Below are 1153433 nucleotides of genomic sequence, written 5' to 3'. Positions count from 1 at the left end.
GAGTTCAATGGCGCACTTGTTTACTCGTTCAACAGACACTATCCTGCTCACCCCCCCCACTTGAATCCTTTTTAACTATGAATATCCCCAGCCACCCAGCAGCAGAAGAAAACCATGCTTCTCCACCCGTTTAGGCCAAAATGGCCGAAACAAATGTTTGAATGCGTCATTTGGCCGATTTTCGGCCATTCGAAAATTCCGATCGGCTCAAATGTTCGACCAGATCACACATTCAGTGCTGGGGGCTGCAGGGGTGTCCCCGAACCCTTGCTTACTATATTGTGAGTGGGGGTTGCAGGGGTTTTCCCCTGCAGCAACCCTAAAAAACAACTGCAGGGGTGTCCCCCGTGACCCCTGCTCACTATACTGTGAGTGGGGGCTGCGGGGGTGTCCCCTATAGCTGTCCTGCAGTCCCCCAACAAAAGAATGTAAATAAATAAATAAAAAGGCTTCACGGGCTGCAGGTGTGTCCCCCGAAACCTCCCACTCACTATACTATAGAGTATAATCAGCGTGGGTTGCAGGGGACACCCGACAACAACAACAAGGGGTGTGGGTAGGGGTGTGTTTGCGGTGTGGGTGGGGGTGTGGATGGGGGTTTGGGTAACTCGGAAATGATCAGGGGAGAAAAGACCAAAGATTATTTCGAAAAAATAATCTTTGGTCTTTTCTCCCTCGAACATTTCTGCTTCGGGCATTCAACCCCAAATCTTTACACCTACTCTTCTGGTGAAATAATTGCTCCCTTACTCTGTTCTTTACCTACAAAGGCTATCTCCTTTCCCACACTACTCCTCTTACTATGCCTTCCTCATATCTTCTCTCTACTGAAACCCACACACGCCTTCTATAACAGTCCAGGCTATACTTTCCTCCCATAAAGACAACTTCCATGCTTCCTCTATCTCTGCTGATTTTTCTACACCATATTGCTCCTGAAAGATCACAACAATATGTAACATGTAAGCAACTTCTCATCTGTAACTCCCTTCCTCTTTAGCTGCACCTCCCACCACCCCACCCTCCCCTTACTACAAATAATTAAAGAGCTCGCACCTTTCACCTCCTCTTATCTTCCCCCTCGTCAATTTCTCCTTCTTCAGATACATCCACACTGCCTTCTTGAAAACAGACACTATCATACTCACAATTAGGAAACCACCACTGGTTCATATAATTGATCTTTCTATAGACCTCTCTCTTTCCGGCAACTGCACAACACCCCAAAACCCTTGAGAGAGCTGTTTTAACTACATTGTCTACTATCATGGAGATCACTCCCTTTGTGCTAACCTCTGATCAGGTGTTCGGAGCAAGCACTTACACATGTCTCTGGCTTTCTACCCTCTGCTCACCACTCAGCTCTTTTCCATTTTATCACTACCAGGACGCCCCGCAAGTCTTTGACTCTATGGACAATTACCCATCCTTCTGCCCAACCCCTTTGTTCACTTCAAGGGCACTGCCCTCGATTGGTTGACATCAATTCTTCTTTGACTGCTCCTACTCCATCTATTGGAACTCTAATACCTCTTCCCCACAGCTCTTCCTCTTAGAGAAAATCATGGAAAATGTCTCCATCTGCTCCTATTCATTTTAACTAATGTTCCATAGACATACTACCTTCGTCCTTTAGCTTACATGCCCACCTCTTTGGTTATCGCATCAAAGTCTTTTCCTCCTTACCCTGCTTCACACCAATATCTCTGGACCCGTCATTAACTGATTCAAAGACATTTGTCATTAAATGGCTCTTTGCTGTCTATTGCTAAATTCCGCCAAGATAGAAGTCATCTTTCCCCCTTTGTCCAAAGGTTACTTCAACTTCCCATGCCCCATCTCCTTCCCTCTTGAACTCCCGACCCTTTGGACAAGTTCCTCTTCGACAGCTACATTAAACTACAGCAGTTCATCACAGGAACTGCCACTGCTGCAAGGAGTAACCTCTTAAATATTAGGAAAAACCACACCCACCTCACAAACACTCTGATCTTAATCCTTGTGCTTAAGAAGCCTGGTGACTGTTCAAGCCTACTGCTTGGGCTTTCCCTCTGCTCTGTCCCTTCTAAAGAAAGTTCTCAACTTTGCAACATGCATCCTCGATAACCAACTAAGATTCACGCTGCATTGCAACACCATACTCGATGGCCCCCCTGTAAAATCACTACCTCTTTAAATATCTATTCTGTGTCTGCAAATCCATTCATGTCATGCCCCACTGTACCCAGCTGACTGCATCGCTCTCTATTCTCTCTCATGAATTCTCGGATTCTTCTCGCTTCTCAACTTCCAACCCATTCCACTCCACTATCATACCAAATGACGTATGCAATTACTCGGAGGCCCAAAATACCGAATTACAGAGAGCCCCATTTCACCAGCTATATGTGTGGGGGGAGAGGGGTTTAAGTGAATAAAAAAGATGGAGGGGTATAAGGAGGCCTATGGGTGGGGGGGTCCCCTGTGCATATAAATGTGGTGAAGTGGGGTAGAAGACTGTGCCTCCTCTGGATACTCATGATTCTCTATATTTGCCTCCTTCATTCCTTTTCTTTACTTTTTGCAGACTGTAGTTTGGAAAGCCAAGGTGAGGGCACAATAAAGCAACTTTTAGGCAGGTATCTGCCCTTTGAAAGTGATACACTAGTGATTTGACATAGTATGAAAGATCACTAACATAAAGTAGCACAAGCTACATTACCTTATATTGCATTCCATTGCATTATTTTCAGGGTTCATTTGGCAAAAAAAGCAACTCAGAGGGTCATTAAGAGTGAGGCGGTAAGGGGTTAACGGCGCCGGTAAAGGTGCCGGAGCCGTCAACCCCTTACCGCCCCATTACGAGTTTTACCAGGTGCCCTTAGCGGGTCGCGCTAGCAGACCAGGGTGCTAACAACGTGCCCATTATTGACGGGACTGTTGTTAGCACCCTCCTCATTCCCATTGAGCCCTATGGGGGCTTGGATGGGAATGGGGATGTTCAGGGTCTGGGCTCCTTGAATAGGGAATTACCGGGCCCTCCAAGGATGGAATGGTCCGGTAATTCCTCATTCAAGGAACCCGGACCCAGTACCCGGTAAGGGGGTAGCCATGCCGCTAATAGCGGCATGTTTACTCCCTAGCCCATAATGGCCCCCTAAGTCCACCTCTAGATGTATTATGTTTTAGGGTCCCCTGGGTCTTCAGACAGATTATCTAATGTGTTAACTAGTCTACTTCTCTAATAAAGATCAGTACACATTACCTTGACCTGGAAGCATACTAATAGTTAATCATCCCTTTCACCAAGCGGCCAAGTACATATAGCTCTTCGCGAATCAGGCTTTTCCCCTCTTCCCCATTCCTCTTTCCCCTTTGCTTTCCTCATATAGCCAGCTCTTCTTTGTGGCACTTCTGTCAGTCTCCTGAGCTCTCCCAGTTTATCTGCTTGACAATCAATGGGGGATAGAGGTATATAAAACTGTATCTGGTGAAGACACCGCCATACTTCAAAGGCATGGTTGAGCACATCTGTAGACCATCAAAGACCCATGCATGGACCCATTCCATTGCAATGCAACATTCTGCTAGAAACTGCTTTCAAGGAAAATGATAATTATTACAGGATGTTTTTATTCCCTCTTTTCATAATCAGTATTCCATTTGATCCATTACAAAGAATTACTGCACCTCTGTTCAGACACCGAGACTGTTAACACATCTGTATGTTTCCAGTTGCTTGTCTGTTCATTTCGACTTCACCCTCTTTTCATCTATAGCCGGTCAAGTGGCACAGCGAGTAGAGCGCTCGCTTTGACATCTGTGCAGAGCCTGCTAACGCAGGTTCGAATCCCGGCAGGGCCAAACTCAGCCTTTCATCCTTCCTAGGTCGATAAATGAGCAACACACACCGTGGGTAATAATAAACAGCGCTATATAAATGCCATATTATTATTATACTTTTTTCTATATAGGGCACTCATTAAACAGGTAGCCTGGAAAAAGTGCTTTTCAAAGTGTGAAATACTTGTCTGCTAAAAGGCAATTTAACAACACATATAATCCAATAATGTAGACAAAGCATCATTAAGTGTGTAACCAGTTCTTTCTATATAACATGATTCACAAGCATTAACGGGATGCTGCTACTCCACACAGGAGCTTTAGCTTCTGCTAACACCAATGAAGAGAACATCCAATCGCTGCCAACGTTCAGCAATGGAGGTGGTATCTGCTGCACCATAGTTCATCAAGATTTAATGCAAAAATGTATGTCATAATTTGGGAGGACAGTAGATCCCATGTTCCTCTTCATATCATATCATAGAAACATTGGGCAAACATGTTTTGCATCACCATGAGTGCCATGATGAAGTGCCTTTCCAGTCATCATCACATGGACCAGGGAATGACATCCACAGTTCCTCGCAACCAGTTGTAATACCTAAAACCTTATTCCACATGCCAAGCCACCAAGCCCATTTTGGAAAAGCCAACATTTAAAAACTATGGCTCTAAGAATTGCTCGTTTTCTCGGAGGGAAAACCATAAGTGGAGCTGGGAGATCTAACTTGGATTTTGGGGGAGACAAGTATCTGTAAACCCTAACTGGATCCCCAAAGCCATGATGGACAATGTAGAGAATATATCTTGAAACCCGGTATCCTCATTGCCAAGGTATCTGCTGTAAGGTTGCAGAAGTAAGAGTATGACACAGAAGGTTGTATAATTCTTGCCAAAGACTTTTATTAAAAGGAAATAAGGGAAACACCTACTTAGCCCTATTACTAAAAGGGGTTTCACTGCCTCAACAAAACTAAGGACTGTCAGGATGTCTGTTCAAAGTAAATTGCCCACCATCTTGTTTCATAAATCTATTTCCGTCCGTTACACTTGAAGCTAAACTAAAGAATCTGGTGATCTTCTTGACCCAGGATTGTCTCCGCAGTTCAACAAAGGTGGGGGGATTGTCTCTCTTCCCTTGGCCTTTCTCAAGCTTCTATCAGCAGTTCACAATGTCAGCCTTCTTAACACAACTCAAAACATCAGGCTTCTTAACACAGTTCACAATGCCAGGAGAATGACTTCCTTCCTCTGGGCTTTCCTTCCCAATTGTAAAGTCACTCGTAGGTCCTAGGCCCCTTCTTCTCTTTCTTTGTGCTTGGGCCAACTTGGTTCACTTCTCTGCCAATTATTGTCCTTTAGTAAATTGCTCTGTGGCTTCCCTACTTCTTAGGGAATTGGGTCCCAAATCCCTCTACTTTACGTTCAAGGGCTTGGAGCCCTTTCCTTCCAAGTACCGCCACAAGGAATAGAGTTACTCTCACATAGTGGTGAGTCTGAGAACCCTCTTCTTTGTGTTTGGGTACTTGGGGCCCTTTCCTCCCAAGTACCTCCATGAAGAAGATGATGCATGATACGGTCATGTAGTGGTGGGTCCCAGACCCCTCTTCTTTGGGTTCAGATACTTCTTCTCAAGTACTGCCATGAGGAAGATGGCTTGTGTTACTTTCGTTTTGGTGGTTCTCAGACCCCTAAGTTTATTTTGCTGCAGGGCAGACCTGGTTCACTACCCTGTCAGGTACTGTGACTAGGAAGATGCTGGCTGCACCTTCTTAGTTTCCCACCAGCCAGTAGAAGTGCTCCCCTACCCCTAGGGAGCATTGTTGTGGGCTCTGGTCCACCCGGGAACACCACAGTCTAAATCTTCCTCTGCCCACCAGGTAGCGGGTGCCGTCCCCAGGCCACATGGGGAAAGGTCACAGCTGGGAAAGGAGTGATGACACCATCGTATTCATCACAGCATGCACTTACCTTCGTAACCTTTGCTGGTCCATCAGAAAGCAGTCACTGAGAAAACACATAGAAGACTTATGGCATAGGTGAAGAAAAGCAAACCTATTCATAATGTTCAAAAGGGCATAATCCTGAAAGTTGACCCAAGATCTAATCATATCAAAATATGGAATCAACATCTTTTAGTTTTCTTACATTCCTATGTCGATTTACAATTTTTTACATGTAAATTACCTGTTTCTTCTGAGACTTATACTTTACAGTAACTTCTTTTAACTTTTGCAAGGCATATTCTATCTTAAATTTATGTTATATCTGCCAAATCACCACTGCAGTAGTTTCAGGGGGCCTAGCTTATCTGGAAAAATGTGACATATTGTGCCATCGCCAAGGACAGTAAGACCATAGTCTGTGGAAGGAAATGGAAGAATGAGGCATGGTTAGAAGATGGTAAAGAGGGTAAAGAAGGACAGACCACTGGTGGAGAATGCAGCGAGGGGAGGACAGTGTTTGCAATTGTATGGATGCGTGGGGATCCTATAGGTGGACCATGTATCTTTTATGGTGTAGTTATAATACATATTCTTAGGTTTAGTTCAAACTCAGTTATATATGTTAGGCATTTTCAATGGAGAACATTTATGCAATGTTCATATGATATTTGACTGTGTGAAGGGCTTCAGAAGTGCCCAAGTGCCAGTCCAGCAGTTCAAGTTTACCCTTATTGATCTTATTTACAGTGATATGATTTAAATGATTTGATATTTTCTCCACCTGCTTTGGAGAGAGGATGTGATCTAATGTAAATATAACCAAATAATCTGCCAGCATAGCAAGCATTTTCTCAGTTATAAATTGGGCCAACCTTTAAGTATAAATCGGAAAAACGCGGGAGGCTGCATCCATGTTCTTTTTTCCATGTGTAACCTTCTTCCAAGATGCATCATGGGTATATTCTCTTTTTGGCGTACTTTGACATAATTGAATGAAATTTGCCATGCACACAGAGCAAAACCACGACTTTCGTTGTCTGGAGATACTTCAGAAAAAAATAGTTAAATTAAGCGCATTGCGGCCAGCAAGAAGGTGATTTATGCTTTCATCAGAACCTGAGAAATAGATCTAAGGCGTCACAACTCCATAATTTATTGCACACATTAAACACAATACATTTCATAATACAGTTTTAATCTATACTTATTTACAAACCCACTTCTCTGATGTATTCATTCTTTTAAAATGAACTCAGAAAGGTGAGGGGGCATCCCTGTTAATCTTTCCATCTGTATCCTAAATAAATCCTGTCCCCTAACACTCCTTGATAGAGGTTGCCAGATAAAGGAGTAACTAACGCACATGCCTTTTAGACATCCACATTTACAATTACTGAAGGACCCTAAATGCCTACACACTGCAACATCTCCTGTTGAAAGCATAATTTTTCAAAAAAGTCATGGTAAATAAGAAGTAAATAAACAATGGGGATAACTCTAAGAGACAGGCCTTTAGAATCTTGCCATGCATCCTTCTTAGGATATTGACATAACATTAATTGGTCATTATATTTTTTGAGAATTATGATTAACAATATAAGTGATTTCAAGGCAATTTCTCTCATCGCTAGATTTTACCCATACAATGACAGCAGCAAATTCTTTTGACCTCTACTGCACATTTGAAATTCAGCAGATGTGGCAAGTCATGACCAGCTTAACTCAATGCAGTCCTGTTGATCTACCCCATAAGGCCATGTCCCCCGTAATGCCATTTTGTATGTCATTTTGAATTAATTCTATTCTAATATGTATGTGCTCATGGGCTTTGCAATTGGAACGTGGGGGGTTAAGCTAGTCGTGACTTCCCACATCCACAAAATGTCAAGTGTTTTGTTGCGTTAAATCTGGTCAACTTAACTGCACATTAACTAAAGTTTTTTCAGTCAATTGAAAGACTGGGCCATGTCCCCTGCATATGTACCCCCAATATGTTGCTTTTACACCCACTATGCATGTCTTTTGGGCGCATAGCCAGGACCTTTGGCCCTGGCCAGTGACCATGGCCTCTGGGCCTGCCCACTTTATATTTTAAAACACTACCGGGCCATTGGCCGTGTCCACTGTCCATGTTCCCCCAATATATTACTTCTGGACCGTTCGGCAATGGCCACTACATATGCTGTTGCCTCTATTCACCATTCACCATTCACACACACCATAACTTTTACATTTTTTGATGATTTATTCCCAAAATTCGAGTTTGGGGGGAACCTTTGACAATCCCTTGTTTTATAACATGTCATCCAAAGTCATAAGTTATTAGTCTTTCTCAGCCTCTTTGCTGCACAGCACCAATACCGATATAAAGGTTTTTACGGCACAGGAGACACCCTGTTCTCTGTCAATTATTTTAAATACTATTGGATGGATTTTCCCCAAACCCGTCAAGGAAATTAAGTCGATGCTTTTTGCCCAAATTGTTTCTTATTTGGTCCAAATCTGGCAAGCAGTTTTCAAGCTACGGTTGTTCAGAAACTGCACGTTTTCTCTATGGAAAAATAAATGCAAGTAGGCTGAAAACAGTGTTTTTATGTTTTCTTAACTTTTTTTTCAAGCTAGATTTGTTCACAAACTTCACTTTTTCTCAAAGGGAAAATGAATGGTCTGAAAACTGTGAAGCTGTGGTGTTTTATTTTCTTAATAACTTTTTCATTTGATAACGTATTGTTCTCAAAATCTGCAGTTTAGGGTGGAGGGGGGTAATTTCTTTATTTTTTAACAGATCTTTCCCAATATTCCCAGTCTGGGGTGGGCCTGTAAGTACAATTTTGTTTGCAAAATTTCAGCCAAATCCGTCCTGCGAGTCAAATGTAATTGGCAAATCATTTTTCGGGTTTGTATTGGAACTTTATACTCAGCTTAACTATGGTGCAGTGATAGGTGAAGTGATTATCGATTTAGTATGAATTATTTTCAGAGGAACAGCCTACTGTGCATTTAAGAAATCTGAAATTGTAATGATATTTAGAAAGAAAATCGCACCATGACCCTCTTATTCTGGCACTTTGGGTTAGCTCAGGTGTTACCTTCCATATCCACCCATATCAAGAAGCCCGGAGGTATACGTCAAGGTCTAGTAGAACGGTTGATAAAATGGGATATTGCTACAGGAGAGGCACTGTATGACAGGCTGTTCACTCGTAACTCATTTTTAATTAAAGTCTTGTGAAGACGCCTTAACATTCTTTAACAATCTATTGGCGACGGCGAGAACTGTCTTAACTAGGCGGTCTCACTGTAGTTTCCAGCAGATAGAGAGGCTGAACTGGTATACGAAAGAATGTAGGATGCTGAAGGGCATCCTCATTAGCAAAGCAAAAAGGGCCCTAGAGATGCCTCTGCAATTAGAACCGCTAGTTTAAATTACAAGCAGGGACTGAATGATGCTTGCTGGAAGCGTAAAATATGGCGTGTATTCCAGAACGCTGCCCAGAGCAAGAAATCTACCATGTTTTGTAAGATAGTAGCTAGTGTACTGGATATTTAACAAAACAGGAATGACAGTCCGATTGAGGTGAGCACGTGAGTGAATAATGTGTATACACTATGTAACTTTCCCTTGTCGCTAGTACATATGTTGCCCACAAACGATTTAATAGATCTATCAGGTGGGCCTGTGCAGATGATGATCTCGTTGAGCTTTCTTTGCTATCCAATGGGAAAGCACCTGGGAATGATATGGTTTGGTTGGATAGTTTAATTTTAAATGTGTCTGTTATATTGCCCCAACATTCTAGTGGGGATGTTACACACCCCCTAGAATTCCAAATATGGATACCTTGTACATTTTGAATGTACCTAAACTGGCTGAGGACGTTACATAAGGGGTGGAATCACTGATAAACAAGTGTATTCATTGGATCAGAAGTAGAAAGGGCTGTCACTTTGTCATTATAAGTGACATTAACGATGTGATATGCCATGTGAAGCCAAGGAAAAGTGAGTATGACTACTTGAAAATATGCTTCTTTGAGCCAGATGTGGCTTACACAATTGTAGCCATAGACTTCCGAACAGTGCCCCCTCCTAGATTGCAAATAATAATACGGGGGACACCCCTTGCATGCCTGTACCCTCCTAACACAGACAAAAGTATGAGTGGAGTTGTCTGATATTCAGCCCCTTGTGGAACCTGATCGCATTGGCGTCATTTTTCCGACTCCTCCCTTTTCGCTGTGTCCAATTAGATCTTGTGGAGAACTTAACGTTCTCTGCCGGAGCAATTCTGGCCTCCATAGACATAAAGAGGATAGAGAATGGGCCAATTTCATCACCACCTACATCATTTGTTTCCAAGAGACCTCAGCAGTCCTTCCTGTGACTATGGGTGGCGGTGTTAGCATCTATATTAGGATTGCCCAGATGCAAGCCCTCCGTCCCACACATGCTGACTTATTGGGGGTCATTACGACCTGGGCACAAAGGGATAGCGGGCACCGGTAATGACACCGGTGCCGGTAATCCCTTTGTGCCCTATTCCGAGGTCCCTTTGCAGGTCCTCCCTTAACGCCTGGTTTTACCAGGCGTTATGGACGGGACCTGCAAAGGGATACCGGGGTCAATAACGGTACCGCAATTTGCGGTACCGTTATTGCCGCCTTCCCCCTTCCCATTGAGCCCTATGGGGGCTCATATAGGAATGGGGTATGGCTCTGGTGTATGGGGAATTACCGGTCCCACCGACCTCAGACTGGACAGGTAATTACTCCCTTCACCAGACCGGAGTCGGACCGATTTTGGAGGCCATGGCTACTTCCAAACTCGGAAATGAGGGCCATTGTGTCCTATCTTGAAATTACCCAACCATCAAAATTTTTTTTTTAGCTAACATCTATAAACAACCCTATCGCAAGTAAGCTTAAAGACCCTATGCATCCTTGAATCAATGTTGACAGGGTGGCCGTTAACATACACGAGTAAGGGTATTGTATTGATAGTCGGTGGCTTTAACTTGCAATTTGAATGACAATCAGAACTGTTCGACCTCCCAGAAAATGAGGACTAAAAATGCAATGCTCCGACCTTAAAGCTGCCTTTGTATTGTAAATATGCCTTGAAAACGGCAGAGACCCATTTCAAAATGGGTGTGCAGACATGTAATAGGCATGTGACTAGCAATGTAAAGCCTGCAGAACTATCTGCAAAGGGAACTCTGTGAGCCACATCGATTACATCCTCCGAGATGTCCTGCACTGGGAAATTGCACAAGAAATTAACATAATCGCTAGGTCTGAGAGTGACCATTCATAATGTCAAGACTAACCGAATACTTCTGCCAAACACTTACATCCTCGCCTGTGCTAACAACAGGAGGAAACTAAAATGGGACTCAATTGACCCTGATGCTGCCAGGGCTAGTGTCTTTTCTGATGATTTGTTATACTTAGAACTAATTTTTACCCATGACACCACCTATGATGAAATTCTCTGATATTTGACTGATAAAATCACTAAACTAATCAATCATCATCTGTCAAAATATTGTGTGATGAATTAGCGGTATTCGTCTCTTCTCCCCAAGGGGGAGCCACCCCCTTTGAGGTTAGGGAAGTGAGCCTGCTCTGGAAGACCCTCCAAAGGGGTCTAGGAAAGTGAGTGAGTTCCCTTAGGGGATAAGGACTCCCCTTCCCAAAGGGAACTCCCTATGCGGGACACTTTATCTGCATACATGAAACTGCCTTGCATCCGGAACACTGTGTCCTCCTTCTGGTCAGTTGCAGGTAATGTGGAAACCAACACATTATTTGAAAATATAGGAGATATCACTTTAAGAAGAAAGGGCTATGAAAACAGGACAAGGATGCCCACATGGAGGAGAGAGAGTGGTACACAAGGGAAGCCCCTGATGTCCGAACACCATGGAGAGGTGGTGCTGAGTGCATTCATGGAGCCTGCACTACTCAGAGAAGCAGGGAAGGCAATTTGAAGATGCTGGAGGACCAAAGTAGAACCGTTGTTAAGGCGGAATCAGAGGAACTGTCCAAAGAGGTGGCATGACCACAGAGGTGCCGTGGTTGACCTTGTGCACCCTTAACTATGTTGAAACCTGGATGATAGGAAGCAAGGAAAGCTTCCACCCGCTGCTGTTCGGGGAACATGGCAAGCTGCCAAGAAGCCGAGACCTGAGCAACTGAGCAATTAAGAAGCGAAACCAAAATGGGGAAATTGACCTTCCCGAGTGTGAGGCGACTCCTGAAAAGTCACCCGAGTCTGAGGCAGGTACAGGGCATGCTGGAGGTGTAGGCAACTGCTAGGAGGACAAATAATGAAGCAAAGAGACTAGAATTGTGCTATATGTATTAACAGAATTACCATTGAGCAGAGACAGATAGCTGAGGAGATATTCAAAAGCCTAAAGCAGAAAAAAAGTTATAAAGAAACAAGTATTGTGGGGAAGAGAGAGAAAACCCCAAGAAGTGATTTCAAGAGATACAATTGTTAAAGAGTGGGGAGACCCCTGTAAGAAAAGTTATCAAACGTATTGTGAGCTAGTAATACAAAGTACACCATAAAAGAAGGAACTGGGGTAAGCCATCTCAGAGGTGGGGAACTTTCAAAGCTAATATATCAGAGGAAAACCAAGAGCAAATGGAAACAGTTTAATAGACTATATTCAAGAGAAAATATTAAGAGTCGTCTGCTCTGGAAAATACGACCCACCAACTGTTTGTAAGAGCTGGAGGAGCTCACGAAAGAGACATTTCAGTACCAGAGGATATCATGCTAAGGATTATTTTTGTGATAAAAGAGACATTTAGATTTTTGCAGAACTGTATGAAACCAGAAGACCCTGAGAGAATCCTCAAGACAAAAAGGCGAAAGGAAGGCAAACAGAAGAGAGAGATTCTTTTGGGCCTAGTACAGTTAGTATTATTAGTGGCAGGGTCAGATAGGGTTAGGTTTGGACTGTTGACTTATTTTTTTTATTTTTGACATTATTGCGACAGACGAGCACCATAGTTTTATTTAGTTAGGTATGGAATTCCCCTGTAGCGAAAGTCAAACTAGGCCTCTTCAATTATTTAGAATAAAACACTTAAAATTGTCTGTGTTGTGTCTGACTCCTTCGTCTGACCTGCCACACTTGACAAGCCCTTAAGAGCAGGCACAAGCATAAGGAAGCATTAGGCTGATTTGATTCTGAATGCAGAAACCAAACATTTGAAGTTTCTTTTACCTTAAAATCTGCTGATCTCACAAACCAACTACAGCTGCCCTCCATTAGGAAAGAGTACACATATTTGATAAGTAATACAATAGGATATGGATAGGTTATGGGATACCATGAATACTGCCATAAAAAAGAAAGACCATAAACCCTCTTGGCAATTAGCCTATTTAGGCAAGTCCAATGAGAGTGTCCCCATTGAGTTAGCTGTCACAGAAAATGTCTGGTATAATCACTTTTCTATACTCTACAAAGAGGACAGATTGGTTTATCGCAAATCAACTGGCTCAGTCGATGAGCCTCTAATCCTTTTACCGTATGAATAGGGCCATCACATTTTTACCATCATAAAAGTAGCTGATGCTGTAGCGTCCCAATGTAGGGGTAAGGCCTGGGTTTGGATAAAGTCCCAGTGGATGTTTTTAAATATGAACAGAGTGTATGGGTTCCATGCCTGCTCATTGTGTGCAATTATTTCTGTAGAATCAACAGAGTGCCCCCTACTAGGTGCCAGGCTGAGAACATCCCGATCTACAAGGTGGGGGATAGGAATGATCCTGGGAATTATCCTCGTATATCCCTTCTCGGTGCTTCAGGGTAGACTTTTGATAAGGTGGTTCTGGGACGACTTGAGCAATGGGCTGATTAATCAAATCACATTAGTAAAAAGCAAGCAGGGTTCAGGAGAGCAGACATTCCGACTTGGGGTCTCATTACGAGTTTGGAGGTTGCCATGGTGCTATTTGCACCATGGCTGCCACCAAACTGGGCTCCATTACTGGGTTCCTGCAATGAGGACTTACCGGTTATTTACGACATAGGAGGACCCGGTAATTCCTCCTTGCAGGAACCATTCCCCATTCCCATTGAGCCCCCCTAGGGCTCAATGGGAATGGGGAGGGAGGTAATACCGGGCCCATAACAGTTGGCCCGTTATTACCTCCCTCTTCCCCTTACGGGACCCGTAAAGGACGCCTGGTTCGACCAGGCGTCCTTACAGGGTCCCGCAAAGGGAACCTCGTAATCGGCACTCCCGTAATGAAGGGGGCCGGTCCCGTACCGGCCCCCTTCATTACGGGAACGCAATGGTTGTAATGAGACCCTTAGTGTCTTGACCGAGTTGTATGTCATCTTGGGATCAGGAATGCTGTTCCTACTTTTTATTGATCTTAAAACAGCCTTTGACTGTATCCCTCATGCTGAGGTGTGGAAAAAGAATATCCCTGATTTTCTGCTGAGTGCTATGCTTCTATTGTATTCTGGGAACACTGCCTCTCTTAGATTTGGGGCTACTGGCGAATAAACAAGGCAATTCCCGGTAGAATAGGGAGTGAGGCAGGGCTGTGTGTTGGCTCCCACTCTCTTTTCTATCTACTTCAATGACATAGTAAATCACCGAGCGATAGACTATTGTGACTTACGTAGGCTGGCCGGGGGAGAAGATCAACATCCTGATGTTTGCAGACGACTCAGTTCTCATTTGCCGAACAACTAGCGGATTGAAAAAGCTAACCAGCCAATTTCTGAAGTTTTGTGAAAGGAAGGGATTAATGGTAAACACAAACATGGAACCACAACAATTATTTGATGGACATTAAATCTCTACTCGTGCATTACATTTTAATGAAGCTAAAATTCAATATTCTCCCACTTGCCCCACTCACAAATATTTAGTACACAACAGGAAATGTTTGCTGTCCTTTTTGTGCCAAGATTATTGAATCTGTCCAACATTGTCGGGGTAATTAATAGATTTCAGCGCAGAAGCAGCGCACGCGAGCAGCACAGGGAGGTAGCGTGCGCCAGCCTTGTGCGCTAAACAGCATGGCGTATTCATGGAATATCAAAGCCATTTTGAGCGCTGGCACAGAGAACATCCTGCTGTGCCAGTAAAGCCCCCAAGAACACTCCTTGCGCAAGGATAAGGCATTGAAATGCCCAATGCAGCGCAAAGGGCCTCGCTAACCCTGCACCAGTTCACAGGGCCGGTACAGTGTATTTGGGGGCTGCGCAGGGAGTTTCACACACAATAGGCCTTGTGCGAGCAGGGTATATGTATCTTGGGGGTGCGCAGGAAGTTTTACACGCGATAGGCCTTGGGCGAGCGGGGTAAATGTATTTCGGGGGTGCGCGTGAAGTTGAACACGCGATAGGCCTTGGGCGAGCAGGGTACGTGTATTTTGGGGGTGCGAGGGAAGTTGTACACGCGATAGGCCTTGGGCGAGTGCGGTACATGTATTCTGAGGGGTGTGTGGGGAGTTTCACACGCAATTTTGCTGGGCGAGCGGTGTACGTGTATTCCTGGGGTGCCCCAACGCAAATTGGCAGTGTGTGTCCTCCCAGGTGTGCCCTCTCCCCCCTCCCCAGGCCCTGCAGGCAGCCCACAACACAGGGGACTACCCTGCACCCCTGGCCATGCCCCACAGGCAGCCCATCCACCCTGGCCATGACCCCCAGCCAGCCCACATGTCACCATGCACAAGTGAGCACCAACACATGTCCCTCTGCACCCCCACCCACCCAGCAGTGACAGGCACCTGCCAGCAGGCCCCGACTCGTGTCCCCCCACCCACTCACCCATCCAGCAGTGACAGGCACCTGACAGCAGGCCCGACTCATGTCCCCCCCAACAAGTCATCACGATCCACAATCATGGGCCTTATGGCCACCCACATCACACACCACGCCATCCCAGTCCAAACACACAACCAAGTATTACATCCACCCCACATTGAAATCCCCATCACATGATACATCCCAAATGGCAAGTATACATATCAACACATGTCCCTCACACACACACACAATGGGTGCAAGTGATTGAGTAAACACACATTGTGACATGCATGAAACCAAAGGGAGAATACCACACATTGAAGTATGAAATAAAAATGTATCAAACAAAAAAGCAAGGGAATGAAATGAAACACACAGTAATGGAAATAATACTGAAAAAGCTGCATGTCCAAAATATAAAATAAAAATGTGTGAAAGCAGAATCCAAATCAATCCAAAAGCACATGGGTCGAAAGTGTCTGTCCGTCAAAACAAATCCAAAGTGAAAAAATAAGACAAAAACATTGATCCATGAAAAAAAAAAGAAGTGAAATCCAGTGTAGAACTATATACAAAATACAAATCCAGAGTCCATGAGCCCAACCATTGGAAGGAAACCTACAAAAAACCCTACCTAATGAACAACTATATACAAAAAGGTGGGACATTTTCCAAGCGACCCAAAATAAATAAAAACAGAAAGGAAACCTAACACTAATTAACTATATACAATTGTGGGGGGCAAGTCCTATTTCCCGGGCCAGGGCATCATCGAACTCCTGTTCCACGTCCTGGAGGTGGGCTTGCTCAATGGTCCCAAGGTTTCGCAGGGATGTCGCCATGTCCACCTCCAACTCCCTGCAAATTGCCTCGAGGCACTCAGCCCGCCTCAGCCCCCTGCGTATGGAGTTCTCTGCCCTGACCATAGTGAGCCGTGCCTCTTCTGCCCGCCACCGCTCCGCATCTATTTGCTGGCCCAAACGCTGCCACACGGAAGACACGCCCAATCCAGGGTCCTCCTGCCCTCTGGCCGATGCCTGCCCCTCTAATGTGGATGGCCCCAAGCCATCATGACTCCCACCTTGAGCCTGCTGCTGCTGTGCCTGTGCCCTGCCTCTTGATGCCTGCACGTCCTCCTCCTGCTGGGGTGCAGTTGTTGGTGTGGCCACCCCTGCTGGACCTCCGACTCCCGACTGTGGCACTTGTCCACTGAAATGACCCAGTAGCCAAGAAGTGCAGTACATTGAGTACCTTTTCCAAGGGGCTCAGTGCTTGGGAGCACAGGGTGGGTGATATGAGGTCATCCTCCCACTCCTTGACCAGTTCTAGGATTATGTGTGGTGGAAAACTGTAACCCCCATACACCTGGTCATCAGGCATCCCAAAAAGGGTGGTCCTGGGTAAAAAAAATGCAGGGCCTGGCTATCCTCCTCCTCCTGCGGTGTCCCACAACCACTGCTGCGAGGAACGGTATATTCATCATGGCGTCTGAGCTTGTTTGTTGTTTGCGCAAAATTGTATGCTGCGCAGGGACGCTTACGCCTGTTTCCTGCTGGCGTACGTGTTTCTGGATTAGCACGTCTTTTTTGGCGCACGGCTTTCCCCTGTTCGATTCCATGAATACATGTTGTTAGCGCACGTGTGGGCGTTGCGAGCATTTACCTCCTGTACTTCCCCCGTAACGCCCACATTTTCACATGTTACGCCCCGTGTTCCGCCCACATTTCTTGTGTGTGCTACACGATGTGCGCTTTCCCTGTGCACATAGCGCTTTCCCTGTGCGCGTAGCACATGCCGTTTAGTGATGTGTGCGCCCGCGTGCATCAACCACGGATTTGGCGCACATCCCAGGTTTTACTAGCGCAGCACATTCCATGAATCGATGAACGTGCACGGCTTTGGCACGCCTGAGCTGTGATTTTCACGCTTGCGCTCCCCTTTTCGGCGCACATTTATTCCATGAATTGCCCTGTGTATGTTTATCTGCCCGTGTTACTCCCAAATACATTGGGGGAAACTGAGGTTGTGTTTAAAGAATCAGGGAGCATTCCCAGCATATGGCGCAGAAACATAATGAACAAATTCTTCTCGCCCTGATGTTTTGTTTACAGTATTTAACTACTTAGTTAGAGCTTTGGGAAGGAGGAAAGTCAAACTAAAACACCTTGTGACTAATGTTCTCACTCACTATCTATCTGCTGATTAACTTGTACCCCAATGTATTTCTTCTAAATCTAGATGAATTTGCATGTCATTTGTTTTCCTTTTTATATGGCATTTTAAGGGTTTGTCTTTCGTTGTGATCTCATGTATTTTGAAATTATGGTGGTATGCCAAAATAAAGGATTGTTTTTTTGATTGCTTGATTTTATTAAGGCCATGGAGGCTAGTGTTACTACTTTTGTTTGATGGGTCAGATGTATATCCCACCACCATGCTTAAGTGGCAGAAGCACCAAATAACGTTATCAACTAAAGCTATTAGGTACAATTGACATGATTGTGCATGAGCAGAGGACAGATTTTATTGTTTTGAGTGATACATAGACACTCTGGGACTAGAAGTATGCCCAAGTGAACAGAATGCTCCACTTTGCTACCAATAAATTAGTCTATTAGGGATGCCCTTTGTACCTGATGCTCCTTCTATTGCAGTTGTCAGAGTTCTAACCAAAGAGGAAAGCTGGTGCACCCAGAACTAACTTGGGAGGAAGATGATTGTGCTATTATATGCAGATGATTCTGCAATACATGTTTTAACATCTCATGGAGGGCATGCAGAAGAATCGTATGGCCATTTGCAAGTAACTGACGAAAGGTAATTTAATTCAAAAATCAAAGGCATTTTGGAACATGACAGGGCAAAGAAGGAGTGTGTCCGACTGAGTATTTATTTAGCTCTGACTTGCTCCAATACAGCTAACTAGGGACACCATATGGCAATATTTCCTGGTGTGCATATGTTACTGCTGGGTGTGTTCAATTCGCACAGCATCCTGGGACACTTACCTCCTGCCACATGCACAGCAATAATCCTATGGGTCATCTTTGACACCAACTTATCTTTCAAGAAACAAGGGAACCTGCTCACGAAAAATGCATGCTTCCAGCTCCACACCATCAAAGGTTTCCTACCACTCCTACATAGAGAACATACACAAGGCCAATTGGATGTAGCCTCTGATAGCACACAAACTTGACTATTGCAGTGGCATCTACCTAGGCCTCCCCAAGAAGCAAATGAAACAAATGCAAGTGGTCCATATCCCAAACATAACCTTGATATCCATGTCATCCTTGAATCTCACACCAACCGCTTTCAGGCAAAACAGTTTGGCGAACAGTTGCCTCTTAGCATGGGTCATACCACGGGGAATACCATTAAGCACAAACAATTATTTAAGTGGGTTAAAAATTCGAGGTTGGCACTGGAAAGGGTTGTGGGCAAAGTGTGCTGGGTCTAAAGGGGGTCCAAGAGGTATAGGAAAGGGCCACCTATCGCAAGCAATACCTCATGAGGCCCTGCAAACATCTATTTTGGGTCACTCAGCATTGTCTCTGGTGGTCTTGCCAGCATACTGTAAATGAAGCTTCCTCTTCTTCAGTTTAAAAATAATGTTCTGTCTGTAAGTAAAACAGTTTCTCACTGAAAACATAAGCAATTCAATCAGTGAATAAATCACATCCATTCTGAAAATAGATTAGCCAGGGCCAGTGTGTGCAGCAGCATTTTTGAACTGTTCATTTTGGGTTTCAGCTCCTCTGCTAGCTGCCTGCCTGCCCTCTGATATTATGCTTCCATTTCTTTTAGGATTTTGTCATAGTATGAAACAGCAGGAAATGGCTGATAACATGCAGCTTTTCCCTATGAGGCACCAGTATTCTCAAACTATGGGCTGTGTCACTTTATATGTGCTTTTGCTGGCCAAAGACAGACATCTTTGAAAGGTGTTAACTTATCACTGACATTGTGTACCCTGCTTTTAGCTCTTTAGTGTGGCAGTATGGAATATGATTGGGGAATAATGAAGTTTAAGGAGAGACTCATGGTATGCACCATACGTGTTCAATCCCCGGACATCATCCATTGGTTTTGCATTTGGAAACATCTCCATTATAATCTTTGCACCATACAACTGTCTCAAAATGGGCATTTAGAGAGACTCCAAACTTTATTTTGAAATGGCCCACCACTGAGACCTCATGCATCTTCAGCCAGCCATGAAACCACCCTTGATAAGGCAAAGGAGGACACATAGAACCAATGGGCCTCATTACAATATCGGCGGTAGCCGTGCTGTTATACCAGGCACGGCTTCCGCCGGTATCATTTTTTTTCCGGCGGCCAGGAATGGGCAATTACCGGGTCATTACGGCCCTGCCGGACCTGGTAATTGCTCATTCCTGGGCGCGGGAAAACATTTTTCCCAATTCCCATCCGAGCCCCATAGGGGTCAATGGGAATGTGGAGGCTGGATGCACTAGCACCATTCAGAATGGTGCCGGTGCATCCGGAATGCTCTGCTTGCGGGTGCTGGTCCACCCGGAAGGCCAGTTCTGGCAGGTGGGAAGGCACCTCGTAGTTTGCTGGTACAGTAACAACGGTACCGGCAAGCTTACCGGTACAGTTGTTACTGTATCGGCAAACTTGGAATGAGGCCCAATGTTTCTTAAAAGCTATGTTGGCTATGTGAATCTATTTCTATTGATGAAAGAATTCTGATTTGCAAAAGGAGCACATCATGCCATGATTTGCATTATGTAGCCATTTTTTGAAATGGTACAGAATCACAATTTGGTATAGATACATTAACAAATAGTTCCTTGAAACAGGGTTTATTGGTTGTTTAAAAAATATGACTAATGTCCCTTGTGACCTTTCATCAGACATCATTCTCAGTACCAAACGCTGTAGCTTCCTTTATCTAGGCCCTAAACACTGGAACCCCCTACCGCTCACCATCAGAAATGAGGAAACCTTCACAGGCTTAAAAAAACTGCTAAAAACTTGGCTATTCAATCAATACCAATACTAACCACCAGCATACTACTTGTAAATAGCCTCTGAAGGTTTCCTCATTTTTTATGGTGAGCGGTAGGGGGTTCCAGTGTTTAGGGGCTAGATAAAGGAAGCTACTGCCCCCTGCGCTGGTGTTTTTGTAACAGGGTATTGCTAGTAGTGAATGGTTGTTAGATTTTAGGGATCTGGTGATTTCTTTTTTGGCAATCGCATGGTTAAGGTAGATGGGAGCATTTTTATGGAGGCATTTAAAGGTGATGCACATGTTTCGAAGATTACTCTAGCTTTGATGGGTAACCAATGGTGTTCTCTTCTAGTTTTGGAAATATGGCAGATTTACTTATTCCGAGGGCGGCTCGAAGGGCTTTGTTTTGTATAAGTTGTAATTTATTGAGGTTCGAGATGGATATACTGAGTAATGGTATATTACAATAGTCAAGCCTTGATAAAATCAAGGCCTTGGCTAGTGTAATGCAGTTAGTGGGGGTCAGGAACTGGCGACTAAGTGTGATAAGTTTAGAGGTGTAGAAAGTGGAGGATGAGCTATTACTTCAAATGGACTTATCTGTATGTAATGTACTCTTGTATTCTGTTCATAGTGATACTGCTCTCACTGCTCTCACTTACAGTACGTACTGCTTACTATATAGATGTAAGTGGAGCAAAGACTCCTGTGCATCTTTCTGTACAGAAGGAGGGTACAGATGTGGCAACTACTAGGCAGCCAAGTCCTTATGGGATTGTTCCTACTCTAGAGATACACACGAGGGCCCCTGGTCCTATGATGGATAAGCCTGAGTTAACTTTTGGAGGGAGATCACATGCTGAGATTATAGCAAACTCCATATGGCCAGCCTAGCTGCTGCTAAAGTGAGGTTTTGGGATAGAAAAAGGCTTTTAGACAGGTAGTACATGTAAAAACACCAAGTCCTTTGACAAATGTTTCTGTGGTTGGTCCAGTAAGGAGAAACTATGCTGACATATTGAATAAAAAGGTTAAAGAAGCTCGTAAGAAAAGAATGAGATCTAAGAGGAGTGATAGGGAGGATGATCATGAGCTGAATGATTACCTGGATTACCTGCATAGCACAGCACACTTTGGGGAATAACATATGGTATCAGCATATGAAAGAAGTGGTAAGGAGGACCTCAAAGGTGGAATGCTTTGTATGTGCCCTCCTGCCCTATAGCATGGGGAAGTCTAAGATCTTCATTGCTATTGAAATAGATGTACAGACAGCACATTGTCTATCACACATAGCACTCTGTCGCACAAGAGGCCAGTTCATGGGACGAGATGCCTATCTCCAATGGGCAACTGAATGGACAGATCCAGGTGAAGACGATTATCTCCAAGATACGAAGACAAGACTAAGTGCTCATACTAAGAATCAAGCCATCAGATATTAAAAACATGGAGTGAAAGGAGCTGGAATCAGATAGGCAGTAAACAAAAGACTTGAGAGTCCAGTAAAATCTGCAGAAAAAATTTGTAGATGGAAGAACAGAGGCCAGATGCAGATTTGGGGGTCAGTGCTATCACCAGATGGATGGGTAGAAGGAGTGGTGATGTGCAAGGCATGGGTGGTCATTGATTGCTATCAACCAGCCATTGACATAGTGCCGAATGCTTGCAAGCCACTGTGGCCAAGACTTGCTAAACTACTGACCTGGTTCAAAGATAGAGGAGGACCCTTGCAGATAGTCCCTTTGGAGAGTGCAAAGCTGTGCTTCGGAAATAATGGCACAAGAAAAGTCAGAGAGAATCAGAACTATGGTTGAATCTTTGATGTACCAGGAATTAAACTTGGAACAGGAGTGATCATGGATCACTATTGGGCTTGTGGATCCAGAGCATATATGAGGCTACCCAAAGATTGGGGAGGACGATGCTCACTAGTGAATGTTCATGTTCCAGTGTTGGTGATACCTAAAAGTGATTTGAACCTTGACAGTTTCCTGAAAGCAGATGCTCACCCGAGGATGAAGATGTCTGTGGAGCTAATTATTCGAATAAAAAGGGAGAACTATTTCTCAGCTAAGTCAATGGAAGCTTTTGACTCCATTCCATATGATCACAGACTGTTCAGCCAGACTTCGTCAGTATTCACATTGATCTTCATGCCGAGAATCCAGTTTGGAGCAAAGACCAAATGGCTGCAGATTACCAGATGGGAATTGCTACTGACAATCAACACTACCATAAAGGGATTCAATGTTATCAGAGAAGAGATGAGAGCCATACCACTGTTGACTCTTCAGAATAGATACGTCCAGGACATGATCACAGCTATGGATGGAGGCGTTTGTGCAAAAATCAGAGAACCATGTTGCATGTTCATAACTTCTCATGATGATGAGAATGGGATCTTGACAAAGGCCATAGAGATGTTAACGAAGCTACACATCCAGATGATAGACATATGGAAGACATTGCTGATGACAGGTGGTTTGGATCACTCTTTTCTTGGGTTCCACAATGGATGGCAGACATGTTCAAATTCCTTGAAGCCCTGATTGTGTTGGTGTTGCTCGGATTTTGTGTGATCAAGATAATAATCACACAATGGAAGAAGATTGCAAAGAAAGCCATAGGGATGAAAATCATGATTGATGTTGAATCAGGATGGAAGGCCAGCGACTTGACAGATGAAGAAATCAGAGATTTCGTGAAGGCCAGCGTCCCTGTACCTGAGGGAACAAAGTTTCTGTATCCAAAGAATCATAAGAAGTATGTGGGAAAGTGGATCTATTGCAGTCCAAGTGGACAGTGCACGCCGATGACTTGGAACAAGGATGAGCATGTGAAATCAGCTGGATTCCTGAATGGAGTCATAAAGATATGGATCACAAAGAAGCATTTCTTCATACAAGGATTTCTAGATGTGAAGAATGATGGAAGAGTGGTCGATGAATCGCCCAGAGGGGGGACTGTAGAGAAAGACCTAAGTACCCCCACCTCAACCACTTTGCCCATATTGCCTATATGTTGGGAACCAGAGTGTGAGACACGTGTAGTACTAGTGAAAATACTGATATCGAAGAGAATCCTGGAGGCAAGGTTCCCATTGAGGAAGCCATACTTGCATACAAGACAGGTATGATGGCCTTTTGAATGAAATTCTGGAAGAAGCAGGACCAATGAATGGCAAAGACGAATGGTGACGTCACACAGGGCCGAGCTTACGTACATGGAAGAGATGCAGAGACAAGAGAAGGCAGATATTCAAAAGGCATCAAGGAAGTATCGAAGATAAGTGGAATCTTGGGGTCAAGATGAAGAAACTTAAGCTAAAGAAATGATGAAGCTATCAAGTTATTTTACATGTGTACAGATGCAAAGAAACGCAAGCAGATGAAATATTCTTGAGGATAGCTTTATAGTGAATAGATTGCGGCATGCCACAACATATATATATATATATATGTATAGTAAAGAATGGATGTTTCCACCACGTGTCGTAGCAGAGATGGACCAGACAAGGAAGGCCTAGTTTCCAGTGCGTCGCAGTTAAAAAAGCAATTAAAGTACAGAAGCAGATCTCAGAAAGACGAGGCTGGATGCTGGATGAACCTAGAAGCCAAGGTTTTATCAGGCTGGGGTGAGCAGGCATTGGATATGAATCGTGTGAAAGAACGACACTCTTGTTCAGAAGACATGGACAAAAACAAGGAACACGTCAGAGGTCTATTAGAAAACAGTATTTTAAATACACTAGGGCTCGATTTTGTGGTCTTCAGTTATGTGGAAGGATGCAGTTAGACGAATATGATGATCACACCTACGCATGAGGGCAGAGCGTGCCTTCACTCCCCTGATGTCTCCAGAGCAAAGGAACACTCCCAAAGACAAGGTCAAAGCCTTAATTGATAGCAGACCACTGAGCTGATGATAGATGAATATGCCAATTGGTTGAAAGCTATGGTTGAAGACTAGCTCACCAGCACCTGGAAGTCAAGTCTGCGTGCTGCTAACATAGGTGAAAAACTACTGACGGATGTTAGAGTGCCAACCAATGGTAGGGGGACGCGCAATTAAAGGTCCTATAGTTTGTGTAGCCAATGGGACGTCATGTATTTAGTGATGTTCATAGTGACCTGTTTTAGGGGAGGGCTTAGTTGCCCCACCTGATGTTACCAAACCTGTCACTTTTCTTCACTCTTATAGACGTGCATGGATCATATATTTAGAGGTTCCTTAAGCGCCTATCACAATTGCCACTAGGTTTTTGTATTTTGCCACGTAGGATGACGTTAGTAATACGTAGGTTGAGGTCATCAATGACAATTTTTTGATATAAAAGAGATCTTACGCAGAGGTGTCAGTTGATGTCCGTTGTACTACCTGTTTTAGATAATTGATATTAAAACAGTTATCCTTCTGCCGACTACCTGAGTCATTTTGATTATTGATGTTTGAGTAACTTCTGCATCCCCATTCATCTCAAGGGTATTGCTACCTCATCTTAAAGGGCTGGAAGCTTCCAGTTCAAAGTCAAGATTGCGTATTAGTATTGCTCTACAGTTGAGACAGCGAGCTAATACTTTTTTCAATTCAGCTTTGTTTGATACAGATTTGTGTAGGTTATTTAGGCGTGCCATGGCTTGTTTACACTGGGAGTGTCATGCTGTGGACTTCTACTTTGCCTATGCAGCTGATGTGGACTCTGGGTTGCCTTTCCTTTTTGAGCATTGTGCCATTAAATTGGGCACAATTTGCAATGTTGACACTGAACACATGCATTGTTGATTTTGTTGTGTTAATTGTTCCATTACTTGAGGGCCTGGTGTGTTTTGCCCACACAGTTCATGTAAAAGTCTATTTTTTCAAGGATGCTTTTGCATGTTCAGTAAGTACACCAATTTTTATGCTCTTAGGAATGTATTTATTTATTTATTTATTGCTTGTTAGGCGCGTATACAATAATAATATACTGTTTCAAAGTGCCTACAGGGCAGGGAGAGAGGGATAGTGGGAAATACATTACAAAATTACAACACAATATTTACAAGCAGAGTGGGGAGGGGGAAGGTGATGAACCGACTATGCCTTGTGAGTATTCAGAACATGCAAGTGTAGAAAGGAAGAGGGAAGATGGGGTAAGTGCTGAGGAGTACAAGTTCATGGGTGTGCCATGTACAAAGTGCTAGAATGTTGAGTGCTACACGGCCTGTGCCACAGGAGGTGTAAGTGTACCTCTCCAGAGCGTAGGGTGGGCAGAAGCAAAGTGCTGTAGAAAGACAGGAGCTGGGAAGAATTGGTGTTGGAGGTTGTAAAGACCGGAGGAGGGTGTCTGTACTTCTGCTCTCTATATGGTAGAGGAGAGGCACAGAGGACCCCAGCCAAGATTCTCTATTACGTTAGCAACGGACGAGCAATCAAGGCCTATATTCACAGGAGGTGATGCAGGCTGGTTCTTAAGTACAGTGTATTCCCCAAGCCCCCACAAAGGAATGTCCACACACGGTATTAGTTGAAATACAGTATTTATAGAATTAATATTCAAGGTTAGGTACAATATCACAATAACTCACTTTGTACTCGGTTATTTATAATGACAAATATACAGTTCTACGTGGTACCACAATTACTATTAGATCTCATTTAAGTGCATCAACTGTATGGTTAAATGTCACACAAATCGGTTTGTAAAGGAAACCAACATTAGAGGTAAGAGGAAAGCAGTTAGTTGGAACAATTGGCAGAATACCCGCCCCGATACCTAGACACAGTTCTGTGTGGAGATCCCCCACCCTGGCCGACTGGTAGAAAAAAGATATATCACAAGCCCAGTCCATATATTGTTCACAAGAGACTTCCCAATAGTTCTGCAATCCCAAAGTACCTGGCGTTGTAGTGTTCCTCGTCGGGGAATCGACGGTCCTTCTTGAGTGTCCTCCCTTTAAGGCAGGAGTCACGGGTCGTCGAACGTCTGACAGAGAACAGGGTGAGCTACGACAGTGAAGTGGCAGCTTCGTTCCTAGCGGTGCTCATCGACAGGGAAGCGTAAACGTCCTGCAAGGAAGAAGCGTGCGGGGCACCTTAGTGTCGATAGTTCTGGACCACAAAGAGTTTCAAGAACTGTGGCCCAGGAAGGGCGTCGAGTCGTCGGTGTCTCTGTGGTCTTCAGGTGGCAGGAAACCCACTGGCGGGTGTTCCTCGGTGCATCAATGGTCAGGCCTTCTCCAGCAGGATAAGACGGGCGACGATGCAGACGAGAGCATCCTTGGATCAAATGAAGTGCTTAGGCAACGGGAGCACAGCGGCTCCGGTCGGCGACCGCGGTCGTTGACAGCGGCGGACAACAGTCCGGGCTCTTCTCCTTGGGATTCAGCGGCAGTCCCCGTCTTGGGTCGGCAGCCTGTTGAAGGTCTGTCTACCAGGGAGCTTTGGAAAAGATCAGCTGGTGCACGATGGTCCCTCATAGCTCGGGAAGAGGGCGCCTTACCAGGTCCTCTCTGGGTCAGTCCTTGGAGACACAGAAGCTTGCTGATTGATGAAGAAGGGCAACAGCAATTCTTCTCTTCCAGCAGGGCTTCAAGGTCAAGCTTCAGTTTCACTCCAGTTACTCTTCAAACTTCTGAACACAAATTCTAGCAGTGGGAGGCCCTCAGATATACTAGTTGGTCTCCCATTAATTCTGCTGGGTCACACTCAGGCAACCAATCGGTCAGAAGGGCATTCATGCAGGCAGGCAGCCAATCAGGTGCATAGTGCATTCAGGCCATTCACTTCTCTCCAGACACTCACAACAATTTACGTGTATTGGGACAAGTACCCAGCCATTCAACACTCCACACTGCATTCATACCAGTTTCGGGCAGGGCTGTCTCAGTCATTGTGTCAAACACCAGATACTAGACACCCACAACACAGAATGCGTATTTGTCACACACTCCATTCACCCAGGTCCCACCCACAGGCGTACCCACAACATACGGTCGTTGGGAAGGCTCCAGCCAGTCTGGTCAGCACTTCCTCACACTACCATATATGGAACTTCTTCCCAACAGCCAGTCAGAGGACAGGGACAGAGTCAGGGCTTCACGGGACATCAGGAAGATCAAGGTAACAGGCAGTGGAAGGCAAGAGGCCATGCGGGCCATCTTGTTTCCATCAGGAATCTACCGATTCCAGTGACAGGGCCTGGGCATCCCAAAATGGAGGACGCTCAGGGCACCAGTCAATTCAGCACGGAGCTGGCACCAGCCCATACCCTGCTCTGTGGGCCACACACAGGTGCCCAAAAACATACACTATGGGCACAGGTTTGTACCCCTACCCATTGGTGCCATAAGGGTATTCCATGGGTCCGTTCACCAAAACCAAAAGAGAGAGCTGCACCACCAGGAGTCCCACATAAACTCCTGCGCGGAAAACACGTTAGAACACACAATAAAAAGCAGTAAAGGACAATGATACAGAGGCCCTGTCCCTCCAATGCATTTCCAGCATCACAGAGATCAAGGCCCTGAAGATGCATAAGGACCAAGGACACTGATTCAGCAATTGTGAGATTAGCAGAGGAGAGAAGGAGGGAAGGAGGAGGAAAAGAGGAAAGTTTTAAGGAGCTTCTGGAATTTGAGAAGATCCTGCTCAAGGGGGAGAGGGAGGCTATTCCAGAGGAGGGGGCCTGCAGAGGGAAGTGAGGGACCCCGTGCTGACCGTTTAGCAAAACACTTTACACACAAAGCCAGAATAGCAAAGAGGTCTGGAGGGAGAGTATTTAGTGAGATAAAGTTGAAGATGGTGTGGATGATGCAGAGGTATTTGAATTTAATCCGTGCCGCAACCAGGAACCAGTGAAGACATTTTAGTGCAGGAGAGATCTGGACCCTGGGCTAAAGACCAAGGATAAGTCGTGCTGCCCTATTCTGGATAAGCTGGAGGGGGCAAAGAGTAGAAGAAGGAAGATTCTGGAGGAGGCTGTTACAGTAGTCAAGCCTAGACACAACAAAGGCTTGTGTCACATTGAGCCTCTGAAGGAAAGTGAGAAAGGGTAGAATGCCTTTGAGAAGGAAGATCTGATAGTGGGACTTCTTGGCAATATCCTGAGTGTGAGGGAGGAAGGAAAGAGAGGTGTTGAAGATTTCTCCAAGGTTTCTGGCTTCAGTTGAAGGCGCAGGGGGAATGTAAGCATACGTTGAGTCTGCTGACTGACGCATGTTTGTACAAGTTCTCCATAGTGAAGGGGACACCATAGATCAACTGTTCCTATGCTGCAGAGTGTGGCATGGCATTCTTTGTAACCTAATATTTTGAATATGGGTTGACTTTTGACCGGTGTTTACTACAGGAGATCACCATATACAATGATATGTTTTCTTCCAAACAGTTCTTTGTATCTACTCTTAAGAATCGGTTTGATTCTTAGATGAATTATGGCTAGATGTAGGCTAGAAACCAAGTTTACTTCGTCCATTAGAAGAACTTTTGTTGTATAGAGCATTTTGGGAACATAAGATTGAACACACAGTTTGTATGTGATATATCTGAGACAGGGATTCAACTGTGCAACCATTCTGATTACCTGATACAGAAGGGTCTGCCTGCTTATTTTATTCTTGATAATACCCTAACAGTAAAATGAGTACAAATCATGAGTCAAATATACGCATTGGCCTTTCAGAGGCAGGTGCTTGCTAGCCCTCTTTAGCTACAGGCGGCTTCCCTGAACATATTTCTTTCAGAGCATGTAAACCATTGTATCTGTAACTAGTCTACTGTACATGTGCTCACATAAAATCACTAGGGGTTCTTACTCATAGGGAAATGAGGTTGGTCTGACAACACCCCCGCTCATGTGTAGTTTTTGGAGACTGCCAGGGCTCCAACCCGGCACCTCAGCCTTCTTAAAGCACTGAGCACGAGCCAAAACAACAAGACTATATAAGAGTTAAAAGAACCCTGAAAAAATATTCTGATGGAATACTAGCAACACAAAGGCCCTTGCCTCCTTTCCCACTCTCTATGTATAAGTAGGCCAACCACTTTTAGACTCCCTCGGAATAACAATGATAGCAGTAATGGCCTGCACAGAAGTTATCCTGTAAACTGCTCTGTGTGTTTGTTTTTGTCTTAATGTTACTCTGAAATTGTTTACTTGCACTGCTTCTTCCTACATGTAAGCACACTGATTTGAATAACACTATGGGCCTCATCACGAGTTTGCCGGTAACCTTTAAGTGCGGCAGTAATGCTATTACCGCTGCATTTAATAGTCCGCCAAATCATGGGCTTGGCAGATTTACCCCCAGCTCTGAGCTTGGGACAAATCCACTGGGCTTTTGACAATTTTTGGCGCTATTACTGCCGGCAGTAATACCACCGGTGGTAATAGCGCTGAACATTCCCCATTGGACCCAATGGGGAATGGGAAATTCCCAAAGCCCAATGGGGAATGGGGATTTACCGTTCTGCCAAACCTGTGATCCGTTGCTAATAGCGCCAGGGGTTTGGCAGTAGGGCTAATAGCCCTGGTGGTAATACCGCCGGAGTTAGCACCCAACTTGTGATGAGGCCCAATATGTGGTACTCGTACCAATCACAACAAATGAACTAAATAAATATATAAATGTTTTTAAAGCCAATGCTAATGTAAATCGACTATATTGCAGCACGGTATAGTAACATGAGCCAGAAGAGATCCTGGAATGTCTACAAAGCAAGCAATATTCTGTAATGAAATGCTAATTATATGTTAATAGGCTTCTGTACTGCACCAATAACCACGGTATTGACCTTAAAGCACCTTAGTTATTTTTAAAAGCCTCACATTCTATCAGTTGGAGCAGATTCTTTATCGATTTTGCTTTGCTTTGCTGTGGAGTGAGGCGGGATATCTATATGTGAGGGGTTATCTACAAATATCTACGTCTTCACTTTATCAGTATGCACTTTATAGTACCTTGTATAGACCTGTAATTAGTGATAGTGATGAACATGAAAGATGTTAAAATGTGATGAAATACTCTTATTTTGATAAAGAATAGAATAATTACATATACATATGAAACTCGGCTGAATGCATTATTGAGTCCTAAATAGAGCTCTTTCAAAGAAATACGGCTTTCTTTTATATTCCATCTAATTTATCTTTAGTGAAAATTCCATAGGCTTATTATTAAAACAAAAACTATTATATGAAGATGAAAAGAATTATTAAGTGTTAAGAATAAAGTCCCCCTACCAAACGTCATAAGGATATTGCAAGTCACTGAGGAGGTTTGTGACCAAACATAGACACAAGTGCCTTTATAAGGTCATGGCATTTCGAGGTGACTTTCAATACCCTTTTTACGTATGGTATGGGGTATTTTATTAATTATAATACTGTTTGGATTTTCAAAACGTGATATGCAGCTTCTAATGTGTCACAGGAACATTGTTTATACAGTTTAATAAAATGCATTGAATATTGTGCTTTACAATCAGCAATACAATGCAGATTCTTGCTCACATTCAACTCCAGCAGTGTTCTCATTAAACATTCTACCATAAAGGGTTCTTTGTCAAATAATGGCTGTAAACTGTCATAGAAAACAAACTATGTTAAAAGCAAAGAATTTGAAACACTTGTTACAGATTTGATGGGGGGCTGCAGTGACCGCTGGAAATCTGTTCTCTGCTGACTCAAGCAGCAGGCATTGTGACATCACAAGTGAATGAATACAGAACAGTGGTGATGTCATTTTCTTATTAGAGTTAAGTTGTGATGTCACAACTAGTCTGTACTATATGTGATAATAAATATTACCCCTGCTATAGCACACAAAGTCTTAATTCTATTAAAGACACGGAAGCAAGCATTATGCGGTCTCTTCTTTAATTCTACCCATCAGCAGATTTAAATCTTCATACTTTCTTTTACTGAAAACATTACCATTTTTTTTAAAGAAGAAAAAACATATCCAGACTCTCAGTGTCTCTGGTAGTCCTTATGCTCCTCCTGAGCCCCATGAGTCACTTCCTGCCTAGGTCCCTTCCTCTTCTTGTGATGCCTTCAAACTGATATCTTGCAGTAACACTAACAAACTTGCAAAAACAAAACAGAAACTTGGCATGCCGTTCAGATGTCTCTTCCATCCGTGTACAAAGTCCTCTCATGGCCAACTTTGGCAACTTGGATTGCAGCCTGCTCTCACTCTGCCATGTTATTTTTAGGTTGGCCTCTGGTCATCCCCTGTTACAGAATACATATGTTAGGGAGGGATACATGACGCAATGTTTTGCATTTTGTCGATGAGTGGGATAAGGCTTGCCTGTGTGTCTTTAATAGAATTAACACTCCCTGTGCCAAGGCAGGGGTAATCTTTATTCTATTTCAAGACCTGAGGCGAGCATTATGCTTGTTCAAAGCTGTGAACTATTTCTCCTGCAGCACTCACTATAGGCTTAAAGTAGAAGGTCCTGAACGTGATGTCGCTCGACCGGTCTGCTGCTTTTAATTTGTCTTGAAGGCTTGCGCCCACTCCAAAAGCTTTGGAAGCCATGGCTCCTCTCACTGCATGCTCCCTGAACCTAGATACATCTACGCCTGCTAGCGTCATGATCTCTCGCACCCAACGCACTATTGTTGCTGCTGCCACTGCTCTAAAATGCTTCCTGCGCATGATGAGCAGTTTTTCTGCGCCTGCTGGATGTCACTCTGCTGTCCTTAGCTTGTATTGTTTGATACACTCTGCTACACAGAGCTTGGGTTGCTCTCGAAAGAAGGGATATGAGATAGTAGACTGTGACATTCAGTCATTTTCGCTATGGAGAATGTCACTCCACCTGGACCTAAAGATTTCCGGTCTGTCTCTAGTGCTTTGACGTCTGACACTCTTTTACAGGAGATTAAACACAGCTGCGTAGTCAGTTTTCCTTATAACTGCTGCTCGGATAAATCTCTATTGCAAGGTCAGACTAGGAGTAGACGTAGGACTGTTGAAACGTCCCATAATTGTGCATATTTTGGGCGGGGCAGAGGCATACTAGCTTTAACCCCCCTCATCAGCCTCACTACTGCTGGGTGCTCTCCCATAGGTGCTCCTTCTAAAGGGTCGTGCCATGCTGATATGGCTGATATATGAACTCCTATGGTATGGAAAGCTTTCCCTTCTTTGGCTAAGGAAGCTAGAAAATTGAGTACTTGCAGTAAAGGGGCAGACACTGGATGAAGGTTGTGCTGGTTGCACCATATGCTACATTTCTTCCAAGTCACCTCGTACCTTCTGAGCATAGAGGGGGCCCAGGATTGTTTGATGAATTCTGCAGCCTACCCCGAAATGCCTGGCAAGCTCCATCCCTTCCCGATACTCTGCATGCGATGAGATGTCTTTGGTGGGTCTTAATCAGAGGATGGTGGTTCCCTAACGGATCCTGTAGGAGATCCTCTCTGGGAGGGAGGACTCAGGGAAAATCCATAGAAAGTTCCATCAGAACTGGAAACCATGCTTTGCGACTTCCAGATCAGGGCTATCACCAGCACTGCAGTTTTTTCCTTCCTGATCTTGCTAGTACTCTGGCTAGCATTATGAAGGGGGGAAAGGTGCAGTGCATCACACCTGATCACATTTGCAGAAACACATCTGCTCAAGGCAATAGTGCAAGAAGTCTTTTGTTAGTTCCACCAGCATGCATGGCCTTGTCCCCCCCCTAAGTGATTTATATATCAGACTGCAGAGATGTAGTCCATTCTGAGTAGGAATGGGAGTACGCGATGGTGACGCGCTCAGCACCAATAATACGATTACAATCACTAAAACGTGAGAAGTAAATGATGATTACTTTAATTCAGTTGCGAACAGGCTGTTCGCAACTGAATTAAAGTTATGCTCTGTGGCTAAGCTGTGTTCAAAATGCTTCTTTATTTGAGGCCTTGAATGCTGTGGGGCTTGAGCACCGATTATTGTCTGCAACCTTAATGGAAGAGCAGCAATCTTTCTTTGAATTTTTGCTGATCCCTTATAACGCTTGTACTCTTCTCAGGCCAGAGAGCATTGTGAATAAACTTGCAGTCATTTGTGCAGTGAAGTTAGAGGAAAGGCCCATAGCTTTCCGGCTTCGTGCGTCTCGCGCTTGTGCATTGGCATTCGCTGTTCGCGAGCCATTTGAGCCACCGGCTCACTTCAGTATCTTAATAAGCTCATAAATCAATAAACATTCATTCCTCCTTCCTCCAAAGCCCTTGGCGCGAGTGAGATACTAGCGGGTTTGGCTATGCCTCAGTCCTTGTCTCTGTTCGCTGGGCACGGGCGCATCACTGTACTACATCCTCCGGTGATACAACAGCATGTGAAACGCTGTGAGGGACAGAAAATAGGCATGCAGGTGATTGAAAGGTTGCGTTTGCGCAGCGTGTAATTATAAATACATGATAAATACATTATCAATACTTTAACTATAATGTGTAAGCACTTAATATAAGGTCCAGCATCCTTTAACAAGGAGACACACAAACAAGGTACTTAACTCCTGTGAAGAGCAGAAAAAGAAGAGGCAGGGTCCTAGGCAGGAAGTGACTCATGGGGCTCAGGAGGACCATGAGGACTACCAGACACACTGGGATTCATTGGAAATGGATCTGGATTCGTTTTTTCTTCATTTAAAAGTTTTATGTTTTAGGAAAAGACAGTATGACATTTTTTATCTGCTGAAGGCTAGAAATAAAGAAGAGAAAGCATAATGCTTGCCTCCGGTCTTGACATAAAATGTACCCTCTACAATACGTTATATGGATATTGCAAGTCACCAAGGAGTTCCGTGAACAAATCGAGGAACGAGGCTGAAGAGTGATATGCAATATCCCATTTATGTAAGGTAGAGGGTATTTTATTCCTTATTATACCTGGTCACACAATATTATCCCCTGTAATACCTAGCCCCCTTTAATACCTAGCCACTCGCTTAATCTGATGTAAGAGATCTTCCTTTTGATGATCCATATAATCAATGCGAAATATGTATTGGATTTTAAAAAGCTAGCTTCTAATGTGTTGCAAAAAAACAGCTTAAGCTTAAGCAATTCAATAAAATGCAATGAAACGTTTTCACTGTGTGCTTTAAAATAAGCAATAAGTTGTAGATTTTTGCTCACACGTGTTAAAGATACTACCATAAACAGTTGTTTGTCAACTCATGGCTGTAACGCGTCACAGTAAACTATTTTTCGAGCAAGTTATTTGAAACCCCTGTCATGGCTTTAATTAGGTGCTGCACAGAGAGTTGGAATTCTGCTATGTGCAGCAGGCATTGTGATGTGACAACTGAAGCATAATTACCTACTAAAGAGCAGTTGTGATGTCATCTTCTTATCACAGGTCAGTGTTTGATGTCACAAACAGCGTGTAATAAGAACATTATTTCCAGGCTGTCATACTGATATTGCAGGCTGCCATGAACGTCACATGTTCCTCAACAATAGAAACGAGATATTCTAAACAATCTCACTATATTTATACTTGCAATATACCGTACAAGGCGCATGTGTGTCGTTTATCTGGAGAGAAAGGTAGTCAGTTTCAAGACAATAGCATAGCCTTATTCCTGAAACAGCAGTGCAGGATTGAGTGACTATGCTCTCACCGGTGGAAACATCTATCCTAACCCATTTCCGCAGCAGCTGGTGTAATTTCAAACTTCTTTATTCACCTCACGTTATATTGCCCAAGTGAAACTACTATTGGCAATAAAGGGAAACTGCATGCACTCTACATACAAGCTCTGGCCAACAAATTAACATATTTTTGCTGCCAACGAGCATACAGCGTTCCTGAAGGTGATGAGAGTGAAATGACGCCAAACTCGCCCTCGAGACACAACATAAGGCGACTGAACAAAGCACACTGTGAGTGAGGCATAGGGTTACACCCCTACATGCAAACGCAGCTCACTGAGCAGGTTATACATCTCTTCATCTGAAACGACGTGTTATACAGCGTTCTTCCAGTGGTGCAGCAATCATGTTTATTGCAACATAGCCGATCTATAACAGATACCAGGCAACCTGATTGACAGTTTGATTGTATTCGATTTTTTATTTCTATGGTGTGAAATAAGACCCAACCGAGTATCACTGCGCTGGAAAACCAGAAAAGCATCAATCAGAAAGATGAGTTTACTGAACGAGGATGCGTTTCAATCGTTTATGGAAGGTCAGGGGGTGGTCGATCCCACAGGCATCTTCAGGGAGAGTATTCTTCAGTTCGATGCATTGCTTTCTTAGAAGCAAGTGACGTTCTTTAGGATGGTTCCATTTTACATTGACTCGAAGATACGTAGGTTCTGGATCATAAAAGGCTTTATAAACCAAAGCAAGTGCGTTAATGTTATGCATGCCTCTATCAGTAGCCAGTGCAGCATTTTCAATGACTGCAGAGATAGGAGCCAGGTCAGTGGATGTTGGTAGCTATTTTGTCAGTCGTGTTCTGCTGAATAAATGCCTCTGTTGGGTGCTGTGGATGAAGACACCCCAGAGCTAAGCTTTGCACAGGTAATCAGCTGTCAGACTCACCACCGTGCAGACTAGCCGGGGCGTTGGCTCAGGATCAGATACAGCGTCTCTTTGGGTCCAAATACTTCAGTCACTGCTGGTGTAATTCCCGAAGGGGAATACCAGACCGGACCCCCTCTCACTGAGGGAGCTCTTTCTGGCAATGGACCCTCCTGCTGTTTGATGATAACAGCCAAGACGGTAAATTACCCAGAAGAGTGGGGTTACCCACACCGCTTTCACCAAGCTGTAAAGGAAGAACAAAAAGGTTAGAACGGAGTGGATAATAAGTAGGTAAATTCCAGGTCTATATCTAAGATCAAATACCTGTAAAACAGGTGACTTTTGGGCTGGTAGTACCTAGGAGGAGAGGGAGAGTTATGAACTAAGGCCAGAGAAGAGACAAATGAGCAGGACAGTAAAAGTATATTTGAGGCTTACCCTCTGCAAAGTAATCAGACTCCTAACGATGGAAACAACGGTGGGATAAAATAATAAAAAGGTAATGTTAGTACAGGGAACTCCCCGAACGGAGCGAGGGCCGCCACTAGTGCCGGGTTGGTGCAATTCACAGCAGAGCATTCAGTATTTGCACTAAGAGGTCCCTTTCGTTGCAGTGATGTTTTCAATAAGAAGGAGGTAGATAGTCTTTTGATGTTTGAGGATTTAGAAGACAGAGGCACTACTAAGAAGCAAACAACCCCAGGAGGGAGAAAATGCATTCCCGTTTTACCGGTGGAGGAACTGCAATCTTTCTTCACTGGTTAATGTCCTGTGGGAGATTGCAGATGAAGCACGTTTTGGACAGTGCTTGATTCTTGATAAGCCGGTCAGGTGGCACAGCGAGTAGAGCGCTCGCTTTAACATCCGTGCAGAGCCTGCTAACGCAGGTTTGAATCCCGGCGGGGCCAAACTCAGCCTTTCATCCTTCCGAGGTCGATAAATGAGCACCACACACCGTGGGTAATAATAAGTAGCGCTATATAAATGACAAATTATTATTATTATTCTTGAGTCGCGTGAAGAATGGTACATGCCGCTTTGAGATAAGGTCTCTTCCTTTTCAGCAGCACTCGAGATTCAAGTTCCGGCACAATCAGTATCCTGTCCGCGCAGCCTGAAGTCGGGGTTTGTGCTGGGCGAGGGAGACAAGGAACCGAAGTTGCAAGGAGCTTCGAATTGGAGTAGGCGAGATCTAGGACGGTCCGGGTCAGTCCCCAGCAGATCAAACCAATGTACAGGGATAAACAGAAGAATGGATAGCAGGGTCGGTACAGGTAAGAGTTCGGCAGTAAGTGGTTTGAAATAACAACGCTAATCAGAAGTGCCGACACTGCAAATGGTTTTATGGACACTGGGACGCGAGTCAATGGGGCGTGTCAAGCGTCCTGCTGGCAACGTGGATGTCAGCTGACCACGCATACGAACCTGTGGCAACAATCTTCGCTTCCCTAGCAACCGCCAACGTCGCCAAAAAGGCGCCGCTCGCCGCAAACTACAGTCCCTAACACGGATGAAAAGCAGCCGGTGCAAGGTGGACCGCACCATGGGTGTGACAGCATCCACCCCCAAAGATAGCAGCAACCCCCTAGAGGCATGGAAGGAACGAAGGAGAACAGGTGAGTGGATGTGATCCAAAGGTTCCCAGGTGCGGTCCTCAGGGCCGTAGCCCTTCCAATCCACAAGATTGTACAAAGTACCCCTGGATATTTTCACATCAAGGATGCGCGCCACCTCGAACTCATCTTCACCCTCCACAGGAAGAGGGTTAGGATGAACAGGCAAACGAGAGCCCACAGGACATGGCTTCAAAAGAGAAACATGAAAAACCGGGTGAACCCTCCAGCTGGGGGGCAAGGATAAACGCAAGGCCGCAGGATTAACCACCTCGACCACCTTCTAAGGACCCACAAAGCGAGGCAACAGTTTCTTGCACCCAGGAATATGCAGATGATGCGTAGAGAGCCATACCTTCGAACCCACACAGTACGAAGGCGCCGGCGGGCATCAGCATACTTCTTAGCTCACACCTTGGCTCGAAGGAGGTGGGAGCGCACATCCCGCCGAAGCTGATCCATATCAGGAACACAAGCATAAGCGGTCGGGTTGTCAACCGGCAAGGTAGGGTCCAAAGGCAACGAACGCGGGTGAAACCCGTAAAAAGCGTGAAAAGGTGAAGATTTAGTGGCCGAGTGCAAAGAGTTCTTTTATGGACGCTGGGACGCGAGTCAATGGGGCGTGTGAAGTGTCCTGCTGGCAACGTGGATGTCAGCTGACCACGCATATGAACCTGTGGCAACAATCTTCGCTTCCCTAGCAACCGCCAACGTTGCCAGAAAGGCATCGCTCGCCGCAAACTACAGTCCGTAACACGGGGGGAAAGCAGCCGGTGCAAGGTGGACCGCACCGTGGGTGTGACATCAGCTTCAATAGTGCAGCAGGACTCTGCTGTAAAGGAGTGAATGTGGTGCAGAAACATTGGGGATCCATTTGATGTGCTGACATGGGACATAGTCAGATTATAGTCTATAATGACTCATAAGGATTTTGCTTTGTCCTGGAGAATATATACAATTGTAAAATAGGGATATGAGGATAGAGGGCATCTCATCTTTTCTTTCAGATGCGTGGTGGGTAGGAGGAAATCAGTATTGGACTGCTCTAGATTGAGCTAGCTGTCTCTGACCGAATTCGTAATGATTATGCACCAAGGGGAGAGAGGGGTTCACGTGTATTGTACCAGAGAACAAATCAACGGAGTAAACTGCAATTAGTACAAGAGTCAAATAAGGGGATAGATCAGGTCAAGGAGAGTAAAAATTCATCAATCTTTAATAAACACATATTCAATTACATCATACATAGTGCTGAAGTTACAATAAAAACAGCATAAAAACATACCATCAATACTCCACATTTCCTATTAAAGTGCATATTAGTTTGATAGCGTTCCTAACATATTAGAGTGAATACACTGTGCAAAAATAGATAAAACTGCATGTTGCATCAGAGCACAACTTGGATCGCAATTGGATGCTAAATCTATATCCAAATTCAACCTTGTATAACCAAAATCAAGGAAACCATCAAAAAAAGGGGACATTTTATAAATTGACAAATTATAATGATAATGCGAAATTAAATTAATGGAAAAGGAAAATAAGCAAAAGAATGAAAAAAGATAAAAAGAAAAGAAAAAAAAAAGGAAAACCGAAAAGAAGAGGGCACCCACCCGAGCAAGACAGAACACTCAGTGTTTCCTGCGGGGTGAATAAGGTTGTCCCCTGATCAAACCAATAAATTGTTATAGAAAACGGACAAGTGAAATTGCATCGTGACATGCTAGAACAGAAGCAATACTTGTCTCCAATCTGACCAGGATAGTCAAAAATTCGTAATGATGTCAAATTCAACGTGGGTGGTGTTCAGATTGCCAGCTTTTTCTCCTGTGAGTTTTAACAGAATGTCCATGTCACCTGCATAATAGTGGCAGAACCCTCCCTCCCTTTTCAACATTTCATTGAGGGGCTAGGAATAGTTATGCTGAAGAGGGTTGGAGATATACAGGAGCCCCGATGACCCTCACATTCATGAAGAAGGAATGAGACTCAAAGTGATCCACTTTTACACATGGTGACCTTTCATCGAGGAAGGACCTGAAACCTTTCCCACATCATCAAAAGCAGCTCATAGGATTCCAGCAACATTAATGTGCTGGATCCATCCATGTCTAGGAAGTAGCCAGTGGGGCACTTCACACAGCCACAGCTTTGGGACCAGGTCATCCACGTCGACAACTGTTGGAGAAATACAGGCCACCAGCATATTCCTTCTCTTCGGACCACTACACTCACTTGGCCAGGGCATCACGACAGCAGCCCCCACCTCCATGCCCAGGCCCTGACTTAGCCAAAGTAAGAAAAGGGCATAGATGGTTCTTCTGGCCTTGCCCTAACTGGCTCCAGGGTTTACTAACTCATTCTCAAGCCGGGTTGGCACCCGGACTTTACCAGGCATGCAAACCAGAGCTTGCCCTTCATGTTGGGCTGATTCTGCCATACTCAGCCTGGTATTCTTGCTCACCAAAGTCCCCGGAGGCTGCCTGAGGCCGTGGATCCCAGGGGAGCAGTTTTCCAGTGCTTCTGTTCGCTCTTTCTCTCATCAGCGAATGTTATTTTCAATGGCTTATTTTCAGCAGGGTTCTCTCCCCTGCTATGCTAGTCAAGTACTCCAGGCCAATGGGAGGCCTGTCCAATGCTATTGTCCACCCAACATTGTATGTGGCTCCTGAGAGTGGATTGATGAAGCAGTCCAGGTAAGTCAAAGTCTGTGTCCTTTTTTCTCTTTTTCACTCAGGTATTGAACCATGTAACCTACCTAGCCAAGCCATACTTGGGCCAGGGGTTATAATTCCAATGGCTCCATCCTCTCCCACTAGCACCGCTTTCTGATCTTATCTCCCCCTTCCCTTTTCTCCTTGAACTCTTATGCTTATGACACCCAAATTGTTTTTTGACTTTATCGTAACCCTTTTTCACCCCCTCTGAGATTGTGACCGATCTCTCATTTTTCCAGGGCTAGATGTTCCAAAACATTATGTGTCTCAATGTGTCTAAGACTGAAACCTTCTACTTGTCTCTTTCATTCTTCCTTTCTTACGTTTCCAATGACCCACCTTTAGGGCTACCTCTGCTAAGAGCCTTGGTGTTATCTTTGACATCTTACTAAAAGCGTTGCAAGGTAATCAGTGAATTCACTGGGGCTAAGGTGAGAAATTGTATTGAGACTAGTCCTTGCACCAGATGATCTGCAGTAAATACCAACTGGATATAGTCAAAATTAGTGTTGGTTGGGTCTGGATATCGACTAGCTCTGATAATATCTGAATGTATTACTGATAGGCAACAACTGGTGTGGCACAATCATTGGATTACTTTCAAGGTTAGAGACTCAGTGTGCTCTATCAAGCCTTGGCGTAGTCTTTGGACATTCGTCATATATAAAGAAAGAGCTTTTTCATGGCGCTTAGGATGAATGGTATTCAAGCTCGGCACTGTCAAAAATTTAGATGAAGGCACATAATGACTGGGCAATAATAATGAAGTAGACATAGAGAGGCTGTGTGTGTATCTTTAGGGGAAATAGTGTGCTTTTATTTAGGACAGACAGGCCTTGGAAGTTATGACTTAGCAAAACAGGAGTGCAATCTAGAGGTAAATGTATTGGTGTGCAGTAAACTAGGGAGGGGGTTTTGCATTAGGGTATGTTGTTTGACCAAGTAGGGGCCATTCATATTTGGGTGTGTAAGCAATATGTTGTCTCCGGGCTAGCATCAATGTTCCTTGTTTACCCAGCTGGGTTAGTAAGTCTGATAAGTGATACTTTATTTTGTCCAAGTTAGATTGGAACCCAAACATAGGATCTTTCCAAATGGGACAACATTTGCAAGAAACAGGTTTTTTTGATGTGGGAGAATGATCAGGGGCCACAATGATGGGAGAAGGTGATACATTAGATAGCATAGGCAGTTGGGTACAAGGTACATGCCCCTCTGGAATCGGTATAGTAACCGAGACAGGTCCCAGAGTTGAGTCTCCTGTCAAAGAAGTAAGACCTATGTTAGGCTACTTTTGAGGAAGAAGGGCCATATGTGGTATGATCAATTCATGTTTGCACCCCACTTGTTGGGCAGTCCCTCTATTAATTTCATTCATTTTGGTGGCCAGTAATTCCTTCGTTATATGCACAGTATCTTTAGAGGGAATTTCCAAAGATCCTTATACCGAATCTGTCCCCCAACAATTGGTCGAAATATTTGTATGTCTGTTTGGGAAGCTGGGGCTATAAGGTCAGTGTCAAGACCCTCCGGGCAAATAGAAGGATTTATGGGTCAGGTACCATTTTTAAGAAATATGGGGGCTTAATTGGCAGCAGGCATATCTTTAAATAAGGTTTCAATTTCTGAGGACAACGGAAAAACTATTATTTTTGTAGGATGATGAATATTTCATCAACGTCATGTGGCAAGCCACTTTATCTGGCGTGGCTGGCATTACAAAAAAAGGGCGGTCCTGGCTATTGTACACAAACACGGACAGATTTGCACGGAGCTGGAAACCTAAATAATATAGGTTGGGATTGATCCCATGACTTATCCTTTATTGCTGAAAGGCAGTGTTCTAAATAACAAGTCATTACCATTCACCCTGATTTCAAAAGGACTGTTTGGTCCATCGAAACACGTGTCATCACTATAGGGCAATTGTTCACTTAATACACCTTTATGTAAATACAACCATATTAAGTGGAGTTTTACTTTGATGCTTTGGCGCATGAATTTAAAAAGTGTAACAACAACTTTATACCTTTTCCATAAAACAGAGTTGAGGAACCATTAATACTCTGCTGTTACTAAGTTCATGCGACAGCTGCCATTTTTTCAATAACTATAAGGGCGCTGATGTCTATTTTTATAAGTGTCCACTCTTCGTGTATTGTATAAACAGGCCTGGGAAATGTTGGTAAAGTTCCAATGAATGAGACATTGAGTAAATGAATAGGACTATCTATCCCTTCTCTTGATCCTCTGCCGCCGCATTCCCGGACATCTCTTTGGCACCCTCTGATGCTTCTCTGGCCACCCTGTTGCCTCCCTTCTCTGCCACCCCTCTGGCACTCTCTTCTTCCTCTCTGACTACCCTGCCTTCTCTTCTTTCCTTCTCTGCCCATCCTTGGGCACCGTTAAAACTTGTGCAGGGTTTACCTCTGGCCTATACTCCTCCCCGGAAGTCCTTCAAATGTGGCAACCTGCTCCACATCGCTACTCTCAACTCTCAACTCTCAACTCTCGTTCAGCTGTCAAACACGCCTCTGACATCTGCCATCTCCTGGAAGAGCTTGATTTGGATGTATGTCTCACAGAGACTTGGTCCATGGCCAGCTCTGTCACAAATTTCAACATCCTCCTTCCCGATGGCTACAAGATCCTCTCCGAACCCAGAACCCACCATCCCGGTGGTGGTGTAGCCTTGACTTTCTCATGGTGGACCCTGCTTCTATCACTCCAATGCAACACTACTCCTCCTTTGAATGCCTGGTCTGCAGACTCTCCATCTCTCATGGCCTCTCTCTCACTCTGGGCACCATCTACAGGCCACCTGGTCAGGTTGCCTTCTTCCTCTCAGAGTGGGCTGACCTCTCCTCCAACTTCTGCTCCTCAGAGACTTGAACATCCACCTGGATACTATCAGCCCTTCTTCAGGACTCTTTTGCAACCCCTGCAATTCTCTCTCTCTCTCTCTTTCTCTCTCTATCTCTCTCTATATATATATATATATATATATATATATATATATATATATATATATATATATATATATATATCCCTCTGGCCAGACTCACTCTGCAGGGCACACCTTGGCTGTTCTAATCTCCACAGACCTCCGCTTCTCTAACCCTCTCACCACTTCTCTCTCTTGGAGTGATCACTTTCTCCTTTGTTCCCACCTCTCTTCCCCGCACGTCAAGCCAACTCCGGCACTGCCACCTACCTTCTTGGTCATCCAACCCATGAAGCGTGTGTCAGTTGAGGCTTTGTCGCTACTTTCTCTCCTCCTCCTGCATCTTTGTCTGGCTCACACCCTGACACAGCCCTCTCTAACCTTCTTCTCACTATCTATAACACTCTGGATGTCCTTGCCTCTGTCATGCTTGAAGCCCAAATCCAAGTGCAACTCTTTTTATGATTCTGACATCGCCGCTCTTAAACGCAAGTGTAGGGCGGTGGAGAGGAAGTGGAGTGCCTTGGGTGCACCACCTGACAAACTGGCCTGCTGCCTGCTCCAAAGGCAGTACAGACTCTCTGTCCTCTCTAAGAAGAGTGCCTACATCCAAGCATGCATCTCTGTGGCATCTAACAACTCAGTCGAACTTTTCAAAATCTGCAAGGAGCTGGCCAATCCTGCTGCAGTCTCTACCTCTCCTTTTCCCTCCCAGGCTCGCTGCATGACCTTTGCCTCTCATTTCACTACTAAAACTCAGGACATCCTGTCCACCCTCTCTTTCTCTACCTCCTCTTCTTCCTCTTCTACCAATCCTGGCCTGTCTGAGGCTGTCCCTCCTCCTCCTTTCTCCTCCTTTCCTCTGTTCACCCCTCACAATGTTTCTCGAAAAGTCTGATCTATGAAAGTCTCTTCAAAGCATTTTCTCCACTGATCATCCAGAATAATCAAGACCACATCGGCACCCTTGCTCCAGGTTTGGCTGATTTCTGCAATCACTCCTTTGCCACTGGAACGTTCCCCTCCCCCTTAAGCACTCTCTTGTGCTCCCTCTTCTAAAGAAGCCCTTGGCCAATCCTTCCTCTCCGGATAACTATCGCCCGATCTCCATCACTCCTTTCCTGGGCAAACTCTTGGAAAAGCTGGCCATCTCCCAGCTTAATCTACATACTGAGTCTGTTGGTTGCCTCCATGACCACTAGTCTGGCTTTAGAGCTGCCAGAAGCACGGAAACTGCTCTCCTGAACACATGTGAAGACTTGCTCTCCAATCTTGACTCTAATCACCCTTCTGTCCTCATTCTCCTTGATCTTTCCTCTGCTTTTGACACGGTCAACCATGCCATCCTGCTCAATCGTATCTGGGACAACCTTGGTATTACTGATCAGGCCCTGGCATGGTTGACCTCCTTTCCCACTGACCGATCCTTTCAGGTCCAACTGGGGTCTTTCCTCTCTTCTATCTCTCTCTACATGTGGTGTTCCCGAGGGGTCTAACCTCCATCCCTGGCTCTTCAATCACTACCTGGCACCTCTTGACCACCGCATCACTACTTTCTGCTCCAATTTTCAATGTTATGCGGATGACACTCAGCTCTCTTTCAGGCTCCCCTCAGCCACCTGTGCTTCTTCTCTCATACCAGACTGTCTGGCCACAATTCAGGAATGGTGTGCCGCCAATGATCTCTGCCTTAATGCCATTAAGACTGAGATCTTCCTCTTTGGGATACCCGCTCCCTCCTTTCCTCTCTCTCTCTCTCTGGCCACCCATTCTGTGCCCTGTTTATGTTCCTTCCTGTGAGGCTAAGACCCCTGGTGTCATCTTCGACTCCACCCTCTCCTTCTCTCCTCACATCTCTGACATCTCTAAGATGTCAAACTATCAGCTGCACCTCCTCAGAGGTATTCTTCCTTTTCTCACTTCCCCCAGAAGCTCACTGTCTCCAGAGCTCTGGTCCTCTTTAGGCTGGACTACTGCAACAGCCTCTTTCTAAATCTTCCAGCCTCACCTGTTCAACCTTTACAACTTATCCAGAATAGGACTGCAAGAATTGTCCTTGGCCTCAAACCCAGGGATCGAATCTCTCCAGCTCTGAAATCTCTTCACTGGGTCCCAGTGACTGCAAGGATCAACTTCAAGAACCCCTGCATTATCCACAAGGCTTTTTGGGGCTTGGGACCGATCTACCTCAAACTTTTTCTTCTAACACATCTTCCTTCTCGAGCTCTCTACTCATCCACCTCCAACACTCTGAGGGTCAGACGCTTCTCCAAGCAGAGAATTGGGGGCAAATCTATCCCCTCGGCTGGGGCCTCCCTCTGGAACAGCCTCCCTGCCTCTCTCAAACTTGAGTAGAAGCACCTACGGTTCTGGAAGCAACGCAAGACCTTCCTTTTCACTACCACTTTCTGTCTTCCTCTCCCTTGCTGATGCACCTGACTGCTCTGTGCACTGGTCACCTGGTACCCTCTGAACCCAGGCCCATGCTCCTGCATGTCCAGTTGCCCTGGCACTGTCACCAGGCTCCCCAGCACATAAGGATCTGTATCTGCAACCCTACAGTCCCTTCTCTCTGCACTTATGAGCCACCCGCTGGCTGCACTTGTGAGTTAACTGCACTTCCCCCTTCCCCTCCCCCTGGCACTTACCCAGTTGCCTCTTCCCCGCACTTGCACAATCTGAATGACACAAAGTTTAGTAAGATTGTTATTTTTTCCTCCTTTGTCTCTCCCTCCTTGTCTCGTCGCACCTAGAAACATGTTATAAATGCCATATAATATCATATCATATATACAAGAGAATAATAATGCCACATGGAATGGCTTTGGGCAGTCAAAGGACTGAGAGTGAAGCTTTGCCTCTAGGAAAGGTCACTGTGCCTGGTTGCCAAACGTATTTATGTTTCCAACCAGTGATGCTAATGAATTATACATGGAACCATACTTTCATATGCACTGTCTTTTACTTTTCATTTTACTGAAGTAGTTTGAGTCTTTCGTGAAATATCTGGTATGTTTATCCTAATCATAGTTGTATATGAATGTATGTAGCTAATTTGAAATATGTGATTTAAAACCAGCAGAATGATTAACCAAATTACTTACTGGGAACGACGGCCAGGATCCCTCCAGCACATGTTCAAGTACTGTCTTTCCTGGTCACTGAGATTGCCTTCATCCAGGTCTCTTGTTGTCTGGTGTTCCAGGAAACAAATGTAGGGAGGCAGGACCATCAGATCTGCCAGAGTCCATCTCTGGAAAATTCATACAGCCACTCTTCGAGAAGAAAAAAAACACCTCTGCTTAGGAAAGGACTAATGGCTCTCCTATTCAAGGAACACTTTGACCCTTAGTGGAGGTCTACTTCCCACCTCCAGGTCCCCTCCTGGTACCTGCCCAGGCATTCTTCTCGGGGGTGTCCGTCATTCTCAAGGTTATTAGGGGGATCTTACCCTCTGTAGGGATCCTCCCACCCCACATTATATTTCTCAGGAAGGGCCATATCTGCTTGGAAACCATGCCCATGCAACCGTTTGCCTTTGTCCCAGGTTCCACGTTTTTCTCAGTGATGGGGTTCCTTTAGTATCTTGTTGTCGCACGGCACTCATCCTTCTTGCCCTGACCTTATGTGCTTGTGCAGGAAGCCACTTCTTCCACTCCTGGCTCCCTATGTTATGATGCTTTGTGCTATTTTCTTGCTGCATTGCGGATAACCTTTTGTGTCCTCCCACTATTCCCTTTTTGCTTCCCCTGCACTTATCAGATATGAATATGACAAGCCTGTGAATGTAATTTTGCTCCCTATTCTCCACTTCCATTTGTGGTGCCATGAAGTAACCCTATTCACAGAGGGCGCAGCTCTCCCTCCGTAAATACCTTCCCTCTCGAGCTCTTCGCTCCTCCACCTCCAACTCCCTCAGGATCAGTCATTTCTCAAAGAAACGAGCTGGGGTAGATCTCTGTCTTCAGTTGGGGCCTCCCTCTGGAACAGCCTCCCTGCCACTCTGAAAATTGAGGAGAACCATCTCTGGTTCTGGAAACACCACAAGATCTTCCTCTTTGCTTCTGCCTTTGCTCTTCCTCTCCCCTGTTGATCTGTTTCTGCGTTGGCATCGTGCACCTGGTTACCCTCTGATTTTGGGCCCAGGTATTTGCCCACCCTATCACTCACCCACACTGCCTCCTGGCAACCCTTGCATTTGGGTATGTATCTGTAACCCTATAGTCCCCCCTTTTTTCTGCACTTATCAGACACCACCTGTCTGTGCCTTAAACCTAGCACTTAGCACTCACTGGCTGCACTACCATTGTTGTTTTTTATTCCTTTGCTCAGCACTTTCCACTTCTCCCCTCACCCCCTGCACTGTCCCCTTCCCTCTCACCTGCACTTGCATATTCTCAATCTCACTGGGCCTAGTAAGATCATGGTTTTGTTCTCCCTTGTTCCCCTCCCTTGCCTCGTTGCGCTCTGAAACACTTGTGTATGAGTGTGATAGAAATAAATTATCAATAACAATATAATCAACTATAAAGTATATTAAAATAAAAAAATACGTGCCAGTTTCAGACGTTTAGCTACCACAAACTTTCTAAAACATAAATATCTTGGTTGTTCTGTAAGTCTCAGTTTTACGATGTTATAAAGCCAGTGGTTTGCACTCCAAGGGATCTGCCTTTGTATATTTACCATCAGTTTTGGAATTACACAGGTGTGCATGGACCAGAGGAATCTGACTTGTGAATACACATTTTCAGATACCCTGTGCTCATGTTTAGGCATCGCTTGCAGAATTTATATTTACTTTTCTGCAAGACTGGTGTAGATTAATTTGAGGTTGCCTGAGCACCTTAAGACTGGGGGTCTTGTTGAGTCTACTAAATAATGCACTAGACAAAATTAAACACCTTTTGGAGATAGGTAGTTGTACCTTTAACCACTTAATTAATACTAGGATACAGCTAAAGAACAGAATCAAAAAGAATACATTGGTTTAAGTGAATTGGGGAACGCACAGGTTTTTGGGAGACGCAAATGGGTTTTCTCAGATTATTATAGCGTTATAGACTGAGGAAAGGGTCGTTCTCGCAGGATAATGACCCACCACCCGAGGCAAAGCCGATGGTCCTAAGTTTGGCAAGGCTAATTAATCCAAGTGACAGTGACCCCTCCCGAGGTATATATGGCTATTTGCACATGGTGCTAGTAGCAATGCATGTCTTGGAGTTTTTGTGCTGAAGTAAAAATGGTGCTGTAAGAATGAGTGAAATATATAGACAAACTGAGTAAATTAAATGTGGTTTAATTTTTTAGTATTTATATAACATGGTTGCTTTCAAGTTCAGCATTTTAACTGCAACATGGTTGAACTGGAACATGTTTAACATGAACATGCATGAGGTATCATGGAAAAGTAAATGGTTCCTCTATAAGAAAGTGAAAGCATTTTCCAATGTTTGTATCTATCTCTTTCATGTGCTAATTAGCCTGCTGCAGGATAAAAAGGGACCTCTCAGAGGAGAAGTGTCTTGATGAAACACAATCTTTGAGAAATTGCATTGTTGTTTCCCCTATGTTTCTGAAACAGAATGTTCAGAATCAGTCAGTGCCAGTAGTTATTGACTGCACTCTAAACATTCTGATTGGCTGAGAAGAGGTCAATTACGTTTCCATGTGCTGATAGAATTTACAACTGGAATGAATTCTTCTTGCTTTACGCCCAGAAATAAATTATAAGCCTTAACCTCATTAAGGCAGAGGATGTCCTCATTCATCCAAAAATAGATATGATGCAAGCATTCAGACATATATGTTAGGGAGTTTTCACCGTCATTCAGATTAATGCAATCTGGGTGTCGTTGGTAGACATCAGAAAGAGAAGATGGTGTTTGCCTGTTACCTTTGCTACACGCTTCATACAAATATGAAACCACAGAGGCGAGAAGGTGACCCTCTGAGGCAACCTGCAGGACACTATTTGAGCAGGCGTCTTCACCGATCCCATTCTGATTTGTTGGTTGCAGTTCAGGAAGAGAATGAATCCACTCCAAAGACATGCCTAATATTTCCCCCCACTCTTCTAGACTACTAACAGGTGTATGTGATTGACTGTACAGACAACTTCAGAAAGATCTGGGAGAATAAGTACAGTGCCATTCATCTAAGGTACCAATGCGCCCTTCTCTGTATTCCGTGTTCCTCTTCTAAGCCTAAATCATGATAAATAATTATTGAGGAGGTTGCTGTATTCCATATAGTGGCGGGAACGCCCCGGGGGACCGAAATCCAGATTGGAGGTCAGGGAGTAGGATTAAAATGTGTGTGTGCATTTGGCCAAATAATTCCTAGCAGGACTGGCCTGGCTCTGGTAGAAAGGAACCCATGAGGTCAGGCATGTGGATGGGTGCTGAGAGGAGTCAGGATATGGCATGGGTTCTAGAGACGTTTGTGGTCGCTTGTGGTCCACATCCCTTAATATTTGCCTTTAGCCATTATCTCACCTTAGACCATTAGTTTCAAGGTGGTATAGTATGTCTGAAGGCAAGGGGATGAGACGAGGTAAGGACTAGGTTTTCATCTGTTTTCTATAAATAGATGTTCATTATTTTGGAATAGAAGAAGTTAACCATATCCTGTGTGAGGAAGTGACTTCACAGTCATTCGCACATGGACTTGGAGATGCCATCCCCAGGTACTTGAGTTCAGAAGTATGCACAGGCCAATTCACCCAGATCAGTGCAGAATGGCTGCACAGCAGTTACCCCGAATCCCAGAATCAACCTCTTGGTTAGATGGAAAACCTGGACTGGATCTGGTTGAGACAACCATGGATTTAGGATTGGTGGACTATGGAAGAATCTAGTTCAGGTCTCTAAAGTCAGAGGGGATGTTAGATAGGATGTTCAATGTCTGAGGGGTCAGACCTGTCTAGAGAGTCACCTCAACTAGAACTCCCACAATTTCCCTTTCCTGTTGATGCAAAACCTGGACTGAACTACTTGTCTGGGTCCAGTAAAACCTGAATACCTCACAAAAGTACTTTTCACCATACTCCCAAGTTATTTCTCAGCCCGGCAACAATAGGAGCACACAGTGAAACATTTAAAGCATGGAACAAAGAATTAATTTTTCAGCCTCACCAGCCCTTAGGGCGAGGCACACAACACACTCACCTGGGGTCTACATGAGTAAGCCCCATCAAACTCTAAACAGAAGGAAGCTTTCAGAAGCAGTTCTGGAGAGAGATCAATGGAAATAACTTTCCAAACTGGGATATAAAATGGTGGGTGGCTTTTATAAGGACTGCCTCCAGAGTTGAAGGTCTACACAGCAAGCCTGCTATTGGGGATGCTCAGACCCCACAACTGACCAATCCAGCCAATCGAGCTCCATAGATTTAGTCTAATCCCTATATAAGTGCCAACTTCAGCATACGCAAAGAAGTAGTTTGAAGCTGCAGCGTGAGAGTTTGAAGATGTAGCGTTGGGGGATGCTGACAGTGAGAAAAGAAAAGTAGGAGGAAGTGACATGTTCTGAAGTAGTTTGATGAAGACAAAAGAAGAGAAAAGGAGAAAGGTGTTAAGACATGTAGTATGCAGGAGGCCGGAAGGAGAGTTGTGGAGGGAGAGTTTATTCAGGAGGTACTTGGAGGAGACATGGAAGAAGAGACAGAGGAGTGGGTCAAAAAGGACATTGGAAAACGAGGTAAGGAACAGAGGAGGCGATTAAGAGAGAGAAGGCAGAAGGTAAAGATCATACAAGAAGAAAGGAGAGGGAATCCGAATGAGGCAATGAGGTAGTCTGGATGCACACACATGTGGTAGAGTGTCAAGGAGATAGAACAGAGAAAAATAGGAGAAGGGAGTTGAGGAGCTGAAGAGGAGGTCCCCATAAGCACGAGATTGTTATAACTTGTTAAAAAGGTAGATGATGATGGAGTGTTGGGGACAAGAGCCAGGACCACAAGCCATGCAGGTGGCAAGGTGAAGCAGGCCCAGCCTATATAGCATCTCTGGTGGCAAGCCTCCTGGTGTAGGATGCAATTACACTGTGTGCTTCTGCTACTTCTGAAGCCTACTATGCACGTTCACTGAGGGCTTCAGACCCAGTAGAGGGGGTCTCACAAGAGATGAGAATGAATAGCCATTTAGCTAGCAGAGGAGCCAAGGTTGAGAAGTGGGGAGTAAACACTGTAGATGGGTTAATATTCAGGTAGGGAAGGGATCTTTTGTATGCAGAATATAAACCACAGATAGAGTTGTTTGAGACCCAGAGACACTTGGTTGGAAACCAGATACTTTGGTTAGACCAGAAGACCTATGCTTGAGTCCCAGAAACTTTCATGTGAACCACAAGACTAGTGTTTGCATCTAAAGACTTTGAATCAAAGAGAAGCGATTCCTTAAAATGCTGTGTAGGATTCCTTCTCATCATCCTTACATCATAAATAAATCACTTAAAATGTACATTCTGCGTTGCAAAATATATAGCCGCGTGATATGTGCATGTAGAGGTGTTTACGGCTTTAGGGTTGGTAAGTTCATTACACATGATAACATTTTATGTTGTCTCATTCTTTTGACATATGTTTCTAGATCCCTTGATCGCCCTGTAAAAGCCTCTTCTAAATCCTATATAGAGCTTGTTGTCGTTTTCAGATTACAACATTTACCATTTCTGTTGCATTTTAGACAAGTTTCTTTCAGCTGAATGAGTGTGGGGTTGGTGTATTTTTACCTTTTTCAGTTTGTTCCATTTTCGGGATGAAAACATTGACCAGTTATACGTGAGGTTATGGTTGAAGGCTTCTGAGGGTGTATAGTGATATTTTCGAATGCCATAGTTTCGAATGGCAAAGTTTCGAATTAAAATGCGTCAAAAAAAAAAAATGTTTAATGGGGGTTCCCCCAACCCCGTTTTTTACCCCTAAAAACCCATTTTAGTAGAAAAAATAAACTTTACCTACAAAAAAATGCATTTTTTCGATGTATTTTTAAAAAAAACTTTTGTCATTCTAAACTATGTTTTCGAAAAAATTACTGGACACACTTCTTGAGATATTGGGCCTCATTACAACCCTGCCGGTCCTGAAAGAATGGTGGTGGTAAATCCGCCACCACCGTTCTTTCTGTACCGGCTGATTAAGAGTCCTGCAGGCGGGAGATGTTACTCCCGCCAGGTCTGGCGGGTTTAACACCACCCGCCTGCAGGCGGACATGGAAACACCGGCTCTGTCATAGACGGAACCAGCGTTTCCATGGTCCCCATGCCCATGGAGTCCTATGGGGCTCCATGGGAATGGGGACTTACACAATTCTGCCTCCGGAATTCCTGGGTCACCGGGGTCATAATACCCCGGTAATTCTGGGAATCACAGAGGCAAAATGGTAATACGAGTCTGGCTGTAACCTGCCGGTTTTTCCGGCTCGGTTACTGCCAGACTCGTAATGATGCCCATTGTCGGGCTTGGACATCTTGTGCACATTTGTTAGTACTTTTCTGCATAACAGTCAAACACAAATGTCCTTATATTTGTATTCTTTTTTCACAAAAAATATTTATTTTGATTTGTTCACTAACAATATACATTAGTAACTAGGGCGAGGGAGCCAGCCAATCAGGATACTTAGATTGCAAGCCCACTACCGATACAAGCCCCCATTCCAAACAACCTTTTGGTTGCTAGTCAGCCCGGCCATATTCCCCCCACCCTCTCCTTCCCTCGGTCACCATTCCTGCCGCTCCCCCAACCTCTGCACCACTCACCTCATTGTTTTTGGCAGCGGCTCAACCACTGTTGCAGCACTAGCCGCCCGGGCCACCGTGGAAATTGAAGAGGAGATCCGCCTGGAGCCCCGTCTTCCAGCTCTGTGGTGGCCATCTTGCTTAAGTATTTTGTACAAAAAACATTGCTGTCAGCACCCTGGGTTTCCATCCGGCACAGGGGCCCATCGTTAAGGCCCTTGTGAACTTAGACTATGGGCCTTTACTACACGATTTGGCCCACCAGATTGGGTATCATTGCTAAATTACATTAAATACATAGCCCAGCTAATTAAAACTGTTTCTGTGTGTAAAATCACAAATTGACATTGCTCATTAGTGTTACACATTGAAAGGGTGTGAAAAGGGCCACTATAGCAGTCTCAAACATGCTATATATAAAATCCTATTGCTATTAATCAAATAGCACATGGCTGCCATGCACGTCCTAATTCCCTTTGTCATAAAATAAGGTCCTAGCCAAAGCTTGCTTAAAGCAACAACATATCATATTAGGAGTATGTGTATCAAGTCTTCATCGGCCCCCATTATACATGCACATTTCACACTTCCACTTCTCCACCTTGTGTGTTTATTAAGGGGAAGTAAATTGTGTCTAACATATAACAAATGCCTTCCATAATCGGGGATCTAATTCAGCACTTTTCCCCTTGCTGACGTGGCTATATAGGAACATTTGCCTATGTCACCGGGGAGGGCGATGGATGCATATTCAGAATATTCAGATCCCTCCCCAGTTGTGCAGCATTGTCTTTAATTACTTTTTTACAGAATGGATAATGCACCAGAACGTGCTAGGTCACAATCGCTTCCAAAACCGTGCCGTCCACATTTTAATGCCACGTTCCACCACTCATACTTGTGGTGGCCCTTGGGAAGCAGTTTTAGTTGTCCTATTAGGAAGAGGTCTGCCTGAGGTTTGTTTCTGGGATCGTATAGTACATGACTTTGGAAAGTTATTGATTGATCAGAGAATGATCCAACCAGATTTGTGATGGTATTGTCCGAATGCTCAAATATTGTGTGAATAGAAGAGCTTTTAGATGGCCTGGTGCTCATTTGGGTCGCCTTTAACTTGACTGTAGCCCAGAGTTTTAATGCTCACTAACATACGATGGAGGCATGCTATCTCGAGTATCCACCAACACATTGGAATCACTTATTGCAAAATCTTTCTGAGACAAGGTTTGAAGATGTGTTTCTATCCTTGTGATCCTTACATGATTGCTTTGATAATGGACAGTTTAAATGTATAATGAAGTATTCCATGATGCACTCTAATGTGCATGTTGAGTCTATGACATTTGTAGTCAGAGCTTCTAAGGGAACTAGTACTACACCGCTGCTTGATGTCTGTACTGTGTTTATGATGATTTTGTTACCCTGGGCATAAAATCTTTAAAAATGGTTATTTAATTGACTGTGAAGCTAATTTGCACGAGCAAACATTATGATTGCCTATTTGCCAAACGTGTGAGAGCCCTTCAACGGGGAGTTTCGCAAGCCTAATGTCATGTTCTATGGGATACTGCCCGCTCACAAGAGTCTTCAAACACATTTTATCTTTCTCTGACATTCCAGAGAAGAAATATTAATTTACATATTGGGCTGGGTCCGCCCACAAGAATAGTAAAGAACTGAAACACCCATCAGTTCTCCTCTGAACGAGAGCAGCACCAGCAGGGAGGTGCAGGTGAGTTGCAAGGCCCCTTTGGACTGATAGAGCTATGAACCCGTGTCTGTATTACTCTAAATCTTGTAGGATGAGACCTCAGGCATTTAAACTTAATAAAAGTGTGAGCGTCCCGAGCGCTGAGCAGACTTCAGAGATACAGTGGTGTGTAGGCACACACGCATTCAGTTCCACTAGAAGAAGCCTTGAGGAAAAGGATATCAAGGCTAGTAAGTGTCAGAAGAATTAACCTGAAGGGAAGACGTTATTGTATCACCCACGGTGGGATGGGGTAGCTGAGGATGAAGGATGGGCTTCCCCAGTGAAGGTAAGGAGACTGCTTTGGAAACTGTTAATCAAACTATGGACTTGGAAACTGGGGCTGCTGATCAGTGGGACCCAATATTTAGGTGGCAGGAGGAGTTGGAATAAGGGAAAGAGGTGACATGCATTGACAAGTTGGTAGAAATAGAAAAGGAGCCAAGCAAAGAGACATGCTTCTCATATCCCCCATTAGATAACTGCTCACTGAAGCTGCCAAGAAACATCCATGATATATCCATAGTTAACAGATATCCTCCACCATCCTCATGTCAGATCTCTTCTTCTGAATTGGATTTTCGAACTGGTCGAACTGGTCGAATACATGTAGCAAGTAAAACAGCAAGTAATATAAGAACTATCAGGAAATCAGGCAAAAATTAAAACCTGTCTTGACCTGTGAAGTAATGACCGTTGCAACAGAGGTTGGTATTCTAGCAGACAATGTGTGACAAAGCAGAATGCATCAAATCCATGGCAACACATATTCCCCAAATGTTCAGCTCTTGCAGAAGGTCACCAAGTATGAGGGTCGCGGGAGCCTCAATCCGAATTCAAACACAATCTATTCTTCGAAGGAATACAACTCATTTGAGGTAAGGCTTGGTAGAAGCTTGCTACCAGAATAGCCTAAAAGGCTCTGCCACTCAAGGGATGCACAAGTGAAATATTTAACAGGATATCAGGGGAGTGTCAAAAGAGTTTATAGTATAGCACAAGTGAAGCCCTATAGAACAGCCTTAACATATTAGGCAGGCAGGAACAATGCGCCCAATTACCAAGCCCAACAAGCAGAAATACACAGTCGTACTTTCCACAACTAACAGGACAATCTTGGACTCAATGCTTGAGTTACCACAATGAGTGGAAGGAATATATATTGTAGCTGGAGCCACTGATAGCCAATTCCATTAAAACCTGATCTGAAAATAAATACTTTAGACCAGGGGTCTCCAACCTTTATGTTGGCGTGAGCTACTTTCAGTTGGGGGCCAACAGCGAGAGCTACTTGCGGGTGATATCAGCGGTCGGGGTTGTTCATAAACATTGGAACTTTTTTTTTTTAGCTGTAATTTTCCCTTCATAAATATAGGGAATAACATATCCCTTCATGTTTATGTTAAGTTCAAAAATCTCTTTATTGCATTCTTTTTTATTAGAAGTTCTCATAAAAAGACTTTCACAATGTAGGAAAATGAGACATTCAGTGTGAAGGTTGACACTGCATGTCATCCACCAGCGCTCTGTAGTCGGGGGTATAACTTGATACAGAAACTCGGATGGAGTCACTAAGATGCTCATCGGTGAGGCGGGTTCGAAATTTCGATTTGATGAAGTTCATATCTGAAAATGCAGATTCTCAGAGATAGGTGGAACCAAACAGAGAAGTCACTTTTAATGCTGCTGTGCAAATGTTACTGTACTCCTTGTGATCAACAAGGCTCCAGAAATTGGTGTGAGATTGTCTGCTTTTGAACAGAATGTCCCCTTTCAGGCTGACAATCTCCATTTCCATAGCACAACTGTTCAGGTTAAACAGCTCACCCATTTGTTCTGTAAGTTCACAAACATTGACTTATATGAAGGGGTTTGCGATGAACATCACACACGGTTCAATCCTTTCGAAATCCCTGAACCGGTCACTGAACTCTTCCTTAAGCCTGCTCAGGAGACTGCTGTATTTGTCTATGTTCAGGAGTTCAGGACTAGCTGTATGCTCTGTCAGCATTTGCATTACAGAAGGGAAATGATGCATTTTCCTTTTCACCACTTGTTCAGTGAAAAGGTTACATTTTGACTTAAATGTCTTTACTGCGCTTATCATGTCAGCAATGGGTTTACCCTTTCCTTGTAGTTCACAGTTCAGAGTATTTAATATCTCAGTAACATCTGCCAGAAATGCCAAATCAAGTAGCCAAGAAATGCTGCATAATTGGCTGATGTCTTCATTTCTTGACCTCATGAAGTCTTTGATTTCTGGCAAAAGTGAAAGCGACGTAGTATTTTCCCCTGCTAAGCCATCGGATTTCCTGTGTAGCAACAGATCACTATGTGCGGCAGATAGTTTTTCCAGGAATATTTTGAACATTCGGTGCTGTTTGGCCTCTGTACAAATTGAATTAATAATTCACACAACAGGTGCCATTACGTGATCAAACCCCATCACTTTGGCACAAATTGCCTGCTGGTGGATGATGCAGTGGTAGTGCAGTAATGGAGGAAAATCAGGGTCTGCTTTACAGCACGCAACAAAACCAGAATGACGCCGGTCATTGCTGGTGCACCATCAGTAGTTACTGCTACCAACTTGTTCAATGGAATTTTTGTTTTGACAAAATAATTCTTCACCTCATTGTAGAGATGAACACCTCTGGTTGTGGATTTCAGAGGCAGCAAGGTCAAGAATTCCTCTTTGTTGGTGAAGTCTTCAAACACCATTCGAACAAACAGTGCCAGCTGGGCAGTACCACTCGCATCAACTGATTCATCACACTGAATGGAGAAATAAAAGTGCATATGCCCAAATCTTTTTCTAATTGCCCCATCACATTGGCAGATAGTGCAGATACCCTCCTTGCCATTGTGTTTGCACCTAACTGCACATCTGAAATGGCAGACATAATGTCAGGGCATTTTTTAAAATCTTTTAAAACTGACTCAGCCACGAGAGCCATCGCACCTTTCACAACTGCACCATCTGTAAAAGTGCATTTGTGTTTTGCCAAATAATGTGCAACTTTGAAGGATGCCTCTGTTGCAGCATTTGCTTTCTTTGCAGGCTGGGTGAAAAATGCTTGTTGCCACACTATTGTTTTCCAAATCTGCATCTAACACTTTCATAGGAAAGAAAATAATTTCTAAACTCACAAATGCTGCTTAAACTTGCATTCATGGTTTCTTTTTTTGTCAGACTACCACACAAATACCACGTCATTTTTGTGCCCCTTCCTTTGGGTTTTATCACAGGTTACATTTATAAAGATGGTATACGCGTGACAAACTGCTTAATCACATATAAATACTTCTGTTGTGCTGACAGCAGTTATTAGGAAATTAAAAACTGTGGGTTCATGGTGCCAACTTTTGATTTTCACTACAGGGGCAGAATACCCCACTCTCCCTCTCCCCTGAATATAAGCAAGCGACCAGCCCAACCCATGCCTTGGCCAAACATTTTATAGGAATTGCAAAAGTCATACGATAACAAGCAGTTTTTTTTTATATTTAACATCTCGGCAACAGTCTCTCAACCTGCTGAGCTACCCTGGTAACCTTCTGCTGTAGAGTGTGTCTATTGATCCCTTAATGTACACAAAATGACTATATTACCAACTGTATTTTGGGTGCACCCCAGCCAGGGAAGTGATTTAAAGTGGAACTGATGCAGTGTGGAGTTTGGAAAGAAGCAGCATGAAAAGTTGCCCCATTTTAAAACTTCTATTTTGCCAGGGATCAACAAGGCTGCAGCTATTAATCAAAACGGCAGGGCTCTAAGCACACATTAATGGACTTATTCCATCACTGTCTCACAACTTGAAGATCTAGTAAAGTTTCTGGAACTCCAGAAGCAGATGATACAGGCAATTATCTACTCAAAATGTAACCCACTGCCCTTGACTGACTTCCAGTTATGCGAGTTACTATTAGAAACGCAGGGCTCTGGCGAGGAAGTCCCGAGGGGGCTTGCCCGCCAGAGCCCTGCCTTCTAAAAATAGCTCAAAAGACTGAAAATGAGCACAGGGGTGAAACAAAAATGGGCCCAGCATGTACAAGCATGCGCCAGCTGCACTAGTGGTAACCATTAAACAGGAATGCATACCGAAAATCCATGCTGCATAGGGAAAGAGTTAGGGCCAGCCACCATCCCTACAGTGTTGGCTGTGCTCTCAGCAATAGTCTTGTGAAGTTCAAACCACCTAGCATCACATTTATGAACAATAGCCTTTAGTTGACAGTAATATCTGGCACTTCTATCTTCGCTAATCCTGTAACTTGAAACAGGGCACTAATGTTACCCCAATATTACACCAACCCATGCGCACCTGGAGAAAAAAAAAGTTGTCACTACCACATTACTGCCACATTGGAACGATAGACGTCTTTTCCTGCGTATTAGCCCTCACTTCTCGCTAAGAAGCTTATAAGTTTTGATATCAATGATTGGATGTACTAAATGTGCGTCATTTGCAGTGAGTCCAATGTGGTAAACCCATAAGCACATTGGTCCCGAGGAGGCTTGCTCGCCAGAGCCCTGCCTTCGAAAAATAGCTGAAAAGAGTGCCAGGGGTGGACTTGGAACTAATAGAGGCCCTGGAAATACTTACTTGGGACCAAAAGAGGCCCTGGAAGTAATTTCAAAGTGGCGCCACATGACACATTTTCAGAAAGCACAATGCTTTTCCTATGCGAAAATTAGGAAATGCCACACAAGAGGCCCAGGGTGCAGAGGCCCAGGTAAATCTCTAGAGTTCCCTATAGGCCAGTCCACTCATGGCCCTGCCTTTGAAGAATAGCTGAAAAGAGTGCCAGGGGTGGACTGGGAACTAAAAGAGGCCCTGGAAACATAGCTCTCAACTCTCACGCTTTTGGCGGGTGTCACCCGCCTTGTAAACAGCTGACTCACCCGCCAAGCCTCCAGCACGCCCATTCATTTCAATGGGCGTCTCACCCGCCAAAACTAAAATCGGGTGTTTTCACCCGCCTTCGCGACCCAAATGGTTGAGAGCTATGCTGGAAATACTTACTTGGGACCAAAAGAGGCCCTGGAAATTATTTTCAAAGTGGCGCCACATGACACATTTTCAGCAAGCACAATGCTTTATCTATGCGAAAATTAGGAAATGCCACACAAAAGAGGCCCAGGTTGGAAAGGCCCACCGGTAAATCTCCAGAGTTCCCTATAGGGCAGTCCACTCATGGCCCTGCCTTCGAAAAATAACTGGCAGTCAGCCCAGGGTCGAAACGGAGGCATGCAGCTATCATGCTGCATGTCTCCGCTCGCCCTGGGCTGACTGCCAGTTATGCGAGGTACTATTAAAAACGGCAGGGCTCTGGCGAGGAAATCCCGAGGGGGCTTGCTCGCCAGAGCCCTGCCATCTAAAAATCACTTACATGACTAGAAAGGAGCACAGGGCGAGCGGAGACATGCAGCTAGCATGCTGAAAGTCTCCATTTCGCCCTGGGCTCTTTGTCAGTCATATGAGTTGCGTTTAGAAACGCAGGGCTCTGGTGAGTTAGTCCCGAGGGGGGCTTGCTCGCCAGAGCCCTGCCTTCTAAAAATAACTTACATGACTGGAAAGGAGCCCAGGGCGAGCGGAGACAGTAATCAAAATAGCTGAATACTCTGTTTCACCCAGGGCTCCTTTCTGCCAAGCTGCCCACCCCTCCTCCAACAGCACAAACATGTGCACACATGAGAGGAGGGGCCGCAGTTCGGCGTGCATAGACACAAAGTAAATAAAATAAAAACATCTCAATTCATCTCCCCCGACCCACCTGACCTCACCTCACCTCAAAATACACTTCAGGCAGCCATGTTACCTCAGTCCACACTTCCAAACGCCAGGAGAGCTCCAAAATAGAAAAAAATACCTGCGCCACGGTGCTTTTAAAAGAGAAACCCCGGGATTTCTCACACAGCACAAAGGAACTTGCTCTGGCCAATCACAGGACGCATTGCATATGCTTTACAGATTTGCAGGCCTGTGATTGGTCAGAGCACTTCCTTGAATCTTTTTTTTTTCTTTCTGAAAGTCGAACGCGAGCTACTTCAGAGGGTAGCTCGCGATCGACTGTTTGGAGACCCCTGCTTTAGACAAATGAAACAAGCAAAAAGCCAAGAGGCCGATTCATGGAATTAATGTGCGCTGAAATTTTCAGCGCAAGCGTGCGAAAGTGTGCGAATCGCAGTGCCAGTGCGAAAATCGCAGCGAAACCCACATACAGCGATTCATGGAAGTCCGTGCGCGTGTAAATCCCAGGATGTGCGCCAAATTCTGCGTGGCGCACACGTCTCCAAACAGCGTGCGCTACGCGCACAGAGAAATCGCACATAGCGCGGTGCACACAACAAAAGTAGGAGGAACAGGGGGCGTGACACGTGGAATGGGGAACAACTCATGAAAATGTGGGCGTCACGGGGGAAGCACAGGAGGCAAGTGCGCGGAACGCCCACACGCACGTTCAAAACACGTATTCATGGAATCGAACGGGGGTAAGGCGTGCGCCAAAAAAGACGCGCTAATCAGGAAACACGTACGCCAGCAGGAAGCAGGCGTACGTGGACCCATGCAGCATAAAAGTGCACGCAAACAACAAACAAGCACAGACACCAGGATGAATATACCGTTCCTAGCAGCAGTGGTCGTGGGATACCGCAGGAGGCGGAGGAGGATAGTCAGGCCCAGAATTTTTACACCCAGAACCATCCTTTTTGGGACGCCTGATGACCAGGTGTATGGGAGGTACAGGTTTCCACCTCACATAATACTTGACCTGGTCAGTGAGTGGGAGGATGACCTCACATCACCCACCCTGTGCTCCCAAGCACTCAGTCCCCTGCATAAGTTCCTCAATGTACTGCACTTATTGGCCACTGGATCATTTCAGCGGACAACTGCTATAGTGGGGGGGTGTCACAGGCCACGCAGTCACGCTGCCTACACCAGGTCTTGGCCATCATGACGGCACGCCCATCAGTCCGCAGACACATATACCTGCCCAGAACACCTGCAGAAAGGCAGGCTGTCGCCCAGGATTTTTACGGGGTGGCACACTTCCCCAAAGTGCTAGGTGCCATTGACTGCACCCATGTGGCTCTACGTCCCCCCAAGGCATTAGAGCACATCTATAGAAACCGCAGCACTGGCATTCCATCAACGTCCAGGTAGTATGTGATGCCAAGGGAATCATCACCTCAGTATATGCCAACTATCCAGGGTCCACCCACGACAGTTTCATTTACAGAATGTCAACCCTAAACCGGGACCTAGAAGCTGGGTGGCATGGCGATACATGGCTGCTCGGTGAGTGTAAATGCCACAGCACATGCATGCATGTCAGATACTGAGCAATGGAACAACCCCACTAATGATACCCATCACCACCTCCCCAGGGGACAGTGCCTACCCTCTGAGCACCCACATTATGATGCCAATTCGGAACCCCACCACGCCACCCGAGGTAAGAAACAACACAGCCCACACTGCAACCCGGGGCATAGTGGAGCGCACATTCGGAGTGCTCAAGTCACGCTTTCGCTCCCTTGACCGTTCTGGCGGGCAGCTGTTATACGCTCCCCCAGTAGTGTGCAGGATCATAGTGGCAGCATGTGTCCTGCACAACGTTGCAACACGCCGGGGCCTGCTCATGGACATGGTGGTGCCCCCACATCCCCAACCACATGCACGACTGCTGGGCATGGGAGGGAAAAGGGCACGGGGTGAGGCAGCCCGTACGCAGCTGGTGGCTAATTACTTCACCTAAAATCACACCCCTGTGGAGTGCACACAGCCCTGGCACATACCATCTGACAATCAATGATGATGACATAAGGGACAGTCAACTGTCACAACCATACCAGCCTGAGATTGGTCACCTGGAAGTGTTACATTGTGTGCATCCCTACCTACACAAACACCACCAATGCTGTGTCATCAAAAGTCACACTTCTATGTTGCTTAAATCATTACCCCCTTGCAAAATACAACATGACAACAGTGCCATGTCACCCAACCCCTACCAAGCATCGCCACCCAACACACCATGGCATGTCATGCTATGTGAGAGCAAACAAAGCAATCCCCAAAACATGACCCAAGTGTCAAAGTACAGTGTCCCTAATGGAAACTGCCCACACACAATATGCTCCCAGTAATGTAGAACTAACAACACACATGACTAAATACTTACCAACAATACAATGCAGCTACACAACCTCAAACATAGCATAAACATGACAGTACTAAGTTAAAGTAGTGGTAGTCTTACAACCTGATCATGCCAGCACATCAGCCACTTCCAACTGTACAGTGCTGCTGCCACGCAAATGTCTAAGTGCACTGCTTACAACATGAACTCCATCTTCAAAGTAGACGGCCTTGTGAAGACATGAGGAATTAACTTGCAAATTAGGTGAAAGACATGGATGCACAAGCACATAGCAATACACCATGCAGTGTACAATTTAACAACAATATCCACTAGGAATGTATACACAGTATTGACTACAGACTGCCCACACAGCTCATGGGAGTCCAACGTCACTGTGTAAGTCACTGTCACTTGGGTACACCCTTTGCAAGCCCATGGAAACGGGAAGCAGGAGGGGTGTGTGTCTCACAAACCCAAGCATCTAACCCAAACTCAGGACAAGCCTGCATGTGCCCAGCCGGAATACAGTGGATGCCCACGGGAGCCACACAAGGCAACACACTGTAAAAAAAAATCAAAAATCAAAAATGGCCATGTGGGGGCCGGGTGGGGGGAGGCCACCCAGGAGGTTCGAGGACAGGGTGCGCACCAACACCCACCTGTGTGGATGTTGTGGAAAAAAACACCTCCATGGGCTCATGGCCTGCACCACTATGCCAATGTGGGAGAACTGCTGCTGTCGCTCTCATCACCCACTGCTGCTGCCACAGGAGGTGGTGCTGCCACAGGAGGTGGTGGTGCTATGGGAGGCAGCCCACACAAAGCCCTGGTATGGTCCTCCATGGCAGCAAGCATGCGGGTGTGGAAGGTCTCGTTCTGGAGCATTATAGTGCGGAGATCCCCATGCAGCACCTGACGTGATGCCCGGATCTCCTCCCGAGTTGCCTGCATCTCAGCTGAGAGCGAACGTGTGAGCCGCTCCAGCTGCTGTTCTGTCCTCAAGTTAGTGGAAGCCTCAAGGTCAACAAGAGTCTCCCTGAGGTGATGGAGTTCTACCCTCAGGGCTTCCCTGTGGCCCTGGGACTCTATTGATATCGATTGGCGTAGAGTCTCCAGTACCGCCCATCTGTCCCTGTTGGACGCCAACATGTCCTCCCTGTGTGATTGGCAAATGGAGTCTGTTGCCTGCTATAGTTGCTCCATCTGCCTTTTACGGGGGACAATGGAAGTGGCCAACCTCTCCATTGCTTGAGCCATCATCTCAACTGATGCTGCCTGTTGGGTTGCCATACCGTACATGGATTGTTCCCATGCGGTATTGCCTGGTGGCGTACAGCCACCGCGTCGGCGGGCACCACACCTGTTTGGGGCAAGGCGATCTGTGCCTTGCTGTAACGGCACTGCCTGAGGCTGCAGGACTGCATTCCCCCTCTGATCTGCTGGCCCAGGAACAGGATTAGATGATGTGGAGTGTGACCCTGCATCCGTAACCACCAAAAGCGCACTTACCAACACTGACATCCCCATAGAGGGTTCTACCCCTGGTACAGGTGGGTTGGACAGGACAGAATCCCTGCCAGAAACACTTACCTGCGACGCCACATAGGTCTCATCATCCGAATCAGAACTTGAATAGAGGTCTGGGGAGGTGCACCCAGAGGCACCCCTCGACAGAATGTTCTGCCGCAAGATTGGGTTCTTACCCACCACCACACCACGTCCCCCACTGGTGCCCGGTCATGCCTGAGATCCCTCCTGGGTCTGCACCATCCCCTCAACCTCAACAGCATCAAGTGCGTCATCCTCTGCAAAAACATGAAAGACAAAAAATGGAAACAGGCATTAGCACCATAGCACACAAATAGGCCTGACAAGCTACAGAACTAGTACATGATTTACACATGTCCTACATGACTATAACCCTCCCATGCATGCACTGTCACTGAGTTGGAAGGGGAGGCAAAAGGCAGACACTGATACACCAAGATGGAAGAGCAACACATTTGCTGCATGCTGGGTAGCACTGCCATCACACATTGGCCTGTGAGTGGCATGTCCAATACACATACATGACACATGCCATCACACAGATGGCATGTACCATAGCCATGGTACATTCCACAAGTACATCCATATGTCAGTGAATGACATATGGAGATGGACATGTGAGATGGACATGATGAGATGAAAAATGCTACATAGTGTGACAAAATAGGCATGTGCCACACACTGCAACACATCCAGTGTACAAAAATACAGTGATTGCAGGCCGATGTACACATCAATGGTTGTGCACTTCAACATGACGGGAAACAACTATTATGTTCCACTTTCAAACAGGCCCCAAAAATTCCTGTGATCAGGCCAATACTCAATTAGCCTGAATGGTCAAATCATTCATCTAACAAGGTAACACATGTGGGCCAATGTGGGGTTCATCAATGATAGAAGCATGTCACAAATGTGACAATGGGGCTGAGGAATGCGTAGCAAAAGTGGGAGAATTGAAACAATCAGCCTGAAAGAACACTGAAAAATACAAACAATGTTGTTGCAAGATGTCACTTCAAGGGCAACGGCCGTAATGTTGAGCCAAATTACTGATGTGGGCAGAAGGGATACTGTCACACCCAAATCCAAGGCAGCTGAATGTTTTGGATGAAGCACATGGGTGACCCATACCACTCAGGCACACACACCCTCACCTGGCACTCAATCAGAACCCGTCACCCAAACAACATACACATGCATTACACACACATGCATGGGCACTCACCGGACAATGCATCATAATCAGGTAGTCCTCCCACACCTTGGATCTGTTCCTCTGTGACGAAGGCCCCAGCAACAGACTCATGTTCAGTGAGTTTGTTGTCCTCTTGTGGAGACCCACCGCCAGTCACCAGAGTAGCGGCATGATTTGAGGCCAGCTTGTTCTTTGCTCTGCGTTTCAGGTCATTCCACCGCTTGTAGCAATTATCAGCTGTGCGCCTCACAAATCCAAGGGCACTTATGCGGTCTGCGATGGTCTGCCAGTGTGCCTTACGTTGACCAGGTGTGGTCTTGCACCCTGCAGTCACCAGCATTTCGTGGCTATGTGCTGACACATAGCCCACAAGTGCATCAAGTTCCGGATCATTAAAGCAAGGCTTCCTTGAGGGACCGGAGTGTGTAGCCGTGTCTGGGGTCTCAGCCTGTCGTGCCAGAGCACCCTTCTTCCTCTTCTTTAAAGGTGGAGCAGAGCCAGAGTGGCTTACGCCGCTCTGGTCAGTAGGGGCAGAATCACCGGTGGACTGGGTAGTAGGAGTGTGGGAATGCACAATGACCATAGGTCTTGATGCAGGCATTGGTTGCAGGGTAATGTTGGCAGGGGGAACATCAGTTTGATGGACCGGGACTGACACTGTCCTGGCTGGGAGAGTCAGAGCTGGGGCGGATGGAGACGCAGCTGCCCGTGCAGCCTCCCCACCCTGCATACTTGGGGCAGCAGATGACATAGCTGCCCCAGATCCTCGTGGATTGGTGACAACAACTTGCACCACCACACGTGGCCTAGACTTGCTGACCTGAAAGTCAGCCAGGGAGTCATCCTGGGTGCTACAATGGGCTGGTCCAACAGGGGCTGAGCTTGGATGGTGTCAGCCATGTTTCCCTCAACCATTGGGGGGGCATGGGTGTCCCTGATTGGTCCTCCACACATGGGGGTATAGGGGCACCCTGAAAATCCCGGCCACGTCCCCTACTGCGCCCACCACGCCCACCTTTTGAGGGTCGGCCACCTTTGCCTCCCTTACCGCTTGGTCGCCTCCCAGCCATGGCACTGATGTTGTTGTGCATATGGGAGTTGCAGTAAACTATTGTCCTGGGCAATTGGGGGTCAAAGGGGTAGGATACTAGATGGAATTCGTACCCTAGTGCTCTAACAAGGCTGTCTGTGACCCCTGGGGGAAGAGAACGGGTCACGCAACGCACAGGCAGCCCAAAATCAAAAATGAACGTGCACGCAACCCCTCGTAGACCACATGCGTGAAAAAATGAACCCGCACTACGCTGTGGCACCCAGAAACACAAAAATAAGCGTACGCGTAATACACGCAGCCTACAATGACCTCTGAAGGGGAACGCGACACACGGGGCAAGCACAGTTGCTAAGTACGTGCGGAACTCACCGTCTGCCTGGAAAAAGAACGTGAAAAATATGCGCGTGTGCACGTTGGCAACACCCCGGCCAAAAGAAGAATTGTACGCTGTCTGAGGAGACAGGACAAAAGGAGAAGTGAACTCTGTTAGAGGAAACAGGCCCAACAAAAATACAGAAAACAGCTGTCAGAGGTAACAGGGAGTACGAACTAGAAACGCTGTGAAGTAATCGCGTGTGAACCGACAAGAAGTACAGATTTCACCCACTCGCTCTCCACGAAAAGCACGTACAAGGAAATGGCGCCCTACACGTAGCTTTTGAACCGGCCCACACGTACACATCAGATACACGTGTACGCGGGCGCTTTCCTCCAATTACACGCGATGACACTCGGAGGTGCAGTTTTTCCACGTGTGCTCTGTCATCACATGCTATGAGGGAAACGCCCGCGCGCGTAATGTAACTTACGCGCTAAGGGCCTTTGGTCCAATGGAATCACGTGCGTGTGCTGATGCACTTACGCGCTAATGCCCTTTCCTCAAATTACACCACACTGACATGCAATTTTTTCACGTGCAAATCACTCCGTATCAAGCTGGCGACGTGAAAACACACGGAAGACCACGCTCCTGCCCAGAAGGCCGAATTACTGCCCCCCAGAGCCCTGAGCACACTCCCACCTGCCATCTGCTGCTGCCTGACTGCCTGCTGCCCACGTGCCCTGCCATTTGCTGCCTGCACGTCAGCCAGGGGTATAGTTGCTGTGACCACCCCTGCTGGAACCGAACACTCCCGACTGGGATTCCATCGCTCCACAGCCCAGCCCCAGGACCCAGTTGCCCACCCACTCCTGCCTCTGGGGTTGCCATGTCAGGCACAACACCATCTGGTAGCACTGGCAACCCCCAGCCAGAGAGGCAGAGGGCCACCAGCTTCACTGCCACCGAAGTTGGTGTCCTGGTGGAGCAAGTCCTGGGGCACTATGATGCCCTCTTTGGAAGTTTGCGCGCCGAGAATGAAGGATGGACCAGGATCTGGATGGACATCGTGACTGCCATCAACGTGGAGGGGGTGGCAGTCCGCGACTTACATCATGTCGAGAAGCGCTGGGAGGACTTCAGGTTGAGGACCCTCAACAAGGCCCGGTACCTCGCTAAGGCAGCGGATGCCAAAGGACGCCGGGGCCAGCTGTCGAACCATCAAATGAGGGTCCTGGAACGCATATGCCCAGCGCTCTACGTCCAGATCCTTGAGAGGCAGACCCATCTGGAGTCGAGCGGTAAGTGTACATGCATGGTGATAGTATGCTGTGCGTGTCGTGGTGTGCCAGTAGTGTGCCGGTTGCACATGTGTTTATGTAGGGGCATGTAGGGATGTGTATGAACATGGGCGTGAGGTAGCCACATGTGAGTCCTCTCAGTTGTGAGACACATTGATGGTGTATGTGTTGGTAAGCATGCTGGGCAAATGCATGTGTGGGAGCACACATGTTTGAATTTCTGTGTATGTACATTGGCATGATTGTGGCATGGATGGTGGTTCATAATGCATGTATCTGCACGGTATACATGTGCATTTATGTGTATCTGACAAGTGTGCAAATGTGATGCAACAAGGATGCACGTGACACTGATATGTAGAAGGATGAATGGCAGATGTGACATGTATGGCGATCTCATCACTGCAACAGTTGGAGGAGATGTAGACATGCATGTAAGTGTGGTGGCGTGTGTGCATGTCTAGTGCACTCCTTGTGTTTCATGTGATGTTAGGCTCACCTTTGCCTGTTCATGCTGTTGTATGTGTATGGATGGTGCTGCCTGGTGCAATGTTGCTGTTGAAATGTTCATGTGTGTGAGTTAAAATGACATGTGTGTCGTGGAGTGTGATGCCGCGTCTGTAGTTAAACAATGCCAGTCATGTGCAACTGTCATGTGTGTATCAGTCCATTGTACAGTGCCCTGATGCCTGTGTTTTATCTCTCCCTGTCTGCAGCTTCAACTGAAGAAGAGGGCGGAGAGGGTGCTGTGGAGCACAGTGGCAGGGATCATCCCGCCAGCCGGAGACGCAAGGCCCGGCTCCCCTCCCAGGTTGTCATCTTGTCGGGGAGTGAGATGTCCGGTGCCACGTCCCAGGCCGCAGCTGCCGAGGGAAGGTCCATGAGGCGGAGGTCGGAGTTGGACTCCTCGGCAGCAGAAGGGGCAGCTGAGACCCCACAGGGTCCAACGGAGGAAGATGGCATGGAGTCATCCAGGTTGGTGGGGGGTTTGGTGGAGGAGGAGGCCGTGCAAGGGACAGAGACGGGGTCTGGAGGTGGGGATTCCACTGGTGCCAGTGGTGCAGTGGAGGGGCAGGGACAGGAGGCAACACAGGCCACTGCGGAGGTGCCTGTGTGTAATCCTGTTCCCGATCCTGTGACTGCATCATCCCGCACCAGCAGGGATGCCTACGTCCAGACCCGTTTTCAGGGAGGGGATCCGCTTACAAGAACTGGCCTTCCTCTCCCTGCGGAAGTGGCTATCCTAGACCGGGTTGAGCCTATCCTGGGTGGGGTGGCGTTGCGTCAACGGGCCATGCGAGCTGACCTGCAAGTCTTTCCATGAGGAGACTGCACGTCTTCTCGGATGGCTCATTGACCGCGTAGACCCACTGGGACAGCTCACCAGGGCCAGATTCCTCCGTTTTCTGGACCTTGTTCCGACCCCCTCCTCAACTGAACCCCCTATTCCCCAGTCGTTCTCCATGCCATCTTCCCACCCAAGTATCACCTGGGTACCCTGTGGAGCTGCCTCTGACCCTGCGGCCAGGCTGGTGGAGGACACATCCCTGCCACAGTCGGGAGTCGGACATCCAGCAGGGGTGGCCACCTCAACAACTGCACCCCAGCAGGAGGAGGATGTGCAGGCAGCAAGAGCCAGGGCACAGGCAGAGGCACAGCAGCAGCAGCAACAAGGTGGGAGCCATCATGGCTCGGGGCCTTCGACATCGGAGGGGCAGGCATCGGCCAGAGGGCAAGAGGACCCAGGAAGTGTATTCTGTGTGGCAGCGGTTAGGCCATGCCATAGATGCAGAGTGGCAGCGGGCAGTTGAGGCACGGCTCACGATGATCAGGGCAGAGAACTCCATGCGGAGGGCCCTGAGGCGGGCCGAGTGCCCCGAGGCAATTCGCAGGGAGTTGGAGGAGAACATGTCGTCGTCCCTGCAAACCCTCGGGGCGGCGACGCAAAGCCATCAGACTAGCCTGCTGCCCTTGTAAATAGTTTTTAGAGTTAGGTTTCCTTTTGTTTTCCTTTTATTTGTGGTCAATGGACAATGCCACACAAATTTGTATATAGTTATATTTTTAGGTAGGTAGGTAGGTAGGTAGGTTTCAGTTTTTTGGGTTGGGATCATGGACCCTTTACATCATTGGACAGTGGATTGTATATAGTTGGACTATGGATTGATTTCTCTTATTTTCTGTATCATGAACATGAAGCAATGGAGATTTCTTTTTACATTTCCTTTGGATTTGCGTTGTTGGAGGGTGACTTTGGACTGTTTTTCTTTCACATTTTTTAGGATTGGTTATCATTTTCCGTCAATCATCTTTTTCACATGCTCTTCATTTCATGTTTCATATTTTGGTATGCTTTCATTTCATTTTTGATTCCATGTACATTCATTTTTTAGTTCCATGTGTGGGATTCGCTCATTGGGTTGATGCATGTGAAAATGTGCATTTACACAAACAATGCCAACCAGTGTATGTGTGTGACGGACATGTGTTGATGTACATAGTTGAATTTTGGGTTGTGTCATGAGATCAGCATTTCACTGCTGGGGTTGGGGGGGCTGGGGGACATGAGTGGGGGCCTGCTGGCAGGTGCCCTGCACTGCTGGGAGTGGGGGTGCAAGGGGACATGAGTGGGGGCCTGCTGGCAGGTTCCCTGCACTGCTGGGGGTGGGGGTGCAAGGGGACATGAGTGGGGGCCTGCTGGCAGGTGCCCTGCACTGCTGGGGGTGGGGTGCAAGGGGACATGAGTGGGACATGAGTGGGGGCCTGCTGGCAGGTGCCCTCCACTGCTGGGGGTGGGGGTGCTGGGGGACATGAGTGGGGGCCTGCTGGCAGGTGCCCTGCACTGCTGGGGTTGGGGGTGCAAGGGGACATGAGTGGGACATGAGTGGGGGCCTGCTGGCAGGTGCCCTGCACTGCTGTGGGTGGGGGTGCAAGGGGATATGAGTGGGACATGAGTGGGGGCCTGCTGGCAGGTGCCCTCCACTGCTGGGGGGTGGGGGTGCTGGGGGACATGAGTGGGGGCCTGCCAGCAGGTGCCCTGCACTGCTGGGGGTGGGGGTGCAAGGGGACATGAGTGGGACATGAGTGGGGGCCTGCTAGCAGGTGCCCTGCACTGCTGGGGGTGCAAGGGGACATGAGTGGGGGCCTGTTGGCAGGTGCACTGCACTGCTGGGGGGTAGAGGTTCAGGGGGTCATGCGTTGTTGATCAGTAGTGCAAGGTGACATGTGGCTTGGCTGGGAGGTATGCCCATGGTGGATGGGCTGCCTGCGGGACATGACCAGGGGTGCAGGGTAGTCCCCTGTGGTGTGGGCTGCCTGCAGGGTCCGTGGGAGGATGTAGAGGGAACACCTGGGAGGACCCACACTGCCAAATCATGTGTAGGACTCCCCTGCACCCCCGAAATACACGTACCCTGCTGAAATGGCGTGTGAGACTTCCTGCGAACCCCGTAATACACGTACCCCGCTCACACAGGGCCAATATTCCTGGGGTTCGCGTGAAGTTTCACATGCAAAAGGGCCCTGTGTGAGCGGGGTACGTGTATTACAGGGTACGCGGGAAGTCTCACACGCCATTTCAGCAGGGTACGTGTATAACTGGGGTTTGTGTGAAGTTTCACAAACGAAAGGGCCCTGTGCGAGCGGGGTACGTGTATTACGGGGTTCGTGGGAAGTCTCACACGCCATTTCAGCAGGGTATGTGTATAACTGGGGTTCGCGTGAAGTTTCACACGCGAAAGGGCCCTGTGTGAGCGGGGTACGTGTATTACGGGGTTCGCGGGAAGTCTCACATGCCATTTCAGCAGGGTACGTGTATTTCGGGGGTGCAGGGGAGTCCTACACGTGATTTGGCAGTGTGGGTCCTCCCAGGTGTTCCCTCTACACCCTCCACTGACCCTGCAGGCAGCCCAAACCACAGGGGACTACCCTGCACCCCTGGTAATGTCCCGCAGGCAGCCCATCCACCATGGGCATGCCCCCAGCCAAGCCACATGTCACCTTGCACTACTGATCAACAACGCATGACCCCCTGCACCCCTACCCCCCAGCAGTGCAGGGCACCTGCCAGCAGGCCTCCACTCATGTCCCACTCATGTCCCCTTGCACCCCCACCCCCAGCGCTGCAGGGCACCTGCCAGCAGGTCCCCACTCATGCCCCCTTGAACCCTCACCCCCCAGCAGTGCAGGCCACCTGCCAGCAGGCCCCCACTCATGTCCCACTCATTTCCCCTTGCATCCCCACCCCCAGCAGTGCAGGGCACCTGCCAGCAGGCCCCCACTCATATCCCACTCATGTCCCCTTGCACTCCTACCCCCAGCAGTGCAGGGCACCTGCCAGCAGGCCCCCACACATGTCCCCCAGCACCTCCACCCCCCAGCAGTGCTGGGTACCTGCCAGCAGGCCCCCACTAATGTCCCATTCATGTCCTCTTGCACCCCCACCCCCAGCAGTGCAGGGCACCTGCCAGCAGGCCCCCACTCATGTCCCCCAGCACCCCAACCCCCCAGCAGTGCAGGGCACCTGCCAGCAGGCCCCCACTCATGTCCCACTCATGTCCCCTTGCACCCCCACCCCCAGCAGTGCAGGGTACCTGCCAGCAGGCCCCCCCTCATGTCCCACTCATGTCCCCCAGCACCCCCACCCCCCAGCAGTGCAGGGCACCTGCCAGCAGGCCCCCACTCATGTCCCCTTGCACCCCCCAGCAGTGCAGGGCACCTGCCAGCAGGCCCCCACTCATGTCCCCTTGCACCCCCACCCCAGCAGTGCAGGGTACCTGCCAGCAGGCCCCCACTCATGTCCCCCAGCACCCCCACCCCCCAGCAGTGCAGGGCACCTGCCAGCAGGCCCCCACTCATGTCCCCTTGAACCCCCACCCCCAGCAGTGCAGGGCACCTGCCAGCAGGCCCCCACTCATGTCCCACTCATGTCCCCCAGCACCCCCACCCCCAGCAGTGAAATGCTGATCTCATGACACAAACCAAAATTCAACTATGTACATCAACACATGTCCGTCACACACATACACTGGTTGGCATTGCTTGTGTAAACGCACATTTTCACATGCATCAACCCAATGAGCGAATACCACACATGGAACTAAAAAATGAAAATGTATTATGTACATGGAATCAAAAATGAAATGAAAGCATACCAAAATATGAAACATGAAATGAAAAGCATGTGAAAAAGATGATTGACTGAAAATAACCAATCCAAAAATATTTGAAAGAAAAACAGTCCAAAGTCACCCTCCAACAACGCAAATCCAAAGGAAATGTAAAAATAAATCTCCATTGCTTCATGTTCATGATACAGAAAATAAGAGAATTCAATCCGTAGTCCAACTATATACAATCCATTGTCCAAGGATGTAAAGGGTCCATGATCCCAACCAAAAAAATTGAAACCTAACCCCCTACCTACCTAAAAATATAACTATATACACATTTGTGTGGCATTGTCCATTGACCACAAATAAAAGGAAAACGAAAGGAAACCTAACTCTAAAAACTATTTACAAGGTCAGCGGGCTTGTCGGACGGCTCACTTTTGGATGTCCCGGGCCAGGGCATCATCGAACTCCTGCTCAATGTCCCGGAGGCGGTCCTCTTCCATGGCCCCGAGGGTTCGCAGGGACGACGACATGTTCTCCTCCAACTCCATGCGAATCGCTCGAGGCACGCGGGTCGCCTCAGGGCCCTCCGCATGGAGTTCTCCGCCCTCACCATCGTGAGCCGTGCCTCTTCTGCCCGCTGCCGCTCCGCATCTATGGCATGGCCTAACCGCTGCCACACGGAAGACACTTCCAGTCCTGGGTCCGCCTGCCCTCTGGCCGATGCCTGCCCCTCCGATGTCGAAGGCCCCGAGCCATGATGGCTCCCACCAAGAGCCTGCTCCTGCTGCTGCTGTCCATGTGCCGTGTCTGATGGTGCCTGGACATCCTCCATCAGCTGGTCTCCAGTTGTGGTGTCCAGCCCTGCTGGGCCGCCGACTCCCGACTGTGGCAGGGATATGAGCTCCACCAAGCTGGCTGTGTTGGTCGGGCCAGGTCCACAGGGGGCCCTGGTGGAATCTGAGCCAGAAGACGGTGTGGAGAACGACTGGTGCATAGTCTCCACAGAGGAGGAGAGGTCCGCCAGAGTGCATGACACATGTAGGGACCCACAAACCAGGACGGAGCCCATACGTTCGTGGGACCCCTCGTCCGCAGGTAGTGGAGAGGCAGATGACATGGCATTCTCCCCTACCTGCAGGCGCGCCTGGGACGGGGCCTCCCTGCTGGTGCATGGTGGTGCAGTCACAGGGTCAGGGACAGCGACATGCACAGGCCCCTCCGCAGTGACCTGTGCTGCCTCCTGACCCTGGCCCTGGACTGCACCACTTGCACCAGTGGTACTACCCCCACCAGGCCCCATGTGCGGCTCAGTAGCGGGCTCCTCCTCCTCTGTGGAAACCACCAACCTGGATGTCTCCACATCGTCTTCCGCCAGTGGAAGCCCCCACAGGGGCTCACCCGGCCCTTCCACCACAGCCGTTGTGGAAGACGCAGCACCAGCCCCCTCGGTCCCGGATAATGGTAATTCCAGGGAGGGTGGCTGGGCTTTGCGTCGCCGCCCAGTGGAGGCATCCCCGCCGCTTGGCTCCACAGCGCCGTCTCCGCCCTCTTCTTCTTCTTCACTTGATGCTGCCTAGAGGGAGACATAAAACACAAGCATCAGGGTACAGTACAAAATACCCTAGACAGGAAGCAATAACACATGAGTGGCACTGTCAAATGTCACTTCCATCCTGTCATTCCACAACACATGGGTGAATGCACACAACACACATGCAGAAACAGTCCTGGCACCTGCAATCAACATCAACATCCATGTAGAAGGGCCCCTGTAAACCAAGATGTTGCCTTCAAAGTCACATGCAGCCATGGCGTTTCAAAGTCACACACACACTTCTCTGGCACACACACACACACACACACATGTGCACCATACATGTACATGACATCAGCACCCATTCCTCACCCCCCCTCATGTCCAGGAACAGAGACAGCCATGCGTTCATGTGTGCATTCCACATAGAGCTCCCCATCTTGCATTAAAACACATGCACCAACCATGTGGTTCACACATAACTGGTCTCACATGCATGACCATGATGTCCCTGCACACACACATCCATACATGGCCTATGTCACACATACAGGCAAGCATCAGACTACCAGCACACTGCAACATGCCCTGTCTCACACAGCAATGCTTGGCCACTTACCGCTCAACTCCGGACGGGTCTGCCTCCGAAGGATCTGGGCATGGAGCACTGGGCCTACGCGTTCCAGGACCCACATCTGGATGTTACTCATGCGTGCCCGGTCCCCCTCCGCGAGGCGCCGGGCCTTATGGAGGGTCCTGGACCTGAAGTCCTCCTAGTGCTTCTTGACGTGCTTGATGTCGCGGGTTGCCACCCCCTCCGCGTTGATGGCAACCACTACGTCGTCCCAGATCCTCTCCCGTCCTTCCTTGTTGGCGCGTGATGTTCCGAAGAGGGCATCATAATGCCCCAGGACATGCTCCACCAGGACACCAACTTCGGTGGCAGTGAAGCTGGTGGCCCTCTGCCTCTCGGGCTGGGGGTTGCCAGTGGTGCCAGATGGAGATGTGCCCAACATGGCAACCCCAGAGGCAGGAGTGGGTGGGCCACTGGGTCCTGGGGCTGGGCTGTGGAGCGATGGTATCCGAGTCGGGAGTCTTCTGTTCCAGCAGGGGTGGACACAGCAACTGGACCCCTGCAGATGGCTGATGTGCAGGCACCAAATAGCAGGGCACGTGGGCAGCAGACAGTCAGGCAGCAGCAGATGGCAGGTGGGAGCGTGCTCGGGGCTCTGGGGGGCAGGAAAATGGCCTTCAGGACAGGAGCGTGGTCTTCCAATTGTGTATGGGTGGCCAGCTTGATAAAGAGTGATTTGGCACGTGAAAAAATTGCACTTCAGCGTGTAATTCGAGGAAAGCCCCTTAGCGCGTAAGCGGGTCAGCACACGTATGCAATTTCATTGGACCAAAGGCCCTTAGCGCGTAAGCGCGTCTGTGACGTATCGTGCACGGGCGTTGCCCTTTCGTGTGTCAAACTTCACGCGAACCCCAGGAATACACATACCCCACTCGCACAGGGCTCTTTCGCGTGTAAAACTTCACGCGAACCCCAGTAATACACGTACCACACTCGCACAGGCCCTTTCGCGTGTGAAACTTCCTGTGCAACCCAGTAATACACGTACCCCACTCGAACAGGCCCTTTCGCGTGTGAAACTTCGCGCCAACCCCAGTTATACACGTACCCCACTCGTACAGGCCCTTTCGCGTGTGAAACTTCACGCAAACCCCAGTTATACATGTACCCTGCTCGCACAGGGCCCTTTTGTGTGTGAAACTTCACGTGAACCCCAGTTATACACGTACCCCACTCACACAGGGCCCTTTCACGTGTGAAACTTCCCTTGAAAACCGTAATACATGTACCCTGCTGTAATCGCGTGTGAGACTTCCTGCGAACCCCAGTTATACACGTTCCCCGCTTGGCGTTTGCTGTTTGGCAGCACTGTAAACTGGTCCAGGGTTAGCACAGACCTTTGCGCTGGATTGGGGATTTTGATGGCTTTTCCTTGCGCTAGGGATGTTCTTGGGGGCGTAACTGGCGATGCTGCAGGGTCGCTGCGCCACGGCTGGTTTTGGAGGCTAAAATCCATGAATACGCTGTGCGCGGAAATCGATTTTAGCGCACGCGGCTGGCACAGACATTTGCACGTGCACACTGTGCGCCAGCCGCGTGCGCCACTTTTGTGCAAAATTCTATGAATTACCCTGTAAGTATCTGGCATGTTAAGCGAGGATTACATTTACAATGACTATTTCCATGGCACGAACCTCTTCGGTATTAAGCACGTTATAAAAAACAATTACAATAATAAGAATTATAATGAAAGAAAATCAAATATTGAAAATGAGGCTATACGAATCAGAAATTGATCCAGTTGACAAAGGGGTAAACCTATGCAGACTCCTTAACCTTTCTCAAGAAGGAGCTAGCTGCTGAAAGATAACAATATTCGTTGGATATTGGGAAATACATTTTTAAATTACATTACACACCAGTGCAAAGGCATCTCACAAACAATTCACAAGATCCATATGCCATTTGTATCGAAACAAACCACACATAGCCTTGGACAACAGCACATGACAACTACTGACTGAAAATTCACATCTTTGCTCACAGAGCATTGTAAACTGAACTGAAGCAGATAACAGCACATCACAGCTCTCTTGCACTTTTTTTCTGCTCTGCCCTACTAACTTATCTAACCCTCTTGCTTTACAGATCAGCCAGTGTGCTAGGGGACCACTCAGGTGGTGATAGTGCACGGTATAAATATCCTTTAACATAACATAACATAACATTTTAAATGAGATCATAATCAAGCATGCAGCTCAACACATGTGAGGGCTTGACAAAAAAAAACACATCCTTCTGCATCAGTTTATAGAAACATTGTAATTGTGTAAGCAGCATGCATTGATGGCCACAAGTGACTGCACTAAGATCAGCCAAGTCACAAAAGGAAGCCTTACAATTTCAGATCACTTTGGACCACCTGAATTTCCGCGGCCTTCGAGGGAGTTACACAGAGCTAGAATCAGCTGATGAAAGATCCTGCCATCCTTACGAAAGGTAATAAATCCCAGGTTCCGAGCAAAGGTCTTGGACATTTAAAGCTATTAGTACCCGGCGAGGGTCAATGAGCTTGTAAAAAGCAAGCTCATTGGCACTCGCCCAGGCCTTACCTCGCCGAGAAGGCTCTAAGCACGCTGGTCTGGGGTTCTTTCTGTGAGTGGCTGCCATGGAAAGGGAGAAGGGACTATGTGTGGTGCCTTCGCCCCTTCCATGGCAGCCATTTTCTAGGTTTCCTTATTTTTTTTACATTGATTTTAATTGCTGCCCTTGAAAGGGGTCCCTTCTCCCCTTCCATGGCGGTCGCTTTATTTTCTTTTTTTTCCCCAACTCTGGAAAAATTGCAATTGGTACCCTGGTACAACATGCCAGAGTACTAATGGCAATATAACCCGAGGAGGGGGGCATTACTGGTCAGCTAATGCCCCTGGGGCTCCATTAAAGCCCTTGATTCACTCAGGCTTCTATCTATGGCTCCGGGGCATTACCCGACCAGTAATGCCCCCTCATTGGGTGATAGCGCCTAAGTAATCAATGATAGTGAAAATAAAGCCCCATTGAAATAAAAGAAGACCTAAAGAATATCAATCAAAAATCAATGTATTACGGACACAAGCCCATATAATCAAATAAAAGAATACATCACATATCAAAACAAAAACAACAGCATGCAATAAACATCTACATTTCCCAATATTATATAATTCAATATATCCTAAACAGGCCATAATAAACCAACCATAAGCAAATAATAAAAAGACAAATAATAAATCAAATATAGACAGAATCCACATAGAATAAATACCTAATACAATTGCAATGCAATTAACAATCTAGTCAGGTGACTCCCTTCTGGCTTATACAATACACCGAATACCAATCTTAAATCTCCCACTCAATATCCAAATATTTTCGAATTTCAATCCGAATCTCCATAATATCAAGGATCCAATAATTTCATCTCATATTTATATTTATAAACTGAGGGCAACGCAAATTGGGAAATAATTGTTGGATGAGCTCTTTTCCTTGCACAAGCGGTCCTTAAGTAATTTTCTAGAGCAGCAACTAGTTGTGGCACAGCCATCAAAGGGAAAATGTGTAGTGCCTCTTGGGTATGTTGAATTTATGAAATAATAAGCATACAATTCATTTGTCATTCCCTAGATCTACCGTACAATGGAAATATGACCAAAAAATGCAAAAGGGGTTTGTCTGCCTAAGTGCGATATCAGAATGTATCCAATTTAGCATTAGACCAGCAACATTTAAATTCCGCTATCGGTAAAATGTACATCCTAAACTTAATATACAAAGTCTTGAGCGGAAAAGGTTAACCAGGCCATCCAGATCAATCGACTCCATAAAAACCCGGGCATCATGAATCAGGTCCTGGAATGGCTGACATCCTTCCTCTTAGGCCGCCTTGGTCCCTTTCTCTCTGCCGCCTCTCTCGCTACCTGTGGTGTTCCGGAGGGCTCTATCCTCTCACCCTGGTTTCTCAACCTCTTCTTGGCCGCTTTGGCCCCCCTGATCTCTACCTTCTTGCCTAACTTTCAGTGTTATGCGGATGGCACTCAGCTTTCCTTTAGCCTCCCCTCAGCCTTCTCTCCTCTCTCGCTAATTCCTGACCATCGATCTGAGATTCGGGATTGGTGCGTGTCCAACGATCTCTCTCTTAACGCCAGTAAAACAGAGATCCTTCTCATTGGGACACCTGCCCCTGCTTTCCCTCTCTCACTCTGGCTGCCCGCCTTGGGCCCTCTTCCTTTGCCTTCATGCAAGACAAAAAACCTTGGTGTCATCTTCAACTCTACTCTCGCTTTCTCTCCTCACATCTCGGAAGTTGCCAAGAAGTCCCACTACCAGCTGCACCTCCTCAAAGGGACTCTCCCTTTCTCACTTTCCCCCAGAAGCTCACTGTCTCCAGAGCCCTGGTTCTCTCAATGCTGGACTATTGCAACAGCCTCTTTCTCAATCTGCCATCCTCTACTCTCCGCCCTCTGCAACTAATCCAGAATAGGACAGCAAGACTTGTTTTTGGCCTCAAGCCCAGGGACCGTATCTCTCCAGCCATGAAATTTCTCCACTGGCTCCTGGTGGCTGCAAGGATCAAGGTCAAGATCCTTTGCATTGGCCACAAGTCTTTCTGGGGCTGGGGCCTTCACTACATCCAACACTCTCTTCCAAAATGCCTTCCCTTTGAGCCCTTTGCTCAGCTACCTCCAACTCTCTAAGGGCTAGAAGCGTCCCCAGGAAGATTGTGGGGGTAGATCGCACTCCTCTGCAGGTGCCTACCTCTGGAATGGCCTCCATGTCCTTCTCAAAACTTGCCTTTTTTCCTTTGCTTTCTCTCTCTCCCTCCCCTGCTGACCTACCTGATCTACCTGCCTGCTGTACCAAATGGATGCTTGGCTACCCTCAGAGTCTCACTGCGTACCAGGATCTTTCTTGATCAGCCACCCTTGCACTGCCTTCGGGCCTACCACACACTTAGGGGCTTTAACTGTAACCCTACAGTCCCTTGTTCTCCTTGCACTACCCAGAGCTGCGCTGCACTGGCTGCACTTACTCAGAGCAGTGCTGCCCTGTTTTCCCCTCCACTCTCCCTTGCAGTTCCCCCCTCCCTTTCCCCTTGCACTTCTCGTTTCTCATTCTTGCATGTGCACGATCTGAATGATGCAAGGCCTAGTAAAATCGTTTTTCTTTTCCTCCCTCTATCTTTCCTCACTTGTCTTGTCGTGCCTAAAAACTCTAGTGTACAGGCGCGTTATAAATGACTTATATCATATAATATCATATGAAATCTAGATAGGTTTCAAATCATTTAAAAGGTTTAGAATCAACATACACTCATATCAGCCTGCTATCAGTGCACCACGTTAGTAAGTTGTGCCTTGGTAGCATGCCATGGACACCCCAGTTCATATAGGCCATTTTCATCTTCTCAAGCATGTGTTTTCCCATTGTATCTGGGATGGTCCATAATCTTTGTGAACCAATCAGTGATAAACACTTTGTCAAGCCCTCACACAATAGAAGTCCAGAGGCCCCTGGTAGTGTTAAATACATCAATTTATGATTATTTCTGTTTAAGGAAACACAGAGATCTCTATATATTGGTACAATTTCTGATTGGCATTAAATTAGCACTATGCTATTTAGTCTCCATCTTGGAGTTCCAGTAAATGGGGAATAATTCTGACCTTTGGGTTATAGGTTTTTAAGCAAAGGGCCGTGATCCAAAGGGCCTGTCTGCGGCTGTGCCCTCATTTCCCCACCAGACTCAGGTCGGACAGGAGCCCCCTCCCATGCTGAACCCGTGTCCTACACTCCACAGCGAGATCTGCTCTGAGTGGAACGGAAGATTCCCCCTGCATCTGTACCTCCCGATCATCCATCGGGTAAGCACTGCTGAATGCTGCAGCTTACATGTGCCGACCTGACTTCTGTCTGCCTTTTGCTGCGTTCGATCGCCGCACTACTGAGGAATCTCTACCGTTCCAAAATGGCAGACACTTTCTTGTAGTCCCACTGGAGCCCACGCTTCTACACCCCTCTACAGCTGATTGGGTTAGCTCCTCTATCATTTAGCTGCGGACCCCCAACCGGAGGCGGAAGCCGGCCGTTCACCGCAAAGGGCCTTGATCCAAAGGGCCTGTCTGCGGCTGTGCCCTCATTTGCCCACCAGACTCAGGTCGGGCAGGAGCCCTCACCAATGCTGGTCCCGTGTCCTGCACTCCACAGCGAGATCCGCTCTGCGCGGAAGGGAAGATTCCCCCTGCATCTGTACCTGCCTTAAGCACTGCTGAATGCTGCAGCTTACGTGTGCCAACCCGACTTCTGTCTGCCTTTTGCTGCGTTCGATCGGTGCACTACTGAGGAATCTCTACCATTCCAAAATGGCCAACACTTTCTTGTAGTCCCACTGGAGGCCCACGCATCTACACCCCTCCACAGCTGATTGGGCTAGCTCCTCTACCACTTAGCTGCGGACCCCCCAACCGGAGGCGGAAGCCGGCCGTTCGCCACAAAGGGCCGTGATCCAAAGGGCCTATCTGCGGTTGTCCGCGGCGGGACGAAACGGACGAAGCATTTCTGTATCCAGTAAGTGGCTCGCATCAGGCTCCCACACAGAAATTCATGACACTGCTCAAAGGACCACTGTCCACTATACCATCTTGACTCAGCTTGGCTGCCTACCGCATGAGGCATACCCACCACCTCCTACTGCAACATTACTACAATACAGACTCATTATTTGTTCCTCACTTTAGCCATTACATGTTATGTATGATTAGCACATGCAGGCTCAGACGCCACGCTACGGTACCCTCTATCTTATTCTAACATCAGGTCACTGTGTACAACAGCTCTATACTAAGCCATAGGCCAATATAGATTCATATCTTCTGCTCAGCTAACAATGCATAGATCATGAACCGTCTTCCATGTCATCAAGGAAAGCATTACTTAGTCTCTCCGTGTTGTTAGTTATTTGTACTGTTGAAACTACATTGTGAGTCATTTGTACTGTTAAAGCCACATTGTTATACAAATAATATCATGCCTAGCCCATACTATTCTGACCCAGACGATACACCACTCTGTTGAAGCACCAGATCACATGCCCACTGTTTGTTATCATGGATACGCCTCCCACAATTCTACCTACCCTGCGCTAGTGACAAACACTGCCCCACCTCACCTATGAACACCAGTGCCTCAATATAGCACACTATTACACCTCTCCTAGCGATTGTGCACTATGCAAGTCTCACTATTCGTAATCATGTTCCCATTCTGTGTTATACAGAATGCAGTACTATGCACAGGTGGCGCTTTCATAGCCCATGCCAAAGGACTATCTAGACTTGGATGCCCGCGCCATCACCCCATCCCTTGCCCCACTCCATTCCTGCCTACTAACTCACCCTTCGCTCCCTGGCAGGGACAGGCCGAATACAAGCACACTACACCCAATTCCAATGCCACATTACCCTTCTTGCACTCATCCGCCACTATGTCATCCACAAAGAACACACCACCCCCCTTTCAGGCCACCGAACGTCCTACAAAACGCACTATCTCCACCACAGCACCCATCACACTCAGTCAAAATAACACACTTTACACAAACACCGGAACCTTAGACTAAGAATGCGCACCCACCCTCTGTTTACCAGCAGCCCTCCCAAATCAACCACCCGCAGAGAACTAACACTTAGCCACTCCACCATAGCCTCCTTCCAAGATCATTCTAAACACACCCAGCGTCACTCAGCAACCTCTTCACAGACCTTGCCCACATGCTCAGTCACTCATACTCCCATGATTCCTCAAATCCGCACCCGCCACTCCAAGAAATGCAAAAACACAACCACACCCACACCCACCTCAGCCCACACCGCCTCTACCTCCCCTGATACTCCCAAAGCCCCGGAGGCACTCAAATGTGCTCTCATCAATGCCAGATCCCTCCAGGCACATGCCCTCGAAATCAAAAACCTCACTGTCACATCTGATCTAGACCTACTGCCCATCACAGAAACATGGCTCCATGAGGCTTCTGGCCCTACTATCAAGCTCATCCTCCCCCCAGGCTACTCCATTCTTCGGCAGGATAGAAAATCAGCAATAGAAGGGGGATTCCCCCTCATACACAGAGACAATCTCCCAGTCAGACAGTGCAAGGACACATGGGAAGGTACCAGCGACCTCCTCTCAGTCAAACTCCCCACATCAGCCAATTACACCCTAAACATTTACATCATATACAGACCACCAGGGACACCCCGGGAGTTCCAATGGCAACTCCTTCACGTCTTAAGCAACAAAATAAAAAACTCCACAAGATCCCTCCTACTCAGTGACCTAAACCTAGGCCTCTCTGACCCAAAAGACAAGGCCGCTGCAACCCTTGCCAGAGACCTCAAAAATCTAGGTTACTTACAAAAAATCATGGACCCTACCCATGCGAAGGGCTGCACCCTGGACTGGGTGGCAGACCACAACTGCTCCGCATCCATAACTTCAAATCTTGCCTACCCATGGACAGATTACAACTGCATCCAACTATCCAACCCTAATAAAACTGCCACTAAAACACTCTCCTATGCACCCCCAGCCATGGTTAGAAGCTCCAAAAAACTCACAGCAGACAATCTTAGGCCCCTTCTAGACACCAATGAACTCAAACCACCATTGTCCAATGACCCTAAGGTTCTGGCTGACATCTACTTGCACACCCTTACCACAGCCATCAACACCATTGCCGCCATTCAAGCCAAAAAAGAAAAGAAATCCATGAAAACCAACTCTTGGTTCTCTGAGGATCTCATGGCTCTCCGCACTAAAAAGTGGACCGCCCTCTCCAAATGGCAAGCCAACCCATGTGAGATCACCAAAGGGGACTTTAAAAGAACCTCATCAGTATACAAAAAAGCAATATTAACCGCCAAATCCCACAACATTAATTCCCGCATATCCAAGGCAACTCTAAATCTAGGGAATTATTCACCATCTTCAAAAACCTCACCCTTCCTCCTGCAGGCCCGGACGAAATAACCAAAGACCAAGCATGGTGTAACAGCATCCAAGAAGCTCTTCTTAAACATATCTCTCTTCTCCAAGATAAAATTTGTACTCAGCACTCCCTTCTGCCCGGCTCTGACATAGCTGACCACCCACTTGCCACCACACATAAGCCTACCCATCCCCTCTTCACCTTCAGAAAAGTTTCTGAGGCAGATGTCACTGTACTCCTACAGCACATCAAACTCTCCACATGCAAAGGTGACATCTGCCCACCTAGCATCATTAAAGACAGTGCTGCCTCCTTAGTCCCAATTATCACAGCATTCATTAATGCATCATTCGCCTCAGGCATCATCCCTGCTACCCTCAAGGAAGCTTGGGTACGTCTGCTACTCAATAAACCCACCCTAGACCCATCCTCCCCCAGCAACTACCGTCCCATAACTATTGTCCCCTTCCTACTCAAAATCCTAGACAAGGCTGCCCACAAACAAATCCAGCTCTTCTTAAAAACCCACTCAATCCTAGGAATGAGGCAATCAGGGTTCTGCAAAGACCATGGCACAGAATCGGCCCTCCTGGACTTAAAGACTCAATTCACCAAAATAATGGACTCCCGTAAACCAGCCCTCCTACTCTTACTCGACCTATCTGTCGCATTTGACCTTGTAGATCATAAAACCCTTAACCTCCCACCTCTCTAACGCAGCTCACTTCTCCGACCATGCCTCCTCATGGATCACTTCTTTCTTAGAAGGAAGAGCTATGGAAGTATTCTCTGACACAGCTAACGCCACCCCCACCACCATTCACTGTGGTGTTCCACAGGGTTCCTGCACTGCCACCACACTCTACAACCTGTTCACCAAACCCCTCTTTGACAAACTTGACTCCCTCGGCATAGCGTATACAAACTATGCCGATGACACCCAGGTCCTCCTCCCTCTCACTGGCTCCTACGACCAAGACACAGCAGTCCTCTTCGAAATCTACTCCACCATTCAGGCGTGGATGGCCATAAACAGTCTATGGGCCTCATTACACGGATGGCGGTAGGGATTTACCGGTACCGGTAAAATACTGGTACCGGTAAATCCTTACCGCCTTACTAAGAGGTCCCTTTGCGGGTTGGGGGATCTAACGCCTGCTTTTTGCAGGTGTTAAAATCCAACCCGCTAAGGGACCTCGGAGCTAATTACGGCACCGCAAAATTGCGGTGCCGTAATTAGCGCCTTCCCCATTCCCATAGAGCCCTATGGGGCAGAAATGGGAATGGGGAAGGGCAATGGTGGAAGCGGGATTTACCGCCCCTCCAACCTTGGAATGGGGCGGTAAATCCCCTTTCCGCCAAGGCGGTGCCTGTATTTTACCGGCATGAGCCATGGCGCTAATAGCGCCATGGCTCACCGCCTACCGTGTGATGAGGCCCTATGTCTCCATGGGGACAAAACTGAGATCATCATCATGGGCCCACAAGAAACCTTGAATAAACTTCCCCCGCAATATGTTAACTTCTCGATTGAAAACACGACCATCCCAGTCTCCACATCCATAAAGTACTTAGGAGTCCACTTAGACGCCACTCTATCGATGAACAACCAGGTCAACGCTATTGCCTCCGCCTCCACTCACACCACCAAGCTAATAAGCGCAGTTAAACCTTACCTATCCAAACAGAACTGCCTCTCAATAGCTAGAGCTACCATAGGCGCCAAGCTCGACTATTGTAATGCCCTCCTAGTAGGCACCTCTGAAAAAAACCTTATCCGGTTACAGACAGTGCAGAACAACGCGCTCAGCGCGGCCCTCAATATCCCAAAAAGGGACCATATCACCCAAGCCAAAAGAGATGCTCATTGGCTTCCGGTTAAGGAACACATAACGTTCAAAACTCTGGCCTTGACCCATAAATGCCTTAGCCTCACGGCTCCCCGTTTCTCTCTGATATCATGAGAATCCTTCACACGTCCAAGAAGGACACCCCACACCAACCTACTACACATATCCTCAGTGAAAAGAGCGAAAACTGGAGGTATAGGCTTTCCCTATCAAGCACCCAAACACTGGAATGCCCTCCCCACCACACTCCGTGCTGAAACCTCCCTCTTCACATTCTGCAAAGTCCTTAAAACCACATTATTTAATTGACACAACCATGACCGCCGACAAATGTAACTAAGTATGCACTGTCATCAAAAATGTAACCAAGTATGCACCCCTTCCATACTGTACCTACAACTTCTTACTACTATGTGTAAACTGCTCCCTTTCCATGTAACCAGCAACTATGCCTCACTATGCTATTGCAACACACTCTTTGTAACAGTGCCACGATGCCTGTGGGCTGCTGCACGCTGTAAAAATACTAATAAATAAATAAAATAAAAGTGTTCTCATTAGTAGGTAAATTTCCCAGCCTATCAAGCCTCCACAGTACTGCCCTGTAAAGGGTGGTCGAGCAAGCTTGCATTGTATTCACTGGTGAAACTGCTCGCCCACCTAAATGATAATGATGTGTTATTTATGTAGCACTTTCGTCAAAGCGCTTTAGAGAGATCATATTTACCTATACTATCACCCAGCTGAAGTTGGTACTCATTTATCAACTCCGGAAGGATGAAAGGCTGAGTTGGCCTTTCCGTGATTTAAACTTGCAAATCACACACAGATCGCATCAGCGAGCACTCAACCCACTGAGCTATTTTAACAGCTTAGAAAACATCGGATTACGGCCATCTTTCTGCTCTGGATGAATTTTCTTTTTGCAGATAGTGTATTCTCGTTATCATGATAGTATCTAGTCCAGTGATTCACTCCACACATCTGCATAGCCTCCTGTGTTAAAATCAACATTTGTAATATAAATAGTTGTTCTCATGTATATTACTGCAGTAACTCTCCCCCTTACCCCCCACAGCTCACTGTGTACTGTCCGACATAATTACCACAGATCTAGGTTTTCAGCAAACACCAGTGGCATACAAGTCCCCAAATGCACATGAGGCAGGGCTGGCTGAAGATGTCACACATGACATTGGCCCACTTGACAGTTACGGCTCAAAAAAACATTTTCTTAAAAAGACGGAGAGTTCAAACGGGCGTTTGATTTCTTCTCCCCGTGATGAGAACCTAATGCCTTTGCGCATGGGTAGGTGTTATTTCATTAAAGATGGCGGCATTATTCCCGGAACTGTCCTCGCGGAGGGTGGGAACACAAGCCGCCCTGCTCAGAATCCCCTCGGATACACGCCTTCTCCTTCGCTGGATGTTAGGCAGGTCGTTTATATCGTTTCCACGTCTATATCAAGTTTCAACTGCAGAGTTCTGCCTGGCGCGTGTAATAAATTAGTATTTATACTATGCTGGGAAAGTGCTGACTGGCGGTGTGATAAATGCCTCGCGCAGCCGTGCAGAAAATGCACATATTTCCAAGACAATAGGGCGATTTATCAATATGTTTTTGCATAGACACACGATGGGAGAAAAATATAAATCGTGTTTTTAACTCTGTTGTCTTATAATACTCTGTGTAATCATGCAAAAGGTGTCATCTACCTTAAAAACTTGCTGTCAAGGTCAGTACAACACAATATTTCCCATTGAACGTTGCAAATGTAGCCTAAGGTTTCAAAACAAATCAAAACAAAGCCAGGGTCTCTAAACTCCAAAAAGTCTCCATCTTCAAAGTGCAAAATGGCCCCTAAACATTGTGGGAGATTAGGGACTCATTCCGTGTTTGGTGGAGTGGGACAAAATCGAGGCAATTCCTTTACTGACACTTTTTTGGGCGGTAGCGGAATTACTTCCATTTTTCGTGCACCACCAAAGTACACGTTTTGACAGAAGGTCCACCAGTGGAATTACCAAGTGGTAATTACACCGATTTTTAGGAAAAGTGGAGAGCACCAGCATCATGCTGCAGGTAAATCCTCCCATTTTCCTCCATAAATCGGAGAAATTACCACTCGGTATTTCCACCTGTGATCATTTCGTTAAAAATCCCTGGGGGATTTCACCGACCTACCGCCACTAGCAATCCCGTGGTAAACCCACGGGACCAAGTGGCGTCGAGGGTATTCGATATTGGCAGTAATTCAGTGGAGTTACCACTGAATTACCGCCAACTTCAGAATGCGCCGTGTGGAGTATTATGGCTCGGCAGCCTGTGGCATCCATGATATCATGCTTGGGTATGCTGGATTATTGGTCAATTCTGAATGTGGGGCAAAATATCCGGGCAAGCGCAAGGCATGATGGACCCTTAGAACCAGGTCTGTGTTTTCAACTCACAGTACTTCGCAGATACCGTCTCCTGCCCGCGCACAGCAGGTATTGCCACTGAAAGCCCAGGCACGAACACGGTAGACACACACTGTCATGAAAACCCCTTGCTAACCGACGCCCGGGTACTCGCACCATTCCAAAGGTTAGTCCCAGCTGGCACAGCAACAGCAGGCTCCATTATTCGCAGCACTGTCGGTGTCTGTAGCGGCAGCACACGAATGATTACTGGGGACATGGGGGGTCTGCGGGGAATATGTTTCCGGAAGGAGCTCGCGATCGATCAAGGTGGGCACAGCGCCGAACAAGAGAACATGTTGATCACCAGCTGCCAAACTTTCATATCTTATGTGTTTCTGGGCTATTATGCATGTCTATGCAAATATGACAAGCATACTCATCCTCAGCATTTAAGAGGTTAATAAAAAATGTAAAAAAATAAAAAAACAAAAACATACAATTTCTTATAAAGAACTTATGGAGGCTGTGTCAACATACATCTGGCAGATGATGCCAAGCTACAATTGGCTGCCATTTCAAAACTGTGTTCCCAGGTCACAGCATAGTAGTATCATATTGGAGCCATTTTGTTTAATGATCTATGCACATGCACATAGACTTCTTTGGGGAAGTAAAAAGGCATAACTACATGCCACTGTTAATCTATGGCACAGCCAGCAGGTAGTGTGGCATATACGGCTGGGGGCAGATAGAATCATGTTGCATGATTAATAGATTCATTGTTGTTAGCAGCGAGGGATCTGCAGCAGGCCAGTGCATTTTCGAAGGGCTGCTGTCATGGTGTGGCTATTGCGCATGGCGTGTGCAGCATGGCAGCTGACACAAAACAGCTTACCCTAGATAACTATGGATACCGTCAAATTGAAGTACTAGCCTACTGTGGCAAAGTACCTGGCCTTGACTTACTGATATATGTTGGGGTCTCCAATGGGGCCAAGTAGCGCCCCAAGAAAGGTGATGCTAGGCCGAGGGATATCTTTAGGAGGTCCCCTTCCTCTCCACATACCATTATGTAGGAGGCAGGGGCTTGACACGTTGCCACCTTACAAACTCCTGTTCCATTCAGATAATTGACAAGGTGCAGTTCTGTGGAGCCAGTGTCCTTCAGAAAGTGGGGAAACAGTGAACCAGTTACAGGCATCTCACAAGAATGTCACACATATACTTATAAAACCTGCTAGGCTAAGGGATACCTCACCGAGGGCATATACGGTTCTGATAAGTGGAGAAACACCACCCATAGGGAGGGACAAACCACCCGAAGTACCACATCAAAATGGAAGCCACCCACAGGGGCTGAGCCCATTGAAAGATCCCCATTTTAAATACATACAGAGAGGCTTGCAGGTGGGATCAAGGCCATAGCATAGGAAGAGCCTGTGTCATAAGGCTGTGGGAGTCCAGAGAATAAGCAGGTGGCTGGCAAGGAGTGCAAAAGGGGCAGATCAGGGAATGCAAAACCCAGTGTTACACTATATGAATGACTCAAGGATATTCTGGGTAGGTCAAACCTAATGCAGACTTATTCTGGACAGGCTATCAGCAAGTTAGGGGAAGCAAGACCCAGTTGGGGAACATATTCACCTATTCCCTGAAAGAAATAGTGAAGCCAACAGCATTATTAGTTTTGGGAAAGGGTTACAGCCAATTTACAGGGGAGTAAACTAACCTTACATCTACTTTCTATTGGAATGGAGAAACAGTTTCTAAGGAAAGGAAGATGTTATATATACTGTTCAGAATGGCAGAACATTACTAAGGCAAATAAAATAACCTTACATATACTTTTAAGAATGGCCGAACATTTCTAAGGTCAGTAATAACCTTACATAAACATTTCTGAATGGCAAAACCTTTCTAAAATAAGTAATAACTTTTGTAACTGTTCACTCTCACAGTAATGTTTCCAAGCAACACTTTTGCAAGTGATTTTTAAATACTTATTCTCTTTTGTAGGCAAAAGACCAATCATTAAAAGTCTTTCCCTTTTTCTTGGAGCACAAGTGTTCTCAGTGGTAGAAAGGGGGTCACTAGGGTCTAGTGTCCAACAGGCAGATCAGGATAGGTTCTTAAATAGCAAAAGTCAGAGTTCCTAAGGAAGACAAGTACTTTACTTTAGAGTTAGTTGGGGCTTCAGAGAAGACACCCTTGGAAGATTCCAGCAGGGCCTGGGTGCACTAGACGAGAGGATTCCCAATCACAGAAAATATCCCAAAACCTCACAGGAATCGCAAGAGACTTACGGTAAGTAAATGCCCAAGCCAGCACAGTACCTCAGGATAGAAGAGGATTTTGCAACAGGGGGAGTTCAGGATCTGCAGCCAAAAACCGGGTCCCTGAAATTCTTCATCAAGAAGACAGGACATTGTAAGTACCTTTGCAGCAAGGATCACAGAAAAGGCTTTAGGCAAAGTTTTCCTCACAGCTGGATGCAGCTCTGTGTATTTGACACCTTTTTCAGGAGCACAGAAGAAGACGGAATATCGGATTCTCGTCGCTTGCAAGGACCAGCACTCTGCTGAGGGGACTTTTTGGACTGAAGTCGTGCCTATGGAGATCCAGCAGGATGCCCGTGAAGTTTCAGCAAGATTTGGAATTTGGAAGACCATAACACAATGGCTTGAGGTCCAAAGGTATTAGGGTATTGCAGCCCTGCAAGGTCGGAGCATGGCGTGGGATGGCTCAAAATGCAGGTCCTCTTAAGTCTAGTAAGTCTCACCACGCTCTGGGTCTGGCTGTTGTTTTCAGAGTCCTCAGGTTGATTGGAATGAAGGGCTACAGCAGGCTCTGTTTACACAGCAGGTTCTCTGGCCGCTGGAAATGGTCTCAGCCGGAAATTCTTCATCTTCCTCTTTAGTTTTGGTTCCAGTCGTCGACTACCGCTTCAGCTTCTAGGATCAGACTTTTATGCAGGAACCCAGCCAATCAAACTGCCATCCAACAATCAAACAGGACAGCCAGCCTTCCAGTTTGAAATTGATTCTCGTAGTAAGGCTGGAAGACAAAGGGCTGCCAAGTTTTAGACTCCTCCCTTGTTTCCTGCCTTCACAAACACTCTGGAGCCTTGGCAGGGAGTCCACATTATTCCCGCCGAAGATAAAAATCACACAATACAATTTCCCACGCTGGAGGTCAGGGGAAGGATCAAGAAAGGAAAAGGAACACTGAAATGGCAACAAAAAAAACCCAGGACCATTTTGGTAAAATGACCACCCATGGGTGCCTTTTACCGAGGCTGTGCAAAGAGCTGGCTGTAAAGGTGACACAGAATTATTAAAAAGGTTAACTGCCACCAGCCATTAAAGGTAAGTTTGTAAAATGAGAAAGGGGATACTCACAGGGTAATTCATGGAATAAATGTGCGCTGAAAAGGGGAGCGCAAGCATGAAAATCGCAGCGCACGCGTGCCAAAGCCACACATGCAGCCGTTCATCGATGCATGGAATGCGCTGTGCTAGTAAAACCTGGTATGTGCGCCAAATCCGTACGCGCACAGGGAAAGCGCACATCGTGTAGCGCACACAAGAAAAGTGGGCAGAACACGGGGCATAACACGCGGAATGGGGAACAACACGTGAAAATGTGGGCGTTACGGGGGAAGTACAGGAGGTAAATGCTTGCAACGCCCACACACGTGCTAACAACACGTATTCATGGAATCGAACAGGGGAAAGACGAGCGCCAAAAAAGACACGCTAATCCGGAAACACATACGCCAGCAGGAAGCAGGCGTAAGCGCCCCGCGCAGTATAAAAGTGTGCACTAACAGCAAACAAGCTCAGACGCTACAGTGAATATACCGTTCCTCGCAGCAGTGGTGTGGGACACCGCAGGAGGAGGATAGCCAGGCCCTGCATTTTTTTACCCAGGATCAGCCTTTTTGGGATGCCTGATGACCAGGTGTATGGGAGGTACAGGTTTCCACCACACATAATCCTAGACCTGGTGAGGGAGTGGGAGGATGACCTCACATCACCCACCCTGTGCTCGCAAGCACTGAGCCCCTTGGAAAAGGTTCTCAATGTACTGCACTTCTTGGCTACTGGTTATTTTCAGCGGACAAGTGCCATAATGGGGCAGCAGATGGCATTGTTGCCCCAGATCCACGTGGCCTGGTGACAGCAACTTTCACCACCACACGTGCCTTAGACTTGGTGACAAGGAAGTCATTATGGGAGTCATCTTGTGCCGGTTCGGTTGACAATATGGGCCAGTTTAACAAGGCCTGAGCTGGGATGGTGTCAGCTACATCTCCCTGAACCATTGGGGGGGGCGGCATAGGTGTCCCTGATTGGTCCTCCACACTCTGGCCTCTTGGGCCACCCTGCACATCCTGGCCACGTCCCCTACCATGCCCACCTCTTTGAGGTCGGCCACCTTTGCCTCCTTTACTGCTTGGTCGCCTTCCAACCATGGCACTGATGTTGTTGTGTGTATGGGAGTTGCAGTAAACAATTGTCCTGGGCAATTGGGGTGAAAGTGGTAGGGTACTAGATGGAATACGTACCCTAGTGCTCTAGCAAGGCTGTATGTGACCCCTGGGGGAAGATGACGGGTCACGCAACGCACAGGCACCCCGAAAACAATATTTAACGTGCGCGCAACCCCTGGTAGATCACGTGCGTGGAATGAAGAACCTGCACTACGCTGTGGCACCCAGAAACACAAAAATAAGCATACGTGTGGTACATGCAGCCTACAATGACCTCTGAATGGGTACGCGACACACGGGGGCAACCACAGTTGAAAAATATGTGTGCGACTCACCGTCTGACTGGAAAAAGAATGTGAAAAAAGCGCACGTGTGCGTGTTGGCAACACCCCCGCCAAAAGAAGAATTGAAAGCTGTATGAGTATACAGGGAGTACGAACTGGAACCGTTGTGAAGTAATCGCGTGTGAACCGACAAGAAGTACAAGAATCACCCGCTCGCTCTCCACAAAGAGCACGTACAAGACAATGGCGTCTTACGCGTACCTTTTAACCCAGCCCACACATGCAATGTCACTTACGCACGTACGCGCTAAGGCCCTTTCCTCCGATTGCACGCAGTGACACCCGGACGTGCAGTTTTTGCACATGTACAATCAACATGCACCCGTGTTGAGGGAAACGACCTTGCGCGTCACGTCACAGACGTGGTTATGCTCTAAGGGCCTTTCCTCGAATTACACGCAGATGTGCAGTTTTTTCACGTGCCAAATCACTCCGTATCAAGCTGGCCACGCAACAACACACGGAAGACCACTCTCCTACTCAGAAGGCCATTTTCCTGCCCCACAGAGCCCCGAGCATGCTCCCACCTGCCATCTGCTGCTGCCTGCCTGCTGCCCATGTGTCCTGCTGTTTGGTGCCTGCACGTCAGCCATCTACAGGGGTGCAGTTGCTCTGACCACCCCTACTGGAACAGAAGACTCCCGACTGTTATACCATCGCTCCACAGCCCAGCCCCAGGACCCAGTTGCCCACCCACACCTGCCTCTGGGGTTGCCATGTCAGACACAACACCATCTGGCACCACTGGCAACCCCCAGCCAGAGAGGCAGGGGGCTACCAGCTTCAGCGCCAGTGAAGTTGGTATCCTGGTGGAGCAAGTCCTGGGGCAGTGTGATACCCTCTTTGGAAGTTCGCCCGCCGACAATGAAGGACGGAAGAGGATCTGGATGGACATCGTGACTGCCATCAACGTTGAGGGGGTGGCAGTCCGTGACATTCAACACGTCCGGAAGCACTGGGAGGACTTCAGGTCCAGGACCCTCAACAAGGCTTGGCGCCTCTTGAAGGCAGCAGATGCCAAGGGGTGCCAGGTCCGCCTAACCAACACTCAGATGAGGGTCCTGGAACATATACACCCAGCGCTCCACCTCCAGGTCCTTGAGAGGCAGACCCGTCTGGAGTCGAGCGATAAGTGTATATGCGTACTGATTGGACGCTGTGCATGTTGAGGTGTGGCAGGAGTGTGCAGGTTGTACATATGTCTGTGTAGGGCCATGTATGCATGTGTATGTACAGTGAAATGAGCCTGCCGCATGTGAGTCCTCTCATGTATGAGACACATCGATGGTGTATGTGTTGGTAAGCATGCTGCCCAAATGCAGGTGTGGGTGCACACATTTTTACATTTCTGCATATGTACAGTGGCATGGTTGTGGTGTCACACATGGATGGTGGTTCCACCTGCATGTATCTGCACTATGTACATGTGCATGTGTGTGTATTTTACAAGTGTACAACTGTGGTACACCATGGATGCTTGTGACACTGACATGTAGGAGGCTGATTGCCAGATGTGACATGGATGGCGATGTTATCACTGTGACAGCTGGTGGAGATGTACAGATGCATGTATGTCTGGTGGCGTGTCTGCATGTGTTCTGCACTCCCTGTGTTGCATGTGACGTGAGGCTCACCTTCGGCTGCTCATGCTGCTGTTTGTGTATGGATGGTGCTGCCTGGTGCAACCTTCCTGTTGATTTGCTCATGTGTGTGAGTTGAAATGACATGTGTGTTGAGGAATGTGATGCCATGTCTGAAGTTTGACACTGCCACTCATGTACAACTGTCATGTGTTTATCAGACCATTGGGGTAATAGTTTCCTAAGTAAGGAAACCAGCGTCCCCTGCACACTATCAACAAAAGGCACAGGGCCTCTAAAGAGATTTTTATAGGGTACTGTTGGTAACCTAATGATTTTTTACAATAAATATTTCTCTATTTCAACATTTTTGATTGCTTTGTTCAGATCACAAAGGTATTTTAAAATCACCCAATTATTTTTTGACAACTCATCTGTTTATCAAACAAACAGTAATTTATTAATTGTAAAACAACAAATCATAGATCACAATAAAGTGTGGGCCAACGCGTTTCGAGTATCAAAATTCACTCTTCATCAGGGGCAATGCGTTCTGTATTCTTAACAATTAAATTTCTGAAGAAAAAAATGAATTAAATTAAATTAATAGATATATTCATTTTTGTACATTAGAATCACAACAAGGTACTTCGTTAGTCAAATAGAGGCACAAAAGAGAGAATGTATGCAATTCACAACGTTATTGCATTTCTTAAGATTTTAAATCATCAATCAGTTTCATTGTTCAAACAAATGAAAAAATGTTTATAAATGCTAGGAGCCTTTTAAGTTTACATACAAGACCCATCCAAAGGTAGGCGTGCTAATTAACACCCACTGTGAATACAATATGGAAATGGTGTGTAAAGATAAAGATCCTTTTTATCATGTGCAGGCTTAGTATGGTAAAGTAGTTTAGACACCAAAAGTGAAGGTAAAGTAAAGATCACAGAATATGGTTGAACTTACTCAAAAAATACGAAGTATGGACCCACAAGAAGTCATGTGTGGCTTTAGTGTGGAACAGTTGACATATTCTGATGAAAAGAAAAAGTAGAGAAAGTAAGCTCTCTACAGAGGGTAGGTGTTAGCAGAAAAGAATTGTCCAAGGAAGTACTTACAGAGTAGGCAGGAGACTGGAAGGTGGTAGGAACTGATGTGTCTCTATCCGCATACACATGTGGAATGGAGAATGGTCGTGTTTATATGGCCGCTGGTGACGTCACCCACACATGCGCGCGGTGACGACACGCCGCGAGTCCTAACCACGGATTGGTTAAAAAAATGTAAATAAAGCTGTGAGTGACGTCACAAGCGTGATGACATCACCGCGGCCATACTTACAGCCGTAACGGTAAAAAATATAAGTATGTTATCATATAGCAGCTCAATTTATATCGAGTGGATGGATAGCAGAGACATCACACGTGAAGACAGGAGATGTCTCTAACATAATCATCATTTTTTGCAAAAACCGGCAAGAAACTACTCAAGAAAGCTTATCTGTATAAAAAAGGATTTGTATATGACGGTGTATTATATATAGTGTTAATAACACATCATAAGGACGTGACCTACGCCATCATATAATCTGTTTAAAAAGGATGAAATAAAGGAATGAACCGTGCTGACTGTATATAAGTGTAAGCACGTGATAATATGTCACAGTAGCCATCTTCCTAGCTGTCCTGTACATGCAATAAAATTTGACTACATTTTGGTAGAGTGTTGAAGTCTGTATGGAAAAAAGGGACTAGTAGTAGTGTGCACAGTACACTGTGTGTGAACAAGGTGCCATGATACAACATGTGAAGATGAAGAAAGAAGGAAAAGATGAAAAAAAGAGAGGGGGTTTGGTGTAGTAACAGAGGAAATGAAAAAATTAAAAATTGAAAATTATTACGATGAAGGATTGAGTCTTAAAAACAAAAGAGGCTCCTCTGCATTCAAAGCAAAGACATTAGTTCAGCAACATGAACTGTACATATGATTATAAACTGACCCCAATAAGGGTGTACATTCTAAATGTCGATCCCTATAATTTGGAATGATTTCCTGTGTCTCTCTTCTATTCTAATTTCGCACATAAGGTATTAAAGTAGTGTTAACCTCTTATTTTAGTGAAGGGGGTATCATTTTAACATGAAAGAGAAAACGGTGCTTGCTACAAATTCACTTAATACAACAAATTCTGTTTTGGCATAAAAATAACGGGTGGTCATGAATAAAAATAAAATATAAAAAAATATTAAAAAAGGGGGATAGCATGGCTATGCTTACAGATAAGTCTACATGTTCACAGGAAAGGACCCAAATAGTACTCCTCATTCAAACCCAAAGGGTACACTCATTCAAACCCAAAGGGTACATGGCGTCTAGTTTTTGTATCCAATACAATTCTCTTTGATCCAGAATTTTTTGAAGATCACCTCCTCTTGATAGTGGATGGACTACTTCCAGGACTACCAATCTCATTTGAGAAATGGTGTGTTTTTGGTCTCGGTAATGTCGGTAGACAGGTGACTTTACATTTTTTGTTCTTATATAAGATTTATGTTCTGTCCACCTTTCTTTTACTTTCCGATTGTTTTTTCCAACAAAATATTTTCCACAGGGGCAACAAATTGCATAAACCACATTTTTAGTGTCGCATGTTGCATAGTTTCTCAAATAATTTTTTTTGCCTGTGTTGGGATGTCTTACATGATCTCCTTTTATGATAATATTGCAATGTTGGCAATGTAAACAGGCGAATGTGCCTTTTTTTTGTTTGGTGAGAGTAGTCTGGGTTGTTCTTTTTGGTTTCTCTGCTTTAATCAGTTGGTCTCTGATGTTGCGATCACGTTTGTATGCCATTATGGGAGGGTCTGGAAAAAGTTCTTTCAAAGTATCATCTGTTTGTATGATGTTCCAATTCTTGTTGATAATTCTTTTAACCTGGAAGCTTTGGCTTGAATATTTCAACGTATGTATTAAACTTTTGCTTTCTTTCTTAGTATTCCCTCTGAGGAGGTCTTCTCTTTCTTGTAAATTGGTTCTGACTGGGGCCTTATCCACTATTTCTGCTGGGTATCCTCTTTCAAGAAATCTCTGTTTCATAGTGTCATATTCATTCTGAAGAGTAGCCTGGTCTGATGTTAGCCTCTTGAGTCTCAGTAATTGACTTAAGGTAAATTCTCTTTAAGATGTTTAGGATGAAAGCTGCTATGGTGTAGGCAACTATTTACATCTGTCGGTTTTCTATATATCTTTGTCTTAAGTGTTGTCCCTGAACGTTCAATTGTGACATCCAGGAAATTGACTCCAGGTCTTCCTATCTCCATGGTAAAACCGATTCTGTCATTGTAGTTGTTAAGAGATTCTCCAAATTCAAGAAGTTGGCTTTCGGTGCCATACCAGATCCCAAAGATGTTGTCTATATAGCGTCTCCAACATTTAATTTTGTCTCTCCATAATGGATTTTCCAGTACAAATTTGGTCTCAAATTGGTGCATAAAAATATTGGCATATGATGGGGCCACTGATGAGCCCATTGATGTTCCAGAAATGTGTAAGTAGTATTGCCCATTATATCTAAAGTAATTATTGTGGCAATCCGGGACTGTGTTGAGCCTGTCCTGGCTGGGGTGGCGTTGCATCAACGGGGCATGCGAGTTGACCTGCAGTGTTTTCAGGAAGACACTGCACGTCATCTCAGATGCCTCTTGGACCGCGTCGACCTACTGGGACGGGTCGCCAGTGCTGGATTCCTCCGTCTGCTGGACCTTCTTCCGACCCCCTCCTCACCTGAACCCCCTATGCGCCAGTCGTCCTCCGTGCCATCTTCCGGGCAATGTATCACCAGCCTGGTGGAGGACACATCCCTGCCACAGTTGGGAGTCAGAGCTCCAGCAGAGGTGGACACACCAAAAACTGCACCCCAGCAGGAGGAGGAGGACGTGCAGGCATCAAGAGCCAGGGCACAGGCACAGCAGCAGCAGGCTCAAGGTGGGAGCGATGATGGCCATCAACATCAGAGGGGCAGGCATCGGCCGGAGGGCAGGAGGACCCTGGATTGGGAGTGTCTTCCGTGTGGCAGCAGTTGGGCCAGCACATAGATGCGGAGCGGCGGCGGCGGAAGAGGCACGGCTCACTATGGTCAGGGCGGAGAACTCCATGCGCAGGGTGCTGAGGCGGGCCGAGTGCCTGGAGGCAATACGCAGGGAGTTGGAGGTGGACATGGCGTTATCCATGCGAATCCTCAGGGCCATGGAACAGGCCAGCCTCCAGGACATAGAACAGAAGTTTGATGATGCCCTGGCCCGGGAAATCGACAAGTGAGCCGTAGGACTTGCCCGCCGCCTTTGTATATAGTTAGTTAGTGTTAGGTTTCATTTATGTTTTTCTTTCATTTGGGGCGCTTGGACTATGCCCCACCTTTTTGTAGATAGTTCTTTATTAGGTAGTTTTTTTGTAGGTTTCATTTCAATAGTCTCATGGACCCTGGATTTGTTATTTGTATATAGTTGAACAGTGGATTTTTCATCATTACTTTTTTTATTTGACCATGGAGCAATGAATTTTACCTATTTCTTTCCCTTTGGATTTGCTTTGTTGAACGGAGACTTTGGATACATCTTCATTTGGATTTATTTGGATTCTGATTTCATATATTTTATTAATTTTGCGACATGCTGCATTTTATTTCTTATTTCCATTATTGTGTGTTTTCATTTAATTCTCTTCATTTTGTGTTCAATACATTTTTGTTTCGTACTTCAATTTGTGGTATTCTCTCATTGGTTTCGTGCATGTCACAATGTGGGTTTTTGCGTTCACTGCCACCCATTGTGTGTGTGTGACAGACATGTGTTGATGTACATACTTGTCATTTGGGTTGTGTCATGTAATGGGCATTTCAATGTTGGGTGGATGGAATACTGGGTTGACTCTTTGGACAGGGGTGGCGTGCAGTGGGCTTTGGGTGGTCATAAGGCCCATGATTGTGGATCATGATGACGTGTTGGGGGGGACATGAGCCGGGGGCCTGCTGGCAGGTGCCTGTCACTGCTGGGTGTGTGGTGGTGCAGGGGGACATGAGTCAGGGCCTGCTGGCAGGTGCATGTCACTGCTGGGTGGGTGGTGGTGCAGGGGGACATGTGTGGGTGCTCACTTGTGCATGGTGATATGTGGGTTGGCTGGGGGGCATGGCCAGGGGTGCAGGGTAGTCCCCTGTGTTGTGGGCTGCCTGCAGGTCCTGGGGAGGGGCAGAGTGCACACCTGGGAGGACACACACTGCCAATTCACGTTGGTGCACCCCAGGAATACACGTACTCCACTCGCCCAGCGTAATCGCATGTGATACTCCCCGTGCATCCCTCAGAATACACATACCCTGCTCTGCCAAAGCCTATCGTGTGTATGACTTCCCACGCACCCCTCAGAATACATGTACCCCGCTCGCCCAAGCCCTATCGCATGTATAACTTCCCGCGCAGCCCTCAGAATACACGTACCCCGCTCGGCGAAGGCTTATCGCATGTATAACTTCCCGCGCATCCCCAACATGCACGTACCCCGCTCGGCCAAGGCCTATTGTGTGTATAACTTCCTGCGCACCCCTCAGAATACACTTACCTCGCTCGGCCAAGGCCTATCGCGTGTATAACTTCCCGCGCAGCCCTCAGAATACACGTACCCCCCTCGGCCAAGGCCTATTGCGTGTATAACTTCCCGCGCACCCCCCAAATACACTGTACCGGCCCTGTGAACTGGTGCAGGATTAGCACAACCCTTTGCTCTGCATTGGGGATTTCAATGCCTTATCCTTGCGCAAGGGGTGTTCTTGGGGGCGTAACTGGCGCTGCGGGATGTTCTCTGCGCCAGCCCTCAAAATGGCTTTGATATTCCATGAATACGCTGTGCTCCAGAATGCTGTTTAGCGCACACGAATGGCGCACGCTGGGGCACGCTGCCTCTCTGCGCTGCTCGCGTGCACTGCCTCTGCGCTGAAATCTATGAATTACCCTGTCAGTATCTCCCCAGCATTCCACATAAAGTGGGGGGTGGAGAGACTGCTGGTCTCGCCTAATACAATTTAAAAGGGATGCAAAGATCCTTTCTACCCTTGGGAACTGTAGTTCTCACAAGGTTAGCCAGAGAAAGCTAAAAGGGGAGCCCCTATGGCAACCCAGCATTAATAGGCACTTATTGCTAAAAAGTTGTCAAAGAGGATAACTTATAAAAGATACTATGGAGAGTCTTAAACATGACACTCACAAAGAGAGTAAAATATTGTGAGTGTGGAAAAAGGTTCCCTCTCACAGAGGTATAAAGAAAAATAATCCACCAGTAAAGCAACAGTTCTGGGGTTGACACAGGTCAGGAAGATGTATCATTCCAATGAAAATCTTACCTAACAATCACACCAACTAAATAATTAATGTCTAGTGACTGAAAGGACGGGCTGACATTTTAAGTGAAAATGCTAGTTCTCAGCTCCCCTTAACATGGGAGAATATACCTCTGATATACCTAACAACATATTCAGAGCTGAAGTGATCATAGGATATATAATTTGTCGAATTTTGCTTTTTATTTATAGACATTGAATAGAAGATTCTGGATCTGTGATTTATAAAATATTCGCTCCTGATGAAGGGCATTTACCCAAAACGTGTAGAACACTGAACCCAAAGCTGGATGAAAATGTTGTTTTTATTAAAGTCTTGGTGTATTTTATACTCCTAGCTTATGTACATTTTCCCTAAACTTACACTGACGTCTACAATTGACTGTCTGCAATTTAGTGCTTTGCAGGGGGCGTGAAAGTCCTTAAGTTTAGAACTCATACTTTTCTTATTTTAGAACTATGCTCACAAACCGTGAGATCTGCAGCGATCTGTGGGGAACCTGTAGTCACATGTTCAAATTCTGGCAGGGGATTTTCCGTCTTTCAATAGTGGGTTGAAAAAGTGCAATTTCTGAACATTATTTTTGCAAATCATTTGGCTAAACACCATAACACCATCAAATGTACAAGTTATTCTCTAACACATGAACAATTCCAATGGATGCCAGGTTACTAATATGCTGGCACCTCCACTGTAAAACACATGTTGATGATTTTGCATTTGTCATATATATGATATATGATATGATATGATATTTTATTTATATCGCGCTCATACACAAGTGTTTGAGAACGCGACAAGGCAAGGGAAGGGGAACAGGGGAGAACAAAACAACAATCTTACTAGACCCAGTGACATTGAGAATGCGCAAGTGCATGGGAGAGGGGGGGAGTGCATGGAAGGGGGAGAAAAGGAAAATGCGTGCAAGGAGACACAGATAAATAATAATACATTGATAAATAATAAGGCAACAAACAATGGTAGTGCAGCCAGCAAGTGGCAAGTGCTGGGTTTAAGGAGGCAGCCTGAGAAGTTCTGATAAGTGCAGGAAGAAAAAAGGGGGGAACTGTATTGGTACAGGTACAAAGCCCAGTGCAAGGGGTGGCCCGGAGGCAGAGCTGGAGTGTGGCTGGGTGAACAGGTACCTGGGCCCAGAGGACAGAGGGTGGCCAGGTGCATGGTGCGGAAGGAGAACAAAAATCAGCAGGAGAGTGGGTGGCGAAGGCAGAAGCAAAGAGGAAGGTCTTGAGGTGCTTCCGGAACCGGGGATGGTTCTCCTTGAGTTTTAGTGTGGCAGGGAGGCTGTTCCAGAGGGAGGCCCCAGCCAAAGACAGAGATCGACCCCAGCTCGTTTCTTTGAAAAACGACTGACCCTGAGGGAGTTAGAGGTAGAGGAGCGGAGAGCTCAAGGGGGGAGGTATTTGCGGAAGGATAGCTGAAGGTATGTTGGAACCAGGCCCCTGAAAGCCTTGTGGACAATGCACAGGCTTTTGATTTTAATCCGTGCATCCACAGGGAGCCAATGGAGCTATTTCAGAGATGGAGAGATGCAATCCCAGGGCTTGAGACCAAGGACAAGTCTTGCAGTCCTGTTCTGGATAAGTTACAAAGGGTGGAGTGTAGAGGCAGGTAGATTTAGAAAGAGGCTGTTGCAATAGTCCAACCCAGAGAGAACCAGAGCTTGGGAGACAGTGAGCTTCTGGGGGAAGGAGAGGAAAGGAAGAGTACCTCTGAGGAGGTGCAGTAGGAAGTTTGACTTTTTTTAGACATCAGCTATGTTGGCGGAGAAGGAAATTGTGGAATCAAAGGTGACCCAGAGGTTCTTAGCCTCACAGGCGGGGATAAGGGGAGGCCAAGGGAGGCCAGCCATAGAGTGAGGGTAAGGATGGTGATGGTGTGCTTATGAGGAGGATCTCCGTCTTGCTGGCATTCAGACAAAGATAGTTGATGGCACACCAATCTTGAATGGCATTTAGGCAATCGGAGATGAGAGAGGTAGAGGAGGTGGCCGAGGGCAGCCTGAAAATGAGTTGAGTGTCGTCTGCATAGCACTGGAAGTTTGAGCAGAAAAAGGCAATGCAGCGGGTGAGAGTTGCCAGGTATTGGTTGAAAAGCCAGGGTAAAGTTAGACTCTTGGGGAACACCAGCGATGGAGAAGAAGATAGATGATAAGAAGGACCACAATTTGACCTGCGAGGGTCGATCAGAGAGGAAAGAGGTCAGCCAGGCCAGAGCCTGATCGGTGATACCCAGGTTATCACAGAGACGGTTGAGCAGGATGGTATGGTTGACTGGGTCGAAGGAAGAGGAGAGATCGAGTAGGATGAGGACAGAGGGAATGCTTTAGTCAAGGTTGCAGAGCATATCCTCACAGATGTTCAGGAAAGAAGTTTCTGTACTTCTGCCAACTCTGAAGTCAGACTTATGGTCATGGAGACAGCCACCAGCATCGGAATGAAGGTTTAGCTGAGAGATGGCCAGCTTTTCCAGGAGTTTGCTCAAAAAGGGAGTAATAGAAATTGGGTGATAGTTGGCGGGACACAAAGGATCAGCTGTGGGTTTCTTGAGGAGAGGATGCACAAAGGAGTGCTAAAGAGGAGAGGGGAAGGATCCTGAGGTAAAGGAGTGGTTGCAGAAATTGGCAAGGGCTGGAGCGAGGGTATCAGTGTGGTCCTTGATAGTTTTAGAGGAACAGGGATGGACCTATTTTGATGAGGCTTTCATAGATTGGATTTGCCTAGCGACCTCATCAGGAGAGAAAAGAGGAAGGGATGAGAAGGATGGTGGGGGAAGGCAGACGGAGGGTCAGCAAGTACAGACGGAGAGGGGAGAGGAGAGGGAGAGGAGGAGAGAGTGGACAGGATGTCCTGGGTTTTTGAGATAAAGTGAGAGGCAAGGGCTTTGCAAAGAGCCTAGGAGACAAGAGGAGGGGTATAGACTGCAGCAGGGTTGGCCAGCTCCTTGCATTTTTTAAAGAGTTCGCCTGAGTTGTTAGATGCTGCAGAGACACAGGCTTGAATGTGGTCTCTCTTTTTGGTACGCACAGAGAGTCAGTATTGTCTTTGGAGTAGGTGACAGGCCAGTTTTTCATAGGATGAACAGGCATCCCTCTATTTTTTCTCAGCTGCCCTACACTTACGTTTAAGTGTAGCTAGGTCAGAGTCATACCAGGAATTGCACTTGGCTTTGGACTTCAAGCGGATCCTCATGACAGGGGCAAGAGTATCAAGGGTATCAGAAATAGAAGAGTAGAGGATAGACGGGGCTGTGTCAGGGTGTGAGTCAGACAGAGGATGAGGGGGAGAAGGTGGCAGTGAAAGCCTCAACTGACACACACTTCATGGGCCAGATGTCCAAGAAGGTAGGTGGCAGTTTTGGGGTAGTATTAGCTTTGGGGGAAGAGAGAGAGAGATGAGAAGAGAGGAGGCAGTGATCACTCCAGGAGAGAGGAGTGGACAGGGGGGTAGAGAGGGAGAGGCAAGAGGAGAACAAGACATCAAGTGTGTTCCCTGCAAAGTGTGTTGGGCCAGAGGGAGGAAAGAGAGGGAGAGGGAATCGCAGAGATCGCGGAAGAGCAAAGTTGAAGGACAGGGAGAGTCAAATGAATGTTGAGGTCACCAAGGAGGAACCGGTAGAGAGTAGCAACAGTAAGAGAGTGGCTAGGAGAGATGGAGAGCCTGCATACAAGGCATTCGAAAGAGGAGTACATCTGAGTGGGAATGATAGTGGCAGGAATCCACTCAGGAAAGATTAGGGCTACAACCCCACTGGGCCGGGTGGATCTGGGAGCAGAGAGAATCTAGTAGCTGTCAGGGAGGAGAGTGTCAAAGCTTGTGACAGAGCTGGCCGTGAACCATGTCTCAGTAAGACCAAGGATATCAAGGTTCAGTACTTTAAGGAGGTGGTGGATGTCAGAGAAGTGTTTGACAGCAGAGCAAGAGTTGAGAGTGGCAAGATGAAGTAGGTTGCCAGCCTTTAAGACCTTCCAGGGAAGGGTACAAATCAGAGGTAGGCCGTGCAGAGGTGTCGAGGAAGCCTGAAGTAGGGCAGAGGAGGAGGGAAGTGTGGACAAGGTAGCCAAGGAATGGGAGGAGGGGACAGCTGGTGATGATAGGAAGTTGATGAGGCGAAGGAACTGCCTATCGAAGAGGAGGTGATTGGCCTGAAGACCTTGGACCATGACAGTGCCATTAAAGTAGACATTTAGGATGACTCAGGAGGATTCGAAGGAATCCATGAGGACTTCCCATTGAGTGCCACCATCAATGGGAGAGGAGGAGACGGGACAGAGTACAGAGATCATATGCAGGGGCCATAGATCTGGCGAAGGGATGACAAAGAGGATGTCAGTGAGGGTCTGTATGGAAGAAGCGCTGGAATAGGTAGGGAGACCTGGGTTGGAGGCTAAGATATCCTTTTTAAACTTCTTCTTTCCAGACTTTGTGAGAGGGGAAGGGTAGTTGATAGAGAAGCAGTTGGAATAGATGGGAGAAACAGAAAGCGCCATGGGTGAGAAAAGAGAGAAAGCAGATGGAAGAGTATGCAAGTACAACGGAATGGAGCAGTCACTGGCCTAGCTGGTTACAATCAATACACCCAAGTTAGACTTTCAAGTTAAATGCAAAATACACCCAAGTGTGACTATCAAGTTAAATTGAAAATACACCCAAGTTAAATTTAAATTTAAAGTGGGAGTCAGATGGTAAAGGTGACTTCAGAAGCAACTTCAATTGAGTAGATAACAGGAAGAGATGAGAGTACTCGCCAAGAAATGAAGTACAGGGAAATCAAGAAGAAGGGAACTAATCCACGCAGAATGTGGTAAGAGAGTCATGGTAGTCCAATAGTCCAGGAGTAGCAGCCTCAGGGAGGGTTGGGCTGTGGCAGAAGTTTCATCTAGCAGCCTTTAAGCAGACAGGGAAGCTGACAGGGGCCTTAGAAGTGGGCCTTGGTAGAAAGGGGGGCGGTCGGTCCACAGCTGGTCAATGTGTCTGTCCAGGTAGCCCATCGGTATCCAGATGCGGGTGAGGAGGTTCGGAGAGACAGCCTCAGAACTTCCCAGACAAGGTGGCGGCCATTTTGAAAGTAGCCGCGAAAAACTGCAAACAAAGACAGAGACTGCTCGTGTGAGTCCAAAATGCAGTCAGAACACCTTTGCCAGGCAAGGCAGCCCAATAACCATGATGAAAGAAACAAAGCACCACCACATCAGAAATTATATTTCATTTTCAGATCAGAAATACAATTTTCAAAACACGTGATGCATTTCAGGACAGCATTTTTGATTCAGGTAGCATACCTCTGTGAAGATACAGAAGCTCCAGCAGTGCTGAGAAAGCAGCCCGGCTCCGGTGATAAGGAGCAGCTGCACTGCACAGCGAAAGCAGAAATGGAAGGCAACGGGGGATGCAATCACATGGTCCTTGAAGAGGTGGGGCCAACTAAAGCCTGCCGGTCCCCAGTTGGTCAATTTGTCTGGCCAGGTGGCCAATCGGTGCTCATACAAACAACAGCGATCAGTAAATATACAATTAAATGGGGAACTACCCATTTCTACAAGAAAATATCAACATGCAAATAAACATTGGTAACAATTAAGCAAAAAAGATGGAAATGCTAAGGCACCACAACCTTGAAAAATATTCATCTGTGCTTTTATTTCTAAATGTCTCTAAAAGCTTTGCAAATCCTGTGTTCAGATCTAGAATCTCCGTACCAGAGTGTGCAACCAGAAATACAGTCCAGTTTGCAGAAGGAGAGGACTTTTCTAAGAGCAATTCCCATCCCTCCTCATCTGCCAAGGAATGCCTTAGTCTGAACCAGCAACTTGAAGACACCAGGGAAGGCAGAAGAAACAGGAACCGCACCAGCCGTCTCGAGAATGGCTCACTAACGCTCACTCCTGCCTAGTGTCTCTGTCTAGTCTCTTTATGGAAAAGCATAGAGTATTTAGGAATTCCAGGAGTCCCAGCAACTCTGACATCGCCTCAATTTGTTCAAATGTAGGTAGTTCTGCTTAGTCTACATGCTAGATGCTGTGCCGAGCCCCTAGTTCCCCCTAGAGCCCTAGTCACTTTGCCAAAAAGTTCAAGCTAAAAATCATAAAGCAATAATCAACGGGAAAATGAAGAGCTAAAGCACATGTTCAAGCCTTCCGGACTAAAAAACTGCTCACTTTCACAGACGACTTATTGTCAGGTGAGTTATGATCTTGGAAGCAATATTGGAGATACGTGTTTTCTCTAATGAAAAGCATATGCTTTTATCATGATAGTTTACAAACCAGATTCTTCTCGAGGGCCAATAAATGCCAAATTAACCACCGCAGGACACAGCTTTGCGAGGATAATGCACTTAACAGATTACCATGTTTAGCAACACCTTGAAAAATCCCCCCAAAAATCTATTTGTGCTCATTGGACTGGCAATAACTATCAATGATTGAAACTATCAATCCGAGCAGCAAGCACAACAGAGTGCAATATTATCGTGGCTGTGTAACATGTTGAGGATGTCGTGTTTGAGAGCAACACCCTGCGACCCCAGAACATCTCAGCTGCTCTCTTTTCCTTGATTCTCTACCACAAGCTTGTACCCCGGGGACCTTCTTTCATGAATGTCTTCCTTCTTTCTGCCTTTGTACTTTTCCTGGACCCATAACCAAGATGACCTGTGCCATGCTCTCCACTGAACAGCCAGGGAACTTGTGAGTACTGATGTTGAACTATTTTGCACAACCCCTCCAAATGAACCAAGTGGATACAGAAAATTCCCACAAACCTAGTGAGCGCAGAACTTCTCAGAATAGTAGTCATTCAAGTCTTGCTCTCCACTCAGTGTACTGAATTTCTACCTCATAGTGTACTGAATTTCACCTTACCCTCACCATGGCATCGATCTACTAGATCATCTGCTGATGGGAGCCAAGGAGGACGGGGGAAAACTAGAGAGTGACAGAAGGATGAAACAGCTCCAACTGGAGGGTATACTGAGATCGTTAGCCTGCAGAAAATCAAAGAGGACCCAGCTGCCTATCTCCCAAATGCTTCATTGGCCATGCTCCTACATGACTAATGTGTAGGCTTGGCCAGGTGTCTCTACGGAGGAAGACCAGGGACTCGGAGAGTACACAACATTCAGCCACCACCATTAAACATATATATGTTGAGAAACAGAAAACAAAGCCGATACCTTGGTGAAGGGCTTTTATTTGGAAACTAAGGTTCCATGAAAAAATACCCCCAGGAAAATGTAGTCATGTGAAAATGTAGTCAGCAAAAACTCGTTTTAAATATGTAGTCATACAATACAAGCAATTCAAAGTGTGAAAATGTTGCCAGTTATAAGATCTATTTTTAAATACACAAAAGTACAAGGCTGAAACCTTAAATATGACCAACCCCCTAACAAAACCTCCACCATCACCCTGACTTTATCCCTAAACCTTCCTCTAACTCTTATTACAACCATTATTCTACCCTAGCTCTCTGCTAATTTTAACATTTAAACATTATTTACATCAATCAATTTGCTGCACTTACTATCACCGATGAAGGTGCCTGTACTGCACGGTAGCTGACTCCCGGGTAAATCCAAGTCCATTCAAGTTGGTGTTTTTGTTTTAATTTTAGACAGCGACGTATTGAAAACGGCAGTCTTTTCTCCATTCCCTTTACAGACTACACAGGATTGGACTAGCGTGATATACGATACGTTAGATAATGTGTCAGACAAGCAACACACGAGAGCACTAGGAATGTGCCAAAGTTGCACCGAAGTTATGCCTGTCTGTGCCCAACCACCAGGCTCTGGGCATCTACGTGTGTCAGGTTGCTGCAGATAAAGGATGTCAATACTTTTGGCAGAAACTTGCTTTGTAGATTGGCACCGGAGGTTACGTGTTGGCCATCATTGTGGCGTCCCCCAGGGCTCCTGCGTGTCACCAACTCTCTAAAATGTTTTTACAAAACCGCTCTTTGATGTACTTGACTATATGGGTGTCTCCTATACGAATTATGCGGACGACACCCAGATACTCATTCCCATCACTGGAGACTACTTGGCTGACACCAAGGCCCTGAATGATGTCTATTTAGTCATCCAAGCTTGGATGGTACAACACCAACTATGCCTCAACAATGACAAGACTGAGCTCCTCATCCTGGACACTACGCAACGTCTTAGTAAACTTGAACCGTCTTACCAATCGTTCATCATCGATGGCAACACCATCCAAGTCTCGAAAGACACAAAAACCTTAGGCGTTTACCTTGACGCCACCTTATCCCTATCCCGACAAACGAATGCAGTTAGATCAGCCTCTGCATACACCTGTAAACTCATTGCAGCCTGCAGGCCATTTCTGACCACGTCAAACACGGACACACTGGCCAGAACCCTCATCATGGCCAAAATTGACTATGGTAGTGCCCTCTACCTAGGAACTAGCCAAGAGAATCTGCACAAATTGCAAATCTGTCAGAACAACGCCATTAGAGCGGCTCTAAATATCCCAAGAAACCACCACATTTCGGAATCCAGATCCAATCTACACTGGCTACCTGTCAAACAGAGAATCTTGCTGAAAGCTTTAGGCCTTACCCACAAATGCCTAGCCAACCAAGCCTCCTGTATCTCTACAACCGGCTATCTCGCCACGCGCCTACCCACCCTCAAAGAACCGCCCAGACCCACTGTTTAACTATCCCTAGGTTCAAACTACAAAAAGCGGGTGGATCAAGTTTCCCCGTCCTGGCTTCCAAGCTTTGAAATGCTCTCCCCCTCACCATTAGATCGGAAGAATGCTTCAGTGCCTTCAAGGCCAAAACAAAAGCCTGGCTCTTCAATCAGTCCTGAAACTTTGACTGCTTATGTGTCTGCAATGTGCCCGCGCTAATCTTTATTCTGTAATTTATGTATATAGCTGTATGTTCTGAATACTTTGCATTGTACCTATAGTTTGAATACATGTATGTTTGCTATGTAACCTGCCTAAGTTTCGCCCTGATGCCTCCGGGCCTGAGGGAGCGCGCTACAAATAAAAACAAATACAAATATTGTGAACAAGCTACAGAGCGTGTGGCATTGGCATCATGCCCAGCCTTCCTTGGACTGCCTCCTTTGTAATGCTCGCTCGTTAGTTAATCATCAGATTAACATCTTTGACCTACTACTCACAAATGACCCTGAACTTTTCACATGGGTGGTAGAGTTGCTGTTATCTTTAAGCGCCACATGCAGTGTTCGGCCATTCCGCTCACACATCAGCTATCCATGCAGCATCTTTTTATACAGATTTCTCTTTCCCCAAATGTTACCTTTCATCTCTTGCTAGCCTACCAGCCACCTTTCCCGGCTCCTTGTTTGCTGACGCCTTTGCTTACTTGGTTTCGACTCTGGGTCTTCAATATTCTTGTCTGACTGTGCTGTTTGATTTTAATATGTGGCCTGATTTCCTGACTGATACACAAATGCATTTAAATTGCTTGAACTACGGGGATCTCCAATTAGTTCGGCTTGTGCAAGGCCCTATGCATTTTAGGAACCATACTCTTGCCCTGATTTTTGCAGACCCTGAGACTGTGGAACTGCATCCTGCGCTCCCCGTCGTTTCATCAGACCATTACGTCATTCCTTTTAGTTTTGTTATTCCATCTGCTATGACTCCTGTTGGCCTATTCCACTATTCGTCAGACTCCTGGAAATAAGTGGACTTGCTATCCTGTCCTCTTACCTTATGAAGCAATATGCACAGCTTACTGCGACTTCTAAATTTGATCCTCTCACCTTGTTGCAACCCACCTTTGGGGCGGCTGTTGATGAGTTAGCTCCCATTAAGCAAGAGTACATTCGCTTAGTCATTGAGCCCCCTGGTTTAATGAACCTCTCTGCTTTCTTAAACTTCAGCTTAAACAGGTAGAACGTAGGTGGCATTTAGCCTATCAGGTTATGGACAGAGCTTTTTTGAAAGCCTGACGGCTTGGGTATCATTTAGCCATTACGGAGGGTAAAATGACTTTTTTTCTCTGCTTGCATTTTAGCAGCAGTAATTCATTCCAGGAGCCTAGGTACAGTACTCACACCGAGTCCGGGGGTCTGTCTTTCAGCTTTTTGTTTGACTTTTGAGGATCATATCTGTGTGGTGGTATCTCACCTTATGTCAGCTTCCCCGATTGATACTATCCCTATGAAGGTTTTGAAAAGATCAGTCTGGAATTAGCCTGTATCTTTACTATGGTTCTGAACTGTTCATTGAGTACAGGACTCATCCCTCCAGTCCTTAAACATTCAATGGTTTCTCCTTTATTGAAAAAAACCCTCCTAGATCCTTCTCTCCCAGTCAATCATCTCTCTTCTGATGTTCATTTTGGTGGCTGTGAAAGCCATTGTCACTCCGCAGATTAGACGTTTCAATAAGACGCAGACAATCTTGACCCATTTCAGTCTGGTATCCACCCTGCTTTGGGTACAGAGTCAGTGCTGGCATCAGTGATTGATGACCTTATCATGATCGTAGACCAGTGTGGTATTAATAGATGGTATTACCCAAATTTACCTCTTACAATTGACCTTTTGCACAATTGACCTAATTATAGTGGTCCTAATTGACCTTCTGCACAATTGACCTTTATATTATTTTAGTTATTTTATATATGTATTGGGTTGGTTTTGGATTATAAATAATATAAGGGGATTGGGAGGGGGGTTGCAGGGGGTTTTGGATTGGGTGGGGTTTGCAGGGGGTTTCCCTCCACAGATATTTCCTAATTGATCTTCTAAATTAGGTCAATTCTGCCGAGGTCAATTCTCCCGAGGTCAATTGTGAAAAGGTCAATTAGTATAGAACCTGATAGATTAATCCTTTTGGATCTGTCCACAGCCTTTGATACCATCAACCACTCTACCCTGTGTCTGTGGCTTGGGGAGGTGGGGGTCACTGACACTGCACTTCTTTGGTTCATATCTTTTCTTTTAGAGCATACACTAATTCTCAATTGACCTCCTTTCCGCTCTTCTCCTACTTCCCTGTCCTGCAGGGTTCCAGAGTGCTCAGCTATTTTGCCCCTGTTGTTTAATGTTTATGTCCGTCCTCTGCCAAAACATATACCATCTCATTTTTGAATCTTCACCTTTTATGTGAACGATATCCAGCTGATCCTTTGGGTCAACCAGGAGAAGGGGCTTGTCCCTGCCCACCTGAAGAACTGCCTTGAAGACATTGGAAAGTGCATGGATTGTAACTGGATTAAACGGAATACTGAAAAAACTGAAGTTTTAATCTTGGGCACATCAGCTGAACAGTTGCCGTGGTCTAAAGAGGTTTGGCTTTTGACCCCTTACCCATTCCAGTAGACTCTGTAAAAACTTTGGTAGTCAAAATCTCTGCCTCCCTTTCGCCAGAACCTCAAATAAAAGCAAGATGTAGCTCGGGTCACTTCAAGCTCAAGATTTTGAAAAAGGTTCTGCCATTTATTCCTTCAGATCTTCATGGGCCAGTTGTCTCAGCAGCATATTCAGGGATCTTAGACTATTGTAATGCCACATTTCTTGTACATCCTATGTATTATATCAATAGACACCAGATTCTGCAAAATTCGGCGACCTGTTCAGCTTTATCTAAGTTTGCTCAGATCTCCCCAGTGATGCGAAAGCTCCATTGGTTGCCTTTTGATAGCAGAATAAAATGAAAGCCACTTTGCATTGTCCACCGAGGTCTACATGTCCTGGGGTCTTCCTATCTGTCAGGAGTAGGTCCTTTCTAGAAACCTAGGTCCACAAACCTTTGTCTGCTTCGGGTCCCTAGGTTCCGCAGAGCTACTACAGGGGATGGGGCCTTCTCAGTGTGGGCTGCCACTCTATGCAATTCTCTCCCCATCTACTTTTGCAGGATTGATGATCACTTTGTTTTCAGGAAATCCCTTAAAAACTTCTTTTGTCTTTTGGTTGTTTGTATTTTAGGTACTACCTTTCCTTGTTTGGTTTCTTTAACAGCACCAGGATACCTGTGTGTGACAGTTACGCTATACAAGAGCTCTTAACATACCATGAAATAACATAAACATAACACAACTCTTACAGGACACTAACCCTTCAACAAGCTGAAGCATTTTATTTGCACGTTAGTTAATACAAAATAAATAAAAAATGAACAACCCCATCACTAGCATGCACCACATTACATAGCCCTGGCTCTAATCCTAACATTACCCGTACCCTAACTGCAACTCCACCACTTACCATAGTGCTTACTTTACCCTAATAGCTAGGTTTATCCGGTATTACCCAAATTGTTCATTTACAATTGTTGGAATGAACAATTGACCGAATTTAAAGGGTCACAATTGACCTTTTCACAATTGACCATATATATATTTATCTCTCTCTCTCTCTCTCTCTCTCTCTCTCCCTCTCTCTCTCTCTCTCTCTCTCTCTCTCTCTCTCTCTCTCTCTCTCTCTCTCTATATATATATATATATATATATATATATATATATATATATATATATATTACATGGCCACGGTAATGGCCATGTAGTTATGGTTAAGTTGCTATTTCCATAGGAAGAGCACTTTTTGGGTGGCTTATAACTTTGCTCGCCCTGCAAAAAAAGTAGTTGGGTCACTCTGAATTTTTTTGCAAAGTTTGGTGAGGATTCGTCCAGGGGGGGAAAAGTTATAGGGGGTCCCAAAACTTTTTTTTTTCCCATAGACTGAATGGGAAAAAACTTTGCGCAGGGCTACAGCCCGAACCGCTGGATGGATTTACACCAAATTTGCGGCAGGAGCGGCGGCCTGGTCCCAAAAGCATGCTTTTAAAAATTTGGTGTAAATCTGTCCAGTAGTATTTTTAAAAATTACCAAAATGTAAGGCAAAAAAATTAGTGATATTTGTGTTCGCTTCGCGGACGGACTTCCCTGTTCGCTCCGCGGACAGCACCCCGATTGGCCTATGGCCTTGCGTCATGTCCGCGGACATGCGACGTGTTCGCTGATTGGACGGCGAGGGGCGTGGAGCGCGTCAGATTTTCTGTGGCGCCCGCCATCTTGTATTCGCAGTCGACCGCGTACAGCACAGTGAAACATGGATAAAAAATTGTATTTAGTGCCGTGTGTTGGTGTGTAAGAGTGTTTGGGGAGGGTGGGGGAGTATGAGATAGGTTCAATATATTTTTTTTTATGTGCTAGACGTTTTTGTTGCGTTCGATTTGTCCACGGAGAACACGGCTGTTCTGACATTTTGTAAATAAACTAAATGGTGGGGTGTTTAGAGGACGGAGTATGTTTAATTTTTGTTCGCAAGGAAGGTAAAAATGAGCTATGAACACTCGCGGTGTACTTAATTGTTCGTAAATACACAAACTGGGGGTGTCCTCAAGACGCTGTCCGTATTGTAATCTGTCTAGTTGAATGTGTTCTAAGAACACTCGCAGTGTCCCGAAATGGTTGCAATTACACAAAATGGGGGTGTTCTGAGAACGTCGTTTGTATTGTTCGTTGTCAGGGTGAAAGTGTTTTAAGAGCACTCCTTTTGTCCACTAATAGTACAATTTCCTAGGGGCGTCAACCGACTTTTTGTCCACTAAAGAAACGATAAATCCGGCTGGTGTGCGCCGACATTATGTGATAATCCTATGACTGGCGCTATTGACCTGGCTGACTTGCTTTTGCGACACTAAATCATATCTCCCGCCCCTAAGCCTGATATTATCAAAGCATTCATATTCCCAGCCTCTCTCCGTGACGTTACAGGGTGCGTAATCAAACGCGCCCAGTCGTCTCCAGTACTATGCGACTTTACACAGAACCCGGAAGACAACACACATTGGGCCTCATTACGACCCAGGCGGTAACTTACCGCCTGGGCCGTGACTTTACCACCATGGCGTAAACTACGTTTACGCCATGGTGGTTGGCGGACTTACCGCCCCATTCCGACCTTGGCGGGGCGGTAAGTCCCCAATCCCCATTTACCCTTCCCCATTCCCATTTTTGCCCCATAGGGCATAATGGCAGTGGGGAAGGCGTTAATTACGCCACCGTAAATTACGGTGGCGTAATTAACAACATGGTCCCTTAGCGCCATGGATTTTAACACCTGCTAAAAGCAGGTGTTAAATCCGCCATGGCGCTAAGGGACCTCGTACTCAGGCGGTAAGGGTCGGCGCTGTTTACGGCGCCGTAAACCCCTTACCGCCTGAGTTGTAATGAGGCCCATTATGTCACAACACAGCGCGCCACAATTCGGAATATGAAACTGTGATTTAAAAGCAAACAGCAAGATTGTACATTTTGTAAAGTACATTTATTTGACATCAAATGTTTAGCGAATATTCAGCAATTTGCATTTGTCTTTGTTGTCGATCCGCAAAAGTTCATGTTGAGACACGCGATGTTCCTTTGCGGTACAGAGAGTGTTAGATCAGCTTACAACTCAGTGCACCACAATTCGGAATATGAAACTGTGGTTTAAAAGTAAACAGCAGGATTGTTCATTTGGTAAAGTACATTTATTTCACATGAAATATTTAGTGAATATTCAGCGATTTGCTATTGTCTCTGCTGTCGATCAGCAAAAGTTTATTTGGAGCCACGCGTTGTTCCTTTGCGGTAGATAGGCTGTTGGTTTATGATAAAAGCAGTAAATGGTCGCTCTGATAATCGGAAGGTTGCTCCAACAACGAGCCATTAGACCACCCTATTGGTTGGTATGTTGTTTGTAGCCGCTAGTACTGCGTAAGGGCATATTGGTCCTTGGCGATTGTCCCATAAAATGGTGAGGGTCATGAAGTTGCATATTTGGACCTGCACCTGGCAGTTGAAGACCCCATCCGCTGGAGTCTGTAAATCGTGACATAGGCAAAATGGAGCCACATACCTGTTTTAAAAAACATAAATTAGTATCACCAGCCGATCTTCATTAAAAATCATCATTTTATTTATTAGGGCGTGTAAATATTTGCTATCAAAGATAGTGCAACAGAGTATGTTAATAATAAAATAATAATATTTTCCCATTCATATAGCGCTAAGAACCGTGAGGTATCTAAGCGGTGCTTATTATTAACCATGGTGTGTGGTGCTCATTTATCGACCACGGAAGGATGAAAGGCTGAGTTTGGCCTTGCCGCGATTCAAACTTGCGTTAGCAAGCTGTGCACGGATGTCAAAGCGAGCGCTGTACTCGCTGTGCCACTTGACAGGCTACAGTGAAGTGGCACAGCGAGTAGAGCGCTTGACCGACTATAGACCGGTTAAATTATTTCTATTAACCCACCCTGTGTCGTCTGTCTTTTTCAGAGCCCTCTAAACGACAGAGGATCAATTTGGCGGTGATAGTGCGCGGTAGAAAACATTATGCCACTTTCAACGAACAAGTTCAACTTGAGCGGTCTTTAATGCTATGCTATTGTAATTATATTTGGTATAAAGTAATCTAAAGGGTAACTTACAGTACAATTGCAATTTCCATTGTCTATGAGTGGTGCAGTCCCAAAATACGACTCCGCGTGTGCCAACGATCTTTCGCATAGTGATATAATATATAAAAGTGGTTTCGTTTCAGAAATTTCATCTTTATCTTCTCTTACGTTTTAGCAACACTCCTTCAAGAGAAGTCTTTCATCACAATCTCTGTCTGTCAAGGTCAAAACACAATACAACCTTATAGTTCGCTTCGTGAGCCTCTCCGGGGCCCGAGAAAAAAATGGAAGCAGCTGACCTTCACTGTGAACGAGCATAAATTCTTACTTTGCAACATTCTGTGTAAAGCCATCTGTAGAAGTTGTGGAAGCAGCTGACCTTCACTGTGGACGAGCATAAATTCTTACTTTGCAACATTCTGTGTAAAGCCATCTGTAGAAGTTGCTTTTTGCACGCCATGTTTGTATATTGTTTGCGTGATATTAAAAAAAGTTTGTTTAAAGGACGTTATGGTTCTAAGTACAGCCGAAAGACCCCTGAAAATCGCAAGTTATGGTAAGCTTTGAAAAATAAGTGGCGCCACCACCGTGCACTGCTAAGACTAACACCCAGGACATTAAAGATGACATCGCAAATGTCATTAATGAAATCACTGATGACATCATGTGTGTATGTACTTTTCATGGAATTTGTGTACTATGGATTTTTATTATAATGTTGCGAAAAAAGTGTCAAGGATATTGCAATAAATATCATACCGTTATTAGTGCTTTGAACGATGCATTGATATAAATATTGTATTATGGGATTCTATCTAGTATACTGAGCTACTAATGGAGAAACATAGCATTGTGTGCAGAGTACAAGATGAAAGTATAATATGTATAATGTTAATATGTTGAATAATGAAATAATAATTGTCCTGAAATGTTCGAAAATTCACAAAATGGGGTTGTTCTGAGGACGTTATTCGTATTGTGTGATTGCTTAGCTGTATGCAATGAGGGAATGGCACAGAGAGTAAAGTGGACGCCGTTCGCAGACACCGTGGCTGTTCGTGGACAGGGCGTGCTACATCCGGGTTTTTCCAGGAAATCCAACATGGAAAGAAGACTGTACAGATCAGCCAATCAGATGTTGAGGTTGTGGATTTGTGTTGAAAGAGACTGTGTGTGGTGAAGATGGCAGAAGTGGAGAAAGTCAGGGTGTTGGTGCTCGGAGATATGTTTGTGCATGGTTTACAGCAATACGCTGAATGCAGGCATGTTGCAAAGAACTTTGATGTGAAAGGAGTGGAGGTGGTGTGGAGCAGTGTGCCTGATTGCAATGTACAGGGAATTGTACAAGTTTGTGAGGATATGGCCACGATGAAGAGTCCGCATGTGGTAGTTTTGCACTATGGTGCTTTTCATTTGGGCAACGTCAGTGCCCCTACTTTGTTGGCTGATTTGGAACGCTTGGTTCAAGCAGTAATGAAGATCCTTCCAAATGCAAAAGTAATTTTTTCTGGATTGCTACCTAGGGCAATATGGGACAATAGTTCAGTTTTTTGTCCTCAGCAAAATATTGCTAGGTGTGTCATCAACCGAGGCATGTGTGCCTTCATGCTTAGAGCTGGTATGTTCTTCTGTAACAATGAGAATATTGATGCCAGTAATGCTGTTAATTTTAAAGACGATGGCATTTCTTTATCTTTTACGGGAAATGCCTTTCTATTTTGGAATGTAAGGGTTGCTTTGGAGAAGGTTATGTGAAGATTTTAGGAGTAAAGTAAGAAAAAAAACCAAGAAAATAAATACAAAATAACAGGTGTCTGTCAAGCATCTGTAAAAAAAAAAAAAAACCGCCCATTTCAAAGCCAACTTCAAAGGGGAAATGGGGCACACTATTTAAATTTACATTCACCACGCTCAGATTTTCGATGTGTCCGCGGACATGGCGGTAGTCCGCGGACATGAAAATCACTACGAGGGGGTTAGTATGTTCTATGTTACATGTATATGAAGTCAGGGATATTATGGTTAAGTTGTGCACTAAAAACCTATGAAATTCAGTGAAAAAACTTTGTTAAATGGACGTTATGGTTAAGTTGCGCTACTAAAAACCTATGAAATTCAGTGAAAAAACTTTGTTAAAGGGACGTTATGGCTCAAAGTAAAACCGAAAAACCCCTGAAATTCGGCAGTTATGGTAACATAAGCAACCATAACTCGCGCCACCGTGCACTGCTAACACTAACACCCAGGACATCAAAGATGACATCACAAATGTCATTGATGAGATCACTGATGACATCACATGGCTGGCTCTCCCTTTTTATCCTTTACTGACATATCGAAGCCACATAGTTTTCTTCAGTAACAGTCAGGAAGTAAAAATTGAAAAGGTACTATATTTGTAGATTTAGGGTCCAGTCACATCATATGAAACATATACATAGCGGAAGATACAGGTTTGAAAGAGAGCAATCCTTTCTGTGCATGAAGATAATCATTATGGTTATCAGCACTTTCTCATAGTTTTATTTTTATTACTCTACCTTCCCTCTATATGCTCATATTTGTATACATTATACTCACTCTCCATTGAGTGAATGGGAAAACAAATTTTGCGCGCGCCTACAGCCCAAACCGCTGGACGGATTTCCACCAAATTTGGACCAGGAGCAGCGGCTTGGTCCCGAAAGCATGCTTTTGCAAATTTGGTGAAAATCCGTCCAGTAGTTTTTTTTTTAAATGACCAAAAACTAGGTAAAAAAAAATTAGTGATATCTGTGTTGGGTTTGCGGACACACTTCCCTGTTCGCTCCGCGGAAAGTGTCCTGATTGGCCAATCGTCTTGCGTGATGTTCGCGGACATGCAAAGTGTTCGCTGATTGGACGGCGTGGAGCGTGAAGCGCGTCAGATTTTTCGGTAGCGCCCGCCATCTTGGATTCGCGGACGTCCCCGGACAGCGCGGTGAAACTTTGTTCAAAATGTGTATTTTGTAGAGTGTGTTGGTGTGTAGGAGTGTTTGGGGAGGGTGGGAGTGTATGAGATAGGATGAAAGTTGTGTTTTTTATGTGTTAGACGTTCTTTTTGTGTTCGATTTGTTTGCGGCCATCACGGGTGTTCTGAAATGTTCTAAATAAACTGACTAGGGGGTGTTCTAAGGAGTCAATATGTGTCTGTTTTGTTCGCAAGCAAAGTGAAACTGTTCTAAGAACACTCACGGTGTCCGGGGAGTGTTCGTAGGGGGTGTCCTGAGGACGCTGTCCGTGTTGTTCTCTGTCAAGTTGAATGTGTTTTAAGAACACGCGCGGTGTCCTGAAATGTTCGCAAATAAACAAAATGGGGGTGTTCTGAAGACGCTTCTAAGAACACTCGCGGTGTCCGGGGAGTGTTCGTAGGGGGTGTCCTGAGGACGCTGTCCGTATTGTTCTCTGTCAAGTTGAATGTGTCCTAAGAACACTCGCGGTGTCCTGAAATGTTCGCAAATAAACAAAATGGGGGTGTTCTGAAGACACTTCTAAGAACACTCGCGGTGTCCGGGGAATGTTCGTAGGGGGTGTCCTGAGGACGCTGTCCGTATTGTTCTCTGTCAAGTTGAAAGTGTCCTAAGAACACTCGCGGTGTCCTGAAATGTTCGCAAATAAACAAGATGGTGGTGTTCTGAAGACGCTTCTAAGAACACTCGCGGTGTCCGGGGAGTGTTCGTAGGGGGTGTCCTGAGGACGTTGTCCGTATTGTTCTCTGTCAAGTTGAATGTGTCCTAAGAACACGCGCGGTATCCTGAAATGTTCGCAAATAAACAAAATGGGGGTGTTCTGAAGAAGCTTCTAAGAACACTCCCGGTGTCCTGGAATGTTCATAGGGGGTGTCCTGAGGACGCTGTCCGTATTGTTCTCTGTCAAGTTGAATGTGTCCTAAGAACACTCGCGGTGTCCTGAAATGTTCGCAAATAAACAAGATGGTGGTGTTCTGAAGACGCTTCTAAGAACACTCGCGGTGTCCGGGGAGTGTTCGTAGGGGGTGTCCTGAGGACGCTGTCCGTATTGTTCTCTGTCAAGTTGAATGTGTTCTAAGAACACCTGCGGTGTCCTGAAATGTTCGCAAATAAACAAAATGGGGTGTTCTGAAGACGTTTTTGAGAACACTCCCGGTGTCCTGGAATGTTCATAGGGGGTGTCCTTAGGACGCTGTCCATATTGTTCGTTGTTAAGTTGAAAGTGTTCTAAGAACTATCACGTTGTTCTGAAATATTCGTAGGGGGTGTCCTGAAAACGGTGTCCATATTGTTCGCTGGCATGTTCAAAGTGTTCTAAGAACAAGCACATTGTTCGCGGACATTAAAAGTTTCCCATAGATCATAGTTGAAATGTTTGACTCTATGGATGTGATATGCTGCGGTGGTTGTTGCCAGGGCATAGAGTCTTGGGTGCATGGCCATTTGGCCATGCACCCAAGACTCTATGCCCTGGCAACAACCACCGCAGCATATCACATTCATATTTGCTTATAACTTTGGGTGAAAAACAAATTTATAAGGAACAAAGGTATTACATACTATGGATGTGATATGCTGCTATGGTTGTCCTTATTATTGTATACTTACTGTTTGGTCTAGTAATGGGAGTCCATGTTTTTCTTCTTCATTTCTGTGATAAAAGAAAATAGCATGTTAGTATTAGTATTTTGTAATGACTTATTACATTGTATAAGCAATATACTTTTATTTATTTTCGACCCTCATATTTAGTAGAGTACAAATCAGAGTACTGTGCAATTTGCTCAGTTTCTGTATTTGTTGCTAAAATCATTGGGTCTGTGGAAGAAAAAAAAATCCATGTTGGATTAAAAAAAAAACCTTTTTCTGTTATGCTACAGTTTATTTGTTTGTTTGTTTTCAGTGTTCACTTGTTGTTTCTGGCTAATGCTTTATACTTTGCTTTGTTGTTTTTTTTTTGGAGCAGTAACAGATTCTTCATTTATTTTGATATTATAAAATTTTGGAGCAGTTAGATACCAATTGGCGAATTCTAACTGTCTATTTTTTTAATATATTTTAGTGGTTTTGATTTATCTATTTGGATATTGTTAAATTTTGGGACAGTTAGATACCAATTGGCGTATTCTAACTGTGTATTTTTTGGCCTAATTTAGTGGTATTCATTTATCTGAATAGTTGTTGTAGAATCTTTGAGCTGTTAGATAGCTTTTGGAGTATTCTAACAGTTTATATTATTTTAACACAAATTTATAATTTTGGGACAGTTAGATACCAATTGGCGTATTCTAACTGTGTATTATTTGGTCTAATTTAGTGGTATTCATTTATCTGATTAGTTGTTGTAGAATCTTTGAGCAGTTAGATAGCTTTTGGAGTATTCTAACAGTTTATATTTTTTTAACACAAATTTGCTTAAAGGTTTAAATACAGTTTATTTAAGAAAATGTTGGTTTTAAGAACATCAAATAAGCGTTTGTAAGATTTGCTGGTAATCTCTGCTTTAGAGTAATGGTACTATCATTACATTCAAACCATCCACATGTCTTTTTTATATATGCAGTGTAGTGCCCTGAATTGGTTGTGGCTCCTGTGTGGTAGATTATACCTATTGTTGTGAAGGTTTTCTTAACAAGTGATATTTGACCATGTGTGAATCCAGTCAGCTTGCAGTTGTTTCTGGTACCATCTGCATTGTAACGTAGAAGCATTAGTATTATGTATTTACTATGTGTTTGTATTACAAACGTGGAGCGATTATCTGAATTGCAGGTAGAGCATAATCTACCATGGTTTGCATTTTGTACAAGTTGCTGAAATGGAATAGATTCACAATTTGGTATTGATATATATATGAAGCGTTCATTGGGGATTTCTTCTTGTGTCACATTGTTGCAGAGAGTGCATGTATGTTTCCACATGTATGAAATCTTAAAGATTTCATTTATAGGTATGCTTTTGTTTTCCAGTACTTGTAGTAAGTACATTAGAAATTCTTGTGGATCTTCCTGTGAGTTTATAGTGAATTTCACCATTCCAGCACAGTAGTCCAATTGTCGTCTTATTCCAAAAACACTATATGTGTTGTCAGGATTGTTTGCTGCATTTCTGTGAAGTACTAACATTTGCAAACACAATGGGCCTCATTACGACCCTGGCGCTAAGTGAAAAACGATGGCGGTAAAAGATTACCGCCATCGTTTTCTGCTAGGTCCGATTATGACCCCTGACCGTTAACTACGATGCCATTAGCGGCATCGTAGTTAACGCTGCCGCTAACTGCACCAAGGACGCGCGCACGCGGCATCCCACACCGTAATCACCGCCATGGCGGAAAGGTACGCGAATGCCGACCCAAGCGGACATGCACCTAACGCCATCACCCAGCCCGTAAAGTACCTTACCGCCATGGCGCTAATAACGCCATCGCGAACCAACCGTAAAGGGCCTTGTGCAGTGAATCCAGCTGCCACAGGTGCACAGAATCAGCACAGGTGGAGGCAATACAGACTCAGGAAGTAGAAAAAGAGCACACCCAACCCTTTCCCAGACCCAGTCACACTCCACAATGATACCAATAGGACTAGCAATGTTGGGGCTGGAGGACCTGATAGCAATGCAAGTGCTACAACTTCAACTACAACAACAACAACAACAACAACAACAGGCTGCACAGAGGAGACGCAGGAGGAGAAGGAGGGCAAGGCAGGGCCAGCAAGCCCCACCAGCACAGCCAGTACCACCACGGAGGCAGCCCACAATCCCACGCATCAGAGCCAGTCCATTCAACCTCACCGCTGAGCAGATCCACACCCTGTACCGACTGGACCGGGACACCATCACCACCATTGTGGACATGATACACAACGACATTGTCAGCATGATTGAAACACCCACCGCCATCCCCCCCTACTGAAGGTAGTGTCCGTGCTCCTCTTCCTGGCCACAGGCACCTACCAGCACACAGTGGGGCACTTGCATGGCATATCACAACCATTATCCTCACGTACACTGATCCAAGTGCTCAATGCCCTCCTCAAGCACACAGACGACCACATCTCATTGCCACGGTGTGCCCAGGAGATTGCTAACACCAAAGTGGGTTACCATGCACTAGCTGGCATACCTGGTTGCATTGGTGCCATCGACTGCACCCATGTGGAATTGGTGGTCCCAAATGCCATGGAGGTACCGTACCGCAACCGTAAACTATTTCACTCAATCAACGTGCAAATGCTCTGTGACTCTAACAGGATCTTCACACATTGTTGTGCCCGATTCCCCGGATCAACCCATGATTCAATGGTCCTGAGGAACTCCACAATACCACGCTACATGGAGCGACATGCAGGCCCAAGATCCTTGCTACTCGGTGAGTCTAATGTCATGACCATGGAAATGCGAAGTGGGTAGGTGATCGACGTACCAATGCATACTTCACCTGACAGAAAGGGGGGGGTGATGCATACTTCACCTGGCTGCGACTAGCAGTAGCCAGGCCATACCCTGAGGCAGCACTTACGTCATCTGACAACTGTATACATGATGCCTGACCTAAGCAGCCCTAACATGGGAATGAAGGTGTGTCCCAACCATGACACAACCATCTGCAAGTGTATTGTACAAAATGTGACAACATTGACTCCAGCTAGCAGCTACATGCACGTCACCAAACACCATCTACTGATAGGCCTGTCCCACATAACTGCGCACAAAGGAGGCACATGACGGACAGGAACATCAATACACCACAACACAGACAGCAAGGCCCACAAACTGTCCACATTGACATCAGTATTGTTCACTGGGGTCATAATGTGCCAGACATCAATGTTGCAATCATGTGAGCGTTGACCTCACAGGACACGTGCCAGGTCACCTAAAATACAGCCTGAACGGACACAGTGGATGTGCACTCACAAGGCACTTGTCACCCCTTCATTGTGACTTGGCATGCAAAACAGTACATGAGAGCCATGAACATATACCGGTTGCATAGTGTGAATCCATTAGTGTGACTAAAAGTGGTGCAAAGTAACAGTCTAATGCAAGGCATGGCGTCACGTCATGTTCAGTAATCATTCTCATCCCTGACACATACATTGTTGTCCACTTACAGGTGATGCAGGCTATCCCCTGAAGAGGTGGCTCCTTACACCAGTCCGGAACCCACAGAACCAGCATGAGGAGGACTCCAACCGTGCCCATGCACGTACCCGTGTGGTGATTGAGCAGGCATTCGGCCTACTGAAGGCACGTTTCCGCTGCCTCTGCAGGTCTGGCGGGGCACTCCTGTACCGCCATGAGAAGGTTGCGAAGATTGTCATGGCATGTGTCATGCTACACAATATGTGCGTCAGACGAAATGTGCCCCTGACGCAGACCTGCAACCACCTGGCGATGAGGATGATGAGGGTGGGGATGGTGCAGCGCCTCAAGGAGGCAGCGATGCACAGGGGGGGCGTGAAATGCGTCAGAATCTCATTGACCAATGCTTCTAGCACACACGTCGTGTGCGTGTGACATGGAGAGGGCACTCGGACCAATGTGTGTGTCTTGAAAATGCACACTGCGGACTATTCAACAATAAAGCACACATACGGAATGAGCAATGTCCACACATATGATTTGTGCAAAAAGAAAAAGTGTATTGTGATTTCAAAAAGGAATGACACACCCCCTCCACCCTCCCACCTCCCCCTGAACACCCCAACACACCCCCTCCACCCTCCCACCTCCCCCCTGAACACCCCAACACACCCCCTCCACCCTCCCACCTCCCCCGTGAACACCCCAACACACCCCCTCCACCCTCCCACCTCCCCCCTGAACACCCCACCACACACCCTCCACCCTCCCACCTCCCCCCTGGAATCCCTATGAAGGTGTGGTACTGTCTGTGCAGCAGTGTGTGAAGGAGTCCTGCTCAACTGTCCAGCCACTACTGACAGTCCCCTCCCCTGGCCCCCGGGGCACCCCTGCTGCGCAGATTCCTCCCAGATCTGCGGATGGGGCTGCTCTGTGCCGAGCTGGTTGATGAGGAGGGTCCTGGCTGCACGATTGGACGCGTGTCCCTAATGGCCTGTACTAGTTCTGTGAGGACGTGCCGCACAGCAGCGAGCTCTGTACAGATGTCCTTTGTGGAGGACTCAATGGCAGCCGTGGCTCGGTCCGCACTTCTCTCCATGTCAACCCTTGCACCCCCACACTCTGCTACGTGTTCATTAAGGAGGGTGGATAGCTGCTGCTGGCGGGTGACTATCTCTTGCAGGGTCTGCTGGTTGTGCTGGCTCATGGCCAGTGGCATTGCCATGTTCATTGGGCTGCTCGCCTCAGGCTGCAGGGATGGGGTGGCTGGCCAATCCTCAGCCTCCGAATGCCCCTGTGTGGCATCCGCCTGCAGGGGGCTTAGGGATGTGTGGGGGGAATGTGGGTGGGCAGTGGGGCTTCCATGATCGATGTCCTCGATGCTCCCTGCCTCACTGTCTGAGGATGCTGCTATGGCAGCAATTTCCCCCAGGGTGCTGCTCGCAGCGGAGCCTGTCCCTTCGGTGGGCACAATTGTTGACGTGTGCGGTGCTGCTGCTGCGTGTCCGATGACTGTTGTGGTGGCTGTCACTGGCCTGGCCTCTTCCCCTGGCAGGGTTTGTGGCTGCTGGTGCGTTTTTCCAGGGACGGCTGAGGTGGAGGCTTGCGGCCTTGCCACTGTTTTCCTGGCCCTCTTGGTGGCTCTGGAGGCAGTGGTGTCCTCATCTTGGAGGTCTGAATCAGAGCCTGTGGTGGAGCAAAGGTGGGATACTGTTATTGATGGGTCTGCGGACATTGGCCGTGCATTGTGACGAGTGACATCTTAACAGTAGGTACATGCAGAACATTTCCGGCAGGGGCATACAGGTTTTGTGCTTTTATGTGGAAGTTGCATGGTGGTATGTGGGTGCCAGCAGTTAGGGTGTGCATGCTGCATGTGTGCAGGGTGTATTCCGGATGTGTCTGTGGGCATTCTCCTGCCGATGTGTTGCATATGCACTATGGGTCAACATGGTACTTCACATGATTGAACTTTGTTGCTTTTAGCATGGCTTGATTTGGCCATCTACCTGCATCTCCAGATGTCGGGGCTCCTCTCTCCATCCCTCCGACTCCTTCGATGCTCTCCATCCCAATGGTGGAGGCACATGTTTCTTCCCATGCCTGAAGCTTGATGGGGGATTCTGATCCACCCCCGGTTGCCGTCCCCAGGTTCCGGTTTGCTGAGAGTATGCTCCGGACCCGTAGCCTCAGATCGTCCCAGCGCTTTCTGCACTGCTGTGCAGTGCGGGGTACGGCCCCCACCGCACTGACACGCTGTGCCACCAAGGCCCATATGGCCTTCTTTTGGACTATTGCCGGCCTGGTCATCTGCGTTGAAAATACTACTGCAGCATTGTCCTGCAGTGTCTCGGCAAGCATGGTGAGCTCCTCACGTGTAAAGCGGTCCTGGTGCTGCCGGTCGCATGCCTTCTTCACAACTTTCGGCATTATCGGGTGGGTAATAGGGTGGGTGGGTGATGGGTTTGGAAAGGTTTCAGGGTCGGATCTGGTATGGTTGGGGAGGCTGGCAATGGATTGTGTTTTTAAAGATGGCCGCCGTGCTCCTTCCCGTTCCGCCGCGATGACGCTACTTCCGCTTCCGCTTAATTGCGGTCACCGCTAATTACGGTCACCGCTAATTGCGGTCACCGCTATGATGGGTGGCGGTAGTGCACCATGCGCAGCGTACGATGCCGGTAGGGGCCATTTTGGGGTCTTTTACGGCATCGCGTTCTTTGCATTACCGCCATGGCGTAATGCTCGTGCGCGATGGGTCGGAATGTGCCGCACTTTACGGCATCCGGCCATGGCGTAAACGTTAATTACGCCATGGCGGTAATGTTCGGTACTTACCGCCAGGGTCGTAATGAGGGCCAATGGGTCTGTACTGTGTAAGTAAATGATGTCAACAATTGGTGGTAATTGAAATAGAATATTCATTGCTACATTTGCATAGCAACTTACACCAACTATATTTGAGAATTTAAATGGTCCAGGTAGTTCTGTATCTAACTGCTTTTTTTGGCGTTTGTCTTCCTTCTTTAAAGAAGTACCTGGTTTACTTTCTCTAATTGATTCTTTTTTGTTTGTGGTACTTGATGAAGTATTAGTTTCTTTTACTCTCTTTGGAGGATTTGCAGTGACGTCCTGTTGCATTTCTGTTTGATTTAGTTTTCTTTTACAACGTTTTAGTTTTTGTGGAACAGAATATGTGTTTAGATGGGGAGTGTATAGTGAGCGAAGTCTATTATATTCTAAAATGCAAGGAATATCAGCGTTTACTTTACTTGCATCAAAGTTGATTAGAAATAGACCGTCAAGTGTACGTAAGCGTGATAGTGCTACGTAGCTCATGCCTTCTTTAAAGACTGTGTTACCAATATCTATCATTGCTTTGTCTAGGGTAAGACCTTGTGATTTATGAATCGTGACTGCGCATGCAAGAGTTAGAGAAAATTGTTCTCTGCGTACATACATATCTTTGAAGAGAAGGAATCTAGCTGTTGAGCGTCCTATCCGTTTTACTTCTGAAAGTTTGTCAAAGATTATATTGACAAACTGAATTTTGTTGTCACGTGGGTATGTTTGTACCCAGTGCTCCATTAACTAGTCCTTGGTCCATGTCAAGGTTACGTTTAAGCATTACTCTGCAATTTAAGGATAATTTTAACATCTTTTCTAAGCCTGCTGTGTTTGAGATTGATTTTTCTAAATTATTTAGTCTTGTTGTGGCTTGGTCACAATGGGTAGTGCCATACCATGTACATCTAGTTTGTCTGTGGCGCTAATTTCCATTATTGGTTGCATTTCTTTACTTAGCATGATTTCATTGAATTTGAAACCGCTTGCAAGAGTTGGCATTAAGGCCATACAATTGACATTTTTGTGGGCTAATTGTTCCATAACATCTGTAGCACATGTATTATCGCCATGAAGTGCATTAATGTGCTGGGTTTTCAATGTTGCTTCTGCTTCTTTTGAAAGTATACCAACTCTCAAACTTTTTAAAATGTTGGCATAAGTTAGATCTGCAGATTGGCGCATGTTTTCTGTTAATTCTCTGTATTGGAAATGTTGCCAAAGGTTGACATTTCCAATGCTGCCAACAGTTTTACGGCAGAGTTTGTGCCCTAATGTTTTAAAAATAGGTTCACTTTACTGGTGTTAATTGAAGCAGATCTCCAAAAACAATAATGTGTTTTCCTGCAAAGAGCTCTTCATAGTCTGTTTTGAGTACTTCTTGTAATCTGAGGTGAATCAAAGCTAACATCAGGTTGGAGACCATGCTCACTTCTTCTATTAGTAGCATTTTCATTTGTTTCAATACTCTGCGTAATTCCATTGCAGCTTCTGCAGAAACTTTGTAATAGTCTAATTTGTTCTGGTGTTCTACTGGTAATAGTAGTAATCGGTGTAATGTAACACCACCTATGTTGTAGGCAGCTAAACCTGTGGGGGCAGTGACAACAGCTGACAGTTTATTGTTTGTCAATTGTTGAAGGAACTTACTAATGGTTTTGATTAGGAATGTTTTGCCAGAACCAGCTTCACCACTGACGTACAGTAGTATAGGTTTATAATTATGGCAGGAACATTCTTTATTTTCATGTTTTACACCATGTGTAATTTGTTTTGTTACTTCTTGAAAAATGCTACTTTGCTCATTGTTTAGTTTTGATTGTAGTATAGTTAAGTCTTCCTTATCTTCATACTGACACATGGTGTTTTCTACTTCTATCATAGCTAATTCTGCCTCATTTGTTATTAGTGGTTCTCCCAGTGGTTCTTGGCTTCCTGTTACAGAAGGTTGACTACTGTCAGGAGTATCCTTATCTAGATGGGCTTGGAGTTCTTCTTCATGTTGCTGTTCATTGTGCAACATTGTTTTGTACTGTGTAAAGTTTACATCAGTTATAGTGCTTTCATTTGCTTTGAAAGCATCCTCATATGAGTCATAGTTATCTAGTTATTGCTCTTCTTTTCTCCATGGTTTGAAGAGTTGTAGCAGGGACATGTAATATACTTCTTTATGTTGAGGAGTCTTCAATGACAATTTTATATGATTAATCAAATTTGGTTTAGCGAGTTTAACTAAGCTGCCTTCACAGTCTGTCACTCTATATTTACGTTTTTTTTTCATCAGGTTTCATATTATTTTTGTATGTGTAGTTTTGGGCTATTTGGTATAGACACATGTTTTCCAAAGTATTACTTCTGTTTGGGTAGTATGTGTCCAATAAATTGTTTTTTTAAATGTCTTGGCTGTTGGGATCATGTTTGGCTATTGTTTCTATATCTTCATATGATTTTAGAACTCTTTTTCTAGATTTAGCTGGACCAAGACTTAGCCATACTATATTTTCAGATTTACCATACAATGAAGTACCAGTTAAACGATCAGCTGCTTCATAAGATCCACATTCTCTATGGGTGAGCATTTTTATGCCCAAGCTGTATAATTTCTGAGATACTGTTTTATCTGATGACAGGTCATTCCAGAGGTCTTGGAGCTCTGTCTTTTCTGCTTTAGTTAAGTATGCTGTGACATATCGTGCAACTGCAGTAGAATTGTCTGCAATGTACTGCACATCTATGTTTGCATTCCATAAGTGGGCAATGATTGCATTATAATCATTGATATATTTTTCTTCTTCTTTTCTTTTTATGTAATATGTATTTTTAGGTGACTTACCTTTAACACTATGTCTAACTGAAGACATGAGGTTGTTTACTTGACCTGTATTTGTAACTGGTCTAGGGAAACCAAATCGGCATTTGGTGTAGTATTTGCCTTTGTTTTTGTATTTGCGACAACAATATTTTCCACATTTGTGTCTTTGAAAATTGTAAAATTTGTGCACGAAGATCACTATTTGTGGCTTCTGATGGAATTTCACAAGTGACATATTTTTCAATAAACTGTAAAATAGTGGCATCACTGTCTTGACCAAATTTAGGAGCATCTTTAATCCATAAAAGCATGTGGATATGTGGTGCTCCTCTGGCTTGGTATTCTTTTCTCCAAAAGAAGTGTTGCACTTCTCCAAGGGGAGGAACAGTTTTATTACAAATAAAATGTAGCATAGCAATGAAGCGATGGTGAACATATCTTTAAACATTAACAGGATCCAAAGAACAAAGTTCTCCAGGTGTTAGAATATCTATGTTTGTTTTGTTTTTATTTGATATGCGTAGGAAATCATGTAAATCTTCCCATGCATATTCTGCACAACTTAATGTAACAAACCAAGTGGGTGGGCCAAGGTTTCTGATCATACAACGTACATCTCCATGACGTCGAAACCAGTACTCTTTAGTACCACGCATATTTGCTAATAGATTTGTAATATTTGATTGTAAAACCTCATCCTTTTGTTGCACTTCCTCTAATAATTGTGTAGCTGTCATATTTTGAAAGTGTGATCCTGATTTTAATATGTGTGCAACTCCGTAACATAAAGTTGCTAGTTCACTTTCAAAGAGTAGGTGGAATATGTATTCCACATTTTGTCTAAATCTGGGATCTTCAGAATACATCCGTAATGAGCGGTATTCTGAAGCTGATATTTGAATAGGTCTATCATCATACCTTCCTCCTTTGCCAGTAGGAAAGAGTAGAGGAAAAGCACATGCTTCTATACTTTTTTCCCATATACTGATTGGCGATCCTTTTGTTTGACGCATTTGGTAAGTTTCCAGTACATCTTGTACGGTGTCATTACAGTGCAAAGGATGAATTGTATAATGGTCTAAAGTATTTGATATTGTAGCAGGATCTAGTAGCTTAAATTGACCAGCTTCTTGTGTTTCTTGAATTATTTCAGTTGTATCTTTCAAGTTGTCTTCAATATTAATTTCTTTGTAATATTCATTATTCTCTTTAAGATATTGGAAGGCTTGTCTAACTTTATATAAATCTACCAGCTGTTGCCATATTTTTTTGTCTTTTGTAGGTACTCCATTTACTAATATAATTAAAGATTGCTGTATTGGACGTTGCACTCCTAGAGTATGCACATTTTCTTTTAGATTTAATGGTAAATAAACTACTTTTCCACGAATGCCTTTTACCAATTCAGAGGGAGGTAATTTTGCTGTTTTTGGTTGAAGGCGTATTATTGCTTGAAATGGGTGTACTGTTTGAATTATGATGCTCTCATATAAATTAAGTTGTTGTAGAGGTTTTGGTACTGGGTATAATTCCAAATTATTTGTGATAGAACATGAAGGAGTTTGGTTGTTGTCAAGTTTTGTAGTGCAATAACTGCAAAGTATTAAGGGCTCAGTTATTTCATATTTGTTTTCTGTTACAAGGTAGAGAGCTAATTCAAACCATTTAGAATCTTCATTGTCTTCTATTTTGTATGATAGGTCCACAGTTTTTGTGTTACTTTTATAAAAAATTCTACGGCAACATACACATACATGGTTTGGTACTTCAGCTGATGTACTTTTAAATTTTAGTATTTCTTTTTTGTATGTGTTTAGCAAAAGGTTGCCATGTGTAGAATTGTTGCTTAATTGGTTTAAAGCTATTTCATTCTGTAAATGGCTTTCACTTCCAAAATATTTTTTCTGGATATAGTGAATTTCTTCAAGTAGGTCTTTTGCTGTACCATGTAGAAGGATGTTATTTAACTTTGCTAGTGCTAAAGCAGGACTTTTAGCATAGTACAGTTTATAGACTAGATTTCTTATAGTTGAATGATGTGTTGATATCCTTTTGATATCATGGAAAGTGGTTTTACAAGTAGGTCCTGTAATGCAGGCCAATGAATGTCCTAGTAGTCCTCTGTACTTGCGCACTGGACAGGTATCTATATTTTGCAGTAATTTAATTTTGATTTTGTCTTTGCTTTTTACATATTTATTGAGGAATTGGTGTAAAGATTTGAAACATTGTTTGCGAATGTTACACATTGACGTGCATGGCCATTTGTACACTAGACGTTCTGATTCAGTTGAATGGAGGGGTAATTCTAAGTTTTCAGGGCATATTTTTGTAAGGAGTACTTCTTGTTCCATTATGGTATTATTCACTTTTTCATAACCTCGACCACTGGTATTTATGGCAATTGTATTCGTTTGCTTTTGTTTGTACGCTTCTTCATTAAAATATGGTTCTGTGCTCGTAGTGTGATTCCATTCACCTCCGCAGATACTTAAGAAGTTCTTTCTGTTGACATTTCGCTTATTGAGAAGTCTTTTTTGTAATTTAGGGGCCGATTCATGGAACAAACGTGCGCCGAAAATCTTTGCGCAAGCAGGCGCAAGCAGGCGCAAGCGCAAAAAAACGATTCATGGAAGTCCCTGCGCGTGTTTACCTCGGGATGTGCGCCAAACCCGTGCATGGCGCACGAGTCACTGCAACATCCCGAAAGGCGTGCGTGACGCGCACAGTGAAAGCGCACAACCTCGGCGCATACACCAGAAAGTGGGCGGGACACGGGGCGTAACGCGCCGAATGGGGAACAACACGCAAAAATAAGAGCGTAACTGGGGATGTACTGCAGGGAAGCAGACGGAACGCCCACACGCACTCGAACCACACGTTTTCATGGAATCGAATAGGGCAAAGCCACGCACAGCCAAAGACACGCACAAGCTGAAACACATCCGCCACACGAAGGCAGGCGGTAGAGTCCCAGCGCATCACAAAAGTGGCAACATACAGCAATTGGGCGGTGGTGCGCGGGAAGTAACACACGCGATTGAGCGGGGTACGTGTATTTCGGGGGTGCGTGGGAATTTACACACGCGATAGAGCGGGGTGTGTGTACATCGGGGGTGCGCGGGAAGTTACACACACGATTGAGAGGGGTACGTGTATTTCGGGGGCGCGCGGGAAGTTACGCATGCGATTGAGCGGGGTACGTGTATTTCGGGGGTGCGCGGGAAGTTACACACGCGATTGAGCGGGGTATGTGTATTTCGGGGGTGCGCGGGAAGTTACACACGCGATTGAGTGGGGTACGTGTGGGAAGTTACACACGGGATTGAGGGGGGTACGTGTATTTCGGGGGTGCGTGGGAAGTTACACATGCGATTGAGCGGGGTACGTGTATTTCGGGGGTGTGCGGGAAGTTACACACACGATCACATCAGGGTACGTGTATTTCGGGGGTGCGCGGGAAGTTACACACGCGATCTCATCAGGGTACGTGTATTTCGGGGTGCGGGGGAAGTATCACACGCAACATCAGCAGGGTACGTGTATTCCAGGGGTGCGCGGGAAGCTCCACACGCAATTCCATCAGGGTACGTGTATTACAGGGGTGCGCGGGAAGTTCCACACGCAATCTCATCAGGGTACGTGTATTACAGGGGTGCGCGGGGAGCACCACACGTGAATTGCACGTGTGGGTCCTCCCAGGTGTTCCCTCTACACCCTCCACGGCCCCTGCAGGTGGCTCACACCACAGGGGCCTACCCTGCACATGTCCTGCAGGCACCCCATCCACCATGGCCATGCCCCCCAGCCGACCCACATGTCAACTTGCACTACTGCCCACCAACGCATGTCCACCTGCACCCCCAGCCACCAGGGGGACCCTCCACCAGGCCCCCACCCATGTCTCCCACCACCCCAACCCCCCAGCCACCAGGGGCAGCCTCCACCAGGCCCCCACCAATGTCTCCCACCACCCCCACCCCCCCAGCAGTGCAGGGGCAGCCTCCACCAGCCCCCCACCCATGTCTACGACCACCCCCAACCCCCAGCAGTGCAGGGGAACCCACCACCAGGCCCCCACCCATGTCTCCCAGAACCCTCACCCCCCAGCCACCAGGGGCACCTGCCAGCAGGCCCCCACCCATGTCTCCCACCACCCCCAGCCCCCAGCAGTGCAGGGGCACCTTCCACCAGGCCCCCACCCATGTCTCCCACCACCCCCACCCCCCAGCAGTGCAGGGGCACCCTCCACCAGGCCCCCACCCATGTCTCCCAGCACCCCCACCACCCAGCCACCAGGGGCAGCCTCCACCAGGCCCCACCCATGTCTCCCAGCACCCCCACCCCCCAGCAGTGCAGGGGCAGCCTCCACCAGGCCCCCACCCATGTCTCCCACCACCCCCACCGCCCAGCCACCAGGGGCAGCCTCCACCAGGCCCCCACCAATGTCTCCCAGCACCCCCACCCCCCAGCCACCAGGGGCAGCCTCCACCAGGCCCCCACCCATGTCTCCCAGCACCCCCACCCCCCAGCCACCAGGGGCAGCCTCCACCAGGCCCCCACCCATGTCTCCCAGCAAACCCACCCCCCAGCCACCAGGGGCAGCCTCCACCAGGCCCCCACCCATGTCTCCCACCACCCCCACCCCCCAGCCACCAGGGGCATCCTCCACCAGGCCCCCACCCATGTCTCCCACCACCCCCACCCCCCAGCACTGTGGGGCACCTGCCAGCAGGCCCACACCCATGTCCAACTCATGTTCCCCACCACCCCCACCCCCCCACCCCCCAGCACTGTGGGGCACCTGCCAGCAGGCCCCCACCCATGTCTCCCACCACCCCCACCCCCCAGCAGTGCCGGAGCATCCTTCACCAGGCCCCCACCCATGTCTCCCACCACCCCCACCCCCCAGCAGTGCAGGGGCACCCTCCACCAGGCCCCCACCCATGTCTCCCACCACCCCCACCCCCCAGCCACCAGGGGCAGGCTCCACCAGGCCCCTACCCATGTCTCCCACCCCCCCCACCCCCCAGCACTGTGGGGCACCAGCCAGCAGGCCCCCACCCATGTCTCCCACCACCCCCACCCCCCAGCAGTGCAGGGGCACCCACCACCAGGCCCCCACCCATGTCTCCCAGCACCCCCACCCCCCAGCCACCAGGGGCAGCTTCCACCAGGCCCCCACCCATGTCTCCCAGCACCCCCACCCCCCAGCCACCAGTGGCAGCCTCCACCAGGCCCCCACCCATGTCTCCCACCACCCCCACCCCCCAGCAGTGCAGGGGCAGCCTCCACCAGGCCCCCACCCATGTCTCCCACCACCCCCACCCCCCAGCCACCAGGGGCAGTCTCCACCAGGCCCCCACCCATGACTCCCAGCACCCCCACCCCCCAGCCACCAGGGGCAGCCTCCACCAGGCCCCCACCCATGTCTCCCACCACCCCCACCCCCCAGCAGTGCAGGGGCAGCCTCCACCAGGCCCCCACCCATGTCTCCCACCACCCCCACCCCCCAGCACTGTGGGACACCTGCCAGCAGGCCCCCACCCATGTCTCCCACCACCCCCACCCCCCAGCAGTGCAGGGGCACCCACGACCAGGCCCCCACCCATGTCTCCCAGCACCCCCACCCCCCAGCCACCAGGGGCAGCCTCCACCAGGCCCCCACCCATGTCTCCCACCACCCCCACCCCCCAGCCACCAGGGGCAGCCTCCACCAGGCCCCCACCCATGTCTCCCACCACCCCCACCCCCCAGCACTGTGGGGCACCTGCCAGCAGGCCCCCACCCATGTCTCCCACCACCCCCACCCCCCAGCAGTGCAGGGGCACCCTCCACCAGGCCCCCACCCATGTCTCCCACCACCCCCACCCCCCAGCAGTGCGGGGGCACCCTCCACCAGGCCCCCACCCATGTCTCCCACCACCCCCACCCCCCAGCGACCAGGGGCAGCCTCCACCAGGCCCCCACCCATGTCTCCCACCACCCCCACCCCCCAGCCACCAGGGGCAGCCTCCACCAGGCCCCCACCCATGTCTCCCACCACCCCCACCCCCCAGCACTGTGGGGCACCTGCCAGCAGGCCCACACCCATGTCCAACTCATGTCCCCCACCACCCCCAGCACTGTGGGGCACCTGCCAGCAGGCCCCCACCCATGTCTCCCACCACCCCCACCCCCCAGCAGTGCAGGGGCACCCTCCACCAGGCCCCCACCCATGTCTCCCACCACCCCCCAGCAGTGCAGGGGCACCCTCCACCAGGCCCCCACCCATGTCTCCCACCACCCCCACCCCCCAGCCACCAGGAGCAGCCTCCATCAGGCCCCCACCCATGTCACCCACCACCCCCAACCCCCAGCACTGTGGGGCACCTGCCAGCAGGCCCACACCCATGTCCAACTCATGTTCCCACCACCACCACACCCCAGCACTGTGGGGCACCTGCCAGCAGGCCCCCGCCCATGTCTCCCACCACCCCCACCCCCCAGCAGTGCAGGGGCACCCTCCACCAGGTCCCCACCCATGTCTCCCACCACCCCCACCCCCCAGCCACCAGGGGCACCCTCCACCAGGCCCCCATCCATGTCTCCCACCACCCCCACCCCCCAGCCACCAGGGGCAGCCTCCACCAGGCCCCCACCCATGTCTCCCACCACCCCCACCCCCCAGCACTGTGGGGCACCTGCCAGCAGGCCCACACCCATGTCCAACTCATGTTCCCCACCACCCCCACCCCCCAGCACTGTGGGGCACCTGCTAGCAGGCCCCCACCCATGTTTCCCACCACCCCCACCCCCCAGCAGTGCAGGGGCACCCACCACCAGGCCCCCACCCATGTCTCCCACCACCCCCACCCCCCAGCAGTGCAAGAGCACCCTCCACCAGGCCCCCACCCATGTCTCCCACCACCCCCACCCCCCAGCACTGTTGGGCACCTGCCAGCAGGCCCCCACCCATGTCTCCCACCACCCCCACCCCCCAGCAGTGCAGGGGCACCCTCCACAAGGCCCCCACCCATGTCTCCCACCACCCCCACCCTCCAGCAGTGCAGGGGCACCCTTCACCAGGCCCCCACCCATGTCTCCCACCACCCCCACCCCCCAGCCACCAGGGGCAGCCTCCACCAGGCCCCCACCCATGTCTCCCACCACGCCCACCCACCAGCACTGTGGGGCACCTGCCAGCAGGCCCACACCCATGTCCAACTCATGTTCCCCACCACCCCCACCCCCCAGCACTGTGGGACACCTGCCAGCAGGCCCCCACCCATGTCTCCCACCACCCCCCACCCCCCAGCAGTGCAGGGGCACCCACCACCAGGCCCCCACCCATGTCTCCCAGCACCCCCACCCCCCAGCCACCAGGGGCAGCCTCCACCAGGCCCCCACCCATGTCTCCCAGCACCCCCAGCCCCCAGCCACCAGGGGCAGCCTCCACCAGGCCCCCACCCATGTCTCCCACCACCCCCACCCCCCAGCAGTGCAGGGGCAGCCTCCACCAGGCCCCCACCCATGTCTCCCACCACCCCCACCCCCCAGCAGTGCAGGGGGACCCTCCACCAGGCCCCCACCCATGTCTCCCACTACCCCCACCCCCCAGCACTGTGGGGCACCTGCCAGCAGGCCCCCACCCATGTCTCCCACCACCTCCACCCCCCAGCAGTGCAGGGGCAGCCTTCACCAGGCCCCCACCCATGTCTCCCACCACCCCCACCCCCCAGCAGTGCAGGGGCAGCCTCCACCAGGCACCCACCCATGTCTCCCAGCACCCCCACCCCCAGCCACCAGGGGCAGCCTCCACCAGGCCCCCACCCATGTCTCCCACCACCCCCACCCCCCAGCAGTGCAGGGGCAGCCTCCACCCGGCCCTCACCGATGTCTCCCAGCACCCCCACCCCCCAGCCACCAGGGACAGCCTCCACCAGGCCCCCATCCATGTCTCCCACCACCCCCACGCCCCAGCACTGTGGGGCACCTGCCAGCAGGCCCACACCCATGTCCAACTCATGTTCCCCACCACCCCCACCCCCCAGCACTGTGGGGCACCTGCCAGCAGGCCCCCACCCATGTCTCCCACCACCCCCACCCCCCAGCAGTGCAGGGGCATCCACCACCAGGCCCCCACCCATGTCTCCCAGCACCCCACCCCCCAGCCACCAGGGGCAGCCTCCACCAGGCCCCCACCCATGTCTCCCAGCACCCCCACCCCCAGCCACCAGGGGCAGCCTCCACCAGGCCCCCACCCATGTCTCCCACCACCCCAACCCCCCAGCAGTGCAGGGGCAGCCTCCACCAGGCCCCCACCCATGTCTCCCACCACCCCCACCCCCCAGCCACCAGGGGCAGCCTCTACCAGGCCCCCACCCATGTCTCCCACCACCCCCACCCCCATTAGTGCAGGGGCAGCCTCCACCAGGCCCCCACCCATGTCTACCACCACCACCACCCCCCAGCAGTGCAGGGGCACCCTCCACCAGGCCCCCACCCATGTCTCCCACCACCCCCACCCCCCAGCCTCCAGGGGCAGCCTCCACCAGGCCCCCACCCATGTCTCCCCCCACCCCCACCCCCCAGCAGTGCAGGGGCACCCTCCACCAGGCCCCCACCCATGTCTCCCACCACCCCAGCCACCAGGGGCAGCCTCCACCAGGCCCCCACCCATGTTCCCACAACCCCCACCCCCCAGCACTGTGGGGCACCTGCCAGCAGGCCCACACCCATGTCCAACTCATGTTCCCAACCACCCCCACCCCTCAGCACTGTGGGGCACCTGCCAGCAGGCCCCCACCCATGTCTCCCACCACCCCCACTCCCCAGCAGTGCAGGGGCACCCACCACCAGGCCCCCACCCATGTCTCCCACCACCCCCACCCCCCAGCAGTGCAGGGGCACCCTCCACCAGGCCCCCACCCATGTCTCCCACCACCCCCACCCCCCAGCACTGTCTGGCACCTGCCAGCAGGCCCCCACCCATGTCTCCCACCACCCCCACCCCCCAGCAGTGCAGGGGCACCCTCCACCAGGCCCCCACGCATGTCTCCCACCACCCCCACCCCCCAGCAGTACAGGGGCAGCCTCCACCAGGCCCCCACCCATGTCTCCCACCCCCCAGCCACCAGCCACCAGGAGCAGCCTCCACCAGGCCCCCACCCATGTCTCCCACCACCCCCACCCCCCAGCACTGTGGGGCACCTGCCAGCAGGCCCACACCCATGTCCAACTCATGTTCCCCACCACCCCCAGCCCCCAGCACTGTGGGGCACCGGCCAGCAGGCCCCCAACCATGTCTCCCATCACCCCCACCCCCCAGCAGTGCAGGGGCACCCACCACCAGGCCCCCACCCATGTCTCCCACCACTCCCACCCCCAACAGTGCAGGGGCACCCTCCACCAGGCCCCCACCCATGTCTCCCACCACCCCCATCCCCCAGCACTGTGGGACACCTGCCAGCAGGCCCCCACCCATGTCCAACTCATGTCTCCCACCACCCCCACCCCCCTGCCACCAGGGGCACCCTCCACCAGGCCCCACCCATGTCTCCCACCACCCCCACCCCCCAGCACTGTGGGGCACCTGCCAGCAGGCCCCCACCCATGTCCAACTCATGTTCCCCACCACCCCCCAGCACTGTGGGGCACCTGCCAGCAGGCCCCCACCCGCGTCCAACTCATGTTCCCCACCACCCCCACCCCCCAGCACTGTGGGGCCCCTGCCAGCAGGCCCCCACCCATGTGCAACTCATGTTCCCCAGCCAACATGTCATCACAATCTAGATCCCTGGTCCCTATGGTCAGCCTCCAAATGCAAAACACCTACCCGAGTATTGCATCCACCCACTCATAATTTGCAATTACATCACAGAACATCAATTGCAAGTTCCGAAACAAACACATTTCCCACACATACACCCAATGGGTGTCAGTGAATCTCAAAACCCATATCATGAAATGCATGAAACCAATGAGATACCACACATTGAAGTTCAACAAAAAAAATATGTATTAAAGGAAACATAAATAGAATCAAAAATAAAGAAACGGAAATGTGAATGTACAAAAATTAAAAGAAGCATGTCCGTGAAAAAAAGCAAAAGCAAAAATAAAATTCCAAAGTAATGGTGTCCAAAGTCACTGTCCACAAAACAAAATCAAATGGGAAATAAAAAAGAAAGCCATTGCTCCATGGTTAAAATGTGAAAAAAAAATACAATCCAACAGTGAACTATGTACATCGGAACAAGCCAGGGTCCATTATCCCAACAAAAGAAAGGAAACCTATCTAACTACACTAACTAATAAAATAAACTATATACAAAAATGTGGCCAATGTCCGAAAGGTCCAAATAAAATCAAAACAAAAATGAAACCTAACACTACCTACATAACTATGTACAAGGGCAGCGGGCTAGTTTGACGGCTCACTTGTGGATGTCCCTGGCCAGGGCATCATCGAACTCCTGCTCAATGTCCCGGGGGCGGTCCTCCTCCATGGCCCCGAGGGTCCGCAGGGCCATTGACGTGTCCACCTCCAAACCCCTGCGGATTGCCTCGAGGCACTCGGCCCGCGTCAGGGCCCTCCGCATGGAGTTCTCCGCCCTGACCATTGTGAACCGTGCCTCTTCCGCCCGCTGCCGCTCCGCATCTATGGCGTGGCCCAACCGCTGCCACACGGAAGACACCCTCTGCCTGCCCCTCCGATGTTGAAGGCCCCGAGCCTTCATGGCTCCCACCACGTTGCTGCTGCTGCTGTGCCTCTGCCCGTGCACTGCCTCCTGCTGCCTGCACATCCTCCGCCGGCTCGGGTGCAGTCGTTGATGTGGCCACCCCTGCTGGACGTCCGACTCCCGACTGTGGCAGGGATGCCTCCTCCACCAGCCTGGCCGCACCGTCAGAGGCAGCTCCACAGGGCACCCAGGTGACTGATGGGTGGGAAGATGGCACGGAGGACGACAGGTGCGTAGGGGGTCCAGTTGAGGAGGGGGTCGTAGCAAGCCCCATCATACGGAGGAATCCGGCCTGGGTGACCTGTCACAGCAGGCTGACGTGGTCAACGAGCCATTCGAGATGACGTGCAGTCTCCTCATGAAAAGACTGCAGGTCACCTCGCATGGCCCGTTGACGCAACGCCACACCAGTCAGGACAGGCTCAACCCGGACCCGGATAGCCACGTCCGCAGGCAGAGGAAGGCCAGTTGACATGAGCTCATCCCCTGCCTGAAAACGGGTCTGGACGTAGGCATCCCTGCTGGTGCAAGATGATGCAGGGACAGGATCAGGGACAGGATTGCACACAGTTACCTCTGCGGCGGCCTGTGCTGCCTCCTGTCCCTGGTCCTGCACTGCACCACTAGCACCAGTGGGATCCCCACCTCCAGACCCCATCTCTGGTGCTTGCATGGCCTCCTCCTCCACCAAACCCCCCACCAACCTGGATGAATCCGTGCCATCTTCTCCTGTTGGGCCCTGTGGGGTCCCAGCTGCCCCTTCTGCTGCCGAGGAGTCCAACTCCAACCTCCGCCTCTGGACCTCCCCCTGGCAGCTGCGGCCTGGGACGCGGCACCGGACTCCTCACTCCCCGACGAGATGACAACATGGGAGTGGAGCCGGGCCTTGCATCTACGGCTGGCGGTGGGATCCCCGCCGCTGTGCTCCACAGCACCTTCTCCGCCCTCTTCATCAGTTGACGCTGCAGACAGGGAGAAACAAAACACAGGCATCAGGGCACTGTACAATGGACACATACACACATGACAGTTGTACATGAGTGGCATTGACAAACCTCAGCTACTTACAAGGAGAGGAAGCCCGGTATACTACTGTTCTAATAAACATTAGCAGTGTATACTCTGTCTATGTCCGGGAGGATAATGATAGGAGTATCAGGAGACAGACTTATATAGCAGGTACTAGAGGTGTGTGGTGTAAACACTCTTAATAAAAACATTAAGAAGGACCAAAAATGGTTAAAAAAGACAATATCAAATTTTAATAATAAACAGTTCATTAAGATTAAAAACCTAAATTAAATAGATAGGTAAGTAATACAAGCATAGTCAAATCCCATATACAATGGCAACAAAAGAGGAAAACATAACAGGCTCAAGGGGCCAGTAGAAAAAAGTGTTATAGCAATAATACGACCACTGGGGGTACTATTCAAAATACCAAAGTACCCATCCAGGTATGGATAAATGTGTCATTAATTATATTCTCTGTCTGAAGTTCAGAGATATGTCTCGACATGTTTCTGTTCCTAAAAAGCAAGGTGTGGAACATTCATCAGGAGAAAGTACATAACAATATCGCCTATTTAACAATTGGGATGAAGAGTAATAATGCCACTACAGTATCATAGCACCTGCAAGAAAATAAAAACAACAACAATCATCAAAGGTTAACTATTAGATAGTTGTATACTTTGGGAAGTTCAGAGTATGAACTGGGCAACTATTAGAGGAACATAATTACCTTATAGTGTGCCTGTGGGGGCTCTCTACTTAGCATTAGTAGAAATAGGGTTGTCAACATCACGGCCCTAAAAAACACCAAGGGATAATAGCCAATATATCAGCTACAACACAGCCTAGTAGTACTCAAAACACAACAACAAACAGTGTGGAAATGGACACCCCATATCTAGATGGGCGCGATCGCATCTCTGCGTAAACTGGAGGAACTATCCCTGGTAATACCCGCATGCAAGCTAGGGGCCGTATGTGAAACAGCTGCAAGTGAGCGGGACATAAAACCCATCAGAAAAACGGTGTAATAGTCCAGGAGTAGCCTATTAGAAAAAGTATACCACTATGTCATGATGCATCGGAAAGAAAAACATGAAACCGGGGAATAAATAGAGGAAGCACCGGAATGGGATAAGGTGAATCTGGCTATGAGAGCCGTGATTGCAGTAGTCAATGTGCCCGTATAGCCCTGAAGCCCTAAATGTCAAAAGGCGTCCTACCTTGAAAACGACCATCAGGGTGTCATAGGGGGCGATTCCCTACAGTCCGCACTGCAGATATCTTAAATACAACAGAGAAGAGCGATAAGGTATAAGGAGAAGCGAACTCTTCGCAACATCGTTCGCTGGTGACGAAACACGGGAATGAAAGAAAACGAAAAAGAATGTAACCATCTACCCCTGTAATGGGTTTTTAAAAATAAAACCTTATCATAAACCAACTGATAAGAACTCCCTTTTGGACTACTCTAGTCACCATATTAAACATCTACGCGACAATCTCCCCTTTAACAAAAGAAGTTGATATTGGCCTTTCAAAACCCTGGACCCAAAAGTATCTGACTAATTGTAACACTGACTATGTGGTGTACATGATTACCTGTAGATGTGGATTGCATTATGTCGGGAAGACTATTAGAAAAGTAAAAACTCGCATAATGGAACATCGGAGTTGTTTGAAGAACAGAACTGAGAACACCCCACTTGTGAAACACTTCAACCTTTTGAAACACAAGTATGAAGATTTTACTTGGACGGTCCTGCTGGTTATGAAAGGACCCAATAATACAACACGAGAAAAGAAATTGTTGAAAATGGAACAAAAGATGATTTTCACACTACACAGTGATGTTACTGGACTCAATGAGTCGATTGATTGGCATAATATATAACGGCTTTGCTATTATATATGTATTGATTGTTACAATTTTGTTACCAATTTCCTGCTGTTAATGTTGGCAACTCTACCCTGTAACCTAAAGGTCTAGATTTTTTGTCCCTTCAGTGAGCCTACTACACACTGGCCCCTTTAGATTCATAGACTCCTTCGAATCTGGGTTGCCTCACCATCTATTTTTGACACCCTTAACAACTTGGGTATTGGCTGTCGTCCATTCCTTACATTCTTTTTCGTTTTCTTTCATTCCCGTGTAAGATGGCCGCCGGGTTCTACTTACTTACTTTACTCGCCTTTAGAGACACGAACATAGTAGTAGGACTTACCCCAGGTTCCCTATACAACTAATATGCATCGGCAGCTTCGCGCTGTTATCGGACACTCTGTAAAGTTCCTCGCGCACGAGACATCGGCTTGCCGCTTTCCCGCACTGGGTAAGTCATCTTATTGATTATGGTATAGCATTTTATGGCTCTTTCACTGTTTCGTCACCAGCGAACGATGTTGCGAAGAGTTCGCTTCTCCTTATACCTTATCGCTCTTCTCTGTTGTATTTAAGATATCTGCAGTGCGGACTGTAGGGAATCGCCCCCTATGACACCCTGATGGTCGTTTTCAAGGTAGGACGCCTTTTGACATTTAGGGCTTCAGGGCTATACGGGCACATTGACTACTGCAATCACGGCTCTCATAGCCAGATTCACCTTATCCCATTCCGGTGCTTCCTCTATTTATTCCCCGGTTTCATGTTTTTCTTTCCGATGCATCATGACATAGTGGTATACTTTTTCTAATAGGCTACTCCTGGACTATTGCACCGTTTTTCTGATGGGTTTTATGTCCCGCTCACTTGCAGCTGTTTCACATACGGCCCCTAGCTTGCATGCGGGTATTACCAGGGATAGTTCCTCCAGTTTACGCAGAGATGCGATCGCGCCCATCTAGATATGGGGTGTCCATTTCCACACTGTTTGTTGTTGTGTTTTGAGTACTACTAGGCTGTGTTGTAGCTGATATATTGGCTATTATCCCTTGGCGTTTTTTAGGGCCGTGATGTTGACAACCCTATTTCTACTAATGCTAAGTAGAGAGCCCCCACAGGCACACTATAAGGTAATTATGTTCCTCTAATAGTTGCCCAGTTCATACTCTGAACTTCCCAAAGTATACAACTATCTAATAGTTAACCTTTGATGATTGTTGTTGTTTTTATTTTCTTGCAGGTGCTATGATACTGTAGTGGCATTATTACTCTTCATCCCAATTGTTAAATAGGCGATATTGTTATGTACTTCCTCCTGATGAATGTTCCACACCTTGCTTTTTAGGAACAGAAACATGTCGAGACATATCTCTGAACTTCAGACAGAGAATATAATTGATGACACATTTATCCATACCTGGATGGGTACTTTGTTATTTTGAATAGTACCCCCAGTGGTCGTATTATTGCTATAACACTTTTTTCTACTGGCCCCTTGAGCCTGTTATGTTTTCCTCTTTTGTTGCCATTGTATATGGGATTTGACTATGCTTGTATTACTTACCTATCTATTTAATTTAGGTTTTTAATCTTAATGAACTGTTTATTATTAAAATTTGATATTGTCTTTTTTAACCATTTTTGGTCCTTCTTAATGTTTTTATTAAGAGTGTTTACACCACACACCTCTAGTACCTGCTATATAACTCTGTCTCCTGATACTCCTATCATTGACAAACCTCAGACATGTCATCACAATCCCCAACACACATGTCATTTCAACTCGCACACATGAGCCATACCACAGCCATATCGCAACTGCCAGCACCATCCATACACATACAACAGCATGAGCAGGCAAAGGTGAGCCAGACATCACATGCAACACAGGAAGTGCACCACACATGTACACACACCACCACACTTGCATGCATGTGTACACCCCTGCCAAGTGTCGCAGTGTTCAGACGGGCATCCATGTCACATCTGCCAATCAGGCTTCCACATACCGCTGTCACATGCATCCATGTTGCATCACTGTTGCACCCTTGTCAAATACACACACATGCACATGTACACAGTGCTGATACATGCAGCCGAAAACAACATACATGCGTGACATCACGGACATGTCTACTTACATACACATTCATCCAAACATGTGTGCCCACACAACTGCATTTGGCATGTAAGCCTACACACACAAGCACCATCCATGTCTCACACATTCCAGCCCTCGCATGTGTTAGCCCCACGGCCCTGTACACCCCCACCCATACTCAACCCCATACAAACAGATGTGCAACCTGCAGACTACTGAAAAATCACCACACGCACTGCTCACAATCAGGATGCATGTACACTTACCGCTCGACTCCAGACTGGTCTGCCTCTCAAGGACCTGGACGTGGAGCGCTGGGGATATGCGTTCCAGGACCCTCATCTGTTCTTCCGACAAGTGGCCCCGGCGCCCCTTGGCATCCGCTGCCTTCAAGAGGCGCCGGTCCTTGTTCAGGGTCCTGGACCTGAAGTCCTCCCAGCGCTTCTTGACATGTTATAAGTCGCGGACTGCCACCCCCTCCGCGTTGATGGCAGTCACGATGTCAGTCCAGATCCGAGTCCGTCCTTCCTTGTCGGCACGGGAACTTCCGAAGAGGGCATCATACTGCCCCAGGACTTGCTCCACCAGGACACCATCTTCGGTGGCACTGAAGCTGGTGCCCCTCTGCCTCTCTGGCCGGGGGTTGTCAGTGGTCTCAGATGGTGTTTGCCCCGACATGACAACCCCAGAGGCAGGAGTGGGTGGGCAACTGGGTCCTGGGGCTGGGCTGTGGAGCGATGGAATCCCAGTCGGGAGTCTTCGGTTCCAGCAGGGGTGGTCACAGCAACAGCACCCCTGGCTGATGTGCAGGCAGCAAATGGCAGGGCACGTGGGCAGCAGGCAGTCAGGCAGCAGCAGATGGCAGGTGGGAGCGTGCTCGGGGTTCTGGGGGTCAGTAGTTCGGCCTTCTGGGCAGGAGCGTGGTCTTCCGTGTGCTTACGCGTGGCCAGCTTGATACGGAGTGATTTGGCACGTGAAAAATCTGCACGTCAGCATGTAATTCGAGGAAAGGCCCTTAGCGCGTATGCACAGCAGCACGCATATGCGATTTCATTGGACCAAAGACCCTTAGCGCGTGAGCGCGTCTGTGACGTGACGCGCGCGGGTGTTTCCCTCATTGCACGTGATGACAGAACACACGTGGTTTTCCACCAATCGCGTGTGAAAGTTCCCGCGCACCCCGGAACACACATACCCAGGCTAATCGCATGTGGAACTTCCCGCGCACCCCGAAACACACGTACCCAGGCCAATCGCGTGTACGCTCACTCCCCTCTGATCACACGCGATGACACTCGGACGTACAGTCTTACCACGTATCCGAATACGGGAAACCCGCGCACGGCAAAAGACGTGCACAGGCGTCAACGGGTCCGCCCCCACATGAAGGCAGGCGGAGGCGTCCCAGCGCACAGCATAAAAGTGCGCGCAAACAACAAATGCGTATATACAGCTACGATGAATTCCCCATTTGTCTCTGCACTGATCGTGGGACACCGCAGGAGGAGGAGAATAGCCAGGGCACGCATTTTCGCACCACGGACAAGCCTTTTTGGGATGCCTGATGACCAGGTCTACGGCAGGTATAGGTTTCCACCCCATATCATCCTAGACCTGGTCAGGGAGTGGGAAGATGAGCTCACATCCCCCACCCTTTGCTCCCAAGCATTGAGCCCCTTGGAGAAGCTGCTCAATGTCCTGCATTTTTTGGCCACTGGGTCATTTCAGCGGACCACTGCCATAGTGGGGGGGGGTCTCACAGGCCACGCAGCCACGCTGCCTACACCTGGTACTGGCAATCATGACAGCGCGCCCCTCAGTCCGCAGGCACATATACATGCCCAGAACACCCGCAGAAAGGCAGGCCGTTGTCCTGGATTTTTTCAGGGTGGCACACTTCCCCAAAGTGCTCGGTGCCATAGATTGCACCCATGTGGCCCTACGTCCACCTAGGGCCACTGAGCACATCTAACGAAACCGCAAGCACTGGCATTTCATCAATGTACAGGTGGTATGTGATGCAAAGGGAATCATCACCTCTGTCTATGCAAACTACCCTGGCTCCAACCATGACAGTTTCATATACAGAATGTCCGCCCTGAGCCGGGCCCTGGAAGCTGGGCAGCATGGTGACACATGGCTCCTAGGTCAGTACAAATGCCCTTGCACATGCAGGCAAGTCACACACAGACAAATATCCAAACCCTAATAATCTCAACTATTATCACCTCCCCAGGGGACAGTGCCTACCCTCTGAGCAACCACATGATGACGCCAATCCGGAACCCCACCACACCACCCCAGGTAAGATACAACGCCGCCCATATTTCAACCAGGGGCATAGTGGAGCGCACATTCGGAGTGCTCAAGTCACATTTCCGCTCCCTTGACCGCTCTGGTGGGCAACTACTCTATGCACCACCAGTAGTGTGAGGGATCATTGTGGCAGCATGTGTCCTGCACAATGTTGCAACACGGCAGGGCGTCCCGGTGGACATGGTGGTGCCCCCACATCCCAAACCACATGCACAGGCGCTGCCCATGGGAGGGGACAGGGCACGTGGCGAGGAAGCCCGGAACCAGCTTGTGGCCACATTTTTCACCTAAACTCCCACCCCTGCGGAGTGCACACAGGCCTGGCACATACCAGGTGACAATTCCATGATGACAAAGAGACAGTCAACTGTCACAACCCTACCACCCTGAGATAGTTGCCATGGAAGTGCCACATCGTCTGCATCCCTAGCTACTTAAACACAAGCTATCCTGTGTGACCAAAAGGCACACATATGACATATGACATGATATGGCCCATACACAAGTATTTCAAGGCGCAATGAGGCAGGGAGGGGGGAACAAGGGAAGACAGACAATGGTACTACTAGGCCAGGTGTCATTGAGATCGTGCAAGTGCAGGGGTAGGGAGAAGGGAAAAGTGCAAGGGGAAGGGTGGGGGGGGAGTCCAGTACAGGGGAAGTAGCCCAAAAAAATAATACATAGGTCGGCTGGTGGCAACTGCAAAGGTAAGTGCAGACAAGTGCTGGGAAGGGAGGGCTGTAGGGATAGAGAGACAGGACTGCAGTGCAGGGGTTGCCAGGGAGGCAGTGCAAGTGGAGAGTGGCTCTGCCAGGGACCGAGGTCAGTGAGAGTGGCCCAGTTGCAGCTCCTGTGCAGTCACAGTGAAGAATTCTGCAATGGAGAGGCAGAGAGTAAGCAGAAGCAAAGAGGAAGGTCTTGAGGTGCTTCCAGAACTGGAGATGGTTCCCCTCAAGTTCAAGTCAGGCAGGAAGTCTGTTCCAGGGGGAGGGCCCTGCCGCGGAGAGAAATCTACCCCCAGCTAGTTGCTCTGAGAAGTGGATGACCCTGACATGCAAGGTGTGCATCACACACACCTGCAAAACAGGCCATGGCCATCACTGTCATGTCACTCAAACCCTCCCAAACATCAACATGACATGGCAAGCAATACCCATACACCAACACAGTAACGATAAGGTACACATTGCCATGTCCTAAATGTACAGTGGCATCAGACAATGATGCCTGACCCCTAATCAGATGAAATGACAGACCAACAAAATCTCCCACCCAAAATAAGTCATTTCCAAATGCATAACAACAGTCGTAGACATAACATAACAATGAATGCCTGTCTACATGCACATTATGCATTGCAAAATCAACACTGCAGCTCATGTGTGCAGTGTCCTACTCCTGCAACACACTGCTCAGCGCACAGCACAGTGAACAGCCATTGTGTGTGATGCACACCCTGAGCATCACATCTAAGTGACAGACCACATCAAACATCAAATTAGGCATGTACTGGATCCATAATCGGTCACAGAACATGTGCTGCAGGGACATAGTGGGCACCAGAAGGCAAACAGTGTACACGTGGATATGCAAGGGTGGGAGTACATGTAGTGCATCAGAGTGCAAGTGTGTGGTTCTGCAAGGACATGCACTCCACATATGCATGTGCACTCAAGTGACCATCAGTGTTCCCTACACATCACATGTGAACATTCACCATGTGTACACCCCAGCATGTCAAACCACAACTATCCCCTCGCACCTAAAAGGAAAACACAACACATGAACAGGCATTGATCAGCAGAACACAACATGTACATAGGATACCACCATTACAATGTCAGAGTTCCCATCACACTGCAGGGCAAGGCAACTATCAACAACAACCCCCCCCCTCACAAATGACCATGACCCACTGAACAACTGCACCTGGGTCATGGAGCCTCCAACCCTCAATTCCACCTGGCCACAGGATCACCTTTACCCTTCGTCACCATCTCCCACCTTGTGTGTAAAAAGATGCCTGAACCCTCAGAATCCACACTCATTTCCAAAATCACAAAATCCAAGGCATAAAAACGAACCCGAACACCCTCCAGTAGATGACTTGACGTAGCAGTACCTCACAAAGGCCAAGTACTACCACAATGATGCAACAACCAAGGTAGCACAGTAAAACAATGTCACAACAGGATGTGAACCATGTGTGGTACATAACATAGGATGATGCATCATGAACGGATGTGTATTGTCACAGGTCCCGTGTACAGGCGCGGCAGTGTCACGAAACAACCACCCCCACGTGTCCCGGGTGCCTGCAAGGTCAAACTCACACAGGCCCCTGAGACTCTGGTGGGGAAGGAGGTTCAGGGATATGCAGTTGGGACAGGTGTTGGCACACTGGATAACTGGAATGAGTGGCAGGAGAGGGGAGGAGCAATGACACATGAAAGTAGGGAATGAAAGAAAATGTACTACCTGCATGAACACATACACAATCCATACAAACTTGGACATCATTGTTATGGCCTTCTGTAGTCCAGGCTTAGGAGTGGTACGAACCAACCACCCCCTCTAGGGTTTTGGTGCCTGCAAGTTCGGGGCTTACACAGGCATCCGCAACCCCAGCGGGGAAAGAGGGTTAGGGAACGTTGCTTGGATAGGTACGGGAAGCAGGAACACCGGGTAGAGGGTACAGGGTTCAAAATTGCATAGGATTCCGGGTGATTAGGGGGAAAAAAACATACCAAATTGAATCACACATACATCCATGCATTAGTGCACCCCCCCCCAGCAAGCCTATGCAGAGCAGTTTGAAAGAAAAACAACAAGACACTTAGCTCTGGTTTTGAGTGCTGGCCTCCTGCCTGCGCACTCTCAGGTCGGGTTACAGGAGCACTGCAATGCTGCAAAGAGAGCCACAGTCAACAACCAGTACGTGCCAATTACACAAAAACACACCACCAAACATGCCCCATAGCAACAAAATACTATACAAACAGACAATCTGGTGTAGATGCTTCGTACCCATATATATCAGTACCCCTGTGACGGGTCATACACAGTCAATGCAGTAAGTCAGCCGCCGGTGGGTGCGTGGCAAATGGAACAACAATGTGTCACAATTCACACAACATGCAACGTTCCCTGGGTAAGCAGACAGACCCATATAGCAAGCCATGACTTCAGTGCAAGTTGCGTACCACCATGACTGAAACAAAGTTGGCAGTGCATTTATCATGAAGTACATGGAAATGAAATGCACTGCACCCGAGTATGTCCCTTGCTGCATGTCCCTGTGAGCTGCCCCTTTCCATGTCTCGGAAGGCTACATGGTTGATACAAGTGCCTCAATGGACCTTGGTGTACCGGAGGGTATGTGCCACTGCCCCTGCATGTGTCCCAGACAACCCTACTATCAACAGCCATCAGTCCACAAACACATCTGAGCTGCATTGTGTGCTTCAACACCAATATTCGTCTAAGCTCACCCTCAGTGCTGTGACTAAGCCTGCATGTGCAACTCGCCTGGTGCAAGCTTTGCTGTGTCGTGGCCCCCCTGTGATGCTCACCTTGCCTGGAGTTCCTTGGAACATGTCAGCAGTTCTAGGATGTGGGTCTGCAATCACTGTGCCTCTGCTTGTGCACACATGTGCATGTGGGCACCAACAATCGGTTCCAGATTTCCGTCGTCCAATGGGCCATGTCTGCTGGCAAAGGTGCTCTGGAGGCTCATCCCCCTGCAGAAAGGGCATGAAACACATGATTAATGCTTCAAAGTCATCTGTGTGTGTCTCATCAGGCATCTCATTACTTGACCATGTCAGAGAGTCACATCACAAATCACACCATCAGTCCGTCTTTCACATCCAAAGTGTGGTACACTATCTACAGCATGAATTGCAACAAGCACGTGTACAGGAAAGATATGAAACATACTACACAATACATAGCAATCAATGTACACATTATTCATGACACACCCCATCTAGCAAAAGCCGAACAGTGGACAATGACACCAAAATCATCCCCACTAGGGGTGTCAACACAAGTCACACAGCACCAGACATGCCACAGATATGACAGTCCAAAGCCCTTGTGTAATATTCTGTAACACCGAACCATCCTTGCGAGCCCATGGATAAGGGAGGCAGGAGTGGCATATGTGAGTCAAGGACCCCAAGCAGCAAACACATACACAAGACAACCATGAAGGGCCCAGCTGGAACAGACAGTGGATGCCTTCAAAAGCCACAAAGCACCACACCGTCACATGAAAGCACAATAGACTAGCAATTTTAAACTAAATCAACTATTAACTAATTGCACTAACAATGGAAAACCTACATTACCTATTTAAACTAACTATCAAACAGAAACTTAACTAACTAAACTAAAAGAGAAATCAAAAATGGCCACATACGACCCGGGGGGAGGGGAGGCACCCAGGAGGGGGGAGGTACAGGGTGCTGCTCAACATCCACATGCGATGATGCTGAGCCAAAAAAAAAAACTCCATGGGCTCAACGCCTGCACAGCCCGACCTATGTGGGAGATAGATGGTCGTCCGAGTCTGGCTCATCCTGTAAAGGAGGACGTGGCACAGTAGCCTGGCCACGCCTAGCCGCAGCTTGCCCCTCGTCGGCAGCAAGTCTGCCGGACGGGTGAGCCTGGTTCTGTGTGGCGATGTGACATAGGTCTGCATGCAGAACCTCACGTGATACACGTGCTTCCTCTTGCAAGGTAGCACGTGTAACACGGAGTTCCTCCTGCAAGGCCTGGCTGGACAACCGCTGCACCTCCCGGCAAGCCTGTAGCTCAGCCGAGATGGTACGCTCAAGCTGTGCAAACTTCTCCTCTGCCTGCTGCCTCTGGGACATCATAAGGACACCCAGAGTGGATCTGAGGGAAGCATACTCCTCCCTCAGGGCATCCATGTGCGCCTCTGCGTGAGCAGCAATTGCTTGACGCAGAGACGACATTTCAGCCTGGCGTGCCCTGTCTGAGGCCGCCATGCCCAGCCTGAGCGAGCGGGCCGTGGACCGTGCCGCCTGCTGCTGGAGAAGCACCTGCCTAGCAGGGGGGAGCACAGATCGGGCCACAAGCTCCATGCTCTCAGCGATGTTCTCCATTGTTGCCCCCTGCCGTTCGGAATTGGCAGTCATGTCTTGCTCCCACTCAGTATACAGCGGTTGCGCGTGGCGACCGCGTTGCCGGGCTTGACCCCTGCGGGACCCAAGGACCGGGGGTCCCCGCTGTGTTGGCACTGCCTGCGGCTGCACGACTACATGCCCCCGTTGACGTGATGTCCCAGGAACATCAGTGACTGGTGTGGAGGGTGACCCTGCGTCCCGATCCACCACGGGCGGAGGAACCAAGACTGTCTGATCCCTCAGTGCAGGTGTCGCAGACAGAGGAGTGTCCACATCAGAATCACTCACCCCTGACACATGGACTTGATGCTCATCCAACTCAACATGGAGGTCAGAGTCGTCATCAAGGCTGGACTCATAGGCAGCCAGAGACAAGATGGACTGCAGCACTTGGGGTTTTTCGTGGCCTACCACCCCACGACCCCCACTAGTGCCGGGTTGATGTGGTGTTACCAACCCTGTGTCTGGCATGACAACACCATCCTCCGCCTCCATTGCGTCATCACCTGAAAAATAGAGAGAAAAAAGGTCAGTACACATGTCAGAAGCACACGACACACACACACACCGACAGCAAACGCATCAGGCAGACATGTGACACACAACATATGACCTGGTATGCATGCTGGGTCTACTTTGAATAGCTTCTGTGATCAGACCTGTTGAAAGGTGGCAGTTTCCATGGAAGTGGGTCTATGCAGTGCAGAAAATGTGTACGCCACTCACTACCTACATGTACAAGCACTCCATGGTGTGTGCCAGGAAATGTGAAGGCAGTGCAATGTCAAATTCACACATCACATGCATTGTGCATTCAATGTGTACCATGTCTAGAAGCCAAGCACCCCTCCACCCCAGTACCAAAGCAGGGATGCCTAGCATGGTATCAAAAGGCTGACAATACACCTGTGTATTGACAGGCAGTGTTGACTGGCATCAACAGCTTAATGTGATTCAAATTACAACACTGCAAATGATGCTGGGACAGTGGGCAGGACACATGATGAAAACTCCGGAGGCCGCCCACGTGTGAAGAAGACACAACAAGAGTTGGACAGAGTCATTGGCCATTGAACAGGCTGAGGCCTGTGAGCCACACAGATTGTCAGAGCCTAAACATGTGTGCAACGCAGGACTGAGCCACAGTTGAGATGGGGAGGCCGATGAGATGGCAGGCAATTTATGTAACCAAGGACTCATATTACAGTGATCATCCAGTCAAGGACACATAGGGGCATGCGTGCAATGCACATGGAGCATGAATGGGCACTCATGTCCCTGCGGGACATCTGACCCATGCACAGTACAAGTGAGATACCCTGCATCGAGTACTAAGGCTGTACCACATGGCATATATCTGCCAGTTTCTACGCTGGAAGTTAGCATCTACACAGGACACATGAACAAGAAACTTCACATTGGCAAGATTGAAGCAAACCAGTGCAAAGGTGGAACTGGGGTGCAGAGTGGCGGAGGAGGGGCAAGGGAGCATGCCCACATGGAGTCCCGCATGCAGGCAGAGGAGACATGCATGACGGAAGCATTGCATTACTTACGCATCAGAACCATATACAAGTCACATGTAGCAGCAATCATGCACAACACATCCCACAAGTGAAACACACACGTCCTCAACAAACACGCATCAACACTCACTGGACTGGGCATCAAAGTCCAGCATCTCTCCCACTCCTTCGACCAATTCAGGTGGTATGAACTCCGCAACCAGAGCCTCATGCGGAGTGAGTTCTTCGTCCTCTGGTGCAGGCCCACCGCCAGTCACCAGAGTCAAGTTGTAATTTGAGGCACGCTTAGCCTTAGTGCTGCGCTTGATGTCATTCCAATGCTTTTTGCACTCCTGCGCCGTGCGCACCTCATGGCCGAATTAACTGACTTGTTCCGCAACATGCTTCCAGTGGGTGTCACGTTGGGCAGCCGTAGTCTGACTATTGGCACCCACTAGCATGTCACGGCTGTGGCCCCGCACGTAGTCCACGAGGAAGTCCAGTTCCTGCTTACAGAAAGGCTTCTTCCTCGACGTGCAGGAGGTCGTGGCTGTGTGTGGGGTCCCAGCCTGTGCTGCAGGTGCAACCTTCCTCCTCTTGGACTGTGGCGCAGACCCTGGCTGGCTAATGCCGCCCTGACCAGTATGGCCAGTGCGTTCGGTGGATTGAGCCAAGGGAGTGGCAGGTGGAGGGATGACCAAAGGCCTGACTTGTGTCAGTGGCAGCTGGGTGCCCACTAATGGACCCTGCGCAGCAACATCAGCTGTGGCTGGGTCATTGACCGCAATGGTCCTGGTTGGCAGACTCACAACCGGGGTGCTGTTGGGTGCATCTGCCCCTGCACTTGCCAACACCCGGCTGTTCGGGGCAGCAGATGACATGACTGCCCCAGGGACACGTGTCTTGGTCTGAGCAGCCCGGCGTGCCCCTATGGTTTCCCCCCTGGCCTGTTGGAGATCTACCAAGGGCTCTTCAAGTGCCAACGCAGCCTGCGCTGGCAGACCCTGAGCCTGGGTGGCGGTGTCCACAGCTGCACCTGCAGCTACCACTACCCTTGGGCCCGTGGCAGTCGATGGAACGGACTGCTGGGTCGTACGGGTGCCAGTGCCAGATGCAGGAGCTGCATCCCCCGGAACCACAGGGGGTGGTGGCATGGCTGCACCGACACATGGCACAACATTGTGCGCAAGTGGCGCACCCCTGCCTCTTCCCCCTCTGTGGCAGCCCTGGACACCCTGGAGTCCCCCTACTCCCTGGTCACCACGGCCACGTCCCCGACCACGCCCGCCATGAGGAGGACGCCCAGCTGAGGCGCCCCTCACCTTTGGTGCCCTCCCAACCATAGCACAGATGTAGTAGTGCTGGCACAGATGGAGTGGTGCCAATGGGAGGTGTACACCACAATTGACCTGGGCAATTGGGGTGAAGGGGGTGGGAAGCAAGATGTTAACAGCCCCCCTGCACCTGCAAGGCTGTATGTGACCCCGGTGATGTGGTGACAGGTCACGCAACGCTCAGGCACCCCAAAACTGCAGTAAAACCGTGCACGCAACCCTGCAGCCTACGTGCGTGGGTTCAACCTCCCGCAGCACGCGGTGGCACCCAGTAACACGAATAACGCGTATGCGTGGGACACGCAGGCTACTATGACATCGAAAATGGGTGCGATACACAGGGGCACCCGCAGTGGGAAAAAGAGCGTGTGCGACTCACCGTCTGACTAGCGCGATGCAGAAAAACACGCGTAGCCAATACCCCCGCCAAAAGAAGAGATACGTCCTTGATAGCTGTGAAGTTGTGATGGCACGCGAAACAACAGGAAGCAGCAATACATGTCGGTCTCCAAGAAAGGCACGTACAGCAAACTGCTGGGCCCGCTCACCTTTAACCCGTGCTGAGGGAAACGCACGCTCGCGTCACGTCATTTACGCGCATGGGCCCTTTCCTCGTATTACACGCGGACGTGCAGTTTTCCACGCGCGCTTACGCGCATGGGCCCTTTCCTCGTATTACACGCGGACGTGCAGTTTTTCACGCGCGCTGAAATGCCCATGCACGTCTGTACGCGTCACGTCACAGGGGCGCTTGAGGGGCCTTCTGTCCAATGAAAATGCGTTTGCGTGCAGATGCGCTTACGCGCTAAGGGCCTTTCCTCGAATTACACGCTGACGCGCAGATTTTTCACGTGTCGAATCACTCCGTATCAAGCTGGCCACGCGTAAGCACACGGAAGACCACGCTCCTGCCCAGAAGGCCGAACTACTGCCCCCCAGAGCCCCGAGCACGCTCCCACCTGCCATCTGCTGCTGCCTGACTGCCTGCTGCCCACGTGCTCTGCCATTTGCTGCCTGCACATCAGCCAGGGGTGCTGTTGCTGTGACCACCCCTGCTGGAACCGAAGACTCCCGACTGGGATTCCATCGCTCCACAGCCCAGCCCCAGGACCCAGTTGCCCACCCACTCCTGCCTCTGGGGTTGTCATGTCGGGGCAAACACCATCTGAGACCACTGACAACCCCCGGCCAGAGGGGCACCAGCTTCAGTGCCACCGAAGTTGGTGTCCTGGTGGAGCAAGTCCTGGGGCAGTATGATGCCCTCTTCAGAAGTTCCCGTGCCGACAAGGAAGGACGGACTCGGATCTGGACTGACATCGTGACTGCCATCAACGCGGAGGGGGTGGCAGTCCGCGACTTACAACATGTCAAGAAGCGCTGGGAGGACTTCATGTCAAGGACCCTGAACAAGGCCCGGCACCTCTTGAAGGCAGCGGATGCCAAGGGGCGCCGGGGCCACTTGCCAGAAGAACAGATGAGGGTCCTGGAACGCATATCCCCAGCGCTCCACGTCCAGGTCCTTGAGAGGCAGACCAGTCTGGAGTCGAGCAGTAAGTGTACATGCATCCTGATTGTGAGCAGTGCGTGTGGTGATTTTTCAGTAGTCTGCAGGTTGCACATCTGTTTGTATGGGGTCGAGTATGGGTGGGGGTGTACAGGGCCGTGGGGCTAACACATGCGAGGGCTGGAATGTGTGAGACATGGATGGTGCTTGTGTGTGTAGGCTTGCATGCCAATGCAGTTGTGTGGGCACACATGTTTGGATGAATGTGTATGTAAGTAGACATGTCCGTGATGTCACGCATGTATGTTGTTTTCGGCTGCATGTATCAGCACTGTGTACATGTGCATGTGTGTGTATTTGACAAGGGTGCAACAGTGATGCAACATGGATGCATGTGACAGCGGTTTGTGGAAGCCTGATTGGCAGATGTGACATGGATGCCCGTCTGAACACTGCGACACTTGGCAGAGGTGTACACATGCATGCAAGTGTGGTGGTGTGTGTACATGTGTGGTGCACTTCCTGTGTTGCATGTGATGTCTGGCTCACCTTTGCCTGCTCATGCTGTTGTATGTGTATGGATGGTGCTGGCAGTTGCGATATGGCTGTGGTATGGCTCATGTGTGCGAGTTGAAATGACATGTGTGTTGGGGATTGTGATGACATGTCTGAGGTTTGCCAATGCCACTCATGTACAACTGTCATGTGTGTATGTGTCCATTGTACAGTGCCCTGATGCTTGTGTTTTGTTTCTCCCTGTCTGCAGCGTCAACTGATGAAGAGGGCGGAGAAGGTGCTGTGGAGCACAGCGGCAGGGATCCCACCGCCAGCCGGAGACGCAAGGCCCGGCTCCCCTCCCATGTTGTCATCTCATCGGGGAGTGAGGAGTCCGGTGCCACGTCCCAGGCCGCAGCTGCCGGGGGGAGGTCCAAGAGGCGGAGGTTGGAGTTGGACTCCTCGGCAGCAGAAGGGGCAGCTGGGACCCCACAGGGCCCAACAGTGGAAGATGGCACGGAGTCATCCAGGTTGGTGGGGGGTTTGGTGGAGGAGGAGGCCGTGCAAGCACCAGAGACGGGGTCTGGAGGTGGGGATCCCACTGGTTCTAGTGGTGCAGTGCAGAACCAGGGACAGGAGGCAGCACAGGCCGCCGCGGAGGTGCCTGTGTGCAATCCTGTCCCTGATCCTGTTCCTGCATCATCTTGCACCAGCAGGGATGCCTACGTCCAGACCCGTTTTCAGGCAGGGGATGAGCTCACGTCAACTGGCCTTCCTCTGCCTGCGGACATGGCTATCCGGGTCCGGGTTGAGCCTGTCCTGACTGGTGTGGCGTTGCGTCAACGGGCCATGCAAGGTGACCTGCAGTCTTTTCATGAGGAGACTGCACGTCATCTCGAATGGCTCGTTGACCACGTCAGCCTGCTGGGACAGGTCACCCAGGCCGGATTCCTCCGTCTGATGGGGCTTGCTACGACCCCCTCCTCAACTGGACCCCCTACGCGCCAGTCGTCCTCCGTGCCATCTTCCTGTCAGAAAACGCTTCAGGTCTTGTGATACCCCTTCGGTTCTCTTGTCTTCTCGTAGCCAAAAGCGCCTGTCGCGTTCGAATATCAGACAGGAGGCGGGCTTGCATTATCCACGCTCTACTCGCGGTAGACATGTTCGTCGGGAACTACGTTCCCGACGCCTCACGTGGAAGTTACCATGGAGGTTACGTCAGTGGGCGCGGCGTCTTCCACGTGATAGAAAACGTACTGGGTCACGTGACCATTTTGTTGCCGGTAGTTCAGGTACTTAATGATCCGGCGCCCACTTCTCGCTGCTTCTGATCCCATATTGACAGTGGCTCTTCTCGCTTGGAATTTTTGGTGTTTTTTTTGATCTCGGATTACGTTTATTGGAGATGCTCACGGATTGCCCTTACCTGTTCTAGTATTTTGACCTTGGATTGTTTTTTGGTTATTCTTGCCTAGTGGTTTGGTTAAGTTGATTTCGGACCTTGAAGGTTGGGAGACCTCATACCTTCTTTCTTTCCTTCCTTCCTCTTCCCCTCCTATTCCTTCCCTGTCCTTTCCTCCAGGGTGCTGTAGGCGTCCTCGTGCCGGCGGGAATAGGCTAGGTGCTGGACTAGAGACTTCCTGAGCACCTTTTAGGCGTCCTCGTGCCGGCGGGAGTAGGTTGTTGCTGGACTAGTGACTTCCTTGCACCATTGGATTATTTGGTTCGTCGGACAGGGGGCAGATACCATCACACAGTTCGTACAGAAGAGGAGAAGGAGATTTGCCAGAGACGACCACTTCCAGGGAAACCAGGGTAAGAAACTTAACTTTCCTTACCATTCTCTACAACTCACTATCTGGTACTGATTGTATTTTCTCTTCTTATGGTCTCCAGATTTCCCCAGTATTGAGGACATTCTTGCATGAAACACTTCTGGTTAAAACCCGTTTTCTGCAGGTTAGTCTGTTAATTATTTGTTAAACCTTTATCCAGAAAGGGGTGTATTTGATTGTTAATCAGTGTAATATTCTGCAGTCGTTGAAAGGAACCTGGATTCTCCATCTATCGTGAAGTTTGCGGTCCGCTCAACTCTACCGATCCCAACGACTCTACACCATCTTCCGATCAATTAGTTTCTCAGCCTGTCCTTTCGTACTCCTGAGAATCACATTGGTAGGAAGAAATATATTCTTCACGACGGGTCAACACGGAACCGTGCTTCAGGATATCTGACACTTCCCACCTATCAGTCACCTGGGTGCCCTGTGGAGCTGCTTCTGATGGTGAGGCCAGGCTGGTGGAGGAGGCATCCCTGCCACAGTCGGGAGTCGGACGTCCAGCGGGGGTGGCCACATCTACGACTGCACCCCAGCCGGCGGAGGATGTGCAGGCAGCAGGAGGCAGTGCACGGGCAGAGGCACAGCAGCAGCAGCAACGTGGTGGGAGCCATGAAGGCTCGGGGCCTTCAACATCAGAGGGGCAGGCATCGGCCAGAGGGCAGGAGGACCCAGGACAGAGTGTGTCTTCCGTGTGGCAGCGGTTGGGCCACGCCATAGATGCGGAGCGGCAGCGGGCGGAAGAGGCACAGCTCACAATGGTCAGGGCAGAGAACTCCATGCGGAGAGCCCTGAGGCGGGCCGAGTGCCTCGAGGCAATCCGCAGGGGTTTGGAGGTGGACACGTCGACGGCCCTGCGGACCCTCGGGGCCATGGAGGAGGACCGCCTCCGGGACATTGAGCAGGAGTTCAATGATGCCCTGGCCCGGGACATCCACAAGTGAGCCGTCAAACTAGCCCGCTGCCCTTGTACATAGTTATGTAGGTAGTGTTAGGTTTCATTTTTGTTTTGATTTTATTTGGACCTTTCGGACATTGGCCACATTTTTGTATATAGTTTATTTTATTAGTTAGTGTAGTTAGATAGGTTTCCTTTCTTTTGTTGGGATAATGGACCCTGGCTTGTTCCCATGTACATAGTTCACTGTTGGATTGTATTTTTTTTCACATTTTAACCATGGAGCAATGGCTTTCTTTTTTATTTCCCATTGGATTTTGTTTTTTGGACATTGACTTTGGACACCATTACTTTGGAATTTTATTTTTGGTTTTGCTTTTTTTCACGGACATGCTTCTTTTAATTTTTGTACATTCACATTTCTGTTTCTTTATTTTTGATTCTATTTATGTTTCCTTTAATACATATTTTTTTGGTGAACTTCAATGTGTGGTATCTCATTGGTTTCATGCATTTCATGATATGGGTTTTGAGATTCACTGACACCCATTGGGTGTATGTGAGGGAGATGTGTTTGTTTCGGAACTTGCAATTGGTGTTCTGTGATGTAATTGCAATTTAGGAGTGGGTGGATGCAATACTCGGGTGGGTGTTTTGCATTTGGAGGCTGACCATAGGGACCAGGGATCTAGATTGTGATGACATGATGGCTGGGGAACATGAGTTGCACATGGGTGGGGGCCTGCTGGCAGGTGCCCCACAGTGCTGGGGGTGGGGGTGGTGGGAGACATGGGTCGGGGCCTGGTGGAGGGCGCCCCTGCACTGCTGGGGGGTGGGGGTTGTGGGAGACATGGGTGGGGGCCTGGTGGAGGGTGCCCCTGCACTGCTGGCGGGTGGAAGTGGTGGGAGACATGGGTGGGGGCCTGCTGGCAGGTGCCCCACAGTGCTGGGGGGTGGGGGGGTGGGAGACATGGGTGGGGGCCTGGTGGAGGGTGCCCCTGCACTGCTGGGGGGTGGGGGTGGTGGGAGACATGGGTGGGGGCCTGCTGGCAGGTGCCCCACAGTGCTGGGGGCTGGGGGGGTGGGAGACATGAGTTGGACATGGGTGGGGGCCTGCTGGCAGGTGCCCCACAGTGCTGGGGGGTGGGGGTGGTGGGAGACATGGGTGGGGGCCTGGTGGAGGGTGCCCCACAGTGCTGGCGGTTGGGGGTGGTGGGAGACATGAGTTGGACATGGGTGGAGGCCTGCTGGCAGGTGCCCCACAGTGCTGGGGGGTGGGGGTGGTGGGAGACATGGGTGGGGGCCTGGTGGAGGGTGCCCCTGGTGGCTGGGGGGTGGGGGTGCTGGGAGACATGGGTGGGGGCCTGGTGGAGGGTGCCCCTGCACTGCTGGGGGGTGGGGGTGGTGGGAGACATGGGTGGGGGCCTGCTGGCAGGTGCCCCACAGTGCTGGGGGGTGGGGGGGTGGGAGACATGGGTGGGGGCCTGGTGGAGGGTGCCCCTGCACTGCTGGGGGGTGGGGGTGGTGGGAGACATGGGTGGGGGCCTGCTGGCAGGTGCCCCACAGTGCTGGGGGGTGGGGGGGTGGGAGACATGGGTGGGGGCCTGGTGGAGGGTGCCCCTGCACTGCTGGGGGGTGGGGGTGGTGGGAGACATGGGTGGGGGCCTGCTGGCAGGTGCCCCACAGTGCTGGGGGGTGGGGGGGTGGGGGACATGGGTGGGGCCTGGTGGAGGGTGCCCCACAGTGCTGGTGTGGGGGTGGTGGGAGACATGAGTTGGACATGGGTGGGGGCCTGCTGGCAGGTGCCCCACAGTGCTGGGGGGTGGGGGTGGTGGGAGACATGAGTTGCACATGGGTGGGGGCCTGCTGGCAGGTGCCCCACAGTGCTGGGGGTGGGGGTGGTGGGAGACATGGGTGGGGGCCTGGTGGAGGGTGCCCCACAGTGCTGGGGGGTGGGGTTGGTTGGAGACATGGGCGGGGGCCTGGTGGAGGGTGCCTCTGCACTGCTGGGGGGTGGGGGTGGTGGGAGACATGGGTGGGGGCCTGCTGGCAGGTGCCCCACAGTGCTGGGGGGTGGGGGAGTGGGAGACATGGGTGGGGGCCTGGTGGAGGGTGCCCCTGCACTGCTGGGGGGTGGGGGTGGTGGGAGACATGGGTGGGGGCCTGCTGGCAGGTGCCCCACAGTGCTGGGGGGTGGGGGGGTGGGGGACATGGGTGGGGGCCTGGTGGAGGGTGCCCCACAGTGCTGGGGTGGGAGTGGTGGGAGACATGAGTTGGACATGGGTGGGGGCCTGCTGGCAGGTGCCCCACAGTGCTGGGGGGTGGGGTGGTGGGAGACATGAGTTGGACATGGGTGGGGGCCTGCTGGCAGGTGCCCCACAGTGCTGGGGGGTGGGAGTGGTGGGAGACATGAGTTGCACATGGGTGGGGGCCTGCTGGCAGGTGCCCCACAGTGCTGGGGGTGGGGGTGGTGGGAGACATGGGTGGGGGCCTGGTGGAGGGTGCCCCACAGTGCTGGGGGGTGGGGGTGGTGGGAGACATGGGCGGGGGCCTGGTGGAGGGTGCCTCTGCACTGCTGGGGGGTGGGGGTGGTGGGAGACATGGGTGGGGGCTTGTTGGAGGGTGCCCCTGGTGGCTGGGGGTGCAGGGGGACATGCGTTGGTGGGCAGTAGTGCAAGTTGACATGTGGGTTGGCTGGGGGCATGGCCATGGTGCATGGTGTGCCTGCAGGACATGTGCAGGGTAGGCCCCTGTGGTGTGAGCCACCTGCAGGGGCCGTGGAGGATGTAGAGGGAACACCTGGGAGGATCCACACGTGCAATTCACGTGTGGTGCTCCCCGCGCACCCCTGTAATACACCTACCCTGGTGGAATCGCGTGTGGAACTTCCCGCGCACCCCTGAAATGCGCGTACCCTGCTCGTACGGGCCCAATCGTGTAAGGAACTTCCCGCGCACCCCTGAAATACACGTACCCTGATGGAATCGCGTGTGGAACTTCCTGTGCACCCGTGGAATGCACGTACCCTGCTGATGTCGCGTGTGAAACTTCCCCCGCACCACGAAATACACGTACCCTGATGAAATCGCGTGTGGAACTTCCCGCGCACCCCTGAAATACACGTGCCCTGCTGATGTCGTGTGTGAAACTTCCCCCGCACCCCAAAATACACGTAACATGATGTAATCGTGTGTGGAAATTCCCGCGCACCCCTGAAATACACGTACCCTGCTGCAATCGCGTGTGGCACTTCCAGCGCACCCCTGAGATACGCGTACCCTGCTGAAATCGCGTGTGGCACTTCCAGCGCACCTCTGAGATACGCGTACCCTGCTCGCACAGGCCCAATCGCGTGTGGAAATTCCCGCGCACCCCTGAAATACACGTACCCTGCTGAAATCCCGTGTGAAACTTGCCCCGCACCCAGAAATACACATACCCTGAAATACACGTACCCTGCTGAAATCGCGTGTGGCACTTCCCGTGCACCCGTGAGATACACGTACCCTGCGGAAATCGCGTGTGGTACTTCCCGCGCACCCCTGAAATATGCGTACCCTGCTCGCACGGGGCCAATCGCGTGAGGTACTTCCCGCGCACCCCAGTGATACACGTAGCCCGCTTGCCGTGCTGGTACAGGGTTAGCGCAGCCCTTTGCACTGGATTTGGTATATTGATGGCTTTTCCCTGCGCGAGAGGCGTTCTTAGGGGCGTGACTGGCACTGCTGCAGGGTCGCTGCGCCACTGTGCGCCACGGCTGGTTTTGGTGGCTGGAATCCATGAATACGCTGTGCGCGGAAATGGATTTTAGTGCACGCGGCTGGCGCAGTAATTCGCATGCGCACACTGTGCGCCAGCCGCGTGCGCCACTTGTGCGCTGAATTCTATGAATTACCCCCTTAGTTATTAGTTTTTTTAGTGGTTTCATTTTGTGTAACAGTAAAATAAATACATTTCTTTTGAGAAGAATTGCACTGTCCATCAATGCTTCTAAGATTAATTTCCTATGATAGGTTTTAAGCTTTGAACCTTATTTCTCTCCTGTTTTTATAAGATTCTGAAGGACTTTGTGACGGTATATTTTGTCTAAAATACTTTTCTTGGTATGCTTACTTTGCACTATATTAAAATTTGAAGAAGTAGTTTTATCTGTACTGATAGCTGATTTTCTGTTAATTGTTTTTTGGTTTGTTTTACATTTTGATAGAGGAAGCGAAGTTGTTGTACTTGAAACTTCTTGTGTTTCACTAAATGATTGTATTAGCTGTTTTGTTTCAATTTTCTTACAAATTCTGCTAGAGATGGATGCTTATGTTGGACACCTTTATTTTCACTTGCTCTAATTTTGCGTTGCTTTCTACGGAGTTGTCTTTTGGTAGGCATTCTTTAGGGTCTGTTGAAAAAAATAAAAAAGATATTGGTTGGGGTGTTCTGGAATGTATGTGTGCTGTGTGCATGAGTGTTTGAGTAAGATGATAAAGATGTATGTAATGGTGTGTGATTGGGCATTGGGAACTAAAACTAGTAGGGATAGGTATTCTTGAATTTATGTGTTACTAAACTGGGGTTCAGATGACCAAAAAAAAGTAAGCTAGTGGTGTGGAAAAGTACAAATAGTAAATGTAATGTATACACTTAAAACAGTTGTTTGTTCTATAATATGAAAATTGTAGTGGTTCAGTTGGCTAATTTGTGTGTCCAAAAATAGAAATTTGTGGGCCGTTCTGGCTGTAAATCGCTGTTTAAAACATGGAAATTTTTGGACAAAATGGTACAAAATCTCTATTTTTAGAAACCAAAATAGCTCGTATTAATGTTATAGTATATTTCATTAATAATACAAATATTATGGTGAAATTTTACTTACTTTTTTTTAAAATTAACAGGTAACTTCTTAGTTTTTCTTTCTTCTTCGAATTCGGCTGCTTCTTTTCAGGAAACTGGTCTTCACTGCAATTGTAAAATCTTCAAATTAGTAACTTTGTTTGTATATAGCAGTGTTTTTAATTTAGATATTGATTTTTTTAATTGAAATCCTCAGTGCCTTCTGTAAAATCATTAAACTAATTTATTTACATAAGATACATTGCATCAGTTCAGTATATATGATATGGTCTTAATGAACAAATTGTATTGAATGACTAACTCTAGCAAAGAAATATATTTACTATGTCTTTTGAAATTTATAATATATTAGTGAATACCACTATTTCTGTAAGTAAACTGTTCTAGGTAATAGCGCCTCAATGTCATGTCTAATTTAAAGTAATTAAGTAAATACATAAAAAAAACCAAAAATATGAAATTGTATAAGTATTTTTATAAAGGTTTAAACATAGATTGTGTTTGCATGCAATTTTGTTTGAATATATGTAGTCTATATATTTCATTTAAAAAATGTTAGTTTAACATGATTTGAGTGTGTGTGTATAAAGAGAGTAAAAAGTATAAAGGTTTATAAGTGATAGTTGATTTTAGGAAATTGAAAAAAGTACAGTAAATTCATTTTACAGATTTTACAAGGTAAAAGTCTGTTTGAAAATGTGTTCATCTACTATACAGATAATATGCATACCTGAAGTTTGTGTTCATGCATATGGATATGCATGGAGCTGCAAGTAGAAATCTTGAAGACCTGTACAGTATTTCTGGTAGATGCTGCTTGCCAATGATATGACACTTGTACTCAGAGAGATTCAGAGTACATTTGCAGTGCTGATCTATGATGATGCAGATAGATGTAGAGGTCTTGAAAGTGATTGGTGATTGGTCATGTGATTTTTGAGGTACATCCAATGAGGGAATGGCACAGAGAGTGTAGTGGAAATGGTAGAAGGGCTGTTCATGTTACGATATGTCCGCGGACATGGCGGTAGTTCGCGGACATCGGGAGTTACATCCGGGGATTTTTGGGTTCAGAAGTCATGCAAATGAGAATAAGCACTGAAAGGGATTGGTCAGGAAAGTTTGGTGGGTGTATTGTGCCAGGAGAGATTTTCTCAGATACTCTTTTTGCTGAAAGAAGAAAAGATAGCTATGGCTGTGTGTTTCAGAAAACAGATTGTTTGGATTTTAGGAGATTCGTGGATACATTGGTTGAAGGTGCATGCAGAAAGCTGTGGAGTAGCTGTAGATCTTGGATTCCCACATGTGGAAGTACACTGGCATGGAGTACGTGGAATGAAGTGGTTGGACTTGCTACCTCTCTGTGCTACTTTGGAGACAGAGCATCATCCAGACATAATTGTAATTCATTGTGGAGGGAACAGTTTAGGACATGTGACTGGATTTTTTTTGCAATTTGCTATGAAAGAATGACTTAGGAAGGTTATGGACATGTTTCCTAATTCTCAAGTGATATTTTCACGGATTGCGCAGAGACAAATGTGGCTTCGTTCTTCTTCATTTGGTCCACAAATGGAAAAAGCAAGGCGCAATGTTAATAAGGCTGTTTGTGGCTTTCTAAGAGATTTTGGCATGTCTTCTTTTCACAATGAAAATATTATGTTTTGTAGTACATACATTTTTCGCAGAGATGGAGTCCATCTTACTTATGCTGGCAATCAGATTTTTCTGAGAAATGTACAAAATGCATTGCGACCTTTTTTGGAATTACAACAATTATTTTGAAGTAGATGTTAAGCATTTACAATTTTTGACTTACAAACACCACCCAAAGGCTCTTTTCAGAGCCACCACTTCTTTCCAGAGAAAATTACAATGTTTGTGATGGAGTAGCAACCCAATTTTTTTAATGTTCGCGAACTGTCCGCGGACTTCTAAAATATACAAAGAGCCCTGCTTCATTTATTTTCACTTCTATTTTTTAACTGGGAAAGGCGGCTCTGAAAAGAGCCTTATTTTTTTTGATTTTTGTAATTTAGTATTTTTTTTGGTTTTTCAGACACAACCAGTCGGAGAGGAGGGTAAAGGAGGGTACAGGGGGGGACACCAATCACAGGGATAAGAAAGGGCGAGCTGAGAGAGGAAGATGTAGAGTGGGTTTTATTTGGGTAGTGAGCAGGTCTTCTCATGCTCTGAGACGATGGTCTCAAAAGCACTCCGAAGTCGCTCCCCCCTGCAGAGTACTGTGTCACAGTACATACATACAACTGTGACCCTCGAAAGGTAAGGGTCATCAGCATTCTGTATGGCCTGTGAGGCAGCTTGAGGAAGACGCTGTCCCACAGAGGTGGTCCTTGTGGTGACAGGATCAGAAACAGAGGATGAAGTAGAGGAAATCAACCTGCTACGTTCTTCGCAAGGTACAACCCTGCGAATAGCCCCAGAGTGAAATGACCTCAGGTGTCGCTTCATAGTAGTGGTCCCAAAGCTGTACTTACCGTGCTTCCCGCGACTGAGTATAATTTTGCACTCATTGCAGGTAACACGGTTCGCACGAGCCTTAGGACCATTCCCATGAATGGTAAATAACCGCCACACCCAAGACTCACGCCTAGTGCGGGTAGTAGGGATTTCCTCTACCTCATTCTCATCATCCTCTTCTTCCTCCTCCGCATCCTCACTCCTGTTCCCCTCTTCAGGCCCTTGGTGAGGTGGTGGAGGGGGTGGGGGTGGTGCTGAAGCAGGTGCAGCACCAAGTGGCAGTTCAGCAGCCAAGGATGCCATCTCGATGATGGTGTAGTCTGCAGGTGGCAGCAAAAATCACTGTGTTCTGAAGAATAGCCAGAAACACAATGGGAATAAGCTCTTGGGCGTGGTCTTTTATAGGGGTGCTTGTGCGGGGTCCGCGGACACGCGCACTGTCCGCGGACAGATCGAACACAAAAAAATGATCGGAAAGTTTCAAAAGGTATATAGAAACTCAAGATTGCTATGTGGGACTTGTGCCATGGTGAGATTTTATTGAAAAATATTATGGATTAACTGAAAATGTACTTTTAAATTGTTCGGGGACACGAACAGTGTCCGCATTTCAGGACACACGATGAGCGTGGGCACGGTCATATGATCCGTTTGCGAACTAGTCCGCGAAGGAAGCGCCTGTCCGCAGGACACCAAGTGCACGGAGATTGGTTAGCGCATGCGCATTGATGTCCTACGGACACTGTTCGGGTTCTGAAGTAATTAAAAGTGCGTCACACGTGAAACGAACATTTCAGGACACAGCGTGTGTTCTTAGAACAGTTTAAACTTGGTAGCGAACAGTAAGGACAGATATAGTGTTCTTCAGGACACGTGTAATTTAGTTTATGTACGAACATTTCAGGACAGCAATTGTGTTCTTAGAACAGTTTCAATTGGGTAGCGAACACTACGAACAGGTATGGTGTTCTTCAGGACACCTCCATTTTCGTTTACGTACGAACATTTCAGGACACCAATAGCGTTCTTAGAACAGTTTGAACTTGCTAGCGAACAGTACCGGACAGGTATAGTGTTCCTTAGGACACTTTAATTTTTGTTTGTTTACGAACAATTCAGGACACCGCGTGTGTTCTTAGTACAGTTTCATGTTGCTAGCGAACACTACGAACAGTTGTACTGTTGTTCAGGACACATCATTTTCGTTTATTTACGAACATTTCAGGACACCAATTGTGTTCTTAGGACAGTTTTAAGTTGATAGCGAACATTACGGACAGATATAGTGTTCTTTAGAACACTTTAATTTTTGTTTCTTTACGAACATTTCAGGACACCACGTGTGTTCTTAGAACAGTTTCAACTTGCTAGCGAACAGTACGAACAGGTGTGGTGTTCTTCAGGACACCTCCATTTTCGTTTATGTACGAACATTTCAGAACACTCGCACTGTCCGCGGACACTTTTATTGTTTTTAAAAAAAAAAAACAGAAACTATTCACAATACAATACAAAAAAAATTTAACTTTATTTAACATATATTAATAATTTATGACAGAGAAGGTGAGGCAGAAACAGAAACAAAAACAGGAGAATTTGGGGTTTCAACATGATTGGTATTAGGTGAAGAAAGGATGGAAATCTCATCAAAACGTTTTGGATTATGGAGAGGGTTTGGGGATAATTGACTGGGATATGGTGAGGAGGGACAAGTACATGTGGGGCAATGGTATGACGTTTTTGTTTTAAAATGATCTTCAACAAAAGGTTTCAAATTATTAAAATTGGTCAACAGTAAATCAATTTTTTCTTTTATGTTGTCAAGCGTGTTTTCCATAACAGCTTCTTCAGAGGTAGTTTCTATTTTGTTATGCTCTGTACAAAAAAAAAATATATATGTTAAATGTATACAAAATAATATTTAAATGGTTTATATTATAAAGTGTTTACCATTAGTTTCACTATCTTGTGACATTTCTTCATGTGGGAAATTGTCCTCTAGCCATTCCAGAGTACTAGACATTTCTGTGAGAAAAAAAAAAGATGATATATTTTTTAATCTAATACAGAAAGTTTATAAATATATGAGTAAAATGAAGTACACTTACTATTTCTGGTAAGATAAGCTCTATGTATTCAGTGGGTCTGGTCTTGTTCTCAGTTCTGTTGTGTCTGTGAGATAATTATGTTGGAAGCCAATTTATGTTCTTGTGGTATATTCCATTTCAGAACATATTGTATTTAAATGAATGGTTAGTGTGTTACATATATGGGTTACATTTCTTATGTATTACTATATATAATGTGTTGGTGTGCTGCTTTTTGAATTTGTTAAATGTTCCTATATTATGATATAACAATCAAACATACCCCCCCACCCCCCCACAGTTTTTAGGTAGTGGTACTGTTCTCCGAACATGTCCGCGAACATTAAATAAGTTTGCGGACATCACGTTCATAAGAAGAGATCTAGTCAGTTCCATATGACATGTATATAAAGTCAAAGTCATTATTGTTAAGTTTTGCTACTAAAAAACTATGAAATTCAGTGAAAAAACTTTGTTAAAGGGACGTTATGGTTAAGTTGCGCTACTAAAAACTTATGAAATTCAGTGAAAAAAACTTTGTTAAAGGGACGTTATGGTTAAGTTGCGCTACTAAAAACCTATGAAATTCAGTGAAAAAACTTTGTTAAAGGGACGTTATGGTTCCAAGTAAAACCGAAAAACCCTTGAAATTCGCCAGTTATGGTAAGCTAAGCAACCATAACTCGCGCCACCACCGTGCACTGCTAAGACTAACACCCAGGACATCAAAGATGACATCACAAATGTCATTGATGACATCACTGATGACATCACATGTGTATGTACTTCTCATGAAATATGTGTAGAAGGGATTCTTATTATGTTGCGAAAAAAGTGTCAAGAATCATTGCAAGAAATATACCCTAATAAGTGCATTGAACGATGCATTGATATAAATAGCATCCTATTATGGGGTTCTATCTAGTATACTAAGCTACTCATACAGAAACATAACATTGTGTGCAGCGTACAAGATGAAGGTATGATATTTGTAATGTTAATATGTTGAATAATGAAATGATAATTGTTTTCTTAATAGATTTTTGTGTACTGTGAAATATGTAATAAGTAGCTAATAAAACCCATGTATTACATAATTGCATTACTATAGACAAAACACAAAGACACAAGAACACATACCAATATGGGTATATATAGGGAAAGTGAAGTTAGCAAAAAAGCACAAGTAGTAGCAGAAACAATTCATAACTTAACTGATTAGTTTCATGCAAATGAATGATTGCTCTGTTTCAAAGCTGCTATTTACCCTATGTATATGTATCACTTGATGTGATTGGACCCTAAAGAAAGTAGTGTGAGTACAATGTATACAAATATGACCATATACAGGGAAAGTACAGCCATAAAAAAACAACAGAACTATCAGAAAGTGCTCATAAGTCTAGTGATTATCTTTATGCACAAAAAGGATTGCTGTCTTTCAAGCTTGTGTTTTCCCATATGTATATGTTTCATATGATGTGACTGTACTCTAAGGGAATTACTGTAAGAACCTACTAGAAGGATATGTCTACAAATAAAATACAATTCTTAGTTTCTGACTGTTACTGAAGAAAACCATGTGGCCTAGATATGTCAGCAAAAGAAAAAAATAGTGAGCCAGACATGTGATGTCATCAGTGATGTCATCAATGACATTTGTGATGTCATCTTTGATGTCCTGGGTGTTAGTCTTAGCAGTGCACGGTGGTGGCGCAAGTTATGGTTGCTTAGCTTACCATAACTGGCGAATTTCAAGGGTTTTTCGGTTTTACTTGGAACCATAACGTCCCTTTAACAAAGTTTTTTCACTGAATTTCATAGGTTTTTAGTAGCGCAACTTAACCATAACGTCCCTTTAACAAAGTTTTTTTCACTGAATTTCATAGGTTTTTAGTAGCGCAACTTAACCATAACGTCCCTTTAACAAAGTTTTTTCACTGATATATATATAGATATATATATAAATATATAGGGGTTTTGGGGGGCTTGGTGTTGGGTGGGGGGTTGTGGGGGGTTTCCCCCCACATATATTGTACAATTGACCTTCACAATTCGGTCAATTGTGAAAAGGTCAATTGTAATTTGAACAGTTCTAAAACGAACAATTCGTATACAACTGTTTATCCTAACCACTATCCTACGCCACCATCACCAGCCCTCTCCAACCTCTGTATCCCTTTCTTTAAAACTTATCCAAGCCATTACTCTATTAGCCTTGGCCTTACAATAACCCCTACCCTAACATAACCCCTATCCTAACCCCAAACCAGGCAATCACAATCCCATTTCTAACAATTACCCTGGCAGCTCTCCGTTTTTGGCTACTTTTCAGCTGCATTTATTCAGTACATTTTGCTAGGCAATATTTCCACCGCAGAGGTATTTTCACCATGGCTTTTTCAATTACTATATTTATGTTGGCTAGATTTTCACTGGATACCAAACTAAACACTTCTACCCATTATTTCAGGAAAGTGACCTTGAATTTAGGTGGTAGATTGTCCTGGCACTTGAAAAGTCCAATGGAAGACATGCTCAGGAAGTACACCCAACCACAACCTCCCAAGATTCTACTGTGGAGAAAAACATAAAAGAGGATCCACAGAAAAAAGCACACAAGACTCATGGAAACATCCCAGTGAACAAGGGGGACCTTCTGAAATTTTTCACACATGAAGTATATCCTGATTTGGCTATACTAAGAAAAGACACACCAGGAACACCAAAGAGGATACAGAGAACAATGTTGGGCACATAGGGACTGAGGGAAATTGGGAGTGGCCACTAGACCCTCACTGGATAGTAAACCGAACATCCATATCTTATTGCGTTTTCATACCTGTCTGTCTCTCTCCCACTCACCTCTCTATGCTAATCTCCCCCTCCCATATCCACCCCCAGCTTGTTTCTCTTCCCATCACTACTATAACCCTAGGGCCAGGTGGGCCCTCGATCTCCTCCTGATACTTTTGAGGTGCCTGGCTTCCCCTAAAGCTTTTTCCTGCAAAATGACACTCCCATATCCCTACTCTCCGACTGTCTACTTCTGATGTATCTAACTCCAACTCTTGCTCCCTTCTATATCCTTATTCTCTCAAGCTCCTTCCAGCTCTTGACCTTCTCTTCCTCTTCTGCCTTTCAATATCTAGCTCCTCGTCAATCTCATCCGCTGACAACATATAGCTCCCCTCCTTAAACTCCCACACAAACTCCTCTTCCTTGTTCTCTGCTTCCAACTATAACAGGTATTGTTTCCACACCACTGTACCATTCATCTGCTTTACCTCCTGGGTATCTCCCCTGATTATTTCCTTAATGTTTACAGCTTCTATTTCTCTTATCAGCTTCCCCACAATGTATGTATCGTTCTTCTCAAGCACTCTCTTCTTTCTCAACCGCCATTCATTGCTTCTTGTCTCCCGGTCCTTTTCAGTCTAAGTCTCCTCTACACTCCTCTGCGCTACACTTGACTCCTACCTTTGCTGGATCTCTTTAATGGTACTCTCCTGTATCCCCCTCTAACCACCTCCTCTAACTAATCTCCTACCCCTTCCACTAAGTCTCCAATTGCCTCCTCCTTCTTTCCCACAACCTCCTCTTTCATCTTGCCAAATGCCTGCAATAATCTCCAGACCTTTTCCTTGGCTCGACAAACCCTCCTTAAATTCTTTAATCTCCTCCTGATATGTTCCCATCTTTTCCGTAAACTGTCCAACCTCCTCAGGCAACAACAAACTTTCAGTGTGCTCCTTTATATCTCTCCAACCCAGCTCCAGACACACCTCTGCCCTTAGATTCTATTATCTCCCCTTCTTGCTCTTTTTCCTCCTCCAAGGTAATTTTAATTTTATACTCCTTACCCTCACCCATTTTCACTAGGGCCATTTCCCCTCCTTGCTTCCAGAGCCTCTTTTCCCGTCTCCTTTTCTAGGTACTTTGTAACTCATTTCACCCTCCTTCCTCCAGCTCTTTCCAAACACTTTCTTCATGCTCCTGCTCCGTTGTCCTTCCACCTAACGTCCACATTGGCTGACTGGGAACCTGTGATTAAATGGTGCCTCGTCCCCTCCTTCGAGCCTCTCATTGGGGCAAGGGAACTCAAGTGGGCTGGCTTGGGGTAGGAGGCTGGGGAATTGTAGTGTACTGGACCTGGGTAGATCTTCAGTGCCTGCTCGACCACAGCCATTTTTTTTCTTCTATTTTCTACTCCCAGTTTAGTTTTTTTGTTCTAGTTATGGGTTTTTCAGTCCCCCTCCTTGCAGATTTCAGAGCAGGTTCTGTACCCATGTGAGGAACGCAGAGCCATCAGGTTCTAAAGGCTATGTGGGACCACTGCTCCTTGGTTCCCTTAAATATGCACCCTTGTTTGTCCCACTGGTTTTGAGAGAGCTTGTGAAGACGGTAATGGTATATTTTGGTAATCCCTTAGAGGGCCTCTTCCAATTCTGAACTGGGGTGGAATTGTCATACAGGTACTATATTTTTCCTAGGCTACGACCATCTTCCTATGTATCTGTTTGGGAATTGAGTATGGTTTGGGAGGTCAGGAGTTGTTTCTGACTCCGGTACCGGGGCATTATGAGAGATGTAGTCTCCATGTAACTGTCCCCTGTTTATCAACGGGCCGCAGTGCAGTACCTCGGGAGTTACCATACTCAAGCTCATTGGGTTCACTGGCCCCTAGGGTCATTGCATTGCCGTCTCTCAAAGCCAAGCAGGGGCCTTTGTCTATCCATACTATTAGATAGGTCACTGCTATTTTCCAGGGACAGAGCTAGGGATTTATGTTTGTGGGGGTTGGGCCCAAAATAAGCCCAGCCAGAATTTAGGTGTTTGACAGGCAAAACTGATTTCATGTGTAAGACATTTGTAGAGTTAGAGTTGTGACATACCAGTTATTCTTTTGACAATGGATTCTCTTTCCAAGATACACATGTGTCCTCTTGGCATATAACAGTAAGTTTCGTTCTCTGTATTTTATAGCTGTTAAAAATTCGCCAGAATATTCAGCCACTTAATCATAGATCTGTATGAAGAGCTATTAGCCATTATCACGTTTTTATGTCTGATTTAGAAAGCCAATGTTTTCTAGCCTCTGCAGTCTCCCTTAAAATAATTTCAGTGGTTTATCATGTTGTTGTGTTCATCCTCCTTGCCCCACATTTCATCCTAATCCCACCCCATCATTTCCCACCCATCTACCCACTCTTACACTTTACAGCTGAAATCAGCAGCCACCTGTGCCTTTTAAACAATTTTCTGCATTGTAATGCAGCAGCTTGTAAATTAACTGCTCAACCCATATCATTCAATATGGCAGATAGTGACCCACGACCCCACCCAATACCTTAATCCTGCAAATCCAGAAGAACATTAGAGGAAAGAAGAAATAAATAACAGGGAAATGGTAAAACAAAGTTTTAAGGATGTTGCATGTGCCTTTGTCGATTAGAATTTTGGCCAATGAGTTCATTGCTGCAATATTCACCACTACTTATGGTGCAAAGTTTGACATTGTGCTAATACGGAATGGTATTAGCACTATGGCAAACTCTTCCTTGGTGCACAAATGCATCGAAAGTGTATATTTTTTGCACCAAGACAATTTATGCACAGGTGCTTATACCATGCCAAACTGCATGTGTCGTGGTAAAAGGTTTTCTAATATGACCCAGTGTTTTTAGAAATAGGGCAAGCTTTGTGCTAGTGCCAATAACATGCAACTCTGCATTTGCAGCAAGGCAAGGTTTCTGTCGTTTGGACCCTGGTAAAGTTAAGGAGGTTTTGTGTTAGCCTTATTAGAGGCATGTATCTAAGTGCTAAGCTCTCCAGATAGCAATATTTTGTCAGCTAAAATAAATGCTGTCAAGACAAGGTCGAGACTTTTAGCTTGCTACAGCAAGGCCAGGCCTGGTGGCTGATCATCAAACTGTTATTGATATTAATGTAAATAGGGAAAGGGGACTAGATTGGAACCTGCTACATATCCATTGCTCTTTTGGACTCCCTAGGCAAAGCATATTGTAAACTATAGGAATGGGTTAGAACAAATCAAACTCTCAGGCCGATTCATGGAAATACAGTCAAAAGTATTGCACGCGGCTGGCGCAGAGTGTTCCCGTGCGAATGTCTGCGCCAGCCGCATGCGATAAAATCCATTTCAGCGCACATCGTATTCATGGAATAATCCTCCAAAACAAGCTGTGGCGCAGAGTATCGCAGCGACCCTGCAGCAGCGTCAGTTACGCCCCCAAGAACGCCCTCGCGCAAGGAAAAGCCATCAAGATCGCAAAACCATCGCAAAGGGCTGCGCCAACCCTGTACCAGTGCGAGAAGTAACACACGCGACCTGGGGGAGCGTGTGCGTGTATTTCAGGGGTGCGCGGGTGGTTTCACACGCGATTGGGCTGCGAGATTGTAATTCAGGGGTGCGCGGGAAGATCCACACGCGATTGGCCTGGGCGCGTGTATTCCAGGGGCCCGCGGGTGGTTTCTCACGCGATTGGCCTGGGCGCGTGTATTCCAGGGGCTCGTGGGTGGTTTCACACGCGATTGGGCTGCGTGCGTGAATTTCAGGGGTGCGCGGGTGGATTCACACACGATTGGGCTGCGTGCGTGTAATTCAGGGGTGCGCGGGAAGATCCACACGCGATTGGCCTGGGTGCGTGTATTCCAGGGGCCCGCAGGTGGTTTCTCAAGCGATTGGCCTGGGTGCGTGTATTCCAGGGGCTCGCGGGTGGTTTCACACGCGATTGGGCTGCATGCGTGTATTCCAGGGGTGCGCGGGAAGTTCTACACGCGATTGGCCTGGGCGCGTGTATTCCAGGGGCTCGCGGATGGTTTCACACACGATTGGGCTGCGTGCGTGTATTCCAGGGGTGCGTGGGAAGTTCCACACGCGATTGGCCTGGGCGCGTGTATTCCAGGGGCTCGCGGGTGGTTTCACACGCGATTGGGCTGCGTGCGTGTATTCCAGGGGCTCGCGGGTGGTTTCACACGCGATTGGGCTGCGTGCGTGTATTTCAGGGGTGCGCGGGTGGATTCACACGCGATTGGGCTGCGTGCGTGTAATTCAGGGGTGCGCGGGAAGATCCACACGAGATTATCCTGGGCGCATGTATTTCAGGGGTGCGCGGGAAGTCCTACACGCTCGCCTACAACACGTATTCATGGAATCGAACGTGGCCAATCCGGAAGCACGTACGCCAGCAGGAAGCAGGGGTACGTTGACCCGCACAGCATAAAAGTGCGCGCAAACAACAAACAAGCTCAGACGCCAGGATGAATATACCGTTCCTAGCAGCAGTGGCCGTGGGATATCGCAGGAGGAGGAGGATAGTCCGGGCCAGAATATTCACACCCAGAACCAGCCTTTTTGGGATGCCTGATGACCAGGTGTATGGGAGGTACAGGTTTCCACCTCACATTATACTCGACCTGGTCAGTGAGTGGGAGGATGACCTCACATCACCCACCCTTTGCTCCCAAGCCCTCAGCCCCCTGGAGAAGGTCCTCAATGTACTGCACTTCTTGGCCACTGGATCATTTCAGCGGACAAGTGCCATAGTGGGGGGGGTGTCACAGGCCACCCAGTCACGCTGCCTACACCAGGTCTTGGCCATCATCACTGCACGCCCATCAGTCCGCAGGCACATATACCTGCCCAGAACACCTGCAGAAAGGCAGGCTGTCGCACAGGAATACTACAGGGTGGCACAATTCCCCAAAGTGCTAGGCGCCATTGATTGCACCCATGTGGCTCTACGTCCCCCCAGGGCAACTGAGCACATCTACAGAAACCGCAAGCACTGGCATTCCATCAACGTCCAGGTAGTATGTGATGCCAAGGGAATCATCACCTCAGTATATGCAAACTATCCAGGCTCAACCCACGACAGCTTCATCTACAGAATGTCTACCCTAAACCGGGACATAGAGGCTGGGCGGCATGGCGATACATGGCTGCTCGGTGAGTATAAATGCCACTGCGCGTGCATCCATATCCGATACTGAGTAATGTCACAACCCCACTAATGATGCCCATCACCACCTCCCCAGGGGACAGTGCCTACCCTCTCAGCACCCACATGATGACGCCAATTCGGAACCCCACCACGCCACCCCAGGTAAGATACAACACAGCCCACATTGCAACCCGGGGCATAGTGGAGCGCACATTCGGAGTGCTCAAGTCACGCTTTCACTCCCTTGACCAGTCTGGCGGGCAGCTGTTATACGCTCCCCCAGTAGTGTGCAGGATCATAGTGGCAGCATGTGTCCTGCACAACATTGCAACACGCCGGGGCCTGGCCGTGGACATGGTGGTGCCCCCACATCCCCAACCACATGCACGCCCGCTGCGCATGGGAGGGGAAAGGGCACGGGGGGAGGCAGCCCGCACGCAGCTGGTGGCTGATTACTTCACATAAAATCACACCCCTGTGGAGTGGGCACAGCCCTGGCACATACCAGCTGACAATCAATGATGACTCATTCTGACAAAGATGATGCCTCAATGGAGAGTCACCTGTCACAACCATACCAGCCTGAGACTGTACAACTGGAAGTGTACCATTGTGTGCCACCCTACCTACACAAACACCACCAATGCTGTGTCATCAAAAGACACACTTCAATGATGCCAACATCACTACCACCATCAAAGATAGTACATGACAACAGTGCCATCTCACCCAACACCTCCCCCCCAGGCCCTCATCCATGTCCCCCTGCACTCCCACCCCCCAGCAGTGAGGGGCACCTGTCAACAGGCCCACACTCATCTCCACCATGGCATGTCATGCAATGTGAGAGCAAACAAATTCATACCCCAAACATTACACAAGTGCCACAGAGTACAGTGTCCCAAATGGAAACTGCCCACACACAGTATACCCACAAACATGTATAAATAACAACAAACATGACCAAATACTAAAGGATACGTTGACCTACAACCTGATGATGCCAGCACATCGACCACCTCTTACTGTACAGTGTTGGTGCCAGCCACATCTGCGAGTGCACTGCTAACAACATGAACTCCATCTCCAAAGTAGACGGGCTTGTGAAGACATGAGGACTGACCCCGCAAATTAGGAGGGAGACATGGAAGCACAAGCACACATCAATACACCATGCAGTGTACAATACTACTACAATATGCACTAGGAATGTATACACAGTATTGACTACAGACTGGCCACATAGCTCATGGGAGTCCAACGTCACTGTGTAATTCACTGTCACTTGGGCACACCCTTTGCAAGCCCATGGAAACGGGAAGCAGGAGGGGTGTGTGTCTCACAAACCCAAGCATCTAACCCAAACTCAGGACAAGCCTGCATGTGCCCAACGGAACACAAAAATGGCCATGTGGGGGCCAGGAGGGGTGGGGGAGGCCACCCAGGAGGACCGAGGACAGGATGCTCACCAACAGCCACCTGGGTGAATGCTTTGCGAAAATAAAACACCTCCATGGGCTCATGGCCTGCACGGCTACTAATTTGTGGGAGAATCACTGCTGGATTCGCTCTCCTCGACCTCTGCTGCTGCCACAGGAGGTGGTGGTGCTATGGGAGGCAGCCCACGCAAAGCCCTGGTGTGGTCCTCCATTGCAGCAAGCATGCGGGTGTTGAAGGCCTCGTTCTGGAGGGATATGGTGCGGAGATCCCCATGCAACACCCGACGTGTTGCCCGGACCTCCGCACGAGTTGCCTGCATCTCTGCCGAGAGCGTACGGGTGACGCGCTCCAGCAGCTGTTCTGTCCTGGTGAGAGTGGAAGCCTCAAGGTCCAGTAGAGTCTGCCTGAGGTGCTGGACCTCCCCCCTCAGGGCTTCCCTCTGTCCATGGGCATCTAGAGAAATTGATTCCCTCAGATTGTCCAGGGCCGCCTGTCTGTCCCTGTTGGACGCCAACATGTCCTCCCTTACTGATTGGCAAATGGAGGCTGTTGCCTGCTCTAGTAGCTCCCTCTGCCTTTCTGGGGGGACAATGGAAGTGGCCACCCTGTCCATGGCTTGAGCAATCATTTCTGATGATGCTGCCTGTTGGTTGGCCATACCATGTATGGATTGCTCCCATAGGTATTGCCAGGTGGCGGACGGCCATCGCGTTGGCGGGCACCACACCTGTCTGGGGCAAGGCGAACTGCGCCTCGCTGTGTCGGCACTGCCTGAGGCTGCAGGACTGCATTTCCCCTCTGATCTGCTGGCCCAGGAACAGGATCAGATGTTGCGGAGTGTGGCCCTGCATCCGTAACCACCACAGGCGCACCTACCAACACTGACATCCCCATTGTGGGCTCTACCCCTGGTGCAGGTGGGTCAGACAGAACAGTATCCCTTCCATGAACACATACCTGCGAATCCACATGGGTCTCATCCGAATCAACACTTGAAAAGAGTTCTGGTGAGGTGCACCCATATACAGCCCTGGAGAGAATGCCCTGCAGCAAGAGTGGGTTCTCACCCACCAACGCACCACGTCCCCCACTCGTGCTCGGACGTGTCAGAGATCCCTCCTGGGTGAGCACCATCTCCTCACCCTCAACAGCATCAAGTGCGTCATCCTCTGAAAAAAACATGAAAGACAGAAAATGGAAACAGGCATTAGCACCATGGCACACAAATAGGCCAGACAAGCTACAGGAAATGTACTTGATAGACACATGTCTCACATGACTATGTCCCTCACATGCATGCACTGTCACTGAGTTGGAAGGGGAGGTAAATGTCAGACACTGATGACACCAAGATGGAAGGGCAACACATCAGATGCATGCTGGCTAGCAGTGCCATCCCACAGTTGGCATGTACCATAGGCATGTCATATTTGTGAGAATAGGGCAGAGTGATGTGCAATAGAACTGGGGGTATTCCTACAATCAGCCAGAACGTGCACAGCGAAATACGGAACAATGTTGTTGCATGTTGCCACTTCAAGGTCAACTGGCGCAATATAGTGGCAAATGCCTGCTGTGGCCAGAAGGGACACTGCAATACCCAAATCCCGGGGGGCAAAATGCATTGGATGAAGCACATGGGTGACCCAAACCACTCAGGCACACACACCCTGACCTGGCACCCACCCTGGACCCCTCCCACATGCAACGTACACATGGATCACACACACATGCATGTGCACTCACCGGACAATGCCTCGTAATCTGGAAGTTCTCCCACACCTTGGATCTGCTCCTCTGTGACATAGGTCCCAGCGACATTCTCATGTGGAGTGAGCTCAATGTCCTCTACTGGAGACCCACCTCCAGTCACCAGAGTTGCGGCATGACTTGAGGCCAGCTTACTCTTTGCCCTGCGCTTCAGGTCATTCCATCGCTTGTAGCACTCGGTAGCTGTGCGCCTCATAAACCCAAGGGTACTTATGCTGTCCGCGACGGCCTGCCAGTGTGCCTGACGGCGAGCAGGTGTGATCTTAGACCCTGGAGTGCTCAACATTTCGGCGTCATGATCGGACACATACTGCACAAGTTGATTCAGTTCGGCATCATTGAAGCTAGGCTTCCTCGGCGTGCCGGACTGTGTAACCGTGTCTGGGGCATCAGCCTGTAGTGCACGTGCACTCTTCCTCTTCCTCTTGTAAGGTGGTGGGGACTGTGAGTGGCATATGCCGCTCTGGCCACTCGGGGCAGGAGCACCGGTGGACTGTGTCGTAGTGTGCAATGGCACACTGACCATCTGACTTCCTGCAGGCATTAGCTCGAGTGTGATAGTGGCAGGGGGAACCTCAGACTGACGGACTGGGACCAACACTGTCCTGGCTGGGAGAGTCAGAGCTGGGGTGGACGGAGCTGCAGCTGCCCCTGCAGCCTTCCCACCCCGCCTACTTGGGGCAGCAGATGACATGGCTGCCCCTGATACACGTGGCCTGGTGACACTGACTGGCACAGCCACCCGTGGCCTAGACTTGTGGACCTGGAAATCAGTCTCGGAGTCAGCCTGTGCCAGGTCAGGTGCCACAATGGACGGGTCCAACAAGGGCTGAGCATCGATGGTGTCAGCCACGTTTTCCTCAACCATGGGGGGGGCATGGGTCTCCCTGACTGGTCCTCCACACGTGGGGTGCTAGGGGTAGCCTGCAAATCCCGGCCACGTCCCCTACCGCGCCCACCACGCCCACCTCTTGAGGGTCGGCCACCTTTGCCACCCTTACCTCTTGCTCGCCTCCCAGACATGGCACTGATGTAGCTGTGCGTATGGGAGTAGCAGGGAAGTATTGTCCTGGGCAATTGGGGGTCAAAGGGGTAGGGTACTAGATGGTATTCGTACCCTAGTGCACTTGCAAGGCTGAATGGAACCCCTGGGGTAAGATGACGGGTCACGCAATGCACAGGCACCCCAATTACAGAAAATGATGTGCAAGCGACCCCTCGTAGACCACGTGGGTGTAAACAAACACACACACTACGCTGTGGCACCCAGAAACACAATAATGAACGTATGCGTGTCACACGCAGCCTACAATGACCTCTGAAGGGGTACGCGACACACGGGGCAAGCACTGTTGAAAAATAGGTGCGCAACTCACCGTCTGCCTGGAAAAAGTGCGTGAAGTACACGCACATGCGCGCGCACGCATTGGCAACACCCCCGCCAAAAGAAGAATTGTACGCTGTCTGAGGAGACAGGACTACAGGAGAAGTGAACGCTGTCTGAGGGAACAGGTCCAGAGAAAAAGAGAAAAAATAAAATCTGACAGAGGTAACAGGGAGTACGAACTCGAAACGCTGTGAAGTAATTCGCGTGTGAACCGACAAGAAGTACAGATTTCACCCACTCGCTCTCCACGAAAAGCACGTACAAGGAAATGACGTCCTACACGTACCTTTTAAACCGGACCACACGTCCAACGTCACTTCCGCGTATACGTGCTAAGGACCTATTACAAGTGCTGATACTAGGACGTGCAGTTCACGTCACAGACGCGCCTGCGCTGTAAGGGCCTTTGGTCCAATGGATTCGCGTACCCAGCCAATACGCGTGTGGTACTTCTCGCGCACCACTGGAATACACGCACCCAGCCAAAACGCATGTAAAACTTCGCGCGCACCCCTGGAATACACGCACCCAGCCAAAACGCGTGTAGAACTTTGCGCGCACCCCTGAAATACACGCGCCCAGGACAATCGCGTGTGAAAACACCCGCGAGCCCCTGAAATACACGCACACGCTCCCCCAGGCCCGATCGCGTGTGAATCTTCTCGCACACCCCTGAAATACACGCGCCCAGGACAATCACGTGTGGAAACACCCGCGAGCCCCTGAAATACACGCGCCCAGGCCAATCGCGTGTGGGACTTCACGCGCACCCCTGAAATACACGCACATGCTGCCCCAGGCCCGATCGCGTGTGGGCCTTCTCCCGCGTGTAGGACTTTGGCGCACATTTTTTTCCTGCGCAGGGACGCTACCGCCTGCTTTCGTGTGGCGGACATGTATGGGCCTGTGCGCGTCTTTGGCCGTGCGCTGTTTTTCCCTATTCGATTCCATGAATACGTGTTGTAGGCGAGCGTGTGGGCGTTCTGCGCACTTGCCTCCTGTACTTCCCCCGTGACGCCCACATTTTCACGAGTTGTTCCCCATTCTGCGTGTGACGCCCCGTGTTACGCCTACTTTTGTTCTGTGCGCCGCGCTATGTGCAAATTCGCTGTGGCCTTATCGCACGGCGTTCGATGACCTGTGCGCCAGCGTGCGCCGCGCACTTTCTCAGCGCACATCCCACATTTCGCGCGTGCCCGTGCTTCCATGAATGGATGTGCGCTGTTTTCTGTGCGATTTTCTGCGATTTTTTCTGTGCCACTGCGAATCGCACGTTTTCGCACGCGTGCGCCGTTTTTTCCACGCACATTATTTCCATGAATCGGCCTGTCTGTGTCCCCAATATGCTTTGGAGCGCAATGCTCCGCAATAGATACTTTATTGGCTCCAAATGCTTAAAGATATGTATTATAAGGCCACATTGGGCCTCATTACACGGTAGGCGGTAAGGGTTTACCGGTATCGGTTTGGGCACCGGTACCAGTAAACCCTTACCGCCTTACTATGAGGTCCCTTTGTGGGACCCGACCTTAACGGCTGGTGTAGACCAGCCGTTAAAGTTGGGACCCGCAAAGGGACCTTGGTGCTAATTTTGGTACCGCAATTTGCGGTACCGTAATTAGCCCCTTCCCCATTCCCATTGAGCCCTATAGGGCAGAAATGGGAATGGGGAAGGGCCATGGAGAAAGGGGGAATTACTGCCCCGCCAACCTTGGAATAGGGTGGTAATTCCCCTTCCCTCCATGGTGGTACCGGTATGGTACCGGCGGCAACCATGGTGCTGATAGCACCATGGTTTACGGCCTACCGTGTAATGAGGCCCATTGTCGCTTAATGTAGCATTCATCGTTTTCACCAGAGCTTTTGATGCATTTTATCAATGATGAACAAGTGGGACTTGCCACCCCTACTCTTAAATGCATAGAAGGCATGCATAGTTAGGCTTCTGGTAAAGTCTTGACAACAGTAGTTTCATGAAAAGAATGCGACTAACGTCAAACTGAAACAAGGATGTGTGCTGGGCCCCTTTCTTTTTAATATATATTTAACGGACCTTTAGATCTCCAAACTAGGAGCAAGCCATTTTCATGACTCATTCTATACAGATTATGTATTTTTGGCCGGATGCCTACTGGCCTACAAAGAGCATTGAATGCCATAGCAAAACACGCTTTGGAAGCCGTATCAGAGACAACATATCTTGGATTGGAAGTAATTAGGGGGAACTATAATCAACAACTTATTCTAAAAAGAGAGAAAAAGACCCTTGCTTTGTGTTCCGATATTAGTGGCATTGATCATAAATTGTGAGGTTTCTCTCTCCTCACCCAAGTTATGCTTTATAAGCATACATTTGTGCCTGCAGTAATTTACGGCCTTGAGGTTCTTACATCGACTATAGATGCAGCATTGAAAAAAATAAAGGTAAGTTCTGGCTTTGCCTTAACATCCTCCAATCCTTATTTCAGCATTAGACAACGTGATTCCTGTAGCTTCACTGGTCACAAATGAATCCTTGTATGCAGCTGGCCTGCCTGACCTCCCAGGCACCCTGCAACAAGGAAAAAGGTCCTGGGTTCCTTTTCCCAAGCCATGCTGTGGTTCTTACCTCCCCCCCTTTTCTCAGTAACCCCTCCCTGGTCCACATCCTGCCAAGTGGGGTACTCGACACTTGCTTCCCATAGGGCCTCATTACAACTCAGGCGTTAAGGGTTAACGCTGTCGTTAACCCTTAACGCCTGATTCCGATTTTAACGGCTGCTTTTAGCAGCCGTTAAAATCCATGGCGCTAAACCGCCTTGGTGCTAATTACGCCACCGTTATTTACGGTGGTGTAATTAGCGCCTTCCCCACTCCAATTATGCCCTATGGGGCAAAAATGGGAATGGGGAAGGGTAAAATGGGAAATGGGGATTTACCGCCCCACTCACCTTGGAATGGGGCGGTAAATCCGCCATCCACCATGGTGTAAACATAGTTTACACCATGGTGGTAAAGTTGGCGTACTTACCGCCTGGGTCGTAATGACCCCCATAGTCTTTTCCTCCTGACTTCATTCGCACCCACAGCCTTACTGGGAAGTGGATCTTCGCTTGGATGACTCATATTCTTCCTCGTCCCAGTATTTTCTAGAGGAATTCTAAGATGCCAACGACTCATGAACCTATTAGCAAAGGGGTTTCAGGAAGGGGTTTTAGAGTCATGTGATGGGCGAGGATCTCTCTCCTGATGGTCGGCCCTAATTCCACAGGGGGATCTACTACCCATGTGATCCTCCCGCTAAGTACCACCCCCAGGGGGGCTATAGGTTAGTGGCCTCACCTCCCTGGTCACATGGGAAGGGGTTCCGCCAAGGGATGAAGGGATGACATTGGAAGATTTGTCACAAGTGGTATACATTCAAATTATTCAATCCTCAGAAGTAGACAAAAACATCTATTGAAAAGGGAGATTGTTGAAAATATATTGAAACAGCTCACCAGATACAAATAGGCCAATCAATCTTTCTTCTTAAAGATTGCCTTTGTATACAATTTCGAGTCCCTAATGGAACTTTACATGACATATTTTAAAAACAAAGTTAGCCGTTGGTCGTTAAATAATTGGGTACTAATCCAAAATAATCTGAAATTACAGGAATTGTATGCCGACCCTTTCAGTCAGAGCTCCTGCAGAAATAAATATGCTATTTTTCTCATAAAACGGAAAGACACTTTGTATAAAATTCAGGTTTAACATTTTAGAAACACTGGGTATTGTGGGGCCTAGAACAGGGTTGGATAAAACAAAACGTTGGTGTCGATTATGCAAAGGTGAAAAACATGCTGGAAACCTTTAAATGTGTATTCCCATACTGTCCTGCAATTAGTAGACAGATTTCCAATTTTTGGGAAATGTGTTCATGATCCATATTTTATTTCAAAAGGATCCTTTTTGGGCTTGTTGTATGAGTGACCAGAAAATTGGCTCGTGTGTTGCGGTTACTTGTTATGGCTCCATATATAAATAAACTACTGAGTTTAACTTAAATTCATTTTATTATTTTACTGTTATTATATTCATATTTGCACTGAATGTTGGTTTATATTATGTATACTACGCATTCATCCTCAAAATGCTTGTCCAGGGTGACTGAAACATATTTCGAATACTTGAGGCCTTTCTTGCAGACTGAAAAAACGTGTGTACACCTAAAATGGGTTGATCAAGTATGGGTTTCTAGTCATCTTGTGGCCAGATGCAACCATGTGCAGTGACGATTCCCCTTGATCCAGCCTGATTAGTCAGATCGATACTTTTGCAAGGGGTTCAGTGCTCCTCTGATACTCTGGCGTCTGGCTGTGTGCACTTTCCCAAATGAGATAGGACTAGATCCTCCAGCAGCCCACATTGATGTTACATTGCATTGCCTGCCAAGCATGACTCTGGTGCCATTCCTCTGGTGTGTGGACCTCCACTGGCTTTCCCTACAGCTTTTTGTCCACAGACATAACCTGTGAACTTGGTAAATGCTACAATTGAGCTCTCTTCAGAAAACTGCTGCAATATCATCTTTTTTAATCTGCATGTGTGGGGTCTCCTGACTTCACCCAGGGCTCTGTCTGTATTTGCCATGCCATCTTCTGTTTCTGATGCTGCCTGTCCAGCTGCGAACTGTAGCCTCTTAAGCTGTGAAGTTGGGACACCAGTCTGCAGGCTCCCCACCAACCAGTCTCTGAGGTACTGGGCTTCAGCTATGTTTTTGTTTCTTTTCTCTCTGAAAAACTGCTGACAAACCACACCATCTCTAGGTGATTATCCAGGAGTTCAATTCTGCAAGCTCAAAATCTATGCTACTTTCAAACTTCTGCTGTGACTTTATTTCTTCTTTAGTGTCCTTTATCTAACCTTGTGGTCTTTGTCAGACTCCTGCACAGCTGATCTTTGACTCCTGCATCTGCTGATATCAGAACCCGACTATCAACTTCTTTGTTGAAGTGATGGTAAGTCGTTTCTGGTGACTGAACATCTTCAGTGTGATCTCTTCACCCTCCTGTGTGGTGTCGGTCTTCACATTCTGGATCTGTGTAGAGCCTTGATCTCCATTTGTAATGGGTGGTTGTATGTACAACTAAAGTCTGGTCTGAACTTTAGTTCAATTTTCCTATTTATGCCATTGTATCTGGGTTCTTGAACAACATGTGCATATGTGCCTGCAATATTGCACTGTGGGCCTATGATGATGTTTATTGTGTGTGAGTGTGTGTGTGTGTGCACGTGTGTGTGTGAACATCAGCAACACACTGCAACACACTGTACTGTTTTGAAACCATTTTTTCCATGTTATACATTGGTTAGAGCGAGCAAAGTGACCATGATTGCACAATGGTTGACTCTCTCGTTTGTCAATCGCAATGGGATAATTCACCTTATGTTTATGTTTATTTAGTTTATATAGCACTTTAATCCAAAGCGCTTTACAATATAACAACAAGGTACAATAATGGAAGAAGCAAGTTAACAATCATGATGCAAACCAACGATTCAATATGTAGAACAGTTTCCTTGGAAAGTGTAGGTGAGGGAACGGAGAGAAGGAAGGGAGAGGAGGTAGAAGGAAGAGGAGCAATAAAGTCAGATATGTGATATAAGGTCAAGTGGATGTGAGAAGGGAGGGTAAGGGAAGGTATGAGGGACAGGGAAATGGAGAGGAGAGATGGTAGAAGGACAAGGGGGGAGTGAAGAAGGGCTTTCAAAGAGGTGCGGAAGGAGGTGTAGCTGGGGATAGAGCGGATAGAGAGAGGTAAGGAGTTCCAGTGTAGGGGGGCCAAAAGCTGAAAGGAACAGAAGCGAAAGGCTGCACATGGTGACAGGGGTACAGTGAGTAAGAAGAGGTCAGCAGAGCGGAGAAAACGAGAGGGAGTGTAATATGAGGGAAGAGAAGAGAGCTAGGGGGGAGCAAGGTTGTGGAGTGATTTGAAGACCAGACAGAGGAATTGGAATTTAAGTTGGGAGGGGAAGGGAAGCCAGCCAAGTTGAGAGAGCGAGGAGAAAATAGAGTCGCGAGGGCCGAGTAGACAGAGAGCATGGATAGAGGAGTGGTAGATGGATTTGAGGGGGGTCAGATGAGAGGCAGCAAGTCCAAAGAGGAGAGAAGAGCAGTAGAAGAGACGGGAGAAGATTAGGGAGGAGATTAAGAGTTTAGAAGCATGGAATGTGAGGGAGGATCGGATCTTGCAAATGTTGTAGAGATGGTGCCGACAGGAGTGAGAGGTGAGAGAAATGTGGTGGGAGAAGGAAAGGGAGGAGTCAAAGTGGAGACCAAGATTGCGGGCATAGGTAAAGATGGGGAGATTGGAAGGAGAAAAGTGGATGAAAGGAGGAGGGGAAGGTGAGAGTGTGTTAGAAGGAAAGAAAATGACTTCTGTCTTGTCAGTGTTGAGGGAGAGAAAATGGGATGACATCCAGTTTTTAATAGATGTAAGGCAGGAAGATAAGGCGTGATGAAGATCTGGAGTGAAGGAGGAGAAGAAGAGATAGAGTTGGGTGTCAACTGCGTAGAAGTGTTGAGAAATGCCGAAAGAGGAGAAAACAGGGGCGAGAAGGGAGGTGTAAAGAGCGAAAAGAAAAGGTCAGAGTACAGAGCCTTGGGGGACACTATGGTCCAAGGGGATGTTGGATGAGGTGCGGCCACCCCAATGACTGCATAGGACCTTCTCCTCGGAATAATTTTTCTTTAGTTCCAATGTGTATTTTTATGAGTGGCACAGGGTTGAGAAGGGTAGGATGTAAAAATGCACTGTGAAGGAGCAAGTGATGAATCGACTGAATGCATCATTGATGCAGGGCTGTCGCCACACCAAACAGGCATTGGCAAAGCCAATAGTTGGGGCTTTTATGTAATTTCTCCCTTTTTGTACTCTAGTGCAATAGTTAAGCAATAAACTCCAAGCTGGGGAGACATTATCGTGTCCGTTAATGGCCGAGGGCCATTAGCAGACAGGTTCTGGCCTGCAGCGAGTGGTTTATTGTACCAGGATTGTAATAGTGTTTAAGGTGTAAAACGACGGATTTGCTGTTTTGAAACTTAAAAAAAAAGAAAGCATGTCTGCGATGGATCAGGGAGAAGGGACTTCATGTAGTCCATTTTTCCTTTCCATTGCAGCCATTCAAATATTGGAGCTGCATCGGGAACACTACAGTTCCAGGCGCAGGCAACCAATAAGGAAGCTAAAGGTAAGTGGGCGGAAGTGGGCAAAATGTGTGGAAAAGAGGCATGGGTCGTGGGGGCGCAGGGGAATTACACTTAACTGGCAAGCTTGGAGAGGGAAGATGGTGGCCTCCCACTCTGGGGAGGCTTGAAGCCGGGGCTGTACTGTGTGGTAAAGCCCCCACTCCAAGCCTCCTCACTGGCTGGGGGCGCAACACCCCCATCCCCCAGGGGTACTAATCGTGCTCATAGGTAATACTATTAACTTCCCATTGATGGTAGGTGGTGTAAAATGGTGTGAGCACCTGAGCATCTAATAGCAGTGCTTGGCAAATGCCTAACACTTGTACACAAGCCAAAACTGTTGGCTTTTACAATGCTTGTTTTTAGCAGGACTTCATTGAAGGACAGGCAGAGGGGTTTTTAAATCGAGCTTTATTGCCTAATGGGTCCATGTGAGAGATCTATGTGTAAAATAAGTGGGTCACAAGTTTGAATCCGCATGGACAATCTCCCCCTATGATTGTGAGGTTGTTAAAATTAGTCACATTCAGTTGGGTGATAATAACACACGTCCCAGAGAAAATGCAGTGTGTAACAGTGGCGGCTGGTGAGTTTGAAAGCTGGTGGGTTCATACATTTCCCAGGGCGAATTTAGTAGCGAGCGCGTGCAGGGCGCGAGCCCACCCCCCCAGGAGGGGTGCGGGGGGGGGTTCTCCCTCCTTGAAATTTTTGGAAAAATGGCCTACAAAATGTGCAATTTACTGTCCCAAAAACCCACCGAAATATGAAAAAAGCATCCGGTTTTACATATTAATGGTGGTACACTATTCTTACATGTGCAAGTGTGATGGTGTATTTTACAGCAGCTTGTATTGAGAATAGCTGGTACTATGGTGTATGCATAAAGAAATTCATTAAATAATCAGTAATGATGGAAACATATGTTTGTCATGCTGTTACTGGCATTCACATGTGTTCATCCTCTTACTAAAATGGGGTCTATGCGACTTGGAAAGCAAATGCATGGTACAATGCTAACATAATATGTTTAGCTACACCACAAAAAGTTTACATAGCTAGGATGTTTGCAGTTTTAAAACTAGATTAGAATATAATAACCTATTCACATTTGCGACGGTTGAAACCCTACTCTGCAGTCTAGTAGTGTCACTATTGCATTGCGACCCACACACAAAGAAGATTCTGGTGCAATTTCAAGTAAAGGCGATGGAGTGCAGTATCCCCCATAAACCTGTGCATCACTTTTGGAATTGAGTGTTCTTTGTTTGGTCAAGTGCACACTAGGGTTTCTTCGTTGTGCTTTCAGAAGCAAAGAACCCACTGGTTGCTGCTGTGCAGTCACCTCTACGAATCGTAGATTTACAGTAGGAATACAAATGAAAGGCCAAATGTATTGTGCGGAAAATAATGCTGAGATTTCCTTGTGCTAAATAATTCATGGAGCAAGCGGATATGCAATCTTATAATATGCACACTCTGGTCATAACTGCAGCTTATACTGTACGCGCCTTTTAATCTGTACCATCATCACTTGGTTTACTCACAACCCACAACCATCACATGCGATCAAGGCAGACTCATCGAGGGATGACTGCCTTTGCCATCATCTGTTACTATCTATGCAAATTATTTCTGTTGAAGATGTCATCCTGGTTGCATGATAAATAAAAAAAAATACAAATATTACATAATCTATTTTATTTATTCCCGCAAGTAGCAAGAGAAAGAAAGTGCTTCCTGAATTGGAAGGTCACCTGAACATCACATGATTACCCCCGCAGACGCGCAGGAATGCACCTGCATGTGAAAGGAACCCTGAAATAATTGCCCTTAGAGATGGCTCCCAGATAAACACAGTGAATGACATAACTGCGTCCATTTTAGGATTTTGTTATGCTAAGAAGGAAGCAACTCTTCGGAATGTTTGCAAGACCGAGCATAAAGGCATGGCATGTTTGATTTCCTTCCTTTGGAGAAACTAAAAAATCATGTTAGTATTGGTTGGCAACTTGGCGTCCATTGGGGTACATACTGGTCTCTGGTTATTGGACGAGTCAAGACTTGTGCATGGCAAGAGAATAAGGTTATGACATTATGTTTAATTTAAATGGCATTCATAAAGTGCCATTACCCAAAGTGCTGCACAGGACTGAAAGCGGTAGAAACTCATAAAAACGAGAACAGCACAAACCATAAGATCAATCACTCAAACGACTTTCAGAGAAACTTCAATAAGGCAGTCACTGGGGAAAAGCAATCTGGAAAGAAACAGGCATACCAGGCTCCTTGGACTGCTGCTGTTTGGTGCAGGAATGAATGCCCAGAGGGAGAGCCTTCCATGGGGCCCACAACAAGTGAGCCAAATAGAGAGAAATACTGCAGGAAGAATTAAGACAAAACCAAGGAAGAAGTGCCAGATGAGGAAGACCTGTCGAGGGTGAGCGACAGTGCAGCAGCACAGGGGGTGAGGTCATCGCATTGGCACATCAGGCCTGGTATGTCAATCCGGGACAAATGGTTGCCAGCAACAAGGCATATACACAGAGGAGCGCTCCCAGCAGGGAAAGGCTAGCCCTACCCTAACCATCCGTGGCACAGCATGCCTGCCCCAAGGTGCTGCGGCACGGGCATTCACCTCATCTGCCACCGCAACACATGCCAGGTTGCCAAGTGTAGGTGTATTTACAAAACGATGGTATAAAAAAAATTCAATTTGGCACAAATTCAGTTAATAAGTACAGAGTTTCGGCGGGCACTACTGGGGATTTTTCTCTCATAATGTCGATATATTACTTGTTCTGTAATATTTATAAATATTTTAACCTGGAGCTTCCAGTCCGAAAAAGATCCTGTGGCATACGGATCTTAATAGACAATAAAGAAGAAAAGTAAGGTAGTATTTCCTTACTAAAGGCTAGAGCTCTCAGTTGACCCTTGGCAGGGTTGCAATATCCTACTGATTCCAAAATCTCAAATAATTGTAGTAAATTCTTCAACGAGAAATGTTTTATTCACATTCCTTAATTTAGTATCACCAGTTAAATTTTCTTATAGTGAGGCAACTTTGAAAAGCATAAGTTTGTTTTATCAATAAGCACATATGCCAATGCATTTCGGTCTACGACCTTCGTCAAGGCCATGCTTTAGTGAATATACCATCAACTAATCTTTCATAAAGCCATATAGCATTTCAACACAAAACATATAATGATTCAAGGATAATTCAAAAACAGATAAAGCACGTACCCCCAAATGGATCCGTGCGATTGAAAAAGGGAAGAAAACAAAAGGGAAGAAAACAAAACAAAAAGCATGTCAATATTGTTGAACAACTGTGCGTTTCCAGTGTATAACTATTCCCAAATTACGGCAGTCTATACCTGCTTTAAATTGGTTGTCCTCTCGTATCAGTATTTTCAATAGTTGTCTCCAACATTCCTGTTGATTAATGATAAGAGAGTCTAAAAACTTCTATCTATACATTTGTACATACCTAATACCTCTATACTAAAGGATATCTTACCTTTATGCGTAGAGCTCCCACGCAGAACCGATCGCGTTGAAAGCGAAAGTGTAATGCGCGCGAACTCAGACGCTATCAAAGATCGCCATGGGAACGTGGGCGCGGCGACGCAGAGCAACGCGAGCGATGCTGTACGTACGCCTCGGGTCCCACCCCTCTACATTGCTGCAGGTAGGCGGGATTGTTGCCACGGCGATCTGTGTCATAGAACTTTGAAAAAAGTAGATTGTTCTGTGCGTAAATCTTAATGTATATATAATCATTTCATTCTTCAATCTTAGATCATAAATCTAGTAATAAAAAGACATACATACCAGATAAATAGAAAAATAAAGACGAAACAAAATTAAAATAAAAAAAGTAGATACTTAAACCATATATAAATGTAACAGGAACATCTCAATTAAGTAAAAAACATGTAGCCATTTCTGGAATACACCAACTGTTCGTTATCATGATTTCCTTATGATATATATGGAACAAAATCCCTTTGCAAAGAATTACGTCCACATTATTCAGATTCGCAATATTTGTAAGCTGAATAAAGGAAAACACATGTAAATGATACTGATTTCAAAAATGTCCATCCCAAAATATTCATCAGGTTATGTTCATCACAGAAAGCACATATAATTGATGTCTTCATTAATTCCTTTTGGGGTGAGAGAACTTAATCTATTGATCCAAAATGTCTCACGTTGATCCAGTCTTTTCTGTAAATCTTCATATTTCTCTCTTTTTTGGATCCTCTCTAAGATCACAAATTTTATCTGTGCCAAATTATGTTGTTTATTCTGCCAATGTCTTGCCACCGCCGAACTTGCAATGTTGTTCCTGATACACGATCTGTGTTCGTTCCACCTTGTTTTAGCTGTACGTTGCGTTTGTCCAACGTAATACAATCCGCATGGGCATTTGATCCCATATATAATACCTGGAGTGTCACATGTTGCATAGCTTTTTAATCTTATCTTCTCTCCAGTATATGGATGATTAATTGTTTCTCCTTTCATAATATAGCTGCAGCTGCTGCAGTTTAAACATGGGAAAGTACCTATTCGGTCTGTGTTCTTCTTCTTCTGTGGTGGCCTTGTGTGAACTAATCTATCTTTGAGGTTGGAACTTCTTTGGTAGGCAAACGTGGGAACTTCTTTAAATAGATGTTCAACTCTTTTATCGCATGTAACAGTGTTCCAATTTTTCTTTATAATTGCCTTAATGCGATTACTTTGTCGTGAATATTTAGAAACAAAAACTAGTGGAGATGAAATATCTTTCTTAGTTTCTCTTGGTTTAAGTAGATCTTCTCGATTCTGTGTCATTATTCGTGCTTCTGCCGATGCAATTTCTTCCTGTGAGTAACCTCGTTCAAGAAATTTATTGCCCATCGCCTTAACTGCTGCTTCGTATTCGCTTGGGCTGCTGACTATTCTTTTGACCCTAAGCATTTGACTATAAGGTAGATTTTTAATCAAACTTGGTTGGTGAAAGCTCAAACGATGTAACAGACTATTCCTGTCTGTACTCTTCCGGTGAATTGTTGTTTGATATTCAGTTTGTGTAATGTTAATCTCTACATCTAAAAAGTGGATGGATTTCTGTGAATATTCATAGGTAAACTGTATCCGAGGGACTATGCTGTTAATGTATTTGAAAAATTCTAATAAGCGTATTTCTGTGTTCTTCCAAATGCCAAAAATGTCGTCAATATATCTGATCCAGATTATAAGATCTTGATTCCATAGGTGATTTGATAGGACATATTCTGTTTCGAATTTGTGCATGAATGAGTTCGGTACGTGCTTTATCTGTTTTTGAATTATCCTTGAATCATTATATGTTTTGTGTTGAAATGCTATATGGCTTTATGAAAGATTAGTTGATGGTATATTCACTAAAGCATGGCCCTGACGAAGGTCGTAGACCGAAATGCATTGGCATATGTGCTTATTGATAAAACAAACTTATGCTTTTCAAAGTTGCCTCACTATAAGAAAATTTAACTGGTGATACTAAATTAAGGAATGTGAATAAAACATTTCTTGTTGAAGAATTTACTACAATTATTTGAGATTTTGGAATCAGTAGGATATTGCAACCCTGCCAAGGGTCAACTGAGAGCTCTAGCCTTTAGTAAGGAAATACTACCTTACTTTTCTTCTTTATTGTCTATTAAGATCCGTATGCCACAGGATCTTTTCCGGACTGGAAGCTCCAGGTGAAAATATTTATAAATATTACAGAACAAGTAATATATCGAAATTATGAGAGAAAAATCCCCAGTAGTGCCCGCCGAAACTCTGTACTTCTTGAATTTGGTCTAGGCATAACTCAAGGTGGAGGCACACACATTCTAAATCATAAATAAATATTCTCATTATAAATAATGTCATTTACTGACATAGAAAGCTTGACGACGAATAAAGCCGACACACTAGGCTTTACAACAGAGGAGGCAAACGAAATTTTGAGTCTTATCAATGACAATGGTTTTGGTGGAACAGGCAACAAAAGACAAGATCCAATTAATCAAATAAAACAATTGGAACATCTTATAAGGAAAGAGATTAACCGTAAACTACATGCAATCACATTGGGGAGATACCATAAAAGCCAAAGAATTCCTAGAGGTCTACGGCTACAGCTACGACCAACTTTATGCAAGGAAAGTAAAGCCTTTGTAAAGAAATGGGAAGCGATATTGAATAAATGTTCCTTGGACCTTATTCTGCTAACCATACAAGAATTAGCTAAAGATTTGAAAAACATAGGAGAAGAAATTCAAGAGATTGAAAGAACATTAGTGGCGACACTTAACCGAGAAGAGGTAGACTCAATTTTTGAAGATATCAATAACAAATTATCTGGATACAAGTCAGAATTAGAGGCTAAGAAAATTCGTAAATTTAAACGTGATACTTATGATTATTTAAAGGATGAAGTTTATACTTGGATGGAGAAATATGGTCGACAGGTGAGAAAACCGAAACAAAATCACACTAGTGAAACTTCCAGCTCTGGTACTGACACAGAGAGAGAAACATCCAACCAGGGGGAAGAAGTTGTTTCCGGAACTTCAAGTACAACAGGTACAACAGAGATACTGGACAGAGATAGAGTGCCTTTTTTAGGAGAAGGAAGAAGAGAACACGAAGGGGCAAGAGAAAAACAAAAAGGAAAACCAAATACAAGACTGCAACAGAGGAAAACATAGTGATTAATCTATCCTCTAGAATTTTGGCCCAAAGTGAGATCACAACGCTACAAAAAGGACTAAGCTTTGTTCCTACTTATGATAGTACTCTGTTTGATTCAGAAGTTGAATTATACAAATTAGTCCGAAAGATGAAATTGAGGGTATTTTTCAGTGAATTGGAAGAAAGCAATCCAAGACAGATAGTGGACTCAGATCTCAAAGAATTTAGAGGAAAGAGCAATTTTATACCTCCAATATCTGTACCTTCCATAGACATCTTTCAAAAACAGGTCATAAGAGACCTAGAGAAGGTGAAATTTAAGCAATCAAGAAATCGGAATATGAAACCCCATGAACTTAAGCTTATTAAGAATTTATATGGAGACGAAAAAATCACAATAAGGTCCGCTGATAAAGGAGGGGCTCTAGTATTACTGAATACAAGGGACTATGAGGAAGAGTGCCTTAGACAACTTAATGACAGTAATACCTACGCCATACTTGAATCAGATCCTACAGAAGAAATCTGTTGCAATTTGGAAAAATTTCTTGATAGTGCTGAAGAACTCGAATGGATCAATCACAACACAAAGACATTTTTGATGAACACACATCCTAAGATTCCACACTTCTACACTCTCCCAAAGATCCATAAAGATATGCAAAAACCTCCAGGAAGACCCATAGTAGCAGGGATCAACAGTATCCTTGAACCACTCGGTAAATATATTGATTATTTTTTACAGCCATTAATTCAGAAAACGAGTACTTACATCAAAGATTCTACACATTTCCTACAGTATTTACGGAGCATCACATTTGACAAAAATAACATCTGCTTCACGGTGGATGTGAAAAGCCTATATACTTCAATTCCCCATGACCTCGGTAGAGAAGCAGTGGAATGGATACTTCTGAAAGAGGGAGATATAGCTGCACAAAAAGAATTCATTATGGGCCTGCTTGAATTTATCAGTAATAACTCATACTTTCAATACAAGAATTCATATTATCTACAAGTTGCAGGTACGGCCATGGGAGCAACCATGGCCCCCTCATATGCGAACTCATTCATGCACAAATTCGAAACAGAATATGTCCTATCAAATCACCTATGGAATCAAGATCTTATAATCTGGATCAGATATATTGACAACATTTTTGGCATTTGGAAGAACACAGAAATACGCTTATTAGAATTTTTCAAATACATTAACAGCATAGACCCTCGGATACAGTTTACCTATGAATATTCACAGAAATCCATCCACTTTTTAGATGTAGAGATTAACATTACACAAACTGAATATCAAACAACAATTCACCGGAAGAGTACAGACAGGAATAGTCTGTTACATCGGTTGAGCTTTCACCAACCAAGTTTGATTAAAAATCTACCTTATAGTCAAATGCTTAGGGTCAAAAGAATAGTCAGCAGCCCAAGCGAATACGAAGCAGCAGTTAAGGCGATGGGCAATAAATTTCTTGAACGAGGTTACTCACAGGAAGAAATTGCATCGGCAGAAGAATAATGACACAGAATCGAGAAGATCTACTTAAACCAAGAGAAACTAAGAAAGATATTTCATCTCCACTAGTTTTTGTTTCTAAATATTCACGACAAAGTAATCGCATTAAGGCAATTATAAAGAAAAATTGGAACACTGTTACATGCGATAAAAGAGTTGAACATCTATTTAAAGAAGTTCCCACGTTTGCCTACCAAAGAAGTTCCAACCTCAAAGATAGATTAGTTCACAGGAGGCCACCACAGAAGACGAAGAACACAGACCGAATAGGTACTTTCCCATGTTTAAACTGCAGCAACTGCAGCTATATTATGAAAGGAGAAACAATTAATCATCCATATACTGGAGAGAAGATAAAATTAAAAAGCTATGCAACATGTGACACTCCAGGTATTATATATGGGATCAAATGCCCATGCGGATTGTATTACGTTGGACAAACGCAACGTACAGCTAAAACAAGGTGGAACGAACACAGATCGTGTATCAGGAACAACATTGCAAGTTCGGCGGTGGCAAGACATTGGCAGAATAAACAACATAATTTGGCACAGATAAAATTTGTGATCTTAGAGAGGATCCAAAAAAGAGAGAAATATGAAGATTTACAGAAAAGACTGGATCAACGTGAGACCTTTTGGATCGATAGATTAAGTTCTCTCACCCCAAAAGGAATTAATGAAGACATCAATTATATGTGCTTTCTGTGATGAACATAACCTGATGAATATTTTGGGATGGACATTTTTGAAATCAGTATCATTTACATGTGTTTTCCTTTATTCAGCTTACAAATATTGCGAATCTGAATAATGTGGACGTAATTCTTTGCAAAGGGATTTTGTTCCATATATATCATAAGGAAATCATGATAACGAACAGTTGGTGTATTCCTGAAATGGCTACATGTTTTTTCCTTAATTGAGATGTTCCTGTTACATTTATATATGGTTTAAGTATCTACTTTTTTATTTTAATTTTGTTTCGTCTTTATTTTTCTACTTATCTGGTATGTATGTCTTTTTATTACTAGATTTATGATCTAAGATTGAAGAATGAAATGATTATATATACATTAAGATTTATGCACAGAACAATCTACTTTTTTCAAAGTTCTATGACACAGATCGCCGTGGCAACAATCCCGCCCACCTGCAGCAATGTACTCGAGGCGTACGTACAGCATCGCTCGCGTTGCTCTGCGTTGCCCCGCCCACGTTCCCATGGCGATCTTTGATAGCGTCTGAGTTCGCGCGCATTACACTTTCGCTTTCAACGCGATCGGTTCTGCGTGGGAGCTCTACGCATAAAGGTAAGATATCCTTTAGTATAGAGGTATTAGGTATGTACAAATGTATAGATAGAAGTTTTTAGACTCTCTTATCATTAATCAACAGGAATGTTGGAGACAACTATTGAAAATACTGATACGAGAGGACAACCAATTTAAAGCAGGTATAGACTGCCGTAATTTGGGAATAGTTATACACTGGAAACGCACAGTTGTTCAACAATATTGACATGCTTTTTGTTTTGTTTTCTTCCCTTTTGTTTTCTTCCCTTTTTCAAATGCACGGATCCATTTGGGGGTACGTGCTTTATCTGTTTTTGAATTATCCTTGAATCATTATATGTTTTGTGTTGAAATGCTATATGGCTTTATGAAAGATTAGTTGATGGTATATTCACTAAAGCATGGCCCTGACGAAGGTCGTAGACCGAAATGCATTGGCATATGTGCTTATTGATAAAACAAACTTATGCTTTTCAAAGTTGCCTCACTATAAGAAAATTTAACTGGTGATACTAAATTAAGGAATGTGAATAAAACATTTCTCGTTGAAGAATTTACTACAATTATTTGAGATTTTGGAATCAGTAGGATATTACAAATTTAGTTAATACCATCAATTGCTAAACAGGGTCGAGCCTCCGAGCTCGGCTCTGTTTTTTAAAACAAAAAAGTTAACCTAAATATAAGTTACATGACGCACGTAACAGGATATGCGGTAGAACGTATCCTCCTGCAAGCAGGATGGGGTTTGACATTTGCCTTTAAACGCATTGCTTTTCCTGAATGCGCTGAACCAATACTGCCACATATTAGTAACTTAGCAAACGTCACGCGTAAACTGATTAATTACCTTGCACTTAAATACCGCCTGAAAGAAGCTTTTAAATGCATCACGTTCTCCGATGAATACGACGACTGCACAGTTCTTGCAATGCATCATGTACATTTTTATCTGTGCTGGTAAAGCAGTGGCGTCTCTCACTGGCAGACGCCACTGCTCAAGAAGCGCCACTTTAAGGGGCGAGAGGCCTACTACTTGAGACTAGAGCGTGCCTAAATTCACGTTTTTTAATGGGTTTAATGTCTGCTGTGAGTGTTGCAAGGGAACGCAGTGAGCAGAATCCAGGGAGCAGCACAGTGCACAATTCTTTTGAAATACACTCTCTTAATGTGTTTTTTCATTTCACAACTATATTGTATGCATAATGCTTAAAAGGTTCTTGTGCCCCTTTTAGACAGACAAGATGAAAAGGCCTTCCCATTGCAGTCCATGCCAGGAACACACAAACAAATGAACTGCCAGATGCAGAGGATTTGACTTTTCTGGGGGCTATTGGCGAATCCACTCGGCAGTGAAATCCTTTCAAGATGGAATTAACGCAGACACCGGATAGAGGCAATGTTTCTGTTCCAAGACCTGGGTCAAGTCTCTGACAGTCTTTGGACTGTTTGGAAGTTGTAATGGCGTATTAAAATTGATCGCCCGAGAGAAGCAGGATTTCGCGAAAAATGCCAAAAATATAAAATGGCACATTTTGGAGAATCTCCAAAATGTGCCGTTTTATATTTTCAGCTTTTTTCGCGAAATCCTGCTTCTCTCAAGGTAACACACTGCAGCAGCAGCACGCCTGCCTGGGCCTTGCTTTAATGCGGTCCATGGCCCAAGACCGTTGGGCCACAGACCGTGGGTAAAGAAAGGCCCCAGATGGCCCCCGCCTTGTTTCAGGTAGCGGCCCCGGGGAGTGGGACAAACACAAGGCCCCAAGTTGCCTAAACGGCAGTCAGCAGCACTGAACGACGTGTAGGCCATGGCCTACACGTCGTTCAGTGCCGACTGGGGCCATGGTGTAGTCCCCGGGCCCAAACACTACATAGTACAAACACAACAATAAACAAACACTTTCATCTTCATCTAGGTACTTACCGCCGGCAAGCTCGTGGACCAGCCGGTGGTGGTCTGGAAAGGACAGGGCAGATCAGGGGGAGAGACGTGTGAAGGCGCACGCACACACCCTGCACCGGTGACCTGCATAGATACAGTAATGTCATTGGCTGTTTGCCAGCCAATGCAAGGGTTGTCATTGGCTGGCAAACAGCCAATGACATTACTGTATCCATGCAGGAGGGACTCAAGGGAATTTCAAACAGTGCGCTGTTTGCGCACGTGATTTTACTGGCGTGGCCACCTCTCAAGCACCCCGCCAGCCTACTAATTAAAGGGGCTTACGTAGAGTGCGTGGAGATACGAGCTCCACGCACTCTATTATTGAAGAAAGCAGCGTGAAATGGGACGCGCCCGCTGTGAAAGCGGGGCCCGGCCGAGTTCTTATTCTCCAGCATGGGGTCTGGCATGGATTCACATGCTCATGAACATTCCCCGTCGTCAGGCTCGGAATCCTCGGTAAAGAAAAATCAGTATCAGTTTCGTTTCTGATCTGTCTTTCGTAGTAGTAACCAATCACTGATCTCTGCGTCAGACTGACCACAGCCGATGACTGCCCTCTACCTAAGCCCCGCCTCTGGCAGCCATCTTCAGATTTTTACCGCACGTTCAAGTGTTGGGAGTCCTCGTGCTTAGCTCTCGAGCTTTTACTGTGTGTTTCACGCTTTTTCAGGTGAATTTTCACATTTTTTTCGGTTAATCGAACCTCAAGCTCCACCGTTTCTACTCCCTTTAACGGCTACCCGTTACGGGATTTTCCTACGCCCCTCAAGGGTGAAGATTTCATCGAATCAACTTCTTGGAGGATTCCAGAAGATTTGCGGCCTACTTCGAGATGGCCCAGGACGCGAGTTTGTCACCCGGACCCAAGTTGTTTCGCAGCTGCCCTGGATGCGGGCTGCAGAATGTGTTTAAGGAAGACGAACATTTGCGATGCCTCTACTGTCTTCATGGGGACAAGACTCATATAGAGAAGGACTGCCAGTTCTGCAAGAACTTGTCGGAGCGGACCATGAGGGACCATCGATCCCGTCTCGCCAGCTGGTTCGAGAAGGGCTCAACGGGTGAGAAGAAGAAGAAAGGGTCCGAGCGGGCTTCTAAGTCCTGTGCGGGCGCCCCGGCGACGGGGGCCCAACACCGGGCCAAGCGCCGCGAGTCCGCTGTCCCTGGGAGCGCTGAAAGGTCGGGCTCTTCGGTCGCCAGGCAGGGCGCACCTTCCCCGGCACCGTCAACCACGAGCCAGCGCTCCGGTTCGGGGAAGAGGAAGTCCGAGACCCCGGGTAAACTTCGGGAGAAGCCCCGTCCGATCTCGGAAGAGGGGGAGTGAGCTGTCGCCCCTCCCCCTAAGGAGAAGGTCCGGGACGCACCTAAGGTGGTGAAGGCCCTTACCCAGCAGGCAAAGGCCTCTATCGAGGCGATCGCGGCGACTCTGGCCAAACCGGCAGAGACCCTGCCAGCGAAGACTGCCTCCGGGACTAGAGTTTCCCTGCCGCCAAGGAGGGAATCCTCTTTTCAGCCCATCGTCATGGCCACCATGATGGAAGAAGCGAGGGGGGGCACGGTAGCCTCCTCGAGCTCGGAGTCAGCCTCGGAGGAGGAACTGACCGAGGCCGTGAGGAATCTCGAAGTCCAATTCGAGAAGGTTCGATCCCGTAAGGAAGATCCTCGGGAGATAACCGAGGAAGACGACGATGGCGAGGAAGAGCAGCCTTCCCTTCCGGCGCAGCCAGAACCTAGGCCTCAGGATAGCTTGGTGGCCATTTTGTCTGCGATCCAGTCCTTATCCTCTGAGATAAGGACGAGATTACCACGGGCCAGGCCGGAGGACCCGCAACCTGGCCCGTCGGGAAGTCCTCAGAACAAGCGACGGAGGACCCAACCTTCTCCTCCACTCGCCCCCGTAAGGCCTACGGTTCCCTCCTCATCCTCCCACGAGTCGGGAGATGACGGTGCGATGGGCTCGATGACAGGTTCTGAGGGCGACGGCGATGACGACGGAACGGGTCTCCTGTCTCCCGTCGCACGGGCCTCGCCGCCCGACAAGATTGGCTCATTCCACGCCATGATCGCCAGGGCGTCCAAATTGTTCCAGCTCTTCCCGGAGGAGCAGAAAAAGGAAGGTTTCCTCTATCAGCGCTGGGAGGCCAAGAGGAAGACTGTCATCGCGGTGCCTCTGATCGATGACATCTGGGAGGAGGGCCTGTCGGTTCTCAAGAACCCCTCCATGGCACCAGCCAAACGGGACCGGTACGAGAAGAAGTACCGGGTCCCCGAAACCACTCCCTTGTGCCTCAGGGCCCAGCCAACGCCAGACTCGGTCATCTCGGCGGCGGCGAAGAAGAAAGCGGCGGGGTCAGGAGCCTCGACGTCGAATTCCCCGCCGGCTGGCGAGGGAAAGAAGTTGGACGTTATGGGGCGGCGGGTCATTTCGTCGACGACGATCAAAGCGGCCAACGCCCTGGCGATCGTGGTCCGTTACGACAGGGAGCTCTGGTTTAAGCTGACCCCCATATTGGACTTCCTACCGGACGACAAGAGGTCCAAGGCCCTGGAACTACTTCAGGAAGGCGAGGTGGCATCGGACCACACCATAACGGTGGCAACCGATATTGCGATACCGGGTTCCACCAGCTGGGCAACGGTGTTTGCCTATGACGACGGGGTTGGCTCTGGGCGACCGACTTCCGTCAGGACGTCCAGACCAGGGTGTTGGACATGCCGTTCGACGGCAGCATCTTGTTCGGGAAGGCGTTGGACGAATCCCTCCAAGCCATAAAGACGGACACGGAGACGGCCCGCGCCCTAGGAGCCCTTCAGCAACAACGGCCCTTTCGGAGCTCTGGAGGCAGACAGGGTGCCTCCAAGGGATCCAGCGGTGGCTCGTCGTCCTACCGCCAGGTGGCACGCTCCTCGTCTCAGGAGGCCTACAGGGGTCGCGGCAAGCAGGGAGCGCCTCCCCGCCGTCGGCAAGGTGGCCAGGGCGGCAAGGCCACCACCTCCAAGCAGGACTGAACCGGCCGTGGTCTCGGGCCCCCACCGAAGCACCCCGGTGGGAGGCCGGCTGACGAAGTTCGTCAGTGTGTGGAAGTCCATCTCCACCGACCATTGGGTGCTGGATACCCTGGCAAGAGGAAACTCTATCGAATTCCTGAAGAAGTGCCCTCACGTTCCACCTGTGGCCAGGAAGGAAAGTCACGTCCCGCAACGGCTATTGGAAGTACGGGCGATGCTCAGAAAAGGCGCCATCAAGCTTGTCCCGAAGAGACTCCGGGGCTCCGGCGTGTACTCAAGGTACTTCCTCGTCAGGAAGAAGATGGGCGGCTGGCGCCCCATCCTGGACTTTCGTCGTTTGAACAAATACATCAGGTCACAAAAGTTCAGGATGGTCACCCTCCAGCACGTACTGGGACAGCTGGAGGAAGGCGACTTTCTATCATCGTTGGACCTGGAGGATGCATACTTCCACGTTCCCATCCTCAAAAGTCACCGAAAGTTCCTCAGGTTCGTCGTCCAGGGACGCCACTACCAATTCAGAGCACTGCCGTTCGGATTGAAGTCGGCCCCCAGGGTCTTTACCAAGTGCCTAGCACCTGTGGCGGCGCGGCTGCGCCTGCAGGGGATCCACCTCTACCCCTACCTGGACGACTGGCTCATCTGCTCAAGGACGAAGGAACTCGCCGTCGAACACACTGCGAGGACTGTCCAGCTACTCACAGACCTGGGATTCGCCATAAATTACCCAAAGTCCCACCTGGTGCCGTCGCAGGTGGCCCTGTTTCTGGGAGCGAAGCTCGATACAGTGAGGCGCCTGGCGGCACCGTCGGAAGAACGGACGAAGACCATTCTAGGTAAAGTGCAGCGCCTGCTAGCCACGGACGTGGCCAGGGTGAGGTCCATCAAGTCCCTCCTGGGGATGATGTCCTCTTGCATTTACCTGGTGCGCCTCTGAAGACTACGGATGCGCCCTCTTCAAGAATTTCTCGACGCCCGTTGGATGCAGGCGACGGGCCCCTTCGAAGACGGACGCCTCCCTGGAAAGCTGGGGCGCCCACACCGGAGATCTCCACGCAAGAGGCTTCTGGCTCCCGGAGGAGAGGCTCCTGCACATCAATGTCCTGGAACTCCGAGCCGTGTTCTGGGCTCTCAAATCGTTCCTCCCATCGCTCAAAGGCAAGGTGGTGCGGATCTTCACAGACAACACCACGACAATGTTTTACATACGGAAGCAGGGAAGCACCAGATCCCCAGCCCTATCCAAGGTGGCACAGGATCTGTGGCACTGGGCAGTCGCCCAGGGGATGTTCCTGGTTCCCTTCCACCTGGCAGGAGAAAGAAACACCATCGCTGTCTCGCTCAGCAGGGAGCTGCGCGCGTGTCACGAGTGGGAACTGTGCCAGGATCAGGTGGATCAACTCTTCCGACGATGGGGCAAACCCCAAATCAACCTATTCGCAACAGCGACGAACTCAAAGTGCAAGAGGTTCGCCAGCAGGTTTCCCCAGCCGAGAAGCATGGGTGATGCGTTCTCGTTCCCCTGGGACGGCCTATACCTGTATGCGTTCCCTCCGTTGCCGTTGCTGCTTTGACTCATCAACCAGCTCAAGAGGTCCCGGTGCAGGATGATCCTTGTCGCACCGGCGTGGCCGAGGCAGATCTGGTTCCCGGACCTTCTGGACTTGTCAACGTCCCCATCCATCAAGCTGTCGGCGGATGCGGATCTTCTCTCCAGAGAAGGAGGCGCCATCTTCCACCACGACCCGGCGTCGCTGAACCTGCAGGCTTGGCTCCTGCAGCGCTAGAATTTGGAGGGTACGATATACCGGCCGACTGCAGAGAGATTCTTGCAAAGGCCAGGGCGTCCTCGACTCTCAAATGCTACGGTCACAAGTGGAAGAGGTTCTCTATCTGGTGCCGAGCACAGAAGATCAACCCCCTACGGATTACAGCCCGTCAGGTGCTGCCGTACCTGCTATTGCTGCGAAAAGGCTGGGCTAGCCCATGCCTCCATTAAGATTCATCTGGCAGCGATCTCCAGATATACCAGAACCACAGGACGGACGTCCCTGTGGTCCCATCGACTGGTGAAAGAGTTTATGAAAGGACTGTTCCGGTCGTTCCCGCTGGTGAAGGCCCCGGCCCCGGCGTGGGAACTTAACGTGGTGCTGACTAGGCTGATGGGGCCCCCATTCAAGCCGATGCACTCCGCACCGATGAAGTTTGTGTCGTGGAAGACTGCATTCCTGGTGGCCATTACCTCCGCACGACGAGTGGGAGAGATCCAGGCCCTATCCTGCAAAGCACCGTACTTGACTTTCCATGCCTCGAGGGTGGTGCTTAGGACGCACCCCTCCTTTATGCCCAAGGTGCCGTCGGACTTCCATCCTAACGAGCCCTTGGTGTTACCTGTCTTCTTCCTGTCTCCTTCGTCGCCGGCCGAGAGGACTTTGCACTCGCTGGATGTGGCTAGAGCGCTGAAGTTCTACGTGGACCGCACGAAGAGTTTTTGGAGGACATCACAGCTATTCGTGAACTTTGGACCTGTGAATCAAGGGAAGGCTCTCTCGAAGTCTTCTATTTCCAGATGGCTCTCCGGCTGCATCATGCACTGCCACCGGTTGGCTAACCGACCGCTGCCAGGCCGTCCGAGAGCCCATTCGACCTTGAGCGATCGCTGCTACTACGGCGCTCTTATCTGGTGTGCCCCTGCTGGACATCTGCAGGGCTGCTACGTGGAGGTCGACGCACACCTTCACGAAATTCTACTGCGTCGATCGGGATTCCAGGGAGGAGTCCAGGGTCGGCCAAGCAGTGCTGCGCTACCTGTTCGCTTAAGGTGAGCCTGGTGAGGAGGTAAGAGATGCTTAATGTTGAGTTTATTTTTGTATTGCTTAATGTTGAGCCTTTTGCCACCCCCCGTGGTTGTGCATGTGTGTACTGCTATTTATTCTGATATTCATGAGCATGTGAATCCATGCCAGACCCCATGCTGGAGAAGGAACAAGTTACTTACCTGTAACTGTTGTTCTCCAGCATGGGTCTGGCATGGATTCACATGCGAACCCTCCCGCCTACCCTTCTGCGGCTCTTCACTTGGTCATACTGCCACTTCACGTGCTACCAAATCTGAAGATGGCTGCCAGAGGCGGGGCTTAGGTAGAGGGCAGTCATTGGCTGTGGTCAGTATGACGCAGAGATCAGTGATTGGTTACTACTACGAAAGACAGATCAGAAACAAAACTGATACTGATTTTTCTTTACAGAGGATTCCCAACCTGATGACGGGGAATATTCATGAGCATGTGAATCCATGCCAGACCCATGCTGGAGAACAACAGTTACAGGTAAGTAACTTGTTCCTACACTGACTGACTGTATTGTTGCCACAGCGCCCCCGCGCTGTTGGCATGGGAAACGCTGCTGCAATTAGCATTTCTAACTAAATTCTTCTGGTTCTGAATCTCTTTACTGCTGCTTCTGCTCTTTCTGGGGGGCGGCGCCCGGCCGCCCTATGATAGCAGCCGCCACTGGTGTGTAAAATGTGCTATGTAAGAGAAGGCATCAACGTGTAGCTACTAAGCGCCTTTGCTCGGGATGATCGAAGTTTAAAAGTGGATGTTCCTCAGTACAGAACTGCATGCACCTTAATACTGGAGGGAGACCCCTGATACAGGGCTGGGACGGGTGCTGGTGATTACTCAGTTGGGGGGAGGGAGGAGTGCTACCTTTTCTACTGGACAATTCTCAACGCGCATAATCCCAACATTATTCAGGCACTTAGTGCCACAGAGGGATGGTAACAGGAGAGCATTGCAGCACCTCATCAAGAGTCTACGTATAATTATTTGCGAGTGGTTTCTATGCTCTAAGACTGTCATTCATGTAGAACATTGACAAAAGTGTATATCATGTATGTCCTGCCATGTGCATTCAATCTCTTTATTAACAATTAATGCCATTGTGCACATATAAACAGGCACAGGATGTGTAACATAGCCCAAGATAGCAGAGCATAACATAGCTCAGCACAATATAGTATAAAACAGCATAACAAAACATACAATACAGCACAGAGAACACAGCCTTGGAAAAGAAAGCACAGCTTAATCCACAACAGAATATAATGCAGCAAAACATAAAAGAACGAACCACATCCCAAAATAGCATAGCACACATTTGAAGTACCAAATATATCATAAAAAGGCTTAACACAGAACGCCATTGCACAACATAAAATGACTCGCCAAGACATAATGTGACATATCATAGTATAACAAAATAAATTGTAACACAATACAACAGCGTAAAACCACATACGGCACACATCCCAACACAGCATAACACAGTAACATTGCACAATGCATCAGAGCACAGCATACCATTAACCAGCACAGTGACCTAGCATAACAGAAAAAACACAACCTACCATTACATTACAAGGCATAACACAACATTAGATAAATGCATAAACTTGTTGAACATTCCCTTTTTCCTAAAAATCTGTGGTATCATTTTTATTTTTTTTATGTACAGCGCATATTTGCCTGGAAGGTAAGGCATTCGTCCAAGTGTCACACACGCGCACACCTGAATATTTTGAGCAGCCGTCAAACACATAGTGGCTCTGAGCAACCCTCGTAAGAAAGACAGTCTACATATTTCACTGTCCTTGGGAACCCTGTGTGATGCAGCTTCTCACGGAAGCTTCTCGGTAAGAGGATGGCACCTCAGTGGCCTGTGCAACCCGCTGCATGTAAACATTTTCTAATGTTGGCAGGTGCGCCCAGTCTTTACATTTTTCAGAGCTGAATAACATAATGGCTGGTTGATAATAACAAAGGAGCACGCCGGTGTGTGGTGTGCACTGCGTGTATTTGTTCGCATGTGATAGTCCATTAAGTATATGGGAAGAAAGTGGACTCCATCATGATCACTGCAAAGGACTGGTAAAGAGTAGTTACATCTACAACATCCGAAAGTGCTGAAAGTGACCATAATCCTTTATGTCTTAATGTTCAGATCCACAAGCCTACCGCCTCCCCATTACCGGCTGTAATGAGATTGACGGTGTCACTGTGGTAGGCCACTCACGAAAGTCTGTAAAATGGGCTAGAGTCATTGATAAGGACTTGGAGTATGCTGTTTACAGAGCCATCATGCACAACCTCAAAATCATTTGTGCAGATAATACGCGAAATGCTAGACTTTAGAATAATTCACCATCCTGACAGAGAATGGGATTCCTTATGTGACCTCATCCCCATTGGAAGTTAACAAACATGCTACCCTCAAAGCTAATTGGTATGATAAAGATTTTCGAGCTGCCAAATTTAAGATCGTGGAGTGTTTAAATATGCCAGGGGTGGTAAATAAACTGCAACTACGGTTACTTCGAAGCAATTATAAGGCACTGCTATTAAAGAAAAATAAAGACTTTGCCTCTATGAGATGGGAGTCACTCATGAGGGTACATGAAAACAATGGCCATGTGTCCTATTGGAAATTGATAGCTGGGGAAAAGGTTAAAGGGGACTCAAATCTTTACTGTTGTATTGCGGGAGAAATATGGTGTCAGCATTTCCTCAAATTGTATAATAGTTGTGTGGATAATGCTAACTGTGTTGTGTTATCAACTTTGCCCTCAGATCAAGTGTGCAAGGAGGAAGGTTTGCACTTTAACATCGAGGTGGTACATAGTGCGATAGCTAACCAAAAGAATGGCAGAGCACTCGGGCCTGATAGAATACCAGGGGATATTGTCAAAGATTAACAGGCCGATACATGGAATCAACGTGCGCCGAAAAAACGGCGCACGTGTGCGAAAACGTGCGATTCGCAGTGAAATAGCGAAAATCGCAGTGCAAGTGCGATTATCGCAGTGCAAGTGCGATTATCACACAGAAAACATCGCACATCTATTCATGGAAGTCCGTGCACGCGCAAAATGTGGGATGTGCGCTGAAAAAGTGCGCGGCGCACGCTGGCGCACAGGTCATCGAACGCCGTGCGATAAGGCCACAGCGAATTCGCACATAGCGCGGCGCACATAACAAAAGTAGGCGTAACACGGGGCGTTACACGCAGAATGGGGAACAACTCGTGAAAATGTGGGAGTCACAGGGGAAGTACAGGAGGCAAGTGCGCAGAACGCCCACATGCTCGCCTACAACACGTATTCATGGAATCGAATAGGGAAAAACAGCGCACGGCCAAAGACGCGCACAGGCCCATACATGTCCGCCACACAAAAGCAGGCGGTAGCGTCCCTGCGCAGAAAAAAAATGTGCGCCAAAGTTATACACGCGCGAGAAGTACCACGCGCGATCGGGCTTGGGGGAGCGTGTGCGTGTATTCCAGGGGTGCGCGAGAAGTCCCACACGCGATTGGCCTGGGGGAGTGTATTTCAGGGGCTTGCGGGTGTTTTCACACGCGATTGTCCTGGGCGCGTGTAATTCAGGGGTGCGCGAGAAGTTCCACATGCGATCGGGCCTGGGGGAGCGTGTGCGTGTATTTCAGGGGTGCGCGAGAAGTTTCACACGCGATTGGCCTGGGTGCGTGTATTTCAGGGGCTTGCGGGTGTTTTCACACGCGGTTGTCCTAGGCGCGTGTATTTCAGGGGTGCGCGAGAAGTTCCACACGCGATTGGCCTGTGTACGCGATTCCATTGGACCAAAGGTCCTGACAGCGCAGGCGCGTCTGTGACGTGACACGCGCGGGCGTGTCCCTGTACCCGGGGGAATGTTACAAGACCAAAAACTGCACGTCCGAGTGTCAGCCTGCGTGATTGGAGGATAGTGCCTCAGTGCGTATACGCGGAAGTGACGTTGGACGTGTGGTGCGGTTTAAAAGGTGCGTGTAGTACGTCATTTCCTTGTACGTGCTTCCCGTGGAGAGCGAGTGGGTGAAATCTGTACTTCTTGTCGGTTCACACGCGATTTACTTCACAGCGTTTCTAGTTCGTACTCCCTGTTACATCTGTCAGTATTTTTCTGATTTTCTCTTCGACCTGTTTCCTCAAACAGCGTTGACTTCTCCTTTTGTCCTGTCTCCTCAGACAGTGTACAATTCTTCTTTTGGCGGGGGTGTTGCCAACGCGCACACGCGCATATTTTTCACACTCTTTTCCCAGGCAGACTATGAGTCGCGCACGTATTTACCAACTGTGCTAGCCCCATGTGTAGCGTACCCCTTCAGAGGTCATTGTAGGCTGCGTGTGACACGCATACGTTAATTTTTGTTTTTCTGGGTGCCACAGCGTAGTGCAGGTTCCTTTTTCCACGCACGTGGTCTACGAGGGGGCGCGTGCACGTCATTTTCTGTTTTAGGGGTGCCTGTGCATTGCGTGACCCGTCATCTTTCCCCAGGGGTTACATACAGCCTTGCTAGAGCACTTGGGTACGAATTCCATCTAGTACCCTACCCCTTTGACCCCCAATTGCCCAGGACAATTGTCCAGGGCAACTCCCATACGCACAACTCCATCAGTGCCATGGCTGGGAGGCGAGCATGTGGTAAGGGTGGCAAAGGTGGCCGAGCCTCAAGAGGTGGGCGTGGTGGGCGCGGTAGGGGACGTGGCCAGGATTTGCAGACTCCCCCAAGCCCCCCACGTGTGGAGGACCAGTCAGGGACACACATCCCCCCCCATGGTTGAGGGAAACGTGGCTGACACCATCCCTGCTCAGCCCTTGTTGGACCGGCCCGTTGTGGTACTTGACCTAGCACAGGGTGACTCCCAGGCTGACTTCCAGGTCGCCAAGTCTAGGCCACGGGTGGCGGCGCAAGCCAGTGTCACCAGGCCACGTGGTACAGGGGCAGCCATGTCATCTGCTGCCCCGAGTAGGCGGGGTGGGGAGGCTGCAGGGGCAGCTGCAGCTCCGTCCACCCCAGCTCTGACTCCCCCAGCAAGGACAGTGTTGGTCCCGGTACATCAGACTGAGGTTCCCACTGCCATCATCACACTTCAGCTAATGCCTGCAGAAAGTCATGTGGTCAGTGTGTCATCACACACTACTACTACACAGTCCACCGGTGCTCCTGCCTCTAGTGTCCAGAGCGGCATAGGGCACTCCGGATCCCCACCACCCACAAAAAGAAAGAGGAAGAGTGCTCGTCCAGTACAGGCTGATGACCCCGACACGGCTATACGGTCCGGCACGCCAAGGAAGCCTAGCTTCAATGATGCCGAACTGGATGCACTTGTGCAGTATGTGTCTGAACATGACACCGAAATGTTGGTCACTTCATGGTGTAGGATTACACCTGCTCGACGTCAGGCACACTGGTAGTCCATCGCGGACAGCATAAGTGCCCTTGGGTTTATGAGGCGCACAGCTGTTCAGTGTTCCAAGCACTGGAACGACCTTAAGCGTAGGGCAAAGAAAAAGCTGGCCTCAAGTCATGCCGCAACTCTGGTGACTGGAGGTGGGTCTCCACAAGAGGACATAGAACTCACTCTACATGAGCATGTTGCTGGGACCTACGTCACAGAGGAGCAGATCCAAGGTGTGGGAGAACTGCCAGATTACGAGGCATTGTCCGGTGAGTGCACATGCATGTGTGTGTGATCCATGTGTATGTAGTTTGTGGGAGGGGATCTGGTTGAGTGCCAGGTCAGGGTGTGTGTGCCTGAGTGTTTTGTCCCACCCATGTGCTTCATCCAATGCATTCTGCGCCCCGGGATTTGGGTATTACAGTATCCCTTCTGGCCACAGTAGGCGTTTTGCACTACATTGCGCCAGTTGCCCTTGAAGTGGCATCTTGCTACCACATTGTTCCGTATTTAGCTGTGTTCATTCAGGCTGATTGAAGGAATTCACCCGGTTCTACTGCGCATCACTCTGCCCCATTGTCACATATATGACATGCGCATGGTACATGCCCTCTGTGTGATGGCATGTGTCATGTATGTGTATTGGACATGCCACTCACAGGCCAATGTGTGATGGCACTGCTAGCCAGCATGCAGCTGATGTGTTGCTCTCCCATCTTGGTGTCATCAGTGCCTGACATTTTCCTCCCCTTCCAACTCATGGACAGTGCATGCATGGGAGGGTTATAGTCATGTGGGACATGTGTAAATCAAGTACTGGTACTGTAGCTTGTCTGGCCTAATAGCGTGCCATGGTGCTAATGCCTGTTTCCATTTTTTGTCTTTCTTGTTTTTGCAGAGGATGACGCACCTGATGCTGTTGAGGGAGAGGAGATGGTGCAGGCCCAGGAGGGATCTGAAGCACGACCAGGCACCAGTGGGGGATGTGGTTTGGTGGTGGGGGAGAACCCTCTCTTGCTGCAGGCCATACTGTCCCGGGGTGTCCTTGGCTGCACTTCCCCAGAACTCTTTTCAGGCGTTGATTCGGATGAGGCCTATGTGGATTCGCAGGTATGTGTTCATGGAAAGGATACTGTTCTGTCCGACCCACCTGCACCAGGGGTAGAGCCCACTATGGGGTTGTCAGTGTTGGTAGGTGCGCCTGTGGTGGTTACGGATGCAGGGCCACATTCCGCAACATCTGATCCTGTTCCTGGGCCAGCAGTTCAGAGGGGAAAGGCAGTCCTGCAGCCTCAGGCAGTGCCGACACAGCAAGGTGCAGTTCGCCTTGCCCCAGACAGGTGTGGTGCCCGCCAACGCGGTGGCCGTCCGCCACCAGGCAATACCGCATGGGAGCAATCCATTTACGGTATGGCCAACCAACAGGCAGCATCATCCGAAATGATTGCTCAAGCCATGGAGAGGGTGGCCACTTCCATTGTCCCCCCAGAAAGGCAGATGGAGCTACTACAGCAGGCAAAAGACTCCATTTGCCAATCAGTCAGGGAGGACATGTTGGCGTCCAACAGGGACTGACAGGCGGCCCTGGACAATCTGAGGGAATCAATTTCTATAGATGCCCAGGGACAGAGGGAAGCCTTGAGGGGAGAGGTCCGGCACCTCAGGCAGACTCTTGTGGACCTTGAGGCTTCCACTGTCACCAGGACGGAACAGCTGCTGGTGCGCGTCACCCGTACGCTCTCAGCAGAGATGCAGGCAACTCGGGCGGAGGTCCGGACAACAAGTCGGGTGTTACATGGGGATCTCCGCACCATATCCCTCCAGAAAGAGGCCTTCCAGGCCCGCATGCTTGCTGCCATGGAGGACCAAACTAGGGCATTGCGTGGGCTGCCTCCCATGGCACCACCACCTCCTGTGGCAGCAGCAGCAGAGGTTGAGGAGAGCGAATCCAGCAGTGAATTTCCCACTATTTAGTAGCCGTGCAGGCCATGAGCCCATGGAGGTGTTTTTTTTTTCGCAACATTCACGCAGGTGGCTGTTGGTGGGCACCCTGTCCTCGGACCTCCTGGGTGGCCTCCCCCACCCACCCTGGCCCACACATGGCCATTTTTGATTTTTGATTTTTGATTTTTTGTTGCAGTGTGTTGCCTTGTGTGGCTCCCGTGGGCATCCACTGTATTCCGGCTGGGCACATGCAGGCTTGTCCTGAGTTTGGGTTAGATGCTTGGGTCAGTGAGACACACACCCCTCCTGTTTCCCGTTTCCATGGGCTTGCAAAGGGTGTGCCCAAGTGACAGTGAATTACACAGTGATGTTGGACTCCCATGAGCTGTGTGGGCAGTCTGTAGTCAATACTGTGTATACATTCCTAGTGCATATTGTTGTTGTATTGTGCACTGCATGGTGTATTGATGTGTGCTTGTGCATCAATGTCTCCCTCCTGATTTGCAGGTTCATTCCTCATGTCTTCACAAGGCCGTCCACTTTGGAGATGGAGCTCATGTTGTGAGCAGTGGACTTCCAGATGTGCGTGGCAACAACAATGTACAGTTGGAGGTGGTGGATGTGCTGGCATTCTCATGTTGTAAGACTACATATCCTTTGCCTTAGTACTGTCATGTTTATGCTATGTTGATTGTATTGTGGTAAGTATTTGGTCATGTGTGTTGTTGTTTCTACATTCATGTGGGCATATTGTGTGTGGCCAGTTTCCATTAGGGACACTGTATTTTGTGACACGTGTCATGTTTGGGGGATGACTTTGTTTGCTCTCACATGGCATGTCATGCCATGGTGTGTTGGGTGGCGGTGCTGGGGAGGGGTTGGGTGACATGGCACTGTTGTCATGTTGTGTCTTGCAAGGGGGTAATGATTTTAGCAGCATAGAAGTGTGTCTTTTGAACACAGCATTGGTGCTGTTTGTGTAGGTTGGGAAGCACACAATGGAACACTTCCAGATGTACAATCTCAGGCTGGTATGGTTGTGACAGTTGACTGTCCATCGACACATCATAAGTGTCAGTAACAATCATCATTGATTGTCAGCTGGTATGTGCCAGGGCTGTGTGCACTCCACAGGGGTGTGATTTTATGTGAAGTAATTAGCCACGAGCTGCGTACGGGCTGCCTCACCCCGTGCCCTTTCCCTCCCATGCGCAGTGGGCATGCATGTGGTTGGGGATGTGGGGGCACCACCATGTCCACGGCCAGGCCCCGGCGTTTTGCAACGTTGTGCAGGACACATGCTGCCAATATGATCCTGCACACTACTGGGGGAGCGTATAACAGCTGCCCGCCAGAACGGTCAAGGGAGCGGAAGCGTGACTTGAGCACTCCGAATGTGAGCTCCACGATGCCCCGGGTTGCAATGTGGGCTGTGTTGTTTCTTACCTGGGGTGGCGTGGTGGGGTTCCGAATTGGCGTCATCATGTGGGTGCTGAGAGGGTAGGCACTGTCCCCTGGGGAGGTGGTGATGGGTATCATCATTGGGGTTGTGACATTACTCAGTATCTGACATGCATGCATGCGCAGTGGCATTTATACTCACCGAGCAGCCATGTATCGCCATGCCACCCAGCTTCTATGTCCCGGTTTAGGGTAGACATTCTGTAGATGAAACTGTCGTGGGTGGAGCCTGGATAGTTGGCGTATACTGAGGTGATGATTCCCTTGGCATCACATACTACCTGGCCGTTGATGGAATGCCAGTGCTTGCGGTTTCTATAGATGTGCTCAGTTGCCCTGGGGGGACGTAGAGCCACATGGGTGCAATCAATGGCACCTAGCACTTTGGGGAATTGTGCCACCCTGTAGAAGTCCTGGGCAACAGCCTGCCTTTCTGCAGGTGTTCTGGGCAGGTATATGTGCCTGCGGACTGATGGGCGTGCAGTGATGATGGCCAAGACCTGGTGTAGGCAGCGTGACTGCGTGGCCTGTGACACCCCCCCCACTATGGCACTTGTCCGCTGAAATGATCCAGTGGCCAGGAAGTGCAGTACATTGAGGACCTTCACCAGGGGGCTGAGTGCTTGGGAGCACAGGGTGGTTGATGTGAGGTCATCCTCCCACTCACTGACCAGGTCGAGTATTATGTGAGGTGGAAACCTGTACCTCCCATACACATGGTCATCAGGCATCCCAAAAAGGCTGGTTCTGGGTGTAAAAATTCTTGCCCGGACTATCCTCCTCCTCCTCCTGCGGTATCCCACGGCCACTGCTGCTAGGAACGGTATGTTCATCCTGGCCTCTGAGCTTGTTTGTTGTTTGCATGCACTTTTATGCTGTGCGGGTGGACATACGCCTACTTCCTGCTGGCGTACGTGTTTCCGGATTGGCCACGTTCGTTTCCATGAATACGTGTTGTAGGCGAGCGTGTAAAACTTCCCGCGCAGCCCTGGAATACCCGCACCCAGCCCAATCGCATGTGGTACTTCTCACGGACCCCTGAAATACACGTACCCCGCTCCCCAGGCCCGATCGCGTGTAAAACCACCCGTGAGCCCCGGAAATACACGTACCCCGCTCCTCCAGGCCCGATCGCGTGTGAAACCACCTGCGAGCCCCTGAAATACACGTGCCCAGGCCAATCACGTGTGGAACTTCTAGCGCACCCCTGAAATACACGCACACGCTCCCCCAGGCCCGATCGCGTGTGAAACCACCCGCGAGCCCCTGAAATACACATGCCCAGGCCAATCGCATGTGGAACTTCTCGTGCACCCCTGAAATACACGCACACGCTCCCCCAGGCCCGATCGCGTGTGAAACCACCCGCGAGCCCCTGAAATACACGCGCCCAGGCCAATCGCGTGTGGAACTTCTCGCGCACCCCTGAAATACATGCACCCAGGCCATTCGCGTGTAATACTTCTCACGCACCCCTGAAATACACGCACATGCTCCCCCAGGCCCGATCACGTGTGAAACCACCCGGGAGCCCCTGAAATACACGCGCCCAGGCCAATCGCGTGTGGAACTTCTCGCGCACCCCAGAAATACACGCACACGCTCCCCCAGGCCCGATCGCGCGTGAAACCACCGTGAGCCCCTGAAATACACGCACCCAGGCCAATCGCGTGTGTAACTTCTCGCACACCCCTGAAATACACGCACCCAGGCCATTTGCGTGTAATACTTCTCGCGCACCCCTGAAATACACGCACACGCTCCCCAGGCCCGATCGCGTGTGAAACCACCCGCGAGCCCCTGAAATACACGCGCCCAGGCCAATCGCGTGTGGAACTTCTCGCGCATCCCTGAAATACACGCACCCAGGCCATTCGCGTGTAATACTTCTCACGCACCCCTGAAATACACGCACACGCTCCCCCAGGCCCGATCACGTGTGAAACCACCCGCGAGCCCCTGCAATACACACGCCCAGGCCAATCGCGTGTGGAACTTCTCGCGCACCCCTGAAATACACGCACACGCTCCCCCAGGCCCGATCGCGTGTGAAACCACCCGCGAGCCCCTGAAATACACGCGCCCAGGGCAATCGCGTGTGGAACTTCTCGCGCACCCGTGAACTATACGCACACGCTCCCCCAGGCCCGATCGCGTGTGAAACCACACGCGAGCCCCTGAAATACACGCACCCAGGCCAATCGCGTGTGGAACTTCTCGCGCACCCCTGAAATACACGCACCCAGGCCATTCGCGTGTAATACTTCTCGCGCACCCCTGAAATACACGCACACGCTCCCCCAGGCCCGATCGCGTGTGAAACCACCCACGAGCCCCTGAAATACACGCGCCCAGGCCAATCGCGTGTGGAACTTCTCGCGCACCCCTGAAATACACGCACCCAGGCCATTCGCGTGTAATACTTCTCGCGCACCCCTGAAATACACGCACACGCTCCCCCAGGCCAGGTCGCGTATGAAACTTCTCGTGCACGCGTGTTCCCGACACCCGTAATACGCGTTCCCCGCTTTGCGTATGCTGTTTGCCAGTCCGGTAAACTGGTACAGGGTTGGCGCAGCCCTTTGCAATGGTTTTGCGATCTTGATGGCTTTTCCTTGCGCGAGGGCGTTCTTGGGGGCGTAACTGGCGCTGCTGCAGGGTCGCTGCGCCACTCTGCGCCACGTCTGCTTTTGGAGGTGGGAATCCATGAATACGCTGTGCGCGGAAATTGATTTTATCGCACGCGGCTGGCGCAGACATTCGCACGGGCACGCTGTGCGCCAGCCGCGTGCGACACTTTTGAGAGGAATTACATGAATCGGCCTGTAAATTGCGATCTGGGGTATGGTATTATGTAAACTCTTTAATGTCTTTATGGCTATGGAGGCTGTCCCTGCGTCTTGGCGTGATGCTGTTACTGTTCCAATGTATAAAAGGGGGGGGGCCTACATGGCAATTATCGCCCAATCTCCCTCCTAGAAAGTTTGGGTAGAATTTTTGCAAAATGTGTGTTGCTTCATCTCCAGGCCTGGGCTGATGAAAATGTGAGAATGATGTCATAAGTGATCACGAGGCAGGTTTACGAAAACAAAAGAGCACAGCTGACAGAAGTTTTCGTTTGTATTTACTAGTCCAGAAATACACTGTGCTGTTTATGATGATGCTTTATGCTTCATTTGTTGACCTCCGGACCGTTTTTGATAGCGATCTCCAGTGATATCTTATGACAAGTAATGAGGAAAAAAGGGAGTACCTCCTAAATTGCTTTTTGCGATCCAAATACTGCATTCTGAAAATAGGGCAACCATGAGCTTTGTTTTGGCGGGGGAACTATCTGCCAGATTTGAAGTTAGGAGGTGGGTTTAGACAAGGTTGTGTTCTGGCCCCCCTTCTATTTAATGTGTATATTGAAAAAAATCATTAAAGCATTGGTACATGGCTCCGTAGACAGCCCCAATGGGCATTGACATTTATCCAATGTTCTTTTATGCGGATGATGCCATGATCTTTTCTACCTCCCCATTTGGTTTACAAACAACCTTGAATATACTCTATAATGAATACAAGGATCTGGAACTGCAGCTTAATACTGACAAAGCCCCACTTTGCTAAACGCAGTATCGTGAAGATCTCTGTTAATAATTGCAAACTGGATCAGACGTTGTTTTACGATTATCTTGGTATTAGGTTGCATGAAAGTGGAGGGAGGACTTCGCAGTTGGTTACAGCTTGCTCGAATTTGGGCAAATTCTCTGTGGCAACAAAATCCTTTTTTCAGAAGACATGGCAGTGGTGCGAATACAGCCTCTATTTTTGGTGCTGAAATCTGTGGTTGCTGTTCTTTAAAAGCCATTCAAAGAATTGAAATTGTTTTTTTTTCAAATCTACTTTTATGCCCCTAAGCACCCCAACTGTCTGGTTATTGTTGTTGTAAGCTTTATTTCATCACAAGTCATAAAAACGCACATACCTTCACATATCATTAAATATATAAAATGACGCAAAACATATAGGGCACATAATCCAACATATTCAAATAATATGCAAGCACAAATGTCGAAATTGATTGATATCACAGACCTTGATATTTACTCATGGGTGTTTTCCAAACCCACTTCAGATATTGGCTTGTGGCATGAACTGCCGGAATATCAGCTGCATTTAGGCATATTGCCATTGCCCCTTCCATGCATCTACATCCATGCCCTGGAAGAGTGATTTTAGAAAACGCCTCCTCAAGGGCAATGTCGCAGGACAAAAGATAATCAAATGCTTCAAATCCTCCAAGCCATTCCTGCATAGTGGGTGAAGCGTCAGTGTCCCATCTATGCATCAACTCTGCTGTAGGCAGGATCCCAAATCGAAATTTCACATACAGGGACCTTTCCAGCTTGGGGCTGATAAAATCCAATTATAGCTGAAATCCCTCTTCCATCTTGATTGCAAGATGGCGTGTTAGGGATTCGGAAGATGTATCTTTAACCAAAGTATCCATCTGCGTGAGAGCCAATGCTGCAGCTTTAACTCTGATTTTACAATGTGTAGTAATGGCGTGCGGGTCACTCCAATAGCCACCAAGACCCAAATCCATCAAAATCCTATTTACATGAACTACCCACTTTAAATTCATACCCTCTTTCTGAAATAAGACATCTTGCAATGCCTCTCTGTATTTAAGTACATTTTTGTTAGACCACAGCCTGCCCCAGTAAAGAACTGGGCGCAATTGACAGACAATCTCTATTCCCTGCATGCCTGTCTCAAGACACACTGGCTGGCTCAGGAGCAGATAGGCACTCCCAGTAACATCTATAGATACTTGTTTTCAACGACTGCCAGGGTGTGTATGTTCGTCTGCCATCACAACTCTGCTCCGTACTTCGCAGCTTACTGTGCCTGATAGTCTATGCTTTTAGAGAAACACGCACAGCTCCATTTCCATGCTCTGTGGAGAACCTGGCAAGTGCTCCGCTATAGATCGCCAGTGTCAGCCTGGCCCTCTCGAGCTGCATCGCCCAGCCACAAGTTGTCATTACTCTTATCACGAGACAGTCATATGATAGTCATATGTGGCAACTCGTTCAATCACCCCTTCATCCAGTCCCAAATTCAGTCATTGTTGCTTCCTCCTGCATTAGTATTGAACATCATGGCTTTTGTCTTCCCGACATTCAGTGCCAAGCCATTCCTTTTACAAAAAGCAGTGAATATCTCCAGCTGATTGCGGATGCCTGTGGGTGTCAAAGATAACAAAACTGCATCATCAGAAAACAGCAGAGCTGGTATCCTTTCCCCTGCCAATGTCTGTGCATCTGTCTGAACTGCCAGTCGTTCATTAATCTCGCCATTAATAAACAGACAGAAGAGCTTAGGAGCCAGGACGCATCCCAGACAAACACCCTTAATTATTCTGATGCTATCAGAGGTTCTCCCATCCGTACCCCATCTAACCACTGTGGTATTGCCCATATAAAGGCTCTGCATTGCAGTCCGCAAAGGGCCCGGGATACCCTGCTTCCTCAATATCTCCCAGAGACGCTCCCTAGGCACAGTGTCAAAGGCAGTCCACAGATCCACAAAGACTGCACTTTTCTCAGGAATGTGTACTTGTCGCACACCAACCTTAGTCGAAGACTTTGGTCCACTATGCTCAGTCCTTCCGAGAACCCCACCTGGCAATGATTAATTATTGTCCCACTACTAGCCGTGGAATCTAAATGTGCTAGAAATGCCCAGGCAAACATTTTTTGCCTCTGCATCCAGAAGTGAAATGGGCCTATAGTTCCAGAGGTCATGTCTAGGGCCTTTTTGTTTTGTGGATTAGGACCAACTCTGCTCTTCTCCAGGACTCTGGTACCGCATGTATACTCAGGATTACATAAAAACAACCTGGTTAGATATGACACCCAATCTGCGGTCTCATTCCTATAAAAGTCAATGGTTACCCTATCTGGACCAAACGATTTACCCAGCTTCTGGCACAAAAATGCTTTCCCCACCTCTCACATGTTAACATTAATGGAGGATAATTTGTGACAACTCCACCCATGGTGCACGCCTCACCATGAATAGTCTTACCAGACTCGGCCCCATTTTCCCCATACAGATAGCTGGAGTTTTCAACCCAAGTTGCTCTATAATGCAGGCTTGCAGCATATTAGGTCCTTTTCCATTTCCCGCCCCCATTAAGCTCCAGAACCCCTGCCAGTCCCCTTTATTTATGGCATACAGCAACTCCTAATTAACAAGGCGGTCCTGGGAGTCTCTCTGTCAGACATTAGTCCTGGTTACAAGAGCCTTACCCAGATTCTTTAGCTCACTATCTTTCACAGAGGAGAAATATCAAAACATATCAGTCTTTGTCCTGCCCTGGGGCAGTCCAGCACCGAAATGCTAGGAAATTCTCCTCTGAACAAGAGTACCAACAGCAATACCAGTCACGTGTTTCAGTCTGGTTGGACCTCAGCAGTTGGGTGGAGCTGTGCCTCTATAAGAATAGTGAGCAAGGGGTCCACGTCTGGCTTCCCCTAGTAACTTAGGGTGAGACCCAAAGATTTTTAAATTAATGAAATTAACAAGGCAGGTCCTGGGAGTCTCTATGCCTGGGAGTTACTTGCTCTTAAAACCGTGTATTACTGTCTCAGACTATGGCAATCTGAGGGTCTGGACAGATTCCGGGGTACATTGAAACACATTATCGGCCTGGTTGAACTGAATATGGTTGCAATATTTTTGTACCACCAGCACTTTGTGCTATCCCCCAAAAATATTGGAGGATATCTGCCATTCATTTATAACATGATCACGCTGAAAGGAGAGCCTAGGCTTGAGAAAGCCATTTCTATTGAAACACGTGTTGGCTGTTCTACCAGTACCAATAGGGAATACATTTATGAATGAAGAATTTCATGCATTTATTTATGAATAGCTTTAATAACACTATCATAGATTGTGTCTAGATTGTATCAATATTTTTTGGGGATAGTGCGAAGTGCTGGTGGTACTATCTTATACGTTCTATGGTTTAGAGTTTACCAGAACCGCTAGCCACTCAGCTGCCCCTGCAATCTCCAAACTATAGGTCCCAGAGCAATTGGACGTCACTTAAACCTACTCCACATTCTATAAATATGGTTCAGCTTTGGAAAAATCCCAATGTGATTTGAAAAAGACTCATTAATACAAGTTAAATTGGCTGCCTCTCTGAGGAGGAATGCATTATTGATACACGCTGCAAGCAAGATTTCTTTGGGCCTGGATTACCTAAGTGGGAAATGAGCTTTTGGTTTTGAAAACTACTTACATCTGCCTCCCGTATTAGAGGTTCTACTTTATTTCGCCGAATGATTTTACTTTGTGGGACTTTTCATCGCCACCCTTTCATCGCCAAAAACTCCTTTTATTTTTTTTATTTATGGGGGGCTTCGCCCCCCCAAACCCTGCCTTACTTAAATAATCATACCCCAAACCGTACCAAACACCCCCCCCCCATAAAAAAGTTTTAAAAAAAATATTTTTGGCGATTAAAGGGTTGGCGATGAAAAGTCCCACGATGTAAAATCATTCGACGAAATGCGTGTATAACCTATGAGAGATCTTTTTATGTCCAACTTAGATTGGGTATAGTTAAACTTGCTGCCTTTAGGAAGTATTAGGATCATGACAACAGCTGCATCTGCCTCCTTTGTGAGATGGGACGGAGAACATAAAGTATTTTCTGTTCATCTGCCCAAATTTTGGTGAGCTAAGACATTATCATTTAAGACCATTGTTTAAAGCTGCTAGCATACGGTCGACCTTGGATGCCCTAAATGTGTGTTGAAACTCCTCTAAGCAACATACTGTGTTTACTGTAGCACGTTAAATACATAGGACTTGGCTGTATCGAATAGAATTTCCGGAGAACCTTGAAAGAATCCATTATTATTATTTCAGTTTTTATAGCTTTTTACTTTCAAATCTATGAAATCATTCATTAGTTTTCCTCTGAGGCTGTGAGTATGCTGTCCTCTTGTAAGGAACAATTTTATTATCTATTTAGATTTTGTGGATGAATTTATGGTTCGACTTATAATTGATATTTAGATCTTACATATTTTTCTATGGTGTTTTTAATGACAACTTGATATGTATTGTATTTCATTCTATATAGTCATGTGTTTTTATCTGTGTAACTTTTAATGCTTTGAGCCAAAATAAAAATAAAACAAATGGAAGAAAGTGGGTTGAACGTACACCAACCGTTGGTGGACAGGGCATTTTTAATACTTTTCAGGGTTGCTGTCATGGGGCTCATTCAGGAGTAACCCCAGCTCTGCCTTCCGAGGAGAAGCAGCTCACAGTGTGTGTGGGTCTCTGCAGGGAGACTCCATGCACTCAAGGAGGCTGCGAGGGAGATGGTGGGAGGTGGTGTCAACTCATGGAAAGTTTATTCAGACTTGATCTTCACCTGTCAACAGGTACATAGTCTTGTCCAAGGTGTGGGTCTTCACACCAGTCTCTGGCCCGAGCTCTGATAGTATTTATATGTTTCCGTAAATAACTAGCAAACACAGGTTTACTGATGGGGCGACTGAAGAGGCAATGAATACAGGACAAGCTGAAAATCTCACTTTCAACTGCATGAACCCATACTCAGCACAAAAAATAAATTGAAAAAAACATGCAAAGCAGGTAGCGCTTAACAGAGGCTGTGGTGTCTCCCTCTCTCTGACTGCCTTAGTTACACGAACCCTCCAGGCAGCCTGTGCTTTATGTCAGCACACTGCACGTACAACATGGACCCCACCACAAGATCTCAAAGAGTTCCCAGGTTGAGCAGTTTTGGGTGGGGAAAGGCAGCAATGGGTGGAATTAGCCAAGGGGATTAGCAAAGAAATGGGCATGGAATGGGTGCGTTTATAGCAAACAAGAGTATATCCCTCCCAAAATGTAATTTGTGTTTGCCCCTCATCAGACGCCCTTCTCCCTAGGTATAGACACATCAGTATTTGAATGCCATAGTTTGGGATTTATAGCCCAAAATAAAAGGATCACATATTAAATACTGAACAACCACAAACATAACATGTGTCTTCTTTGTATCAAATTCTGTTACATTTATGAAACTTTATTTTTATATATGTTTGACATAAATCAGAAAGACATAGGAAATGTTTTAATTGAAATGATTATAGATAGGTATGATATAGTACAGGTAGTTAACTACACTTTTAAAGGCTTGCTGTTTGAAGTGGGTAAAAATTGTTGCAATCTTACAGTTTCAGTTCAAGTAGAAATAGTACTTTCATTATATTACTATCATTATTGTTATTGCTACTATTATTAATATTATGGTATTTATTGAGCATGGACCTAGCTTCAAGAAGCAACACAGTGCTTTACAAGTCATGGGGCTGAGTACATGGCGAGGGAAGCAGATTGCAAGGGATCTATAAGTAACCAGGTCAGGAAATAGGGTGGAGTTTATTGCTCTGTCTCAGGCTGGGGGGAGTAAATGGGGTGTGGACCTAGGTGTTATGGAGGAGCCATTCCTTGAAGAGGAGGCTCTCAGGATTTCAACTCCACCCTGAAATGAAGATGTGAGATGGCAAGCCTGGTGTTGATGAGGAGGATGTTCCAGAGATGTGAGAGTAGACAAAAAAGACCTGTCTTCTGGTTCTTTTCTGCCTTCACCAGCGGGAAGTATTAGTAGTAGAGAAAGTAGTACGACATTGGTCTTAATGAAGAATGTTTTTGGTTATGAGAAGTGAAGGTTTTACTGGGGTTCGGAGTTGGTACACTGAGATGATGAATGTTTCTCTTTCACTGGAGATGTAGATATTTCTTTTTTTTAATGCAGCTGTTTTTGATATTGCTGGTGTAAAATAGTGGGGGCTACTAGATGGGTGTCATTGCATTTAGGGGTATTTAGGGCATCTTCTTATGAACATGTTTTTGCTGACCCTATTCTTCCATCAGAGTTTCCCGTCAGTACCGTTTGGACTGCAATTAGAACTCCATAAAGTTAGGTTAAAAGTAAACCTAGCATTTGAATTTCATGTTTTCCATGTAGCTTTATTGGTCTCCATAGTCTCATAGCTACATATAACAACATTTCAAGAACAAAAAGAATACATTTTACATTAAAAACTGATTATTTGCCAAATTCAGTACTAGTGTTTGAGTATTTCAAATAGATGTACCACAAGTAAATCATGTCATTATTCAGATTTAAAAACTGTCTAACAGACTGCAAAAGTCCATTATGTAAATATGCAGCCAGAGGTTATCTATATTATGGCACCCTGGGTATGTATTGGTGATGCTCAGTAAAAGTGATTATGTCTTTGGTTGTAACATGCATACTGACAGGACTCATGTAGTTTTTTTACTAATTACGGTACAGTACAGGTGATGGATAATAAATAAGGTTTCTGGTTTTCAGCGAATACCGAAAAAATCTGATATCTGCCCCACGTTATTGTATTCATATTCCTTGTGGGACGCTGATAAACCCAGGTATTTCATAATTGCCATTCAGTTTGAAAGTGCGGGTAGTGGGGTTCGAAACCCTATCGTGCTGCATTGTCTTTTTTCCAAGACAGAAGCATTGCTGATGAGCTATCCTCGCAGCTCTGCTTCTGAGTTGTCTATTTCGCTGAAGGCTTCCGATGATGCCTGCAGTACCGCAGCTGTCCTTATGCACCCCTATGTAAATACTTTGCTTGTTCCTGCTCGTTCTGATTCTACGCAGACGACTGAAGATTGTATTTTTTTTTGTTTCATGCAGGCAAGAAGAAGCGTGTGGGTGAGCAGCTGGTGTCTCAAAAAATCCTGCACTACACCCACATGTCAAAAACTGGGGATCCATTCTTCGCATGTATGGCAGAGACCACTGCAAGATGGTCAAGCAGGTAAAGTGTGCACTCTGCGGCATTTGGTTGAAAATCTTTTAGGGTTTAAATTGTCCCAGAAAAGCCAGCCCTGTTATATGCCCCTCGCTCCCCAAGAGAGCATGCACTACCTCCATCCCTGTGACCCCACTGACAAAAATGACTAGACAAATGAAAAGGACTTAGTTTTAGAACAAAAAGGGGGTGCCAAGACATTGCTCTAGACACCTTTTTCACTGTACTGGATGTGCCTGCTTCAAGCTGCAGTAATCAAGTAATCCCTACAAAGCCAAAAGATTTATATAGTGGGGTAATGGAGCAGCAAGCGAGTAGAGACAAGTTGTTCCGGGGGTGAAGGCTAAGACAATGCAAAGGACGAGATGAAGGCGATTTCACGAACGGCCACATGATTTGTAGTGTAAGGGCAGCACATGCTTATGAAGGTGTCTGTACTGAACTACACTACTGTTCTCATGGTGTTCAGAGCATGAAGGCAAGGCAGTGAGTCGGGGACTGGGCTGAAACATTGTATCAGTTCACATGCCCAGCCCAGGCTCTCCACGCTCACGCCAGGCAGTGGAGCGCAGAGGCAAAGAAATAGCAGACCGAGTTAGCGCACGTGCTGTCCGATCTTTGTGGATCTACTTCGCTGCTAGACTGCTTATCGCTTCATGGTGAGCTCAAACAAATATTTAATGCAGTCTTTAGCCTGCAGGCTTGGATTTGAGGGTGTGGGGCTGTGTGGTAAATGCCTTTTAGAAAATTGTACAGGGCACACACGCCACAGAAGGGCAGATACTACTCCACCACTTAAAGTACAGTCACTTTGACACTGAGGATGTGAGGTTAAGAGCAGATCTAGAATGTAGTAGGGAAAACTACAAGTATAACATAAAGGAATTACATTCAAACTCATGCATGCTTCCTTATCAAGTAACTAGAATGGCTCCAACAATTGGCCAAGATTGCATTCGTGTTTGGCTGTGCACTTTGTCATGTTGCACGCTGACAAGCGCATCAAACACACTTCTGCTCCTTGATGTGGGCAAGTGACACCTCTTTGAATGCGAAAACCTAGAATGTTTGACAAACAATGTGATTCATAAATGTAAGACCTGGGTTCCATCGTTGAAGGAGTCCTAACAAGAAGAGCATAAAAAACGAAATATCACTGCATCAACATCTATGGCCATCTGCAAGTGTGATATAATATAAAGCAGAATGCTCACACCCTAGTCTTTGGCATGCTGTATTAATGGATTTCTTAAAATACAGTTACACTGGAAAAAACAGTCATCCATGATTTTTTGAAGGGGGCAAATGGGAAAACACTGATAAACACAGATTCTGACATTTTTGAAAACACTGGAAAAACACTGCCTGAAGTAAAAAAAAAAAAAACAGGAAACCCTAATAATATATCAGCTAGCTGCAGCAGACAATGTTCTCTCTTCCGGTATACTAGGAGACATATTTGGATTCACAATGGCTTTCATCCTTATTAACCATGCTCTGAATATAAATGTAGACACTGCATAGGAAACGACATCACTGTTGCTTGATTTGCTTATTGCAATTGCATCTGGTAAATAGCGTACTGGAGTTGGTAAAATAATAGGGTTTAGGTACACTCGCCTTAGATGCCTATACATTTGGAAAAGGAACAATAAATGAGCAACGCTCTCCTTGTGTTTCAGGCACACTGGGCACACATCGGTATCAGTTATTTGCCAAGATTATATAAGCTCTGCCAGCGGTAATGTCTTGAAGAGAAATGTCTGGAGAACTTTATGGGTTTGGGGTAAAACAGGACTAGTTTTGGTCAAATGGTGGCACTTTGTTTGACTCGTGCAATTATCAGTTGGGAGGTCAGTGAGTCTCAAGTGACCAAAAGACTGATAACTCTCGACCACCCCACATTGGGCCTCAGCATTTCTAGACAAAAACCTCAAAATTACAATATGTTCCAGAAAGTGAGTAAACGCAAATCCCTAATCTCCAACTTGCTCTTGCCATTGATAAATCTAAAGAACAACATACATTACCCTGATCTATTGGTTAGTACATTACACGTGATATTCCAAATCCATCCCTCTGCAGATGACCTAATAGGGCCCAACACCTCTGCCATACCAATGAAGCTACCATTAGCGAAAAATCAAACTACAGTTTCCCACATAATTCTCTATCTCCTTAAACACAATCGACCCCTGATTTAGTACATAGTATACCTCTGTTGCACCCATCCACACACCAGTCAAACATGGGTGACTAGCAGGGTGATGGCCACCCTCACATAAATGTAATGTCTGAAATGCACACATGCATAATAGGACCTCCCAATTTTCCCAAACTTGGACTCTGGTCCCTCTTAGAGCGTTCAAGCAACAGCGCGTTGGGACCATAATTATGATGAAAGGTGATGTACAAATGACAAATGAATGAATGAAATCTCCACCAAAGCTGCTAGGTCTGTATAACACACTACTCCGGTGGACACCAGCTGCAGACACGGCTACCTGCGCACATCAGAATACAGCAAGGACTATGACAAAATGTGGTGGTGCTGATCACATAATTTTCAACCTACCTATACCTGACTATGCCTCAGCACCTCAGACATCAGCATGCAGAGCAGACCTATTACAAATTTGGGCACGCTGATCACATAGCGAGTCTCTAGCACTCACACCATCTCCTGACTCCTCTCCTCAGCACCCATCCACATGGCTGACCTCATGGGTTGCTCTCTACCTTATCCTGGCCAGCCTCGCTAAGCCTTATTTTGGCCAAATGCAGACACGCATTGTAATCCTACTCTGTGACCTCAGACATTCTGGGCTTCGGTCCCCGAGGGCGTTCCCCCCACAGGCGCATTCAGACTATAATAACGGTAAAAGGCGCTATATAAATGACAAGTACAATACAATTCAATGCAATTTGGTAGACAAGAGAAATCAGCACCTTGTGGCAACAATAGAAGATACACTAGCATCCTTTCCCATGACACCAGACATCTTGCCACACTAGACCATTCCAGGCCGAGAAGCATACCTTTGCAACTACCAAATTGACACAGGGTGCTGTGCCGATTATTCATACTTCTAGCTAGGCCAAGGACAGAAACTGTTAGTTTGCAGTACGTTCATTTCGTTTGAAAACTGTAGCAGAGTCCCCACACTTCAGAAGTGATTTCTTGTATTATTTGTGCTTCCAGCAACTTTGACATGAACTTGGCAGTCCTAAGACTTCTCTATAGGGCAGTATATCCAAAGCCTGATTCAGTATTTTGGCAGTGTGTCAACCCGAGGTCTAGTTCATACCAGTGCATGACTTTTTGTAACAATTGCATTTTAGTCTGACTAATGCTAAAGACGTAAATTGTTATTATTGCATGTGTTCAAATTCCCTAGGAAAATCTTCATGCAAAAGGACAACAGGAAACTCATCCCTGAAACATTTACTAATACGATTAATATTTGTACTGCCTTGCTATCCAGCCACATACTCAGCAACTTAAAAGGTTCACTTGGATGCAGCAAAAACAAGGCCTAATCCAAAATGGCAGAGACACCAAAACAACATGGCAACAATACCAACATTAAAATGGCAGAACTCCCTCATGCTTTTAGTATTCTCACAGTCTGTATTTCCCTTTAGGTTTAAGGCATGGCATTTTCATATTTAAAACATAACAAAGTCTCCTTTTTTGCAGACTACTGGATTGGTGAGCACAGCAAGGGGTTTGTTAAGCTTCTAAGTAACACCCCTGTACCTCTGCCCTACTAGTTAGTCTCAGAAAGCAGCATAAAATGTTATAACAGAAGGAAAGCAGTGGGGAGAATTAGTGACATATGGTAGGATGAGGATGAGAATGATATGGGGTAAAGCAAGAGATATACATTCAAAATATAGAGAAATATAGTTAGAGACCAATAGAAAGGAATACAGAATGCACCAATATTAAATGTAGATGGGTACTAAAAAAGGTTACAGATAGTGAAAAACATTGAGTCAAATAGATGCTACAAGAGAGAAAAGAAATAAGAAAAAAAGAAGATAAATGGGTCAAGAAAGAGTTGAAGATGGTAGATTAAATGTGGATGGCACGGTGGAACATGGAGAAGTAAACTGAAAAACATGTGGTCAGGAACGAATAATGAAACATAGATCCTCCTCAAAGCACAGCCACACTAGCAGCCCTATCCAGTCATACTGCACCTTTTCCCACTCCCGTCGCATAGCTAAGAAAGGGGGTGGTGGTTCTCTTGATTGCTTAAAAAAACCACATTGTGCCCTCCAACCCTCAACTTCATCCCTAATACTTTCAAACCCATTGATTTATAGCTCATTCTCTCAACTCCTCTCAAAATAATTCTCATCTGTAAGCCTTCTGGCACTCTTAATGAGAGAAGGGCAAAGTTGATTGTGTAAAAGAAAGGATATGTTGTGGAAAGATAGAGGTCAGAGGGTAGTACCTCTTTGAGATACAGGGGATTAAAACCAACAAGGGTAAGTTAGAGAAGAGGGATCCCCAGATAATTAGAGAACATTTACATAAGAAGAAACATATCCTCCAGAGTAAAATGGGACAGAAGGAAGAACATGAGAGAGAAGAGGGGGAGAGGCAAAACAGGATGAATAATGGGCAAAGGAAAAGAAAAGAAGCAGAGACATGTATAAGACTAGAACAGCAGAGTGAAAAGGATTGTGGTGGGGAAAGGAAAGACAAAGGGATGAGTAAAGCAGAGGGATCGGAAGAGCAGCAAAGACATAAATAGAGAAATTCAGAGAGGAGATGTGCAAGGCACAGAGTAGTAGAAGAAAGTAGCCGGAGATGCCAAGACATACATTGACAGAAAGTGAAGAAATAAGTTGAAAAGGAAATAAAAGGGCGACCAAGTGAGCTGATGGAGAGAGAGTCAGGTATCAAAATAAGGGAAGAGGGGAAATATAGACTGGAAGGGTAGAAGAGGAGACAAAAGAGGAACGCTACAGAAGGGGAGAATCAGGGGGTGACAGAGAAGAGTAACAAGGGAAAGGCACGAAGACACATATGGCAAACGCAGTGGCGGGGCAGTAAAAGAAAAGGAAGGTAATGGAGAGAAATATGATTCTATGTCAAGACCGCAGGCAAGCATTATACTTCTTCTTTAATTCTACTCTTCAGCAGTTTCAACAAATAAACTAAAAATGATCTTAACTTTCTCATTTTATATTTATAACTACATTTCCCTCTTTTCAAACCCTTTTCTGTAGTCCATAGCACTTCCTGTCCTTGGCCTCTAGCCACTTCTGCCCTTTGATCCACCTCTTCTTTTCTTGCTCACCAGCAAGATAAGTACACATTCTTACTGAGGAGCTTCATCACTGTAGATGTATTTTGCCAAATAATGTATTTTATTCATATTTGCCAGTGTACACGCAAAGCGTGTTGTTTATCAAGAGTGCACTATTGTTTGCTGCGCAGAGTTGGTTGCTTTAGCCGGCATTCAGTGTATCGCCAAATGGAGCAAAACTGCCCAGCATGATATGCGTGCAAGTGTGAGGGAGCTGCTGTATCCCGCGGCAAGTCAAGCAGGGCCTGTGCTACATTACAAACAGATACAGGGTCCTGGTCAGCCAGCAGGGCTTAGCACAGCTCCGGAGGGGCTCAGAGTAGCTCCCAAGGAGGCATCCCCCTCCCTTGCGGGGGCGGAGAGATCACATTAAGGCAGCGGCATTGCTTATGTGACACAGCTTTGCCATTGTGACCCGAGATGCAGTGGTGAGGAAATGAGAGCCTGCAGTGCCGTTTCGAGGGTAATCGGACATGTGGCCAAAGAGTAAACAGGACTGTGATTGCACTGAGAGCATGGAGCACAGAAACACATGTGGCTGCAAGGCTATGAGCTGACTAAACCGGAACAAAGAAAGACAGCAGATCCACCAGGGCTCATGATAAACAGAGCACGCAGGAGTGTAGCAAGCCCCTGAAGACGAAATCCGCTTTGACTACACCGGGTCACACATACATGGTAGAAGCAAAGATCCCAAGTGCAGCTGAGGCATTTGGGAAACTGAAAAAACGCTTTCTTACAAAGACCAGCAGTGCAATGCCTACTGTCCCCCTCCCTAGGGGAAGATAATATGGGTAATAAAGATGCAGAATCAGAAATAGAGTCACCAGAGGCTACTGCGTGTTTCGAAAGAGGAAGACAGCAAGCCAGAAAAAGATTGGGCAGCTCCCATGAGTGACAACAGGGCCCGGAAAGCCTAACACCTAGAGGTGGAGGAAGTGGAAATGTTGGACATGTTCAATCCAGACAATATAAGGAACTGCAGGTCCTCAGATTGGCAGCTGTTGCCTAGAGTGGAAAAGTATATGGTGCAAAGAATCAGGAAGGTGATAGATAAAGACACAAGAATGCACATGTGAGCAGAGTGCCCACGTCCAGATCTAGTGGGTAAAGTGGCTGAGGCACCCCAGGTGGACCCTAAAATGCTGGCATTCATCACAAAAACATCTAAAGACCTGCATAAAGGTATGGACAGGTCTTGGAAAAGTTTTCAAGAAAAAGTACTAGACCTTCGGTCTGTTAGCTAAGTTCATGGATCTAGCAGAGAGAGCCAGAGATACTGGCGAGGAGAGGACTTTAGTAAGGAAATTAAGAGATTTGTAGGTACTTACACCTCCTTAGAGAGGGCTCAGGCATCCATTCAAAAGATTTTCCCCAGTAGAGTTTTTTGCTGGGACCGGCCACTATAGGGGTCGAGCAGCCGGTCGGTTTCATTATCACGAAGACCCCAGGGCAGCAGAGCCCACTACTGGGAAGCAAAACAGCAGGACTCCCTCCCGACCAGAGGGAGATTCCATAGGGTTTGCAGGAGCAGGACAGCCGGAAGAGCTCAAAGCTCTAGCACAGGTGAGACCTCTTGTTTTCCCGACAGTAGTGGGGAGGACATTGCCGTTCTGGCAGAACTGGCACACACGTTCCAATGATGCTTGGGTTCTGCAGACAGCCTGAGGTCTACAACAGGAGTTCATCCAAGACTCAATGCAAGAGTCAAGTCTGCACCCCATACACATGTTGCAAGCAGAAGGAGGGCGCCTTCACAGCAAGCTAAAACAGCTTGAAAGGAAGGGAGCAATGAAACTATGTATGCAGCCACCCAAGTTTGTGAGCAATATGTTCCTGGTTCAAAGGAAAGAGAAAGTGAGACCAGTAATAACATTGAAAGAGTTGAACGGTTGGGGGTTATACAGACATTTCAAGATGGAAGGTATCCAACAACGGTGAGATATCCCAAGAGAAGGAGACTGTTTTCTGAGGAAAGACATGAAAGACGCCTACCTTACAATACCCGTAGACGCGGAATATCATCAATTTCTAGCGTTTGTTTGGGCAGGACGATTCTGGCAGTTCAAGACAATGCCCTTTGGTTTCGTTCAGCGCTGTAGGCATTAACCACACGTATGAGACCGGTAGCAGCTGCTACCAGGGAGAAAGGAATTTGTATAATTATATATCTAGACGATATCCTGCTATGAGCAGACATCAGACAGACACTTATATACCAAACGACCTGAGTAAGGGCCTCCTGACATCACTAGGATTCTTGAGCAACCAAGAAAAATCAGATATGACACCAACAAGACGGCTGTATTTTATGGGCTTTGTAGCGGACACAAAGAAGGCGACGCTAGAACTGCCAGCAAAAAAGATCAGAGAGATCAGAATATGTCTCGCCAAGCAAGTGATTATGCTGCAAGCACTAAGCGAGAGCGGTCAGACTATTGGCATCCTCCAAGCCATTTTTCCAGGGCCGTTACATTACAGGGCTCTCCAAACGCTGAAGATCAAACCCTTCAGCAAGTTCTGAGGTATCATCTGGCAATACCATTAGACCAAGATTCGAACAAAGAGTTACGGTGGCGGCTACAGAACATGGACATGTGGAATGGAGACCGCCCGGACCCAGTGGTGGAATCGGATGCCAGCAGAGCAGATTGGGGAGCGTGATGCAGCTTGCTAGAAAGAGGAGAAATGGAGCGCAGAAGAGTTACAGCCTCATATAAATTGTCTAGAACTGTTAGCCAGGGCATTTGCAATAAAAGCCTTTGCGAAGGGCATAGCAAACTGTTGTATCCTGCAGAAAATGGACAACATTTCAGCAGTACAGTACATAAATCATGTAGGTGGGACGAAGTCCAAGCTCCTGGCGGAGTTTTGAAAAGATTTCTGGCATTACTGCCTGCAAACAGTGATATCAGTGCTGGCCGGTAATCATCCGGGAGCACTAAACGTAGTAGCAGACTAGAACTCATGACATTTGACGGACTGCAGCTACTGGAAGCTCAGCAGGGAGGTATTCAGTCAGTTGGAGCAGCTACGGGGGCCAATAGACATGGATTTGTTCACCTCCAGGCTGAACGCACTGAAGGGTCAGTATTTCAGCTGGAGGCTGTACCCGACCGTGCAGGGACTGGATGTGTTTTTTGAAGACTGGAGCTGGAAACTGCACTATGTAATCCCCCCATTCATGATGTTGAGAAGAGTACTGGCGAAGGTCTGCAGAGAGAGCGACGATAGTTGTAGTGGCACCCATTTGGAATTCGCAAGTGTGGTTTCCAGCTGTGATGGTACTTTCCTCGTATTTCCTCCGGATTCTCCCTTCAGGAGAGCACCTGCTCATGGACCTTACTGGGTCATTTCACCCTCTGAGTGTGAAGGGAACTCTGCCTTTGATGCTGTGCAAGGTATCATGGAAATATGGACACTGCCAGGCACTTCGGACCAAGCTTCACAGCTCATTGCAGATTCATGGACCCCACCCACACGCAGGAGCTGGAATAAAAGATCAGCCTGGTGCAAAAGGACAGATATTCTTCCCATTTCTGCCCCTGTAGTAGCGGTCCTCAATTTCCTGGCTCCCCTCCTAAAGGAGGGCAATGCCTTCAGGACCATAGTATTGTATAGGTCAGCCATATCAGCAGATCACACGCATGTAGAGAGGGCGCCGTTTGGAGATCATCCATTGGTAATCAGACTCATGAAGGAGCTCGGTTTGGAGTTCCTCTGAATCCAAAATACACACAGCTATGGGACGTGACTTTAGTGTCACGAATTTTGGCAGACCGGCTGCCGAACATGTCCTTGACGCAACTATCAAGGAAACTGGTTATGTTGCTGTGCTTAGTGTCATGCAGGGAGTCTCAGATGTTAGAGCTTTGGACATAGACAAGAAAGTGTACAGACCAGTTGGAGTTACCTCCAAACTCACATGGAGGATGAAGACCAACTCCTTGTTGCTCTCCTATCGATATCTGACCAGACAGCCAAAGCTGTGCGTAGCGGCTTACATTCGGGAGTACGAACTCAGTACTGCCGTGCTACGTCCGACTGGGGTGTCGCAATAGTTGATTGCACGTAGGAAACCCTACAGAGCAGTGGCTACAGCCACCATCGCCAGATGGGTCAGCAAGATCATGCAACAGGCAGGCATTGACCAGAATAGATTTGGGGTACCCTCAATGAGAGGAGCTATGGCTTCCAATGCGTTCACGCCGGAGTAGCTCTAGGGGATATCTTACAAGCAGCGAACTGGGCCAGCCGTAGCTCATTTAAGACTTTTGATTTTAAGCCAGTACTGTCAGTGGAAGTGGCTGGCAGTAATTGAGAGCTTGCCTCTGGTCTGACATAGAATAAAGATTACCCCTGCATACTGCGCAGGGAGTCTTGATTCTAATAAAGACATGGAGGTTGGTGGCATTACTTTCCCACCCAGCACATGCAATGTTAATTAAATCTGTTTAATTGACTGTCACCTTATGATGTGAAGGACAGCGCATTCTCCATCCGATTGGTATCATTTCTGATTTAACAGGAGACGACCAGAAGAACGGCTGATTGGGAATTGGAGTGAAGTTGAGCCTCGAGGGTGCTGGTGTGAGAGGTCAGGACCAGTTCAGGAAGGAGGTCATGATTGCCTCAGGATCTATCAGCGACTCTAGGATTTTGTTTGCAGTTGGAGTCACACTTGGAGTGTTATGGATCAGTTCAGAACATCCAAAAGTAAAGGTGGAGCAAAGAGCAGGAAGTAGCTAGGGGCCAAGTACAGGAAGTGTTATGGACTTCTGAAAAGGGTGTGAAAAGAGGGAAATGTAGTTTAAAAAAGAAAAAAAAGAAAATGACAAAGTTAGGATAATTTTCAGTTTATTTGTTGAAACTGCTGAAAAGTAGAATTAAAGAAGTTGAAGTATAATGCTCGCCTGTGTGTGGTTAATACAACCAAGACTCCCTGCGCAGTATGCAGGCGTAATCTTCATTGTGGGAAAGATAACAGAGCGGAGAAGAGAGGAAATCTAACAAGCATAGGCTCTGACACAAACAATTGCTGTCAGCTAGAGACTAGCTGACATTCGTATTATGCCATGAACACGTTCATGTTACTTTAAACACAGTGGGCCTTATTCACAGAAGCATTTAATAATGGCAAAACCCCATTGGAAAACGCTTTGTGATTAGGGGCCATTATGTTTTTCTATAAGTGCTATAGATTTCAAACCTCCCTTTGTTCCAGACCAACCAGCTAAGGCTTCCAGTCACCAAGGAAACACTGCGGCGACCATCGTCCTTTGTTTAATTGTGTGCTTGTACTATGGTCGAAATTCCCTTCTCTCAGACGAAAGCTGAGCGGTGAAGGCCAACTCTTGTTATTCACAGAATGTTTGCCCAGATGTCATCGTGTGGAATGACAATTCCTTCATAACTGGCGCTAAAAGGCAGTTGTCGAAGCCATTATTTCCCGAGAATGACTTTTAGAAATAACTATTGTCTGCCATTTAAAATCAGGCTAACAGCAGGTAGAAAGCATCGACTGGGATTTTATTGCAAGCACATCTGGAAGGAGCATTCTGTCATACAGCAGGAACCTTTTAGAGGTGATAATGGCTCTCAAGGATGTACCTGACAGCAAGTAATTAACTGCTGCATGTCAACATTATTCACGACCATAGTCTCACACTCCACTCTGCACCTGGCCTTAATGCAAACACAACGTACATTGACACGGACTACCTCCTTAGATGCGCCAATCTCACAGCAACCAACAATACCTTAACACACGAAGGTAGAGGAACGGTGGCCGCAGCGGAGGCTTCTTTTTTTCAAATGTAATTTTAGAATTAATGATAGTCACACCCACGGTCCTATATCATAAAAGACTAAAGGTACATTCTTTTCCTGTTCCAGACATGAAATAAATGCCTGCGTTATCCTTTTTTCCAGCTCAGACAAAGAGGTGCTTTGGCACATACCATCGCTTGCAATGGGTTCATATTTTATGTTTGTATGGCCAACATGGCACCATCTTGTGGCACATGCACTGTTGCCCCTGAACCCTCTCATTGAAGCACCGCTCTGAATACAATGGTGCTACATGTTATGTTATGGGGTTTCACACAGTGGAACAGCGGCCATTTTCCCTGTCTTAAGGCCTGCAAAGGAATAGATTGGGTTTTAGGAAGCGCGCACATGTTATTTGTATTCATTGGATATTTGTAAGGCGCCTGTACAACAAATGGTGTTTCAAGGCACCACAAGACAAAAGGGAGGGGGAGGCAAGGAAGAAAGATAACCATAACGGTCCTACTAGGCCTTGGGGCATTCAGATTGTAAAGAAGTGCGAAGGGGGAAATTCCAGACTGCACAAATGCCAAGTGCTAGGGTGGGAAGGGAAATGCAGGAGAGAGAGCAGAGAGTGTAAGTGAGGAGGGGGAGGGGAGGAGGGAAGAGGGTAAAAAGGACCAGCCAAGTGTTAAGGGAAGGCCAGGAGGGCGAGTGCAAGGAAATTGCAAGGGGTGCAGGGGGTGAGGGTCCACATGCTGAGTGCGAGGAGCAGGGTTGGACTGGGCTGAGGAGGGCTGCTTGCCTGTAGACATCAGAGTGAACCAGGCAGCCAGTCACTGCGGCAGATGGGTGTGTTAGCAGGGGAGGGAGAGAGCGAAGGAAAAGGAGAAAAGGGGGGTCTTGAGGAGCTTCCGGAACTTAAGGAGATCTGGCTCAAGCCTGAGAGGGGCAGGGAGACGATTCCAGAGGGAGGCTCCAGCAGAGGAGAGAGATCTACCCCCACTCTCTGCTTAGAGAAGCGTCTGATCTGCAGAGAGTTGTAGCTAAAAGACAGAAGGGCTCTAGCAGGGGAGTATTTAGGGAGAGAGAGTTAAATCTAGCAGGGTCCCAGGCCCCAGAAAGCCTTGTGGATGATGCAGAGGGTCTTGAATTTGATCCTAGCAGCAACCGGGAACCAGTGGAGAGATTTTAGGGTTGGAGAGATGCAGTCGCTGGGCTTGATGCCCAGGATAAGTCTTGCAGTCCTATTCTGGATTAGGTGAAGGGGGCGAAGTGGGGATAAAGGAAGATTGAGGAAGAGGCTTTTGCAGTAGACCTGCGCTCTGGAAACATTGAGTTTCTGGACGGAAAAGTGAGGTAAGGGAGAATGCTTCTGAGGAGGTGCAGGTGATAGTGGGTTTGCAATGTGAGGAGAGAAGGAGAGAAAGGAGTCGAAGGTTTTTTGCCTCACAAGAGGGTGAGGGTAAAGGACCCATAGAGGGCGGCCAGAGGGTAGGAGGCAAGGAGAGAGCAGTGGCCCCAATGAGAAGGATCTCAGTCTTACTGGCACAAAGGCAGACATCGTTAGCAGTACCCCATGCCTAAATAGCAGTTAGACAGTCAGGGAGGAGAGAGAAGGAAGAGGAGGCACAAGTAAGATTCATTTGGTTTTGTGTTGAAGTGTACAGATCAGGTAAATCGGTGCTGTGGATGGTGAATCATCTAGGTGTTTTTGGCACAGAGTCCTTTTGGATGTTGCCCGAGTGCATCCTGAGTTGGACAGGACCAGGGCATGCAGGTTACGTATCTGGTCACTGTCTGTTATGGTATGTTTGAGAATCATGCTCCTAGGTGTATTGGGATGTGTGGTCAGTTATGGTGGAAGCTGAGAAAGTTTGTAGGGAGCAGATTAGGTATCAAACATCAAGGACGTGCATACTATCACAGGTAGATAACCTTTGACAGGGTTGTCAGTGATTCAGGAGCAACGTGTACTGCTACCCAATCAATGTGTTTATTTCTCTGGTTCATGTACTGGCTGAAGAAGTGTATTCATTCTATTGCAGTCCATTCCACTCCTCCTCTCCCCCTCTCATCCTTTACATGAGCACATGCTTCTCTGCAATGGCATCATGGGTATCTCAGTATATTATAACCTCATCAGAAAATAGCCCTGCCATAAACGCCAATCATTCTATAGAACTGCTGCAAATTGAAATGGATGTGGGACCTGACCCTATGAACTACTTTTTGTCGTGCACATTTTTATTAGGTACTAAATTTGAGCATATGCAAATGTTGCACTGTATCTAATACCATTTGTATTTCAATGCTCTTGTTTTGCACAGATTGATTTCTTCAAATGGAATTTCATATTAGAGACAGACATGCCTCAAATCACCCCACTACTGGGTTACAGGTAGAAGGGTATCTTACACTGCAGACATATCCGGGTGTGTGGCATCCTTTCCCCTACTATGAATCTATATTTTTCTGCCCTTCTATCAAGCTCAAAGAAATTAAGAGAGAAGGATCAAAAGAAAGGAAAGGAGGTTAAGTGAAGTGGAGACTGAGTTAGATGGATAGGAAGGGATGACAATAAACAACGAAATAGAGAAGAGAAATGAAGATGGAATGATGGGCAATGGCGGCATGTAAACTTTTTTTTATTGGAGGAGCGTAACTATTTCCCATGAATACGTGTGAGTGACTGAGTGTTACGAGCAAGTCCAAAAAACCACGGGGGATGGGGGTAGTAGGTTAGGTGGGTTCTACCCCTAAAGAAAATATTTTGAATAATGGAATAAAACGGTGCATTGTGCAGCACACTTACTGTGAGAAATTGGATAAAAAGCCAGACAGTTTAGCATCTCTTGAATGTTTTCATGCTATGCCCTACAAAACCAATTGCAGTCACCAAACGTGTACAAGAGCATTTCTCAAAACATTTTTATGATGCCTTTCCCCACAATATATTACCAGTATACATGGTTTTTTTCACAATGACTGTGATATTATATTTCCATGCTGGCTGCACCTTTACATTCCAGTATTCCCATATAAGAACACACTCATGTTTGCTTTGTGCATAATGCCAGTAATGAAACTATAAGAAACATGACAATGCTGGCTCTGCCATTATATGTAGCTACCTGCACACAAGAAGATACTCTTGTTGTCTTTGCCATTAAAAATACCATGCCACAATAAGAAAACAAAGCCGACACGGAATAACATTTGTTTACTTTATCGTAGATGCCCAATATACATTCCATGCCACAGTAAGGTATGGCTAGACTGGCTTCACCAAAATGCATGTCTAGTCATGTAATAACACTTATTATGCTTGCTTTGGTTGGGGTGTGGCCGGGAGCTGAAAGTCAAAGGACCTAAGGGACCGAATATCGAGGCCGACTTCGGTACAGATCTTATGTTTGGAAGTTGCTGTCTTCCTGCAATGGCACTGGTGGCCAACATCTTGGGCTGTACTGAATGCAAGCCGAGGAAAGGGTTTATGGCAGACCGAGAATGGTCTATTGAAGCTACAGGAGACTCTGCAGCGAGCGGTTTGGAAAGTGGACCCCTGCCAATAAACGGGAGATAAATACTGGCTGTGTCACAGACAAACTTGGTGACAAATGTCCCCCCCCCCGCTTTACTGCCCAATCCTCTGGTGCAGGGAGAATTGAGACAGAGGTGCACCCTTGCTTGAGTGCCCTGCATGGACCAGGTTATCAGGGGGCCATAAGGAGTACCGTCTGGCTTGGTTTATCATGGTGTTGAACAGTATGTGGGAGCCAAAAGTAACACAGAGCAGATACATGGAACAAGGCGTGGCACCAGATTCTTTATGAAGTGCATAAGGAGTCACCATGGAAAGTCTCCTAACAGCTATAAAGGTGTCTAGAACTTCCTTGGAAAAGAAGATTCAGGAATTAGGGGCGGATGCCTCCACGATAAGAGGAGACCTGAGGAAGGTTCATGAAAGAGTCACAATAGTGGAGCAACAGATGAGTGATTCAGAAAATGTGCTGTCAGTACAACTCAAATGTATGAGTTTGTACATGGCAATGAGGATCCTGGAACTTAGTGCAGAGGACGCAGAAGGATGTTCTTGTCGATGTATCATACGGTTGCTTAGTTGACCTGACTCAGATGAAGGATTCAGTGTGCAGAATTGTTCTTGGAAAGATTGCTTCTAGACAATCTCTGTATCAAGAGTCTCTCTACAATTTTTTGCCATCAAAAGGGTACACAGGATACCAGGGAGGCAGCCTCCTCTAGGAGCTTCACCAAGGTCAATGGTGGCTAAATTCCAACTTCTAACAACCTAATCTTTCAGGATTTTATGCAGACGTTTAGAAGCTCCTTTGACTATGTGAAGCGAAGATTGTTCAAAGAAAACATTAAATAGATGTTGATTTTCCCAGATAAATTGAAGGTAATATCTGGAGGCCAGGTGCTATTTTTCCTGAAAACACAAAAGGCGTGGGATTGGTTGTAGAACAGACCCTGAGGGTCAGAGAACAGGTTGCTTAAGGTTCCTGTCAGAAAGCGACACCTACAGTACCAGGTTAAAGGTTGTATGATGCAGACAGTTGGGGAAGGCCAATGTTGATTATATCCAAAGAGGGATTAACTGAGTGATATTTCTTGGACCGTCCCCATTCCCATCGTCTTAGAGGCCAAGGTCTAGACCTTGGTATGCCTCAGTACGTTTTATCACGGTTTGGAGTTTCTTGTTTCTGTTCCCTGGGAGGTGGTGCAGGAGTTCGTTAACATGACAATTTGTGTTCTTTCCGGTTGGAGGGTCAGTAGTTATGGGCAATATCCTGGCTTGGGAAGGTTGGCTGGATTCTTTTGATGCTACGAAAGTAATGTAGTTATTTATTTTTCCAGTATGGCCCCATTTGAAGTTTTTGATGGGGACTGACTTTGCATGCACAAGTTGTTATTAAATCGGCAGTGAAGGAGGCAGTCTGGGTCCGAGATCTGGTCACCCCTACCTGCCCACAGATCCATGGTCCCTACAGTGGCTTATCATCCCACTTTGGGTAATTCAGATTCTGTGGGCACTAATCGCAGGTATTAAAGAGCTATTGGCCCCATGGTCAACGGACAGAGCTTGTTTTGGTTCAAGTGGCACTTTGTTATTGTTGCTTTCTTGTGGGTAGGAGAGTGTAAGAGTGGAAATAGTGGAGCTGGGTGAGGAGGAGGTATGGGAGATTATGGATTTAATATGGGCTGAAACGTGGATGTTTATGAGTTACTAAAGCCATTTGGTGGTTGATAATGTTAATCATCGAAATAAGCACCACACTACTTGAAAATGGCACTTAACACAGTGAGACTGGTTGCGTGGAAATTCAGGGGACTGGGCAATGGAGATAAGGAACAACACAGAATATGCGTTGCTCTACTGCAAAAAATGCATCTGTTTTATCTGGATTTTGCAGACTTGCTCTGCATATAGGGTGGAACCATTTATGGATCAAGTTATTTGTCTTATGCCATGCAGGTTTCAATTTGGTTGGCGAGAGGGGTCCTATACACATTGATAAAAAGATTGGAAACTCAGAGGGTAGAGCCTTGATATTGAATGGCAGTTTAGTAGGGAGGGGGATATGTTTGATTAACTCGTATGCACCCAATGTAGATGACAGCAGCTACTTATGTAAGGTAATGTTGGCTATAGATGCAGTCTCCTTTTGTGGGGGGGGATTTTAATTGTATACTGGACCCAGTATTGGATATGTCAAGCATGAACGCCCCGTTCTAGAAGCAATCTTCCGCGGCCTTGAACCTACTGTTAACAGATTTGGATCTGGTAGAGTTGTGGAGGGAAAGATGGGAGGCAACCAAGGGCTATTCGTTATTCTCTCAAACCCACTGTTCCTCCTCGTGTATTGATTATATCTTTACAGGGAGAAAACATCTCGCCTTATTCACAAAGGCAGAATATTTAAGGAGAATATTAGTGGATCATTGCCCCGTGGTAACATTCTTGCATGGTCGAGACAGAAGCCGTCCATTTCATCCTGGAGTTTGCGGGCTGAGACTCTGTGTGATGTAGCATTTTAACATACACTTAGGGAGGACATGTGTTCCTTCTTCAAAGGAATGATGAATCAATGAGAATTTTCTGAGTCCTGCCGATAGAGGCACGTCATTTGGTCACATATGCGCGCTGGCGCCGCTATTTATCAACGTGGACATTTTCCGCGAATCACATATCTTTGCTGATCATCGACAAAAGCACCGCCCTTAACTTGTACCTGCGATCTAGCGTCATTAAACATACTCATTGGAACCTCATCATTACTTATTCCTCATTTGGGTAGTGCATTTCACCCCACCATTACATGCTCTTCATAACGAAACCCGTCAGTCAGATTGGACTTGTGCACCGTCAATTCAGAGATTGTTTCTGCATCATTTACTTTGCGAATTTGAAATACACCAGAAGTATACTCTTTACTAAACGTTAGCCTTGAGAATGACCTGCGTGGCCGAAAGACATGTTGGCTGTTCACTCTAGCATTAAAAAAAATTCTCTTCATTATTCAACTGAACTGTACTCCTGATTATACTTTTGACCAACTATTACTACCATGCTAAGCACGTTGAGTGTTCCTTCCAACAACCAATCCGTCTAATTTGTAACTGATCTAGGCTCTGTTAGGGGGATCCCAGTGGAAGTAGTAACGCAGCTGGCCTTTTTCTTGAGAATAATTTGTTATAATAAACTCCAAAGGTGGTGAGACCAGCGCACTGGTGCTTTTTAGACGAACCCCTAACTTCCTTATCTCCAATGAGGGATGTTGGTTTGATTTGAGAGGCCTTCCAGGTTATGATTAGAAGATCCTATATAACCAACATTTTTGGAGTATGCAAGTCCCTAAACAGATCACCACTATACACCGAACAGACTATCAAAAGTGTGGAAGGGGAGATAGCAATGGAGAATATTTGTGGCACTGAGCTGTCCCCAGAATTGCATAAACTTCATGAACTCCGGGAGTCATTACATAATTTGAACACAAACAGTACGTGATCCGTATTCCTGTTAAAGGGGATAAGGCTGGCAAACTATTAGCATGGCTTATTAAATAGGAACCACATAGGATTCTTAGAACAATTAATGGTGACACAGGAACTTTGATCTCATCTCAGCGGGGGACAAATGCTGTCTCCAGGACTATTACAGAATACTGTATTCCAGCTTGAATACCTACTTGGAAAGGGAGTCTTCTGACATGTTGGAACAGTCCAGATTACCCGATTGTCAATTGACTATAATAATATGTTGGAGGCTCCTATAGAAGAGTGGAAATGATGGACTCCCAGTTGAATTTTATACGATCTTTGCAGGCATTCTATTTCTCAAATTGAAAATGGTATATGATTACACTCTGCACACAGGTATCATCACAGAATCTATGCAGGAAGCAGTGATCATTGTACTACTGAAACCTCACAAGGACTCCAGACAGTGAAAACCGTGCCGTCCAATCTCCCTACTCAATGTAGATCCAAACATACTTGGTAAAATAATAGCCCTCAGATTACATAGCATGGTTCCTGCATTGGTACATCCAGAACCAGTGTCGATTTGTAGGAGGGAGAAATACCTTCATGAACCTAAGATGGCTGCACCACATCATGGATAGAGTTAACGTTATTTGATGCAGTCAAGGACTTTGATTCCTTAGAATGGGCTTGGTTATTTAAAGTACTGATGTATTATGGCTGGGACCAAATGTATTAAATTGGATTTGCTTGCTGTATAACAAACCCATGGCGAGAGTCAAAATAGGAAACTGGGTCTCCAATAGATGGACACTAGAGTGGCACCAGACAGTTGCCTGGTATCTCTGATTTTGTTTGCCTTAGCATTAGAGCCTTTGGCTGGTCACTTTCAGAATTATTTGTCCGAAGTAGGCATGAAAATTGATGGACGCACACGTATTATGTCCTTGTACGCAGATGATGCACTATTCTATGTGTGTAACCCATTATGTAACATCCAAATCATTCTGGAGTTGTTGGATAATTTTAGACTGTTGTCTGGATTTCAAATCAACAGAGAAAAGCCTATAATCTTCCCCCTGGCTGGTATGAGAAACACAGCAATGGATGTGAAGAGGAAGTGTCAGGTATCGCCCCCACTCCAGTTGCCCCCCACGTTTGTTTGTTTATTTTATTTGTATAGCGCTCCAGACCCAGGGGTAGAAGGGCGCTTTAGAAGATGGTTACAACATTGAGAAGTATCTTGGAGTTGCATACTTCGTACATACATACTTATAATACATATATAACAAAATGGAGTACAGTTTACAGTTTGAATAGCATACAATTCTCAATTTACAATTTCCATGTCCAGTCTTATACAATGCATGAGGCAATTACCGAGCAGGGGTGTGAGGTCGGGTATTAGTGAAGCTACTCTTTGTTTAAAAGCCAACTCATGACCTGCTTGCTGAAGATCTGGAAGGACTCGATAGTTTTCATGTTGAGAGGTAGGCTGTTCCAGAGTTGGGAGGCAAGTACTTTGAAGCTGGCCCCTCCAGCTCTTTTTAGGTGGAATCTGGGCACTGTCAAGCATAGAGTGTGGGAAGATCTAATGGTTCTGGTAGCAGGTTTCATGGTAAATTTGTTAGCTAGATATGGTGGTGCTCAGTGATTGAGGGACTTGTACGTGAGGCAGATGGTTTTTAAATCGATTTTCTGGCGTATGGAGAGCCATTTGCAGGCTTTCCTGGTAATGGAAATATGCTCTCGTCTGGGAATGTTGAGGGCTGCGCGCAGAGCATTATTCTGTAGTACTTGTAGTTTGTTGAGTACGGATTGGTTGGCACCTAGATACAGGCTGTTGCAGTAGTCCAGGCTGGATTGTATGAGGGCTCTGGCGAGGGTGAGGCAGCTGTTGGGTGATAGGAAGGGTCTACTGGCCCTAATGAGCTTGCCGGTGTAGGCAGAGGCTGAGGCAATCATATTGGTTTGTTTGGAAAGGTTGGTTTTGGCATCCAGATAGAAGCCAAGGGTTTTCACGCTTTTGGCAATAGGGATGGTGTGACCATCGATCGTGATGTTATTGTAGCTGGGATTGAGTTTGGTTAGGGTGCTAGGGGAGCCAACGATAAAGAGCTCTGTCTTCTCATCGTTCAGGCAGAGGCCATGTGAGGCCATCAATGCCTGAATGATGGAGAATATTTAGTTGATCCGGGCGACTTCTGCTTGATAATCGCCTGTGATGGTGAGGAGTATCTGGATGTCATCTGCGAAGTTTGACTGGATGTCATCTGCGTAGTTTGAGTAGGTGACACCCAGATGGTCCAGTTGGTCAAATAGAGGCTTTGTAAATATATTGTACAAACTGGGGGATACACAGGATCCCTGTGGGACTCCGCATGTGATGGGGATGGGATCTGCTGCAGATGTTGTTGAGAACACCCGCATGGTTCTGTTTGCCAGGAAGGATTGTATCCATGTGATGGCAGAAGGGGAGAAGTAGGCTGTGGTGGTTAGGTGACTGCAGAGGCTTTCGTGGCTGACCAGGTCAAAGGCCACTGAGAGGTCTAGGAGGAGTAGAATTGCGGCATTGCCTTTATCTTTAATTTCATCAATCTGGCTTTTGAGATGAACAATGGCAGTTTCTGTTCCGTGTTGAGGTCTGAAAGCAGATTGACGGATTCTTAGTAATTGGTTGGATTCCAGGTATTCCTGAATTTGGATGTATGCGACTCTGTCCAGGATTTTTAGGAGGAATGGGACTGTGGTGATGGGCCTGTAGTTGGTCGGTATGGCTGGATGATGGGATTGTTTTTTCAAGAGTGGGAGAACCCATGATTGTTTTAGGTTGCTGGGTATGGAGTTATTGGTGAAGTATAGGTTAATTAGTTTGGTGATGAAGGGGGAAAGCTCTCTGGCTGCATCTTTTATGATTTGGGCGGGGCAGCTGTCTCCTTTGCAGTTTGAAGGTTTTAAGGAGGTGATGATTTTTTTAACTTCCGTAGTGGTAACTTTCTTAAACGTGAAGGCCAAACTGGTGTGGTTGGGAGTGGGTGGGCTGGGGTTGGTGATCTTGTTATTGGAGAGTTGTTGGCGCTTGTCCTCAATTTTGGTTTGGAGTCCTGAGATTTTGGCGTTTTGGATGCTAGTGCACCAGGATTTGTCTTTCAAGCAGGTGTCTGGGGGTGGAATAGGGTTTTCTAGTTCCTTTAGAAGTTGAAATAATTCTTTGGCTGAGCATCCTGCCTGAGTAATACTGGTGTTGTATACCTCTTTTTTGGTGTGATTTATCTTGTTTTTGTACAGTGAGGATAGGTTAGTGAGGTTGGATTTATTTTCTGCGGTGGGGTTAATTTTCCAGGTGTGTTGTGCCTTGGCTTTCTTTTTTCTGAGTGATTTGAGCTCAGGGTTGTACCACGAGTTCAGATGACCTTTGGGTTTGTATTTTCGTAGCTTCAGGGGGGCAACGGTATCCACTGCTCTAGCCATGGAATTATTGAAGGTGTCGACCAGCAGGTTTAAGTCAGCGTTGGCAGGGAGAGCATTGAGGGTGGGTAGGATCAGTGGTAGTAGGGCTTCAGCAGTGATGTTGCGTTTATTCCTAGTGGGACAGGCTGGTGCCAGGGGGTATTTATTGGGCAGTATCTGCATAGTGTTGATCTCAAGAGGAATCATGTGGTGGTCAGTCCATGCCAGAGGTTGGGGCTCCTTGCAGGTTGTATTGCAATTGTAAGTTGCTACCCAGTCGAGGGTTCTGCCCTTTAGGTGGGTGGGTAGTACAATGAGTTGTGTGAAGTCATGATCTGTTAGGACATTGGCTAGGGATGCAGCATGTGCATCATGAGGGTCCTGGTAACCGAGGTTGAAGTCCCTGAGGATCATAATTTGTGCTGATGGTTTGTAATTTTCAGTGATGACAGATGTGATGTCTTCTTCAAAGACTCCGGGGGGCTGGGGGTCTGTATATGAGGTGGAGGGTGGCTGTGGTTGTGGGGGAAGTTTGTAGTTTGGCTGTGAGTATCTCGCAGGATGTGAGTGAGACTGTAGAAGCTAATCTGAGATCTAGGGAGGCTTTGGAAATGATCGCTACACCTCCACCTCTAGCGTTGGGTCTATCAGCTCTGAGGATAGAGTATTTGTCTGGGATGGCTAACGATAAGTGAGGTCCGGACACCTCATGAAGCCAAGTTTCTGTTAGGGCTAGGAAGTCCAGGTCGTTGGTAAGGATGATGTCTGCAATTTCTGTGGGGTGGGCAGCCAAGGATCTGACATTGAGTAGGGCACCTTTTAATGGGAGAGGTATGGGCTTATTTGGCGCATTGTGCTTCGTAGTGGTTTTGGTGTTAGGTTTGGGGTTGGGCCTGGTACTTGTAGTGGGGAGCCTGGTGCCTAGTCTGTTGTTGCGGGTTGTGAGGTTGGGAGTGAGGGGGGGGGATAAGGCTGGGGGGCTTGGAATGGGCGGGATGTTTGGGATTCCGTTTAGTTTTGTTGGGCATAGTGGTAGGGCTGGGGAGGCTGCGGGTTGTGTTGGCTGGGGGACCTAGGTCCACACAGGAAGTATGGGGGTGGTGGTAAGTGGGAGGGAAGGGGGATGCAGAGTGTAGGAACGGTGTGGGGCAGAGGATGGGGTGGTGTCTAGGGCACCCTAGTTCAGCCAAGCCGTACTTGTAGGCTATGTAGCTGTTACTGCTACAGGGTACATTGCATGTACCCCGCACGTAGTGCAGGGTACCCCACACGTAGTGCCCGGTACTTTCACACCAAAATATGTGACGTATGATGAACAGATAAACCAGCAGAGAGCAGTACATGTGCTCTGCCCAGTACCTATCAGAATAACAGCACCTATTGAAGTACCGACACCTAAGAAAACATGGACAGTAAGGTATCCATTGAGAAAACCATATTCACAGTCGAGACAATATGACAGTTGTCAGAAGGGAATAACCGAAGAAGCCAAGAAGATAATGAAGGAAGATGAATGGTGATGTCATGAAAAATTGGACTGACACACATATAGAAGATATAATGACCTGAGAATGCCGACAAAAGAAGAGAGACTATGGATGAATGACATCTTGAGCCCGCGATGAAGAAGTTGATTCCAAATGAAGAAACTCATGCCACATACATGATGAAGATATTTAGTCAGTTTAAATGTGTACAGATGCAAATAACCGCAAGAAGCAAAGAAATTGTGAAGCTTGCTTATGCTTAATAGTAAATAGACTGCGGCAAGCGCCAACATGAACAAGTATATACCTCAAAAGCACTTTATGTATAAATATAATTCCAATAAGCACATGAACAGAATTGAACAAAAGGTTACTAAAGGCCTCAAAAGGAGTGTGTCTCAGTAAGAAAATCAAGAATCGGGGCAGCATGAAACCCAGCTGAGGATGATCATGCCAAGAAGCGGAGGTCTTATCTGGCTGGAAAAGGCTGACAATGGATACAATTAAGGAGAAAAGAACAGAAGATCCTGTGCAGAAAGGTCAAGATAAGCCACAGATGGCAGAGGACTGGTAGAATTAAATCAAATATACAAAAAGGCACAGAGAAAAAGCCAATTTCACGGTATCCAGTCACGTGACAAGGTAGGCTGGAAGAGTGAGACTTTCACACGTACGCATGGATCTCCGCTATGCCCATACTCCTTAAAAGTTCTCAAGACCACAGAGCAGACTCAAGGCCAAAATACAAAGCAGTAATTGACACATGGATACAAAGTGATGATTGATTGTAACATAATTGTACGGAACTGGGGTGAAGGCGAGCTCCTCTGCACCTGGATGTTCTTTCTGCGTGCTGCTAGACGTAGATGGAAAAGTATGAGTGGGGCTGATGCCAACCCAGTCATAGTCGACCATGTAATCTAGGGTCTATAGTGAGTAGAGCCAATGGGACGTCATACTTTTAGTGACGTTCATAGTGGCCATTTTGAAGAAAGGGCTTAGTTGCCCCAGCTGACATTGATTATCCAATCCCCTTTCCCTGTTACCCCATACAGATATAGAACCTTTGTTAAAGTTACCTTCCTATAACCAATCACTTTGCATGTTAGGTTTTTACGAATTGCCACGTAGAATGATGTCAGCAATGACAAATTATTTCTATAAATACTGTGTTTTTTCTATAAGTGAAGAGAGCGAGAAGATCGAGCGGTTGCTGATGTTCGTTGTACTCCCCGTTTTATGAACTTGTCATTAAACGGATTCCCTTTGCCAAACTATTTAGTTGTCATAGTTATTTGATGCATGATTATGAATCTTCATCCCCATCTATCTCGAGGGTACTGCTACTCATCTTAAAGGGCTGTTTGAGAGATCATCCAGTTCAGATGGATTACCGGAGTGTGGGGTGAGGTGGCAAACAGAATCGTTCAAATACCTGGGAATTCAGATTGTTCACAATATAGAGGAAACATTTGTTTATAACACAGACAGGGTTCTGGCTGGTATCAGGTAAGTGATAGCTTTTTGACAACTGTTGCCCCGCTCTCTAATGGGAACAATAGCACTATGTAAAATTGTAGTTCTCACTAGACTATTACATTTCTTCTCCAATATCCTACATCCTATATATGATAAAATAGGTATTTTTCAAACTGCTGGACACCAAGATCACAGAATTACTCTGGGCCCCTGGTAGATGCAGTGTATCGTTGCCAATGCTGCGTCGGCCATATGTTATTTGATATTTGTATAGTGCCTACTGCCATTAGTAAAGTGCTGCATTGGAGGAACTCCCTTCGGAAGACTGTAGTCTCTGCAAACATGTGAATAAAAGAGCAATGCAATTTGAGCAAACAGTAATTGACATTCCACGATAAGCAGAGATGACTAGGTTGAAGCATTTAAAATTGTGCAGCGCATATTGCAAAGGTATAAGGAAAGACTGTTATGTCAGTGGCTACGTGACAGCTGGCCCCAATTTTTCATGGAAGTTAACTGTATAGTATGATTTGCAGCATGAGAGGGGGCAAGGAAATTGTAAGTAATCTATCAATCCCAAGGGCAACTCGCTACAGTTGTGGGCTGTACTTAACATGCAGAACACATGCATCAATGGCTAACATGCAGTCAACATGCAAAATACATGCACAGTTGTCAAATAAGTAACAGATACCACCAACATAGGTCCTCTTGCCTGTACCATGTTATTGCAGTAAGCATAATGGCATCGATAATGCATAGTCACATATAGAAAAATGCCAAACTTGTTGTCTGTGTCTTTGCTAATCTCCAGGCCACCTGGTCCTCTACAGAGAAACCACTTGCTACCCCCTCATTGACCCACTACTCTTGTCACAGTGGCCAGATCTGAATTTATTAAATAAGAAAGCTTATGGATGGGTTATGTAGGTTGTGGGATAGGGTGGGGTGTTGGGTTTTAGTGGGTGGATGGAGACAAATGATGGGGTTGTTAATCATGCTGGGCCAAATAGGTCAGTTTAGGTATGCAAGTGGGATGGGGAAGAGGGGAAGAGACATGTGTTGAGTGCTTTCCTGAAGACAAGGTGGTACTCTTTGCAACAGATGTTTACAGGAAGGTTCCACATTCTGGGTGCTTGTAGTGAGAAGGAGGTGTCCCCAATACAAGTTGATCTGGTCACTGGAAATATGAGTAAGTGGCGAGCCAGATCTGAGGCTTCTGTTTGGGCTGTAGCAAGTACAATTTGTTGCAGGTATTCAAGTCCATTATTGTAGAAGGCTAGATGAGAGATAATAATCACTATGAAGGTAGCACACCGACTGATCAGAAGTCAATGGAGGATTCGGAGGGCATGAGAGATGTATTTTCTAGGAGCGAAGGCTAGCAGGAGTCATACTTTGCACTTATTGGAGTTTTCTCAGATGCAAGGCATTGGTTCCTAAGTATAGTGCATTGGCATAGTCTAGGTGTGATCGTATGATTGTGATCATTGCAGTAACTCTGTGTGGAAAGATTAGGAAAGGAAAAATGCGATGAAGGACACGGAAACAGCTTTTTACCACTGTGTTGATTTGAGCGGACAGGATTCCATAAGGCACCTGAGATTTTTAACTGTGGTACAGGTAGAAGGTTGTGGGACCAGAGGGGAGGTCCAGGGGATGGGTTGAGGGAAGAGAGTGTTTTTTTCCACATAGCATGATCTTGGTTTTTCCTGGGTTGAGTAGAAGGTGATTAACCATCATCCAGAGTTCGATTTTAGCGAGGTAGGTTGCGAGATCGGGCGAGATAAAGGAATAATTATTTGTGATTGTGAAGATGAGTTGGGTGATTGCAATGGGCTCAGGTAGACCTTAAAGAGTAGAAGGGAGAGAAAGGCACCCTGGGGCATCCTGTGAAGGTCTGGGTAGGGCAATGAAGAGAACAGAGGTAAGTCTACAAATTGTGATCTGTTGGAGAGGAAGGAGGAAATCCAGTTCAGAGCTAGATCCCTAATGCAAAGGGTGTGGAGTCTCTCATTGAGGATGAAGTGGTCAATGGTCTCTAACGCTGCTGAGAGTTCTAGCAGGATTAGGGTGGATCATCCATCTGAGTTGGTGTGTCTTTTTAGATCATCCCAAATGGAAACTAAGCAATATTCTGTTCCCTGTAGTGGTCTGAAGCCTGACTGAGCAGCGTCTAAGATCTTGTTAGATTCTGAAAAAAGGTTTAGTTGAAAGAATGCAGCTCTGTCAGCTAGATTGGATATATGTAGCAGTTATTCAAAATGGGTCTGTAATTAGTCACGAGAAGAGGGTCCAGGGAGGCCTGTTTAAGGAGGGGCTTGATGAAAGAGCTTTTAAATTCTGCAAGAAAGATGCTGGAAGTAAGTGAAGGGTTGATGAAGGATTGTGCAGGATTGCCAGCACAAAAGGAGGACAAGATTTCTTTTAGCAGGCGCAGGGGTTGGTGGGGCTAAGGGGAATCTCCTCAGGACCCTGCCGAATGGCTATGTGATAGTAGCTTGAGGAATTCTGATGGGGTAAGTGGTGAGAAGGAGGAGAAAATTGGAAGAGTAGATGGTGGTTCGGTTAAAGGAGGACAGATAGCATGGGAGGGGGAGGGGTGAGGTCTTAGGCAGGATAAAAGTGTGTCTGTCTAGTGCTTTGTTGAGAAAGTGGTCTGACAGAGAGCCACAAAGGGATTGTGTGTTTCGTAGGGTGAATGGGTGGAGCATGCAGGGGCATTGAATCCAGCAATGATCTTAAAAGGTTCCCATCATTAGGAGGCCTAGCCCTTCCGGTCATTGAGTTATACTTCCTAACAGCACAACTGGAATATGTAAAACATTGAAATGATGCTCCAGGCAGGGAGCTTTGCATGATATTGTGGGGTACTCTGTAACATAGGGAAGGCACATCATTGTTGTGGGATTCAATGAGATATCAGGGGAATACTTGTATTGTGCAAATTGTGCAAAAGACATGAAGGAGACTCCTGGTTAAGTTCCGGCTGGGTTTGGTTTATTGTCCAGAATTGCTGATTTTTCATGTTGGGGAAATGCAGAGATATGGGTCTTTCCACTTTGCAATCTGCTGGTTGAACATTTTTGGGAGACTTATTTGAGGACGGTTCACTATTACCTTTAAATGAATGAGTCATACAATATTCATTCCCACCAGGACATCTTGTAAACTACGCCAGATTGGACAGGTGATTAGCTAAACGTTGGAATGATATCCTGGACGAACATGAACCAACCCCACTGCTATACACATGCACTCCTCACTATGGGCTATGGGAGGGAGAGCATTATCAAACATTTATAAATTCCTGTTAACCGGTAAACCCACTTCAACCCTTGCAGTTAAGAGTAAATGGGGAAATAATATGGGGTATTCATTGTCAGAACAGGAGTATTTTAAAATATGGGAAAAGAAGAAAAAAGTATCTAGGAATGCCAGATTTAAATGGATTAAATTTTATCTCCTTTTTAGGGTGTACATGACACCACCAACAAAGATGCATGTACTTAATCCAGAAGTACCTCACACATGCCACAGGTGTGCCCATGGTTCTCAAGGGTTTTGTCATATGGTTTGGGGTTGCTCACTGATAGAAGATTATTGAAGAGAGTTGGTGGACGGTGGTGGTGGAGAATGATGGCGTGTTTGTTTTAGTGTTAATTCCAGAATCCGTACTGTCATTTGGTTGTGTCTGGGCTCCAGTGATATTGTTGACACTGTCCGCTTTATGCTAATCACAGTTAGTTGAATAGCCAGGTTTTCAGTCATCTTCTGAAGGTGATGTGGTCCTCTGTCATTCTTATTCCATCAGGAATGAGTTGCATAGATTTGCAATTAGATATGAGAATGCAGTTCCTACACATTTTTTCTTACGGTTTTGTTTTGATTTGGAGGTTGTTGCTTGATTTTAGGATTCTTCCTGGTTGGTAGCAGTTGATCTTGGCTTGGAAGAATTTGGTTTCTTGTCTGTCTAGTGATTTGTGGGTGATGCACCCTTCCCCCACCAAGTTCTGGTAAGCAGGGCTCTAATTCATGCTCAAGTCAAAGGCCCGCTTACTAGCATAGTGAGCGGCAATAAACAGGCTGTTGCGAGGTCTTCTGTTCTTTTTCATCCCAAAATCAAAGGCCCTCTTACCAGCACAGTGGGTGGCGCTCAGCATGCTGCTGAGTGGATCTCTGCTCCGATTCATCCCCAAGTCAAAGGTCAGTCCACCAGAAAGCACAGGCTGACCACTGACTTGAGGGCAACCCCTCATCTCGCACGGCCAAATCAGAAGCCAAATCAGAGGCCGGCTCACCATGCTCTGATTTCTGTGCCCGTAGCGAGGGAGTGCACTGTTCACTCATTCATACACATTCACTCACGCATCCATATGTGTTTACTCTCTCATTCACACGTGCACCCACACAACATACACTCATTCATTTATGTGCACACTCAAACATAACTAATTAAAAATACAGGAAGTCATGCACACATTGATATATTCACAACCCAGTCCAGAATCTGCTCCCATCTGCCAAATTCCTGGCCCCCCACCTGCGCCATACCGACCGTTTCATGCCAGCCCCACTGCCATCCTACTTCTTCTGAGCATCCTATGGAAAGTGAGAAGGGACTTATTGTTTAACACCATTATTAGGTTTCCAGTGCAGCCATCTCTGTACAGGTTAGGTTTTCTCCCCTGAATGCACCTGCAAGAATACTATCATGAAAGTAAAACATTCTGTTTTACTTACCATTACCACCCCAGATGTTATGCCTTTGTACTAATTAGATTAATGCCTGCAGCGGAATGCTGACCCACCCTGTACAGACCCTACACTTTTGACAAAGGCCTGTTCTGTGCATGGGTCTATACACTTGGAGGAGTGAGCCATTACCATCTGGATCATACTGCGGCTGCAGCCAATAACTCTAAATACTGCGCATGAATACATACTTCTCAACTCACACGCTTTTGGCGGGTGTCACCCGTCAAGTGATCGGTTCAATCACCCACCAAGCCCCTTACACGCCCATACACTTCAATGGGCTTTTACCCGCTAGAAACAAAATCTTCAGTTTTCATGCGCCCTGTAAACACAAAAGGTTGAGAGAAATAGAAATATGAGGTATAATCCTTAAAAAGAATAAGAGTGTGAATGCCCAAGCTTTCTGTGTGCCGCTCAAGTGGCAGACTACATCATCACGTGTCCGGAACATCATTCTGTATCTGATATCTAATCTGAAGTGTTTTGGCTAGTACATAGGTTGCTGAAATTAGATCTGTTCAACATATCAGCAGGATCTGAAAACCTTCGGAAGCAATATGCATCTTATGGTTGATGACTAAGAATACACTGGGCCTCATTACGACCCAGGCGGTAAGGGGTTTACGGCAGCGTAAATAGCGCCGACCCTTACCGCCTGAGTACGAGGTCCCTTAGCGCCATGGCGGATTTAACACCTGCTTTTAGCAGGTGTTAAAATCCATGGCACTAAGGGACCATGGAGTTAATTACGCCACCGTAATTTACGGTGGCGTAATTAACGCCTTCCCCACTCCCATTATGCCCTATGGGGCAAAAATGGGAATGGGGAAGGGTAAATGGGGATTGGGGACTTACCGCCCCGCCAAGGTCGGAATGGGGCGGTAAGTCCACCAACCACCATGGCGTAAACATAGTTTACGCCATGGTGGTAAAGTCACGGCCCAGGCGGTAACTTACCGCCTGGGTCGTAATGAGGCCCACTGTCCACTATAGCACCTGAAATGCTATAAATGACATAAGAAGAGAGAGGAGGGATTGGAGGGGGAGGATTGACTCTGCAAGGAATCTGCAGACACTATGATGTCCTCTGCCCCAGAGACAATGTTGCAGGCTGATCATATCAAGACTACAGAATGCAAGGCGCTGTCCTGGAACGTGGCTGGGGTGCAGGGCTTGTTGAGGGATTTGGAGTGGATTAGGTTTGTACACTCCTATGATCTTATATGCCCACAGGAAACCTGAGCAGTGGATAAAATCGAGCTGCTGGGTTTTAGCACTTTCTTTATCCCAGCTAAAAATTGCATTAGAGACAGACCTAAAGGGGAATTGGTAAATTTGGTCAGCTGCACATTGAATCTTGATATTAAATTGATTTCAACAGGATCAGGTGACCTTTTATCTTTGGAAGCAGTTTCTACTGATGGGAGGCACATTATGATCTTTAATATCTGTAACAGGCCCTGCAGGCCTGTGCCACTGGAAAGCATTAAAAAAATATATTAATATAATTAAGGAGTATGAATGTGCGAACAATGTTACTCCCCTTGTCATGCTTTCCCCTCATTTATGTGGTTCCGGGCTTCAAGAACTACCCACCTGTGGCCTCAATGATCGCATAGGGAGTAATCTGGTATTCTCTCTCTGTGGTACTTGGGGACGGAGGTTTCAATACTCTTCACGACAATCAAGCAACCTGACAGACTGTGAAGCCGTTCTTTGTCATGCAGAGTATGCAGGGTGCCACGGATGACCCCATGGTAGCTATGATTCAAGCGATCACAGTACTGAGAGCGAACATGGCTGCAGCCACCACAGCTCTTCACCAGCGCTTAGATGCTATTCAGAGTACCCGCAACCCTTTACCTGCAGATGCAGAGTTCGGGGACGCAGCACCATCTACCCCAGTTCCCCAGGCCCAGCCAATCCTGCTCCCGTGATTCTACCCACTCCTTTCCCATTGGCTGCACCTGAAAGATTCCAGGGGGATCCCACCAAGTACCGCACATTTATAAATCAGTGCAAGTTACACTTTCTGCGTCGACCTACCTCCTTCCCCGATCCTACTTCTAAAGCTGCCTTTTTGTTATCACATTCATCTGGTACAGCCGCTGCCTGGGCCAACCCACTTCTCGAGAACAATAACCCGGCATTATACGACTTTGACCTCCTGGTGACAGAAATGTCACGTGTCTTTGACACCCGCCACAAAGCCCAATCCAGGGATCTAGAACTTTTAGAATTACATCGAGGCAGGGGAACACTCATTGAATATATCACAAAATTCAACCAACTGTCAGCCGAGACTTCATGGCCTGGGAGCAAGAGGGCCGTGGTATTCTACAAGGGCCTGAACAACACTATGAAAGATGCATTATCAGTAGTTCCTTCCTTGCCCACAGCGTTCCCCGATTTACTGGAGCTGGCTCTCCAGGTCGATGCCAGACGCTCAGAATGGAAAGCTGAAGCTGGGCTTTCTGGTTCTATCCCTTCTGCAGGATCCTCTCATTCCGACTCTGCTTCAGAACCTATGCAAGTGGGAGGTCTACATAGTCCTTTAACTTCCACGGAAAGGGAGCGCAGGAGGGTGGACAATGCTTGCTATTATTGTGGGTTGATTGGTCACTTTGTGAAAGAATGTCCATGTCGCCCAAAGGCTAAAGCTCAGAGTTTTCGGGCAGCTCGACCATAGATCCGGGGGTGGGTTTGAGAGCTATATGTCACTCCCCAGACCAGGTACCTGCGTTTGGCACCATAAAATCTGTGATGGTACATGCATTGTTACAACCCAGTATTGAGGTCTCACATTCAGTAACTGTCATCATCAACTCTGGTGCCACTGGTAATTACATCGATATCAATATGGCCCACACATTAAATCTCCCTCTTATCACCAAGACCCGACCAGAACACGTACAGACCTTAGATGGGAGTTTGTTAGTTTCTGGCCCAGTTAAACAGCAGACAGCACCTCTCACTTTGGTCATACAAACTAACCACAAAGAAACCATTAGTTTTGACCTGATCTCCATGCCCCAATATGGCCTTATTTTAGGCATTCCCTGGTTGCGTCTGCATAACCCTTTGATCAATTGGAAGACAGGTTCTGTGTTTTTTGAGTCAGAAGTTTGCCAGGAGTTTTGCCTTACTACACCTCCTACTGAGAGCACTCCAGCCCAACTCCTCAGTACTCTTTCACAACTCACTTTGCAATCTTCTTCCGTCCCCGTGAAACGCACATTGTTGGTCTTGTGGCAGAGACAATTCCGGAGCCCTATCGAGACTACCTGGATGTCTTCGATAAGGGATCATCGGAAATCCTTCCACCTCATAGGTTGTACGATTGCCCTATTGAATTACTACCAGGTTCTGTAGTCCCAAAGGGTCGTATTTATTCGCTATCTCCCACTGAGGAACAAACCTTGAAAGCTTACATTCAAGAATCCCTACGTAAGGGTCACATACGCCCATCTTCGTCTCCATCAGCCATCCCCATCTTCTTTGTCCCAAAGAAGGAGGGTGACCTTCGCCCATGTGTTGACTACCGACGCCTAAATGCCATCACCAAAAAGGATAGGTATCCTATACCTCTCATCACGCCCCTATTAGATCGCCTCACGCATGCTTCAGTATACACTAAGTTGGATCTCAGGGGTGCGTATAATCTACTATGTGTGAGAAAGGGTGATGAGTGGAAAACAGCCTTTTGCACTCGTTACGGGTTATATGAATATCTGGTCATGCCTTTCGGCCTTTGCAAATCGCCTGCTACATTCCAGCGCTTCATGAATGAAATATTTAGCGATATTCTAGATATATTATGGTGGTCTATCTGGATGACATTCTCATTTTTTCACGTTCTGAAGAGGAACACATCCGACACATAAGGGAGGTACTAAAACGCTTGCGCATGTTCTCCATTTTTGAAAAACCCAAAAAATGTCAATTCCACACTGACAACATTGAATTTTTAGGGTTCCACATCACTCCTGATGGTCTCACTATGAACCATGCCAAAGTCAAGGCAGTATTGGAGTGGCTGCTTCCCACCAACCTTAAAGCATTGCAGTCTTTTTTGGCTTTTGCAAACTATTATAGAAGATTAATTTCTGGATTTTCCTCCATAGCAGCACCTCTTACTCTTTTGACCAGTCCTCTAGTTCCATTCAATTGGTCCAATGATCAACAGCTTGCATTTGATACCCCAAAGGCTGCGATTACCACTGCTCCTGTCCTCCAACACCCTGACAGTGATCTCCCTTTCATAGTTGAGGCGGACACGTCCTCGTTCGCCTTAGGGGCTATACTATCTCAAGAGTGTGTCTCCACTGGACACTTGCATCCGGTCGCCTTTCATTCCTGGAAGTTTACACCCACAGAGTGTCACTATACGGTGACCGAAAAAGAACTTCTGGCTGTTAAAGAAGCTTTCCAAGTCTGGCGTCACCATCTCCTGGGTGCAAAACATCGGGTGACGGTCTTCTCGGACCATCAGAATCTTCGCGATCTAGCATCCTTAAAATGCTCAAATAGCAGACATGTCAGGTGGCATCTGTTTTTTGCTGCTTACGATTTTCAGATCATGCATCGTCCTGGTACCGTTCATAGAAAGGCTGATGCTTTGTCTCGCTCTCCTGGGGGGGTTTCATTGCCAGTCTATCCCGAGACCCTGCTAGATAAGAAACATGTGATATGTCTTTGTACCCCTTCTCTGACTCTGCTGGATATGGTCCGTAAGTGGGTTTCCACTCATCCGTCCTTACTTCCAGATTGGGATTTGGTATTACAAGACGGTCTGCCTTTCTTTCAGAACAAGTTGTTTCTACCTACCACTGATGTTCGCAATCTGGCTCTTGAATGGTCCCATGATCTCCCTGTTCATGCACATCCTGGTCAGCGAAGAACACTTTCGCTTCTACAACGTTGGTGTTCGTGGCCTTCTCTGAGAAGGGATGTGGAATGCTATGTTAACACTTGCTCTGTTTGTGCCCAATCCAAACATAGGAAAGGACGCCCGTTGGGTCTCCTGCAGCCTAAACCCATACCCCCGAGGCCCTGGCATACCGTGACGATGGATTTCGTGACGGACCTTCCCAGGATTCAGGGTTTTGATTCCATCTGGGTTGTGGTAGACTCGTTCAACAAAATAGCACGGTTTATTCCATGCTCGGGCATTCCCTCTGCTCCTGTTCTGGCAGGATTGTTTTTCAAGTCCATCGTATGCCTTTTTGGTTTACCATCAGTGTTGGCGTCTGACAGGGGTCCTCAATTCACTTCTCGTTTCTGGCGTGCCTTGACTAGATTAGTGGGGATCGATTCACGTTACTCTTCGGCCTGACATCCGGAGACGGATGGACAGACCGAGAGGGTTAATCAAACCATGGAGCAGTACCTGCGTTGTCTGACTCTCCAGCATCAACAGTCCTGGTTTCGCATCTTGCATATGGCGGAATTCGCCTATAACAACGCGGTGCACTCCTCCACTGGTTTCTCTCCCTTATATGTCTTGTATGGTCAGCACCCTGAAATCCTGCCCATCCCGGATTTCTCGCTTTCTGGTAATCCGGCTGCCTCTTCTTGCATCAGAGACATCTCGGCTGTCCACGCGCAGACCTTGCTGCACCTCAAAGAAGCCCAGGATTCCATGAAGGCTGCCACGGACCGGAAGCGTTCTGTGGCCCCTTCGTTTGCTGTGGGGGATAGAGTTTGGCTTTCTTCTCGCCATATACATCTACAGGGTTGCTGCAAGTTGTTGCCCCATTTCGTTGGTCCTTTTGTGGTCTCCCGGGTAATCAACCCCGTGGCCTATCGCCTTCGAGTCCCGGTTTCATGGTGGCTTCACCCTGTTTTTCATGTCTCTCTTCTCAAACCTTGCCCTGGTCCTACCCGTCTTTGTTCCCCTGGGGCTCCGATTTCCCCTTCCTCCCCAGATGTCTTTGAAGTGTCTGCTATTCTGGGTTCTCGTTTCTTCAAAGGGGGTTTGCAGTACCTAGTGGATTGGAAGGGTTATGGCCCGGAGGAGCGCTCATGGATTCCCGCGGGTGATGTTCATGCCCCTCGTTTGATTTCCCATTTCCATAGGGACAATCCGTTATGCCCACGGGGTCTTGGGCCTTTGGGGGGGGGCTCTGTCACGCTTTCCCCTCATTCTGTCCCTATTTCACAAGCATCTAGGTCAGACAACACTCACAATGCACCAGTTACCCCAGCCAGGTTTCCATTCCCTATCAATCACAGTGGACGGGTGTCACGTGAGCGGGTTTACCCCAAGGGCCACATATGCAGACTCAAGGGTTCCCCGTTTCTTCATTGGCGTCTGCCATGGCGTCTGCAGGAGGGAGCTCGCAGGCGCCGGCTACAGGATGCTGCGCGCAGAAAGTCATTTCCGCGATCATGGAGACCATTGAGATCAAAACAACGCTCACGTGTCGCATCTGTGGGTCACGTGACGCGTTCATCCGTCTCACTCGCGGATCAGGTGACGCGGAAGCCTCCACTACTTAAGCGCTGAACTCTCGCACGTCCGCGCTTCACAGCTGTTCTTTGGAGGACTCTGTACGGCTTTTGGATACTTTGTGTTTCACGGCTTTTGACTCTTGGACTGTTTCCGGATTTGCTTTGCTCACGTCTTTTGGCTCTGTTTGCTGGATCATCTTGAACTCGGAACGCCTTTTGGACTGTCTTGGATTACCCTGAATTGGACATGGTATTTTTTACTGCATTACGTTATCAAGTACTTTGGATTTTGGTCCTTTCGTTTCATCAAGTTACAGGAGGGCAAGTTGGGTTTTTAACCCAGCCTACAGTTCTTCTCCCTATTGGCATCGGGGAAACCAGCTCACGTGCCCCTCCACGGAATTATCAACCATCATAAGATTCTGGGCTTCCTCACCCATCAGCTTAGGTAAGCCCTGCTCTTTATTCTGCTTGTTTGCTTGTATTGTGCTCATTTGATTGCTAATAAAGGTTTTCCTTTACAGCTGCCTTGGGTTTCAACAATTCCGTGGTTCCGGGCTTCAAGAACTACCCACCTGTGGCCTCAATGATCGCATAGGGAGTAATCTTGTATTCTCTCTCTGTGGTACTTGAGGACGGAGGTTTCAATACTCTTCATGACAATCAAGCAACCTAACACCCCTAATATTGGCAATGGGAGATATTGATGCTCAGTTCTTACCTGTTGAAGTCCTGACTGGTTTATGGGATGATCAGGACGCGGCATAGGGCATTCCTCTATTAGAAATGATTAAACTGGCAAGGCTGCATCCATGTGCTATCAAGGTGGATAGGTTACTGTATCAGGTAGGTCTTTGTGCTTGTAATGGTAGAATATACCTGGATAAGACTGCAGGAGTTACCTATGCGCGTTAGCAGGGGAGTGCAAGGATTATGTTTTGATTAGACTGTTGGATTGAGATTTAGTGGTCAGCCTGGAGGTTCTTCAGCACAGCGATAGTGATCACTATCCAATTAGCTCTGTTTTGAATTGTAATTGGGGAAGGGTTGGTAGTGTTACAGATTTGAAGGATGCAAGTCAGGTCTCCGTTTCGTGTTACTCTAGACAATCTGTCAAATGGTCCACCATAGAGTTGTCCATAGTTGAGCCCCGTATCTATACAAGTATCGAATCACATATTGTGGGTATTTGCATGGCTGATGGTCTGGCCCCAAGCATTGATGATATATATAATTGTATGGTGAATGTTCTGTTTCCCTATTTTACCAAATCAGTGAGCAAAGTTAGAAAGATCGCCTTAGGGAATAGGGGTTGGTGTGACAAGGATTGTCAGTCGTTGAAAAAAGATTTGTTAACTTATCTTAAAAGTACTGCTCAGACTAATAAATCCCATTTAAGAAACCTGAGGGCTAACTATAAGGCAATATATGCTACTAAGAAAGCAGAATATGATAAAAAATAAATGGAGTGACTTGTGTCAGGGTTGATCAGACCCATTTTTGGAAGCTAATAGGAGGAAGAGATCTGAATTCTGTGGGTCCCATATACTGTCATATAACAGCTAATGAATGGTTGCAGCATTTTAGTAGTTTATATAAGCTTGGTCCGGGCATCTCAGGTTGAGTGTATCTATCACCCTGGTGAGGAATTCCTGCCAATCAAAATGAAAGAGGTTGAGGAGGTCATACTCGGACTGGGAAGTGGAAAAGCGCTTTGTTCTGCTAAAATTCATATTGGCCTGCTTAAGGACGAGCCCAGCATTTGGGTTCCCTTGTTGACCCAGGTGTTTAATTTTGTTGCTGGGGCTGGGAGAGTTCCTTATTCATGGTGTGAGGCAATTAATCTACCTGTTTTTAAGAAGGGTGACATGAGGCTTCCGTGGAACTACAGGCCTATATCACTATTGGACGCCGTGGGCAAGGTCTATGCCAAAGTCTTGTTGGCTTGTCTTTTGCTCTGGGCATCCAAGGGTGGGAACATCAATCATCTCCAGGCAGGGTTTCAGTGTGGGACTAGCATTGTGGATCGGGATTTCAGGCTGGGTGTGATTTTGGCCAAGTATGTCTCCTGCATATTAAACTTTATACAATGGGTTTGACTCTGATTCCCATAGTATGCTGTGGACTATTTTGAAGAATAAGGTAGTTCCAGGGCATATCCTGGCTAACATTCAGTCCCTTTATTCTAACCACAAGGTATTATTAAGGTGGTATATGGGAGGGAAGACAACAGAGCACTTTAAGGTTGAGACAGGGGTCTGCCATGGATGTGTGCTGGCCCTCCTCTTACTTTGTTTGTACATCAATGAAATTATTGAGGATGTGCTTGTCTGTTGCCTCGACCCACCCAAACTGGGGAGCAATAGGTTCCCTGCGTTATTTTATGCTGATGATGCAGTGATACTATCGACTACCCTTTGGGATTGAGACCTAACTTGCAGGTTTTTGTTAGGTAATGTAAGGAGCTTTCAATGGTTCATAATACTGAGAAGACAAACGTGATGGTGTTCTGCCAGAGACCTGGCAGGAATAATACATTGAAGGTTACAATTGACGGGTGTGTTTTGGAACAGGTGAGCTACTATTACTACCTGGGAGCTAGGTTTTCTGATGATCTTTACTGGTTGGCCCAGAAAACCATGGCAGGTCTCGGGAGGATAGCTCAGCGGCAATGTGCTCGCCTTGGAAGCAAGACGACTCGGAGAAACACAGGTTCGACCCCTGAGTCCGCGCTTAGAAACCTCTGGGTCTTAAGCGTGTTATGTGTTATAAATAACCAATCATATAATTTCATATCATAGCGGTGACCCTAGAAAACTACAAGGTCATCCAGACGTGGAGCCCTTGCTCACTGTGCTCAGAGAGGCACAGCTCCACCTCACTGATGAGGCCCAACAAGGCTGAAACACGTGTATGGGGTTGCTTTTAGTACTTTTGTTCAGAAGGGAATTGCCATAGTATTTTGGTGCTGGACTGCCGATGGGGGCGGGACAAAGACTGATATGCAAATGGATATTTCCCATCTGTGAAAGGTACAGTGAGCTAAAGTGTGGCTGCGGACTCTCGCGTGGGTACCTTCTCAAAGAACAGGTCAATGAGCCATGTTTGTTCTCGCAGAGGGGTGCCTATGGACTATTTTTAGGTTTTTGGTATGCTATACAAGCAGGAAATATAGTAACATGTATTTTCCTCTTTCATGTGAGTGCTGTTTTTATTTTGCACTCATTACAGGAACACATTCAAAGCTTTGCTTTATTTCTGAGTGGTAATATCTTTAGAATGATATTCTCAAATCCCTGCCATTTTAGTTAAGTAAGGATTCCACAAAGGCAAGTGTTGAACCATTGCATTTTCTGCTTTTGTTTTCTTCTGCTCAATAAAACGCCATAAATATGTATTGCCAAACATGCAGGTTGGCTCCCCAGGACAAACACCGACCGCTTGGCATCCTATTGCTCCATGATCTCGGCCTCATTTTTTCATCGGCTCCTGCAGCAGCAAACCCAAGCATGCCTGAAGACCATGAGGCATTGCTCACTCGGATCACCACATGCACTGCAGGTAAGCCTGACTGGGCTTCTGCAGATTTAATTAGCGCTCCTTGTGCAAGGTTGACTTTTTGGGGCTTTCTTTAAAGAATACCATTGTGAGTGCCATCTGCAGTGTCCTTTGTACTATCTCATTGTTGCAATGCAGTGGGGCTGTTCCTTTGCCTGTGGAGTAGCATGTTCAACATGGTCGACACAATTCCCCATATTGGTGTGCCTCACTTGCCTGCCTCGCCTCCTCTGTGATTGGCCCTCCCTCCATCCATAACACCAATTAGAGAGCCACACGGCTAAACTGCCCCCGACAAAGATCCACCACTAAGGCCCCTTTCGAAGCCTATCCGGGCCTAGGAGGGCCCGGAGGGCCCCCACCTTCTCACCCCCACCACAAACTATGCCGCAGCCTACTGTGACATCCTGCTCTCCCATGAACTTGGGCCTCAGCACCCCTACGAACTGATCCTCCAGTGAGTGACGGCTGAACTTTCCATCTTTGCCTCCTCCACTAGCATCCTGATCTATATCCGAGCCTATCTCACTCCTCCTATCCTCATCACCCTCATTTCTCCCTCCTTCTGCTTGCCCAGTGCTCACAACCGATTTTAGCTGTGTGTATTTGTACATCCTGCGCCCTAATTTCAATGCATCTGTGCCTTTTTCTTGAAAACCGAATTTAGCTGTGTGTATTTGTACTTCCTGCACCCTAATTTCACAGCATCTCTGCCTTTTTCTTGAAAACCGAATTTAGCTGCGTATTTATTTACATCCTGCACCCTAATTTCATTACATTTGTGCCGTTTTTCTTGAAAACCAAATTTAGCTGTGATATTTGTACATCCTGCACCCTAATTTCACTGCATTTGTGCACTGCAATCAAATTTGCATTGCTTTGTGTTCTCCCTTTGTCACTACTAGGCCACATGTGAGAAGTTACCCTTTCACCCCTCTCCTTTCAACTTTTCTCCACCACACTAATGACACTCACCATCTCTCCTATTTTATCTAACTGCTACTCTATCTCCTACCCCACCTCTCTCACCAATCTGGAATGCAAAAGCACAAAAAAGACATTCTGCGTGCAAACCCTAGCCTTCCCATTGCAGACACCTATGTCAGTGCAACCTCCAGAGAGGTCTTCAAAGATATCCTTTTCTCTTTCCCCTCTCCTGATCTATGGACACCTCATCTCATCTCTACTCTCTCCCTTTTCACTTCCTCTCCCATTAACAATGGCACCAAGTGGGAATTCCTCTTGGCTGGCTTCTCATCCTCATGTTGCATCATTAATGTCTACCACACAGGCACTACCCTGGTCCAGGGTCGTCAACCCAACCTCTTTCTCTTTGACCGGATCCTGCCTTTCCTCATTAACTTCCTTCCTTCTGCTCCCTCTCCCCCCTCTCCCTTCTTAACTTCCGCAAGCACATGAAGACTTTCCTCTTTTCCTCCTCCTTCCCTTCTTCCCTCCTCTGCTAATCTCATAGTTGCTGTGATTGGTGTCTTGGACCCTTATGCATCCTCAGGGCCCCTGACTGCTCACACACAATCTCCTAGCTTCTGTCTATCTTCAGCACTTGCCTCAGCACACCCTCCACACTGTAGACTTGCACTTTCCTACCCAATGTGGCTCCTGGACACATAGCACTTACCATTCCTTGCACTTCATTTGTGGCTCACCCTAAAGCACGGACACCCCAGCACTTACCCACTGCCCTCTTCCTTGCTGTACTTGCATGTTCTGAATACTCACAAAGCATAGTGGGTACAGCCTTCCCTCCGCCACTGTATATTTTTGTACATTTTAGTTGTACTGCAATCCCACGTTCCCTCCCTGCTGCCCTGTGGGCGCTTTGAAACAGAATGTATTTGCTGTATAAGCGCCTAACAAGCAGATAATAAACTAAACCAAACTATTCAGTGCTGATCCCCTTTAAGAAGTAAAACATCTATCAAGCCTAGAGTTAAACAACAAGGTGGGCTCAATTGAATTATAGAATACAGGTATGAAATTCTTCACATTTCCAGAAGATCAAAAGTAAATGCAAAGTACAGAAGATAATAATTTTATTTTATTTTGTGGCATGCTACTGATGAGCATCTGGCAGTTTCATATATCTCCTTTTTAGATCCAGAAGGAGATGTAAGAAGGCGCACCTCTGTCTCCCATTCCCCTTTGATTTTCCTGCTAAACGGATACCACATTACGATTACATGTATAAAGTGTGCCAAATCATAACATACTTACATGCAAAGATTTAGGGCCTCATTACACGGTAGGCGCTAAAAAACGGGATTTACCGGCATGGCGCTATTAGCGTGTCCGCCCTCACAGGAGACCGCCAATAGCGCACCATTACGAGTAAGCGGACACGCGCATAGCGCCATGCTGGAAAATGACCCTACCGCCATGGCGCAAAAGCACCTTACCGTGCCCGCCCAAAGTGCTTATAGCACCTCCGCCCTCACTGTACATGCTATTTGCGGTCACCGCTATTAGCGATGACCGCTATTAGCGGTGACCGCTATTAGCATCGACCGTTAAATAGCGGAAGCGGAAATAGCGTCATCGCACCGGAACGGGAAAGAGCACGGCGGCCATCTTTAAAAACACAATCCATTGCCATCCTCTCCCCCGTGGACCATATTGGAGTAGTGAGCTGTGTGAAATCGACCGTGACACCTGCATCATGCCCAAGGCCCTGAAGAAAACATGTGACAGGCAGCGGAAGGAAAAGTACACCAACGAGGAACTGGTCATGTTGACGCAGACCCTTGCAGAGCATGCAGAGGTCGTCTTTGCAAATGATATGCGCCGTGCCACCTTGCTCAAGAAGAAAGCCATCTGGGAGGAGGTGGCGGTCAAAGTCAGTGCCGTGGGCACCAGCACGCGCACTGTGCGTGAATGCAGGAAGAGGTGGGACGACCTCAGGCTGCGGGTGAGGGGCATCCTGGCGGAGAACCACCGCATTGCCACTGCTGGCGGAGATGGCTCCCCAATACACCTGAAGGAATGGGAGGAGACATGCGCCAACATGATAGCCACCGAGAGCATTGAGGGAGTGGGCAGCATGGAGGTCGGCGTGGCTACCACTTCTGATGCAGGTGAGTGTACACATGACAGGATGCGGTGTGAATGCACAGTCACCCCCATATGTGAGCCCAGACCCCACTCATGCATGGACACACATCCACACATGCACCCATCCATCACCATGTCAGTGTCAGACCCAAACACACACACATGCACACATCACCAGAGACAAGTCCCAAACTCAAACATGCATGGATGAGGCACTGAACTGGCACATCACCTGCATCCATAACTGCTAAGTCCCAATGTCCACAACTGCATGAACCCTGTGATTTACATTGAGTATATTGAAACGCAACCAATGCCATCCCCCTTCTCGTCCCTGACAGGCTCACATACAGATGGGGAGGATGCTGCTGATGCATCAAAGGCACCACCTACATCAAAGAGGCCAAGGGCACAGGAGCCGGAGGAAACCCCTGCAACATCCAGGGGAAAGGGTGGAAGGCCACACCTGAAGAGTGGCAGCCTACGTCACAGTGCCACTGCCAGGGCAGCAGTAGCTGCACCACCAACTGTGGGCCCACCACCGGAGGCAATCACACTGGCAACAATGCCAGACACCCAGGGCCCACCATCAGCTGCGGCAAGCTCTGCTGGTGAGGCAGCCGCCACTGGCCCCCAGTCCGATCCAGAGGACACCCTACTCCAGCAAATGGAGATGCACACCCCAAGCCCCCCAGGAAGCCCAGAGCCCATGGCATCCCAGACCCCTGGTTCTGATGGGACTTACGAGGACACCAACCCTGCAATAATGTCACCCATGCTACCATCACCAGTTGCATTGGAGCCATCTGTGGGCACGGCATCCAATGCACGGTCACCCGGCACTGATCAGCAATTCACCGCCATCCTGCAGCGCCAACAGGAGCTGACCGTGCTGGTTGGGCAGCATGTCGCTGAGGCAGAAAATCTCACCGAGAAGATAGTCCAGACGGCGAGGCACTCCACTGAGCGCATGGACGCCAACACGGACAGGATCTGCAATGAAATTGCAAGTCTTAGGGAGGTGCTTGTCCGCATGGCAGACACAATGGACCGCCACTTTCACCCACAAGGCCAGTCTGCCCCCTCCTCGACTTCCGGGTCGACTCAAACAAGCCCCCTCAGGCGCTCGATGAGAACCACCAGGCGCACGTCTGGCAACCCTCAAGACCCTTCCAAGGACAATTGCAATTAGGGGGCTAATGGGGATACCCCGGTGTGCATTGGCCATGGCAGAAATGGCAGAGACATGAGGGACTGTTGTGGGGGGTGGTGGGAAGGGTGTTATGGGTCTGTTGGGGTGGGGTGTTATGGGTCTGTTGGGGGGAAGGGTGTTGGGATGTTGTGGGGGGGTGGGAAGGGTGTTATGGGTCTGTTGGGGGGGGAAGGGTGGTGGGATGTTGTGGGGGGGTGGGAAGGGTGTTATGGGTCTGTTGGGGGGAAGGGTGGTGGGATGTTGTGGGGGGGTGGGAAGGGTGTTATGGGTCTGTTGGGGGGGAAGGGTGGTGGGATGTTGTGGGGGGGTGGGAAGGGTGTTATGGGTCTGTTGGGGGGGAAGGGTGGTGGGATGTTTTTGGGCTTGCACTACTACACCTTCATGTCACTCAATACACTGGTTTCTGAACAAAACACAGGCTTGGACATCTTCATTGTGTGTGTGTACTTTATTGGCAACAGGGTCCATTGCGTGCTTCAAAACATACACCAGTGCATTACCCCCCATATCCATGTGACAGTACGGAAACATGTTTCTCAGAATATTTGGTGGATCAGATGCCGTCTCACAGCACGTCCCTTCTGGCCATCCCCTCTTGCAACACCTGCATCCCCTTCACCTCCGTCCTCATCACCATCATCATCCTCATCAGGTACTTCTATTTCTACGTCAGGGGGCAGTGGCACATTCCGTCTGATACACATATTGTGCAGCATGACACATGCCATGGTGATCTTGGACACCTTCTCATGTCCATACAGGAGAGCACCACCAGACCTGCTAATGCACCTGAAACGTGACTTCAATAGTCCAAAAGTCTGCTCGATCACGATGCGGGTACGGGTATGTGCACGATTGTATTCCTCCTCGTGCCTGTTCTGTGGGTTCCGTGCAGGTGTGAGGAGCCAGGGCTTCAGGGGATAGCCCGCATCACCTGTATGGGGGAATGAACGGGGTCCTGTTACTGTTCACCTCAAAATCGGCCTGTTCACATCACACAAATTGACATTGCATTGTGATTCAGGTACTAAATTGACAGCATTCATGCACATGGTCTGTGTGACAGCAACGTGCAAGGGGGAGGTCGACCCTGCAAGTAGAAATGCCACATTCATGCCTCCAACAGTAATTGACATGTCATGGGTGAGGCCAGGTCTTAGGTGTCCCTGGCCCATACAAATTAGGTAACACACTGCTAGTGTACTGACATCCTGACACCGATGTTGCCATGCTGTGAAGCATCACTTCAGTGGTGCCATAGGTGTGTGGTTCAGTGCTATGTCTAGGGGTGATCCCTTTGCATGCATTCAAGGGAGCGTTGCTGGATTGATGTTGTGCTGCACTGATTCTGTATTACGGTCTTGACACCATGTTGCAGGTTTGTGTAATATGTGGCGTGGCATGATGTGCAATGTGGATGGATGTGTGATATTTTGCAACCTGCATTGTTCTCAATGTTCTGCACCTTCAAATTGCATGTGGGTTCCTCTCAAGTACATCGTGGCCTTCCCTGAAGGACATTGGCGTACATCTGTATGTCCATTTCCCCTACGGACGCCAGTCAACACCCAGTTGGAGTATGTATCTCTCCCCCCCCATTCCCCCCATTCACACCCAGTTGGAGTATGTATCTCCCCCCCCCCCAAATCACGCAGCCATGTGCTTGCCCTGCTACTCACCAAGTAGCCACGAACGTTGTCCGGTGTGTCGCTCCATGTAGCGTGGGATAGTTGAGTTCCGCAGAACCATGGAATCATGTGTTGATCCTGGGAATCTGGCACAGCAATGTGTGATTATCTTGTTGGCGTCACATACCATTTGGACATTGATAGAGTGGAATTGCTTCCTGTTTCTATACACTACTTCATTGTGATGTGGGACCACCAATTCCACATGGGTACAGTCGATGGCCCCGATGCAACTTGGAATGCCTGCCAGTGAATAGAAGACAACTTTTGTGTTTGCAATCTCCTGGGCAGTCTGTGGCATGGATATGTGTTCAGGTGCATGCTTCAGGAGTGCATCGAGTACCTGGTTCAGCGTGCGTGAGAATACTGGTTGTGAGATGCCATGCATCTGTCCCACTGTATGCTGATAGGTGCCTGTGGCCAGGAAGTGGAGCACACTCACCACCTTCAGTAGCGGGGGGATGGCAGTTCTGATGTCTATGAGGCTCACAATGTCGTCGTGGATCATGTCCACGATGCTGGTGATGGTAGCCCTGTCCAGACGGTACAGGGTGTGTATCTGCTCAGGGGTCAGGTTGAATGGACTGGCTCTGATCCTGGGTATTGGTGGGTGCCTCTGTGGTATGATTAGGTGGCGCTGTGGTGCCTGCTGTGCCTGTCTTGCCCTCCTCCTCCTCCTCCTCCTCCTCCTGCGTCTCCTTTGTGCTGACTGTTGTTGTAGCAGCTGCGCTGCAATGAGGTCCTCCAGGCCATGTAATGCTGCCAGTATTGGAACCATCTTGGTGTGGGGAGGGGTGTGGGAAGGGGTGTGGTGTGCTCCTTTTGAGCTGCCACAGTCTCCATTGCCTTCACCTGTGCTGATTTGGTGCACCTGTGGCAGGTGGGAACACTGCTCATTTCCCTTAACGGGTGGTCCGCGATGCCGGTATTTGCACCATGGCGGTAAGGGGTTTGGGGGGATTTACCATGCCGTTATTAGCATGTGCACTGGCCTTGTGATGCTGTGCTAATAGCGGCATGGCGTAATTAACGGGATGGAGGGTCGTGCGCACGCGGACTGCCCGCTATTAGTGGCACCGTAATTAGCGGTGCCGCTAATAGCGGTGTGCCAGGTCGTGATCCACATGGGGATTTAACGTTACCGGTAATACATTACCGGTAACGTTAAATCCCTACCGCCATCCGTGTAATGAGGCCCTTAGTCTCTTAAATCAGCGTTCTCTTTTCTGAACGTAAACCTCTAAACTTCTGCTTCTGTGGGGGGCAAAGAACACAGCACTGGCCTGATAAAATACATCCAGGCAATTCTGTAAAGTAAAATGATATATTAAATGACATTGTGCCTGAGTGAAAGTCATTAAAGTGGAATAAATACGACCAAGATAAAGGCCTTTAAAATGTACTGTCATGAATAATTAGGTGGTCAAGAGTTCCTTTCCCCCCAAACAAGGTGGCACTCACCCAAAATGCTTATACAGAATCAACTTTAGTGAGGCCTCCAACCTGTCTCGCACCACCCAGAAAGTACCCTCTGTACCGCCAATGAGCTAGGAACCAGGCCGGTGTATAGTAAGAATATATATTTATTTAAGGTTTGACAAAGATTAATAGCCACCAAAACATCAGCCACCAATGCCGTGGCACAACACAATGTCACAATTTCAAATAACTTGCACCAATTGACTGACTTGTATTTCTAATAACCTTACAGATACTACAACACACAGGTAGAATTTATAGTCTTTACAGCAACACACACACAGGATTTCTTGCACATTAACAATTATGAAATGTTAGCGGTGTGTAGCAGTGTGTCTGGTGCTGCAGTGTGCTGCTGGAGGTTCTCTTCACTTTCCATACTTTGGAGACAAGACTTATACATACAAAAACACACCGGCAGCACGCAGCGCGTGCAGTGTGCAGCAGTGTGTCTGGTGTTGTATGGTGCTTCAGGATGCTCTCTTCCCTTTCCCTACTTTGGAGGCGGGACTTATACACGCAAAAACTCACCAGCAGCGCAGAGCACACACAGTGTGTAGCTGTGTCTGGTGCTGCAGGGTGCTGTAGGAGGCTCTCTTCACTTTCGCTATTTTGGAGGCAGGACTTATTCACACAAAAACACACCAGCAGCACAGAGCGTGCACGGTGTGTAGCAGTGTGACTGGTGCTGCAGGGTTCTGCAGAAGGCTCTCTTTACTTTCCCTACTTTGGAGGTTGGACTTATACACACAAAAACACACAAGCAGCGTGGACCGTGTGCAGTGTGTAACAGTGTGTCTGGTGTCTCAGGGGCTGTAAGGGCGTCAGGACGGTGGCATGCTGCGTAATCAGTCCCAGCAAAAGAAGTATTAACTTCGGTGACGGACTCAGAGCCGCGTGGACATGGATTGCTGCGAGCTGACTGAAAGAATAGAAAGGATAAGCAGCAGGGAAAACAGAACTGTGTGGGCAACATAACACTACATCATTGTATTAATTTACTTGTGCCCCCCGTATTGGCCGGGATTTTGCTCAGCAACATTCCTTCCCCTTCTAAATGTCCTGCTTTTCTAAACTAATTCTCAACTGGGCTGGGAGTAACCAGCTGGAAAAGCAAGCCATATTTCCAACTTATAGAATGCACAAACAAAAACAGCATCCATATGGGCTGCACAGCAACACTTAGAGGAAAAGTAAACGACTGTGTAAATTAACAAATGGAAACCTGACCTGGTGGGCCCCCGATGCCCAAAGAAAGGGAAAAATGACTGACTGGGCTTACCAGATGTCACACAACAAAAAATAACAACATTTTTGGTCTTGGCACACCCTGAATCTCAAGCTACTTGAAGGAATCTAGTAGTAATAGATATAGAAGAAGCTACAGACGACATACAGCTCAACTCGGTAAACCTTTCACCTAGTTCCTTCACCATTGATAATAACGGCTCATTACTGAATCACTGCATGAATCTATGCAGAAATTAAATGGGTATTGGGAAAGGCAACCATGACAATGTTATAAAAACTGGAAAAGCTGATGACGTCCTGTTATTTCACTTCCAGTGACTCTGATTCTGACTGTGACAGCCCACTATACAATCCTTATTATCAGGCAAAATCGACCCCTGTGAAGAGGTGCCTGTTCGACAAAATTCATAATCTTGAATAAAAAATCGATGCCTTGCTTTGCATGTGCTCAAATATAGCTGAGGATCACAGAGGAGTAAAAGAAATTATGGGGTAAGTACTGGAAACAACCCCTAAAATGAGCAATAATAACTACAATGAAATGAAGAAGTACAATGGAGCACAACAAATTGGTTCTTCAGGGAAGCCTCTTAAGGACCCAAAGTCAGGAACCTCTCAAAAAATACAGCTAAATCCTATATTTGCCATTCCTGGCTCAGAGCACGTGGCACCAGCACACCTATCCTTACCTCCATACTCTGTGACAATATACCTTGACCCCCTGCAAACCAATGTGACAGAGCACAAAAAGGATAGACACAGTCAGAGTGACAGCGGAGACTGAAGAACTGGCCAATATGGCACTGTGCACCGAGCAGTCAATCTTAAATACCCCACCATCTGCAGGTCTTATAAAACAGCTAACAAATGAAAAAATACCCAAGAGAATATGCCTCAAGAGAGTCCTGTTCAAGTCCAACTTCACCCCCACCCCACCAATCCAGGGGTCTGGTTCCCATATATGACAAACAAGATGTCACTTGGTGAAGTGAGGAGAATAATGTTGCAGGACCCGATGGAAATATTTGTTTGTATTTGTATTCATTGATTTATAGAGCGCCTTACACCAAAGCGATGTATAGTGGAAAAACTTAATACATAAAAACATAAACAATATAACGGTGGAAGCAAAATTACAATATGAATAAATCAGCAAGACAGTCAGAAGAGCAATTAACTGAAGGGGATAGGGAGAAAAGAAGAGTAGGACTGGGTAGTGGGGGGAGGGGTGGTGATGAGTAGGAGGAGGGAAGAAGGGGAAGGGTGAGAGTGGGGACATAGGGGAGGGAGGGAGATAGTCAAGGGGAAAGAATGAGGAGGGAGAGGATGCAGAAGGGGGAAGGTGTTTCAAAGAGGAGAATGGAGGAGGAGAGATTTAAGGGAAGTGCGGAATGAGGTGAAGGTGGGGGTAGAGCGGATTGCAAGAGGAAGGGAGTTCCAGTGCAAAGGTGCTAGGAGTTGGAAGGAGCGGAAACGGGAGGAGGCACAGGGGAATGGAGGTACAGTGAGAAGGAAATGGCCAGCGGACCGAAGGGAACGGGAGGGGGAGTAGAAAGAGAGAAGGGAGGAGAGATAAGGGGGAGCGAGACCATGGAGAGATTTGAAGACAAGGCAGAGAAAGTGAAATTTATGTTGGGAGTGAAATGGAAGCCAGCCAAGGTAAGAGAGCGAAGTAGAGATGGAGTCACGGGAGGTAAGGAGACAGAGGGTACAAACAGCGTAGATGGATTTGAGGGGGGCAAGATGAGAAGTAGGGAGACCAAAAATTAGGGATGAGCAGTAGAAGAGGCGGGAGAAGATGAGGGAGGAGATCATATGGGTGATCAAGAAGAACGGTGATACAGAGGCTGAACAGGGGCACCTGTTACAGTAGCTAAAACCAAGACAAACAAAACTGGGAGAGGAGTCACTCATATCAATCCTAACGATTGCTTGCCAATAGATGATGTCAGAAGATCCCAAATGCCTGAATCAGCTAGTAATACTCCGGGAGCTTGGCTATCATGGGTTGAAGCACTCCAAAGGCCAGTGAATCAAAACCCGAACACAAATAACAAATATTTTGCGATATTCTGACACCAGATATATAAAACTATTGGAACTGTTTATGACGACGACGGCATGGAGCCCTTATCTTAATAGGAGCTGGTTACTGGAACTACTCCACATCATTCCGGAACTATGCACCATTACCTCAAAGGACATTACCAGACTAGAAATGCCACGCTTGTCAAGTGTTGCAAACTGGGTAATTGTGTCACTTACTTCCCCAATAATAGTGAAATGTATTCTCAAATATGCGCAAGACTTCAAAGATTTGAAATTCTAGCTAGCAGTTTTCCGCCCATTGGTGAGGAATGAAAAATACTTGAGCACACAGACCACACGCATCTCATATGTCCAATTTACTGGAGTGGGCTACAGGTCAGATGTGCAACAGATGGAGGGCTGTTGGTTTCCAGTGGGTGGCCATCGCTGAAGCTTATCCAAGGAGTTGTCCATCCCTAAAGAACTGACCCCCTTTAAGGTGATCTCCTGGAATACCAGGGGATTTAACTCCTTTCTTAGCAATACTTGTGGTTTAGAGATAACAGGTGCACAGCTGTTCCTATAGCAGTAAACCTGGCTGACTACACCATTTGACGTGGATAGGTATAGTGTGGTCTTTAGACCAGTGATAGCCGGGGCTAAGGGCTGCCCAAGGGGTGGCTTTTGTAAAGGAGCAAAATCAGAACATGAATTAACTGAACTTTGCAACACACCCGAATATAATAACATTATCTGTGCTACATTAACAAGAATTCCGTTTGGTTTTGGTCCCTTGTTGCTAGTTATGCTGTATGATCCCCCTAGGGAAGGTGTTAGAAAGTCTTTCAGGTCCACAGTTATAGAGACATTGAGGAAATGGCGCGTTCAACACCCCAGTGTGGGTGTGATTCTAAATGGTGATTTTAATGTAGATTGCACAACTCGGACGTGTTTGCTTCAGGTCCTAGTACAATGCCTGATGCACTGCCTAAGGGACAGGCATGGCGGGAAGCCGTATTCCCCCCACACTTTTGTTAGCATTTGAATTAATCTACTTACATGGGAGGACTTGATTATGGGGCATCCAGGGAAACAGCAGGGCTCCTCTGAGGACAGCACAGATCTGGTAAAAACGCTTTGGTCAAGGGTACTCCCCAGCACCCATACTTCCTCTGGCTCCTCAAATGGCAGGCCCAGCTAGCTTCTAGATATCCCAGCCTCTATATCCCATGCAATGTTTAAGGCATAGGTAGATCTCATTTTTCCCTGCTAGTACTTTGCAAGAGTCCAGAAGCAGAATACCTCTAGCAATAGAGTGAGAAAGTCAAGGGAAAAATCAAAAGTCCAAAGAAAGGTTCCAAGAGTCTAAAAGTCAAAGAAAGATAGATCACTCTCAGATTGAAAACTGATCCCTTAAAGGGCTGGTGACACTCTATTATTATCAAAATTCCCACGCTGCGGATTGGCTCCCTCTTCCTTTCCCTCCCCCCAATAGGACGACTGCCTGCTAATAGGTCAAGGAGTTGAGGGTGTGAATGATGGAGACTGAGGGAGTAGAAAGATTCATCATCCCCAAATGACAATTGGGTTTAACTTATTTGTTGTCCTTATAATCTAACAACATGCCAGCTGCCCTAATTTTTCAGATAATTGCCAGCACATATATATTTTTGAGTTCTATATTTTATGGCAAGTCGTAAAATAGTAATTATAAATCAGCATACCCTTCGTGGAGGAGCTACCATTTTATTGATTTATTCCTGAGCCGAAATAGTCACAAATCTGCCCCTTCCTAACTCAAACCTTACTCCCATAACCTATCATCACAACACATTTCTATTCACTCAGAATTAAGAGAAGGCTTGAATCATAATCTTTCTGATAACTCAATTTGTATCCATCACACAAAATTAATTTTTACATGGTTCAGGCAGACATTGTATTCCCTTGAATATGAGACCGGGATGAGCTCACTGGGACATACAATGCACTTTTTATTCAAGAAAATATATTCAATGTTAGTCAATGGCAATTCACCACAAGTATCCCTGGGTTTCACACCAGCCCCAACCATTTCATTGGTTTCATTTCCCTTGTATGACCTGATCCGGACATCATGCTAGCCCATTTGATCATGCCCTCCCCTCCTCGGCTTCAAAGGTTTTTGTTCGAAGATAAGGCACAGTTAATGTGTAGACCTGACCTTAAAGGTAATTTCTGTTTGCTGTGTTATCTGCATATCCCACAATTCTGATTTTGTATCTTAGTATTGGAACTGAAAACCAGACCTTCTTCTTATAGAGGTCCTCTGCCAAAGGTCGTGAGGGCTATGTTTCAGAGGCAGAGACCCTTTAGTTCAGCGGGGATAACACCAGCTGCATACATACTTCAGATAATGCAGCTTTATATCGACAGGACGTGCTTACATGTAACATTTTAGCATTATATTAGGGCATGTGGTTTAAAATACAATCTTTTTTGATATCCGGTTTGGACATATAAGTTCACTCTAGGTATTAATCACACATAGGCCACAGTTACATAGAACAATTTAACAAGTGGGCTTTCCCATTTGAATGTCAGATTATTTGTGAAAAGTTTCTTTCTCTGAAATATGTCACTTGGCTTTACTTTTAAAATGTTACGCACAATTCCTCCTTGGTATTTTGCACATGCCTATCCTTTCAACGTATATTTTCACATGTGTACTCCTGCAGTTTTAAATCTGTCAAAAGGTGCCTTTTTCCAGTTTACACAAAGTCAGCATCTACATCACCACATCACTCATTCATTGAGCGTATCCATCAGTTTTAAACTCTCAGGTAGATTCCCCTTCACTTGTGTACCTGTCCATTTTAGTGGAGTTGACTATGTCCAATTCTTTCCATTTCAATAGGTCTTACGTCGAAAATCCCTGTTTTGTACTGGCTTTTATATTTCAATGGAACTCCACATTAGCCAGATTTGCTTTCACAAAAGGGGCCCAGTATTACCTCTCCATCTCTGTCACTCTGGTGCTGTCTTTTCACCCTAAAAGTACTCCCCCTTGGTCTTTGGCTCCGTTGACCCATAGAAATGAGCAAGGGAGAGTGGGTTTTTTGTTTTCTTTTTGCTTTTGCTCATTCCTTGAATTCCCTCGTTGGAGCACGTCTGCTCTTTTCCTGTCCTGAGAGAGTGGCGTTCTGGTCTGCACTCCAATCTTTTTGGATTTTGGGGTTTGGTCCTGGAACCCCTCCCTTTTTGGAAACTCCTACCCCCATGCTGTGAAGGTACAGAGTTATTGAGTCTGCAGAGAGTAAAAGAGAGGTTAAGTATTTTTTACAGTGCTTTTTCCCCCAGTGAATAGGCATACAACTTAAACAACAAAAGAACATCACATGTATTTCCCTTACATGAACATTTCAACACATATTATTATTTTTTCATGCATATATTCTATGTGAGTATAAATTATTTTACTCCCTGTTAACGATATTCTCATCCGGGTTTCCATCCTTTCCTTTCATTCTTCAGATGGTTCCTGGGCTTTACCTTCACTGGGCTCTTCAATCAGTCATAGCGCCTGTTTGGGGTGACAACTCTTCAACTGATTGATATGAACCCATTTCACTTCCGTATGTTCTCCTTTAGGGATGCAGATTTTATAGGCGAAAGGTGAGATTTTATCGATAATTTCAAAGGCACGCGCCAAGATGGGAGGAATTTCCGCTCATTGGTCGGGTTCCTTTGGACATATTACAGGTAGACCCTGTCTCCTACTTCATACTCCTTCTTGGTAGATTTTAAGTCACAGTGAGCTTTCATTCCTTCTAACGACTTTTCTAAATTGCGCTGAGCAAAAGCAAAAGTGAGCTTGAGGTGTTTTCTTAAATTCTCAATGTACTCATCGGTAGTGGACACGTTGATCAGGGTCTGCTCTTGAGTTCTGTAGAGCAGATGCTGAGGTAGCACCATTTTTCATCCAATCATGATCTCAAATCGAGAAATGTTGGTTGCAGAAAACGGCGTGGACCTAATGGCCATTAGGACAAGCAGTAATCGGATGTCCCAACTTGGTCCAGAGTCCACCACAAACTTCTTCAAGATGCCCACAATTGTGTTACTGTACCGCTCAACTCCCCCGCTCGAGGCTCGGTGGTAGGCAATGTGGAGTTTTCTCTTTTCCTCTAGTATCTCCCACATCTTGGTCATCACCTCGCTGGTCAAATGACTTCCTCAGTCCAATTCAATCCTTTGGGGAAGGACGAATCGAGAGAAGATGTGATTGATCATTAATACAGCAGCTGTCTCTGCTTTATAATTTCGGGTCAGAAGACATTCTACCCACTTTATAAACAAGCATATCACGGCCAACATGTACTTGTTTCCTCTAGAGGAGCGAATTACTGGCTTGAAGAAATCGACTTGCAAATCTGAAAAAGGCAGTATCATTCCCCTTTTCTGAAGAAGAGCTCTGTGTGTGAGAGAACTTGGTTGAAACTGAGCACACACAAAACACCCCTTTAAGCAGACGTCGAGGTCCTGGCCCATGTGTGGCCAATAAGTGACATTGCGCAAGATTTTTAATGTTGCATGAAACCCCCTATGACCCCTATGACCGGCAGTGGCTGTGTCATGGGCGTGTCTTAACATCAGGCTTCGATATGAGGTAGGGACCACCCACTGGTCACTTCCAGATATGGATCTCCATACCTATAGCCCTCATCACAAATGACGTGTTTTGCCCTTATAATGTGCTGCCCGTGTATTGTCTGGCAGAGCGCTCTCGGGCAAAAGAGTTCTTTGATTGCATTTCATTCTTATATAAAATGTGTTATACTTGCAATTTATCTCAGAGCTTGCTTCCCCACAAGGGGAGCGTCCTCATTATTTAGTCTATTGAATATTATGCGTTACATTAGGTGTGTGCCTTCATTGGCCTTCCCCCAACTCAACTCACACACTGAACTTGTCAGTGGCCTCCACGACCATCAATCTGTATTCTGAGCATCCAGAGGCACGGAAACTGCAATTCTGAACTCCCGTGAAGAACTGCTAGGATCCCTGGCCTCCTTCTCCCCAGCTGTCCTCATCCTACTTGATCTCTCCTCTACCTTTGACACTGTCAACCAATCCATCCTCATACAAGGGCTCCATGATACCCTTGGTATCTCGGAACAGGCACTGGAATGGCTGACCTCCTTCCTAACTGACCGCTCTTCCCAAGTCACCGTGGGCACCTTGTCCTCTCCTATCTCCTTCTCCACCTGTGGTGTCCCCCAGAGTTCTATCCTCTCCCCTTGGCTCTTTAATATCTAACTTGCTCAGCTGGCACTCCTCATCTCCTCCTTCTCACCCAACTTCCAGTGTTATGCAGATGACACTCAACTCTTTATCACACTTTCAGCTGACTCACTCGCACCTTCCTTCATCCCTCACTGCTTATCTGCCATCCAGGCCGATGCTCTCTGCCTCAATGCCAGCAAAACCAAGATCTTTTCCAATTATGTCCCATGGTCCCTCCTTCTCCCATTCTCTCTGGCCTCCCCCCATGCTCCTTCTTCTGAAGCTATGAATCTTGGAGTCATCATTGACTCCTCTTTCTCCTTCCTTTCTCACACTCAGGACAATGCCAAGATGTTCCACTTTCAACTCTTCCTTCTCAGAGGAAGTCTCCCTTTTCACACTTTCCCCCAGAAGCTCAATGTTACACAAGCCCTGGTTCTGTCTAGGCTTGACTATTGCAACAGCCTCCTACTCAATCTTCCTTCTTCCACTCTGCATCCTCTTCAGCTAATCCAGAAGAGAGCTGCAAGACTTATCCTTGGCCTTAAGCCAACGGACCACATCTCTGCTGCCCATAAAAGTCTCCACTGGCTGCAAGGATCAAATTCAAATCCCTCTGCATCATCCACAAGGCTGTCTGGAGCCAGTGACCACACTAACTGCAACAGTCTCTTAAAAAATACTCTCCTCTGGCACCATCTCCTTGTGTGTGAAGTGTTTCTTTAAACAGAGAGAAGGAGGTTGTTCGCTTTCCTCAGCAGGATCCCTCCTATGGAACAGCCTCCCCCTCCCTCTGTGTGTTGAGCTGTTGAGCAGGACCTTCTTAACTTCCGCAAGCACATCAAGACTTTCCTCTTTTCCTCCTCCTTCCCTACTTCCCTCCTCTGCTAATCTCACAGTTGCTGTGATTGGTGCCTAGGACCCTTATGCATCCTCGGGCCCCCTGACTGCTCACACCCAATCTCCCAGCTTCTGTCTACCTTCAGCACTTGCCTCAGCACACCCTGCACACTGTAGACTTGCACTTTCCTACCCAATGTGGCTCCTGGGCGCGTAGCACTTAGCATTCCTTGCACTTTATTTGTGGCTCACCCTAAAGCACGGACACCCCAGCACTTACCCCACTGCCCTCTTCCTTGCTGTACTTGCATGTTCTGAATACTCGCAAAGCATAGTAGGTTCAGCCTCCCCTCCCCCACTGTATATTTTTGTATATTTTAATTGTACTGCAATCCCATGTTCCCTCCCTGTTGCCCTGTGGGCGCTTTGAAACAGAATGTATTTGCTGTGTAAGCGCCTAACAAGCAAATAATAAACTAAACCAAACTATTCAGTGCTGATCTCCTTTAACAAGTAAAACATCTATCGAGCCAAGACTTGGGGCTGCCATGCGGCAAAATAGAGTTAAACAACAAGGTGGGATCAATTGAAGGATAGAAAACAGGTATGAAATTCTTCACATTTCCAGAAGATCAAAAGTAAATCCAAAGTACAGAAGATAATAATTGTATTTTATTGTGTGGCATGCTACTGATGAGCATCTGGCAGTTTCATATATCTCATTTTTAGATCCAGAAGGAGATGTAAGAAGGCGCACCTCTGTCTCCCATTCCCCTTTGATTTTCCTGCTAAACGGATACCACATTATGATTACATGTATAAAGTGTGTCAAATCATAACAGGCTTGCATGCAAAGATTTAGTCTCTTAAATCAGCATTCTCTTTTCTGAACGTAAACCTCTAAACTTCTGCTTCTGTGGGGGGCAAAGAACACAGCACTGGCCTGATAAAATACATCCAGGCAATTCTGTAAAGTAAAATGATATATTAAATGACATTGCGCCTGAGTGAAATTCATTAAAGTGGAATAAATACGACCAAGATAAAGGCCTTTAAAATGTACTGTCATGAATAATTAGGTGGTCAAGAGTTCCTTTCCCCCCCAAACAAGGTAGCACTCACCCAAAATGCTTATACAGATTCAACTTTAGTGAGGCCTCCAACCTGTCTCGCACCACCCCAGAAAGTACCCTCTGTACCGCCAATGAGCTAGGAACCAGGCCGGTGTATAGTAAGAATATATATTTATTTAAGGTTTGACAAAGTTTAATAGCCACCAAAACATCAGCCACCAATGCCGTGGCACAACACAATGTCACAATTTCAAATAACTTGCACCAATTGACTGACTTGTATTTCTAATAACCTTACAGATACTACAACACACAGGTAGAATTTATAGTCTTTCCACCAACACACACACAGGATTTCTTGCACATTAACAATTATGAAATGTTAGCGGTGTGTAACAGTGTGGCTGGTGCTGCAGTGTGCTGCTGGAGGCTCTCTTCACTTTCCCTACTTTGGAGACGAGACTTATACACACAAAAACACACCGGCAGCACGCAGCGCGTGCAGTGTGTAGCAGTGTGTCTGGTGTTGTATGGTGCTTCAGGATGCTCTCTTCCCTTTCCCTACTTTGGAGGCGGGACTTATACACACAAAAGCTCACCAGCAGCGCAGAGCACACACGGTGTGTAGCTGTGTCGGGTGCTGCAGGGTGCTGTAGGAGGCTCGCTTCACTTTCGCTATTTTGGAGGCAGGACTTTTACACACAAAAACCCACCAGCAGCACGGAGCGCGCGCGGTGTGTAGCAGTGTGACTGGTGCTGCAAGGTTCTGCAGGAGGCTCTCTTCACTTTCCCTACTTTGGAGGTTGGACTTATACACACAAAAACACACCAGCAGCGTGGAGCATGTGCAGTGTGTAGCAGTGTGTCTGGTGTCTCCAGGGCTGTAAGGACATCAGGACGGTGGCGTAATCAGTCCCAGCAAAAGCAGTATTAACTTCGGTGACGGACTCAGAGCCGCGTGGACATGTATTGCTGTGAGCTGACTGAAAGAAAAGAAAGGATAAGCAGCAGGGAAAACAGAACTGGGTGGGCAACATAACACTACATCATTGTATTAATTTACTTGTGCCCCCCTTATTGGCCAGAGCTTTGCTCAGCAACATTCCTTCCCCTTCTAAATGTCCTGCTATTCTAAACGAATTCTCAACTGGGCTTGGAGTAATCAGCTGGAAAAGCAAGCCATATTTCCAATTTATAGAATGCACAAACAAAAACAGCATCCATATGGGCTGCACAGCAACACTTAGAGGAAAAGTAAACGACTGTGCAAATTAACAAATGGAAAACCTGACCCGGTGGGCCCCCCATGCCCAAAGTAAGGGAAGAAGGACCGACTGGGCTTACCAGACGTCACAGAACCAAAAATAACAACATTTTTGGACTTGCCACACCCTGAGCCTCAAGCTACTCAAAGGAATCTAGTAGCAATAGATATAGAAGAAGCTACAGATGACATGCAGCTTAACTCGGTAAACCTTTCACCTAGTTCCTTCACCATTGATAATAACGGCTCATTACTGAATCACTGCATGAATCTATGCAGAAATTCAATGGGTATTGGGAAAGGCAACCATGACAATGTGATAAAAACTGCACTCTCAGACACACCTGAATTGGAAAAGCTGATCACGTCCTCAGATTTCACTTCCAGTGACTCTGATTCTGACTGTGACAGCCCACTATACAAGCCTGATTATCAGGCAAAATCGACCCCTGTGAAGAGGTGCCTGTTCGACAAAATTCATAATCTTGAATAAAAAATTGATGCCTTGCTTTGCATGTGCTCAAATATAGCTGAGGATCAGAGAGGAGTAAAAGAAATGATGGGGGAAGTACTGGAAACAACCCCTAAAATGAGCAATAATTACTACAATGAAATGAAGAAGTACAATGGAGCACAACAAATTGGTTCTTCAGGGAAGCCTCTTAAGGACCCAAAGTCAGGAACCTCTCGAAAAATACAGCTAATCCCTATATTTGCCATTCCTGGCTCAGAGCACTTGGCACCAGCACGCCTATCCTTACCGCCATACTCTGTGACAATATACCTTGACCCCCTGCAAACCCACGTGACCGAGCACAAAAAGGATAGACACAGTCAGAGTGACAGCGGAGACTGAAGAACTGGCCAATATGGCACTGTGCACCGAGCAGTCAATCTTAAATACCCCACCATCTGCAGGTCTTATAAAACAGCTAACAAATGAAAAAATACCCAAGAGAATATGCCTCAAGAGAGTCCTGTTCAAGTACACCTTTACCCCCCACCCCACCAATCAAGGGGTCTGGTTCCCATATGTGACAAACAAGATGTCACTTGGTGAAGTGAGGAGAATGATGTTGCAGGACCCGATGGACATATTTGTTTGTATTTGTATTCATTGATTTATAGAGCGCCTTACACCAAAGCGCTGTATAGTGGAAAAACTTAATACATAAAAACATAAACAATATAACGATGGAAGCAAAATTACAATATGAATAAATCAACAAGACAGTCAGAAGAGCAATTAACTGAAGGGGATAGGGAGAAAAGAAGAGTAGGACTGGGTAGTGGGGGGAGGGGTGATGATGAGTAGGAGGAGGGAAGAAGGGGAAGGGTGAGAGTGGGGACATAGGGGAGGGAGGGAGATAGTTAAGGGGAAAGAATGAGGAGGGAGTGGATGCAGAAGGGGGAAGGTGTTTCAAAGAGGAGAATGGAGGAGGAGAGATTTAAGGGAAGTGCGGAATGAGGTGAAGGTGGGGGTAGAGCGGATTGCAAGAGGAAGGGAGTTCCAGTGCAAAGGTGCTAGGAGCTGGAAGGAGCGGAAACGGGAGGAGGCACAGGGGAATGGAGGTACAGTGAGAAGGAAATGGTCAGCGGACCGAAGGGAACAGGAGGGGGAGTAGAAAGAGAGAAGGGTGGAGAGACAAGGGGGAGCAAGACCATGGAGAGATTTGAAGACAAGGCAGAGAAAGTGAAATTTATGTTGGGAGTGAAATGGAAGCCAGCCAAGGTAAGAGAGCGAAGTAGAGATGGAGTCACGGGAGGTAAGGAGACAGAGGGTACAAACAGCGTAGATGGATTTGAGGGGGGCAAGATGAGAAGTAGGTAGACCAAAAATTAGGGATGAGCAGTAGAAGAGGCGGGAGAAGATGAGGGAGGAGATCATATGGGTGATCAAGAAGAACGGTGATACAGAGGCTGAACAGGGGCACCTGTTACAGTAGCTTAAACCAAGACAAACACAACTGGGAGAGGAGTCACTCATATCAATCCTAACGATTGCTTGCCAATAGATGATGTCAGAAGATCCCAAATGCCTGAATCAGCTAGTAATACTCCGGGAGCTTGGCTATCATGGGTTGAAGCACTCCAAAGGCCAGTGAATCAAAACCCGAACACAACTAACAAATATTTTGCGATATTCTGACACCAGATATATAAAACTAGTGGAACTGTTTACGACGACGACGGCATGTAGCCCTTATCTTAATAGGAGCTGGTTACTGGAACTACTCCACATCATTCCGGAACTATGCACCATTACCTCAAAGGAAATTATCAGACTAGAAATGCCACGCTTGTCAAGTGTTGCAAACTGGGTAATTGTGTCACTTACTTCCCCAATAATAGTGAAATGTATTCTCAAATATGCGCAAGACTTCAAAGATTTGAAATTCTAGCTAGCAGTTTTCCGCCCATTGGTGAGGAATGAAAAATACTTGAGCACACAGACCACAAGCATCTCATATGTCCAATTTACTGGAGTGGGCTACAGGTCAGATGTGCAACAGATGGAGGGCTGTTGGTTTCCAGTGGGTGGCCATCGCTGAAGCTTATCCAAGGAGTTGTCCACCCCTAAAGAACTAACCCCCTTTAAGGTGATCTCCTGGAATACTCCTTTCTTAGCAATACTTGTGGTTTAGAGATAACAGGTGCACAGCTGTTCCTATAGCAGTAAACCTGGCTGACTACACCATTTGAAGTGGATAGGTATAGTGTGGTCTTTAGACCAGTGATAGCCGGGGCTAAGGGCTGCCCAAGGGGTGGCTTTTGTAAAGGAGCAAAATCAGAACATGAATTAACTGAACTTTGCAACACACCTGAATACAATAACATGATCTGTGCTACATTAACAAGGATTCTGTTTGGTTTTGGTCCCTTGTTGCTAGTTATGCTGTATGATCCCCCTAGGGAAGATGTTACAAAGTCTTTCAGGTCCACAGTTATAGAGACATTGAGGAAATGGCGCGTTCAACACCCCAGTGTGGGTGTGATTCTAAATGGTGATTTTAATGTAGATTGCACAACTCGGACGTGTTTGCTTCAGGTCCTAGTACAATGCCTGATGCACTACCTAAGGGACAGGCATGGCGGGAAGCCGTATTCCCCCCACACTTTTGTTGGCATTTGGATTAATCTACTTACATGGGAGGACTTGATCATGGGGCATCCAGGGAAACAGCAGGGCTCCTCTGAGGACAGCACAGATCTGGTCAAAACGCTTTGGTCAAGGGTACTCCCCAGCACCCAGACTTCCTCTGGCTCCTCAAATGGCAGGCCCAGCTAGCTTCTAGATATCCCAGCCTCTATCTCCCATGCAAAGTTTAAGGCATAGGTAGCTCTCATTTTTTCCCTGCTAGTACTTTGCAAGAGTCCAGAAGCAGAATACCTCTAGCAATAGAGTGAGAAAGTCAAGGGAAAAATCAAAAGTCCAAAGAAAGGTTCCAAGAGTCTAAAAGTCAAAGAAAGATAGATCACTCTCAGATTGAAAACTGATCCCTTAAAGGGCTGGTGACACTCTATTATTATCAAAATTCCCACGCTGCGGATTGGCTCCCTCTTCCTTTCCCTCCCCCCAATAGGACGACTGCCTGCTAATAGGACAAGGAGTTGAGAGTGTGAATGATGGAGACTGAGGGAGTAGAAAGATTCATCATCCCCAAATGACAATTGGGTTTAACTTATTTGTTGTCCTTATAATCTAACAACATGCCAGCTGCCCTAATTTTTCAGATAATTGCCGGCACATATATATTTTTGAGTTCTATATTTTATGGCAAGTCGTAAAATAGTAATTATAAATCGGCATGCCCTTCCTGGAGGAGCTACCATTTTATTGATTTACTCCTGAGCCGAAATAGTCACAAATCTGCCCCTTCCTAACTCAAACCTTACTCCCATAACCTATCATCACAACACATTTCTATTCACTCAGAATTAAGAGAAGGCTGGAATCATAATCTTTCTGATAACTCAATTTGTATCCATCACACAAAATTAATTTTTACATGGTTCAGGCAGACGTTGTATTCCCTTGAATATGAGACCGGGATGAGCTCACTGGGACATACGATGCACTTTTTATTCAAGAAAATATATTCAATGTTAGTCAATGGCAATTCACCACAAGTATCCCTGGGTTTCACACTAGCCTCAACCATTTCATTGGTTTCATTTCCCTTGTATGAACTGATCCGGACATCATGCTAGCCCATTTGATCATGCCCTCCCCTCCTTGGCTTCAAAGGTTTTTGTTCGAAGATAAGGCACAATTAATGAGGAGACCTGACCTTAAAGGTAATTTCTGTTTGCTGTGTTATCTGCATATCCCACAATTCTGATTTTGTATCTTAGTATTGGAACTGAAAACCAGACCTTCTTCTCCTAGAGGTCCTCTGCCAAAGGTCGTGAGGGCTATGTTTCAGAGGCAGAGACCCTTTAGTTCAGTGGGGATAACACCAGCTGCATACATACTTCAGATAATGCAGCTTTATATCGACAAGACGTGCTTACATGTAACATTTTAGCATTATATTAGGGCATGTGGTTTAAAATACAATCTTTTTTGATATCCGGTTTGGACATATAAGTTCACTCTAGGTATTAATCACACATAGGCCACAGTTACATAGAACAATCTAACAAGTGGGATTTCCCATTTGAATGTCAGATTATTTGTGAAAAGTGTCTTTCTCTGAAATATGTCACTTGGCTTTACTTTTAAAATGTAACGCACAATTCCTCCTTGGTAATTTGCACATGCCTATCCTTTCAACGTATATTTTCACATGTGTACTGCTGCAGTTTTAAATCTGTCAAAAGGTGCCTTTTTCCAGTTTACACAAAGTCAGCATCTACATCACCACATCACTCATTCATTGAGCGTATCCATCAGTTTTAAACTCTCAGGCAGATTCCCCTTCACTTGTGTACCTGTCCATTTTAGTGGAGTTGACTAGGTCCAATTCTTTCCATTTCAATAGGTCTTACGTCGAAAATCCCTGTTTTGTACTGGCTTTTATATTTCAATGGAACTCCACATTAGCCAGATTTGCTTTCAAAAAAGGGGCCTAGCATTACCTCTCCATCTCTGTCACTCTGGTGCTGTCTTTTCACCCTAAAAGTACTCCCCCTTGGTCTTTGGCTCCGTTGACCCGTAGAAAAGAGCAAGAGAGAGTGGGTTTTTTGTTTTCTCTTTTGCTTTTGCTCATTCCTTGAATTCCCTCGTTGGAGCACGTCTGCTCTTTTCCTGTCCTGAGGGGGTGGCGTTCTGGTCTGCACTCCAATCTTTTTGGATTTTGGGGTTTGGTCCTGGAACTCCTCCCTTTTTGGAACCTCCTACCCCCATGCTGTGAAGGTACAGAGTTATTGAGTCTGCAGAGAGTAAAAGAGAGGTTAAGTATTTTTTACAGTGCTTTTTCCCCCAGTGAATAGGCATACAACTTAAACAACAAAAGAACATCACATGTATTTCCCTTACATGAACATTTCAACACATATTATTATTTTTTCATGCATATATTCTATGTGAGTATAAACTATTTTACTCCCTGTTAATGATATTCTCCATCCGGGTTTCCATCCTTTCCTTTCATTCTTCAGATGGTTCCTGGGCTTTACCTTCACTGGGCTCTTCAATCAGTCATAGCGCCTGTTTGGGGTGACAACTCTTCAACTGATTGATATGAACCCATTTCACTTCCGTATGTTCTCCTTTAGGGATGCAGATTTTATAGGCGAAAGGTGAGATTTTATCGATAATTTCAAAAGCACGCGCCAAGATGGGAGGAATTTCCGCTCATTGGTCGGGTTCCTTTGGACATATTACAGGTAGACCCTGTCTCCTACTTTATACTCCTTCTTGGTAGGTTTTAAGTCACAGTGAGCTTTCATTCCTTCTAACGACTTTTCTAAATTGCGCTGAGCAAAAGCAAAAGTGGGCTTGAGGTGTTTTCTTAAATTCTCAATGTACTCATCGGTAGTGGACACGTTGATCAGGGTCTGCTCTTGAGTTCTGTAGAGCAGATGCTGAGGTAGCACCATTTTTCATCCAATCATGATCTCAAATCGAGAAATGTTGGTTGCAGAAAACGTCGTGGACCTAATGGCCATTAAGACAAGCGGTAATCGGATGTCCCAACTTGGTCCAGAGTCCACCACAAACTTCTTCAAGATGCCCACAATTGTGTTACTGTACAGCTCAACTCCCCCGCTCGAGGCTCGGTGGTAGGCAATGTGGAGTTTTCTCTTTTCCTCTAGTATCTCCCACATCTTGGTCATCACCTCGCTGGTCAAATGACTTCCTCAGTCCAATTCAATCCTTTGGGCAAGGACGAATCGAGAGAAGATGTGATTGATCATTAATACAGCAGCTGTCTCTGCTTTATAATTTCGGGTCAGAAGACATTCTACCCACTTCATAAACAAGCATATCACGGCCCACATGTACTTGTTTCCTCTAGAGGAGCGAATTACTGGCTCGAAGAAATCAACTTGCAAATCTGAAAAAGGCAGTATCATTCCCCTTTTCTGAAGAAGAGCTCTGTGTGTGAGAGAACTTGGCTGAAACTGAGCACACACAAAACACCCCTTTAAGCAGACGTCGAGGTCCTGGCCCATGTGTGGCCAATATGTGACATTGCGCAAGATTTTTAATGTTGCATGAAACCCCCTATGGCCCCTATGACCGGCAGTGGCTGTGTCATGGGCGTGACTTAACATCAGGCTTCGATATGAGGTAGGGACCACCCACTGGTCACTTCCAGATATGGATCTCCATACCTATAGCCCTCATCACAAATGACGTGTTTTGCCCTTATAATGTGCTGCCCGTGTATTGTCTGGCAGAGCGCTCTCGGGCAAAAGAGTTCTTTGATTGCATTTCATTCTTATATAAAATGTGTTATACTTGCAATTTATCTCAGAGCTTGCTTCCCCACAAGGGGAGCGTCCTCATTATTTAGTCTATTGAATATTATGCGTTACATTGGGTGTGTGCCTTCATTGGCCTTCCCCCAACTCAACTCACACACTGAACTTGTCAGTGGCCTCCACGACCATCAATCTGGATTCTGAACATCCAGAGGCACGGAAACTGCAATTCTGAACTCCCGTGAAGAACTGCTAGCATCCCTGGCCTCCATCTCCCCATCTGTCCTCGTCCTACTTGATCTCTCCTCTACCTTTGACACTGTCAACCAATCCATCCTCATACAAGGGCTCCATGATATCCTTGGTATCTCGGAACAGGCACTGGAATGGCTGACCTCCTTCCTAACTGACCGCTCTTCCCAAGTCACCGTGGGCACCTTGTCCTCTCCTACCTCCTTCTCCACTTGTGGTGTCCCCCAGGGTTCTATCCTCTCCCCTTGGCTCTTTAATATCTAACTTGCTCAGCTGGCACTCCTCATCTCCTCCTTCTCACCCAACTTCCAGTGTTATGCAGATGACACTCAACTCTTTATCACACTTTCAGCTTACTCACTCGCACCTTCCTTCATCCCTCACTGCTTATCTGCCATCCAGGCCTGATGCTCTCTGCCTCAATGCCAGCAAAACCGAGATCTTTCCAATTATGACCCATGGTCCCTCCTTCTCCCATTCTCTCTGGCCTCCCCCCATGCTCCTTCTTCTGAAGCTATGAATTTTGGAGTCATCATTGACTCCTCTTTCTCCTTCCTTTCTCACACTCAGGACAATGCCAAGATGTTCCACTTTCAACTCTTCCTTCTCAGAGGAAGTCTCCCTTTTCACACTTTCCCCCAGAAGCTCAATGTTACACAAGCCCTGGTTCTGTCTAGGCTTGACTATTGCAACAGCCTCCTACTCAATCTTCCTTCTTCCACTCTGCATCCTCTTCAGCTAATCCAGAAGAGAGCAGCAAGACTTATCCTTGGCCCTAAGCCAAGGGACCACATCTCTGCTGCCCATAAAAGTCTCCACTGGCTGCAAGGATCCAATTCAAATCCCTCTGCATCATCCACAAGGCTGTCTGGAGCCAGTGACCACACTATCTGCAACAGTCTCTTAAAAAATACTCTCCTTCTAGACCTCTATGCTCCTCTGGCACCATCTCCCTGTGTGTGAAGTGTTTCTTTAAACAGAGAGAAGGAGGTTGTTCGCTTTCCTCAGCAGGATCCCTCTTATGGAACAGCCTCCCCCTCCCTCTGTGTGTTGAGCTGTTGAGCAGGACCTTCTTAACTTCCGCAAGCACATCAAGACTTTCCTCTTTTCCTCCTCCTTCCCTACTTCCCTCCTCTGCTAATCTCACAGTTGCTGTGATTGGTGCCTAGGACCCTTATGCATCCTCGGGGCCCCTGACTGCTCACACCCAATCTCCCAGCTTCTGTCTACCTTCAGCACTTGCCTCAGCACACCCTGCACACTGTAGACTTGCACTTTCCTACCCAATGTGGCTCCTGGGCGCGTAGCACTTACCATTCCTTGCACTTTATTTGTGGCTCACCCTAAAGCACGGACACCCCAGCACTTACCCCACTGCCCTCTTCCTTGCTGTACTTGCATGTTCTGAATACTTGCAAAGCATAGTAGGTTCAGCCTCCCCTCCCCCACTGTATATTTTTGTATATTTTAATTGTACTGCAATCCCATGTTCCCTCCCTGTTGCCCTGTGGGCGCTTTGAAACAGAATGTATTTGCTGTGTAAGCGCCTAACAAGCAAATAATAAACTAAACCAAACTATTCAGTGCTGATCTCCTTTAACAAGTAAAACATCTATCGAGCCAAGACTTGGGGCTGCCATGCGGCAAAATAGAGTTAAACAACAAGGTGGGATCAATTGAAGGATAGAAAACAGGTATGAAATTCTTCACATTTCCAGAAGATCAAAAGTAAATCCAAAGTACAGAAGATAATAATTGTATTTTATTGTGTGGCATGCTACTGATGAGCATCTGGCAGTTTCATATATCTCCTTTTTAGATCCAGAAGGAGATGTAAGAAGGCGCACCTCTGGCTCCCATTCCCCTTTGATTTTCCTGCTAAACGGATACCACATTACGATTACATGTATAAAGTGTGTCAAATCATAACAGGCTTACATGCAAAGATTTAGTCTCTTAAATCAGCATTCTCTTTTCTGAACGTAAACCTCTAAACTTCTGCTTCTGTGGGGGGCAAAGAACACAGCACTGGCCTGATAAAATACATCCAGGCAATTCTGTAAAGTAAAATGATATATTAAATGACATTGTGCCTGAGTGAAATTCATTAAAGTGGAATAAATACGAACACGATAAAGGCCTTTAAAATGTACTGTCATGAATAATTAGGTGGTCAAGAGTTCCTTTTCCCCCCAAACAAGGTAGCACTCACCCAAAATGCTTATACAGATTCAACTTTAGTGAGGGCTCCAACCTGTCTCGCACCACCCCAGAAAGTACCCTCTGTACCGCCAATGAGCTAGGAACCAGGCCGGTGTATAGTAAGAATATATATTTATTTAAGGTTTGACAAAGATTAATAGCCACCAAAACATCAGCCACCAATGCCGTGGCACAACACAATGTCACAATTTCAAATAACTTGCACCAATTGACTGACTTGTATTTCTAATAACCTTACAGATACTACAACACACAGGTAGAATTTATAGTCTTTCCACCAACACACACACAGGATTTCTTGCACATTAACAATTATGAAATGTTAGCGGTGTGTAACAGTGTGGCTGGTGCTGCAGTGTGCTGCTGGAGGCTCTCTTCACTTTCCCTACTTTGGAGACGAGACATACACACAAAAACACACCGGCAGCACGCAGCGAGTGCAGTGTGTAGCAGTGTGTCTGGTGTTGTATGGTGCTTCAGGATGCTCTCTTCACTTTCCCTACTTTGGAGGCGGGACTTATACACACAAAAACTCACCAGCAGCGCAGAGCACACACAGTGTGTAGCTGTGTCTGGTGCTGCAGGGTGCTGTAGGAGGCTCGCTTCACTTTCGCTATTTTGGAGGCAGGACTTTTACACACAAAAACCCACCAGCAGCACAGAGCGCGCGCGGTGTGTAGCAGTGTGACTGGTGCTGCAAGGTTCTGCAGGAGGCTCTCTTCACTTTCCCTACTTTGGAGGTTGGACTTATACACACAAAAACACACCAGCAGCGTGGAGCGTGTGCAGTGTGTAGCAGTGTGTCTGGTGTCTCCAGGGCTGTAAGGACGTCAGGACGGTGGCATGCTGCGTAATCAGTCCCAGCAAAAGCAGTATTATCTTCGGTGATGGACTCAGAGCCGCGTGGACATGGATTGCTGCGAGCTGACTGAAAGAAAAGAAAGGATAAGCAGCAGGGAAAACAGAACTGGGTGGGCAACATAACACTACATCATTGTATTAATTTACTTGTGCCCCCCCCTTATTGGCCGGAGCTTTGCTCAGCAACATTCCTTCCCCTTCTAAATGTCCTGCTATTCTAAACTAATTCTCAACTGGGCTGGGAGTAATCAGCTGGAAAAGCAAGCCATATTTCCAACTTATAGAATGCACAAACAAAAACAGCATCCACATGGGCTGCACAGCAACACTTGGAGGAAAAGTAAACGACTGTGCAAATTAACAAATGGAAAACCTGACCCGGTGGGCCCCCCATGCCCAAAGTAAGGGAAAAAGGACTGACTGTTCTTACCAGACGTCACAGAACCAAAAATAACAACATTTTTGGACTTGGCACACCCTGAGTCTCAAGCTACTCAAAGGAATCTAGTAGCAATAGATATAGAAGAAGCTACAGATGACATGCAGCTGAACTCGGTAAACCTTTCACCTAGTTCCTTCACCATTGATAATAACGGCTCATTACTGAATCACTGCATGAATCTATGCAGAAATTCAATGGGTATTGGGAAAGGCAACCATGACAATGTGATAAAAACTGCACTCTCAGACACACCTGATTTGGAAAAGCTGATCACGTCCTCAGATTTCACTTCCAGTGACTCTGATTCTGACTGTGACAGCCCACTATACAAGCCTGATTATCAGGCAAAATCGACCCCTGTGAAGAGGTGCCTGTTCGACAAAATTCATAATCTTGAATAAAAAATCGATGCCTTGCTTTGCATGTGCTCAAATATTGCTGAGGATCAGAGAGGAGTAAAAGAAATGATGGGGGAGGTACTGGAAACAACCCCTAAAATGAGCAATAATAACTACAATGAAATGAAGAAGTACAATGGAGCACAACAAATTGGTTCTTCAGGGAAGCCTCTTAAGGACCCAAAGTCAGGAACCTCTCGAAAAATACAGCTAATCCCTATATTTGCCATTCCTGGCTCAGAGCACTTGGCACCAGCACGCCTATCCTTACCGCCATACTCTGCGACAATATACCTTGACCCCCTGCAAACCAACGTGACCGAGCACAAAAAGAATAGACACAGTCAGAGTGACAGCGGAGACTGAAGAACTGGCCAATATGGCACTGTGCACCGAGCAGTCAATCTTAAATACCCCACCATCTGCAGGTCTTATAAAACAGCTAACAAATGAAAAAATACCCAAGAGAATATGCCTCAAGAGAGTCCTGTTCAAGTACACCTTAACCCCCCACCCCACCAATCAAGGGGTCTGGTTCCCATATGTGACAAACAAGATGTCACTTGGTGAAGTGAGGAGAATGATGTTGCAGTACCCGATGGACATATTTGTTTGTATTTGTATTCATTGATTTATAGAGCGCCTTACACCAAAGCGCTGTATAGTGGAAACACTTAGTACATAAAAACATAAACAATATAACGGTGGAAGCAAAATTACAATATGAATAAATCAACAAGACAGTCAGAAGAGCAATTAACTGAAGGGAATAGGGAGAAAATAAGAGTAGGACTGGGTAGTGGGGGGAGGGGTGATGAGTAGGAGGAGGGAAGAAGGGGAAGGGTGAGAGTGGGGACATAGGGGAGGGAGGGAGATAGTCAAGGGCAAAGAATGAGGAGGGAGTGGATGCAGAACGGGGAAGGTGTTTCAAAGAGGAGAATGGAGGAGGAGAGATTTAAGGGAAGTGCGGAATGAGGTGAAGGTGGGGGTAGAGCGGATTGCAAGAATAAGGGAGTTCCAGTGCAGAGGTGCTAGGAGTTGGAAGGAGCGGAAACGGGAGGAGGCACAGGGGAACGGAGGTACAGTTAGAAGGAAATGGTCAGCGGACCGAAGGGAACGGGAGGGGAAGTAGAAAGAGAGAAGGGAGGAAGGATAAGGGGGAGGGAGACCATGGAGAGATTTGAAGACAAGGCAGAGAAAGTGAAGTTTATGTTGGGAGTGAAATGGAAGCCAGCCAAGGTAAGAGAGGGAAGTAGAGATGGAGTCACGGGAGGTAAGGAGACAGAGGGTACAAACAGCGTAGATGGATTTGAGGGGGGCAAGATGAGAAGTAGGTAGACCAAAAATTAGGGATGAGCGGTAGAAGAGGCGGGAGAAGATGAGGGAGGAGATCATATGGGTGATCAAGAAGAAAGGTGATACAGAGGCTGAACAGGGGCACCTGTTACAGTAGCTAAAACCAACACAAACAAAACTGGGAGAGGAGTCACCCATGTCAATCCTAACGATTGCTTGCCAATAGATGATGTCAGAAGATCCCAAATGCCTGAATCAGCTAGTAATACTCCGGGAGCTTGGCTATCATAGGTTGAAGCACTCCAAAGGCCAGTGAATCAAAGCCCGAACACAAATAACAAATATTTTGCGATATTCTGACACCAGATATATAAAACTAGTGGAACTGTTTACGACGACGACGGCATGGAGCCCTTATCTTAATAGGAGCTGGTTACTGGAACTACTCCACATCATTCCGGAACTATGCACCATTACCTCAAAGGACATTACCAGACTAGAAATGCCACGCTTGTCAAGTGTTGCAAACTGGGTAATTGTGTCACTTACTTCCCCAATAATAGTGAAATGTATTCTCAAATATGCGCAAGACTTCAAAGATTTGAAATTCGAGCTAGCAGTGTTCCGCCCATTGGTGAGGAATGAAAAATACTTGGGCACACAGACCACAAGCATCTCATATGTCCAATTTACTGGAGTGGGCTACAGGTCAGATGTGCAACAGATGGAGGGCTGTTGGTTGCCAGTGGGTGGCCATCGCTGAAGCTTATCCAAGGAGTTGTCCACCCCTAAAGAATTGACCCCCTTTAAGGTGATCTCCTGGAATACCAGGGGATTTAACTCCTTTCTTAGCAATACTTGTGGTTTAGAGATAACAGGTGCACAGCTGTTCCTATAGCAGTAAACCTGGCTGACTACACCATTTGACTTGGATAGGTATAGTGTGGTCTTTAGACCAGCGATAGCGGGGGCTAAGGGCTGCCCAAGGGGTGGCTTTTGTAAAGGAGCAAAATCAGAACATGAATTAACTGAACTTTGCAACACACCCGAATACAATAACATGATCTGTGCTACATTAACAAGGATTCCGTTTGGTTTTGGTCCCTTGTTGCTAGTTATGCTGTATGATCCCCCTAGGGAAGATGTTACAAAGTATTTCAGGTCCACAGTTACAGAGACATTGAGGAAATGGCGTATTCAACACCCCAGTGTGGGTGTGATTCTAAATGGTGATTTTAATGTAGATTGCACAACTCAAACGTGTTTGCTTTAGGTCCTAGTACAATGCCTGATGCACTACCTAAGGGACAGGCATGGCGGGAAGCCGTATTTCCCCCACACTTTAGTTGGCATTTGGATTAATCTACTTACATGGGAGGACTTGATTATGGGGCATCCAGGGAAACATCAGGGCTCCTCTGAGGACAGCACAGATCTGGTCAAAACACTTTGGTCAAGGGTACTCCCCAGCACCCAGACTTCCTCTGGCTCCTCAAATGGCAGGCCCAGCTAGCTTCTAGATATCCCAGCCTCTATCTCCCATGCAATGTTTAAGGCATAGGTAGCTCTCATTTTTCCCTGCTAGTACTTTGCAAGAGTCCAGAAGCAGAATACCTCTAGCAATAGAGTGAGAAAGTCAAGGGAAAAATCAAAAGTCCAAAGAAAGGTTCCAAGAGTCTAAAAGTCAAAGAAAGATAGATCACTCTCAGATTGAAAATTGATCTCTTAAAGGGCTGGTGACACTCCATTATTATCAAAATTCCCACGCTGTGGATTGGCTCCCTCTTCCTTTCCCTCCCCCCAATAGGACGACTGCCTGCTAATAGGACAAGGAGTTAGAGGGTGTGAATGATGGAGACTGAGGGAGTAGAAAGATTCATCATCCCCAAATGACAATTGGTTTTAACTTATTTGTTGTCCTTACAATCTAACAACATGCTAGCTGCCCTAATCTTTCAGATAATTGCCGGCACATATATATTTTTGAGTTCTATATTTTATGGCAAGTCGTAAAATAGTAATTATAAATCGGCATGCCCTTCCTGGAGGAGCTTCCATTTTATTGATTTACTCCTGAGCCGAAATAGTCACAAATCTGCCCCTTCCTAACTCAAACCTTACTCCCATAACCTATCATCACAACACATTTCTATTCACTCAGAATTAAGAGAAGGCTGGAATCATAATCTTTCTGATAACTCAATTTGTATCCATCACACAAAATTAATTTTTATTGTTCAGGCAGACATTGTATCCCCTTGAATATGAGACCGGGATGAGCTCACTGGGACATACGATGCACTGTTTATTCAAGAAAATATATTCAATGTTAGTCAATGGCAATTCACCACAAGTATCCCTGGGTTTCACACCAGCCCCAACCATTTAATTGGTTTCATTTCTCTTGTATGACCTGATCCGGACATCTGGCTGGCCCATTTGATCATGCCCTCCCCTCCTCGGCTTCAAAGGTTTTTGTTCGAAGATAATGCACAGTTAATGAGGAGACCTGACCTTAAAGGTAATTTCTGTTGGCTGTGTTATCTGCATATCCCACAATTCTGATTTTGTATCTTAGTATTGGAACTGAAAACCAGACCTTCTTCTCCTAGAGGTCCTCTGCCAAAGGTCGTGAGGGCTATGTTTCAGAGGCAGAGACTCTTTAGTTCAGTGGGGATAACACCAGCTGCATATATACTTCAGAAAATGCACCTTTATATCGACAAGACGTGCTTACATGTAACATTTTAGCATTATATTAGGGCATGTGGTTTAAAATACAATCTTTTTTGATACCCGGTTTGGACATATAAGTTTACTCTAGTTATTAATCACACATAGGCCACAGTTACATAGAACAAACTAACAAGTGGGCTTTCCCATTTGAATGTCAGATTATTTGTGGAAAGTGTCTTTCTCTGAAATATGTCACTTGGCTTTACTTTTAAAATGTAACACACAATTCCTCCTTGGTATTTTGCACATGCCTATCCTTTCAACGTATATTTTCACATGTGTACTGCTGCATTTTTAAATCTGTCAAAAGATGCCTTTTTCCAGTTTACACAAAGTCAGCATCTACATCACCACATCACCCATTCATTGAGCGTATCCATCAGTTTTAAACTCTCAGGTAGATTCCCCTTCACTTGTGTACCTGTCCATTTTAGTGGAGTTGACTAGGTCCAATTCTTTCCATTTCACTAGGTCTTATTTCGAAAATCCCTGTTTTGTACTGGCTTTTATATTTCAATGAAACTCCACATTAGCCAGATTTGCTTTCACAAAAGGGGCCTAGCATTGCCTCTCCATCTCTGTCACTCTGGTGCTGTCTTTTCACCCTAAAAGTACTCCCCCTTGGTCTTCGGCTCTGTTGACCCATAGAAAATAGCAACGGAGAGTGGGTATTTTGTTTTCTTTTTGCTTTTGCTCATTCCTTGAATTCCCTCGTTGGAGCACGTCTGCTCTTTTCTCTTTTTCTACCATTGGGAATTGTCCCTATTATTATATTTCGGACAACAGTCGTACGGATTAACAAGTTCTATTATTGGCCCTGATTTGATAAAGGCTCGTGGGAGCCGAAACGCGTAACCAAGTATAGGGCTTTGTAACAGATTGTGCAATTAAACAATCAAGCCTCATAACTGGCGCTGAGTCCTGGAGTTTTCTGTTTTTCTTATTATTTTTTCATGTATACATTCTATGTGAGTATAAATTCTTTTACTCCCTGTTAATGATATTCTCCATCCGGGTTTCCATCCTTTCCTTTCATTCTTCAGATGGTTCCTGGGCTTTACCTTCACTGGGCTCTTCAATCAGTCATAGCGCCTGTTTGGGGTGACAGCTCTTCAACTGATTGATATGAACCCATTTCACTTCCGTATGTTCTCCTTTAGGGATGTAGATTTTATAGGCGACAGGTGAGATTTTATCGATAATTTCAAAGGCACGCGCCAAGATGGGAGGAATTTCCGCTCATTGGTCGGGTCACTGTGGCCATATTACAGGTAGACCCTGTCTCCTACTTCATATTCCTTCTTGGTAGGTTTTAAGTCGCAGTGAGCTTTCATTCCTTCTAAGGACTTTTCTAAATTGCGCTGAGCATAAGCAAAAGTGTGCTTGAGGTGTTTTCTGAAATTCTCAATGTACTCATCAGTAGTGGACGCGTTGATGAGGGTCTGCTCTTGAGTTCTGTAGAGCAGATGCTGACGTAGCACCATTTCTCGTCCAATCATGATCTCAAATCGAGAAATGTTGGTTGCAGAAAACAGCGTGGACCTAATGGTGATTAGGACAAGCGGTAATCGGATGTCCCAACTTCGTCCACAGTCCACCACAAACTTCTTCAAGATGCTCACAATTGTGTTACTGTACCGCTCAACTCCCCCGCTCGAGGCTCGGTGGTAGGCAATGTGGAGTTTTCTCTTTTCCTCTAGTATCTCCCACATCTTGGTCATCACCTCGCTGGTCAAATGACTTCCTCAGTTCAATTCAATCCTTTGGGGAAGGACAAATCGAGAGAAGATGTGATTGATCATTAATACAGCAGCTGTCTCTGCCTTATAATTTCGGGTCAGAAGACATTCTACCCACTTTGTAAACAAGCATGTCACGGCCAACATGTACTTGTTTCCTCTAGAGGAGGGAATCACTGGCCCGAAGAAATCGACTTGCAAATCTGAAAAAGGCAGTATCATTCCCCTTTTCTGAAGAAGAGCTCTGTGTGTGAGAGAACTTGGCTGAAACTGAGCACACACAAAACACCCCTTTAAGCAGACGTTGAGGTCCTGGCCCATGTGTGGGCAATATGTGACATTGCGCAAGATTTTTAATGTTGCATGAAACCCCCTATGACCGGCAGTGGCTGTGTGATGGGCGTGACTTAACATCAAGCTTCAATATGAGGTAGGTTCCACCCACTGGTCACTTCTAGATATAGATCTCCGTACCAACAAACCGTCTTGGATTCGGAACATTTTTGGAGAACTTCATCAACACCCAGAGATCCTCCTTCCCGATATAATTAGATTCTGTCAGAGGAAAATTCCCAGGGTCTTCAATATGTTGATAACATTTCCCAATAATTTGGTCCTCTTTTTGTGCAGTAATCAAATCTGCATCCAGGGTTTCTTTACTGCATTGGGCAGTTGGGAGTTCATTATTGGCATGGGTTTGGGACCTGGTGACAGCAGTGACCTGGATTTCTGCCAATAGGGATTCTGCTTCTATGAGATCCATGTGAATGGCTCTGGTTTTGGACAACTAGTCAGCCAAGTAAGTTCCAGTTTTTTCTGGTCCCTCTATTTTGGAGTGACCTTTGATCTTTTTGCAATAGATGGTCATCTCATTAGAGGTTACCTGATCATCAATTGATTGAATGAATTTCCCATGCTTTAGTGGTTTATTGTTTTTACACAGCATTCCTTCATATTTTCAGTTAACCAGGTGTTCCACAATCCCGTCCCTGACATAATCGGAGTCAGTCATTTTGACCAGTTCTTTGAGTTGGTGGTGTGGTGCATTGAGGATCGCTTGACGTACCGCCATCAACTCTGCCACATGACTACTTCGGGGACCAGTTTTGTACCCAGACGAGCGTTCCAGGCCATCATTCACCCAGACATTCCCAATGTCAGTCACTTGTTCTGTTTCCCTGTGATTGTCAACGTGGTAGGAGCACCCATCCACATAAACTGTGGGTATCCCCTAACACGTGTCTTCCTCATAGACTTTGTGCGGGAAGTCCGGTACGCCTCCATATTGTCCCTGGTCCTTAGACTTTCATCCTCGAAGCAGTTTTCTTGAGCACAGTCATGCAAGGCAGCCAATCCTTGCATTAGATGACTCTTCTTGTTTTGGCCATTTCTGACCTCTACAGGAAAGCCTTGCATGGACAGAATCCAGGAAGTTATTCTTGAATAACTCACGTTCCCTGTTCGGATTAGGTCACTCTGGAGATATTGCAAGGGTTGGTGACGAGTCTCCAATATGATGTGCTCCCCTTGGAGGAATGGGTGGTAATTTTTCAACGCCCACACGATTGACAGGAGTGCCTTGTTGCAATCTTAAATTTTTCCTCCACAGAGTACAAAGTCTTGCTCGTGTACAAGATTACTTTGTTGACCGTGTCGTGCTTTTGGTATAATACCGCTGTTAAGCAAGTATCTGAGAACCCTGTCTCCAAGAAGAACGCATTGTTCTTTATGGGGTAAGCCAAACCAGGGGCTTGGGAAAGGCTTCTCTGTAGTTTTACTACCTCAGATTGTTCCAGACCCCACTCCCACTTCACCCGGGCCTTTAATAAATGAACCAAGGGTCGAGTGACCTCTGTGTAGTCTTCAATGAACTTCATACTATAATTAGTGAGTCAAAGAAGGCTTGTTAGTTCTCACAGAGTAGTAGGGTCTTTCAATTTGAATAATGCTTCCATCTTTTTTGCATGTGGACTGAGACACTCAGAGGTGATTTTGTGCCCTTAGAGGTTCACACGGGTCTTACACCACTGTACCTTCTGAAAGGACAGTTTTGATTTGGCTTTCTGCAACTGGGTTGCGTTTTTTCGTGAAGGGCTTTTTTGCAAAGGGCTGTCTGTGGCTGTCGGAGACCCTGCTCTGCTGTGCTGCACTTGTTGAATGCCGTTTCCCCAGGGCGTTTTCATCAGCTGGAGTGACTGATTAATATTGTGGAACTGTTTCCAAGTGCTGTAACACCTCCCCCATTACCCAGAAAGCTATATCCAGCAAGGACTTGCGCTTTTGTGCGTGCACTTTTTCGTGAAGGGCTTTTTTGCAAAGGGCTGTCTGTGGCTGTCAGAGACCCTGCTCTGCTGTGCTGCACGTGTTGAACGCCGTTTTCCCAGGGTGTTTTCATCAGCTGGAGTGACGGATTAACATTGTGGAACTGTTTCCAAGTGCTGTAACACCTCCCCCATTACCCAGAAAGCTATATCCAGCAAGGACTTGCGCTTTTGCGTGCACGCTTTTTCGTGAAGGGCTTTTTTGCAAAGGGCTGTCTGTGGCTGTCTTGGGCCGGATTGGCAGGGAGGCAGGAAAATATAAAGTATTTCTTTTTTTTTTTTTCTTTAGTATTCCCCAGTCATAGAGGGAATTCAGTGTGTTTTTTGTTGTATGCCGTGTATGGTCAATTATACTTTTATATTCTTAATTTTTTTTTTTCTAATTAATTTTATTTGATTCTATTCATCCTTTTTCATCTTCTTTGTATGTTAAAAAAAAAACAAAGAACAATAATTCCAATACTGATTGATAAAATGGTTCTTTACAAATATACCTTGAAGACAGGTATGCCGGGTGTGCCGGGAGTAGTTTCTGGACTACCTGCTGCTGTGCCCCGTCCACTCCTGAAACAGTCAGTATTACCCTTTTCCATTCCTACTGGCACTAAATTGCAACATTCCGTGTCTTTAACATCTGATATCCAATATGAACCAAGTAACGTTGCTTCTACAGAGAAAAATGACCATTCGAATGTTGCACTCGCGTCGGCGATGGCGGATATCGGAGCCTCAACTCCGCCAGCCCCCGATACCAAGGAGAGTTCGCAGCCGATTGTTGTAACGAGGGAGCTGTCTGCATCCAATATGTCCATCCAAGCCGTTGCCCCTCGACCTCTACCTCGAATTGAAATTAACTGCTCTTCTGCTGAAAGATTAGCAAACACAGATAGCACTAGTGAGGTAACAGATACAATACTGGAATCTGCATGTTTAGCAGGGGAAATACAAGTAATAACTCATCCTGAACTAATCACTCAGGTTCCATGCTCCTCTATACAGGAAGCCAATTCTAATAATGGCATATATTGTAACATTCCCCCACAGTCGCAAGCAATCCCAGTGACAGTCATGGAACCCGCCCGGTGCTCTGTGGCAGCCCAAGTAAATTTACGCCAAGCATACGAAGAGCTGCGAATAACGGGAGAAGTGGGTGAGGATACCATGGAATCCATGAACTTGTCCCACAATTTCTCTTGCCCCAACTCAGATGTGTTATACATTTGTTCAAACACTGGTCACTTGATTCAGCTACAGGAAGACCTCACACATAATAATACAATTATACCTGCTAAAAGTGCCCCCTTCCCCCACTCCACTCATTCCAATCTTGTATCATCTCCAGTGCTAGATAAAACCCGAAATCAAACCATAAATGAATCACCATCTTTCATTGCGCCTCCCCTACGACGCATAAGATTTCAAGAAGATGACCAAATATCAGAATTTTTTATACACAAGACTCAAGACAAGCTCTTCTCATTTCCTGAAGCACCAGCCCTCAATAATACACTGAGTGCAATGAATACCGCACTATTGACTATAGCAAAATTATATGAGGTGTTAGACAACAAGATATCCCATCAAACAGAATTTATAGAACAATACCTTGATAAACACTCTGCTATGTTGACCAAAAGTTACACTATCATCAATGACGTTCAATGTGTAACCTCCATACCTAGAGATCTCAATAATCTCTCGCACAACAACATGGCACCCCAAACATTGAACACTAAAATAGCAGAAACATCCCACTCAATCCTAGTGCATGAATCGCATGACAACCAAAATCCAGCCCAATTCCAGATCGTGACCGATGGCGTTATTCAAACGTCGATTGAGCCGCCTGGACTGTCATCAAGCACTAAACTGCCTGCCGAAGGTCCAACTAACATCTTCGAGACGTTTACCCAATCCATGGGCACAGCCTCAAACAAATCGCCAGGTTGCCAACGCTAGAGAAAAGATTGGAAAAGAATGAAAAAATTGAGCGGAAAAAAAAACCACTGTCCCAAATCCAAAGATAAAGCATGGAAATATAGTAAAATTCCATCACGAATAGAGAAACCAATTGATGTCCCAATCTCTGGAACAACTGTCAGCATGATACCCTCAGTGACATCATACAAGCCACTTGATGATTTAGTGGCCCTCACCAAACAGGTTACCTCGGCCAATAATACACCCTTATCCATGATTCCATCTAAGGTTGCAAGCATTCCATCCATTATGACTAACGCTGGTGTCCCAAACCACATCGCACCTTCAATATCTTTGATACCTCAGTCAGATTCGAGGCATCACGTTGAGTCAATTATCACCCAACTTCGTGATGAAATAAGAGCTTCCATTAATGCATATACACTGCATTCTCCTCCAACTACACAAACCATGATTGCACCCCAAATGGTGGACAGACAGACCTTAATGACTACGACTACGACCACGACCACAAATCCCACTACAGGTTTGATTGAAAAACCAGCTGTTGAATTAACCTTGCAAGTTGTAAATGCATACACTTCTGTTGACCAACGTATAGATCATGACAAAGTCCTTCAGGCCAAGCCTTTAAATTTGACACAGATACAAACCATATCTGATTTGAACCCTGTAATTGCTCGCAACATACAACCAGAGTCTGGCACTCAATCTACGGCCCCCATACAAGAAATAAGGGAATACATCAAGTCTTCTATTGATTCTTATTTGTGTGAATTTAAATCAAACAACTGGGACCATAAAACACCAATGACGCCCGCTCTTCCCAAGACGAGCATGATATCACAGGGTCTCTACATTCCAAAAGAACAACAGGCGCACCGACAGAATTTGCCTATGACCGGTAACACGCAGACTCGTAAACCAATTGTGAACATCCAGAACTCATGTGCCCCAGGGAAATCGCCACTCTATTCCTTTAGTTTAAAGTGTCATGCCTTACCATTCCCAACATATGTCCTTAACAGGGCAAGTATTTTAAATATCTGCTCTGACGTTCCTCTTTTGAAAGAGCTAACTTCCATCGATATCAAGCTAGTGGAATTTGCAAATTCAAATGATTTAGCAGAGGTCAAGATATATGTACGTTCAGGCCCAGTGTTTAATTTACTATGGCAGGCAAGAATGACTATGTTTGACATGGGCTTTATTTTGATCCAGGACATCAACCCAAACAATTATAAAGTTGAGAAAGCCCAAGCAATGATATATCAATCACAACAAAACGATATATCTAAAACGACATTCCCTCACCAAGCATCCATAACCTCAGGGATCCAAGAGGGTAAATCATAACAAGTGCTTGTAAAAGACACAATAACCCTCCTCTGCTGGAACACTAGGGGTCATACTCACTTTGTAAATTCAGTGGTTGGTGATCTGGGTCAATTTGACATCATTGCATTACAGGAGACATGGCTTATAGACACTCCAATTTGGGACTCACACACAGTTGTCTCCACATCTGCTGTCAAAAGGTCGATGGGGCGTCCGTCTGGCGGCCTTCTTTTAGCCATCAAACATGTTAATGGTTTTAGTGTTTTGAAATATCCATCTCCCTCTCCCTACTTTCAGGCAGTGAAACTCACACGTGGTAGCCTGAGCCTAGCCATTGTTAATGTATACTGGAGTAGACAGAATTTACCAGTTGATTTTTTTTTCACATATCTTTTATTCCATTTAGATAATATAGCTCTGGATCCTGGCATAATGTGTTCTATTATTCTTGGTGATTTAAACTTACATATTTTACCAACTACACATGACAAACATACGCCTGAAGAATTTATGTGGTGTAAAATCATGCGAGAAAGAGGGCTTGTCATGGTAAACGATACTGTGCCTGGTGATGTACCTCACCGCTCAACCTGGTCATGTGGCATGCGCCAGGCTACCTTAGATTACATTTATATTAGCAAGAAATGTTTATCTCAGGTACAGACCATGATTGTAACACCTTTGTGCGTGAGTGATCACAACAAGTTGGTCATGCACTTTAAGTTCCCTTCTGGTCAACAGATTTTGTGTAAAAATACTCATCTACACTCTCTGCAGGCAAACAAGGGTGGCACTCGCCTACGATGGAATTCCAAGAAACTAAACCATTATAGACATGTTTTGACTGATGCCTTTAACTCACCTTCATCCTGTGCTTCTAAGTGCTATGTTAACATGCTGCTAATTTTCAAACAAATAAAAATGCCGGATTCCACCATCAGATATAAACACCAGCACAAGTATGACCCAGACCTTCAGCAAAAAAAACAAAGCTTAGACTAGATATACGCAACCTAAGGTATGAGCCAGCAGCTACTAGATGAAGGTTAAAAAGGCACCTGAAAACCACCTACAAACACTGGTTGAAAGGTCAGAGATCCCTCCAATATCAGAAAGATGGAGAGGAAATGTTGAAGCAGATAATCACCAAATCTACTAGTGGCATCTGGAACTGTTTAAACGTAGCCACCCTTAGATCCCAAGCAGCTATAGTTACTTCTGCTGTAACAAATGATAAATGGTGTGAGCATTTTAAAGATCTCTACCATTCTCCATTTCCGGATTTTCATTGGAGTTCCCTGAGCCTGACATCATCGCATGCTTTTTTACTAGAATATGCAGACATATTTGTCTGCATCAAAAATCTGAGTCGATCAAGAGCCATTGGCCCTGATGGCTTACATAATGGAATGTTAAAGGACCATCCTCATGAATGGACGGCCATACTCCTTGAAATCTTCAGCCATGTTTTTGCAGTGGGTGAAATACCTAACTCATGGAGACGCTCAATTATACTCCCGATTTTCAAAAAGGGCAAGAGAGCAGATCCTACAGCTTATTGCCCTATTGCCCTTCTTGACTGTCCGGGCAAAATATTTGCCTGCTTAGTCTTAAAACAATTCAACTCATGGCTGAACGAGAGTGAGTTGTGTGATCCATTTCAAACAGGATTTTTACCCGGTCTGGGTACTGCAGTAAATGTCATTACCTTAAATTCAATCATTTATTATGCTCGCCATCGAAAACAAGAATTATACATGGCTTTTATAGATTTTCGTATGGCATTCGATACAGTTCCCTGCGAGATAAAAAACTCATGGATAAAGGTTGCCCTTGGCACATTCTGAAGTGGATCATTCAACTGCATACAGGCACCTCCATACAAATTCGGCTTAACAACGAAGGCTTGCTATCTAAACCAATAGAGACCGCATGCGGCCTAAAACAGGGTTGCCCGCTAGCGTCGGCAATTTTCAATTTTTTTATCTCAGATATAAGACAGGAATTTGAATCCGCCATCACAGATTCACCGAAGATCAATAGTGTCCAGATCAAACATTTGTTATATGCAGATGATATGGTCCTGCTCTCAAAGACCGCAAATGGTCTTTGTGTTCTACTACAGATTTTAGACAGGTATATAGCATTAAACTGCATAACTGTTAACATATCAAAAACCAAGGTCATACAGTTTGGAACAACAAAACAGCGATGTACTGTTCATCAGTGGCCACTTCAATCCACAACCTTAAACTCAGTGTCGTCCTATGTCTACTTAGGTACCTTTGTCACGCATAATCAAAGTCAAAATGCTGATGATTTCCGGGTTAAGCAAAAAGTATTAGCAGCAGTGTCTCAGGCTCGCTTAATCAAGATCAAATATTGCAAGTTTTCCTTAGCCCCAATAATAATTTAGTATAAGCAGAAGTTTGTCCCTGTTATAACCTATGGAACAGAGGCTTCTCTGGAAAAATCATATGATCATTGGACAGTAATCAAGGGCTGATATTGGAAACAAGTTTTAAACCTACCATTGTCTCAGCCTATATGCATTGTGAGACATGAATTGGGCTTGTTGTCTTTATACGCCATCGACAAGTGGAAAATGTGCTCATTTTACAGGAAATGTCTAATGGCGATTGATAAATCTGGTCTAATTAACATCATTGCGAAGTATCTTTTATCCTCAATGGATGTATTCCCTCTGACTTGGAGAACAAAAGCACAGGAAATCATCAGTGAAATAGGGATATCAATATCATTACTATTAGAGAACCCAAACAAAGCCAAGATGCGTTTATGGGAGTATGATTGGATGAAAACAAGAACTGCGTGCAAACATTACCGCACATTTATCGATACTCCCTTTAACATAAAACGTTATGGCACAATTGAAAAATATCTGATGATTTTCCCTAATTCATGATTGCAAGATGATTTCCTGCGATACCGTTTGAATATTTGGCCAACACATGAAATATACAAACGTAAATTAATATCTGTCAATGAGCTGCCATGTAGGTTCTGTAAATCTGCAGTAGAAATCTTGAAACATCTTTGTTCGGATTGTCCGTCACTACTCATGCAGAGAATTGTATACTTTAAACCCCTACTACAGGATCATGTCATACCGACTAGTGGTAGACTGTGGGAGCTGTTGTTTCATTCTAACAGACAGTCGATTAGATATGCCATTTTGAACTTCCTTTATAGTTTGAAACTCCTGATTAAGAGACCAAACCAAAGTAAATTGTGAATAGGCATATCTCTGTATGAACCAGGGCAGCTGATTATTCTATTCATATTTGCGATCATGAACAAATAATTCTAATTTGAATTTAATTTTGACGTTATTGTTTAGGAATCATTATTATTGTTTTGAAATTGTTATGTACATTATATCTTTTGTTCTGTTTTGTAGTTATCAACTATTTGGATATGTTATGTTAATGATTTTTTTTTCTTTCTTCTCTTGCTAATTGTATAATTTTTACATTTTATAGATGTTGAAAGAATTTTAAAATTATTTATAGTTGTATTTGTTGAAAAATCAAGTTTACTTGATCAAAACAACTTAAGAATAAAAAAAGAAAAACTGGGTCAGAATATAGCGTATTTCCACTGTATGGTCCTCCACAGTTGAGCTCTTGATTAAGAAATCACCTACATAGGCCAGGTTTTCCCTTTTGCCCAAATCGGGCATGCCCTGATGTAGGAAGATGTTAAATTTATTGCTGGAGTTTATGTATCCAAAGGGGGTTCGGGTCCATGTGTATTGCTACCCCCTGAAGGTAAAGACAAGCTTATAACGGTCTTCCCTACTCACGGGTACTGTCCAGTAACCGTTGGACATGTCAAGGGAGGTATACACCTTTGACCCTTTGATCTGGGCCAGTCCCTGATCGATATAGGGAAGGGGCCATCTTGACATGTGGACCCTTTTCTTTATCTCCCTTGGGTCTGTGCAAAGTCTCCATTGGCCATTGGGTTTGAGTATCCCCAGTACCAGGTTGTTAAATGTATTGTGGATTAGACAAATTATCCCACAGCATGCTAACTTTTTAATAATCTCTGTGAGTGACTCCATGGATGTGAGAGGTAACTGGTATTGCTTCACAAATACTGCAGCCATCTCAGCGTCTATGGGTATGGTGGTTGAATGTATTTCTGTGCGTCCTCAGTCATATGTTTCCACAGCAAAGCTATCCTGAAAATCCAGAAACACCTGTTTCAGCTTATGTTTTTGCTCTTCGGCTCACAGGCATCAGCGAGATTAATTAATTCTTCCACCATCTGCTTAAAGCCTGGAAAGACCTCAGGTTTGGAAATTTCGGTGGTATCCTCCAGTTGGGTGGTGAGATCTCTTGTTATGGTGTTGGCCTGGACGTGATGTTCTAAGGATGGGGAGGTAGTCACTGTTGACTCGGAATACCACCTCATCCTTCCTGATGTCACAGGTCACCTTTTCCACACAATAAGGGCAGGAAGAATACACCAAGAAATACCCCCCCTTGACTGATAAAAATCTTTTCTGGAGGGACACTGTCATCCATATGGAAGTAGTCATTTGGAATTGGTCCGATGATCTCATTACCTAAATCAATAGAATAATGTTGGGCATCAACCGCCAATCCAATAAAGGTGTCTGCACCCGAAGTGATACTTTGACAGCCGCTGTTATCCACCAATATTCAAATGGTGTCGTGTTCTAGAAGAACTAGGGGTGTAGGATGCAACTACAAACTTGCTGTTGGAGATGGTTATTAAAATTTATATAGGCGTCCCAGTTTTTGAGGTTCTCTCCTCGCTTATTTTTTAGGGGAATTGTAAATCGCTGCACCTGTCCTGGGATGTTCACCTCTTCTCTCACTTGAACTTCAATCGCATAAGGAAGCAATTGAGCTGACTGGAATGCTTTCTCAGTGTTGTCAAAGTCAATGGGGTTTCTCCACCCCGTCGGGACCAGACTTTGATATTAATTAGGTCTAAATTAATTGTGAATCGATTGCAAATATCTCTGCCTAAGTAAAAGGCAGAGAGAACATCTCTCAAAACCCAACAATTATGTTCTATGCTTTTGTCACCAATGGACATTTTTAGCATACACCTGTTAGGCAGGAGATGTTTGGAATTTGGAGTTTCCAGGCCCATTTCCCACTTATCAATCAACTTGAATGTGGGAATGGTCTGATCTTTTGGAAGTATCCTGAATAATGCTTCGCTGATGAAGCTTCTTCCGTTATTCAGGCATACTCTGGTGAGAACAGGCTCCTCTCCCTCATTTATCTGAATGGGAAAAACAGCTGTTCACCCTTTATCTGGATGTCAGACAAACCTTGCACTGGATTGTAATCATCTTTTGTCACAGGATTTCGGTTTTCCTCTGATTGTGGACTGGTATAAAACTTCAGAGTATGTCCCTCCAGTGTGGACTGCTACTTAAAACTGGGAGGGAGGTTGATTTTCAAGAATGGAGAAGGGTTCCCATCACTAGTTTGTTCTCCTACAGAGATGACAGTGATGTCTGGGACTTTGTGCTTTGCTTTAATTTGATTGGTCAGTTACTCTAAGTCCAGAGGATCTTGTTCACATAGTCATTCAGAGGTGATAGCCTCTGAAGGAGGTCATTCCCCAAAAGACAAGGTGTGCCCTCCAGAGTCACGACTATCACTGGATGTTGCACCCTATGTAGCCCAATTTTTATCTCCAGATCCACAGTTCCTTCGATGGAAATATCATTCCAATTGATGTTTTTCAGTTGCCCGGGAAGAGGTTTGAGGGAAATTTGGAGACTCTCTCCCCTTCCTGAATTTAGTTGTTGGAAGGCCTTTTTGGACAGAAGGGTGGCTTGGGATCCAGTATCCACCAGGGCTGAAATTCCACACTGAACCTGTACCTTGACAGAGGCATGACCTCTTCCTTCTCGCTCCTCAAGGGGGCAAAGAAAATGTATATTCTGTGCCAGCTTGGCGGTTAACTTTTTTATATTGAATTCTGATTCTGTGTGATCGAGGATAGTTTTATGAGTCAGAGTCCGGGAATATGTAAAAGAAAAAATGAGCACCCAGAAACAGGTGGGATTGGGAAGTCCCCTTTCTCCCCCCATTCTTTGCAGCCCCCCTTTTCCTGGAGAAGTTACCAGAAACTGTTTGGGGGAGGATACCTCTGTGATTTCTGAGTCCTCTGGGTGACATTGTTTGGGTCTGTTTCCATACTTACCCTGTCAAAAGCAGTGTCTTCTGGGACCCATTTTTCCATTGGAGGGAGAAGATTTTCTTCCCTGAATCCTCCAGGAATTCTACTTGTTCGAAATTGCTGATGTAGGCTTCCTACACAAAGTGGGTTGTCTTTGTCTTTTGATTTCTCCTACATACCCTCTGTTCTTTAGGTTCCAGCTTTCAGGGGGTAGAAGATTGCTGTTCAGGTTCAAGGTTTTCCAGGGGTTTTGTTCTGGTGGAAAAGTAAGCTTTGTCTAGGGTTTCGCATCTCCCTTCCACCTGGGTCCCCCTCCTCTGGTACCTGGTGGTTGTCAGAGTTTTCTTCCCATCATTGCTCCCTCAGGGCACCAGACCTGGGTGTTGATATATTCTGGGCAGCAGTTTCCTGTTGAGGGTTCTGCTGAGCCCAGGTCATGGGTTAATCGTTGGGCTTGTCGCTACAGTTGTGAAAATGTATTCTGGTTGGTTGGGAGGTCTGGATTCATACCTCTGCTGCTCCCGAAAAGGGCAGTGCTGCCTCCTCCCGGAGTAGCTTGGGTATTGGGAGTTTTCCTGATAACCTTCCATCCTAGGTCTCCCTCCTTCCAGATTCAGGAATCTATTGTCCTGAAAGCGGGGAGAGAGAGGAGCATTATTCTTGAAATTAGGGTTTGAAGGGTATCTGGGAAAGAAGCTTAGTTTGGGGGCGGGATTGGAGTATTTACTCCCTCCAGAGGGAAGTTTTGAGGGAAGTTTCCCAGGCTGCTACCTACCTGGTCGGCCCCCCTTTTCTGTGCCGGGGGAGTGTAGACATACCCCAGGATGGGTCTGTTACGCTTGTATCTCAAACTGATGTAAGTGGCAGGGTCAGATGGAGTGTTGGTCTAGTATCCTGCCTGGCTATCACCCGATTGGGGTCGATCCGGGGGTATCCTCTGCCTCTCGTTCTGCTGATTGGCAGGAGGAGTATTCTTTGCCCCCCCGTCTCCAAGTCCAATGGGGTGATATTTTTCACCTGCGCTACTTTTGCAGCAGCTGGTGTGTTTGATGTTTTTTTTGTTGTTATTCTTACTTTCTGAGGGGTTTTGGACCGCATAGATCCTGGTGGCCTGTTCTATCACCCAATCCCGGGTCCTACTCTCATGGAAATCCCTTACTAATTGGGTCATTATGTTTTTTGGTAGAGCATCAAAATAGATGTTGATGAACTCCCAGCTATTGGTATTCACACGCCTAAAAGTCGAATCGGGGTTGGAAGCCTGTGACGGAAATGTTCGAGGGAGAAAAGGCTGAAGATTATTTTTCCGAAATAACCTTCGTCTTTTAGCCCGTGAACATTTCCGACTTGACCCCCACTCCTACCCACACTTTAGGTATTATTGACACATAGGCCAAAGTTACATAGAAAGATCCAACAAGTGGGCCTTTCCATTTGAATGTCAGATTATTTGTGAAAAGTGTCTTTGTATGAAATATCTCACTTGGCTCCACTTTCAAAATGTAAGGCACGATTCCTCCTTGGTATTTTTCACATGCCTATCCTTTCAAAGTATATTTTCACATGTGTACTGCGGCAGTTTTGAATCTGTCAAAAGGTGCCTGTTCCCAGTTCACACAAAGTCAACATCTGCATCACCACATGTTATTCCCCTTCATTGGGCATTCCATCGGTTTTACGCTCTCAGGTAGATTCCCCTTCACTTGCGCACCTGTTCATTTTAGTGGAGTTGTCTAAGCCCAATTCTTTCCATTTCCCTAGGCCTTATGTCGAAAATCACTGTTTGGTACTGGCTTTTATATTTCAATGGAACTCCACATTAGCCAGCTATATACTCTCACAATAGCGGCTTAGCATGGCCTCTCCATCTCTGTCACTTTGGGGCTGTCTTTTCACCCCACAGTACCCAGAGTATGAAATACAACAAACCCAGTTCATCGTTTCAAGGATTATTTTCCCACTTAATGTCCCAAGGGGAGTGAGGATGGCTTTCCGTGAAAAAGTAACGTTTTAGAAAACAACGGTTGATATCAAAGGCAAAATATTCTTAAGAGTCACATGAGCACTTGGAGGGCAACATGCACAATACCCACCCTCAGCTGATATGATCAAGGCTAGCTTAAAAACGACTTCCTGCTATAATGCTTGAGTCATCCTCACACTGGCTTCGACTTCATGTACTAGTCAATTTTTTAGCTCACCTACAGTCTTTTACAAATGCCAAATGTATTTGTCAGTTTATTAGATTTATCTGGGTCAGGCCGGTAAGTATGCCTTTGTTATTTTTGAAACTCGCAGACACCACTGCCTCCACTGCACCATATAAACCAACATTTCTGGCAGCGAGCTGAGCCAGAACATCAAGACTTTGATCCCCACTGGCATAATCAAGCCATCTTAAAGCCTATTATTGGGCATTATCACCCTGGAAGCTCGGAACGCTTGCTATTTTCTCTGGTATAAGCTCACGTTCTGTTACTTTGCTCCAATCTCCATTCATCATTCTAGTCTATAGACATGATTTACATGACTGCTTTCATCCCTTCTCTGCTCAGAACAACACTTTCACTACCATCTTTACATGTTAGCATTATGTTAATGTTAAAGGATATTTGTACCACGCACTATCACCACCGGGGTGGTCCCCTGGCGCTCTGGCAGATCTGAAAAGGAAAGAGGGGGTTAGTGGGAACGAGCGGTATAAGTGCAAGAGAGCACTGATGTGCTGTTGGCAGCCTCAGTTCGGTTAACACCATTCTGTGAGCTTGGGGGTTCTTACCGGTCGGTGGCCGTCGTGTGACGTAGTGCAAAACTACATGTGGTTTGTTTTGTTGTTCCAGTGTAGTGAATTTTGTGCGGTTTGTTTTGCTTCAGGGTTGTGGTTGTGTTTAGTTAGAGTTTGAGAGGCGTATGCAGAGGGTTGAAATTGTTAGTGGGATGGTTATTGGCCTCGCTATCTAGAAGTGACATGTGCTAAATGCCCACGTTCTTTCTAGATGTGGCGCGTGAATAGCTCTGCATTTCTATCTAGATCCGCCACTGGCTAATATTCACAATTCTGTCTGTATATGACGCACGCCATTATTCACAATTATATCCAAAAGTGGCACTGGCCCACCTTCAAAATCCTGTCTAGATGCGAAGCAAGATAGTATTCACAACTCTGTCTAAATGTGACATTGGTAATATTCCCAATGCAGTCTAAATGTGGCAGGCTAATATTCGCTATTCTATCTAAATTTGGCAAAGAGCAGGGACAAAGAGCAGAAAGACTGGTTCACAGCCCATATAAAAACATACGCTCACATCTTGGCGCCACACATGGCCAAGCTGTACAACTCATTCCTGACCTCAGGCTGCATTACCCCCGCGATGGAATAATCGCTCACAATAAAGATCCCGAAACCGGCAAGGACTAAGAATTCTGTTGCTCTTATAGGCCAATCGCTTTTTAATCCCTGTTTGTCTTTGTTGTAAACTAGTTTTTGGATTGATTTACTTGCGAGTTATTCCCGTACCTATGTTCTTTATGAGTGGGTAAGGTTGTTGTTAATGTTAGGTTTGTATGCTAATTTCTCTCCTCATGGGGTTGCTGATTGTGTTCTGTTCCACCTAGAGTGGTCTCGCTTGTTCTTGTAGGAGTTGCTTAGTTTGTTCTGGGTGTTGTCTGTGCCATCATATATTCTGTCAATCTGTTCTTTGTGTTTCCTGTTTTATTGTTTAGTTGTTTCAATTTAGTTCTGAGGTGTTGAAGAGCCAGGTTTTAAGATGTTTTCTAAATTTAAGGTGGTCTTTGGTGTTTCTTATTTCTTTCGGGAGTTTGTTACAGGTTTTTGCAGCCAGATGGGAGAAAGAGGAGCCCCCTAGTTTTTTCTTGACGTATGGTTTTGGTTCCAGGCGGATTGCATTGCTTTATCTGAGGAGTCTTGTTGGCTTGTAGATTGTTATATTCTTTTGAAGGAATTCTGCTCCTTGTCCGCTGATTGCCCTGGGTGTTATGCACATTGTTTTGAACGTGATTGATACGATGTTTGATTTGGAGCCAATGTAGTATTTTTAGTGCTGGAGTGATGTGGTCTCTTCTGGATGGTTTGAGGAGGAGCCTGGCTGCTGCATTTTGGATATGTTGTAATCTTTTCAGGAGGTATTCTGGGATCCCGAGGTAGTGGCTGTTTGCATAGTCTATTCTTGACATGATGAGAGCGACGATGATCAGTGTTTGTGGGTGAAGGAGAGGAAATGTAGGATTCTTGTTGTTGTGTGGAGGAGGAAGAAGCATTTCTTAATTATTGCATTTACTTGTGGTTCTAAGGTTAGGGTGTTGTCCATTAAGACTCCCAGATTTTTTACTACCTTAGATGGTGTCAGCGCGCTTCCCATTTCCGTCAGCTAGGGAATGTAGGTGTTGTTCTCTTGGTTTTTAGATATAATCATGATTTCTGTCTTTCCTGGTTTGATTTTTAAGTTGTTGGCGTTAATCCTGTCAAAGACTTCTTTTATACATTCTATCAGGGTTGAGTGATCGGCTTGAGTATCTTCGATTTTGTGGATGATTTGAGTGTCGTCTGCGTAGTTATAGCATGTAATGTTGTATTTTTTTGAACATCCTTATTACTGGAGTCTGGTAGATGTTGAAGTAAAGTGGCGATAGAGAGGATTCTTGGGTCACTCCACTGTTGTTAATTTGTGGAGTAGATTCAAAGGCTTTTATCCATACAGTTTCTGTTCTGTCTGCTAGGAATGATTTAATCCAGAGTAGTGCCATGTATGTTATACCTATATCTTCCATTATTTTGCTTAGGGCGTCATGGCTTACTGTGTTGAAAGCTGCGGATTGGTTGAGCACAATCACATCTGAGGTTGTGATGGAGTCTGTATTTGTTTTTAGGTTATCCCAGATGAAAAAGAGTGTTGGACCACATGCAATTAAGGGCCACACAAGTTTCCACAAAGAATTCTGTGTATGTGCAGAGGCCTCCTTCATGGACACTTATCAAACTTCTGGAACCCAAGGGAACATGGGTTGATTTTGGCTGAGATAAAACGTCCTTTGAGGTACCCTTTATTATGGTGAATGAGCAAAAGCAGGACCTCACTTGTAGTATTTATGTAGTTATGAAGGATCAGAGTTGTCACAAGGCACTTAAATGTGCTTTAACAAATGCATGTTCGGTCCCCTCCATGCCACTGAACTATATGACTTCATTGCGCACCATGATATGGATGGTCTTACTGGCACTGAAACTTGGCTGAAAGAATAGTCTGGGACCCACAATCTTGCTGGACCTTTAGTGTGGGTATGCTAGGCTTTTTGTGTATAGATATAGAGATGGGCAGACTTATTTAGCAACAGGTGCATACTATATATTTCCTTGTGCTACTGTCAGACTCTGCGTCTTTGTGGCTGCCAATTCTTTTGCATGACTCTTATTCGATGCAGCTGATATTTATCTACTACCCCCCAAATGTGATGCTTCTATTCTTCAAAACGCTTTATAGGTAGTTGTGTAATTCATGAGGAATGCTACCATCTCATCAAATTAGGTGATTTCACTGTAGAACTATGTAAATGATGCACAGCCAACTATTGTTAACAGGGATGTGTAAGGTCTTGGCTTGCAGTTCATGGTAACTTACACTATACACAGAAAGGGCTGCAGTGCAGACTGTTCTGTCACTTGGAAAGTTCAGCCTGAGTGATCACTGACCTTTCTGTTAGACCGGTCAGATCATGCAACCATTCTGTTTGACACCCCTTTACTGCAAGTCCATCCCCATGAAATATCCAATAATGCTCGTATTTCTTTCAGATACAAACCTAAGCTTTCCACTTCTCATCTTACCCTGCAGCAGTTCACCAATTTGGGACTAGGCATAGTGAATGCAGCCTCTGTATATCACATTTATATAAACCGTAATTCTTTCATGTCCAGAACCATCAGGGAGATTGCTTCCCCTTAAAACAAAACAAATTAAGCCCAACACAAATATACACGGTACACCAACTGCTTGAATCAGATACAAATTTTGCCTAAAGAGCCTAAAGGAAATGGAGGAAGAACACTGATTCATTTAACTGCTCCCTTTTTTGTCAAGGCCACATCATTTACAAAGTGGCTGCACTTGAAGCCCAAAAAATTCACGACCAAAGGATTGACCAAGCTGCCAACTCTTCAACTTGGTCTCTTGCCAGTATCGGATAGCATCCTGGCCAACCTGTTTAGAGAAGAAGTAGAATTTTGGGCCCCAATACTAACAGTCTGTTTTAAAGCCATGTGTGCATAGGTACAATTTTCATCATCATGGGCGAAGGCAATAATCCATCCCATTTACAAAAATGGTTCAAGAAATATTTCATCCTTATATAGACCAATCTCACTCCTCAACTCTCTGTTTAAAATCTTTGGAAGAGCACTGTTGGGTAAAATCGAATCTACAATCAACACCAGCGGTGCTCTCGATGAGATACAACTGGGCTTTCGCCCAGGACAGCGGACAAGTGAGAAAATCCTAAACCTCTATCGGATTTTGGCTAACTCGCTCTATCTGAGGTGTGAACCACATTTATGGATCTAAGCACTGCCTTTGACAAGGTAAATAGGAAAATGTTGTGGGCTGTGCTTGGCTCACAAGGTTGCCCAGTGGGGATAACAGAGTTGTTGACTGGTTTGCACAAAAATACCCAGGCCTGTGTGAGAAGTGGTTCCTCTAGTCATTACTTTCAGGTCCAGGTGAGAGTATGGCAGGGATGTGTAAAGGCTCATTTCTTGTTTTCTTTGTACATCAATGGGCTAAGGGAGGTCCTGATGCAAGATACAAATTAGGTGCCGAAAATATATGGGAAGCCGATCCCGGTCTTGGCATACGCCGATAACATGGTCCTGATCGTTTGTACACCGAGAGCTTTGCAGGACTGTATGTTGATGTCCAGTTCCAAGCCACTAGACCTGATAAAGGCAGTGGGCCTCATTACGACCCAGGAGGTAGGGGGTTAACAGCGCCGGTAGGGCTGCCTGCGCCATTAACCCCCTACCGCCTCATTACGAGGTCTTCTCGCGGGACCCGCTAAGGACACCTGGTAAAATCAGGCTCCTTAGCGGGTCCCGCGAGCAGACCATGGTGCTAACAACGGGCCCGTCATTAATGGGCCCGTTGTCAGCATCCTCCCCAATAGGGCTCAATGGGGATTTAACGGGTCCTGGTTCCTTGAATGGGGAAATAAAGGGCCCTCCAAGGTCAAAAATGGCCCGGTATTTCCCCATTCAAGGAACCCGGACCCGGTACGGCTACCTCCATACTCGGAATGAGGCCCAGTGTATACAAGTAAAGCAAAAGCAGTTGCAAAATGTGGAGCATCGCTCTGGGGCTATGGGAACACTCGAAACATACAGTTCTCTGAGAACTACTTTTTAAAACTCATCCTTGGCATTCCTCAGTCGGCTCCAAATTATGGTGCCCACACTGAGTTAGGGATGCTGTTCTTGAGCGATGAAATGGAGTTGGACCCAATCTTGCACTGGCTCAAACTATGGGCAAACCCGAAAGCTGGGGTAACACACTCTCTGATAAATAATTTGATAGCCAGGGGTGGTTCTAAGAAAGTCCCATGGCAGTCACAGATAAAGAAGTGGTTGGTTAAACGGAATGCTGAGCCCCACTAACTGACTAACACTATGCTAATTACCAAAGCGGTTATGACCCAGCTCAAGCATCACAAATTATCAATTTCTAGGGCTGAGAGAGAATATATGGAGATACAGAAAGGTACCAATAGAAATCTGGCTATTATTCAAATAGATACCATAAAAAGTGATCTATTATGGGCAAATAATCCTGGTGAGAGAAACCTCTTAACCTGAGTGCAATTTAATTGCCTTCCAATAAGATCCACGTTGTCCCTATGGTCAGGGGGCAGGGAGGGCAAAGTGTGTCCCTTTGGTTGCGTGGTAGTGGAGAATACTTTGCATTTTATGTCATTTTATGTTTTTCTGCCCAGTCTTTAAGGATAGTAGAACAAGAATGCTGGTCCAAGTCTTTAGAGACAGACAATTCGCACAATCCCGACCGGCTTTGTTATAGCTTCTCTGGGCAGAATCCCTGTTTGTGAGCTCGTTGTTGTTATGTTTTCTGAGACAAGAATTAGCTAGGAGGGCATTTGTGCTATCCTTTATTTCTGGTTGATGGGTCCCCAATATTGGTTTAGCTCACAACAGCAAAGAGGGCAGGCCCTCGTGATTGTGTGTAAAACAAGGAAATAGATGGTAGATGTAAAATATTTAAGTAAACCTAATTAGTTGCTCTTATTTATCTCTGTGTTGATAACAGACATATTTATAACCATGTTGTATTGGCATGCAATCACAGAACTTGTAACCTAGTATTTGAGGAATTGTATAATGTTCTTGAGATTATTATTACTGTCAATGATTGTATTTAATTTTATACATACATAGGTGTCGCCAAATCTGATCCTACTTGTTGAATGCAATCAAGAAAAACAGGACTAATATGAGCCAGAGATTTAACATGGAAGACAAAGAAATTATTGTGCCAGGTTCAAGCTTGCCTCCTCTCCTATCAAACGGCAATCCATTGATTCATTCATATTTGAATCTGTTACAGTGAATGTTTTCTGAACTATTATCATATGCCTTAATCCTACCAACTGCCCAGGCCATCCTTTCCCAACTGGTGTTTTACAGGACTATGTAGATACACTGTAACCTACTATTACTCCATTTAAAAAATGCTTCCTCCAGAGACACCATTGTCCCTGATTTCTTGAAAAAGCCATGTAATTCCCCTTATCAAAAACCTCTTTCGGATCTTGACATCTATGCCAATTATCAGCCAATTACTAACACACCCTTCCTTTTGAATATCTGTGCAAGATAGCCACTGAGCAGATCCAGACACATATGGAAGAACAACAGCTGTTTGTTTATGAAAGTAAGAGGTGCTGATCCCTCACTCCTAAATGAGGCGGAGGATATTCTCCAGATCCTCGATCAGGGAAACATTAGGCTAATCATGATATCGGGCTTATCCGCAGCCTTTGGCATGCTCAACTACTCTCCCCAAAGTAGCTTGTCAGAGAGATGACGAGGCTGTTAGGCAGTGCATCCAACTGGGTTGACTCACTATTGAGGATGGGACATCAAGGGTGAGGCTGAAGGCATTTGAGTCCCAGGCTGGGTGTATGATTTGTGGCATCACACAGGGCTCTGGCCTCTCCCCTCACCTCTTTAACATTATTCTTAATCCCCTACATGACCTTTTGGTGGACGTAGGTGGCCACCATCCACATACTAACTAAAGCCATTGGCATTTACACTGACATCCCTCTGCCTGGCTTCTCTATCGCTGAGCAACAAAAGTTAAAAACTTTGGGCATGATTCCTGTTTCTTGGACTGATTATTTCTTGTAATTTGGGTTTTCTCCCTATCTCAGTGTCCTTCCATATGGGTGGTTCCCTCAAATTCTATTCGGAGAAAAGGCACAATCTAAAAGGTAAACAGAGATTTACTTGCACTTAAACTCCCTTTCTATACCGCAAAGTCCTCCTGTGCTGTTTATTACACTCAGTGGCAGTCAGTTTTTATGGGAGACTGATTCATGAGTGTATTAATCCATCTCAGTTATCGGTTTATCAGCCTAGGGCAGGGAGATGAATACTGAAGGTCGGATTTTTCTGAAGGCGTTAATCATGTGGTTGTCAGAATAGTCACTGAGGTGGCAAAGCAGACATAATTTACGTTTCAAAGTGACTTTGAAGAACGTAGCATGTGTAAACGTACCACTATCAACTAACATTTTTCGAATGCGTAATAGAGTAAAGGTGCCCGTTCCTCCCTGGGGACATGCCTTCCAGTACTTAATAACTGATTTTGGAGTCACTGTTCTTGATTGTCGAAAGAGGAAGTGATTTTGAAGGCATTGACACCTCCTTCAGAAGGGTCACTTTGACAGAGTTCTCCTCCATTTCGTGGATGTTAGTCTGAGTTTGGAAAGCATGGTAGATGAGAACAAATGCCAGAGAGGTCAGCTCTGAAGAAACGACACATGACCACAGCAGTGGGAGCAGGCGCACAGAAAACATCCCATGAGGGAAGGATCTACAGCAACCCATCCACTTGATAGACATGTTTGATGGGGAGGTTCTTTGGGCCCACAGCCCTCATAGGGAAAGTATCCTGTACCTTTTTACATCTGTTCAAGGAAGACTTGGTGGCAGTACTGCCATGCCACCTTTTCTGAAGTTAGTGGCAGTACTGCACTTCTGTGTCTCAGGCTCTTTCTGAGGTGCATCCGGTATGCCACAATCTGCTTGTTCTGGCGCATTGCGCAGATGCTGAGTGTGATTTGGAAAAAGACTGGAGCCATGTATATGTCCCATAATCCCCATCCCAGCCCCCATGGAGCTAATGGAGGCGAAGACATGATTTCTTTGCTGTTGCTCCATTCCCTAATGTAGTGGGAGCAGTAGGCACAGTGCACATGGGACTTCTCCCCCAAAGAAACAAGAGCACTTATTTCACAATAGACAAAAGCGGCCCTCAATCAATGTGCACATGTGCAAACAGGTGCAACTGAACAAGGATCAGGTGTCAACTTTATTTGCTACGTAGCATGACAGTTAATGCCTGAGTCTATTCATCAAGTTCTATGCTAAAGCAATGGCACATGTTTCTTTACTTACAGTCTGGATTTTTGCCGCAGGCCGTCCCGCGGACGCCTGGAGAGGGCTTCACAATGACTGATGGCATTATCGTCCTACGCAGTTAAGAGCACAGGGGAGGATCGTGTTTTGGAGCAAACTGCCATCATTGCCTGTTGTCGATGCTCCACTGTGCTTGCAGGCACAGGCTGCATTCCATCAACCATTGTTGTTAGAATCTGCACCCAGGCCACCGTTGCATTCGAGAATTTGAATACATTTTCATGTAAACCGTTTATTTTCACATTCCCATCTGTCAATGTGTTAGTAAGCATGTCTACACTTTCCCCTAACTGCATCAGTTCCTGGTCATGGTCTGAAAAGCTGCCTGTTTGCTACTGTGCCCCTCCTTATCTCAGACCATTACGTTTTCAGAGAAACTGCACTGCTCTGTGTTTATTTTAACTACAGCCTCGCATTCACATCCTTTTTTTTTTATGTTTTATTTTCATTTTACTTATGACAACAAAACATGAAATAACAAAGAAATTCGTAGCAAAAACTATATACATAATTACAAACACATAAATACCCCCCTCCCCCCTTACAGATGCCAGGTACACATCATATAATATGAAATTGTCAGAATCAATACAATGTCAGAAATTTGCCCCAAATTTTCATAAACAACCCATTCTTGCCTTGTTTCCTATATATACATTTTTTCACATTTGCCAGATCAAGCATTTCTTTCAACCAGTCCTCTTTTTTTAAAGAAATGTCGGATTTCCAATTCCTAAGGATGATTTTTTTCCCCATCATGGCTCCCCTAAATAACCACTTCACATCCATTTCTCATTGCCAGCAGTGGTGTCAGCATTGCTTTGTTTGCTTTGACAAGAGGAATATTTTAAATCAAACCTTCCATCGACAACATCCTCAATGATGTCATTTGCATGTGCATTTCTCACAACATCTATGCCATCCCATTGAGTGTCGCCCTCGTACCCACGAATATCACCTTCAACCATGTTTAGAATGTCAAGTGAGAACACAAGTGTGCCCACACTGTTCCTGGCCACCAACCTGAAATCTCCTTTGGGGATAGGCATTTTTATGTTCTGTTCCTGGTGATCAACATTGCTTACATGGGACTGCACTTGCACCTTCAGGCTGTTTTCGTGGTGTTCATTCTGGCATCTGCTGCCCAAAGTGGCAGAACTTCACCTCCTGCAGGCGGATTTTGTTTAATTATTTATTTATCTATTTGCAAAGCTTAATCATTTGCATTGTTGTCTCCATCAACAGGTACTGCAAAAGAAGTCTGAAGTAAAGAGAATGCACAGACTATGAACAGCACCCAATACCTTCCTCCATTTGTACACATGCATAATCATATTCGTCACTTCGAATGACTGGGAGACAACGTTCTTTCATTATTTGTATTGCCTTTTGTTGTGAAAACTCGATTCAACTTTCAACAACTTTGTACATTCTTTTTATTGACTGTGAAAGGTTTGCTAAAAATGGCATCACAAGAAATAAACGAATGTGTACGTGTGTGAAAATTGGAAGTAAGAAGTAGCAGCAACTTACTGGTTGTTTCTGTGCTTGTATCCACACCATCAAGCCTTGCAGGGTGCCTGGATCCATAATTGCCAGGATGTCCTGCGCTAAATGCATGCCCAGTGAAAGCCCAGACCATGCCAAAAATATAATCCATGCAAGATTCTTTAGCAGCAAGGTAGTTGGAATTGACTTTTGCCATCAAATTACACCATCTCTTTTTGAGGTCTTCAGTGGTTCCCCTTATAGAAGTGATGACATTGATCTTGTCCGAGATCTTATTTCTCATATGCAAGTGTTGAATGGCCTTCTGCCCCAAAAATAACGCATTTATGGCATTTAACTTTATCCGGCAATATTTCAAGATCATTATCTGAAAATGGCCCTGAGGATAGCTCAGGGCAATGCGTTTGTTTTGGAAGCAAGGCCATGCAGAGCAACACAGGTTTGAATCTCGGTCCTGTGCTTAGAGACTGATCTTCGTTGTTAAGCAGCAAATAAAAGATTCATTTATTAAAATGCCTGTGTTTGCTTTCAGAATGAAGAATGAACAGGCACTTTTTAATCATTAAAAAGCAGTAAACAATTGTGATTTACCTTAAACCGGTCTTGGGCATTCTCTGGAGATGTCAAACATCAGACAAAGGAACATTATGATGATTAATGTACAAACGTGTGGTGTGCATGTATTTCACCTCATGTTAAAAGTAATCAAACAGTTTTACCGCCATATCCTAAAAATGTTTTAGCGCACATGCGTCATTAATTACTTTTGCGATTTCAGCATCTGGTAAGAAATGTCAATGAACAAAGTCACTTTTGGTCATTCATGTCTACTGATGGAAGACACCACAGTGTTGGAATGACAACACATACAACATGTCAATTATTCCAACACTCCCTGATTTGACTGTAGAGGTGGGCGAGCCAAACAATTCATGGGCAGATCCAAGCCAAAGCTGAGCCAAAGTTCCTGCGTTGTCTCGTGGAGCCAAATACGGGCCAGCAAAACATTCAGAAACCTATATCTGCCTCCCAACCCTCAAACACAAAACCAGTACCTATCATCCTGCTTCCTCAACCCCCACAAAACAAACATATACCTGTTTTCCTGCTTCCATAACCCCATGAAACCTATAGCTGGCATCCTAATTTTAGAGGATATGGCACAATGAAATTAAATCATGTGTCCAATATCACACACTTTCTCAAAGACAGGATTTGATCCCAGTCTACTTTTGAGACGTGACTACATATCTTCCCGTCTCTAGCTGATAAAAATGTATGTTCCAGTGTGGTAAAGTTTAAGGAACTAAAATAATGCTCTCTATCATAAAGATGACTTAAACGTACACAAAGAACAATATAAACTAGCATAACAAATATACCAAAACTTTAATTTATCAAAACGAGTGATTATAATTTTTCACCATCGTGAATGGGTCACACTACATGTAGCAGAATGCAAAGCAATGTCCGCCTAAATAATGCCCTGTGGTTTTAAAACAGTTTTTACAAGACGTAGACACACAACAACAAAACTGCTACTTGTAGCGATTGTTGCAAACATATTTGGAACTGAAGCTGGGAGCAACAGGCAGTAATGACATGTCCTGGAAAGTGGGAGATTGGGGGCAGAAACTGAAGGGCTACGTGGCTGTTGGCAAGTCTCATGCTTAGGCAAACATCCCTCTTACCCAAAACCAGTGTGTCCTCCCACCACCACATTCTGAAACTGGGAAGTACATAAACAATCCATGGCACTTCCCTAGCCCTTGGAGAGTAAAATAAATTGCCCTGGCAGGTTCCTTATACAGCAAAGGAAAATGTCCCAGCCAAACCCTCCAGCCCAGCAACAGTGCAGTACATCATCTATTTCTCTTTTCCGTTAGGAGAGAAACATTGTTCATAAATGACAGAGCAATGAGCAAGTTTAGGGATCCTTCAGTCTCTTCAGTGTTCAAGATACATTTTCAATATTTCTATTATCTTGGATCAAACACTGTAGTTTAATACAGTATATTACACAGCCACCGTAGTGGCTGTGTAGTTATGGTTAAATTGCTAATCCCATAGGAAGAGCACTTATTGGGCGGCTTATAATTTCGCCCCCCCTGGACGAATCCTCAACAAACTTTGCAAACAAAGTATATGGCCCAGTCTGATTTTATTTGCAAAGTTTGGTGAGGGGGGGCAAAGTTATATGGGGGGTCCCAAAATTTCTTTTTTTCCCATAGACTGAATGAGGAAAAAACTTTGCGCATGCCTACACCCCAAACCGCTGGACGGATTTTCACCAAATTTGCAGCAGGAGCAGCGGCTTTGTCCCAAAAGCGTGCTTTTGTAAATTTGGTGAAAATCCATCCATTAAAAACGACAAAAAAGTAGGTCACAAAAAATTAGTGATATATGTGTCCGCTCTGCGGACACACTTCCCTTTTCGCTCCACGGACAGGACACCGATTGGCTAATCAACTTGCGTCATGTCCGCAGATATGCGACATGTCTGCTAATTGGCTGGGATGAAGCGTGAAGTGCGTCAGATTTTTGGAGATGCCCGCCATCTTGGATCCACGTCCGGTGTCCGTGGACATCGCAGTGAAAACATATTAAAAAACACAACATTGCACTTGAATTTATCAAATAATCTCTGGGGAGGTGAGGGGTGATGAGGATGGGATGGGATATGGCTGCAAGAAGCAAAAACCAGGTGTTTTTTTGTCATGAAAGTCCGAACAGTTAGGATGTTCGTGAACAGTCCTGTGCAGGAACGGAAGAAGAAGTGGTTGATTCCATCTTTGCCGCCACACAAAGCACTTGAGAAGATTGTGTTTGATAAAACTCTATCAAGAGATCTGACGGGACTCACAGCATTCTGTCACACAGTAGATTTGGAGTTGTTCCACAATATGTGCCTAAAGTACAGGCCAAAGAGATTGCATTTTGTCATTCAAGGGATGGAGATGTATAATTTTATTTAATTTGATTTGATTTATTTATTTATAGGGCGCTTTACACCAAGGCGCTGAATCATGGATTTGCGTGCGATTTTGTCCCGAGTACACATACATTGTCAGAAAACATTGCCAACGTGCCCTGTCCACCTAAAACAGAGCTCGTGGAACAGTTCAAATCCAGGTACAAATGATTACCATCTGTTAAATTGTATCCTCTGCAGTTTTTACAATTGCCTTATAATCCCACAAAAGGGATGAAACCTAGGCTTCATAAGTGAAGGAGTCTGTGACCTAAGCATAGGTGGGGCTTTTGCTAGAAACACTTTGACTCCTTTTTGTGTACCCTCTACTCCAATGTTGGAGTAGAGCGCATTCTGTCATTGCAAAGTTTCCCTGCCCCTCAGCTGCGCCACGATCATCGAGCAAGGACAGCCCCCACATTTTTACTCCTGTGCCTGTGCATCACAATTACAGTTCTCATGGATGCAGTGAGCCAAGATGTTGCAAACTAAGAATGTATTTTAATTCTGAGTGAAGGTCACCAGCTTTGAATTTTTGCTTGCGAGCTAAGGAAGCCCACGCATCGGACACACAGTATAAAGTTCAATTGTTTTTGACCTTGAGAGAAAGGGACCAATCCAAAAGGAATCAAATGAAAGGAGGGGTGTAATAATGTAAGACATGATAAGGACATCAATGTAATAGAACACTTGTTGAACAAACTGGGCGCAGTCTCACCTTGGGATTTTTCCTTTTATGATGAGTTTATCCATTCCAAAACTGAACTAAGGAACATGTAAATTCAGTTTATGAAAAATCGTTGGTGCGAACGGAGTCTGCGTTACAGACTGAGTTACGCCAAGAGAATGGAAATGCCGAATATAATGTAAGTTTGACTTTCGACGGTTTTATACCCGAACGAGCATCAACCTATCATTAGTTGACCATTATTTCTGGGTTACATTCTACTCGTTTGTTCTGTGTGGCATATTGCAATGAAACGCAAGTATAAACTTTGTGTGTAATGTTCTTTCTACGCCCACATGGGCAGTCCAGCATTGAGATGCATGTAGACCACTACTCGGTTCTCCCAGGTTCAACGCTAATATTTCATTAAAATGCCATCTATGTGCACCTCGAATTGTAGCATCAGCTTCCGTATCCCGTTTAGAGTTCAACATACTACATAGCAACGTCCTCGGAAGCAAATTGTGTAGGACTTTCCACATTGTTTTCTCTCTGTTGACATTGTTTCATGTCTGTGCTAATCGTTAGTTTAAACTCTATGCCGAATTAATAAGTCAATAGATAAAATGTAATAAAGATCGGCTACTGAGACACATTTCTATTATGTTTTCGAAACAGGTACATCCTGCCATTCTGTGATTGTCATAGATTCCAGATGCCAACTGACAGTTTCTTCAACCGGCAGCTGCAGATGCTTGTGAACAACTGGATATATTTAACTCTTTTTTGGGACGATTGCCAAGGGCCGATATGCCCTTACACTGTACCAGCGATTAGGAGAAACATAACATCCTTTACGGTGGTCTAGCCCCAAGTTGATGCACAAGCCCTGGAATTCACTGTGCGACCCAAGCGCTTCTTTTACCCAAAACAAACACCTTGTGTACCCAAAAAGAACAACGTGTGACTCATGATAAACATTTTCGGATTGCGAGCGAAGAAACAAATTTCCAATTTGATTGAATATGGCAATAGCTGGATGTTCTCGGAGCGTTTATTGTGAAATAAAAGTACTTTACAAATTGTACAGTCTTGCTGTTTCCTTTTAAAGTACGGTTTCATATTCCGACTTGTGATGTGCTGTGTTGTGAGACGATGTGTGTTGATTTCCGGGTTCTGCGTCACGTCACGTAGGTGATGACTGGGAGCATTTGGCTAGGCTGCCCAGGAACGTCACGAGAAAGGCAGAGAATATCACTAGGTTTGGTGATGTCAGGCTCAGGGGCGGGGCATATGATTTAGTGCCGCCAGGGCAGTTCACCTTAGGGTGATGCCGCAACAGATAAGATTAGCGCAAGATGGCCGTGCCCTACTGCTAGATTTTGCATGTGTACAAAAGAGGAAAACTAAGGTACGGTGCATAAAAACACATCTCCGAACCCTCGGGACAATAATATTTTCTGAGCATTGCACTTGTCAAATTTATCGAATAATCTCTGGGGAGGTGAGGGGTGATGAGGATGGGAAGGGATATTTTTGACCTGATTCCGAATGAGTTTACAAAGTTCAGCGGGATTCTGTCAAGGGGGGCAAAATTAGAGGGGGGTGCCAAAATAATGTAATGGCTTATAAATTAGGTGCGATTTGACGAATCTACACTTAATTTGGCAAACTGATAATAGATCTAGATATACATGTTTTTGGGAAGTTTAGCAGGATTCTGTCAAGAGGGAGCAAAATTAGAGGGGAGGTCCCAAAATATTGTAAAGGCTTATAAATGTGGTGCCATTTGACAAATCTACACAAAGGTTTGCAAAAAGATTATAGATCTAGATATAAATGTTTTCATAAAGTCTGAATGGATTTTGTCAAGTGGGGGCTCGGTTATATGACGATTGTATGTGCATACATTTGCCACGTTTGAAAAAATAAAACATGATTGGCAAGGACCTACAAGCATGGTTTTGGAAATGTGCCAGTGTTTTTTTTTGGACAAGTGTCATAATGTAGCTACAAAAAATAGTGGTATACCATTAGTGACTGAGGGGTAGCCTGTGGCCATGGGCATTGGCCAGATTGTCTGGGTCATGGAATAAGCTCATGATCCGGACAATCTGGCTACTGGCCATGACCACAAGGGACAAAACATAGGATTAAAGTGGCCATGTCCACTTGGGACTGGCTTTGTGGTGAAGTTATTCGAAATTAGGTTAGATTTGAATGGGAAGAAAAATGTGCTAGAGGTAATATGGTCATAGGGTTCTCTTTTTGCCTTCTGCAGGCTGCCATGGGACCCCCGCCTTCCCTTTCCATGGTGGCCATCTTGGAAAAGGATTTTCCTTCCTACACCGGGACGCCACAGGGTACTAAAAAATACTTTTTTTAGTACCCCGGGTTCCTGCTTTGGGAACCTAGGCTGCTAATGGCCTTCATCCCCATTTCAGGGGCTGGAATGGGGGGATAATGGTCCAGAGACCTTGTTATCCACCCTCGCTTCGCTTGGGCTGATAACTTGGGCTGCTGGGCCGGTATCCACCGTTGCAGTCCCTGGTACGGAGAATGAACGCCACAATATTCCCATTAACATAACACAAAATGCAAATGGAAATGTTGGAAAATCTTATTGATTCTATGTACTTTACTGAGAAATATAAAGTAGATGGAGTGTACATGTTTTTTTTAGTTCTATGTTTTAACTGTGAAAGGTGGTTCCTAAAGGAAAATTTATTTTGTTTTTGGATGCATTTTTCTTTGGCAGGAGAGCTTAGAACGAAAGGTGGGGACGGAAATGAGGGAAGAGGCACCAAACACTACTATGGAGGGGCAGGTGGACAGGGGCAAAAGTTGTGTGTGTGTTATTTCTAAGGTAGGGGGCAGTGTTTCTCATGCTCCTTGATTACAGCAGTGGTTGTGTCTCTTGGGGAGGAGGGATGGCATTAGCTGATTCTATTTTAAGAAAAATAGTAGTTTTGCAAAAAGTATGTACTGTGTACTAGATTGTTAATGGATGAGTAGGAATAGGTGTTGGAGCTGTGCAAGGGAAATTTTGAAGTTGAATGTTCCTAGATCAGTAGAAAATGCAGTTCGGAACTGTCCGCGAAGCACAGATCTTATTGTGAAGTGCGTACGGGTTCTCGGACACGTCTTCATGCCGCGCGCCAGCATATAATCATGTGGCACTCTCCGGAAGGTCTGCAATGAAGTCAGATATTCGTAGACATTAGGGTTAAGTTGCACTAATAAAAACCTATGAAATTCAATGAAAAAACTTTGTTAAAGGGACGTTATGGTTAAGTTGCGCCACTAAAAACCTATGAGATTCAGTGAAAAACTTTGATAAAGGGATGTTAAGGTTCCAAGAAAAAACGATAAACCCCTGAAATTCACCAGTTATGGTGAGCTAAGCAACCATAACTTGTGCTACCACCGTGCACTGCTTAGACTAACACCCAGGACTTCAAAGATGACATCACAAATGTAAACTGTATGTCATTAATGCCAAACCTAGCAAGGGTTGTAGACTAACACCCATAACATCAAAGATCACATCACAGATGTCATTGATAACATCACATATGTGGCCCACTTATTTTTGGTCACTGAAATATCTGGGCCTGTTGTTTTGGTCACTGAGAGTCAGAATATTAAAATTCAAAAGGTGCTGTATCTCTAGACGTTAACCTTTTCATATATTCTTAAAGTACTTTCCTTAGGGTTTGGTCTCAGCTCATTGTGCACATACATGGGGCAATAGGCAGGCCTCAAACACGCAATTCATTTGTTTTCACTGAAAAGAAACTTTAATGCTATTAAGATTTTCTGATGATGCTGTTTCTTTCTTCCTTACTTTAGTTTCCCTGTATGTGCCTCTGATTTGTATGCATTGTGGGTCTTCATATGTACTGTTTGTACTAGCACAAGTGTGTAGTAAGTCTTGAATTGTTAGCTAGTTATTACATCTTTAACATTATACAATCCCCCCTGACATCATGATACCAACATTATAAACCCAACCTCTTATAATATTAATTTCAGATGTGATGTCATCAGTGATGTCATCAATGACATTTGTGATGTTATCTTTGATGTTATGGGTGTAAGTCTTAGCAGTGCAGGGTGGTGGCGCGAGTTATGGTTGCTTAGCTTACCATAACTGTCGAATTTCATTTTTTTTCCTTGGTTTTACCTGTAACCATAACGTCCATGTAACAATGTTTTTCCATAGAATTGCATAGGTTTTTGCTAGTGCAACTTAACCATAACGTTCCTTTAACAATGTTTTTGTTAGTGAATTTCATACGTTTTAGTAGGGCACTGTAAGCAGAACGTTGCTTTAGCATAGGATTTTCTGTAAAGAGGATAGGTATTTCGTACAGGAACATAACCATAACGTCCCGTTAACAACGGTTGGTTACTAATTCCTTGGCTGCACTCATGATAAATGTGTGGAAAGGGCAAATTGTCTGGTGTATGTATCCATTTGCACTACCACTTACTTTTTTTCCGAATAGTGTTGGTGTATCATACCAATTATAGATGTACATAGTAAATGTTGAGTAGTGTGGCAGTAGGCTCTCTTTTTGTGTTAACAGGCATGATAAATCTGTGCCGCATAGTACGGGCCGAGATGAGTACAAATGAGCAATATGGACGTTTCCTAGGGACACTGCACCTGGTTGGTGTATGTGCAATCACACTGCGAGTATCCATAGGACTCCATTAGTGGCTGCATGGCCGCATCTTCAAATTCACTTTTAAGTAGTTGTGGAAGCGCACGTTTTTCCGTTCCACACCTAGACCCATGCATAGGTCATCCACTGTATGCTGGTAACACCGCCCCTGTCGCCAGCCCTACGGAATAATGCAGTAGGCTACTGCATTTAAAGTATTTCTGCCGACTTCATGGGTGGCTCTGTAAACTTACCAATGTGTGGCTACAGTACACCTAACTGTATAACAGCCACTGTTAAACAAGGAACATCAACTTGCATTGTCACGTGGCCGTGTTAAATGTTGCATTAGTTTCATCTATCTGCTGCTTGCTTTTCCATGACCCATGAAACAAATACATTGTGTCTGCACTCAGCAGTGTGACGGAAAGTATCAAGAGGTCGCCTGCCAGTCGTACATTTGAAGAAAACATGTAACTGCAGGTGGGACAGTTTGTACTTAGTCTGCAAAATGGCAAAGCTGCTGCACCTTCCTCATGCACATACTAGTGCATGTAAAGGCAAGTAAGGAAACAGCAAAATATGCACAGCGCAAACAACCTTAGTGCCGGTTAGAAAAGCACTGTAGCTGCATGGGTCGCACAGAATAAATGGCTTCCTGGTGCACGTAATGAATCTGTGTTTCCCGTCCTTGTAAACATTCTCGTATTCCACAATGTATGTATATTCGTGAGTGCTAACACTAATGGCGCAGCATAAAGTGTTTCTACTGCATGTGACGACAACTGAAAACAAAGCACAAGGGACCAGTGGGCAGGCTACCGCCCTTCCAGCAATTACATAGGGTACTTTCATGTGCAGCATTTTGCACATCTGCTGGGGGCAACAAGAGGGGCACTCCTGTACGGCAGCTGACCTGTAAAACAACCTTTGCATATGCCACACTACAGACCCTTACCCGGCAAAGGGTATTGTATTGTGCAACGCGCTGCTGTACAGAGAGAAGGTACTTGGAAGGGCGTGGGAACGTTCCTTATGGGAGCATTGCAATGACTGGCGCATATATAGGTGAGGACCACCCAATAATTCCGTCTCCCGGTACGTCCCCTATAGTATCCAGACAGGTGCTACCCCTTCTGTACCGGACCTTTCCTGCCATTCCGTCTGTGGCGTGTGTGAGAACACCATAAAAAATGAAAATTAACTGTGAAAGGGACAAAGGTAAATAAAGAAAGCACCTTTCACAGATCAACAACAGAATTGCCAATGCACACATGCAGGGTGGGAGGTGTGGCAGGGTGGTAAACACTGTTGTTCAATCGGTTACCAAGGGGGTGGCTGTACAAAGAGTTTTTTTTAGGTGTTCCCGAGCGTTTTCAAGAGAGCCACAGCACAACACTAAGTACAAAAAATGTCACTACTTTCAAGAAGGGCACCAAGCCAATTTAGATGGGGTGTGCAAAAATCTGGATGGCTGGCATAGTAAGAAAAACGTTATAGCTGGGGAAAAGTATTTGTGCTGTTAAACGTCATAGTCCCATGGCTGAAGGATGCCATTGGCACATGTCGTACAAAGCCACAAATACTCTTCTTTGCAATGTACAGCGCTCTCTGAATTCACAGACCAAATAGAAAATGACGCTGCCATATCGGTGGCTGCATAATGCGATAGAAACGTATGCAAGAGATCTGAAACAAACACATAACCTGGCAAGTGCCTCCTTTATCGCAAACAGCCCTTAAGGTTGTGTTTTAAGGTAACATGCTGCAGCATTTTCCCTGCACAACGAAAAGAAATAATATCGGCATGATTATGTGTCATCAAAGTGTCACACAGAGAAACCAAAAAATGGCACGTCCTTGTATCTACTCCATCGCACTACACATGCACATGTTAGATTGCAAAATGGGTAGCCATTGCACAGTTGTTTCCATTCACTTTCACTCAATGTATGTCGGAATCCCCTAAAACCTGCACACTGTGCCTTGTGAAACACACAGCCATAACCGCACCCTCTGCATTTCTGTCGACAAATACACTGTGTACCACAGTCTGTCCATACCCACAACACCCACAAACTTTATTGGCCAATCCCGTAGCCTCTGCAGGCCCATTTCTATGGCTGTCATCTGCAAAAGGGGAGTATATAACACGTGCCAACCTGCAACTATCATGATATTCAAAGACATTTTATGCTGGGCGTGTGCAGGAGTGGGGGAATAATCTCAGGGGAGTGGACATCGTTAGGTGTGGTGGCTCTTAAAATAACCTTTTTTTTGTAAGTAAATGTGTGAGCTCTCATTTTTATATTAGGGTCTTCACTGTAGTGTGTAGATTGTGAAACAACATTTAATTGCCACTGTGCGACAAAGACATGCCATTTGCCTTGAAAAGTTGCGTGTATCGCGAACCAATGTTCTCATTCTGACAAGAGAACATCCCGGCAGCACTCAAGAAGTCACACATGCTTCTGTTGAAGAGACCCCTTCCGACCTCTGGCTGATGACAGGAATCCTTGGAATACTTCCACACTATTCTCGGGGGTATGCATGAGAAAACCACCTTGGCAGTAGGAAAAATGCACTGCACTGCTTTCATCATAATCTTCAGTTGACTAAACACACGGGAACAAGGCATGCAAGCCAAAAAGAAGGCTCCAAAGTGCACGATCACAAAATGTACAGTTGCCGAAGATACCACGCGTCGACATTCTAGAAGCAGTATGCCTAAACAGCACAATTCGACACTACATCACAAAGCGTACACTCCCTCCAAATCAAAATTGCCAGACAAGTCTTCTTGGAGGGCATACACGCACAGATCTTCCACAAAGCCATCACCCACGACAAAAACTGTGTGTCTTGCCATGTTAGCCAGCCGCAGTACACAAAGTAATCAAAAAAGTGAATGCCGCCCTTTCCTGTGACGCACACCCAGAGCACCTGATTGGCCAAAATCCATAGTCTCATTTCCATTGGCCACCATGGTGAGAAGTGCAAAATGTGCCACGTGCCTTTCCCTAATGAGTGCGAGGGCCACGCCCCAGTGAGGCAGGAGGATTCCATCTCCCTATTGGAGCTCTTTCCTGGACGTACACCCTGAGCACCTGATTGGCCAAAGGCCATAGTCCCATTTCCATTGACCAGCATGCTAAGAAGCGCAGAATGTGGCACATGCCTTTTTCCAAGTACTGCGCAGGCCATTCCCAAGTAGAGCAGGAGGAGTCCTTCTTTGTATTGGTGCGCTTTCCTGTGACGCACACCTTGAGCACCACCTGAGAGGACAATCGCTGCAGTACCATTTCCATAGGCCAGCATGGTGAGAAGTGCCGAATGTGGCACGTGCGGTTCCCCAAGGAGTCCTTCTTCCTATTGGCGCAAACCCTAAGCATGTGATTGGACAATCCCCACAGTTCCATTTTCGTGGACGCCAATCGCAAAATCCCCGGATGTTGCTTTTGCGCTGCGTGCGGGCGTGGGGGAATAACTTGCAACCACGGTAGGGGTAGTTCGTGGTAAGGGGCGACTCTTCAAAGAGCCGGTTGTTTTTTTTTGTCTAGCTGCTTCTACGGAAACACCTTGTTTCGGTTTTCATTGGCTTTTGTGAGTTCTTCTGCTCACGTTAGTACAGTGAACTCTTCACGGCAGCCTGTAGATGAGCAAACAAAACTGCATTGCCAATGGGTGACAACAAAATGCCATTTTCTTGGAAACACTCTGCATTGCCACAACTAATGAGGTCATTGTTGCAGAAGAACATTCCACGAGCGGACAAAAAAGTATTCATGCTTCTGTTGATGAGATCCCTTCCTCCGTCTGGCTCAGACCAACAACCATTCGCAGTAGGCCATACTCTTTGTGGTATTATGGATGAGAAAAGCCCCTTGGCGGTGGGGAAAAAGCATCCTCATGACATTCAGCAATCTCCTCAGTCATAAGAACAAATCTAAGCAAGGCAGTTAACCCATATGTATGCCGCCATAATGGATGATGATGACATCTACTACTGGAAAAGTGGCAAGGTCTTTGCAAAGTGCATGCATATCGGCGAAACTGCACTCATACACAGCGTTCCAAGATTCGTCCACTCCTTCCAAAGGAGAATTGCAGTCAAAGTGTCTTTGCAGGGCATAGTTGTGCAGATCTATGACAAAGGGATCACCTACAGTCAACACAAAGCGGTTCGCCATGTCAGCCACCCTCAGTACGCAGAATATAATGTACAACAGTTACACCTCCCCTTCCTGTTAACCACACCCACACTACCTGTTTGGCTAATCCCCACACTGCCATGGCATTTGGGCAAGGTGGTGTAAAGGGCACATTTTGGCACGTGCGCCTCCTAAAGTAGCGTGAGGGCCGCAACCCTGTAAAGCTGGAGCAGTCCTGTTTTCCTTTGTAATATGTTCTCTGCAGCTCTACTTCATTGGGTTACGCGTGAATAGGCACACACGCATCCACCAGTCGCATCGAAGCCGCCATCACCCAGCACTGTCACTCTTGTACAACACTTGAAATGTACTGTTACACATTTACAGTACAAATATTGTGCCATTCCAAAGCACGTCCACTGCAAAGTTCAATGAATGTATGCACAATTTCTAAATCTGTGTACATCCACATAGCCACCCTGGATGTGGCATGTGTAAAGGACCGCGTAATGCACTACCTTTTCGTGATAGTGTGGGGGAGAGGGGGTCGGGGGTAAACAATATCAAACTGGGTAGGGGATTCAGTCTTCCAAACTCCTCTTGGTGTTATGCATGAGTAAACGACCTTTGCAGTAGGAAAAATACGCATCACTGCGTTCAGCAACCTCTTCAGGTGACAGATTAATCATCCACACGACATGTAACCCAAATGTAGACTTCCATAGTGCAGCACGACAAAGTCAACGTTTGTGACGGATGCCACATATCTGCAAAGGCGACCAATCCCACTGAAACTGCAGTCACCCTGACAGGCTCAGAGAGCGTCCACTCCTTCCAACCCTAAATTACCAGCAACGCCTCTTTCCACACAACACCTGTGCGGATGGCGCACAAAGGTATCACCGACGATAAGCGCTGTGCGTCTCCCCATCTCGACTACCCTCACGACACAGTATTGGGAGGAAATGGAACCGCCCCTTGTTGTGAACCACGCCCTAAACTCGTACTTGCCTATTTCCCACAATTCTACTTCCCTTTCCACCCTGCTCATAATGGCAGGATGTGCACATGCGCATTCCCATCTTGTCAGGGTTGACATAACCTGGGTATGCTAATAATATGAAGTTTGGAGTTTGGCTAAGCTATTTAGTATTAGATAGTAGTTTTAACAATCCTTTTCAGTTGTGTTAATATTTCATGAGAGTTATGCCTTAACTTGGTATCTAGAGTTGTGACAAATGCCCAAGCCAAGATGGAGGAGCTGATTAGAAATCGGATTGGCTGAGAATTCCTTTTGTTCTGAAGAAAGAAGTTCTCAACTGCCTTACATTGTTTGACTCCTGCTGAGCTGGATGTGAATATTGGAGCTGCTGTTGTTTTGGGGGCCTATTCCTTGGGCCAAACAGTCAAGACTTTGTGAGCCAGGAAGAAGACTTCAGGAAGAATCAGGATAGCTGGGAAGACTGTATGCTGGGAACGTTTATTCAGCAGAAACCTGAGATAAGTGCCAAGTTAATAACATTCAGTCTGTGATTTGGAAACGTTCTGAGAAACACAAACTTTATTTGTGATGGCTGCACTCAGTTTTCAGGAAGGTACTCCTTTCATTGTTGAATGTAAATACTCCTGAGGGATATGATTCAACTTGTTTTGGTGGCAAACGTAATTTTTTTCAGCACACGCAAGGTCGAGTAAATCAGCTGTTTCTTCCCTTTTAGTGCGAGGTAATGTAATACAAGCAATGGTGGCTTTGAAGCTCTTTTAATTACACGGTTACCGTTGCCGCCCGCATAGTTTTATTTTTCTCTTCTCTCTGGTTGTGAGAGATGGGAAACAACAGCTGTTGTAACTGACGCGATGTGAGAGTCTTGCCGCACCTCTAGATATTAAAGGTGCGAGTAAATACCAGTTGTTACCCTTTCTATGTTTTATTCACGCCATGCAGGAAGGGAAACATTTTGAATTCGACTATTTATGTAAGTAGTTTTTAAAGTAAAACACTTGCCAGGTGATTGACTATATTAGCAGCTTGGCAGGTTAAATGAAGGAGCAGGTTTTTGCACAGTGACTTTGTTTTTGCCCTCCGTGGAGACAGGGGCGTGGGAACAGAAAGACTTTTTGAACTATCCAGTCTGAGCCTATCCGATGTTATGGAACATCACTTATTTTTTCAAGACACAGGGCCTCATTACACGGAAGGCGGTAATGGTTAACGGCCACCGTTAATGGTAACGGTGACCGTTAACCATTACCGCCTTACTACGAGGTCCCTTAGCGGGTAGGTGCTTTAACGCCTGCTTTTTGCAGGCGTTAAAAACCAATCCGCTAAGGGACCTTGGAGCTAATTACGGCACCGCAAAATTGCGGTGCCGTAATTAGCGCCTTCCCCATTCCCATAGAGCCCTATGGGGCAGAAATGGGAATGGGGAAGGGCAATGGCGGAAGGGGGATTTACCGCCCCACCAACCCCCAACCTTGGAATGGGGCGGTAAATCCAGCTAATAGCACCCTGGATCACCGCCTTCCGTGTAATGAGGCCCACAGTGTTTCTTCATTAAATGCATTTCATCTGAGGAACAAAACAAGTAAAGTGGCAAGACCCCTTTGTTTTACTGAAAGAGTTTTCTCTTGATGAGACTTGTAAACTGTGAGACTGAAGACAGAAGTACTGATCTCAAAAGTCAAGTTTCTTCCTTGAAATGCTATAATACTATGAAAGTATATCATTCAGCACAACAAGGGGTCATTTCTTCCTCCAAGCTAGTAGCGGAGGATAAACAGGTATATTCTATTCAAATATTTCAGCACAGTAATTCAGGAAATGAATTAAAGGTCATGTGTGATGTTGTTTTAATCTATGCTTCCCTCCTTTGCTGCAGATAATCCTGAGGTTCCGAAAATCCGTAAGGAGTCTGTTCTTTATTGTTTTCTCCAATTCCTCCTTTCCCCCAAGGGTGAGGAATACTTAGCTGTTGAAAGGGTAGTTGAGTGTTCGACGCCTTTGGGGGTCTGGTGGGGCTCAGCAGCTTCTGCAGATCATCGATCTAGTATAGCCGGACACATCTACAGCGAGGGCCACAGCCCAATATAGCGGAGAGAATGCTACTTCACTATGCACGGTCAATTGTGTGCAGTACTCCCCCATTGGGTGCTGACACATTTTCAAACAAGCATGCAGCAATTACATACAAAACCTCTGCATTGCACACTGTAATTTCTATACAGCACTCCTTAGTTACTGTTGAACACTCTCAGTACATGTTCCGTTTCATTGCAAAGCCCCTCCACCAGAAACCTCTGCTAAATAAAGCATGATTGCAGCATCCACAAAGATCCTAAGACGCACCCAGCACATCTTTGGCCATGCACACAACATTGCAGCACTTTCCACACCCACCACGACACTATTGAAGAGGGAAAATGGGACAATCCCTTCCCCCGATTGTCATCCAGACCATGGCCTCGGACGTCACGACCCAAGCACCCACCGCACGAGGGATTGGACCCGCTCACGGCCGCCCCAGATGTCAAGATCCACTGTGGCCACGCCCCACACACCCAGGGAAGCTGCCCGTCAATCAAATCACGTGCTGGAACCTCAGGTGGAGCTGACATCGACCTTATGGATCAATTCAATTAGACAGCAACCACAAATGCCGCCATCGTTAGAGATGCCATGATGACATAGCCAGCGGACAAGAAAACACGTGCCACCAAGCACATTGTTCATACACACACCAATCCACATGAAGAACATACTAGTACTATGACGTAGAGGACCACATACACTCACACATACATCGCTGTTATTTTTCACATAGGCCAACTACAGCACCGCAGAAACGCAAGACGCCAGAAGAGCTTGTGTACATGCTTGCAGACGCTTCCTTGACACTAAAACCATGAAGATGTAACCCTGTATATGGACTAATGGATATGAATCTGTCGCCCTTCGCGACCCCTAACTTATGGACTATGTACCCATAAGCCAGGCCAAGGTATGCCGCAAAGCCAGAGTCCCCAGGTTGGAGCAGCTCAGACAAGGCTGCAAGGCGCTGATCACGCAGAACGAGCCGTGACGAGAGCCCACAGCCAAGGCTGCAATGTTGCAATCTACACGCCGCGCTCCCCACACCAAGGTTACACCTGCAACTGCTAAACGCTCCTCAGAGCCGAAATACAAATCAAATGCTCATAATTCTGCTCCAGCTACAGTCTCACAACACGTGACCAGGCTGGCCTGATACAATGCCACGTCTGGGACACAGACTGCAACAATGAAGTGACAAATTGGACACCGACAGCGATGGGAAAGACATGCACACCAGCTAATAGTCAGACCTGTCCCTTGTTCGCCACTGACACATACATAGTCATACTTTGTTGCCAGCACAAGGTACACCGCGAGCTGGGAACAGCGATGGTCCCAGGCTTGTCAGCTCGCAAGTGGACCAATCAGAATACGAGGGGCTCACCATTGACGCCACTATAGTTTAGCCAATCACTAATTGTCCCCTTGTAACAATTCTCTTGTAGCAATTATTAGGGACGGCCCAAGCATACCACCTGACCAGGGCCGTCACGAGGGAGGTGCAGGGGGTGCAAACTGCCCCAGGCCTCGCGGCACCCCCCCTACATCAGAGTGGAAGGCAGCACAGTCCACTCGTGTTCTTTATTGACACGGGGGACTTTGCTACCTGCCTCTCAGCAGGGTCCTGTCCAGAGCTGTCACATGGTGTGGTGAGGCCTGGGGCAAAACATTTGGTGAGGCCCCCTTATAATTTTTTGCATTGGACCAGTGGCGCTGCCGCCATAAACAGGAGACAAGAGAAATATCCCATTGAGTTTGTGTGGAGGAACCCAAATATGGTTCATTATTATGACAGCAAATCAACTACAGCAAAGTGATGTTTCTGTACTGAAGACAAGTTCACTCCAGACTAACAGTTTTGTCATATGCATAAATATAAGATGATGTGGTGTGCATGACGCCAGCTTTAGGAAGCGCCCGGCCCCTTTTTGCACATTAAAAAACACATCATACATAGTGACACGTAGATGATGTTGAGTGGTGGTTGATACATTTTATAACTGGAGAGGCCTAAATGTTTGCACTAATTATGAGGGATTGACAGAGCACAGTGAGGGAGCCCAAACCAAACAAGGGATGCTTGAGATGGTTTCTCGCCCCAAAATTGTTTTGAATCCAATGAAAATGGTGTATTTGACAGCACTTTCTTGAAAAATTAAGTTAAAAAGCCATAGGGCCTCATTACACGGACAGCGGTAAGGGTTAACGGTCACCGTTAATGGCAACGGTGACCGTTAACCCTTACCGCCGTACTACGAGGTCCCTTTGCGGGTTGGAGGATTTAACGCCTGCTTCTTGCAGGCGTTAAAATCCAACCCGCTAAAGGACTTCGGAGCTAATTACGGCACCGCAAAATTGCGGTGCCGTAATTAGCGCCTTCCCCATTTCCATAGAGCCCTATGGGGCAGAAATGGGAATGGGGAAGGGCAATGGCGGAAAGGGGATTTACCGCCCCTCCAACCTTGGAATGGGGCGGTAAATCCCCTTTCCGCCAAGGCGGTGCCGGTATTTTACCGTCATGAGCCATGGCGCTAATAGCGCCATGGCTCACCGCCTACCGTGTAATGAGGCCCATAGAGTTTACAATTGGTTTTGTATGGTAGCACATGGAAAAAAAACATTAGATGCAAGTCAGGAACCACGCACAGGAGCACAAAATATGCCTGTCTGAATTGTTTTTCATGTTGGCTGTTCCCATACATGTCCATGCAGGCTGCACCAATATATGCTAGCATTACATATAAGGACTCACAGCCGGTAAAAAACACCATGCCACGAAAAGTATATCCAGACTGGCTGTGCCTCATAAGTGTTATTACTGGCTAGACTGGGCAATATTCAATGTAGGCCAGACTAGCCACCTGATAACACTTATCTTTTCTTTACCTAGGCCTGGCTGAAGATGAGTTGGGGCCCATTTCAATATAACGGTTGGGTGCGCCAAGTTTCTTAGAACGGAAAGGTGCATACATTATAATGGAGACAAAGAAATACAGCCAGGAGTTAATAGACACTGATTATCACAAGACGGCCACCCAGCAGGGAGTTGAAACACTAAATACCCACTGAAATTCTTTAAATCGCCTTTGTCAGAAGTGGCTGATGTGGAGGAACCGGTGTTAAAAAGCAACTAGGTGATAACATTTCTGTATATCCCAGGGGAGTGACAGCTGAAAGGGCTCCAGCAAACACAGCTGTAAGGCGAGTATTTCAAAGTGCACATTTTAAGCCCCAGAACGAAAGCAATACATAAAGAGAAATATATTGCTGTGTGACAAGACTGATGACTGGCACCATGGATGCATTTGCTGGTGTTCCCTAGAGCCACTTTCAACTGAAAGAGCTGAAAGGCCCCGGCGAGACAGCCAGCTAGCAGGGAGCTGAAACACCAAACGCCCGCTGAAAATCTTTAAATCCTCCTTTGTCAGTAAGTGGCTGATGTGGAGGAACCGGGGTCAAAAGGAAACAAGGTGATAATACTTATGTGTACCCCAGGGAAGTGACGGCAGGAAGGGCTTCATCAATCACAGCCTGTTAGGCGAGCATTTGAAAGCGCTCATTTCAAGCCCCAGAACAAAGGGAATATAAAAAGGAATATATTGCTGTGTTACAAGACTGATGACTGGCAACATGGGGGCATTTTCTGTGGTTCCCTGAGGACTCTTTCAACTGAAAAGTCTGAAAGGCCCTGACGCTGTCCCTAGCTATACTCTCATGTTTGCTTTATCCTTGATGCATGGTTCCATGCATCCTGGGCAAAGCCACCCAACAGCCCCCTCCCCTTCATTTAGGTGTAGGGACTGGCAAAAACAACACTTTCATCCACCAGTCACAAAACTCCTTGCATGCACCCATACATAAAAACAAACACATCAAATGTGTTTTTTGTTTGAACTGAGAAATAATGAGAGGCAGCGGGGCTCGGAAGTGAGCTCTGCCGCCTCTCATTACTGTGCTGGCAGCTTAGGCACACTGAATGACAGAGGAGAAGGCCTCTCCTGTCATGTTCACGATGCGGAGACCAGCAACATGAACATGCTGACTGACAGGAGAGGTCTCCTCTCCTGTCAGGCATTGGGGGTCATTACGACCCATGCACAAAGGGATACCGGGCAACGGTAATGGCACCGGTAATACCTTTGCACCCTATTCCGAGGTCCCTTTGCGGGTCCTTCCTTAACGCCTGGTTTTAGCAGGCGTTAAGGGCGGGACCCGCAAAAGGACTTCAGAGCTAATAACGGTACCGTAATTTACGGTAGCGTTATTAGCACCCTTGCCATTCCCATTGAGCCCTATGGGGGCTGAAATGGGAATGGGGATTAACATTTTCAATGGGGACTTACCGGTCCCGCAAAGGTCGGACTCGACCGGTAAGTCCCCATTGAACCAGAGCGGACACGGTACCGGTAATGGTGCTAGTCATGGTGCTTATAGCGCCATGACTAGCACCAACCTCGGAATGAGGCCCATTGTGTCTAGGTGCTGGGGAGGAGGGGGAGCCATCCAGTCCTCCCGTGTGGCTGTGCCGGCTTGTATGAAGAGCGGTGCATGGATGTAAGGTGTTTTGCTTTAAAATGAAGTGTGTGTGTATTTAAATTAACTGTGTATGTGTGTGCGTGTGTGTGTTGGTGTCAATGGTGTGTTTATTTGTATGCATGCATGCATGCAAGGAGTTGTGTGACTGGTGGGTGAATGCGTAGGTGAAAGTGTTATATATATGTGCCAGCCCCCACACCTAAATTTACTAGCCCGGGGGACACTACATTTAGGGGTGAAGGGGGCTGCTGGGTTGCTCTATGGAGGTAATTGCTTTGTTTTAAAATGAAAGGTGTGTTTGAGCGTTTAAATATGTTTTTTTAATTAACTGTGTATGTATGTGCTCATATATGTTGGTGACAATGATGTGTTTGTTTTTATGTATGGGTGCATGCAAGGAGTTGTGTGAATGGTGGATAGAAGTGTTGTATTTGCCAGTCCCCACCCCTAAATTAAGGGGAGGGGGCTGTTGGGTGGCTTTGCCCAGGATGCATGGAACCATGCATCAAGGATAAAGCAAACATAAGAGTATAGCTAGGGACAGCGTCAGGGCCTTTCAGACTTTTCAGTTGAAAGGGTCCTCAGGGAACCTCAGCAAATGCCCCCATGTTCCCAGTCATCAGTCTTGTAACACAGCAATATATTCCTCTTCCTCTTCTGACCTTCCCCTCTCTGTCCCTCTCTCCATTCCTCTCTCCTGGAGTGATCACTTTCTCCTATCCTCCCACCTCACCCTCCCTACCCCTCAGGCAAAGCCACCCTCATCATCGCCACCCACCTTCTCGGCCATCCGACCCATGAAGCGCGTGTCAGTTGAGGCTTTCGTTGCCACCTTCCTGCCCCCCCTGCCTCTTCGGCTGACTCCCACCCTGACACAGCCCTCTCCATGCTTCACTCTGCTATATCTGATACTCTTGATATCCTTGCCCCTGTCATGAGAATCCGCCTGAAACCCAAAGCCAAATGTAACTCCTGGTATGACTCGGATCTCGTCACCCTTAAACGCAAGTGCAGGGTGGCAGAGAGGAAATGGCGTGCTTCGTGTTCATCCTCTGACAAACTTGCCTGCCGCCTGCTCCAAAGGCAATACCGTCTCTCCATTCTCATCAAGAAGAGAGCCCTTATCCAAGCCCGCATCTCTGCGGCATCTAACAACTCGGCTGAACTCTTTAAAATCTGCAAGGAGCTTGCCAACCCTGCTGCAGTCTCTACCTCTCCTGTCCCCTCCCAGGCCCTCTGCACGGCACTGGCCTCTCACTTCATCTCTAAAACTCAGGACATCCTGTCCTCACTCCCCTCCTATCACCTCCCTCCCTCTCTTCCCTGTTCTTCCCCTGGCCCTTCTGCAGCCACCCCTTCTCCCTCCTTCTCTGCCTTTCCCCTTTTTTCTGCTGACGAGGTCTCCAGGCAAGTCCGATCTATGAAAGTCTCGTCTAAACAGGTTCACCCCTGTTCCTCCAAAACTATCAAGGACCACATTGACTCCCTGGCTCCCGCCCTGGCTGACTTTTGCAACCACTCTTTCGCCTCTGGAGTCTTCCCATCCCCCCTCAACCACTCCCTTGTGCACCCTCTTCTTAAGAAACCCTCTTCCGACCCCTCCTGCCTGGCTAACTATCGCCCAATCTCCATCACTCCCTTCCTGGGCAAGCTCCTGGAGAAACTGGCCATCTCCCAGCTTAACCTCCATGCTGAATCTGTTGGTAGCCTTCATGACCATCAGTCTGGCTTCAGAGCTGCCAGAAGCACGGAAACTGCTCTCCTGAACATCCGTGAAGACTTGCTCTCCAACCTTGATTCTAACACTCCTTGTGTTCTCATTTTGCTCGATCTATCTTCTGCCTTTGATACTGTCAACCATGCCATCCTGCTCAACCGTCTCCGTGATAACCTGGGTATCACTGGTCAGTCTCTGGCGTGGCTGACTTCTTTCCTTTCCAATCGACCCTCCCAGGTCCAACTTGGGCCCTTCCTCTCTGACGTCTTCTTCTCCACCTGTGGTGTTCCCCAGGGATCTAATCTCTCTCCCTGGCTTTTCAACCAGTACCTGTCACTCCTTGCCCACTGCATCGCCGCCCTCTGCCCCAACTTTCAGTGCTATGCGGACGATACCCAGCTCATTTTCAGGCTACCGTCGGCCTCCTCCTCTCCTTCCCTCATCTCTGACTGTCTGTCTGCTATCCAGGAATGGTGTGCCGCCAATGACCTCTGCCTTAATGCCAGTAAGACTGAGATTCTACTCATTGGTACACCCACTCCCTCCTTCCCTGCAGCTCTCTGGCCGGCCTCTCTTGGCCCTCTTCCTACTCCTACCTGCAAGGCTAAAAACCTCGGGGTCATCTTCGACTCTACACTCTCCTTCTCTCCTCACATATCTGACGTCTCTAAGAAGTCACACTACCAGCTGCACCTCCTCAGAGGTATTCTTCCCTTCCTCTCCTTCCCCCAGAAGCTCAATGTCTCCCGAGCCCTGGTTATCTCGAAGCTGGACTACTGTAACAGCCTCTATCCTAATCTTCCTGCCTCCACTCTCCGCCCTCTGCAACTCATCCAGAACAGAACTACGGGACTTGTCCTTGGCCTCAAGCCCAGGGACCGTATCTCGCCAGGACTGAAATCTCTACACTGGCTCCCAGTGGCTGCGAGGATTAAGTTCAAAACCCTCTGCATTATCCACAAGGCCTTCTGGGGCCAAAATACCTTCAACTCTCTCTCTCCCTAAATATCTTCCTTCCCGAGCCCTTCGCTCATCCGTCTCCAACTCCCTCAGGGTCAGCCGCTTCTCAAAGCAATGAGCTGGGGGTAGATCTCTCTCCGCGGCAGGGGCCTCCCTCTGGAACAGCCTTCCTGCCTCCCTGAAACTTGAGGAGAACCATCTCCGGTTCCGGAAGCACCTCAAAACCTTCCTCTTTGCTTCTGCTTTTTCTGTCCCTCTCCCCTGCTAAATTCTACACTGAAATTGCACTGAATCTGCAACTGGGCCACTCTCACCAACCTCGGTCCTGGTCCCAGCCACCCTCCACTTGCACTGCCTCCCTGGCATCGCATCCCCTGCACTGCGGGACTGTCTCTGTATCCCTACAGCACCCCCTTCCCAGCACTTGCCTGCACTTACCTTGCACTTGCCACCAGCTGGCCCTATTTATTTATTTATTTTTATTCTACTTACTTGTACTGCACTTCCCCCTCCCCTTCCCCTTCCACTTTTCCCTTCCCCTACCCCTGCACTTGCGTGGTCTGAATGATACCTAGCCTAGTAGGATCGTTGTCTGTCTTCCCCTTGTCCCCCCCCCCATGCCTCGTCGCGCCTTGAAACACTTGTGTATAGGCGCGTTACAAATGCCATATCATATCATAAAGGTGCATACATTATAATGGATACAAAGAAATACAGCCAGGAGTTAATAGACACTGATTATCACAAGACGGCCAGCCAGCAGGGAGCTGAAACACTAAATGCCCACTGAAATTCGTTTCCGTTCTAAGAAATTGGGGGCCCCCAACCGTTATATTGATATGGGCCCCAACTCATCTTCGGCAAGGCCTAGGTAAAGAAAAGATAAGTGTTATAAGGTGGCTATTCTGGCCTACATTGAATATTGCCCAGTCTAGCCAGTAATAACACTTATGAGGCACAGCCAGTCTGGATATACTTTTCGTGGCATGGTGTTTTTTACCGGCTGTGAGTCCTTATGTGTAATACTGGCATATATTGGTGCAGCCTGCAATGCCATGTTTGGGAACAGCCAACATGAAAAACAATTCATACAGGCATATTTTGTGCTAGTGTGCACGGTTCCTGACTTGCACCTAATGTTTTTTTTTCCATGTGCTACCATACAAAACCAATTGTAAACTCTATGGCTTTTTAACCTAATTTTTCAAGAAAGTGCTGTCAAATGCACCATTTTCATTGGTTTCAAAACGATTTTGGGGCGAGAAACCATCTCAAGCATTCCTTGTTTGGTTTGGGCTCCCTCACTGTGCTCTGTCAATCCCACATAATTGGTGCAAACATTTAGGCCTCTCCAGTTATAAAATGTATCAGCCACCACTCAACATCATCTACCTGTCACTATGTATGATGTGTTTTTTAATGTGCAAAAAGGGGCAGGGCGCTTCCTAAAGCTGGCGTCATGCACACCACGGCATCTTATATTTATGCATATGACAAAACTGTTAGTCTGGAGTGAACTTGTCTTCAGTACAGAAACATCACTTTGCTGTAGTTGATTTGCTGTCACAATAATGAACCATATTTGGGTTCCTCCACCCAAACTCAATGGGCGATTTCTCTTGTCTCCTGTTTATGGCGGCAGCGCCATTGGTCCAATGAAAAAAATTATAAGGGGGCCTCACCAAACGTTTTGCCCCAGGCCTCACCACACCATGTGACAGCCCTGCACCTGACCCTTCCTCCACCACTAACAGCTTCCTCTATATGTGCCTATATTGACCATGCCACTCGGGGAACCAACCTGAGATGGCGTTAGGTTTTGGGGCTAGTTTTTCCAGGTGACGAATGTAGTCGCGTCATACAGCTAGAAAAAGGGCCTGCGAGCCCACCAGGAATGAGTTGTCTCCCGGATGCCTATGAACTGAGAGCTCGTCCCTGTCTGTTTTGTGAAATAAACAGCAGTAACTCTTTGCTCTTGTATGTGCCTCATTCTCTTTTGGGACGCAGGAGGAGTTGAGGCCTCCCCAACCCCGGAGGTCCGCAGACGGCCTTGCCGGCCCCCGGGAAATTACCCCAACACTATACATCCAAGCAAGCAACCATGAGAGCACCTACCATTATGCACAAACGTAACATACGTAGCAGCACTTCCACCCAACTGCCCACACCATAAAACACCCATTCATGAAACATGTCACACTTAGCAGAATCCACAAACAGACCACACCCTGCATCACCCCGACGCACTGCCATTCACAAAGTATTGTGTCACTGGGAACCTATGCACAACAGCTGCACAATATTGGGCCTACTTCAATGAATCTGTACATAGCACAGTAGCCAACCACATATTAGCTGTACTTCAACCATATCCACTTCCATACTCACATTACATACACACTGCACCCTGTGGTCACACTGCACAACTTCTCACTGCACCATCTCCTGCTGCACACCAAATACTGTAGCATGTTGCAACTATCACCACAACCATGGAATGCACAATACATGCTTCGCAACTCAGGGCCCTATTCTCATGTAGGTGTTAAGTACCGAAAAGGACGTTAAAAGGCTTAACGACCTTTCGGTACTTAATACCTATTCTGAAGGTGGCGCATTCTTCCGAAGTCGGAAGGAATGCGCCACTTTCGGAATACATGTGGCGGTTGCTAGGATGGGTTGGCAACCAACCTATCAACCAGCACTTTTGTAAACTGACTTTTTGGAAGCCTATTCTTGTGGCACTCCTCCAGTTTAATATGTGCGCTAAACTAGCACACATTTACGGTACCCTTTTGGTGCTGTTAAACTGGAGGAGTGCCACAAGAAGCCTTGTTTGGTATAAATGGAAGTGTCCATACACCCGTGTTGTATATGGACATTTTCATGTACACCAAAGCAAGCAACTTCAACGTTGCTGCAACGTTCAAGCTGCTTGCTTTGGTGTACATGAAAGTATTCATATACAACACACAGGTGTATATGAACACTTTCATTTACACCAAAGCGAGCAGCTTCAACGTTGCATCCTGCAACGTTGAAGCTGCTCGCTTTGGTGTATGTAAAGTATTCATATACAACACACAAGTGTATATGAACACTTTAATTTACACCAAAGCGAGCAGCTTCAACTTTGCAGGATACAAATTTGAAGCTGCTTGCTTTAAATGAAAGTGTTCATATACACCACACGGGTGTATATGAACACTTTCCTATACACCACAGTAACCAGCTTCAACATCCGGCAATGTTGAAGCTGCTCACTTTGGTGCATAGTTTTTGGCAGCATTTTCGTTAAATAACGATTCCCTTGTTATTTAACGAAAATGCTGCCGAGATTCTGCAATCCACCTGTTTCCATTAGAAACAGGCGGATTACAGCGAAAGCACTGTCGTGCTTTGCGAAGACGCCCAGACCCACATGAGAATAGCAGTGGTGCCTGGGCGTCAAGAAATGGCGCAGTGAGTCGTGCTATTTAGCATGCTCACTGCGCCAAGATGAGAATCGGGCCCTCACTTGTAGTGCTAAAGCATGTCGACAATGTGCTCCACACCCATTCTGCAAAGATCAACACCCTGTGCCTCATGCACTATTAAACCTGTATTGCTCCAGTGGGTGTGCTCCCTGCACACATTGCCTGCACCGTAATGCAATCATGCATGTTAGCATGTCACCAACTACCACCATGCACATAAGCACCACTGGCACCAGCACTCCTAACCAAGCTCCACACCGCAATGTACATGCACAATGTTACATGCAACAGTTACCATAATGTATAAATATTACACTGTTTCCGGCACCCCTATGCCCTTTCATTCACATACTATTGTCTTACTGAATTCCACTGAGAAGGTATCGTGTCACTGCCAACATAACCACAAAATGTTTACAATATTGCCCATACTGCAGGCATTGTGCACACAGAACACTATCCAAGCACATATAAGCTGCCCTTCAAACATAGGCTCTACCATACTGACAGTATACAAACACTGCACCCAGGGCCAGCACTGCAGCACCTCCAAACACAGTGCACCGCCATGGAGCTATGCAGCAACAAATTGCAACACTTACCGTAATGTACAAACAAAAGACTCTCTCCTGTATCCCTTTGCACTTTCAATCACATACTATGGGTGTACCCACTTCCATTCACAAAGTATTGTGCCAGTTCCAACCTACCCACAATCTGTTTCCAACACTGGCATATAACGGCTGAAATGTGCTCCACAACCATTCCTTACATGTCACCACCCTCTAAGTGATGCACATTCAAAAATGCATTACTGCCATGGGTGCCCTCAATGCCTAGGCTCTTGAGTACGGCCTTGGCCATGCACCCAATAGTGTAGGCCTTGAACACACCCACAAGAACGTAATACCACCATGAATGTTACCATATCACCAAGTACGACAATCCACATGCAAACCACTGCCACCAGCACTCCTACCCAACCTGTACAGCGCAATCGTGCTATGCAACGCCAAATTGCACCACTTAACAGCTAACATTACGCAAAAACAAAACACCCATGCATGAAAATAGGGTGCAATTACCGGAATCCACAAACCCACACCCACAGCAATGTAATGCTGCCATGCATGTCACCATGTCACCCACTACGACTATCCACATACACACCACTGTCACCAGCACTCCTACCCAACCTGTGCACCGCCATGCAGCTATGCAGCAATACATTGCAACAGTGAACATAATGTGCAAAGAAAACACTCTCCTGCACCCCTGTGCACGTTCATTCACTTACTATGGGTGTACCCACTTCCATTCACAAAGTACTGTCACTGCCAACCTACCCACATTCTGGGTGCAACACTAGCCCTACTGCAACCAATCTGCACATACCACACTATACAAGCATCACCCTGTACCGAATGCAGAGTCAAACATGCGTTCCTGCAGTGGGTATGTTGCAGCCCTACGCTCTTGAGTGCATTCCCTACACACTACGTCCTTCGCCCAAGCACCCAATAGTCCAATCCTTCCACAGACCCACCACACCTTCATTCACCTATGCATGCCCCAAGTCTCCAACCACTGCATTCCATCTGCAGCGCACAGCCACCTGCGCTCCCACCCACCCTATGTTATGTGCAAATCACTCCCCTCCTGCAATTCACCTGCCACCACTCACCACAAAAAGGGGTTGCTACAAACAGGTTGTGGAAGAAGCTATGGGGCCGTTGCGACAGCTGCCTCCTATCACCACACACAGTACTCGCCTACATATGTCACAATAACCACTTCTCACTCTCCCACCCATTCCCTCCCTTATTGCTGCCAACGCATTCCATACGGTACATTTTACAGACCCTTCCACCACTGCACTGTTCTCTGATACACCATGGTGGCTTTCCCAAAAATGTTTGACATATACCACGCTTCCCTCCAGCCAACAACCGGCCACATCCAAACTTCTCTGACAGCACGTCATACCGCGAGCCAATGACAGAGCGAACAGGAGCGGACCCAGATATCACACATTTTTTGGGATGTACATATCAGTTCTTTGCAATAAAACTACTGGCCGGATTTCGACCGAACACACAAAAGCACGCTTTCTGACCCAAGTCCCCGTTCCTACCGAAATTTTGGTGAATATCTGTCCAGCCGTACGGACAGTAACAGTGCTCAACGTTTTTCCCCATTCAGTCTATGGAAAAAAAAATATCTGGGTCCCCCCCCATATAACCTTGCCCCCCCGCACGATACCTCCCCCAACAGACCCGACCATATACTTTTTTTGCACAGTTGGTGAGGATTCCCCCAGGGAGAGCGAAGTTATAAGCCGCTGAAAAAGTGCTCTTCCTGTGAGTTTAGAAACTTAACCATAACTACACGCCCGCTACCGCTGGCCGTGTAATATCTATTACATGGCCTGTGGTAGACGCCTACAGCCCAAACAGCTGGACAGATTTTCACCAAATTTGCAGCATCAGCAGCGGCTTAGACCCAAAAGCGAGCTTTTTGAAATTTGGTGTAAATCTGTCCAGTATTTTATTTTAAAACGACCAAACAGTAGGTAAAGAAAATGTGTGATATCTGAGTCCGGTCCGCGGACCCACTTCCCTGTTTGGTCCGCGGACGGGCATTCAATTGGGCTAGGGGGTCACGTGATGTCCACAGACATCGGATACGCCCCCTGATTGGATGGTGAAAAGCATGAAGTGCATCACATTTTTGAAAACGCCCACCATGTTGGATTTGCAGACAGCGGCCAATGTCCACGGACACTGCGGTAAAAACATATAAAAAAACACAACATTGCACTTGTCAAACTTATCAAACAATCTATGGAATAAAACATGGGCTAATTTCAAGCAAACCTGTTTGCATGGACCTTAAATCATGTGACAACTGTCATAATGTAGGTACAAAAAATAGTGATATACCTTTGGTGACTGAGGTATAGCCTGTGGCCATGGGCAGTGGCCAGATTGTCTGGGTCATGGTATAAGGTCATGACCTAGACAATTTGGCTACTGGCCATGGCCGCGAGGGACAAAAAATGGTGTTAAAGCGACCATGTCCACCTGGGACTGGATATGTGGTAAAGTTATACGAAAGAGGGATAGGTTTGAAAGGGAAAAAAATGTGCTTGTGGTAATATGGTCACAGGGTTCTGTCTTCACCTTTTACAGGTGACAATGGAAAAGGAAAAGGGGCTCTGTATGGAGCCCCGGCTTCCCTTTACATGGTGGCAATCTTGGAAAAGGATTTCCCTTCCTAGAGCAGGACGCCGCAGGCGTCGCACTGTAGGAAGAAAATTCAATTTTTTAGCACCCCGTGTTCCCGCTTTGGGAACCAGGGGTGCTAATGACTTTATCCTCCATTGCAGGGGCTGCAATGGAGGATAATGATCCGGAGCCCTCATTATTTATTTATTTATGTACTTATAACGCACAGAAGCCTGCAGGCATCAGGGCGCACACAGACACACTTCACTTGGGCCATTAATTTGAACAGCCGGACCGTAATCCCCTGTTCCGGTTCCATGAACGGGGGATGAACGCCACATTATTCCCATTAGCATAACACAAAATGCTAATGGAAATGTTTGAAAAACATAGTGAGTCTATATACTTTAGTGAGAAATGCAAAGTAGATGGAGTCTATAAGATTTATTTATTTATTTTAAACACTGAAAGGTGGTTCCTAAAGGAACCTTTCTTTTGTTTAAAAAAAATGTTTGCAGGAGAGGTTAGAACGTAAGGTGAGGAGGGAAATTAGGGAAGAGGCTCCAAGCACTAATATAGAGGGGCAGGTGGAAAAGGATAGATGTTGCGCATGTGTTACTTCTAAGGTAGTGGGCAGTGTTTCTCATGCTCTGTGATTACAGCTTCAATCGCACTTTGAAATTGCTTCCCATTGCATAGTGGTGTGTTGCAGTAGATAAAGAGGACTGTTGTCTTCGAGAGGTATGGATCAACAGCCTCTTTTATTGCTTGCAAGGTAGCTGGTGCAATTTCGTGTCCCATAGAAGTAGGCTGTGTGGTTACAATATTGGTTGAGGAAGATGATGTGGAGGAAGAGAGCCTACTACTTGCTAAGAAAGGAACAATCTTTCTGAGAGCATTGCTATAGTTGGATTTGGTGTGGCGGCGCATTGGAGGTGGTCCCTTAGAAGTAATTATCAGGTAGTCCGCGACTGAGTAGAAAGTTGCACTCAGTGCATTCCACTTTTGTAGCTTTAGCCTTTGGTACATTCCCAACAGTGGTAAAGAACTGCCACACCCATGATTCTCTCTGGGTGCCAGAGGTAGGCACTTCCTCTACCTCATCTTCTTGGTCCTCTTCATTGTCTTTGGAAATACTGCGCTTTTTTAGCTGTGTGGCTCCTCCAGCTGGTGGTGGTGGTGGCTCTTGGGTAACAGGGATGGCAATAGCTGATGCCAGTTTTAAGATAAATAACAGTTTTGCTACTATTCTTCCAAGTATGTGCTTTGTACTAGATTGTTAATGGATAATGAGTAAGAATAGGTGAAGGAGCTGTGCAAGGGTACATTTTGAGCTTGAAAGTTACTAGACCTGTAGAAAATGTAGTTCCGAACTGTCCTCGAAGCAAGGACCTGAATCGCAAAGTGAAAGTGCGTTCATGGACACGTCATCATGCCGCACGCGAGCACATGGTCACGTGGCACTGTCCGGAAGGTCCGCAATGACGTCAGACGTTCGCGGACATCGACGGAAGCAAAAACAGCGTAAAAATGATGCTAGAAGGTTGAAAATGGCAGAGTTTTAAGGTGAAACTTTGTAAATTGGACAAAAATGTTGCTATATTGGGGTAAGTATGATGTAGGAAAATAGCATGCACTGGTAAAAATCCATGGAATTCTCTGAAAAAAACGTTGTTAAAGAGACATTATGGTTAAGTTGCACCAATAAAAACATATAAAATTCACTGAAAAAATGTGTTAAAGGGACGTTATGGTTAAGTTGCACTAATGAAAACCTATGAAATTCAATGAAAAAACGTTGTTAAAGGGACGTTGTGGTTAAGTGGCACTAATACAAACCTATGAAATTTAATGAACGAACTTTGTTAAAGGGATGTTATGGTTAGGTTGCACTAATAAAACATATGAAATTCAATGACCAAACATTATGGTTAAGTTGCACCAATAAAAACCTATTCAATTCACTGAAAATACTTTGTTAAAGGGACGTTATGGTTAAGTTGCAGTAATAAAAACCTATGAAAATCAATGAAAAAACTTTGTTACAGGGACGCTATGGTTAAGTTGCACTAATAAAGACCTATGAAATTCAATGAAAAAACGTTGGTAAAGGGACATTATGGTTGCAAGTATAACCAAAAAACCTCAGAAATTCGCCAGTTATGGTAAGCTAAGCAACCATAACTTGCACCACCACCGTGCACTGCTAAGACTAACACCCAGGACATCAAAGATGACATCACAAATGTCATTGTTGACATCACTGATGACATCACACGTGAAATTAATTTTGATGAAAAGTCCCTACAAGGGGTTGTGTTTATAATGTTGGTAATAAGATGTCAGGGGTGATTGTGTAATGTTAAACATGTAATAAATAGCTAACAATTCAGGACTTAATACCCACTTGTGCTAGTACAAACAATACATATGAAGACCCACAATGTAAACAAATCAGAGGCACATACAGGGAAACTAAAGTAAGGAAGAAAGAAACAGCATCATCAGAAAATGTTAATAGAATTAAAGTTTATCTTCATGTATACAAATTAATTGTGTGTTTGAGGCCTGCCTATTGCCCCATGTACGTGCACCATGAGATGAGACCAAACCCTAAGGAAAGTACTTTAAGATCATATGACAAAGTTAACCTCTAGATATGCAGCACCTTTTGAATTTTAATATTCTGACTGTCAGTGAACAAAACCACCTGGCCTAGATATTTCAGTGACCAAAAACAAGTGGGCCAGATATGTGATCAGTGATGTCATCAATGACATTTGTGATATCATCTTTGATGGCCTGGGTGTTAGTCTTATTTTTTAAGTTTTGTGTTTATTGTTATGTTTTTCTGTATTTGTTAAAATTGTATTTAATTTGATTTTATGATGATTATTCTCTCTATCGAAATGAAGCTCCAGTGAAGTGAAGTGAGTAGCATGAGTGGATCGTTGAAGCACAAGATCAAACACAAAGCTGCCATCTGAATATCCTACAGATGTTCAAGATTGTTGTCTTGAATCCCAGGTAAAGGGCATTCACAAATTAAAGTCTTGCTTAAATTAAAGCAGAGACAGGCAGCTGAAATTCTGTCAGATAATGTCAAAGATATACAAGTCTGACACAAAATATATAACTGGATAAACCAGAGTAAAAAATTGATAGATACAAGGTTAAAATGATCGCAAAATGTCAAATTTCTATTCCAAGTTTTTCACTGTCGACACCGGAGTGGAACAGGGCTGCAAAGATTGAGGCCATTACTGAGATGAAAATTAGATGTGTTGGCAACAGATCCCCCACCCATAGAGGTGTGGATCTGAATGTCAGAATAAGTTCCAAAAGGTAGTTCAAATGGTGATAGTAAGGCAGGTTGAACAAATATATGAAAAAAACAAGGGGGGGGGTCATGGGAGTCCCTCTGTCGGACATTATTCCTGGTTATGAGAGACTTACCCTGAGTCTTTAGCCTACTTTCTTTCACAGAGGAGAAATAGCTAAAACATATCAGTCTTTGTCCTGCCCTACGGCAGTCCAGCGCCGAAATGCTAAGCAATTCTCCTCTTAACGAGAGTATCAAGAGCAACCCCAGACACATGTTTCGGTCTGGTTGGACTACATCAGTAGGATGGAGCTTTGCCTCTCAAAGAATAGTGAGCAATAGGTCCATGCCTGGATTCCCCTAGTAATTTAGGGTGAGACCCAAAGTTTCTTAAATATGCAAAAAAAAAAGGGGGGGGTCCTGGGAGTCCCTCTACTGGACATTAGTCCTGGTTACGAGAAACTTACCCTTAGTCTTTAGCTCACTATCTTTCACAGTGGAGAAATATCTAAAATATATAATTCCTTGTCCTGCCCCAGCCAAGACAGGGGTCAAAGTAAACTTCTGGGAGAGGTTTAATAAACCAAGCAAACAGGGACACAGCTGGAGTACAGTGCGCCAGAAAAGAGGAAATCTATGCCATGGCAGTGCCCGTTACTACATATTTGGTCAAGCACAAATGAAGGCTCTTGTGGTTGACGGAAATTGAAACAAAGATCTATTTGAACTATTTTGAAACTGTTTTGGAAAGAAACATCAGATCAACTTAATAAGTGCCGTTCAGCATCCAAGTAACATAACATTATATCACATAATAAAACAAAAAATGTAAAATGCCAAGCAATGTGTACAAGTGTTCGTGTATATGTGTGTGTGGGCATGTGTGTGTACCCAAGATCCTAAGGCTACACTGCTGCATAGTATCCAGTTAGAGAAATTAATAATTGTGTGTATTCATGAAGATAGAAAAAAGCATTACTCCAAAACAAGCATCATATTTAGTGTGGGCAAATGGGAATCTGAAAATTCAAAATCGACAGTTGCCAGTTTGCATAGGGAAAAGTCACAGGCACTAGCCAGTTTTTTTTTTATCAACTTGGGAAGTTGACCTTTCTAAAGTTATGTATAAAACATTTTCAAAGGAGGTCAAATAGACATTCGTGTTGATTTCTGTCATTTTCAAATGAAGCTTCTAAGTTCTAGAAGATGGCCAAAATCTGGAGGGTATAAGTGGAAAAAAGGAAAAAAGTGATATGTACTATTTTATTTCAATCTTAAAGCAGGCATTGTGTCCTCCATAGACTTATCTTATCATACATCTATCAGGACCACTAGATATATAAATAACAATGACAGGGAGAAATGAGTGTGGAGTGTGGCGTTGGTAGAGTAGACATTGTTCTGCAATTTAATTGTGTTTAAAGCAAGCCAAAGCAGTTTCCTATTGATTAATGATAAATGTACTAATGAGAGCATCATGGAAAGGCGAAAGTCTTTTCGCAGGTGGCTGTTTGTAATACTGAATGCCAACTGGACATGAGGGGTCTGTTTTGAGCACAGAGCACATTTTAGAAGTGTCTTTTTTGTTGGAAGTTCTATGGCAGATTTCTGGAAAATGTAAAACAATTGTGCAAATTACAAATGATCCAGCAAACCCAAAGGTAGGATTATGAATAAAACATCTCTCAGCAGTCCAGCCAGCATATTAAAAGTAGTTTTTTTCCACCAAATGTCATTACATCCAGTCCACAGCACAAAACGATGTATTAAACATTTTTATTTCTTGGAGATTTGCTATATTTTAAAGCACTTAACACCTTGATCTGCACAGATAGGGGCAGATTCTCAAAAATGAGCGCAAATGAAAAATGTGCAGAGAAGGCATATTTTTTCATTTGCGCTCATTGCTCTGGTTGCCTTATTCTTAAAGGTGGCCTGCGCATTCAGGAACACCTAAAAATTGAAACGGAAAACCGCTAACCATCAAAAGCTGTGAATCCCTAATCCTTCGCCTAACAGCAAACCCAAAGACAACCCTCAAATTCATCCTGATATACAGACCACCCACATACAATACCACCTTCGTGGATGACTTCACTGAAACCACCACCAACCAAGCCATAGAGCAGGAACACCTGATAATCCTTGGAGACTTCAACATCTGGTTTGATGAAGAAACCGCTAAAACACAAAAATCACTAGCCAAACGACTGAGGACAATAAAAGTACATCAGCTAGTCAAAGGAGCAACTTTACGCGGCTGCACATATACTAGACGCAATATTTGCCAATAAAAACCTCATCACCACAGCGCCACCAATACAGATCCTCTGGAGTGACCATGCTTGCCACATTAACAAGCAAACAAACTTCCGAACTATCATGAAAACAAACTGTAGGACCATCAAAAATAGCAACCTAGTAGAAATATTTCAAATGAGCAAACCACTGGCAACGACTCATTAAGAAGCCGACCTCGACAACTACTACACATATGGATCACCAGAACAATAGAACCTTTCACCCCATTGTGAAAAAGAGCAACAGCAAAATGGGTTACCCCACTACTCAGCACCATGAAAAGAAAAGACAGGAAGCTGGAAATAGAATGGAAGAAAAAAAAAAGACCTGAAGAAATTACAATTACAACAACATATCCACACATACAGAAAGGAAATCCATAAAGCGAATAAGAAATACTACGACAACAGAATCACCAAAGCCGCCAACACCCCAAAAAAACAGTTTAAAATCATAAACGAAATGAGAAACCCCCTTGGCTGCAGCAGCACACTAATACCTTCACTTAAATTATGAAACAACTTCACAGACCACTTCAAAAATTTGCACCATCCAACAAATCATCCAAAACAGACCAAGCAACTACAACATGCAATCTACCCAGCCATCCGAGGATCACCAGAACAAACTCCAAAGCATCCCCCAAATATCAGCTGTGACATTTGTCAAGCTGGTAAGCAATAGCAACAAAGCTGGCACCCCTTTGGATCTCTATTCCCAGATATACACAAATCAATCCTCACACAAGGAACACCCATGGAATACTACAGAAATCTTATCAACCAATCACTTTCAACAGGGAAAGTACTGAGATGTTTCAAATCGGCATACATCAAACCGTTCCTCAAGGACACAGCCGGAAATGTGAGGACCTCTCCAACTACAGACCCATCTCAAACCAATCAAGGAATGGAAACAGCACTGCTCTCAATCTGGGACAATCTAAAGGCTAATACAAACTCAGACAAAAGCACAGCTCTAATACTTCTGGATCCCTCTGCACTATTGGACACAGTCAACCATGACATCCTAATCAGGAGATTGGAAGAAATAGGAATCACTGACCTAGCACTACTATGGACAACATCCTTCCTAACAAACTGAACAGAAACTGTATGGATCACATCTTTCAAATCAACCCCAAGAGAACCCACCTGTGGAGTATCACAAGGATCCTCCTTATCCCTATTGCTTTTCAACATATACCTGGCGCCACTGATCAGGCTCATTACAAAACATGGCCTCACATGCTAGAAATACACTGATGGCACACAGATTGTCTATAAAATACAAGATACACAGGAAGGAAACCCAACACTGGAAGACTGCCTACAAGAACTCTATGGCTGGATTAACACTAACAGCCTTAAACGCAACCAGAGCAAAACAAAAATAATGATCATGTCCAAAAGCGGGGAAAACAATCACTACATCCCATGGCTGATGGATCTTGGAACAGCACCGACTCCACCATTGGTAGTAAAAAATCTGATAATCTTGATGGACAATGAACTAACTCTTGAGCCACAAGAAAATGCTGTAATCAAGAAATGTGTCTTCCTCCTACATGCAGTAAAAAGGATCGTACCATTCCTTTATTTTACCCACAAAACACACACCATCATCACACTCATCAAGTCCACAGTAGAATATGGCAACAGCCTATACTTAGAAATGCCAGAACGGCTATCAAAGAAACCTCAGCGCATCCAAAATGCTGCAGCCAGACTCCTGCTCAAATTACCATTAAGAGAACATATTACCCAGCGCTCGAAATGCTGGTTACCAATAAAACAGCTAAAAAGTTCAAAACGATCCACGGCCAAGGAGCAGAGATCCTAAAAGAGAAAGTATCTACCATCCGACAAGACCAATCAGATCAAGCAATGACATTAGCTTAGAACCAAAACCTTACAATAAAAGAAAATAATTCAGAGAATCATCTTTCTCGCACCTGGCAGCAATAACCTGGAATGGCCTACCAAAAAACAAACACAACACAAGGCATCATTTGGAATTTAGTAAAATTCTCAAAACTTACCTCTTTGCTCCAGAACCAGAAGTAAATTACTAGGAAGCATGCACCCAACTGGAAACAAGAAGCTTAAGGAGTAAACAATGACCCTAACGTAATCTCGCCTAAATGAAGGGCAGGGGGAGGACACCCCAACAATCCTTGCCCACACACAGCTTGTCCACAGAGGAAACTCAGGCAGGTAAGGACCCCCAAGGGACGAGCAGGGAGTGACCTGAACCATCTATCCCAATCATGATCAACCCAGGGCAGGGAGCTCGCCTGCTCCAGCCAGTTAGACATATCACTAGAGTAACACAGAAGAAAACTGCCACTCCTTAACATGCCTGCCAACTAAGCAGACAAACTATAGTACCATACACACAGGATAATCACAGATATTAAGCACAGAAATGCAAAGGCAAAGAGGTAAGGAAAACCTGCTAAATCAACTCTAAAACCTCAACTTTTCACATACTCTTCCATTTATAGAAACTCACACAACCACACCTCTGTACAGCATTCCGCAGGGACTTCACCACATTGCAACAACAGACTAACAACACATAACTCCTCGCAACAACACATGGAAAGTCACGCTGCCCCATAAAACGCACTCAAGCTCAGTGAACGGTGCAAACCGAACTGAAGCTGCCAACAGGAAATCAAAACTCTCACGTTCCTAGTCCCACTACACCTGACTAATCCCCCCACGACCCTTTTATTTTTTCTTTTCATCACACCCTCTGTTTCAGATCCGCCAGAGTGCCTGGGGACCACTCCGGTGGTGATGGTGTGCTATACAAATACTTTTAACATTAACATTTCATGAGGGGCTGGACAGTAGTACAAAGATGCACCGTCCTGCCCCCTTGCCTACATTAGTGTCGGGAGCATTCTCCCGACACTCATGTATGAAAGGCTCTCAGCAACCACACGGCTGCTGGAAGCGCATTTCACAGAGGCGGGTCCATTCAGGAATCGACTCTGTGAAATGCTTGTAGGAAAAAAAAGAATTTCTATCCCTGTTTGGGGGACGAAAATGCAAATGCCATAGCCACAGTATAAACCATAGAAGTCACACATAAAGACAAAAGCATGACAGGGTCAAAAATGCCACTTTGTCACACTGATAATCTATCATGGGGCATTTGCCATCTAGATCATCTACCAGCAAAAAAGGTGGAGAACTGAAAAGAGAAGCAGCTGACACCGAAAGCCAAACAAGATACAGGCAACCCACCTGCACCAAATCACTCTGGGAGCCAACCACACAAACTACAATGAAGTGCCTCAATCACAAAATGACCACCAGACGGAAATTAACCATAATGGCACAAGAACCATTGAGGAAAGCCAAAAAATTTAACCAACTACTTCTTGGAACCTAAATACTTCAGGAAATCTTGCACAAAACATCTTCAATAAAAAATAGCCCTTTTTGCAAGATCTCCCCAAAATCACTCTATGTGTCGTGATGCCTATCCACTTAAAAACCCTCACAACCATCCATCTCAAGGAAACTTAACCACTATGGGAGAGAAAGAAGCAAACACCACCAAAGGACTAAATTAGGATTAAAGACCGAGAAACTAGGCAACTCTCCTAAACATACCTTTTGTCACTAGAGACTGGTGAGAAAACCGAATCACAAACCCAAAAACCTCCCCAAAAAAATAGACCCTATATGCAACCTGCTCGAACTGATCAATGAACAACCAGAAGCAACAAAGGTTCACAACCCAACCACCACGCCAAAGTCAAGCACTGTATAACAAGGCTGGGGGAAACAAAGTCAAATCCCAGACCAACAAAACTGATAAACTCTGGGTAACAAAATGATTCACTGCAATCTGGTCAACTCCAGATCAATGTCAAAGCTTAGCACATAGATACATGAGTCCCTTGCAAACAGCCCTTTCCTCACAGAAAAAGGACAATGTATCACTTTAAATTACTTTCCCTCATATCCCTGACTGCCTAACAGACAATTTCAAACTCAAGCAGGCCAACCACAAAGGAAAAGAGGAGGCACCCTAGCTGTAACTTATAAAGAGCACCTAAAAGCACTACATCACCATCACTAAACAACCCACACTGTGATTCCCCCGCCTAGCACTGAGCCATCAAATTAATCTATCAGCCGTACTAATTTACAGACCTCTCACAAACAAGCTGATGTTCACAGAGACATGTGTTGACACAACCAACGTCAAAATAGAACACTAAACCTGATCATACTAGGAGATTTTAACATCTGGTTTGATGAGGAGTATACCAATCCTACGTAAATCACTGACCTCGCTCCTAGCCAGCACGCGTCTACAATGAATGCTAAAGGGGGCAGCCAATATCTTACAATAACATTCCCACTGCCTCACAGAAACTCTATAATGACCTCCTTGCAAACCAAAATTGTTAAACATCCCAGAAGTCCCCAACACCATACCCACAGACCTGACCAACAATATCACCAATGACACCACCTATTAAGCAACCACAATAATGAACAACTTCACACCAATCTTGACTGAAGTCTTCACTAAACTAGTGAAGGAAAGCAACAAACCCAGCTCACCAGAAGACCCATACCCATCAAACATCTACAAAAACATCCTCAGCAATGAGGGACCCGCAGAACACTTCTGCAACCTCATCAACCATTCGCTTGAAACAGGAACCAAACCGAAGACTTTCAAAGCTACTTACACTAAATCACTTCTCAAGGACCCCTCAGGAAGCACAGACAATCCCACTACCGACCTTTAGCAAACATCCCATACCTAGGCAACATGCTAGAAACCTACATATATGGACAACTCCTGACACACATGGAAATCAGTACTAAGATCCCTACATTGGCTACTAATGAAAAACAAATCTATATTAGAAAAGCTTGCAATGTTCACAGAATGATTCACAGCCAAGAAGCTGAATTCCTGCAATAACACATCTTCATGTGCAGACCAAGAAGAACCTTGAGGTCTAGCAATGACTTACATCTTCAATCCAAACAATATTCGAAAATGAAATATGGTGGATCAGCCTTTTTGAACATCTCAGCATCATTCTGGCATCACCTACCAGAGGGAATACACACAATACAGGAACAGCTGGCCTTCAGGTAAGCACTCAAAACATGTCTCTTTGATTTGCCGGCCTAGCCCAGCCACAATTTTATCATTAGTCAAAGACAAGTGTACATTTCCAATGCAGAGTGGTACAACTAGAAGTACCAGTTCCAACCTTAGGACTTCACAACCACTCAATCCAAGCGATTTGGCCCACCAGTGAATAAAAGACTACTGCACAACCCAACAAACCACCTTCCTGATAATAATTGAATACTTCATCACAAGGCTAACCCGCATTCCAACTAACCCTACTAAAGCTCTCCATAATCTTGCAAACACTCTACACACTAACATATTGGGCCACTCTCACACTGCAAACACAACACACACAGTGACACTGATTCTGACAGAAAGCTCCACACTTCTTTCACTAACGCACCTAATTGCAACCTGGTCATAGCATCCATCACCACAGACACCGAAAAACAGCCTTACAGGCTAAGGCGCTTGTGCACACAACCAACCAATACCACCAAGAAGCAAACCCACACACAGTGACTGGTTTTTCCGACCTGAAAGTACCAGCATAACAGCAAAGCACTTGTGCGCTCTCCCTCTCCTCCCACAATGAAAATTCACAACCTCCTCTTATGTTTCACATTCGCCGGAGCAACTGGAGACCATGCATATGGCAGCAGTGCACTATAAACATCCCAATAACATTACTAGTTTTCCAAATACATCATCGTTCACTATGCTGGAAAGGGCTGATGGCAGTTGTAGTATAAAACACAATAAGAGCCAAAGGTTGCAGACTCACAGTGCACAATATAGCATTATGTGGCAAGCAATTCTTACACAAATGCAACTTTAATTTCATGATGCCTTTGAATGCAAGTATGCACATATTTAATTGAAAAATATATTGCTGTTTTCGTGGTGAAAAATAGTTTAACAAATAGAAAATGCAGCGATAGAAATAAAATGCTATGAGACTGAACATGCACAGCTGGAATGACCTTGGACTGTCAACATAAGGGCATTATTGTTCCAAGACCACAAAACAGCAAGTCAATGTTTGATTACACACATACAAAGTAACAAATCAGTCAATGCGAAAGGGCATTTTTACTTTGAAAAAAATGATATAGTAAGGCGAGGAGAATTCATTTAGTGTAATTTCTGAAAATAACCAGAGCGGAGAACTCCAGCTCCAGACAACAGTTCAATAAGGGGAGCTGGCAATGCTGTGCAAGTAAACAATTATTTTTCGACGAATGGAATATACATTTGACCTGGGGCTTTTTGTAAGATTCAATAATAGAACCTGTTTAATTAAATTCTGGAAGCTTCAAAGTTGCCATTTTAGAAGGCGAAATATCCAGGGTCGGGTTATGATGTTCTGTATTGCAAGCGGGAACGTGTGGTCGTCATATTCTATTTAATCATTTAACAAACGTATTGTAAATGTGTGTTTGCATGACTCAATAAAGTGACTTTCAGAACTAGTAAATATTAAAAACGGGGAGTGATTTGGTGGGTGCTGGGACAGACAGTGTAACACGAGTATCACAGGCTGAAGGCAAATTTCGTCTTTCTCCACTCACAGGGTGCCTTTGTTATGGTCCCTAACAGGACCTATAATAACGATTTAACTTCCAAATGGGCGAACGGTTACCATCATATAGCTAGATTCAGGAACACCAGTGTGCCACAGGATTTGTTTGCCAGTTGTAAGGAGCACCCCTGTGAAACGCAGATTCAGCACTTGGCTTCTAGACAAGAAGAAAATATTACATCAGGACAGTGTTGCGGGTGCATAGAAGGTAAAGAGTTCTCTTCACTCTTTTTTGTGGATTAAAGACTTTCGGGGTCATCACGAGTTTGGGGGTAAACCTTAAATACGGCAGTAATGCTATTACCGCCGGATTTAAGAGTCTGCCAAATCACGGGTTTGGCAGGATCTAACCCCAGCTCTGTGCTGGGGGTAAATCCGCTGCAAATTTGCCGATTTTTGGCAAAATTACCGTACAGTAATACCACTGACGGTAGTCGCGCTGAAAATTCCCCATTGGGCCCAATGGAGAAAGGGGAATTCCCGTTCTGCCAAACCCGTGATCCAGCGCTAATAGCGCTGTACCCATTGGCAGTAGCGCTATACGGCCCAACTCGTGATGAGGCCCTGTTACCTGCAAATACCACTGGATGTTTGGCGGTTAAAACATGGTGGACAGACCATTCTGAAATGTAAAAAATTAGAAGACTTTGGGCCTCATTACGAGCTTGGAGGTAGCAATGCTGCTTTTGCAGTTTGTATTTATTTGTTCGGTATGTTCTCATATTAGGCATAAAACAATTCTGATCATTTTAAAACATGCGTTTTCACCAGGGGAGTTTCTAGGTCTGGAAAATACCCGGGGCTAAGCTGATGTCGGAACTGTTGGGACTGGGGGCTAGCTAGTCTTTTGGCTGTAGCTCCTGAGATTCTATCCGGGGCTACAACCAAAAGATCAGGGGCTATAGCCCCTTTAGCCCCCCCCTAGCAACGCCCCTGGTTTTCACCAGTGTCACCCGGCCCTCCTTTATTTGCTCATGGCCAATACGAAATGTGTAACGTGAGCCTTCTTAACCTTTTTAAGAGAGGCACTTAAGTTAAGAAAGAATCTTGTTGACTCTGCATGCTTTTAAAAATCGTCTTTGTTGAAATGTTATAGGGATGTTGTGTGTAAATTATGTAATATGTCACAATCTGTGAATAATGATGTGTTTTGTACTGTTTTGTGGAAAATATTTCCGAAATAAACATGTTCTGACTGACTGACTGACTGACTGTTTCGGATATCCACGTACTGGACATAAAGGGCGGTCTAGTACCCAAATCTTCCCTTAGTTGTGATATTTTCACACTTGGATTTGTGTATTTTTATTTTGAATAATTTCCTAAAAAAAACAAACATTTTGCAGAGCTTTGTTGTTTGTCATAAAAAGGCTGTCCTCAAAATGAAACAGTGCTAGCTTTATTAGGTTTCCCTTGAGGGCAGGTTTTTCTTAAAAAGACTGACTACTCCCTAGTTGATGTTTTTCTGGGAAGTGGGTATAGTTAGTACATCCTGGACCAGGGGTCCTTGTGTCAATTTATTTTTGTTCTTCTTTTGTTTTTTTCTTAATATTAAAGATATAGAGAGTATTTTTCTCTTCATTATTATGTTTCTACATTGTGTTTCTACAATAATAAAAAGCTATTAAGTAACATTATTGTGTCAAGTGCTTTAACTACTCTATAAATAATACTCATGGAAATTGTGTTTTTGTGGATGTTCGGAGAAAGTTTGTTTTGATAAGCAGTGATGGAGGGAGTGCCTTCCTCGTTTGTGTGGAGACACGTGATTTCAGCAAAGCGTCTTGCTCCTGCGTCCGCATAAATCATGGACAGAGGTGTATGGTCCGCGTTAATCCCACCAGGGCATTTGACTTTAATGAGATTGCGTCTGTGATAACATTAGCACAAGATGACCGTGGGGAACACATGCAGTTTGTATGGATAAGTGCATCAAAATGTAAGTGAAACACTATGAACAAAAGATTTTATACATTGCATTGTTGTGCGGAGTGGGTGTTATGAGGATGAGAGTGAAAGAAAAACTTGAGTTTACTGTTCTTTTAATAAGAACAGAGAAATAGGGGCACATATTTTTCATTGCCCTGGGAGGGTCTCCTCTGAGAGAAATGTGCATGTTGCCCAGAACCCCTATATCCTAGGGAATGTTCCTAGGCAACACCTCCTGCATATCCAGTATCACGGATACAATTTGAACTGGCATTACAGTCCGTTGAGTCAATTAGAAATTGGAAGTTCTTAACGCTCTTCAGAAAGACCCTGATAAAAGATGATATACCAGCAATAGCTATTCTATGGCAACACAAATCCTCATCGAAACAAACTGTGCTAAACATATGGAATAAAGCATGTGCACAAACAATGGAGAATGAAGAGATCTCCTTGCATATGCTTGTAAATCTTCCGCAGGTAACAAAACAAAACAAAAAGACTCCAAAGAAACAACTGGATGTACACTATTCATAGAAAAGCATATTACCACCTGTCATTGTACTGTGTAACTGATGTGCGCTCGCAAAATCAATTACCTCAATATCTGAAAAGATTTCCAGATACACTGATGAGAGATACATTCCTGTGATTATGCCTCAATTTGCTTCCAACTCGCGAGGTATTAACTATAACTAAACAATTGCCGGAAGAGATGTCCTTTTACAGATTTTGTATACAACTCGACCAAATGGTGTCAATTCGCCATATTATCAGCCCGGTCTGCCCGGTCCTAGAAGAAAAAGACTGCTATTTAGAGACATGATACATCCTACAAATGCCCAAAACGATTCTGATCAACGTTGGGTCCGAATTCTAAGCGGAGATGACAAAATACTCACACTCAGAATCATTCAGTTCTGGAGAGCCATAATTGCCACAAGTGTCAAAGGCGTAATAGTGAACACACTAGTTGTATGAGCACCAGAGATAAAAGACTCTTGCGATTCAGATACTTTTAATATTTAAACGAACATTCTTGCTTTTCTTTTTCTTTTCTGTTGATATGATATAATGAAAAGGTTCATAACATTTAAATAAAAAATAAAAAAAATAAAAAAATAACTACTATCACCACTAAGTCATCTGAAAGGAGAATGGACACTTAAAACCCAACACAGGGCCTGTAACGCACCACAGGCTAAACTAATTACTGAAACAGCAATGCCATACGTTGAAAAACATAAACATGCCCACTGTAAGGGTGCAGAAGAAGGAGACTGACTGACTGACACACAGGTGGCATGCTTGCTGGCATAAACTTTTATTTAGGCAAAGATAAAGAGGAAACCTATCTCTCCCTAACTCTAAGAGGAGTTTTCATGCCTCTAGTAAGGAATAAATGAATCAGTCAGAATGTCCAAGTAAATAGGAAGAGTCCACTGTCGTGTCAAAATGCTTAATTCTATCCATCACAATTGGAACTAATATAAAAGTGGTAGTGGATCTTCATGGTCCAGAAGAATAACTTCCTTCTTCTGGACAATGAGTCACAGTTCCATTCATAGGTGGAATCTTCATCTGAGAGAATGACTCCCTTCCCCAGGGCCTCAGATCCTTTCCCAGGAAACAAACACATGTCTATACTGTTTCAATTCAACAGGCAAAGTTCCAACTCAAACATAATTCCTTATTGTCCATAATTTGCTTTACTGTTGGGTTCCTGGAAAATGCCACCCTTCTACAGGTATTTGGTTCTCAATGCCTCCACAGTGCCAGGAATGCCTCCCTTCCTTGGGCCTTCTTCTGTTTGGCTTCATGACACACAATCTTCACTATTTGTGGTACTGGAGAATGCCTCCCTTCTCCAGGTATTTTATTCTCAATGTTTTCACTGCGCCAGGGGAATATTCCCTTCGCCGGCCTTCTTCTGTTTGGCTTCACAATATACCTGGCCAGGGGGTACGGCTGCCATCCCGTGAACTTTTTTGGCTTCACGGGGCACAACACCAGCAGGTATTTCCTCCTTCTCCTGATGTCCCTTGGCTTCAAAGTTCCTACAGGCTGGGGGGAATTACTCCCTTCTACCAAACCCTTCTCAGACTTTATTATGCAGTTCATACTGCCAGTGGCAATGCCTCCCATTCCCTGGCTTATTTGCCCTGTTTTCCTTCACAATTCATAGTTAGATCTTACCATGGGGAAATGCCTCCCTTTCCCTGGCTTGGTCTGCACTTCAAAAGTTCACAGTTCAGTGATCTCCCAGACCCATGTGTTTCTCTTGTCTTTTTGCTGAACCCCTAGTTCACTATCCTGCCAGGTACTGTGACTATGAAGATGACTTGGGTTGCTCTTTAGAAAAGGGTGTGGGTCCCTGACCCATGTTCAGACACTTGTTAGCCCTTCAGAAGGCCCACCAGCCATTCTTGCAACCTGGGTACCTGAAAGGGGATTGTTGGTGTTCTTCGGTTGGTCGCAGCCTCTTCTCTGTGTCCTTTTGGGCCTCTCACAGCCGCTGCCTATTTCCTGTGTGCTGCGGTGACTCCACAGCATTTATTTCCTAATGCGCTGCTATTGACCGCGCATTCCAGCTGCTTCTCTGCCTGGACTCCTGCTTCTCCACAGCTCCGCCAGTCTGTACATGGTGGACCGGATAGGGACAGCTCAGCCTGCACGGCAGCGTCTCCATCAAAAACCTTCTCTGTTGTCCGCTCTGTTCTGCTTCTCATCTTGCAGTTTCACCGGGGAGGGCATCCCTCACCTTTCTGGTTTCCCGCTTCAGTTTTTAATTGGTGCTGCCCAATCTGGTTTTGGGAAACACTAGATCATCCATTCAAGTTCTCATTAGTGCTTTTTATTCTTCCACACTTTTTCTTTGTCCCAGCACTGATCTTGAGGTCTTTAAATGCGTCAATTGATCTTTCCTTCGTCTCAGTATTTAAGGGATACATGAGGAGTCCACACTCTTCCACATCCCACTACTTCCTATTTTGATGGTATGGCAAGAACATTTCAAAACACTAGGGCAAGTGTTGGTGGGAGGGGGGTAGGAAGGTGGGCTATGGGGATATCATGTTCTGTCATCACTAATCCCATACAGGGTTTGCCTCCCCAAGAGATCCACCCACTGAGTACGACTCCCAGCGGGACTATCAGGTATCACCCTCATCTCCCTGGCCTCATGGGAAGGGGCTCCCCCTAGGGGAGAACTGACGACATCTAGAGGTTCGTCACACCACTTAGGACAAACACCCACCTGTCAAACACACACAGCATGCCAACAACCATAAAACACTTGAACACCACACGCACAAACACGCAGCTGCAGACCACCCAACACACTGATGGACAACTCCACCCGTACACTGATGCACACCAGCATGCATGCATATCATTACACCACATGTCCCAATATAAAGTCACACAGTACCACTCCATTCCTTCCAGCACTAGAAATATATCCCTGTGACCTGGCGATAATGCTGTACGCACAGGAATGGTATGATGCTGCCACAGATGATGCTGCCACATTACATCTGATGAAGAGGACGAGACAGTGGGAGCAAGTCTTCCTCATCAGGTTCATCCTCTGTAGTATGGACGACATATAGGTTTACAGAAAGCACTGTTTTCCTCTGCATGTCATCACGGACATGCTGCAGGAGTGGGAGGCTGATTTGCACCCCACCACTGCACGCTCACATGCCATTGGGCCAGAGGTGGAGCTCCTGTGCACCATGTATTTCTTCACCACTGAGTCTTTCCAGTGGACCAGTGGCATCACTGATGGCATCTCCCAGGCCAGGCAGTCACACGCCCTGCACCAAGTAATGGCATGCACCATATCACACATTTCCCGCAGCTGACGCCATTGCCACATGCCCTTGACACAGGAGGAACAAAGATAGGTGGAACATGGATTCTACATGGTCCATGGTCCAATGATTATCCCGGGTCATCAGTGCCATTGACTGCACCCTGCTCACACTATGCACCCCCAGGCCAATGCGTACATGTACCATAATTGGCACTGCTGGCAATCCATCAAAGTACAACTGGTATCCGATGCCAGTGGCCTCTTCATGGATGGATTTACCGGGTTCCATCCACGACAACCACATCTTTCAGTTCTCCAGCATGTGTGCGCAGATGGAAGCCGGACACTACAGTGACATGTGGCTGATATGTAAGCACGCAAACTCCCACAGCACTCCCCACACACATGCAGCCTCACATCCACACATGGGTGCACAGACACATGACCATTACAACATGTGCATCTCATCACTCTGTCCACACAAAAGCAACAAGCACACCTCCAACGCCACACACAAAGGAACACCCAATGTGCACTGACACAATACATGTCCTTCCTCATGCAAGTGATGCTGGTTATCTATTGTGCACGTACCTCATGACACCCTACCGGTGGCCCGCCAGTACACAACAGTAAAGCTACAATACTTCACACAGGGCCACAAGGGGCATCATTGAGTGGTCCATAGGAATTCTGAAGTCATGATTCAGATTCCTAGATCACTTGGGGTGTGTGCTCTTGTACGGACCATACATTGTGTGCAATATCATACATGCCTGTTGCATCCTGCATAACATCGCAGTGTGCAAAGGTGTACATGCAGGACTAGTACAAACCAAGGGGGAGGCCTGTGCAAGTGCAGCACGAATGAGGGATTGGCTGGTCAAAAGCATCTTTACATGGGCACGAATGATTCCGGAAAGAAACAATGACAGCACAAGAGACGTGTCCATGATGAAGGATGACAAGTGCCAGGCACAGCCTGCACAAGCACACCTGCCTGAGGCACCCACATTAAAACATAAGTGGCCATGCCAACACATAGGAAACATGCAAGCCTCCACACACACAGCCTCACAATGAACGTAAAAGCTACAGTCCCATACACACACCCATTCTGCAATGCCAGCACTGCACATCCACAAAATCCCATCAAGGATGAGTATGGAGGAACTGTGAAAGAACTGCAACTCCATTGCACATAGCAGTACTCAAACAACCATGTACCCCTCAGCACAACAAGATTCCTAAACAGTGTCCACACTTACACCCACACCACTACACATGCGCCTATATTACGTGTCACACATGACCAATCATGTGCATTCTGTTCCCACACCAATGACCAATTGCACATGGCACATTGTGAGACAACATTACAATAAAACTCTTCCCAGCGGCGTAACAGAAAGTCACAATGGAGACTAATGAAACAGTATTGCCTGAACTGACATATTGTATGCAATGCAGAGATTATGCTATTCTCCAGTGGAATATCTGCCACCTTCACATCGGCAGGAACCAGGTAATACCAATAAAGTACTAAACAACACTCACTCATAATGACTTGCACTGAAGGGGTGGAGGTACACTGGGACACATTAGAGAATGCACATGCATTGGCCTTTCCCATTTTGGATGGATGAGGTGCCACTGCGCACAGCGGAAACATCAACCACAATGAGATTAAGGGCACACATGGCAAACCATTGACGCACACTACATTTTGTCTGAACAGACAGGTGTGGGATCTGCAATGCGAGGCGGACAACTGTTTGATAATTGGTCAAAATATGCTATTTCATTAAAGAATAAATTAAGTAAAATGCCTCACTGTCCCTACTCTGCTGAGAATTTCCCTGACGAACCAAAGCGAATGGGGAACACTCTAACACAGGATGTCTGGCCCTATCACTAAACAACAAATATGCAAAGAAAATATATGGCAATTCAAATAACATCAACAACATTCACAGTTTCTTGATAACCTCGCGATAACCTGGGTGGGTTCACTTCCCCAGGGTTAAAAGTGCATTCTGCACCAATGTTCAAATAAGAAGGTCCTTGTATGTAAGATGGTCTCAAATCAGTGCTTGAAGTTTCAATGTTGAAAGAAAGTTTATTAACTAAACTTCCAACAATAGCAAATCGTTTCCCCTTGGTGTAATATGGACTTTCCACTTCCTAAGAACTGTACCCTTAGTATGCATTCCCAGCCACAATGCTTTGCCACCACTTGCCATTCAAGAAGTCATGCCACAGTTCAAAAGAAATGCAACGTCCACAACTGTCAGAGAACACAGTTCTTGGTTAACAGTTAGTATGTCATGCTAACTGTTTGCTTCCCTTCTTGCTCCCTATATCTCGCACTTCCCCTCACTGCTCTTGCCCGCCCAAATTTCACAAGGCCTAGTAGGGCCATGACTGTATTTTACTCTTTTGATATTGTTATTTTCCCCTGTTCCCTTACCATTAGCCGTGTGGCACTTTCAAACACTATTCATCTGTATAAGTGCCTAGCAAATGCTCAATTAAAATACAATGAAAATAAATCAGTTACAAGATTATGATTCACAGTAGGTATATTTGTCAGGATGACTTCAGAGTGCTGCTGATTCTACTTCAACAACTTAACTTCTACTAAAGTTTACCATGAGAACATTCTCCTTTGTCTCATAGTACTCCACTTCACTTGGGCTACTGAAATGTTGCATCTACTGACAACCAGACTTCTGCCACAACTTCTACTGCTTCTGGATTCACAGCGACCCACACCCTTCCTCGCTGAAGGTGTCTCTGGTCCAGCCACTCGTTTAAGGAGCCCCACTCGCTCCTGAAACCCACGTCTTGACAACAGCGCCTCGCCTAGGTCACCAACATGTTCCCTACGCAGCAACCATGGCAATCAGGCTCACATGGGGAAAGACAGCCTTCCTGCATGTCTTCCGCTGCACAGCCTATGCACTTCCGCGTTTGGGGGAACAGGACCCTCTCAGAACACGCTTGTGAAATAGTTCCATTGTCCCTCTGGTTCTCCCACTTCTGCTTGGTTTGCAAACTCTGTGCCTTAGTTTTTTCTGCTTCTACTCCTACAGCATGCACTCCAGTCACAGTTACAATGCCTTCTAATTGCCTGCACTTGAGGGAGACTTTTATGCCTCACAGGTTCCTTCAGTTGTGGGCTGTAAGGTTTAATTGCCTGTCTACTGCTTCATTCTGATCCCCAACAACACAGTTAGTTCTTTTAACCTCTGCTGTTTGGCAAACAACCATCAAAGGTTTATAATTATAGGGAAAGTTAAACAGGTGGGTTTCCTAGTCTTTCTGATCTGTTTCCCTTCCCATGCTGATCCTTCTGCAGTACACCACCCCCTGGGTCGTGATCAGGAAGTGTCTGCCTTTCCAAAGCCACATGAGAAGCGTGCCAGATCAGATTTCTGTGAAGAATCATGACTGATTCATCACACAGGATTCCACATCCAAATGGAGCAGGAGTCTCAAAGTGCACACATTGAGTGTACAAAGCAAACATCTCACCACCCATAATTGCACAATGAATGACTGGCACACAGTGTACATTGGCTTTGGGATGCACACATGATAGACCACTGCATGTTGAAGTGACACCAAGGATTGAAAGTGAAGCACTTTACACACCGAGTGCAAAGTCGAAAGGATTCTCCGCAATGGTAGGAGGGAAGCCACACCAATGAGCTGAGTGTGAATTCCTAAAACGTAATCCCCAAGAAACACCCTAAGAGTGCTGCAACACTTGAACACATGTCACATGGTGTGATGCTGCCAAATGACAGACAACAGTGCTTAACAATATCATCAACAGTGGAGGGTGTGGCTTAACATGATCATCGGCAAGCAGGACAGGGAATAGTACAGACAACAATCCTAGGGATGCACTGATGACATAAGGCCTTCCCACCCCCCTGATTGGCCTCCCTCCTCTGTCCCTGTGTGGATCAAGCCGCTGGTCACCACACTCGCCATTAATTCCATCTAGGCTGAGCGAGTGACTGCAGCACTGGTAACTCGCTGGTGAGGACATTTTACATTTTTAATTCTGCTACGTGTGTTCTTCTGTTGCCTATGTCCCCTATTCCCTGCTCCCCTTCCGCTTCTTCCTCCTCCTTTTCCACCGGCCCCTGGTCCCCCTACCCCCTGATTGGCTTCCCTCCTATGTGCCCGTGTGGATGAAGCCACTGGTGACCACACTCTCCATTAATTCCATCTAGGCTGAGCGGGTGACTGCAGCGCCGGTAACTTCGCTGGTGAGAGCCCTCTTGGGCATTTTACATTTTTTATTCTGCTGCATGTGTTCTTCTGTTGCCGTGTCCCCTTTTCCCTGCTCCCCTTCCGCTTCGTCCCCTCTTTTCTCGCCCGCCTCCTGGACCTCCCACCCCCCTGATTGGCTTCCCTCCTCCGTTCATGTGTGGATCAATCCACTGGTCACCACGCTCACCATTAATTCCATCTAGGCTGAGCGGGTGACTGCAGCCCCGGTAACTTTGCTGGTGAGAGCCCTCTTAGGCATTTTACATTTTTAATTCTGCTGCGTGTGTTCTTCTGCTGCCCGTGTCCCCTGTTCCCTGCTCCCCTTCCGCTTCTTCCCCCTTCTTTGCCACCCACCTCCCGGCCCTCCCACACCCCTGTTTGGCTTCCCTCCTCCGTGCCTGTGTGGATCAAGACACTGGTCACCATGCTCGCGATTAATTCCATCTAGGCTGCGCGGGTGACTGAAGCACCAGTAACTCCGCTGGTGAGAGCCCTCTTGGGCATTTTACATTTTTAATTCTGCTGCGTGTGTTCTTCTATTGCCCATGTTGACTGTTCCCTACTCCCCTTTTGCTTCTTCCCCTGCTTTCCAGCCCGCCTCCTGGCTCTCCCACCCCCCTGATTGGCTTCCCTCCTCTGTGCATGTGTGGATCAAGCCACTGGTCACCACACTCGCCATTTAATCCATCTAGGCTGAGCGGGTGACTGCAACACCAGTAACTTTGCTGGTGAGAGCCCTCTTGGCCATTTACATTTTTAATTCTGCTGCATGTGTTCTTCTGTTGCCCATGTTAACTGTTCCCTGCTCCCCTTCCGCTTCTTCCCCTGCTTTCCAGCCCGCCTCCTGGCCCTCCCAACCCCCTGATTGGCTTCCCTCCTCCGTGCCTGTGTGGATCAGGCCGCTGGTCACCACGCTCGCCATTAATTCCATCTAGGCTGAGCGGGTGACTGCAGCGCTGGTAACTTCGCTGGTGAGAACCCTCTTGGGCATTTTACATTTTTTATTCTGCTGCATGTGTTCTTCTGTTGCCTGTGTCCCCTGTTCCCTGCTCCCCTCCTGCTTCTTCCCCCTCGATTCCCTCCGCCTCCGGCCCTCCCACCCCCCCTGATTGGGTTTCCCTTCTTTTTTCTCTCACCTCCCTGGGCAGCCCCTCCCCCGCAGCCACCACGGCTAAGGGCCCTAGGAAATGGGAGGCTCCCTTTTAGGCGGCTCTTGGTTGTCTCTGCAGGTGTCCACAGGGAACGCCAGTTGCCAGTGAACATCCTGGTTAGTCCGGTGGCTTCCCTGCTTACCCCTGTCCACCTAGAAGCCTTCCTGTTTTCAACATTTCATTGTTTCATTACCCAAAATTGAATTTGTGAAACCTAGACCTTTCTCCCACTATTCAGGATTCTCAAACTTAGTTGTGTTTTGTCCTCCTGTTTTCAAAATGTGCATTGTTTCATTACCCAAAATGTCATTGTGAAACCTAGGCCTTCTCCCACTATTCAGGATTCTCAAACTTAGGTGTGTGTTGTCCTCCTACTTTTAAAATTTGTATTGTGATAGTTCTTGAATTCAGAGTGTCTTCGTCTTGTCCAGCTGCTCAACCATCTCGCTTCTCGCTGTCACGTCTTGTCTGCTTGCACCCTGTGTCCTTCCCTAGTGCTTTCCCCTTCCCTCTCCCTTCCCCCCTCTCTCCTCTCCCCTTCTACTATATGGGGCTCTCTGTCTCTCCTATTTTTTCCAACTGCTTCTCTATCCACTATCCTGCCCTCTGCGAGGAAAGGGTGCACTTCTAATGATGTTTGGCTGTGCTGTGCTTTGCTGTGCTTTTGCTGTTGTGGAGACCTCCATTGTGCTGCAGCTACACGCTATTTACCTGTTACTTACCGCGTACATGTCTCCCTGTATTGAAGGACACGAGCGCTGCTTTTGAAAAGCTTTTCTCGGGTGTTTGTCAACATCAAAGGAGAAAGGAGGAAGTCAAGAAAGGCACTGTTGCCTTAAGAACTGAAGAGCCTCGTTACTGGTAGCTTCGCCCATTCAGGAAGTAGGGCTATTTATTGACATTTGAGCCGCCCTTGCGGCGTGAAGCCCACGCAAGGAAAGGGCGTGCTTCTAATGCTGTTTGGCTGTTCGCTGTGCGCTGGACCTCTGGCAGAGGGCCATTATCGTCCATCCAAGATCATGCACGAGCACACTGCGTAACTCAGCTCAAGGGACAACGGAGGCTCGGTTTGAACGTAGCGACCCCCATAAAAGTGGTAAATTCTTGCTCTACCCTTTGGTGAGCCTCTCGCTACTGCCACTACATCTGGTGTGGGTCTGTTCCATAAACCTGGATTTTCATGTGACATACCTGTTTTGGAAGCGGTCTGCTCCCCAGACTGTGCTTTAGTGTTTGTGAACGCTGCGAACTATTGACTCTGGGGTTGACCCTATCATTAACAAACTACCTTCTAACAGAAAGGAGTTCTGGGGAGTGGCGGGTTATAGGGCGAACCTAAGGAAGTGGTGACTGTGGGATTTAGTCCTTTGAGCCACTCTTTGAGGTTTATAATTGTCGCCGCTTTTTGCTATTGGAGCAGTGTGTTGATACCTACCTACTTGCCACAAGTCTGGATTCTGGCATTTAGTGGATAAATACTTTGCCACCAGTTTTAGGTTCTAAAACTTGGACCTCGTAATCAGCACGGTATCTAGGGGATTCTGGAAATAGGGGTCACAATGTATGATTTACGCAGCTCAGCCCAAGGACTCCAATCCAATCGGGATTCCCACTGCAAGACTACGGTAGTTTGAAAGCGGTCAGAATGCCCTGATAAGGGGGGTTCGAGTTTTTTCAAACCCTATAAAACAGGAGGAGGCATCTTTGTCCCCTCCACCCCCCAGCATCTACCCAGCTGACAACCAATCGCCTACAGGATAAGGGTTCCAAAAAGACTCAGCTCAATCAAGTTTTAAAGGAACGGAATCAACCCTGTTAAGTCATCCTATTCGGGCCCTTTTCCAAGGCAACCTGGATTATTCCTTAAAAGCAACGACGATGAAAAAGGTGATCTCCAACCATCTGGCAAAAACAACAGAACAATCTATGAATTCTATGATGAATGCCCCATCTATTGAAGAAATAGCTCGAGTTCAGTCTGGGGACCCTCAACTGCAGTCAATCAATGATCTCATTGAACTAAGAGATGAAGATCTCTTGGAGTTAGAAGTGGCAGAATCACCGAAAGGGCTCGTAGAGCTAAATGCAGTTGGCGATGGTCAAGGGCAAGTGTGCAGAAAAGATCCTGGTGTATGTAAGTTTACTAATCCTTTAAGAAGTCCTCAAGCAACTTCTAACATGGACCAAGCTAATAAATCCCAGGAGCTAGCTCAGCCGACTATAATGGCCTTAAATTTCGTTCTAACATCACTGGTAAATGTTTTTGAAAATATTAAAATGGAGGTTCGGCAACATACAGGCATCTTATTGGAGGTCACCAAAGAATTGGAGATACACGAATCAACTATGACTGCTTTGAAATCGGCAGTAAATGAGTCAATGCGGGTAACTGTGAAGGAGATCCAAAAAGAAGTCAGGGAGCAATCACTAAAAATGGATCAGGTGACAGCAGTTTGTGGAGACCTATTAAAGATATCAATAATCAATTCAGAGAAACTTGACCTCATTGATAGAAGCTCTGAGAACCAAGAGAAAGGCGCCCTTCCTAAAATGAGTACAGAATCCTTTCCTCAAGATACCCCACTATCAGCATCGATAATAGAAGAGTTCTTGAGGTTGGCATTAGTGCTGGACAATGACCCCTTGCAAGCTGACCAGGAGCGGCCGATTAATATATCCTCAGCAGATTCTGATCATGCTGCGTCCAAGAGAAACAAAGTGAATGGAAGAACGAAACAGAGAAGAAAAAAGCAGGCAAGAGTTGCATCTGAAGTCCCAACGCCGGCAACTACTCAAGGAAAGAGAAAAAAGAACCGCAAGACATCAGGGGTTAACCAATTCTTGAAAAAGTTAAAAGATGGTTTGAAAAAAGATGAAACTAAGCAGAATTAAACTTTGCCCAAAAGGGGTCAGGGACAAAAGTCGAAGAAGATTATTAAAGCAAAGAGCCAAGACATTCAGGACTCGATGGAAAAAACTATACCTGTGGAAAAATTAACCGTGGGGATTCAAACGGATAAAATTGAGCCAACAAAGGAAATTGCCCCTTTATTCCTCCTGGCAAAATGCAAAATTAAGCCTATCAATTCGTCTCTAAAAATTGCTCCTAATTTTTTGAAAAAAAAAAGTGATCCCTCCGCAAACCCAGGGGGGACCAAGGGTTTGAGTAATGGAGGGGGGCAGTAACCAAAGGTGCAGCTATAAGCTTAGACGACAAAGGGCCGCTGAATAAATATTTTGAATCAACCCCCGTTGTTAGTCAGGGGGCGGGGAAATTCAGCAAGGGATAATGGAAGCAATCTCCTGCAAGGCATGTATGATATCAGTAAGGAGGTAAGAGGATCGCAGAGTCTTTCTAATGTGGCCAGTCAAGTAAAAGATTGCAGAGTCTTTCTTTCGAGAAAATCTCCCATCTTCCAAAACACAATGCCGCTGAATCGATCTACAATCCTACGGGAAATGAAGATGATTCCTGCCCTTAAATATTTTACAACTATTGACATTGATGTGGTGAGTTTTCCCTTTGGGCCGACTCAAACACTGCAGAGGTTACTCTGAAATCAAGACTGGGTGTTTATTTAATCTTGGGTGAGTCATTGGCATGGGACCAGAGAGGTCTCAGGATCTCCCATGTCCAATTTTAATAAATACGAATCAAAGCTTTTCAGAGATCCCAAAGGAGAAGACAGACATTAATAATAAAGAGAGAATTCTTTCTAATCCATCAAATATGTGGGAAATGGTCCCAGAGATAATCTCTCAGGTCTTCCATAAAATGGGCGTTCCCCAGCAGAGACTCTAGGGAAGACACAAATAAACGTACTATCATGGAACACCAGTGGGTACGCATCTTTCTCCCAAGAACCAAGGAAATCACAAATATTCAAGTCATCTGATCTAATTTTATTCCAAGAAATTTGGTTGACTGGTTCAGTTGGGTTTGATGGTTTTTCCATTTTTCAGCAATTTGCTCGATAGTCAGAAGTGGGCAGGCCAATAGGGGGTTTGCTTGTGGCATTTAGCAATGAGATTTCTGAGAACTCCTTATGGTAAGAGAGACAAGGAGAGGGATTACCGAGGGGAAAATCTGGCTCATTGTAAATGTTTACTTGAACCCCAATGTTATCGCTCTCCCAGATTTTCTGCTTAATCTCTCGGATGGCCTGGTAGAATGTTTTCAGCAATATCCTTCTGATGATCTTATTATCGCGGGCGATTTAAACTCCCAATGTATCCCCACAATGGACCCTATTTTAGGAAAAACCAGTCAGAAGACTTTGAACGGGAAAATTTGAGTAGACTTCATGCAAGAATGGGGCCTCCAAATGTTTAATGGTAACGTGAGGGGGGACATTCCAAACGCCCCATCGTGGCATAGAGGTTCTGCCTTTTCAACCATCGATTATCTCTTTGCCTCAAAATGTATTTTTGAATCCTGCTAAAGTTTTCAAGTGGGGGAAGGGAACACAGATGACCATCTAATCCTTAGAGCACTTTTGATGTTTGAAGGGGTTTGGGATGTATTGTTGTTTGATCAGGACCTCACAATGAATAGAGCTGGAAATGGTGTAAGGAGATTTCACAAGGGGAGGGGGATGATTTAAATTGTGAGTTGAGAGGGCTGGTGCATCAATTATCAGATCAACAACATTTGAATTTTTGTAATCCATGCGATTTCTCTCTTTTTCTTTCTAACTTGGCTCCCACTGATTCCAACTCGCAGAGACCCCACAGGATCCACAAACATACCTTCAATGTTGAAATAACGAAAAGGAAGAAGCAACTCAGACAGCAAAGAGGGAAGCAGAAGAGATCTTGTATAGATTTAGACCAGCTCAAGGAGGGATTGAGAATCCTTAGAAACAACTATAGAAATTGGTATAGGGCGCACAGATACCTCATATGGCAACAAGACGGAGAGAGAATGTTTTCTGCTCTCTCGAGGGGAAACACAAGACATTTTTGGGCAATGGTAGGGGGAAATGAGCTAAGCCGGAATCAAAAACTGGATGCGGTTATCCAAGAACAGGTCTGGTGTGAGCACTTTGCCAGAATTTATGACTCACCTAATGCCATACTCGGGGATAGAAATACACTGATTAAGTGGTCCCTGGATTTTTCAGCCACGGATCTGGAAATACTGATAAGTAAATCATCAGCTTCCAGAGCGGGGGGACCGAATGGGTTGAGTAATTCAATCATAAAAAAGGACCTTTCCCTGTGGGCATGGACATTAAAAAAACGATTTGATAACATAATCCATCAGAGGTTCTTCCCTGACTCATGGAAAAATTCCCTAGTGATACCAATCTACAAAAGGGGGGATAGACTGTTAGCTGCTAATTACCGTCCAATTTCCCTTTTAGATGCAGACAGCAAAATCTTCACAGGGCTCATTAGGGGAATTGGAAGTATGGGCAAAAAAGAAGGGTGTCATCCCGGGGCAGCAATCAGGTTTCAGGAAGGGTTTATCTACTTGCCTAAATGGGCTGGTTCTGAGCTCCCTGTTCTCGCCGTTTGTCCAAGAAGGGGCTCCTCCCCTCTTTGGGGCCTGGTTAGACATCTCCCAAGCTTTCGACACTATAGATAGGAATCTCCTATGCAAAAAAACTAGATGAGTGGGGTATTTCTCCTAATCCTTTGTCAATCTTGAGAGAATTACACCACAATAATTCCATGCAGGTGAGGCTTTGTAGATCAGGCCTTTTGACAAATCTGATCAGGGTAGAGAGAGGGGTCCGTCAAGGATGTCTCCTAGCTCCTCTATTGTTTATTTTGTTCAGGGCAGATCTGGCTGAGGCGCTGAAGGGAATAGGTTCTATATCCCCGATACTAGGAAAAACAAAATGAATTGGCTGGCATACGCGGATGATGTGGAAGTCCTTGATCACTCCCAAGTAGGGCTGCAGCGTCTTTAGTCGCCTTCGAAAATGATGCCCGAACTAATAACCTTACCATCAATCCAGTAAAATCCAAGATAATAAGATTTAAACATCCAAAAACGATAATTAAGCATATGTCTGGACTTTGGACCAACTGCCGATTGAGGTTGTCTCAGAATTGACCTATTTGGGAGCATCGATCAGCTCGTTCCCAACGAAAGGCAGTCTGGTGCGCTCATTGGAGTTAAAAGTTGTAAAATTGGGAGCACAAATAAAAAAAACTGCCGATTGAGGTTGTCTCAGAATTGACCTATTTGGGACCATCGATCAGCTCGTTCCCAATGAAAGGCAGCCTGGTGCGCTCATTGGAGTTAAAAGTTGTAAAATTGGGAGCACAAATAAAAGTTCTATTCTCTCTTTGGTGAAATTACATATAGGGAAAGTAATTTCGATACTCCTGTTTGGTCTGGATTACAACTGCTTAGCAATGGACCTCAAATGGGATTCTTGGGAAGCCAAGTTGTGGAAACGTACATTAGGACTGCCGAATTGTGTGCCAATAGTCTCTCTTCACTATGAATTGGGTCTGTTGTCCCTTAGATCATGGCTGCAATGGAAGTGGCTGATTTTGTATAGATCAGTATTAGATGCTCCCAAGAACTCACTATTTGAGGAAATTGCAGGAGAGCTGCATCTTGGTAAAAACCTGTTCCTGGTTAAGTTCCAGCAAAGATGCCTGGAAATTCTAGAGAGAGCGGGCTGCGATTCGACACTACTTTTTCAAAATCCAGACAGGGTAAAACAAAAGCTGGAGTAAAGGGACTGGATCGATACGATTGACAGTATGAGGAAAACAAAAAGATCTGCCTCTTTTACTGTGGTTGATAAGCCTCTTTCTCTGGTCCCTGCTTATCTGAAAAGGACACCTGATCTGAGTTTTGGATTTTCTCTTCTTAGATTTCGTTTAAATCTACTTCCTACTCTAGAGATTTTGGCCTCTAGAGATAGAGAAGGGAAAACAGATCCATACTGTGACAAGTGTCGTACTAAGGTCTCGCAATCTTCCAAACATCTACTATCTAATTGCCCGGGCACTTGGAGTACGAGGGCCAGAAGATTCAGTAGGTTTACTCATCAGCTATCCTGATTCTGTTGAATTCTGGGGGAAGAGTATCCTCTTGTTATGAATCTGCTCTCTCAATGGAACTTGTCAGAGCACTGAGAGAAATTAATTTGATCGGTGACCCAGTTTTGATTTCGATTGAATGAAGTCCCTAGTAACTAGAGTCATCATGGTCTGACCCAGTGTTTGAAGGTCTCTAATGGACTTTGTATAATGAAATTGTTTCTCTGTACAGGTGATTTTTCTTTTTGGAACCTGGATCCCCTGACTATCTTGATTTATGCTCTGTATTGCTTATTGTACTCACAGTATCTTTGTTTCTTATAATTAATTTTAGTGTTTGAGAGAAAAGTTTGTTTTTTCTGGATTTCTTTTAATTTTCTTTTTAAAGATTTTACTGACATGAGTTTTATAAGTTGATTGAAGCATTCTAGTTCTATTATTCTGCTGAATAATTGTAAAAGTGTTAAAAGTCAAATGTTGGCTATTGCACAATAAATATTTAAAAAAAAACTTTCCTGCCCTCCTCACTAAATCTGGAAGGAACAAATTTAAAAAGGACATCCTGGTCTCCAACCCAGGCCTCCCTATCGCTGACACCTATATCAATGCCCCCTCCGGCAAACTTTCACCAACATCCTCTTTGTAGTTCCCTCAATAGACCTGTGGACCCTACATATGGTCTCTGTGCTCTCTCCTTTCTCTTCTTCTCCCATTAATAGTGGCACCCAGTGGGATGCCCTCCTGGCCTCCTTCCAGTCCTCTAAGGTCATCATTAATGTTTATGTGAATGGCACCGTCCTGGTCCAAAGCCCTCAGGCCAACCTTCTCCTCTTCGATAGACGCTTCCCGCGCCTCATCAATTTCCTTTCTTCTCCTGCTGTCCCCTTTATTCCCCCAACAGCTTCTTCGCCTCCCCCTGCTGCCTCCTCCTTGGCTACCTTGCCCTCTCCTTCCCTCTCTGTCCCCCCCTCGGGCTCCTTCTACACCTCCGCAGGGCGTACTTTTGATTTGTAACCCTCCGCGGAAGTTCTTTAAGGATGGCAACCTTCTCCATATTGCCATTCTTAACTCTTGCTCAGCTGTCAAACACTCCTCAGACATCTGCCGACTCATGGAGGAACTTGACCTCAATGTCCTTGGTCTCACCGATACATGGTTCCCAGCCAGCTCTGTCACAAGCTTTGACTCTCTCCTCCCTGATGGCTACAAGATCCTCTCCGTACCCAGGTCCAACCACTCCGGAGGGGGTGTAGCCCTGATCTCACCCGAGTGGATCCTGCCTCTGTCATTCCCACGCAGGCCTACTTCTCTTTCAAATGCCTCGTCTGCAGGCTCTCTCTCTCCCCTAGCCATTCCCTTGTTGTGGCTACTTTTTATCGGCCACCTGGTCAGATCTCCTCCTTCCTCTCTGAGTGGGCTGACCTCTCCTCTTCACTCCTGGTCTTGACCATTCAACTCCTCCTTCTTGGAGACTTTAACATCCACCTGGATGCCTCTTGTCCTCCCTCTGGACTCTTTTGCAACCTCTGCGACTGATCTCCTCAGACCTTCCCCTTTCTGTCCCTCTCACCACTCCTGTCTCCTGGAGTGATCACTTTCTCCTTTCCTCCCATCTCACCCTCTCTACCCCCCAGGCCAAGGCACCTCCATCCCATCACTGCCACCCACCTTCTCGGTCATCTGACCCATGAAGCGTGTGTCAGTCAAGGCTTTCGCTGCCACTTTCTCACCCCCTCCTCCCCCTTTGGCTGACTCTCACCCTGACACAGCCCTTTGCATGCTCCACTCTGCTATATCTGATACTCTTGATATTCTTGCCCCTGTCATGAGAATCCACATGAAGCCCAAAGCCAAGTGCAACTCCTGGTACGACTCAGACCTCATCACCCTTAAACGCAAGTGCGGGGTGGGCGAGAGGAAATAGCGTGCTTCATGTACATCCTCTGACAAACTGGCCTGCCACCTGCTCCAAAGGCAATACCGGCTTTCTGTCCTCACCAAGAAGAGAGCTCATATCCAAGCCTGCGTCTTTGCAGCATCTAACAACTTGGCTGAACTGTTTATAATATGCAAGGAACTGGACAATCCTGCCCCAGTCTCCACCTCTCATGTCCCTTCTCAGGCCCTCTGCACGGCACAGGCTTCTCACTTCATCTCTAAAACTCAGGACATCCTGTCCTCACTCTGCCCCTCTCCCCTCCCTCCCTCTACTCCCTGCTCATCCTCTGGCCCTGCTGCTGCCACCTCTCCTCCCTCCTTCTCTGCCTTTCCCCTGTTTTCCGTTGATGAGGTTTCTGGACAAGTCCGATCTATGAAAGTCTCGTCCAAACAGGTTCATCCCTGTTCCTCCAAAACCATCAAGGACCAAATCGACTCTTTGGCTCCTGCCCTAGCCGACTTCTGCAACCACTCCTTCGCCACTGGAGTCTTCCCATCCCCCCTGAAACACTCCCTTGTGCACCCTCTTCTTAAGAAACCCTCTGCCGACCCCTCCTTCCTGGCTAACTATTGCCCAAACTCCGTCACTCCCTTCCCAGGCAAACTCCTAGAAAAGCTGGCTATCTCCCAGCTCAATCTCCACACTGAATCTGTTATTTCTCTTCATGAGCATCAGTCTGGCTTCAGAGCTGCCAGAAGCACGGAAACTGCCCTCCTGAACATCCGTGAAGACCTGCTCTCCAACCTTGATTCTAACACCCTGTGTCCCCATCTTGCTTGATCTCTCTTCCGCTGTTGACACGGTCAACCATGCCATCCTACTCAAATGTCTCTGTGATAACCTGGGTATCACCGGTCAGGCACTGGCGTGGCTGACTTCTTTCCTCTCTCACGACCCTCCCATGTCCTTCCTCTCCGCTTTCTTTTTCTCTACCTGTGGTGTCTCTTTGGGTCTAACCTCTCTCCCTGGCTGTTCAACCAATACCTGGTACTTCTTGCCCACTGCATTGCCGCTCTCTGCCCCAACTTTCGGTCCTATGTGGATGACACTCAGCTCATTTTCAGGCTACCCTCGGCCACCTCCTCTGCGTCTCTCATCACTGTCTGTCTGCTATCCAGGAGTGGTGTGCCGCCAATGACCTCTGCCTTAATGCCATTAAGACTGAGATTCTCCTCATCAGCACACCCCTCCTTTAATGGCCGGCCTCTCTTGGCCCTCTTCCTGGTCCCACCTGTGAGGCTAAACACCTTGGGGTCATCTTCGACTCCACACTCTCCTTCTCGCCTCACATCTCTGACGTCTCTAAGAAGTCACACTACCAGCTGCACCTCCTCAGAGGTATTCTTCCTTTCCTCTCCTTCCCCCAGAAGCTCACTGTCTCTAGACCTCTGGTTCTCTCTAGGCTGGACTACTGCAACAGCCTCTTTCTAAATCTGCCTGCCTCTACTCTCTGCCCTCTGCAACTCATACAGAACAGGACTGCAAGACTTGTCCTTGGCCTCAAGCCCGGGGATCGTATCTCTCCAGGACTTAAATCGCTGCCCTGGCTCCCAGTGGCTGTGAGGATTAAGTTCAGAACCCTCTGCATTGTCCCCAAGGCCGTCTGGGGCCTGGGGCCTTAATACCTTCAACTCTCTCTTCCTAAATATCTTCCTTCTCGAGCCCTGCGCTCATCCGCCTCCAACTCCCTCAGGATCAGTCGATTCTCCAAGCACAAGTCGGTGGTAGATCTCTTTCCTCGGCTGGAGCGTCCCTCTGGAACAGCCTCCCTGAAACTTGAGGAGAACCATTTCCGGTTCCGGAAGCACCTCAAAATCTTTCTCTTTGCTTCTGCTTTTACTCCTCCTCTCCCCTGCTGACCCCTTGGCTGAAACTGCACTGGTTACCTGGCCACCCTCTGATCTCGGGCCCAGGTCTCTTTCCCGCCAGTCACACACACCTGCACTGCCTGCCTGGTAACCCCTGCACTTGGGACAGTTCCTGTATCCCTACAGTCCCACCACCAGCACTTGACACCTGATTTCTGCACTTACCTTTGCACTTGCCACCTGCTGGCCGTTACTTTTGGGATTACTTATTCCCTTGTACTCCACTGTCCCTTCCCCTCCCCCCTGCACTTTCCCTTCCCCCTTCCCTTGCACTTGCGCAATCTGAATGACACCTGGCCTAGTAGGATCGTTGTCTGTCCTCCCTTTGTTCCCCCTCCCGTGCCTCGTTCCGCCTTGAAACACTTGTGTATAGGCGCGTTATAAATGCCATATCATATATCATATCATATCATACAGTCTACAACAAGCTGCAGGTCAGTGAGTCTGAACGCATTCAACCACACAGATCACACAATTTATGATGCCACAACATCTGTGGCATTAAGGCCACTGATAGTGAGGACAGATGTCGACATGCAAATGCTGATGCACACTGCATACCTGCACTGCATGGCATGAGAGCTCAGGGGGAGAGGGCACTACTTGAAATAACATTGACTCACATGAAACGTCAATTCACACCGTGGCAACCATTCCAATTCTCCCACATAAGAATGTACAGCACCACACCCACCCACTGCAGACAATACCGCTCCTTAAATGTGAACCTCCCACATCTATATGGCCATCATGACACCCCAAAATCAACACAGCACAAGTGTGAACATGAGTGAACCATTATTACCTGACGTAGGACACTGCAACAGGTGATCTGTCGGAAACCTCCAGGACACCTTTACCAGGAGAATGCAACAGGACTCCTTCATGATTCACAATGAATGTCACACCTCCCCACAAAGTCCCTTGCAGCCACCACCCATGCATTGACACTCTGCATGCGTGTTAGAGAAGCTGCAAGTAGCCATGATTGTCCAATGTAATCTTCCATCTTTTCTTAATAGCTACAACTCATTAGGAAACCTGTCATCCACTACGAATCTAAGAATTCTTTGGGGCTGTTCCTATTTTACTGTTTTACAAATTCGATTTCTGAGTAGATTCTGTTTTTTTATTCACAATATTGTTAGACGTTTTCCATAGCCATGGCTTGTTTTTGTGTTGTGTTTGTCTGCTTATGTTTTATTTTGCACCCTTATACCTCCGGGCCACAGGTTGTGTGTTATAAATTAATAAACTAAAATGAACCAAAAAAAAGCACCAACATGAGCAGCAGTCACCATGTACGGCATGCAGACATTTTCATGGTGCCTACAGTGACTGTACATTTTATTTAAAATTAAACAGGATGTAGCACAAGAGTATTGGTCACCATACATAGCACAGCACATGGGCAAATCAGTCCATACATGTCACTGTGCATGATCAACAGTGACCTGCAAAACAGCAGGTAAAGGGCCACCACTTCTCGAGAAAAAAACATTCTCTGGGACAAAAATCCTGCAATGTCGACAGACAGCAACACTGTATCTAGGGACAAAGAGAAAGAAGGCGTAGTCAGAACCCTACATGGGACATCAGACCCCATTCCTTCCCACAGCTTGCAGCAACACACATGCAAAGAGCTATGCTAGCAAAGTAGTGTTCTTATATCATTCGCAGAGGTCCTAAGGAATACACTTGTGTCGACATCCGCACCCTGTACACAGCTCCCATGCTAGACACACATACAGGCAAATGCCCATGCAAGGGCTGACAATGCATATATCTCTGCACACAGTCGTTCATCGTGGGACACATTGGTGCACGCTTACTCAAATCATACACACCTGTGTTCTGATAGTATCCTGAAGAGGAGCCGTCATGTGTCCAAGGAACACCCCTTCCAGACCCTTTCTGTGCAAAACACTGACGGGGGGCACATAGCACCCAGGCATATAGGAATCCACTGAAGTACTTATGCCCCCAAAGCACATTGTAAAGAGTCATCCACTGTATGGCTCACTCTCGACTAATCAGTTGAGGTAGGCCGCAATAAACAGTGTGTCCTTAAATGTGGCAGATGAGCCTTCCAACCCACAAGGCTACATTCACCATATCGACGTAGCTGGAAAGTCCAAGGTCAGTGTGTTGTTCCAGGATGTAGGGAGGCTATGGCACATGTGTACAGAAATGCATGGCATATGACACCCTCCTGCCTCTCGCTCCCTCGCCCAGCCTACAGGACAACAATGTGCATTACCCATCCATGTTCAAATTCTAGCTCTTACTGTCTCGTCCATGTGTGCATGCAATGCAAAATGAAGTGTACTCGATATATGGAACTATTTATGGGCAGATCACTTTGATGGCTGAAAATCAAATTCCAGCAGCTGCATGATGTGATGTGCACATCACCGATGGAGTGGACACACCGCCTCTCTTACAGGACTACTCACCTGATACACATATTGATGCACATGTGCATCATGATATGATTCAATAGACAAGCCAAGTGCACACATCGGGAAATGAGCATTCATGGTAAACATGTGAATGCCTTAAAATGCCCTGCTATGCAACACACCCGCCTTGCCTATGTGCATGTACAGGCCGACATTGGCCTGCACACCACAGCCTACATTGGCAAAAAGTACACACACATAATAAAATCAACACGAAACGGATAGGACAAGGGAAAACATTTGTTTTGAAAGTACATCACAACTTGAACAGGAACATGGCATGGGAATACATGAAAGAAATGGTGAGTGCAGAGAAATGGAACACGCAGAATGAATGTGCCATCCACAGAGGGAGTCAGAGCTACAAGTGGGCAACAGAAAGGTGAACAAAATAAACAATATACACAGTAAACCCTGGAAGGAGAGTGAAATGGGATGGCCACAATATGGGACATTGCATACTATTACAGGTTGCCCTCTGACCCCTCAGAATCACTGTACTTTATGACTACTTTATGACTACCACCTAACCTCTTCTTCCTTCACCTTATCATGCAGGGGCCACTGGCTTGGCAGGAAGGAAGATAAGGAGAAGGAGGTGCCCGTTGTTTGTGCCTGCTGGCCACCACTGGGCATAGGAGGTGCGAAAATGGAAGAGGGTGCAGGGTACCTGTGAGGTGAAGGGGCTATCTGTGTCAGTGACAGATGTTGTTGGATGGCACAACCAGCATCTTTGATCACGCTCAATTTCCCTCTGTCCACCCGTAATTCTGCTCTCAGCCGTGCAACCTCCTGCTTCAAGGACCTCTGTTCCACCAACTGTCATGACCCTGCTTCCCTCGCCTCCTGCAAGTCCACCCTGATGCCCCTCAGGAGCAACTCCTGGTTGAAGTCCACACTGCCACCTCCAGTTGTGGAGACCTGAGCCAAGCTGACATGCGGCTGGTCCCCTGAAGGTTTAGTGGCAGCGGTTGCTGGGGTGGGCAGAGTTGCCTCTAAATCTAGGTGAGCTGCAGCCAGCACAGATGGTTCATTCAGTGCAACGGGCAGCATGGGCCTCTCCAGTGGGTGTTGTGTGACAGACATGCCCCACACAGGGCGCCAGGAGGGGTACACTCCCTGCATATGCATGCGGGCCCAACGTCCGTAAGGAGGGCATGTGTCACAGGGGAATAAGGGTGTGAAGCAGTCCAGGAAGGGGAGCTTGGCTTATACAGCTTGCTGTAGGATACACGAACAAGGGGTGGAGGAAGAGGTGGAGCAGGAGGAGGCACATGACCTGCAGCAGACAGGGCTACAATACTCTGTAAGGGGCTACATGGCCCTGCAAACCCTGCCTGCTGCGCTCCTGTGCCTTCTCATGCCACAACTGAGCTTCCACCTCTGACTACTCCACCTTTACCATACTCCTCCTTTTGTGTGTCCTACACATGAGCATCATCCTGGGCCACGCAGTCACTGGCAACGGAAGTTGCAATGGAGGACACAAAGACACATGAGAAAATGCCCATATAATGGGATGCACAGCACAAACATGTGGCACAAACATCATGTCTACAGGGGCAACAGACACAAGACACTTTTTCATATACGGACACCAAGCTAATGCTACTCTGCACTGAATGTTTATAGAACATGCATGTGGCACACACACCTGCAGAATGATAGGCAGGCCATTATACTCATAGACACACTGTAGTGGCCGATAAGAGAGAGAACACCTACCAGGCTTATGCAGGTGTCTGTCGATGCGCACAACCCTCCAGGAGCTCCAAGATCCTGATACAGGCATGTAGCTTGAGCCAGGATAGATCATGTGGTGCCACCTCCAGCTAATTATGTGCCTTTTTGCCAGTGACGCGCCAGAGGTGTTGCTCCTGTACACCCAAAGCGTGCTGATGTGGCATGCATTCTTGGCCTTGGACTTGGCCCTCTGTCACCTCAGTGTGCAGCAAGCTGTGACTGGTGAGGTGCCCATATTGTACGAGCACCTTGTATTGGGGGTTCCAAACCCCCCATCTGCTGTGCCTTGGCATCTCTTGGGGCAAAAACTGAGACTCTGGAACAAACAGGACACTCAGGCTTGGTTGAAGAAGAAATCATGCTTTATTTCTGCAGCAGGCCGGTACACTTCATACATCTTGGACATCTCTGGAACTCTCCTCTAAAAGACTGAATTCACGCACCCTTATATACAATCGTAGGGAGGTGAGCTAGTGGTTTGGTCATAAAGACCCTTCCTATCAATGATTCGTTAACTCATATGGCATGATCAATGAGCTGTTCCTATTTCTGCTCTGTGATTGTCTGACCTCTCTGCCACTTGACTGGCCCATCTGTCATTCGAGCTTAGTCTAAACTGGTTCTAGCCACTCCTGGCCCCCACCTTTTGTCTATGTCCTCTGCATGCACTTTTTTATGAAAAGAAAGACTCTCCATTGATGTCAAACTCACATCTGCAACTATTTCAAATTGTCTGTGCTGTACCTGACCTTCAACTGGAGATGCTGCTGACATCCATTCTAAGATCATTTTGGCACCAGCCACGTGGTTTCCTGTCCCAGAGGCCCAAATATGGGCATCAGCTGTGCTCTCCCTACTAATAAAACCAGCCAAATGCAGCATTCACTATCTTCCGTTGTCTGCTACACTGCTCCCATACAGTACATTGTTAAGATTAGAGATAAGAGTCCGGAAAATCCTGTCTCTGGCTACTGAACTCTCATTGAACCACCAAGAGGTAATTATTTTTCATTTCAATCACAGTTTCACAGAAATTCACTATTTAAATGTACAGAATCCATTTTAGATGGCTGTCCACATTTCAAAAGGCCTGATCTATCATAAAATGGTGCATTACCCTATTTCTGTTCATATCTTGACACCTGGTCCATTTCAAACCTAGTTTTTCAGTACAATATACTTAGCATGTACTACTTAAAATCCTTTCATTATTTAAAACATTCTGATTTTATAAAAATAAAACGGTTTTTAGAGTGCTTTTGCTGCAAAGCACTATATTTCTATTTTTCTGCATATTTGAAGGCATAGATCACCCCACCAAGTTATCTACATTCAGTTTAAGAGGGGGGGTTAGTCATTCCTCTTCACTCTCCATATTGTACAGTATTTAGTCATCTACTCAATACCAACAACCGCAACCATGTTCAACCTTCTTAGTTCTCAATGTACCTACACATTTGTGACCTATTCATCCTTTTCTATAGGTAATTTCCTTTAATCTAAGAGATAGCCTAACACATTTCTACAACATCAGTACTAACACATTATGCTCTCCTAGTCTAAAAACATATGTGTCCCTAAACTACCTTTTTTAACTTTTATTTGAGCCCTACCTCCATTCCCCAGTTTACTTTAAACTAACTATATGCCTCAGATAATTTTACATCCACTATGCCTTTTTTGAGAGACAGTCACTACTTGAGGTAACCCAACAGCCCATCATCTGCATATTTTTTAGCCATATCGGGGCTCTTCGTCCATATCCTTTCTGCTACTCCCACCCCATGACATATTTTTCCTTGCTCCCATTGTTTTGTCCATGCATCTTCTTAAAATACAGAAAGTTCATTTTTTATTTTCTTGCTGCTGGTAAATCTTCCACCCTACTCCTCTCGGTTTGGCATCTGTGGACCGTCTGTGTCCTGTCAACTTTGTCCTCCTTTTGAGCTGCCTTGCAGCACGTCCTCGGGCCTTCACTCCAAGGCCAGTCCTTTTATTTTTTTCAGTGTCTCTTTTTTTCCACAAAGCATTAGCTGTCCATTCAACATGGGGTCACTTTTAGCAAGGGAACACAAGGATGGGGGAGTTTTTTGCAGATCTTAGCAACTGTGGGCACATATGATTTGAACTCGGGGATGTAGTTGGGTTCCTCAGTGACCTCTCTCTGCTTGTAGTTGGCCAATTTCCTGAGCCATATAGGTCCCTCATTATACATCTGTAATATAAAGCTGAATGAGTTTTCTTTGTAAAATAAATGTCTCATTTATCAGTACATTTCCTGTCAACCCATCCTCTTAAAAACCTTGGTTGCATATTCTGCCAAACTTCACCTGCCTTCTAAACAAACTACACATACATATTTTCTGAACATACCTACCTCCTAAAAAACCTGTTTTAACACATTTTCGGGTCATTCCTGCCTCCTAGACAAACTATATCCAACATTTTCTTTGTTTTGGTATGTCAAAGCTACACATTTTTTCAATTTTTTATACATATCCTACTGTATGGTCAGCCTGCAGAACCTGATATGTTTTCAATACACATATATGTTTTCCTTTTGAATCTCCTCATTTTTCTCTGCCCTTATGACATCTGGGTTTCTTGTTAACAATATTTGTCCTTCGAGGGACACATTTTCTCCTAAGGTCGACACGTTCAAACCAGGGAGACAAAAATAACAACCAACAAATGAACACATTTAAAAGACATTTAAAAGAAGGGCGTCTTTTTCTTTTTCCATCTTCTAGGCACATCCGTGGAAGATGCGGATGACTTTTCTTGGGGATCCCTGTTGCCTGTAGAAAATCGAAAGAGTCAAAGGTCATTCGGGGACTGGCAAGGAGCTGTCACAAGTCTAGGCAGAGAGTACAGGGCTGAGGCTCTCTCTCAATGTATGCAAGTAGATTAAGGGAGATTGCGGAGTCAATGCTAGAATATAACAGATTAAAGGTACATACCAAGCTGTTAGTTGAAACAGGTATTCACAGGAACTGCAGGAGCAGGCTGTAAATAAAGAAACAGAGAAAAGTTAAAGACAAGCAAGTACATTGGGCAACTTGGATTGATCAGAAACAAGGGTGTACTGGTATATGATAAGGGGTCTCCAGGGATTAAGGAAAGCCCTTGGGATAGGTACCAGCAGATTACTCTTAACAACAGTCATACAGCAACGTCATGACTTAGGCGTGCCGAGGAAACTGTTGTATTCAGTGCAAGAGTAAACTGAAAGACCATATACTGAGGCAGGTACGACTTCCACAGACTAGGTGAAGGCAACAGAAGTCTTCCCTTATCTGATCTGAACGGAGACCAACCCAGGGTCACACTGTAAAACGGATTCAAGTGGAGACACCACAGTGGACATGGATGTATACAAGTAGAAAGCAGCATTGAAAGAAATAACCAGGTACAGGACAGGACAGGATATCAGAAGCTAGAACAGGCAGGTTGCAAGCCCAGAGGAACAGGGTCAGAAGGCAGAGGAGTGTGGCAAGGCTGCCAGGCAGGGAAGACCAGAGGAGAAGGGCAGAAGGCAGTGGAGTGCAGCAAAGCCATTAGGCGGGAGCCCAGAGAAGCAGGACAGAAGGCAACGGAGTTAGGCAGAGCCGTCAGGCTGGAGCCTAGAGGAGCAGGGCGGAAGGCAGCGGAGTGCGGCGGAGTTCGGCAGAGCCGCCAGGTGGGAGCCCAGAGGAGCAGGGCGGAAGGCAGTGCAGTGCAGCAGAGCCGCCAGATGGGAGCCCAGAGGAGCAGTGCGGAAGGCAGCACAGTGCGGCAGAGCAGCCAGGTGGGAGCCCAGAGGAGCAGGGCGGAAGGCAGTGGAGTGCGGCAGAGCCGTCAGGTGGGAGCCCAGAGGAGCAGGGCGGAAGGCAGCGTAGTGTGGCAGAGCCACCAGGTGGGAGCGCAGAGGAGCAAGGTAGAAGACTGCAGCAGACTGGATAGGGAGCTGCAAGCATCAACAGCAACAGGAATCAAAAGGCCAAAAGAGGATTTCCAGGAAAGGTCAAAAACTGGTAACAGGAGCACCAACACAAACTCCCAGTGAAAGCAGTTGGCTGACCACTGCTTCCATTCAAAGTGAGCTTATAAAGGCCTTCCCAGCCAGCAGGCCAGCAGGGTGGAGCTGATTGCAGACTCTGGCAGATGTGTTCAATTAAGCCAAGTCCTGGCTTCAGTAGCCTGCAGCAGTGGTTTCTAATCAAGTGCTCTCCAGCTCTATGCAGCCTAGCCTGCAGTAGCTTGGAACAGGTGAATGCAATCAGGCCCTCTGCAGCTCTTAGTAGCTTGCTGCAAACAAATGTATTTAGTATGCCTCCTCCAGCCCTCTGCCTTTTGGACAACATACATGTCCCAGAATGCATCTGCTGGTTTAACCCAAAAGCCAGAATGGAACATGCCATTAGATTAGTCCAAAACTGCAGCGGTAAAACAAGGAAATAAAGGAAGAGGCACATGCAGCGGTGCTGGGTGGCATGCGAGCAGGATTGTGACAGGAGTTCATGTTTCTTCCTGAACTAAACCCCTTTCTCCTTGCTGTTAACAAAAGAAAATGTATAGATTCACTTCTATGTTTTTTCAGCCCATTTTACTCACAGGCCCCCTCCGTTGCTCGTTGGTGCACAAAAACAACTACTTCCCAACAACCCTATATAATACTCAATGTTTGGGCTTTGTTCTCTGCTTTGCTGCATGTGCTTGCCATTCAGCTGTAAATTCTTCATTCAGCTTAGCAGAACGTGCTTCATGTCTCTGCTGAACGTGCTTCTACAGCTTTGGTGATTGTGCTTCATGTCTTTGCTGAACGTGCATCTACAGCTTTGCTAATGTGCTTCTACAGCTTTGCTGAACGTGCTTGCTGCTCAGCTGTAAATGCTCCATGCCTTTGTTCCTCCATCTTTCTCCCGATTGTGTTGGACCATGGTCTTTTCTTTTGTGCTTTGCTTTCATCCTGTTGAGACAAACAGAAATGTTTCGCTGCACAATATCTCTTCCGTATCCCACTATACTTATTCTAGTCTCCCCCTGTTTTTCTAGACTATGACCAATTCTTACTATGTGCCTTCATTTTTATCATAAATCTACAGTGTTTGCCTATTGTAAACATTTCTATACCCTCGCCAAATCAAGCACTTTTGGCATCATAAACACAAAAATAATTACCCACCTTCAATTTGATTTCTATATTCTGCATTTGTCTGAAGTGGGCATGCTTTCATCAATTTTCTACTCTCGTCACACCTGTTTGCACCTATGTTGGGAAAATGACTACACACGTGAAGTCACTGTGTCTCTTTCTACCTCTTTTTCTGTTACTCACCTGGATCTTCTTACTCTTTAGTAATGATCAACTGTGTGTCCACACCCTTTTAGTGTGAACTAATAGTTACCTCTTTTTCTCCCTATTTAAGGCCATGCAGACATTTCTCTTGTTTTCATGCAAAATCCACGACTTTCATCTGTAACATAAAGCAACATTGCTACAGACACTCAAAAATTGTAATTTACTAACCTTGGTATTTCTTCTTAAATTGGCCTTGTAGACAAAATACTCTTTGTCTGGTTAACCTATTTTTGGTCAACCATACCCCTTTTCTGGTGTTCCATATTTCATGATGTTTTTTAATGCTCTGCGCCATTTTTGAAAGTCGGCTAGGAATCCTCATTGGTGCTGTTTTTTTGTAAAATTTTGGTTTATGCTTATTTTATGTGGCCTTTTTAATTCCCTATCCATTTATTCATGCATCCAATCATTTCTTCATTAATTCTTCTCTTTCTGTTATTTTTAAATTGTTTATATATTTATTTACATCATTCATGTTTTCATCCAAATGCCTTCAATTTTTTAACTAAGCTCCTTACTTTTATACTGTTTAGAATGGATTATTTATTTTTATCTTCTCCTAATTCATTTTTTTGGACATGTGCCAAAAAGGGCCAAAGTCTATCCAATGTTTTTGACACTTTTTCCAATCTATTTTCATTTGTGCTGGGTGCTTGTTACATTATTATCATGTATACTACAATGTTTCCTTTCTTTTTAATGTGTGACGTTTCCTACAGAAAGCAACACTTCATATTTCGTTAAGCCCTATCTACGTATACCGTCATCTGTGACGCTACTTAACCTAAATCTTTTTATCTAAACCATTTCTGTCCTTCATGATCCATTTTTTTATTTTTCACTCCTTAATCATTTGCCATATTTCCTTACTTTATGGCTGTCTCTAATTTCATGGAGGTCATCTCTCCCCCCTCTTTGTTCATAAATATCCATAGTCTGAAACTGAATTCATCATATACTCTCATCACTTTTCCACTAGCTCACACGATTATCCATTATACTGCGCTTTTGTTGCAACAATAAAACCCTTTGATCTCTCAATAAAAATATCTTCTTGGGCCTTTTATCCCCTACAATACCACTATGGATGCACCCATGTTCAAATGGTGCGCTTCTCATAACAAAACAAAACCATCTTTTCTCTGATTACCTAAACAACATCATCATGCTTAGGCTTTGTCATCCAATCCTTTCCTTGATCACTGGCAGGTTCCTGTTGCAACACCACCAAAGCTAGTCATAACACACTCTCCTTCAGAGACTGCTATTTTTTCTTTAAACAACACTACATTTATAATCTCCAAAAAGCCATCCTCAGCCTTTTAACATTCATTTACCACTTTCGGTCTTTGCTCCATGGACACAGTCCCAATGTCTAACACTAGACCAAAATTGCTCTTTCTTTGCCATATTAATTCTTGGCACCTTTATACCCAGCACCACTACCAATGCTAAATGCATCAGGTCCCCCTGTGAGGCGGTCCAACTATAAATGCATGCATTCCTATGTTTTTCAACAGCTTTTCTTCTTTTTAGGCTAACACCTTTTATTCCTATGTGTCTTTATGCATTCTGTCTTTACACATTGCTGAGCCTCGATGTGATCCCACTTACTTGTCCTCTGTAGTAAATTCATTTTTCATGTGGTGCACTTTATTTGCACAAAATGTAACATGTTCACTATTCAAACCCGGACCACTCCTCACACTCATTACAACATGGTTCTTTTTATTAACATACTCAAACGGTATAGCTGTCCTATCACCCTATTATAATGACCACTGGGAGTTGTAGTGCTTGCTCCCATGGGTCTATTCAATAACGCTGCGTGCTGCACAGCAGTGCCGTCCACTCTGAGGTCAACCCTCCTTTTCCAACATGCTAGTTATGCGCCTACTGTCGATGTCACATAGGCGGGCCACTGTACATCATTACTTCCTGGTCTACAAGATTTCTCTGGTGCGACAATCAGTGCCACTTAATTCAGCAGCCTATGACAAAAAGCAAGAATGTAGGCAAATATCTTGTCAATACCTCAAACATCTCCATTAAACGTGCAATTTACCCCAGCGGAACCTGGGGTAAACAAGTCTATTACCCTGATTGATTCTTAAAGAACCGCTAGGAAGAGAATCTCTCCCACTGTCACTATTTCTTCTTTTACTCTTTTGGTTCATCATAAAATTCCTCAAAATAGAAACAATCATGAGCTTGCTCAGTTTCTGCCAGTGATTTCTGCTGCACCCCTGGCGAATTCTCTTTTTTAATGTTTGGTTATTTGATCATCCATTTTAACATAATCTCCTCATAGGCAGTAGCCCTTGGAGATAACAACATACCCTCAGATTTTCCTAAACAGAAAACCCCCTACGTGTTCAATACATTATGTCACAAAATCATTTCAGCAGCTCGAGGCTCCTGGGCTATGGGAGCACTTTAAAAATGCAAAATAAATAAAATAACCAAATCTTATCACTGTGCTGTCAGCCCTCATAATGGCATACTCAACGGCTGTCATCTCTAATCACAAGGGGAGTGACCCCTTATTACTGGGTCCAAGGATCCACCTGTAGAGCTCACAAGGCCCACCATAGTATGAGTCTCTGCATGTGCACATTTATTATATCAGTTCCATTTGATTATGGCGAAAATAATCTTTCCTCAGTATAGTTTGAGCATCTTTGAAATGGAGTCTATTCTGTGCCCCTTCTCGCATTTATCAAAGTCCTTCCTTGATTTGTCAGCTGCACACTAGGGGAAATACTGTCTCCCTTCTCAAAAATGTTCCTTTCTTTATGGCTCCTTGGTTATTACACATGCGTGCAAGGTGCTTGGACATATCTCATGTATAATACATAAGAGGAGGTCTGCTAACCTGCCCCTCCTACTTATTTTGATTGTTGTTCTGCATATTTTGAAACCCACCCTAATTACTCTGAGAATTTCCCTAACTATTTTGGATGCTTCTATCCTAGAAGCCTCCCCTACTTTATAGTACAGATCCATTATTACCTTGATCAAGCTGCCTTTAGTTCTTTATCTGCGGCATGCTTGCTTATTCACTGTGAATTTGATTCACCTCTACTACTCACATTTCCCTTCCACTGGTGCCTTTCAACAATTCCTTTGCTTTTATTTCACTTTTTTCTCACTTTCCCAACATTGCTTTTCTTGCGATTCTTTTCTTGCAGAAGCCTGCACTAATGCACAATGGTTAACTATAGCTCTAATCATGGCCTTATTTCCAGGCCCACTAATTCCTTAGGCTGTGTGTCAGCATAGGCTCTGATAGCCTATGACATTTCAATAGGCCCCCATCTGGCGTGTCTGGACGCAGCACTATAAACGCTTTCAAGACTACCACCCTTTAATTGTTTGTACAGCGCTCCATTATGAGCGATAATGCTTAAATATCTTCCCTTTGACCAATTGTCATCAGTTTTTTGTCCCCACAGCTAGAAAACCTTTGATGTCTTTTGTAGCTAATGTGTCTATTCCTGACACTTTTTCTCGTACATGCATCCACTTCTCAGTGCTAGAAGTCAAAAATTTGGGAATTTGCACATTAATTTACTCTTACTCATCTGGGATCAAGGTACATACTGTGATCTGGTTCGCCCTTTCTCTGGCAAGAGAAACTATGAATCACCAAACTCATTCTTATTTCTCATTATCTGTCTGTCCATAGCGAGGGCAATGGCTCTGCCTTCTACCTGGCAATGATCTCAATTTTGCTACCATGAGATGGCAACTTCCTCACACTTATCATTAAGCCGCCTTTTAAATTGTTCTGGTTGTGACAGTGATTCTGATTCCCACAATACAAAAATGCATTTAAATCTGATCATCCTCAAAAATACCCTTCAAAGTCACACAGTCAGGTTGCTCTGTCCCGGCCTGTATGTTTAAGGCAGAAAAAACCTTTCACATTTTCAATATGCATTGGTGCATGCTTTTGACTCAAAAAACCTATCAGTGGTTCACTCACTCGTATGCGATTTGTAACTCTTCCCATTACTTTGTTTTTCTCAGCTATGGCCTTCGCAAGCTGTTCTGTTCAATTAATTATTTTCACCCGCGATGACGAGTGCTGCATTCCTTATTCTCTCTTAACATGAGCCAATTTTTAACTTGGCCAACTTTTCTCTTTTTTTTTCTTCAATGCAGCTCCATCGTGCGGTATTACTGCATTCCTGTCAAGTAATATCAACATTGTGTTTTGAAACTCTTTTTGCCTATGGGCATAATAAAACATAATTGCTGGGTTTTTTTATTCCTGCTTGCGCACTTCAAGAATCTCAATATTTTGGGCAAATGTGCATACGCATTTTTTAACTGCATTGTCCATAGTGCACGGATCAATTACATTTCATACCTTTGTATATGTGTCTGTATGTGTCCGTTCTTATTTCAGTGCATCTTCATGAATGCCCACATACACATGTACAGTTTGCTATCATTTTACTTAAATGCTTTCATATTTCTTTTTAAACTATATTTTAATATTTGTCCAAATTTGTCACATATAGCTAAAAAAAAAAGTTTGTCAATGTTTTTTCTCATATATTACTGTCAATTCCCATAACGTATTTACTGTGCTTGGTTCAATTACCATCTATTAGCCCATTGGCTTGCTTTTTGCTGAATTCTGCACATAAAAACAGAATTTAAATCTCAGCTACAACTTTCTCAAATTGTGTGCTCCTGTGCACCTTTTCTCTGACTTCATGTCCAAATGCCTTCAAAATTCTCAAACATAATATATATATATATATATATAGCACTAAAAACATCTCTATTTTAATCAGCTGTAACCTTTGTAATATGCCCTCCCCCATATGTCCTCCTGCCTTATTCTCAACTCCCCCATCCAGGCAGGATAGCATGGATTCCCTTCCCGGTTCGGTCAGTCCTGGAGACATTAGCTTAGCTCCTGGTTGGCTTGCCTGTCAGGATTACCCCAAAACATCCAGCGCTAAGTCTTCGACAGCATACCTTGCACTTCTCAAGTAAATTCAGTCCCTCTGTTAACAAACAAAACACCCTTTCCAAACGCGCGCTGCCATGTTACCATTGCGATTATGGTGTCCTCTCCACAAGCGAGACTACCGCGCTATAGGGAGGAGGAGCCAAATGAGGTCACGGCTACTCGTTATAACGCTTCCGGGTAGCCGTACTCGCTGCTTCTGTTTTTGTTTGAATCACAGCTCTCGTGCCTATGTCCTTTTTCCCTTGACTGCGCCTGTTAAGTGCTTTTGGCTTTGACCGCAGTCTGTGTCTTTGACCGCCTTGTTTTCCTGTTTTGTCCACTACTGTACTGCTTACTGCCTACACGTTGCCGAACCCTGAAATGCTGTTGACCTTCCTTTTGCTACTGTTTGTCTGCTACTGAACTGCTTGCACGTTGCCAAACCCCGGAACGCTCCTGATCTGCCTTTTCCTACTGTTTGTCTGCTACTGAACTGCTTACACGTAGCCGAACCCCGGAATGCTGTTGACCTGCCTTTTCCTACTGTTTGTCTGCTACTGAACTGCTTACACGTTGCCGAACCCTGGAACGCTATTGGTTTTCCTTGCCTCTTGTCTATTTATACTGCAATGCCTGCACGTTCTTGAACCCCAGAACACTTGACCATCCTTGCAACAACAAAGTACTAATCATCCTTGATTGGCATTTGGATTCATCCCGCCGGGTCAAAAGGAACAACGACCCGACCCACCACAGTTCGGCATTACCTGGGCATCATCACAACCATCCTACCTGAGAAAATCTGCATAACCCAATAGAATAGCGCACAAACTAGAGACTGACACCTTGCGCTCAGGTCGAAAGGCGTCCTTGTTTCGTTGTGAGTTAGGGATAGGTTGGGTTTTGCAGAGTTCCTTGGTAGTGTCTTCCCAGCACTCGCCCGTTGGTAAGTCAATCTATGCTTATTATTTGTTCATCTTGCTACAAACATGCTTATTTGTCACCTCTTGACCTTTTCTGTCATGCTATGTGTCTTGACCTCTTCTGATATACGACTTTACTTTTCTACAGTCCACGCTGTCCGTATACATCAACAGCCACTGCAGCATTCCCAAATCGGCTACCTTTTCTGCACTCCACGGTGTCCGGGTCCATCTCCAGCTCCATCCATCTCCAGCTCCTGCAGTGTATCGATCTTTCGACTAATCTGTCCCTTTGTGGTTTACTTTGGAAATACAAAGGAACACATTGGTAGGAAGAACTCAACGACTACTCTTCAAGTTCTTCTACCGGGCCTCCTGATCAAGAGTTGGACTAACTTGACATTGCCAAATGTATTGGGGGTCCCAAAACCACCGTCTGCTGGGCCTTGACATCACCTGGGGTAAAAGAAGAGACTCTGGAACAAACAGGACAGTCAGGCTTGGTTCAAGAAGACATCAGGCTTTATTTCTCCAGCAGGCCGGTACACTTCATACATCTTGGACATCTCTGGAACTCTCCTCTAAAACACTGAATTGCTCACCCTTATATACAATCGTAGTGAGGTGAGCAAATGGTTTGGTCATAAAGACATCCCCTTCCTATCCATGATTCGTTAACTCTTATGGCATGATCAATGAGCAGTTCCTATTTCTGGTCTGTGATTGACTGACTGCCACTCGACTGACCCATCTGTCATTCGAACTTAGTCTAAACTGGTTCTAGCCACTGCTGGCCCCCTCCTTTTGTCTTTGTTCTCTGCATGCACTCTTTTATAAGAAAGACTCTCCATTGACGTCAAACTCACATCTGCAACTAATTAAAATTGTGTGTGCTGTACCTGACCTACAACTGGAGATGCTGCTGACGTCCATTTTAAGATCATTTTGGCACCAGCCACATGTTTTCCTGTCCCAGAGGCCCAAATCTGGGCGTCAGCTGTGCTCTCCCAACTAATTAAACCAGCCAAATGTAACATTCTCTATCATCCCGTGACTGCTACACCGCTCCCACACATTAGATTGTTAAGATTAGAGATAAGAGTCTAGAAAATCCAGTCTCTGGCTTCTGAACTCTCATTGAACCACCAAGAGGTAATTCTTTTTTATTTCAATCACAGTTTCACATAAATTCACTATTTAAATGCACAGCATCCATTTTTGATGGCTGCCCACATTACAAATGGCTTGATCTATCACAGAATGGTGGATTACCCTATTTATGTTCATATATTGGTACAACATCCTTTCATCGCCTGCATGTTCATCCCAGGCATTTTAACGTGCACATGCCATTGAATGTGCTCATCACATTTTTTAGGGGAGATGGGAAAGAGCAGATAAGGGTTTGGACGGGTAGGCAATAGCACAAATAAGTGTGGGAGGGAGGATGAGCATTTTCGATGGAATGTGCACGTTAAAATGATGGTGGATGAAATTACAGGCGATGAAATGACATGGAACCCATATCTTGACACGTGGTCCATTTCAAACCTAGTTTTTTAGTACAATATACTTAGCATGTACTACTTAATAAGTCTTTCATTATTTAAAACATTCTGATTTTATAAACATAACTCGGTTATTAAAGCACTTTTGCTGCGAAGCACTATATTTCTATTTTTCTGCATATTTGAAGGCATAGATCACCCCAGCAAGTTATCTATGCTCGGTTTAAGGGGCAGTGGGCCGTTCTCCACTACATTCAGTTTAAGAGGGGGGTTAGTCATTCCTCTTCAACCTCTGCCCCAGGACCTCCACGTCCTGTTGGGTGAAGTTGGGGTTCTGCAACCCAGGAGGTGGACAGGAGGAGTCATCCCCTGAAGATGAAGAGTTGTCCTGTGGGATTGTGGGGGTCGGGTGGTAAGTGCAGATGGTATGGTGGGAGCAGTCATGGTCTTGAGTGAGGCAGAAGTGACCTCCCCACTGGGGGATCCACAGTTTCCATGTGGGAGAAAATCCCACCAACCACCAGAGTCAGGGGAGGTTGTGCGTAGGATTACCCACATTTTCCTTGGATGGGGTAGTGGGGATGTTGCACTCGGCACGGTGCACCAGTGCAGGTAGGCCTGGAAGGGTCCTGCTAGCCCCTGGTGCACCCTCCTCATGGATGCCTCTTTTGGTAAAGGTGCCAGTGTCCTCTGTGGTGACCTTCCTGCCCCTTATCCTTGTGGTCCTCCTGTACAGGCCAGAGGGTCCTTCTTGTGTGACTGTGTCAGCCCTGCCACCATGTCATTTTCTGCTCCCTTCCATGTCAGCAGTCGACCATGTGTACTGGCACGGTCGCACCTTATGTGACGAGGGATACCAATCGTTGCTATGCATGCTCACTGATGGCATGGCTCCACACTAAGGCTGGAGTTATGTCATGGGTTGGCATGCAATTAGAATCGGCATGAGTGCATTCACGGCTTCTCACGTGTACTGTAAAATGGTGCCTGCAGGGTGCTTGGATTCTGCATCGCACAGACGTTAAGTGTCCATGATGTGTGTTGTGCAGCAGACATGTTCCACTGGTGAGTATGCCTGGAGTGATTGCCATCTCATCCACTCAGGGGGCTGACTCTTAGTAGTGGCTGGGTGTGTTGGCTTTGACTGTGTATGTCATGCAAATAATTACAATGTGACACAGCCTGGCTAATGTATGTTCAGAACCATGACATTTCCATTTAGTGGCATTATGTGCTGGAGTGTTTGCTGAGTTCTTGACTGCTGATTGTCTGTGAGTTCGGTCTGCACACCTTGTGGCGCTGGCTTCATGTGCTTGAAACATGTCTGTATGATTTCACTGTTATATGTGTTATATGTGTTTGATGTGTGCGTCTCAGATAAGGCAGGACCAGCATATCAGTAACATGTGTGTTGTGATGCTGAATGTGCAATGTACGTGCATGCAGGATCCATATACACAGTTACAACTTCCCTCCACTCATGGGAAAACTTTGGTATTGAAGATTAGATTTGAAATGTGCTGTAGAAACTGTGAATTCAAGCTAATCTGTGCTGCTGAACAAAGGGCAGTGAGGAATGTGTAGTGGTGTGTGTGATGGTATTGTGCTCGGGTGGGGGTGTTGCTTGTGGATTTCGTGGTACTTGTGGAAGGCAGCATGGGGAGGTAGGATGAGGAGGAGAAAAATGAGGTGAGTCTGAGGTGGGAGTCGGTGACAGCTTCCTGGGACTTCCATATTACCTTTTGGACTCTGGCTCAGCCTGCGGTGCCTAGAATGTTTGGGTGGTCAATCTGTCCTCATCCCCAATGTCTTGGCTGCATCCAAGCTGAGTAGCACTCTGACAAGTGGTTGGCCTATGGGCAGATTGTGGCACACGAAGCAGTTGGCAGTGGCTGCACAGCCCTGTCCATTAACTCTGGTCTTCCCTTTCGGCATGCCGTGCCTTGCCATCGGCGCAACAAATCTTCCTAACACTTTTAGGTGTGCCTCAATCGTAGCATCCAAAGAGGTGCTCAGCCTGAAAATGTTTCGCCTGATGCCCTTGTCATTGCTGTTAATGGTATCTAGGTGGATAGACACACCTGCAAATTCCCATGTGAAGTTGCGCCCGTCCACGGTGTCGACCATCAGCCACTGCTACTACCGGAAATTGCTGAGCCACTCGGCTGCTCCACACCTGATGGTCCTGCAGCATGCGATCGGGGTGTGCTGTCTGAGGGTGGAGTCTGGTGTTAGCAGTTACTCAGGCCAAGATACTTGGGTGTGGCACAGGTAAGGCACCATGTTGGGAGTGATGGTGGGTGAGGTGTTGTGCGTGGAGTGTCCGCTGCTGGCGTCCTCATTGTATTCCTTCGCCTGTACAGGGGGCATGCATTCCTCTGCCAACACCTCTGGCATTGCCTCCTCTGCGGGCAAGGTTATTTGGAGACCCATGCATCTGTTTGCATATGGCGATTTGGGACATCTCTCCTCCTGTGGGGGGCAGATGCATTCTCCCAGACCTCCACCTCCGAAGCCTCCTGTGTGTGTTTGCTCCAGACATTTTGCTCTCCCTACTCACTTCTGTTGGGGCATTCCACAGGGGCCCCTTCATCTGTCATCACGGCAGTGAAGTGAAAAGGAAAGGGCACATGTGAGTCTGTTAAATAGTATGGATGTTCGCAAATGAGAGACTTTACTGTTGAGACATGGTGCTATTTATTGAGATTCATGTGACCCTGACACTTCTTCCCCTTGAATCGTCAGGCCATGGTTGTTTTCCATGTATGAATGACCCCCTTAGACATATTGGCAATTAGTGGTGCAAGTGTCGGCAATGTGTCAGGGTTTCCTGTGTGTTGGTATATTGGCAGCCCCATGATTCTTTGCATTGCATGCGGGGATGGCACTTTGCATGTGGTTGCTGTTGCCCTGTGTCCGTGTGGCTTGATGTCTAACAGTTGTTGGTGTTCCTGCAGGGAAAGGGTGTATTATGTTGATTATTGGGAGTGTAGTTATGGCACATGTAGTGTGCTGGTATGTTCACTTTGGTTGTGACTGAGACATCCATATGACAGGGTTGTGTGTGTTTTCTGTGGAGTCTCCGACGCATTTGACGGTGGTGGTGTTGTCTACCATGTGGTACGATGACTTGTGTGTGTGATGTGAATGTGTGCTGCCTGGGAGTGAGAGACATGGGGCCTCATTAGGAGTCTGCCGGTCCGGAAACAAGGGTGCCAGTAGCAACATAATGGCACCCTTTCCAGACCGGCAGACAACAACTATGCTTTCCTGGCCCTGTGTGCTCAGCAGGTCTGCCATGCTGGGCGCAACGGCCTCGGAAAGCAGAGTTGTCGCTGAAGCACCAGCAACAGTGCTGGTGCTTCCGAGTCCCCATTCCCATTTTCCGCCGCCTGATATCCTGGACCGCCGGGACTTGTAATGTCCCGATGGCACCGGGATATGAGGCTCCAGAAACTGTGTTTGAGTCTGCCGGCAACCAGCTGGTAGAACCGCCGGGTTACCGCCAGACTTATAATGAGGCCCATGGATGTGAGAGGCTGCGCAAAGTAGATGTGCTTACCACAGAAGTCTGTACTGAGTGAATTTTTGTTTCACCCACCGCTTTTTTTCCCACCACTTGTTTTTTATTTGCCACCAGGTGCGTTGCTCGATGCCCAGGGTGTTCATTTACTCTGTGAGTCTGAGCCACTGTGTGTGTCGCTGGCTCTGCATGGAGCGATTTCCAGGCATCTGGAGCATGCAGGTCCATTGGCTGCAGATGAACTCAACATGAGCTCCACCTTAGCTTCATTGAAGTACACCTTGTGCCGGACTGCCTTTGCTGCTTCCATCGTGCAGGAAACCACAACCTCTGCAGTGATCAGAGCCATTTGTGTGTTGGTATTCATTGATTATCGGAGGAGTAGATGTAGGTGTTTGACGCTGATTGTGTCATATGTGTCATTCAGTTTTGTAGTGTTAACCATGTGTACTACGTTGGTTGAGGGAGTGCGCAGGTGTTGTGACCAGGGCCATCTTAAGAACTTTTGGGGCCCGGGGCATGGACACCCTTGGGGCCCCCTCCACCGAATCAAAGGGATTGAGGGATCTGAATATCTGGTTGCACGCCCCTCTCATCGCGATCACCACCATACATAGCTTGATATGCTGGCTCACATCGATCAAAATAAGCATGGCTACTCCCTTTCAGTCCCTTTATCGTATTCATTTTTGCTGTAATAAGAATGATAAACAAGTAGCATTTCAAGGACATTAGCAGTCCACGACAAGGGTACTTGTTTTCTAGTATAGGTACAGGCCCCTTTTCATCAATAGCAGCCATGAGGAAGGTACATCGGTCATAGTATAAATGCCGGACAGAGATCGTATGGAAAAGGTGCACATAATGCAGAATAGACAGAGGACCCAGATTTTCTGCCTCAAAGAAAGAAAAAGTGCTCAAGCATGGACACAGGAGACTGATTGGAAGTACGGAGAAAGCTACTTATTGTCTCGGGAGGATAGCTCAGCAGTAACATGCTCGCCTTGAAAGCAAGACTACACGGAGCAACACAGGCTCAATCCCGGTTCAATCCCCGGGTCTGCGCTTAGAAACCTCTGGGTATTAAGCGCGTTATAAATAACCCATCATATCATACCATCGAATAGATAGTGGGTGAGGATTGGAAGCTCCAGGAATGTGTCCATATCCAGAAAGGCGAAGATTACAAAAGGGACATGGTTTTCAAGTAGATTTTCCATTAGAGAGCAAAGCAAGGAAAGTGGTTGTGGTGTGCATTATATAAATGCTCACTATTGTAGACTAAGCAAGACTATACATGAGTGAGTCTTTTTTGAAAATCACACTTTTGAACGTTTTAGGGAGTAGTGATTTGGACAGGTTAGGCAATACGAGATTAAATAAGATTGGGATCACACATGGGTTAAGAAGTGATGCTGGGATTTGCACTAATTCTGCCATTTCTGCACTTTACAACCTTATTTTGCAGTTATTTTCCAATTCTTATCATAAAAAAACGAATCCAATTTTATAGACTGACTTGGAACGTACACAAATCACATAAGTCAAAATGACAAATTTTTAAAACAAAAGTTATAGCAGCATATTAGGCTAAATGGGGCTGCCTCTAGCTTCGCTTTCTCCATTATCAAGAAAAGTATACAAGTTCCAGCATACTAACTTATGTGATCTTAAATGATTGTATCTGGTATTCTCTTTTGTATTTTAAAGCTCTTTAAATATGCCCAAAACAAAGACTTGTGAAATTGTTATTTATAAATGTGCAGATAAACTTTTGAATTGTATAAAAAAGCAAACTGTTTTGTGTCAAATAGGCAGACCTTAAAATATGCTTGCCAGAGGCCTGCGATATCTGGTCTCCTTTTTCTGTCTAGAATCCCTTCCAATTAAATGGCATATATAATAAACATATAAAAAGAAAGATCAGGTAATGTGTTAAACAATGCCACCAGTATGTGAGAAGGTAAACCTTTCCCCAGAACACAACGCAGTATGATCAGTGATGTAATATGATTTGTCCAGGATCAATGTATCATCTGCTGGCAAAGCCAGAATATGAGAAGGAACGCATTGGTTACATGGTCCTGAATTTGATTAGCTACTCGCATCACCAGACTAAAACTTTATGCTCATCATTAGCGGTGGCTGCCTCGCTTTTACAACCACCCATCTGATGAAACCAATTTCTAGACCCTCACCTTACTGATGCTATGTTTGTTTTTATAGAAACCGCTATCTAGTGCCAGTACATTGCTGATAATAGCACCTGATGTGCTAAAAAACAAAGTACATGTAAATGCAGGTTATCAACCTCAGACATAGGAATGTCTGAATTTGCTTGCTGGAACTTGGTTTTCTAATCTTGCATATGAACACAGATCTCTGCAATGAGTACTTAACACTCTGAGCTATATTCTGAACCATCCCAGCAATCGAGTGCATCAATATGCATTTCAACTTAAGCTATTGCACCTGATCACCCTGATCCCCACAGAAAGGTCAGAATGCGACAAGAGTTGCGCCGCAGTGAATGCACAAACTATGTATACCAAGTGAACACAGAATCATTACAGGATGCATTAATCAGAGCAGAATGTAACTGTCAACAACAGACAGGCAATTGGTTTGGCCTCAGCAGCATGCCATTAAATGTCCTGATGTGTGCTCTTTATGTTTGGTGAATAAAGGAAACTGACTTCTTTAGATCAGGCAGCCTTGAGGGGCCCCCTTCAAGGTGGGGGCCCTAGGCAAGTGCCCCGTTTGCCTTCCCATAAAGACGTCACTGGTTGTGACCACCATGTCATCAGGGCAACATCATTTTCCTAGTTTGCACCTTTTAAACTGATCGTGGGGCCATAATATTTTGAGAGGGTCACATGTGTCATGTATTTTGGTGCATTACATGTTTGTGTGTATTTGTGTCTTGGTATGTCTGTGGAATGCGTGTGTATATCATGTGGGTGTTGTGTCTGTGTTGCTTTATGTTGGGCATGTTGACATGGTGGGAGGAGTCTTAGCATTGATGTGACATTTGGTGGATGTTCTGCTATTGTATGGCAAAATGCAAGATGCATGTGTCAGTGGCGTTGTTTTCTCTGCCACCATGCCTTCCAGCCCACGTATTATAGGTGTTTTTGCAGTTGTATCCTGTGATTTATAGACATGTCGGTGGTTGTCTGACTATTTTTGGTTGGCGTGTTGGTGAGTGGTTCCAGGGATTTTGGGGTGTGTCTGTTGGTGTGTACCAGTTTTGATGGGGTTGTCAGGGGTGTAGCGTGTCTCAGTGGGTGTGACGCGTGTATGGGGTTGCTTTTGGTACTCTAATTTAGAGAGGAATTGCCATAGCATTTCGGTGCTGGACTGCCCATGTGGGCGGGACAAAGACTGATATGCAAATGGATATTTCCCATCTGTGAAAGGTACAGTGAGCAAAAAGCATGTGCTGCAAACTCTCATCTCAGAACAGGTTATCATGCCACGTTCTTTCCGGAGAGGAGCGCCTGCTACCTTCTTTGAAATGTTTGCAGAACTTGGGGTTGGTCACCCTGAGTTACCTGGGGGCAACCAGACGTGGACTGCCTGCTCACTGTGCTCAGAGAGACAAAGCTTCACCTCACTGATGAGGCCCAACAAGGCTGAAACACATGTATGGGGTTGCTTTTTGTACTCTTGTTCAGAGAGGAATTGCCAAAGCATTTCGGTGCTGGACTGCCCATGTGTGCGGGACAAAGACTGATATGCAAACGGGTATTTCCCATCTGTGAAAGGTACAGTGAGCAAAATGCATGTGCTGCAAACTCTAATCTCAGAACAGGTTATCATGCCATGTACTTTCCAGAGAGGAGCGCCTGCTACCTTCTTTGAAATGTTTGCAGAACTTGGGGTTGGTCACCCTGAGTTACCTGGGGGCAACCAGACGTGGACTGCCTGCTCACTGTGCTCAGAGAGACAAAGCTTCACCTCACTGATGAGGCCTAACAAGGCTGAAACACGTGTATGGGGTTGCTTTTTGTACTCTTGTTTAGAGAGGAATTGCCATAGCATTCGGTGCTGGACTGCCCATGTGGGCGGGACAAAGACTGATATGCAAATGGATATTTCCCATCTGTGAAAGGTACAGTGAGCAAAAAGTGTGTGCTGCACACTCTCATCTCAGAACAGGTTATCATGCCATGTTCTTTCTGGAGAGGAGCGCCTGCTACCTTCGTTGAAAGGGTCACATGTGTCGGTATGTATTTTGGTGCATTACATGTTTTTGTGTATTTGTGTCTTGGTATGTGTGTGGAATGCGTGTGTGTATCCTGTGGGTGTTGTGTCTGTGTTGCTTTATGTTGGGCATGTTGACATGTTGAGAGGAGTCTTAGCATTGATGTGACATTTGGTGGATGTTCTGCTATTGTATGGCGAAATGCAAGTTGCATGTGTCAGTGACGTTGTTTTCTATGCCACCATGCCTTCCAGCCCACGTATTATAGGTGTTTCTGCAGTTGTATCCTGTGATTTATAGACATGTCGGTGGGTGTGCGACTATTTTTGGTTGGCGTGTTGGTGAGTGTGTCCAGGGATTTTGGGGTGTGTCTGTTGGTGTGTACCAGTTTTGATGGGGCTGTCAGGGGTGTAGCGTGTCTCAGTGGGTGTGACACCCCCAGAGTGTACGTTTGAAGTTTGTAAGGTGCCGGCAGGAATGGATGGTGGAAGTCTGTGGGTGTATGTGAAAAGTGTTTCTTTGTGCTTGGTTGTTTGTTATCTTACCACGTTCAGTTGCATTGGCCTGTGTGCCGCTGATGGATGTTGCGTTGCAGAGTTTTGGACGTGCATCCTTTTTCTTAGTGAATCAGGTGTCACTTACGACCAATTCAGTGCAGGGTGTAAGATTTTCTAGATTTCTGTCCAAAAAGTGGTAGTTAGTAAATTAGTGCGACTGTTGCTGCACTATAGTTAAGTTGAGTATAAAGTTCAATAGGAAACTCCAAAATGTTATTGCTAATATTTTGGGTGATATTTTGCAAACACAACCTTTGCCGCACCGGGATACCTCCCCCCAGCCCAACTACCCACCCTACCTCCCCCCATCCCCTCGACTAGAGATTTTGGGAAAGATCTGTTAAAAAATGAAAAGGTTATTAAGAAGGCAAGCAATGCTGTTTTCTGCCTACTACCATCAAAATGTCTGTGCAGTGAACATCAAAAACTCCTGGATGGAATTGGACCATGTATGAAACAACGTGGGCACAAAGCATTGACTCGATTTCCAGGAGTGGTCTGGGGTTATTACGCCAAGTAGTTGTTAAAATATTTGATGGGGAAAGGGCTGTTCCCGTCTCCCAAAATTATAGCTATATCTCCCATGGTGCTGTTGGCTTATGTATGCCAGAGGGAGTGGAGGTCAAACTACGAGCTCACCGTTCCAGCTCCCAGGGACCAACAAGCCTCTCCCAGTAAACCGACAGAGGACTCAGACAAGGGCAAGTTAGAACTGTTGTTTATTACACAAACAGACACAGATCATACATGACATTCGAAATCTCCTGAACCCATGGCTCCTAAACCTGTGTAGGACCATTTTGTTTTATTTCTGTGTCGCAACATGGGGCTCTTCCCCAAAAACTAAAGAGCGTACCTTATTAGGTGATTGGGGTGGTATCACCTATGGCTGGCACATATAGATGTTATTCTGTTGGTCATCACAAGTCAGCTGGCTTGCCATGCCCCTTCCTAAGAATCTATCTTTTACTTTGTTGCAGGGTTGCAGGATTACCATTGGCCCTTGCTCTCTGTCATCCACCCCTGAATTTCTGTTCCATGATTGGCTGGAGCAGATCTCTCCAGGCCTGGGACCCAGCTCTGTTCTCAGCACTCAGTGCACCTTCTCAAGGTGATGAGAAAGACTATGTGTTCCCAATGTAACTGTTAGTGCTACCATTTTTGCCTGTGAGAGTGCCTTCAGCGTTGCAACGTTGTTAACATTTCCATGTTTCACTTAATGTCTGTGTTGCTGAGAACCATTCGTCTTCACACCGCGGGTGAATTACCATTGTCTTGAACGGCTACATCACGTGATTGAGAACCGCGAAATCGATCTCTCTGGTCTGCAATTTATGAGGATTTATTCTGTTCTTATGCCAATGGCTCTGTGTGTCTTGGCTCTGGAATGTGCTGTTTGTCTCTGACCTTGGCTGCAAGCCCTGGCCTGCTGTTCTGTGCAGCCTAGTTCTGCTTTTATTCGTCTCTCGTCCTGTGACTTGTGGCCTCATGTAACCTCATTATAGTTATACTATGATTTCTACATATCTATACCGTGCTATATTTCCCATAGGTTAGTCGTGTTTGGTCCTTCCAGGCTCCTTCCATGATCCTGTAGTTTCATAGGGTTAGTTGCGATAAGTGTCTGCAAGCTTGCTCTGCATCTCTTTGTTGGCCTTGCGTTCAGCATTTCTGCACTTGGCTAATGAGAAAAATAATAAAAGCTTTTGACACTTTTGCTGCGAAGCACTATATTTCTATTTTTCTGCATATTTGAAGGCATAGATCACCCCAGCAAGTTATCTATGCTCGGTTTAAGGGGCAGTGGGCCGTTCTCCACTACATTCAGTTTAAGAGGGGGGTTAGTCATTCCTCTTCAACCTCTGCCCCAGGACCTCCACGTCCTGTTGGGTGAAGTTGGGGTTCTGCAACCCAGGAGGTGGACAGGAGGAGTCATCCCCTGAAGATGAAGAGTTGTCCTGTGGGATTGTGGGGGTCGGGTGGTAAGTGCAGATGGTATGGTGGGAGCAGTCATGGTCTTGAGTGAGGCAGAAGTGACCTCCCCACTGGGGGATCCACAGTTTCCATGTGGGAGAAAATCCCACCAACCACCAGAGTCAGGGGAGGTTGTGCGTAGGATTACCCACATTTTCCTTGGATGGGGTAGTGGGGATGTTGCACTCGGCACGGTGCACCAGTGCAGGTAGGCCTGGAAGGGTCCTGCTAGCCCCTGGTACACCCTCCTCATGGATGCCTCTTTTGGTAAAGGTGCCAGTGTCCTCTGTGGTGACCTTCCTGCCCCTTATCCTTGTGGTCCTCCTGTACAGGCCAGAGGGTCCTTCTTGTGTGACTGTGTCAGCCCTGCCACCATGTCATTTTCTGCTCCCTTCCATGTCAGCAGTCGACCATGTGTACTGGCACGGTCGCACCTTATGTGACGAGGGATACCAATCGTTGCTATGCATGCTCACTGATGGCATGGCTCCACACTAAGGCTGGAGTTATGTCATGGGTTGGCATGCAATTAGAATCGGCATGAGTGCATTCACGGCTTCTCACGTGCACTGTAAAATGGTGCCTGCAGGGTGCTTGGATTCTGCATCGCACAGACGTTAAGTGTCCATGATGTGTGTTGTGCAGCAGACATGTTCCACTGGTGAGTATGCCTGGAGTGATTGCCATCTCATCCACTCAGGGGGCTGACTGTTAGTAGTGGCTGGGTGTGTTGGCTTTGACTGTGTATGTCATGCAAATAATTACAATGTGACACAGCCTGGCTAATGTATGTTCAGAACCATGACATTTCCATTTAGTGGCATTATGTGCTGGAGTGTTTGCTGAGTTCTTGACTGCTGATTGTCTGTGAGTTCGGTCTGCACACCTTGTGGCGCTGGCTTCATGTGCTTGAAACATGTCTGTATGATTTCACTGTTATATGTGTTATATGTGTTTGATGTGTGCGTCTCAGATAAGGCAGGACCAGCATATCAGTAACATGTGTGTTGTGATGCTGAATGTGCAATGTACGTGCATGCAGGATCCATATACACAGTTACAACTTCCCTCCACTCATGGGAAAACTTTGGTATTGAAGATTAGATTTGAAATGTGCTGTAGAAACTGTGAATTCAAGCTAATCTGTGCTGCTGAACAAAGGGCAGTGAGGAATGTGTAGTGGTGTGTGTGATGGTATTGTGCTCGGGTGGGGGTGTTGCTTGTGGATTTCGTGGTACTTGTGGAAGGCAGCATGGGGAGGTAGGATGAGGAGGAGAAAAATGAGGTGAGTCTGAGGTGGGAGTCGGAGACAGCTTCCTGGGACTTCCATATTACCTTTTGGACTCTGGCTCAGCCTGCGGTGCCTAGAATGTTTGGGTGGTCAATCTGTCCTCATCCCCAATGTCTTGGCTGCATCCAAGCTGAGTAGCACTCTGACAAGTGGTTGGCCTATGGGCAGATTGTGGCACACGAAGCAGTTGGCAGTGGCCTGCACAGCCCTGTCCATTAACTCTGGTCTTCCCTTTCGGCATGCCGTGCCTTGCCATCAGCGCAACAAATCTTCCTAACACTTTTAGGTGTGCCTCAATCGTAGCATCCAAAGAGGTGCTCAGCCTGAAAATGTTTCGCCTGATGCCCTTGTCATTGCTGTTAATGGTATCTAGGTGGATAGACACACCTGCAAATTCCCATGTGAAGTTGCGCCCGTCCACGGTGTCGACCATCAGCCACTGCTACTACCGGAAATTGCTGAGCCACTCGGCTGCTCCACACCTGATGGTCCTGCAGCATGCGATCGGGGTGTGCTGTCTGAGGGTGGAGTCTGGTGTTAGCAGTTACTCAGGCCAAGATACTTGGGTGTGGCACAGGTAAGGCACCATGTTGGGAGTGATGGTGGGTGAGGTGTTGTGCGTGGAGTGTCCGCTGCTGGCGTCCTCATTGTATTCCTTCGCCTGTACAGGGGGCATGCATTCCTCTGCCAACACCTCTGGCATTGCCTCCTCTGCGGGCAAGGTTATTTGGAGACCCATGCATCTGTTTGCATATGGCGATTTGGGACATCTCTCCTCCTGTGGGGGGCAGATGCATTCTCCCAGACCTCCACCTCCGAAGCCTCCTGTGTGTGTTTGCTCCAGACATTTTGCTCTCCCTACTCACTTCTGTTGGGGCATTCCACAGGGGCCCCTTCATCTGTCATCACGGCAGTGAAGTGAAAAGGAAAGGGCACATGTGAGTCTGTTAAATAGTATGGATGTTCGCAAATGAGAGACTTTACTGTTGAGACATGGTGCTATTTATTGAGATTCATGTGACCCTGACACTTCTTCCCCTTGAATCGTCAGGCCATGGTTGTTTTCCATGTATGAATGACCCCCTTAGACATATTGGCAATTAGTGGTGCAAGTGTCGGCAATGTGTCAGGGTTTCCTGTGTGTTGGTATATTGGCAGCCCCATGATTCTTTGCATTGCATGCGGGGATGGCACTTTGCATGTGGTTGCTGTTGCCCTGTGTCCGTGTGGCTTGATGTCTAACAGTTGTTGGTGTTCCTGCAGGGAAAGGGTGTATTATGTTGATTATTGGGAGTGTAGTTATGGCACATGTAGTGTGCTGGTATGTTCACTTTGGTTGTGACTGAGACATCCATATGACAGGGTTGTGTGTGTTTTCTGTGGAGTCTCCGACGCATTTGACGGTGGTGGTGTTGTCTACCATGTGGTACGATGACTTGTGTGTGTGATGTGAATGTGTGCTGCCTGGGAGTGAGAGACATGGGGCCTCATTAGGAGTCTGCCGGTCCGGAAACAAGGGTGCCAGTAGCAACATAATGGCACCCTTTCCAGACCGGCAGACAACAACTATGCTTTCCTGGCCCTGTGTGCTCAGCAGGTCTGCCATGCTGGGCGCAACGGCCTCGGAAAGCAGAGTTGTCGCTGAAGCACCAGCAACAGTGCTGGTGCTTCCGAGTCCCCATTCCCATTTTCCGCCGCCTGATATCCTGGACCGCCGGGACTTGTAATGTCCCGATGGCACCGGGATATGAGGCTCCAGAAACTGTGTTTGAGTCTGCCGGCAACCAGCTGGTAGAACCGCCGGGTTACCGCCAGACTTATAATGAGGCCCATGGATGTGAGAGGCTGCGCAAAGTAGATGTGCTTACCACAGAAGTCTGTACTGAGTGAATTTTTGTTTCACCCACCGCTTTTTTTCCCACCACTTGTTTTTTATTTGCCACCAGGTGCGTTGCTCGATGCCCAGGGTGTTCATTTACTCTGTGAGTCTGAGCCACTGTGTGTGTCGCTGGCTCTGCATGGAGCGATTTCCAGGCATCTGGAGCATGCAGGTCCATTGGCTGCAGATGAACTCAACATGAGCTCCACCTTAGCTTCATTGAAGTACACCTTGTGCCGGACTGCCTTTGCTGCTTCCATCGTGCAGGAAACCACAACCTCTGCAGTGATCAGAGCCATTTGTGTGTTGGTATTCATTGATTATCGGAGGAGTAGATGTAGGTGTTTGACGCTGATTGTGTCATATGTGTCATTCAGTTTTGTAGTGTTAACCATGTGTACTACGTTGGTTGAGGGAGTGCGCAGGTGTTGTGACCAGGGCCATCTTAAGAACTTTTGGGGCCCGGGGCATGGACACCCTTGGGGCCCCCTCCACCGAATCAAAGGGATTGAGGGATCTGAATATCTGGTTGCACGCCCCTCTCATCGCGATCACCACCATACATAGCTTGATATGCTGGCTCACATCGATCAAAATAAGCATGGCTACTCCCTTTCAGTCCCTTTATCGTATTCATTTTTGCTGTAATAAGAATGATAAACAAGTAGCATTTCAAGGACATTAGCAGTCCACGACAAGGGTACTTGTTTTCTAGTATAGGTACAGGCCCCTTTTCATCAATAGCAGCCATGAGGAAGGTACATCGGTCATAGTATAAATGCCGGACAGAGATCGTATGGAAAAGGTGCACATAATGCAGAATAGACAGAGGACCCAGATTTTCTGCCTCAAAGAAAGAAAAAGTGCTCAAGCATGGACACAGGAGACTGATTGGAAGTACGGAGAAAGCTACTTATTGTCTCGGGAGGATAGCTCAGCAGTAACATGCTCGCCTTGAAAGCAAGACTACACGGAGCAACACAGGCTCAATCCCGGTTCAATCCCCGGGTCTGCGCTTAGAAACCTCTGGGTATTAAACGCGTTATAAATAACCCATCATATCATACCATCGAATAGATAGTGGGTGAGGATTGGAAGCTCCAGGAATGTGTCCATATCCAGAAAGGCGAAGATTACAAAAGGGACATGGTTTTCAAGTAGATTTTCCATTAGAGAGCAAAGCAAGGAAAGTGGTTGTGGTGTGCATTATATAAATGCTCACTATTGTAGACTAAGCAAGACTATACATGAGTGAGTCTTTTTTGAAAATCACACTTTTGAACGTTTTAGGGAGTAGTGATTTGGACAGGTTAGGCAATACGAGATTAAATAAGATTGGGATCACACATGGGTTAAGAAGTGATGCTGGGATTTGCACTAATTCTGCCATTTCTGCACTTTACAACCTTATTTTGCAGTTATTTTCCAATTCTTATCATAAAAAAACAAATCCAATTTTATAGACTGACTTGGAACGTACACAAATCACATAAGTCAAAATGACAATTTTTTAAAACAAAAGTTATAGCAGCATATTAGGCTAAATGGGGCTGCCTCTAGCTTCGCTTTCTCCATTATCAAGAAAAGTATACAAGTTCCAGCATACTAACTTATGTGATCTTAAATGATTGTATCTGGTATTCTCTTTTGTATTTTAAAGCTCTTTAAATATGCCCAAAACAAAGACTTGTGAAATTGTTATTTATAAATGTGCAGATAAACTTTTGAATTGTATAAAAAAGCAAACTGTTTTGTGTCAAATAGGCAGACCTTAAAATATGCTTGCCAGAGGCCTGCGATATCTGGTCTCCTTTTTCTGTCTAGAATCCCTTCCAATTAAATGGCATATATAATAAACATATAAAAAGAAAGATCAGGTAATGTGTTAAACAATGCCACCAGTATGTGAGAAGGTAAACCTTTCCCCAGAACACAACGCAGTATGATCAGTGATGTAATATGATTTGTCCAGGATCAATGTATCATCTGCTGGCAAAGCCAGAATATGAGAAGGAACGCATTGGTTACATGGTCCTGAATTTGATTAGCTACTCGCATCACCAGACTAAAACTTTATGCTCATCATTAGCGGTGGCTGCCTCGCTTTTACAACCACCCATCTGAAGAAACCAATTTCTAGACCCTCACCTTACTGATGCTATGTTTGTTTTTATAGAAACCGCTATCTAGTGCCAGTACATTGCTGATAATAGCACCTGATGTGCTAAAAAACAAAGTACATGTAAATGCAGGTTATCAACCTCAGACATAGGAATGTCTGAATTTGCTTGCTGGAACTTGGTTTTCTAATCTTGCATATGAACACAGATCTCTGCAATGAGTACTTAACACTCTGAGCTATATTCTGAACCATCCCAGCAATCGAGTGCATCAATATGCATTTCAACTTAAGCTATTGCACCTGATCACCCTGATCCCCACAGAAAGGTCAGAATGCTACAAGAGTTGCGCCGCAGTGAATGCACAAACTATGTATACCAAGTGAACACAGAATCATTACAGGATGCATTAATCAGAGCAGAATGTAACTGTCAACAACAGACAGGCAATTGGTTTGGCCTCAGCAGCATGCCATTAAATGTCCTGATGTGTGCTCTTTATGTTTGGTGAATAAAGGAAACTGACTTCTTTAGATCAAGCAGCCTTGAGGGGCCCCCCTTCAAGGTGGGGGCCCTAGGCAAGTGCCCCGTTTGCCTTCCCATAAAGACGTCACTGGTTGTGACCACCTTGTCATCAGGGCAACATCATTTTCCTAGTTTGCACCTTTTAAACTGATCGTGGGGCCATAATATTTTGAGAGGGTCACATGTGTCATGTATTTTGGTGCATTACATGTTTGTGTGTATTTGTGTCTTGGTATGTCTGTGGAATGCGTGTGTATATCATGTGGGTGTTGTGTCTGTGTTGCTTTATGTTGGGCATGTTGACATGGTGGGAGGAGTCTTAGCATTGATGTGACATTTGGTGGATGTTCTGCTATTGTATGGCAAAATGCAAGATGCATGTGTCAGTGGCGTTGTTTTCTCTGCCACCATGCCTTCCAGCCCACGTATTATAGGTGTTTCTGCAGTTGTATCCTGTGATTTATAGACATGTCGGTGGTTGTCTGACTATTTTTGGTTGGCGTGTTGGTGAGTGGTTCCAGGGATTTTGGGGTGTGTCTGTTGGTGTGTACCAGTTTTGATGGGGTTGTCAGGGGTGTAGCGTGTCTCAGTGGGTGTGACGCGTGTATGGGGTTGCTTTTGGTACTCTAATTTAGAGAGGAATTGCCATAGCATTTCGGTGCTGGACTGCCCATGTGGGCGGGACAAAGACTGATATGCAAATGGATATTTCCCATCTGTGAAAGGTACAGTGAGCAAAAAGCATGTGCTGCAAACTCTCATCTCAGAACAGGTTATCATGCCACGTTCTTTCCGGAGAGGAGCGCCTGCTACCTTCTTTGAAATGTTTGCAGAACTTGGGGTTGGTCACCCTGAGTTACCTGGGGGCAACCAGACGTGGACTGCCTGCTCACTGTGCTCAGAGAGACAAAGCTTCACCTCACTGATGAGGCCCAACAAGGCTGAAACACATGTATGGGGTTGCTTTTTGTACTCTTGTTCAGAGAGGAATTGCCAAAGCATTTCGGTGCTGGACTGCCCATGTGTGCGGGACAAAGACTGATATGCAAACGGGTATTTCCCATCTGTGAAAGGTACAGTGAGCAAAATGCATGTGCTGCAAACTCTAATCTCAGAACAGGTTATCATGCCATGTACTTTCCAGAGAGGAGCGCCTGCTACCTTCTTTGAAATGTTTGCAGAACTTGGGGTTGGTCACCCTGAGTTACCTGGGGGCAACCCGACGTGGACTGCCTGCTCACTGTGCTCAGAGAGACAAAGCTTCACCTCACTGATGAGGCCTAACAAGGCTGAAACACGTGTATGGGGTTGCTTTTTGTACTCTTGTTTAGAGAGGAATTGCCATAGCATTCGGTGCTGGACTGCCCATGTGGGCGGGACAAAGACTGATATGCAAATGGATATTTCCCATCTGTGAAAGGTACAGTGAGCAAAAAGTGTGTGCTGCACACTCTCATCTCAGAACAGGTTATCATGCCATGTTCTTTCTGGAGAGGAGCGCCTGCTACCTTCGTTGAAAGGGTCACATGTGTCGGTATGTATTTTGGTGCATTACATGTTTTTGTGTATTTGTGTCTTGGTATGTGTGTGGAATGCGTGTGTGTATCCTGTGGGTGTTGTGTCTGTGTTGCTTTATGTTGGGCATGTTGACATGTTGAGAGGAGTCTTAGCATTGATGTGACATTTGGTGGATGTTCTGCTATTGTATGGCGAAATGCAAGTTGCATGTGTCAGTGACGTTGTTTTCTATGCCACCATGCCTTCCAGCCCACGTATTATAGGTGTTTCTGCAGTTGTATCCTGTGATTTATAGACATGTCGGTGGGTGTGCGACTATTTTTGGTTGGCGTGTTGGTGAGTGTGTCCAGGGATTTTGGGGTGTGTCTGTTGGTGTGTACCAGTTTTGATGGGGCTGTCAGGGGTGTAGCGTGTCTCAGTGGGTGTGACACCCCCAGAGTGTACGTTTGAAGTTTGTAAGGTGCCGGCAGGAATGGATGGTGGAAGTCTGTGGGTGTATGTGAAAAGTGTTTCTTTGTGCTTGGTTGTTTGTTATCTTACCACGTTCAGTTGCATTGGCCTGTGTGCCGCTGATGGATGTTGCGTTGCAGAGTTTTGGACGTGCATCCTTTTTCTTAGTGAATCAGGTGTCACTTACGACCAATTCAGTGCAGGGTGTAAGATTTTCTAGATTTCTGTCCAAAAAGTGGTAGTTAGTAAATTAGTGCGACTGTTGCTGCACTATAGTTAAGTTGAGTATAAAGTTCAATAGGAAACTCCAAAATGTTATTGCTAATATTTTGGGTGATATTTTGCAAACACAACCTTTGCCGCACCGGGATACCTCCCCCCAGCCCAACTACCCACCCTACCTCCCCCCATCCCCTCGACTAGAGATTTTGGGAAAGATCTGTTAAAAAATGAAAAGGTTATTAAGAAGGCAAGCAATGCTGTTTTCTGCCTACTACCATCAAAATGTCTGTGCAGTGAACATCAAAAACTGCTGGATGGAATTGGACCATGTATGAAACAACGTGGGCACAAAGCATTGACTCGATTTCCAGGAGTGGTCTGGGGTTATTACGCCAAGTAGTTGTTAAAATATTTGATGGGGAAAGGGCTGTTCCCGTCTCCCAAAATTATAGCTATATCTCCCATGGTGCTGTTGGCTTATGTATGCCAGAGGGAGTGGAGGTCAAACTACGAGCTCACCATTCCAGCTCCCAGGGACCAACAAGCCTCTCCCAGTAAACCGACAGAGGACTCAGACAAGGGCAAGTTAGAACTGTTGTTTATTACACAAACAGACACAGATCATACATGACATTCGAAATCTCCTGAACCCATGGCTCCTAAACCTGTGTAGGACCATTTTGTTTTATTTCTGTGTCGCAACATGGGGCTCATCCCCAAAAACTAAAGAGCGTACCTTATTAGGTGATTGGGGTGGTATCACCTATGGCTGGCACATATAGATGTTATTCTGTTGGTCATCACAAGTCAGCTGGCTTGCCATGCCCCTTCCTAAGAATCTATCTTTTACTTTGTTGCAGGGTTGCAGGATTACCATTGGCCCTTGCTCTCTGTCATCCACCCCTGAATTTCTGTTCCATGATTGGCTGGAGCAGATCTCTCCAGGCCTGGGACCCAGCTCTGTTCTCAGCACTCAGTGCACCTTCTCAAGGTGATGAGAAAGACTATGTGTTCCCAATGTAACTGTTAGTGCTACCATTTTTGCCTGTGAGAGTGCCTTCAGCGTTGCAACGTTGTTAACATTTCCATGTTTCACTTAATGTCTGTGTTGCTGAGAACCATTCGTCTTCACACCGCGGGTGAATTACCATTGTCTTGAACGGCTACATCACGTGATTGAGAACCGCGAAATCGATCTCTCTGGTCTGCAATTTATGAGGATTTATTCTGTTCTTATGCCGATGGCTCTGTGTGTCTTGGCTCTGGAATGTGCTGTTTGTCTCTGACCTTGGCTGCAAGCCCTGGCCTGCTGTTCTGTGCAGCCTAGTTCTGCTTTTATTCGTCTCTCGTCCTGTGACTTGTGGCCTCATGTAACCTCATTATAGTTATACTATGATTTCTACATATCTATACCGTGCTATATTTCCCATAGGTTAGTCGTGTTTGGTCCTTCCAGGCTCCTTCCATGATCCTGTAGTTTCATAGGGTTAGTTGCGATAAGTGTCTGCAAGCTTGCTCTGCATCTCTTTGTTGGCCTTGCGTTCAGCATTTCTGCACTTGGCTAATGAGAAAAATAATAAAAGCTTTTGACAGTATGTACATGTATCTGTCCTCTATCTACAGAACTGTGTAAGCATGTTCTTTGTGTGAGCACGTGCGTGTTCATATAACTTCCTGCATGGCTGCAAGTTTACTTCACATGACTAACGTTGCTATGTCATGGTGTCACTAATAATGTCAGCACAACTGGATTCTCGTTATTAGTCAATCTGATCCATTGAGGCGTTTGGATCTATGATCAGTGTAGAGGCACCTGTATCCATAAAGACGTTGACTGGATAAGCTTTCAATGGCTGTCTAAGAGAATAGCCCTTCCATATGTGGAGGTAACTGGCCCTCCTGAGGGCTGTCCAAACAGTGAGTTACTTTTTGTGTTCTTGACTATGCGTGCTATCATGTTGATGGGGGTGAATAGGGGCATTACAGGGACCCTCTCTTCAGTGTTTTGCAGCAGAGAGGCTTTTCAGAAATTAAAAAGCTGTTATTCGGTTCGATGTGAGAGATAACCAGGGTTACATTATCAAAAAATCACATAACTTATTCAATGTCATATAATACCCAATGATAACTGAACCAACTCAAAGTGTGTACAGTAGCATTTCAGCTATGATAAAGTGCCACATGCATTTACACGCCCTTGTGCTGAAACTAAGGTGCACAGTGCTAGCAGCATTTATGACATATATAAGGCATTCTAAATAATCAGCTTCCATTTAGAGTTGAGCACAAAAACCACTAAGCAGCACATAGGCTTTAATAAAGTGCCTGGTTCCTGATGCTAACTATTTTATGGGTCATTTTAGATAATTAACCATCCCATAAATTCCACCAGAGAATGTACAAAGCTGCTTACTGGTTATAATAAAGTGCCTTGTGCATATGCATGCCTTTATGTTGGCCATGAGTTGCATATTGTTCCATATATAGGACATTTTAAACAGTTACCATACAAAAAAAAGTTGGCGCAAAATGCAAAAAATAGCATATTCGCTGCAATAAAGTAACTATTGCCTTTATACGTCCTTGCAGTTTTGGGGCGCTTTAATACTAGCAGCCGTTAACCTAATCACTTAATTGTCTCCATTCACAATACAATTGAGTGCAGAGTATGTAAGCCAGCATATTCACTGTAATAAAGTGGCTAGTGCTGTTATAAATCCATGCAATTGTAAAGTGCTTTAATGCTGGCAGCTGTTAATACCGGTCACCTGTAATTATGTGTCTTATGCATTCACAAGTCCATTCAAATTTTAAATGTCATAGTGCTAGCACCATACTATGTATTGAGTCACTGACCCTCAATTCAAAGGCCATGCTGCATTGTATGTGATACCAGTTATCCTATAGACCAAAATGACAAAACTATGGGTTCATAACTGCAAAGCTCCCCATTAAACTCCCCCACGTGTAAACATAGTGCATAACATATTAAAGACAATACATCATTAAAAACAAACAACTAAACCTATGAATGAAAGATAATTGCAGCAGCAAATGTCAATTTCATAACTGATGCGGTGCTCTCTATCCATAGATCAACCCGACATGTGTCAATTTCATCACCCTATGAACATGTGCAGTTCTTCATCGAGGTTTTGACCTTTGGGGTGTTTTGTCTCCAAATCCACAATGTATCTTGCTTCCTTTTGTCATAATGTGTTTCCCCTGTCACCACCTCTCTGAGATACATCAAATGAGTCAATGTCCAAATATTGAAACAATGCTAAGCTTCCTCCACATGCTTCATGAAAATGTTTAGCCAGCACATATGCAAAGTCATCATTGTTCACAGCTCGTAGGTGTTGGAGGAGCCTTATTTTAACCGCATGTATGGTGCTTCCAACAAACACTTTCTGGCAACCACATTCTATGACATATACTACATGAGTACTCTGACAAGTGAGTTATTTATCGATTTTGATTATTCTTCCTGTTTCAGGATTAGTATATTCCTGTACATTCACCCTAAATGTGCATGCTTTGCATTTACTACATTTTCTGAAACCCATGCTGTTATCAGTGAGCCATTTACATCCAGTCTTCTTTGTTGGCAATTTAAATTGGCTTGCTATCAGCATTGATCTAATCGATGGTGGTTCTCTATATGTTACTTGGACAGTTTCTCCTATTTAACCTCTCATATCTGGATATCATGTGATGTTAAGGTGATGGGTTAACACAGCAAAACCCTTGGAATTCGGCAAGTATTGGAAGCTATGGCGCCTGAACACTGAGCCCTTCCTGCAAACAACCCAAGGTAGCTCCTGGCCCTGACCACAGTGGTCGCTTTACCTCCATAGCGGATTTGCAGCCCACTTTTCATGGCTTGTAGAAATGGCCACTATTTACACTGCTTGGGGCATGGCCTTCCCATGCTGCAGGCCACCAAAGCAGCAACTTGGAATTGCTTGTGGCCAGTCCCAGTGGCACGTTACCCTCATAATGGGTCTGCAGGTATATTATATTTCTATTAGCATGCACTACAACATGTTCAATATGTTTGTCATATGTTCTAAAATAGTTTAGGAGATTGTTTTTCGCTTATGGGTAGTTTCTCAGGATAAACATTATGGTGACATCAGTGAAGTGAACTCTAATGTGCCCAGTATTGTCACTGAGTCGTGTGGAATATTTTGATTGTATCATAGCTGTCAACATGTGAAAAGGTTAGGCATCTTTTGTTTTTGATGTAATTGTCCCATTTTCTTTGCTATTTGTATTTTGACAGGATCAGCACCTAGGTCCTGTCAAGGGGCACAGAGGGCATGGAGCCTCCCAACACCTAGACAACACTTAGACACGTATCAAGGATTATGCCAGAGTCGATGCTACTGCAGAGGTGGGTGGAGGGGGCTTGGGAGTGCCTCATTTCGTGAACTCCTTAAATGCTTCATGCTTTATAATAGTGGTATCACTGTTGATCCCTCAATGCCTTCTAGCCTCTTTTCTGGACAGAAATCTATTTTATTTCTTGTAGGACTGCATGATCCAGAATGCAAAATGGCGGCAGAGAAATATGACAAATATATAAAGAAAGACACTGAGCACAGGACTCCCATGCAGACAGGCCTCCAACAAACCAGTATGACTTGTAACTCACCTAGACGAAAGAAGAACAAGTAGCCACAAGAACATTGACTTCTGAACAACGCCAAACTATAGAGACTGCATGAAAACCTGCACAAAAGAAGGGAGCAGGAATAAGGGGGACTTTTAAAGCCAAGCAGAATGATGGCCCAGTCCCAAGGAAAATCGGGGGCCACATAGTACCAATGAGAAGCGTGAGGGGGATTACCAATGATTCACAGCTATAGAAAGCCTGTGGAAACAAAAGGTGTTCGGGTGAGGTCAAGATGTTTGGTGGCAGGCCTGGAGACCAGAAAGAAAGAGGACGGTGGAGTGGAGTGTTCATAAGTCTGTGGCGATGGTAAATATGAGTGTAGTTGTATTGAACGTGAGAGAGAGTGGTTCCAATTATGAAAGGTTCAAACTGTGAGTGTGAAAGAGTGTGATTTAGATGATATAGAAAGGAGTGTTGGATGACAAAGGAGAGAGTAATAGTGGAGGGGAGAGAGGGATTGGTTGGTGAGACTGAGAGAGTGAAAGAGATAGTGAAAGTGAAAGGAGACAGGTGCAGAGGGGGAGGTTGGAGATGGAAAGCAGTGGTAGGAAGAGGGCGTGTGTAGAAAAAGAGAAGGATGATTGTGAGAAGACTGAATGAACAGCAACGGATAAATAATAGGGGTAAGTAACAGTAGTAGGAGAAGGCGGTGGGAGAGAGTTGTATATGACATAGTGGAGAGAGAGAGAAGGCATATTGGAGCGAGAGGGAAAGAGGGAGGAGCTGGCGAAAACAGCAGAGGGGAGGAGAGAAAGAGAGAAGGACAGAGGTGAGGAGAAGGATAAAGAGTAGAAAGAGAACGGGGGGATATGGGGCCAAGATCATGGAAAAGAGTGAGTGAAGTGGTGAGGGAAAGAGAGTGTGTGAATGGTCAGTCATCATTTTGAACATAATTGATCTCATTGCACAGCACCAAGAGAGTAGGGAATCCTTAGGAAGTCCCAGAGGGAGGCAAGTAGAGATGGATGTGGCCTTTAAGCCCTCACCTCTAGAACAGATTATATTGTAAAGTAGGAGTTACCGATCACTAGTTTGTGGAATTATTCAAGACATCTGTGACAGTGTGCAAGTCGCATCTTACGATCATTTCTGGGAAACCTCTTGCTGTAAATTGATAATTTTGTTGGAAAATGGGTTGTTGCTCCTAAGTAATATTTTGGAATCTGTCCAGCTCCGAATTGCATGTGTTGACGGGAGGCACTCAGATTTGGGCCTCTTTTGCTCCGTATTACTGGATGTTGCGCTGGTGGATTTTTGCTGTGAATGTAGCTTTCTGTAATTCTGTTGTTGTATCCATGATTTATGAAGCCTGATCTCAAGGCCTGTTTGTTTTTTTACTTGTCCCTTGTGTCCCATAAATGGTTACATCTTAGTGCTTGGCATACTGTTGTAGCATGTTTTGTGTGCACTGGGCGCAAGATGTCACTCTTAAAATAGCTGGTCCTGTCGGTTGGTTTCTGATACAGTTCGAGGTATGATAGTTGCATGTAATTATTTAAATCTTGTGTGGAAGCGTAGGTGTTCCTGTTCCAATGCAGCTGGGCAATCAGTAGGATATTGTCAATGTTGCGCAAATATCTCGACAATCTGAGTCATAAGTGTTAAGGAAATCAGTCTCCAGTTAAGACATTAATGCATTTGCATATTAAGGTACCATCTGACTGGCCACAGCCATCCACATCCTTTGTAACATTTAGAGATAAGTATCAGTAAATTAAATTCCATGCACTTGGCTATAATGTCTTAAAGCTGGTTGTGACCCCTGAGAGCATTCTTTATGTCTCAATGCCTTCAATATGCACAAACATTTGGAGAGTGACTCTTCATCATGGTTTGATAGTAAAGTGCCTTCAGGAGAGGGCCTATAGCAACCAGTTTATTCAGTAGATCAGTGGTGTATTGGATGTAGATAGGGAACTATGGGATCCAAGGCATTCTGAACCCATCCTGAGATGTTCTCAGTTAGCATGTCTGATCCAGATAAAAGTGGGCATTGAGATGATGCTCTCTGTGTATCTTGGGAAGCATGGAGAATGTGCCAGTTACTGAGTTAATTAGCACCAGCCGCTGAATGTGTTCCTTGATGTCATTCATAACTGTCTTTATAATCTTAGTGAGTTTACTTTTATTTTGTTTGGGTGGGTCTACCTGCAGCTTTATGTAGTATCTTGTGTTGCCTCCAGCACACACTGGTGTTCATTGTGACAACTGCTCCTCATTTGTCTGTTTGTATTGTGATACTTTGGTTGCTATTTGAAGTCTTTATGACCCTACGTTCTGTCGGTGTCAGGTTTATGATTGTTTGATGTGTTGCCTGTACCAGTTGGTACGGGCAACACAATTCCATGTAAAGGTCCAGTTTTGGGCTGTGTATAATTTCCAGTGTCTAGTTGGAGTTGTGTTTCTTTTCCCTCTTTGTATCCAAGTTGTTGAATATTCTATTGCTGAATGGGCTAGGGAGGTGGGGTCATTAAACAAGCAGCATCTAGGTGCATTTAATGTTTGATGGGATGTATATGCATTTTCCTTTTCTCAAGAGTACACTTGTTCTTTTATAACGCGCTTAATGCCAATGAGCGGTTTCAAAGCATGGGATTGGGATTCAAACCTGTGTTGCCCTGTATTGTCTTGCTTCCAAGACAAACGCATTGCCCCTGAGTCAAAATACCTGCTTCAAACTTTAAAAGCACCCACATTCTGCTACGACCTTGATAGTAACTAGGCTTAACTCCACACTTGAAGTCTCTTCAACCACAGTCTTATTCCTCTGACACGCTTCAAACAACAAACCAGTATCTCATGAGAACATCATCATTCCTGCAAAAGAATGAAAACAAATAAAGTAAATGAAATTCTGTAGCCCACTACAAGCTTTCATATGGCTAGTTCTTCTTCTTCCCCACCCCCACCTAAAGGCAAAAACACCCTTCACCCCCTCATAATATGATTTTATGAACTATGTAGAATTCTCATTAGAATACCCATGATTCTGACGAGGATGGTAAAAGAAAAGTAGCATCTTTTAATTTTTTTGAAAAGTCTCAGGGCAAATTTTCAACTGGGTTTTAAATACCGAAAAGGTTGTTAAAAGCGTTAACAACCTTTTCAGTATGTAAGACCTATTCTGAAGGTGGAACATTCTTCCGAAGTTGGTATGAATGCCCATTTTCAGAATATATGTGGTGGTTGCTAGGATAGGTGGGAAACCAACCTAGGAACCGCCACATTTGTTACCTGTCACTTAAGACAGGTATTCTTGTGGCACTCCTCCACTTTTAAATGTGCGCTAAAGTGGCGCGCATATACAGTACCATTTTGGTACCGGTATTGTGGAGGAGTGCCACAAGAAGCCTTGTTGCAGTGCAGGTGGGTGGGGAACCCAGTAACGTAAGCCGCTTCAATGTTGTATCCTGCAACGTTGAAGCGGCTTACTTCTTACCTTTGGTGTTGAAATTGCTCACTTTTGCCCTGACCTGGGTGCCACCTTGTTATTAAGAATGCAATCTGTTTTCCATCGCATTAACTATTGTCCAGTAAAGGCATTGGTTATGCCATAGTACTGCATTCAATGGCAATGGCTAATTAAGGAGTTACTGTGCCATAATTAGACACTAGACCTGCAGCCATAGTGCAATATTTCTAGTTACAGTGCACTTGTAAATCATTGACACAAATATAACGTATCAGAATGATGCTGCAAATGAGGGCTCAAATGTTTCTGTTCACAAACACTTAACAAAAGTGTTCGTGAACACCTGTGTTCTCGGCAGCACTTTCGTAAAATAATTATTATGTTGTTATTTCATAAAAGTGCTGCAGAGATTTCTGCATTGAGCCTGTTCTGCTCAAAAACAAGTGCAATGACCACGGTGCACTGTCATGTACTATGAAGACGCCCAGACCCACTTGAGAATAGTGGTGGAGCCAGGGCACCCAGATTTGGCACAGTGTTTCATGCTCTTTAGCACGTTCACTTGCCCAACTTGAGAATCGGGCCCTCAGTGACTGCAATGCACCTTATAGAGTAAAAACATACAGGTAGATTCTCCATCAAACATAACACTATGGGACAGATTTTCAGCACACCAACAAGGGGCCCATTTACACCACGTTGTGCTGCTTTACTAACATAGCACACCTATTCAGCAGTTTAGGCTGTGATTCTGTTCGATGAATACTTCTTTGCTTTGTGGAAAAACCATTAAGAAAAACATAACAATGTAAAAGTGCTCTCAGGAAGGAACAGAGGGATAGTATAGGATAGTGCCAGTCATTTTATGTGCAGTCCTGTTAAAGGACTCTATAGGCTAGGGTGGTCATTTTGCAAGAACAGTGGGCACACACAGTCCTCCATTTATTGAGCTTGTGCCTATAGAAGCCAAGGGGGGAAGGGGAAAGTGAGTATTGCCCAAAGGGACGTAAATGATTGTAGTATGATTTAATCGGCGACATCTAGAACTGGGAATTTTCCACCCACCACAATCAGGTATGCAGAATCTTTATTTATTTAGCAAAGTTATTTTTATGAATCTGTAACATGTCAGCTTAAAAGTATTGATTCCCTACAGACTTGCTCCCCTTTCAGGAGAAAACACATGCAAGGTTGCACAGAAGGTCTATTTATTTTAAAAAGAATATAGATATAATAAAATCAACTTAAAATATAAGCACATTTTACATCGTTATCATTCTTAATGAAATCCCGATATCAGTGGTTACTATAATGGTGAATGATCAATTCACTGGTCAATTCAGTTGTCAAATCTTGCATTCATCAAAGGTTGAAAAGTGCATCAGTGTTCAGGACAAAACTTTCATTTTATAGAAAATTAAATTAAACTAAGTTAAAAAAGAACATCTCTCCCTGTCTAAATCTCTCTACTTTCCATTTAATAAAAATAAATACCTCCCTTTTTTCAATGGATATGTCAGTGCTTAAACAGCACTTTAGAAAACTCAATTTAAGACAGGCTACATGACATTCCTGCGTGTAACTCACTTGTAAAAGGAAAAAGAAACATTTCCATTTACCTTGTATGTCATCTAGATTTCCTTCACTGGTGCTTCTATTGCAGGAATGTGTAGGAAGTGCACATTTTGTCATTTTTCACTGGGAAATTTAAAGTGGGAAAACGGGTAGCAGTTAAACACTTTCCCTTTTTTCTTGAGTCATCCAGAGCCAGTAACAAGACTACTCGATGATATAACCCAGTGATGCCTTCAATTACATTATTTTCCTATGCATTTGCAAAGTAAGACATTATTTGGCTCCCAGTCTGTGCTTGGCAAAGGGACTCAGGGATCGCCCAAAATACACACCATTTGGGTCTGTTTTTATAAAATCCAAAGTTTCCAGAAGCACTACACTTCTGAAATAGTTACTTATTTGTAAGGATGTAAAGTCCTTGAATATTCTGCCTCTCAATACTTTAAAAAATACTAGGAGCTGGGACTTAATCTGTTCGCATTTAGAGTATACCTCCTCTCCAAATTATATTTCCCCTTGGCATCAGGCTCCCATACGAGGTACTTTTGGCTGTCTCAAAGGCAGGTGCGTAACCTCTCAAGAATTTGTTCATTTCTCCCTCTCTAGTAACATATGGATCTGAGTCAGCAAAATGGGTCAGCTTCCCTCCATCACCTGGTTTCTCTCCTTTTATAATGATAAAGTCTCCTGCCTCTTTTGTGATTATACCATCTGGCTGTCACAAATGTTAAACTCCCTGTCTTTAGAAACATGAATGGCGTCCTTAAAGAGAGGCCTGTTTGATGAAAGTTGCTGATCATTTGGGCCAGTCCACTGCGAAGCCAAGTTTCAGAATATAGTTCTGTATGTTCTTTAAACAGGTGCATTACAACATTTTTACAGTGAGGCTCTTGTCGAAAACAATTTACACTTCGAGTCACTGTAGGTTTCTGATATGACCCTTTTTCTCAGCCCTTTGAAGAAGAAAACAGAAATAATGTAGGCCTCAATTCTATTTTCACTTTACAATAAAATGCTCTGCTTTTTCATCCCAGATTGCGGTATATTTCCATATAACTAAAAAGAAGAATTTTACTGTGAATAAATACACCTTTGTTGTAGTGTGTCTGCTGACATCACAACATTTCTTGCATGTGTTTCTTAAAAATGCTTCCCGCAAAATGCAGTTCATATATTTCTTTTTAAATGTGGAATTTTCTTTTGCATCCATTTCTTTTGCATAGATTTCCCTACACCATTTAATAGATATCAAAAAAGAGGGGTACAAGTTTAAAAGTGACAACAGGTGGTGAACAATGCCAAGGAAAGATAAGGACATAGGAGTCTAAGAGTGAGGAATGCAGAGGAAGTTAGGGTTTGAGCACAGGGGCGGTGACATGAAGAGTGTTAGGGGCGGACCCCCGGTCTGGCTGAGCCGCTCTGGGATCCCGCAGGTGCAAACTCGTGGAAGGCCTAAATCCTTCCCACTGCCCAATCAAGAACACCAGGTCCACACAAGAGGCAAGGAATTACTGCAGTTTATTACAACCAAAGCACCACAGGGATCATATACATGGACGGACGTCCACACATCTCTCAGTGAACACTGGCTCACAGGCCAGTTTTGGTAACATCTGATGTCATTCTCATGAACAGTCTCAAAAATCTAGCTTCACTCGGGATAGGCCATTGAGTAGTACGTCCCATGTAGGACAGTATAGAGGTGCATTGTTATTGGACGAGGCAGTGTCAGGTGGTATGCTTGTACATTCCCAAAAAGTAGTTACTTGGAATTTGTTACAGTGGGCAAGCCCCGTGATTGGTCGGTGACCACCACTGTCCACCCCTAGGGTCCTTGTTTGTGATTGGATGAGCCACGGGCACCAAGCCTGAGACAAACTCTGTTCCCAGCCTGCGTAAATCCTTATTCACATCTCGATTGTGCCTTACTTTCCATTTCTATAATGCACATTCCATTGAGCAACATATGTAAACTAATCTGAAATGCTTACTTTTTGGATAGTCGCTTTACATAAATAACCACATGCGTTTAAACTATGCACCATGTTCTCTATATAATATACCATCTCATAAACATTGACTTTTAACAATGTTCAAATGAAAATGTGTGCTCCTTAAAAATGTGCAGGGAAAATAGAACTCTATTGTGGGCGTGGCAGATAATGTATGAGCTAAGTTGACAGTGGGAGAAAAGCATTGCCATTGCACCGCGTTCTGTGTACTTGACCCTTTAAAGGAGCAAACTTAGTTCAGATCTGGTAGTGGTAGTGGCCTTAACTAGAAGAGAGGCTGCTGACGGGACCTGAACAATCCACCTGATGCATCCATTTAGTGAGAACCCAGGTTGTAGCCAATCTCTTTTGTGGTGATAACGTATCTGTGTTGCAGTTTTCCTTGGCAACCTTTCTATTGTAGCTGGACTAGGGGACTCAGTGGTTGTTGTCTACATGGCCGAGCAGACAAGGATCCGTGCCAGCAAGCCAGGGAACGAATCCCATGGCTGCAGTACATCTGCCACTGCACATGTGGAATAATAGCTCTGAGGTATTTCAGTTCCCTTTTGAATGGAATATCAACCAGAGGTGTCAGACTATAGATCACTAGCTCAGTTTTACGCGGATTAATGTTATCACTTTAAAAGCATCCAAATGCATTGCATTAGTTGTAGCTTTATTGTACACTCTTTCACAGGTCATAGGTCAATACTACCATCCTGTGGGCATATGGAGTAACTGTATTCAGTAGATGCAATGAAATATGGGTTGCACTCTAAATTCGAAGGCTGAAGGCTCCAGGAAAAAGGATACGTGCCGCAGAGACAGGGGTCTTTTCTGTCTCGTTCCACGCTGTTTATCCTCCCCCCAGCCTGAATGATTATTCACAACAACCGAAGCATAGATTCCATTGATTTGGTGATAGTGCCCTTGAGTCCCAGATTCCCCAAAAAACGACACACCTGCAGAGTGCCCCCAGAGAGCTGATTTGCTGTGGCTGCAGGTTCCGACCCTTAAAATGTGTTTCTTTCTTTTTTTCACTCGCAGAGAACACAGCGCTCGGCTGCTACAAACTGCTTCATAGAAGAACATAGTGTGGCCTCTCAGTGGTCGTGGACTTGAGGCATGCGTGCACCTGAAGAGTGGGCTAAGTGTGCTGTTTGGCTTTTTTGCGGGCTGGCAGCTGTACTCTGGGGTGACAAAGTGAGAGTGGAATGTACGATCTACGGCTAAGGAAGGGGGGTGTTTCTCCCTGCCCTGCATTACCGGAAGTGCTGTTGATATTTTCTAGCATGATGGACGGTCTGAGTTTGGCTGTTGCTACACCGCTTCCTCTCTCTATCCAACCCCCATATCTTTTGGAATAGATGCTGGCGGACCTAAGCGTGTGGGTAAGACTGGCTTACCAGGAAAGGAGAAGGTGGCCTCAAAGAACATTAAGGCCTATTTTCTGATTCGAGTGCGCTCAGTTAGTGTGCCAAGCTTCTCCCAATCTGGTGATTTGGCGTGAATGCTGTAAACAGTGGACAATCTAAATATGGGGAAAGCACACCCCTGAGGGTGAAACTGAGAAGACTGTGGTCCACAAATGGGATTTTCCTCACCTAACAGCCTTGCTACTTAACATGCTGCATTTGTTTACTGTGGAAGATTTATCCATCTATGACTCAGAAGAGCTTGTGCAGGACGTTGATGAAGGTAATACGTCAGCGGAAGGCAGTCCCATTTCTAAAGGAGTTCTGCAGTGTTTTAAAGACTGTAATACCCCATTGGAATGGAAGGTGATGTCTGAAGCATTACAATGCCTCTTCGTCAGAGCTAAGAGGTCATTCTAGTCATTTTAAGCAACATTTCTGGATGTTTAGAGAGGTTTGAGGCACCGCATTCTTGTCCGAGGACCATCAATTTGGTCCCAGGTAAGGAAGTGCATGACATACAAGCTCCAGGAAACTCTGTGAGCCCGGCGCTAAAGTTGGGGGCCAAACAACGATCATCGGTGGATAAGTAGGAGGAACTTTTTGAAAGCACGGGCGAGGGGTGGGGGGCAGTGGACTAAATGTAAAGGAAAGTGGAAAAAGCAATAATCAAGAAAATAGAGCCAATATCCTTGAAGTTTCTGCGTACAGTAACAGAATATTTTAACATCTCAAACAAGGCTGCAAGAAAACCCAAGGTCGCGGCCCTAGAGGACGTAAACTATGATCTGTCAAGTGTAGGTATGGATGATGATGAACATATGTCAATTGTGACTGTGGGAAGTCTCTCTGTGGAGAATGTGAATGAAGAGCAGGTGTATGTGACGCTATCTGGTCATTTTTTCGAAAACTTATTTTCGAAACACCATTTTGTCGAAAACATTTGGCCAAATTTTTGTTTTTCTCGCACCTATTCTTTTTTATTTTATAGATTTTTTTTGGTTTCGTAAGTAAAAAAAGTGTTACAACAGGGGGTTTGGGGGCCAACCCCCCATTTCAAAGATAAAATAAAAAAAGAAACATTTGAAAAAAAAAATTCAGCAAAATTGTGTTGAGAAAATGCCATTCGAAAATATGCAATTCGAAAAAGTCACTATAAACCATATGTGACATATATTCCCTCAAAAGCAATGCCACAGGAAGTCAAGAAGGAAGAATTGATTGGTGAATTGAAGTTGACAATGGGTCATTCGGTAGGGCCCCAAGTAAAAGATATGTTTGCGCCACTTGAAAGAATGGACCAATGTGGGACGAAGTCCAAGATACTACAGGCTAGGCCGCAAATGTCCTTACCCGCTGAACCAACTGTATTTCACCTGTTTAATGAGGGCGGTCAGAGGGAGGGCGGAAACCATTGACAAAATAAAGTGATATGATGCAAAGAGCAAGTAGTATTCCACCTGTGACTTTTAAACGTCCAATGTGGAGTGCCAGACTGAGTGCCCCAATCCCACTCTGAGCCAGGTGCAGCTGGCGTTGACCGGTATTAATCCAGAGTGTCTGCACCATGAGAGGAATAAAAGTGTGACTTGAAAAACAGGTCAGACTGGGGTAACTTCTTGTGATGTGGCTACTGTTTATGGGAAGTTGGCTAGGGGGTAGTAAGGTTCCCCCAGGAACTGGGGTGCGGAATGAGTGTCGGCAGGTGAGCAGTATTCAAGCAGGTGGAATTTATATTCTGTATACGGACACCAAAGTTCTTTTGGAATATCTTTTTCATACAAGAAGACCGGGAATCTTGAATAGGGCCAAGATGTTGCCATTGCTATACGAGATACCCAGCTGCCGGTTAATATCCACGAAGGACATAAGTTTGGTGGACGTATGGTACTAACAATTCCATTGCGTATTGCCATTAATGCATTACTGCAGGGGTCCGGGACTTTCCGCCAGCTAGGATGTGATATAACTGTTAGTTGTGAATCTAGGCCAGTGGGTAATAAAGTGAGGCAGCCTGTGCACATACGTAAGTAGCAACGTTACACAATTGGAAATCAAAGGTAAAAGTGTGGAGAAAATGAGCGCTCCCTCAGAGGTAATAGAGTTGCAGTGGTTGCGGCTGTCATTAAAGGAGGCGATAACGCAATTCAAGGAACCTAAACATGCACTTTAGTGAACTAGGTTTGCTTAGTTGTTCATCATAGCACACACATGGACACATGTTGACAAGTGCCCATGATCTTTGTTTATATCGTTTAACCCATTCTGTCATTCATTTGCAGGTAGTGCGATTGACCATTTGTCCTGCCATTGATGGGGTTCGAATATGGTTTCAGGCTGCCACTAAGGGGATGCATGGACAGCCCTCGGGCGATTGGTTACTGCTGTTAGGAATTTCCTTGGATTTATGTTTGTAGAACCGTGGGTGGGTCAGAAAGTAATGCTGGCAGTAAAAAATAAGAGTGGGGCATGGAAGATCTACTAATTAAAAACATATGTTGGCTGTGTTTTAGAGACATTTATTGCAAATCTTTGTGCTTTTGTGGAGAAGTGCTTGGTATCCTACCCAAGTGTTGCGGTATTAATTGGTGGAGATACCAACTCGAATTACAGACACTGTAGGGACATCCTGCCTGGAAAAGGGGATAAAAGATGCTACTTGTTGTTATGGGGACAGTTCTTGGAAGAGTGGGGCCTGTATATATTAAATGATCAGATTCAGGTTGAACAAGGCAATGCACTGACATGGCATAGAGGCTCGTCCTCTTCGACTATTGATTATGTTCTTGCTTCTAGAAATCTGCTGGATTGCTTTAACCTTTTTGCATTAGGGAAACCTCTATGAATGATTATAATATGCTAATTCACCACATTTGCTTACTCTAGATCTGTGAGAACAACTATGGGCCATTAAGACTTATAGGTCAACTGTGCCAGTAACAGAATAACGTGGCACGACACAAATCATACCCTGATCAATACTGATTTAGAGCATAAGATTGTTATGCTCTCAATCAGTAATATAAATGCCTTGTAAAAACAGATGGTAGCTTTGCTCACGCAATGCCGAAGAGGTTTATTCATGGGGAAACCTAGTCATAGATTTGATAAATTAGTAGCTGACCAGACAAAATACTCATGAAAGGTTATTCGCCAAATAAAAGCTCAGCCAAGAGATGTGGCAGATGTTTTTGTGCATATTAAGAAGAAAAACTAAGGCTACACAATTGGTTAATCAAACATAGGCACCAAATATTTCAACAAGATGGTGAAGAGATGCTGTCAATTTTATTGGGGAAGCAAAAGGTTAATTTGTAATCAACTATCAATAAAATGGAGGTTTATCAAAGTTCAGGTGCAAACTAATGCGATATTGGAGGAGGTATGGGGCGGCATTTTTCATATGTCAATGTGAAGAAAGCTGCAGTTTGATCTTCATTGGATTATTCCTGCCAGTTGTAGTGGTGGTAGTAGTAGTGGTGGTGGTAGCAGTATTAGTAGTGGTAGTAGTACTAGCAGTGGTGGTATTAGTAGTGGTGGTAGTAGTAGTGGTGGTGGTAGTAGTATTAGTAGTGGTAGTAGTAGTAGCAGTGGTGGTATTAGTAGTGGTGGTAGTAGTAGTGGTGGTGGTGGTAGTAGTATTATTAGTAGTGGTAGTAGTAGTAGCAGTGGTGGTTGTAGTAGTGGTGGTAGTAGTATTAGTAGTGGTAGTAGTAGTAGTTGTTATAGCAGTGGTAGTAGTGGTAGTAGTAGTCGTAGTAGTGGTGGTTGTAGTAGAGGTAGTTGTATTAGTGGTAGTAGTAGTATTAATAATGGTAGTAGTAGCAGTAGCAGTGGTGGTTGTAGTAGTGGTGGTAGTAGTAGCCGTAGTGGTAGTAATGGTGTTTGTAGTATTAGTAGTGTTAGTATTAGTAGCAGTGGTGGTTGTAGTAGTGGTGGTAGTAATATTAGTAGTGGTAGTAGTAGTCAAAGTAGTGGTGGTTGTGGTAGTTGTAGTAGTGGTAGTAGTAGTAGCAATGGTGGTTGTAGTAGTATCAGTAGTGGTAGTAGTAGTAGTGGTTGTAGTATTAGTAGTGGTAGTATTAGTAGCAGTGGTGCTTGTAGTAGTGGTGGTTGTAGTATTAGTAGTGGTAGTAGTAGCAGTGGTGGTTGTAGTATTGGTGGTAGTAATATTAGTAGGGGTAGTAGTATTAGTAGTGGTGGTTGTAGTATTAGTAGTGGTAGTAGTAGTAGTAGTGGTAGTTGTAGTATTAGTAGTGGTAGTAGTATTAGTCATAGTAGTTGTTGTGGTGTGTGCTTTCAGCTATTCATGAGGTATGGATGAGTACTCCAAGCACCATCCATTTTGATCTGCTATGTGAGGTTAATTTTATGGTACTTGTCAGTTCCTCCCATTTTATATCCTACATGTGTTTGACTTCTCGAATTCCCATTGATTTTTGTGTTTCTGTGTTGTGTTTTGGTGCTATGCTATTCTCCTTATTATGTTATCATTATTGGGGAAATGTACGTGTGCCCTAATGAAATCCCATGTTTGGAGGGCCACACCAGTAGGCAGAGTTATACCTTTAGGGCTATATTTGAGCGCCATGTAAAATAAGAAAAGTGCCATTCCAAAACAGAGCTATACTTGTTCTTGTTTTCTCTATATTCTGCGCCTATATTTATAAATTTACAGAATATGTTGCAAATAGGAAATGTGTTGTTCCTTCACAGAATGACACTTTATTATTTTACATCAAGCTCAGCACCAGGACAGAATGTGCAAGGATGCATCTGAAGGACTTATATACTGGCCGTTAGGGGACAATGTTTGTTTTCCAGAATTGTGCCAAAAAGCATGCAGCATATTGGTTTTGTCTCTTGTAGCCTGTGTGACTGCAATGCAAACAACTAATAGTTAAATAATCAGACACATGAATACATACATTCATAAAGCCTTTCTCACCTGAATGACATTTTAGTCACCTGTTTCTTCATTGATTAGATACCGTTGCATCTACTCATCTCTGCTCTAACATCAACCTATGAACACAATATGTAATTCTTCAGCACATACCTTTAGTTTTGTCCCAGATTAGTGGTGCACATTGTTTGAAATGCAGGCTTGCCAGCTCCTTCAATTCTAATGATGTTTTCCTGCCTCCCATTTCTTCCTTCTAGTTGGCAGTCTGACATCCGAGTGGTTGCACCCACCTTCCATTTCCACAAGCTCAGATGATGTGGATCTTGAAGTTTGACCATCCATCCCATGTATCCCTTTCCATCGGGGATCAGATAGGTAATACATGGCATCTGGTGTTGAAGGTTAATGATAAGGACTGAACTGTGTGTGGCAACGGAATTCCAGCCTCCGACTGCATCCATTCCACAGACCGATGACTCTTTATAAATGTACCTTTCACATTGCATGTTTTTGGATTATCCACTTTTATAGTCTTTTGCTAACAGTGGCAACAATAACACTTGCTATTATCACATAATATAACCCTAGTGAGTGTTCTCAGAGTCCCCAATTGGCCAATTTCCGGCCCATACCAGGTGGTATGGCTCGCAAATACAATCAAAGGCCCAGAAACGGGACAATCAGAGAGGGGCTTGCGGGGGCGGCTGTTTGACTTGACTGCCCCAGTCATCCCCACCGGCAGGACTGTCAGCATGGCACTCCCATGATGAGAGCGCCTTACAGCCACGTTGCTGGCAAGGCTCTCAGTGTGGTGTTCCCTCTCATCACGCGAGCACTGTGCCCGCCAACCACCCACCTCATTAAGCCTGACCAGGCCACAGCTGACAGACATGGACTGGGCAACCTCTTTTCCTGACCTTATGAAGGTGGGGGGAGGGGCTCCATCCCCTTAGTGAAGCTTTGCTTGGTCGCACTGGGCTTACGCTGCCCGGCTTCTCCACATCACTGCCAATCACCAAGAACTCACCTTGCCAGGCACACCCAGCAGTGGTCTGGCTGGAATCGAACCCCATCCCTCCGTCATTCCCTCTCGTCCTGCTGTACGAGCCAGTTCCCAGCCACCTCACCAGGTAGTTTTTTTTAGCCCTCCCACCATGCACCTCTTACCCTAAAGGTTCATAATAGCCTTATAAACCATCTCCTCTTCGTCGCATGAGCTATGAGCTCGGAAACCTTGCTAAATGCTCTTCCTGCACTCTGATCTTTAACTCGGTCTTCAGGACACAAAAATCTGACTAGGTCTATAAAGCTTCATAAGCACTTGAATACCATTACAGAACTCCTTTCAGCCAATCAGAATGCAGTCTACACTCTCTGTTATAGACTTTGTTACAAACAGGTTTAATTATGCAGCATCCTGACAAGCCACATAGAAACAATTATCTTCAGCTGTGTAAAGGCAGAGAGGAGCACTTACGGGTCAATTCCACAAACAATCAAACAGCAACAAAATACAAAATGTGTAAAGTATATCGAAAAAAATGTGCACGTTCATTACATTTACATTACAAGTTGCTTGCATGATGCCATTTTCGCACAATAGGAACACCTTATTTTTAGTCGCACAAATACATGTGATAATAGCCTTATAAACCTCTGAAAGGTTCATTATCACTTAGGATAGTAAATCTTCACCAACGTACAGCCCACAGCTTTGCCACGGGTAATAACCTGGGGTTGGTCCATATCCCACGATAATGACCCCTGCTTCAGTAAATCAGGCTTATATAGCAAAACCTATCAGACAAAATGTATTCTGTTCATGTGCCTTGTAACATAACATAAAAAACGATAGCAAGACACTGCATTTGTGCCCTTTTAAATACTGGCCCTTTTCGACTATAAGTGAGGCCCGCAGATTTTGATTTTGCAATACCAAGTTCTGTGTTTCACAATATTTTACTATGGACAGCTTCATTTTGCAATCAACAAGTCGCAAACTATTCAGAGCTCCGGCAATTCGTATCGGGGGCTATTGCAGCAAGGGCTTTTAATAACATGGGACACCAATCTATCATTAAATGAATAACGTTGTTGTGCCTAGTTCATTGTGCATACTTGGAGACTAATTTAAGAGGGTCTAAACACAGTGCAAAGTTGAGAATATTTCTGTGTCTCTATTAAAGTAAAGCCATTATGAGTTTACCGTGGATACCATTGTAATGTCAAAGCAACCCACACACGGCATATAATGTCTCCCAATTGTGTGCTGACTGTTGCTATATAATTCCTGTAAATATTCTATTCCTCTTACAAGGTACTCTGTTAATATACCTGCGCGTGTTTTTTTTTGATGGCTTCTATTCAAATATAATCAGCAGTATCATTATTAAGGCACAAAAATGAACAGAAAAATGTAATAACATTGTCATATTGCTGACTACTGTATAATTGTGTCTTTGAAAGTGGAGAACTGTTTGCGAGCGACAAGCTAACGTAATAGCAAAAATGTGCTAAAAAGTACACATTGTGTCATAATGAAAACTCAAGGTCACCTGGGGACAGGGAAGCTGAAATAAAACCACAACATACCTAATTGGGTAAGTCCGAAGTCCCTTTTTTGGGTTGCACGTCCACCTCTCTATACGGTGTGCCGTATACATGATAGTGTGTCAGGGAAAAGTCAAGCCACATTAATATCGTCTTTTCCACACCAAAATGTAATGGTGAACTGGACCAGAAAAGTGATTTATCTACATGAAGGAAAGCAATATATATTTCCTCAATACAAATATGACATATGTTCCAGAGTAACGAGCAATGTCACATTTGAAGAATCGCAAATGACAATGATTGTCATTGCCATTGACGACTCTTACCTCGCCTGCGGTCGCATCCGGGCTCGCCCGCCACTGACAGTACCCCTACTACTTGTGCCATGGCATTGCAACTGCGGTTAGCCCACCACTGATTTTGTACCCTCTGCACACTTGCCTGGCATTGAAACTGCATTTGCTGCATATCTGTGCCATTTTACTGTATTTGCTGCTAACTCGCTGCTGAAATTGTACCCTCTGCACAATTGCCCGCCATTGATACTGAATTCACTGCATATGTGTGCCAAATTACAGTATTTTCTTCTAACTCGCCGCTAAAGTGTACCCTCTGCACAATTGCCCGCCATTGATACTGCATTTGCTGCATATGTGTGCCATATTACTGTTGCCACTGGTAACTGTACGCGCCTGCCATTGCAACTGTACTCACTCTAAAACGGCCACCTGCTGCCTGCGCATTCTCCCCCACGCTGATAGCACTTATCAGAATTCATAGCTGTGGCCTACTTGACTGCTGTTATTTCTTGTGTGTTCTTGAAACACTTGTGTATAGGCGCGTTACAAATGCCATATCATATCATATCATATCATTTCCCAAAAGTCTGCCATAACAATTTGCGATTTACTCCCCGCCACATTTGTCATTTGTTGTCTCCCAATCGCCAGCCCATTACAGCCCACCAGACCAAGTGCACTGCTCACTTTATCCTCTGCAGACTGTATGCTCGCCCCTTCTACAAACAGGGCATATCACCGGCGCCAATGATTTCCAACTGCACCAACTGTATTAATGCTGTCTAAATCACGTCTCAACAGACTTGCACGTTCCTCAGGCTCCCCTGCGCCAGCACCAGTGATCAGCAAATACTAATTTATGGCGATCTGGGGGTATGTCATATACACCTGCTGCAGTATCCTCACTATCTGTACATCTTCACCCCAATCCATTTTCAACTCAGGCACAGTAGTCCCACAAATTCCAAATCCTGCGTACTATAAACCCAACTACCACACTGCCCTGCTCCCCAACCCTATCATGCACACTACAGTACACAAAACCCCAAATGTACTGTGCTCCATCACCCGCAGAAACAAAAGACTAGGCTCCCGCACCACCATAAACCTCAGAGCACAACACAAGTCTCTCATGTTCATTGGTGCCCCTCAGCTCAATATCTCTAGATTATCAAATGAAGACTCACCCTCTCTTGCACCACATGCACCACAATTCCCTCGACCAATACTCTCTCAGCCCCAGCTCAACCTGAAGATACAACCATCAAAGGGGCTCTTATCAACGCTAGATTGCTAATTGTCCATTCCCTGGACATATCAGACCTCATCACCACCAATAAACTAGACTTTTTAGCGATCACACAGAAACGTGGTTACACCCAGCCGCAGGCCCTGCTCTTATGTTAGCTGTCCCTGAGGAGTACATCATCAGGAGTGACAGTACTACCAAAAGAGGAGGTGGAGTAGCTATCATAGCTAAAAACTCACTGGCCATCAGAGAAAGCAACTCCACACCACTCCCATCAGGGGAACTACTATCGGTAAAACTCCCACTTTCATCAGAGCGGACTCTCCTCATCCACATCCTATATAGACCAGCCAGCCCACTATCCTCCTTAGAGCCTCCTCACTCAAAATACCAAACCTGGATCACAAATTCTACTTCTAGGCGACGTGAATCTAGGGCTACACGACAAATCTGGCACTAATGCCCTGATCATCCAACACACTATCGTTGAACTAGGCCTCTCACTGCGCATATCCGACCCCACACATAGTAAAGGTAGAATCCTAGATTGGATTGCTGACCTTAACTGCAACACCAAAATCCTCTCCAATACGCCTTGCGCATGGTCTGACCATAATGTCATCTCCTTTGAAATCCACGACTCTAAACACGCTTCACCTATGGATATTCAAGCCCCACCAGCTTTAACTAGAAACAACTACCTTATCTCCTTAGAAAGCATACTCCCTTTACTTAAACCCATCACTCTTCAACAGTTGCCACCCGACCTAGACCCTTCAAAAATGGTAGAAATATACAATCAGAATCTTCTTAAGGCCTTAGATCAACTAGCCCCTCTCAAACTAAGGAAAGCCAAACCACAGGCACATCTTAACAAATGGTTTTCTGCTGAGCTGAAAACCTTACGTAAATCTTAAAGAGATGCAGAGGCATCCTGGAGAAAAAAAAACATCAGCGCAGAATAAGGTTATCTTCACAACTGCTTCCACTGTGTACAAAACTGCGATTCTAGAAACAAAAAGGAAAACTACAACAATAGAATATCTAATGCCAAATCCAGCATCAAAGAGCTATTCACTATCCTCAAAGAATTGGAAACTCCTATCTCCCCACCAGACACCTACAAAAAAGATCCGTATGGTGTGCTAATATCCAAAAGGCCCTACTGAATAAAATTGCACTACTTCAAACCAAAATTGAAGCCAACAAAATCCAGCCTACTGTCTACCGACAAAGTTGGCAACCCAGTCAATCCACTACCTATTCTGAACCCTCAAGCTCCCTCGCTTACCACTCAAACCAAAGCTTTCAAATTCTCCCCATCACTATTTCACAAGTAGAGTCCATCAGTAAAAGTCTCAAGCCATCCAAATGCCAAGGAGACATATGCCCAGCTTCAATCATAAATGAAGGAGCCAAAAAATGTGCCCCCTTTATCACCTCCTTTATAAATGCCTCCTTCGCCTTTAGCTCTGTTCAAACCAATCACCACAGTGCCTTTTCTCCTAAAAATCTTAGACAAGGCAGCCTATGTCCAAATTCAGAATCATCTCGAGACCAATAACTTCCTAGACCTCAGACAATCTGGATTCTGTCCAAGACATCTGACAGAAACTGCCATCCTGGATTTGAAAATCCAAATGGACGAGGCAAGAGACAACGGAAAATCTGCCTTACTGCTCCTACTGGATTTGTCGGCAGCATTCGACTTAGTCGGCCACAATATCCTAACCAACCATCTAACCACAGCAGCCGCCTTTTCCAACAAAGCGGCAGCTTGGGTCACTCCTTCCTCTCGGACAGATCCATGAGGGTCTTCTCCCCTACCACCTCAGCTGATCCTGCCCCCATCTCATGTGAAGTCCCACATTGCTCTTGTGTCTCCCCCACCTTCTATAATATATTCACAAAGCTCCTATTTGACCTCCTAGATGACCTTGGCATATCATATACAAACTATGCAGAAGATACGCAAATACTCATCACACTATCAGGTGACTATCAAAGAGATTCCACTCTCCTAAACAACATCTACGGCAAAATTCAGGCTTGGATGGCCAAGCACGGATTGTGTCTCAATGACGATAAAACTGAGTTATTACTCATTGGATCGAAGTTGAGAGTTAACAAACTTGGCCCCAAATATTCCACCTTCAACATTGATGGTAATCTTATCAAAGTAGACAAATAAGCCAAAACCTGAGGCTTCTATTTAGATTCTGCTTTAACCCTACAAAGATAAGTTAATTCCACCTCATCCACAACAGCCCACATGTCAAAACTGACAAATGCTGGCAGACCCTTTTTTGTCCACTAGCAGCTGCACCACCTTTGCAAGAGCCCTGATACTGTCCACACTGCACTATTGCAACACCCTCTACCTCGGCACCAGCCAAAGAAACCTGCATAAACTACAAGTATTGCAAAATTATGCCCCCAGAACTGCCTTAAACATTCCTTGGTCCAATCATACCTCACAAATCTGACACAGCACGAACTGGCTCCCTATCCAAGATAGAATCACGTCCAGAACACTCATGATCACCCGAAAGTGCCTAAACAACTCAGCCCCCAAGTATCTGACTGACGAATTCTCCAGGAATGAATACTAGACCTACCAGGGCCAACTACACACACACTGCCTCAACATTCCCAAATTCAGGCTGTCTAAAGCAGGAGGTTCCAGCTTCCCAGTGCTTGCAGCTAAGGTTTGGAACAAGCTACCCCCGACTCTAAGGTCAGACCCTATGTTCCTCTCTTTCCGGCACAAAGTAAAATCCTGGCTACTCTCACAAACTAACTAACTATCACTACGCTCTAGCGCAATGACAGGACCTAAATTTTGCACTGACTACGCCCCCAGCCCAAGTTCATTGTAGCCCACTGCGTCTGTGACTTCGGCTTTACTACTTTTTTTGTACATATTATAGTCCTCAAGTTATATATCACTGTATTCTAATATGTTTATTCTACATTACTGTGAATATCATTGCAGTTCTCTATGCATATCTTTGTACATTTCCATGCTCATTTCTGTACTTAATGTATGTCACATTATCCTGTAACCATGTTGTTCTTTAAGTAAGTGCCTAGTTACCCTTGGGTTCGGTGCGCTATATAAGCAAATAAAACAAACAAACAAACAAACAAATTGTATAAAAGGTGTAATATGTTTAGGAAAGATCTGTGCTTCGAAGAACAGACTCGCATCCGTTCATTGGTATTAGTCGATGTATGCCATTAAAGTCAGCACTTGTCCACATTTAATTTGTTTTGTAAATCAGTCTGTTTTATTACATCGGATTTTGAAATATTTTGCCAGATGCAATCCTCTTCATTGTGCAAATGTGAGTACTTACAAATGATGCAATATCCTTTATTGATATGAGTGGATCCCGAGAGGTTCCTGTTGATTTTGTTATGAGGAAATGAAAGCAGAGGAGCTTTGTGTTCAAACGTTGTTGATTCAGATTAGATGACTGGTTGCAAGATACTCCCTAAATAAATAGTGAAAGTTTCCCAAACTCTCATTCTTCAGTTAGGCCTATGGTGTAATGTGGGTGTGACAACATTATATCTTAACAATATCTTAACAAAGAACGTACATTTTCACAGGATTGCTTATAGATTTGCCAGTGTAAGCATTATGAGTATGCACATTTCCAAAACAAGTTGTTGCCAACATATCAATTTGCTTGTAGGAGTAGATAAACACTGTGCTGAAAACAATGTGTAGTAATTGAAAAATCCAGTCCACCTTCCATTGGACTTCTTCGGGTCAGAGTTTGCACAACTGTTTGCCTCATAGCTCACCAGATTGTACAAGCATGTTTGGCCTGTGTAAAACGGATGCTTACTTTCAAAATGTAAACAAGTGGTGCAGCTTTGTGAAAGTAGTTCTTAAGTAGCACAAGAAAACTCCTATTCCTGGTATTGCTAAAATTGCATTATTTTCAACATACACACAATTTCGTATGGTCGACTATGAAATTCCAAATACAAGGTTGCTTTGGGAATGGTACTTGGTTTTGTCCAATGTAAATGGTCAATGTAGCTCCCTTGGCACTGTTTAAAGCAATACGCTTTTGCTGCAAGCATCATGTCACAGAAAATGTACTTTGAGGTGCTATAAGTACAGAACTCTTTCCACAGTGGTGCAAGTAATAGGACGCTTTTCAACACCATTGCAAACCCTAGGTGCATCTGTCACTGACCTCCCACTATTATGATGGTTTTTGCTCCCATTTGTAGGATTTAAGCCTCGGATGTGGTGTGCTGTCAATTTTTCACAAGCATTGTTTGACGGACATACAACTTAATTCGTATCACTGATGATGAGAAATCAGTTATGTTGTGTGTTATGTTATGGTATTTTAAGCAGGATAAAACAACATTCATCATTTTCATGGGACCTTTGCACCAATAGCTGATTTCGGTGATATAGTTGGCTAGATCAAGTTACCACCAATTAAGTTCTCAGTGAGGAAGGAGCTGCAGTAATGCCCCTTTTCCTAGACCGGAAGATGACCATGACTTGTTGACTGAAAGTGAACAGGCTTTCTGGCCATGCACAACATCTGGGTGTCAGTGCTAGTGTGAGATTGTTCATCAGTATGGTCTGCCAACAAACTAAACCAAGTGTGTGTGTCAATTGCCAAAACCAAAACGTAGTCCTCAGTCCAAATCCTATTCACTATCTAGCCCTACCACTTTAGAAAAAAACAGCATAAAAATGAGCTAGAGCTCCCAGCCTCGCAGGATCCAGAAATTGTTATTTGGATCCCTCCCTAGTATTGTCGTAGGACCAATGATTGTTCTTAATAGTTAACAAAAAGAAAAGGTTTTCAAGTCTTTTTTAAAATTCCACATGGCAAATTGCAAGTCTTTACACAAACCAAATGTCTCAAATTCTTGAAGGGGAGCGATTATATCCTTAGTCCGTTTCCAACAACTTGGACCGTTTCTTTCCCTTGATATTGTGCTTTGTATGAATTGATTGAACCCTGCAGTTCCCTTCTTGTAACAATGTCTCTTATCTCTTTGGGGCTCTCCAGACGCATCTGGTCCTTTGGATTACCTTTTTCTATCTCTTCGTTTAACTCAACTCGCCTCCCTCCACCTTGGGCAACCCTTATGCCTTCTCTGCCTTCAAGTGTGCTCCAGTGTGATGGTGTCTCCGGTGCATATGTGTCTTTTCACCTTCTGCTGCCTGTCTCTGCAGTTTCTGTGATCCTTGCACCGAGAGCCAAGGATTGGCTCCTCCATTGTTGCCTGGTCTCTGTGTCAATTTGCAGGCCCTAGACCCACCATGGTTGCGGCGCGGTCACAACACCAGGTAAAATGGTCTGTCTTCAGCTCATCTCAGCAGTTTCTGTTCTCTTCACAATAAGAGTGGAGGATTAGTTTCTCTGTTGCCCCCTGGTCTCAGCATTGATTCCCTGGTTCCATGCCCACCATGGCTGCAGTGTAGTCATGTGCATAAGAGAACACCCAGGTTGCTTTACATACAATAACAATTTTATTTATGTGACTCATAAAAATAGCGTTACAGAGCTATCATCCGAAACCTTTTTGTTTACCCTTGATTACTGGGTAGTGGTACACTGTTCAAGGCTTCACACATCAACCTTATACAATGGAAATTCGCATACAGTTTGTGCAGTGTGGGTTAGTACATCTGGTGACTTTTAAATGTGGCATGGTTGTCTTCACATTTTTCTAGTCAACACTTAGTGGTGTTTCTGGCACTCTGTAGGTTGCTGGTATTCAGGTACCGTCTTCAGGACATGTGTGGGTGACTTGGTAGTGTCCGTGATGTAGCATGCTGGTGGGACATCTAAAGGTAAGGAGGTATAGATTAAAAACTGGGTGTGTCTCTTCAGGGACCAAGGTGCTTGAAAACTGTGTTGAGCTGTATCCTACCTGAGGCATTTCTTTACAGTGTCACAGGTGGTGAAGAAAACAATGCGAGTTCTTCGCTCCAAGCGCCTTCTCTGTGCTTTTTGTTGATGTTTGGTCCTCGTGTCTTGGACTGGGTCCGCTGCTGGGTAACTGTAGGACAAGATAATGAATATCTATTGAGATGTTCACTTAAAAACAGATATATGCACCAAAATCCATAGTGCACGTGCCACCATTTCTGGCTGTGGTATGTACTTGTTGTTGGTACATAGAATAGGCTGTAGTGCAGTGCTGGGAACCAGCTATTGACTAGGTACCTGTGTGCAGGGGCGGGTTGGCGGCTGTGAAAGATATACACCCTGCTACGTGATGTGCTCCATGTGCTCTATGACCTGCTGTGAAAGAGCTCGGTCGGCGTACTAACAGGGAAGTGACTACATGAGAATCACTGTATTCTCAGAGGGATCGTGTGGGTACATATTAAGGTACTGGCGGTGGTGGACGGAATCTAACATATTTAGCAAGTGCATTGGTAAGCTGCTTAAAGTAGCAGTCTCTTGCTTACCTCTACGATCAGCCACAGCTCTCTCTCGGAATGGCGCTGTCTGTTACTGTGCGCATGCGTGTTTTCTTTTGTTTGCGCGTCGGCTGTGGGAACGCGTCTGAAAGGCGCATGTGCACTAGGTTAGTGTGTGCGTACGGCTAGGATTAGGGATTAGTGTCTCTGTCGGAGGCATGGCAACGTTTACAATCCTGCAACATTATGTACACGGTGGTATCTGCTTTGTCAGTTATGTGAGATACATTAGCGTGACGCCTCTCGGTATGAGCCATAGTTTACTCAATCATATATTGTTTTTTGATGACGGGACTCGGTTGGATCGCTATCGAGTGTGTCCAATGTGGTTTAATACCGGTGTTTTTCCATATTACCATCATTGACAAACACATAGTACCAGGTGCTGTTAGAAAAACATTGGTGTTGGCAACACAGCCCTTGTGTATATATATTGACAGACACTGGGCTGACATCTTGCGTTATTCAGTTGTTAGTACAAATGCATAGAAATCAACAAAATCATTAGTTGCAGGACTTACATTTTACAGTCATTTGTTATGTTAGCATTGTGACATTGTCCAAACATTTTGACAAAACTTAGGGCGCATAGTAGCCTTGTTATTTCCACATTTTTGTCAGTAAAACTCAACATTAAGTAAAACGTTATACCGTCTGGTCATTGTAAAGAGGGGTGACATCTTTTTGACAAAACTTAAGGTGCATTGTAGCCTTGTTATTTCCACATTTGTGTCAGTTAAACACAACATTATGAAGAACGTTATACCGTCTGATCATTGTGAAGAGGGCTAGCGTCTGGAGATGGGTGTGGATGGGGTACATCTAAGAGTGACTTTGATATGCAAGTTCTCTCGTGTTGTTTGTGGATAAGGGATCCCTTTGCAAAAAGAGTGGTTTGCTGGGTTTAGAAGAAAAGCTTCCACTCTATGGACACATTAAGGCTGTTTTTCACTGTGTCTAGACGGTGTATCCATTTTTGCTCAAGTTTTCTCAGTTCCAAATCTCTGTCACCCTCCCGGGCTTTCGCTTCTATAGTTTGAATCACGCACCCTCTCAGTTCTGTGTGTTTGTGTCCTTTTTTTGAAAAATGGGCCACCATGGGTTTATCCTCAATTTTGTTTTTCAGGCACGATCTGTGCTCACAGATTCTTTGTCTTACTTCGCGTTTGCTTTTCCCTATGTATAAAAGATCGCACAGGCATTTAATCATGTATACACTCCATTTGGTTAAGCAATTTGAAAAGCTTTTGTACTTCCATATGGTGCCGTTTAAGGACACCCCTTTCTGGTCTTGGGTTAGATGGCAGACTGAGCACTTTCCGCAGCGGTAATGTCCAACTACTGGAGGTAAATGCCAAAGAGTCGTCTGGGCTGTTGTTGGGAGTCTCTCTATGGGGTATGTATGGACCAGGTGATCCTTGATGTTACTGCTTCTCTTGAGGGCGAAACGTGGCTCGGTCGGTTTGAAAGTCTCTGTTTGTAACAGGTGCCAGTTTTTCATGATTGTTTTTCTCAGTGCATTGCAAACTTTCTGTTTGTTTCATCGCTGAGAGACAGTGCTGTGGTGAAGATGAGACATTGATATTAACAGTTCCAAGTTCTGGGACAAAGTTCCACATGCATTGATGGTGTTTCAGGTTCGAACAACATCCCCCATCGGACCTTAATAGATGTTGGAGGAGTCCCCAAGGGGAATGTTTTCTGGCTCAAGCCCTTTGATTCTAGGCCCAGAGAAGGGATGGAGAGTATCCCCTGGGTAATCCCAACATGCCACACACAAGAAGCAGGTGTGTCCTTAAGGGAATTTATGAGGGATATTTCCACATAATGATTCTGCAAAGTTTGGTGTGGTTTAGTCCGGGGGGGAGGACAAAGTTATGGGGGGTCCCACAATTTTGTGGAAATCCTCATAGACCCAATTGAAAACAATGTTTGCTTGCGCCTACAGCCCAAACCACTGGGTGGATTTTTACCAAATGTGCGCTAGGAGTGGCAGATTGGTCCTGAAAGCATGTTTTTGTAAATTTGGTGTAAATCCTTCCAATAGTTTTTTAAAAAGTGGTCAAAAAGTAGGTAAAAAGAAATTTGTGATATCTGGGTCCGGTCTGTGGACTAATTACCTGATTCAGAGTCTGCGGATGCCTCTGGGCAACTCAGGGGGTGGCTCGATGTCTGCTGACACCAAAAATGCACGCTGATTGAATTTTCAAAAACCTGAGGTGTGACAGATTTTTTTAAACGGTGGCCATGTTGGATCCGCGGACAGGCATCGCTGACCGTGGACACCACAGTGAGCAAAACGTGTGGAAAACACATTTGGGGTTCTTTGGTGGCTAAAGGAGGGGCTGGAAAGGGTGGCAGAATGGAATACAATTGATATTGAGCTGTTTTTATAGTTGAAAAAGGGGTTTGCAGGTGCTGCTGAGTCCGCGTGCATGGCTGCTGACTGCAAACAGCACAATGAGAAAAAAGTCTGTAAAACACATTTGGGGTTATTTGTTGGCCGAAAGAGGGTATGGAAAGGGTGAGAGACTGGAATAAAGTTGATATGGGGCTGATTCTATAGGTGAAAAAAGTTGTGCAGGTGCCGCCAAGTCCGCTGTCAATTTTAGTGTCCGCAGACATCATTTGGATTGCAGGGGAATCACAGCAAGTGTTGTTATTTTAAGGTGTATTGTACATACTTGTTATATGTTTTAATTCTATTGTGGTGGCATTGGCCAGTGGGCAGATCTGGCCACTGACAGCACACAGTATAGTAATATGTGTACAGTAATTATAGGTACTGTAGGGGGAGCATGCAGTATTTGTAATATGGTGGAATTATATAATTGATGTGGATATAGTATTTTTGATTGTAGTACAATTGAGGATAGTGCTTATGGAATAGGTATTTGTTTCTTTGTGAAGATAACAATATGATATTATTTGGTGTGGTTACTTAGTTGCATACAGTTATAAAGCTGGAAACTATGGTTCCATTCATTGCAAAAAACAGTATAATGTGTTAAGCAGGATAGTTTAAAAGCTTTAATTGCATACAATTGTGCATATACATTTACTGTTTTGACCCTCATAAACACCACAAGATGTTTGTTTTCTTATGAATCAATTGAAACTGCCTAACCATGCATTGCCATCATGTTTGTCATTTGTATTCCAATGTTTAACTGACCAACCATCATTTTTTCTTTCTGCTACGGAGAATGTTATGGGCAGTAATGCATTTAAAAGACAAATGGCCTTGCAGCGATATATTTAACAGCAGATATCTATAGTCTATGGTGTGCTTTGTATTGAGCATATGGATGCCCCAAGAATGCGGCTCAAGTGTCTACATCTCAAGCAATCTTTCTCTCTGGCATTTAGGCCTATACCCAATCCCATCTTGCGAACGAATAACTAGTGCGAATGATTGCCACCTTTTCAGATCACCAGGGCCATTAGATTAAGGGCTCTCAACTTATTTGAACTTTAACTCTTATCCATCATTAATAATGATCATTCACGAAACTCACTGTTTTAAACATCAGTACACAAACATGGAAGATACCATTAAATTATTGAACACAACAGTAGCTAATTCTCCTTTACTCCTCTCCACCATTTGAAGTTAGTGTGCAACCCATACCAGCTTTGACGATTAAATTCACAGGTGGCGCAATGAATGACACCTTGTGCTTCAATTTTACAATGAATCTCAGCTCCATGTCGAAATCTCAGCTTTGCGATGGTTTCACCACATCATTACAAACCAGCATATGTGAATTAGCAATTCTGTAAAATATTTATTCTTTTTTCTTTCCATAAATACACTTTTTTGTTGCTGACATATTAAGGATAACCATGCATTGGGCTGCAGATACATAATTAGCTGCTCTTTAAAGCATTTCTGCAATATTTTGATTACATCTGAGGTCGCATTTATTTACTTAAATTTTCTAGTGTGTTGATAAACATTATTCAGTGAACCTCTACGCATGCTTGGACTCAAGGCTTTCCTCCAGGCATGCGTGCACTGTGTGTGACGAGTGCTCACACGCACCTCTTTCTCACCTTAAATAGCACTTTCATCTCCTACGCGCGTTGGACTTACACACGCGCACAGATGGATCGAGCCCTAGAAAACCTTTCTTTCGGTAAGACATGCTCTATGGGACTGGATGGGTGCTGGATATTAATGGCAACATACTCACACAGCAAAGCACACCAAAGAAGGAAGGGGGTTCATGTGAATTACACCATAGAACAGATCAATCGAATAAACTGCTCACTGTAGAGGAGCTAAATGTGGGGCTAGATCAGGTCAAGGAGCATATAAAGTTATTCAATCAATCTTTAATAAACACATATTCAATTTCCTTACACATAATAAAAACAGCATAAAAACATATAATCAATGCTGAGCATATCCAGTCAAAGTGCATATTAGTTTAGTGGCCATCCTAAGATGTAAAAATGAATACACTGTGCATAAAGTAGTTAAAAAACACACATAATTGTAATTGGTGTGCAGTGAATGAGCAAAGTGATACCCCTGCAGAGGCGGATCAAAACAATCCATTCAGAATGCCTGAAAACCACCAGAGTGTGAGACGTGACTATAATGTGATTAAAGGCATCACCTCAAAACACGCCTATAAATAATGAGCACATATTCAATGCTGTGTGCTACATACCATGCATGCATGCATTTCCTCAATATGAATCTGAGAATCTAGAGAAATGAAAAGAAAGAATGGTGGCTCACCAGTCGTCCAATACTAAATACCCAATTTGGTTTAATAAAGTTGGTTGGGTAATGTGACAACCAATTTTTAAGGTTTTTTCCTTTTTTGAAAGCAAACAGAGGTCGTTCCAGTTCTGGATTATTAAGTTGGAGGAGGTGCCAGTGTTTATAGATCATTTTTTTTTATCTCCTTATGGTAAGAATTGAAGGTGGTCACGCATACAATGCGTTGACTAGTGACATCCGGTTTGTTCTGTGTATCCTTAGTGTGTTTTGCTTCCCTAATTTAGCGATCTTTTCCTCTGGGGGGCTTGGTTGGGTGCCTTTGCTCCAGTGCCATTATGGCCTTTCTGCTTTTCCTTCCGTTCCTCCAATTTTTAGGGGGTAGCCGACATGGATTCGGTTTGCTCTTGATGTCTGCCTCGAGTGGGGTGGAATTGCTGGTCTCCCTTCCTGGGATCAGGGTGGGATTGACGCTTGTGGTTCCTTTTGCACGCAATAATTTCTGCAGATAGTGCCCCTTTAAGAAGCGGACCAATCAGTCATCATCACGTGACTATCTGCGCTAGTCATGTGTCATGACGATATGGTACTTTCGGAAGTCAAGGGCTCTTCTACTTTGACTTCCAACTTAACTTGTGGAGTCCGTTGAGGCACGCACGGACCCGGCAGCAGTTTGTGGAACCTGGCTGCACAGCGGCTGTAGCTCTATAGACCCCGAGGATCACGCCATATGCGCTGACGCGGGTAAGAGCGGACGCTCCCTCTTGTTCACTTGCTTTTTACCATCTGCCGTCCACTCGTACTTCGAGTGCTGTTCTTCATAGCCCTGGGGAATTACACTCAGGGATATCTTATATCATATCAATTACGGGGTGCCCATCGAATATTATTTCCTCCGAGACAGAGGGCTTGATCTCGCCAGGGGAGGATATTTTGCAGTCCATTAGACCATCTCATGGTTTTATTCTGTATTCTTTTACCCCCCTCCCGCCCTGTCTGTCTCTTTTCCCTCCAATGTAGGATATGGTCCATTCAAGCTCTACAGGTGATGGGATTTTTCCCCACCCAGTTTGGATCTTTTCCGCACCCCGATAAGATCCTAAGTTTGCATTACCAAGAGAATTTCTTCCTACTTCGATTGCTACCCTTGGATACATTCAAGAGGAGTTTCTTCTTACCCCTTTTGAAGGTATGGAACCGTAATTTGTCTATGTATTGAACTGTTAGCATGCCTCTCACTCTTCACGATAGTTCTGTTGCCACTGGGATGGTAGTGGATGCCCAGATTGACTTAGGCTTCCCTCTCCCTTCGTGCCTGGCTGGATTAACCTTATTGGATATTCACGGCACACATGCAGGGACAATATGTCCTTTGACATCGTCCTATAAATTACTTTGGGACTTTCCATCCCTGACTTGAGAGTAGAGTGTGGGATTTTCCCTTGATTATAACAAAGGGGACTATGATTCTAAATTGCTTCAATGGAGGTATGTGTGGGGTTGCTAGATCAGGCCCAGGGTGTTTTTATTATGTAGTTTTTATGAATTAACTTTATTCATGTATTGTCTTATACTTTCTCATTTTCTCTTGTTTTTTTGTATATTCTTCTCCGATGTATTCTTAGTTGTTGAGTATCCCTAAAACGGAATACACATGGAATAATATCAAGACACTTTTGTATTGTGTGTCAATAAGTGCTTTTTGAATATTTATATGTGCAGAAATTATATGTGTATATTTTATAATTAATTATCTAATCTGTCCTGAGGAAGATGACTGTCAAACCTTCTCTTTCTTGCTAGGTCAAGAGACAGATAGTTTAGACATTGTTAATTAGTCGTCGAAATTACCTGTGTTAGATACCAATACAGCCCATGAGACGGTTAGGAGCTGTACCAGGTATTGGTCGTTGACTATTATGGTCAGATTGGAGACAAGTATTGCTTCTGTTTTAGCATGTATTGATGCAATTCTACTTGTCTGTTTTCAATAACTATTGATTGGTTTCACTAGGGGACAACCTCTTTTACCCCGCAGAAAATATTGATTGCTTTGTTCTGCGTGGGTTGATGCCCTCCATAATTCTTTGTCTTTTTTTCCCTTTTCTATTCTTTTAAAAAACTTTTGTATACCTTTCCAATTTTCCTTCTTTTTTCCTGCCTTTATTTTGGTTATAAGTAGACTTTTTTGAATACAGATTGGGCACCAATTTGAGATTCAACTTGTCCTCTGGTGCTATTTGTGTTTTTGAACTACTTTATGTATAGTGTATTCATTTTCACATCTTAGGATGGCCACTAAGCTAATATGCACTTTGACCGGATATGTTCAGCATTGATTATATGTTTTTATGCTGTTTTTATTATGTGTAAGGAAATTGAATATGTGTTTATTAAAGATTGATTGAATAACTTTATATGCTCCTTGACCTGATCTATCCCCACATTTAGCTCCTTTACAGTGAGCAGTTTATTCCATTGATCCGTTCTATGGTATAATTCACGTGAACCCCCTTCCTTCTTTGGTGTGCTTTGCTCCGTTTCTCCCCTGGGTTCATGTTGTTGGGGACGCCTATTCCTGATTACAACATACTCACAGAGGGCTCTGTGTGTTTTTGTTTGGCAGATTGGAACACAATGAATTCTTAATGGCATATGTTTAATCTGCTAAAGAACTTTGACTGATTGTCTCACTTTCAAATTATCTAAAGGGCATACATGCACAGACATGGTGAGTGCTAGATGTCTCTCTGTTTATTTTTGCTCACAATTTATTTCTGTTTTTAGTTTCTGATGGATACAACAGATGATTCTTTCATGTATTTACAGAACCTTCACTCTTTTGGAGCTTTAACTCGTGTTGACTTTATCGTGTCAAAATTACCCAACCAACTTTATTAAACCAAATTGGGTATTGAGTATTGGACGACTGATAAGCCACCATTCTTTCTTTTCATTTCTCTAGTTTCTCAGATTCATATTGAGGAAATGCATGCATGCATGGTATGTAGCACACAACATTGAATATGTGCTCATTATTTATAGGCGTGTTTTGAGGTGATGCCTTTAATCACATTATAGTCACGTCTCACACTCTGGTGGTTATCAGGCATTCTGAATGGATTGTTTTGATCCGCCTCTGCAGGGGTATCACTTTGCTCATTCACTGCACACCAATTATACCTTATTCTGTTTTAATAACTGACCAGCAAGTGAAAGTAACTCACCGAGTACTTGTTTTCTTTGCTCTGTTCTTCCTGCGACCCCAATGCTAAACATGTCACTGAAACAAATCATGGGGTATGTGAACATTTAGTTTTTTTCTTCTTTTTTGGTTTTTAACTGCTTTTATTGTATTTCACCACTATCATAAATTGGTACTGTTTATTATAATCTCCTTTCATTACTTGTTGTGTATACAATTGGCACTGTTATTACTGTTATTACATTCATTTTTTATCAGATGATTTTGCCAGCCTTGAAAACGACGCATGTCGAAACACTTTTCGGCTGACATCCTTTGGAATAATGACACTGATGATATCACAATGCAACTTGCATTGACATTTTCAAGGATTTCAACTTTCTATCTTTAACTATTTATGATCTAAGGGCATACACGCGATACGCCTGTCATACATAAATAACAAGCATATATGAAGTGTATTGCGATGAAGGGTGTTTTTGATGTAGTTAGATACCTGTTGGCAAATTCTAACTCTCTTGGCTTTTATAAGTACTATTGCAGTATTATGGATGTAGTTAGATACCCTTAATTGTGCTACAGTTTAGTGACTACATTTGGGTTGATGTAATAATAAGCAGGCATTTGTTAGATTTGATGGTAACCTATGTTTTGGAGTAACAGAGGTGCTGTTACATTCAAACCAACCACATCTTTTTTGACATATGAAGTATAGTGGCCTAAAGGGGTTGTAGCACCAGTGTGGAAGATTATGCTCAGTGTTGAAGGTTTTCTTGCCAAGAGATACTTGGCTGTGTGTCAAGCTAGTAAGCTCAACATTGTTTTTGGTAAGATCTGAATTGCACCTTAGAAGCATTAGTATCACATACTAGCCATGTGAGTTTATTTGTATGTTGGAATGATTGTCTCAATGACAACAAATAAATAATATGCTATGATTTGCATTCTGCAGAAGCTGACGAAATGGAATGGATTCAGAATTTGGTATGGATACATCCACAAATCGTTCATTAGGGATGTGCTCTTGTGAAACATGGTTGCAGACAGTGCATCTATGTTTCCACATGTATGAAATCTGGAAGATTTCATTGATTGTGATGTTTTGGTGACCAGTACTTGTTGTAAATACATTAGGAATTTGTGTGGATCTTCCTGCGTGTTTATGGTGAATTTCACCATTCCTGTACAGTAGTCCAATTCTTGCCTTATACCCTAGAGTGTGTAAGTGCTGTCAGGATTATTTGTGGCATTTCTATGAAGGACGAGCATTTGCAAACACAACTAGTCCAAGTCACTAAAATAAATGTTCTGAACAATTGGTGGCAATTGGAAGAGATGATTGATTTACATAGCATTTTACTCCAGTTGTGTTTCTGAATTTAAATGGACCAGAGAGTTGTACTTCTGCATCCTTTGATGGGCCTGCAGTTGTTTATTGAGAAGAGACATTTGTCTCTTTGTCTCCTGATGGACATGCAGCTGATTTTGTACCATACCGTTTTTTGGTTGTATTATTTGATGGAGCAGCAGTTGGTCTTTGTTTCTTTAGCAGTACTGTTGGGAGATCTGTTATAGGTTTTGTTTGTATTAGGTTTAAAAAAGAAATGAGGTACAGGGTACATATCTAGATGAGGTATACAGTGCACGTAGCCTGTTGTATTCTAGGATGCACGGAACGTCAGCGTTGACTTTGTTTGCATCAAAGTCATCTAGGAATAGACCATTGTGTGTAACCAGATACAAAAGTGCTACGTAACTTATACCTTCTTTAAAGACTGTGCTGCCACTGTCAATCAATGAGTGATCTAGGGTTAGACCTTGTGATTTGACATCATATGCAAGAAATACACAGAATTGTTTTCTGCGTACGTACATGTATTTGAAAAGACAAAAACATACTATTGTGCAGCATATCAATTCTGCAAGTTTATCAAAGTGGATGTTGTCATGGGATATGTTTGGAAGCCAACAACTGTACCAATTGCTCCATTGACTAAACCTTGTTCTACGCAGGGACATCATTTGTGGATCGCCAGGAGTCGCCACTGTGACCTCTGGGGGCCACAGTTGCAACCACTGGGGACTCCTTGCGCCCCACCTTTAAAAAAAAAAGTGTGAACCTTTCTTTTTTTGCAAAAATAAAACAGGGGCTTCAGGTGTAACAGGCCCTCCAATACCAGGATTGGTGGATCCCCAGCCCAGTCCTCACCCATCAGGGTGAAGGCTGGGCATAGGAGGCACTCAGTAGGTGTTGGAGCTGACCGTGACATGTGCCACATTCAGCTCCAACCCCTTCTCCCTCGACTCCCTTGCAGCTCACATACAAGAACCAGGAAGCTCTCGTAGCGTCCGGGTTCCTGTTTGTGAGCAGCATAGAGAAGCCGAGGGGACCTAGAAGGATGGACCGAAGCTGCAAGAAAAAGGTTTTTTTGTAATATGATGTGTGCTCCATGTGTGATGTGTGAAGTGTGTATCAGATATATGTATATGAATGGTGGGTGAGTGAGACGTGATGTGTGTTTTTGAATGTTCTGGGTGGGTGTGTGCCTGTGTAGAGAATGCAATGCATGGATGTAATAGAAGGTGTGAGTGACTGCTGGGTAAATGAGAAGTGATGTGTGTTTTTGAATGCAATGAGTGGATGGGACTCTGCCTGTGTAGAGAATGCAATGCTTTGATGTAAGAGAATGAGGGCCTCATTACGACCCTGACGGAACAGGTTAAACGGTGCCGTAAAAGGTGACGGCGCCATTCAACCCGTTCCGCCACATTATGAGGTGCCCTCGCGGGACATGGTAAGCATGCCTGGGAAAACCATTTGAACCCATTGTTCAAAACATTTACTCTGGGGATGGAGAAGGATCCCCCCGCCCCCAACCTATTTTCATTAGTTTGGGCTCCCTTGCTATGCTCAGTCGCAATCACATACTTTTTGAAAATATTTACATCCTCCAAAAAAACAACTCACCAGCCACCACTGGTGGCTTGTACAGTTGTGGACCAGGCACCACACACTTCTCTCTATGTTACGTTAAACATTTAAGCTTTGAAAACATATTTACTACTTTTATTAGCAGTAGTGGATGCCCCTGCAGCAGATCATCATGGACATTGTGCACACGTGGTGGTCCGATCCGGCCCAGATTGTGTCTTCCCTGTGCTTTGTTAAGGAGCTTGAGCCCCCCCCCCCACAGCATGGCTTGCAGGGGAATTGCCACAATTTGTGCTACACCATTGGGCACCACCGGGTCTGACAAAGGGGTAGTGTGCAGTGCGCACGTTGAAGCCTGCCAGTGAGTCCCAGGGTGAGAAGCAACTTGTGGGTGTTTTCAATTTTAAATATCTGTGTGGTGCTATGGATGTATTTGTGCAGCAATGATATTAAATTAAATAGTGTTATTTTTAAGTCCTCTGGCACTGAGTATTATGCTTAGATAATAAAAGCTATGGGGGGAAGAAACTTTCACAGGTATTATATCCCAGCACAGATAACATTATCAGGTGCTCTCCCCACTGTGCACGCTGACCAGTTGAATAGGTTTCTTCTATCGTAATGGAAGCTGACTCATAGATTTATAACTAGGGAATTTTGTTGATACTAAATCCTGGTTGTAATGCTGGAAATGCATTGGAGGGACAGGGACTCCAAGTCCTTGTGCTGTACTCCTTTTATTATTTGTTTTCTGTGTTATTTTCTGCACAGGAGTTCATGCAGGACTCCTGGCAGTGTAGCTCTTCCTCTTTTTGGTTTGGTGAACAGATCCTTGGGATACCCTTATTGCACGCATGGGTGGGGGTACAATCCTGTACCCCTAGTGTATGTTTTTGGGCACCTGTGTGTTGCCCACAGATCAGGGTATGGGCTTGTGGCAGCTCCATGCTGAATTTGACAGGTACTCTGAGTATCCTCCATTTTGGGATACCCAGGCCCTGCCATTGGAATCAGTTGATTCTTGATAGAAGACAAGATGGCCCGTGTGGCATCTTGCTTTCTATTGCCTGTTACCTTGTTTTCCCAAAGTCCTGGGAAGCCCTGACTCTGTCCCTTCCCCTGACAGGCTGTTGGGTGGAAGTTCCATATATGGTATTGTGGGGAAGTCCAGGCCAGACTGGCTGGAGCATTCCCAATGACTGTATGTTGTGGGTACGCCCTTGCTGTGGCACCTGGGTGAATGGAGTGTGTGACCAATATACATTTCATGTTATGGGTGTCTGGTTTCTGGTGTGTAACACAATGAATGAGACAGCCCTGTCTGAAACTGGTATGAATGCAGTGTGGAGTGCTGAATGGCTGGTTGCTTGTCCCAATCCACATATCCAGTGTCTGGATGGAAAAGAATGGCCTGAATGCACATTGAGTCTGATGGCTCCCTGCCTGCATGAATGCCCCGCCGAATGATTGGCTGCTGAGCTTGGCCCAGCAGTGTGAATGAGAGACAGAACAGTATATCTGGGGACCTCGCACTGACTAGAATCATTGAGAAGCTGAAGTCGAAACTTGATGCTTACCTTGAAGCCAACTGGAAGAAGAATGCTTTGCTGCTGCTTTCCTTTGACACAATCCGAAAGCTGTCGTGTCTCCAAGATCTGATCCAAGAGAGGACCTGGCTAGGAGACCTCTTACCGAGCTTCAAGGGAACATTGTGCACCAGCTAACCTTCACCAAGGCTCCCTGGAAGTCAGTCATCGAAAGGCTGCCGATCGACTGAAGACGGGGACCACCGAGGAATCTGAAGTAAAGCACCCGGACATTGAAGTCCATCATCGTCGACGACCATCATTGTCGACCGGAGCCATGAAGCTCCATTGCCTAAGACATTTCAATCAAGGACTCTCTTGTTCATCACAGTCGACTGTTTTGTCCCGCTGGAGAAAGTGAAGGTCACGACAAACCGGGGCGCATCCACTGGTGGGTTTCCCACCACCCAAAGTCCTCAAAGACGCTGATGAAGATTTGAAAGCAAGCCGTGGTCGAGTCCCAATCTCCGACGCCAACCGCCGATGACCCAATGACCTTGCTGGGCCTACGTTCTTCATTGATCTGCTTTGCAGCAACAAAGTATCATTGTCAAGGTGTACCGCATGCCTCATCTTCGCAGGACGTCCACGATCGATAACTGTCGAGCACTGCAAAGGCCGAAGCTGCGCTCTCAACAACATTGTTCACCTTTTTTCTGAGGGATCTCATCGATCTGTGGCTCCTGACTTAAAGGGATTTCACTCAAGAAGGCTCAGTCGAAGACCTGTCATCGAACTCTGCTAAACCAGGTACATTGGGGTAGTAGAATATTTGTAGAGGGAAATAAGACTCTCCTACTGTGTCTTGGGTAGGGACAAAGTATTCTGCCAATTGTTTAACCAACTTGTTTTCCTCCAAAGTCTATCATTGATACCTTTTGCTATTGATTTGTATGCCATTTGAAACTGTCAGCAGTTGGTGAATTTTAATGGAATCAAGAGTAATTGTGGTACCACATAGAGACTGTACATATGTATCATTAGAGTGTTGCCTGAGCACAAAGTGTGTTATTGTGTGTGTATATAGCTTGAACCTTATTTATATGAAGAACTGTGTTATCAATAACATAGTGTGTGGACATTCCTTTGTGGGGGCTTGGGGACTGCACTGTACTTAAGAACCAGCCTGCATCACCTCATCAGAGCTTAGCCTTGATTGCTCGTCCATTGTTACCAACAATAGAGAATCTTGGCTGGAGTGCTCTGTGCTCTACTCTGCCATATAGAGGGAAGGAGTACAGATAACCCCCCTCCAGTCTTTACACTGGTCAATGATTTAATTTTCAGGCCCTGATTCCTCAAATGTGTAATTGTGGACAAATCATGCCTCCCTCTGTGCCTCGTTTCTTATATCTGGCTGAAATGAGAGCACCTGGAAACACAGGTGCTAGATGCATCTAAAAAATCTGAAGGTTGTGCGCATCACTTCCTGTGATGTCAATTGGGGGTGCGGTCAAATTATATCACTTCCTGTGATGTCATCAGGGGTCAAGGGTCGTGTGATGTCACTTCCGCTACCCCTGGCATTTTGGTGAAATGACGTCCCATGTTCTACATCAAGGTTACATTTTAGAATTACTCTGCATTTTAGACTCAGCATAAATATTTTTTCTAATCAAGCTGTGTTGTAGATCCATTTTTCTAATCTATTTTTTCATGCTGTTGCTTGTTTACAAATATGGAGTGTCATGCTCCTTCATCACTGACAACATTCCCATCAAAGTTTCATACAATGTTAAGACACTTGGAGTTTACCTAGACTCTGATCTGACCATGGACAGGCAGGTCAACGCCATTTCATCCTCATCCGCGTACTACTCTAAAGTTCTTAATGCTGCAAGACCTTTCTTATCTCGACAGAACTGCCTGACCATTGCCAGGGCAATAATTGGAGCCAGGTTGGACTATTGCAGTGCCCTCCTTGTGGGGACTTCGTGTAAAAACCTGGCTAAGCTCCAAATGGTCCAGAGAAACGCCCTTAGGGCCGCTACTGGAACTTCTAGGAAAGACCACATTTCGGAAGTGAGAAGGCAGGCCCTTTGGCTACCTGTCAAAGAGAGAATAGTCTTCAAAACTCTCACCCTCACGCATAAACGCCTCCATGATCTTGCACTCCCCTACTTCGCTCAAAGAATCTCCAGACATACTTCCACCAGACTTTTAAGACAAGGTTACTCGAACATGATTCAACTCCCAAGACAAGGAATGCCCGCGCCGGTGGCTCTAGCTTTCCCACGATGGCCCCCCTCCACTGGAAAGCCCTTCCCACACACCTAAGAAAGATAGAATCCCACCAAGCTTTCCGCAAATCAATCAAAACCAAGCTTTTGTTTAAACTGTCCGCTATTTTATGCTGTAATAAGGACTGCAATGCATAATTAATTTAAAACTAACTATGTGACCTAAATTCTATTGATGTATGTAACTCTTGTATCTGCATATGATGTCACCCACTATCAATGTACCTGTACCTAGGAGACCACCATGTCATAAGTCACCACTAATTCAATATTCTTACAAATCTCTTGTAACAGCGCCTCGATGCCTCTGGGCTGCAAGTGCGCTATACAAATGGAAATAAATAAATCCATAAATAAGATGCTGTGCTCTTCGAGTTAGTCTGTGGAGCCAATATGCAGTAAGGGTTGCATTTCCTTTTTTCAACATTGCATCGTTTAATTGACTACATCTTGCAAGGGTTGGCATTGATGACATGCATTTTATAATGAGTTAATTGTTCCATGACATCAGGAGCAGATGTGTTTTGCCCATATACCTCATGGATTAGTCGAGTATTTAAGTTGGATTGTGCATCTTTAATAAGCAGACCAGTTCTGATGATTTTTAAAATGTTAGCATAGGTGAGATCTACAGACTGACGTATGTTTTGAGTTAGCTCTCTGTGGCAAAAATGTTGCCGGAGATATACATTTCAAATGATGCCGAGTGTTTTCGGCATTGTTTGTGTCCTAATGTTTTTAAAATAGATTGACCTTTTACTGGTGTTAACTGTAGGAGGTCCCAGAAAATAACAATGTGTTTTCCTCCAAAACAGTTCTTCGTAGTTGTTGTTTAGGATTTCTTGCATTCTGAGATGAATTAAAGCTAACATGGCATTGGAAACCATGCTTACTTCATCTATCAGGAGCAATTTCATTTGTTTTAGAATTCTGCATACTTGAGTAGCAGCTTCTGCTGATAATTTGTAGTATTCTAATTTGTTTGGTGTTCTAATGGGAGGAGCAGTAGTCAGTTGAAAGTTATACATCCTATGTTGCAGGCAGCTAAACCTGTGGGGGCTGTTACAACATGTGAAAGTTTGTTGTTTGTTAAGTATTGTAGAAATGCTCTGATTATTTTCATTAAGAACGTTTTACCAGAACCAGCTTCATCACTTACATACAGGTGAAGAGGTTTATAATTGTTACAGCTGCAAGTGTTAGTTTAATGTTTAAAACCATGTTCAATTTCTTCAGTGACTTCTAGATAGGGCCGGAATATAACCAGAAATCCTATTTTTCCGCAGCATACGTTAATGCTTTGCACATCTATACTATTACATATTCTAAAATGTTACTGTTTTCTTTTAAAATCACGTGTATCATTTCGAAATGTAAAGTACAACATTATACGCCGCTGTATGTTTATTTACAGGTTCTGCATCACGTTACATACTGTTGCTTTTTCCTTGCTGTCATGGAAAGCGAAGAGGGGCTATGTATGGAACAACTTCCTTTCCTTTCGATGGTGGCCATCTTGAAAAAGGATTTTGTTTACATGTTTCCAGTAGAGGAACTGATACACAAAGCTATGTGGGCAAGCATAACATTTCAAAGAAAAAGAAATAACTGTCACCAACAGTGACTCTAGTCTTAGCCTGCAAACGCAAACAATGTACACTCTTTGTTATTGGAGGAAAATTACAACTGCGCAAAAATATAATACTTCAGCTACATTGTCACAATTAGTGTACAGTCGTCAAAATGAAACTTACATCATCTTGCCAGCCTCCATTATTTTTGCCAAAGTCAGACAGCAAAGTGTTTGAATCAAAGAATCTTCGTGAACTGATATTTCATGTTCCTTACAAACGTTTTAAAAATATAACCTTATCAAATAGTATTTTTTTCACAAGCTTTCATTCCTTGCGTAGCTTTTAAACTTTCCCTTTCGCTCAAGGTAAAAAAACAATAGCCCCTTATGAATTGACTTGGATGCGTGGGCCTACTGAGCTCGCAACCAAAAAAGCAAATCAACTGACCTTCACTCAGAAGACAAATACATTCTCAATTTTGCAACAACATATGAGCATCCTATCATGAGAACCGCTACTCCCATACGCCGCGTAAACCACTGTTTCCATCAAACACTACAGGTGGCCGCCGCAGATTTGAAAACATAGGACGCCAGTCCGACTTCAATATTAATCTGAAAACATTGTAACACAGACGCAGGCATTGGTCGCTGTGCATTGAGCACCAACTTCCACTTTACTGTATGAATTTGGTGGCAAGAAAACACCACTTTTTAAATTTTTCACGGCCACATTCCATTCCAACCTAAGTAAAGCTCACATTCGGAAACAGTATTTCATAATTGTAACAAGTGCATTAGAGTCTTGTTTTGTATGTGTTACCGGCGATGTCCGTTTACACCAAAACATGAACAAAATATGGCGGAGGCCTTGAAGAAATCTGACGCACTTCACGCTGTTCCATAACCAATCAGTGAAAGTGCCACATGTCCGCGGACAAGACGCTACAGATTAGCCAATCGATTTCGTGTCTGCGGAGCGAACAAGGAAGTGCGACCGCGGAGCGGACATAGATATCACTAATTTTTCCAGACCTACTTTTTCATCGTTTTGAAGAAAAGTACTGGGTGGATTTTTGCCAAATTTACAAAAGCTAGCTTTTGAGACCAAGCCACTGCTCCTGCTGCAAATGTGGTGAAAATCAGTCCAGTGCTTTGGGCTGTAGGCGTGTGCAAAGTTTTTTCCCCATTCAGTCTATGGGAAAAAAAGACATTTTGGGACCCCCCTATAACTTTGCCCCCCCTGGACCAAACCTCAACAAACTTTGCAAATAAATTCAGAGTGGGCCATATACCTTTTTTGCAAAGTGTGGTGAATATTCGTCCAGGGAGAGCGGAGCTATAAGCCACCCAAAAAGTGCTCTTCCTATGGAAACAGCAACTTAACCATAACTACACAGCCACTAAAGTGGCGGTGTAATATAAATGTGCCATATTACTGCTGGCAACAAAATGCCACTACATTTTGCAACAAATGCAATAAAAATACCACTGCATTTTGGTAATATATATATATGCCCTTACATACCCTCCTTTTCCGACAATGCTGGCTACCCAAATCCACAATTGGAGGAAACCCACATTGTTCTTCTTTCTTTTCATCATATGAATCACAATTGAAATAATAGCAACTTAATAAAATGAACATTGACATATTTCATAATAAACCACTTCTTAATCATAATAGCAGTAACATCTCCCAAATGGGTCCATGAGTCCTCATACACATGTGCATATGTATGTATAACTTTTTTTTTTTTAAACGAAGTGTCCACCATCAACATTTTATGTAAAATAACAAAAAAATAAAATAAAATAAATAAATAAAATAAATGACTGATATAAATAACTAAAACAACTAATTAAAATAACAAGCATGTGATTCTCCACCACACTCCTTTTCAGTTCCATAGAATAATACTATGCTTCATCAGGAACGCCATAGAATTAAGTTCAATTCACTACTGTTATTTTAAAATGTTTATCATTTTTATGATTGACATGCACCTCTACGATGTTCTGATCATCAACTTTTCGTTATCTGGTTCATTCAGTGAAATCCCTCTTGGCACCCTTATATTCTTTTCCATAGAAGTCATCTCTTTGGGCGTGCCTGTTATTTTGTCTTCACCTCCATATTTCGGTCCGGAGGCATTACTTGAGCTTCATCCCGTGGACTCCAAGACTCTGTCATCTCTCGTGTCCTCTGGTCCTGCGACCTCCGACCTCAAAAGATCAATTAGTTGTTCTAAATTAAATGGAAAAGAGACAGATTAAGTACATAGCACAATACCAATTTCACCTTTTCTACCATAAAAAATATAGTCCAAAACATTCCGCTTCATTTATGAAACTAAACACGTGTTAGAGAGGAAACAAACACATGCATAAGACACCATTATACATCAAAATATATTTCAACATTGTACCATAATAATTCAATCTGCTTCAGCCCCTTATGTCAATGTTTATCACCTATGGTATTTTCATTTACATTTATCTCTACAATAAGGACCTCAACAATTTTTATTTCTATGATGTGGGATACTATGAAAACAGCCACTGTGTCTTCCCTTTTATGTCTTCAGGGCACTTAAGCTGTTTCTACTTGCTCAAGTCTCCTGATTTCATGTTTGGGATGACAGGGCTTGATTTGGTTAACATGAACAAATTACTCTGTTACCGTTTCACCCTCTGTCTTTAATATTTTGTAAACTACTGGAGACACCTTATCCATAATTTGAAATGGCCCTTGCCAGCCCGCAAGAAATGTACAATTTTTATGTTTACCTTTTCCAAAATGAAATGTATGTACTTGCTCCCCCAAGTTATACTCTTTCACAGATGTCTTTCTATCATAATATGATTTTGCACTGTCAGCAGCACTTTCCAAATTGTGCTGCACAAATCCAAATGCATGTTGCAAATGCTTCCTGAGTTCTTCCACATGTTCGTGAACTGTAGATGCACTTACAAGTGTATGTTCATGTGTCCTGTATAATAAATGTTGTGGCAGTACCATCTTCTTACCTGTCAACATCTCATGAGGGCTGATACCTTTTGCTTTGGCGGGAGTCGATCTGATTGCCATCAAAACCAGGGGTAATCGTAAATCCCAGCTGGAACCTGCCTCCGCTACAAACTCCTTTAATATCTCCATAACAGGCCTGTTGCAACGTTCAATATTCCCAGAAGAGGCGGGTCGGTACGCAATATGCAGTTTCCTTTTCACCCTCAGTATCTGCCACACTTTACTCATTGAAGCGCTTGTAAAATGACTTCCTCTGTCTGACTCTATTCTTTGTGGTAACCCAAATCTTGAAAGTATACGATTTACCAGTAATGTAGCTGCGGTTTGCGCACTACAATCTGGTGCAGGAATACACTCTATCCATTTCAACATCAAACAAACCACGCTGAAAATATAACGGTTCCCTCTACACAACCTTTTTGCAGGCCCTACATAGTCAATTTGCAAATCTGACCATGGAAGGGTTAAACCTCTTTTCATCAGTGGAGCTCTATGCATTGGTGAAGCAGGTTTAAATTGGGCACATACTAGACATCCTCTAGTATATAATTCCACATCCTGGGCCATATGTGGCCAGTAAGCATAATCTTTCAGTATCTCTAAAGTCTTTTGTGAACCTCTGTGTCCTGCAGTTGTTGCATCATGTGCATGGCGTAGCATTAGACCTCTGAATGACGGGGGTACCACCCACTGTATTTGTCCTGTCATGGATTCCCTGATCATGAGTCCATCCTGTAGTCTAATTCGTTTTTTATTCTTTAATAATACCCTCAACTCCTCTTTTCCTGTACAATCATTCTCAGTTAAAGGATTTTGTTCGGGATTCATCAAAGGATTATAATAGATCCCCAATATTGGATCATCTTTTTGCGCCTTAATCAGATTTTGATCTGTTGTATCATAACTCCATTGCACTACTGGTTATTCTACCTCTTTAGAGCCTTAGAGGCTAACTGCATCTATCTGTATTTCACCAATTAAGCATTCAATGGGTAGCAACTCTCACATCACAGCCCCAATCTTGACTAAATGATCTGCTTTATCATTTCCCTCCTTATCTTCTCCTGGAGTTTTTAAATGCCCACAAATGTTCCTCCAGTGTATTGTTAAATTATTCTCTGACACTAACTTGTCTATAGCCTTATCATTTTTCCATGTTTGAGGGGATTTTTATTATATGTAAGCATGCCTCTTGTTTTCCAGCCAGACAAATACTCTACAAAACTATTTCGTGCATAATCAAAATCAGTCACCAGGACAATTTCACTGAATATATTATCAACTGCAGCAGTAATTGCTTTATAAATGGCTGCCAATTCCGCTACCTGACTACTCCTAGCCCCAATTCACATCCCTATAATAGGAATGCCTTCAAATTTCAACCAGACATTTCCTATTCCTGATACCAATTGTTTATTATTGTCATTTTCACTATGAAAAGCACAACTGTCAACATATACAGTTGGTAAATTATTGCATGTCTTTTCATCAAAAGCTTTGTGTGGTAATTGTTCAAACTCCTGCAAACTAGATTCCACCTCTACTTCGTCTGATACACATTCAGCTGCACATTCATGTAAATCCGCTAATCCTTGAGCAACTGGGCTCTTTTTATTTTGGCCATAACTCACTTCTACAGGAAAGCCTTTCAATGCCAATGTCCATGAAGTAATTCTGGACTGTGCTAGATTGCCTGACCTAATCATTTTACTCTTTAAAAACTGCAATGGTTGATGATTTGTCTCAATGATTACCTTTTCTCCTTGAACAATAGGGCGGAAATGCTGCAACGCCCACAAAGTAGTCAAAAGGGCTTTTTCACTTTCACTGAATTTAATTTCAACTTGAGAAAATGCCTTACTTGCATAAGCAATGGTTTTGTGGTTCAAATCATGTTTTTGAGATAACACTGCTGACATACAATGTTCAGTGAAACCTATTTCTATAAAGAAATCTCTGTTTTTTATGGGATATGCTAAACATGGTGCCTTTTTGAGACATTTCTTTAATTTAGCAACTGCCTCAGATTGCTCCTTTTCCCATTTCCAGGGCGTATTCAGCTTCAATAGTTTAGTTAATGGTTGAGTAATTTCAGCATAATTTTCAATAAATTTCCTGTTATATCCCGTCATTCCTAATAAACATTTTTAATTTTTAACATTTCTAGGATCTTTCAATGTCTGTATGGCCTCCATCTTTTTCTTTTGTGGATTTAGCCCATGTTCAGTTAATTCATGGCCTAGGAAATTCACCCTTTTCTTGCACCATTGTGCTTTCTGTAAAGATACTTTGGCACCCGCCTTTTGCAATTGGCCAAGTACATGTCTAATTTCATCAAAATGGCTTTTTAAGTTTTCATTTTTTATAAGGACAATCCTCCACATAAACTATAGTTCCTCTTTCCGCTGCATCAGGCATGGCCTTTCTCAAAAATATACCAAATTCGCTCCCACTATTGACATACCTGAATGGTGTTCTAGCCCATGCGTATTGTGTTTTATCAAATGAAAATGAAAACAAATTCTGAATATCCTCTGCCAGTGGCACACACCAATATCCAGATGTGAGATCTAAGGTAGCAAACACCTTTGACCCATGCACCTGAGCAAGGACTTGATCAATGAATTGCAGCAGCCATCTAGACACTGGCATTCTTTTATTTAACTCTCTCAAATCTGCACGCAGAAGCCATTGACCATTTGGCTTTAACACACCCAAAATAGGAGTGTTGGAGGTGCTATGAATGGACCTAATAATTCCCCTAGACTCCAAATTTTTAATTATCTCTGCCAATGACTCTAAACATGCCAGTGGTAACTGATATTGGCGCACAAATACTGTATTTCTACCACACCCTTCCGGTAATGTGGCAACATGTAAATCAGTTAGGCCACAATCATATGCATCTTTGGCAAAAACGTCTTTAAATTCCATAAATATTTTTCTCAATTCATTTTTATCCTCTTCGCTATCACATGCATCTGCTAACAAAATCTGCTCCTCTACCATTTTTGAAAACTCTGGGAAATCCTCCAATGGAGGAATCTCGGCGCTTTCTTCCAACTGTGTGGCTGTGTCTCTCTGTAAAGCTGCCACTTTTAAATATTTTGGCATATTAGCCTCCACTTCAATGTGCTGATTTTCTATTTCATTTTCATTTAAGTCAAACACTATACAGTTCTCTTGGTGATGGTAAACTGTCTAATTGGAATCATAAGGATACACAGATTGATCCCTTTCGTTTGAGAATCCAGATATTCTGGCAACACACCCTATGTATCTACATATCTCTCAGGGATATTTTCAATCACCATGTTATTGAAATCTGCGGTATAATGTGATTTTTGTATGGCCATTCCTACTAAAGAATTCTCTTCTAAATTAATATCCCGACATCCTTTATTATTCACCATAATTTTGACAGACCCTTCTCCAATATCTATCAATGATGTGTATTCATAATCCTGTCCTTCCTGTTTCATGGATTCATTCAAGCACACAAATGTATCAGAATCTTTCATTTGTTGTCCATATTTGCACTTTAGTGTTATAGCAACCTGCTTAATGAATGCAGGAATAGTAATATCTTTCTTCACCTGTAATTCAATCTCATATGGTACCAATTGTGCACAATGATAAGCCTTTCTCTTGTCTTCAAATTCGGGCGCAGACCCACCTAGCCGGGACCATATTTTTTGGTTAAGGAAATCTAACACCATACACATTCTGTGTATGTTATCATTGCCCATGTAAAAATCATTTTGTGTTCAACTCACTATCCACACATTGTGGTAGATATTTTTATTTTTCCAATGTTAATCTTTAGCATGCATCTTCCTGCAATTCAATTTCCAAAATCTGGATTGTCCAAACCAGAGGCATATTGGTTTTTTATTCTAAATTTTGGGATCTCCTTCCTCTCCATTATTCTCTGCAGTAATTTCTCATTAATAAAGCACTTTTCCTGTTCAAGCGCCAAGGTAGCTTGTATCACTCATTTATACCAATGTGAATCCATGGCTGCTCATCTTCCCTGTGTATTTCAGACAGGGTGGTAATGTGTTTTTCTGTGTCTGTTATAGTATTCTGTTTGCATTTCTTCTCTTTTAAATAGAAGCGCAATGTGTGTTCATCTATTTCAGTTTGCCATTTCTTCCTGGGATCCAAATAAATCTGCACAGATTGTTTTTCTTTCTCATTTTGCATTTTATCCTGACACATCAAAATGACAATGACACTAGGCACACAGCTATTCTGTAGGCATACCTCCACTGCATCATTCGTTTTAGCAACAGTGTGGCATTCATTTATACTGTTGTTTTGTGATTTTATTTTCTTAAATCTCAATGGTTTTTTGGTTAAGGACCACAGTATCCCATTTACCCTGTCTATGAGTGGAGACAATCTTTACAGGCAATCTGTTCCCATCAGGAATGGAATTTCACAAATAGATGTGATCAACACTTTCTGTTTCATTCTGTGTTTTACTACCTTTATGTCAACCTCAGTGACACCCACGATAGGCACCTCCTCACCGTTAAAGTTATGCACTGGGCCCTCACTTTGCCTCACTGTGCTCTGGTTCTGTGGAGATCCCCCTTCATTGATACTTTTTACCAACTCTTTGGACATAATTGTGGCTTGTGCGCCTGTGTCAATCATTGCAAATGTATTGCATTTCTCTTCCACAGTAATGGGAGGATAATATCTGTCTTCAACTTCTTCTAACACACACAAAAAGTGCAAGTTCTTACTGATTTCAGGATTCACTTTTCTCAAACTTTTTTCACTTTTGGCTAAGCACATTGGTAAATGAAAGGACATTTTTCCCTCCTTTCTGTCCATTTACGTTTGAGAAACCTTACTCATTTCCCTATATTCAGAGGTCCTTTGGAGTGTGGGCACTGTTCGCCCTTCCATCCGGGAATCATCAGAGTTCACACTACAATCCTCCAACTGAATATGCGTAGAAACATCACTTGATCATTTGTAATTTTCTATCTCTGGGCATTTGTGCGTGTTTGGCATGGTACCAATCTTTTTAACTTCCTCAAAAATCTGTGGCTCAAAGAACCCTTCAGGTCACTGATCTGTACCCTCCTTTTGACTACTTATTCTTCCTGCCTGTATTTTGTTAGTGTTTTGATTGTCTAGGCAGAGCGTTCTAACATCCCCACTTACTCCCTGATCAATTGTATTACCCATGCATCAGTTGTCTTTTTTTAAATCTGTCTCTTTGTTCTTTTGGAATTTCATCTGTTCCTTTTTCATTTGTGCAAATCTCCGTTTGATTTAACCCCAGGTTAAACTGAAATTCTTTTTTAGATGTATTTGCAATTTCTATCACCTGTTCATTTGCCAGTATTTTCCTTTTTAAATCATTAAGCATCTCAGAGTCATTATGCAAAATCAAATCAGGGCAATCTGTCTTTTTAGCATTGCAGGTATCATTAATATTTAGTCACTTATTATCGGAAACCACCCGGTCATTGCTATGGCCTTCTGCCCACTCCTTTGATTACTGTTTTTGTGTCGTACAGAGCTTTCCTATTTGTTCAGCCAACATATTCACTTGGGCCTCGAGACACCAGAATCTTTCATCTCACTAGAATCTTCTCTCAGTGGCCTAGGTCGATATTGGTTGTTTTCCCCCTGATTGAATCTATTCTGATATCTCTCAGGAGAATTATTTCTATTGGGGTTGTTTCTGAACTCTTGATTCATGTGTGGAGGGCAGCAGGGTGCACCTATCCTTTGGTTGTAGTCCCCTGGTGGCGGTGATTCATTGTATTGACGTGGGGAATAATTCATACTCTGTTTCATGTCCTGTCTCTCATTTTGTGAGTTTTGTCCCCTATGCCGATTCCCATTTTCAGTAAATAGATCCACATATCAGGGTCTATCCTGATTACCATAGATCATGGTATTGGGGTCAAATCTGCTCTGTGTCCCCAATGTCTGGTAGGGACCATTATTTCTTTGGTCCTTGCCTTGTCTCTGATTATTGTTCATACCAGACATATCAGGCCTATTCCTGCTCGGGGCCTGTCTCCTAAGTACCTAGGGCTAATGTAGCTCTCCCTATTAATAGGATCATGTGACTGAAACATCGGTGCAGAGAGCGGCAACCTCTGTAGATTACCCCTTTGTTCAGGTGTCACATTATTTTTGTCTGGACTTTGAGCAGACTCAAGTGACATTTTAGCTGACCTGATCTCCATCACTGTTGCTTGGGATTCTTTAGACTTTGGTCTAGTATCTTTCATTTTATCACTCTCTCTACCCTGACAGTATAGCACTTCATATAGTTTTGTAATTTGTTGCACAATCCACTCAAGGGACTTGTCACGATCAAATTTGCGGACTAACTGTGATATGATGTCCTGCTGCAACCCATATAAGTAGGCAGCTTTAAACTCATTGGAATTGGGGTCAAAAGATACATCAAAGCGAGAAAAGGCTCTTTTTAAATCTTGTAAAAACTGGCGAGTGGACATATGTGGCACAGCTGTAATTGTGTAAGCAACTTTCTTCGCCTCATGTAATGACTGGAATGTTCTGCTGTTCATTTAATCCTCTAATGATACTGGCTGTGGAAGAGTTCAGAGTTAGGTGAAAGTATTGTCTGTATTGTTCTTTAGGCATCTGGAGTGCTTTAAATATCTCATGCACTGCTTCTAAGTGGTCCTCTATACAGCACTCCCCTCCTTTTTAGAATGGTTTGATCAGAGCCTTGATTGATTTCATTATTTTGATAAGGCTACTTGTTGCTATGCATGGGATCGCCCTACTTTGTGATTCAAGCCTTGTTTCAGGTGTATGGGATTGGTGGTGGCCCCCAATGGGTGTGTCAAAACCCCAAGGGCGCTGCAACCAAGTTCAGTCACCGGCCCAGCCACTGGGACACTAGTTCTATGTGTAGAAATAGAATTCAACTCAACTCCATTGAATATGGTGCCCTGTCGTTTGTCCTCGGACTTGGAAATGCATATTTGCTGTTCCAAATCCTTGCACTTTTTAAGGAGCCTATCTGCCTCCTTAGGAAAATAATTGTTTTCATCACTCATCTTATGGCATTCATTGAATTCTGTCTCTTTTGTCTCTTTCTTGAAATATTTTAACTATCTCTTGTTCAGCATTTTGAAGATCAATTTCTTTCTCAAAATGTTCTTTTTGTAAAATCTTCATTTCAAAATAACCTCATCTTCATCTTGTCTAATATGATCTACCAACCCTTTCAAGTGTTTTAATTCTTGCTCACTATCCTCAAACAAGTTTCTTTCTTTGGGACATTTGAGTGTCGAGATCTTTACATTTTAACTGCATGCCCTTTTGAGATACCTTTAGTTCTGCACTTAACTTTTCCACTTGTTTACTAGCTCCATCCAGTTCAACTTTTAATCTGCTAATTAATTTGCCTTCATTGTCTTGCATCCGCAGAGACTTATTTTAAATGAACCATGTCTTGGCACATAGCCGTATCTGACAATCTTTCTCTGCATGTTTATCAGCAGCATTTAATATTCTCAAAAGACAGACCTGGATTATGCTACCTTCTGCAAAAATGCTATCCAATGGTTCTCTCTGCACTTCACCATAGATACGGTCATGCCACTCTGTGGCATTATTTGATGACCATGTTCCATGTGCATATAACTGTGCCTCCAGATATTGCACTAGCTCTGGGAATGTGGCCTCCATTTGAGACATTCTGATATTCACTTCTAGTGTCACACTTCTCTCATGAAATGGGTTCCCTTTAATGCACGTATGGTAGTGTTAGACACGCTTGCCACACCCAGTAGGCACTCTACAGCCACTTTCCCAGCCAACGCACCATTATATGTAAGATATTTAGTCTTATTGAGGTAAATCTGGGATTTTGCGGTATTTTCTTACCGTAAAAATATTGGTGGTAATTTAGTGGTAAATTAGTCTTGCATTTAGATTGGGTTTGGCCTCATATTATTTTAGTGACCATACCTTGTTAGTTTATATTGGTGGTAATTTAGTGGTATTTTGTTTTGCGGTATTTAGTGGTGAGCATGGTTTTCTTCCTTTTACTATAACCAAACATTCCTTTCTGTTAGAATACCTCCTAGTTGTCTGTAGAGAGCTCAAGACCTATGCATTTGATAGAAACCCAATGATTTTATTTAGAGCACCACCTATATGTTGTGGCTGGTATCATTGGCTTATATACATCCAGTAATCTATATGTCACAAAGTATCACTGGCTTCTTTACATCCAGTAATCTATGAATCAGAACCTTTCCAATCAGCATGCAAGAAAAGGGGCATTCATCATACCGCACACAAACCTTCTCTTATCTGTTACTTTACTTGCTTTGATAAGTTGGCAAATGCACTACTCCACTAATATGAGCCTCCCCTTTAGATATCACCTATGTAAAAAAAAAAAAATAATAATTCACAGATGCATGAATGACACAAACTCCCATTTGTTTCCATAGGTATTAATTATATTGAAATACATATACATATCATCAAGTCTTACAACAGTTATTTACAGCAGCCTCTGGAATACACAAAGAAAACAAAACAGAACAAGCAGGTCTATTTGAAACGTAGATTAATGTTCCCACATTATGAAAATGACAAAAACAAACATGTAGTGGTTTCTTTACCTTTCTGCACTGTAATAAACCTTAGCCAAACATACAGTGTTTAAATGATCCTCACTTGGCACAAATCTTACCAAGATTAGCACTTCTTTGAAGTTCTCAGCACGACCTTGCTCCACTCGCAAAGGCAGGCCCAGTCAGGGCGAAATGCCTCCATAAATCTTATGTGGGGAGCGCTTGCGAGATATCTCTCATAGCCAACGCTCTAACCCTTTTGGAATTCTGTCAGTTTTCGCAGCTCAGCCCGAACTAATTCCTCGCCCGCAATTTTTGCCATTAGCAAAACTTGGATCCTTCCCATTTCTTTACGTGGCATGTCTGCCTATAATTCTCCCCCAATTAGATTAACAAGAATATGTTCTATAACCACCCTCATTCTCCAAACAATGAGAGCTTCAGAACAGAATTATTGTATCTCTTTGGTTTCCTGCTGCAGCATTCCTTCTGCTCCCTGCAAACTAAAGTAAACGCCAGTGTGCATTTAAAATGCATTTCAGTAGTGCAACCAAAACATGTATTTTCACCTTATTTTGCACATGAGACTACATTATAATATTATGGAGGTTAGAATTAGTATTTAGCAATGTTAATTAAGTTAGTCAGTTATATGAATAATGTAGTCTCCATGTATAAGGCATCAACAAAAAAAAAATTGGTGCACTTCAATTTTTGCCCTGGCAGCACTAAGCTTTTCCATGCATGGATTTCATTCTCTGAAGTTTCAAGTTGGGCTTGGCTGTGTTATAAAACCTGTATCTTGCATGCCACCAACAACATATTTACATGTTATACTGGCAAAAAAGAAAAATAAATATATGTATATATGTGCCATATTACTGCTGGCAACAGAATTGCACTACATTTTGCAATAAATGCAATAAAAATGCCACCGCATTTTGGTAAAATATATATATATGCCCTTACAACTCCTGGAGTTTTTACATTTTCATTAATATCTAATGGCAAATATACTACTTTACAATGAATGCCCTATGGTAACTCATATGGAGGCAATTTGTCTGTTTTCGGTTAAAGGTGTATTATAGCTTGAAATGGGTGCACTGTTTGAATTTGAATGCTCTCATACAAGTTATCTTGATGGTTAGCCTTTGGAAGTGGGAATATATCTTAGTTATTAGTGATAGTATGTTGTGGCATTTGGTTATTGTCAAGCTTTGGATTGCATTACGTGCAAACTATTGATCGGTTAGTAATTTTGTATTTATTTTCTGTTGTTAGATATAAAGCCATTGGGATTCATCATTGTCCTCTATTATGTTGCCCATATCTACTCATTTTGTGCTCCTTTCACAAAATGTTCTGCGACAACAGACACATACTTGGTCTGGTATTTCAGCAGATGTGTTTTGAAACGTAGCTATTTCTTTTTTGTATGTGTTTATTAGGAGGTTGCTGTTTGTGAGGTTTTTGCTAATGTTTTGTGAAGTTACTGAATTTTCTAAGTCAACTTCAGTTCCACAATATTTACTTTGGATTTGCTCTTTTTCTTGAATGAGTTCTTTGGCTGTTCCATGTAGGAGGCTGTTATTTAAATGTTAAAGTTCTAGAGCAGGACATTTTGCATAACAGTCTATGTACAAGAGTTTGTATAATGGATTGCTAACATTTTGATGTGGTGGAAGGTGCTTTTGCAAGCAGTTCCTGAAATGCAGGCTAATGAATGTCCTTGCAGTCCAGTGAGGCTGCGCGCTGGGCTGGAGTCTATGGTTTGTAAAGTTTTCATTCTACTTTTGTCTTTTAGTTTCACATAGTGATTGAGGAATTTGTGTAAAGTTTGAAGGATTGTTGGTGCATGTTACATATAGAGCTGCATGTTCATTTGTACACTGGATAGTTTGTTTGGTCGAAAAGATCATTTGGTTGAACGTTTGTTGGGGATGTTTTTCTGTAAGGGTTTCTTTTGACATAATGATGTCTCCTACCATTTCATACCCTAGGCCATTACTGTCTATGGCAATTGTTTTTTTTTTGTTTATAAACCTCTTCATTAAAATATGGTTATGTGCTGATTGTGTGAATACATTCACCTTCACAGAAGTTTGAGAAGGTATCTTTATTTACATTGGGCATGTTTAGAAGTACTTTTTGTAATTTATTGATTAATTTAGTTAGTGGTTCATTCTGTTTAAAATCAATATAAACAACTTTCACTTTAGTAGAAATTTGCTGTCAATTAGAGCTTCGAGGATTAGTCTTCTGCAGGATTTTTTGAGGGTAGGTTGTGACTTTTTTGCTGTCTTCATTAGATTGTGAAGAACTCTACTGTGGAACATTTTTTGTAGAATTAATTTTTTGGAATGCTTTACTATGACTATGTTAACATTGGTAGTTGTAGTGTTAGGTTCATTAGTAGGTCTGCTTTTGTTTCTATATCTCTTTTTGCAAGAGGGGCCTTACTTTTTTAGTGGCAGCTGGTTTAGTTTTGTTTAGTGAGGTTACTAACTGTTTTGTTTGACTGTTTCCTATACATTGTTGTAGATGTGGATGACTCTATGGCTTGTTTTTATTCTTAACTGCTCTATTTTTTCTTTCTTTTCTATGGAGTTGCGTTTTAGTAGGTATTCTGTTCTGTCTGTTGGGGAAAAAGAAATTCTGGGTTTGAAAGTTGTGGAATGTATATGCATGTATTATGAATGGGTGTGTGGGTGTGATTGTAGAGATTAATAGAGTACTGTGTGATTGTGTAGTTGGATGATAGGTGTAGCTGGGAAGGTTGTAAGAATAACAGTATGTACAGGTGTTGGGTTAGTGAGTAAGGGAGTGGTGGTGTGATTGAATAAGTAGGGACATTATAATTACTGTAGCCAAAACCATAGCTACAGTAATTACAGAATTGTCTTTAAGGGTTGGTTGTTCTCATTTTAGTAAGGAATGTTTTTTTCCTTTTCCATGCCAGCAGTTGTGGTAATTAATGTTGATTTTGTGCAAATTGTAAAGCACCTTTCCTTTTTGGTTAAGATATCTGAAGCAAGTTCCTGATTAAGAGTTTACCACTTTACAATATATGCTGTAAAAAATACACATTGTCAGATGGCAAAAAAAATGTTATGGTCTGCTGTGGTATGTGATACTATCTTCTTTATGCTCTTTATGTTCTGCTATGCCCTCCAATCTTATCTTAATTCATAATCTTGTATATTATTAATTTTAAACTGAGCTTTTTAGTTTTGGCTCTAAGGTGTTGCTTGTAAAATCCTGGACCCTGAGCAATCTGGTTTCAGACCACTCCGAGGAAAAAAACCTCTCTGGTGTTCATCTGGGACAACCTAAAAAAGAACAGCTGATGCAGAAGGCTGCGCTGTACTCATCCTTCTTTGACCTCTCTGCCACCTTTTATACCATCAATCACACCATCCTCCTAGACAGGATACACACATTAGGAATCAAAGACAATTCCCTCTCTTGGATCTTCTCTTTCATCTCTAATCGCTTGCAAATCATGACCTGCCACACGTTCACCTCACCCTCATGACCAGTAACACAAGGGGTGCCACAAGGAGCATCCCTATCTCCCCTGCTCTTCAACATATATCTACACCCTTGCCCACACTCATACACTCCCACAATTTTACCTGCTAGAACTACACAGATGACACCCAGATCATTCTTAAAATCCCAAAATGCCCAGGCTCCAACTGCCCAGATCTGTCAGGTCTCTCGGATGTTGACTACTGGATGACGACCAACCACCTGATCCTCAATCCTGGGAAAACTGAAATCCTAGTCTGTAGGAAAATAGCGCTCCTCCCCCAACCAATTCCCTTGCCACAATCCCAAGGCCACCCACCGGCAATCTCCACCTCAGTGAAAAACATCAGATGCACACTGGACACAGATGTATCCTTCTCCCAACACATCAACTCCCGAATCCAGAAACTGTTCCTTCCATCTACACATCCTCAGGCATATTTTCCCTTACCTCACCCATTCTAACCATTTCTCAGCCATCATCGCCATCATCCTCTCCCGTTTAGACTACGCAAACTGCCTTTACCTAAGCAGACCAGCGTTTCAGCTAAGGAAACTGCAAAGAATCCAAAAAACTGCAGACCTCCTACCAGAGAACACATCAGCCCTACATGAAGAGTCTTCCATTGGCTCCCTATTGGTCGACACACTACATTTAAATCCATGTGCATTACCCACCGGGCCATCCACAACACTGCCCTGGAATTCCTTCAAGGCAAGGGCTTTCGCTACCACCCCTCAGGGACTCTCAGATCACGCACAGCATCTCCCCTAATTGTTCCACATTACAGCTCCTCCAGACTGGGCAGATCCTCTTTCTCCATCCAAGCGCCGATCAACTGGAACTCCATACCCCTGAACATTCACAATATTGACAATCACCTGGCTTTCAGAAAGGCCCTCAAAACCTGGTTTCTCCCTCCCCCCTCTTGAGACCCACTTGCACTCTACACTCTCGATAGGCGTACAGAAACACAGACCCAAACATCACAACACTCCTATCCACCAATAGCGCACAGATGCAGGCAGTGTTCGCAGAGGCACACCGTAACAAACCATCATCCTTTCCTCATACACCACCCCCCAGCTCCCTCCAGACCACTCTCCCACTGCTCAGACTCTCGTTATGGGAGACCATAAATAGCGAGACCAGCCAATTGCTTTGGACCAAGATAAAGAAGACTGCAGTCAAACTACATCGAAGCGTACAGTACATATACCTTACACCACATCTGTGAACGCAAGCCAGAGGCACGTCCACCCATCCATGTACCGTGGAATGCAGCTATGGCAATGCTATTCCGATCTAGCAGCACACAGAGCCGTCTACACTGAAACTTCTCACGACCCTCAACACCGGTGCCATAAGTATACAGTGACAACCAACAAAAGAAAATGCGATTCAGGTGGGCAACATTGAATCCTCAGCACTAGCACTCTATCCTAAACCACCAAAAGCACCCAACCACATGCCTGCCCTCTGTCAAAAATGCACACATGCATCATCTAAATTTAAACTCATAGAAACTCCTACACTTGGACTGCGGTCACCAAAATGGTTCCAACCACAGCGTGCATTTGTAACACTCATCTGGTATCCACAGGGACGTCACTCAGCCTGTTCTGACCTCTTACGACCTCGAACCCTTCCCTGGAGGCTATTCGACTTGGTAGCGGCTGGGATTCAGGTAAGCGTTTGAAGCTCGTACAGTATTTAAAAATAAGCGAAGATTTGCAGAATGCTTACTAATGCCTTTTTTCTGTTTTTTTACCTTTTCCTTAGGAAGCGGCGTGCCAGGTTGGGAATGACACCGCCGAAGATGCCCGCAGAACAGAAGGAGCAATGAATGATGGGCAGAAGCGCCGCAAGGTAAGGCTGTTCCTAACGGTGTTCTTGTTCTTGCAAGAGCTCAGCGCAGAAGAAAAGTGCAGGCCTACTGGAGACCGATCCGAACACAGTGAGTGTCACGCTGCAGGTGCAGAAAACACAAAGCATGTTTCTCAGCCTGGGTGTGGCTTAAATAGTCTCTGGATATCCCAGGTGTCTCTGGGCTGACCCACACCCAAAAGACTAGACCGCACATGCAGTTCTGGGAACCGAAATATGTGGGGGCATCCATCTTGTCCCCATCAATGCACTACAAGTCCAATCCCCAATGTTATCCTATGGGAGTGAGTGAGTCTAGTGCCACAAGCGCCAAGTCTGACTCCAAGTGGGTCTTTGGAGGGATGGAGAGGCCCTTGAGGGCCATGTAGGTGATCGTGGCCTGGCTCCAGCCTGACATCTTGGAGGGCTGGAGACATGAGGGGCAGGAATCATGACAGCATTGAGGCCATACAAAAGGGGAAATGGCGCTATATAAGTGACAAATGCAATACCATTCAATACATTATGATGTTTTGAGGAAAGCAGTGGGTGTTATAATGGCGGTGTTTAGATGGAAATAGAAAGAGTGTCAATGTTGCAATATAGTGGGTAAGAATTAAATAAATGTTGTTTTGAAAATAATACTCTAGGCTAATATATAGTGAAAGTACAGTGTTACAATTAGAAATATATATATATGCTATATTAATGTACTTACGTTGTAGGACTGTTATTTTTTGGTAGCTGTCTTCAACAATCTTCTTCTTTCCTCTAATTGTAAAAGAAAGTTAGTGGGTGTATCTGGTAATGGTGAAATACTTTTAGTAAACAAGGTTGTTGTTTATGAAGGTAGGAGGAGATGTTGGGAAAAAGATTTAATGGAGTTGTGTTATGGGTGATTTACTAAAGTGTATTAACTATGTTATTAGTATGAGTAGTGCTTTTTGGCACATTAGAAGGACAAAGGCAAACATGGGTGTGAGAAAAAGATGCATATATAGGTTATTTTTGTGCTGCTGATTTTATGATATGTATATTCTTCTAGAATCAAGTCCTCTGATAAATTCACTATGCAGGCTTAAATTCTTTCATTACATATCCTCATGCCATTTCCACTTGATTAAGTGAGAGGAAGCAGGAGAGGGTGCGTGAGATGGAGATATAGAGAGAGACAAAAGAGGGTACATGGTAGGAAAAATAGAAGATAGATGAAGTGATACAGAGGAGTGATGAGGGAGAAACTGTGAGACTGATGGAATTCTACTGAAATACTGAATCGGATAAGTACAGAGATTTGTACTGGGCCTTGAATGAATGACTAGGATCAGACACATGGACGAGGATGAGCGATGGGTTCAATGTCTGGGACGACGGCTGGGAACCACTAGGACAAGGAACTAAGACTTGGACAAGGGAAAGGTACTAAGATGAGAAAGAGTGAATGGGAGAAAGAAGAGGGATAATGATAGATTGAGGAGGAGAGACTAGGACAAAGAAGAGCAAAAGGGAGAGGGATGTGGAAAAGTTTCAATGATGAAGAACAATGAAGAGGAAGGAGTAAGAGGAATTTAGTTGTAGAAGAGGGAGTAAGCCTGTAACTCAGACTAAATAAAATACAGGGCTCGTTAGTTATCTTTTGTTTACTCGTGCCTGCATTGAGGCATGGTGGCAGGAGAAAACATGATATGTTGCAGAACAAAAAAATAATAATCTCTCATGCAGCCAATCAATAGTTCGCCAGTTGTGATGAAAACCAAGTATTCTGCTTCTCAGTACCCTTTCCCAAATATCTACCATCTGTATCCGTCTAACAATATGTATCAAAACTAAAGATTCACTTTTGAAGTGTAAATACACTCTGATATTTTCCTTCTCTTCGCTTTTATTTTTTTATTTGTATTGTTTAAAGGGCTGACCAAGATCAAGAGCAGAGGAGCGCTGAACAGTGTGGGTAGCCTGCATTTCGGCTGCCATCTTTTAACACTAGCAGAGCATTGTGAGGTCTGTGTGTCAGTGTGTGCGTCCATTGGAATTAGTCCTTGGTCAGGTGTTGTTGAACAAGCCATGTTTTGAGAGATTTGTGAAATTGGAGAATTGTGGGTGTGATGCTGGAAATGCATCTGAGGGATAGGGCCTCTGAATCCTTGTCCTTTTACTGTTTTTACCGTGTGTTCTGTTATGTTTTCTGCCCCGGAGTCCATGTGGGACTCCTGGCAGTGCAGCTCTCTCTCTCTTTTGGTTTGGTGAACAGACTCATGGGATACCCTTATGGCACCCATGGGTAGGGGTACAACCCTGTGCCCCTAGTGTATGTTTTTGGGCACCTGTGGGTGACCGCAGAGCAGGGTATGGGCTGGTGGCAGCTCCGTGCTGAAATAGACAGGTGCTCCGGGTGTCCTCCATTTTGGGATACCCCGGCCCTGCCATTGGGATCTGTTGATTCCTGATAGGAAACAAGATGGCCCCTGTGGCCTCTTGCTTTCTATTGCCTGTTATCTTGTTTTCCCAAAGTCCTGGGAAGCCCTGTCTCTGTCCCTTCCCCCTGACTGGCTGTTGGGTGGAAGTTCCATGTATGGTATTGTTGTGAAGGCCCAGCTAGACTGGCTGGAGCCTTCTCAGGGACTGTATGTTGTGGGTACTTCCTGTGGGTGGGACCTGGGTGAATGGAGTGTGTGACCAATATACACTCCTTGTTGTGGTTGTCTGGTTTCTGGCATGAGAGACAAAAACTGAGACAGCCCTGCCCGAAACTGGCCTGAATGCAGTGTGTAGTGTTGAATGGCTGGGTACTTGTCCCAATCCACATTCCCAGTTGTGAGTGTCTGGAAGGGAGGAGTGTGGCCTGAATGCACTGTGTGCCTGATTGGCTGACTGACTGCATGAATGCCCTTCTGTATGATTGGCTGCTGAGTGTGTGCCAGCAGCGTGGATGAGAGACCGGATAGTATATCTGGGGACCTCTCACCACTGGAAAAGTGTTCAGAAGGAACCTTTGGTTGAGAAGCGACCATTGTGCTCCTAAGCAACCAGGGAGCCTAGTCTCCACTCTACGAGTAACTGGAACTGCTGATCCTCGACGTCCAGCTGGAAGAAGAAGACTTGCTGTGGCATTTGCTTCGACCGATCTGAAGGCTGACGAGATCGTCAAGGGCTGACCCGAGAGAGGACCTGGTAAGGCGCCCTCTTCTCGTGCTCCGAGGGACCATCGAGCACCGCTCCATCTTCGCCGAAGCGCCCTGGAAGACAGACCCTCGAAAGGCTGTCGACCCGAGACGGGACCGCTGAGGAGATCGAAGTGAAGCACCCGGACATCGACGCCGTCGAAGTCCATTGCCGTCGAACAGGGTTCGCAAGTTTGTGTAACCGCTGGAGGCCCGTCGAAGTTGGTTGCCCAGCCGTGGGAACCACTTGACGCCGTGCCGCCGACGACTGGAGCCGTCCGCTCCTTTGCCTAAGAACATTCAATCGAAGGACTCTCTCGACCGCATCGTCGACCGCTTATCCTGCCGGAGAAAGTCGAGGACGACCAACGCGCCGAGGAGAAACCTGCCGGTGGGTTTCCCGCCACCCGACGACCTCAAAGACTCGGACGACTCGACGCCCTTGCTGGGCCTCCGTCTCTACAATCTTTGCGGTCCAGAACTATTGTCACCGAGGTGCCCCGCACACCTCTGCCTTCCAGGACGCTGACGCTCCGACGCCGACGAGCACCGCTTGGACAAAGCTGCCGCCTCATCGACATCGTTCTACCTCGTTTGTCGACGGACGTTCGACGCCCCGTGCCTCCCGTTTAAAAGGGAAGGCATTCAAGAAGGGCCGTCGATTCCCTGTCGCCGAACAGCGAGTTCCTCGACGTTTTTCGACGTCTCTTCAAGGAGCTCGACTCCAGCAGGTACATTGGGGGAGTAAAAACATTATAGGAGAGAATAAGACTTGCCGAGCAGTATATGGACTGGGCGTGCGCTATATCTTGTTTTACAGGTTGCCCAGGTGGGGGGATCTCCACACAGAACTGTGCCTAGTGGTAGGGGCCAGTATTCTGCCTATTGCTCAACCATCTTATTTCCTCTCCTCTCTCTATTGCTGGTTTCACTCTATTGGTCTGTGTGACATTGTACAGTATTGTTCATGCACTTTAACGAGATCTAATACAAAGGGTGGTACCACTTTAGAATTGTATATATTTGCCATTGTTGATTTTTCCGGAGTACAAAGTGAGTTATTATGATAAATGTACATAACCTTAAATATTGATTATATAAAGACTGTGTTCTAACCAATACAGAGTGTGGATATTCCTTTGTGGGGGCTTGGGGACTACACTGTACTTAAGAACCAGCCTGCATCACCTCCTGAGAAGCTAGGCCTTGATTGCTCGACCATTGCTACCGTAATAGAGAATCTTGGCTGGGGTCTTCTGTACCTCTCCTCTACCATATAGGGAGCAGAAGTACAGACACCTCCCACCGGTCGTTGAGGCCCCTCTCTCACACTGGTGGCAAGCGGTGGGATGCTTATGGTTTTAAGAATCAGTGTATAACCGTGCCACTTACAAAGGATATTTGCCCTTTATTAAATTAAGGTTTAGTTGTGTACAAGGTAACTGCATTACAAACGATGGAGTCTATTGCGAATGGCAAATTAACTCGGATGAGCTTGGAGGCTCTCCAGAGTGCTTGTGAAGCCAGGGAGTTAGACTTTGTGGATAAGTCTAGGGCTGAGCTGATAGCTGCCCTGGTGGACTACCAGACTGATAGTGAAACTCTTGGTGAGGGGGGAATGCAACCAATGAGGACTCTGCCCCTGGGGTTTCTGCTGAACCTGTTTCTGGGAATGCCACCATTCCTGCTGCCTCTGTTCCAAACTCCAGCAATTCCTTAGAGCTTGAGTTATTAAGGATGAAATTGGCCTTTGAATACCGCAAGTTGGAAATAGATGCTGAGCTTAAGAAAGAGGAGTTGGCTCAACAAGTGGAGCTCAAAAATAAGGACCTTGAACTCAAGAGCCAGGACACTGAATGTCAGAGGATCCAGCTAGAGAAAGCTAGAGTGGAGACTTCAGCTAAAACCAGTGAGAGTGTCAGGTCCCCAGCCACCAAGTTTATGAAAGATTTGGTTGGTGTATTTGTGGAGGGTTCGGATATCCTCCAATGGATTGAAGCATTTGAAATGGCTTGTGCGAATCATGATGTGGATAAAAGAGATTGGGCGAAGTGTTTGTTAAGCAGAGTGCCTCAAACCGGGTATGACTGTATTCTGAAGCTGAGTGTGGAAGAAAGGGGTCAGTACGAGTGTATGAAGTCTGCTTTGATTGCCAAGTTCGGCAAGACACCTACCCAATACCTTAGAAGGTTCAGGGCTTTTAAGAAAAAGGAGAATATGTCTTGGGTTGACTGGGTGAGTGCTGCGCACATGAACATGATCGGGTGGATCGATGGATACAAGAATAAGACTTTTGTTGAATTGTCCCACCTCTTGTTTTTTGAGCATTTCTCTGAAGCCTGTTCACCAGAGCTGCGTCAGTATGTGGCTGACCAGAACATTTTGGACCCCTTTAAGCTGGCTAGGTTGGCTGACAAGTGGGTCTCCACCGGGTGTCCCCTAAGGACTCAAGTGGGAAGGACAAGGACAAAGAGAAGGGGGCTTCTCAGAAAGCTGAGGAGTCCCCCAAGCAGTCACAGTCGGGTAAACCAAAACCTTCCTCTTCTAGGACCCAAAAATCTAGAGGGGATAAGTCTTCTGGGGGTGGGAATAAGAGTAGTGGTCCGCCTGCTGCAAAGCAGGCTCCCAGTGGTTCCAGTACCGTACCCCGCACTCCTGGCCCTTGTTGGGACTGTGGGGCTCTGGATCACAAAAGGGGTGACCCCAAGTGTAAAGGTAAGGCACTTGGAGTACAGGCTGTCAGCCTGACCTACCCTTACCCCGTGTCTGAGGTGGAGGCCACTGTCCTCCCCTCCTCTGCCGGGATCACATTTGGTGCTCCGGTGGAGATTTCCTTAGTGTCCCTTGGGGCCTGGGACCAGTATGCGGAAGTACTGGCGACTATCCCACAGAACACCCGTAGGTTTTTGAGAAGTGTGCTCTTGAATGGCCAGCCTTCTACTGGTTTGAGAGACACTGGGGCAAGCATGACAGTGGTGGACAGGACCCTGCTCAGGCCAGAGGACTATGAAGGTGCTCCTCTGCAAACCACCAGGTTAGCTGGTGGGCCTCCCAAATTATCACCTGTAGCCTTAGTCACACTCATGATTGGAGACAAGACAGCGAAGCTTCCTGTCCTGGTTCAAGACAATGTCCCTGCTAACATTTTGTTAGGGAATGATCTAGTAGAGTTGGGGTTGATCTCAGATGGTCTTCCCATGACTGCTGCTGCAGTCACTAGGTCACAGGTGACACCGGGTCTGGCTGTGGGTCAGGTACCCGAGCCAAAGGCGAGGCCTAAGGCAAGAAGAAGGAAGACCAAGAAGGCCACCTCTGTGGAGGGAGCACCTTCTCTTCCTGCTGTTCCGACAGCACCCATTGGGATCCATGCTCCGGACGGGCTGGGTCCAGTGGAAAACCCAAACTCAACTCCTTTGGGAGAAGAGACAGAAGACTCTCCTGTGGGAGAGGTTCTTAACCCGGAGGATCATCCCGACCTTCAATGCTTGTTAGCTGAAGGGGGACCCTCCCGGGCGGACTTCTGTAAGGGACAGAGAGAGTGCCACTCTCTCGAGGGACTGAGGAAACAGGCCCTGGCCCAGGCACAAGGAGAGGTGCCTAGGACCTTCCGGATTTATTGGGAGGGTGAGCTCCTTGTTAGTGAGCCCACTAAGCCTGAACCTGGTGCCCGCAAGAGGTTGGTGGTACCCCAGGTTTACAGGCCCTTCCTACTGCAGTTGGCGCATGAGGTGCCCTTGGCTGGTCATCTTGGGACCAAGAAGACTAAGCAGAGGCTCTCTGCCCATTTCTACTGGCCACGGATGGGAGTAGAGGTGGAGTCCCACTGCAGGACCTGCCCAACTTGTCAGTTGTCTGGCAAGACTGGAGGCAGTGTCATTGCCCCACTGCAGCCGTTGCCAGGGGTTGGCACCCCATTTGAGAGGGTGGGCATCGACATCATCGGTCCCCTTGACCCTCCCACTTCAGGTGGACATCGGTTCATCCTGGTCTTGGTAGATCATGCCACCAGGTACCCTGAGGCGATACCCCTTCGGACTGTTACTGCCAAGGTGGTTGCCAGGGCTCTCCTGGGCATTTTCACCCGTGTTGGATTCCCCAAAGAGGTTGTCTCTGACAGAGGATCCAACTTCATGTCTAGTTACATGAAGACCATGTGGAAAGAGTGCGGGGTAACCTACAAGTTCTCCACCTCTTACCACCCCCAGACCAATGGTCTGGTTGAGAGATTTAATAAAACTCTCAAGGGCATGCTAGGGGCTTTGGAAGAACCCCTAAGGAGGAAATGGGATCTCCTCCTGCCATGCCTGCTGTTTGCTTACAGGGAGGTACCTCAAGAGGGTGTTGGTTTCAGCCCCTTTGAGTTACTCTTTGGACATCCCGTGAGGGGGCCCCTCGCCTTGATCAGGGAAGGCTTGGAAGCCACCCCTCCGGGTCCCGCCAAGCAAGTGGGGGACTATGTGTTAGGCCTCAGAAGGAGGATGACACAGATGATGGGTCAGGCAACAGCAAATCTCAAGGCCAGCCAGGAATTGAATAAATACTGGCATGACCTTAAAGCCTCGCAAGTGGATTGGACTCCGGGACAGGAAATCCTTGTGATGGAGCCTACCAAGCCTAGAGCTTTGGCAGACAAGTGGACTGGACCCTTCAGGATCATCTCCAAGATGGGCGAAGTCAATTATCTGGTTGACATGGGAGCCCCTGGGGTAGCCCCTCAGATATTCCATGTCAACAGGCTCAAGCCTTTCCACCGGCGAGCAGAAGTCTCATGTCTCTTGCTAGCTTCCGGGCAAGAAGAGGATGAGAGTGAGCCCCTTCCTGATTTGCTGCATAGCAACCCTCAGGATGGCTCAGTGGAGGGTGTACATCCCTCTCCAGATTTGACAACAGAGCAACAGAGGGCCTGTAGGGCTTTGCTCCAACAGTATGCCTCTCTGTTTTCACTGAAGCCAGGCCTTACACCGTGGTGTAAGCACGAAATTGACACTGGTGACAGTGTGCCTGTCAAAAGCAGGTGCTACCGTATGTCAGATACCGTCAAGAACCACATCCAGGCTGAGGTCGCCAAGATGTTGGATCTGGGTGTTATTGAACCCTCAACCAGTCCCTGGTCCAGTCCAGTGGTCCTTGTCCCCAAGGCAAGTTCCCAGTCGGGTACCAAGGATTGGAGGTTCTGCGTGGACTACCGAGGAGTCAATGCCGTCACCAAAACTGACGCGCACCCATTGCCCAGGGCTGATGAGCTCGTGGACACCATCGGTGCTGCCAAGTTTGTGAGCACCTTTGACCTTACCTCAGGCTATTGGCAAATAGCTCTGACGGACCATGCCAAGGAAAAGACGGCCTTCTCAACACCTGAGGGACTCTACCAGTTTAGGGTCATGCCTTTTGGGTTGAAGAATGCCCCTGCCACCTTCCAGAGATTGGTCAACCATGCGCTCAGTGGGCTGGAAGCCTTTTGTGTGGCTTACTTAGACGACATTGCCGTCTACAGTTCCACCTGGGAAGAGCATTTGACACATCTGGATAAGGTGTTGCAGGCCTTGAAAAGGGCTAACCTCACTATCAAGGCCACCAAGTGCCAGATAGCTCAGACGAAAGTTACCTATCTTGGTCACTAGGTAGGAGGGGGTCAAATCCAACCTCTCTCCAGTAAAGTACAGGATGTACAGAACTGGGAGACTCCCACTACTCAAACCCAGGTGAGGGCCTTTTTGGGCCTGACTGGGTACTATCGCAATTTCATGGCAGACTATGGGACCATAGCTGCACCCCTGACAGCTCTAACGTCACCCAAGCAGCCTAGGAAGGTTAATTGGACCGAAGACTGTCAGAGGGCCTGTGATGGCTTGAAAGAAAGTCTGTGTAGGGCACCTGTGTTGAGTGCGCCTGACTACAGCCGACCCTTTATCGTCCAGACGGATGCCTGCGACACCGGAGTTGGAGCTGTCTTGTCCCAGTTAGATGACAAAGGGAGAGAACACCCTATCATATTCATCAGTAGACAACTCAAGGGTAGAGAACTTAGGTGGGCTACTGTTGAAAAGGAGTGTTTTAGCATAGTATGGAGCCTTAGGCGTTTTAGGCCCTACCTTACGGGGTCTACCTTCAAGGTCCAAACAGATCATAAGCCCCTGAAGTGGCTTATGCAGATGAAGGGTGAGAATCCGAAATTGCTCAGGTGGTCCATTAGCCTGCAAGGGCTAGACTTCACCATAGAGCACAGACCAGGGAGGAGTTACGATAATGCAGATGGCCTTTCAAGAAGGTATGTTGACCGTCTGGATGAGGGTGTCTATCCCGTGGGAGATTAGACACCCTCCATCTCAGTCTGGGGGGGGCGACTGTGATGCTGGAAATGCATCTCAGGGACAGGGCCTCTGAATCCTTGTCCTTTTACTGTTTTTACCGTGTGTTCTGTTATGTTTTCTGCCCCGGAGTCCATGTGGGACTCCTGGCAGTGCAGCTCTCTCTTTTGGTTTGGTGAACAGACCCATGGGATACCCTTATGGCATACATGGGTAGGGGTACAACCCTGTACCCCTAGTGTATGTTTTTGGGCACCTGTGGGTGACCGCAGAGCAGGGTATGGGCTGGTGGCAGCTCCGTGCTGAAATAGACAGGTGCTCCGGGTGTCCTCCATTTTGGGATACCCCGGCCCTGCCATTGGGATCTGTTGATTCCTGATAGGAAACAAGATGGCCCCTGTGGCCTCTTGCTTTCTATTGCCTGTTATCTTGTTTTCCCGAAGTCCTGGGAAGCCCTGTCTCTGTCCCTTCCCCCTGACTGGCTGTTGGGTGGAAGTTCCATGTATGGTATTGTTGTGAAGGCCCAGCTAGACTGGCTGGAGCCTTCTCAGGGACTGTATGTTGTGGGTACCTCCTGTGGGTGGGACCTGGGTGAATGGAGTGTGTGACCAATATACACTCCTTGTTGTGGTTGTCTGGTTTCTGGCATGAGAGACAAAGACTGAGACAGCCCTGCCCGAAACTGGCCTGAATGCAGTGTGTAGTGTTGAATGGCTGGGTACTTGTCCCAATCCACATTCCCAGTTGTGAGTGTCTGGAAGGGAGGAGTGTGGCCTGAATGCACTGTGTGCTTGATTGGCTGACTGACTTCATGAATGCCCTTCTGTATGATTGGCTGCTGAGTGTGTGCCAGCAGCGTGGATGAGAGACCGGATAGTATATCTGGGGACCTCTCACCACTGGAAAAGTGTTCAGAAGGAACCTTTGGTTGAGAAGCGACCATTGTGCTCCTAAGCAGCCAGGGAGCTGAGTCTCCACTCTACGAGTAACTGGAACTGCTGATCCTCGACGTCCAGCTGGAAGAAGAAGACTTGCTGTGGCATTTGCTTCGACCGATCTGAAAGCTGACGAGATCGTCAAGGGCTGACCCGAGAGAGGACCTGGTAAGGCGCCCTCTTCCCGTGCTCCGAGGGACCATCGAGCACCGCTCCATCTTCGCCGAAGCGCCCTGGAAGTCAGACCCTCGAAAGGCTGTCGACCCGAGACGGGACCGCTGAGGAGATTGAAGTGAAGCACCCGGACATCGACGCCGTCGAAGTCCATTGCCGTCGACCAGGGTTCGCAAGTTTGTGTAACCGCTGGATGCCCGTCGAAGTTGGTTGCCCAGCCGTGGTAACCACTTGACGCAGTGCCGCCGACGACTGGAGCCGTCCGCTCCTTTGCCTAAGAACATTCAATCGAAGGACTCTCTCGACCGCATCGTCGACCGCTTATCCTGCCGGAGAAAGTCGAGGATGACCAACGCGCCGAGGAGAAACCTGCCGGTGGGTTTCCCGCCACCCGACGACCTCAAAGACTCGGACGACTCGACGCCCTTGCTGGGCCTCCGTCTCTACAATCTTTGCGGTCCAGAACTATTGTCACCGAGGTGCCCCGCACACCTCTGCCTTGCAGGACGCCGACGCTCCTACGCCGACGAGCACCGCTTGGACGAAGCTGCCGCCTCATCGACATCGTTCTACCTCGTTTTTCGACGGACATTCGACGCCCGTGCCTCCCGCTTGAAAGGGAAGGCATTCAAGAAGGGCCGTCGATTCCCCGTCGCCGAACATCGAGTTCCTCGACGTTTGTCGACGTCTCTTCAAGGAGCTCGACTCCACCAGGTACATTGGGGGAGTAAAAACATTATAGGAGAGAATAAGACTTGCCGAGCAGTATATGGACTGGGCGTGCGCTATATCTTGTTTTACAGGTTGCCCAGGTGGGGGGATCTCCACACAGAACTGTGCCTAGTGGTAGGGGCCAGTATTCTGCCTATTGCTCAACCATCTTATTTCCTCTCCTCTCTCTATTGCTGGTTTCACTCTATTGGTCTGTGTGACATTGTACAGTATTGTTCATGCACTTTAACGAGATCTAATACAAAGGGTGGTACCACTTTAGAATTGTATATATTTGCCATTGTTGATTTTTCCGGAGTACAAAGTGAGTTATTATGATAAATGTACATAACCTTAAATATTGATTATATAAAGACTGTGTTCTAACCAATACAGAGTGTGGATATTCCTTTGTGGGGGCTTGGGGACTACACTGTACTTAAGAACCAGCCTGCATCACCTCCCGAGAAGCTAGGCCTTGATTGCTCGACCATTGCTACCGTAATAGAGAATCTTGGCTGGGGTCTTCTGTGCCTCTCCTCTACCATATAGGGAGCAGAAGTACAGACACCCCCCACCGGTCGTTGAGGCCCTTCTCTCACAGTGGGGGTATACCGAGCTGACAGCAGGATCGAGTTCTGGAGGGTGGGTGCATGACAAGAGAAGGACTGCTTACGGGGTCTCCCTTTGCAGACGAGTTACAATTGAAGCCGGTTGGTCGATTTACTGCACGAGGAGCATGTGCCACCAGAAATGTGGAGCTTAGCCACCAGGTATGCTGGTGTGCTACTCGTGACTGCTTTGTAGATCATACATGTAGTCTTGGACCGTATCATGGCTGGGAGTGAAAGCCAATGTAGTGCATGTAGGATGGGTAATTCGGTCAAATTTCCGTGCTCCTGTAATAAAATGTGCTGCAACATGGTGGGCTACTTTTAGGGGAAAATTCTAACCCTGCATGATGTTTCTAACCCTCAAAAACACTAATGCGCCGGCTACCGGCAAGAATTGCATGGGGACTATTCGTGCCCTATGTCACAATAATGAAAAAACATATTCACAATGAACTACCACAGTACATTTAATACATACAAATTTCATTAGCCAAAACGATTAAAACCAAGACAGTTACGGGAAAAGATATTTCCCGGCTGCACCCTTGGATGAAACAGACAGGTCACGTGGGACTCGGCGTCACACACTCTGACAATTTAATTGCCCTCCGTGAGGTGTGTCTGGTTGATCCAGGAGTAATTTGCTAGAACATTTTATAAAAGTGTATGTGTCGCACAGATTGCTACAGCTTTTTCCACCTTGTTTCTCCATTTTGCCCCATAAAATGGGTGATTTCTTCCCCTCTCTCTCTTTTTTGCCCTTGTTGCTCCCTGCCCCCTCGCCCTTGAGGTGCCTCCAGAGATCTAGCAACATGCTGGGGCCATAAAGTTGCCGCTCCACTAGAAATTCGGGCTTCCACCCATTATGCCCTTCTATTAATGAATTGATTTTTTCCCCCCTCCCCCTGTCCCCCCCACCTTTGGTGAACCCCCCATTCTTTGCATGAAGTTCACTCATGCATTAAATGGGCTCTCACGCAATTTGAATATTGTGTGTAGGGAGCACATAAGAGTTCTTGAGTGATTTGGGATATTATTCATTTTAAATACAGCATTGGTGTTAGTAGATTTACGTGAAAATTCCTATGCGAATTGGCTTTCCCCTTATGTGCTTCCCATCCCAGAAACGGCCGCGGGAACACGTTTTGTTTCCCGATCCAAAATGGCCGACGGGACATGTGATCCGGTCGTGGTCTTCCATTGGCTGCTAGCAAGACCATCCTTCTTTGTCGGCGCTGACGGAAGACGCGGATCAGCTTACTAGCGTTCACCGCGAGGAACGCCATTCGCATCTACCGCGAAGTAACGAGACGGAAGAAAGCGTGCTGGGGAAACAAGAACCCAACAAGTAAGAACTCGTGGGACATGCTACTTAGATTATGTGCATGCTCCCATTCCTGATGAAATTGATATGGACTCTTGGTGCCACTCTTAAAATATGACTGCACTATTGAGTCCGATACGAGCAGTTAGGCTCAACAAGTACACATGATGGGGCTATATGGGGGCTCGACCACTAGGAGCTGTAAACAAGTGGGCCACTTTTGGCGACTGCACTAATCACCGGGTCTCCCCCACTTAACATAGATAATCACAAACAAAAAAAGATGCACTGTGATTAATGTTCTGCAATCCCCCCCTTTTTGCAGGACCCCTCCGAAAGCATAATGAATAAAGCTGCGAGACTATAAGAAGCTCACCTCATTGAAGGGACGTCTATGAGTGGAAAGGTAAACAAACAATAGTTTCACAACTGTGGGGACAATATATTTGAGGACAAGGTGATGTAACACTATGGGAGCATAGACACAGCCAATGCAACATGAGTGTTCTTTTTTTGCAGATCAAGCACCATCTCAGGCTTTCCAATTCTACTATCTGAAAGTGGCAACACTACAGAAATCGAATGTGCCTTCCCTTTGCACATACAAATAGTTGGACAGGTACGAGTTTGTCAGGTTAGACATAACGACATGCACTCAATGGTGATGGGGTAGGGTGAAGATAGCCTCTCTTTTAATGTCACAAATTGACGTGTTTAGTACTTTGGAAAGCAAAATTACTTCATTCCATCAATAAGAGCCATTAAGAAATGCTGTATCCTTTTTCCCACATATGAGAGAAGTCATTTTGACGTTCTCCCATTTTCTCCAGAGGATATGTCGCAATCCCGCCCCTATGGGGCTTGTTGATTGGGTCAAAAGAAGCAATAATGGGTCCTGAAGAATATGATATACGCAAGACATCATTGAAACCGGTCGACCAGAGATACAGATGTCACCTCACTTAGAGTGACACAAGTGGACTTATGCACTTTTAAACAAAAATCGTTTGAATCAGTCTCAGAGAACTCAAGTTTTCTTTTATAAAGTTGTCATGTATTCCCGCACAAGAGAATGGTTCATGCACCTGTAGAAAAACGAGTTGAATATAAAGTGCATTTTGTGCTGAGAATCTGTGCAACACATACACTTTTATAAAATGTTCTAGCAAATTACTCCTGGATCAACCAGACACACCTCACGGAGGGCATATAAATTGTCAGAGTGTGTGACGCCGAGTCCCACGTGACCTGTCTGTTTCATCCAAGGGTGCAGCCGGGAAATAGCTTTTCCCGTAACTGTCTTGGTTTTAATAGTTTTAGCTAATGAAATTTGTATGTATTAAATGTACTGTGGTAGTTCATTGTGAATCTGTTTTTTCATTATTGTGACATAGGGCACGAATAGTCCCCATGCAATTCTTGCCGGTAGCCGGCGCATTAGTGTTTTTGAGGGTTAGAAACATCATGCAGGGTTAGCATAACGCACTCCCTGTAGGGAAAGAGTTAGGGTTGCATTAATTGCACAACATAATAAATAGCTCTGGTGAAGCTTTTTTGTTCCTTACTCTGTTTTGTGTGTTACAGTATCTCCCTGGTAACAGAAAGGACACATACCCGCTTCTTGAGGTAATGTGTATTTGAGGAAAATCCCTGTGTGTTAGTTCTACTTTTAGGGGAGCCAAGTGAGTAGCTGGGAGCCCTCTTAAGAGAGCATTTCCTCCATTAATATGTGAGACCACAAGGGCCTGCACTGCAGTCTGTAAGTCCTGCGGTGGGATGATGGTTTGATTTATCAAAGGGTAGAGATTCTGAGCCAGGTTATTTGGGCCTTCTTGGCTATGTGTTTCTGGAAGGACAGGCTTTGGTCAATGGTGAAGTCTAAGGATTTTGCTGAGTCTGAGAGTTGTAAATCAAATCTTTCTATGTTCATATCATTGAGGCACTGTTGGACCGGTGAGGACAAATTCAGTATTGGATGGGTTTAGTTTGAGGTAGGCAGTCGACATCCAGGACAGGATGTTGGCTAGGTAATTGTGGAGACGAATGATGTCCTGCATGCTATTTACTTTCATTTACAACTGAGTATCGTCCACGTATTGGTGGATGACTATATTGGGATCTTTGAGAAGAGTGCCCAAAGGCTTTATGTAAAGGTTCAAAAGGATTGGTGACAGGATGGAGCCTTTGGGGACCCTGCTGGAGACCTGGAGTCAGTTAGAACGCAACAAGTTCATTTGAACAGACTGGTGTCTGCCTGCGAGGTAGGAGGTAAACCAATTCATGGCAGTCCAGAGAATCCCATCCTGTATGCAAGGAGGGAGAGAAGAATGTGGTGGTCGATGGTGTCAAATGCAGCAGAGAGGTCAAGGAGGACGAGGAGGCATGAGTCGCTCTTATCTATGATTTGGATGGCATCGTCCACCACCTGGATGGTGGCTGTCTCTATGATACACTTGGGACTGAACCCTGACTGATGGCCATTTAAGAGGTGGAATCATTCGATTCTGGCGAGTAGTTGTGTAGCAACTTCTTTTTCCACGATTTTGCCCATAAACGCGAGGGTCGTAATGGGCCATTAGGTGGCTGGGTTATCTGGATCTAGAGCTGTTTCTTTTTTTAAAAGAGGTATTATAAAACAGGTTTTGAGGGTGTTTTTTGCTGGGATTGGAACCCTTTTGTACGTTGCCGCTGGATCAGGTGATGACCCGTTGACAATTGACAGTACGCTAAGTTTCTTCTTCAATAATATTGGACACTTTTTTGGCTTTGAGAAGATTATTGTGTCAGTTGGTCACAAATGTTCATTGGTTAGCATTGGTTGTCACATGTGTGACATACATCCTAGTACATACGTTGTTCACAATGCAAGTCATGAAGCTACATGCTTAGGATTTTTAAGTGCCAGCACATGTTTCAACCTATGTTTTTTCTCAAGGCTGTGCATTTAAGTGAGGTGGGTGTTGTAGTGCAGAGTGATAGTGACATGTAGTGACATTGGTGTTCATGTTATAATACAAATGGCGAGACCAGTAAGAAATATTTAGTTTACATTGGGTACGTGAGTTCACACTTCAGTAAGATACGATTCCTTGTTTGCCAAATTACATGATTGTTGCATATTGGTGACATATAGTTTGGATAGACACTGTTGTTGACAAGTTTTGAGGGTGCCCAGGAATGATCCTTCTGCGAGGGAGGCATTGATGATGTTTAGGAGAGCTTGGGGCGCCGGGCCCATCAATTGTTTAGTGATGGAGGCCGCAATTATATCGTCTGGGTAAGAAATAGGTTTGAGAGAAGCAATCATTTTTAGGAGATCCCAGGGAAGGAGAGGAGAGAAGTCGGTCCAGAGGGGTAGTGTTCCTGCCGGTGTGCAGAGGATGCTAATGTTGTGAGAGGTTGATTGAATGGTCTCTCTAATTTTGTCTTTTTCAATACAAAATGAGTTGATTCCATTGCATGTTTTCTGAGTTGCTGGTACCTCTAGTTCGTGTGAGAGTTTGGTACAATGTTTTACTACTTCAAAGAAGGCTTTGCTCTTGTTGAAGGCTTCTGCATTGGTGGTGGAGTAGTAAGCAGTAGTAAGCAGTAGTAAGCAGCTTTGGCCTTGATAACTAGTCATGCGGTTTGTGTGGAGAGATTTGAGGTTGGTGAGGTCTCCCGAGTTATGGTTTTTGTGCCGCTGTTTCTTTAAGGCTCTGTTGGGGGGGAAATCTGTAAAGTTTGCTTCCAGCTTATTGACCGGGAAGGTTTTGAATGAGCGTTGTAGAGTTAGGGGGCATTTTGCCTGGCCTTTGTGAGCCCAAGTCCAGTGAATGACTGATAATAGGATGGCAGCGTGATCAGACCAGTTAAGTGGGATAGTGTATGCACAGGTGATGCAGGGGGGTGCTGTGAAGATGTCTAGGGTTTTACCTTTGTTGTGCGTGACGGAAAGCACAATTTACTTAAGGTCCATGGAAGCAGTCATTGTAAAAAGCATGCTTTGAGTGTGGTTGTCAGCCTGTAACTCAAGGAGGTTAAAATCACCAGGAAAGACATTACTCGAATGTGCTAATTTGGCAGAGGAGACTTAGGGGGTAATTCATAGAATTTAGCGCACAAGTGGCGCACGCAGCTGGCGCACAGTGTGCGCGTGTGAATCTCTGCGCCAGCCGTGTGCGCTAAAATCCATTTCCGCGCACAGCGCATTCATGGATTTTAGTTACCAAAACCAGCCGTGGCGCACAGTGGCGCAGCGACCCTGCAGCAGCACCAGTTACGCCCCCAAGAAAGCCCCTCGCGCAGGGAAAAACCATCAAAATCCCCATTCCAGCACAAAGGGCTGTGCTAACCCTGTACCAGCACGGCAAGGGGGGAACGTGTATTACTGGGGTTCGCGGGAAGTTTTGCACGCGATTGGCCCTGTGCGAGTGGGGTATGTGTATTATTGGGGTTGGCGGGAAGTTTCACACGCGATTGGCCTTGTGCGAGCGGGGTACGTGTATTACTGGGGTTCGCGGGAAGTTTCACACATGATTGGCCCTGTGCGAGTGGGGTACGTGTATTACTGGGGTTCGCAGGAAGTCTTACATGCGATTGGCCCTGTGCGAGAGGGTACGTGTATTACTGGCGTTCGCGGGAAGTTTTACACGCGATTGGCCTTGTGCGAGTGGGGTACGTGTATTACTGGGGTTTGCGGGAAGTTTTACACGCGAAAGGGCCCTGTGCGAGTGGGGTACGTGTATTACTGGGGTTTGCGGGAAGTTTCATATGCGATTGGCCTTGTGCGAGTGGAGTACGTGTATTACTGGGGTTCGTGGGAAGTTTCACACGCGAAAGGGCCCTGTGCGAGTGAGGTACGTGTATTACTGGGGTTCGCGGGAAGCTTTAAACGCGATTGGCCCTGTGCGAGTGGGGTACGTGTATTACTGGGGTTCGTGGGAAGTTTTACACACGATTGGCCCTGTGTGAGTGGGGTAGGTGTATTACTGGGGTTAGTGGGAAGTTCCACACGCGATTGGCCTTGTGCGAGTGGGGTATGTGTATTACTGGGGTTCGCGGGAAGTTTTACAAGCGAAAGGGCCCTGTGCGAGTGGGGTACGTGTATTACTGGGGTTCGTGGGAAGTGTCACACGCGATTGGCCCTGTGCGAGTGGGGTACATGTATTACTGGGGTTCGCGGGAAGATTCACACGCGATTGGCCTTGTGCGAGTGGGGTATGTGTATTACTGGGGTTCGCGGGAAGTTTTACACGCGAAAGAGCCCTTTGCGAGTGGGGTATGTGTATTACTCGGGTTCGCGGAAAGTTTCAGATGTGATTGGCCCTGTGCGAGTGGGGTACGTGTATTACTGGGGTTCGCGGGAATTTATACACGCCATTGGCCCTGTGCGAGTGGGGTACGTGTATTACTGGGGTTCGTGGGAAGTTTCACACGCGATTGGCCCTGTGCGAGTGGGTACGTGTATTACTGGGGTTCGCAGAAAGTTTTACACGCGATTGGCCCTGTGCGAGTGGGGTAAGTGTATTACTGCGGTTCGTGGGAAGTTTCACACGCGATTGGCCTACAGCGAGTGGGGTACGTGTATTGCTGGGGTTCGCGGTAGGTTTTACATGCGATTGGCCCTGTGCGAGTGGGGTATGTGTATTACGGGGATTCGCGGGAAGTTTTACACGAGAAAGGGCCCTGTGCGAGTGGGGCACGTGTATTACTCGGGTTCGTGGGAAGTTTCACACGCGATTGGCCCTGTGCGAGTGGGGTACATGTATTACTGGGGTTCACGGGAAGTTTCACACGCGATTGGCCTTGTGCGAGTGGGGTACGTGTATTACTGGGGTTTGCGGGAAGTTTTACACGCGAAAGAGCCCTGTGCGAGTGGGGTATGTGTATTACTGGGGTTCGCGGGAAGTTATACACGCCATTGGCCCTGTGCGAGTGGGGTACGTGTATTACTGGGGTTCGTGGGAAGTTTCACACGCGATTGGCCCTGTGCGAGTGGGTACGTGTATTACTGGGGTTCGCGGAAAGTTTCACACGTGATTGGCCCTCTGCGAGTGGGGTACGTGTATTACTGGGGTTCGCGGGAATTTATACACGCCATTGGCCCTGTGCGAGTGGGGTACGTGTATTACTGGGGTTCGTGGGAAGTTTCACACGCGATTGGCCCTGTGCGAGTGGGTACGTGTATTACTGGGGTTCGCAGAAAGTTTTACATGCGATTGGCCCTGTGCGAGTGGGGTACGTGTATTACTGCGGTTCGCGGGAAGTTTCACACGCGATTGGCCTACAGCGAGTGGGGTACGTGTATTGCTGGGGTTCGCGGTAGGTTTTACATGCGATTGGCCCTGTGCGAGTGGGGTATGTGTATTACTGGGGTTCGCGGGAAGTTTTACACGCGAAAGAGCCCTGTGCGGGTGGGGTACGTGTATTACTCGGGTTTGCGGGAAGTTTCACACGTGATTGGCCCCGTGTGAGTGGGGTATGTGTATTACTGGGGTTCGCGGGAAGTTATACACGCCATTGGCCCTGTGCGAGTGGGGTACGTGTATTACTGGGGTTCGTGGGAAGTTTCACACGCGATTGGCCTACAGCGAGTGGGGTACGTGTATTGCTGGGGTTCGCGGTAGGTTTTACATGCGATTGGCCCTGTGCGAGTGGGGTATGTGTATTACTGGGGTTCGCGGGAAGTTTTACACGAGAAAGGGCCCTGTGCGAGTGGGGTACGTGTATTCCTGGGGTTCGTGGGAAGTTTTACACGCGATTGGCCCTGTGCGAGTGGGGTACGTGTATTACTGGGGTTCGCAGGAAGTTTCACACGCGATTGGCCTTGTGCGAGTGGGGTATGTGTATTACTGGGGTTTGCGGGAAGTTTTACACACGAAAGGGCCCTGTGCGAGTGGGGCACGTGTATTACTCGGGTTCGTGGGAAGTTTCACACGCGATTGGCCCTGTGCGAGTGGGGTACATGTATTACTGGGGTTCACGGGAAGTTTCACACGCGATTGGCCTTGTGCGAGTGGGGTACGTGTATTACTGGGGTTCACGGGAAGTTTTACACGCGAAAGAGCCCTGTGCGAGTGGGGTACGTGTATTACTCGGGTTTGCGGGAAGTTTCACACGTGATTGGCCCTGTGTGAGTGGGGTATGTGTATTACTGGGGTTTGCGGGAAGTTATACACGCCATTGGCCCTGTGCGAGTGGGGTACGTGTATTACTGGGGTTCGTGGGAAGTTTCACACGCAATTGGCCCTGTGCGAGTGGGTACGTGTATTACTGGGGTTCGCGGAAAGTTTCACACGTGATTGGCCCTCTTCGAGTGGGGTACGTGTATTACTGGGGTTCGCGGGAATTTATACACGCCATTGGCCCTGTGCGAGTGGGGTACGTGTATTACTGGGGTTCGTGGGAAGTTTCACACGCGATTGGCCCTGTGCGAGTGGGTACGTGTATTACTGGGGTTCGCAGAAAGTTTTACATGCGATTGGCCCTGTGCGAGTGGGGTACGTGTATTACTGCGGTTCGCGGGAAGTTTCACACGCGATTGGCCTACAGCGAGTGGGGTACGTGTATTGCTGGGGTTCGCGGTAGGTTTTACATGCGATTGGCCCTGTGCGAGTGGGGTATGTGTATTACTGGGGTTTGTGGGAAGTTTTACATGAGAAAGGGCCCTGTGCGAGTGGGGTACGTGTATTCCTGGGGTTCGTGGGAAGTTTTACACGCGATTGGCCCTGTGCGAGTGGGGTACGTGTATTACTGGGGTTCGCGGGAAGTTTCACACGCGATTGGCCTTGTGCGAGTGGGGTAAGTGTATTACTGGGGTTCGCGGGAAGTTTTACACACAAAAGGGCCCTGTGCGAGTGGGGCACGTGTATTACTCGGGTTCGTGGGAAGTTTCACACGCGATTGGCCCTGTGCGAGTGGGGTACATGTATTACTGGGGTTCACGGGAAGTTTCACACGCGATTGGCCTTGTGCGAGTGGGGTACGTGTATTACTGGGGTTCACGGGAAGTTTTACACGCGAAAGAGCCCTGTGCGAGTGGGGTACGTGTATTACTCGGGTTTGCGGGAAGTTTCACACGTGATTGGCCCTGTGTGAGTGGGGTATGTGTATTACTGGGGTTCGTGGGAAGTTTCACACGCGATTGGCCCTGTGCGAGTGGGTACGTGTATTACTGGGGTTCGCGGAAAGTTTTACACGCGATTGGCCCTGTGCGAGTGGGATACGTGTATTACTGGGGTTCGCGGGAAGTTTCACACGCGATTGGCCTTGTGTGAGTGGGGTACGTGTATTACTGGGGTTTGCGGGAAGTTTCACACGGGATTGGCCTTGTACGAGTGGAGTATGTGTATTACTGGGGTTCGCGGGAAGTTTCACACGCGATTGGCCTTGTGTGAGTGGGGTACGTGTATTACTGGGGTTCGCGGGAAGTTTCACACGGGATTGGCCTTGTACGAGTGCGGTACGTGTATTACTGGGGTTCGCAGGAAGTTTTACACGCGATTGGACCTTTGCGAGTGGGGTACGTGTATTACTGGGGTTCGTGGGAAGTTTTAACGCGATTGGCCCTGTGCGAGTGGGGCACGTGTATTACTGGGGTTCGCGGAAAGTTTCACACACGATTGGCCTTGTGCGAGTGGGGTACGTGTATTACTGGGGTTCGCGGGAAGTTTTACACGCGAAAGGGCCCTGTGCGAGTGGGGTACGTGTATTACTGGGGTTCGCGGGAAGTTTTACATGAGATTGGCCCTGTGCGAGTGGGGTACGTGTATTACTGGGGTTCGCGGGAAGTTTCACATGCGATTGGCCTTGTGCGAGTGGGATACGTGTATAACTGGGGTTCGCGTGAAGTCTCACACGCGATTTGAGCACGGTATGCTCGCAGGAAGTTTTAAATGCGAAACGGCCCTGTGCAGGTGGGGTACGTGTATTACTCGGGTTCGCAGGAAGTTTCACATGCGATTGGCCCTGTGCGAGTGGGGTACGTGTATTACTGGGGTTCGTGGGAAGTTATACATGCCATTGGCCCTGTGTGAGTGGTGTACGTGTATTACAGGGGTTCGTGGGAAGTTTCACAAGCGATTGGCCCTTTGCTAGTGGGGTACGTGTATTACTGGGGTTCGCAGGAAGTTTTACACGCAATTGTGTCCGTGCGAGTGGGGTACGTGTATTACTGGGGTTTGCGGGAAGTTTCACACGTGATTGGCCTTGTGCGAGTGGGGTACATGTATTACTGGGGTTTGCGGGAAGTTTCACACATGATTGGCCTTGTGCGAGTGGGGTACGTGTATTACTGGGGTTTGCGGGAAGTTTTACACGCGAAAGGGCCCTGTGTGAGTGTGGTACGTGTATTACTGGGGTTCACAGGAAGTTTCACACGCGATTGGCCCTGTGCGAGTGGGGTACATGTATTACTGGGGTTCGCGGGAAGTTTTACACGCGATTGGCCCTGTGCGAGTGGGGTATGTGTATTACTGGGGTTCGCGGGAAGTTTCACATGCGATTGGCCTTGTGCGAGTGGGATACGTGTATAACTGGGGTTCGCGTGAAGTCTCACACGCGATTTGAGCACGGTATGTGTATTTCTGGGGTGCGCGGGGAGTCCGACACGTGAATTGGCAGTGTGGGTCCTCCCAGGTGTTCCCTCTACACCCTCCACGGCCCCTGCCACACCACAGGGGACTACCCTGCACCCCAGGTCATGTCCCGCAGGCAGCCCATCCACCATGGGGATGCCCCCCAGCCAGGCCACATGTCAGCTTGCACTACTGATCACCAACTCATGTGCCCCTGCACCCCCACCCCCCAGCAGTGTGGGGCACCTGCCAGCAGGCCCCCACTCATGTCCCCCTGCACCTCCAGCCCCAGCAGTGCGGGGCACCTGCCAGCAGGCCCCCACTCATGTCCCACTCATGTCCCCCTGCACCCCCACCCCCAGCAGTGCGGGGCACCTGCCAGCAGGCCCCCACTCATGTCCCACTCATGTCCCCCTGCACCCCCTAGCAGTGTGGGGCACCTGCCAGCAGGCCCCACTCATGTCCCTCTCATGTCCCCCTGCCCCCACGTCATGACGATCCTCAATCATGGCCCTTATGGCCAGCCTCCCGAGCCCAAAGACCCAACCAAGTATTGCATCCACACACACAGAAAAGCCAATTACATGATACAACCTCAAAGGCAAGTATGTAAATGAACACATGTCCGTCAAACACACATAATGGGTGCGAGTGAATGTGAAAACCCATTTCATGACATGCATGAAACCAATGAGATAATACCACACATCGAAGTATGATGAAAAAAATGTATTAAACACAACATGAATGTAATGAAAACAAAACACACACCTATGGGAATGATTAAAGAAATGCTGCATGTCCATATAAGAATAAAAAACAAGAAATCATAATCCAAAGAAATCCAAAAGAAATGGTGTCCAAAGTCACAGTCCAACAAAGCAAATCCAAGGGAAAAAAGAAAGTGAAATCCATTGCTCCATGGTGAAAATAAAAAAAATGAGAATAATCCAATGGTGAACTATGTACAAATGAACAATCCAGGGTCCATGAGCCCAACTGATGAAATGAAACCTACCAAAAATACTACCTAATAAAAAACTATATACAAAAACGTGGTGCATTGTCCAAGCGCAACCAAAATAAAAAAAAAAGGAAAGGAAGCCTAACACTATCTAACTATATACAATGGCGGCGGGCAAGTCCTGCGGCTCACTCCATGTCGATATCCCAGAGGTGGACCTCTGCCCTGGCCCCGAGGTCTCGCAGGGAGGCACTCATGGCCTGTTCCAACTCCCTGCAAGTCGCCTCGAGGCACTCTGCCCGCCTCAATGCCCGACGCATGGAGAACTCCACCCTGACCATGGTGAGCCATGCCTCTTCCACCCGCCGCCGCTCCGCACCTATACGCTGGCCCAACTGCAGCCACACGGAAGACACATCCATTCCAGGGTCCTCCTGCCCTCTGGCGGATGCCTGCCCCCCTGATGTCGATGGCCCCGAGCCATCATTACTCCCACCGAGAGCCTGCTCCTGCTGCTGCTGTCCATGTTCCCTGTCTGATGGTGCCTGCACATCCTCCATCAGCTGGTCTCCAGTTGTGGTGTCCACCCCTGCTGGACCGCCGACTCCCGACTCTGGCAGGGATGGGATCTCCACCAAGCTGGCTGTTTTGGTCAGGCCAGGTCCACAGGGGGCTCTGGTGGAATATGGGCTGGAAGACAGCAGGGAGAACGACTGGCGCATAGTCTCCACAGAGGAGGAGAGGTCTGCCAGAGTGCGCGTCACATGTAGGAACCCACCAAAAAGGGCCCCTCCCAACCGTGCCACGTCGCGACGCTGCTCTTTGTGATGGCGTGCTTTCTCTGCCCAGGAAGAACGCACGTCATCACGAATCTCACGCGTGCACAACGCGACACCAATCAGGACGGAGCCCATATGTTCATGGGACCCCTTGTCCGCAGGTAGTGGAGAGGCAGATGACATGGCACTATCCCCTACCTGCGTATGGGCCTGGGACTGGGCCTCCCTGCTGGTGCATGGTGGTGCAGTCACAGGGTCGAGGACAGGGACATGCACAGGCCCCTCCTCGGTGACCTGTGCTGCCTCCTGACCATGGCCCTGGACTGCACCACTTGCACCAATGGTACTACCCCCACCAGGCCCCATGTGCGGCTCAGTAGCGGGCTCCTCCTCCTCTGAGGAGACCACCAACTTGGATGTCTCCGTACCGTCTTCCGCCATTGCAAGCCCCTGTGGGGGCTCACCCGGCCCTTCCACCACAGCCGTAGTGGCAGACGCGGCACCAGCCCCCTCGCTCCCGGATGATGGCAAGTCCTGGGAGGGTGGCTGGGCCTTGTGTCACCGCCCAGTGGAGGCATCCCCGCTCAGTGGAGGCATCTGTCATGATGCCTACCCCCGGAGCACCAGGCCAGGCCCAGCACCCCTGGGAGCAGGCATCACGCCCCCGGGTAAAAGCCCAGCGGCCCTTTATAGGGGCTCTTTGGACTCTGTCCTGGCGCCGTTGGCGCCAGGCTCATGTTGGACATCAGTCCTGGCGTCATAAAGGGAAGTGTTTGGTGCACTTACCTGAAGCAGACCATGCTGCACACTCACCTGATGCAGACCATGCTGCATGAAGAACCAAGCCAAATGAGGCTTAGGAGGGACTATTTTTCTGAAGGAACTATTTTGTTACTTGGGTGGGGCTGTGGAAGAATACTCACCTGGAACTTCTTCCAAGGCTATTTAAGCCACACCCGGACAGCCACACGTGCTTCGCGTTGTTCTGCATCCCAGCAGCTGAACGCTCACCGTGTCTGCTCCTGCACCTGGACTCCAGCCACGCCCGCCTCGAACCTGGAACACCTGTAAGGGAATAATAGAAGAGAAAGGTGAAAACCAAGAACTATTTCAACCTTCTTACCTGCATCCGGAATCTTCACGCCAGCATTCCTGAAGGAAGACTTCCATTTAAAAGCACCACGTTGCTCGCTGCAGCGCCGCGCTTCACTCACCTGTTCCCGAGACGCCGCCGGGCTCCATCGCGGCTCTCAGTGCTGGTCGCCACATCTCTGCACCGCACCTAAGGGAGGGAAGAAGAGACAAAAGGTGAGCAAGGGAACACAAGAGGAAAGCCGGATTTTCAGCCATATTACTTACCGGCTATTCTTGGTGAGCCATTCCACATCTCGGGTCGGCGCCACATCTCTGGCAGGTACCGCACCCCGGCCCCTATGGGAAAAGAACAAAAGACATTACTGGGGAATTATAAAGACATTTAGAGGGGTCGCCCTCATCACTGACTCACCTGATTTTACCCCGGCAATTTAACCCCTCAACGCATCGCCTTTGTTCTGCACCTGAAAAAAAGGACAGAAAAAGACAACATAAAAGGAGGCTCACACTTGAACTTTTGCATCTTCATACTTACGGCGTATCGCTCAGTAAAGTCAAGTGGATTTGCCAGCGCCATTCCGAAAACCAATGAAGTAACTGGATGAACGCGCGCCCCTGCACCAGAAGCAGGATGGAGAGTTCATCCTTCCAAACCATAAGGTGAGCTTAAACTGGGGGTTTTGGAGGAAGTCAGAGGAGAATGAAGGGGGAAAGAGGGAAGCAAGCACATTATTCAGCAGACAGTTAATCCCCTTTCTCATCTGCAGAAGGATATTCCTACGGGCCAGACAAGCAGTATTTGGGGGTCCTGTTCAATCGGTGGTCCGAATTCTGCGCATCACGCTTGAAGAGGCCACAGCAACCCAGACCAGACCAGCGCCTCCGTGGGAGCCAGGTGAGCGTTACAGAACGCAAAGCCTTCCTACAAATTCCCACCCAGGCGCTATGGAAACTTCCGAGACTGACCAGTTGGCCCAACTACTGGGGGAATTACGGGCCGAAGTACACGCCGCTCGTCAAGAGACTAATGCTCTCAGGAGGGAAGTGATTGTAACAAAGGAAAGAGCTGATGACCTGGCTAGACAGCTTTTGCAAGGTCAAGCTGGACAAACTCCTTTACCCGGTTCCGGAGGGAACCCCGCTCCTGTGCTTTCCAGTAACCCGGTGCAGATTAATCTACCTGGAAACATGCCGCTGGCCCCACCCGAACGCTTTGCTGGGGACCCCAAACGATTCGCCGTATTCATGAATCAGTGTCGTTTGCATTTCCTGTGCAGACCTGGGGCCTTCCCTAATGACCAGACCAAGGTAGCCTTTGTATTGTCATATTGTGATGCTGGAAATGCATCTGAGGGACAGGGCCTCTGAATCCTTGTCCTATTACTGTTTTTATCGTGTGTTCTGTCATGTTTTCTGCCCAGGAGTCCATTTGGGACTCCTGGCAGTGCAGCTCTCTTTTGGTTTGGTGAACAGACCCATGGGATACCCTTATGGCACCCATGGGTAGGGGGTACAACCCTGTGCCCCTAGTGTATGTTTTTGGGCACCTGTGGGTGGCCCACAGAGCAGGGTATGGGCTGGTGGCAGCTCCATGCTGAACTTGACAGGTGTTCTGGGTGTCCTCCATTTTGGGATACCCAGGCCCTGCCATTGGGATCAGTTGATTCCTGATAGAAAACAAGATGGCCCCTGTGGCCTCTTGCTTTCTATTGCCTGTTGTCTTGTTTTTCCCAAAGTCCTGGGAAGCCCTGACTCTGTCCCTTCCCCCTGACTGGCTGTTGGGTGGAAGTTCCATGTATGGTATTGTGGTGAAGGCCCAGCTAGACTGGCTGGAGCCTTCCCAGTGTCTGTATGTTGTGGGTACCTCCTGTGGGTGGGACCTGGGTGAATGGAGTGTGTGACCAATATACACTTCTTGATGTGGTTGTCTGGTTTCTGGCATGTGAGACAAAGACTGAGACAGCCCTGCCCGAAACTGGCCTGAATGCAGTGTGTAGTGTTGAATGGCTGGGTACTTGTCCCAATCCACATTCCTTGTTGTGAGTGTCTGGAAGGGAGGAGTGTGGCCTGAATGCACTGTGTGCCTGATTGGCTGACTGACTGCATGAATGCCCTGCAGTATGATTGGCTGCTGAGTGTGTACCAGCAGCGTGGATGAGAGTGAGGATAGTATATCTGGGGACCTCTCACCACTGGAAGGGTGTTCAGTTCAGAAGCGTTCAGAAGCTGAGTCTCCACTCAAGAGTAACTGGAACTGCTGATCCTCGACGTCCAGCTGGAAGAAGAAGACTTGCTGTGGCATTTGCTTCGACCGATCCGAAGGCTGTCGAATTCGTCGAGGGCTGACCCGAGAGAGGACCTGGTAAGGCGCCCTCTTCCCGTGCTCCGAGGGACCATCGAGCACCGCTCCATCTTCGCCGAAGCGCCCTGGAAGACAGATCCTCGAAAGGCTGTCGACCCGAGACGGGACCGCCGAGGAGATCGAAGTGAAGCACCCGGACATCGACGCCGTCGAAGTCCATTGCCGTCGACCAGGGTTCGCAGGTTTGTGGAACCGCTGGAGGCCCGTCGAAGTTGTGTTGCCCAGCCGTGGGAACCACTTGACGCCGTGCCGCCGACGATCGGAGCCGTCCGCTCCATTGCCTAAGAACATTCAATCGAAGGACTCTCTCGACCGCATCGTCGACCGCTTATCCTGCCGGAGAAAGTCGAGGACGACCAACGCGCCGAGGAGAAACCTGCCGGTGGGTTTCCCGCCACCCGACGACCTCAAAGACTCGGACGACTCGACGCCCTTGCTGGGCTCCCGTCTCTACAATCTTTGCGGTCCAGAACTATTGTCATCGAGGTGCCCCGCACACCTCCGCCTTGCAGGACGCCGACGCCCCGACGCCGACGAGCACCGCTCGGACGAAGCTGCCGCCTCTTCGACATCGTTCCACCTCGTTTGTCGACGGACGTTCGACGCCCCGTGCCTCCCGCTTGAAAGGGAAGGCATTCAAGAAGGGCCGTCGATTCCCCGTCGCCGAACAGCGAGTCCCTCGACGCTTGTCGACGCCTTTTCGAGGAACTCGACTCCACCAGGTACATTGGGGGGGTGAAAACATTATAGGGGAAAATAAGACTTGCAGAGCAATATATGGACTGGGCTTGAGCTATATCTTTCCTTACAGGTTGCCCAGGTGGGGGGATCTCCACACAGAACTGTGCCTAGTGGTAGGGGTCAGTATTCTGCCTATTGCTGAACCATCTTATTTTCTCTCCTCTCTCTATTGCTGGTTTCACTCTACTGGTCTGTGTGACATTGTACAGTATTGTTCATGCACTTCAATAAGATCTAGGGTGGTACCACTTTAGGATTGTAAATATTTGTCATTGTAGATTTTGCCGGAGTACAAAGTGAGTTATCATGATGAATGTACATAACCTTAACTATTGATTATATAAAGACTGTGTTCTAACCAATACAGAGTGTGGATATTCCTTTGTGGGGGCTTGGGGATACACTGTACTTAAGAACCAGCCTGCATCACCTCCTGAGAAGCTAGGCCTTGATTGCTCGACCATTGCTACCGAATAGAGAATCTTGGCTGGGGTCTCCTGTGCCTCTCCTCCACCATATAGGGAGCGGAAGTACAGACACCCCCCACCGGTCGTTGAGATCCGTTCTCTCACACTGGTGGCAAGCGGTGGGATGCTTATGGTTTTAAGAATCAGTGTATAACCGTGCCACTTACAAAGGATATTTGCCCTTTATTGAATTAAGGTTTAGTTGTGTACAAGGTAACTGCATTACAAACAATGGAGTCTATTGCGAATGGCAAATTAACTCGGATGAGCTTGGAGGCTCTCCAGAGTGCTTGTGAAGCTAGGGAGTTAGACTTTGTGGATAAGTCTAGGGCTGAGCTGATAGCTGCCCTGGTGGACTACCAGACTGATAGTGAAACTCTTGATGAGGGGGGGAATGCAACCAATGAGGACTCTGCCCCGGGGGTTTCTGCTGAATCTGTTTCTGGGAATGCCGCCATTCCTGCTGCCTCTATTCCAAACTCCAGCAATTCCTTAGAGCTTGAGTTATTAAGGATGAAATTGGCCTTTGAATACCGCAAGTTGGAAATAGATGCTGAGCTTAAGAAAGAGGAGTTGGCTCAACAAGTGGAGCTCAAGAATAGGGATCTTGAACTCAAAAATAAGGACCTTGAACTCAAGAGCCAGGACACTGAATGTCAGAGGATCCAGCTAGAGAAAGCTAGAGTGGAGACTTCAGCTAGATCCAGTGAGAGTGTCAGGTCCCCAGCCACCAAGTTTATGAAAGATTTGGTTGGTGTATTTGTGGAGGGTTCGGATATCCTCCAATGGATTGAAGCGTTTGAAATGGCTTGTGAGATTCATGATGTGGATAAAAGAGATTGGGCGAAGTGTTTGTTAAGCAGAGTGCCTCAAACCGGGTATGACTGTATTCTGAAGCTGAGTGTGGAAGAAAGGGGTCAGTACGAGTGTATGAAGTCTGCTTTGATTGCCAAGTTCGGCAAGACACCTACCCAATACCTTAGAAGGTTCAGGGATTTTAAGAAAAAGGAGAATATGTCTTGGGTTGACTGGGTGAGTGCAGCGCACATGAACATGATGGGGTGGATAGATGGATACAAGGTTAAGACTTTTGTTGAATTGTCCCACCTCTTGTTTTTTGAGCATTTCTCTGAAGCCTGTTCACCAGAGCTGCGTCAGTATGTGGCTGACCAGAACATTTTGGACCCCTTTAAGCTGGCTAGGTTGGCTGACAAGTGGGTCTCCCACCGGGTGTCCCCTAAGGACTCCAGTGGGAAGGACAAGGACAAAGAGAAGGGGGCCTCTCAGAAAGCTGAGGAGTCCCCCAAGCAGTCACAGTCGGGTAAACCAAAACCTTCCTCTCCTAAGACCCAAAAATCTAGTGGGGATAAGTCATCTGGGGGTGGGAATAAGAGTAGTGGTCCACCAGCTGCAAAGCAGGCTCCCAGTGGTTCCAGTACCGTACCCCGCACTCCTGGCGCTTGTTGGGACTGTGGGGCTCTGGATCACAAAAGGGGTGACCCCAAGTGTAAAGGTAAGGCACTTGGAGTACAGGCTGTCAGCCTGACCTACCCTTATCCCGTGTCTGAGGTGGAGGCCACTGTCCTCCCCTCCTCTGCCGGTATCACATTTGGTGCTCCGGTGGAGATTTCCTTAGTGTCCCTTGGGGCCTGGGACCAGTACGCAGAAGTACTGGCGACTATCCCACAGAACACCCGTAGATTTTTGAGAAGTGTCCTCTTGAATGGCCAGCCTTCTACTGGTTTGAGAGACACTGGGGCAAGCATGACAGTGGTGGACAGGACCCTGCTCAGGCCAGAGGACTATGAAGGTGCTCCTCTGCAAACCACCAGGTTAGCTGGTGGGCCTCCCAAATTATCCCCTGTAGCCTTAGTCACACTCATGATTGGCGACAAGACAGCGAAGCTTCCTGTCCTGGTTCAGGACAATGTCCCTGCTAACATTTTGTTAGGGAATGATCTAGTAGAGTTGGGGTTGATCTCGGATGGTCTTCCCATGACTGCTGCTGCCGTCACTAGATCACAGGTAACATCGGGTCCGGCTGTGGGTCAGATACCCGAGCCAAAGGCGAGGCCTAAGGCAAGAAGGCGGAAGACCAAGAAGGCCACCTCTGTGGAGGGAGCACCTTCTCTTCCTGCTGCACCCATTGGGATCCATGCTCAGGACGGGCTGGGTCCAGTGGAAAACCCCAACTCAACTCCTTTGGGAGAAGAGGCAGAAGACTCTCCTGTGGGAGAGGTTCTTAACCCGGAGGATCATCCCGACCTTCAATGCTTGTTAGCTGAAGGGGGACCCTCCCGGGCGGACTTCTGTAAGGGGCAGAGAGAGTGCCACTCTCTCGAGGGACTGAGGAAACAGGCCCTGGCCCAGGCACAAGGAGAGGTGCCTAGGAATTTCCAGATTTATTGGGAGGGTGAGCTCCTTGTTAGTGAGCCCACTAAGCCTGAACCTGGTGCCCGCAAGAGGTTGGTGGTACCCCAGGTTTACCGGCCCTTCCTACTGCAGTTGGCGCATGAGGTGCCCTTGGCTGGTCATCTTGGGACCAAGAAGACTAAGCAGAGGCTCTCTGCCCATTTCTACTGGCCACGGATGGGAGTAGAAGTGGAGTCCCACTGCAGGACCTGCCCAACTTGTCAGTTGTCTGGCAAGACTGGAGGCAGTGTCATTGCCCCACTGCAGCCGTTGCCAGTGGTTGGCACCCCATTTGAGAGGGTGGGCATCGACATCGTCGGTCCCCTTGACCCTCCCACTTCAGGTGGACATCGGTTCATCCTGGTCTTGGTAGATCATGCCACCAGGTACCCTGAGGCGATACCCCTTCGGACGGTTACGGCCAAGGTGGTTGCCAGGGCTCTCCTGGGCATTTTCACCCGTGTTGGATTCCCCAAGGAAGTTGTCTCTGACAGAGGATCCAACTTCATGTCGAGTTACATGAAAACCATGTGGAAAGAGTGCGGGGTAACCTACAAGTTCTCCACCTCTTACCACCCCCAGACCAATGGTCTGGTTGAGAGATTTAACAAAACTCTCAAGGGCATGCTAGGTGCTTTGGAAGAGCCCCTAAGGAGGAAATGGGATCTCCTCCTGCCATGCCTGCTGTTTGCTTACAGAGAGGTACCTCAAGAGGGTGTTGGTTTCAGCCCCTTTGAGTTACTCTTTGGACATCCCGTGAGGGGGCCCCTCGCCTTGATCCGAGAAGGCTGGGAAGCCACCCCTCCAGGTCCCGCCAAGCAAGTGGGGGACTACGTGTTAGGCCTCAGGCGGAGGATGACACAGATGATGGGTCAGGCAACAGCAAATCTCAAGGCCAGCCAGGAATTGAATAAGTACTGGCATGACCTTAAAGCCTCGCAAGTGGATTGGACTCCGGGACAGGAAATCCTTGTGATGGAGCCTACAAAGCCTAGGGCTTTGGCCGACAAATGGACTGGACCCTTCAGGATAATCTCCAAGATGGGCGAAGTCAATTATCTGGTTGACATGGGTGCCTCTGGGGTAGCCCCTCAGGTATTCCATGTCAACAGGCTCAAGCCTTTCCACAGGCGAGCAGAGGTCTCATGTCTCTTGCTAGCTTCAGGGCAAGAAGAGGATGAGAGTGAGCCCCTTCCTGATTTGCTGCATAGCAACCCTCAGGATGGCTCAGTGGAGGGAGTACATCTCTCTCCAGATTTGACAACAGAGCAACAGAGGGCCTGTAGGGCTTTGCTCCAACAGTACGCCTCTCTGTTTTCACTGACACCAGGCCTTACACCGTGGTGTAAGCACGAAATTGACACTGGTGACAGTGTGCCTGTCAAAAGCAGGAGCTATCGGATGTCAGATACCGTCAAAAACCACATCCAGGCTGAGGTCGCCAAGATGTTGGATCTGGGTGTTATTGAACCCTCAACCAGTCCCTGGTCCAGTCCAGTGGTCCTTGTCCCTAAGGCAAGTTCCCAGGCGGGTACCAAGGATTGGAGATTCTGTGTGGACTACCGAGGAGTCAATGCCGTCACCAAAACTGACGCGCACCCATTGCCCAGGGCTGATGAGCTCGTGGACACTATAGGTGCTGCCAAATTTGTGAGCACCTTTGACCTTACCTCAGGCTATTGGCAAATAGCTCTGACGGACCATGCCAAGGAAAAGACGGCATTCTACACACCTGAGGGACTCTACCAGTTTAGGGTCATGCCCTTTGGGTTGAAGAATGCCCCTGCCACCTTCCAGAGATTGGTCAACCATGCGCTCAGTGGGCTGGAAGCCTTTTGTGTGGCTTACTTAGACGACATTGCCGTCTACAGTTCCACCTGGGAAGAGCATTTGACACATCTGGATAAGGTGTTGCAGGCCTTGAAAAGGGCTAACCTCACTATCAAGGCCACCAAGTGCCAGATAGCTCAGGGGAAAGTTACCTATCTTGGTCATGAGGTAGGAGGGGGTCAAATCCAACCTCTCTCCAGTAAAGTACAGGATGTACAGAACTGGGAGACTCCCACTACTCAAACCCAGGTGAGAGCCTTTTTGGGTCTCACTGGGTACTATCGCAATTTCATGGCAGACTATGGAACCATAGCTGCACCCCTGACAGCTCTAACTTCACCCAAACAGCCTAGGAAGGTTAATTGGACTGAAGACTGTCAGAGGGCCTTTGATGGCTTGAAAGAAAGTCTGTGTAGGGCACCTGTGTTGAGTGCGCCTGACTACAGCCGACCCTTTATCGTCCAGACGGATGCCTGCGACACCGGAATTGGAGCTGTCTTGTCCCAGTTAGATGACAAAGGGAGAGAACACCCTATCATATTCATCAGTAGACAACTCAAGGGTAGAGACCTCAGGTGGGCTACTGTTGAAAAGGAGTGTTTTAGCATAGTTTGGAGCCTTAGGCGTTTTAGGCCCTACCTTACGGGGTCTGCCTTCAAGGTCCAAACAGATCATAAGCCCCTGAAGTGGCTTATGCAGATGAAGGGTGAGAACCCGAAATTGCTCAGGTGGTCCATTAGCCTGCAAGGGCTAGACTTCACCATAGAGCACAGACCAGGGAAGAGTCACGATAATGCAGATGGCCTTTCCAGAAGGTATGTTGACCGTCTGGATGAGGGTGTCTATCCCGTGGGAGATTAGACACCCTCCACCTCAGTCTGGGGGGGGCGACTGTGATGCTGGAAATGCATCTGAGGGACAGGGCCTCTGAACCCTTGTCCTATTACTGTTTTTATCGTGTGTTCTGTCATGTTTTCTGCCCAGGAGTCCATTTGGGACTCCTGGCAGTGCAGCTCTCTTTTGGTTTGGTGAACAGACCCATGGGATACCCTTATGGCACCCATGGGTAGGGGGTACAACCCTGTGCCCCTAGTGTATGTTTTTGGGCACCTGTGGGTGGCCCACAGAGCAGGGTATGGGCTGGTGTCAGCTCCATGCTGAACTTGACAGGTGCTCTGGGTGTCCTCCATTTTGGGATACCCAGGCCCTGCCATTGGGATCAGTTGATTCCTGATAGAAAACAAGATGGCCCCTGTGGCCTCTTGCTTTCTATTGCCTGTTGTCTTGTTTTTCCCAAAGTCCTGGGAAGCCCTGACTCTGTCCCTTCCCCCTGACTGGCTGTTGGGTGGAAGTTCCATGTATGGTATTGTGGTGAAGGCCAGCTAGACTGGCTGGAGCCTTCCCAGTGTCTGTATGTTGTGGGTACCTCCTGTGGGTGGGACCTGGGTGAATGGAGTGTGTGACCAATATACACTTCTTGTTGTGGTTGTCTGGTTTCTGGCATGTGAGACAAAGACTGAGACAGCCCTGCCCGAAACTGGCCTGAATGCAGTGTGTAGTGTTGAATGGCTGGGTACTTGTCCCAATCCACATTCCTTGTTGTGAGTGTCTGGAAGGGAGGAGTGTGGCCTGAATGCACTGTGTGCCTGATTGGCTGACTGACTGCATGAATGCCCTGCAGTATGATTGGCTGCTGAGTGTGTGCCAGCAGCGTGGATGAGAGTGAGGATAGTATATCTGGGGACCTCTCACCACTGGAAGGGTGTTCAGTTCAGAAGCGTTCAGAAGCTGAGTCTCCACTCAAGAGTAACTGGAACTGCTGATCCTCGACGTCCAGCTGGAAGAAGAAGACTTGCTGTGGCATTTGCTTCGACCGATCCGAAGGCTGTCGAATTCGTCGAGGGCTGACCCGAGAGAGGACCTGGTAAGGCGCCCTCTTCCCGTGCTCCGAGGGACCATCGAGCACCGCTCCATCTTCGCCGAAGCGCCCTGGAAGACAGATCCTCGAAAGGCTGTCGACCCGAGACGGGACCGCCGAGGAGATCGAAGTGAAGCACCCGGACATCGATGCCGTCGAAGTCCATTGCCGTCGACCAGGGTTCGCAGGTTTGTGGAACCGCTGGAGGCCCATCGAAGTTGTGTTGCCCAGCCGTGGGAACCACTTGACGCCGTGCCGCCGACGATCAGAGCCGTCCGCTCCATTGCCTAAGAACATTCAATCGAAGGACTCTCTCGACCGCATCGTCGACCGCTTATCCTGCCGGAGAAAGTCGAGGACGACCAACGCGCCGAGGAGAAACCTGCCGGTGGGTTTCCCGCCACCCGACGACCTCAAAGACTCGGACGACTCGACGCCCTTGCTGGGCTCCCGTCTCTACAATCTTTGCGGTCCAGAACTATTGTCATCGAGGTGCCCCGCACACCTCTGCCTTGCAGGACGCCGACGCCCCGACGCCGACGAGCACCGCTCGGACGAAGCTGCCGCCTCTTCGACATCGTTCCACCTCGTTTGTCGACGGACGTTCGACGCCCCGTGCCTCCCGCTTGAAAGGGAAGGCATTCAAGAAGGGCCGTCGATTCCCCGTCGCCGAACAGCGAGTCCCTCGACGCTTGTCGACGCCTTTTCGAGGAACTCGACTCCACCAGGTACATTGGGGGGGTGAAAACATTATAGGGGAAAATAAGACTTGCAGAGCAATATATGGACTGGGCTTGAGCTATATCTTTCCTTACAGGTTGCCCAGGTGGAGGGATCTCCACACAGAACTGTGCCTAGTGGTAGGGGTCAGTATTCTGCCTATTGCTGAACCATCTTATTTTCTCTCCTCTCTCTATTGCTGGTTTCACTCTACTGGTCTGTGTGACATTGTACAGTATTGTTCATGCACTTCAATAAGATCTAGGGTGGTACCACTTTAGGATTGTAAATATTTGTCATTGTAGATTTTGCCGGAGTACAAAGTGAGTTATCATGATGAATGTACATAACCTTAACTATTGATTATATAAAGACTGTGTTCTAACCAATACAGAGTGTGGATATTCCTTTGTGGGGGCTTGGGGATACACTGTACTTAAGAACCAGCCTGCATCACCTCCTGAGAAGCTAGGCCTTGATTGCTCGACCATTGCTACCGAATAGAGAATCTTGGCTGGGGTCTCCTGTGCCTCTCCTCCACCATATAGGGAGCGGAAGTACAGACACCCCCCACCGGTCGTTGAGATCCGTTCTCTCACACATATCTCAGCGGCAGTGCTGCCGATTGGTCAGTTCCACTGGTAACTCAAGATGAACCGATTCTTCGTGATTTTCAAAGATTTCAAGCAAGCATGGAAAGGTTATTTGCTCGTCACTCCCAGGGGCAGGCTCTAAATGACGAACTTCTATCTCTGCGACAGGGCAATCAAGACCTCCTTTCCTACATTGCAACCTTTAATAGACTAATTGTGGAAACTGGGTGGCCAGAGGATAAAAGAATCACGTTATTTTATCGAGGTCTACGCAGAGAACTTAAAGATGTCCTGGCCCAAGTTGTAAATCCGCCCCAAGAGTGCTCTGAATATATAGACTTAGTGGTCCAATTGGATCACAGACTGCAAAACAGAAAAGCAGATCGGTCCAAGTTTGAGACCCGGGTGTTAGTCAAGACCCACGCTAACCTCAAGGGGGCTGAAGCCTCAGAGCCAATGCAAATCGGAGGAGTTAAAGTTCCTTTAACGCAAAAGGAACATGAAAGAAGACGGCAGACGCACTTATGTCTTTATTGTGGATCCTCTGGACACTTTCTACGAGATTGCCCGGCAAGGCCGCCCAGGAAGGTGGTAGGAGCCGCTGAAAAAATCCATGAAACCTCTGTATCGGGAAACGACCCCGCCCGACAAGCGTAGGGGTCCGCTTGCCGAGCTTGAAAACAAACTCTCAGACCTCGCATTTCACTGTGCCAATGGTCCTCGTAGATCCGGAACAGCCTAAGCGGTTGCATGCAATAAAGGCATACATCGATAGTGGGGCTATAGGAAACTACATGGATCGTGAATTGGTCTCCAGGATTAACCTCCCCCTGCGTCCTAAAACCAGCAAAGATGTCATCACCACAGTCGATGGAACCAAAATTGCCTCGGGACCGGTAACACATTCCACAGCTGAGGTAACACTTGTAGGTCCGGACGGCCATCGGGAGGCAGTTGTGTTTGATGTAATCAAGGCTCCACAGTTTCAGGTCATACTCGGAATCCCTTGGTTAGAGACACATAATCCTCGAATTGATTGTCGAGCGAAGAGAATAACCTTTCCAGAGTGTACACGAACCTGCTACCCAGAAAATCTGAAGGTCAGTCTAGCATCAGTAACCTCTGTCTCCATGCAACTACCTCGGGAATACCAAGACTTCCAGGACGTCTTCCAAAAGGAACAGGCCAACACGTTACCTCCTCACAGATTGTACGATTGCCAAATCGATCTGGTGCCCGGTGCACAACCCCCTTGTAGCAGTATTTATGCCCTTACTGAGCCGGAGAATCTGCATTTGAGACAATATTTAGATCAATACCTAGCCAATGGTTTAATTCGCCTGTCAAAGTCTCCGGCATCCTCGGCTTTGTTCTTTGTGCCAAAAAAAGAAGGCGACATTAGAACTTGTATCGATTACTGCGCATTGAACCAGATAACTGTTAAAAATCGTTACCCTCTGCCTTTGATCCCTGAACTCCTTGACCAGATGAAGGACGCTTGCATATACACCAAGTTAGATCTCCGGGGGGCTTATCATCTGGTACGAGTTAAAGAAGGCGACGAATGGAAAACGGCCTTCCGTACAAAATATGGTCTATTCGAATACCAGGTGATGCCTTTCTGGTTGTGCAACACGCCTGCTGCCTTCCAATTCTTCATGAACGATGTCCTTCGGGAACTCATCGACGTCTGTGTTGTCGTGTATATCGATGACATTCTGGTGTACTCCTCTTCGGAATCTGATCACAGAAAACATGTCAGGGCCGTCCTTGAGAAATTGCGCCAGCACAAACTGTTTGCAAAGCTGGAAAAATGCGTTTTCCATACCACCAAGGTTGAATTTCTTGGATTTATCCTGACACCTAAAGGGGTCCGAATGGACTCACGGAAAGTGGATGCCATCCTCAAATGGCCATCACCTAGTTCGGTGAAAGGTGCCCAAAGCATGCTTGGTTTTGCCAATTTTTATCGCAGGTTTATCTCAGAATTTTCACGGGTGGTGCAACCCATCACTGCACTCTTGCGGAAGAATAAAGGTTTTGAATGGACCGAGGAAGCTGAACAGGCCTTTCAGGAATTAAAAAGCTAAATTTACGTCCACACCTATTTTGAAACATCCACGTCCTGATCTCCCATATATAGTCGAAACCGATGCATCCAGCTTAGCCATGGGAGCTGTCCTGTCTCAGAGAGACCCCGAAACCAACCAACTGCACCCCGTAGCATTTTGGTCCAGAAAGTTCTCGCCGCCGGAGATAAATTATGCAATCACCGATAAGGAATTATTAGCCATTAAGTCCGCCTTTAAGGCTTGGCGGCATTATCTTCTTGGCGCCAGGCATACCATCACCGTGATCACTGATCACCGAAATTTACAATATTTAAAAACTGCCAAGGCTCAGTCTACACGACAGCTCCGATGGGCTTTATTCTTTGCTGAGTTCGATTTTGTAATCACCTACCGTCCTGGCTGTAAGAATGGCAAAGCAGACGCGCTATCTCGAATTGGAATGGGAGAAATGGACACAAACTCAGAACCTGTGCCGATAATTCCCGAACAAAGAATCTTGGGGATAACCACTTTACAAACCCTTGAAGACATTCAAGCACGGGTAAAACTATTCCTGGACTCTTCAGCCTTGCAGGATTGGATCAAAAGGGGGTCTGCCTTTTCAATCAACGATGGTTTACCTTACTTCCAAGGACGTTTATTTTTGCCAGAAAAGGAATTGCAAGAACTGGTTATTTCCCGTCATCACGATACTCTGATGGAAGGACATCCTGGCATTGCCAAAACAGAGGAAAAAATTAAACGACAATTCTGGTGGCCGTCCTGGCGAAAGGATATTAAATCTTTCGTGATGTCCTGTGGAGTTTGCGCCCAAAACAAAGGTCAAAAAACAAAATCCGCCGGTCTTCTTCAACCCTTAGACATTCCACCAGCACCTTGGCACACCTTGTCACTAGATTTTATCACGGACCTGCCCTCTTGTAATGGATACGATACTATTCTGGTTGTGATGGATTTATTTTCCAAGATGGCCCAATTTATTCTGTTGAAAGGATTACCTTCAGCTTTTGTTCTTGCCAAGGAATTCCTCGAAAATGTCATCCGTCTGCATGGATTCCCGTCCATACTAATCTCCGATCGGGGAAGCCAGTTCATTTCTCGTTTTTGGAAAAAGTGTTGTCAACTGGCAAAAATCGATGTAAGACTCTCAACCAGTCACCACCCACAGACCGATGGTCAGACGGAGAGAACGAACCAGACCCTTGAACAATATCTACGATGTATGTTGCACCAATCGGAGGGTAATTGGAAGGACATTTTATGGGTGGCTGAATATGCATACAATAACTCGATACACTCTGGAACTGGTCAGAGCCCCTTTTATACCCTATATGGACATCACCCTCGTACTTCAGACCTGGACTCACCTTTGAGCCTCGAAATGCCCGCAGTCAACCAATTTCATTCTACGATTACTCAAGCCTTCAAGGATGCTACTGCACACTTACAACATGCGAAAGAGAAATACAAAAAGAATGCGGATCTGCATCGCAAGGAGGCGCCTCCATACCAAATAGGGGATCAAGTATGGTTGGCTACCAAACACTTATCACTCAAGGGACCTCAGACTTTTAATCCAAGGTATTTAGGCCCTTACTCGATCAAAGCTATAATTAACCCAGTGGCAGTCAAGCTAGATCTACCAGCTAACATGAGGATTCATCCCGTCTTTCATGTGTCGCTTTTGAAACCAGTGCAACCAGGAACCAGATTAATAAAGCCACCAGAACCAATCCAGATAGATGGGGAGTCTGAATTCGAGGTGAAGAACATTTTGGGCTCTAAGATCTCAAAATCAAAACTTTTCTATCTAATTGATTGGAAGGGGTATGGGCCTCAGGAAAGATCTTGGGAACCCAGCGACCACGTACATGCACCTCGGCTAGTAAAAAGGTTCCATCAGAATTTCCCGAACAAACCGAAACCTCCTGGGGAAAAGGCCTTGGGAGGGGCCTTGGGGGGGAGTGCTGTCATGATGCCTACCCCCGGAGCACCAGGCCAGGCCCAGCACCCCCGGGAGCAGGCATCACGCCCCCGGGTAAAAACCCAGCGGCCCTTTATAGGGGCTCTTTGGACTCTGTCCTGGCACCGTTGGCGCCAGGCTCATGCTGGACATCAGTCCTGGCGCCATAGGCGCCAGGCTCATAAAGGGAAGTGTTTGGTGCACTTACCTGAAGCAGACCATGCAGCACACTCACCTGATGCAGACCATGCTGCATGAAGAATCAAGCCAAATGAGGCTTAAGAGGGACTATTTTTCTGAAGGAACTATTTTGTTACTTGGGTGGGGCTGTGGAAGAATACTCACCTGGAACTTCTTCCAAGGCTATTTAAGCCACACCCGGACAGCCACACGTGCTTCGCGTTGTTCTGCATCCCAGCAGCTGAACGCTCACCGTGTCTGCTCCTGCACCTGGACTCCAGCCACGCCCGCCTCGAACCTGGAAAACCTGTAAGGGAATAAGAGAAGAGAAAGGTGAAAACCAAGAACTATTTCAACCTTCTTACCTGCATCTGGAATCTTCACGCCAGCATTCCTGAAGGAAGACTTCCATTTAAAAGCACCGCGTTGCTCGCTGCAGCGCCGCACTTCACTCACCTGTTCCCAAGACGCCGCCCGGCTCCATCGCGGCTCTCAGTGCCGGTCGCCACATCTCTGCACCGCACCTAAGGGAGAGAAGAAGAGACAAAAGGTGAGCAAGGGAACACAAGAGGAAAGCCGGATTTTCAGCCATATTACTTATCGGCTATTCTTGGTGAGCCACTCCACATCTCTGGTCGGCGCCACATCTCTGGCAGGTACCGCACCCCGGCCCCTATGGGGAAAGGACAAAAGACATTACTGGGGAATTATAAAGACATTTAGAGGGGTTGCCCTCATCACTGACTCACCTGATTTTACCCCGGCAATTTAACCCCTCAACGCATCGCCTTTGTTCTGCACCTGAAATAAAGGACAGAAAAAGACAACATAAAAGGAGGCTCACACTTGAACTTTTGCATCTTCATACTTACGGCGTATCGCTCAGTAAAGTCAAGTGGATTTGCCAGCACCATTCTGAAAACCAGTGAAGTAACTGGACGAACGCGCGCCCCTGCACCAGAAGCAGGATGGAGAGTTCATCCTTCCAAACCATAAGGTGAGCTTAAACCGGGGGTTTTGGAGGAAGTCAGAGGAGAACGAAGGGGGAAAGGGGGAAGCAAGCACATTATTCAGCAGACAGTTAATCCCCTTTCTCATCTGCAGAAGGATATTCCTACGAGCCAGACAAGCAAGATTTGGGGGTCCTGTTCAATCGGTGGTCCGAATTCTGCGCATCACGCTTGAAGAGGCCACAGCAACCCAGACCAGCGCCTCCGTGGGAGCCAGGTGAGCGTTACAGCATCCCTGCCGCTTGGCTACACAGCGCCGTCTCAGCCCTCTTCTTCACTTGACGCTGCGTAGAGGGAGACATAGAACACAAGCATCAGGGTACAGTACAATATACTCCTAGACAGAAAGCAATAACACATGAGTGGCAGTGTCTAACGTCACTTCCATCCTGTCCCTCCACAAAACATGGGTGAATGCACGCAACACACATGCATAAACAGGCATGGCGCCTGCAATCAACATCAGCATCCATGTACTAGGGCCTCTATAAATCAAAATGTTGCCCTCAAACTCACATGCATCCTGGCTCACACTGATCCCATGCCACATCACCGGAGGGTCATGCATCATGCCTTGTACACCACAGACACAGTGTATAGACACAGTGCATACAACGGTGACCACACTGCAAGAGTGAATCTACACATCATCACAGAAATGTGTCATGAATCCATGGCGTATCGAAGTCACAGACACACTTCTCAGACACACACACATGTGCACCATACATGTACATGACAGCAGCACCCATCCCTCACACCCCCACCATGTGCAAGAACAGACACTGGCATGCTTTCATGTGTGCATTTGCCATACAGCTCCCCATGTAGAATTGGAACTCATGCACCAACCATGTGGTTCGCACATTACTGGTTTCACATGCATGACCATGATGTCCCTGCACACACACATCCATACATGGCCCATGTCACACATACAGGCAAGTAGACTACCAGCACACTGCAACATGCCCTGTCTCACACAGCAATGCTTGGCCACTTACCGCTCAACTCCAGACGGGTCTGCCTCCAAAGGAACTGGGCGTGGAGCGCTGGGCCTACGCATTCCAGGACCCTCATCTGGATGTTACTCATGCGTGCCCGGCCCCCCTCCGCGAGGCGCCGGGTCTTGTGGAAGGTCCTGGACCTGAAGTCCTCCCAACGCTTCTTGACGTGCTTGAGGTCACGGGTTGCCACCCCCTCCGCGTTGATGGAAACCACTACGTTGTCCCAGATCCTCTCCCGTCCTTCCCTGTTGGCGCGTGATGTTCCGAAGAGGGCATCATAATGCCGCAGGACATGCTCCACCAGTACACCAACTTCGGTGGCAGTGAAGCTGGGGGCCCTCTGCCTCTTTGGCTGGGGGTTGCCAGTGGTGCCAGATGGAGATGTGCCCGACATGGCAACCCCAGAGGTAGGAGTGGGTGGGCAACTGGGTCCTGGGGCTGGGCTGTGGAGCGATGGTATCCCAGTCGGGAGTCTTCTGTTCCAGCAGGGGTGGACACAGCAACTGGACCCCTGCAGATGGCTGATGTGCAGGCACCAAATAGCAGGGCACGTGGGCAGCAGACAGTCAGGCAGCAGCAGATGGCAGCTGGGAGCGTGCTTTGGGCCCTGGGGGGCAGGAAAATGGCCTTCAGGGCAGGAGCGTGGTCTTCCGTGTGTGTACGCGTGGCCAGCTTGATACAGAGTGAATTGGCATGTGAAAAAGTGCACGTCAGTGCGAAATCCGAGGAAAGGCCCTTAGCGCGTAAGCACGTCAGCAAACGTACGCAATTTCATTGGACCAAAGGCCCTTAGCGCGTAAGCGCGTCTGTGATGTATCACGCACAGGCGTTGCCCTTTCGCGTGTAAAACTTCCCGCGAACCCCAGGAATCACGTACCCCACTCGCACAGGGCCCTTTCACGTGTAAAACTTCCCGCGAACCCCAGGAATACACGTACCTCACTCGCACAGGGCGCTTTCGCGTGTAAAACTTCCCGCGAACCCCAGGAATACACGTACCCCACTCGCACAGGACCAATCGCGTGTAAAACTTCCCGCGAACCCCAGGAATACACATACCCCACTCGCACAGGGCCCTTTCTCGTGTAAAACTTCCCGCGAACCGCAGTAATACACGTACCCCACTCGCACAGGGCCAATCACATGTAAAACTTCCCGCGAACCCCAAGAATACACGTACCCCACTCGCACAGGGCCAATCGCATGTAAAACTTCCCGCGAACCCCAGAAATACATGTACCCCACTTGCACAGGGCCCTTTCGCCTGTGAAACTTTCTGCAAACCGCAGGAATACACGTAACCCACTCGCACAGGGCCCTTTCGCGTGTGAAACTTCCCGCGAACCCGGGTAATACACGTACCTCACTCGCACAGGGCCCTTTCACATGTAAACATCCCGCGAACCCCAGGAATACACGTACCCCACTCGCACAGGGCCCTTTCGCGTGTAAAACTTCCCACGAACTGTAACGCTCACCTGGTTCCCACGGAGGCGCGGCGTCGAAGGCGCAGAACTCTGAAGATGGACAGGAAGGGCCCCTCTATTCTGGCTTCCCTGGCTCGTTGGATACCCTCCTTAGGGTTTGGAAGGATGAGCTCTCCATCCTGCTTCTGGTGCAGGGGCGCGTTGAAACCCAGTTACTTCACTGGATTGAGGATTGATGGGAGTTCAGGTAAGCTTGACTGTTCAGGTAAGGCGCTGTAAAAGTTCTGTTCAAAAGTTCAAGCTTAATAATAATGTTCGTTGTCTAATTGCAGCAAGCGCTAATGCTTATGTCTTTTTCCCCTTAGGGGCCGGGGTTCGGAGTGCCGGAGATATGGCGCCGACCCGAAGTGAAACAGTTCTGGATGAGCGCTCAGGTAATGTCTTTGCATTCGCTCATTCAATGTCTTTGTCTTTTTTCCCCATAGGGGCCCGGGTCCGGAGATGCCAGGAAGCGGCAGGACCCGAAATGAAGTGGGAATAATCCAACAGGTAAGACTTAAAAGGAAACTGAGCTTTCCTTATTCCTTTTCTCCCTCTCACCTTTGTTCTTGTCTTTTTTCCTCTAGGCGCCGGGGCGTAGCTGAATCCGGAAGATCGGTGCTGAAGATGGAAGCGCCTTGCAAAGGTGAGTAAAATGCAGCGCTGCAGCGATCGAAACGAAATGCCTTTAAAATGATGTCTTCCTTTTCAGGGCCGTTGGGGAAATGACTCCGGGATGCAGATTTAGCAGGTAAGGGCTTTTATTCTCCTATTCTCTTCCTTTCTCCCCTTGCAGGTGTTCCAGGGTGCTGGCAGGCGTGGCTGAAGTCAGGATGCAGGAGCGTCCAGCTGCTAGGTGCAGAACAACGCGAAGCATGTGTGGCTGTTCGGGTGGGGTTTAAATAGCCTTGTAAGAAGTTCCTGGTATGTATCCTTCCACCAATCAGGTATGTATCCTTCCCCGACCACACCCGGGTGGTGAAGTAGTCCTACAGGTTAAGTGGTCCCATTCAGGCCTCAAGAGGGCCTGGATGAAGCAGCAAGGTCTGCATCAGGTAAGTGTGCACCCAAGCACTTAAACACATATCCTCTTCTATGAGCCTGGTGCCTAAGGCGCCAGGACTGGGGTCCGCTATGAGCCTGGCGCCTAAGGCGCCAGGACTGAGTCCAAAGGGCCCCGACTTGGGCCCGCTGAGACTTCCCTGGGGAAAATGATGTCTGCCTCTGGGGTTGCTGGGCCCGGCCTGGCTCCTTAGAGGTAGGCATCATGACAGTACCCCCCCTCAAGGCCCCTCCCAAGGTCTTTTCCTCCGGGGTTTTGGTTTGTGCGGGAATCTTCGATGGAATCTTTGAATTAATCGTGGTGCGTGAACATAGTTACTGGGTTCCCAAGATCTTTCCTGAGCTCCATATCCTTTCCAATCAACAAGATAGAAGAGTTTCGACTTAACTATCTTGGAATCTAAAATGTCTTTCACTTCGAATTCTAATTCTCCATCAATTTGGACAGGGCCTGGGGGCTCAGACAGTCTGGTTCCAGGTTGTACTGGTTTTAGAAGAGATGCGTGAAAAACGGGATGAATCCGCATGTTGGATGGTAAATCGAGTTTAAAGGCCACTGGGTTGATAATAGCTTTGATGGGGTAAGGCCCAATGAATCTGGGATTAAAAGTTCGCTGACCCTTGAGGGGTAGATGTTTAGTTGCTAGCCATACCTGATCTCCTACTTGGTAAGGAGGAGTTTTACTTCGGTGCAAATCAGCCTTTTCTTTATACTTTTTCTTGGCTTGCTGTAAGTGGGTTGTAGCTTCTTTGAAGGCTTGGGTTATTGTGGAATGTAGGTGATTTACTGCAGGCATCTCCAGGGTCAGAGGTGGATCTAGGTCAGAGGTCCGAGGATGGTGACCATACAGGGTATAAAAAGGAGTCTGTCCGGTTCCAGAATGCACTGAATTGTTGTATGCATATTCTGCAATCCAAAGGATGTCCTTCCAATTCAACTCGGATTGGTGTAACATGCACCGCAGATATTGCTCGAGAGTCTGATTGGTTCTCTTGGTTTGTCCGTCGGTCTGGGGGTGGTGGCTGGTGGATAACCGCACGTCTATTTGTGCTAGTTGGCAACATTTCTTCCAAAAGTGGGAGATAAATTGACTTCCACGGTCTGAGACTAATATGGAAGGGAAACCATGTAACCGCACTATATTTTCCATAAATTCCTTGGCCAAGGTGGAAGCTGACGGCAATCCTTTTATAGGGATAAAATGGGCCATTTTGGAGAATAGATCCACTATTACGAGAATCGTGTTGTAACCACCACAAGGAGGCAGGTCAGTTATAAAGTCCATTGACAAGGTGTGCCAAGGTGCTGGTGGAATGTCCAAAGGTTGAAGTAGGCCGGCTGGCCTTTTCTTTTGACTCTTATTTTGGGCACAGATTCCGCAAGACAACACAAATGACTTTATGTCTTTTCTCCAAGAAGGCCACCAGAAGTGGCGTTTGATCTTTTCTTCTGTTTTCGCGATACCGGGGTGTCCTTCCATTAATGATTCATGATGACGGGTAATGACAAGTTCCTGCAATTCTTTACTTGGCAGAAATAACCGCTCTTGGAAGTAGGGTAAATCATCCTTAACGGTGTAGTGAGGACCCTTTTGACTCCATTCCAGTAAGGCAGAAGAGTCAAAAAGCTGTTTTACTTGAGCTTGGATGTCCTCAATGGTTTGCAATGAAGTCAAGCCCAGAATTCTTTGTTCCGGTATGATTGGCACAGGTTCTAAACTCGAATTGGGTTCTTCCATGCCTATCCGGGATAAGGCATCTGCCTTACCATTCTTGCAGCCAGGGCGATAGGCAATTACAAAATCAAATTCCGCAAAGAATAAAGTCCATCGGAGTTGTCGCGAAGATTGAGCTTTGGCCGTCTTTAAATACTGCAAATTTCTGTGGTCCGTAATTACGGTGATGGTGTGTCTTGCACCGAGAAGATAGTGACGCCAAGCCTTGAAAGCTGATTTAATAGCCAGTAGTTCTTTGTCGGTAATTGCGTAATTGAATTCAGGTGGAGAGAATTTTCTGGACCAAAAGGCTACAGGGTGTAGTTGGTTAGTTTCTGGGTCTCTTTGCGACAGGACAGCTCCCATGGCCGAACTGGATGCATCGGTTTCCACGATGTAAGGGAGATCTGGGCGCGGGTGCTTCAATACAGGTGCAGAGGTGAATTTGGTTTTCAGGTCCTGAAAGGCTTGTTCAGCCGCAAGAGTCCATTCAAAGCATTTGTTTTTCTTTAGGAGAGCTGTGATGGGTTGAACAGTTCGAGAAAACTCCGGGATGAACCTTTGATAGAAATTGGCAAAGCCAAGCATGCTTTGCACTCCCTTCACAGAGCTAGGAGATGGCCATTTGAGAATGGCGTCCACTTTCCGCAAGTCCATTCGGATTCCTTGAGGTGTCAGGATGAATCCGAGAAACTCCACTTCTGTGGTATGAAAAACGCATTTTTCGAGCTTGGCAAATAATTTGTGCTGGCGCAATTTCTCAAGAACTGCCCTAACATGGTTTCTGTGATCAGATTCTGAGGAGGAATACACCAGGATGTCGTCTATATAAACGATGACACAAACATCGATAAGTTCCCGAAGAACATCATTCATGAAGTACTGAAAGGCGGCAGGTGCGTTGCACAAACCGAAGGGCATTACTTGATATTCGAAGAGCCCAAATTTGGTGTGGAATGCAGTCTTCCACTCGTCGCCCTCTTTTATACGTACCAGGTGGTAAGCTCCTCGGAGATCTAGCTTGGTGTACACACGAGCATCTTTTACTTGGTCGATAAGCTCAGGTATCAGGGGCAAAGGGTAACGATTCTTAATCGTTATCTGATTTAGGGCGTGGTAGTCAATACAGGCCCTAAGGTCTCCTTCCTTTTTAGGTACGAAGAACAAAGCGGAAGAGACTGGTGACTTTGATGGGCGAATGAAACCATTGGCCAGGTATTGATCCAAATACTGGCGCAAATGCAGGTTCTCAGGTTCAGTAAGAGCATAAATCCTACTACAAGGTAGTTGTGCATTGGGTACCAAGTCGATTTGGCAATCGTAAGATCGATGGGGAGGTAAGGTGTTAGCCTGCTCTTTCTGAAAAACCCAAGAAGTACTTGAAATTGTGGGGCCTTGATCACATCAAACACGATTGCTTCCCGATGTCCGTCCTGACCCACCAGAGTGATTTCAACTGTGGAATGCGTTACAGGCCCTGAGGCTATTTCGGTTCCATCAACTGTAGTAATTACATCTTGGGTTACTTTCGGACGGAGAGGAAGCTTAATCCTGGAAGCCAATTCACAGTCTATGTAATTTCCAATAGCTCCACTGTCTATGTATGCTTTTATAGCATGCAACTGCTGAGGCTGTTTTGGGTTCACAAGCACCATTGGCATGACAAAATGCGAGGTCAAAGAGTTTGTTTTCAAGCTCGGCAAGCGGACCCCTACGCTTTTCGGGCTAGGTCGTTTCCCGAACCAGGTGTCAATAACTCGTTATCAGTGGCTCCAACCACCTTCTTGGGTGGTTTAACTGGACAACTTTGAAGAAAGTGACCGGAAGTTCCGCAATACAGACAAAGTTGCATTTGTCGCCTTCTCTCTCGTTCCTTCTGCGTTAATGGTCCTTTAACACTGCCAATTTGCATAGGTTCGGAAACGTCAGTACTCTTGGAGTTAACGTGGGTCTTGATAGGTACTCTGGTTTCATACTTGAGCCGATCTGCTTTTCTATTTTGAAGTCTGTGATCAAGTTGAACCACTAAGTCTATGTAGTCTGCGCAGGCCTGGGGTGGATCTACTATCTGAGCTATAACATCTTTAAGCTCTCCGCGCAGGCCTCGATGAATCAATGTGATCCTTTTATTTTCAGGCCATCTGGTTTCCACAACTAGTCTATTAAAGGTGGCGATATAGGACAAAAGATCCTGATTACCTTGTCGTAAGGATAGCAGTTCGTTGTCAAGGGCCTGTCCCTGCGAGTGTCGAGCGAACAATCTTTCCATGCTGGCCTGGAAGCCCTGGAAATCCTGGAGAATGGGATCATCCTGATTTACCAATGGAATAGACCAATCGGCAGCACAGCCACTGAGGTAAGATAGTACAAAGGCTACTTTGGTCTGGTCGTTGGGGAAGGCCCCGGGCCTGCATAAAAAGTGTAAACGGCATTGGTTCATAAAAACGGCATATTTCTTGGGATCCCCCGCAAAACGTTCCGGCGGGGCCAAAGGCATGTGTCCAGGTAGATTGATTTGTACCGGGTTATTCGAACCCATTGTTGTAGAAATATCTCCGGAAACAGGTAAAGGAGTGTGCTCTGCCTGGCCCTGCAATGACCTTTTGGCCAGATCATCAGTTCTTTCCTTGGATAGGATTAGTTCCCTTCTGAGAGCATTAATCTCCTGGCGGGCTGAGTGCACTTCTGCCCGTAATTCCCCTAAAAGATGGGCCAGCTGATCTGTCTCGGAAGTCTCCATAGCGCCCAGGTGGGAAATTGTGGTAAGGCTTCGCGTTCTGTAACGCTCACCTGGTTCCCACGGAGGCGCGGCGTCGAAGGCGCAGAACTCTGAAGATGGACAGGAAGGGCCCCTCTATTCTGGCTTCCCTGGCTCGTTGGATACCCTCCTTAGGGTTTGGAAGGATGAGCTCTCCATCCTGCTTCTGGTGCAGGGGCGCGTTGAAACCCAGTTACTTCACTGGATTGAGGATTGATGGGAGTTCAGGTAAGCTTGACTGTTCAGGTAAGGCGCTGTAAAAGTTCTGTTCAAAAGTTCAAGCTTAATAATAATGTTCGTTGTCTAATTGCAGCAAGCGCTAATGCTTATGTCTTTTTCCCCTTAGGGGCCGGGGTTCGGAGTGCCGGAGATATGGCGCCGACCCGAAGTGAAACAGTTCTGGATGAGCGCTCAGGTAATGTCTTTGCATTCGCTCATTCAATGTCTTTGTCTTTTTTCCCCATAGGGGCCCGGGTCCGGAGATGCCAGGAAGCGGCAGGACCCGAAATGAAGTGGGAATAATCCAACAGGTAAGACTTAAAAGGAAACTGAGCTTTCCTTATTCCTTTTCTCCCTCTCACCTTTGTTCTTGTCTTTTTTCCTCTAGGCGCCGGGGCGTAGCTGAATCCGGAAGATCGGTGCTGAAGATGGAAGCGCCTTGCAAAGGTGAGTAAAATGCAGCGCTGCAGCGATCGAAACGAAATGCCTTTAAAATGATGTCTTCCTTTTCAGGGCCGTTGGGGAAATGACTCCGGGATGCAGATTTAGCAGGTAAGGGCTTTTATTCTCCTATTCTCTTCCTTTCTCCCCTTGCAGGTGTTCCAGGGTGCTGGCAGGCGTGGCTGAAGTCAGGATGCAGGAGCTGACACGGTGAGCGTCCAGCTGCTAGGTGCAGAACAACGCGAAGCATGTGTGGCTGTTCGGGTGGGGTTTAAATAGCCTTGTAAGAAGTTCCTGGTATGTATCCTTCCACCAATCAGGTATGTATCCTTCCCCGACCACACCCGGGTGGTGAAGTAGTCCTACAGGTTAAGTGGTCCCATTCAGGCCTCAAGAGGGCCTGGATGAAGCAGCAAGGTCTGCATCAGGTAAGTGTGCACCCAAGCACTTAAACACATATCCTCTTCTATGAGCCTGGTGCCTAAGGCGCCAGGACTGGGGTCCGCTATGAGCCTGGCGCCTAAGGCGCCAGGACTGAGTCCAAAGGGCCCCGACTTGGGCCCGCTGAGACTTCCCTGGGGAAAATGATGTCTGCCTCTGGGGTTGCTGGGCCCGGCCTGGCTCCTTAGAGGTAGGCATCATGACAGTACCCCCCCTCAAGGCCCCTCCCAAGGTCTTTTCCTCCGGGGTTTTGGTTTGTGCGGGAATCTTCGATGGAATCTTTGAATTAATCGTGGTGCGTGAACATAGTTACTGGGTTCCCAAGATCTTTCCTGAGGTCCATATCCTTTCCAATCAACAAGATAGAAGAGTTTCGACTTAACTATCTTGGAATCTAAAATGTCTTTCACTTCGAATTCTAATTCTCCATCAATTTGGACAGGGCCTGGGGGCTCAGACAGTCTGGTTCCAGGTTGTACTGGTTTTAGAAGAGATGCGTGAAAAACGGGATGAATCCGCATGTTGGATGGTAAATCGAGTTTAAAGGCCACTGGGTTGATAATAGCTTTGATGGGGTAAGGCCCAATGAATCTGGGATTAAAAGTTCGCTGACCCTTGAGGGGTAGATGTTTAGTTGCTAGCCATACCTGATCTCCTACTTGGTAAGGAGGAGTTTTACTTCGGTGCAAATCAGCCTTTTCTTTATACTTTTTCTTGGCTTGCTGTAAGTGGGTTGTAGCTTCTTTGAAGGCTTGGGTTATTGTGGAATGTAGGTGATTTACTGCAGGCATCTCCAGGGTCAGAGGTGGATCTAGGTCAGAGGTCCGAGGATGGTGACCATACAGGGTATAAAAAGGAGTCTGTCCGGTTCCAGAATGCACTGAATTGTTGTATGCATATTCTGCAATCCAAAGGATGTCCTTCCAATTCAACTCGGATTGGTGTAACATGCACCGCAGATATTGCTCGAGAGTCTGATTGGTTCTCTTGGTTTGTCCGTCGGTCTGGGGGTGGTGGCTGGTGGATAACCGCACGTCTATTTGTGCTAGTTGGCAACATTTCTTCCAAAAGTGGGAGATAAATTGACTTCCACGGTCTGAGACTAATATGGAAGGGAAACCATGTAACCGCACTATATTTTCCATAAATTCCTTGGCCAAGGTGGAAGCTGACGGCAATCCTTTTATAGGGATAAAATGGGCCATTTTGGAGAATAGATCCACTATTACGAGAATCGTGTTGTAACCACCACAAGGAGGCAGGTCAGTTATAAAGTCCATTGACAAGGTGTGCCAAGGTGCTGGTGGAATGTCCAAAGGTTGAAGTAGGCCGGCTGGCCTTTTCTTTTGACTCTTATTTTGGGCACAGATTCCGCAAGACAACACAAATGACTTTATGTCTTTTCTCCAAGAAGGCCACCAGAAGTGGCGTTTGATCTTTTCTTCTGTTTTCGCGATACCGGGGTGTCCTTCCATTAATGATTCATGATGACGGGTAATGACAAGTTCCTGCAATTCTTTACTTGGCAGAAATAACCGCTCTTGGAAGTAGGGTAAATCATCCTTAACGGTGTAGTGAGGACCCTTTTGACTCCATTCCAGTAAGGCAGAAGAGTCAAAAAGCTGTTTTACTTGAGCTTGGATGTCCTCAATGGTTTGCAATGAAGTCAAGCCCAGAATTCTTTGTTCCGGTATGATTGGCACAGGTTCTAAACTCGAATTGGGTTCTTCCATGCCTATCCGGGATAAGGCATCTGCCTTACCATTCTTGCAGCCAGGGCGATAGGCAATTACAAAATCAAATTCCGCAAAGAATAAAGCCCATCGGAGTTGTCGCGAAGATTGAGCTTTGGCCGTCTTTAAATACTGCAAATTTCTGTGGTCCGTAATTACGGTGATGGTGTGTCTTGCACCGAGAAGATAGTGACGCCAAGCCTTGAAAGCTGATTTAATAGCCAGTAGTTCTTTGTCGGTAATTGCGTAATTGAATTCAGGTGGAGAGAATTTTCTGGACCAAAAGGCTACAGGGTGTAGTTGGTTAGTTTCTGGGTCTCTTTGCGACAGGACAGCTCCCATGGCCGAACTGGATGCATCGGTTTCCACGATGTAAGGGAGATCTGGGCGCGGGTGCTTCAATACAGGTGCAGAGGTGAATTTGGTTTTCAGGTCCTGAAAGGCTTGTTCAGCCGCAAGAGTCCATTGAAAGCATTTGTTTTTCTTTAGGAGAGCTGTGATGGGTTGAACAGTTCGAGAAAACTCCGGGATGAACCTTTGATAGAAATTGGCAAAGCCAAGCATGCTTTGCACTCCCTTCACAGAGCTAGGAGATGGCCATTTGAGAATGGCGTCCACTTTCCGCAAGTCCATTCGGATTCCTTGAGGTGTCAGGATGAATCCGAGAAACTCCACTTCTGTGGTATGAAAAACGCATTTTTCGAGCTTGGCAAATAATTTGTGCTGGCGCAATTTCTCAAGAACTGCCCTAACATGGTTTCTGTGATCAGATTCTGAGGAGGAATACACCAGGATGTCGTCTATATAAACGATGACACAAACATCGATAAGTTCCCGAAGAACATCATTCATGAAGTACTGAAAGGCGGCAGGTGCGTTGCACAAACCGAAGGGCATTACTTGATATTCGAAGAGCCCAAATTTGGTGTGGAATGCAGTCTTCCACTCGTCGCCCTCTTTTATACGTACCAGGTGGTAAGCTCCTCGGAGATCTAGCTTGGTGTACACACGAGCATCTTTTACTTGGTCGATAAGCTCAGGTATCAGGGGCAAAGGGTAACGATTCTTAATCGTTATCTGATTTAGGGCGTGGTAGTCAATACAGGCCCTAAGGTCTCCTTCCTTTTTAGGTACGAAGAACAAAGCGGAAGAGACTGGTGACTTTGATGGGCGAATGAAACCATTGGCCAGGTATTGATCCAAATACTGGCGCAAATGCAGGTTCTCAGGTTCAGTAAGAGCATAAATCCTACTACAAGGTAGTTGTGCATTGGGTACCAAGTCGATTTGGCAATCGAAAGATCGATGGGGAGGTAAGGTGTTAGCCTGCTCTTTCTGAAAAACCCAAGAAGTACTTGAAATTGTGGGGCCTTGATCACATCAAACACGATTGCTTCCCGATGTCCGTCCTGACCCACCAGAGTGATTTCAACTGTGGAATGCGTTACAGGCCCTGAGGCTATTTCGGTTCCATCAACTGTAGTAATTACATCTTGGGTTACTTTCGGACGGAGAGGAAGCTTAATCCTGGAAGCCAATTCACAGTCTATGTAATTTCCAATAGCTCCACTGTCTATGTATGCTTTTATAGCATGCAACTGCTGAGGCTGTTTTGGGTTCACAAGCACCATTGGCATGACAAAATGCGAGGTCAAAGAGTTTGTTTTCAAGCTCGGCAAGCGGACCCCTACGCTTTTCGGGCTAGGTCGTTTCCCGAACCAGGTGTCAATAACTCGTTATCAGTGGCTCCAACCACCTTCTTGGGTGGTTTAACTGGACAACTTTGAAGAAAGTGACCGGAAGTTCCGCAATACAGACAAAGTTGCATTTGTCGCCTTCTCTCTCGTTCCTTCTGCGTTAATGGTCCTTTAACACTGCCAATTTGCATAGGTTCGGAAACGTCAGTACTCTTGGAGTTAACGTGGGTCTTGATAGGTACTCTGGTTTCATACTTGAGCCGATCTGCTTTTCTATTTTGAAGTCTGTGATCAAGTTGAACCACTAAGTCTATGTAGTCTGCGCAGGCCTGGGGTGGATCTACTATCTGAGCTATAACATCTTTAAGCTCTCCGCGCAGGCCTCGATGAATCAATGTGATCCTTTTATTTTCAGGCCATCTGGTTTCCACAACTAGTCTATTAAAGGTGGCGATATAGGACAAAAGATCCTGATTACCTTGTCGTAAGGATAGCAGTTCGTTGTCAAGGGCCTGTCCCTGCGAGTGTCGAGCGAACAATCTTTCCATGCTGGCCTGGAAGCCCTGGAAATCCTGGAGAATGGGATCATCCTGATTTACCAATGGAATAGACCAATCGGCAGCACAGCCACTGAGGTAAGATAGTACAAAGGCTACTTTGGTCTGGTCGTTGGGGAAGGCCCCGGGCCTGCATAAAAAGTGTAAACGGCATTGGTTCATAAAAACGGCATATTTCTTGGGATCCCCCGCAAAACGTTCCGGCGGGGCCAAAGGCATGTGTCCAGGTAGATTGATTTGTACCGGGTTATTCGAACCCATTGTTGTAGAAATATCTCCGGAAACAGGTAAAGGAGTGTGCTCTGCCTGGCCCTGCAATGACCTTTTGGCCAGATCATCAGTTCTTTCCTTGGATAGGATTAGTTCCCTTCTGAGAGCATTAATCTCCTGGCGGGCTGAGTGCACTTCTGCCCGTAATTCCCCTAAAAGATGGGCCAGCTGATCTGTCTCGGAAGTCTCCATAGCGCCCAGGTGGGAAATTGTGGTAAGGCTTCGCGTTCTGTAACGCTCACCTGGTTCCCACGGAGGCGCGGCGTCGAAGGCGCAGAACTCTGAAGATGGACAGGAAGGGCCCCTCTATTCTGGCTTCCCTGGCTCGTTGGATACCCTCCTTAGGGTTTGGAAGGATGAGCTCTCCATCCTGCTTCTGGTGCAGGGGCGCGTTGAAACCCAGTTACTTCACTGGATTGAGGATTGATGGGAGTTCAGGTAAGCGTGACTGTTCAGGTAAGGCGCTGTAAAAGTTCTGTTCAAAAGTTCAAGCTTAATAATAATGTTCGTTGTCTAATTGCAGCAAGCGCTAATGCTTATGTCTTTTTCCCCTTAGGGGCCCGGGTTCGGAGTGCCGGAGATATGGCGCCGACCCGAAGTGAAACAGTTCTGGATGAGCGCTCAGGTAATGTCTTTGCATTCGCTCATTCAATGTCTTTGTCTTTTTTCCCCATAGGTGCCGGGGTCCGGAGATGCCAGGAAGCGGCAGGACCCGAAATGAAGTGGGAATAATCCAACAGGTAAGACTTAAAAGGAAACTGAGCTTTCCTTATTCCTTTTCTCCCTCTCACCTTTGTTCTTGTCTTTTTTCCTCTAGGCGCCGGGGCTTAGCTGAATCCGGAAGATCGGTGCTGAAGATGGAAGCGCCTTGCAAAGGTGAGTAAAATGCAGCGCTGCAGCGATCGAAATGAAATGCCTTTAAAATGATGTCTTCCTTTTCAGGGCCGTTGGGGAAATGACTCCGGGATGCAGATTTAGCAGGTAAGGCTTTTCTTCTCCTATTCTCTTCCTTTCTCCCCTTGCAGGTGTTCCAGGGTGCTGGCAGGCGTGGCTGAAGTCAGGATGCAGGAGCTGACACGGTGAGCATCCAGCTGCTAGGTGCAGAACAACGCGAAGCATGTGTGGCTGTTCGGGTGGGGTTTAAATAGCCTTGTAAGAAGTTCCTGGTATGTATCCTTCCACCAATCAGGTATGTATCCTTCCCCGACCACACCCGGGTGGTGAAGTAGTCCTACAGGTTAAGTAGTCCCATTCAGGCCTCAAGAGGGCCTGGATGAAGCAGCAAGGTCTGCATCAGGTAAGTGTGCACCCAAGCACTTAAACACATATCCTCTTCTATGAGCCTGGCGCCTAAGGCGCCAGGACTGGGGTCCGCTATGAGCCTGGCGCCTAAGGCGCCAGGACTGAGTCCAAAGGGCCCCGACTTGGGCCCGCTGAGACTTCCCTGGGGAAAATGATGTCTGCCTCTGGGGTTGCTGGGCCCGGCCTGGCTCCTTAGAGGTAGGCATCATGACACGAACCCCTGTAATACACGTGCCCCACTCAGTATATACGTGCTTTTTATTTGTGCACACTTTTGTAATGCGCAGGGACGCTACCGCCTGCCTTCGTGTGGCGGACGTGTATAGGCCTGTGCATGTCTTTGCCCATGCGTGGGTTTGCCCTATTCGATTCCATGAATAAGTGTGGTTCGCGTGCGTGTGGGCGTTCCGTGTGCTTCCCAGCAGTACTTCCCCAGTTACGCCTTCTTTTTCACACGTTATTCCCCATTCCGCGTGTTACGCCCCCTGTTCCGCCTACTTTTGTTGTGTGCGCTGCGCTATGTGCGCTTTCGCTGTGCGCTTAGCGCACGCTGTTTGGAGACGTGTGCACCAGCGTGCGCCATGCCTGGATTTGGTGCACAACCAGTGGGAAAGTAGTGCAGCGCCTTCCTTGAATCGCACGCGTGCACGTGCGCTTGCTTTCTCACGCTTGCGCCTCCTTGCGCCTGCTTGCGCTGGGATTTTCGGCGCACGTTTGTTCCATGAATCGGCCCCTTAGTTGGAGATATCTGCAATGAAAGAGTCACTCCTGTGAGGTGGTCTGTAGATGAGGTGGAAGCTGATGGATTCCTTGCGTGATAGAGTGATTCGGCAGGTGAGTGATTCAAATTAGCTTGTTCTGGGAGAGGGGCTGATGGAGAATGGCCAATCGCTCCTGTGGATGATTGCCACTCTGCCTCCTGCCCTTCCTGGGTGGTCGGTTTTTGGATGCAGTAGCCTTGGGGCTTTGTCTTGGCCAGTAGGCTAAATGTACCCTCCATCGCCCCCCACAAAACACGGACATGCACCTCCCTCCTGTTGGAAGTTCTCTTATGTTTCATTTGGCCGTTTTTACTTAGCACTAGCAAAAAGTGTTACATTTTTACATGACATGCACTGAACATATGCTATTTCCATGAGAAAACATTGGAGGAATAATTTCACAGAGCCAGCACCGCTGAAAGATTCTCTACGGCACCCCCATGTATGGACCCTCTAACACTGATGGATTCTGAAGGACATGTTCCTGCTTCCTTGCCTCTCTGAAAATAGTTATTAAAGCATGCACATTGGGTCGCAGCTTAACCTTCCTGCATGTAGAGTTTTCTAGGCTCTCCAAGTGTCAAATTATGAGAAAGGGATGTGGAACAATGACACGCATATCCATCATAGCAGATAAAAAACATCATTGTTTTTGTACTGAGAGCAAACACTCTAACATGTAAGACATTTTTTCAAAATGCTGTGCTTGCTTAAAGTGCTTCTGGCTATGTAAGAAAGACAACAGCAGCTCCCACCGAAACAACAAAGGGAACACTATTATCAAGGGCAGATCATATATTCTGAGAGGCGTCGATATCCTATACCCCGTGTATCCTTTCAAATACGCGCTTTACCGCAACAGCTATTAAAACATTATTGCTTTTCTGCTGAGAAAACTTTGAGAAAGCATTTTCAATTGACACTCGAAATACAATGCGATGTGAGGGTTGACTTTAAGTGAAAAATAACACTATTGTTCATGTTTTTGTCATTTCTCTAAATACTGCCTGTGAAGTGCATGTATTGAATACAGGATGATGCAAAGCAAATATGTATTAAGTGCTAAGTAAAATACACTATAAATGTTTCGAGCACGGGGATTGGCCCTAGCTGGTGGTGACGCATTTATTATTTTACATTCGTTGCTGACATGAATATCCGAAGCAACCATCTGGAGTAACATAGGATGCGCTACAGTCCTTCTCCCTCTCCCTTATTTCAGGGCTGAAGGGCTCATTTTAATTGTGACAGTAATTTTCAGAGGGAGAGCGGGCACACACACACATGTTCACGCAAACTCTCTGTGCGATTACCAATGATTATTTACGTGGGTGTGTAAGTACCGCACGGGATGTAGGCAGACCAGTCGACCCATGCTGTTTTGCAAAGAAACGTAAACAAGCTCACGGAAGCCACCCGAAATATCTGTGCCACGTAGGTGGCAATTACATGCCTCCCCGTGGATTTAAGCCTCTCAATTTGCATTACAACAAAAAGCATTCGCTTTTTCTGCATTGAGCGGCTGGTAGAGGAGGATGCAGTCTGTCAGTACCCGCCTTCCCCAGCTCTGTGCAGAACCTGAATAAAAATGTCACGGCTCAGAATGTATTGATCATGTACTGCTGGGGCAGAATTGGTAGGCTATTCTATGATATGCAGGATTGCTATGCTATGCAGGATTGCTATGATATGTTATGCAATACTATGTTATGTTATGCAATGCAATGCTATTAGGCTCTCCCATACAGTTAGGCTTCAGACCCTTCATGCCACCTCCCTCTGCCTCCCTGGGCCTGCTCTACACAAAGCACCTCAGACAGGCCCAAACCGCTCCTAGGGCAGAGGACACATTGGACCTTCCCTTCTGCTTATTCTCTACAAGTATAGCATTAGCCCCATATAGAGGAGATAGCAGAAGGGGTTTCTGTGAGTGCCGCTTATTCATAATGCAACACTAAGGGCCTCATTACGAGTTTGGCGGTAGCCATGCCCTTAATAAAGGCATGGCTACCCCCAAACCCAGGTCCGGGTTCCCTGAATGGGGAAATACCGGACCATTCCAACCTTGGAGGGCCCGGTATTTCCCCATTAAAGGAACCCGGACCCGGTCCATCCCCATTCCCCTCTAGGGATCAATGGGAATGGGGAGCATGCTACCAACGGGCCCGTTAATGACGTTAGCATGCTGGGCAGCTCGCAGGACCCTCTAAGGACGTCTGGTAAAACCAGGCGTCCTGAGCGGGTCCCGCCAGCGGACCACGTAATGGGGCGGTAAGGGGTTAACGGCTGTGGCACCTTTACCGGTCCCTTTAAACCCTTACCGCCCTCCTGGTAATAAGGCCCTATGTCCCTGCATCGCTGTGTCACAAGATCAAAAGTAAGATGTCGACAGTTCTTGCCAACTGTCTGTAATGTCGTGCCAAGTAACACCCCCATTGTGAAAGTACAGAAACATATTAGTGTTTGTCTATGATATGCTATTTAAACCGCCACTCTTGGGTGGGGTGCTAGAGAGAGCTCCTTGTGTTGACTGCCACAATACTTGCCTGCTGCATGCTCTTGTCCCTGCTGATAACTATGCTGTGTATTTGCGATATAATACATGAAGCCTAATTTACCACCCGTCTGTCTGATCTCTTTATTTGCTGCAAACTGAGGCTGGCCGAGGGGGGCTTTTCTTGGCCACCACAGTACAAACCATGTGCAGACAAAATGGGCGCATAAGTGCACTTCCTTCTAACCTGCTTTGTGGAAATCCTCCTCATATGGGACTGCTTTTATCCTCAAAGGAGAAAATGCTGGTGCATCCAGCAGCTGAGAGTGTGAAGCTCAAACATCATCTCATTTGATTGTCGTCTTGCTTAAATTAATTCCACCCCTTCATTGACGGGGTACATTGTGGCAACTTATTATTCTGCCAATATGATGTTACCACACATTCCATTTATTTATTTATTTATTTATTTATTTATTTATTTATTTATAGAGAGCCAAAGCCTGCAGGCATCAGAGCGTTTACAAAAACACAAAGGACCTAGAAGACGGGACAAAACTTAAAACTAATGGCATGGTTCATTTACCGAAGGGTGGTGGCCCATTGAACAGGAAACACGGTAAAAGGTGGGTTAACCGAATAAAAAAGTTTTAAAATGTTTCCGAAACACCAAGTATCATGATTTCAAGCGTAGGTCTGTTGGTAACTTGTTCCATGCTTGAGCTGCCAGAATGGGAAAAGATCGCCCGAGCCTCTAACTCTTTTACTTCTTGGAACTGTCATGTATCCACAGTTACTGGAGCGGAGTGTTCTCGAGGGAGCGTACAAATTAAATTGCTCCTTAAGCTCTGCAGGTGCATCACCATTAATACATTTGTGGGTCAGTGAGAGGGCCTTGGAATGTATTCTAGATGACACATTTAGCCACTGGAGATTCCTTCTGGCATGAGAAATGTGCTCCCTCCTTGGGATGTCACAAATGATTGGAAGGGCTTATTTTTGAATTATTTTAAGTCGATTTATAGAGTTTTAAGCCACAAACAGAAGGGCATTACAATAGTCCAAGCGTGGCATAACAATGGCTCTGGCCAGAGTATGTCGTTTTGGAAAGGACAGGAGTGGTTGGGTATGTCTCAACACCTTCAGATGGTATTGTGTGCCGCCCACGACTCCATCAACATGTTCGTCAGAGCCAAGAGAGGCTTCTGTATACACACCCAGCATCTTGGCCCTGTCAGTCATGTTTACACGATTTTGCTCAATGTACATATGGGTGTACTCTGAACCTAATTTGGCTCTGGACTGCGTAGATCCAAAAATCATCAACTCCGTCTTGGCACTATTCAAACACATCGAATTGCAGGCGGAAAAGGATCTTTCTCATTATATACTATGCCCATCTTTATATACTATGTCCTTTAACTATTGGTGGTTGTTTGGCCCAAATCTGTTTGGAAGGGTAACGGAATTAATAATCCTTGTGCGAGTATTGATTTCATTAGTGCCTGGGCACTGAGGCCGTAGCCAGTGCAGTGAGAGGCTGAAACTGCTGAGTTGGACCCACGGACCTGGTCTGACAGGATAGAAAGGTACCGTACAGATCTTTGAAGAAGCTTGCCAGGCTGTGATGTGCTAGACATAAAATGAAGTACCTGATGCTGTGTAGATTAGGGAAGTGGTCAAATTGGGACAGTAGAGTGAGTTAACATGGTGCACGCAACTAGCCTGATGGCCCAGGGTTCCTCTTGCAGCTGTTACTAGCAGTGGCGTGTCCAGGGAGCGGCCAGGGGTGGCACGTGCTACCACTGGAATCTGATTGGCCACACCAGGTGTCAACCCATTATCCTAAACTATGATCATTATGTGTGTGTGCGCTCGTACTTCAAGCCACCTTTGCATATGTCAGTTCCCTGCTTGGGCCACCACAGTCAATAGAGGCTCGACACGCCACTGGTCACTAGGCCTATCAAATGCACATCACATCAGCATGGTGGCCATTCCAGGTAGCAGTCAGCGCAATCACTGTGGTGCTGTCGTGCCACCTGCTGGGCATGATTGGGTAGACTACCCTCAGCAGCCTGTGTACAAGGCCATGATGTTTTCCCCATCGTCGTTACACTGGGAATTCTCTGACACATCTGTATGCGAGTAACGAGATAGCAGAACAGCTGCAGCACGTTAAGGCAGGGTTCACCAATCTACTGTTTCAGCACAGGGCACACATATGTGAGTGCACACAAGCCGAAGAAAAAATATCAAATTCTCCAGTGCTCCATCACGTATCAGGCAGGATCCATGGGCATCATTATTTATTTATTACAACCATGACAAAAAGAGTGTGTCTCGCCCCTCTCCTACTTGCCTACACAAATGCAATGCAGCAAATATGGCAAGTAATCAAAAGTAAAATATAGTAAAAACCTACACACAAGTATTGTGATTCCAGGGGACACAGAACAAAGTCCTATTAGGGACGATGGCAACTGTGCTTGAATTGACCTTGGACACTACTGTGAGCAGCTGAAGAAGAAACTATTGCAGCTTGCACAGTAATCGGGTACATTGGGGCTCGTCACAGTTATGGTGGTGTGGCTATAAATAGAAATAATGTGGTGGTAATTCTGTTACTGCTGCCTTATTGCCACATTACCGCTGCATTACTGCACTGCAGTACTATGAGTTTGGCAGTATTGTGGAAGTTTTAAATCTTCCACCTTTCCACCAAAAATTGGCAAAAATAGGCAGAATTACTGCTGCAGAATTACTACAGGCAGTAATTCTGCTGAAATTGCCATGTAGACCTATGGAGTCCAGAAATTGGGAATTACACCAGCCCCCTACACCACTTCTAATCGTGCAGGAAATCCTGGGGGTCCTAGTGGTGGTAACGGTGATCGAGTTTGATGGTAATTCAGCATATTTATCATCGAAATACCGCCAAACACATGATGAGGCCTATTGTTTGGTGCCGGTGGAGACCGAGCTAGCTTTCAGCTCTGGTGGTATACAACCCTGGTGCAAAATTTAGTGGATACCACATTGGAAGTCAGTGACCACAACCTGGAATTCATTCCTACCATGCAGAAAGTGTAACCACCTCGGACATTTCTATCCATGCCGGGAGAGCCACTTATCATCTGAAAAGTATACAACTGTTTTGACCAGTATTTATATGCAGCCTAAACCACCAATTTCAGTACTGATAGAAAATAATCTGTACTCTGGCATTGTTTAGGTAAAAGCAGAAAGCAAATATTTGAAAATGTGCTGGAACTAACACAGAGCGAGTCTATGGGCCTAAAAAGATAAAACATTTGAATGCGGAAAACATTATAGACCCCAAACCAGCAATGGCCTAGAAAGGTACTATCTTGAGAATGAGGCTCTAGGCTGGAGAGGAGTTCACAGCCTGGAGAGGCTTGGCCTCATTGCATAACATTGGGCCACCGCTGGATGAAAGCCAGGCGAATTACGGCGAACTGCACCACACACATAGCAAAGTACGAGAAGAATTCTGGCTAAAGTGTGAAACAGATCTTGAGGAGGTTCTTGAAGCTTCAAAAAGTGTTAAACATAGAGTGGCTGTGAGTGTATTTTAGGGGAAACTAAATGCACACATACCGGAAGTAAAGGCTGTGCAAGTAACCACAAAAGGTAACAGCAAATCAGACACCCAGAAGAATGATCCCCAAGTCCTCTCAAGGGTCATTCAGTGACAAGGTGGGAAGGAGATGTGACATGAAATGCTGTTCCTAGTGCGGCAGGCCACAACACTTAGCAAATGACAGGGCCTGCCCGGCCGTGCAAGATATCTGGGTGCAAATGTTACATGGTCAAATGTTGCAAAGCAAGTCAAACAAATACAGTGAAGACAGAGAACGTTGTGCTGGTTATCAGCATTATGAATGGTGTTGGCAAGGATGTGGAAAGCAGTCTAAGAGGTGGCATAAGTGGTGGAAATGATGGTTGACTCAGGAGCCAAATGCACTCTCCTGTCCAAAGATATCTTCAATCCCATGTTCAGAATCCGTAATATGAAATTAAAGGAAGTAGACATCAAGCTAGAAGATTTTGAAGGCAAGTAATTGAATCGGCAGAGTCTTCAAAAGACACATGGCAAGTTTTATGTTTTAAAGAAAGAAACCAACCTTCTTAGATGGGGTTCATGTCATATGTACCTAGAAATGAAACTTAAGCCTAATTCTGAAGAGGCGGCAATGATTTGCATGGAAAACCCCACACTGATGAGAAGCAAGTCAGATCTGTTCAGGAACAAATGAGTGTCCTGCTCCGTTACAGCCACAGGATCTGTCTGAGTGAAGACAAAACTCAGGGAGGCCCCAATAGCGATCAGAGGGAAAGTAACATCATGGTCTAAATATTCTGGAGCAAAGTGGTAGGATAGAGTGCATAGAAGCATCAGATGGGTGTCCACGGTGATGATAGGTGAGTGAAATGGATGATCAGGGGGTGAAATGGAGACTTGGCCTGAAGTTGCATGAGATTATGAATTGCATGATACTGGATAGGCACTTTTTACCATATATCAGCGAGATGCTAGGCTTGCAAAGCAATGGCAGCACTTTTGGCACTGCACTTCACAGCATACCACCATATTTGCCTTCACCCGAAATAAAGGGCTCTTTATTACACCAAAAGGGATGGAGCAAAATGTAACGCTCACCTGATTCCCGCAGAGGCGCCGGTCTTGACTGGGTGAATGCCGTATCTTCAAAGGTGATGTGTAACACACAGTTGGCTCTTTGGGCTGGACCTCTGTGCACTGTATGTCTGACTCGAAGAGTAAGATGTCTGCAGATAGAAAATATGGGATTAATGAACTGGGGTTATTGGGTGCCTCTCTCCTCTTCCCTTTCTCTTCTCCTGTAGAACCCCAAAGGTTAACGCCCTCACCTTAGGTAAGTGAACGCCGAGCTCTCCATCTGCCTCGGGGCAGGGTGCCGTAACCAGTTTCTTCACTGGATAAGGGTGCAGGCCTCTTGACCTCAGAGGACTGCTGTTCGTCGTTAACTGCACGAACGGTAAGTTCTGGGCACTTCAAATGTCTTAAAAGTCTTTTGTAATGATATCTCTTGTTTTGCAGGGTTCCGGCGATGGCGGATGGCGGGCTGATGAGAGTTGAGGATCGAACCCGCGTGAGGAATAGAAGCGCCTGGAAGCACGTAAGTAAGCGCTTGTAGCCTGCTTCACGATGCGCACTAACTGTCCCTTTTATCTTGCAGGTACAAGTTCGGAGCTTTAGAGAAGCTGAAGGGTGCTGGAATACCCACTGGGTTCGGCGTGGGAAGGAGTAATGGCACGTGAGTAATAAAGTTGCCCAATGTCTTTAAACGCACCTTATTTTGTCTTTCAGATGCGGGATGCAGCGCCGAAGGCCTCCGGAGCGTGCGAAGAGCTGGTAAGCTTTTGTCTTTCAGATGCCGGAATGCAGTGCGAAGACCTCCGGAGCATGCGAAGAGTAGGTAAGCCTTAGTCTTTCAGATGCCGGAATGCAGCGCGAGGCGTTGGTGACAGCCGATGGACCAGGTAAGAGATGCGCTGCCACTGAAGACCGTAGTGCTAACCTGTTCTTTCTTTGTCTTTACAGGTGCTGCTGAAGACTGGATTCCAGGATGGTAAGCCTTTGTTCCCTTAGGCCCAGGATCAGAAGCAGAAGACACGATGAGCGTTCTGCTGCAGAGAATGCAGAATAACGCAAAGCAAGATTCATCCATCGCGTGTGGTTTAAATAGCCTCCTGTAGTGCTTAGGTGTCTCCTTCCACAGCCACGCCTAGGTAAGAAAAGAGTTCCTGCTTTCCAGAAGAGTTCCAGTGTTCTGAACCTAGGGAGTGGCTCCTGCCCCACACAACAGGAAAAGTAGTCCCAAACAGAAGAGGATCAGGGGTTCAACTGGCAGGTAAGTAAGCAGCATGGTCTGCTGCAGGTAAGTCCACCCAAGCATTATGAGCCCGGCGCTTCCAGCGCTGGGACTAGGCATCTTTATGAGCCTGGTGCCACTGGCGCCAGGACAGGGTCCAAAAGGTCCCAATTGGGACTGGCTGGCACTCGGAACCGGGGTTATGGGTCTGCTTCCAAGGGAGTCGGGCAAGTCCTGATCTTTTGGAAGCAGAGATCATGACAGCACCCCCCCTCAAGGCCCCTCCCAAACCGGGCTTCTCCGGGGGTTTGGGCTTGTTAGGAAATGTTCGATGAAATCTTTTGATTAGACGAGGCGCGTGGACATATTCTGCAGGTTCCCAGGATCTTTCTTGGGGACCGTAGCCTTTCCAGTCAATCAGGTAAAATAGTTTAGATTTGGAGATCTTGGAATCCAGGATGCTTTTGACTTCAAACTCGAGTTCTCCATTAACTAGAATAGGCTTTGGAGATGTAGTTAGTCGGGTTTGAGGTTGCACGGGTTTTAATAGAGAGACATGGAAGACCGGATGTATCTTCATGTGAGGGGGCAAGTCCAACTTGACCGCTACTGGATTTACTATGGTAGTGATGGAATAGGGACCAAGGTATCTTGGGTTGAATGTGCGTGGTCCTTTTAGAGGTAGATATTTGGTGGATAACCAGACTTGATCTCTTACTTGATATTGGGGGGCTTCCTTTCGATGTTGGTCTGCTCCTTTCTTGTATTGTTCTTTAGCCCTTTGAAGGTGAGAAACGGCTTCCTTAAAGGCTTGGGTGATTGTAGAATGCAGGTGGTCTACTGCTGGTGTTCCAAGATCTTGGAGTGGATCCAACTCCGAGGTTCGAGGGTGACTACCGTATAAAAGAAAAAACGGGGTCTTCCCAGTTCCCGAGTGGACAGAGTTATTGTAGGCATATTCGGCTATCCAAAGGATATCTTTCCAAGTTTTTTCAGTTTGTTGTAGCATGCAGCGCAAATACTGTTCCAGAGTTTGATTGGTCCTCTCGGTTTGTCCGTCGGTTTGAGGGTGGTGGCTGGTCGAAAGTCTCACATCAATTTGAGCCGACCGACAGCAACTTCGCCAAAAATGAGAAATAAATTGACTACCTCGATCCGAAATTAGAACTGAAGGAAAACCGTGCAGTCGGACGATGTTTTCGAGAAATTCTCGGGCCAGAGTTGCTGCTGTTGGTAAGCCTTTGAGTGGAATGAAATGCGCCATCTTGGAGAATAGGTCCACGATTACTAGGATCGTATTGTATCCGGAGCATGGAGGTAGATCGGTGATGAAGTCCATAGAAAGCGTATGCCAAGGGCGAGGCGGGATGTCAATAGGGCGTAAGAAGCCGGCTGGTTTTTCCTTTTGACTCTTGTTTTGGGCGCATACTCCACAGGACATTATAAAGTCTCTGATATCTTTTTTCCAAGACGGCCACCAGAAGTAGCGCTTGATCTTTTCCGAGGTCTTGGTCATACCGGGATGTCCTTCCATTAAAGAATTGTGATAACAAGAGATTACCTTTTTCTGTAAATCGGTGCTGGGCAGGTATAACCGTTCTTGGAAATATAATAGGTTGTCCTTCACCGTAAAGTCCTTTCCCTGCAGATGCCAATTCTGTATGTCTGCTGGAGTTACCAGTAGCCTGGCTTTATCCTTAACTTCCTCTATGGATTGTGTGGCGATTACACCTAGAATTCTTTGTTCGGGAATGATAGGTACAGGTTTAGGATTGATCAAATGTTCTTCCACTCCCATCCGAGAAAGGGCATCAGCTTTACGGTTTTTTGTACCAGGTCGATAGGTAATTATGAAGTCAAACTCGGCAAAGAATAGTGCCCAACGGAGTTGCCTAGAGGATTGAGCTTTTGCGGTTTTCAAATATTGCAGGTTTTGGTGATCTGTAATCACAGTAACGGTGTGTCGGGCCCCCAGAAGATAATGCCGCCAAGCCTTAAAGGCGGACTTGATAGCTAGAAGTTCCTTATCAGTAATAGTGTAATTGATTTCAGGAGGCGAGAATTTGCGGGACCAAAATGCCACGGGATGCAACTGATTGGTTACTGGGTCCTTTTGTGATAGAACTGCCCCCATGGCAAGGCTCGAAGCATCAGTTTCAACGATATAGGGGAGTTCTGGGCGAGGATGTTTTAAGATCGGTGCAGAGATAAATCTAGTCTTCAAATTCTGGAAAGCTTGTTCCGCCTCGGTAGACCATTCAAAACGTTTGTTTTTCTTTAACAAGGCGGTGATGGGCTGGACTATTCGAGAGAATTCGGGGATAAACCTGCGGTAAAAGTTAGCGAAGCCTAACATGCTTTGAACACCTTTTACGGAGGATGGCGATGGCCATTTGAGAATTGCATCGACCTTCTTTGAATCCATACGCACTCCGCTAGGTGATAATATGAATCCCAAGAATTCAACTTCAGTCACGTTGAAAACACATTTTTCCAACTTAGCGAAAAGTTTGTGTTGACGCAATCTCTCGAGGACCATTTTCACGTGTTTTCGATGTTCAGTTTCCGATGAAGAATAAACGAGGATGTCGTCAATGTAAACAACAACACACACATCTATGAGCTCTCTGAGGACATCGTTCATAAAATATTGAAAGGCTGCCGGGGCATTGCAAAGTCCGAAGGGCATGACCTGATATTCAAATAGCCCATACTTGGTGCGGAAGGCCGTCTTCCATTCATCGCCCTCTTTTACTCGTACCAAGTGGTAGGCTCCTCTAAGATCCAGCTTTGTATATATGCATGCTTTTCTGACTTGGTCCAGGAGTTCAGGGATCAAAGGTAACGGATATCTATTCTTAACGGTGATCTGGTTCAGGGCGCGATAATCTATACAAGTTCTAAGGTCCCCTTCTTTTTTTTTAACGAAGAACAAAGCTGAGGAAGCAGGGGACTTGGAAGGACGAATAAACCCATTCGCTAGGTATTGATCCAGGTATTGTCGGAGGTGAAGATTCTCAGGCTCGGTGAGGGCATAAATTCTACTACAAAGAGGAGTAGATCCAGGTATCAGGTCTATCTGGCAGTCATAAGACCTATGAGGAGGTAGAGAGTTAGCCTGATCCTTCCGGAAAACATCTTGGAATTCTAGGTATTCAGGAGGTAACTGGGGAGCCTCCGAGGAAATTGCTGCCAGTGCAACACCAGGTCGAGGATGACAAGTAGAGACACATTCTGGAAACTGAACCGTTCTTGCTCGCCAATCGATCTGAGGATTGTGCTTCTCTAACCAAGGAATTCCTAGAATAATCTGGAACTGAGGGGCCTTGATCACATCGAACACGATCTTCTCATGGTGTCCATCTTGACTTACTAGCGTCACTTCTTCGGTGGTATGCGTTACTGGTCCGGAGGCTATCTCCGTACCATCCACCGTAGTAATGACGTCCTTTACAGCCTTTGGACAAAGAGTCAGATTCATCCTCAAAACCATTTCATGATCCACATAATTGCCGATGGCACCGCTGTCGACGTAAGCTTCAATCGCATGTAATCGATCCGGATGTTCAGGGCTAATGAGGACCATAGGTATCACGAAATGCGAGGTCACGGAACTGGTTTTAACGCTCGGCAAGAGGACCTCTATTCTTGTCGGGCGAGGTCGTTTCCCTGCTCAGAGTTTGTGACCCTGGTAACTGCAGCTCCTACTGCCTTCTTGGCTGGTTTCACCGGACAGTCTCGAAGAAAGTGCCCCGAGTTTCCGCAATAGAGGCATAATTGCAGCTGCTTTCTCCTTTCCCGCTCCTTTTGTGTTAGTGGTCCTTTCAGGCCCCCTATTTGCATGGGTTCCCCGGAGTCTACTCCTTTGATAGGAGTTGGTGGTTTGGAAAATACTCGAGCATCAAACTTGGAACGATCGGCCTTCCTGTTCTGCAGTCTGTGGTCAATTTGAACGACTAAGTCAATATAGTCCAAACAGTCTTGCGGGGGATTCACTACTTGGGCTAACACATCTTTGAGCTCTCCACGTAGACCTCTATAAAACAGCGTAATCCTTTTGTCCTCAGGCCATCGAGTTTCCACTATCAGTCTGTTGAAAGATGCAATATAAGCCAAAAGGTCTTGATTACCCTGTCGCAATGAAAGGAGCTCATTGTCCAAGGCCTGCCCCTGTGAATGTCTTGCAAACAGTTTTTCCATACTGAGCTGAAAAGCTTGAAAATCATGGAGAACCGGATCATCTTGATTAACTAGAGGGATCGACCAGTCTGCCGCATTGCCACTAAGGTACGAAAGCACGAAAGCTACCTTAGCTTGATCAGTTGGAAAGGCTGCTGGCCGGCATAAGAAGTGCAACCGGCAGTGATTAATAAATACTGCAAACCTCTTTGGGTCACCTGAAAATCGTTCGGGCGGAGCCAGAGGTACATTCCCAGGTAGGTTGATCTGCACTGGGTTCGTAGAGGATGTTGAAGGAAGATTTGCCCCTGATGCGGGTACCGGAGTTTGTCCGGCTTGTGACTGTAGCAATTGTCTAGCGAGATCGTCTGTTCGCTCCTTGGAAATAATCAGTTCCCTTCTTAGAGCATTCGTTTCCTGACGGGCTGCATGCACTTCTGCTCTTAGTTCCCCAAGTAACTGGGCTAGCTGGTCGGTATCCGAGGTTTCCATAGCGCCTGGGTGGGAGTTTTGCGGTAGGCTTTGCGTTCTGTAACGCTCACCTGATTCCCGCAGAGGCGCCGGTCTTGACTGGGTGAATGCCGTATCTTCAAAGGTGATGTGTAACACACGGTTGGCTCTTTGGGCTGGACCTCTGTGCACTGTATGTCTGACTCGAAGAGTAAGATGTCTGCAGATAGAAAATATGGGATTAATGAACTGGGGTTATTGGGTGCCTCTCTCCTCTTCCCTTTCTCTTCTCCTGTAGAACCCCAAAGGTTAACGCCCTCACCTTAGGTAAGTGAACGCCGAGCTCTCCATCTGCCTCGGGGCAGGGTGCCGTAACCAGTTTCTTCACTGGATAAGGGTGCAGGCCTCTTGACCTCAGAGGACTGCTGTCCGTCGTTAACTGCACGAACGGTAAGTTCTGGGCACTTCAAATGTCTTAAAAGTCTTTTGTAATGATATCTCTTGTTTTGCAGGGTTCCGGCGATGGCGGATGGCGGGCTGATGAGAGTTGAGGATCGAACCCGCGTGAGGAATAGAAGCGCCTGGAAGCACGTAAGTAAGCGCTTGTAGCCTGCTTCACGATGCGCACTAACTGTCCCTTTTATCTTGCAGGTACAAGTTCGGAGCTTTAGAGAAGCTGAAGGGTGCTGGAATACCCACTGGATTCGGCGTGGGAAGGAGTAATGGCACGTGAGTAATAAAGTTGCCCAATGTCTTTAAACGCACCTTCTTTTGTCTTTCAGATGCGGGATGCAGCACCGAAGGCCTCCGGAGCGTGCGAAGAGCTGGTAAGCTTTTGTCTTTCAGATGCCGGAATGCAGTGCGAAGACCTCCGGAGCATGCGAAGAGTAGGTAAGCCTTTGTCTTTCAGATGCCGGAATGCAGCGCGAGGCGTTGGTGACAGCCGATGGACCAGGTAAGAGATGCGCTGCCACTGAAGACTGTAGTGCTAACCTGTTCTTTCTTTGTCTTTACAGGTGCTGCTGAAGACTGGATTCCAGGATGGTAAGCCTTTGTTCCCTTAGGCCCAGGATCAGAAGCAGAAGACACGATGAGTGTTCTGCTGCAGAGAATGCAGAATAACGCAAAGCAAGATTCATCCATCGGGTGTGGTTTAAATAGCCTCCTGTAGTGCTTAGGTGTCTCCTTCCACAGCCACGCCTAGGTAAGAAAAGAGTTCCTGCTTTCCAGAAGAGTTCCAGTGTTCTGAACCTAGGGAGTGGCTCCTGCCCCACCCAACAGGAAAAGTAGTCCCAAACAGAAGAGGATCAGGGGTTCAACTGGCAGGTAAGTAAGCAGCATGGTCTGCTGCAGGTAAGTCCACACAAGCATTATGAGCCCGGCGCTTCCAGCGCTGGGACTGGGCATCTTTATGAGCCTGGTGCCACTGGCGCCAGGACAGGGTCCAAAAGGTCCCAATTGGGACTGGCTGGCACTCGGAACCGGGGTTATGGGTCTGCTTCCAAGGGAGTCGGGCAAGTCCTGATCTTTTGGAAGCAGAGATCATGACACAAAAGCCTGGCCTTTTGGTTAGTCGTGGCAGCATCTGCATTCCCGAAGACAGTAAAGTGTCAGATGTTTCCAAGGGAATGTCTGGGTGCTTGGAAGAAACATCTGAATCATAGATCCACCTAATCAGAGTCTAGAGCATTGAAAAGATAACATGACACTCGATGAGGAAAAATACAACATTAGAAGAGATCAAATTGCATACACGAGCCGTCATTCCTGGGTATGGCCGAAAATGATTTACAACTTTTGAAGAATTGTGGAGATAGCAGCAAAAAAGTATGACTTTACATCAAAAAGGGTACGAATTTGAGTGGACAGAGAAATATGCAAATGCCTTTCAACCAATCAAATAAGTATTAGAGTAAGCACGAGCTCTTAGCTACTACAAGCAAGGTAGGAAAACAGTTATGGTGAGAGAGTCCATCAGCTTTGGTATCAGTGCTGTTCTGGTACAGATTAATCTAAAACCACCGAACAAGTCACAACATTTGAGTCTAGACTACTATAAGGAGAGGAGCCAACATATGCAGTTATCAAGCAAGAAATGTTGGATACAAAATGGGCTATTGACACATTTATATCATCCATCTGGGTTTTACATTTTGAGGTAGGGCACACCAAACACCTATGAGGGAGATGTTTCAGACAAACAGCTTGCACAGAGTCTAATCATGGATCAATAAACTAGCTATGAATCTGAACCAACATGCATTTGATGTGACATATATACCAGAGGCTAGGAAAACGTGGGCTGGCAGTATTTCCAAGCTAAACATCAGGATAGAATCAGAGTTGCCAGAGGACAGTGATCAATTGCTAGTTCATGGCCAAGGCATACCAACCTAATTCCATTGTGAAAAAGCAATGCAGGAGGATGATATACTGTCCAGGAGAAGAAAGTCATCCAGTCAACCACCCTGACAGAAAATGCTATGGTAAACATAGTGTTCGAACGGTGGTGCCCCATTGGAGAGAAAATGCATGTACAGAGCGACATTGTGAGAAGGGGTAAAAGGATAGTCCCAACGCTAGGTGTGAGAGATTGAACAACAGTTGATCCACGAGTCTTACCAAGGCATCACCACAACCAAACAAAGTACAAGAAGTATTGGCAGCATGGGTGGGTGAAACAGACAGTCAGGTCACTTGGATCGAGGGCGGAATCTCACCATCAAAGCCCACATTCTGAGCAAACTGACAGCTGCTCACACCTGCCCCACCACCTTGATGCCCACTCACCACCATCTTACTGTCCCCTCGCCACCACCCATTAGCTTTCCCCGCCCATTTATCTGTTAGTTGTCCGGTCCATCACGCAGCTCATCAATTGCTTCTGGGCAACCATGGAAACGGAAAAGCGGCTCCACGTAGAGCCACACCTTCTAATTCCATGGTGGCCATATTAAGTGGGTATTTGTTTAATTGAACTGGTCGTGGTGAACGCACAGCCCATTTGTTGAAACAAATACATTGCTATCAGTAACACGGTTTTAAAACCTGGGGTGCTGATAGCAATAACAGCCATGACAGCAGGCTGGATCGGCTTGCTAATAGACCTGGGGCCTAGCCTATACTTGGGGCCTATAATTTGGCCTCAGGATGTTACTGGCTGTCCCCTTCTGCCACCGCAGGTGCGATTACTATTCTCGTGTCCAAGATGTGTCCTTCAAGTGGAAAGAACTGGCAGTGAATGTGGACAAGAGGTGTGTTGTTGCCCATCTCCCATGACCTGCATAACGATTTGAAAGCTAACATGGGAGAGTTTGGAGCTGGATCTGGTTGGTCCAATCAGAAGAACAATAACATGTCTAGTATTTATGGTTCATCTGTCTAGGAGTGTAGTATATGTTTTAAGAACTTCATACAGTTGTTGGTAAACGTAGGGTTCCATCCACCATCATAACAGACAACGGGGTGCAGTCCAAATGAAAATAAGTGGAGGAATGTCTAAAAAAGGAAAGAATGGAATAGAGATTCAGTGCTGAATAGACCAATGGAAGGGTAGAACGTGTTATCACAGTGTAATCAAATAAAGCAGTCATAGGGCAAGCAGTGCACGCCTCAACTGGAAGGGGGCTATAAATGAGGGTGCAATCATTCAAAGGATTAATTCACACTCCAAAATGTGGGGTCCTTTTCAGAAGTTAATGTCAAGTTAATAAAACATTGGAATTGTCCAATTTGGTGCCAAAGGCCAAACATTGCAGCTGTTGATTATGAGGAGGTGACAAATCGGCTTTCACATTCAAATTCCACATTCAGTGGAAACACAAGTCTGCCTTTGAGAGGCGTAAAGCCATGAAGGAGCTCAATATATAAGTGGGGATCAAGGTTTTTATAATACCACAAATATGTTCATTTTGGACAATTAGACCGATAAAACACAACATCAAATATCACAGTACGCTTATGTAAACATTACAAAATATGTCTACGCAAACATAAAACATTTCATAACAATCATCCTCACAATCCCAATAGCAGATTACATGAAGTGGGGGGGGCAGGTTTGCGTAAAGCTCCTAGAGCCCTCAATCTGTGGAGTACTGCCCAGAACCCATGGAGGTCAGAGAAATCTTACACGATGTTCACAGGACATCTGATGGGAGGGATTGGAATTATAGTAGAGTGTCACTCTGCAGAAAGCAAAGGGGCATTTCGTGATTGTTCTACAATCCAACAGTATGTGTGAAAGAGCATCAAGACGTGTCTGTTATTTGTGCAGGAAATCATTTCGTGGAAATGCACCAAAGGAATAAGGTGAACTGGCATAATGGCTTGCCTTGCTATCCCTCCATGATCGGGTTCCTCACAGTCTCTCTGTAACAGACAGGATGTATGAGCATTTTTGGAGCCTCAAATTCGTGACCCCGACTGAATGATGTTGTATTGCCTGACAATTCAGGGAAGGTCAGCCTTCCTGCCTAGCTAGACCATGACTCCGTGTAACAACACAGTCCTTTGAAGATGTTGACAACTTCATCACCCATTGTTATAAGGGTCAGTGTGTGCCCCTTGGTTATGTTTTGCATTAAAGGAAACCAACTCTCACTACCTCATTCGCAATATCTGCCACAATAACTTAGTAGATTGACAAGGATCACAGCAAGATACAAACAGATCAGACTCCTTGTCTCCCACAGCTTCCAGGTCTCACTGACAGTTCACAAGGCATTGAAGACCACATAATCTGTTCTAAACCACACAACGGCATTTGAAACACAGGGCTAAGCTCTTCTGGTGAAAGGAACAAGAGGAACTGCTAAGAAACTCATGTCCCTACCCCCTAAACAGGGTGTTATGGTTGCAACGCAAAACAAGAAAGACCCACAAATTCACCAGTGCTGCTGCCTTTAGCAGCTATACATCAGCCAAAAGCATTGCAACACAACCATTATTTGGCAGCCTTCATGGACTGCTCATGGTAACTCTCATTGTGCTGACTACTGAGGGAAGAGGGTATTTAAAACTATATTTACATTTCTTTCGGGCATTTTCCGTGTTAAAGTTACCTTATCTAAGTAAGCATATCACATGTATTACTCTACCTCTTTTAGTTGGTCATGTACTATACCAAGTGTGTGGACGTGCATGCTATCTCTGCATATGCAGTCTGGCATGCAGTGCATGGCAGTGGCCATGTTATGGTTGCCTTATGATGTGTGAGTTATGGTTTCTCCTTGACGACATCTGTTGATTCTTTTGGGTTTTGTGGGTTGACCTACACATTCAAAGATGCCGTGCAAATCCATAAAGAGGTTGAGGCTATTATTTTTCTTATGGAAAGGTTTGTGAAGATTTATCAAGTTACATGAAAGTTATGAACTACTGAAAATGCAGTCTCCTCATTGGGTGCCCAACATAACCATCCTGACACAGGAGCTATCGCTAATCCTGAAATTAGAGTCAATGATTGAAACTCTGTAGTTGTAGGTACATTGGTCTACTTATTGGAATGGGACTTTTTCATATGTGTATAACTGTGTTGCTGTTCTTTGAAGCATCACAAAAAATGTAAAAAAAGAAAATATACTGCTCCCCATTGGGCAAGCGTTTAACTACATTAATGACATTTTGATTTTCGATGTACCCTGGAAGAACATGACCTGACCCTAGTGCAAGGTGCTCGAGAACACTGGCCTCTCATTTAATTTGGAGAAGTGTGCAGTCAACTAAGAACAAATAAAGTTCTTCGGACACGTGTTCTCCAGCCGAGGCATAATTCCTGACCCTGAGAAAGTCCTTACCATCTGACAGCTGTCAGGCCACACCAATGTCTCCAAGCTTCGATCTTTCCTTCCTGGGCATGGCACGATACTTCTCTCGCTATAACCCACATTACACCACTGTCACAACACCACTTTGCAACCTACTCAAGTAGGATACACTGTTTGAATGGTCAGCAGAATGTCACATTGCCTTTGGGATCATCAAAAAGGCGCTGTCTCAGGGGCACCACCTGGCCTACTTTGACCCCACCAAATAAACTGAAGTGGTTGTGGAAGCCAGATAGGACTGGGTGCAATTCTGGCCCAAAGAAGTCCTCTTCGTTCCGGGCCCATCATCGTAGTGGCATATGGGAGACGGGAATTGTCACCTGTGTAAAAAGCTTACACTCAGGCAGAAAAGGAAAGCCTTGCAGTGGTGCGGGCATGCAAGCATTTCCACCACTTTCTAGCCGGCAAGCACTTCACTCTAGTAAGGGACCACCTGGCTCTGTTCTGCATTTTCAGAAACCCCAGGTGCTGCAGGCTCCCAAGAATCGAAATGTGGGCATGCGCCTACAATAATTCTACTACTCCATAGTTCACAGACTCGGGAAGCATCTCAATCTAGCTGACTACATCTCCAGTAACCCTGTGGCCATTTGGGCGGTCAGACTATGAAGGAAGGGAAGAAATACATTTGTTACATGGCGGCCCACGCCCTGCCACCTACGGTTACAATGCCCACGTGGTGGAAGCCACAACGACCGACTCTACACTCCAGGCAGCCATCACAATCACGAGACAAGATAAGTGAAAGGACTACAAGAGGTACTCCCACCAGGCCTACAACATCGATGGGGAAGAGTTACTGTCCTTAGCCAGAGTTCAGGCAGTGCTGGACATTACCAATGATGGCCTCCTTATGCGGGGCACAAGTATGGAAGTGCCGTGGCAACTCAGAGAAAAACGTGTTGACATTGCACATGAAGGACACAAGGGCATCGTCAACACCAAACAACTCCTGAGGCAATACGCATGGTTCCCGCGCATTGACAAAATAGTGCAATGCAAGACCCAGAGGTGTGTGGTCTGACAAGTCGCCACCAAAGCAGCACCCCTTGTGCCGCTGGCTGTAATGGAAGTACCCATGGGTTTGTGGCATACTGTTGCAGTGGAGTTCTTTGGGCCTTTGCCCACTGTGTCCTACATACTGGTTGTCATAGACAAATACACGCAGCAGCTGTAATGAGTGTTTAGAACATAATTTGATTACATGGTAGCGCTTTGGAAATTGGTAGTATAGCTGGAAAAAATTGTATTGCAGTAATGCAAGATTAGCACAAGCATTTTAAATAAGATCATTTAGGAATGTTTAAAATAAATATGTCATAGGAATAGATTCATGTGCCATGTTATAGGTTAAGATTTTGAGAATTGTCTGGGAGTTGTTGCTTGATCACCATGGTTTGTGGGAACATGTTAAACAATAGGGTGGTAACTAATCATCATCATTTTTAATAGTTTAGTGAGTGCGTAAGATATCATAAGGCACATGTGCCTCAGTTTGACATACAATGTGGGATTAGAGTGCATGACCATTGTGTGTGTGAAAAGGGTTGATTGATGAACCTGCTGTGACACATATCACATGTTCTAAGGCTAGGAGTGATACATGACGGTGGACACAATCAGAGTTAGAGTGTTTGATTCATCAGTTATACGTTGGTTAAGGAAACCATTAAAGTGACAAGGGCTGCGCGTGTGTAAAATGACAAAGGCCAAATGTATTTAATTAAAGAAAGGTTGAGATCATTCCCACTGAGCATTACATCGTAAGGCAAGTTTGCAAGCATGCCGTTTAAGGAGTAAGGCTTAGGTTTATTTAGACAATTTCTGCATGCAATCGAGCAGCAGTGATGTTTTGTATGCCACAGAGCATTGAGGCTTAATGTAAGCCCCAAGCATGCCATTTGAGCATAAGCATTGATCCTAAATGCGCTGAACTGCATCAGGCTGACAATCCCTGCACCAGGCGGCGCCTGTGATGCTGGAAATGCATTGGAGGGACATGGCCTCCCTGTCCTTGTCCTGTAGTTCTTTTTCATGTATGTGCTGTGTTATTGTCCATGTGGGACTCCTGGCAGTGCAGCTCTTCCTCTTTTTGGCTTGGTGTACAGACCTTTGGGATACCCTTATAGCACCCATGGGTGGGGGTACGACCCTGTACCCCTATTGAATGGTTTGGGCACCTCTGTGTGACCCACAGAGCGGGGTATGGGCTGGTGGCAGCTCCATGCTGACGGTGACAGGTGCTCTGAGTATCCTCCATTTTGGGATACTCAGGCCCTGCCATTGGAATCAGTTGATTCCTGATAGGAGACAAGATGGCCCCTGTGGCCTCTTGCTTTCTATTGCCTGTTACCTTGTTTTTCCCAAAGTCCTGGGAAGCCCTGACTCTGTCCCTTTCCCCTGACAGGCTGTTGGGTGGAAGTTCCATATATGGTATTGTGGGGAAGTCTGGACCAGACGGGCTGGAGCCTTCCCAGTGACTGTATGTTGTGGGTACACCCTCTGGGGTGGGACCTGGGTGAATAGAATAACTTCATGTTATGGGTGTCTACATTCTGGTATGTGACAAAGACTGAGACAGCCCTGCCCGAAACTGGTATGAATGCAGTGTGGAGTGCTGAATGGCTGGGTACTTGTCCCAATACACATTCCTTGTTGTGAGTGTGTGGAGGGAGAAGAATGGCCTGAATGCACTTTGAGCCTGATTGGCTGCCTGCCTGCATGAATGCCCTTCTGGATGATTGGTTGCCTGAGTGTGCCCCAGCAAAGTGAATGAGAGACCAAACAGTATATCTGGGGACCTCTCACTGATGGAAATCGTTCAGAAGCTGAAATTGATACTTGATGCTTAACCTTGAAGTCCACTGGAAGAAGAATTGCTGCTGCTGTCTTTCGCTAATCTGAAAGCTGCGTGACTGTCAAGGAACTGATCCAAGAGAGGACCTGGCTAGGAGGCCTCTTCCCAAGCTATGAGGCAACATCGTGCACCATCTGAACTTTGCCAAAGCTCCCTGGACATCAGACCCTCGAAAGGCTGCCGACCGGAGACAGGGACCACCAAGGAATCACAAAGAAAAGCGCCTGGACCTTGAAGTCCATCACTGACTGCAGCCGCAGTGTTCCTTTGCCTAAGACATTTGATCCAAGGACTCCCTTGCTCATCACCTTCGACCGCTTTCGTCCTGCCGGAGAAAGTCTAGGCCACCGACGACTGAGGAGAATCTGCCGGTGGGTTTCCTGCCACCCGAAGACCACTGAGACGCCAGCGACCCGAAACCCTTGCTGGGCCAAAGTTATTAATTACCTCTCTGCAGCAACGAAAGCTCATCGTCAAGGGGCACTGCACGCCTCAGCTTGCAGGACGTTTTCGACCGATCGTCAATGAGCACCACAAGAACCGACGCTGCTGCCGCAACGACAGTGTTTACCCTTTTCTTCACCGACTCTCGATGACCCGTGGCTCCTGCCTTAAAGGGAGTGCACTCAAGAAGGGCCCGTCGACGCCTCACAGAAGAACTCTACGAAACCAGGTAATTTGGGGTTGTAGAACCTTTAGAAGGGATTGAGACTATATTAAGCATAATTGGACTGGGCTTGTCAATACGCCTTATTTACAGGTTGCCCAGCTGCGGGGATCCTTGCACAGAACTGTCTCTAGGTAGTCAGGGGACTGTTCTACCATTGCTTGATTTAACTTGCTTTCTTTCTGTGTCTATTGTTGATTCATCTTACAATCTGATTCGTATGCTATTGTGGGGCTGTTAGCCGTGGACGCATTTTAAGGAATCGATAGAAAGAGTGGTACCACATAGACCTATATATATTTGCCATTATAGTATTGCCAGAGTACAAAGTGTGTTATTGTGATTGGGTATATAACATGAACCTTATTTATATAAAGAACTGTGTTTTCACTAACAGAGTGTGTGGACATTTCTTTGTGGGTGCTTGGGGACTACACTGTACTTAAGAACCAGACTGCATCACCACCTGAGAGCTAAGCCTTGGTTGCTCGACCACAATACCAATATAGAGAACCTTGGCTAGGGTGCTCTGTGCTTCGACTCTGCCATATAGAGAGCAGAGTGCAGATACCCCCCTCCAGTCTTTACAGTGCCCTCATTAACATGATTATGCCAGGGCGACCTACTCCATCATGGCCACCCTGCGCGGCAACTGAAACAGCTGATCCTGGCTGTGCTTGAAGGACACTGCCTTTGGCTGGAAGCAACTACTTCCTCACCCACAACACTGGTGCCGGTATTCGTCCACTGGTCCTTGCCAAAAGCCCACACCAAGGCCCCTGTCTGAGCCTGTCGGAGCGTGGAGGAGCCTCCCTGCAACAACAATTCACTGAACTTCGTGACCCCAGTACATCACCCACTTGCACTGGAAAGCATCTACAACTAATAGCATCTATCCACCTCCTGCATGGACACTATTACTATTTCCACCACTGCTGCAAACCTTCGCCCTTTCTCCACTGGTATCTGCTGACCAGCCACTACCTTTATCACCACCATGATATGCAGGCCCTAGAGTGCCTTATGGAAAAACTAACACTAGCACCTAGGTGTTACTTGATCAGTGTTAAATTCTGTTTCTAACACCCAGAGTGCCTTGTGTAAAGCCCTGCCGATCTGTGTGTGCAATCATACCTATCTGACTCTTATGCTGCATGATGTAGCCCTCCCCAAGAGTAGAAGGTGCAGCGAGTTCCCAAACATCCATCAAGTGAAACATATCACAAATGAATGTGCCTACCCATTGCTTTAAAAACCAACAAGACAAGTGGCACAGGTTGGTAAAAATGAGGTAATATGCAGAAGTGTGTACAAAACAAAGTTGAAAAGGCAAAAGACACACACACGCTGCCCCCTGCAGTAAAACATCCACCGAAGAGTGAGATCACAAATACTGAGCAACATGAGCACTCCAACCAAGAAGATGAAGAGATTGGTATTCATGATTATAGAAGCGAAGAGCTCGTTAATTAATATATGGAATACAAAAAACAACCTGACACCCATTTAATCATATGTGTCCATAAGCATTAAAACCCCTTACACCCATCCACACATACATCCACATTTTGGAGGTGCACATGGTCCTGATGTAAAAGGCCAATAAGCACAGCTCATGAAGTAATGTAGACACATCCTCGGAAAGGAAGGAGATGGGTTGAGAAGAGCAACATGTTTCCATCGAGAAGTCACACTATTAACTGACAGCTGAACAGTCACAAGGGTGAGAATGGTAAGCTGGTGCCAACCTTTGGGTAAGCAACTACTTTGATCTACCTAGATAATTGCCTACCTTAACAGGCCGTTACTTGTCACCCATTGATTTGTATTTTTTTACAGTGTTTTAACATTGAATGTTTTTTGATATAATGTATTTTATAAGTAATTTTTGAATAAACTGATTATGTGTAAAGATTAATAGTTCTTATTTAATGCAAGTAACTGTTGATATAAGCTATCTACCTCTTGTTTAATATATTTCTGATCACCCATTATAAGGTAGAGCTACCAATACGGTGGAACCAATGGGATTCCTCTAATTTGTTTAGTGCCAACCTTTGGGTCCCATGAGAACAGAGGCAAAGTATTCATTTTGTTGCCACACTGTTTGGACCTCACAAAGTGATTGGGAAATTGGGGTGACAGTACACCACCCAGGAACACTTGAGACTGAACAACTGATGATCAACTGAGTTATATGTTTCAACATGTCAACCTGTCTACTGTCCAATCAAACTTGGAGTAGATAGATGACCCCATTATTAGACCCTGCTCAAGAGGAAGTCATTAACATAGTCACAAGGGATGGGATAGGCCAATATGGCTAGGTATTGTATAGATGAACCGACAGCACAACAATGGCTGTCGAATCAGAGAATTTGAATTTACATGCATCTTGAAACAAAGTGTAAAAATCAACTCCACTTCTCACTTCATAATCCGCCATTAAATAATGTAATGTTGTAATGTTGAATGATTTTTGGATTGTTCCCGGCCGAAGCTGTGTGCAATAAACTTTTGTTTTTCTTGCATCTTGTGCACTTTATTGGCTCATTGGACTACTTTGATATGATTCCAGTTTGTCGGCCTACATTACAACTCCCTCGAGTGCCACATATTAATGTAATATTGTAATAATGTAATTTTGTTTTATTTTTATAGTACTCCTCTCTAGTTTTGCTGCATTTGCCTACCTAGGTTAATGTGATCTTCATAAGTCGCCTGTTTCTTGTATTTTTTGTCTGTTTTCTTTTGAAACAGGTTTATTCCCCCTTTCGTCAAACCCTCATAAACTGGCTCATCACATATTCTCCTTGTGCTACCGTGCAGGCGCCTTTCCAGCAAATGCCTCCACCATCTGTAAATATGTTATTGTAAATAATTTCTCATTGACATTCTCAACCCTGTTTTTCAAATAAATACAAATGGAAAAGAGTCCCCTTAGTGCAGAGGTGCCACGGAAAACTCCAGAGTTCCTGTAGGCCAGTGCTTTGCTGAATGGTACTGAATCGATCTTTCAAGGATCAGGGTTTAGGTGCGCTTGATCTTGATCCTGTTTTTTTGGCTTCCAAACTTCTGTTTGTGAAACAATGGTTCTCTCCATAGATTCTCTCCACATGTATGGCCATAGCATTTGTTGATGGGAAAATGATCACACTTCTGCACTGGGATTCCTTTTTTAGAATGTCTAAGCTCTTGTGGATGCTGCTGTGTTTGTTTTCATTGGGTAGGTGAGTATGGGTGAAGGCTTTCAGATTTCACAAGACTGGTATTCAGTTTGCTAAAGAGGCTGAGTTCCAAATCCTGCATGGTCACTTTTGCCAATTGGCCAGAATTTCCAGACTTTAGAAAGCAAAAAGGCCCTGCTGGTGGGTTTCCTATTTGAATCTAAGTCCTCTCCGCTGGTTGAGACAATTTTGTGCTTAGCTTTGAGGAAGGAGAGTGGTGTCCAACTTCAGAAGTGAAGTCAATATGGATGCTATCAAATCACCATTGAATGGCAGAGAGAAAGGGGGAGCGAACCAAGATAAGGAATTTAGGGGCCGATTCATGGAACAAACGTGCACCGAAAATCCCAGCGCAAGCAGGCGCAAGGTGGCGCAAGCGTGAGAAATCAAGGGCACGCGCAAGCGTGCGATTCAAGGAAGGTGCTGCGCTTGTTTCCCACTGGTTGTGCACCAAATCCGTGCATGGCACACGCGGGCACACACGTCATCAAACGGCCTGCACTACACGCACAGCAAAAGCGCTCATAGCGCAGCGCACACAACAAAAGTGGGCAGAACAGTGGGCGTAACACGCGGAATGGGGAATAACGCGTGAAAAAGAAGGCGTAACGCCCAAACGCACGCGAACAACCCGTATTCATGGATTTGAATACGGGAAACCCGCACACGGCAAAAGACGCGCACAGGCGTCAACGCATCCGCCACACGAAGGCAGGCGGAATTGTCCCCGCGCACAGTATAAAAGTGCGTGCAAACAACAAACACGTATATGCAGCTACGATGAATGCCCCATTTGTCGCAGCACTGATCGTGGGACACCGCAGGAGGAGGAGAATTGCCAGGGCACGTATTTTTTCACCACGGACACACCTTTTTGGGATGCCTGACGAGCAGGTCTATGGCAGGTATAGGTTTCCACCCCGTATCATCCTAGACCTGGTCAGGGAGTGGGAAGATGACCTTACATCCCCCACCCTCTGCTCCTAAGCATTGAGCCCCTTGGAGAAGGTGCTCAATGTCCTGCATTGTTTGGCCACTGGGTCTTTTCAGCGGACTACTGCCATAGTGGGGGGGGGTCTCACAGGCCACGCAGTCACGCTGCCTACACCAGGTCTTGGCAATCATGACAGCGCCCCTCAGTCCGCAGGCACATATACATGCCCAGAACACCTGCAGAAAGGCAGGCCGTTGTCCAGGACTTTTACAGGGTGGAACACTTCCCCAAAGTGCTCAGTGCCATAGATTGCACCCATGTGGCCCTACGTCCACCTAGGGCCACTGAGCACATCTACCGAAACCGCAAGCACTGGCATTCCATCAATGTACAGGTGGTATGCAATGCAAAGGGAATCATCACCTCTGTCTATGCAAACTGCCCTGGCTCCACCCATGACAGTTTCATATACAGAATGTCCGCCCTGAGCCGGGCCCTGGAAGCTGGGCAGCATGGCGACACATGGCTCCTAGGTGAGTACAAATGCCTGTGCACATGCATGCATGTCACACACACACACAAATACACAAACCCCAATAATCACAACCATTGTCACCTCTCAAGGGGACAGTGCCTACACTCTGAGCAACCACATGATGACGCCAATCTGGAACCCCACCACACCACCCCAGGTAAGATACAACGCGGCCCATATTGCAACCAGGGCCATAGTGGAGCGCACATTTGGAGTGCTCAAGTCACGCTTCCGCTCCCTTGACCGCTCTGGCGGGCAGCTACTCTATGCACCCCCAGTAGTGTGGAGGATCATTGTGGCAGAATGTGTTCTGCACAATGTTGCAACACGGCAGGGTGTACCGGTGGACATGGTGGTGCCCCCACATCCCCAACCACAGACACAGGCGCTGCCCATGGGGGGGATAGGGCACGTGGGGAGGAAGCCCGGACCCAGCTTGTGGACACATTTTTCACCTAAACTCCCAACCCTGCTGAGTGCACACAGGCCTGGCACAAACCAGGTGACAATCGATGATGACAAAGAGACAATCAACTGTCACAACCTTACCACCCTGAGATTGTTGCCATGGAATTGCCACATTGTGTGCATCCCTCGCTAATTAAATACAAGCAATCCTGTGTGACCAAAAGGCACACATGCAAGGTGTGAATCACACAGACCTGCAAAACAGGCCATGACTATCACTGGTATGTCACTCAAACCCTCCCAAACCACAACATGACATGGCAAGCAATAGCCATACCCCCAACACAGTACCAATAAGGTACACATTGGCATGTGAAAAATGTAAATTGGCATCAGACAATGATGCCTGACATGGAATCAGATGAAATGACTGACCAACAACCTCCCACCCAAAATAAGTCATACCCAAATGCATTCCAAAAGTTGTAGTTGTAACATAACAATGAATGCCTGTCTACATGCATAATGCGCATTGCAAAATCAACACTGCAGCTTCTGTGTGCCGTGTCCACCTCCTGCAACACACTGCTCAGCGCACAGCACAGTGAACAGCCATTGTGTGTGATGCACAACCTGAGCATCACATCTAAGCGACAAACTACATCAAAAAGCAAATTAGGTATGTACAAGATCCACAATTGGTCATAGAACATGTGCTGCAGGGACACAGTGGGCACCAGAAGGCAAACAGAGTGTACACGTGGACATGGAAGGGTGGTTGTACATGTAGTGGATTATAGTGCGAGTGTGTGGTTCAGTAGGGACATGCACTCAACATATGCATGTGCAATCAAGTGACCATCAGTGTCCTCTACACATCACATGTGAACATTCACCATGTGGATACCCCAGCATGTCAAACCACAACTATCCCCTCACACCTGAAATGTAAACCCAACACATGAACAGGCATTGATCAGCAGAATACATCATGTACATAGGATACCACAATTACAATGTCAGGGTGCCCATCACACTGCAGGGCAAGGCAACTATCAACAACAAAACACCCCCCCCCCCACAAATCACCACGACCCACTGAACAACTGCACCTGGGTTATTCAGCCTTCATCCTTGAATTTCACCTGGCCACAGGATCACCCTTCCCCTTTGTCACCATCTCCCACCTTGTGTGTAAAAAGTTGCCAGCACCCTCAGAGTCCACCTTGATCTGCAAAAGCACCAAATCCAAGAGAACTCAAAGCAGGCCAACACCGAAGCCAAGCAAATAGCCTGCAGGCAGTAAAACAAACCAGAACAGCCTCCAGTAATGACTTGAAGTAGCAGTATGCCACAAAGGCCAAGTACTACCACAATGATGTTAACAACCAAGGTAGCACAGTAAAACAATGTCACAACAGGATGTTTACCATGTGTGGTACATAACATAGAATGATGCACCACGAACCGATGTGTACTGTCACAGCTCCCGTGTACAGGCACAGGAGTGGCACGAACCAACCACCCCCACCGTGGTCTGGGTGCCTGCAAGGTCAAACTCACACAGGCCTCTGAGACCCTGGTGGGGAAGGAGGGTCAGGGATATGCAGTCGGGACAGGCATGGGCATACTGGATAACCGGAATGAGGGTCAGGAGAGGGGAGTAGGATTGACACGGGAAAGTAGGGAATGCACAACCAAACTTGTTCATCATGCACATAGCAGCAAATTACTCAAATGGAAGTCAAAGAGAAACTTATCTCTGGGTGAGTGCTGGCCTCCTGCCTGCACACTCTCAGGTCTGGTAACTGGAGCAGTTCAATGCTGCAGAGAGAGCCACAGTTAATAATCTGTGCGTGCCCAAAACACACAAACACACCACCAAATATGCCCCAAAGTAACAAACTACTCTACAAACAGACAATCTTGTGTGGATGCTTCGTACCCATACGTAACATTACCCCTGTGATGGTTCATACACAGTCAATGCAGTAAGTCAGGCGCCGGTGGGTGCGTGGCAAATGGAACACCAATGTGTCACGATTCACACAACATGCAATGTTCCCTGGGTAAGCAGACAGACGCATGTAGCAAGGTATGACTTCAGAACAAGTCGTTTACCACCATGACCAAAATAAAGTAGGCAGTGCATGTTTCAAATTCTACTTGGAAATGAAATGCACTGCACCTGAGTCTGTCCTTTGCTGTCTGTGCCTGCGAGCTGCTTCTTTCCATGTCTTGGAACGCTACATGGCTAATACAAGTGCCTCAATGGACCATGGTGGACCGGAGGGTATGTGCCACTGCCCCTGCAGGTGCCCCAGACAACTTTACCATCAACTAGCCATCAGTCCACTAACACATCAGAGCTGTATTGTGCGCTTCAACACCAATATTTGTCCAAGCTCACCATCAGTGCTGCTACTAAGCATGCATGTGCAACTGGCCTGGTGGAAGGTTTGCTGTGTTGTGACCCCCCTGTGCTGCTCACCTTGCCTGGAGTCCCTTGAAACACGTCAGCAGTTTTCGGATGTATGATCGCAATCCCTGGGCCTCTGCTTGCGCACACCTGCGCATGTTGGCACCACCAAACGTGTCCAGATTCCAGACGTCCAATGGCCCATGTCTGCTGGCAAAGGTGGTCTGGAGGCTCATCCCCCTGCAGAAAGGCCATGAAACACATGATTAATGCTTTAGATTCATCTGTGTGTGTCCCTTCAGGCATTTCATGACTGGACCATGTCAGAGACGTACATCAGAAATCACACCATCAGTCCGTCTTTCACAGCCAAAGTGTGGAACACACTATCTACGGCATGAATTGCAACAAGCACATGTACAGTAAAGATAAGAAACATACTACACAATGCATAGCAATGAATGTACACATGAATCATGAAACACCCCATTTAGCAAAAGAAGAACAGTGGTCAATTACACCCCAATCATCCCCACTAGGGGTGTTAACACAAGTTCCACAGCAGCAGACATGCCACAGATATGACAGTCCAAAGCCATTGTGTAATAGGCTGTTACACCGAACCATCCTTGCGAGCCCATGGATAAGGGAAGCAGGAGTGGCATATGTGAGTCAAGGACCCCAAGCAGCAAACACATACATAAGACAAGCTTGAAAGGACCAGCTGGAACAGACAGTGGATGCTTTCAAAAGCCACAAAGCACCACACCGTCACATGAAAGCACAATAGACAAGCAATTTTAAACTATATTAACTAATTACACTAACTATGAAAAACCTACATTACCTATTTAAACTAACTATCAAACAGAAACTTAACTAACTAAACTAAAAGAAAAATCAAAAATGGCCACATACGACCCGGGGGGGGGGCACCCAGGAGGGGGGAGGTACAGGGTACTGCTCAACACCCACATGCGATGATGCTGAGGAAAAAAAAAACCTCCATGGGCTCAACGCCTGCACAGCCCGACCTATGTGGGAGATGGATTGTCGTCCGAGTCTGGCTCTTCCTGGAAAGGAGGACGTGGCACAGGAGCATGACCACGCCTAGCCGCAGCTTGCCCCTCGTCGGCAGCAAGTCTGCCGGACGAGTGAGCCTAGTTCTGTGTGGCGATGACTCGTATGTCTGCATGCAGAACCTCCCGTGATAAACGTGCGTCCTCTTGCAAGGTAGCACGTGTAACACGGAGTTCCTCCTGCAAGGCCTGGCTGGACAACCGCTGCACCTCCCGGCAAGCATGTAGCTCAGCTGAGATGGTACACTCAAGCTGTGCAAACCCCTCCTCTGCCCGCTCCCTCTGGGACATCAGAAGGACATCCAGAGTGGATCTGAGGGAAGCATACTCTTGACTCAGGGCCTCCATGTGTGCCTCTGCGTGAGCAGCAATTGCTTGACACAGAGACGACATTTCAGTCTGGCGTGCCCTGTCTGAGGCCGCCATGCCCAGCCTGAGTGAGCGGGTCATGGACCGTGCCGCCTGCTGCTGGAGTAGCACCTGCCTAGCAGGGGGGAGCACGGATTGGGCCACACGCTCCATGCTCTCAGCGATGTTCTCCATTGCTGCCTCCTGCCGTTCAGAATTGGCAGTCATGTCTTGCTCCCACTCAGTACACTGCGGTTGCGCGCGGCAACCGCATTTTTGGGCTTCACCCCTGCGGGACCCAAGGACTGAGTGTCCTCGTTGTGTTGGCACCGCCCGCGGCTGCAAAACTACATGCCCCCGTCGACGTGATGGTCCAGGCACATCAGTGACTGGTGTGGAGGGTGACCCTGCGTCCCGATCCACCACAGGCAGAGGTTCCAAGACAGTCTGACCCCTCAGTGCAGGTGTCGCGGACAGAGGAGTGTCCACATCAGAATCACTCACCCCTGACACATGGACCTGATGCTCATCCAACTCGACATGGACGTCAGAGTCGTCATCAGGGCTGGACTCATTGCCAGCCAGAGACAATATGGACTGTAGCACATGTGGGTTTTTGTGGCCTACCACCTCACTACCCCCACTTGTGCCGGGTTGCTGTAGTGATAACAACCCTGTGCCTGGCATGACAACACCATCCTCTGGCACCATTGCATCATCATCTGAAAAGCAGAGAGAAATAAGGTCCCTACACATGTTAGAAGCACACAACACACACACACACAGACACCAAACACATCAAGCAGACATGTCACACACAAAATAGAACCTGCCATGCATGCTGGGTCAACTTGAAATTGCTTCTGTGTTTAGGCATGTCAAAAGGTATCAGTTTGCACTGAAGTGGGTCAATGCAGTGCAGCAAATATGTACGTTACTCACTATCTACATGTACAAGAACTTCATGATGTGTGTCATAAAATGTGAAGGCAGTGCAAGGTCAACTTCAGGCATCACGTGCAATGTGCATTCAATGGGTAGCATGTCTACAAGCAAACCACCCCTCCCCCCAAGTGCAAATGCAGGGATGCCTAGCATGGTATCAAAAGGCCGAACATAGAACTGTGTATTGACAGACAGTGTTGACTAGCATCAACAGCATCATGTGAATCAAGTGACAAAACAGCAAATGATGATGGGACAGTAAGCAGGACACATGATGAAACCACTGGAGTACACCCACTTGTGAAGAAGACAATACACCAGTTGGACAGAGTCATTGGCCATTAAACAGGCTGAGGCCTGTGACACACATAGACTGTCAGGCCTTAAACATGTGTGCAACGCAGTACTGAGCCACAGTGGACATGGAAAGGCTGATGAAATGCCATGCAATGTATGTCACCCAGGACTTGTATTACAGTGATCATCCAGTCAAGGACACATAGAGGCATGTGTGGAATGCACATGGAGCATGAATGGGCACTCATGTCCCTGCGTGGCATCTGACCTCTGAACAGTACAAGTGAGATACCGTGCATCAAGTACTAAAGATGTACCACGCAGCATATGTCTGGCAGATTGGCTGCTGGAAGTTAGCATGTACACAGGACGCATGAACAGGGAAGTACCCAACGGCAATATTGAAGCAGACCAGTGCAAAGCTGGAATTGGGGTGCAGAGCAGGTGGTGGAGGGGCAAGGGAGCATGCCTACATGGAGTACCCGCATACAGGCAGAGGACTCATGCACGTCACTCATGCTATGACATTGTCCCTGGGCTGAGAGGAAGGTCACCCCACGCTACATGCAGATGGGCCAGTGAGCTGGAACATGGACCGGAGGGGCATACTGGTAACCAGCATGTGAGTAGGGTGCAATAGTGGTGATGCGGACAGTCCCCGTCTGCTCCACATGTCCACCATCCAGGAGAGCAGACATGCATCAGGGAAGCATTGCATTACTTGCACATCAGAACCATGTACACGTGACATGTAGTGGCAGTCATGCACAACACATCACACAAGTAAAACATGCACGTCCTCAACAAACACGCATCAACACTCACTGGACTGGGCATCAAAGTCCGGCATCTCTCCCACTCCTTCGACCAATTCAGATGGTATGAACTCCGCAACGAGTGACTCATGCGGAGTGAGGTCTTCCTCCTCTGGTGCAGGCCCACTGCCAGTCATGAGAGTCAAGTTGTAATTTGAGGCACGCTTAGCCTTAGCGCTGCGTTTTAGGTTATTCCAACGCTTTTTGCACTCTTGCGCCGTGCGCACCCTAATGGCCGAATGCACTCATATGTTCCGCAACTTGCTTCCAGTGGGTATCACGGTGGGCAGCCATAGTCTGACAATTAGCACCCACTAGCATGTCACGGCTGTGGTCCCGCACATAGTCCACGAGGAAGTCCAGTTCCTGTTTGCAGAAAGGCTTCTTCCTCGATGTGCAGAAGGTCGTGGCTGTGTGTGGGGTCCCAGCCCGTGCTGCAGTTGCAACCTTCCTCCTCTTGGATTGTGGCGCAGACCCTGGCTGGCTAATGCCGCCCTGATCAGTATGGCCAGTGGGTTCAGTGGATTGAAACAAGGGAGTGGCAGGTGGAGGGATGACCAAAGGCCTGACTTGTGTCAGTGGCAGCTGGGTGCCCTCTAATGGACTCTGCGCCACAACATCCGCCGTGGCAGGGTCATTGACCGCAACTGTCCTGGTTGGCAGACTCACAATCGGGGTGTTGTTGGGTGCATCTGCCCCTGCACTTGCCAACACCCGGCTGTTTGGGGCAGCATGACATAACTGCCCCAGGGACACGTGTGTTGGTCAGGGCAGGCCTGCGTGCCCCTACGGTTTCCCTCCTGGCCTGTTGGAAATCTTCAAAGGGCTCTTCAAGTGCCAACGCAGCCTGTGCTGGCAGACCCTGAGCCTGGGTGGTGGTGTCCACAGCTGCACCTGCAGCTACCACTACCCTTGGGCCTGTGGCAGTCGATGAAACGGACTGCCGGGTCACACGGGCGCCAGTGCCAGATGCAGAAGCTGCATCTCCCGGAACCACAGGGGGTGGTGGCATGACTGCACCAACACATGGCACAACATCGTGCACAAGTGGCGCACCCCTGCCTCTTCCCCCTCTGTGGCCACCCTGGACACCCTGGAGTCCCCCTACTCCCTGGTCACCCCAGCCACATCCCCAACCGCGCCCGCCTCGAGGAGGACGCCCAGCTGAGGCGCCCCTCACCTTTGGTGGCCTCCCAACCATGGCACAGATGTAGTAGTGCCGGCACAGATGGAGTAGTACCAATGGGTGGTGTACACCACAATTGACCTGGGCAATTTGGGTGAAAGGGGTGGGATGCAAGATGTTAACAGCCCCCCTGCACCTGCAAGGCTGTATGTGACCCCGGTGATGTAGTGACGGGTCACGCAACGCTCAGGCACCCAAAAACTGCAGTAAAACCGTGCATGCAACCCTGCAGCCTATGTGCGTGGAATCAACCTCCCGCAGTACGCGGTGGCACCCAGTAACACGAAAAACGCGTACGTGTGGGACACGCAAGCTACTATGACCTCATAAATGGGTGCGATACACAGGGGCACCCGCAGTGGGAAAAATAGCATGCGTGACTCACCGTTTGACTAGCGCGATGCAGATAAACACGCGTAGCCAATACCCCCGCCAAAAGAAGAGATACGTCCTTGATGGCTGTGAAATTGTGATGGCGTGCAAAACAACACGAAGCAGCAACACACGTCGGTCTCCACGAAAAGCACGTACAGCAAACTGCTGGCCCCGCTCACCTTTAACCCGTGCTGAGGGAAATGCCTGCGCGCGTCACGTCACTTAGGCGCGTATGCCCTTTCCTCAGATTACACGCATTCACACGCGGACTTGCAGTTTATTCGCGTAACGTCACAGAAGCGCTTACGCGCTGAGGGCCTTTGGTCCAATGAAATCGCGTACGTGTGCTGATGCGCTTACGCGCTAAGGGCCTTTCCTCCAATTACACGCTGACGTGCAATTTTTTCACGTGCCAAATCACTCCGTATCATGCTGGCCACGCAACAACACACGGAAGACCACGCTCCTGCCCAGAAGGCTGAATTACTGCCCCCCAGAGCCCCGAGCACGCTCCCACCTGCCATCTGCTGCTGCCTGCCTGCTGCCCACGTGCCCTGCTATTTGGTGCCTGCACATCAGCCAGGGTTCCAGGTGCTGTGTCCACCCTTGCTGGAACAGAAGACTCCCGACTGGGATACCATCGCTCCACAGCTCAGCCCCAGGACCCAGTTGCCCACCCACGCCTGCCTCGGGGGTCGCCATGTCGGGGCAAGCACCATCTGAGACCACTGGCGACCCTCAGCCAGAGAGGCAGAGGGCCACCAGCTTCAGTGTGAAGGAAGTTGGTGTCCTGGTGGAGCGTGTCCTGGGGCATTTTGATGTCCTCTTCGGAACATCACACGCCAACAAGGAAGGACGGGAGAGGATCTGGGATGACGTAGTGGTTGCCATCAACGCGGAGGGGGTGGCAACCCGCGACATCAAGCATGTCAAGAAGCACTGGGAGGACTTGAGGTCCAGGACCCTCTAAAAGGCCCGGCGCCTCGCGGAGGGGGGCCGGGTCAGCATGAGTGACATCCAGATGAGGGTCCTGGAATGCGTAGGCCCAGCGCTCCACGCCAAGATCCTGCAGAGGAAGACCCGTCTGGAGTTGAGCGGTAAGTGGCCAAGCATTGGTGTGTGAAACAGGGCATGTTGCAGTGTGCTGGTAGTCTGATACTTGCCTGTTTGTGTGACATAGGCCATGGATGGGTGTGTGTGTGCAGGGACATCATGGTAATGCATGTGAGACCAGTAATGTGTGAACCACATGGTTGGTGCATGAGTTACAATGCAACATGGGTAGCTGTATGGCAAATGCACACATGAATGCATGCCAGTGTCTGATCTTGCACATGGTGGGGGTGTGAGGGATGGGTGCTGCTGTCATGTACATGTATGGTGCACATGTGTGTGTGTCTGAGAAGTGTGTGTGTGACTTAGGTACGCCATGGATTCATGACACATGTCTGTGATGATGTGTACATTCACTCATGCAGTGCGGTCACTGTTGTATGCACTGTGTCTATCCACTGTGTCTGTGGAGTGCAAGGCATGATGCATGACCCTCCGGTGATGTGTATGCATGGGATCAGTATGAGCCATGATGCATGTGAGTTTGAAGGCAAGATTTTGGTTATTAAGGGCCCTTGTACATGGATGCTGATGTTGATTGCAGGCGCCGTGCCTGTTCATGCATGTGTGTTGCGTGCATTCACCCATGTGTTGTGGAGGGACAGGATGGAAGTGACGTTAGACACTGAAACTCATGTGTTATTGCTTCCTGTCTAGGGGAATGTTGTACTGTACCCTGATGCTTATGTTCTATGTCTCCCTCTATGCAGCATCAAGTGAAGAAGAGGGCTGAGATGGCGCTGTGGAGCCAAGCGGCGGGGATGCCTCCACCGGGCGGCGATGTAAGGCCCAGCCACCCTCCCAGGACTTGCCATCATCCGGGAGCAAGGGGGCTGGTGCCGCGTCTGCCACTGCGGCTGTGGCGGAAGGGCCGGGTGAGCCTCCACAGGGGCTTGCAATGGCAGAAGACGGTACGGAGACATCCAGGTTGGTGGTCTCCACAGAGGAGGAGGAGCTCGCTACTGTGCCGCACATGGGGCCTGGTGGGGGCAGTACCACTGGTGCAAGTGGTGCAGTCCAGGGCCAGGGTCAGGTGGCAACACAGGTCTTCCATGGAATGGCCTGTGCATGTCCCTGTCCTTGACCCTGTGACTGCACCACCATGCACCAGCAGGGATGCCCCGTCCCAGGCCCGTCTGCAGGTAGGGGAGAGTGCCATGTCATCTGCCTCTCCACTACCTGCGGACGAGGGGTCCCATGACCGTATGGGCTCCGTCCTGATTGGTGTCGCGTTGCGCACGCGTGACATTCGTGATGACGTGCGCTCTTCCTGAGCCGAGAACGCATGCCATCACGAACAGCAGCGTTGCGACGTGGCACTGTTGGGAGGGGCCCTGGTCGGTGGGTTCCTACATGTGTCGCGTATTCTGGTGGACCTCTCCTCCTCTGTGGAGACTATGCGCCAGTCGTTCTCCCTGCCGTCTTCCGGGCCAGATTCCACCAGGGCCCCCTGTGGATCTGGCCCGGCCAACACATCCAGCTTGGTGGAGCTCACATCCCTGCCACAGTCGGGAGTTGGCGGTCCAGCAGGGGTGGACACCACAACTGGAGACCAGCTGATGGAGGATGTGCAGGCACCATCGGACAGGACACATGGACAGCACCAGCAGCAGGAGCAGGCTGTAGGTGGGAGCAATGATGGCTCGGGCCATCAACATCTGAGGGGCAGGCATCGGCCAGAGGGCAGGAGGACCCAGGAATGGGAGTGTCTTCCGTGTGGCAGCGGTTGGGCCAGCGGATAGATGTGGTGCGGCGGCGGGCGGAAGGGGCGCAGCTCACCATGGTCAGGGCGGAGTTCTCCAGGCGTCGGGCGTTGAGGCGGGCAGAGTGCCTCGAGGCAACTTGCAGGGAGTTGGAACAGGCCATGAGTGCCTCCCTGCGAGACCTCAGGGCCAGGGCAGAGGCCCGCCTCCGGGACATCGACATGGAGTTCGATGATGCCCTGGCCCAGGACAGCACAGAGTGAGCCGCAGGACTTGCCCACCGCCATTGTATATAGTTAGATATTGTTAGGTTTCCTTTCTGTTTTTGTTTATTTTGGGGCGCTTGGACAATGCACCACGTTTTTGTATATAGTTCTTTATTAGGTAGTCTTTTTTGTAGGTTTTATTTCATTTGTTGGGCTCATGGACCCTGGATTGGTGATTTGTATATAGTTGAACAGTGGATTTGTCTTTTTTTTTTCATTTCACCATGTAGCAATGGATTTCACTTATTTTTTTCCCTTGGATTTGCTTTGTTGGACTGAGACTTTGGACACATTTTCATTTGGATTTCTTTGGATTCTGATTTCATATTTTTTATTATTTTCCGGACATGCTTCGTTTTATTTCTTCTTCACATTATTGTGTGTTTTCTTTTCATTACATTCACTTTGGGTTCAATACATTTTTGTTTCATACTTCAATGTGTGGTATTCTCTCATTGATTTCATGCATGTCATGATGTGGGTTTTCACATTCACTTGCACCCATTGTGTGTGTGTGAAGAACATGTGTTCATTTACATACTTGCCATTCGGGTTGTATCATGTAATGGGCATTTCTATGTGGGTGGATGCAATACTTGGTTGGGTCTTTGGGCTGGGGTGGCGTGGGGTGTGATGTGGCTGGCCATAAGGCCCATGATTGAGGATCGTCATGACGTGGGGGCAGGGGGACATGAGTGGGGGCCTGCTGGCAGGTGCCCCTGAATGCTGGGGGGTGGGGGTGCTGGGGGACATGTGTGGGACATGAGTGGGGGCCTGCTGGCAGGTGCCCCTGACTGCTGGGGGGTGGGGGTGTTGGGGGACATGTGTGGGGGCCTGCTGGCAGGTGCCCCTGACTGCTGGGGGGTGGGGGTGCTGGGGGACATGTGTGGGGGCCTGCTGGCAGGTGCCCCTGAATGCTGGGGGGTGGGGGTGCTGGGTACATGTGTGGGGGCCTGCTGGCAGGTGCCCCTGATTGCTGGGGGGTGGGGGTGCTGGGGGACATGTTTGGGGGCCTGCTGGCAGGTGCCCCTGACTGCTGGGGGGTGGGGGTGCTGGGGGACATGTGGGGGAGCCTGCTGGCAGGTGCCCTGAATGCTGGGGGGTGGGGGTGCTGGGGGACATGTGTGGGGGCCTACTGGCAGGTGCCCCTGAATGCTGGGGGGTGGGGGTGCTGGGGGACATGAGTTGGTGATCACTAGTGCAAGTTGACATGTGGCATGGCTGGGGGGCATGCCCATGGTGGATGGACTGCCTGCAGCACATGACCAGGGGTGCAGGGTAGTCCCCTGTGGTGTGGGCTGCCTGCAGGGGCCGTGGAGGGGGTAGAGGGGACACCTGGGAGGACCTAGAGTGCTAATTCACGTGTGGGACTCCACGCGCACCCCCGGAATACACGTACCCCACTGCACAGGGCCTATCGCGTGTGAAACTTCCCGCGAACCCCCGAAATACACGTACCCCACTCGCACAGGGCCTATCGCGTGTGAAACTTCCCGTGCACCCCTGAAATGCACGTACCCTGCTCCAATCGTGTGTGAAACTTCCTGCGCACCCGAAATACACTTACCCTGCTCCAATCGCGTGTGAAACTTCCCGCGCACCCCTGAAATACACGTACTCCACTCGCACAGGGCCTATCGCGTGTGAAAGATCCCACGAATCCCCGAAGTACACGTACCCCACTCGCACAGGGCCTATCGGGTGTGAAACTTCCCGCGAACCCCTGAAATACACGTACCCTGCTCCAATCACGTGTGAAACTTCCCGTGATCCCCGAAATACATGTACCCCACTCGCACAGGGTCTATCTCATGTGAAACTTCCTGCGCACCCCCGAAATACATGAACCCTGCTCCAATCGCATGTGAAACTTCCCGCGTACCCCCAAAATACACGTACCCCACTCGCACAGGGCCTATCGCGTGTGAAACTTCCCACGCACCCCCGAAATACACGTACCCTGCTCCAATCGCGTGTGAAACTTCCCGCGTACCCCCAAAATACATGTAACCCACTCGCACAGGGCCTATCGCGTGTGAAACTTCCTGCGCACCCCCGAAATACACGTACCCTTCTCCAATCGCGTGTGAAATTTCCCGCGCACCCCCGAAATACACGTACCCCGCTCCAATCGCGTGTGAGACTCCCCGTGCAGTGGGGTACGTGTATTCGGAGGGGTGCGCGGGGAGTTTAACAAGCGTTTTTGTGGTTGGGGGCCTGGGCGCCATGTACGGGATTTGTGCGCTGTGCATGGCGCACGGGGAGGGGTTGGGGGCGTAACTGGCGCTGCTGCAGGGTCGCTGCGCCACTCTGCGCCACGGCTGGTTTTGGAAACTAAAATCCATGAATACGCTGTGCGCAGGAAAGGATTTTAGCGCACGCGGCGGGGCGCAGAAAGTCGCAAGCGCACACTGTGCGCCAGCCGCGTGCGCCACTTGTGCGCTGAATTCTATAAATTACCCCCTTAATGATTTGAAATGGGGTACAATATGCCTAATGGCTAAGACGCTTTCCCGGAATGGCCATTTCCAAGCAACTTCAGCATATTTTTCACAGTACTTTGGACTGGGGCTAAAACATAGACATGATTACATTGTCCCAAGCACACGCCCTAATGTAGGAGTTGGGATGTTTATTTCTCCTTTTGACCTAATCATGTCTAATGGTTGGTGATTTTTGAAGAAGGTGATCTTAGTGGAGAATCCTGCAGGGAAAATGCAGCTATTATCCTCGAGCTCTGCCTCATTGGCCTCAATTCCTAATGGATGAATCATAAGGAACTTGCTGGGGCCTTACATTGTTTTGTAACCTGGTAAAAAGGTTGCCAACAATGTGATGGATGTCTTCTTGATGTCCAGCACTGACTCTAGGCTTTTAGAGGTGGGTGTATAGGGCACAATAAAGCAGGAGGTGTGGCACTGACAGGAGAGAGACTAATAGCTCTGCTGACATCTCTCTAAAGTGGGGGTGAGCTGCTCAATTCCCTTGTTTTCAATTCCATGTACATATCCACCTGAGCTCCAGAGTCACGCCTACAAGTTAGTTATTACGTGATTACTGCCAGACTAGATGATCCAATTCGAGGTTTCTTTCCAGGGGTGGTGTTACTGTGTGAAAGATTGACTTTTGTTTTATATTTGATCAGTCTGCATTGGTTCCCAATCTGAAATGTCATATCTTGGCTTTTTTCATCTTAAATTGTTAGGTGTGGATATGCAGTTAGATCAACTTTCATAAACATTGTAATCATGGCAACTGCCCTGTGTTCCTTAGTATATTTATGACATGTGCATTGATTGAAAGCCATGTTTGAATATGTAAATAACAATGCGTTCATTTATTAACAAATTATTGGTTTAATAAGCTAATTTGTCTCAGAAACCTGGTGTCTCATCAATGGTTACCACTCATTCCTATATGTTAGAATTCATATTTTCCAGTGTACATGATAACTTAAAGTAGCTCAGATATTTTTATGTTTAAAACATATTTAAACATAGATTATTTGTCAAAGTGTGTACGTTTAAACCCTGCACGTAAATAGCATGATTGTGATGTCTTTCTCCAAAAGGCTTTCTTGTAAGAATAACTCAGGAGGATATAATGTTGACAGCATGAAAATAGTATTGATCATTTTGAACGTGTCAGTAAGATGGATAAACTCAGCATAACTTTAAAAAGGGAGCCCAGTTGGTGGTATGATAGACAAAACAATGTGCAAGTGGGACATTCTTGTGTTGTTCCCAAACGACTGCAGCTCTTTACCCTCTGTACTGAAGCTTAGGCCAGGAGAACCGTCGTTCAAGCTCAATCTGAATTCAGCTAATTGTATAGCGAGGACAAATAATAAAACAGCGAGCCATACTGATCATTCATTCTGGTTTATTTACTTCACTAGTTTCCTTTACCTCTTCTTTGTTACACAACATTTTACACAGCATACTTGCTCTCTCTCTCTCGCTTTATATATATATATATATATATATATATATATATATATATATATATATATATATATATATATTCTGAGGCTTGTGGAATCTGCTTAGATCACATGCTGTGCATAGGCCGACATCTAGAGGAAGCTGCGGAGTATTACAGTTTGTTTTTCGAAACTCGAAAATGGGCGTCGACACAGGCGTGCCAGTAATACTATCCCTAGTGTGACGTCCACTGTACCCAAGATCCCTCACACGTCTAGGATCCTCAGATTGTTTTTTTCCGCCATACTGGTCGGAAGCATCTTGCGGAGTCCCCTGGCCTTAGCCATACTTTTGCTATTATATTGCAATTTAAAATTATTTATTGACATCCTTCCCCACCCCAACGTCGACCATCGATCTCGACGACGGCTGGAGAAGACATCGACCGTCGGCTGCTGCACGACGGATCTGGGCCTCGGAAGGCCGCTGGCCTCGGCCCGGGCCTAGTAGGCCGCTGGCCTCGGCCCTGCAAGTAGGGAGAGTGGGGGGTGGTACATACTCTTCACTCTTGGTATATAGGTACACCTTATATATTTCCTACACTTATCAGCCCGCTGCCTCAAGGTGCGTATGGAGGGTACCCCTTTCCAATTCTGCCCCAAGTGCAATCGCAAATACCCTTGGGTCGACAGGCACGCCACGTGCAATCTCTGCTTGCCGAGGGACCACCCCGAAGCGAACTGCAGAGCGTGTAGTAGGTTTAAACCTAAAACACTTAAGGACCGTTCGACAAAGCGTTGGGCCCACCACGCCAGGCAGGCAGCCATGGCAGCGGAGGGCGCCTTCAGCGATGGCAGCGACGCCGTACTTTCGGACGGCGAGGGCATTACGGCGTCGAAAGACTGCCGAGCGCAGGTCCCCGACCTCGGAAGGTTGTCCGGCAGGGCGGCTATGGGGAAGACCCCCGGCGACGCAAGCGCTACACCTACACACACTAAGCACACTAAGTCCAACCGAACCTCGACGACGTCGACTTCTCGGAAAGAGGCACGGATAGAACGGTCCGACTCGGTGTCCTCTGGGCGCTCTCGATCGAGATCGCCTCATGACGCAAGGCAATCATCCACTCTTGCCAAGAGTGCCTCGCTCCCTAGATTAACGGAAGTTCCATCGTCGGAAGACGAAGACGACTTCCACCCCCAGGCCGCGCTCCAAGAGACCGAGAGCGCAGTTAACACCAGCGAGGCCCCACGCTCCAAACAAAATACCTCTCCCGACCCTCGGCGCCAGGCGTCGAAAGTCTCTGGGGCCTCTAAGGGGCAGGGAAAACATTTTTCCACGCACGGGGAGGGAGGGAAACAGCGGAAAGCTCAGCCTTCCACTCCTGTAAGACCATCCTTCCACCCCAAGCAGACAGATAAACATAAATCTACTGGGACAGCAACATCCAGCAAGGGTACCCTTGATAAGTCCTCTAAGTTGCCTACTAAAGCCATACCCTGTTCCAAGGAATGGTCCAGTGAGGACATAGACAGGGTCATGTCAAGAATGTCTTCCTTAGCGGATTTTTATGACAAAAACCCAGAACATTTCCTTTCGTATGACCCTCAAGGGGCCACACCCTCAGGCTCCTCTGATCCTATCCCCCTAAGTAAAAAGGCCCGGGTCGAAAGACCTGACCCCTTCGAGGTGCAGCCTTACTCTACTCCATACTCTACTCCACACCCCAGATACCAAGGACAACCTTTCCCTGAAGGGGACCAGGAGTTTTCAATTATGGAGGAACGAACCGGGTCTGAATACTATGCGGAGGATGAGGACCTGGAGGAGGTAGAAGATGAGGAAATTTACAGAGTAGATTCCCCGGTAGAGAGCGAAGCCCCAGTTACCGACTCGCCAGTTGATAACCAACCCCTCCTTAATGAAGTTCTTGCTCGCGCAGCAGAACATTTTCACATCGACACCCACGGTGTACAGGAGGAAAGGGACTTCGCAGAAGAGTTGGTGGGAGAGAGGAGGCCGGTCGCTCAGACCATCCCTATCCTTAAATCCATCCAACGTAGAATAGATCCATCCCTGGTGAATCCTAACCTCACCAGAGCCGTCAACCCCAGAGTCGAAAAACTTTTTCGGGCAGCCCAGTCTGACCCTCTTTATATAAGAGGTCATCTTAAACCAGACTCCCTAGTGGTTACCAACACTCGGAAGAGGGCTGGGACACCCTTATCGTCGTCGGAAGCTCCTCCCGACAAGGAGAGCAAAAGACTGTACGGGTTTGGCAGGAAGGTAGCCTCAACGTCCGCCTACCAAGCAAGGATTGCTAACTCCACCACCCTGTTGGCAAGTTACAACTGCCATCAATGGGAAGAGGTTGCGGCGCTCATAGCCTCTGCTCCTGAACCGTTAAAGGGCCAGTTGGCTCGGATCTCGGCAGAAGGGAGAGCCGTGTCTGGTTGCATTTTAAAAGCAACTTTCGACGCTGCAGACAACGCAGGAAGATTGATAGCAGAAGGTACTGTTATCAAGAGACATGCGTGGTTACGGCAGTCGGGGTTCAAGACAGAAACACAGGCGTCATTAATAGACAAGCCGGTGGAACCAGATCTATTGTTTGGGAAAGCGGTCGAAGACGCACTTAAAAATGCCAAGGACGAGTACGAGACTCTCAAATCCCTTGGCCAGCTTACCAACAAAACCCCGAACCAGAGGGGGAACAATAATTTTCGTCGCCCACGCGGCCAAAATTCACATAGAGGCAACTATGCCCAAGGACAGGGTACACAATGGAACAACAACCAGCAGTCTACCCAAAGTTACAGTAAAGGTAACAAGAGAGGTCGTGGAAGAGGCAGAGGCAGCCCCAACAAGGGAGGTGGCACGCCTCCGCCAAAGCAGTGACGCTCAGTTCAGGGTCCCTTCTCACGCAACCCCAGTAGGGGGACGCATTTCCAACTTCACCCAGGCTTGGGAAGGGATCACCTCAGACAGATGGGTGCTGTCAACAGTGTCCGCAGGATATTGTATAGAATTACTGCAGCGTCCCCGGAACCACCCTCCACGACAAAGAATACACTCCTTAGAACATCAGAAGATCCTTCTCGAGGAGATCGCCATTCTGCTAGAAAAGGACGCGATAGAACTCGTCCCAGGACACCAGGTAAACAAGGGTATCTATTCAACTTACTTCCTTGTGCCAAAGAAAGATTTGACAATGCGCCCAGTATTGGACTTACGGCCTGCCAACAAGTATGTCAAGCCCCAAAAATTCCGTATGACCACGCTACAAGAGGTAATCCCCCTCCTAAAAAAGGGGGATTACATGGCAACCTTGGATATGAAAGATGCTTATTTTCATATTTCCATGCTCCCAGCGCACAGAAAATACTTGCGCTTCAAGGTGGACAGTCGCCACTACCAATTCAAGGTACTGCCCTTCGGGATAGCTTCAGCACCAAGGGTATTCACCAAGGTACTGGCGGTGGCAGCTGCACACCTACGCAGGGAGGCAATCCCAGTGTACCCTTATCTGGACGACTGGCTCATAACGGGGGAAACCCCAGGAATTTGCAGGTCAAACATTCAGAGGACTATCGACCTCCTCCACAAATTAGGCTTCTCTATCAACGAGAAGAAGTCAAGTCTGGTGCCAAGCACCTCAAAACAGTTCCTAGGAGCAATCCTAGATACTCAGAAAGGGTTGACCTTCCCTTCGGAAGAGAGAATTCGGAATATACTACTGCAAATTCCACATTATCAGTCAGGTCAACAAATAACGGTACGCAAAGCAATGCGGTTACTGGGCATGATGGCGTCATGCATTTACCTGGTCCCCCACGCGCGTCTGCGCATGCGTCCCATGCAGGAATGGTTGGCGAAACAGTGGTCTCAGGCAAGTGGTCAGTGGGACGATCTAGTGGTCGTTTCGCCAACACTCGTACAGAGCTTACACTGGTGGACAAGAGAGAATCTCGCAAGGGGAAAACCCTTTTACGATCCCGAAGTACAGGCAGTGGTGACTACAGATGCATGCCTGACTGGGTGGGGAGCTCACCATCTCCACCACACAGCTCAGGGTCTCTGGTCTCACTCAGTAGCCAAGAACCACATCAACCTGCTAGAGCTTCTGGCAGTATTCCGAGCGCTTCAGGCGTTCGAGCCCCATCTGCTAAACTTGTCGGTGCAGATCCAGACGGACAGCACGACAGCCATGTTCTATCTGAACAAACAAGGAGGGACTCGTTCGCCAAATCTGTCCAAGCTTGCCCAGAAAATCTGGATATGGGCACTCAGACGGAACATCTTCCTGTCATCACAACATGTTCCAGGGGAGCTCAATTCCCTAGCGGATGCCCTAAGCAGAGACTCCCTCCCAGAAGAACACGAATGGGTCCTTCACAGAGATATCGTAGAAGATCTCTTCTCTCAGTGGGGTTTCCCCACTATAGACCTATTCGCCACAAGCGAAAACAAACAATGCCCAGGATTTGCATCCAGGTTCCCCCAGCCAGACTCCCAAGGGAACGCCCTGTGGATGAACTGGTCAGGGATGTTTGCGTACGCTTTTCCACCAACTCCTCTCATCAGGAAGGTGGTGTACAAGATGAACAAGGAATCGATGACGCTCATCCTAGTTGCTCCCATGTGGGCGAGACAACCATGGTTTCCACACCTACGCAGGATGGCGGTGTGCGAGCCCATCAAACTCCCAGCCTGGTACAACCTACTGTCCCAGCAACAAGGTCAAACAGTGCACCAGGAACCCAACTCAATGAACCTGGCAGCATGGCTCCTGAGGTCATAGAGTTTGGGCATCTCAATTTACCACAGAGGTGTATGGACATCCTAAAAGAATCCAGGAAACCAAACACAAGGCACTGTTACTTTGACAAGTGGAAGAGATTCGTTATTTGGTGCCAGAATAAACAAATCAACCCAGTTGATTGCACTCCTTCCAACGTTGTAACATACATGCTCCACCTGCTGGACGCAGGGTTGGTTTTTAACTCTCTGAAAGTACACCTGGCAGCCCTCTCGGCTTACACCACATCCCATAACAAAGTATCGTGGTGGAAAGTACCAGTAGTTAAAGCCTTCATGGAAGGAGTAAAGAGACTTCACCCTCCTATTTCGAACCCACCGCCAGGATGGGACCTCAATGTGGTGCTAGCTAAGCTCATGGGCCCCCCTTTCGAACCCATGCATAAAAGTAGTCTCAAACACCTGACTTATAAAACGGCCTTCTTAGTAGCCATTACCTCTATAAGAAGGGTCAGTGAAATTCAGGCTCTGTCAGTGCAGGATCCTTTCTTTACTATCCACAAAGACAAACTGGTTTTACGCACACACCCTAGGTTCTCACCTAAATTTATATCTAAGTTCCATGTAAACCAGTCCATCGAGCTTCCGGCTTTCTTCCAGAACCCGCAAAGCTCAGCTGAGGTGAAACTACACACCCTTGATGTGCGTAGGGCGGTCCTCTACTATGTAAATAAAACCAGACCGCTAAGGAAAACAGATCAACTGTTTGTCTCCGTAGCTACAGGCAGTGAGGGGGATCGCGTCTCTAAAGGCGCGATCTCGAAGTGGATTATCAACTGTATACAGCTGTGTTACTCTCTTTCTGAAAAAACTCTGCCTTTTACGCCAAGGGCCCATTCTACTAGAGGCATTGGGGCCACTCTGGCTTTCATTGCAAATGTTCCCCTCGACACCATTTGCAAAGCAGCTACTTGGAGCTCTATTCACACTTTTACTCAGCATTACTGCATTGACACTCATTCCAAGACAGATACACAAGTGGGACAAGCGGTTCTAAGACACCTGTTTGCTCATGACCCTTCTCACATCCCACCTCCTTCTTCTGGTACTGCTCGCTAATCTATGCACAGCATGTGATCTAAGCAGATTCCACAAGCCTCAGAAGGGATACATTACTCACCGTAATCGTATTTCTGATGCTTGTATCTGCTTAGATTCACATGCGACCCACCCTTCCTCCCCTCCGAGAGAAGGCGCATGATTGCTTGTAGTCTTACCTTTCTGTCTATCTGCTTGGATTATCTGTACTCACGCTACTCCTCATGCTTCCTCATGTCAGAAAAAATACAATCTGAGGATCCTAGACGCGTGAGGGATCTTGGGTACAGTGGACGTCACACTAGGGATAGTATTACTGGCACGCCTGTGTCGACGCCCATTTTCGAGTTTCGAAAAACAAACTGTAATACTCCGCAGCTTCCACTAGATGTCGGCCTATGCACAGCATGTGAATCTAAGCAGATACAAGCATCAGAAATACGATTACGGTGAGTAATGTATCCCATATATATATATATATATATATATATATATATTTCTCTCTCTAACCTTCTGTATATCTCTGTCCATCTCTCCCTCTCTCCACCTCCCTTTCATTCTCTCGGTCTTCCATTTTTCTCTCTCTCACGATCTCTAGCTCCAAGTCTCTCACTCTCTCTCGCTGTCTCTCTTTCTCCACCCTCCCTATATTTGTCACCATCGTTATACAACTTTATTTCGTGAAGAGAACCGTAAAAGCATTAACACAGATGCAAGTTTGTATTCAACAATTAGTGAGAAAAACAAAACATTCAGAGATTGCTATCAGACAGCATTAATCAGCGTTAGAAAGAACACTCTTTGCTTCTGCTTGTCACTTGCGCTACTAAGAAACTTTTGACGAGAGAAGGGATGGCAATGTGGGGGATGGGCTGGTTCACCAACGTTCTTTGTGCTATGACAAAATAATACAAAGTGCATAAGGAATCTTCTTAACTAGGACAGGAGGTACATAGCTGCATAGTTTTACCTATCCTGTGCACAGCAGTATTGTTCCCTCGAATACTAAAATGTTGTCTTGCATGGTTACACAATCCACAGCAGATAATTCTCAGTTCATCTCATTCAATTTGGAATTGATGAGAGATGGTATATCAGCTTTCTTTTCAGGGAAATTAAAGTTGGTCAAACAAACCAAGTATAGCAATTTATGGAACTAAGGTCATTTTTGATATTTGTTAACCAAGAAAGGGAATCCTGATGGATGATCCACTTGTACAAATATCCATTAACATTTTGTAAGTAAGGTCAGCCCTATAGTAATTCCATATATACACTGAGGCTTTAACAGACCTTATCCTAATGGCATCCACAATTAAACTAGCCAAAGCCGGGAAATTAAAAATGCTTTTGGAAAACATAATTTCAGCTTCCAGTAGAAAATTGGTATTCTCGCCTCCCCACAACAACACTTGATGTGAAGCGTTTGCACATCATTCCATTCTATGAAGGTATGACATTGCTGTACTGATTAGCCTAGAGCAATGCAATTTTCTAGGTCTTGGTATGACCAAAATCACTAAGGTTTTCAATAAGCCAGCACCAAAGTAAACAAACTTCTTCACACTTTCAATTCTCACACCATAAAGAAAGAAAGCTTGTCAAACATTCCCTTTGCGAGACCATTACTGTTGCAGAAATTGGGCTCACACTTCAGCATAGTGTAGCAGAGACAGAGGACCTCATTATAAGTTCAGTGGTGATTTGAGCGCTAATTCCGCTAGACAGAATTGCCATTACTGCGGCGGTGTATGGCTCAATCAACAAAATATTATGAGTTGACGAGTGCACACAGCAATCATTGGCAGTAACTGTTATATAGCCCGGCGGAATTAGCACCAAAAATCAAAAAACAGGCCAGTCAATCCTCCAATTTCTGATCGAATTACCATTACCACTGGAAAATTGGAGGTTTTACAAAACAATCTTTCCTGCGGTGGAATTTACACAGAGTGGAAATAGTCATCCTGCAGATGGGAAGCTCAGCTGCAGCCATCTTTAAAAACACAATCCATTCTGAATCACCCATTCCCTGTTGCCATTGAAGTCCACAAGGAGTGCCAAAAAAGTCTGGTGGCAAAGGAAAATGCATGGTGCCTGAAATGGGGGTGAGAAAGCCCAAATTTAGTGAAGCAGAGCTCCAGGTCTTTGTAAACAAAGTTGTCAACTATGCTGAGGAGATATTCGGTACACAACACCAAAAAACCTTTGTCTAAAAGAAAAAGGCTACTTTGGACAGATATACAGGAGAAGGTTGTGGTAGTTGGCCTTTACCCCACAACAATGAGGATGGCATGAACAGATGGAATGACCTAAAGGCCAGGGTTTGCAGTCTACTTTTCTCCACTGGCGGAAAACAGCTGCCACAGGAGGCGGTATAGAGGAGCCACCCACCCTCATGGCCTGGGAGGCATTGTGGGAATTGGAGGAGCAGAATTTTGAGCAGCTAGTCAACCTGAGGTAGATGAGTATGACGGTCACCTCTCTAATGTGAATGCATGAATTGACTCCCTAGAATAGGCATGTGCTTGGCTACAGATTCAGATTGCCACAATGTTAATGCCAACAGCCAACTAAAAGGCAATGAGACCAATGCCAGGGGAACGACATACATGTGCTATCCATGGTGGGAAACCATGTCCACATGACTGTTAAAGTTATGGAATGGAACTAATAAAGTTACGCACTGTAGTGACTATCTTACTCCTAGTCGATAGTCCTCTTTCCTCCATACTTGTGGGACATTCCAACCTTCGGGGTGGGACCGGAGCACTTTTGTCAAAAGCATAAATAATTAAATTTTTGTGCTTCTATTATTTTTATGCGGGGCAACTGCACATGGCCGTAACCCTGCCCTCCTGAGCTCCGCCCTGCGCATCGCCCTTCAGTCCTTTTCTATCGCCAGGTTTGAGACCATTTAAGCAACAATAGAGGTTATTTTTTAGAGGGGACATCGGGCGGGCGTATGGAGGAAAGGGAACTATGGACTAGGAGAAAGATAGTCACTATGGTGAGTAACTTTGTTATACTCCTACGTCCTGTCCCCGTTCCTCCATACTTGTGGGAGATTCCCAAGCACAACCAGAGATAGTACGGGTGGATGGAATATCCCTTCACTGAAATACGTTTTTGAGGACAGCCTAGCCAAATTGCGCATCGGCCCTAGAGCACAGGTCTAAGCAGTAATGCTTGCAGAAAGCCAATGGGGAGGCCCACATAGCCGCCTTGGTGATGGACTACCAAGGAACATAATTTTGGAAGGCAACAGCAGCAGCTTTGCCACGTACTAGATGGGCATGGATGCCCTTTGGTGGTTGAAGACCTTGGATCTTATAAGCCTCTGAAATGCACAAGGCTATCCAGCGGGAGATGGATGCTTTCCAAGCTGGTTTCCCTTTAGGGTCACCGAACGTAACAAAGAGTTGTGAGGAGCTTCTAAATTCACTCCTTCTATTAAGATAAAACTGCAGGGCTTGCCTGATGTCTAAATTGTTTCGAACTCTCTCTGCCTCAGATGCCGTGTTCGGGAAGTAGATAAGTAAGGAGATAGAATGGTTCAAATGAAAGTCAGTAACCACCTTAGGACGGAAGGAAGGATGAGTGCGAAGCACAACTTTATCCTTTTGGAAAGTGAGGAACGGATGTTCCACAGAAAGCACTTGGAGTTTGCTTACTCGCCTTGCGGATATTATTGCAATCAGGAAACCAATCTTCCAAGAGAGGGACTTCAGATCAATAGTGGCCATTGTTTCAAACAGCTTATGACATGAAGCAGTGAGGACATTTAAATCCCACTTGGGATGAGGAGTCTGCACCGTCGGGAAGAGATGAAGAAGTCCCGCAAAATGTCTTTTGATGACTGGATTAGTCAATGAAAAGGAACAGCTGTCCGTGGACAAGTAGGCCGCAATGGTGGATAAATAAGTCCCGCAAGACAGAACATGAATGCCAGAAGCTTCCAGGTGAGACACAAAGGATGTAACGGTGTCAAACGTAGCATGTCTGGGATCGAGCTGTTTAGCTAAGAGCCCAGTGGCAAAAACTGAGCCATTTCCTCCTATATTGGGCCCTTGTAGAAGGTTTCCTGCCCTCTTGGATAATGTGCATATTGTCTTTGGACAGATTGAACTGCGCTAAAGATCTGAACTCAGGCACCAAGATCACCAAGTTGAACGATTGAGGGGAGAGGTGCCACAGCTGGTGATTGATGGTGGGAAGAATGTCGGGTATCAGTGTCAATCTGATCAGGGGAAGAATCAACAGATGCTCTAGTTCTGAAAAAAACAGAATCTGGCTGGCCACCGAGAAGCTATGACCAGAAGAGTGCAGTTTGATGCAGTCCTGAGCTTGCACAGTGACTGATGAATCAGTGGCAATGAAGGCGTAAGCCTTCATGTTGTCCCTCAGAATCTAGAGGGCGTCTACAGGGAGGACTCTCCGAGCCCTTCCCTGGGTGCATAAAGAGGAAGTTTCCTGTTTGTAGAAGATGCAAAGAGGTCCTCCTCTGGAGTGCCCCATTGACGGAAAATGTTGAAGAGGACATCACTGTTCATTTCCCACTCGTAACTGGCTGTCGACTGACGACTGAGTGAATCTGCAGTGACATTGATGTGACCCGGGATGTGTACAGCCTGGAGCCAGACCTTGTGCTCGATGACCCAGTCCCAAATTTCTATAGCAAGATCCACAAGGAGATGTAATTTGGTGCTGCCCTGCTTGTTGACGTAAAACTTGTGGGAGATTCCCAAGCACAAAGAGAGGTACTACGGGTGGATAGAATATCCCTTCACTTGAAATAAGTTTTTGAGGACAGTCTGGCCAAATTGGTCATTGGCCCTGGAGCACAGCTCTAAGCATTAATGCTTGCAGAAAGCCAATGGGGAGGCCCACGTAGCCACTTTGGCGATGGACTCCCAAGGAACATACTTTTGGAAGGCAACAGCAGCCACTTTGCCACAGACTAGATGGGCATGGATGACCTTTGATGGTTGAAGGCCTAGGATCTTATAGGCCTCTGAAATTCACGAGGCAATCCAGCGAGAGATGGATGCTTTCGAAGCTGGTTTCCCTTTAGGGTCACCAAACGTAACAAAGAGTTGTGAGGAGCTTCTGAATTCACTCATTCTATCGAGGTAAAACTTCAGGGCTCGCCTGACATCCAAATTGTGTAGAACTCTCTCGGCATCAGATGCCGGGTTTGGGCAGAAGACTGGTAAGGAGATAGATTGGTTCAAATGAAAGTCAGTAACCACCTTAGGAAGGAAGGAAAGATGAGTGCTAAGCACAACTTTATCCTTTTGGAAAGTGAGGAATGGATGTTCCACAGAAAGCATTTGGATTTTATTGCAATCAGGAAAGCAACCTTCCAAGAAAGGTACTTCAGATCAGTAGTGCCATGAGTTCAAACGGCTTATGGCATGAAGCGCTGAGTACCACATTTAACTCCCACTTGGGATGAGGAGTCCGCACCGGCGGTAAGAGATGAAGAAGTCCCGCTAAATGCCATTTGATGACTGGATTAGTCAAGGAAAACGAACAGCTGTCCATGGACAAGTAGGCCGCAATGGCAGATAAATAAGTCCTGCAAGACAGAACATGAATGCCAGAAGGTACCAGGTGAGACACAAAGGATAGAACAGTGGCCATTGTAGCATGCCCGGGATCGACCTGTTTAGCTAAGCACCAGTGGCAAAAACTGACCCATTTGCTCCTATATTCGGCCTTTGTAGAAGGTTTCCTGGCCTCTTCGATGATGCGCCTATTGTCTTCGGACAGATTGAACTGCGCTAAAGATCTGAACTCAGGCACCAGGCCACCGAGCTCAACGACTGAGGAGAGGGGTGCCGCAGCTGGTGATCGATGGTTGTGAAGAAGGTCAGCTATCAGCGGTAATCTGATCGGGGAAGAAACAACGGATGCTGTAGTTCCAAAAACCAGAATCTGGCTGGAGCTATGAAAAGGAGCTATGAAAAGAAGAATGCAGTTTGATGTAGTCCTGAGCTTGCAGAGGGACTGATGAATCAGTGGCAATGGAGGGAAGTCGTAAGCCTTCATGTTGTCCCACAGAATCTCGAGGGTGTCTCCCAGGGAGGACGCTCTGAGGCCGTCCCTGGATGCATAAAGAGGAAGTTTCCTGTTTGTAGAAGTTGCAAAGAGGTCCTCCTCTGAAGTGCTGCCTTAATGGAAAATGTTGGAGGACATCACTGTTCATTTCCCACTCGTAACTGACTGCTGACTGACGACTGGGTGAATCTGCAGTCACATTGATGTGACCCGGGATGTATACAGCCCGGAGCCAGACCTTGTGCTGGATGGCCCAGTCCAAAATTTGTATGGCAAGATCCACAAGGAGAGGTAACTTGGTGCTGCCCTGCTTGTTGATGTAAAACATCGCTACAGAATTGTCTGTGCGAATACAGACTACCCTGTTAGTGATAGACGGTTGAAAAGCTTTGAGCACCAGAAACACAGTCAGGAGTTCCAGGTAATTGGTATGCAACTGCCTGTCCTCAGGCGTCCACAGGTTAAAAACTTTGAGGTGACACAGCGTCGCTCACCCCACCAGAAGGGAGGAGTATGTAGTAACCGTCACTTGTGGGCAGGGCTCCTGGAAGGAGGCCCCCGCTGAAAGGTTGTTGGTTGAGAACCACCATTGTAGATCTGCTGTCATGCAGGATGGAACTGAAATTATCTTGGAATCTGGATCTGATGCCTGAGACCAGCAGCTCCGGAGAGCTAGCTGAGTGCACCTCATCTTCAGATGTGCAAGAGGTACAGATAGCACGCAAGAGGCCATGAGACCCAGAAGTCTTTGGAACCACCTGGCCGTCATGTACAATAACTGCAGGAAGAGCTGACTCATGGTCGATAGGTCTGCAATCCTGGCCGCCGTTAGGAACACCTTGGTATTGACTGTATTCCAATGGAAACCCAGGAAGATCAGGTCTTGAAAGACCATCATGGACGATTTCCATCAATTCACTGACAGCCCAAGATGGAACAGGAGCTGAAGGAGAGACTGAAGATTGGTCAAAGCCACCTGTGGGGAAGGACTGCGCAGGAGTCAATCATCTAAGTATGGATATACATGAATCCCCTGCAGTCTGAGGAAAGCTGCGATGACCAACATCATCTTCGTAAAGACATGCAGCACCGAGCTGAGACGAAAAGGGAATACACAAAACTGAAAGTGTTCCGCTCCCACGGAAAACTGCAGATATTTGCTATGCGGGCTCCAAATCAGAATGTGCATGTATGCATTCTGGAGGTCTACCACGCTGAGCCAGTCGCACTTCCGGAGAGAAGACTTTATCTGGCAGGTGTAATCATCTTGAATTTCTCTTGGGGAAGAGAAAGACTGAACTGGGAAAGATCAAGGATAGTGTGCAGGTAGCCTGGTTGGGTTTGGGAACTGTGAACAGATGGGAGTAGTATTCCTCCCCTGGCTCCCTGAAGGAAACAGGCTCACCGTTCTGAGGTCTAGAAGTTTCTGTACCTCGGCTATGAGGGAGGCCAACCCAGTCTGCTGGAAGGAAGGGTTGAAGGATGGCGTAGAGGGAGGGGCAAGTAGAAGCCCACCCGAGGGATTGACAAAACTTATCAGTCTTTGGTGATGGTCTGCCACGCCTCCAGGTGAGACAAAATGTGTCCTCTGACTGGAATCTCGTGCGACCGACAAAAAATATAATTTGTCGGCAGGGAGACAACTTGTCCCTGGAGAGGAGGCTGATGGGCGAGAGAAAAACCATGCTGCTGCTGCGTACAGTGGGGCCTGCGGGCCGGAGCCTCAGATCGGCACACGCAGTGAGTTTGGGACCCTGACCTCTGTGTATAAGGGGGCTTAGCTAGAGTTTTCAATCAGGACCGATAAAGACTTGGCTGTTTGAGTGCTCGCCTTAGTCTTCGTGAGTTCCTCAACTGTGCAGAAATGGAACAATTCCTTACCATAAAAAGGAAGATCCAGCACCTTGTCCTGCACTTCCTTTGAGAACTTCATAGCATGGAGCCACGCTTGGCGGGAGATGTCAACCCTGACCATAAGGCTTTCATTGGAGGTATCTACGTGGTATGCAGCAGCCTCCAGGAGATACTGTGACAACACTCTGGCATCCGACAAATGGGCTTTGAAGTCCTCAAGCCTTTCCGCAGGAATACATTCCTGGAAATTGGCTAGCTCCCTCCACAGCTTGACATTGGCCACCGCCAGGATAAACTCAGTGTTAGCATGACGGAGTTGAAGCGCTGAATTGGAATCAATTTCTTGGCAATGGCATCAATAAGTTTGTCCTCCTTGGAGACGATTTGGGCTGCTGCAGTGGAGGATGTAGAGGCCGGTTTGGACCGGAGGGTGGCTGCTGCCACCACTGTCGACGATGGGAGCGGACAATCCAACAAAGATATGTTCTCCGAGGTATGAAGCTTGTATCAAGCCTCAATCCTCTTGTTAAGATGCTGCCCGGAAGGAGGTTTTTTCCCAGACCTTGCGGGCCTCAGCCAAGACGTCCTTCTGGAGGAACAGGCCAGTGCGCTTCTGAGGCGATGTAGTAAAGGCTCCAGAAAGCACTCCCTCCTGTGGAGCGGGGGTTTCGGGTACTGGAATGTCAAACAGGACCATCATGTCCACCACCCGGTCATGAAATGCTCTAATAGAGCGGGGCAGCTCATCTCTGTCCTAGTTCGCCTGGTCCTCATCCAGTGAAGCAGGAGCAGAAGACCGATCCGCAGCATGTGGCACCTCAGGCCCTAAAGTGTTGTTTGGCAGAGCACCCAACGTCTTTTCTATTGGGGGAAAGTGGAGGCAGAGGAGGAAGTGGTGGAGGAGGTCCTAAAGGAAGAGGTGGAGGAGGTGGCACTGCTGGGGCCTGCATAGGATCTGCTGAAGCAGGAGGCGGTACAGGAGGTGGTACAGGAGGCCTAGGATACATTTCCCTAAATATATCTTTAAAGTACGCCTTCATGGGATCAGAATCCATGAGCATCTGCAATTTCCCGAAAAATGCATACTTGGACAAAGGTCTAGGCGTTGGAGTGGGCAGAGGCTCCTCGGAAGGTGCACACCCCCATGAACGCAATGAGGATGGTTGCCAGGAAGGAACTCCACCAATTGGGTCCACATAAATCAGGGGTGCAGAACCAGGAGGGAGCGAGACTGTATGAGGCAGCGGTGCCCGAGCATGACAATCGATTGAAGGGCGGAATGGTTTCTTGTCATTCATATGGCTTCGAAAAAGACTGCTCTGCCCCAAAAGGAATCCCCTCGGGACCAGCCGTAGTGAACGTTGGTGTAAGAGAGGTAGTCAAAATGGCTGCCTTGGTCTGCAGAGGTTGGGCAGCCATTTTGTCAACACCTGTGGGGAACTGCGTTACAGGAGAAAGTGAGGTAATGGTCTTCTCAGGGGAGTCAGGGGGCTTATGTGACAATTTAGCCTTGAAGCAAGGACCCTCGGCTGAGCCTGTACTGGCAGATCTAGGGTGTTTACTGGACACCTTAGGTTCTGCCCTGAATTAGCCTCCGGTGGAGGAACCTCGGCAGAGCCGGTACTCAAAGGCCTGTGGTGCGTGACTGCCTTCGTTGCCCCCTCGAGAGAACAGGTACGATCACGCCCCTGAGTGTGGGAAGGTTGAGGGATATACCTCACCGCCAGGATCCTTGAAGAGGATCCCTCAATTCTGCTAGCATTGGATTTAGCCCCAAGAAGGGGAACCTCAGGATGGAACTCGGTATGTTTAGCTCCCTCAAGAGGGGCCTCGAGCCGAGACTCAGTGTGGAAAGCTCCAGAAACAGAGACCTCATGGCGAACCCGGTACCCAGAACCACAGAAGAACTGGTTTCAACTTTAGCCCCCAAACAGGAAACCTCAGAAGAATGTCTGGTTTTGGCATGCCCACAGCAGGGACCCTCGGAGAAAGCTCTGGTGTGCCTATTAGGCCCCTCGGGGACACCTGAGGGATATCCATGGAAGAAGGTTAAATTGCTAATCCCATAGGAAGAGCACATTTTGGGTGGCTTATGACTTCGCTCCCTCTGGACGAATCCTCACCAAATTTGCAGCAGGAGCAGCAGCTTAGTGCCGAACGCGTGCTTTTGTAAATTTGGTGACAGTCCGTCCAGTAAAAGTAGGTCTAAAAAAAATTAGTGATATCTATGTCCGCTCCGCGGACACACTTCCCTGTTCACTCCACGGGCAGGACACCGATTGGCTAATCGGCTAGCGTCATGTCCACGGACACGCAACATGTCCACTGATTGGCTGGAATGAGGCATGATGTGTGTCAGATTGTTCTGAAGCGCCCGCCATTTTGGATCTGCCGACAGCGCGGCGGCGAATAGAGGCGAAATGCAGTTTTGGGAATGTTTTGGTGTGCAAGAGTGCTTGGGGTGGTTTGGGGAGGCTACTTGAGCCCCTCCCGGTCCTAGAAGACCCGGGAAGGAATACGCTGGTTGGGGCACCCTAAAAAATAAAGAATTCACCAGGCGTTTCTTTTTCTCATCGATGAAGAGCTGCAAATGAGGTGGAGGAACTTGTTGAAACACCTCCTCCCACTGGATAAGAAGATGCTGGATTGCCCAGTCGGAAAGGGAGTCGCAATAAAAGCACAAGTCCCAATTGTGTTTTCCGGGCATAGACACACCAGGGAAAGAGAGTGGGGATCCGCCCTCGTGAAACAGCGTTCGCAGGATGAGCAGGACACGAATCCCAGATACGATGACTGTGGAACCGAAGCAGGAAGGAAGGACAAAGGGAATAAAAAGAAAAATTCCCGGAGATGATAATGCATCCAGCCCCAACCGCGCAGAGAAAAGGACTGAACGGGCAATGCACGGGGTGGAGCTCAGGTGGCCGGGGTTACAGCCACGTGTGTTGGCCCTGCTTAAAAATAAAAGAAGCCAGCAGAGACTCTAGCAGTCATGTCGTTGGATGGCCTTCCCTCACACAGACGTCAGCCCGAGGAGATTGGTGAGCTATCGGAGGGAAGTGGGATCCTGACGGGGGTCCGGAATGTTTAACCAGCTGGTAAAGAGGCAGGTGACGTCTTCACTTTCCCTACCCCGTTCAGATTTGGGGTTGCCGAAGGGGCAGAAGTGACAGACAGATCCACTCCAAGCTTGCACAGAGAAGCAGCGAGCGACCTGAAATTGGTAACAGCCTCGATTGTGGTCCACCCCATACCACAACGAGAAGATCTGAGGAGCCCGTGTTCGCAACAAGGGGACAATCTACCTACTGATAATTTGGAAAGTGAGGATGTACACAGAGGAGAGATTCCAAATCCAGACGTCATACCTCAGAAGATCGGTTCCTCATTCACGACTCCTAAGGGGAATATTCTGGCTCCCATTCTAGCAATTCTGAATACAATTGCAGCCTTAAAAGACAAGGACACACACTAAGTGTCCCTGTCGACAGTCTGAAGCTAAAAGAAAGTGATAAAAGTAAAAAGAAGGTGGCCACAATTACACTAACCACCAAACTCTAACTGCCACAAAAAATCAAAAGCTGATAACACATCGTTCATCAAGAGTGAAGGCCCCTTACAGGAAAGTGGCCATCGCCCAACCAGGGCTTCAAGCAGGTCAGCAATCATTCTCCACCAACAGATTGTTAAGAGTTTTTTCCTGAAAAACTCTTCCAGACAAGGCTCTAGACGAGCCATCGGATGCCGAAATCCTGGCAGCAGTAGAGGGTTTGAGAGAACGTGATGACAAGGTGCTGCCCTCACTAGCTTCACAGAGGCCAGAGCAGGGGGGAGTAACGCTGCCATGAAACACGTTCCAATGAGTGGGACTCCTCAAAGATGGTACTTTGGCAAACCCCTCGACAAAGTCGAAAAGTGCATGAGACTTCCAAAACTGCACAACAGGAAGCGCTAACTCTCGAGTCTGGAACAACAAGTACGACCCCAATAGCCCTGAAACCTCGCCAAACCAGCCCTCTCAATGGCGAACAGAGGCCGCCGGCCCAGGAAAAGCTAGGGGCACCTTTCTCAAACTTTAGTGGCCCACTGGCTAGTGGATAAGTTCCTCCACTGAAAGACTTGAGAGCCCACATAGAAGCGGCTCGAACACACCAGACGAGTAGTCCCAGAGCCTTGGAGATTGACACCCCTAGGACTGCACCTAACTCTGAAACAACTGCCAAATCAGACGCCTGTACGAAAACACCTCAGAACAGACGGTTGAATGAAATTTCAACACAGATATCCAGAGATTCACCATAAACAAAAATTGACCCAATGACACTATTATCAACAATGACAATAGCACTGGCCCCTTTTGGTAAGCTGAATGAAGCATTAAACGACACTCTAAAGGACCAGACTACCATGATCGCTTACCTGCACACCAAATTATCCTATTTGGAAGGATATGTGATCGGGAAGGCCAGCGACACACCGGTACTGAAAAATCAAACATCGCAAACCACGGACACCCCTATTGGGGCTGTACCACCGCAAAAAGCAGATACACCACTGCCGGACCCAATAAAACGAAGCACAACAATCTCGGGCACCCAAACAGTGGGGGTCGACCACAGGAAAGAAAAAAGAGGGAACTACAGGGAAGGCACCAGAAGGGGATGCCTGAAGAACTCTATCAACGGTTACCCCGAACAGTCACCCTCCACTTTAAAGCAACCTGTGGACAGGAAGTTGCCAAAATCCACCTCAATACCATGCTTGCAACCGCCACGTGCTAACATGCTAGGCAACGGATTAATTTGCACGACATGTTTTCGAAAAGATCTCCAACAAAACCTTGTCAACCCAAGGAGTGAGATTGGAAGGAATCTTTCCACCCACCTTTGGCATCTTCTCTCAGAAACTAAAAGTGACCCACGACGGCCGACCTAAAAAACGGCATGGCAATCGACATACCTAAAACCTCCAGAAGACGTGACCCACCAACAAGAGAATGACAAGAGGGTTTTGATCTTAACCCTCCCCAGAAAGTCAGCCTAAAAAAAACACTAAAAACACCAGGGAACAGCAACAGAGAAACACTAGTTGTAACCAACGAGCCAAAAGAGACCAACGAAGAGGAGGTCTCTGACAACTCGATCGACCTAATGAATACGAGCCTGTACACCATCAAAGACTCAGAATCGGAACAGATTCACATTCCACACCAAAAGAGAAAACTGGACACCCTTCATGAAGAGTCATCACCTTGTGACATAAAACAATCTGGTATAAAGACGAGCACAGAGGTAACAAACAGACCGCTGCATGAGGAATCACCCCTCGGTGCAGCAAAAAATCATAGAAAACAAGAGCATAGGTAGCCTAAGAAATGGGAAATAAGGAGTAGTGACCTCAAGAGATCTGAGGCACGGATAGGAGTGAGAGAATAACTTCGCCTTCGATACTAGACCTAGATAGGCTCCCCAAGGGCCTGGTAAATCAGTTGAAAATTACCTTCTTTCAGGATATTCAGGATGAGAAGCGGATGAGGGACTCAAAAAGGAGAGAATGTCCCAAAACGAACATCTCTCCCAGGAAATGGGAATGGCTCCCCGCATCATCAATAGAGGACGTGAGAAATTAGCCATTACATAACACAAAGCCAAAAAGGGACCCAATGCGTGACGCCTCGGAGAAGAAAAAATTAGAGAAGTCACAAATCACAATGGGCTCCTGGAACACCCGAGGCTTTGGCCACCTGACAACCCCTAGTGACGTCATTTTAGACTCCTTTTACACCGTGTGGCTGCAGGAAATTTGGCTCAGGACAAAACTCTTTTAGAGGGTTATGAGTCAGCATTTTCCCCAGCGTCGAAGGGCTCAAATGGTCGTCCCATGTTGGGTCTCCTCACGCTATAAAAATTAGGACGGGCTCCACTTGACGAAAGTAATAATGGCTTCAGAATTCATCCTCGCCACCTTACTGACATGGAATAACCCGGAGGATCGAAAAGGAAAGCTTCACAGAGAAGATGTACTCTTAATCAACACATATTGGAACCCGAGATGTATATCAAATGAGACTTATCTCGAGAATATGGAAACAATCATTGATGGGGCAAGCATGGCTAAACCACAACCGACATCGTCGGTACCAAGAAGATTCGGAGGCAAAGCTTTGTGCAATTTGTGGGACAAAAACACAAGATTTCTGGGCACTAAACAGGGGGACCACAAAAGGAATAAACTTCGGCCTACAAAATAGTGTGGGTGAACAGAAGTGGGTCGACCACTTCACGACGCTATACAGCAAACCACAAGGAAAAGAGGAAGCTAGAGTTCCGCCAACAATAAAAAAACCTTGGTCCCTACCGTATGACAACGTCTCCATCCTAAGCAAAATAAAAAAACACAACAGCTTTTGACCAGGTCAACCGTGCAAGAAACTGCCCTGACGAGATACAGAACCCTTTAAAAGCCCTCTACTCTGGAACCTCAATGTGAGTGCGTCTGAACGGAGAGGGATGCCTATCCAAATCAATCAGCACTGAGCGCAGAGTGAAACAGGGGTGCACGTTGGCCCCAGCACTATATAATGCATATATAGCGGACTACATGAAGTTAGAGTTGGAAATAAGATCTTTTCCTCCAGCTCTTGGAAATGTTAAAGTATCAAGATTGCTGTACGCGGATGACATCATCCTTATGGACCAGACGGCCATCAGCTTACAAATACAACTAAACAACCTGTCGGGCTATCTAAAAGAAAACCATCTCCAGATGAATGAAGAGAAAACAAAAATAATGTCTTTTGAAAAAATCTCCAAAAAATCGGAACACTTCAGCTGGAACATCGAGGGAAAGACACTAGAAAAGGTGAAACGTTTCAGATACCTGGCCATCATCTTAAACAACAACCTGTGGGAAACGCCAATGCAAGACAGCCTTATCGCTAAAGTAAAGACTCTTTCAGGACAAACGAAAGCGATCGATAGAAAATACGGACGCTTCTCGCTCACGGCGGTACTAACGTTTTATAAAACAAAGGTTGTTCCAAACTTAACATGTGGCACTGAAGCCATGCCTAACCTCTGGAAACCCTCTGGCAAAAACTGGAGGTAATGTATTGGCGTAAGGTGCTATCTCTTCCACAAGCGCTACCAATGACCTTAACCAGGCGAGAACTGAGTCAACAGTCACTGAAGGCGATGTTGCCCAGAACAGGCTGATGCTATATAGAAAGGTAATCCTCCCATCTCCACATTTGATCATGGAGATCATTAAAAAAGAACTAGACGCTGTAACCTATAAGATGTTAGAGACCTGGGCATCTAAGAACACCCGCTTGTTAGACTGGGCGGGGCGTTAAGAAGAGAACTGAAAAGTAACCCCACAAAAGTCAAAAAACACAGACTAGAGAGCAACTGGATCCGAACAATGGAGGAAGGATCAAATTCGAAAATGATAAAAAATTATCCTTTCGACTCGGTGAAAATTAACCAAACAAGAGCATACTTAGTGTCCGGACAAAAAACTGCGCCCACATTTCCTCAGAATTTGTCTAAATCTAATAAATACACACAAAATCTTGGCTCGAAGAGAAGAATCTGAAACAAACAAGTGCTGCTTCTGTAAATGTTTAGACAAGATAGAATCCCTAAAATATCTGCTCTTATCATGCACTGGAACTAACGAAACACGTGACAGATGCTTAGTCCACCTCTTCAAAAACTTAAGACACTACGACGAAGAGGACTGGTGCAACAGACTCATGAGCAGGGAAAAAAACAGCTGGGTTATAGCTGTTGTCAGTTTTTTGGAATAATTAGGCCTAACCAGATCAACTAAGCATTGACAGCGGACTGCATAACAAAGGAAAGGGGAGGTAAGCCGCGAGAGCTTGCAGGTTCAGTACAACCTACATTAGGAAAATACATTATTGAGTCTCCAAGATGGAAACGACTTGGAAGCAAATTGGAGCGTCAGGCGGACTGATCAACAACAGCCCGAACAGGGGACATGGGAGGAATTCTTTTCCCTTTGGTTCTGCAAACTTGTAAAAATTGTATTTTGTTTTTCAATTAAATAAAGTATAATACATTTTTTTTTTAAAAGGACAAAAATAAAATGTGTGATGCTTTTTGACAAATTTTCTCCTTTCCCGTACCGAAGGACGGAATGTCCCACAAGTATGGAGTAAAGGGGACGGGACGTCGGAGTATGTACCGTTGCATAAATGCTCATGTGCCCTCCCGAAATGTGGAAATGCATCAACCAGACAGTAAGAAACAATCCTCTAAGGAAAAGGACTTGGTGCACCTCTTGCAAGGATAATAAAGTTTTATTTCTTATACAGAAAGGAAAAAGCATGTCAGTAGGGACATTTAATCCCAACTGCCAGAGAACGCACTGGTTAGTTCAAAGCAAACAACACATTATAAAGGGCAATGTCATCACGCATACAGTATATGGTGCTCATTTCCCAACCTCATTGGCCATCGCTCATGTATATACCACCTGTTTCCTATAAGACTTTGGCTGAATGGCTGCACATACTCTATTCCGATCCCCTCCAATGTGGTCTTCTCCTTGCAACCTTAGATTCTGTGAACATGATTGGTGGGCCATTTGAGAATATTTCCCTCCTTACAGACAACTCACATGATGTGCACCTGGTAGATAGACATGAGCTCAATTGATACACTTGAGCTCAAATTGGCTCTCTCAGATGAGAGACACTTCTTCTGATCCCAGACACGCAAGCACCCCCACAATGCCTCCTTGGCACAGAACTAGATTTGTTGACCTGACCCAGTGCGCCTTGTAGTACAAATTACAGGACATCCTGCTCTGAGCTCTCGCTTGACAGCTGCTTCCTCCCTGTGCTCTCACCCGGGGTTCTCCAGAATCACACTGATCAGTCAAGTTGTGGGAGATTTTACGTGTTCTGTTCGTGGGCATCTGGCAGTTCAAATAGAGTGACCCTTATTCTGGGGGGCACCAGTGCCCTAAATCTGGGTTGGAATATTCTGGCAGCTCAAGATCCCAGGGGATCGTCATTCAAAGACGATTGCAGCCCTACCCATGCATGTCTGTTTGCATTCCTTTGTGATTGGCCAGTCTTGCAACAAGAGACAAAGGATGTTTTTTCTGTCCAGCTTGAAGGCTTTTTCATCTAATGACTGGGCTACGAAAGGGAGTTGAGAAAGTGCATTGGAACTGGCTGCTAGGATGAGGTTCTGACTATACCGTGGCCTGTGCTACTCTAGGCCTCAATTTTAGTATGTCAGTGCTTCAGTGCTTTCTGCCGCGGGACTGGGCTGGCTATTACATTGATCATTCTTATTACATTCTAAGCCCAGCATGGGAAATGGCAGCAGCTGTTACAAGCTGCAGCGAGGTCTATTTACTCAACTTTCATTCAGCTTTTTACAGTGTAGCTGACACACCCACTGCACTTACATAACCTGAGGCTTCAACCTGGAGCAGTGAAGCTCGACATGGGAAAGGGTGGCGGCTGTTACAAGCCATAGGCTGTTAAAGCAAGCAGGCCAAGCCGGTATCGGAAAATGTGGTAAGCCTTGACTCTAGTCAGCCACGAAATAATTGCTGGATGGTAGTATATTAATTTATCACACTGTCAAGGCTGACTGTCTATTTGATTGTCTATTTCTTTTTTAATCAAGCCCATATGGCAACGGCCGTGTGAAGGCCTGTTAGCAGCAGGATTATCCATTTGTCTACCTTGGATTCTGTCATGTGTACCTACAGGCTCTGCTACCACTGATCCATTGTTGTGTGCAAAGAGTTACCGTGCACCTTAGGCTGTGTTGACTGTTGGCCGTGAGCATTTCTCCAACTCTCTTGAGCCTGGTAATCCAGTGCTGGCTGCAAGGGCTTTGTTTTGCCAGCCCTCTATGACTTCCCCCAACACAGTAAGCCTGGTGGCCTGTGCAACGTGGACTGTTGGGGGAAACTATTGTTGCTGAGAAACCTGGGCGCTCCACTGCTCACTATTCCCTGGGAAATACCTATTCTTATGCTTCACCTGTGGGGGCCTGCACGGGCAATGAATTGGGGTTACACCTCTTCCCACACTTCTTGGACATTTGTTTTTGTGGGTAGCCTTTAGTTGAACTGTGAATTTCGCATCTATGCATCTTTTCCTCTGACTTGATGCATTTCTGAAACACAGATGCAGGTAAGGGAGGGGAGACGGACTCTGGCTGCCCCTTAAGCAGTCGAGCGTGCCTCGCCTGGTCTGGACTGAAGGTGTCTGCGGTGGATGTCGACGGGGCTGTAGATTGAAACCCTTGTTGGCCCAATGATGATTTAAGACTTTATATTTTACATTCAGGGTTTTGCACATTAAGTCTAATATTTATTTGCAATCAGTCAATAAACTCTTTTGCAATCAATTAAATGCCTATTAATTGTAAATTAGAGTAATATTTTAGAGTTCTCTCCTGCCGGCAAAAGTCTTAACTGGCTACCGTGTGCCTCACATATTAAATTCAAATCCCTCTGCATCATCCACAAGGCTGTCTGGGCCCCGGGACCACTTTATCTTCAACTTTATCTTACGAAATACTCTCCTTTTAGGCCACTTTGGTACCAACTCTTTGTGTGTAAAGCGTTTTACTAATCAGAGGGTAGGTGGTTGATCGCTTTCCTCAGCTGGCTCCCTCTTATGGAACAGCTTCCCCCTCCCTCTACGCTTGAGCAGCACTATCTTAAATTCTGGAAGTCCTCAAGACTTTCCTCTTTACCTCCTCCTCCCTTCTTCTCTCTTCTGCTAATCTCACAGTTACTGTGATTGGTGACTTGGGCCTTATGCATCCGCAGGCCCCTGACCTTCCACACCAATCGCACCAGCTCCTGTCTACCCTCAGCACTTGATTTGGCACACCCTCCGACTTGGAGTTTCGCACTTACACCTAAAGCGGCTCTGGCCATGTAGCATTCACAATACCACGCACTTCATCTGTGGCTCATCGATGAGCCCAGACACTTCAGCACTTACCCCCTCTACCCTCTTCCTTGCTGCACTTGCATGTTCTCAATACTCACAAGGTATAGTAGGTTATTCCTTTTTTCCTTCCCCCCACTGTTCTTAAATATGGTGGTGTTAATGGGCCTCATTACAACCTTGGCGTTAAGGGGTTAACGGCACAGTAAAAGGCTGCAGCGCCGTTAAACCCTTAACGCCAGATTCACACTTTAACGCCTGCTTTTTGCAGGCGTTAAAGTCCAAGGCGCTAAGCAACCTTGGTGCTAATTACGGCACCGTAATTTACGGTGCCGTAATTAGCGCCTTTCCCATCCCCATTGAGCCCTATGGGGCAAAAATGGGAATGGGGAAGGGGCAATGGTGAATGGGGATTTACCGCCCCGCCAACCTTGGAATGGGGCAGTAAATGCGCCATCCACCCTGGCGGAATCCGGCATGGACCATGGTGGTAATAGCGCCATGGTCCAACGCCAGGGTTGTAATGAGGCCCAATGTGTTTCACTCCCTTGTTCCCTCTCTTTGCCCTGTGGGCGCTTTGAAACTGTATTTTACTTGCTGTATAAGCTGCCAACAATCGAACAATAAATCATAAGAGTAACTGGATCAACCAGAATGAGATTGTGATTGATTTCTGGAATAGGGTTTTATATGTGTTTTTAATATCTACTAATTATAAAGAGTTTTATATTTCTTATACTATTCTATTTGCATTGTATTGCAGTGTAGAGTATCAGACCCCTCTATTAGTGTGGCAAAGAGGGTTTCCGCTTCCACTCCTGGATGTTGCACTATGTCCAAATGCAAGGCAATTAAATCCCCTTCAAACCACCAGCCTGCGAAAAGGCCTACCGTCTTGGCCTCACATACTGAAGACGCTAACGCTATGATTAGCGAAATAGCCGGTACTCCCATGTCAAGCAAGATCATCACAGCGAGAAAAGGTTTTTTTGAGCAGGAGGAAATGTGGAAGTGTGGGTAACCACAAGCGTTCTAACAATTGTGCCATTGTTGAGGATGAACTCATACAAGCGGGTGCACCCTTTCAGCCTCGCGGACAGGTGATAAGTCAGCGATGACATGGTATAATCCAAAGGCCACCAAATCCCTTGAGGATATGCAGAAAATGGCTCATGAGAGCCAGAGTAGCTCAAACACTTCCCTTCCTGCACTTGTGGCTGTGGGTAATATTATCTCATGATATGAGGTCCCCAATCACTAGCCCAGAAGAAAGGGAAAAGGTATAATATTCCTGTAGAGTTGAATGTCCTTGCATGGGGGGTTATGCCAAGACTTGTATGAATACTAACAAGGCCCTTGAATGTGTAGATTTGGTGACCTTTTCACCAACCATTGTCTTAAATGTTCCTACTTCGAATAGGTTTAATGCTTTTATAAACTTGGATAGTCCCATGTCAGAATTTCGAAATGTTACTAGGAGGATGCCGGTGCTAAATGGTATTCAAAGTATTATGGGGCCACTAGAGTGAGGGGGGGGGGCAGATCGTGACTGAATGTGGGCATTTCCAAAATCCCGGATACCTGAGCTGTAGCCACCTGGGGACCACAATAAAGGAACTCCAGGTGGATTGCAGGGCTCTGTTCCTTGAACTCGAGCACCTTAAGAGTGTTGTGAAGATTATGGGGGATGGACAGAGGCTGATGGAAGAATCAAGGAAGGTCATGCTCAATGAAGAACTGGCAAATGCCTGTCCTACTGACTGTAAGGCCATTGGGGGATTGTGTGACTAACATAGTGCAGGTAATCAAAGACCACAAATGTAATCACCCCCGAAAGAGACCTTCCAATTTTCCAGCTACTACTATAAATAAATTCCTTGGGTGCCAATATACTAAGCTGCGAGCAAATAGGCATTTCTTTTTCTTGCTTAATGTACACAAGGTGAAGAGGCATGGTGAATCGAGGATGGTTTAATTAATAAGGTGATCCATTGGCTCAGAACAAAGAGAGGCTGTTACTCTATTATTAGAGAAGACATCCTTTCCTGCGAGCACAAGGTAGTCGATTTGGACAGAGATTATATAGAAGTGTGACTTTCACCGGGCACTTTGGCAGAGGAACTTCTAGCGATGGAACAGAGAACCCTCTCACCTTTGTGCCTGGAATAAGCAATCTCCTTAGTTTCTCCTATAATCGAAAACTCCATTCCATGCGGGAATACAAGAAAGGGGGCAACCCATTTGGTTTGGTGTGAAAGACCAGGTTCCCTTGAAGTGGGCAGCCTGCCTAAAAGTTTTATTCCCCCACATTTAGCGGCCAGAGAGGGTGTTGGAAATAAATGTTCACTATCAGGGTCCTATGAACCCTGACTTCTGCCCCCCTTGTGCTCCCTACCTGTGCCGGCAGAAGAGCAGAGATTTATTCTGCCATCTACTCTGAAAAAAGTAACCCAAGCAAAGACAAATGGCAATATTCATGGTACAAACAACTTGATTCTGGGTGAAATAGATTGTTGGGACGGGTATCCTACCTCAGTTTCAACATCCCTACCGTCTAAGACAAAGAGTATTCTTGTGTCGGATATTCTACCATCAAAGGAGGGGATGATGACTCTGACAGTTGAGGTGCAAGTATTATCTTGTAATGTAGCAGGACTCAAGGGTCACTTTGAAGATGAGGCAAGGGTGTCCTTAGTCTGTCTCCATGACATTTTTGGGCTCCAGGAGACATCCGTGCTGGTGGCTCCAAGTATTCAGGGTTGCATACATGTTTCAACACCTGCAATAAAAGGGCAAGGGAGGTAGGCCAAGTTTGGGACTGATTCTTTGGATCTGTACATCGATCTAAAGGGACATAAAGGCTATTGAAACTGGCCCGAGGGATCTATTGGAATGTTATAACCTAAGCCTTTATGGGACAAATATCCTATTTATCAATGTGTACAATTGGGAGACAGCATCTGGGGGACCACCCTACTTAACTACTTGTAAGTCTGCATGGAGAAGTGGAGCTCTAAATCTGGTGAATCCCTCAAGATTCTTGTAATGGGTAACTTTAAACTGCAGTATGAGCTGGTGGAGATTATGGTTGGCATGCTGGAAGATGAGGATATAACATGGGGAATTAGGGCGTTGGTGCCCCCTACATGACAGAGAAAGTATAGCAATTCTGAAAAAGTGACTGCTATAGTGATGTCAAGTAACTTGAGGGCCTGTAATGGCAGGTTCCTGGGGGAGTCTTCAGCAAATAAGACTTGCCATTCTGTAAATCACTGCAGCCTAATAGATTACATCCTGTTGAATCTGGAGGCCTGGTCCTGTATCATTGATTTTAGAGCTATCACTAGATACAAGAGCAATCACAATTCATCAACTCTAACAGTAACAGCAACATTGCTGGGTGTTTTTTGGTCAAAAAGGCAGGCAAGCCCGCAGTTGGCCTAACTATTAGTGGGCAGGCCAAGCATACAATAAAGTGGGCTAACATCAACATGCAGGCTGCCTTCCAGTGATATACAATTCTATCCTCCCATCCCTTATGAACTCATTTGTTGTCCAACATGTATGAAAAGAAGCCATCATTGAATTTCATGATGATTTAATGATGAACATGCTGGGAGAGTTTTTTTCCAAACCGTCCAAGACCCTCGTGAGCCAATCCCTTTGTAGAAACCAGTGGTATGACAGGGATTGCCGTAACGCAAAAGGCATTCTCATAAAGCTGGCTAAACTGTTAACTACAGAGGCTATAGCACACTTGCATGCTGCGCAGAAGAACTATGTGCGGGTAACAAAAACAAAGAAATTAGAATACCAGGAGTGCTTATGAGAGCTGGTGCTCAATGCAATAAAAAAGGGGAGCATGAAGAAGTTCTGGGATTTGTATGAGTAAGGGACGACCCATGGAAGAGAACTTAAGCCAGAGAGCTATTCCTGAGGATACTTGCGCAGAACACTTTGAGAGCCCTTATGAGGGGAATAGAGCCTGTGGAGTAGTTGACCGAAATATCTTTCCTCTAGAGCAAGGTGACTTGCTCTTGATTCTCAGGGAAGAGGAGGTTAAGCTGGCTCTGGGGGGCCAAAAACAAAATGGAAAGCGCTGGGCTCAGATATGACCCCGGTTGACTTTTTTGTTTTTGCAAAGAAATCGTTGATCTGGTTACCATATCTGACCAGACTTTTAATGCAGTGGTGTTATCAAGCAGGGCCCCTGTCTACTGGGCCCATGACATTATAGTCCCCGTCTTCAAAAAGGGAGATAAAACCGTACAGCCAATTACAGACCAATCTCCCTTTTTGATTCTTGGGTCAACATTTTTGCCAAGGCTGCATTAAGACATTTGCATACACTTTTTGGCTTGGTAGGCACAATCTGTCAAGGCGACAGAGATAGGTTTGTACAAGTAATGGTTTGCAGCAAAGGTAATGAAAGAAATGTCGTGTCTCACTGAGTGGTGGTTACAAAAAAGCCATTAAAACCACTGGTACAAATTGTCGACTTCAAAAATACCCAGATGAGAGACAGCGCCAAATACTTTTTGGAAAAGTAGTATTTATTGCATGTAGCCCTATGTATGACACGTGTTTCGGCTAATCTCTTAGCCTTTCTCAAATACGGGCTATGAGGTTGCATATTTTCAAAACATGGTATTTGGTGCGACAGACAGTGACCAAATTAGAGTTATTACGATAAACAGTGAGTAAATTAAATTTGCGAACAATTTGAAACATTGTTTACACATTTTGTAGTGAATGCACCATGCGATGAGAATCATAGTGTACGATAATCACAGAGAGTCAAGGGTTGGTGACAGGGAGGATTCATGGGGTATAAAGAGAAAAAATAAAGACAATTGTGCAAACAATATAAAGAAAGAAGAGAGAAAAAAGATAGTTCATTAGTCCCAATGTTTTTGTAAAATAACGGTTGTTCATATTAAAGCTGGTCATGCTGAGGAGATAGTTTGTATCATGTTACCTGTGTGGCTGTATATTTTCAAAGCATAGTAATTGTTGCGGTCGTAATTAACTGGGTTCAATCCCTACGAGTGAAAAGATAAGATACACACGTGTAACATTCAGTGATCAGTTTCTATACTGTGAGACCTTCTTTACGTAATTTGATATAGGTTTTATTTCCGTATTAAGACATCCTGAGGCCTGGGTTCAGGTGCGGGAGTCCTGAACCACTTGCAGGTGTGGTTCCAAAAGGGCACAAGTACAGTGGACCAGTGCCTGAGGCTATACCTGATCTGCGATAAATATGTCACTCTAAGAAATATGCCTATTGAGTATGTCTTTATTGATTTAAAGATGGCATTTTACATTGTCCAGAGGGCTAGGTTTATGGTTGATTCTGATGGAATTGGGTATCCCTAAATGGCTATTAAATGTCATTGGGACCATACATCTGGGCAATGGTGCAAGGATCTGCTGTGGCGCCGATGGGGCGATGTTGAGAAGTGTCAAAATTGAGTTGGGGGTGCACCAGGCTGCGTCCTGGCTGCCTTACTCATAAATGGAGTAATTACTGATCTTCTGAAAGCTCATACCAATGCTCCTTCTTTGGCAGTAGACAGGACCCTTGTCTTGATGTTTGCTGAAGACACCTGTGGGACTGCACCACCAGATGGATGTCATTGCCAGTTTCTGCTGGGGAACTGGCTTGACAATCAACATTCAGAAAATCAAGGCCATTGTACTTAGAGGAAAAAGGGGAAAAAAGCCATTCAGAGTGCGGCTCTGTGTGTGGCTCTAGATGCTAAAAAGGCCCTGGCACGACAGGCAGCCCTTTAAGGTGCTGAGGTGTGGGGTTGGTCTAATTGCTTGCATCTGTCGGTCATAGAAAATAATTTCCTTAAGAACCTTCTGGGCCTGCTTACCCCAGCCCCAAATGTCCACATTGCCCCCAAGCCAATCTTTTACTGGGTAAGGTTGTGGCCCAACAGAAATGTACTCAACTATCTGGGGCAGTAAGGGATGTAATGACGCAGGAAGGTGTCTTGAAGAATGAACTTCAAGTGCTTGGTTTCTCTGATTATTGTTCTGACCCATGTACTATCCATGGTAATTCCAAGGGTAATGTTCTGTGTGCTCTTGTGGCTGCAAGAGAAGCAGAAATTGTGAAGAGACTGCAGGTGTCGTTTCAGTTTCACAGATATTGGTCCATGAAGCAGAATGAGGGCTATGAGGATTACCTGGATTTAATGTACCCGAAGCAGATGAGATCTCTTTTTTTCTAAAGCTCACTTCGGTATACCTCCTTTTGCCACCTTGAGGTAGAGTTGGAATTCCAGTGTTAGTCCGTTTTGCCCTTTCCGCTTGGATACAAGTGAAGACATGGTCCACTTCCTACTGCTGTGCCCAAATGATGGTGATCTGAGGAAAGGATCATTAAAACCGCTCTTTGCCTTTATGCTCGGTCATTACCACCACTGAGATTATAACACTCTCCGAAGCAGCTAAAGATTGACTTGCTGCTTTCGCAACAGGATGGTATTAACTCAGGGCTTGGCGAAGAAGAGCTACATTTGTGAAATAGTTCTAGGACATTAGGATGGGATGTAAAAGCTAGTCCAGTGCCCATATGAATCATTCACTTGTGGTACTATCCTCCATTTCAAATTGTATGAATTTGATGAATTCATTGATTTTTTAATTGTGTCCTGTTATACAGAATTTTCCCTATGCATATTAGCACTTTAGTGGATCTTACTGTGGGCTACTCTTGTCCAGAAGTAGAGTGACCCAACTGGTCGGGTAATGTTTACATGATGAATGTTTTGCTTGTTGCACATTTGTAGGAATATGTTTATTATATAAACTATTTACATGTATCCTGAAAAATACAATGGGCCTCATTACGACTTTGGAGGTAAGTTCCGGTACTTACCGGCATGGCGGAAAGAACGAGACCGATCTCGTCACAGACCTCTAATTGCGGCCTATTACGACCTCATGGGCACGAGCTTTCCGCCATGCCGGTAAAGCACCTAGCTGCATGCCGCTAAATGGCCCCTAAAACTCCCTACCGGCATGCTGCGAGACGTACTTAACAACACTGCCACTGAAGCAGCGACGTCTGTAAATAACGCCGTAAATTACGGTCACCGCAAAATAACGGAACCAGAAATAACATCATCGCACAGGAACGGGAAGGAGCGCGGCGCCCATTTTTAAAAACACAATCCACTTCCATCTTCCTCAGGCAACACCCTTGGGAGCAATCTAAAGTTTGGAGAAGGCCTACACACCCGGTAGCAATGCCAAAAGCACCAAAGAAGTCAGCGGACAGGCTCCGCAAACAGCGATTTAGCCCCGAAGAGCTGCAGGCCATGGTCGACAACTTGGAGGAGCACGCTGACGTTGTATTCAGCGGCGACATGCGCCGGGAGCCAGTGCTGCGCAAAAAAAACATCTGGGCGCAAATTCGCCCAAAGGGTGAGCGCAGTAGGCACCACCTCCCGCTCCCCCAGTGACTGCCGCAAGCGGTGGGATGACTTGCGGATGAGGGTGCAGAGCCTCCTCTCCGCCAACCGGAGTCAGGCACAGCAGACCGGAGGGGGCCCAAGTTCCCCAATGAGACAGGAGCCATGGGAGGAGACATGCGCTGCACTGATTGGGACCACATCCATAGAGGGCGTCGGGCAAATGGAGTGTGGGGCACCATCGTCTGCTGATGGAGGTGAGTGTCCAAAGTCAACACCGCCAATGGCAATTACATGATAAACACACACCCAAGGGCCGTCCAAAGCACTTTGTCATGGTGCCCTCCCCCTTCCAAATCATGCTGAGCCAACTGCCACCCAAGCAAGTGCCAAGTGCAAGTACAAAACGGACAACACATAGTGCACAAACTGGCACATCCCATGATGCACACCGTGCAGATTGGTTGGCAGTGTTGGAGTCGCACAGGTGGCCTACGTCATCGGGTTTGGTCATCCACAGAGTGTCAGGTACCTGGGCGAGATTTTCTTGGGCACAGGATGGGATACTTTCTGCCACAAACATTGGACATGGAAACTGCCAATGCAATATCATGATCTTACAAGGAACACACATGGCCAGTAGTAGCTCTCCATCATCATCCTTGCCCTCAAACAAGTCAGTGTCTGTCACTTCATTCAGTGGTTGGGCTGGTTCTATGCACAGTACCATGCACCACAACCCTCCATCTGCATCTGTCCCTATTAAAGCAATCCTGTTCTTCGACACCACCACCCCTTCTATATCTAAGGTGAGGATGGTCCCTGCCACAGGTTCTTGAGGCTAAGCGGGTCTGAATAGGAAGTCAGAGGATATCCGCCAGCACTCATTACCCACTTGGGGGTTGCATTTAATGCTTTGACTCCATAAATACTCAATTCTGGGTCAATTGGGATCCCCCGGGTCTGCCGTTTTGCTCCACTAGGCATGAATGTCCACCATGGCCCTTATGTGGCAAATTCCTGGGGTTGAACACACCACTCTTCCCTCAGTAAATGAGATAGTCATGTTCAGCTTGCTGAGCATGTCTCATCCTAGCAGGTTGACAGGGGATATTGTCGAAAACAACAATGGGCCTGTTCTACCTTACCCCCCACTTTGATGGCTAATTCTTATGTAAATAGAACCAATTTCACTGCCCCACAGAAGCCCTGCATATCCATAACCTCACCTAACAAAGAATAGTGCCCTTCGCTGATACATGATTTAATTGCGCCTGTGTCCACCATGAAAATAAAATGTTTATTGCCTATCTCCATGCCCACCAAGGGTTCTTCTTCAGGGCTAGCAGTGAATGACATGGCTGTGCATGCTAAGGCTCTCTGTGGGCTGTCCTGATCTGGGTAGGCGTTTGTCCCCGGGAAGATGAAAGGATTCCCTCCCATCGCACTAGCCCCTTGGTAGTGTGTAACAGTGCCATTGGGAATTGCATTACTGTTGGTACTTGTGGTGGGGCAGAGTGCACTGTATAAGGGAATGAGCCATTGGAACCTGTTGCTTGCTGCTCCATAAACAGTGGAGGTGGAGTAGCCGGCGCTGGTGCTGATAGCAAACCGTACAGGCCACTGTGGGTATGGGGGCATCGGGCTCTGGGTATGGGGTCAATGCTGCTGGGGCTGATGGAGATAACTGATTATAGGCAACTGCTGGCCTGCTCCTACATTCCCATGAGAAATGTCCCTGTCTCCCGCATGCCAAACACTGTCTGAATTTCCCCCCCATGGCCCCATCCCTCTGAAGCCTTCTCTCCCCCCTTGGGACGCTGCAAACCTGCCACACACCCTTCGGTACTCTCCTTGGGGCCACCCCTAGTAATGTGGCTGAAACCCACCATTCCACTTATATTCTCCTCACCATGCAGGAGCTGTCCTCACGTCTGTCAGTACCGCCATGTTCTCTGTCTGCGTGTCCTGTAATGCTGTTACTACCACCCCTTCTACTGATATCTTCACTAACTTTTTCTGCACCAGTTTCACTTCTTCTATTTGTATTCGTTGGGCAATTTCCTTATCCTTTTCTCTCAACAATTTGCAATGATGTATAATTATGGACTGTATCTCTGCCCAAGTAGCAAAGGGAAAAAAGTGGGCACCACAATGTCAATGTATTTTTGAAAAATTCAAAAATAGTGAAATCTGTTAATTCAAAATTGTTTCAGAAATATTCTAGAGTATTCAGGAGCTGACTGTGAAGAGTCTAGAGATACCATGCAGGAGCTGTCACCCATCACGCCTGACTCAAAAGATCTGTGGAGCAAGAGGCTGGGAAACCGTACCAAGCCACAAGGTCGCTCTCTGTTTGCACCCAACATGGGATATATGAGTTCATAATTTGTAGAAAACAAGTAAACATTTTGTATTCAAGTATGCTCTGTATAAACAAAAATTCAAAAAATCAGAGCCATAATTCTTCATCATGAAAATGTTTATCCATAAGATTTGTCTTCAAAATGAATTCACTAATCATTTCTTAGTGAGGAAGCAGTCAACATATCCACCATATTTGATTCCATTGCCAGTGCATTTCGGAGTTTCCTCCTTCATCAGGGCAAATCTTGTACAACGCAATTAAATCATTGGTGTACCAAAAGCATAAGGTAAACAACAAAAGAATGTAATGAAGATTGCAAAACATACCATGCTCACAATGTTGTCAAATGTCACCAACACACGGAATCCAAAATGAAAAAAATAATAATAAAAAAGCAAGTTAGTTGAATAAACCTGGTTAGAGTTTGAAGTAAAGGTAAAAATGCTTCTCTAAACAGATTACCTGTGTAAATGTTGATCGGAGTAAAATCCAGGATAAAGTCCGGATGTATGCTGAAAAGCGTGTCCTGATGTTTTCAAAACAGCGTGATTGCCGTATGGGACTTGTTAAGGCGGCAGGATGCGCCAAAGCAATTTGTAGTCTGTGTTGCAGAGAAGTTACGTGTTAGTGCTCTGCACAAAAATCAGTATTAATCTGTTTTTCAGTATGTAAGTAAATCCACCTGTTGGCGGGGATCGCTTCTCCTGTCCTTTCGCATCTGCGCTCGATGTGAGCTCTGCGTGTGTGTAGCTTTTTTTCTGTAGTTCCGTTGTCATAGCAACGGAACTACTTTGAGTGCACGTAGCCAGGTTGTGATCGCCCAGGCGAACAGGGCGCGTGATACTGTTCGAGTTTGTTATTGTTGGAAAACCATTTGACCTCCTGACACTCGTGAAGTGTAGATTAGTAAGTGCACTATGGAAAATAGCAGGATGTCTACGTGTGCCAATTGTCAAAATGTAAACCTGTCTGGTTAGTGATGTGTGTAATGCTGAAAACAGAAAAAATACTTCAACCTAACCAGAATTATGGCTCTGATTTTTTGAATTTGTGTTTATACAAAGTATGCTTGAATACAAAATGTTTACTTGCTTTCTACAAATTATGAACTCATAAATCCCATGTTGGGTGCAAACAGAGAGCAACTGTGTGGCTTGTAACGTTTACCCAGCCTCTTGCTCCACTGTATCTCTGCCCACCCCTTTGCCTCAATCTCCACTTTGCACAGGTCCTTTGGCACCTCCTTGGGGAGCCATGTTATGACCACAAAATGAAAGAATGGGCTTGATCGATCCCATGACTCACCTGTCTCTGCCCCCCATATCTCTTGTGTCTGTAAAATATACTGGGTGGGATTTTCATCATTCTGCATTGGGCGTTGCATGATGGATTGAAGTTCTGGGGTGTCTAGGTAGATACGCCGTAATGTAGCCCACACCTTCACCCTGATGTCATTAAAGTGGGTTCCATCCCAAATATCGTCCCCTAACCACACTGCAGGATACCCTCCTTTTACCCACATTTCATCTGCCTGGTCCCTTAGTAATGCAACAAATAAGCTTTTCAAATCACCTACAGCCAGAGTGATAGCGGCCATTTGTTTCTAAAACGAGAAAATCCATTTTTCCACATCTGCCGTGAGAGATGGCAGGGCTTTAATAAGGTTATTTGTATCCATGTACGGCCATGGTACAAACTGTGCCCTCCCTGGTCCTTTATGTAACAGGGTGAACTGTGTCCCTGTCACCTTTTTCTCCTTCCTCTTCTCCATCGGTTTGCCTTTTGCCACTCACATACACCCATACCGGTTCCACAACCGCGGCCCCAGAAACTCTCCACTTGTGGTAATATCGCGGGTGGAGCCTCCCCTCCTTCGACCTCACCCACCATTTCCCATTCCTCATTCCCTGGTTCACTTTTCATCTCATCCTCTGACCCCACTGTCCCGTACTCCAAACTTCCCTTCCGCTGTCTTCCTCTCCCCCTGTCTTGTTTCTGAATGTACACGTCCCTAATAGCAGTATTGTCAATCCCAAACAATATGTCCCCTGCCCTCCATTCGCCCTGCCCACCCATCCTCAACTGCGTCAACTCCTCCTGTGTCCTCCTCAATGCCTTGTCTAATTCTGTGGTTTACATTCTTGCCACCCCTGCTCTTGCCCCTGTACAGCTGCCGATCCCATGGGGTTTGGGAGGTTCTGATACTGTGCCATGGCGACTGAGGGGCGGTGCTGTGGCAGGTAGAGGAACCTACACTGAACATGCATCCCCACAGAAGGTATCATATTCACACCAATGCCACACGAATGTCAGTCCTCATATTTTGAAAGGGGGGTGTACTTCAGAGGCCATATGTACCAATGGTTGGTTAGAAATCCTCTTGAATATGAACCCAGCCTAACTCCATTCGATTGGTCAGCATCCTCCAAAATGCATGAGTGTCTTGCTATGCCATGTACCAGTTCATATGATGAGTGACTGCACATCATTCATCACCCAACAAGCACACAGCCCACCCAGGGAGATTAATCTAGGACCAGTGCATTGGGGTCAATGGGACATGCCACTGGGAGCATCAAGTGGGCTGCAACAACTGCAAGTACCTCTGCCTCCACCCCTGCACCGCACATACATGACACCCGGAGGAAGATCCCTGTAAAAATAAGAAAACACCTGGTGACAAACCTAGCATGCCAGCTGCACACACTAGCCACACTTGCTCCATCTCAGCAGTTGTGGCCACTGACACAGCCACTGCCACTAATGCCACACCATCACCAGATAGCACCGCAATCATTATGCTACAGCTCAACCTGCTGCCAACACCACCAGTATGCAGGAACATGTGGAGACCAGTAACCACTACTACATCACCCAGGCCACCCAAGGGGTGACATTTGCAACCACTCTCCTGGACCCCCAGTGTCCCCCCGTTACATTGATCTAATGCCATCAGCATCATGATTGAGAGACAGGGAAGGATGATGATGGCATTGAACCAGTGGATGCAGGTGATCGGGGGGACATGAGCAAGAGTCCCAGCTCTGTCCACAACCCTGACAGTGTGCCACAGTACACACCAAAAAGAGATCTGAAAGAGGCTCATCAATATCGAGCAGTGCCAACTGTTCATAGAGAATAAGACAGAGAAGCATCTTCAACACCTGCAGGTAATCAGTGATCCTGTGGTGGATTATCGCAGCATATGGCAAGAGCTATGGATGGACAGTGCCGGCACATATCTGCAGCAGTGGCATCAAACACAGTTGTCGGCCAGAGGGTCAGAGAGCTCACAGCGACAATCTCTTCAGGTGCTGTTATCATGCAAAGTACCCTGCTCCTCACCTTGCAACACAGCTCGGGACAAGAATTGAGACCTGCTACTTCCGTCACCCTAGAGAAGGCTCATTGGCTGGGAGCCCCCATTGTCAATCACAACAAGATGTGGTACATATACAGGGTGCGCATGTGGCCATGCCAAAAAGGTTATGCAAATAACACTGGACTACATGTGACACTGATGCCAGGCACAAGGAAGGAGGGGGAAGCAGTGCTTAATTTGTAAAAAAATAAGTGCCAGTGCCCAAAAATATTGGCCCCATAATGCTGGGCACGGCGTCCAGTGTGGGCGTGACGCCGCCCTCAGTGCGGGCGCGCCTGCCGCGCCAGTTCAGTGCTAGACCTACCGAGATCGCCCACCACCAGCCCATCACACTGCTGCTGCTCCATGTCACATGTTTGGCGCTGCAGCAACTGATGGCACAGGCTAGTAGTAAATACTCAACTAAGGCATGCTCCTCCTGTAACTGCGCCTCGATGCCCCCGGGCTGTGTGAGTACTTTAAAAATGCAAATAAATAAAAAAGCATTCTGTTTCAGTCACTGTTGCACTGTATTTGTCTCTACCCCTTCTGCCCCATCTGGCAGTCAGTTGAATACACCAAGTATTGTTAATCGGTTACCTCCAGGAAGAGCACCCTCCCCTCAGCCCGTTCTTCAGTCAACTCATCCAGGTGTTTTGTGTAATAAATTTACTCTCAAGCCCTTATCAGTCATCACATCTCATAAATGCACCCCCCTTCACCCTTCCTTCAAGCAGGAGCATGGTGTTGTATTACTTGGAAAAAGTAATTTCTGCAAGAAATTGTTGTGAAATCAACAGCTTGTGCTACTTCTGCTTTAGGGCCTTTTTCCACGTTAACACAAAAAACTAAATATGTTTTGCCACCCAATATTCAGGAGCCAGAGGAGAGTGCATATTCGGATATCTCCTTCCCACTGACATGTTCTTGACATACTTCACTAAACTGTGGGGTGTAACAGACACCCACCTCCCTATCTGAGGATTCCTATCTGAGGATTGCATGTGCTCTCACTCGGAGCACATGCTCGGAGTGTATTGTACCCAGGTTAAGGGGCCACATCCGGTGTATAAACCACACATCAGGATAGAAAACATGTGCTGGAATTATGTAAAAGAAATGACAGCAAAAGATGGTTGAGAATTATACACGAATACTCAACTAGTGCTTTTATTTATGACCACAGAGTAGTGGGCATGTGCACAATGTTTATCTCTGTCTAGTTTCCATGTGTGTATCTTTAAGCCTGAAATGAAGTGCAGCTGGTTCGGTTTCGGCCCAATACGTCCACCGTTCCGTGTCCCCTTGCTGAAGCTTGTTTGTGAACTAATGAGACCGATACCATTAAAAGGAAGAACAGAAACACCCAGGCCAAAATTCACAGTTCATGTTTCGCTTAGATGAATGCTATCCAGGGTCGGACTGGGGCATACAATTGTCTTGAGTCGGGCTCGGCACCAAAGAAAAAGTGGCCAAAGTTCCAAACGACAATTCATTCCTTTTGTGACAGACACTTGTGGGACCACACTGCCACCCGAGCCCCGCCCGGTCCTGGGCTTTGCCCTGCCTTGCCTCAATCACTTAGGCTACCTTCTGTGGGGCCACCGCTGCCATGGCCATGCTGAGCCTGATGATGACGGCGCAAGCGGCCCCACAGAAGGTAAGATTTTAAAAGAAAAAACATATATTTGCGTGACTGGGGCCCATCACTTTCACAGTGATGGGCCACAGCCGCCACTCAAAATAAATTATTTCTTTTAAAACCTACCTTTGTTGGGGCGTGGCCCCAGCCACCGGCCCCACGGAAGGTCAGATTTTCAAAGAAAAAAGTGAAAAACATACTTTTGGGCCCAATCCACGGGCCCCGCCGCCCGCGTCAGAGTCATCCGACTCAGTCTGCGGCAGCCGGCAGCCCCTGGTCACAGAAATTGGCCTGGGCGGGCCTGGCACTGACTGCAGTCAGCAACACACTGCACACAGGTCACACAGACAGAAGCCCGGGCGTGGACATGCCCCTAGTGGGGTCCTGACTCCTGGGCAGGCAGGACAACTCAGGGGACCGCGCCGCCGCCCGGGCCCTGACCTGGGCCTTCCTTGCCTGATCACTTGACTGTGACAGGCTCAGGCTGCACCGCACGCACCAACAAGTGGCTTATCTGCTTTGCCGGCTGGGACTTGGTCTCCTATCGTGGCCTCAGAGTTGGGGGGGCGGGTGCGCACACTGGCACCCGCACAAATGAAAAAGCAGGCAGAGGGGGCCACAGGAAGCAACTAGGCCGCACCACGCAGTGCAGCAGGGCAGGCTCCCTCTCTCACAAGTCAAGACCGCCTCCTGTGGCAACAACAACACGTCACCATGTAATTTCACTGGCTCAGAAGAACAGCCAATGACAACTGCACATTCTGTGTTACTATACAGAAAGTAGCAAATACGGCATAGTAACAACAGAATGTTAGTTTTCATTGACTGTTGTTTGTAACAGTTTGTTGTTCATTGCTATTGCTGGCCCCTCCCAGGCCCAGCCAGCCATGGCCTGCAACCTGCAAGCAAGAGAGGGATCGAGATCAGAATGACAAATCCCAATGATTTATAATCGAAGCAAAGCAAAGTGGAAAAACAAATAAAGCAATTGCACATGTGCTGGCCCTGCATGAGATCGGGTGCCCAAAAAAGAGTGCCGGTGTTGGGCACTGGCAACCACCCCCACAAATTAAGCACTGGGGGGAAGGACACGGCTGTTGGCGATGAGGGAAGGGATACAGGAGGGCACAGCTGTTAGGAATGAGGGAGGTGGGAGAGCAAGGGTTTTGAGGATGAGGGAGGTGGGAGGACACAACTCTTTGGGATTAGGAGGGTGGAAGGGCATGGGTGCTTTCTGGAATGCAGATAAAATCACATGTACACTTGAACAGATGTGAGTATGTCGTCTTTGAGTAAGTGAGTGTTATCTTGTGAGATATGTGAAATTAAATATCATTGAAAGACATTCTCAGTGAATGTTTGCTGCAAAAGACGTCCATCCCAACTTCATCATGGTCACTGCATGGTTGCAAGAGTTCCCCAGAATGCACGTCATCATCATTCTCTTCTGGGACGGGGGATTGTCAACATCCTGGGTCTGAGGGACATTTCTAAAAAAGCAATTGTTGCACTACAACGAACACACAATGAAGGCTTTGCCCACATTATTTGGCTTGAACATTAGGGGGGCCTGCTGTCTGATGAAGAGACCCGAACCGTTCCTTCAGCAGGCCAACGGTGTGCCCTGTGCAGAGCCTGGTCCTTAAATGTGCCTCATTGTACGCTTCCTCCTGTGCAGTCCATGGGTAACGACAGGTATCATAGACCACGGGAGCTGGGAAAAGCCAGAGCTACTTGCAAAGGCAATGGGGATAGGTGTTGGTTACAGAACGTTAAGTGTTACAATTAGTCATAACATAATGGTCAACATGTCACCTACTGTACATATGGCACATTTGAAATCCACAAGTTGTCTCTCCCTACATTATATAATACCTCATGGAATATGGGGGAAATAGTTTATGTAATCTGTGGAATCCAGCATTCTACAAATTATTGACCCGCCAGAGGAAACAGTCATGGGCTGTAACTGGATTGACAATGAATGTCTTGGCTATTCAGTACTGTGCACTCCTGCATGTACTCCGATAAGAGCTCTGCTAATCTTGTGCACTTTGTGATAGTGCTCATGCTCATGGGGAAAGACATTCATGCCTTGCAGCCTTCATGCCATCACTGCCTGTCAGTGTTGCACTGTCATCTTGCATAGGAAGATTGTGCTCTGTCCTGTGGAGGGATGGTTTCACTATGGTAACTGTAGTTCACTTTCAGTACATTTCTTAGCATATTTGGGTGTTTTCTTTCTCTCATAGCCTGACGTTGTCTTGCAGAGAGGGGAGGGTGTACTTTATGTGTTGTGTCAGAAGGCAGGTCCTTCATGCACAGGGGAACATGCATTACATTGACAACAAATAGGTGATTGCACCCCTCACCCATTGCACCTGAAATGTCCGTATGTGTATTGTGATGGTGATTGTACATAGGCTCCTGTTGTCCTCAGTGGGTCTCCATATTTTCTGGCAGAGGACTGTTTTGCAACACCATGTCATTATGGGTGGAGCTTGGGAAGCAGGCAAAGCAGTGGGTCACAGTGACGTATGCGGCTAAGGTCGCCTGTATGTTAAGGAAATGTTGTTGTTTCCTGTTCCGGAACACCTCCCCTCTACCAGTGTCTGGGGGGGCACCTAACTCACATGTGGGCAATCCAGGGTTGTGATTATGTTATTGACGTGGCCAGCTGAATAGAACAATAACTTTGTTGCATTTATCAGGGGGATGCACACGCAGATATGCTTGTGTGCATACTGCATGAGTGAATCCGGCACCTGGGCAAGCACTACAGAAACATGGACTGTGACTTGCCATGCAACATGCCCACAGTGCGGTTAAGGGTTCCTGTGGCCAAAGAAGGCAGCACAGACACACGTTTCAGCAGTGGTGGAATGGCTGTTTTAAGTAGATCCTGCTTTATGAATCAGCCTGTTAAGGCGGTAGAGTGTTAGCCTAGCACTTACTGCCAAGGGTCATGGTCTGACCCGTGAAATAGGCAATCTCCTTGCAAGCCATCTCCTCTGCCTTTCTGCTGCTTGAACTCTGTGGAGCTGTTGTGTAGCCTCTCCAGTTCAGTGTACAGCAGGAGGTCTTGGATCTCAAGGTGTGCTACAGCTAGTAGTTGCATGGGGTTGGATGTGTTCTTGGGGCAGGTGTGTTCCTTACATACCCTTTCAGGGTTAATTTGGTGCACCTTCATTTACATCACCTGTATGCATTTTGATTTTGGCAGAATTAGCACATATTATTGGTGGTATTTCCACTTATAATGTTGTAGAATTACCTTTTTTGTTTCTAGCGCTAATTCCTACTGCACAATTAGCCAGTGGAATAACTGACAGTTTTTTGGCAGTAATTTTGCCAGGTCTTATTTATCCAGGGCTAATTCCGCTCTAGGAATTAGCACCCATTTTCAGTGAACCTTAATTTAGCTCAGTGGTAAAGGTGGCAGTAATTCCATTACCGCCACTTTTCTGCTTACCACCAAACTCATAATGAGGCCCTGAGTGAGCTTTAATTGTGTTGCAAGAGAAAACCAGAAAACATATCTTCAACATACTGGAACAAATAGTAATAACGTTAAATAACCCTATCAATCCCCAGGCCTCCACCCTTGGAGGAAAAACTCTGGTTATGAAAGTGAAACTTAACAGTAGCCCTCTGGAACTGAAATTCTAATAACTACATATTAGGAAAAGACCACCCACCCCACCAAGACAATTAAAACCTCCACACAGTGATTTCTCGGCAGCGCAGATGACCATCAAACCAGTCACATGACAGTTCTTTCTGGAAACTCCCACTAAAAGGAATTCATCAACCCGCCTTTCATGGCATCTCCTCAAATCCGTGAACAATGTCGACTCTGAACATTCTGGTTTATAATGGTTTATATAACCACAAAAGTGATGGGTGGAAGGTTTTGAATGAATCTGAACCACTGGCATTGCTCTGGGCAAACTTCCACACTACCGTTTTTTACCCCATCTGTGCCATTGCAAAGGGGGTCCAGTCATATGCAAATCAGTCAGGTACTGCCACCAACGGTAGCTGCCCAGCCCGAAATGCTAGGCCAGGTCCCCTCTGCATGGAAACACAAGCAACCCCAGACATGTTTCGGCCTTGTTGGGCCTCCTCAGTGATGTGCAGCTTGGTTCCCCATGGCGCAGCGAGCAAGGGCCCACGTCTGGGCATACCCTCTCTCATATAGTGAGGGAAACTATAACCACAAAAGTGATGAGTGGAAGGATTTGAATGAATCTGAACCAACGGCATTGCTCTGGGCAACCTTCCACACCACCAATTTTTAGCCCATCCGCAACATTGGAAAAGGGGTCCAGCAATATACTAATAAGTCAGGTACTGCCACCAATGGTAGCAGCCCAGCCCGAACTGCTAGGCCAGGTCCCCTCTACATGGAAACACAAGCAACCCTAGACGTGTTTTGGCCTTGTTGAGCCCCCTCAGTGAGGTGTAGCTTAGTTCCCTATGGCATAGCAAGAAGGGACCACGTCTGGGCATACCCTCTCTCACATAGTGAGACAAACTATAACCACAAACGTGATGGGAGGAAGGTGTTGAATGAATATGAACCACTGGCATTGCTTTGGGCAACTTTCCACACCACAGTTTTTAAGTCCGTCTGCGCCATTGCAAAAAGGGGTCCACCCATATGCAAATCAGTCAGGTACTGCCACCAGTGGTAGCAGCCCAGCTTAAACTTCTAGGCTAGGTCCCCTCTGTACAGAAACACCAGCAACCCCAGACATGTTTCAACCTTGTTGGCCCACCTCAGTGAGGTCCAGCTTGGTTCCCGTTGGCGCAGCGAGCAAGAGACCCACGTCTGGGCATACCGTCTCTCACATAGTGAGACAAACTATAACCACAAAAGTGATGGGTGGAAGGTTTTGAATTAATCTGAACCACTGGCATTTCTCTGGGCAACCTTCCACACCACCGTTTTGTAGCCCGTCTCTGCCTTTGTGAAATGGCTCCAGCCATATGCAAATCAGTCAGGTACTGCCAGCAATGGTAGTAGCCCAGCCCAAACTGCTAGGCCAGTTCAAAACCTTACAGCCAACACATTTTAGTTTTGCTAAAGTCACCCTGAGTGGGACGGGTATGCCCAGACGTGGGTACCAAGTCTGCCAGGCTTAGTGACCCAAGCTACTCCTCACTGATGACACCCAATAGGGCTATAACATGTCTGGGGATGCTTGTGGTCTCATGCAGAATGAATGTGACCTAGCAGTTTGAGCTGGACTGCCCCTTTTAGGGTAGGACCAAACCTGATTTGTACATGGTTTTTCCCCTTCTGTAATGATTGGCAGGCTGAAAAACAATGGTCTGGAGGGTTGCCCAGAGCTGTGCCCGTGGTTATGATTTATTCAAAACCTTACAGATATCACATTTCCGTTTTGCTTACAATGGTTCATACCAAATGTATACAAAAATGTATTGCATGAGGAATTGCAAGTTAGCAGTTTTGAGTCTCGGTCTGCATCATAAAAGCATTAACAAAAGCCAAAAGGTTTATCATTTTAAGTATTTTGAGAAACACATTACAGCTCCCAGGTTCTGCCAGGGAAGAATGGATACATGAACATTTTAAAATTCAAAATCATTTATGAAATACGATGTTCTAATGGAGCCAGCAAGAACCACAGCAGTTTCAAATCGCCCCATATAATGTTTTCCCTGGGAAAAGGGTTAGAGTGTCCCCAATATACCACATTTATGCAGCAGGATGTCCGTGGTTCAAGGCTCTGTTGGTGACATGATGGGAAGCCGTTCTCATGTGAATCAGGATGAGGTAACCAGGGCAGATTATTACATTTCCGAAGGTCGCCTCAAATGTTGCAATCACATAATTTTGTACTGTGGTAATTGGAGGTAGATTGTGACTTCGTAGGGCATAATTGAGGGTGATGGTGGAAGGTCTGCAAACCTTCCACCATCACTTTGCTTCACTTTGCATTGCTTGCAATGCATGCTTTTCCATATATGGGTTCAAAGTGCAAGAACCAATCAAACTTGTGTGGGAAGACTTTTTCAGGTTGCATGATTATGAATGCTAATTATTTTGTTTTCTATAAAAGTTCTTAGTGTAGGGGCGTGTTAGGCAGAATCACATGCAGTACCTTTTGGGACCACACCATGCAATTAAGACTACAAGTGTCAGTGCAATTTCACCTTTGGTACAAGCCTTTACGACACAGTATTGTGGTAGCAGTGGCTGAGCAGCCATACCTATCTCAAGAGTAAAGTGAGCAGTACAAAGGGTTACACAAAGGGGCCAATAATCACATTGATTCAGATAATCATGTACTCAAGATTTCTTGGTAAAAGAATATACATTTATTTACACATTAATTTGGAAAACATTACACTAGCAAAATCAGCTCAATATCATATACTAATATAATACAAATACACAACCAATAAGTTACTGAACAAGTTCAACTCCCCTGAAGTGGGAACAAAATGGCACTTGTTACTTTTAAAAGGGGTATAAAGACAAGGTGAAAAGAAATCAAGGCACACGTTCTTTCGTAGGCAGGGCAGAGGGTTTCTGTCCACTATAACCAGCAATTCAATTCAATAGGCGTGGGCCAAAGTCAACGGTTCTGAGTCTTGTATAGAATAGCACAGTTCTGGTAGTAAACGGTTAAGTCTTTACCACAGATTTAGAAGAATTTGGTCAGACGAAAAGTTAGATGTTGTAGATGTCACAAACTTTCACCACGGCCAAAAAGATTTCCTGACCACATTTGCACAGTACATTTAAAGTGAAGAAGATCTGTAGCTGAGGCAGTTTTTCCTGGCAGTTCCTGCAGATCTCACTGTTCCTGAGCTAAAGTCGTGGGGACAAGAAGAAGGACGTCGGGAGGTTCCTGCACCGCCCAGCGAAGAGGCCACAAGCTTGGCAAAATGTCGATTTAAGGTGTGATTGCCTTAAAGACCACAAACTGGTATCATTCCCACTGGCTATCCAGTTTTCCACAGCACTCTGCAGAAAATACGACCAGTATGGGGACAGTGTTGAGGCGGCTTACGAGTTGGTTGTTCCCATCAAACTCAAGGGAAGAAGTTAACCTTGAAGGGCTTCTCTGTCAATGGAGTTTCAGGCAATTCGGACCTGCAGCAGGGCTTCACAGGTGAACCAGGAGTTGCAGCAGTCGTCTTCCTTCAGCTCATCTTCGGTTCTTTAATTCAAGTGGTCGACTCGCTTTCCAAGTCCCAGAAGCCTGCTTTTAAACAGGTTTCCCCCATTCATTCCAGCCTGGCTGTCACTCACACAGCAGGGTGTCTGTCTTTGCCGGACAGCCAGCCGGCCAATCATGCCAGAGAGCTTTCAGGTCTCCTAGGAGACTAACCACAGGGAGTTTCGGGCACCTCCCTCACATCCTGTCCACCCCAGACACTCAGGCAGCAGAGGAGGGCTTCAGCACTGAAGCCCACCAAAGGCCAACAAACAAAGGGACCAAACCTGGTTTGGCGTGCAGAGTTGGACACTAGAAGGACCTTTCCTTAAAGGAATGACACAAAAAGTCAACCAGAGTCTGTTAGATAGGTCAGATATAGGTTTTGGGCGCCATATTGGAAAACATGGCTGACCCGATTTTTAGCTACCAGTGTTCGCAGTAGGGAAAAATCAAGATAGTTTGTTTAAAACCACTGCCACCAGTCATTTAAAGTAGGAAAGGATAACATCTGACTGTTACATGAGTTTTCAGACTCAGGGGATGCTAGGAAACCCCTCCAGCACTCTATAAGAAGATAGTGTGTGTTGGGTGTGTAAATTTAAAAAGACTATTAAAGTCAATTTAAGTTTACAGGCTCTGGGAGACAGTAGTCAATCCCAGAGAAGGCATTTAAACCTTGGGAACTCTGAAAGACATCCCTGTGCCACTGCATTGAAGGTTCTCTGTGACACATAAGAAAAATGTGGTGCCTATGGAGTTGTTTTAAAACTCCATAACAAAAGAACACAAAAGTAAAACACACATCAAAATACATGGAAGAGTGGGAAAAAAGGCTCACACTCTTCCCAGGTGATAAAATCAAATCCTAGAAATTCAGCAAAGTAGCTGTGGGTCTCAAAAGGTAAGGGAAATTAGCACATTTTAAGAATTTTCTGACAAAGCCTTTTCATACATTTCTATTCTGAGATCTGTTTGAATTTGCTGTCCCAGCTGTGTAGGGGGTCTTGAATAAAATTGCATTACTTCTTGCACCGGTGTACACTCCTTTTTGACTACTTTTGTAATTTTTCGGTGAGTTCTATGAGGTGACCCCCGATACATATTTGGAGGCCCCAGAGAGGGATCTCTGCCGTTCAACAGAGGTGCCAGAATTCCAGCTGTGCTCCTGGAGGAGTGTGGGACAGCGTACATTGGCCAGTACGAAGAGATCGAGCCAAGAGAGGTCCCTGGACGCTACTTCCCAAAGGTCCTCCTGGTCCGGTGCTGCCTTCACTCTGACCAAACGTGCAGGTCTTTAAAGGGAGACTCTGAGGTTGAAAGAAGTGAAGAATCTCCTAAAAAGGATGGATGAGTGTACCCATGCATGAAAGCGCCAGGGGTGGGAGGGACGCTTTTTGTGGTGTATAGGACACACCCTCATTAGTTGTGAAGAAGGCAATTGGCTGCAGTAGTATTAGATGTCAGGTCTGCATTCCGATAGGAGGCAGGTAGACGGGGGCACATCTGAGCTAGAGCAGAGGGTTTGCAGACATTGTTAGACAAGACTTGTGCGTAGAACAGGCAATTGGTATAGTTGCATCATTTTATTTTCCTGAGAAAGAATTTATTTATGGTACATGCGTGCACATGTTTGTAAGTAGCAGCAGTTAATTTTTCAGTGTTGTGAAAAGTGATCATAGTGTTTGTTTCATGTGGCTGTGGAAAGAACAGAAGACCCAGAGCCAAATTACCTTGTAAAAAGCACCAAGCCGCGTAGCGTGAGTTGCTGGTATAGTTGAGCAAGATGAGGAGTAATTGCTTGTTTTAATGCTAATATCAGGCTTCCTTTTTAGGGTGGTGGGTCTGAGGAGAAGGCCATGTCTATACTAATACAATATAACAAGGCGTGCCTGTGGAGATGGCCATTACGTGCATGTATTGAATGCAAGGTCTGAAAGGGCGATGCCTACAGAGAAGGCTGGAGTGCGGGAAACTAGGGTGAGCGAGCGAGGTAGTAAGTACAAAAATTTAGTGAATTGGACTTCTTGACAAGAGAGTGAGAGCTTAAGGGATTATAATAGTAAAGAGAAGGAAGGGAAGGAAAGAGAGAATATTTTAAATAGAAAGAAATAAGGCAGAGACCATGTCATCCTGTTGGTTAGATGCTCTGTTCAATCATATGTGTAAGAAGTTGTCCCAAACCATGATAAATTAGCAAAGTACCATTTTGGTGTGGGTGAACAACACAGTTGGCAAGTGTTATAAAGAGTGGCCCGGAGAGGGAACGTTTGATAAAGGTATTATAGAAAGTGTGTACTCATACTTAGCAGCCACATACAAAGGAGCAAAACTTAAAAAGAGACATGACATTCTGGGGCTTTGGAAATTATACAGAGAAAAAGAGAATTATGAAACCAGCTGCCGGGTATACAAATCCTAAACGAGTGTCTCAAGAAAAGGAACCCATAAAAAGAAAGGCGAGGGCGACACAAGCATTATCAGCAGGAGAAGAAAGGGAAGAGAAAATATTTAAAGGACATAAAAAAGAGTTTGCAGCAACAACTTCACAGTGTGTTCAAGAAGGCTGAATACGCTCTGGAAAGGGAAATAGAGGAGAAAGGAAAAGAACAAAAGAAGGGAGCCAATGAATAGGGATGGACAGCAGGACGCATACAAGTTTAAAATAGACAAGTGGGGACAGGACTCGGACCTTAGTGGAACTGACAAGGCAGATCAAGGGCATGCCATATTGAACTGGGAATACAGCGGTGACTGAGATCATGGGAATGGCGACATAGAGACGTACATTGTGACTGATAGGAGAAGGGAAAGGAGAAGAGATTAGAGAGAAGCAGAGGAAAGAGAAGAATCACTGGCTGACAGGGTAAATAGGCTCTGAAGCAGGAAAACCAGAATTGCAGTAGCAAAAAGACCACAGCGTGGCAATAAACTCAGAGCACACACGCAAATGCCCCTTTTTACAGAAAGCTGGTGGCGAGGTTCACTACATACCATGGCAGACAATGGACAGGGAGAATTTAGTTTACAATTTACCTTCATTAATGGTGGGTGCAAGCAAGTGGATTTATATTTTTGAGAAAGAGACAGCAAGAATCCCATTGGCCATAGGAGACATACAAAGTTTGTTGGCAGTCTTGGTCGGGGAGAGAAGTGACAAAATATGACCAGATACTTGCGTGGTAAAATTAAGCTGTAATATACACGATGGAGCACCCTGTCACAATTACTGACCACATGTTTGGAAGGCTTTAAGGGAGATATGTCCAGACACGTCAGACATGGGCTCTATCTTCGCTCGCAAAATGAAGCCTGACAAGTATTCCACAGAAAACATACGGTCCATACAGGAAATGTGGACGCAGGAACATAAACAGTGATGAGACAAAAAATACCTTTGTTTTACCACATCTTAGTGAGAGGGCTCCCCATGGATGTGCAGGGGTCCTTAGAAAAGATAGTGGGAATTGAGGCAAAGAGGTGGCCTGAGATGCAGGCGACTATTGTCCACTATTGCAAAAGAAAGCAGAGAAGGATAAAGAGACAGTCGATAATGCAACCAAAGCAGAAAACATATTGGTTCAGAAAAAATTGCAAAAATACACATGGAGGGAGCAGTACTCACAGGGCCAGTGGTCGTTCCACAAGCTCAGCAAGGGGGTATTCCAGTGACCACGGTAATGCAGACAGGTGGTTACACTCAGGTGCCACCCAACCAGCAATGTGGAATGGTACAGATGCAGCAGAAACCTGCAATCATAACAAGCAGCATCAACAGCCAGGGGTTATGCAGGCAGGTGAACGGAATGGGTACATGGGACAGTATCAGACAGGGAGAGGATACTACACACTTGGAAGGGGAATGGGATACAGGGGAATTACTCCACGTTTCGCAGTACAGTGCTTCACATTTGGGAATTTTGTACATTTTGCACAAACATGCCTGCTCATTGTTCTGGCAGGGCAGCCACAACAGACATACATGTAGCAAACTCATCAACATGTGCAGGTCATGCCACAGCAGACATACATGCAGCACACTCCACAGCAGTTGCAGGTAATGCCGCAGCAACAGCAATTATAGATACAACCCGCACAGACTTAGGGTATTACTACACAAGTACAAGTGCAGGTACAAAATGGGGAAATGACAGGAACTCAAGGTACAGTAAGTGTACTCCAGACACCCCCACAGACACAGATACCGAAAGGGGTAACAATATTGGGCCAGAATACCATACCCCAATACACTGGAGTGACAATGGTGGTAGCTCATTTGTGTCATCCAGAACATTTCATTTCAATAGGGGTGGCCACAAGGAGTGTCAGTGTGTGTTGTTCTAGCAGTAACTGAATACCCCAAGCAGTAAACGGAGGCAGCAGTTCAGATAGGACACATGTGTTTTCCTTTCTTATCAATACTGGGGCAACCAGATTGGGCATCAAGGAAGATGAATTTCTACTATCTAACAAAGGCTTGGACACACAAGCCTTTTTGGGGACAATTTTGAGAGTTCCTCTGACAAAAGATTTACCTTTGAAGATAGGGACGCAGCATATTGTAGCACCTATGCTGTATTCAAAAGACACCCCCATTAATATTTTGGAGAGGTACCTACTCAGCAAATTGTACGCCACAATTTCATTCTCGCAGGAGGGGATGGTGTGCACCACACCTGGGACGTATCCAGCTCAGGTGGAAGTACTTATTCAGGTATATTATGCATACAGCACAATGAGAGAGGTACCCACACACATAGAGGTGTTTGTATACAGGGTACATGTGTTGTTGGGATGGGTGCCAGAGATTGAAAGGAAGCTGTACCGACTGTCAAACAAATTTGTGTTCCAGCCTCACTGTCCCTGCGCAGTTAGCTCAGGCACATGCACTCTATTCTACTTGGAGGAAGTAGTGGTATGGAAAGACACGATTATACTAGTTGCCACTGATGAGAACAACATGGAGTGGCACTCAATATTATGTATTGACCCCACACTGACATTAACAGGAGTACACCACACAGAGTCCTTTGCAACAAAAGACAATGAAGAAGGAGAGGTAGTGTTCGAACCGAGCCTACCTTGTCCAGTACACATAACAGAAAGGGTAGTGTCCCAGATGACCCAGATAGGGAAACACAAAGCACAATATATGCAGGAATAATTGGACAAGGTGCGCCTTGTTTGTCAGCCGACACGAGTTTCGACCCGTGGGTCTTTATCAAGGCTAATGTCAAAAGGTCTTGAGCCCCTTATGGGGTCCTGGTCCTGATATTGGTACTGTCCTGTTGACAGGCGTGGCTCCTGTTGGGCCCTGGTGCTGCTTGTATCCTAGGTCTGTGTGGCTCCACCAATCCCTTTGAGTGCACTTAACGCTTATCTGATGTAATATTAAGAAACAATTCGACACTATCATTAATAAAAGTGAATCCTGTATCGCATTAACCAAAGTGTTAGAACGATCATTACAACTACTGAAGCGAGATAGCCAGGAGACAAACTTTCTTTTTTTCTACTCAACAAATTGGGGTACTGGCTTAACCCCAACAGTCCTGTGATCTTGCAACACCAAAATAATACACCAATCTTGGCCAACAGAGGAGCCTAGCACAGGCCGTTTTCCACACCTAGAGCCAACCCAGATTTCTTCATATGCAAGAGAGATGCACTTCTTACAAGTACATACTTTTAGTTGTGTGTCCATTTTCACATTGGCTTTGGGCAGGTCCTGTGCCCACAATGATACCCACACTGCAGCTACATTTCTGGTTAGGGAGCTGTGGGGGATTCCAGATAAAATTTGCTCTGATAATGGCCAGCATTTTGCCAATGATTTAATAAAGGCGATTACAACCTTGTTAGGGAGAATTCTCTTATAAGGCTAATTTCCCAAACCTAGTGAGTCCCCCAGCAGCTTTTCTGGATTTTTGGGGTTTGTTTTTTTCTCCTGCTAAGAGTGAGACTCTTTTTCCTCCCACTCTTAGGCATGATTTGAGGTATGTCTTTGACTTTGTATGTGCTTATGGGCTATGGGGTCTTTTACTCCATAGGGTATCATCTGTTTTTCATGTGTGTTACACAGCACCCTCAGTGCAGTAACACAGGGGTGTCATAGTGACCCCCAAACATAGACTCCATACCCTGGCCTGATAACTGTCTCGCCGGGCATGTAAAGACACCATTGACTTTACTAGTCCAAAATTGTGAACAGAACCAGTACAAACCATCATATTGTGGAAGTACTGGCAGGGGTTAATTCGATTGCCCCTGGGTCTGTTTTCAAGGGGGCACTGTCCAGTCCCTCCTTGTTGAGTTTCTGGCTGGTGGCAGTGGTTACCACACAAAATATTCCACCTGAATATTTCCTATGGGATTTTCCCATTGATTTTAAATGCACCACTTTTTGGTGCAATGTTAAAGATACCGCTGGTTTATTTATTTAATATTAAATCAACGGTTGGGTCTTTTTACCAGAACTCTTTTCTAAAATGGCCTTCGTGTCCGTCTCTCTAACTCTAGCCAAGGTCGAGTCCTTTGTTCCACTTTTTGGCAGGCTTCTCCACAGAAGCACTCCAAATGGGGCCACTCTGTCTGGGTTCCTCAGGGTGTGTGGGGAGGAGAATTGGCACCCTGGACTGCATTTCCTTAGCAACTCAAGTCGCACTCTGTTCTGATTGGGCCAGTGGTGAGCCGTCCTGCTCACCAGTTAGCATGTTTGAGTGACAGCTAGGCTGTTGAATGGGGATTTTTCTGCATAAAAGCAGGGCCTTTGGGACTGGAACTTCAGAAGTCACCACAGGACCTAAGAATCCAAAGAGGGAAGAAGCTGAGCCATCTGCAAAGACGACACCACCGGTGAAGCCCTGCTGCAACTACCTCACCACTTTCCCGACGACAAGAAAAGATCTTCTGCTGGACGAGTATTTTTCCTCTGAGCTGGTGGGACCAACCAGTTCACCCCTTTCGCCTTCCAAAGACGTCTCTTGGTCGAATCACCCATGCCAAGCACCCCGGCGGCCGGATAGCGAAGCTTCACCACTTTGACCGTGAATAAAAGGAACGCACCTTTTACCGACGAAACTCTGTGGCTGGTTTCATCCCTGTGCAGTGCAATGACTCCACTTTTCCTCCTTGACGAGATCGTCTCTTCCCCTGGTGGAAGCAATGAACTGCAACCACTGCCAGGAACAACTGCCACCGCTGGAGCTTCCTCTCTCTTTAAGGTACTGTGTCCTGCCTGGCCTCCCTTTCTTCGGTTTGCCCAAGGTGACCCTTAAATCCTTGGCTTTCCAACTGGGTTGGCCCCAGACCTTCTAACTTTACCTTCTTGAATTGCCCCAACCTCTTTTGAATATTCTGCAAAGACTTTTAGTGCATTTTAAACCGTGTGATCCTGCGCACATTTCGCTTTGCTCCATTTAAAGTGGGCCTGGCCTATGAACTTTGGCTCCACAGTATATACTGCCTTTATTCCCTTGCTGAGAACTCCTAAAAGTGTTGGGACCTGTTTTATTTCTATGCTCTGCCTTTTTCTCTCCCTTTAACTGAACTATTGGTGTGCCATCAGGTTACGCGCTCACATCTGTTTTAACAAATCGTGGTGTTTTAACTCTGACTTGTCCGATAGTTATCAAGGGAGGTGTGTATACTTTACCTGACTGTGTTTTAACTTGCTTTTGATTTAGAGTGCTAGTATATTGCCTAAAGTGTGTTTTAAATAAATAATTATATACTTTTTATACAAAGCTCTGGTCAGTGTTTGGTTGCTCTACTGTGTTTTTAGCCCTATTGTGTATACTCTATATACTGCCCTACTCTTCTTGAGAGAAGTCTGACTGCTCAGCCACAGCTACCAGGTAAATCTGGGTGTTGCAGACTGCTACCAATTGGGTTTACTGCTTACTCCTGTAGTCTTAATCTTTTTGCAGTGTTCCCTAAGGGAACTTCACAGGATTCTGCCTAACAAACCTTCTTTGGGATAAAACATAAACTATGTACAGTTTACCATCCTCAAACATATGGCTTGGTAGAAAATATGAATGGGCTGCTGAAAATGCAATTGGCTAAGCTTACGCAAATGCTTGAAAAATCATGGGTGCACTGCTTGCTTCCTGCTTTATTTGCGCTAAGAAATACACCTGGGAAAGATTATCAATTGACTTCCCATCATATTCTTATATGGCAGAGAATGCATGCGCCAATTCGCTGTCACATACAATCTATGATGCTATATCTACCTCTGGTATTCTGGGGGGGGGATTTGATGTGTATCTTAAAGAACTTACCAAGTCCCTAAACTATATCTCCTAGCAGAGGAGGCCTAAAGACCAATCTGGACAATCAGGAGATCGAAATGAACATTTCCCTCCGGCAACACCTCTTTTTCCGGGTGACCACGTCTTTGTGCGCAACCACGTGACGAAGTGGAGAGATGAACGCTGCACAGGACTGCACATCGTCATCTATTCAATACCAACAGCTGTAAAAATCCAAGGACAACGCAGATGGGTCCACATCACAGGCGTTCGCAGAGAAAAAGTACAGTCTCCCAAAAGACAACATAATGGGAAGTATTCCAGTTTTCTTTTCATTTTCTAACAACCTTCAGAATGTATAGGAAGCCCGCAAAAGAGGGAACTGAAAAAGGTTACAGTGCAAAATTGGTGACAAAGAAAAATACATTTTCAGGTTTCTGCAGCATAATGATGTTAACATGTTTTAGTGTAGTTTTAATGCTTTTGTTTTATATGTTTTTTTTAAAGAAAAATGTGAAACACAATTGAATGCAAAAAGAAAAATGGGAAAGCGAAATGTGATGAATGGGGAAGGGTTCCACCATGGCACTGAGGAAGCTATCTGGTATGATGAAATGATGCATGTGGAAGAGAGAGAGCAAAGGGAACATACTATGTGTGCTCTCTCATGCCACATGTAGTTGGAATTTCCAAAGTTCTCCTGCCCCAGGCTTTGTCCTATGAGGAAGCCGGATGCCTAATGCACCTGTCTCATTGTAGGACTCAAAGTTTACTCCAGGGGAAAAAAGTAGCAGTTCACTGGGTGAATGAAGGGGAAAATGTATATGAAGACAACTATGTAAAATTAACACGAATGCTTCAAAGTCAGGAAACAAGGCATAAGGTAATGGAGTATGTCACTGAAGGCCCTAATGAGGGTGAATTACAAATAAGAGACCAAAAGAGATTGCAATTCATAACTAAAGAAGGGCAGAGTGTCCCCTGGCATCACACGAGGCCACTTATGAAAATAGAGGGAGCAGTTTGGTATGGGGACAAATGGGAGGGGGGAATGATGCAGTGTCGTGCTGAAGGATTGGTGGGTTTTGAGCAAAACGTGGTAGCCAAGGTTAGTGACAACTGCAGAGCAACTTGGGGAAAGTATGTTCATGCCTTAAAATGATTACATGAAAATCATCAACCAGCTCACATAAGGAGATGTACACGATTCCCTTGTGTATCCGCGTGAATGGTTCCCTTTTCGGGGTGCATCAAGGTCATGTAGAATGCAGCGCTGATGCAGGGAACAGCAGCAGTGATGAATTTCTGGTGTTCACTTTGCACAGTCCTGCAGTTGTGGTGCCACAAAATAGCACTGCCATGAAGATTGCACTGCAGGGAAAAATGATACAGCAAAATGACCAGCAACAGATAATGAGAAGCAGAATGCAGGAACACTATTATTTCTCAAGGAAAAGTGCAGAGAGCTTGGCAGCTATCCCAGATGAGTTCCGACTGTGTCCACGGCTGCCACCTTTTTCACTTGTCTGTTGTTTCCAGGAGTACAGGCTACAGCTGATTCTAAATGTCTGAAGCTTACCCATTATGAGATATTGCAACTGGCTAATTCAACTGGGGGGCAGAAAAAGGGTGAATGCAATCAAAGAAGAGAGGAGGGCTTTGCGCCTGGTAGCCCTCCAAAATCGATTTGTTCTGGACCTGCTAACAGCCCTGAAAGGAGATGTCCATGCCAAGTAAGGGTCAATCTTCTTCACATCAATATCTGATGGTGTTGCCTCCAATGGAACTCTAAGGGCAGCTATACAAGAGATGCAGACACTCCAGGGAAAGATGACAAGTGTGGTTAATGGAGTGCAAGCAAAAGGCTGTCTGGACAGAGTCTTCACATGGGTGCCCACCTAGCTTTCTGGATTGTTTCGAGTGAGTGTCCCTGAATTGGTACTGATTCTCATCACCTTCTGTGATTTCAAGAATATTTATAAAGTATATTTCAACAAATAAAAATAAAATTTGATGTTAACCCTGAGAGTTGATAAAAAATAATTTTGAAATGAAGAGCAGGAAAAAAATAATGGGGTAAAGTGCGGGAGAGTATCCTGATGGATGCGTTTTACACAGCTTGCTGATATCGAGAATTACAAGGAATTTGCGATACAATGTCTTAAGGATAGTACAGGGTGTGTATGGGTTGGGGAAGATCTGAATGGCTGGGAGGATACTGGGGGAGGCATGACATGGTTGGAGAAAATATGGATACATAAAGATGAAGATGGTAAATAGGAATGGGAGTCCCAAAAAGATTTAGCTATAAATAAATTAATAAAAGGGGGTAAATAATGTAATGCATGTATTTATTTATTTATTTATTGTTTGCTTTTTAGGCACTTGTACAATGAGTCAATAATGTTTCAAAGCACCACAGAGCAGGAAGGGAGCAGGGGAGGGAATACATTACAACACAATATTTAAGAACAGAGGGGGGAGGGGCGGGACTTACTATGCCTTGTAAGTATTCAGAACATGCAAGTGCAGAAAGGAAGAACAAAGAGGTGGTAAGTTCCAGGGGTCCAATCTCAAGGGAAAGCCATAGACGAAGTGCTAGAAATGTTGAGTGATACACACCCTGGTCCATGGGAGGTGTAAGTGCAAGCCTCCAGAGCGGAGGGTGTGCAGATGCTAAGAGCTGTGGATAGTGCCAAGCACTGCCAAAGTCACGACCAGGCATTGGCACACACAGAGTCCGGCCTTAGCCCTGCAGCCTGAACACCCTAACGACATGCACATTCCTTTTATCAGTGGCAGGACCTTTCATGTGCCTGATGGAACATTTCCAACTGAAAGGCCTGGCAAATCACTAGTTACATTGGAGATCTATGCGAGTAAAGGAGAGCCACACAAAGCACCCTTTTAAAGATGTATTGATATTGATGATGTCTAGCCTGACATGCAAAAAAAGAAAGTTATTTTATTTTCCCTATCCAAGTCTCGCGAGAATAGCTCAGCGGCAACGTGCTTGGAAGCAAGACACCACAGAGCAACACTGGTTCAAGCCCGGGTCCGCGCTTAGAAAACCTCTGGGTCATATCACATCAAATGTTTTTCAACATCATGAATACCAACGTGCTGGAGGTTTGTGACAAAGAAACTGCAAATCTAACGTAATGTATTACACAACTTATTTTATTGCCGGCCCTCAATCACTAAAAGTGCAGTGGTATTAAATAGATTTGTTGGGTTTGCATTCTCTTGCATTCTGAGGTTTATAGTTTACCATTCCGGATTCAAAATTAAAACCACAATGATGTACTTTTGACTTGACATGTTGCTATAAGGATGTACTTGTTGTGATGTCGCTTTCCTATGCAAGTTGTGTGTTTTGTAAGTAAACTCTATAAAACAGTATTGTTGTTGGCCTTGAAATCCCAAACTTAAATATGTATACCAAGTAAAGCTTGGAAGGTAAGTGGTCAAACTTTCAAAATGGGTTAAAAGCCCAGTTTCACTGTTTAGCCAAAGTTTGGGATCCTGGTCAATTATTTAATGCCACTTTGATTTAACTGCAAACATTGTAGTTCTTATTTCAATAGTGTAAACTTAATCATGCTATTTGAAAAAGTAAAACCCTTGCAATGGGACAGATTTAACGAGTACCTAGAAAATAGTATACACTCATTCTCCTCTGTTAGTGGACTCCAAACCCGTCAACTCGAATTCCTCTGTTGGTGAACTGGCCCTCCCTCAGTCCTATATCATTTGATTTAACAGGCAAATGTAAAGTCTCAGCAGTCAGTCAGCCTGCTACACTAGAGAGAGGCAACATTCATTTTCTCTCCTGTTACTGCTGGTCACAGAAGTCACTTGGGACATGCAAGAGAATGAGTGAAACTCTTTGCCATGCCCAGTTATGCTATTTTATTCCATCTTTTATAGCACACCTGCAGCCATTTCCTCACTTTCTAGGAGCTTTAGAATCTGCAAGCAGTGAGGTAGGAGACTAGAGCAGTGAAGGGGGACCAGGGCACGATTGTCTTGTTGCAATGTTGATGTGTTCGAATCCGAAGATACAGCTCTATGCGATGTACATTTTGGATAGTTTGTGAGCTTCTTGTGCAATAGTTACTGTGCACTACAGGCTACCAAGTTTGTGTAGTTGTCTGTTGGTCTTTCAGAGTGGTGCTTAAGGAGTGTGGGGAGTTGTGTTGGTGTATCTGTGGTGGGTTAGTTTGGTGTTTAGGGAAATTTGGTGCATATTTGTGCGTCCAGACGATGGATGTTCCATTTTATAGCCTTTGTTATTTTGGTGCCCAGGTTTTTTGCTGCAATGTATTTTCAGTTAGGGTGGGAGGTAGAGTGATCTGAAGTAGCTATTGTTACCATATCTTTCTCAAATCAATGGAAAACTTGATTGAATTGATACACCATACACAGGTTAAATTTTGCGGCTTTCAGAGTGTCATTTAAACAGAAACAGAAAACTGAAGCCTTCTGCATTAGTTTGTTTGGACAGTGACTGACCAGGACGTTAAGGACCAGTTAAGGGGTGGACCAGAGGAACAGGTCCTAAGGGAGCCAAAGACAAGAGGAGAGTGAAGACCAGAGGGACAGATAACCTCATAGCTTTGCTTGTACAGTAGAAGTCTTTTTTTTGTTTTGTCTATTAGGTGGTGCTTGTAAGCTGTAAGTAGTGCACTCAAGTAAAGCTAGGAAGGAGAGAACATTTGGGGATGGACACACAATTTGTATGTGTGGTTTAGTTATTTACCAACCTATTGACTGCCCATGGCCAGTGTGGTCCCCATGGCCATTCCTACCCACTACCGGATCATCCCTCCCGCCCTAAACACATCCACCTAGGATGTCTTTGAGCAAGCTATGTCAAGCAATAACATCAACCATTGGTCTGCCATTGTCATTTATAAGTGGCCTCTTGAAAGGTAAGAGTTAATGGCTTAATTGCAGTGACAAAGGTGCTACAGGTTTGATAAAACATGTCTTAAACAAGTGTGCCTCCAACGACTTGATTTATATGTTTCCCTTGAACCGAGGTCTTGCCTAAACAAACATTGCCAAAGTCAACAGATTTAGCTTGTGTATAGGTATTACATAGGCACATTCCAGACACTCATATGCCTAGATAATCGCACCATGTTCCAACTGTTGCATTTGATGGTTAGGCAGTACCATTATGACAGTTCCTGGCAAAATGCCTACACAAAAGCCAAATCTGTTGCCGATGACAACATTTGGATTCAATTGAAGTGACTGCAGCAAGATGATTACTGGCAGCTACAAAGTGTATTGAGTTTAAGGTGTGGGCATGGCCTTGCTCAAAGTGCTGAATTTCTGTTTTGCTCAATTACTGTTGCTTACAAATAAACGTGTTCATTAAGAGAAAAGATACAGTAATTTAAAATGAACAATAACTTGTCCGCTGCCATAGATGGATTAACTTCCTGTATTATTCATGTAGGACAATTACAATTTCACCTACTGACAATGTATAGTACCCTAAACAGTTCTCACTGTATTGTCAGTCAAAATACGTTTAAACTATACTTTTAATTGTGTTGTAATTGTGTGTTTTAGATCAAACTAATAAACATATTCTTGAGAGATGTGTGTCAAACAGTATCTTGTGTAAGTTGCATGCACAGTTGTGTCAAAGATTTCTATTCATGAGTATATCATTTTGATATTTCTGTCAGGGATGAATCTAGTGCCGTTAGTGTAATATTCCAGGCAATGCCTAGTCTGTCCACAATACAAAATTAACATTTAACATTGCAACATGCAATGGGTCCTGCCCAGCCCTGTCCATTCTCCAATCCACCTCCTTCCCCCACTCGACGGTCTCTCATTTCCACCACTGGTCAGGACCCCAGCACATTAAGGAGTACCATTTGTGTTTCCTTTCAAAACTGATGCGACTTGTAAAATGCTTAAAGGTGTATTTTCTTTGTTGGTGGATGAGTAGATATAGAAGAATAAAGCATGATACTCGCCTACGTGACTTGCATAGAAGCTAAACCGTCACTCAAAATAGTGAGGGCCATTATTCATTGTACAGTGGCCCATCCAGTAGGAATATAGACAGGGATAGAAAAACTAGTGAGCAGCATTCCCTGAATGAAACAAATCTCACTTTACTACATGTGTAAGGCACACAAAACACCCTACAGTGTATCCTTCTTACTGTATTCGTTTGCCTTCATATTATCCAGACATCAAATGGGAAAAATACACCCTTTAGTGCATCCTTCTTGCTGTATTCGCTTGCCTTCATATTATCCAGACATCAAATGGGAACAATATTTGAAAACACTAGTACACATATCAATCCATGAACTTCTGGTATTCTGAACACTCCCCTAGACCCATGTGTGGCATGAATAGTCCATCCAGGAGTGTCTTTCTCTCTGCATTCTAGGACTTGTAGTTTTGCCTTTTCTGTTATAAATGAAGAACTCCAAGTCCCATAATGCAAAGAGAAATCCTACGCTGGATGAATCAGGCCTATTTAACAAGGGCCTAGAACGTAAACGACGCAGTTATTTCAGGTCTAGCAGTGAGTGGAAACTTTAAAGTTTTATTTTCATTTTGTGTACTTGCTGGCCGCTTATTACACTCTAGGAAAGAACATTTTAACACAACCTGTGAAGATGACTTCCCTTTCACACCCAGCACAGAAGTACACAGGCCCCATAGCAAACAAAATGTCTGATGTTAACATCACATGCGGCTAGTAGCAAAGTGATCGCTCACTCCAACTAGCAGCAAGGTAATAACTTCTTTCATGAAGACAAACTGCACACACCTGAAAAATAGCTGAGAAAGGGGGCACTTCCGGACACACTGAATTGCTTTTAAAATTGTTTGCAGCCATCTGCGTGAACTGAAGCCAGCATAATACTTCAAACAGAGTACCATCTGTACAAGTATGGACCCTGAATAACAAAACGGCACAACGCAAGACTTCTCCGAGCACCTGGACTGCTGAAGTGGTGAAGAGTCCGATGGCACACAGTATCAATCACCCTAATTACAGGCTTCATTAACTGTTGGTCCAAGAGGCAGGGCACGCGCGGCGCGCTCCGGCGTGCCAAAGAACCGAGCTGAAGAAAACTCAGCCTGTATGTGTGAGTTCGAAGAATAAAGATGATCGTCTACATTGCTGTTACAGCTGAGCTTCATATATGAAGTAGGCTTAACCACAATTGACATGCATGGAAACACACAGGGACTGAGTCAGAAATCAGGCCATCCAAAACAAAAAAGGCAGACCAGTGTATCCATGGGGGTGGTGGTGGGGGGAGACAGGGTCGGACTGGGGCAAGAAATCGGCCCGGTCACTCAAAAAAAAGTGGCCCACACCTCGCCTAAAAAAAGTGGCCCACACCTCGCCTCACGACCCTTGACCTCTGATGACATCACCCGAAGTGATGTCATTTGACCCCCGCCCCAAAGTGACATCCCGGGAAGCGAGGAAACACGACCTTTCACCCCTTGACAAAACAGGAATTTGCATCAAATAGCATTGCCCTAAGTACACTAACTTACTGTGAATTCAAGCAGAAGCCCAAGGCCAAATGATAATATGTTATTGTATAGCACTTACGCTTAAGCTCTTTTTTATAGATCAAATATGCATACAATATCATCCAACCTGTGTTGGTACTCATTTATCGACCTAAGAAGGATAATAGGCTTTTTGGAAAAAGAAAAATAAATTAGGAAAAAAATATATTTTTTTTCCATTTTTTTTTTTTTACAAATCGGCCCAGGCATGGGCAGAAACCGGCCCCCACTCCCCTGGAACGATTTCAGCCCGGCCACGGGCCGAAAGGTCGAGGGGCCAATCCGACCCTGGGGGGAGAAGACATAGTTCATGTTCAGCACAGGCAAAGGGAAGGACATTTAGATGCACAGTAGAATGAGGGTTCCATCTAATGCTAACCCGGAAAAAACAAGCCAGGCTTAAAATGAAGAAGTGGAAATACTACATATGTGATGAAAATTACTCAAAATGGTAAAACATAATAAATATGAAGCTAGATAAGGTCAGTAAATGAATCAGTTTCAGGAAGCATGACCACACAATTTAAGCTGCAGTAGAAACGTGAATTAAAAAACAAAGAGTTAGAACTTTAAAAAGGATCACTAATGATATGAGAGGGACCCACAATAATTCTCAGTTATGCTTCCCTTGATCGTTGGCTCCTTTTAATCTACTGAATTCCCTGACTCCCCTTTTATATCCCACCCTACTAAATTCCCCTTTATTTCCCACCCCACTGAATTCCCTGAATCCCCTTTTATTTCTCACCCTACTGAATGCCCCTTTATTTCCAACCCTACTAAATTCCCTGAATCCCCTTTTATAATTCACCCTACTGAATTCCCCTTTATTTGCCACCCTACTGAAAACCCTGAATAACCATTTATATCCCACTCTACTGAATTCTCTTTTGTTTCTCACATTACCGAGTTCCCTGATTTCCCTTATTTACACTGTGTGACGACATCACGAAGCAAGACACAGACAAGAGATTCAAAGTTTATAACAAAATGGTTTATTAACTTAAATGTCATGATGGTAGAAGGCCTAACTTTCCCTATTGCTAGGGTAGGATTTCCCTACCTGAACGAAACTAAGGAATGTCTGTATCAAAGACTTCAACATAAACGTATGTCTGTGTCCAAAACCTTGCCCTTACAACTAAACCTAAACAATGTGTAGGGATGGCAGTCATAAAAGAAATGGTGATAAAAACAAAGTTCTGAGTTTCTTCCAGCTCTCACCTTCCTCTTCAGCTCCCCTTACCCAAGTTCAAGAAACTTCCACAAAAGTCTTGATGTTACCTTTCTCAAGTTCAAACAATGTAGTTCCACCCAACCCTCAGATTTCCCTTCCCAAGTTCAAGGCAACATAGATCAAATGAAAAGGGCCTCAAGACAGCATTTGCAGTTCATCCAGTCTCAGGGTTCCCTTCCCAAAGACTTCAACATGGCAACCAATGTTTGTTTCAGTCTTTCACTGTTAAGCTGCACTCTAGGTCAACCTGACCCTCCTTCTGGGTTGTGTCACCAGCTCTCTTACAGTGTTCCTTCTTGGTTTGTTTCACAATGTTTTTGGCTTTCACAATGCAGTGCTCACTGGTCTGGGCACAGTTGTCAGACCACCTGGTCCACCCATCACAGGTCGTGCAACCAGGACCCTTAGTCTCTTCAGCCCATATACTTTTCTCTGTATTTGCTCCTGTGTACAGATTCACACTCCCATGGCTTCTCCTGCATAGCCTCTTGGCTTTGCCACAGTGTGTCACATATCCTCTACCAGTCTTTGGTCTTGCCTCATTGTATTCCTGCATCAGGTTCCCTGCATGGTGGTATTATTCCTTCCCCACCTTTCTCTGCACAAACACTTGTTAATGCAAGCACCACTTTCCCAACAGTTCTTCAAACATTTTCTAACACTCTCTTGACTTTGGTAATGTGCAGGTGATGTTGTTTCCATTATTTCGAGTTGTTTAGCTTTCAATATCAAAGTATTCAGTTCTTTGATATTAGTAAAGCATACTTACAACGAGCTCTCTTCTAGACAAAGCTCTTAATGGTTTTAACAATAGCTTGCTATATTGTTGCTGCTTGCGCATTACACACAGATTGATTCAACAATGCGTTTCACCCACTTGATACTGTTTCACTGGATATTCCCATTTGCATGCAGAGCGGCCCCACGTTTCCCCATCCACAGAAACTCTATTGCAGCTTGGTTCAACTTCCAAGGCGCACCTCTCTGCTGTGAATTCCAATCAGGGTTCAACTCCCTGCTGCTCCGGTTACTACAGAGACTTCTCCTGCCCCTCAGATACTCTGGTGTTCGGTTAACCCCTGGAGGTAACAAGCATATTTTTCCACCTCTTTGGGAATGGCCCAGCTTGGCACCAGTTCCCACTGTACGACCGCTGCAGAATGGAGATCCTGCTCCAACACCAGCCACAGGACTTGATCCCAGCCTCACGAGGGTGTCAGTCTAGCGCACTGTGCTTCCAACCATCTGCCACGCCTCTTCTGCCACGCAGCTTCACCTGCTCCAAGTTTTCTTGAATCCTTCTCTGTTACACGGCCCGCCTTCTTATACGTGAGATACTGATTAAGTGGTCCCAGGTGTGGGCACTTGAATGTAGTTGCGTGACTTTGATAAAGGTAATTAGTTGGACATGCTTGACCTTCACAGTGTTCTGTAGGCAGCTTCCTCATCTCAGTACTAGAGTAGTCGCCTCTTCCTCGTCTCAGTACTATCATGGGAAATATGTGGGAAAATGAGAAAATGAGGGGAGATATATATATATATATATATTTAAAATCTTCTGATCACCTTCCCTGATTTGATTTCTTCTTTTTTATATCACATATTTTATAATATTTCATATTTTAGTTTTTTTATAACTGCATCATTAAAAAGAAAAATAACATTAAGCTCAAAACAACCATGAGTCCATATAGTTACATTAGTGGCATCAGTCTGATCCTGAAAATGTATGTAAAAATAATAAAAATAAGATGTTTAAAAAGTCTTCAGAACAAAGCTAGAGTTCAGTCAGAATTTTCAGTCAGGCTCTTGTCCAGGAAGTGGTCTTTGGTGAAGTAAACCTTCATCCTCTGCAAGTGCGACTTCCTTATGGGTTTACCATCCTCACTCCCTATTTTTAGTCATGGGGGTCTTTTCGAGGGGACCCTACTCCAATGGCAGCTTCCAGAGATCCAGCACACTACAACTCTCAGAACAGTGGCGGGAGAATCAGTTATTTTCTAGAGCAAAGAGAAAAAGACAAATTAAGAATCAAGTACATCAGTCCATTCATTTTTCCTTTTTTATTTGGATATCTGAAATAAAAAAACATGAATTAGGCATATAAATGCAGATTATGCAGCAACATACAATACAATACAGTGAGGACAACTTTTCAGGACCATCCGAAAACAACATGGATTAAGTACAAAAATATAACACAGACATTTTCCAGGCATATACTTCAAACACAACCATTCTCAACACAGCATCTAATGGAAAAATAATACAGATTAACTAAAAGTTGTTACACAATTTGCTTCCATTCAAAATCCCAGCTAATCTAATCATATTCACCATGTGATACTACTTTCCACCTTTCTCATCTCCAATACATACATCTTACTTACCTGCTATACCCCCTTTCTTAATTATATTATTTATTTACTTCCTGAACACTTTGGGCTCATGTTTCCATTCATGTACTCACCTGTTTCATCCCTCATTTCCTCACATATCACTATCAAGATATATGCAGTTACTGACCTGATATATCTCTCCCTTTGACCCCTTAACACTCTAAATTAATATTTCTTTAGAAATATTCACACCTACCTGCTATGGTGAGTCTATTATATATGCAAGCGCTTTATTTCCAGAACATAACTACATTTCTCACTCCCTGGTTTCTCCAATCTGTTCAAGCCTTTTTACTTCATATTTTGTGTGGAAGGACTTAATCTGGTTAACATGGACACATTGTTCGACTGTTAACCCTTCATCTTTTTTGGCGATTGTGTAGAATACAGGTGAAACCTTATCTACAATCTCAAATGGCCTTTTATGTTTACCTTTTCAAAAATTAAACTTGTATACCTGGTCGCCTACCTCATATTCTCTCAAAGATGTTTTCTTAACATAGTATGATTTTGCACTGTCAGCGGCTTTTTCCAAATTGCGCTGTGCAAATGCAAAAGTATATTGCAAGTGCTTTCTCAGTTCTTCCACATATTCGTGGATTGTGGATGCATTTACAAGAACCAGTTCATTTTTTCTGTAAAGTAAGTGTTGGGCAAAACCATTTTCCTACCTGTCTAAATTTCATGGGGTCTGACATTTATCGATCTGGAAGGTGCTGACCTGATAGACATTGACACCAGAGGGAGCCCCAAATCCCAACTGGATCCTGCCTCAGCTGCAAACATTTTTAACATGTTGACTATTGATCTATTACACCGTTCCACTCCCCATGAAGAGGAGGGCTGGTATAAAATGTGCAACTTACTTTTCATGGCCAAGATTTGCCACATTTTTGTCATAACTGCACTAGTGAAATGACTTCCACGGTCTGACTCTATTCTCTGAGGAAAACCAAATCTTGAAAATATATAATTGACTAACAAAGTGGCTGCGGTTTGGACACTGCAGTCTGGAGATGGAATACAATTCATCCATCTGAACATTAAACAAATGTTCTTCAACATATACCTGTTTCCCCTTGCTGATTTTTGCACAGGCCCTACAAAACTGATTTGCAGATCGGACTATGTGTCACGTCCCCTGGTTTCTTAGGGTATTCTTATGCCCAGGGGAGAAGCCCGTGGCGTTTCACTTGGCGTTTGCGGCAACGCCGACACCACCGCCGGTAATCAACTACATCTCCCAAGAGGACGATGCCCGCAAGGAACCTTTGGAACGTTTTTTACTTTCTTTTTGCGTGCGTTCCACGCCTCGATTGTATTTCACTTCCTATAATTGGCCACGCCCCCAGTAAGCCGGTGCTCCCAAACCATTGCGTTACGCGAGCTACGCTCTTGGATTAAGTTCCTTCTCCCCTTTTCCTTGCCTTTCTGGTTCCTGAATTCTATGCTTACCTTGGACTTTGTTATCGTCTCCTTGGTTCTGCCGTAGACCTTCGTTTGATCAACTCCCCTGCTCGACCACGGAATACACCTCGGACTTGTTTTGGATTCTGCTTCTCATGTCTGGTTTCCGGCTCCCTTCAACCCCGTAGTCTTCAAATCACTCCTGGCCACCCGCTCCCCGAGGGGAGAAACCTCACTTCTTGGCTATTGTTGGGACGCTTCGCTGTGCTCATCACTTGTGGGATTTTTTTGGGACGCTTTGCTGTGTTCATCACTTGTGGGATTCTTTGGGACGCTTTGCTGTGCTCATCATTTACTTCGCCCCCTTGGATCTTGAGACACTTGGCTTCACTCCTTGGATAGTGGGACGCTCTGCTGTTTTCTTTTGCCTACTTGCTCTTGGAACATTTGATTTTGTTTTCACTCATTGGAAAGGGGGACACTCTACTGTTGACATCACTAATCCATCATTGAGGGAAGTCTATGGTCCCCCTTCATTCAAGCAAGGAAAACTTCCCCTGACCTTCACGCACTCCCATTCTTGTGTATTGTCACAAGTAGGTATTCCGCTGAAGGAAAAGAATACACAGGTAAGCTTGTGGGGCTCGGAGGGGGTAGAGGGACTGGAATTGTCAACAAACGGTATGTAATATTTGCTTTGTTTGTTTTCTTCCCTCTAGCTCCGCTGTGCGTTCTGCCTTTTTGCCTGAGCCCTTGGCCTGACAGGTGTTTCTTTTCCCTGCAAGCTGTGCTCTCAGGAAGGAAGTCTGAATTACTTTAGCGGCAACTAACCCAAGTGATTCCTCAGACTGATCGTGGAACCCTCGAAACGCGACACTATGGGAGTGTCAAACCTATTTTCATCAATGGTGCTCTGAGAGTCAGGGAAGCAGGCTGAAAATGTGCACAGACTAAACATCCGCAGGTATAGAGTTCTACATCCTGTGACATGTGTGGCCAATAGGCATAATCTTTCAATGTTTCCAACGTTTTCAGGGAACCTCTATGGCCTGCAGTTATGGCATCAATGGCACATCAATCCACAAAATGACAAAGGCACTACCCATTGAATTTGGCATGGCACGGATTCCATAATAATCAGTTTTTTTTAATAATACCCTCAATTCCCCTTTCCTTTTGCAATCTTCCTCAGTCAAAGAATTTTGCTCTGTATCTAACAAGTGATTGTAAAATGGACCTAAAATAAGATCCTCTTTTTATGCCTTAATGAAACCTTGATCAGGAGTATCAAAACTCCACAGTGCCACTGGCTGATTGTCTTTGGAGATTTGGAGCATGTTATCACATCCACCTGGATTTCACCCAGCAGGTGTTCAATGGGAAATAACTCACCTATCACAGCCCCAATTTTGGCTTAATGATCTGCCTTATCATTTCTCTCCTTATCTTCCCCAAATGACCATGTATCTCCCTCGAATGGAGATTTAGCAGGTGAGGCCTTTTCCTTCATCTGTTCTCTTGTTCCCTTCCTTTGCAGGTGATTCAGGATGCTGGCAGGTGTGGCAGAAGTCAAGATGCAGGAGCAGACACGGTGAGCGTCCAGCTGCTAGATGCAGAACAACGCGAATCACGTGTGACTGATCGGGTGTGGTTTAAATAGCCTTGGAAGAAGTTCCTAGAATGTGTTCTTCCTCCAATCAGGTATGTATCCTTCCCCGACCACGCCCGGGTGATAAATGAGTCCCACAGGTAAAGTAGTTCCTTTCAGGCCTCAAGGAGGCCGGGGTTCTGCAGCATGGTCTGCATCAGGTAAGTTCACCCAAACACTTTCATAATGAGCCTGGCGCCTATGGCGCCAGGACTGACGTTTTCTATGAGCCTGGCACCATAGGCACCAGGACGCTGTCCAAAGGGCCCCTATAAGGGGTTGCTGGGACCTTCCCCGGGGACTTGATGTCCGCTTTCGGGGACGCAGGGCCTGAGCCGGCTCCCCGGGAGTGGGCATCGTGACAGCACTCCCCCCCAAGGCCCCTCCCAAGGTTGTTCCCTCCGGGGGTTTTGGTTTGTTTGGGAAGAGTCGGTGGAATTTCCTGACTAATCGAGGTGCATGCACATGGTCACTGGGTTCCCACGACCTCTCCTGAGGTTCATACCCCTTCCAATCAATTAGGTAGAAAAGCTTTGACCTAAACATTTATGAATCTAAAATGTTCTTCACTTCGAATTCGGGTTCCCCATCTATTTGAATAGGTTCTGGAGGTTTGAGTAGTCGGGTTCCAGGTACCACTGGTTTCAGAAGTGACACATGAAAAACAGGGTGAATTCGCATATTAGCTGGTAAATCAAGTTTAACCGCTACTGGGTTATTTATTGCCATAATAGAATAAGGTCCCAGATATTTTGGGTTAAAAGTTCGAGGCCCTTTGAGCGGTAAATGTCTGGTAGCTAACCACACTTGATCCCCAATCTGATACGGAGGTGCTTCACTCCGATGTAGGTCAGCATTCTCCTTGTATTTTCTCTTGGCTTGTTGTAAATGCGTGGTTGCCTCTTTGAAGGCTCAGGTAATGGTAGAATGCAGATGTTCTACTGCGGGCACGCCGAGGTTCTGAGGTGAGTCGAGGTTTGAGGTTCGAGGGTGATGTCCAAACAAGGTATAAAAAGGACTATGGCCAGTTCCAGAGTGTACCGAATTATTATATGCGTATTCGGCTATCCAAAGAATGTCTTTCCAGTTGCTTTCAGATTGCTGTAACATACACCGTAAGTACTGCTCAAGGGTCTGATTTGTCCTCTCGGTCTGACCATCGGTCTGAGGGTGGTGACTGGTCGATAATCTTACGTCGATTTGTGCCATTTGACAACATTTGCGCCAGAAGTGGGAAATGAATTGGCTTCCCCAGGTCAGAGATTAGTATAGATGGGAATCCATGTAGCCGAACAATATTTTCGAGGAATTCTTTGGCTAGGACAGAAGCTGAAGGTAAACCTTTCAAAGCAATGAAGTGGGCCATTTTGGAAAACAAATCCACAATTACCAGAATGGTATTGTATCCCGAACAAGGAGGCAAGTCTGTAATAAAATCCATTGATAGGGTGTGCCAGGGTGCTGGCGGTATGTCTAGAGGTTGAAGGAGACCGGCTGGTCTTTTCTTTTGACCTTTATTTCGGGCGCAAACACCACAGGACATCACAAAAGATTTAACATCTTTTCGCCAAGAGGGCAACCAGAATTGTCGTTTCACCTTTTCCATTGTCTTGGCAATACCGGGGTGTCCCTCTATTAATGTATCATGATAACCTGAAATAACTAGTTCGTGTAAATCCTTGTGCGGCAGGAATAAACGTCCTTGGTAATAATGTAAACCATTATCTATGGTAAAGTCTGATCCCTTTTGTATCCAATCCTGTAGGACTGTAGGGTCCAGGAGTTGTTTCACTCTGACTTGAATGTCTTCAAGCATCTGTAACAAAGTCATGCATAGAATTCTCTGTTCGGGAATTATTGGTACTGGTTCTGAGTTTGTATCAGATTCTCCCATTCCAATTCGGGATAAGGCGTCTGCTTTGCCGTACTTGCAGCCAGGTCGATAGGTAATCACGAAATCAAATTCAGCGAAAAACAAAGCCCATCGGAGCTGCCGTGATGACTGAGCCTTGGCAGTTTTCAAATACTGTAAATTCCGGTGATCAGTGATCACCGTGATGGTATGTCGAGCGCCAAGCAGGTAATGCCGCCAGGCTTTAAAAGCGGACTTTATGGCTAACAGTTCTTTGTCAGTGATTGCGTAATTAATCTCTGGTGCAGAGAATTTTCTGGACCAAAATGCTACGGGATGCAGTTGGTTGGTTTCAGGATCTCTTTGAGACAGAACTGCTCCCATGGCTAGGCTGGATGCGTCAGTTTCAACGACATACGGGAGATCTGGACGTGGGTGTTTCAATATAGGTGCAGAGGTAAACTTAGCTTTTAAATCCTGGAAGGCCTGCTCGGCTTCTTCAGACCATTCAAAACGTTTATTTTTCCTCAAGAGTGCAGTAATGGGTTGTACTATGCGTGAACATTCCGGGATAAACCTGCGATAGAAATTGGCAAAGCCGAGCATGCTTTGAACCCCTTTTACAGAGCTAGGTGATGGCCATTTGAGGATGGCATCCACTTTTCTTGAGTCCATTCGGACTCCTTTGGGTGTCAGGATGAAATCGAGAAACTCAACTTCTGTGGTATGGAAAACACATTTCTCCAGTTTAGCAAATAGTTTGTGTTGGCGCAGTTTTTCCAGAACTGCCCTAACGTGTTTTCTGTGATCAGATTCCGAAGAGGAGTACACTAGAATGTCATCGATACAGACGACAACACAAACATCGATGAGTTCCCGAAGGACATCATTCATGAAGAATTGGAAGGCAGCAGGCGCATTGCACAACCCGAAAGGCATTACCTGGTATTCGAATAATCCATATTTTGTACAGAAGGCTGTTTTCCATTCGTCGCCTTCTTTTACTCGCACCAGATGATATGCCCCCCGGAGATCTAACTTGGTGTATATGCAAGCGTCCTTCACCTGGTCAAGGAGTTCAGGAATCAGAGGCAGAGGATAACGGTTTTTAACCGTTATCTGGTTCAATGCGCGGTAATCGATACAAGTTCTAAGGTCGCCTTCTTTTTTAGGCGCGAAGAACAAAGCTGAGGATGCCGGGGACTTTGACGGGCGAATAAAACCATTGGCGAGGTATTGATCCAAATATTGTCTCAAATGCAGGTTCTCAGGTTCGGTAAGGGCATAAATCCTGCTACAAGGGGGTTGTGCACCGGGCACCAGATCGATTTGGCAATCGTACGATCGGTGAGGAGGTAACGTGTTGGCCTGTTCCTTTTGGAAGACGTCCTGAAAGTCCCACCGGAGGTAATTGCATGGAGGCAGAGGTTACAGATGCTAGATTAATCTTCAGGTTTTCTGGGTAGCAGGTTTGTGCACAATCCGGGAAGGTTATTCTCTTAGCTCGCCAATCAATTCGAGGATTATGTGTCTCTAACTAAAGGAATTCCAAGAATAACCTGAAACTGTGGAGCCATGATTACATCAAACACAACTGCCTCCCGATGGCCGTCAGGACCAATAAGAGTCACCTCAGTAGTGGAATGTGTTACCGGTCCAGAGGCAATTTCAGTTCCATCGACTGTGGTGATGACATCTTTGCTGGTTTTAGGACTGAGAGGGAGGTTAATCCTAGAGACCAATTCACGATCCACATAGTTTCCAATAGCCCCACTATCGATGTATGCCTTTATTGCAAGCAACCGCTTAGGCTTTTCTGGATCTACGAGAACCATTGGCACAATGAAATGCGAGGTCTGGGAGTTAGTTTTCAAGCTCGGCAAGCGGACCCCTACGCTTGTCGGGCTGAGTCATTTCCCGAAACAGAGTCTTCATGGTTTTTATCAGCGGCTCCTACCGCTTTTCGGGGCTGTTTTGCCGGGCAATCTCGTAGAAAGTGTTCAGAGTTCCCACAATAAAGACATAATTTTAACTGCCACCTCCTTTCACGTTCCTTTTGAGTTAAGGGTTCTTTAACCCCTCCAATTTGCATAGGCTCAGAGACATCAACTCCCTTGGGGTTAGCGTGGGTCTTGACCAACACCCGGGTCTCAAACCTGGACCAATCTGTTTTTCTTTTTTGAAGTCTGTGATCCAATTGGACCACTAAGTCTATATATTCTGTGCATTCTTGGGGCGGATTTACAACTTGGGCCAAGACATCTTTAAGTTCTCCGCGTAGACCTCGATAAAATAACGTGACTCTTTTATCCTCTGGCCATTCCGTTTCCACAATTAGTCTATTAAAGGTTGCAATATAGGATAGGAGGTCCTGATTGCCCTGTCGCAGGGATAGAAGTTCGTCATCCAGAGCTTGCCCCTGAGAGTGTCGAGCAAATGACCTTTCCATGCTTGCTTGAAATCCTTGAAAATCACGGAGAATTGGGTCATCTTGAGTAACCAGTGGAACTGACCAATCGGCAGCGCAGCCGCTGAGATATGACAATACAAAGGCTACTTTGGTCTGATCATTAGGGAAGGCCCCAGGTCTGCATAGGAAGTGCAAACGACACTGATTCATGAATACGGCGAATCGTTTGGGGTCCCCAGCAAAGCGTTCAGGTGGGGCCACCGGCATGTTTCCAGGTAGATTAATCTGCACAGGGTTACTGGGAACCACAGGAGCGGGGTTCCCTCCGGAACAGGGTAGAGGAGTTTGTCCAGCTTGACCTTGCAAAAGCTGTCTGGCCAGGTCATCAGTTCTTTCCTTTGATATTATTAATTCTCTCTTGAGGGCATTAGTCTCTTGACGAGCGGCATGTACTTCGGCCCGTAATTCCCCCAGTAATTGGGCCAACTGATCAGTCTCAGAAGTTTCCATAGCGCCTGGGTGGGAATTTGTAGGAAGGCTTCGCGTTCTGTAACGCTCACCTGACTCCCACGGGGGCGCTGGCCTGGTTAGCGCTGCTGTGACCTCGTCTAAGGTGATGCGCAGGGTTCGGAAGACGGACTGGACCGGGCCCCAGATCTGGCTTGTCTGACTCGCAGAAGTATCCTTCTGTAGGTGAGAATAGGGGGTTAACTGTCTGCGGGGTAATGCAATCAGCCTCCCACTTACCCCTCTCACCTTCTTCAAACCCTTCTGTGCTTTCCCGTAGCGTCTCACCTTAGGGTCTGGAAGGACGAGCTCTCCATCCTGCTTCTGATGCAGGGGCGCGTTGGTATCCAGTTACGTCACTGGATTTTCGGATGGGTGAGAACCAAACTTGCTTGGCTTCCAGGTGAGTTTTTCTATAAGTGGTTCCCCTTGTGTCCATGCATTAATGTTCTAATGCTAGTGTATTTTTCCCCATAGGGGCCGGGGTACGGAATGCCGGGGAACAGGCACCGACCCGAGGTGAGCGGTGAAATCCTTGTGGAAATCAGGTAAGTCTTTAATGAGTGTTTTGGTAATTTCTTTTAATTCACTCATTAACGCTGATGTCTTTTTCCCCTTAGGGGCCAGGGTCCGAAAATGCTGGGATGCGGCGCGGACCCGAAATGAAAAGGGAATGACCCAACAGGTAAGTCTTGACATGGAGTTTTAGCTTCCCTTTTCCCTTCTTTCTCTCACCTTTGTTCTTGTCTTTTTCTCCCTAGGCGCGGGGGCGCGACTGCGAATCCGGATGGTCGCTGCTGAACATGGAGGCGCCCTGTAAAGGTGAGTGGAATGCGGCGCTGCAGCGATCGATGCGATGTGCTTTTAAAAATAAATGTCTTCCTTTTCAGGATTGTCGGCGAAATGTCTCTGGGATGCAGATTTAGCAGGTGAGGCCTTTTCCTTCTTCTGTTCTCTTGTTCCCTTCCTTTGCAGGTGATTCAGGATGCTGGCAGGTGTGGCAGAAGTCAAGATGCAGAAGCAGACATGGTGAGCGTCCAGCTGCTAGATGCAGAACAACGCGAAGCACGTGTGGGTGATCAGGTGTGGTTTAAATAGCCTTGGAAGAAGTTCCTAGAATGTGTTCTTCCTCCAATCAGGTATGTATCCTTCCCCGACCACGCCCGGGTGGTAAATGAGTCCCACAGGTAAAGTAGTTCCTTTCAGGCCTCAAGGAGGCCAGGGTTCTGCAGCATGGTCTACATCAGGTAAGTGCACCAAAACACTTTCATAATGAGCCTGGCACCTATGGCGCCAGGACTGACGTTTTCTATGAGCCGGCGCCATAGGCGCCAGGACGCTGTCCAAAGGGCCCCTATAAGGGGTTGCTGGGACCTTCCCCGGGGACTTGATGTCCGCTTTCGGGGACGCAGGGCCTGAGCCGGCTCCCCGGGAGCGGGCATCGTGACAGCGTGGCCCACAGAGCAGGGTATGGGCTGGTGGCAGCTCCATCCTGAATTTGACAGGTGCTCTGAGTATCCTCCATGTTGGGATACCCAGGCCCTGCCATTGGAATCAGGTGATTCTTGATAGAAGACAAGATGGCCCATGTGGCCTCTTGCTTTCTATTGCCTGTTACCTTATTTTCTCAAAGTCCTGGGAAGCCCTAACTCTGTCCTTTCCCCTGACTAGCTGTTGGGTGGAAGTTCCATATATGGTATTGTGGGGAAGTGCCGGCCAGACTGGCTGGAGCCTTCCCAATGACTGTATGTTGTGGGTACGCCCTTGGGGTGGGACCTGGGTGAATGGAGTGTGTGACAAATATGCATTTCCTGTTATGGGTGTCTGGTTTCTGGCATGTGACACAAAGACTGAGGCAGCCCTACCCGAAACTCGTATGAATGCAGTGTGGAGTGCTGAATAGCTGGGTACTTGTCCCAATCCACATTCCTTGTTGTAAGTGTCTGGATGGAGAAGAATGACCTGAATGCACTGTGAGCCTGATTGCCTGCCTGCCTGCCTGCCTGAATGCCCTTCTGAATGATTGGTTGCCTGAGTGTGACCCAGCAGAGTGAATGACAGGCCAAACAGTTTATCAGGGGACCTCTCACTAATGGAAATTGTTCAGAAGCTGAAGTCGAAACTTGATGCTAATTCTTGAAACCCAGCTGGAAGAAGAAGGCGTTGCTTCTGCTTTCCTTCCCCGCAATCCAAAAGCTGCTGTGCCTTCAAGGAACTGATCCAAGAGAGGACCTGGCTAGGAGACCTCTTCCCGAGCTACGAGGGACCATCGTGCATCAGCTAACCTTCGACAAAGCTTCCTGGTAGTCAGTCCTCGAAAGGCTGGTGACCGGAGACGGGGACTGTCGAGGAATCTCAAAACGCAGCACCCGGACATCGAGGCCCTCAAAGTCTGTCATCGTAGACCAAGGTTCGGAGGATCCATGTAACCACTGGAAGCCCGTCAAAGCCGTGTTACCCAGAAGCAGGGACATCTTGACGATGTGCCACCGACAACCGGAGCTGCAACGCTCCATTGCCTAAGATCTCTTTGAATCAAGGACTCCCTTTCTCATCACCGTCGACCGCTTTGTCCTGCCGGACAAAGTCAAGGTCGCAGACGAACCGTGGAGAATCCGCCGGTGGGTTTCCTGCACCTGAAGTACTCAAAGGCGCTGACGAAGATCCGAAAGCCAGCCGTCGTCGAGTCCCGATCGCCGACGCCAAATGCTGACAACCCAATGCACTTGCTGGGCCTATATTCTTCATTGACTCTTTGCGGCAACAAACTACCGCATGCCTCATCTTCACAGGACGTCCACGACCGATCGTCGACGAGCACTGCCAGGACCAAAGCTGCTGCCTCGACGCCATTGTTCACCCCTTTTCTTTGAGGGATCTTGATGATCTGTGGCTCCTGCCTTAAAGGGAGTTCACTCAGGAAGTATCCATCGACGAACCGACATCGAACTCTGCTAAACCAGGTACATTGCGGTAGTAGAACTTTTATAGAAGGAAGTAATACTCTGCTAAGCAATATATGGACTGGACTTGTCAGTATAGCTTTATTTACAGGTTGCCGAGGTGGGGGGATCCTCACACAGAGCTATGGCTAGGTAACGAGATAAGTATTCTGCCAATTGTTTAACCACCTTGTTTTCCTCCCAAGTCTATGGTTGATACATTTTGCTATTGATTTGTATGCCATTTGAAACTGTCAGAAGTTGGTGCATTTTAATGGAATCAAAGAGTAATTGTGGTACCACATAGAGAGTGCATATATTTATCATTATAGAATTGCCTGAGCACAATGTTTGTTATTGTGTGTGTATATAGCTTGAACCTTGTTTATATAAAGAACTGTTTTATCACTAACATACTGTGTGGACATTCCTTTGTAGGGGCTTGGGGACTACACTGTACGTAAGAACCAGCCTGCATCACCTCCTGAGAGCTTAAGCCTAGATTGCTCGTCCATTTATGCCACTTAGAGAATCTTGGCTGGGGAGCTCTGTGCTTCTACTCTGCCATATAGATGGCAGGACTACAGATAGACCCTCTCCAATCTTTACACTTGCATGTTTTTTCATTGAATGCCTTGCGTGGGGATTGCTCAAATTCATTTAAATTTATTTCAAATTCTGTGTCTTCTGGTCCACAAACAGCTGCACAATCATGTAAATCTGCTAGCCTTTGAGCAACTGGGCTCCTTTTGTTCTGTACATATCTCACCTCCACTGTACATCCCTGAAGTGCTAATGTCAATGAAGCGATTCTTGACTGGGACATATTCCCTGATCTGATCCTTTTACTTTGCAAAAATTGAAGCGGTTGATGTTTTGTTTGAACAATCACTTCCTCCCCTTGAATTATGGGAATAAAATGTTGCAATGCCCAGACAGTGGTCAGAACTGCCTTTTCACATTCACTAAACTTGGTCTCTACCTGTGACAATGCCTTGATGGCATATGCAATGGTTTTGTTATTTGTATCATGTTTATGTTATGGCACTGCTGACATATCTGTGAATCCTATTTCCACCAAGAAATACTGACTTTTTATTGGATCTTGTTAAAATGGATTTCTAAACTCTGACCTGGCGGGCAGAGGTTGAGGAGGCCACCCTAGTTTAGTGAAACAGGGGAACCTTCTGGACAAAGACAGACCAATCTAGGTAGCTTGCAGGCGGTCAAGACTAAGTTTCAGGAGGGGTGAGAGTGATCGGAAGCCCACAATGAGCACACACAGTAACAAACCACAAATTACTTTTAGACAAGTGTATATGAAAAATGTCTATACATTTATTGTCAGCCGGACCAATTGACACAACTAAACTTTAGTTATATAAAAAACGTTACCACGCAATTCCTATTCTAGATAAAATATGTACAATAGGTTTCCTAATGCGGCAAAGGAGTAAAACACAGCCACAACCTCTAAAGTGAAGGGTGAGTAAACACACTAGGACCATTATACAATTCTTTAGACTTGTTCCCTAACTTTTGAGTACAGCCCTAAGAAGTGGGGAGCCTTGTTCTCAACAGTACAGTTGTGTGTAAAAACACACGATTGCGCAGATGGAACAAAAAGTGAGTCTTCTTGAGGGGGCTGTAGCGAGTGAGGAAAGGGGCTTGAGGTGATGAAGAATTGGTTCCGACTATTCGAGTAGGATCTGCCCTTAGCGGCAGAGCAGTTTTAAAAAGGTGGGAATGGCTAGGGAGTGCAGACTAACCCAGCCAAAACGAATATCTTTTCAGGGATATTCATGCGTAAAAGAGATCTGTTGTGCTGGGGGGGCCACCGGTAAGTTATGCAAGTATTCCCCGACCCTTGGCACAGTCCAGACCAAACTTTGCAAGTTTAGTCGAGGTCGCAAGTAGGTTCAAGTCCTGCAGTTTTGCGGCGCTCTGCCTCTCAGCAGGTGCGGGATAGAACAATTGTCTGTGACTGGACAGTTGCCTTTTCTCAGCTTCCGAAGGAGATACAAAAAAGATTCTGGAGCAGCAGGTTTCAGGGCAGAGTAGAGCAGGTCAACAAGACACCTATAGCAGCCGTCACCAACAGGTAGTGATGCAAGAATCACAGATGTGTGTGGCATTACACAATCTCCTAATTCGGGATCCAGAGCTAGGAATATGAAATGTGGCAGGAAAGGGTATGGAACTACCAGCAAGCAATGTCTCAAGTCTCAGGTTTCAACTCAAGACAGAAGAGTTTATGCGGGATACCCTGAGGTAGTGCTGGACAGTTCACTGGTGGGCCCAGGAACACTTCCGAAAGAGCTCCTTCGGTGGGTAAGCAGGGAGCGCTAAGAGTAGTTGTTCCCACTACTCCAAGGGAGTGAAGTGCCCTGGCAGGCCTTCTTGATCAATAAAGAAAACAGGGATCCCATGGGACAACAGAGTGCGAAGGGTGCCAAACCTTTTAAAAATAGTATAGGGGCAGTTTCAGGCTGCACATGCTTGCACAAATGTCTCAAACAAAGAAAGGAACTTTCTTTGTTGTAGCCCCCTCTGTGTGGAACACAATTCCTGTGAACCTTAGAGAGGAAATGTCTACATCCAGTTTCAGGACGAAATTAAAGACCTCCCTGGTTAGTTAGATCTCTTTTCTGATCTCCTGTTCTCACACTTTGTTTTGATCATCATTAACCTCTTGCCTGACTAATGGTAATGTGTATTGTCTTTGTGTCCCGTTTTAGCGCCCTTAAGCCTTCGTGTCAGTGGTGCATGATACAAATCAATAAAGTAAAGTAAAATTCCAAAGGATTCACCAGTCCATTTCTTCGTTGCAGGATACTTGGCTCCTACTGTTGTTCAGGAAGAACTCAGGTGATCAACCTGGAATGGATGCAGAGCCCGTGCTCTTATCCAAGATTAGCTTTGCGCCAAAATTGAGGACTTCCAATTGAAGATCTGCTCTCATGCAGGCATCCCAGTCGTGGACCAATCATGGCCCACGGTGGTCCCAGTAAGAGATCGAAAGAGATTGGTTTTTGCCCAAGGCTGCATGCCAAATCAGGAAAACCTGTGTTTCTCGACCTGGGTGAAGGCAAGGGACAAAATGGCCAAAGGACAGAACAAAAGACTTTGTGGCTCTGCCATTTTCAGACCCGGCCACAGTCTTGAACCCAACACGGTAAACGGAATGTGATTCTGTAAAAAGAAGTAAAACAATTTTCAAAAGTTACTGCTGGCACCAGTTCGTCCTAGGCACACTTGTACAATCACCAAAAAATCCTTCGAGGGTGTCCTGGGCCATAAAACAAAAAGGACCCCAGCGCAAGTTACTTGAAGGTACATTTTGCACTGTTAAAAAGTTGCCGAAAATGGCAACATAGTAGAAGACTAGGGAAACATAGTTTCCCATACTGGTAGTCTGAAGGACATGTCATTTTCACCATAACAAGTTACACATTGATGAAATCTTTCCTAACAGATATGCCAACATGGCGCTTTCATCAGACAGCCTTATAACTTGGCCATTGCCTCACTTTGTTCTGTTTCCCATTTCTAGGGTACACCCTGCTTCAGTAACCTTGTCAAAGGTTGTGTAATCCCTGCATAATTTTCAATACTTTCCCTATTGAATCCTGTAATTCCTAACAAGCTTTTTAAACTTTTCAAGTTGGTGAGATTTTTTTGTTTCTGAATTGCTTCCACCTTTTTCTTTTGTGAATTTAACCCATGTTCTGTCACTTCATGGCCTAGGAAATGTACTCTTTCTACGCCATTTTGCTCTCTGTAGAGATACATTTGCCCGAGCCTCCTTTAGCTGCTGAGTACATGTCTGATATCATTGAAATGGCTTTTCAAATCTTAATTTTTGATTAGCACATAATCCACATAAACTATTTTTCCTCTTTCAGCTGCCTTGCTCAGGAATACCCCAAGCTCACTCCCACTATTGACATACCCAAAAGGGGTCTGGAACCATGCGTATTGTGATTTGTCAAATGAAAACGCAAATACATTTTGTATGTCTTCAGGTAGTGGCACACACAAGGATCCAGCTGTAAAATCCAAGGTGATAAATACATTTGATCTGTGAACCTGTGCAAGGCCCTGATCAATAAATGGAAGTGGCCATCATGAAACAGATACTCTTTTATTCACTTATCTTAAATCTGCACACAAACGCCATTGGCCATTGGGTTTTTGCACACGTAACATGGGAGTATTCAATGTACTATGAATAAGCCTAATGATGTGTCATGATTCCTGCACCTCATGTCCCTAGCCCTCCAAAATGTCAGGCTGGAGCCAGGCCACGATCACCTACATGGCCCTTAAGGGCCTCTCCATCCCTCCAAAGACCCACTTGGAGTCAGACTTGGCGCTTGTGGCACCAGACTCACTCACTCCCATAGGATAACATTGGGGATTGGACTTGTAGTGCATTGATGGGGACAAGATGGATGCCCCCACATATTTCGGTTCCCAGAACTCCATGTGCAGTCTAGCCGTTTGGGTGTGGTTCAGCACAGGGACACCTGGGATATCCAGAGACTATTTAAGCCACACCCAGGCTGAGAAACATGCTTTGTGTTTTCTGCACCTGCAGCGTGACACTCACCGTGTTCGGATCGGTCTCCAGTAGGCCTGCATCTTTCTACTGCGCTCAGCTCCTGCAAGAACAATAACACCGTTAGGAACAGCCTTACCTTGCGCCGCTTCTGCCCATCATTCATCGCTCCTTCTGTTCTGTGGGCATCTTCGGCGGTGTCCTTCCCATCCCGGCATGCTGCTTCCTAAGGAAAAGAGAAAAGAACAGAAAAAGGAATTAGTAAGCATTCAGCAAATCTTCACTTATTTTTAAAGACTGTACAAGCTTCAAACGCTTACCTGAATCCCAGCCGCTCTGAGGGAACTCTGTCCCTGGAACTTCTCATCCATCTGCGAGAGGGAAAAGACTCTTCAGGTTAGCGTGGAAACATCTAGAGGCGCCACATTCCACGCTTACTCACCGCATTTAACCGGCATCCACGCTGAAAATGTCCCAGCACCTAAAAGACACAGAAAAATAACTCAGTTCAATGCAAATAAGAAAGGGTCGCATTGCACATCACGCTCTCACTCACCTTCAGCGCTACTCATCTCAGCAGCAGGTCGCCATCCCTGGACACCGGCCATCATCTAAGGAAGGAAAGGAACGAAGTTAGAGACCTGTTCAAAAGACTCATTATACTTACCTGTCGGACTCTTGCCAGTGAAGTAACTAGGCAGCAACGAGCCTGCATCAATCAATGCGCACCTGCGCTGAAAGCAGGATGGAGAGCACACTTTCCAAGAAAACAAGGTGAGCTGTGGATCAAAGGGAAGGGTTGGACCCCGGGGAAGAAGGGGCTCAAGCACACAGAGACAATAGGGAGTTAGACTCTACCAATCCTGGTTTCAGGCCCAGTCTCCAGTCGAGTAGACTCCAGGGAAGGGTTCAAGGTCGTAAGAGGGCAGAACAGGCTGAGTGACGTCCCTGTGGATACCAGGTGAGCGTTACAGAACACTAAGACTCACATCAAAATCCACCTGGGCATCATGGAAACGTCAGAACCCGAGCAGTTAGCCCACATGTTGGGGCTGCTACGTTCCGAAGTACATGCAGCCAGACAGGAGGCCAACACCCTGAGGAGAGAGCTGATAGTAGCGAAAGACCTCACTGACTATTTAAGCCAGCAACTTCTCCAGTCACAAGCAGGGCATGCACCATTGCCGGGAAGCGTGCCCTCGATGCCAGCACCATCAGCCAATCCCGTTCAGATAACCCTTCCTGGGGCAGTTCCCTTGGCCCCGCCCGAACGATTTACGGGGGATCCCAAGAGGTTTGCAACGTTCATGAACCAGTGCCGCCTGCACTTCCTTTGTAGACCGGGGCCTTTCCGAATGACCAATCACTGGTCGCTTTTGTGCTATCCTGCCTGAGTGGTAGTGCCGCAGACTGGTCTGTACCCTTTGTGGCCCAAGACGATCCTTTGCTGCATGACTTTAGGGGCTTTCAGCAGGAGATGGAAAAGCTGTTCGCCCGTCGTACTCATGGGCAGGCATTAGACAACGAACTTCTGTCCCTACGCCAAGGGAAGCAAGACCTATTAACATACATAGCCACGTTCAATAGACTCGTGGATGAAGCAGAATGGGCAGTTGAGAAGAGAACCAAGTTATTTCATCAGGGGTTGCGGGGGGAGCTCAAGGATGTTCTCGCATACGTAGTGAACCCGCCGAAAGACTGCTCAGAATTCATTGACCTTGTTGTTCAACTGGATCATAGGTTGCAGGACCGAAGAGCAGATCGAACCAGACCGGACCCTCGCCCTATGTATGTGCATTCAAAGGACAATATTGCCTGCACAACGGAAGGTTCAGGGGAACCAATGCAAATCAGGGGGGTCAGATCCCCCTTGACTAAAGCGGAAAGGGATAAAAGGAGACAGCAACAGTTATGTCTGTACTGTGGAAGGTCAGGTCATTTCCTTAAAGAGTGCCCTGTGAAGCCACCGAGGAGGACGGTAAGGGCCACGGACAAGGAAGATACCATCAAGGAATCGGAAAACTCCCCAGCCCGGCAAGTGTAGGGGTCCACTTGTCGAGCGAAGAAAGTGAACTACAGATCTCCCATTTTGCACTAACTGTGGTCTTGATCAATCACCAACAACCATCTCGGATGCACACAGTAAGAGCGTACATTGACAGTGGAGCCGTTGGGAATTACATCGACCAGGATCTTGCGGCAAAGATGGGGCTTCCGTTACGCCCTAAATCAACCACTGACACTGTTACCACTGTCGACGGCACGGAAATAGCTTCTAGTCCAGTATCCCAAGGCACTGCAGCTTTAACCCTTCTGTGCCAGGATGGACACCAAGAATCTATCGTTTTCGACCTCATTAAGGCACCACAGTTGCGGTTGATTTTGGGAATGCCATGGTTGGTAGCTCATAATCCTCGAATCGATTGGCAAGCAAAAGAATTGGCCTTTCCCGAGACTTGCGCCCACACATGTTATCGCCAAGAGAAACAACCAATAGACACCAGAACCTCCATGCTTGCGACTGTGGCAATCGGCACCCTACCAAGTGAATACCAGGACTTTCAAGATGTCTTTCAGAAAGAACAGGCTAATACCCTGCCACAGCATAGACCATACAATTGCCAAATCGACCTGATACCGGGCGCACAAATCCTTTGTGGGCGAATTTACGCACTTACGGAACCAGAAAACCAGCACCTGAAGGCCTATCTTGACCAATACCTGGCCAACGGGTTCATTGGTCCCTCGAAGTCTCCAGCAGCCAGTCCTCTATTCTTCGTACCGAAAAAGGAGGGGTACTTGGGAACGTGCATCGACTATTGCGCACTGAACCAGATTACCGTAAAGAAACGCTACCCCTGCCACTGATCCCTGAATTGCTTGATCAAGTCAAAGATGCCCAAATCTACACAAAACTAGACCTGAGGGGGGTATATGACCTTGTTTGCATAAAACAGGGGGACGAATGGAAAACTGCTTTTCGCACCAAATACGGCTTGTACGAATATCAAGTAATGCCCTTTGGCCTTTGCAACGCGCCTGCAGCATTTCAATACTTCATGAACGATGTCCTATGGGAATTGATTGATGTCTGTGCTCTAGTGTACATCGACGATATTCTAGTATATTCTGCATCAAAGCAGGACCACGTTAAACATGTCCGATCCGTATTGGAGAAACTCTGTCAACACCAGCTCTACGCCAAGCTCGAAAAGTGCTCATTCCACGTCTCTGAGGTGGAATTCCTGGGCTTTATTCTCAGCCCGAATGGAATACGAATGGATGTACACAAGGTAGATGCTAACCTGAACTGGCCATACCCAAATTCATTCAAGGGGGTTCAAAGTATGGTGGGTTTTGCAAACTTCTACCGCCGGTTCATGCCAGGATTTTCGCAAATCGTGCATCCCATCACGTCATTGCTAAGGAAAAGCAACAAAAAGTTCCAGTGGACAACAGAAGCCGACAAAGCTTTCCAGGAACTAAAAGCAAGATTCACATCTGCCCCAATCTTACACCACCCTCGCCCTGATCTCCCATACCTGGTAGAAACTGAAGCCTCAACCATGGCTATGGGAGCCGTCCTCTCACAAAAGGACCCCAAAAGGACCCCAAAACCGGCCAGTTAAACCCTGTTGCCTTCTGGTCGCGTAAATTCACACACCCTGATCTCAATTACGCTATCACAGACAAAGAACTCCTGGCCATTAAGTCAGCCTTTAAGACTAACCGGCACTACCTCTTGGCCGCCAGACACACAATCACCATAATAACTGACCACTGGAACCTCCAGTACCTAAAAACGGCAAAGCCCAATCCTCACGACAACTGCGTTGGGCTCTTTTTTTTGCTGAATATGATTACATTTCGACCAGGGGTGAAAAACGGGAAGGCCGATGCCCTTTCCAATATGGGGGTGGAAGAGCAGGGGTATCAGACCCCTGACCCAATAGCAATCATCCCGAGTGACAAGCTCCTAGGAATCACAGCAACCATAACTCAGAAAGAATTACATGAAGAAATCCAAAACCTGATGAGTCCGGAGCAATTACAAGCGTGGAGTGCACAAAGAGAACATTACATGATAAAAGATCAGTTGCCCTACTTCAGGAATCGTTTATTCTTACCAAACCAAGAACTACGAGAACAAGTCATGTTCGGTTATCATGATTCCTTAATCGAGGGGCACCCCGGAATCGCTAAAACCTTAGCCAAGGTAAAACGAAATTATTGGTGGCCCACGTGGCGTAAAGACATTATCCAATTCATCCTATCTTGTGGAGTGTGTGCTCAAAACAAATCATCCAAGAAGAAACTGGCTTAGCTATTACAACCACGGGAAATCCCACCAGCACCCTGGCACACGTTGTCCCTCGATTTTATTACTGACTTACCACCCAGTCAAGAGTTTAACACTATTCTTGTGGTCGTGGACCTATTTTCAAAAATAGCACATTTCATTCCTCTTAAGGGGCTCCCAAATGCTTCCACTCTGGCAAAGGTATTTCTTTAAGGCATCGTACGGCTCCATGGATTTCCTTCAGGTTTGGTCTCAGACCGAGGTACTCAATTCGTATCTAACTTCTGGAGAAAATGCTGCTCTATGGCCCAGATCGACATCCGGCTATTCAGCAGTCACCGTCCCCAAACGGATGGCCAAACTGAGAGGACAAATCAGATGCTCGAGGAGTATCTGCGTTGCATGTTACACCAAGCTGAAGGAAGCTGTTTCGACCTATCATGGATAGCTGAATATGCTTATAATAATTCCCTACACACCAGCACTGGGCAGACACCCTTTTATGCCATGTATGACAGGCACCCACGTACTTCTGAGTTGGACATTCCTACAACCCTGGAAATGCCAGCAGTCAAAACCCTGCACACAACTATTTCTCAAACCTTTAAAAGGGCAGTTGAACACCTACTTCAAGCTAAGAATCGCCAAAAGAAGTTTGCTGATCAACACCGAACAAAGACCCCCAACTACCAAGTGGGAGACAAAGTCTGGCTGGCGTCTGAACACGTGTCCTTTAAAGGAACCTGAACTTTCCGTCCAAGATACCTGGGTCCATTCACCGTCACCTCCATGATAAATCCTGTGGCAGTCAGACTAGCTTTGCCGTCAAACATGCAGATTCATCCTGTGTTCCACGTGTCTCTCCTTAAACCTGTTCAACCTGGGACCCAGGTAGCAATGCCACCGCAGCCAGTAGTAGTCGCCGGGGAGCCAGAATTCGAAGTCAAGGACATCCTGGATTCAAAGTACGTCAGATCCAAATTATACTACTTAATAGACTGGAAGGGGTATGGTCCACAAGACAGGACATGGGAGCCTTGTGAGTACATCCATGCACCTTGCTTGCTTATGCGATTTCATCAAAACCATCCAAACAAATCAGGACCAGACAGAAGAGCCACCTTGAGAGGGGCCTTGGGGGGGAGTGCTGTCATGATTCCTGCCCCTCATGTCCCCAGCCATCCAAAATGTCAGGCTGGAGCCAGGCCACGATCACCTACATGGCCCTCAAGGGCCTCTCCATCCCTCCAAAGACCCACTTAGAGTCAGACTTGGGGCTTGTGGCACCAGACTCACTCACTCCCATAGGATAACATAGGGGATTGGACTTGCAGTGCATTGATGGGGACAAGATGGATGCCCCCACATATTTCGGTTCCCAGAACTGCATGTGCAGTCTAGTCTTTTGGGTGTGGTTCAGCCCAGAGACACCTGGGATACCAGAGACTATTTAAGCCATGCCCAGGCTGAGAAACATGCTTTGTGTTTTCTGCACCTGCAGCGTGACACTCACCGTGTTCGGATCGGTCTCCAGTAGGCCTGATCTTTCTTCTGCGCTCAGCTCCTGCAAGAACAAGAACACCGTTAGGAACAGCCTTACCTTGCGGCGCTTCTGCCCATCATTCATCGCTCCTTCTGTTCTGCGGGCATCTTTGGCGGTGTCATTCCCATCCCGGCACGCTGCTTCCAAAGGAAAAGAGAAAAGAACAGAAAAAAGCAGTTAGTAAGCATTCAGCAAATCTTCGCTTATTTTTAAAGATTGTACAAGCTTCAAACGCTTACCTGAATCCCAGCCACTCTGAGGGAACTCTGTCTTCAGAACTTCTCATCCATCTGCAAGAGGGAAAAGACACTCCAGCGTGGAAACATCTAGAGGCACCACATACCGCGCTTACTCACCGCATTTCTTCTTCATAACCGTCATCCACGCTGAAAATGTTGCGGCACCTAAAAGACACAGAAAAAGAATTCAGTTCAATGCAAATAAGAAAGGGTTGCATCGTGCATCACGCTCCCATTCACCTTCAGCGCTACTCATCTCAGCAGCACGCAGCCATCCCCGGACACAGGCCATCATCTAAGGAAGGAAAGGAACAAAGTTATTGAACTGTTCAAAAGACTCAATATACTTACCTGTCGGACTCTTGCCAGTGAAGTAACTAGGCAGCAATGAGCCTGCATCAATCAACGCGCCCCTGCGCTGAAAGCAGGATGGAGAGCACGCTTTTCAAGAAAACAAGGTGAGCTGTGGATCAAAGGGAAGGGTTGGACCCCGGGGAAGAAGGGGTTGAAGCACACAGAGACAATAGGGAGTTAAACTCTACCAATCCTGTGTTTCAGGCCCAGTCTCCAGTCGAGTAGACTCCAGGGAAGGGTTTGAGGTCGTAAGAGGTCAGAACAGGCTGAGTGACGTCCCCGTGGATACCAGGTGAGCGTTACATGATGCCTCTAGATTCCACATGTTTTATTATTTCAGCTAGTGACTCCAGACATGCTAGGGGCAACCTATATTATAGCATACATACCGGCTCTCTACAATGACCTTCTGGTAGAGTGGCAACATGTAAATCAGTCAGCAAACAGTCATAGGCATCTTTGGAAAAAACCTGTTTGAACTCCATAAATATTTTCCTCAATTGGTCTTTTTCTTCTTCATTTGTGCAAGCATCTGCAGCCTGAACCTGCTCCTATACTATTTTTAAAAAAACTCTGTGAAATCCTCCAAAGGAGGGTCCTCTTTATGTTCCACTAACTGGGTGGCAGTGTCTCTTTGGAGAGCTGCTACCCTAAAATATTTTGGAAAATTGACATCCACTTAAATATGCTGCTTTTCTCATTTAGGTTCACATACTTCAAATAGGACACAATCATCCTGATGAAATCATATCACGTCACTTGGCTCATAAGGGTACACAGACTGAACTTTAAAGGTTCCCTTTGGCTTAGAATCCAATGATTCAGGTAATTCACCCTGTGAGATCACATAGCCTTCAGGAATATTCCCGATCACTGGGCTACTGAAATCAGCAGTGTATTAAGATGTCTGTACTGCCATTCCAAATGCCGTATTTTCTTCGAAATGAATGTCTTGACAGCCATTACTGACCACCAGGATTTGAATGGGTCCACCCCAATATCTACCAATGGTGTATATTCGCATTCCAATCCTTGCTGTTTTATGGATTAATTAAGGCACACAAAGGCATCAGGATCTTTCACCTGTTGTCCCTTCCTGTATTTAATGCTACTGTACATTTTCTGGTAAATGTTGGATGGTGACATACTTTTTTAATTGAAGTTCAATTGCATATGGCATCATTTGGGCACAATGGTAAGCTTGTCTCTTGTTTTTAAATGGAGGTGCAGCTCCACCCAATCTGGACCCGACCTTTAATTTTAAAAGTCTAACACCATACATATTCTCTGCATGATGTAATTTCCAGATAGAATTTGTTTTGTGTTCTGCTCATAATCCACACATTGTGATGAATGCTGTTCGAGACAATTGTAATCTTTAGCATGCATTTTCCTACAATTCGTTGTCCACACATCCATTCTGAAGATATAATTCCACTGCACTTTCTGATTTAGCAATGGTGTGGCATTCTTTTATGATGTTGCTTTGGGTAACTACTTTCTTAGGTTTTAATGTTTTTTTGGTTAAGGACCACAATAGCCTATTTACCCCATCAATGAGGGGTGACAGTCTCCTCAGGCAATTTGTCCCTATGAGGAAAGGTATTTCATTAATGGGTGTGATTAATACTTCCTGTCTCATCTTATGCCTCCCTATCTTTATGTCAACCTCAGTGACACTTTCTATAGGTATTTCTTCCCCATTGAAATTGTGCACAGGGCCCTCACTTTGTCTCACCTTTTCATAGTTTTGTGAGGATCTCCCCTCACTGATACTTTGCATCGTATCTGTACTCAAATTCTTCCATAGACAGTGTGAATTGTTAGGAATCTCATGACTTACTCAGGTCGGCCTGGCTTTTTGCTAGGCAAATGGGCATGTGAAATGACATTTTACCCTCCTGTTTGCCCATTTCTTTTTTTAATTTCTTTGTCTATTTTCCTGGGCTCTGAACCCATTTGAAGTGTCGCCACTGACTGGCTCTCTCGCTTGAGTGAAGTGTGTCGCTCCAAGGAGGGTATCCTCCCATGTAATGCATCCTGCTAGGAAATGGGGGGAGTAAACACCAACTTCATATTTAGTGCATGGTTATTTTTGTTCCCATACAGAGGTCGCCAGCATGGCGGCCCCTTCCACAATAACTGGCAGGGTTCACAATGGTTTTATAGCCATCCACATTTCTCGTAACCAAGATTCTGGGAACAAAAATGCATCACTAATGCCTATTGCTGTTTGTCCCTCTTTACTTGGAAGAGTGGCCCCGGGTGTTCTAATTGAGGATATGAACTTTCTTACTATCCAATTTGATTCAAGTGTTAATTGGTTCATTGTTACTATTTTGAGTACATTTCAACCTAAATTACTTTTATAAAAATAAAACAATGCAAATCATTATTTCTTCAATTTGACCATATTTTGGTGGTTATATAGTTTTCTAACTGTGTACTAAAATACCTACAAAAATATTTATACATGCTGTTGGGCAAGTGCCAACCTTCAAGAATATCAACCAAAACCGAACAAAGAAATTCACATCACTGAAAACAGTCAAAAATGTAAGAAAATGTTCTCATTGAAAAATAAATAAGCAAGTCAAAGAAACCTGAATGTGCTCACAAGTGACAAGCATAAACATAAAAACCTTAAACCTCTCGCGTACACTGAGGCGAGGCGCACATACCAACACTTTTTTTCTTTGAAGCCTGCAATTTGTCTTTACACTTTCCAGTAGAAATACAGCACTTAAATCACCAGAACACTTAATTGAATAAGTTCTCATGGCTGTGCTAGGACAGCTTGAGGGTTATTCCAAACGTCCTCACATTATGCAAAAGAATGCACAGTGAAGTAGTCCTTCATGCCCAATGTGCACACTAGAGTGATCGATAGTGAGATGATACTGACTGGCTCTATAGGTTTCGGGATATCAGGTTACAGGTCAATTCTTCCTCCAGAATGTTAGTACTGTACTACATGAGTAAATCAGCTCATGGTGATCCCAACAAGAAGTACACATCTGTAACGCCATCTTGAGCCTGCAGCACTTGTTTGGCATACAACTCCTCTCCTCCCTTCATCTGTCTCCTTTCTACATCTTTGAGCCATGTACACTGATGATCCCAAAGATCATTTCAATGACTGAATGTCTTCAGTTGGCATAATCATGGAAGGTCTCAAGAATCCATCCTCATGTTATTCGCTACTCTCTCCCTTTTCAGTCCGCTTCATACCCAATCCTGGTATCACCCATTTTGCATTGAGATTGCTCTATCAATTAGTACTTTCACTAATTGCAGAGCCCTCAATGACCACACCATCGTTCTTTCTGTTGCTGTTTGTGACATTATAATTTCAGACTTCAATTAATTGAAATGGGACCTGCACAGAACTAATTCAATATTACAAAATATCAACATGATCTACAAAGTGGTTTATTTGTCTACTATAGACACGTAAACTGTGTGCACATTTAAACAACATGGCCATTCATGATAGATGGCATATGCATGTAATGTGGTACTACACCCTTCCCTTATACCCTTTCCTATATTCTTTACTCTTCAAACACTATGGGGGTCATTACGACCTTGGAGGTAACCATCCGCAATTTGCGGCATGGTTATGCCCTAACCGGGTACCGGGTCCGGGTTCCTTAAATGAGGAATTACCGGGCAATTCCAACCTTGGAGGACCCGGTAATTCCTCATTCGAGGAACCCGGACCCGGTACATCCCATTCGAGCCCCCATAGGGCTTAATGGGAATGGGGAGGGAGCTAACAACGGGCCCGTTAATAACAGGTCTGTTAGCTCCCTGGTCTGCTAGCGGGACCCGCTAAGGGTGCCTGGTTTTACCAGGCGCCCTTAGCGGGTTCCGCAAGCAGACTCGTAATGGGGCGGTAAGGGGTTGACGGCTCCGGCACCTTTACTGGGGCCGTTAACCACTTACCACCCACCTCGGAATGAGGTCCCTTATACTTTCACTGATTCCAGAAGCCTCAAGAACCAACTTATCCTACTGTCAGTCGACATCTGTGCATTTATCTTTTTCAGATGTCAAGTCATTGAAATAGCACCTGCGCAGAACTAATGGCAATATTAAAAAATATCGACCTCATCTTCAAAGTTACCTTTTTGTCTCCACATGTAAACTGTATCCTAAGTGCCACAACCTATGTAATTTAAATGGAAATGTAATTATCTTTTTTCAGATCTTCCAAATCGACATGTACTGCACCCCGGATACTCTTGGGCTAAGTTCAGACTTTAGATAACTGAAGAAATGAAATGATAAAATAGCGAAGGAGATAATGAGTGGATCTCACCTCTGCCAGATTTGCCTGCATGGATGCACATACTTATGTAGGGGGGAGATCGACCGGGTAGCTGCCAACAGGCCCAAATCTTTAAGACCACCTAGAGGCACTGCACATTTTCCCATAAACAGCAGCAACTACAGGCCAGACTTTGTACGTCCATTCTTAATGGAAAATGTTAACCCTCAAGTTCAAATGTCCAAAGTGCTCTTGGCCAATAATATTGTTATATGTGAGGTGACTTCATGACGTTGGTCAATTGGCAGTTATGGGAGAAAAGTTCTGGTCTAGCATGGTGATCCTCACTGCACCCAGAGGTGGGACAATGGTCACTGCATGCATGGTCTTTCCGGGTAGCGTGCAGCCTTCTGAACCTAGAATTGTGGGAGATAGAAATGTACCACCAGGTCTTTACTAATGACTCCAACAGCCACCCTGTTCGCAAACTTCCCACCCACCCACAACTCTAATTATGTAGATGCACCATAGGTCTATTTTTCTAGAGGTATCTTAGATCTTGGCAAGAGTTTAGTTTCTGCCTTCCGATAAATTCCTCCAAAGCAGAACACTCTATGGATTTATGGACATAAATATACCTAACACATACATTAGAAAGTATGAATGTTCTCTGTTTATTTGAGAATTTCATTAAAGAGCATGGTATGAGATTCTAAAACGCAACGTAAAAAAGTCATTTTATTGATCTAGAAACATGAGTGTTTCTAAATCCCTCATCAAAGTGTTTTCTGATGGTTTGCGCCTCATTGTTATGTACAAAATACACATCACTGTAGTAGATGATGAATAAGTAAAGTACATATCATTTTAACAATGCAGAATGTTCCCCTCTTGAAGGAGAGTGATAGAAAATACATTGAAATAGAAATGTGTGTGTGTAAAAGACAAAGAGAGAGAAAGTCAAAAAACAGACAAAAAACTGTGAAGAGGTACTTATCCTTTCCTGGAGTGCTGGTCTGCCAGTGCTTCCTTATCTTCTAGCAGGGCTCCATCACCACCACTCTCCCCCCACCCATGCCACAGCTCCCTCACAACAAGCCCTCGGACCCGGGGAGGAAACATAAAACAAAGGGTTGTGTATAAAATTCAGGGTATTCGTCTGTTCTTCCCAGGGGGGAGCCACTAGCATTGAGACTAGGAGGTGAGCCCACACTGCAAGACCCTGCCTAGGGGTTTGGGAAAGCGATATCTCAGTGGGAGTGACTCCCACTGAGGGGACAAGGACTCATTGTCTCAATCAGGATCTCAACCAAATCCTGTGTTCTCTGCCTGTATGGGAGCTGAGCTGAATAGGTTGTTAAAATGAGAAAACCTTTGCATCTGGCTAATATATATGCTGACCCCTCCCCCTTCCCCTCGAGTGTGAAGTCTTGCAATCAAGGGAACTTAGAATCAATCAGCTGAGAAGGAAACACGCAGAGCAGACGGTGCCACTACCGCGAGGATCCAGTGCTGCCTGGAGGCGAGTCCACAGAGTGTAAGGGCCGGGCAAGCAAACTGCAGAACTTTGCAAGCCCAGGAGGCTAACTAGGTCTACCACTCGCGTCTTGAGGTACACCAGCAGAGGAAGAGAAAGAGACAGTGGGGAGCCCACCAGAAAACTACAACAAGAGGAAGTCAAAGAAGGACACACCAGCGAGCCACAGGAGAAAACAATAGAAAGAAATACCAGTGAGCCACCGGGAAGGCCACTGCCAGAGAGCACTAGAAAGTGGTACAGATCGCGGGAGCCCATTGCGACTGGAGGTACCGCACTTCCCTGGAGAGAACTCAGCGAAGCATCAGGTATGCGGTTTGGGCACAAGAAAGGGAAGTGGGCAGCCAACCACCGCAACATACCTAGGAGGAGTGCAAAACCCAATGATATCAAAGGAAGTCGAAGTCTAAGAGTGTGAAAGCCGCCGAAGCCCTGAAGGGATGGATACTTGTAAACCCAACGACAACAGAGATCAGAGAGAACACATCTGAGCAGTAAGTAAGCTAAGGGGCTACGGTTCAGTGGAGGCCAAGAGGGACCAAGCAAATGTACATAAGTTAGGAATAAGGAGGAGATCCAGGATGTCCTTGAGAGAAAGTTAAATATAGCAAAACCATTAACTACATGCCTAAGAAGAGACTTTCAGGGTAATTCATAGAATTTCGCTGAAAAGTGTCGCAAGCGGCTGGCGCAGAGTGTCCGCGTGCGATTGACTGCGCCAGGCACGTGCGCTAAAACCGATTTCCGCGCACAGCGTATTCATGGATTTCATGCTCCCAAACCAGCCGTGGCGCAAAGTATCGCAGCGACCCTGCAGCAGCGCCAGTAACGCCCCCAAGAACGCCCTCGCGCAAGGAAAAGCCATCAAAATCGCTAAATCATCGCAAAGGGCTGCGCTAACCCTGGACCAGTTTACAGGGCTGCCAAACAAGGAACGCAAAGCGGGTAACGTGCATATCAGGGGTACGCGTGAAGTCATACACGCGATTAGCCAGGGTACGTGTATTACAGGGGTAAGCGGGAAGTTCAACACGCGATTGGCCAGGGTACGTGTATTACAGGGGTACGCGGGAAGTTTAACACGCGATTAGCCAGGGTAAGTGTATTACAGGGGTACGCGGGAAGTTTAACACGCGATTAGCCAGGGTACGTGTATTACAGGGGTACGCGGGAAGTTTAACACGCGATTGGCCAGGGTACGTGTATTACAGGGGTACGCGGGAAGTTATACAAGCGATTAGCCAGGGTACGTGTATTACAGGGGTACGCGGGAAGTTTAACACGCGATTGGCCAGGGTACGTGTATTACAGGGGTACGCGGGAAGTTTAACACGCGATTAGGCAGGGTACGTGTATTACAGGGGTACGCGGGAAGTTTAACACGCGATTGGCCAGGGTACGTGTATTACAGGGGTACGCGGGAAGTTTAACACGCGATTAGCCAGGGTAAGTGTATTACAGGGGTACGCGGGAAGTTTAACACGCGATTAGCCAGGGTACGTGTATTACAGGGGTACGCGGGAAGTTTAACACGCGATTGGCCAGGGTACGTGTATTACAGGGGTACGCGGGAAGTTCAACACGCGATTGGCCAGGGTACGTGTATTACAGGGGTACGCGGGAAGTTTAACACGCGATTGGCCAGGGTACGTGTATTACAGGGGTACGCGGGAAGTTCAACACGCGATTGGCCAGGGTACGTGTATTACAGGGGTACGCGTGAAGTTATACACGCGATTAGCCAGGGTACGTGTATTACAGGGGTACGCGGGAAGTTCAACACGCGATTGGCCAGGGTACGTGTATTACAGGGGTGCGTGGGAATCATCACACGCGATTAGGCTGTGTGGGTCCTCACAGGTGTTCCCTGTACACCCTCCACGGCCCCTGCAGGCAGCCTACAAAACAGGGGACTACCCTGCACACCTGCTCATGTCCCCCTGCACCCCCACCCCCCAGCAGTGCAGGGGCAGCCTCCACCAGGCCCCCACTCATGTCTCCCACCACCCCCACCCTCCCGCCACCAGGGGCAGCCTCCACCAGGCCCCCACCCATGTCTCCCACCACCCCCACCCCCCCGCCACCAGGGGCACTCTCCACCAAGCCCCCACCCATGTCTCCCACCACCCCCACCAGTGCAGGGGCACCCTCCACCAGGCCCCCACCCATGTCTCCCAACACCCCCACCCACCAGCACTGTGGGGCACGTGGCCAGCAGGCAGTCAGGCAGCAGCAGATGGCAGGTGGGAGCGTGCTCAGGGCTCTGGAGGGCAGTAATTTGGCCTCCTGGCCAGGAGCGTGGTCTCTCGTGTGTGAACGCGTGGACAGCCTGATAGGGAGTGAAATCCCACACGTCAGCAAAGGCCCTTAGCGCGTAAACCCGTCAACAGCATATGCGCGCCTATAGTCACCTGCACGTGCAGGAAATTGTTGCGTGACACGTCCCAGTGTCAAAGCGTGTGATTGGTGAAAATGGATGTACACGTAGAAGTGACAAAGCGTGTGATTGGTGAAAATGGATCTACACGCAGAAGTGACAAAGCGTGTGAATGGTGAAAATGGATCTACACGCAGAAGTGACAAAGCGTGTGATTGGTGAAAATGGATCTACACGCAGGAGTGACAAAGCGTGTGATTGGTGAACGTACACGCCGCGTAAGTGACGCTGTACGTGTGGGCCTGTATATAAGGTACATGTAGAACACCATTTCCTTGTACGTGCTTTTCGTGGAGAGCGAGTGGGTGAATTCTGTACTTCTTGTCGTTTCACACGCGATTTACTTCACGGCGTTTCCAGTTCGTATTCCCTGTTACCTCTGACAGCTTTTTCTCTTTTTTCTCTTTTACTGGTTTACCTGGGCCTGTTCCCTCAAACAGTGTCCCCTTCTACTGTTGTCCTGTCTTCTCAGACAGCGTACACATCTTCTTTTGGCGGGGGTTTAGCCAGCCAAACGCGCTCATTCTTCACGCTCTTTTACCTGGCAGACGGTGAGTCACGCACGTATCCAACTTCTGTGCTTGCCCCGTGTGTAGCCTACCCCTTCAAAGGTCATTCTAGGCTGCGTGTGACACGCATACGTTCATTCTTGTGTTACTGGGTGCCACAGCGTAGTGCAGGTTTTTCTTTCTGCACACGTGGTCTAGGAGGGGTTGCGTGCACGTCATCTCCCTTTTTTGGGCCTCCTGTGCGTTGCGTGACCCGTCATCTTTCCCCAGGGGTTACAATCAGCCGTGCTAGAGCACTAGGGTAAAATTACCATCTGGTACCCAACCCCTTTGACCCCCAATTGCCCAGGACAATTGTCTACAGCCACTCCCATACGCACATTAATATCAGTGCCATGGCTGGGAGGCGAGGATTCCGTAAGGGTGGCAAAGGTGGAAGAGCCACAAGTGGTGGCCGTGGTGGATCCGGTAGGGGACGTGGTCGTAACTTGCAGGGTGAGCCTGTCCCCCCATGTGTGGAGGACCAGTCAAGGGCACCCATCATCCCCCCCCCCTCCCCCCCCTCCCCCCCTCCCGTTGAGGCTGAAGTGGCTGACACCATCCATGCTCAGCCCTTGTTGGACCAGCCCATTGTGGCACCAGACCTGGCTGACTCCATGGCTGACTTCCAGGTCAGCAGGGCTACGACACGTGCGCTGGTGCACGTTGATGCCATCATGCCACGTGGATCTGGGGCAGCAAGGTCATCTGCTGCACCAAGGAGGCAGGGCGGAGTGGCTGCAGGGGCTGCTGCGGCTCCATCCACCCCAGCCCTCACACACCCAGCCAGGACAGTGTCGGTCCTAGTCCATGCTGCTGACATTCCCCCTGACACCATCACACTAGAGCCAATGCCTGCACCAACTCCCATGCTGAGTGTGCAATCCCACACTCCTGATACAGAGTCCACCAGGGCTCCTGCCCCTAGTGTCCAGAGCGGCGCAGGACACTCAGGATCACCACCACCTTCCAAGCGGAAGAGGAAGAGTGCTCGTCCGGCACAGGCTGATGCCCCAGACACGGCTACACAGTCCGGCCCGTCCAGGAAGCCCAGCTTCACGGATGACGAACTGAATGCACTTGTCGAGTATGTGTCCGGACATGACAACGAGATGGTCATTGTTGCAGGATCCAAGACCACACCTGCACAACGCCAGGCACACTGGCAGACCGTTGCGGACATCGTAAGTGCCCTTGGAATCGTGAGGCGCACAGCCAATGATTGCTATAAGCGCTGGAATGACCTAAAGCGCAGGGCAAAGAGTAAGCTGGCCTCAAGTCATGCCGCAACTCTAGTGACTGGAGGTGGGTCTCCAGTAGTAGACATGTAACTCACTCCACATGAGTCAGTCGCTGGGACCTACGTCACGGAGGAACAGATCCAAGGCGTGGGAGATCTGGCTGATTACGAGGCATTGTCCGGTGAGTGCACATGCATGTGTGTGTCATCCATGTGCATGGTGTGTGTGTGAGGGCTTCTGTTTGGGTGCCAGGTGAGAGTGTGTGCGCCTCAGTCGTATGGGTCAGCCATGTGCTTCATGCAATACTTCCTGCGCAGCTGCATTTGGCCATAGCAGTATCCCTTCTGCCAACAGTAGACATCTAGCACAACTGCACGCCAGTTGCCCTTGAAGTGTCACCTTGACACAACATATTTGCTTATTTTTCACTGTTCATTCAGTCAGTTTGTTTGCATTCCACCACTTTCACTAGGCATGTCGCTGTCCACTAGTCACATGTCTGACATGGGTATGGTAAAGTGGAGTGACTTTGTTACCTGGATATCATTTGTACACACATGTCCCTGTGCAATTTGACCATTTCAGACTGGCAGCTCCAGGTGAAAAATCTGACCTGTTAGAATCAGAAAAGCCATTACATGCGGGAACTGGACTGAAAGAATAGGTGCTGCCCTCCTCTCCATCTTCACTCAATAGCAATGGTACATGCCATCTGTGTGATGGCATGTGTGTTTCACCTGCCAATCACAGGCCAATGTGTGATGCCACTGCCAGGCAGCATGCAGAAAATGTGTTCATCTTCCATCTTGGTGTCATCAGTGTGTGCCATTTGCCTGCACTTCATACGCAGTGAGGGTGCATGCATGGGAGGGTTTTAGTCATGTGGGACATGTGTCAATCAAGTACTGGTTCTCTTGCTTCTCAGCCCTCAATGTGTGCCATGGTGCTAATGCCTGTTTCCATTACTTTGTTTTCATGTCTTTGCAGGGGAAGACGCACCTGATACTGCTGGGGTTGTGGAGATGGTGCAGACCCAGGAGGTGTCCCAGGGCCGACCAACCACCAGTGAGGGACGTGGTGTGGTGGTGGGGGAGAACCCACAAGTGCTGCAGGTCGTGCTCTCAAGGGGTGTCTCTGGCTGCACCTCCCCCGAGCTGTACTCAGGTGTTGATTCGGATGAGACCTACGTGCCGTCGCTGGTGAGTGTTCCAGGGAGGGATTCTGTTCTGTCTCACCCACCTGCACCAGGGTCAGTACCCTCCATGGGGATGTCAGTGTTGCCAGCTACGCCTTCGGTGGTTACGGATGCAGGGTCACACTCCGCGACATCTGATCCTGTTCCTGGGCCAGCAGATCAGAGGGGGAATGCAGTCCTGCAGCCTCAGGCAGTGCCGGCACAGCAAGGCGCAGTTCGCCTTGCCCCAGACAGGTGTGGTGCCCGCCGACGTGGTGGCCGTACGCCACCCGGCAATACCGCATGGGAGCAATCCATTTACGGTATGGCTACCCAACAGGCTGCATCATCCGAGATGATGGCTCAGGCCATGGATAGGGTGGCCACTTCCATTGTCCCCCCAGAAAGGCTGATGGAGCGACTAGAGCAGGCAACCGACTCCATCTGCCAGTCACACAGGGAGGACATGTTGGGGCCCAACAGGGACATGCGGGCGGCACTGGCGACTCTGCAGGAGGCCATCTCCATTGAGTTCCAGGGCCACAGGGAAGCCCTGAGGCAGGAGCTCCTACACCTCAGGACGACTCTTGTTGAGCTTGAGGCTTCAACACACCAAAGGACAGAACAGCAGCTGGAGCGTCTCACCCGTACGCTCTCAGCTGAGATGCAGGCAACGAGGGCGGAGGTCCGGGCATCCCGTGAGTTGTTGCATGGGGACCTCCGCACACTCATCCTCCAGAACCAGACCTACCACACCCGCATGCTTGCAGCCATGGAGGAGCAGACTAGGGCCTTGCGTGGGCTGCCTCCCATAGTGCAACCACCTCCGGATGCAGCTGCACAGGGTGATAATAGCGACAGCAGTGATACTCCCACAATAGGGTAGCCGTGTGGGCCATGAGCCCATGGAGGTGTTTTATCTTCCCAGGATCCACGCAGGTGGGTTCTGGTGTGCATCCTGTCCTCGGACCTCCTGGGTGGCCTCCCCAACCTCCCCGGGCCCATCAATGGCCATTTTTGATTGTTTCTTTTTTATATTTTTATTTTGATTTCTTTTATTCCCATTTTTTTTGGGACGATCTGTTGGCTCCGATCTGTTGGCTCCGATCTGTTGGCTCCGATCTGTTGGCTCCGATGTGTTGGCTTCGATGTGTTGGCTTCCGTGGTTCCTGTGGGCATACGCTGCATTGTGGCTGGGCACATGCAGGCTTGTAATGTATTTGGTTCAGATGCTTGGGTTTGAGTCACACACACCCCTCCTGCTTCCCGTTTCCATGGGCTTGCAAAGGGTGTGCCCAAGTGACAGTGAATTACACAGTGACGTTGGACTCCCATGAGCTGTGTGGCCAGTCTGTAGTCAATACTGTGTATACATTCATAGTGCATATTGCTGTTGTGTTGTACACTGCATGTTGCATTGATGTGTAACTCTTCTTCTGTGTCTACCTCCCAATTTGCAGGTCCCTTCCTCAAGTCCACACAAGGACCTCTAGTCTGGCGATGGGGACCATGTTGGCAGCAGTGCACCTACAACTCTACATGGCGCCAACACTGCACAGTTGGTAGTGGTGGGAGTGCAGGCATTTCCAGGTGGTGAGACTACTAATATGTAACATTTTTGATGTCATGTTAATGGTACTACGTGCTCAAGTATGTTGTTGGTCCGGCATTGCTGTGAGCATTTCAGGTGTTGCAGGTTTCTAATAGTGCCACTGTACATAGTGAGAGTGATGTCATGTTGTGGGGATTACTTTGTTTACCTGCAATTAGCATGACATGGCACGGTGTGTCATGTGGCAGTGCTGGGGTTGGGTTGGCTGACATGGCACTGTCCTCTTGTTGCATTTTGCAAGTTGGTATTCATTTTAGCTGCTTCAATGTGTAACTTCACAAAACTGCATTGGTGGTGTCTGTGTGGGTAGGGATGCACACATTGTGACACTTCCAGGTGAACAATCTCAGGCTGATATGGTATTCACGGTTCATTCTCCAGACATTCAGGATCAGTGTCAGGTTGAGTCATCATTGATTGTCAGATGGAATGTGCCAGGGCAGTGTGCACTCCACAGGGGTGTGATTTCTATGTGAAGTAATTAGCCACTAGCTGTGTACGGGCTGCCTCCCCCCGTGCCCTTTCCCCTCCCATGCGCAGCGGCTGTGCATGTGGTTGGGGATGTGGGGCCACCACCATGTCCACGGCCAGGCCCCGGCGTGTTGCAACGTTGTGCAGGACACATGCTGCCACTATGATCCTGCACACTACTGGGGGAGCGTATAACAGCTGCCCGCCAGAACGGTCAAGGGAGCGAAAGCGTGACTTCAGCACTCCGAATGTGCGCTCCACTATGCCCCTGGTTGTAATGTGGGCTGTGTTAAATCTTACCTGGGGTGGCGTGGTGGGGTTCCGAATTGGCGTCATCATGTGGGGGCTGAGAGGGTAGGCACTGTCCCCTGTGGAGGTGGGGATTGGTATCATTGGTGAGGTTGTGACCTTGCTCAGTATCCAACATGCATGCATGTGCAGTGGCATACATACTCACCAAGCAGCCATGTATCGCCATGCCGCCCAGCTTCTAGGTCCCGGCTTAGGGTGGACATTCGGTAAATGAAGCTGTCGTGGGTGGAGCCGGGATAGTTTGCATGTACTGAGGTGATGATTCCCTTGGCATTACATGCTACCTGCACGTTGATGGAATGCCAGTGCTTGCGGTTCCTATAGATGTGCTCAGATGCCCTGGGGGGACGTAGAGCCACATGGGTGCAGTCGATGGCACCTAGCACTTTGGGGAATCGTGCCACACCGTAAAAATCCAGGGCGGCAGCATGCCTTTCTGCAGGTGTTCTGGGCAGGTATATGTGCCTGCGGACTGATGGGCGTGCAGTCATGATGTTCAAGACCTGGTGTAGGCAGCGTGACTGGGTGGCCTGTGACACCCCACCCACTATGGCACTTGTCCGCTGAAATGATCCAGTGGCTAAGAAGTGCAGTACATTGAGGACCTTCTCCAGGGGGCTGAGTGCTTGGGAGCACAGGGTGGGTGATGTGAGGTCATCCTCCCACTCACTCACCAGGTCCAGTATGATGTGTGGTGGAAACCTGTACCTCCCATACACCTGGTCATCAGGCATCCCGAAAAGGCTGGTTCTGGGTGTGAATATTCTGGCCCTGACTATCCTCCTCCTCCTCCTTTGGTAGCCCACTGCCACTGCTGCTAGGAACGGTATGTTCATCCTGGCGTCTGAGCTTGTTATTGTTAAAGTCCGCAATTTATGCTTAGCGCGTGTTCTAGGCGAGCGTGTGACCCGCGCACCCCTGGAATCCAGTTCCCAGTCCAATAGCGTGTGGAAATTCACACGCACCACGGGATACAGCGTGTGACCCGCGCACCCCTGGAATCCAGTTCCCAGTCCAATAGCGTGTGGAAATTCACACGCACCACGGGATACAGCGTGTGACCCGCGCACCCCTGGAATCCAGTTCCCAGTCCAATAGCATGTGGAAATTCACACGCACCACGGGATACAGCGTGTGACCCGCGCACCCCTGGAATCCAGTTCCCAGTCCAATAGCGTGTGGAAATTCACACGCACCACGGGATACAGCGTGTGACCCGCGCACCCCTGGAATCCAGTTCCCAGTCCGATAGCGTGTGGAAATTCACACGCACCACGTGATACAGGTTCGCTGACGTACTTGCATGTGTAAGTGGCCGCGCACCCATTAAATACACGTACATAGGCCAATCGCGTGTACGCGCACTTTTGTCCAATTACACGCGATGACACTCTGACGTGCAGTATCTCCACATGTGCCCCGTCATCACGTGCTGAGTGGGGAACACCCGTGCGGGTCACGTCACAGACGCGCTTACGCGCTGAGGGACTCTGGTCCAATAGAATCGCGTATGCGTGCTGACGCGCTTACGCGCTAAGGGCCTTTCCTCGGATTTCACGCTGACGTGCAGGATTTTCACGTGCCAAATCACTCCGTATCAAGCTGGCCACGCGAAAACACACGGAAGCCCACGCTCCTGCCCAGAAGGCCGAGTTACTGCCCCCCAGTGCCCGGAGCAGCCTCCCACGTGCCATCTGCTGCTGCCTGCCTGCCTGCCTGCCTGCTGCCACCGTGCCCTGCCATTTGGTGCCTGCACATCAGCCATCTGCAGGGGTCCAGTTGCTGTGTCCACCCCTGCTGGAACTGAAGACTCCCGACTGGTATTACATCGCTCCACAGCCCAGCCCCAGGACCCAGTTGCCCACCCACACCTGCCTCTGGGGTTGCCATGTCGGGCACTTCCACATCTGGCACCAGTGGCAACCCCAGGCCAGAGGGGCAGAGGGGCACCAGCTTCACTGTCACCGAAGTTGGTGTCCTGGTGGAGCATGTCCTGGGGCAGTATGATGCCCTCTTTGGATCGTCCCGCGCCAGCAAGGAAGGACGGCAGAGGATCTTGGCCGACTGTGTTGTTGCCATCAACGCGGAGGGGGTGGCAACCCGCGACGTCCTGAAGATCAAGAAGCGCTGGGAGGACTTGAGGTCCAGGACCCTTGTGAAGGCCCGGCGCCTCGTGGAGGGGGGCCGGGGCCGCATGAGTTCCATCCAGATGAGGGTCCTGGAACGCGTACGCCCAGCGCTCCACGCCCAGATCCTTGAGAGGGAGGCCCGTCTGGAGTTGAGCGGTAAGTGTCCATGCATTACTGTGTGAGACAGGGCATGTTGCGGTGTGCTGGTTCTATGATACTTGCCTGTATGTGTGCCATAGGCCATGTATGCATGTATGTGTGCAGGGACATCATGGTAATGCATGTGCGACCAGTGATGTGTGATGCACATGGTTGTTGCATGTGTTGAAATGCCGCATGGGGAGCCCTATTCAGATTTTGAACATGAGAGCATGCCAGTCTCTGTACCTGGACATGGGTGGGGGTGAGGGATGGGTGCTGATGCCAGGTACATATATGGTAGCCATGTCTGTGTGCCTGACCTGCGTGTCTGTGACTTGTGCATGCCATGGATGCATGACACATGTGTGTGACAATGCACAGATTCAGTAAAGCAGCCAAATTACCCTTGTAACCGCTGTGTTTGGTGTGTTTGGGGCCAGATGGATGTGACTGAGGTGAAGTGTGTGCATGTGATGGGCATGAGGCATGATGCATGTGAGTTACATATCATTGAATGTTTCAAGAGTCCATTGGACATGCATGGAAATGTCCATGGCATGCACCATGCCTGTTACTGTGTGTGTTTTGCCTGGACTGACCCATGTGTTGTGGAGGGACATGATGGAAGTGTACTTTGACAGTGGTGCTCATCTGCTATTGCTTCCTGTCTAGGGGACCATTGTACAGTGCCCTGATGCTTGTGTTCTTTGTCTCCCTCTACGCAGCGGCTAGTGAAGAAGAGGGCGGAGACGGCGCTGTGGAGCAAGGCGGCGGGGATGCCCCCACGGCTGCAGCGGAAGGGGTGGGTGAGCCCCCACAGGGGCCTGCTACGGTGGGAGACGGTGAGGAGCCATCCAGGTTGGTGGTTTGCACAGAGGAGGAGGAGGCCGCCACTGGGGCACACATGGGGCCTGGTGGGGGCATCCCTGCTGGTGCAAGTGGTGCAGTCCAGGGCCAGGGGCAGGAGGCAGCACAGGTCACCGTGGAGGGGCCTGTGCATGTCGCTGTCCCTGACCCTGTGAGTGCACCACCATGCACCAGCAGGGATGCCCCGTCCCAGGCCTGTCCGCAGGTAGAGGGGATGTCACCTGACTCCCCTCCACCTGCGGACGTGGGAACCCCTGGCCGTGCGGAGAAGGTCCTGATTGGGGTCGCGATGCGCACGGCTGTGATTCGCGATGCCGTGCGTGCTTCCCGGGAGGAGCACGCACGTCATCACGAAGTGCACCGTGCCGACGTGGCCCAATTGGGATCGGCCATGTTCGGGGGTTTCCTGCATGTGTTGGCCAATGTGGCGGCCCTCTCCTCCTCTGTGCAGGCTATCCACCAGTCGTTCTCCTTGCCGTCTTCCAGCCCAGATGCCACCAGGGCCCCCTGTGGACCTGCCCCGACCAATGCAGCCAGCTCGGTGGGGATCCCATCCCTGCCACAGTCGGGAGTCAGAGATCCAGCAGGGGTGGACACCAGACCAACTGGACCCCAGCAGATGGAGGATGTGACGGCATCATCGGGCAGGGCACGTGCACGACGGCGTCGGTGGTTTCCATCAGCCTGGATGCCGTCGTGCTGGCACAGGCAGTTGCGTCGGAGGCAGCAGCAGGCTCAACGTGGGAGGCATCATGGCTCGGGGCCATCAACATCAGGGGTGCAGGCATCGGCCGGAGGGCAGGAGAACCCTGGAATGGGAGTGGCTTCCGTGTGGGAGAGGTTGTGCCAGCGGATAGGTGCGGAGCGGCAGCGGGCAGAGGAGGAACGGCTCACGATGGTCAGGGCGGAGGACTCCATGCGGAGGGCGCTGAGGCGGGCTGAGTGCCTCGAGGGTCTTCGCAGGGAGTTTGAGCTGGCCACTGCGTTATCCCTGCGGGACCTCGGGGCCAGGGAACATGCCCGCCTCCAAGCCATTGACCAGGAGTTCGATGATGCCCTGGCCCATGACAACAACCAGTGAGCCGTCCGAATAGCCCGCTGCCTTTGTATATAGTTGTATAGTTAGGGTTAGGTTTCCTTTGTTTTTTTGATTTTTTTTTGGTTGCGATTGGACAATGCATCACTTTTTTGTATATAGTTCACTTTTTAGTTAGTAGTCAGTTAGGTTTAATTTGGTAGGGCTCATGGACCCAGGATGATCTTCTTAATTGGCTTATTTTAATTTTTCAGAATTTTTTCTTGGACATTCATCTTGTTTTGTTTGATTTGCTTTGTGTTTTTTCTTATTTGCTGTTCAATACATATTATTTTTTTAATCTTCAATGTGTCGTATCATCTCATTGCTTTCAGGCATGTCATGTTGGGTGTTTTGTCATTCACTTGCAGCCATTGTGTGTGACAGACATGTGTTAAATTTCATTATTTACATTGGGGGTGTAACATGTAATTGCCTTTGATATGTGGGTGGGTGTGATAGTTGGTTGGGCCTTTTGGCAGGGGAGGATGGGCATTACGGACATGATTGGGGAATGTTGGGACCCAGGTGCAGGGGGGCATGGATTGGACATGGGTGGGGGCCTGCTGGCAGGTCCCACACAGTGCTGGGGGGTGGGGGTGGTGGGAGACATGAGTGGGGGCCTGGTGGAGGGTGACCCTGCACTGCTGGGGGGTGGGGGTGGTGGGTGACATGAGTGGGGGCCTGGTGGAGGGTGACCCTGGTGGCTGGGGGGTGGGGGTGGTGGGAGACATGAGTGGGGGCCTGGTGGGGGGTGACCCTGGTGGCTGGGGGGTGGAGGTGGTGGGAGACATGAGTTGGACATGGGTGGGGGCCTGCTGGCAGGTGCCCCACAGTGCTGGGGGGTGGGGGTGGTGGTAGACATGAGTGGGGGCCTGGTGGAGGGTGACCCTGCACTGCTGGGGGGTGGGGGTGGTGGGTGACATGAGTGGGGGCCTGGTGGAGGGTGACCCTGCACTGCTGGGGTGTGGGGGTGGTGGGTGACATGAGTGGGGGCCTGGTGGAGGGTGACCCTGCACTGCTGGGGTGTGGGGGTGGTGGGTGACATGAGTGGGGGCCTGGTGGAGGGTGACCCTGCACTGCTGGGGTGTGGGGGTGGTGGGTGACATGAGTGGGGGCCTGGTGGAGGGTGACCCTGCACTGCTGGGGTGTGGGGGTGGTGGGTGACATGAGTGGGGGCCTGGTGGAGGGTGACCCTGGTGGCTGGGGGGTGGGGGTGGTGGGAGACATGAGTGGGGGCCTGGTGGAGGGTGACCCTGGTGGCTGGGGGGTGGGGGTGGTGGGAGACATGAGTTGGACATGGTTGGGGGCCTGCTGGCAGGTGCCCCACAGTGCTGGGGGGTGGGGGTGGTGGGGGACATGAGTTGGACATGGGTGGGGGCCTGCTGGCAGGTGCCCCACAGTGCTGGGGGGTGGGGGTGGTGGGGGACATGAGTTGGACATGGGTGGGGGCCTGCTGGCAGGTGCCCCACAGTGCTGGGGGGTGGGGGGGTGGGGGACATGAGTTGGACATGGGTGGGGGCCTGCTGGCAGGTGCCCCACAGTGCTGGGGGGTGGGGGTGGTGGGAGACATGAGTGGGGGCCTGGTGGAGGGTGACCCTGCACTGCTGGGGGGTGGGGGTGGTGGGTGACATGAGTGGGGGCCTGGTGGAGGGTGCCCCTGGTGGCTGGGGGGTGGGGGTGGTGGTAGACATGAGTGGGGGCCTGGTGGAGGGTGACCCTGCACTGCTGGGGGGTGGGGGTGGTGGGTGACATGAGTGGGGGCCTGGTGGAGGGTGACCCTGCACTGCTGGGGGGTGGGGGTGGTGGGTAACATGAGTGGGGGCCTGGTGGAGGGTGCACCTGGTGGCTGGGGGGTGGGGGTGTTGGTAGACATGAGTGGGGGCCTGGTGGAGGGTGACCCTGCACTGCTGGGGGGTGGGGGTGGTGGGTGACATGAGTGGGGGCCTGGTGGAGGGTGACCCTGCACTGCTGGGGTGTGGGGGTGGTGGGTGACATGAGTGGGGGCCTGGTGGAGGGTGACCCTGCACTGCTGGGGTGTGGGGGTGGTGGGTGACATGAGTGGGGGCCTGGTGGAGGGTGACCCTGCACTGCTGGGGTGTGGGGGTGGTGGGTGACATGAGTGGGGGCCTGGTGGAGGGTGACCCTGCACTGCTGGGGTGTGGGGGTGGTGGGTGACATGAGTGGGGGCCTGGTGGAGGGTGACCCTGGTGGCTGGGGGGTGGGGGTGGTGGGAGACATGAGTGGGGGCCTGGTGGAGGGTGACCCTGGTGGCTGGGGGGTGGGGGTGGTGGGAGACATGAGTTGGACATGGGTGGGGGCCTGCTGGCAGGTGCCCCACAGTGCTGGGGGGTAGGGGTGGTGGGGGACATGAGTTGGACATGGGTGGGGGCCTGCTGGCAGGTGCCCCACAGTGCTGGGGGGTGGGGGTGGTGGGGGACATGAGTTGGACATGGGTGGGGGCCTGCTGGCAGGTGCCCCACAGTGCTGGGGGGTGGGGGTGGTGGGGGACATGAGTTGGACATGGGTGGGGGCCTGCTGGCAGGTGCCCCACAGTGCTGGGGGGTGAGGGGGGTGGGGGACATGAGTTGGACATGGGTGGGGGCCTGCTGGCAGGTGCCCCACAGTGCTGGGGGGTGGGGGTGGTGGGAGACATGAGTGGGGGCCTGGTGGAGGGTGACCCTGCACTGCTGGGGGGTGGGGGTGGTGGGTGACATGAGTGGGGACCTGGTGGAGGGTGCCCCTGGTGGCTGGGGGGTGGGGGTGGTGGTAGACATGAGTGGGGGCCTGGTGGAGGGTGACCCTGCACTGCTGGGGGGTGGGGGTGGTGGGTGACATGAGTGGGGGCCTGGTGGAGGGTGACCCTGGTGGCTGGGGGGTGGGGGTGGTGGGAGACATGAGTTGGACATGGGTGGGGGCCTGCTGGCAGGTGCCCCACAGTGCTGGGGGGTGGGGGTGCAAGGGGACATGAGTTGGTGTTCATTAGTTCAAGGAGACATGTGCCTTTGCTGGGGGGCATGCCCATGGTGGGTGGGCTGCCTGCGGGACATGACCAGGGATGCAGGGTAGTCCCCTGTGGTGTGGGCTGCCTGCAGGGGCCGTGGAGGGTGTACAGGGTACACCTGGGAGGACCCACACTGTCAAATCACATGTGGAACTTCCCGCGCACCCCTGAAATACACGCGCCCAGGCTGTTCGCGTGTGGAACTTCCCGCGCACCCCTGGAATACACGCGCCCAGGCTGTTCGCGTGTGGAACTTCCCGCGCACCCCTGAAATACACGCGCCCAGGCTGTTCGCGTGTGGAACTTCCCGCGCACCCCTGAAATACACGCGCCCAGGCTGTTCGCGTGTGGAACTTCCCGCGCACCCCTGGAATACACGCGCCCAGGCTGTTCGCGTGTGGAACTTCCCGCGCACCCCTGGAATACACGCGCCCAGGCTGTTCGCGTGTGGAACTTCCCGCGCACCCCTGAAATACACGCGCCCAGGCTGTTCGCGTGTGGAACTTCCCGCGCACCCCTGAAATACACGCGCCCAGGCTGTTCGCGTGTGGAACTTCCCGCGCACCCCTGAAATACACGCGCCCAGGCTGTTCGCGTGTGGAACTTCCCGCGCACCCCTGAAATACACGCGCCCAGGCTATTCGCGTGTGGAACTTCCCGCGCACCCCTGGAATACACGCGCCCAGGCTATTCGCGTGTGGAACTTCCCGCGCACCCCTGAAATACACGCGCCCAGGCTATTCGCGTGTGGAACTTCCCGCGCACCCCTGAAATACACGTAGCCCGCTCCCCCAGACCCGATCGCGTGTGAAACTTCACGCGAACCCCTGTGATGCACGTACCCTGCTGAAATCGCGTGTTAGACTTCCCGCGCACCCCGGTATACACGCACACGTATTTTTTGTCAGCGGGTGTCCGTGTTTGTGGGTACCCCTTTGCACGTCTTTTTTCCTGGAGGGCCACAGTATGGGACATTCATCATGGCAGTATATAGGTGCGATTTGTTGGCGCACCTTTTGGCGCACATTTCTTACAGCCGCAGAGACGCTACCGCCTGCTTTCTTGTGGCGGTCGTGTTTGTGCCTGTGCGCTGGTTTGAGCGTGCGCTTTTTTCCCCTATTCTATTCCATGAATACGTGTTGTAGGCGAGCGTGTGGGCGTTCCGCGCACTTGTGCCCTGTACTTCCCCCGTGACGCCCACGTTTTGGCAAGTTGTTCCCCATTCCGAGTGTTACGCCCGTGTTCCGCCTACTTTTGTTGCGTGCGCCGCGCTATGTGCGATTTTCGCTGTGGCCTGTGCGATTTTCGCAGTGACCTGGCGCACGCTGTTAGATGGCCTGTGCGCCAACGTGCGCCGCGCACTTTTTATCGCACATCCGCTGGTTTTCTCGCGCACGGCCTTCCATGAATCGACGTGCGCTGCTTCTCGTGCGATTTTCGCAATTGCACTGCGATTTTCGCTATTCCACTGCGATTCGCACGTTTTTGCCCACTTGCGCCGCGCTAATTATTCCATGAATCGGCCAGTTTATTGCTCTGGGTAGGGGGCTGTCAAATTATATTTTGAGTATCCAGAAAGAGATGAGAAAAGTAAACTGTTTCCTACTGTAGAGAAAAATCCAAGTTTGTGGAGGACTGAAAATGAAATCACTTCATTTCGAAAGGCTTGAGAAGTGACTCATACTTTATTTTTAGTTGCAACAAAACTGAATGACTTCAGTGCCAGAGACTGTTGACAAAGGCCCAACACAAAAAACTGCGTCAAACATTTAATTTCAAGAACTGTTATGAACATTTATTTTCAAAAACTGTTATAAGAGGAGGGGGGTCAGCCACGAGATCCTAACAAGCAAATCTGAGCAGGCATTTACTTCATTTGTTATTGTTTTTTTATACAGGTGGGGCCAGTTAGTTAGATTAGGTTTCAGACCGAGGACAGACCTTTCTTTAAAAGACTAGACATCCTGATGAGCACCTTAGGTTGTCCAGTTTTAGATTGGGTCCTCACCATAGATGTATGATATGCTATGGCATTTATAACGTGCCTATACACAAGTGTTAGGCACGACGAGGCAAGGGAGGGGAACAAAGGGCGGACGGACAGCGATCCTACTAGGCCAGGTGTCATTCAGATCCTGCAATTGCGTGGGAAGGGGACAGGGACAGTGCAGTACATGGCAAAGATAAGAACAATAACTAAGTAGCAGCCAGCAGGCGGCAAGTGCATGGATAAGTGCAGACAACAGGTGTCAAGGGCTGGGAGGGGGACTGTAGGGATACAGAAACAGACCCAAGTGCGGGAGTTGCCAGGTGGGCACTGCAGGTGGTGCCGAGATCAGAGGGTATCAAGGTAGCAAGTGCAGTTCTAGTTCTAGTTAAGGGGTCAGCAGAGGAGAGGAGGAGAGGAGGAGAAAAAGCAGAAGCAAAGAGAAAGGTTCTGAGGTGCTTTGGGAACCGGAGATGGTTCCCTTCAAGTTTAAGGGAGGCAGGGAGGCTGTTCCAGAGGGAGGCACCAGCCGAGAAAAGAGATCCACCACCAACTTGTTGCTTGGAGAAGCGACTGACCCTGGGGGAGTTGGAGGCGGATGAGCGAAGAGCTCGAGAAGGAAGGTATTTTGGAAAAGAGAGCTGAAGGTATTGACGTCCCAAGCCCCAGAATGCCTTGTGGACGATGCAGAGGGCCAGGTTAAGCACTTTTCATTTAAGTTAATGCAATCTTTTTCTGCAAACACCATTGGCTTCATTACGCGGTTGGTGTTGAGGGAAAAATTGGTGGGAATGCAGTGGTAATTCTGTTACTGCTGCATTCCCAACCCGCCGAACTACGCGATTGGTGGTGGGGTAGAGTATTTACCTTCAGCACAAAGCTGGAGGTGAATCTGCAATCTGACAGTTTTTTGGCAGAATTACTACGGCAGAACTATAGCTGAAGGTAATTCAAAAAATGGGGATTTATACCACCATCCAGTCACTTGTAATCCAGCGTTATGTCTTCTGGACCAAGTGGCAGTAACGGTAAAAGAGTTTGGTGGTAGTTTGGCAGAATTACTACTGAACTACTGCCAAGCTTGTAATGAGGCCCTATATCCAGTCGTCTGAATCATATTTTTGGCATGCCACAGGTGGTTATTTGGGAAATTGTGTGCCTGTGTGTAAAACACAAAGGGAGAGACCATCAAAAACAGTCAAGAGATAGTTATCCTTTACTGGAGTGCTAGTATGCCAGGGATTCCTTATCTTCTAGGGGGCTCCATCACCATTGCTTGCCTAACCAATGCCACTGTTCCCTCACAACAGGCTCTCGGTCCTCAGGAGAAAACGAAAGACAAAGGGACTCATCACAAGTTGGATGGTGTCCCGGTGGTAAATCTACTGCAATACCACCCAATGCAATTACCGGTACCGCCAGTTGGACCAGAAGTATTACCGCCGGATCACAAGTGGCAGTGGCGATGTAAGTCCCCATTTTTCGTAAGTCCATAGGACTCAATGGGGCATTTTTGGCACAATTACAGTGGTGGTAATTGCGCTGTGGTAATTGCGTCGGAAATGGGCGGGAAGTCATCGCATATACCTCCAGCTCAGAGCTGGAGGCGAATCCTCTGACTTTCCCCCAAACTCGTGATTGATTAGTGTGGTAATGAGGCAGTAACACTATTACCGCCACATTTTTACCACATTGCCCAACTTTTGATGAGGCCCAAAGTGGTTTTTAGTTGGGAAATTGAGTGTATATGTGTTTTATGTGCCTATTCATCATCCAGCTCCCCCTGCTCCTGTCATTCTCCTCTGCTCTGCTAAGTGTTGGCCAGTGGCTGGCCACCAATCTCCCTGATGTATCCCTCCTTATTCCTCATAGCCTGATAGTTTTCACGGCGGCGCTTCTTTATGTGTTCACAGTGTTGTGGCCTAAAAGGGGCCACAGATGATTAGAAATGTCCAGACATTAATAATACACACAAGAGCGGGGAAGCGCATTATATAAAGTCACAGAGGTTGTCAGAAAGAGCTCTGAGTTGTGGCCTCAGAGCAGAATCTTATGATGGGTTTTTGCTAATATAAAATATATGTGGCATGAGTCCAGGTGGCCCTTTACATAACTGAACATCAGGTCACAAGCTTTGCGGTAACATTCTTTTGTAATACACAGATCAGTGAGCATATCATAGGCGAAAACAATCTAACAAACAACCCATATAAGGCAATAGTATGTAACAGTAGGGAAAGGAAAAGTGGGCCCCGGTGGACGTGCCGTGTGTTGTCAGGGGTAGCTGAAGCCTGCACTGATAGGCCTGGAGGTCATGTGTGCTGTGTGCAGAATGAAATCACAAAATGGTTCAGTGAAAGCAAACTTTGTGCCTAACATAATATACACAACATAACATAACACAACATGACATTGATATTCTGCCACAACAACGGGCAATAGCCAACACATTTTTAAGCAGCATCTCGCCACACCCCAGAATCAACCCACAGAACTGGCATGATTGAATGAAGCTGCCAAGGAACGGCTAGCAGCCCTGTGTTGGCACTACTGGGATCCCACAACCTAATGGAGCAGGAACATCAGGGACCTGACAAGTGTGTTCAGTGGTGTACTTGTCTTCATTAATGGTGGTTGTAGGCTCCTTGCTGAGGCACTTTGGGAAGCACTGTCCCTCATTGATGCTGTGCCAGTGGTTGTGTTGGAAGTCATAAAAGCTATCGTTCTTGCGTTGGTGATGCATAAACTGCCTGTGGACATTGTCATCCGTGGTGTTGATGAGCTCTTGGAAACTCTGGGGATTTTGGGACATCTTTTCAGGTGTAGAGACATGGGAAATGTGCAAGGCGAAAACTTGCTGGAAACATCTCCCCTTCTAACTTCTTGGACGCACTGGAGGCAGGTGGAAGAGTGAAGTGCTTCCAGGTCCATGACTTGCCTCCAGCGGTGGTGCCAGCATCTGCTTTTCTGGCGAATGTTGGTCTGGCGGTAGTGGAGGTGGGTGATGGTCTGACAATGGTGGTGCGAGCTTATGGTCTGGCTGTGGTGATGGGAGCTAATGAACTGGCAGCAGTGGTGGGAGCTGGTAGTCCAGCAGTGGTGGCAGGAGAAAATGGTCCAGTGGCTGCTGGTCCTGTGTTAGGTTGGTGGCTGCTGGTCCTGTTGTGCAGGGGGTGGCTGCTGTTCATGTGGTGCAGAGGGGTGGCTGCTGGTCCTGTGTGTGGGGGATGGCTGCTGGTATTGCAAATGTTGGCCGCATGGCCTGGTGCTGGCTTCTGGACTGGTGGTCGTAGTTGCTGCCCTTCTCCACTTCTCTGGTGGTGGCACTGCCTCCTCCTCATCCTTCTCCTGCTCACTGTCAGTGATGTAGACTGTGTTTACAGGTTCCTTGACTGATGAAGGATGATCAAGCCATGTAAAGGATGTCTCCTCTTCCTCCTCATCCTCCGGGATGATGATGGTGCTTTCCTCAGAGTCTGATTCTGTGGTGTTGTCATCTGCTGATGTGGTGGTGGTGGATAATGGTCCAGAGGTGGTGATGTCAAGTGCTGGTGCAGTGGTGGAGGAGGTGATTGCTGCTGGTGTGGTAGTGGCAGGTGTGGCTTCCCTCTTCCACTTCTGTAGTGGTGGTGGCTTCTGTGAGTGCTCCTCAGGTCTCCTGACTGTTGACAGTTGTTTGAGAGCTGTGAAGTAGGAGGTTGAAGGGGTGGGGCCTTGGAATGCCTCCTCCCCCTCGTCCTCCTCCACATAATCTTGCTGTCCAATGATGATGGCCTCCTCAGGGTCTGATTCCATCGCAGTGGTAGGGCGGAATGTCAAAATCATTTTCAGGAATTCAAACTTTTTAGGTAATTAATACATTTCAATAATATTAAATTGCTTAAAGATACAGAAATCAAAAGTTATTCCTGCAAACAAGAATATTTTCTTGAGGTGACTTGCGTATTTATATTAAGAGCTCTGTCAATAATAAAAATGTTAACACAAATCAATACCCTGATTTAAATTACCTCTCTTGGAGAGGATCAGTTAGATGCTAGAAACTCCCTCTAAGGATACTGAAAGTGAATGGACTGAAGTAAACTAGAGGCATGGATGTTCTGGCTGTGTGTTTGTGGCAGAACCCACCCACTGAATCCACAAATCAAAACTGCAGTTTCATGAGAAACTAAGGGAGGAAGACTTTAACTGGTATTAAAAGTCTTTACCCTTTGGAGAAGGGAGTACATGCCAAAATAGATGATTTGGACTAACTTTGCAGACAAGGGCCAGAGCCACTGGACAAAGGAATGTTTTCACAATGATGACAGAAGAGGAACAGAGCTTGGGAAATCTTGGCTTGTTACCTGTGTCTAGGGGTTGAGGAAGAGAACTGGATGACCTGTTAACCAGGCCCATTCCATCCAAAATAGGAAAGCATCAGCCACATCCATTCCAGATGTCATTCTAGATTGTATGCAACAACTAGAAGATAAGTGAACCCATGCACCATTGTGTATTCAAAAAGTCAATCTGCTACGAAGGGGAACATTTCTCTGGCCAGATAAAATAAAATGTAACTTCCTGGCTCTGTTTCAGAAAAAAAAAATCAGCTGTAATCAGTGCTTTCTGGCAACTCTTGATGTTATAAATTTCACAAAGGAGTTAAAAGACTTTGTTGGGATGCATTGAGTCTATACCACCACCCTATGCACTTTAACGTAAAGCAAATTCTGTATGGGGTTGTGTAGTGTGTAAGCGGGTGAAGACCCACGCTAAGAAATGCGGCACGACCATCATGAAACAGAAATAATAGATGCGTAGATTTAGCACGCATAGACCCAATGCCATTTTGTAGTTATGACCGGCACACAGTTTGCATGGCAGCATGGTACAACTTTTAGCTTAATGGAAAACCTTGAATAGGCCCAGAGCAATAAGACAGGTCGAGCCGGCATGGCCAGTTCGCACTGACTTTTCCTCTCGTCCCTTCACTGTTGCAATTACATAGTATCATTGGGAGGAATGTGTCTTGCCAGACCGTGAGACAACACCAGGCTCCTCGTTGTGCTCATTCATCACAGCCAAGCTGCCAGCAGGCCTCTAACCCTCACCCTACCTACACATAGCAGGCCTCTAACCCACACCCTACCTACCCAGAACCATGGCCCACACCACTGACCTGATCCCCACACCCCTGCATTCTACAACCCCGGTTCCAATCATAAACCAACTGGCTCCCTTCCCCTAGCACCAGTCCCCGAGCCTCTGAGGTGCATGCCACATGGATATAGTAATAAGCTTAGTGTAGCATGGCAGTGTCAATAATTGTTACTTATGAGAGACCTGACCTTCATTCCTCGGTGAGATGAGCCCAGCTGACCCATGTGGAGCCTGACTGACAGCGGAGAGAACTAACCAATTGTAGCCTGGAGCAGGACCATGTATACTGTTTTACCAATGAACTGTACGGGTTTAGACCCTATATTTGATGCCTGTAGTGACTCTGCAGCCTCTCAAAAGGCAATGTCAGTCATTTTGGAGTCAGAACATTCTCGAGCAGCAGAGTTCTTTGCTGATATTTTGTATTCTGTACAATTAAACCTTGTTATCCTTGCAAGCTATCTCTTGGCCTGTTTCCTAGAGGGTTGTATTCATTCTGGCGTGAGCGTAAACAGGGACTTGCCTTCATTTGGTGACCCTGGTGACATAATCGCATCACCCACGTACCTGCATAGCTGCAGAGGTATCCAAGCAGCCTCTCCGGAAGGACCATGCCCACCTGCAGTGTCCAGTCCCAAAACGCGTACCCCGAGTGGCCATGTGGGAGGCGTCTTTGCAGAATCCCGCCTGCTCTTTGGAGCGGGGTGCGCCCCCAAGGAGAGGTGCAGGCCAGTTGTGGAACCCCGTGAATGGAGGTTATCGGGAGAACGCACGCACTTGAGTATAGCCTGCAAGGACTAACAAAGTGGGATTGGGTATATGGAGAAGTGTGTGTAGTGTGAACACACAGTGATTGAAAGTGAGAGGATAGTATGTTTATGGAGTGTTGATATTTTGGCTTTTTAATGAACTATTTTTAAAGATATAAAGGTAAAGGAAAACAGAATAGCAGGAGCCCGGACGTGCAGAGCGGTACCCGTGAGCATACCAGGATGGTAGCAACGGTAACGTTATGAACAGTACCGCTGCTACCATCCTCCCATTGAGTCCTATGGGGGCTCAAATGGGAATGGGGACCTACTGGGTCCGGGTCCCGTGAAAGGGAATTACTGGGCCCTCCACGTCGGAATGGCCCGGTAAGTCCCCTTTTGCGGGACCTGGACCCGAGTTTGGGGTTAGCCATGTCCATATTAAGGGCATGGCTACCTCCAAACTCATAATGAGCCCCACTGCCTTTATATTGTGAGAAGATAAAAACATTTCATACCCATTGGGTGACAGGCACTAAAGGGGGCAAGGGGGTGACCCACTCCTGACCAGAGTAGGGCTCGTTTGACAGAGGGGTGCTAGAACCAATTTCTACTTTCCTGACAGCAAAATATAAGGGGAGATCATTACAGAATAGGAAGGAAGTATTGAACCTCTGGAAAATGTTCAAAGACACAGAGGATTCGAAGAAGGAAGGGGTGACACTCAACAGTAGCACAGAGACAGGTTTAGGAGAAAATGGGGAACAAGTGGAAATAAAAAAAAAAGAATACATCGACTAGAAACTCAACCAGCGGCAGGGTACACGAATCCTACGTACATATCGGCAGGCGTGAGGGCGACAGCACCAGCCATGGCCCAGCCTCCCCCTTATGTCTCACCTCGAGAGGTTGCTGCCCACACCGGCGTGAGCGCGAGAGGCCTAGAAGTGGCCCGGGCATCAACACAGACTGAAATAGCCAGACTGAGGGCTGCATGCATTGAGACCAAAGTAGACACACCTGTGCTACCTATAGAGACACCGGCACAACCAGCAGGAAATAAGTGGAAGCCGGATGAGTTCTTATTCAGAATAGCCAGCGCACCCATAAGAACCATTCATCTAGAGTATGACAGAGAGACAGACAGTTTGGGATATGAAAATGGGGGGTCCCAAAGAGGAGACAAGGAATATTAGAATTATTTTGATGAAACTGAAGACGATGGATAAGGGGATGCAGAGCAAGCACCGAAGCCCACCCCGAGATTAGACAGTATGTGGGACGGAAGATTGAGGGATAGGTTTGGCAGGATAGCATTAGCAAGGAAAAAGGGAAATATGATTAAAGGCGGGAAAGGCAAAATAAAAATGCAAATGTTGATACACAAGGGAGCGGGGAGGCCTCACTATGTAACCTGGGCACAAATGGACAAGAACAACCTCCTTAAGGCACTTCCACAATTCATAGCGGGGGCGGGCAAAGGGATCTATGCATTTGAAAAGAACACAGCAGGGGTTCCCTTAGCAATAGGGGATGTTAAAAGCCTGTTGGTAGCTGCAGTTGGGCACCAAGCAGAGTCAGTGTGGGTCAAACCAGGGTACCCAGGAGTAACGCTGAGCAATGATGCCCATGATAAAGCATCATTTAATAAAATGAGAGCAAGGGTTTTGGAATGCTTTGCGACGAACATTCCCCGACACCCCAAACTTACAATCGATCATGCAGTGTACAATGGGGATGATGAAGATGCAGCCCATTACATTCTCAGGGTTCAAGAGATGTGGAGAGCAGAAATGGCAGCGCTTGGCACCAATCCACATCACTTTTCTATTTTATAGTAAAAAGCGGCCTACCTAAATAAGTACAGAAGGCACTTGACAAAATAGCAGGCGTGGAAGCCAAAAGATGGCCTGAAATTCAAAGCCTCATAGTTCACCATTGTAGAAGAATAAAAGAACGAGAGAAGGAAACGATTCAGAGGGGACAGGCTGAGGAAGCAAAACTAGTCCAAAATAAACTATTGAAAGTAGCTGAAGTATCGACAGGACCAACACCAGAACAGACGGAAGAGGGCGGGTACGCCTCAAATACAGCACAAGCAAGGATAGCAGCAGTGTGGGCTAACGGAGGACAAGGACAGTGTGGAGGCAACCCACAATTCTCTGGACCACAGTGGCAAGGAGGACAACAACGAGGGTGAGGTGGGTTCAGATGACCTAGAGGGAGTGGATTTGGGAGACCAGGACCAAGAGGAGGGGGACTAGCACAGTGCTAGACCTGTGGAGGTGGGGGCATTTTTCGTTAGAGTGTTGAAGTAGGCAGGGAGGGGGTACAATTACAACCCGCAGAATTGTGGCCCTCACCGTCTAGGTAGCCCCCAGGGGCCACCTCCCAGATTGACTTTGATACCATGTGATATTTATCAGGCCTTCACACAGCTGCCCCACAGATCCCGGCCCCTGCCACCCACAACACCAGCAACAGGCAATTCAGCATTACCAGCCCCGCCCTAAACCACAGCCAGTGGAGAATAGGAACGCTTTCTGCAGCATGCCTAATGGCACTGTAGCCCCGTTGGAAGGTTCCACAGTGGTAGGGGGAAACCCTTTCTTGTTCACTTGGACAGAAACATACCCTGACTAGGACAGCCCACAGAGAGCACCTGCGTGTCCAGTCCTGTCCATGACCCTAAAATCAGAAGAGGAACCTTCGGTGGGGACAGAGATAGCGAACAAACAATTCATCTTTATGGTGGACTCGGGAGCAGAGAAGTCGCGCATCAGCGAAGGTGACTTTCTGCTATTAGGAAAGATCCTCGACATGCAGGGATTCTGTGGGGCTATTTTGAAGGTTCCATACACACAAGACGTAGATGTAAAAGTGAGAGGGAATGTTGTAGGGGCCCCCTCTTGTACTCTGAAAGTTCACCTATCCACTTGCTCGGCAGGGATCTGCTGAGTAAGTTAAACATGACAATCACATTCACAGACAGCGGCATCGTCTGCGCCATACCTGGCATGTGTTCACTAAGACCAATGCTTGTGATACATGCCATGGCATGTGATGTAGCAGTACGAGGCATCCTTGTCAACCCTGATAAGTTCATTTATGGTATCACAGTGCTAACATGAGCAGTCCCCGAGATTACAAGAGCATGTAGGACAGTACCCACCAATTTCATTTTCCGACCTGTGGTGTCCCCAGCATTAGTTGCAGGAACAATCCTCTCCCTGGACCTCAAGATCCTAGTTGTGTCGCTAAAAGAATTGTAGTGCTGGGAACTGACCTCACAGATGCCAGTGGCGCACAGTCCTGTGCATCGATCCAACCCTACCCCTGAAAGAATTGACAGATGCTGAGCTTTTTGGGGATGACAACAATGATGGGGTAATCATCCTCGAGATTTGCATACCATGTGAGATAATGGTGCAAGACCGCAGAATTCAAAGTCCCCTCATGGCCGTGGTCTCACCTCCCCCATTCATTCAGGCAAACTTACAACACGTTCCCACACACTTATGGACCACAGACCCACATTATGTAGGGATGCTAAAAGAGGTAACCCCTGTAAGGATCACACTCAAGGCGGGGGTAGTACTTCCCTGGATGAAACAATACCCATTGTCCAGGGAAGCAGAAGAGGGGATCAGGGAAACAAAATAGGCCCTACTACACCAAGGGATCATAGTACCCTCTACCTCACCATGCAACACTGCAATATAGCTCATTAAAAAGGCAACAGAGGGCAGTTGGAGAATGATCCATGATCTCTGCCTCCTTAAAGACATAGTACAGAAGGAGCTTCCACTTGACCCCAACCCGGCATTCATTTTGTGCAGTATCCCCAAAGAAGCAACCCATTTCACTGTTGTAGACTTGAAGAATGCCTTCTTCTCAGTGCCCCTGCACCCCGACTCACAGTACCTGACAGCATTTACCCTGGCGGAAAGCATTATGAACATACTCATTTGCCTCAGGGGCACTGCGAGAGCCCCAGCATATTCAATAGGATCCTGCAACATATTCAAAAGGGCTTTCCAAAAAATTGAAATGAACAGTCAAAAAAGTAATATAGGAAGATAACTGAAAGGACTCCTATCGATTGGCCGTTTTATACATTTTAACAATAGCTGCTCTGCCTCAAGAAATAAGGAAACAGTGAAGCTTTTCCATTAGGTTAAACATCTTGCACAACAACTTGGCCTAGGTATCAGTCATCAATGTGTATAAATCAGAAGGGATAAGGTCTGTACCTGAGCTCTTATTGAATAGCATTGCGTTAATAGCTTCAAACATTTAATTTACACAGAAAATGTTCAATCAGACATCAATATGAGTGGCTTTCTCACAATTAAAATGGAAATAGCTGGAGGGTAGCTGTCACTGTCATTCCCAGCATACCATGTGGCAAAATGTGCCCTCCAAATCTCTTCTGGTATATCATTCTCGCTTCTATTACTTGACATCCTCTCTGGGCCATTAGCAACCATGGCACCAAAATTGCTGACTATTGGAGTCAGCTGCAGACATAGCTAACTCATCCCAAAAAGATGCCATTGATTTGAAGGTGTTCTTTTAAACACAAATGATAGAGGCATATAGATTCCATGTGCTGAATATTATTTAATTTTATGGCAACTGTTTTGTCATGTTGATTTGATTTAGCATTCCGACATCTTGAAGTATGTCTCATTTAAATGCACAGTAAGCTATGTGAATAAGTGAAGTAAAAGTTATGTTCTATACTTTCATTTATTTCCATCAGTGAGGCAAAAGTAGGTTGGTTATATGATAAATATGTGTTTAGTGTAGTCCTGATTGAATTGCAGTGTTTGGGTTGACTTCCACTACATTGTGAGTTATGATTGAATCTACTATTATTTTTCAATGGAAACATACATATTCTAATTAAAACAGCCAGTCTCTTGTCCCAGATTGTGGACTGGGATTGGTAATATAGGTACCCTTAGATTGGGGATATTTAATCAATTAATGGGCCTGGACAGAGTTGAATGACCATTTATTTGTATTTATTCATTTATATATAGGGAAGAACAATACTCTTTTGATCACAAAAGAACGTACAATAGATAAGAAGTCAGATTTGAGGGGAGGCAGTGAGCTTCTTACATTGGGGTGTATTCAAGTGACTTTCTGACCAGGTTGTGGAGGAGAATAAATGAAACAGTCACCAAGGACAAATCATGGGTGGATATACATAGATGAAGGACATTACATATTTTTCAGTGCAGGAAGGTGGTACGGCTAGCTGTGTTAGAGATGTGATAATGATGGGTCAAGTACTAGAGTGGAGGCAGAGAAGGTGAGGGACAAATGCAGCTTAGAAGCAAGGGGAACATTGAAGCTTGAACGCAGATGAGAGGTAGGTTACGAGGGTAACTCGGAGGTAAGGAGGTAGGCATTCAGTTTGGTTTTAAACAAATCCATGTGGACTGTTTCTTGGATGTCTGGGGGAAGAGAATTCCATGAAAGTGACACAAGAATGGAGAAAATGCAGAAGCCAGAAGAAGCACAGAGAGGACGAGCTGCCACAAAGGTAGTCAAGAAGGCTGAGTGGACATTATGACGAGGCTTGTACAGTTTGATAGAGGAAGATATATATGGTAGTGCCTTAACATGATAGTTTTGTTAACAATAAGAAGACATTTAAATCTGGCCCTATTTTGCATTGTCAGCCATCCGGCCTGGTGGTGGTATGAGGAAGTATGTGTGAAGTGAGGGAGTTTAAAGAGAGTCCTGGTAGCGAAGTTATTAATCTTGTCGAGAGGACAGAAAGCATAGTTGGGGACACCAAAGAGTATGCTGGGACATTAGTCTAGTTTAGAGAAGACAAGAGTGGTTAAGAGATACTTGGCTGTGTTGCGAGGAAGGAGGTGCCTGATTTACCTAATATTTAAGAATCTGCCGTGATCCGCCAAAACCGTTTTGGAAATGAAAGTAGAGCAGTTGTGAGAACAGTGCAGATCCTTAAGGAAATCCAAGCAATGATGAGAGGGCCCGAATTGTAGAAAACAAAACTTGAATGCAAATGCAGAGCAACGGCCGGGAGGTCAGCCAAACTCTCGAGACTGGAAAGATGAAGTTCTCGACACGCCCACATCAGACGAAAACCACAAAATTAGAATACATTATTTGTAACTACATTCTAATCATCCTAATGGTTCCTGCCTATATAAAACCTAAGTCAGCATGAATTGCCCTTTCCTAATTGGTTTATACATTGCCCTATTCTGATTGGTTAGTACAATGACAGGTTACATTCCGATGTGTATCTCCCCGCAGACGACCTACTCATGCACAGTCAGTGTGAAGAGCAAAAGCTGCCCTCCTCAACAACAATCTAGATACAAGGCCATTATTTTCTATGCAACCAGATATCTTGGCATCCCATGCTACTCTCCAAACCAGCTGATCTCCCACATTAAAGTCTGTCCTTGTTGCTATCACATATTCGTTTGCCTATGCCAAGAACTAAACTATGATTTCATTGTGTGCTTGACTACCTTGGGAAGGATTTCCTGAGAAAGTGTAACGGAGGCCTAACTCTTAGAATAACAGCTAATATTTGTGCTGCTTGGCCATTCTGCCATGTACTTGGCAGCCCGAGAGCTCTCTCTGTGTCAAAAACGAAACCTATATCAGCATGGCATAGACACTAAAATACAATGGGGGAAGCCTAGATACAATAGCTAATATTTGTGCAGCTGGCTCACCCTGCTTAGCAGTCCATGGACTCTCTAGAGCGAAGCAGAAATGCAACCCAATTCATTAAAATGGCAAAGGCACTCATGTTAATAGCAACCCTGAAGCCTGTATGTTCTGTTACAGTCAGGATGTTGAAACCCCATATTACCATTCTGCACTAGTTTTTCATCAACTACTCTACACTGCTCCTTCATTTTGTCAAAAAGTGTTTTCATTACCCACACTTTACAAAACATTAGGCACATCCCGTCTATACTATTCTGGGCTACATGGCAAAAAGCAACAATCTCCATCTCCTATACAGTCAACATAAGTTTCAAAATAGTTTTCTGAATCATTGGGGTATTCGAATAGTGTTCCATTTGGCCAATTGGGTGTGAAATTCAGATTATGTGAGGCATGTCCTTGCAAGTCCATTGTCCAGTTTGGGTGTGCCCATTTTGCAGAAGTGGAGTGCCATTAATAGGTTTTATTTATCTAACTTTCAATGTTATGCGGATGACACCCAGCTCCCTCAGCCTCGCCTTAGCCACCTCTGCTCCTTCTCTCTTACCAGACTGTCTGGTCACAATTCAGGAATGGTGTGCTGCCATTGATCTTTGCCTTAATGCCTGTACGACCGAGATCCTCTTCATCGGGGCAGACACCTGCTACCTCCTTTCCTCTCTCTCTCTCTACCCTCCCACCCTGGTCCCTCTTCCTGCTCTTTCCTATGAGGCTAAGAAACTTGGTGTCTTTTTCGACTCCACCATCTCCTTCTCTCCTCACATCCTTGATCTCTCTAATAAGTCACACCATCAGCTCCACCTCCTCAGAGGTATTCTGCCTTTTCTCACTTTCCCCAGATGCTCACTGTCTCTAGAGCCCTAGTCCTATCCAGGCTGGACTTTTCAACTCATCCAGAACAGGACTGCAAGAGTTGTCCTTGGCCTCAAGCCAAGGGATCGTATTACACCAGCTCTGAAACCAATGCACTGGCTCCCTGTGGTTGGCTGGATGGCTGCAAGACACTTTGCGTCATCCACAAGGCTTTCTGGGGCCTGGAACCGCACTTGCTCCAACTTTCTCTTCCTAAATGTCATCCTTCTCGAGCTCTCCGCTCATGCAGAGAATGGGGGCAGATCTCTTTCCTCGGCTGGGGCCTCCCTCTAGAACAACCTCCCTGCCTCTCTCAAACTTGAGCAGAACCACCTCTGGTTCCAGAAACAAATCAAAACCTTCCTATTCGCTTCCGCTTTCTCTCTTCCTCTCCTCTGCTAATGTCCCTGATAGCTCTGCATACTTGTCACCTGGTCAGCCCTGAACTCAGGCCTAGGCTCCTGCATGTCCAAGTGCCCTTGCACTACCTATGGGCTCACTCAGCACTTAAGGGTCTGTATCTGTAACCCTACAATCCCTTTTTCTTTGCACTTAAGAGCCACACTCTGGCAGCACTTATTGAGTCACCTGCATTTCCCCTTACACCCCAAGCCCCTTGGCACTCCTCCACTCCCCTCTTCCTCGCACTTGCGTGATCTGAATGACACAATGCCTGGTAATCGCTGTTTGTCCTCCTTCTGTTTCCCCCGTCTTGTCTTGTCATGCCTAAAAAACACTTGTGTATAGGCACATTATACATGGCTTATATCATATCATATCACATCATGGGTATTTCTTTAACCATCATTTTCTTGTAGCATCCCGGAACTAATTGATGAGTGCAAAAAAGAACGAGCAGCATGTTAATAAGAGGAAGTACAACTTTGAGAAGGTTACTCATCGATAATGGCACCCATGAAAAGATTGAGGTCAATTATACATCATATCATTTCTGTGGACATCTGCCGCAGGCATGGCTTTCCATTCATGTACTCTAGAATGCAGCTAGGGCTATGACAAATTCAGTCCAGCTGGTCACATAACCTTTCACACAGAAACAGCAGACTTGCCTCAACACCTCTGCCATTAGAATACAGCAACAACCTATGGCAAATTCGGTCCAGCTGGGTACACACCCACTCTCCTACACTAGTGCTCTAGCATATCCACCCTCTGCACCCACCCACGTGCCTGATGTATTGGGCTGCTTACTGGAGCCTAGCCAGCCCTCCTAAGTCCTAATTTCGGCCAAATGCACACACGCATCTTAAGCCTCCTCTTAGAACTCTTCCCATACCTGGACTGCGGTCCCCAAGGGCGTTCCTACGAGAAAGCACGTTAGGCCATACAAATGGGAAAAGGCACTATATAAATGATGAATACAATACGATACAAACATTGTGCACGCCACCTTCTGTCTCCATGGTGGTGCATAGAGTGAGCACTGCGTTTATTGCTTGTGTGATACTTCCATTTTCCACATCGTTGGAGGGTGGGTAAGTACAGCAAGAAGTGCTGATTTTTTCACACACCCATACCCCCTCCATGGCAGCCATTAGATCGAGTATGTAGTGGTTTTGCAAAGTGGTTATCCTTGTAGCTCTAACTTGTTCCATGACAGCATTCAAACCATTCTCAGTATCATTGGCCAGTTAAATTAGTTCCCACCTTGTTATTTGTAACCACTTGGCATTTGCACTCCGCTTGCAACCCAGGAGTGAGTAGTGAAGCTAAAAACACTTCAACCTGGTTAAACAACCGGTACTCTTGCAGTATCGCATTTAGCTTGTTGCTTGATTCTTAAGACAAATAATTACTGCAGTGTTGACCACACAGGCCCATAGATTGGCAGACCCGATGGTGTAGTAGATACCTAGCCTTTGTCATGGGATGCTTGCGGATGGCTTGAGGTTGACATCAGGTACCACCAGCATGGGAGCTTGTAACGTTGCCAGCAAGCAGACACCTCTCCAGGAAGGTGGCAGTTGTGTATAGGCAAGGCCAGCACACACCCAATATAGATCCATGAGAGCAGCGGTATCCCCTCGAATATCAGGGAGATTGACAGTCAAATTGCAGTTCATATTTGCCCCCACAAACACACTGCCATTGCTTCTGAAACACAAGGAAAAGTGTGTGTGCTTCATAATTCCTTTGAGAGGTTCGTTCTGATTTATCCATGTCAAGCTGTTCACATACTTCGCCCATATGATAAAATAAGTTTCATTTATCTATAGGTCACACCTTTGGGTAGCCCAAACCTTCCTATTGCCCTGCACCCAATGAGCCCTTTGACCCAATTGTGTTTATAAAAAACAGGGCCTTTGATCTCTGCAAGGAGACTGGCTCTGCCCTACACCATTGGGACATTGTGATGCCGGTAATGTTGAGAAAATCAATGCATTCTTCCTAACTTGCCTTTCCCAAAAGTCAGTCATTTTCACCTGTTCTATTCTTTGATACGTATGTATAAGTTCACTCAACCCTTTGTCCTTTGTTGTCAACTCTACATAATCATTGTTATCATTGTTATACACTGTTGAATTAACTTCCACCCACTGCATCTGAGCCCTGTGTCCCGGCATTGTTCCTCACACCCTACATAAGGCTAGGTGAACTGAAAACTTGGTATCTCTGGTGGCATCTCCTGGTGCAATAATAACCTAAATGTGGCTGCTGCATAAGGAATCAAAGAACAAACAAAACAAGGGTCACTTAATTATTTTCTCCCTACTGCCTTCATGTGGTGAAACCACATGTTTTCCTCTGCATGGTGATGCACATCATTAGACTTAACTGGAATAATATGTGTATTAGAAATATCCATCCTAACTCTAGGCACAGAAACATTAACATCATTAGCAGTTCAATGTGGTTAGACACATTACTACTCCCTAGCAATTCAATGGTTTGAACATCAGCAAGATTATGAAAACAGACAAAATTGAGCATAAGAAAAAAGAAAATGCAGAAAAGAAAAACAAGATAAGGCATATTGGCCTCATTACAAGTTTGCTGGTATCCTGGCGGAAATCTGCCAGCATATCAGCAAACTGTATTACCATTTCCGGCACTCATTCCGGCGGTATTACAAGTGCTGGCAACAGTTTAAAATCCCCATTCCATAGAGTCCAATTGGACTCTGTGGAATGATTTGCCAGAATTGTTCCTAGCTGAAGGGAAATCAGGTGCCCCACCGGCATACCTGTTGTTGTCCGTTGCAGTAATGTGCCAGTATGCGCTAATACTTTCACTTTATTACCGCACCGCCCATCTTATCATGAGGCCCATATTCTCTCAATCGGTCTGTGTTCTCTCGTTGCCGTGATGAGGCCACAAGGTCCTGTTGCTCAAATGGGTGTAAAAAAGGTAATTATGTTTTTCTATTTAAAAAAAAAAACAGTGCTGTACTCCCCTTGGTATTCCCACCTCTTCTTCCTCCTGCTGTTGGAGGGGGGGAGGCGAGGAAACTCATGTCCTTGCAGATGTTTATGAGATGGATCTATGATTGCCTTCAGGAAACTTTGACAGGTGTGGGAGTAGTGTAGATCATTTTGTAAGGTCTCTCAAATTTAGGATCCTTCTACTTGTGGACAAAGATACACACAAACACATGATCGCCTGGAAACAGCTGCGGTTGCTGCAGTTGTGACAATTCCTGTTGTACTGGTGATGACTCATCTATAGGTGACTCATGACCATTACGATGGGGGACCACCTGGTGAGATAGGCAGATTTTGTTAGATCTCTAAGGTACCCCTGGAACTCATCCCCCAAGATTTGAGCAGAAGGATGTGCATCAGGGGCTGTGAGAGGAGTGTGCATCTTCGTGCATGTGTTTATTTCTTACTGGTTGAGGTGATGGTCAGTCCCTGGCTGATTTCGCAGTGCAAAGAAAGCGATGGGCAGACAGTGTAGCCAACATGTACGCAGTGTGTCACACATTTTAGCAAGTTTCTGTTTCAATAGTCTGTTCATTCGTCCCACTATTCCGTTAACTTGTAGGTGATAAATAGAGCACAATTTGTGTTGTATTCCCAATAGAGAGCATATTTCTTTAAACAATTGCCATTGTCAGATCTGATGACATCACACATTCTCCATCGGGTAAATACCTCATACACTAGAAAAGTTACTGCCAATTTGGCATCAGGGCGAGCACAAAGACCTGCTTCAAGCCATCAAGAGAGTGGGCAAACCACAACAATGAGATAAAAAAAGTTACTGCACCTCTGTCAAGTAATACAATTTGTTATCAAATCAGCAACAAACACTTGGAGGTTTGGGATGAAGCATTCCTACTGCAAAGCAGGGTAATGTATTCTTTGAAAGTCTGTGTGGAAGGTGCTACTTTTCGAGAGCAACAGTGAGCAACGTCTGGGGCATAACTGGTTTCCCTGAAATATTATGTTTACATATGAGGTGTGAGAAACCAGGAATGAGACACAGACACAGGGGAGACATATTTGTGGCTACAAACCTTTAAGAAAAATAGGGGTTTTGAAAGTACCTCACTATCCCTAATCTAGGAAGAATGTCCCTACCTCAAACAAAACAAATGGGTCTGTCCAATGTCATGATGTCCAAACAAAAAGTACATCCTGTGTCCGTAATCCTATTCCGGCCGTCACAGTCTAAAGTAACTCCAACGTGGAAAGGGCAATGTCTCTTGCTTTCTTAAAGTGTTCAGCTGCTCAAAGTTCACAAAAGTTCAAATACAACAAAAAGGTTTTCACATTAACAATGTTCACAGTTCTGCAAAAAAACTCCTTCTTCAGACTCCTGGTAATATAACAATATGTTCCAAACAGAATCACCAAGGTTTCGAGAGGAATTTTTCTCTCCCCTCAGAGTACTCAGTTTGTTTGGGGAATTTGCTCTGTTTCCGAAACTTTCTCTTCATCTCATATCTAAAGGGTACAGTTCTTTCTAATGACTTTTATTTTCCTGTATTCACTGTGTTAACAGTTCACTACTACAATGACATTTCCCTTCTTGTGATTCTTCTCTCTACAAGTCACACAATAGTTCATAGTCGCAGAGGCATGGTCCTTCCCTAAAACCCATCACAATTTGTACACACATTTGTCTTCACCTGGAATACTCTACTGCTAGGACTTTGCTGCACAAAACCATTATCGTAACTTCACCTGGTATACCCTCTGTCATGACTTGATATTTTAAACACTGAACCTATTTTCACCTCGTATACTCTTCTGCCAGAACTTTGCTACACAAACCATTAACTTAACTTCCCTTGGTGTAGTCTCATACTGTAACGCTTACATTGTCCCCACAGGAGCGTAAATGGTCCAGAACCCTGGTGATCTGACAATGCTGGTTAATTAGGATTTCCCCCTGTCATAAAGGAGAGCGAGAAAATAGGAGAGGGAAACTGAGATCAATATAAGTGGTAAATCTACTATGGCTCTCCCCCATTTTCCCCACCTGGACTGGCTCCCCTTAAGTTCCATAGGCCCACACTCTCCTCACCTGTGTTTTGCTGTTAGGGAGCTCTCTGTCCTGCTTTCAAGCAGGGGTGCGTTGGTGTTGAGGCTCAGAAGATAATCAAGCTGTTAAACGGGAAGAGCCTCTGAGAGTAAGTGTTTACATTCTTGAAGAGGTCTTTTGTCTTTAATCAGAAAGGCACTGAAGTCTCTGAGTGAAATAAGGTTCTGAGGTTGGAGAGATCTCTCTTGATGATTTTAACAACTCCCTCTTTCTTTTACAGGATCTCTGAAGAAAGAATTTTCACTTGAGGAGCATTTGGGCATCATCGAAGAAAAGATATGAAGTTGTCTCTTGCGCAAGTATGCGCACGTAGTTCGGTAAAGGCATGCAGCACAGCGTGCCTTCGTTATGAAGCTATGGCTTTCTTCTGTGAGGTTAGGCAGTAGAATGCTTGGGAAAAGCTTGTCGGAGCTTCAGGTACGTATGCGCATATAGTTATTTTCATTCACATCAGTCTGTTATGTTCTTATATTAACTGAGATATCTTTGTCTTTATAGGTTTTTGGAGGTCGGAAGATCTCAGACTGAAGCTGCAGCCGTGGACGAAGACAGCTGACTGAACTGCGGAATTACGGAGGATGAAGTCACCTGTTGGAGGACTGCTGCTGTGGAAAACTGTGGTCAGGTACGTTGAAGTCTGTGGTTTTTCTGTGAGTTATTCGAGTTCACAACATGACTTTTTTCTATTAATCTGCAGGTCTGTGAGCTGAGCGCTGGTAGTATTACACCGCTGTCAGCGGAAGTAACGCAAAGCGCGTGTTACTGCGGAGGCGGGGCTTCTATAGTCCTCTATACCTAATGTCTAGTTCTTAATGATTACTTAGACAGTGACCTGCAGGACGGCCATCTTAAGGGGATTTGCACACATTGGATCTCTATGGAAGACCATTGTCACCTTGGTACTGGGGAATTTGAGAATGCCATGTTTGCCATGCTAAAACCCATCTAGCCCCTACAGATCTGTCCAAAGACTCCTTCCTGGCCCGGACACCAGAACCTAACCCAGAAACCCTGGAAGTGATCATGACAGTCCCCCCCTCCCCCCAAGGCCCCGCCTAAGGGTGGTCCTTCTGGCCCTGGCTTGGTTGGATGATTCTGATTAAATCTTTTAAGTAGCTAACAAGCATGAATGTTGGCACTAGATTCCCAAGTTCTGTCCTGCGGACCGAAACCCTTCCAATCCACCAAGTAAAACAATTTCTTTCTTTCTACTTTGGAATCTAAAATCTCTTTCACTTCAAACTCGGTTTCACCCTCTACAATCACTGGTTCTGGAGAATTTTGTAATCTGGTTCCTGGATTAATTGGCTTCAATAAGGAAACAGGGTAAATTTGCATATGAGATAGAAGGGTCAGCTTCAGTGCTACAGGATTGATGACTGCTTCCACTGGAAATGGGCCCAGGAATCTGGGTTGAAATTTACACGGCCCTTTAAGATCAATGTGTTTGGAAGCTAGCCACACCTTGTGTCCCACTTGATAATCCGGAGTATCTCTTCGGTGCTTGTCAGCAAATTTCTTTTGGCTCTCCTTTGAAACAGTCAGATGTACTAAGGCTTCCTTCTTAATTCGGGAAATGTTCACATCTAAACTTTGCACCGCTGGCATCTCTAATTGCTCTGGTGGATCAGAGGTGGAGGTCCATGGATGGCAACCATTTAGAATGTAGAAAGGAGTATGCCCTGTAGAAGTGTACTCAGAATTTTTGTAAGTGCACTATGCAATCCAGAGAAAATCCACTCAAATGTGATCCGTTTGATGGAGGAGACATCGGAGATACTGCTCTAAGGTTTGATTTGTTCGCTCTGTTTGTCCATCGGTTTGTGGATGGTGACTAGTTGACAAACACACTTCTATCCTAGCCATCTCGCAACACCTCTTCCAGAATTGGGATACAAATTGGCTCCCTCTATCAGAGACCACAACTGACCGAAACCCATGTAGACGTACAATGTGTTCCAAGAAAACCTTAGCCAAGACTGAAGATGATGGAATTTCTTTTAATGCTACAAAATGGGCCATTTTGGAAAACAAATCCACAACCACCAAAATCATGCTACAACCCGAACAAGGGGTAACTCTGTAATGAAATCAATTGAGATGGTGTGCCATGGTGTAGGTGAAGCAGCTAAGGGTTGAAAAAGTCCTTCAGGTTTTTGCTTTGAACTTTAGTTTTGGGCACATATTCTGACATGTTTTGATAAAAATCAAGGATGTCTTTGTGCCAAGTGGGCCACCAAAAATGTTGTTTAACCTTAGATATTGTTTTAGCAATGCCTGGATGACCCTCCAGTAGAGCTCCATGATAATCTATCAGGACCTGCTCTTTCAAGACCCGAGTGGGAAGATAAAGACACCCCTGAAAGTATGGTAGATTCTCTTGAATTGAACACTTAGGCTCTTTAGACTCCCAGGCCTCTAACTCATAGGTTGTCATACTAAGCTGGATCTTTGTCTTCAAATCCTCTATGGAACATCCAGTAACTCCCCAAAAAATTTCCTACAGAATGATACTCACAGGATTTTGAGTTACATGAACATCTTCATTCTCCCTGATGTGTGACAAAGCGTCCTCCTTGCCATTACGCACTCCAGGGCGATATGAAATAACACAATCATATTCTGAAAAAAACAGAGCCCAACAGAGCTGTCGTGAGGACTGAAATTTTGCAGAGCGCAAGTATTGCAGGTTTCTATTGTCTGTAAGAACAGTGATGGTGTGTCCATTCCTTGAAAGCATTTTTACTAGCTAGTAGTTCTTTGCTGTGATAGAATTATTTAATTCTGCTGCTGAATTTTTTTTAGACCAAAAGGCCACCGAGTGCAACTGTCTGGTTTCCAAATTCTTTTGAGACAATACTGCTTCCATGGCAGCACTAGAAGCGTCAGTCTGCACCACAAACGGCAAATCAGGCAGAGGATGACTTAACACTGGGGCAGTTGTAAATGTATTCTTCAAAGTCTGGAATGCCTCCTCACCTTCAGCGGTCCATTCAAATTTCTTACGTTTTCATAGTAATTATCTTATTGGATGGACATTCTGAGAAAAACCAGATACAATGCGCAGATAAAAATTGGCGAATCCCAAGGAACTTTGGACTGCTTTCACCGATGTCGGAGATGGCCAGATTAAAACTGCTTCTACCTTTCTGTTGTCCATTTGAATTCCCTCTGGTGACAAGACAACTCCCAAAAACTCCACAGAAGTCACATGAAAGGAGCATTTTTACAATTTGACGTACAACTGATGTTGCTGTAACTTTGTAAGTACTGCTCGAACATGGTCAATGTGTTCCTGGTCTAAGGCTGAGTAGATCAAGATGTCATCAATGTACACCACTGCGCACACATATAGCAACTCACATACCACATCATTCATGAAATTCTGAAAATCGGCCGGGGGAATTGCATAAGCCAAAAGGCATCACTTGGTACTCAAATAATCCATACTTAGTGTGGAAGGCAGTCTTCCATTCATCACCTTCCTTAATTCGCACCAGGTAATAAGCTCCCCGGAGGTCTAACTTTGTAAAAATGTTAGCATCTATGACTTGGTCCAGTAACACTGGAATGAGTGGAAGCGGGTACCTGTTCTTTACTGTGATCTGATTTGGCATACTATAATCTATACAGGTGCAAAGGTCTCCCTCTTTCTTTGGCACGAAGAATAGAGGAGAAGCTGCAGGCAACTTTGAAGGCCGAATAAATCCATTAGCAATGTACTTATCAAGATATGTCTTCAGATGTGTATTTTCTTGCTCAGTCAAGGCATAGGTTCTACTACATGGGGTTTGAGACCCAGGAATTAGATCAATTTGAAAATCTTAGGGCTGATTTGGCGGCTGCACATTGGCATGTTCCTTTTCAAACACGCCCTGAAAATCTTAATATTCTGGAGGTAGGATCCCCAATAAACCCAATGCGGGACCTCCTCTGCATACTGCCTGAGCCTCTTTTCCTGAATCTTCTTCTACTCTTTAACACAAGCTTTTGCATTCTTCGGTGAACATCAAGATTCTGGCACGACAATCAATCTGTGGATTATGTTTCTCTAACCATGGAATACCTAAAATAACTTTGAACTGCAGAGCACTAAATAGGTCAAACAATATCTTTTCTCTATGCCCATCCTGGCAGAGCAAGGTGCAGACTTCAGTACACTGTGTCACTGGTCCTGATATTAGCTGGCTACCATCAACTGCCATGATGTTCTCAACCACTGGCTTAGGATACATAGCAATGCCAATCTTGCTTGCAAGTTTGTGATCCATGTAGTTCCCAATTGCACCACTGTCCACGTATGCTTCTAAAGCATGCAGTTTGGAAGGTTGAAGGTAACTACTCAGGATGACAGGTACAACGAAATGAGAGATCTGAGATTCCTTCTTCTGGCTCGACAAGCCAACCTCTAAGCTTGTCGGGCGTTGGAGTTTCCGTCAGCTCTTCCTACTTTTCTCCTTTTTCAGCCTTATTCAAGTCTCTTATCAGTTTCCAGGGAGGTTTTACCAGACAGTTGCGAAGAAGATGTTCAGCTGAACCACAATAGAGGCATAAATGCTGCTGTCTTCTCTTGTCCTTTTCCTCCTTTGAAATGGGGCCCGAACACCTCCCAATTGTATTGGCTCAGGGTGGCTTTCAGTTATATGGAGACTTCCATTGTCTTTTGGACGGACATATTATGATCTATTCTCTGGTCAGGAACGATCTGTTAGTCGATCTTGCAAGCGATGGTCCAATTGTATAGTAAGGTCTATGCATTACGCATAACCCGTGGGAGGGTTCACAGCCTGTGCCAATACGTCTTTTAGTTCCCTGCGTAAACCTGGATCGAATAGTGTTGTTCTCTTCTCTTCTGGCCAATTAGTTTCTGCTACCAATCGATTGAAGGAAGCTACATAAGCCAGCACATCTTGACTGCCTTGTTATAGGGAATCTAGTTCATTTTCCAAGTCCTGCCACTGTGTACGACGGGCAAAGAATTTCTCTAGTTCCTGCTGAAACTCAAGAAAGTTTCTTAACAAGGGATCATCCCTGTTTACCAAAGGAATGGACAAATCTGCAGCATGCCCACCTAAATAAGATGATACAAATGCCACTTTAGACTGGTCTGATGGGAAAACCCCTGGCCTGCACATGAAATACAAATGACACTGATACTTGAATACTGCAAAATGCTTTGGATACCCCATAAACCGTTCAAGGGGTGCTAATGGAATGTTTCCAGGTACAACCACCTGAACAGGAGGTACTGGTGGGGAAACTTGCACTGGAGGAAGACCACCTGGAAGTGGGGCTTGTCCTGCTTGTGTTTGTAGTAGTCGATGGCCCAACAAATCAGTCCGGTCTGTATTAACTACCAACTCTCGTCTCAAAGAATTGGTTTCAGACCGTGCTGCATGGACTTCAGCACATAGTTCCCCCAATAAGTGGGACTAATGATCTATATCTGTGGTCTCCATTGTGCTTGGGCAGAGTAGTTTTAAGTTCTGACTTTGCATTCTGTAACGCTTTCCTTGTCCCCACAGGAGCGTAAATGGTCCAGAACCCTGGTGATCTGGCAATATTGGTTAATTAGGATTATCCCCTGTCATACAGGAAAGAGAGAGAGAATATGAGGGGGAAACTGATATCAATATAAGTGGTAAATCTACTATGGCTCTCCCCTGTTTCCCACCTGGACTGGCTCCCCTTTAGTTACCTAGGCCCACACTCTCCTCACCTGTGTTTTGTTGTTAGGGAGCTCTCTGTCCTGCTTTCAAGCAGGAGTGTGTTGGTGTTGAGGCTCAGAAGATGATCAAGCTGTTAAATGGGAAGAGCCTCTGAAGGTAAGTGTTTACATTCTTGAAGAGGTCTTTTGCCTTTAATCAGAAAGGCAGTGAAGTCAAGAGGGGGCGCTGTTGCGCACGACAAGATGGCCGACTAGCCCGTGAGCTCCGGCTTCGATCAATCCTGAAGACCGACCATCCTTGCTCGGGGCCGCCCTGGCAGTACAATCAGCACACCGTTGTGTGGCGGATGGTCGTGGCCCCCACTCATCCAAATCTGGGGCTTGGGCACTGGACCGTGCGGTAGATATACCGCCCAGAAAATCTGGCGGCGTGGAGCTGCATCGCTGACCGCCTGCGGGCTCCATACATAATCCATTCGGAGCCGCGGGGGGAGGAGCCTCACGCGGCTACTCATCCTGTTTGCATGGAGCGCCGGCACGACAGGAGGACCTGGCGGGGCCTGACGGGGCCTGGCGGACGCGGGTGCTCCCTGCTGGCGCCGAGTCTCGATCCTGCGGACGGGGGATCTGAGGCGGCAGCGGGCGCTGCTGGCGGTCTCGCGGGACGGAGGCGACCGTGGCGCCGCGCGGGATAGCCCGCGGCTGTGCCGGCCGCTGGCCCTACCGGATGATTGCCTCCTCTGCCCTCCCTGAGACTGCGTGGGGCCCGGAACCCGTGGAAGACACCCGCGGCGACATCTGCTGTTTCTGGTTGGGTGAGGGGCCCCCTCCCCGGAGGAATCCCGCCACAAGTAAGGTCGGGTGTGGTGGCTGGTGGGGGGAAGACCGTCCTCAATAGGGAACTGGCACTGGAGGGTGTGATCACTTTCGGGGAGGTCTGCCCCGGACAATAATTCTTTTGGAAATCGCGGGGCCCAGCAGCCGCCACGTACATAGCGTGACACTTTGGGGCCAGGCCTGCTCACCACAGATTGCTTCCTTGGTGCGGGCTTGAGGCCTTAGGCAACTGGGGCACTAGACTACGCGCCACAATATTATCCGTGTGCCTGAACTTAGTGGTTGCACACAACGGCATACACTGTACTGTTGACTCTGAAGGTCTGGTCGCCTACCCACAACTCCCCCCTATAGGGGCCACTGCCACTTTGCCTAGCTGGTGCCCATTGCGGCCCCGTTGGACTCACCCCCCTGAATTGTCACACGGCGACTGAGATTAACACACTACCTACCCTATAAAACGCCTCTACCACACGCAGACACAGGAGACACTGGAGGTAGTAGAGATTCCGGCCCACTCCCTCTTGCATATGGGCCGCCAAGATCAGAAGGGAGTACGCTCCAAGAAAACCGGCCCAATGGACTCCTTTGCAAGTGCTCAGCCCAGTGGGTCCGCAGATCCACCGTCACAGCGGGCAGTTGGCTCACCCGAGCTGCCAATGTAGGAGAGGGTGGATAGACTGATGGCTAAGGTCCAGAGTGGCTTCTTGGCGGTAAACACAAAACTGTATGACATTGGGGCAACAATTAGTTCCCTTAAGGCGAGGGTGGACAAGGAGAGTGCTCGCACCACTGAGGCCGAGGGTAGAATCGCCACCAACGAAGACGCGATAGCGCAACATGACCGCGATATTGCCCAACTGAAGGGGGACCTCCGAAAAACCCTTGATAAGTGTGAAGATTCGGAATCTCGTTCAAGGAGGAATAACATACGGTTGGTCGGGGTGGCCGAAACCGTTGGTAAAGGAGCTATGGAGCGCCAGGTAGAAGCCCTTTTGAAAGATCTGCTGGGCCCGGATACATTCTCAGACCACTTTCTGGTTGAGCGAGCACACCGCACATCGGCACCTCCGCCCAAACCGGGCGCTCCGCCTCGTACAATAATCGCCCGCCTCCTAAACTACAGGGACAGAGACGCTATCCTGCGAATGTCCAGGGAAAAGGGCACTTTACTACATGAGAATAACAGGATACACATATATCCGGACTTTTCCACGAATGTCCAAACACTAAGAAGATCTTATGAACCCGTCAAGAGGCAATTAAGGCTGCGCCAGGTCCCGTATTCACTTGTTTATCCGGCGAAAATGAGAATACAGCATGGTGGCCGGGCTCACTTTTTTGAGAATCCAACTGAAGCCATGTTGTATGTTGAGGCCTCCATCCCGTTGCCGGCTCGGGCCCGGGCTGGGGGTCACGAACTGCTGCCCCGAGGTGTAGCGGAACCCAATGTCCCCGAGGGTTGAAGTGGTTCCCCTGATGTTGCACCACTATAATGTTGCGGCTTGTTGGCCATTGGGCGGCCCTGAATGTTAATGTTTGGTTTAACGAAGCTATGCAGATCTCTTGGGCTGGAGGCCGTGTGAGTGTCGCTCATACCCCCCAGGAGTGTTCCTAGGTTATGGTTCTAAGGGTACATCGTCCAGTTGGGGTTGATGATGCGGGTGGGGGTTGGGGGTGAAAAATTGGTATGGTTAGGCCGGCGTTTATGCCGGTCCTGTTTGAGGAATGTACGTTCAGAGTTGTTATGATTAAACCTGAGAGCAGTTCTACAGCAGGGCCTCCGTTTCCCTTGCGGGGGGGACAAGAGTGTGGGCTTCCACTTGATTTGTGGTATGAACATGACACGGGGCAATAAAGGACTAGACGTCAAGCTCCTTTCTTGGAACATCCGGGGGTTAAATAACCCAATTAAGGCAAGAAAGATCTCAGCGTATGTGGTACGACACAACCCCCAAATACTGTTTATGCAGGAAACACATGCGCTTGGACAGGTCAATGTTAAATTTTTGCCTAGATGGGGACCCCACAGGTATTACACTGATTATTCGACACAATCCAGGGGAGTGTTGACTCTTATACATCCTAAACAGTGTTTTAAATATCAGTCCAGCAAAATAGACCCACAAGGAAGATACGTGTTGGTATTGGGGGAGTTGGTGGGGCACCAGACGGTCCTGATAAACACATATGGCCCTAATTTAGATGATCCACAATTCTATTGTGCCCTAGCAGATATGTTAACCTCATTTGGGGAGGTGCAGGTCATCTGGGGTGGGGATTTCAATATGATACTAGACCAATCCCTAGACCGCTCGTCGACGGTCCCCAGGACTCCCACCAGGGCGGCACTAGTGGTTAAACAATTGATGGAACAGATGGGCATGTTTGATGCATGGCGGGTACTACACCCGAGGGAGAAGAAATATACTTTCTACTCGTCGGTGCACGATTCTCACTCGCGCATTGATTACTGGATCATTAGTCAATCCCTAGCTGGGGCTATCTCTAGGTGTGATATACACCCCCGTACCCTTTCTGATCACTCACCGATAACACTTGACATAAACTTGAGGGACGCTCTCCCCCCGGCGAGAAGATAGAGGATGCCATCCACAATCCTAAGAGACCCTAATGTATGTGAGTCGCTGCATGTTGAGATCGCAGAATTTTTAGAAATAAACGAGGGTTCAGTTCCAACTTATGCGACTCTGTGGGATGCATTTAAGGTCTGGGTCAGGGGTAATATCCTGGGCAAGTCGACGGGTATGTTGAAGTCGGTGCGGGAGGAACTGGGCTCTACTGAGGCGAAGCTTGATTTACTACAGACTGAATACAGTACTACACAGAACAAGGAAACCCTTTCACAACTGCACACAACACTGGGAGAATTCCATAAACTGGCTCACAGAGAAGTCCTGTACATGGCCGCACCGGCCAGAGCGTGACGATATGGGGAGAGTAATAAGGCTGGGAGATTCCTCGCCAACATGCTTGGAACTGACAGGCACCACAACCCGATCCCGAGTATACACACCCCTAATGGTACACTGGTGAATGGAGAACGGGATATCAACTCTGCATTCATGGAGTTTTACTCCTCTCTCTATTCTAATCACGATCAGAAAAATAAAGAGGATACGTTCCGATACCTGGACAACCTTGACCTTCCCACACTGACCACTGCGACCCGGGGGGCGCAAGATAGTCCTATCACTGTGGAAGAGATTGTTGAGTCCATAAAAGCTTTATCGAATGGTCGCTCCCCTGGCTCTGATGGCCTGCCTGCGGAACTATATAAAGAGTTCAGTGATGAATTGGCCCCGCTGTTGTTGAAGGTCTGGGGGGAGGCAATGGACCGGCAAGTGCTTCCGGAGTCAATGAGGGAGGCAATTATCACTGTCCTTTTGAAACCTCGCAGACCGGCACAAGACATGGCGTCTTACAGACCCTTATCCCTAATTAACACTGATGCAAACATTTTTGCAAAAGTGCTGGCCACTAGACTTCTCCCGTACATGTCGATCCTTGTCCACCCCGACCAGGCGGGCTTTATTCCAGCTCGATCTACTGCTCTCAATCTGAGGCGCCTCTTTAATGTTATGGCACAGTTAGACCCGGATGCCAAGGCGGCTGTGGTCGCATTAGATGCCGACAAGGCGTTTGATTCAGTGTCCTGGACCTATCTTTTTCTGGTGTTGGAGCGGTTTGGCCTGGGTCACTACTACATCAACTGTGTGCGTTTATTGTACACACAGCCGACAGCTAAGGTTTTGACTAACACCACTCTCTCCCCCGCTTTCCGCCTATACAGGGGGACGAGGTAGGGATGCCCCTATTTCACCCATACTTTTTGCTCTAACTATTGAACCAATGGCGGAATACATACGCCAACACCACGCACATAGAGGGCTTAGGATGTCTGGGCCTCAGATAATCTCGCTTCATGCGGACGATACCCTGTTATACGTCCGAGACCCCATTGAGAATGTAAAACACATCATGGCAGACATACAGGAATTCTCGGAACATTCTGGATACAGAATTAATGTGCCCAGGTCTGAAACATTCCCCCTTACGGATAGCACAGGGGACCTGGCTGGTAAAGAGGGATTTCGTTTTGCCCCCTCCAGGGTAAGGTACCTGGGGATACTAGTGGCTAGAAATAAAGACCTGCTATATGCACACAACCATGGGGAATTGCTGTCAACTCTGGTGACTAAGCTTCAGATGTGGGCTAACCTGCCACTATCATTATACGGGAGGGTGGCGTTACTAAAGATGGTGGTTCACCCCAAGCTCCTTTATTATTTCAATAATATCCCTCTCTGGCCTGGTAAACCTTTCTTCGTTAAACTTAAATCTCTTGCTTCCTCGTTCATTTGGAATGGGAAAACAGCTAGGATGGGTTGGGATAAAATGGTGGAACCTTTTGTTAAGGGTGGCATTGCTGCACCGGACTTTGAGTTATATTATTTATGTGCACAAGCACAATTCGTAAAACACTGGTTTGATCCTGAGGACACAGCCCCACACATACTTATTGAAAGACACTCGGTCCGCCCAAACGACATACGTTCAGTCCTCCTTAACCCGCGCTATGGTGGCACATGCCCATTTGACCCAGTATATACAACCACTCAAGCATGGGCCAAGATATATGGAATAATCGGCGTGGAATCCCCCTATGACCCGGAGGTTCCCTTATGGGACTTCCCTGGCATCTCCCCCACATTTGATCGGGCCCTTCAGCAATCCTGGGATCCTAACAAGCTTTTTACACTGGGCGATATGTTCCCTGACGGGGAATTCTGTGATCTCACGGATTTCATTGCAGTGGTGGGCAGGGGTCAACTTAAACACCTTCAATACTATAGAATGAGGGCGGCCTTTTTGGCGAGATGGCCAACATTCCCACAAGAACCCCAATCCCATGAATGTATTAGGTCAATGGTGTCCACGGATAGTTGCGGCAAGGGGGTCTCCATGCTATACACCCTGGTTCAGGCCCACTCCCCGTCACGCAACACGATGAGAGAGGTCTGGGAACGGATCACGGGCACCCAGATAGATGAGGTCTGTTGGGCCCGGTACTGTCAATTAACCCGATCGGTGTCTATGAACTCTGGGTTACGACTAATCCAGTTTAAAGTACTGAACCAACTCCACTATTCCCCCTCCAAGGTAGCTAAATTTGTGAATACTTGCACAGGCGCCTGCCCTAAATGCGACTCCCCTGACGCAGGGCCTTATCATATGTACTGGACGTGTCCTAGGGTTACTGAATTCTGGAGGGAAGTGGCAGTACTCCTTGAGGACATCACAGCCATTCCGGCAGATCTCTTGCCCCTGAAATATCTTTTGGGCGACAAAGGGAAGGTAAAGGAAACCACGAGGAGGTTATTCAATATATCATGAATCATCGCAAAACGTTGTATTCTTAAATGCTGGAAATCCCCCACTGCCCCAACCAGGGCCTCCTTCTTGAAGGAACTTTGTATGATAAATGATGATGAGGAATTATTCATATTGTCAGTGCCATCGCCCTCTTGTCCCAAGGACATCTGGCCATTGTTGCGCTTCTATCTATGTGACCTGGACTCAGACTCAGATGTAGCATCTGAACATACACCTTGATCTGTGATATCTGCTTATCTTGCAAGTGATGTTTTTGTACTTACAATTTTGATGCTGTGGTGTCTTATTTCTGAATGCTCCTTCTCTGTATGTTAATGGAACTGTATAAACTACTGTCGTGCTTATGAACTGCTCTCTTAATAAAAATATGTTTTAAAAAAAAGAAAGGCAGTGAAGTCTCTGAGAGAAAAAAGGTCTGAGGTTGGAGAGATCTCTCTTGATGATTTTAACAACTCTCTTTCTTTTGCATGATCTCTGGAGAAAGAAGTTTCACTTGAAGAGCTTGGGCATCATCGAAGAAAAAACATCTTCTCTTACCGCAAGAGTCTTCTCTTGCGGTAAGGATGCGCGCATAGTTAAGAAAAGGCACGTGGCCCAGCATGCCTTTGTTATCCAAGTATGGGTTTTCTCTTAAGGTAAGTATGGATGTGTAGTTTGGGTGAAGGCACACAGAATGGCGTGCCTTCAGTACCCAGCTATGTGTTTTTTCTTAAGGTAAGTATGCACGTGTAGTTCGGTAAAGGAGTGCAGCACTGCGTGCCTTAGTTATGAAGCTATGGGTTTTTTCTGTGAGGCGAGGCCTTAGAATGCTTGGGAAAAGCTTGGTGGAGCTTCAGGTACATATGCGCATATTGTTCTTTTCATTCACACCAGTCTGTAATGTTCTTTCATTAACTGTGATACCTTTGTCTTTGTAGGCTTTCGGAGGTCAGAAGATCTCAGATGGAAGCTGCGGCTGTGGACGAAGACTGCTTTCTGAACTACGGAACTACATAGGATGAAGTCAAGTCACCTGTCGGAGGACTGCTGCTGTGGAAAACTCTTGTCAGGTACATTGAAGACTAAAATTTCAAAAAAAGGTAGCAGGCGCTCCTCTCTAGAAGGAACATGGCATGATAACCTGTTCTGAGATGAGAGTTTGCAGCACACACTTTTTGCTCAATGTACCTTTCACAGATGGGAAATATCCATTTGCATATCAGTCTTTTTCCAATGGCAATTCATCTCTGAACAAGAGTACCAACAGCACCCCTATACACGTGTTGCAGCCTTGTTGGGCCTCATCAGTGAGGTGAAGCTGCGCCTCTCTGAGCACAGGGGGTAGGGAGTCCATGTCTGGTTGCCCCCAGGTAACTCAGGGTGACCAACCCCAAGTTCCTTACAAACATATATATTTTTAAAAAGGTAGCAGGCGCTCCTCTCCAGAAGGAACATTGCATGATAACCTGTTCTGAGATGATGGTTTGCAGCACACGCTTTTTTCTCACTGTACCTTTCACAGATGGGAAACATCCATTTGCATATCAGTCTTTGTCCCGCCCACATGGGCAGTCCAGCACCGAAAAGCTATGGCAATTCCTCTCTGAACAAGAGTACCAACAGCAACCCCATACACATGTTTCAGCCTTGTTGGGCTTCATCAGTGAGGTGAAGCTGCGCCTATTTTGGAAATGTTTGTAGCAAAATGTTGAACTAGGTCATTAGCTGTAAGAGTGGAGTTGGTAGTCATACGTTTAGAAGAATGGAGAGTGAGTTTAGGTTGCCCTGCAGCCAGTGAGGATGGTAGGAGTGAGAGTCAATGAGGGTGAGGTAGAATTCCCTTTTTGCACCATCTAGAGCGGACTTGAGAGAGGTCATACCAGAGAGGTAGAGTTGCAGGTCCTCATGTGAGTGGGTATGCCTCCATTTCTACAGCAGCCAAAGCATTTCTGTACAGAGAGTGCGTATGAATTGGGTGAGTCATGGTTGAGGATGCTGAGACTTTGGTATGAAAGTTAGCAGTGGGAAGTAAGAGAAGAATGAGTCATATAGTAGGGATTGGTAGCTAGAGAAGGCAGTGTTAGTACAAGAGGTATCAGGTGTGAAGGAGCAGAGTGAGAACTGTAGGTCAGAAAGAAAGGGAGGAATGACAGAAGTTTTACATTTCCTTTTATTAATAGGTGAGACAAGTGGTGAGGAGAGGTCATACTGTTGAAAGGAGTTGGCGGTGGAAAAAATGGAGTTATCGAAAAGGGATGGTGTGACAATAGTATTAGCAGCTTAGAGAGAGGAAGAGTTGAATAAGAGATCCAAAAAGTTACCTCCAGTGTTGTTAGGAAGGTTTTGGATAGAGTGGAGAGCATGGTCACTAAGAAAAGACTGAAGTTCAGATTGCTGACATGTAGTTGGAGAGGGAAGGTTAAAGTCACGTAAGAGAATGAGGTGATGTTTTGTGGAAAGAGAATCTAGGAGAGCCCAAGTTCATCAAAGAAGGGTCCAATGGGACCAGGAGGGTTAGAGATGGAGATTATGTGAACTGAGCAAGGTTGAGCATTGGCAGAGATGGTGAATTCAAAAGAGGTAGGAGAAGATGTGGCATTGGAGATTGCTGAGGCACTGAGGTGGTCAGAAAGTAGGTGTCCAATGCCTCCACCTATGTGTCATGATGCCTACCCCCGGGCATCCGGATCGATTCCATCAGCCCTGGGAGCAGGCATCCAGATACTTATTAAAACCCCAACAGCCCCGGCTGGGGGCTGTTTGGATTCAGACCTGGTGCCTTAGGCGCCAGGCTCATCATAGGAATCAGTCCTGGCGCCATAGGCGCCAGGCTCATAGACTTTACTTACCTGATGCAGACCATGCTGCAAAAGAGTCCAAGCCTACATGAGGCCTGGGTGGGACTATTATATTAAAGGGACTATTTTTTACTCGGGCGTGGCTCTAGGGAACTTCTTACCTGTAACTACTTTGGAGGCTATTTAAACCACACCCGAACAGCAGCGCATGCTTCGCGTTATTCTGCATCCAGCAGCGTGACGCTCACCGTGCTTGCAGCCAGCATCCAGTCTTCCGCCACGCCTGCGTGCCTGCAGCCAGCATCCAGTCTTCTGCCAAGCCCGCCTCGAATCCGGAGCTCCAGGAATCAAGAAGAAGAAAAGGACAAGGTTAGAAAACGAACTTATTTCAAATTCCTCACCTAATTCCGGAACCATTTCATCTCCGGACCTGGAAAGTACATCAGTCCTGCACGCGTCGCTTCGCCAGCTCCACCACAGCGCCATACACAGCATCACAGCATCTTTCGATCCGGCACTGTCTCCATCATTTCTTCGCCGTAATCCGGCACCTAGGGGACACAAGAAAAAACAAGGTGAGCCAAGGGAATCAACAAATACAACCTCTTACCACCATAGACTTACCACCGGCGGTATTATTCCATAACTCTCCACATTTTCATATGCCGCATCTGTAAAGAGGGAGAAAAACAACACGTTAACGCATGCAATAGTTACTGGACAGCGTTGGGTATCACAGACTCTTACCTGAACGCCAGCAGCAGCTGCGAGACCTTCTTCTCACGAACTCAGTTGCAACTTAAGGAAGGAAGGGGACAAGAGTGAACATCGGGCACATTGAACTCTTTGAACTTGATACTTACCAATCCCGCCAGGGACTTCAGAGTCAATACTTACCGGATCTCTCCCAACGCCTTCAAACCAGTGAAGTAACTGGTATCTTCGCGCCCCTGCAAGACACGCAGGATGGGGAGCTCATCTTTTACGAACATAAGGTGAGGTTACTAAGGGGATATCGGAGGTGATTAGTGGGGGAGAGCGAGAACAGTTGGGAGGCTATCACAAAAACCCACAGGTGGTTAATCCCTGTCTCCACTTGCAGGGAAATACTTCTTCGGGTCCAGCAGACAAGACTAGGCGGGCCAGTCCAGACAGTCATCTCTGCACTACGCATCACGTTGAAGGAGACCGCAGCTGTCCGGGTGCGATCGACACCCCTGTGGGGTCCAGGTGAGCGTAACAGAACGCGAAGCCTCTCTACAAATACCCACCTGGGTTTTATGGAAACCTCGGAAACCGACCAACTGGCCCAATTATTGGGGGAACTTAGGGCGGAAGTACATGCCACTCGCCAAGAGACTTATGCCCTCAGGAGAGAACTGATTGTCTCAAAGGAGCGCACGGATGATCTGGCTAGGAAACTACTGCAAAACCAAGGTGGGCAAATGCCCCTACCTGGATATGGGGGAAACCCAACCCCCGTTTCATCAAGCAATCCAGTGCAAGTGGTTTTACCAGGAAATATTCCGTTAGCTCCACCCGAACGCTTTGCTGGGGGGGACCCCAAAAGGTTTGCCGTGTTTATGAACCAATGCCGCTTGCACTTTTTATGCAGACCGGGAGCCTTTCCAAATGACCAAGCCAAAGTAGCCTTTGTATTGTCATATCTTAGTGGCAGCGCAGCGGATTGGTCCATTCCATTAGTCAACCAGGATGATCCTCTTCTCCGGGATTTTCAGGGTTTTCAAAGGAGCATGGAAAAACTATTCACCAGACACTCACAGGGTCAAGCCCTGGACAACAAACTTTTATCTTTACGATAAGGTAACCAGGATCTGCTAACCTATATTGCAACCTTCAATAGGTTGGTGGTGGAAACCGGGTGGCCGGAGGAAAAACAAATTACATTATTTCATTGTGGACTTCGGGGAGAACTTAAAGATGACTTGGCTCAAGTTGTGAACCCACCTCAGGATTGCACAGAAGATATAGACTTAGTGGTCCAGCTAGACCACCGACTTCAGAATAGAAAAGCCGATTGAGCTAAGTTCGAGAATCGGGTATTGGTTAAACCCAATGTTACTCCCAAAGGAACAGATGCATCAGAACCAATGCAGATCGGGGGGGTTAAGGGACCCTTAACTCAAAAAGAAAGAGATAGGAAACGACAGATGCAGTTGTGTCTGTACTGTGGGGCCTCAGGACATTTTCTACGGGATTCCCCTATAAAACCATCCAAGAAAGTAGTCGGAGTTGCTGATAGAAATCAAACAGGGCCTGATTCGGGAAATGACCACACCCGACAAGCATAGAGGTCCGCTTGCTGAGCTTAAAGAAGGACACTCAGACCTCGCACCTAATCATACCAACAGTCCTTATTGATCCAAGGCAGCCATCATGTATGCCGTAGGAAACTATGTGGACCACGAATTGGCTTCTAGGATGAATCTACCTCTCTGCAAAAAGACCACTTCGGATGTTATCACCACAGTCGATGGCACTGAAATTGCCTCTGGGCCTGTAACTCATTCCACCACAGAGATGACAATGTTGGGTCAAGATGGGCATCGAGAGACTATTGTGTTTGACTTAATTAAAGCCCCGCAGTTCCAAATAATACTGGGGATACCTTGGTTGGAAACACATAATCCTTGTATTGATTGGCGATAGAAGAGAGTAACCTTCCCGGAATGTGCACACACCTGTTACCCGGAAAAAACCTTGAACAAAAGCCTGGCCACATTCGCTAATCCAGTCATGCAGCTACCTCAGGAATATCAAGAATTCCAGGATGTTTTCCAAAAAGAACAGGCAAACACCTTTCCACCTCATAGATCATACGATTGTCAAATCGACCTCATACCCAGTGCACAACCTCCATGCAGTAGGATCTATGCTCTTACGGAACCCGAAAACCATCACCTATGACAATACTTGGACCAATACCTTGGAAGGTGACCTCAGAACGTGCATAGACTACCGCGCATTAAACCAGATCACGGTTAAGAACCGATATCCATTGCCTCTGATTCCTGAACTACTAGACCAAGTAAAGGATGCTTGCATCTACACTAAATTAGATCTCCGAGGGGCATATAATCTAGTATGTGTAAAGAAGGGCGACGAATGGAAGACCGCTTTTCGCACCAAGTACGGATTATTCGAATATCAGGTGATGCCCTTAGGGTTGTGCAATGCACAAGCAGCCTTCCAGTATGTTATGAACGATGTCCTTCGTGAACTCATTGACGCCTGTGTTGTCGTATACATAGTTGATATTCTAGTGTACTCCTCCTCAGAATCAGACCATGTTAAGCACGTTCGTGCAGTCCTTGAGAAACTATGCCAGCACAAATTATACGCAAAATTGGAAAAATGTGTTTTTCATGCTACAGAAGTTGAATTCCTTGGATTTATCCTGACTCCAAAAGGAGTCCGAATGGACTCTCGAAAGGTGGACGCAATTCTCAAGTAGCCATCACCCATTTCAGTTAAAGGGGTGCAAAGCATGCTTGGATTTGCTCATTTCTACCGCAGATTTATTCCTGACTTCTCATATGTTGTAACCCCATCACAGCACTTTTGAGAAAAAACAAATGCTTCTTGTGGACCGAAGAGGCTGAAAAAGCCTTCCAAGAACTGAAATTGAAATTCACGTCGGCACCTGTCTTAAAGCATCCACACCCGAGCTCCCATACATAGTTCAAACCGATGCATCCAGTTTAGCCATGGGGGCTGTCCTGTCCCAGAAGGATCCGGAAACCGGTCAACTTCATCCAGTAGCATTTTGGTCCAGAAAATTCTCAGCCCCCGAATTAAACTATGCGGTTACCGATTAAGAGCTGTTAGCCATCAAATCCGCCTTCAAGGCTTGGCGGCATTATCTTCTCGGTGCCAGGCATACCATTACTGTAATCACCGATCACAGAAATTTGCAGTATTTAAAAACAGCCAAGGCCCAATCATCGCGTCAATTACGATGGGCCTTATTCCTTGCCGAATTCGGTTTCGTGATCACTTATCGACCAGGTTGTAAGAATGGTAAGGCAGTCGCTTTATTCTGAATTGGGATGGGAGAAGCATATTTGAACCCGGAACCGGTGCTTATAATTCCTGAACAAAGCATTCTTGGGATAACTACTCTACAGACCTTAGAAGATATTCATTTAAAGATCCAACAACTTTTCAATTCAGCAGCCCTGCAGGACTGGGTTAAAAAGGGCCAAGATTATTCAGTTGCCAATGACCTACCTTACTATCAAGGGCGTCTATTTCTATCACACAAGGAACTACAAGAATTAGTCATCTCCAATTACCATGAAGCTCTGATGTAAGGGCACCCAGGTATTGCAAAAATTGAAGCTAAAATTAAAAGACAATTCTGGTGGCCCACCTGGCAAAAAGATGTAAAGTCATTTGTACTTTCTTGTGGCATCTGCGCCCAGAACAAAAGTAAAAAGAAGAAACCAGTTGGTCTTTTACAACCTTTAGATATTCCACCCACACCATGGCACACTTTGGGCCTCATTACGACCCAGGCGGTAAGTTACCGCCTGGGCCGTGACTTTACCACCATGGCGTAAACTATGTTTACGCCATGGTGGTTGGCGGACTTACCGCCCCATTCCGAGTTTGGCGGGGCGGTAAGTCCCCAATCCCCATTTACCCTTCCCCATTCCCATTTTTGCCCCATAGGGCATAATGGGAGTGGGGAAGGCGTTAATTACGCCACCGTAAATTACGGTGGCGTAATTAACTCCATGGTCCCTTAGCGCCATGGATTTTAACACCTGCTAAAAGCAGGTGTTAAATCCGCCATGGCGCTAAGGGACCTCGTACTCAGGCGGTAAGGGTCGGCGCTGTTTACGGCGCCGTAAACCCCTTACCGCCTGAGTTGTAATGAGGCCCTTTGTCTTTAGACTTTATTACAGATCTACCGCCATGTAATGGATTCAACACCATTCTAGTTATGGTGGATCTTTTTTCCAAGCCGGCACACTTTATTCCTTTAAAAGGATTACCTTCTGCTTCAATCTTGGCCAAGGAATTTCTCGAAAATATTGTTCGAATACATGGATTTCCTTCCGTATTGATCTCTGACCAAGGTAGTCAGTTTATTTCGCAATTTTGGCAGAAGTGTTGTCAATTGGCACAAATCGACGTAAGGTTATCAACCAGTCACCATCCCCAAACCGATGGTCAGACGGAGAAAACCAACCAGACTCTTGAACAATACCTACGTTGTATGCTCCACCAAACTGAAAGTAATTGGAAGGACATTTTATGGATTTCTGAATACGCATACAATAACTCTGTACATTCAGGAACCGCACAAAGCCCCTTTTATACCATATATGAACATCATCCTTGAACCTTAGAACTCGATTCGCCCGAGCATTTAAAGAGGCAACAAAACATTTGAAACAAGCAAAAGAGAAATACAAGAAAAATGCTGATCAACATAGAAGTGAGACCCCACCATATCGAATCGGAGACCAAGTTTGGCTGGCTACAAGACATATACCTCTGAAAGGAACTCAGAATTTTAATCTTAGATATTTGGGACCTTACACCATTATGGCCATTTTCAACCCGTCGGCCGTCAAATTAGAATTACCCTCTCATATGCGGATTCATCCTGTCTTTCATGTTTCACTTCTAAAACCAGTTCAACCCGGGACAAGATTAACCAAACCACCTGACCCCATCCTAATAGAGGGAGAACCTAAATTCGAGGTAAAAAACATCCTGGACTCTAAAATGGTTAAATCCAGACTTTTTTATTTAATCAACTGGAAGGGTTATGGACCACAAGAAAGGTCATGGGAACCTAGTGACCACGTTCATGCTCCTCAATTGGTGAAAAAATTCCATCGGGACTTCCCAGACAAGCCAGGGCCAAGGGGAAGAACAACTTTAGGAGGGGCCTTGGGGGGGAGTGCTGTCATGATGCCTACCCCCGGGCATCCGGATCGAGTCCATCAGCCCCGGGAGCAGGCATCCAGATACTTATTAAAACCCCAACAGCCCCGGCTGGGGGCTGTTTGGATTCAGTCCTGGCACCTTAGGTGCCAGGCTCATCATAGAAATCAGTCCTGGCGCCATGGGCGCCAGGCTCATAGACTTTACTTACCTTATGCAGACCATGCTGCAAATGAGTCCAGGCAAATATGAGGCCTGGATGGGACTATTATATTAAAGGGACTATTTTTCACTCGGGTGTGGTTCTGGGGAACTTCTTATCCGGGACTACTTTGCAGATTATTTAAACCACGCCTGAAAAGCAGCCCATGCTTCGTGTTATTCTGCTTCCAGCAGCGTAACGCTCACTGTGTCTGCAAGTCAGCATCCAGTCTTCTGCCATGCCCGCCTGGAATCCGGAGCTCCTAGACAAAAGGAAAAGAAAGGAGAAGAGGTTAGTTCACGGACATTATTTGATTCCTTACCTGATTACGGACCCAGCACAGCTCCAAGCCTGGAAAGGACATTATTTCAGCACGCGTCGCTTCGCCAGCAGCAACGCCACGTTATACTCACCAGTCCACCGCATCTTTCGACTCGGTGCTGCCTCCATCATTTTCTTCATCGAAACCCAGCACCTGGGGGGAAAACAAAAGGAATAACAAGGTGAGCCGAGAAAACCGACAAGGACAATCTCTTGCCACCATAGGCTTACCTGCTTTACCACCGGAGGTCTTATCCTTTAATTCGCCGCATCTTCCTATGCTGCACCTATAAAGGGAGAGAAAACAGAAAGTTAAACTCATGCAAATTTTACCGGACAGTGTTTGGTAATACAGACTCTTACCTGAACGCCATCAGCTGCCTCCGGGCAATATTCTTTTGGATGCAGCTGCAACCTAACGAGGGAATGGAACAAGAGTGAACATCGGACATATTGAACTCTTTGAATTTTATAGACACTGGAGTCAATATTCCTCCGGAACTCCTCCAGTACCTTCAAACCAGTGAAGTAACTGGTTTCTATGCACCCCTGCATGCCATGCAGGATGGAGAGCTCATCATTAAAAACATAAGGTGAGGTTACCAAGAGGGGATATCGGAGGTGATTAGTGGGGAGAACGAGAACAGTTGGGGGCCATCACTAAAGTCCACGGGTGGCTAAATCCCTTTCTCCACTTGCAGGAGAATACTTCTACTAGTCCAGCAGACAAGATTAGGCGGGCCAGTCCAGACTGTCATCTCTGCACTACGCATCACATTGGTGGAGACCGCAGCTGTCCGGGTCCGATCGACGCCCCTGTGGGAACCAGGTGAGCGTAACACTATGCCAGTCAGACGAAGAGGGTAAATAAAGGATATTTTGGAGTCATGTAGGGCTGCCAGAGTCGCAGTGTCAGAGGTTTCATTCATGGCAAGAAGGTCTAGGTGAGGAGAGTTGCGTGAGCTTAGTCCGTGGTAAAGGAGGTTTTGTTGCATAGGGACTGAGCATTCCAGGGTAGAGGGGCAGTTAGATGCCTCTGCAGGACATCCTGCCCCCTACCTCCTATATGTTGGAAGCCTGAGATCGTACCATGTTTCACACCAGCAGTTGTACCAATACCACAGCGGATATTGGAAAGAAGGTTTCAACTGAGAAAACTCTATCAAATATATTCCCGAAGAGACAACAATCTGAGGGAGGAACTCCCTGAAGGAACATGAAAAGGAGCGAAGAGAGAAGCTAGTGACCTCACAAGAAACATGCATGGTGCCCTTAGAATACTGGCTGAAGAGAATGCATGGATCTTACAGAAACTGATTATAAAGATAAGAATCAAGAAAACTTTCATGTGAAAGAAATAGATTGCATGTGTACGGAGTGCTGCAGAAAATCCACCCTTTAATAATTGTATAGATGCTGAAACACAAGTAGACTAAGTCATCATAGAAGCTGGCTACATGTAGTGATTAGACTGCAGGAGAAGCTGCCAATGTATAGGAGCTTGACATCGGTGTCATGAATCTAGTAAGCCTGAATCTATGGAGAGGAAAGGCTGAGAATTGTGTCACAGCAAGAATAAGCTGAGATCAAGGAACCACATGGCGAGGCTGTCTGGCCTGTTATCAAAGCTGAAGCAGCCAAGATCGGTTATCTATTCTTGAAAGCAGTGAACATGCGAAGGAAAATCATCCCTTGTTAAGGTGCCAAGAAAGACACCAAGAGTGTCAAGTTTTATTCATTTAAGATATTTAAATGCTGCAAAATGGACCAAATCGTGGTCTCCTGTCATGTGAGCCAACGGTGGACATATAGTTGAGCTTGGAGTCCCAGAACAAGGATAGTGAGAGTCTGCACTCCCATATATTCCCACAGACAAGAATACTTTGCAAGGCCAAGTTCAAAGACAATCTTCATGGCAGAAGGCATGGGTGACGAGAGATGTTGGGCTAATTGGGTGGGGAGGTAAAGTCAAGTCCACCTCCTGGCACCTGGTTCTGAGCTTACATGCTGCTAAGTGAACCGAATGTTTCAGACATGGCACGAGCATGCCAACCAATTGTAGAGGGTCGTATAATGAAGGACCTTATAGTGTGAAGACCAATGTTAAACTGTGTACTTAATTGTGTTAAAGATGACCTGTTTTAGAGGTAGGCAAAAGTTGTCCACCTGACAGTGGGCAGCCAATCACAATCCTAGTCTCTATAGAAAGTATATTTAGATGTTTCCCTTACCCAATCCCAACCCTCAAGACGCTTTCTATTATTTGCCACGTAGTATGACATCACTTTGGATGTATTTTTTGCATGTAAGAATGTTTTTATGAGAAAATTGTTGCAAACCTGAGTGAACGTCCGTTGATGTCCATTGCAATCTCCCTGTTTTAGCTAATTCTTAATAAAACAGTATCTTTACCATCTTCCTGAGTTGGTTCGATTATTTGGGCTCAGAATTACTCTGCATCCCCATCCATTGCATGCACATTACTAAAGGGCCATAAGCTCACCAGAGTGCCACGTTCAGTTGATGCGGTAAGGAAGAGTACAGAAGTTCAGTGTCAGAGGAGGAGTAGCGAGGTGGATAGGTTTTAGGGGAGGTATGGTTGTTCTTTGACTTTATTGGATGTAGGTGAAAGAGTGATGGAGTATTGGGAGTTTCGAGATGTAAGTTTTATGATAGGGATAGGAAAGGAGGAAGTTGTAGCGTGATTGGATAAAGCCTAGCGACAGGTGAGAAGGAGCAGTAGTGAATGCATTATATGCGAGTAGTGCAGTGTGGAAAAACATGCACAGTAATTAGCAAGGTAGGGGTACTCACAGGTGCAGCAGGTAGGATGGTAAACGCAAAGGCTCATAAGTAAATAGGAATGTATTTATGTATTTATGTATTTGTGTAGATGTAGTTCATGTATTTACATTAAACATTTCGACCCAAGGTAATCCTTGATAATCAGTTGTTTGGTTTCTCATTTTGCCACTGTGGAATGCTGTCACCAAACATAATATTTTCCAACTTTGACATTCAAAGAAGAATCTTTATCTATGTTAAGGTTTTATTGTCACCAGGGTCATCATATCATCTGGACCATTATCTGTGTACTCCCCTGTAGCGGGAGCACTAATGTCAAATAGAGATTGTCCCACAAGTGCTCTGACAGTCAATCCTGTGTGAACACTTTTGTATTCAACTATATGATCACTAGAGGAAACTTTAATTCAGCATATCCCTCACCGAAAGCAGCCAATGCAGATTACTTATCGTTCTTTATCTCAATGGCTGATGGTAATGGTGAGTTTGTTTGTTTGTTTGTTTATTTGGTAAGGAGCACCGAACCAGGGTCGGATTGGCCCCTCGACCTTTCGGCCCATGGCCGGGCTGAAATCGTTCCAGGGGAGTGGGGGCCGGTTTCTGCCCATGCCTGGGCCGATTTGTAAAAAAAAAAAAAAAGGAAAAAAAAAATATTTTTTTCCCAATTTATTTTTCTTTTTCCAAAAAGCCTAGTATCCTTCTTAGGTCGATAAATGAGTACCAACACAGGTTGGATGATATTGTATGCATATTTGATCTATAAAAAAGAGCTTAAGCGTAAGTGCTATACAATAACATATTATCATTTGGCCTTGGGCTTCTGCTTGAATTCACAGTAAGTTAGTGTACTTAGGTCAATGCTATTTGATGCAAATTCCTGTCTTGTCAAGGGATGAAAGGTCGTGTTTCATCGCTTCCGGGGTTGTCACTTTGGGGTGGGGGTCAAATGACATCACTTCCGGTGATGTCATCAGAGGTCAAGGGTCGTGAGGCGAGGTGTGGGCCACTTTTTTAGGCGAGGTGTACGCACTTTTTTTTGAGTGACTGGGCCTATTTTCTTGCCTCAGTCCGACCCTGCACCGAACCCGTAGGTAGCTGGACGTCGCAGACAGGAATACTTACAGCTTAGTTCCAACAGATAATCAGAATAGTACAGACAGTGGACATACATGAGTGAGATACGATTCAGTGGTTTCAGATGCTATTCGGCAGTTCTGATGATCCCAATACTGCTGATTGAACGCAAGTTTCTGTTTAGTTATTTCCAGTCTCTTATTCTGCAGATGCCTTTGTGTTTTTCTGCAATTATTCATAACTAGGCCGTAGGGACGGGGCGGGGCCTGGAGTTGTGGCTATGATAGAGATTGGGCCCTACATCCCTTTACGATTCTAGTCATTTTCATATTGCCCACACCTAGCACTGGCAGATGTTTGCCCTTGACTTGTTTTCCCTCATTGGCTTCCCCTACTTTGAGCCGCAATGAGGCTGATGTATCCCCCTTCCAGTTTCCCATATCTCTGGTGAAGCATGGACCCCGCCCATCACCCAGTTCTCTTGCAGTATCACCAGCTCGTCATGGACACAAGGTTTCACTGTTTGTTCCCTTTGGGCTCTCCAAAGATGTGCCTTCCCAACTTGCTGGGCGCCTAATATCATCTGAAACCACTCAATCGCATCTCACTCATAGCGATATCTGCATATGCCTTGATTTTTGACCAGGGACGTCATTTCACCAAAATGCCAGGGGTAGCGGAAGTGACATCACACGACTCTTGACCCCTGATTACATCACAGGAAGTGACAGGAAATGATGTAATTTGACCCCACCCGAAGTGATATCGCGAGAAGTGATGGAACACGACCTTTCACCAGTTGACAAAACAGGAAGTGACATCAGATAGCATTGTACACTAAGAAAAAATATGGTTACGATATCACTATAATGTGATGTACATTTCATGCAAGAATGGATCGCCATATATAGCGTTAAGATCAGTGTGTATACGCCCATATTATCAAATGACTGTGAATACAAGCAGACATCCATGACCGAATGATAACGATGTGTTATTATATAGCACTTATGCTTAAGCGCTTTATATTAAAAAAATATACACCCGATATCATCCAACCTGTGTTGGTATTCATTTATCAACCTCAGAAGGATGAAAGGCTGAGTTGAGGCGTTTAAGAACAGGCCTGAACATGAAAGCCAGCCACTCCAGGACCTTGCATTACAAAAAATGAAGAAAAAAAAACCGTCGCAAGGGAGACCACAGAGGTCACAAGGGAGACCTCAGAGGTCGCAGTTGCGACCTCTGGCGACTCCCAAATGACGTCCCTGTTCTTGACGATAAACTACTTCTTACACGATTCTGCTCGGGAGTGTAAGGAGTGAAGCCTCGCCAGCCTGTAGCTACCAGACATATCGCACCAGCCATCCGGAGGTCAGAGCACTAGTGTTTGCCCCTCAATAAATAATTCTTGCTTTGGCTTTGCCAGTCTTTGCTCTCATCACTTGCATCAGACAGTTCCATGTACTCTTGCTGTAGCTGACTTGATCATTACCATTTCTAAATAGAGTATCTCTTCCTTCCCGCATATTAGTGGAACAACCGTTGAACATGTTTTCATCAATACAACATGTAAGTGCTCTCGGGGTCTCATTTCATGAAACAAAGGGTAAATTGCATGCAGGGACCAACTGCATTTACATGCTAATTGGTCGCCTCTGTGCAAGGAACAGGAATGTGAAAATAGAAATGTTTTCTGCCATGAAGAATTACCATATTCTGCCAAAGAGAGAATGGGGCGACTTGGCATCAAAGTTTCGACTTTACATGTGGCTGGTTTACTGCTTCACAACAGCCCTAGCAAGGAACAGGAATGTGAAAATAGAAAAGTTTTCTTCCATGAAGAATCACCATATTCTGCCAAAGAGAGAATGGGGCGACTTGGCATCAAGGTTTCGACTTTACATGTGGCTGGTTTACTGCTTCACAACAGCCTTAGCAAGGAACAGGAATGCGAAAATAGAAAAGTTTTCTTCCATGAAGAACCACCATGTTCTACCAAAGAGAGAACGGGGCGACTTGGCATCAAAGTTTCGCCTTTACATGTGGCTGGTTTACTGCTTCACAACAGCCTTAGCAAGGAATAGGAATGTGAAAATAGAAAAGTTTTCTTCCATGAAGAATCACCATATTCTGCCAAAGAGAGAATGGGGCGACTTGGCATCAACGTTTCGACTTTACATGTGGCTGGTTTACTGCTTCACAACAGCCTTAGCAAGGAACAGGAATGTGAAAATAGAAAAGTTTTCTTCCATGAAGAATCACCATATTCTGCCAAAAAGAGAATGAGGCGACTTGGCATCAAAGTTTCGACTTTTCATGTGGCTGGTTTACTGCTTCACAGCAGCCTTAGCAAGGAACAGGAATGTGAAAATAGAAAAGTTTTCTTCCATGAAGAATCACCATATTCTGCCAAAGAGAGAATGGGCCGACTTGGCATCAAAGTTTCGACTTTACATGTGGCTGGTTTACTGCTTCACAACAGCCCTAGGAAGGAACAGGAATGTGAAAATAGAAAAGTTTTCTTCCATGAAGAATCACAATATTCTGCCAAAGAGAGAATGGGGCGACTTGGCATCAAAGTTTCGACTTTACATGTGGCTGGTTTACTGCTTCACAGCAGCCTTAGCAAGGAACAGGAATGTGAAAATAGAAACGTTTTCTTCCATAAAGAATCACCATGTTCTACCAAAGAGAGAACGGGGCGACTTGGCATCAAAGTTTCGACTTTACATGTGGCTGGTTAACTGCTTCACAGCAGCCTTAGCAAGGAACAGGAATGTAGGGCAGGAACTGCGAGGAGATTCTCCTTCTAAAAGGCCTGGCTTTGGATGTAAAAAAAAGATACGGCACCTCTGAGGGGTTGTTCACATCTACAGCACCCTTTTTCCTATACAGTGAAGGCATTTCTCCATCTGCAGCACCACTTTTCTTATTTACTAGAGGGTCAAGGTCACTTTTGTAAATAAGAAAAATGACAGTCTTTGTATAAATGCTCGCAATGTAACTGGTGCACACCCTGACCACGCAAAGACAGATTTAATCGGACTTACAGCTGTAAAGGACATTTCCCTTCCAATCTTTCCACCCATCTCAGAGTGGTGGATCTGAAAACTTGAGCGGAGAATGCCACCTTTCTACTATAGTTCTATCTTGAGCTCAGAATAGGGCCGGCACACCTTACAGGTGCCGTATTTTAACTCCTTTTTCTGACATGCAAAACACTGGGTTTACTAGGAGAACCGCCTCTTAGTGCCTGTCCCGTATTAGTGATGGCTGCTAGGGCTGTTGTCAGGCTGTAAATCGGGCACACACAAAAGCGTCCGAATGCCACAGTCTATCTTTTTTAGAATCTGGTGCTTTTAGGAAATGTGTTGTTCCTGCTTGGAACAACACATTTCTGTTTTTACATGGACTTGTGAATCGGGCCAGCAGTGAGCAAACATATCCAGAAGCTTTTTCTTTTGTGGGGTCTGGGCAACCAACTCACCTATTTTCCTGCATCCACATCAGCCAGCGCACAGTGTGGAATCATGTGTTTGTTTTGATTTTTGTATTAGTGTCGTCCAATTATGATCAACAAAAAATAACTCTCAATCTCATAACACTGTTCTAAACCTGAGCTGTTATTGTGTATTCACATCACATTCACAGTCGTCTCATACAAAGTAGAGTCGTATCATAATATGATTTAATGCAAGACGTCTACAAGTAACACATACTGAATGATTTTTAGCAAAAAAACAGAAGGGAACAGATGAGAAAAATAAATAGAAAATATAGGGAAGTTAGTGCTTATCCTGTGATGGCCTTTGTCACTGGTGTACCTTTTCTTCTACCACTCGTTTACGCCTATGGTGTTCACAAGTGGAGAATTGTAAGCCCTGGTGATCTTAGATTGCACTGCTAACTTTCCAACAATCCTTTGCACATCCAACCATGGTCAGACTTGTGCAACATTTTTTATTTTACTATATGCTTTGCACATATTGTTAATGTTACACTTGGGATCAGAGGTTGGCTGGGAACCAAAAGAGGCCCTGGAAATAATGTTAATAGTGGTCCCATATTACACATTTTGAGCAAGCCCATCCCCTCTCCAATAAGAACATTTGCAAATAATATAGGTGAGCAGACAAGGAGGCCAATGATGCAGAGGCCCACCTGGATATGCCCACAGTTCCCTGTAGGCCAGTGCACCACTCCCTGGGATCTAATGTGCAACACGCCTCATTGTAACATATTCAACTCTTCACCACCTTATGCCTCATATGGAAACCACGTGCCTGATTTAGTGAAAGAGGACACTGGGGACACATGTGCTGGACAGCCTTTGCTGAAAGCAACGCTTACTGTAGGCCTTTTGAGGCATGGTTGTCATTTCGAACCCTGCGCACTTAGAATATTTAGTGAAATATCGTGCTCGCTTCCAGAGTCACCACCAGCAAGGACGGTGCTGTTGAAATTCCTTTAATCTATGAACAGAATGTGAAAAGCTGATTCCCTGCAATTGCATCCAATAAAGGACCTGCCGGAACCTTCTTCTAATTTGCAGACTATCACTGGCAAATATATTGGCAGCCCATTGATAGCACAAGGAGACGGCTGAGGCGAACCATACTGCGACGCAATGTTCATCCTGAGAACATCGCATTTTAACATTTTAATGTTATGTATTTCTGACAGGCGACCTACTTTTTGATTAATGCACTGAGCAATTTATCGTCAAATTTACTGGAAGTCTCTTGAGTTATTTTTGGCTGAGCACCGCCTTTGAAAAGGAAAATGGGTTAGCCTTTGGGCAGGCAGCTGTGTAGCTGAGAAGTGCGTTTTATCAAGCACGTGAAATATTGGGGTTATTTCACGCAGGAGCCCGTTGCGCTCGCATTCATTCACTGTGCTAACATGTACAAGGAAGACCACTCTAAACCACTACATGCATGATATCATCAAATATATATTCCATTTTAAAAAACGATTTTGATGCAATTGCAATGCGTTATCTGAAAGGGAGAGCCTGAGATCTGATAGACCACAGCCCTTTGGGCCTAGTAAATTGCTGATGCGAGGGGGAGTGATGGGGCTACAGAGAAGTGCTTAGTCATGGTTTGATTAAATGTTCATGTGCTAATAGATAGGCCCGCTGGGCCCGTGCTTGGGGCCTTTCTTTGTGTGGGGTAAGTTGGTGTGAGACTTTAGCAGCGAGTCTGTTAGTGGGGAAGAAGAGGGCAGTAGAGAAATGAGGGCTACAAGAGAGGGGGGAAGAAGGCTTGGGAACCATCCATGTCAGCAGGGAGCAAAAGTTGCCACGAGAGAAACATATCTGGGTGGGAGCAGACAACCCTGGAACCATATGCAAAAAATGATAAGGTGGCGTAGAAGTAAATGAGAAAGACATGAAGCCCTGAGGTGAAAGGGCTGTGGTCTATTGTGTGCTGTGGCGAGTGAGAAGGAAAGAAGGAAGGAGAAAGTCTATCATTTTCCTCCACGAGGTGCGTGTGCCTTTAAATATATTGTCTGAACTCCTGGTCACCTGACAATATAAGGCCGCCTCAGTCGCCCTTGCGGCGGAAGCCCTGAGTTGAAAGGGCTGTGGCGAATCACTCGTGGGGTTGCTTGTCCGCAAACATGTCCACTGAGCAACAACAAAAAACACACGGCGCCGACAGCATCAATGCCGAAAACGCGTGCACAGAAAAAATGTGACTGCATTGAGGACTGTGATGGGAGACCCTAGTGGCTCAACGTGGGCGGCCAAACAAAGTAAGTCGATATTACTCATGCACATCTTCATCTTGTATTTCTACAACCGAGGTCACCTCTGAGCCTTCAGCTCTTCAATCCCAAAGCACTGTTATTTCACTGACGCCACGTGGGAGTGAGAACGATGAAGTGTTTTACGAAAGCACCAAGCTTGCTACTGTTTAACAGAGAACTGTGACCCATACACATTCGCGCACTATAAACAATGAAGTTGTGCAGCCTAAGGCTTTGTCGACGGATACACTGACATTGATAATATCGAATGACCAATTGGAACAAAACAAGTCGCCACCCGATCTTACATCTAATACACAAAACACATAGTCGGCAACCTTACTTGAGTTAGTGCATGACGCGTTACCTCAGGTAGTTGCCGCTGACGCGAGCTGTGGAACTGGTGGAGAAGAGAACCAGCCTGCTCCACTTCGAGTGTGGGCGGGGCGGGCAAAACAGATGCTAGCCGATGGCATTGGATGAGGAACGTGGGTGGGCAAGACCAATGGTGTCGAGTGGTGCATAGTCGATGCTGGCTCAAGTTTGTCACACCCTATTGGTGCTAGCTCGCCCAGCGCTCGCACTAGCATCCCTGCCTCACCGCCTGCTAGCGCTGTATCGATTGCAAGTGACTCTGAAGTATTAAGCGGTCCTGTGCTGAACGACGAGGTATTCTGTGAATGGAACATTGCCCATGAGCTTGCCATCAATGAAAAAGCTCAGACTTGTCAACACTCTACGTTGAAACATATATGCATGATAGCAGACCCTCCAGTGTCAGCAACAATAACAAAGCACATGGACAGACGTGACTCGCTGGACCTCATAAACAATGTGCTTCAGAATCTAGTCTTAATGAACAAAGCCTGTAGGAGTACATCACAAGACACAGTTCCTTCAAATGCCAACGGTGGGGAGAAAGCGTCGCTGAAGCGAAACAACACAGAAATAGCTGACTTTTGTGAGGACACAATGCCCAGTGTGCCTTATAAACGCGCAAAAATATCTGAAAAAGGTGCGCTTAAGGACCATTCTCACGATTTAACTTGTTCACAGATTCCCTCTCAGAAAAGGGTGTGTACTAACAAGAAACGTGAGGCTACATGTAAGGTCTTAACACCAAAAAGACTACGTTTATCCTGCACTGATGACTCTGATTCAGATGAGACATCTGACTCCTCCTTTATAGAACGTCCTTTTCCTAAAATTAGGAGAAACAGAGTCAGTGCTGCCCGGGAGACCCGGTATTCTTAGGCTCAGACACCTGGTCCCGACATAAGTACGGCGATGCCATCAATGGAGCTAAAAGCGATGCTACTATCGTCATTGACCATTTCACTGGCACCGTCTATGAAGTTGTATGAAAATATAAACGATGCGACAAAAGACTTGACAACCGTTGTGGCCTTAATAAATTCTAAATTAGTAAAATTGAACAAATATGTGGTCAAACAAACACTAAACAATATGAGGGATTTAAAAGGCTGGATGAATCATACAATCTGCTAAATGATCAAAGAAAAAATGACTCAATTGACAAAAAACTTTTTGCCGAAGTTGCTAGGGAAGCCCTTGCCTTATTCAAACACGAAGGCATAATGACAAAAACAGTAGATCAAAGTGGTAAATTAGCCAATGCTACACGGCCGATAACAAATGAGAACGTTCATGATATTGAAGGTTCTGATTCAAATGCAACGATAGCTTGCATACACACAAATATTGTGAATAACAACTTGGAGTGTCCTCAAAAATCAACGGCCGCTGGGAAAACACACCAGCAAAATCCAAACATAGCAACTTTGGTCCTGAATCTTAACAATAGTGAGTCAACGATCATCTTACCTGATGTTCCTAGTATGACAAAGTGCAACAATGACTTAAGGATAGCACTGGCACCGGTTGACAAAATTGTAGATGCTTCTTTTCATACAGCCTTTGAGCAAGCGAGAAGCAGAGAAAACTTGGCTCAATGTACTACTCAAATGGAATCCACCTCAAATATGAACCTACAAATTGATGGTGCAATAAATGAGGACGAAACAACCACCATAGTCCCGGTTCCAACACGTTTTCCCATCTTCAATGGAGAGGCTGACATACCCAAAAGCATGGGCCCTTTAAAACAAGCTAAACCCCAACAATGTAAAAAATCTAAAACCTTACCAGGAAAGAAAGGACATAAATTGAATGGTGCCCGGAAATGTCTTTGCAACATTAAAGTGGTGGATGTGTTAGCCAATGAAAGTAACAATTTAACCTCAATTACAACGAAAAAACCATTCTCCGAAATTTCTCCTGCAAAATCAATCAGAGTTGGTTCAAATGTAAACGGGAGTGGTGAACAGGAAATCCAGATTGAGTTGTTAAACATGTCAACATACGACGACACTGAATATGAGGATTTGCACGAGACCAATATCCCAATCGTAGAACCACGAGGTACTGGTGTCGACGCACTCGTTGAGACAAAAGTGTTAAGAGATCAGGCTGCTAACAGACTTGTAGTTATTGAGAAGGAAGAGCTAACACAAAACCGGACAGGTAAACATCTGTCGGAAATAGAGCCTCCAACTGAAAATTCTATCAGCCTCAGTGACAAAGTCGATGAACAACCGTCTGTGTCATCGCTACCTACGAGTCCTGTCTTTATGACAATGAACGAATAAAGAATTAGGATAAACAGAAATTACCATGAACATAACACAAGAGCGGTGGATTACAAAAACAATGGACTGGAATGGAACCTCGCGAGAAAGAGGATCAGTCAAGAAAAGGAAAGGAGTTGTTAAATCAATCAAAGCAACACGATAAACAAGACAACAACCTAAAAAAAGAAAAACATAAACGAGTTCCCCAAAATACAATAAATAACTTAAATAGGGCAGCCGTTTGTGGAACAGTGGTCAAACTACTGGTTGAGAGGCTACCGTTGTTTGACAATCTGATCTTAAATCGTGGTAACATCATCAAACTATTACATCATGTGCCTGGATTACATGCAATCACCTCTAATGACTTAAAAATAGTCGAGTTCCCGGATGACCGGCAAAATGACTCCACGTCACCGCAACTTTAATAGCAATGACTATTCTTGATGCAAACGTGTCTCTTTTTTCATTGGGCTTTGACGTGTATAGACTGGAGGAAGTGCAGTCAGAAACGTCAGTAAGAAGTCAAAAAGAAGTACCTCAGTTTGCATCACGCGCACAAAAGTCAGCGAAGTCAAAAGAGTCACCCGTCGCAATCGAACATTACCTTCAGGGAGGACTAACCAAGCTGACTAGAAATATCATCAGAGACGATGACACTAACAGGGTAATTCATAGAATTTCGCAGAAAAGTGTCGCAAGCGGCTGGCGCAGAGTGTCCGCGTGCGATTGACTGCGCCAGGCACGTGCGCTAAAACCGATTTCCGCGCACAGCGTATTCATGGATTTCAGGCTCCCAAACCAGCCGTGGCGCAGAGTATCGCAGCGACCCTGCAGCAGCGCCAGTAACGCCCCCAAGAACGCCCTCGCGCAAGGAAAAGCCATCAAAATCGCTAAATCATCGCAAAGGGCAGCGCTAACCCTGGACCAGTCCACAGGGCTGCCAAACAAGGAACGCAAAGCGGGTAACGTGCATATCAGGGGTACGCGTGAAGTTTTACACGCGATTAGCCAGGGCACGTGTATCACAGGGGTACGCAGGAATTATCACACGCGATTTGGCTGGGTAGGTGTATTACAGGGGTACACGGGAAGTTCTACACGCGATTCGGCTGGGTACGTGTATTACAGGGGTGCGCGGGAATTCTCACATGCGATTTGGCCAGGTACGTGTATTACAGGGGTGCGTGGGAATGATCACACGCGATTTGGCTTGGTACGTGTATTACAGGGGTGCGTGGGAAGTTGTACACGCGATTGGCCAGGGTACGTGTATTACAGGGGTATGTGGGAATTATCACACGCGATTTGGCTGGGTACGTGTATTACAGGGGTACACGGGAAGTTCTACACGCGATTCGGCTGGGTACGTGTATTACAGGGGTGCGCGGGAATTCTCACATGCGATTTGGCCAGGTACGTGTATTACAGGGGTGCGTGGGAATTATCACACGCGATTTGGCTTGGTACGTGTATTACAGGGGTGCGTGGGAAGTTCTACACGCGATTGGCCAGGGTACGTGTATTACAGGGGTATGTGGGAATGATCACACGCGATTTGGCTGGGTACGTGTATTACAGGGGTACACGGGAAGTTCTACACGCGATTCGGCTGGGTACGTGTATTACAGGGGTGCGCGGGAATTCTCACATGCGATTTGGCCAGGTACGTGTATTACAGGGGTGTGCGGGAATTATCACACGCAATTAGGCTGGGTGGGTCCTCACAGGTGTTCCCTGTACACCCTCCACAGCCCCTGCAGGCAGCCCACAAAACAGGGGACTACCCTGCACACCTGCTCATGTCCCCCTGCACCCCCACCCCCCAGCCACCAGGGTCACCCTCCACCAGGCCCCCACTCATGTCACCCACCACCCCCACCCCCCAGCCACCAGGGTCACCCTCCACCAGGCCCCCACTCATGTCTCCCACCCCCCCCACCCCCCAGCAGTGCAGGGGCAGCCTCCACCAGGCCCCCACTCATGTCACCCACCACCCCCACCCCCCAGCCACCAGGGTCACCCTCCACCAGGCCCCCACTCATGTCACCCACCACCCCCAGCCACCAGGGGCAGCCTCCACCAGGCCCCCACTCATGTCTCCCACCACCCCCACCCCCCCGCCACCAGGGGCAGCCTCCACCAGGCCCCCACTCATGTCTCCCACCACCCCCACCCCCCAGCCACCAGGGTCACCCTCCACCAGGCCCCCGCTCAGGTCACCCACCACCCCCACCCCCCAGCCACCAGGGTCACCCTCCACCAGGCCCCCACTCATGTCTCCCACCACCCCCACCCCCCAGCCACCAGGGTCACCCTCCACCAGGCCCCCACTCATGTCTCCCACCACCCCCACCCCCCAGCAGTGCAGGGGCAGCCTCCACCAGGCCCCCACTCATGTCACCCACCACCCCCACCCCCCAGCCACCAGGGTCACCCTCCACCAGGCCCCCACTCATGTCACCCACCACCCCCACCCCCCAGCCACCAGGGGCAGCCTCCACCAGGCCCCCACTCATGTCTCCCACCACCCCCACCCCCCCGCCACCAGGGGCACCCTCCACCAGGCCCCCACTCATGTCTCCCACCACCCCCACCCCCCAGCCACCAGGGTCACCCTCCACCAGGCCCCCGCTCAGGTCACCCACCACCCCCACCCCCCAGCCACCAGGGTCACCCTCCACCAGGCCCCCTCTCATGTCTCCCACCACCCCCACCCCCCAGCCACCAGTGTCACCCTCCACCAGGCCCCCACTCATGTCTCCCACCACCCCCACCCCCCAGCAGTGCAGGGGCAGCCTCCACCAGGCCCCCACTCATGTCTCCCACCACCCCCACCCCCCAGCCACCAGGGTCACCCTCCACCAGGCCCCCACTCATGTCTCCCACCACCCCCACCCCCCAGCCACCAGGGTCACCCTCCACCAGGCCCCCACTCATGTCTCCCACCACCCCCACCCCCCAGCCACCAGGGTCACCCTCCACCAGGCCCCCACTCATGTCTCCCACCACCCCCACCCCCCAGCAGTGCAGGGGCAGCCTCCACCAGGCCCCCACTCATGTCACCCACCACCCCCACCCCCCAGCCACCAGGGTCACCCTCCACCAGGCCCCCACTCATGTCTCCCACCACCCCCACCCCCCAGCCACCAGGGTCACCCTCCACCAGGCCCCCACTCATGTCTCCCACCACCCCCACACCCCAGCAGTGCAGGGTCACCCTCCACCATGCCCCCACTCATGTCTCCCACCACCCCCACCCCCCAGCAGTGCAGGGGCAGCCTCCACCAGGCCCCCACTCATGTCACCCACCACCCCCACCCCCCAGCCACCAGGGTCACCCTCCACCAGGCCCCCGCTCAGGTCACCCACCACCCCCACCCCCCAGCCACCAGGGTCACCCTCCACCATGCCCCCACTCATGTCTCCCACCACCCCCACCCCCCAGCAGTGCAGGGGCAGCCTCCACCAGGCCCCCACTCATGTCACCCACCACCCCCACCCCCCAGCCACCAGGGTCACCCTCCACCAGGCCCCCGCTCAGGTCACCCACCACCCCCACCCCCCAGCCACCAGGGTCACCCTCCACCAGGCCCCCACTCATGTCTCCCACCACCCCCACCCCCCAGCCACCAGGGTCACCCTCCACCAGGCCCCCACTCATGTCTCCCACCACCCCCACCCCCCAGCCACCAGGGTCACCCTCCACCAGGCCCCCACTCATGTCTCCCACCACCCCCACACCCCAGCAGTGCAGGGTCACCCTCCACCATGCCCCCACTCATGTCTCCCACCACCCCCACCCCCCAGCAGTGCAGGGGCAGCCTCCACCAGGCCCCCACTCATGTCTCCCACCACCCCCACCCCCCAGCAGTGCAGGGTCACCCTCCACCATGCCCCCACTCATGTCTCCCACCACCCCCACCCCCCAGCAGTGCAGGGGCAGCCTCCACCAGGCCCCCACTCATGTCTCCCACCACCCCCACACCCCAGCAGTGCAGGGTCACCCTCCACCAGGCCCCCACTCATGTCTCCCACCACCCCCACCCCCCAGCCACCAGGGTCACCCTCCACCAGGCCCCCACTCATGTCTCCCACCACCCCCACCCCCCAGCCACCAGGGTCACCCTCCACCAGGCCCCCACTCATGTCTCCCACCACCCCCACACCCCAGCAGTGCAGGGTCACCCTCCACCAGGCCCCCACTCATGTCTCCCACCACCCCCACCCCCCTGCCACCATGTGCAGCCCCCACCAGGTCCTCACAATGTGCGTAATGGTCAGCCTCCACAGCCAAAAAGCCCTACCAAGTAACCCATTCACCCACATGGAAATGGAAATCACATGTTACACCCCCAATGTTCATGAAGCAAATGAACCCATGTCCGTCACACACATATTTTCCAATTGAATGGGAAAACACACAACATGACATGCATGAAACCAATGAGATGAAACCACACAGTGAACAATGTTAAAAAAAATGTATTAGAAAAAAATACGAATGCTAAAGAAAGAAAACTAACTACAATGTAAATGTGAAAAAAGAAGCTGCATGTCCGCATAAAAACACAAAACTAGAAAATCTAATCCAAAAAATTTTGTCCAAAGTCAAATGTCAAAACTCTCCGTGCAACAAAGAACTATGTACAAAAATAACAAGGGTCCATCATCACAACAGAACTAAGGAAACCTCCTAAAAAACCTACCTAAATATCAACTATATACAAAAAGTGGAGCAGTGTCCGTCGACTCCAAATCATAAGAAAAACCAAAGGAAACCTAAAACTAAAGAACTATATACAAAGGCGGCAGGCAAGTCCAGCGGCTCACTCTGTGGTGTTCCGGGCCAGGGCATCATCGAACTCCTGTTCGATGTCCCGGAGGCGGTCCAGTTCCATGGCCCCGAGGGTCCGCAGGGACGACGCCGTGTCCTCCTCCAACCCCCTGCGGATAGCCTCGAGGCACTCGGCCCGCCTCAGGGCCCTCCGCATGGAGTTCTCGGCCCTGACCATTGTGAGCCGCGCCTCTTCCGCCCGCCGCCGCTCCGCACCTATGGCGTGGCCCAACCGCTGCCACACGGAAGACACTCTCTGTCCTGGGTCCTCCTGCCCTCCGGCCGATGCCTGCCCCTCCGATGTCGAAGGCCCCGAGCCTTCATGGCTCCCACCATCTTGCTGCTGCTGCTGCTCTGCCTCTGCCCGTGCACTGCCTCCTGCTGCCTGCACATCCTCCGCCGGCTGGGGTGCACCTGTTGATGTGGCCACCCCTGCTGGACGTCCGACTCCCGACTGTGGCAGGGATGCCTCCTCCACCAGCCTGGCCGCACTGTCAGAGGCAGCTCCACAGGGCACCCAGGTGACTGATGGGTGGGAAGATGGCACAGAGGACGACTGGCGCGTAGGGGGTCCAGTTGAGGAGGGGGTCGGAACAAGCCCCATCAGACGGAGGAATCCGGTCTGGGTGACCTGTCCCAGCAGGCTGACGTGGTCAACGAGCCATTCGAGATGACGTGCAGTCTCTCCATGAAAAGACTGCAGGTCACCTCGCATGGCCCGTTGACGCAACGCCACACCAGCCAGGACAGGCTCAACCCGGACCTGGATAGCCACGTCCGCAGGCAGAGGAAGGCCAGTTGACGTCAGCTCATCCCCTGCCTGAAAACGGGTCTGGACGTAGGCATCCCTGCTGGTGCAAGATGATGCAGGGACAGGATCGGGGACAGGATTGCACACAGGCACCTCCGCGGCCGCCTGTGCTGCCTCCTGTCCCTGGTCCTGGACTGCACCACTAGCACCAGTGGGATCCCCACCTCCAGACCCCGTCTCTGGTGCTTGCACGGCCTCCTCCTCCACCAGACCCCCCACCAACCTGGATGACTCCGTGCCATCTTCCCCTGTTGGGCCCTGTGGGGTCCCAGCTGCCCCTTCTGCTGCCGAGGAGTCCAACTGCAACCTCCGCCTCTTGGACCTCCCCCCGGCAGCTGCGGCCTGGGACGCGGCACCGGACTCCTCACTCCCCGACGAGATGACAACACGGGAGGGGAGCCGGGCCTTGCGTCTCCGGCTGGCGGTCGGATCCCCGCCGCTGTGCTCCACAGCACCTTCTCCGCCCTCTTCATCAGTTGACGCTGCAGACAGGGAGAAACAAAACACAGGCATCAGGGCACTGTACAATGGACACATACACGCATGACAGTTGCACATGAGTGGCATTGGCAAACCTCAGACATGTCATCACAATCCCCAACACACGTCATTGCAACTGGCACACATGAGCCATACCACAGCCATATCGCAACTGCCACCACCATCCCTACACATACAACAGCATCAGCAGCCAAAGGGGAGCCATACATCACATGCAACACAGGAAGTGCACCACACATGTACACACACCACCACACTTGCATGCATGTCTACACCTCTGCCAAGTGTCGCACTGTTCAGACGGGCATCCATGTCACATCTGCCAATCAGGCTTCCACATACCGCTGTCACATGCATCCATGTAGCATCACTGTTGCACCTTTGACAAATACACACACATGCACATGTACACAGTGCTCATACATGCAGCCGAAAACAACATACATGCCTGACATCACGGACATGTCTACTTACATACACATTCATCCAAACATGTGTGCACGCACAACTGCATTTGCCATGCAAGCCCACACACACAAGCACCATCCATGTCTCACACATTACAGCCCTCGCATGTGTCAGCCCCACGGCCCTGTACACCCCCACCCATACTCCACCCCATACAAACAGATGTGCAACCGGCACAATGGGGAATGATCACCACACGCCCTGCTCACAACCAGGATGCATGTACACTCACCGCTCGACTCCAGACGGCTCTGCTTCTCTAGGACCTGGACGTGGAGCGCTGGGGATATGCGTTCCAGGACCCCCATCTGTTCTTCCGACAAGTGGCCCCGGCGCCCCTTGGCATCCGCTGCCTTCAAGAGGCGCCGGGCCTTGTTCAGGGTCCTGGACCTGAAGTCCTCCCAGCGCTTCCTGACATGTTGTAAGTCCCGGACTGCCACCCCCTCCGCGTTGATGGCAGTCACGATGTCAGTCCAGATCCGAGTCCGTCCTTCCTTGTCGGCGCGGGAACTTCCAAAGAGGGCATCATACTGCCCCAGGACTTGCTCCACCCGGACACCAACTTCGGTGGCACTGAAGCTGGTGCCCCTCTGCCTCTCTGGCCGGGGGTTGTCAGTGGTCGCAGATGGTGTTAGCCCCGACATGACAACCCCAGAGGCAGGAGTGGGTGGGCAACTGGGTCCTGGGGCTGGGCTGTGGAGCGATGGAATTCCAGTCGGGAGTCTTCTGTTCCAGCAGGGGTGGTCACAGCAACAGCACCCCTGGCTGATGTGCAGGCAGCAAATGGCAGTGCACGTGGGCAGCAGGCAGTCAGGCAGCAGCAGATAGCAGGTGGGAGCGTGCTCGGGGCTCTGGGGGGCAGTAATTCGGCCTTCTGGGCAGGAGCGTGGTCTCCCGTGTGCTCACGCGTGGCCAGCTTGGTACGGAGTGAATTGGCACGTGAAAATCCTGCACGTCAGCGTGAAAACCGAGGAAAGGCCCTTAGCGCGTAAGCGCGTCAGCACGCATACGCGATTCCATTGGACCAAAGGCCCTCAGCGCGTAGGCGCGTCTGTGACGTGACCCGCACGGGTGTTTCCCACACAGCACGTGATGACAGAGCACACGTGGAAAGACTGCACGTCAGAGTCTCATCGCGTGTAATTGGACAAAAGTGCGTGTACACGCGATTGGCCTATGTACGTGTATATGAGGTGTGCGCGGACACTTACACACGCAAGTACGTCAGCGCACCTGTATCCCGGTGTACGGCCATTTCCACCAATCACACGCAATGAGACTCTGACGTGCAGTCTTTCCACGTGTGCTCTGTCATCACGTGCTGTGTGGGAAACACCCGTGCGGGTCACGTCACAGACGCGCTTACGCGCTGAGGGCCTTTGGTCCAATGGAATCGCGTATGCGTGCTGACGTACTTACGCGCTAAGGGCCTTTCCTCGGTTTTCACGCTGACGTGCAGGATTTTCACGTGCCAATTCACTCCGTACCAAGCTGGCCACGCGTGAGCGCACGGGAGACCACGCTCCTGCCCAGAAGGCCGAATTACTGCCCCCCAGAGCCCCGAGCACGCTCCCACCTGCTATCTGCTGCTGCCTGACTGCCTGCTGCCCACGTGCACTGCCATTTGCTGCCTGCACATCAGCCAGGGGTGCTGTTGCTGTGACCACCCCTGCTGGAACAGAAGACTCCCGACTGGAATTCCATCGCTCCACAGCCCAGCCCCAGGACCCAGTTGCCCACCCACTCCTGCCTCTGGGGTTGTCATGTCGGGGCTAACACCATCTGTGACCACTGACAACCCCCGGCCAGAGAGGCAGAGGGGCACCAGCTTCAGTGCCACCGAAGTTGGTGTCCTGGTGGAGCAAGTCCTGGGGCAGTATGATGCCCTCTTTGGAAGTTCCCGCGCCGACAAGGAAGGACGGACTCGGATCTGGACAGACATCGTGACTGCCATCAACGCGGAGGGGGTGGCAGTCCGGGACTTACAACATGTCAGGAAGCGCTGGGAGGACTTCAGGTCCAGGACCCTGAACAAGGCCCGGCGCCTCTTGAAGGCAGCGGATGCCAAGGGGCGCCGGGGCCACTTGTCGGAAGAACAGATGGGGGTCCTGGAACGCATATCCCCAGCGCTCCACGTCCAGGTCCTAGAGAAGCAGAGCCGTCTGGAGTCGAGCGGTGAGTGTACATGCATCCTGGTTGTGAGCAGGGCGTGTGGTGATCATTCCCCATTGTGCCGGTTGCACATCTGTTTGTATGGGGTGGAGTATGGGTGGGGGTGTACAGGGCCGTGGGGCTGACACATGCGAGGGCTGTAATGTGTGAGACATGGATGGTGCTTGTGTGTGTGGGCTTGCATGGCAAATGCAGTTGTGCGTGCACACATGTTTGGATGAATGTGTATGTAAGTAGACATGTCCGTGATGTCAGGCATGTATGTTGTTTTCGGCTGCATGTATGAGCACTGTGTACATGTGCATGTGTGTGTATTTGTCAAAGGTGCAACAGTGATGCTACATGGATGCATGTGACAGCGGTATGTGGAAGCATGATTGGCAGATGTGACATGGATGCCCGTCTGAACAGTGCGACACTTGGCAGAGGTGTAGACATGCATGCAAGTGTGGTGGTGTGTGTACATGTGTGGTGCACTTCCTGTGTTGCATGTGATGTATGGCTCCCCTTTGGCTGCTGATGCTGTTGTATGTGTAGGGATGGTGGTGGCAGTTGCGATATGGCTGTGGTATGGCTCATGTGTGCCAGTTGCAATGACATGTGTGTTGGGGATTGTGATGACATGTCTGAGGTTTGCCAATGCCACTCATGTGCAACTGTCATGCGTGTATGTGTCCATTGTACAGTGCCCTGATGCCTGTGTTTTGTTTCTCCCTGTCTGCAGCGTCAACTGATGAAGAGGGCGGAGAAGGTGCTGTGGAGCACAGCGGCGGGGATCCGACCGCCAGCCGGAGACGCAAGGCCCGGCTCCCCTCCCGTGTTGTCATCTCGTCGGGGAGTGAGGAGTCCGGTGCCGCGTCCCAGGCCGCAGCTGCCGGGGGGAGGTCCAAGAAGCGGAGGTTGCAGTTGGACTCCTCGGCAGCAGAAGGGGCAGCTGGGACCCCACAGGGCCCAACAGGGGAAGATGGCACAGAGTCATCCAGGTTGGTGGGGGGTTTGGTGGAGGAGGGGGCCGCGCAAGCACCAAAGACAGGGTCTGGAGGTGGGGATCCCACTGGTGCTAGTGGTGCAGTGCAGGACCAGGGACAGGAGGCAGCACAGGCGGCCGCGGAGGTGCCTGTGTGCAATCCTGTCCCCGATCCTGTCCCTGCATCATCTTGCACCAGCAGGGATGCCTACGTCCAGACCCGTTTTCAGGCAGGGGATGAGCTGACGTCAACTGGCCTTCCTCTGCCTGCGGACGTGGCCATCCAGGACCGGGTTGAGCCTGTCCTGGCTGGTGTGGCATTGCGTCAACGGGCCATGCGAGGTGACCTGCAGTCTTTTCATGGAGAGACTGCACGTCATCTCGAATGGCTCGTTGACCACGTCAGCCTGCTGGGACAGGTCACCCAGGCCGGATTCCGCTGTCTGATGGGGCTTGCTCCGACCCCCTCCTCAACTGGACCCCCTACGCGCCAGTCGTCCTCTGTGCCATCTTCCCACCCATCAGTCACCTGGGTGCCCTGTGGAGCTGCCTCTGACAGTGCGGCCAGGCTGGTGGAGGAGGCATCCCTGCCACAGTCGGGAGTCGGACGTCCAGCAGGGGTGGCCACATCAACAGGTGCACCCCAGCCGGCGGAGGATGTGCAGGCAGCAGGAGGCAGTGCACGGGCAGAGGCAGAGCAGCAGCAGCAGCAAGATGGTGGGAGCCATGAAGGCTCGGGGCCTTCGACATCGGAGGGGCAGGCATCGGCCGGAGGGCAGGAGGACCCAGGACAGAGAGTGTCTTCCGTGTGGCAGCGGTTGGGCCACGCCATAGGTGCGGAGCGGCGGCGGGCGGAAGAGGCGCGGCTCACAATGGTCAGGGCGGAGAACTCCATGCGGAGGGCCCTGAGGCGGGCCGAGTGCCTCGAGGCAATCCGCAGGGGGTTGGAGGAGGACACGGCGTCGTCCCTGCGGACCCTCGGGGCCATGGAACTGGACCGCCTCCGGGACATCGAACAGGAGTTCGATGATGCCCTGGGCCGGAACACCACAGAGTGAGCTGCTGGACTTGCCCGCCGCCTTTGTATATAGTTCTTTAGTTTTAGGTTTCCTTTCGTTCTTATTATTATTTGGAGTCGACGGACACTGCTCCACTTTTTGTATATAGTTGATATTTAGGTAGGTTTTTTAGGAGGTTTCCTTAGTTCAGTTGTGTTGATGGACCCTTGTTATTTTTGTACATAGTTCTTTGTTGCATGGAGAGTTTTTACATTTCACTTTGGACATGATTTTTTTGATTTGATTTTCTAGTTTTGTGTTTTTATGCGGACATGCAGCTTATTTTTTCACATTTACATTGTAGTTAGTTTTCTTTCTTTGGCATTTGTATTTTTTTCAATACATTTTTTTTTCCATTGTTCACTGTGTGGTTTCATCTCATTGGTTTCATGCATGTCATGTTGTGTGTTTTCCCATTCAATTTGAAAATATGTGTGTGACGGACATGGGTTCATTTGCTTCATGTACATTGGGGGTGTAACATGTGATTTCCATTTCCATGTGGGTGAATGGGTTACTTGGTAGGTCTTTTTGGCTGTGGAGGCTGACCATTACGCACATGATTGGGGATTGTGAGGACCTGGTGGGGGCTGCACATGGTGGCAGGGGGGTGGGGGTGGTGGGTGACATGAGTGGGGGCCTGGTGGAGGCTGCCCCTGCACTGCTGGGGGGTGGGGGTGGTGGGAGACATGAGTGGGGGACTGGGGGAGGGTGCCCCTGGTGGCGGGGGGGTGGGGGTGATAGGGGACATGAGTGGGGGCCTGGTGGAGGCTGCCCCTGCACGGCTGGGGGGTGGGGGTGGTGGGAGACATGAGTTGGACATGGGTGGGGGCCTGCTGGCAGGTGCCCCACAGTGCTGGGGGGTGGGGGTGGTGGGAGACATGAGTGGGGCCCTGGTGGAGGGTGACCCTGGTGGCTGGGGGGTGGGGGTGGTGGGAGACATGAGTTGGACATGGGTGGGGGCCTACTGGCAGGTGCCCCACAGTGCTGGGGGGTGGGGGTGGTGGGTGACATGAGTTGGACATGGGTGGGGGCCTGCTGGCAGGTGCCCCACAGTGCTGGCGGGTGGGGGTGGTGGGAGACATGAGTTGGACATGGGTGGGGGACTGCTGGCATGTGCCCCACAGTGCTGGGGGGTGGGGGTGCAAGGGGACATGTGTTGGTGTTCATTAGTTCAAGGAGACATGTGCCTTTGCTGGGGGGCATGCCCATGTTGGGTGGGCTGCCTGCGGGACATGACCAGGGATGCAGGGTAGTCCCCTGTGGTGTGTGCTGCCTGCAGGGGCCGTGGAGGGTGTACAGGGTACACCTGGGAGGACCCACACTGTCAAATCACATGTGGGACTCCCCGGCACCCCTGAAATACACGTACCGTGCAGAAATCGCGTGTAAAACTTCCCGCGCACCGCTGAAATACACGCGCCCAGGCTATTCGCGTGTAAAACTTCCCGTGCACCCCTGAAATACACGCGCCCAGGCTATTCGCGTGTAAAACTTCCCGCGCACCCCTGAAATACACGCGCCCAGGCTATTCGCGTGTGGAACTTCCCGCGCACCCCTGAAATACACGGGCCCAGGCTATTCGCGTGTGGAACTCCCTGCGCACCCCTGAAATACACGCGCCCAGGCTATTCGCGTGTGGAACTTCCCGCGCACCCCTGAAATACACGCGCCCAGGCTATTCGCGTGTGGAACTACCCGCGCACCCCTGAAATACACGCGCCCAGGCTATTCGCGTGTGGAACTTCCCGCGCACCCCTCAAATTCACGCGCCTAGGCTATTCGCGTGTGAAACTTCACGCGAACCCCTGAAATACACGTAGCACGCTCCCCCAGGCCCGATCGCGTGAGGAACTTCCCGCGAACCCCTGTAATACACGTAGCCCACTCCCCCAGGCCCGATCGCGTGTGGAACTTCCCGCGCACCCCTCAAATTCACGTGCCCAGGCTATTCGTGTGTGGAACTTCCCGCGCACCCCTGAAATACACGCGCCCAGGCTATTCGCGTGTGGAACTTCCCGCGAACCCCTGAAATACACGCGCCCAGGCTATTCGCGTGTGGAACTTCCCGCGAACCCCTGTAATACACGTAGCCCGCTCCCTCAGGCCCGATCGCGTGTGGAACTTCCCGCGCACCCCTCAAATTCACGCGCCCAGGCTATTCGCGTGTGGAACTTCCCGCGAACCCCTGAAATACACGCGCCCAGGCTATTCGCGTGTGGAACTTCCCGCGCACCCCTGAAATACACGCGCCCAGGCTATTCGTGTGTGGAACTTCCCGCGCACCCCTGAAATACACGCGCCCAGGCTATTCGCGTGTGGAACTTCCCGCGAACCCCTGAAATACACGCGCCCAGGCTATTCGCGTGTGGAACTTCCCGCGAACCCCTGTAATACACGTAGCCCGCTCCCCCAGGCCCGATCGCGTGAGGAACTTCCCGCGCACCCCTCAAATTCACGCGCCCAGGCTATTCGCGTGTGGAACTACCCGCGCACCCCTGAAATACACGCGCCCAGGCTATTCGCGTGTGGAACTTCCCGCGCACCCCTCAAATTCACGCGCCCAGGCTATTCGCGTGTGGAACTTTCCGCGAACCCCTGAAATACACGCGCCCAGGCTATTCGCGTGTGGAACTTCCCGCGCACCCCTGAAATACACGCGCCCAGGCTATTCGTGTGTGGAACTTCCCGCGCACCCCTGAAATACACGCGCCCAGGCTATTCGCGTGTGGAACTTCCCGCGAACCCCTGAAATACACGCGCCCAGGCTATTCGCGTGTGGAACTTCCCGCGAACCCATGTAATACACGTAGCCCGCTCCCCCAGGCCCGATCGCGTGTGGAACTTCACGCGAACCCCTGTAATACACGTAGCCCGCTCCCCCAGGCTCGATCGCGTGAGGAACTTCACGCGAACCCCTGTAATACACGTAGACCGCTCCCCCAGGCCCGATCGCGTGAGGAACTTCACGCGAACCCCTGTAATACACGTAGCCCGCTCCCCCAGGCCCGATCGCGTGAATGACTTCACGCGAACCCCTGTGATGCACGTACCCTGCAAATCGCGTGTGACACTTCCCGCGCACCCCGGTATACATGCACACGTATTTTTTGTCAGCGGGTGTCCGTGTTTGTGGGTACCCCTTTGCACGTCATTTTTCCTGGAGGCCCACAGTATGGGACATTCATCATGGCAGTATATAGGTGCTATTTGTTGGCGCACCTTTTGGCGCACATTTCTTACAGCCGCAGAGACGCTACCGCCTCCTTTCTTGTGGCGGTCGTGTTTGTGCCTGTGCGCTGGTTTGAGCGTGCGCTTTTTTCCCCTATTCTATTCCATGAATACGTGTTGTAGGCGAGCGTGTGGGCGTTCCGCGCACTTGTGCCCTGTACTTCCCCCGTGACGCCCACGTTTTGGCAAGTTGTTCCCCATTCCGAGTGTTACGCCCGTGTTCCGCCTACTTTTATTGCGTGCGCCGCGCTATGTGCGAATTTCGCTGTGGCCTGTGCGATTTTCGCTGTGACCTGGTGCACGCTGTTAGATGGCCTGTGCGCCAACGTGCGCCAACGTGCGCCGCGCACTTTTTTATCGCACATCCGCTGGTTTTCTCGCGCACGGCCTTCCATGAATCGACGTGCGCTGCTTTTCGTGCGATTTTCGCACTTGCACTGCGATTTTCGCTATTCCACTGCGATTCGCACGTTTTTGCCCACTTGCGCCGCGCTAATTATTCCATGAATCGGCCTCTAAATGTGAAATGGTGCCAACTGGAAAGAAACAAGTTTCGTTTGTTGATGACCATCGTTCTGAACTAGAGGGCGTAAATGAGAAAATAAGCATAACCATACAAGGCCAAAATCAATCTGGGAGCATAACTGTTCGCCCTCACACAAGTCTCAATAACTAAGAAACAACACAGGACTGGCAATGGCTGGCAGAAACTTTAAACATCAAAGTTCATCAATAATGCCAGAGGGAGTGCTGCATAGTAGGTTCCTGGAATACGCGAGGTTTCAGTCACTTGTTTAATACACAGTGGCTGAGTGGTCTGGCGTTTGTATGTTTACAAGAGATTTGGATAAGTGTCGCTCCTGTAGTAACTGATTTTGACCTGGCCCTAAACCCAGCTATAAAACCTAAAAAGGGGTGCCCGATGGCAGGACTTATAACTTTAGTAAGGTGATCATCTGGTTTTGGCATCATAAATGCATTCAACCATTCGCCATTCATCCAGGAAACAACAATTACTATAATGGACACGAAGAACAAAAACACAGATCAAATAACAATAATAAACCTGTACTAGAACCATGGCAGAGCTGGAAAACACAAGTTTATTGACGAAGTCTCAAGTATATTAGATTGTTTACTTGAAGGCCAAAATGGGTCTAACATAATATAATCTGTGGTGGCTTGAATGTTGATTATTTCAAGCTAAAGACAGCCCAGAACAAATCCTTAGCCACACAGTGGATGGATGAAATGAAGGTAAGAAATGTACATATGCTGAAAGGTTACAAATTCGGGGCTATACCCCGGCCCCTACGTCGAATCGGGCAAACCAGGGCTCCACAATTGATTATATATTTGTATCTGCAGCTCTACATCGATGAGTGAAATCGTTAAAAGTGGTTCAAAAGGAAAATAGCGATCACGACATGCTGACTGTGGAACTAGCGACTATGTCATCAAATGTTAAGGCGAAATGGCCACATAAGATTGTTGTAGATGCAAGCAGGGTGAGGCTAAGACTTGCTGAAGATGAAGTAGTCCAGCTGTCCAACCAATATTGTCAAGCAGGGACCACGTTAGAATATGCACATCTACTGGCGCACTTTAAAACTAAGAACGAAGGATCAAAACATATGAATCTGAGACGTACACATTGTTTCGATCTATACCTATTAAAACAGAAGCGACTGATGAGATGCGCAATTCGTCGAGTTCAGGCTGCAGATAATGACACACGTTTGTTGAAAACAAGGGCCTCCAGACAAAGAAACAAAAATTGGCTTAAAGCCCATAAAAGCCTAATGTTCTAGAGGGACTCTGAACGAATGTTGGAAAACCTACAAAACAAGAACACAAGAGAATTTTGGAAGATCATCAATGACACACAAGCTGCCCAGGAGGCTCTACAAACCTCCATGGTTTCTGAAGCAGCATGGATAGCCCATTTTAAAGAGCTGTACAAAGCAAATGTGACGTCATACATTACAAATGACCCAATTCTGACAAAGTGGGCATTAACATTTCCCAAAGATGACATTGTGAGAATAATTACTAAGGCAAAAAACTCAAGAGCCCCTGGCCCGGATGGCTTAACAAATTTTACGATTAAGCAACATCCAGAGCTATGGGCAGAAGTTTGTGTGGCTCTCTTTGAGAGGGTAACTGTACAGTGTCAAACGCCACAATCTTGGAAATATGCAGTGATTGTACCTGTGTTTAAAAAGGGAGACAGAATGTGCCCGAAAAATTACCACCCAGTAGCTTTACTTGACGTCTTAAGTAAAATCTATGCAACCATGCTACAGCACAAACTAGTCAAGTGGCCAACGCTATCTAATCATGTGGACTTCAGACAAGCAGGATTTGTTAAGCAGGTCGGTTGCTCGTTAAATCTGTTACTGCTGAACCTGCTTAAAATCGAGGCGATAAAATAAAAAACGAAGGTATATCTTGCCTTCATTGACTTTTCGTATGCCTTTAATACGATCGATCGGGCACTCTTGTGGAAAATAATGCGCGCATGGGGTTGCCTGGAAGACCTATTAGAAGCTGTAAAAGAGCTGCACACGTGAACCTCGATTAGAGTACATCTGGATCAAACGGGTGTACTGTTGATCGCCGATTAAAACATTTAAGGGAGTCAAACAGGGTTGTCCCTTGGCGGCAGCCTGTTCATTTCGGATATAGGAACCACTGTAGAGGCAGTCCTTTCCTCCTAAGATTCATAAATCGCATTTAAGTTGGCTACTCTACGCAGATGATCTAATTCTGTTGGATTTAATACCAATTGGCCTGCAAAGGAAACTTGACGCCATTCAACAATATGTTACTGACAACCATTTAATATGAAGAAATGCAAAATTCTTGTGCTTAAAAGCCTTAAAGGTGGAAGGGCTAGATTGGCTAAAAGAACATCATGGTCTATGGGGCAGGAAACGCTGCAGATTTCATCTTGTGTAAAATATCTTGGAATGACAGTAAGCTCCTGTATTAATGATGGCCCTTGGATAATGGTGACAAAACGCAAATGCAAGCAATTGGCAAGTCAAGCGTTAGCGATAGAAAAACAGATTTGGAAAGTGTTCTCTTAAACTTGTCCTGAAATTTTACCATCAAAAGGTAATGCCGGTTCTAACGTACAGGGCACAAAATGCCTTGGGTTGCTCCTGGGAGGTTTGGTCCACGTTTGAGAATATCTATTGGACCAAAGTATTGGGCCTACCTAAAGGAACTGCAACGTCTTCTATACGATATGAACTATCGCTAATATCAATCCGTGCGCAAATTTGTTGGAGTCTGTTATCGTTGTACCGCAAAACAAAAGCCTGTGAACAAATTCCTCAATTCGACATCTTCCACAGTGCCACTTCGTGTGCGCGTCATGCATTATGTCAATGTGGCTTAAATGATGTGAATGCCTGATGGTGGAATTTGATATCAAGTTTGACATGCTCCATGACAATCCAAACATAGAAAAATAAAAAATTTGGCACGCTGATTGGGAGCAGACATGTTCCCAGATAGTGGCATCTAAAATGATGAATAATGCTCCACCTGAAGCTAGGGCGTTCGGCAACATTAAAAAATATATTGAATTGTTTCCTGATCCAAACGGCAGAAGGCTGTTTATGGGACTTCGGCTAAATTCCTTTAAAACAAAAGAACGACTGCGAGCATGGTCTTCTAACACAAACTTGAATCCGATGTGTCGCTGTTGCACAAAAGAGAAAGAAACTCTTAAACATTTGGTGTTATTTTGCAGTGACTTACGAACGAAAGAACACGATACCTGGGCCCATGGAGCGTGATACATCCGTCTTTTTGTGCCGAAGACTGGTGGCAAAATATGTTCAATGGAATAGATATGAAATTATTATTGCCTCTAACATCCTTTTTGGCGATAATTGAAAATCGGCTGTCTTGTTCCAATTGACTTTAAATAGATGTAAAACTTACTATATTCTTATGGAGTATGAGAATTAGAGAAAATGGAGCATATACACAGTAAGAGTGGGAGATGGATTTTGTAATGATATCCTTTGTCTGAATCTCAAATTACCCACATTTTTACACATTTAGGATCCACTGAACTTCCCAAAATGTTAAGATATTTGGGTAAGTGAGTTTGGGCAGGCAGATTCACCTGGCTATATATATAGGGACATTTCCGAAGCTCTACAGTAGTCGCTGGGAATTTTTCATAGAGGGAGGAGGGAGGTGTAGTCGGTGTCTATTGCTATTTGAAAGCTGGAAAATGTAACTGTCTTTTCTAGGTAGAGGTTTCTGGGTTTGTGCATTTGATATATTTATATTGGGGAGGAAGGATAGCTCAGGAGCAATGTGTTTTGTCTTGGAAGCAAGACAACGCAGCGCAGCCAAGGTTTGAAACCCGATCCCACGCTTAGAAACCACTCGCTGGTATTAAGCGCATTATAAATAAACAATACATAAAAATAAATAAATAGTGTGCAGGAAAATTGTGAAATTAAAATTGTGTGTACTCCCCGTGCCTGGAACTGCAGTATTGTAGTGACTAGGCCCTCTAACCAGCCATGTTTAAACAGTGTTTCTTGCTTATGCGAGGCAGACAATGTAGGAAACATTGCACATGTCTTTGCAATGAAAGCCTTTCGCCTAGCTTGTTAAAATGCTCACTTTCACATCTCATGCTTCTGACATGTTTCCCTTTTAGCATATGCAAACGTGATCTAGGCTCTCACTTTCTTAAGAAAAGTGGCACCAGGGGGAGCGGAAGTAGTCACATCGCTAACACTCTTGCTTGCCTCAAAGCATATAGGAATCTTTAAGGAGTGTAGGCACCTTGACTAACTGAGTCACGACAGGGTGACCTCATTGATAACTCTGGTTTATATGAAAAACGCAGCTGGTGTCAAAGGGTGCTATAATGAGACTTTGTTTGTTGCTATTAGGATGAATATAGTGTGCAAACTTCACCTGTGGGGACCACCCATTATTTTGGAAAGTGTCACAGTTTACGGCTCGGCACACGCCAGCCAATCAAACATCGGCACAGCCACCAATGTTGTTCCAACACAAAATGCAATAATCTCTATAAAACAACCATGTTAAGATATACTATCACAGTTACTTCCTTTTTTCCAATGGCAGGACCGAAAAAGAACAATTTGCCACAAAGTGATAGCACCAATAGTTAAGCACTCCCCCTGCAACAATGGAAAATGGATTTTCAACGATTCAATACTACTGCTATGGGACAGCACACAGGGGTACCTCGGGCTGCTTATGGTAGAAGGCAAATAGGGCTTCAAAACAGACTAACTAGCACACATAGGAAATTCGATATATATTTTTTAATATATTTTTATTTTGATCAAAAGTTGCATAGCAAGTACATTACATTACTCGTTTTGCAATACAAAGCAGACGTGATCAAACGAATGTTAACTTTTTCTGTTCTCTAAACTTCAAAACCCTTCTCCCATTCCCCCCTCCCTCCCTCCTCCTTCCCTCCCCCAAACACAAAAAAGAGAAGAAGGAAAAAGAGAGGAAAGAAAAAAGGAAGAAAAGAGTCTCATAATGATAATGGATAGCTGGGGGTCATTGTGCGGAGCTGCTGATGTCCTATCTTTGCAAGCAAATCCATACTAAGGGGATAAGAAGGAAAAAGCTACACCTGATTGGGAATGTAATGGACCTTACCCACTCCATTGCTTTACTTCACGTTAGGCACATTGAAGCACCTGTTGGGGCCTGTGAAATTCATGCAATGCACGGGGACAGCTTCCCTAGGAGTTTTTATTTCCTTTTTTTTGTTTTATTTACAGTGTGAAGGTATGCTAAGAGGAGAATTCATTAGGTCGTGTTGGTCGATTCCCTGAAATACTCTAGAAAAGGGAGCCGTTGCATGTCAATGTGTGTGTGGGTTTCCATGAGCGCAGCTGTGAGGCTTTCCATCTCGTAGATCTCTTTAGCTTTACGCAGCCAGTCCCCTCTGTCTGGGAGGGCCCTCTCCTTCCATTGTTTGGTGACACAGACCCTTGCCGCCAGCAGCAAGTTTTTTGGCATGTGTGGGAGAACCAGGTATTGCTCCTCCACTATCTCAACACCGAATAGCACCAGGAGAGGGATGAGTTCCCTGTGAATACTCTCTATCTCGTGGATTCAGCCCAGAATCTCTTTCCAGTAAGATTGCATGCCGGGACACTCCTACCACTGATGCCAGTATGTGCTGATCTGCCCACATCCACGCCAGCAACAGGGGCTGACACCTGCGTACATCTTGGCCAATAGCAGAGGGGTGAGGTGCCACTGGGTGAGAAGCCTACAATTGTGCATTTTATATTGTATCGCAATCGAGGACTTCCAAACTGCTCTATATAATGCTGCCCAGCCTTCCTGGTTGTTTTCCCATCGCAGTGATTCCTCCCACTTTGCTTGGGTGCGTGGAGTTTGCTAGTGGCCCCTATCAAGGAGAGCTATATATATTCTTGCTATGAGCCCTTTAGTCCCTGGATGTGTGTTCAGTATATTCTCAAAGGGGTTGAGGGGTCGTTGCAACTGTTCTCTCCATTGTGGGTCCGTGAGGCCACCCTTTAATTTCAGATAAGGGGGCAGATTCATCTTTAGGCATTGCTGTGCGGACTCCAAATCTTCTCTGGTAGGAAAACCCCATCTCTCCACATCTGGCCCGCCCTGACTAGCCCCTGTTTATATTGTGGGTGGAAGCGGATTGGGTCTATAATGAGGTCTCTGATTGGAGGGGCCCAAATGCAACTAAGGGGAGATGGCCAGGTTGTGACCCTGCTCATGTTTAGGTTCCTTTTTTTCTAGATGGTCCATAGGACCTCTAGGAGGGGGTGCTCTAGCGCTTTGCAGGGAATCGATCTCAAGGGCACCCAAAGCCATTCCCCCAGGGTTACCGGGGTGAAGATGCTATTTTCCAAACAAACTCATTGTTTACTGTTGGACTCCCCGATGTGGTGAACAAGGATTTGCAGCTGTGCCGCTCTGTAATATTCGCGAATGTCGGGAAAGATCAGGCCTCCTCTTTCCTTTGGGAGAATCAGAGTGCTATATGCAATCTGGGGCCGCTTTCTTTCCCATAGGAATGGGTGCAGGGTGCTTTTGGCAGTAGTAATAAAGGGGTCTGGGAGTGCAATGGGGAGAGATTGAAACAAGAAGAGAAGCTGCAGTAGGACATTCATTTTTAAGGCCATAAACCTACCTGCCCAAGAAAGTTTCAACTTTGCCCAGTTTTCCACGTCCCGCTAAATGGTTGACAAAGCGGTTTGTAATTCGCTTGATACAGGTCCTTCAGTTGTTTTGTTATTGTAATCCCTAGATAGCGTATGCTGCCGTCTGTGATTCTCAGACCCCATCTAGTTGAGCTCCAGTGAGAGTGCATATATACATGGTTAAGTGGCAGGGCTATGGTCTTATTGCGATTGATACAGAACCCTGAGTGTGTACGGTATTCCTCCAGAATGCACAGGAACGCTGGAATGGAATGCACGGGGTGTGTCACGTAAACCAGCTTATATTTTTTGCCAAACTTTACAAGGCCCTTTATCAGTTGTCATTGCCAATATTCTGGGCTGAGGGCTCCATGGCCTGGGCAAACACCAGCAGCGAGAGGGGGCACCCTTGCCTTGTTCCTCTTGTTAAAACAAATGGAGGAGACGCCACCCCGTTAAGCACAACCTTCGCTCTCGTGTTAGTATAAAGAGCTTGCACTCCCTGCACCCACCGCTGTCCTAGGGCCGCTTTGTGAAGAACCTGGGTCATGAACCGCTTCTGCAGCCAGTCAAAAGCCTTTTCGGCATTGACCGAAATCAGTGTGGGGTCTACGTCGATTGCATCGATCGAAGCCATTAAGTCTAGTGTTTTATGACCGTTGTCCGTGCCCTGCCTACCTTTTACATAACCCACCTAGTCGCTGTGAAGCAGAAGGGGGAGGACTTTGCTTAGTCTGTTGACCAGTATGCTGGCGTATATTTTTGCGTCAGTGTTCAATAACAGAATCAGCCTGTACGAGCTGCAATCAAGTTTATCCCTCCCCTCTTTAGGTATCACAATTTTTCTGTACTCTGTGAATGAAGGCGGGCCTTTCCTGTGGCCATAATATCGTTAAACAGGAGAGTTAAGAATGGGGTTAAAGGCCCCTTTAGTCATTTGTAATAGGCCAGAGTGAAACCATCCTGGCCAGGTGCGGACCCAGCCGTTAAATTAGATATGGCGTAATCTACCTCTTCTGACGTTATTGGAGAGTACAGTTCGTCATGGTCTGAGGGCTGCATTGAAGGGAACGTGACACTGGCCATGAAATTTGCCGTACATTCTCGGGAGGGGTTGCCGTCTGAAGTGTACAGTTGCACATAGAATTGGACAAAGTAGGCTGTTATATCATTAGGGTTATCTAGGGTGACACCTTACAGGGATTTTATCTTATTCACTGCTCTTTCCACCCTTTTCTTACATAGTTTGGTCGCGAGAAGGGTGTGGGCTTTGTCGCCTTTTTTGTAACATCTTTGTTTAATGAATCTAAGATGGGACAAAGCCTTCCCCTGCCACACATCTTTAAGTTCCTGCCTGAGATCTCTAATTGTTGCTAGGGCTTCGGCTATGTCCCCCTTCTCTCCCTCCATGGCCGATTTCTGTTCTTTAATTACTTTTTTTAATTGGATCTCTCTAAGCAGTTTGATCCTTTTAACTGAAGCCCCTTGCTCTATTAGCAAGCCCCTGATCATTGCCTTTGCTGCTTCCCAAACTGTTGTACGTGAGAGTTCCCCCGTGTCGTTTCTTTCGAAGAAATCACGTATTTTGTTATCTAATGATTCCCTGAAGAGTATGTACCTAAAAAGCGTGTCATTACAAACCCATTCCTGCTGGGCCCCATGTCCAGCTCCATGGTCACCATGTTGTGATCCGACCACACGACCACCTCAATATTTGCACCTTTCATATGATACTCTGTCAAAAGAGAAATTATATTGTGCCTCCTATTGCAATAAATATATGTATATTGGCCTACGCCAAGCTGCTCGAAAGTCGCCTGCGAGAGAATCCGTGTTGCAAGGTCCTGACCTTAAATCAATGTAAGCCGCCATTTTAGACCAATCTGCCATTTTAGGGTTTGCTTTGTAAAAGTCACCCTGTGAGTTAAAATGGTGGACGATGTCATTCCAAAATACAACATGGCTGTCTTGACCTCTCTACATAGCTAATATGTAACTTGTCTGCAGGCCACTTGTTGAGGTCGTGAACTGAGACCTTGTCCTTCGTCGACCTGTGTGTAAAAGGATTACTTGTGCAACAAAACTAATCCACGAGCATATGTTGAAACAATGTATTCAAATACTGAACATAGAACACTTGTTTTACTACATTGTATTAATGTTTGAGAAGGCCTGCATGGAAAAATCTTAGAATACACAGTTATTGCATAGGCTTGTTGATACATGTATTAAAGGCAAACCAGTTATATGCGGTTGTTCAAGAATTGGCACGAACCCTAGATCGGTGATGTATTACATGGAATTTTAACCCGAAGCGGGGCTGGACATCGTGCCCACCAAGTGTATAAAAAGCGAATGCATTCTAATGTACAACGTCTCTCACTGAACACACTGAGCCACGCTGGAGTTCGTTCTGTTGTACTGAGGGCCGATAGCTATCTGATTTTGCTCTGTTTTTGTAACTGGATTCAGTATAAAATAAAGTATTTTGCATGTTCCTTTGTAACCTGTGTTCGGTGTATTTCCTTTTGGGGTACTCAGCCTCGATATTTTGATTCTGTTTTCACAGTTGGCGCCCGAATAGGGACCCTCAAGATTGATGCCGGATTATTGATGGTTGACGCAGGCTATCGGAACGGGATCGGACGGTGTGACAAAAAGGGGCCCCACTGAACGAGACTTGACACCTCAGCAGAGCTGCACGACCCGATCCCTGGCCGATTAGCTTGTGGTCTGGGACGGCATCTTGACGAGGGTCCCCTTATCGTGGCAGGCAGAATTGCCGAAATCACCATACACGAGGTAAGATTAGTTAGGTAAGATTCTTTGAAATTCGATTGGACCTCCTTAGGTTTGTTCAGGTGAGTTGTGACCCGACTCTTAATTCAACCCTGAAAATTTGAATTTGGCGCATTGTATCTGCAGACACAAATATTGACCAGATAACACCAATAATTTGATATGCCTGGGAAATTGTCTACCTGCTTCAGGGCATTGTTCCACAGCGATAGACAATCTTTGGAATTTAGCCGTCGGGCACCACAGGAGGGGTCGCCAGCATGTAATATGTACTGTAAGAATGGCATTGGAAGTATAGTATTTAATGACATTTGGCACAGACAAACCAGACATGCCTCCGAACTTCAGTGGCCAATCAATGGTAGTTTCGAAATCCCTCGTATTGAGTATTTAGAGTCAATTCTATTAAAGAAAAAGGCTAGACCTGCAGCATTTGATGTTTTGCAGAATTGGGAAAAAGAAGCGTTGCAACAACTTAAAAGTAGAGAGAAGCATGCACGCCGTCATAAGACGAACGCCGAAAAAGCATTATTCTATGACCAAGATAAACATTCTGAATCGACTAGAAATATGGACAGGGCTTTCTCACTTGGAATTTAAAAAATATATCCGTCCAAAGACCTCCATGCTTCCGATGAATTTATAGATACATTATTAAAAGAACGAAGGCCTGGTGCTTCTGGGCCACCTCCGTATGTTCCTCTTCCTGCTGCTTTGCCTCTTCCTCCTGTTATTCCTGCTCCACCTGCTGTTGTTCTTGTTGTTCTTGCTCCTCCCAATGTTCCCTTTTCTCCAGCTCCTCCACCTCTTCTTATCGCACCAGTTACAGTACCTCCATTGAATTTGCCTGCTCCCACTCTTCCAAGTGGTCCTGAACCGCTTGTAATCGATCGAGGTGCAGGGTCTAAAGTTGTTACTCGCAATACTGTACCACCGGAGAAGAAACGTGAGTTAATTGCACGGGCTAAGCATTGTATGGAGAAGGATGATCAAGCTAGTGTTTTTGCCACACTTTGTAATATGGATAATATTCCTGAGAAAAATGTTTTTATTGAAAGTTTAGGGATTCAGTTACGTATAATGTGGGGAAAATTAAATAATGCAGATCTCCCGCAAGGGTTAAGGGATTTAAATACTCTAGCATTTTCTAGAGACACTGTCGAGAAGGTAAATTAGCATGTCGAGAGGTTATTTGGGTATAGAAAGGAGTTAGAAAAGTTACAGAATTAGGATGACGAGGAGGAAAATATGTATGTACAGAAACGGTTCCTTCCTTGTTGTAAATCGATATCTGAGGAAACACGAATTTGTACGAAAGATGCACTTAGATGGATTTCGGATATGTCGATAACTCCAAGTATATGAGACGTATAGTCAGTATATGCCAGAAATGCAGAGGAAAGTGATACAGGTAATGATAGAGTACCTACAGGATGATTGTGTAAAAAGAAGGATTAGTTGTCCCACAGAGTTATTGAGTATTTACAAGAGAGCGTTTCACTTGACACTTCTTCGACTGCTTTAGCGCTCGATTTAGCTCTGTTGCTTTGTAAGCATTCGGAGTCACCTACTTCTCAGTTGCCTATAAGAGAGGTTCCTCCGACATTTGTCCCGAAGGTTGAGATTCCGGCCGATGCTGCACAGGGTATAGTTGCTGTGGACATTCCTGCACATTATGTATCACAGTTCGTTCACGTCCCTTTCTCAAGACAGGAAGTGAATACTATTAGGAAGTGAATACTATTAGGCAATCCATTCCTGATATTAGGAAAAATCTGACAGGATTCTATAAAGAAATAGAGTCTGTCTTGCAATCCTCAGTGTTCACCTTAGGTGATATCGATTTGTTATATTTTTTTTTATTTTTTTATTTTTTTTATTTGTTTGGCTGAAAATCAACCTTTCAAATATTTAATATAAAACAACATAAAAAAAAGTGAAAATTAAGAAAGAACAAAAAAGCGCAAAAGAGAAAGTTATTCTAAGTCATTCAATACATAACAACTAAAAGATTCAGTACATTTCATCTTCAACATATGAACAATGAAGAATATCTTACACCTCATTGTACTTACAACACTTCCATGTTAATGGAAGATAGTAGATATAAATTTAACTAAAGCAATTAAAATTGCTGGGCGTTCACTATTAATTACTAAGCCCCAAATTTCTTCTTCAGTGGGAAAGCAATAAAACTGCAAAACGTTTTTAAAATAGATTTGCCGTAGAGTCTCTAATGCAGAACATGACACTACTAGATGTTTAAGGGTTTCAATACAGTTATTATCATTACAAAACCGACAGCGTTTACTTTGCGTTTGGACCTTATCACGTCTGGACAAGATTTCATGTGTGGGGTAAAGATTTAAACGTATTCTTAGCAACTGGGCTCGTACAAAATGTGAAGGACATTTTTGTAAATATTTTTCCATTATACCCAGTTTTTTGGGATAAAAGGTAGTCCAAGAGAAATCAACTAAATTTTTACACAGATCTTGGGTCAGAATCCAGTCATATAAGAACAGTGTTTTCTTCGCTTTAGTTGGATTTAAGATTAGCATTTGCAAAGAAATATTAGCTTCAGTAAGTATGTTAATCACATGTTGGAGCCAAGCTTTTGGAAATCTTTCAGCAGAAGTTAACAAGTAGTACGCAATAGTGTTCATCACATTTTGCTGGGAGACACCTATCGGACATTTTCTGAAAAAACAACACATTTTCCATAGGACATGACAATAGATCGAATTAGAGCCCATTTCTAGTCTCAACAATGCCGTTGGTATACAAGTGGGTAATTTGAGAACCGATTTCCAAAATGTGCCTTCATGCTTATCCCAATATTTTCTTGGTTGTGGTAGTTGGGAATCAGCCCCATAAGCTATTATGGGAATTACTTTTTGTTTGTAAAAAAGCAACACATGTTTAGTTGTGAATTTCCCATATTTTCGCAGGATAATGGAAGCTTGTGAGGCTAAAGATTGAATTTTTGCTATTAGAATGGACGGCTGTAACAAAGGCACCGGGCTTCCAGCAAAGTGTAGGCCTAGGTATTTATAAGTATTAACTAAGCAAAGGTTTTCATTATTTAGTATCCATTTGCATTGTTTGAATTTTACCCTAGAATTGTTTTTTTGACAAATCACCACTTGCGTTTTTTCTGTGTTGATTATCAAATTGTTCACTCTACTGTATTTTTCAAGACATTGAATCAGGTTCTGGAGGCCTCTGGGAGTTTGAGATATCATTACTAAATCATCGGCATAGAGGATCCATTTGATTCTTTGGGATCCTAGTTTAGGTGCATCACTTTCTATTTCCTCAAAATCTGTTCCAAGATCTAAAAGGAACAGATTGAAGAGCGTTGAGGCTAAGATACAACCTTGTTTAACCCCTCTTTCTGATTTAACTCTCCTGGACAATAGTCCTTCTGTAGATAATCTAATCTGAATCGATGTGTCCGAGTGAAGTTCTTCAATGATTCGTAATAGTGAATAAGGACAGCCATACCTTCTAAGTTTAGAAAATAACAGACTTCTATCAACAGAATTGAAAGCACCACGAAAGTCGACAAATGCCATGAAAATATTTTGGTTACAATTGATATATTTAGTTCTTAGTAGATTGAGGACAAGCATGTTCGGTGTCGTGCCAAGACCTGAGACAAACCCAGTTTGAAAAGGGTCACGCATGTTAACTAGGTTCATCCAAGTGTTCAATTCTTTTAGAACGATCCTGGTATATATTTTGCCTGGCGCATCAAGCAGCGCAATGGGTCTATAACTTTCAGGTTTCTCTCGATTGCCTTTTTTATACAATGGAACTATGATGGAATGTTTCCAGGAGCTCGGTAATATTTGAGAATAGTTAATTTGCTGAAATAAAGAGAATAAAATATCAGACCACAATTCTGGGTTTTGTTTGAAGATGTAATTGGACAACCCATCAGGCCCTGGAGCTCTTGAAGCGCTAGTTGTTTGAATATAATACAGAATGTCAGATTTCTCTATTTTAAGAAAGAACGGATTGCCCTTAATTTGGGTGGAAACTGGGGTATCATAATTAGGAGACGCAAGAATTCTCTGAAAATATTCGACCCATGTGGATTCAGAGACCTGTTGAATTTGTTTACAATGTTGTGAGGTTAGAGATGAGTTATTTATGGCTTTCCATGTACGCGATGTGTTCTTGTTTTTTATGAGTTCCAACATGTGCTCTCCGTCTTTTTGTAGCATTTGAGCTTTATGGTGCCGAATCCAATTTTTGTAATTTGTTTTTAACTGTTTAAGTTTTTGAAAACGAACACATGGAGGTAGAAGCATAGCTTCTCGCTTTGCTTTCCTAAGGGAAGCTTTCTTATCCTTAATTTTACAATCAAACACATGGGATCGCGTCTTATAGAGTCTCGGCTTGTTGTGGGATTGAATCATTTTTTGTAAAATGTCATAATACACTGAACTTGGAACGGTACTACTATGAGTACTGTCAAAGGCAGATTCCAACAACATACCAAATTGCGTAATGGTGTCTGGTGTCCATCGTACTCTGTTGGCACCATTATTTATCATTATAGAATGATCCCATTTTATTTCACTAATCGATAATTGTCAATGAGGTATCTTCCATTGCAAACATAGCAAGTTGTGATCGCTATTTTGAGTTTGATTAATTTTGAATTCAGGTGAGAGCAAGGATAGTGAATCATTAACATAGATATAGTCAATGATTCCACTGCTATCTCTTTGTGACCATGTGTTTTGTGGAGGTTGATCACTCGGCCCTGACCCATTCATCATCAGGAAGCCTCTTGACTTCATAAGGTGAGCCCATAGGATTCTCCGATTTTGCTCAGATACTTGCAATTTTGTGACACAGTGAAGGTTTAAATCACCTGCTACAATAATATGTGATATTTTAGGTACAACAGTTAAATAGTCCAACAATGTTGCTACAGCAAGAACAAATTCTGAGTCATCAATTTTAAGAGGATTCCAATAAAGGTTAACCAGAGCATACAAAACGGAATTAATAGACACAATCGTTAGTTGAGAGAAAAAGTTGGGAGAGTATTTGTGTATGATGGATATGTTTGCACTGATTTTAATTGCAGTCAGCAGGCCACACATGGGACGGCCTCTTTGATTTTTCAGGGCTAACGTGGAGTGAAGTTCATGGTTAACCCATAAAATTTGTTTCTTAATCCAAGTTTCTTGTAACATTACAATATCAAACTCCAAAAGTGATTTATTGTTGTTTCCCAGTAGATGACCAAAACCACGTGTGTTCCATGAAACAAGAGATATAACAATTTTCACGTTCTCTTGCTCTAGTTAACTTTCATTGATTTTGCAAAGGCATTTACATTTCTGACTTATAGCACGGTTCAAATCATGATTGTCAACATCACTGCTCCAAGTAACATTCTTTTTGACATTATCTTGAGCAGAAGGACCATACTCGGTCTCTCTTTGCGATTCACACATTACCAGGAAGCCCATGGAAAAGAGGACCTCCCTTGCCTGCCAAACGAGATTTTTGATTACTCTGGATCGAAACCATAGTCTGACTATACTCTGTTGTTTGGGCATTATGAATTCAACTTGTTCAATGTCAGAACTAATGACATCGTTCAAAGAGTCTATATCAAAGAATATTTCTAGAATGGATTGGCGGTTTAGTGTGTATTGGGGGTGTGGATTTGGACGACAACTCAATACCAGTGATCCTAGATTGGGGTGGCTAGGTTTTGGTTGTGGTTTTTCTTGAAGAATAGACGTGTTGTGATTCGATAATATCGAGAGCTTGGTGCTTGTTTCACCATTCTTTTTTGTTGGCAGAAGTGCTTTAACCATTTGGGCTATCTCCGATTCAAGTTTACCTTTACAATTAGAAGCGGACGACTGATCATCCATGTGAGCACTAGAACAAGGGGATTTGGTATTTATGGCATCAGTATTTATGAATTTACCAACATCACCCTTGTCTGATCGATCACTCATATCTTGGAGCTCACAAGATGTTACGGACGAGAGGGGTGAGTTTGTGGATGCAGGAGTTGTAAGGTTTCTTTGAGCTGGACATAGGGCCATATAAGCATCAACAGCTTTCCTAATCTCATCACGGCGAGTTGCAGCATTAATCGTTGAGTTATTTGCCAAGTGACTCAACTGTTCACCTGTTGGGAACGCTGGGGCAGCTTTTGATGTAATGTCTTTGTGCAAGCTAGCATGAGAATCTACTGCCTTAATCAAATCATCAAGAGGCTCGTAGTGAGTTGCTTTCTGTTTAAGAAGTGAGGCAGCAATAGATTGTTGTTTACGAGTTTGAGCTAGTAACTGATATTTTTTGGCTACAGCTGAAGAAGCTGCCTGAACACTCTTATTAGTAACTGTAAGTTGTTTAATAAACTGTTTAGAAGCAGCTGTAATTGGCTGTTTGGAGCTCTTGATGTTTTTAGATTTTTTAATTGCTCTGTTTACTACCTGTTTAGGGCTTAATTGCTTTAACAGATGTTTCTTTTTAGAAAAGATAGTGTAAACGTTGTTAACTACTGTATTAGGAAGAGTCTTATTCCTTTGTTTGTCCAGTGAGGCCAAGTCTACTGTGGCATTGGTACCTTGGTCAACAATGATGTTAGGAAAGCAAGGGAGTACTGGAGTCCATAAACCAGTGTCAGGGCAAAAATCATCATTCCCTTCAGAAACAGATGATGCAGCCGAAGCAGCCATTGTTGGGTATTTTATTGCTTTTGAATCAGAGGTTGTTACAACCTCCTGTTTTACAAGTGCAGCATCATGTTTGGTTTGCCAAGATACCACTAAATTAAGTAAGTCAGTTTGGGTCTTTATCTTATCATTCAAAGTGTCAAATAATTTAAGTAAGATGTTCATTGTCGTTTGCATAGCTTCGAATGATATGATAACAGCCCTAGACACGCCCTCTTGCACTGGGTGACTTTGTGATTCAGTTTGCCTGCGCGGTGTAGGATTTATGAATGAAGAGGATGACACACATTGATTCTGGTAAGTGATTGCAGAGATATTTGGTGAAAAGGATAGTTTTTCTTCTAACACATGATTGGAGGTATCACTTTTAGGGTTCACTAAGTCAATTGTCATTAGCACGTCATTATGGGGAGGAGAAGAACAACTACACAACACAGCGTTGGTGTGAGATCTAGATACCTCTCTCAAAACAGTGCTGTCTGAAAGGGAGATGTCACATCCAGTTATTTCTATCACAGCATCTTCATCAAAACCTTCGATGACTTTGTCATTGGGCAAACAGCTAATAGTGTCGACAATCGATATGGAAGTTTGGAGAGCAGGACCAATACTGGGGGGAACAGCAGGAAAGCAAAAAGATCGAATATCTGATGCGTTACCAACAGAGGCCCTCTTGCTGACACACCTTCGGCTCCCATGTACTAATCTGGGTGTAGAGCATGCGAGAGCAGTACTAGGAGCAGTATTGGTGTTGGTGGAGGTTTCACTCATTTTAGTTTTAGCATGTTCGTGTTCAAGTCTCCAAACGTTAGGAAGCAGTGGCATTCCAGTGCTTAGTGTGTATAAGTTTCTCATGTTTGTGGAATAAGAATTTAATACACCCGCAGTAATGAGGTTGTTTTTCACCGATCTCTTTAGGCTTGAAAAATAGAAAAGCCGACTTACTTATAGTGATTCCCAAGAGTTAAACCAAGTTAGAAATGCACCCCCGCTTCGCCGCGCACCGCGAACAGCAAACAGTACTTTCTAGTACTTCCACGGTGCGCGCGCGATTGCGCAAGAGCGGCAATATTTATGCCGCCCAACCACAAGATGAGGAGGCGGGATCAAGTACAGCCAGAAGCCTAGAGACACAAAGAAAGGACACTATATGAGATAGAATTACAAATGGTGAGGTACAGGCAAGGCAGGACTCCGTGTCTTTCCGTATATTACAATGTCTTTCTGTCTTTCTGTGTCTTAAGTTAGATTGAGTAAAGTTGCTTAGGCTTACTTTTCTTAAAGCAGTAGGCACAAACGAGTGTCACTGCAAAATGATTCCTCCAGCCGAAGAAGCTGGTCGAGTCCCAGGAGAGCGCAGTCAATGAAACGCTAGCGGTAGCTGCAGAAACTCAGGCAGTGAGCAGAGACAGCAAACAGTACTTTCTAGTACTTCCGCGGTGCGCGCGCGATTGCGCAAGAGCGGCAATATTTATGCCGCCCAACCACAAGATGAGGAGGCGGGATCAAGTACAGCCAGAAGCTTTTCTTAAAGCAGTAGGCACAAACGAGTGTCACTGCAAAATGATTCCTCCAGCCGAAGAAGCTGGTCGAGTCCCAGGAGAGCGCAGTCAATGAAACGCTAGCGGTAGCTGCAGAAACTCAGGCAGTGAGCAGAGACAGCAAACAGTACTTTCTAGTACTTCCGCGGTGCGATTTGTTATTTCCTGTACTCCTGCTCGTAGATTTGTGGAAGCAAGTTAGAACTATAGACGACGTGCCAGGGTTGGGAGACACATGGGTGAATATAACTAGACTCGATGGAGAAAGGCCAGCTGGTGAAAGACCGCCTCAGGTGATACTAACTTTGCCTGATAGAATTATTGAAAAATGAAAAATTATAATTCCATAAAAAAGGAATTATATAGGACAAACTTACGGCCTGTGTCCAAGTAAAGTCTGAGGCTGCTACCGAGTTCTTTAATCGGTTTGAACAGGTATTCTCGGATTTCAGTGGACAAGACCTAGGCACAGAGTCTGGGAAAAGGTTGTTCGTGGACAAATTTGTGCATGGATTTCTGCCTGACATCGAGTCACAAATGATGTCACAAATGATGTCTTCTGAGAGCGCTTGGCAGGCAAAATCACAATCCGAAGTACTGCACATGGCTCAGTACTACGAGAACCGTGTCAATAATGAAAAAGATAGGGTTGAAAAACGAAAAGGCGATTTGAAAACTAAAGTGCTATTGCAGCAAATTGTTAAAGGCCCCAGAGAGGGTAGTTCTCAGGTTAGAGGTCAGTATGTCCTGCAGGGGAATGTGCCCTTGGGTCCTGTGAACATTAACCAGTGCGCTTATTGTCGTCGAGAGAGTCATTGGCGAGCACAATGCCCCGTCCTTCAATAAAGGGCAAATAATACATTTGGAAATATGGGTAGGCGATCCAGAGGTCGCCCGTGTCTAGGGGGACCTGGTAGAGGTCAGTTTGCACAGGACCCTCAGCAACCTTTCTCGCAGGACAATCAGACGTTGAGTGTGGGCACCAGGAACATATTTGATCATCCTTCCGCTGCATATTTATCTGAAGAGCTTCCTTTTGATGACATTCTGTTTCGTTAGGATTGCCCGAAGCAGGGTTTGGAACCTACACCTATTCCCGTCAATCAGAAAGGTCCCTACGTTGAAATGGTGGTGGGAAATAGGAAAGATCAGTTTTTGATAGACACTGGTGCACAGAAGTGTTCCATTGATCATTTACGGGTTCCAAATATTCCACTGTCAGGGCAAACCAATGTTTCTGTAGGGTTTTCTGGTACACCAGTTGTTTGTCCGGTTTCTATGCCGGTACCTATTTCTTTGGGTCCCTTTACGGACCATTGTCCATTTCTGTTGACTTTGGATTGCGGAGAGAACTTGCTGGGGTTGAATCTGTTAAAAAGAATTAAATGCAGTGATTTATTGTTCTTCTGATGGAGTACGCTTGACGATTTCACCACAGCAATTTTCTGTCTCGCAATTCGTGACTAGACCTTTGCCTCCAGAATTCATGAATGTACCAGAGAGCTTATGGGCTGTTCACAACAATGATGTCAGTGTTTTACAGATTGAATCTGTCAAGATAGTTTTGAAACATGCAATTGAGCTGCCACGCATTCCCCAGTATAAGATTTCGGTTGAGGGCGAGCGAGCTTTGAAATGCATTGTTTCCGATTTTGTGCATCGCGGAGTGATTGAAGAAATTTCAGGAAGTTTGTGTAATAGTCCGATTTTACCCGTGTACAAGAAAGGCGATAATGCAATTCCATTCCGTTTCATAATTGATTTACGTGTCATTAATAAAGTCGTGGCTCCACAATTTCCAATTGTGCCTGATGTAATGACAATCCTAACCATGATTCCAGCTACAGCTACTTACTTTAGTGTGGTGGATCTAAAGAAGGCTTTCTTTAGTATTCCTATACACAAGGATAGTAGATACCTGTTCGCGTTCTCCTTAGGGGGACGTCGTTCACATTTACTCGTGCACCTCAAGGGTACACAGAGAGTCCTAGCATTTATAGTAGGGCTTTGAAAGAACAACTTGATACACTTGAATTGCCCTCTACCTGTACTTTGCTTCAGTACGTTGATGATTTGCTTTTAGCTGCTGACTCTGAGAGTGCCTGTAAGGAGGGCACTGTGTTATTGCTTATCCATCTAGCCAAGCATGGTCACAAAGCTTTGCTTAAAAAATGTCAATATTGTTGTCAGGCGGTCGCCTATTTGGGCTATCTCCTGTCAAAGGAGGGAAGAAGATTGACACCTGAAAGAATAAAACACATTTCTGGCATGTCTGTTCCAAATACACAGAAGGAAGTTAGAGCCTTGATAGGTATGGCTTCTTACTGTAGGTTGTGGATCCCAATTTTTTCACTAGTGATCAAACCGATGTTGGCTTTGACGAAGAAGGGCATTTCTTCGCCATTGCCATGGAACGCGGAACACCAGCAATCGTTTGACTTGCTTAAGACTGCATTATGCTCTGCACCAGTTTTGGGAACACCAAACTATGAAAAGGCCTTTGTGTTGTTTGTGCATGAATGTGATGGATGTGCTTTGGCTGTATTAACACAGGAACATGGAAGGAAGAATAGGCTGTGCGGTTACTTTTCTTCCGCCTTTGATCCTGTAGCATGCGCTTTGCCAATGTGTTTGCGAGCTGTCGCTGCTGCATCTGTAAAACAGAGTGAGGTAATGGTCTCAGGCCATGATCTAACCCTGATGGTGCCTCACTCTGTAGATGCTCTACTGAACCGAACTGAAACGCAACACCTCACTTCTGCACAGTTGACAAGATATGAATAGATCTTGTTTGCTCCTCACATTCAAATTAAGAGGTGTTGTGTTCTTAATCCGTCTGAACTCCTACCTTTCCCGCAAGATACTACTTGCGGCGATGAAGTGCCACATGATTGTTTGTATACGACCAAGCAAGAGACAAAGGGGCCGATTCATGGAACAAATATGCGCCAAAAATCCAAGCGCAAGCAGGCGCAAGGAGGCGCAAGCGTGAGAAAGCACGCGCACGCGTGCGATTCAAGGAAGGCGCTGTGCTACTTTACCACTGGTTGTGCACCAAATCCGTGCATGGCGCATGCTGGCGCACACGTCTCCAAACAGCGTGCGCTAGGCGCACAACGAAAGCGCACATAGTGCAGCGCACACAACAAAAATAGGCGGAACAGGGGGCGTAACACACGGAATGGGGAATAACGCGTGAAAAAGAAGGCGTAACGGGGGAAGTACTGCTGGGAAGTACACAGAACGTCCACACGCACGCGAACCACACGTATTCATGGAATCGAATAGGGCAAACCCGCACATGGGCAAAGACACGCACAAGCCTAAACACGTCCGCCACATGAAGGCAGGCGGTAGCGTCCTGCGCATTACAAAAGTGTGCACAAATAAAAAGCACGCATATACTGAGTGGGGTACGTGTGTTCCTGGGGTTCGCGTGAAGTTTTACACACGAAAGGGCCCTGTGCGAGTGGGGTACGTGTATTCCTGGGGTTTGCGTGAAGTTTTACACGCGAAAGGGCCCTGTGCGAGTGGGGTACGTGTATTCCTGGGGTTTGCGTGAAGTTTTACACGCGAAAGGGCCCTCTGCGAGTGGGGTACATGTATTCCTGGTTTTCGCGGGAAGTTATACACGCGAAAGGGCAACACCTGTGCGCAATACGTTACAGACGTGCTTACGCGCTAAGGGCCTTTCCTCGAATTACACGCTGACGTGCAATTTTTTCACGTGCCAAATCACTCCGTATCAAACTGGCCACGCGAAAACACACGGAAGACCACGCTCCTGCCCCGAAGGCCATTTTCCTGCCCCCAAGAGCCCCGAGCACGCTCCCACCTGCCATCTGCTGCTGCCTGACTGCCTGCTGCCACGTGCCCTGCTATTTGGTACCTGCACATCAGCCATCTGCAGGGGTCCAGTTGCTGTGTCCACCCCTGCTGGAACAGAAGACTCCCGACTGGGATACCCTCGCTCCACAGCCCAGCTCCAGGACACAGTTGTCCACCCACGCCTGCCTCGGGGGTCGCCATGTAGGGGCAAACACCATCTGAGACCACTGGTGACCCCCATCCAGAGGGGCAGAGGGCCACCAGCTTCAGTCAGAAGGAAGTTGGTGTCCTGGTGGAGCATGTCCTGGGGCATTATAAGGCCCTCTTCGGAACATCACGCGCCAACAAGGAAGGATGGGATAGGATCTGGGACGACTTTGTGGTTGCCATCAACGTGGATGGGGTGGCAACCCCCAACATCAAGCAAGTCAAGAAGCGCTGGGAGGACTTGAGGTCCAGGACCCTCATAAAGGCCCGGCGCCTCATGGAGGGGGGCCGGGGCAGCATGAGTACCATCCAGATGAGGGTCCTGGAACACGTAGGCCCAGCGCTCCATGCCCAGATCCTTCAGAGGCAGACCCGTCTGGAGTTGAGCGGTAAGTGGCCAAGCAATGCTGTGTGAGACAGGTCATGTTGCAGGGTGCTGGTTGTCTGATACTTGCCTGTGTGTGACATAGGCCATGTACGTATGCGTGTGTGCAGGGACATCATGGTCATGCATGTGAGACCATGTGTGAACCACATGGTAGGTGCATGTGTTACAATGCAACATGCGGAGCAGAATGCGGAATGCACACATCAATGCATGCCTGTCTCTGTTATTGGACATGGATGGGGTGTGAGAGATGGGTGCTGCTGTCATGGACATGTATGGTGTCCATGTCTGTGTTTCTGACTTGCGTGTCTGTGACTTGTAAATGCCATGGATGCATGACACATGTCTGTGACAATGTTCAGATTCACTGATGCAGCCTACTCATCCTTGTATCCACTGTGTCTGGGGTGTACGAGGCCAGATGGATGAAACTACGGTGAAGTGCATGCATGTGATAGGCATGACCCATGATGCATGTGAGTTTCAAACCAGCATTGTATGTTTCAAGAGTCCCTTGGACATGTATGCTAATGTTCATAGCATGCGCCATGCCTGTTACTGCTTGTGTTTTGCCTGCACTGACCCATGTGTTGTGGAGGGACATAATGGAAGTGATGTTTGACAGTGCCACTCATCTGCTATTGTTTCCTGTCTAGGGGACCATTGTACAGTACCCTGATACTTGTGTTCTATGTCTCCCTCTACACAGCAGCAAGTGATGAAGAGGGCAGAGACGGTGCTGTGGAGTAAAGCGGCAGGGATGCGCCCACCGGCCGGCGACGCAAGGCCTAGTCACCCTCCCAGAAATTACCATCGTCCGGGAGTGAGGGGACTGGTGCTGCGTCTGCCACTAAGGCTGCAGTGGAAGGGGTGGGTAAGCACCCACAGGGGCTTGCAACAGCGGAAGACGGTGTGGAGCCATCCGGGTTGGTGCTTTCCACAGAGAAGGAGGAGGCCGCTACTGATCCACACATGGGGCCTGGTGGGGGTGGTACCACTGGTGCAAGTGGTGCAGTCCAGGGGCAGGAGGAAGCACAGGTCGCTGTGGAGGGGCCTGTGCATGTCACTGTCCCTGACACTGTGACTGCACCACCATGCACCAGCAGGGATGCCCCATCCCAGGCCTGTCCGCAGGTAGGGGGGATGTCCATGTCATCTGACACTCCTCTACCTGCGGACGAGGGGACCCCTGGCCGTATGGAGAAGGTCCTGATTGGTGTCGCGTTGCGCACGCGTGACATTCGTGATGACGTGCGTGATTCCCGGGGGGAGCACGCACGTCATCACAAATGTAACGCGTGCGCAACGTGGCCCAGTTGGGAGTGTCCATGGTCGGGGGTTTTGTACATGTGTCAGCCACTCTGGCGGCCCTCTCCTCCTCTGTGGAAACTATGCGCCAGTCGTTCTCCATGCCGTCTTCCGGCCCAGATGCCACCAGGGCCCCCTGTGGACCTGCCCTGACCAACGCAGCCAGCTCGGTGGGGATCCCATCCCTACCACAGCCAGGAGTCAGAGGTCCAGCAGGGGTGGACACCCCAGCAACTGGACCCCAGCAGATGGAGGATGTGCCGGCATCATCGGGCAGGGCACGTGCACGATGGCGTCGGTGGATTCCATCAGCCTGGATGCCGTTGTACTGGCAGAGGCAGTTGCGTCGCAGGCAGCGGCAGGTTCAACGTGGGAGGCATCATGGCTCGGGGCCATCTATATCAGAGGGGCAGGCATTGGCCGGAGGGCAGGAGGACCCTGAAATGGGAGTGTCTTCTGTGTGGCAGCGGTTGGGCCAGCAGATAGGTGCAGAGCGACTGCGGGTGGAGGAGGCATGGCTCACAATGGTCAGGGCGGAGAACTCCATGCGCAGGGCGCTGAGGCGGGCTTAGTGCCTCGAGGGAATTCGCAGGGAGTTGGAGGTGGACATGGCATTATCCCTGTGAGACCTCGGAGCCAGAGAACAGGCCTCCAAGACATTGAACAGGAGTTCGATGATGCCCTGGCCCATGACATCAACAAGCGAGCCGTTGGACTTGCCCGCTGCCATTGTATATAATTCATTAGTGTTAAGTTTCATTTCTTTTTCTTTCATTTGGGGCGCATGGACTATGCCCCACATTTTTGTATATAGTTAGTAATTAGGTAGGTTTCATTGTAGGTTTCATTTATGTTGTTGGGCTCATGGACCCTGGATTTGCTATTTGTACATAGTTTTACAGTGGATTTTTCTCCTTCATCTTTTTTTTCCACCATGGAGCAATGGATATTACACTTTTCTTTCCCTTTGGATTTGCTTTGTTGGACGGAGACTTTGGACACATTTTCATTTGGATTAATTTGGATTCTCATTTTATTCATCATTTTTTGGGACATGCTGCATTTTGATTATTATTGGCATTATTGTGTGTTTTGATTTCATTCCCTTCATTTTGACTTGAATACATTTTTGCTTCTTACTTCAACATGTGGTCTTCTCTCATTGGTTTCATGCATGTCACAATGTGGGTTTTCTCAGTCATGTGTTGCCATTGTGTGGGTCTGACAGACTTGTACTCATGCGCATACTGCTTATTTATGATCTATCATGTAATGAGGATTTCAATTTGGAGTGGATGTAAAGCTTGGTTCGGTGTTTGGGCTGGGGTGGCGTGGGGTGGAATTTGGGTGGCCATAAGAGCCAGGGATCTAGATTGTGATGACGTGTTGGCTGGGGACATGTGTCGGGGCCTGCTGGCAGGTGCCCCTGACTGCTGGGGGATGGGCGTGCTGGGGGACATGAGTGGGGGCCTGCTGGCAGGTGCCCCTCACTGCTGAGGGGATGGGGGACCTGGGGGGGCTGGGGGACATGAGTGGGGGCCCGCTGGCAGGTGCCCCTCACTGCTGGGGGGCTGGAGGACATGAGTGGGGGCCTGCCGGAAGGTGCCCCTCACTGCTGGGGGGTGGGGGGTTGGGGGACATGAGTGGGGGCCTGCTGGCAGATGCCCCTCTCTGCTGGGGGGTGGGGGGCTGGGGGACATGAGTGGGGGCCTGCTGGCAGGTGTCCCTCACTGCTGGGGGATGGGGGGCTGGGGGACATGTGTCGGGGCCTGCTGGCAGGTGCCCCTCACTGCTGGGGGGGTGGGGGTGGTGGGGGACATGTGTCAGAGCCTGCTGGCAGGTGCCACTCACTGCTGAGGGGGTGGGGGTGCTGGGGGACATGAGGGGGGCCTGCTGGCAGGTGCCCCTCACTGCTGGGGGGTGGAGGTGCTGGGGGACATGAGGGGGGCCTGCTGGCAGGTGCCCCTCACTGCTGGGGGGTGGAGGTGCTGGGAGACATGAGTTGGTGATCATATTGCAACGTGACATGTGGCTTGGCTGGGGGGCATGCCCATGGTGGATGGGCTGCCTGCGGGACATGACCAGGGGTGCAGGGTAGTCCCCTGTGGTGTGGGCTGCCTGCAGGGGCCGTGGAGGCGGTAGAGGGGACACCTGGGAGGACCCACACTGCCAATTCACATGTAGGACTCCCTGCGCACCCCCGAAATATGCGTTCCCCGCTCTGACAGCAAAATCGCTGTGAAACTTCATGCGCAGCCCAGTAATACACATACCCTGCTCCAATCGCGTGTAAAACTTCCAGCGCACCCCTGAAATACACGTACCCAGGCCAATCGCGTGTGAAACTTCCCACGCACCCCAGTAATACACGTACCCTGCTCCAATTGCATGTAAAACTTCCCGCGCACCCCTAAAATACACGTACCCTGCTGAAATCGTGTGTAAAACTTCCCGCGCACCCCTGAAATACACGTACCCAGGCCAATTATGTGTAAAACTTCCCGCGCACCCCTGAAATACACGTACCCAGGCCAATCGCGTGTGAAACTTCCAGTGCACCCCTGAAATACACGTACCCTGCTGAAATCGAGTGTAAAACTTCCAGCGCACCCCTGAAATACACGTACCCTGCTGAAATTGCATGTAAAACTTCCCGCGCACCCCTGAAATACACGTACCCAGGCCAATCGCGTGTGAAACTTCCCGCGCACCCCTGAAATACACATACCCAGGCTAATCGCGTGTAAAACTTCCTGCGCACCCCTGAAATACACGTACCCTGCTGAAATCGCGTGTGAAACGTCCCGCGCACCCCTGAAATACACATACCCAGGCCAATCACATGTAAAACTTCCCGCGCACCACGGAAATACATGTACCCAGGCCAATTGCGTGTGAACTTCCCACGCACCCCTGAAAAACACATACCCAGGCCAATCGCGTGTAAAACCTCCCGCGTACCCCTGAAATACACGTACCCAGCCCAATCGCGTGTGAAACTTCCTGCGCACCCCTGAAATACACGTACCCTGCTGAAATCGCGTGTGAAACTTCCCGCGCACCCCTGAAATACACATACCCAGGCCAATCGCATGTAAAACTTCCCGCGCACCACGGAAATACATGTACCCATGCCAATTGCGTGTGAACTTCCCATGCACCCCTGAAAAACACGTACCCAGGCCAATCGCGTGTAAAACTTCCCGCGTACCCCTGAAATACACGTACCCAGGCCAATTGCATGTAAAACTTCCCACGCAACCCTGAAATACACGTACCCAGGCCAATCGCGTGTGAAACTTCCCGCACACCCCTGAAATACACGTACTCTGCTGAAATCGCGTGTGAAACCTCCCGGGCACCCCAGTAATACACGTTCCCCGCTTGGCTTTGCTGTTTGGCTGCCCTGTAAACTGGTCCAGGGTTAGCGCGGCCCTTTGCGCTGGATTGGGGATTTTGATGGCTTTTCCATGCACTAGGGGCGTTCTTGGGGGCGTAACTGGCGCTGCTGCAGGGTCGCTGCGCCACTCTGCACCACGGCTGGTTCTGGAGGCTAAAAACCATGAATACGCTGTGCGCGGAAATCGATTTTAGCGCACGCGGCTGGCGCAGACATTCGCAGGCTCACACTGTGCGCCAGCCGCGTGCGCCACATGTGCGCTGAATTCTATGAATTACCCTGAAAGGGTAGAATTGGTTTGAAAGATACTCCTTTGGATAATCCGCAAGGAGAGCTGTTTTGTGATGGCTCCTGCTTCAAACTTCCGGATGGTATATCCACAGCTGCTTATGCGATCACTACATTAAGCACGGTTGTGGAAACTAAAAGAATCACGCATAATTCTGCGCAGGCCACAGAGATTATAGTATTGACCCGAGCTTGTGAACTTTCCGAATGGCTTGCAATAAATATATATACTGAAAGTCAGTATGCCTTTGGGGTGGTCCACAACTTTGGGAGACTTTGGTCAGAGAGAGGGTTCCTAACTTCACATGGCACCAAAATCCAACATGGCTCCCTAATAGTACAACTACTCTCAGCGCTTGCGCTCCCTACTCAGTTAGCAGTTATGAAATGTGCAGCACATCGAAAGATTATGGATGATATAGGGAAAGGGAATGCTTTCGCTGATCAGATAGCTAGACAAACTGCTATCGATCCCCATACGGAGATGTATGTTTCAAGGGAGACTGTAAATGCTTATGTGATGGATGAGGGTGTTGGGTCTGTACGGGATATCCACGTTAGAAGAATCCAAAAGGTGGGCTGAAGGCTTGGGGAAACTTGATGATGACGGGTGTTGGGTGGATATAGTGGAAGGGAAATGGCTACTCCCTGATGCGTATGTAATGATGATGGTCATCATGGCCCATGGTCCTACGCATGTATGTGCCCAGAAGATGACAAAAATGTTAGAGAAAGTTTGGGTAAATGGCAAGATTTTGAAAATTGCCCAGCGCTACGTCCAGGATTGCATGATTTGCCTACAACACAATGTGGGAAAGGGGACAGTAACTCCAAGGGGAAGTTTTGGGCCACCCTCTGTCCCCTTCGAAGTGATCCACTTTGACTTTATTGAAATGGAACGATGTGATAATAAGAAATATGTGCTGGTGGTTATCTGCGCCTTTAGTAAATGGGTTGAGGCTTTCCCTGTTGAAGATGCTACAGCTATGACTACTGCTAAGATCATGTTAAGGCAATACTTCCCACGGTTCGGGCTACCAAGAGTTATCTGGTCGGACAATGGTCCACATTTCGTCGCTGCTATAATTCTGCAGATATGTACGGCATTACGAATTGACAAACGATTCCATTCGGCCAGACATGCTCAGAGCGCCGGACTAGTAGAAAGACACAATGGTATTATTAAGAACAAGCTTGCTAAGACGTGTGCCGGCACCAAACTAAAATGGCCGGACGCCTTACCGATCGTGTTGTTATCCATGCGTACAACCCCCCAAACTAAGACTGTGCTCTCTCCATTTGAGGTGGTAATGGGGAGACCTGCCAATATTTGGAACCTTCCTAAATGCAATTCATTGAGAAATGTTGAAAATGTATTACTTTCAGATTATTGTAGTCAGTTGACTAAAAACCTGTATTTGATTTATCACCAGGTACGAGAAGCTTTACCTGTGCGATACGAGGGCCCGGGCAACAGCATACGGCCTGGAAGCTGGGTGCTCGTCAAATCGTTCGAGCTCTCCTCTTGCCTCGCGCCTCACTGGCGTGGGCCATTCCAAGTCCTGTTGGTCACCCAGACAGCGGTGTGGGTCGCTGGGAGAAAGAACTGGATACACGCATCCCACGTCAAGAAACTTCCTCACCCTGTGCCGCATGTTACAGAAGAAACAGAACCCCTCGCTGATACTGCAACCAACGATCCCAAAGCAGTAAGTAGCACTGAAAGTGTGTCGGAGAATCTCTCTGAGCCCGTGAGGCGTGGGGAAGTTGCCATTTTGTCTCCACACTCTCCAAAAATCTTGCAACCGGAAACTGCCATTTCAAATTCGGCATCTTCACTTGCGTCCGACACGTTGCTTCCAGCAGGAAGTGACGACATATTGTTTTCGGATCAGTCAGTACCGGGAAAAGTAAGGTACAATCTACGTCCGAGAAGATAGACTTACGGCACAGATTTGCTGTGCATCTGATATACTTACGGCACAGTTCGGCTGTGCATTTGAAGAAGAAAAGGAGCATCGAGGGCTTGTTTTTGCACAAATTTGAGAAAGGCGATTCTGTTTGCTAGAGTTGTGGAAGGATTAAGAAGTCACTCGACCGGGAGGTCACCAGCAACGAATTTTGGAGTATCAGTTTGAAGACTACAATGCCTGCTACCACTACCGCTGGGACTTGTAAATAAGGGGTTGACCAACCGGGACAATGGACAAAATGCCTGGGCCCCGAAAAAGTATTGCTGTATCTTTATAATGATATTTGGTTTTCTAATAGTCACTGCCTTAGGATTGTGGTACCTTGAGGAGACTCATTCTTTAGAACTTTTGTTGCCTACTGAAAGTACACCTATTGTACCAACTCCCTTTGTACATTTATCCCCTAGGGATTCTCAGCACAGACAAAGGTACCACAATAACACTCTACTGCTTATCATGAATGCTACGCATGCCATTTTTAATAAATCTAACAGTTGGGTCTGCTCACATTTACCGCAACACGGGGATAAGGGGCTAGGTTGGTATATTCATCCTTTACCTTTGATAACTGCTTGCTATGCTTCCCTTAGAGCACTGTTCTTTGGCCGGTGGAATGATAGCATCTCAGGGAACTTTGATCGCACCAATTTGAATAGTTTTGAGAAACGTGTTTTAACTCCCCTGGGATGCTCGCTTTTCGCATACAGGAGTAAACCGAATGTTGCTTCTATTAGGCCTTCTGATAAATTGTCTCATCCTTTCCAATCTTTGATTTCTTTTAAAATGGCTCCAATAGGCAATAAGGATGCCACGCCTTTTTCTTACACTGTTAATCATAGCCCCGATTCAGTTTCTTTTTGCATACAAAGGAATGGAACTCAGTCAACGGGAGATTTTCTAGGGTGTGCCAACGTTGCAAATTTGACTGGGGAAAACAGACCTTTGTATGTAGGTGAACCTGTCTACCTTGTCTGCAGTAATGTAGCATTCCCATGGTTGCCCAGGGATTGGCAGGGAACCTGTTATTTAGGGATCCTGTTACCTGGAGTGTTTATAGCTAGTACAAGAGAAGTTTCAAAGGCTCGTCCACGGCGGGACGAGAATGGTGACACCCCAGCACAAATCTTGGGAGATATAGCTAAATCTGTTGTGCCATTTTGGAGTACTGGAGAGAACCATCAACCGGACCACGGACATACTCTATAATATGACGTTAGAACAAAAGGCGATAAGTTTAGTAGCACTTCAAAACCGAATGGCATTAGATGTCATTCTGGCTGAGCGTGGTGGAGTGTGTAAATTAGTGGGGTCTGCTTGCTGTGTTTTCGTACCAGATTCCTCCCCAACTATCTTCAAGGCAATACAGAATCTGCACGTCCTTAGTTCCGAATTGCATGTTCCCGAGGGAAACTAGGATCTAAGCGCTTGGTTCTGGGACTTCTTGCGATCTTGGGGTTGGAAGGTACTTTCGGTCTTGCTAATTATTTTGGGAATCCTGTTGTTTCTTTGTTGCTGTATTCAGGGGGATGTTGAGCACAATCGATAGGTTCGATAGGACATAAAGTGTATGCCCCGGATAAAAGTTCACAAGAATATGTGTTGAAAGATATTTTAGCAAATGACCTAATGGCAATAGATATTTCCGATAGTGATTCAAGGTGCATGGACGATGATGCATGGAGTTATTTGCAAGGAGATCCAAAGTAGTTTTGAGCACTTGGCATAAGCCAAAAGGAGGGTTTGTCAAAAGAGAAATTATATCGTGCCTCCTATTGCAATAAATATATGTATATTGGCCTACGCCAAGCTGCTCGAAAGTCACTTGCGAGAGAATCCGTGTTGCAAGGTCCTGACCTTAAATCAATGTAAACTGCCATTTTAGGCCAATCCTCCATTTTAGGATTTGCTTTGTAAAAGTCACCCTGTGAGTTAAAATGGTAGACAATGTCATTCCAAAATACAACATGGCTGTCTTGACCTCTGTACATAGCTAATATGTAACTTGCCTGCAGGCCACTTGTTGAGGTCGTGAACTGAGACCTTATCCTTCGTCGACCTGTGTGTAAAAGGATTACTCGTGCAACAAAACTAATCCACGAGCATATGTTGAAACAATGTATTCAAATACTGAACGTAGAACAATTGTTTTACTACATTTTATTAATGTTTGAGAAGGCCTGCATGGAAAAATCTTAGAATACACAGTTATTGCATAGGCTTGTTGATGCATGTATTAAAGGCAAACCAGTTATATGCAGTTGTTCGGGACTTGGCACGAACCCTAGATTGGTGATGTATTACATGGAATATTAACCCGAAGTGGGGCTGGACATCGTGCCCACCAAGTGTATCAAAAGCAAATGCATTCTAATGTACAAGGTCTCTCACTGAACACACTGAGCCACGCTGGAGTTCGTTGTGTTGTACTGAGGGCCATAGCTATCTGATTTTGCTCTTTTTTTGTAACTGGATTCAGTATAAAATAAAGTATTTTGTATGTTCCTTTGTAACCCCTGTTCGGTGTATTTCCTTTTGGGGTACTCAGCCTCGATATTTTGATTCTGTTTTCACAACTCGAGGTCCCCACCCAGAAAGATATGGTCTATATGGGAGTATGTTTTGTGTGGGGGGAGAGTAGAATCTGTCTGCTTTTTGTAGCTGGTGGAGGGCTCGCCACATGTCAAGTAGCAAGTGATCAGTTATCAAGTTCCTATCATGACCTACAGAACGCACCCCTTTTGGACTTCTTGGTCCTTGTCTCAGCGGGGCTTACACTCCCTGGTACTCCCAACAAGGCTGTCCAGCATGAAACACCTTCCTCACTCCACACGTTGGACATAGCGTGTTCTACTAATAGACCACACACCCCGCTGCTCTGCGCGTCTCAATGCTATTGCGAAGTAGCGATCGGACGTGTGCTCCGTAGCTCGCGGTATTTTCCCTGATTCTGTCCCTTCTAAACTCCATTCCTAGTCCCTCTCCTTTCCTTCTTACTTCCTGGACTTGTGTGCTGTGTAGTGCACCCTCTTACTTTCCCGGATTCCTGGATCGTTGAATCCCAGAACTTTGAACGCACGCTGGAGTCGGAAGAGACTTGTGCAGCCTTATTCAATACCCGATCCGTCCGCAAGAAGGCATCGACCAAGAAATCCAGCAAAGATCGGACTCAGGTGAGAAGGGGGGAACTCCTTGACAGTTTGAGACGCCACCCGACCGAACTCGATATGGACATAGAAGCGGCCGTTCAGGACCTGATGCGTGGCATGCAAGAACTATCAACCGAGGTACAGAATCTCAAAGCGGAAAACGCTGCTCTTAAGCAATTGGTTCTATCCCGTGATTCTGCCACAAAAGAAAGTGGCCCTCATTAAGACCCTGGTATTGGACCATGGTAACTTACCGACTCCGCCATGGCGGAATGGGGAATTACTGCCCCATTCCGAGGTTGGCAGGGCGGTAATTCCCCATGCCACCATGGCCCTTCCCCATTCCCATTTTTGCCCCATAGGGCTCAATGGAAATGGGGAAGGCGCTAAGTACGGTGCCCCAAATTGCGGCACCGTACTTAGCATCAAGGTCCCTCTGCGGGTTGGTTTTTAACACCTGCAAAAAGCAGGTGTTAAAGTCTCCAACCCGCAGAGGGACCTCGTAATCAGGCGCTAAGGGATTACCGGTACGGGTACCCTTACCGGTACCGGTAATCCCTTAGCGCCAGGGTCGTAATGAGGCCCAGTGTGTTGCTGGGCGGCATAGTTGACGAATACGATGGGTCAGCAAAAACCCTTTGTGGATTCCTGGATTCATGTTTGGTCCACTTTACCTTTAAGCCCTACTACTTTTCGACTCCCAGAGCTAAAGTGGGTTTCATAATTTCTCACCTTTCAGGAAATGCATTAACCTGGGCTACGCCCATCGTTAATTCCGGCGATGCCTCCTAGATGACTATGATGGGCTCATACAAGCCTGTAAAACCATGATTGATCGCCCAGAGCAGGTCTATAGTGCCCAGGAATGCCTGTTAGACTTCCAGCAGGGATCCCAGGATATGCTCACCTTTGTAACCCGATTCAAGCAATTAGCCAAGAAAGCTGATTGGTCCCCTGAGGCGAGTTTTACGCTTTTCAGGAGAGGACTGAATGAGGAGATTAAGGATGAGTTGGCCCGAGTGGCTCACCCAAACTCATTCCAGGCACTAAGGGACCTTGCCATGCAAATAGACTTTCGAATCCAGGAAAGGAAGGCAGAGAAGAAGAAATCCAGAGGAAATCCTCCGAAAGTGTCATTTGAGAGTACCACCAAGACGGACACAAACCCAGACTCAGTCACTGAACCAGAACCCATGCAGATAGGAGCCTTCCGTGGACCTATATCCCCGCAAGAAACGATGAGAAGGATCCATACGGGGTTGTGCATGTATTGTGCCTCATTAAAAACTTGGTTAGGGAGTGTCCTCTAGCCCCTCCTCGGCGTTCGGGAAATGCCAGCTCCCGATCCTAGATGGAGCAGAGCTTCGGGAGAGAGATGTTTGCTCCACATCAATTCCATCCTTGAACTCTCCTGTAAAAAACAATTTGGTGATACTTCAGTCAGGCCTTCCTATCGCCCTCCAAGTATAAGACCTATTCCATCTTGGCCTTGGTAGACTGCAGAGCTATGGGAATTTTCATTGATCAAGATTGGGTTGTTAGTCATCATATTCCATACGAGACACGAAGCACCATGCAGCCGGTGGAAGCAATCGACGGAAGACCCCTCACTTCAGGGCCCATAAGCCTGCAGACTAAAGAGATTCAGCTTTCTATAAACCATCATCAAGAGCGGATCAGATTCAACATCATTAAGTCAGCTCATTACCCCATGGTATTGGGTATGCCCTGGTTACAGAAGCACAATCCGTATATCAACTGGACAGCAGGATCACAATTCCTATGCTCAGAGTTTTATATGTCTTACTGTCTATTCCTGGATCCCTCCTTGACACCCCCTAAAGAACCAACAGGAGACCAGCAAACACCACTCATGGTTTCCAATATATACAAGTCCCTTAGGCCTATCAAGGGTATGCTGATATATTTTCAACTGCCATAGTCCAGGCCTTACCCCCTCACAAACCTGAAGACTGCGCCATAGATACAGATCCCTCAGCAGTGATTCCCTTTGGCAGAATGTTCATACTTTCCGAACCTGAAAAGAGGGTCCTCCGAGAATACCTGGATACCAACCTCGAAAATGGCACCATAAGACCTTCTAAATCGGGTGCTTTGTTGTTCTTTGTTCCCAAGAAGCACACCAAGCAACTCAGACCTTGCCTCGACTATCGTGGCTTAAATCAATGCACCCTCAAAGACTGGTACCCATTGCCCATGATCTCAAATATCCTGGAAGCTGTGAGAGGCACCGTAATATTCACGAAGTTGGATCTCTGGGGTGACTACCATTTGATCCGTGTCCGGGAAGGATACAAATGGAAAACAGCTTTTAGAACACCCTTTGGTCACTATGAATATCTAGTCATGCCCTTTGGACTAGCTAATGCCCCAGCAGTTTTTCAGCGTTTCCTGGATAGGGTGTTCTCAGACATGTTATTCCTCTTCGTCATTGTCTATCTGGACGACATATTGATCTTTTCCAAGGACCTTCTAAAGCATGACGAACATGTAAAGGCAGTATTGCAACAACTCTGTGAACACAAACCTTTAGCCAAACCCAAAAAATGCTTGTTTCACGTTACTTCTGTTCACTACCTAGGATTCATCCTTAGCCCAGAAGGAATTGGTATGGACCCTTCAAAGGTAAAGGCCATACTGGCATGGCCCGCTCCCACGTCTGTGAAAGAAGTTCAATCCTTCCTGGGGCTTGCCAATTTCTACCGGAAGTTCGTATCCACCTTTTCCGAGATCTTTCAGCCGATTGTTGCTATCTTGAAGAAAGACACCCCCTTTATCTGCTCTACACCGCTAGATAAGGCATTCCAACGTTTAAAGGCAGAGTTTACGCAAGCCCCCATATTAGCCCAACCTGACATAAATCGACCATTCCTAGTGGAAACGGATGCCTCTAACTACGCCATAGGAGCAGTGTTGAAGCAGGAATTTGAGGATAAACTGGAACACCCCATTGCTTACCTTTCACGAACCCTGACTCCCAGTGTGACACACAACTCCGTCCTGGAAAAGGAACTGTTAGCCATCCGCCAAGCCTTCACTGAATGGCGACATCTACTTCTGGGTGCTAGACATCCAGTTCAGGTCCGCACGGACCATCGGAATCTTCAAATTCTACAGTCATTGGAGTGTAGGAACAGTCGTCCGGCGCGTTGGGCATACTTCTTTGCCCAGTACCAGTTCCACAACATTCATGTTCCCGGATCACAAAACCTGATTGCTGACGCCTTATCTCGACGTCCTGACTATGTAACTACTGAAGATAGGGCCTACCCTAAGATGTTTCCCCACACGATCTTTGTAGCTCAAGCAGTCAATCTCCTGGAAGAAATTTGAGTGCAAATCCAATCCTCTGATCTGTGGAAGGATATATCAAGGAAGAATCAATGGAATCTAAGAGTCAAGGAAGGATATTTATTTAAGGACAATGCACTGGTCATTCCCACACAGAAATTACAACAAAGAATAATAAACCTCTGTCATAATACCCTTCACTCCGGATATCGTGGCATAACCAACCCCCTCCGCCTCATACAAAGACAGTTTTGGTGGCCTGGAATGAAGACTGACGTACAGCAGTACCTCCAAGTTTGTGTTATCTGTAGTCAAAATAAACATGATAACAAGAGACCGGCGGGTCTTCTACTGCAACCTACACTGCCAACAAGGCCATGGGAATTCATTGCTACAGACTTCATTGTGGAATTACCACCTTCCCGAGGATACACAACCATCATGGTTACCATTGACTTGTTCACTCATATGGCTCATTTTACACCCCTGTTACCATCCTCGTCCGAATTTGCAGGAATCTTTCTGGAACACATATTCCGTATGCATGGACTTCCTTCCAAGATCATTTCTGATCGAGGACCTCAATACGTCTCACAATTCTGGAAACATCATTGTCGCATTTTGGGAATCCAACGCACCCTCTCATCAGGTTATCATCCTCAAACCAACAGGGCCACAGAACGTGCTAATCAGACCCTGGAACAGTATCTTCGAAGTTTCACCACCAAGGTTCACGATGACTGGTCGCTCCTAATACCCGTGGCTGAATTCACCTACAACAATTAAGATCATTCAGCACTTAAGACCAGTCCCTTTTATTGTAGCCAAGGTTTCCATCCATCGGTTCTATCCTCTGTTCTCCCTCATCCCACGCCGGTACCTACTGTCGACTCCTGGATCAAAACCCTCATCAACGTACACCAGGAGGCCAAAGAAAACTTAGAGAAGGCCAGAACACAAACTAAAAGGTATGCGACCAGGGCCTTCTTATGCAATTGGTGATCAAGTCTGGTTGTCCTTGAAATTACTACCCCGACATCTATGGCCAAACACATTGGCCCCTCGTTACTATGGTCCATTTCCCATCAAAGAAATTATAAATCCAGTCGCATACCGGATCAAACTACCAGACTCCTGGAAGAAAATTTTCACACGTCCTTATTAAAACCCTACATCCAATCCTCCCGGAAATCCTGCAGACCCCTCCTCTACTGGTCGACAACCAACTGGAATATGAAGTGTCCAGAATATGCGACTCCAGGTATAAACAGGGTCAGCTTCAATACCCGGTTTAATAGAAGGGATATCTTCCTAGTGAAAGAACCTGGGAACCACTTTCTGATCTGAAGACCCCTCGACTGCTCAGAAAATTTTACCTCATACACCCGGGCAAACCAGGAGGAACGGGTCTTCAGAGGAGGCATGCTGTCATGACCTACAGAACGCGCCCCTTTTGGACTTCCTGGTCCTTATCTCAGTGGGGCTTACACTCCCTGGTACTCCCAACATGGCTGTCCAGCATGAAACACCTTCCTCGCTCCACACGTTGGACACGGCTTGTTCCATTAATAGACTACGCCCCCCACGGTTCCGCGCGTCTCAATGCTATTGCAAAGTAGTGACCAGATGTGTGCTCCGTAGCTCGCGGTATTGTTTTCCCTGATTCTGTCCCTTCTAAACTCCATTCCTAGTCCCTCTCCTTTCCTTCTTACTTCCTGGACTCGTGTGCTGTGTAGTGCACCCTCTTACTTTCCCGGATTCCTGGATCATTGCATCCCGGAACTTTGTACGCCCGCTGGAGTCGGAAGAGACTCATGCAGCCTTATTCAAGACCCGATCCGTCCGCAAGAAGGCATCGACCAAGAAATCCAGCAAAGATCGGACTCATGTGAGAAGGGGGGGAACTCCTTGACAGTTCCGGAAGGATCCTCCATCTCTAGTGGGGACAGCACCCCCTATAGAATTTCCAATCCAGTTCTGGGTCCATGATTAGGTTGAAGTCTCCCCCACATACCAAGGATCCCATTCTTTCGCTATCTAGTAGTATGAGAAGGTCTCTGTAAAATGCTAACTGCTGAGAATTTGGGGCATATGCCGAACACAGGGTAACCTCCTTTGATCTAATGGTCCCTTGCACTATAAGGAATCTCCCACCGCGGTCTCTGTTTGGGAGATATGGAGCTCAAGGGAGGAGCGGTACAGAATTCCCACACCCCCTTTCTTTTGTGGCCCTGATGCCCAAAGAGCGCCCCCCAGTTAGCCCCCCCTCAGAGTGAATTCCTTATCGATTTTTTGAATTTAGTTTCTTGTACGAACACGATGTCCAGGTTGGCTTGCTGTAATGCTTTAACTAGCATAGACCTCTTTTGTGGTGAGTTGAGCCCCTTAACATTTAAGGACCCTATACGTACGGTATCAGTCACCATTGATGGCCTGTGGGGCATTCAATGGGTAAAGAAGAAAAAAAAAGAAATAGGCCCCCTTTAACATTGGAGACAACCTAGGTCCCAACTTAGGGCCACTCAAAGGGTGACACCCCAAAGACCCATGGAAGAAAAATTCTGAACTTGACAACTAATTGCGAGCGAGAGCGCATAATGACTACAACATATAATGCCCAGCTGACGATTATGCAATGTGGGTCCGGGAAGGAGAAAGTCCAGCTGCAATGGCGCTCTGAGTAGATCTTCTTTGTGATAGACCAATATGATTGCCGGTCTCTTTGCTGCTTGCAATAGGTTCCAATCACCCCTCCGGGGCCCATTAACGTTGAGGTCTTCTAACAGCCTGAACGCACTGTTCAGGGTGTATTCAGTCTTTTAAACTTTCTTTTGCCTTTTAACTGGTCTCTCTGCGGCCAAGATCATTAATTGTTGTTCAATGTTCAATGAAGATGGCTTCATTGTTGGCTCCGATGAGGACGGCATTTCCTCTCCTTCCACTGCAGCACATTGGTCGCTTCCTCCCCTGAAACCACTCTGTATTCCTCATCACCATGGTCGAATATGAGCGCAAAAGGAAAGCCCCACCTGTACCTTATGTTGTGCCCTCGCAGCCAAGTGGGAAGGAGTTGACAATATCTCCTATGCGCAAGCGTGGAAGCTGACAGGTCTTGGTAGATTTTCACTCTTGAGTCTTCAAAGTCTATATGCTCCTGTTCCCTAGCGTGATTGACTATCTCCACTTTGTGCCTGTAGTGATGACACTTGGCCAAGACTGATCATGGGCTGCCCAGGGGGACCACCTGCTCAGTGAACTCTTTTGAATTCCAGTTTGGGGGTCAGTGGTGAGGGGAGGAGGGCATGCACCAGCACTTTGACTCTTCTCTCCAAGCTTGCTGGTGTCTCGTTGGGTGTTTCCTTAAGACCGTTGATTCTTATATTGGCTCTCCTCTCTCTGTTTTCTAAATCGTCAATTTTTGCCAATATGTCTAGATTCCTTTGTTCCAAATCTTGGAATCAGCTCTCTGTTTTCATTCCATAATGTCTGTGGACTGCAGATAGTTCTCGAGCACCTCCAACTTATCTTATTTTTCATGCACTCTCTCTTGTATGTCTTTGACCGTGGTTGTCATACTGTTTCTGAGTGAGCGGAGCTCGTCAAACAGGAGCCACACATCTGCTTTTGTGGAGGTCTCTTGGTCACCGCCTGGAATGAGTGGGCTCTCCTAGGGCTGGCGGGCCACCATGGTAGAGTCTTTCTGACAGAACTCTAGCAATCTTTGGGCTGTTCAGGGGTTTATCCCACTTTGCATGTGCTCTTTGTCACATCCAACCCCCTTCGAGAGGGCAACTGCTAGTTTGGTGTGGTTGCAGAGAGTAATTCTCTTTCCTCTATCCTTTGCTATACTGGAGGCTTTTGTTCTAATTTGTGTGGTGTAGTATACACCCTTCTCCCAGGTGTCAGGTTTCCTAACAAGCAGTATAGCCGAGGGCATGACCCTCAGAGGGGGGTGCGCCCCCGACAGCTCGGTTGCCCCTTCTGTTTGTGCCTCAATCCTCTCTCCCCTCAAAGATTGGGCATTTGCGTGGTGCAAAATAGGTTGTGCTGCATTGTAAATGGTAGGGTGTTACGTCTCCTCAGTGCCAATCGGCCGCTCATCTGTGCCGGTCTCAGAGATTTGTCTCAGCTCTGTCTGCACTTTGCTAGCGTTGGCTGTGCTGTGCTTGCCTCACTATGGGTGGTATGGTTTTATTAACGCTGGGGAGACCGGTACTCCCACACTCCAAGGGTGCCGTGGCGAGGAGATCATGGCCACCGAGGTTAGTTAGTGTTGTGGGGAAGGGAGAGGATCTCGCAGCTGGAACGTGCTGACTCCTCTGTGTTAATGTGGCTTACCATTGCTTCCGGGCGACCGCTCTATCCACGGCCAGACGTCTAGTGTTTCCTGGCTTCTCAAGGTTGCAGAGAGGGCCTGCATGTTATGGCACAGATCAATGCCTAAAGCCCTCTGGGCTTGTTAGGAGCCGCTGGGGAGGGGGCCCGCAACAATTCACTGGTCACGGCTTTACTCGGGCGAGGGCAGTGCTGCTTCAAATATGAATAGTTCTTTCTGGTCGTGCTCATTCGCCCCCTCCCGCTCTCCTCCCCCAGTTGTCTCTAGGGAAGGTGGGATTCTCACTCAGGTCTCCCGTGATGATGTAGGATGGCCATGTGCCACATTTTTGTCGTTTTCCTAAAATGTACAACAGTTATGAATATGTAAGTCACCAAGTATATTCCCAATTTCATTTTACATCTTTTCACCCACATTTACAGTTGTCACATTTCCAGATCAGCCAGAAACCTAGTCTATCTGGCCATTAGAGTTCCCAGAGTCCCAGGTAAATGCAATTTATATCCCCAAAACAGCCTTGAAATTACATGAACAATGGCATAAAATTGAGATCAATCCTCAGTCTGATGGCTGCGCAAAATGCCTAAAATGAAACAGTCTTTTAATATCAATTGGGAGTGTCTGTTCAACATGTGGGAGGGTCACCCCCACAGCCATCTGTCTTCCTGGGCTCAGCCTGTGACCAGAGTTATTTTTATAAGTCACTTTGAAGTGGTGTGGGCTCTTTTGAAGTGGGTGCAACAAGGGCTCACAACGTTTTGTCATGCCTTAGCCAAGGAACGCCTGTTTTTGAAATCTCTGCTCTCCTGCCGGTCAGTCTGCAGAACAGGGAAGTTTGATGCCTCCAACAGCATCACATTTTATTGCAGGGTTGTTATCCGGGAGGTGCGACATCCAACTGGAATCGGGGCATTTCATTGTGAAGTTTAGAACTCAGCCAGAACAGGTTTTTCCTGAAGTAAGAGTCTCTTCACATGTATATATTTGCTTTGGTCACCCCCACACAACAGGTTTTCTTTCCTGACATTTTTCGGTGAGCAGTGGTATCTTTTTTCATTATGGCTTTTTAAAACCGTTTTTATTTGCAAATACCTGTGCATGCCGTTTTTTCTTTTAATTTTTACAATTCCCGTTTTCTAGGTCCCAGGATTCTTTAATTCCTCTTCCTTGGGTGAATTACATTGCTCTGGTCCATTGATAATGACAGGTAGGCCCCTTTCCCCTCGGTTCTTTAATTTTACATGAACAAAAAGAAAAAAACAGGCAGTTTTTGTTTGCAGTGTTTCATTTCTTGCCATTCATGTGACAGGAAAAGCAAAGCAGGGCCGTTTTTGGTTGTAGTGTTTAAATGCTGCTGTTTGGTGAAAGGGATTTCTGTTTGAGGCCTTTAAATGTACCCCCACAAAAGTATGTGCCCTGGTGGGTATAAAGGCAGAGTGGCTCTGAGGGGAGGGATAATTGGACCTTTGTCTCGCATTGCTGTTGGGTTTGTGCTGTCGCTGCATTCTACTTTTTCTTCGACAATAGGGAGACACAGAAAGAAGCAACATTTAAAAGGTGTCTGTTGCTGTTTGAGAGCTAATGCTTTTTACTTTAATATATAGCTAGGGCTTTTTGGACTTAGAAACAAACATCATTGCATGTTGTGCATTCAATATTATATGAGAACTTGCATAGGGTGATTTTGGGCAGTGCTCAAAAGAATATAATTGTATTTCTATGTTGCCAAACACCTCTTATGCACAATCTGAATTGTTTAGAAAGGCTGGCTAGCCTTTGGGATTGTTTTTTTAGAGATTTCACATTCTCTGCCAGTCAACTCAACAATTTTTTCTGGATATATGCACTAGGGCTGCTTGATTGAATGCACTCTCACAGCACAAAATGATTTGAATTTATTTGCTACAACTTTGGGGGAGCCGAAGAAAATGTGGGGTGCTATAAAGATTGCTATCATTAATGGCAGAGGACATTAGTGGGAGAGAGGTTGGCTGTTGATTTTATTTAGGGATTTCACTTTCTCGACCGGGCACCCAAACATTTTACTTTGCATATGTGCACCGGTGCTGCTTGTTTGAACAAATACTAACAAGCTGTTGAATTGATTTGCCACAACTTTGGGGAACAGTAAAACATATGTGGCTGCTGGAAGTATTGTTGGAGGCAGTAGATAATTAGTGGAAGGTTGATTGGCTGTATGACACAACACTTGCCCCACTTGTGCGTACCGTGAGCAGTGGACCAGGGAAGGAATTTGCTCTGGGCTGCTTATTTGAATGGAGGTCTTTGGAGTTGTTGGAGGTTTTGAATAATTAGTGGCAGCTATGTGATGCAACACACCATCTGCTTCAGCACACTTTGAGCCATAGGCCGGAGGAGAAATTTACGATGTTTGAACAGGCACACCCACATACACAACAAGCAGTTGAATAGGTTTGGAAGAACATTTTGGGGACACTGAAAAATTGTTGGGGTTGGTGGGAAATTACTATCAAGTTGATTGGGTGTGTAAGGCTTTCTAGCACACTGCGATCACTCAACTGGATGAAGAATCTGCAGTGGGATATATGGTAGGTCAGAATCAGCAGATGGATAAAGAGGCATATTCTCTGAATTCTTTTATTCTTTCTTAAACATAAAAGGCCTAACCTTCCCCTAAGCCTAAGTCTCTAAACCATATTCTAAACAAAGAAAAAATAAAAAGGGTGCTCTTCAGGATGTCAGGAAGTCTTACATAAATGATGTTCTTGGTCCAGAATCCTATTTTAACCTAGCTTATTGCCCTCCTGCTACAAAATGGAAAACACAAATACAACCAATATATATCTAATTTGGGTATGTTGCCCAATGAAAGGGGTGTTTGATGGCTTCGGATCGCTATTTGTGCCTTCCTGGCTCCCCCCCTCAGTCTCTTTCTTCCCTCTCTGGGGACCCACATCCTTCTGATTTACTGATCTAGGATTCTTTCCATCTTTCCCCACTTTAGGGCTCTGTTTGTTTTTACTCTCCACCCTGGGGCTTGCCTCTTTCGCTCTCCCCATTCTGGGGCTCTGCTCTTTCCTCCCCTCTCTGGAGTTTGCCGTTTCTTTCTCCCCCCTCTGGGCTTCTCTGCCTTTTCCCAATTCCAGGGCTTGTCCCTTTCCCCTGCCCTACTCAGGGACATATCTGCTCTCTCTTCACTCTGGGGGTTCTCCCTTTCTTAGTTTCCACTCTGGGGCGTCTCGGATCTCTGCCCACTCTGGGGGTTGTCTCTGTTTTTCTCCCTGCTCTAGGATTCCTCCATTCTTTCTTCACTCAAGGGATTTTCTCTCTCACTCTTCCTTCCTACTCTGGGACTGTTCTGTTCTCTCCCTGCTCCTGTGCTCTTTTCTCTTGTTCTTACCTTGCATGTATTGCCCACTCCAGGTTTCTCTGTCTTACCTCTCAACCTGGGGCTTCACTATTCTTTCTCTACTCTGGGGTCCTTTCATTCTTTCCACGCTCAGGGGATTTTCTTCCTGCCATCTACCTCCCGTCCCCACAGATCCACTGTATACCTGCTTCAGATGAGCAGTGCCCCCTAGGAGAGGTCTGTATCCAGCCTTTCCTCCTTGCAACATGGAGCAGATTACACAACTCACCCCTGGCTCTGTGTCTCCTGGCATTGACTCTCGTGTACCGCTCACTCAGTGTGGGGCCCAGTAAGTGACTTCTTCTCAGGGCTTTAGCTCAGCCTTACCAGGTACTCTGGTCTTGCGGCTGCACCCAATGGTCCCTGTTACTTATCTACAGCACCTGGTTTCATTTGCCTAGTGCACACCACCATCCAGGACGTTGCGTCCCTCCACTGCATTTCATGAGTATTGGGTAAGGTTTGGGTCAGAAGCCAAGTCAGACATCATAAAAAGGCTAATAGGGTTCTCATGGACCTTTGCGATATACCACATAAAGGTGAGAGTGTCTTGGGGGTGGTGGTGACTTAAGCAGGATCCAGCTAATCCTGTCCCCTAGGGGTTGTTAAGTGTAGCGGGTTCACCTTCCTAGTCCCAAAGGGGGTGGATCCCACTTGGGGAGAGGTGATGTTCTCCTTTGATTCCTCACAGCTAGCTTGTTTGTTGGTCAAACACACACAAAGAACATGTATATTAATTATTTTGGGGGAAAAGAACATTTTGGAGGTGCCAGAAAAATAGTTGGAAGACGTGGTGAAGGGGATCATAGGTGAGGGCATAAAGCACTACCGAAGGGGATATTAAGGTATTGTGAACATTTTTCATTGTTCACTGCTGAAACAGTAGCTCCTGCAATTGCCGGTGATGCATGACTCTTGGGTAGTGGAGTAGTATAAAGTCAGTCAATAACCACAAGTTGTGCATTTACCACTATTTGTATTTGTATTTTGTTTATTTGTATTGCACACCTTGCCCTGAGGCAACTGGGCACATATTTTGAAGCAAGTGGTTACAACGGTTGCACATTAACAGAAAATAGCTTTCCACAGGGAAATGGTACATCTTAGAAAAAAAACAGAGTGCAGGACTCATGATGCAGGCAAGATATAGAAACAATATGCTAGGAGAAAAAAACAAGATATAGACAGGCATGTGGAGAGGTTACAAGAGAAATCCCTATGTGATTGGTAACAACAACCTGTGCCAATTAAGCAATGTGTCGGCTGCAGTATTGCGAAGGGTAGGCGGAGGAAGAGCAAGACCCAACTTCCCGCGGTGGTCCCACAAAGTTTAAGCAAATAATGGCGAAGCATCAAGTTCGTGGAGCCAGAGTTTGATTTTGTTTTTGAAAGAGTGGATGGAAGGTTCTGTTCTGAGGGTTTTAGGGAGAGTGTTCCAGAGTTTAGCCGCGAGGACTGGGAAACTATGAGCCCCCGGCTGTCTGTGGCTTGAAGCTAGGTATAGTCAATGTGTGTACTTGGGCAGACCTCAGGGGTCTGGATGCGGTGTGACGCATGAGTCGATTGGACAGGTAAGCAGGAGCCAGGTTATTCTGGGCCTTGTATGTTAGGGCAAGGGATTTAAGAGATATTCGACGAGTGACGGGGAGCCAGTGTAGATTAGATCTTGTGTCAGAGATGTGTGATCTCCTCTGGACGTTGAAGGCAGCCCTGATGGCATTGTTCTGAGTGACCTGTAACTTATCCAGATTTCTTTGGCTCGTCCCTAGATAGAGGGTATTACAGTAATCAATTTTGGACAAGATGAGAGTTCTAGCGAGGATATTACAGTTGTCGGTTGTCAGGAAGGGTCTGCAAGCTGTGATGAGTTTGCAGGTGTAGGCCGATGCCGACACAACTGCATTAGTTTGTCTGTTAAGGGACAGTGTTGAGTCTAAATAGATGCCATGTGTTTTTGTGACGCTGGACACATTGATAATGTTCCCATCAATAGTAAAAGATTTGTATTCCTGGTCAAGTTTGGTGAGTTTGGAGGGGGATCCTAGGATGAGTAGCTCTGTTTTTTCATCAATGAGGCAGAGCCCATGATGAGCCATCCAGGCCTGGATGACTGAGTAGACTGCATTGAGCGCTTTGGCATTGGTAACATAGTCACCGGTGATAGGGATGAGTATCTGGCTGTCGTCAGCATAGTTGGTGTAGGAGACACCCAGATAATCAAGTATATCGAAGAGCGGTTTAGTAAACACATTGTACAGAGTAGGAGAAACACAGGAACCTTGTGGTACTCTGCACGGGACGTGTGCTGGTTCAGCTGAAGCGAAGGGAGAGAAAACCCTCATGGTTCTATTAATTAGAAAAGATCCAATCTAAGATGTGGCTGCGTCTGAGTAGTGAGCCGCTATTTTGAGGTGGTGACATAGGATTTGATGGTCAACCAAATCAAAAGCTGCTGAAAGATCAAGGAGAAGCAAGAGTGCCTGCTTACCCTTGTCTTTCAAATCCTCAATTTTTGTTTTTAAATCAATCAAGGCTGTCTTGGTCCCGTGTCTGGGTCAGAAACCTATTTCTGTACAGCCTAATAGATTATTTGTTTCAAGGTAATCCTGGATTTGAAGCTAGGCCCCCCAGTCCAGGATTGTGAGTAGGTAAGGTACGGTGGGGATGGGCCTCAAATTGGACGGGTTACTCGGGTCAAGTGTGGGTTTTTTAATTAGGGGGATGACCCACGCATCCTTAAGGTTGTCTGGGACAATACCAGATTCGAAAGAGGCATTTATGAAGGTGGTGATGAATGGTACGAGGTCGTATGAAGCCTCCTTAATGATGGGGGCAGGGCAGGGAATCCCCTTCATTACTACAGGAAGTACTGCAAACATTCAAACTCAGGTTGTGGGGAGGCATTTAGTCCTTCAAATGTAATCTCTGGCTTAGATGTTTAGTGCAGATACTCAAGACCCAAATTCACTATAATCAAAGTGTGGCGTAAGTGGAGATGTATTCCATGCTCCACAGTACAACAGACTATTAGACATATCTAAGTTCTACAGGGGTCTGTTGAGGTGCCAGGTGAAAGGACTGCCACTGAATGTGTAGCAGAAGGAGCAGATTTTCGATTGGATTTGCTTCTCTAAGCCATAGGTCAGGGGCACCAGAGCTTTGCCAATTTCCCATTAAAGGAGCAAGATGATTGTCAGCCTAGCACAATGTCATAATGGCGTGTATGGTGCTGGGCACGTGTGTGCTTTGCGCCCGGGTGTGTGTGAAGTCATTGAGGCTGGAGCGCGATATACCAGTGTGACAGTTGGAGCTGCGAGTGAGCGGAGGTGGCTTCAGGGGTGTGGGGAGTCAGTATTTCTGTCATCCCATCGTGTCTTGTCGTTAACCCAGTGTGTTAACTGAACTAAGGACAATAAGACGTAACTTATTACAGTACTGGAGCCGGGAGTACTTAAATTACGTCAGACAACCACTGCATTTCCCACTTTTTCCACTCCTGTAGCCTATCATGTTGATGATGGCAATGGTGGTGGTGGTGATGATGATGACATTTACAACACTCCCTCTTCTAGTAAGAGAAGACTGAGAGAGGTTTTTACGACTACACGCACTGATTCAAAATACAACCCCAGCAGTGACCCAGAGGGATGGATGATGGAACAAACACAGCCCGAAAGTGCTCTTACTAGCACCAGAACACTCTCATGGACTTGCATGTAGAATTACACCCACAAAGCACTCATCCAGTCTGCACTGTCTTCGCAAAACACATCAGTGATCCGACATGGCACTGTGGCATATGTCAATCAATGACAGCACCAACTAGATCACCAGCAACCAGTACCTCCGCTTGCATGTGTTCAACTTGTGGAGAGCCATTCCCCTTTTCTTCTGCCTCTTCTTAACAGAAAATGGCACATGATGTGAGTCCACAGTGCATATGTATTGTGTGGAATTTCTTTGTCCAGGGTTGAGAGCAGAATCTTGCCACTGCACTCTTTGCACAAAAATTGTGTACAATGGGAAGAAAGGGACGAATCTGGGAAGGTCTTCATTGTTGGGGGATATGAAGCGACATCATGCACAAGAGTGGCATCTGCATATTACAGAGCATACCCCGAGGAGCCAACAAACACTCAGCAGTATGTTGGCATGGCTACATGCTTTGAACCCAGAACTGCAAGGTGTGTCAGTCCCACAGCAAAGCAGTGTGTCTGCAAGATCCATCAGCAGCACAGAACACAAAGTAGCAGTAAGGAAACAATGTCTATGCACCAGCCCAGCCTTCATGCGTCATTTGAGTGCATTTAAAAATAAAATTGTAACCAACCATTATTGAAGCTGCTTAATGCTAAATGATGTTAATGCTGGCGTATACGTTCTGCCATACACCTTTTTTGAAAACAAAGATTTTAGTGAGCTGATTGCAAGTGCGGATGCACCCTGGCAAAATACAAGCCAAACTTGCTTGTTCCACAAGACTGCACCTGTTCTGTATGATACCGAAGTTCCTGCGATGATAATGGCATTGGACGGGTCAGAAGAAGGAAAAGTCCACTTTGATATGGATATGTGGACATGTGAGCACAGCATTGATCTCATGGCAATAACATCACTTTGGGTCACCTCCCCTAGATTGGGAAGCAAGTAAAGTCATCCGAAATTTTGATGGTAAGAGCCACACAGGAGCAGACATATGGGATAAAGTGGAGTAGGTTCTGGCAGGCTGACCGACTCCCCAGTAATTTTGATTGTTTTTTCTGGAAAAGACAATGGGCCTCATTACAAGTATGGAGGTAGCCATGCCACTATTAGCGGCATGGCTACCCCCATACCGGGTACCTTGTCCGGGTTCCCGGAACTGGGAAGTACCGGGCCATTCCAACCTTGGAGGGCCCGGTAATTCCCCTTCCCGGTAACCCGGACCCGGTACATTCCCATTCGAGCCCCCATAGGGCTCAATGGGAATGGGGAGGATGCAAACAACGGGCCCGCCAATGACGGGTCCGTTGTTTGCATCCTAGTCTGATAGCGGGACCCGCTAAGGACGCCTGGTTTTACCAGATGTCCTTAGAGGGTCCCGCGAGGAGACCTCGTAATGAGGCGGTAGACGGTTAACGGGGCCAGCAGCTCTACCGGCCCCGTTAACCCTCTACCACCAGGGTCGTAATGTAACCCAGTGGATCTAATGTCTTGCTGCACTAAGGGCCTGATCACGAGTTGGGCAGTAGCCCTTAAATGGGGTAGTAACAGTGTTACCGCTGCATTTAAGGGTCCACCCAATCTTGAGTCTGGCGTGTTTACCCCCAGCTCAGAGCTGGCCGTAAACCCGCTGGAAAAGTGCCCATTTTCTGCACAATTACAGCAGGTGATATTGCCACACAGTAATTGCGCTGAAAATTCCCCATTGGGTCCAATGGGGAATGGGCACTAACAGTTAACGCCCAACCTGTGATCAAGCGGTCATACCGCCGGATGGGTGGGTGCTAACGCTAATAAAGTTGGGCGGCATCGCAGCCAGGATACCGCTCAACTTCTGATGAGGCCCTAAGGCTCAGGAACACAAATGCCTTTTCCATGATATGTTTGCCGAGGCATGCAGGATCTGCTCTCATTTCAGCTGGTCATACAGCCCCAGAACTGCTTTGAGTGGGCTCCTGGTGCAGGACAGACTCCCACACCAACAGCTAAAAATGTCTATTCCAACTCACTGGAATTCAAGATTGCATTTTCTTGACAAGCTGTGCGGTCAAAGCAATGCTGTTAGTGACTGCAGCTATAGTCTCAGTCGAGCATTAGATGGGGAATTTGTCAAAATAACCCGGTGACAGCTCATGGACAATGTCTGCTGTTTGAGAGGCCTACTAAAACACACAAACTGCATGTGGGCCAAAGCTCAGTATCACTGGGTGAGGTCCTTCCATTGATCTACTTGCTCAAAATTACCTTGTTCAGAAGAGCAATAGAATATGATAGAATAGAATATGATAGCATGAGTGAGTTGAAAATTGAGCAGCTGGTGAGAGAACTGGTCAATCTTTCGGAATGCCCTATACATAAAACACACGATTTAAAGCATTGAGTATCTTTTGGGATACTTCTTTAACCCCCTTTTTATAATGTTAAAGCAGCTGCATTCCACACTGTGCCCGTCGAAACGTCCTTGGACATGCATTTGAACTACGGTCCTTCCCTAAAACATCAGGAATACAGCTTCCGATGTTGACCTAGGACTGGTCTCTACACACCCACAGCATTCATTGACTGATCTCCCAGTCCGCCAGGAAACTAACTCCCTTTGAACTAGAAAAAGCTCATTCTTAGGGGACAAGATTTAAAACATTTCCCTACCAGATGTCAATAGGCTGGACTCCCGTGGGTGGTCATTTCACTTTTCTTTATATATTGTACATGGTTTAGGCACAATTATGCTGTCCTGCTGATCATGTTTACAGAACAAAACATTTTTTTTTGCTTCATATCTGCTGTTTTGGTACATTTGAAAGAAATCATGTTCACAAGTACGGCCTTTACTTATGTTTGAGGTATTGTGTTTGCCAAATGTTTTGTTTTCATAGATATTTTCTTGCTTTCATTAATGATTGTACAAGTTTGTATGTCGATATGCCATTTATTGAAAATATCTGATATTCACATTTTTACTTTTGAAATTAAATAGTGCCTACTAAGTCAAAACAGTAGCCCGCTAGAATTGCTGTTTGTTCTTTTTGTTGGTGTCTTTGTCTCCAATTAGGTTAGCCAAGGGTATAGATTTCTTTATATATCCAGAGCTACTACATGGTTCAACATGTATTATTCTTGAAGGCGAATTTGATAAGAGCCTCACTCTCAGTCAAAATAATCACACCATAATTAGGAGTGGGCTACATAATTCACTTGGGATGGTCAGTCTTTAATGTGTTTACCAGTTTTTGATGCCCTTCTTGACCTTCCCAGCATATAGGGCTATCCCTTTTGTTCACCGCATTCCACACTGTGAGCAGTAGGATGACACATGCAGAAAACATAGTTGGAATTCGCAAGACTGCACTCGAGAGACGTTTGCACGATCACTTGTTTGCAGAGCAGAGACTTGAAGGACAGGCAAAATAACAACTGAGAATGCCCAACAGCCATTAAGAAGTCTGTCTTCATCTGGTAGTGCCCTCTCCACTGCAACTGTGTAAGATGCAGGGTTAACACATGTATGGTGTGCAACTCTACAATATACGCCTCTGTGGGACCTCTATCTAGATTGTGGATTCTTAAATGCGTCCGTGTCTGAGAAAGCAACCAGTAGTGGTAGTAGATCTCTAGTTTCACAAATGGTGGAACCATGTTTGAGCGACTTGTGTCAGTTTGGCAAGGACGATGACCCACTGTATTATTGATTCTATAAGTATTCTGTGTGGGGAGCAGCACTTGTCCATGAAACCATTGACATCATAAGCTGCCCCCAGCAATTGTACTGTCACTTTTTTAGTGCTGCTGACACTATTGTGTCTGATTAGAGCAGACGCTTCTCCATGGCTCATGTATGTAAGTGCTATGGCAAGACACAGCTGCATTCACAAGCACCGCAGCAGGATCTTCAAAGTCAGCAGCAGATAATAGTTAATAAAGAGAATGACTTGGTGTGTATCCCAGTGGACGGGGCACCGGGGCCAGTGGAGGGGGATGTTTATGTGCTTTCTATTGATACTACTAGCTCAGGGTCTGGAAATTAAATTGTACTGGGTGGTGAATGATAGATGGTTGTGACCGAGGTGCTGTGGAAAAACAATGTTGATGAAGCACCAGCCCAGATGTGAAGTTCCAAGTGTGCTGCATTTTGTGTGTCTACCCTGACACATGTACACATGAACAATTTAACACAGTTATTCCAATGATTGAATAGTGTCATTCACACACTCATTTTGTATGTTTCACCTGTCTAGTGAATGTAAGGGCTCCTGGCTACACCCTGGTCTACCCAGGCAGGTTAATAATAAAATAGACAAATGATCAGAGTCACTGAACCCTGTGTGCACACCTTTCACAATGTTCACATAATGATCAGCATTGTTTTGGATTGGTTAAACAACATCAAACTTTACGATAGACAAAGTTTTTCTTTCTTATCCAATGATTTAATACAACATTGTTTTTGTTAAAATGTATTTACAGGACACTTATCAGTTTAGAAACAGTATCTCTACATGATACATTAGTGTTTATCCAAGTCACTGTGCCTGGATCATAGTACAAAACATACATTAACCCTTATAGCAGTAAGAAATTGCATTTAAACAAATGAAACATGTAGACAAAGTATATCTGATTATAAAACTTTTACAGTGTGTGTGTTTAACACTGGGAGGGGGAGTTGACACAACAGTATTTCAGCCATTAGTTAGCTAATCTATGTTGCTGAAAGTTGGTAGGCCTTCATCAGGACGAGGACAGAGTGGTTCACATGCAAGACCATGGAGACGGAGACAACAACCCAGGCCAATCCTTACCATCTCCAACCGCCCGTATAGCTACAACTAGGTACCACTGGGTTGTAGAACTGGGGAGATACCATCAATCACCACACTAACTGAGGTATGGACACTGACAGGTGCACTAGCCATGTGGATGGGGGTGAGGAGCATGCAAGGTTGTTGACGGAGCGGACGGAGGAGGCAGCGAGATGTTCAAGGGGCCTTGAATACAAAAATGGGCAAGAACCTTCAGTGGCACAGGGTGCCCAAGCACCCCATCGGGTGAGATTACGTGAGCCCAACTGGTCAATTCAGGACAGATATACTGACTAACCAATACCACTAACAATTTCCTCCTCTGCATACACCTCTCAAACTCCAAACCAAACACACCTACAAACCTCCAGCGCAACAAACCACACAAACTTCACTACACTGCAACGACAAAAAAATAAACACACATAGACTCGCACATCAGTATACGATGACTACCGGCAGCATACACCCCAGGCCCAGCCGATGGACCCACCGGGCTGAGGCTGCCAACAGCACATCACTGCACTCTTGCACTTTTCCAGCATCCACCCACTAACTCACCTTCCCTCCCTCTTTCAGAGACGCCAGAGTGCCAGGGGACCACCCTGGTAGTGATAGTGCACCATACAAATGTCCTTTAACATTAACATGTCTCACACGTGTGATGGTGCTGCCTCAATTTGTCCATCTGTATTGTCTTGTAAGGTTGAGGACACACACTCATTGTGTATGTCTCTTCTGTCTTGCAGGCGTGAGGGCGTATCTGCAATTTTTATGTCTCTCCTGACTAATAGGGTGAGGGCATACACACACTTTGTACCATCTATTTTCTCTTGCAGGGGCGAGGGAACACACTCAATGTTTACAAATCTCCTGTTTCACAGGGGAGAGGGCTGCCTCTCAGTTTTTACATCTTTCTGGGGGCGCTGCCCTAATTTCTACTTCCCTTCTATCTCACAGGGGTGAGGGCACAGCCTGAATTTGTATGTCTCTCCTGTCTCACAGGGGTGAAGACACACTCTCAATTTTATATCTATCCTGTCTCACAATGGTGCGGTCACACACTCAACATTTACATCTCTCTTGTCTCCCTGGTGTGAGGGCACATACGCAATGTTTACTTCTCTCCTGTCTTGCACACGTGAAGGTACAGCCTAGATTTCTACATCTCTTCTGTCTCGCAGGGGTTAGGGCACACTCATTTTGTATGTCTCTCCAGTCTGGCAGGGGTGAGGGCATATACTCAATGTTGATGTTTCTCCAGTCTCGCAACAGTGGGGCAAAGCCTGCATTTTTTATTTTCTGCTGACTCCAGGGGTGGGGGCACAGCCAGAATGTTCATGTCTCTCCTGCCTCTCAGGGTGACGCCAGAGTTGAATTTGTATGTCTCTGGTGTCTCGTAGGGGTGAGTGCAAACTCAAGTTTTATTTTTCGTCTGTCTTGCAAGGGTGAGGGCACACACTACATGTTTGTGTCTTTCCTCTCTTGCAAGGGTCATTGCACAGCCTGACTTTTTACATTTCCTCTGTCTCAAATGGGTGAGGGCAAACACTCAATTTGCATGTCTCTCCTGTCCCACAAGGGTGAAGGCACATGTTCACTTTTTATTTCTATTTCGTTTAAGAGGAGTGGGGTGCAGATTGCATTTTTATGTCTCTCCTGTTTCACCTGCATTTTTGCCTTTCTCTTGTGCCATAGGAGTGGGGGTACACTCTCAATGTTTGCATCTCCCATGTGTCACAGGGGTGGGGGCACATACCAAATGTTTACGCCTCTCCTGTTTTGCAGAGGTGTGTGCACAGCCTGAATTTTGATGTCTCTCTCAAGAAACATGAGTCTGAATAGAGAGGATTTGCTCAATGTACCACTCTCAAGTCTGTGCTGAGTAACTTCACATGGTGGAACTCATTGCAAAACATAATTTCCAAATCTAAGTAAGAAATATTACATTGGGTAGACTCTCAAAGATGCTGAATTATTAGTGCATGTTGTGTTAGGAAAGATAACTGTCCCTATTTACAGGATCTCTCCTTAAGAAAGCGATGGTGCATTCCTATCTACAAGGGGGTAGAGGGACTAAAGACTCAGCGACTGTCATATTATTCCAATCCTATCCAAAAAAAATCCATCCTGAATCCTGAAGTAGAACACCAGCTTTATAAATGTCTACCTTTTTTCATTTTAATAATAAAAAATAAAATGTAATTCATTTTTATGACAGGGAAGAAAAAACACAAACACAACATGAATAGCTTCCCTCCAAAAACAAAACATTTTTTTTTAAATTTCCCTCGTGCCACACCATCACAGCAAAATGTTCAGGTGGTGCTTCTCAAAATTATGCTGTACATTGATTATTTCTGTCTCATGCATCACAGCATATTTCACCACCCGAAGATGTACCAGAACACTATGCACAATGTCCTAATCTGCCTGGCAATTCTGCCCATGGCACTGCCTTTTGGGGCACTAACTCTGTCTCCTGCATTCCATGAAATGGCAGCTGGGATTTGTCTGGACCTTTTTTGAGTAGGTAGCAACATGACACTGTGTTAGCAGCACCCACGCACTGGTGGGAAAACCTGTACTTGTGACCACACATCACCATTGCCCTGTGCTCATACTGGTTTTGGGGTTGCAGTGGGTAAACCTTATAGTACACATCCCAGTGTGAGGTCCACACATGGTTTAGGAGAACCATGGTACCCAGAGAATGTGTAGCAGTGATATTCCTCTTTCGTATGGTCTTTGACCCTGGACACAAGGTGCTCTCCACATCGTCTAATGCTGAAACACCACCATGTACCTTAAAGAGATCCCAGGTCCAAGAGGCTGATGGCAAAGGGGTACGTGTCTCTGTGCCCTCCCTGTACTTTCTGAGAAGCTCCCTGGCCTTTGGTGAACCCCCACTGTGCTTTGGGCCTCCTTCTGACCCTCTGGTACTGAATCTCTTCCTCCAGACCCATGCCATTCTCCGTATCCTCATGTCTGCAGATCGGGTTGTTCCACAGGCTCAGACTCCGCCCTTGTCTCTGTGCCAGTGCAACCACCATTCTCACAATCACCACATCCCCTTCGACCACATCTTCATCACCACCAATACCACCAACTACTTCTGCATCACCCCGAGAAAGCTCATCAACTGTGCCCCCTCTACTGATTCCATGTCCACCTAATCCATATCATTGCACTCTTCCTGAACAGAGCACACCACACTAACATTCCTCTCTCTGCATCCCTGCTAAAAGAATAGTTTCTCCCAAAAGAAATGAAAATTAAAAAAATAAATAAATTAAGGTTTCTTTACTACAACATCAAAGGTTTCCATAACAAATACAATGCCTCCACAATTATATACTGGCTCCAGAACAAGAATAAGCAACACATAAAGGTTTCTCAACTTACGTCACAAAGTTTTCAAATGCAAATAACAACACAGATAAGAAAAACCGTTTCCTAACAAACGAAAGAAATGGCTTCCCAAATAAAAATGCCCCACAAAGAAAGGAAAAAAAATAAAGGTTTCCCATCTAAAAATGTAATGTTTTCAAATTGTAAATAGCACAGTCCCCAAAGAAAAATAAAACCTTGCCTGCCCTCAAAAGTCTCTGGCGATCATTCTAAGGTGGGCGATATGGTATACCGGGCACCGGTAAGGACACCAGTGCCGGTAATCCCTTACCGCCCTACTACAAGGTCCCTCAGCGGGTCCCACTAGGAACGGCTGGTCTGACCAGTCGTTCTGGACAGGACCCATTAAGGGACCAGGGCGCTAATAACAGGTTTGCAAGTCGTGAGCCCGTTATTAGCGCCCTCCCCATTCCCATTGAGCCCTAAGGGGTCTCAAATGGGAATGGGGAACGGTTTGTTAAATGGGGATTTACCGGTCCCTCCCGGGCCGGAATGGACCGGTAAATCCCCATTGAACGACGCCGGAGGCGGTACCGGTATGTGTGGCAGCCATGGAGCTAATTGCTCCATGGCTACCACCATACTCGGAATGAGGGCCTCTGTCTTTCTCCAACTCCTGGTGTGGATCAATCGTGCTCTGCCTTCCAGAAGCCAAACAAATCCCACAAAGAAAATATGAAGTCTCTGGTGTTTTATATAAGCTACTGAACTCATTTTCTTCCTAAGAAGTCACCCAAATCCATGCAGGAATACCTGAATCTGACGTCAATATAACGCTCTCAGAAGAATCATTGTGCAATGTCCAAATCTGTGTACGGGCTCCAAGTTTCGTCCAAACTAGAGAGTGATTCGGGTGTTGCAATTTTTTGAGTTTCCGTTATACATGTATTGAGCTCTGAGGTAACACACTGACACTGGATCAAAATTAATTTTGGGCATAATTTGCACAGCAAAGACCAGGACATAAACACCTCTCATGAGTTGATATTTCAATGGGCAGTGTAACGAAATATATATTGGAAACTTCAATGGCTTGACTAATTGGGTGGATGGCACGTAATCCTCCTTTTGGCTATGTTCTCACAATATCTTGTAATAAAGCATTCTCCCTCGGTACTTAGTAATAAAATCCTCTAAGTAATGTGTAACCTATATTTCAATGTGTTGTTAAAATATATAGGTTCAGTGGAGTAACTTAGGTGAAAATGTTAGGGGGGGGGACATGACAACTGAAAGAAAGGGGCACTGTGGAGGAAGGGCGGACAGTGGCTCTGGGGGATGTAGGGTATTTTGTGGAGATTTGGGGCCTGACGGTATTTTATTACCGCCGAAAAATAACTTAGCAATAATCACTCTTTGTATTCAGATTTGGCCATGTGCAACAATAATACAATGGACATGCATTATTTCAGCACCCAGACCTGCTTATTTGGTATACGTGGTTGGTGGTATTTTGGTGAGCATAATTCCCTTGTTTTATTTGTGGCCCCAATGTCCAGAATCCCTTATCTTCGCTTAGATTTTTCGTGTGATCACTAGAGAGACCTCAGACCTGCATTCTAGAGATACCACATTTTCCAGTGATAGTGTTGGTGCGCCACCATGGGCAAACTCACTGACTTATTTACGACAGAGAGCTATATGTGGTAGTCTTGTGGTAATTTCCACTACCTTATATACGGTAGGGAGCTATGTTCAGAGAGTCTCTCTTCCCGTTGGCTCATGTACCTCCAACAAGTTATACTACAGTCACTCACAATTATTCATACTGATTCTGACATACACACATCTGTCTTAAAATGACCATTGCACTGTTTAAAAATCTCCCCACATCATTGGCATTGTAATGGTAAATAGAAAATAAACCACCCGTCTGTTTTCAAATATTTTCTGTATTATAAAAGTTGCACTTAGACATGATCTCATTCTTTACAGAAATAAATAAAATGGTACAGTAAAAGCATTTTCTATGTCACACTGCAAAGAGCGTGGCGGAGAACAAAACTCAAATTGCAACATTGGTATTTGATTAAGACACGCACAGGAATCCTACACTGACTGCATAATTTCGTGCACACACCCGGCTCCCACGCTTAGGTAATTACCTTATCTGAGTGTTCTTCAGTTGTTCTCTTTGTGAATGTGGCTCTCTTGGATTAACTCCAGCAAAAAGGAACGCTTGCCTTCTCAAGCCGGGGTCATTGCCTGGAATTCTCAGCTTTTTCAGATAGGAATGCCTCAGCCAGTGGAAAGGTTTTTCTTTCAGCTCTCCCCAATGTCGACTGCAGCAGGACACCGGAATTTGCATTCAGTCAGGACCCCACAGCCAGGTCTTCTCCCCAGTAGTGCAGAAAGATGTCTGCCTGTCTTTTTCCCTGATACTGCCCACTAAAACTTTCCTCTCAGCCCTCTTTATGACGTGTCCCAATGAAATCCATCATCTCTCATCCTCCTACTCTTCAACAATAGCTTCGCTTATACATTTGCAATTGTTGCAAATCTGACTTCCTCCTTCCTGCCGTTACTGTGCACAACAACACGGATAATCAGGCAGAGAAGAGAAGAAAAAAAAATCTGCACCCTTATTTAAATGGTTTTCAGGGTATGCTTAATTCTGCAGTAGAGAACACATTTTATTAGTGGGTTATATTAAAATAAGGTTTTATTAGTCAGGTTAATGGTTAATAGGTTAGCTGTTAATTTTCAAATGTGTCTCTAGCAATATAGGCATTTCAGGTGAAAAATAGTGTGCATTTTTAAATGAACACGTGTGCTTTTAACTGTAAAAATAGATTTGCATCTTATATGTTAAAATCGTTTTTTACTGAATAGTCTGTCTTTCCTTGTTAATCTGCTAACCCATATAGCAATGCACCGCACCCTTGTGGTGGTGGTGCTGCAAAAATTTTGTGCTACTTGTGCAGTATTGCTGTACTGTGTACTGTAACACGCCAAATATCCTTACATATACCCTCCTTTTGTTTTTAGAACTTGGCTATAATCCAAGCCAATTCCTAAAAACAACTTGTTCTATTTTTTTTTTACAATATAGCAATCCAACAAAATGAATATTCATGTGCATCAATGAAAATTTGCAATCAACATTTCATCTGAGTCCATCAGTTCATAAAATGTTCCACATTTGCCTTCTCAGTGGAAGTGGCATTACTTTAAGTTTAAATTTTCCAAGTCAATTAAAAAACAATGAAATAAAACAACTAACTAAAACAAATAAGTAATATAACAAGTTAAAATAAATAATTAAAATAATAAATACGTGGAACTTCATATGCCGGAACTTTTGCTTTGTCTCTTTTGGTATGTCCCGACCAGCGATGTTATTCGGTTCATTCGAGTACTCTTTCATCTTGGCAATCTTGAATCCACAGTAGTCATCTCTTTTGGCATTCCGGTTATTTTGTCTTCACCTCCACCTGGAGGCAGGCATCTTTTGGTCTTCATCCAGGGGACTCCAGGACTCCATCGTCTCCCGTGGCCTCTGATCCCGGAACCTCCGACCAAATAATGTTAATTGTCTAAATCAAAATAGAAAATAAACAGATTAAGTACATAGCACAATACTAACTTCATCCTTTTGCCAAAAATAAAACATGCTTGGTAAAAATACTTCGTTTTTTTTTTCTTTCTTCTGAAATTAAACACAAGTTAAAAGAAAACAAGCATATATAAAACAGCATTCAATATTTAATACACTTTCTCTCTGCACACCAACCACGAGCTTCCGTTATATGTGCATTTATTTATTTATTTATTTATATTATATATTTTTACATATATTACAGTGTTTATGTGCCATCATAACAATCAACTTTTTTTTAACTTCTTTGTCACTGCCTCCTGATTACACCCATTTATTTTCTCAAGGGACTCTATCCGTTTCCACATGCTCAAGCTGCCTGATCTCATGTCTGGGATGGCATGGTTTGATTTGATTTACATGGACAAACTGCTCTATTGCTGTTTCACCTTCATTTTTCAAAATTTTATACACTACAGGAGAGACTTTATCTATAATTCGAAATGGCCCCTGCCAGGCTGCCAGAAATTTAGAATTTTTCTGTTTACTTTTTCCAAAATGAAACTTGTACACCTGATCCCCTACATTGTATTCCTTTACTGATGTCTTTTTGTCATAATATGACTTAGCACTTTCAGCAGCTCTTTCCAGATTTCTCTGCACAAAAGCAAATGCATGTTGCAAATGCCTCCTCAGTTCATCAATATATTCATGAACTGTGGATGCACTCACTAGAGTTTGCTCATGTGTTCTGTATAGTAGGTGTTGTGGTAACACCATTTTCCTACCTGTTAAGACCTCATGGGGGCTAACACCTGTTGCTTTGGCAGGAGTCGACCTGATTGCCATCAAAACCAATGGTAAACGCAAATCCCAGCTGGAACCTGCTTCTGCCACAAATTTCTTTAAAATATCCACAACAGACCTATTGCTTCTTTCAACTGTACCTGAAGACGCCGCCCGATATGCGATATGTAGTTTCCTTTTCACACCTAGTATTTGCCATACCTTACTCATTAGAGTACTTGTGAAATGACTTCCTCTGTCTGACTCAATTCTTTGTGGCAACCCAAACCTTGAGAACACATGGTTCACCAGCAATGTGGCTGCTGTTTGCGCACTACAATCTGGTGCGGGAATGCACTCAATCCACTTTGACATCAAACATACCACACTCAAAATATAGCGGTGTCCCCTGCTCGACCTTTTTAAAGGACCTACATAGTCTATTTGCAAATCTGACCATGGGAGAGTTAGGCCTCTTTTCATCAATGGTGCTCTATGCATTGGTGAAGCAGGTTTAAATTGGGCGCATACTAGACATCCTCTAGTATATAATTCCACATCTTGGGACATATGAGGCCAGTAAGCATAATCTTTTAGTATTTCTAATGTTTTTTGTGAACCTCTATGGCCTGCAGTTATGGCATCGTGTGCATGGTGTAGCATTAGTCCTCTGAATGAAAGGGGTACTACCCACTGTATTTGCCCTGTTATGGACTCTCTAATCATGAGCCCATCCTGTAATCTAATTCGTGTTTTGTTCTTTAATAACACCCTCAACTCTTCTTTTCCCATACAATCATTTTCTGTTAAAGGATTTTGTTCAGGATCTATCAAATGATTATAATAGATTCCCAAAATTTGATCATTCTTTTGTGCCTCAATCAAATCTTGGTCTGGCGTGTCATGACTCCACTGCACCACCGGTTGATCTACCTCCTTTGGTGCTTTAGAACGTGTGACTGCATCAATTTGTATTTCACCCATTAAATAATCAATAGGTAGCAATTCTCCCATCACAGCCCCAATCTTAGCCAGATGGTCTGCCTTATCATTTCCCTCCTTATCCTCTCCTGGTGTTTTTAAATGCCCACGAATTTTTCTCCAGTATATTGTTAAATTATTTTCTGACACCAATTTGTCTATGGCTTGTATCATTTTTCCATGTTTAAGTGGCTTTTTGTTGTATGTAACCATGCCTCTTGCTTTCCAACCAGGCAAATACTCCACAAAGCTATTCCGTGCATAGTCAGAATCAGTCACCAGGACAATTTCACTGAACTTTTTATCAACTGCAGTAGCAATTGCTTTATAGATGGCTGCCAATTCCGCCACCTGACTGCTCCTATCTCCAATCCTCATCCCTATACTAGGAACGCCTTCACATTTCAACCAGACATTTCCTATTCCTGCCACTAATTGTTTATTACTGTCATTTTCAATGTGAAAAGCACAACCATCCACATATACAGTTGGCAAATCCTTGCATGTTTTTTCATCAAAAGCTTTGTGTGGTGATTGTTCAAATCCCTGTAAACTAGCTTCCACATCCATTTCATTTGTTATTTGTTCAGCTGCACAGTCATGTAAGTCAGCTAACCCTTGAGCAATTGGGCTCTTTTTATTTTGTCCATATCTTACTTCTACGGGAAAACCTTGTAATGCCAGCGTCCATGAAGTGATTCTGGATTGCGCTAGATTGCCTGATCTAATTCTTTTACTCTCTAAAAATCGCAAAGGTTGATGATTTGTTTCAATAATCACCTTTTCTCCCTGAACAATGGGGCGGAAATGTTGTAGCGCCCACACAGTGGTTAATAGGGCCTTTTCGCATTCATTAAATTTCATTTCAACTTGGGAAAATGCCTTACTTGCATATGCAATGGTTTTGTGATTCAAATCGTGTTTTTGTGATAACACTGCTGACATACAATGTTCAGAAAAGCCTATTTCTATAAAGAAATCCCTGTCCTTTATGGGGTATGCTAAACATGGTGCCTTTACAAGACATTCCTTCAATCTAGCCACTGCATCAGACTGCTCTCTTTCCCATCTCCAGGGAGTATTTAGTTTAAGCAGTTTAGTCAATGGTTGAGTGATTTCTGCATAATTCTCAATGAACTTTCTGTTATAGCCTGTCATCCCTAATAAACTTTTTACTCCTTTCACATTTTTAGGATCTTTTAATCTTTGTATGGCCTCTATTTTCTTCCTTTGTGGATTTAGCCCATGTTCAGTCACTTCATGCCCTAGAAAGTTCACTTTTTTCTTGCACCATTGTGCTTTTTGCAAAGATACTTTGGCGCCTGCTTTCTGCAATTGGCCAAGCACATGTCTTATTTCATCAAAATGGCTTTTAAGGTTTTCATTTTTTATCAAGACATCATCCACATAAAATATTGTTCCTCTTTCCGCTGCATCTGGCATGGCCTTTCTCAAAAATATGCCAAATTCACTCCCACTATTGATGTACCCGAACGGAGCTCTAAGCCAGGCATATTGAGTCCTGTCAAATGTAAAGGAAAATAGGTGTTGTATCTCCTCTGCCAATGGCACACACCAATATCCAGATGTGAGATCTAACGTGGTAAATACATTTGAACCATGTATCTGAGCTAGGCCCTGATCAATGAATGGTAGTGGCCACCTAGATACTGGTACTCTTTTATTTAACTCTCTTAAGTCTGCACACAGCCGCCATTGACCATTTGGCTTTAACACACCTAAAATAGGCGTATTGGATGTGCTATGAATGGGCCTAATTATTCCCCGTGATTCCAAATTTTTAATAATCTCTGCCAATGATTCTAAACATGCCAGCGGTAGTCTATACTGGCGTACAAACACTGGATTTCTGCTACAACCTTCTGGTAGTGTGGCCACATGTAAATCAGTTAAACCACAATCATAAGCATCTTTTGCAAATACATCCTTAAACTCCATAAATATTTCCCTCAGGTCGTCTCGATCCTCATCGCTGTCACATGCATCCGCTAAGGAGATCTGCTCTTCTACCATTCTGGAAAATTCTGGAAACTCTTCTGGTAAAGGAATCTCAGCGCTTTCCTCTAACTGTGTGGCTGTGTCTTTTTGTAGAGCTGCCACTTTCAAATATTTTGGCATATCAGCTTCCACTTCAATGGGCTGATTTCCTGTTTCATTTTCATTTAAATTAAATATTATGCAATCCTCTTGATGGCAGCACACTGTCTCATTTGAATCATAAGGATACACAGAATGAATTTTAAATATTCCTTTGGGCTGAGAGTCCAGGTGTTCTGGCAACTCGCCCTTGGCATCTACATATTTTTCAGGAATATTCCCAATCACCATGTTATTTAAATCTGCCGTATAATGTGATTTTTGGATGGCCATTCCTAATGGGGAGTTTTCCTCTAAATGAATATCCTGACAACCTTTATTATTTACCATGATTTTTACAGATCCTTCACCAATGTCTACCAATGGAATGTATTCATAATCCAGGCCTTGCTGTTTTATGGATTCATTCAGGCATACAAATGCATCAGAGCCTTTCATCTGCTGTCCATTTTTGCATTTCAGTGTTATTGCAAACTGTTTTGTAAATGCAGGAACAATAGTATTTTTCCTCATCTGTAATTCGACTGCATAAGGAACTAGTTGTGCACAATGATAAGCCCTTCTTTTGTCTTCAAATTCAGGCGCCGGCCCACCTAGGCGTGACCATATTTTTTGATTAAGGAAATCTAACACCATACACATTCTGTGCATGATGTCATTGCCCATGTAAAATTCATTTTGTGCTCCACTCACTATCCATACATTATGGTAAATTGTTTTCTGCCCAATGCTAATTTTAAGCATGCATCTGCCTGTAATTCGGTTTTCAAAGTCTGGACTGTCCAACCCAGAAACATATTGATTTTTAATCCTAAATTTCGGGATTTCTTCCCTCTCCATAATTTTTTGCAACAATTTCTCATTAATGAAACTCCTTTCATGTTCAAGCGCTAAAGTGGCTTTTATTGTTTTAAGATAATCATTTATACCAACGTGAACCCATGGTTGCTCATCTTCTATGTGTATCTCTGCCAGAGTGGTAATGTGTTTCTCTGAATCTGTTTTAGGAACAATATTCTGTTTGCATGTATTCTCTTTTAAGTAAAAACGTAATGTGTGCTCATCTATAGCAGTCTGCCAATCTTTCCTTGGGTCCAAGTAGATTTGTACAGGTAGTTTTTCATTGTCGCTCTGATCTTTGTCTTGACACATTAATATAACAGTGACACTAGGTATGCAGCTATTCTGGAGATATACCTCCACAGCATCATTTGTTTTGGCAACGGTGTGACATTCTTTTATATTGCTGTTTTGTGATTTTAGTTTCTTAGGCCTCAATGGTTTTTTGGTTAAGGACCACAGCACTCCATTCACCCCATCTATGAGAGGAGACAATCTTTTCAGGCAATCTGTCCCCATCAGAAATGGAATTTCACAAATAGATGTGATCAATACCTCTTGTTTCATTCTGTGCTTTCCTATTTTTATGTCAACCTCAGTTACACCTATGATGGGCACCTCCTCCCCATTAAAGTTATGCACTGGGCCTTGATTTGCCTTCACTGTGATCTGACTCTGTGGAGGCCTCCCTTCATTGATACTCTTTACCAGCTCCTTGGACATAATTGTGGCCTGTGCGCCAGTGTCAATCATAGCAAAGGTGTGGCATTTTTCTTCTACAGTGATGGGTGCATAATATCTGTCCTCAACTTCCTCTAATACACATAAGAAATGTGAATTCTTACTGATTTCAGGGCTCACCTTTCTCAGGTCTTTTTCACTTTTGGCTAAGCACATTGGTAAATGAAAAGACATTTTTCCCTCCTTTTTACCCATTTCTGTGCGAGATATTTTATTCATTTCTCCATGTTCAGAGGTTTTTTGGAGTGTGGCCACCGTTCGCCCATCCATCTGGGTAACATCAGAGACCACATTACAACCTTCCAACTGAACATGTGTAACAACATCATTCAGCAATTTGTCATTTTTTAATTCTGTGCATTTGTGATCATTTAGTGTAATACCAGCCCTTTCAGCCTCTTCAAAAATATGTGGCTCAAAGAATTTTTCAGGTGATAGACTTGTACCCTCCTTGTGAGTATTTCCTTTTTCTGTCTGTGTTTGGTCATTGTTTTGCTTGCCCATGGAAGGAGCTATGGCATCCCCACTTACTCCCTGTTTACTGGTATTCCCCATGCATGAGTCATTTTTCTTAAATCTGTCCCTTTGTTCTTTTACATCCAATTCTGCTCTCAACATTTCCTGATTTTTACTTGCCCCGTCTAATTCAGTCTTTAACCTGTTAATTAGCTGAGTATCATTCTCTTGCATTCGCAGGGACTTGTTTAAAATAAACCATATTTTGCCGCATAGCCGTATTAAACAGTCTTTCTCTGCACTTTTATCGGCTGCATTCAATAATCTTGTAAGGCAGACCTGAATTATGCTGCCTTCTGCAAAAATATTGTCTAGTTTTTCTTTCTGCACCTCACCCTGAATGCGGTTACTCCAGTCTAACGTGCTATTCGAAGACCAATTCCCATGTGCAAATAACTTTGCCTCTAAATATTGCACTAGATCTGAGAATGTGGTTTCCCTTTGTGACATTCTGAAATTCGTTTTTAGTGGCACACTGCTATTATAAAATGGGTTCCCTTTAATGTGCAAATGGCAGTGTGAGACACACTTGCCACGCCCAGTAGGTACTCTATGATCACTTTCCCGGCCTGCAACGCACCATAAATATGTAGGGTATTTTGTGGAGATTTGGGGCCTGACGGTATTTTATTACCGCCGAAAAATAACTTAGCAATAATCACTCTTTGTATTCAGATTTGGCCATGTGCAACAATAATACAATGGACATGCATTATTTCAGCACCCAGACCTGCTTATTTGGTATACGTGGTTGGTGGTATTTTGGTGAGCATAATTCCCTTGTTTTATTTGTGGCCCCAATGTCCAGAATCCCTTATCTTCGCTTAGATTTTTCGTGTGATCACTAGAGAGACCTCAGACCTGCATTCTAGAGATACCACATTTTCCAGTGATAGTGTTGGTGCGCCACCATGGGCAAACTCACTGACTTATTTACGACAGAGAGCTATATGTGGTAGTCTTGTGGTAATTTCCACTACCTTATATACGGTAGGGAGCTATGTTCAGAGAGTCTCTCTTCCCGTTGGCTCATGTACCTCCAACAAGTTATACTACAGTCACTCACAATTATTCATACTGATTCTGACATACACACATCTGTCTTAAAATGACCATTGCACTGTTTAAAAATCTCCCCACATCATTGGCATTGTAATGGTAAATAGAAAATAAACCACCCGTCTGTTTTCAAATATTTTCTGTATTATAAAAGTTGCACTTAGACATGATCTCATTCTTTACAGAAATAAATAAAATGGTACAGTAAAAGCATTTTCTATGTCACACTGCAAAGAGCGTGGCGGAGAACAAAACTCAAATTGCAACATTGGTATTTGATTAAGACACGCACAGGAATCCTACACTGACTGCATAATTTCGTGCACACACCCGGCTCCCACGCTTAGGTAATTACCTTATCTGAGTGTTCTTCAGTTGTTCTCTTTGTGAATGTGGCTCTCTTGGATTAACTCCAGCAAAAAGGAACGCTTGCCTTCTCAAGCCGGGGTCATTGCCTGGAATTCTCAGCTTTTTCAGATAGGAATGCCTCAGCCAGTGGAAAGGTTTTTCTTTCAGCTCTCCCCAATGTCGACTGCAGCAGGACACCGGAATTTGCATTCAGTCAGGACCCCACAGCCAGGTCTTCTCCCCAGTAGTGCAGAAAGATGTCTGCCTGTCTTTTTCCCTGATACTGCCCACTAAAACTTTCCTCTCAGCCCTCTTTATGACGTGTCCCAATGAAATCCATCATCTCTCATCCTCCTACTCTTCAACAATAGCTTCGCTTATACATTTGCAATTGTTGCAAATCTGACTTCCTCCTTCCTGCCGTTACTGTGCACAACAACACGGATAATCAGGCAGAGAAGAGAAGAAAAAAAAATCTGCACCCTTATTTAAATGGTTTTCAGGGTATGCTTAATTCTGCAGTAGAGAACACATTTTATTAGTGGGTTATATTAAAATAAGGTTTTATTAGTCAGGTTAATGGTTAATAGGTTAGCTGTTAATTTTCAAATGTGTCTCTAGCAATATAGGCATTTCAGGTGAAAAATAGTGTGCATTTTTAAATGAACACGTGTGCTTTTAACTGTAAAAATAGATTTGCATCTTATATGTTAAAATCGTTTTTTACTGAATAGTCTGTCTTTCCTTGTTAATCTGCTAACCCATATAGCAATGCACCGCACCCTTGTGGTGGTGGTGCTGCAAAAATTTTGTGCTACTTGTGCAGTATTGCTGTACTGTGTACTGTAACACGCCAAATATCCTTACAGGGATAACACTAAACTACTACACCATAAGAGTCCATTGCCGACGCTCTGTTTTAACGTCCATAAGACTGGTGGAGTATCTTTAAAATTAAATTCTATAGACATGCCAGTCTTCTGAAACTTATAACACCAGAGTTGGTCTTTAGAATTCACTGTATTGACAACAGAAAAAAAGTCTGCGCCCCCTCTACCCAAAGAGGGCCTGCAAGCAAGCTGAGGGGAGCTGGTGTTTGATTATTGCCACTGGGGCAATGACACAAATAAGCATATAGACATAATACAAAATGGATGCCTGCAAGATTTTAAAACAGCACATTAGGTTGGTTATTCTGATTTCATGAATTACTTGCATCATTCGGATTCTAAAATGAAGGTATATTTTCCTGTGTTCAAATTACCCAAGCAGTAGCATACTGAATGGGAGGCCAGACCGGGGCATTTGTCAGTGGGACACCAATCCTGTTCATCAGCTCAAATAGGGTGCACAACGGGAAAGGTGGCCCACTGGCAGGACAATGGGGGTCAGTCCGAGTACGGCGGTAAGGGTTAACGGTCACCGGTAATGAGACCGGTGCCGTTAAACCCTTACCGCCCTATTCCGAGTTTCCTTTGCGGGTTGGTACTTAACGCCTGCTTTTTGCAGGCATTAAAAAACCAACCCGCAAAGGGACCTAGGAGCTTATTACGGCACCGTATTTTACGGTGACGTATTTAGCGCCTTCCCCATTCCCATTGAGCCCCATGGGGCAAAAATGGGAATGGGGAAGGGCCTATGGTGAATGGGGAATTACCGACCCCGCCAACCTTGGAATGGGGCGGTAATTCTGCCATTCACCATGGCGGAGTCGGAAAAATAACGGCGTCAACCAAGGCGCCTTGGTTAACGCCAGGGTTGGAATGAGGCCCAATGTGTGCTGAGCAATTCCTACTCAGCACGATTATTGTCCTGGCAGCAAGACGCCTTACCCTTTCTTAACGGTAGAGGTGTCCCTCTGCCAGGACAATGTCCCAAGGGGCTCCGGGAAGCAGAGGGTCCTTACGTTGCTCTGAGTTAACAGAGCACTACACTGTGAGCCATTAGGCACTGATGGGGGTGGGTGGAGAGTGACTAGTAGCAGGGACTTTTGTCCGTTTAGAAATGTGTATGGGAGAGAGTGATCAGAAATGAGAAGGGTGCATGCTTTATGAAATAATGACTATGGGCCTCATTACACGGTAGGCGGTAGGGGATTACCGGCACCGGTAAGGGCACAGGTTCTGGTAATCCCCTACCGCCCTACTATGAGGTCCCTCAGCGGGTCCCGTCCTTAACGTGTGGTCTGCCCAGGCGTTATGGACGGTTCCTGCTGAGGGACCTCAAAGCTAATAACGGTACCGCAAATTGCGATACCGTTATCAGCTCCCCATTCCCATTGAGCCCTATGGGGGCTCGAAATGGGAATGGGGAATGGTTCCCGGAATGGGGACTTACCGGTCCCGCAAAGGTCGGAATAGACCGGTAAGTCCCTATTCCGGGAACCCGGACTCCGACGGCGGTAGGGGGTAGCCATGGCGCTATTAGCGCCATGACTACCGCTTACCGTATAATGAGGCCCTATGGCTTTAAAACCTAAGGGGGATTTGTTAGGCTCACATTCATCTGCATGATGCTGTTGTGACTTTGCATGCAGGATGAGGAGAGTAAAACTAAACCCATGCTCTCAATCCTCAACATATTTCTATGACAATGTATATAGTGTACAGTTATTTTACTATGAAGAGCTAGCTTAATATTTAATGTGGTTTGCTTCCAAGGCATTGCCAGAAATAAATATTTAAGCACATAAAATGTAAAGTAAAACCTTAATAAATATCCATATCAAATAAACCTGGGAAGATGTGAACAGTTGCTTAAATTGTCCACATCCCAGTTTCACCATTTAAACAAAGTGAGTGATCCTGGGGGGAAATTCATTTAATCACATTTATTTTATTTTATTTTATTTTATTACATTTATTACTCGCCCAGGCGCTAGGGTATCAAGGCGAGGTTACAGACAGCTTGGAGGGTGCATACATTTCAATGGTCAGGATGTCGCAATAAGATTGGCTCACAGTGCAAAATAAGATAAAGCAGAGTAAATGTTCATGACACAATCATATATATATGGGAAGATATATTTACAAACAATGTGTGATGGCTATGTTATTTCTATTGATTGAATAGCCAAGTTTTCAGTAATTTTCTGAACCCCTTGAGGGTTGTCTCATTTTTGATGGAGAGTGCCAGTGTGTTCCAGTGTTTGGGGGCTAGGTGTTGAAAGCTGGCACCTCCTGCTCTAGTCCTTTTGAATTGGGGTATAGTAAGTAGTGATAGATTATTAGATCTTAAAGATCTAGTATTGTTTTTTTGTTATTGCATGGTTTAAGTAGATAGGGGCATTATCACGCAGGCATTTAAAAGTGATGCACAACGTTTTGAATAGGATTCTGGCTTTGACAGGGAGCCAGTGGTTCTCTCTTCTGGTTTTGGATATGTGATCGGATTTTCTTATTCCAAGGGCATCTCCAAGGGCTTTATTTTGAATCATCTGGAGTTTGTGAGGTTTTGGCAGAGATACCTAGAAATAGTACATTGCAATAGTCGAGTCTTGATAAAATCAAAGCTCTGGCTAGGGTGCTGCAGTTGGTGGGGGTCAGGAATTGATGGCTGAGTGAAATGAGTTTAGAGGTGCAGGAGGTGGAGGATGAGAGGGCACTGATGTGTTTGGTCAGGGATAGGTTTGAATCTAGATAGACTCATAATGTTCTTGCATGTTTGAGTACTGTGATGATGGTTCCATCTATGTTGATGGTGGCATAGTCTGGCTGGAGGGTGTTCATTTAAGCTTGTAAGCCGACAATGAGAATCTCTGTCTTTTCGTCATTTAAACAAAGGCTGATTAAGGCCATCCAGTTTTGGATTATGGAATAGATTTTATTTATGGTAGTTGTATCTTATGAGTAATTCCTGTGAGTGTGATGAGAATCTGGGTGACATCTGCAAAATTGGTATAGATGACACCCATATCATCCAAAGCTGAGAAGCGGAGCTTAGTGTATGTCTTTTAGAGTGTGTGGGATAGGCAGGAACCTTGCAGGACACCTAAGGGGACTGGTATGGGGTCTGCAGCTTCTTTGCCAATAGACACTCTGGGGGTTCGTTCTGACAAGAAGGATTTGATCCATGTGATGGCGTCCTTGCAAAGCTGAAATCTTTAGCTAAAGTTGTACATAGTTTGTTACGGTCCACCAGGTCGAACAAAAAGGACATTGGGTTGCCGCCGGTATTTTACCGATTCCGCCTTGATGAATGGGGGAATTACAGCCCCATTCCAAGGTTGGCGGGGCGGTAATTCCCCATTCACCAAGGCCCTTCCCCATTCCCATTTGAGCCCCCATAGGGCTCGGGGAAGGAGCAAATAACGGTACCGCTATTAGCGGTACCGTTATTTGCCCTGAAGTCCCTCAGCGGGTCCCTTCCTTAATGTGTGGTCTGGCCACACTTTAAGGACGGGACCCGCTGAGGGACCTCGTAGTATGATGCTAAGGGATTACCGGCACCGGTGCCCTTAGCGGTGCCGGTAATCCCTTAGCGCCTCCGTGTAATGAGGCCTATTGTTTTATCTGAAGCTCTGTACGTGATTCTTATTAACTTCAAAGCTGATGTTAATATATCATGCTATTATAATAAAAAGAACAAATGGCTATAGAGTTGCTCCATGTATAAAAATAGTGCAATTTAGGTATTTTGCACCACAAAGTCATTTGCCACTTGGCTTACTTATGGCAACTTATTCTAAAGTCACTTTGATGGTGCCTCCACGTATCAAATACTGATGATGCTCATTGCAATGTCCTTTTCTGTAAAGTCACTTCTGTTGGTGCAATCCATATGCAAATTAGGAGGTTTACATGTATTTTGCCCCAGAGGGCCTGGCCAGAGCTCTAACAAATGAGTTTCCTGCATCTGCAACAATCTTGCAGTTTTATTTATTTTTTTATATATAAAAATGCCATCTTCCACTAATGTTACCAAAAAGGTAGATTGGGACAGGGGTGGCCCGTTTGGGGATGTGAATGGGACTATTACACACACTGCATTTCGTGGCTCACCTCACCCCCAATGTTGCAATGCTGAGTACTCTGCTGTCCCCAAATGTGATTGTACAAATGTGACCCCTCACTAGGGTCAGCCCGCAGCCCAGCCCTACAGCAAACATACGCGCAGCTGAGCTCGAGCTCAGCATTATGCAATGAGACAGCACAAGCCTGGCTGGGCACGTCAGCTAGGCTCGCACTGTCAAAATACAATGCTCTTGAATGCGGCGGCCACAATGTTCCACCCCTGGCCCTCCCACCAAAGGATGGGGGGGACAAAAAGGCATGCCTCATAAGTTGGGGTGTACTTGTCCCCCCCCCGTAACCCCCTATAATTACGCCCATGTATAGGTTTATTCATGTTCTGACATACTTAAAGATGTGCAACAGAGAATCCAATGTCCCCGAACCATTGCAAAATATGATCTCTGAGGGTTTGCAATGGATTGGGATGACGGTCTTTCTTCATAGGAGTTATGTGATGCATTGGGTTGAAATGGTCGTAAATATGAACACGATTTGACCACTAGTCATGCCCCGTTGTTGCAGCAAGGCGAAGTCCTCCATTTTAAAGTAGCTTGTCCTCAAAACTGTCTGCATTCTGTAGTTTCATGACACTTTCTGAATTACAATGCTACCCACTACCTGTAAAATGGGGAACTGAGGCGCGCACCCATTTTTATTGGGAGAATAGCTAGCTCATGTTTTAACTGCGGATTCTGGATATCAAAACATGGCCCACGGATTGGACAACTGAGGGAGATATTTGTCAGCAAAATATGGGTGAATTACAATGGGCCTCATTACACGGACGGCGGTAAGGGTTAACGGTCACCGTTAATGGCAACGGTGACCGTTAACCCTTACCGCCGTACTACGAGGTCCCTTTGCGGGTTGGAGGAATTAACGCCTGCTTCTTGCAGGCGTTAAAAACCAACCCGCTAAGGGACCTCGGAGCTAATTACGGCACCGCAAAATTGCGGTGCCGTAATTAGCGCCTTCCCCATTCCCATAGAGCCCTATGGGGCAGAAATGGGAGTGGGGAAGGGCAATGGCGGAAGGGGGATTTACCGCCCCTCCAACCTTGGAATGGGGCGGTAAATCCCCTTTCCGCCAAGGCGGTGCCGGTAATTTACCGGCATGGTCCAGGGTGCTAATAGCACCCTGGATTACCGCCTTCCGTGTAATGAGGCCCAATGTGTTCTTTATTGAGATAAAGTTCCCTGGAACATGTGTCTTGGAATAATTATCTTTGAAAAAGCAAGCTGCTAATGCTACAAATGTGTTCAGTGATGCAGTATGAGAGATAGCCAATCAAGTACAAGGCAGGCTGTATGATATACCTTTGTCTGGCTGCTTTAAATATTACCCGTCGTGTTATCTCTATTAAAACGAGATAACTACTTAATGGGAATCTGATGCTGGGAAGTATCTGAAACATGCGATTGGTCATATTTTGATGACATTACATTTTTGTTTCCAATTTTCGAATGGTGTTCACTCGGACCTTTAGCTGCACACTTTGTTTATACTACGTTCAACTGAGATGTTCAAAACTCCTCTGTTCATACATTAATTCACTGAAAAAACGTTGTTAAAGGGACGTTATGGTTAAGTTGCACTGATAAAAAGCTCCGAAATTCACTAAAAAAACGTTGTTAAAGGGACGTTACGGTTACAAGTCAAACCGAAACCCCCCAGAAATGTGCCAGTTATGGTAAGCTAAGCAACCATAACTCGCGCCATCACCGTGCACTGCTAAGCCTAACACCCAGGACATCAAAGATGACATCACAAATGTCATTGATGACATCACTGATTACATCACATATGGAGGGCCACTTGCTTTTGTTCACTGACTTATTTAGTCCAGTTGTTGTTAAGTTACTTTCTTTAGGGTGTGGTCTCAGCTCATGGTGCACATATGATATGGCACTTATGACGTGCCTGTACCCAAGTGTTTCTGGGCGCAACAAAACGAGGAAGGAGAAACAGAGGGAGGACAAATACAAAGATCTTACTAGGCCTTGTGTTGTTCAGATCACGCAGGTGCAGGGAAGTGGAAGGGGAGAAGTGCTGGGGGGGAGTGCAGGTATCTCAGTAAGTGCAGCCAGCGGGTGGCTCATGAGTGCAGAGAGAAGGGGCTGTAGGGTTGCAGATACAGACCATAAGTGCTGGGAGAGCCCAGAGGCAGTGCGAGGGCAACTGGACATGCAGGAGCCTGGGCCTGGGTTCAGGCGGTAGGAAGGTGACCAGTGCATGGAGCAGTCTGCACATCAGCAGGGGAGAGGAAGAGAGAAAGTAGAAGCGAAAAGGAAGGTCTTGAGTTGATTCCGGAACAGGAGGTGGTTCTGCTTAAGTTTGAGAGAGGCAGGGAGGTTGTTACGGAGGGAGGCCCCAGCCGAAGAAAGAGATCTGCCCCAACTCACTGCTTGGAGGGTTGGAAGTGGATGAGCGGAGAGCTTGAAAAGGGAGATGTTTAAGAAGAGAGAGTAGTGTGGTCCCAGGACCCAGAAAGTCTTGTAGCTGATGCAAAGGGTCTTGAACTCGATCCATGCCACCACAGGGAGTGAGTGAAGAGATTTCAGAGCTGGAAGATACGATCCCGGGTTTGAGGCCAAGGACAAGTTTCGCAGTCCTGTTCTGGATAAGTTGTAGAGGTCAGAGAGTAGAGGCAGGCTCTCAGAATCTAGAGGTTTGTTTGTGAGTTCAGTGCGATCTTCACCATCCCTCTCCTGAGGCTTCCAATGGGTCTTCTTAAGACGTCTGTTTCTATTGTCCTCTTCTTGATGTGGAGAAATCCTTCTTCCCTTTCTTCTGGAAGTGGGAAGGGTGAGCCCCCCTGGAGGCCACCCCGCCTTAGGTTCAGTTTGCCTTGCAGAAGGAACTCTGCAGAGCCTGCCCCAGTCCAGGGAAAAGCCAGCTGGATTAAAAACCCTGGGATCTTGTAAGCAGCGGTAGATGCCGTTGATGGTAGAAAGGCCAGAAGGGAAAACATGTGCCAAAATCCTTTAAGGCTCTGGTGGGATTCCGATGGACTATAATGGTGAGGCAAATAGCTGTATAAGAACAGTCCTTGCAAACGAGAAGACTACAGGTCCCAGAATGCAACAAGAGGCACGAAAGCTGGCTTGAGGGAGGACGGAGCCGAAGAGGCAGCTTCCAGAGAGAGAGAGGCAGATTGCAGAGTAGAGAAGAGAGTAGCCAGGTAGCAAATTACCCGAAGAGGGGGGAACAGGAGAGATTCCCAGACTAGACCTAGAGTCCAGTAGGCAAGGGATAGGAGAACGCGCGGAGCACGGAAAAGGCAGCAGTCGAACAAGGAGAAGAGAGCAGGGCTCTGTTGGGAGTGGAATCAGAGAGCAGAAGGAAATCAAAAGCAGGGCACTAGCGTTAACCTTACCGGATAGCAGGGTTGCAACGCACCGAGTGGTTTCCCTGGATTAGGGAAATACACTTCGGTGGCCATGTTGTTGGTTGACTAGACCACTAGTTTATGCTTCTGATGTACGTAACAGCACTGAAATGGAGCCCTCCAATGGGCCCATACTCTCCAGGGCCGTATTGTGACACAGGCAGATTTAGAAAGAGGCTGTTGCAGTAGTCCAGTTTAGAGACGTCCAGGGATATGGAGAAAGTGAGCTTCTGGGGGAAAGCGAGGAAAGGAAGAATACCCCTGAGAACGTGCAGGTGATAGTTTGACTTCTTAGAGACCTCAGAGATGTGAGCAGAGAAGGAGAGGGTGGAGTCAAAGATGACACCAAGGTTCTTAACCTCACAGGTAGGATCAGGAATAGGGCCCAGTGTGGTCGGCCAGAGAGAGGGAGAGACGAAATGAGGGAGCTGGTGTTCCGATGAGGAGGATCTTAGTCTTACTGGCATTTAGGAAGAGATTATTAGTGGCACACCATTCTTGAATTGCTACCAGACAGTCTGGTATGAGAGAAGGGGAAGCCTGAACGAGAGCTGGGTGACATCCACATAACACTGCAAGTTGTAGCATAAAGTAGTGATGTAGTGGACAAGAGGTGGCAGTTAGGGGTTGAAAAGCCAAGGAGAAAGGTTAGATGCCTGGGGAACAAGTAGAGAGAGGGATAGAAGAGAGGAAAGATCCCAGCTGGACCTGAGAGGGTTGGTCAGTGAGAAAGGAGGTTAATCAGGCCTGGGCTTGATCAGTGACACCTATGTTATCACAGAGGTGACTGAGCAGGATAGCATGGTCGACCGTATAAAAAGCAGAAGAAAGGTCGAGGAGAATGAGCACAGAAGGAAGGTTAGAGTCAAGGTTAGAAAGCAGGTCTTCACAGTTGTTCAGGAGAGCAGTTTCCATGCTTCTGGCAGCTCTGAAGCCAGACTGATCGTCGTGGAGACAATCAACAGATTCAGTGTGCAGATTAAGCTGGGAGATGGCCAGCTTTTCCAAGAGTTTGTTGCGAAAAGTAGTGATGGAGAATAGGCGATAATTAGCTGGAGAGGAATGATTGGCAGATGGCTTCTTTAGAAGGGGTGCACAAGGGAGTGCTTAAGGGGAAGGGGAAGATTCCAGTGGAAAAGGAGTGATTGCATAAATCGGCCAAGGCTTGAGCAACTGTGTCAATGTGGTCCTTGATGGTTCTGGATGAGCAGGGGAGAACTTGCTCGGATGAGGATTTCATATATCGGACTTGTCTTGAAACATTGTCTTGGGTGAACAAGGGAAAGGAGGAGGAGAGACGGCTACAGGCGGGCCAGGAGTGGAGGTGGAGGAGGTAGAGAAAGAGAGGGTGGACAGGATGTCCTGAGTTTTAGTGATGAAATGAGATGCCACTGCCGTGCAGAGGGCTTGGGATGGAACAGGAGAGGTGGAGTCTGCAGCAGGATTGGTCAGCTCCTTGCCGATTTCAAAGATTTTGGCCAAGTTGTTAGCTGCCACAGAGACACGGGTTTGGATGTGGGCTCTCTTATTAGCGAGGACAGAGAGTCTGTATTGCCTTTGGAGTAGGCACAGGCCAGTTTGTCAAGGGGTGAGCCTGATCCCCTCCACTTTGTCTCAGCCACCCTACATTTGCGTTTAAGGGTGACGAGGTCAGAATCGTACCAAGAGTTGCACTTGAATTTGGGCTTCAAGCGAATCCTCATGACAGAGACAAGGGTATCAAGAGTGTTAGAAATAGAGAGAGGAAGGTCAGATAGGGCTGTGTCAGGGTGTGATTTAACCAAAGGTGCAGAAGGAGGAGCGTAAGTGGTGGCAAAAGCCTCAACTGACAGACGCTTAATGGGTCGGATGACCGAGAAGGTAGGTTGCAGTGCTGGAGTAGGCTTGGCCTGAGGGGTAGAGAAGGAGATAGAGGTGGGAGGAAAGGAGAAAGTGATCACTCCAGGAGAGAGGAGTGGTGAGAGGGTTAGAGAAGGGGAGGTCTGGGGAGATCAGAACATCCAGGGTGTGCCCCGCAGAGTGATTCGGGCAAGAGTGAAGAATGGAGAGTCACAGAGGTTGCGAAAGAGTCCTGAAGAAGAGCAAGTAGCATTCAGGTGGATGTTCATTTCATGTTAATTATCTGTGCTCTCCACAGTCCTCTTTCCAGGCCAGGCATCATTAAAACACCCAGATAGCACATGCACACATCGCACAAAACGGTAATTTTATATGTGTAACACACCTTAAATCCTGCTTTCAAACAATCACACATCCACCCACCAATTACTTCCAAAAACGGTACATATAAGCCTATCAACATATTAAGCTTCCGAACACAAACTGCCACTTATCAATCTTCTCCAAATCTCTTGTATCTGCATTTCCCTTACTTATACAGAATAAATGTACACAGTGCTCCTACAAATGCACATATGCATTGTGCAGCGAGAGAAGGGCATAAAAAGAAGGGAAAGTATGAATTGGCAAGTGCTCATGAGAACCCAGGAGGAAAGTGCCAGGGGATGCCAGGGGATGCCAAGGTGAGACGCCACTGGCTAACTACTGGAGCGGGGTGGGATGCATCTTAACCGTAACATCCCTTTAAAAAAGTTTTGTCTGTCAATTTCATAGTTTTTGTAACACAAAATGTTTCATGGTGTTACATCACTGTATGTAAGTTATTAATAATTCCTCTTTTCATATATATGAAAGAACTATAAACTTCCTTTAAGAAACATATGTATTTCTGTCATTATCAGCACATGCTGGGGATGCAAATCATCGTTCAATTGCCTACGGCATACGTCTCCATCATGACCCCAGCCAAAACAATCCAGCCCTATTATTCACTGCACCTACCCTGCACCCTAGCTCAGTGTCCACTGTCCCCTAATAATGTAACCAATGGCCAGTGCTCATGGCTTGCAGCCATGGCCAGTCTCCAAATCCATGGGGTATGGGCTTGGGCCATGCTGCATTTTCTAATAAGAAAATCAGAGTACACATTTGCATTTGCCGAGGGCCAGGCCCACTACCCAGATAACAAATGTATATCACTAGTTTTTCTACTTGCATTCTTACACTTTGGAAAAATAAAACACAACACATATTTCTAAAAACATGCTTTCAGTTCCTTGCTAATGCTCGTCGTGCAACTTTGTTGTAATCTAGTACACCACTTCACGCTGTAACCGCAAGCACAATATTGTTTCCCATTCAAACTACTGCTTCAGCCATGCCGCATGCCCCAATAACCAAATTACAGTACACATTTTTCCTTGCTGACGGCCAGGGCCCATTGCCCATACACCAATGTCATATTACTGTATTGTGTACTTAAATGTTCACACTTTCAAAAACATATAACAAAGGACATATTTACAAAACCATGCTTTGAAGTTCTTGGTGGCCCTCCTCATGCTTATTTGCTGGAATCCCATTCAGCACTTCAACCTGTACCCACGAGCAGATATTTTTATACCATTTAAACCTATCCCAATTTTGAAAAACCTTACCACATAGACGGTCCCTGGTGGCCATACCCACTTTAACCCCATTACTGGTCCCTCATGGTCATGGCCAGTAGACAGCATGACCCGGACAATCTGGCCACTGCCCGTGGCTACAGGCTATACCTCAGTCAGCAAAGGTATATCAATATATTTTGTACTTATATTATGACACTTTTCAAAAAATAAAACACGGACACATTTGCAAAACTATGCTTTCAGGTCCTTGCCAATGCTCCTTACACAAATTTGATGAAAATCTGTGCATGTTTTATTTTTTTTTAAGTATCAAAATATACGTACATAAAATAGTCATAACTTAGCCCCCACTTGACAAAATCTATTCAGACTTTGCACATAAATTCAAGGTTGGATCTATAATCTTTCTGAAAACCTTTGTCCACATTCGTCAATCGGCAACGGCAACAAAGTTATAAGCCATCTAAAAATGTTGAGACACCCCTCTAATTTTGTCCCCTCTTGACAAAATCCAATCAAACTTTGCAAAAAGATTCATATCTAGGTCTAAAATATTTTTGCAAACTTTTGTGTAAATTTGTCAAATAGCAAATGAATAAGCCTTTAAAATATTTTGGGGCCGCCTCTAATTTTGCTCCTTCTTGACAAAACAGCACCACACTTTGCAGAACCATTCAGAGTCAGGTCTAGAATGACATTCCACAATTCCATGCAGTTTCATTGAGTGGCGCCAAATTATAAGCCAACCAAAAATGCTTTTCACCAACCCTGTAATGCAGAAATAGGCACTAATATCCCTGAACATCTAATATGTTCGCAAACATCACAGGACTGCCACTGACATCTGGACAGTTCACAGAGATCAGAGTTGAAAAAACACCTGTTTTTGGGCTTGTCAAGGCTATATCCCATCCCATCCTCATCACCCCTCAGCTCCCCAGAGATTGTTTCATTAGTTTGGTAAGTGCAATGCTGTTTCTTTTTTTATACATGTTTTCACTGTGATGTTCGCGGACAATGGCGGTTGTCCGTGAATCCAACATGGAGGGCCTTTCCAAAATTCTGGCGCACCTCACGCTGTTCACCATCCAATCACTGGGCGCGTTCGATATCTGTGGACATTACTCAGCGTCTATGTAACGTGTGAGGAAGCCTGAGAATGCGGGATGTTGGTCGGAAGAAGTAGTTGCTTTAAACAAGCTAAAGGAGTTGCTAATTAGATCTATGGACCTGAGGAGGAAAAAGGGCGAGGAGAAGCTGTTTTGCTGTGCGCTGCTCTCACCTCCATTTGTGCATTTTATTTATTCTACTGTGAAATTATTGTGAACTGACAGCTGCCGTGCCGTGCCCTTATCCGAGAAGCCTGCCACTTTAAGAAACTGATAAGGAGCAGACTCACGTCACGGATCCAGCTGGATATAATCACTGGTATTCCGCCATTGTGGCGCAAAGCCCGAGGAGGAAAAAGGGCGAGGAGAAGCTGTTTTGCTGTTTGGCAGGTTGAAGGGCCTGTCTGTACTATTCATTATACTGACACTGCCCAAGCTACAATCATGCAGAACGGTGAGCTGGAAACATATTTAATCTCACACTCTTTGATGTTATTTACGTCCTTCTTTGCAAGTTCCCCTTGCAAGTGCGTAGCCAAGTTCATATAAAGATTTGCAGCGGAAGGGAGGAGAGACAGACTCTGGCTGCTCCTCCAGCTATCGGGCATGCCTTCTCCTGCTTTTACACTTTGCTGACTGTTAACTTACGTTTGCTCACTTTGAACAGCCTCTAAAGACTTTGCCTTCAGCCTGTAATCTACATAAAGGAACTGTTCTCCCCTTCAATTGATTATACATTTTGGCAGAAATGCTGCATTTATTTTAAGTGACGGTTCCACAATACATATTTTTTTGGGTATCGTTAATGGTCTGTTTAGGTCACATTGTTTGTAAATATACATACACTGGTGAACAGCCTTCTTTTATCACTTCCGCATTTTTGCGCAGTCCTACGCATTGCGCAACGCTGTGTCAGGAACTTGTAACCCTCACTCGGATTGCCTTTTGTTACTGTATTAGGACGGAATTTGACTATTAATTTTCTCTTTTTAACCAATCTAATGTATTTTAATCCATTGTGTGTTATCATTGTTAGTGTGATTTTATAGCTTTCATGCTGTATTGAAAATGCATTTTTCACTTATTCATTTATTTATTGATGCTGCATTGACTGTAATATGAAGTGTGTTTAAGTGATTTTAAACTTTCGATTCTAATCTGCTAACAATCAACTAATGATTACTAATCTGTCCCCCGGCTCAATATTTTGGCTGATTTACTGTGTACCGTGCTTGTGCTACATATGAAATTAGAACTGAGGGTTAATTAATAATTGTTGAGTGTCCCATTAAGTATGATGGCTGAACACCTGCGTGAAATCGAAATGCACAAAACTCTTAGAAACCGTCGGATATGTGTACCTAAGGTTATAACTCGCCTTTCAACCCAAGATAATATATAACAGCCTATTTTCCAAAAACAAATATGCCGAATAAATTTCCGAGTGGGTTAAAAATTAGTAAAGTCTCGATGACTAATGAATCGATAACCGAATCCAACGACTCCTTGATAAGTGAACTTTCCAGTGAGCTGGGATGTGTAAGCTCTAAATTAATCAATGATGTATTAGGTGGGGCATTGGCCTCCAAATGCAAACCCAACTTGATTGTCCCACCTGATCCCATAATCAAAGAAGATCATAGCTCACAGACTACTACAATAGTCGATAAAGCATATAGTCTGCCGCAAGATGTCCCTGTTGCTGCAATTAATGTGTCCGCCATCGCGACTAATGTTGCCAGCACTAACCAAGCAATAGATTTATCTTTTCTCAGCTTGAAGAAATGGAGTTAGCATATCTAGGTCAACCACTAGACCAATCTATTAGAGAGCCTTTTAACACCCCATTATTCTTTACTCCACCATCCAACCAAGCTGGTCTACTTGATCAGCAACTTCCACTCTTGGCTGATCCGATTCCTGACATACCCAAAAATCTTGAGCAGACTGAGCTAATTTCCGATACTATGCCTTTATTTATGTTTAAGTCTTCAGCAATAACATCTGTTTCAGCGCCCACCTCAATTACTTGTGAACACATAACCGACCGTGGCCCTATACCGGACGATAGTGATATCGATCAAAGCATGACATCTGATGATAAATTCGAGGCACTAGAAAACCTATTGCCCAGTCTGTTGGCAAAATGTGCTCTCTTGGAGTCCAAAATCGATGTTCAATCTTTATTGATTCGTTCAAGCCTCAGGCGACCTTGCGGTGCACAGTGCCATGTGCAATTCATTCCTGCGCCTGTGGTTCCTCCTTCACCTACCCCCTGAATGTTTTTAAAGTCCAAGCCAATGCCATCTAGTGTGCTCCCAAGTAAAAATAAATCCCGTACTTCTAATCGTATTCATCACGCTTTTATGCACGTGATGAAAGCAACTCAAAATAAAACAAAAAGTAAAGTTTTAATAACGCTGCCACCTTCCAATCGTGACTCCCAACCAACTTCTGGTGCTCCTGGCCATGTCAATCCCATTGTGATCGTATCCAACCCTATGCAGACTGATGTGCCAGCTTCTAATTCTACGCCTGGCCTTCCAGTCAGTGCAGAAACCGGGAAGATTAAGAAAACCAGGAAAACACTACAGAAACAACCTCTAAAAAAGAGTGTTGATGACCATCGACAAAAAACTCTTCCCAAGGAATGGCTAACAAATAACCCAATGGCAAACAATACTCCTCAATTTAGCCCTAAACGCCGACCATCAAGGAACCTACTGTAATGGCAGCTTTACAATTGACTCAAATCCCCACTGACCAAGTGCATAGTCCACTAAATAGATCGGCTATACTCAAGATCTTCCATGAAATAATCCCATTGCGAGTTATCACATCAAATGATATCCGCTTAGTCGATCAGATCGAACTGAGTAACCATTACACCTCCAATGTGTGTTTTAAACATGCTGCCACTCTTAACTATACATTGGGCTTTGAGGAGGATCTTCTGCATTTGGGATACATCCCAATGAACAAACGAGGAATAGATAAACCTTGCAGTCACGCATATTCTCCTTCTAACAAGACCAATCTTGAACCTCACCACAAATTAAACACTCAAACTAGGATGCCCACAGTATCTGTACAAACATGTGGTTTAGACAAGTCGCAAGATGATGCCGTACATCCTGTCGCTAAAAGCCTTAACTCATCCAAAGATGTACCTGATGGCTACTGGCAATGGTTGCCTCTTACATTTAAGGAACATTTCACAGGGAGCCGACAATGACCAATGCAGTTTGAGTTGCTATATACTTGGAATACTCAGGGTCATTTACGCATGTTTGATCCTGATGGCTTAGTGAGTAATATTGATATGTTCTCTATTGTGACTCTGGAAGAGACCTGGATCACTGCTGAGATACAAATTGACAACCGTACTACTGTGCACGAAGTTGCGATTAAGGGTCGCCTGGGTTGCCCAAAAGGTGGCCTCTTAATATCAGTACAGGCTCCATGGTCGATCATTAAATGCCCCAATCCACGCCCAATGTGTTAATTGCAAAGATTTCTAACGCAGTGATAGACATCATCATAATAAATGTATATGATCCACCCAAGATGTCATTAATTACCAAAAATATGCAAGTAGTAGAAATGGTATTAAAACAATATTCACATCGATTTCCGTTATGGCTTCTTGGTGACTTCAATGCTAAGATAGGCAACCTAACCTCAATTGAAGAATTGACCAATGAACCTCAGAAATCAGACACCATTAAGCCCGCATTTAACACCCAAGGAAGAAAATGGCGTAAACTTCTCCAACCTTATAATTTGGTCAGACTAAATGGTCTAACAATGAGTGACTTCAGAATGGCCCCCACTAGAATTGAGGGTTCTTCTGCTGTTACCATTGATTATCTATTTTCAAATCAGTTGGGGCTGCACTCTATTATTGACATGGGAGTTTCTTGCCGCAAAGAAAGCGATCATTTGCCTATATGCCTCCTCATCGATACAGTGCATAATGATACAACCCAACCTGTACTTGATGGGAATGGCCAGATTTCATTAAATAATGGACACAACCGTATCACGAGGAAAAAACATAATGTTCAAGAAGCCTGCAAAAAGGCGCCAGCTTTACTCCCTGATTTTATTCGTCTGGGGGTATCTAATTCTAACCCATGTGTGACCACTCATACAGAGCTATTCGTCAATAATGAGTGACATCCAAAGTTCGACCAAAGAACAACGGTCTTATAAAACGGTTTTCGAGAGAGTCAATATCCCATTGCCTGCCCAAAATGGTAATGATCGAATGATTCAAATAGCAAAAAGAAACTTACGCCACAGTATTAAAAGCATTGTTGATTCATCTAAAAATGCGACCCTAGAACCACCAATTACTGTGCAAATAAGAGAACTAAAGAAATCATATAAACAGTGGTTAAAAAACCATAAGAAAGATCTTGAGTTAAAACTGTGGCACAAATTCGCCAGATTGGCATTATCGGGTAATAGCATTGGGATATGCGACCTGATCGCAAAAAACAAAAAAAGAGATTTAACAATAAACTGCATCAATGAGGAAACATCGGCAAAACATATTGCTTCAACCTTGGGCAGAGATGAATTTGTTGATCAACCTCTACCGATCCCTGAAGTATCTTGGGAATGCAAGGCCTCTGTTCTCGATGTCATTACTATTATTGATGATTTGAAATCTTCCCGTGCCGCGGGCCCTGATGGTATATCGAATCTTGTAATCAAAGGCGACTCACCACTATGGTGCCCTTCTCTGCATATGTTATTCTGTCATATAGGCGCATATGGAATCCTTCCCCCATCTTGGAAATCTAGTCACATCTTAACAGTCCACAAGAAAGGGGTCTGCGATAATCCATTAAACCATGATGGTCGTGTATCCTCGGGAAGGTGGTAATTCCACAATGAAGTCTGTAGCAATGAATTCCTATGGCCTTGTTGGCAGTGTAGGTTGCAGTAGAAGACCCACCGGTCTCTTGTTATCATGTTTATTTTGACTACAGATAACACAAACTTGGACGTACTGCTGTATGTCGGTCTTAATTCCAGGCCACCAAAACTGTCTTTGTATGAGGCGGAGGGGGTTGGTTATGCCACGATGTCCGGAGTGAAGGGTATTATGACAGAGGTTTATTATTCTTTGTTGTAATTTCTGTGTGGGAATCACCAGTGCATTGTCCTTAAATAAATATCCTTCCTTGACTCTTAGATTCCATTGATTCTTCCTTGAGATATCCTTCCACAGATCAGAGGATTGGGTTTGCACTCAAATTTCTTCCAGGAGATTGACTGCTTGAGCTACACAGATCGTGTGGGGAAACATCTTAGGATAGACCCTATCTTCGGTAGTTAAATAGTCAGGACGTCAAGATAAGGCATCAGCAATCAGGTTTTGTGATCCGGGAACATGAGTGATGTGAAACTGGTACTGGGCAAAGAAGTATGCCCAACGCGCCTGACGACTGTTCCTACACTCCAATGAATGTAGAATTTGAAGATTCCGATGGTCCGTGCGGACCTGAACTGGATGTCTAGCACCCAGAAGTAGATGTCGCCATTCAGTGAGGGCTTGGCGGATGGCTAACAGTTCCTTTTCCAGGACGGAGTAGTGTGTCTCACTGGGAGTCAGGGTTCGTGAAAGGTAAGCAATGGGGTGTTCCAGTTTATCCTCAAATTTCTGGTTCAACACCGCTCCTATGGCGTAGTTAGAGGCATCCGTTTCCACTAGGAATGGTCGATTTATGTCGGGTTGGGCTAATATGGGGGCTTGCGTAAACTCTGCCTTTAAACGTTGGAATGCCTTATCTTGCGGTGTAGAGCAGATAAAGGGGGTGTCTTTCTTCAAGAGAGCAACGATCGGCTGAAAGATCTCGGAAAGGTGGATACGAACTTCCGGTAGAAATTGGTAAGCCCCAGGAAGGATTGAACTTCTTTCACAGACATGGGAGCGGGCCATGCCAGTATGGCCTTTACCTTTGAAGGGTCCATACCAATTCCTTCTGGGCTAAGGATGAATCCTAGGTAGTGAACAGAAGTAACGTGAAACAAGCATTTTTTTCGGGTTTGGCTAAAAGTTTGTGTTCACAGAGTTGTTGCAATACTGCCTTTACGTGTTCTTCATGCTTTAGAAGGTCCTTGGAAAAGATCAATATGTCATCCAGATAGACAATGACGAAGAGGAATAACATGTCTGAGAACACCCTATCCAGGAAACGCTGAAAAACTGCGGGGGCATTAGCTAGTCCAAAGGGCATGACTAGATATTCATAGTGACCAAAGGGTGTTCTAAAAGCTGTTTTCCATTTGTATCCTTCCCGGACACGGATCAAATGGTAGGCACCCCGGAGATCCAACTTCGTGAATATTACGGTGCCTCTCACAGCTTCCAGGATATCTGAGATCAAAGGCAATGGGTATCGGTCTTTGAGGGTGCATTGACTTAAGCCACGATAGTCGAGGCAAGGTCTGAGTTCCTTGGTGTCCTTCTTGGGAACAAAGAACAACGAAGCACCCGCTGGAGATTTAGAAGGTCTTATGGTGCCATTTTCTAGGTTGGTATCCAGGTATTCTCGGAGGACCTTCTTTTCAGGTTCGGAAAATATGAACATTCTGCCGAAGGGAATCACTGCTGAGCGATCTGTATCTATGGCGCAGTCTTCAGGTCTTTGAGGGGGTAAGGTCTGGACTATGGCAGTTGAAAATACATCAGCATATCCTTGATAGGCCTCAGGGACTTGTATGATTTTGGAAACCATGAGTGGTGTTTGCTGGTCTCTTGGTGGTTCTTTAGGGGGTGTCACGGAGGGATCCAGGAATAGACAGTAAGACATACAAAACTCTGAGCATAAGAATAGTGATCCTGCTGTCCAGTTGATATACAGATTGTGCTTCTGTAACCAGGGCATACCCAATACCATGGGGTAATGAGCTGACTTAATGATGTTGAATCTGACCCCCGCTCTTTATGATGGTTTATAGAAAGCTGAATCTCTTTAGTCTGCAGGCTTATGGGCCCTGAAGTGAGGGGTCTTCTGTCGATTGCTTCCACCGGCTGCATGGTGCTTCGTGTCTCGTATGGAATATGATGACTAACAACCCAATCTTGATCAATGAAAATTCCCATAGCTCCGCAGTCTACCAAGGCCAAGATGGAATAGATCGTATATTTGGAGGGCGATAGGAAGGCCTGAAGTATCACCAAATTGTTTTGTCCAGGAGAGTTCAAGGATGGAATTGATGTGGAGCAAACGGCTCTCTCCCGAATCTCTGCTCCATCTAGGATCGGGAGCTGTCATTTCCCGAATGCCGAGGAGGGGCTAGAGGCCACTCCCTAACCAAGTGTTTATCTGAGGCACAATACATGCACAACCCCGTATGGATCCTTCTCATCATTTATTGCGGGGATATAGGTCCACGGAAGGCTCCTATCTGCATGGGTTCTGGTTCAGTGACCCAGCCTGGGTTTGTGTCCGTCTTGGTGGTACTCTTAAAGGACACTTTCAGAGGATTTCCTCTGGATTTCTTCTTCTCTGCCTTCCTTTCCTGGATTCGAAAGTCTATTTGCATGGCAAGGTCCATTAGTGCCTGGAATGAGTTTGGGTGAGCCACTCGGGCCAACTCATCCTTAATCTTCTCATTCAGTCCTCTCCTGAAAAGCGTAAAACTCACCTCAGGGGACCAATAAGCTTCCTTGGCTAATTGCTTGAATCGGGTTACAAAGGTGAGCATATCCTGGGATCCCTGCTGGAAGTCTAACAGGCGTTCCTGGGCACTATAGACCTGCTCTGGGCGATCAAACATGGTTTTACGGGCCTGTATGAACCCATCATAGTCATCTAGGAGGGCATCGCCGGAATTAACGATAGGCGTAGCCCAGGTTAATGCATTCCTGAAAGGTGAGAAATTATGAAACCCACTTTAGCTCTGGGAGTCGAAAAGTAGGAGGGCTTAAAGGTAAAGTGGACCAAACATGAATCCAGGAATCCACGAAGGGATTTTGCTGACCCATCGTATTTGTCAACTATGCCGCCGAGCAACACACTTTCTTTTGTGGCAGAATCACGGGATAGAACCAATTGCTTAAGAGCAGCGTTTTCCGCTTTGAGATTCTGTACCTCGGTTGATAGTTCTTGCATGCCACGCATCAGGTCCTGAACGGCCGCTTCCATGTCCATATCGAGTTCGGTCGGGCGGCGTCTCAAACTGTCAAGGAGTTCCCCCCTTCTCACCTGAGTCCGATCTTTGCTGGATTTCTTGGTCGATGCCTTCTTGCGGACAGATCGGGTATTGAATAAGGCTGCACGAGTCTCTTCCGACTCCAGCGTGCATTCAAAGTTCCGGGATGCACCGATCCAGGAATCCGGGAAAGTAAGAGGGTGCACTACACAGCACACGAGTCCAAGAAGTAAGAAGGAAAGGAGAGGGACTAGGAATGGAGTTTAGAAGGGACAGAATCAGGGAAAACAATACCGCGATCTACGGAGCACACGTCTGATCGCTACTTCGCAAGAGCATTGAGACGCGCAGAGCCGCGGGGGGCGTGGTCTATTAATAGAACACTCTACATCCAACGTGTGGAGCGAGGAAGGTGTTTCATGCTGGACGGCCATGTTGGGAGTACCAGAGAGTGTAAGCCCCGCTGAGCATTACCACCTCAAATGGAGAGAGCACAGTCTTAGTTTGAGGGGTTGTACGCATGGATAACAACACAATCGGTAAGGCGTCCGGCCATTTTAATTTGGTGCCGGCACACGTCTTAGCGAGCTTGTTCTTAATAATACCATTGTGTCTTTCTACTAGTCCGGCGCTCTGAGCATGTCTGGCCGAATGGAACCGTTTGTCAATTCGTAATGCCGCACATATCTGCAGAATTACAGCAGCGACAAAATGTGGACCATTGTCCGACCAGATAACTCTTGGTAGCCCGAACGGTGGGAAGTATTGCCTTAACATGATCTTTGCAGTAGTCATAGCTGTAGCATCTTTAACAGGGAAAGCCTCAACCCATTTACTAAAGGCGCAGAAAACCACCAGCACATATTTCTTATTATCACATCGTTCCATTTCAATAAAGTCAAAGTGGATCACTTCGAAGGGGACAGAGGGTGGCCCAAAACTTCCTCTTGGAGTTACTGTCCCCTTTCCCACATTGTGTTGTAGGCAAATCATGCAATCCTGGACGTAGCGCTGGGCAATTTTCGAAATCTTGCCATTTACCCAAACTTTCTCTAACATTTTTGTCATCTTCTGGGCACATAAATGCGTAGGACCATGGGCCATGATGATCATCATCATTACATACGCGTCAGTGAGTAGCCATTTCCCTTCCACTATATCCACCCAACACCCGTCATCATCAAGTTTCCCCAAGCCTTCAGCCCACCTTTTGGATTCTTCTAACGTGGCATCAGCGTGGATATCCCGTACAGACCAAACACCCTCATCCATCGCATAAGCATTTACAGTCTCCCTTGAAACATACATCTCCATATGGGGATCGATAGCAGTTTGTCTAGCAAATTTCTATGATCTGCTTGAGGACCCTTTTTTAAATCTGCGATCGAAAGTGGTCTTGTCCAAGTAGTAGGGAGTATTTCTGTTGCAATAATGCTCGCAAATAAAACAAATAAAATACAAGTCGACAATTTAGTTACTGATTTTGAAGGAAATTCGGTATTCGGGGCTGGAGATAGAGAACCTTTTCAATTAATACATTGCTGATAAAGTATATGTTTTCCTCATTTGTAGTCTATGTTCTGTCTAGGGAAAGTTGGTCCTTAATCGTCGCATGTTGAAAAACCTGACTAAAATAAGTAGCTTATTGGGATCGCCGTGATTGGTTTAAACAATGTCTCACTCTGAACTTTATCCAGACACTTTATTGCATCCCAAAATGTCCAAGCATCCTTAGATACTACAAGTATTAACATGAGACTTGCTTTTATTATTATTATTATTATTATTATTATTATGGTATTTATTGAGCACAGACCTAACATCTAGACAGAATGAGCGCTTTACAGAGGTATAAAACAATACAGATACCCAACATAGCGTTTTACAGAGGTATACAACAGTACAGATACATAACTTAGCACTTTTCAGAAGTAACAACAAAACAGATATACAGTGGGGCGTAGGATACAGATGGGCAACGGGTATGGGCACAACTGTACAGGGTGGCAAGGAGAAGTGGGGTGGATGATGTCTAATGAGTCCGGCTGCACGGGTGTGCAATGTGAGCGACTAGGTGTTGAGGAGGAAAGACTCATTGAAGAGGTGGGTCTTGTTATTTTCTGAATTGCAGGAGCGTGGGGGCGAGTGTGATGCTGACGGGAGGAAGTTCCATAGTCTTGGGGCATAGACAGAGAAGGCTTGTTTTCTGCTCCTTTCCTTATTTCATTGGTACATTTGAAGTCTTCACGTTTCCTTGCTTCTGGAGGTGCGCTGTCCACCTGAGAAGCTGAGTTTCCCTGCGAGGTAGCTGGTTGATTTGTGCATTCAGTGGGAGCCAGTGAAGGTCGATGAGGGCTGGGGTGATGCAGTAATATCTGTGTAGACCCTTGATGAGGAATGCAGCGGTGTGTGGACACTTCTCAGGGGCACAAGGGAGGAAGACAGGAAGCCTTTGAGGAGAGCATTGCCCCCATCCAGATCGGATAGAACCAGTGCTTGTACAGTGGATCTAAAGCTGTATGGAGGGAGGAAGGGCTTGACTTTCCGCAGGAGGGCGAGCTGATACCACACTGTCTGAATTTTCCTAGCTATGTGTGTCTTGAAGGAGAGGTGTTTGTTGATGTGGAACCCAAGGGACTTGGCACAGCAGGTGAACTTGGATGTGAAGCCCTCAAGGTTGATGGTTGATAGCAATGTCTGTATGTCTGCGTGTTCAGTGTTGTTGGTGAGGAGTAGGAATGTGGTCTTGGAGTGGTTGAGCTTCAAGTATGCACTGGACATCTAAGACTGGATCAGCAGGAGGCAGAGCCTGTGGAAGTCCATGATGGAGTAGATCTTGAGGTATAGTTGTGTGTTGTCGGTGTATTTGTGGGTGTGGATGTTGTGTGTGACTATAAGGGCTCCAGTGGCTCCATGTATAGATTGAAGATCACTGGGGAGAGGATGGAACCGTATGGGACTCCACAGGTGATGGGTAGCTTTGGCGATATAAAGGAGTCCATCTGAACACACTGCTGGTGGTTGGTGAGGTAGGACTTGAACCAGCATAGGGCAAGGTCACTGATCCCCATGCACTGATGTCGGGTTTCCCTGAGCGATTGGTGGTCTACTGTGTTGAAAGTGGCTGACAGGTTGAGTAGAACCAAGATGCATGGGTGAGCATCTTCAAGGATGTTGAGGGCATCAGCGATCACCTGTATGGTTGCCGTCTTTGTGCTGCATCTGAGTCTGAACCCGGATTAGTAGGTTTGCAGGACCTTTACTAGCAAGGGAAGATGAGTGATGGGGCGATAGTTACCTAAGTTTTCAGGATACAGAATGGGTTTCTTTAGTAGGGGGAAGGATCTGCCCTGTCTATACCGTCGATTGGAAGGTGCCTTGAGTTAGAGAAGGAGAGCTAGAGTGGGGAAGGTCTTGAAGATTGATGCTAGGAGGATGTAGGCTTTGAGGATAGCCAGGGCTTCTACCAGGTCCTCTACAGAAAGGGGGCCTCATTACAACCCAGGCGTTAAGGGGTTAACAGCGCCGAAAAAGGTGTCAGCGCCGTTAAACCCTTAACGCCTGATTACGAGGTCCCTTTATTTTATTTTATTTATTTATTTATTTATTTATTACATTTGTTATATGCCCAGACCCGGGGGTATCACGGCGTAGTTACAGACAATGGGAGAATGCAATCTTAGAAAGTACACAGAGGAAACACAGGAATAGCACTCAGTAATATACAATAATATGCAAGGCAGTCAAGAAAATACAGCAAAATGCAAAGCAGTCAGATATGTATAGTTAATTGGAGCGGAATAGTGCTCTAGTTCAGTTAGAACTTATTGAAGAGCCAAGTCTTCAGGAAGCTTTTGAATTTAGGGAAGGAGGTTTCATTCATAATGTGGGTAGGTAGCGCATTCCAGTGTCTTGGTGACAGTGTTTTGAAGCTACTAGCCCCTGCTTTCTCTCTTTTGTACCTGGGGGTTTCGAGGTATGCGTTTTTGTTGGACCTGAGAAGTCTAGTCTGGGGCTTCATCGTGACTGTATTGTTGAGGTATTTGGGTGCTTTGTTAGCCCAGCATTTTTGGGTGATGCTCAGGGTTTTAAATAGAATTCTGGCTTGGATGGGGAGCCAGTGGTGGTCTCTTCTGGTGTTAGAGATATGTTCAGATTTTTTGATGCCTAAGGCTGCTCTGAGGGCTTTGTTCTGCATGAGTTGGAGTTTGGCTAAGTTGGCTTTGCGGGTTGCACTTTAACGCCTGCTTTTAGCAGGCGTTAAAAAACCAACCCGCAAAGGGACCTAGGAGCTAATTACGGCACCGTAATTTACGGTGCCGTAATTAGCGCCTTCCCCATTCCCATTGAGCCCTATGGGCCAAAAATGGGAATGGGGAAGGGGCCATGGTGAATGGGGAATTACAGCCCCGCCAACCTTGGAATGGGGCGGTAATTCCGCCATTCACCATGGCGGACCCCGGCATGGACCATGGTGCTAATAGCACCATGGTTTAGCGCCGGGGTCGTAATGAGGCCCAGTGTCTTGAATGTTGTCCAGACTGTGGAGATTTCATGAGGAAGGACATGAGGTGGGTCTGTGATGCAGACCTGATGTCTATGTGCAGGCGAATCTTGCTGATTTTCACGGTCAAGGACCAGTCAAAAGGGAGAGGAGAGCTGTAGTGCAAGGAAGGCAGTGTGGTGATGATTAGGTTGAGGGTGTTACCTTTCTCCTGTGTTGGCGATTTCATGTGCTGTGTGAGGGTGTCAGAACGCAGAGGAGAGCTTCCTTCCTCGGTTTGGTGGCCTTGTTGCATTAGAGGTTGAAGTTGCCTAGGAAGATGTTGGCGTGCATGAGGGACACGGTGGTGACCAGGTCGGTGAAGTCCCCAATAAAGGCGGTGTTGGGTTTGGGTGGTCTGTAGATGAGATGGAAGGTGACTGTGTCTATCGGGGAGAGAGGGAAGTGGTAGCAGAGGACTTGAAGGAGCCAATGGTGTCTAGGTAAAGTCTGGTGCACCGCTACAAGGTCTTGTTGATCATTGCGAGGCCTTCGCCTGTCTTGTTCCGCCTGTCTATTTGTTGGATGATGTTGCCATCACAGACAAGGATGTCTATGATGTGAGTGGAGATGCATGTCAGCCAGTCCTCGGTAAAGAAGATGGTGTCAAGGTCGTGTGTAGTGATGAGGTCGGTGATGTCTGCTGCATGGGAAAACGCTGAGCGGACGTTGGCAAGCATCAACCTCTGTGTTGTGGAGCGTGAGGGGTGCTGATGGGCATGAGGCTGATGTGAGTGAGGTTGCTGCATTGTGGAGCCCATGCCTTAGAGGAGGGGAGATGTTGTTGAAGTTGGCGGTGCCTGGTGATGGTGCGGATGGCCTTGGAAGGAAGATAAAAAGATTTGTATTTATTTATTTATTTATTTGGTATTCATAATGCCCCTATACACAAAGAGTTTCAAGGCGCAACACGACGGGGGTGGGGGGTGACAGAACAAAATGGTTCTATTAAGCCTTGTGACATTCGGATCATGCAAGCGCAGTAACAAGAAGTGCAGGAGAGAGAGGATGGGGGAACTGCCAAGCAGGGCAGATGGACCCATGAGAAAGCGAGTGTCAGGGTAGGAGAGGTGGACAGATCCAGGGGAAAGCAGAGAGTGCAGTGGAAAAAAGGTTGACTAGCTAATGCGAGGTAAGGGGCTTGATGGGCTCCACGGGTGCATGCCCAGCTAGGCCAGTGCAGGGGAATTGAGCCTGGAAGGGACAGTGCAGGTTGAGGGAGAGGGTCAGGTGAGAGCAAGTGCAGGGCATACTGGACAAGGAGGGCCTGGTACCCTGTACGAAACTGAATGAACCAGGCAACCAGTCAGGAGACAGACAGGGACTTTATCCAGGGAGAGGGAAGGGGAGAGGACTTGAGAAGCTCCCGAACTTTAGGAGATCCTGCTCAAGTCTGGGAGGGGTAGGGAGGGCATTCCAGAGTGAGGCACCTACAGAGGAAAGAGTTCTACCCAACTGTCTGCTTGGAGAAGCATCTGATCTGCAGAGAGTTGGAGCTAGAAGACCGAAGGGCTCTAGCAGGAAGGTATTTAGGGAGAGAGAGTTGGATGTAGCGGGTTTCCATGCCCCAGAAATCCTTGTAGAAGATATAGAGGGTCTTGAACTTGATCCTCGCAGCAACTGGGAGCCAGTGGAGAGATATTAGGACTGGAGAGATGCTGTCTCTGGGCTTCATGCCAAGGATAAATCTTGCAGTCCTATTCTGGATTAGTTGAAGGTTTGGAGGGAGAAGCTAGGTAGATTAAGGAAGATGTTGTTGCAGTAGTCCAGCCTGGAGAGGACCAGAGCTCTGGAGACATTGAGTTTCTGGTGGAAGATGCGGAAAGGTAGAATGCCTCTAGGAGGTGCAGCTGAAAGTGGGCCTTTTTTGGCAAGATCTGTGATATGAGGAGAGAAGGAGAGAGAGGAGTCAAAGATTACACCAAGGTATTCTGCTTCACAGGAGGGTGTGGGGGGGGGCCCATTGAAGGTGGCCTGAGTGTGAGAGGGAAGTAGGGAGCTTCCCAATGAGAAGGATCTCCGCCTTACTGGCATTAAAGCAGAGATTGTTTGCATTGCACAATGCCTGAATAGCAGACAAGCAGTCAGGAATGAGAGAGGAAGAAGAGGAGGCAGCAGAGGGAAGCTTGAAGGGGAGCTGCATGTCATCAACATAACACTGGATGTTTGAAGAGAAGGTGGAGATCAAATGGGCTAGAGGACCAGCTAGATGTTGAAAGCCAACACAAGAAAATAGAGCCCTGAGGACACCACTTGTGGAGATGGAGGAGAGAAAAGGCCCCAGGAAGGTTGGTCAAAGCAAAAAATGCCTGCGGTTGACACAGGACAGGAAGATTTATCATTGATATGAAAATATTACCTAACACTCGTCCCTCCCAGACTAAGGGACAGGAGGATCTAATTAAAGAGGTACAGTTGGCTATTAGCAAACAACTCCCCAATCGTGCCTCCGGACCGGATGCCATTCCCGCTGACATTTTTTGTAATGAAGTGGATGTATGGGCCCCATTACTAACCAAGTGCTTTAATCCGGCAACATAGGGACAGGCTATAATTTTCCCTATTTTCAAGAAGGGTGACCCTGGCAGCCCTCTTTCATATCGTCCCATCTCCCTTCTGGACACTTCATTTAAAATCTTTGGTAGGGCAGTCTTGGCACAGCTTGAACAATGGATCTCTGACTCGGGGTACTTACAGTGACCCCATATGGTTTTCGTCTGGGCTTGGGAACCAGGGACCAGGCACTGAATCTATATTTGGTGGGTGCGTCATCAATTTATGTTAGGGATGAGCCACTATATTTGGCATTCATAGACCTGAGCACCGCATTTGACAAAGTGGACAGGGCAATGCTCTGGGCTGTGCTCAGGTTCATGGGCTGTCCGGAAGACATGGTTAAGGTGCTCCAAATAATCCATGAAAACACATCAGCTTGTGTGAGATTTGGTGACCAGGGACAGTGTACAGCTTTCTTTGAGACCTTTCTGGGTGTTCGCTAGGGGTGTGTTGTGGCACAGGTACTATTTGCCCTGTATATAAATGGCATTTATAAGTCTCTTGTTGATTCTAATGCTAATTTTATCAGGATATGAGGTGTACTCCTTCCTGTCCTAGGCTATGCTGATGATATGGTTATCATAGCTCGTACCCCCATAGCCTTATAACGCCTGGTGGACGTTTATACTGAATTTATGGCCACTCACAAACACTCGGTGACCTCCAAAAAATCAGCTGTCATGGCTTTCAGGAGCGGAGAATATTGAGTGGTGGTGAACCTATTCCCAGGCTGACCAGTTTTGTGTATCTGGGAATCTGTTTTACTGAGAATTGGCGAGGGTTTGGTCATGTGGACATACAATGCATGAAGATGAGACAGGCATTGGGGGGCTTGGCACATTTTCAAAATGATTTCCTAGGGCACCCACTTAAGTTAATTATCTAAGTCTATAGGGCACAAACCAAAACAGCCACTAATTATGGGGCTGCATTGTGGGGCATGGAAAAAATCCCAAGTATTGGCAATGTTGAGAACACCTTTTTAAAAAAACTACTTGGGCTACCCCAGTCTGCGCCAAATTATGGCACCCATTTGGAACTTGGGTGCCCACACATTGGTGATGAATGGTTATTGGCCCCTTTAGTGCACTGGCAGGCATTATGGGCAAATCAGAAAGCCGTTCTTTCACATAAAATTATAACAGCCTTAGTGAATAGTCCGGCTGCAAAAAAAAATACTGTGGCTCATCCACATTCAGAAAAGTGTCAGTCAGTTAAACTGTGCTAGCCTCATCTGCCCCCCAGCCTTTTTGACTCCGTCTGTTGTAAGGGCCCATAAGCAATTGTTTAAAACCATTCTTGAGTCAAACAGAGAGGCCTCTGCCTTTGGCATTCCCGCAAACAGAAGGCACGTAGTTCTAACCATTGCAGACACTATTCAGCCGTATTTGCACATAGTGATAAACCTTATGACCACTGGGCACTCACAAGAGCGCGATTTGATTTCCTATGGCATGGGGCCCAAACTAAAAACTGGTCTCACAATGTACAATCTCTGGCTTGTCCCTGCTGTCACCGCCCTGTGGAGGACCTTTTGCATTTTGTGCTGTTCTGCCCAACCTATACGGACCTAAGGAGGAAAATACTCTTGCCCTTACTGAGGTCCGCTGGAATTTCTCAAGCTAGGCCGGCCCTTTGTTATATACTTTCAGCTGCCATCATGCTTGAGGCATTTGCCATGCTATGGTGTTCTGTTCACTGGTGTCACTAGACCAATGTTACAGTTCAAGGTTAGTTGTGGCAAGATATTTGGCTGACAGAATACAAATGTCAGATTGGATACTGGGTGTTATTAGTACTGTGGGTTGGTTTCTTCTTCTATATCTCTTAAAGACTGATATTTGCCATTTGTGAGGTGCGTCCTTGCATTACATTACCATGTCGACAAAATTTCACTGAGTACACTACATTAAATATTTCCTTTGGGGTAATATGCTTGTCCTTTTTACATAGACTTGCATAATAGCCTGGCAGTTAAGGGGTTAAAACATACATGTACAGCGGTGCGGAAAGAACGGTGGTAACTCGTGGCAATTCCATTACCGCTACATCACTGCCCCGCCATACTACAGGTGTGGCACCGAGGTGGAGGATTTCCCTCCAACAAAAAGCTGAAAGGGAATCTGCAACCTTACTGGAAAAAAAGGTTAAATCAGCAGATTTACCAACGGCGGTAATTCAGCCTAAATGTAACAGTAATTCCATTTGGCAGTATTTCAGTGGATTTACTGCCGAAATACCACCCAATATGTAATGAGTCCCATTATGTACCAACTACACTTTTATTTTCCCATGTCTCTGGAGCATAAATAAAGGTATTAAAAACATGTGTATAAGTGTTATGCCAGGTTAAAGGCCTGTATTGAGTTGTCTAATTCTTGCCATGCGTAACCAATGTGTCTTAGAAAATCACATGGCTTTACACCAACATGACAGTTGCATGCTAGCATAAAAACAATGGATTACCTTTTAATCAGTTTGTTTTCAGCATCTGCCAAATCCCAATGAATTTCCCAAGAATACTTTGTTAATGTTATCTGTCAGGTGTAAAAGGCACGGGTCATTTTCACTATTTCTTGTATGAGACTTTAACATTTGGTTTGCACCTCACAATGTCATGAAGACAACTGCTTCTAGGAGACCATTTGTAGGAGGTCCCCTCCATGCAATGTACTCTTTTTTTAATGAAGCCCTATATATGAAATGTATCATTTGTCATAGCAATTATTTAATACATTTGAACACTGCTTCACCAAGGAGAGACGTAAAAAGGGCCCATTGAAGGCTGGAATAGTACCTTCACTGGGTGCTTTACAAACCTTTATGAAATCATGACATGGCAGTCAATACAAGCACCTGAATGCTGGTGTGGAAGGAGCTGGAGACACTACATTGGGGTAAAACAAGGCTGACCTTTAGTGCATCGCGATCTTTTAGAGATAACACAGATATGCAATCGAGTGGCGATGGTGGGTTGCTTTCTGATGGATGTACATAGCATTCTGAGATGTGATTCATAATTAAGTTCTAAGCGGTAACTCTGGTTTGCTTCTGGAGATAGACTATTCATTTCACAAAGAAGCTGCTGGCAATGACCCTGGCTTACTCTTGGCTTCATGATCTGTTTCCAGGAATAAGTCGGGATTAAATCCCAAATTACTCCATGTAAATTCTTTTTGAACAAAATAGTCACTTTAGGAGTAAGCCACAAATAACTATGGGAATCCTCCCTAGGACAATGGGACTCCCTCCGGTCACAGAAGGTGTTTCTTTCTTAAGGGTACACCTACAGCTGGTCACTGCTGCATCTCCTTAATATTCTGGGGTAGGGAGTTCCAGTGACGGGGAAAGAGGAGAGTCATGAAGTGAAAGCAGTAGGCAGAGACTATAGGGCAAGATGGTGAGTGTCGGGAGATAGATTTGGGAGTTCCGAGGGAAAGAATATGGGAGATGTTATTAGCAGGTGTGGTATTGGAGCCTCAGAAAAAGAATAACTTTTTAGAAGAGTTGAGCATCATGCAATGAAGTCAGTGGTTTGCTAATTTTCATTCTTTGTGACATTTACTTCAAACGTTTGCAAACTTCACAAAGTGGCACAGGGTTTTGCTGGATCCATAAATGCCAACAAATCGGGTCTTGGAGAAACAAAACTATGCATACGTAGTTTTTAGCATGATGAAGGTATTGCGATTTTCCCATTTGCAAATAGCTGTAAGAAGAAAAAAGAAAATAATCCACTAGTGTTAGCCATCAAATGAAGGAAGTGGGAATCAGAAAAAAAGATTCTGACAAAACTCAGTTTGCTGAAATTATTTCTCGAAAACAAATTACTTCCAGGTCAAAATGAGCACGCCCTGCACTGCGGGCGGGAAGCAGGCCTCAGTACACCCTTCCTCAGCCACCCAGCCTTCTTCTCATGCCTGGCCCTGGACTGAGACTGTCTACAACTCGCAATTGTAAGAATGTTGGTGCATCTGTTGTTCTGTTCACATTTTCTCCATACTAAAACACAGGCAACTGCTAAGTCGAATTGGTGAATTATTGGTGAACTTTATTTTACTTTTTCTCATTTTTTGAGGAGGAATGGATTGGATGGTGGGGGTCGAGGCGCGATGATGAAGTTGACAATGTTCCTGTCATCTATGGTGCTACAGTGAGCACAAAGTGTGTTGCTTTTTTCTTCCTGCTTCTTTTAATCAATGGAATGTCTTTTTCAACTACCACATTAGTGCATATTTGCATATTTTTACTGTGTCTCTTTCTGCATAGTTCTACCAATTCTACTAAACATAATTGCATGCAGAAAGTACATTGGGGCTTTACCACATTGTAAAGCCCACTTTCAGAGCTTCCCCAGAGTGGGAGAGGTCTATCTTTCCCTGCCGGGGCTGAGGTAAGTGCACTCCCCTACGTCCCCTTCTCTACCCCCATTTTCAACATATTTAACCCCACTCCCACACTCACCGCACTTATCTGGCAGTACATTGTCCCTCACCGGCCCCAGGAACACTAATGTTCCCGGCGCATCCCTGTCGCAGCAGGGGCTGCCATACAAATGGAGAAGGCACTACATGTAGTACCCTTCTCCCTCGTCCATGGTGCCATCTTGGATTGTAGTTTGTACATTTCTCAACTAAAATAAAGAAACTATTAGTATCCCTGTATGACATGCTGAATAGCAATAAACCCCTCAATGAGGGGGGAGGGGGGCATTACTGAGTCATTTTAATGCCTCAGGCTTTCATTATGTCCCTTGCTTCACTCGCTCAGGCCCCGGGGCTTTACCTGACCTGGTAATGCCCCTCCCCCATCTCAGGGTTTATTTCTTACGTAATACATTCACATGCTTGTATCTAAGAGACCAGGTTGTGTATGAAAAAATCAGCAACATCAACCACCTCAGATGGAACATCATTTCTATTTTTTTTAAATGTCAGAACTTCAAAGGCTGTTGTTATGCTCGCATTTTTCTGGATCCAGAGCAACCATCTTTTCCTACCTCGATTATATGTGGAACACAATAAAATAAAGTGCACTTCAGTTTCAGTCTGAGCCGCGGAAGAGGGCAATTAGCAATGCGGCCCATATGCCATTTACATGCACATGATGACAACAGCTTTAGAAGTAATTTAAATGTGAGAAATAGGGAGCGGTTGTAGGGATGGGTAATCCATTTCAATTCAATTAGTATTCAGGTGTATTTTTATCTTTCAACCCAATATATATTTCACCGTGCTATTACTAAACAATGCTTCTGTCAAAAAGTGTCCCAAAGGGCCATTCGTTGTACGCTCTTTTGATCTTGCATTTGCCATCCGGGATCTGCTGGCCAAGGTGCTCACATCCAACTGCAAATTGCACCTGTTTTATCTGCTGCTTCATCTAGTCCAACATACAGCCTTGCTGGTTCACTAGCATGTCCCAGACAATCTTCTCAAATAGCCTAGGTTCCCCCAAAACATGAATGGTCTGAGCTGGGCTCCATGATGTAAAGGATGGAGGCCTACTTCCAAGTAGATAGCTATGGTTGCTGTTTTTTTGGGAAAAACAACAATCATTTTAAAAAACGTATTTCTATAAAATGTAAAACCTCAAAAACATGCCCCTCCCCTCAACCTTCAGTGCCAAATAGAGCTACAGTTCGTGCCTGTGCTCTATAGGTTGTGAACAGGGCGGGATAGCTCTGTTTTTAAACCTGGGAGCAAAAGGCGCTGATTCTATGAAACTGTATAGCGCTCGACCTGCTCTTGCCAGGAACCAATGCTGGTATATTCAGATTCCAAGACCACCGCAAGAAAGTACTTGCTGGATTGAATCATCAATAAATGAAACAAATAATTTTGGAGATTCAGGGCGTCATTTACAATTTTCAGTGGGACTTTCCTGTGTAGAAATATGTGTGTAAATCAGGCCCTCAGACTTGTTACACACCAAAGAGTGTGTTTTTAACAGTATTTACCTTAAGGTAACATTCTTTACAAAACTCCCCAAGTATCCCCCACTGTTTTCTAATCCCTTTGGGGGTCTTAGAAAAAAAACACTACATCATCAGCGTAGAGAAGTAATGGAAACCTCTCATACCCAATAAGTGGGGCATCACACTCTAAGGACTCAACAGTTTCCCACCAATCTATTAATATAGAGGGAGGAAGCAACAGTGTGAGGATACAGCCTTGTCTAACTCCAACCTCTACATTAAAACAAAGTGAGCCCTCCCCATTCTGCCCATATCTGACTCCTGCTACATTATTACAGTAAATAGTAGCTCTTGCTTTTATCAGGTTTTATCAGGTCTAAAGGAACTCTAAAGTTAGCAAGAACTTCGCATAATCTTGCTCTATTCAAACTGTTGAAGGAAGTTTTAAAAGCAAAAAAATATAAAGTCAATTTTTTGTTACCACAACCTTTTCAAAAGCGCTAGTAAAAATAAAAGCATGTTCTTTGGTGCCATGGTACCTACTTAGAACTCCTTGTTACAGTGATATTGCATCATTTTTATAATCTGACTTCTCAAGTTTTTTTAATGTCTATCTATAGTTATTTATTAATATTTATGTGAAGGAAGGAACAGTGTTCCTTTGATCACAAAAGAACATACAATAGACAAGACATCAGATTTGACAGGAAGCAGAGAGTATCTTACATAGGGGTGAGTTTGAGTGACATTCTGACCAGGTTGCGTAGGGGAGTAAATGGAACAGTCACCAGGGAAAATACATGGCTGGATTTACAAAGATGGACAATCAACATTAGACATTTTTAAGTGCAGGTAGGTGGTACAGTCAACTGTGTTAGGCATGTGACCATGATGGATGAAGTTCTAGAGTGGAGGCAGAGAAAGGGAGGGACAAAGGCAGGTTAGAGACAAGGGAAAAATGTTAGCTAGAAGGCAGATGAGAGGTAGGTTAAGATGGTAACTGAGAACCTAGGTGGTAGGCTTTTAGTTTTGAACAAATTGTTGTAAACTCTTTCTCGGATGTCCGGGGGAAGAGTATCCCATGTAAGGGGAGCAGGAAGAGAGAAAGAGCAGAAGTGAGAAAAAGAACAGGCAGGGTGAGGTACCACTAGGGTAGTTGAGGAGGCAGAGCAGAGATAACAGGGATGCTTGTGGAGGTGGATCGAGGAGGCTGGATACAGTGGTGTCTTACTGTGGGTAGATTTGTGGACCGGGAGAAAACATTTAAATTTGTCCCTCTTTTGCATTGTCAGCTATCCGCCCTGGTGATGGTATGAGGAAGTAGGTATGAAGTGAGGCAGTTTAAAAGGAGTCCTGGAAGTGAAGTGAATGCTCTTGTCGAGAGGACTGAAAGCATAGTTGGGGAGACCAAAGAGGATGTTGGCATAGTAGTCCAGTTTAAAGATTACAAAAATGGGTAAGAGATGCTTTGCGTTGTTGAAATGAAGGAGGTGTCTGATTTTCCTAATATGTAGGAGGTTAAGGTGAGCCACCATTTCAGTTTTAGAGAGGAAAGTAGAGAAGGTGTGAGAAGGGCCATAGATGACGCTGAGGTTTCTAGATGAAGGAGAGTAGGGAGAGTGTCAGCTGGGAGCTGGATAGGCAGTGAAAGAGACGAGAACGAGTATTTGGTAGGGAAGAAGAGCACCTCTGTTTTGGTAGTTTTCTAAATCTTTACAAAATAATCTTTTCAAACATTTTAGCCCTACAATCAAACAACGAGATTGTTGATTATTTTTGGTAGAGCTTTGTCACCTTTTTCATAGATTAATGTCAGCACCACGCCATGTCAAGGGGGACACTGCTTTGATATTTGTTGCATTAAATATAATTGTAAGACTAGGGGACCAGATAACCAACTCAGATAAAAAAAATAACAGCCATTGCCTCTAATCTGGGACACTAAGGATTTATTCTGCTCCTTATTTGAGAATGTTAAGGTACAGGGAAAAGCAAGCATTACATGTAACTGGGCTATCTTTCATAGAGAACTATTGACCGCATATAACTTCAAGAAATGAGATATCCAAAAACCAGCTTGTATATTCAGAATCAATAATGAATGATCAGGTAGATTCAAACCTCTTGTTCTAGTTTGCAAAGAAGTTTTACTATCTTTAATTTGAGAGGCCTCTATAAGAGTTAATTAAATTAAGCTCTAATATTTAGCACGTAAATCAGGGATAACTTCACTGTGATCGAACTTATTAGTCATGGGGGCAGCATTTAGCTTCTTTTTCACTTCTCTACATTCCAATCATACCAAGTATTACATTGCCTATAGTTCTTAGCTGAATATTTAGTATAGTACGATGTCATGTATAAGGGATGATTGTTTGGCACAAAGCATTAAAGAAAAATTCTACATCAATCAAATCACTTTGAAAATCTAATAAGAAATATTCAAATGTTGGAACAGGACCCCTACAGTTCTGTGGGATATTATAGCCTTATCTAACTTTTCCCACTTCTGTGGTTTTCTAATTGAAAGGAGTAAAACCAATATCCATGCAGACCTGCGTACAGGATTTAGGGATCAATGATAAAGTATGTTTTAAAATGAATGGGTCGTGGATACTCTCAACTCTTCTGAACACATTTAAGGAAGATACATCGACCCATGTGATACATCTTTCCCTGTGATATCAAGGAGAGCAATGAGCATATCATTTCTATGATCTGCTTGAGGACCCTTTTTTAAATCTGCAATCGCATGGGGTCTTGTCCAAGTAGTAGGGAGTATTTCTGTTGCAATAATGCTTGCAAATAAAACAAATAAAATACAAGACGACAATTTAGTTACTGATTTTGAAGGAAATCTGGTATTGCATGGGGGCTGAAGACCGAGAACTTTTTCAATTAATAAATTGCTGATAAAGTATATGTTTTCCTCATTTGTAGTCTATGTTCTATCTAGGGAAAGTTGGTCCTTAATCGTCGTATGTTGAAAAACCTGACTAAAATAAGTAGCTTATTGAGATCGCCATGATTGGTTTAAACAATGTCTCACTCTGAACTTTATCCAGACTCTTTATTGCATCCCAAAATGTCCAAGTATCCTTAGATACTACAAGTTTTAACATGAGACTTGCTTTTATTATTATTATTATTATTATTATTATTATTATTATTATTATTATTATTATGGTATTCATTAAGCACAGACCTAACATCTAGAAGGAATGAGTGCTTTACAGATGTATAAAACAACACAGATACCCAACATAGCCCTTTACAGAGGTATACAACAGTACAGATACATAACTTAGCACTTTTCAAAAGTAACAACAAAACAGATATACAGTGCGGCGTAGGATACAGATGGGCAACGGGTATGGGCACAACTGTACAGGGTGGCAAGAAGAAGTGGGGTGGATGATGTCTAATGAGTCCGACTGTGCGGGTGTGCAATGTGAGCGACTAGGTGTTGAGGAGGAAAGACTCCTTGAAGAGGTGGGTCTTGAGTTATTTTCTGAATTGCAGGAGCGTGGGGGCGAGTGTGATGCTGACGGGAGGAGGTTCCATAGTCTTGGGGCCTAGACAGAGAAGGCTTGTTTTCTGCTCTTTTCCATATTACGTTGGTACATTTGAAGTCTTCACGTTTCCTTGCTTCTGGAGGTGCGCTGTCCACCGGAGAAGCTGAGTTTCCCTGCGAGGTAGCTGGGGTAGCTGGTTGATTTGTGCATTCAGTGGGAGCCAGCAAAGGTCGTTGAGGGCTGGGGTGATGCAGTAATATCTGTGTAGACCCTTGATGAGGCATGCAACGGTGTGTGGACACTTCTCAGGGGCACAAGGGAGGATGACAGGAAGCCGTTGAGGATAGCATTGCCCTCATCCAGATGGGATAGAACCAGTGCTTGTACAGTGGATCTAAAGCTGTATGGAGGGAGGAAGGGCTTGACTTTCCGCAGGAGGGCGAGCTGACACTACACTGTCTGAATCTTCCTAGCTATGTGTGTCTTGAAGGAGAGGTGTTTGTTGATGTGGAACCCAAGGGACTTGGCAAAGGAGGTGAACTTGGATGTGAAGCCCTCAGGGTTGATGGTTGATAGAAAGGTCTGTATGTCTGGGTGTTCAGTGTTGTTGGTGAGGAGTAGGAATTTTGTCTTGGAGTGGTTGAGCTTCAAGTATGCACTGGATATCTAAGACTGGATCAGCAGGAGGCAGAGCCTGTGGAAGTCCATGATGGAGTAGATCTTGAGGTATAGTTGTGTGTTGTTGGCGTATTGGTGGGTGTGGATGTTGTGTATGACTATAAGGGCTCCCATTGGCTCCATGTATAGTCTGAAGATCACTGGGGAGAGGATGGAACCGTATGGTACTCCACAGGTGATGGGTAGCATTGCGATATAAAGGAGTCCATCTGAACACACTGCTGGTGGTTGGTGAGGTAGGACTTGAGCCAGCATATCGCAAGGTCGCTGATCCCCATGCACTGATGTAGGGTGTCCCTGAGCAATTGGTGGTCTACTGTGTCGAAAGTGGCTGACAGGTTGAGTAGAACCAGGATGCAGGGGTGTGCATCTTCAAGGATGTTGAGGGCATCAGCAATCACCTGTATGGTTGCCGCCTTTGTGCTGCATCTGAGTCTGAACCCAGATTAGTAGGTTTGCAGGACCTTTCCTAGCAAGGGAAGATGAGTGATGGGGCGATAGTTACTTAAGTTTTCAGGATACAGAATGGGTTTCTTTAGTAGGGGGAAGGATCTGTCCTGTCTATACCGTCGATTGGAAGGTGCCTTGAGTTAGAGAAGGAGAGCTACAGTGAGGTAGGTCTTGAAGATGGATGCTGGGAGGATGCAGGCTTTGAGGATAGCTAGGGCTTCTACCAGGTCCTCTACAGAAAGTGTCTTGAATGTTGTCCAGAGTGTGGAGATTCAATGAGGAAGGACATGAGTTGGGTCTGTGGATACAGACCTGATGTCTATGTGCAGGCGAATCTTGCTGATTTTCACGGTCAAGGACCAGTCACAAGGGAGAGGAGAGCTGTAGTGCAAGGAAGGCAGTGTGGTGATGATTAGGTTGAGGATGTTACCTTTCTCCTACGTTGGGGATTTCATGTGCTGTGTGAGGGTGTCAGAAGGCAGAGGAGAGCTTCCTTCCTTGGTTTGGTGGCCTTGTTGCATTAGAGGTTGAAGTTGCCTAGGAAGATGTTGGCGTGCATGAGGGACATGGTGGTGACCAGGTCGGTGAAGTCCCCAATAAAGGCGGTGTTGGGTTTGGGTGGTCTGTAGACGAGATGGAACGTGACTGTCTATCGGGAGAGAGGGAAGTGGCAGCAGAGGACTTGAAGGAGCCAATGGTGTCTACGTCAAGTCTGGTGCACGGCCACAAGGTCTTGTTGATCATTGCGAGGCCTTCGTCTGTCATGATCCGCCTGTCTATTTGTTGGATGATTTTGCCATCAGGGACAAGGATGTCTATGATGTGAGTGGAGGTGCATGTCAGCCAGTCCTCGGTAAAGAAGATGGTGTCAAAGTTGTGTGTAGTGATGAGGTCGGTGATGTCTGCTGCATGGGAAAACGCTGAGCGGACGTTGGCAAGCATCAACCTCTGTGTTGTGGAGGGTGAGGGGTGCTGATGGGCATGAAGCTGATGTGAATGAGGTTGCTGCATTGTGGAGTCATGCCTTAGAGGAGGGGAGATGTTGTTGAAGTTGGTGGTGCCTGGTGATGGTGCAGATGGCTTTGGAAGGAAGATAAAAAGATTTGTATTTATTTATGTATTTATTTGGTTTTTATAATGCCCCTATACACAAAGAGTTTCAAGGTGCAACACGACAAGGGGGGGGGGGTGACAGAACAAAATGTTTCTATTAAGTCTTGTGACATTCGGATCATGCAAGTGCAGTAACAAGAAGTGCAGGAGAGAGGGGATGGGGAACTGCCAAGCAGGGCAGATGGACCCATGAGAAAGCGAGTGTCAGGGTAGGAGAGGTGGACAGATCCAGGGGAAAGCAGAGAGTGCGGTGGAGAAAAGGTCCACTAGCTAAGTGCGAGGTAAGGGGCCAGATGGGCCCCACGGGTGCATGCCCAGCTAGGCTAGTGCAGGGGAATTGAGCCTGGAAGGGACAGTGCAGGTTGAGGGAGAGGGTCAGGTGAGAGCAAGTGCAGGGCATACTGGACAAGGAGGGCCTGGTGCCCTGTACAAAACTGAACGAACCAGGCAACCAGTCAGGAGGCAGACAGGGACATTAGCCAGGGAGAGGGAAGTGGAGAGGACTTGAGAAGCTCCTGAACTTTAGGAGATCCTGCTCAAGTCTGAGAGGGTCAGGGAGGGCATTCCAGAGTAAGGCACCTACAGAGGAAAGAGTTCTACCCCAACTGTCTGCTTGGAGAAGCATCTGATCTGCAGAGAGTTGGAGATTAGAAGACCGAAGGGCTCTAGCAGGAAGGTATTTAGGGAGAGAGAGTTGGATGTAGCGGGTTCCCATGCCCCAGAAATCCTTGTGGAAGATATAGAGGGTCTTGAACTTGATCCTCACAGCAACTGGGAGCCAGTGGAGAGATCTTAGGACTGGAGAGATAATGTCTCTGGGCTTCATGCCAAGGATAAATCTTGCAATCCTATTCTGCATTAGTTGAAGGGTTGGAGGGAGGCGTTAGGTAGATTAAGGAAGATGTTGTTGCAGTAGTCCAGCCTGGAGAGGACCAGAGCTCTGGAGACCTTGAGTTTCTGGTGGAAGGTGAGGAAAGGGAGAATGCCTCTAGGAGGTGTAGCTGAAAGTGGGCCTTTTTGGCAAGGTCTGTGATATGAGGAGAGAAGGAGAGAGAGGAGTCAAAGATTACACCAAGGTATTTTGCCTCACAGGAGGGTGAGGGGAGGGGGCCTATTGAAGGTGGCCTGAGTGTGAGAGGGAAGTAGGGAGCTTCCCAATGAGAAGGATCTCTGCCTTACTGGCATTAAAGCAGAGATTGTTTCCATTGCACAATGCCTGAATAGCAGACAGGCAGTCAGGAATGAGAGAGGAAGAAGAGGATGTAGCGGAGGGAAGCTTGATGGAGAGCTGCATGTCATCCACATAACACTGGAAGTTTGAAAATAAGGTGGAAATCAAATCGGCTAGAGGCCCAGCTAGATGTTGAAAGCCAACACAAGAAAATAGAGCCCGGAGGGACACCAATTGTGGAGATGGAGGAGAGAAAAGGGCCCAGGAAGGTTGGTCAAAGCAAAAAATGTCTGCGCTTGACACAGGGCAGGAAGATTTATCATTGATATGAAAATCTTACCTTACACTCGTCCCTCCCAGACTAAGGGACAGGAGGATCTAATTAAAGAGGTAGAGTTGGCTATTAGCAAACAACTCCCCAATCGTGCCTCCGGACCGGATGCCATTCCCGCTGACATTTTTTTAATGAAGTGGATTTGTGGGCCCCATTACTAACCAAGTGCTTTAATCCGGCAACATGGGGACAGGCTTTCATTTTCCCTATTTTCAAGAAGGGTGACCCTGGCAGCCCTCTTTCCAATCGTCCCATCTCCCTTCTGGACACTTCATTTAAAATCTTTGGTAGGGCAGTCTTGGCACGGCTTGAACAATGGATCTCTGACTCGGGGTGCTTACAGTGACCCAATGTGGTTTTCGTCTGGGCTTGGGAACCAGGGACCAGGCACTGAATCTATATTTGGTGGGTGCGTCATCAATTTATGTTAGGGGGTGAGCCACTATATTTGGCATTCATAGACCTGAGCACCGCATTTGACAAAGTGGACAGGGCAATGCTCTGGGCTGTGCTCAGGTTCGTGGGCTGTCCGGAAGACCTGGTTAAGGTGCTCCAAATAATCCATGAGAACACATCAGCTTGCGTGAGAGTTGGTGACCAGGGACAGTGTACAGTTTTCTTTGAGAGCTTTCTGGGTGTTCACCAGGGGTGTGTTGTGGCACAGGTACTATTTGCCCTGTATATAAATGGCGTTTATAAGTCTCTTGTTGATTCTAATGCTAATTTTATCAGGATATGAGGTGTACCCCTTCCTGTCCTAGGCTATGCTGATGATATGGTTATCATAGCTCGTACCCCCATAGCCTTATAACGCCTGGTGGATGTTTATACTGAATTTATGGCCACTCACAAACTCTCAGTGACCTCCAAAAAATCAGCTGTCATGGCTTTCAGGAGCGGAGAATATTGAGTGGTGGTGAACCTATTCCCAGGCTGACCAGTTTTGTGTATCTGGGAATCTGTTTTACTGAGAATTGGCGAGGGGTTGGTCATGTGGACATACAATGCATGAGGATGAGACAGGCATTGGGGGGCTTGGCACATTTTCAAAATGATTTCCTAGGGCACCCACTTAAGTTAATTATCTAAGTCTATAGGGCACAAACCAAAACAGCCACTAATTGTGGGGCTGCATTGTGGGGCATGGAAAAAATCCCAAGTATTGGCAATGTTGAGAACACCTTTTTAAAAAAACTACTTGGGCTACCGCAGTCTGCGCCAAATTATGGCACCCATTTGGAACTTGGGTGCCCACACATTGGTGATGAATGGTTATTGGCCCCTTTAGTGCACTGGCAGGCATTATGGGCAAATCAGAAAGCCGTTCTTTCACATAAAATTATAACAGCCTTAGTGAATAGTCCGGCTGCAAAAAAAAATAAATGTGGCTCATCCACATTCAGGAAAGTGTCAGTCAGTTAAACTGTGCTAGCCTCATCTGCCCCCCAGCCTTTTTGACTCCGTCTGTTGTAAGGGCCCATAAGCAATTGTTTAAAACCATTCTTGAGTCAAACAGAGAGGCCTCTGCCTTTGGCATTCCCGCAAACAGAAGGCACGTAGTTCTAACCATTGCAGACACTTTTCAGCCGTATTTGCACATAGTGATAAACCTTATGACCGCTGGGCACTCACAAGAGCGCGATTTGATTTCCTATGGCATGGGGCCCAAACTAAAAACTGGTCTCACAATGTACAATCTCTGGCTTGTCCCTGCTGTCACCGCCCTGTGGAGGACCTTTTGCATTTTGTACTGTTCTGCCCAACCTATACGGACCTAAGGAGGAAAATACTCTTGCCCTTACTGAGGTCCGCTGGAATTTCTCAAGCTAGCCCGGCCCTTTGTTATATACTTTCAGCTGCCACGCTGCCCGTGGCTTGGGGCTTGGTGGACTTTTTGAGAAAGGCCTGGCACTGGAGAACTAAAATCATTGCTCAAAATTTGACTGAACATTGATAAATTATTGATTATTCTGGTACCCCTTTGGAGGATATTAATTGGCATACACACACGCACTTTTTTAAAACTTTGCCATTTTATGTAATGTGTTTTTATCTTTGTGTCATGTATTTTTGTATTGTATTTTATCTGGTATTGTTGTTTATGGAAAATGTGTTTCCGGATAAACTTATTGAATTGGTAATTGGATCTAATCCTCTCAGGGATGGATCTCTTGTTGCCATTGGTTAAACCTACTGTGGAGTTCATCAGAAATCTTGTTGCAACTCTTTTTGAGATTAGTTGAATAGCTTCTTAACAATCTATAGGACCTCCATCATTGCTAGGCATTATTCTCTTTTTAAAAGAAGAGATCAGTCCCTCAGCTCAGGAGGTGTTACAACTCCTGAAACTGCAATAGCCTTTTTAAAGGGATTTCTCTAAAGAAATCCCCTGGACCTAAAGGGGTCTCCATGATTCCTCACCACCTCTGCCTCTGGAGCAAGTTGGGGCTCAGGGATCTTAGTTGGAGTGGTTGTGGCAAAGCATTGTACATGCTTCTACTTTCTCTGAGATCTCAGTTTAGAGGTCTTGTTTAGAGGTCTCCCTCCTAAGAATAGGAATTAATATTGAGTCTCCAGTAGAATATCCAACAGCATCAAAGTATTTAGCCTTAGACTTAAGTTTTCTGGTTTTCCACCAGATTTGAGAACTACCAGTCCTCAAAGACCTAGAGAGGTTTCCAATTTTCCTATCCACCTCTTCCTCGGAATCATTGTGGGTCAAATGAGTGATATTAGGAATTGAAATGGTAGAGCATGGTTTAGGCTCCCATTTCTAAATGATTCTAGTGTTTTATTTGCCTTTGTTAGAGGTTTCCCTGCTAACATTAGGATTTACAGTAGGGTCCTCTGTAGAGGATAACACAGATTTTGAGTTGTCTCTTTAAGAACACCTGTCCATCTCTCCTGTAGGAGTAATTGGAGTCACAGGCTTGTTTATAGAAGGCCTAATAGGAAAGCTATATTTAGGTTTCTTATAACTATTTTGGTGTTTCAGTTTTTCAGGCCTGGAAGGTTCCTTCTGAGCACTCTGAACTAAAGGAGAAAACGTAATTCCTACCTTGGGGTCAAGAAAACTCCTTGTCCTCTTAGGATTGTTAAAAACACCCACGTTCTTTACATCCATCTGGATAACCTCCACTGTAGTGAGTTTTCAGGTGTATCCATTTTTAGAGTTTTAGGAACACTTCCACTTTAAGTGTTTCAGCCACTTAAGATTTAACGGTAGGGACCTTTATTCTAAAGGACATACACTACACAGGGTGCGTGATAGGAACACCAAGTTTCTTGTCAGCCCTAGGAATTGCCTTCACAGCAGCTGGTCTAGAGTACAAGTTTTGAGAATCAACGACCTCCTCCACTGTCTGTGAGGGTTCAGAGGGCCATTCTACCTCAGGCTAAGCTGAAGGCAGAGCCACATCAGTGACTGGAACAAAGTTTATACACTGTTATATAAGGAACAGGAACACTTAAGTTCTTTTTAACAGGGTGAACCACTTCCACTCTAGGTCGGTTGTCTTTCACCTCAGTGCTAACTAAAGGTGGGGTCACACAAGTGACCTCTAGGTTTGAGGGCCTAGGGGCTTGCCCCCTATTGGAAGGTATGGGTGCTACACCCAAGTAAGTGCCCTTCAGAGTGGCAGTTAATGCCTTTTATCTCTGAGGGGGGGTCTTTTTACAAGGGGGCTTAGCTGAGTCTCAGAACATAGCTTTTCCGCTACTCGTAGTGTTAACAGGTCTTTAAAGGGGTGAGGAGATAGCACTTTTAGACCTACCTTTATTCTCATGGTCCCTTAAGGGGTTTAGATATTGAGAAGCTGTCTTCTTATAATCTAGTTATGAAAGTTTCTTTTACCCTATCCAAGTTACTTCTTTCAACTTCATTTAAATCCAAGATTACTTGCTAGTCTCTCCTGGGAAGCCTAACCACAACCCAGGATATTCCATCACTCTCACACAGACCACACATTTTACAAGTGAGGTCAAAGGTTTTCAGTCATACAACAATGTCCCTTGTAATACAAGTATGGTCCATAGAAACACTGAAACATTATGTATTTTTACAAATAAATGTTTTTTTTAAATACAAGTAGGCCCAGATAATTCTTGGGGAAAATAAGTACTATCACAGATCATAAAGCACATTTCTTTTTTACTTTATTTAAAGTGTGCTTAGTCACAAGGTGACTTTTTTTGCACTACACAGTAAAATCCCAATCAATTACAAAATACAACTTAGCACGTTTCAAAACACTTGCTAAAACAGTACATTACGAAATAAAATCACAATTCACACCAAAATGCAGCTTAACACTTACTAAAACAGTACTGGTCCTTACTATCCTAATCAGTGTTACGGTCTATATTCTCACATAGAACATCTTAATTGAAATTGGTTATAATTAGGTTAGAAGAGCATAGCAGAGTAGAATTAGATTTGATATACTCGTTTCATTCAGACACTTTCAGGTGTGGCCAGTAATCTACTGGCTGCTATTTTCCATACAAACAAGGCCGCTGATAACACCAATGACTCATCCCCAAACATTTTACTCCACCCTTCATCTGATGATATCAAGGTGAACTTTGCGTAGGCTCTCGCATATACCATATTGTATCAATTGTGGATCTCACTTGGATCTTGCCTTTCGGTGTCACTGGAGGAGATCTCGGAGTCGGTCAAGAGCTGAGTCTCTTTCTTTTCTTCGAGGGATCATTTTTTCTTGAAGAGGTAAGGTCTGTTCCGAGAGCACGCCACTTTTGTTGGACTGTGAAACAGCACCAACACAAAGTGCGCTCCCCCGGCGCAGCCATAATGGGGAAAAAGCCAAAAGACACTAGTCCAGTCTGAGTATGATAGTTGGATGGCATATAACTTGGATTGAATTTTGTGCGGAATAGCTTCAAATGTAGTCCTTGGTTCCTCCCCACAAATGAACCACTGGAGAAAGTAGGGAGATTGCACAGAACCCTTGAGCAAATTAGCAATGCTTTGGAAGGTGGTCCGTGAGCAGAACATAGAACCCGTTGAAAAATGAGGGCAAAAAGGATAAGTGTATAGAAAAGACATAGTCAAGAGGAAAAGGAGCCAGCGAGAGTCAGAATAGTAAGAGTGAGAACAACATGTATCAGCCGACACGTGGAATACCCCAAGAAGGCAAGGCAGGAAGAGCAAAAGTTAAAAAGGAAGCGAACAGCAATGAAAACCCCCGAACAGACCGAAGGTCTGCCCACGCGGAACACGAGGATAACAAAGACAGAAAAAAAACAGTAAATCCTGCTTACCGAAGAGACAGCAAGTGCGCCCAGCCGCGTACAAAGGATGGGAGGTGGCGGAACCCAGGTATGGCTTTCCAAGTTAGGACGGAAATGAGGAGGGCAGAAATAGAAAAGACAGAGATACAGCAGTTAAAGTGTAGAGAGCGAGCAGGATAGACTGTGCAGCTCTTACAGAATGCGCAAGGCTGTAATCACTGAGACAGAAGAAGCAGACTGAAAGGGATGAGCGCAAGGGGAAAGACAGGGCTGGGAGGGCAGGAAAAGTCTATAGAGAGGAACAAACGTTTCACTGGAGCGAAACAGAGGGAGCAGAGCGGAATCAAGAATATCCTAGAGTTGCAACACACAGGGGGGCGGGGTCAAGGAAGTGATATAGGAAGTGCCGGACAAAAGACTAGACTGTTAACCTGACTTGGAGTGGAACATTAATGGCAGAGTTTCCACCGTGTCCAATACTTCCACCCGCCGGTCCTCATGACACATACCTAGCGTTTCACACTATATCAAACTTATGTTGTGCTGATTCAATATGTTTCAGACAGTCTACAAATCCTATCTTTATATTCTATACCCGCCCAGGCCCCCATCTTCTCCAATACCGGGAGAGTCTGCAAACTCACTAAGTGGATGAAGCTAATGAGGGTCAGTGCTCTACATTTAACCAGATATGTCTTTGGCACCCCCACTGTAAACCCTTGATGGGAATATGTCATAAATTTCCAGAGTTACCCTAAATGGGTTAGTGCTTGATCTGCATCGCGTGTCCTCGCTTTCTCTGGTATCTTGGCCAGATTGTATTCAAGCCATGAGTCTGAGATTAGGGATACTCCAATTTCTCCCAGATATCCTTTAACATGTAACTCTAAATAAAATTACACATTAACTACTTTATACATGCAAACACATTTTAGAAACACAGCACTATGCTTTAAAGTTCACAGACCAAAGCATAGACCTTATGCAGACCATTGTATACACATTTAGTATAGGGTACACCTATTCTTGGGGAGTAAAACCATACGTTACTTTCAGATTACTTTATTTAATACAAGGGTAGTAGACCCTGTCAGCTGTCAGTTATACTATGACGCGCAGCAAGAAATCACTTAGTAAATCAACTGGCCAATATGCTTTTCTGAATAGTGGAACACTTATTCTGGGAACAGTAAAAACCTATAACTCTGATTCAGGATAACACAGTTATTCTAGGGGAGTTGGGCCTTGGGGTGTAATATTCAATTACAGTTGCTTTTCAGTTCACAGACTAAGGGAAGCAATTACTCTAACTTATTTTAGGATAACACTCAAGGTAAATAAACCCTTTTGATATAATATTCAATTACAGTTGCTTTATTGTTCACAGACTGAGGGACACAATAACTTGTTAACTTATTTTTTGGATGGCGTAAAGCTATGCAAGGTAAGTAAAACCTCTATATACTTTTGTAAGGAGTTACCTGCAACCTAACAGGTAAGTATGACCTATGCAAACTTATACTGGACAGGATTACAGCAGGGCAGGGGAAGCAAGACCCAATTGGGGACACTCATACAATTATCCTAACAGGAATAATAAAGTGAAACCAGCAGCATTACTTTTGGGAAAAGGGGAACCCAATTCACAGGTGAGTACGTTACTTACACCAAGACAAAATGGAGGAACCCCGGGTGTGTACTCTTAAAACAAATATTGGAATACTGCCTCTATCTAGATCCGGGTGTGGGTACAGTATAAGAAAGAGAAGATAGAGGCGGGTCTGTAGGGTGTGTAGGTTCGGCAAAGAGGGAATCTGAAAGGGGGAGCTGCTTTTAGTACTTTAAAACTAATTTAATTCAACATATAGGGCCTCATCACGAGTTGGGCACTAATAGCCCTACCGCCAAACCCCCTGGCGCTATTAGCGCCGGATCACGGGTTTGGCGGAGGGTTATTGCCCATTCCCCATTGGGTCCATTCAGGAATTCCTCATTCCCCATTGGGCCCAATGGGGAAAAATCGTGCTATTACCGCTGGCGGATTTCCCGACGGTGGTAATTGTGCCGAAAATCTGCAATTTTGCCGCAGCTTTCCCCCCAGCTCGGAGCTGGGGGGAAATCCGCCAAAGCCATGATCTGGCGGACCCTTACATGCAGCGGTAATATCGCTACCGCCGCATTAAAAGGTTACCACCAGACTCGTGATGAGGCCCATAAACATTATTCATCGTACAGTTAATTTTCTAAAAACACGTAAAACATTCCAATTTGGGTATATAGCGTAATAATCAAACAATTTGCCAAACACTACTACTTCTGTGGCCAGGGTGCCTTATCAAACAAAGATTATATGCTTTGTAAGTTCCTAGTTTTTTCTCAATCTAAGAAAACACTGGTGTTTTGCATGAACACTTTTATAGTACATTGCATAAATTCTTTAACACTGTATTGACATTAGTGGTGTCTCATTCTTTAACACTGTATTGACATTATACAGTGGTGTTTCAACATGTTTCTGTTCTCAATGGACAAAATCCTGAACTTTCATCAGGAGTGGTGCCCTGGTGTTTTTTGTGCAGGTGTGTAGACTATGCTGTAGTCCCAATGGTGGTTTTCTTTATAACCTTCCCCTGTACTGGTGTAGTCTGAGGGCAAGCCAGTCTTAGTTGACGGCGGTGGGTGCTGGGTGCATCCTTCCAAAAACCCTCTGCTCAGCGAGCCGCTTAATCCTTGGAATCGGTGTATTAAACGGCAATATTCAGGTATGTAATACGAGGTCAAGTGCTGGATCAGTATTGCTGTGGTAGATCAGTGATAGCTGTCACGTTCTTGCTTGTCTGTGCAGTATGGGTCTCCTCTACCCATACAGTAGCCTATTCAGTGGCTCTTAGGTGCGTCTAAAGTGCAGAGTGTCTTCCCTGATATCTGTCGGCGGCACAGCTGTGTCTGCCTTTGCTCGAGTGCAGTACGCTAGTAAACCTTCTATCTACTTTCTATTCGAATGGCGAGACAGTTTCTAAGGAAAGTAAGATTTTGAGAAAACATATTTAAGAAGGCACACAGCTTATTCAAGGTAAGTAGATCCTACATATACTTTTAATGGCAAACCATATCTAATGTAAGTGATAACTTTTGTAACTATACACTCTGAGAGTTTAAAGTTACCAACTAACTCCTTTACAAGTAAGTACACTTTTCAACACTTGTTCTACTTTTCAAGGCAGGCCCTTTAAATTATCTAGGCCTTCCCGATTCTAGTACATGAGTTCTCTCAGTGGCTTAGGAGTCAGCTGTAGGCAGGATGAGGTAGGGCTCAGTTGCAGGAAAAGTCAGAGTTCCTGAGGAAGACTGGGCATACAAGTAAGTAGTTCACTTTGAAAGTTATTTAGGGTCCAGGGACTTCAGAGAAGACACCCTAGGAGGATTCCAGTAGTGTGCCTGGGTGAACTGGATGAGAGACCTCCCAATCACAGTAGCACCCCAATGATACACAGAAATCACAAGAGACTGAAGGTACGCAAATACCCCAGCCAAAACAGTGCCTCAGCACAGAAGAAGTTTTGCAGCAGAAAGATAACAGGATGGATTCCTTTGTCTACAAGATGGAAGACAGGACTTTTAAAAGACTTTTGAAGGTCCCAGGCAAGATTATTCTCGTGGCTGGATGCAGAATATCACTCGTCAGAGTCTCGTTGTTTGCCAGGTCGAGCACTCTGATTAGGGGAATTCTTGGACTCGATTCACATCTCCGGAGGTCCAGCAGGATGCCCATAAAGTTTCAGAAAGATTCTGAATTCAAAAGACCATGCATCATACAATGGCTCGAGTTCCCAGGGCATTGGGGTATTGAAGTCCCACAAGTTCGCAGCACAATGTGGAATGGCTCAAAATGCACGCCTTCTTGAGCCTAGTGGGTCTTACTATGCTCTGGGTCAAGGTCATCCATTTCAGGATACTCAGCTTGATTGGAAGTAAGGGCTACAGCAGGCTCCAGTTACACAGCAGACTCTCTGGTCACTGGAAATTGTATCAGCTGCATTTCCTTCACCGTCCTGTTAAGCTTGGGTTCCAGAGCTCGACTTGTCAGCAGCTTCTAGGTTCAGAGTTTTTATCAGGAACTACAGCCCAACCTCTGCATTCGCTCCCCACATTTTACTGCAAGAGGCAGTGTGGGTGTCCAATCAGGACAGTCAGCCCCCCACTGGGAGTTGTTCCCTTTCAGGCAAGGTAGGAGGCAAATGGCTGTGGAGTTGTGCACACTCCCCTCGCTTCCTGCCTTTCCAGACACTCTAGAGCTTGGGCGGGGAATCCACAGGATTCCTGCCGAAGACAAAACAGCCACTGAGGTCATTCCCACCTAGAATGGCAGGGGAAAACCTCTGAAACAACGAGCATGTAAGAAATAGAAGAAAAAGAAGGAGACCCACATTTTAGAAACATGGTGACCCTTCTGTGCATTACTGAGGCTCAATGAACAGCCTGCTAGTAACACAGACTAAATGTAATAAGTTAAAACCACTACCACCAGCCATTCATGTCAAACTTGCAATTGTAATAAAATGTTACCAGGTAAGTAATAAAGGGGATACATTGCATCCTGCAGCACTCCACCAAAGGTGGGGTGTGCTTGCTCACTATATAAAATGTAAAGGGGGATGAAAATCCCTCTTTACTACTTGGGAGCTGTAGTTCATGAAAGAATAAACTAACATTGGAGGCCAGAGGGGCAAACCAGCCTAATCCCAAACGTTGTAGGGAACTATACCTTCAACAATACACTATGGAGACACATAAAAAGGTCCCCCATAAAAAGAGTAAAAGAGTAGGGGGGAGGGAAAAAGATTCCCCTTCACTTAGTGGCAAGGTGGTAAAATAGTGACCTAGTCAAAGCAAAAGGTGCTGGGGTTGACACAGGTCAGGAAGATGTATCATTGATATAAATATCTTACCTAACAATGAGAAAACATTGCTAGAGATTGCTTAAAATCGTGAACTGAGGTTCATCATTTGGGTCAGTGGGCGTAAGATGTCACTTTCGCTAATGTTGTCATCGTTTAAATACTGTGTGTTGTTTCTTTTGATACCCTTCTAATTTGTCTGAAATAAACCCCTTCTCTCCCTCCCCTGTTCTTCAGTTATTCTCTATAGTATGTTAAGTTGTTAGTGATAAATAACATTTAGTTTGTTAGTCAGCACACTACAAAGTCAATACAATTATGAATGCAAAAGATAGCATATTCCTCTATCACAAATATTCAAATTAGGAAAGTTACTGTATGCATTTGACAGCATCTCTTTCCCTTGGTTCATAATTTGAGGTCAACAAATTCATTACCATTAAATTGACTAACAAGACCATCTGTTATCACATTGCTTAGCTATGGGAGGAACGTGGCATGAAGTGAAACATACAATTGTGACAGTATTATTAAGGTGTGTTTACATTTCCAGACATTGAGTTACAATTAAAATAAATACTCTTGGTAGTTGGTGTTGATTAATCTGCTCTTCCACTAATGCATGCCACCGATCACTGTTATCATGGAGGTCCTAAGTTGAGTCTTGTAAGAATTTGTTTAAAGGAGAAGCAGTGATTTTTTATAGATTGTACAGGGTTTGGCTATTTCTGAATTGCAAAGTAATCTGTCATATGCGCAACATCCTTAGTATTCGATTAAAACATACTAAGGATTGGGAGAATAACTCTGTGTATTTAATAATATCTTTCCTAGCCATCTTGTTTGCAATTTGATGAAATCCACCTCCGATTTGCAAAATGTACCATGTGGTATATTTTCCTGCACTCCTGCGTTGTCCACACCACTTAGGGGCTTGGAAGGGTTTCCAAAGTTGGACTTTACTTCCAGATTTGTAGTATACAGTTGCAGTGATCGGAATCTCTTTGATTGCATTTCAATCTTTGATCTGAATTGCAATTCACAGCAGCCTGTAAGCGGTTTTATGCAAACAAGTACATTTAAGCAAATTATTGGCAACTAGCTTAGCAATTTGCATAGTAAGTTTTCGTAGATGTTATGTGCATGCTTAATTGACCTGGAAAAAATAATGTTTACTTACCTGTACTGGTAATAGTTTGACTGGCGAACCTCTTTACAATGTGTGGCGACTTACCTTCCAGAGGCATAGTAACTCTCATAGGTAATGTAGTCCTTTGACTGTGACAGGGTGCATGATCCACCACTAGAAGGCATACATCAGAATTTGTCCAGTGTAAGGCCTGGCATTCAAACATTGAAGCATATGCCTGTAGTAATATGAACTTTGTGGGATTTCATTTAAGATGTTTTTTCAATTTAGGGATTCTGGAAGAAAGTGTACGTTTTCATCCAAAACATTACATTTTCCAGAATTCTTTGTTTGCAAAATCACCACAATCCTTGCAGGCTATGGGTGGCTGGACGAAGCAGAATGCATGTGAATGTTAGGTGCTAGTCTTGATTGATAATATCTCAGGAATATGTTCATTAGTGAGCTTTAAGAGCCTTAGTTTGCCTGAATTCAGGCTTGGCTATTCCTGCAGAATTCCTGGTGTGATTGAGACATCTTTCCTTTTCACAGGATCCTGATCCTATCTGAATACCAACTTTTCAAGTGTGTTATGCCCTTCAGCCTGTTCTTGCTTCCTGGCTTGTTCATGAACAAGAAGAGTTGGGGGGAGACTAGTGCTGGGGTTTTAACCAGAGATGGGGTGTTCCCCTTAATTTGATTGCCTGTAGATGAATGTTTACCTATGGTTGAATATGTTATCTTAGTATGAACAACTCCTTCTCTGTCACTTTTACATATTATCTTTGGACACCATTCTTGTTACATTATGTCTGAGGTGCTGGTACCTGTCCTTCATAAATATTATGTTGATGTTACCTTAGATAACATAATTCTCCATCAGCTTAATAGAGGCTGTCATTGCTTGTCCTATGCGTGGACTTAGTGCAAACAGTATCTTTAATAGCACACATGAGGGGATGAACGTCCTGAGCTGCAGTGTGATTGTAGGGAGCTTCTGGGTGCTTATCTTAACCCCTCTCAATGTTACACCAGTTGCCTCAGAATTGAAGTTCGCATGAATGCTGTACCGATTCTGAGTGCATTATCTGGGGGCCTGTGGAATTAGGCACATCTGGCTTGTCGTTTTTCTATGCCTGTCTGGAACGGCCCCTTGACAGTGTGGCCTAATGTATCCATTTGGTTCAAGAAGGCTTACTGGCAGAACAATGGGTAATGTGCTCAGTCTATGCATGGAGGTTCAGATGAAATAACTTTGATGAGACAAATGTGGTATAAAAGTTATGCATATTAACACTAATTAATCCTTCATCAGCACAAATCTACCTTCCTAGTACATACTATGTGTAGCTTTATCAAGCAGTGCTCCTACATTTGCTGTATCGCAGTTGTGTTCTGTATGAAACAAACACCAATGGAGAACTATTCCATACCCCAACATATGATATTTAATAAGAGATCCCATGTTGAAATCTTGGAAACCAAATGCTGTTGTCAGGGAAACCTTGTGCCACCAGCCATTTTGCCATAAATACATACGTGGACGTCCATGTTACTGCAATGCTAAGCCAACATTAGAATGCAAGATTTGCTACATTGACTCTTACAATCCCAGAGCAGAGAAGATCTGCCTTTAAAAATATCCCAGCCCATATATTGTACATTAAACTCTGACATTGCAATTGTCAAAGTTGTCCACTGAAAAAAAGTGGCAGAAAATGTCTGCATGCCTCTCGATGGGGTCTCCTTGAGAAATGAAAAGAGTTGCACCACTCTACAGAAATGTGGGTCTTTCCATGTAGATGGGCAATGTTCACTCTACATCCAGAGTATATCAAACCTCTTGCTTCAGGGCTTAAACATTCAGAGAAAAACCCAACTACGATAAACAAAAATTGACTTAGTGGAAAAGCCAAAATACCTCTGATAGACATTCTGTTCATGGCCTTTAAACCCCCATTCATTAAATCCACCACCACAAGTAAGGTTGTGATACTAGCAAATCACAATTACTTAAGATGTGGCTATAAGAAAAGGTACACATTTTTCTTAAGTCTGCCTAGTCTGGGTTATTCACTTAGCCAAGTGAAGAACCAGCCAGCGATACCTACAGTGTAAATCGACACAGTTCTTGCCCAAGCAGACTTAATATCTGCTTCCTTCAGGGCCTCGTCCATGTTTTGGCAAAAGGGTAAGGATTTTGTTTGGAGGATTCTGCGGCCTGCTGGGACTCATCTCTGGAATGATCTGCCTACTCATCTCAGAGAAGTAAAAACACACCTTTGCTTTAGAAAACGACTCAGGAATCTACTTGAAAAATATCTTGCCCGAGCTCTTTGCCACTTGTAAGCTCTGGGTATTCAGCCAGGCCCCCGTCTGATGTCTGAGTTTTGGTGGCCAAAGCGATTTTTCTCCACTTGGTGCCCCTAGACTCGCCTCTGGAACACCCTGCCTACCACCTTGCACAATGAACACACAGACTACATTGGTGGAAACGACCGTAGACTATCGTATGACAAGTCTTGATCTTAGCAGTTTGCATCTAGTTCTGGCCAACCGACCAGTGACACCCGGAGCAACCTCCATCAGGCTTTGGCCCTTTGAACACTTGTTTCGTGTATTCTTTTGATCACTAGATCCCTTTGCGGACTATCCCTTTGCACTTCATTCTTGCTGGCTTTACTTGTATTTTTCCCTTTTTGCTATACCGTTGATGTCGTTATTGTAATATTTTTTCTGCACTCCCCTGTTCCCCCTCCCTTGTTTGCCTCTTTTGCCTCTCTTTTCCTTCACACTTGCATGTTCTGAATGTTTCAAGGTTGGGAAGATGAGCCCTCCCGTCCCACTTTCCTGTTGGGACATTATAATGTGGCTTCATTCACTGTCAGGCGTTTATAAATCATCAATAAATAAAATACATAAACATATCAAAACTACAAGGCAGCCTCATTAATAGGCTCACAATATTCCATCAGCAACTGCCGAAGGAGCAGCAGTATGGAGTATAGTACATTAGGGTAGACGTTGCAACTCAAAACTCTCCCCAAAATTGTTATGCTATGTGACTTGATGTAGGCCAGGTATGCCACAAGCATGGGTGGACTAAGCTATAGGGAACTCTGGATATTATTTCCTGGTAGGCCTCTGCCCCCTGGGCCTCTTTTGTGTGATAACCTATTTTATTTCCACATTTTCCCATAGGAAAAGGGTTGGGCTTGGTGAAAATGTGTAACATGGGCCAACTTTGAACATTATTTCCAGGGCCTCTTTTGGTTACCAGTCCAGCCCTGGCCACAAGTGGACCTCATCTCTTGAAATGAGTGGACACATGCACACTGAAGGTGTAACAATGATGCTGCCTATCCCGGCAAATGCCACATGTTGTAAGCTGTAATTCCCCTTGACTCAACAACACAAGGACAATACTCATTAGTCTGCAACCATGCAGTAAAATAAGACCAATGTATGTTGCATGAAGGAACGTGCAACAGAAGATCAGAACTCAAGTCGAAGACACCACACAGGATATCCCCAGGACTATCAATCCTCTAGGTTCACTTCGAATGCTGTCAGATGTACATGCAAGCTTTTTTCTGGAGGAACATGTAGCTGTCTGATCGATGATGGGGTAGTCACAATAAAGAATAGAATTTCTGACCTCAAGATCAAAAACAGAGGAAACCGGAACTTACTTGACCATTAACGGGGGATTAACAACTGGATCCAATTGAAATTACTTGGGAATAGTAAAGTGGAATTTCCAACAGGACACCCTGTCTTTAAGTTAAACAAAACCTTTACAGACCTGGATGGTTAGAGTAGGGATGACACATCGGAAGTGGTTCCACGTCAGCTTGAGTAGCTCATGTAAATAATACTTCTAATTGACATGTTAGATATGGTTTATACTGGATCCAGTTGTAGCCTATGGGTTTTCATAATGGCTTTCACATGATAAGATGAAAGAACGCCTGACCCTTTCCTGAGAGCTATTCAAGCTATGTTCAGGCACCCATATGTGTGCAGCTGGGTAGCCTATAGAGACTGTTAGGTAATAGACTCTTGGAATTTACACCAGGATGACTTGCCTTCAGGAGAAAAGTGTGAGATAGCAGAGGCTAATTAAAGCAATGGCGGGGCCATTCATATCACGTCTGCTGGATCCACTGGTAGTCATAGGCTTTATTTGAGAATCAGGTAACCTATACAAAATAGCAGAAAATAAATAGGGGCCCTTTTTTAATACACAAAAGAATTGTGTGGAACAATTGACATTAACGTTACGCTCATTGAACACAGAACACACATAGGGTCTAATCCTTAAAAATACTTCCACAGTTAAAGGCTTTGTTGTGTCTATATTTAATATAAATAGGCGCTCTTTCAATGCACCTTCAAATACATGCATATTCAATACGGCAAATCATTTACCCTGCATGCCTTGTGTGAACATCTTTGCAGACGTGTTCTTCTTTGAGTCTTTTGCTTGCAGTTTTTACATGGAATTGCGTTCTATAGGTGTATTTGTATAACGGGCAGCACAGGGAGGCAAGGCAACGGCAGATAAAGCAGGCTGCGTATTGTTACCAGAAAGTGTTGCATACAGGTGTGTGCAGGTGTAGAGAATGTGTCTTCTTTTTCTGGGGGGAGTCCCCAAAGATTCCTCCACCCCGGTAGCCGACTGAGCTAAGGGCGCCCTGCTCTCTGTCATGCTATTTGGAACGTTGCAGGGAGAGAGAACATTCCAGAAACGGTACTTGGAAGGTCCTACCGTTTAAGCCACTCCTGGGAATAAAGGCTGCAGTCTGATGGGCTATACTTCATAGATATGGGCTTGTTCTGTCGTTTCACTTCATTTTGAGATCTCAAATATTGCGCATGCACTCTCGACGAAAACCGCAGTCAACTGCCCAATTAAACCACTCTAATGGAAACAGATGCGCCCATGCACCTATTTGCTTTTAAGCAAACATTCCGAGCTCTGCCTTTTAAAGAAAAGTGGCTCTCATACGTTCTCCCTCTTACACGCTGGCCGTTTTTGTGTAATGACTCCCTAATGTGGCTTTCAGGATCACGAAATGCACTGGGTGCTCGTTGTCTGGCATAAATGGACGCCGTCCGTGAAGTATTGCCTCTTACCGTCAGTCAGAGAAAGAGAACGGGGATGAAATTCTCCCATGCTTCCATGGCCATTGATTCGTGTAGCAACAAAAGCGTCATCAGTGTGGGCATTAGGGAAGGCGCATTTACTGCGATGGGCCTGTAATTGCATGTATTCACAACAAGCACCCAAAGCAATTAAATCCATGTTAAAAGGTTACAAGAAGGCAGGAACAGTGATTACAACGAATTCTATGTCGTGTCAAGTTGATTCGCTTAACACTAAGTACGAATGTAAGGATGTAAGGAGCCACGGCTCTTAAAGGAGAGATAGGTCACTACTATCAAATGTTTATTCTGGTTAAGGATAGTATTTCAGAATATAAGATAAATACATGTTGCATTACCTCCAAGACCCTCTTCCTCATCCCAGTACCTACATTTGAGTGCTAGCCTCCACCACAGAAGCCTTTTTTTTTTTTGTACTAGGGATAATACCTCACATTTACCCACAATCCATTAGTTAAAAATATCCTGTCCTTTGGACAGGATCTGACAATTTCCCAGTGCAGGGGTCTGGCGAGCAATGTTGCTGGCCTCATTAGTTTCAATTCCTGCTAGGCAATTGAGCTCCCTGAGGCAGGCAAGTGCCTGGCTCCTCTGTGGGTAGCGGGGGTCTAGTCAAGCATTTTCTGTCTCGGGCCACGTAAGTTCCTCTCAGTTCTCCTGCGGGGCGAGGGTACTTGATGAAGGGCTTGGCATCGGGTTAGCCCCATGATGGAGCCATACCAGGGTTCCAAGATAAGAGGATTCCGATGGATGTGGCGGTGCCGGAAGGCCATATGGGGCATGGCTGTCTTGCAGTGTGAACCTGAGCCTAGCCAGTGGAGATGCCACCATTACTTAATGGAGACATGGCAACAGGTTGTCATGGATACTGGGTTGCTGTGTTCCTAGTAAAAACGCTCCTGCAATGGCCGTCTTGTCAACACAGTCTGGACTCTGGTTGGCTCATTTAGTTGTTGGCAGCACAAATCTTCCATTACTAAAGGGGGGCACAGTGACCGTTTCTCATGGTTACCTGGTTGTCGCGTCTCCAGTGAAACAGTCTCTGTTGAGCCACACAGTTTGAAGTGCAGCTTACAGTAGCAGTGGGTTTGGTTAGGTGGGAATCCTTTTCAACCTGGATTCAGACTTTTATAATGGGAACACATGAATGGTAGAAGAAGCATCTTGAACACACTGTGGATTCTTCTAGTGCAGTATTACCAAAAACAGGTAAGGTTCCCAACTTTTTTATTGGGGGACCAAGACTCAAAGGGAACTAGCTCTAGGGCCAGCACACTATGAAACATGAAAGTGAGTCTGATACCCCTCTTTCCATTCCCCAGTTTTCTAAAATGAAGCCACACTTACACCATACACAGATGCCTCTCGCATAAGCTACTGTCTAAAGTCATGAACCCAATACGTATACAGTATTTACAAAAATATTTTGAAATGTATTGTTTTCACATGTTGTATAACATTAAAAAGGCACAAAGTGCCAAATACATGGTATTACACATGTTAAGCACTTTGCCAATGGATTAAAAAACTGTAAATCTCAAACAAAGATTGACAAGTGGTCAGAATAATATGAAACCTTGTTATATAATTTTTGTGTATCCCTTTCTTTGACGTTCGATTGTTGCGCAAGGTATTTCTGTTTGAGATTTAAAGTGTTTTAATCCATTGGCAAAGTGCTTAAAATGTGTAATACCATGTATTTGGCACTTTGTGCCTTTTTAATGTTATACAACATGTGAAAACAATACATTTCAAAATATTTTTGTAAGTACTGTATACGTATTGGGTTCATGACTTTAGACAGTAGCTTATGCGAGAGGCATCTGTGTATGGTGTAAGTGTGGCTTCATTTTAGAACACTGGGGAATGGAAAGAGGGGTATCAGACTCACTTTCATGTTTCTTCTAGTGCAGACAAGAGAGCCAGGAAGAAAAACATGGAGCTGAAATCGTCCCTGTCACAGAAGATTAGGAACATTTTGAAGGAGGCCATGCAGGAACATGAAGGAACAAAGAAGAGCATAAGGTCATAGTCAAACCCCTCTCTGTCTTGCACCTTTTCATTTTTGGGCCTGTTTTCATCTTGCTCTTCTGGTCCCTCTGTACCGGATGATGAAGCGGAAGGAACATATCTGGACAGGACAGGTGGTGAAGGCCGTAGTAGACCACATTTGGGATCTCACAGGATTCTCTGAGCCAGCCATCCAGGGAGGCTCGGCGGGCAAGGAAGTCAGACAATATACAAACACACCTCCCCCATGATGGGACTCCCTCTAATAGCTAATATTGAGGATAAAATCCTAAATGAATGGGAGGATCCAGAGAGCATTTCTATGCCTCACGCCATTGGTAAATGATCCCTCTTGAAGGAAACCGAATCCTTTCCCCTGGAAACAGTCGAGAATGATAAAACCATAGCCAGCCTAGTGGGAAGGGCATCCATTGTGGCAGAAGAAACAGTGATGCAACCCTAAAAAGGTCCATGTGGGTGCTCATGATGCCCTGGCCTATTGGCCCTATAGTGCTGACGCAGTTCCATGAGAGGTGGTGAGCCAGAAGTAGGAGTCAGACCACTGGACATGGTTTAAACAGAAGATGTCTGTTAACTTGAATGAAGAGCCTACCTTATTGGGCCCTATTGGTACAATGATGTTCCCTGTCTACAACTGAAATACCTAAGCTGCTTGTCAGGATCTTTAATCAACATAAACGCCTGTTGTCAATCTGAAACCTAATCTAACTATCGGGCCCTACCTACCACTGTAGACAAAATATAAGACTGAAAGTAAATGCCGGTTAGGTTTAGGATATTGTGGCTGACCCCATCCTTGCTTAACAATTCTTGAAAATAAATGTTCACAGAAAAGCAATGTGCATCACAGTTCTCAGCATTTGGCCATTGCCAACAGTACACATGTCACTCAGTTTGGCAAAAACACGACTCACTTCTCAAGCCTTTTTCAAAGAAATTGGATTTCCTTTCAATCCTCCACACCGGAGCAGAAAAAAAAGTGTACTTTTCTCACTCCCGTCCAGATACTTATGATATATCTTGAAATTCCCTTTTCCAGTGCTACTGCACCTCCTCTCATGACCGTAATCTTATATGTATGGCGGAGAGGAAGGGAGGAACACAACTTGCTGGAGTTCCCTTTGGGGTATGCCTACTCTATGCACTAGCATAAAGCAGGCAGCCCCCATAGGGATAGATTGGGCATCGTCCCTGCCATGTGAGCATGACAGGAAGCATGTACAATGACAATTAAACCCTCCCCAACGGTACCCAGTCTATTTACCGAAAATAATTCAGAGTGGTACATTTCACCGAAAGACCATAATACTGAAAAACACTGAAAATATTAAATACATGTATAAAGGGTAATGGGGTAAGGCGTTAAAATGGGATTTGGGTGGTGTTATAAGGGTAGGAAATCGGGGGCTTTGAACCCTCCCATATTTAAAATAATTCGGTACTTTGGTCACGATGAAATGTAGCACTCTGACTTTTCTGTTGCTAAAATCACACATAACCTCCCCAACATGCACACACGTCAGGGAGGGTTTCATTTCAATTGGGACCACTGCTTACTATGCATGCATGGTAAGCAGTGTTCACAGTTGAAATGAAGCCCTCCACGAAGTGCAAGCATATCGGGGAGGGTTTCCTTTCATTTGTTAGCACAGTGGTCACAAACAAATGTAAAAGCTGCTAGGCAGCGTTTACTCACTTTGCACTGCAGAGTGTAAATGTGAAGGGCAAAAGGCAGCATACCTGTTTGCATGCTGCTTTTTTCCCTTTACGTTTGCCCCCCACAAGGAAAATGATGAACATTTGGTGGCAGGGAGCCACTTACGTTACAGTGTAATCATAACAGCTGCCTGCTGTCAAATTACGAATTTGACAAACATGAGCCCCTCTGTGTTTTAGTTAACTTTCTCACATGACCCCTGGCCCACCTCGTTATCCGTATCTTGGTTTGGTCCCTTTAGACCTTCACTGAGCCTTTTAGCCCGTTGGCTTACACCCTGCTCAGCAATTTTCTAAAGTTTACTCTCCTCATTGACATGTTTGTCTTGGTTTTTATAGGTTTTGCAATTATCATTCTCATAAGCTTCACCTCCATGGCATGTCATCGGGTCTTAAATGTCCCTGTGCTTGTTGTGGATCTCTCCCACCCACCTCCCTTTCTCGGATCCAAACAGCATACCTGGTACTCCACACTGTAAATCTCAAACAAAGATTGACAAGTGGTCAGAATAATATGAAACCTTGTTATATAATTTTTGTGTATCCCTTTCTTTGACGTTCGATTGTTGCGCAACGTATTTCTGTTTGAGATTTGAAGTGTTTTAATCCATTGGCAAAGTGCTTAAAATGTGTAATACCATGTATTTGGCACTTTGTGCCTTTTTAATGTTATACAACATGTGAAAACAATACATTTCAAAATATTTTTGTAAATACTGTATACGTATTGGGTTCATGACTTTAGACAGTAGCTTATGCGAGAGGCATCTGTGTATGGTGTAAGTGTGGCTTCATTTTAGAACACTGGGGAATGGAAAGAGGGGTATCAGACTCACTTTCATGTTTCTTCTAGTGCAGACAAGAGAGCCAGGAAGAAAAACATGGAGCTGAAATCGTCCCTGTCACAGAAGATTAGGAACATTTTGAAGGAGGCCATGCAGGAACATGAAGGAACAAAGAAGAGCATAAGGTCATAGTCAAACCCCTCTCTGTCTTGCACCTTTTCATTTTTGGGCCTGTTTTCATCTTGCTCTTCTGGTCCCTCTGTACCGGATGATGAAGCGGAAGGAACATATCTGGACAGGACAGGTGGTGAAGGCCGTAGTAGACCACATTTGGGATCTCACAGGATTCTCTGAGCCAGCCATCCAGGGAGGCTCGGCGGGCAAGGAAGTCAGACAATATACAAACACACCTCCCCCATGATGGGACTCCCTCTAATAGCTAATATTGAGGATAAAATCCTAAATGAATGGGAGGATCCAGAGAGCATTTCTATGCCTCACGCCATTGGTAAATGATCCCTCTTGAAGGAAACCGAATCCTTTCCCCTGGAAACAGTCGAGAATGATAAAACCATAGCCAGCCTAGTGGGAAGGGCATCCATTGTGGCAGAAGAAACAGTGATGCAACCCTAAAAAGGTCCATGTGGGTGCTCATGATGCCCTGGCCTATTGGCCCTATAGTGCTGACGCAGTTCCATGAGAGGTGGTGAGCCAGAAGTAGGAGTCAGACCACTGGACATGGTTTAAACAGAAGATGTCTGTTAACTTGAATGAAGAGCCTACCTTATTGGGCCCTATTGGTACAATGATGTTCCCTGTCTACAACTGAAATACCTAAGCTGCTTGTCAGGATCTTTAATCAACATAAACGCCTGTTGTCAATCTGAAACCTAATCTAACTATCGGGCCCTACCTACCACTGTAGACAAAATATAAGACTGAAAGTAAATGCCGGTTAGGTTTAGGATATTGTGGCTGACCCCATCCTTGCTTAACAATTCTTGAAAATAAATGTTCACAGAAAAGCAATGTGCATCACAGTTCTCAGCATTTGGCCATTGCCAACAGTACACATGTCACTCAGTTTGGCAAAAACACGACTCACTTCTCAAGCCTTTTTCAAAGAAATTGGATTTCCTTTCAATCCTCCACACTGGAGCAGAAAAAAAGTGTACTTTTCTCACTCCCGTCCAGATACTTATGATATATCTTGAAATTCCCTTTTCCAGTGCTACTGCACCTCCTCTCATGACCGTAATCTTACATGTATGGCGGAGAGGAAGGGAGGAACACAACTTGCTGGAGTTCCCTTTGGGGTATGCCTACTCTATGCACTAGCATAAAGCAGGCGGCCCCCATAGGGATACATTGTGCATCCTCCCTGCCATGTGAGCACGACAGGAAGCATGTACAATGACAATTAAACCCTCCCCAACGGTACCCAGTCTATTTACCGAAAATAATTCAGAGTGGTACATTTCACCGAAAGACCATAATGCTGAAAAACACTGAAAATATTAAATACATGTATAAAGGGTAATGGGGTAAGGCGTTAAAATGGGGTTTGGGTGGTGTTGTAAGGGTAGGAAATCGGGGGGCTTTGAACCCCCCCATATTTAAAATAATTCGGTACTTTGGTCACGATGAAATGTAGCACTCTGAATTTTCTGTTGCTAAAATCACAAATAACCTCCCCAACATGCTCACACGTCAGGGAGGGTTTCATTTCAATTGGGACCACTGCTTACTATGCATGCATGGTAAGCAATGTTCACAGTTGAAATGAAGCCCTCCACGAAGTGCAAGCATATCGGGGAGGGTTTCCTTTCATTTGTTAGCACAGTGGTCACAGTGGTCACAAACAAATGTAAAAGCTGCTAGGCAGTTAATGTGAAGGGCAAAAGGCAGCATACCTGTTTGCATGCTGCCTTTTTCCCTTTACGTTTGCCCCCCACAAGGAAAATGATGAACATTTGGTGGCAGGGAGCCACTTACGTTACAGTGTAATCATAAGAGCTGCCTGATGTCAAATTACGAATTTGACAAACATGAGCCCCTCTGTGTTTTGGTTAACTTTCTCACATGACCCCCCCTGGCCCACCTCGTTATCCGTATCTTGGTTTGGTCCCTTTAGACCTTCACTGAGCCTTTTAGCCCGTTGGCTTACACCCTGCTCAGCAATTTTCTAAAGTTTACTCTCCTCATTGACATGTTTGTCTTGGTTTTTATAGGTTTTGCAATTATCATTCTCATAAGCTTCACCTCCATGGCATGTCATCGGGTCTTAAATGTCCCTGTGCTTGTTGTGGATCTCTCCCACCCACCTCCCTTTCTCGGATCCAAACAGCATACCTGGTACTCCACGTCTCTGTCTTCAGGTGATGCCGGTGGAAGTTGGTTCCCGCACGTCATGCTGCTTGCTGCCATTCTCCACCCATAGCCTTCTCTGTAGCTCACTGGTACCCTTTTCTTTGGCTTCCTCCAGCGACTGTCTTCTCATGGACTTTGAATGGTATCTTTTTCTCGGATTTCATGTGGCATCAACCTTCTTGTGTACTTGCCGGTATCTCTTTGTCGGTTGCCTCTTTTTGGTTGGTGTTCCTGGGCTTGGCAAAGGTCTGTGGGTGGCTTGCCCCCGACTACGTCTGCTCTGTGGTCCGGCCTCCATGCAGCACTGGTTATGTGCGGTAGCAGGACGCCTTCCGCTCTATGCATTTCTGCCCCAGCTATTTGACTCTACATTAGCTGATCTCTTCTCTCTCCAGGTGAGAATCGACGGGTCTTTATGAAGGTTTCTGCAACACGAGACAAAGTTCTGTTGGTTACATGACTTCACACATGAGGGGGTCAGCATTTCTATCAGGTAGAGAAAAAGGTTTCATCAAATATAAGAGGAGAAGGCTGGGTTTAATGTAGATCTTAATAAACATTGGGTGTCATTGTTCCCTAACGGAGGAGTCACTCCCAGTGAGATCCTGCTTGCCCATACCCCCAGGCAGAGACTTGCATAATGGGTACCTCTGTAGTCTCAATTGGGGTGGCTGCCCTTTGGAAGAATTGACAAATACCAATGATTTGCACAGAGTTTTCAAACAGTTTTGTAAGGTCATGGAAGATAGATCCGATTGTATACCCATCCTGGTGAAGAAGCAAAAGCAGATTGAGCTCCTTTCTGTTCTATCCTACGATGGTGTCCCAGGTGCAGCCAGGCAATGAGTACAGATATTTTAGCCATACATCACATTCATTTGAAGGGTGAAAGATTGAAAGTTCTCAGAAATCTACAGTCTTGAAGATCCCTTTTGAAGAAAACAAGCTATTCAGAGATTCCGTAGAGGACCAGGTACATAACGTTTTTTAAGCAGACAAACAAGTGGACAAATTAAGAAGGAAAATCTCCTCAAGTACCACCAGACACAAGATTTCAGTGTTCAAGTCCCAGGCACATGATTCAGGAGGCATAACCAGGCCATTTCGTTAGATGCAGGGGTTTTGGTAAAAACTTGGAATGGCAAACTCTCCTATGCAATCCCAGAAGTCCTGACAACTACAGCAAGCCAGTGGATGAAAGACTCCAGCACTTTTGGCAGTTTGAGAATGTGATCTGCAGATGCCTAGGCTCTTCAGACTGTCTGATGGGGATACCAGATAGAGTTTCCAGTCCTTCCTGTTTGTTCAAACATGCCCACAATGTCTTTTCTAAGAAACAATCTCAGTAGGAAAGCCGTGCCCAGAGCCATCGCTGAGCTGCTGAAAAAGAGGGAAAATGTGAGGGTCTGTAGGATCAGCAGGGTTAGGGGTTCTACTCTGGGGTGTTTGTGGTCCCAAAACTCTCTGGGAAATTCAGGTTGATCCTAGATCTACACATTCTGAATATGTAGGTGAAGCAGGAAAGATTCAAAATTAAATCCCTTCAGAAAATCTTCCCTCTGATAGCAAATGGAGACCTGCTGGTGTCTTTGAACCTACTACCATGTGGCCAACGGGTTGTCTCAAAAGGCATTTCTCAGATTTTTCGTGGGGTACAGCGATGATCCATTCCAGGTTCTTCCCTTTTGGTTAAGGACAGTGCCAAGGGTCTTTATAAAGTTAGTGGCTCTGTTGGTAGCTCACGTCTATCGGCAGGGAATCCAGATTTTCTCACTGATTGGTTGGTCAAAGTGGACCAAAGGGGGAAAGTACAATCACACTTTCTCCAGGTCTGCAATCTCCTTCATAATTTGGAGTTTCTGGAAAAGTGTCAGAAGTCTCAGCTGTTCACTCCCCAAGATCTGATCTTTACAGGGACTCATTTCTGCACCAGACAATGAGAAGTGTTTGTCCCCCAGTAAAAAGCTGTTCAACATCAGGCATTTCTGGACAGTGTTCTGGGGTAAGATTTGGTTTGGCAAAAGAGTTTCTAGTGGTTCAGGGTCACATGACTTCTAATGTCATGGGCATGTCTTCACCTCACACTCCTGATCTCCCATCTCTTGAGACATTGGCTCCCTGCTTTCCAGTCCCCCACATCCCTAATCCCGGTATCACAGGACCTTAGAAGAGCGCTGATTTGGTGGATGTGCATGGGGAATCTGAGAAAGGCGATACGTGTAGAGCACATGAAGACAATTCTTACCAAAGATGTGAGCAGTCTGTGTTGAAAGACTACTCTAGGTTCCCTGTCATTTCAGGAGAAGTGAAGCCTGGATAATCTCTTCAAGTCCTCTAATTGGAGGGAATGATTGGCCATTGACAGGCTTCTGCAGAAATTCTCTTGCCAGGTCAATGGTTGCATAGTGCTAGACAGGACAGACAACAGAAGAGATATGGCTTGTGTTAACCACTAGAGAGGATCAAGGCAGGGTTCCCTGAATGCCTTTGGCTTGGGAGATAGGGTGCTAGGCAGAAAATTACTTCAAGTCCTTAGAGGCAGTTTATATTTGAAGGGTAGATTATTTTGAGCCAGACACCTCAGCAGGACATTCACCAGCTCTCAGGAGTTGTCCCTGTCAGACATGACCTTCTATAAGATCTGTTGGAGATTTGAGACTCTATCCTTGGACCCATTTTCATCCCCATCATCATCAGCAGAGGTTCACAGATTCTGCTTCTAAGACAGTTGAAGGATGATGTCAAAGAATCTGTAATGGCCTGGGGGATTACTTTATATCTTCCCACCCATACCCCTGACTCCCTGTGTGGTCCAGAAGTTCAGACAGAGTAGGGGAATGGTTATTCTAGTAGGTTCCTTTTGGCCTCAGAGGGGATAATTTCCTTCTCTTCTGGATCTCCCATCTCAGGGAGTTTGGAAGATCCAAGATGGGTGGTGGTTGTTTCACCAGGTTCATATACACCCTGGGAGAATCCTTGTGGCTCTTGTGCCCTGTAGGGAATCCTGTTGAACCAGGTATGAGTTGAAACTGATGGATTATAACAGCTTTTCCTCTGCTGGCCCTTGCAAGCTTTCTGGTGAAATCCATCTGCATCCTGTGTGCCTATTGGTTGGCTGTGTGTTTTTTTGAGTCAATGGGGGAACAGCAGGCTTCAGTCGGCCCCCTTCCCCAGAGGCCCACTGCAGTCTCTGAATGCATGTTCCATCTGCTTCCATGAACGTGAGGTGTACGATCTCTCCCTCCCAGCTGTTTTTTTTCAATGGAACGGCATCTTGTGCAGGGCTCTGCAGCTGTTCCTTCGGGTAGGTGCATACCCCTGTGTAATTGCACCTTCTTGGCAATATTTGTAGCAGATTTCTCAAACTCTTTGGATGAAAATGAAACTTGACAAAATTGTGATGCAATAGTGCTAAATAGCGCATCACCATCGCGCTGTGTCTAGGACATTTGTTAATTGCTTTTTGAAGCTGCATCTTGCAGTTTTACTTGGTCTGTTGTTCTTTCTGCTCATTTTTTTGACATCAGCCTCGAGGCATAAACAATATGGCCACCATATTCCTCTGCTGGCCCTTGCAAGCTTGCTGGTGAAATCCATCTACATCCTGTGTGCCTATTGGTTGGCTCTGTGTTTTTTGAGCCAATTGGGGACCGGCAGGCTTCAGCCGGCCCACTCACCAGAGGCCCACTTCTCCCTGTCAGATTCCCTGCCTGCTTACAGGCCGCTAGAAGAGAATTCTGCCAAAGCCCAACCCTTCCTGTGGCTCTAACTCCTGGACTATTGGACTACCATGACTCTCTTACCTTATTTTGCATGGGTTAGTTCCCTCCTTCTTGATTTCTCTGTACTTCGTTTCTCCGTGGCTACTTTCAGCTCTCCCTGTTATGTACTCTTTTAAAGCTATTTTGTACTCACCTTTACCATCTGATGGCCACTATCAATCCCTTAACTAGCTGGCCCTCATTTAAACTTAAAAGTCAAATTTGGGTGTATTGTGTGTTTAACTTGAAAGTCAAACTTGGGTGTATTTTGCATTTAACTTTGGCCATTGATTGTAACCTGCTAGCCCAGTGACTGTTCTATACCACTGTACTTGCTTACTCCTTCATCTGCCTCCTGTCTTTACACTCATGGCACTTTCTGTTTCTCCCATCTATTCCAACTGCTTCTCTATCAACTATCCTTCCCTTCTCACTAAGTCTGGAATAAAAACATTTTAAAAGGATATTTTGGCCTCCAACCCTGGTCTCCCTATTGCTGATACCTATACCAGCGCCTCTTCCAGGCAGACCCTCACTGACATTCTCTTTGATATTCCTTCGCCAGATCTACAGAACGCCCCACCATATGATCTCTGTGCTCTGTCCTGTCTCCTCCTCTGCCATAAATGGTGGCACCCGCCGGGAAATTCTCATGGCTTCTTTTGACTGCAGCACTGTCATGGTCCAATGTCCTCAGGCCAATCTCCTCCTCTTCGATAGGTGGTTCCCTCACCTCATCACCTCCCTTTCATCTCCGGCTGTCCCCTCCTCTCATTCCTTGGCTACCTTGCCCACTCTTCCCTCCTCTGCCCCTCTTCAAGCTACCTCCACTACTCTGCAGGGTGTACCTCTGATTTGTACACCTCCCCAGAAGGTCTTTAAGGTCGGCAACCTTCTTCGTATTGCCACTCTCAACTCTTGCTCTGCAGTCAAACACTCCTCTGACATCTGCCACCTCCTTGAAGAACTGGACCTTGATGTCCTTGGTTTTACAGAAACTAGTCTCAGAAAGAACATCCAGAGGATACAGTTTGAAATTCTCGTATTAAGGATTTTATTAAACCTAATACATTTATTATTGTGTGAGTTTAATCACAATTTTATTTTGCACTTAAACAATTATTTATTTAACATAGCAGCAAAATTGTTTAAAAACACATCATAATTCCATAAAATTCATACTCTTGAATCATTCACACATTTGTCCTCAGCCATACAACCGACATCAGCCCATTCATACACAACATCAATAAGTACAAGGTAAAAACACATAAGAAATATCACAATTCATTCACAATCCAATTATTGTGCAACAAATATTATATTTTGTGAAAAACAACAAACAGCATGACCACAGTGATTCTTGTGGGTGGTCAGCAGTTTGGATAGGCAAAGAATGGAAGATCTTCACAAATAGCCTTATCCACAATTTCTTGGTTTTACAGAGACATGGTTCATGGCCAGCTCTGTCACAAGCATTGACATGCTCCTCCCTGACGGCTACATGGGCCTCTCCGCACCCAGATCCACTCAGCCTGGAGGGTGTGTAGCCCTGATCTTTCCTGAGTGGATTACTGCCACTATCATTCCCACTCGGCTCTACCCCTCTTTCGAATGACTTGTCTCAAGGCTGTCAATCTCTCCTAGTCACTCTCTTACTGTTGCTACTCTCTACCGGCCCCCTGGTCAAATCACCTATTTTCTCTCTCAGTGGGCTGACCTCTCCTCCTTTCTCCTGGCCTCAACCACTCAACTCCTCCACCTTGGTGACCTCAACCTTCACCTCGATTCTCGCCGTCCCTCATCTCTGCTCTTTCGTGACCTCTGCAATTCCCTCTCCCTCTCTTTCCTGCCCTCTGGCCCTACGCACTCTGCAGTACCCACACTTGATGTCTTGATCTCCTCTGGCCTCCCTCTCTCTGTCCTTCTGACCACTCCTCTCTCGGAGTGACCACTGCCTTCTCTCCTGGTATTTCTTACTCTCTTCCCCCCTAGCCAAGCCCACTCCAACACTGCCACCTACCTTCTCGGACATCTGACCTATGAAGCGTGTGTCAGTGGAGGCTTTCGATGCCAACTTCTCTCCCCCGCTTCCTCCTCTAACCGATTCACACCCAGACAGCCCTGTCCCTTCTCTACTCTTCTATTTCTGATATTTCTGATGCTCTTACCCCTGTCATGAGGATCCGCTTGAAGTCCAAAACCAAGTGGAATTCCTGGTATGACTCTGACCTACGGCGGCTGAGAAGAAATGGAGGGCTTCTTGCTCATCCTCTGACAAACTAGCCTGTCACCTGCTCGAAAGGCAATACAGACTCTCTGTCCGCACCAAGAAGAGAGTCCACATTCAAGCCGTGTCTCTGTGGCATCTAACAACTCGGCCAAACTCTTTAAAATCTGCAAGGAGCTTGCCAGCCCTGCTGCAATCTCTACCCCTCCTCTTGCCTCCTGGGCTCTCTGCAATGCCCTTGCCTCACACTTTATCTCAAAAACCCAGGACATCCTTTCCACCCTCTCCTCCCCTCCCCCTCCTATTCCCTCTGAGTCTGTGCTTGCTGACCCTCCTTTAACTACCCCCTCAACCTCCTTCTTTTCTCCCCTGATGAGGTCGCTAGACAAGTCTGTTCTATGAAAGCCTTATCAAAAAAGGTTCATCTCTGTTCCTCTAAAACCAGCAAAGACCACATTGACACCCTCGCTCCAGCCCTGGCCGATTTTTGCAACCACTTGTTTGCCTCAGGATCGTTCCCCTCCCCTCTGGAGCACTCCCTTGTGCATCCTCTTCTCAAAAAACCCACCGCTGATCCTTCCTGTCCAGCTAATTATCGCCCAATTTCCATTACTCCCTTTCTGCGCAAACTCCTGGAAAAGCATCTCTCAGCTTAACCTTCATTCTGATTCTGTTGGCTGTCTCCATGACCATCAGTCTGGCTTCAGAGCTGCCAGAAGCACGGAAACTGCTCTCCTGAACATCCGTGAAGATTTGCTCTCCAACCTTGACTCTAACATTCCTTCTGTCCTCATCCTACTCAATCTCTCTTCTGCCTTCGACAGAGTCAATGATACCATCCTGCTCAACCGTCTGTGAAGGGTTTTGACCCATGCTGAATCAATAGACTGGGTAGATGTGGGGATGAGCTGCCGCCGCCCATCATTCCATCCCAGAGTCCAGGAGAACTGCGCAGTTGGCACAAGACCACTCCAAAGATACAACCTTCTTGTGGGGGGTTCCACATCACCACTCTACTGTAAGGATGCCATCAAAATAATGTTAAGCAAGGATCCTATTCTATCAAGCAAAAGACCACTCTATTGAAATGCAGTAATTCAAGACAGATCCCACAAAGGGATGCAGTACCGACAAATTCCATAAGGCGGCGCTAGCGGTCTAAACTCTGACAGGAGAACTGGCTGACAAAGGGACCTGAGTCAACTGGACTTCAAAGCCTGTTGGTTAATTAAAAAAATCTTAGCCACCTGCTGTTCCCAGGGGCCAAGAGGCTGAGAACTCTTAACACCCCAAAGACTCACAACAGGAGGCAGGATATCACATGGCCCTTCTGAGTGAGAGGGAGGGGGTTTCCCCTTCAGCCTGGAGGAGAGCGACAATAGCCCCTTTCAGTTGAATGGGGTATGTTAATTTTGAGTGTTTCCTGTCAACAGCCCTCTGCCAGCAAGGAGAGACATGTGATCACTGACCCACCAAGACTTCTGGAGGCAGACCCAAACACTTTGGGGAGTTGAATTGCAACAAATATATGTTTTATAGAAACATTGATTACTTATTGTAACCAAATGACAAGAATGTACAACGTTGAGATTCTTGGTATGAAAAATGTCCTCACGATTTGAATCCAAACTCCAATTTGTACCATGTTCTGGGGCAAAACCCCGCTAATTATGAATATTGTAGACACTGTACTTAAGCTAGAGACCTGGACATTTATTGGGATATTTGGAGAAGGGGGGTGTACCTTTGTATAATTTTTGATGAAAAACCAATGTTGCAAAACCCACTAAAATCGAAAATAAGTTGCCATTTTGAATGCAAGCTCCTAGAAACACCAGAGTCGGAACAGAGACTACCTTAAGCAAGGTGTAATATGTACATGTAATGTCAACCACTTGTGTACCTGGGAAATATGTATTTGGATCAGAAATAGATTTGTGTGCACATTGACCAGGGGAGTGTCATTTCTGTAGGTCATAAAAATGACATCACTCTGACACACCATCCCTTCCCAAATCAGGGACCAAAGAATCTATTGACCTATCAAGTCAAGAGAGGGGCAGGCTTAGTGATGCTACGCACACACCCACTTTCAAAACACATAAAAGGAACATTGAAACCCAAGTAGAGAGATTAAATTCCATTTGCTGCGGAGCGTGCTGACCGACGACTTCACATCCAGAGATCCAACACTTAGACTTCCAAGCTAAACAGAGACTACAGAACTTTGAACCAAGAAGCCCCACTGCAAGCAAAAGTATTTGTCAGCAGGCCTCAAAATCTTTTGCAAACTATTGCACAGCTGGGCGAGCTGTTTGAATTCTTTGCCAAGAACTTTTGCCGGAACCGCAGACCAGACCCAGGCCACTGTGAGCAGAACCAGAGATCCGGATCGCTGTGAGCAGAACCGGTGCCTGATTGACCCGCCGAGCAGAGAGAACCGCCGCTGGACGTGTTGATCAGATCCGTGACAAGGCCTATTTCAAATTTATATTTTGAGTACCTAGCAGAACTGTGCAGAACTAATCTCTTAGTTAAAATAATCTAATTCAAACTATTTTAGCCTATTAGAATTGCCTCCTAGAAATCGTGTCATCTGTCATTTTTAAAGCTGCACAACTGTCACCTGGCAATTCTGCAGCTGCAAGATGTCACCTGTCATTTTGAGTTTACTTTAAATCCGAAAAACGACCTTTACAAAATCGTCCGTATCTCTGGAACCGTTTGTCCTAGGAACGAGATTTAACTTTCCTCTGAAAGCTTAGAATCTTTTACAGCAATCGCGATTCACACACTCGCAAAATTTACCGCGATTTATGATTTGGCCTGATTTCATCATCTGTAAAAAGATAGCCGCTTTTGACTGAACGGCTAAAATTCATTTGCAACCTAATAACCATCCCTGAACCATTGTTAGGGCTGACCTGAACTGATTTAAAGTGTCTACCACTCACCCTGAACCTCCTATAGGGAATTAAAAGCAATTTTAGCATTTTTCACTTCCTTGCCACCACATTACAAAGCACTCTTGCCCGTGTTTTAAAAAGCATACCTGTTGTCTAAGCTTGCTGGGGAGGGAACTGAATTCCGTATTGGACTTGATTGTATTCCTGAAGACTGTGTGTGTTACTTCCATCTCCTTGCATTGCATATAGGGGGGGGTGAATTGCCACCAGGGGAAAAGTGAACATATTATCTCTTGTGAAACCATATCAGTGTATTGTCTGTACTGCATTTATTCCACCTTGCATTTCCTTGAAACCATAAAGCATTTCAGCTACCTCATCCTCTATACTACTTCCAAGTAACCAAATCAGTTTACCAGTAGAACATTATCCATTTTTGATCACTGTCATATTTTAAGTGTTATATCCAATATTAATTTATTATAAAAGTGTGATAGATATATATTGTTATATTTCTCAAATAAACCTTTTAAATTTGCAAAACAGACCTACTTCTTGGCTCAGTGGGGTAAGGGGGATTCTAAGAGAGGGGTGTTATATAAGGGTTGTCATCCAGAGTACATGAACTGGACCTAAAAATATATCAATAAGGGTTTCCCTCAGCATCCCAGACTAGGCATTGACTTAGCTGTAGTGTTGAAGTGAAGCCGCTTAACACGTCTCTATGATAACCTGGATATCGCTGATCAGGCTCTGGCCTGGCTGAACTCTTTCCTCTCTGATCGAACCTCGCAGGTACAACTTGGGTCCTTCATATCATCTATCTTTCTCTCTACCTGTGGTGTTCCCCAGGGGTTTAACCTCTCACCCTGGCTTTTCAACCAACACCTGGCAACACTCGCCCACTGCATTGCTATTTTCTGCTCAAATTTCCAGTGCTGACGACACTCAACCCATTTTCAGGCTTCCCTCAGCCACCTCCTCTCCCTCTCTCATCTCTGATTGCCTAACTGCCATTCAAGATGTGTGTGCCAATTATCTTTGTCTGGATGTCAGCAAGACAGAGATCCTCCTCATCGGCACACCTTCACCATCCTTTCCCCTCATTTTCTGGCCGGCCTCCCTTGGCCCTCCTCCTACCCCCACCTGTGAGGCTAAGAACCTCAGGGTCATCTTTGACTCCTCACTTTCCTCCTCCGCCCACATCTCTGACGTCTCTAAAAAGTCAATTTTCCCGCTGCACCTCGTCAGAGGTACTCTTCCTTTCCTCTCCTTCCCCCAGTAGCTCACTCTCTCCCAAGCTTTGGTTCTCTCTAGGTTGGACTATTGTAACAGCCTCTATCTAAATCTTCCTGCCTCTACTCTCCACCCTCTGTAACTAATCCAGAACAGGACTGCAAGACTTGTTCTTGGCCTCAAGCCCTGTGATCGTATCTCTCCAGCTCTGAAATCTCTCCATTGGCTCCCAGTGGATGCAAGGATTAAATTCAAAACTCTCTGCATTGTCCACAAGGCTTTCTGGGGCCTGGGTCCAAAATAACTTTCATCTATCCCTCTGCAAATGCCTCCCCTCTCAAGCTCTTCGCTCCTCTAACTCTAACTCCCTCAGGGTCAGTCGTTTTTCAAAGAAACAAGCAGGGGGTAGATCTGTCTTCGGCTGGGGCCTCCCTCTGGAAGAGACTCCCTGCCACTCTAAAACTTGAGGAGAACCATCTCTGGTTCTGGAAGCACCTCAAGACCTTCCTCTTTGCTTTTGTCTTCACTCCCCCTCTCCCCTGTTGATCTGCTCCCTCTTGGCACTGTGCATCTCTCTTGGCACTGTGCACCTGGCCACCCTCTGTCCCCAGGGCCCAGGTCCCTGCTTACCCTGCCACCCTCCTGCACTGCTTCCTGGCCACTCCTTGCTCTGGGGACTGTATGTGTACCCATACAGTCCCCTGCACCCTCATTTTTCTTTTTCTGCACTTATCTGACTTACCCAGTCTGGTGCCGTAAACACAGCACTTGCCACTTGCTGGCTGCACTACCACTGTTTATTGCCTCTATTATCTATTTATTTTTATTTAGTATTATTTATCTGTTCTTCTCTGCTCTGCACTCTCTACTCTCCCCCTTCCATGCACTTTTCCCCTTTCTCTTTGCCATGCACTTGCACGTTCTCAATGTCACTTGGCCTACTAAGATTGTTGTTGTGTTTTTCCCTGTTCCCCTCCCTTGCCTTGTCGCGCTCTGAAACACTTGTGTATGAGTGCAATACAAATAAAATATCATATCATACCATAGCTGCAGTGCCTACCTAATGGTCCTCTGCTAAGCAAAGGGACTTCTAGTGGATTCCCCATGTATCACTTCAAGTTCTCCATTCTCTACGTCTGTGGGTAAGGTGGTCATTAGGTCACCGGTAGTATTTCCCCTGTTGACCCTTGACGTGAAACAGGGGACTGCATTAGAGCACACATTTGATCCAGTGCCACATGACAATTTTGCATATCTTTTAAAACAGGTGACACCTTATTTGTTCCCCTAAATCAGTGGTATTCAATTGTGTTGATACCAAGCCCACCTGCCCCCTCTTGAGAACAAATCGTATTTCTGCCCCCCCCCAACCTAGTGGTTGCCCCCCCTAGGTGGTCCAATGGATGTCCAGAAGGGCCCCATGCTCTGACTGTTTACAGTAGAAAATATAAACGGTAGAAAATATAAACGGTAGAAAATCTGTTTTAATTTATATTTTTAACAGTCATCTTAATCCCTTTGAAAGAGCCTCCATAGCCCCCGGACATCTTTCGAGCTCCCATTGCGGCGGGGGGGGGGGCAGCCCCCAGTTTGAAGACCACTGCTCTACTCTAAATGCAGGTATAACCAAGAGCTTTGTGTACAGTGGCTAGTAGATAAGCCAACAGGGCTACATACAATGCTAATAATAACGAGGTTTATTTTGAAGCACCGTACTTGCCTACAATCGTTTGATATGATATGGCATTTATAACGCGCCTATACACAAGTGTTTCAAGGTGTGACGAGTCAAGGCAAGGGGAACAGAGGGAAGACAGAGACAACGATCTAACTAGGCCCGGTGAAATCGTGATCACGCAAGTGCAGGGGAAAGGGGAAGGGATAAAGTGAGAGGGGAAAGAGGGAGGGGGCAGTGCAGTACATAGGATAAACAGTAAAATAAATAAACACAATAAATAAAAAGTGCGGCCAGCTGGTGGCAAGTGCAAGGGTAAGTGCAGACATCAGGTGTCAAGTGCTGGTAGGGGGCGGTAGGGATACAGAAACAGTTCCCAAGTGCAAGGGTTGCCATGGGGGTAGTGCAGATTGTGCAACTGCCGATACTTAAAAAAAAAACACAAATTGAACATCGACATTAAAAAGCACTGCTCGCCTATACAAGCCTGATATTTATAATTGAATTTTCAATAAGTCGCAAAAATTCAGTATGAAATGGGGCCTGATTGCCAAAGCGTTTTCCAAGGGTGTTGCGCCATTGTAGATCACTGTTGTAAATCACGCCCAGTATTTGTTAGTGTTCTAAATGCAGACACGTTTGAAAACCTGTGTAACAAACACTTTCACAAAATTCCATGGTTTTCTGTGAATATTACAACCCTGCTGTTGTAACAAATTACTTTGTCTGAACACTAGAATGTAATCATTAGGAAAAATGTACACCTTTCAACGAAAAGTATGAGCTGTGCAAACGATGCTATCGTTTTGCCATTACGTTGGATCACCGCGCATTCCGGTAATGCTGTTATAACCATTCCACGTGCATTCCACGGGACTGACAGCACTCATGGAAGTAGCTGATCAGGATGCAAGCAAACAATGCACCCTTCTCCTGCTCGTGTGATTGGTCCAGTGCACAGTGAAATTGAACACAAGGTGGTCCCCCGCTTCCCCCGAGCCCTGTGCTGGAAGGTAATTGAATTCCTTATCTGAGCTCTGAATATACCTGCACGAGTCTTCAGCAGAGTGCAAAAAATATTTCATCGCAGAAAGTGAAATCTCGGGGTATTTTACTGGATAAAATGTGTCAGGAGTAGGACCACAATCTGGTCTTATCTGGAGTAGGAATGCTGCATGTAGAATAAAAATGTGCATGCTTGATCCTAAAATCTATCTTTTCTCTAAACTCCGGATGCAGTTGATAGAGGTATTTGTAGATGTCAAGTCCTGCTGTGTCTCCTGCTTTTTTTTTTGTTTTGGGAGGAAATCAGTTCGTCCAATAGTTAAGCACTTTCTGAAAAATAAACTCGGAGGTTTGTTAATGGTAGTCTCTTTTTGGGTATGAGTTCTCGGACGCCACCTTTTGGGCGTCCAATTGGACCCCGGTATTCCATTATTTGTAGCTTAATGAATGCCACCGAAGGGTGACACTTGTGGGTATGTGCTACCAATGTCTTTGATGTTGTAAAAGCTGGTTACTCTTGAAACGGATACAGTGAAGACAAATTATGTGTAAAATGCACATGCAATTAAAATGCCGCAAACAGCGAATATGTTTGACTTCCTTTACACACTAGGAAGCACTTCTGTACCCTTGCAGGTTTGAAAGCGCATCTGCATGGGATATCCAGTTTGAGGCCAGACACGAACCCAACACGAGCAGGCCTCTCGATTATTGCTACAGTGCTCGGAAAAGAAGAAAGTGTCAGTAAAATAAAGTATTTCCCATACAAAGGACACATTTGGTCCTTGATACCATTCCGATATTTATAACTTTAGCAATTTCTTTAGCTTGATAGCTTGATTGTACTTTGATTTTATTGTTTAATGCGCAGGGCTTGGTCGAGAGCAGTGAAGCACTCTACAGAGTGGGGGCAGCCAGCGTTTAGGCGGGTGTCTTTTTACAGTTGTGCAGTACTGTGTGTTAAGGTCTGTGCGTCATTATATGCATCCATTGGATTTACTCCTTGGGCAGGTGTTGTTGAAAAAGCCATGTTTTGAGAGATTTGCTAAATTCTGTAGCCTCCTACATGCCTGGTTGTTTTTATTTTAAAAATGAGAAAGTTGTATGCTCTCTGAACTGAAAGTGCTTCCAGCTCTGAACGCGAAACCACTTTGAAAAAGAACCATAACAAAAACGAACTCCATAGAAATGGGAACCACAGCTCCACCTGTAAGGAAGGAGCCCACTTTCACTGTGGAGAGGTGGCCTTGCCGGAGATGCCACATGTCGAGGTCACGTAAGACAATGTCACAGTCAGACATGCGCATAGAGACGAGGAACATTCATGGAGTGTTCAACGACAGCTGGAGCTTCCTGCTCTGCACGGAGGCAAAACATGCATGGAAGTTATTTATGATTTAATTAGAACTGTTATACTTGATACTAGTGCATGTGGTGATGTGAGTCACGTGATGCCCGCGACGGAGTGATGCAACTCTGTTGCAGTGAATAGAGGCGTTTCCCCGTGCATGCACTGCAGAGTGCAAGCGGAGCCCGGATGGAGCACACGTGTGTTTGTGTCTTTGTGGGGGTTGGGTGCTACCATTCTTCAAGGCAAACAGGCCTCACAACAATGGCGACGCGGAGGTCGCTCTCCTGAATCCGCACGTGCAATCAGCTGTGCTGACGGAGGGGTCAGAACGCTCGCTTCGATCGCAGCTGAGAAGGCACACGGAGGGAAGGTGAGACAGGCCCTGCAATGCCGTGTTAAAGGAGGTTGCAGATTCCCAGTTAAGGAAGTGCACATGCACACCCAGAACCATTTTTGGAGAACCTGTGGGTGTATTTTGACATTCCCACCCCCCAAATAAAAGGACATTGAATTTTCTTTCCTCTTTTCTCCTAGTGGAACAGGAGTTTGAGAGATTTTCTTTATGCCGTCATCCTTAATTTTATTGACTCTGTTACTGGCCACGTCTTGCCTCGCGGTCGTGCTGTGTTGCAGCCCTTGATTGGTGGAGGGTTCCCGTGCACCCAGCGTGACATCACAGTGTGCAGTTTTATGCCAGCATGGGGGATGACCCCGCAGCAGCTGCACCTGCCCCGGCGGTGGCACTGGTGCATCGCCAACAAGGGACACTGGCTTTTCTGATGGAATTTGCTGTTTCTGGGGCTCGGCGGTCCTGGGCCCCAGATGAAACCTGTGGCTGAAACACTTGGAGATGTCTTTCCCAGCGGATGGGGAGGTGAACGACCAGGCAAAGAAGAAGAAGTCATCACTACTGTAGCCGACTGGGCCACCAGTACTGAAGCTATTTGAGACATTGAGGGCAGCAGATGGATCCTACAATGCTGCAGGGGAATTCTATGAGGGACCATTTCATCCCGTTGGTAAATTTGGACTATGAGAGGTTTGTGATGTGTGCAGCCAACCAGCAGGACGACGAGTCGCTGGACTCATTTCATGGCAGGCTAAGGCACCTAGCAACCATGTGCACATGGACTAGTGAGGAAGAGATGATGCGCAACCAGATGATTCAGGGATGTACCTCAGGGAAATTGAGGAGACAAATCTTGAGGGAGCCGGGACTCACCCTGGTGAGGATCATTGAAATGGGAGGAACCTATGAGCTGGAGGACTCAAGAGCGTACAAAATGGACAAAGCCATGAAGAGGGTGAAGCTGGAGGATGTGTGCGCCATTGGACGGCAACGAGGTGCCTGAGGTGGTCGGCTAGGAATGGGTCCCAGGAGAGACAGGGGGAAGGGAACAATGGCTCAATGCACATTGTGCGGGTAGGACCTCCCCCATGCAAATAAATACCCGGCAAAAGGGTGCATTTGTGCGAGATGTGGGTCAGCAGTGCTGCTATTTGTTGTCAGAAACGAGGAGCTGAAATGCTGTAGTGCCACTGAATTGAAGTTTGCTTATTGATGCTGCTGACCATCCCATTGCAGTGCAGGAGTCCACAGAAGTCCTCCCTCTTGTCCCCGCGACTGAGGCACAGGAACAACAGGATCTGCAGAGCTCCACAGGAAGAGAAGCCAGCTGGAACCATTAATTCTAACCAAAGGTACTTTACAGTCTAAGAGAACTTACCTCTTGTCTTGTAACCTTTCTTGTTCTCAGTTGAGACTTGTCTTGGTTGCTCCTTTAGAGTTGCTTGCATCTTCTACTTCTCACAATCCTCCCAGCATGTGGCCCTACATTGATTCTACTTTTTCTACAAAGACTTCTAAAACATTGTGCAAGACTTGTACGTACCTGCAAAAAGTACTTCAGCTCACCTAGGCTTTTGCCCAATTGACTTTGGCTGGCCTGGCTCCCTGAATCACTCTTCTCTCCTCTGACTGTGTGTTTTACCTTCCTTCCAGGAAAGGGTTAACTTACTTTGCATTGGGGTGTTCAAAAGTTTTTACCTGCTTCAGAATATTTATGTATTCTCCTGTCTTATTCTGAAACCTCTTTACTTTGACACTCATCTCAGTGTTAATCTAAATGTACCAGTGATACATTAATGTCCACAGTGTCCTAGCTATTGTCACCTGAGGGTGTAGGAAGTGTCTCTGTGCCATCCTAAATGGGTACTTGCTGATTTAGAGAAACTAAGAGTGTGTATTTTTGTGTTACTATTATATTGCCCCTTCTGAAGAAGGCTTATTCAAACTGACTGTTAAATAAATTAATAATTGTTTGATCAAGAAGTCTTGTGTTTAGGAGTTTATTTGGATACCTGTCCCTGTGAATCTATGTGTATCCACCCTTCTGCTCACATTGACCCCCATTGAGATGAGCCTGGCTGCTCAGCCACACTACCAACCTGTGTAGTACAGACTTATACCAAAGGTTGGGTTCATATTGCCAGGAGGTTAAGGTTGTTGTAGTGCACTCAAAGGGTAATGCTCCAAATCTTGCCTACACAAGTGCATGTTTAAAACAAGTGACGTAGAGAACTAAGGATGTACAATTTCAGTAGAAGGAATGAAACCCAAAATTAACCTACTGCAGACTATTGCAGATGCACCCGTGCCCAGGAACAAAGAAGACCTTAGGTTGTTTCTCAGACTGCCTTAATTTTATGCAAAGTTTGTTTCTCAGTTCTCAACTAAGATGGCCAATATGAGACATGTTTTAAAGAAAGGAATCAAGTTTACCTGGGTGCCAGTTCAACAAGCGGAGTTTAGAGTGGAGAAAAAAAGATTCTCAAAACACCTACAAGTCAGACGGTGGACCATGGTGCTATTAGCACCATGGTCCATGCCGGATTCCGCCATGGTGGATGGCGGAATTACCGCCCCATTCCAAGGTGAGTGGGGCGGTAATTCCCCATTCACCATTTGCCCTTCCCCATTCCCATTTTTGCCCCATAGGGCATAATGGGGATGGGGAAGGCGCTAATTACGGCATCGTAAATTACAGTGCCGTAATTAGCACCAAGGTCGCTTAGCGCCTTGGACTTTAACGCCTGCAAAAAGCAGGCGTTAAAGTGTGAATCAGGCGTTAAGGGTTAACAGTGCTGACGGCGCCGTTAAACCCTTAACGCCTGACTTGTAATGAGGGCCCATGTCTAAAGCCATTCAACCCAAGGTGGAGCAGATATATCACTGCAGATGCCAGTGCATATGTGATAGGTGCCACACTTAACCAGTACTGTCGCATTAGTAATGTTTTTCACGTGTGCGACATTGGGTTTGGGGAGGGGCAGTAGCTATGGATGACATATTCATCTGTCTCTCAACAACAGGAAGTGATGTCATGTGAGCCCGACCCCAAGTGACGTCATGGAAAGTGATGGCACATGACCATTCACCTGAGTCAGGCTGGGTGAAAGCACAGACTTTTGCTTCCAAGATTTATGTAACGTCTAAGGGGTTCCTCTAAAGCACCAATCATGCTACCCAAAGTTCTATTAAACCTCTCCACCAACCCATTTGTTTGAGGATCGTAGGCTTTTGAGAGCTTGTAGGTCACTCCACAGTTTTTCCACATGGCTTCCATGCAGTGGGCCATACAATTGGTCTCCCTGTCTGTGATAACCTCCTTAGGAAACCAACCCTGGTAAAAAAAATACCAAGGAGGGCCTTAGCCACTGCCTGAGCAGTAACAGTCCTCATAGATATGGCTTCAGGATACCTGGTAGCATTGTCTACCACAACCAATATAAATTGGTTGCCTGAAGATGTGGGAGGGTCTAGGGGACCAACAATGTTAATCCTTGCCTTCTCAAAAGGAATTCCCACCACTGGGAGGGGCACTAAGGGTGCCATGTTCTTGGCTCCACTCTGGCCACAAGTCTGACAAGTGTGACAACTTCTATAGAATGTATCTACATCAGACCCCATCTTGGGCCAGTAGAAATACAGAGCATGCTTTTCCTTGGTCTTCTTGAAGCTAAGTGACAAGCTAAAGGAATCTCATGGGCTTACTGTGGAAACTGGGGTCTTACCACCTGAGGCACTACAAGTCTTTTGTAGTCCCCTGGGGTAGACTCGATAGGCTCACTGAAAGGGGGCCATTCTCCCAGTACAACCTGGGCTTCCCTGGCTCTTGCCCATCCAGCTGGGAAGCTGCATGTTGGCAAAATCCTTCAAGAGTAGGACACCCTCTTTTACCTCTGCTGAAGTCTGCCCTAAAGGGTCCAACTTCTGCAAGCAAAGTCTGCAGCTCAGGATGGTATTTAGGATCTAGTTCTCAAACATAGGGAAGGGCTTCATCCAGCTCTGTTTCACCAATATCTGATTCACCATTCTCTGGTTGTTCCTCACACTCAGCCTAGCTGGTGGAGGGGTCACAGGTGTGACCTTGGACTGTCCTAAAGATGGGATGTCCTTGTCCTTTGAACAGGTGTGACACCTTTCTTCTTTCCTGATACCTTGGGTTCCCCTTTGTCACCTTCTTTTTCCTAGAAGTAGAAGGGTGTCCTTCCTGTGTACTGGAAGTAATAGGTTTCTCTGTAACTTCCCCTTGAGTCACCTAGCGTAGCCTCTCTGGCCAATCTAGTCTACTCCTGCTTCCTTTTATTGTGAGGCCTCGGGGTGCTCGATACGACTCCAAGAGTCTTTAGAACATTTGCCAACAGGACTCTCCCAGGCACCTCACTTTGTACACTGACAGGTAGTCTTACAGTCATATTGTTGCACTGGATGAGAGCTGATAGTCTATGGATCATCTGGAGTTTAGTTTAGTTTAGTTTAGTTTATTATTTGTAAGGCGCGCCTTGCCCTGGAGCATCAGGGCGCACAAGACAAGAATATGCTCAACTTCGTTGCAGGTACATCTGCATGGTCATAGTACAGTATGCAATAGAAAAAAGAATATGTACAGGTACATGTGCCTGGTCATAATACAGTATACAATACGCAAAATATGTACAAGGCAGGAACTAGGTCCAGCAAGCAGGTGATACAGGTGATATACAGTGGAGTAAATACAGTAATATACCTTGGTGTAAATACCGACCGAGGTAATGGTACTGGGCGCAAGCAGGTGGATCGCCAGTGGGGACAGTCGGGTCCAGTAGGTCAGAGTGATTAGCTGTCATTGGCTCTCAGCCACTTGGTCAAATTCTGCCTAAATTTCAGGAAGGGCTGGGGTTCTCTTATGTCATGTGGTAATGAGTTCCACAGCTGAGCTGCTTTGACTGCGAAGCTATGTCCTCCAATAGTGGTGCGTTTAAAGCGAGGGCCAGTTCGCATTGGCCATTCTTGTAGGTCTAGATGAAGTTCTCAAGTGTAGCCTGTCCATGAGGTAGGGTGGTGCCATGTTATTAAGACACTTGTGAGTAAGGGAAGCAATTTTGAGTTGGATTTTGTCCTGAGTGGATAGCCATTTATATTCTCTTCTTATAGAGGAGATATGCTCTTTTCTGTTTATCTTGAGAGCAGCTCTCAGGGCATTATTCTGGAGGACCTGGATTTTGTGGATGGTCTGTTTGTTAGCCCCAATGTAGAGACCATTACAATAGTCCAGTTTGGACAGTATGAGGGCTCTGGCAAGTGTGATGCAACTATCTGTGGAGAGGAATTGTTTGCTGGCTCTAATGAGTTTGCAAGTGTATGCCGTCGTTGAGGCTAGGGAATTGACTTGCTTGACAAAGTTTAAAGTGGCGTCAAGGTAGAAACCTATGGTCTTGACTTCCTTTGCCACCTTGATATTATTACTGTCTATGATGAAGCTTGCATAGTCGGGGTTAAGTTTAGTTATGTGTGTCGGGGTGCCTAGGATTATGAGCTCGGTTTTGTCATCGTTCAGGCATAAGCCATGAGTGGCCATCCATGCCTGAACGATGCTGTAGATTTTATTCACTAAGGCCAGGTCCACGACGTAATCGCCTGAGAGCGGGAGGAGGATCTGGGTATCGTCTGCGTAGTTGGTGTAGGCGATACCCAAATGATCCATTTCGTCAAAGAGTGGCTTTGTGAATATGTTATAGAGAGTGTTGGTGAAACACAGGATCCCTGGGGCACGCTGCACGTTATGGGGATCGGGTCAGCTGAGGCTGATGGAGAGAAGACTCTCATGGTGCGGTTACTCAAGAAGGATTTGATCCATATTATGGCCTCTTTGGAGAAGTGAGCAGCCGAGTCTAGGTGGCTACATAAGACTGTATGGTCGACTAAATCGAAAGCTGCTGAAAGGTCTAGCAGGAGGAGTGCTTGGCCATTGTCCCTACATTGATCTATTTGAGCCTTGAGATCGATATGGGCAGTCTCGGTACCATGCTGTGGGCGGAATCCAGATTGGCGGGTTCCGAGCAGGTGGTTGGATTCAAGGAAGTTTTGTATTTGCATGTATGCCACTTTGTCTAAAATTTTTAGGAGAAAGGGCACGGTCGTGATAGGCCTAAAATTGGTGGGAATGGCCGGGTCGAGGGTTTGCTTCTTTAAAAGTGGCAGGACCCACGACTCTTTCAGGTTATTCGGTACAGTGCCGGTGGTGAAGGATGAGTTGAGGAGTTTGGTTATGAATGGCGATAATTCTCTCGCAGCATCTTTAATTAGTTGGGCAGGGCATTGATCGCCTTTACAGTTGGACGGTTTGAGTCCCAGGATAACTTTTTCGACTTCAATGGTAGATACCTTGGAGAAGCAGAAGCGTGTTATTTGTTTAGGTTTAGGTAAAGGTGCTGAGGTGAGAGCGCCATGTGGTGTGAGAGATGCTTTTTTAAGGGCGATTTTAGTTTGAAGGTTGACTACTTTGTTGGTAAGGGCAAACTGTATGTCTGAGCACCATTTCTTGTCCTTGGTGCAGTTTTCTTGGGTAATGATAGGGGTTTCCAGCTCTTTCAAGATACTGAACAGTTCTCTGACACTTGATTTGGATTGGGATATTCTGGTATTGTATATTTCCTGTTTGGCTAGTAGGATATCTTTTTTGTATTGGGAGGATACCTTTTCAAGGTTCAGTTTGTTTTCTGCTGTCGGAGTGAGTCTCCATATGGATTCTAGTTTTCTTTTGGTTAACCTGAGATTTTTTAGATGAGGGGTGAACCATGAGTTGAGATGTTTTTTTGGTTTGCTAGTACGTAATTTGAGTGGTGCTATGTGGTCAAGGGCTGTGTTCAAAGTTTCATTGAAGTGATCAACTAGCACATTAGGATCAGTGTTGGCTGGTAGCGCGTTTAGTTGTGGAAGTATGATGGGCAACAGTTTTTCCGTGGTCATCAGCTTTTTGTTCCTCGTGGGTACAGGGGGTGCAGGTGTGGACTTGGCTGTGACTGAGTTTGTAGCAACTGTAAATAGTAGTAGATAGTGGTCTGTCCAGATCTGGGGGATAGAGTCTGTGATGGTTACTCCACAATTGTGTTCAGCTATCCAGTCAAGGATGCAACCTTTGTTATGAGTGGGAAGGTTCACTTTTTGGGCGAAACCCAATTCTTTTAGGATCAGAGCAATGGCTATAGACTGGGTGTCCTTAGTGTCATTGTAGCCTAGGTTAAAATCACCTAGCACTATTGTTTGGGAGGTGCTTTTCAAATTGTTGGACAGGGTGGTGGAGAGGTCCTCAGCAAAGGTTCCAATAGGACCTGGAGGTCTGTAGACCAGGACGATGTTTAGTGTTTGGGAGCTAGTGGTGGCGAATTTGACCGAGAGGCATTCACAAGATTTCGTGATAGGGTGTGTAGAAATTCTCATGTCAAGACTGATCTTGGCTATAATGGCTAGACCTCCACCTCGGGAGGTGTGTCTATCTGCTCGTATGATGGTGTAATTGTCGGGAACTGCTAATGAGAGGGCGGGACCCGCTGCATCGTGCAGCCATGATTCTGATATGGCCAAGAAGTCTAGTTGGTCTGCAAGAATAATATCTGAAATTTCTGTTGCATGGGCGACTAGGGACCTAGCATTTATGAGCGCGCCTTTGAGATGATGATTGGTGAGCGTGGTACTTGCTATAATGGTAGGTTTGGAGCATTTTTGTGCAGGTCTTTTAGGGATATGAACTTTCCTAGAGTATTCTGCAGTTAATATCGGAGTGGGCCTCCAGCAAGTTTAGTGGGAGCCTTAGGTGCCTTAGCAACACCCTCTGGTTTGAAAATGTTTTCATCCACTACTGTAATACTGGCCCCAGTGTCTCTAATGGCAGGGGTCTCCTGTCCATTTACAAATACACTGTCCTTGTAGTATTCTTTTGTGTATGGAATAGAGTTTTATACATCAACATTCTGATGTTCCCACAGACCCAGGGACACTAAAGAAATACTGGCTGAGACTTCAATGGGGTTTTCAGCCAATACTTGAAAGTTATCACTTGCCATTTGAACTTCATCCCCAGGGATGAAGGCTAAGGGAGCAGTGTGGACCACTGAAGGTTTACCCTTGTATCTTTGAACCCTTTTCACATGGTCAGTTGACCCACACGCATAACATTTACCAACTGTTTTCTGGAATGGGGGCTTCTGCTTACCTCCCTCTGGTTTAGCACCAGAGTGTTGACTATACTGACCTGGTTTCCCATGAGGCTTAGCTTTCTTATGTGTGTGGCCCTCTTTTGGGTGGTTGGAATTTGAATTCTCTTTTCAATCGTTCTTGTGCTGCTGACTTGTGCTGCTTGCCTGTTGGCAACCCACAAGTCGGCAGCCTTTGCTAACCTCTTGGGATCAATCTCTTTTGAGTCAGCCAAGTGCTGTCTTATCTCAGTAGAGCAGGCATCAAAAATAGACTAACAAACATTGATTTTTCATTCCTTCAAAGCAGTTCACTCTGTAACCCTTAACCCAACCATCTAAGTTTTTCAAACATTCACACAACCAAGGGGTACCATCAGTCTTTTTGAGGGTCCTAAACCTCTTAAGGTACTGGGAAGGAGTTTTTCCAAATCTGGCTATCAAAGCCAGCTTCACATCCTCATACTCCTGTCTTTCAAGTTCACCCACCTCCATTATACCATCAGTTGCGACCTGGGGAAGCCTCAACAAAAGCCAAGGAATCAGCCGATTCCTTGTGAGACCCTGAATCCCATGACTGTATTCAAAGGCACCCAACCAATCCAAAATATCAAGTTCCAATTCATACATACTCACTGCTTCTTTAGGCAGGGGAGGCCTCTTAGGACTGGAAGACCTAGAGGACTCTGGAAGGGGCACATTTTCAAGAGACAATCTTCATTTCAAGAGCATGTTGCATTTCCAATTCCCTGAGCTTGATGTCCTGATGTTTGACTTAAATTCCAATTCAGGTCTAATTTTCTCAAGAGACATATATTCTGGACTCTGTGATGGACCTTGTGGGGTCCCAGTGGACATAGCATGAGACAAAAGGGCAGATTGTGGCAAAGAGACACTCCTATCCTGGGACTCCTCTACCTCCTCTGACTCTTCTAAGACATTTGAGTTAGACTCTGAACTATCATCCTCATTATCAATGTCCACGTGTATGTTAGTAGGTGTTACATGCCTACTACCCAAACTTTGGTGATTCAACAACCTTGTAATCATCTAATTTTTCATTCCTTTTACAAGGAGATTCCTGACTTTGCACATTTCTTTCAGTTGATCCACTGTTAAAATGATCAGGGCTTCCTGACTGAAGTTATCCTTAGGTCTGAAGAAATTGGTTCCAGCTGGCTTCTGTTCCAGTTGTAGTATGGCAGATCCTGATGTTCCTGGGCCTCAGTCATGGGGACAAGAGGGAGAATGTCTGGGGACTCCTGCACTACAGTTTGAAGGTCAGTGGGATCAATGGGCAAACTTCAGATCAGCGGCACTTCGTCTGTTCAGCATCTCGTGAATAGCACGACTGCGGTTCGTTGAGGTGGCTCAGGCTTGGTCAGTCCGGCTTCATGGAAGTCCGAAGGATCTTCCTAGAGCTCGGATCCGACTTAAAGACGACCCACTCGATTCTGGTGTTCCTTCCCTGGCAATTGGTTCCTGCAGCAGGAATAGAAGTACAGCCAGCTCAGAGATGATTTCCAGATGAGTTTGTCTTGGGGTTGATTGGTCCCACCAACCCTACGGGAGAGGCAGTCCTTTGCAGGGCTCCTCTAGTCGAGGTGAATTCGCAGCTTCAGCACTGCAGCAGGGCTTCAGCGGGCAAACCAACGGTCCAGGAGTTGCAGCAGGTGCCTCTTCCAAGTTCTTTTTCGAATTCCTTCGTTCAGTGGTCGACTCTGCCTTCCAAGCAAAAAACCTCACATTTTATGCAGGTTTCTCCCATTCATTCACAGCCTAGCTGTCAATCACACAGCAGGGCGGCTGACCTCCAGGAATAGCCAACCAGCCAATCACTTTTGGGTGCATTTCGGTAACCAAGGGGATTAAGCACAGAGAGTTTCGGGCACCTCTGTCACTTCCTGCCCTGCAAGAGACGCTGGAGCCAGAGGTGGGTTTCAGCAGTGAACCCCGCCAAAGACAACATGAACAAAGGGACCAAACCTGGTTTGGCACGCAGAGTAAATTTCAAGAAGGACATTTCCAACAAGAAATGGTGAAAAAAGAAGACCCGGCCATTTTGACCAAATGGGCACCCATGGGTGCTTCACTGCATCTGCAATTGCAGCCCGCGGTAGAAACACACAATGGTAGGAAAAAGTAAACCGCTGCCACCAGCCATTAATTGTAGAAAGGGTAACATAAAAATGTTACATGGGAAACTAGACAAAGGGGATACTAAGTAACCCCTCCAGCATCCTAGTGTAATATAGTGTGTGCTTGGTCTAGAAAGTAACAAATGTAAAACTTCAATTTCACTTCACTGCTCTTGGAAACAGTAGTTTAACCAAGCGAAGGTATTTAAACCTTTGGGAAATCTGAAAGACTTCCCTGTGCCACTGCACTGGAGATGCTGTGTGTCATAATGTAAACAGATGATGCCTATGGAGTTTGTCAGACTCCAAAACTAAAAGAAACACAGTGTTCAAATTAATGAAAAATACATGAGAGAGTGGAAAAAAGCTCTCACTCTCTCCAGGATGAAAATTAAAAGTCCTAAAGTCAAGCAAAATAAGCTAGGGGTCTCTAAGGTAGAAGGGAATTACCACATTTCTGAGAATTCTCCCTTACAATTATAAATAATAAGAAAATGCCTAACTTTTCCTACCTAACACAACTAAACTAGGGTGCTCGTTGTCTATTCTGAAGTCCAAAGTAATAGTCTGTCCTCCATCCAAAACAAATCTTCACTGACCCTACCTCTTATCCTAAATAACTCAGGAAGAGGAGAATGACTCTCTTCTTCTGGGATTGCTTTCCAGCAAGTACTTCTCATTACAGGATCTTTAAATATCTCTTAGCTATTTCTTGCACCAATTCAATCAGTTAATTTAGGGGACTTCTCCACGTCCCTTTTTGTTTTACCTCGGCTTCTCAAATTCCTCTCTCTGGTCGCTCTGGCACCTAAATATTCTTTTACTCTGTTCCTTTCAATTATATTTGACAGTTTCTCTTTTTCTGACCACAGTTTAACCAGTTGTACATCTTCTCTTTTAGTGCTTATTACAATCTGCTGCATTATTTTCTCCTCACTGGGATCTGATTGATGTACCCAGCGACCCGTCTCCCTCCTTTTATTCTTTTTCCATTCAACGGGACGAATAAGCCGAGTGCCTGAATGCTTCTCACTCTTTTTAGGATTTAACCATTTACTGGGATAAATAGACTGAGTCCCTGAATGATTCTCACTCTTCTTAGTATAGAACAATTCATTGGAATGAGTTGGCTGAATCCCTGAATGCTTGTGAATCGAGAATAGCACAGGGGCAACACGCTGGTTATGGAAGCAAGACCACGCAAAGCAACAGAGATTCAAATCCCAGATCCGCACTTAGAAACCAAACTTAGGTACAGTATTAGGCATGTTATAAACAATTAAATAAATACATTCTCACTCTTCTTAGGAATTAACCATTCACTGGGATGAATAGGTCGAGTCTCTGAATGATTCTCTCTCTTCTTAATATACAACCCACCCCTAGGAGGAATGTTGCATAGCAGGCTCACCTCCTTAGATTCACAAGGAAAGGCTCCCACCTGCGAAGGAGTGACTGAATCACGCAATTTATCAAAGACGAACAGGGTGATTTCTCATGAGATCGGTGTAGGGGGCAATGCGCCTTTTTGTAGGGGCTTGGAACATAATAGCCTGCACAAGAACAGGACAGGAGCTCCCTGTTATACCTGAGGCAAAACATGCATGAAAGTTTTTATTGTAATTCCATTAAAACTGTTATACCTGAAACCAGTACTGTCTCATTACTTCCTTCGTTAGCACCTGTGCACAAGAAGAATCGCACAGATTGAAAGAGTTGTTGCCACTGTAGAGATGGAGGATTAAGGGGGAAGATGCCAGGAAAACTGTTTCAGTGAGAACAGGCGCGTTTCTCAAAAAGAAAAGAAACAGGGAGTTGAGCAGATGGATCAGAATACGTGCCAAAACTGTAATTGTGAAGATGCGCAGTAGCAATTTCAAAAGTTAAAAAAGAACCACAAAATAAGATGGCCACTGGGTAATATGGGGGCCATGAGCAGGAAAAGGCAAGGAAATAAAAGAGGTCACACCCTGAGAGAGCAGATGAGAGGGGTATAGTGGCTGGCTGAATGGGAGACTAACCCGTAGAAGAGGAGGGAGGGGTGTGGGATGGAGTGGGGAAAGACTACGGGGTCCTGGGGCAGACTGTGCAATGGAGGCACATGGAGGAAGGACCACCTGGCTGGGGTGAAAGTCAGCTTATAAAACTAAATCAAGCCATCATCCTACTGCTCCTGGCTGGCTTCTGCCTTTTCCCTTAGCGCTAATAATTTAATGCCATTTTCCCTATAATTCCGGAATATTTAAGGTGAATGGAGAAGCTTATGCACGTTTCTTCATTGCCTCGAAACAGTTGGAGTATGAGAAAGCTATGCACCCCGGTGACCAGATCACAAAGAGGACACTGTACTGTGAAACATTTGATAATATCACACTGTGTTTCAGATGGGGGGATTTCTTGCTGAATGCTCAATGATTTGGTCTGGGAGCACAGTCCCATTTCACAAAGAACTTGGCAGAAATAATACACAATTAAATTAGAAGAAACAAATACATGACCTGTTTACACAAAAATCTTGCAGTGCATCTTGTAGGTTTCGTAACCAGCATAAAGACAATGGGCCTCATTACAAGGTAGGCAGTGGACCAAGGTGCTATTAGCACCTTGGTCCATGGCGGTAAAATACTGGCACCGCCTTGGAGGAAAGGGGAATTACCACCCTATTCCAAGGTTGGCGGGGTGGTAATTCCCCCTTCCCCCATTGCCCTTCCCCATTCCCATTTCTGCCCCATAGGGCTCTATGGGAATGGGGAAGGCGCTAATTACGGTGCCGCTAATTGCGGTACCGTAATTAGCACCCTGGTCCCTTTGCGGGTTGGTTTTTAATGACTGCTAAAAAGCAGGCGTTAAAGTACCAACCCGCAAAGGGACCTCGTAGTAAGGCAGTAAGGGTTTACCGGTACCGGTGCCCTTACCGGTACCGGTAAACCCTTACCGCTCTACGTGTAATGAGGCCCAATGTTCTTAATACATGGTTCATCTGCAGTTAGAATGGTACTACACATGTCTGGGGCTATCAATCCAGCTAATTATGTGCGAAGAGTGCCTGCCTTCTTAAGGTGAATTTTTTCAATATGCTTTAATTCAAACCACCAGACAATGTGGCTTTATTTCTCCTTAAAGTACAAATCCCATGCCTCTCCTACTTCCTTGACTAATCAGTAAAATCATTTTGAGTGCATCATTAAACTTCAGTCCTCACAAGTGTAAACATGCCACCTAAGGGAATGTGCATAATGCCAGCACAGTTTTGCAAGGCAACATTTAGCTGGTGAGCTGACATGTAAAATCGCAGGCTGAAGCTTGGGGACACTGACAAGACTCTAAAAAAACATGCAATATGGAGGCCGCTAATGCAAGATAATTGCACCGCAGAATAAATGCAAGTATTCTCTCGGCTATTGGCGACATTAACTCTTTCCATAAGCGCACCTGCATACACTCATGTGTCTTTATTAGATAATTGACCCTAAGACATGAGCATTTTTGATCGATGGTCTGGAGATCTGGCATTACAATACTGTAATATTAGAAACACTTTTCACCTTAAACATATACAACATGATCATATGCTTGTGCCTGAAGTTGCCATGACAATGATTACCCTCAAATCAACTCTGTCACCTTCCTCACATGATGAGGTGTTCTGCACCACACAACATAATCTAATAAAGACAACAAAGACATTTGACCCTAAGCTCCTACCCATCCCACTCTTTTCACCTGTGGGCAAATAGGAGGACCTGGGACAATGGCTTCCTCCTATTCAGGCTCAGACTGGGACAAGAAATAGGCCCGGACACCCAAAGTGGCCCACCCCATCGCCTCAAAAAAGTGGCCCACCCCTCGCCTCAAAAAAAGTGGTCCTCAAACAGTCATCCGTGAATCGCATCAATTCACGACTTTACAGAAAATGCTACTTATGGAGGGTTCATGTGTCTGTTACATTACAACAAAACTCATAAAATAACATAACTTTGCATACAAGAATGGATCACCATATGTATCAATAATATCTGTGTGTATAGATCCATATTGTCAAATTACTGTGAATGCAAGCAGGCGTCCAAGGGCAAATGATAATGTTATTGTATAGCGCTTAAGCTCTTTTTTAGAACAAATATGCATACAGTAGCACCCAACCTGTGTTGGTACTCATTTATCAACCTCAGGATGAAAAGCTGAGCTGGCCTTGGTGGGATTCCAACCTGCAACCTGCAGATCACACAAACATCGCAGCAGCAAGCACTCAACCCACTGAGCTATCATATCGGCTATAGTAAAATTAGCAATTATTAAGTAGTGGATACCATTAAACTGGCAACTGAGATTTAACAGCAGACCAGTTAAGTTCTGTTGATTAATTGGTAATCACTAGCTGTGGACATGATCTATTGATCTAGAAATATGTAATCCAAGGCCGATTTTCACCTACCCCTGTTATCTGAAAATTACCCCAAGATCCCTTTTCATACTAACATTCAGCTCTAAGAGCGTCTGCTATGCTTTTAAGAGCCCCATTTCCCCTGGGCTCCTGTAGTAAGAACATTCCCCATCGAAAAACCACACCGAAGCTCAGCGAAAAGTGTAAACTGAACTGAAGCTGCCATCAGCACATCATTGCTCTATTGCACTCCTGCGTGGTCCCACTAACTCACCCGAACCCCCCCCTTTCCTTTTCAGATCCGCCAGAGCACCAGGGGACCATTTAGTGTGTGATACAAATATCCTTTAACATAACATAACATAACATAACATCTAAGAGACCCTGTTATAGCGCCAGCCACCTGAACTTCCTGTGATGAGAGCATTCCCTTTGTTAAAGCTGCTGTTCTTTGAACACCCTCTCCTGGATGGCCCCCACCAAGTAACATTCCCGGAGCTCAGACGTATGTTTGTAATGTTACAGCCTCGAATAGCAGTTTCTGCCATTATTGTGGCTTCTTGGTGCTCGGTTCTGATAAGGGGGACGGTAGTGGGAGAAGGTAAGGTGGAAACAATGATATGTTTGTGCGTGCAGATTCAGAACTGCTCGCTGTCTGTGTGCTGTTGAGATTCTAGGTGAATTGGGTAAAGGTTTGTGTTGCCAAATGGACCCAGGGTACGAACGCAATTCAACCTACGAGCGTAGCTAGGTGTGGGCGTGTAACATGGTGGGATGAAAGAGCAGATAAGAGTGTCAAGTGGGCTTGGGAAGCTGCTGTATAAAATAATGGGGGACCTCTGCTGGGTGTGTTTTAGCTGAGTGATGTCTGCATGGAGCAGAAGAGGTATTAAAATGCTGCTGAATTTCTATGTAGATGGTAAAGATTGGCCATTTGCGTCTGTCTGGGCCCTGGGCGTGAGGTTTGGACATTATTGTGAATTGTTAAATCCACTTTCCATAGATGCAAGTGTGTGTGCTGATGCTGGTCCAGATGAATAAGCAGCACAGAGAATCCACGGGTACGGAGTCACGGCCTTTCAACTTTTCTGGTTGACATGGGCACTGAACATCGGGAGGGATGGGGGGCAAGCAGCTGTCCCCGTGTTGGCTGTGTTACGACATAGCAAAATGTTCTTTAAATCAGGACATGAAACGTGTGCTGCAGGTCTGGTGCATATTTGGCTGCATTTCAAGCCTGTGTGCATTTACTTTTCAGGCTTCAGAGGTTGGGCAAATAGGGAAACGTCACAGGACATGGAAGCACCTTGCTTTTCTAGGAGTGTCGCACTGTTGCTAACAGCATACATCTTACCAAGGCATTGTTTTTCAGATGCCAAAAAAGCCCTTTCTCTGCCAATTATAATGTAATATCCCTCAATGGGAAAAAGGTTGCTGGAAATCTTTCTAAGTGTATTACTTAGAATTCACTGCATTCAAACTTTAAACCTAGCAACATTACCGCCATTTGCCACTGACCTTAGTGGTCTTTTTTTACAGTCTGTGTACAATGACACAGACAGTGTTTGGAAATGTTAAAGAATAAATAAATAACAGCCAAGGCACAACTATTTCCTTACACATCTGTGCCTTGTCGAGCCAACAGCACACCACACACTGTATCCCCCAACAGTATCAACATATCTGGGGTAGCAGATGACACTTCTGCAGGCCAGCACATTAGGGCTGATGCACTACTACCCATGGGCCATGGCAGAGGTATAATTTACAAAGACCAATCAACATAAAAAATTACATAACATACTAGTTATGTTCTTTAAACGCACCATCCTTATTATTTTGCTGATCACAAAGGTGGCACGTGGAGCATGATGAGCATCTATGCACAGAAAATAGAGTGAAAGTGCTTCTTCCAATAGTAAATTCAAAGTGACAGAAACATGCAGACAAAATCAATACGGAACGGATGGGCACACCTGCCAAACTATGCAGCAAGATGTTTTGGTATCAGTCAGCCCTCAGTCTCAACACATGCACTTCACTACCATGCCCTTTTAACTTGCCTTTCCCATTTGGTGCTGCTGCTGGCTAGTATCAGGGCGGCTCGTCTCTTACCTCAGCTCAGGGCCCCAGCTGTTTACGTCTCTCTGTCTCTCCGCTGCCAGCAACAGCAGGTAGGCAGCCTCAGCCTCAGGCGTGCGCATGTGTGGTGGCGGGTGGGCTGTGGGGTAGGGGAGCTGCCTTGGTCATCCTGAGTCCTGGACTCCTGGGCCCTGGCAGTGGACTGGACAGTGGCCCTCCATTCTGTCTGTGCGTGCGGGGCTGAACTGAAGGAGCTCTACAAGCTGCAGGCTGAAGCCCGACCTCTCCACACTCGCTGTGAGTCTGTGTCAGTCAGGGCAGGCTTTTCAGCTGAACACAGTCGACAGCAGGGTCAGGAAGAGGCTGCCGGGCCCAAACAAAATATAGTCGGTAGGGGGCGGCCAGTGAGGACTGGTGGCGGCACGGAATCTCGCTGCATTTTCATTGACATAATAGTTGCTTTCAACTTTGCAAAGTTGCGTGCCACAAATTTGTTGCTTGCTTCCTGCAAAGTTGAAAGCAACTTTAATGTGAGTGCTTCGCGCCCCATGCCGAGCCCAGCCCTGCAGGCATGGCTCCAGGCTCCTCCAGCAGCCAGCCCTGCTGCCTCAGGTCATGTGTGAGTACTCACACTACACATTGCAAACAAACACCACACTGTCAGAGACGGGCCCGAGCACCGTCTGGACCGCCCCTCTACTTTGTTTTCATTGCATAACCATATTTGCATGCATACATCATAATTTATGATGCACTGCACACATCATGCATGCATGCAAATCAAAGCAAGTAACAATGAGTGTTGATTATGCTGCCCCAGCCAGCCCAACCCCTCCCCCCTGCAGAGCAGACAGTTGATGAATCATCCGGACGCACAGGGCCAGCAAGCCAGGCCCTGATGCCGAGCCCACTCCAGTCCACAGGATCTTAGCCTGTGAGCGGATCTGGGCAGCGCGCCATGTGAGCGTGACTGCTGGTGTCAAAGGCAAGCCTTTATTGGAAACAAACCGAAACAAATAAACATCAATAAAATGCACAATGTGGGCCGCCGGCCTGCCGCAGGCAGGCACACAAGATTCAGAGTTTACATTGAAAGTAATCATAGATGTGTCATAATAAAACCGGCCCAGCCCAGCCCATAAAACCGACCCAAGTCCTCAAGGTCCTTCGGCCATGGGCTGAAAGACTGATAGTGCCAATCCGACCCTGCTCCTATTTGTTTCTTCTGCACATTACGGGATCAAAGAGTTGCAACGACAGCTCGGGATGCGGTTGCACACAATCGGCATCATCCTCATAGTAACTTTATTTTGGTACTGGATCATAAAAGTAGAAAGCATCAAATAAACCAAATACAAGCAATCAATTAAGGCAAGTTATTCCATCGAATTGTAAAATGAAAACGAATAAAAAAAATAACATAAGCATAGCCTAATATTGACTAAAAAGGTCTGTCTCTAAATTCACATGCAGTGAATTTCAACAGTAAAATTGAGTCCTTCTGTTCACCAGCTAAAAGGCATTACTTAAGCGTCTCTTCCTCCTCCGCCATCCTTTCTCAATATAGGTCGATAAATCATAAATTACATCAATTGTGTTTGCTTTCTTGCAGACCACTTCAGCGAGTACCATGGAGCACATGCCTCTATTTTTCAAACATAGTGTTGCATTTGGTGTAAACTCTCCGCCATGCCTTAGCAAAACACGTAGGACTCTGTGTCACAATTTTTTCACTGAGCATTGACAGAGGCTAAAGGTAAAGTGCCCATTTGCATTTTTAAATATATTACTCTCTACAGATACGACCATCAATGGTAGGTAAATATGTTTCCATAACATGTCTGTCCTTTATATGCAGATAGTTATATCCCACTGTAAGAGTGAGGCACCTTGGGTTATATTGACCCATAATAAAGTCTGCATGGGCATCAATAAGGACTTGTTTACTGGCCATTGTGATGGTTTCGGGGTTTTGCCACACATATTTAGGATTTAACAACATCAAGTACCTTTTTACATGTTTAAACCATGGCAGGAAAAGGGCTCTATGATAGATTAATGTGTCTTTTAGGGCTGCTCTGTATTTGTCAAGGACAACACCTGACCAGATTCTTACCGAGTAAAGTAAGGGTTCAAGTACTGCCTGATCATTAATACTTGTTAGGTCCATCTCCATATACAGGAGAATATTTGCAGTATTATTTGGAGTATTATTTGCTACCCATTATATTTGCTTTAGAAATTTAGATTCGGAAACAGCCAAGGCTGGGATCTTACTATGGCCCCAAACCTCTGCTCCATATAGAGCTACTGTGATAGCCTGGCCACGGTATACTTCAAAAGTTGGCATGAGTACATTCTTCCCAAATGATTTAGAGAAGTTCAGAATACCATTTCATTTCCTTTGAAAGGGTGTACTCAATCTTCCAATTTGCTTAACCCATTTCCAGTCCTGCGAGAAGCTGACCCATAGGTAATCGAAATGAGACACTTCTTCAATACTGGCATTACCTATTTTAAGTTTGGCTCTTGAGTGTGTACCAAGATGTTTGCCACAACTCATCAGCTTTGTTTTATCCTTATTAATTTCGAGGCCAATAGCATCACAAAAATTAGCAACATGATCAGCCAATCTCGAGAGGCCAGAAGGAGTTTGGAAAACAATTACCACATTGTCGGTAAAGAAAAGGGTGCCAATCGTCTCTCCTCCCAGGACTGAAGCGGTCAAAGTGCTTGTGAGATAGTCAACAAAAACTTAATCAAAGCGTATGTTAAAGATGGTTGGATCTAGTATACAAACTTGCCTCTCCCCCTTCTCCACAGAGAATATCTTAGAGGTTTCCCCACCTATTCCCCACCTTATCCCTGCCCTTGTACTATTGGAATGATGCTTTTTGGCTTTAAGGGGGGATAGTGGGATTTCTTATTCAGAAGAGCTTGCCATAATACTGGCCTGGGTATTGAAGGAGTAGGGGCTCTGAATTGTATTGATGAGACTCTACATCTCAATGGTTAGTTTAATCATTTTAGCTTGACGTGTTAGCGTGGGTTTGAACTGCAATAGGGCCCCACGTGGTGGAACTCATTTCTTTACTCAAGAGTGTGAGTCTCAGGCAGAATAAAATAGATGCCAATACACAGAGCACATGATTGAAATTGCACATTGCTTCAGGATGATATTTCAATGAACTGATTTTCACTATATAGAATGCAAACATATATTAACATACTAACCCAACCCCAGTTAACATGTAACTGAATCCCTTAATAACATTTAGTGCAAATTGGTCCATGATGAAGTAGGCTGGATGCAGATTAAGAAAATGTATGGTGCTCTTTAAATGGGAAATTATATGTGCATGCTGAATATCCACTGGGTGATAAAAAAAAAATGTGAAGATTCATTCCACTGAAAACATGGCATTGTATTAGAGCAGGAAGCTCAAGGAGATATGTATAGTTTGCTCTCCAGCAATGAAATCATGTGCCATTTCAGTGGAAAGATCTTGAGGGGAGGTGTTTTGAGAGGGAGTAGTTTTCATTCATCTTTGGGGACTGGGAGATGAAGTAACAGAGGCTGACTGGGCAGACGAAATTCAGTGCTGGCAGGCTGTCTGATGCTGAAGCGGTCCTTATCTGAGTGACCCTGGGCAAGGCAGGTGGAAATATTGAGGAATTATCTCATGCCAAACTGAATTGGAAATATCACCAACATAGCTACGTAAATATGAGGTTAAGTGAGGGGCTGCAGTTTTGAATGAGGTCAGGCAGCCGAGATTAAGTAGGTCACTTCATATTAGGTGGTGTCTATTTTTAACGTGCATGTAATTCTGCGTTTATGTTTTGAAAATTCTTGTTGTGTTTATTTTTCTTTTAAAGTGTATTTCTCTTGCCAAGACCCACGTTGCCAAGGACAGTTGGCAAGACTTGGCACAGATAATACACTGAAAGCTATTGTAATGTATTCACACTGTGAAATACAATGTGAGCACAACTGGTATTCTGTGTAACTTGCATATACCTATTTACAAAACAAAAATAAATTTCAAAGTAACTCTTAGTCTTATTATATTTATTATGTGTTTAGTCCCTTTTATTTGACATTCATAAAAAGACAGAAAAGTGCTAAGAGATATCTCAAAATAAAGTATCTGCCAGGAGCTGTTTAGCTAGAGAGATTGAATGAATGTGCGGCATTTCAATTACATGCTTTACAAATTGTTGAAACTCAGCCAAACGAGCGTAGTGTGGTATTGTACATAAGGTAACACAAGAGGGCATGAATCATTCATCCAGAGTGTATCAAGTCCATTATTTTGTGTGTTGTTAGTGACCCTGGTAAAAACAATTACTGGGCAATATTCTGAAATTAGTCTCACCATAAAAAAATACACCAACATGTTACCACAATATATTACGAAGAATTATAAAATACAAACAAATACCATGAAGTAACAGATATAACCCAAAAATATATCCAAGAGTATACTGCCAAAGGAAGCTTTGATGTCTATAAAGACCATGTGCATCTGGACCCCTTTAATTGTAACATATTTTTCAAGAAATATAAACCAGCATTGCAGAGGGAAAATGAGGTCACCCCTCTTTTAATGCTAGTCTACACCACTGACTGTGATGGGGCCTCAGTACTTAATAGAATCCGGTCTATCCCCAAATACAGTTGCTGTGATTCAGTGAAATCACAGGGTGAACACAGCAAAGAAGCTGTTGTATTTCGATTTGTGGGATAAACACTGAAAAGGGACTAGTCATACAGACTTCTGGGCAGTTTTGGTGAATGGCCAGGTTGTGATGTTGACAGGGGGAGCCCGTTTCCTGGAGTGCAGGAGCTCATGAAGTGTTATTGAGGGAAGCAAGACAGTGTGGAAATTATTATTGTTTACTTCTAAGGCCAAGAAAGATTTCAAATATTTGATTAAAATCCTTTCAAATTGTGAATGGTGATTCATGGATAAAGCTACTGCAATCACACTGGCAAAACAGTGGAAGAAAGGGTCATAGGATCATGGTGTAAAAGGACCTGTAAATCTCCAAAGGAAGCAATTTGTATTTCCCCAATCAAATGGTGGAGGAGGAAGAGGAGGATTTCACAAGCTGATATGATACTAAGAATGCATGACAGACCCTATCATAAAACCAGTCTATGACATTCTAAAACGAGAATTTCAGAACCCTGAAAATCTCTTCCTTTCAAGATTTCTAGCCAAATGTTATTCTGTGTAGAGCAGTGGTGCTGAACTATCAGAGAATGTGAACGTGGACTCTGTGGTTCCTAATCTCAGGGGGAAGGCATCTATGTCGGCCGAAGTCATGGCACCAAGGGACAAAATTCATCTAAAAATAGGCTAAACACTCTCCCTACAGATAGGTGTGGATCAGGCTTACAATGCACACTCCATCCTGAAGGATCTTCAGGCTCTATGAGAAAATGGAGCAGGAAAAATATTGAAGTAACATACCTCATTTTCATCTATTACCTCAGGTTATGTGATAAACTACTATGGGCACTGTAATGTCAGCAGCATTGACACGACATATGGCAACAACATTGGCAAGGGTTAATAATATACACATAAGAGACTGGACAACCAATGCTAGTCAGTGAAACATGAAACATACTACTATCTATACCTTCCCTGGGCAACAAGCTGTTTGGGCAGTAAGGGAAGTTGTTGCAGGTGAGGCTTGCAGCATGGCAATTGAGCAGCAAAGTGTGTTCAGTCTTAATTTGTCAAGTGAAGTTGCTATGGCTATGCAAGGATCTAGAGGTGGTAACAAAGTAGTTTCAGAGTGACTATGGCATGCTTTCTGGACACTCGAGGAAACAGGAACCACCATTTGCACCATGATGCTGGCTATGCAGTCAGTTTGTGGAGGATCCGCAAGTTCCTTCACCCCATGTCTAGTCTCATATGCTATATTGTCCAGACCTAAGATGAACCATCTCCCACCCAAGACGTTCCATCTGGGAAGATCTTGTGTGTGGGTACATGTGAGCTGCTGGCACATTGTGAGGGAGATCCCTACATAATCAAGAATCAGAAGCAGAGGACACAAACCGTTGGATTCCATGGCCAAGAATGACTAACTTTATAATCAAAAAGGAGATCCTGTCTGAAAGGTCAAATAGTGAGGCTCAAAGGTGTCGAATCAAAGTATAAGCCATCCTAATCCTGTTGCTGAAGCTTTTAAATTATGTTTCTTCTGTTGGCCTGAATAGTAATTGTGCCCAGTAAACCTTGTTTAAATTCAAAGGTTTTATGTATCTGTATTGTGTTGATCCCATTGACATATTGGGTCACTCTGGATTCTGACAAGGTGATAACAGCTTTCAACTCACACCAACCCATTACTCAAAAAGATCACACATTCAGGCGGTTGAGTCCTTCAAGAAAACTAGAACAGCAACCTGATGCATCTGAGGTTGGCGCTGTGCCTGCTTGACTCCTGAAGCACAGATGCCCACCTTGTGCTCCACTTCGAGTAAACACTATGAACCTTTCAGTCCACAACATATAAGTTTCTAAAAATGTCTAAGTCCTGCTTAAAAAATGACATGACTGTGGAGAAGAAATCTGGATGCAGTGGAAGCATGTCTCCTCTACTGCCCCTGTTAATGTATTACAGTTTTGATGAGCTACCCTTTGTTTTCAATGAACTATGCAGTTCATAGGACCCTGGTAGTGCAAATGCGTTGCCAATCCATGACTTTTTCTTGGCACTTGACTTTTGAACTTTTATAAAAGGAAGTAAAACCAGGAGACATTTGAGGCAGGAAATAAATGCCCCTACACCTCCTTCAAATGCATTGAAAATTCCCAAGAGTGTAAACGTATTTGACCCCCTATTTGAAAACTGTAAAATACGCAGATTAAAGCTATAACGCTTACACTCAATATTCATACTGGACTTCTCTGCATAATTTTCATCATTTGCAGGTTGGAGTGGAAAAGGGAGGTGCAAAGTGATGACGAGATTGCCTTTACCCCTCTCTTTTGCACCCCTGGCATGCAAATTGAGTAAATGCTGATTATCATTTTTGCATGGCAGACCATATTCCAATGGTTTCCTATGGAATCCATCTGCTTTTTGCTTGTTTAAAAGGAGGCATATTCCATATTAATCAACCGCATTAACACAAGCACGAAATTATATGCTGGAGTAAATGCTGGAATATTAGTATGGCAGATAGGAATGCATAGGTGGAATCAAAAATTACTATCCATGTGCAGTAGAAATTCATGTGAAAAATGTGTATTTATAGATTTGACCATTTACTCTATGCCGTCCCCAACATGAAAACCAATTTGTAACAGCATACTTCTTCCTTTTACACATTATTTTTGCACTTTATAAAATAACCCACACACATGTTTACTGACCTACACTGGTGGCAGCGCCTACCCTCTTAAGCCTTGACTCATGAACCTGATACCCTGAAGTAACAGATATAACCCAAAAATATATCCAAGAGTATACTGCCAAAGGAAGCTTTGATGTCTATAAAGACCATGTGCATCTGGACCCCTTTAATTGTAACATATTTTTCAAGAAATATAAACCAGCATTGCAGAGGGAAAATGAGGTCACCCCTCTTTTAATGCTAGTCTACACCACTGACTGTGATGGGGCCTCAGTACTTAATAGAATCCGGCCTATCCCCAAATACAGTTGCTGTGATTCAGTGAAATCACAGGGTGAACACAGCAAAGAAGCTGTTGTATTTCGATTTGTGGGATAAACACTGAAAAGGGACTAGTCATACAGACTTCTGGGCAGTTTTGGTGAATGGCCAGGTTGTGATGTTGACAGGGGGAGCCCGTTTCCTGGAGTGCAGGAGCTCATGAAGTGTTATTGTGGGAAGCAAGACAGTGTGGAAATTATTATTGTTTACTTCTAAGGCCAAGAAAGATTTCAAATATTTGATTAAAATCCTTTCAAATTGTGAATGGTGATTCATGGATAAAGCTACTGCAATCACACTGGCAAAACAGTGGAAGAAAGGGTCATAGGATCATGGTGTAAAAGGACCTGTAAATCTCCAAAGGAAGCAATTTGTATTTCCCCAATCAAATGGTGGAGGAGGAAGAGGAGGATTTCACAAGCTGATATGATACTAAGAATGCATGACAGACCCTATCATAAAACCAGTCTATGACATTCTAAAACGAGAATTTCAGAACCCTGAAAATCTCTTCCTTTCAAGATTTCTAGCCAAATGTTATTCTGTGTAGAGCAGTGGTGCTGAACTATCAGAGAATGTGAACGTGGACTCTGTGGTTCCTAATCTCAGGGGGAAGGCATCTATGTCGGCCGAAGTCATGGCACCAAGGGACAAAATTCATCTAAAAATAGGCTAAACACTCTCCCTACAGATAGGTGTGGATCAGGCTTACAATGCACACTCCATCCTGAAGGATCTTCAGGCTCTATGAGAAAATGGAGCAGGAAAAATATTGAAGTAACATACCTCATTTTCATCTATTACCTCAGGTTATGTGATAAACTACTATGGGCACTGTAATGTCAGCAGCATTGACACGACATATGGCAACAACATTGGCAGGGGTTAATAATATACACATAAGAGACTGGACAACCAATGCTAGTCAGTGAAACATGAAACATGCTACTATCTATACCTTTCCTGGGCAACAAGCTGTTTGGGCAGTAAGGGAAGTTGTTGCAGGGGAGGCTTGCAGCATGGCAATTGAGCAGCAAAGTGTGTTCAGTCTTAATTTGTCAAGTGAAGTTGCTATGGCTATGCAAGGATCTAGAGGTGGTAACAAAGTAGTTTCAGAGTGACTATGGCATGCTTTCTGGACACTCGAGGAAACAGGAACCACCATTCGCACCATGATGCTGGCTATGCAGTCAGTTTGTGGAGGATCCGCAAGTTCCTTCACCCCATGTCTAGTCTCATATGCTATATTGTCCAGACCTAAGATGAACCATCGCCACAGTCTAAAAATACAAGTGGTAGCATGCATTTAGAAGAGGGAGATGTGGTGAGTCTGAGAAGTCTGGATTGACAGCCCCTTACTGCAGGACTCCTCGAGCAGCCTAGTGTATTAAGTCAAAGAGCAGTGGTTGACAGGTGCACAAAGATAGCCAAAAATGAGAAAACACATATACGGAAAACCACAGCAACATTGTACACCCACAGCGCTATCATCAATTCGGAGAACAATGGAGACAAAACTGCCTGATCCCAAATGGGAGGATTACTACTTTGTGTCCCTGCTGCACAAGTCTGTGTCCCATTCAGCAGACTGAGTAGATCCACATGTGAAATTAATAGTTCATTCAGAGAGCCGCAAATCAGAGGGTGTGCTCCTATTTGCTACACAACTGCCACATATTCTGCACTCATAAGATCAATCAAAGTAGGCAGAGGAATATACTTAAGTGCACGACCAGGAGAGCAGTTTGGGAATCAGAATAGGGGAAGAAATATAATAAAGTGTCTGACCAGGAAAGCAGTTTGGAAATCACAGTAGGGGAAGGAATATAATAAAGTTGCTGACCAGGAGAGCAGTTTGCGAGATAGCAGTTTAATAATGAGAACAGAGAGAGGGGAGCAGTGGCAGAAGAAAGTGGAAGGAGGCAGCAGAGTGGTGCACAGGAGAGAGAGTAGATAGAAGTAGAGAAACCTCTAGGGAGAGGCAAAGGAGAGGATGAACATTAAGTGAGGGAGAGGACAGTAGGAGGGATATATAGGAGATAAAGAGAGGAGAATGTGCATGAACACCGGAGATCAAGCTGTTCGGCATATATAAATACCAGGTCTCAGAAGAGTAATAAAAAGGAGTGCCAGAGTGCAGAGCGCTCAAGAAATGCAGACCGTAGACAGAGAGTGAAAGTTGAGGACTTGTAGGTAGGTTGAAGGAGGTGCGAAGGAACATTGAGAAAGCAGTAAATGGAGTGACTAAGGAGGAGGTGGGGAGAATCATTGAGGAGGCAGGATGAGGAGTGATCAGGTGGTGGTGAGAAAAACAACAAGGATGAATAACAGGATTGTGGAGAGAACAGAGGAAGGTGTGGAGGAAGCATTAAGGTGGTAGATGGACTGAATTATGAGGTGGAGGTTACAGTGAGTACAATAAGTTGGTTGTGGTGAATTACAAGGAGGTGGTTGAAGTGAATTATAAGGAGGAGGTAATGGTTAGTCTTGAGGAGTTTGAGAAGAACGCTTGTAAGCAAGTTGAGGAGGCAGGAGGTTAAAGACAGGAAATACCAACCCTTATGTTTACATGGGTTTAGCCAGGAACTGGTGGTGATATGATCATGTGGTGAAACACTGAGGAAGTGAAGGAAATCAGACAAGAGAAAGGAGCACTGGGGAGAATAAAGGAGGAAGGCATTCCCAAATGTATGGGACTGTGTCTGCTTGTTACGAAAAAGACAAGTTTGGATGTTTGAGAGACATATGTAGAATCCTATGACAGGGAGGTGGTCAGTTAGATGAAGGTGAGGGAGTACCCACAAAGGCATTTAATTCCCTCGAGGAAGCTTTGGGGACTGTGGACCTTTTCTCCCACCCAAGACGTTCCATCTGGAAAGATCTTGTGTGTGGGTACATGTGAGCTGCTGGCACATTGTGAGGGAGATCCCTACATAATCAAGAATCAGAAGCAGAGGACACAAACCGTTGGATTCCATGGCCAAGAATGACTAACTTTATAATCAAAAAGGAGATCCTGTCTGAAAGGTCAAATAGTGAGGCTCAAAGGTGTCGAATCAAAGGATAAGCCATCCTAATCCTGTTGCTGAAGCTTTTAAATTATGTTTCTTCTGTTGGCCTGAATAGTAATTGTGCCCAGTACACCTTGTTTAAATTCAAAGGTTTTATGTATCTGTATTGTGTTGATCCCATTGACATATTGGGTCACTCTGGATTCTGACAAGGTGATAACAGCTTTCAACTCACACCAACCCATTACTCAAAAAGATCACACATTCAGGCGGTTGAGTCCTTCAAGAAAACTAGAACAGCAACCTGATGCATCTGAGGTTGGCGCTGTGCCTGCTTGACTCCTGAAGCACAGATGCCCACCTTGTGCTCCACTTCGAGTAAACACTATGAACCTTTCAGTCCACAACATATAAGTTTCTAAAAATGTCTAAGTCCTGCTTAAAAAATGACATGACTGTGGAGAAGAAATCTGGATGCAGTGGAAGCATGTCTCCTCTACTGCCCCTGTTAATGTATTACAGTTTTGATGAGCTACCCTTTGTTTTCAATGAACTATGCAGTTCATAGGACCCTGGTAGTGCAAATGCGTTGCCAATCCATGACTTTTTCTTGGCACTTGACTTTTGAACTTTTATAAAAGGAAGTAAAACCAGGAGACATTTGAGGCAGAAAATAAATGCCCCTACACCTCCTTCAAATGCATTGAAAATTCCCAAGAGTGTAAACGTATTTGACCCCCTATTTGAAAACTGTGTAAAATACGCAAATTAAAGCTATAACGCTTACACTCAATGTTCATACTGGACTTCTCTGCATAATTTTCATCATTTGCAGGTTGGAGTGGAAAAGGGAGGTGCAAAGTGATGACGAGATTGCCTTTACCCCTCTCTTTTGCACTCTGGCATGCAAATGGAGTAAATGCTGATTATCATTTTTGCATGGCAGGCCATATTCCAATGGTTTCCTATGGAATCCATCTGCTTTTTGCTTGTTTAAAAGGAGGCATATTCCATATTAATCAACAGCATTAACACAAGCACGAAATTATATGCTGGAGTAAATACTGGAGTATTAGTATGGCAGATAGGAATGCATAGGTGGAATCAAAAATTACTATCCATGTGCAGTAGAAATTCATGTGAAAAATGTGTATTTATAGATTTGACCATTTACTCTATGCCGTCCCCAACATGAACACCAAGTTGTAACAGCATACTTCTTCCTTTTACACATTATTTTTGCACTCTTTATAAAATAACCCACACACATGTTTACTGACCTACACTGGTGGCAGAGCCTACCCTCTTAAGCCTTGACTCATGAACCTGATACCCTAAACGCAAAATGGTATGTGAATATGAATTTAAACAACATATATACAACAATAAATAACATTTATTTCATGAATAATTGCACTCTGTATAATTCAATATGAAAATATAACACTTTACACATTAATTAGACAAAACATTCATTAAATCCATACAAATCTAAAGATATTATGGGCTATCCCCAATATATACAATACTTTGTTGCACTGTGTATATAACTGTAGGGAAATACATCTAGGCCACTTGCACCGTGCGGAGGGATATGTCTTTCTCTGCAAACACTTGTATAAGCTTGTTACTAAGATGTAGGGAATTAGTTCATTGGCTACTTATTGATACTGCTATGCTTTTATTCCCTGACCCCAGGCTAGTGATTTTCAATACTTAGTTCTGAGATAAGCACACCAGATTTTCCCACTGACCGAACCATGTGCACCAGACTTCGACATACATATGAAAGATTGACTAGGCCATACTAAAAACAGACTACCACACAGGCTTTCCATATCATTGTCCTTTACTGCCTTTTATTGTGTGTTCTGTCATGTTTTCCGTGCAGGAGTTCATGTGGGACTCCTGGTGGTGCAGCTCTCTCTTTTGGTTTGGTGTACAGACCTATGGGATACCATTATGGCACCCAAGGGTGGGGGTACAACTCTGAGCCCCTAGTGTATGTTTTTGGGCACCTGTGTGTGGCCCACAGAGCAGGGTATGGACTGGTGGCAGTGCCATCTTGAATTTTACAGGTGCTCTGAGTATCCTCCATTTTGGGATACCGAGGCCCTTCCATGGAATCAGTTGATTCCTGATAGGAAAAAAGATGGCCCCTGTGGCCTCTTGCTTTCTATTGCCTGCTACTTTGTTTTCCCAAAGTCCCAGGAAGCCCTGTCTCTGCCCCTTCCCCCTGACTGGCTGTTGGGAGGAAGTTCCATATATGGTGTTGATGTGAAGTCCAGGCCAGACTGGCTGGAGCCTTCCCAGTGACTGTATGTTATGGGTACACCCTGTGGGTGGGACCTGGGTGAATGGAGTGTGTGACGAATATGCATTCTGTGTTGTGGATGACTAGTATCTGGTGTTTGCACAATGACTGAGACAGCCCTGCCCGAAACTGGTATGAATGCAGTGTGAAGTGTTGAATGGCTGGGTACTTGTCCCAATACACATACATTGTTGTGAGTGTCTGGAGAGAAGTGAATGGCCTGAATGTACTATGCACCTGATTGGAGGCCTGCCTGCATGAATGCTCTTCTGACCGATTGGTTGCCTGAGTGTGGCCTAGCAGAATGAATGGGAGATCAAATAGTATATCTGGGGGCCTCTCACTGCTAGAATTCGTGTTCAGAAGCTGAAGAGAAACTGGAGTTGAAACTGAAGCTTAACCTTGAATCCCTGCTGGAAGAGAAGAATTGCTGTTGCCCTTCTTCATCAATCTGAAAGCTGCTGTGTCTCCAAGGACTGACCCAGAGAGGACCTGGTAAGGCACTCTCTTCCCGAGCTACGAGGGACCATCACGCACCAGCTGATCTTTGCCAAAGCTCCCTGGTAGACAGACCTTTGACAGGCTGCCGACCGGAGACGGGAACCGGTCAAAATCACAAGGAGAAGCGCCCGGACACTGTTGTCCACCACCGTCGACGACCACCGTCACCGACCAGAGCTGCCGTGCTCCCGTTGCCTAAGAATGTTCGATTCACGGATGTGCTCATATGCACTGCCTCCTGCCTTATCCTGCCAGAGACGGCAAGGCCATCGATGCACCGAGGAGCATCCGCTGGTGGGGTTCCCGCCACCCAAAGCCCACAGAGACACCGACGACTCGACGCCCTTGCTGGGCCTCAGTTCTTCAAACTCTTTGTGGTCCTGAACTATCGATATCGAGGTGCCCCGCACGCCTCATCTTTGCAGGATGTCTACGCTCCGTCGCCGACAAGCACCGGTAGGAACAAAGCTGCTACTTCACCGCCGTAGTTCACCCTGTTCATCGTCAGACATTCGATGACCCGTGGCTCCTGCCTTAAAGGGAGTGCACTCAAGAAGGGTCGTTGTTTTCCTGACGAGGAATTCTACAACACCAGGTACTTTGGGGTTGCTGAACTATTGGAAAGACTCTTGTGAACAATATATGGACTGGGCTTGTGATATATCTTTACTTTACAGGTTGCCCAGGTGGGGGGATAGCCACACAGAGCTGTGTCTAGGTAGCAGGGCCAGTATTCTGCCTATTGTTCTAACCAGCTTCTTTCCTCTTATATCTATTGTTGGTTTCCTTTATAAATTGATTTGTGTGACATTTAACCGTACAGTTGATGCACTTTAATGAGATCTAATAGTAAGAGTGATACCATGTAGAACTGTATATTTGCCATTGTAGATAACCGAGTACAAAGTGAGTTATCGTGATATTGTACATAACCTTGAACATTAATTATATAAAGACTGTGTTTTAACTAATACAGTGTGTGGACATTCCTTTGTGGGGAATTGGGGACTACACTGTAGTTAAGAACCAGCCTGCATCACCTCCTGAGAAGCTAGGCCTTGATTGCTCGACCACGTACCAATAATAGAGAATCTTGGCTGTGGTCTTCTGTGCCTCTTCTTTACCATATAGAGAGCAGAAGTACAGACACCACCCCTCCAGTCTTTACACTGCACCTTTTAAAAGCTCACTTGAAAACTCCAGCAACAAATGAGGCATTTAAATGCAGAGGATATGAGAAAAACATTAGCAAAGTATCAACCTGGATGTGCCTTTTGTAAAAGGACGAAAAACATAACATGCAATTTAACATTTTACCATCCACTTTGCATTGGAAAGATGACAACTCTACAATGTGTGGATCAGCACAACCTCATCTGCCATTGACCATCCCTCTCTCGTACACATTTATTGGACTGATGGTAACATTGGAATACAAGTTATGCAAGTGCAGTTTAGAAATAACCCATCCAAACTCCAGGTCATGTAACAGCACTCTCCAGATGGTGGACAGAATATCCAATGACCTGCATATTTTTTAAGATTCTTGGGGTAGTAGAACTTGGTTCTCGGACGTGCAAGGCAACTTTTCTTTATATTCTCACAGGTGCTTCCCTCATTTTGCATCTGCTCACCAGTTCCAGAGTCTATATCAATAATGATTTTCATCCTGATAGCTTTTTTGGCTGTCTTCTGGCATTTTCCCAATATGACCCTTATGAGACAGAATACTACCAACACCAACACTAGTATTGCACAAAGTATTTTAAAATCATTTGCAAGCCAGGTTTGAATCCATGACAATAAAGATAAAAAACAATCATCTCCTGCTGTTTCATGAGCTTCATTCTCCATTTCTGTATGCAAGAATGTCAGCAAAGTTATTGCCTCTGTCAGGGTTCCATTTCCTCCATCATAATATGGAATGAACCCACAGCAAGAAGGCCCGATCTTGGCGCACACGCATCCTTCCATTTCTGTGATTGGGTCTAAGACATATCTGTTCTGGTTGGTCACCAGCCTGATTGCTCTCAATTATTCGCTGATAACATTGCATCATTTTTATTGTTGCATTAATTGTTTGCACTAGCTCCTGTCTTGTAATCTGCAGCTGAACAATAATTCTCTCCCTTCAGTCAGCAGAGTTTGAGTGATCTCTTTGCCCTCTGGTGTTCATTCATTTTTGGAAAGTCATCAATATGGAGGTCACTTTGGGGAATCATCAGTGCTGGAATGTGTATCATTACTATAGAACTTATTCCTCCCAAATTCTTGGAAAACTGCATATAAGCTCTGGATCCACAGGCCCAGTATCGATCCTTGAACACTGCAGTTCCTCCATTCATTCCTGGGACTTCAATTATCTGTCCACATCCTTTGTATTTTCCAATCAGGATCAGGCCATCATTCTTAGTGGTATTATGGATACTGGTCCTGCTTCATTGTCGACCCATGTAAGTAACTTCAAGTACTTAGCCCATGATTTCAGGCATGTGCCACTTACTATCTGCACCATGCTTGCCAATTCCTTCTTCAATAAGGGTTCAGGGCAAGCCAATAGTCCTTCTTCCCATCCAGTAATAGTGAAAACATGTCCACATATCACGAGCTGAGGTATCGCTCTTCATCTTGTCTCTCCTGGTTATTCAGTTATGTCTGAGCAATTCAGCATCTTCATCTGGACAACCTTTATTCATTCTCCAATTTGGGATGGATACATATGCTTCTTGCTTGTCAATCCTACTCAGTTTTCCATCTTTCTCATTTTCACATAAGTATCTTCATATGGGAATGCCAATGTTGATCGCCATCATAACATAACCCATTTTCTTTCAAATTGTCCTCAGGTTGTGCATGCTGCTAGATGACTTAAACATTTTACATCATGTGCAGACATTTCTCTTGCAATAGAAGTTCTTGATGCATTCATGGCATACAGTATTAGGGAACAAACATAACAGTTTTTGTCTGACATTCTTTCTCCCACCTCTTTCATATGCTGACAACATAGATTATTCTTTAAATGAACTGAATTGTCAAGATACATATTTATATGTTCATTGTTCTCCTCAACATCCCTTTTAAATCAAAATAGACCCCTCGTTACGTTGTAAAGCTGGCTCTCTGTACCTCGAGTGGGGACAATAATAGATGTTTCATTGACACCCTCCATATCTGTATCACTTTTTTATAACATGTTGAAATGCCATAATGATAATGAGCAAAACACTAATCGTAATACCAAATAATGTCACCATCAATATTCCATGAAAAACTATTGACTTTCTGGATGGTAGTGAATTTCTGAAATTTTGAAACCTCTCCAATTTGTGTTTACTTTAATATGCACATTTGTTATCTCTTTTCCAATCACTTTTATATCAGAAACTGTAATATAATTGCGATTATCACTCTCCAAACAATACAATTATTCTTGGGATCTCTGAAAAACTTAATAATGTTAACTCCTGGGGATGGATAAGACTGTAATATGTAGGAAAAAATAGCATACAGAGTGTGTATATTGTCACTATGATAGGTATTCCTCTCTCATTGTCTCTTTAATCCTATCTAAAAAAGTTCCAGTATAGCTGCAAGTCTATTTTCTACTTATCAAATTTTGGAAAATGTTAATCCCTAATCTTAATGACTGATATGCTTGTCATTCTCTTTATACTTGCTTCTGGGCATTGAACAAGTCAGCATGCACGGAACTACTTTTCTTGCTTCACTTTGGGCAGTTGCATGAGTGGTCAGTGTTTCAATGTTATAGGGTTTGATGTTGTGTAGATGCAGCCACGTTCTCCGTCCCCTTATTTTCACGTTGGTGGGGCTAACTACTTCCACTTCATTTGGCCCCTCAAAATGTGGTGTACTCCATGTGTGTACGAATTTATGCACCAGCACCTGGTCGCCTGGATACAAACGTGGGGGTTTTAGCAATTCTTCTGTTTCAAGAGGTCAATTGTCTTTGTTGGTTCTTTTTGACCCCTCCCCTCTGTTCTTGATCTGTTGAGACATGAAAGAAATGCTTGCAGTCGTTGTTGTTAGGTAATCTTGCATCTCATCACCTATTGCCTTTGCTACACTTTGGGCATCAGTTCTTACGCTAGTTGGAGAAGCAAGTGGTGTTCTCATACAGTGTCCAGTCAACAACTCATGAGGAGTTACATGGTGATCTGAGCCATGCTGATTTCTCAGGGCATATAGGGCAAGGAGCAGGCAATGTATCCATCCCTTTTTAAGGTTATTTTGTGCTTTGCTTGTCTCTCCTTTTAATACTCTTTTTAATTTCTCACAGACACCATTCATCTGTGGGTGATAAGAGGAAGAAAACCTATGTTTAATACCTAATAGGAGAACTATCTGTTCAAATTGCAAGTCCATTGTCACACCACAAAATCTTGCACATCCCCCACCTGGGGAACATCTGACATACAAGGAACTTGGTGCACATGAGGCACCAGGGTGCATGCATGAACCTGCCTCGATCCACCTAGAAAAAGGACATACTACAACCAGCATATATCTGTAGCCGTTGTATGACTGTAACATATCCATATAATCTATATGTAGATGCTGAAATGGGCCATTAGGTCTTGCAATTGCTCCTCTTAATGTTCGTAAAGTGTGCCCTGCAGTAAAAGTTTGGCACATGATGCAGTTTACAATGAACTGTGCCACGTGTTCTAACAGATTGAGCGAGAACCATTCTTCAGCAATTGTAGTAGCAAGACTCTCTCGAGTCATATGTGCTGGGTAGTGAAGCTGCTCCAGCACTACTCTCAATAATGCTAGAGGCACTGGCTTTCCAGTGCTATCTTGTCTCCAGATTGCCTCAGTGGGAGATAAAGAACATCTCTGCTTTCTCCATAAATCCTGTTCTTCTTGTGGGGCTCAACCTTTTAACTCACTTAACTGGACAATAGACAGCATGTTAAAGCCCTCCTTTACCAAAATGCTTTGTCCTGTCCCTTGTTTAACATCTTTTTCTTCAAGACTAGATATGTGTGGATAATAGGCTGCTTTTTTAGCCTCTAAATCTGTGGCTTTGTTTCTGCACAAAATTGAATCTGTTCTTTTGGAATGCGCTGCACATTTTATGACTGCTCGGGTCAATGGGAGACTTATTGCTTCATAAACCTATTCAACAGGGCTGCATGTTGCACTGGAGTGCCGCCTGCACAGAGGAAGCCCCTCCATTTCCAGCATGACAAACCTACGAGTACAGTTGATGTTACATAGGTGCAGTGAGAGTGCACATCACTTCCTCATCCTCATATCTCTGCAGCACTTTAATGAGTGCCACTAATTCTGTAGGCTGTACTGAATAATTTGAAGACAGTCTCATACTCGTCACTACCTCAAATTCACCTTCTCGATTTAGCTTTATTAGCAGTGAGCCAGTATGACTTTCACATGTTGTTTGGTCAACTCTTGAGGAACCATCAATAAAAACAACTCCCCCCAAACCCCCTCTTGAGGGCATTTTCTCTAGCTTGGGAAATATCATTATAACATTCGGTATACTTTGTGCAATCATGTACATAATCATCCTCTCCTACTAGTTAAGCTATGAACGATGCCGATTTACTGTCTTACATCTAACAATTTTGATCACAGGGTTGGAAATGATCACCTCATATCCAAATGCTCTTTGGGTGGTCAATGTACTTTTGGGTTTCTCTAAAATCATGAATAATGCATCCTCTACAAGTAACGTTATTGAGCACCCCATTGTTATGCTTGCAGCCTTTTCAAATGCGAATGCAGTAGCAGCTAAAGATTGCTCACTGGATAGTGTCCCTTCATAACTGGATCTAAAATCCCACTATAATAAATCAATGGTTTGTGTCCATGTCCTAATTTTGTCTTCTGCGTGAGGACTTGGATCCCCAAAACAGGGGCTGTTCTGAGTGTCTTTTTTAATTCTTCAAATCCTTCAGTCATCTCATCTGTCTATCTTATAAGGCTTTTATCCACCTGTGCTTCTTTAAGACATTTTAAAAGTGGTCAAATATATTTACTGTAATCAAAAACACAGGCCCTGCAATTGTTACATAAGCCAATAAACTGTTGCATTTCCCTCACGGTTTTAGGTACTATGCTTTTCATGATTGTGTCTGCTTTTTCAGGTGTCACTTTTCTCCCTTCGTGAGAGCTCAACTGCCCCATATACCAGACCTCTTCCTGACATTATTATCGTAACTCCTCTTTATCTACCTTGTATCCTTTCTCTGAGAGTATAGACACAAGTTTAACTGAGTCTTCTCTGCATCTTTCTTCTGGTTCTTCTGTCTCACTGGACACCAAAATGTCATCCACATACTAGATTATTGCACTTTCGAGTTGAACATTACCCAGGTGCATATAGAGGACTCTATTAAACATTGAAGGGGACTCACGGTACCCCTAGGGTGAACATGTATGTTTCAAATGGGTATTTCTATAAGAAAAAGGAAGTCAAATCTTGTGAGTCTTCATGAAGGGGAATCAAAAAGAATGCGGATAACTGTGAAATATTTAGCCTTAGATGGGATGTTACGCAATATTGTCGCAGGATTTGGAACTAAAGTAAACTTAGCTTCAACTATATTGTTCAAAAGGCGAAGGTCCTGTATAAATCTCCCCACCCCCCTTTGATTTCCTCATGGGTTACATGATGAATTTGATGGTACTAACAGGCCTTGCTTCATCAAAGAAGAAATTGCCTCAAATATACCTTAATCCACTTCTCTGGACATGGGATATTGCTTTTATTGTGGTAAAAGGACTCCTGGTTTTAGTTTAATGTTAACTGTACCTATCCCTTTTAATAGACCCACATCATATGGGGGTGTGGCCCCATGACATCTTTGGGAAGTCTTCCTGGAAGAATGATGGTTTTCTTTGTACAAACGCCATTCTCTGCAGCATTTCTATATCCTCTACTTTAATCCAATAAGAGAGACTTATAAAAAACATTAGTTCATCGTCAGTGTAGTCATCTCTGAACAGTTCTTTGTCTGTCAAATCGGTCAGCCTATATCCTTCACTGAGGGCTTTGACTGTTCTCCATCCTCTTTCTTCATCATCTGTCCCATGAAGCATCAGTCTTTCTTCTCTGACCACTGCAACTTCTAACTCTAAGGGGATAATCTGACCTTCCTCATTGTCCACGGGAATCTGTGGGCTAAACAAGAATTAATCAGGTATTCTCAATTTTGTATCTACCAATCTGTGTAACCATGTAAAATAGTCACTCCATACAAAAATACCTCTGAATCTAAAGGAACTCCTTGTAATGCAGTCTAGCATGTAAAGGCTGATACAAACTCTCCAACATTCACATAGTATATACCTGGAGTAGAACACACTATTCCTTTGTCAGTACAAGATATTGGGGGCCATTTCGAGTCAGGCGTTAAGGGATACTGGGCACCGGTAAGGAGACCGATGCCGGTAATCCCTTACCACCCGATTCCGAGGTCCCTTGGAGGGAACCGTAAGGAACGTGTGTTCTGACCACACATCCCTTACGTGTCCCGCTAAGGGACCAGGGTGCTAATAATGGGCTTGCCATTCGCGAGCCCGTTATTAGCGCACTCCCCATTCCCATCGAGCCCTATGGGGCTTCAAATGGGAATGGGGAATGGTTTGTTCAATGGGGACTTACCGGTCCCACCAGGGTCGGACTGCACCTGTAAGTCCCCATTGAACAACATCGGTGCCGGACCCGGTATTGGAGGCAGCCATGGCACAAATAGCGCCATGGCTACCTCTAATCTCGGAATGAGGCCCATTGTCATGTTAAGCTTTGTCATCAGGTCACATCCTAAAACGTTAACTGGCATCTGGCTAGAATATAGTAATGGCATTGACATATTGTGTTCTCCTATAGAGATTGGCAATTCATCTGTGAAAGGAACTAAACTCATTGCCCCAGAGAATCCCTGAGCATTCATGGCAGTACCGGACATTGGGTATTTTCCCTCATGGACACAGGAATGAGTGGCACCATTGTCTACGAGAAATGAAAATGTCTTGACTCCTATCATTACCCTGACCCTTTGTTCCTCTTGGGAGTCTGGTGTCACCGATAGTATTGAACACATCAGGTCACTCAGTTGGCTGTTCTATTGTGGGCATAAATGTATCTGTGTACCCATGAAAGGATTTCCTCCTATCACAGTGACACTCCCTAATTTGGGTGTGGGTGCTTGTTGGGCTCCTGGGGTCTTGTTCCATTGTGGTGCCATAGCCTGCTGTGTCTCTGCTTGCCATATTTGTACCTGTTGTGCTTGAATGGGTACTTGCTGTGGTTGCCCTTGTGGTATTTAGATTTGCAGCGGCACTTGCTGCATTTGTAGGGGTTGCGGTGCACATGTCTGAGCCTGCGTGTGATCTTGGGAATAATAATCCTGTGGTTCTGTATTATATTGTGGAGCATAACCCATCCCCCCTATTGTAGTTGGACCATTTTGTTGCATGTCTCCTCTGCTTCTGCATGTCCTAGCTATGTGTCCCATTCATTTGCAATTCCAGCATTGTTGTGGCTGTCTGTCATAAAATCGTCCTCATTCCTGAGGGTTTTGAAATCCATCTCGTCCTACTCCTCTAGGCCCATTCCCTCTTCCCCTTGGCCAAGTGGTGTTCCCACTCTGATCTGTGGGATACCCTGCATTATGTTGCTGCCCTGACTGCATCTCCTGTGTCACCCCTCCTCATTACTCATCAATAACACTCTGTCTAGGGCTATTTTTGACAACTTCTTCTGGACTAACTTTGCTACCTTCTGCTTTCTATTCTCAGATTTCTTGTTATTCTTCTTCTTCATTAATCGATTTGTCAATTGTAATTCCAGCCATGGCTTCGCTTCCATTTACACCTGGTTCTTCCACTGCTGTTGCACTGAGTTGGGCAGACTGTGACACAAAATGTGGTAAAATAATGCTACCATTTTATCCCACGGTTCACGAGTCTCCTGACACTATCTATCTTGAATATCTTGAATATAAGTAACAGGGTCTTCATCCTCCCCCATGTTCTTAGTCATAATCGCACCCATGTCTGATGTATCGGGGTATTGCACTCTGAGCACCTGCCATGCGTCTGCTCTGCAATTATTAAATGGTGTTCCATCATGTGTCATGTTTTGTGCAGTCACACCTGCATATCCTGTTTGTTTCCAAATGTCGTCAGCTCTCTCCACTATGATAGCTGCTAGCAATCCTTTTACGCCAACTATAGCTATCGTTATTCCTGATGTCATTCTCTCTAACCCATAAATCAATTTCCCGCACCAGGAGTCAAACTCCACAATTTACATTTTAAATTGTCTTTATCGATCCGTGGCCACGGTATATATTGCGGTCGTCCTCCCCCCTTCTCCAATAATGGGAATTGTGAAAATCCTGGTCCATAATCATAGTTGCCTACACTCCTCATCTTCCAGGCAGGGTTATTCTTGGCCATTTGTCTCCTTCCTGGTAGTAATCTTAATCTTCATACATATGGTGGGGGTAATCCTACGTGTCCAGGACACCATGGCAACACAGCCTAGCCGCTCCTGCGCAACTTCAATATACTACTCCACCGCGCATGCGCATTCGCATCCAGCTACACAGCTCCGGTCCCCGCTTCCAGACGAACGCGAGTTTCCCCTTCGTCCGGTCAGAATGCGTGGGCACTGCATTCCCTAAGGCCAGTGACTGGTTCTATTAAGGATCCCCCCTACTGGTCCTTCATTACGGCTTCCCCCTCATGGCGATTTTTTTGACGGGGCTCTTCGCCTCCCACCTATTTCTCCCCTTTCTTGTGCAGACTTCCAGTCCCGAGACCCACCGACTGGCTACTGCATTTCCTCTACTCGGAGGCTCTACACCACGAAGGCTCGGCAAAAATTAAACTGCACCGGCCATTTTTCAAGGTACTCCTTCTGTATTGATGTCACACACAGCTGCTGCTGACTACTTTCTCCTTGCCACAGCAGTCCTGGTCATCTGCCCCACTCTTTCTGTATCTACAGATCACCACAGCGTGACCAACCCACAGATATCCTCAGGCGTTTGGAGACTGCCCCCCGCTAGCTGTCCAATTTACCACCAACTTGGGTTTTTCTATTAGCACGCAAGGTTAGTGCATAGGGTCCTAGGCCCACCCCTTAGAATAGCCTTTCACGGTTTTTCCTCTCTACTTTAGGAATTATCCAATTTCTGGACCATTTACCAATGTGTCTTCATATTGTTTTTCACCCATAGGGAGACCTGCTATAACCCGGCCCCAGAAGAAGGCTGCAACACCTTTCAGCCGAAATGTCCTAGGTCATGATGTTCCCACTGTTACCACTATGAACTATGACCCACATTTTCTTCACTACCTTTATGTTTACATTGCCTACAGCAGACCCTATTTTTAAGGTTTTTTTGTTTACAAAACAATTAGCTTTGACGTTTGCACAACATTGTTTAACTGAAGAATACATTGCTTTTTGACTAATGTGAAGAAATATTTAGCAAAACTTTGTACAGGAAAAACAATACCACACAATTGTACGTGTGTGCTGTAAACACACGACACAAACTCTGCATGTGTGCTTCTGAATTTTCAGTGTATCTTCACAGGACACTCTAGAATTTTGCTTCCTATTCATCTGAAAGTGTTATATTCAGTGTCCGCCTGTTACAAATGTATATGCACCCTGTGTAATTGATGTGTACAGAACATTTGAACAACCTGGTATTGACCTAACACAAAATGTTCATTTGGTGTTGTATGTACTTACTTTCTAGTTTAATACCTACATGTGTGGCCTAATGAAAATAAAGGACACCATAGTTTCTCTCCAGTAGTTGGATCAGTACCTCTTTTCCAGTAACACATACTTATCTAGATGTATTACTACTAATGTGGAGATTTTTGAATAATTACTGCAACAAATTACTGTAGTGTAAAAACGTTTGAGGACAGGACTACCCCCTTGTACAAGCAATATGGTTTTCGACAGTGAACCCTCCTGAAGCCACGTCATGAGTGTCTTTTTAGTCGCGCCTCAAACCCATTCTAAATGATATTTCCTTATCTTCCCTGTTTATCTCGGCAATGTCCTACACGGATGTAAAAGAGGAGTGTCTCCCATAATGATGAGTCGATTTTGACCGTCAATACTTACCTGTTCTTTTATTCAATTATACGACACCAATAAATTGGCAAAGACACCATCAATCACTGTTTATAATACCAAAAGAAATAATTTAACTGCTTACTTTTTTATTTCAAAATCTATTCAATGATATTCTGTTTGCTCGTTCGCTTACACTTTCTATCAAGTTTTGTTATCTTGTTCTTTCATTATTAGTATTCTAAGAGTATCTTCGCTATTTATATATTAATTTCCTTACATTTTTACCCTCTTGATTGACGTCAATCTCTCGTTCCAATGTTCACCAATCTCGTTTTATATTTATTAATCTAAACAAAACAAAAGCTTTATATTGGCATTTTTATAACCCCACACATGTGCTCTTTTTCAATGTTAATGTGTACGCCTTCCTTTACTAGTTTAGAAAATGTATCCCTTCTCCATCTCACTCCATTTTGAAGTTTGATACGCACTCTTCTTCGGACCTTGTCTCAGGAATCCTTAACACTCCTATTTGGAGTCTTTACTTTAGTGCATACCCTTCGGTCCACCTTGAACCAGGAATTGAGGTATCTACTTCTTCTCTTTATAATCTCCCCAAAAAATCCCATTACTTTTTATAGATATTATTTAGAACACAATTCCTCCCTCTATTGAGACTCAACTCAAGTCCCTCGGCATGGACTCTCCCTCGGCATGGACTCTCCCTCAACCGACCAGTTTGTCTTCCGTCCACGGGGTAACTGCAGGGATCAGACAGGAATTTCAACAAAGGGGCACCTGCAAACCGGATATTCTTGCATGTGACACTGTGGACCGATTTCCACAGGAAGCTCCATGGTCTCCTGGCTAATGGCAGCAGCAGGCAAGTGTCCGGGGGTCTGGATCTGGCCTAGGTCGATTAGACCGTAACCATCCTCACCGCTACCAAAATTGCTTTAACACCTTGAAGCGTTGTTTGTGATAGATGGAATTACAAATAAGGATCTCAGACCAAAGAATCGGACAGACTGAAGGAATATGGCAAAGTACTACTTTATTCTCATTTAATAAACCAGGGAGAACTAACAGGCATCAAACTGATGCATGCACACTGACACAGTAGCTTACATAGAGGTTTATACCTCAATATGCGTCATCTATGACATTATTCTACGTGGCAAATTATAAAACCTATTGAGGGAAGGGATTGTTAAGGGAACATATCTACATATAAAAATGAATACATCATTGGCTGTTGTCTGTAGGACACACCTTGAACTACCTCTAAATATGTATAGTACTGATTATAGCGGAGAAAATGGCACTGGATTGGTCTATGCAACATCGTATGTTGGGTTGCCCCTTAGGCCCACTGATTGGTTGGTATGCTATCCCAACCTTGGACCTTCAGCTCTTTAGCAGCATTTACATGAAACAAAACATAGGTGTTTGAATCCCATCAGACTACTCCCCGTTTTCCCAATTAGTCCATAATTTCTTATCGGCCGGCCATAAATCAAAGTCTTCTGTCTGTGGTTGACCTTGCAGCCTGCTCACTGACCTGAACCCAACATTCAAGGAAGTGTGAGCTCACCACTATCTTTGTCTGAAGCTCTAATGAATAGCCCTTGTCTTCAACTTCTGAATCACATGTAAAGAGACCACAAATTCGTCCATTTCAATCTCTTATTTACTGTTATTTGATTTAATTAGGCTGGGTGCTGTTACTCCTTTTTGCCTCTAGAGACTTGCTCACTCTACCTTGCAGTGACTTCATACACTTTTAATTGTCCAATACTCTGGCCGTTGCAGATGTGTTCTACTTCTTTAATCTAAGAGAAATGTACTTTTCTGTCATAGCTTATCCTGGTTAACTCCCCTTGTGCTTTGCAATTATTCCTTAAAATAGCATCCTTGATGCTAGGCCAACATAGCCTTCCTGTTCTGCACACAGAGCTTTCACGCCTCTACTGATTCTGCAACCATGGTCTGTCTCTGAGGTAGCTTGGTTGAATCCGACATGAGCCAGCATCCATTTTCCTATCATGGCTGCTCTTGCCACATTATATATTCCTCTATATGTTTCCTTTCTACCTTGTGCTACTGCATATTTACAATTATTGACCAGTAACTTAGTTCATCTTCTTTGTATTCACGATTACTGTAGCCTTAGGTACATGTTTCTCTTGGTGCTTCAGTTACATTGTTACTTCTTAAGTATTTTCATATTGTTTCAATAAGCTTATATATATTCTTCATGACATCACTCTGCCCTCGTCAGTTTTCACTTTAACGCTCAATTATGTTCATAGGTACGTGCTGACATCCTTCCATGCAGCATCCTTCCACACTTTCAGTGAGAGGGTACATCCTGTATGGCTGTCTGAGTGCATAATGTCTCTCATACACTCAATATGGTATAGGAACAATACAGGGGATCTCATTCACTGCTCTTGTTCTACTATTCCAATATGACGGCGATGAGGCGGCTGGAACTAGTGAGAAAGTGTCCACCTGCTCCGCTACACAGATCTTGTTACTTTTTGCACTGCATTTGCTGCTATGGAATTTATTAATTTTACCTTAGGTATGACCTAGATGGTTGTTTCATCTTGCTTTTATTGTTGAAAAGTGTAATATGTCATGTTTCTATATTTGTGCTTTTGTTTTTAATGATTATAATAATTAATGTATGTATGTTGATATGATTGTATGGATTTTGTGTAAGGTTGACTGGTTTGAACCAGAATCACAATAAATAATTTAAAACAAACATAGTTAAAAAATACACTTCAATGTTTTCTAATGTTTGCCCAGTGTGTCACGTTATTTCTGCATTTGTGTGTGCCTCAATGTGCTCCATTAGTGCTTTGTGACTGAATGAAAATATGGAATTGTCAAACCCAGAATTTAATAGGACTTCTATTCAGTCAATGTGCTGCTTTGTCTTGGGAATGATTTGAGGAGTGCTGGGGCTCTGCGAGCTCAAGAGTCACAGTAGGCTTCCTTTCAACTTTTCCATCTCTCCAATCATCTTTAAAATGGTGTCATATTGTTGCCTGTGGGGAATGGTTATGTGGACTCCTCATTTGTTTTCTATGTCTGAAATCCCAGTCAGTTGGTCTAAAATGTGACAGACCCTCAGTGTTTACACAAAGTTCTCCTACCCCTGTAAGTGCCTTTTCACTGTGGGGCATCTCTGTAGCGTTCTCATTCTTTGGTTCATGCTCTGGGTACATTTCTTCTTCTATTGGAGGAGGCAGTGTGTTCTACCATCTCTTTACCTTGAAAAGATCCCCTACCTATTGAGGGTCTCCACTGCTGATGTACCTGCTTGTCTGGCTTACTGTCCTTGTTATCATTTTTGCTGTGCCTCTGCTGGTCTCCTGACAAGGTGATCTCTGCATAGAGATTGGTAAGTGGAAGTCACTATGTTGCAAAATCGTTCCCTTTTTCTTGCTCATTAAGTAGGGATAGTTTTCACAGTACTTTTAAATCTTACAGGCTCTGATCTTAATGAAGGTAGAATTATGCTCTCATCCATTGAAGAAGTATTGGACACTTTGAATAGGTCCTTATTCAAAGCTACAGAAACACACTGTGGGCCTCATTACGAGTTTGTAGGTAGCCATGCAGCTATTGGCTCCATGGCTGCCTCCAAACCGGGCTCCATTACCGGGTTCCTGCAATGAGGAATAACCGGGTCATTCCGACATTCCTCCTTGCAGGAACCATTCCCCATTCCCATTTGAGCCCCGATAGGGCTCAATGGGAATGGGGATGGAGGTAACAACGGGCACATTACAAGTGTCCCATTGTTACCTTTCTCTTCCCCTCGCGGGACCCGGAAAAGACGTCTGGTTTTACCAGATGTTTGATCCGGGTCCCGCAAAGGGAACCTCGTAATCGGCCCTGACAGAATGAGGGGGGGGGCGGGTCCCGTACCGGCCCCCTTCATTCCATCAGCGCCAGGGTCGTAATGAGGCCCTGTGTCCCCATAATGTCTCTTAATATTGTTGATAAAGATGTGATGGATGAGGTACGCAGAAGTTGCAAGTACTGCTAAGGGAGGTAAAAGGGGTGCAGCCAGAGGTAAGAAACATGGCTAAACCTCAGTGTCTTTGTTGAGGTGTATCTTATGGCTAGGCAGCTTGCAGCTGCACAAGCTTTTCTGAATACCATTTGGGTATGTCCTCATAATTTGAAGAGCAAGACCCCAATATGATTCTCTATGTCTGTAACTTCACCCCTCCTGCCTCTGTCTGTCCTTGTGCTTGATGAGTAGGCACTATGCCATTCTATGCACCATAATGTATTGCAAAGTTGCATACAGTGGCAAAATGTGATGCCAGGAGTTCATAGCCAGCTTGCAAAAATCTATCACGAATTGGATGGAATTGGGCTAAGAATTGCAGTGTTAGGTTCTGTGTAACTGAAGGTCCATGCCTTGCATTCATGCGTGGGTTAACTGTCTCCTCCAAACCAGTTTACATGGTTTATTTGACTTAATGCCAATTCGAGAAACTGGTATGGGTGGTATTGGATAGTGTTTAAGTTTCTTATAGGAGAATGACATACACGTTGTTGGTTCTGTTGGCTGGCGTTTTTAAAGAAGTGAACAGTGCTTCAGCTGGTAAATCTCCTAGGTATGCAATGGCAACAGTGAAGTTTGTAATTTGGGCCTCACAATTGGCTTATTTGAGCCAATCCAACACAGCGTTTCTGTAATGGTTAGGAAGCTGGACTTCCTGATGAGCCGTCTTATGTGCAGACTTTCTTACCTTCGCTAAAAAGCTTTTTTAGAAAAAAGTAATACCCGGTCCATTTGCAGCGCCTGGGCTGTGAGATTAAGGATTAGCAAATACTACCATTCCTCTCAAAGCAGTCCCACCTGAGGTGTCCCTTGATGAGAGATCCCATTTTTGGACAGGAGAGACCAGGAGCCATGCGTCTTGACCTCAGAAATAGGGCTCTGATTGATGGCTGCCATCTTCAGTCTTTGTTCATGGCAGCAACACACCATGCATGTGTGCAAATGTGTTGTGCATCTGTATTTGGCCTAGTGTGTCTCTCAGGTATGACTCAACACAAATGCCAGGCAATTATAGTAAATCTAGCACACTTTGTGCATAAATGAGTGACACTTGGTAAGAAAATATACGAAGCAGTTTAATGTAATCATAATCTTTTCAAAGCATGTGCATGTATCATACACACAGCTAAATAGCCATCAGGGTATAACCAGCCATCAGCCCAAACAGCAGAAAGATTGCATAAAAAGTAGTCATTTTATGTGAAAACAATGAAATGTCTTCTAGGTTAAATGCACACAGTTTTTTTTTAAAGCACATATCTTCTGTGCTCAGCCCTATACAATATGCCCAGTCTAAATACAGCAAAGCAAGCACCATTTTACTCACGTAAACAGGAAAAACAGCATAAGGAGAACAAGTTCCTTTATTTCGGTCCATGCCTTCCCCGTTTTATCAGCACTGCCCAGTTCCCTGCTCTGATTTCAGCAGAGAGGCCTCACACCGTCCAAGTACAACTGCTGTGTGCCCTGTCTGTCTAGACAATGCCTATACATTTAATCTTGCTGACAAAATGGCAGCTGGTAAAATAGAAAACTACTGTTTCAGATCCTAACCAGCCATCAGCCCAAACAGCAGAAAGATTGCATAAAATGTAGTCATTTTATGTTTGTTTGTTTGTTTGTTTTTATTTCTAATGCGCTCCAGACCCGTAGGTAGAAGGGCGCAGCAGGTAGGATAATGCGAAACTTACATTGTTACAGTTTATACAGTATACAGTAAAAGTTATACATATTATACAAGATACAGTAATGGATATTATAGATAATATACAAGTTGTGCAAACTATACAAATTATACAAATTATACAAGTTACAGTAATAGTATACAAATGTATACAAATGTGCAGGACCATCATCGTGCAGGTCGATGAGTTACATAGAGGATGGTACGCATAACATATAGTGGGAAGGAGGAGAGGGACAAGTGTCAAGTCTGGGAATATTATAAGCCTAAATCTAGTGGTCGTTGGAGATAAGATATTGGATAGCATTCCTTCTGAATAGTGAGTACGGCTGGTCTGCTCTTAGATTGTTGGGTAATAGGTTCCAGGTTTTGGCCGCCTTCACAGGGAAACTATTCCCACCGACCGTGGTAAGTTTAAATCTAGGTACTACCAGACAGTTAGTATTGGTAGCTCTGGTAGGTCTAATAGAGGTTTTTTTTTGCATTTTGTTCGTGAGGTAGCTTGGGGCGTTGTTGTTAAGAGCTTTATGTGTCAGGGAGATAATTTTTAATTGAATTTTGTGGTTTGTAGATAACCATTTGTGTTGGCGTCTAATGGTGGAGATGTGTGTTCTTTTGTTTATGCCAAGCGCTGCTCGCAAAGCATTATTTTGGAGCGTTTGAAGTTTCTGTATGGTAGATTTGTTGGCACCACTGTAAAGGGCATTACAGTAATCGATCCTGGAGAGGATAAGTGCTCTAGCCAGGATCATGCAACTGTCATTAGAGAGGAAGGGCTTGCCTGCTCTTATCAGTTTGCAGGTGTATGCGGTGGTAGAGGCCAAGGATTTTAGTTGTTTGTCGAAAGATAGTGTGGAATCCAAGTAGAAACCGAGGGTTTTTACTTCCTTGGAGACCCTGATAGGATTTCCATCAATATTGAAGGAGGAGAATTCCTGACCTAATTTTTTGGTGTTCATATGTGTTCCCAGGATTATCAACTCCGTCTTGTCGTCATTCAAGCACAAGCCATGTGTGGCCATCCATGCTTGAATAACGAGATATACCCTATTCACCAATTCCGAGTCCTTCCTATGATCCCCAGAAAGCGGGAGGAGAATCTGTGTATCATCTGCATAGTTAGTGTAGGTGATACCCAGAAGGTCTAGATCATCGAACAAGGGCTTGGTGAAGATATTGTATAGGGTAGGCGAGACACAGGAGCCCTGGGGAACGCCACATAATATAGGGGTAGGGTCAGCTGCGGCCGATGGGGGAAAAAACTCTCATTGTTCTTTCGCTGAGGAAGGATTCGAGCCATTTGATGGCCTCAGGAGAGAAATGGGCAGCAGAATCCAGGTGTTTGCAGAGTACCTTGTGATCGACCAAGTCGAATGCTGCAGAGAGATCAAGTAGGAGCAGGAGTGCTGTTCCTCCTCCATCCCTCAGCTCGTCGACCTGCGTCTTTAAATCAATTAAGGCGGTTTCTGTTCCATGAAGTGGACGGAAACCAGATTGTCTTGCTCCTAGGAGCTTATACAGGTCAAGGTGTTTTTGTATCTGAATATAGGCAGCTTTGTCCAATATTTTGAGGAGGAATGGCACAGTGGTAATAGGGCGGTAGTTGGTTGGGATAAGAGGGTCTAAGGTCTGTTTTTTGAGAAGTGGGAGCACCCAGGAATGTTTTAAATTGGCTGGGATAGTGCCTGATGTGAAGGAGGCATTGATTAATTTAGAGATAAATGGTGAGAGGTCTCTGGCAGCGTCTTTTATTAACTGTGCTGGGCAGATATCACCCTTGCAGTTAGAAGGTTTGAGTGAGAGAATGATTTTTTCTACTTCTAGTGGGGATGTTTTGGAGAATTGAAATTTGTTGTTTGCCTCTGGTGGGATACTATATGTAGAGGTGTTAGGGTAGTGCTGAAGGTTGAGCATATCTTTTTTTTGTTGTATTTTGGTTTGAAGTGTATTGATTTTATTTGCTAGCGCATTTTGAATATCTGTGCACCAGGTCTTATCCTTGGTAACTAAGTCTGGTATGGCTATTGGTGACTCTAATTCCTTCAGTATGGCGAGTTCTCTCATGCTAGAATTAGAGTTGGTGATACGTTCATCATAGGAGTTCTTTTTGGCAAGGTTCACTTCTTTTTTGAAGTGAGAGGAGATGGAGGATAGTTTTGCTTTATTTTCGATAGAGGGACATAGTCTCCAGGAGTTTTCACTTTTTCTTTTTAGGAGTCGTAAATCTCTCAATTGGGGAGTGAACCATTTGTTAAGGTGCGCTTTGGGTTTGCTTTTTCTAAGTTTGAGCGGGGCGATTTTGTCCAGTGTGTTGAGCATAATTTTGTTATATTCTTCAACTAGAGTACTAGGGTCTAGATTGTCCGATAGAGCGTTTAACATGGGTAGGATGGCAGGGATGACTTTTTCCGCTGTAATACTCTTTTTGTTTCTGGTTAGACAAGGCGGGGCTAGCAATGGGACCGTCGGAGAGGGTCTGGCTGTAGATAGGTTAAAGGTTACAAGGGAGTGATCTGTCCATGATTGGGGAGAGATGGAAGTGATGGAGGCTGTGCAGTTGTAATCTGCTATCCAGTCTAGTATTCTCCCTTTGGAGTGAGTGGGTCTGTTGACTTTCTGAGACAGGCCTGATGCATTGATGGTATTGGCTATGTCTGAGGCTTGTTTGTCCGTGGGGTCATTAAAGCCAAGGTTAAAATCTCCTAATAATAGAAGCTGGGAGGTAGGTTTGAGGTTGTTGGTGATCAGGCTATGCAAGTCCTCGTCGAAGGTACTGAGAGGACCTGGGGGTCTATAAATTAGGTGGATGGTGAGGGTTTGTATGTTATTTATCTGGAATTTGACCGAGATATTTTCACAGGATTGTAGGGTTTGAGGAGGGGATGTTCTGAGAGAGAGGCTCAATTTGGAAATGATGGCAATTCAGCCACCTCGTGTGCCATCCCTATCTTGTCTTGTTATGGTGTAGCCTTCTGGAATGGCTAGCATTAGAGATGGTCCAGCTGCGTTATGTAGCCAGGTCTCGGTTACTGCCAGGAAGTCCAGATTGTGTTCTGTAATGAGGTCGGCTATGTCGAGGGCATGGGCGACAAGGGATCTCGCATTCAGGAGTGCTCCTTTGAGTACTAGCGTCTCTTTGGGCATGTTTGCTTGGCTAGGGGTAGTTGAGTTGGTATCTGAAGTTTTGGACTTTTGTGTTTTGATTGTAGTGATATTTGTTGTTACCGTCTGGTGTGGTTTATGTGGGTAATTTGTTTTTAGGTTGGTTGATGGTAAGGTTCTTCTAGGTGGTTCATAAAGTTGTGTGAGTCTTGCGCGAAGTGTAAGATTTCTGTGTAGTAAGGTGCGTGGGAGGGAGGTGAGGGTCTCACCTCTGGTGCTAATATTATTTGGTGGAGAGTTGGTAGGGTTATTAGTCACTATGTTGGGCAGCGTATGTAAGGCCGGGTCTGATATCAAGGCAGGAGATGCCGTAAGGTGGTCTTGGGTCATGGTGATAAAACTTAGAGTAACAGCTATAGTGCTGTAGTGCAATAATGGATGCAGCATTTTTAGTGGGTCCAAATATATGCACGTGGGTGCTTAGGACTATAGGCAGGGTGGAGCGTTCACTAACACGGCACAAATGGATGTTCAATGGCAAGGTGCATATGGGCGTTCAGTGGCGGGGCACATAAAGGCTAGGTGGGGCGTTCACTAACAAGGCACAAATGGGCAGTTTAGTAGCAAGGCACAGCTGGACTAGGTGAGGCATTCGCTAACGAGGCATAAGTAGGTTAGCATTCACTAGTGAAGCATGCCTAGGGCGCAACAAGGTCCAACTTAAGGCTCAGCATAGGTTAAATGTGGTCGAATGGCGACCATAGGGCACAACACAAAGCTCAGTTTAGGTTAAATGTGGTCGAATGGCGACCATAGGGCACAACACAAAGCTCAGTTTAGGTTAAATGTGGTCGAATGGCGACCATAGGGCACAACACAAAGCTCAATCTAGGTAAGATGTGGTCGAATGGCGACCATAGGGCACAACACAAAGCTCAATCTAGGTAAGATGTGGTCGAATGGCGACCATAGGGCACAACACAAAGCTCAATCTAGGTAAGATGTGGTCGAATGGCGACCATAGGGCACAACACAAAGCTCAGTTTAGGTTAAATGTGGTCGAATGGCGACCATAGGGCACAACACAAAGCTCAATCTAGGTAAGATGTGGTCGAATGGCGACCATAGGGCACAACACAAAGCTCAATCTAGGTAAGATGTGGTCGAATGGCGACCATAGGGCACAACACAAAGCTCAATCTAGGTAAGATGTGGTCGAATGGCGACCATAGGGCACAACACAAAGCTCAGTTTAGGTTAAATGTGGTCGAATGGCGACCATAAGGCACAACACAAAGCTCAGCAAAGTCAAAGGGAGATTGGACATGACCATGGGCCACAATATATACTACTATGGAGGAGCAGATCATTAGAGAAATCACAATAGCAGAAATGCGGTACGTCAGCCGATGGGAAGGTAAGGTTGTTAAATTAGTCTTGGGCGGGGATGTAGGGACAATCAGGCAGCTGCAAGGATACTATTGAGCGTTTGCCTATAAATTTACCTTCGTGCTGTGAGCCTTATATGCAGGTGTTTGCAGATACATACTCCGAGATTGGATGGTAAAAACAACAGCGATGGCATGGAGAGAACGGGCGGTTTGAGTTCCTGATGCAGTTCTGGGTCTATCTATAGGTGTTTTCTGGAGGCGCTCAATACCGCTCCAGGCCGCGAACAGGGCCTTTGTACGGCCTTCGTACAAGGCCGGCGCATCCGCCTGCCGGCGGATGCAGGATGTAGATTATGGGCCGGATCGAGGCTCAGCCTCGCTGTGGTGCCGCGTCGCGCCCGGCATGGGCAGGTCAGGCATGCAGGAGGGACACGGTCAGGCAGGCCGTGTAGTGCAATGGGCTGCACTTACTTCGCGCGCTGCCTAATGATCCTGCTTGTGGCTGCAGGAGAGGAGGGGGGCTCCTGCCCTCTTCCCTCGTCGGAGGTCGCTGAAGAAGGGGGTCCTGGGCGCAAACAGGGCCTTTGTACGGCCTTCGTACAAGGCCGGCGCATCCGCCTGCCGGCGGATGCAGGATGTAGATTATGGGCCGGATCGAGGCTCAGCCTTGCTGTGGTGCCGCGTCGCGCCCGGCATGGGCAGGTCAGGCATGCAGGAGGGACACGGTCAGGCAGGCCGTGTAGTGCAATGGGCTGCACTTACTTCGCGCGCTGCCTAATGATCCTGCTTGTGGCTGCAGGAGAGGAGGGGGGCTCCTGCCCTCTTCCCTCGTCGGAGGTCGCTGAAAATGTTAAATGCACACAGTTTTTTTTTAAAGCACATATCTTCTGTGCTCAGCCCTATACAATATGCCCAGTCTAAATACAGCAAAGCAAGCACCATTTTACTCACGTAAACAGGAAAAACAGCATAAGGAGAACAAGTTCCTTTCTTTCGGTCCATGCCTTCCCCGTTTTATCAGCACTGCCCAGTTCCCTGCTCTGATCTCAGCAGAGAGGCCTCACACCGTCCAAGTACAACTGCTGTGTGCCCTGTCTGTCTAGACAAGGCCTATATATTTAATCTTGCTGGCAAAATGGCAGCTGGTAAAATAGAAAATTACTGTTTCAGATGCTGGTTGCACCCAGTGTGACCTCTGTTCCTAGTGAGTATTTTCGGAGCTTGAATTTGGGTATCTTCACCTTTTCAACTCTTAGTTCATGCGGTCTAAGAAAGGCAGTTAAAGCATAAAGGTCAGAATGTAGATTCCCGCTCTGGTCCAGATAACGGCTTTTCTGTCACAGCCTCTATTTGACGAGCGAGTGAAACTAATGACCAGGTAGTAATAAATCATGTTCCACAGGTCTGTGACTACATAGCATTTTGTTATTTTACAGTCCTTTGACAAAAGTTGGAGCGAGTACATTATAATTCATTGTTCTAATTGCAGTTCTTTATAGCCATGCACATTTGTAGTTTGTCACAGCAGTCAGTTGGCTCACTGATGTCGCCATTGGGTGTGATATCATGAGGGCAGGCATCAGATCAAGGAGATTCAGTGTTTCTAATTGGCCCATCGAACAGAACCCAACCAGGCTGACGCAATGTGACAAATTCAAGCACCATTCTTGGACTGCAGCGAGTTCAACAGGGTTGCTCATGACCACCAAATCCAGCATGTTGGATTAGGTGTAAGCCACAAAACAAGCTGGGCAGAGGTTCAGCCAGTTTTACTCCCAAGTAATACCATCGCTCATTTAGCACTGCATCTGGACCCTTTCAGTAGTCTGATAGGAGGGTATAAAGACATTTCAAAAGATGACAACCAGCTTTTCTCCCTGGTGTTATTGCTGACAAAAAGATTAATTCCCCATATTTGAAATGGTGAATACTGTTTTGCATTGTTGTGGCGACTGTGAAGAAATACCCTGCAAAACTCTTTCATTTAAACACTGAACCAGAGATAAATTTAAGTCTCCACCCACCTATTGCACTTGGCCTCTACGTTTCTTCAGAGACACCAAGGCAGGTGATGGCTTTAAAGAGACTGAACTTTAGAGCCAACTCTATGGGTTTGGATTTGAATCATTGTTTGTAGCTTTGGTTAGATTTTTGTGACTGTGTGTCTGGATGGCTGGTTTCTTAGATCAGTTTATACTGCCATGCGGTTCACTGAACGGTCTACCAGTACATTATTTGAAGCTTTTATTTCATTTGCAAAGGATGTATTGCTTGACAATATCTGTAACTTTCATGCTATCATTCTAATATATATTTCTGAAAGTGTGCTTGTGAGTATGCCCGCTATAGAAATGAAGTTGGAACTATCTAGAGGGCACCAAAGGGCTCTAACAGGAGTAGCTTTTCACAAGTGATCTAATCGGGTGGTTGGAAGTTGCTAAAGTGGCACCCTTATTGGGGAAAATAAAAAGTTCATTTTGCTTAATATATAGTTGCTGAGATGGTGCCCCTGGTGGATGAAATGCAAACTGATGCTTATTTTTCTTAACAAATAACCATACCAACAGTAAATATGTGCTTAACAAATGATTATAATCTAATATATATTTTTGAAAGTGTGTCTGTCTGTTTTTCCACTACAGAATTTAAGATGGAACAATTTAGAGGGAGAGGCCCAGGCCGCCTGGGGTGAGGCAGCAAAGGTTAGGATGGAAGCGTAACTTGGGAGGAAGTCCACCCACCCCGGGCAAGGAAGGGCAGGTGGTGAAGATAAAGAACCCAGACGGCACAAGAGGAGTGCCTGGGACCGCTAGCACCTTTGGCGTACAGCGAGACTTACCTCGAGCCCTGGCTGCTGCATCTTTAGCGGGAGTGTGGCGGTTCAGCTCAGGCTCTGCCCAGGTGGGCAAAGCCCAAAGACATCAACACCCATTCACCACCATGGAGAATATTGACATGAAACACTGCCAGGTACGGAACTAGGGTGCTGAAGGCCCTGGAATGATACTTAAAAAATTTACCAGACACAGAGGAAAAATAAGGGTGTATTAAGCCCAGGCCATACAATCAGTTGTCTATGTACATGTGCACTGCCACAGAGGAAAGGTTTAAGGCAAAGAGGAAAGTCAACCCAGCAAAATATCTGATAGCCTGGCCTTGCTGAGGAGCAGTAAATGAAGTAGCCCACGACAACCACCCATGGCATAGAGGGAGTATCCATACTGGGGAAGAACCAAGGACAGATATTAAAAGGTACTGTACTGGGACATGTATTGTATTGTATTTTATTTATATAGCCCTCCTAGCCCTGAGGCATCTGGGCGCATTTCTTACAGTTGCATGTTACAGGTTACACAGAGAACATTTGTACATAGTTGGACAATTTACAAAATAGTATTTACAGTTTTTTTTTTTTTAAATTTATTTATTTATAGAGCGCTAAAGCTTGCAGGCATCAGAGCACATTCCAAAAAGACAGGACAGTGATTACAAAAACGGGACAAGAATAGACACACAGAAGATTGTATCATGGGGAGCTGAGAGAGGTCGCTAGTCCAGTTTATTTAAAGAGTAGGGTCTTTAACTTCTTTCTGAAGAGTATGTAGTTGGTTTCTAATTTCAAGCATACGGGCAGTTCATTCCATTTATGGATGCTTCGGTTTGAAAAGGCCTTGCCCAGGCCGTTTTGCTTTTTAGCTGGGGTTGTCTGGAGCAGACCTTTGTTGGAGGATCTTAAATTTCTAGATGGTTCATGCCACTTGAAGTGTTTTTTCAAGTATGCTGGGGCTTTGCCATACAAGCATCGGTGGACCATTGTGAGGGATTTAAAAGTAATTCTCTCCTCCATGGCCAGCCAGTGTAGATCTTTCCTATCGCCTGTGATGTGTTCCCTCCTTGGCCTACTCGTGATTGTCCTAACAGCATTATTCTGAATTACCTGGCATTGCTTCAGGCATTTCATATTAGCTCCCAGAAGCAAGGAGTTGCCGTAGTCCAGTCTTGACAGTATTGTTGCTCTGGTTATGGTAATGCTGTTTTTTTGGTTGAGCAAGGGTCTAATTTTTCTCAGGAGTTTTTTGTGGTATTGACAATTCCTTTTTAAATATGCTGTATGGGCCTCTGCTCCTAGTGAGGCTTGTAAGTTGACTCCCAGTGTCTTTACTTTCTCGGATATTCGAATTAGGGCATTTTTTAAACTGAATGCGGAGTATGAAGGAGTTAGTTTTTTCCTGGCATGTGTGGATCCAAAGATCATTAGTTCCGTTTTGGTCCCATTCAAAAACATCCAGTTGTCTTTCATCCAGCCCTCGACGATGTTGTATATAGTCGTACGTTTTTCACTGTCTTGATTATATTCTCCACCAAGCTCGAATACCAATTGAGTATCGTCGGCGAAATTAGTGAAGAATATTCCCAGTTGAGTAAGCATGGTACATAGGCATTGCATATACAGGTTAAACAGTAGGGGAGAGAAACTAGCTCCCTGCGGGACTCCACAGTCCACTGGTTTGGTTCCAGAGGCCTTATTTCCCAGACAATCCTGGATTGTCTGTCTTGTAGAAATGATGATATCTATTCTGTTGCCTCTAGTGAGCAGTTTCCTGAGAGTTCTAGGGCCTCTCGGAGCCTCTTGTGATTGAGCAGATCAATGGCTGCCGAGAGGTGCAGTAATATCAGGAGACGTGATTTGCCCTTGTCCAATATACCTAGCATCTCGGTCTGCAGATCTAGTAAGGCTGATTCGGTGCTGTGGCCTGTCCTAAAGCCGGACTGTTGGGGCTGCAGCAGGTTGTTCTCGTCTACATAGATCTGGAGCTGTTCAGTGGCTACTTTATCTAATATTTTCAACAGGAAGTTGCAATTTGTAATAGGTCTTAGATTTGCAGGGTCTTGTTGGTCTAGTTCAGGTTTCTTTGGCAATGGGGTAACTGTGACTGTTTTAATTATAGTAGGTACTGATTGATCCCGGAAAGATGCATTTACCATTTTTCTAAGGAAGGGAGCGAAAATGTCTGGGTTTTCTAATATTAGTTTAGGTGACAGTACATTTTCTGAGGATGTAGTGCTTCTGATGTTAGAGTTTTCTTCATCTCTTCGATTGTTATAGGTCTAAACTGAAATTTAGTAGTTTCAGTTTCGGCCTTGCTTTCGTTAAGTTTGTCTTGGGTTGGTGGGCTGTAACTCTGGCAAATAAGGATATTCTCTCTGGCCTTAATGATTTTGTTTTGGAAGGCCGTTTGCACCTTCTCACAATCTAATTCTGTCGGCTGAAAGGGTGGGGTGAGTGCCTTAGGTTTATGAATGGATTTGAGAATTTGGAAGAGTTTGCCAGTGGAGTTGGAGGCAGTGTCAATAAGTTCATTGTAGTGAATTTTCTTAAAGTCTATGATTTTTGTCTTGTATCTGTGATCAGCATTCTTCCATTTCATTTTATTTGTTTCTGTTGGTTCTTTTAACCATTTCCTTTCTAGGTTCCGTTTTTTCGTTTTGGAGTTCAATAGCTTCGTTGTTGAACCATTTTTGGTGATTTATATTTGACCTGACCTGTTTATTTTTTAATGGGGCTTGGCGGTCGAGTAATTCTTTCATGCCTTGATTTTATATCGATATGATATTTTCGCATGAATCATCATCTTTAATTTCAGTCATGGTTTTGTCCATTTCTTCTGCTAGCAATGTACTGGTGATTTTCTTCAGATTCCTGTCGAGAACTATTTTGGGTGAGTTGTATATTTTCACCGTTTTTTGTTTTAGAGTGAGGAGGATTTTGATTTTATAGTGGTCTGTCCATATACATGGGTAGGTTCCTAGCAGCGCCACTTCTGCGTTAGTTTTGATTATCCAATCAAGCTGATTCCCAGTGGTAGCGGTGGGACCATTGTTGATTACAGTAAAGGCACAATTAACTAGATCTTCCTCTAGGGCGATGGCCTGTGGGTCATTGTGATTGCCCCTCCATCTATTAATGTCCCCCAGGAGTATAGTCTCCATATTGGTGGATTTGAGATTATTAAGGATGGTGATTAGTTCATCATTGAATTCCGATAATAGGGACGGTTGTCTGTAGATGACTATTATGTGTGTGCAGTGATTGTGGGTAGGTGTCAATTTGAGGTGAATAACCTCACAGCCTGTGCACTGTATAGGGGCAGCAAATAATTTGAGGGTTTGTTTAGCGATTATCGCCACTCCTCCACCTTTACCATTTTCTCTGTTTTTGAAATAAATGTTATAGTCGGATGGTACTGCTGTATCAATGGTGGGGCCCATTGGTTCTTGGAGCCATGTCTCTGTTAGGCACAAGATATCTAGCCTTTCATCTATGATGTAGTCATGGATCTCTTGTGCATGTTTTGGCAGTGACCTGTGTTAAGCAAAGCAATTTTGAGTTTCAGGAGATCTGGTTCAGTTACATTATGGCTCTTCGGTGGCTTTTTCGTGTGATGGACTGTTGTTGATGCTGTCTTTTCATTTCCTATGGTGTTTGTTGTAGGCGGGTCAGGTCTGGCATTTATATAGTCTTGAACTAGCTCTTGGTGTTGTAGTTTGATTACCTGGGATAGTAAATCACTCAAATTAGGATAACCCATACCTGAGGTTTAAACGCCTGGGATGGCTTTTTTACACAGAGAATCCGACAGCGTTTAGTGCCGTGTGCAGTGGGACGCCGTGGACCGGCATAGACCAGCACCATCCCAGAAGCGCCGGCGCTGAAGCGCCTGACGTTTCCCTATGTGCAGCTCAAGTGCTGCTGGGAGATGTAGTTCGTGGAGCTGCCTTGTGAGCTCTATTAAAATCAAAACAAAGGGCTTTCCTTCACTCGATTTTTTAAATGTTTGCAAAATACTTGTGAACAGCGGCGCTAGCTTCCAAATGCTAACAGTTCAAATAATGCAGGGGGATGTCACACACACGGCTGCAATAATCAAGTAAATGCGGTGAACACAGTTTCTTAGTTTCTTTCTGGTAAATTTCGTATGGAGTAGCAGTACCTTTCAATGCAGTGTAAAAACAGCAATTTACAAATGGCACACTCAAACACAGTTTCTTAGTTTCTTTCTGGTAAATTTCGTATGGAGTAGCAGTACCTTTCTATGCAGTGTAAAAACAGCAATTTACAAATGGCACACTCAAACACACGTACTCAGAGTCAAATAATTATGAACTTCAATCACTTCACCTCAATCAGCTTCAATCAACTCAATAACAGGCGTAGCCTGTGCTATCAGCCCTGGACTAACCTGTGTTAGAGGGAGAGAGAAGAGGTTAAGTAGTGGCCGCCGGGACCGGCGTAGACCGGCACCGTCCCAGAAGCGCTGGCGCTGAAGCACCTGACGTTTCCCTATGTGCAGCTCAAGTGCTGCTGGGAGATGTAGTTTGTGGAGCTGCCTTGTGAGCTCTATTAAAATAAAAAAAAAGGGCTCTCCTTCACTTGATTTTTTAAACGTTTGCATATATATATATATATATATATACAGTTGCACATAAATACACTTACACATAGGTATGAATTTACAAGAGAAGGTATAGAAGGAATTATCTAACCAGCAGAGGGCACATGGAAATTTAGTCTTCATTGGTGCAGAGCAGGGATTTGACAGACATTCGGAAGTTGTGGTAGGAAGGTTCTAGTCTGATACTGGGAGGTAAGGCATTCTAGGTTTTAGCTTCTAGAACCGGGAAGCACCTACACCCTGCCTTTTAGAGCTTGAACCTTGGTATGAGGAGGCAGTTGGATTGCAAAGATCTAGTCAGGCGGACTTGGGTGAAATGTTTGAATTTCTTGCATAGGTACATAGGTGCTTGGTTATGTAAACATTTGTAGGTAAGTGAGAGGGTCTTGAATTTGATTCTTTGGTTGATTGAGAGCCATCGCACACTTTGTCTCAGTTCTGAGATGTGGAGTTTTCTCGGGAAGTTGGTTGCTCCTCTGAGCGCATTCTTTTGATGTTTGCAGGTTTATTTTAATTATGTTTGTTGGTACCTAAATGTAAGGCATTACAGCAGTACAGTTTTGTTAGCACGAGGGCTCTAGCTAAGGTGATGCAGTTGTCAGGTGTCAGAAATGGTATGCAAGCATTGATGAGTTTACAAGTTTAAGCACTGGTAGATGCAGTGGCGTTAATTTTTCTGGGCGAGTGTCAAGTCAATGTACATGCCTAAGGTTTTGACGTCCTTCGAGACCTTAATGACGTTGACATCGATAGTGAATTTGTTAAAGTAACTGTCAAGTCAGTTCATTTTGGCTGGTGTTCCTACCAGGAGTAACTCTAAGTAAGTCTTGTCATCATTTAGGCAAAGTCCATGTTGTGCCATCCAAGCTTGGATGATAATGTAAATGTCATTAAGTCTTTTAGAGTCTGTTGTATGTATTATAACTACACTATGAGAAACTTGGACTGACACTTAATGAAAGACTGCAACTGCCCAGGTTATTGAAAGGTACACAAAAATGTTGGGAAAAATAGAAAATGTATAAAAGGGATGGGGAAGCACGGGAATGTCGTGGATGGGGAACCTGTTTGTTGTTCACATTGATAGGGGTTTCTTGTAGATGGGTACTCTTTTACCCTGAATAATGAAAATAAATAAGGGAAGAGAAATTGAAGGGGGCACCCCATGAGAGAAAACATATTCAAGTAGGTTTATGTGTTTTTATAGAAAATACCTGTAAGCGTAAGAAACGCTGCTCAAATATACTGTGATTTATTTAAGAACAGGAAACCCAGGTTGTGGCCCATCTCCTGCATTAACATCTTTAAATCACACGTTGCTCAGTGCCTCACTTTACCTGCTGGACAGGGATGGTAAAGTGGTTCCAGTGTAGCCAATTGATGTCTTCAGCATGGTCCATAACTGGTCTGGGGTAAGTTTAAAATGTGCGCGCACCCAGGCGAGGACCATAAAAACAGGGGCTGCACATGCAACATTGTGTAGACTGAGGTGTTCAGTGACAATGTTAATCATTCCTAAGTATGTACATGTATTAATATTCATTGATTAAGTGTACAGAACTATTTTGATGATTCTAATGTTTCTTTGTTATCTGGTGCAAAAACATCTGATAATGTTGGTTAATTTTTAGCCTGGGCAATGCCCGGTTATCTGCTTGTAATTAATAAAGTGAATGTAAAAAAAGAATGTTAAGTAAACATTACTATTGTACTGCGGGTTTCTCTGAGTTTACCAATAAAAAATTACAAAAGTAATCCAAAAAGGAGTGTAGGAGTGTACACCAAGCAAGAAGTAAAACAATTTATTCTGGGTCCAGTCCCAGCTGAGAATGCAAGTCAGTAGTCCAGATTCATGAACTAATATGTTGATTTATAAAATGATTGTGCATTCCCTGCCTTTCCACATCACCTATGAGCTTTGCTTCCTAACCTTGGAAGTATTAAAGGCTGTTCCTTTCTTACTGTATGATCCTGGGAATGTGTAATTTCAATGTGCTGCCAGCCTCTGCTGCTAATAAGCAGGTTAATGAGATGTGAATTAATTTCTAGTGAAAAGCATGCTCCGAGGTCGGTTTTCAGCACCTCGGTCTAATGTTAAACCTTGTATACTTACCTGTAACCCAACTTTATCGCATATATGTTATTTGCCTGAAACACAATTTTTTAGGGCCTTCTCCAGCCTAATGCAAAGAACTGTGTGGCTATCAACAAAGCCTATCTTTTAGTGGGCTAATCCCACAGCTGATAAGTTTGCGCCTTTTTACAGTGCTGAACGTGCATTTTTACTACATTATTCCCCCCTTTTTTTGATTTATCGATAACTATTTTCTTACCCCAGTCCCCACTCTCCTGCTCTATTTTTATAGATCTATACTCTTTTTAGTCTATGCATGTCATCTACATCTTGGTCCCAATCTTCCCATGCTCCCTCTATCAGCACACACCCCTGCCCATCCTCATCACACGAAATCCAGTAAGCATCATAGTTTTCTATATCTTCTGGTGGTATAGTAACCCAGTCAACTTCATCAACAACCTTTTCACCCTTGGTTAGTTTGTTAATCGGCTTATTTTTATCATTTACCCTGTCAACATTCAGGGGCAACAAACATGTTCCTTTTCTTTTGTTAGTATAGAGTCTCAAAATAGTTTTGCCAAAGCAGAAGATGATGAAAATGAGTACCAGCATGGGGACAGACACTTTAAATACTCCTGAGAGCCAAGCAGGTATCCAGGCAAAAAGGGTGTTTAACCAATTGTTTGACTGCACTCCATTAGCTTCATTTATCAACTTTTCATGGAGTGTTTGTATTTAATTGATAGCTGCTCTCAATGTTCCATTTGATACTTCTCCATCAGGCACTATGGTACAACAGCTGCTTCCTATCTTGGCACAGACTCCTGCCTCTATGGCAGTGAGACGGTCCAACACGTACTTAGTCTGGAGTGCCAACATAGTACCCTAAGCACTTCCTTTACTTCATTTGGGCCCTTTGCTGTTGTGTTGGACAGTCATAGTAACTCGTATCTGGTGAGCTGCAGCCGCTTGGCATTAGCTGCAGTTTGCACTCCTGGAAGCAGTAAAGAGACAAAGAAAGTGGTTGCCTAGGAAAACAGTCGAAACTCTGCAGACATTGCTGGCAACATTTCTGCACTCTTCGTGCACCAGTAGTTGTTTGCTCTGTTCTTTCTGTTTTTCACTCCTCGCATTAATTGCAACATTCTTTGCTGCACAACATTTTCCTTCTGCACAATTGACTGCTCCTTTAATGGAACCCCCATGTTGTTGCTTCAGGGCAGGGCTATGCAGTGTAACAATCGCACAAACCCCACTCCAATCAGGGGGAAGCTGGGCTTAGGCCTTTGAACCACAAGCCCACCACAGTTCCATAATGACAGCAGTCCCCTGCGTCAGCGCCGCATTCCTCATCACCTTGGCACAGCCAGTGTTAGGTCCCAAATGGATGGACCCATTGGACCTGAAACACCGGGAATTGTGTAAAGCTCTTTATATAAACTGGTTGATGAGTTTCACCTATTCAAGATAATGCATGTACACACTTTCCCAAAACTGCCATGCAGCTATTGTTGATTTTGGACACCACATTTTGTTCAAATCACACCAAACCTTCAGTGCGACATTGCCCTATCCGTCCATCCCATTGGCCACCATACCACACTGCTCCTTTTATTCTCAGGAATGGTCCTGTTTGACACCAGGAAATGCGATGTCCCTCTTCATCTACACACTCCAATTGTTTGTGTTCACTAATCATTTGCTCCCCCATTTTAGAGCCTTCTCTTATATATTCTACTATCATCTTTTTTCGGCCATCCTGTCAAGTTGCATGTAATTATCTGTGCATAGTGTTTCCCCTGCACCCACCCACTGGACTGAAACACTTGTTCCTTGAAATAAACACCTCGTTTTGCAGAGGGATAGGTGCATTAGGCATCCTGATTCCTCATAGGATGCAGCTTGAGGTAGGAAAAGCTTGGGTGCCCCTACTACATGTGGGATGAGTGAACAGACGTAAAATGTGCTGTTCACCCTTTCTCTTCCTACATGTAACATTTCTCCGTGCCAGACATTTCCAGATGATGTAACCTGCCTGTTTTCAGTGTCATGATGGAACTCTTCTTCATTTAACACATTTCTTTTTCTTCTTTACACACTAATATTTGAACGTATAACACTTTTGTTTTCTTTAAAAGGAAAACATAATAATAATAATAATGTTGCAGGAGTGTTTTGGTGCCATACAGACTGCTGACACTTGGGCACTGTGAAAAACTGTCTTTCTTCAGTAGCTGCTTTTGCTGGGAGGAACCTTCTTTGAAACCCCACACTATCGCAGAGCGAACGCAAAGTGTTGGTTGCAGGAGTGTTTTGGTGCCATGCAGACTGCTGACACTTGGGCACTGTGAAACACTGTCTTTCTCCAGTAGCTGCTTTTGCTGGGAGGAACCTTCTTTGAAACCCCCACACTCTCGTAGAGCGAACGTGGAGTGTTGCAGGAGTGTTTGGTGTTTGGATTTTTAGGGTGAGCGGGTCGAGGAAACCCTAGGCCTGTGAAGTGGAGAAAGTGCTTGGTGGGGTTGGACAGGAGTTTCCATCACTGCAGAGTCAGCCTCCTGGGATCTGCAGCATGGGAGCCTCGTACTTCCACCCCCCACCCCTCTTCCTACAGGATCATTACGCGGCACAAACTGCTGTTCTTTTGGCAGTGGGGGACCTTTGTTTGGTTGCTTCCTGCTTACTACAGTACGATCTACGCTGACTTGATCTTCAAGATTCTAACTTTAGCACAGAATCATTGGGGGGGCTCTGATTTGTGGCTATTGATGTGCTGATGGGGAGGCTGAGAGGTTTTTCTTTGCTTGTGGAAGACGGAGCTTGTCGGTAGCTTGTTCTGCTTGCCTGTTTAACGCTCGCCCTAAACTGATTGCTCCAAAGGAGGGGGAGATCTGAGAGCCGAGGAAAGGACCATTCAGCGGGAGCTGATCAAGGTGTGGTGACTCTGTATTTAGGTGTTTGCGGGCTTGAAGCCTTTGAACCTCTGAAGTTTACTGCCCCATACTTTTATTTCAGCCCTCCTCAGAGGACAGTACATGTAAAGATCGCAAATTCACGCAGCCAGTGTTTATGTGCAAAGCCACGTCCTCAAATCTTTTTTTGTTGATTCCAGCAAACAAATAGTGATCTTACGCCGGTGATCCCTTCAAAAAAGTTAATTACTTCCACCTCGATTGACTACAACTTATCGGTGGAAAACCTGATTGATAATAATTCACTACTAAAATTGTGCTTAAATCTGCAGGTCGGATCCAATTTACAGAATCAAGTGCCCATCAGGTGGAACAGACCATTGGCAGCATGGCGCCCTGCCCTATTCCATCCACGGATCAAGTCACCTAATCTAACTGTAATCACTATGAATGCTTATGCCTCCTCACCAAAATGACCCCGAGCTTCTCTTCTAGTGATACCTCCTCTTTGGCTGACCCTTGCATTAAACTGGAGTTCATGATCCTACTTAAAGCCTTGTTTGCCCTTGTAATAATATGAACAAAGATCAACAGACAATAAAACAGGACATAAATGAGATTACAGAGATGCTGCTACCATTGCCAATATCAACTGTACCCCTAACTAATGAGAGATCAATAAATTAGGTCAAAACAGCTAATTTACCATCAGTAATCATCCAATCCATGTCTACAAATGAACCCAGAAATGACTTTGTGGGCCAAGCCGATATTAATATCTGCCAACCACCCCTAGAATTATCTGAGTTAGAGCCGCACCTTATACACCCTAGACCTAATAAAAAAAATTCTTGGCCAAATCTAAACATGGTGCGGCTGTAAAAGGAACTCATTTGGGTGGCTAAGAAAGGCTTGGCTGCATCTTTCCCTAGCAATTTGTTATGTCAGGAGAAATCCAAGTGCTTCTCCATTTTGTTTAAAAGGTTCAGGATCAAAAAAACACCTAAATCTGGGTATATTCCTGGTCTTGGGATAACAAATCGAAATAGCTCAACCATACAAAGAGGGCCGGCCCTCAAGTCAATCAAAGATAGCTTTTTCTCATCTGTGTCCAACACGAGTAAAGATCATAAGGAATCAGCATCATCTGTTGGGACACATTTTCGGAACCTCAGGGTCTTGGAGGAGGAGGTTATTGACTTCCTTGATATTTCGGAGTCTATAGCGGTGGGGATCTGTAACCTGCTTGATCTCGATCTTCTTCCAACTCAAACATTGAAAGTATCCTCTATTCGGATAAAAATCATCCACCTATATGCCACCTCAGCTAGCCCATTTTTGAATCGCTTAAATGTGCTGGAACTACTGTGATGCTGGAAATGCATCGGAGGGACAGGGCCTCTGTATCCTTGTCCTTTACTGCTTTTTATCATGTGTTCTGTTGTGTTTTCTGTGCAGGAGTTCATGTGGGACTCCTGGCGGTGCAGCTCTCTCTTTTGGTTTGGTGTACAGACCCATGGGATACCCTTATGTCACCCATGGGTGGGGGTACAACCCTGTGCCCCTAATGTATGTTTTTGGGCACCTGTGTGTGGCCCACAGAGCAGGGTATGGGCTGGTGGCATCTCCATGCTGAATTTGACAGGTGCTCTGAGTATCCTCAATTTTGGGATACCCAGGCCCTTGCATTGGAATCAGTTGATTCCTGATAGGAAACAAGATGGCCCCTGTGGCCTCTTGCTTTCTATCGCCTGTTACTTTGTTTTCCCAAAGTCCTTGGAAGCCCTGACTCTGTCTTTTCCTCCTGACTGGCTGTTGGGTGGAAGTTCCATATATGGTGTTGTTGTGAAGTCCAGGCCAGACTGCTGGAGCCTTCCCAGTGACTGTATGTTGTCGGTACGCCCTGGGGGTGGGACCTCGGTGAATGGAGTGTGTGACCAATATGCACTTCTTGTTGTGGATGTCTAGTTTCTGGTGTTTGACACAATGACTGAGACAGCCCTGCCTGAAACTGGTATGAATGCAGTATGGAGTGTTGAATGTCTGGGTACCTGTCCCAATACACATAACTTGTTGTGAGTGTCTGGAGAGAAGTGAATGGCCTGAATGCACTATGAACCTGATTGGTTGCCTGTCTGCATGAATGCCCTTATGACCGATTGGTTGACTGAGTGTGACCCAGCAGGATGAATGGTAGATCAACTAGTATATCTGGGGGCCTCTCACTGCTAGAATTCATGTTCAGAAGCTGAAGAGAAACTGGAGTTGAAACTGAAGCTTAACCTTGAAGCCCTGCTGGAAGAGAAGTCTTGCTGCTGCTCTACTTCACCAATCTGAAAGCTGCTGTCTCTCCTAGGACTGACACAGAGAGGACCTGGTTCGGCGCCCTCTTTCCGAGCTACGAGGGACCATCGTGCACTGCTAATCTTTGCCAGATCTCCCTAGTAGACAGACCTACGACAGGCTGCTGACCGGAGACAGGGACTGCAGCGGAATCACAAGGAGAAGCATCCGTACACTGTTGTCCATCACTGTCGCCGACAGGAGCTGTCGTCCTCCCTTTGCCTAAGTAACATTTGATCCAAGGATGCTCTCTCCTGCACCGTCGACCGCTTTGTCCCGCCAGAGAAAGTCGAGGCTGCTGACGCGCCGAGGAGCATCTGCCAGTGGATTTCCTGCCACCTGATGACCGTAGAGACGATGGATGACTCAACGCCCTTGCTGGGCCATAGTTTTTCACAATCTCTTTGCAGTCTTAAACTATCGTCACCGAGGTTCCCCGCATGCCTCTTCCTTGCAGGACGCCAATGCTCCATCGTCGACGAGCACCGCTAGGAATAAAGCTGCCACCTCACTGTCATCGTTCAACCTTTTTCCTCGTGGGATCTCGACGATCCGTGGCTCCTGCCTTAAAGGGAGCCGTTCAAGAAGGATCTGTCGAGGACCCGACGACGAACTCTGCTATTCCAGGTACAATGGAGTTGTAGAACTATTTTAGAAGGAAATAGGACTTCTGGAACAATATATGGACTGGGCTTGTGATATAGCTTTAATTTACAGGTTGCCCAGGTTGGTGGAGCTCTACACGGTATTGTGCATAGTTGGTAGGGGTCAATATTCTGCCAATTCTTCTAACCAACTGCTTTCCTCCTATATCTATTGTTGGTTATTCCTTGATCTGTGTGACATTTGACAAGAGTATAGTTGATACACTTTAATGAGATCTGATAATAATTGTGGTACCACTTTAGAACTGTATATATTTGCCATTGTAGATTTTCTTAGCAAAAAGTGAGTTATTGTGATAATGTACATAACCTTGAATATTAATTATATAAAGACTGTGTTTTAACTAATACAGGGTGTGGACATTCCTTTGTGGGGGCTTGGGGACTACACTGTACTTAAGAACCAGCCTGCATCACATCCTGAGAAGCTAGGCCTTGATTGCTCGTCCATTGCTACCTTATAGAGAATCCTGGATGGGGTCCTCTGTGCCTCTCCTCTACCATATAGAGAGCAGAAGTACAGACCCCCCTCCAGTCTTTACAACTACTTCATCAAATTAATCCATTAAAAATGATCACCAGTCATGATATTAAATTAGTTGAACTACCACGGTTATTATGGGAGCCTAATTGGATGGTGATTCATCTTGTGACTCCCATTTTGACAGAGCTAATTATGACACAAGCCAAACGTTTTCTGCAGAAGGGATAGAAACTTATAAAAGACATAAAGGTGAAGCAAAAACAGGAAGCTTTATCAGAAATTCCTTTTTTTGGGTGAAAATGTTCTGCAACATGTCATAAGGGACATTGTGGAAAAAATGTGTTCCTTGCTCCGGAAAAAAAGGAAGAGGGTTTGGATCATTTTGCTGAAGGTTACACTTATGCTGAAATTGAGGATGTAGAGTGACTATGGCAATCTAGGAAACTATCCATTAGTTCCAGGAACACAAAGGGTTTTAAATCTTTCCCTGAGAACCCTGAAGGTCTCATTATTTTACAACAACAGACATTTTTCTCCTCCAGGAATCATGGTTAATGCAGGATCTTTTTTTGGATGGTTTCGCTATATCTCAAATGAAGGCTTGTAGATCTGAGAAGGGTAGACCCTTTACGGGGCTGATTATAGGAGTTGCAAATCATTTAAACGCAATAGAATTCCATCCTGTACAGCACATAGTTCAGGTTTTTTCTGTAACTGCAATTTGTAGGGTCTGGTAGGAACTTTACTATTTTGTTTATAAATGTGTATAACTACCGGGTAATGTTAAACTACCTCAGATAATTGATCACCTGGAAGGGTTGATTATTCACTGGGAGACTGCATATCCACATGGATTATATTATATAATAAGTGATCTTAACTTCCATCAACCGCAATACAAAGAAAAAGCTGTCACCATCTCCCAAGAATATTTCTATGTTATAAACCAGTTTGATTTGGGGGCTTTAGAATCTTCTGAAGAAGAATTAATAAATAACACTAGTAGTTGGTTGTTATTTTTTCAAGTGTACCAACTTTTGCAATTGGTGAATGTGGGCATGGATGATTTATTATACCTGGTATAATGGAGTGCAGTATTCATGATTGATTTTATATTAACTATGTATGAGGGTTTCAGGATGATAACTTTCACACAAATCCCAAATGTCCTGAGTGATCATGTGGTAATGGAGGTCACTCTTGACCTTGACTTATTGTCTCAGTCTAGACAACTAGTCTGAAAATGCAACTGTAATAGGGGAAATAGAATTAGATGGACAGAAGGTAATCTGCCAGGAACAGGTCTGTTTGTTGTCCTTGATAATGAACGGTAGTGCTATGAATCATTTTATCAGATTATTTCATCTCCGCCCTCACAATTGTACAGAGCAAAAAGTTTAAATCATCAAATGTAGTACACCAAAATGTATATGATCCTAATGTAGCACTGAAGAAAAAACAATTATCTAAGGATATCCTCTGGTTGAAAAAAAATGGGAAGGTTGGTACTGAGAAATATTGCTAGTTTAGGAAACTAAGACTTTATTTAAAAATTGGTACAAGATGCATAAAGGCCCTGTGGCCTCTGCCCAGTGGAAAATCATGTTTTCTACCTTAAAAGGTAAGCACCTCAGAAATGTCTGGCATATTTATCATAGGCATAACATGAATCATCTAACAGGGAACAAAATTAACCCTAGCTCTAGTAAGGTATGGGAAAACTATATCCGGAAACTATACTTTAGAGATAGGGTCTTGGAAGAAAATGATAGCTATGCTAACGTGCAAGACAGAGGGTTCGTTAAGTTCTCTCTGGGTGACATTGAAAGAATTATTAAAGATTTTAAACCATCCAAGGCGCCGGGCCAGATGGCCTCCCAAATGCTCTATTTAAGGTTCAACCTAATTTCTGGGCTCAAATCCTGTTTGTTATCTTTCAGAATACTGTGTCCACTGGCCGCATACTTAGCTCTTGGAAACAGTCTCAGCTGATCCCAATTCATAAGAAAGGACCAAAGGATTCTCCAGAGAATTATAGAATTGTCGCTATGATAGATTTTAGTGCAAAGATATTTTGCAAATTACTTTTACAATATGTAAATATATGGATTGAGAAGAAGATTTTTAGCGTCCACCAATCAGGGTTTAGAAAGGGTTTTAGCACAATCACTAATTTATGGATTTTAATGTTTTGTATTCATACTACGCTACTAGATAGAAATAGGACTCTTGCACATTCTCAATGTCACCTGGCCTAATAGGATCATTGACTGTCTTCCCTCTGTTCCCACTCCCTTGCCTTGTCGCACCTTGAAACACTTGTGTATAGGCGCGTTATAAATGCCATATCATATGTGTTTTATTGATTTTACCAAGGCATTTGATAATGTATATCGCCACACTCTGTGGGATAAAATGAAGGCTGGAAATCTGAACAATCAAAATCTGTACTTTGTTAAATCCCTTTACCAGCATAATACTGTTCAGAGTAGAATAAACCAGTAAGGTGATCTAAGTGATGTTTTTGAGGTCAATCACGGATTAAAACAAGGCTGTGGGTTATCCCCCCACCTTTTTAAATATATATCTGTCAGACTTAGGTCTAGTTTTGCAGAGTTGTAAATACAATCCGCCACTCATTGCGCAATGCCCGGTGGCTTGGCTGTCATATGCAGACTATAATGTTTTATTTGATCAAACAGCCTTGTGTTTACAAAATAGCGTAAATGCGCTAGAAAAGTTTGAATCGGAGAAAGGATTGATCAGAAATTTAGCTAAAACCAAGATTATGACTATTAAAGCTAATAGGCAAAACCAATAAAAGATTTACTTGGTCCATTCAAGGGGAAAACATTGAGGTCATTGGTTAGTCTCCAGCTACGTTTACCTTGGATCATTAATCACTAATATAATGAATACAGAGATTTCCGCCAAATCTCTTATAGACAGAGTATCAATGGAGTTTAAGGAAATACAATATTTCATTAATAAATTGGGAGGATACTCGATTGTATACACCTATACTATACGTGTGCGGTACCGTCCCTTTTATACAGTCTAGAGGTTTATACCTTAAAAGAAACAACTTGGTTAAGCACCTTTGAGGGAAAGATTTGGAGAACTACATTAGGATTATCTGAGTCTCCGCCGGTGGAAGCAATTTGCTTTGACTTAGGTATTATTTCTCTAGCCACAAGGAAAAAGATTCTATCATGTAATCTGTATATAAAAATGCTAATAACTCTGGATAAAACTAAAACTTTATATACACATTTTTTGACTAAAGAAGGCACCTTTGAAAGCTTTGCGGCTTTGAAAGAGTGTAGAAATGACATCGATACTTTTTGGGAAAACATAGGATGTGCGTGTGATTCTACTGATGACTTGGCTAGTAAATTTAATGAAATAAAAAACAAAGCAGCAATCTGGGACAGAAATGAAAGGTGGGTCTATTTATCAAAGAAGACCAGATATGCTGAATACTCCCTGTGCAGAGCCATTGTATTTATATAATAATTTGCAAAATGTAGAGGTCAGACATTGTTTAATGCTCTTAAGGTTCAATCAACTTCAAACATTTATGAATTTACGTGCTTGAATCAATTCACCTTATGAAGAGCGGCAATGTAGGTTATGTAAAAGAGAAGTCAAAACTACCAGACATCAATTTATCAACTGTCAAAAGCTAAATGTAGTGTATGAAAGAGCCTATGATGATCGGGTACACTCCCTTGATTTTATCCATACTGATGAATTCTGGTCTTATATTTTTATGGCAGAAAATCTGGAGATTAATTTTAATCTGTTCTATTTATGGAAAGAGATTTTAAAGAAATTGAGAGTATGAATTTGTTATTGATTTTGCCCTTTTAATTTTGTCTTCTTTTTTTTCTTCTATTTTACTCTGTTTACTCTGTATGAATAACTGAATGTGTATTAATGTATGAGAATTGCAATTTCTTTTCTTTTGTGAGTTGTTTGTGTAAAAGGTTTTATTTTACCAATAAACATATTAAAACATATTAATCCTATACTAATGCATGTTAATATTATTACACCCCAGAGAACAGAAGTTTTTGCTGTCTGTTTATAATGATATTGTCCTGCAAAACACCCTCTCCTTCTCCCCTGGTTGGTCTTCTACAATAAAAGTTAATGAAAGGTGATGTATACTCCCCATCACGTTGCACTCCTCCCCTCTTCTCTGGGGGAGCTGCTGCTCATGTCCCTGCTCATGTCGGTGATGTGAACCAATCTTCGATGTCCTTCAACCTTCACTGCTGTTGGTGTTGAGTATGTTACAGTGTTTGGACCAGTAAAACCTTGTTCTTTCCACTTTCTAGCATGTTTTTTTATAAATACTTTATCTCCGGGTAGAGAAGTGCTGCTTGCGGAAAATCCCTTGTCTGCTTGCCACTGTATATTTCATCTGTTTGCTCAGTGCGTATTCCTGTATTTGTCTGTTGGGTTATATAGGTAGGCATTCTAGTAAGTTCTGTGAGGTACATGTGAATCTCCTCCACAAAGAGTTAGCATCCAAAATTGTATGTGCCAGAGGGATAGGCGCATGCATTCTCCGACCAGTAGCAATTTCATGAGGACTAAGGTAATGGTCTCCTCCAGGCAAATTGCGCCAAGCAAAGAGAGCAAGAGGTAAGCAGTGCAACCATGTCTAACCAAGACTCAGTGTTCGCTTAGCCAAGCACTGTTGTAGTAAGCAATTCATTCTCTCAGCCACACCGTTGGCCTGTGGGTGGTAAATGGTACATAGCTTGTGCTGCATTCCCAGAAGGGAAGTTTTTTCCCCAATCAAATTATTTGCAAAATTCTGGCCAATATCAGAGCAAATTCCATCTGGTATCTCCCACCTTGGAAATACTCCCCTCACCAAATAATCTGCTGCTGAGCAGGCATCATTACGGGCACAGGGACCAGCCTCACACCAACATGAAAGCGGACATACAACAATAATCATGTATCTATAAGAGGTACATCTGACTTGCACATCAACATAGTCTATATGCAAGTGAAAGAGGGCCCTTCCTGTCACAGTAACATTCCTTGTATCACTCTCAAAGTGTGGCCAGATAACATTTTTTGACAAACTATACAATTGTTCACAAATTCAGACAAACATTAATGTAAATTTGGCACAAACCAATCCTCACTTATCCCTGCAGCCTCTTATTCGATATGTGGGCAGGGTAGTGAAGCTGTTCCAGGGCCACATTCAACAACTATCTTGGCATTACCACTTGCCAGTACTGTCTTGCCGCCAAATCAAATCTGTTGGAGGCAGAGTATGTCCCCTTTTCTTCCTAAGCTCTTTTTCATCATTCAGCGCTTCTCTCTGTAATTCTATTATCTGCACTATTGGTGTTGCATTAAAGTCCTCTGGCAGTGCATTGTGTTCTTCAGTTGATTTCATTATTGCTATAATTGGTATTTTCTCCTTCTCACCGGGGAACAGCACATGTGTCCCTTCTGGCAAATATGGTGCTTATTTTGCTGCTATTTCTGTTCTCTCGTTACTCAATGAAATTAAATCCTGCCCCCCGTATGGGCTTTGCACATGGGCATAGGACATGGGGGAGTGGGGGGGCAAATACCCCCACAGTTTTAAGTGGGGGGATCAGCCAGGCAGAGACGCGTGCTCGTGCTGACTGTTAAGGCTAGGCTGTATTATCGAGGGATTGAGAGAGACCGAGACTGGAATCGAGCTATGGCTACCTAAGGTAAGTGGAGTGTCATAATGTGTGTGCAGTGTGTGTGAAGTTGTATCGGGCCCTACTGGGCAGATATAGTCGTTTTCTAACTTTGACCATATCGGTCTGAACATTGAGCCTGAATAAATTATACACACAGTGACCTCTTCCTCTTCCTTCCTTCCTTCCTCTTCCTTACTGAGACCTGGCTACAAGAACCTACCGGTCCGACTATTAGCTCAGCTGTCCCTCCCAATTTTAGTATCCACTTTGAAAACAGAGCAACAGGAAAGGGAGGCGGAGTCGCCATTATAGTCAGACAAGATATACATCTCTTCACCTCTCCCATTCAATGCCCGGGGTGCGAAGTTCTCCATCTCAAATTCACCCCCTCTTCAAACAATTGTATCAATTTTATCGTAATCTACAGACCCCCTTCACTCACATCGGACTTTAATGACGACCTTTGTCATATTCTTAACAATCTCAAAGGAAAGAACTCAGGCACACTCCTCCTGGGTGACCTAAATAGATGGAGGGGAAACCCCACTGACAAAGAGGCTATTAGCCTAGAAAAAAACCTCTCCGACATCAGTTACTCGATTGCCAACAATGGCCCTACCAACAATTCAAACAACCAACTTGATTGGATTATTACCAACAACATAGACCTCACAGTTACAAACACACAGTCCTGTATTTGGAGCGATCACTACAAAATTGAAGCCACACTCTCACTGTCATTTGAAAAAACCCTCCTCGACAACACACCCAAAACTATCCAGAGCAGAAACCTCAAGAGAATCACGCCAGATATTCTCTCGCAGGGGATCTCATACATCTTGGATAACACCTCAGACGATGATCCCTGTGACATTATCATTACTACCTATAATAACCACTTCCAAGAGCTACTAGATAAGAATGCCCCACTGAAAAATAAACAAGTGCGCCCTAATCTTAACCACCAAAATTGGTACACCGCTGAACTAGGCACCCTCAAGACAGCCAAAAGGAAACTCGAAAGACAGTGGCTTAAAACCCCCACAGAACTTAATAAAGACAAATGGAAGGAATCTGACATCCTGTATAGAAATAAAGTAACCGAAAACAAAGAAAAACTATTACAATGAGCATTTTATAGGTGCATCCAACTCCACAGGAAAATTGTTTCAAATTCTAAAAACCTTCGAAAAACCGTCCACTCTCACCCCTCCCTTCCAGCCAACCATGTTGGACTGCGAAAAAGTTCAAATTGCATTCGCACAAAAAATTTCAAAAGCTAGAGATACCATCTTAAATTGCAATATCATTGACACCACATTGACGATTAACAAAGTTGACCCTGAAATTAAAGTACCCAAGTTTCATTTCACACCAATAACACCAGAAATCATGTCAGACACGCTCTCCAACATGAATTGCACATCATGCCCTGAAAACATACTGCCCCCCAAATGCATCCTAGACAATGCAGATATTTTCTCACCTTTCCTTTGCCGTATGGCAAACTCGTCCTTTAGAGACCGGACTGTTCCCACCAGTCTAAAAACAGTAACAGTCACACCATTGGTTAAAAAGCCTGGCCTTGACCAGCAAAACCCGGCCAATCTTCGACCTATCACGAACTGCAACTTCTTGTTGAAGATTCTTGATAAAATAGCCACGCACCAACTCCAAGAGTACGTAGACAAGCACGACTTGCTACACCCCCAGCAATCAGGATTCAGAAGTGCACACAGCACGGAATCTGCATTACTCGACCTTCAGTCTAAAATGCTGGAAATTCTTGATAAAGGAAAGGCCGGCCTGCTCATCCTGTTAGACTTCTCAGCGGCCTTCGATTTATTAGATCATGGAAAGCTTCGTGAGGCCCTGGGAAAAGCAGGAAACTGTGCCGAGGAAGCCATCGAGTGGATATCCTCCTTCTTAGAGGACAGAAAATCTAAAATCACCTGGGGTGGTTATTCCTCCAGTACGAACCCTGTGGACTGCGGCGTCCCACAAGGAGCCAGCTTCTCACCTCTTCTGTTTAATCTATACATTCGTTGCCTCTGCGCCCTTCTCTTGCAGTTGGGAATTTACTTTACCAACTTCGCAGATGATACACAACTGATTATAGAACTCAGCGGAGACCACACTACAGACAACAACATGCTGTCAGCAATCTATAATATCATAGAATGCTGGATGAAGGCCCACTGGATGTGTCTGAATGGTTCAAAAACAGAACTCATGACATTTGGATCTACGAAAGCCTTATCCAATCTAGGCCCAGTCTATTCGTCATTCATTATAAAGGACTCCAACATTGTGGTCTCAAGTAAAGTGAACACACTTGGCATATATCTGCAATCCTCACTAGGAGCAGACGCACAGGTCTCATACCTTAAAAAGAACTGCCAATACTACCAGAGATTACTACGCCGAATTAGGCCATATCTCAACGCCAAAAACAGCGCCACCATCGCTAGAGCCACGATTTTGTCCCGACTGGATTATGGGAATGCGTTGATGCTTGGTTCAAGCAACTCCTGCATCAAACAATGCCAGATAATCCAGAACAACGCTGTTAGAACTATCACCGGGAAATCCAAGCGCGAGCACATCACCCACGACCGAATAGGTCTCCACTGGCTCGCCATAGAGGAGCATATTAAATTTAAATCGTTGACTCTTGTCCACTGCTGTCTATTCGGCACGGCCCCATCCTACCTCAAAAGGGAATTTCACTGGTATGAACCAAGCCGTTGCCTAAGATCAGCCAAAAAAGGGCTACTTAAAGTTAGCCACACCAGAATCAAAGCTACTGAACTTGGGAGAGCTTTTCCCACCAAAGCTATTGCACTCTGGAACGAGCTTCCAGATAACCTCAGACTGGAAAGCAGTCACTCCTTATTCAGGAAGCAGCTGAAAACGTTACTTTTCCGGTAATTCGTTAATTATTCAGCCTGGACTCCTCTGAGTCCTCCCCTTTTTTCTTTTTACGTAGTCCTGTGACCTCTGTCTTTTCGTGTTCTTGTCGCGCCCTGATGCTCGCGAGCTGCGGCGCGTTATAAATATATAAATCAAATAAATAAAATAAAACCCAGCTCTCCCAGGTGCGCATGGCATGGGGAGGGTTTATTTGTTGTAAACACAAATCCATAAGGGAAGACAAATAATATACAGCGGCAGCACTTTATTTAAGTGAGAGTGGCCCGTCCATGGGATTTTGTAGACTGAGAACTAACCTAATTAAATTTGCATCCATCACAGACTGTTCTCGAAGTCACTCCAATGGTGGGCCATGACGCATGACACCGGCCCATTATAGGAGTATGATGCACTGCACAACCATGGATGTCAGCGCATAACCCAATTGTTCTATGGGAATTGATATACTCCTGACCCCGGAGGTTGTCGTGTTGAGGTTTGGGGCGGGGCCGCCACAGGGACACAGTGTTTAAGGGAGCCTGGGGGAGTAGAGGTCCATATGAGGAGGTGTATTTTTGGAAATGTCTTTGAACAGGTCATATGTGTTACGGATGTTTTCCCGAAAGAGGTGGATGTGTTCCAGTGGTGCTGCCAGAATCTTCTGTCTGTTCAGTACGGTCATAGGTTAGGAATGACCAGGCTAGCATTGGCACGTGACATTTTCTACATTACTGTGAACTTGTCACACTCCAGTCCCCACCTCTGCAAGCTTTCAGCACCTGCCACAAGCACAAGGCTGCATCCCTGGAGACTAGTAAAAGCTTTTCACACTACCCACCAGTAAAGTCGTCACACTGCTAATAAGTACACACTCTCACACTTCCCATCAGTTCAAGTTTCTCACAAAGCCAACAAGTGGAAGGTCTTCACACTGTCGACCAATGCGAGAGCATCCCCTATTTCCCAACGCAGGCTTTTCAGACTGTCCACCAGTGCCAGCTTGCCACAATGCCCACTTCATCCTTGTCATTTTTGTATTAGATTGCCCACGTGGGCGGAAATTAAAATAATTTCTGGTATATTTATCTGCAAGTGGCCTCTTCCCTTTATGGGCAGGTGGGCAACACATGTCGGTAGACCTCTGCTAGGGTGGAGCAAGCATGGCAGCACCAGTATTTATACTGAGGACTCCACATACTAGTGAATTATTATAAAGAAATGTAGATGAACTTAAATCGCACCATGCGTGGAAAAGGTGGGTGATTTGAGGCTTGTCTTCTCATCATAATGTGTGTGGTAGAAAGTGGAAAAGGTCCAGAGTCACAGGGCTGGGCCACAAAGCAAAGGCCTACTCTGTTTCAGCATTATACAATAGCGGCACAGGATGATGAGATTGGATGGGTTGAGGTGAGGAGATATCTGGGGGATACCATATCATTTTGCTTTCACAGTGTCTTAAAACTGTCCATTGAATCCATGTATGTATGATGCACAGAGCACTGAAGAACGCTATTGCTTTGACCTGAAGATGGCACACATTTTTCTGGGTAGTGTGGCCCCTAATGTTTCTCTCTTGGTGTATGAGAATAATAAACCTATCTAGGTGTCTGGGATTATGGCACCTATTTGGCATTATGGCATATGAGCATCTGGGACAGTGGCAGCTATGTGAGTGTCTGTGGCTACAGTATCTGTGACTATGGCATCTGACTCTCTTTGAAAATGGCACCAATCTAGGTATTTGGAACTACGGCATCTTAGCATTTGTCTCTATGGCGCCTATAAGAGCATCTGAAACTGGCATATTACTCGGTGCGCAGTTCCATGTAATCTATCTGGGCATCTCTGGGAATAATGCATTTCGGTGTCTGGGGCTATGGCATCAGAGAATCTCTGTGGCATGATCCCCCTCTGATCCCAGAACAGTAATTACCCAGGCCTTAGGTGAGATTAATTAATCCATCTTTTATTTAATGCATGGGGGACCCAATAGCACTTACCCCTCTGGGTCTGCCCTCCCCTCTTCTTTGTCACTCCCCACAGGCCATCCCCACCTCCGCTGATCCTCCTGTGATGTACTCTTGTACCCCCAAACTTCTCGCACACAATTGTTGCCTGTTTTTCTTGATTCTTCTACCCTGCTCGCCCCACCTCCTGCCTACTTCTGCAGGAGTTTGTCCTGATACATTCTGGTTTCACCATCACCGTCTTGTGGCCAATGCTGGATTTGACTTTTATGGACTTCATTGATTCACGATGCGTCACCCTTGCTCAACTCTCATGCTGGACTTCCTTTGCAGCTTGTACTCATGGTGGTCCTTAATCATGCTGTTCCCATCTTCATCTTGTATCCTGTTTTGCATCATTATGTGTAACTACTGACTTCTGCAATTGTATTCACTCTCCCCTCTTGCTTCTTCACTCTTTTTCACTGCTTACTCTCTGTTCTCTCCTCCGCTCCCTTTCTCCCTTTTCCTATCTCCACCCCTCCTACCCTTACTTTCTTCTATGCACTTTATCAGAATTGTCCCAGGACTTAGTATGCTAGCAACCTCTCTGTCTCCTCTCCCCTCTCCTTACTTGTCCCCCCTCCCCTCTTGCACTATCTGAAATGTTGTCAGGCCTAGTACGATAGTCACTTGTTTTGTTCCTCCCCTCCCTTTCTACACCCCTCTCCCTCACTCTTTTTTTTTCTACGGCTCTACCAGAAATGTCGTCAGGCCTAGTATGGTAGTCGACTGTCTGTCTGTTTCCATTTCCTTCCTGCTCTCCCCCTCCCTTCCTTATGTCTTAGCTCTTGTTCTATCTGAAATGTCATCAGGACAAGTATGATAGTTAATTTCACATCCTTACTGTTCATGGCCTGTAAGAATGTCATTGTATTTTCTCTTGTACCCTCCCATGCCTTGAAGTGCTTTGAAACACATTGTGTAAAGGCGCTATATAAATAAACTATCATATCACATCACTTGCAAGTTCCGAATATCCCAAAGCCTAGTAGGACCGCTGTTTGGTTTATAATGTATTTGTTGCCTTTCCATTGTTTATTTGTTCCCTTGCAAAGTCCCCAAGGTGTCTCCTGACCCCCCCCAGATTTGATGTGTCTCCTATGCCCTGGTTTTGCACTTGATTATTGCCAATTCTACTGGGTTTGGTAGCATTTCAAATAATGTACAAAAAAGTGCAGCATGCTATACATGTGTGCCATCACTTCTCCTGAAACCACTCATTTCGCATCTTGCTAGTCCTGAATGTACTGTAGATGTAACATATGCATAATCTGAAAAGATAGTTACTGCATGTTCTTCTGTCATGTTTAATGCCTCAATTAAGGCCACAAATTCTGCCACTTGTGCAGTGAAGAGTGCTAGTAGTCGTGTTTGTGAATTCCCCTTCCTGTGTATTTCATGTTTGTGTCCTACTACTGTTGAACCAGAATGGCTCTGGCCCGAATATGGGTCGATACTTGAAGACCCATCAATAAAGATCATGCCCCTTCCTCTTTTACCGGGATGCTCACTCTGTTCCTTTACATGCATGCCAAACTATCATGTGTATAATCTCCCTCCTCTGTTGGTTCTGCAATGAATTTTGCTGGATTTACTGTCCTGCATCGTACAATTTCTACTACAGTGTTTGTCAGTACAATTTCATAACCTGATGCTCTCTGGGTTGTCAATGTTGATTTTGACCTTTCTAGTACTGCAAACAATGCATGTTCCATGTACAAAATTACTGAGCATCCCATTATTATTTGTGATGCCTTCTCAATTGCGAATGCAGCAACAACAAGTGCCTGCTCACAAGGAAAGTGCCCCTGCATCACTGAGTCTAGTGACCCACTATAATATGCCAAAGTGCTTATACCCCTGTCCCTTCTTCAGAACAGCTGTCATTACTTTACCATCTGAGTGAGAAAACAAATGAAACTTCTCTTTGTAAGTGGTTGTGGCCAATACTGGTGCATGCACCTGCTCGTTTTTGAACTAGTCAACATTTTCATGCATCTCAGCTATCCATTTGATGTTGATTTTGTTTTTCTTAGCTTTCCTATTTGCATGTAGGAGTGGCCTGGTGTATGTGGAGTAATCAAAGAGCCTGCAATTGGTTCTGCAATGAATTTTGCTGGGTTAACCGTCCTGCATCGTAAAATTTCTACTACAGTGTTTGTCAGTACAATTTCATAACCTGATGCTCTCTGGGTTGTCAATGTTGATTTTGTCCTTTCTAGTACTGCAAACAATGCATGTTCCATGTACAAAATTACTGAGCGTCCCATTATTATTTGTGATGCCTTCTCAATCGCGAATGCAGCAACAAGTGCCTGCTCACAAGGAAAGTGCCCCTGCATCACTGGGTCTAGTGACCCACTATAATATGCCAAAGTGCTTATACTCCTGTCCCTTCTTCAGAGCAGCTGTCATTACTTTACCATCTGAGTGAGAAAACAAATGAAACTTCTCTTTGTAAGTGGTTGCGGCCAATACTGGTGCATGCGCCAGCTCGTTTTTGAACTAGTCAACATTTTCATGCATCTCAGCTATCCATTTGATGTTGCTTTTGTTTTTCTTAGCTTCCCTATTTGCATGGAGGAGTGAACTGGTGTATGCAGAGTAATCAAAGAGCCATGCTCTGCAGTAATTGTATAGAGCGAGGAACTGTTACATTTCTTTCACTGTCTTAGGTTGGGGTGTTGTATGTATTGCTTCAACCCTTTCTGGAGTTATTTTTGTCCCATCTGCTGATACAATCTGCCCCAAGTAAATCACTTCTGTTTGAGAATACTGCAGTTTTTCCTTGTCCACTTTGCACCCCTTGTCATCCAGCAACATTGGTAGTGTCAGAGTCCTCCTGAACTCATCTTCTGTAGAGCTACACACTAAAATGTCATCCACATATTCTATGACTGTACTTGCTACTTGCAAATCACTCAAATCCATTTGCATTACTCTGTTAAAAATGCTGGGTGCCTCACAGCACCCCTGTGGCATTGTTCCGTGTTCAAATCTGGTCCTGCAATCCATAAATGTAGTGATATTCCTGGAGTCTGGTTGCAGGACAATAGAGAAGAAAGCATTCTTCAACAGTAGCGTGCCTATGCTGGAATGCTGCAGACAATTGTTGCAGGATTTGGAACTAGCGGAAACTCTGCTTCAATGACGTGGTTAAGAAGGCAGGGATCCCATATGTATCTCCATGCCCCAAACTTTTATTTTTTAATTGAATAGATTGTATGATACCTTGCTGCCATAAGGCATGCAGTGTCTCATATCTACCCAGCACTGCTCCTTCCTTCATCTTAATACGCACTGCTCCTGCTCCCTTCAGTATTCCAACATCATGGGGTCCCTTGGTGCATAGATTCTTTGGAACTTTTTCCAAATCCTCCTACATGTATTTTGTCTCTTTTCACTAACTGCGTCATCTGGGAACAGGTTATGCTCAACTGAAACACTATCTCTCCCTCCTCTTTGTCTGTTGTAGCAAACAAGTCTGTGCCTGTTACTCATGTCAGTGTTAGTGTGGGATCGATACACAGTATAAATCAACACTCCATGTTATCCTCATCTGTAACATCCAGTATAATCATATCTTTTCTCACTACTACTTCCTCTAGGTATAGCAGTGTGTGTGTGTCTGGTGTGATGGTTGAAGGGCACTGTGGTCTGAATACAAATTTGTTTGACAGTCGAAAGACCTTTCCTTGAATCCCTAGGTCCCATCCTAGCAGTATTGGCATTCAGTTTAATAACATCTCTGTGTGCGTGGGTATTTCTCTCAATGTGTTGTGTGCATGGTATGCTTGTATCAACACTGCCACCCTGGCTGGGTACTTCCCAGGTATGGTCCACACCATCCCTTTCTCAAAAATTGAAATGGTGGCATTCAATTTGCTTAACAAATCTCTTCCCAATATGTTGATAGGAGTGTCTTCTGAATACAATTATGGTGCTACAATTTGTTGCATCCCTATTGTCATTGGTACATCTTTTGTTAGAGGAACTGCTTGGATGTTCCCCGAAAAGCATTGCATTTGCAACTTCTTGTTGGATAATAGCAACCCCCTCCTTTTATAAAGTATCTAGTTGCTCCAGTATTTATTAGAAAGGGAAAGTCCCTCCATCCTTTTTGAACTGCTACCTCAGGCTCCCTTCGTGGTCTTCATTTACTGCTAGGACAGGACACACTCGTACTTCCTGTGGGCACCCCTATTGGGAAAATCTATTGATTGAAGATTTGAATGGATTTCCACCCAACACTGTGACCCTGATGTAACCTCATTCTGTCCCAATATTGTCACTTTTTCATGTGTGTGCCTGCGCTGGTGCCTGCAGTAGGCCTACGGTGCCCTGTGATCCAGCTAGCATTCCCCCTTGAGCTGATACTTGTCCCAGTGTTGGTATGACCTGTGTCTGTATAGGCTGCAGTTGCACCTGTTACTGCGGTATCATTTTGTGTGGATGTCTGCATGTATTGCTGCTGTGTCTGCGCTTCTCCTTGCTGTCCTATTTGTTGAATCAGTGGGCATGTTCGGGCATAGTGACCAAAATGTACGCAAACAAAACACTGTCCTCCAAACCGGGGCCCCATACCCCCATGCCCAAATCCCAGTCCCCATGGATAATATCCCCTTTCTGTATGATATTGTCCCATGTACTGATTTACTCCTCCTGCATATGCAAATCCAGGCTGTTGTGCATTTATAAACCCGGGCTGCCGTTGTATCTGTTGTACTGTTGTACTCCCCATTGTTGGTTATATGGTGCTTGTGTATATTCCCCTTGATGTATTACTGGAAGCCCCCCCCCCCCGGCCCGATGTTGGATGGGTTGAATGCTAACTGGTCCTGTGAGCACGACCCCTTCCATGCTTATTTTGACCCATTTTTTCTGCACAAGTTTATTTTCAGCTTTTACCACATTGTTTACTGCCTCCTTGTCTTTTTCCTGTTTTCTTTTACAATAATGTACAATAATCACCTGTATCTCGGGCCATCCTTTTGCTTCTATCCTTCTACTTTTTCTAGGGATGCCTGTACATCTGTGGGGATTCCCCTCACTAGAATGTGATAGAATAAAGGTATTTTATCATCCCATGATTTATCCTCTTGCATCCATGTCTCTTTCATTGATCATATGTATTCTGTAGTGTCCTCATCTCGCTTCATTTTACACGCTAATAATGATCCCATATCTGACGAATCTGGATACAGCTCTCTCAGAGCTTTCCACATGTGTGCTCGGTAATTGTTAAAAGGTGCCCGTCATGTATGTTCATGCTTAATTGTACCCCTTTATATCCTGTTTGCTGCCAAATCCTGTCACTTCATTCCCTGACCATGTCTGCCAATAAACTCTTTATGTCCCCTATGGCCAGTGGGATCCCTTCTATCTCCTTCTCAAATACACATATTCACTTGCTGGCTCCTTCCATTAGTGACTGTAAACTGTAGACCAAATTATCCCCATCTATCATCTGCCATGGTATGAAATATACTTCCCCTTTTGCCTTCTGTAGAAGGGGCAAATGAGTTGGTGCTCTGAGCTTCACCCCCCAACCCCATTGAGGTCTTTTTGCTACTGCCTTCTTTGCTTTCCTGCTTTAAAGCCTAGTTCCCCAATTCCTGGTGTGTTGCTCTCTTTCCTCTTCTTCCCCTTCTTTTCACCTCCTTCCTCTACCTACACCTGTTCAATTGCAAGGGTCTAATCATCATCCTGACTGTCATAATCACTGCTGTCCTCCCGTCTGATGCACTATTGTTACCTTCTGTTGTTTCTGGCACGCCCTCTTCCATGTGAAGTCCCCAGTCATCAATTTTAAAATGTATACGTCTTGCTGTCGGTCTATGCTGGTCCTATCCCTTTGCCTGTCCCTTCCCTTTTTTCTTTATCTCGCTCTCCATTACCTTTTCTGCTTCTCTAAACATTGAGCCCAGTGGCTGTCATGTGCTTTCCTTAATGTCTGCTGAATGTTTTGCATTCCCTTTCGCTGTCTTATCCTTTGAATAAGGTTATGGCCTCATATTTCTTTGTCTTTTCCCTGTCTGGAGATGCCAGCTAGGATTTGTATATCCTGCAGCTGGCTTTAATAGTACAAATGATCCATAGGGATGGGGTGGAGTACTAGATTTCTCCTCTTCCCCTTGTCCCTTCTTTTTTTCTGCTTTAGTTTCTTCGTAAAGTTTCCAGGGACCTAAAATGTCCTGTTTTTTTTTAAGCTTTGCACCTTCATATGTTGGTAACAGATATGAAGACATACTTTTAATTGTATCCTTTTGAAATGTTCCCTCTCTGGGCCATTCCTAATAACACTTTCCCACTGTGTCATTCATCCACTGAAAGTTAAATTTGTTTATATTTTATCGCTATATTGGGGCAATTTTGTGCACATATGATCAAGGGGTGAGTCCATATAATAGGATGACATTATTGCACCCTTTTCCTAATTCTATAGAGTACTCTTTATCCCCCTTCTATTTTTGACCCCTCTCACTTCCTCACACTCACTCACTCTTACACTTAACGTCTTACCCGTTTACCATATTTTGTTCACCCTGCCCTTCTCCTCAGGCCCCACCCTTTCGCACCACTTGCACATAATAGCTCTCTCCACAGGTCTGTCCTAGAGTAATTTGAGTAAATACACAAATGGCCTTGCCACAGGCCCATCAACTTAACAACCATGTTCTATGTTAATTTGCCGAGGGTTTGGTTGTTCCTCCGTCCATTCAACCGTGCCCCTAACACGTGCTAGACAGCTAATCCAATATTTACATATTAGTTCGGTTTTGGCCCTTCCACGATTTCCACAGGCACAATGAACATAAAACACATAACTTAACTTTATCACACAAACTACTACTGTTTCAACAAAACACCATGCCTCTTCTCCTTCTCTCCACAACTTCAATACTCCTTAACCTGTAAATAAAAAAGACGCATGACGCAACTATACCAACTGCCTGCACTACGCACAACTCTCGTCTAACAAGGTCTGCCACTTACTACGCAACTCTCTGCTCTAACGCAGATGTTCCAACACCTACTCACTTCCTATTGGGTTAAGGGGACCTAAAATCTACGACTACTACCGACAAACGCCATCCACCTCTTGTGGGTACATCCTATGCATCATAAAAATAATTCCTCGCTCCTGCGCGTTAATGCATGGGTACACTCACATATCCTTCTTTGGAGATTCTCAGGTCTTCTCAACCCCAGAGTCATCCTTTAAAGGCCAGTATCCCCTTCTGAGCACAGGCAGCATTTGGACCAGGCAGACCTTCATGAAATAGGCGTCTGCATGGCCGCCGTAGTGTTGAACTCTTAGGACGTGTCTGCAAAAACTGTCTTGCACTCCTCAGAGAGCACGGCTAGAATTCCCACGTCTGGTCAGGAAAGCTGAGTTTCCCTAGGGCCACCAAAAATGTACTGTGGATTGCCTCAGAACTCACCAATAAAAAAATTACAAAAGTAATCCAAAAAGGAGTGTACTCCAAGCAAGAAGTAACACAATATATTCTGGGCCAGTCACAGCTGGGAAAGCAAGATTCATACTGAATGCAGGACAGAACTAAATGAAAGGTGCTGTCAAAGATAGACCCCTAAAACAAAAGCTTTAATAATCATACAAACTAATTAGCATCAAAATACATTGTAGCATCAGGATAGTCCTCCGAGTGAATCTGATAGGTGGAGCTATGTCATTCCCCTACAGTGGAACATGCATTATTCCAAAATGGTTGGGTCCTGAAAACCTTGCCACACCACCCTCGGCCACCTCTGTGACATCACAGTCCAACCCACAATTCACACAACATAGTGCCAAGACATTGAGATTTGAGATGACCAGCAGACCTTTATTCATCTGTCGCTGGTCATTTACAACCATTGCTCATGGAAATACAACCGATCATCACACTGCAAGAGCCTTGAACCATTGACAAGTTAACATTTTAATGTTGCAACTTAGAAACTCTTCAAACTTCTTCTCAGGCTAGGATGTGCAAAGAGACAATTTGAAACAGCCATGGGACATTTTGAAACTGTAAGTAGACCAGTTTCCTAAACTAATATGCCAAATTATAAAATGATTGTGCATTCACTGGCGTTTCACGGCCCCTATGAGCTTCACTTCTTGACCTCAAAAGTATCAAAGGCTGTTTCTTTCTTACCGTATGATCTTGGGAACGCCTAGTTTGCAATGTGCTGTCAGCCTCTGCTGCTACTAAAAAAGTTAATAAAATGTGAAATTGTTTCCAGTTAAAATTATGCTTGGAGGCCTGCTGTAACCAAACTTTATCGTCTATATGTTATTTGCTTGAAACAAAATTATTTAGGGCATTCTCCAGCCAAATGCATAGAACCGTGTGGCTATTGACGAAGCCCCCTATGCTTTTAGTGGGCTAATCCCACAGCTAAGAGGTTTGCGCCTTTTTACCGCGCTGAACTTACATTTTAACCACACTATCATCCAATCATTCGTATAGATTTGAGGCTGGCACATTTTTGTCTCCAGTTCATGCTAGTAATCATAGTATAATGTCATGCAGTTCTCGAGCTCTTCGCTCATCCGCCTCCAACTCCCCCAACTCCCTCAGGGTCAGTTGCTTCTCCAAGCAACATGTTGGTTGTAGATCTCTTTCTTCGGCCGGGGCCTCGCTCTAGGAACAGCCTCCCTGCCTCCCTGAAACTTGAGGAGAATCATCTCTGGTTCCGGAAGCACCTCAAAACCTTTCTCTTTGCTTCTGCTTTTTCTCCTCCTCTCCCCTGCTGAATTCCTGGCTGAAACTGAAATTGCATTTGCTACCTGGCCACCCTCTGATCTCGGGCCCAGGTCCCCTCCCCCGTCAGTCACACTCCTGCACTGCCTTCCGGGCAACCTCCACACTTGGGGACTGTCTCTGTATCCCTTCAGTCCCACCTCCAGCACTTGACACCCAATGTCTGCACTTACCCTTGCACTTGCCACCAGCTGGCCTTGCCTTTTCCTATTGTTATTTATTCTACTATCCCATGAACTGCACTGTCCCCTCCCTCCCTTTCCCCTTTCCCCTTCCCATGCACTTGCACAATTTGATTGACACCTGGCCTAGTAGAATCGTTGTCTTTGTCTTCCCACTGTTCCCCCTCCCTTGCCTCGCCGTGCCTTGAAACACTTGTGTATAGGCGCGTTATAAATGCCATATCAGATCATGGATACAAATTACAATGTATCCCATTTTAACTCCTTACATTGAAAGTGTCTGTCCCATTGGGCTACTTCGCGTTAAGTTCAAGGCTAAAAGAAAAAAATCAAACACCCTCATGTGCGCATTGTCAGAATGCCAAGGAACTGCCACTTTGCCCATCAACGTGTGCACCTGTGTAGCACTTCATGCTGCTGGATGTGTGACTCATTCTTCGAAATTACTGCCATTTTACCTAAATCCCTGTATCCATTAAACCTTGCATATAAGTGATAAGCAATTATAAGACTGTATTTTCCGTAGTTTTCACTGGAAGCAAATGAAAATTTACTTTTCAGCTCAGAAGCAAAAAGTTGCATTTTTTTTTTTAAAAAAAGCAAGTGCGAAAATGTAAAATCAATTTTCTCTAGTTTTTCTCCCGTCAAGGTTATAACATGTAATTTTCTCTTACTTAGAAGCAATTTTCTTCCCCAACTAATTGAGCATGATGATAGGTGTACTGCACAATGGAAGGCAAGATGCTCCTAAACATGGCTGGCATACCATGTGTTTATAAGGCTGTGACAGTGGAAGTAAAAAGGACGTGCAGACAAGGAGGGCCATGTAATAAGCAGGAAGGGTTCTCCTTTAAGGATGGGAACTGTCTTCCATCCTTTTGTTAACTTCTGCTTCCCCATCTTTTTTTACACCAGAGTTGCAGAGGCGAACCAAGGTAACACCGAAGGTTGGCAAGCATTCTATTTTGGGCAAAGAAAAGTATATGCTGTTGTTATCGCCGCCTTCTCCTTTATAATATTACCTTTTAACACAGTGGACGTGTAGGCCTGTTATGGCATTTCGAAAGAATAGACACCATTTCTAAGGAAGCAATTCTGCCTTGGGTCTATCGGATGTCAGCTTGCACCCAATCTAAAAAGCAAGAGTTCTTAAGGCTGGAGTACCTTTCAGGTTTAAAATGAATTTGACCTCTGCCCTGCCTCCCCTCCTTTCATCATTGTTATGCTTGGAGAACGTGCACGAGCCAGCATCGAACGCATTGCTCCTAGAACTGTTGATAACAAGTATGTGCAATCTATATCCAGACAACATTAATCTCTTTCAGAAAGATGTGCGAATGAAAAGGAAATCTCCACAGACATACGCATATTCATATTAAAAAGGCAAAACCAAGTAAAAATAGGCCGATACAGTTTTCAATCCAGTAGTTCATGAGGATCACGTGGCATTTTCAGAGATATTCATGGTACCTGCATGACATAATTCTGCCCCCCTCTCCCCAGTTGGGTAATTCAAGGGGGTAATATGTCCACTCCACAAACAATTACAAATAGATACTTTAAGTGCAAATAGAAAAAAAAATAATAATAAGTCTTCTATGAGGACTGAAATGTGCATTTTTACAAAACACAGGTGTCCTTTTAGCAGCATAGTGCGGCAATGAAGGAAGTGTCCATGCATTGGAATTGCTCCTTGTGTCTTGCAGTGCTTCTCAACTTGAAAGTTAAGCCTCACAGCCAGAAAGGCTCTCCAGGGAGGAGGGGGGACATCTGTCCATGGACTCAGTCTTGGCAGGGCCCTCTCCCCAGGAAGTATTTAAAAGCTTGACGGGTCCGGTACCTGGGATAGGTGGAAACGGGCAGGGGGGTCGGTCCTCCAATAGCCTGCACGCTCGTAAGGTGCCCGTCAAAGCTTTGGTCCTGCCGCCCGATACTATGTTATCACAAATACCTGTGTAATTCGCTGGAAGATTGCTATGGCATGCGGCCTACTTTAAATCCCAGGCTTTCGGATTCGTTGGACGTGTCCTCTCCCTCACTTGGACTCCTAGTTATTTACTCAGCTCAAGTTAATAACACATATGTCAATAACGGTTTCAACTGCCACCAGGCGCCAAGAGGTGACCCTATTCCACATCCAGTTCTCCCGTTGTGTGGCTGTCAAGCCCATTCATAATGTGCGGGTACTTGCAGCAGTCACGTGGCAGACTGGCAGATTTGCTTAGTCACAGCCTTCCTTCTGCAGCCCTCTAGCACACACGTCTTGGTGCGCTGAAGCAGTCTGCAATCCCCTACAGATGTGCGAGGCAGCCATTGCACACATAAAGACTATCTTAAGCTTCTGCATCTACGGTAGCCTGTTACTTCTATCCACCAGTCATTCATCCATTCAGCATTCCCCATGGTGATCCTGTTAATGATGGAGGTAACTGTTACTTTGTGTGCCTGGATTTTCTTTCGCCATTTTGCTAAGGCTGGAATAATAAATCAGTTTCCCTTTTTACAGCTAGCAGAGAAAACCCTAGCTCACTCCCAGAGCTACTGGAACAGTATGGGAACGAGGCCCTGGTGCCACTGTGAGATACAAACAGAGTGCATCACATAGAAAGGTTCTACTATGGTGCTCACTTTTAGATGGTAGTGCTGCTGTGCAAGATGTGAAAAGAGTTGCTCAATATGTCTTTCACAAAATGTCTTTTTATTCCATGGTTGTGGTGCAGGGGTGCATTTCTTAAATGCAGCCCCTCTGCTGCAGAGAGGTTGCTGTCACTGGAGCTGTCAAAAGGGCACATATGACCTCTGAACCTGCTCTTTGCCACTGGTAGAGCAGGCACTGAAGATCAGGCTACTGATGCAGCAGGGCACAGGCACACACTATGCTTTTGGCATGGAGCTTATGAAGAGGGCGTCTGATCAGTAGATTTGCCTTTCATGGATGGAATTAGATGCATCATTTTATTAATTCGAAATCAAAAAAGCCATGGCATCTACACCCATGTCAGATGATAATTCATCACAAGTATACATGGGAGGGAGATAATATGTGAGGAGGGGCACACAGCTTGGGGGTGTTGTCTGGTGATCTATCCACCCAATGCTTGCTCATGGCCATGTTAATCCTTCTGCCCTCTCCACATCCAAAATATATACTTCTAGGATCTCTTTGAACTAGCTCTATCAAGCATTAGGACCCGGGGGGTGTAGTTATTGGACCTCCCAGCCAATCGGAGCTCGGAAGGCTAGCTTTACCTTTTGGTATGGACCGTGTTCCAAGCCCCCTGAACAGTAGGAGGCTGCCATCTTCATCTCCCAATACTCTGGACTCCAGTCATACCCTTACTCCACTCTTACCTACTCAACCCTATCTCCATCCTGCATCCCCCAACCCATGAAGACAGTTACCTCACATCCCACACCTTCCCCACCATCAGCTCACCTCTTTCTCAACTGGCCTGCCTCTTCCTTCCTGAAAATGGGATCCACGGAGAGGCAGAAGAATTTAGGAGTAGCTCCCTAAACCTTCTTCCATGGTTGCCATTTTTTATGTTTCCATGTTTCAATGTTTCATAGTTTTGTTTTACTTGAGGTATGGCAACCACACTGTTTCTATATTTCAAAAATGTAATTATTAGCACCCAAGATATCATGATGGGGTGCTAATAGCTATAAATCCCTCGGCGGGGGCATTACCAGTCAGGTAATGGCAGCATTAAGGCCCTAACTTCACTAGGGCTTGTCCCTTGGGCTCTGGTCATTACATGAATGGATGAATGGTAATGCCCCCATCCTCCAACTCGGGCTTATTACCAAGTTTGCCTTTAGTCACTTAATTTATATTGGTTTATCATACTGAAGTCATGTCAAAAACAAACATTAACTAAGCCAACGGTATTAGCTTGTGTATATGGATTAGTAAGCACTTGTCAGGCACTGATACCACATGCCTAGGTAATCACAGCATTTTCCAGCAGAAGCCATCGTATGGCCATGCTGTTCCATTAAGACAGTACCTTCAAATTCCATGCATACACTAAAAACAAAATGTTGGCTTTGTTAATGCTTATTTGTTTGAGCATTGTAGTGGACAAGCGTTTCCAAAGTAGAATGAGTTGGCACATACAAGTGTGTGGCATTATTTTTTAAAAGATATCAAACTATGGTTGGTGAGCAGATGCAAGTGAATCGAGGTCACGTGGCCTAACCCCCACCCATCTGTCAATAATTGCTAAACTGTTGGTGCCTTCCTGTTTTTCAGCTATTTTGAACCACTTAAGCAGCCCTCCAGCCTCTTTTTTTTATTTTGCAGTTGGTGATGTAAGGGATCAGAAATTAAAGCCAGACACAAATGTATCATATTTTCAAGATTAGACATTTTAGTAAACAAAAAGGGGTTGGGAAAGTACCTCTCTAGCCCTATTCTACAGAGGAACCTCCCAACCTAGAAACTAAAGCTAAGGATCTGTCTGAATCAGGATGTCAGTTATTAAAGAAATCTATCCTAGAAAATGTTCTAATCGAACCTTTACACTAAAACAGAATAACAAAAGGTGAAAGGAAATGTGCTTAACTTGAAGTTGGCGAAAAGTGTTCAAAACCAAAAGTATAATGAGAACTCCAACGAAAATGTTCTCCAAGGTGTAGACCCTTTGATCCAGCACATAGCTCCCCTGCCCTGGATTCTTAAACAAAATAACAAAGATGTCTATTTACCTTTTAGTTCCTTTGTGTTCTTCCTGGACTCACAAAGGTCTTATTGAAGCAAAAAAGTTCTATAATATTCTCTCTGTAGAATCTCTTTCAACTTTGCAGATCACCTTGTATACTCCCCTGCCAGGAATCTTTACACAATTTCATTGCCTGGTATACTCACCTGCCTGGACTTTTCTTATAGACTTTCAGAATCCATGGTATACTCCACTGCCAGGAATCTGCACATCTCCACAGTCACACACCAGCTTCCCTTCTCGCCCCCGGCTGGAGAATGCTGTTGCGTCAAGCGACCAAATCTTCAGGAGCTCCTGTGCTGCTCCCAGTGTCTCCATGGTCCTTGTTGCTCACACGGGGACCTCTTGTCCTAGGGATCATCTCGGTTGGTGTTCCTCCAATCAGGAGTGCTAGCACAGACAGCAATGTCTCCTTCTGCATTGCTCCACTCAACAGTGTTGTAACCATCTTTAAATGACCCATGCACTGCAGGTTTAGAAACATGACTAGCCTGCATGTTGCAATTCACTCACCTGCCATTTTGCACACACTCCTTCATCCTCTTCCTCGTCTCAGTACCTGAGTGATTATGGGAGTTGAAGTCCATGGTTGTCATTGGACTTTTAACTCTAAAAAGCCATTAGTTTACAGCGGGACATTAAGAATTTGGGTCTTCCTACTGGGAAAGGGTGGAATATCACGTCTTCTCCATGAGAAAACCCCCTGGTATTTTACTCCTCCCATGTGATCCTCCCTCATATTACCACCATCAGGATCAGGATCCCAGCCTCTTTTCCTGTGCAGTTGGTGAGCAGTGCAAGTGGATTCAGATCAAGTGGCCTAAGCCCCACCCACCTTCTGAGCCCTGCCTATTCCTTGCTGCTCTTAACTCTTACACTAAGGGTGTCTCTCACCCGGGAATCTGAAGTGAAGGGCAGATGAAGAAATGGGCAATTCCTGTTTGGACCTTTTCAGACCGGGAGGACCCAGGGCCTGAAACCCTGCTCAGACAACAGGTAAGCATGCACCGACATGTGCTTTCTCCCTCCGTCCCCACAGGCCATAACCACCATCACCAGGCAATGCAATCATCAATGACATCACCCCTCCTCTAAGGGATGGACTATGCAATGCTGCAACCTCACCCACATCAGCCTCAAGTCCATCAGCACACCCTCACCGTCCACAACATGGAAGTTGATGCTCGCCAACGTCCACTCAGCTATCAGCCATGCAGAAGACATCGCTGACATCATCACTACACACAAGATTGATGCCATCTTCATCAATGAGACCCGGCTGCACCAGACTTGACGTTGTGAAAATTGTCTCCTTCAAAGTCTTCTCCTGCCACTTTCCGCTCTCCCCGACAGACAGTCACCTTCCATAACATCCACAGACCCCCCAAACCCAACACTGTCTTCATCAGAGACTTCGCTGACCTGGTCAACTCCATGTCCCTCACACACACCAGCAACATCTTAGTAGGTGACTTCAACCTCCCTGGCAACAAGGCCACCAAATCGATGAAGTAAGCTCTACTCAGCCTTCTCGACACCCTCAGCCTCACAAAGCACACAACAGACTCAATGCACAAGAAAGGTAACCTCCTCTACATAATCATCAATGCACTCCGTTCTCCCAACTTCATCTCTCCTCTTCCGCTTGACTGGTCTGACCACCTGACTGTGCCTTTCAACATCCTGCACACCATTCCAGTCAAGCACTCCCAGCAGAAACCGATCAGACAAACCTTCAGGTCCTTTGAGAACTTCCTGGTGGAAGCCCTCACGGAAGACCTCATCAACCTCCACATCACATGGCTGAACACCCCCAACCAAACTGCGACTCTCTACTGGAAGCACTCAATGCCACCCTTTCAGCCTCCATCAACTGACCTGCTCCTCTGACACAATACATCTGCAAACAAAAACCGTTAGCGCCCTGGTGCACACAAGAATTCAACCTCAGCAAAAGAGTCATCAGCAAACAAGTGAAAATATGGCACTGCTCCAGGTCTGCATACAACCTGGCACTCCTCAAGGAACTCTGAGCAAACAGCTGACAACTAATCATTTCAGCCAAGGCCACATACTATCAGAACACCATAGCAGAAGCTAACAACAAAAGCGGAGCCCTCCTCAAAGCGGTCAAGCACTGTGTCAACCCGCTCCCCGACCCTACCATAACACACTCCATTGAAAATATCCGCCACCATCAAAACCTTCCTCATTGACAAAATCAGCAAGATTGGCCAGCAGATAGACACTAGCTCTGCATACACAGACCGACTTCACGTACCTCCTCACGAAATGTCCACACCCTGGGGAACATTCACGACAAACGACCTGCTGGAAACCCTGTTTGCCCTCAAGGCCACATCGTATTTCAGACGACATCCTCCCAACATCCATCCTCAAGACCCTCCCCACAGAAGCTCTCCTTCCCTACCTGGAGATCATCAACAGCTTCCTTACTCAAGGCACCTTCCCATCGACCCTAAAGACAGGACAAATCCTGCCTCTACTAAAGAAACCCACTCTGGATCCCGACAACCTATCACCCATCTTCATATCCTAGGTAATATCGACTGCAGCAACACATAGACCAACAATCTCTTCCAAACCTACCAATCTGGGTTCAGACCCAGATCCAGCACAGAGACAGCAACCATACAGGTGGTTGACTATGTCCTCAAAATCCTTTATGATGGCCACCCCTGCCTCCTAGTTCTACTCAACCTCTCAGTCACTTTCGATACAGTAAACTACCAAGCAAACACAGACACCCTACATAAGTGCATAGGGATTAGGGCCCTTGTCCTACTCTGGTTGAAGCCCTACCTCACCAACTGCCAGCAGTTTGTTCAAATGGTCTTCTCTAGATCGCCAATGCTACCCATCACCTGTGGAATGCCACATAGTTCCATCCACTCACCAGTGATCATCATTCTCTATTTGGAGCCACTGGGAGCCCTCCTAGCCACACACAACATCCACATCCACCAATACCCTGATGACACACAGCTTTACCTCAAGATCAACTCCATCAAGCATATCCACAGGCGCAAAACCTGCCTCTTGCTGATCCAGTCTTGGATGTCCAGTGCATACTTGAAGCTCAACCCCTCCAAGACCAAATTCCTACTTCTCACCAACAACACTGAACACCCAGACATATAGACCTGGCTACCAACCATGAACCCTGAGGGCTTCACACCCAAGCTCACTTCCTGCACCAAGTCCCTTGGGTTCCACATCAACAAAGACCTCTCCTTTAAGACACACATATTCAAGAAAGCTCAGACAGCTTGGTACCTCCTACCAAAAGTCAAGACCTTCCTCCCTCAGTACAGCTCCACAGTTCAAGCACTGGTCCTGTCCCACCTGGATTAAGGAAATGCCCTCCTCGAAGGCCTCCTATCATCCTCCTTTGTGCCCCTGGGAAGTGTCCTACATGTTGCCGCACAACCTCATCAAGGGTGTACACAGATAGGACCACATCACGTCGGCCCTCCACGACCTCCTCTGGCTCTACTGCACACACAAATTACCTTTAAGTCTTGCTGTATCATCTATAAGGCAGTCACCTTCAAAACACCCAGCTACCTCGCAGAGAAACTCAGCATCTCAGACAGTGCACCACCAGAAGCCAGGGCACGTGCAGAATTGAAATCTGCCACTGCAAAAAGCAAAGTAACAGAAAACAAGCCTTCTCTGCCGAAGCCCCAAGACTATGAAACCTGCTCCCCATCAGCATAAGACTTGGCCCCATGCTCCTACAGTTCAGAAAAGAACTTAAGACCCACCTCTTCAAGGCGTCTCTCAGTCTCAACACCTAGGCCATTGAAGGCGCTCACTCCCCACTTCACCAACAAACTCAGAGTAAAGCACACATCCCAATAGGGAATGAGACCAAGAGATTGGTGTTGCGGGATATCAAAGCGTAATGTAAAATTCAGCATCCAGAGAACTCTGCTGCCTTGAGAGCGCTCTGGCAAACAATACAGAAACAATCGTTTTTAAAGGGTTACAGTGTCATCAGTGACAATTTCTATACAGTCTTCAAGTTACATTGGTTAGAAAGGAGGTGCACATATAGATCTGTAAGGGCCGGCTCCACAGGATTGGTTGGTGACTTGGTGGGAGGTTGGACGTCACGTGGTTCAGCTGGGCCGGTCCATGCAAGGTGAAGGTTGGGTCGGGTCAGAGAGGCGGCTGGTTCTGACTAAGCTGATCTACACACTTATCCTAGACATGTAGTAAATACTGATAATCACTATACCTTTTAAGTATACATTAGAGTCTTATAAATTGTACATGCATGTTTATACTATCCCACTTTGGATCACTAGCAAGGTGAAGGGTGTGGGGGTCTTGCCCCTGAGGTAACCTGTGGGGGTTGGGGTTGATAAGGCAAATCAGAGTGGGAAGGGGGTGGAGTGACACATGTTAGCTTAAGACAGAATATACTGTGAGAGGAGTAGAGTTTTATTGGGGGTACTCTAAGGTGGTCAACAAGCAAGGGTCACACTTCTGGGACATCAAAAGAATAGCTTTGGAGGGGCACAAAGTTGAGCAAGCAGTAATTTTCCAACAGCGGGGGTGGGAGGTGCAGGAGCAGGTTTGTTAAGATGCATGAACTACAAGTCATAGTTCGGCTCGATCACACACAGGACTGTGAACTCAGAGGAAGAGTGAGAAGAATACATTGTTTGCAACATCTTGTCTCAGAGCATCCGTGAGAAAGGGACTTGGTAGAAAAAGGCGCAGGAAGAAAAAGGTGGGGCTGTCATTGCTCGCTGTGGGCGCGGCGCTGCTGAGGGGAGAGGAGACTTAGCAATGCCAGAATGTGGCCTAGTCCAAAGATGGAGTCAAGGGCACACAAAATGGAGTCCAAGTGTGTCTTGCAATAGCCCCACCTCTACTTATGCCATGGCCTTATTCCCCATGGCTGCAGAAGGGCAATGGAGGCGTCCCCAACTAGTACAAGAGCAAGTGGTCCCTTTCGCGTAGAATGTATGGGGAGGCTCAACCAACCCCCTCTTTCCTTACACCATCATGATGCCCCCGGGGAAAAAAAAAGGGGAGCGCCATAAACTGTGAGAAGTAGAAGGACACTTTGAACCCACATTCTGCATTGGCAAACCAGGAAGCCAGCTGGATTTTTCAGCTTAATACTATTGAACGAGGCCTTAATGAGGCATTCCCCATTTGGGAATGATAGCTTCACTGGGCCTACACAAACAGTATTTACTTCCATAGTAGCTTGGATTTCCATCACTTTGTTTTATTGCCTATTTTCCTTTATTTCAGGTTAATTAGTAACGCTATTGATCTTTTTTACACATAGCAATTCCTTTTGCGGATCACTAATTTTTAACTAGCCCTCTAGTGCTATTCAGTGCCCTCAGCACATGTCGGCCAGTGAGCCCGCGATGGATTTAGGACCCCAGCTTTCAGCTTTTTAGTCTCTTTTATTTCTGTTCTTCTGTAGCACATTCAATGCTTGCTTATTTGCAGACTATATGCATACTCCGAGTCCTCTTTCTTTATCCACTATAGCTGCAGTCTGACTTGCTTTAGCCATGCTGCCTTTCACACATGCCATGCACGAGGCCGGGACACACTAACACCAGTTCAAGCTATGGTGCAGTTCAATTAGGAGTGGGGACGTCCTTTCCGGAGATTCTTTCCGCACGATGTTCATTCTAAATCACAGGTGAACGTATGTGACAGTTCTGTTTTCCGGAGCTTTTCTCCTAAACAACGTTCCTCCTATTCTACTTACAAGTGCTAGTGGGAGCACAGTCTTGATTCTTTGTTTCCTGTTTCTTCGTTCTAGACGCTGATCCTTAACCTATACTCGTGTGATCAGGTTCACACAGCTTTTTTCAAATAAATCACGCACATTTTTGCGCTTCAGGGACATTTCTTAAACAAGTTACATACATCTGCGTGATCCGAGACACGCATAAAAAGGTGCAATATAGGTAAGCTATTTTTGCAGGACCCAAAAGTACGGGGTCTAGTTACTTGCACACCCCAGTTACAGCATCTGTTTTTTTCTTCTGTTCTTTGCAGTACAGACTTGTCTGCATCAGTTTCAAACGTCAGCCGGTGCCATTGAGATTTACTCCTCACTTGTCCTGCATGCAGATTTACCAATCAGCAGGTAAATATAGTGGACAGTACATACTCTTACAAGACGTACCATAGGCTTGCCTCGTTGTTAAGATGCCTTTTCACCTGTTACCTTTTCTTATTTCAGTGCTCCTCTGGCACACCTATCCCAACCCTGATATTCGTTACATTGAGTGAAGGACCAATGCCATATAGTCCGCCAGTTCATAAATAGGTAAACACATTCTCTTTACTGAGTACCTAACAGATACCAGGGATTTCTCTTTCTCATTCTATTTACACACTATGCATGATTTGGCATGGAATTCTGGTGTTTACAGTTCTTTTTTTCAATTCTTTTTAATTTTCAAGAACTTGCTCCTTGGTTACCTGTCCTCTTTCTCTTAAATCACATTTGAGGTGGGTGTGTCGGGCACCCAGCATGTCCCTTGGTAACCCTCTGAGATTTTTTGCTCCATTTCACATGGTAACAATCCGAATGTCTGTTAGATACATGGTACATGTACCAAATTTATCAACATAGGCATCAGAAACAATAGGACCTTGGTTGTTCCATATATTTCACTGAGTATTTTTGTTTCAAATGTTTTAGGGGCGGAACAGAGACAGTTCTTCCTGATGAAGGTGGTTGCCTATTTCATTCTCCACCGAAACACCAGTTGTGACGCTCAAGCTTGTGTACTACTCTGTATACTATTCCTTTGTCACTATAACAGCGGTTGGAGCATCACGCTAATGATAAATGATTGGTTCAAGTTATGACAACAGCGGTTGGCGTAGACTTCCTTAATCTTGTTGTCACTTATCAGCCTCTTTCTGGCATTCAGCCACCAATTAATCATTGATGATGTTTTCATTGTACTGTACCTCCTAGCCTTTAAGCGACACACACTATATAACCTAAATTTGGTCTCCTTTTTGTCCACTGTTGAAAATTGATGTGAACTAGTATACACATATTCGTGTTAGCCAGGGCTAGTTAGCAAGTTGGTCTGTACTTAGGCACTTGAATGTTAATTTGTGTGGAAATAATTCTACAAATCGATATTTATATGTTTGGGTTCTTCATTTTTTTAGTGTAAATTTCATGTTTGAGCTTTCTTGTTTTTTGTCATATATTTCTCAGTTGCTTCTCTTGTGTAGCAGATTGCTGACAATAATCAGCATCATATATATATATATATGTATATATATATATATATTCAGTGAAAAAACTTTGTTAAAGGGACGTTATGGTTAAGTTGCGCTACTAAAAACCTATGAAATTCAGTGAAAAAACTTTGTTAAAGGGACGTTATGGTTAAGTTGCACTACGAAAAAACTATGAAATTCAGTAAAAAAAACAGGTGACTAATCATGCACATTTCTACCATAGAAAATTAATCTTAGAAGCTTTGATAGACAGTGCAATCCTTCTCAAAAGAAAGTTATTCATTTATTGTTAAACAGAATGAAAGCACTAACAAAACTAACTACTAAATTACAAAAAAACTTCTCAATAAACGGAATGTCAACAAAAAGAACACCACAAGCACAATACCATATTTTAATGAAGAAGCATACAAACAAAACCAAACAAACACAATTGCCATCCATAGCAGTGGACAATGTTATGAAAAAATGAATAATACCATAATGGAACAAGAAATACTGCTTACAAAAATAAACCCAGAAAACTCAGAATTACCTCTCCATTCGACTGAACCAGAACGTCCAGTATACAAATGGCCACGCACGTCAATGTGTAACATTCCCAAAAAATCTTTCAAATCTTTACGCCAGTTCCTCAATCAGTATGTGAAAGGCAAAGACAAAATCAAAATTAAAGTGCTGCAAAATAGGGATACCTGTCCAGGGCGCAAATACACAGGACTACAAGGACTTTCATTAGCCTGCATTTCAGGACCTATTTGCAAAAGCACCTTCCATCATATCAAAATGATATCAACACATCATCCAACTATAAGAAATCTAGTCTATAAACTGTACTATGCTTAAAGTCCTGCTTTAGCACTAGCCAATTTAAATAACACTCTTCTACATGATATATCCAAAGACCTACTCGAAGAAATCGACCATATCCAGAGAAAATGTTTTGGAAGTGAAAGCCACTTACAAAATGCAATAGCTTTACAACAGACTAGCAACAATTCTGCACCTGGCAACCTTCTACTACACACATACAAAAAAGAAATACTAAAATTTAAAAGTACATCCACTGAAGCACCAAACCATGTGTGTGTGTGTGTTGCCGCAGAACTTTTTATATAAGTAACACAAAAACTATAGACGTAACATACAAAATAGAAGACAATGAAGATTCCAAATGGTTTGAATTAGCTCTCTACCTTATAGCAGAAAATAAATGTGAAATAACTGACCCCTTAATACTTTGCAGTTACTGCACTAAAAAACTTGACAAGAACCAAACTCCTTCACGTGCTATCACAAATAACTTGGAATTGTTCCCACTACCAAAACCCCTGTAACAACTCAATTTATATGAGAGCATCATAATTCAAACAGTGCACCCATTCCAAGCAATAATACGCCTTCAACCAAAAACAGCAAAATTACCTCCCTCTGAATTGGTGAAAGGCATTCGTGGCAAAGTAGTTGATTTACCATTAGATCTGAAAGAAAATGTGCACACTCTGGGAGTGCAAAGTCCAATAGAGCTATCTTTAATTGTCTTTTTAAATGGTGTACCAACAAAAGACAAAAGAAATTTGGCAACAACTCGTAGACTTACATAAAATTAGACAAGCCTTACAATATCTAAAAGACAATAATGAATACTACCAAGACATAAATATTGAAGAAAACTTAAGGGAAACAACAGAAATAATTCAAGAGTCACCAGAAACTGATCAATTTGAACTTGTAAATCCTGCTAAAGTATCCAATATCTTAGACCATTATACAATTCATCCATTACACTCTAATGACACCATATATGATGCACTAGAAATGTACCAAATGCGACAAACCAAAGGATCACCAATGAGCATATGGGAAAAAAGTATAGAAGCATGTGCTTTTCCTCTACTCTTTCCTACTGGCAAAGGAGGAAGGTATAATGATAGACCCACTCAGATAACAGCATGAGAATACCGCTCATTACAAATGTATTCTGAAGATCCCAGATTTAGCCAAAATGTGGAATACATCTTCCACCTACTCTTTGAAATTGAACTAGCAACTCTATGTTATGGAGTTGCACACATATTGAAATCAGGAACCCACTTTCAAAATATGTTAGCTACGCAATTAATACAAAAAGTGCAAGAAAAAGGTGAGGTTTTACAATCAAGCAATACAAATCTGTTAGCAAACATGCGTGGTGCGAAAGAGTACTGGTTCCGACGTCACAGAGATGTACTTTGTATGATAAGAAACCTTGGCCCACCCACTTGGTTTGTTACATTAAGTTGTGCAGAATATGCATGGGAAGATTTACATGATTTCCTACGCATATCAAACAAAAACAAAACAAACATAGAAGATATACTAATACCTAGAGAACTTTGCTATCTAGATCCTGTTAATGGTTCAAGATATTTCTATCATCGTTTCATTGCTATGCTACACTTTATTTGTGATAAAACTGTTCCTCCCCTTGGAGAAGTGCAACAATTCTTTTGGAGAAAAGAATACCAAGCCAGAGGAGCACCACATATCCACATGCTTTTATGGATTAAGGATGCTCCTAAATTTGGTCAAGACAATGATTCCACTGTTTTACAGTTTATCGAAAAATATGTCATGTGTGAAATTCCATCGAAAGCAACAAATAGTGATCTTCATGCACAAATTGTACAATTTCAAAGACACAAATGTGGCAAATATTGTCGTCGCAAATACAAAAACAAAGGGAAATACTGCACCAAATGCTGCTTTGGTTTCCCTAGACCAGTTACAGAAACAGGTGAAGTGAACAACTTCATATCTTCAGTTAGATATAGGGCCTCATTCTGACCCTGGCGTTAACCAAGGCGCTATTAGCGCCTTGGTTGACGCCATTATCTTTCCGACTCCGCCATGGTGAATGGCGTAATTACCGCCCCATTCCAAGGTTGGAGGGGCGGTAATTCCCCATTCACCATGGGCTCTTCCCCATTCCCATTTTTGGCCCCTAGGGCTCAATGGGAATTGGGAAGGCGCTAATTACGGCACCGTAAATTACGGTGCCGTAATTAGCTCCTAGGTCCCTTTGCGGGTTGGTTTTTTAACGCCTGCAAAAAGCAGGCATTAAGTACCAACCCGCAAAGGGAACTCGGAATAGGGCGGTAAGGGTTTAACGGCACCGGTCTCGTTACCGGTGACCGTTAACCCTTACCGCCCTACTCGGAATGACCCCCGTAGTGTTAAAGGTAAATCACCTAAATATATCAATGATTACAATGCTATCATTGCCCTCTTATGGAATACAAACATAGATGTGCAGTACATTGCAGACAATTCCACTTCAGTTGCACAATATGTTACAGCCTACTTAACAAAAGCAGAAAAAACAGAGCTTCAGGACCTCTGGAATGACCTATCATCAGACAAAACACTATCTCTGAAATTGTACAGCTAAGGCATAAAAATGCTCTCTCATAGAGAATGTGGCTCCTATGAAGCTGCAGATCGTTTAACCGGTACTGCTTTGTATGGAAAATGAAAATATAGTATGGCTAAGTCTTGGTCCTGAGAGATCTAGAAAAAGAGTTCTCAAATCATATGAGGACATAGAAACAATACCCAAAAATGATCCCAAAGAAAAGACATTTTGAAAAACAATTTACTAGACACATACTACCCAAACAGGAGTACGACTTTGGAAACCATGGGCCTCATTACGACCCAGGCGGTAAGGGGTTAACGGTGCCGTAAAAGGCGGCGGTGCCTTTAACCCCTTACCGCCTAATTACGAGGTCCCTTTGCGGGTCCCCTCCTTAACGGCTGGTTTTACCAGCCATTAAGGAAGGAACCCGCAAAGGGACTTTCGAGGTAATTACGGTACCAAAATTTGCGGTACCGTAATTACCGCCTTCCCCATTCCCATTGAGCCCTATGGGGGCAAAAATGGGAATGGGGAAGGGCCAATGGTGAATGGGGAATTACCGCCCCGCCAACCTTGGAATGGGGCGGTAATTCCGCCATCCACCATGGCGCAATCGGTAAAATACCGGCATCAATCATGGCGCTAATGGCGCCATGGTTAGCACCTGGGTCGTAATGACCCCCAATGTGTCTATACCACATAGCCCAAAACTTCACCTACAAAAATAATATAAAACCCAATGAAAAAAAGGTAGATATAGTTTGACAGATTGTGAAGGCAGCTTAGTGAAACTTACCAAACAAAGCTTAATTAATCATATCAAATTGTCATTAAAACTCCCGAACAGAAAGAACTATATTACATGTCCCTGCTACAACATTTTAAACCATGGAGAAAAGAAGAAGAGATACTAGAAAACTATGACTCCTATGAAGACGCTTTCAAAGCACATAAAGCACTATCACCGATATAAACGTTACGCAGTACAAAACAATGTTGCATAATAAACAGCAACACGAAGAAGAACTCCAGGCCCAACTAGATAAGGACAGTCCCGGCAGTAGTCAACTTTCTGTAACAGGAAGTCAAGAACCACTGGGACAGCCACTAATAGCAAATGAGGCAGAATTAGCAATGACAGAGTAGAGAACACCATGTGTCACTATGAAGAAGATACAGAAGACTTAAGTGTACTACAATCAAAACTGAACAAAGAGCAGCGCACCCTTTTTCAAGAAGTAACAAAAGAAATTGTACATAGTGTACAAGATGAAAATAAAGCATGTACCTGCCAAAATTGCAAACCTATACTACTATAGTCAGTGGTGAAGCTGGTTCAGGCAAAACATTCTTAATCAAAATCATCTGCAAGGTCCTTCAACAATTGACAAACAACAAACTGTCAGCTGCTGTAACTGCCCCTACAGGTTTAGCTGCCTACAACATAGGAAGTGTCACTTTAGACCGATTACTACTCCTTCCAGTAGAACACCAAAACAAATTAGAATATTACAAATTTTCTACAGAAGCTCAAATGGAACTATGCAGAGTGTTAAAACAAATGAAAATGCTACTAATAGATGAAGTGAGCATGGTCTCCAAGAGCTCTTTGGAGTAAAACACAATATTGTTTTCGGAGATCTTCTTCAATTGACACCAGTGAAAGGTGAACCTATTCTTAAAACCTTAGGACACAAACTCTGCCGTAAAACTGTTGGCAGCATAGGAAATGTCAACCTTTGGCAACATTTCCAATACAGAGAATTAACAGAAAACATGCGCCAATCTGCAGACCTCACTTACGCCAACATTTTAAAAAATATTAGAGTTGGTGTACTATCTCAAGGAGCACAAGCAATATTAAAAACACAGCACATCCATGCACTTTATGGCCATAACTCATGTGCTACTGATGTTATGGAACAATTAGTGCACAAAAATGTCAATTGTATGTCCTTAATGCCAACTCTTGTAAGCTGTTCCAAATTCAATGAAACAATGTTGAAGAAAGAAATGCAACCAATAATTGAAATTTGCTCCACAGACAAACTGTATGTACATGGTATGACACTACCCATGTGTCAACAAGCCACAGCAAGACTAAATACCTTAGAAACTTCTATCTCCAACACAGCAGGTTTGGAGAAAATATTAAAATTATTCTTAAACTGTAGAGTAATGCTTAAACGTAACCTTGACGTGGAGCAAGGACTAGTTAATGGAGCACTGGGTACAGTTGTTGGCTTTCAATCATATCCAAGTGACAACAACATTCAGTTTGTCAATATTCTCTTTGACAAACTTTCAGAAGTAAAAAGAATAGGGCGCTCAACAGCTTGATTCCTTCTCTTCAAAGACATGTATGCACGCAGAGAACAATTTTCTCTAACTCTAGCATACACAATCACCATTCATAACTCACAAGGTCTTACCCTAGACAAAGCATTGATAGATATTGGTAAAACAGTCTTTAAAGAAGGCATGAGCTACGTAGCACTATCACGCTTACGTACACTTGATGGTCTATTTCTAATCAACTTTGATGCAAGTAAAGTAAACGCTGATATTCCTTGCATTTGAGAATACAATAGAATACGTTCACTATAAACCCCTCCATCTAAAAACATATCCTGTTCCACAAAAAGGAAAACGTTGTAAAAGAAAACTAATTCAAACAGAAATGCAACAGGATCTGACTGCAAATCCTTCAAAGAGAGTAAAAGTAGCTAATACTTCATCAATTTCCACAACCAAAGAAGAACCTATTACTCAAGGTAACTCAGGTACTTCTTCAAAGAAGCAACACACACTCCGAAAAAAATGACTTGGACACAGAACTATTTGGTCCATTCAAATTTTCAAATATTTTTTATTGTAACTTTCTTTATTGGTTTTACAACAATTATATGATATGACATTACAAGACCGTGCACCGGTCAACGTGATCCCTTACCCCCCCCTCCCTCCCTCGGTTCGGTCCCCACTTGATATTTAGCACAGGTTCTGATCAGTTCTATTGTCGTCGTTGTTCGGCACTCGTGACTGCTGTTGAGGTTTCCGGTTGTTCGTGTCGGTTTTGTATTGGTGGTGGAGACTGTGAGATCGTGTCGATGTCTGCATCTAACAGGTATGTTATGTAGAGGCCCCAGATATCTGGGGGACATGCGTGGAGGGGCAGAGTATGTATGCATCTCATTTCGACATCTTGACAGTAGGTGACATCCTGTAGCCACTGCTTCAGTTTTGGTGGCGGTCCTCTGCCCCAGTTGCAAGCTATTCGTCTGCGAGCCAGGACAAGGAGTAGGTTTGCCAGTTTTCTGGTATATACTGGTAATTGGCTGGTTAAGCCCAACATGGTCAGTGTTGGGTCGGGATCCAGTTGCACTCCGATTATTGCTGAGATTTTCCCTAGGCCCGCTGTCCAGAATGCTCCTATTTCGGGGCAGGACCATGCCAGGTGGACAAAGTCGGCTTCTGAGTGCCCGCAGCGAGAGCAGGAAGCGGATATTGTCATCCTCTGGGAGTGCAGTTTTGCTGGAGTGTGGTAGACCTGATGGACAAAGTTGAAGTGAATTTGTTTGTACCTTGTGTTTATTGCCACTTTCTTTGTGAGTCGAAGTATGTATGACCAGTCTTCATCAGGTATTGTAATGTTCAGAGCTCTCTCCCACCTTGTTTGAGCTTTTGAGCAGCGTGTGAGTTTTTCAGTTAACAGGACTTTATAGATATTTGCCACCAGGCGGCCATCTCCTTGGGCCTGTATCACTCTGTGGAGCAGTGGCCATGTCGGGGGTTGGAGTGGGAATGTAGCAATGTTGGTTTGCATGGCATGTCGGGTTCGATAGTACATGTCGTTGTCGCTTCCTTTGTTGCGGGCTTCCTGGATCGACAGGAACGTGCCGTTTGGAAACAGATCGCCCAACGAGTGGATTTGCAATTTCTTGGTCCATAGCTGGAACACTTTTTCTGATGTTATAGGTATTCCTGGAATGCTTCTTACCGGAAGGAGGGGAGAGTATCTGGTCTGGATTCCATTTCTTTTAGCACTTTTTTTTCCATATCGTGTGCGTCGTGACCATTGTGTTCATAGGTGTTGAAGGTGTCGGTGGTTCGTTGAATATGACTGCACGAAGTAGATAGGGCGTTGCTAGAGCTCTTTCGCTTTGCACGTGTGGCCAGATGGAATGTGTTGCATACCAATGGCTCAGGAACTGGGCTTGCGCTGCCCAGTAGTAGCCCTCTATATCGGGTAAAGCCAGTCCGCCTTGCATTATGGGCAGGATCATATTGCTGTGCGCTACTCGGGCAACCCTGCCCGCCCAGACTAGGTCGAGAAGGATGGACTTGATTCGTTGTAAGAATTTTTGTGTGAGTAGTAGAGGAATATTTGTGAAGAGGTAGAGTAGTTTGGGGAGAATCACCATTTTCACTAGGGACACTCTGCCCCAAAGTGTGAGGGGAAGCGTTTTCCATCTGTTCACTTTAGCTTGGATAGTGTCGAGTGTCGTCTCGTAGTTGTCTCGCATGATGTCAGTGCTGGATCTGGACATAAGAATCCCTAGATATCGGACCTTTGAGTGTTGCCAGTGGAAGCCAAAGTCGTCCTGGAATTCTTTGGTTGATTCTGTGAGAGGGAAGATTATCGATTTTGAATTATTGATTTTTAGTCCTGAGAAGTTGCCGAATTTGAGAACTGCTCGCATCACTGGGTTTAGGTTGTCGTGTGGGTCGCGAAGGAAGAGTGCTATGTCGTCGGCATATAGTGAAACCACCAATTTGTGCGGGCCGAAGGCAAGACCTCTGTGCAGGTGATAAAGCCTTAGGTCGGACGCTAGGGGTTCCGTGACCAGAGTGAAGAGCAATGCTGACAGTGGGCATCCCTGTCTGGTCCCTCTGCGTAGGAGGATTTCGGAGGAGCTTTTGTTTCCAAGTTTAATTTTAGATGTTGGGTGTTTGTAGAGGAGGCTTATCATTTGGATAAATTGTTTGCCGAGGCCCATTCGTTCTAATATTGCAAATAGAAAGGGCCATTCCACAGAGTCGAACGCTTTCTCGGCGTCGAGAAGCACAGCTACCGCTTGGTTTTCTGGGTTAAGGGCCTCCATTGCTCTGAACATTCTTCTGAGGCCGAATGATGTGTTTCTGCCTGGAACGAATCCAGCTTGGTCCGCCAGCACCATTGCGGGCATGAGTGGCATCAACCTTCTAGTCAGGATTTTTGCAAAGATTTTGTTATCAAAGTTTATTAACGATATGGGCCTGTAGGAGGCGCAATCTTCCTTGGGTTTACCTGTTTTGTGTAGGAGAATGATATTCGCCATGTAGAGTGTTGGTGGTAGCTGGTATTTTGCTATGGCTACTTCGTAGACCTGGAGTAGGAGCGGGGCTAGGATGTCTGCGAAGAATTTGTAAAATTTGCCTGTTAGGCCGTCAGGTCCTGGAGCTTTGGTGCTAGGAAGATCCTTGATGACTTCTAGGATCTCTTCCGTAGTGACGGGTGCGTTCAACGGCTCATGTAACTCGGCACTCGTCCAATATAGTTTGGTTGTGTTTAGGTATTGTGTTATTTTGGTAGCATCCCTGGAATAATTGGAGTTATATAGATTTTGGTAAAATTTACGGAATGTTTCTAATATGTCGTCTTCAGAGTACACAAGGTTTCCCGATGTGTCCAGCACTTCTTCGACTGTCGTGGGTTTTCGTTCTGTGGAGATCAGTCTTGCAAGTAATGCACCGGGTTGTTGACCTTCGCCGTGCTGGCGGATCTTGTGGTGACTTGCTAGGAATTTGGATTCTCTGTCTGCTAGTGTTCTGAAGGTTTCAAGTTCTGTCTTAAGTGCAGCTAGCGAGCTGGGAGTATTTGTGACTGTTGCTGCTTGTTCGAGTGTTTTGAGGCGAGCTTCGCATGTGTTTAATTCTTTCTTCAACCTCCTTAGGATTCCATGTTCTTTTGCTAGGCACACCCCTCTGATGAAACATTTCAGTGTCTCCCAGAGTGTTCCCGGCGATGTTACCGTGCCTTGGTTTATCTCTAGAAATGTGCTCAGTTCAGAACGCAGTTCATCAGCAAAGATTTGATCTTGAAGGGCTCTGTGCTTGAATCTCCATTGGGGTCTGGTGAAGTCGCTCCGAGATGTTGTGCACACTAAGGTGACCACTGAATGATCTGAGATGGACCTGGGGAGAATTTGGCATTCACCCCATTGAAGTTTACTATGAGCCGACACAAAGATGTAATCGAGTCTCAAGCTGGATTTGTGTACCCTGGAGTAAAAGGTGAATTCCTGAGAGTCACGTTGTTTGCTTCTCCATATGTCAATGAGATCATGTGCTTTGCATATTTTGTTTATTTGTAGACTCGCCTTGGAGCGTGGGGCGGTTGTCTTGTTGAAGTTATTGGAGCCATCTATGTTGGGGCCATAGGAGTTGATCATGATTATTTCTTCGCTGTCTATGGTTCCGTGGACGAGCAGTGCTCTTCCTTCGGAGTCGTTGGGGTCCGGATTAGCTTGAAATGTGTTGTTTTATTAATAAGTATGGTGACTCCTCTTGCGTATGATGAGAACGAGGCGAAGTATCTGTGGCAACCCCATGTTTTTGCCCAGTGGTTTTCTGAGTTAGGTCGTAAGTGCGTCTCTTGGATAAGGGCCACATCGACGTTATGACGACGGAGGTAGTGTAACAACCTCCTTGTTTTGGAAGGCTGGTTGCCCCCATTAATGTTCCATGTGGCTAGTTTGAATTTGTTTAGTGTTGCTACGTCGTTTCTGCTGCTTTGTTTCTGTTTGGTGTTTTTGGGTGCTTACAGCGGCTTTTCTTGAAGGCTTGCCGTTCCGAAAAAGACTTTCATGTATTCGAAGTGGAGTCCTTGGTCCCGGTCGGGATCGGGTGGGGCCGGTTTTGGCCCTTGTCGGTGCACGTCTCAAACTGCTGACTTGTTTCTTCTGGGAACTCTTTCCCCAACTTGAGTACCAACTTCCCTTTTCCCCTCCCTGTCGGGCAACCCCCAACCCACCAAAAGATAACCCCTCCCTAGATAACTTAGTGAACAGTGCTGTGCTCAGGGCGCTGGTGCCCTCCAAGAAACACCTATTCTGAGGTGTATATAACAAACTTTTGCTCATGTTGTGATCCCCCAAGTCGAGCTGGATGTGGAGCTTTTTTCAGGGCGGGTCGCTCCCGTTCCTCTCTCTCCTTCGTGGTCTAGGCATTTCACGTAATGGGCGGCATCCAATATTGTCTATAAAGGTGTTGGCTTCCTCTGGTGATGTGAAGAATTGTGCTTTTTCAGCATGGAGGATGCGTAATTTGGCTGGAAAGAGCATTGAATATTGGATTTGTTCCTCTCGGAGGCAGCGCTTAACTCCACCGAAGGCTCTGAGGGAAGCTTGCACCGCCGGTGAGAAATCAGGGAAAATTTGGACTTTGTCGCCATCGTATTGAATGTCCCCCTTGTCCCTGGCTAGCCTGAGTATTAGGTCGCAGTCTCTGAAGTTCAGCAGTTTGGCGATGATAGGGCGAGGTGCCGTTCCCGGGATTGGGTGATTGGTTGGAATCCTGTGAGCCCTTTCAACTACGAATAGAGGCGAGAAGGTGGTTGCTCCGAAGATTTCTTTGCAAAGTTGTTCCACAAAGTCTTCCATTTTCGCAGGATATTTTTTCTCTCTGATCCCTACCAGCCTAATGTTGTTGCGGCAGCTGCACCCTTCTAAGTCTTCGTTTTTGGCGACAATTTCTTTTACTTGGCGCTCTAGTGATGTCACTTTGGAGCACAGGGATGTGGCATTGTCTTCAAGATCGGAGACCCTCTGTTCTACGGTGTCTAGCCTTTCGCCATGTTTATCAAGGCAGTGTTGTATTTGGTCCACTTTGGATGAGAGGGTGTCGATTTTTGCGTCTAGGTTGCCTATGCCTGTTTTCAGTTTTAGCAGTATTTCTCATATGTCGAGAGGTTGGGGGGGGGGTGTTGATTCGGTTTCCTGCTGTTCCATGCTTGGCGTTGGCGCTATTTCTTGATTCGTCTGCTTGGGAGTTTTGGCTATGGCCCCGGTTTCGAACATTAATTTTCGCTGCGATTTGTCCATTTTGCCCATGCTGTTGTGGTTTCTTTACTTTGCTGGGTCGGTGGCGCGGCACTCAGTTCGGATGAGCGTGTGCTGTTTGAAGTTACGCCACTGGTTGTCGAGGGCACACTCGACAGTCCTGGGGGTGCTACTGGTCTTATGCGTTCTGATTCCGGCGGAAGATTGAGTGGGAGGCTTGAGTGATATCTATGTAGGGCAGTGGTTGTCGAGCCCCGCTGTTGGGTCTCAGAATAACAACAGGAGCTTTCCTCGTGGCTGCCACTGCCGGGTTGGTCGCTGGAGCCTTCGTGGAGTTATTGCAGTGTTGGTGGGGCTTGTTGTTGCCAATACTAGAGTCCACTTCCCCCCCCCGCTACTTTTGTGAATGTGCGGGAGTTGCAGGCTGTTCCTCTGTCGGGTAGGCCGGGGGCTGCCCCGGCCGCTGAGGGTGTTTGGGCAGCGGTACAGGCCCAAGCGGTGAATCCTCACTCTGTGCTGTGCCCTTTGTTTGCTTGGCCATGATCAAGGTACTGTTAGCGGAGCGTTTGGCGATTATGGGTCCCGAGGCAGTTTGGGTTTGAGGAGCTGGAGAGTTCGTAGCACGCAAAGGGCTTTAATGTTCTTCGTCAGCCGGGCCAGAGCGGCCTGGCTGGAGTAGCCGCGTTGTCCTCTCGCCTGCTCACCGCACGGGTTGACTGGCAGCGATCTACGATGTTGGCGGAGTGTTCGCTGGAGGTGGGGCTGGGGCTGGGGCCATTGGGATTTTGAGGAGTCGGAGGCTTGTGGATCGTCACGGGCCATGGTGTCTTATAACTTCAGTGCATATAACTTCGGTCTTGGGTGCACACTGCAGCATATCACACCCATGGTGGCTTATAACTTCAGTGCTTATAACTTGGCCACAACCACTGCAGCATATCACACCCATAGAATCAAACATTTTAACTGTGGCATATGGTCAATTTTTATGTCTGCGGACACTGCGTGTGTCCTTAGAACAGTTTCAACTTGCCTGCGGACAGCACGGACGGGAATACTGTCCTTAGGACATCCCTCATTTTCACTAATTACGGGCACCCCGGACATCGCAGACATGGCGAATACATCAGTAGTACCTGCCACCTAAACAAATACAGTATTTGCCCATCTCTTACTCCCCAACATCCACAAGCACTATTGCACACCAAAACACTACCCAAAACTGCATTTCGCCTCTGTTCGCCGCCGCGCAGTCGGCGGATCAAAGATAGCGGGTGCATCGGAACAATCTGACGAACTTCACGGTCTTCACCATCCAATCAGTGAACGCGTCACATGTCCACGTACCTGACGCGAGCCGATTAGCTAATCGGAGTCCTGCCCGCGGAGCGAACAGGGAAGTGTGTCTGCGGAGCGGACATAGATATCACTACTTTTTGATCGTTTTAATAAAGAATACTGGACGGATTTTCACCAAATTTATAAAAGCATGCTTTCGGGACCAAGCCGCTGCTCCTGCCGCAAATTTGGTGAAAATCCGTCCAGCGGTTTGGGCTGTAGGCGTGCGCAAAGTTTTTCCCCATTCAGTCCATGGGAAAAAAATAAATTTTGCAACCCCCCCTATAATTTTGCCCCCCCTGGACCAAACCTCACCAAACTTTGCAAAAAAATTCAGAGTGGGCCATATACTTTGCAAAGTTTGGTGAGGATTTGTCCAGGAAGAGCGAAGTTATAAGCCACCCAAAAAATGCTCTTCCTATGGAATTAGCAACTTAACCATTACATGATTAAATCATATAGCATTTTTTTATGTTCAATAAATTCATATATTAACCTGAAACGATATACTCGGGAACACCCTTTAGTTGCTCATCATGATGCCCCCCACACCACCTGATTCGCTAGACGCCGTCTGCCCCTCTGCTGCCCACCACCATGTATAGCTGTACCCCTCCTATGAGCCCCTCTGTATCCTACCCCCCGTTGTATATCTGTTCTGTTGTTACCTCTGCAAAGCGCACCGTTGTGCATCTGTACTTTTGTATACCTCTGTAAAGCACTCAGGTGTTTCTCAAAGCTAGGAAAATGCTTAATAAATAATAATAATAATAATAATAATAATGTAAAAGGGCGCCCAAGTCGCTTTTCTCATTGCTGCGAATGCACTTAACTCTCTCAATTTGACAACTTCTAATCCACTCAGAGTGAAAAAATACATGTTTACTGCAAGAAAGCAGTCTCTAAAACCCAGAAACAAATTTTTGTCGGAAACTAGTGTTGTCTTTTTTTCTGGAACCCGCACCATAGGTGCTGGTCAGCAATATTAAGAATACATAAATAAATATAAAAATGAGCTGAGGAGAAAATGAGAGCTTTGCAATTTGTCAGGCATGGGAACTCTCTTCAATAGCAAATCAATACAAATGTGCAAAGCCAAAAATTCTGGTTTTGCAACTGTATGAGAAATCCATTTTTTATTGATGGGGGCTTTATAGAACAACCTTCATTGACAAAACCAGACCTATGGACCTTGCCAATGCATGGTGTCACGGATGAAACAGAAAACCCTTCAAGTCATAAGGGCAGTTCAACAATTTTCATTATCATTTTTGTGGGCAACAGGGTCATCCCTGTCTCTCTCGTCTCCCATGGGATTGCCTACCTAGCACAGGCGGCTATAACTCCTGGTAGTTCTACCAAATGGTAACCCATGCTGACTAAGCTCTATCTTAGACTAATGAGGCATCACTAAGTGCCCGTTGTCTGACTCCCTCAAGGGACTTCCTAAATCTCCCTACACTAGCCACAGGTTTTTATTCTAACAGGAGTTGGAAATAGTGCCTTGCATTAATCTGTTGGAGTCACCATAGATCAATCATGTCCATTCTCACCTTACCTTTTTACTTTGCCTCTTGCCTCTCCCCTGACTCTTCGCTACAATCCGATCTCCCCATGGTGTTTCACTCCTCCTCTCTCATGCCTCCATTTTATAATTTTACTTTCTTCCCCACGCTGCTCTTCCCCTTGCCCGCAACTACTTCTCCTCACACACTACTACTCCTCCCACTCCCTTACTAGTCTTCATTTCATGCTACTACTCTGACTACCGCACTAATACCGATCCTCCCACTACTGAACTACTCCTCCCTCTACTGCACTCCTCCCTTCAACCTACAAAGACACCTTTCTTTCACCTATTACTAATCACTACACATTCACTCCCCATACTACTTTTTCAACTCACACACCAGACAAACCTGGACACTCAAACTGCAGAACTACTCCCAAAATAATACCTCATCTGCTCCAACAATCTCCTTCAAAGTCAAGTTCAAGTTTTTTTCGGATTGTAACAATCCATTAAACAACAAATATAAAAACAACACTACATCATGAAGTATAAAAACATGTCCATCAGCTCGAAAAATTAGAACACATCACAAAATGTATCACAATATTTAAAAAGATGTGCAATTAAGAAATGTTTGGGACATAGCGCTGGTCACTGAAAACACTAAATTCATAAAAATGATCAGTGCAAAGCAGCTAATAAAAATATAATTCAACTCATGGAATAAATACCATAAGTATATAGCAAGACAAAAAAGAGGGTAAAAAACAAGCAGAAGGCATACATTCAAATGTATAGCATAGAGCCACTGGTCAATAAGCATGACCAGCAGAGAGCTAAAAGAGCAAGCTAACTGGGTAATAAATAAATAAAGCAGAGAAGAGGGCTATAAGCTAAGGAGTTTGGGTCTAAAGCACCTTTCAAGGAACTGTCAAGGGCAAAAGCAATTCCCACACCAGGAAGGGACAGCAGCCTAAGAAATGCTGGTCTCCAATGACGGAAACCAGATTCACAAGGACATTTTTAAGGAAGCATTTGCGGATATCATTAAAGAGTGGGCAGAGGGAACAAAATGTTCAAGTGATTCCCACTCTCCGCGAAAACAAAAGCCATCCACATACTTCTCCTGGACCACTTACTAGTATGTGACTTAAGGTGGAATCCATTTAATCGGGCCCTGATTAGCAAAATACGAGGAAAACTGTTAGGGACCATAGCCAAATATGGCTTGTCCCTCTGCTGCGGAGATTGGGAGGTAACACATAACTGAGGCATTGCACATATGAACGTCCTCTCTCACAGAGGCCTGTAGTCTCCCAAATCTCTTCTTTATAAGCCTGATGGTAAAGTTAGCAATATTCTCTGGATTCCTGAATCAATCCGCAAAATTGGGAATAACTCTTCTACCTTTCCATCCAGGCAACTGCAACACTTTATTTACAATCACTGTAGCATTATGTGCTGCTTCACTCCACTTTTGCCCACATTCTGTGTGAAATGCAGCAACCAAACCACGAGGGTACCTACTCTAAAATGGCCACTCTGCGGATGTAAGGTTTTCCTCACTGTGTCTTGAGTAAGCCTCTACAAGGCTTCCCCCGGATTCGCTGGAGCCTTTCCATTTTATTTCCACCGATTCGCCAGCAGGCGAGAAGCAGGCATGCCCCCTAAGGCAGGACCACCAAGGCTCTACCTGTCCTGAGCCTGTCCAGTGTCACCAGTCGCCGCAGCGCGGCACTCTGCCTATTTCTTTTCTCCCAACCAGTCGACCATAGCTTTCAAACGTCTCCTTGTGAATACTGCTGACCTACGCTCCTCAAACAATTCCCTCCAGACACTCTGTGAACTGTGACATGGTTTTAGCTCAAGACTACTGCAGGTATGCAACTACCTAACTTTGTACTTTTACCACCTATGTTTTGTACCTGATATCATTACACTTTGCTGGCTACACTAATCGAGCCTACGCAATATGCCTGTCCACACCAATAATCATACTAACTCTGGCTGCAACTCTAGCTAGATTATACATGTCACCTTTATCTGCACCCGTATGTGATTTGCCTTTCTGCCCTTTATGGGCTGTGCCCCGACCCATATCGCAGTAGGCAAGCACATGCGTGCTCGAGCCACTCTCTGCCGTTTCGGCAGGGACTGTACCTACGCCATGCTAGGTTCTAACATTTACATCCACCTCTGATCTGGTCGTGCCCATTGTTCTAGCACTGCTTCTAGGCCTTGCAAGTGACTGCTGCTTGCATCTGCATCTGATTTCTAATTTTTGCCTATTGCTATAGTATTGCATCTGGATTATACGAGCTACTGTTATCTGTATTTTATTTCCATTCTTTGCCCATTGTTATAGTACATCTACACGATGCAAACAACTGTTATTTGCATTTGATTAGATTTCCATTCTGTGCCCTTTGTCATAGTACGGCATCTACGCGATGCGAATAACTGTTATTCACATTTTATTTGATTCCCACCTGTGCCCATTGTTATAATACAGCATCTATGCTATGCAAACAACTGTTATTTGCACTTGCACATGACTCCCCTTTGTACCCACTGTTATAATATAGCATATAGGCCTTGAGATTGACCTTTACCTGCATTTGCAACTTATTTACCTTTTTACTTGCTGTTATAATACTGCATTTTGCCTATGCGACTGACCATTATTGGCATTTGCATCTGATTTACCTTCTTGTGTCCATTGCTCCAAGAGTACTGTCTAAACAAGTGCGCTCCGACTGCTCTTGAATAGTGTATGTTGATCACCAAGCAATATACTGCTAGTCACTGGCCTCCCTTAATCTTAAGTCTCTTCCTTGCCATAGTGCTCAACTATCCCCAGCCAGAGGTATTGCACACAACCTTAAGTATGAATCCTCCTATAGAGATTAAACCTACAAAATTTCTTCCACCGTTGAAACAAAGTTCTCACCTGCCTATTGTTAAACCAACCTTATTCCTAACAAATCTAATACCTAACTCCAGTTACCTCCATGCTAACCAAATCAGATCTTCCAACCCTACATCCTACCTTACCCCTAGACAATGGATTAATCTATTTGCTTCTAAACCAATTCCCAACCAGCCTTTTCACAGTGAACTTAGAAACAAGAGACTAGGCTCTAGATTTACCAGAGATGTATCGTCAGAAGACACACACCATAAGACAACCTGTATACCCTCCTGCCTTAACATCTCTGCTCCAATAGCGCTGAGACCACAGTGCCTCACAACTATCATAACTCATCCCAAAAACGTACTCAGATTCCAGACAAAGACTTTCCTAGCCATCCAAGGCCACGACCCCTATCATCAAATGCGCTCTAATAAACGCTAGATCCACATGCGACAGATATAGCCAATATTATTAATAAAAATGAACTTGACTTCCTAGTGATCTCCAAGACCTGGCTCAACGCTGCTGCGGGGCCTTCCCTCCTTCTAGCCATTCCTGACTCCTACACCATTGTAAGAGCTGACAGAGAAACGTCCAAAGGCGGTAGGGTTGCCTTCATTGAAAAGGCTAGCCTAGCACTTAGAATAACCACCGCCCCGATCAAGTCCTGCAAACTTCTCACAGATAAATTAGCCACTTCCAAAACAAGTACTCTAACCCTTCACTTAATATACTACAGACCTCCAGGCAGTCACTTCCAAAACGAGTACTCTAACCAGTCACTTAATATACAGACCTCCAGCCCCAATCGGGACCTTTGAGGAGGACATTGTCACTATATTTTCAGACAACACTAAACCCACCTCCCAAATCCTAGTGCTAGGTGATTTTAACTTAGGTTTCTCAGACCCCAACGACCAGGCTGATAAACTACTTGCTGATTCACTAACAGAACTAGACTTTGCGCAAAGAATTAACCAACCTACGCATGAGAAAGGAAGAACACTAGACTGGTTGGCTGACCACAACTGTGCTACCTCGATCACGGCCATTGAACCCCAGACATGGACCGACCACGCCCTCATCACCTTTACCATCTGCGCCAATCGGCCAGCTATTAAATCTAAAAATATTGCGCCACCCCTACTCACTGGAAACAAATGCAACATCACCACTGATAAGTTAATGCCTATCCTGACCCCGACCTTGAACTCGACTTAATCAAAATACCCTGAAGAACTGATAGACTTATTCAACAACACCACGACCCAAACGTTAGACTCCATTGCCCCTCTCAAACTTCGAAAGAGTAAGCCCAAAGCTCACCTCAACACTTGGTTCATCCCTCAGTTGAAGGCCCTTAGGCTAGAAAAAAGAAAAATGGAAATCAATTGGAAGAATTTGCCTTCAAAAGAAAATAAGACAAAGTACTCGAAATGTCCACTAATTACAAATCTGAAATCATTAGGACTAAACAAGAAACATACAACGAAAGGATTCAGAATTCCAGTTTCAGAACAAAGGAACTATTTGCAATCATGAGGTAACAAGAATCACCCATAATCCCAGACGACTCCCACCTAAAAATAAAGAATGGTGTACTGACATCCAAAATGCGCTAGCCAACAAAATTGCCACCTTACAAAACAAAATAACAACAAAACGGCTCAATAATGGTAACTTAGAGACACCTCAGAAGCCACATAATCCCAGCCCTTAATATGTTTCAAGAATTCAAATTTGCCCAAGTTACCATGTCAGAGGTCGAAAAAATCATTGCTTCCTTCACACCTTCAAGATGCCAAGGCGACATATGCCCGGCACAAATAATTAAAGAAGCAGCCAGAGACCTTGCCCCATTTATCACTAAATTAATAAACGCCTCTTTTAGGACATGCCAGGTACCAACAAACCTTAAAGACACTTGGGTACTACCGTTATTGAAGAAAGCTTGACTTGACCCCACCATTTCAACTAATTATAGGCCCATAACAACTGTACCCTTCTTACTTAAAATAATTGATAAAGCGGCATACATCCAAATCCAGCAGTACCTAGAAGTGAATAATCTTTTGGGGCCCAGAATATCGGGCTTCAGGCATCTCCACGGAACAGAAACAGCATTGATCAATTTGAAAATGCAAATAGATCAATTAAAAGATAATAGACTCCTCTTGTTAGACATTTTGCCGCCTTTGATTTGGTGGACCACAACATACTCTGTGAAGACTTGTTATCAACGGCAAACTTCTCACAAGAGGATGCAGACTGGATCAAATCTTTTCTGAGTAATAGATCGATGAGAGTCTTCTTACCATCTGCCGCTGTGGACCCAGTCCCCATTAGATGCGGAGTGCCGCAATGATCTTGTGTCTCTAACTATGTACAATGTATTTACCAAGCCTTTTTTGACAAACTGGATCATCTGGTTGTCATCTACATGAACTACACAGATGACACCCAGATACTCATTCCTCTATCTGGCAACTGCGACCAATACAGACATTCTAATCCTAGGTGCCCCTATTAACATCAACAAACTAGACACTCAATACTCATCCATTAACATAGACAGTAACATCATTAAAACTGCCAATGAAACCAAAACTTTTGGTTTCCACCTAGATTCCACCCTGAACCTCAGAAAACAAGTAAATGCCACGGCATCTATTACTGCTTACACATCTAACCATATACATGTCTGCAAACCATACCTGTCTACTAACAGCTGCATCATACTAGCAAGAGCATTAATCTTGTCAAAACTTGATTACTGCAACGCACAGTATGCAGGAGCAAATAAAAAAGTTTTGAACAAACTCCAAACTCTACAAAATAATGCTCTTAGAACAGCCTTGAGCATCCCAAGGAGAGACCATATCTCTGAAATAAGATGGAACCACAAAAAATGGTTTCTATTACTTAGAAATGCCTCAGTAATGCTGCAGCACAATATCTGAAAGATAAAATCACCTTGAAAACCTCATCTAGACCAACAAGATCAAATAACTCCTTCGGTATTTCAGTTCCACGATTCACCCTGAAAAGAGCTGGTGGCAACAGTTTCCCTGTTCAAGCAGCCCTAGCTTGGAACGCGCGCCCCCTTCATTTGTGCACCAATCAGACCTTCCAAAGTTTCAGGTCTAACACCAAAAATGGCTAGCCATGAATGAGTACCAGAATCCTTCTACCTTCCTCTCTCCTGAAAATGCACTTATCTCTTGAACGCTTTAAATCCTAGATTGTATCTGCCTCCTACTATTGCAGCACTGCCACCATTAACCTGCCTTGCTTAAGCCTCTTTTGCGTTGTATGCTTATATTCCTATATTTTATGTACTCATTTTGTTCTGCCATTTATACTATGTATGTAACTACCTCCACTTCTATTGTGTATGTAACCAATGTGTTTCTAAGTTGTCTTGTAATGCGCCCAGACCCCATGGTGTGGTGCGTATTTATGAATCAATAAAACAATCACCCAACCCCAATGAACACAGGGTGTTTTTGATATAGGTAAGCTATTCAACATTCTGAAAGTTCCTCAATGATCGAACATTCCTTTAGCAACAGCCTTGTTAGTGACCCCTCTTCATTTGTCCACACGGCCCGCCAGAACAGAATTGGAGGCAAGGAAAGCACGTGCATTAGGTGGTCCATGCATAGCTCTAAGTATAGGATATGTGATGATATTGAGGTGTATACCCCTAGGAGGCGTGCACACATTTTTCTTTGGCACTCAGTAAAGACTTCTTGTTCGCACAGGCCCTTCAGAAGCCACTGCCCCTTCCTTCCTCCTGCTGGTCTATTGGTTGTCCTCCTCCCCTACCTCTGAGCACAGCTGATACACTCACACTTCTGACTTCCTAATCCTCCTTTAAATATCCTTTCTTTTCTATGGATTGGTTCACTTTCTTTAGCCAATTTGGGATGGACTGCCTGACCCGGGATGTGCATATGCTAGGGAAAGTTTCAAAAGGGGCACAATCCCCGTTGACTGGTTCTGCAGTTCGGAGCATAATGGTGGCATACCAAGTTCATGGTAAAAGTTTGTGTTCTGGGAGCACGTCTCCCTTATGAGTTGGTAAGTCCTTTAATTGTCCCTGCTGGTACAGTGAATGATCATTTCTGTGCAGTCTCGCACCAGAGTTTCCTTGAAGGACTGTGTCACCTATTTAATTGCTGTGTATGCTGAAGTGAACCGGCTGCTCTCTGTGTGTTGTGTCCTGTTCTCAGGGAGGTGCTGTGCTGTCTCTCCTTGGCATGTGGGCCACTTTATAGTGCTGGAGGGTTTCTGCAAGTTCGGTTGGTTTCCCTGCTACTTCAGTTATCTTGTGTTTGTCAGGCTAACACCATCCATTACTGCAGATTTGAAAAAATTAGACAAGTGTTCAGGAGGAGAGGAAGTTACTGACGGGCCCAAAGGTCAGGTCTCACCCTCTAGAACTTGTAAGACAAGATAGCTACACCATGTGAGGACAGGGGGTGCAGGATTCACTTACTCCAACACGACTCAATAATGAGGACTCAGTAAGTTGGCAAAGGGAAGTCCGTTTAATGACAAGTACATCAAAGAGAGAAACAAATGGGAATCAGCAGCATTGCGATCACCTGTCTCGATCCGACTTCCTCGAACTTCAGTCGGACAGCAATTCTTATAAGCAAAAATCGTCATCACTGACGTCTAATTTCTATAAAAAATCATCATGCAATATAATTGGTTAGGAAAGGAACTTAAGTATAGGTGTTATATCTGTATATGATAATAGGGCATGCGGATTGCATAACTCTTATCGGGTGGGCGTCTACGCTCATCCCTCTACATTACGTGCGATAGACGTCACTACAATTATGACTTAATAACCTATTGGTTACAATATCTATAGGACTCCAGATAACTTGGTCCATTGTGATTGGGCAGGTTACACCCCTAGACAAAAATTTCCACTTTTAATTAGCAGCATGCAGAATGGACACCCCTGTGCCTGGTGCCCCAGTTTCACCCTGCCTCCCTTCAATCAATCATTGTTTTAGGGCGACATGTCAATTAGTTGGCTAAGGATGGCCTCGGAACTGTAGTCTCTTATCGGGAAAAGTTATGGCATCCTCGGGTCCTGGATGACATCAGGCGATGGTACTTCTTCACGCCTGGCTGATCACATGTTACTTCACCATGAATCTGCTTCCTTTGCAGCTTTTAATGCATTTAATTCTGTGTCCGCCTAGCCACCTGCATGGGCCCCCCTTATCTTGACCTTCATGAGGCAGGCTGGTATGCTCTGAAGTTGGAGTCTTGTGAGCTGGCGCTCTCCTCCCCTTCTCAGGTTGACCTCGATTTCCTAGGCATGAGCCGCTCTTTGTTGAGTTTCGATTCTGCTCCTTCTCTTTCCTTTGGCTGGGTTTCAAAACTTGGCCCGTCAGGCCTCTGGCCACCTAGGTACATTTCTGCTTTTACAAAATGGAGTCACACTTGTATAATGTGCTTTATTAAGGTAGATATATGGCTGGCGCTTGCCGCTCTATCTTCTACTAAGCATTGCAAGCAGTATCGATTTCAAGCCTATTTACACACATTTAACAGGACGGTTGCTTCCATCTTGTCTCATAGCACCATTTCCTTACGTTTTAACATTGTCTCTTCTCTGTGTCCATTACATTTATTTTCGTAGCTATTTGCACTGGCGTGCTTGTCTTCGATAGCCACTTTTGTTCATTCACAAGTCTGTTCAGGCCCTTGTGTCATTTCCACTGGCCTTCCATTAAGGCTTTGGGGTCTCTTCATGGACCGTGGGTAGGTACTCCTCATTTCGTATCAGCGGCTGGTATGGCTGTCTGATAGGGTACGTGCTGCCCAGGGTTGTCTGGTTATGGGTGCTTCAACCGGTATGGATCTTCTGATGTATACTGGGCAGAGTCCCAGTGCAGCTCTTTGTAGGTTCATTTGCTCTTCATACATCACGTACCTTGGCGAGTATGCTCCTGGTACCCCGAAACGAGGGGAAGGGGTGCAGGCCATGTCTGGGACCTCCTCTACACTCCCCCCTCTGGTTGGTTCATCGACCACTTCTGCAACCTGCTTTGCATTCATTTCTTTTGATTCTTCGGTGTCATGCTCATCGTCTTCAGCGTTTGTACATGATGGTGTGAATGTGTGAGCCTTTGGAGTCCATATTTTTATCACTCCCTTCAAACTCCCTTCTGTTTTCACATGTTCGTCTTTGTTCCATGTCATTAGCTGACATTGTACATTTGGGCTGCAGTAGATCCATTTTCCTTCATACTTACTTCGTTTCTTAGGATATGTGAACTTGGTTCCTTCTGGCGCAAATTTGCTGGCCTTCACAAAGTCTCTTATTTCTTCATCAGTCAGGTCTCTGGGCTTCCATCCAGGTTCGACATCAACCATTATTTTCATCCCTATGGCTTTCTTCACAGTTTTCTGGCACTGTGTAAGGATTATCTTGATAACACAGAATCCTACCAATACCAATGCTAGTAGAGCTCCCAGAAACTTGAATATATCTGCCATCCATTGTGGGACCCACGAGAAAAGGTCTCAAAACCAGCTGTCATCATCCACTTCATCACTTTCATCGATCCTCTGGTTTTTCAGGCTTGTCAACATGCTTATGGCTTCTGTTAGGGTTCAGTTTTCTTCATCGTGTGATGGTACAAATGTGCAACATGATTCTCCGATTTTTGGACAAACACCTCCATCCATTGCAGTGATCATGTCAAGCACTCTGTTTTGGAGGGTCATCAGTCTGATTGCTCTCAGCTCTTCCTTGATCGCGTTGAATTCTTTTATAGTGGTATTGATGGTCTGCAATAACTCCCATCTGGTTATCTGCAACCATTTAGTATTCACTCCAACTGGAATGTGGGGCAAGAGTAGTGTTGTGAATACTGTTAAGGTGAGGCTGAACAGCCTATGTTAGTACGGAATTGCATGGAATGTTTCTTCTGATTTGGGAGAGAAGTCATTTTCCCTCTTCATCCTAGATACCAGTTCCACAGATCTCCATCTTCTTAGATGAGCATCTGCTTTCGGGAAACTGTCCAACTTCAGGTCATTCTTAGGGATCATTAGCGCGGGAACATGAACGTTCACTAGTGTGCATATGCCTCCCCAGTTTTTCAGCAGCCTTATGTATGCCTTGGATCCACACGCCCAGTAATGGTCCATAATAACTGCGGTTCCTTGTGTCATTCCTGGAGCTTCAAAGATTCGTCCGCAGTTTTGATTCTCTCCCGTCTTCCTTGTGCCATTGTTTCTGAAACATAGTTTCAGGCTCTCCAGTGGTACTATTTGCAGGGGTCCTCCTCTGTCTTCGACCCATGTTAGCAGTTTTACCAACCTTGGCCACAGAGGTATCCATAACCTCTGCAAATTCTCTATTGATTCCTTGCAGACTCCAAGGACCAGCCATGCTCAGCAGATTACTACTCCGTCCTCCCATCCATCTGGGGAGACCACTGACCCCCAGATCTGCATTTGGCCTCTGTTCTTCCAGATTTGAGCCTCTTTTGCAGTCTTCCCTTGAACGTTCAGTCTCGGGTTAACTTCCCATCTTATCCCTGATCCGTTGATGCCAGGGTTCTCGTACCTGATCACATGATTTCTGGTGTGCGCTCGGTTTCTTGTTTTAATGTCCTGGACGTAGCCATCTTCATCCGGGTAATCCTTTTCGTTGGCCTGTATCAACGAGGCGTCTCTTCCCATAAATTGTCCTCTGGTGTTGCACATTGCTACATGTGACATACAGTGTGCTTTAGGGACATCAATTTCTACAGCCACGAAGATCTTGGATTTTCCCCTGCTGTATGGTAGGAGAGCACAGACAAAGCATCCTCCTTCCGACTGCCTTCGTCCTACCTCCTTCATGTGCTGGTACCATATGTTGTTTCCAAGATGGGCTGTGCTGTCCAGGTAATCGTTAAGTTCATTGTTATCTTCGTGAGGTCTTCTCTTGATTCCCAGTGTCCTTCTGTAGTTTGCTATGACTATGTCTCTAAATGCGTCCGTGCTGCTTTTCCACTTCGGGTATCTTGGTGGAGCAGGCGGCCTTGACTGCATCACTGTGGTAGGAGAAGGATTTGTGCTTCCTTTCCTTCCCTTTTGTAATCTGCCATAAACGTCCCGTAAGCACCATTGGTTCATCAACCTCCCAACTCGTGGCTGTGTTGTAGGCCTGTGGCCTGTTCCTTGCGTTGGAGCAGGGTTGCTTGCTTTATAGTTTCTATAGTTCTGTTTTTCAGCTCCTCGTGCAGTTTCTTTGCTTGGACTATGAATGGGAACAAATAATCTATTAGCATGTGTGTCTTCTCTGTGAATTCTTTTGTGGCCACTTCTGTTCTTTTGAGGGATTTTGCTATGCCCTCTCTCTCTAGTGGTTCACTTGGCTCCTCTTGAGTACTTCCACTGTTTTCTGGAATAGATTGTTCGGCATGCAGTCTCCTCTTCTCTGCTGCTTTCGTTGGAGGCCCTGTAGCCATTGACACTTGCCCTTGTCTGTGTGCATCCTGTGTGTGGGTGCGTGCAGTGGTCAGTGCAGCGTTTTCATTCATTCCATACTGACCCTCTCCAGCTTTTTTCCCCATTCATTACCTCAAGGGTATACGTATCACTGCTAATTACATTCAATTTTAAATCATTTGCTTCATCATTAGCTTTTCTTGGAACTGGAATCACTATATAGGGTCTGGGTGCTTTCGTAGGCCCCAGATGTTCATTATCTGGTGAGTGCACTGAGATTGGCTTCGCGCACCAATAAAGAAAGCAGTTCTGATTGTTAATAATAGAAAAATAATAATAATCACTGTACATATGCACATTATCGTTCGGAACGACAGTTTGCAGCATTTTCTTCCAGGGAAATGGGGACACCCTTCTGTTGGGGGTAAAACCAAGTTACTGTTCTGGGCCCCCATTTCGAATGAGTTCATAGTCAATTATTTATTCCTTCTTTTGCTCTGGTCTCGTATTTCGAGAGTTTGTTACTATTAGAGGAACGAGTGCTTCTCCAAATGTCCCTCCTCACGTGAGTGATGACGGTAGTCTCTGGGTACTCAGTACTTTTCCTGTGCTAGAATATGGAAAAGGGTTAGGCTAGCACCTTTGGTACATCACATTCATTATACATATCGATAATAGGTGAGGTCCCAATTCACACCTCAAATTTGCCTTGGTCCTGAGCACATGCTGGAACTTGCTCTCAATGCGAAAGAAGGAAAAGATGGAACTGCTAAAAATCACACAAAAATAAAATGTAAAAATAAAAACAAAAATAAAAATAAAAGTGAACATATGAAAAAATAGGAAAAAATTAGAAGAATGAAGAAAAATGAAAATAAGATGGTGAAGTTCTTGTGTCCGTTCCTTTCGCTCGGTCTCTCGGTGACAAGTTGATGAACAGTGTCTCTCTCCTCGATCTGCTCCACAGCGGAAAGTTTATTGGAATCTCCTTAGGAATTCTCACTGGAAGTTGGACAGCTCCACTTGGAGCATTATACCATGGACAAGTGTGCCCTTGTGTGGGGCGTTGGCCGGATCTCTTAGGAAGGTGATGACGTCAACATCTGCAGGCCTTCCTACAATTTCTGGATAGTCTGTGACTAATCTAAACAGAACGTTCTGCGTCAGCCGGGTATCCTCGGGTGATAGGGACATTTGTCCTGTTTGGCTGTGTCCTTATCACAAGCTTTTCATTTGATTACCACAGTCTTTGCACCTTCCCGTCGCGTGGATTACCACCAAATGATTTAATTTAGTCCACAGCTGACTCAGTTGAACTAGGTTTCTTGGATCTCTGATATACGTGCGTGTGTCAGTTGTTCTCCTGACGAGCCCTGGACACTTCTCGATTATTTGGAAGAACAAATTAAACGTGAGTTCATCAATGTCTATTGGCGGTGGAAGCATTTGTGTCCTTCTCACCGTACTCGGGCAGTACAATGAAGGCTTCCGTGATGACAGTCAGTAGTTGCCAGATTATTTTCTTGTTGGCCGGATCTTGGATAAAGTCTGTGACACTGGCTCCTCTCCCTGTGAGTGATGGGTATAATAGCACCATGAGTTGGAAATAGGTTAGCACATCCCACTTGAGACTTCTGCCGGGATGTACCATAAGTTCTGTGAACAAAGTCTCAACACTGATTGCTTCAGGATACTGTGTTACACTCTCAGGCAATGTCTTATTTGCAGTATATCAGAGTCTTGATTCTTTGTACTAATTGAGCATGTCATGCTCTGGAAAGCTCATTTTATCAATGTTGTTGTGGCTTAGGATGTGCTTCTCTTTACCCTGCAACTGGGATGTACAGAGTGTTCGCTATGTCCTTATTTACCCTTGCTTGGGGAACCAGTCCAGTTCTATGCCACACTTTGCATCCGGGTTCTTTGTCTTGGTTTTCTGCTAATGCGTCGTCCTTCCTCGCCATGGATCTTGTCTGGACGTGCTGAGGTTCTTCCCTGTTGTCTGTGGTTTCTTTACAGTTGGCTGCAGCAGGAGGGCTCTTTCCTATATAGGGTTTAGTGTCATTCAGGAAGATCCATGCCCTTCGGCCCTGGAGCTTGACGGCGGAGGGGGTGCAGTCCTCTACGGTGAAAAGTACATTAAATCTTGGCTCGTCCCACCTTTTCCTGGTAAAGTTCTTCACAAACACGCTGTCACCAGGGAAAATGAGGGGCGCATGCATACCTTGCTCGGTGTCAGCTTCAGCACTTCCTGCTGGGTTTCGTGCTGCAACGTCCCCTTTTTGCCATTGCTGCAGTTGGCCTGTAATGACAGAGGCGCTGGATGTCATACAGTCAAGGTACTTTTGCATCTCTGTTGGCAGAACCTCCCTAGTTGGCTGGGCATCACATCTAGCTCTATCTTGGGGGGTGAGAGGGGTCCCCATCCTTCTGCCAGTGACTATTTTGTGTGGCATGAGATGATGCTTGGATCCTGGTTGGTTCCGAAGTGCATACAATGCCAGTGGTAGACAGTGCAACCATCCTTTTTTTAATGTGAGCTTCAATTTGGCTATCCTTTCCTTTAACAGGCCGTTGAGTCGCTCACATATGCCATTTCCCTCCGGGTGATACGCTGACGAGAACTTGTGCTTTATACCAAGCAACAAGCTGATCTGCTTGAAAACTGTGTTAACAAAGTGAGCCCCGTTGTCTGATCTCATTACCTTGCACATCCCCCATTTGGATGCCATGCGCTTGGCTTCCGTGTCCGCTTCATGATTTCCACATGACATGAAATCCGTCCCCTTGGTATGAGCGGCGCATTTCATGACCGCTATGCCCACTGGGAGCTGTAGTGCTTTTATCAGCCTGTCCAATAAGGCTGCATGTTGCACTGGCATGCCGTCTGCTCAGAGGTAGTCCCTCCTTTTCCAGCGTGCCAGACCTGCCTGCACTGTGGACGTCACATAGGCTGAATCACTGTACACAGTTACTTCCTGGTCTGCATGATTCTCAATGGCGAGTATCAGTGTCAGCAGTTCTGCAGCTTGCGCAGAATAATGAGAAGGTATTCGCGCACTGATGAGTACTCGAAACTCTCCATTCGCTAGGTGTTTTATCACGGCCACGCCTGTATACCTTTGTCCGTCTTCTTGGTTGATTCTTGAAGAACCGTCAATAAAGACGATCTCTCCACTTGCCAGGGCGTTTTCCTTTACCCTGGGGATCTCATCATATAATTCTGCATAGTTTGCACAGTCATGTATAGGTTCTCCCTCTGTGAGTGGCTCAGCTATGAACGTGGCAGGGTTTACAGTTTTACATTGCACTATTTTGATTGATGGATTAGAGATAATCACCTCATAGGCGGATGCTCTCTGAGATGTCAGTGGGCCCTTTATCTTTCTAGTATAGCGAACAGTGAGTGCTCAACATACAGTGTCATGGAGCACCCCACCACAATAGATGATGCTTTTTGATAGCAAATGCGGCTGCAGCTAGGTTTTATTCGCATGGGAAGTGGCTTTTCATGACCGGGTCCAAACTCCCGCTGTAATATGCTAGGGGCTTGTACCCCAGCGAGGTTCGCTGCATGAGCACTGCCGTCATAAAATGACCATCGGTATGTGAGAACAGATAGAATTCCTCTGCATAATTAGGAATCCGGAGAACTAGGGCCTTACAAATTGCCCCCTTGAGTTCTGTAAACCCCTTTTCCATTGCCTCAGTCCATTCGATATCTTCCCTTGTCGCCTGAGCCTTTTTTAGGGCCTGAAGCAAGGGCTTGGTATATGAGCTGTAGTCAAAGACCCATGCTCTGACATAATTGCACCGGCCTAAGAAGCTCTGCATTTGTTTTAACGTGCGTGGCTTGACCGTGTTCATGATGGCTTCAGCCCTTTCTAGGGTTACCCTTTTCTCCCTTATGAGAGATCAGTTGCCGTATGTACAACACCTCCTGTTGACAGTACTGCAACTTCTCCTTATCGACTTTGTATCCCTTCTCAGCCAATATAGTCAACAGCTGGATGGAGTCGCGCCTGCATTGTTCTTCAGTGGTGCTGCAGATCAGAATGTCATCTACATACTGCAAAACAACACTGTCCACCACAATGTTGCTTAGGTCCATTTGCAAGACTCTATTGAAAATAGACAGGGACTCGCAGTACCCCTGTGGCAACCTTGTGCTTTTCAGGCGCATTTGTCTGAAAGTGAATGACGTCAGGTCTTGTGAGTCAAGGTGCAACGGAATTGAGAAAAACGCATTTTTCAAATTGATCACCGTAAAATATTTTGCCTCAGTGGGTATATTACACAGTATTGTGGATGGATTGGGGACTAGAGGGAACTCAGATTCAACTATATTGTTTAATGCTTGTAAATCTTGGATTAAACGCCAGGACCCTCCCTTTGATTTTTTGACAGGGTAAATCACTGTATTGCAAGGTGATTCTGACGTCACTAGGTTGCCCTGCTCCATCATGGCAGGAATTGTCTTTGCAATCCCTTCATCTGCCTCTCTGGACCTTGGATATTGTCGCGCTCGTGAAAAATTTCTCCTGGTTTCAGTTAATTTTCACTTCACCTGCCCCCTTCAGGAGACCTATATCATAGGGCCCTGTAGTCCATACTGCGGCAGGCACTTGGGCCATGTCATCATCAAAGTATTCTGGACGTATCAGTGCCAACATCATTCTCTGTGGCACCTCCCGTCTTTTCTTTTTGACCCAAAATATGAGACTTACTTCCACTCTTGTCTCCTTTAGGTCAGGGTGCTCCTCGAACAGATCGTCATCGGTGACGTCAGTCACTCGATACCCTTCTTCAATGGCGATAATCGCACACCATTGTCTGCCTTCGTCATCATATCCTTCGACCAATACCACTTTCCCTCGCACTGCGGCAGATTGTATCATTAAGTGAAATACTTGCCCCTCCTCTTCGTGCATGGGTATTCTTGGTCTGAACAGAAACTCCTCACGGGTTCTCATAGTTTTGTCTGCGAAGCCAGGCAGTCCCACCATAAGCACCTGCACGCCATATTCAAAGACTTCTGGCTCTAACGGTACAGCTCTCATGGCTATACGTCCTGAGTATGCTCTGATCATTTTGCACACGTTTGAATAATGCTTTCCTGGAGTGGAGCATACTATACCATTCTCGGTGAACAAGATGGTCATGTTTAATTTAGTCATCAGGTCTCGGCCCAAAATATTTACTTGGGTCTGACGTGAATACAATAGGGGTACATTCATTTCGCGCTCTCCCACTGAGACAGGGAGTGTGTTTGTAAAGGGAACTCTACTATGAACTTCAGTGAAACTCTGAGTATCTATAGCCTCGCCGGACAAGGAAAATGTGTCCTCTCGTATGCATGAGCGCGTTGCACCCGTGTCAATTAAGAAGGAATATTCTATCCCCCCTATGGTGACATTTTCCCTTGGTTCTCTGTTAGGGTCTGGTGTCACTGATAGGATAGAGCACATCAGAGTCCCCTGTGAGCTGTCCTATTTCATATATAAATTCGGCCCACTGTATACTTGTTGATTTCCCCTAGCCCCAGTGTTAACTCCCCCTCCAGAGCTAGTGCCCTGTGACATTTGCGGTGGTGCCTGCTGGGGTTGTCCCTGCGGCCAGTTCCCCACATACGGTGGTTGAACCACTTGCTGTGCACCTTGCTGCACACCTGACGCCTGCGGCTGCACTGTGTAATTTTGTGCACTGCCCTGTTGCAGGAGGGCAGGCTGATTCACCATGCCTGTCCCCATCCCTTGGCTGTTTTGCCACATGCCTTGGCTTCTGCACATGCGTGCCACTTGTCCTGTCATTCCACACAGCCAACACGCTGGCAGTGGTCGGGCCATCTGTCCACCTGGCATAGCTGGACCGCCCATCTCCGTGTTCTGAAAGCCATTTTGATTATTCTGAAAGCCTCCCTGGTTACCTCAAAACCCTCCTTGATTACTCTGCCATCCTCTTCCTCCAAAACCCCTTCCTCTTGGGTAAAATTCGGTGTTACCCTCATTATTCTGTGATGGGTTGGTCGCTTGTTGTGTGCTTGGTTCGGCTGGGCTGGTGAGCATGGCTCCCTCGAGAGCATACTTCGAGAGCTTCTTTTGCACCAGCTTCGCCTCCTCGCCCTTACGAGTTGCCTCTTTTTTCCGATTATTTTCTTGAAACAATCTACAGTAGTGTGCGATTGTCAACTGTATTTCGGCCCATGGTTTTGCTTCTACTCCTACCAATTTTTTTTGCTGCTTCTGCACCGGTTCAGGCAACCCTTGGCATAATATGTGGTAGAATACAGATATAGATTTCGTCCAAGACTCATGCGTTTTGAGCACCCACGCATCTTGAAAATTCTGGATATAAATCAACGGGTCCTCTGAGCTTTCATTTTTTGAGACAGTATAGCCCCCTATCAGAAGTGTCTGGATATAGCGTTCGTAGTGCTTTCCACACTGCTGCCCTACAGTTATTAAATGGTGCTCGTCATGGGAGGTGTTAGTGAGGGTTACCCTAGGATAGCCTGCTCGTTTCCATACATCATCTGCTCTTTCACCAAGTAGGGCAATTAGGAGGCCCTTAATGTCCCCTATAGCTAAGGTGACAACCACGTCATTTTCTCTAACTCGTGTATCCACTTTCCGGCTCCCGATGTCCGCATTGGAAGCTTATTTTTAAGGTTCTCTCGGTCCATGTGTGGCCATGGAATATATTGTGGTCTTCTTCCCCCCTTTTCTAGCAACGGAATTGGAATGCACAGTCCTCCTTCTATTTCCCCATAGCTCTCCGGTCTATTGCTGGGGTGGCATTCCCGCCTTGCCGTCTACCCGGCAATGCCCTTAATCTGTCTGCATAGGCAGGTGCAGACACCCCCCTCTGACCGTGGGGTGTTCCTTCATGTCGGCCGGACTGCGCGGCAGACTTCGGTGCCCTACTTGTGGACCCGCTAGCGTCTGACCATCATACCCCTCGGTCCCCTGGGAGCCGTTTCTCGCACAAACTCCCTTCTTCATGTGCCACATCCTCCATTTCCCCACCGGAGTCAGATTCTGAATACTACCAGTTTACACAACTCCTAGCATCCTCTACGTTCTGTCCAATCTCCAGCCTGTCTAGGGACAGTCCCCTGCTCCCACTACTTCGGGTGACATCCTCAGTGTCATGTAGCTGAGTGCTCTCTAAGCGCTCATCTTCCCTTCCCTCATCGGATATCTGCACTAGCCCCATCTCATTGTATATTTTATCGATCGTTTCCCCGATGCTTCTGGTGTCGAAGTCATCTTCAATATTTGTCCCGCTTGTACCTGGTACCACATCGCTTGCAGGAAAGAATTCTTCTATGTCTTCCCATTCTACTGTAGGATTGGGTTTAATCACTTCCCGCTCCAAATATTCAAGATCCCATGCCCTCTGTCTGTGCTTACCTTCTATTTCCTCGTCTATTTCCTTTCGCTTCTTTGCTTCTTCTCTAGCCTTATCTACTTCCCTCATCTGTTCATTTCTACGTTCCTTTGCCCTTCTACTTTCCTCATCTTCCCGCTTTTTACTTTCCTTTCGTGCACTCTCCTTTCTTCCTCTAACCTTAACATGTTCTGCCTGTACTTTTTATAGGCTGCGTACTGTGTGCAACTGAGCGGTATTCCTTGCTCTTCGCGATATAATTGTTCTCGTCTTAGCCTATCTTTCTTTCTGGTCCTTTCATCTCTTTCTTCCATCCCTTTCTCTTTCTCTCTCCTTTGCATCTCCTCACACCTCTCCATTGGCCTCACATCATCACTTCCTTTTCCATCTAGCTTCAGTAATATTTGACCTCCCATCCATTCGTCTTTCGCGATTGCTACCTCATCACCTCTACCTTTATTTCCTTTGTTTATTTCCCTCTTTCTCCTTATCTGCAGGTGCACAACTCCGTGCCCAATCTTTCCATTCATGTTCGCATCTCTCTTTGTCCCTTGAGACTGCAGAGGCGATATTGTTTTCCTGTTCTTTTTCCTTATTATCGTCACTACTGTACGTAGGTGACTCATATGCGGGGTTGCTATACCCCGTGGCTGCTTTAAGTTCTCTTAGTGGGTAAAGTCCCTCTGACTTGCTTCCTTCAATGACTGTCTCAGGTGGGGCTGGTGGCGTGGTAGGCGTCTCACCCCCTCTGTACATAAATTTAGTATCCAGTCTGTGGGTGGTTCTTCCACCTTCGTTTCTTCAAACATTTTCCACAACTCTAGAACAGCAAGACGTTTCTCTAACTTCTTGCCTGAATATGTGGCGTGTAGGAAGGTAGTCATGTGCTGTAAAACAGCCTTAGAGAGTGACCCGTTCTAAGGCCATGGCATAAACATCTTATTGGCGGTACCCTTAACCCACTTCTGGCTGCATTTCTTCAGCTTTAGTGCATGCCTGGGCAGTTGCATGCACAAATGTGCAAGCAGGGTAACTTCCTCCATTTTAATTTCGTCACTAACAGTATTTACACAGTTCTTTAACCCTCCAATGGTATGAGCGAGCATCACATACGCAAGCTCCAATGCAATGTTTTCCCGCCAAAATGTATACCAACAATTTACTCAAAACCCATCAATTCAATGGCGATTTCCTCTTAGTTACAGAATCGCGTAAAGCCAAAATGCATTTCAACCAATCATTAATACAATTATTTTACATTTGATATACAACGAGACACATATGACAGACACTTGACAGACTAGATGAACACCAGCTGGACACGCGTATAACTGCCTTCTAATCAATACCCCGTCATGGGATGTGAACAAACCCCTTTGATGCCGCCTGTAATCGTCACCGTAGCCTAAATTGTCCCCCCACTCTGGGCTATGGGTTCACGTTCCTTCTGACCACTCTTTAAAGCGCAGGAATAAGGCAAATCCTTATGTGTTTATCTCAGGTGCCCCCCTGGTAATCCTTACGTTTTGTCTCAGGCGCCCCCCTGGTAATCCTTACGTGTTGTCTCAGGTGCCCCCCTGGTAATCCTTACATTTTGTCTCAGGTGCCTCCCTGGTAATCCTTACGTTTTATCTTGGGTGTCCCCCCGGTATCCACTCTTCATTTCTTATGCTCGAGTCATTACCCCCTATATATATATATATATATGTCTCCTCTACTTCTAACTACTTTATTTTTTCTCCCCCACCCTCCGTTACTTTTACCTTACTTACTCTAATACCTACAAGACATTTGCCAAAGTAACGAGTTTGTTGTTTCACTCACCGATCGCATCTTTTCCTCTCTGGAACTTTGGGATCACCGCCCCTTCCTCTTCCTGCTTTTAAGGTTTTCGTCCAATCCGCTGCCCGTGGGAATGAGAAGGGTTATGCTTGGAAAGGCGGGTTCCTTCAGACCCACTGCAGATTTTTGAAACTTTACTCTATCATTGTCCACGGGGAGCTTCTCAGTCCACTCAGACGGAATGGCAAAGGGACTTGTGTTCTTACCGAAGGCCTAGAGTTACTTTGTGCCATCGGTCTTAAGGTGTCTTATGACTATATCAATCGATAATCAATAATCGAAGGCCGAAACCATCCTCACGCTACCAAGTGTTCAGGAAAAGAGGAAGTTACTGATGGGCCCATAGGTCAGCTCTCACCCTCTAGAACTTGTAAGACAAGATAGCTGTACCATGTGAGAACAGGGGATAAAGGATTCACTTACTCCAACACGACTCAATAATGAGGACTCAGTAAGTTGGCAAAGGGAAGTCTGTTTAATGACAAGTACATCAAACAGAGAAACAAATGGGAATCAGCAACATTGCGATCACCTGTCTCGCTCCGACTTCCTCGAACTTCAGTCGGACAGCAATTATTATAGGCAAAACTCGTCATCACTAACGTCTAATTTCTATAAAAAATCATCATGCAATATAATTGGTTAGGAAATGTAACTTAAGTATAGGTGTTATATCTGTATATGATAATAGGGCATGCGGATTGGATAACTCTTATCGGGTGGGCGTCTACGCCCATTCTTCTAGATTACGCATGATAGACGTCACTACAACTACGATATCCTATTGGTTACAATATCTATAGGACTCCAGATAACTTGGTCCATTGTGATTGGGCAGGTTACACCCCTAGACATAAATTTCCACTTTTAATTAGCAGCATGCAGAATGGACACCCCTGTGCCTGGTGTCCCAAGTTTCACCCTGCCTCCCTTCGATCAATCAGTGTTTTGGGGCGACGTGTCAATTAGTTGGCTAAGGATGGCCTCACAACTGTAGTCTCTTATCGGGAAAAGTTATGGCATCCTCGGTTCCTGGATGACATCAGGCGATGGTACTTCTTCACGCCTGGCTAGTCACGTGTTAGTTCACCATGAATCTGCTTCAGTTTCCAGCTTTTAGTGCATTTAATTCTGTGTCCGCCTAGCCACCTGCATGGGCCCCCCTTATCATGATCTTCATGAGGCAGGCTGGTATGCTCTGAAGTTGGAGTCTTGTGAGCTGACGCTCTCCTCCCCTTCTCTGGTTGACCTCGATTTCCTAGGCGTGAGCTGCTCTTTGTTGAATTTCGATTCCGCTCCTTCTCTTTCCTTTGGCTGGGTTTCGAAACTTGGCCTGTCAGGCCTCTGGCCGCCTGGGTACATTTCTGCTTTTATAAAATGGAGTCGCACTTGTATAATGTGCCTTATTGAGGTAGATATATGGTTGGCACTTGCCGCTCTATCTTCTACTAAGCATTGCAAGCAGTATCGATTTCTTAGCATCTTGCGTTTCAAGCCTATTTACGCATGTTGCGGACGGTTGCTTCCATCTTGTCTCGTAGCACCTTTTCCTTATGTTTTAACATTGTCTCTACTCTGTGTCCATTACATTTATTTTCATAGCTACTCGCACTGACGTGCTTGTCTTCGATAGCCACTTTTGTTCATTCACGAGTCTGTTAAGGCCCTTGTGTCATTTCCACTGGCCTTCCATTAAGGCTTATGGGGTCTCTTCGTGGACCGTGTGTAGGTACTCCTCATTTCGTATCAGCGGCTAGTATGGCTGTCTGATAGGGTACCGTGCTGCCCAGGGTTGTCTGGTTATGGGTGCTTCAACCGGTATGGATCTTCTGATGTATACTGGGCAGACTCCCAGTGCAGCTCTTTGTAGGTTCATTTGCTCTTCATATGTCACATACCTTGGCGAGTACGCTCCTGGTACCTCGAAACGAGGGGAAGGGGTGAAGGCCATGTCTGGGACCTCCTCTACAGAAGCACAGTTGCGCAGTTTGTTCAAAAGACATGTTAGGAGATAAGGGTCTGCATTCAAGCATTCTGGCATGGCGGGGCAGAATTGGAGCCTATTTTCTAACACCTCAGGACTAGGACAGGATCTGGATAGCACACTGTGGGCTGAGGTTCCTGGCCCCGATTGACAAGGATTGGTTGGCATGGTGTCCAATTGGAGGTGATCATATGTGGGAACTTCATGCACGCACATGGTTTTCATGAATTCCAAGTCTGTTCATATATCTCTACGAAACTATTCACTAATTAACAAGGTCCCATCCAAGCACATAGTTGCGGTATAACGACTTTCTAATTTGAATGCTCTGAGTAAGACATGATTCAATTAGACCACCAATATCTGTTAGTATACTTAGTAGAAATTAATTTAAAAGTGTCTTGATTTTGATTCACACTTCATATATTACACCAATTGTAAAACATTCATCAATAGTAAAAAGCTCCAGTTACAAGCATAAATCATTAATCAAGGGCTGATACTATGCTTTTGCTACAGACCTTGATACCTTACAGCAATTGTAAACACATTCACCAAAGGCTAATACAAAGTTCCATCTACAAGGTTAAATCATAGTTCAAAGGTTTATACAGTGCCCATACTGTAAACCAACACAAACTAATTGGTGAACCTGCAAGTGTTTCACATAAACAGGCTTTGTCAAGGCTACTCCATGTGCCAATCAAATGTAATTGGAATCATAAAACGTTCCAAAGAGGAAAAAAAATGGTAAGACAAATCGAAGACAAACATAAGGAGACATACACATGACAAAAGTTAGCCAACCGCCCTTATTTTTAAATCATATTCTAGTTTCTCATTGATGATAAAATGTATCTTACCAAATTAGTGTGTTTTTGATTATCATCAAATGTTCTGAACAGATCTCTCATTCAATTTGTCGTTCTAAAATTCTTAATTAATTGAAAATGTTATAGCTGCAACAATATGAAAATAAATATTTTGGCTCTATGTCATATTACGATGGGTGTTTTTATGAAAAAAAAGTCATACAAATTTGTATTTTTTTTATATTTGGGGTTTCCCCTAGATCCCCCTCCCCCACCTATGTTTAACTGTTCCTGCCCCCCGAACCTTTATCTGGCCTTTCTCCTCACCAAAAAACATTTCAATGTTTTTTTTGTGCAAAGTGTTTTTGTAAAAACACCCATCAAAACAAAACGCTGTTGATACAACATTGTACCAAATATTTCATATCTGAGCCCTTATTATTCTTCAATACAATTAATTGATTTTACTGATAGAATGATTACTTTATCTGAAAAATGTATACAAATCTATTTAGTAGAGGACTTGTGCTGAAGAAATCCAAGGATTTCAAATTTGCAAACCTTCGCAAATGCTCTGATAGTGCTAACCTTCATTGGTTACATGAAACTTTAGCAATTCGGAAGACTCTGATCTAGTGTAGCAATGGGAAAATAACTTAAATCACAGTTACAAGAAAGTTATCAGACTCTCAGTTGAACAAGCAGATAAAGAACATAAGAGAAGAGAAAAATAAATAGACGAAGTGGAGAAAGAAATCCATGAAATGGATGCATTAGAAGCCACAAAAAAGGAAAAATTTCAAACATTAGATCAAATATTAAAATCACATCAAGATGAGGCGAAATTAAGAAAGTCTATGAAGGTATCTAGAGATGATAGCGAATAAAGACAAGACGGAGTACACACTTTCCAGCCTTAGTACGATGAGAAAACAAAGTCATCACAAAGAGAAAGTACGCCAGGGCCTTTACTGGCCAGCTCATATGCAGACAGTGATAGTGGGAGGTAATCCAGCACCTTACCTGGTGAAAAGGGAGTCATTGACAGGAAAGAAAGTCACAAGGAACTTTTTTTTTAGCTTAAATAGGACGTTATCAAAGAGGCAATTAACAACATTTGAAACAAGTGAGATTCCAAGAACCCTTGCATACAGATATTACAATACCAAGGTCCACAACACAGGTAGTAGAGGAGGGGCAAGAAAGGGTAAGAACAGGAGAAGACAGAATAGAGGTAAGAATCCTCTCAGATCACAGGAAGGAGAGGATGCATGACTGACAGGATGAAAGATACATTTAATTCTAAATTTGAATGACAAGTTCTTAATAAAGGCCCGTCTTTTGCACCATCCGTGGAGAAGGATTATGTTAATGTCCCTAACTCTCATTTTAGATCTCGATTTGTGGATCTTAATGTTGTCTTAATGTTGTCAAATCTAAGCAAATTTTACCAAAATAAAGATACTTTTTGGTATCCCAAACTAAACACCTTCCTCATATCCAAGAGTATACTATAAAGGAATGTGACCTTGTTGCCTTCAATAAACTAGCCCCTTTATTGATGACTTTAATGGATTTAAACCTACCCTTAAAAGTATTTCAAATACGCTAAAACCTAACTTTGTTGAATGAAACTACAGCTCCCAGAATCCTAGAGAGACTGAGATGAGGAAGAGACCTGAAGATGCATACAGATGTAGTAGTTAGGCAATTAAGCCTAGTATCCATTGCAGTAGTCGGGTAATTGAGTCTAATAGCCCACACCTGAAAATGGTCACTGAACCTGGGAGGCATAAAAGGCCACCTCAGGGAAAGGAGTGGAATGAGCTGGAACGCTGCCTGAAGTGCAGGCTGTGGCAGTGGAATCAAAAGGAATACACAAGGCTAGAAAACGAAGCAGAGTGGGAGAACAAGAGGGACACTGGTATGTGGAGACAGCACATATCACCTGTATGTTCTGAGAGAGTCCTGTCCTCCCAAACTTTGAGATGCAGAGGCTGCGCAGTGGAAGATGTGCTGGAAAAAATGATTTTCCCCATGTGAGCATAATTGCCGTGGTTGCCGAGCTGCTGGCGTGTCGAACACTGAGGAAAGAAGCACTTATCAAGTTGAGGATCTTGGAAACAGAGGAAATTCCCAAGGCGTGTGGCCGGAGTGGAGACACCTGTTGTGATGTGGGTCCCAAGCGAGCAAGAAGCAGTAGACATTGTAGTTGAAGTCGGGGAAACAGTGCGACCCGCAGAGCAAATACTTCAGAAGCTGGTGAGTGAAGCACAGCATTCTAAAGCCTTGCACAAGCCTTGCTGGTAACAGAACCAGCTCCTTTGCCACTTGCATAAGACTTTCATCGAGTAGAAGTGGACCGTTGTATTCAAAATCCCTTGAACAATGGAATTGTAACACATGTGTATAAAGTAAAAGTCTTCTTGCTCGTGTAGGAAGCTAATGCTGCTAAGCCCATTGTTCCAATATCCGAAGACTATGATTGTTCAAAGAGTGATCACATGTCCTTAATTAGGAGAAAGAAAATGATGTGAAGACCATCACAGAACATTTAACACTGACAATATTAAAGTTAGAATATTTACTGTGGTAAAACTACATTAACAAATGGTCACATGGGCCTTATTGTGATTCCCCAAGGATGCCTGAACTCTATCCTTTGTTTACATGGGAATACAATGACACAACCACTTGTAAAGCTTGAAAAATATATTTATTTATTTATTTGTTTATTTATTTATTGGACATTTGTATGGCACCTGTACACAAGTGTATTCAGGTACGACAAGAAAAAAAGGGTGCAGGGGCATAGGGAGAAAAAACAACAATGATGGTCCTACTAGGCCTTGTGACATTCGTAGCGTGCAAGAGCAGAGATGTACAGAGCAAGGAAGAGAGATAATAGGGAGAAGGGCTGTGGAGGGGACAGGGGAGAAGAGAAAGAGGTAAAGTGGAGGAGTGGAGGGGCCCAGGGGGCTGAGCAAGTGCTGGGGGGAGCAATGGAGGACAAGTGCATATGAAGTGGGAGAGGGAGAAGTGCGAAGGAAGGATGCACCAGATTCAGGATGGTCCAGGAGTGGTGCCCCAAGGAAATTGCTGGTGTGACTGCTAGGGGGGCAGGGAGGCCATTTCATAGGGATGCTCCTGCAGATGAAAGGGATCTACCTCCCACGCTCTGCTTGGAGAAGCATTTTACCTGCAGAGAGCTGGAGCTAGAGGACTGAAGAGCTCTAGCAGGGAGGTATTTAGGGAGATACATCTTGATGTAAAGATGTCCCAGGCCCCAGACAGCCTTGTGGATGATGCATAGGGTCTTGAATTTGATCCTTGCGATCACTGGGAGCCAGTGCAAAGATTTTAGGGCTGGAGAGATGCGGTACCTGGGCTTGAGACCCAGGATAAGACTTGCAGCACTGTTCTGGATTAGTTGAAGAGGGTGAAGGTAAGAAAGAGGCAGATTTAGAAAGAGGCTGTTGTAGTTGTCCAGCCTTGAGAGAACTGGAGACATTGAGCTTCTGGGGGAAGATGAGGAAAGGGATGATGCCTATGCAGAGGTGAAGCTAAAAGTTGCACTTCTTGGCACGGCTTGTGATGTGCAGAGAAAAGGAGAGAGAGTATCCAAAGATGACCCCAAGGTTTTTTTTGCCACACAGAAGGGTGAGGGGGGTAGGCACAAGGAGGGTGGCCAGAGAGTGGGGGGAAACAGGGAGCAGGCTACCCTATTAGAAGGATCTTACTGGTATTAAGGCAGAGATCTACATGAAAGAGTGGTCGTGTGTGCCTAATTGTGCTTTTTCCTGAAAGACTGAATACTATACTTTGTATAAAAATGACATACTTTTCATTTACAAGAGTATAAATGACTGAAAAAGCAAACAAGCATTGCCTAAAGTCAAGTGGTACTCCATACTAAATGATCCTGAACCTTTCTCAGAGTTTAGAGCAATCTAGCTGCATTGTGAAGTTATTAACAATAAAAAGGCCTAATTAAACGTATTGCCTGAAGCAAAGAGAGTCGCACCAAGGCTTCTGGGTGATTGTATGGGCTGGTAGCTGCGAGAAAGGCCAGGGTGAAGTTGGGGAAGGGTACTGGCTGCTGGTTAAGACTATACTGAAGCAGACTTAACCTGTAATACCCAAGAAGGCCACAGCCAGATACAAATGAGACTTGGGGGCAAAGCCAGGTTATCATTGTTGTTGTGGCAGTTAGACAAGAAACGCAGAGAGGCTGCCTCTTTGAAGAAGGTTATTCAAAGGAAGAGTCCCTTGCCTACCTGAGGAGGTTGAAGTATCTTGTTGAAGTCTGTCTAAAAGGTCATTGAAGCTTTGGTAATAGTTGAAAGTATTGGAACTAAAGAGGTATATCTCATTGTCAGCAGATACTGCAATGCAGTTGTTGAAACTAAGGTGAAACACTGTGGGATAAGAGGTGTCTGTTCTCATGGTGAAGCAAGAAGAAAATCATTGATGAAGTAGAAGTAGCACTATCAAGAAGGTGTCCTAACAAATACATCCTATTGAATGTCAAAAAACCCAATTCAAGAAAGCCCAAATGTTAACCAGGAACTGTGTAATAATAACAGTGTGGATGGTATTTTTTTCTTTGAACTGTGGTGAATCTACCTATGGGATTGATAAAGCACTGTAGCCAGTAGTACCATTTGGGCAATTTTTCCTGGAAGTGAAAAATTGATAACTGTACCCAAAGAGGAGATTTGATACCATTGGAACTTTTAGTTGATGAACTTCTGTCTTTCCATGGTTGCAAATGTTTTCACAAAGTGACTTTGAATCCTGGTGAAACTATATCTCCCAGGACATTAGAAGGTAATTGAGGACATTGTATATTGTTTATGTTATGTTGAATTGCCATCCTTTTTGTTATTTGTGTATTGGTTGTTTAGTTTTAGGGCCAGTTATCCTATGTTAAAGTATGTTCCCTTAGCTTTTGGAATAGGCAGGGAATTCCTTAGTAGAGTAGGTCAAATTAGGTGTTTTGATATATTTTCAAATAAAATGGAATCTGTTCAAAGATATTCCATCAGTTGCCCAACTAACATTACTGACCCCTCACATCACTCAATTTCTTTTTTTTTATTTGTATTGTGCTATTTTGGTTAAATAAATACACATAAACACAATACATTTTAACATTTAGAGAAACAACAGATCATTATAATAGTAACAATTCATTATAAAAACAGGGATATATAAAAAGCTATAAAATATAAATGTATAACAACAATACATAGGTGCAATAAGTTAATTTGCATATCTGCTTATACAATTCAATTTTAGTAGCACATCATAATAATAAAAACCTTCAAAATCATTCATAACACCTCATCCACAATCTCCCTTCCAGCCTCTTCATCCACTGTCTTTCTTTATTCATAAATATCTCCAGTCCATAGTCAAGACAGGGCATGATACACGTTTTAAAGAGTTTTACCAGAGTGTCTATTGAATAATCAGCATCCAGTCTAAGTAAATACAGGACAGCTATAAATCTTCTCTCAACTTTCTGGCAAACAGAATTCTCTAGACGTTTTATACTCAATGAGCTAGATATATGTACCCCAAGATATATATGAGTCTACAGCTTCAATGTATTCACCATCCATCATCCACACAAATTTAGTTTGACCCTTCATGAGACAATCAATAGACATTATTTTAGTTTTACTGTAATTTATACTAAAATTATTTAACTGGGAGTAATCACATAAGCTGTGAATACTATGCTGTAATCCGATCACAGTATGATCAATCAGGAGGGTATCATCCGCATAGGCTAACCAACTTATAACTTCTTTATCAATTCTGGGAGGAAAGTTTTGAATATCCCTCATGTGCTGGCCCATATCAGCTACATATGAATTATACAGAGTCGGGGCCAATGTACAGCCTTGTTTTAACCCCAAATTTGTATTGATTTTTTCGCTACGGGTACCCTCCTGATTAAATTCCACTTGTGTTACAGTGTCAGAGTATAATTCACAAACAAAATTGAAGATTGTTGGAATCAAGTTCCAATTTTTTAACGTGGTCCATAGTTTTCTCTGTCTACCTTCTTGAAAGCACTCTTATAATCTATGAAGCAAACATATAATGGATCATGTTTCCAAGACCTGGACTGATGCATAAGAAAAATCTGGGAATCAGAGATTTGGCAAGGATCCCATCCCCTGTCTTAAATCAGTTTGGAATTTTGGTGGTATGTTATCTTTCTTAATCCATTTCTTCAATTCTACTAAAAGCAGCTGGAAGAAAATCTTGGAGCAAGCCTCAGCTGTGGCTAGGAGCCTATAATTCCCTGGATTTTCTCAAGAGCCCTTTTTAAATACTGGTATCAGTATTGCTGCCTTCCAGCTAAGTCATATGAATCCTGTGTCTACAACATTTACAAATAGGCAAGACAGAATGGAGCGCCAATATTCAGGCGTGTGTTTATAAATTACGTTAGGAATCCTGAGTGGTCCAGGGGCCTTAGATGGCTTCAATTTCCTAATAGTTTCAACAACTGTATCATATTCCTGTCGGTGTGAGGGCCTGCGCCTGCTACCTCAACCTTGCTGCTGAAGCAGCCTCACTCCTAGCAGACTCAGCCACGACCAAGGGTGGAGCGCACTCCCCGTGCTGACCCCAATTGCTTCTTGCCAGCATTTCATCATTGCATCACCCTATACTACCATGGTGTCTCCTGAATGAAGCTACTCTGCAAAGATCTCCTTCAAACTACTTACGAAGTGGCTCACTTGAGCAGCCTGCATCAGGAATTGGTAATTTGCATTTCCCAAAATGGCCACACTGTTTGCGACACATCCAGTCTCCATTATATGTTGTTTACTTGGTTGCTAGGCAACCAGCTACGTTGTTTGACCTTACAGCCTATCCGGTCGCCCGATGGCATAAGCAGGCCCCTGCAGACAGGGCCCACAGAAAAGGCCCCTGTCCGTGCCTTGTAAAGAGCACTGTGGTTACAAACTGTGATCCTGTTGGCATGAGGGCCTGTGACTGCTACCTTAACCTCGCTGCTTAAGCAGCCTCACACCCAGCGGACTTAACCACAACCAAGGGTGCAGCGCACTCCCCTTGCTGACCCGTTGCTTCTTGCCAGCATTTCATCATCGCATCTCACTACACTACGACAACATCTTCTGACTGCAGCTACGCTTCAAAGATCTCCTTCAAGCTACTTATGAAGTGGCTCACTTGAGCAGCCTGCATCAGCAATTGGAGAGAAGGCCCCTGTCTATGCCTGTCAGTGCCGGAAATTCGGCAGGGGAGCCCAGACTCACGCCCCTCCACTGATCTCTGTTCCCTACAATCTCACCAGCTCATTACTCTCCCTCAGGAATGACCGGAACATTACCTACAATACACCGACTCATCACACAAGTGAATCTCACGCCCATCCTAACTAGGGTAAGCACCTTAATGCATCTAAACCGCTACCTCGACTACTTTATTGAGTTAAAGCACAAGAGGGCCGCACCTTTTGAAACGACAACTTGTCTTCATTGTCTGTAACTCCTTCCTTATTATCCCTTACATGTGCAATACTACCTGATCCCTGAGACACTAGCTCTACCTACCCATTTTTTTCTCCACGCTCTCAAAACCATGTGTATCATTCAGTACAATGTATGGGTGATCTCATGTAATTGCCTTCTGTACCTACTAAACTAAATTACTATGTACCAGGCCGTCTACAACTCTTTGTTGTTCATCCTTTTACTGTGCTCATCTCTTTCATTTTGGATTGTAAACCTATATGCTGATCTAGCCACCTTGGCAACAGGAGAGAAGCTTTTCCCTTAGAGGTAATTGGACCTTCTAATTGTGACCACATGTGATTATGTAGCCACCCTTGCAACATGTGGGCTGGCCTTCCCTTACATGTACCTTGACCTTCAAATTGTAACCACATGTGAAAATGTAGCTGCCCTTGCAACATGAGGGCAGGCCTTCCCATCACATCTACCTGGATCTTCAATTGTAACCACATGTGATGATGTAGCCGCCCTTGCAACATTAGGGCAGGCTTTCCCATTTCATGTGTTGAGCAACTAAGCACTTCTCATTGTATTAAATGTAACTAAGTAAGCATTCTTGTAACAGTGCCACGATGCCCAAGGGCTGCTTGTGAGCTTTATAAATGTAACAAATAAATAAAAAATAAATACATATTCTGGATCTATTATAGGTTGTACATCACTTTTGGCAAAACAAATCTTTCAGAGTAATCTCTACATTGGCTTCATACTACAGACCGGCAATGTGTTTCATCCACTCCCCTTCGGAAATGGGGTTTATCTCAATTCCCTTTCTTGTATCATTAACTAAGTGGGTTTTATAGATATACAAGAATTTATGCCTGTCAGCTTGTCTTAGAGCATTATACATGGAAAACCATTTAGCAGTGACAATCTATGCTTTGTCTTTTGAGGACATTTATATATTTAGTTTTAATATGAGAAGTTTTTTCCTCCCTCAACTCAGCATTTAGTCCCTTAAGCCCCTTCACTTTTCTTAAGGCTCTCTCATATTTATGCTTTTCACGAGCCACCTCAGGATCATAGGGCTTTTTATTTAATAGCTGTCTTTTTTATACTAATTCCACTTCCAGGTTTCTGGATATAGTTCTTAAGACACTCAGATAGTCAAACAAACATATCAGCAGTAAACTCTTACTTTGATGTATTCTTAGGGCAAAAGTAGTCATAATAAGAGATGTATCGCTGAATATTTTTTGTCAACCCTGTATCCTTTTACCAGTCGAGTTTACCATCACCTCTCCAACCATCTTTATTTTCATATTTATATATGAGGTAATGGTCACTTGCCGTGGTGGGAATTTTCTGAAGTTTTCCAATTAATTGACACAAAGGTAACCAAAATATAATCAATCCACGACCTACAGTTTCTAGCAGACCAGGTATAAGGATGGCTGTCAGACTCCCAACTACCAAGATACAGCTCCAATAAGCTGTTAGAGTTGATAAAGATGCCCCAAGCATCTTTGTTACTTATCATTTCCTCATCTGATATAACAAATTTAGCATCATTGTTATTTGATATAAGTTCAAAATTCAAGTGAAGGGGCCCCTGAGGGACCCTCGCGTATTGAAACAAGGCACAATCACTGCACACAAACTGATACGCCAGACACAAGGTTGTATTCACAAAATCTAGGGTTTATTGCAAAGCAAATAGTCTCAGTTGGCCAACTGGGTCCCACGCCCCGCAACGTGTGTTTTACCAGACCTCGGGGGACACAAGAGAGAGAAGAATGTACAACAGTTACATATATACAAAACTAGCATCTTGCAATCAGTAGTGTCACATCAAATACCGCCCATTGTATATTTCCTTTGAATTGGGCATGATAATTGACAATGGTGACGAGTATGACACCTTAAACATTTATTTAGCAACAGTTTGCAATTTTATGAGTCTGCAGACATAAGTCTTTGTTGAAGAGAACATAATGCTTCTGTTCTCGCTAGCAAGCTGCGTGTGGAGGGAGAGACACATTCCAGGCCTTCCTATCTCCTAGTATCTATTTGGGTCCTGGGGGTCAACTCGCTCTCCAGGACTCTACAGGGCTCGGGAAAGGGGGGCTGCAAAGAAGAGCATAATTCAAGTCATTTAATGTTCGCTTCTAGCATTTCTGCCGTGTTTTCGAAACTCGCTGGCACCTGCGAGCGGATTAGGATGCCTCGCTGCTCTCTTTCAAGGATAGCGCGTGGGAGGAGACCGGGCACTTCTGTCTGGTTGCTACATTATGTTTCAACATGTCTCCCTTGGCCTTGCATTGTGCACTAGTAAAGCAGAATATTATTTCAGCGAAGCAGTTTAACAGAAAGCAAAAAGCAAACGTTAGAGAAAACAAAATGGCGATTTCAGTCACCTTAAAATGGCCGCACTTTAGTCAAGCTTATGGATATATCTCTAATACTGAATGCATGAGACGGTTGGTCTTCGGCCAGCATAATACATAACCTTATGATCGAGGGGTGTCTACTTTTCTAGATCGACAACCCCTCCTTTTGGCCGTATGCCAAACGTCTCATCCGTACATTGCATCCTCTTGTGACCAAGTATCTGATTCTGTTTCTGACTCTGACTCTGAATCTTGTGCATTATTAGTTTTCTCTTTATTGTCATCCATATTGATTGACATGAATTCTTTAACTGTTTTTGTTTCCTCATCCCCATGGGTACTTGGTTTAATAGTGCTCTTTTTTTCTATCATCTGTACGCATCCTTCACTCATTTTGGTGCATATTACAGGTAGACAATTTATGCAGCAACAGCATGTCATGAATATTCGTAGTATTGCTATTAGGATTGCAAATAGTTTCCACCCCCATGAATATAATAAGTCCCAAAACCAGGAACTTATATCCCAACCCCCTTCTTGGGTATGGAGTTCGGAACTCAAAACGTGTAATTTTCTTATTGCTTCGAAAATCGTGGGAGAGGAGTCGTTTACGAATACACAACATGCTGATCCCACAATTTTGCAAACACCGCCACGATCAACCAGGATTACATCAAGAGCCATTCGGTTTTGAAGTGTCATTAATCTAATCCCTTTCTCCTCTAATGCCATGTTGTATAATATATCTGTTGTTACATTTATTGTTTTTTCTAAGATTCTGGATAGTCATCGAATATTATAGGAGTTTATTGATTGGGCCAAAAATGGTACAAATGATTTTGCTACGTCTTCTACCATCAATCCTCCTTCATTACTTCTTCGGGGCCTAAATCTAGCTAGTTTGGCTATGTCTACTGTTTTTAAGAAAAACACTCCTGGGAACAGAAGTCCTAAATAGCATGTACCTCCCCATTTTCTAGGTAACCAGGGTTACGCTTTATCCCCACATATAAAATACACAGGGTCACCTACATACACTGGTTCTACTTCCCTATTAAGAATCACTGTATTCATACATCTAGTGAATGTCCCTATTGAATAGGAGCCCGTCTTCTTTAAGCAAAAAGGAACCGAACGTGGGCTATAGTTTACTGTATAGGAGGGGGGCACTGCATCTTTGTTTCCTTCTGATCTCATGCGAAATACAATCACAGATGATTTTTCTGGCACGAACAATCTATCTTGTGGCATTGATTTAGGCGTAGCTTTTGGCATTATCATTTGTGCTCTATGAAATATAGAACAAACTATAGGTCTCATGATTATTTCCCCAAATTCATTCATGTTTCTGCTGTCTAATTGACCCGTTTCACTTTTATTCCATTTCCATGATATAATGTACTCAGAGATGCACTACATGCAGAACTCAATGTCAGTGGCTGTACGTACCAACCTATTCCTTTGCCACCATGCTGTGGCAAATGAGCACACACCCAACAGTTATTTTTTTTTTTAAATGGAATGTGTCATATTCATTATTTGCAATAATGTGTTGTTACTGTAACCTTCCCTATGTCTTTCTTCCATTGGGGATAGAGTGTAAGTAATCAGTGGTGGAGGTATTTCTTACAGGCAAGAGAATTTCCAAGGGGTGCATTTCCTCTAGATACCATAATACCAGTGCTGTCGTTACTGGGGCTATTATACTCATTACGCACATAATTACTGTTAAAATCAGCATACAATTTGTTTCTATTACTCTTTTTGTGTACTCTTTCCGTCTCTAGGTTTAATTCATTATCAGCAGTGGTTCAGGAGGGGGCAAAAGCTGGTTCTGGCATTTTCTCTCATGGTCCTTCTTCCTCAGCGATTTTCGTCATGATATCTCTCCTCTTGGCACTCGTCCAAATGTCAATGAGTTCAATAAATGTCGACAGTCTATTCTGCCAGGTCTCAGCAGCCTGAATTGCTTATTCTTTAGGCAAGATCTCTGTGCATTTGCACATCGCTCAAAAGAACTCCAGAGCAGTTATCAATTGCCTTTGTACCATGTGCGCCCTGTTTGTTTTCTCGGGTTCAGGACACATGGATTTTATGTTAGCACCGAGGAGTCTCGTTGTTGGGCTGCTGATTTGCACAACCCTCACGCCGCTCTCCTCTAGGCCTCCAGTTCCTACTTCATCCGAGAATAGGAAACAGAAGCAAAAAAAGATCAATAAAATGAAGATTTGATCACTCCTTCTTTCGATGTCGTAGATTGTACCGCCTTGCTCCTGGTACCGTGTGGTCAATGAACAGTGCTGGTGCATTTCCAGACTCAAGCTCGGAGTCAGCCTGTGGCGCAATAGCAGATGATGGTGGGCGTCACAGTGATGATGCAGGTTTCATTTCAGGCTGCGGCACAATGGCAGATGTTGGTGGGCGCCAGAGTGGTACACGTTTTGTGTCGGCCAGCAGTGATGCAGATTCTGCTGGACAAGGTTGGGGCACTGTTTGCCCTTCCTCTTTTACAGCAATCTTTTCAGGCTTTCTTTCAGGATCAGGCAGATTTTGTGGCAAAGAACTTGCAACCGTGTCTTTTGTTTTTGGAACCACTGCTTCTTTCTGGTCGCCTCGATCGAACAGTTTTTCAGATGGTGACGGGACTTTCTTGGCGTGGGTTGCGTGTATCCACGCTTTTTGTCCATCCACACGAATGGCCGTCTGCGTTGTCAGGAGTATCAAATAGGGGCCACGCCCCCTGGGTGCAAGTGATGTTTTTCGATCAAAATTTTTAACTAGCACCCAGTCTCCTGGCTCCAGTGCGTGTCCCGGGCCAGTGTATCTGATCGGTAATGCCTCCTGCACCTGCTGATGAATCAAATGTAATTTTTGAATCAAGAGATTACAATAAATGCTGAGCACAGGGTATTCAATCTCCCTCAGCCTTTTCGGCTGAGGTGCACACCAAACATTCGCCGGTCTCCCCATGGCTATTTCATATGGGGAGAGCCCAGTTCTTGCCTGCACATATGTTCGCATGCACAGTAGCGCTATTGGTAACGCATCTATCCAACTTAACTTGCTTCCTGCGCATATCTTGCTGATCTTAGATTTCAAGATACCGTTGTGGCGTTCAATAAGACCGGCCGACATCGGCTGTCTCGAACAATGGAATCGCTTATCGATCTGGAGACCTGCCCAAATCTGTATTATCCCTGCGCCCACAAAATGTGGACCATTATCTGACCATATGACCCGGGGCAAGCCAAAATGGGAGAAATACTCCTTTAACATTACTTTCGCCGTGCTCATGGCAGTGCAGTCTTTCAATGGATATGCTTCCACCCATTTGCTAAATGCATATATGACCACTTGGACATACTTCAAGTTTCGGCATCTCTCCATTTCTATGGAATCAAAATGGATTACCTCAAAAGGCATAGAGGGAGGCCCAAAACTGCCTGTTGGAGTCACTGTTCCCTTCCCTACATTATGTTGTAGACAAGTGATACAATTCTGGACCAACCTCTCGGCATTTTTCTTTGTGTGCATTCTCCCATACAGTGGCTGGGTGCTGGATTATTTTTTTGGCACAAATATGAGTAGGGCTTTGGGCCATCGTGACCATTGCAGTTACATAGGAATTGGGCAGCATCCAGTTTCTAGTTCCCTTGTCCACCCAGCAACCTTCTAAATCTAATTCTGCAGAGCCCTCCGCCCACCTTTGGATTTCATCAGCAGTGGTTTCTGCCTGCATCTCTTTGACAGAGGCCATTCCATTCTCTATCATGCAGGGCACTTCTTCAGACTGTACTGTTAACATTTTGGTACTCAAATCAGTGGCCGTTTGCTTTGCAATCCTGTCTGCAAATGCGTTTCTCTCTCCCACTTTACATGTTACTTTTTAATGCGCCTCGGATTTCACTATTGTTAGGTGCTTTGGACACGTAAGTGCAGACAGCAATCGTACAATCAAAGGGCCATGTTGGATCCTGCCCCCCTTAGGAAACCTCTCTCAGCCCAAAGTCAGCCAAAGTTATGAACCACGCCAAAGGCGTACTGACTGTTAGTATATATGTTTACACTCAGATTCTCAGAAATCTCACACGCTCTGGTTAATGCTATTATCTCTGCTGCTTGTGCAGAGTTGTAAGGGATTCTTTTACTCTCCACATTACTTTTTAATGTGGTGATGGCATAGGCAGCAGTTGACGTGCCATCAGGTAGTTTAAAACTGGAGCGTCACAAAATAACCCTCCATCTTGCTCTTTTTGTGCGGTGTCTGTTAAATCAATTCTTCCCTTCGTTTCCTCCTCAGTAACCATTAAACAATGATGGGGAGGTGATTCGTTGTCACCAAATTCTTCCGTGGGCAGTGGCATTAATTCTGCAGGATTCAAAGCGCCACACCTCATAATTTGGATGTGTGGCGCGAACAGGACAATTTCATATCTAGTCAATCTAGCAGAGGTGAGGTGTTGCGTCTGTGTTCTATTTAATAGAACGTCTATGGCATGTGACACCATCAAAATTAAGGTGTGCCCCAATACCATCCTTTCCGTTTGTTTCACTGACGCAGCAGCCACTGCAACAGCTTGCAAACATTGTGGTAATGCGCGTGCTACAGGGTCCAGCGCAGAAGAAAAATAGCCGCACGGCCTATTTCTTCCACCTTGTTCCTGTGTTAAAACTGCCAATGTGCAGCGTCATTCTCATGCACAAACAATCTGAACATTTTTTCATAATTTGGTGTGCCCAAAACTGGAGCAGAACACAATGCAGTTTTGAGCAAGTCAAATGCTCTCTGACAGTCTTCATTCCACTGCAAAGGCATCACAACATCCTTCTTTGTCAACTCCACCAATGGTTTTAAAATTAGGGCGAAATCTACATTCCATTGCCGACAATAGGAAGCCATGCCTATTATGGCTGTGACTCCTTACTGTGTTTTTGGAATAGGCATAACAGAAATGCTTTCTATCCTCTCTGGCGTTAGTCTTCTCCCTTCTCTCGAAAGTAAGTAACCCAAATAAGCCACTTCCTTTCTACAATACTGAATTTTTTTTAAGCTCGCTTTGTGGCCCTGCGCTGCTAAGTGTGTTAATAGTAAAATCGTGCTCTTTTTACAAATCTCCTCTGTATCTGCGGCAATCAACAAGCCATCTATATATTGCAACAATACGCAACCTGTTGGTAACTCTAGCATATCTAGTTGTTCTTTCAATGCTCTGCTATAGATGCTTGGACTCTCTGTGTAGCCTTGGGGAATACGCGTGAAGGTGAATGATCGCCCTCCTAATGTGAAAGTAAACAGATATCTACTGTCCTTGTGTACTGGAATGCTGAAAAAAGCATTCTTCAAATCAGTAACACTAAAATATTCTGCCGAGGCTGGAATCATTGTCAAAATTGTGGTAACATCTGGGACCAATGGAAATTGAGGATCTACTACCTTGTTTAGTGCACGCAGATCAATTATGAAACAATATGGTACCTCATTACCTCCTTTCTTATACACCGGAAGAACGGGACTGTTACACGTACTGCCTGTAATCTTTTCAATCACCCCCAATTTTACCAAATCAGACACAATACTCTTCAATCCTTTCTCTCCTTCTGCTGAAATTTTGTACTGTGGAATACGCAGCAACGTTACTCCCTCTTTTAGTGTAATTTTCACTGGCTCTATCTTCAAACATCCCACATCATTATCATTTACCGCCCATATACACGTTGGCATTTCACTCACTTCTCCTGGCAAAGGTTTAGACAAAAATTCTGATACTGGTATATTCTGTGGTGAAATAGTGAAAAATACTCCATCTGCTGTACAGCGAATAACTGCACTCAGTTTTTTCAACAGGTTTAAACCTAACAAATTTTCCCCGAAGTTTTCTGTTAAGAGAAATTGACAGTATTTAGTGAATGGACCTAATCTTACTGGTACTGGTTGGGACTCTGGATTGATTACTGGGGTGCCTGCGAACCCTACTGAAATATTTGTATGCCCTGACAGTGGTATATCTGGAACCAAGTGATGGTCTATTGAACACTTCTGTGCCCCCGTATCCACAAGGAAGCTGTGCTCATTATTCCCGATTTTCATTTCTATGTAGGGTCCTTTCTGATTCACGGGAATAGACACTGGTTCCAACCCCTGTCTTGGACTATCCTATTGGGGAAACAACACATCATCCGATGTGTAGTCGCTGCTGTTATAATAGTACGCATTCGAATGAGTATCAAAAATGTTTCTGCTCCTTCCTCTATTCCCATTTTGCATGCTCTGCTGGCTCTGATTCTGTGTAGAGGTTTGATTCTGTGCCTGGGTCTGATTTTAGGCACCATTCCCTTGACTATTTTGGTGCTGCTGCATATTATTTCTATTATGCCCATTCGCTCCTGGATGCCCCCTATGATGTCTTCTCTGGCCATTCCCATTTCTATTTTGTAAGCGTGGACATTGCGCTCACCAGTGTCCTTCCTCCCTGCAATACGCACATTGATTTATTCCCAGAGACCCTCCATGCATATTCGAATTACCTCTGCCTTGTGCATTCCCTCTCCCTCTATTGTGTCCCGCTACTTGCTGGAGTAGCACCCTCGTTTTCAAGTTCGCCCTATCCTTCACTTCTTTCTCTTTCTCTGCATTTACTCTATTCTCATAGTATTGGGCCATGTGTAATACTTCGCCCAACGTTTTTGCTTGCCATGCACTTTCTGATGTCATTATTAAGTTTTGAATTGGAAGGATTAACCCTCTCATATACTTATCGACAAATAGTCTTTTCCCCGCTTCTGTGCTTACACCCTGTCCACTAAAATCTGGAACAATTCCTTTCAATTTCTGTATTATTTGTGCTGGTAGTGCTACCATGTTGGGCCCCGGCTTTCCCCCTACTTCCTTATTCCCATCCTCCAGTATTAAATCCGCCCATGTGGCACCAAGGGCCGTTATATCATCCACCTTTCTTATTTGCTTCCATATGTCTGTTGGCAGGATTACTGAGAATATTAAATCTATGTCACCCATGGTGAGCACGGATGATTGCAGGCAGGACTCTACTTCTTTATATAAAATCCTGCTGGATTCTTTCTTATATTGGGAATTGTCTGTTTTATGTTGTTCACTTCTTGTCTGGAAAAGGGGATGTGCACATATTGTGCTGTATAATGTGCTTCCGTTACATGCGCTGCTATGTTCCCTACTGCAGGAGTCTCTACTTTTGGCACAAAGGTAGGTGGGACTTCTCTCATGGGAAATACCGCACTCACTGTCCCTCCCCCTTCTCTCTTATGCAGTAATATTCCCAAGTCAAGTGATAAGGCTGTTTCCCCCATTCCACGTTCTAGTGCTCTCTTATATACTGCCATTATTTCGGAGGGGCTGGCTTTCTTGTCAGTTATATCTTTATTTATCAAATGTTCAGCCATCGCCTGTAGTGCTTTTCTTTTCATGGGCAAGGGGTATTCATCAAATATCTCGTGTATTTCCATAGCGGGAATACTAGGGTCTGTCATCCATCTTAGCCCCTCTCGTATACATACTTTTAGTTTATCGCCTGTCTGTGTTGACACTGGTAAATATCGCTGCTGTATATATGGCTCTACCGCTTCCTTCCTGTCTCTTCTAATATCTCTACTCCTATACCCAGGCGTAGCAAACATTTCAGCATATTCATTATCAAGATCACTCTTAAGTTCAAACAGTCTGTCTACATGTTCCCTTATTTCTTCATCCCTATCTCTACAACGTGCTAATGCATTCAGGTCTAACAATCATTGGTGCGGTAACCTCCCAATTAACTGTTTCCATCTAGCCACTAAATATTCACCCATGCATTCCAACACTACCTGTCTTTCATTGCTCCTTCTGAAATCATACATCGAGGCCAATGCTGACGTCCCATCGTTCCCTTTTATATACATCTCTGCCTGTTCTTGCAACTCCCGTCTTCTCTCCTTGGTAATCGCGCTACGGGTTACTCTCGCGCATCCACCTTGTCCGGCCCTTTCTCTTGTTTCAACAACTTCAAGTTCAATTACAGGAAGGCAGATGGGACAGAAACTATCTCTAGGGAGGGAGGTGCAGATGGGACAATGGGAACGTGCAGTATCTGTTGCGGTGTTGATTGGCTAACAGGAAGCGCTGCGTGTGCAGTTTGTGGCTGTGCTAGGATTTGAACAGTTGGGAGGGGCTGAGCAACAGGAGGGGGCTGAGTAACAGTTACTGACGTGATCTTTTGAGTTTCTTGCCTCGGGCCTTGCTTTGTATCTGTTAATATTTTTTCTATCAATTCATCTGATGCATGCAATTCTCTTTATGGATATATTTTTTCTATACTCAGCTGGTCGCGTCTATTTGACTTTCTCAAACTAGCAGTCCACTCTTCCTCCGCCTTCTCTTCTGCTCTCTCTGCTTTCGATTTATGCCTACGTGCATGTTTCTCTCTGCTTCTCCAACGAAGCATAGCTTCCCTCCTCCTGTCCCTAAGGATATCAAATGCTGCAGGGCGTGTTTTCTTTTTCATTAACACCTTTTCCAAATTACCTATCCTATTCGTCTCAAAACTCCCATGATTCGGCCACTGAAGGTCTTCCTCATTTCTGGTTTGCCTATGCCAAATCTCACAAAACATTATCGCTCCCACACCATATTTCACATACATATCATACGCCGGCGTTCCCACCGGTGGCGCGACCTGGCCAGTTTCCAAAGATTGTCCACCGCAGCGGAAAAATCCTACTAACGTGGACAATACCCCAGGCATGTTTTAACCTTACCCTTGGCTAATCAACCTTACACTGGGTGTTTGATTTTGCAAAATCAACTCTCAACCAATATCAGGACTCACTCGAATCGGGGATCGACTCACCTGATTAGTCAAGTTGTCTTCCAAGACACAATTAGTCCGTATATTGATGCAACCAATGACGTCGTGTCTGCGTATCTTGGCTCACTCTGCCTCGTTTCGGGACCCTCGCCTCCTTGTTCTCTGGCCCTGCACGTCGAACAGGGATCAGTTGTGTGCAGCTCTGCAAAGGAGTCTCTCATCACTTACGCAGGGGTGCCCCGAACACCTCTTGATCCCGGCGTGATCGTCCCCCTCCTCACCGTTCTCTCCGCCTTCCTTATTTTACAACGTACATGATGGAACAAGTGGGGAGGGTCCCTGTTCGGGCGCCATCTTGAAGGGGCCCCTGAGGGACCCTCCCGTATGGAAACAAGGCACAATCACTGCACACGAACTGATACGCCAGACACGAGGTTGTTTTCCCAAAATCTAGGGTTTATTGCAAAGCAAATAATTTCAGTTGGCCAACTGGGTCCCATGCCCCGCAACGTGTGTTTTACCAGACCTCGGGGGATGCAGGAGAGAGAAGAATGTACAACAGTTACATATATACAAAACTAGAATCTTGCAATCAGTAGTGTCACATCAAATACCGCCCCTTGTATATTTCCTTTGAATTGGGCATGATGATTGACAATGGTGACGAGTATGACACCTTAAACATTTATTTAGAAATTTTATGAGTCTGCCGACATAAGTTTTTGTTGAAGAGAGCATAATGCTTCTGTTCTCGCTAGTAAGCTGTGTGTGGGGGGAGAGACACATTCCAGGCCTTCCTATCTCCTAGTTTCTATTTGGGTCCTGGGGGTCAACTCGCTCTCCAGGACTCTACATACAGGGCTCGGGAAAGGGGGGCCCAAAGAAGAGCATAATTCAAGTCATTTAATGTTCGCTTCTAGCATTTCTACCGTGTTTTCGAGACTCGCTGGAACCTGCGAGCTGATTAGGATGTCTCGCTGCTCTCTTTCAAGGATAGCACATGGGAGGAGACCGGGCATTTCTGTCTGGTTGCTACGTTATGTTTCAACATGTCTCCCTTGGCCTTGCATTGTGCACTAGTAAAGCAGAATATTATTTCACCAAAGCAGTTTAAGAGAAAGCAAAAAGCAAACGTAAGAGAAAACAAAATGGCGATTTCAGTCACCTTAAAATGGCTGCACTTTAGTCAAGCTTATGGTTATATATCACAAATACTGAATGCATGAGACGGTTGGTCTTCGGCCAACATAATACATAACCTTATGATCGAGGGGTGCCTACTTTTCTAAATCGACACAAGTTCACATCTTTTTGATGAAATCTTGCATAATTAAGATCACCTCCAATCAGGTATAGTCAACCTATGTTATCTTTAGACCATTCCTCCAGTACTCTCTTCAGATCAGAAAAGATCTGAGGTGAGGAGAATTTATTTGGAGGATTGTATACATTGATGATCAAGATTTTTTGTAGGTACTCGTCAATTTTACATTCTAGTATTCCTGCCAGTATATTAATAGACGGTGGGGTAAGGACATAAGGTGTTAAAGACAAATCTGATAACACTCCCAAACTGAGTCCCCCGAAGGCCTCCCAGCATTATGGCAGCTATCTTTTAGTTGGATAATCTGGAAGCATCCAATTTATATTCACCCATCATACATGTTTCTTGCAGAGCAAAAATATCAGCCTCCAACAAGAAAGCCATCCAAATGCTATTCGATACAAAAGAATGAAAACCTCTATGAAATAATTCTTAGGCTGCCCTCCTCCCCGTCATTACATCAGTCAATAGCTTGATATGATATGGCATTTATAACACGCCTATAGACAAGGCAAGGGGGGGCAGAGGGAAGACAGAGATAATGATCTTACTAGGCCAGGTGATATTGAGATTGCGCAAGTGTAGGGGGAGGGGGAAAGTGCAAGTGTGTGGGGGGAGAGAGGGCAGTGCAGTACATAGGATCAATAGTCATAAATAAATAAAATAAATAAAATAATAATAGGTAAGAAATGCGGCCAGCTAGTGGCAAGTGCAGCGGTAAGTTCAGACATCAATTGTGAAGAGCTGGGGGGACTGTAGGAAACAGCTCCCAAGTGCAGGGGTTGCCAGGGAGGCAGTGCAGGTGTGCAGCTGGTGGGGGAGGGGAACTGGGCCTGAGATCAGAGGGTAGCCAGATGACCAGTACAGTTTCAGTCAGGAGTTCAGCAGGGAAGAGGAGGAGAGAAAGCAGAAGCAAAGAGGAAGGTCTTGAGGTACTTCCGGAACCAGAGATGGTTCTCCTCAAGTTTCAGGGAGGCTGGTCCAGAGGGAGGCCCCAGCCGAAGAAAGAGATATAACACCAACTCTTTGCTTGGAGAAGCGACTCACCCTGAGGGAGTTGGAGGCGGATGAGCAAAGAACTTGAGAAGGAAGATATTTAAAAAGTGAGAGCAGAAGTTGTTAAGGCCCCAGCACCCAGAAGACCTTGTGGACAATACAGAGGGTTTGGAACTTAATCCTCACAGCCACTGAGAGCCAGTGCAGAGATTTCAGTCCTAGGGAGAACCGATCCCTGGGCTTGAGGCCAAGGAGAAGTCTTGCAGTCCTGTTCTGGATGAGTTGCAGAGAGTGGAGAGTAGAAGCAGGCAGATTTAGAAAGAGGCTGTTTCAGTAGTCCAGCCTAGAGAGAACCATAGCTCCGGAGACAGTGAGCTTCTAGGGGAGGGAGACGAAAGGAAGAATAACTCTGAGGAGGTGTAGCTGGTAGTGTGACTTCTTAGAGACGTCAGAGATGTGAGGAGAGAAGGAGAGTGTGGAGTCGAAGATGACACAGAGGTTTTTAGCCACACAGGTGGGAGAAGGAAAAGGGCCCAAAGAGGCTAGCCAGAGAGTGATGGGAAAGGAGGGAGCAGGTGTGCCGATGAGGAGAATCTCAGTCTTACTGGCATTAAGGCAGACATCATTGGTAGCACACCACTCCTGGATAGCGGAAAGACAGTCAGAGATGAGATAAGGAGAAGTGGTGGAAGGGAGCCTGAAAATGAGCTGAGTATTCTGCGCATAGCACTGAAAGTTGGGACAGAGAGCGAAAATGCAGTGGACAAGAAGTGCCAAGCATTGGTTGAACAGCCATGAAGAGAGGTTAGACCCCTGGGGAACACCACAGGTAAAGATAGAGATAGAGGAGAGGAAGGACCCAAGTTGGATCTGGGAGGGTCGATCAGAGAGGAAAGAGGTCAGCCAGGCCAGGGCCTGATCGGTGATACCAAGGTTATCACGAAGATGGTTTATCAGGATGGCATGGTTGACCCTGTCAAAGGCAGAAGAGAGATCAAGTAAGATGAAGACACAGGGGGGGTTGTAGTAAAGGTTAGAGAGCAGGTCTTCATGGGTGTTCAGTAGAGCAGTTTATGTGCTTCTGGCAGCTCTGACACCGGACTGATGGTCATGGAGACAACCAACAGATTCAATGTGAAGATTAAGCTGGGAGATAGCCAGCTTTTCCAGGAGGTTGCCCAGAAAAGGAGTGATGGAGATTGGGCGGTAATTAGCAGGGCAGGAGGGGTCGGCTGGGGGTTTCTTAAGAAGAGGGTGCACAAGGGAGTGTTTCAAGGGGGAAGGGAAGACTCCAGTGGTGAATGAGTGGTTGCAGAAGTCAGCCAAAGCAGGAGCCAGGGTGTCAATGTGGTCCTTGATGGTTTTAGAGGAATAGGGGAGAATCTGTTTTGACAAGACTTTCATAGATCGGACTTGTCTAGAAACCTTGTCTGGGGAGAACAGGGGAAAGGCAGAGAAGGAGGGGCTGGGGTGGCCACAGAAGGGCCAGAGGAAGAGCACAGGTGGAGGGAGGATGAGAGGGAGAGAGAGAGTCCCTAAACTGTGTAGCATATGATAATATGCTTTCAGTAACAATAGGGGAAACTAAGTGTACAATGGCCCATTATAGATCATATACCGATTTAGGCACCTCTACCCCAGTTATGTAGTGGGTCCCAATAGCTTTTAAGTCAGCTATTTGATGAATGAGTTCCAGAACGTTGGATCTATTCAAAAAGGGACTCTGTGGTGAGGTATATGGATCACTGATTTGAATCCTCTTAGATTTCAGTTTAGGATGACATAAAATATCCTTCAAGCTTGCTGTACCATCTCTAAGAGTATCCCTCATCTGGTTATCGTGTACTGCGTCGTGGGTGGGTGTGAAACCCCACTGATGATTTTTCCAAATCTTCTACATTCACTAGAATGTCATGCTGAATACACTGTTCAAAAGTAACCCTGTTGGGTACTGGATCAACCTTAATGTCCTTTTTTACATATTTCCCTGGTACAACCATGGTTCAAGCTAATTGAACCACTCTACCAACTTTTTTGCTGTTTGTTTTGCTGCTGTTTTGGTCTTGATTCAGTCCCTCACACTCTTCCTCTTCAATTAAGTGGAAACATGAGGAAGATTACACACATAACACCTTCTCCACAGATGAGGAAGCCAGTGCCTGCCTCACCCAGTTGTTTTTATTTTTACCCCTTTTTTGTGGCATTACCTTACATTTGTTCTTAGGCCTATTTCTTTTTTGAACAATTACAATTGCCTCATCTCTTTCTTTACATGAAGCCCTCTTTGGCTGAGGGGAGTGCTCAGGGCTATTTACCAAGCCTTCTGGGTCCTCATGGATGGTTAAGATGGAATCATCCATGGCTCACTCGATTGTGACATTACTGTCTTTGCCTTGCCACTAGGCATATATCCGATCAAATCAGCTTGAGTACCAATAGATCTATAGTCAGTATTGTTTAAAACCACAGCTTGGTCATGCCCACTTTCAAAAATGTTTGTTCTGTGAATATGGAGTTGGACATGGGAAAGAGGACCTTCAGGATGTTATGCACACCTGGCTCCCACAGGGACGTCGATCTGAACTGGACAGCTGCGGTCTCCACCAATGTGACGCGTAGTGCCAAGATGACTGACTGGACTGGCCCACCTAGCTTTGTTTGCTTGGCCCGTAGGAATATTCTTCTGCAAATGGAGAAAGGGAATTGACCACCCGTGGAGTTGAGCGTTAACCCCCCCCCGCTCCCGCTGTTCTCCCCACTGATCACCTTTGATGTCCCCTCTTATAGTCTCACCTGATGGTTTGGAAAGATGAGCTCTCCATCCTGCATTGAGCGCAGGGGCGCGTAGATAACCAGTTGCTTCACTGGCTCGAAGGAATTGCTGAGTTCCAGAACAATATACACTTGAGATTCCCGGCAAGACGCCCGTAAGTATGTAGTTTGTTAGAGTTCAAATGTCTGACTTTCACTCTGTCCGATTCTTTGCAGGTTGCAGCTTGACCCTAGCAAAGAGTTCCTCATGGCAACCGGTAATATTCAGGTAAGGATTTGTATTATCCAACACAGTTCGATAAAATAATGTCCATATGTAACCTGTTGCTTTCTCCCTTATTCAGGCGCTGAGAGAAAGTATGAAGTCTCAGGGAATAATGCCTCCGAAGGTAAAATCAGGTAAGTCTATTGTGGTGAGGAGGTTTCCCCTTGTTTGTCCCTTTGTTTCACCTTGCTGTCCTTTTGTTTCCCCTTAGGGGCCGGGGTTCGGTGAGGATGCAGTGGAAGCTGCACCGACCGTGAAGAGGAATAGTACCCCCGGTGCTAAAATCAGGTAAGTCTGTGTATAACCCTTGGCTCACCTTGCTGTTCTTGTCTTCCCCCTAGGTGCCGGACTGCGGCGGGAACATGCAGAAGGATGCGGTGGAATGTGAAGATGCTGCGAAGGCCGGTGAGTTCATCGCAGCGCCGCAGCAGGCGAGGCGACGCGCATAAAACAACTTCTTTCTTCCAGCTCGAAGGCGCGATGGATCGGGAATTCAGGTAAGGATCAAAGGTATTGCTCTTGTTCTAACCTTTTCTCCTTCTTTCTCCCTTTTTCTAGGAGCTCCAGACTCGAGGCGGGCGTGGCAGAAGACTGGATGCAGACTTGCAGGCACGGTGAGCGTTACGCTGCTGGATGCAGAATAACGCAAAGCGTGTGCTGCTCTTCGGGCGTGGTTTAAATAGCCTCCAAAGTAGTCCCAGGTAAGTATTCCTCCCCAGCCCCACCCGAGTAAAAACTAGTCCCTAGGTAAAGTAGTCCCTTCCAAGCCTCTTTTGGCTTGGAGCTCTTGCAGCATGATCTGCATCAGGTAAGTTTGCAGCATGGTCTGCATCAGGTAAGGTTTGATCCATGAGCCTGGTGCCTATGGCACCAGGACTGACTCTCCATATGAGCCTGGCGCCATAGACGCCAGGACTGCACCCAAATAGCCCCTAGCAGGGGTTGTTGGGCTTCCTTGGAATAACTTGATGCCTGCTTCCGGGGTTGCTGGACTTGGTCTGGGTCCCTGGGGGTAGGCATCATGACAGCACTCCCACCCAAGCCCCTCCTAAAGTCGTTCCTCCCTGTGGTTTCGGTTTGTCTGGGAAATTTTGGTGGAATTATTTCACCAATGGGGGTGCATGAACGTGGTCAGTAGATTCCCATGACCTTTCCTGTGGTCCGTAACCTTTCCAGTCGATTAAATAAAAAAGTTTTGACTTTATCAGCTTGGAGTTCAGGATGTTCTTCACTTCAAATTCGGGTTCCCCGTCTACAAGGATGGGGTCTGGTGGCTTGGTTAGTCTTGTCCCTGGTTGCACTGGCTTCAAAAGTGACACATGAAAGACGGGGTGAATTCGCATATTAGCAGGTAAGTCCAACTTGACAGCCACCGGGTTGATAATGGCCTTAATAGAGTAAGGTCCCAAATATCTGGGGTTAAAGGTCCGTGTTCCCTTTAGAGGTATATGTTTTGTGGCTAACCATACTTGGTCCCCTATCTGGTATTGTGGAGTACCACTTCTATGCCGATCAGCATCTTTCTTGTATTTTTCTTTCGCCTGTTTTAAATGTGCAGTTGCTTCCTTAAAAGCTTGTGTAATCGAAGCGTGCAGATGGTCCACTGCGGGCATTTCTAAGTGTTGGGGTGAGTCAAGGTCTGAGGTTCGAGGATGGTGCCCATATAAGGTATAAAAGGGGCTTTGTCCATATCCAGAATGTACTGAATTATTGTATGCATATTCGGTGATCCAAAGAATGTCTTTCCAATTACTCTCAGTCTGATGTAACATACAACGCAGGTATTGTTCGAGATTCTGGTTGGTCCTCTCCGTTTGACCGTCGGTTTGGGGGTGGTGACTGGTCGATAACCTCACATCGATTTGCGTCAATTGACAACATTTTTTCCAAAAATGTGAAATTAATTGACTGCCCCGGTCAGAGACCAATACGGACGGAAATTCGTGTATGCGAACAATGTTTTCGAGGAACTCCTTGGCCAGGATTGAAGCTGAAGGTAATCCCTTTAAAGGAATAAAGTGGGCCATCTTGGAAAAAAGATCCACAATAACTAGAATGGTGTTAAATCCATTGCATGGGGGTAGATCAGTAATAAAGTCTAACGATAAGGTGTGCCATGGTGTAGGCGGAATGTCTAAAGGTTGTAAGAGTCCAGCTGTTTTTTTCTTTAGACTTTTATTTTGGGCGCAAATGCCACAAGACATCACAAATGATTTAATATCCTTGTCCCAGGTGGGCCACAGAATTGTCTCTTAATTTTAGCTTCAGTTTTTGCAATACCTGGGTGCCCCTCCATTAGGGTATCAAGATAACGGGAAATGAGTAGCTCTTGTAGTTCCTTGTGTGGCAGAAATAGCCGCCCTTGGTAATAAGGCAGGTCATTGGTGACAGAGTAGTCCGGGCCTTTCTTTACCCAGTCCTGCAGGGCTGTAGGATCAAAGAGTTTCTGGATCTTTACTTGAATGTCCTCTAGAGTCTGTAGAGTAGTCATGCCAAGAATCCTTTGTTCGTAAATTATAGGTACTGGTTCTGGGTTCGCTTCTGCCTCTCCCATCCCTATTCGGGATAAGGCGTCTGCTTTACCATTCTTACAACCTAGTCGATAGGTTATCACGAAATCGAACTCGGCAAAGAACAATGCCCATCGGAGTTGGCATGACGATTGGGCCTTGGCGGTCTTTAAATACTGTAAGTTCCGGTGATCGGTGATCACAGTAATGGTATGCCTGGCACCGAGAAGATAGTGCCTCCAAGCCTTGAAGGCGGATTTAATGGCTAATAACTCCTTGTCGGTAACCGCATAATTTAACTCGGGTGCCGAGAACATTCTGGACCAAAATCCTACTGGGTGAAGCTGGCCAGTTTCAGGGTCCTTTTGAGACAGGACAGCTCCCATGGCTATACTGGATGCATCAGTTTCCACTATGTATGGAAGTTCAGGGCGCGGGTGCTTTAATACAGGTGCAGACGTGAATTTCGCTTTCAGCTCTTGGAAGGCATTTTCAGCTTCTTCAGTCCACATAAAGCGTTTATTTTTTCGCAAGAGTGCTGTGATGGGATGTACAACATGTGATAAATCCAGGATGAATCTGCGGTAGAAATTGGCAAAGCCGCGCATGCTTTGTACTCCTTTAACTGAACTTGGTGATGGCCACTTAAGAATTGCGTCCACCTTTCGTGAGTCCATTCGGACTCCTCTTGGGGTCAGGATAAACCCAAGGAATTCAACTTCTGTGGCATAAAAAACTCATTTTTCCAGTTTTGCATATAGTTTGTGCTGGTGCAATTTCTCAAGGACTGCTCGGATGTGCTTCACATGGTCGGATTCTGAAGAGGAGTATACTAGAATATCATCGATATATACGACAACACAAATGTCAATGAGTTCACGAAGGACGTTGTTCATGAAGTTTTGGAAGGCTGCTGGTGCATTGCACAACCCGAAAGGCATCACCTGGTATTCAATCAATCAAACAAGTTTATTCGGAAGTATAAAAAATTCCATTAAACGACAAAAAGAGATAAATTACACGTTTTCAACATTACAAAGACACCAATTATATAAATGACAGATAAAAGTAGATACCGAAAATTACAGGTCACAATCTACAATAATAAAAAAAAATAACTGGCACTTACTTGCCGATCGGGAGGGGATATTTAAAAGTTATACATTATAATCAAGCATAAAACAAGACTCAACCACTTTTCCCCATACACAGTTCATTGTAAAAATTAGTAGCACTAACTACCCCCCCTTGCAGATTTAATAAGTTCTTTCTAAAATACATCGCTCTTTTTAAAAAGGTCAACAGAGCCCAAGATGTAAAAACTGACTCGGCACTCAGAAGAAACTCAAGTGTGACCTTGTGTGAACGAATCTCCGTTTTCTTGAGGGCGGGGACCAGGGTCATTCTGCGGATGCCCGCATAACCTATGCAAAAAAGCAGCACATGCAAAAGGTCCTCACGCTTGTGGCCACAGACTGGGCAGCCGGCATCACTGGGAAAACTTTTCCAGTTGCACGTGTTTCCCTGTAGCCGAAGACAATCAAAGCGGGCCCTCGTAATCAGCCACCTATCTGTTTTAAGAGTGCTCCTAATCAAATATGGTTGGATTCCAGAGAGATTGCTGATGCTAGAGTGAAAAAAATCACATTTCTGAGTATATCCCAGGAGAGTTTTTTTCCTAGCTACAATTTCTCCCAGTTTAACCTTGTAGGCTGCCCCCTCAGGCTTAGTGATTAAAGATTCAGGCGGAAACAGGGCACTTAGGTTAACTTCCCCCAGTTTAGTAGAGACATAGGCTAACCATGGGATTTTTTTCCATCCTGATCTGCCCAACACAGTACGTAAGATAAAATGGCACAGAGTTGCGTGTTCATTAACCCACAGCCGAATCCAAAAAAGTAAAGGTGCCATCGCCCACTGATCCTCCCAGAACTCTGCCCCCAGTTCTCTGTGAATAGCTATTCTGGGGGCGCTGGTCGGTAGCCCCAGCAGGTTTTTTAAAAATTTGTTTTCTTTACCTTGGATTTCAGCCGCGTTTTGGAAACCCCAAATGGCTGCACCATACAGGGTGGTTGCCAAAGTTTGTGCACCATAAATTTTCAGGATCACGTCAAGAGGCTGGGCTCTACTTTTTGACGCAAATCTAAAGAGTCCACCTATCTGTTGGCTCATTTTTGCCGATTGCTTTGCCACATGTGCCCTTCCATTGAGGGCCTCTGAGAAACTAATCCCGAGGTAGTCGAACACCTTAACTCTAGGGATTGTTTCCCCAACGCATAGCATGGGTTTCATTGGTGCTGAACGTTTCCTTCCAACACATGCCATAACCGCTGACTTTTTAGTGTTGATTTTTAGGCCCAGATTGTTCATAAAGGTTGCATAGGCATCGATCAAGACCTGTAGTGCCCTTGGTGTTCTGGCTATTAGGACTGTATGGTCCGCATAAGCCAGGACCGGAAAACCCCTTCCCCCCAAAACCAGAAAGTCTGCCCTTACATCAATGAGGTCCCGCGAGAGACCATTGATATAGAGGCAGAAACAGATGGGAGCGAGCACACACCCCTGCCTTACGCCGCAACCCACCCGGAAACAAGCTGTACAATGCCCACCCGGCCCACTACGTACACAGGCCTCGTTATCCGTGTGAAGGTCGACCAAAGCCTGCAGGATCTCCCCAGGACACCCCAAGGACCCAAGCACTGCCCAGAGCTTAGCTCTGTCCACTTTATCAAAGGCAGTGCTTAGGTCCATGAAAGCCAGATATACTGACTCACCCAGACTAAATTCCGAATTAGCCACCAAAATATAAAGGTTAAGGCTCTGTTCAATGGTGCCTACACCAGGGCGAAATCCAAATTGGAAATCTGACAAAATCGGCTGTGCCCCAATCCAGTTTTCAATTCGGGCTAGCAGAATTCTCCCAAAGATTTTGAAAGAAGAATCCAGCAAGGAGATTGGCCTATATGCACCTGGACTGGAAATCTCTCCTTTTTTAAAAATTGGAAAAATGATGGCCTTTTTCCAGGACGGGGGATACTCCCTTGACTTTAAGCAGGCATTAAAGACCGCTGTTAAAAGCGGTGCCCAAAAAGCAATAGGGTCCTGAAACAGGTCCGAAGGGATCATATCCGGCCCAGGAGCTCTGTTGTGTGCTTGGAGCTTTATGGCCTTTACCGTCTCCTCCACCTCAAATTTCAAGCAGGCGTCTGCGTGATCTAAAACAGCCTGTGCACACTCTAACCCAAATAAGTTCCCAAAATGGGATAACCAAGCCCCTTCTTCCACGTGAGTGCCACTTCCTTCATTGGAGCCACATCCCTCTGGGCCACTTTTTACATAAGCCCAAAAGGCCTTCTGATCCCCCCTTCGAGCGACATCCAAAAAACCTTCCCAGGCTGCCCTTTCCAACTCATTTTTCCTCCTCTTTAGTTCCAGTTTATAGGTCTTCCTAACTTGGGCAATCATAGATCTACTGCTGGACGGATCCTTTAGAGTTAGTAGCAGAGTTTTTTTTGCCCCTTTGCAAGCTTCGTCAATCCAGCCTCTATTTGTTTCCTTACCCTTTAGCCTAGTTACTGTCGAAAATTTAGTTGTGAAGGCAGCCGTCAGTTCCACAAATTTCGCTACAGTTACCCCCGGGGGTGAACAATCATCCAGAATATCCATCACAAGGGATATATTGTCGGTGATGGCTTTATAGTGTAAGTCCCCCCTTTGGATTTTCCCCCAATTAATTATTCTGGTGCCGATAGATATGCCCATAGGAGGGGTAGGGGCTATTACCTGCGAGACCGCCTCCCCCATCAATCCCTTCAGCTTCAGACAGATGGGTAGGTGGTCACTGTGTGGGTCAGCCAACACTTCGAAGCTTACAGCTGATTCCCAAAGGTTTGTAGAGATACAAAAATAATCGATTGTAGAACTTCCAAGGTGGTTATTAAAAGTCACTTCACCCGGTATATCTGGAGCCAATCGGCCATTCACTATACGAAAACCCCACTCCAGCAGCCATAAACTTAGCTGTAAACCCTTAGGGCAGACTCTCCCATCTCGCATACATCTGGGCGGGATGTTCTCTATCTGATCCTCCAAAGGATCAAGAATATCCAAGTCAATCCCCCCTCCCATTTTGATGTTGAAATCACCCCCCAGATATAAAAAATACTTTTGTTCCTGCCCCTGGACAGTAGATCTTCCATAAACTTTTTGACTTTAGTTAGCCTGTCCAGGTCAGAGATATGGGGGCTGTTATAAAAGTTGATGATACATAAGACAGCTCCCTTACGAGTAGTTAGAAATATCGCCTGTAGGAAATCCAGCCCTGTCTGTAACCGCTCAATCGTACATTCAAGAGAAGTCTTTATTAGTATACATAGACCACCGTAATGTCTGCCTCTCGGTTTTTTATTGGCTGGGATATCAAAGGAGACAAAACCATCAAGGTGCGGGGTTTCTATTGCCCATGTTTCCTGGAGTAGGACTACTGAGTTGGCTTGCAGAAGCTCCATCACCGGGACCAACTTCAATTTTCTTAATGAGCCTGCTATATTCCAAGACAGCATGCGCAGGTGTGACCTTTCATCTGCGCAAGCCTCCTGGGATACAGACAAGGATTGCACCATTACAGTTCCCACTACATCCTCCAATTGTCAGTCTATATCCTCGCAGGACGTTAGGATCTCAAATCGGTTATCCAGGGGCAGGGGAGCTGAGACATTCCTACCCGGGACAATACACTGACCCTTATTCGCCCGGACAGTGCTCCAACTGCCCGCCGAGTTATTGGTGGGGGGCTGCCCACCCAGGGTATTATCGATCCCTACAGACCCTCCTCGCCTCAAGCTTCTAGTGGATTGATTATGCACCAGTTGCCCCCCTTCGCGTGCATAAAAATAATCCAAAGGGAGCAATTTGCTAAACAATTGATTACCATTGGACTTAAGGCCTCGGGCCAAGTTAGTGTTCAGAAGATATTCCATAATCTGTGGGTCTGATAGGGTGATTACCACACAATCCCCACTCAATTTCTTTGGCCTGTTCCCCACCCAACCCACTCGCCTAGCCATGCGAATGAGTTTGGGATCTATCTTGGGCCCCATCAGATTGATGTTGATCCAGTGGGATGCTTTATTGATCAATGAGAGAGTTGATTCAAAGTTTCCGGATGGGAGCCCAGGCAATCCTGTGATAATCCCCACAAAAGGGGTCGCTTCCGGGGGGAGATTTAGAATGGTTACGCTCCCCTGCCCCAACCCCAGGCCTTGTGACTTTGGCCTGTCATCATGTTTGCCCTTCGCTCTGTCCAGCTCAGACTCCCTTGCCCCCCTCTGGGCCTCGGTGGCTACTTCCGCATCCCCTATAACAATAACATCAGGTGCCCTCCCCTGTAAATATAAACCCCTTCCACCATTAGAGGTAATAACATCGGATGGTGGAGTTAATATTGTACATTCGCAGGTCCTAGCCACTTTTCCCAGCTCCTCCACAGCATTAACCAAAGTGCCCATCTTGAGCGAGACTGCTCTGATTGAGTCATCCATTATGGCCAAGGTGTTTAATACCCCCTCTTTGAGTCCCTTCATAGAGTTCAGCAATAATTGTAGAGGTTTAAGTTTTTCATCCAGTAGGGCCTCTAACCATCCTTTATCTCCTTCACTAGCTATAGAGCTGTCCAGAGACCCAGGATCCAAAATCTCAAGCTCTTTACCAATGAATCTAGGGGCCTCCTCCCTCAAACACTGGGGTTGCAACGTCAGCGGGGGTATCCCTGCACCATCTGCCACTACTTTAGTTATGGCCCCAGTCAGCCTGGATCTTGCACTTGGGGCTGCGTCTCCCTCTCCCAACCCCTCTGGACCTACAAAACCACTGCCATTACACTGTGGACTAACCACTCTAGGGGCACACTCCACTGCATTCATGCAATTCACAATTTTGCTGGCCATAACATCCATATAAGAGTCCAGCGATCTTTGGGAAGGGTTAACAACTCTGTTCGCTGTAGACTTAACAGATTTCGGAGGTTTGTTCATTTTAGTTGTAGCTGCATTTTTTGTTTTTTTTGCCCCATTCCCTATACCCCCCCCCCTCGCCTGCTTTGCGCTTCCCCATATAAGCGGATTATAGATACCACTAAATCCGCACAAGCTTTAGGGGGAGGGGGGGGGATGAAACAACCATTCACCCTCACAGACTCAGACTCTAAGTGGGGGGATTAGACGCCAAATGTAGGAGGAGTGGGGGAGAGGAAAAAAATAAATAAATAAATAAATCTCGCAACCCCCACGCAATCTCCTGCCAAACAGAACGGTGGAGATAGAGTACAATAGAGTACAAATATAATACAAGTAGAAGACAGAAAAAAAGTAAAACGCAAAAAATATATAAAAGGTGAAAAAATGCCCTCCTGATATGGCAACAACAACAACCGCGGCAACAGAAAAATAGCCGACAAATAGATTGACGAATAAACTAATATGACAAAAACACTTTAAATATTCAAAATAAGGTTTTATAACCCAATGTCCAATGTCCAATGTCCAATGTTCTTTGTCCTATAAGCCTTTTACTACCATAGTCAAGCAAAAGTGCAAAGTGCGACGTGATAAAATGTCTATAGTCTTAGAGTTCATTAGCCCAGTAAATCCATTGGCTACAAAGGGGGCACATCCAAGCGTGCACTCCCTCCCTCTAAAACCAAAGGAACCAAGGCCGTTACGGTGCCACTGATCTGGAAGGGCGGGGGAACGCCCGACAGCTTAAGGAGCTGCCGTAGTCCGTCTCTCCCCCCCCCGCCCTCCTACCGCGCAAAAGGGGACAGCTTAAACCCACAAGTGAACTCGAGTGCCGGACGTACCTGGCTCCAATAAGGCCGGCAGGTGGAAACCGTCGTAGATGGCTTTCTTGTGACTCCACACACTTTGAAGCACCCGCGGCCACCAAATGGACACGGGGGTTATAGAGTTATAATGCAGCTCGTCGCCTTACACTCCTACGCTCTTACCGTGAAGGACTCAGCTGGGACTCCGCTGCGCTCCGCGCTTCCCGGGCTTCTTATTGAAACAGCTCCGCCTCCTCCTCTCCTTCTCAAAAAATAATTAACCCCTTGTGGTGACTGAGGCACGAACACACTAAGGACGTGAAGGACTCAGCTGGGACTCCGCTGCGCTCCGCGCTTCCCGGGCTTCTTATTGAAACAGCTCCGCCTCCTCCTCTCCTTCTCAAAAAATAATTAACCCCTTGTGGTGACTGAGGCACGAACACACTAAGGACGTGAAGGACTCAGCTGGGAATAACCCATACTTAGTGCGAAAAGCAGTCTTCCATTCGTCGCCCTCTTTTACACGTACCAGATGGTATGCCCCCGGAGATCCAACTTAGTGTATATGCAAGCGTCCTTCACTTGCTCTAGTAGTTCAGGGATCAGAGGCAATGGGTATCGGTTCTTAACAGTTATCTGGTTCAATGCGCGTTTGTCTATGCACGTTCTGAGGTCACCTTCCTTTTTGGGCATGAAGAACAAAGCTGAAGATGCAGGGGACTTGGATGGGCGAATGAAGCCATTAGCAAGGTACTGGTCTAAATATTGTCGTAGGTGAAGGTTCTCAGGTTCCGTAAGGGCGTAGATCCTGCTACAAGGGGGTTGTGCACCGGGTATGAGATCGATTTGACAATCGTACGATCCGTGAGTTGGTAAGGTGTTTGCCTGTTCTTTTTGGAAGACAACCTGGAATTCTTGGTATTCTGGAGGTAGTTGCACGACTGCTGTGGTTACTGTGGCCAGGCCTACGTTCAGATTTTTCTTTGGCTAACAGGTTTGTGCACAAAACTGGGAAGGTGATTCTCTTCTCTCGCCAATCAATACAAGGATGATGTGTTGCCAACCAAGGTATCCCCAGTATTATTTGGAACTGTGGGGCTTTGATTAGATCAAACACAATAGTTTCTCGATGCCCATCCTGATCCAATAGTGTCATCTCTGCGGTGGAATGAGTTACAGGCCCAGAGGCAATTACAGTTCCATCGACTGTGGTAATGACATCTGAGGTGGTCTTTCGGCAGAGAGGTAGATTCATCCTGGAAGCCAATTCGTAGTCCACATAGTTTCCTATGGCCCCGCTATCAATGTATGCCCTCACTGCGTGCATACGCGATGGCTGCGTTGGATCTACGAGGACCATTGGTATGATGAAATTCGAGGTCTGAGTATCCTTCTTCAAGCTCGGCAAGCGGACCTCTACGCTTGTCGGGCGTGGTCGTTTCCCGAGTCTGACTCCATATGGCTTTTATCAGCAGCTCCTACCACCTTCTTGGGTGGTTTTACAGGGCAATCCCGTAGAAAATGCCCAGAAGTTCCACAATGTAGACACAATTGCATTTGCCGTCTCCTTTCCCTTTCCTTCTGGGTTAAGGGTTCTTTAACCCCTCCGATTTGCATGGGTTCTGAAGCATCTGCTCCTTTGGGGTTAGTGTGGGTTTTGACCAACACCCGATTCTCAAACTTGGCTCGATCAGCCTTTCTGTTCTGAAGTCTGTGATCTAACTGGACCACTAAGTCTATATATTCAGCGCAGTCTTGAGGTGGGTTCACGACTTGAGCCAAGACATCCTTGAGTTCTCCTCGAAGCCCTCGATGAAATAACGTGATCTGTTTTACCTCAGGCCATCCTGTTTCCACTATCAACCTATTAAAGGTCGCAATGTAGGATAGAAGGTCCTGGTTACCCTGTCGTAGGGACAAAAGTTCGTTATACAGGGCCTATCCTTGGGAGTGCCGGGCAAATAGTCTTTCCATGCTCATTTGAAAGCCCTGAAAATCCCGAAGAATTGGGTCATCCTAAGTAACTAGTGGAATTGACCAATCAGCTGCACTGCCGCTGAGATATGACAATACGAAGGCTACCTTGGCTTGATCGTTTGGGAAGGCTCCAGGTCTGCATCAAAAGTGCAAGCGGCATTGGTTCATAAACACGGCGAACCTTTTGGGATCTCCGGCAAAGCATTCAAGCGGAGCTAATGGAATATTTCCTGGTAGGTTTATTTGCACAGGGTTACTCGATGACACAGGAGCTGGATTTCGCGGGGACCTGGTAGGGGTGCTTGTCCAGCCTGGCTTTGCAGTAGTTGCCTAGCAAGGTCATCAGTTTGCTCCTTTGACATAATCAGTTCTCTCCTAAGAGCATTGGTTTCTTGATGGGCGGAATGCACTTCAGCCCTCAGTTACCCTAGTAATTGGGCCAATTGGTCAGTTTCTGAAGTATCCATAACGCCCGGTTGGGAATTTGTGGGTAGGCTTCGCATTCTGTTACGCACATCTGGCTCCCACAGGGATGTCAATCTCAACTGGACAGCTGCGGTCTCCACCAATGTGACGCGTAGTGCAGAGATGACGGACTGGACTGGCCCACCTAGCTTAGTTTGCTTGGCACGTAGGAATATTCTTCTGCAAATGGAGAAAGGGCATTAACCACCCGTGGAGTTGAGCGTTAACCCCCCCAACTCCCGCTGTTCTCCCCACTGATCACCTTTGATGTCCCCTCTTATAGTGTCACCTGATGGTTTGGAAAGATGAGCTCTCCATCCTGCATTGAGCGCAGGGGCGCGTAGATAACCAGTTGCTTCACTGGCTCAAAGAAATTGGTGAGTTCCAGAACAATATTGACTCTGAGATTCCCGGCAAGACGCCGTAAGTATGTAGTTCGTAAGAGTTCAAATGACTTTCACTCTGTCCGATTCCTTCCAGGTTGCAGCTTGAACCTAGCAAAGAGTTCCTCGTGGCAAACGGTAATATTCAGGTAATGATTTGTATTATCCAACACAGTTCGATAAAATAATGTCCATATGTAACCTGTTGCTTTCTCCCTTATTCAGGCGCTGAGAGAAAGTATGAAGTCTCGGGGAATAATGCCTCGGGCGGTAAAATCAGGTAAGTCTATTGTGGTGAGGAGGTTTCCCCTTGTTTGTCCCTTTGTTTCACCTTGCTGTCCTTTTGTTTCCCCTTAGGGGTCGGGGTTCGGCGAGGATGCAGTGGAAGCTGCGCCAACCCGTGAAGAGGAATAGTACCCCCGGTGGTAAAATCAGGTAAGTCTATGGGGGGTAACTAATATTGCCTCTGTGTATTCCCTTGGCTCACCTTGCTGTTCCTGTCTTCCACTTAGGTGCCGGAGTGTGGCGGGAACATGCAGAAGGATGCGGTGGAATGTGAAGATGCTGCGAAGGCTGGTGAGTTAAGCGCGGCACTGCAGCAGCCGAGGCGACGCGCATAAAATAACTTCTTTCTTCCAGCTCGAAGGCGCGATGGATCGGAAATTCAGGTAAGGATCAAAGGTATTGCTCTTGTTCTAACCTTTTCTCCTTCTTTCTCCCTTTTTCTAGGAGCTCCAGACTCGAGGCGGGCGTGGCAGAAGACTTGTAGGCACGGTGAGCGTTACGCTGCTGGATGCAGAATAACGCAATGCGTGCGCTGCTCTTTGGGTGTGGTTTAAATAGCCTCCAAAGTAGTCCCAGGTAAGTATTCCTCCCCAGCCCCACCCGAGTAAAAAATAGTCCCTAGTAAAGTAGCCCCTTCAAAGCCTCTTTTGGCTTGGAGCTCTTGCAGCATGGTCTGCATCAGGTAAGTTTGCAACATGGTCTGCATCAGGTAAGTTTTAATCCATGAGCCTGGTGCCTATGGCGCCAGGACTGACTCTCCATATGAGCCTGGTGCCATAGACGCCAGGACTGCACCCAAATAGCCCCTAGCAGGGGTTGTTGGGCTTGCTTGGAATAACTTGATGCCTGCTTCCGGGGTTGCTGGACTTGGTCTGGGTCCCCGGGGGTAGGCATCATGACACAGGATCCTCATGATCTCAGACTCACCCCCCCAACTCCTCATCCGATGTCACTGATGAGGAGAGCGATTCCTCCAAATAGGATGAGGATGCCTGTGCTTTAGCTGCAATTCTTTCAAGATCACGTGATTTTTCCAAGGGTGTTGGTTTAGGGGATTCCACAGAGAAAAGACCACATCTCCGAAGTCAGAAGACAGGCACACTGGCTTCCGGTGAAAGAGAGGATTGTTTTTAAAACACTCGCCCTCACCCATAAATGCCTCCATGAACTTGCTCCACCCTACTTGACCCAAAGAATCACCAAGCACTCTGCCACCAGACCATTAAGAATGTGCTAAACCAACACGATTGTCACGCCCAAATCACGCAAGGTGCACGCCGGTGGTGCCAGCTTCCCCGCTCGGGCCGCCACCCACTGGAACGCACTGCCACCTCACATCAGAATGATTGAATCCCACCAAGCCTTCTGCAAAGCGGTTAAAACCAAGCTCTTTGTATGAAATGTACCTGACTGCATTCTGTTACTGTATTACGATTATCATGCCTCACCTGCAACTATGCCTGTAATTGTGTATCCATAAGACCTCTGGTCTCATGCATATCTGCTGAATTAAGAATCCAACACTTACTTGTAACAGCGCCTCGATGTCCATGGGCTGCTAGTGCGCGATACAAATGTGAATAAATAAATAAATACAGTCAATGGCTGATTTCCCACGATAGAATTCAAATTCGCCACCTCCCTAGGATTTTTTAAATTTATCACCATATCGAGAAATTAGTTGTTGTCTATCGGGTCAGCCTCAGATAAAACTATATCATTCCACCCGTCAGTGCCAGGATGAACCTCCACGACCGTGCACGTTGCAGTGCTAGACGATCTATTAACAGGTTTAAGGTAAGTGGTAATTATATCTTGGGTCATAGCAAATTTTCCTCTTTTATGCCAAACCGTTTCAATCACCCCACGCGTCATGCCTTCAGAGGGAATCCAGGCTGTAGTTTTAGCTCTAAGAATGAGCAGTTTCTTACCAGTCAATACACCTTTTGAGTGTTTGCAGGCCAGTGTAGCGTTACTCAGCAATTGATATTAGTTTTCTGGCTGCTGGCATGTTTAATGAAATGCCAAAAGGTTATAAATAGGGACCCCACTCAGCCTACTCACACCACCAACACCGTAACAGCACTCAATGGTTCATCCACTCGGAGCACGTGTGCAGGTGCGCTTTCACCATGGTTTAAGTAGCGTGGCCTGGTGTTTGGAGGAGTGGCCAAATTCCTGCAACAAAACTGCTACGAGGGGAAATAAAAAACAAAATGGCAGCAATTCAGCTAATGGCACAGGAAGGCACAGGAAGGTCTCCAGCAACGGAATAGCACTCAACGGTGCACTCGCTTGGTGCACACACCCAATTGATATTATCTCTGGGAGAAGATACTAATATTTCAGGTACTAACATCATTAAAAAAACTGGGTATAGAGACTACAACTTTAATTGATTGTAAATCCTCATCTAAATGTATACCACAGATACAATGAGGAAATGTAATTGAAACTTTTCATCAGACAGTCATTAAATTCATGCATAAGGTGATGGATAGAAGACCTAACGGATACTATGGTTCTAGACACAATTTGTCCTACTCAGAAAAAATTGCTATGAAAAGACTTAGCATGTAAGATGATATTATCATAAAAGAGGCTGATGAGGATGGAAACATTTTGGTTTTGATAAGTTAGACTATATTGAAATGGCAAGAAATCATTTGGCTACACCAGGATGCTGTCAAAGAACACATTATGATTTTATTAAGAAAATGGTTAAATAAGCCATTGCATTCATTATTAAATGGCACAGGACACAACTAATTACTGATGATGAGAGAATACCAAAAATATTTGTTTTTCTCAAAACACATCAAACATAGCAAATATTACCAGATGTCAGACCAATAGAAAGTTGCATTGGCTGGGTAACAGAGAACCTATAGAAATGTATCGACACATTTCTTATAACTGAAATATACAAACTACAGTCATACATCAGAGATACAATGCATAATTTCGAAAATCTGGATAATATTGAATGGAAAGAACTTAATATTTTGACAACTATAGATGTAAAATCTATATGTGCAGTGCTTCCATTCATCAAGATTTGGCACTGGCAACAATTGAATACTTCTACAAGAACAAATCTACCTCTTCCTTTTTACAAATTGTGATGTTAAAGGCATTTCTGATCTTCAGATTAAAACACATAGGGGCTGATTCATGGAATTATGTGCGCCGAAAAACGGGCTTTGTGCGCCATTCTGCTCGCAAATCCCCATTTGTGAATTTGCAGGGATTTGCGTGCAGAATGGCGCAGAAAGCCCGTTTTTCGGCGCACACAATTCCATGAATCTGCCCCATAATCTATTCATATTTGATGGCATTATGTACAGCCAGACAAAACCATGAGGGCATGCTTTGCATCCCCACTGGCTAACTTATTTATGCCTCACTTTAAATATATCGCATGCCACAATGTACCCTCATCTTTCAATGAAAGTGGTGAAATGGATGTGATTATACAGACAATAGCTTGCTAATATGGACCGGCACCCGTGAGGAATTGTATCATTACAATCAATATTTGAATTATAATGATCTTGGATTAGAATTGACATTGGAAAATAGCAGAGAACATATTACTTTCTTAGACCTAAATATTCAAATTATAAATAATCAAATACATACTCAGACATTCAGAAAAAAGACTGAGGTGAATGTCATTTTGCATGCCAAAAGATGTCCTCGCTGGAATACTATTAACAACATCCCTACTGGAGAATTCATACTAGCAAAGAGAAACTGTAGTGATATGGACAGTCAGAATCAAGAATGTCAGGTGATGATTCAGAAAAGATTTTTATATAGGGGCTACTCCGGGACCAACATTAACAATGCCAAGAAGAAGACAGACTCCATTACACAAAAATACAATTGCTCATTCCTAAAGAACACAAATCAAGTGTTGACAAAAAAGTTAGAACGATTACTAAATATACAGCAGATAATAATCCAATCCAAAAGATGTTCAGGGAACATTGGCATATTTTGAATTTAGATGCAGATCTTAAAGACTATATTGCTGAAAAACCTGAATTTGTGTATACTAGAGTGTCTGCATTTAAATCTAAACTAGCTTCAAGTTTGATGAAAAACAAAACAAGAGAAGTTCTAACTAACATACTTAGGAGACAGCAAGTGAGAGGATTTTACAAGTCTCTGAATTCTACTTTTCGCAAACATGTTCTCAACAATGTACAAACTTGTGTTACCAAAGATCAATCTAAGGTCCATATTCAAGACTGTATACGCTGCCATACTAAGTATGTGACATATATAGTTTGTTTTTGTAATACATTGTATGTGGGAAGCACAATCAAGGAACTGAGACACAGAATTTGTGAACATCTGAACATTCTGACAACATCAGAATGGAAATTACCATTGCAAGAGCATTGGCTTAAAGAACACGAGATGGATAACAAAGGTGATATTACATATATTGGAATTAAGCACGTACCTGTGGAGCAACAATGTGGTGACTGAGAACGAACTTTGAGACAATAGGAGGATAAAATTATAAATGTCTTCCGTAGTACATTATTTGGATTGAATAGTGATCATTAGATGCAAGTCTTTTTATGTTATGTTTTCCATTATTGTACAAAGTACAGTGGAATGTAAGCCAAAAGGCAACTTGCCGCTAAAATCGTCCAGAACGGAGCACAGCAGCTAGGCATATAAATCAGAAAATCAAGGTTTTTGAGGAGCAACCGAACTGCAAACGATCAGCAATAGACTGCAAAGCAAGCGGAAGGGCATTCCAAAGTCTGGAGGCCGCCACTGAAAAATCCCGCCACCAATCCGGCCACGTTGAAATCTAGGGACAGAAATAAGAAATCTGTCCCTAGAGTGAAGAGGACGACGGCACATATGGGCAGAACTTGACCTGCAAATATCCGGATCCTACACTATGAAATTCCCTGGGGACCAAGCACAAGGATTTTAAATTAACGCGCTTGGACACACGGAGCCAGTGTAGAGCCGACAAGGTGGGAGAGATGTGATCCCTCAAGGAGGTACCAGTGGCCAGTCTAGCTGCACAATTCTGAAGGACCTGTAGATGCTTCATTAAAAAAGCCAGCTGCACCAAAGACATGGAGTATGGTAGTCGATCCGACTTAACACTAAGGCAGCAACTACATGGGCACCAAGATGCTGAGGGAGAAGCCATAGGATCATTCTCAAAATCTTCAGCTGAAAGTGGCCTGACTGGCAGACTGTGCCAATCTGAGCTGCATAGAAACGGACACAGACATTTTAACACCCACATTGTTCACTATAGGGACAGGAGCAGGAAGTGGGCCAATAGAAGATGGCCAAAAAGAAGAGGTCCAAAGGGAGGATGATGAGACAGAACCCACTACCATTTCCTCAGACTTTCCCCCATTCAATTTGAGCCAGTAATGCTCATCCAGGCCCCCACGGCACCCAAACAGCCCTTCAGCTGAAACGCATTGGATATATGAGCCAGATCAAGACAAACTATGATCTGGGTGTATGGGTAACAGTGAAAGCTATGGGACTGGATGTGAGCAACAAGGGGCTGAATATAGATGTTAGATAGAGCTGGGGAAATAGCAGAACCTTGTGGAACACTGCAAACCAGAGAGGAAGGTGCAGAGCAGAATGGAGGGAGGGATAGAGACAGTGAGCGATTGCAGAGAAAAGAATGAAACCAAGACAAAACCACACTAGAAAACCTGGCCAGAGAGAGACACCTGAGCAGGTTGGAGTGGTCAATGGTATCAAAAGCAGCTGATAGATCTAAAAGAATCATTGCTACCATTTCACCAATACATACCAGATCGTCCAGCACAGATACAAGAACAGTTTTGGTGCCCCGTCTTCAACGGAACTGGCCATGTGGGCGGGACAAAGACTGATATGTAAAAGGGTATTTCCCATCTGTGAAAGGTACATTGAGCAAAAAGCAGATGGCTGCAAACTCTAAAAGTGGTTAATAACCACTGAACAGGTTATCATGCCGTGTTCTGTCGAGAGAGGGGCGCCTGCTATCTTTTTGTATTTTTGGAAGGAACTTGGGGTTGGACACCATAAGTTACCCTGGGGCAACCAAACGTGGTCTCCCTGCTCACTGTGCTCAAGAGGCACAGCGCCACCTCACTGATGAGGCCCAACAAGGCTGAAACATGTGTATGGGGTTGCTGTTGGTATTCTTGTCCCAAAGGGAATTGCCATAGCATTTCTGTGCAGGACGGCCCATGTGGGAGGGACAAAGACTGATATGCAAATGAATAGTTCCCATCTGTGAAAGGTACAGTGAGTAAAAAGCAGATGGCTGTGAACTCTCAAAGTGGTTAATAACCACTGAACAGGTTATCATGCCGTGTTTGGGGGCAACCAGACGTGGACTCCCTGCTCACTGTACTCAGAGAGGCACAGCTCCACCTCACTGATGAGGCCCAACAAGGTTGAAACACGTGTATGGGGTTGCTGTTGGTACTCTTGTTCAGAAGGGAATTGCTATAGCAAAAATCAAATCAAATCCCCATATACTTACAAATATTCCCTTCTACCCATTATAGAGATATGTTTGTGTTGCCGCCTAAACATTCTTCGTACACGAGATTTGCAACTATTGAGGAAACAGATCTTGGAGGGCGAGTCACACTGTAGATACTGTGGGAATGCTCCATCCACTCAGTCTTTGTTTCGTTTAGTGACTAGTTGTAAAACACTGACTGAAATAAGAACACGCTATTTTGAGGGTCACCTAGAACAGATGTATATATTATCAACAACTGTGTGGTGGGAAAATAAGTCTGATTTTATCAGTAATGACATTTGTGCAACATATTTTAAAGCAGAGTGAATAATCTGTGTATACATGATAGGAAATGTGATATGCTGAATATAGGGTTTGATTTGTTTTGTAATATGGAGATTAGAAGTTAGAGGTATTATGAAATATGTAAAAGATTGTAATGTGTTAACCATAAACATAATAATAAAAAAATGATGCTGCTCCAAAATAACAAATCTTCTCTGTGACAAATGACCTGAAGTAACATGACTTGACTAATTACCATGACAAAACCAAGATCATGATGTCAGCAGAACAAAAATGTAACATTGATCATTATGCATAAAAAATAGTTACTTAATAGACAAATTGCAGCACTTTTTTGCTTAATTGACCTCCACCCTGGAAATACTGTAAGCACCCAATTCTGAGGCGGAATCAAAGGCATGTAGAAAATTACAACTTCAACAAAAAGGTCCTAAACTGCCATTCTGAAGTGAGGCCAAGAAGTGGCAGGAATCTGCTGTTCAATGCTAACTAAAGACAACTTGAGAATAATCAGTGTGGTGACACTTGAAATGTTTTCACAAGAAATTTATCAAATTTTAATAGTGTTAATACTATTCCGTTTTTTTCTCATATGCAATTTATCAACTTGTAATACTATTAAATTGTCAATTCAAATCAAAATCTCTGAAAACATGTACATGTACAATATATCTCCCAAGTGGATATGATCCACACATTAGGATATAGCTGCTCTTTATTGTATAGAGCCAGTTGTGTGTGTTAATAGTTATTCTAACTACTTAAAACGACTAATCTAACTGTGGCTGACATGTGTGTTGCACTATTGCACATTATATTTGCTCACAGTGTGCATCTTCAGAGCCACTTGTTGGCAAGTACAAGCAAAGTGCAGAATTATCAGTCCACGTTCTAGATAAGTCTGAGGGGAAACCAGCATATATTAATATAATATGTGCTGTAATTTGGTAACTACTAATTATTCAAACATTAAAGCTACGAGTAAAGCACGGTTTACAATTGCATGACCCAAAGTGGGTGTATGATAAGCCAATCAGATGCCCTGAACCACTGTGTAAAACAGGTTCAGGGCTTTTAAAAGGACCAGCGTGCCGCCTCCCTCAATTGTGGGTTTTGTTTGGCCTTTTGAGTAGAAGTGGACAGGACAAGCTCACAAATTCGTGGGTTTTAAGATGCTTTTGGTGAGTTTAGGAGGATTTTGGAGAGATTCAGAGAAGTTAATGTTTAGTTAATTTTTTTTTGTTGGTGTTTGTAGATCCCTGTATTATCCCCTGTAGTCTCTTTGTGTGCTTTTTTAGGCTCCCTTCTTAATATTCCAAGACTTTTCTGTACAAGCAAAAAGTAAGTATGTTTCCTAACTCCTTTCGTTTTCTGTGTTTGTAGAGAAACCTTTGTGGGTGAGCCAGGGAATACTTCCTGTATTGTGCTCAGTCACCTTCCCTACTCCTTGTGTGTTTTGAGAACCCTTTCTCCATCATGCAAGTCTTGTGAAAATGCCTTTGTTTTTGTTAATTGTTCTCTTTTTTGTATTTTGAACCATTAGGCACCTTAGGCACATCTGTTTTTTACACACTGGGAGCTTGGGTAACATGCCCTTTTTTGGGGAGGGAGGTGTTGAGAGGGAAGACGATGAGGAGCTGGAGTACTCCTCCATGTCAGAGGCTGAGAAAGTCATCTAGAAGAGAGCGACAGGCGTAGCTTGAGATAATGTGTGAGGTTGGAGAGACAGTGATTGAGAGGAAGAGATGTTGGTTTATGTATGGAAGATGATGGATGCTGAAGGGGAAACATTGGTAGATGAAGAGGAGACTAGCATGAGAAGTTGGCGATGGAGATAAGGAGGAGGAGAATGGAGGTACCAATCTGGAGGAGACTTTGGTAGAGGCAAAGTCTATTGATTAATAACTAAAGAATGTGCAGGAGCACCTTGACCTTGGAATTGGTGGGCAGGAGGAGGTATTTTAGGAGCAGGAGGGAGGGGCAGTCACATATGTGCAGGGAGATGAATTGCAAAGGGAAGATGGGGAGGAGGTAGTGGTTGTGCTGCATGAGACAGGGTAATACCAGGCAGAGGAGCCAGAAATGGCCCCACAGAAAATGGCTCTGGAGGAGGAGACTGGGGGAAGGTGGGCTCAAGTTTTCCTCAAGAGGAAGAAGTCATGTTAAAAGACATCACCACCCATGCCATTACATCCCATCTGGTTATGGGTGTGAGTCTACTACAGCTTGCTGAAGGGTGTGACTGTCAGGGTGAAGGCTGGAGCTGTAATATCAAACCTTTGCAAGAAGACAGTATATCTGTGTAACTCTTCAGCACCCCCTCAATGCACAAGTACATTAGGCTGTGGCACACTGATGTGTTCAATGTGCATGCATCACATGCCACAGATGCAGGTTCTGCAGCCCCCTTCTGCAACAGTGATGGTGGCCACAAGGCAGTGACAGATGACATTCCAGCTTGTCACCAGTCAAGCTCATGAAAGTGACATTCGCCCACACCCTGACTCTGGGCCAGTCCAGCTACCTCCACGATGCCGAGGCATGCCCAGAACAGCCTGACACAGATGCACCATTAACTAGCATGGGCACTTTGCCACCACTAGCAGCACAGTCCCCTGTTGCTAGTGGCAAAATTCAGGGTGTTGTGCTATTTGGACAGAGTAAGCAAGATAGAGAGATGATGAATGCAGAAACATACTGCATGCATTATGTGACCTCAGCTGGTGGGACCTGGATGATGAGCTAGTGGTGAGATGTCATGGAGAAGCACATGCTCTTGCACCACCCTATCTTATTCTAGATGACTGAGCAAGAGGATAGTATAAAGATAGGGTGCACTGGCAGAATGCAGAGCTAAGGTGTTAGTGGCTCCACTCCTTGGTAGAGCCAATGACATTGAGACACAACATCCAGTTTGTAAGCGTAGTGCTAGGACTGAGAGAGTGGTTCTGCTGCTTTGTAGAGACGATTAATACATTGTGGAAGAACCTCCAGTCAGTGAACTCAGTGCTAGAACACTGACTGGAGGTTCATCCACAATGTTCTGATTTACTGGCACTATGTCCCAGATATGTGCAATACACTCATCAGGGCTTATCTGGGACTAGCCCACACAGCTATTTGATCAAATAGTGTTTCCCTGGACTGGTGCAATTTATACTATATCTCAGGTTCTATATCCTTCCAGTGTTGTCTTACACTGGGGCTTGGATGGGTATTCCCTGTGACCTTAGAACCTGTACGTTTTGTGGTGATGCAACAGAGACAGCTTGACATGTCTTGACCAAGTGTTCTAGTCTCCAACATATGTATGAAAGGAGGTACGCGCCATATCGTAATATATGTTCTGATCTATTTTGGAGTCCTTTGTTTGGGGCAGAAGCTCTTGTTCTTACCGTGGGGCGTATTACATTTGGGAAAAGGTGAAACATCGTTTGAGTATTTAGATGCTTTCTTCTGTCTTGTGTTTATTTATGATGGTCACAATTTTTCCTTTCTAATTGTGTGTAACTATATATAATTGTATGTTTGGAATGTATCTTATGTTTTTCTGGTGTTAATGTAGTGTGAAAGCTTAATTTAACCACATGCACTTAATAAATAAAATAAATACAAAATATATGTATTTGGCTCAAGCAAACAGTGGAGACACAAAACGTCCTCCAAATAGTGTTACATTCTTGAGTTCTTCAGTCCAGGAAACAGCAACATTGGATTGCGTGGTGGTCCTACCTAAATTGCTCTCACAATGTGGCGTTTTGACCTCAATTGATTTGGTTCTACCAACCTCCACATTGTGAGAGCCGAAGGAGTGTGAAAGCGGCTCTTCTAGTTGGTAGAGCAAAATAAATTGAGGATGTAAGAAAAGCAAAATATTTACTTTTGAAATACACTCAACCACTATTGTCAGTCAATGTTTCTACTACATTTTCCCATTAGCTTCAACTGTGTCACTGCAGCAAGCTCACACACACATCTATGCCATCTGAGGATTGTGTTATGTGGTCTTCCAAATGACAGGCCGCCTCCAGTGGCGTGGGTGTGCAAAAGTGCCTATTGTCTGCGGTTGAGGGTCGGGATGCTGCCCTGTCCCCCTGGCCTTTAATCAAGCGTGTGCATGATGCCCTTTTATTTGAACCCACAGGGAAGAGGAACACAATTGGCACTTGGAATCCCTCACAAGACACTTCTCTTGTATACATGCAGGTGGCAAGAGGAGCTTGTTGCTTTTCTGCCATACAAACACTCCACACATCTGAGTTAATCGGCTTGCTGCGAGCAACCCTTACAGCACCTCCCTCTTGCAGCCTGCGTGATGTACCTTGGAGTGGAAGCTGCATGAGTGCTGTTGACTGGAGAGACAGTGCTGTTGATGACACTACCAGTCGCACGTATTGAGGGGGTATATGGAAAAGACTGCACAGTGATGAACAAGCAGTGGCTGAAGCTTGCTTCCTGCGCCCATTGCTTGCACCAGACAGTTTCATGAGTTTGTCAATGGATGCACCCTCGTCCTCTGTCTCTTGCTCTCCCCCGCTATCTGTCCTATTGTCAAGTAGGAGTGTCTTCTGCTACACGCACTTCTTCCTGAGGTTTTGAGAGAGATGTTCCTGTTCCTTACACAAGACGGGATCTGCTGCTAGAGACTTACTGGTTATTTTCAGAGGCTAACATATTATCTGGACGGTGCAGAGAATCATATATTATCGAGGATTCTGCAACAGGAGCAGCTGCTGTTGTATCAGGTTAATAGCGAACTATGTTACCTACCACATTTTCGTTCTGCAGGAGATTAAGACATGCCATTGACTCATCATATGCACGTCCTCATTTCTTTGTCCTTCTTTGCATACAGAGGGCATGGGGTTCTCCTGCAGCTACAAAAAACACAGGCGATTCTGAGTGCTTTGCCTTCTCCTATGCCTTCAAAATGCATTCGGGGGTGCTAAGTGCTTTGGCAATTCTTTTATATCTAATACGGCTTTCTCATAGTGCTAGCCTTCTTTGCCTAGTACATGCATGTTGGTGTTCGTTACTTCGGCCTCATCCTTCACCTGTTACATGCACGTATGGATGTCCTTGCATTGACCTGCTCCACCTAGTAAAATGCTCGTGGGGGCTCCTCCCACACAATGTGCATGCATTTCTCAGTGCTTTAGTCTTCACCTACAGGCATAAAGATGTCTGCCATTGTTAATTATTACTGCAAATTTGATTTGGCACAGGGAATAGGACTTTAAAAACGTTGGGCCTGATTCATGGCATTTTTTACGCAGTGCAAATTGACTTTGCAAGGGTATTTACTGCAAAAGTACTCTTTGCGTGGTGAATTAGGCCCATTAGCGCGGTGCAAAGAGTAATTTTGCAGTTCCAAGTGGCTTTGCACTGTAATAATACACTTTGCACGGTTCTGTGAATCAGTGTGTCTGTTACCAGTGCAAAGTCACGCTGCACCGCGCTAAACGTTCCAAGAATCAGGCCTTACATGTGGTAGATGGTATTACTTGACGGAGGGCTTTATGCCTCCACAGCTGGCCTCAGATATTAGCTCTTACCTGAGTGAGAAGAGGCGCCATTTGTGACAGCAATCCTACAGAATGTCTCAGAGTTTCTTTTCAGATGTACTTGAAGAGAACAACATAATTGCGCTGCAGAAGAGAAATCTACCTTTACATATCAGCAGCTGTCTGTGTTGCGACTTCAGCAATCATCTTATCCTGAAATTTCTGAAAATAGCGTTGAAGACATTTTTGAAAATTAGAATGAGTGAGTTGCAAATTTAGGTGAAGGTTAGTGCGTCTTTCTCTTCAGACTCTGATGCTTTATCTGTTCATCGATAACGCACACAAAGTTAGATTCTTGACTTCTCTTTCTGAGACACAAACACAGGACTACCAGAAATCTCGTGAGCATTCCAATCAATATGCTGACCAGATTCGCCCATGTCACCAGTGCACTACTTCTCCAACCAAACACCTCTTTTCCCATCCTCGTGTATTCTAGGCGTTAATCTTCTGTGTAACCCCACTTGAACAAATTGAAACTAAGCCCTGGCAGGCTGTCACCAATGGTGTGTTAAACAAGGGACCTGTGACAGAAAATGGAGTGTTACATAGGAACGCTCTCATCTTAACGCCCAAAATACTGGTGTCCATGTCACAAGAACACCCAAGAGTTTCGAAAACATTATTCTATTTCCATAAAGGCGTGGCATGTGACAACATGCCCCCTTGCCTGTAATAACGGGTTCCTTTCTCGTAGGCATCCTTTGCTGCATGTAGGCAGTGGCATATATTTCTTTGATTGCTCTATGAAGCAAAACTACAATTTAAGACATGATTTCGTAATAGTTGTATTCTGAGTCATTGGGCTTCATTACGAGTCTGGCGGTAACCGTGCCGGAAAAACCGGCATGCTACCGCCGGATCCGTAGTCCCATAGGACTCCATGGGAATGGGGACAATGGAAACACTGGTTCCGTCTATGACGGAGCCGGTGTTTCCATTTGCGCCTACAGGCGGGTGGCGTTACTCCCGCTAGGTCAGACCTGGCGGGAGTGATAGCTCCCGCCTACAGGACTCTGAATCAGCCAGTCCAGAAAGAACCGTGGCATCGTTTTTACCGCCACCGTTCTTTTTGGACCGGCAGGGTCGTAATGAGGCCCATTATCTACAAGAATGATTCCTTGTAACTGAATAGTGATACCACTGTAGGATACAGAAAGGTTTGGGTGGTCAGATTCACAAACAAACTGCTTAAAAGGATCACAGCTCTGCAAACAACAAAATCAAGACAGTCTTTCCCTCTCTAACCTGTTCCCCATAGCTGTAAAACTCTGTGTTCTTCTAAGGGTATTGTCTGTGCTTCTGATGTCTCCTGGCATCCCCCTCACCCCCTGCACTTGGGGACTGTTTTTCTGTATCCCTACAGCTCCCTACCAGCACTTGACACCTGATATCTGCACTTACCCTTGCACTTGCCACCAGCTGGCCACACTTTTACTTATTGCTTATGTATTCTGTTTATTTTTACTGTTGTTTGCATGTACTGCACTGCCCCCTTCCCCTTCACTTTCTCCCTCCCACTCCCCCTGGACTTGCGCAATCTCAATATCACCTGGCCTAGTAAGATCGTTGTCGCCGTCTTCCCTTTGTTCCCCCTCCCTTGCCTCGTTGCGCCTTGAAAAACGTGTGCATAGGCGCGTTATAAATGCCATATCATATGATATCATGTACCCATATTATTTTATGCTATTGGAGTATCTCCTTGTTATACAGCGCTCTATTGCTTTACAGCTAGGTTTGCATATGTATACACCCATACCTACAAACATACTATCAATGTGTCAGTACAGTTTATAGGGACTTGTGGCCTTTGACTATGAAGAGAAAACCTGAAAGGGCAGCATTGGCAATTCACTGACACCTGTCGAAGTATCTTTGGAATACTCGCAGAAATGATGCTGCACAGAGCCAAGAGCAGGCAGGAGAGGTGGTGATGGCCGGCAGCAAGGCATTCAAACGAAGCCACGCTGGATAGACAGGAGCCCTAGCCCAGTTGGCAAGTCCATCTCAAGCGCTAGTCTTGCAGAGCAATACTGACCCGTTATGAACTACACGCCAGTTATTTCACGACGCTTTCGCCGGGAATGTTCTAAGCCTGAAGAGTGAAACCTAATGTTCCTGTTTCTTTAATGATAATGATGTGAAATCAGCATCATCCGGGGAGCGATATTAATTCGAAAGCACTTCGTGAATAGCCTAATTAGAGCGAAAACAGAAAATTAGAGTTTGAGAGTCCAGTTGTGAGCAAAGAGCAGAACAAATAGTAAAATGTCTTCATCCTTGTGGGATTTTATGACAGCTTTCATGCCTTCCATATTTTTCCATTTTCAGAAATGATCTGCACTTAAACGAGTGCCCCTGACCCTTTTCCACGGGTACTGGTAAATAGGAGTATTGATATGTGTTCCCTGTCGCATGATCAGCCTGTTAGATTTGCGTCAGCTGTTGCTGTATTAATATTGTACAGGCAGGCAGGGTCCCGCCTCTTTTATTCCTCCTCCTCATCGTTCACCTTTCCTTTGTTCTTAGGATGGGCAATGAGAAAGTGCTGTGCTGTCATGTGTCTGTGAACCCAGCATAACCCACTGTAATAGGTTGCCCTCTACTCCCTCCATCTTCATGGAAGCCGCTTTTCTCCAGTCTGCGGACACTAACAAAAGCAGCCCCGACATGTACACTGCAAAGAGCACGTGTAATGTAAAGATACAAGTAAGTATGTAGCAGCAGTATGGTAGGATTGCCAACATGTGGGTAGCAGCTGATGGGCCAACTGAAGCGCGAGACCCATGTCTGCTGAAAAAACTGGAAGGCAATGGCAGTGTCCATGGATGTAATTTGGGGCTTGCCAGGGGTAGCAGGTGCTACGTCTTGTGACTCCCCTGCGATGTCTGGCACTACCTCTGCAACCCCTGGTCAAGGAATGCAGATGCAGTGTGAATACAAAAGTAAAACAGGCTACTAGAGCTCTCAATCATTTCAGAAATCACCCTGTAAAGTTTTGCCTTTCTCTAATGTGCTATATTCACAAAGGTGCAGTTGGAGAGTTGTGCTTGTCTATATAGGCCATTCAGATTGGATACGCCAGATCAACAGGTTCCTATTTCATTTGATCATATATTTTATCTTTATAGCACTTCATGTCTGACTCCTGTCGCCTCCTGATTCTAAGGGCCGTAAAAATAGGTGTTTTTATTACAAAACGTAATAGTGCTTAATTTATCAACCTCGGACTGCATGATATCAACTGTCTAACAAAGGCCCGGATTGAGGAGGACAAAAACCCAAAGGGCGGGGAAGGACAAAGTACTGTGGACTATGAGAAAGCCAAGTACTAAGAAGAGCCCATGGGGCGGTGTGGAGGAGAGAATGGCTGTGCAGAGGTATGGAGAAGACAGGACCATGCACAGGTCTGGAGAAAAAACTGGGAGTCTGTAGTGTGGTCTGGAATAAAAACAGAGAGTTGAAGAAGAAGTCGGAATTGTTAGTACTTCCTGGAAAAGTTTTCCCAGCGTACCATCTTTTATGTCTATTTTCAGACATAGGTCAGGCATTTTTAGACTAAGTGAATGCTTTTGTTGTCCAGTATTTGTGTACATTTCTTACATACACATAGGATTAGCCAGGAGGCATAATACTTTTTGAGAACAGGGTGGACCTTTCTGTTGGCCCCTATCTTTACACTTTGTTTGAAGGAATGCACAGACTTGTTAAGATTATGTTTGAGACTTTCATATTTACTGAAATAATCAATAAACTAGCCATTTTTGATCACACAAATACGGTGAAAGAATGCTTGTAAATACATAATAAAAACAGGAATATACTGGTGAAGATACTTATCCTTCACAAAACATGAACCATTCTACTGACAGTACAAATTTGCTGCTAATGGTTTACAGTACATGAAACAGTTTGGAGTAATCTCAAGCTTTTACATTTTTTGTAGACTCAGCACAGACCCAGTCAGTCTGGAATTACTCCACCAGCAAGCTATATTTTCAGCTGGCAGTATAGAAACCAAATATCAACCCTAGCTGGACATCCCTCTCGTAATGGCTTCTGTCTCAAGTCTGCATGGGGGTCAGTAATCCATGTGAATTAAGCTTGCTTTCCCTTGCCACCTCATTTCAGAAATAGTCTTCATCTCCCAATATTAATTAGTCCATCATCTTTTCTTAATCATGCTCCTCCCTAGAGGCATGATATTATATATTCTTCTGCTCCTTTCCATCCTTGTGAGTAGGTGATTGCAAAGGGAGGGCTGAAATATACTCCTAATGTAAAATGTCAATTTTATTTATCAAATATAACTCTGGATGTGAACGTGCAAGATTAATAAAAATATAGAGCATTAGAATCTGCACATCAGGAGCAACAATTCAAAGTGCTGAATGTTGCAGTCCCTTAATAATTTCCAGAGATAAGTATGTTCCACAATTAGCTCAAAATGTGTCCAGTACACCCCATGAAAATTATAAATTGAAGCTATAAATTATAGTTATAAATGGGAATTTATTTATAGTTCAGAGGAGTTTCCCTTCTAAAGATAAGATTTTTCAAAGGATTAAAATGTGAGGTTTAACATGCCACAAATAACTTTTTTTCTTTGGCCAAAACAGGTGACTGTTGATACATCTTCAGCACATGTTCCATCCTACTATGAATACATGTTAAGGGAGGGTTTCTTTTGATGTGCACAGAATTTCCGATAACATTCCAGTGACATTTAGCTAACGGATTATATGAGAGGCCTCAGGTTTGATATATGTGAGAGGTCTCTTTGAAGTGTATCCTTTAAGCCAGTCACCTGCCAATGTTTGGGAGCTGGACGTTCAGAAGCAGTTTGAACTCAGTAAATGTAATAGTGCTGTTTGGCCTCATGTCATGTAATGTGCCTTCCTGAACTGGGGTTGGACTTCATAAAGGTTACTTTTAGGCAGTTTCAAGTGACTCCTAATCTACATCAGCAATTTGTTTGAGCATTTCCATTTCAAGTTTTAAATACTATCTAATGTTAGTCAGAGTTAAGAAAACGCATGGCAGAATAGAATTCACATGTGCACCTTTTCATTTATCATTGCATGTTGCCATGAGTTAATCATTGAAAGGAAAGCTGTATGTATTAACATTACAGATACATTTCTTTCTATACCTGCCATCCAAATAATAGCAACATGCTGAGAAATCAAGTTATTTTTAAGCTTCAGAGCTCTGAAGAGAAGTGTTCTCAGACACAGGACATCATTGTGATGACATCCCAGACTTTTCTATTTGTGTCATATTCTCCAGATAACAATCTGAGTTTGATGAATTCTTTTTGATGTAAATGCATTCCAAGGTTCTTGGCCTTGTCGTCAGTGCTGATGAAACCAGTATCTAAATCATGTATTTTATTTGTAGGGCACTAAATGCAAAAGTGCTTAAAGAGTGAAAGAAACAGCCCGATTACATGTGAATATATCAAAACAAGAGAATAGAAAATAAAGGGGAAAGGGGAGTGCATTCTAATGTTTTGGGCCCTGTGGGAAAAGGAAAATAAATAAAGATTTACCACACGGAGGACAAGGGACTACAAGTAGAAGGAGGGATTGTGAGTGAAGGGGCGAAAGGGGTAATGGAAAGAGATAAAGTGGAGAGATAGCAGGGGGTTAGCCATGGAGGCATTTGAAGACAAGAAAAAGTAAGTTGAAGAGAAGATGTGAATCAAGTGAAAGTCACTAGAGTGAAGCAAGTGCAGGGGAGATAGAGTCATGCAAAGATAATAGGAAAACGTGACATGTGGATGAGTTCTTGCTTGTGATTTATCAATATTGCTTTCATGCATGGGGGGGTCCCCTTAGTATAGGCACAGTTAACAGACCACACCGTCAACCCACCACAGGTCACACAGCCGATAACCCTTTTCCTTCTGCTTTATTAACTATGGTTCACTGCTTTCCATCTACATCTACAGTGAAGATGAATTCTTGCATCAGGGTTACTTTTCTTCCAACGCCTTATTGTGGTTGCCTTGGCCACCATTCACTTAATTACGCTCTCTGTACGTTTCTTGCCCCTGCCAATAAAGATCTCCTTCTGACCTGAAGTCCTTTGACCACTTGATTTGTGTCATTTCTCTTTGCGCACCCTTCTTGGGATTTTACTTGCTTTGACAATACTTGTATTTCAGTCAATTCATTCTGTGGTACTTGCCACTTGCACAACATGTCATTAATCCATTCAGAATATGCTCATCATTCACTTTCTTTCTGTGCGGAAATAAAAAATGTGTATTGAATCATCCTGGTTTTCGTTCTGTAGGATATTCAGTAAGGCTTTCAGTTTTCAAAACTCACATGCTTTAGGTTTGTTCAAGTTTGTAAACACCTCTCTATTCAAAAGTATTTAAAACAGTTTCTGAAGCATTCGTGGTTCATGAAAGACTTAATGATGGTTTTCGGAAGCACCCCGCAGCTTCTGCTTGCACTCAAAACAAAGGGGCCACAGGGACTGCCTGACCTTCTAAGGGCCTTCCTCGACACAGCTTCGAAAACCAACATCCCCCACTTCTGTCTCTCCAGTATGCCAGCTTCCAGCTCCAGCCGGCTCCACAGTCCAGCCTGCTGCACAACCTCCTTCCCACGGAAAAAAGTCAACAATGTTATATCCATTGGGCTTCCTAAGTGGCCACAGGTGGTGGTCCTTTAATATAATTGCCTCACCATAATGAAAGGGACATGCCTGATCTTTTCAATACTCTGCACACACCTTCCTCGTCTCAGTACCACAGTGGTGAAATTACCTACAAGTGTCCTTCACTCTGAGTTGCCTATTCCTCTTCCCATTACCATAGTGTGTTAAATATGGAAACTGCGGGAAAGGTGTTACAATAGCCCATAAAGGCCAGGGGAGGGTTAGCCTGATCATCAATAGGGAAAGAGGGATACCATGTCTCACCTGTGAATATCCTCTCCCCAATCCCCAAGGACCCTTCACCCAGGTTATCCTCCCTTGCTTCTCCACCCCCAGGTTCAGGATCCAAAAGTGATGGCCTTTGCATGGCCACCTAAGAAGAGAATCCAAGGGGAGTAGTTGTGAGGATATCCTCAAGTTTCTCATATATGATATGGCATTTATAATGTACCTGTACACAAGTGTTTCTAGGCACGACAAGACAAGGAGGGGAACAAAGTGAGGACAAAAAAACAATCTTACTAGGCCTTGTGTCATTCCAATCATGCAAGTGTGGGGAAGAGGGAGGAGAAAAGTGCCAGCGGGGAGGGGAAGGGAGAAGTTCAGCTAACTCAATAAGTGCAGCCAGCAGATGGCTCATAAGTTCAGAGAGAAGGGGCTGTAGGGTTGCAGGCACAGAGTAAGGACTGGGGGAGCAAGGAGGCAGTGTAAGGACAACTGGACATGGAAGAGTCTGGGCCTGAGTTCAGAGGGTTATCAGGTGACCAGTTCACTGAGCAGTCAGGACATAAGCAGGGGTGAGGAAGAGAGAAAGCAGAAGTGCAAAGGTAGGTCTTGAGTTGCTTCCGGTACCGGAGTTGGTTCTGCTCAAGTTTGAGAGAGGCGGGGAGTCTGCTCCAGAGGGAGGCCCCATCCGAGGAGAGAGATCTGCCCCCAATTCTCTGCTTGGAGAACCATCTGACCCTCAGAGAGCCGGAGGTGGAAGAGCGGAGAGCTTGAGAAGGAAGATGTTTTAGAAGAGAAAGCTGGAGGTAGATCCGTTCGAGGCCCTATAAAGCCTTGTGGGTGATGCAGAGGGTCTTGAACTTGATCCAGAGAAGAGATTTCAGAGTTGAGACATACGATCCCTGGGCGTGAGGCCTAGGAAAAGACTTGCAGTCCTGTTCTTAAAAAGTTGTAAAGGTCAAAAGTAGAGGCAGGCAAATTTAGAAAGAGACTGTTGCAATAGTCCAGCATAGAGTGGACCAGAGCTCTGGAGACAGTAAGCTTCTGGGGGAAAGTGAGAAATGGAAGAATACCTCTGAGGAGGTGCAGCCAATAATTTGACTTCTTAGAGATGTCAGAGATTGGGGAGAGAAGGAGATGACAGAGTCGAAGATGACACCAAGGTCCTTAGCCTTCCAGGAGGGAGCATGAGGCGGGCCCAGAGTGGGCAGCCAGAGAGAGAGGGGAAAGGTGGGATCAGGTTTCCCAATGAGGCATTACGGCAGAGATCATTGGCGGCACACCATTCCTGAATTGTGGCCAGACTGTCTGGTATGAGAGAAGGAGCAGAGGTGGCGGAGGGAAGCCTGAAAGAGAGCTGGGTGCCATCTGCATAACACCAAAAATTGGAACAGAAAGTAGCAATACAGTGGGTAAGAGGTGCTAGGTAGTGGTTGAAAAACCAGGGAGAGAGGTTAGACCCCTGGGGAACACCACAAGACAGAGAGTGAGAGAGAGATAGATGAAAGGAAAGACCCCAGGTGGCCTGAGAGGGTCGGTCAGTGAGAAAGGAGGCGAACCAGCCAGGGCCTGATCAGTGATACCCAGGTTATCAAGGAGGCAATTGGGCAGGATGGCATGGTTGTTTGTATCAAAAGCAGAGGATAGATCAAGGTGAATGATGACAGAAGGAAGATTAAAGTCAAAATTTGAGAGCAGGTCTTCACAGGTGTTCAGGGGAGCAGTTTCCATGCTTCTGGCAGCTCTGAAGCCAGATTGGTGGTCATGGAGACAACCAACAGATGCAGTATACAGATTAAGCTGGGATATGGCCAGCTTTACCAGTAGCTTACCCAGGAAAGGAGTGATGTAGATTGGGGGATAGTTAGCCAGAGAGGAAAGATTGGCTTGGGGCTTCTTTAGGATGGGGTGCACAAGGTAGTGCTTGTGGGGGTGGGAAAAGCATGAAAATATAGCATGAAAAGAAAGGAAGAGTCGAGTCTTACGAATATTATAAAGCTCCAAACAAGTAAGTGTTGCACGCTGATAGTGTTTAAAATGCTCTGCAACACCTAAAGAAACCTCTTTCTACAGCGATCCCCTTTCCAACCGATTGAACTACAGTGTTTTGCACAATGCCATGCCTCCTACCCTGCATCCGTTCATTGGCAATTCCATTGTTCATCTGGAAAAGGTGCTTTCTTTTTTTCCCTTTTTTTCTTTCCCAGTCCATTTCCATTTCGTATGGTCTTCTGACACACCCCACAGACGGAACAGCAGGAAAGGTCCGGTTCAATCTCAATAATCAAGCCCCACTAAAAACACCTACTGAGACTAATATCCCACACATTAGAGGTGCCTTAATAAAACCCCGCTCCATAGTAGTACACGCCACAGAAATAGCTGACCACCTACAGCTAGAAAAACTGGATTTCCTATCCATTACTGAATCATGCTCCGGGAGGATAGCACAGTGGCAACATGCTTGCCTTGGAAACACGGGTTTGATCCCTGTGTCCGCGCTTAGAAACCTCTGGGTATTAAGTGCGTTATAAATAACCAATCATATCATAGCATATACTGTAGCAGGACCTGCCCTTATGCTAGCAATCTCAGAGGACTACACGATACTCAGAGTGGATAGAACTAAGACCCGAGGCCTCGCTATAATTGCCAAAAGTAGTCTAGCCATGAGACTCGCCACGTCACACAATTCTGAATCCTGTGAATCCCTCACAGCCAAATTACCATTCGGGGAGGACATAACTACCACCCTCTCTGATAATTTAAAAAAACACGTCCCAAAGCCTTCTTCTAGGAGATTTCAACCTGGGGTTCAATGACCCCAAAGACCAGCATGCCGCACTAATTGCTGGCTCCCTGGCAGAACTAGGTTTCAATTAAAAAGTAACTCTACCTACACATAACAAGGGGAGAACTCTTGATTGGGTAGCTGACTATAACTGCCATGCTTCCATTACCTCCATCTCTCCTCAGCTATAGTTTGACCACTACCTCCTAACCTTCTCACTCGAGGCCTTAACACCTACTCTACCTAACAACCCCCTGGCCCCCGCCATTCCCACCAGGAACAAAAGAAACATTACGGCCGAAAAACTTGTGCCTCTCATTCTACCAACCCTGAACTCACTAACAGAATCCACTGATCCCCTCACCCTTGTTGATGAAAATAACAAAATAATGACTGCAGCACCACATTCTATCGCCTCACTCAAACTAAGAAAGAGCAAACCTAAAAGGCATCTGAACACCTAGTTCTCCACGTACCTGAAATCACTTGGACTTAAAAAATGAAAAAGTGAACAGATATGGAGACAATCACCTTCAGATGACAACAAGTTCAACCTTCGTAACATAACCTCCCTCTACAAGAAATAAATTATACTAGCTAAGCAAGACTCCTACAACCAGAGAATCTCTCAAGTGAACTCAAGCATAAAAGAACTGTTCACAATCCTTAAAGAACTGGAAACTCCCATTCCAGTCCCAGACACCTGCGTGAAGGATAAAAATTGGTGCACCAGTATTCAAAATGCCCTCTCCAATAAAGTAGCATCCCTGCAAGTCAAGATTGCCAACAAAAAAGAAATCCTTCACCCCTCAACCTCTGCAGCCAGCACGTCCCCGCCCACACTAAAACCCTTACAAAAACCCTCACACCGCTTTAGCTTCTCTAAAGTATCCATCTTAGAGGTTGAAAAAGTCATACTCACCCTCAAACTGCCAAGGCAATCCATGCCCATCCCTTATCATCAAAGACGCAGCCAGAGACTGATCACCTTTTATCTCAAAGCTTATTAACTCCTCCTTCTGAACTGGTACCATCCCCAGCAACCTCAAAGAGTCTTGGGTTCTCCCATTACTCAAAAAGCAATCACTGGACCCTGCTATACTCACTAATTACAGACCCATCACCACAGTCCCCTTCCTGCTCAAAATCTTAGACAAGGTAGCATACCTCCAAAGACAGCAATACTTAGAATAAAATCACCTCTTAGGAGTCCGCCAGTCCGGCTTCAGACCCCAACAAAGCACTGAAACAGCACTGATCGACCTCAAGGCACAAATGGACATACTTAGAGACAATGGTAAAGCTGCCCTACTACTACTCCCCGACCTATCAGCAGCGTTTGACCTAGTAGACCATACAATCCTCTGTAACCATTTGGACTCAGCCACCCACTTCTCCCAAGAAGCGATAGGCTGGATACAATAATTCCTAAACAATAGGACCATGCATGTCTTCTCAACCTCAGCATCTGCTGACCCCATCCACATTACCTGCGGGGTGCCCCAGGGATCATGTGTCTCCCTTACCCTGTACAACATATTCACAAAGCCCCTTTTTGATGTTCTCGATGGTCCTGGTATCACCTACACCAACTATACCAATGATACCCAGACCCTCATACCGTTGACAGAAGATTATGATAAGGATTTGGCCTTGGTGAATAGTGTATCTCATCATCCAGGCATGGATGGCCTCTCATGGTCTATGCCTAAATGATGACAAGACTGAGCTTATTATGCTCGACACCTCCTCCAATATAAACAAACTTGGCCACAACTACACTAGCTTTATCATAGATGGCAACACCATCAAAGTAGCCAAAGAAGTCAAAACTTTAGGCTTCTTCCTAGACGCCACGCTTACCTTCAACAGACAGGTCAACTCCATGGCCTCCTCTACTGCTTACACATGTAAACTAATCAGAGCGGCCAAGCCATTCCTCTCCACCAACAGCTGCACCACCCTGGCAAGAGCCCTCATTTTGTCAAAACTGGATTATTGTAACGCCCTATATCTAGGGACTGACAAATATATCACCAACAAAATCCAGATTCTACAAAATAATGCTCTCAGAGCAGCACTAAGTATCCCTAAAAAAGATAATATCTCTGACATAAGGAGATCGAACAAATGGCTCACCACAATGGACAAAATCTCACTAAAAGTAGCCTCACTCACAAAAAATGCCTGAATAACGCTGCCCCACGATACCTCATAGACAAGAGATACCTCATAGACAAGAGACATTCTTCCAACCGCCCTACAAGAACTGCCAACTCCAACCTCCTGACAGTGCCCAGATTTAAATGCTCTAAAACCGGAAGAAGTAGCTTCCCGGTGAAAGCCGCCCAACTTTGGAACTCCTTTCCTCCCGCCCTAAGGGTAGATCAAACATATCCACACTTTAGGCACAACTTCATTAACTGGAATAAGGAAAATGACCGCTAACACATTGTTTGTTTGTTTGTTTATTTATTTATAATACGCACCAGACCCGAGGGTAACAGGGCACAGCAGTAAGAGAATGCAAGGCTTACATGGTTACAATTATTATTACAGCAAGGCATATACATTTACAGGCATGTTCACAGTAAGACATATATACAAATATACAATTTGAAGCAGGTTATGAGCAGGAAGAGTACATAGGCTCATAATCAGCGATTGCAATGTGCTGGAAGAATGGTCTAAGGCAGCCTAGGTTAGGCTGGTGCAGTCACAAGCTAGTGGTTAGTCAAGTTGAGCATGTTAATGTAGTTACTTCTGAGTTGTAAGTACGGTTGATCTATTCTAAGCTGGTATGGCAAGGAGTTCCAAAGTTTGGATGCTTTCAAGGGAAAGCTATTGCCGCCAGTCTTGGTAAGTCAGAATCTAGGCACAATAAGGCAGTTTGCATTGCTAACTCTCGTGGGTCGGGTGGATGTTCTTCTGTGTAACCTGTCTACAAGGTAACTAGGGGCTGCATTGCTTAATGCTTTGTGAGTAAGGGAGACCATTTTTACAAGAATTTTGTTGTGAGTAGAGAGCCACTTGTATTGTCTAGTAGCAGAGATATGTTCTCTTTTATTCATGCCTAGTGCAGCTCTTAAGGCGTTATTCTGAAGTGTTTGTAACCTCTGAATAATGGCCTTATAGGCACCACTGTAAAGAGCATTATAGTAATCTAACCTCGAAAGTATTAGTGCTCTGGCCAGTATCATACAACTGTCATTTGAAAGGAATGGTCTGCCAGCCCTGATAAGCTTACAGGTGTAAGCGGTAGTAGAGGTCAGTGATTTCACCTGTTTGTCAAAGGACATGGTAGAGTCAAGGTAAAAGCCAAGGGTTTTCACCTCCTTGGCTACCCTGATGACGTTTCCATCGATGACGAATGATGAATATTCATGGCTTCATTTCTTGAGGTTGAGGTAGGCGCCCAAGATGATGAGCTCTGTCTTATCATCATTCTGGCATAGACCGTGGGTGGCCATCCATGCCTGGATGATGAGATACACTCTATTCACCAATGCTAAATCCCTGTCATAATCCCCAGTAAGTGGGAGGAGAATCTGAGTGTCATCTGCATAGTTGGTGTAGGTGATACCCAGAAGGTCCAGATCATCGAACAGAGGCTTGGTGAATATATTGTATAATGTAGGTGAGACACAGGATCCCTGAGGTACACCACATGTGATTGGGATAGGGTCCGCAGCTGCTGATGGGGAGAAGACCCTCATGGTTCGATCACTCAAGACTGATTCTATCCATCTAATGGCCTCTGCGGAAAAGTGAGCTGCTGAGTCCAAGTGATTACAGAGGACCTTCTGATCCACTAGGTCAAATGCCGCTGATAGATCCAAAAGTAAGAGGAGTGCTTTTTTACCTTTATCTCTTAGTTCATCAACCTGTGTTTTTAGGTCTATGAGGGCAGTTTCCATCCCATGTAAAGGACGAAAACCAGATTGTCTTGCTCCTAGGAGCTTATGTAGTTCAAGGTATTTTTTGATCTGGGTATATGCGACCTTGTTGAGTATTTTGAGTAAGAATGGAACCGTCGTGATGAGACGGTAGATATTGGGAATAAGTGGGTCTAGAGATTGATTCTTTAGGAGTGGGAGTACCCAAGATTGTTTCAAATTAGAGCGAATGGTGCCAGATGCGAGTGAGGCGTTGATCAATTTAGAAATGAAAGGTGCAAGATCTCTAGCCGCATCCTTTATAATCTGGGCTGGGCAGAGATCGCCTTCGCAATTGGACGGCTTGAGGGATAAGATGACTTTCTCTACCTCTAATGTGGAGGTTTTAGTAAAGTGGAATTTGGGAGTCTGTTCAGAATGTACTTCACTAGAGGGGGGGAGGTTATTTGACTTTGTTGGTAAATTCAGAGAGTCTTTTTTTAGGGCAATTTTATTTGGAAGGGTAGTGATTTTATTAGATAATGTGTGTTGAATATCTGAACACCATGTCTTATTTTTGATGCAGGTGTCAGGTGTGGGGATCAGAGACTAGTTCTTTTAGTATGGTGAATAATTCCTTCATACTGGAGTTAGCATTGGCAATGCGTTCATTGTAAGAGTTTTGTTTTGCCATACAGATTTCATTTTTATATTGCGAGGATATTTAGGTTAACTTATCTTTTTTTATCATTGTAAGGGAGTAATCTCCAGGTAGTTTCACATTTTCTTTTTAGGCAACTGAGGTCCTTTAGCTTGGGGGTGAACCACTTGTTTAGACGGGATTTGGGTTTACTAGGTCTAAGTTTAAGTGGAGCAATTTTATCAATTGTGGTAAGCATCATTTTATTATATTCTTGGACCAAAGTACAGGGATCTAAGTTATCAGCTAGTGAGTTGAAGGTAGGGAGAATGGCAGGGATCACTGTATACACTGTTATATTCTTCTTGTTCCTTGTTAGGCATGGTGGGGCAGTAGGTAGGGCCGTCGGGGGTGGTCTAGTAGTTGATAATGTGAAAGACACAAGGGAATGGTCTGTCCACATTTGTGGTGTGATGGAGGTGATGGTGGCAGTGCAATTTTAATCAGCTACCCAGTCTAAAGTTCTTCCTTTATTATGGGTAGGTTTGTTAATTTTTTGTGACAGGCCTAATTCTGAGAGGATGTTAGCTAGTTTGAGGGCATGCTTATCTGCTGGATCATTAAATCCTAAATTGAAGTCACCTAGTAATAGCACTTGGGTAGTTGTTTTGAGATTGTTGGATAGTAGGCTGTAAATATCCTCCTTAAATGTCCCAACTGGACCAGGTGGCCTATAGATTAGGTGGATGGTAAGTGACTGGCAGTAAATTAGGGGAAGTTTAGCAGTTAGGACTTCACATGATTGAGTGATTTGTAAAGGGGCTAGTCTCAGGGAGAGGCTAGATCTAGATATGATGGCGATGCCTCCGCCTCGCCTTTCATCTCTGTCTTGTCTGGATATTTTATATCTGTCGGGGATAGCTAACATCAGCGCAGGTCCTGCAGCGTCATGTAGTCAGGACTCCGTTATGGCAAGGAAGTCCAAGTTACCTTCTAGTATTAGGTCAGAAATGACTGTTGCGTGGGCAACCAAGGATCTGGCATTTATGAGTGGTCCTTTGAGGAAAGGTATCTTGGTTATGGCTATGGCATGTATCGGAGTGCGAGGATTAAGGTCAGTTCTCTTAGGTTTATAAGCGGTTTGCTGAGTAGTGCAGTACCTCGTATGGGCACTCCACGTGGGTCTGGAGGAGGCCGTGGGTGTAGGGCAGTAAAGCTTTATGGGACACATAATCACAAATGCTTTCTCAAGGTGCTGCTCCTGCAGCAACGATGATCCCATCATCTGTATTGAGGGATCATAGGTCCAGCTGCTCCTGCAGCATCAGTCACGGTCGGGTAATCTGCTGCTCCGGCAGCACTGGTGCCGGGGTCCTGCCCTTGTGGAGGGGAAGGTCGAGTGGGCATAAACATTGTCCCAGCATCCGACACCAATGCCACTATACCTTCCTTTTCTGTATCCTCTCTGCCGGCATACACCTCCATTGTCATGCCTTCTACTCTTTGGGCTATCTGCCCCTATTAATCTAGCTTCCTTAAACTACCTTACTCCCTTTGTATATAATCTGTATATATAAATGTATATTACTGCACAGCAATGTAACCGAAGCTAAACATTTTCTTGTTGCTTTTTGCGCCCTGTTACCCTCGGGTCTGGCGCGCATTATAAATAATAAAACAAACACACAAACAAACTAGTTTTTGGGCCTATATATAATAACAGGAATGTAAATTCATTATTTACATTTATTTGTATTTGAAAGGCCACAGCTTCCGTTGATGGTAAATGCGGTAATGACATCAAAGGGATATTCAGTTTGTGCTTATAAAACTTTTTTTATTTAAGTGCATTTAGTTTAATTTAAACCTTTTCACTATACAATACAATTTCATATAAACCATACACTGTTAAGAAGTCAGGAAATACACAATTCATACAATTCAAATAACATTTTTCCTATACTTTCTTTTTAACAACGCTAACATTTCAGAAAGAACATCACAACAAAACCATATTCTAGGTATTACTTTGTTACCTCATCAGATTCAAGCAATATAGCAATTTGGGTACCTCAAGTACTTTGATAAAACAACAAAACTAGAAAAATTAGTTTTGTCTAAAATGTTCCTTTAAAATTATGACTAAAAGCTCTATCGCTGAAATGTGCAGATAGTCCTCATAGTTGTTACCTTATGCTTATATATCACTGCTGCTAGGTTACTCCCATGTTTGGTATGTCATGATTTGGAGAGGCATTTGTGGGTGGAGGAGTGAGGGGTCATGTCTGATGAAGATAGATCATATATGATCAAGGATAGGCCTCCCCTACCACGTAGACCCAGGGGAGTAACAAAGCAGGAAACCAAAAGGAAGAATGGGGTCACGCGGGGCAAACCGCTAGAAAAATCAAGCGAAGTAAGTAACCATCAGTATGAGAACCCAATGAGGGGATAGGGCAGGTCAAGGATAGTATAAAACTAAAATATATTTATTGTTCACATATTAAATCACATAACACATAATGCTGAATCCATGATAAAACAGCATAAAAACAGACAATAAATATGGAATATATACAGGTAAAGTGCATGACAGCAAAGTATTCACCCTACAGTACAGGATGGGAACCGAGTGCAAAAAAACACCCTATCTGCTGTACAGGGGGCGGAAAGGGGAAAAAAGGAAAAGGAAGGGGAGAAGGAACTTAGAAAAGAAAAAGAAAAAGGGTCCCCAAAGGGGTCCTATCATTATCCCCAATCTAAAAGGACATACACAGTCCAAGAATCAATTCTAAGTTTAAATAGAATAGTTCAATCAATTTTAGATAAAAATTAAGGAATAAGAAAGTGCTAAGTGCAAAGTTACGATAACTCTCCAGCTTATTGTTCTGGAGTGGCATAATTCATGAAAAAATTGAATTTAAAAATTGTCAGACAAGCTTGCAGTGCAAAAGTGATAGAAATGCAACCTACAGCACTTGTCACCATTTTCGACCTAGATAATCAACCACCGGTACCTAGTGTAGATTCCACCATTCTCATGTGTTACACTGGTATCACTAAATAGGTAGTTTTGATGACCTCAAAAAGTGTCTAAGGCGTCTGTCTCTTTGGAGAAAGAGAGAGACGGCTTGACAGTCGTCTTCCTCAGGACAGGAAAGAAATGGTTATAAACTATTGGAACAGCGGATTTATACAGTCAATGGATGGGCATCTTGGTATTTTCCCTGTGTCCTTCCATAACATTAATCTTCTTCTGTGTGTATAAATGATCCTTGTGTTCCTTCTTTATCCAATTCATCACAAAAGTGCATCAGAAAGTTGAAAAAAGGAGAAAGAAAAAGAAAAAAACAGACATATGACAAAAGTTCAAAATACACAAATAAAAATCCTTGCCCTAGCCTAGCAACCCCACAGTTACTCAATACAAATCATTAAAATGTGGATTTCAGCAAGAATCCAAGACATGAAGTAATAGCTCAATCTAGAGTCATAATATAGGAACCATAATAGGATAGGGGATGTAGAGGTATACCCCATCCCAATAGACAAGTCGTGGATATTCAATTAGATAGATCTGGCAGAACAAGTCGTCGGGAGAGGAGAACCTAAATCAATAAGGAAACTCACTGCAATCCCTGTGACATATGAGCATAAAGCAGGAACAACGCACTTAATCAGTTAAACAAACAACATGAAAATCCAAACATTCAGAGTTGGAAGAATCATAGATAGATCATCATTCTCTCAGATCCATTTTTCGGTTATCATAAAGATGCCTAAATCCAGGTTTATTATCAGATCTTCAATGGAATGCGTATTTGTTACAGCTGATTTTGCATTCACCAGTATGAACATAGAAATTAGGTTTTATCTTTTGATAGGTCTATCTGAGTCATGCAGATTTTATCTGCATGAAGATGTTTTTAAGCAAACATTTTCTTTCAGAGAGATGGAGTGATATAAATGATAAGATTTCAAGGTGTCTATTTGGAAGGTCTTAAGGTAAAGTTATGTAAGATGATATCTAGCCTTCCTGATGAGTCGCACTCTTCTTGTTTCAGTTTGGCCTTGGTGTAGACAGGCATGCCTTGGGCACAACTTTGTGTGCCATGATGTAACTTTTATAAAGCTTCCCAATGGTAGTAGAAAGGGCACTATTTCAAGCCACTAAGCTGTGTTGTGCTGGTGACTGCTAATGTTATGTAGCTGATACATTATCTGTTGCACCCAAAGGCTGCTGCAACTGCTGAAAGTGATGATTGTTCGCACCTTCCTCAACAGCACCACTAATACATTGGCATGATATGATATTATAGGTTATTTATAACACGCTTAATACCCAGAGATTTCTAAGCGGGGACCCGGGGATCGAACCTCTGTTGCTATGTGTCGTCTTGCTTCCAAGGCGAGCATGTTGCCCCTGATCTATCCTCCCGAGATGCATTCTAGTCCTATTGGAGGAAAAACAGCATATACTCATCTCAAGTTACCAGCCCAGCTAACCATCATGTCTCTAACTAAGCATAGCGGCTTCTCATATATTGGACAAGGCAATGCTTCAATGCACATTAACTAAATAATCAATGTACATGAATGAATTCACCACAGCTGGTGCATAATGTTGCCACTGTAGTATGGTGATGTCTTCACAGGCAAACGTAGCCTCTGGACGTATGCCCACAAGCATGAAATCAGGGCCAGTTTTCTGCTCTTCACAACATATATTCTTTGTTACCCTACTCTCATCTCTCCTGGGATTCTTTCATTAGAAACACAAAGGTAAGTGTGCATTTGCAGACTTTTTCCACTGTGGTGTCCACAAACAAGTGCAGTTTGTGACTCCAACATAGCGTCCGTTTCACATTTTTTGATGCACCCCACATTTCTCAATTGACCAATCAGCATCTTTGCACAATGTCTGTGCACATTATGGGTCACCCAAATTGGTCCAGTGGAGTCCACGGACACCGAATCAGAAAGTGTGTCCACAGATCAGACCGAGAAATCAAAGATTACTTGGGCCTATTTTCATTTTTTTGGGTCTACTTTTGAACATTTAAAAAATAATGCTATACAAATTAACACCAAATTTGAAAAGGCACATTTTCAGGGCCATGCCGCTGTTCCTCAAGCATGTTTGGTGCAAATTTGTTCAGTGGTTCAGGGTGCAGCCACAAGTAAATAATGTTTCTTTTTCCCGTTCAAGACTATCCGGATTTCAGAAATTCTGGGTCTTCCCTATAACTTTGTCCCCCCTTAATGAAATGGCATCAAACATTGCACAATTATTCGGACTGGGTCTATATTCTATTTTGCAAAGTTGTGTGCAGATTTGCCAAAAACGCTGCCAATGTTCTAAGTGCTCCTCCTAGGGTAAAGCCATTTTAAACATAACTGCAAGGGCGGTACCGCTATCTCTATCTGTGTATGTAAAAAAGGGACCCACTGAAAGTGTTCCAAAAAGCAAAGAACGCAAAAAGAATTCCCATCCCAAAATCCATTTTTAACACTATTTTCTTTGCTCAACGCACTCTGTGATGTTATTCATTTTAAAGATGGTGCTGTACAAAATGTTATTTAAGGATAATCACGCATTCAAATACATACGCCTTCATCATTCCGAAGAAATGGCAATGTTTTCACAATATTTGCTTAATAGCACCTGATTGAACACTAAACCTGGTTATATATCTGAACAGTTCTTGTCCAATAGTTAGTTTTTGTGCTAGCTCAAATAATTTACATATTCTCCTACAAAGAATATCCTCATGCTAGAAAGTGATTACCAATCATTCCAGATTCTTGAATAAACTCTTCCTCTCTAGAACAATTTATATTCGTTCTTAAAAATTTCTCAAATGGAATACTATTTATGAGAGATTTAGGATGACTTCTAGCATGTAAAACCTAATTGGATGTACTTGGTTTTCTATATAGTTTTCTTATCATTTAATTATAAACTATCTGACATTTTGCATCTAGAAGTATTATTTTTTTGTACTTGAAGTTATTGTTAATTTCAAATGTTATTAGCAGAATTTGGACCAGCTGTTCACATAATCGAATGCTTCTGACCATCTCAGTCCCCTGACAATTTGTCACAGGACCCATTCTCTCACCGGATAACTATAGGTAGCTGGCAGCGACCTAGCCACCCTGACCTACCTTCATTCTGGCTAAAAATGCACACACACATTTTAGAAATCCTTTCCTCACCTCTTGACTACGGTCTTTCGGAAGGCATTTAACCCAACAGTGTTTCGAGGCCATACCAATGGAAGAAGGGGCTATATGATATATAACAAAAACTAACATAACATCATTTAAAGTGCTTTAAAGCCATTCCAGATGATACATAGGTCATTTATAAATAAAAACCATATAACAACTTGATCTATATATTTATAATATTTTGCTGATTATGCTGTTGTTTCCTCCCTCCAGCTCATATATAGATTGGCGTAAAAATGAAGTCATGCGTGAGCCCATTGCGGTTTCACACTCTGTCTGCAATACTTCTCCTCAAATATGAAAAATATCATATTCCAGATAGAACTTCAGCACTGTTAATAGCATGCCATTCTGTTGTTTAAAGCTCTCTGATCTCCAATCCGGAAATATTTGCATCCTCAGAGTGCATTATCATTTATAATACTGGAATACAAATATACCACATCTAGAGAAACTAGAATATAATACATTTCCCATATTATTCCCTTTAGTTTATCCAACAGGTCCAATGTGTCTTGAATTTAGGAGCTTACACTTTTAACAAATGGCTGTCAAAAAATGATCCAGAAATGTACGAGTATCTTCTAGTAATGAATTTTTAGAATGAACAATTGCTCTGCCAGGGTGATTAGTGAAATTCACATGGATCACAGGTAGAATATAAAGGTTTGTCTTACCCAGATCACTTGGACAGATCTTTTGATTTCCAGGAAGTAAAAGCTACATAATCATTAAACCAATGGGTGTTTGATACTATCAGCCTGATGACGTCACAGGGAAAGATGGAAAGCGTATGTTGTTTCAGAGGTTTCATTGTTTTTGACAATTAGAATTCAATATATGTTTATGCACTTTGCACTTTATGCATATGTTTTCCCAGGAAGAGTGTATACCCTCTTTGTGTTCTTTTGTTTGGGGCACTTTCAAATGGGTCCTTTGTTTACATATTTATAAATGTATATACCCCAACAAAATGAACATCCCCACGGTTAAATCTAAGTCTGGTTAAGAGAAACATATCATTGCATGGTAATCATTGAATTAAATGCAATGTCGAAGACCTGCATCTATGAGATTGATACAAATACACAATTAAGAGGCATGTTTTCTCTCGTTATTTCTCTTTCATCTTCCATAGATGAGTTAGACCAAGATACTTTTCAGGTGAATGGTTTTTGTCAAATCATAAAATGCTAAAACAAATCAGATGCTTTTCCTTGGATATATATAGATATAATATCTTGAATTCAACGGCGAGAGAAACCGGCGTGGCAGCGAATGGCACTCCTGTGATTTGACTTGAACCAGCTGCAAATCCAAAAAAGCCAAAGCTTGGGTTTGATGAAAATATGAAACTTTATTGAGCAAAAGAATACAATTTCCGCTTGTCCACAAACAAGTATTTCACCTCCCCATAAAGAAACCATGCCAGCAGGGAACGGCAGACTGACGCGTTTCGCCACTGTCGTGTGGCTTGATCACAGTAACTAGCCCATTACCAAAACCTCATTTAAAAACACACTTCACAGGTGAGAAAAACAAAAAAGATGACTTCTGCTTTTCCTTTTGCCAAACAAGTGCGGCCATCTTGGCTTGGGATAACTGATTCCATTGTCTAGAGGATACGTCTATGCACAATTTAGCTGTATCTAGGATATGGCTTCAGATGATTGATTCCAATGTCTCGAAGGTAACTGTATACGATTTCATTGTGTACCATAAATCCCCATATGCAGAACCATGCAACAATATTCCTAACTGTACAATGCTTAGTGCATGATGGATTCAGCCACATCCCACCATTTGTCATACAGGAAATGTTGCTCTTCAGTAATGATTGCGACTTCATTGATCTTAGATAATGATGATATATACTCGCTGTACATTACAGTCCGGTATTCGATGATGATATATACCTGCATTATCTTAGAATTCAATGTACTTCTAATATCGAGCATCCAACCATCCTTGTCTCTGTGACTTGTGGGAGGTGTTCCTCGTCTTTCTTCTGGACGCGTAACACCGTACTCTGTTGCAGACAGCTTAGCGAGTTGTGATTGACACCATTATTCGTGGTAGGTTGGTCCATACGTGATGTTTCTATCTTGTATACTTAGAACCCCAGTGAAAATAGTGCTACATTGTTGTCAGTAATTGTTGTGGCTATCAGTGATGATGACACATAGAGGATTACTTTGTCGTTGCGCCTTTCATTCGGGAATTCAACGATCCTTAGGTCATTTGATGTTATTGCGCGTGGGCTGTGTTTGAGGTGAAATAGTTGGATAATGTTTGCTAAATTAAGGATCAGCTTGTCCTTAGAATCGAGACACTCGAGCATCACCTTGATGGCCTGAGTCTTATCGTGCGCCTTTCCCGTGTGACTTCTTTTAGGCGCTTGGCGTTTATAACAATAATCTCGTTGGTCGCCCCTTCCAGTCATGTTCAGGTTCTTCTCGCTGGAATTACTGTCGGTCCTAAGAGCATTGTGGGGGATAAGATCATTAACATCCCCATTCCAGCTCGTATGGATTACGGCAGTATGGCGTCCTTCATGCTGAGTGCTTTTTTGAGGTAAACATTGTTTTGACCTCTTTTCGTGCATTGTTATAAATGGTGGGCTAGTAGGGGCGTATGGTCCGGTTACTGGACTTGCTAACCCAAAAACAAAGCAACAAGTTCTCACACTTTTAGACCCAACAGCCTGCTCGGTGTCGTTCCTGTCAACCTGGCATACTGAATTTACATCTGCTGCAAACTGGCGTCCCTTAATGTCATCGCGAGGCTCTGGTGAAAAGTTACCTTGTTTGGTCTTATTTTTCGCAGGTGCTGTTATTGAGGCATTGTATACTACCTCGTCAAGCTCTCTGTCATCATATGTGGACATATTTAGTAATTCTGCCGGTATCTCGTTGTTTAGTGCTTCAATGTCCACCACGCCTTGAGATGGAGTTGGTTCTTTTGTCAGGTCCACTTTCTGTATGGGTTCAGTTTGCGGGGTTTTAGCAATTTCCTTAGTTATTATTTGCACTAATTTTATGTTCCTCAGGAACTTTCTTGCTCCTGTGTTTTTGTTGACTTTCCTTGTAGGCAGGTTTTTTTGTTTTTTTGCTGAGGTTCTTAGGTTTGATTTTTGGTTCTAATAATACCACAGCGACCTGCATACCACCTCCAAAGATTGGGAACACACGGGCTTCTCTGCACCTTGGTTCGAGCTTGACCCGTGTTTTTCCACTATTTCTCAGGGTACCGTGGTGGAGGTTGATGCTATTTGGTTGTCGTTAATCATATGCCTCTTGCATGCTCTAGCCTGCTCAAAGGCAGAGTTAAAAGAAATCTCAACAATTTTCTCGTGCTCCAATGGTATACTGGTGTCCGGACCTTGCATAGATGTAAGGAAAGTTTTAGGCGGTATTTGAACCGTTGTGACACATCCGTCGAACTCTGGTACAGTCACGTCAGAAACTTGGCATTGCGAGGTTATCTTGGACGACACCGCACCCTGTGAGGCACTCGCTGCAGTACTATGTTCACTCTCAGGAGCTTTGTAGGAAGGTAATATCGTCTCCTCAACCTGTTCAATTAAGGGCAACTTTAAGTCCCTTCTTAAAGTGCTCCTGTCATTGAGAGCATTACGTGTGGGTTGTCCTGTTTGGCTGTGGCACTTGTGCCGAAATAGAGAAATGGCTTCTCTTGCCACTTCCGCCAATAGTTTTTTGTCCGCAGAGTCGTTGTTCCTCTGGTCACACACAGATTTATATGCGGCATCCAGACCTTTTAGCCCTTCGTTGAAATTAGTAGCTGACTGACAGCATGTTTGTTCTACGTGCAACACTTTGGTGCTCATAAGAGCCATCAGTGTGGTCAGATCTTTCATTGAGTCGTTCAGGTTCTCATATAGTTTCATGAACGGGGCTAAGGACATCGCCATAGAGGATATTATTGCGGCTTGTAGTGCAGGTATTAACCTCGCCTCGAGTTGCTCAGGGTTACAAGTCTGCGTGACCCTTTTCGACCCATTCTTTTTCCTGTGCGCTCTTCCCTGCCGTATTTTTGGGTGGGGTCTTTCTATGATGGAAGAGTCAGAGAGATCTTGAATGTCTGAGGCAATTGAGTCCGATGAATGAGGATTGTGGCCCCTCTGATTTGTTGGTACCTTCTCCACCTTTTTGGATGGTGGCAGTCTCTTTTGAGAATGCATCTGATTGAACGATAGCTCATTATCTGAAGTCCCACTGAAGGGCCCCCCAGATGCTTTGTCAGCCGGCTTCCTGCGTTTGTAGCGAACATTAGACCATATGTCTTCATTAGGTTCATTCAGATAAGCATTGTGGCGTTTCAAAGCTATTTTCTGTGTTTGGTCACATTGCAACAGTACATTCATCCCTGGTTTGCTGGCACATACCTTGTTCATATATATTAGACTGTGCAAGATGTTGTTGGCCACTCCCAGGGAGTCACGACGCTCTTCGTGTCCGTGACACCGTTTCCCATCATGAGATTTATTTTTCTTAACCCCTTGCATAAAACAGAGGTTGTCCTAATTGAGTACTTCAATCGATTTCCATTCCGACAGCGTGTTGCTTTTGTGAGCAGGCGAGCTTGTGCTCGAGGGATAGCCCAAATGAGAGTCCACGCCCACTAATTCAGAGTAGACGTCGTCACCGGCCATTTCTCCAGCTGCCTCCAGAGGGGAGGCAAGGCGCACAAGGAGTCCACAGCGACTGCTTGCTGTCTGCTCAAAGCCGGCCTCGAGGGAGGGGCTCTCTGCAGGCTGCGCGCTTCCAGCACATGCGTCGCTGCAGACCGGCGGGTCTGCTCCAACCGCGGGACCAGACCCAGTCGTGGCCACGATGTCGCAACAAGAAGCGCTGACACCAGCCCCCGGGAATGCCAGCAGATGAACGCCCTCCCCCCCTCACATGGTAAGCGTATCACCGCCTCTACGTCTCTGTCGGTAGCATAGTGGGGCTTATTATTAGTCAAACACTGCTCACTGGTCTGCAGTTGTTGTACAAGTGGCGTAATTGTTTGAACATCAATTGGGTGTGTGTTGCTGAAGTTAGTGCCTGTGATACAAGCAGCAGGGGAACACAATTCGGCGTGATTTGCCAGTTCCACACACTCCCTAATTGGACCTATTAAGGGGTCACTATGGATACAGTCCTCGCTTCCTAGAACCCTAGGCTCTTTACTCGTCGAGTTGCATGAGAAGAAACGACTTACATTCATTGTGGTTTGCTTCTGGATCGTACTGCGTTCTCCATTGTCTCCAGGACGCTTGCGTTTCTTCGGTGCTCGTGTTCTGAGAATAGGGGAGGGGGAGGCCTGGGAGCCCTGTGTGAGCATCTTTCGGGAGTGTCTTACACAGCACGGCGCCACTCGCCAAGCAGCCCAACAGCAATGAGTCCAGCCCTTTCTCCACAGGGCTTACCGATAAATGAGCAGTGGATTGCAATCTATTATGAAGTATTCTTAATTCAATGAAATTAAAGGCCGCCGATAGATCAAGAAAAATCAACAGCGGCATTTGACCATCACCCATCCTTCCTCCTTCCTGCAGGCGTCTTGGTCATTCACACCACTTACTCGTCTGATCTCACCCAAATAATGCACACTGACTGTTTCCTGTAGCTTCAATATATCCCCCTCCCTCTCCTGGGTTTGGTTCTCTGTCACTGGACAATCTGTCCCTATCTTCTCCCACTAAGGCCTGTTGAAGTATTAAAGAAGGGTCTCATCATGAGTCAGGTATTTTCCCAGCAGTAATACCGCTGGGATACCGCCAATGCAAACAGCGTTACTGCTTCTCGGTCCAGCGCTATTAGCGCCGGATCATGAGTACTGGTACATAGGCAGGTTCCCATGCCCTATTGATCCGAAAACGGCAGTAAGGGGACATTTTTACCTCCAGCAAAAAGCTGGAGGTAAAACTGCCACTTACCACCCGACCCATGATCAGGCCAACCCTGAAATGCACTGGTAAGTGTTACTTCTGCATTTAAGGTCTAAGGCCCACCTCATAATGAGGCCCTAAAAGTGTTAAGTAGCAGGATTAGCCCCACCCACTTTCTCCCCGTAGGTCTGCTATGGCAAAACAATGATGGCATGGGAAGACAAATGTTTGTATTTGTATTCTATGGCTTGGGTTCTGATGCTGCTAAGGTAAGTTCCACGGGGAAGGGATAGGAGTTCCTCCAAGTAAGTCCCTTGTGGTCTATGGAGCTTGGTGGCCATTGCACAAACTCACTATTTTTTCTCATAACCCCCCAGAGTGCTTCTGCCTGTCATGCATGGATGCTGCATCTGCTCTCTGCTGGCTTCTCTCCCCACACTGTGTATCAATGAATTCTGCACCATGGGTTCACACGGGAGCTGCAGCTTTCCTCTCTCTCTCCACTAGTTTCACTCTCCTACCTGCTGATCAATGAATAATGTTGGCCAACTTAACTGCCATCTCCCACCTCAGAGGTAGGACTGACTCTGGATGTCTCCCTGGTAGGTCTCTCACACCCAGCTTTGAGGGGTTCCCATTCCCTCTTTACAAGGCCAGCCATTGGCCATGTCACAGATGGCAAGCCACTCAAGAGTCAAGGACCAATGGTGGAGAAACATCTGGCTCTTTTGCTCCTGATGTGAGAGAGGAACTGTCAAGAGATTTGTAACACGTGATCAAAGAGCTTTAGAGGTTTGGAAATGGGGAATGTTACTTTGGAAGCAGTGGGATGCCAGACTAAGAATACTTTTAAAGGTTCGGTAAAGTATTGTGAGTTTGATTCTACCTTCCGCCACAGGCAGTGTAAGCTTCTCAAGTGAGATATGACTGAGTGTTTTTTTTCCTTTTTAGTCTGAAGGCCAGGCGGCAGGCAGTTTTCTGTATCTTCTAGATATGATTTATTTCATGAGGGTGAAGATCAGCATAGTGTGTTACCATCAGCGAGCCTTGCGTTGACTATGGCCAAACGTAGTGATTCTCCTGTGCGGTGTAGGGGAAACACTTTTACAGTATTTTCATCTTTAAAAAGTGCTTTGAACGGCAGCTCTGATCTGAAAAATGTGACTCCTATCTGCGTCCCACAATAAGCAAAGTTTTTGCACCAAGTGTTTGATAGGGGGCGTTGCTGATGAAAGAAGGGGGACAGCAGAAGGTGCTCAGCTGTTTAAGAAGGTGAGATGACCCCATGACCAGAGTTTCTGTTTTGGACCTCTTGCGCTTCAAAAAATTGGAGTCCATCAAACCCTTGGAGATAGGAGAGTATTGGTCAATTTCTCCAAATACAGAAAAGGGAAATCAGCATGACATCTGATTAAGAACAGAATGACAGGTGATGGGAACTTAAGATGTTCATTAATGGTTTGATGTAAATGCTAAAGAGTATTAGTACCGGCGAGGGCGCAATCAGAATTAGAGAACCATTCTGATTGACCCTCGCCGAGGCATTACCCGGCCGGGAATTCCTCGGCCGGGATTCCATGGCCATTGTTCCCGGCACGGGGCGTTGCAGCCTCACGGTTGAGAAGCTGCCTTCGCTTCCCACCGGGGACTCAGGTAAGTTGTTTTTTTCTCCTCCCCCCTCACCCCTTCCCACCCCACTTACCTTTAGCCTGCCTTGTCACTGGTGGAGGACGATGGCAGCCTCCAGCCATGTGGAGACTCAAAGACTCAAGCTGGAAGCTTCCATTGTCCCCCACCGGGGACCCAGGTAGGTTTTTTCTTTCTCCCTCCCACCCCACTTACCTTCAGCCTGCTTTGACCATGGTGTGAGACGATAGGAGCCTCCAGCCGGCCATCCCCGCTCTGTGCCTCCACACAACTCCTGGCTTCCATCGTCCTCCACCGGGGACCCAGGTACGTTTTTATTTTTATTTTAATTTTTTTTCCTTCTCCCTCCCTCCCTCCGCCCTCCCAACCCCACTTACCTTCTTTTTTTTCAGGAGTGGCCGCGCTGGGAACACTTCTGTTCCCAGCGCCTCCGCTCCCGATGGCCACCATGGAAAGGGAAAATGGACCCAATGGGGAATGGGGACTTAAAGTTAGCACCCGACCCGTGTTCCAGAGGTATTACTGCGGGACCAATGGGTGCTAACGCTGATAAAGCTGGCTGGTATTACAGCCCAGATACCGCCCAACTTGTGATGAGGCCCTGACACAGGAGTAATAAAGTGGTTGGTATAGGCTTTTATTTGACAACAAAATAGGGTTTGCAGAAAAGTCCCAACTTGCCCAAATTCTAAGAGGGGTTTCCCTGCCTCAAGAAAACTAACTAATGCCCGTGTCAAAATGCCAAAAGTAAAGTCCTCCATCCTTTGTCCAAATCCTAACCTGACCCTCACATGCTAAACTCAATATAAAGTGAAAAGGAAATTGTCTCTTAGCTGGCCACTCGCTGCTCATTCCACATAAAGTTCCAAAAGAAAAGGTGCCAAAACAGACAAGTTCCACAAGTCTCAGGAGATGATTCCTTTCCCCTGAGACTCCTCAGGTGTCTTCCCATTCACACTCTTAAAGGGTATCGTTCTTCCCTTGGTCTTTCCCAGGCTTTCCAAAAACTAACACTCCCAAGGGGTATGGCTCTTCCCTTGGTTCCTACATCAACTTATTTGACTTGGTTCACTCGATTGTTGAGTACTATCTATCTTTCTCTCAAACACTGGGACGAGGAACAGTGGTGCTGCCTCCCTGCATTTCAGTTTCAGGGTTACCTACTTCTTCCTATTGGTCTTTCCAATGGTCTGGTTATACTCCCCTGCCTATTGCAAGTCAAACATTCACGGATAATTACACTTTGCTGTTTGATAACAATTGGCAAGCAATGCCAAATGTGCAGACTTGGCCTAGAGTGTGTGGTCCACCACAATATGTTTCTTGTCACCCTCATGGCAACACCACTTGAAATACCATGGCCTCTTCTAATCTAGTTCTATGTTCAGGTGCATGCAACCTCCTGGTAGCGTCTGAACTGCATTCACTCTACTTCACTATGCTATGGTATGTGTATAGTACTTGTTGCTTCCAATCTTTCTCCACCCATGTTTCAGAAGTTGTACAATCCGTTAGGGAGCTCATCAGAAATGTTGTTAATGTTAAAATGTGTCATAGGGGCGCGTGGCTTGATGCCGAGGTTGATGGCTGCCTGATTTCACTTCTCCCGCCCATGATACTTTTTCAAATATGACTGCATAATTTTATTAACTCTTTTTTTTTTGTTGAAAATTCGGTTTTATTGAAATATTTGGGTTATGACATTAATAAAACAACCATACAACCTCAAAAATAAGATCAAATTGCATTCACAACCTCTCCCCCTACCTCCTCCACCCTCCCTCTCCCCGTCATTGTTCCTAAAATAACAGTTACGGCAAGGGTCCAACACAGTATAATGTAATGTTTTACGAACAATAGGTAGTCCTCGTGTGGACGCTCAGAGCGTAGGGCCCGGGGCCTCAGGGCTGAGTCCTCCGTCTTTTTAAGCCCCCCCAATCCTTGGGGCAGGGTCCGGTGATGCTGAAGTCCAGTTCAAGTGGTTACTCTGAAATGTTTCATAGTGCTCAGAATGCCCTCCCATATTTATCAAAGAAAGGGAGCCATAGGCCCTCAATATTGGTCTTAGATTCATCAACCAAGTGAGTACGGAACTCCATGTCATATATGGCGCAGAGTTTGACGACCCACTCCTTTTCCCCCAGAGGTTGGGCAGCCTTCCACCTTTGAGCCCAACACCTGGCCGCCACCAGCATGACCTGTAGCATGTGTCACTTTCGGGCCTCCCTCAACTTCAATGCCGAACAAGACCAACCATGGGGATAGAGTTCTTTCGATACCGTCCACCTCTTTTATCCAGGAAAGGACCTCACTCCAGTAGGTTTGTGCTACGTGACATTTCCAACACATGTGTACATAGTCCCCCCGCTCAGTGTGGCACTTCCAACAATGTGGGTCATATCCCTTCCTCATTCTGGCTATCCTCTGTGGTGGGTACTGCCATCTGTGGATCAGTTTCAAGGCCTGATGGCGATATTGGGGCGCGGCTGTGGAGCGGTTGGCTTGTCTGCACATTTTGGTCCACCTCCTGTCAGTGATGGGTGTACCTAGGTCTTATTCCCACTGCACTTGGGCGGGAGGGGGATCCCTTGTGGTGGACAGTAGTAAGAGACCATAAAGCCTGGATATTACCCCTTTGGTGCCCATATGTGTAATCAGGAGTTTCTCGAAGTCTGTTAGATCCCTCCTAAGAGTGTCTCCCATCAATTTTCGGCAAGGGCCCCCTTCAGTTGAAAGAATAGAAATCGGGAGAGGTTGCTCAGGCCCAGGAGGTCTTTGAGATCTTCGAGGGATATGAATGTTCCGTCCACCCATATCTGTCCAGCCCTGCTCAGGCCTGCTTCATACCATTGTTGAAAAGCTAGTGGTTCATCAATCCGGTCCATCAGTGGAGGAGCCCAAATGCAGCTCAGAGGCGAGGGCCATGTCGTGAGCCATCTAAAGTAACCTCCCTCTTTACATATGGACCACAATACACCCAGGACTGGATGATTCAGGATACTCCTCGGGATGCCTGTCTTGGGGACCCCCAGCCATTCGTCGAGGGTAACCGGGGAGAAAAGTTTGTTGTCCAATGCTACCCATTGTTTCTTTGTACCCTGTGCAAAGTGGTCAACCAAAATTCTCATTTGAGCTGCCTTGTAGTATGTGTCTAGGTCTGGGAAGTTCACCCCCCGCTCATCTTTGGGCCTTGTGAGTATGTCATAGGCGATTCTATGGGACTTCCCCGCCCAAAGACAGCGCAGGAGGGTGCGTCTGATCTCAAGGAGGAATGGCTTTGGTATCTGGGTTGGGAGCATTTGGAATAGGTACAGGAATTTAGGGAGAATTACCATTTTAATTGAAATGAGTCAGGCCATCCAGGATAAACCGGATTTTGCCCATCTCTCCATGTCTCGTTTGATTGCGGACCACAGGGGTGGATAGTTGGCTGTAAAAAGGTCAGCCAAATTTGGTGGTATCTGGATCCCCAAATGACAAAAGCCCTCTGCCCGGTTGCAAAACGGGAGGTCCACAATGTATTGTGTCTCCACTTCATTGAGCTGCCCTGCCACAAATGCAACTGACTTCCCCAGGTTCACCTTGTAACCTACGAGGGCCCCGTATTGTTCTAAGCTGTTCAGGAGTTCGGGAACTGATTGGGACGTGTTAGAGAGATAGAGCAGCACATCATCTGCAAATAGACTCACTTTGCAATTCATTTCCCCAATCCCAATACCTTTGATCTTTTCATTACCTCTGATCGCTATGGCCCATGGCTCCATCACTAGTGCATAAATGAGGGGAGATAGAGGACACCCCTGCCTGGTGCCCCTCTACAATGGGAACATTGCTGATTCACCACCATTGACCACAACTCTTGCTGAGGGATTGGAGTAAAGGGCAGAAAGCCAGCCCCGCTATCTCAGCCCCATCCCCAGAGACAACACAACCCCCTCCATAAAGGACCAGCTTACCCTATCGAATGCCTTCTCCGCATCCAAGGATAGGAGAAGGGCGCCCTCCATTCTAACCTCCCTCGAGCTCAGTATGTGCAAGGTTTTGTGCCTGTTGAGTACAAAGCCTACTTGGTCTGGGTGGATCAATGGGGGGAGGCACCTCTCAAGACGTGTGGCCAGAATTCTGGTGAATATCTTTGCGTCCACATTCTATTAACTCTTTTTGACATTTTTTACTTACCTGGTGGCTGCCTTTTCTTGAGGGAATAGGGCAGTACCTTTTTCTCTGACATTACTGACTTTTCAGCCTGCATGGAGCCCTTCAGCTTTGCAGTGACAGCTGTTCATCTTTGAAGCCGATTTAGCTGACTGGAACTTCGGCTGCCTCATCAGGAAACACCAGAGGTCCTGGAGCCAGGCCTCTCACATATGCCATCTACTGGACAAACAACAATACCTAATACACTAGAATTGAGAGCATTTTTCTTTCAGTCATTTCTGCTTTATACTGCGGTGAAAAGGCTAGCAAACGTTAGCACAAGCTCACAGGGACGCACAGTCTGCTTCATACTCTGCCACACTGAAAAGGCTCAAAAGTGATTCTCTCCCTCCATCTAACTCAGTAGACCCCAGTATTGAATTATTACTGGAAATCGGGTCTTTGAAGCTTATTATTGAAACTACCAATTCAAAATGACAACAGCTCAATGGTACATGGTTCGCATTTGAAAATAGAATGGAGGAGTTGGAAAAAAGAGTAAACATTTTGGAGGATATCTCTCCTAGAGTGTCTGCACTTGAAACCACCGTTAAATAGCTCGGAAGCACAACGAAGAATTGGAAAACCGAGGTAGGTGGAATAACCTTTGCATATCAGGCTTTCCTGAAGGATGTGAAGGAAAAGACGCCATCTTGTTTCTTCAGAAAATGATCTCATCCCTCTTCCACATTCCATCAGACATTGTCCTTACCATTCAAAGGGCATAAATAATCGGAACGCTCAAATCTGCTTATCCTCAATATCCCATGCCAAGCACTCTTATTTTTGTATTGCTGTAATATACACAGTTGCAGCTTATAATTTCCAAAGCTAAAGAAAAACTGCATCTCATCTGGCAAGGTAAGCAGGATCTACATCTCACAGGACATCACTCGGATTACGGCCCAGCGGCAAAAGGAATTCCTCTCATATCGTCCTGCTCTCAAGCAACTCAATATCAGATATGGCCTTTTCTATACCTGCTCCTTCAAAGTTACACATAATGGAAGAACCTCAGTCTTTAACGATCCAGCAGACCTCAAATCCTTCATAACATCCCTCAAGGCCAAGAACATGGACACTTCTACTCTGCCCATGCCTCTACTTCAGCCACCTGACTTTCCTCTCAGTTAAGCTTATATCATTATAGTACTGTTGCAACTTTTTCTTTACTGCAGGCATAGACCACATGTTCAGTTAGTTTTTATATAATTCGTGGGCGTGGTGGCTGTGCCTTGGGTGCCCTCCAACCTGCAGGACTCACTTTGAAGTCCTGCCAGGGGTCACCTAGCCCTCAAACTTCACTTGGTTCATCTCTCTGTTTTTACCAGACACCTATTTTTTCTCTTTTTTGTCTCAACTTTACTCTTTTTCCTCTACATCTCCTATTCTCCTGCCATATCATTCAAATGTGAGGTTAGTTTGTCTCCCCTCCTTCCTTATGTTTTCCCCCTTTGTGTCCAGCTTACTCTTAAAAGGTTCATGTTACAAGCCATGACATGTATATGGTGGTTTGTTCCATTATCATCCTATGTTGGGTATTTCCTTTATTCAATTGCTATGTATAACATGTACTGTTCATATTTTCATGCTTCAATAGTCAATAATGAGCATGTTTAAATGTATTTCCTGGAATGTGAAAGGGATTAACAACCCTATTGAGTTGTGTAAGGTTCTCGCACATCTCAAAAGATTTGGCCCCTATGTTGCCTGTGTACAAGAGACCGACGTGTCCATGGTAGAATCCATGAAGCTCGAATCACTATGGGTCCAAGATGTCATTGCCAGCCCTGCCTTTGCAAAGAAAAATGGTGTTGCCATACTCATTAATAAGAACCTCCCCTACAAGATTATTAATCAAAATGCTGATGATAATGGTCGTAGGTACGGGTTAAACTACAGATCGGAACTAATGTTATTTCTATTATGAATGTTTATGGTCCCACTGTGCCTGACTCCAGTTTCTGGGACTCTGAAACAAAATATCTTACAATCTGACCTCACTAACCTTGTAATATGTGGTGACTTCAATAATGTCCTTGAGCCTTTTATAGATAGGAGATCCAAGTGTGTTTTTCGAAGCTCCAAGTCCCATTTGCTGCATCTCAGAGACTGGGTTGCCCAATACCTGGAGACTCTTGCACCCCACAGACTTTGACTTCACATTCCAATCTTTGGACTATATCTTTGTCACTAAATCAATGTCACACACTGTCCTTGATTCTCATATCACCAATATTGTGATCTCTGATCACGCTCCCGTTGATAAAACCTTTGACTTTCTTAACAATAGTAAAACTCTGGCAGATGGCGCTTCAATAATTCACTATTACAAGATGATCACATTATTAAATCATTTTCTAGTTTTCAGCAAAAGTTCTTTCTTGATAATAAGGTTGAAGATACCTCCACGGGAAACAACTGGGATGCATTTAATGAATACCCCTCCCAATCTAAACTGTGTCAGGATCTGTTATTGCGCATACAAATGAAAAAGAAACTCTCTGATCTTGCTTCCAATTCCATCCTAAAGTTCAAATCAAAAATATACCAAACCTCAAACAAAGCAGGGAAAGCTCTTGCTTCATATCTCAAATCCCACAAAGAGAAAACCTTCATCTCACACATTAAGAATGGTATTGGCACCACTGTTATGAGCTTGAGTGAGATTCCTGATGTTTTCAAAACCTTCTACTCTCACCTTTACTCCCCTGACACCACCATTGTTCCAGATAGCCTGCTCTCTTTCTTCCAAAACAGCAAGAGAGACTCATACCCCCAGGTAGATCTTAGCAGCCTGGACTCTGAAATATCCACCTAAGAAATCATTCAGGCAACTAAAGATCTCAAGAGGGGCAAAGCACTGGGTCCTGATGGTCTCTCTCCTAAATTCTTTCATCGCTTCTCTAGTATCCTATCCCCTAAACTCAAATCTCTCTTTACCTTCTTTGCTAACAAAAACTCCTCCTTTGGGTCATTTTCCAAAGCCACCCTGATTCTCTTCCCTAAAGCTTTAAAAGATAATGACCTTCCGAAAAATGAAGGCCCATTTCCTTAATAAACATTGAATGTAAGATATTTGCAAGGGTACTTGCCAATGGAATTGAATCCTTCCTCCCCAAACTAATTCAATCAGATCAAGTTGGTTATGTAAAAGGGGGAAATATCTCCTCAAATGCAAGACTTTTACTAGACACTATGCATTTTATAGCGAAAGACAAATCAGATAAGCATGGTTATGCCAGCATAGCGCATGACACAGAAAAAGCTTTCAACCGTCTGCTGTGCACTGGGATTTCTTGTTCCAATCTCTATGTTGGCATGGCTGTGGTGAGGGCTTTATCTTGCTAGTTAAACTGCTATACTCCAACCCCAAATCCTCTATTTTCACCAACGGTCAATCATCATAGTTTTTCCCCCTGAAAAGGGGTACTAGACAGGGCTGCCCCACCTCTCTCCCATTTTATACGTTTTATCTCTTGAGCCTTTATTACAGCGCATAAGATCTAACCCGCAAATTCCAGGTGTGACTTGCGGTAAACATGAATTTACAATTGCTGCATACGCAGATGACATTCTGATTTGCCTAAAAAACCCAAAAGAGCATATTTATACTTATTATCAGTTCTCAATGATTTCGCTTTGGCCTCTGGTTATAAATTAAATAAAGACAAATCGAATATCTTCCCTCTTAATTCATTTTGTCTTAAGCATGAAATGGATATGTTTGGCCTCAAATGGTTTGTCAACTCATTTAAATATCTGGCCATACTCTTTACCACTTCCCTTACAAATATCATAATATTAAACTCTTCATCTCTTCTTCTTTGATTTAAGGAACTCACTTCTCTCTGGTCACCCCTATATCTCTCTTGGTGGGGGTGTCTTGAAACTATTAAGATGATGCTTTCACCCATTATCCTCTATTACCTTCAAATGCTCCCCATCCCTCTTCCCTCTTCCTTCTTCTCTGCCATAAACTCTATCCTACTTCACCTCTTATGGAACACTGGTAAAAGTGATAATTTCGGTCAGCAAACTTAGAGCCCCCGTTGAGCACGGTGGTGTTAAAGTTCCAGACTTCAAACAATATCATAATACATTCCTTATTAAACAATCATGCATCTGGTTTAACACCTTTGCATCCGAGTACCTCCCTACTTGGTTCAGTCTTGAAAGGGAATTAACCTCACCCATTAAAGCCTAAGAGCTTACTAAGCTTACCAATCCAATTAAGGCGGCTGTCTCCGCCCTTAGAACCTTTCTCTTCCAACCCACTTGCTCACTGACCCTTACATTTTCACCTTTCCTGTGGAACAACAAACAAATCACGTTGAACAATAAGCCACTTTACAGAAAGTTCTGGATTAGCAAAGGCATTAGATTCATTCATCAAATCTATCATTCTGCCGGTTGGGAACCGCTTCATGATTTGAAGAAAAGATTCTCCTTACACTCCTCGGACTTTGGCTTTTACAATAAATTAGTTAACACATTCCTGAATAGTTTCCCTCACTTCACTCAGAATGAGCTCATTCCGAACCCTACACAAATCCTGTTCATGATCTCTACTCCCATTATCAAAGTGGCTCAATTCTATACGTTATTGGGCACCAAACATTTTCCTATTGATAGATGGTCCATTCAAGCCCAATGAGAAACGGAGAGTGGAATGAGGTTTGATGACGAAACATGGCAAATTCTATGGTCTAAGGTCAAGCCTGTCTCCACTGCTGCCAACATTTTGCAAAACCTATTTTTCTTTCTTCATAGGGCCTTTATAACCCTACGCTTCTGTTGAAATCCAATTAGGCTACAGATAGAAACTGCTTGACTTGTGGCAAAATGTGCAGATCCTACACTCATATCTTCTTTCAATGTCCCTTTGTTCAATCATTCTGGCGAGAGGTGTGGTCTCTCTTGATTATTATTTTCAAGGTCAAGCCCCCCGTAACATTCTGGAACATACTCCTTGGAAGCTTAGCCCCTGAAAGAAGAAATAGACCACACCCGCCCTTGGCTTATTTGACATATTCATTGCAATTGCTATTAAGCTTAATACAGCCAACTAGAAAGACTTTATAAAACGATCTGTTAATGGATGGTGGAATAATGTTTGTCACATTCATATAATAGAACACTGCATGGTGGTACACCTCAATGCTAAATCCAAACACAATGTCAAATGGTCTCTTTTCACAGAGTATCTCTCTTATCACAATATGTCCACTCATGGTTCAGGAATATTGATTGTTTTTATTACTTCAAGTTACTGATTACATGTGTATAATTATTTCTACTACCCAGCTCTCACTGTGTTAAAGGTCTCCCTCACCCTCTTTTCCCTCATTAATTTCCTGTTCGTCTTCAGTTTGCTTACCCTCGTTCGTCTCATTGTAATATTTATTTAATCTCCATATAATGATTAGATCATTAATCTAGTTCAGTTCTATATGTATATCATACTGTTATTATTCTCTCATTGATCATTTTATACTTTTCTCCTCAGAACCTTTGGTACATAATTGTACCTACAGATATATTGTTCTAATCATTTTTGCCATTTATTACTATTAAATAATTAATAAAATGTATTAACAAAGGAAATGTGTCCTAGACCTGTGCTAGAACAGCTAATATTACCCTTCTAATGCTACTGTTCTTATAATTCTCACTCAAGCATATATGACAGGGGTAAGAGGACTGTGAGGGATTTTCCCAGACTTGTTTTAATCTCTACCAAGGCAAGATATCAAGCCGTTGGTTGTAATTATGATGAATCGATTGGAGAGGGTAACCAGGTTACACTGGGGTCCCTTCATGTTTTTGGTTCAGAGGGAGGTGCCCAAAGTAGTCTGTGCTCAGGCCCAAAGTATGTTAAGATGGCTCTGACATAAAAAGATCAGATGACAACTCGCAGGAAATAGGGCATATGCCAGAAGAGAAATACATCACCAGAGCCACACCTGCACCAGGGCTCTGTCTGCAGTTCTGTTTACTCCATTAGATCAAATGAAATGATTTCCCCTATGTCTGTGCCTTCCATGTATGCAAATGGAGGCTGGTAAAAGGAGTAAACATTTTCGTGGGAAAGCATTCCCTTCCCTTCCCTTACTGCAGGATTGTTGATGTTCATGCTATAGTGTACAAGCATGCACAGAAGCCTCCCATCCATATTAAGACCTCTTTCGCACCTAGAGTCCTCAGCAAAAAGGTAAAGCATTGGGAGCTCTACAAAAAGACCAAGTTGCTAAAACAAACATTAAAGTTCAGCAACGTCTGTGGTATGCACAGCTATGACTCAGCAGGAGGTGCTGACCGGCCATCTATTGGACCATATTTAAAACACTTAATTACTGATTTACAAATGTCATGCATATTACCAAAAATGTGTGCATGCATCAAACAATGACTACAAGCAGGTGACTACCTAACAGACACTTCTGGTTTGTAACTCTGAAAGGCGGATAGCCATATATTAGGGAGTTTGCAAAGATCTCAAAGCGTGCCATGCCAGGTGTGAAAAAGGAACTAGTTCTGGGTTTTACGTTCACTTTATGTAGCATTGTTTCACGTGTAGCTCTTTATTCATAATATGTAAAGGAATACAAAATGGCATGCAGTACACATGCCGGGAGTTTAAGAAACAGTAGTAGTGTACATGAAGGAATTATGTTTGGTGAGAAAAGGTGGCTCATGTTTTTTCTGCATTTCTACCTTTGGCGGCGTATGCATGTTCATATTCAACAGTTACTTTATATGCATTTTACTTTTCTGTGGCAGAAAAGAAAATATAAATGTGCTTGAATTCTGCCAGGGCAATCTCTTTTATTACATTTGCATAGTCGATCAAATGCATATTGTTTACTTGGGTAACACTAATATGCATTATTAATAATGTTATGGGACCACTGGTACGCACTATAATGCAGTGAATTATACTCCTTTGACTGTGACAACTTTTTCTGGTGAGTTGGAATGTTTGAGTCATTCACAGTGCAATAGGTGCCACTGGTTTCAAAGCCACCGCACACCCCATGACGTAATCTAATATTCAAGAACAACTAAATAAAACATAAAGGAAATCCCTTTCCTTTTTTTGTAGCATTTGAATTTTTTTATCACAACACACACAATACAAAGCTGAATACCTTTGTCAATGACTGTACGCAGATTCCCTTCGCATGCAGTTTTGCTTGCTGTGCGTCTTCAAATAACAGTTTTAAACTTCTGAGGACATTTTTGGTCTCTCATTATTGTATATTCTCTGACAATGGAAGTGGGTGTTTGGTGTACATGTGTCTTTTAACTAGTTAAACGTATTCAATGGCCTAGACTTGTTCAACCCTTCACACGGTCACAGGGAGCAAATGAAAGAAAACACCACAATAAAATGAATATATATCCCTAAATTGAGGGGGTGGGTGGGGACTGCTCTGGGTGCACATGTATGATGTGCAGGCCTTCCGTGGCAGGAGCTCCTTGCCACACCACTGGGGCTTTGCATTCACTGGTTAGCTGAATTTCTGCCCCAATGTAAAGCAACAGGCAGGGGTGTTGCTAGGACTGGAAGAGATCTGGGGCTTTGCTAATGTTGGGACTGGCGGGACTCGGGGCTAGCTAGCCTTTTGGCTGTAGCTCCTGAGATTCTATCCGGGGCTACAACCAAAAGACCAGGGGCTATAGCCCCCTTAGCCACCCCCCCCCAGCAACACCTCTGGCAACAGGCAACCTGTATGAAACAGTATAGGTCAGCATTATTCCACTTTCGGTGCATGTGCAGTTTTCCGGCAGGAGCACTGCTCAAGGCTTACAAAGAAATATCTGTAGAGAGCATGGCCTGTGGGGCAGGTATTTGGGTCTTCACAGAGTCAAAGCCTATCATTAAGAATGTTTTTATTCATAAACTACTGTGTCTGTCGCCGAAGTTCTCTTTACGTTTAGATCTTGGCATGGACCATGTTGCTGATTACATCACGCAAACATCCTTCCCTGGGTGGTGCTTCTTATGGTTCACCCCTCCCCCCCCCCCACTCCTTCCCCTCCCCACCACTGTGGCATTGACTCAAAGAAGCTATGATTCTTCAAAGGCTTCAATGCATAACGAAAAGAGATAACTATCCTGGGGTTTGACTAATGGCCACTCGTAGCTTATCTGTATTGAGACCCAACATTTGTGAATCTCGTAGCTCTGAAAGTAAAGTGGTCTCACCAAGTTGTATAAGGCAAGCGTTGCCACTGTGATTGCATCTCATCAGAAGATCTATTATACTTTACTTTGTTTGTCCTATTTACTAAGAAAATAAGATCAGGGGCCTCATTACGACTTTGGAGGCAGCCGTGCCCTTAATAAGGGCATGGCTGCCTCCAAAACGGTGTCCGGTTCCATGAATGGGGAATTACTGGGCCATTCCGAGTTTGGAGGGCCCAGTAATTCCTCCTTCAGGGAACCCGGGCCCGGACCTTCCCCATTCCCATTAGAGCCCCCATAGGGCTCGATGGGAATGGGTGCGGGAGGTAACAACAGGCCGATTACGACCGGCCCGTTGTTAGCTCCCTGGTTCCCTCGCGGGACCTGCTCTGGACGTCTGGTAAAACCAGAAGTCCACATCGGGTCCCCCGAGGGAACCTCGTAATATTGCGGAATGAGTTTAACGGCGCTGCCACCATTAGTGGCGCCCGTTAACCCATTCTGCAATACTTGTAATGAGGGCCCAGGTGTCTTATTGCTGATTCTGTGAAATATGCACTTTGCCCAGTGTCGGCCAGCGTTAGCATATTTACGGTTCCATGTCATTTCATTGACAGCAATTACTTTGTGGTAATATACTACTAAGTAATTACTTCAAAATGTTACTTTGAATGTTTTTTATTTTTTATTCTGGGTGATCTCACTAGTATACCCTCCTTCCATTCATTACCACCCTTATCCAAAGCCCTTCACAGCCCCTTTTTACCCCTTAACCTATAAACACCCATATATTTCAAAGTCATTTCGAAGTACTTTCTTGTAAATTACCATGAAGTAATTACTGCTGAGAAAGCAATGGGATACCATATTTATGTCACTTTATATTGAGACCACTGTTAACCTGGGGAGTCCCCTCCATCAAGGAGCCCTGCAATACTTGCTTACATTTTTAGCGCTGGCCTTGCTGAAGACTTATATATATAGTCTCACAAATCCCCCCCCCCATGCCCACAGTGAGCCAAGAACCAAACCAGATCGCCTATAGGAAATATAGTTGTATTTATTTTAATTGTAGGTAATATATATCACAGTAAACTGCACACACCACCTTTTTTGTGGCTCACACATGAATCACACCAATGGGTTGGGAAAAACACAAATTACAATACTTTTCTTTCTACGAATTTCAAATGAAATGATCATCAATACTGGTCCATGCATAAAATCACTTTACAGTTGCAATGATGTACATTTCGATTTTCTGTGTACTTGAAAGGCTAGCAGTTGGGTTACAGATGCGTACCAATGCATAGGACAATTATGATTTCACGCACACCTTTGCTCAAAATAAGCACAGGGTGATTATTTAGCATTGGGTTTTTCCACCCCTCCTACTTTGGTCTGTGTTGGAAAAGTTGGCCAGAAAAATTCAGATGATTGAAGAATTTCAGATTCCAGACCAGCCTCCACTTAAAGGTCTGTGTCGGGGAACCTGGACAGCAAAAATTGGGATAATTTTAGAATTTTGGATTTCTTGCCCCCTTCCACTTAAAGGCCTGTGTTGGGGAAGTTGAACAGTAAAAATTGGGATGATTTGAGAATTTTAGATTTCAGACCCACCACCACTAAAAGGCCTGTGTTAAGGAAGCTGGCCATGTAGAGATTTGCTATTTTACGGGCAGAGATACCCCTCTTCCTGAAGAAGTCGGGGTCAACAGGACAAATAGGATCAACCAGTTAAATGACAGTATAGAGTTTTCAGCGCACACCGGGAATGAGCTTTGTTAATTTAGAATGTTAGCAAAAATCACCCTCTTGTGTTCACCAAGGGGAATTAATTGAATTAATATGTTTTGTTAATTAGGCTAAGGATCTAAACAGTTCCCCCACCCACTTTAAAGGGAAAGGATTTAAGACAAGCATTCTCCCACACCTTTTGGTTTCCCATGGCTCAGTTCTACTTACATAGAAAGCCTCTGTTTAAGGTTCAGGAAAGCCAGCTGCATTTCAGGTCCCTCTTGGAGGATAGGGCAGGGGTCTGGTCACTCCACTCTCAAGGATGGCCCCCAGCACTAACCCATAGGCAATCTCTGCAAAATCTCCTTTTGGTGTTTCCTTGTGGCATAAGCAGCTCTCTCCGTTTTACATGGTGCATCCACTTCATATAGCAGAATTGGCACCATCAAGTTTACAATCTTGGGGAGAACCCTGCAAATGTTTGCACAAATATAATTGGAAAGTTAGCCTTCTCTCTCCTCCCAACTCAGCCCATCTCCAAGGATTGCTTTAGGAGTTTGGAGCAGGCATAGGGCAATTCCCATTTGTAAACGCCATTTTTTCTCATGTCAAATGTTTGCCAAAAACTAGTTGCGTATCAAAATATTTCTGATTTACTAGTAACTGCCATGAGATATATATATGTTCTGATTCAGATAATCTTATGTTTTAATTTCTGTTGGAACCTGTCCAACTCAACTTCCTTGATTAGCGAGTGGGCACTCCATTCTCCCCTTGCATCTCACTGTTGGGGGTTGTGGCACTGCACCCCCTTTCTTCCTTCACTAGGGAGTGGAAACTCCGGCCTCCTCTTCTATCTTTGGGTGGGGGGTGTAGCAGACCACCCCTCTATTCTTTCCTTCTGCGGTTCCTAGGGATTCTCACCAGACTCCCCTCTTGCCCTTTCAGGCTGCAAGTGAATGGAGTTGATTTATACCAAATAGAAAGAAAAAGAGATTCAGTACTTTTTACATACATATTTCCCTGGAAGATTGACACAGAATTGACAAAAACAACAACAGCATACAATTATAAAAAAGACATTTTCACTATTTCACAAACCTTATTTATATATTTTTTGAGTTTTTTACTATGAACACTAAGCAAATGACTCCCTTTGTGTATGTATATGTGTATATCTCTCTCTCTCTCTCTCTCTCTATATATATATATATATATATATATATATATATATATATATATATATATATATATATTGTTCCCCTGCTCATCATTCATTTGGCTCCTCAATCAGTCATAAATCTAGTCTGGAATGACAGCTTTTCAAATGATTGATAAGGATTCATTTTTGTTCTGTCTGTTCTCCTTTTGGGATGCGGATATTGTAGGCAACAGGTGATATTTTATATAAAATTTCAAAGGCACCACTCCAAGACGGGAGAAACTTCTGCTCCTTGGTCTGATTCCTTTCAAAATTGTACAATTAAACCTTGTCCCCTACTTCATACTCTTTCTTGGTGGTCTTTAGATCATAATAGGTCTTCATTCCTTTAGATGACTTTTCTAAATTACGCTGAGCATAAGCAAGAGCATGCTGGAGGTGCTTCCTTAAATGTTCAATGTACTAATGAGTAGTGGATGCATTTATCAGTGTCTGCTCCTGAGTTCTATACAGCAGATGCTGCGGCAACACCATTTTCCATCTGCTCATGAGCTCAAATGGAGACATCATTATTGAAGAAGATGGTGTAGACCTACTTCCATCAGGACAAGCGGTAATCGGATGTTGCAACTGGGTTCAGAGTCTGCTTCTAACTTCTTTAAGATACTCACAATTGTCTTGTTGTATCTCTTTAACCCCCGCTTGAGGCCCGGCAGAAGCAATGTGGAGTTTTCTTTTTACCCCTAGAATCTCCCACATCTTTGCCATCACCTCACTTGTAAAATAGCTTCCTAGGTCCGACTCAATCCTTTGCGGGAAGCCAAAACAAGAGAAGATATGGTTGATCATTAGTGCATCATCTGTGTCTGCCTTACAATTCAGGGCTGGAAAACGTTCTACCCACTCTGTGAACAAGCATGCCACAGTCAACATGTACTTGTTTCCGCTAGAGGAGCGAGTTACTGGCTCGATGAAATTGAATTGCAAATCTGACCAAGGCAGTGTCATTGCAATTTTCTGTGGGGGAGCTCTGTGTGTGAGTGAACTGGGTTGAATTTGAGCACATACAAGACACCCCTTTAAGTATGTGTTGAGGTCTTGGCCCATGTGTGGCCAGTAGGGAACTCTGCGTAAGATTTTGAATGTCGTATGAAACCCCCTATGACCAGCAGTGGCCGCATCATGGGCGTGTTTCCACATCAGGCTTTGGAATGGGGTAGGTTCCACCCACTGGTCCGAGCCAGATAGGGCTCTCCTTACCAACAAACCGCCTTGGATCCAGAAAAATCTTGGAAAACTTCATCAACACCCGGAGATCCTCTTTACCAGTATAATCCGACTCTGTTAGAGGAAAACTCACGGGGGCTTCCATGTGTTGATAGAATTTTCCAATGATCAGGTCCTCTTTCTGTGGAGTGATCAAATTTGCATCTGGGTATCTTTACTCCACTGGGCAGTCGAGAGTTCACTGTTAGCACAAGTTTGCTACCTGGTGACAGCAGCAATTTGGATTTCACCCAGCAGAGATTCTGTTTCTTTGCAATCCCACTGCAGACCTCTGGTTTTTGTCAGCTGGTCAGCCAGGTCATTCCCAGTCTTATCTGGCCAATCTATTTTTAAATTCCTCGTATCTTCTTCCAATAGATGGTCATCTCATTCGAGGTCACCAGATCATCAATTGACTGGATCCATTCGGCATGCTTTAGGGGTTTATTGTTGGTACAAAGCATGCCTCGATTCTTCCAGTTAATCGAGTGCTCCACGAACCAATTCCTGACATAATCAGAGTCATTGATTATGACCTGTTCATTGAGCTGGTGATGCACTGCAGTGAGGATGGCGTGTTGAACGGCTATCAACTCTGCAACCTGACCACTTGGGGGATATATTTTATAACCAGCAGAGGGTTCTGGGGTATTATTCAACCCGACATTCCCAATGTCAGCCACCAGTTCTGTATAATGTCCAATGTATAGCACCTCCTTCTCACAGTGCTATAGTTTGGCCTTGCCCACCTTGTACCCTTTGTCAGCTAACACTGTTGGCATTTGCACTGAGTTGTCTCTGCACTGCTCTTCTGTCTCACTGCAAATCAAAATGTCGTCTGCATACTGCAACACTGTGCTTTATGTATCTATGTTGCTTAGGTCCATCTGTATGACTCTGTTAAAGATAGATGGTGACCTATTTGGCACCCAAGTGTGTTTCCACTTCTGGTTTGGGTAAATAAAACTGTCTAGATCTTGTGAGTATGGTGGAGCCGGGGAGACAGCCAGCCCAGTGAAACAATGTGCACTCCCTCAGCTGCTTTTCCAGCTGAGGGAGCGCTCCTGGGCTGACTGAACTGTCAAAGGGAAAGAATATTTCCCTTTGACAGTTCAATTTCCCAGCCACACATGCTCAATGAATCATGCAAGTTAGGGGATTTTTGCCTCACCAGCCATGCATAGTTTATTGGAAATGCTGGCTGGGGAACTGCATGTCTGTATGTGCAAGGGGAGCTCCTGCGCCTCCTCGCACATACAGACAGAGCAGGCTGGAGTGTGACATTTCAGCACCCACACGCAGGCCCCTGCATGCATGTGTCAGAACCAGTAAGCTCTTGCTTCCTGACTCCTGTTCAGGATTCAGGAGCTGGAGCACTGGGGAGGAAACTTTAGGACTGGGCAGAAGGTATGCTTATGTTCATTTATTTTTTATTTAAATATGTGTATGGATGCTTGTATGCTTGTATGCTTGTGTTATGAGTGAGTGTATGGTGATGGGTGCTCGTGTGAATGATAGAGTACTTGCTGTGTGAATGTGTGTCTGTGTGTTGGTCTGTTGAGCTGATTTTTGTGAGTGGGGGGTAGGGGGAAGGAGGGTTATACAACAAAGGCATTTTAAAAATGCCTTTGTTGCACAATCCCCCTACTCCCCTGCCAAAATCAGCTCTGCTTCTGAGGCACTGTGGAACCCAGGGTACAGGGTTGATATTTTCCCTCTGGCCCCACAGCGCCTCGCATACACACATAATCACATTGATTGAGTGAGTGTGCTAGGTGCTGTGGGACCCAGGGGACAGGGATGGTATACCATGCCTGCCCCCTGGGATCCCAAGTGCCAATTGAAAACTGCTTGGTTTTTTACACAGTTTAAAATATGCTCTAAAATGCAACATTTTAACCAGTTATTTTAAAAGGATTACTCGGGTGAGAACCCCCAGAACCCCCTGTCATGATGCCTACCTCCAAGGAGCCAGGTCTGACCCAGCAAACCCAGAGGCAGGCATCATTCCCCCCAGGGAAGTGCCAGCGGACCCAAGCTGGGGCCCTTTGGTCACAGTCCTGGCGCCTTAGGCGCCAGGCTCATGTTAAACCCCTGTCCTGGCGCCTTAGGCGCCAGGCTCATAAAGCTAGACATGTGTTCAAGTGTTTTAATGTGCACTTACCTGATGCAGACCATGCTGCTACATCCAGGCCCTCTTGAGGCCTGAATGGAACTACTTTACCTGTGGGACTACTTTCCACCTGGGTGTGGTCAGGGAAGGATACATACCTGATCGGTGGAAGGATACATACCTGGAACTTCTTCCAAAGCTATTTAAACCACGCCCGATCAGCAACTCACGCTTCGCGTTGTTCTGCTCCTCGCAGCTGGACGCTCACCGTGTCAGCTCCTGCATCTGGACTTCAGCCACGCCTGTCAGCATCCTGGGTCGCCTGCAAAGGGAGATAAGAGAGAATTGGGGAGAAAGAAGACCTTACCAGCTAAAGCTGCATCATGGAGACATCACACCGACGATCCTGAAAGGGAAGACATCATTTTAAAAGCATTTCGCTTCGATCGCTGCAGCGCTGCATTTCACTCACATTTCCCGAGCGCCTCCATCTTCAGCAGCGATCATCTGGATCCGCACCCACTTCTCAGAGCCTAGAGAGAAAAAGACAAGAAGACAAGTTGAGAGAAGGAAGGGAATAGGAAAGGCTCAGTTTCCTTCTAAGACTTACCTGTTGGGTCATTCCCATTTCATTTCGGGTCCTGCCGCTTCCTGGCATTCCGGACCCCGGCCCCTATGGGGAAAAAAGACAAAGACATTGAATGAGCGAATGCAAAGACATTACCTGAACGCTCATCCAGAACTTACCTCTCATTTACTGGAACTGCACGTTTCACTTCGGGTCGGCGCCATTTCTCCGGCATTCCGAACCCCGGCCCCAAAGGAGAAAAAGACTTAAGCATTAGCGCTTGCTGCAATAAGACAATGAACATTATTATTAAGCTTGAACTTTTGAACTTGCAACAGAACTCTTACAGCGCCTCACCTGAATAGTCAAGCTTATTTTGAACTCCCATCAAACCTCAATCCAGTGAAGTAACTGGGTTTCAACGCGCCCCTGCATCAGAAGCAGGATGGAGAACTCATCCTTCCAGACCCTAAGGGGAATATTCCTGCGAGCCAGAAAAGCCAGAGTAGAGGGGCCCTTCCTGTCCATCTTCTGAGTCCTGCGCTTCACCATTGAAGAAGCATCAGCACTCGAAGCCAGACCTGCGCCTCCGTGGGAATCAGGTGAGCGTGACAGAACGCGAAGCCTACCCACAATTTCCCACCCGGGCGCTATGGAGACTTCCGAGACAGATCAGCTGGCCCAGCTTTTGGGGGAATTACGGGCAGAAGTGCACTCAGCCCGCCAGGAGACTAACGCTCTCAAAAGAGAACTTATCCTATCAAAGGAAAGAACAGATGACCTGGCCAAAAGGTTACTGCAGGCCCAGGCAGGGCACACTCCTTTACCTAATCTCGGAGGTACTTCCACATCAATGGGTTTGAATAACCCGGTACAAATCAATCTACCTGGACACATGCCTTTGGCCCCGCCTGAACGTTTTGCGGGGGATCCCAAGAAATATGCCGTCTTTATGAACCAATGTCGTTTACACTTTCTATGCAGACCCGGGGTCTTCCCTAACGACCAGACCAAGGTAGCCTTTATACTATCTTACCTCAGTGGCAGTGCTGCCGATTGGTCTATTCCATTGGTAAATCAGGATGATCCCATTCTCCAGGATTTTCAGGGCTTCCAGGCCAGCATGGCAAGATTGTTTGCTCGACACTCTCAAGGACAGGCCCTTGATAACAAACTGTTATCCTTACGACAAGGTAATCAGAATCTCCTGTCCTACGTTGCCACCTTTAATAGACTGGTTGTGGAAACTGGATGGCCAGAAAACAAAAGGATTACATTGTTTCATCGAGGCCTGCGTGGAGAGCTTAAGGATGTTCTAGCTCAGATTGTAAATCTACCCCAGGTCTGCGCAGACTACATAGACTTGGTGGTTCAACTTGATCACAGACTTCAAAATAGAAAAGCAGATCGGTTCAAGTACGAAACCCGAGTACCGATCAAAACCCACGCTAACTCCAAGAGTACCGACGTATCCGAACCTATGCAAATCGGCGGTGTTAAAGGACCATTAACGCAGAAGGAACGAGAGAGAAGGCAGCAAATGCAACTTTGTCTATATTGCGGGACTTCCGGTCACTTTCTTCGAAATTGTCTGGTTAAACCCCTAAGAAGGTGGTTGGAGCCACTGATAACGATTTATTGACACCTGATTCGGGAAACGACCCAGCCCGACGAGCGTAGGGGTCCGCTTGCCGAGCTTGAAAACAAACTCTTTGACCTCGCATTTTGTCATGCCAATGGTGCTCGTGGACCCAAAACAGCCTCAGCAGTTGCATGCTATAAAAGCATACATCGACAGTGGAGCTATTGGAAATTACATAGACCGTGAATTGGCTTCAAGGATTAAGCTCCCTCTCCGCCCGAAAGTAACCCAAGATGTCATTACTACAGTAGATGGAACCGAAATAGCCTCAGGGCCTGTAACGCATTCCACTGTTGAAATGACACTGGTGGGTCAGGATGGACATCGGGAAGCAATTGTGTTTGATGTGATCAAGGCCCCACAATTTCAAGTAATTCTTGGAATTCCTTGGTTAGAAACACATAATCCCAGAATTGACTGGCGAGCAAAGAAGATAAGTTTTCCTGATTGTGAACCAACTTGTTATCCAAGAAATCCAGTTATGGGTCTAGCCTCAGCAACTTCCACCCCTGTACAGCTACCGTCAGAATACCAAGAATACCAAGACGTTTTTCAGAAGGAACAGGCTAACACGTTACCTCCCCATCGGTCTTATGATTGCCAAATCGATCTGGTACCCAATGCTCAACTACCTTGTAGTAGGATTTATGCTCTTACGGAACCTGAGAACCTGCATTTGCGTCAGTATTTAGATCAGTACCTAGCCAATGGTTTTATTTGCCCGTCCAAGTCTCCTGTCTCCTCAGCTCTGTTCTTCGTGCCGAAAAAAGAGGGCGACCTTAGAACATGTATAGACTATCGCGCCCTAAATCAAATAACGATTAAGAATCGTTATCCTCTGCCCCTGATCCCTGAGCTTATCCACCAGGTGAAAGACGCTTGTGTGTACACCAAGTTAGATCTCCGAGGAGCTTATCACCTGGTGCGTATAAAAGAAGGCGACGAATGGAAGACTGCATTCCGCACCAAATTTGGGCTCTTCGAATATCAGGTGATGCCCTTCGGTTTGTGCAATGCACCTGCCGCCTTTCAGTACTTTATGAATGATGTTCTTCGGGAACTTATCGATGTCTGTGTCATTGTTTATATTGACGACATCCTGGTGTACTCTTCTTCAGAATCCGATCACAGAAAACATGTTAAGGCAGTTCTTGAGAAATTGCACCAGCACAGACTATTTGCAAAGCTCGAAAAATGCGTTTTTCATACCACAGAAGTTGAGTTTCTCGGATTCATCCTGACACCACAAGGAGTCCGAATGGACTCGCGAAAGGTGGACGCCATCCTCAAATGGCCATCTCCTAGCTCGGTGAAGGGAGTTCAGAGCATGCTCGGCTTCGCCAATTTCTATCGAAGATTCATTCCGGAATTTTCCCGAACAGTCCAACCCATCACAGCTCTCCTAAAGAAAAACAAACGCTTTGAATGGACTCTTGAGGCCGAACAAGCCTTTCAGGACCTGAAAACCAAATTCACCTCTGCACCTGTATTGAAGCACCCGCACCCAGATCTCCCTTACATTGTGGAAACCGACGCATCCAGTTCGGCCATGGGAGCTGTCCTGTCGCAAAGAGACCCAGAAACTAACCAACTAAACCCTGTGGCCTTTTGGTCCAGGAAATGTTCTCTTCCTGAAATCAACTACGCAATTACCGACAAAGAGTTACTGGCTATTAAATCTGCTTTCAAGGCTTGGCGTCACTACCTTCTCGGGGCAAGACACACCATCACCATAATTACAGACCACAGAAATTTACAGTATTTAAAGACGGCCAAAGCTCAATCTTCACGACAACTCCGATGGGCTCTATTCTTTGCGGAATTTGATTTTGTAATTACCTATCGCCCTGGCTGCAAGAATGGTAAAGCGGACGCCTTATCCCGGATTGGCATGGAAGAACCCAATTCGAGTTTAGAACCTGTGCCAATCATACCTCAACAAAGAATCTTAGGCCTAACTTCATTGCAAACTATTGAGGACATCCAAACGCAAGTAAAACAACTTCTAGACTCTTCAGCCTTACTGGAATGGAGTCAAAAGGGTCCTCATTACACCGTTAAGGATGATTTACCCTACTTCCAGGAGCGGTTGTTTCTGCCAAGTAAAGAATTGCAAGAACTTGTTATTGCCCATCATCATGAATCATTAATGGAAGGACACCCTGGTATCGCTAAAACGGAGGAAAAAATCAAACGCCACTTCTGGTGGCCTTCTTGGAGAAAAGACATAAAGTCTTTTGTATTGTCTTGCGGAATTTGCGCCCAAAACAAGGGTCAAAAGAAAAGGCCAGCCCGCCTACTTCAACCCTTAGATATTCCACCGGCACCATAGCACACCTTGTCAATGGACTTTATAACTGACCTGCCTCCTTGTGCTGGTTACAACACTACCCTTGTAATTGTGGATCTATTCTCCAAAATGGCCCACTTTATCCCTTTAAAAGGCTTGCCTTCAGCTTCCACCTTGGCCAAGGAATTCCTGGAGAATATAGTTCGCATACATGGTTTCCCTTCCATATTAGTCTCGGATCGTGGAAGTCAATTTATCTCCCATTTTTAGAAGAAGTGTTGCCAACTAGCACAAATAGATGTGCGGTTATCCACTAGCCACCACCCCCAGACCGACGGACAAACCGAGAGAACCAATCAGACTCTCGAGCAATATCTTCGGTGCATGTTACACCAATCCGAGTTAAATTGGAAAGACATCCTTTGGATCGCAGAATATGCATACAACAATTCAGTGCATTCTGGAACCGGATAAACTCCTTTTTATACTTTGTATGGTCACCATCCTCGGACCTCTGACCTAGATCCACCTCTGACCCTGGAAATGCCCGCAGTAAATCATCTACATTCCACAATAACCCGAGCCTTCAAAGAAGCTGCAACTCATTTACAGCAAGCCAAGAAAAAGTATAAAGAAAACGCTGATTTGCACCGAAGTAAAACTCCTCCTTACCAAGTAGGAGACCAGGTATGGCTAGCAACGAAACATTTACCCCTCAAGGGCCCGCGAACCTTCAATCCCAGATTCATAGGACCTTATCCCATCAAGGCTATAATCAATCCCGTGGCCTTTAAACTGGATTTACCGTCTAACATGCGTATTCATCCAGTTTTTCATGCATCACTTTTGAAGCCAGTACAACCAGGGACCCGACTGTCCAAGCCTCCAGACCCAGTTCAAATTGAAGGGGAATTAGAATTCGAAGTTAAAGACATTTTAGACTCCAAGGTGTTAAAGTCAAAACTCTTCTATCTTGTTGACTGGAAGGGATATGGACCTCAGGAGAGATCGTGGGAGCCTAGTAACTATGTTCACGCACCTCGATTAATACAAAGGTTCCACCGGAGATTTCCGAACAAGCCAAAACCCCCAGAGGGGACAACCTTGGGAGGGGCCTTGAGGGGGGGTACTGTCATGATGCCTACCTCCAAGGAGCCAGGTCCGACCCAGCAACCCCAGAGGCAGGCATCATTCCCCCCAGGGAAGTGCCAGCGGGCCCAAGCTGGGGCCCTTTGGACACAGTCCTGGCGCCTTAGGCGCCAGGCTCATGTTAAACCCCTGTCCTGGCGCCTTAGGTGCCAGGCTCATAAAGCTAGACTTGTGTTCAAGTGTTTTAATGTGCACTTACCTGATGCAGACCATGCTGCTACATCCAGGCCCTCTTGAGACCTGAATGGAACTACTTTACCTGTGGGACTACTTTCCACCTGGGTGTGGTCAGGGAAGGATACATACCTGATCGGTGGAAGGATACATACCTGGAACTTCTTCCAAAGCTATTTAAACCACGCCCGATCAGCAACTCAAGCTTCGCGTTGTTCTGCTCCTCGCAGCTGGACGCTCACCGTGTCAGCTCCTGCATCTGGACTTCAGCCACGCCTGTCAGCATCCTGGGTCACCTGCAAAGGGAGATAAGAGAGAATTGGAGAGAAAGAAGACCTTACCAGCTAAAGCTGCATCACGGAGACATCACACCGACGATCCTGAAAGGGAAGACATCATTTTAAAAGCATTTCGCTTCGATCGCTGCAGCGCTGCATTTCACTCACCTTTCCTGAGCGCCTCCATCTTCAGCAGCGATCATCCGGATCCGCACCCACTTCTCAGAGCCTAGAGAGAAAAAGACAAGAAGACAAGGTGAGAGAAGGAAGGGAATAGGAAAGGCTCAGTTTCCTTCTAAGACTTACCTGTTGGGTCATTCCCATTTCATTTCGGGTCCTGCCGCTTCCTGGCATTCCGGACCCCGGCCCCTATGGAGAAAAAAGACAAAGACATTGAATGAGCGAATGCAAAGACATTACCTGAACGCTCATCCAGAACTTACCTGTCATTTACTGGAACTGCACGTTTCACTTCGGGTCGGCGCCATTTCTCCGGCATTCCGAACCCCGGCCCCAAAGGGGAAAAAGGCATAAGCATTAGCGCTTGAGACAATGAACATTATTATTAAGCTTGAACTTTTGAACTTGCAACAGAACTCTTACAGCGCCTCACCTGAATAGTTAAGCTTATTTTGAACTCCCATCAAACCTCAATCCAGTGAAGTAACTGGGTTTCAACGCGCCCCTGCATCAGAAGCAGGATGGAGAACTCATCCTTCCAGACCCTAAGGGGAATATTCCTGCGAGCCAGAAAAGCCAGAGTAGAGGAGCCCTTCCTGTCCATCTTCTGAGTCCTGCGCTTCACCATTGAAGAAGCATCAGCACTCGAAGCCAGACCTGCGCCTCCGTGGGAATCAGGTGAGCCTGACACCCCCCTTGTTTGGTTCGGGCTCCCTCACTACGCTCGGTCAGTATGGCATATCTGGGGGAAATATTTTTGCCACTCCACTTAAAATATTTACTAGCCACCAATGGGCCTCGGACTGTACTGGAAGCAAGGTGGGGGAGTTAGGGACTTGGGTGGGAGCAGGATGTGTGGGGACTATGGGATAGTGGTGACAGCAGGGTGGGGAGAGCCCAGGGCCTGTGGTAGGGTTGGGAGGGCCCAGGGATTGGGTAGGAGTGGGATGAGAGATTCCAGGGAGCAGGTAGGAGTAAGTTGCAGTGGCGGCATGTGATAGTTCACAGTCATTTAGAATTACTGTCCATTTGGCATTTTTGGAGAGGCCCGGCCTACCCACATTTTGCTCAGGGGTGGGGGGGCATGCCAAAAAAGTTGTAGACCACTGCTCTAGGGCTTGGCATCTCTGCTCCACCCGGGCCCCTTCCTCAGGAACCTGTTTTTTGTCGGACGCTTCGACCCATCATTTTCCCCCTAGGGCATCAGATCTGGGTGTTGGGGTGTTCTGGGCAACAGGTTCCAGTCGAGGGTTTGAGTGAGCCCTCAGCATGCATCTCAGATTGTTGGTCAGTTGCTGGACCTGTCGCTCCAGTTGGGAAACCTTTTCTGAGTTGTAAGGAGGTCTCTGGTCATACCTCTGCTTCTCGCAGAATGGGTAACTGTCCCTTCTGCCTGAGTAGCTCTGGTATCGGACGTTTTCCCCATAATTTTCCATCATGGGTGTCCCTTCTCCCAGGTTCAGGGATTTATTGTCCTGCAAGCGGGGAGAGAGAAGAGGATTATTCTGGGAGTTCTGGTTCGGGGGTATCTGCGGAAAACATTCAGGATGGGAGGTGGAGTAATACTTCTTTCCTGAGGGAAGTTTGGAGGGAAGTTTCCTGTGGCATTACCTACTGGTTGGGCCCCCCTCTGTGCAGGGGGAGTGTATGCATACCCCAGTATTGGCCTATGACCCTTTTATCTCGGGCATACATAGGTTGCAGGGTCAGATGGGTCACCATTCTGGTACCCCGCCTGACTACCATTCTATTGGGCTGGGTCAGAGGGTCTCCTCTGCCCTTAATTCTGCTTGTTGGCAGAATTAGTATCTTTAGGCCCTCTCTAGATCCAATAGAGGGGTAGTTTTCCCCTCCGCCACCTTCCCAGCGGTAGGTGTAGTACAAGGTTTAGGATTTCTGGGGTTGATTTTACTCTCAGTGGGCTTCGGGACCTCGTAAATCCTAGTGGCCTGTTCACTCACCCAATCTAGTGTCCTGTGCTCATGAAAATCCTCCACCAGATGAGTCATGATGTATTTGGGGAGTGCATGGAAGTCTGTAGTCACAAACTCCATACTATTGGTGTTCACATGTCGGGAAGTCTGTGCAGATGCTTGTTTTAAATCCTGCACAAACTCCTTAAGCGCAATGTCTTCCCCACATTACAAGTTATATGCTGCCTTAATGGCCTCTTGTGGGTTCCAGTGTGTGGAAAAATATTTCAATATGGCCGCCTTATAGGTAGACCATTTGTAGTGATCCTTTTCCTCCAACCCTGCAAAGAAGCTGGATTATTCAAGTGAGAATGTCCACTTGACAAACTCCATAAAATTCACATCATGTTTTATTCCAAATGAGGCCATCATTTGCCCATAAAGCTCTAAGTGCTCTCCAGAACAGAACTGCGACACCTCCTCAGAGGTATTCTTCCCTTCCTCTCCCTCCCCCAGAAGCTCACCGTCTCCTGAGCCCTGGTTCTCTCGAAGCTGGACTACTGTAACAGCCTCTATCTTAATCTGCCTGCCTCCACTCTCCGCCCTCTACAACTCATCCAGAACAGAACTGCGAGACTTGTCCTTGGCCTCAAGCCCAGGCACCGTATCTCTCCAGGACTGAAATCTCTACACTGGCTCCCAGTGGCTGCGAGGATTAAGTTCAAAACCCTCTGCATTGTCCACAAGGCCTTCTGGGGCCTGGGGCCTAAATACCTTCAACTCTCTCTTCCTAAATATCTTCCTTCCCGAGACCTTCGCTCATCCGTCTCCAACTCCCTCAGGGTCAGCCGCTTCTCGAAGCAACAAACTGGGGGTAGATCTCTCTCCGCGGCAGGGGCCTCCCTCTGGAACAACCTTCCTGCCTCCCTGAAACTTGAGGAGAACCATCTCCGGTTCCCGAAGCAACTCAAAACCTTCCTCTTTGCTTCTGCTTTCTCTCTCCCTCTCCCCTGCTAAATTCTTCATTGAAACTGCACTGAATCTGCAACTGGGCCACTCCCAGCGACCTCGGTCCTGGGCCCAGCCACTCTCCACTTGCACTGCCTCCCTGGCAACCCCTGCACTGCGGGACTATCTCTGTATCCCTACAGCCCCCCCTTCCCAGCTCTTGTCTGCACTTACCTTGCACTTGCCACCAGCTGGCCCTATTTATTTATTTTTTATTCTACTTACTTGTACTGCACTTACCACCACCCCTTCCCCCTGCACTTCTTCCCTTCCTCCTACCCCTGCACTTGCGCGATCTGAATGACACCTGGCCTAGTAGGATCGTTGTCTGTCTTCCCCTTGTTTCCCCCCTCCCTGCCTCGTCGCGCCTTGAAACACTTGTGTATAGGCGCGTTACAAATGCCATATTATATCATATCATATCATACCGAATATTTTGCATTCTTTTGGTAGGGAGTCAAAAAGTTCTTTATGTCCTTTATCTTCCAAATCGGGTCTTTAACAAAACCCTTCTTCTGTTTCTGTGTCTTTTTTCTTCTTCTGCCCCCGAGTCCACTCCCCTTCTGATTCAGAACTTCTACTGGTACTCCGTTCCTTGTCTTCTAGGTGTTCCCTATCTCTATGAGACTGGAAATATCTCCCAGAACCACGGTGTCTGGAATCCTCTCGGCCGGGCAAAAGTGAACTCTCAGGGTCACGATCCCTGTAATTACTTTTAGGCCCAGGATTACACTCAGTCTCCTCTTCCCTCTTTTCAGGTAGTCTGGGGAAATCTGCCTTACACCTGAATGGATGGAGGTTTTTAATATGCGCTTCCTGTGTCGAATCTCTGGCTTTTCTCTTCCAGCGAAGCAGGCCAGGTGGTCTCTTTTTATCCTCATCTTCTGCAAGTCTAACTCCCTGATCTTGTCATCATAATAGTTTGCTGGGTCAGAATTACTCCCAAGATTCCTTTTGGCTGCCCAGGACACACTGCTTCCGCCATCTTACCTTCCTTCATCAATATCAGAGAGTGACTGGCCTTCTGGATCAGTTGGGCTAGGTCTGGGTAAGTCTAACTGCCTCGTGTCACCCTGTTCTTGATAGGAGGCATGCATGAGGTTGGTTCCCATTTGGACATGAGAGGTTGTAAATGACTGGCATGAGGCCCCTGCTGGGATGGGCACCTCAACTTGATCAGTGGGCCTTGTCCCGTATCCTGATTGGGCAGGGTGTCTCGGGGCATGTTTATAATTTTCAATTTCCCTGGTGAGACACTCACACCTGTGTTTCTTTTTCCCTATTTCCTGTTGGTAGTCAGAGAGATGGCTTTTTAA

Source organism: Ambystoma mexicanum, chromosome 14, assembly GCF_040938575.1.
Source record: "Ambystoma mexicanum isolate Mex_15411 chromosome 14, UKY_AmexF1_1, whole genome shotgun sequence".
Lineage (NCBI taxonomy): Eukaryota > Metazoa > Chordata > Amphibia > Caudata > Ambystomatidae > Ambystoma > Ambystoma mexicanum.
Note: the sequence above shows the minus strand (reverse complement) of the source record.